This window comes from Mus musculus, chromosome 16 (genome assembly GCF_000001635.26).
Source record: "Mus musculus strain C57BL/6J chromosome 16, GRCm38.p6 C57BL/6J".
Classification (NCBI taxonomy): Eukaryota; Metazoa; Chordata; class Mammalia; order Rodentia; family Muridae; genus Mus; species Mus musculus.
In genome coordinates, this window is record NC_000082.6 from 15,195,641 (window position 1) to 16,302,085 (window position 1,106,445).

General features: G+C 40.5%; 7 protein-coding genes, 2 long non-coding RNA genes and 11 pseudogenes across 24 annotated transcripts, besides 2 other annotated features; 13 read left to right on the forward strand and 7 right to left on the reverse strand.

The window, feature by feature from the left end:
• Positions 1-476: part of an enhancer, noted in NCBI's record as "VISTA enhancer mm383", that runs on past the window's edge. NCBI's record gives its function as "enhancer in: branchial arch[5/6] | nose[5/6] | facial mesenchyme[5/6] | other[5/6]" and the evidence as "EXISTENCE:transgenic organism evidence [ECO:0001131][PMID:17130149]".
• On the forward strand, positions 23,181-25,915 carry Gm5404 (annotated as a pseudogene).
• Positions 98,830-100,406: an enhancer, noted in NCBI's record as "VISTA enhancer mm467". NCBI's record gives its function as "enhancer in: limb[4/10]" and the evidence as "EXISTENCE:transgenic organism evidence [ECO:0001131][PMID:17130149]".
• Gm6031 (predicted gene 6031) lies at positions 230,223-233,087 on the forward strand (annotated as a pseudogene).
• On the forward strand, positions 256,255-257,132 carry Gm7085 (annotated as a pseudogene).
• Positions 257,133-294,593: 37,461 nt separating this feature from the next.
• Gm41424 lies at positions 294,594-333,366 on the reverse strand. The gene is made up of 2 exons (XR_875933.1): positions 333,201-333,366; positions 294,594-294,735 (listed from the first exon to the last, which is right to left on the reverse strand). It is a non-coding gene; the product is annotated as a predicted gene, 41424 (long non-coding RNA).
• Positions 333,367-355,345: 21,979 nt separating this feature from the next.
• Positions 355,346-398,878, reverse strand: Ube2v2 (ubiquitin-conjugating enzyme E2 variant 2). Of its 3 annotated transcripts, none has more exons than NM_023585.4 (4): positions 398,820-398,878; positions 385,419-385,567; positions 381,375-381,500; positions 355,346-360,903 (listed from the first exon to the last, which is right to left on the reverse strand). In NM_023585.4, exons 1-4 carry the CDS (start codon positions 398,833-398,835, stop codon positions 360,757-360,759), a joined length of 438 nt encoding a protein of 145 aa, NP_076074.2. In that variant the 5' UTR covers positions 398,836-398,878; the 3' UTR covers positions 355,346-360,756. The 3 variants fall into 3 exon arrangements, with proteins under 3 accessions (NP_076074.2, NP_001152823.1, XP_011244313.1); XM_011246011.2 differs by lacking the exon at positions 398,820-398,878 and adding an exon at positions 398,051-398,205 and having other exon boundaries at positions 357,036-360,903; NM_001159351.1 differs by lacking the exon at positions 381,375-381,500.
• A 14,557-nt stretch (positions 398,879-413,435) lies between these two features.
• Positions 413,436-413,893, forward strand: Gm7748 (annotated as a pseudogene).
• Positions 413,894-428,256: 14,363 nt separating this feature from the next.
• Mcm4 (minichromosome maintenance complex component 4) lies at positions 428,257-441,760 on the reverse strand. Its single transcript, NM_008565.3, has 16 exons — positions 441,471-441,760; positions 440,981-441,142; positions 440,546-440,709; positions 440,353-440,454; positions 439,590-439,685; positions 439,409-439,504; positions 438,799-438,937; positions 436,477-436,697; positions 436,059-436,179; positions 434,621-434,880; positions 433,662-434,027; positions 432,953-433,080; positions 432,009-432,216; positions 430,396-430,624; positions 429,922-430,055; positions 428,257-429,129 (listed from the first exon to the last, which is right to left on the reverse strand). Exons 1-16 carry the CDS (start codon positions 441,538-441,540, stop codon positions 429,037-429,039), a joined length of 2,589 nt encoding a protein of 862 aa, NP_032591.3. The 5' UTR covers positions 441,541-441,760; the 3' UTR covers positions 428,257-429,036.
• Positions 441,761-441,803: 43 nt separating this feature from the next.
• Positions 441,804-646,599, forward strand: Prkdc (protein kinase, DNA activated, catalytic polypeptide). Of its 5 annotated transcripts, NM_011159.2 has the most exons (86): positions 442,226-442,402; positions 453,080-453,156; positions 453,248-453,340; positions 455,011-455,085; positions 455,792-455,900; positions 456,599-456,711; positions 456,811-456,910; positions 459,042-459,097; positions 459,181-459,211; positions 460,616-460,773; positions 467,343-467,489; positions 468,568-468,732; positions 471,949-472,117; positions 473,642-473,691; positions 474,873-474,998; positions 476,617-476,769; positions 478,329-478,441; positions 478,799-478,958; positions 479,640-479,726; positions 481,264-481,383; positions 482,563-482,722; positions 488,497-488,603; positions 491,719-491,809; positions 493,632-493,792; positions 494,622-494,771; positions 501,483-501,590; positions 503,157-503,383; positions 505,003-505,097; positions 506,415-506,514; positions 509,531-509,664; positions 511,084-511,338; positions 513,071-513,291; positions 517,940-518,148; positions 518,508-518,640; positions 519,276-519,434; positions 520,226-520,426; positions 521,366-521,551; positions 522,091-522,195; positions 523,705-523,872; positions 529,693-529,820; positions 530,862-531,069; positions 531,944-532,122; positions 534,199-534,367; positions 534,800-534,865; positions 535,910-535,982; positions 538,341-538,489; positions 539,260-539,397; positions 541,113-541,232; positions 542,180-542,320; positions 543,792-543,943; positions 544,559-544,690; positions 557,096-557,207; positions 563,845-563,969; positions 564,062-564,211; positions 572,228-572,401; positions 572,911-573,009; positions 574,154-574,361; positions 576,384-576,573; positions 577,959-578,174; positions 580,217-580,329; positions 581,389-581,520; positions 583,738-583,917; positions 587,417-587,622; positions 590,270-590,408; positions 591,505-591,693; positions 594,810-595,034; positions 596,233-596,341; positions 599,388-599,499; positions 604,227-604,413; positions 610,282-610,456; positions 612,394-612,587; positions 613,956-614,151; positions 615,065-615,210; positions 620,252-620,463; positions 620,931-621,018; positions 621,111-621,254; positions 633,976-634,180; positions 635,631-635,698; positions 638,036-638,256; positions 638,507-638,599; positions 639,512-639,601; positions 640,250-640,321; positions 640,392-640,593; positions 642,323-642,511; positions 643,445-643,584; positions 646,131-646,599. In NM_011159.2, the coding sequence occupies exons 1-86, from the start codon at positions 442,249-442,251 to the stop codon at positions 646,333-646,335; spliced, it is 12,387 nt and encodes a 4,128-aa protein (NP_035289.2). In that variant the 5' UTR covers positions 442,226-442,248; the 3' UTR covers positions 646,336-646,599. The 5 variants fall into 5 exon arrangements, 4 of the variants coding, with proteins under 4 accessions (XP_006521924.1, XP_017172381.1, NP_035289.2 ...); XM_006521861.4 differs by lacking the exons at positions 615,065-615,210; positions 620,252-620,463; positions 620,931-621,018; ... (9 more) ...; positions 643,445-643,584; positions 646,131-646,599 and having other exon boundaries at positions 441,804-442,402; positions 612,476-612,587; positions 613,956-614,028; XM_017316892.2 differs by lacking the exons at positions 612,394-612,587; positions 613,956-614,151; positions 615,065-615,210; ... (11 more) ...; positions 643,445-643,584; positions 646,131-646,599 and adding an exon at positions 611,939-612,387 and having other exon boundaries at positions 441,804-442,402.
• On the reverse strand, positions 540,619-540,985 carry Gm52255 (annotated as a pseudogene).
• A 6,201-nt stretch (positions 646,600-652,800) lies between the features above and the next one.
• Positions 652,801-667,729, reverse strand: Mzt2 (mitotic spindle organizing protein 2). Of its 2 annotated transcripts, NM_001359003.1 has the most exons (4): positions 667,583-667,729; positions 667,108-667,292; positions 666,758-666,903; positions 652,801-653,089 (listed from the first exon to the last, which is right to left on the reverse strand). In NM_001359003.1, the coding sequence occupies exons 2-4, from the start codon at positions 667,281-667,283 to the stop codon at positions 652,932-652,934; spliced, it is 480 nt and encodes a 159-aa protein (NP_001345932.1). In that variant the 5' UTR covers positions 667,284-667,292; positions 667,583-667,729; the 3' UTR covers positions 652,801-652,931. The 2 variants fall into 2 exon arrangements, with proteins under 2 accessions (NP_001345932.1, NP_083630.1); NM_029354.3 differs by having other exon boundaries at positions 667,108-667,729.
• Positions 667,730-667,796: 67 nt separating this feature from the next.
• Gm41425 lies at positions 667,797-681,838 on the forward strand. The gene is made up of 3 exons (XR_875934.2): positions 667,797-667,871; positions 680,771-680,817; positions 681,637-681,838. It is a non-coding gene; the product is annotated as a predicted gene, 41425 (long non-coding RNA).
• Positions 676,093-676,570, forward strand: Gm20082 (annotated as a pseudogene).
• A 9,807-nt stretch (positions 681,839-691,645) lies between the features above and the next one.
• On the forward strand, positions 691,646-693,905 carry Cebpd (CCAAT/enhancer binding protein (C/EBP), delta). Its single transcript, NM_007679.4, has one exon. It carries the CDS (start codon positions 691,685-691,687, stop codon positions 692,489-692,491), a length of 807 nt encoding a protein of 268 aa, NP_031705.3. The 5' UTR covers positions 691,646-691,684; the 3' UTR covers positions 692,492-693,905.
• Positions 693,584-951,211, reverse strand: Spidr (scaffolding protein involved in DNA repair). Of its 8 annotated transcripts, none has more exons than NM_146068.4 (20): positions 951,105-951,211; positions 945,068-945,223; positions 944,366-944,432; positions 923,167-923,343; positions 919,187-919,341; positions 857,626-857,876; positions 852,364-852,464; positions 841,850-842,069; positions 772,888-773,077; positions 770,962-771,212; positions 740,913-741,053; positions 719,660-719,747; positions 717,029-717,169; positions 716,879-716,938; positions 708,417-708,621; positions 707,269-707,415; positions 701,584-701,677; positions 699,886-700,000; positions 699,503-699,556; positions 693,584-694,145 (listed from the first exon to the last, which is right to left on the reverse strand). In NM_146068.4, the coding sequence occupies exons 1-20, from the start codon at positions 951,135-951,137 to the stop codon at positions 693,990-693,992; spliced, it is 2,802 nt and encodes a 933-aa protein (NP_666180.2). In that variant the 5' UTR covers positions 951,138-951,211; the 3' UTR covers positions 693,584-693,989. The 8 variants fall into 8 exon arrangements, with proteins under 8 accessions (NP_666180.2, XP_017172435.1, NP_001342660.1 ...); XM_017316946.2 differs by lacking the exon at positions 951,105-951,211 and adding an exon at positions 948,055-949,152; NM_001355731.1 differs by lacking the exon at positions 852,364-852,464.
• Gm10121 (predicted gene 10121) lies at positions 853,174-854,119 on the forward strand (annotated as a pseudogene).
• Positions 903,960-904,469, forward strand: Gm18334 (predicted gene, 18334; annotated as a pseudogene).
• On the forward strand, positions 962,574-963,225 carry Rpl29-ps4 (ribosomal protein L29, pseudogene 4; annotated as a pseudogene).
• Positions 1,000,662-1,003,107, reverse strand: D16Ertd727e (DNA segment, Chr 16, ERATO Doi 727, expressed; annotated as a pseudogene).
• Pkp2 (plakophilin 2) lies at positions 1,017,705-1,077,072 on the forward strand. Its single transcript, NM_026163.2, has 13 exons — positions 1,017,705-1,017,955; positions 1,029,661-1,029,773; positions 1,030,080-1,030,651; positions 1,035,001-1,035,136; positions 1,044,860-1,045,067; positions 1,051,226-1,051,403; positions 1,064,686-1,064,803; positions 1,065,964-1,066,128; positions 1,066,925-1,067,098; positions 1,071,537-1,071,690; positions 1,072,878-1,073,067; positions 1,074,045-1,074,132; positions 1,076,529-1,077,072. The coding sequence occupies exons 1-13, from the start codon at positions 1,017,733-1,017,735 to the stop codon at positions 1,076,595-1,076,597; spliced, it is 2,388 nt and encodes a 795-aa protein (NP_080439.1). The 5' UTR covers positions 1,017,705-1,017,732; the 3' UTR covers positions 1,076,598-1,077,072.
• A 1,604-nt stretch (positions 1,077,073-1,078,676) lies between these two features.
• Positions 1,078,677-1,080,364, forward strand: Gm5481 (predicted gene 5481; annotated as a pseudogene). Its single transcript, NR_153656.1, has one exon. The product of NR_153656.1 is annotated as a predicted gene 5481 (transcript).
• The last annotated feature ends 26,081 nt before the right edge of the window (positions 1,080,365-1,106,445 follow it).

Consider the following 1,106,445-nt stretch of genomic DNA (forward strand, 5'->3'; position numbering starts at 1 on the left):
AAACAGAGTTTGAGTAAGAGGCTGCCAAGCCAGGCCGCTGAGGCGCCGGCTGGCTGGCAGCACACATGCTGCAGCTTGGGAAGCTTGCTTCTAGCTTTCCATGCTGTGGCCCTGATGGTTTTGCTTCAGTTCAGTTGCTCTTTGTTTCTGGTCTTCAGTCAAGTCCCAAACCACCAGGCTTCTCTAGAGAATTCAGTCTGACATTTTAAGAGTTAACACCAGAGCCCCCTGGACAGAAGGGCAGATAAGAGAAATTCTGGTGGGAGATGGATGCCGGAAGAACAGGGTAGAGGATTTCTTTAGAAAGTGAATGTGTTACTTGTGAAAATATTAGCCATCCAATAAAAAGAATGAAGTGTCTTTCAAGAGACAGTTTGCCAAAATGGAAAGAAAGTCTTCTTTCAAAGACAGCCAGACCTGGCACTGTTTGGTGAGCTGTGTGTTCAGGACAGACACAAATTAGCTGGTTTAGGGTGGAAGGCATTCCCCAGCAGCCTTTGGCTGGCCACTGTATGTTGGGAGCCGCGCCCACATTCGCCGTTACAAGATGGCGCTGACAGCTGTGTTCTAAGTGGTAAACAAATAATCTGCGCATGTGCCAAGGGTATCTTATGACTACTTGTGCTCTGCCTTCCCCGTGACGTCAACTCGGCCGATGGGCTGCAGCCAATCAGGGAGTGACACGTCCGAGGCGAAGGAGAATGCTCCTTAAGAGGGACGGGGTTTCGTTTTCTCTCTCTCTTGCTTCTCTCGCTCTTGCTTCTTGCTCTCTTGCTTCTTGCTCTCTTGCTTCTTGCACTCTTGCTCCTGAAGATGTAAGCAATAAAGTTTTGCCGCAGAAGATTCTGGTCTGTGGTGTTCTTCCTGGCCGGTCGTGAGAACGCGTCTAATAACAACTGTACTGGCTGAACCTGGCCTTTATAAGTTTGGTTTGTTATGAAAATGTGGGTGAGCCCACCATATCCTTTACTGGGGAAGTCTAACATCAGGCCCTGCCCACAAACCCACCTTCACTAGGCAAATGCAGAAGCTGTGGTCTAGATTTTCAAGGCCACCAGGGATGCTGCTGGTGATCTGAGAGGGCACCAGGTAGAACAGGAAGGGACATCTGTTCTCATGAATCAGAGGAGTTATTGGTAATAGGGATAGAACATCAACAGAAGCTGAGTGTCAATCAACATGGTGACATGAAGCTCCCTACATGGTCCCCTCTCCCTGCAGGTTCACCCAGCCAGCCAGACCCATGAGCAAATGCCCAAGTAATATTTGATGATTGTTAGTATTGAGACAGAGCTACTACTTAAACCAGATATCCTTTAAAATGCAGGGCCAAGTTTGGACTCTGGTGCAGGAGACAGGATGAGGATGTCAACCAGATGGAGCATGTCCTTAACTCAAACCTCCCATGTCTTCAGCCTGCCACTGAACTATGTGTCCTTGTGTGTGATGTGTACATGGTTTGTTGTGAGAAGTCTTGCTCCTATGGACATGGACAGAGGAGTTCCCAGAAGGATGCAGGCAGTCTATCTTTCTTAGAAAAATAATTTGAAGTAGAAGCAACATTTGAAAGGTTTTCACCCATACATGGGTGTGTGAACAAATATGGGGGAGGGGAGCAGGCTAACCAGAGGGGCTGAGGTTTAAAAGGAGTTATGAATTGGAAAGAAATAATCAAATTACTTTTTCCTCCCTCAGAATTTATCAGAAAGCAAAATGACCATTCTAATACACCAAACGTTTGACTTTATTAGGGAATAGAGGATACATGCTTGCTCTCATGCAAGTCGAGCTTTGAGGTGCCAAGTTGGTGGCTTTGCAGGTTCCTGCTGCTGTCTGCTGGGGAAACACAAAGTAGGGACCATTTGCACTGTCTGCAGGAAGCATAGGGAGTTATGGGTGTCAAAAGAGAAACAGTCAAACTTGAGGACTAAAAATAAGTTGGGATGAGAAAGTAGAGTAAGGAAGGACTGCTTATGAGTTATCTAGATGATAGCGATGAAAGTATTACTTTAGACGAAGGTCAGCCTGTAGAAGCCAGCAACCCAAACCTTGGAACTTGACTGATGCTGTACTACCTTTTCTGTGCTTTTCTTATAGAAACGTGGGCAGCACAATACCCCATCCTTGTGCCTTTGGACACAGAACCCAGCAGAACCAAGTACATTTACAGTGTGCCACGGTTGCCACATCTATCACTGAAACTCTGTCTCCATTAAACAGAGGATCTTCTTTCCTCCTTCCATGAAACACTGCTAGCCATCTCTGAGAACTCTAAGTACCTTATCTAGGTTTAGTTACATAGTACATGTCTTTCTTGCTCATCTTCTTTCATTTAATATAAGTTTTAGTGTTTATTCACTCTGTACCTCTTGTTAAGGCTATCATTCTATGCATATGAATCCCACATACTGCTCAACCACACTTCCATTTCTGTTGGATATTATGGCAAATGCTGCCATGCATATGACATATGTCCCTTCCAGAACCTTCTTTGGAACATGTCTTAGTTTGTTTTCTATTGCTGTGGTAAACATTATGACCAAAAGCAGTGTTTTGCTTTCTAATTCTGTGAGCCTTTAATATCCTTCCTCATGTTGTGACCCCCCAACCATAAGATTGTTTTGCTGCTATTTCATAACTGAAATTTTGCTACTGTTATTAATCATAATTTAAATATCTGAAATGCAGGATAGCTGATATTTGAGCCCCAAGGAGGTCATGAGTGTTGGATATATGCAGTAAAAACTGACAAAGCCACACCATGCAACAGGTCTCATGGAGATTTATTAGAAGAGGTGTTAGTAAGAGGGCACAGAGGCTGCCTCTGGGTGGTGGAAAGGAAGGAGAGGTTGGAGGAGAAGCAAGACCTTTTATCAGAAATGTGGCACATGTACAGGACGACATGCAATCATGCAATACAAGGTGACAATGGGCATGTGTCACCTCTGGGCACCTAGTGATGATGTGTCCTGTTGTCACAAGGTCCCTTGGGCTGGTCATAGAGGTGCCTGATTGTCAAAAGTGACCCACAGATTGAGAAACACTAAAAGCAACTTGGGAGGAAAGGGTTTGTTTGCCTTACTGTTACAGACCATCGTGAAGGGAAGTCAGGGCAGGAGGTCAAGGGAGGAACAAGGAGGCAGGAACTGAAGCAGAGACAGCGAAGGAGGGCTGCTTACCAGCTTGCTCCTCATGACTTGCTCAATATGCTCTCTTATATAACTTAGCATGACCTGCCCAGAGCTCACACCATCCACTGTGGGCTAGGCCCTCTCACATCAATCACTAAATCAAGAAATTGTCACACAAACTGGCATACATATCAATCTGTTAGAAACATTTTCTTAATGAAGGTTTATTCTTCCCAGGTGAATCTAGCTCCTATCAGGTTGACAAACACTAACTGGCATGGCCTACAAATGGAGTAGCTACATCATGATTATCCTATTTTTATGTTTTTAAAGGAATAGCCAAGCTGTTTTCATATATCTGTATCATTTGACCAAATGCCTTCCTATTTCCACTAGCACTTCTTATAAAAGACTAGTCTTTTGAGAAGAAAAGCCTTGAAGGATTTTTCTAAGTAGTCTTTGCAATGGACGGAGATAACCATATTCTTAATTCTTGTGAGCTAACCACATGCACTAATTCTGAAGATATCATTTCTACTAAATCCTATATTTCCCTCCTGTACCCATTCTCTTCAAAGGTGATTGTCTTCAAAATTCAAATCTCTATATTTGAATAAGTTCTTGCAGGTGGGTTTTAAAGTTTCAGATACATGTATGATTAATTGTGTAATTCACCCCATCAGCGTTTCTATTTTAACCTACGAGACATGTATGTTTATATCCATGGATTCCTCCAAACCTGGATTAAAAGTGTTGTGAAATAATGTATATATAATGTGCATACATACTTTTTCTTTCTTGTTATTTCCCAAATAATTTAACATAATAATTGATTACATGGAATTTATTGGACACTTAATATTACCATTTATATTGCATTGCCTCAGACACCAAAACTAATCTAGAGAGTCTTCAAAGTACACAGAGGCATACATTCGGTTTACATACAAATATTATAGAATTTAATATAAGATACATGAGGACACATTGATTTGAGTACCTACAGTGGATCTTGGAAATGACCGTCCTCAAAATATGTTTAAGTGTTTGCAACCCAGCCAAGTATTATGGTCTGAACTGTTTCCCAATTTGCCATGGCTGTGGATTCCCACTGCTGTTCACTCTGCTGTGCTTTCTCCACCATGAAGACTGTGGAGAAAGCTATAAGCCATAAGCTATAAGCCCAAAAAAGTAACCAATATAGCCACCTTTGTGCCCTCCTTCACCCCAAGGAGCTACCTAAGGATGTCCACATAGCACAGGTCCCCAAAACAGTCTTGTATATGGCCAGGCTTGGTCCAGCATTGCTGTCCTGTTCACATGTACTCCGGCTGCCCATGAGGGCTTTCATCAAGCTGCGAGGCCAAAACATCTGATTACAGAATTCAGATCTGTCTTTTCAGTTCTTTAAGCAAGGTATCTCGTGACAGGAGGAAGCTTTGTATTTCAAATAACACTCAGGCAAAGCCTCACTCAATTATTGACAGCTCTGATTCAGTAACAAAAGCCTGTATGGAGGGATAAAGCCCTTGCCATCTCTCAGTATCCAAAGTATTTGTCCTTCTGGAACATATCCTGCTCTTGCTGTCATACCTTAATCTTGTGTGAAGTAAACTGACTCCATTCACCAAGCACTGCTAAAGGTAATCAGTATCTTTCAACTGTATAACCACTTCTCATACTTTTCTAGCCTTCACCTAGACTATGACAGTATACGGCACTCTTTGCACCCCTCCATTGCTAACAATCCTTAGTCCAAAGTGTTCCAAGCAGGGTGATTTCAAACCTTACCTGTACTGGGGATTGATTCTAATGCTTTGAATTAATCCAGCACCCAAAATTGGGATTCTGCGTGTCCAAGGTCCTTGCCCCTAGTTGGTTTTTGATTGATCAATAAAAAGCCAATGGCCAATGACTGGGTGGGGAGAGAGAGAGAAAGAGAGAGAGAGAGAGAGAGAGAGAGAGAGAGAGAGAGAGAGAGAGAGAGAGATGGAACGTTTAGATTTGCACAGGGTAGGGCCTGGAAGTGAGGAAGAAGAGGGAATGGCCATGATTCAGAGGGAGATGATTAGATTTAGAGCTGCAGAAGGAAAATCATCCAAAATGTAGGTGTAATACGGCTCCTGGAAGGGCTCCCCAGAAGCATTTCAGGTGGCAAAGACTAGAGGGCCACCCAGAAGGACCCAGGGCAACAAAGATAAAATATAGAATTAGAGGGCATTAAGCCTAGAGTACCAGAGGGAAGTGTGTGCTTTAGAACTGCCCAACCTTTAAGCTAGTCAAAGCATATTAAAATTAACTGGTGTGTGTGTGTGTGTGTGTGTCTTTCATTCTCAAATCCAGATAGCTCTTGGGCAAGTGCATGTGTGCAACCTGTCAGGAGCACAGATCCGGTTAACAAACTACTGATACACACTTGTACATGTGCTCCCTGCAGAGATTTATCTGTGGGAAGCCACATGTGCCGTTGCTGAGTGGCACTGACTACTGCTGGCCACCACGCATAAGATTGGACAAACAACCAATGTGTACATATGCAGTAAAGGTTTTTGCAAAGACACTGCCTGGCCCAGGCATGATAATGAGGTTCTGTAAGGTACTGAGAGTATAACCAATCAGATGTGAGACATGCAAATGAGGTATGATAATAAGGTTCTGTAAGGTACTGAGAGTATAACCAATCAGATGTGAGACATGCAAATGAGGTATGATAATGAGGTTCTGTAAGGTACTGAGAGAGAGTAGCCAATCAGATGAGGAACATGCAAATGAGGCTTAGTGCATAACCAATCCGGGTGTGAGACACGCCCCTCCTAGGCCTATAAAAGCAGCACCAGTTCTGGGCTCGAAGTCTTTTCGCCTCTACAATCAAGCTCTCCCAATAAACGTGTGCAGAAGGATCCTGTTGCAGCGTCGTTCTTCCTGGCCAGTCGAGCGCGCGCAAGATTTATCACTCACTGTTTTTCTTAAAGAGGAAAGTTCCTGCACCTCCCCCAAATAACACAGGAACATTGTCCATGACCACCAGCTTCATCTCAGACAGTGCTCCTAGTTCTGCCAATCTGCTTACAATGTGCCTTCCTCCCCTTTTACCTACCTTTGTGTGATCTGCAATCCAAGATAGGAAATCGTCCTCCATGTGCTCTCATTGTATCGTCAAGCCCTGACAGCACTCATTTCAGTGTTTATTGTTTTGATGAATAATGGCAAGCTACAGGTACAATTACATGCTGGCATCTCTTTCTGTGGATAAAGTTTTATTGAAACACAGTCATGTTCTTGTGCTCACATAGTAATACAACTGCTTCTTTGTGGTATCAGCAGAGCTGAACAGGCACAACAGAGAAACAAAGGTCAACCAGAACTTTGGAAGTCTGTTGTTTAAACTTATATATAATACTAATTAACACAGATGTTGTGTTAATTAGCTTTCACCACTATGCCACCATGCTCATTGACTGGCACCATGGAGAAACTCTATCAACACTGGTTGAATAAATGGTCAGATCTGCCATGTTATCAGGCCCTTAATTCTATCAAGAGGCAAGACAATGTTTCCTTAGCCTCTTACACTGATCTTTGGTGATTTCTATCTAAAGCCCAGGCAAGAATGCCCCAGCTTCTTGGCACTTGTATCTTTCTCTGGGTTAGACATACAAATAGACAGAAACAGACAGACATCATGTCTGTGACTTCTTATGCACAGATTATATGAGAATCAATTTTGAGGGGAAAATATTGGGCAGTGTCTTAATGTGTAGCCTATATTGTCATTTCCATAAATAATACAGTCTAACAACTATTTATATGCCCTTATAGTGTGCTAGGTATTAAAAGTAGTTGAGAAATGGTTTATAATAACAGAAGGATGTTATGTGTGGACTGTGTGTAAATACTATGCCATTTTATATAAAGGACTTGAAGGATTTAGGAATGTATAGTAGATTCTAGAACCAATTCTTTGTTGAAATTCAGATATAGTTGTTATTTGCATAGAAAATGCTTATTACCCAGAGTAAAGTGGAATTGTGCAGGACTGGTCCTTGCTCCAAATCTCATGTGTTGCTTAGCCTGACAGAGTCTCAGGACTTCATTTTCATTTTATGTAGAGAGCTAGGCTCAGCAGGGAATACCATTCAGAGATGTTCAATCACATCATCAGGCTTCAAATTCTTCTTTTAACATCTGAGCATTTCCAAAACACATTCTCAAGCTGCTTCTGAGAGCAAATGCTGTGTCCAGTATGATAGGTATTTCTCCATAACTCTGGCAGAGGAATGCCTGTTTTACATTTCTAACGTGTAGTTGATGCCCACATGTCTTTTTCTCATGAAATACCATGATTGTGCAGGGACTGATGTTCCATGGAACACATATGAGAAATATATTGGTTTTAAAATGACCCATCTGCTGCTTGTTTTAAAGGCAGGGAAGCTCAATTCTGGTTCTCTGCCATACCAGTCTCATTGTATAGCAGTCACTATGTTCATCACTGTGGCCTTCAAGGAATAATATACATAAGGGAACTAAGCTAAGAGATACCTCTTTCCTTCTTTGAAAATTCTTTCTATTCCTAAATTACTTTCATCTACTATCCCTTCATTCTATCAACATGAATGATTTAGACTAAAGGAAAAATCATTATCTAGGCAAATAATTTACCCAGTAGGAGTGGCAGAGTTAATCTTCTTAGATGATGTTTGAAGCTTGAAAGATTCCCTTACCTGCTTATGAGAAAATAAAATGTCTGAATGCACCTTGGTCCCCTCTAGCTTGCCCCAGAAACCCTTTATTCAACCCCCAAACCAATAAATATGAACCAGTCTGTGATGCTCCCAACCATCTCTGTACTCTCTTTTTCCGGGTTTATAACTGGAGTCATCACTTACTTAAATAATGAAACTGGTATTTCCTGATTTCTACTATGTACTGCACACGTGTGAAACCTAAATCAAGGAACTCTCCCTCTAAGGAGATAGGCATGAACATGATCATTCAAACTGCAATGTAATGAACACTGCACTGTCATCACTAATTATGAGTTATTCAAAAATTAAAAGAAATCTCACTGCGGATATCTGATCATTGGGACCCTCATGGGAGGGATGATCAGCATGAATATCATAGCATAGGGTCCTAAGAACTACCAGAGGAGTAGGGCTGCAGATAGGATGTGGGTTAGAGAGGGAGCTTTGCAAGCATCTAGTAGGCAAACCTTAGAGAGTCCAAATTTGTCTCATGGCAGATTTTTAACCAAAGGAACACAAGTAACTCTGTATTGAGGGAAATTATAAGCAAGATACCTTGGTCTTAGAAAAGGTAGTGGAACTATATTGATCTTAATTAACTTTCTTGGGTTCCGTAGCACATATCTCTGAGACACTGACACAGTCCTCCAAAAGTCAGGAGATCTGTGTTCAGAGAAGGAGTTGCTGCTGGAGGACAAAGTGCTCCAGGTGGTCCTTATGAAGTTCTGTGCCTTTCCCACCTATTAAAAGGCAGAGACCTAGGGAACCAAAACCATGCTTTATGTCCCTCTCATCTGGTGCCGGCTCCTCTAGTAGTGGCAAGGCTCTCTAGGGCTGGCAACAATATAACAGTAGACAGATGCCTGTACTGATGACCAACTTTTTTCTGTGTGTTCAGTGACAGCAGCCTACAGGATATTGGAATCCCTAACCCTGAATGGGGCTTGGCACTGCCCTTGGTCTGTGGACAAGATTGCCAGATGTGAGGGGGGAAAAGAAGAAGAAATTCTTGGAAGCTGACATGACATAACTACAAACAAAAGATTGTATTTGGTTAGAATAAAACAAATGAAGAGAAACTTATGGGGGGGCAGAAAATGAACAACAGACAACTTTGGTTAGGTCTAGGGGGCACCACGGTTACCCATGGAAGCAAAAGTGACAGAGAAGGAAGCATTTTGTAGGTACATTGAAACAAAAGTTGTCTAGAAAAAACATCTGGTACTCAGGATGGCTCCTTGCTGCACAGTAGAGGGTGAGGTCTGTGTGAATCATCGAAGATCCATCTTTGTACAAAGCACCCAAGGCAAGGCTGGTTCAGTTTCTTTGTGCAGATTTTGTGAAAACTAAAAGTGTTTCTCATTTGGGGACTGTGGACTATTTTTCCAAAGTAAATTTCCAACCAAATCAGTGCAGTTACATGGCTCTGTATTTGATAGAACCAGCTCTGGAAGTAGAAGTCCAAGCTTCAGGTGGATGTAGCTATTTTCCCTGATATAAACAAAGGGAGCCACTTAGAGATTACAGAATCAGAATGATTGAAACAAAGCAAAATGGCTTGGGGTTGAAGAGTTTCTATATTCTTTGGAGTCACTGTTTATAATAACCAACTTTGTTAGCATGATTTCATGAATATTTTCATTCTCTTTTCCCCCACCCTCCATTTTCTTTATTTTTAAAAAATAACTAAGTGTGTTGGGGAAATTCCTTTATATAACTCAAACTGTTCTTGAGCTCATGACCCTCCCACCTAACCCTTCTGCGTACCTATATTTATAGGCATGTGCCACCACATCCAGCTTACATGAATTGCTATACCAAAGGCTTGAGAACATTTCTGGAAAGAGGCAGCCTCCTAATCGAGCATGTCCTTCCCATTTGCTCTTCTATAGTCTCCTGTTTAAGGCCTTACTCAGCTAGGTCCATTTCATTGGGAGATCTTTAAAACTGGACATTTCTTTGATGGCATCCTAGGTAGATTTTTGTTCCTTATTGCAAAATTATTTGTACTGACTTCCCATCACTGTGACAGACTACTGAACATAGGCTAATAAATAAGTAAGGAGACCTGGAGTAACTGGGACTAGCAGGATCCAGGGACACAGAAACCCTGCCTGACCACTGTCCTGGGATCCTTCCCGTCTGCACTGGTTTAGCTTGGGCACGAACTCTGCAGACAGTCTCACAGCACCCAGAGGAAGCTTCACTTCAGGAGCTCTAACACATCCAGGATCCCAGGAACTTGGTCACAACAGGTTCTCAGAGTCCCAGAGGAAGCTTGACTCCCAGGAACTCTGACACACCCAGAATCTCAGAAGCACAGGATCCCAGAATCACAGGATCACAGAGACAGCTGGACTCTGAGGAGTTCTTACTCACCAGGATTACAGGAAGGATAGGCTTTCGTCAATATAATGAGGACAGGTAGCATGAGAGACAATCAGATGGAGGGAGGCAAGCATAAAAACATAAGCAACAGCAACCAAGTTTACTTGGCATCATCAGAAATCAATTCCCCCACCATAGCAAGTCCTGGATACAACATCACACCAGAAAAGCAAGACTGAGATCTAAAATCACTTCTAATGATGATGATAGAGGACTTCAAGAAGGAAATGAATAACTCCCTTAAAGAAATACAGGAGAACACAGGTAAACAGGGAGAGTCCTTTAAGAGGAAACACAAAAATCCCTTAAAAATTTAGAGGAAAACACAATCAAACAGGTGAAAGAAATGAACAAAACCATCCAGGATCTAAAAATATAAATAGAAACAATAAGGAAATCACAAAGGGAGATAACCCTCGAGTTAAAAAACCTAGGAAAGAGATCAGGAGTCATAGATGCAAGCATCACCAACAGAATGCAAGAGACAGAAGACAGAATCTCAGGTGCAGAAGATACCATGGAAAACATTGACACAACAGTCAAAGAAAATGCAGAAGGCCAAAAGCTCTTAACCCAAAACATCCAGGAAGTCCAGGACACAACAAGAAGACCAAACCTAAGGATGATGGTTATAGATGAGAATGAAGATTTTCAACTGAAAGGGCCAGTAAATACCATCAACAAAATTATAGAAGAAAACTTCCCTAACCTAAAGAAAGAGATGGCCATGAACTTACAAGAAGCCTACAGAACTCTAAGACTAGACCAAAAAGAAAATTCCTCCAGTCACATAATAATCAAAACACCTAATGCACTAAATGAAGAAAGAATATTAAAAGCAGTAAGAGATTAAAGTCAAATAACAGATAAAGACAGACCTATCAAAATTACACCAGATTTCGCACCAGAGACTATGAAACCTACTGACCACAAAAATTACACCAGAGAACTCCTAAAGCTGATTAAAAAAAAAAAACCTTCAGCAAAGTGGTTGGATATAAAATTAACTCAAACAAATAAGTAGCTTTCTTCTACTCAAAGGATAAACAGACTAAGAAAGAAATTAGGGAAATGACACCTTTCACAATAATCACAAATAATATTATACACCTTGGTGTGACTCTAACCAAGCAAGTGAAAGATTTATATGACAAGAAATTTAAGTCTCTGAAGAAAGATAGTGAAGAAAATCTCAGAAGATGGAAAGATCTCCCATGCTCATTGATTGGCAGGATTAATATAATAAAAGTGATCATCTTGCCAAAAGCAATGTAAAGTTTCAATAAATTCCCCATCAAAATTCCAAATCAATTCTTCATAGAGTTAGTAAGGGCAATTCTCAAATTCATTTGGAATAACAACAACAACAACAAAAAGATAGCAAAACCTAGTCTCAACAATAAAAGAACTTCTTGAGAAATCCCTGGCCTCAAACTGTATTATGGAGCAATAGTGATAAAAAAAAACTCCATGGTATTGGTACAGATACAGGCAGAAAGATCAATGGAGTAGAAGACCCAGAAATGAACTCACACACGTATGGTCACTTGGATTGTTTTAGCTCTCCAGTGGAGAAAAACAGCATTTTAAACAAATGGTTCTGGTTCAACTGGCAGTCAGCATGTAGAAAAATGCAAATTGACCAATTCTTATCTCCTTATACAAAGCTCAAGTCCAAGTGGATCAAGGGCCTCCCCATAAAACCAGATACAATTGAAACTAATAGAAAAGAAAGTAGGGGAAGAGCCTCAAGCACATAGGCACAGGGAAATTTTTCCTGAACAGAACATCAATGGCTTATACTCTAAGATGAAGAATTGATAAATGGTACCACATAAAATTGCAAAGCATCTGTAAGGCAAAGAACACTGACAATAAGACAAAAAGGCAACCAACAGATTGGGAAAAGATCTTTACCAATCCTACAACCAATAGAGGGCTAATATCCTATATATACAAAGAAATCAAGAAGTTAGACTCTAGAGAACCAAATAACACTATTGAAAAATGAGGTACAGAGCTAAACAAAGAATTCTTAACTGGGGAATACTGAATGGCTGAGAAGCATCTAAAAAATGTTCAACATCATTAGTCATCAGGGAAATGCAAATCAATAAATCAATAAAACCCTGACATTCCTGTTGCATATGTGTACCACATTTATCCATTCATGTTAAAAGACATTTAGTTTGCTTCTATTTTATTTAGTTTGCTTCCATTTCTTAGCTACTGTGAATAGAGTGGCAATAATAACAAGAAAATATCTGTGAAGAAGGATGTCAAATTCTTTAGGCAGATGCCAAAGCATGAGACAACCGGACCAGAGAGTGCAGTAGTAAAGATCTAATAAATCCCAGTGTGGGGTGGGGGAGCAATTCCTTGCTAACCCTCAATGTTCTGGGTTCCTGAATGAAAGACAAACACATAACCTTTATATTTTGATATGCCTTAATCAGCTCAATGGCTGGGCCACTTCTTAACCTCTATGTGTCTAATCTACCTCCCCCCTGATGGCCCTGAGTTATTACTTACTAAATCCTGTATTCCATCATGGCTGGTCTAGATCAGTTGAGCAGCCCTCTTGGGCTACTCTCCCCTGGCTACAACATGGAGGCTATGCTTTTTGTCCTGTACATACTCAGGTATGGCATCTCCTTCCCACCTCTCCTAGCATGACAGATCTCCTATTCGTTCCTTGCCCGAGCCCAGGAATCCAAAAAGTCCTGGCTGCAGGCACATTTATTAACTGATAAGAACTGGGTCAGGTTCCCAGAAACTGTGTGTGTGTATGTGTGTGTGTGTGTAGATGTTCTCGTGCAAACCATTTTGGAAATACAAATTAACATAAGAATACAGGCAGCCACATTTCCCCTTTTTGTCCAATTAAAAAGGCTCTTATCTCTCAGATATATGTTGAACATAATTATAACAGTAACATAAATTGTAAGTTGGTTATGTATTTATAACATCTAGTTCATCATATTTGAAAATTTAGATAAATTATTTTATCATAGATTCTAACTTAAAAATTACAATTCTGTACCTAAATTATGCTTGATTTTAACTTGTAGTATCATTTGAAAACCATGTTTGATCAGAATTGACAAATGGGACCTCATAAAATTGCAAAGATTCTGTAAGGCAAAGGACACAGTCAATAAGACAAAATGGTAACCAACAGATTGGGAAAAGATTTACCAACCCTAAATCTGATAGGGGACTAATATCCAATATATATAAAGAACTTAAGAAGTTGGATTCCAGAAAACCAAATAACCCTATTAAATAATGGGGTACAGAGCTAAACAAAGAATTCTCAACTAAGGAATATCAAATGGCTGAGAAGCACCTGAAAAAATGTTCAATATCCTTAATCATCAGGGAAATGAAAATCAAAACAACCCTGAGATTACACCTCACACAAGTCAGAATGGCTAAGGTCAAAAACTCGGGTGACAGCAGATGCTGGCGAGGATGTGGAGAAAGAGGAACACACCTCCACTGCTGGTGAGATTGCAAGCTGGTACAGCCAATCTGGAAATCAGTTTGGCGGCTTGTCAGAAAATTGGACATAGTACTACCAAAAGATCCAGCAGTACCACTCCTGGGCATATACCCAGAAGATGTTCCAACTTGTAATAAGGACACATGCTGTACTATGTTCATAGCAGCCTTATTTATAATAGCCAGAAGCTGGAAATTATCCAGATATCCCTCAACAGAGGAATGCATGCAGAAAATGTGATACATTTACACAAAGGAGTACTATGCAGCTATTAAAAACAATGAATTTATGAAATTTTTAGGCAAATGGATGGATCTGAAGATATCATCCTGAGTGAGGTAACCCAATCATAAAAGTACACACATAATATGCACTCACTGATAAGTGGATATTAACCCAGAAGCTCAGAATACCCAAGATACAATTTGCAAAACACATGAAACTCAAGAAGAAGAAAGACCAAAGTGTGGATACTTCGATCCTTCTTAGAAGGGGGTACAAAATACCCATGGAAGGAGTTACAGAGACAAAGGTCAGAGCTGAGACTTAAGGAAGGACCATCCAGAGACTGCCCCACTTGGGGATCCATCCCATAAACAACTACCAAAGGCAGACACAATTGCATATGCCAACAAGATTTTGCGGACAGGACCCTAATATAGCTGTCTCCTGTGAGGCTATGCCAGTGCCTGGCAAATACAGAAGTGGATGCTCACAGTCATCTACTGGATGGAACACAGGGTCCCCAATGAAGGAGCTAGAGAAAGTACTCAAGGAGCTGAAGTGGTTTGCAGCCCTATAAGAGGAACAACAATATGAACTAACCAGTACCCCCAGAGTTCCCTGTGCCTAAACCACCAATCAAAGAAACACATGGTGGGACTCGTGGCTCTAGCTGCATATGTAGTAGAGGATGGCCTAGTCAGCCATCAATGTGAGGAGAACCCTTTGGTCCTGTGAATGCTCTACACCCCAGTGTAGGAGAATGCCAGGGCCAGGAAGCAGGAGTGGATGGGTTGGGGAGGAGGGCAAAATGATAGGGGAGAGGGGATTTTTGGAGAGGAAACTAGGAAAGGGGATAGCATTTGAAATGTAAATGAAGAAAATATCTAATAAAAAATCAAGGTAAAAACAAAAAGAAAACCATTCTTTCAAACCTAGATCATCTTTCTTTTTTTAAAAAAGATTTATTATATATATATATATATATACACATACAGATACACACACACACACACACACACACACACACACACATATATATATATATATATATATATATATATATATATATATATATATATATATATATATATGCCTTCAGACATGCCAGAAGAGGGCATCTGATCCCATTACAGATGGTTGTGAGTCACTATGTGGTTTCTGGGAATTGAACTCAGGACCTCTGGAAAAGCAGGTGTTGTTTCCCTAATTTTTTTCTCAGCCTGTTTATCCTTTGTGTAGAGAAAGGCCACTGATTTGTTTGAGTTAATTTTATATTCCAGCTACTTCACTGAAACTGTTTATCAGGTTTAGGAGTTCTCTGATGGAATTTTTAGGGTCACTTATATGTACTATTATATCACCAGCAAATAGTGATATTTTGACTTCTTCCTTTCCAATTTGTATCCCTTTGATCTCCCTTTGTGGTCTAATTGTTCTTGCTAGGATTTCAATTACTATATTGAATAGGTAGGGAAAAAGTGGGCCACCTTGTCTAGTCCCTGATTTTAGTGGGGTTGCTTCAAGTTCCTCTCCATTTAGTTTGATGTTGGCTACTGGTTTGCTGTAGATTGCTTTATTTTGTGTAGTTATGGGCCTTGGATTCCTGATCTTTCCAAGACTTTTATCATGAATGGGTGTTGGATTATGTCAAATACTTTCTCAGCATCTAGTGAGATGACCATGTGGTTTTTTTGTCTTTGAGTTTGTTTATATAGTGGATTACATTGATAGATTTCAGTATATTGAACCATCTCTGCATCCCGGGGATGAAGTCTAGTGATCATGATGGATGATTGTTTTGATGTGTTCTTGGATTCAGTTTGTGAGAATTTTACTGAGGTTTTTTTATTTTTTTTTTTTTTGGTTTTTGGTTTTTGGTTTTTGGTTTTTGGAGACAGGGTTTCTCTGTATAGCCCTGGCTGTCCTGGAACTCACTCTGTAGACCAGGCTGGCCTCAAACTCAGAAATCCACCTGCCTTTACTTCCTGAGTGCTGGGGTTAAAGGCATGTGCCACCACCGCCCGGCCCTTTATTGAGTATTTTTGCATAGATTTTTTTTTAAAGGAAAATAGTCTAAGGTTCTCTTTCTTTGTTGGGTCTTTGTGTGGTTTAGGTATCAGAGTAGTTGCGGCTTCATAAAACAAATTGGGTAGAATACCTTCTGGTTCTAATTTGTGGAATAGTTTGAGGAGTTTGGAATTAGGTCCTCTTTCAAGGCCTGATAGAACTCTGCACTGAACCCATCATGTCCTGGGCTATTTTTGGTTGGGAAACTATTAATGACTGTTTCTATTTGTTAGGGAATATAGAACTGTTTGGATCTTTAATCTGATCCTGATTTAACTTTGGCACCTGGTATCTGTCTAGAAAGTGGTCCATTTCATCCAGCTTTTCCAGTTTTGTTGAGTATAGGCTCTTGTTTTAGGATCTGATGATTTTTTTTGATTTCCTCAGATTCTGTTGTTATGTTTCTCTTTTCATTTCTGATTTTGTTAATTAGCATACTGTCACTGTGCCCTCTAGTTAGTCTGGCTAAGGAAGGGTTTATCTATTCTGTTGATTTTCTCAAGGAACCAGCTCCTGGTTTGGTTGATTCTTTTTATAGTTCTTTTTGTTTCTATTTGGTTGATTTCAGCCCTGAGTTTGATTATTTCCTGCCCTCTACTCTCCTTGGGTGAATTTCCTTCCTTTTGTTCCAGAGCTTTTAGGTGTTCTGTCAAGCTGTTCCTGTTTGCTCTGTCCAGATTCTTTTTGGAGGCACTCAGAGCTATGAGTTTTCCTCTTAGGACTGCTTTCATTGTGTCCCATAAGTTTGGATATGTTGTGGCTTCATTTTCATTAAACTCTAAAAAGTCTTTAAGTTCTTTATTTCTTCCTTAGCCAAGTTATCATTGAGTAGTGTTGTTCAGCTTCCACGTGTATTTGGGTTTTCTATTATTTATGTTGTTATTGAAGATCAGCTTTAGTCCATGGTGATCTGATAGGAGACAGATAATTTCAATATTTTTTATCTCCTGAGGCCTGTTTTGTGACCAATTATATGGTTGATTTTGGAGAAGGTACTATGAGGTGCTGCGAAGAAGATATATCCTTTTGTTTTAGGATAAAATGTTGTATAGGTATCAATTTAATCCATTTGTTTCATAACTTCTGTTAGTTTCACTTTGTCCCTGTTTAGTTTCTGTTTCCAGGTTCAGCCCATTGATGAGAGTAGGGTGTTGAAGTCTCCCACTATTTTTGTGTGTGGTGCAAGGTGTGCTTTGAGCTTTACTAAACTTTCTTTAATGGATGTGGATGCCCTTGCATTTGGAGCATAGATGTTTAGAATTGAAAGTTCATCTTGGAAGATTTTATCTTCGATGGGTATGAAGTTTCCCTCCTTTTTTTGATAACTTTAGGTTGAAAGACATTTTTATTCAATATTACAATTGCTACTCCAGCTTGTTTCTTAGGACCATTTGCTTTGAAAATTGCTTTCTAGTCTTTTACTCTGAGGTAGTGTCTGTCTTTCTCACTGAGTTAGTTTTCCTGTATGGAGCAAAATATTGGGTCCTGTTTATCTAGCCAGTGTGTTAGTCTATGTCTTTTTATTGGGAAATTGAGCCTATTGATATTAAGAGATATTTTAAAAAGTCATTGTTACTTCCTGTTATTTTTGTTGTTAGAGTTGCAATTTTGTTCATATGGCTATCTTTTTAGGTTCATTGAAAGGTTACTTTCTTGCCTTTTCTAGAGAGTAGTTTCCCTCCTTGTGTTGTATTTTCCCTTTATTATCCTTTGAAGGGCTTGGTTTGTTAAAAGATATTATGTAAATTTGATTTTGTCATGGAATACCTTGCTTTCTCCATCTATGGTAATTGAGAGTTTTGCTCATAATAGTATCCTGTGCTGGCATTTGTATTCTCTTAGGTTCTGTATGACATCTGCCCAGGATCTTCTGGCTTTCATAGTCTCTGGGGAGAAGTCAGGTGTAATTCTGATAGATCTGCCTTTATATCTTGACGTTTTTCCCTTACTGCTTTTAATAATCTTTCTTTGTTTTGTGCTTTTAGTGTTTTGATTATTATGTGACAGGAGGAATTTCTTTTCTGGTCCAAACTATTTGGAATTCTGTAGGCTTCTTCTATGTTCATAAGCATCTCTTTCTTTAGGTTAGGGAAGTTTTTCTTCTATAATTTTTTGAAGATATTTACTGGCCCTTTAAGATGGAAATCTTCCTTCTTCTCTATTCCTATTATCCTTCAGTTTGGTCTTCACATTGTGTCTTGGATTTCCTGGATGTTTTGGGTTAGGATCTTTTTGCATTTCACATTTTCTTTGATTGTTGTGTCCATGTTTTCTATGGTATCCTCTGCACCTGAGATTTTCTCTTCTATATCTTGTATTCTGTTTGTTATGTTTGTATGTATGACTTCTGACTTCTTTCCTAAGTTTTCTATTTCCAGAATCGTCTCCCTTTGTGATTTCTTCCTTCTTTTCCTTTTCCTTTTCCTTTTTCTTTTTCTTTTTTTCTTTTTGTTTTCCTTCTTCTTCTTCATCTTCTTCTTCTTCTTCTTCTTTTCTTTTTTTTCTTCTTCTTCTCCTCCTCCTCCTCTTTCTTTTCTTTCTTTCTTTCTTTCTTCCTTCCTTCCTTCCTTCCTTCCTTCCTTTCTTTCTTTTCTTTTTTTTTTTTTGTTTTTTCGAGACAGGGTTTCTCTGTATAGCCCTGGCTGTCCTGGAACTCACTTTGTAGATCAGGCTGGCCTCAAACACAGAAATCCGCCTGTCTCTGCCTCCCAAGTGCTTGGATTAAAGGCGTGTGCCCCACAACCTGGCTCCTTTGTGATTTCTTTATTATTTCTACTTCCATTTTTAGATCCTGGATGGTTTTGTTCAATTCTTTCACCTGTTTGGATGTGCTCTCCTGTGCTTTTTTAAAGGGATTTATTTATGTCCCTCTTATAGTCCTCGATCATCATCATGAGAAGCGAATTTAGATCCATATCTTGCTCTTTTGGTGTGATGGTGTATCCAAGACTTGCTATGGTGGGAGATTTGGGTTCTGATGATGCCAAGTAACCTTGGTTTATGTTGCTTCTGTTCTTATGCTTGCATCCTGCCATCTGATTATCTCAAATGCTTCCTGCCCTCCATATATCTGATTGGAGCCTATCCTTCCTGTAATACCAGTTGAGTCAGAACTTCTCAGAGTCTTTGTGATCCTGTGGTTCTGGGATCCTGTGATACTGAGATTCTGGTTGTGTCATAGTTCTTGGCAGTCAAGCTTCCTCTGAGACCCTTACATCCTGGTGTGACCAAGCTCCTGGGATTCTGGGATCCTAGGATCCTAAGATCCTTGGTGTGTTAGAGTACCTGGAAGTGGTACCTCCTTTGGGGACTGTGGTGTTGACCGCTGAGTTTGAAACCAAGGTAGACCAGTGCTGACGGGAAGGAATCTGAGCCACTGGTTGGGTGGGGTACCTGTGTCTGTGCTCTAGCTGACCCCAGGCACCTCTGGTTCTGTTGGAACAGATGTTGTGTTCCACTCACCAGTGATCCTAAGATCCTGGGTGTGCTAGGGTGTCTGTGGGGTAGAGAGTCCTCTGGAGACCATGGGACTGCTCACCAAGTTCGGTCTCAAGGTGGCCTGGCACTGGTGCAAACTGGAAGGAATCTGAGCCACTTAAGCCTTGTATTCTTTAATGAGTTTTATAGGCATAATGCCTGTTTAAGAGTAATAAAATTAATTTTAAATTTTATGTAAATATATAAATATTTATTTCAACGAGAACCTTAAATCTGTATTATTATATACCAGACATCCGAATGCAAGGAATCTGGATGATGATTCTCCATACCTCTTCCTGCTGGATAAGGGGGATGAATATTTTTTAAGTGTTGGTGAAGGGTAGAAAAATTGGAAAATTTGGTTAGATTTAAGAAAGCTAGCTTTACCATTTGTTATCTAGTCTCTGTATGTTTAGAAAGATTATGGTTTGATTGAAGTTCTGACTGTATCAGTCCAAAAGCCTCGATGAACTGGGGCCATTAGGGATCAGCAGCTATTCCTGAAGCTGTACTGGGAACAAGTCTCTGGAAACAGCTTCAGATGAGGCAAGGAGCAGGAACAACACGTCATTTTAGCATCCCCAAGGATGAATCTTGTCAGAGCTGTATCTTGGTGTTTCATTTCTTAATATGTAAATCTTGTAAGAAAATTGTAACTTCTATAAAGATATTTGTATAGATCAGTTAAAGATAAATTTTTGCTCCTTTTTTTTGAGCAGATGAAAGACAGCTGTATTTTTTATGAGTTAGTTTGGTCAATATCCAATTGTAATAAATCTTCATTCATGCCATGTGAAGGATTGTGGGTTAAAATGTGTGGCCACTGGATGCCATGGAAAAGCTGAGAAAGGAGTGGGGTCATCGAAGGCGGGCTCTAGCCTGGGGCCAAAGGGAAAAGAGGGGGAAGAGGGGAAAGAGAGTTCTTGGCTTGCTTGGGTGAGTGGCTTGGCTTGGTGGAGACCTTGGCTGAGAATACAGAGAGGCCTTCTGTGGGAAGTTAGATGCAGCTCTTTAGAGGAAGACCTGCTCCACTGCTCCAGCACAGTGGATCCCAATGAGAAGAGGTAGTACATGGTATTAAAGCATTTATTGTTATGGCAGAGAGTTGTGATGAGTGATATGGTACCCTACTTTCTCAGGGAGGGCCTGAGGTTAAATACCTTTATCAGGGAGGAGTGTCTGGGAAGGACAGCTTAATTGGCTAAGCCCTTCAGACCTTTAGTTACTTCATTAAAATGGAGATCTGTCTTGAGACTACAAGATCTATAGCCACCCACCTGTAGAGGGACTTGGGGCATTGCCCTTTGTGACTGATAGCCACAGAATTATGGAGAGCTGAGGCCTTCTGTCAGGAGCCTGGTGTCTAGGAGTATAGCAGGCAAATGCCATCAGTCCCTTGCAGTTATCTGCTGGGTCTCCAGAGTTTAAACCTAGTTGGACCACGGTCCTTTTCACGGTCACACAAAGGATGGCATGATGAACTTAAAGGATTCTGTAACCAACTAGAGTTCTTGGCTAATTTTAGCTGTAGTTTTGGCTAGAGACATTTCTTTTTAACAGATCTTGCCTCAAGTTTATTTGTAAAAACAGCAAAGGACACTGGTCATCTGCAAATAGTATGTGGGTGGGTGTGTCACAGCAGTCCGTCTGTCTTCACAAAGGCAGGAGCCTTTTCTATGGAGCCTTCACTGGGACCTGGGCACCTTTGGAAGCCTGGGCTGGAGCTGAAGCCTGAGCCTTAGCTGGAGCTTTGGCCTCTGCCTTGGTTTGAACCTTGGGCTTTGGTTGACAGAGCCTCTGACCTTGGCCATGAAGCTCCAAATCCACTTCCCAAGCTTGGGTTGAGCAATGAAAGCCAGATAGCTGAGTTTGTGGCTTCTTCCCTTTGGCACCTTAGGCTTGATGGCCTGAGGCTTCACAAGGGCCTTGATGGCCTCTGCGCGCACACTCACTGCCTTTGCATTGTTGGCCTGCATCTTCTTCGGGCCTTTCTTCTTGTACTTCTTGGCAAAGAGCATGTTCCCCAGAAACTTGAGGTCAACCCCCTTAAGAGATTTGTATCTTTGTGACTGGGGTTTCTTGATGCCATTTCTGTGCCATTTGTGGGACTGGTTGTGTGTGGTATGGTTCTTGGACTTGGCCATGTCTGAAAGGTAACCTGCAGCTCCCGCAGAGCCTGGGACTGGAAGAGAAAGCGAGTGGCTAGAGACATTTTTATGTCTAAGCCAGTTGTTCCCATGTGGAGAGATCAGCAAATCATGTTATTTGTCCTGTTTCATGTTCTTGAATTTTTCTTTCTTGTCTGTAGTCAAGATATTCAGGGGGTCTTCCGATATCATATCTGATCTATTATCATTTTGGAAGGGGTCCAAAGCTTCTTTTTTCTTTCCCAATAACACAAATATAGAGCTTTCTCTCCCAAAATAGCATGTACAGCAACCCAAAATCATCAAATGTATAGATTGATTCAATTTAGCAGCCTCTTTTTATTTTTGGCCTGCTCTATTTTGATCTCTCTCACAGAGGATTTGTATTCACCAAACTTATACCCACATGCATTATGATCACTAAAACAACTGAAAATAATTAAAGCACTCTTAAACAATTATTATAATCCATTGAGACAGAGTCTCTCCCTATCTCTTGCCTTTGTTCCTACCCACAAGAAAGTAGATTTTCTCTTAGCTTTGGGGGAATTCTATACACTAATTTCTAACATGGTTGCACAAGTTTGCCATCCTGCAAACAGAATGAGGTTGCCCTTTTCCCAATTCCTCCTCAGAAATCATCACCAGGTTTTGTTTTTCTTTATCTTTAGGCATTCTGACTGACGTAAGATGAAATCTCAAATAGTTTCATTTACATTTCTCTAATTGCTAAGGATGATAAACACCTTTAAAAATATTTTTAGTCCTCTCCGTCTAGAGTTGCAGCTGTCAGTGTTGCGTTTGGGCTCAGCAAGCCTGAAGCAAAAAAGAGAAAAAGTTAAAAAAACAAAACAAAACACAACCCAAAACCTACAGAAAAGCCTCAAAAACCTTAAAAAAGAAAAGAAGGGGGGGGGGAATGAAAAAGGGGAAAAAGAAATGGAAGAAAAAGAGAGCGAGACAGCGATCTTCTGGCCTGCATCCCTGTGGTGGTAAGCCATCCCCCTCGGCCCAGCCCGTCTCTGTACTCCCCAGTGTCACATAGCAGCCCCGCACCCTGGCTGGCCGCACCTTGTCTCTGCACTGCCCTTTGCCTGCATCTGCAAAGATTTGGCTTCCCCTTTCTTGGGCCGCTATAATTGTAAACCTCCGGGAGCCCTGGGCCTATATTTATCACAAAACGCGTGTCCCCAAGGCTGCCCTGAGAGCAGCATCTGACTGCCTCTTAAAAAAAACTTTGCCCCCTTTGTAAGGGTATTCCCTACTTTAATTTTTATTTTTTAGTCACCAAGTCAGGACAGCTGGAGAGTACAAACTCCAGGAGAGGGTCACACTGAGAGCCTTTTGTCTTGGGGTATTTGCGGTCCCGTGTAAGTCGTCCCTCACTTTGGTCCCGCCTCAGAGCCTCTCTGCTCCAGCCTCTCTTGGTGCCCATGGTGCCACCAACGCCTTGGAGTCCCTTTTGTCCTACAGTGTGGGTGGTGGGGAGATGAACGCTGCAACCATCAGGAGCTACCTGATGGCCTCCTTATAAGTGAGCGATCTGCACTTGGACATCACTGAAAAGTTCAGCCCTCCAGAGCCTGTGCTGTCCATCCTGGTCTGCTGAGAAATGATCACCCGCTGCTCTGTGAGTTGTGCCTACATCAACTTCCAGCAGTCAGCTGACGTTGCGAGGGCCTTGGATACCATGAACTTTGACATGATTAAGGGAAAGCCAATCTGCATCATGTGGTCTCAGAGGGATCCCTTTTTGAGAAAGTCTGGTGTGGGAAATGACTTCCTCAAGAACCTGGACAAATCTATAAACAACAAGGCACTGTATGACACTTTCTCTGCCTTTGGAAACACCCTGTCCTGTAAGGTGGTTTGTGATGAGAATGGCTCTAAGGGCTATGCTTTTGTCCACTTTGAGACCCAAGATGCCGCCTCCAGGGCCATCGAGAAGCTGAGTGGCATGTTCCTCAAAGACTGAAAAGTGTTTGTGGGCAGCTTCAAGTCTCGCAAAGAGCGGGAAGCTGAGCTTGGAGCCAAGACCAAGGAATTCACCAATGTTTATATCAAAAACTTTGGAGAAGAAGTGTATTATGGGAATCTGAAAGAGCTCTTCAGCCAGTTTGGTAAGACCCTAAGTGTCAAGGTGATGTCAAGCCAGTGGGAAGTCCAAAGGTTTTGGCTTTGTAAGTTATGAGAAACATGAGGATGCCAATAAGGCTGTGGAAGAAATGAATGGAAAAGAAATGAGAGTGAAAGTCATATTCGGAGGCCGTGTACAGAAAAAAGGAGAATGTCAGGCTGAATTAAAATGGAAATTTGAGCAGCTGAAGCAGGAAGAGGATTAGTACAAAGTGAATCTCTACATTAAGAACTTGGATGACACCATTGATGATGAGAAATTAAGGAAAGAGTTTTCTCCTTTTTGATCAATCACCAGCACAAAGGTGATGTTAGACGATGGAAGAAGCAAAGGGCTTGGCTTTGTTTCTCTCCTGAAGAGGCAACCAAGCTGTCACCTAGATGAACGGACGTATTGTAGGCTCCAAGCTGCTGTATGTCGCCCTGGCCCAGAGGAAGGAAGAGCTGAGGGCTCACCTGACTAAGCAGTATATGCAGCATATATGTGGCTGGGATGAGGGCACTCATTGCTAATGTCATCTTAAGTCAATTCCAGCTTTCAGCTAGTGGCTACTTTGTGCCGGCAGTCCTACAGGCACAGGGAAGACCTCCATATTATACACCTAACCAGTTAGCACAGATGAGTCCTAATCTATGCTGGCAGCAAGGCAGTGCCGCAGACCCTCTGGGCCCCTTTGTCTGCGTGGAACGGGTCTCTAGTCGTGGGTGGGCAAAGCGTCGGATGAATGATGCACACAGGAGAGGTCCTGTGGAATCTGAATGTATTTGTCAAGTCGCGCATCAGATTTTTTATACAGAAGACAATAAGGATGTTGGGTGACATACCTGCAAGGTACAAATGAAGTAACTGGATGCTTAGTGACTCTTACACAGAACAGAGGAGTGAAAACACAAAAACTGGCAGAAACTGGGCAATAAAATAACTGAGACAAAGTCAGCCCTATCTAAGGTCAGCTATAGTCTTAGAAGCCAGGTGTGAGATTTTTTGACTCCTAGGGCAAGGGTTTTCACACCCAAGTCATGGTTCTAACTAGGGAGTTCCGTTCTAGCTAACCATCTCATGAATAATGCAATACTCTAAAACCACGGCCCGATCTACTTCCTAAACCATTGTAAATTCCTGTATATAGGTGTAACTCAGCTATAATTCTAAGTATCTATTCTGGTTTCTCCTACGGTCAGAAACATCTTTCTTCCTTGGTGATGGTAGATTCCTGTGAAGGGCAGTGACCTAACTTTTACTCAAAGTGATAGTGTAATACCAGGGGCAGTACTGAATTCCAAGCCCAGGGTCTTGCTCAAGGACGTTCTAGGGCTGTTGGAACACTGGCAGAAGGCTTTAGAGAGCACGTGGATCCATACACTAGACTAACGCGGGAATGGAGAATTAATGTATGGGTTAGAGAGAACGTCAGACTCCAGGAGGAGAGCTTCCTTGAAACTCTTTTTGCCTCATGAGCAGCTTTTAGGCATCCCTACCTGACAAGCTGACTCGACCAGAGTGCCATGGTAAGGCAGGAGACCTCAAGGCTTTCAAGGAATGCCAAGTGCTCTGCTGCAGTCTGGGCCTTCTTCAGCTCTTCTATATCTAGCTCCAACTGGTAATACTGTGGCCTCTCCTGACCTTTCTACTACTGCTCAGTCCCTACAGCTGTGCCAAAACTTGCACCTCTTGCTACAGTTGCTGCCACTGCTCCCAGGGCTGTGGCTCCATACAAGTATGCCTCCAGTGTCTGAAGCCCTCACCCTACCATTCATCTGCTGCAGGACACCTAGTCTGCAGTCCATGCCCAGGGTCAGAAGCACATGATTGCCTCCATGCTGGCTGCAGCGCCCCTCCCCTCCCCCATCCCCCAGGAGCAGAAGCAGATGCTGGGGGAGCATCTGTTTCCACTTATCCAAACAATGCATTCAAACCTGGCTGGAAAAATTACTGAGATGCTGCTGGAAATCGACAACTCTGAACTGCTGCACATGCTGGAGTCCCTCCATTCCAAGGTGGATGAAGCTGTGGCAGTCCTGCAGGCTCATCATGCCACGAAAGAAACTGCCCAGAAGGTGGGCACTGTTGCTGCTGCTACCTCTTAGACAAGAAAAAAGAATAAAAAACCAAATAACCCCTCATGGCATCTAGCTAAGGTATGAAGATGACCTAGTTTGTCTGTGGACTTCCATACCAAGAACCAAGATGCAAATTCAATAGGTCATTTTGAATCAAAAGGTCAATGATGAAGCACCTAGAAATTTTCAATTATAAGAATATATTCTCTGGCTTCTGTTGTGGCACAGATGATAACTTTTTTTTTTTCTATGTGGGTTCTGTTTATTTTCCCGATCTCAGGAATTGGCTTTGATGTACCCAAAACTTAAATTTCTTAATAAAGAAAATAAAATCTCAAAAAAAAAAAACCAAGATATTTTTAGTCATTTTTATTTCTTCACTTTATTATTTGTTTATTTGTTTTCTATTAATTCGTTTATTTATTTACTCATTTACACCCTGATTTCATACCTCCCTCTCCTACCAGTGACCCCCCTCATATAGCCCCTCCCCCTCCCTTCTCCTCTGAGAAGGTGGAGCCCACCTCAGGGTACCAACCTACCCTGGAACATCAAGTCACTGCAGGACTTGGCCCATCCTCTCCCACTGAGGTCAGACAAGGCAGCCTAGCTAGGAGAATAGTATCCACAGGCAGCCAACAGAGTCAGGGATAGCCCTACTCCAGTTGTTGGTGGGTCCCCCAACAAGATCAAGCTACACATCTAATATGTATATATATATATGTATGTATGAAGGTGGGGGGAACAGGGCTAGGTGCAGTACATGCTGGTTAGTTGTTCAGTCTCTGGGACTGTTCAAGGGTCCAGGTTGGTTGACTCTGTTGGTCTTCATGTGAAGTTCCTGTCAATAGGACAAAACGGCAACCAACAGATAGGGAAAAGATCTTTAACAATCCTACAACTGATAGAGGGTTAATATCCAATATATACAAAGAACTCAAGAAGTTAGACTCTGGAGAGTCAAATAATCTTATTTTAAAAATGTGCTACAGAGCTAAACAAAGAATTCTCAACTGAGGAATACTGAATGGCTGAGAAGCACCTAAAGAAATGTTCAACATCCTTAATCATCAGGGAAATGCAAATCAAAACAACCCTGAGTTGTGTAACAACCTTACACCAGTCAGAACGGGTAGGATCAAAAATTCAGGTGACAACAGATGCTGGCACAGATGTGGAGAAAGAGGAACACTCCTCCATTGTTGGTGGATTTTCAAGCTGGTACAATCACTCTGGAAATCAGTTTGGTGGTTCCTCAGAAAATTGGACATAGTACTATTACAGGAAGATCGAGCAATGCCACTCATAGGCATATACCCAGAAGATGTTCCAACGTGTAATAAGGACACATGCTCTACTGTGTTCATAGCAGCTTTATTTATAATAGCCAGAAGCTGGAAAGAACCCAGATGTCACTCAACAGAGGAATGGGTACAGAAAATATGTACATTTACAAAATGGAGTACTACTCAGCTATTAAAAACAATGAATTTGACTTTCCCAGCCAGAGGAAAGGGGTCCGCCCGGCGCAGCAGTGCTTTGCCTGAGCATCGGCAGCAGACATCTTGGTTCCAGGACCCCGCCGAGTGTATTCTACACAGATGAGAGTACGGAATACAGAAGCTAAAAGCTTCTGGGACAGGCGAAAGCCACAGAGCTTCTAAGGCAGCCTGTTTTTCGGGCCCCAGACAGCTGGCCACTTTCCTGGTCAGAGGATAGGGGTCCGCCCAGCGTGGGAGCGCTTTGCCTGAGCATTAGCAGCAGACATCTTGAATCCGGGACCCCACAGAGTGTATTCTGCACAGCTGAAGAGATTACCAGATGGCGAAAGGCAAACGTAAGAATCCTACTAACAGAAATCAAGACCACTCACCATCATCAGAATGCAGCACTCCCATCCTACCTAGTCCTGGGCACCCCAACACAACTGAAAAGCTAGACCTGGATTAAAAGCATATCTCATGATGATGGTAGAGGACATCAACAAGGAATTTAATAACTCACTTAAAGAAATACAGGAGAACACTGCTAAAGAGTTACAAGTCCTTAAAGAAAAACAGGAAAACACAAGCAAACAGGTAGAAGTCGTTAAAGAAAAACAGGAAAACACATCCAAACAGGTGATGGAAATGAACAAAACCATACTAGATCTAAAAAGGGAAGTTGACACAATAAAGAAAACCCAAAGTGAGGCAACGCTGGAGGTAGAAACCCTGGGAAAGAAATCTGGAACCATAGATGCGAGCATCAGCAACAGAATACAAGAGATGGAAGAGGGAATCTCAGGTGCAGAAGATTCCATAGAGAACATCGCCACAACAATCAAAGAAAATACAAGACACAAAAGGATCCTAACTCAAAACATCCAGGGAATACAGGACACAATGAGAAGACCAAACCTACGGATAATAGGAGTGGATGAGAATGAAGATTTTCAAATTAAAGGGACAGCAAATATCTTCAACAAAATTATAGAAGAAACTTCCCAAACCTAAAGAAAGAGATGCCCATGAACATATAAGAAGCCTACAGAAATCCAAATAAACTGGAATAGAAAAGATATTCCTCCCGACACATAATAATCAGAACAACAAATGCAGTAAATAAAGAAAGAATATTAAAAGCAGTAAGGGAGAAAGGTCAAGTAACATATAAAGGAAAGCCTATCAGAATTACACCAGGCTTTTCACCAGAGACTATGAAAGCCAGAAGAGCCTGGACAGAAGTTATACAGACACTAAGAGAACACAAATGCCAGCCCAGGCTAATATACCCGGCCAAACTCTCAATTACCATAGATGGAGAAACCAAAGTATTCCACGACAAAACCAAATTCACACAATATCTTTCCACGAATCCAGCCCTTCAAAGGATAATAACAGAAAAGAACCAATATGAGGACGGAAATCACGCCCTAGAACAAGCAAGAAAGTAATCCCTCAACAAACCAAAAAGAAGACAGCAACAAGAACAGAATGCCAACTCTAACAACAAAAATAAAAGGAAGCAACAATTACTTTTCCTTAATATCTCTTAATATCAATGGACTCAATTCCCCAATAAAAAGACATAGACTAACAGACTGGCTATACAAACAGGACCCAACATTCTGCTGCTTACAAGAAACCTATCTCAGGGAAAAAGACAGACACTACCTCAAAGTGAAAGGCTGGAAAACAATTTTCCAAGCAAATGGTCTGAAGAAACAAGCTGGAGTAGCCATTCTAATATCGAATAAAATTGACTTCCAACCCAAAGTTATCAAAAAAGACAAGAAGGGGCACTTCATACTCATCAAAGGTAAAATCCTCCAATAGGAACTATCAATTCTGAATATCTATGCTCCAAATGCAAGGCAGCCACATTCATTAAAGACACTTTAGTAAAGCTCAAAGCACACATTGGACCTCACACAATAAGAGTGGGAGACTTCAACATACGACTTTCATCAATGGACAGATCATGGAAACAGAAACTAAACAGGGACACAGTGAAACTAACAGAAGTTATGAAACAAATGGACTTAACAGATATCTACAGAACATTTTATCCTAAAACAAAAGGATATACCTTCTTCTCAGCACCTCACGGGGCCTTCTCCAAAATTGACCATATAATTGGTCACAAAACAGGCCTCAACAGACACAAAAATATTGAAATTGTCCAATGCATCCTATCAGACCACCATAGATTAAGGCTGACCTTCAATAACAACATAAATAATGGAAAGCCTACATTCACATGGAAACTGAACAACACTCTTCTCAATGATACATTGGTCAAGGAAGGAATAAAGAAAGAAATTAAAGACTTTTTAGAGTTTAATGAAAATGAAGCCACAACATACCCAAACCTATGGGACACAATGAAAGCATTTCTAAGCGGGAAACTCATACCTCTGAGTGCCTCCAAAAAGAAACTGGAGAGAGCACACACTAGCAGCTTGACAACACATCTAAAAGCTCTAGAAAAAAGGAAGAAAATTCACCCAAGAGGAGTAGAGAGCATGAAATAATCAAACTCAGGGGTGAAATCAACCAAGTGGAAACAAGAAGAACTATTCAAAGAATTAACCAAACGAGGAGTTGGTTCTTTGAGAAAATCAGCAAGATAAATAAACCCTTAGCTAAACTCACTAAAGGGCACAGGGAAAGCATCCTAATTAAGAAAATCAGAAATGAAAAGGGAGACATAACAACAGATCCTGAAGAACTCCAAAACACCATCAGATCCTTCTACAAATGGCTATACTCAACAAAACTGGAAAACCTGGATGAAATGGACAAATTTGTAGACAGATACCAGATACCAAAGTTAAATCAGGATCAAGTTAACGATCTAAACAGTCCCATATCCCCTAAAGAAACAGAAGCAGTCACTAATAGTCTCCCAGACAAAAAAAGCCCAGGACCAGATGTGTTTAGTGCAGAGTTCTACCAGACCTTCATAGAAGATCTAATTCCAGTTCTGCACAAACTATTCCACAAAATAGAAGTAGAAGGAACTCTCCCCAACTCATTCTATGAAGCCACAATTACTCTGATACCTAAACCGCAGAAAGATCCAACAAAGATAGAGAACTTCAGACCAATTTCCCTTATGAATATAGATGCAAAAATCTTCAATAAAATTCTCGCTAATCGAATCCAAGAATACATTAAAGATATCATCCATCCTGATCAAGTAGAATTTATTCCAGGGATGCAGGAATGGTTTAATATACGGAAATCCATCAACGTAATCCAGTATATAAACAAACTCAAAGACAAAAACCACATGATCATCTCGTTAGATGCAGAAAAAGCATTTGACAAGATCCAACACCCATTCATGATAAAAGTCTTGGAAAGATCAGGAATTCAAGGCCAATACCTAAACATGATAAAAGCAATCTATAGCAAACCAGTAGCCAACATCAAAGTAAATGATGAGAAGCTTGAAGCAATCCCACTAAAATCAGGGACTAGACAAGGCTGTCCAGACTCTCCATACCTATTCAACATTGTACTTGAAGTCCTAGCCAGAGCAATTCGGCAACAAAAGGAGATCAAGGGGATACAAATTGGAAAAGAGGAAGTCAAAATATCACTTTTTGCAGATGATATGATAGTATATATAAGTGACCCTAAAAATTCCACCAGAGAACTCCTAAACCTGATAAACAGCTTCAGTGAAGTAGCTGGATATAAAATTAACTCAAACAAGTCAATGGCCTTTCTCTACACAAAGAATAAACAGGAGAGTCTTGCCCAACACCCGCAAGGGCCCACACGGGACTCCCCACGGGACCCTAAGACCTCTGGTGAGTGGAACACAGCGCCTGCCCCAATCCAACCGGGCGGAACCTGAGACTGCGGTACATAGGGAAGCAGGCTACCCGGGCCTGATCTGGGGCACAAGTCCCTTCCGCTCGACTTGAGACTCGAGCCCCGGGCTACCTTGCCAGCAGAGTCTTGCCCAACACCCGCAAGGGCCCACACGGGACTCCCCACGGGACCCTAAGACCTCTGGTGAGTGGAACACAGCGCCTGCCCCAATCCAATCGCGCGGAACCTGAGACTGCGGTACATAGGGAAGCAGGCTACCCGGGCCTGATCTGGGGCACAAGTCCCTTCCGCTCGACTCGAGCCCCGTGCTACCTTGCCAGCTGAGTCGCCTGACACCTGCAAGGGCCCACACAGGCTTCCACACGTGATCCTAAGACCTCTAGTGAGTGGAACACAACTTCTGCCAGGAGTCTGGTTCGAACACCAGATATCTGGGCACCTGCCTTGCAAGAAGAGAGTTTGCCTGCAGAGAATACTCTGCCCACTGAAACTAAGGAGAGTGCGACCCTCCAGGTCTGCTTATAGAGGCTAACAGAGTCACCTGAAGAACAAGCTCTTAACAGTGACAACTAAAACAGCTAGCTTCAGAGATTACCAGATGGCGAAAGGCAAACATAAGAATCCTACTAACAGAAATCAAGACCACTCACCATCATCAGAACGCAGCACTCCCACCCCACCTAGTCCTGGGCACCCCAACACAACCGAAAATCTAGACCCAGATTTAAAAACATTTCTCATGATGATGATAGAGGACATCAAGAAGGACTTTCATAAGTCACTTAAAGAATTACAGGAGAGCACTGCTAAAGAGTTACAGGCCCTTAAAGAAAAGCAGGAAAACACAGCCAAACAGGTAGAAATCATTAACGAAAAACAGGAAAACACATCCAAACAGGTGATGGAAATGAACAAAACCATACTAGAACTAAAAGGGGAAGTAGACACAATAAAGAAAACCCAAAGCGAGGCAACACTGGAGATAGAAACCCTAGGTAAGAGATCTGGAACCATAGATGCGAGCATCAGCAACAGAATACAAGAAATGGAAGAGAGAATCTCAGGTGCAGAAGATTCCATAGAGAACATCGACACAACAGTCAAAAAAAATACAAAATGCAAAAGGATCCTAACTCAAAACATCCAGGTAATCCAGGACACAATGAGAAGACCAAACCTACGGATAATAGGAATTGATGAGAATGAAGATTTTCAACTTAAAGGGCCAGCTAATATCTTCAACAAAATAATAGAAGAAAACTTCCCAAACATAAAAAATGAGATGCCCATGATCATACAAGAAGCCTACAGAACTCCAAATAGACTGGACCAAAAAAGAAATTCCTCCCGACACATAATAATCAGAACAACAAATGCACTAAATAAAGATAGAATATTAAAAGCAGTAAGGGAGAAAGGTCAAGTAACATATAAAGGAAGGCCTATCAGAATTACACCAGACTTTTCACCAGAGACTATGAAAGCCAGAAGAGCCTGGACAGATGTTATACAGACACTAAGAGAGCACAAATGCCAGCCCAGGCTACTATACCCGGCCAAACTCTCAATTACCATAGATGGAGAAACCAAAGTATTCCACGACAAAACCAAATTCACACAATATCTTTCCACGAATCCAGCCCTTCAAAGGATAATAACAGAAAAGAAGCAATACAAGGACGGAAATCACGCCCTAGAACAACCAAGAAAGTAATCATTTAACAAACCAAAAAGAAGACAGCAACAAGACCAGAATGCCAACTCTAACAACAAAAATAAAAGGGAGCAACAATTACTTTTCCTTAATATCTCTTAATATCAATGGACTCAATTCCCCAATAAAAAGACATAGACTAACAGACTGGCTACACAAACAGGACCCAACATTCTGCTGCTTACAGGAAACCCATATCAGGGAAAAAGACAGACACTACCTCAGAATGAAAGGCTGGAAAACAATTTTCCAAGCAAATGGACTGAAGAAACAAGCTGGAGTAGCCATTTTAATATCGAATAAAATCGACTTCCAACCCAAAGTTATCAAAAAAGACAAGGAGGGACACTTCATACTCATCAAAGGTAAAATCCTGCAAGAGGAACTCTCAATTCTGAATATCTACGCACCAAATGCAAGGGCAGCCACATTCATTAGAGACACTTTAGTAAAGCTCAAAGCATACATTGCACCTCACACAATAATAGTGGGAGACTTCAACACACCACTTTCTTCAAAGGACAGATCGTGGAAACAGAAACTAAACAGGGACACAGTGAAACTAACAGAAGTTATGAAACAAATGGACTTAACAGATATCTACAGAACATTTTATCCTAAAACAAAAGGATATACCTTCTTCTCAGCACCTCACGGGACCTTCTCCAAAATTGACCATATAATTGGTCACAAAACAGGCCTCAATAGATACAAAAATATTGAAATTGTCCCATGTATCCTATCAGACCACCATGGCCTAAGACTGATCTTCAATAACAACATAAATAATGGAAAGCCAACATTCACGTGGAAACTGAATAACACTCTTCTCAATGATACCTTGGTCAAGGAAGGAATAAAGAAAGAAATTAAAGACTTTTTAGAGTTTAATGAAAATGAAGCCACAACGTACCCAAACCTATGGGACACAATGAAAGCATTTCTAAGAGGGAAACTCATAGCTCTGAGTGCCTCCAAGAAGAAACGGGAGACAGCACATACTAGCAGCTTGACAACACATCTAAAAGCTCTAGAAAAAAAGGAAGCAAATTCACCCAAGAGGAGTAGACAACAGGAAATAATCAAACTCAGGGGTGAAATCAACCAAGTGGAAACAAGAAGAACTATTCAAAGAATTAACCAAACGAGGAGTTGGTTCTTTGAGAAAATCAACAAGATAGATAAACCCTTAGCTAGACACACTAAAGGGCACAGGGACAAAATCCTAATTAACAAAATCAGAAATGAAAAGGGAGACATAACAACAGATCCTGAAGAAATCCAAAACACCATCAGATCCTTCTACAAAAGGCTATACTCAACAAAACTGGAAAACCTGGACGAAATGGACAAATTTCTGGACAGATACCAGGTACCAAAGTTGAATCAGGATCAAGTTGACCATCTAAACAGTCCCATATCACCTAAAGAAATAGAAGCAGTTATTAATAGTCTCCCAACCAAAAAAAGCCCAGGACCAGATGGGTTTAGTGCAGAGTTCTATCAGACCTTCAAAGAAGATCTAATTCCAATTCTGCACAAACTATTTCACAAAATAGAAGTAGAAGGTACTCTACCCAACTCATTTTATGAAGCCACTATTACTCTGATACCTAAACCACAGAAAGATCCAACAAAGATAGAGAACTTCAAACCAATTTCTCTTATGAATATCGATGCAAAAATCCTCAATAAAATTCTCGCTAACCGAATCCAAGAACACATTAAAGCAATCATCCATCCTGACCAAGTAGGTTTTATTCCAGGGATGCAGGGATGGTTTAATATACGAAAATCCATCAATGTAATCCATTATATAAACAAACTCAAAGACAAAAACCACATGATCATCTCGTTAGATGCAGAAAAAGCATTTGACAAGATCCAACACCCATTCATGATAAAAGTTTTGGAAAGATCAGGAATTCAAGGCCCATACCTAAACATGATAAAAGCAATCTACAGCAAACCAGTAGCCAACATCAAAGTAAATGGAGAGAAGCTGGAAACAATCCCACTAAAATCAGGGACTAGACAAGGCTGCCCACTTTCTCCCTACCTTTTCAACATAGTACTTGAAGTATTAGCCAGAGCAATTAGACAACAAAAGGAGACCAAGGGGATACAAATTGGAAAAGAGGAAGTCAAAATATCACTTTTTGCAGATGATATGATAGTATATATAAGTGACCCTAAAAATTCTACCAGAGAACTCCTAAACCTGATAAACAGCTTCGGTGAAGTAGCTGGATATAAAATAAACTCAAACAAGTCAATGGCCTTTCTCTATACAAAGAATAAACAGGCTGAGAAAGAAATTAGGGAAACAACACCCTTCTCAATAGTCACAAATAATATAAAATACCTTGGCGTGACTCTAACTAAGGAAGTAAAAGATCTGTATGATCAATACTTCAAGTTTCTGAAGAAAGAAATTAAAGAAGATCTCAGAAGATGGAAAGATCTCCCATGCTCATGGATTGGCAGGATCAACTTTGTAAAAATGGCTATCTTGCCAAAAGCAATCTACAGATTCAATGCAATCCACATCAAAATTCCAACTCAATTCTTCAACGAATTGGAAGGAGCAATTTGCAAATTTGTCTGGAATAACAAAAAACCTAGGATAGCAAAAAGTCTTCTCAAGGATAAAAGAACTTCTGGCGGAATCACCATGCCAGACCTAAAGCTTTACTACAGAGCAATTGTGATAAAAACTGCATGGTACTGGTATAGAGACAGACAAGTAGACCAATGGAATAGAATTGAAGACCCAGAAATGAACCCACACACCTATGGTCACTTGATCTTCGACAAGGGAGCTAAAACCATCCAGTGGAAGAAAGACAGCATTTTCAACAATTGGTGCTGGCACAACTGGTTGTTATCCTGTAGAAGAATGCAAATCGATCCATACTTATCTCCTTGTACTAAGGTCAAATCTAAGTGGATCAAGGAACTTCACATAAAACCAGAGACACTGAAACTTATAGAGGAGAAAGTGGGGAAAAGCCTTGAAGATATGGGCACAGGGGAAAAATTCCTGAACAGAACAGCAATGGCTTGTGCTGTAAGATCGAGAATTGACAAATGGGACCTAATGAAACTCCAAAGTTTCTGCAAGGCAAAAGACACTGTCAATAAGACAAAAAGACCACCAACGGATTGGGAAAGGATCTTTACCTATCCTAAATCAGATAGGGGACTAATATCCAACATATATAAAGAACTCAAGAAGGTGGACTTCAGAAAATCTAATAACCCCATTAAAAAATGGGGCTCAGAACTGAACAAAGAATTCTCACCTGAGGAATACCGAATGGCAGAGAAGCACTTGAAAAAATGTTCAACATCCTTAATCATCAGGGAAATGCAAATCAAAACAACCCTGAGATTCCACCTCACACCAGTCAGAATGGATAAGATCAAAAATTCGGGTGACAGCAGATGCTGGCGTGGATGTGGAGAAAGAGGAACACTCCTCCATTGTTGGTGGGAGTGCAGGCTTGTACAACCACTCTGGAAATCAGTCTGGCGGTTCCTCAGAAAACTGGACATAGTACTACCGGAGGATCCAGCAATACCTCTCCTGGGCATATATCCAGAAGATGCCCCAACTGGTAAGAAGGACACATGATCCACTATGTTCATAGCAGCCTTATTTATAATAGCCAGAAGCTGGAAAGAACCTAGATGCCCCTCAACAGAGGAATGGATACAGAAAATGTGGTACATCTACACAATGGAGTACTACTCAGCTATTAAAAAGAATGAATTTATGAAATTCCTAGCCAAATGGATGGACCTGGAGGGCATCATCCTGAGTGAGGTAACACATTCACAAAGAAACTCACACAATATGTATTCACTGATAAGTGGATATTAGCCCCAAACCTAGGATAACCAAGATATAAGATATAATTTGCTAAACACATGAAACTCAAGAAGAATGAAGACTGAAGTGTGGACACTATGCCCCTCCTTAGATTTGGGAACAAAACACCCATGGAAGGAGTTACAGAGACAAAGTTTGGAGCTGAGATAAAAGGATGGACCATGTAGAGACTGCCATATCCAGGGATCCACCCCATAATCAGCATCCAAACGCTGACACCATTGCATACACTAGCAAGATTTTATTGAAAGGACCCAGATGTAGCTGTCTCTTGTGAGACTATGCCGGGGCCTAGCAAACACAGAAGTGGATGCTCACAGTCAGCTAATGGATGGATCATAGGGCTCCCAATGGAGGAGCTAGAGAAAGTAGCCAAGGAGCTAAAGGGATCTGCAACCCTATAGGTGGAACAACATTATGAACTAACCAGTACCCCAGAGCTCTTGACTCTAGCTGCATATATATCAAAAGATGGCCTAGTCGGCCATCACTGGAAAGAGAGGCTCATTGGACTTGCAAACTTTATATGCCCCAGTACAGGGGCACACCAGGGCCAAAAAGGGGGAGTGGGTGGGCAGGGGAGTGGGGGTGGGTGGATATGGGGGACTTTTGGTATAGCATTGCAAATGTAAATGAGTTAAATACCTAATAAAAAATGGAAAAAAAAAGAATAAACAGGCTGAGAAAGAAATTAGGGAAACAACACCCTTCTCAATAGTCACAAATAATATAAAATACCTTGGCGTGACTCTAACTAAGGAAGTAAAAGATCTGTATGATCAATACTTCAAGTTTCTGAAGAAAGAAATTAAAGAAGATCTCAGAAGATGGAAAGATCTCCCATGCTCATGGATTGGCAGGATCAACATTGTAAAAATGGCTATCTTGCCAAAAGCAATCTACAGATTCAATGCAATCCCCATCAAAATTCCAACTCAATTCTTCAACCTATTAGAAAGAGCAATCTGCAAATTTATCTGGAATAACAAAAAACCTAGGATAGCAAAAAGTCTTCTCAAGGATAAAAGAACCTCTGGTGGAATCACCATCCCTGACCTAAAGCTTTACTACAAAGCAATTGTGATAAAAAATTGCATGGTACTGGTATAGTGACAGACAAGGAGACCAATTGAATAGAATTGAAGACCCAGAAATGAACCCACACACCTATGGTCACTTGATCTTCGACAAGGAAGCTAAAACCATCCAGTGGAAGAAAGACATAATTTTCAACAAATGGTGCTGGCCAACTGGTTGTTATCGTGTAGAAAAATGTGAATTGATCCATTCCTGTCTCCTTGTACTAAGGTCAAATCTAAGTGGATCAAGGAACTTCACATAAAACCAGAGACACTGAAACTTATAGAGGAGAAAGTGGGGGAAAGCCTTGAAGATATGGGCACAGGGAAAAAATTCCTGAATAGAACAGCAATGGCTCATGCTGTAAGATCAAGAATTGACAAATTGGACCTCATGAAACTGCAAAGCTTCTGCAAGGCAAAAGACACCGTCAATAAGACAAAAAGACCACCAACAGATTGGGAAAGGATCTTTACCTATCCTAAGTCAGATAGGGGACTAATATCCAATATATATAAAGAACTCAGGAATTTGGACTCCAGAAAATCAAATAACCCCATTAAAAAATGGGGCTCAGAAATGAACAAAGGGTTCTCACCTGAGGACTACCGAATGGCAGAGAAGCACCTGAAAAACTGTTCAGCATCCTTAATCATCAGGGAAATGCAAATCAAAACAACCCTGAGATTCCACCTCACACCAGTCAGAATGGATAAGATCAAAAATTCAGGTGACAGCAGATGCTGGCAAGGATGTGGAGAAAGAGGAACACTCCTCCAGTGTTGGTGGGATTGCAAGCTTGTACAACCACTCTGGAAATCAGTCTGGCGGTTCCTTAGAAAATTGGACATAGTACTACCAGAGGATCCCGCAATACCTCTCCTGGGCATATATCCAGAATATGTCCCAACTGGTAAGAAGGACACATGCTCCACTATGTTCATAGCATCCTTATTTATAATAGCCAGAAGCTGAAAAGAACCCAGATGCCCCTCAACAGAGGAATGGATACAGAAAATGTGGTTCATTTACACAATGGAGTACTACTCAGCTATTAAAAAGAATAAATTCATGAAATTCCTAGCCAAATGGATGGACCTGAAGGGCATCATCCTGAGTGAGGTAACACAATCACAAAGGAACTCACACAATATGTACTCACTGATAAGTGGATATTAACTCAAAACTTAGGATACCCAATATATAAGATAAAATTTGCTAAACGCATGAAACTCAAGAAGAATGAAGACCAAAGTGTGGACACTGTGCCCCTTCTTAGAATTGGGAACAAAACATCCATGGAAGGAGTTACAGAGACAAAGTTTGGAGCTGTGACGAAAGGATGGACCATCTAGAGACTGCCATATCCAGGGATCCACCCCATAATCAGCTTCCAAATGCTGACACCATTGCATACACTAGCAAGATTTTGCTGAATGGACCCAGATAGAGCTGTCTCTTGTGAGACTATGCCATGGCCTAGCAAACACAGAAGTGGATGCTCACAGTCAGCTATTGGATGGATTACAGGGCTCCCAGTGGAGGAGCTAGAGAAAGTACCCAAGGAGCTAAAGGGATCTGCAACCCTAGAGGTGGAACAACATTATAAACTAACCAGTACCCCAAGCTCTGGACTCTAGCTGCATATGTATCAAAAGATGGCCTAGTCGGCCATCACTGGAAAGAGAGGCCCATTGGACACACAAACTTTATATGCCCCACTACAGGGGAATGCCAGGGCCAATAAAATGGAAATAGGTGGGTAGGGAGGTTGGGGGGAGGGTATGGGGGACTTTGGGATAGCATTGGAAATGTAATTGAGGAAAATACGTAATAAAAATTATTTAAAAAAACAATGAATTTATGAAATTCTAAGGAACTAGAAAATATCATCCTGAGTGAGGTAACCCAATCACACAAGAACACCCATGGTATGCATTCACTTATAAGTGGATATTAGCCCAGAAGCTCAGAACACCCAAGATACAATTCACAGACCACATGAAACTCAAGAAGAAGGAAAACAAAAGTGTAGGTGCTTCAGTCTTTCTTAGAAAGGGGAACAAAATTCTCATGGGAGCAAATATAGAGACAAATTGTGGAACAGAGACTGAAGGAAAGGCCATTCAAAGACTGCCCCACATGGAGATCCATCCCATATATATTGTCACCAAACCCAGACACTGTTGTAGATACCAAGAAGTTCATGCTAACAGGAGCCTGATATAGCTGTCTCCCATTTCCTGAGAAACAATGCCAGAGCCTGATAAATACAGAGGCCTATGATCACACCCAACCATTGGACTGAGCATGGGGTCCCCAATGGGGTCCCCAATGGAGGAATTAGAGAAAGAACTGAAGGGGGTTTGCAAACCCATAGGAAGAACAATAATATCAACCAGCCTGATCCCCTCCTCCTTGCACCGAGCTCCCAGGGACTAAACCACCAAACAAGGAGTACACATGGAGGGACCCAGGACTCTAGTAGCAGAGGATGGCCTTGTTGGGCATCAATAGGAGGAGAAGCCCTTGGTCCTGTGAAGGCTCAATGCCCCAGTGTAGGAGAATTTTAGGGTGGGGAGGCAGGAATAGGTGGGTGGGGTAACATCCTCATAGAAGCAGGGGAGAGGGGATGGGGTAGGAGGTTTGGTGGGAACTGGGAAAGGGGATAACATTTGAAATGCAAATAAAGAAAATATCCAATAAAAATAAAAATGAAAGTGTGGGGATGGGGAAAATGGATGATGTTTTAGGGATCTCACTGGGCAAAGCTGGAGTTGCATGTTTAGTCTTGGCCATAGGAGTGTGAAGCTAGTATGCAAGGATTAGATTCTGGGTGGATTCACTAAGGAAAACCAGTGCATCAGTTCCATGACTGTAACTAGATCTGGGAGTGTGCAATGGTGCTTGTGGATTAGGTTCAAATGTTGACCATTTTTAAATTTTTTTGTGATTTTTATTGCTAATTTGTAGGGTTTTCCATATATTTTAAATATTAAGCCCTTACCAAGTGTGATTCTAAATTTTTTTACCATTTTGTAAGCTATCATTTTATCTTGATGTTTATGTTTCTATGAACACATTTTTTTTACTTTTATAAATCTTCAATTACCCGAATTTTCTTTTGTTGCCACATGCAACATACTTTTGATGCCATATTTAAGAATCCATTGCTAAATACAAAATCATGACAAATATCCATGTCTACACTTTAAATAATTAAAAACCCAAGTTTTTGTTTTCTTTGATTATATTATTTTATATCATCTATTTTATCTTTGATATAATCCTTATAATTTTCTGCTAGCCTTAATTTGCCCTTTCTTCTTCTTCTTCTTCTTCTTCTTCTTCTTCTTCTTCTTCTTCTTCTTCTTCTTCTTCTTCTTCTTCTTCTTCTTCTTATTCTCCTTCTTCCTTCTCCTTCTCCTTCTCCTCCTCCTCCTCCTCCTCCTCCTCCTCCTCCTCCTCCTCCTGCTCCCCCTCCTCCTCCTTCTCTTCTCCTGCTCCTCCTCCTCCTTCTCCTCCTCCTCCTCCTCCCCCCTGCTCCTCCTCCCCCCTGCTGCTGCTCCTCCTGCTGCTCCCCCTCCTCCTCCTTCTCTTCTCCTGCTCCTCCTCCTCCTTCTCCTTCTTCTTTTTTGTAACTTTCAGGATAAGGTAAGACTATTAATTTGATTTGCTCTTATTTTTAAATCTACAAACTTTCCTTGTGGCCTTTTCATACCCCACAAGTTCTGATACACTATATTTTCTTTTAATATCAAAATATATTTTAACTTTTCTTGCTATTTCTTCTTTGACCTACTGGTTGTTTAAAAGTATATTCAACTTCCCTATATTTATGAGCTTTTAAGTATTTTCTGTGTTCCTGATTTCTAATTTCATCCTTTTGTGCTAAGAAAGAATTTCACCAGCAGTCCAGAACCTGAGAGAAGAGAAAGCTAGACTATCAAACCTCAAACCTTGCCTTCAGTAATATGCTTTCCCCTAAAGAATCCCCTCCCCCAGAGTTGCAAACTTCCACAGTAGCTTTGGACTAATACTCAACATAATTGCCAATGGGGAACATGCCATGTTAAAACCACAATAAACATACAATAATAGAATATAAACATTCTTATTCAAAAGGGGAAAATGGGAGCAAAGCAAGGTATGAATAGACCAAAACAAGACCAAGCCCCAACATGAAAACCATCAAGTTCTACAGCTCCATGGTGAGCATCTGCAGCTCATGGTAGAATCAGTTGGGCTCCACAGGCTTAGAGGAGCAGAAATGTCAAGTTGCACTGCCTGTAGCACACATTGTATCTCTCTTCATCACTGGGCACAACTTTCAGCTTTCCTCAATGGATACCTCATGACTCTGGCATCTCCAACATCCTGAGTTCTACATTGCAACTTGAGTTTTGTCTCCACTGTTTCACACATGTCCTCCTTGTGGAGAGGCTAAGTATGTCACATTGCCTTCCCTCAATTGTCCTCTGGAACCATGATGCAAGACTCCATGAGTCTGCTCACTCTTGAATCCTTCAAAAACAGTGTCTTGTAGATGATGCTGTCAAGTTTTGCTTGCCAACTCAAGCAGGATTTTGTCCCTCTTTGACCACAGATGTAGCAGTGGCTGTGTACCAACTCTGGGGAAATACTTCTCCAGACAATTACTTTCTAAAAGCAGAAAACTCTCCAGAACTTTGAGTCTAGGATCTTTGGTATGAATTTGCATTTTCCCAAGTTGAAGCCTTTTATAGGTGGGATCTTGTTCTAGAGACACTTTTTCTATTAATATAAAGCAGAAGATTTTCTTTTAACTATTACAGCCTCTTTTTAAAGTATAGGCCTTCCTTGGCTGGATCCTTAAACTTGTTTGAGCCATTCTTCTTGACATGGTGGATTATATTTGTACTGTTTGTTCCACCTGCTGCTCTTTTTCACTGTTGACTTAGATCACTGTAGTAAGCAGTAGCTGTGCCTCAGCCTGAAAGTTTTCTGTCTTGGATTTTCCTCTACCAAACAGGCTAGCCTATTATATTTACATTCAGTCTCAGTTTCTCAGAAATTTGGAAGAATGCTACCTGACTCCTTGCCAGAATATCACACAAATTGCTCTTGGCCCATTTCCTGATAGAGTTCTTATCTGAAACCTCAAGAACTGAGCCTCCATAGTCCACACTTTTCTCAGCTTTCTTGTCTACTGAGTTCATACCAAATGGTTTCCTAAGCTTTGCTTGCAGTCCTGTCCAGCTTTTATAGCCCACATCTGTAAGCTCTTCCAGATTCCTCCCATAAACCAGTTCCAGAGGCCTAAGAACTACAAAACAGCCACACTTTCTGATACAAATTTTCTGTATTAGTTACACACACACACACACACACACACACACACACACACACACACACACATACACACACACCATTGTAGGAATAAAACAACCTAAGGTAGGAAACATTTATCCATGCTACAGTTTAAGTGGATACAGTCTGCCACTACAGTGAGGAAATCAAGGCAGTAGGAGCTTGAGGAGCTTCTTGATGCCATGCATCCTTCCAGTCAAAAAATAGAGGCATTGAGTGCTGGCCCTCACTTCTCTCTCCTATTCTGCTTAGGACTCTAACCCATGGAATGGCATTACCCAGTTTTGGTGAAACAAAACTAGACATTTAACTGCAACTAGACAATTGCTAACACACAAGGCCAGAGGCTTGTCTCCTATGTGTGCTAAACCTTGTCAAATTGTCAATTAAATATCTAACATGTCATCCCACTACCATATATATGCTTTCCAGTGAATTAATTCAACTTTTATTATACTTGCCTTTAAGCCTGCAGATGTGATGAGGTATTCCCTCTGTTTTCAATATTCACTTTGTTTTTAGCTGTCAACAATCATGAAATGATTTCTTTGAATTAAACTTATTTGGAATATATTGATTTTCCTAGATTCGTGGATTGTTTTTTTTTTTTTTTTTTTGATTAGTGGATTTTTATATCTCACCCAATTTGAGATATGCTCACCAATTTTTTGATATATTTTTTCTTCCCCTTTCTTCTTTCTTCTCTGTGGAAGCCAATATCTATTTTGTTTTCCATAGCTATGTCCCACAGTTCTCTTTGATTATGTTTACTTTTCTACCTACTATTTTTTTCTGATCCATGCAACATATAATTTTAAACTCCAGTTTATTCTTTCTTCTAGCTGTCTCAAACAGCTGTTGAAAGTAATCCAGTAAACTTTCATTTTACCTGTAGTGCTTTTCAGCTCTGAAATCTTTATTGATTTTTTTCCTAATGTCTTTCTCTTTATTTATATTCACATTTTGGCTTGTGTATAATTATTCTGGTTACTATTCTTTGCCTACGTTTTTCTTTATTTCTCTGACCATATTTGAGACAGTTGAGTTAAAATTACTATATAGTAAGTCCAATATTTGGCTTCCCCTTGGTATAGTTTCTTTCCATTTATTTTATTTTATTTCTTTGAGTGAGCCACAACTATTTTTTGAGTGTAATTTTCTTTCCATATATTACTAGATAATCTGAATATGGATGACACTTCTGGCTAGAACAAAGACATTTAAATGCTATAAGGTGTTAAATATCAAAATATTTCTTTACAAAATGCTTCTTTGAAGTCATGAGATGAATTTCTTTTTGTTGTTTTTCATTTTCACTTTTTATTGATTCTTTGTGAGTTTCACATCATATACCAAAGTCCTACTCATATCCCTCATATCTTCCCTTTGCTCTTGCAACCTGCCCTCACAAAAAACTAAAAGGTGTGCGCGCGCGCGTGCGCACACACACACACACACACGCATACACAAATAAACAAACAAAAATATCCTGAGCACAGAAAACATCCTCATTGTTGAAGCTGTAGCATGTCAGTGTGTTCCATAGTATACCCCTCTGTCCACAAGTCTTCACTTGCAAACATTCATTACAATGAGTCATTGATCTAGTTTGAGAACTCTGGTTTCTATGTCACCATCAATATTGGATTCTTATTGGGATTCCTCCCAATTATCCTGTTGTTTCCCTGTGTCCCAGTAATCCTGCCTACAGCTTTGGATCATCAGGACTGGCCTTTCAATGCATCCTAACAATTCACAGATAGAGATTTTAAAGTGGGCCAACTTGGAGTCTTAGATTTGGGCCTGGGTGGTAGCTGAGCTAGCTAGTCTCTGTGCCTGTTCTCCCTTGTCTACACCACCAGTGCAAGTTTTCCAGCACAGCTCCAGGTAGGTCACCTAATACCGCCATCAATAGGAGGCAGGGCTAGATTACTGATGCTCCCTCCACTAGGGACAGGTGAGGTACAGGGTAAGCTCTCCTGAGTCCTGCAGCTGGAAAGGAGCAGGGCCAGCTCACCTGCTCTCCTGGGGCCAGTTCTCTGCAACAGGAGGTGAAGGGAAAGGGAGGGAGAGCATCACCCTGTACCCAATACACTACCTCACATTAGAGAAGTGAGGAAACCGGTCTCCCTGGCTCTTGCCCTCAGGGCTGGCTAGCCAAATATCTTGACCAGGGCCAGCCTTTCTGTGCTGCTCAGGTGAGGTGCAAGGCCTGCTCTCCTGTGAGCTGAGGCCAGCTAGGGACAGAGCCAGCTCACCAGCTTTCATGACCTTGGAGGGCCCTGCTCTCCCAACAGCAGTTGGGAGTTGGGGAGCAGGTGGTGAGTGGCAAGGAGGGAGAGGGCATTACCCCCATGCTCATGCCATGTCATGGGAGATGAGTGGTGGAACCAGCTCTCTTGCACTCTTACCCTCAGAGCCAGCTTACCCACATCCCTACCACCAGAGCCAGCTGCACTGTGCTACCTGGACAAGGTGGAGGGCCTGCTCTCCCAAGTACTGCCCTGGTAAGAAGTGGGACCAGCTCTCCAGATCATCGCAGCCAGTGAGGGTAAGGCCCTTTCTGCACAGACCCTGGACATCCATGTGGTCCCCAGTGACTACCCTAACAGGGACATCCCAATGTCCTCTAGTGGTAATATGAGCCATGGACATCAACACTGACCCCTGCCACTGGCTGGATAGCTACAGACCCAGACATAGCCCTCAGAGGCAGCATAGTCTGGAACCTCAGCATGGTCCCACATGGTTTTAGCTAGACAATCACAACAAGCTCATTCTCTCCACCCTCTAGCTCCAGTTCTATGTTTCTTCATGATGTTCAACATGTTCCGCTTCTTTGGTCTCACTTTAGCTCTAAGAATTCAAGTGACCATGATTAAAATATTAAAGCATGAGCAAAAATCCTCTTTCAAGTTATGATGCGTACATATTTTTGTCACAGCACTCTTTCTTTATACCTAATATTTTGATCAACCCTGAGCAAAACATCAGGATCTTAAAAGATGAAAACAAATAAACAAAAAATCAAAACCAAAAAAGCCAAAATAACTTTTCTGGTTTTTGAAGATTAATTCTGTGTTGTGATTATTCTTCAACATTAATTGAATACGGTTGCAATTCTTATATTCTTCATCTTTTCCTGCTGACCTTCAGCTTATAAGGTATTGAAAATCAATCTTATTATGTCTTTTCTACCATATGTTCTCTCCTGAATATAAATATTGCTTTCTAACTTTCCCAGCAAATTGCAGTGCTCTTTTCTTATTTTTATTCTTCTCCCATATATTATATTCCAAACTGCAGTTTCCCCTCTCTCCCCTCCCCTCAATATCTCTTCTCCCCTGGATCCACCCCTCTTCATTCCCCTAAGACAAAAAGCAAGCCTCCCAGGGAAATCAACCAAACACAGCATAAACGACTACAATAAGATCAGGAACATACCATCACATCAAAGTTAGACTAGGCAACATAGGAGAAGTAGAGTTACATAAGCAGGCAAAAGAGTCAGAGACAGCCCCCACTACCACTATTGTGAGTCTTACAGGAACACCAAGCTACACATCCATACATATATGCGGAGAGCCTAGGTCAGACCACAACAGGATCCCTGATCTCTGTGAGTTCTTATGAGTCCTTGTAAGTTGGTTCTGTGGGCCTTGGTCTTGTAGTGTCCCTGCCCCCTCTGTTTTCTTCCATTCTTCTTCTCCCTTCTTCTCAGGACTCCCTGAGCTCCACCTAATGTTTAGCTATGGGACTCTACATCTGCCCTCATCAGTTACTGGATGAAGTCTCTCTGATGACAATTATGCTAGGCCTTGACCACAGAACATTCTACAGGCAAGACAAATTGTAGGTCAAAGGTTTTGTGGCTGGGTCACGGTCCCAATCCCTCCACTTGAGGTCTTGCTTGGTTACAGAAGATGACCAATTCAGGCTTCATGTCCCCAATTACTTGGAGTCATCCTTAGGGTTACTCTTGTAAATTCCAAAGACATTGCAGAGGTCTCTACCTCACCTCCAAAATGCCTCTCAATTTCAGCTTTTTACAATCATTTTCTTCCTCTTCCCTCCTCCACCCCCCACCTGATTCTACCTACCCAGAGCCCACTTGAAAAATCTATTCTATTTCCCACTCACAGGGAGATCTTCGAATTCACTCTTAACCACTCCTTGTTACTTAGATTCCCTGGCTTTGTGGATTTTAACATAATTATCTTTTACTTTACAGCTAACATCCACTTATAAGTGAATATATACCATGTTTACCTTTCTGGATCTGGGTTACCTCGCGCAGGATGATTTTTTTCTCGTTCCAGCCATTTGCCTGCAAATTTCATGATGACCTTATTTTTAATAGCCAAGTATACTCTATTGTGATAATGTACCACATTTTCTTTACACATTCAGGAACATCTGGGTTGTTCCCAGTTTCTAGATATTATGAAAATGGGCTGCTATGAACACAGTTGGGCAAGTGATCTTGTGGTATGGTGGAACATCCTCTGCGTATATACCCAGGAGTATCATAGCTGGGGTTTAAAGTAGATTGATTTCTAATTTTCTGAGAACCACCATCTTGATTTCCAAAATGGTTGTACACGTTTGTGCTCCCACCAGCAATGGAAGAGTGTTACTCTTGCTCCAAATCCTCTCTAGCACAAATGTGCCACTAGTGCTTTTTATCTTGACAGATGTAAGATGGAATCTCAAAGTCATTTTGATTTACCTTTGCCTGATAGCTAAAGATGTTGGACATTTCTTTAAGGATTTCCAAATCATTTTAGATTCCTCTGTTGAGAATTCTCTGTGTAGACATGTACCCCACATTTTTTATTGGATTATTTGGTGTGTTGATGTCTATATTGGAAATTAGCCCTCTGTCAGATGTGGAGTTGGTAAAAAGCTTCTCCTATTCTGTGGGTTGCCACATTGTCCTATTGATGGTATTCTTTGTCTTAAAGAAGATTTTAAAGTTTTTTTTTTATTATTGTTGTTCTTAGTGCCCACACTATTGCTGTTCTGTTCAAGGATTTCTCTCCTGTGCCAGTGCTTCCAAGGCTAATCCGCATTCTCTCTCTTCTATCAGGTTCAGTATATCTGGTTTTATGTTAAGATCTTTGAACTACCTGCAGTTGAGTTTTGTGCAGGGTGATAAATATGGGTCTCTTTACAGTATTCTGCATACAGACATGCAGTTAGACCACCATCATTTGTTGGATATGTTTTTCTTTTTCCATTGTATATTCCTGGCTTCTTTATCAAAAATCAAGTGTCCATAGGTGTTTAGATATGTATAGGTCTTCAATTTGATTCAAGTGACCAACTTGTCTGTTTCTATACCAATTCCATGCAATTTTTATTACCACAGCTCTGTAATACAACTTGAAATCAGGGATGTTGATACATCCAGAAGTTTTTTATTGTATAGAATTGTTTTAGATGTCCTAGAGTTTTTCACTTTCCATATGTAGTTTTGTATTGTTCTTTCAAAATCTGTAAAGAATGTGTTGGAATTTTGATGGGGATTGTTTTTAATCTGGAGGCTGCTTTTCGTAAGATGGCCATTTTTATGATGTTAGTCTATGAGCACGGGAAATCTTTTCCTCTTCTCATATCTTCTTCAATTTCATTCTTCAAAGTTGTGAAGTTTTATCATACAGATCTTTCACTTTCTTGCTTAGAGTTACCCTAAGATATATTATATGGGTATTGTGAAAGTTGTTCTTTTCCTAATTTCTTTCTTAGTCCACTTGACATTTGTATATAGGAGAGCTACTGATATTTTTGAGGTAATTTTGTGTCTAGCCATTTTACCTCACTGAAGTTGTTCATCAGGTCTAGATGTTCCCTGGTAGAATTTTTAGGGAAGCTTATGTGTACTATCATATCATCTGCAAATAGCAATATTTTGACATCTGGATTTCAAATTGGTATCCCCTTGATTTCCCTTAGCTGTATTATTGCTCTACTTAGAAGTAAAAGCACTATACTGAATAGATGCAGAGAGGATGGGTGGCCTTCTCTTATTTCTGATTTGAGTAAAATTGCTTTGAGTTTCTCTCCTTTTAATTTGATCTGACTGCAGGCTTGCTATAAATTATGTTTATTATGTTTAGGTCTGTTCCTTATATTATTATTCTCTCCAAGGCCTTTTTCATGAAGAGGAGTTGGATCTTGGTAAATTTTCATTTGTTAATGTATCCTTGTATCCCAAGGATGAAGCTACTTGATCACAGTGGATGATGCTTTTGATATGTTCTTGGATTCAGTTTGCAAGTACTTTATTGAATATTTTTACATCAACATTCATGAAGGAAATGGTCTGTAATTCTCTTTTTGAATCTTTGTGTGGTTTGGGTATCAGGGTGTCTATGACCTGATAATATTAATATGCCAATGTTCCTTCTGTTTCTAGTTTGTGGAATTATTTGAGGAGTAAACCATTACCTTTTCTTTTTTTGAAAGCCTGGTCAAATTCTACACTAAAACCATCTGGCCCTGGGCTTTTTATTTTATTTTATTTTATTTTATTTTATTTTATTTTATTTTGGCAGGGGGGAGAATTTTAATGACTGCTCCTATTTCTGAAGGGGATATAAGTCTATTTAAATTATTCATCGGATCTTGATCTAACTTTGGCAAGTAGTATCTATCAAGAAAATTGTCCATTTCTTTTAGATTTTCCAATTTTGTGGAATATAGTGTTTTTAAGTATGACCATTAGGCTATTTTGTGTCAAATTGACACAGCTGGAGTTATCACAGAGAAAGGAGCTTCAGTTGAGGAAATGCCTCCATGAGATCCAACTGTAAGGCATTTTCTCAATAGTGATCAAGGGGGAAAGGCCCCTTGTGGGTGGGACCATCTCTGGGCTGATAGTCTTGGTTCTATAAAAGAGCAGGCTGAGCAAGCCAGGGGAAGCAAGCCAGTAAGTAACATCCCTCCATGGCCTCTGCATCAGCTCCTGCTTCCTGACCTGCTTGAGTTCCAGTCCTGACATCCTTTGGTGATGAACAGCAATGTGGAAGTGTAAGTTGAATAAACCCTTTCCTCCCCAACTTGCTTCTTGGTCATGATGTTTGTGCAGGGATAGAAACCCTGACTAAGACAAATTGGTACCAGCATAGTGGGGTATTCCTGTGACAACCTGACCATGTTTTGGGGAGGACTGTGGAAGGACTTTGGAACTTTGGGCCAGAAGATCCATTCGCTGTTAAGAACTCTGTGAGATGTTGTGTAGGAGCTTGGAAGATAATGTTGAGAACAGTGCAGAAAAGTGGAGGCCTGGCTTGTGAAATTTCAGAGGCAAAATTAAAGACTCTTTTCAGGGCCATTGCTATTTTGATTGTGAAGATTCTGTGGTTCTGGTTAGCTGGGGCTGAAGAATCAACTGTGATTAACAAGATACCAGAACTACTAAAGTAAAACCTTTACATTACTGGGACTATTGATGCTGGTTAGCTGGAGCTAAGAAATTAGCAGTGGTTAAGAAGAAACCAGCATCACTGAGGTGAAATCTTCGGGGAAGTGTTTTCTGAGAGCACAGAGGCTGTGTTCCAGAGATACACAAGGTTGTACCTTGTGCTGTGGATGGACTTAATAATGTGTAAGAGTTACCCAGGTGGTACTGGTTTTGAAGGCATAAAGGGATCATGCAGAGCAGCTGAGGCTCAGCACTGCGAGAGGCCATGGAAGGCCATTGGTGAAGGTGCAGCCTCAGTTGCAATTGACAGCCATGGACTGAAGGGGTCATGCAGTGTTTTGGAGATTCCAGTACCATGAGATAACCACCAAGAGCAGCAACAGTGGAGTACAGGCATCTGGAGCCTAGAGGACGATGCCTGTGCTACAAAGGGCATGGCTGGAGAAGTGACCCAAGCCCTTGGAGGAGCCCAGAAGATTGTGAGTTGGATCCCAGACATTGGATGGTTGGAGATTGATTTTAGCTTTTGATTGTGACTGTGCCATGATAGTTTTCCCTCTTGAAGGAAGTTTTTTAGTGAAACCCACAGTTAGGAGACTTCTAATTGTAAAGACTTTGGATTTTAAGAGAGATTGAAATTTTAAGAATTTGTAAAGACTGGGACTTTTAAAGTTATTTAAATCTTGAGGATGAATAAGAAACTAAGGGTTGAGGCTTACCAGTGATGTGTTTGTGTGTCAAGTTGACAAGGGGTCAATTTACTGGCTAGTTTTGTGTCAACTTGACACAGCTGGAGTTATCACAGAGAAAGGAGCTTCAGTTGAGGAAATGCCTCCATGAGATACAACTGTAAGGCATTTTCTCAATTAGTGATCAAGGGGGAAAGGCTCCTTGTGGGTGGTACCATCTCTGAGCTGATAGTCTCAATTCTATAAGAGAGCAGGCTGAGCAAGCCAGGGGAAGCAAGCCAGTAAGTAACATCCCTCCATGGCCTCTGCATCAGCTTCTGCTTCCTGACCTGTTTGAGTTCCAGTCCTGACATCCTTTGGTGATGAACAGCAATGTGGAAGTGTAAGCTAAATAAACCCTTTCCTCCCCAACTTGCTTCTTGGTCATGATGTTTTTTTCAGGAATAGAAACACTGACTAAGACACCTAATGATCATTTGGATTTCTTCAGTGTCTTTTGTTATATCTCTCTTTTCATTTCAGATTTTGTTAATTTGGATACTGTCTCTTTGCCTTTTAATTAGGTTGGCTAAGTATTTATCTATCTTGTTGATTATCTCAAAGAACTAGCTCTTGGTTTAGTTGATTCATTGGATTGTTCTTGTTTCTAATTTATTGATTTCAGCCCTGAGTTTGATTACTTCATGCAGTCTACTCTTGGGAGAGTTTGCACCTGCTTCCTTCTCCTCCTCCTCCTCCTCCTCCTCCTCCTCCTCCTCCTCCTCCTCCTCCTCCTCCTCCTCCTCCTCCTTCTTTCTTCTTTCTAGAGCTTTCAAGTATACTTTTAAATTACTAGTGTGAAAATTCTCTAGTTTATAAAGACATTTAGTGCTATTAACTTTCCTCTTAGCACTGCTTTCATTGTGTCCCATGAATTTGTGTATGCTGTGCCTTCATTTTCTTTGAATTCTAGAAAGTTTTTAATTTCTTTTTTTATTTCTTCCATGACCCAGGGATTATTGAGTAGAGAGTTGTTTAGTTTCCATGAGTTTGTAGGCTTTCTGTTGTTTCTGTTGTTGTTGAAGTCCAGCTTAATCCATGGTGGTCTGATAAAATATAATGAGTTATTTCAATTTTCTTGTATCAGTTGAGATTTTCTTTGTGATCAATTTTATGGTCAGTTTTGGAGATGGTTTTTTGAGGTGCTCAGAAGAAGGTATAGATTGAACTTGGGTAAAACATTCTGTAGATAGCTGTTAGGTCCATTTGGTTCATAACAGCTCTTGGTTCCATTATTTCTCTGTTTAGTTTCTGTCTGATGATCTGTCCAGTGGTGAGAGTGAGATATTGAAGTCTTTTACTATTAATGTGTGGGGTTCATTGTGTGATTTAAGCTTTAGTAATGTTTCTTTTACAAATGTGGGTGCCCTCGCATTTGATGTATAGATGTTAAGAATTAAAATGGTACCTTGGTGGATTTTTCTTTTAAAAAGTATGAAATGTTCTTCCCTATCTCTTTTGATTAACTTTAGTTTGAAGTCTATGTTGTTAAATATTAGAATAGCTACGCCATTTTGTGTCTTGAATCAATTTGCTTGAAAAACCTTTTTCCAAACCTTTACTCTGAGGTACTTGTCTTTGATATTAAAGCATGCTTCTCGTGTTCAGCAGGATAGACCTTGTTTCTATATCCATTCTATTAGCCCGTGTCATGACCTCTGATCTAGTAGGGAGTCTTCGTCCAAGTTGGGGAATGGACTTCTGGTGGCTATCTTGTCCTTTGGTACATCAGAAGTCTCTGTCTAAGTTGGTAGGGGGTGGAATAAGATGAGGAGAGGAGTAAAGGTAGCTAGCACTGAGTAAATGGAGGAGGTCTGCTAATGGTTTGCTAATGCCTGTCTGTGCTTTTGGTATGGTCTCTGGTCCAGAAGGGAGTCTCTACCTGCAATCCTCTATATGGTTTCCTAACTTGCTTGACCAACACCTGTTGTGCAGACTGTAGCGGCCTGTGCCTGGGCAGCTGAAATCTACAGAGGTTGAGTGTAAGAACACACCAGCAGGGTGGGCAGTGGGGTAAATGGGGAGGAAGTTGAATGGGTCTTTTGGAACTGAATCTAGTGAGTGGAGCAGCTCCACAGGCAGGAGGGTCATTTACCTATTCATTCTTCTGACTACATGGCTTGCACCTGGGCAGAAGAAGTTGGGAGCAGTGGCACTGAAGCAGGGTGGGAAATAAAGTGGCCAGGGTTGGGTTAGTGGAATGGGTCTTTAGGGAACAAATCTGGGGACTGAGCAATTCAGCTGACAGGTGGCTCACTCACCTGTTCTGACTGGTGTGACCTACACCTGAGTAGTGGAAGCTGCCTGAGTTGAGGTTAAGGGCCTGTTCTTCTGATTAGTATGGCCTGCTTCCCAGTCAAATTGTAGTCCTTCTGACTGTTGTAATTTCACAAAGAAATGATAAACAGATTTCATTCCTCAGATTTATGTGGTCAGTTGGATGTCTTAATTGTTGTCTTCTGCCATGAGGCTGTAGATTGTTTAGTGTTCCTACTATTTCTTTACCCTGAGTCATTTCTGAGCTAGTCTATGCAGACATAGACACCTTGTATTAATTATTCAGAGAGTTAAAACACACACAGTGATTTTCATTTCATATCCTGGATTCAGAGACTAGAGTTCTTTTCTACACTGTCATTTGTACGATCACCACCAAGCAGGAGGAGGAGCAGAGTGAAAACAAATAAATGTCAAAAAGATTTCCTTCTATTTTTAATCTTTTCCTTAATTCAACATTCTTTTGATCACTGAATACTTTGATTATTTTTGAACATTCTCACAACTCTGTTTCTTTAATAGTCCCTAAGAGGCTTCCTATGACAGCTTTACCATTTATTATATGTTCCCCAAAGAAGGAAACATTGCAGACCAATGTACAGTGAGGTGCTATGGTACTCAAGCCAAGTAAAGACATCATACTTGCATAGTGGCACCGTGCAAGGCCCATCAAGGAGGCCTTGCCAGGCTGGATGTGTATGCCTGTTTCTTATTGGCAAAACTTAAAGGAATGAACTACATTAACCTCTACAAGTGCAACACAAGAATGTTAGGGGCTGTGTTTCTATCGAGAAGGCAGATAGTGGCTCACATCTCCATGTACGATATTCTACAATGCTGATGTTCAAGATGTCAAGACAGGGTCAAAGCAATAAACTGGATGATGTTAACTGTGTCCTTCTGAAATGGGTGTTTTCAAAAAAAAATCAGATAGAACACATATGCAAGGAAAATCAGGCCTCAGAGTCCCTAGAGAGACACTGATGTCAGATAATAGCTTCACCAGTAAATGAGACCTTCTAGTCACCCCCTCCTTCTCTGCAGAGAAAAAAAATTAAAAAGAATGTTCTCATTCCCCAAGTCAGGCCTCAGTGCTGATTCAGAGCTGCAAAGGAGCAGAGGCAGGAAACACTTTCTACCAGACATATGATTAAAGAGTTTATGTAAGTCTGGGTGGACTTTCAATATCTGGAAGGGTAAAGCTGTGGATTTTGGATATTCCATCCAAAGAAGAATTATTAGCTAGATTTGTTTTTCTGTTTTAAATTAGACAATTTTCTGCTTCCTTGAGTGGAGTTTGTTCACTGTATGAGTAGCATGTATAATTGTAAAGTGAACAAGGGGAGATGTAGGACAGGTTTAAAGAAAAATTTAAAAAATTAGGATATAAGTTAAAATTTTAGCATCACAATATATCTACTTAGGTTGAAAATATGTTCTCTTGGTTCTGACTTCCCTGCCACACAATGTAATGTAAGCGGCTAAAAAATGCCCATAGCATCTGTAGCCCCTTTTTAGAATGCCACCCCTTTACTGTTAGGCCTTGGACTTTACAATGCCTAATTCTTAAGCCTGGAAAAGGGCATGCCCTGGGTGGGGCATACATGGAAAACCATGTGTTCCTCCAAGGTTTCTTTAAACTTGGTTCCAAGGATGCATCACTGTACTGGCTAGTTTTGTGTCAACTTGACACAGCTGGAGTTATCACAGAGAAAGAAGCTTCAGTTGAGGAAATGCCTCCATGAGATCCAACTGTAAGGCATTTTCTCAATTAGTGATCAAGGGGGAAAGGCCCCTTGTGAGTGGGACCATCTCTGGGCTGGTAGTCTTGGGTTCTATAAGAGAGCAGGCTGAGCAAGCCAGGAAAAGTAAGCCAGTAAAGAACATCCCTCCATGGCCTCTGCATCAGCTCCTGCTTCCTGACCTGTTTGAGTTCCAATCCTGACTTCCTTGTTGATGAACAGCAGTATGGAAGTATAAGCCAAATAAACCCTTTCCTCCCCAACTTGCTTCTTGGTCATGATGTTTGTGCAGGAATAGAAACCCTGACTAAGTCAATCACCAACTTGAATATCTGAGCTATGATCTGTGTGTGAAACATCCCACTCTAAAATCCACCACAAAATTAAGAAGCAAGGAGAAGAAAGCCCATAGCTCATGGAAAACTAGTTATGTTGCTTCTACTCTTGCTTACATATCTCAGGCTCCATGCTGGGCTATGGCATACACAGTAACACAGTAATATCCATTCCTTTTCTTCCCAAACTGAGTTTTGTCAGGTTCAGTTTTTGCTACACATTGCAGTTCATGTGTTTCTGGTGATAAAAGTGAAATAATTGATCTTATTAACTGATACAGAAACTGCCCCATAAGTTTATTGTGAAGCAGCAGAGGAAGATGGAGGAATAAATGTGGCATAGAATTTTTACTCTGTGGTTTTCATTTCCATAAACCTTAGATCCCAAGAATGCATGAGATATTTACATAAATCTTTCCACAGTTCCTGTGGCCTTTGGAAGCATAGCATTTGCATGACTTCACTACTGTGGCTGGTGTTCTCATTCTCAACAGCTTTGCTTGTATCAGGGAGGAGCCCTCACCCAGGCCCAGGCGTGTGCTCATGTGCATGGGGGGAGGGGAAAGATTTGTTACTTATCTTTCTCTTCCCTCATTCACCTTTTCGTAGCAAACTAAACCTTTTTTTCTACATTATAATGTGGTCATCTCTTCCTTGTAACTCCCCACTCCTTCCTAGGTCACTTATTTGGGGATGATGAAGAGGACACTAGCCAATAGAACCAAGGTTTCATCTGTCTTTGCCATGAGGACACTCAAGGATGATTTGACCCAGATGAGACAATTGTGAGTCAGTTAACAGTGACATAAATGAGATCCATATTTCTCCAGTAAGTCATATTTTTGTAACTGCCACAGTTTCTCCACTGGCTGGAACATTGGGGCATCTAGAGGTGTCCCCAGAGAAGTGCAGCCTTAGCACTAGGTCCTCCTGAGCCTGGGCTTGCTTGTATGAAGCTATGTGGGAAAGTGGAGTATCATCTCTGTCCTACATAAAGAAAAGGGTATAGCATTTATCATGGGCTCCAAGCCATGTGACACCTTTCTGAGACACAAATGAGCCACCGGCTATCAGACCCTCTCCTTGGTATCTTTCTCACATTCATATCTTTTTTCTTATTACTACAATTTTTATATTACCATCCACAAAATAAACTGATGTTATAATAATGCTGAGAATGAAAGTGATATAGTGGGTAAGTGTATAGACTTTTAGGAACAGAACTTATGTGGCAGGACAGATCTAGTCATTTTATCAACCTCACTCACTGCCTTTTCTTCTCCATGAGAAGCAGAGCACTTTAAAAGGAACACTAAATAGATCAGCGTAGCTCTGTATTTAAATCTTCTCTTCACTGTTTTGTTTTATTTTTATAAGAAGTTGTGCTCAGAACCTCCAACTGCTCCGTGCATCCGTTGCCTTATTAGGAATGGGAGTAGGGGGTGCTGCCAGCACCTTACAAGTAGTCTGTGAGGGTGGCATGTAATTGTGAGCAGTGCGTATGGGGCCTGGGTGGATCTCACAATGCTGGCAGAACCTGAGAGTAGTACCCCCCTAATGCAGGCAAACCCTGCTACCCTTCACATCTGTAAAGAGCAACCTGCAAAACATGCACTGGGTGTCATGTGCATACACAGCAGCCAGGCCAGCCTAGAGCGCTGAATGGAAGAGACTTTCAAGCCAAGGGAAACATGAGAATGTTTAGTTTTCATCAGGGAAAATAAAAAGAACCACCAGGATTGTCTGATGACTTCACACAGCTTGGCGTGGGAGGCCTTCAGTGGCTACAGGAGTTGGGCCTGGAAGCTCTGAGCAAGGACCCAGAAGCTCTGGCATGTTTATGTCAGTGAGAGGAGAGTCTCTGCTGATCCCAGTGAAGTGCAGCAAGCTCACCAAAATGCACTGTGGCACATTTCCAGGATCTTTGCATTATACTCATGAGGGAAATCTAGTTCAGTTTATGCTCTAACCGGAGGCAAAGCTTTTGCTACAAATAAATAGTCTGGAGGAAAAGCTTTGAATTCTTCTGGTCACTTAAGGGTTGAACATGAGGTCGCCAGCAGAATTCTCCCATAAGTCAAGGCTGTGTACCACTAGGTCACCAGTGATGACCATGTGTTGATGCCTATATATAGAACCCCCGAAAGTGACACTCATCTTTCCCACAGTCTATGGGCTACAGTTCTCTTTCCTTCCTTGTCTGCCACCCTAGGCATTTGGCAAGATTCTCATTTAACTTTGAAAATCAAGGCTAGAAAACTTTAGCAGATTTAATGTATCTATAAACTTCAGAATTATGCTTTTTAGCATATAGTTTTTAGTTTCAGTAGGGGGCAAGCCGGAGAAGGAAAAACACCAAAAATGTAATTCTATTTTGAAAATTCTAAACATCTTAATGGAATAATAGCACCTAATGTAGAGCTGTATTAGAGACCCTTTTCTGTGTGATCCAACACAGTTTTTTTGTTTTGTTTTGTTTTTTGTTTTTGTTTTGGTTTTGTTTTTTTTGCAAATTTATGGTTCTTTTCTATTAAACAGATAGACAGATACATGGATGTGTACATAATATAAACATTAAATGCAGTATTACAACCAGCTTCTACAGAACTCTTCATCAACTGTAGTCTGTTTTATAATAGGAATTATATATTCTGTATGAAGGACACACAATCCAGGTATTTATTTACAAGTTGTAAGCCTAGGTTGGACAGGTTTTGAGCTATTATAACTTACATCCCAGCCACATATCCCATGTTACTTGGTGTTTCTCCTGGGCACATGCACATGGTCCATCTTTTCTCATGGCTGCCTCCTCCTCTCTTTACCTCCTCTCTTATTTCCCCTTCTCCCTTTTCTCCTACTGTGACCCCCCAGCCAGGTAACTTAAAACCCACCTATCTCTATTTCCTCCAGTAATTGGCTGTCACCAGTTTTATTTAACCAATAGTTTTAAATTAAGAAGCAAGGTTTGAACAACAAAAGCTGGTATACATGAGAATTTGCTCCTTTTGGGGTAACCAGATCTTGGGGTATAGAATTTAGTATTTGAACACAGCAGCACCAGAGCAACCCCAACGGTGTTTGGAGTTAAGTGAGGAGTGTATTAAAACAATATCATTACATACTTCAAATAACATAAAAACTTGCAGAAATCCTTGGGAATTTTCCTTTTGATAGCAATTGAGGGCATTTATTCTGCCTATCCAAGGCAGCAGCTCAGTACCAATTACTATTTGTATGTTTGTGGACTTGAAACTTAAATTTCTGCCTAATGATGGTTTTCTCCATAATTACTGGCCTCAACTGGACCCTGGCATTTGAATTTAAACAACTTGAAAGAAACTTTCATTTAAACCAACAAAGTACAAGATAATGCCCAGCAAAGCAAAACTTATAACTTTAGTGGGGAACACTGTGTGTTTCGAAATCCTCCACTGGCTCTCGCCACTACTTCTGGTCTCATGGCTATAAATCTAGCTGACTGTGTGGTCACATGGTATTTCCTCCACTATAATCTTTTTCTATTTGTGTTCAGATAAGCACAGTGATATACTTTTTTTTTCACATTTGTATTTTATTTTTTTTCCATTTTTTATTAGGTATTTAGCTCATTTACATTTCCAATGCTATACCAAAAGTCCCCCATACCCACCCACCCCCACTCCCCTACCCACCCACTCCCCCTTTTTGGCCCTGGCTTTCCCCTGTACTGGGGCATATAAAGTTTGCAAGTCCAATGGGCCTCTCTTTCCAGTGATGGCCGACTAGGCCATCTTTTGATACATATGCAGCTAGAGACAAGAGCTCCGGGGTACTGGTTAGTTCATAATGTTGTTCCACCTATAGGGTTGCAGATCCCTTTAGCTCCTTGGGTACTTTCTCTAGCTCCTCCATTGGGAGCCCTGTGATCCATCCATTAGCTGACTGTGAGCATCCACTTCTGTGTTTGTTAGGCCCCGGCATAGTCTCACAAGAGACAGCTACATCTGGGTCCTTTCGATAAAATCTTGCTAGTGTATGCAATGGTGTCAGGGTTTGGATGCTGATTATGGGGTGGATCCCTGGATATGGCAGTCTCTACATGGTCCATCCTTTCATCTCAGCTCCAAACTTTGTCTCTGTAACTCCTTCCATGGGTGTTTTGTTCCCACTTCTAAGGAGGGGCATAGTGTCCACACTTCAGTCTTCATTTTTCTTGAGTTTCATGTGTTTAGGAAATTGTATCTTATATCTTGGGTATCCTAGGTTTTGGGCTAATATCCACTTATCAGTGAGTACATGATACCTTGGTCATGGAAGGAATAAAGAAAGAAATTAAAGACTTTTTAGAGTTTAATGAAAATGAAGCCACAACGTACCCAAACCTATGGGACACAATGAAAGCATTTCTAAGAGGGAAACTCATAGCTCTGAGTGCCTCCAAGAAGAAACGGGAGAGAGCACATACTAGCAGCTTGACAACACATCTAAAAGCTCTAGAAAAAAAGGAAGCAAATTCACCCAAGAGGAGTAGACGGCAGGAAATAATCAAACTCAAGTGTGAAATCAACCAAGTGGAAACAAGAAGAACTATTCAAAGAATTAACCAAACGAGGAGTTGGTTCTTTGAGAAAATCAACAAGATAGATAAACCCTTAGCTAGACACACTAGAGGGCACAGGGACAAAATCCTAATTAACAAAATCAGAAATGAAAAGGGAGACATAACAACAGATCCTGAAGAAATCCAAAACACCATCAGATCCTTCTACAAAAGGCTATACTCAACAAAACTGGAAAACCTGGACGAAATGGACAAATTTCTGGACAGATACCAGGTACCAAAGTTGAATCAGGATCAAGTTGACCATCTAAACAGTCCCATATCCCCTAAAGAAATAGAAGCAGTTATTAATAGTCTCCCAGCCAAAAAAAGCCCAGGACCAGATGGGTTTAGTGCAGAGTTCTATCAGACCTTCAAAGAAGATCTAATTCCAGTTCTGCACAAACTATTCCACAAAATAGAAGTAGAAGGTACTCTACCCAACTCATTTTATGAAGCCACTATTACTCTGATACCTAAACCACAGAAAGATCCAACAAAGATAGAGAACTTCAGACCAATTTCTCTTATGAATATTGATGCAAAAATCCTCAATAAAATTCTCGCTAACCGAATCCAAGAACACATTAAAGCAATCATCCATCCTGACCAAGTAGGTTTTATTCCAGGGATGCAGGGATGGTTTAATATACGAAAATCCATCAATGTAATCCATTATATAAACAAACTCAAAGACAAAAACCACATGATCATCTCGTTAGATGCAGAAAAAGCATTTGACAAGATCCAACACCCATTCATGATAAAAGTCTTGGAAAGATCAGGAATTCAAGGCCCATACCTAAACATGATAAAAGCAATCTACAGCAAACCAGTAGCCAACATCAAAGTAAATGGTGAGAAGCTGGAAGCAATCCCACTAAAATCAGGGCACAGTGATATACTTTTAATGGATCAAGGCAGAGTGGCAACACTGAGGCCTCTGAGACTATGTCTACAGCACCTTGAATCTTCATGGTCAATGTGGTTTTACCACAAGTCTGTTAAGTTCAGTGTGTGTCATGTATTTCTGTGTACCAGGCTCATCAGTTCTGAGTGGAGTGAGTCTGAAAGAAGAACATGGCTCTAGGCCTTGGCTTCTATGTGGCTGACAGAGTCAGAAAGGCTGCCACATCCAAGTGAAGGCATATGATATGAGGGGTGCTGCCTCACCCTTGTGGGTTTAAGGGTCTCCACCCCTCAAATATGAGGTGGTTCCTGCACAATCTCTAAAGACCCTGGTATACCAACCACTCTCACAAGCCTTCCCTTGTCAGCGCAGAGCACTCACCCTGTAGTTGTCCTAATGTACAGGAGAAAAAGACAAAAGCATCTATAGGTACACTGTGTTAGACAGCCTGTCTTTGGTGTGACAAAACACTTAAGAAAATCAACTTTAAAAAGGAAAAAAACTTGTTTTACATACCAGTTTCAGAAGATTCTATCTATGGCTGCTTGGCCATATTGCTTTGGGTCTGGATGTTACAAAACATTGTCTTTGACAGTATATGGAGTTAGAGCTGCAAGACATTAAAAGAGAGAGGAAAAGATACAAGTTTCTCAACGTCCCTACCTAGGGAACACCTTTAATGATGTAACCTTCCTCTGACTAGGCCTTGTCTCCTAAAGTTCCACCATCTCTGAACAGTGCCACAGGCTGAGGACCAGGTTTTTAGCATACATGATTGGGAGATAATTAAGATCCAAACCATACCACACCCTTATGAAATGCAAATGTTTCTCTTTATCCTATCCTTGAGCATTATACAGAAGTTATTTACTTTCCACAATTTGCTATCTCTCCAATCACAGCTTTGTCTAGACATTTATGGTTCAAAGGTTAAATAATATAGTTTCACAGAACTACCTGGAACTGGAGGCACAAGCTTAGCAATGTAGAAAGAAGCAGCCCAATAGATTATCTGGATCTTAGAATAAGCTATCTACCTCTATTGGGCTTCCCCCTTGCATGGAACCACTTAAACCATGTGCCATGAAATGGTGTGCTAGGGTAGAACCTTCGAATGACTTCATTCATTGTGACAGGTTGGTATTATTTAGATGTGGCAAGCATATAGTAAAAATCTGACGCCACTGTGCATCTGAGCCATGCTATCCTTTCTCCTTAGTGACATCTTCTACACTACAAATTCTACCAATCAACAAAATTCTACCCAAGCCAATAAAAAGGACTTAAATTTTTCTGGAAAGATATGGAGTGTATTCTCTATAGAGATCATAAAATACAAGGCTCAGAACTTCTCTATTTATAAAACAAAGTTACTAATAATTTCCTAAGCCAGGGAGGAAAAACTTATCCCGGGATGTACACAATCCTTCATATGACATTCATGAACAGCAACCCTCTAGGTCAAACATTGTATCTTTTTAAGAATTATTTTTATTTTCTCTTTTCTCTCTCTATCCCCTCCAACCAGGTAGGAGCAAGAAAGGATTCCAAGACACACAGCAATTTGAGTTGATCAAGAACCACTAGCATCTAAGATAGTCGGAGCTGATGCCCACAGCAGCAGACAGAAGTCCGGGCTGCACTGCAATGCTGTTTACAGTCCTGTAGCTCAAAAGTCCTCCTCCTGCTTGAGCTACCCCTGAGCACATAAGGAAATCCTGCTTGTCTCCCCATAAACAGCCACTACCAAACAAAACTCTGAGCATTGTCAGCAAGCTGGGTGCAAATTCTGAAAGGAAAGAAAAGCCAGGGTTATGCAGAAGAGCCCCCCACGAAGCACAAAGGCCTCACTTGTGGGAATTTCCTTCTCTCAGCAGAAGAAAGAGAAAACCCTGGGCTCCATCCAAACCATCCGAAGCCAAAGGCACCTTCATGGTCTCTGGGGCAATATCGTTTCAAACAATTCTGTCACAGAGGTGGAGGGAATTAGACTTGGGGGTGAGTAAAATACTGATATATCAAGTTGTCCTCATGGAAAAGACATGCCATGTTATTTCTGAGATGGGTAATTTCGAGAAGATGGTATTTCTTCTGAGAGTTCAAACTTAGTACCAAAGCTATTCATTTGTCTCTCTGTAGCAGTTTGTCAATGAAGAAAGAGAAAAACAAATTCAGATAGATGCCATATTGTGATGACTAATTTTGACGATCAACTTGGTTGAATTAAAATATACCTGGGACATTATGGAGACATTTGAAAAATGCAAGTAAATTTGTTGAAATAGATATGTTTTTTATGTGACATTTAATTAGAATAGTAATTTTTGTAAAGGTCCCCAAGGTATGCCTGCCATGGTAGCTGCAGGACACCAAGCCCAAGATCTCTGGTCCCCAAGGACACACTCAGGAAAATACCATGGTTCACAGAAAAATACCACGGCTTCATAAATTTTTATTAGAGCACTAGTCCAGAAGAGTTGACAGAAATAGCTCTTTTCCTACTAATATATGTAAGATCGAAGATCACAAATGCATTGTGGCTTGTAAAGAGGGAGTGTCTGGTAGAAGATGGAAACGCAGAGAAAAAATAGGGTCTGTGTAAGGAGAGACAAAGGCTGCAAACTGAGAAGACAGCCTGGGAGTCACTTTGAAGGGATCTCATAAAAGTGCTGTTTGTTGGAAATGAGGAGGAAGTGAAGGCAGCTTTGGCACACGTGGCTGGTGTGCTAAATTAACTGTTAACACAAATAATCAAAGTGCAAGACCCATTCAGGGGCTGGCGCCAGTGAATGGGAAAGAGCTGCTGCAGGTGGAGGCTGGCCGACTGTGACAGCCTGGGAGTCAGCCACTGAGCCCCTGGGGACCTTTGTAGTGTGAGGTGGTAGAAGCAGTGAAGGAACATGCTGGTAGACCTGGATCTAAAGCAAAGTGGGCGAAGTTCAGACTTAAGTCTGCGACCCAGGACTGGGGCAGTTGGTCGGTAGGATCAGAGAATGGGAACATATTAGGGAACCAAACCAGAGGCCTGGAGGGCTGTGGTGAGCCAGGGACTGAGGTTTCTCTTTCTGCTGTCACCAGAGTGAGGTGCACGATCTCTGAAGCCCTAAAAGCCAAGAAGCTGTAAAGATAAAGGGACACCACTATTAAAGGGGGACATGGAATAACTGGACACAAAAAGATGTCAAAGTTAGAAGCTGGAAGCCATGGTAGTGCCAAAAAGCCAAGCCTCGGGTATCTGTAACTGGGGTTCCCAACTCTCCTGAGAACACTGTGCTGGGAAAATCCCAGAAGCAAAGCTATAGGAACTTTGTTTCCTGTGTAAACGCGCCTTCTTTCCAGCAACTGACGGACTGTGATGCTTTCTGGCACTGCTCTTCAGCCTTGCTCTGAAGGGGTGTGTGCAGTTTTCAGGGAGGATTTGAATGGTTGCATTTAGGACTGGCTGGCCTGGGAGAATCCTGGGAGAATCAGAATTGTGAAGGAGTCCAGATGTCTGACAAAGTTAGATGAATACTGGCCTCCCTCTCCACAAAACAAGAGGGAATATATCTCTTTTCTAACAAGCTAGAAAAAAATGTTCAAGGGTGCCTTTCCTTTTATCTTGGAATCAGAGGGTACTTGCTAGAGAAAACTGTCTGTGGTGGTCTGAAGGAGAATGCCTCCCATAGGCTAATATTTCAGTACCTAGCCACCAGGGAGTGGAACTATTTGAAAATATTATACAAATTAGGAGGTGTGGTCTTGATGGAGGAAGAGTGTCACTACGACTGGGCTTTGAGGTGTCAAAAGCCCAAGCCAGGCCCAGTGGCTCTTTTTGCTATTTGCAGAACAGAACATAGAACTCTAGGCTACTTCTCCAGCACCATGCCTGCCTGCCATGGTGAAAATGAACTAATCTTTGAAACTGTAAAGAATGCCCAATGAAATGCTTTCTTTTGTAAGAGTTGCTCGTGGAATCTCTCCACAGCAATACAACAGTGACTAAGACACTACCTTGTGAGAAGACTCCCTAAACACTGTGTCCTTATCCAGGTGAGCCTCAAAGAAATAAAACAAGCTGAGATCAGCAATAGTCTATCAAATCCATTGCAAAGGGAAGCGGAGAACAACGAGCCAGCAGCACACAGCCCTGTGGCAGTGCCACCCAACCATCCCCTCACTGAGCACAGGCAGCCACAACTTCAACTTCCAAAAGTAAACTTGCAAGTTAAACTGAGCAGCTGCAGAATCTAGTGTTACTTATTTGTTTTGTTTTAAAAAGAAATTGATGTAACTTAAATTTTAGTTCATCTATGTCCAGCAAATGCATATACAGACAGAACCAGGCAGACAAACAGCATTTCTCCTTTTGGGAAAGACATTTAATCTCACCACAGTGAATTCAGAAACTTCAAAATACTACTTTGGTTTCTTCTTAAGCAACAGAATTGCAAGGCCCATCCTGTACAACTTCTTGGAGGACCAGAACTATGCTATGAGACAGAGGTGGACCAGACCACTCGTGCCTGAGCACACTAGCTACACACTAGTGGACAGCCCACTGCTGGAGGCTAGAGGGTGACCCCCAGTGATTCGAACCCAAGCTAATGAAGAAGCTTCCCTCCTTTAAATTCTCCCTGGAGGACCCACAAGAACCCTGAAGATGCTGTAGCCTTCTGTCTTCTTTCACTCCTCAAATACTGTTGAGTACCTACCTATACCTGGGTCAGGAACCAGAAGCCCAGAAGGAAGAACAAACAAGAGATTTGCAGAACCTGCTCTGGGAGGGGGAAAGGAATTATAGTCAGTGAGTATAACTGGGACTGCTTACAGGCCTGGCTTTCAGATTGAAAAGGACAAAGGCAACTCCTCTATGACTCCTTACGACAGTGAGCTGTCAGATACAGCAAAAATTGGGTGGAGACAGTTGGCTGTGTGTGGTCATGAAATGAGGTACTTTTCAAGATAATGTTTCTTCTTTCCACTCCCCATGGTCCAGGCTATGTTACTATCCCCATTTTACCCGATTAAATACATGAGGTTGATGCCCCTCAACAGAGGAATGGATACAAAAAATGTGGTACATTTACACAATGGAGTACTACTCAACTATTAAAAAGAATGAATTTGTGAAATTCCTAGGCAAATGGTTGGACCTGGAAGGCATCATCCTGAGTGAGGTAACACAATCACAAAAGAACTCAAATGATATGTACTCACTGATAAGTGGATATTAGCCCAGAAACTTAGTATACCCGAGTTATAAGAGACAATTTGTAAAACACATGAAACTGAAGAAGAACGAAGACCAAAGTGTGGACACTTTGCCCCTTCTTAGAATTGGAAACAATCACCCATGGAAGGAGTTACAGAGACAAAGTTTGGAGCTGAGACAAAAGGATGGACCATCTAGAGACTGCCATATCCAGGGATCCATCCCATAATTAGCCTCCAAACAATGACACCATTGCATACACTAGCAAGTGTTTGTTGCAAGGACCCAGATATAGCTGTCTCTTGTGAGACTAGGCCGGGGCCTAGCAAACACAGAAGTGGATGCTCATAGTCAACTATTGGGTGGATCACAGGGCCCCCAATGGAGGAGCTAGAGAAAGTATCCAAGGAGCTAAAGAGATCTGCAACCCTGTAGGTGGAACAACATTATGAACTAACCAGTACCCCAGAGCTCTTGACTCTAGCTGCATATGTATCAAAAGATGGCCTAGTCGGCCATCACTGGAAAGAGATGCTCATTGGACAGGCAAACTTTATATGCCCCAGTACAGGGGAACGCCAGGGCCAAAAAAGGGGAATGGGTGGGTAGGGGAGTGGGGGTCAGAGGGTGTGGGGGACTTTTGGGATAGCATTGGAAATGTAATTGAGGAAAATATGTAATAAAAAAATACATGAGGTTGAGAGGAGTTAAAGACAGTCCACAAGTTGCATAGGAATAGGGAAAAGCCTTGCTTTAATGTAGTGCCAAGTTTTGTGGCCTTTGAAAGCTTGCTCTTTGGAAAAAAAGTTTATATATTTATTTAGTGCTTTATTTACTTGTTTGTTCATTTGTTTGTGTGTGTGTATGTATAAGTGTGCATGTGTGTGTTTGCCTGCACGCATATATGTGTATGTGTGCACCTGATACCTGCCTGTAAAGGTCAGAAGAGTGTGTCAGGTTTCCTGGAACTGGAGTTACAGTAGGTTGCCAGCTGCTTTTGTAGGTGCTGAGTCTTTTGCAAAAGTATCAAGTGCTCTTAACTATTCAGCCATATCTCCAGACCCATGAGAGCCTGTTTTGTCACCTCTATGGCCCAGTCTATAAAATAGAAGAGATTTGGTTGCAGACTTTGGTAGGTTCTTGTTAGCATGTTAACTGCATGACTGCACAGGTACAATGTACAAGTACAGACTGTCTATATATGAACACAGTTGAAGGAGTCAGTGGACTTGGGTTTGGGCTATGGTCACTATCCTGCATGTTATGGGAGACCACATTCTACTTAGGCTTGGTCACCATGATCACTCTATGCATAGTAATGGCAGAGGAAGCACTATGTCCTCACAGAGCCTGGACTAAGTGCTAAACTTCCCTTTCAAAACACTGAAGACACTGAGACCTGAGGACTTGCCTGCCTGACACAGTTCAAACCCTGCTACTGCAGGCCTCTCAAGCTGCCCTTTGTTGCCTGTGACACATGCCCAGAAATTTCTCTTCCAAGTCTCACGTACATTAATTTTAGAACTGAAAAAGTTATGGATTCAATTCTCTCTTGTTTAAAATTATAAACAACAAAGAAAATTAAATAAACTCCTCAACTACATCAGGTAAACACTGATATTTGGTTCAACTCTGAAGACTCATAAGAGAACTTTTGAAGTAGGTTGGCAAAGGGCCAAATCACTGAGAATTAGCCTCAGGTTGTGCTGCTGATTGGCTCTGGACAAATACAAATTGGCTGCTGACAACAGCTGTTTTCTCTTCCGATGTTCAGGCTCCTAGGAGCATCAGCTGCTACACTCTGCTACCAGAGCCGTGTCTGATCTCCCAAACCCATGGAAGTCCTGTACAGCTACATTAGAGGACTAAGCAGTTGCTTCACATTTTGGTGAATAAAGGTCATATTCTCCAAAGACCCACTTCTGAGAGTCCCAGTGTCTATAATCCAGTGAGTGGTTATAACTCCTGGTGAGTTCTCCCCTGCCCCCCCAGTTACATGTGCTGGGAAGCCACAGCTCTTCCCCAAGAGTGTCTCTCTCAGGGAACTCAGGAGCTGTGTTGGCCTAGAGAGGCCAATCCCAGCCCTGAGTCCAGAAAGATCCACGGTTATATGCTCTAAACTCTCTTCATCCCCATCCCCAAGCTACCTTAACCTTTAGAGAGACTCCATTCCTTGGGGATGTCTACCTTCTCTACCTAGCTCCATCAATCACCCATAGTCTATATGACTATATTGTAAGAGCCAGAGTTATTTTTGTAAGTTTCACCTGTCCAAGAAACTTCCTGGAATGTTGGTAATTGTAGTTCTTGGAAAATAACAAAGCCACCTGGAAAAGTATAGAGACTGAATGGTTTTGTCCTTAAATACTCCTGCAACAGGTAAATCAGAGCCATTCTGCTGGGTAATTCCCGGAAGTGGTCCTGACTGAAGCCTATCCTGGTCAGTAATTTTTTTTCCATTTTTTATTAGGTATTTAGCTCATTTACATTTCCAATGCTATACCAAAGTCCCCCATAGCCACCCACCCCCACTCCCCTACCCACCCACTCCCCTTTTTTGGCCCTGGCGCTCCCCTGTACTGGGGCATATAAAGTTTGCGTGTCCAATGGGCCTCTCTTTCCAGTGATGGCCGCCTAGGCCATCTTTTGATACATATGCAGCTAGAGTCAAGAGCTCCGGGGTACTGGTTAGTTCATAATGTTGTTCCACCTATAGGGTTGCAGATCCCTTTAGCTTCTTGGGTACTTTCTCTAGCTCCTTCATTGGGGGCCATGTGATCCATCCAATAGCCGACTGTGAGCATCCACTTCTATGTTTGCTAGGCCCAGGCATACTCTGACAAGAGACAGCTATATCAGGGTCCTTTCAGCATAATCTTGCTAGTGTATGCAATGGTGTCAGCATTTGGAAGCTGATTATGGGATGGATCCCCGGATATGGCAGTCTCTACATGGTCCATCTTTTTATCTCAGCTCCAAACTTTGTCTCTGTACCTCCTTCCAAGGGTGTTTTGTTCCCACTTCTAAGGAGGGGCATAGTGTCCACACTTCAGTCTTCATTTTTCTTGAGTTTCATGTGTTTAGGAAATTGTATCTTATATCTTGGGTATACTAGGTTTTGGGCTAATATCCACTTATCAGTGAGTACATATTGTGTGAGTTCCTTTGTGAATGTGTTACCTCACTCAGGATGATGCCCTCCAGGTCCATCCATTTGGCTAGGAATTTCATAAATTCATTCTTTTTAATAGCTGAGTAGTACTCCATTGTGTAGATGTACCACATTTTCTGTATCCATTCCTCTGTTGAGGGGCATCTGGGTTCCTTCCAGCTTCTGGCTATTATAAATAAGGCTGCTATGAACATAGTGGAGCATGTGTCCTTCTTACCAGTTGGGGCATCTTCTGGATATATGCCCAGGAGAGGTATTGCTGGATCCTCCGGTAGTACTATATCCAGTTTTCTGAGGAATAGCCAGACTGATTTCCAGAGTGGTTGTACAAGCCTGCAATCCCACCAACAATGGAGGAGTGTTCCTCTTTCTCCACATCCACGCCAGCATCTGCTGTCACCTGAATTTTTGATCTTAGCCATTCTGACTGGTGTGAGATGGAATCTCAGGGTTGTTTTGATTTGCATTTCACTGATGATTAAGGATGTTGAACATTTTTTCAGGTGCTTCTCTGCCATTCGGTATTCCTCAGGTGAGAATTCTTTGTTCAGTACTGAGCCCCATTTTTTAATGGGGTTATTTGATTTTCTGAAGTCCACCTTCTTGAGTTCTTTATATATGTTGGATATTAGTCCCCTATCTGATTTAGGATAGGTAAAGATCCTTTCCCAATCTGTTGGTGGTCTTTTTGTCTTATTGACGGTGTCTTTTGCCTTGCAGAAACTTGGGAGTTTCATTAGGTCCCATTTGTCAATTCTCGATCTTACAGCACAAGCCATTGCTGTTCTGTTCAGGAATTTTTCCCCTGTGCCCATATCTTCAAGGCTTTTCCCCACTTTCTCCTCTATAAGTTTCAGTGTCTCTGGTTTTATGTGAAGTTCCTTGATCCACTTAGATTTGACCTTAGTACAAGGAGATAAGTATGGATCAATTCCCATTCTTCTACACGATAACAACCAGTTGTACCAGCACCAATTGTTGGAAATGCTGTCTTTCTTCCACTGGATGGTTTTAGCTCCCTTGTCAAAGATCAAGTGACCATAGGTGTGTGGGTTCATTTCTGGGTCTTCAATTCTATTCCACTGGTCTACTTGTCTGTCTCTATACCAGTACCATGCAGTTTTTATCACAATTGCTCTGTAGTAAAGCTTTAGGTCAGGCATGGTGATTCCACCAGAGGTTCTTTTATCCTTGAGAAGACTTTTTGCTATCCTAGGTTTTTTGTTATTCCAGATGAATTTGCAAATTGCTCCTTCTAATTCGTTGAAGAATTGTGTTGGAATTTTGATGGGGATTGCATTGAATCTGTAGATTGCTTTTGGCAGGATAGCCATTTTTACAATGTTGATCCTGCCAATCCATGAGCATGGGAGATCTTTCCATCTTCTGAGATCTTCTTTAATTTCTTTCTTCAGAGACTTGAAGTTTTTATCATACAGATCTTTCACTTCCTTAGTTAGAGTCACGCCGAGATATTTTATATTATTTGTGATTATTGAAAAGGGTGTTGTTTCCCTAATTTCTTTCTCAGCCTGTTTATTCTTTGTGTAGAGAAAGGCCATTGACTTGTTTGAGTTAATTTTATATCCAGCTACTTCACTGAAGCTGTTTATCAGGTTTAGGAGTTCTCTGGTGGAATTTTTAGGGTCACTTATATATACTATCATATCATCTGCAAAAAGTGATATTTTGAGTTCCTCTTTTCCAATTTGTATCCCCTTGGTCTCCTTTTGTTGTCTAATTGCTCTGGCTAATACTTCAAGTACTATGTTGAAAAGGTAGGGAGAAAGTGGGCAGCCTTGTCTAGTCCCTGATTTTAGTGGGATTGCTTCCAGCTTCTCTCCATTTACTTTGATGTTGGCTACTGGTTTGCTGTAGATTGCTTTTATTATGTTTAGGTATGGGCCTTGAATTCCTGATCTTTCCAAAACTTTTATCATGAATGGGTGTTGGATCTTGTCAAATGCTTTTTCTGCATCTAACGAGATGATCATGTGGTTTTTGTCTTTGAGTTTGTTTATATAATGGATTACATTGATGGATTTTCGTATATTAAACCATCCCTGCATCCCTGGAATAAAACCTACTTGGTCAGGATGGATGATTGCTTTAATGTGTTCTTGGATTCGGTTACCGAGAATTTTATTAAGGATTTTTGCATCGATATTCATAAGGGAAATTGGTTTGAAGTTCTCTATCTTTGTTGGATCTTTCTGTGGTTTAGGTATCAGAGTAATAGTGGCTTCATAAAATGAGTTGGGTAGAGTACCTTCTACTTCTATCTTGTGAAATAATTTGTGCAGAACTGGAATTAGATCTTCTTTGAAGATCTGATAGAACTCTGCACTAAACCCGTCTGGTCCTGGGCTTTTTTTGGCTGGGAGACTATTAATAACTGCTTCTAATTCTTTAGGGGATATGGGACTGTTTAGAAGGTCAACTTGATCCTGATTCAACTTTGGTACCTGGTATCTTTCCAGAAATTTGTCCATTTCGTCCAGGTTTTCCAGTTTTGTTGAGTATAGCCTTTTGTAGAAGGATCTGATGGTGTTTTGGATTTCTTCAGGATCTGTTGTTATGTCTCCCTTTTCATTTCTGATTTTGTTGATTAGGATTTTGTCCCTTTGCCCTTTAGTGAGTCTAGCTAAGGGTTTATCTATCTTGTTGATTTTCTCAAAGAACCAACTCCTCGTTTGGTTAATTCTTTGAATAGTTCTTCTTGTTTCCACTTGGTTGATTTCACCCCTGAGTTTGATTATTTCCTGCCGTCTACTCCTCTTGGGTGAATTTGCTTCCTTTTTTTCTAGAGCTTTTAGATGTGTTGTCAAGCTGCTAGTATGGGCTCTCTCCCGTTTCTTTTTGGAGGTACTCAGAGCTCTGAGTTTCCCTCTTAGAAATGCTTTCATTGTGTCCCAAAGGTTTGGGTACATTGTGGCTTCATTTTCATTAAACTCTAAGAAGTCTTTAATTTCTTTCTTTATTCCTTCCTTGACCAAGGTATCATTGAGAAGAGTGTTGTTCAGTTTCCACGTGAATGTTGGCTTTCCGTTATTTATGTTGTTATTGAAGATCAGTCTTAGGCCATGGTGGTCTGATAGGATACATGGGACAATTTCAATATTTTTGTATCTTTTGAGGCCTGTTTTGTGACCAATTATATGGTCAATTTTGGAGAAGGTCCCGTGAGGTGCTGAGAAGAAGGTATATCCTTTTGTTTTAGGATAAAATGTTCTGTAGATATCTGTCAGGTCCATTTGTTTCATAACTTCTGTTAGTTTCACTGTGTCCCTGTTTAGTTTCTGTTTCCACGATCTGTCCATTGATGAAAGTGGTGTGTTGAGGTCTCCCACTATTATTGTGTGAGGTGCAATGTGTGCTTTGAGCTTTACTAAAGTGTCTTTAATGAATGTGGCTGCCCTTGCATTTGGAGCATAGATATTCAGAATTGAGAGTTCCTCTTGGAGGATTTTACCTTTGATGAGTATGAAGTGTCCCTCCTTGTCTTTTTTGATAACTTTGGGTTGGAAGTCGATTTTATCCGATATTAGAATGGCTACTCCAGCCTGTTTCTTCAGACCATTTGCTTGGAAAATTGTTTTCCAGCCTTTCACTCTGAGGTAGTGTCTGTCTTTTTCCCTGAGATGGGTTTCCTGTAAGCAGCAGAATGTTGGGTCCTGTTTGTGTAGCCAGTCTGTTAGTCTATGTCTTTTTATTGGGGAATTGAGTCCATTGATATTAAGAGATATTAAGGAAAGGTAATTGTTGCTTCCTGTTATTTTTGTTGTTAAAGTTGGCATTCTGTTCTTGTGGCTGTCTTCTTTTAGGTTTGTTGAGGGATTATCTTCTTGTTTTTTCTAGAGCGTGGTTCCCGTCCTTGTATTGGTTTTTTTCTGTTATTATCCTTTGAAGGGCTGGATTCGTGGAGAGATAATGGGTGAATTTAGTTTTGTCGTGGAATACTTTGGTTTCTCCATCTATGGTAATTGAGAGTTTGGCTGGGTATAGTAGCCTGGGCTGGCATTTGTGTTCTCTTAGTGTCTGTATAACATCTGCCCAGGCTCTTCTGGCTTTCATAGTCTCTGGTGAAAAATCTGGTGTAATTCTGATAGGCTTGCCTTTATATGTTACTTGACCTTTTTCCCTTACTGCTTTTAGTATTCTATCTTTATTTAGTGCATTTGATGTTCTGATTATTATGTGTCGGGAGGAATTTCTTTTCTGGTCCAGTCTATTTGGAGTTCTGTAGGCTTCTTGTATGTTCATGGGCATCTCTTTCTTTAGATTTGGGAAGTTTTCTTCAATAATTTTGTTGAAGATGTTTGCTGGTCCTTTGAGTTGAAAATCTTCATTCTCATCCACTCCTATTATCCATAGGTTTGGTCTTCTCATTGTGTCCTGGATTTCCTGGATGTTTTTAGTTAGGATCTTTTTGCATTTTCCATTTTCTTTGATTGTTGTGCCGATGTTCTCTATGGAGTCTTCTGCACCTGAGATTCTCTCTTCCATCTCTTGTATTCTGTTGCTGATGCTGGCATCTATGGTTCCAGATTTCTTTTCTAGGGTTTCTATGTCCAGCGTTGCCTCACTTTGGGTTTTCTTTATTGTGTCTACTTCCCTTTTTAGGTCTAGTATGGTTTTGTTCATTTCCATCACCTGTTTGGATGTGTTTTCCTGTTTTTCTATAAGGACTTCTACCTGTTTGGTTGTGTTTCCTGTTTTTCTTTAAGGACTTGTAACTCTTTAGCAGTGTTTTCCTGTTTTTCTTTAAGGACTTGTAACTCTTTAGCAGTGTTTTCCTGTTTTTCTTTAAGGACTTGTAACTCTTTAGCTGTGTTCTCCTGTATCTCTTTAAGTGAGTTATTGAATTCCTTCTTTATGTCCTCTACCATCATCATGAGATATGCTTTTAAATCCAGGTCTACCTTTTCAGGTGTGTTAGGGTGTCCTGGACTGGGCGAAGTGGGCGTTCTGGGTTCTGATGATGGTGAGTGGTCCTGGTTTCTGTTAGTAGGATTCTTACGTTTACCTTTTGCCATCTGGCAATCTCTGGAGTTAGTTGTTATAGTTGTCTTTGTTAAGAGATTGTTCCTCTGTTGATTTTGTTACCCTCAATCAGCTGGCGTGGGAGACAAGCTCTCTCCTCTGAGTTTCAGTGGTCAGAGCAGTTTCTGCAGGCAAGCTCTCCTCTTTCGGGGAAGGTGTACAGTTATCTGGTGTTTGGACCTCCTTCTGGCTGAAGGTGAAGGCCCAAAACAGGATCTTTCCCAGAAGCTGTGTTGCTTTGGCCAGGAAGGTGGCCGGTTGTCTGGAGTCAAAGATGTCGCCGCCTCAGAAGCTCTGTGGCTCTTGCCAGGAAGGTGGCCGGTTCTCTGGAGCCGAAGATGGCGCCGCCCCAGAGGCTCTGCGACTCTCGCCCGTCCCAGAAACGGCTGACCTCTGTATCCCACACGGTCTCCCGTGCAGCCTGCCCTCCGCGGAGTCCCGGAGCCAAGAAGGCTCCCGCCGGCGCCTGTGACACAAACCTCTCCCTGGTCAGTAATTAAACCTTGCTTCAAATTTGGCTCGAAATTGTGAAACTGCTTTTTTTTTCTCTTGTGAATCTCAGCATTAACCATGTCATCATTATTCTTTTGCTAGAACTCTTACATTTCGTGAGTTGTAAACTCACAGATCATCTCCACCGTGCCCTGGTGGCTCCACTGCATTAAAACCAGAATGCTGTATTCACTGAGGTCTTCTACTCTACCAGGTAGACTCTCTGAGGAAAGACCACACACTGTTGCTGTCTGGAAGCACCCAGATGGGCAAGACTAGGACAGTGATTGCAAGAGTCTTTCTGAACAAACCCATGAGAAAGTACCACTCTCTTAAACAAGATAAATAATATCAAAGTGTGGCTTGTACTGATTACAAAATACCAATGTGTATTTGTAAGCTAGGTCCAAGGTAAAACATAGCAATCAAATTAGTGTCTGTCTACAATGCATGAGGCCCTGGGTTCAGTCTATAATCACACAAAATAAGTTAATAAGTAAGTCAGAGATATTATATTTTAACATAATAAAATTAATACTAAATTCCTTAGAAGTGACATATATATATATATATATATGTATATATATATATATATATATATATGTATATATATCTTTCTTTCCCTCATTCCCTGTAAACACACTAGATCCCTCAAGAGTGAGCAATAGCTTAGAAAAAAAGTAAAGGAAGAGGAAATACAGTTTCATTGTAAATAAAATCTCATTTGTATTTTGACTAGTGTTATCACTTGCTAAAGCAGCCACATAGAAATCTACAGAGTTCTGTTTACCTGGCACCTACAAGGCACAGTATACCTGAAAGAGCTTGGTTCCCACCAAAGACCCTCTAAATGGCCACTGTTGCCACAGGACAAACTTTCACCAACACACAGCAGGACATTTCCCCTGAAGGCTATTTCTACTCCAGTGAAAAGTTTATGGTCAGCTAAATTTGACACCTCATATGAAATTCCAGAGGCACGAAAACTATAGAAATGTAAGATGAAAGGATTTTTTTCCCTTTAGAGTCATATTCAGGAGGTCATTGTGAATATTCTTCAAATTAGGCAAAGAGAGGTTAAGGATAGCCAAGAAACACATGTGCTGAGTGCCTTTCACTTGTTTTGAACCTACTGCTTTAGACATGGGATCTATCACCAAGGCTCCCTTAAAGTTTTATGACAGAAAATGGTTTTGTTGCTATTTATATTTCCAGCATGTGAATTACATACTTGCAATATTGAACAAAACACAGAAATCTTGCTTTTAAAGGTTTTGTTCAACATAAAAATCTTTTAATATAACATAAGAATATAGCTGAGACTTCAGGCATAGCTCAATGGTAGAACATGTAAAAAGCCTTTAATTCCATCTGACACTAGCACCATTTAAAAAATAAAAGCAAAGAATAACATACAGGCAGAAGAGGTTTCCTCTTTGTGATGACATGTAGAACAATTAAACATACTCCAACATCTTACACTCTAGGCAAGTTCCTAAATGCTGCTTGGTTTGTTCAAAATGTGCCTAAAGTCCTCCCCAGAACATACAAGCTAAATCCAAGTGTCAAGCTTTCACAGGATGGCAAGCTTTCAGGACCTGCTTGTTCAACTAAAAACAGACTTTTTAAAAGTGTGTCTAGTTGGGAGTGAGAGCTGTGGGATGTCCTCTCCTGGGGCCTGCTGCCAGCTTGTCTCCAGGCTGAAAGAAGAATGAGGATCGAATGGCCCTGCTGGGGATGCTCATTTTGTCTAGAAATAGAGCAAGTTCTCCCTCCAAAGAAGTTGAAAGCATTGTACATTTACTGGCCCAAGAAAAATAACATCTCAAGTGAAATAATATTGGAAGATAAGCATGATTTTTAAAATAAGACATTTGGTCACCAAACTTTTACAAATGAAAAGGAAGTTACATTTTATCTCATCTCCACTATCTATGTTTAATGCCCAATGTCAGCGCCGTCAATGCCGCTGCTTTTAGCAGGAAGGTGCACAGAGCACTCCAGTGAAAATCTGCAGATGTTCTTGGCCTCTGCTGGAAAAACAAATGATGGTTCCTGGGCTCTTCCAACACTAAAATCACTCAAGGCTCCAAAAGAGCTCACAGAAGTAATTTACTTGAAATCAACATAACTTGCATCAATGCTGCTTTTGCTGTACACGACTGAGATTCTGAAGTTCAGTTTCAGACTTACCCTGTTTCAGCTCTAATGCCCTGGTTTTCACAACATCAAGCTCATTCCTCTTCATCCTTGGCTAAGTTAAAGGAAAACACAGGTAAAGTGTTGGGAAATTGTGCATTTCGGACAAAGAGAAAACACCCTACCTGTACTGGCTAGTTTTGTGTCAACTTGACACAGCTGGAGTTATCACAGAGAAAGGAGCTTCCGCTGAGGAAATGCCTCCATGAGATACAACTGTAAGGCATTTTCTCAATTAGTGATCAAGGGGGAAAGGCCCCTTGTGGGTGGGACCATCCCTGGGCTGGTAGTCTTGGTTCTATAAGAGAGCAGGCTGAGCAAGCCAGGGGAAGCAAGCCAGTAAAGAACATCCCTCCATGGTCTCTGCATCAGCTCCTGCTTCCTGACCTGTTTGAGTTCCAGTCCTGACTTCCTTTGGTGATGAACAGCAATGTGGAAGTGTAAGCTGAATAAACCCTTTCCTCCCCAACTTGCTTCTTGGTCATGATTTTTGTGCAGGAATAGAAACCCTGATTAAGACACTACCTTTCCCTGGGTATCTAACACATATAAAACACTGGTAATGTGCTAAAGGTCATATATCTTTTATCTGGGAAGTAAATGATCAAAGGCAGGGTAGAAACACCCTGTTTGAGATTAAATATCTACTACAACACAGGGCCATACAAATAAAGACAGTCTGTAGATAAAAGTGTGGTCCTAGTCTAAGTGTTGTGTCATGGTGCAACTATGGTGTCAGGTTACTGTCAATATGTTTTTTCAGTTTATATTATGAACAGTTTTTCTGATGATTATTTTTGTAGAGATAATCAAAGACACTGGGATAAAATAAATTGATTATATAATTACCAGCTATTCAAAAAGATTTCAACAGACCTGCATACTTAAGACACATGTTTGAAACAATTTGTACCCAATATTTTGTGATTGTTAGCCCTGATGAACCGTTTCACCTCAGACTGGAGCACTTTCCCTTGATGAAGTGACTTCTGGTCACTAGTGCTACAATATAAGGCTATAACTGGTCCAAATCACAAGTTCTAATGACTGAAAGATGCCAAAAGGCAAGGTTGTGACTGGTTGATAAAAGTAGCTATGATTGGTTCAAACACCTTTTCTCAAGCTATGAAAGCAGACAGGCCTGGCTCTAGAGTCAACTGGGACAATCACCTGTGCTTTGTGACATTAGATCCAGTGAACATGTCTCCTCCAAGGTTCTTTCAGTAGTGTGGGCTGAGCAGGAGAAATCTTGACAGTTTAACAAATATGCTCACTATGGAAGGAAGGCCATTAATAAGATCAAAATATAGAGCTAGTTTCCACTAGGGAACTTTTACAAGTATCATCTAGAAATCCTTAGTTGCTGACCACTGACCATTGTAACCTGACACCATAGTTGCACCATTACACAACTCTTAGACAGGACCACACTTTTATCTACAGACTGTCTTTATTTGTATGGCCCTGTGTTGTAGTAGATATTTAATCTCAAGCAGGATGTTTCTACCCTGCCTTTGATAATTTACTTCCCAGATAAAAGATATATGACCTTTATATTTATAATGTCATTAAGGCAATAAGCATTAATATATTTTCATGACTCGTCTACCCCATGGAAACTTCTCCTTTCTCATCTTCTTCCCTCTATTTTCTTGGTCTCTCTCCATACCCCAAGCTTGGGAACCCAAACTGCCTATCTCAATTCTGCCCAGATCTAGGCTGTTGGTTTATTCACCAATCTGGGATAACTTGAGGGGCAAGTTTACATAGCATCACTTGTGTCTATGTGTAAATTCTCTTGTCCTTGGGGGGGTGGGTGGAAACCAGGCCTTGAGAGTCAGTATTTAGCATTAAAATGCATAGCAAAAGACAAAACTTTAACAATCCTGATTTTCACACCTTTTCAAATAAGCACAGCAGAGACAGCACAACTGGAAATTATGTGCACAACAGCCCATGCTAACTTCCCCAGCCTGTACACAGGCCTATCTGGACTGTATGTCCTTACTGTATATATTACACACCAGAAAACTATGAAAGAAATCAAGGTTTTGTAAATTTGTACAAGCCTAGACCTGTCTTGGAAGAGGGAATATCTGTTGGGAAGTTACCTCCATCAGATTGGCTTGTGACATGTCTGTGAGGTGTTTTCTTGATTATTGATTGATGCGAAAGATCCAGCCCTATGTAAGTAATTCCAACCCTGGGCAAGTAGTTCTGTGTTATATGAAAATCCAAGCTGAGCAAACCACTGAGCAGCATTCTTTCATGACCTCTGCATCATTTTCTGCCTGACTTCACTTCATGGTAGAGTGTATGCTATAAAATGAAGTAAACCCTTTCCTTCCCATGTTGCTTTTGATCATGGTGTTTATCATAAGAGACAGGCAAACTCAAACATCACCCTAATGTTAAGTACCTCTTCCAAGTAGACTCCACTTCAGCCAGTGCCCTTAGTCTACAGACAGTCCTCTTCACTATCCTCCTGTTTTCCATCACACAGACACCCTCCAATTGTTCCAGCCTGCAAGCAGACTATACTACTACCTGCCTGCTTGATTGTCCTTTCTATTTGGACACTCACAACTGGTCAAATATACATGTAATACCATCTAATTTGGGAGCTGAGTCTGGAAGATCTAAAGTTCAAGGCTGTCTTGGTCTTGTTCAAAGCCAGTATAGGCAACTTGGAGAGACCCTGCTTCCAGATAAAGAGTTAAAGAAGAATGGAGATGGCTCATTGATGTAGTGTTTGCCAAGTGAGTTCAATTAAAACAAAATCAAAAACACTTGCAGATGTTCTAGAAGCTCATGATATACTCCCAGATGCTGACACCTGAAGCTGGGCTCCTGAACAGCCTTTCAGTTACTTGTGATCAGTTCCTGGGCCCCAGCCTTAGATTAGTAACTGAAGGCTAGTGCTCTTCACTTCAGTGCTGAATAAATGACCTTTTAGAATTCTCAGGTCCACTTATCAGCAGTACCTGTAGTTGATTTGAAGCCACAAACAGGACTGATGCTAGGCCCAGGCCTTCCTGTTGAGTCTACATGAATACCATCCCCAAATGTTATTGGAAAGAGGCAGACTTTTAATTCTTGACAAATGCCACTAACAACTGAAAATGCAACTGAACTGTTCAAGAGTAGCTAGAGTAAGAAGGAAAGTAAAAGAGATCCAGGGGCTGACACAACCCAGTTAAGGAGCCAGAAAGGGGAGAGTTCTCAAGTGCTATCAGGTCTACAGGGCTGAAGCTCAAGATGATCCCAGCCAAGCTTTAACTGACCATACCTTCAGCCTTCAGGGAGACTATGAGGTTTTTAGGTAGGAGATCTGCCCAGGATTATCATGCTAGAAAGCACCACTTGACACAACTTCTGCTTGTTGACTACCACTACTTGCTGCTGGACACCAAAAGAAATGAAACCTGGCAGGGTAGAGAATTCATGGAGCTTCTTGCCTACTTACAGTTTTTAATCCAGGTAGAGAAAGGAACAGTTAGCCAGCTGATAGGTAGCAAATTTCCAAAAGCACATTATCAAAGCTTTCAATTTGTTATGGATTTAGTACCCCAAGATAAACAGGAATACAGCACATTAAAATTTTCCATTTACAAAAATCACTATGCAAATTTAATCTTCTGTATATACAAATAAAATAAGCAGACATTGCATTTTGTTGATGACCTCCTCAACTTCTTTTGTGCATCCAACTCTCGACATTGAACTTCTATAGTGCCATCCTCCACCCATTGCCAGAAAAGACAGCAGATGTAGAACTTCAGTCCTAAGCACACTGATGCCAACAGTTCTGTAGTGGGGAGTGTGAGGCAGGGTATGATCTAAGATTTGGTTGTATTCCTCAGGTTCAAATGGAAGGTAATGGAAACCTAGGTCATCTTTTCTGCATACCTTCCTACCTAAAACAACTGCCACATGCCCTTTTCCATTGGTGTCTTTTTCTCTTTTTTCAGTCTTAGAGGCTGGCTTCCAACACCTACATTCAGAGATCTACAGGGAAGGATGGGAAGCATTTCTTTTCTTTTCTTTTCTTTTTTTTTCTTTTCTTTTTTTCTGTCCTGCCTATGGGTGTATGTTTATCAGAAATACAGTAAGTTTTGTTAGGTCTCAAACCTGGAGCCAATTGACTAAATGAGGTGTCTATTTAATATATCAAAGTAGAAATGGCCAACAAGTTCTCCCAGCATCATTCAGTCCCTACCTCTTACAGAGTAACCCCATCCCCTACTCCGAACTATCTAGCCCACTGGCTGGGGTGCTCTTCTTCTGCAGCTCTTCCCAATATAATCCAATGGACTACAGGAATCATTTTTTGGCTTCCTGGCCTCTTGGTCTCCCGGCTTATTTCTCACCATTCTTCCCTTCCCTCACACAGCCTGGCTCAGGATCCTTTTCACTCTGGACTCTCCTAGATGCTTCTGCCTCTGGCTATGTTCTCCATTTTATCTACAACAAACCTCTACAATACCTAGGAACAATCATGCCCTCTCTTTTTTAACTTTTTTTGTTGTTGTTCATTCATTTGGTGCTGAAGTCCCATGATTGCCATATATGAGTTCTCTTCCAAGAAACTTAGCTACTTCAAACCAAGCTGCTGATCTGACTCCCTATGGCATGTACCAGTCATTTGTTTCTGCTGGGTGCCTGCCATCCATCAAATTTGATGCCAAATTCTAGAGTCAGCTTCTCAGCTATGTTTCCTTTCCATGTGCTCTAACCAGCCCTCCCCTTATCTATGTCATTAAGTGTCTCTCTAGCTGCTAGAGCCTTCTATATCCTCTCAAGGAACCCACCTGAGCTCTATTCTTTGTTAACAACACATAGCATCTTGTTTCTCATCTCTGTCTGCTGGATAACTATTAAGCCAAGCTGTCAGGTTTGTTTATTATTACTAGGAAAGCTACACCAGTATGGCAGAAAACTCCTCTTACCCCCATGGGGCCCCAATCACAAGGAATTCCTTTTCTCTAGGATTTGTAACACTTTTATCTCTGACAAGTTTCCCATTCTGCTTAGGGATGCCCCTATAGAATTTCTTGTGATAAAGACATTTTATCCACCTCAATTCAACTAGCTTTCTCTCCCACCTCTCCCTAGGAACCAATAAGATACCTGTCAGCTCTGCCCTGCAGTCCCACAGCTTCTGCTCTCAGCTCCCTCTTAAATTTTCCTGTCCCACCTCAGAGCTGCCTGCTCTGTCTCTTCCTTAAGTGCTCATAGGCCTCTCCTCTTGCAGCCTGTCTGAACCATTATGGGCTCTCTCTCAGCTCCCTCTTTTCTTAGCCAACATCAAAGTAAATGGAGAGAAACTTGAAGCAATCCCACTAAAATCAGGGACTACACAACGCTGCCCACTCTCTTCCTATCTATGCAACATAGTACTTGAAGTCCTGACCAGAGCAATTTGACAACAAAAGGAGATCAAGGGGATACAAATTGGAAAGGGAGAAGTCAAAATATCACTATTTGCAGATGATATGATAGTATATATAAGTGACCCCAAAAATTCCACCAGAGAACTCCTAAACCTGATAAACAGCTTCAGTGCAATAGCTGGATATAAATTAACTCAAACAAATCAGTGGCCTTTCTCTACTCAAAGGATAAACAGGATGAGAAAGAAATTAGGGAAACAGCACCCTTCACAATAGTCACAAATAAAATAAAATACTTTGGTGTGACTCTAAGGAAGTGAAGATCTGTATAATAAGAACTTCAAGTCTCTGAAGGAAGAAATCAAAGAAGATCTCAGAAGATGGAAAGATCTCCCATACTCATGGATTGACAGGATTAACATTGTCAAAATGGCTATCTTGTGGAAAGCAATCTACAGATTCAGTGAAATCCCCATCAAAATTCCAACTCAATTCTCCACCAAGTTAGAAAGGGTATTCTGCAAATTCATCTGGAATAACAAAAAAAAAACCCTAGAATAGGAAAAACTATTCTCAACAATTAAAAAAAAAAAGTGGAATCACCATCCCTGACCGCAAGCCGTACAACAGAGCAATTGTGATTTAAAAAAAAAAAAAAAGTGCGTGATAGTGGTACAATGACAGACACGTAGATCAATGGAATAGAATTGAAGACCCAGAAATGAACCCACACACCTATGGTCACTTGATCTTTGACAAGGGAGCTAAAACCATCCAGTGGAAAGAAGACAGCATCTTCAACATATGGTGCTGCTCAACTGGAGGCTAGCATGTAGCAGAATTCGAATTGATCCTTTTTTATCTCCTTGTACAAAGTTCAGGTCTAAGTGGATCTAGGAACTCCACATAAAACCAGAGACACTGAAACTTATAGAGGAGAAAGTAGGAAAGAACCTCAAAGATATGGCCACAGGTGTGGGAAGCCACATGTGCCGTTGCTGAGTGGCACTGACTACTGCTGGGCACCATGCATAAGATTGGACAAACAACCAATGTGTACATATGCAGTAAAGTTTTTTGCAAAAACACTGCCTGGCCCAGGCATGATAATGAGGTTCTGTAAGGTACTGAGAGTATAACCAATCGGATGTGAGACATGCAAATGAGGTATGATAATGAGGCTCAGTGAGGTACTGAGAGAGAGTAGCCAATCAGATGAGGAACATGCAAATGAGGCTTAGTGCATAACCAATCAGGGTATGAGACACGCCTCTCCTAGGCCTATAAAAGCAGCACCAGCTCTGGGCAAAAAGTCTTTTCGCCTCTGCAATCAAGCTCTCCCAATAAACGTGTGCAGAAGGATCCTGTTGCAGCGTCGTTCTTGCTGGTCGAGTCGAGCGCGGGCAAGAAGTGGTGCCGGAAACCCGGGACAAGAAACATCTTCAGGCACGAGCGAAGACCCCCTGCTACAGGGAGGATTCAGAACTGCATCGCGGGGAAGGAGCGGTTAATAAAGGTTCCCGTAAAACAGACTGCTGAGAAGGATCCGGCGTGGATTCAGAACTCTTCAGCTGGGGAGCGGTGTTAATAAAGGTTCCTGCAAAACAGACTGCTGAGAAGGATTCAACTGCGTGGATTCAGAACTCTTCAGCTGAGGAACGGTGGTACCAGTAAGTATAAAGAAATTAAGGTAAGTCTCTGAGAGGTATGCTTTCTTACGCAGTGGGTCTGGTAGTTGTTACTGGGTTTGTGTGGGACGAGCTGTTAAGGAAGGGCAGCGACTTTGTAGGAGTACCAGGAAGGCATATCAGAAACATAGAGAAAGAAAAAAGAAGATGCGCGCAGAAAAATAAGTAACTTAAGAAATATAAAAAGAGAAAAAGAAAGGAAGCTAAAATATAAAGATACAAAGGATAATATAAAATATAAAGATACAAAGGATAATATAAAGATACAAAGGAGAATATAAAGATATAAAGGATAATATAAAAAATGAAGAGCAAAAAGTTAAGTCAATTTACCCTCCTCTCGAGGACTTTGACTAAAGAGGCAGCCTTCATCAAAGGCTTAAAGATAGCTCTCAGGGAAAGAGGAGTAACTATTAGAAGCAGCCACTGTGCAGAATTCCTAGAAGAAGGAGAAAAAATGAAAATAAGCTATTTCAGAGCCCTCCTAGGGACAGACAGAAAACGGGAGACGTCCTGCTTCCTCTCTGGCTCCTATGGAAATATTTTTAGCTTCGAATAGGATATCTGTGTTCTATTTTCTGTTTTTTGGTGCACCAAATTGTCTATATGTCTGTCAACTCGTGTTTGTTTTTGCTTGGATGATTGAATGATTGTTGTTCTGTGTTTCATGTTGAAAAATAAAAAAGCAGTCTCAGTCTGCACAGCAAAAAATGACAAGTTAGCTGCACAGTGGCTGGGAGTCAAGTACAGCTGAAAAAGCCCTGCTGAAGGCTGATTGCAAATGGAGCTTTTAAAGGGGCAGGCAGCCTTTTGCTTGTAACAGAAAGTTAGCTTAAAATTGGAAACCCAAGGTTGGAGTTATTCTAAACAACATAAGAAAACAGGTAATATGCAAAAGCAATGTACAAAGGGTAGAAAGAGTATGTTTGAAAATAAAGTACATATCTTTACAAATAGAAGGAAAAACCTTTCAAGGTATAATGGATACAGGAGCAGATAAAAGCATTATATCTAGTAAGTGGTGGCCTGCTTCTTGGCCTGTTAATCAATCGTCACATAGCTTACAAGGATTAGGATATGAGGCTACCCCAACTATAAGTGCAAAATCCTTACAATGGAAAGATAAAGAAGGAAGGACAGGGCTTTTTCAACCTTATGTACTCCCTTTACCTGTAAACTTGTGGGGGAGAGATGTGTTATCAGCTATGAACTTTATATTGACTAATGATTACTCTCAGAAAAGCAAGGAAATGATGAAAGGAATGGGATATATACCTGGACTAGGTCTTGGAAAAATTTTGCAAGGTAGAATTTTACCAGTTAAAGCCACTGTAAAGGCAGACAAGAAAGGGCTGGGTTTTTTCTAGGGGCCACTGAAGAGCCTTTGCCCATCCCGTAGCATACGGAGGACATGGTGTACTTTACCCTCTGAGAAGTTAAAAGCAGCTAAAGAATTAGTACAAGAACAATTAGATCTGGGACATGTGGAGCCCACTCAATCACCCTGGAATACCCCCATTTTTGTTGTAAAGAAAAAGTCAGGTAAATGGAGATTGTTACATGACCTAAGAGCCATTAATGCACAAATGCAAGTTATGGGTCCTGTACAAAAAGGACTCCCCCTACTCTCAGCTCTACCTAAGGATTGGAGAATTATAGTAGTAGATATTAAGGATCGTTTCTTTTCAATTCCATTAAATAAGAAAGATAAACCTAGATTTGCATTCACCTTGCCTTCTATTAATCATATGGAACCTGATAAAAGGTACCAATGGCGGGTATTACCCCAAGGAATGGCAAATAGCCCTACCATATGTCAGTTATATGTAGGAAAAGCTTTACAACCGGTTAGGGATGGTTTCCCCTCCTTAAAAATTTGTCACTATATGGACGACATTGTAATTTGTGGACCTGAAGAAGAAAGTATACAGCAAGCTTATGGCTTGCTTAATGAAACTTTAAAAAATAATGGTTTGAGTATTGCACCAGAAAAGGTACAGCAGTCTAATGTTAGTCATTTTCTAGGAGCCACTATTACTTTACGATGTGTCACCCCACAAAAGATTAGTATTAGAAAAGACCATCTAAAGACACTAAATGATTTTCAAAAATTATTAGGAGATATAAATTGGATTAGACCTTATTTAAGGATCCCTACTTCGGAATTAAAACCTTTATTTCAAATTTTAGAAGGAGACTCACATATTACCTCATTGAGACAATTAACACCTGAGGCTTCTGATGTTCTTAGGAAAGTGGAAAAGGCGATCCAAACAGCACAGTTAACTCGTATAAATGAGCAAGAACCTTTGTGCCTATGCATATTATGCACCATCAATCTGCCAACTGCTGTGTTATGGCAAAATGGTCCTTTAGTATGGATACATCCACATATATCCCCTAATAAAACTATAGAGCATTATCCCACCATGGTAGCAAATATGGCCCACAAAGGGATAAAAACTTCAATCACTCACTTTGGAAAAATGCCTGATAGCATAATTGTCCCGTATACTGTCGCACAAATGCAAATATTGTGTGCTACTATAGATGAATGGGCCATTCTTAGATGCAGTTATTCTGGTTTAATTGATAATCATTATCCTAAACATCCGTTATTACATTTTATGTTATTGCATCCAGTAATATTTCCAAAGGTAACGGCTAATACCCCTATAAAGGGAGCCATTGATATTTATACAGATGGATCCAAAACAGGAGTTGGAAGTTATGTAATCAATGAAAAGGCTGTAAGGTTGCAATTTACACCAGGAGCCCCTCAATTGGTAGAATGTTTGGTAGTTTTAGAAGTCTTTAAAAGATTTCCTATGCCCATAAATATTGTCTCTGATTCTGTTTATGTAGTTAATGCGGTTCTAGCATTAGAGACTGCTGGAAATTTTAAACAGTCCAGTCCTGTATCTGAAATTTTGATGAAAATACAAAATTGTATTCTGATGCGTGAGCATCCCTTTTATATTCAACATATTAGAGCACATACATCATTACCTGGACCTATGGTTAAGGGAAATGCAATTGCTGACTCAGCCACCAGAGACATGGTTTTCCTATCACAAAGTTCTATAGAAAGTGCAAAAAATTTTCATCAGCTTTATCATGTCCCTGCCTCTACATTACGACAAAAGTTTAAGCTCACAAGAAAAGAAGCCCGAGATATTGTCCTACGGTGTGGTAAATGTGTAGAATTTGTTAATGCACCTTCCGTGGGTGTTAATCCTCGCGGATTGCGACCCCTAGATGTTTGGCAAATGGACGTAACGCATATCCCATCTTTTGGGAAATTACAATATGTACATGTATCCATCGATACCAGTTCTGGTGTCCTACATGCCTCTCCCTTGACAGGGGAAAAAGCAGTTCATGTCATATCTCACTGCTTAGAGGCTTGGGCTGCATGGGGCAAGCCCCTAGTGTTAAAGACAGATAATGGTCCTGCATATACTTCTTCTAAATTTAGCCAATTTTGCAAACAAATGCAAGTAAAACATATTACTGGATTGCCCTATAATCCACAGGGCCAAGGCATAATTGAGAGAGCCCATCGCACTCTGAAACAATATTTGCAAAAACAGAAAGGGGGAATAGAGGCTATGACGCCAAAGATGGCTCTATCCCTTACAATATTTACTCTTAATTTTTTAAAATTGGATGATGCTGGAAGATCACCAGCTGAAAGGCACGGACAATGGCCTCAATCGCCCAATGAAATGGTCAAATGGAAAAATGTCCTTGATAATAAATGGTATGGCCCGGATCCTATTTTAATCAGATCCCGGGGAGCTATTTGTATTTTCCCACAGGGTGAAGAAAATCCACTTTGGGTCCCGACGCGACTGACAAGGACCGTGAAAGAGCAAGATGAACCCCAAGATGATTCTCCTGCTCCTGATGATTGAGACCGGGATAAGTATACCTTTGTGAGCCATAGTAAGATCATGGCCAGTACCTTTACCGGTACATTCCAATTCTTCTACCTTGCCTTTATTTTTTGCAACGGAATGTTATTTGGATGCGCCTTGTGCACGACAAACTCCTCAAGAGCCACGGGTGTATAATAGTACTAGTTTTCATTTGAATTATACACTATGCTTTGTGCATAATGTGGATAAACCTTTTACACCCTGTATATTTTTAAAGAAAAAGATTATCTCTAATTGGGCAGATCCCATTAGCCAAAATAAGGTGAGCTCTGGAGTGTTGTTTAATGCTTTAACGCAAGTTGCTCAAGGAGCGCAATCAGGCTCAGGTGATGTTGAAAATAATATAACTTCACCTATAAACATCACCACTATTATGATAAAGGGAAAGGTGACCATTCCCAAAAGATCACGATGGCCTGTTGGCAATGCTACTGCTATACGCAGCATGCCTTGGTGTCATCCGGACCTCGCATTTCCTATAGTTTTTTCACCTTGTCAATCAAAAATTTTTCCTCGAAAAGAAATAGCAAAGGGTTTTGTTTTGTCACCCCCACTAGATTTTGCTATAATGAGCGATAAAGGAGATGCTACAGGGAAAGAAAATATTTGGCCATATTACCAATGGATTTTAAGCAATGAGGCAGGTGCTAGTACCAGTCTGTCAGCCTTTGCATTGCTGACTGGAACCTTTCATGAGATATTGAATGTTTCTGCCACTCTTTCCAATACCTCTACTCATTTAGATAATGTGACAACTAATATGACTACTTCTCCAGTAGAAGTTTGTGTCAATCCTCCATTTTTCTTTATATTGGCTGAATTTCAAAATAATACAGAATGGTTAGATTGTACAAATGTTACTTGTTTTTTGACGCAATGCTGGAATGGAACCAAATTCTTAGCCTTAGTGGTTCATCTACCAATCTTTGTCCCTGTGCCTGTTGAGGCAGATCCAGAGAAGTTCCCAATAACGAGTCTTATTCGGCAAAAGAGAGGTTTTGGAATCACAGCTGCCATTGTTACAGCCATTGTAGTGTCCGCGGCATCAGCAGTTACCGCAGGAACTGCAATGGCCCATCAAATTGATACTGCTGACACCATAAGTCAGATAGCAGAAAAATCCTCTGAAGCATTGCTTACCCTGCAAAAGGTGGATTCTCATATCGCCTCAGGGTTAATGTTAGTGAATCAGAGAGTGGATATTTTACAACATAATATGGAACGGATGATGGATGTCATACAAATGAGTTGTGTGGCATCCACATCGCATGTGTGCATTACTCCCAATAAGTATATTAATAATTCTTTTATTAAAAGTACAGACCTATCAAATTACCTGAAAGGGAACTGGTCGCAGGAGCTGGAGAGGTTGCAGACGAGACTGCAGATGCAGATCCTGAACCTTAATGGGACCAGAGTGGAACCAGTGACCCTCGGAGACTTTACCTCTTGGTTTACCTCTGCTTTTTCTTACTTTAAGGAATGGGTGGGAGGGATTTTGTTTGGTGCTGCCATATGCTGTGGACTGGCATTCATGCTCTGGTTGGTATGCAAATTCAGAACCCAACAAAAACGTGACAAGGTGATTATAACTCAGGCACTTTTAGCTATTGAAAACGGCTCCTCCCCTGAAATTTGGTTATCTATGCTCAAGAATTAGTCAGCATGAGATTAGATGAGAGAGACTCAACGATCATTGATCAGCCCTTGCTCATCAATAGGGTGATCATGATTTCCCCACTAATTCAATTTTTGGCTGGCCTCTTTTGCAGAGTTCGCCCTAGGTCATTTAGCAGTTATTGTCACACAGCACTGCGGTATCCAGAGACGGGCAACTTTCCTCGTGCACAGTCCAACCTAAGACATGGGGCCCGGTGGCGATAGGGTTACCCTATGACGGGTAAGGCTGTGACATTAGAGGAACGACCTAAAACAGGAGCCATGGAGGATGGGCATAATTGCACAGGCCTAGTCCAGCCTCATTTTATTAAAACAAACAGGGGGAGATGTGGGAAGCCACATGTGCCGTTGCTGAGTGGCACTGACTACTGCTGGCCACCATGCATAAGATTGGACAAACAACCAATGTGTACATATGCAGTAAAGTTTTTTGCAAAAACACTGCCTGGCCCAGGCATGATAATGAGGTTCTGTAAGGTACTGAGAGTATAACCAATCGGATGTGAGACATGCAAATGAGGTATGATAATGAGGCTCAGTGAGGTACTGAGAGAGAGTAGCCAATCAGATGAGGAACATGCAAATGAGGCTTAGTGCATAACCAATCAGGGTATGAGACACGCCTCTCCTAGGCCTATAAAAGCAGCACCAGCTCTGGGCAAAAAGTCTTTTCGCCTCTGCAATCAAGCTCTCCCAATAAACGTGTGCAGAAGGATCCTGTTGCAGCGTCGTTCTTGCTGGTCAAGTCGAGCGCGCGCAAGACACAGGGGAAATATTCCTGAACAGAACAGCAATGGCTTGTGCTGTAAGATCAAGAATTGATGAATGGAACCTCATAAAATTGCTAAGCTTCTGTAAAACAAAGAACACCATCGATAACACAAAATGGCAACCAAGAATGGGAAAAGATCTTTACCAATCCTAAATTTGATAGGGGACTAATATCAAATATATATATAAAACTCAAGAAGTTGGACTCTGGAAAAACAAATAACCCTATTAAAAATTGGGGTACAGGGCTAAACAAAGAATTCTCCACTGAGGAATACCGAATGGCTGAGAAGCATCTGAAAAAGTGTTCAATATCCTTAATCATCAGGAAAATGCAAATGAAAACAACCCTGAGATTCCACCTCACACCAGTCAGAATGGCTAAGATCAAAAACTCAGGTGACAGCAGATGCTGCCGAGGATGTGGAGAAAGAGGAACATTCCTCCATTGCTTGTTGGACTGCAGGCTGGTACAACCACTATGAAAATCAGTTTGGCTGTTCCTCAGAAAATTGGACATAGTGCTACTGAAATATCCAGCAATACCACTCCTGGGCATATACCAACTCATAATAAGGACACATGCTCCACTATGTTCATAGCAGTCTTATTTATAATAGCCAGAAGCCAGAAAGAACCCAGATGTCTCTTATTAGAGGAATGGATACAGAAAATGTGGTACATTCATACAATTGGTACTACGCAGCTATTAAAAACAATGAATTTATGAAATTCGTAGACAAATGGATGGATCTGGTGCATATCATCCTAAGTGAGGGAGGCCAATCACAAAAGAGCACACATGATATGCATTCACTGATAAGTGGATATTAGCCCAGAAGTTCAGTATCCTTCTTAGAAGAGCGAACAAAATACCCATGGAAGGAGTTACAGAGATAAAGTTTGGAGCAGAGACTGAAGAAATGACCATCCAGAGACTTCCTCGGTTGGAGATCCATCCCATAAACAACCACCAAACCCAGACACTATGGCAGATGCCAACAAGAGCTTGCTGACAGGAGCCTGATATAGCTGTCTCCTGAGAGGCTCTGCCAGTGTCTGGCTAATACAGAAGTTGATGTTCACACTCATTCATTGGATGGAACACAGGGTCCCCAATGACAGAGCTAGAGATATTAGTTGAAGGGGTTTGCATCCCCATAGGAGGAACATCAATATGAACTAACTAGTACCCCCAGAGTTCCTTGCGACTAAGCCACCAATCAAAGAAAACACAAGGAGGGACTCGTGGCTCTAGCTGCATATGTAGCAGAGGATGATCTAGTCAGTCATCAATGGAAGAGAGGCCCTAGGTCCTGTGAAGGTTCTATGCCCCAGTATAGGGGAATGCCAGGGCCAGGAATGGGAGTAGGTCGGTTGAGGAGCAGAGGGAGGGGGGAAAATATAGGGGATTTTCTGAGAGAAATTAGGAAAGGAGATAACATTTAAAATGTAAATAAAGAAAATATCTAATAAATATCTAATAAAAATAAAATAATATGAAAACAGAAACATAATATTTAAAAAATATTGTATCTACAACATAGATCAACTCTTGTTTAAAACATAGATCTACAGAAAAAAAATAAGCATTTTAAACAGCAAATACATTGTTGGCAGCCATCTTTGCTAATGTTAAAGGGGAGCATGCCATGTGGCTTTTCCACCACCTTAAAATGACCACATGGTGTAAACCAACCAAGACAGCACCTAGAAACCTTCTTAGTCCTACTGAGTCTTTGATTTATCACTGTATCGCCTTTTAAACTAGAAATACAATAGTAATTTTCAAAATATCTTGGATTAGGATGGATTTTTATGTGATGGGGAATTCCTAGGTTTTGAAGGTTTACTCAGGTTAACAGAACCTAACTTAAGAATGCATGTCTAAATAATTAGTTGTCTGCTAACTCTGTTCAACACCCTGCTTCTAGAAAAATTTAAATAAGGAACACCATAGGTATATTTGATAAATAACATTTATAAATTCCTAAGGTCTACTGAAGTCTACAGTAATCATTGTTTAGCCTCTTTGTCTTTCCTCACGTTGTTAAGCCTTAGCTATTTCAGTAAACTGAATCATACAAGAAGCTGATATTCTATAATGGTATACTATAAAAAAAAGATCAGTTAAGTTCCTAATCTCTCTATAAATTATATTTATTATTTAAAGTTTTTAAGGCATTTATTTATGCTTTAAAGTTTAATTTTAATGTTAAAGGATCTTCAATTAAATTTTCAACTCATTTTAAGGGAAAAAGCTATAACACCCTAATCTTATAAAAACTATTAATTTGCAAAGTATTGCCTAATTCATTTAGTAATGAACTTTATTTAGCCTCTGGTGTGTGTTCTCAAGGTTAAGCCTAAAATCACGTATACTTAATAGATACATGGTCCTCAAATTCTTCAGAGATTTTCTGAATATATCATTTAAAATGTTTAATGTGGTAATAATAGACAGAAATATCAGTTCTTAGAGATATCTCTAAGGTCTTGAAAGAAAACAATGTGGAGGGGGGCACCAACTACCCCACATGGATTATGGTTACACTAACCACTGGGGAAAACTGTCCCATAGTTTACCTGCTATCAAGGCTCCGCACAAACTGTGGATACTTTTGGGTTAATTGCTCTAGTTTGCCTGGTCAAACTAAGGTCTGTTCCTCAAGTTATTTCTTTACAAGAAAAATATCACAGCGCTGAGTCTGGTAACTGAAGACCAATGCTGCCCTATGTGGCATCTGAGGATTAAAACAAAGGACCATTTCCACCAATGAAGGACTACTGCCCAAAAGGAAGCCTCCAAGATCACAGGAGCCTAGGGCGACCTAGGTAATGGGCAGGTTTCTATCATTTTATTGATACAAAGCCTATTTGGATTATAATTCTTGCTATAATAATTTATCCATTTTAGATATCTTTTGATATTGCATAAGTGTAGCTTTAACAGCAAAAAGCATACCAACTCCTGCCCCAAGGCTACAGCTGCCTTCTCTTCACAGGTAAAAATTCAGCCTCAGGCCTCAGCATCCTAGAGCTAGGTCTGTATCTGAGAAAGACAAACAGATAATCTCACAGAAGGGTTTTTGTTTTTGTTTTTGTTTTTGTTTTTGTTTTTTTTGGTTTTGTTTTTTTTTTTAAAGATTTATTTATTATTATATCTAGGTACACTGTAGCTGTCTTCAGATGCACCAGAAGAGGGCATCAGATCTCATTACAGATGGTTGTAAGCCACCCTGTGGTTGCTGGGATTTGAACTCAGGACCTTCGGAAGAGCAGTCGGTGATCTTAACCACTGAGCCATCTCTCCAGCCCTCACAGATGCTTTTTACCCTAAATCATTTCTGTGTTCCCAAGCTTTTGCCATGACTCAAAGGAGTGAGTCTACTGCTTTCCCTACAGGGTGGATTTTTAATACAGATTACAAACAGTGGTAATGCTAACATATCTAAAACTTTATCTCTATTTGTAAACTTAAAAAATTCTTGTAAGCATAAACTTAGAGTCATTTGGATCCACCTCTCACAGGCCAAACAGACTCCAGATAAATAAATACTATCAGCCAACAGCCTGTTTCCCCACATTCCTATTCCCCTGATTTCTGATTGTAGGATCTTTCCCTCTTTCCCTCTTTCTTTCCCTCTTTCTTTCCCTCTTTCTTTCCCTCTTTCTTTCCCTCTTTCTTTCCCTCTTTCCCTCTTTCCCATGGGTCTCTAAGTTTCAAGTGTACACACAAGATAAAAACTTTTCCCTAAACATCTGAACTTTACCTTCTGTCCCTAGAATATTGTCCCAGTAGATTTCAAATTGACTGCAGAGTGCTCTTGCAACTCCACAACCTCATGTGTTCTCTCAGAATCTCCATCTCAGAAGACCTCAGGTGGTCCAGTCTCAAAAACTGCTCGAACTAGACATGCACTTCCCTTACCCCAGCAAAGTATGTAGAAAGTAAGCAAACACCCTCCCCTCCTCTCTCCCTCTTTTTCTCTCTTCCCAGCCTTGTTCAGCATTCCAACTTTCTTGAGTTTTCAACAATGATGTCCCAATGTCAGCAGGAAGTGGTCATAAAAAGATTACATCCCCCTTTATCATTTATTGTCAACCAAAAGGCTGAGATATTAGGTTTCAAACCTGGGATAAATGGCTAACTCAGATGCCAATTCAACATACCCCATTCCCTTTCTTATCTAGTTCACTTCACCCATTTGCCTTCTATGACTATTTTATTCCCTCTTCTAAGTGAGAGTCAAACATCCTTACTTGGGTCTTCCTTCTTTAGGTCTGTGGAGTATGACATGGGAATTCTATATTTTGTGGCTAATATTGACTTTTAAGTGAGTACATACCATGCATGTCCTTTTAGGTCTGGGTTACCTCACTCAGGATGATATTCTCAAGTTACATCCATTTGACTGCAAAATTTATTATGTCTTTATTTTTAATAACTGAATAGTATTCCATTGTGTAGATGTACCATATTTTCTTTATCCATTCTTTGGTTGATGGACATTTAGATTGTTTTCAGTTTCTGACTATTACAAATAAAACTGCTATGAACATAGTTGAGCAAGTCTTTGTGGGATGGTAGAGCATCTTTTGGGTATATGCTCAGAAGTAGTATAGCTGGGTCTTGAGATAGAACCATTCCCCATTTTCTGAGAAACTACCAAATTGATTTCCAAAGTGGTTGTACAGGTTTGCACTCCCACCAGCAATGGAGGAATGTTCCTCTTGCTCTATAGCCTCAACAGCATGTGGTAGCCCTTGAGTTTTTGGTCTTAGCCATTCTGACCAGTGTAAGATGAAATCTAAGTGTTGTTTGATTTGCATTTCCCTGAAAACTAAGAACTTTGAATAGTTCTTTAAGTGCTTCCCAGCCAGTTGAGATTCCTCTGCTGAGAATTCTGTTTAGGCCCCATTTTTAAATTGGGTTATTTGGGTTGTTGGTGTCAAACTTCTTGAGTTTGTTATAAATTTTGAAATTAGCCCTGTGTCAGATGTAGGGTTGGTAAAGATCTTTTCCCAATCTGTAGGTTTCTGCTTTGTCCCATTGATAGTGTCCTTTGCCTTCCAGAAGCTTTGCAGTTTCATGAAGTCCCATTTATCAGTTGTTGATCTTAGAGCCCGAGCCATTGGTGTTCTGTTCAGAAAGTTGTCTCCTGTATCATTGAGTTCAAGGCTATACTTTCTGTTCTATTAGAGTTAGTATATCTAGTTTTATGTTGAGGTCTTTGATCTACTTGGACTTAAGTTTTGTGCAGGGTGGTAAATATTGATCTATTTGCATCCTTCTATATGAAGACATGTAGTTAGACCAGCATCATTTGTTAAAGATGCTTTCCTTTTTCCATTGTATGATTTTGGCCTCTTTGTCAAAAATCAAGAATCTATAGGTGTTAGGTTAATACTACATCTTTAATTTGATTCCATTGATAAACCTGTCTGGTTCTACCCCAATACCATGCTTTTTATTACCATTGCTCTGTAGTACAGCTTGAAGTCAAGGATGCTGATACCTCCAGAAGTTCTTATATGGTACAGGACTGTTTTAGTTATCTTGAAGGGTTTTTTTTCCCATATGAAGTTGAAAATTGTTCTTTCAAGATCTGTAAAAAAAATTGTGTTGGAATTTTTATGGGAATTGTATTGCATCTGTAGGTATTTTTCGATAAGATTGTCATGTTTACTATATTAATTTTACTGTAGTCCCATGAGTATGGAAGATCGTTCCATTTTCTGATTTCTTCTTCAATTTCTTTTTTCAGAGACTAAGACTTAAGTCTTAGTCACTGAAATAGAAAACATAGCCAATTTATTACTATGGTCCATTTTATAGTTAAAATGATTTTATAATAAATTTTAAATGAACCTTATCTTAGGAGTCAAGTTCCAGGAAAACCCAAAACAAGTAGAAGCAGATTCAGGAATGATGTCTCTGAACCATCACCTGGACAGGTGAAAATATATGAATGGTTATTTGGATTTTAAACAAATAAAAAATAAGCTTTGACATTTTAAAATGTTTATCTACTTAGAAACTTGTATCAGTCAGTGTTAACTGTGTCGTCAGGTTGCAGTTTCCACATGTAAAAAATTGACAGTCAGTAGCATTTAGGAATATGTCTGGGAGGTTTAAATAGACAAGCTATGGTAGAAGGGCCTGCAGTGTCCCTGAATGTTGTCTCTGTATTTATCTGCTCCTTGTAACCATCTAACTATAGAGCAAGAAGGTTGACTTCTGAATTACTACATGGATGTGCATAAAGCTGTGGCTCCTTTTAGCTCTCTGATTGATGCTCCAGTAATGAGCTATGTGGAATGTTGTGTGGGTGGCCACAAGGACAGTCTTAGTGCTTGAAAAGTAGAAAACAGGTTCTAAAGATGTCAGGAATGTCTCATCTCACTCAGGACCTGAAAAGTTGCCCCCCACCCCCACACACACACACATACAACTTCCTATCTGTGTTTTGCCTTCTTCTTTGTGTGCATGGCATCTTATGTGCATTTCTCCTAGCCCTTGAAGTTAACTACTACTCTCATTTGTAAGCATCATGCTGGAAATCCAAGGATCCACCACCAGAGGCAACCATGAAGATGATATGCCACAAGATTGCACCTTTCTTACATCCCTCACAGAGGGACTTCTTATGGATTGGGCGCACTATTATCATCCTCTAGACACAAAGCCCATTCATTCTCTCTCACAATGAAAAGGTCAGCTCAGGAACTTTGGGAAGGTCGTGAAACACTCGCCCCTCTGGAAGGGAGAGGCTAATTAGCATTTCTCAAACTACCTATGGGTGGGGACACATTCACTGGTTGAGTGTTGCTCACCTTTAGACAAGGGAAGTCCTTCTCACCTCATTCCCTAAAGACCAATCAGTTTAAAGGGTTCACTGTTATGCCAATCATATTGTACCTAGTTGCTGATGCTCTGTCCTGCCCCTGGAAACCATATAAAAACTCACCAAACTGGTGCTGGTGGTCACCACCTCTCCTTCGGGTCTGGGACAACCCCAGAACAGTGGAACAATACATTCCTCTTGCTTTTTGCATCAATCCTGGCTCCACATGGTTCACTCAGGGGGTCCCTGGTAAGCTAAGGCTCCCTGGTGTCTTACAATAACATGCACTCTCAACAGTGATACCTTTCATCAAGCAAGCCATAAGGAGACCACAAAGTAGTCTAGAAAAAGCAATACTACTTAATTATAAATATGCAAAGGACAGAGCAGTGAGAGTTCAGAGAAGTAGAGAGAAGTAGGGGATGAGATGACCATCATCAGAGCCATGGCATGAGATATCAGAGTATCCTAGACCCATGTCACAGAGTCTCTTTCTAAGAACAGTAGCAAATATTCTGTCCTGGAAGCCATTGCCAGTATTCATGTATGCATGGGAGTAAAGGGAGCCTCCAAATTAAGTAGTCATTAAGCCAGAGGCTCAGGAAACTAGAAAGACAAGGACCTCTGGTTCTTAGTGATGAGTGTGGAACAGCTTACATGCACATAGACTTTGCTTCCATACTCATCTTGATGGTTTCCTCAGCTCTCTTCACACTGTACCATCTGTGTCCTCACCATCTTCCTATCATGGGTACTGATTGTATTATTTGGAGCCTGAGTAAGTTGAAAGCTTGTCTTCTAAGAATAATTTGGAAAATGGAAGACTCTCCATCACTCAGAGGCAAGCACTTTCTGGGCTGGCCTCCACAGTTAAGCCTTCTAAGGTTTCAATACTTTGGCTGCATAATACAGTCAAACAGAGCCCAATCAACAGGAGGAAGCCAGCTCACCAGGAGGTGAGCAGATTCACTCTACCTGCCAGAAACCTGAGATCAGTAATACAGAATAATCAGAATACCAGAGATCTCTAAAGTATCACATTGTGTAACAAGTGTGGCTGCTGCACTGCTCCTGCCTTCTCATGTCTCCTCTACTGGTCTGCTAACAGCCCTGTAGACCAGACCTCTGTGACTCATGACTCATTTGGTTAAATTTTTTATGCATTTTAGCCAGGTTTCCTTTTCTCAATTACTCAGCTGCTCCCCACTGAGTGAGGTCAGATAAGGAATGCTCCCCATACTTAGCCATCCTGTATGCAATCCCAGCAGCCCTTTCATCATTCCCTAAAGTACTCCTCTCCCACAGAAAACCTCTAGCTGCATTACACTCCTGCTTTTTCTGCCGTTGCTTCTGAACATTTTTTTGTTATGTACATTTTTTGATATACATTCCTTTATTTTTTTATATGTATGATTGTTTTTGCTTTCAAATATACATGTGTACCAGCTATGCTTGGTGACTACTGATGGCATTGGATCCTCTGAAACAAGAATCATAGGTTGCTGTTAGTACTGTGTGGAAGCTGGAAACTGAACCTGAGTCCTCTGCTGCAAGAGCATTAAGTACTCTTAACTCCTGGGCCATCTCTCCACCCATCCCCCCTATTATATTTAGAGTCCTTTGAGATTCTGATGAAAGACATGGAGCAACCACCCAGTAGTGCAGCAATGGCTGAGCTGTGTAGTTACCCTAGATCTCTGGCTAAACACTTTCTTTGTAAATGTTTCCAGAGCTCCTGACACAGTGAGTATCACTGATCATTATTGTAGAGAGTCTCGTAACAGCGCCACACTGTGGATATTACTAGACTCTTGGCAGGAAAGTAGTCAGGATACACCCTCTGGGTGCCTGGCCCTCATTCTCTTAACCTTTCTCCTACCAGGCCTGAAGCTGGGTACAAACATCCAGAAAAAATAAGACACATGGCTTGGGGAGAAGGGAGGGATTAGAAGCTATGTAATTCTATCTAATATTTGAGGCTTGGCAAGGGCGCCTATGGGATTTCATGAAAACCCCCGAAACTTTTTCATTTCAGAGCAATTAAGCAGACCCCAGCGTCCTGGCTCCACTAAGCCGTTCAGCTCTGGTTTTATTGCCCGTTTCCTGCCCTCTTGCCAGCACTAGCTCTCATCTTTGTGCTTGAAATAAAAAACCCACTCTGTTTTGGTGCCACAGAGGCACCCACAAGCAAATGTGGGCTATCTAACAGGCCCAGGCAGGCTGATGGCGCACATGTGGCCCCAGGGTCCCACAGGCACTGCTGTGTGTTATAATCAGAAACATCCAGCAGTAATTTAATAGTTCCCACCAAGCAAAGAGGCAGAGTGGAGCAGTTCCTTCCTCCATATACTTAACCCTTTGAGGAGGAAAGAAGGGTCAAAAGAAGGAGAAATTCATCTTTCTACTTGCTACCCAGGGACTTTTTGCTTCTCTTTTTGTGTATAAAGCTTCACTGGCTCCCAATTGTTGGGAAAGCTATTCTTGCTAGGATACCATCTTCCAGGGCAGTGTCCTACATGCACACAATGTTGTACTTATAAATGATAATGGGTGAGAACTAAGGCCACATCTGTCAGCATGATCTCTGGGTTACAGAGATCATACCTCTGGCCTGGACTACAAGTCTTAGGTTAGAGGAGAGAAGGTCTCTCTCACTGGTCTCATCCTAACCTGAAAATGAGTTTAGGCAAGCAACGAAATTACAAGCATGAGCTCTGGCAAATTTTGTCTTCGAAGATTATTTTAAATAAATTTCCATTTTGCTAGTATTCTTGACTAGAAACTCACCACTTATTTTTCTGTGTTGATTAAGAATGGTAGACAAAGGAGATGGCTCCATCAGTAAAGTGTCTGTTTAAGAAACTGAATATGGATATCCAGACCCCATGTTAAAAACAACAACAAAAAACAAAACAAAACAGAGTGGAGGTACTGAAGCATGTGATTACAACCAATGCTGTGTAAGGAATCAAGACAAGCAAATCCTTGATGCTTATTGGCCAGATGATCTAGCCAAATCCACAACTTCAACATCATCAGGAGACTCTGTCTCAAAAAAAAAAAAAAAAAAAAAAAAAAGAGTATATAGTGATTGAGGAAAGGCATTGACTTTTGGCCTCCATATGTATGTACACACATGTGCAGGGACACACATTCATGTCAACAACTATATACACTATACAAACACACAAAATAAGTTAATCAAAATTCAAAATTTTAAAAATGAATGGTGACAATTAATGGTAAAGTGACTTGTTATCACCACTTATCACCACTTATAGACAAGTAAATGCTGGCCAATATGAACATACATATGTGAACACACAAACACATATGTGCCCACATGTTATACCACTTCACAAATATTAATCTTATGCTACAGTATGATAAAGCTCATGAGGCTTGAAATAAGTTCTTCAAACTTGACTTCACTATTTAAACATTTTGAAAAACATGAAATGTTGAGTCACATCTGTCCCTTCCTCTGACTTGTGGCCATATTGCCTAGCAGGAATGTTTATGTCTGTTGTCTTAGACATTCACAGAGCAGCATCTTTAAACTTTTTATTGGAGCCTTTTTTAGTTAGTGCTTCAAAAAATTTCTACAGTATATTCTGATCATATTTATCCTACCATCACCCCTCCTAGATTCATTCCTGCTTCTTCGAACACCTAACTTTGTGTCCTCTAGAAAAAAAATAATAAAACAAAACCATCAAGTACAGTTTGTACTGCTTATACACTCTTAACTGTGTGGCTTTCCACTGAAGTGTGGTGGATCCACCAGAGGCACACCAGTAAAGAAAATGGCTCTTCCCTGTAGCTGCCTGCGGCCACTGGTTACTGGGTTCCTGACAGTAAAGATGGGGTTTTGGATGGGAAAGGCTGCGAGAGAAATAATGAGCCAAGACAAAGTTTTCTGATCAAGGCCAATGTTTACTTAAGAGTCTGAGCTTATAGAGGGGGAAGCCATCCCCCACCATGTCAGGATCTCATTGCTTTGTGAGGATCAATGTTTTGTCAGGATAGTGTTAGAACAGATTCAGCCTCTCAGCAGGTAGTGGCATCTTGGAGGCAAGCTGCAGATGTGGCAGAACAATAGACCTTATCTAGGTCGGAAGACTCCACCCTAAGTGAGCTAGCTGGCAGTGGCAGAGCAGGTCTGAGCCAACCTGCCTATTTTCTCTCTGTGATGAGATTTTTGTCTAGCTTGAGATGGTGAAGTTCTTGTTATGCTGTCTCAACTGCTGTGAATCCATATATGCGTCTGTCTTGTCCTATTCAGGAAATACTGCACTCTGTACTCTTTCAGTGCCTCTGACTCCTACACTGTTTCTGCTTCTTCTTCTCCAATGATCTCTGAGTCTTGGGAGAAAAGCTTGTGATAGAGATATCCCCTTTAGGGCTCAGCATTATGGTGTGTGTGTGTGCGTGTGTGTGTGTGTGTGTGTCTATCTATCTCCATGTCACTATATCAATTTTTATTTTTATTTATAGCTAGATCACATGGTATATATGTGTCTGTTTTTTCAGGCATTCCCACACTGATTTCCATTCATCTTTTCAAGCCAAGGGGACCTACAGAAGCCAGGGAGTCTCTCAGTGACACACTTTACTTATCTTTAAGAAGAAGACATTAAGTATTTGTCTTATAGAGACTTTATTAATTTAGGAGGAACTAATATTCACATCAGTAGTGTGAATATCAGTTTAAAGAGTTGATAATACTTCACTTTGTGTATTTGTGTACAAGTTAGACTGTGTTGATTGAGGCAAATGCTAAGAAAATTCTCTAAGTGGGTGGGGAGTGGGTCACACAGGGTTCAGTAGAAAAAGATCCTGGGGATAAGGCTGGGGGGAAGGGGACATAGTTGCCTTCCACATGGGTAGAATCCCTTAGAAAGACTCTGCAGGTCACTCAAGGGACACATCTGAGTGTGTCTGTGAGGTTGGGAAGACCCACACTGAATGTAGTAACCCCACTCTGGACTGAAGTATCAGGCTGAATAAAAACGGGAAAGTCAATGTGGCTAGCCTCCTTATTTTCCCACTGTAGTGCCTTTTCTGCCATAATGGATAGATAAGAGACATCATGCTGTGGTTTTCTTCCTGGGTCTGAGATATGTAACATACATTAATTATTTCCAGTATTATTTATTTACTGTAAATTTCATACTTTTTCTAAATACCTGAATAGTATTTCATTGTATAAATGTACATGTCACTAGCTTCAGAAAGAGCCAAAGTATCTTTCCTCCCTCTCCACCTATTTTTTTCTCATTGTCTCTCTTTCTTTCTGTCTTTTCTTTCTATTTCTTTCTTTATGTCTTTCTCCATCTCTGTCTCTCTGTCCCTTCCTCTTTCCCTCTTCCTTTCTTATTCCTTTCCTTCCTTAAATTGCTTTTTTTGGGTATTTTGTCACAGCAACAAGAAAAGTAATTAATGTGGAGAACACAATATAATAGTATATATTTGTGTGTTTATGTATAAATTGTCCAGAGAACAGTTCTAGTTGTTAGCTACATTATGATAATTCATTTCTCACACTGTCAGTCATCCAACAGGTCAAAGTGAATAAATGAGCAGGAGAGTGCTTTTCCAAGAGGGGGGATAGTGCCCTTTCCACACAACCCAGCTTTCCTTATCCTCAAATGCTGGAGATTCTAAATCTGCATGTCCAATCGAAAACATGAATCTTCAAAACCTTGGTTCTAAAAACCACTGGATCTCCCTGCTTCTGGTTGTGTTTAGGTTGTATTTTTCTTCCTTGGTCTGGGTTACCTAACACACACTGATTATTACCAGCCTGAAAACCACTGGATCTCACTGCTATTGCTTCAGCAGTTGTGTAGTAACTACATAGTCCACACATCCCTTTGGGCTCCTTTACCAGAACTGCATCATCCCTCCACTTCCCACACCTACTGGAGGCATAGCTACAAATGGAGCATAGCACAGCATAGTATCCTGACTCCCAAGAGAATAATTGCCCCCAGTGAAGCCCAGGATGCTGAACTGTTTGCAATTCTGAAGCAAAAACAACATGAGAATGTGCCTCACTGGGCCAATCAGAACCTCATTTTGTCTCTAATTTCTTTGATGTCAGAGTGTATGAAAACCAAGACTTAAAATGGTTTTCAGTTTTGTTTATTTGTTTGTTTGTTTGTTTGTTTTTCGAGACAGGGTTTCTCTGTGTAGCCCTAGCTGTCCTGGAACTCACTCTGTTGCCACCCACAACCAACAGCCTAGTTCTAAAGTCAATGACAGTGCTACCGGCATGGTACTGATAAGAGGGAGAAAAGTTGAGGACCTTTATATCTACATCTCTGACTTTCTAGGAAACTGCAAATTTGGCCCTTCCAATAGATCCAGGTGCAGATGTCTGTAGTGACTCTGGCTGGAGGTGTTCGATCTAGTAGGATGTGGACCAGATCTTTTGTAGTCCATAACCCTCCCAACCCCAGCATGCTGACAACAGGCAACTTCCATAAACTTCCATCTGAGAAGCCACCCCTACTCACCTCTGGCCAGCTATCCAATTCTGTATAAAGCATTCATCAGTCATCCTAAATTATGATGCAGGGTATGTCAAGTAACCCCACTTTACTGATATATCATCTTTTTCTATTGAGAATTGCTTTTCATGGCTCCTTCTTATAGGCAGAAGCATTCAGCTGGAGGTGACCTGATTAGTCTAGGACCCAGACAACATACTTCCCAGAGCTAGAAAAGCAGGGCCTACAGCAGTAACTGTAGGTTTCCCTTAGGGAATCCAGCCAGGCTCATCCTTAAAACGCCTCTCCCTGACTTTCTCCTCTCTCAAGTGCTTTCTGCCTCTGAAATCCCTTCTAAATCAAAGCAACAGCTTTATCCTGAAACTCAGCCCTTTTTGAGCCAGTATGGTAATTCTCTCGGCATTTCTATTTTCAGATTTTTATCTCTAGCCATTAAATGGGAGCTTTGTGTCTTCTTAGGGAATGTCTGGTTTGAGAGAAAGACTTTTAAATAAATAGTCTTACACCTAAGATCACATCATGACTCCTATGTGATCTGAAGGAGATGTGGATGCTGTGGTGGTGCTCCTCTGTCTGGTCTCAGCCTGGTCTCAGCCTCGTTGCCAGCCCCTGCATTCTCCCTTTCTGTCAGGGATTCTACAGGTCATGAAAACAAGCAAACAAAAACAAACACTGGGCAAATGCCTAGAGGCCCTGACTTTTATCCCATAACATCAAGCCAAGACAGGCCTTACAGATAATCCAGGCTGAAAGAGAAAGCATGGAAGATAAGAGCAAACAGGAGCTATAGAAGAACTCCTGGAGGGTTGGCTGGTCCCAGCAAGACCTATTCAAACAGCATATGATAAAGGTCCCAGTCTTTGTGTCTAATTGTGAATCAGGTAAAATGGCAAGTAGAAGCCATATACATTCCAGTAAAGTCAAGATGAAACTGGTTTTGATTGCTAGAGACTTAATATAGGATAAAACAGTCAGAAAATGACTTGTCTATGTGAAAGGTATCCAGACTATAGCTATTTTGGTTTTCTGCCGAGTGTTTATGTGTTTATGCCAAATTATCATGCAGCATAAAGATGGCTCTGTACATCCATCATGAGGTATGTGTCAGATTAACTCTTCTGATTACAACAGGAATCCTGGGAATGGATGACCATCTGGTCTTCATAAATGAGTTTCTTACTTATTCAGGCTACATTAGTTAATGCATCTGTTTTAAAATAAAAGTAAAAAAATAAAATACAGGAATAACCACAATGGGCCTGACAGAGGGCTTTTGTAGCCAAGGGATACTGTTTCTCATGCTGGTCAGTACTGAATACAAGGCCACTGTACTGCTCTGCTAACTTCCTTTCCCAATGCCCAGAAGAGTCACTCACTGCAGGTACTTTTCAAGTATGTCATCCTGCAGTCACCACTGAACAATGAAACAATGGTTTCAGAACTCTCTGAAAGGCTCTGCTGTGACACTCCTGAAAACACAGTGATGATAAAGAAACCAGAAAAAAAAAAAAAAAAAAGTGGAATGGCTTTCTATAGTCACCTGAAATGTCACTGTGGCTAGAGCAGTTTGTACAATTTGACCAGTTATTTGTCTCTTTCAGCTTGTATTTTTTTCTTTTTAAGAATATTAAGGTTTTAAATATTTTTGAAGGTTCAGAGTAGGTTTAAAGAAGTTTTATTTGTATTTTTGTTCACTTCTTTGTTTTTTACTTTTAAGACAAGTGCTTGCCATGTGGTATATAGACTGGCTTTGAACTCACTATGTATCAGTGGCTGGCTTCACATTCTGCGTTCGCTTGTCTCTGTCTTCCAAATGCTAGGACTACAACTGTGCACCATCATGCCTGACTAGATTAAAAACTTTCATAAAACGATAGCACTAAGGCCACTACAGAAATTTTATGCTTCCTAGAGCCAAGCAAGTTTGGCTAATATGGGTTTGCAGGTGGCCTAGGCTACTTGGTAAGCTCTTATGTCAAATTACAACACCAAAAACAGAAACAAAAAAAGTCAAACAAACTAAAAGCCAAACAAACAAAAATAAACTGCACATTTCTTCTCATGCCATTTATATATGATTTTCTTTTCCTTTTTATTTTGTGAGGTGGATGGCACAAGATAGCTGTCCCTCACAATGGAAATAACATGTCCCCCACAATGGGAATGACTTTTCTCAGAGGACTGTGGTTTGAATGGGTACAAGAAAGAAAATCTGATGGTGTGGTGAAGGAGCCCTTAAACTGTAAGTGTGGGCAGGAGACCAGGTACTCTGCAGGACATGAAAATGGAAGAACTAGGCCCGCAGAGTCTCCGGACACAGGCAAGGACCCACACAGGATCCCCCACGGGATCCTAAGACCTCTGGTGAGTGGAACACAGCATCTGCTCCAATCCAATCACGCTGGACCTGAGACTCCATTAACTAGGGAAGCAGATAACCTGGCCTGATCAGGGGCACAAGTCCCTTCCGGTCTACTCCAGCTCCGGGGTACCTTGCATGCAGAGTTTCCCGACACCCCCAAGGCCCTCACAGGACCCTCCACGGGATCTTAAGACCTCTGGTGAGTGGAACACAACTTCTGCCAGGAGGCAGTTTCGAACACCATATATCTGGGCACCTTCCCTGCAAGAAGAGAGCTTGCCTGCAGAGAATACTCTGACCACTGAAACTAAGGAGAGATCTAGTCTCCCAGGTCTGCTGATAGAGGCTAACAGAGTCACCTGAGGAACAAGCTCTAACCAGAGACAACTATAACAACTAGCTTCAAAGATTACCAGACAGTGAAAGGCAAACATAAGAATTCTACTAACAGAAATCAAGACCACTCACCATCATCAGAACGCAGCACTCCCACCCCACCTAGTCCTGGCCACCCCAACACACCTGAAAACAAGACCCGGATTTAAAAGTATATCTCATGATGATGGTGGAGGACATCAAGAAGGACTTTAATAACTCACTTAAAGAAATACAGGAGAACACAGCTAAACAGGTAGAAGACCTTAAAGAGGAAACACAAAAATTCCTTAAAGAATTGCAGGAAAACATGGCCAAACAGGTGATGGAATTGAATAAAACCATCCAAGACATGAAAGGGGAAGTAGACACAATAAAGAAAACCCAAAGTGAGGCAATGCTGGAGATAGAAACCTTAGGAAAGAAATCTGGAACCATAGATGCGAGCATCAGTAAAAGAATACAAGAGATGGAAGAGAGAATCTCAGGTGCAGAAGATTCCATAGAGAACATCGGCACAACAATCAAAGAAAATACAAAACTCAAAAAATCCTAACTCAAAACATCCAGGAAATCCAGGACACAATGAGAAGACCAAATCTATGGATAATAGGAGTAGATGAGAATGAAGATTTTCAACTTAAAGGGCCAGCAAATATCTTCAACAAAATTATAGAAGAAAACTTCCCAAATCTAAAGAATGACATGCCCATGAACATACAAGAAGCCTACAGAACTCCAAATAGAATGGACCAGAAAAAAAAATTCCTCCCGACACATAATTATCAGAAAAACAAATGCACTAAATAAAGAGAGAATATTAAAGCAGTAAGGGAGAAAGGTCAAGTAACATATAAAGGAAGGCCTATCAGAATTACACCAGACTTTTCACCAGAGACTATGAAAGCCAGAAGAACCTGGACAGATGTTATACAGACACTAAGAGAACACAAATGCCAGCCCAGGCTACTATACCCAGCCAAACTCTCAACTATCACAGATGGAGAAACCAAAGTATTCCATGACAAAACCAAATTCACACATTATCTTTCCACGAACCCAGCCCTTCAAAGGATAATAACAGAAAAAAACAAAAACAAACAAACAAACAAAAAAAAAACAATACAAGGACAGAAATCACACCCTAGAAAAAGCAAGAAAGTACTCCCTCAACAAACCAAAAAGAAGACAGCCACAAGAACAGAATGCCAACTCTAACAACAAAAATAAAAGGAAGCAACAATTACTTTTCATTAGTATCTCTTAATATCAAAAGACTCAATTCCCCAATAAAAAGACATAGACTAACAGATTGGCTACACAAACAGGACCCAACATTCTGCTGCTTACAGGAAACCCATCTCAGGGAAAAAGACAGACACTACCTCAGAGTGAAGGGCTGGAAAACATTTTCCAAGCAAATGGTATGAAGAAACAAGCTGGAGTAGCCATTCTAATATCTAATAAAATCGACTTCCAACCCAAAGTTATCAAAAAAGACAAGGAGGGACACTTCATACTCATCAAAGGTAAAATCCTCCAAGAGGAACTCTCAATTCTGAATATCTATGCTCCAAATGCAAGGGCAGCCACATTCATTAAAGACACTTAAGTAAAGCTCAAAGCACACACTGCACCTCACACAATAATAGTGGGAGATTCAACACCCCACTTTCATCAATGGAAGATCATGGAAACAGAAACTAAACAGGGACACAGTGAAACTAGCAAAAGTTATGAAACAAATGGACCTGACAGATATCAACAGAACATTTTATCCTAAAATAAAAGGATATACCTACTTCTCAGCACCTCATGGTACCTTCTCCAAAATTGACCATATAATTGGTCACAAAACAGGCCTCAACAGATAGAATAATGTTGAAATCGTCCCATGCATCCTATCAGACCACCATGGACTAAGGCTGATCTTCAATAACAACATAAATAATGGAAAGCCAACTTTCACGTGGAAACTGAACAACACTCTTCTCATTGATATATTGGTCAAGGAAGGAATAAAGAAAGAAATTAAAGACTTTTTAGAGTTTAATGAAAATGAAGCCACGACATACCCAAACCTATAGGAAACAATTAAAGCATTTCTAAGAGGGAAACTCATAGCTCTGAGTGCCTCCAAAAAGAAACTAGAGAGAGCACACACTAGCAGCTTGACAACACATCTAAATGCTCTAGAAAAGAAGGAAGAAAATCCACCCAAGAGGAGTAGACGGCAAGAAATAATCTATTTCAGGGGTGAAATCAACCAAGTGGAAACAAGAAGAACTATTCAAAGAATTAACCAAACGAGGAGTTGGTTCTTTGAGGAAATCAACAAGATAGATAAACCCTTAGCTAGACTCAATAGAGGGCACAGGGACAGCATCCCAATTAACAAAATCAGAAATGAAAAGGGAGACATAACAACAGATCCTGAAGAAATCCAAAACACCATCAGATCCTTCTACAAAAGGCTATACTCAATAAAACTGGAAAACCTGGATGAAATGTACAAATTTCTAGACAGATACCAGGTACCAAAGTTAAATCAGGATCAAGTTAACGATGTAAACAGTCCTATATCCCCTAAAGAAATAGAAGCAGTCATTAATAGTCTCCCAGACAAAGAAAGCCCAGGACCAGATGGGTTTAGTGCAGAGTTCTATCAGACCTTTAAAGAATATCTAATTCCAGTTCAGCACAAACTATTCCACAAAATAGAAGTAGAAGGTACTCTACCCAACTCATTCTATGAAGCCACAATTACTCTGATACCTAAACCACAGAAAGATCCAACAAAGACAGAGAACTTCAGACCAATTTCTCTTATGAATATAGATGCAAAAATACTCAATAAAATTCTCGCTAACCGAATCCAAGAACACATTAAGCAATCACCCATCCTGACCAAGTAGGTTTTATTCCAGGGATGCAGGGATGGTTTAATATACTGAAATCCATCAATGTAATCCATTATATAAACAAACTCAAAGACAAAAACCACATGATCATCTCATTAGATGCGGAAAAAGCATTCAACAAGATCCAACACCCATTCATGATAAAAGTCTTGGAAAGATCAGGAATCAAGGCCCATACCTAAACATGATAAAAGCAATCTACAGCAAACCAGTAGCCAACATCAAAGTAAATGGTGAGAAGCTTGAAGCAATCCCACTAAAATCAGGGACTAGATAAGGCTGCCCACTTTCTCCCTACCTCTTCAACATAGTACTTGAAGTCCTACCCAGAATAATTCGACAACAAAAGGAAATCAAGGGGATAAAAATTGGAAAAGATGAAGTCAAATATCACTTTTTTCAGATGATATGATACTATATATAAGTGAACCTAAAAATTCCACCAGAGAACTTCTAAACCTGATAAACAGCTTTGGTGAAGTAGGTGGATTTAAAATTAACTCAAACAAGTCAATAACCTTGTTCTACACAAAGAATAAACATGCTGAGAAAGAAATTAGGGAAACAGCATCCTTCTCAATATACACAAATAATAGAAAATATCTTGGCATGACTCTAACGAAGGAAGTGAAAGATCTGTATGATAAGAACTTCAAGTCTCTGAAGAAAGAAATTAAAGAAGATCTCAGAAGATGGAAAGATCTCCCATACTCATAGATTGGCAGGATCAACATTGTAAAAATGGCTATCTTGCCAAAAGCAATCTACAGATTCAATGCAATCCCCATCAAAATTCCAACTCAATTCTTCAACGAATTAGAAAGAGCAATCTGCAAATTCATCTGGAATAACAAAAAACCTAGGATAGCAAAAAGTCTTCTCAAGGATAAAAGAACCTCTGGTGGAATCACCATGCCTGACCTAAAGCTTTACTACAGATTAATTGTGATAAAAACTTCATGGTACTGGTATAGTGACAGACAAGTAGACCAATGGAATAGAATTGAAGACCCAGAAATGAACCCACACACCTATGGTCACTTGATCTTCAACAAGGGAGCTAAAACCATCCAGTGGAAGAAAGACAGCATTTTCAACAAATGGTGCTGGCACAACTGGTGGTTATCATGTAGAAGAATGGGAATTGATCCATTCCTATCTCCTTGTACTAAGGTCAAATCTAAGTGGATCAAGGAGCTCCACATAAAACCAGAGACACTGAAACTTATAGAGGAGAAAGTGGGGAAAAGCCTCAACGATATGGATACAGGGGAAAAATTCCTGAATAGAACAGCAATGGCTTGTGCTGTAAGATCGAGAATTGACATATGGGACCTCATGAAACTGCAAAGCTTCTGCAAGGCAAAAGACACCGTCAATAAGACAAAAAGACCACCAACAGATTGGGAAAGGATCTTTACCTATCCTAAATCAGATAGGGGACTAATATCCAATATATATAAAGAACTCAAGAAGGTGGACTCCAGAAAATCAAATAACCCCATTAAAAATGGGGCTCAGAGCTAAACAAAAAAATTCTCACCTGAGGAATACCGAATGGCTGAGAAACACCTGAAAAAAATGCTCAGCATCCTTAATCATCAGAGAAATGCAAATCAAAACAACCCCGAGATTCCTTCTCACACCAAGCAGAATGGCTAAGATCAAAAATTCAGGTGACCCCAGATGCTGGTGTGGATATGGAGAAAGAGGAACACTCCTCCAGTGTTGGTGGGATTGCAAGCTTGTACAACCACTCTGGAAATCAGTCTGGCGGTTCCTCAGAAAATTGGACATAGTACTACTGGAGGATCCTGCAATACCTCTCCTGGGCATATATCCAGAAGATGTCCCAACCGGTAAGAAGGACACATGCTCCACTATGTTCATAGCAGCCTTATTTATAATATCCAGAAGCTGAAAAGAACCCAGATGCCCCTCAACAGAGGAATAGATTCAAAAAATGTGGTACATTTACGTATTGGAGTACTACTCAGCTATTAAAAATGAATTTATGAAATTCCTAGGCAAATGGATGGACCTGGAGGGCATCATCCTGAGTGAGGTAACACAATCACAAAAGAACTCAAATGATATATACTCACTGATAAGTGGATATTAGCCCAGAAACTTAGTATAACCGAGTTATAAGAGACAATTTGTAAAACACATGAAACTGAAGAAGAACAAAGACCAAAGTGTGGACACTTTGCCCCTTCTTAGAATTGGAAACAATCACCTATGGAAGGAGTTACAGAGACAAACTTTGGAGCTGAGACAAAAGGATGGACCATCTAGAGATTGCCATATCCAGGGATCCATCCCATAATTAGCCTCCAAATGATGACACCATTGCATACACTAGCAAGCATTTGCTGAAAGGACCCAGATATAGCTGTCTCTTGTGAGACTAGGCCGGGGCCTAGCAAACACATAAGTGGATGCTCACAGTCAGCTATTGGATGGATCACAGGGCCCCCAGTGGAGGAGCTAGAGAAAGTAGCCAAGGAGCTAAAGAGATCTGCAACCCTGTAGGTGCAACAACATTATGAACTAACCAGTACCCCGGAGCTCTTGACTCTAGCTGCATATGTATCAAAAGATGGCCTAGTAGGCCATCACTGGAAAGAGAGGCCCATTGGACTTTCAAACTTTATATGCCTCAGTACAGGGGAACGCCAGGGCCAAAAAGTGGGAATGTGTGGGTAGGGGAGTGGGGTTGGGGGGGGAGGGTATGGGGGGCTTTTGGGATAGCACGGAAATGTAATTGAGGAAAATACATAATAAAAACTATATTTTTTAAAAAAAAGAGAAAATGCAAGAACTAATGATGCTAAGGCATTTCAGACAGCCACTTCTTGGATGCTGTTTTGGCAGTCCAGGGTACCAATCTTTTGAGAGCAGGGCCATGGGTTATATAGGCACAGTTATCCTCATCTATCATGGGTATACCTCTATCTATAACTGAAGTATGGACCATGTGTCTTAGCAGCATCTATATAGTGCCAACTCTGAGGTGCACAGAGTTCATGAGCTCTTGGAGTATAGCTTTCTCTACCAGATTAGATGGATAGGCCTAGGCAGAGAGCTGCCACATGGGTCAGAGCTGCAGCAGACCAAACAGCCTTTGAGATAGCAACACAAAGTGAAGCCAATTGAGTGAGATCCCTCCAAGGTCGCCAGAGATGCCACCAGAGAACATTCCCAGCCAGACATACTTCTCACCATGGTAGCTGCTATGTTAACTGCTCTAAGAACCAGAAGATAGGACAAGAGTAAAAATCATTCTCAAGGTATCTCAAGATAGATTTCACTTACTTTTTTAGGGTTGTGGACTTGATAGGAACCTATTACTTACTTGTGCCTTCTTATTTCTTTCTTTCAAAAAGGAGCATCTAAGCTATGCCCACTTTGTCACTATAATTTGGATACATGTAACTGGTTGGTTTTATAGGTTCATGGGTAGAGGAATGTGTATTTCACTGGTGCCCCTATCTGTGATGATGAGATCTACTTTTAAACATTAAAGATGCTGCAGCTATCTGTATTGTCCCGACCAGCAGGACTTAGTTATTCCATGGGTCGAGGAGGACCAAGGCCTGAAAGAGAAATGGGTGGAGAAAAGAGAGTGAGACCAAGCAAGGAGTTGTCAAGGTCTGTTTAATGGAGGTTAGGAGCCTGGTTATAAGCACACAATGAGAAAAAATAGGGAGGGGTCGAGGGGGTATAATAAAAGTATGGAGAAAGGGATGGACATCTAGGGTAGATGCTGATTGCAGCCTTCAAACATCTTGCAGTTTATCTTGAAGTGTCTGCCCTATCTAAACAGTCTCAGGCACCAAATGGAGACATGAAGGAGGAGGTGATGCTGGCTTTATCTAAACAGTCCCAGGTGCCAAGTGGAGACATGAAGGAGGGGGTGACATAACTCCCATCAAAGGGTCAGCTGGATCTTCAGGGTAAGAGTTGTTGAGGGTCTGGTTTCCCACAGTTTGGTCTCTCACATCTCCCCCTTTTTTCTTTATTAAAGTTAGGGGGGTTGCCATAAAAAGAGGGTCGGTGGAATACCTGTGTTAGACCTTTTGGTGGCTTGCACCCAAGTCCAGCACCACAGTAACTAGGCCTTTTCAGGTCCTAGTAGGGCAGGGCCTCTGTCTTAGGCAATGCAGGTTGCAACCACTCCCAGCATCACGTCTTATTCCTATGGCTTAATCAGGCCATTGGTAGTCGTGATGGGCACCCAGGCAGTGGACCCGCAATAATCCCATCATGGAGTTACCCTGCAGCCAATAGGCGGTGTGCATCTGGCTCGTGGCACCACAAGATCCAGTCATAACTCCACAGCATATGGCCCTCAGCAACTATTAGGATCTGGAGGTCACTCCCTCCATCATTGTCGTTTCCACAGCTTATGGAACCAAGAAGGCTCCATTTCTGCAGCAAGGGTGGAAAACTGAAGGCCAATGGCATCGTCGGAAGAGAGGTCTTTGGCTGAGTCTCGGATGTCTAGCCAATGGTAGTGGACTACAACTGTTTTGTTTAAGGCGGAATCAATCTGTGACTTAATAAAACTGTGTTTTCGATTGAAGGCCCAGGGACCAAAGGAGACAGGAGGAGTAATCCCAACACAGGTCCCAAGAAGGGAAGGAGAAAAGGCAAAGCCCCATTCCAAAAACTCCACATGGGGTTTTTCTTGATGTTTTCTAATTCTATCTCTAACTATGCCTGATTTATTTGTATAAAAACAACATTTTTCTTGCAGGGCCAGGCAAATACCTCCCTTAACTGCAGTCAAAAGATCAAGCCCTCTTCTGTTTTGGAGAACAAGGAGTCTACCTGATCCTGAATATCATTTATAGACTCATATATCATATTAACATCAGAGATCAACTGTAAGGAAAGCTTCTTGTATGAGTCTATGGCTACCCCTAACCCTGCAGTTCCGGATGCAAGAGCGCTAGTTATGCCGAGCCCCACCAGTAGGGGAATGAATTGGAGTGCCCTTTTATGTCGAGGGACAAAAGTATCAAAGCTAGGAAGGACAACGGGTTCATCACCAGGGAGAATAGCGATATCAGGGACGAGCAGGGCAGGGGCGCAGAGCCCCGTCCAATTTATGGGAAGGAAGGGATAAACCATATTATCTTCACAAATGAAAACTTTGCCGGGGAGCAGACAACCAGCCTGGGAGGAGTTAACTATAGTAGAGCAATAGGTAAAGGAGGCAATACCAAGATCAACATCAAAGGAATTATTTTGCATAGGGCTCCAAAAACAAAAAGAGGCATTAAACTCAGTAGGCTGAACCTTTAAAGGTTTTGTAAAACTACGATTATGTAATGTGGGGGAGGGTGGATCAGAGGTGTTGAGCAATGGAAAAGCCAAATGCCACGTCACCCCCAAGCCCAAACATAACCAGCAATCCTCAGCGAGCATGGGATTGGTGGAATTTAGTATTTTGTGAGTAGCTTCAATAATATCCATGGTCTGTGGGTCCAAATCTACCCCTTTTGGCACTATCTTGAGCAAGGGGTTGTATTCTAGCTTGAGGAACAAATTCTCTACCTGATGTTGAATGTTCAACTGAACTCTTTCTTCTCTAACCATGTCTGTCGGGCCTCCACCATCTGAGACATGAATAGGAGCACCACAGGGCCAGCAGACTTGTTCACCCACAGGGGTTAAGCAGGAGGTGCCTGCATATTTATGGGACTTACAGCCAATGACACAGACATCGGAGGTCCAATCCCCCCCAAAGGAGCCTGTGGAATATTTATAGGGAATGGAAGTAAAATATTTGAGGCCATTATGAAAGCAGGCTGTGACCTGCTTGTAACAGCCAGAATGCATTTGGGAAACAAAATTACATTTGGCAGGGCAGGTGCCATTGGATCCCACAGGGATTGGCTTTGGTTTATCTCTGCAGACCCACCATCCCAGTGCCCTGCCCGTAAGTGAAGCACTCCACTGTAGAGTAGCGATCTGATTGCCACAGTCCACCGTATATGAAGATCCACCAGAGAGTGTCAAGGGCCCATTATGATTGCCCATACATGACTGGCAGGGCTGACCATAAATGCCAGTCAGAAAAGTCAGTCTATCTGTGAGTTGGTTGAATCCAGCTCTGACCACAGCCAGGGAAGCCAAGGTGAATGTAAAGATCCAAATCACCATCTGGAAGATAGAAAAGGGGAGGCTTTCTCCGGGCTTTTCTTCCCTGGATGAGTTATATGGTTTTATTAGGCACTCTGAGAGCCATCTAGCATTTTGGGCCCTTGAATCATAGATACAAGCGTGTCCTTTGCCCCATATAAGGACCGGATCTGGACCCTGCCATTTGTTGAACAAGGGATCTCTCCACATGGCTTGTGCATAATTGTTGGCAGTTGAAGGGTGCCAAAGGTGATCTGCGGCAGATTTGCCTACAGTGTCATATGTAAGAAAATTTAAGACAAATAGTGCATGATTCAAGAGGGTCTTGAAGTTGCCAGATTGGGGATATAGAATTCCTCCCCCAGACTGCAATTTAAAGAGCATATTTTTAAGGGTTTGATGAGTCCTTTCTACAATGCCTTGGCCTTGGGGGTTATAGGGAATGCCGGTAATATGTTTGATGCCCATTTGAGCACAAAACTGTTTAAAGCTGGAACTAGCATATCCCAGGCCATTATCTGTCTTGAGGATCTTAGGTTGTGGTGTAACCACTAAGCAGGAGAGAACATGACTGACAACATGTTTAGTGGCCTCCCCATCTGTAAAGATGCACAGATAAAACCACTAAAAGTATCAACAGAGACATGGATATATTTTAACTTTCCAAAGGGGGGATAGTGGGTGACATCCATCTGCCACAACTCACCATGAAATAGCCCGTGGGGGTTGACTCCCACATGTGGCTCAGGTAAAAGGGTCAGGCAGCCCTTACACTGCCAAACAATTTGTCGTGCCTGTTCGCGGGTGATGGAAAATTTAAGTCTCAAGGTATAGGCATTAAGATGGTGTAAATCATGGGCCTGTTGAGCAGCAGTGAGAGGAGTGGTAGACAAGGCAGAGGCCACTACCTGGGTAGCCCGATCAACTATATCGTTGCCTTCAGGCAGCAGCCCAGACAGGCCAGAATGAGCATGAATATGGCCAACAAAAAAAAAGGAAACTTGCGGGCAAGGATAAGTTTTTTGAAGTTTAGAAAACAATGGGGAAGCATTGTTAGAGGGGCGAATATATGGAACAGTTCCTAGAAGAGGAACAGAGGAGGTCACATAAGCACTATCTGTATACAAGTTAAAATGGGTTTCAGGCAGGAGTTCAAACACCCTAACAATAGCTGCCGGTTCAACAAGCTGTGCCGAGGAAAAGTCTGTCATAAAACGTGAGACCTCTCCACCAATGCTGAAGGCAGCCACACCTGAGGAGGACCCGTCAGTAAAGGCTACCACAGCCCCAGCAATTGGGCCTGGTTTTGTTCTCTTTGGGAAAATCACAGGTGTCCTATGTAAGAATTGAACTAGTTTATCAGTGGGATAATGGTTATCGATTACACCCTGGAAGGAGGTGCAATTAACTGCCCAGTCATCATTATTTCAAATTAGCCACTGAACCTGGGAGGCATTATAGGGGAGAACAATAATATCAGAATCTTTGCCAAAAAGCCTAAGGGCAGCTTCCCTGCCAAGACGCAGAATATGAGCAACCAGCTGAGGATATGTGGGCAGCACCCTAGAGGGAGAAGCCAGCAGATGGACCCAAAATAGAGGTTTAAGTTGCCACAGAAGACCAGTGGGAGAAAAGGGAGTAGGGAAAACAAGGAGCTGGAGGGGAAGATCTGGGGAGAAATATCCCATGTTTTGTTCATTGGTGACCTGTTCTACCTTGGCCAATGATATTTGTGCCTCATGGGTCAGAGTACATGGGGAGGACGGATCTGAGTCCCCTCGCAAAATGTCAAACAAAGGTTTTAATTCCCCTGTTTTAAGTTTCAAATAAGGGCGGAGCCAGTTAATATCTCCTAACAGGCGTTGAAAATCATTGAGAGTCTGTAAGGAATCTCGTCTTAACTGGACCTTCTGGGAGAGAACCTTATTAGGGAATAATTCAAAGCCCAAGAATAAGTGAGGGGGTGAATCTGAACTTTCTCAGGGGAGATCTGGAGTCCCAGACTCTGGAGGGCATTAATAAATTTTTGACCAGTACAATAAAATTGACCCTTATCAGACCTCGCAAGAAGAATGACATCTGTATAATGTATAATATATAATATATAAGTCAGGGTAAGACATCCTGGAAGGGTCAATTGTCTGAGCCACATACTTTTGGCAAAGGGTGGGACTATTGGCCATGCCTTGAGGGAGAACCCTCCACTGAAAACGGGGGGGTGGGGGGGGGAGGCCTGACAAAATTGACTATGGGGAGGCTAAATGCAAAGCATTTGCAATCTTCAGGGTGAAGAGGAATGGAAAAGAAGCAATCTTTTAAGTCAATGACTAATTTGACATGTCCCCTGGGAATAGCCACTGGAGAGAGAAGCCCAGGCTGAAAAGCCTCCATGGGGACCATGGTCTTATTGACCACTCTAAGATCTTGTAACAATCGCCATTTGCCACTTTGCTTTCGTATGACGAATACTGGGGTATTCCAAGGTGATGTGGAAGGCTCGATATGCCCAGCAGCCAACTGTTCCTGCACTAACTCTATGGCTGCTGACAGCGTTTCAGAGGGGAGGGACCATTGGTCAATCCAGACAGGGGAGTCATTTTTCCACGTAATCTTGTCTGCCTGTTGTGCAGGGGGAGCAATGGTCCTTATGAAAAATGGGTATTATAGCCCAAGCCTGCATGATCCACCTTGGGGGTGGCCTCTATCAGTGTAGGCCTCCCTTGGCTGTTTTTACCCAGTCTCTGTCCAGGGAGATAGCCCTGGGAAAGCATTTGTTGAGCAATAACTTCATTGGGACTGCACATAAAGACTTTTATTTGAGAGAGAATATCTCTTCCCCAAAGGTTAACAGGTAGGCCAGGAACAACGAAGTGCTGAATGGAGCCAGAATTTCCCTCATTGTCTTCCCCAGTCAGCAGCTGTGAGCTCTGGAGAGTATTTTTTGATTGTCCAATTCCCTGCAAGTGGGTTAAAGAGGCTTGCAATGGCCAGGTGGTGGGCCAGGCACTCTGTGAGATTACAGTGGAATCAGCAGTGCCTGAGTCTAAGAAGCCCTCAAAGCTCTTGCCGTTTATCTTAAGGCGGAGTTAGGGCGGTCCCTGGTAATTGCCTGGACCCAGTAAAGATCTGATGAGCCTGGCTGTGAGGAGCCATGCTGTGCACCTATCACTGGGTGGGAGGTATCTAGAGGCAGAGAGGCAGGGCTTTCGCTAGGCGTTGCCCTTTGAATACCAGGTGTGAGCAGCGGGTGTGGTGGCAGTCCCAAAGGTGCCAGGGACTGCAGCTAAGTCGTATGACTTGCACCTGACTTCCTCATATAAGCCACAAACATCTTGAGAGCTGCACAGGTGTACCAGGATACTGGTGAATCCATTTTGGTGGAGATATGCCCCTGCTGCCCTGATTAGCTGAAGCTGTGTGCCTGGTGAGGTGACGTGGCCTGCTGTGAGTGGATGGGAACTGAGAGTATATAAGAGTGAGAGGCCCAGGGTTCGAGGGAGATATAAACAACGGAGATATATAAACAAGGGAGATATAAACAAGAAGAAACAGGACTGAATAAACGTGTGCAGAAGGATCCTGTTGCAGCGTCGTTCTTCCTGGCCAATTGGGCGCGAGCAAGAACCAGGCCTAGAGGCGCACTAACTAAAATCTTAATTTCTCTGGTGTAATCGTTATCTACTAGAGAGGGGTGAACCGTAAGTCCCTTTAAGGTAGTGGAGGCACGACCCAGAATTAAAAAATAAGTATGGGGGACTCAGCAGAACTTAGGAAATTAGTCTGAACAGGTTAGAGGGTGCGCCAGAGAACCGGACAGCTTCTGGGACGGGCAGAAGCACAGAGCCGCTGAGGCAGCAGCCTGGGCGGGCCGCAGACAACCGGCCACCATCCGGACCAGAGGACAGGTGTCCGCCTGGCTTGGGAGGCGACCTCAGCCTCAGCAGCAGCGGTCGCCATCTTGGTTCCGGGACTCAGCAGAACTTAGGAAATTAGTCTGAACAGGTGAGAGGGTGCGCCAGAGAACCGGACAGCTTCTGGGATGGGCGGAAGCACAGAGCCGCTGAGGCAGCAGCCTGGGCGGGCCGCAGATAACCGGCCACCATCCGGACCAGAGGACAGGTGTCCGCCTGGCTTGGGAGGCGACCTCAGCCTCAGCAGCAGCGGTCGCCATCTGGGTTCCGGGACTCCGCGGGACCTAGGAAATTAGTCTGAACAGGTTAGAGGGTGCGCCAGAGAACCGGACAGCTTCTGGGACGGGCAGAAGCACAGAGCCGCTGAGGCAGCAGCCTGGGCGGGCCGCAGATAACCGGCCACCATCCGGACCAGAGGACAGGTGTCCGCCTGGCTCGGGAGACGGCCTTGGCCTCAGGAGCAGCGGTCACCATCTTGGTTCCAGGACTCCCTGGAACTTAGGATTTTAGTCTGCACAGGTGAGAGTCTGCACCACAGAAGCTGACAGCTTCTGGGAACTGCCAAAGCAACACAGCTTCTGAGAGAGGCCCTGTTTTGGGCCTTTTTCTTCGACCAGGAGGAGGTCCAAAAACAAGATATCTGCGCACCTTCCCTGTAAGAGAGCTTGCCAGCAGAGAGTGCTCTGAGGACTGAAACTCAGAGGAGAGAATCTGTCTCCCAGGTCTGCTGAGAGACGGTAACAGAATCACCAGAAGAACAATCTCTAAACAGAGTCAACTATAACTACTAACTCCAGAGATTACCAGATGGCGAAAGGTAAACGTAGGAATCCTACTAACAGGAACCAAGACCACTCACCATCATCAGAACCCAGTACTCCCACTTCGCCCAGTCCAGGGCACCCCAACACACCCGAAAACCTAGACCTAGATTTAAAAGCATATCTCATGATGATGGTAGAGGACATCAAGAAGGACTTTAATAAATCACTTAAAGAAATACAGGAGAACACTGCCAAAGAGTTACAAGTCCTTAAAGAAAAACAGGAAAACACAATCAAACAGGTAGAAGTCCTTACAGAAAAAGAGGAAAAAACATACAAACAGGTGATGGAAATGAACAAAACCATACTAGACCTAAAAAGGGAAGTAGAAACAATAAAGAAAACTCAAAGTGAGGCAACACTGGAGATAGAAACCCTAGGAAAGAAATCTGGAACCATAGATTTGAGCATCAGCAACAGAATACAAGAGATGGAAGAGAGAATCTCAGGTGCAGAAGATTCCATAGAGAACATCGGCACAACAATCAAAGAAAATGGAAAATGCAAAAAGATCCTAACTCAAAATATCCAGGAAATCCAGGACACAATGAGAAGACCAAACCTACGGATAATAGGAGTGGATGAGAATGAAGATTTTCAACTCAAAGGACCAGCAAACATCTTCAACAAAATTATTGAAGAAAACTTCCCAAATATAAAGAAAGAGATACCTATGAACATACAAGAAGCCTACAGAACTCCAAATAGACTGGACCAGAAAAGAAATTCCTCCCGACACATAATAATCAGAACAACAAATGCACTAAATAAAGATAGAATACTAAAAGCGGTAAGGGAAAAAGGTCAAGTAACATACAAAGGCAAGCCTATCAGAATTACACCAGATTTTTCACCAGAGACTATGAAAGCCAGAAGAGCCTGGACAGATGTTATACAGACACTAAAAGAACACAAATTCCAGCCCAGGCTACTATACCCAGCCAAACTCTCAATTACCATAGATGGAGAAACCAAAGTATTCCACGACAAAACCAAATTCTCACATTATCTCTCCACGAATCCAGCCCTTCAAAGGGTAATAACAGAAAAAAACCAATACAAGAACGGGAACAATGCCCTAGAAAAAACAAGAAGGTAATCCCTCAACAAACCTAAAAGAAGACAGCCACAAGAACAGAATGCCAACTTTAACAACAAAAATAACAGGAAGCAACAATTACTTTTCCTTAATATCTCTTAACATCAATGGTCTCAACTCCCCAATAAAAAGACATAGACTAACAAACTGGCTACACAAACAAGACCCAACATTTTGCTGTTTACAGGAGACACATCTCAGAGAAAAAGATAGACACTACCTCAGAATAAAAGGCTGGAAAACAATTTTCCAAGCAAATGGACTGAAGAAACAAGCTGGAGTAGCCATCCTAATATCTGATAAGATTGACTTCCAACCCAAAGTCATCAAAAAAGACAAGGAGGGGCACTTTGTTCTCATCAAAGGTAAAATCCTCCAAGAGGAACTCTCAATTCTGAATATCTATGCGCCAAATACAAGGGCAGCCACATTCATTAAAGAAACTTTAATAAAGCTCAAAGCACACATTGCACCTCACACAATAATAGTGGGAGACTTCAACACACCACTTTCACCAATGGACAGATCATGGAAACAGAAACTAAACAGGGACACACTGAAACTAACAGAAGTGATGAAACAAATGGATCTGACAGATATCTACAGAACATTTTATCCTAAAACAAAAGGATATACCTTCTTCTCAGCACCTCATGGTACCTTCTCCAAAATTGACCACATAATAGGTCACAAAACAGGCCTCAACAGATTCAAAAATATTGAAATTGTCCCATGTATCCTATCAGATCACCATGCACTAAGGCTGATCTTCAATAACAAAAAAAATAACAGAAAGCCAACACTCACGTGGAAACTGAACAACACTCTTCTCAATGATACCTTGGTCAAGGAAGGAATAAAGAAAGAAATTAAAGACTTTTTAGAGTTTAATGAAAATGAAGCCACAACGTACCCAAACCTTTGGGACACAATGAAAGCATTTCTAAGAGGGAAACTCATAGCTCTGAGTGCCTCCATGAAGAAACGGGAGAGAGCACATACTAGCAGCTTGACAACACATCTAAAAGCTCTAGAAAAAAAGGAAGCAAATTCACCCAAGAGGAGTAGACGGCAGGAAATAATCAAACTCAGGGGTGAAATCAACCAAGTGGAAACAAGAAGAACTATTCAAAGAATTAACCAAACGAGGAGTTGGTTCTTTGAGAAAATCAACAAGATAGATAAACCCTTAGCTAGACTCACTAGAGGGCACAGAGACAAAATCCTAATTAACAAAATCAGAACTGAAAAGGGAGACATAACAACAGATCCTGAAGAAATCCAAAACACCATCAGATCCTTCTACAAAAGGCTATACTCAACAAAACTGGAAAACCTGGACGAAATGGACAAATTTCTGGACAGATACCAGGTACCAAAGTTGAATCAGGATCAAGTTGACCTTCTAAACAGTCCCATATCCCCTAAAGAAATAGAAGCAGTTATAAATAGTCTCCCAGCCAAAAAAAGCCCAGGACCAGACGGGTTTAGTGCAGAGTTCTATCAGACCTTCAAAGAAGATCTAATTCCAGTTCTGCACAAACTTTTTCACAAGATAGAAGTAGAAAGTACTCTACCCAACTCATTTTATGAAGCCACTATTACTCTGATACCTAAACCACAGAAAGATCCAACAAAGATAGAGAACTTCAGACCAATTTCTCTTATGAATATCGATGCAAAAATCCTCAATAAAATTCTCGCTAACCGAATCCAAGAACACATTAAAGCAATCATCCATCCTGACCAAGTAGGTTTTATTCCAGGAATGCAGGGATGGTTTAATATACGAAAATCCATCAATGTAATCCACTATATAAACAAACTCAAAGACAAAAACCACATGATCATCTCGTTGGATGCAGAAAAAGCATTTGACAAGATCCAACACCCATTCATGATAAAAGTTCTGGAAAGATCAGGAATTCAAGGCCCATACCTAAACATGATAAAAGCAATCTACAGCAAACCAGTAGCCAACATCAAAGTAAATGGAGAGAAGCTGGAAGCAATCCCACTAAAATCAGGGACTAGACAAGGCTGCCCACTTTCTCCCTACCTTTTCAACATAGTACTTGAAGTATTAGCCAGAGCAATTCGACAACAAAAGGAGATCAAGGGGATACAAATTGGAAAGGAGGAAGTCAAAATATCACTTTTTGCAGATGATATGATAGTATATATAAGTGACCCTAAAAATTCCACCAGAGAACTCCTAAACCTGATAAACAGCTTCGGTGAAGTAGCTGGATATAAAATTAACTCAAACAAGTCAATGGCCTTTCTCTACACAAAGAATAAACAGGCTGAGAAAGAAATTAGGGAAACAACACCCTTCTCAATAGTCACAAATAATATAAAATATCTCGGCGTGACTCTAACTAAGGAAGTGAAAGATCTGTATGATAAAAACTTCAAGTCTCTGAAGAAAGAAATTAAAGAAGATCTCAGAAGATGGAAAGATCTCCCATGCTCATGGACTGGCAGGATCAATATTGTAAAAATGGCTATCTTGCCAAAAGCAATCTACAGATTCAATGCAATCCCCATCAAAATTCCAACTCAATTCTTCAACGAATTAGAAGGAGCAATTTGCAAATTCATCTGGAATAACAAAAAACCTAGGATAGCAAAAACTCTTCTCAAGGATAAAAGAACCTCTGGTGGAATCACCATGCCGGACCTAAAGCTTTACTACAGAGCAATTGTGGTAAAAACTGCATGGTACTGGTATAGAGACAGACAAGTAGACCAATGGAATAGAATTGAAGACCCAGAAATGAACCCACACACCTATGGTCACTTGATCTTCGACAAGGGAGCTAAAACCATCCAGTGGAAGAAAGACAGCATTTTCAACAAATGGTGCTGGCACAACTGGTTGTTATCATGTAGAAGAATGCGAATCGATCCATACTTATCTCCTTGTACTAAGGTCAAATCTAAATGGATCAAAGAACTTCACATAAAACCAGAGACACTGAAACTTATAGAGGAGAAAGTGGGGAAAAGCCTTGAAGATATGGGCACAGGGGAAAAATTCCTGAACAGAACAGCAATGGCTTGTGCTGTAAGATCGAGAATTGACAAATGGGACCTAATGAAACTCCAAAGTTTCTGCAAGGCAAAAGACACCGTCAATAAGACAAAGAGACCACCAACAGATTGGGAAAGGATCTTTACCTATCCTAAATCAGATAGGGGACTAATATCCAACATATATAAAGAACTCAAGAAGGTGGACTTCAGAAAATCAAACAACCCCATTAAAAAATGGGGCTCAGAACTGAACAAAGAATTCTCACCTGAGGAATACCGAATGGCAGAGAAGCACCTGAAAAAATGTTCAACATCCTTAATCATCAGGGAAATGCAAATCAAAACAACCCTAAGATTCCACCTCACACCAGTCAGAATGTCTAAGATCAAAAATTCAGGTGACAGCAGATGCTGGCGAGGATGTGGAGAAAGAGGAACACTCCTCCATTGTTGGTGGGATTGCAGGCTTGTACAACCACTCTGGAAATCCGTCTGGCGGTTCCTCAGAAAATTGGACATAGTACTACCGGAGGATCCAGCAATACCTCTCCTGGGCATATATCCAGAAGATGCCCCAACTGGTAAGAAGGACACATGCTCCACTATGTTCATAGCAGCCTTATTTATAATAGCCAGAAGCTGGAAAGAACCCAGATGCCCCTCAACAGAGGAATGGATACAGAAAATGTGGTACATCTACACAATGGAGTACTACTCAGCTATTAAAAAGAATGAATTTATGAAATTCCTAGCCAAATGGATGGACCTGGAGGGCATCATCCTGAGTGAGGTAACACATTCACAAAGGAACTCACACAATATGTACTCACTGATAAGTGGATATTAGCCCAAAACCTAGGATACCCAAGATATAAGTTACAATTTCCTAAAGACATGAAACTCAAGAAAAATGAAGACTGAAGTGTGGACACTATGCCCCTCCTTAGAAGTGGGAACAAATCACCCTTGGAAGGAGTTACAGAGACAAAGTTTGGAGCTGAGATTAAAGGGTGGACCATGTAGAGACTGCCTTATCCAGGGATCCACCCCATAATCAGCATCCAAACGCTGACACCATTGCAAACACTAGCAAGATTTTATCGAAAGGACCCAGATGTAGCTGTCTCTTGTGAGACTATGCCGGGGCCTAGCAAACACAGAAGTGGATGCCCACAGTCAGCTAATGGATGGATCACAGGGCTCCCAATGGATGAGCTAGAGAAAGTACCCAAGGAGCTAAAGGGATCTGCAACCCTATAGGTGGATCAACATTATGAACTAACCAGTACCCCGGAGCTCTTGACTCTAGCTGCATATGTATCAAAAGATGGCCTAGTCGGCCATCACTGGAAAGAGAGGCCCATTGGACACACAAACTTTATATGCCCCAGAACAGGGGAACGCCAGGGCCAAAAAGGGGGAGTGGGCAGGTAGGGGAGTGGGGGTGGGTGGGTATGGGGGACTTTTGGTATAGCATTGGAAATGTAAATGAGCTAAATACCTAATAAAAAATGGAAAAAAAAATAAGTATGAGGTGAAGGAGGCCCAAAGACCCCAGTGGAAAGGATTTAGACGCCTTCCTGAGGTGTTAGTATTGAGTCGGCGGGGGCACACAAGTCCAGTCCTGCACTACCTGGTGTGGCTCAGTAGAGACTAGGGGCTGGTTTGGCTGCTGGCTGTTCCCCATGGCAAGAAGAAATGAGATGGGTTGGAGGCCCCTGAAGGGGAGGCAGAGGATTCCCAGAGATGTCTGTTTTAGATTTGCAGGCATTAGCCCAATGTTTGCCCTTCTGGCACCGTGGGCAGGGGGTGTTGGGTGGTACAAGGTTAGCAGCAGCAGACCCCACTGAAGGCTGAGGGACATTAGCAAAAGGAGATGACAAGGGACACTGGCGGGCAAAATGCCCAGGCTGGCCACATTTAAAACAGCCTTTCTGTGGGCCAGTCTGCTGAAGAGCTGCACCAGTAGCCATAACAGGCTGAAGTTCTGGGCCCATCGCAACGTGGACTGTTTGAGACATCTTATGGGTAAAGGTATCCACATCACGGCAGAGGTGAATCATTTCATTAAGGTCTTTGTCCCCAATTTTACCGCAAAAGACAGCCTTACAGGCCGAATTAGCATTCTCATAAGCCAATTGTTTAATAAGCTTATTGCCGGCATCCTCATGACCTAGGGTCCTCTCTGCAGCCTCAAGTAGACGACTCACAAATTCACTACAGTCTTTTTGGGCCCCTTGAATAACTTTAGTTAGGGGCGTGATAACGAACCTTTTGCTGGAATTGCTTGCCAAGTACTAGCCAGGAGACCGACAGGGAGATGTCCCTGCCGTGCCTCTGCTGCGTATTTACCTTGACCACTAAGTTTTTCAAAAGTCCAGGTGGCAAAGACACCTGAGGGGACCTCTGGTTAGTTACTGCAATCGACTGGCAATGATTGAGGAAGTCAGCTTTCTACGACAGGAATTGCCCACGGGTCAAAACAGATTGAACTACCCGAATCGCTTTCGTTTCCAGACTCAGCCGAGAGGTCAGTAGTCTGACTGAGGGTACAATTTCTGTGGAGGCAGATTCGGCTTGGGCGGTTGGAGGGTGGTCCTCCGCAGTGGAGGTGGGAGGGTCATTGCTGGCAGCTCCTGTGGAATGGGTAATTACAGGGAAAGCCAGCGTTTTAGATTTTATGCCCTGAGGAGTTTTCTTTTTTACACTGCCCGAGGCTTCGGCAGGTCGAGGCGCAAGGATAGTTTCCTTAAGATATGCCTGCAGCATGGTGAGTTCTGTAGAAAGGTGGGTGTACTATTTCTGGAGCTGTAAAACTTCTTGTAACCCCGCGACCTGTGACACGAGTTTGTCTCTGGCATCTATGAGAGTGAGGATAGGCAATGTTGGGGGTCAAGGGGCGGGTGCACAGATTGGCAGAAGGTAGGGAGGAAGCCCCCTGCGGAGGGGCTGAGGCATGCAGTGGCTCATCCGGCTTACGAGAATGAACCACCTCTTCCTCCGAAGTGTCTGTGTCCCCAGGACCTAGAGGCCCCTCAGCCAAGGGTTTTTTTTTTAAAGACTGGATTGATCAGTGGCATGTCAATAAGAGACGGATCCACTGGGAGAAGGGGATAAAGAGAAGCCTGCAGGGCTTCAGGCATGTCTGTAATTATTGAAGGAGGTTTCTTGGTGGAGAGGGAGCTCACTGAAGCCGCCTGAGACAAGGGGTGGAGACAGTATTCCGCGACTGACTAAAGTTGCTGCTTCTCAGGATCATTAATCGTGCTTTCTACTAAATCACGAATGGGTCCCCAATAAGGGCCCTGCCTGGCCGATATTTAATTTTCGACCTACCCTTCGCCATTTTTTATGGTGTATCTCTGCCCCGTCAATTATAAACCAGGAGCATGCTTGATCTATAAAAATAAAAAAGTTTATCAAATCTTTTTTCTTAACTCGAACTCCCCTTTCCCTGAGTGAAGCTTTCAGGTCTCTGATGAAGACTGCTTCCTTCAACAGCTTAGTTCCCATTTCTTAGCGGAGAGGAATCAACTTACCGAGGACGATTTCCCCTATGAGTGGTAGGAGCGTTCCTCAAACGGCTTATTCTTCTAGTTGTGATGAAATTCTCTTGGAGCTAGTCTCCGTGGTCTCCACCAGACAAAGGTCCGTGCCTCAAGCCCCACGTCTGAGCACCACTCTGTCCCAACCAGCAGGACTTAGTTATTCCGTGGGTCGAGGAGGACCGAGGCCTGAAAGAGAAACGGGCAGAGATAAGGGAGCAAGACCAAGTAAAGAGTTGTCAAGGTCTGTTAGGAGCTAGGAGCCTGGTTATAAGCACACAGTGAGAAAAAATAGGGAGGGGTCGAGGGGGTATAATAAAAGTACAGAGAGAGGGATGGACATCTGAAGCAAATGCTGTTTGCAGCCTTCAAACATCTTGCAGGTTATCCTGGAATGTTGGCCCTATCTAAACAGTCCCAGGCACCAAATGGAGACATGAAGGAGGGGGTGACATAACTCCCATCAAAGGGTCAGCTGTATCTTCAGGGTAAGAGTTGTTGAGGGTCTGGTTTCCCACAGTTTGGTCTCTCACACTTTATGAGTCTATTGGTTTGGAATGAAAATCTTCTTATATGAGAAAGATATGAATATCAGGAACATAAAATGGAATAGTTACCATGAATGAATATCTTACAAAACATAATGAAAACCCCCAAAGTGGTGTTGTTGAGAAATGAAGCCTTTGGGGGAAGCAAGTCCAAGTCACAAGAGCAGCAATCCTTTGAAGGGAAGCTTCAGAGAGATAATGAGGGGGGGAGAGGGGTAGAGGGAGGAAGAGAGAGAGAGAGAGAGAGAGAGAGAGAGAGAGAGAGAGAGAGAGAGTTAGTTCACTATGCTCTCTTGTGTACTGAGGACATGGCATTGTTCTATTCTTCCCTCCTACTCATTCTATCACAGGAGATGCAGTTACAGATACCAGATTAAAAGCAGAGAGTAGACTCCACAGCTAGCCTCTTGGCCCTGTATTTCCCAGTCTCCTGCACTGTGATAAATTAAACCCTAACCCTCATAGATTGCCTTGCCACAGATATTTTGTTATAGAAGCACAATAGACTCAGAGCCCTTACTTCAAAGCAGCTATACAAGAAAAGGGAACAATCTTGGTTTCTAAACCTCCTTACAGCATAGTAAATAACAGCCTGAAAACAACCTTTAACTTGTCTGGCCCCAGCCTCCAGCCTCCAGCCCCATTTACCACAGAACATGCCCAGGATAAGGTAGTATGACATCCAGAGCTGGCTGACTCTTGCTTATTGAATGTATGCTGAACACACAACTGCACCTCTCCAGGCCTCAGCAATTACCTTTGGAAATAATACTTAAAGAAGCACAAAGTTAGAGAGAAACACTCAGTGAGAAAGTTGCCATGAGTACTCAGGAAGGTCCTTCACCAGACCCTAGATCTGCAATCATTCTGATCTTTGAAGGTTTTCTGAGTGTCTAGAAGTCTGAGAATTGAATTTCTCTTGTTATAACAGCCTGTTATAAGGCAGTGAAGACTGAGTGTGAACTGGAAACCCAGCTGCCACCTCCAAGTAAGCACTCAGAAATGCCAGCTCCTCCCCCATGCCACACCTTGATCATTATTTGACTTTCCATTCATCAATCACAATCATGGAGGGACTCAGGGTCATTGTTCTGTGTGAAAGCTCTGCATGCATGTATGGTAGTGAAAGTTTCCTGTAGATCCTGATGATGGGGACTCTTTAAATGATGGGATTGAAGGTTCACTGTAGATGCTAATGATAGGGAATCCCTTGAAATGCAAGTCCTCTTCTCCCAGCCAAATCCCATTCTTCTTTTCTGATTTTCTTTGAGGTTTTGATAGAGTAAATTATGGAAATGGAAACTCTAGCTCTGTCATGTCACACAACTTTGCATCTTTCTTTAGACTGAAAAAGCAAGGAACATGCTCAATATCCAAGATTGCTTTGATCAGAACACTCAAAACAATGAAAGAAATTAAAGAGAACAGTGAAGAAGGGTTTTATGGATAGGAAGAGAAAAGAACAAGAGAATAGGAAAACAGAAAAGAAAACAACAAAAAGAATGCCTAGTTGGCCCTGGGACTCCGCAGAAAGTTGTCTGCACAGGCAAGTGTGTGGACCACAGAAGCTAACAGCTTCTGGGACAGGCGAGAGCCACAGAGCTTCTGGGGCAGCACTGTTTTCAGGCTCCAGACATCCGGCCACCTTCCTGGCCAGAGGACAGGGGTCCACCCGACCCAGGAGGTTTTTGCCTCAGGATCTGCGGAAGCCATCTTGGCTCCGGGACTCTGCAGAAAGTTGTCTGCACATGTGAGACTGTGGACCACAGAAGCTAACAGCTTCTGGAACAGGCAAAAGCCACAGAGCTTCTTAGGCAGCGCCATTTTTGGGCTCCAGACATCCAGCCACCTTCCCGGCCAGAGCACAGGTGTCCGCCCGGCCCCGGAGGCTTTTGCCTCAGGATCGGCGAGAGCCACCTTGGTTCACAGACTCCTCAGAAAGTAGCCTGCACAGGTGAAAGTGTGGACTACAGAAGCTAACAGCTTCTGGGACAGGCGAGAGCCTCAGAGCTTCTGAGGCAGCGCACTTTTTAGGCTCCAGACATCCGGCCACCTTCCCGGCCAGAGGTCAGGTGTCCGCCCGGCCTGGGAGGCCCTAGCCTCAGGATCCCCGGGAGCCATTTTGGTTCTGGAAATCCGCAGAAAGTAGTCTGCACAGGTGAGAGTGTTGGCTACTGATATTAACAGCTTCTGGGACAGGCCAAAGCAACACAACTTCTGGGAAAGGTCCTGTTTTGGCCCTTCATCTTCGGCCAGGAGGAGGTCCAAACTCCACATGACAGTGCATCTTCCCTGTAAGAGGTGAGCTTGTCTGCAGAGAATGCTCTGACCACTGAAACTCAGAGGAGAGAGCTAGTCTCCCAGGTCTGCTGATAGAGGGTAACAGAATCACTAGAGGAACAATCTCTAAACAGAGACAACTATAACAACTAACTCCAGAGATTACCAGATGGCAAAAGGTAAATGTAAGAATCTTACTAACAGAAATCAAGACCACTCACCATCATCAGAACCCAGAACTCCCACTTCGCCAAGTCCAGGGCACCCCAACACACCCAAAAACCTAGACCTGGATTTAAAAGCATATCTCATGATGATGGTAGAGGACATCAAGAAGGACTTTCATAACTCACTTAAAGAAATACAGGAGAACACTGCTAAAGAGTTACAAGTCCTTAAAGAAAAACAGGAAAACACAACCAAACAGGTAGAAGTCCTTAAAGAAAAACAGGAAAACACATCCAAACAGGTGATGGAAATGAACAAAACCATACTAGACCTAAAAAGGGAAGTAGAAACAATAAAGAAAACCCAAAGTGAGGCAACGCTGGACATAGAAACCCCAGAAGAGAAATCTGGAACCATAGATGCGAGCATAAGCAACAGAATACAAGAGATGGAAGAGAGAATCTCAGGTGAAGATTCCATAGAGAACATCGGCACAACAATCAAAGATAATACAAAACTCAAAAAGATCCTAACTCAAAACATCCAGGAAATCCAGGACACAATGAGAAGACCAAACCTACAAATAATAGGAGTGGATGAGAATGAAGATTTTCAACTCAAAGGACCAGCAAATATCTTCAACAAAATTATAAAAGAAAACTTCCCAAATATAAAGAAAGAGATGCCCATGAACATACAAGAAGCCTACAGAACTTCAAATAGACAAGACCAGAAAAGAAATTCCTCCCGACACATAATAATCAGAACATCAAATGCACTAAATAAAGGTAGAATACTAAAAGCAGTAAGGGAAAAGGGTCAAGTAACATATAAAGGCAAGCCTATCAGAATTACACCAGATTTTTCACCAGAGACTATGAAAGCCAGAAGAGCCTGGACAGATGTTATACAGACACTAAGAGAACACAGATTCCAGCCCAGGCTACTATACCCAGCCAAACTCTCAATTACCATAGATGGAGAAACCGAAATATTCCACAACAAAACCAAATTCACACATTATCTTTCCAGGAATCCAGCCCTTCAAAGGAAAATAACAGAAAAAGACCAATACAAGGACGGGAACCACGCCCTAGAAAAAGCAAGAAGGTAATCCCTCAACAAACCTAAAAGAAGACAGCCACAAGAACAGAATGCCAACTTCAAAAACGAAAATAATAGGAAGCAACAATTACTTTTCCTTAATATCTCTTAATATCAATGGACTCAACTCCCCAATAAAATGACATAGACTAACAAACAAACAAGACCCAACATTTTGCTGCTTACAGGAAACTCATCTCAGAGAAAAAGATAGACACTACCTCAGAATGAAAGGCTGGAAAACAATTTTCCAAGCAAATGGTATGAAGAAACAAGCTGGAGTAGCCATTCTAATATCTAATAAAATTGACTTCCAACCCAAAATCATCAAAAAAGACAAGGAGGGGCACTTCATACTCATCAACGATAAAATCCTCCAAGAGGAACTATCAATTCTGAATATCTATGCTCAAAATACAAGGGCAGCCACATTCATTAAAGAAACTTTAGTAAAGCTCAAAGCACACACTGCACCTCACACAATAATAGTGGGAGACTTCAACACACCACTTTCACCAATGGACAGATCATGGAAACAGAAACTAAACAGGGACACAGTGAACCTAACAGAAGTTATGAAACAAATGGATCTTACAGATACTACAGAACATTTTATCCTAAAACAAAAGGATATACCTTCTTCTCAGCACCTCATGACCACATAATTGGTCACAAAACAAGCCTCAACAGGTACAAAAATATTGAAATTGTCCCATGCATCCTCAGATCACCATGGACTAAGGCTGATCTTCAGTAGCAAAATAAATAATAGAAAGCCAACATTCGTGTGGAAACTGATCAACACTCTTCTCAGTGATACCTTGGTCAAGGAAGGTATAAAGAAAGAAATTAAGGACTATTTAGAGTTTAATGAAAATGAAGCCACAACATACCCAAACTTATGGGACACAATGAAGGCATTTCTAAGAGGAAAACTCATAGCTCTGAGTACCTCCAAAAAGAAACTTGAGAGAGCACACACTAACAGCTTGACAACACACCTAAAAGCGCTAGAAAAAAAGGAAGCAAATTCACCCAAGAGGAGTAGACGGCAGGAAATAATCAAACTCAGGGGTGAAATCAACCAAGTGGAAACTATTCAAAGAATTAACCAAACTAGGAGTTGGTTCTTTGAGAAAATCAACAAGATAGATAAACCCTTAGCTAGACTCACTAGAGGGCACAGGGACAACATCCTAATTAACAAAATCAAAATGAAAAGCGAGACATAACAACAGATCCTGAAGAAATCCAAAACAACATCAGATCCTTCTACAAAAGGCTATACTCAATAAAACTGGTAAACCTCGACAAAATGGACAAATTTCTAGACAGATACCAGGTACCAAAGTTAAATCAGGATCAAGTTAACGATCTAAACAGTCCCATATCCCCTAAAGAAATAGAAGCAGTCATTAATAGTCTCCCAGCCAAAAAAAGCCCAGGACCAGACAGATTTTTTGCAGAGTTCTATCAGACCTTCAAAGAAGATCTAATCCCAGTTCTTCACAGATTATTCCACAAAATAGAAACAGAAGGTACTCTACCCAACTCATTCTATGAAGCCACAATTACTTGATACCTAAACCACAAAAAGACCCAACAAAGATAGAGAACTTCAGACCAATTTCCCTTATGAATATTGATGCAAAAATCCTCAATAAAGTTCTTGCTAACCGATCCAAGAACACATCAAAACAATCATCCATCCTGAACAAGTAGGTTTCATCCCAGGAATGCAGGGATGGTTTAATATACGGAATTCATCAACTTAATCCAGTATATAAACAAACTCAAAGACAAAAACCACATGATCATTTCATTAGATGCTGAGAAAGCATTTGACAAAATCCAACACCCATTCATGATAAAAGTCTTGGAAAGATCAGGAATTCAAGGCCCATACCTAAACATGATAAAAGCAATCTACAGCAAATCAGTAGCCAACATCAAAGTGAATGGCACGAAGCTGGAAGCAATCCCACTAAAATCAGGGACTAGATAAGGCTGTCCACTCTCTCCCTACCTATTCAATATTGTACTTGAAGTCCTAGCCAGAGCAATTAGACAACAAAAGGAGATCAAGGGGATACAAATTGGAAAGGAAGAAGTCAAAATATCACTTTTTGCAGATGATATGATAGTATATATAAGTGACCCTAAAAATTCCACCAGAGGACTCCTAAACCTAATAAACAGCTTCAATGAAGTAGCTGGATATAAAATTAACTCAAACAAGTCAATGACCTTTCTGTACACAAAGGATAAACAGGCTGAGAAAGAAATTAGGGAAACAACACCCTTCTCAATAGTCACAAATAATATAAAATACCTTGGCGTGACTCTAACTAAGGAAGTGAAAGATCTGTATGATAAGAACTTCATGTCTCTGAAGAAAGAAATTAAAGAAGGTCTCAGAAGATGGAAAGGTCTCCCATGCTCATGGATTGGCAGGATCAATATAGTAAAAATGGCTATCTTGCCAAAAGCAATCTACAGATTCAATGCAATTTCCATCAAAATTCCAACTCAATTCTTCAACGAATTAGAAAGGGAATCGGCAGATTCATCTGGAATAACAAAAAACCTAGGATAGCAAAAACTCTTCTCAAGGATAAAAGAACCTCTGGTGAAATCACCATGCCCAACCTAAAGCTGTACTACAGAGTAATTGTGATAAAAACTGCATCGTACTGGTATAGTGACAGACAAGTAGACCAATGGAACAGAATTGAAGACCCAGAGATGAACCCACACACCTATGGTCACTTGATCTTTGACAAGGGAGCTAAAACCATTCAGTGGAAAAAAGACAGCATTTTCAACAAATGGTGCTGGCACAACTGGTTGTTATCATGTAGAAGATTACGAATTGATCCATTTCTATCTCCTTGAACTAAGGTCAAATCTAAGTGGATTAAGGAACCCCACATAAAACCAGAGACACTGAAACTTATAGAGGAGAAAGTAGGGAGCAGCCTCAAAGATATGGGTACTGGGGAAAAATTCCTGAATAGAACAGCAAAGGCTTGTGCTGTAAGATCAAGAATAAATAAATGGGACCTCATAAAACTGCAAAACTTCTGCAAGGCAAAAGACACCGTCAATAAGACAAAAAGACCACCAACAGATTGGGAAAGGATCTTTACCTATCCTAAATCTGATAGGGGACTAATATCCAATATATATAAAGAACTCAAGAAGGTGGACTCCAGAAAATCAAATAACCCCATTAAAAAATGGGGCTCAGAACTGAACAAAGAATTCTCACCTGAGAAATACCGAATGGCAGAGAAGTACCTGACAAAAATGTTCAACATCCTTAATCATCAGGGAAATGCAAATCAAAACAACCCTGAGATTCCACCTCACACCAGTCAGAATGGCTAAGATCAAAAATTCAGGTGACAGCAGATGCTGGCGAGAATGTGGAGAAAGAGGAACACTCCTCCATTGTTGGTGGGATTGCAAGCTTGTAAAACCACTCTGGAAATCAGTCTGGTGGTTCCTCAGAAAATTGGACATAGCACTACCAGAGGATCCAGCAACACCTCTCCTGGGCATATATCCAGAAGATGTCCCAACTGGTAAGAAGGACACATGCTCCACTATGTTCATAGCAGCCTTATTTATAATAGCCAGAAGCTGGAAAGAACCCAGATGCCCCTCAACAGAGGAATAGATTCAAAAAATGTGGTACATTTACACAATGGAGTACTACTCAGCTATTAAAAAGAATGAATTTATGAAATTCCTAGGCAAATGGATGGACCTGGAGGGCATCATCCTGAGTGAGGTAACCCAATCACAAAGGAACTCACACCATATGTACTCACTGATAAGTGGATATTAGCCCAGAAACTTAGGATACCCAGGATATAAAATACAATTTGCTAAACGCATGGTACTCAAGAAGAACGAAGACCAAAGTGTGGACACTTTGCCCCGTATTAGAATTGGGAACAAAACACCCGTGGAAGGAGTTACAGAGACAAAGTTTGGAGCTGTGACGAAAGGATGGACCATCTAGTGATTGCTATATCCAGGGATCCATCCCATAATCAGCTTCCAAACGCTGACACCATTACATACACTAGCAAGATTTTGCTGAAAGGACCCAGATATAGCTATGAGACTCTGCCGGGGCCTAGCAAACACAGAAGTGGATGCTCACAATCAGCTATTGCTTGGATCACAGGGCCCCCAATGGAGGAGCTAGAGAAAGCACCCAAGGAACTAAAGGGAACTGCAACCCTATAGGTGGAACAACAATATGAACTAACCAGTACCCTGGAGCTCTTGTCTCAAGCTGCATATGTATCAAAAGATGCCCTAGTCAGCCATCACTGGAAAGAGAGGCCCATTGGACTTTCAAACTTTATATGCCACAGTACAGGGGAACGCCAGGGCCAAAAAGGGGGAGTGGGTGTGTAGGGGAGTGGGGGGTGGGTATGGGGGACTTTTGGGATAGCATTGGAAATGTAAATGAGGAAAATATCTAATTTAGAAAATTTCAGAAAAAAAAGAATGCCTAATAATTAAAAAATCTAAAACCAAAATTAGATTCATTAGAAAGGGCAAAATATTAACTCACAAAAATATTTTTAAATGATGTTAAATACTAATAAAAGTAGATTAACATGTTTATAGATTGTTGTTAGGGATTTTCCTGGTTTAGTACAATAGTGGTTATAGGTTCTTTTCAAGAGCCATGCCTTTACTAATTCTGGGTAGTTTCCAGTGTCAGACATGGTATCACCCTGGTTGAGCGGGTCGTAAGTCTAATTCAAGAGCAACTGGTTAGCACCATTATATGTGTGCCACTTCTGCACTATTAGAATTATGGTTTCATGATGGTTATTTATGTAGTTTATAGAGATCATAGCTGAATAAAACTATCGGTTGCCTCCCTTCTACAAAAGCTTTCATGGTGCCTTCTGTTATCTTGAAAGCCACTATTCATAGATTGGGGTTATGGGTCAATTCTACCTCAGGAGTCTCTGGTCCCTGTTTCTGAAGTACATGTAATAGTACTTCTTCTGTGGGGTAACCAAGGGCAACAGCAATAGGGTGTGTGTTTGAGAGTCTCTTAGAAAACATTGCCAAACACCTTGAAAGAGTATTTCTCATGTCAGGTATAGGAGTTTTTGTTAGGTGACCTTTGGCTCCTAGACGGACTGCAGTGAGTCAATATGAGAAAATGTCGTTAAACTTTATGTGTATATTTTTACACTGAAATAGGTATAATTCCAGCTATAGTTAAAATTTTTAAGATAAATAGTTAATGGTATGATTCCTTGTGGTTTTTCAGTCATCCATATTGTTAGTTTATCTACCTGCTCCCTTCTCCTGTTTGGCTCCATTCTCTTTAATTGAGGAGCCCCATCCTTTCCCATTTCTCCTCTCAGATCAATTAGATTCTGCAATTCCACTTTACCTTCTTTCCATCTTCTTCTCTATTAACTTTTCTTTGCCTCTCTAAGAATCCTCCAATTTTACCACTTCCCCTATCATACCACTTGTTTCTTGATATTCTCCTTTACACTCATTCCAGCTTCTTCAATATTAACTTCTCTCCCTCTCCCCCAAGGATCACTCCTAATTCCCCATTTCACTGACCAGATTACTAGTAGCCTGCTATCTCCCCCTCTATTGTCCCCCAGTGCTGGCAATAGTCCTTTCTTACTTTCCTTGATTCATTAGCTACCTCAGGTTATGTATTCACACCTGAAGCCTAAGAGCTAGAAGCCTCCATTAAAAGAGGACATATGATGTTTGTTTTTCTGGGTCTTTGTTCCCTCACTCACTGTGCTTATAACAGTAATATGTCTTTTTGGTTAACTGTTACCTTGATTATTCTCAGTGGTAGTTTGTGTTTAATAATTATGGCTTTATATTTCTTTGAAAAGTCTCTCTGCTATTATCATTCTTTTCTTCAGCCTGAAATAATGCTTTCTGTGTTTTCCTTAAGTTTAGTTTGTTGGATATAATTCTTTTATGCTGTTTATGTTTTAGAAAATTTTGGCTTCCCTTCAATCATAGCAGATGATTTTGTTGGATGTATTACTTAGTTTGGCTAGCATAGTCTTTTAAGCCTTGGAATTCATTGAAGGTTTTCAAAGTTTCCAGTGAGAAATCTGTTGTTCTGGTGTGTTTTCCTTTATATGTGACTTGTGTTTTCTTCTCTTGAAGCTTTCAATTCGTTTTCTTTGTTATGTATTCTTAGTATTTTAACTATGATATGTCATGAGAACTTTCTTGTCAGGTCTTGGTGCTTCTTGTATTTGAACTAGTGTGTCTTTCTTTAGTTCAGGGAAGTTTTCTTCTATAATCTTGTTGAAGATCTGGCCTATGCTACTGACTTAGGATTCTTCTCCCTCCATAGGACAATAGATCTACAATTTTGTTTTGCATGGAGCTCCATATTTCCCTTTTTTTTCTCATGTTCCATAACTTTTTCATATCCCTTTTTTATTGGCTAAATCCTCTACTTAATCTTTAAGCCCTGATATTCTGTTTTCTACTTGACTCATTTCTCTTTGTAAGGTTGTCCTTTGAGTTTTCAGGATGAGTTATTTGAGTTTTTCAGTTCCACTTTCATTTCAGCTTCTCTCTCTCTCTCTCTCTCTCTCTCTCTCTCTCTCTCTCTCTCTCTCTCTCTCTCTCTCTGCATTGAGATGTAGTTCTCAAGTCCTAGATTGTCATCACTTTCATCAACCTTGAGTTTGTTTTTTCCTGGACCTGTTCAGCTGTTGATTTTTCTTAAGCTCGCTCTTCTTGATTCCATTAAGCTGTTTCATTGTTTCTTCTTTAAACTCCTTCAATTCTTTGAGGAAATTTATGACTGTTCTTTTTATTTCTATGATTAATGTAGTTTATGAAGGTAATTCACATGGTATAGCAAACACTGTGTGATGGCCATTATATTATGGTCACTGTGTGATGGCTGCCAAGTCTGGCTTGGCCATGTCAGGGATGGTGAGACAGAGTTCCTACCCCTGGAACAGAGCCAGCAGGGAGTGGGCCTCCACAAGTGTCAATGGTTGCTATGGGTGTAAGGCTTGTGTGTGTGTGTGTGTGTGTGTGTGTGTGTGTATTCATGTTCCTCCTGGAAATATTCTCCCTGCCAAGGTCAGAAACAGCACAAGTCCAAGAGTTGGGTTTGTGTTTAATGTCTCAGCAAAAGTGGTACAATGCTATGACTTTCAGGACACCCGTTAAGGATGTGGGGGGAAAAAAAACTCTAAAAACTGAGTTCAAAAATATGTCATTTCTCAACTATGCAAAATATAAGGCTACAATATTAATTTTATAAAGAACTTCACAGTTCTAAAAAACAAAGGCAACTGAACTATGAGCCAGCTTGTCAGAAATATACTAAGAAAGGAGATAAAGAGATTTAAGGAGTGGTGATCATAGGGCAAGATCCCACCCAGTGATGAGCTATCCACAGAGTTTTACAATAGCAAGAAAAAGCTGTTTTGAGCAGAACACAGAAATAGAGCCATCTGGAAAGCTGTCTTGAGCAAAACATAAGCTGTCACTTGGACCCACAATTTGACTTCACATCATTTTTTTTACCTCTCCCAGATGCTCCTTCTCACAGAACCCCTTTCCAAGCTGAGGCTGGTTCTATGGTATGGGCATGGTGTGATAGAAACTGTGTAAAGACCACATACAGGGGCTGGCACAGTGGCTATCACAGAACTATTATCACACAGTGGCCATCAGGAAGTTACCATCACACAGTAACCTTCATTTAGTGGCCATCACACAGTGGATATCAGAGTATTCATCACATCACAGCCATTACACAACAAACATCATCCAGTGGCCATCCAACCATGCCCATTAAACTGTGGCCATCTTTCAGTAGTCATTGCACTTTGGCTCTTATAACGTGTGTTAGTTAGAGTTTTACTGCTGTTAACAGACACTAAGACAACTCTTGTAAGGATTACATTTCTTTGGGGCTGGCTTACAAGTTCAGAAGTTCATTCCATTATCATCAAGGCAGGAACATGGCAGCATAAAGGCAGACATGGTACATAAGGAGCTGAGAGTTCTACACCTTCATTTGAAGATTGCTAGGAGAAGACTGGTTCTCATGTGGTTAGGTAGAGGGTCTTATTGCTCACCTCCACAGTGAAACAACTCCAACAAGGCCACACCTCCTAATAGTGCCTGCCTCTCCCTGAACCAAGCATATTCAAGTCATGACATGTGGGGCAAACATTTCAATAGGTTTTGGAGAGAAGAGGCTGACTTGTTTTTTATACTTTTGATATTCCTGAGGTTAGACATAGACATGTAGAATTCTTTTGTTAATTTTAAGTTTCTTATCAGTGGAGCAGGGTTGAGAAGAAGAGAGGATATAGAAGTAGGTTGGATTTATAGGTTGGAATTTTCTTGGGTGGAATGAAGTCATGTGGACAGAGGAAAGTGGGTTCGTATACAAGATTTGCTTCCTGTTATAAGCTGGGAGTATGAGAGTAAATAGGTCTGAGTTGAAAGGCTGCATATGATGTGGGAGAATCTTGTTGATAGGTAGAGGGCATATTGGCCCAAACCTAGAGCATGCCTATGCAGTGAAGGCAGAGAAGACCACACTAGGTTGGTACACTGGTAGTGGGACCCAGGCTAAATCTGGTAGATTTGGGCAAGGGAACTTACTAGGGTAGACTCTGGAAGAGGATATGAGATGAATGAATATGGAATGAGTTTGTGGATATGGCACAAATGGTCCTGTGGGTAAGTCGTGTTGTTGAGTATGGCACAGATAGAGGTTGTGGAACTAAATTGAGCCACTGGATTTGCACAAGCCTAGAAGTAGGCTACCGTAGGCTAGTACACTGTGTGTGAGATATAGAAATACAAGTATTGCTGGTGATAGTCACCAGACTAGATCCTAAAGAAGGACATAGAAGTCTGGATATGGAGTATGTTGGTGTAAGTAGCACAAAGTATATATAATTTTTAAAAATCATTTGTTTATACATTGAAGAAAACAATAAAAGCATACATGTAAACAACTGAATTGTTCATAGGCTATTTCTTAATGAAATAGGATGAATAGTATAATTTTGCAAGAATAATCATCTAGCTGGAAAGGGGGAAAGTATGTTTACAAAGAAATAGGTCAAAAACTGACAGGTACAGCAGAGAGCACTGTACGGAATGATTGTAGACACTTAGCATGCAAAGCATCCTGTTGGACAGACTATGTCAGAAATGTACTGTGTCATTATTGTGCCTGTAGTCACCCCAAAGTTGAATATTTCAAAACCTTTTATCTTTCACAAGCACAAATGTGATGAGCACAAACCTCACTTTGTTCACTGGTGATGTTTTCATCTAGTTGTATACACAAAGTTTATGACCAGCAATGCTGTAAGAATGTGATTCTAATGAAACCAAATAAGAATCTGATCACTTTCCAAAGCCCCAACTCTCAACCCTGTCATGTATCATACTGGAGGTTAGGTCCCAACATAGAAATGGTGAGGACAGAAACATTCAGCCCATGCAGCTGGGAACACAGGACCTCACTGCATGCTCATTTTCCCTCTGGGAAAAATAGTGATATGAGGGGGTCTTTCCTGTCACAAGGACAAGGTGGCATGAGTAAAGTTCCCTTTTCTCTTCTTGTATTGTTTTATTTCCAGGAGCTGAAGCTTCTCGGCCTATCTCCCAGGCTTCTTAAAGGCCTTGTCGGTAATGTGCCTTTAATAACATCAATGTTAGTCATCTTTCTGAGGCTTCTCAGACTGTTCAAATGAATGTTATAACTTTGGTAAATCTACTCTCTTATTATTATAAAATGTTATTTTATCTCTAAAAATATTATTTTTGTTTTAAACTTTAATTTGTTTGATTTTATAGTGATTTCAGATTTTTTATGAGTGTTCATTAAGTAAGATATATTTACCATCATTTTTCTTTTATTCTATTTGTCTTTGAATCCAGCTGGGCTCACAATATAGCCCCTATACTTACATCTATTCTGACCTTTATAATGTCACTCTCTCTTTTCTTCAACTTAGACTATGCTCCATTCATATTTATGATCCTTATCAATGCAGTTGAATTTGATTCATTTGTTCTAGCCCTAGTTCTATGTAACTTAGTACTTTCTAATGGATTATCCCATTCCTTTCATGGTATTTTGTATTATGTTCCTGATGGCTGCTGCAGGTCTTCCCCACTATGTGTGTTGTTGTCCCTTAGGTGGTGAGCCCCAACAATTTCATGGCTATATGTAGATGTACATATTCTCTTTTTTGGAACAGTACATCAATAGACACAACATGGGCAGTCAAACTATATGTATGATGCACCACAGTGGTCAGAGGCAATGGGTAGATCAAAATTAAGTACTCCAAATATGTAATGCATATACCTCAAAAACTATAGTCAATTTCTTATGTATATGGTTCTACTCCTCACAGACAAAACTTTTCTCAACTCATGTTCCTGGTATGATTTTAGGACCTCCCTTTCTTCAGGCTCATTTTCAGCAGTCAAATCAGTTATCACCTCACCTTCTCAGTGAAGCAGAAATGTTCTTACAGAGAACATTTGCACAAAACTTGATCACTATAAACTTTTAGTGTACTAGGCAGTAAAGGAATCCACATGGAGTGTATATACTCTGTCTATCCCTCCTTAATTAATGAAGGAAACCTAGCATTTAGCAAGAGCTTATTCGCAAGTCATACCCACAGGTACATTTTCATCATCATTCTGTACAGAACATTAGCCTGGATCTTACAACTGAATTCCTAGGAAATGGGTAATTTTGATGTTTGTTATTGTTGCAGGAACAACATAAACCAATTATATCTTGAAGCACCATTGGGGGCTACTGAAGTTGGTAGTCTCACAAATCACAGGTCTTTTATGAAAGTGAGCTTCTTGGCTTTTGGACACAGAGCACTTTGCTTCATTTCATCTCGAGGAGGTACCAATTTCGGAAAACATGACTAAACAGTATGCTGGCAGCCAGACACTTTCTCTCTACCCATTCACCAGACACACTCTTCCAATGAAAGCAGTTCAGGGTTGGCTCCATTCCCTCTACAGTGGCAGAATACATCAACACATCCGGAGCTGGCACTTCCAGGATCTTGGCTGTCTGCACGCTTGCTGGGTGGGTCTAGACACAGAAGTACAATTTGATGATTGCATTTCTGGGGATTGTTTGGAGAGAAGACAGGAAATAAAGAGTGCATGTTATTGCTCTAATGGTACAGGTTATTTTCAGAGCAAAATAGGACTTGTGATCAGAGAAAAGTAGTTCCTAAGCACTGTGGCAGGCTACCCAGACCCTTTAATGGTTAGAGGCAATGATCTGATACTTGGAAGGACAGATTAAATCCCACTGGAGAAGACAGTCTACATTAAGCCTGCCCAGCTCAGCACTTCTAAGTATCATCTCCTCTCCCTTCACTCCCTCACTTCTCCTTTCCACTTCTGCTGCTTTCTACAAGTTAACAACTCCCTTGTCAACATGATGACTATCTTTGTGGGTCCACATAGATTTTTAATTACAGATTTAACACATTCAAAATTTCCCTGCAAACTAAGGGAGACAAAAAATAGTGAGAATCCTACCTTCATCATTCAGGACTTCTTTTAGCTAAAGAATCTGAAAATATTCAAAATGATCCCTCCCTGAATCTTCCAACACACTGAAAATTCTTTTTGAATTCTCTTAACTCAATGGTTCTGTCATGATTTTCTTTCTGATGACTTTGGCTGTGGTTCTGGGATGAAACCCAGAGCCTTGTACTTACCAGAGAAGTTCTCTACCATTAAACTACACCCTCAGTCCATGCTAATTTCTTCTTTTTGAGAGAGAGAGGGAGGGAGGGAGGGAGGGAGGGAGGGAGGGAGGGAGGGAGGGAGGGAGGGAAAGAGGGGTGCGAGAATTTGCCTGCACATTGTAAATGAGGTATCAGATACTCTGAGGCTGGAATTTGGAAGTTGAGTCACCTGTGGGTATTGAAAATTGTTCTGGGTCCTCTGGAAGAGTAGCCAGTGCTCTTAACTGCTGAACAATCTCTCTAGCCCCATGTGCATTACATCTTGACAAAGACACTTTATTTGTATTCCCTCATTTTGTCACACTACATTTTCTTTGATATTCTCCCTAATTTTAGAGGCAGCAAAATCAATCTTAGATTAACTGCTTCATGCTGCATAGAGATGTACAAATGAGTACATCTTAATCTGTTCTTAATGAAAGAGACTTCTAGGGGCATAACTAAAAGTAGACTCCTCAAGATGGTAGGATTGTTGTGTTGTTTGTTGGTTTCTTTTACTGAAAGACATTTTTAGGAGAAATGATAAAAAGGCACAAGGGCAAGTATCTACATGGCCAGTATTGGTCTTTGATCTTTATTAGACATTCAATTACTTGTCTGTCTCAGGGAACCAGAAAACAGCTTTGGTCATCCCCCAAGTGAACACTAGCACACCATTACACTAAAATCCTAGAAACACCCATGGAATTTCTTAGCCTGCCAATCCAGGGTTATACAAATGTTTACCCTGGTTCTGGTCATACAAATGTCCTATTTCTCTCTGAATATAACATGCCAACAGTTGGTGAATAACCACCTATAGATGGTCTCCTTAGATTCTGGAAGAAATAAATTGTACAAGTTTATTAAGGTGGACCAAAAAGCAAGCAAGAGTATCAAAAAGAGGATAGGCTTCTCCAAAGGAAAGAATGCTAATAGTAGTCTTTGAGATGAAAGACTACTATCCATGTTTTCAATAAAATCTATTACCTTGAGGATATTTTGATATTCTATTGGACTTTTCAGATTTATCACCATAAAAGAACTTGCCTAAAACTTACAGCAATGTTAAGTAACAGGCAGAGGCAGGTAATAAACTGCTATCAAGAGGGACAGAAATAGCCCAATATAGATTTGTCTCCAAACTAAATACTACGAAATTCTATTTTTATTTAGATAACTCTGATTAACATACAAAGGACCATATTATATGAACACAGAAGCCAAATACTGCTTGATGCCTCACATTGCTAAGAGAACCATTCCTATGATCTGATATGGATAAGTCTGAATGACCAGGAAAGCAGTCTAAGAGAGGAGAATTGTGGTTAAAGCCTCCAAAAACACATAAAAAAAGATCATCCCTGTATCTGTAGGCTTCATCCCAAGATGTAGGCATGGTTCTGTATATGGAAATCCATCAGTGTAATCCAACATATTAACAAAATCAAAGTAAAAAAAAAATCACATGATCATCTCATTCAATGAAAAAGCCTTTGACAAAAATCCAACACCCCTTCATGTTAAAAGTACTTAAGAGATCAGAGATTCAATGCACATACCTAAACATAATAAAACCAATCTATAGCAAGCCAATAGTGAATATCAACTTAAATGGAGAGAAACTTAAATCAATTTCACTAAATCAGGGATAAGACAAGAGTGTTCACTCTCTCCATCCATTCAACACAGTACTTTAAGTTGTACCTAAAACAATAAGACAAATCTTCCTGAAGAGAAGCCCAATAGCTCAGGCACTAAGATCAACAATTAATAAATGGGACTTCATGAAACTGAAAAGCTTTCACAAGTCTAGAATCCCATCAATAGGACAAAACAACAGCCTACAGAATAGGCAAAGATTGTCACCAATCCTACTTCTGACAAAGGACAGACACTATGACCAAGGCAACTTTTATAAAGACAGCATTTAATTGGGGCTGGCTTACAGGTTCAGCAGTTCAGTCCATTATCATCCATGTCATTTTTTTAGTTGACTTTGTATCCAGCCACTTTGCTGAAGGTGCTTACCAGCTGTAAGAGTTCTCTGATAGAACTTTTGATATCACTTATATACTTATCACTCATGTCATCTGTGAATAGTGATACTTTGACTTCTTCCTTTCCAATTTGTATCTCCTTGATCAACTTTAGTTGTCTTAAACTTTTAACAACATAACCAAAACCATCTTTATTTATCAATAACCTTTCGATCTTTTTTCTTAGTTCATTGTTAGTTCATTGTTTCTTTCTGTCTTTTATTTTCCTTAAAGCTGAAAAAACAGAAATAAGCTATTGGCCCAAATAAATTGTAAAACAGAATGTAATAAAATACATTAGGCATTTATGTTTTCAAGCAGTTTAAAAAACCTTTTATTGGTGGTGATAGATGTTGCACATGTGTATAGGTTAGAGAATAAAACAAAGAGCAGAAACTATTTTAAATAAATGAGAAGATACATTTACCTTTAAACAGGAATAGGGATTGTCAAGGAATCCTTAAGGAAAAATTACATGATCCTATGGGAGACATTTCTCATTCAAACTACTACATTCCACATCCAACACAAAGTATACTTGGTCCAACTTCAAAAGTGCCCTTATTCTTTAATAGTCTCAACATTATTCAAAAGTCCAAGGTCTTTTCTGAGACTCAAAACAACCCCTTAACTGCCTCCCCTGTAAAATCAAAGCTGAAACATATACTTATATAGTTGCACTGAATATGCTTAACATTCCAAAATGGATGAATAGTGAGAAAAACTGGAACAAAACAAGACAAAAGCTCAGAAAGTAAAATACCAGCTTCTTAGCTGTATGTCCAGAATCTCACTTTCAGGGTTACATGGTTAAAGTGACTCTGCCATTCATGTTTTCTACCTATAACATACATCCCACCCTTAGGCTTTATTTATTTATTTATTTATTTATTTATTTATTTATTTATTTATTGCATATAGTACTTCTTGGCAGATATCTCATAGCTCTGGCATCTCCAACATCTTCAGGTCTCCATGGTAAACCAAGTTTCAATTCCCAACTTCACGTAATGGTCTTCTTGCAGAGACACTAACTTTGCTATATATTCCTTGCCCTCAGTAGCTCTTAGAAACCACAAAGAAAGAACCTATGTCCTTCTCAATATGGCATCTTTCTTTCCTCCAAAACCAGTATCAAGTAGATTACAGTGCTGAGGTCTGTTTCACAGCCTTGAGGTAGATTGACAGATTGACAGATTGGAGAGTGTACTCTCCAAGTAGTTCAGATGATCTGAGTCTCTTTCAGGCAGCCCTGCTGGCCTTTGCTTCTTCCAGACAACTTGTCTCTTCTGTCTTTTCCAAACAGTTTAGCCAATCTATCTTCTAGCTAGTTCAACTTCTTTCTGCTTCTTTCAGGTAGCTTCATGATTTGAGCCTCTTCTAAACAGCTTCATCTCTTTCCAGTTGCTTGGATTCCCTGAGAGACTCTCTTAGCACTCTTTACTGATTAAATGCTTTGAGGAGGCTGTGAATCTGGTCAGTTTCATGGACTTTTTGAAGCTTTAGAGTTGTTTACTAGCTGAGTGTCTGCGAGTCCTGGCAGGATAGAATGTTTCACCTCCTGTTATAACATCCTGTGTCTTACTGAACTCTCTTATAGGGTGGTATGTTTTACCATTATTTAGAACATCCTTGAGCTTGCCTCCAAAATGGAAAGTTTTTTCTTTTAGAGGAAACTGCTATACTACAAGTCTTTGTTCACCTCAGAAACCCTAAGAACCAGACCACTGTCTGGATTATTCTCATTATTGTCTGCCATTTTCCTATTAGAATGGCCCACTAAATTTTGACAATAGCTTTCGACTGCTTTTTTAGTCCTGAGGTACAAAGTGTGGTAATTTGAATGGAAATGGAGCTTATATGTTTGCATTCTTGATCCCTAGTTAGTGAAACTGTTTGGGAAGGATTAACATGTGTGGTTTCTGTTGGAGGTAGACTCTGCCATTCCCTTTGTGGTCTTTGCCTCCTGCCTACAGTTTGAGATATAAGTTCTCAGTTGTTATTGCTACCGTGTCTTCATTCCACAATCATGGAACTTGTGTAAGTCCAATTAAACACTTTCTTTTATAAGTTGCCTTGGTCATGGTGTTTTATTGCAACAATAAAAAGTAGCTAATATACAAAGTCTTCTACATCCCTCCACCCTGTAATATCCTGCCCAAAAAAAAACAAAACAAAAACAAAACAAAACAAAACAAAAAAACAAGATGTTCAGGGTCTTCACAGTAGTAACTCCGCTGTTTCTGGTACAAATTTCTGGATTTATTGCTGTTCTGTTGCTGTGATAAAATACCATGACCAAAATAAGTTAAATTAGAAAGATTACTTTAGATTATAGTTTCAGGTGTAGAGAGTATAATGGCTGGGAGACAGGAGAAGGAAGCTGGCTGATCTCATTTCACCCATACACAGGAATCCAAATAAGCACAGGAAGTGGAGTGAGATTAAACATCTTCAAATCCTCTGTCAAAAGTTTCACAAACAGTTCCACTGAATGGGGACAAAGTGTTCAAATACATTCCCTCTTCTAATTCTTTCTTGCTCATCTTCTGCTATTTTCCTTCATCATTTCTGATTTCAGGAAGGGATCTCACTTGAGGCATTTGAAGTTCAATGTGATTTTAATCAGTGTTATAGCCTGAGCCCATAACATATGCATCATTGCTTTAATTGTGAAAAGAGCGAATCTAATATTTGCAATTTAAGTAACAGATCTAAATGTTCTGTAAAAAAGCAGCTCTTTTAAAAAGAAGCATAATTTGAATTCCAAAAAAGATGATAATTGTTTACCCAGATGCTCAGACAAATAAGGCTCTAAAATACTTTACCTGTAAACATCAGAAATTTCCTTTTACAAAATTCTAATTATAAGATTGTCAAGAAAAATCTTTCCAATAACACTGAAATACCCTGCCAGATACAAACACAAATTTCTTAAAATTTTTTCAAAGTACTGGACTCAAAACACAAATCTCTGGAGAAATTATTTGTCCTCTGAAAGGTATTTCAAGTCAGGATGACCAAATAACAAAAGAATCTATGGTTAGGTGCCCCTGTTCTGAGGTAGGCTAAGCGCTGAAGCCTGGGGCTTCCTGGTGGCAGTTAGCCCTGATCCAGAGCACAGAGCCACAGTTCAGTATTGTTATTTATACAGTCCTCTCAGAGACACATAATCAAGCCAAAGACCCACCAAACCTGATGCCCCTACCTCAGTGATCAGGGTCACCAGGCTTCATTGGTCACATAATACAGAGGGCTTGGACATTAAAGTGGGCAGGCCCTGGAGGTGCGATGCCATCTTCTTGGCTGGGCTTTTCATACCACTTAGCAAATACCAGACATTTCTTGGACCTTGGCAATTTAATGTGGCCATATTCCACTAAGGGACATCACATGTACAAATGGGCTTATAATTGATAGGTATTTAGAAAGTATTTTAGGGAACTTTCTGATGCTCTGAGAAAGTACCATAAAGAAGAGTTTATTTGGGTTTGCAATTTCAGTATTTGGAGTCCATAATGGTGGAGCAAAGGAACAGTGGCAGCAGCATGAAGCTGAGTGCTCCCACTTTGAGCTGCAAGAGCAAAACAGGGAGAGTGTGACCTGTGAATGTGAGGAGGCTTTGAAACCATAAAGCTTACCTCTAGTGATACACCTCCTCCAGAAAGGCCATGCCTCCTCAACCTACCTAAACAGTGTCACAAATGGCGAGCCGAGTATTAAAATGTTAAAGACTATGGAAGACACCTCATTCAAACCACCATAGAAGCGATGTACAAAATGAGCTTGGTGGCCTCCTTTTGAAAGTGGGGAGAGGATCCCACATCATGTAAACCTCAAGAAACCCAGATGGCCTCAGTCCCGATCTCTAAGAGAGTAGAACTCCTTAATGTACCCCACCACTTATCCAGACACCCCAAGCTAACAATGGAACCCCCTGTGAAACTAAATTTGCAAATATGAAGTTATATATCTCATTAAATTACTATATACAACCTGAATTCACTTACATCATAGTGCAAAATCCATAAAAGAGACATGATTTTGAAACACAGTCAGAAATCTGAAATTAAAAAGCTGAACATTCTTCTGTTTGTTTGCAGAAGGAATCCAAATCATACTGCTAGCCACCCCATCAATTCACTCAAAGCCTCAGCACAAACAGAGACTATGCTACATCCTGAACTGCCTCTAAAAGCATGGTGTCCAAACCGAGCTCAGTGGCTTCAGTCAGTGCTAACTGCCAGTTGATCTATCTCACTTTCTGCCCCCACTGAAGCTGTCTTCTTAGTCTGCATTCCTAATTTCAGCACTTCATCAAGCTGAGTGCTATTCAGGGTTTCCAGTGACCTAAAGTTAGAGTCAGTGACACAGACCTAACCCATAAGGCTGTGCTCAGGACACCATGTCAGTCTGAGGATTCATCCTTCACATTTTGAATATGAAGCTCTGAGTCCTGGTTAAGGATCTGGGTAAACAGAGAACTGTTGTCTCTAAAATCTCAACTAAAAGTTAAAGAGTCTCCACATGAGCAGATCAAAAACACTCTAGTTGCTTGTAACAGTTTCGAATAGTTATGTAGAATTTGGGCTGGATAGCGTTCAATTTGTAGAGTGCTAATCTAACATTTACAAGGTTCAGTCCTCAGCACTCCATAACCAAGATGTGGCCGTATACACCTATAACCTCAGCACACTAGAGGTGAAGGTAGTAGGCTAAGAAGTAAAAGGTCATGAATAAGATTAACAAAGCAACTGGCAACAAATGCTGGAGAGAATGTGGGGAGGGGAGAAACTCTAATACATTTTTAGTAGAAATACAAATTAGTAGAGCCACCCTGGAACTTTGTTTATAACTTTTGGAATCCTCAAAAAGTAAAATTAAATTTACCATATGACCCAGCCATCTCACTCCTTGGCTTATGCTCAAAGAACTCATCATTCAACCATATTTGCTCACCAGAGTTCATTGTACAATGTCCATTGCTGCTCCAGTCACAATAGCTAGGAAATGGAGACAACCTAACTGTCCCCAGCTGAGGAGTGAAAATATTATTAAGCTGTAAAAAAAAATTAAAGCATGACTTTTTTCAGAAAAAAATGGATTGAACTAGAAAATATTATATTGAGTGAGGTACTCAAGATGCAGAGAAACAAATGCTTCATGCTCTGACTCATCTGTAATCTCTAGCTCAGTGTCTTCAAATGTGAGTGTACAACACAAAGTAACTACAGATACCAGGAACATGAAAAGGGTCCACGGAGGGTGGGCTTGGTGCCACTTGGACTGACAATGCTTTGCACAAGAACCACAGCTTTAAAAATTCCCAGTGCAGGGAAAGAGAAATCTTCTTTCAAGTGGTTAGTCAGGGTAGTTTAAATAATTCCTAAAACAACAGTATATACTACTGTTGATTCTCTTGGCTGTTTCTCAGAAGATTAAGGCCTATTGGTGATGACACCACGTGCCAATGACACTGGATTTGAATTATTCAAGCTGGTTCTACTCTGAAGGACTCCTTCCTGTGGTCTAGCTACATGGTACCAGAAAATACTATGCAGATTGCCAATGGATGGAAGCAATTAATATTCTCACTGAATTGTGACACATGTCCACTACAGCAATGAACAACATGGTACAGGTGTGGAGTGGACCCTCTTTCACCTCAGGTTCCATATCTGTAGATTAAACCAACCATTGATGGAAAATAGTTTAGGAGGAAAGACTGTATGGAACATCTTCAGATGTTTTTCTTATCATTCATCCCTAAACATCACAGTATAACAACTATTTGCCTTTATTACATATTTTTAAAAACTCACAGATGATTCAAAACCTACAGACTATGTGTAGTTTCTATGCAAATGCGTAATTTTCCCAAATGACTTTAACATCTGTGGAATTTGATATTCATAGTAGTAATCCTGGAAACAAGTACCCTGTAGTATTAATTATTTATATAATTATAAATAAATTCCAGTGGCAGGTGGTTTCTCTCAACCTGCCCAAAGTTCTGGGTCCCCAAATAAAGGGCACACACTTCCCAGTCATCGCAGATCTCTTCCTCCTTCTCACTCTCCCCACAAAATCCCCCTCCAATAATACAAGTAGGGATAGAAAGTGTGTGTGTGTGTGTGTGTGTGTGTGTGTGTGTTGTGTGTGTGAGAGAGTTTTGTGTGTGTGTGCTAGTGTATAGGGAGATAGAGAAACTTGCAGAAAGATTTATCATGTTGACCTGGCTCATGATTGTGAAGTCTAGCAAGCTGAAAACTTGCAGAGCTGACACCTCAGCTTGATTTGGAAAGCTGGAAGCTACTACAGAACCAGAAAGAGAAGAAAGCTAGATTTAAAGGTTTCTAGGCAGGAGAACTCAGGATCAACAGGGTTATTTTGTTCTACTTAGGCCTTAAAGTGAGTGGATATGGTTACTTCCACTATAGAGGACAGTCCTCTTTACCCAGTCTTCTGATTTCAATGTTTTTTTCACCCTGGTAGTCACATGTGGAGACATCTGAAAGCCTGGACATAAATCAATCAGCATACTATGGTACACTGTACTGTTCAAAGAGAAGCAGCCCCTTTTCTTTGTGGGGTCCACCTCCCAAGGCCCTCCTGAAACTATCAGTCCAGGTCAGTGATGCCCAGGAGCACATTTCCTTCCAGCCTCAAATAAACTGAATGACTACATGCAAATGCTGGGCTGCTGTCAGCCACTGGAGGGCCAATCTCTTGTGGACCTGAATGCAGGCACAGCCAGTACCTCCTTGATGATTCTGTGGCTTGGGAGTCAGAGTCTTCTTTGCAGCCACCCCCAATCAGAACACACTCCCCAGTTATAGCTGGCTCCTCAGTGAATAAAATACCACACATCTTCTAGGAAGGGACCTTGATTCAGTTCCTGTCTCTACTCAGAGTCCATACCATGTGGGAGGCCATTGGGTTGTCTATGTCAACCTCTTGGTGTGACAGAAGTCACTATTAACCCTGTTTGCTCTGGACTCCTCATTTTTCCTGTTTGGAAAGGAACATGTTTACTAAACAAACTAGTGTCTTTTACTTCATCACAGTGTTGCCCTGACTCAAACTGCCAGTGACTGCAGATGCCAGCTGTTGCTCTTAATTGCAATACTTCTTAGGCACAGGCATATCAATGATGTTCCACGTACACTTACAAGTACTTCCCTAGTCTTGAACCTCAAATCACCAACCACTTCCCAGCTTTAGTCTTCTCGGTATTGGCCATCAAAACCCTTTTAGCCTGTTCCGAGGAGGAGGAAACAAACCATAAACCATAAACACAGCTGGTACCTGTGGGAAGACACTTAAAACTAGCTTGGCCCATGTCCAAAGCTGTGTTGCCCTGCCAATCAGGCCTCACACCAGATCGTGGGCGACCATGTGTTCATTCTCTGGGAAGGAGAATCAGAGCTACAGTCTCACCTCATAGGTAGTATATGGGCATAGAGCAGCTAGCCCTTAAAGAATGCCCACTGAAGTTGACCTAAAACCTTGGCTTTTCTCTAAGAAAGTATATTAAAGCCAGATGGGGCTGATACCTAGACTTCCTGGCTCCAGGGCCTGAGTGCCTAGATGCCTCAGCCTTAATTGATGAGGCTGAGCTCACTGTCCCCAGCTAGAACATCACAGCAGTAAATATGGGATGTCTGTGTCAAGCCATTTACTAGGCAAATGATCTTCAATCTTCACATACACACAAAAAAAGCATTGTTGTAAAACTTTTGTTATTCCCAATAGGAAAATCTAAAGACTCCAAGTTACTCTAACTCTGCCCATGTGAAAGGACAGTGGAAATTTTTCTGGGCACTAGAGTGTTGGCCATATATAGCCTGACTAGAGCCAAGTCTTCACTGAAATTTATACTCAGATGTTCATGCTAACAAGGAAGGTGAATTGTAAAGCAAATGTAACCAAGTAAAAAATAATGTCCAATGCTAAATCATAACTCTTGAACTCCATGGTGCATTGTATGATGTTTTCCAAAGTGTTTGAGATTATATAATTTAATTTGTTGCCATTCTAAATAGGACAGAAAGAGAGGAAAGTAGAGAAAGATGTGCCAGGAAAAGGTTTACAAAGGTGTGGTTTTGTCCAGAACAGCTCACAAATGGGTCAGAATAGTCAGAAATTCGTGAAACATGATGAATGAACTAGATGACAAAATACAGCTTTGAAATACATGGTTGTTTTAATCATATACATCCATGTCTGTTTTACTCTGGAGAAGCATGGCACAGGTAGCATCAACCTAGGAAGAAAGGTTGACTGCTTAGGGAAGGGCCATCTCCACAGACTAAACATAGCAAATATTTCAATGGACAGGAACTGCATAGCAGGCCCCAAAGTCATGAGTTAATGTAGACTTAGCTCATCAGCAAGGACAACCTTTCCCAAGCTCCCCTCTCTCTCATCTAGGATGTACTGAGATTACTTGTCTGCGTAGGAAATACTGTTCATTTCCATGGTAGAAATATTCCCGTCATATTGTTTTGAGCCAACAATGGTCTGGTGACTGGGTGGCAGAATTCCTATTTACTTTACAAGTAACACCCCCCCCCCAAAAAAAAACAAATCTAGTGAAAGAATGAAGCACTGGACTATGTCTTGTGGAACATTCAATCTAATATAGTCAACAGCTGACCAATTTTCATCTCCCCTGCAATCTTCCAGGCTTAGCCCCCATGATCTCTCACCCAGATCCTTGTAGTGCCTCTCCATCAGCCTTTACTAAAGCCAGTCTGGCCGTCCTTGACCTAATGACCTCTCCTAGCATTTTTTCACTGAGGGCCTGCTCACAGAGGAATGGGCTCACTATCTGACCTACCTCTTTATTTGCTTTGGTCACACAGTCAATACACTACCTTCTCAACATACCTGCCTCAGGATCTTTATCATGGCAAGTATCACAGGCCATCTCTGCTACTGTTCCCTCATAAGTTCCATATATTGGCTCCCACCTGAGCCTCCTGTTAGTGTTCCATGAGCATCCCATCCAGTGTTTTCATTCTCTCTCCTTCCTTCACTCCCTCTTCATGGAATGAACATACTACATCATCATTGACATTGCTTTGTGTCTCTTCCTACTCTCTTTTGTCTACTGTGTTCACCAAGGTATCTCTAGTCTAGCAGTATTAGGCCTCACATTTAACTAGTAAATAAAACCCAGGACTAGTTTGAGTAAGTACACAGAAATAGTTGTGCCTGCCTTTTCCTGACTGAAATATTCCCTGTTTTTGTTTGAATTTGGTATTGTTTTGTTTGAGACAGGTTCTCACTGTGTAGCTCTGGAAGCTTGGAATTTGATATGAAGACAAGGTTGGCCTCAAACTCACTGAGATCTGCCTGCCTTTGCCACAGGAGTACAAAATTCTCTTTTGGCCCACTAAGAACCATCTTAGACAAGGTTCATATACTAGCTGTAGCATAACATTTGCATCCTGTCATCCAGCTAATTCTTTTCAAGTAGAAGCACAACGATTGGAATCTGTCCAAATGTGCCCATAGCAGAAAGAATTTCCATTCATTCACACAAAATGCTAATTCCAGCTCAACCAGCAGGAAAAAAGGTTACCCAGCTATCACCAAAAAAGCCTAGCTCTGAGAGAAATAGTCAGGGGCCCTAAGTAGAAGGCTTACAGGCTTCCTTCCTCATCAGAGTTCAGAATAACACACCAGTCAACAGGCTTCTTGCATCTCAAGGACTCTCCCTCAGTGACAATGTCCTGGAACTCACCACTCTTAACTGACATCTTTTGCTCTCAGTCTTAGTTTAGCTAGACTGCAATAGACTAATCCATCCAGGTCATTGTTCTTCTACTCAAATTATTATTTCCCATATGAACAACAGGTGAGTTTTATTATACACAATAGGGATGATTTTAAAATTGTGGGATACTGTAGAAAGAAAAGAAGTAATTTAACCAAGATATACAGAAACATTGTCAGAAAAATAAAAGCACATCCTGATGATGGAAACTGTGTGGCCCACTAAGAAAAACAAACAAACAAGCAAACAACAACAACAACAACAAAACACTCTTCCAGCAGACAGTCTTTCTAAATACTGGTTCTTCTTGGGTATGACTCCTCTAAGAAGATTTTACGGGCCACAAGCCTCCCTCAGCTGTGCCACATTAGCTATGGATTATGAGACCTCTCTGCAAGCCTTACACAATACTGGTGCCTGGGAACCTGGCTAGGTTTCAGATCAGCAGTATGAGTGATGCCCCACCCAGGAAGTAGGATCTGTCTCCTCTTGGAGGGCCAGTGCATTCGGACTTCCTGTTCTTACAGTAGACCTAAATTCATGTGACTATTAGTGCTCCTCCACTCCTCTTCCTTGCCTGCAAAGTGCAAACAAGCTCTATGCTCTGTGCCCCTTGGCCTAACCCGTGAACTTCTGTCCCTAACCACCATGTTGTTGATTATCCACTTTGGCTTTGGTCTCTTTTGTGATGCATACTCCTGCACAATGCTCCTGGTGAGGACTCCTAGCTCATGGAAATGCCTTCTGCACTGTCAGCTGGACAGATGGTAGGCAGACTGGCGGCAGTGACATCTAGTGGCTCCAGAAGATATCTTAAATTAATAACCCCTTCCCCCACCCCACCCCAGTCCCACTCCCACTCCCATGTCAAGAGAACAGAAATTTAGAAAGTACTCCATGTGTGGCTTAAGACAAGGACCTTTTTCCAAGACATTTTAAAAAGACCTTAATTGGTCCCATCACACTTTTTTTTTCCGTTCTGTGAGGACAGAGCTCAGAAGCAAGCAGTTACCACTCAGGCATGAGTCAAGACACAGGAAGGAATCAGTTACTAATGACACACTCTCTGTTCTGAGTAGCCCTCAGTTATCCACAGTGGGTGTTTCATTCTTGGATGCAAGTATTGCAGTTTGTGATTTAGAAGGCTCCTCCCTACCAGTGCTCCCAAACATAATTGCAGTGGTCAGGAATATGGCAGTGATAAGGAGAGCATGTGTACCTCCAGCCTTGATAAAGTCATAGTATGAAATTAAAATGCAGGAATCAACTTGGAACCTTATGTGCACAGCTTCTCAGAATCTGTAGAGATTGAAATTTGCCCAGTTACCATGTGGAGACCTATTGATCTGTCTCCAAATGGATGCAAACAGTCACTAGATAGCTTAAAATGCAAGGACAATCATCAAGAACCAGGAAATTCATTTCTTAACTACCTACTCACAAATTGGGCTTATACGTATTTGGCATATTGAAACCAGCAAAATTCACCCAGCATATTATGAAATATATGCCCTGTACTCCCCACATGGCAATGCTAGACCCAAACTTCTGGAGGAGCCCAGAAGATTATATGTAGACACCAGACATCTGAACAAAAAGCTGTAAAGCTGAAGTTGCCTTGGAAACCCCAGGACTTTAAAGATGCCTGAACCCTGGGATACCTGCTGAGAAAAACAGGTAATGGGGAGTGGTACCTGCCAAAAAAAAAAAAGAATTGTGTTTCAGTGAACAAAGAGGGAAGGAGTTGGGACTCAGATATGAAGACTCAGAGTTTGAAGTTTGCCCAGGTGGTTTTTGGTCTTGCTTCAGTCCAGTATTTCCTCATTATGACGTTTTAGAAAGATAATGTACATCCTCTGTTATTGAAAGTATGTAATCTGCTTTTTTATTTTGCTTTTATAGGGCCTTATAGTTAGGAGATTGCATGAATCTCAGAAGAGACTTCACTGTGGACTTTTAAACATTGTTGAGACTGTGATAGACTATGAGGACTTTTGAAGTTGGACTAAATGTAACTTGCATTACGCTATGTCTAGGTATGGTCCCCATAGATACATGTGTTTGAACAAGTCTATGGAGTCCAAGGAGGGGAATGTGGTGGTTTGAATATGTTTGGCCCACAAGAAGTGGAATTATTAGGTGGTATGGCCTTATTGGAAGAGGCGTAGCCTTGTAGAGGAAGTGTGTCACTGTAGAGGTGGGGCTTTGAGGTAATATATATATATATATATATATATATATATATATATATATATATATATATATATATATATATGCTCAAGTCTGGCCAGAGTGATACAGACCTAACTCCTGACTTGGATGAAGATGTAGCACTCTTGGCTCATCCAGCATCAAATCAGCTGGCAAGATGCTATGCTTCCCACCATGATGATAATGGATTAAACCTCTAAAACTGAAAGCCAGCCCCCAATTAAATGTTTGCCTTTATAAGAGTTGCCTCAGTCATCATGTCTCTTCATAGCAATGGAAACCCTAACTAAGACTCTAAGTCTTACCTTTACACTGACCAGCCCCCCCCCACCACCATGCTTGGAAAAATAGCATTATGATACTGAGGTTATTTTGTTTGGTTGGTTTGGTTTTTGTTTTTGATGGATGTTGGTGTTACAGCTGTGAGAGCAGGTCAGGAGAGCTTTCCTTACCTGCCTTGTTCTGAAACTGTGATTTTATGTAGAAACATATCAGCAATGAATACCTCACACTATTAATAAGAGTATAGTAAGAATCTGTTTTTATTTAAGGGAGAAGAAAGACAAAGCCTGGGAGCCCAGACTAAATAAAGAATGACCAATAAAGGGTTCCTGTTTTGGTGTTCCCAACATGTAACACATTTTAAGAGACTCTGATGACCTCAGGTCAGTCTCCTGCACTGTTACTCAGTTGGTTGGTTATGGTAACTACCTAGTAAGTTAGTTAGTGTCCCTGTGGGTCAAGTATGCCCATGCACTGACTCCTAGAAAGCTCAGGGCAGGCGTTGCACTCAGCAAGACCCCAGAATCCCCAACTAAGTAAACACAGTAGCTAAGCCCAGAGGAGAGAGCAGCTTGGTTAAGAGTTTCTTAACCATTAGCATTTTGGCTAAAGTAATTTTAAAATATGGTTATTAAGCAAAACAGATGTACTGCTTGGGTGTAGGCTTGGGTTTACAGAACACAAAGAATGCTGTAGGCTGAGAATCGTGCAAAAATCATTTCAGTGGACAATTTCCTTGCCTGTCCTGTTTACAAGAGCCTGGATTGGTAGTCCTGAGCACCACCCCATGGCCAGCAGCCAGAATGGATTATCCCATTTTGGGGAGCTAAAGTATTATCATGTTGCTAAGAAGAGCTGTATTTGTATAGCTATGTATAGAAACGACTGTTCTTGGCTGATGTACTTACCCTGATGAAGCCCCTAAGGCTGAAAAATTCCCACTTGTGCCTTTTCTCTTGGATGTGAAAACAGAACAAAGAACTTGGTCATTTCAAAAAAGCAGAGAATAGAACAGAAGTAAATTCCATAAATCAGACCCCCAAAAGCAGCACCTATAGAAGCCCCCAGGACTGTGAGGGATCAAGTTCTCTTTACAGAAAAGATATAGCCATCCCCCATCTCACACACACACACACACACACACACACACACACACACACACACACACAACACTGTTCTGGAACATTACTGTGGGAATGACTCAGAAGAAAGATGTGCTGCTGCTCAGTGAAATCCCAGCAGAGCCCAGCTTTCCCTGGGAGGTCCTATCTGGAAGAATGGCCCAAACCTTCCCTTGTAGCTCATGAGATCATCTCCCTGGACAGGGTAGGGCTATGCACTTCAGCCTTCATCTGAAGTAGGAATGACTCCTCTGTTCCCATCTGCAGGCTGTGCTGACAATTCTTGCTGTTTCCTCTGCCCAGAATATCCTTCTTCTCCCTTTACTAGGGAAACTCCGTCCTACTAAGACCTAGGTTTTGTGGCTTCTCTTTACTGTGTCTGTCACCTCATTTGTAAGGTCCTGGAAGATTGTTCTGTATAGTTCTCCCACAATTTCAAGTCCTTCCAGAGACTGCCCTACCTGGTCATATACAGTCACCAAACAAAGACAATATTGTGGATGTCAAGAAGGGCTTGCTGACAGAAGCCTGATATAGTTGTCTCCTGAGAGGTTCTGCCAGAGGCTGACAAATACAGACATAGATGCTTGCAGCCAACCACTGGACTGAGCACAGGGCCCCAATGGAAGAGTTAGAGAAAGGACTGAAGGACCTGTGGGGGTTTGCAATTCCATAGGAAGAACAACAATATCAACCAACCAATACCCCTGAGCTCCCAGGGACAAAATCACCAACCAAAGAGTACACATGGAGGGACCCATGGCTCCAGTCGCACATTAGGCAGAGGATGGCCTTGTCAGGTATCAATGGGAGGAGAAGCCCTTGGTCCTGTAAAGGCTCAGTACCCCAGAGTAGGGGAATGCCAGGATGGGTAGGCAGGAGTGGGTGTGTGGGTGGGGGAACACCATCATAGAAACAGGGCAAGGGGAGGAGGAGGGAATAGGGGCTTCAGTGGGAAACTGGGAAAGGGGATAACATTTGAAATGTAAATAAATACAATATCCAACAAAATTTTAAAAAGTAGCTGCCCTCATCTTGTTTACCCTTGGGGCATGGGGTGGGGAAGCAGTTTCAATGCTGTTTGAAAAGTCCTAGTTCACTTCAAACTGTATGAACAAGTAAAAGGAAAAAAAGTTCCAATTTTCCTGATCCCAACATTTCAAAACGCTCCAACCTGAGCAGAAATATCTCTAAAAAGCAAGATCCATTTAATTCAGCACAATATCAGCTGTGCATATGTCCCTGGGTCTCATGCCACACGGGCTAGAGCAGACTATTAATACAGTCTGCCTGCTGTTCACACAAGTGCAGAAAGGGTTCTCTGACATAAACACAGAACTCTGCCTTAGGAGAGGTAGGGGCAACTAGCCATTTCACACACAATTAGCTACACACACCCTTGTCACAGAGAGTTTCCTGGGCCTCAGGCTAGACTCTAGGGACAGCCCAGGGTTCAGGTCTAGAGTTAACCTAGGATAGGATACAAGAGGTGCTGCCAGGTGGCCACACTGACATTCACCAAGGCACTTCCTGCTGTTTTCTTCTCTGGGGGGAATCTTCTGGCTCAGTGATCCTTGGAAGCAGCAGACCAAGGCTATCACAGGGAATGAAGCAACCTGACTTGAATATCTCATAGTTTGGTTTTAGAGAGTTACTCGAAAACCAGAATACAGAGAGAAACAGAACATAATTTCTAGTTGGGGCATGCCGTCATGAAAACAAGCACATTTTCTCCTCACTAGCATTTAGTCAATTATCTAAAAGAGCCAGTTCTTGAACAAAGCAGCTCCAGACAAATGACACATCAACATGACACCCCAAGGTGGAAGGAATTTGCTGAGTTGGAGAAACAGAGAAATATGCCTGAGTAAGAAAGGAGAAAAGGTGGGGTCCTGCATCATTTCCTCCTACCTATGGCCATACAACATCCGTAAAGGGCCTGCTAGGTGTGCCCAGTCACTCATTTATCCACCAAGCATGTTATACTTTACAGGGCATGCATCAACATGCGCTTCTAATCATTGCTGTAAAACAGAAGGAAATGAGCTAAAGTATTATAAAGGTTCAAACATAGAAAGACAGACAGACAGACACACAAAGAAGGTCCTGTGAAGAGAGACAGAGACAGACAGACAGACAGAGACACAGACAGTGAGGCTTTTGTCCATAGACACACTGCTGCAGATACTAGGAGTTGGTAAGCTAATGTCAGGTCAACTTGCTGTTCCACCTGTCCGGTTCTCTGCACTTTCAAGACACCTGCTGTGTCTCAGTCCTTCTAGGAGGTTTTCATTGCACTTTAAGATCCTTCAAAATCCAAAGTATGTTTGTAAGTATAAGTGCCATCATTAATCTCAGCATGGATTTATCTTTCTCTTTGGCATCACACCAGGTTTGCAGAGATGCAGCTGCTTCAATACAGAAAGGAAACTATAAATGTAGAAAACCACAGACAGCAGAAAAGAAAGCCCCTCCCTGGCAGGCCTAGGTCAAGTCTTATACTTGGGAAGTTGTTTTCTAGTCTCCCTTAGCCAAGAATAGCTACCACCTCATGTAAAAATGAGGTCAGAGCTTTGTGAATGCCCAAATTCTGTGGAAAATTTCTAAAATGCAGCTTAGAGCTGAGTGTGGGTGGTGCATACTTGTAATCTCAGCACTTGGAAGTCAAGAGAGGATAATCAAGAGCTACATAGGTAAAATGTACATACCACTACATACTGCTACATAAAAGTTACACACTGCCTCATCTAAAAAGAAAAGAAAAGGGAGCAATTAGGTGACCTGGTTATCATTAAGGTGCTTTAACTTTTAAGGTCCTCCTACTTTGTGGAGTTTGCCTAGCATGGAGTGTGTGTGTGTGTGTGTGTGTGAGTGTGTGTGTGTGTGTGTGTATGTATGTGTCTTAGATGGTTTATATATGCAAATAAAAATTTTAATTATTTAAGTCTTAACATGCACCTAAATATTTGAAAGGTGTGCTGATTCAACTTCTACACCCCACTCACACCCACACCTCTTCAAATATTCTGCATTTATCCACCTACATATATACAAACATGTGTGGGTACAAATATTAACATATACAAGTATTTGCATATATATATATATATATATATGAATATATGCACACATAAACACTTATACCATGTACACATATATGCACATGTACATACATGTACATGAGCACTCAGACCTCCAACTATTAGCATTTTAGGCACTTCCTAGCAAGTCCTCATCATTTTCTCCTGTCTACCTTCTTCCTCAAACTGAGTTTACCAAGCCCATCCATCATAACTTTAAAGGAAAACTCAACCTTCATCAACCCATGAGTAAATGTTCTATATTCTTAGTAAACTGATTTGTATTTGTAGAGAGACTATCTTGTGTGTTGTATGAAAAGCCTATGGCTTATGACTTAAGCAAAAAATGGGAGGTGGGATATCCATGAGGCAGAAAGAATTCTGGGATAAACCCAGTCAGAAAGAATCACCTGGGGAAATGTAACAAGATGGTCACATGGTACCTGAGTACATGTAATCAGCCACATGGCTGAATGTAGATTAAAATAAATGAAATAATTTAAGTTATTATCTAATAAGAGAAAAACCTAGCTATATATCCAAGGTATCTGCAAATTTATTTTGAGTCTGAATCTTATTTCTGGGAGCATGGGGCTGGGAGGAAGAATCAGGACATAACTTCTACATGTTTTGGTGTGGCCCTTGACTTGCATGTAAAGGCCACCATAAATGGGAATTTCTTGTGCAAAAGGAGGCCTTAGGGTAAAATGTCCTAAGATATTCTTCAGGTCTTGATCATTCTAGCCACAAGGAAAGTCTGTATGTAACCTTGGCCCTGCCTGTGCTTTATAAAAATTTACACACTTAACTACTGAAGTGGAATACAAACAAAATGAAATGAAATCGGAGTCATGTGGATCTTTATTTCAACCACACTGTTACTCTGAGGAATGTGCATTCGTAACACCTCTCAGTCATCCAGCTTTGGAAAGAAAGAAGACTTTGCCCAAGTGGAAAAATCTACCTGTTGCCTCAATGATTTAGGAGGTGTCAGCCTAACCTGAAATAATAAAGACCATTATGATGTCACTGTCTCCATGCTTGCTTTTAGAGGCTGTGGACCTCCCTTCCAAACACACAGCTTTATGAATAGGACTCTGTGCTGGCTCACGTGTTGTTGCTGAGTCAGTATAGTTGTGAGGACTGAGCCTTGAAAGAGGAGTTTACAAGATCCTTTTTGTGTGGCTTGTTATAGCCAGCCAGTTGGCACTCATGCCATTTCACTAATCTATATCAGACTTCACAGTGCAAACCAAAACTCACTACAGTGATCTCTTTAAACAACACCTGGGCCCTCAGAGAGAAGAACCCTATAGTCTACTAGAATGGATGGAATTAAGCAAGGACATGGGTATGCAGAGCGACCTAAAATCTTGTTATTGCCCTGGCTTCCGCTTTTCTCATCATACCTGGTGTTATGTGAATGTGTTTCACAGACATTTGCAGGGCTTCACAAAATAAGAGGAGAGTATAATAAATGTCTGCATTGTTAATAAATGGACTAATGAGGGGCAAAAACACAAGTAGCATAAATTGAGCCATTTCTACTACCCAAGATGAAAGCTACAGCCTTCTTATCTACTTAAAGAGCGAGCCCCCAGTAGAGTGTTAGAAATGGAGCAGGTCCTTAGCATGTGCTTGAAAAATGCCTTTCGATCCTCCTCAATTACCCAACTTTAAGGGGAAGGCTGTGGCTGGGCCTGGTGACATATTCCTGTAATCTCACAATTTGAATGATAGAAACAGGAAGAACATGAATTTGAGGCCAGTCTGGGCTCCAAAGTGCATTCCAGGCCAGCCTCAGCTAATAAAACAACACTGTTTCAAAAACCCAAGAACTCAATAATAAAGCAGTTGTCTATCATAGACAGGTCTGTGCACCATCACTGTCAAGCACTGAGGAAGAAGGGAAAGAGTAAAGGAGAAAGGATAGGGAGACAAAAGGTCTTAAGACTACATAGACCCCAATGGACTTTTGACTTACTATTTTACTTAACAGCCCAAGCTCCCCATGTCTTTCAATGAGGCATTCATTCCATTTTTCCAGTTTTTTAGGGGGTATATAATTGACAAAATTGAAAGTATGCAACCAATTCATTACAAATACATGTATATTTTAAATCATTACCACAATTAGGATAGTAGATAAATCTATTACCTAGTATAATGTGTGTGTGTGTGAGTGTGTTGTGTGTGTGTGTGTGCAAAGAACATCTGAGACTTGATATTTGCATAAATCTCAAGCATATGACTCAGTTTTAATTACTACACTCACAATGAAAACTATTAGATCCCTGTTATATTTACATTAGATTGTTCAGACCCTTAAGCCAATATCTCTACATTTCTCTCACTCCCTGACTCCTACTAACTACTCTTCTACTATTTTTGTAAGTTCCACATTTTTGGAGTCTATGAATAAGTGAAATGATTTCTTCTTCTATGCCTGGCAAACTTCAGATTCATGCATGTTGTTCCAAACATAGAATTTCCTCTTTCACAATAGTGAGTAATGCATTAGTGTGCATGTACACCAGCCCTGTGAATCTGATTACCCACTGATAAATGTTTAAGCTCTTCCTGTTAGGACTTCTGTGAATAGTGCTGCATTAAAGGACATGCTGTTGTCTATTAGTCATATTGATCCTGTTTCCTTTGTCTAGATAATCAGCAGAGGGGTTACTGGGTCATATGATAACACTATCTTTGTTTTTGAAGAAATGCATAACTTTTACACAGTGGTTATGCTAATTGGCACACACATCAACAATATACAGGCTTCTTTTTTTTTTTTTTCCTACACTCTTCCCACCAATCACTTGTTTTCATCCCAACAGAGGTGTGGTGGTATTTCATGGTGATTCTGATTTGTGTTTCTCTGATAATTGGTGATATAGTGCACTTATTAACTTTTGCATGCCTTCTTTGAAGCCACATCCATTCAAGTTCTCTGCACTTTAAAAAATGGCATTAATTGCATTTCTTGTATGAATGCATGTACTTTGTACATTAACCTCTTTCTTTGAGGAATATTCCACAGGCTATCCTCTTACTTAATCATTCCCTCACTGAATTCAACTTGTGACGTTTGGGTTGATACTAACTTACTTATCTTTATTGCTGTTGATCCCATATCCAAAAAGATCATTACCAAGATCAAAGTCAGTGAGTTTTTAAAATTATTTCTTCTAGTTCTCCAATTTTCATATCTCAAATTTAAGTTCTCAGTTAAAAATTGTTTAGTTGATAGCATAAAAGCTCAGATCCATGCTTTCTCCAGCTAATAACGAGCATTCCCACTGACATATATTGAAGATATTGTCCTTAATCCACTTTGTGTGCTTTGTTCTCTTATTAAATACTAGTAACTAATCTGAGTTTATTCCTGGGATCTCTCTTTATTTCACTTTATATACTATGCGTATGTGTGTCTGTATGTAATGAAATAGAAGCAATAATTAAAATTATCCAAACTAGATAACATAGATGCTTCGGTGGGCCACCTCACTGTAACATACTACAGCTTCCATGATGAGATGTTTTGGGTTTTTTTGTTTTGTTTTGTTTTGTTCATTTTTTAAAGTTTTATTGTTTTTCTTTTTGTTTTTTTTCCCTTGTTTGAGGGAATGTTGCAAGGGCAGAAGGAAGGTACAAACAGTTGGGAAGATGAGTGGGATTAGGATGCATCGTGTGAAATTCACAAAGAATCATTAAGAAGTTTTATTTAAAATCTACAAACTAAATGGATCCAGCTCAGAATTCTACTAGACCTTCAGTGAATAAATAATAGCAATTCTTTTCCCATTTCAATTTGCTAGAAACTGGGAAAACATTTCCTGACACGTTTTATAAAATCATCACTACCATAATATTAATATACATCAAGAGCCACCTAAAAAGAAAATTGCAGGACAATATTTCACTTGACCATTGATGCAAAAAATTCTCAATATTTGCAAAAAAAAAAAAACTCACTAACTGAATTTAAGAACTCGCCAAAAATATTGTCCAATGTGTTCAAGATGACTTTATCCAAGAGATGCAGTGATGTTTCAATATACATAAGTAAATAAATAATATAGCTTAACATAGAAACTGGCTAAAAGACAAACAAAACAACAACAGCAGGAAAAAAAAGTATCATCTCATTAGATCCGGAAAAGGACTTTACAAAATTCTTATATTCCTTCATGATAAAAATCCTGGAGAGACTAGACATACAAGTGACATATTTCAACATAATAAAGGCAACTTACAGTAAGTGCACAATCAACATGATCCTAAATAGAGGTAAACGCAAAGAATTCTCACTGAAATCAGGAACAAGGCACAGGTGTCTACTTCTCCATATTTGCTCAATATAGTACTTGAAGTCTTAGCTAAAGCAATAAGACAGATGAGGGGTACAAATAGAAAAGAAAGATACCAAATTGTCCTTATTTGAAGATGATATAATTTTATACATGAAAGTCCTAAAGACTGTCAGCTGATAAAACCCTTCAGCAAAGTAGCAGAATACAAAATTAACACACAAAATCCAAAGATTTATGTTGTTGAAATTTTTAAAACATTGAAGAAAGTAATTGAAGAAAAGATCAGAAGATGGAAAGATTTCCATTGCTAGTGAATTAGCAGTAGTTACTAGTGTGAAAATGGTCATCCGACAAAGACAATCTCCAAATTCAATTCAATCCCCGTAACAATTACAACAAAATTCTTCACAGAAATAGAAAATAATGCTCTTTAAATTTCACATGGAAGCACAAAAAAAAAACTTAAATAATTCTGAACTATAAAAGAACTTCTGGAAATAACATCACACATATTTCAAGTTGTATTACACAGTTATGGTTTTAAAACATCAAGGAGGTATTGGCATAAAAATAGACATGTTAATCAATGGAACACAATTGAAGACCTGAACATAGTATTATACACCTTCAGACATGAGTTATGCCCTAGTGTCTGTGGTTAATCAACTTAGTATCACTCCATTAAAGAAAACTGTTTTAACCTTTCCCAGAGGTATCAATTGCAAATGGCTTCTTGGTTAGGGTGGGACTTTGTGTACTCTTTCTCTTCTCAATGCTGGGATTTTGTCTGAGTTGAATCTGTGTAGATCTTGTTCAGGCTGTCACAGTCTCTGTACATTTAGATGTATATCAGCCCTGTTTTGTCTAGAAGACACAGTTTTCTTGGAGTCAGTCACCTCTTCTGACTCTTACAATCATTTTCCTCTCCCACAAAGATCCCTGAGCCTTGATGAGAGAGGGCTAAGTGCTCCAAAAGCTTTCATGCCCATATATTGCCCAGTTCTGAATCTTTATATTAATATGAGGGTTATATGATGAATGGATCTATGTGCATAGCAATATTTCATTAGTAGTCATTTTATTGCTATGTTCATTTAGCAGAGTAATAATAGTAGGTGTTTCTCTAGGCCCATGACCTATCTAGTCTTGGGTTTTTTGAAAATTTTAGAAGTGTTATGTATAGGATCTATCTCACAAAACAAACCTTAAATGTTGATCAAAAAGTAGTATTTTACTCCCACCACTTGTGCCACTATTGCTCTAGTACATCTTGCAGGCAGGTCACCATTGTAGATCAAAGAGTTGGCAGCTGGGTGAGACTGCTGATCACTTTTACCCTCTGGCATCATGCAAAGTAAGGTACTTTTCAGCACCATGAAAGCTAGTCAGTAGGTATGAAGCTTCAACTTTGGTGCCAGCACTTAGTATTTCTCTATATTTAATGATATAAGTAAGTGGTATCTTCAGCAGTACAGTTTTACCATCAAGTTGTGAAGGATAACCAACAGTGTTGGTAATAATATGTGATATTTGGGAGACATCTATTGGAACCCTTTGGCCAACAACTCAAAAAAAATCGCTCATCTTATTTGTTAAGGTATAGATGGGCATGGATTCTCCTCCAAGATCTCAGCTTGTAGGAAGGTGCTTATAGCCTGATTAGGCCAAACACTGGGTTTAAACAGGTCTCCTTCTCCATTCAGAGTCATATAGCTAGAAACCTACAGCCTGAATGCAGTTCTTCCTTCTCAAAAATAACCCCTATATCTTAATTTTTCCCCATTGTGGTAAAAGGAGGTGACAAAAGTAACTTAAGGAAGAAAGATGTTATTATGACTAAAGATTCAAGGTATAGTGAATCATAGCAGGAAAGACAAAGCAACGTATGCTAGACGCAGACAGTCTCATTGCATTCACAGCTAAAAAAAACACTAGTGCTCATCATGATTTCTCTGGATTCCTCACATATGGAAGTAGTCACCAAATGCAGCTTCGAGTATCAGGACTGGGTTGCACAATTGAGTTGTTAGCAAAAGGGGTTAGTGGGATTCCCCAAACAATCAAGGCTCCTTCCATGATATTAGGCTGCTCTCCACAAAGCAACAGCAAGGCCCCATTGTAGAAGACAACACCTACACAACTCATTGAACAAAGAGATGTGGAGCTGGTGTAGAACTTTTATCCCCATGTTCAACCATATTTGGTAAATTGAGGCACTCTGCATGCTATCAAAATATTAATGTAAACACCAAGGAAGCCACAAACACCTCGACCTATAGTGGTGTCCTGCTAAAAGATATGCTAGGGAAATGGTGGCACAAACATGTAAGAGTAATCAACCAATATTGGATTTAACATAAAGCCCACTCCACGAGATGGAGCCCATATCCAACACTGCTTGGCTGATCCAAAACTTGAGACTAGACAGCCCAAGAATGTAGAATAAAACCAAATACTATTTGTGATAAAAATGACTCCTAATGATATTATGCCAAACTCACATACTAGTGCTCAGCCATCATCAGAAAAGTTTCCTCCTGCAAAAGATGTATAGTTGGTTGGCCTGATGCTATTTGTATTCTAATATTAATAATGGTTCCTCAAGAGGAATACACACACACACACACACACACACACACAAGCAGACCTTCACATACTTAGATGAAGTCATGTGAACTTTCTCCCCATTTTAACTGGTCAATAAAAGGGTAAAGCCTGTGATTGGGCAGTGGAGAGGAAAGGTGGAACTGGAGGTTCAAAAAGGGGTGGCAGTTAGAGGGGAAAGAGAAGACAAAGGAAGAGGAAAAAGAAGCCTCAATGGACCAGAACCTTGTGGCCTGTAAAAACTGCAAATAACAAGTAGTTTTATAGCTGCAAAATAAGTTTGTATAGTATAAAATTTACCCAATTTAGGGATATGGCTTGTAATTAAAATATCTAGATTGTGTGTCTTTTATATGTGCTTATTAAGGTTGGAAATTTCAACAACGAAGATTGGAACAAATACAGACACTCACAGCCAGACATTATGCAGAAAATGAGAGACCTTGGAACACTCAGCACTAAATTGTAGAGGGCAGTTCTGATGCTAAGGTTCTATTTCTCAAATGATCCTTGATCAATCAGTAAATATACCAGTGACCAATGACTGAGGATGAGCTAGGACACTTAGAGCTGCACAGAGAATGCAGAAAGAATTGGGAGAACTGTGGAAGAGAAGGAGTAGCATCAGGAGATAATGCCAACCAGCCATGTGAGTGTTCAGTTGGAGTGGCCAATGGCCACTCTACTTGATTATGCCTGTGGTAGCAGGAGTGGTTAGGAGTTCCCAGTCGTTGAGATAGCAAAGGCACTTTAAGATTAACTGGTGTATGTGTGTGTTGTTGTTTATCTGTGGATCCAAAGGAATCTGGATGGGTGCTGGTAATACGGTCTGCCCAGAGCTTAAAGCTGAGTTGCAAAAACTACTCACTACACTAAATCATTTGTCTTCATCTTCCCTTTCAGAGCTCAGAGAACACTGCAGAAATAGAGATAGAAAGACTTACAGAGAAAGAGGACAATAAGAAAATTAGGCCTTCTAAATCAAAAGCTCTTGTGAACCCACAGAGACTAAATCAGCATGCACAGGGTCTGTGTGGGTCTGCACCAGGTCCTCTGTGGGTACATCATGGGTTCCAATTTAGTTATGGGATTCCTGAGAGTGTAAATGAATGGATCTCTGAGTCTTGAGACTTCTTTGGGTTCTTTTCCTTCTATTTGTGTTGTCCAACTTACTTTTATGTTTTAGCTTATTGTATTTTATTTTGTTATATTTTATTACTATGTCTCAGAGCTTATTCTTTTCTAATGAGAGAAAGAGAGTGGATCTGGATAGGTGGATGTGGTGGGAGCAACTGGGAGGATAAGAGGAAAGAGAGTCTGTAATCAGGATATGTTTTGTGAGAAAACACTCTACTTTCAATAAAAGGAGAAAATATTTTTTAAAAAGAAAACAAAATTGAAAGTAACAAAAATGTATATAAGTTTCACCCAAAATTTGATAATATTTGGAAAAAGCTCATTTGAAAGGCTGACTACCAGATCAGGTGGGATGGGGCATGGAGACATCGAAGTGGAGGCAGGGGTGTGGAGAGGAGGTATGGGATGTGGAACAGTAGGAGGGTGGGCAGAAGAGGGGATAAAATATGGAGTGTAAAGTTAATTAATTAATTAATTAACTAATTAATTAATTTTTAAAAAGAAAGAAAGGCTGACTAACAATGTATCTGATATAAGAAATTAAGGCCTTGAACTATGACTGTTTAGCTCTACGGTATTTAAATTTTACATCTCAGAACCATACTGATATTTACTCATTCTCTCTCTCTCTCTCTCTCTCTCTCTCTCTCTCTCTCTGTGTGTGTGTGTGTGTGTGTGTGTGTGTGTGTGTGTGTGTGTTTTGTTTGTTCATTTAAGATAAGGTATCATGTTCTCAGGTTGGTTCTAAAATCACTATGAAGAGGGTGGCCTTGAACTGTTGATTCTCCTGACTTCACCTGCCAGCTGCTAGTCTTACACACACCACCACCACCACCATCATCACCACTGTACCTTGCATATTCTGAATTTTTATTGGTGAAGTACTCCAATTGTTTTTAAAAATCTTGTCTTTAAATGTAATAAGAGTATCAGAACTCTAAATGGAGAAAAAATCTATTAGAAAATTAATATGGATGTATAATAATACTATTAAAGAACAAAAACCAATTTGAGTTCCTACTAAAATTATAGCAAAGGTTTAAATTATCCTGTTATTATATTAATTGTGATTTATGCCACTGGACACTTGAACTACAGAAAGATGAGTCACCTCTAGGACTGATTCAAAATAAAACAGTTTAAAATATCTTACATTATTAATAAACTCACATGAGCACTTTGTAAAATAAAATGTTATCTTCTCATCATGCAAAAATAAATATGTGCATACATACATACATTCATAAATCATATAGTGAAACACCAAATTTCTTTTTGGCTATGATATTCTTATTTGCAATGTGACCCAGTTCCCAGAGGTATACTGATAGTGCCCTTAAGTTTGTTAACAAATTATAGGCATGATGAAACAAGGCATAATTCTATCTGTCATCTTTAAAAGAGGATTTATATTTTCTTGTATAGAATTGGAATGCCAAATTAGTCATGTGGGCCAATAGGACAACTTCTGACCCATGTTATGCCCAAGGGAACACTGTCCACAGGGAAATGCTCCATAGGAACACCAGAAACAATACACTGAGGGCATTACATATTCTGACACACTCAAGGTTGAGGCTATGGCATATGTGCAAGTGTGCATCACTAAAGTAGACATGAGAAAGGAAGGATAAAACTGGCTCCATTGCAAACACCCTCTACAATTACAGTCTGAAAACTGCCCAAGTGGAACTCAAGTTTGCTTTATGATTCTATAGGAGCCAAATATAGCATTTAAATAGTTCACTCCATTAATGTTGTATCATTGTGTCAATCTGGAATGCATTTTAATCACAAGGCACCACATCCCCCCAAAAAATGGCTGCCTTTGTTGTACTTTTTTATTGGCTCACTCTATCAACATCTGCTTTGTTTAGACAATATGAATTAAAACTGAGGAATGCTGTTTGTACTCAGCTACTTTTGTTGAGAGTGTAACATCCCGAAATTGGCAGTATTTACGTAAATCAGTGTGGCTGACACAGTCATCATAAACAAATGAGGGAAATATAACAAACACAATGTTCATGCAGGAAATGTTTGTTTGGAGAGTTGACTTTCGTCTCAGCAAATTGATGAAGAGTTGATGATACCATAGATCTGGACTCCATTGTGTACCATGCTACATCTACTAGAAGGCCAGGCAAGGCTGCTGCCCCACACTGTAGCCCAGAGAATAAACCTCAGCCCCAAGGGATCTGCAGAAGTATCCCATCTGAAACTTAAGCAGCTGGATGGATTCTGACAACTGTATCCCATCACATGCCACTTCCAGCAGGACTTCTGACCTGAGGACATAATTCTTATTCACAAAGAGTGGTCAGGAAATAATCACACAAAGATGCAATGGCACAGATGTACAGTGATGCAAACAGCAATGTTTATATTTACGAATGTTCAAATACTACCTAAATATTCAATACTTAGGGAATTTATAAGCCAGTGATACATCTGAACTACACCAGACCACACAACTGAAATAGTGTGTGACATAAGTTATGTGCTGATAGTTTCCACCTGTCTTATATAAAACAAACAGAAGATAAAATGGCAAAATATTCTACATCTGTGTTTTTAAATTTGCTTATATAGGTTTAAGATATTCCCAAGAGTTTCACAAGCAGTTGGCACTTACCTTGAGGGAAAAATACTAGGGAAGACAAAATTAAAACCTGGAGGTTTTGGGAGTTAGGGGAATCACTCAATTGGCAAATGCTTACATAAAAGTCAGCACGGTGGTACTAAAGGGATAAAAAGACAGGTCGCTTATAGGAGCACAGCAGCCAGATTATCTAGTCAAATCATTGTACTCTGGGTTAAGCGAGAGACCCTGTCAAAAATTCAAGGGCCAAACATGGTGTTGCATACCTTTAATCCCAGCACTTAGGAGTCAGAGGCAGGTAAATATGAGTGTGTGCCATCACCCTTATCTACAAAGTGATTTGCAGATCAGCCAGGACTACATAGTGAGACTCTGTCTCAAAAACAAAAAACAAACAAACAAACAAGCTAGAGAGTGACAAAAATGTTCAACATCCTTAGGTATCAGGGAAATACAAAATGACTCTGAGATTCTACCTTACACCCATCACAATGGCTAAGATCAAAATTTCAAGGGACAGCACCTGATGGCAAGGATATGGAGCAAGGGGAACACTCTATGGTGGTGAGAGTGCAAACTTGTATGACAATTTTGGAAGTAAATTTGGTGGTTTCTCAGAAAATTGGGAATAGTTCTACCTCAACCTAGCTAAACCACTCCTGGGTGTATATCCAAAAGATGATCCACCTACCATACTACACGGACACTTGCTCAACTATGTTCATGGCAGCTTTAATTGTAATAGCCAGAAACAGGAAACAACACAGATGAGGGCAACCAAAGAACAGATAAAAAAATTTGGTTTATTTACACAAATGAAATATACAGCTATTAAAAACAATGACATCATGAAAAATGCAGACAAATGGATGGAACTAGAAAATATCCGGAGTGAAGTAACGCAGACCCAAAAGGATATGCATGGTTTGTACTCACTGATAAGTGGATATTAGCCATAAAATACAAGATACCCATGCTACAATCCACAGACCCCAAAGAAGCTAAATAACAAAGAGGGACTAAGGGAGGATGCTTGTATCTCACTCAGAATGGGAAATAAAATATTCAACAGAGAATGGAGGGAAGGAACTGGTTGGAGGAGGGAATATGGAAATGAACAGGATGTGAAGGATTAGAAGTAGGGAGAGAGGGCCTGGAGAGTAAATAGAAATTGGGAGGGGGGTCCCTAGGATACCTTGGAATAAGGAAGGTTCTGGGAAATCTATATGGGTGACTCTAACTGAGACTCCTGGCAGCAGAGAATATGGAACTTGAAATGGTCACCTACCCAGCTACAGAACTCCAAGTAGAGTGACAAGGATACCAACCACCCACAAAACCTTCGACCAAAATTTGTCCTGCTTACAAGAAGTGCAGGGACAAAGATGGAGTAGAGATTAAGAGAATGGCCAGCCAAGGAATGGCCCTACTAATGACACTCGTTATATTTGCAGACAGAAGCAAATGTCCTCTGAGAGACTCCTCCCAGCAGCTGTCCAAAACAGAGGTAGAGAACAACAGCCAAACCTTAAACTGAGCTTAGAGAGTCTTGTGAAAGAGTTGAGAGAAGGATTGAGGGACCCCGAGTGGAGAAAGACTTCACAAAAAGACCAAAAGAGTTAACTACTCTGGATCCTTGAGAGCTCCCCAAGACTGAACCATCAACCACAGAGTATCCATGGGCTGGACCTACCACACACACACACACACACACACACACACACACACACACACACATGTAGCAGATGTGCAACTTGGTCTTCATGTGAGCCATTCAACAGCTGGAGTGAGGAATGTCTCTGACTCTGTTGCCTGCCTGTGGATCCTGTTGTCCTAACTGGGCTGCCTTGTCTGGCCTCAGTAGGAGAGGATGTACCTAGCTCTGAAGTGACTTGAGGTGCCAGGGTATGTTGGTACCCAGGAGGTGGGAGGCTTCTTTTTCTCAGAGGAGATGGGGAGGAGTTGGTGGAGAGGTTTTGAGTGGGTACTGGAAGGAGGAGGGGCTATGATCAGGATGTAAAGTGAATAAATAAATAAATAAATAAATAAATAAATAGAAAAAAAAGAGAAAAACTTGCAGGTAACAAACAGCAACAAAAGAAGGGACAACACAAATGTCCCTCGACTGATAGTTAATAGGGAAGCAGAATGTAGTATGCGTGTGCACTGTAATTCAGGAATTAAAACAATTAAGCCCTGTTTGTCAATCGATAGACATGAAAATGTATGGAGGTAAATGAAGCCAGGTACCAAAGGTCAAATATTGTAGGGCTCCAGTTACATGAAATGTCAAAAATAGGTGAGTCCAAAGAGGTAAGAAATAGACTCACGTTTATAAAGGGCAGATAGGAAAATGGAAAGGGTTATGACTTCTGTAGATGTCCAGAGTTTCCTATTGGTACATTGAAGACATTCTAAAGTTCACTATGGTGACAATTTCATAGTTCTATTGTGTGGTAGGTTAATTATTTTTTCTTTTTTTAAATCCATTCATTTATTTTTGACAGTGCTGGGAAAGGACTCGATGGTCTTACACATAGTGAACAAGTGCCCTCTGAGACACACCTCAGTACACAGCAGCATTAAAAGCAGACATCTGTCATCATATGCATGGATGCACCTGTTCTAGGAGTTGTCAGATAAGTCCATAAAGTTCACTGGTCCCTCTGTACTTGCTGCTAGCCAGAAAAGCTGTTGGCAGGACAGTGGGAAGATGGCCTTTCTGCTTACACTGTTCCAGGTGGTAGGATCTTAGACCTCTGAGTATACCTATGCCCCAAGACTCACCGCAAGGACTGTCTGGAGAAAACATTACTGGATATTGGCATCTTAGGCCAAGCAAAGGACAAAAGAGTGAGAAAGTACCTCCAGCCCAGTAGCTTTAAGAATGTCCTCAATGGATGGTTGCTGTGCTGGCTAGATTGGTATGCAGCAGACTGAAAGCCTTCAGCCTGTATCCCTTGGATCCAGCAGAGCTTATCCACTTACTTGTAAAAGAAGATGCTTCTTGCTCCTTAAGGGAAGGTGCTGAGTACCCTGGCTGAAACCAGCTATGCTCATTGTTAAGTGGTAGCACAGGTGGTCAGCAGACATAGACTCTGCAGCACTCTCCTCCATTCCAATGATGTTCTCCTTCCTCTGAACCTAAACCCAACTTCTGCCCTGTATCTGACCAATCTACCTCAACACACAGGTGCAGAAATAGGCCCTGGTAGTTCAGGAGGTAGTTCCAGCCGTTCACATGCCACAGGCCTGCAGCCATGGCTCTGAGAAAGCTCACCAGAGACACAGTCCCTGCTGTGCATAGACTTGACAGACCTCAAAACCCCATCCCAACTTCCATTGGATTGAGAAGTCACTGAAGGAGGGGTGGTGGCGACAGCAGTAGGATGGTGTTAAGTGTACTCACTGCAGTGCTGTGGAGTGGTGGCTGGGGCATGCCGATCTGCAGTAATGCTCTCCCATTCCCGTTTCACCATGCTGTAAAGCCTCATCGCTGCCTGGGCATACTGGACTGAAAAGTATTCTGCCTGTTGGACACTGATCCCCAGAATTTTCTCAGAAAATCATTTTAGAGATAGTCATCCACTCTTTACTTGCCTCCAGAATCGTTTGAATTTTTGGGTGTCCCTGATTTTCTTTTTTGGATTGTCAAGGAGCAGAACCTTTAAATCATTGTGTAGCACATGCTCCACCAGAATTCTGCCCTTCAACATTTCTGCCACTTCTTCACAACTTCAAACTCCTCCCTGCTTCAAGTTCTCAGGCCAGATCCTACTGACAGCTGTCAGGTTAATTATTTTCTAATAGAGCTCTTTTTAAGAAAATTATTGACTAAAAAAAAAAAAAAAAAAAAAAAAAAAAAACTATATATGTATGCCTTCTTGTCTAAACGTGCACCACAAGAGGGCAGTACCATCAGAGGACAGATGGGAAGGCACCTAGTCCTGTGAAACTGAAATTATAGATGGTGATGAACCACCTGATCTGTGTGCTGGGAATGGAACCTAGATCCTCTGCAAAAGTAACAAATGCTCTTAGCCATTGAGCCATCTCTCCAAAGAGCTCATTTTTAAATGGGAAGCACTAAAAGATAAGTACATTTTGAAACTACCTAAAAAGAGGGGCTGGGGAAATGGCTTAGTAGTTAAAAGAACTGGTTGTTCTTCCAGACAACCCAGTTTTGATTCTTAGCACCCACATAGTGGCTCAAAACCACCTATAACTCCAGCTTTAGAGAATCTGGTATCCTCTTCTTACTTTTTTTGGGCAGTATACACATAATGCACAGACATATATGCAGTCAAAACATTCATACACATTAAATAAAAATAAGTGTAAGAGGAACCACAGTGCTACTTGATACTCTGCACAAATGGCAACAATCATATATTGAGCTATGCTTTTTGTACTATACTACTATAAGATGAATAGCATTTTGTGCCAGAATGTTGTACTGTGCTGTATTACAATGAATGTGGTAACTCTACTTACTAACCACGTCTTTCTATCTATACTGTACACTGTAATAACAATATATTTATCTGAATTTCATAACTGCACAGTGACATGTTGCACTGCCTACACTGAATATGTAGTTGTATGCTGAATCTCATGATGACATGCTACAGTGTCCATGCTGTACTGTGCTACAGTGTACATTAGCAGAGCACAAAAAAAGCACTATACAAGCCTTCCTCCTTTCTAGTTCTGTCTTGAAGGCAAGGAAGATTTCAAAACACACGTTGAAAAGTTAGATAGGATTTGTCTTTATCTTCTTAAGATAAAACTCATTGATAGCTTAATACAAATGAAGATATGAAATCACCTTCTAAATAAGCAGATATTGAATAAGAAGATAATATTAAACATTTGGATGTTGGTGGGTGAAGAGGAGAAAATGTCTAGAAAAGGATGGTTATAGGAATGGGAATGTCATTTCCATTTCCTTCCAGGTTTTCACAGGCCATTAGATATACACAGCAAAGCTGATGCAACACAGTCCCTGTGAGTGTGGCAAGGATTGCTATCACCATGGAGCCCACCCCTCACGGTGGCTGTTCTGATCAACTGAAGCTACTGGGACATAGAACACTAAGGTCAAACATTTCAGCAGCCACCATCAACTACAAATTCTAACACAATTCTTCACAGAAAATGGAAACAATAATTTTAACTTCATATGGAAACACAAAATGCTTGGAACTTTGCCTAAGAGAAACTTTCCAGTTTCATGAGCTCACATTTATTTTCAAACTTTTATTTGATATTTTCTACATTTACATTTCAAATGCTATCTCAAAAGGGCCCTATACCCTCCCTCAAACCCCCGCCCAGCTCCCCTACCCACCTACTCCCACTTCTTGGGCCTGGCATTCCCCTGTACTGGGGCATATAAAGTTTGCAAGACCATGGGGCCTCTCTTCCCAATGATGGGTGAATAGGCCATCTTCTGCTACATATGCAGCTAGAGAAACGAGCCCTGGAGGTACTGGTTAGATCATATTGTTTTTCAGCCTATAAGGTTGCAGACCCCTTCAGCTCCTTGGGTACTTGCTCAAGCCCCTCCAATAGGGGTCCTATGTTCCAACCAATAGATGACTGTGAGCATCCACATCTGTATTTGTCAGGCACTGGCATAGCCTCATATTAGACATCTATATCAGGGTCCTTTCAGCAAAATCTTGCTGGCATGTGCAATACTGTCTGCATTTGGTGGCTAATTATGCCATGGATCCCAGAGTGAGGTAGTCTCTGGATGGTCCATCCTTTCATCTTAGCTCCAAACTTTGTCTCTGTAACTCCTTCCATAGGGTATTTTGTTCCCTATTCTAAGGAGGAATGAAGTATCCACCCATTGATCTTCGTTCTTCTTGATTTTCTTCTGTTTTGCAAATTGTATCTTGGGTATTCTAAGTTTCTGGGCTAATATCCACTTATCAGTGAGTACATATCAAGTGACTCTTTTGTGATTGGGTTACCTCACTCAAGATGATATCCTCCAGATAAATCCATTTGCCCAAGAATTTCATAAATTCATTGTTTTTAATAGCTGTGTAGTACAGCATTGTGAAAATGTACCACATTTTCTGTATCCATTCCTCTGTTGAGGTACATCTGGTTTCTTTCCAGCTTCTGGCTATGATAAATACGGCTGCTATGAACATAGGGGAGCATGTGTCCTTATTACCAGTTGGAGCATCTTCTGGGTATATGCCAAGGAGAGAAATTGCTGGATCTTCTGATAGTACTATGTCCAATTTTCTGAGGACCTGCCAGACTGATTTCCAGAGTGGTTGTACCAGCTTGCAATCCCACCAACAATGGAGGAGTGTTCCTCTTTCTCCACATCCACGCCAGCATCTGCTGTCACCTGAATTTTTGATCTTAGCCATTCTGACTGGTGTGAGATGGAATCTCAGGGTTGTTTTGATTTGCATTTCTCTGATGATAAAGGATGCTGAGTATTTTTTCAGGTGCTTCTCAGCCATTCGCTATTCCTCAGGTGAGAATTCTTTGTTCACTTCTGAGCCCCATTTTTAATGGGGTTATTTGATTTTCTGGAGTCCACCTTCTTGAGTTTTTTATATATATTGGATATTAGTCCCATATCTGATTTAGGATAGGTAAAGATCCTTTCCCAATCTGTTGGTGGTCTTTTTGTCTTATTGATGGTGTCTTTTGCCTTGCAGAAGCTTTGCAGTTTCATGAGGTCCCATTTGTCAATCCTCGATCTTACAGCACAAGCCATTGCTGTTCTATTCAGGAATTTTTCCCCTGTGCCCATATCTTCGAGGCTTTTCCCCACTTTCTCGTCTATAAGTTTCACTGTCTCTGGTTTTATGTGGAGTTCCTTAATCCACTTATATTTGATCTTAGTACAAGGAGATAGGAATAGATCATTTACATTCTTCTGCATGATAACCGCCAGTTGTGCCAGCACCATTTGTTGAAATGCTGTCTTTTTTTCCAGTGGATGGTTTTAGCTCCCTTGTCAAAGATCAAGTGACCATAGGTGTGTGGGTTCATTTTTGCGTCTTCCATTCTATTCCATTGGTCTACTTGTCTGTCACTATACCAGTACCATGCAGTTGGTTTTTTGTTTTTTTTTTTTTTTTTTTTTTTTTTTATCACAATTTAGGTCAGTTTTTATCAAGCTTTAGGTCAGGCATAGTGATTCCACCAGAGGTTCTTTTATCCTTGAGAAAAGTTTTTGCTATCCTAGGTTTTTTGTTATTCCAGATGAATTTGGAGATTGCCCTTTCCGATTCGTTGAAGAATTGATTTGGAATTTTGATGGGGATTGCATTGAATCTGTAGATTGCTTTTGGCAAGATAGCCATTTTTACAATGTTGATCCTGCCAATCCATGAGCATGGGAGATCTTTCCATCTTCTGAGAACTTCTTTAATTTCTTTCTTTAGAGACTTGATGTTCTTATCATACAGATCTTTCACTTCCTTAGTTAGAGTCACACCAACGTATTTTATATTATTTGTGACTATTGAGAAGGGTGTTGTTTCCCTAATTTCTCTCTCAGCCTGTTTATCCTTTGTGTAGAGAAAGGCCATTGACTTGTTTGAGTTAATTTTATATCCAGATACTTCATTGAACCTGTTTTTTCAGGTTTAGGAGTTCTCTGGTGGAATTTTTAGGGTCACTTATGTATACTATCATATCATCTGCAAAAAGTGATATTTTGACTTCTTCCTTTCCAATTTGTATCCCCTTGATCTCCTTTTGTTGTCGAATTGCTCTGGCTAGGATTTCAAGTACAGTGTTGAATAGGTAGGGAGAAAGTGGACAGCCTTGTCTAGTCCCTGATTTTAGTGGGATTGCTTCCAGCTTCTCACCATTTACTTTAATGTTGGCTACTGGTTTGCTGTAGATTGCTTTTATCATGATTAGGTATGGGCCTTGAATTCCTGATCTTTCCAAGACTTTTATCATGAATGGGTGTTGGATTTTGACAAATGCTTTCTCAGCATCTAACGAGAGTTGGTTTGAATATGGATTATATTGATTGATTTCCATATATTAAACCATCCCTGCATCCTGGAATGAAACCTACTTGGTCAGGATGGGTGATTGTTTTGATGTGTTCTTGGATTCGGTTAGGGAGAATTTTGTTGAGTATTTTTGCATTGATAATCATAAGGGAAATTGGTCTGAAGTTCTCTATCTTTGTTGGGTCTTTCTGTGGTTTACATGTCAGAGTAATTGTGGCTTCATAGAATGAGTTGGGTAGAGTACATACTGCTTCTATTTTGTGGAATAGTCTGTAAAGAACTGGAATTAGATCTTCTTTGAAGGTCTGATAGAACTCTGCACTAAACACATCTGGTCCTGGGCTTTTTTTTTTTTTTTTTTTTTTTGGTTGGGAGCCTATTAATGACTGCTTCTATTTCTTTAGGGGATATAGGACTGTTTAGATCATTAACCTGATCCTGATTTAACTTTGGTACCTGGTATCTGTCTAGAAACTTGTCCATTTCGTCCAGGTTCTCCAGTTTTGTTGAGTATAGCCTTTTATAGAAGGATCTGATGGTGTTTTGGATTTCTTCAGGATCTGTTGTTATGTCTTCCTTTTCATTTCTGATTTTGTCAATTAGGATGCTGTCCCTGTGCCCTTTAGTGAGTCTGGCTAAGGGTTTATCTATCTTGTTGATTTTCTCAAAGAACCAGTTCCTGGTTTGGTTGATTCTTTGAATAGTTCTTCTTGTTTCCACTTGGTTGATTTTGCCCCTGAGTTTGATTATTTCCTGCTGTCTAATCCTCTGTGGTGAATTTGCTTCCTTTTGTTCTAGAGCTTTTAGGTGTGTTGTCAAGCTGCTAGTGTGTGCTCTCTCTAGTTTCTTTTTTGGAGGCACTCAGAGCTATGAGTTTTCCTCTTAGAAATGCTTTCATTGTGTCCCTTCATTTTCATTAAACTCCAAAAAGTCCTTAATTTCTTTCTTTATTCCTTCCTTGACCAAGGTACAATTGAGAAGAGTGTTGTTCAATTTCCACGTAAATATTGGCTTTCTATTATTTATTTTGTTATTGAAGATCAGCCTTAGTCCATGGTGATCTGATAGGATGCATGGGACAATTTCAATATTTTTGTATCTGTTGAGGCCTGTTTTGTGACCAATTACATGGTCAATTTTGAAGGAGGTTCCATGTGGTGCTGAGAAGAAGGTATATCCTTTTGTTTTAGGATAAAATGTTGTGTAGATATCTATTAAATCCATTTGTTTCATAACTTCTGTTAGTGTCCGTGTGTCTCTGTTTAGTTTCTGTTTCCAGGATCTGTCCATTGGTGAGTGTTGAAGTCTCCCACTATTACTGTGTGAGGTGCAATGTGTGCTTTGAGCTTTACTAAAGTTTCTTTAATGAATGTGGCTGCTCTTGCATTTGGAGCATAGGTGTTCAGAATTGAAAGTTCATCCTGGTAGATTTTACCTTTGATGAGTATGAAGTGCCCTTCCTTGTCTTTTTTGATAACTTTGGGATGAAAGTCAATTTTATTAGATATTAGAATGGCTACTCCCAGCTTATTTCTTTGGACCATTTTCTTGGAAAATTGTTTTCCAGCCTTTCACTCTGAGGTAGTGTCTGTCTTTTTCCCTGAGGTGGGTTTCCTGTAAGCAGCAAAATGTTGGGTCCTGTTTGTGTAGCCAGTCTATTAATCTATGTCTCTTTATTGGGGAATTGAGTCCATTGATGTTAAGAGAAATTAAAGTAATTGTTACTTCCTGTTATTTTTTTTGTTAAGGGTGGCATTCTGTTCTTGTGGCTGTCTTCAGTTAGGTTTGTTGAAGGATTACTTTCTTGCTTTTTCTAGGGTGTGGTTTCCATCCTTGTATTGGTGTTTTCCATCTATTTATCCTTTGAAGGGCTGGATTCATGGAAAGATATTGTGTGAATTTGGTTTTGTCATGGGATACTTTGATTTCTCCATCTTTGGTAATTGGGAGTTTTGCTGGTATAGCAGCCTGGGGTCCATTTATGTTCTCTCAAGGTCTGTATAACATCTGTCCAAGATCTTCTGGCTTTCATAGTCTCTGGTGAGAAGTCGGGTGTAATTCTAATAGGCCTGTCTTTATATGTTACTTGACCTTTTTCCCTTATTGTTTTTAATATTCTATCTTTATTTAGTGCATTTGCTGTTCTGATTATTATGTGTCGGGAGGAATTTCTTTTTTGGTCCAGTCTATTTGGAGTTCTGTAGGCTTCTTATATGTTCATAGGCATCTCTTTCTTTCGGTTTGGGAAGTTTTCTTCTATGGTTTTGTTGAAGATATTTGCTGTCCCTTTAAGTTGAAAATCTTTATTCTCATCTACCCGTATTATCCATAGGTTTGGAGTAGAAGTTATGAACTAAATGGATATAACAGATATTTATAGAACATTTCATCCTAAAGCAAAAGAATATACTTTTTTTTATCACCTCAAGCTACCTTCTTTAAAATTGACCATATATTCGGTCACAAAATGGGCCTCAACAGATACAAGAAGATTGAAATAATCCCATGCACCCTATCAGATCACCACAAACTTAGGCTGGTCTTAAATACCAACAAAAACAGCAGATATACATGGAAGCTGAACAATGCTCAATGATAACTTGGTCAAAGAAGAAAAGTAGTAAATGCTCTTTAGAATTTAATGAAAATGAAGACACATCATACCAAAACTTATGGAACACAATGAAAGCAGTGGTAAGAGGCAAACTCAGCTCTAAGTGCCTCTAAAAAGAAACTGGAAAGAGCTTATACTAGCAGTGTGACAGCACACCTGAAAGCTCTAGAACAAAAAGAAGCAAATACATCCGAGAGGAGTACAAAGCAGGAAATAATCAAATGCACAGCTGGAATCAACCAAATAGAAACAAAAAGAACTATACAAAAAAAATCAACAAAACCAGAAGCTGGTTGTTTGAGAAAATCAACACTATAGATTAGACCCTTAGCCAGGCTAACCAGAGAGCACAGAGATAGTGTCCAAATTAATAAAATCAGAAATGAAAAGGGAGACATAACAATGAAATATATCTTAAAATATTTATTCTGTTTGTTGAATATTAACAGCTGAAAATATCAAAATCATGTTCTAAAATATCATGGAAATATTTATAATTTTTCTCACTGTGCTTGAAATCAGCATTTTCTTAAAGTTTAACTTCAAAGAATTTTTGCTATTTTGAAACTTTTAAAATATACTTACTGAAAAAATAATTTCTCTCCTAGAAACACTGAGAATCTTATTAAAGTAAACATACAGTTAGATAATGTACACAAATATGTAATGTGTTTTAAATACTCTTAAACTAGCTCAAGTGGTATCATATAAGGACTTTTGAATATATTTCTTAATGATTCATTTTTAATATTCTATGCTCTTTTACTATGCTTAATTCTTAAAGAATATTTTGTATGTTTTGAAAAAAGTTAGTATTCAACATTAGATATAGGATCCTCAGTTATGGATATTATTAAATGTTCATCAATGATATTTTTAGGGTATGAATATAAAAGTTGAACAAATTTTTATGTATTATTTGATTCTCAAAATATTCAATATTACTAATATGTTTAATGTATAAAATGCATCTAAATAATAAAAAAAATTGCCAGTCTCTGGTGGCCCCTTCCTTTTATCCCAGCACTTGGGAGGCAGAGTCAAGCAGATTTCTGAGTTCAAGGCCAGCCTGGTCTACAAAGTGAGTTCCAGGACAGCCAGGACTACACAGAGAAAGAAAACCTGCCTCAAAAAAAAAAAAAGCCAAAACAAAACAAAATAATAATAATAAATTTAAGAAAAAAATAACAAAAAACTATTTGCATATCCTTAATTGTCTCAGTTTTTCTTTTTTCTTTTTTCTTTTTTCTTTTTTTAGTTTATGTGGGTTTTATTTATTTTTTGACTAATGACAAAAAAGTTAAGCTGAGATATTTAAACATACTTATTCAAAACAGTATTTGAATAAAACACTAGTAAACCTAATATTTGTTTATATAACAAAAATAATTTTATATAAAATCTAAACTTTCAAAAGAACATAGCAATAACAAACTCATTGCTTTACACTTCCATAAATCTTTCTGTTGCCTGTGAAAATTGGGGAAAAAAAACAAATTTATCAGCTATTTTTGTGTTTAACCTACTGAAAGTTATTAGTTTGGTTGAAGTCTATCAAAAATAGTTGATATTTTCAGTTCACTATGTCCAAGTTTGAAAATGGGAAGGCAGTGAACATGGCATCTTTAGGAAGACTAAATGGGACAAAAGATCCCTCTGAGAGGTACCACAGTTGGTTGGTTGGCTGAAGAGGTCCCCTGGAGTGGGGAATGGTCAGACACAGCCCAATATAAAAAAAGAGCTTCATTGATGAGTCCACACAAGGCTAATCTACCTGTGGCAGGTCAACTGAATTGTGCTTCTGTGGTTTGGGGTTAGTTGGACAAGATATTTCTTTGTCCCAGAAGATATGTTGTCCCTACAGTGCTGTGTCCATTTCACCTGAGTCTAGCTCTGGCACTGAGCCTGGGGATACCTAGTTGATATCACAAGTCTTTCTGTGCCTTCCAATGTTAGCCATTTGACTTAGGTCTCTATCACTGAGAGATATGAACCTATGACTCAGGTCTCTATCGCCAAAAGAGATGACCACAGCAGGAGAGTTGGGGACCACATCAGTGGAGATTGTGATCCCTAATGGAAACTACAAGGCCACTTTTCCTTAAAGGAGAAAGAAAGAAGTCAGTGTGCCCCCATTCTAGAAAGTCCTGACTGGATGCTGTGAATCTAGGCATGGTCATTATTAATTTACTGGCCTCACTCTGTGTTAAGTCATTTAGGCTCAAAAAATCCAGCAAGCCAAAAAAGTGGACAAGGCATAGGGAAGGAAATGTTTTCTTACAGCTGTTAAAAAGCCAGACTTGTGAAACTCCTTGTCAAAGGAAAAATAGCTCTTTTTCCATCTGCCTGTCTTCCAACACCAAGAAGACCAACTAACATCCTTGGTGTTTTGTGTGCTCTCTTCACTTCTCAAGCCCCAGGAAGCATGCCAGAGGCCCCTCAGCCAAAAAAAAAAAAAAAAAAAGCAGTGCACAGTGGTTTTACTTATATCTAAATAGGCAAAGCCCTCATTCAGTACATCTCTTTCTATGACTTGCTGGGAAGACAGTCCTGATGCTGGTCCTTTGTGTCAATTACTTCAAGATACTGGGTCCAAATGTCAGGAACAACAAAGATCCAGCATTCGCCCATCCTTTTCTCTCTCCTTCTTCCTTCCTTCCCTCCTTCCTCCTTCCTTCCTTCCTTCCTTCCTCTTTCTTTTTTTTTTTTTTTTCAAGTAGAAAAGTACAATAGCTTGAGAGACTGAAATCCATACACTGGGAGTCTGTTTGAAGGAGTGGAAGAAGAAATTTTTAAAAATATTGGATCTTCCTTAAAATTCAAGCAAATTGACTTAGGACATGAATAATTTTTTGAGCAAAATAAGCACCTATAGTGAACAACAGTTTTGTTTTGTTTTGTTTTGTTTTATTTTGTTTTGTTTTTCTTTGAAAGAAATAAGGTTTTCTTTTAATCTTCTTAAAATCACATTTTGGTTTTTGCAATATGAGCTCATATTTCAAATATGTTGGATACATAAAATATATCTCAAATCAAGCCAGTTCCCCCATTTATCAGTCTGACACATTTCAAAGCTATGAGTATTAATTTGGCTCTTTCTTTTTACACAGCAAATAATGTAGATATCAGCAGAATCCACATATACTGCCACCTGTTTATATAGAAATTTGGGATTCAGTATGGTGTACTATCTGCATATATTCTAGAGAGGAAGAAATGATGCCCAATCTCTTCCTTTGCTTCTTCCCAGCATGGACACTAAGGTTGTCCATGATCCCAGAATGATTACAAGATAGTGCCAGATGAATGCCAGTGATGAGGATTCAGGTAGCAACTCATTTTGAGGGCATGATCTGACCTCACAGAGGAGCCCTCTATAAAGCAGCAATGATGCAGTACAATGGCTGAATACTAAATGATACCCACAGGCTCATGCTCTAAAGACTCAGCACTTGATATTATTCTAAAGGATGTGCAAGCTGACTTACAGAAGCAGGTTGTTGAGGAGTAGGCCTTTGAAGAGTATACTAGTTCTTGTTTCTGGCTTTGTTTTCTCTATTTTCTGGTTGTCCATGATGTAAAAAAGCAGTTGCTTATACTTCACCTATAGTCAGAGACATGCCTAACACCAGTCCATCTCAGAACAATGGACCAAAACTTTCTAAAATAGTGGTCCTCAACCTGTGGGTCTCAACCCCTTAGAAGTCAACTGACACTTTTACAGGAGTCACTTAAGATCATCCTGCATACCATATATTTACATTAAGATTATAACAGTAGCAAAATTACAGTTATGTAGTAGCAGCAAAAATAATTTTATGGTTGGAGTCACCACAACAGGAGGAACTGTATTAAAGGGCCACAGTGTTAGGAAGCTTGAGAATCACTGCTCTAAAACCTTAAGTCAAACTTCATCTTTCCTCCCTTAAGTTACTTTTGTCAGGCATTTGGTCACAGAGAAAAAGGGATTCACATAGATGGTGACACAGTCTCACCTGATGACCTTCTCTCAAGTGCTGCTGCAGTATTAGAGTGTCACCATTTGAGGCAGTCCTCTAATCCAAAATGGTGACCTAGAATAAGATGTTAAATTCCAGCCTGAGGCAGGGATCCATTATAAGATACTATTAATCACACTGGAAATAATACTGTGGCTAGAATGTGATTTGAATTTGTGCCAAGCTGTGAGGGTTCATGTGAGCCCATTATTGGCATGTAAATGGAAAAAATCTTGTTGGGGGAGATCCTTGGACAATCAGTGCCACTAACCTCCAAAGGGATTAAAGCAGCTCTCCTGGGATTTCAAGATAGTCCATGAGAAAAGTCAATTGTTTAGATAGTAATCCTGAACTTCTCTGTGTTTTTGGAATGTGAGCTCTCCCTCAGAGAGCTCTTGTAATTCCAGATGAAACCCCATAGGGCATCACAGCATTGGCCCTGAATGGTCTCACACAAGGTGTTTTAGAGCCTCTAGCCTCAGGCAAACACTCTGCTCATCAACACCTCTCTCCTTATCTCCTTGCTCAAACAAAGCCTTGACCAGGACCTTTAGGAGAGAACCAATCAAGAACTGACTTTCCACTGCTGGACTACAGACCAGAGTTGGTGGGGAGTTCCAGCAAACCCTTCCAGGAGGATCAGCCAACCACAAATACTTCCCTGCTAGAGTCACTGTGACAGGACCACAGTTGTCCCTTATCTGTGTGTACCTATTTTCTTTTATGGGAGCATGTTATTAACTGACAAAGCTACAGATGCTCTTGACTTACTAGTGACTTCAAATGGAAAAGTTAGCCCATTTAAAGTGTCTGCAAAGCAATGGGTGACCAGATACAAACTCAAGGGAAAGTCAAACAACTGAGTTCTAAGGTCTCTATCACAGTTAGCTCTGTCCCTCTGAGTGCCCACATATCTTCTGAAAATACACAAAACTACCATCTTCCTACAGACCACAGCTATACCACTTGCACTTCCACTCTCAAACCTTTAAATCCATAACATGTGGTACATTGGCTTCCTTTCCTATATTCTACACCCTTGAAGGAACAGGCTTCATAAGCAAACATTGATCTTTGAGAAACCTTTCCAGGTTGGGCCTTGGCTAGACTTTAATTTCTGTATCATCAGAATCTTTCAATGCCCTATACCTAGGGAATATTCATTTTACAAACCTGTTTTCTACTGTTTCTCTTCAATCTGTTTTCCAGTGAGGCATGGAATTGGACTCTGCCTCAAGTTTCTGAAAATTCTAATGACTAGTATCTTGGTCTTGGGTGTAGTATGTTGAGCTATAGTGACTGCACAAGGTACTGTGCAGTGTGCTCACTTTCCAGCCCCACTGCTGGGTGTCCTGTTCTCATATTGGAAGCCCAGTCCTCACTTCACCTCTGTGTGAAGCAAAGCTAGAGGCAATGCCTTCACTGCACCTAGGCTGTATGTTTTCTGAAAGTCAGTGTACCTTGGGCCCTCCCCTTACCACCCACAGAGGCATGGGCACATGAATACCATGGTACAGCATCCTTGTGATTCTTCAGTCCAAAAGAGTAAAAAAGAAACTAGAGGGTCAATATCATGGTTGTCCAACTTGGGTTTGGTGTCAGACGTCAATCTGAAACGTGTGTGGAAGGGTAGCAGTTCTCAGGGCCCATGTCTCCCTCCTTTGTGCTGCCATTAAATCCATTCCCTAGTACATAAGTTAGAACGCCCACTTAGCCAAATGCCTGAGAACACTTGTGATTTACCATCATGGAGCTCAATCTTGGGACTAGAGAAATTTACAAACTAATAAACTGCTCTGGAAATGTATACATACTCCTTTCTATCAGTTGTTTTTCTCTCCAAAGGATGTTCCTGTATGATACAGCTTTAAGTTTTCAACTCTGTCATATTTTCTAAACTATGATCTTTTCCATTTACTTTAGGGGGTATGGAAATCCCCTTTACTGGGGTGAAAGCTAAACAATGTGGTTCGGATTTAGTGTTCCCACCCATGCATCACCATGAAAATGTTTGTCTCAGCAATCATGTCATTATTGTTAGTAGTCGCAGCTGTTCAGCTCTCCCTTCATATGTGAATGGAGATTTGCTGTGTCCCTTTACAAGAGGAAAAGGTGGCTGTGCCAGAGATGAAAGACTTGCAATGTGATAAATGTAGGTACTGTAGAAGCCACTCTAAAGTTCTTACACTTAAGAAAAGCCAATTCTGCACAACTGACCTTGCATGAGACCAATACAAAAGCACTGGCATGAAACAAAATATTTTATGAGTGATACTGAATGTCTTGAGACAATGGTCTGCCAGATTGACTGGACCTTATTCATTCAGACTATGATCACTAGTCCACAGTCTAGGACAATGGCATAGTATGTTGGCTATGGGCTTGTTCTTGAACTAATCTTACTGTGTATTCTCATAAGGAGAGTATCCTGCGGAAAGAACTGTTCAAAGGCCAGTTGATAATGGTTTTGTGGATTTCTGGAGAAAATAGCTGCCTGTGAATTTTCTACTCTCTGCAGAAGAAAGTTACAGATGCCATATCCCAAGGAGTTCTGCATCCTGTTCTCATCAGCTCAGTAAGAGCCAGAGTCTGCACCAAATACTTACAAGATAAGAAAACGCTCTGCATTCTGGGCTGTGTGCCAGCACCATATACACAGACTTCTGGCATTTTTCCCACCACCCACTTATTGCATCTTGCTGAACTACAGAACCTACTCCTGCCTAGCTTTGCCTTGCCTCAATATTTCTCAACAAAAATAATCCCTATTACCATTATTAAAAAATACAATGTAATTCTGCTAATCATTAAAATTAGTGAAACAGAGTTAGTCTCATTGACATGGAAAGAATTCTACAACATATTTTTGTCTGAAAATTTTTGTAATGGTAGTATATTCTGGGATGTCAATCAGGGTGGGTAGGACTCTCCTACATTCTGGGCCTACAAGGTGCAAGTCTGTCTTGTAACTATCAAAAGATATGTGAGGGTAACAGCCACACAGATTAGTGTCTTCTTCACATGTACTCTCAGGTTCAGAAGTTGGTGATGCTATTTGGGAAGTGTTAGAAGGTGTGACTTTGAAAATTTTGAGAATTTACTGCCTTTTCTTACATCTAGTCCTTGCTCTCAGTTTCGTCCTTAGATTTGGAGATATGGTATCCTAGTTTTCAGAAGCTGCCATGCCTGCCCCTGGGTGTCATGCTTCCCCACTATGATGGATTCAGCCCTCTGGAACTGTAAGCCAAACAAAGTCACTTTAGATCATGGTATTTTATCACAGCCAAAGAAAAGCAATTGATACAATGAACAAGGAAGTACTAAATAAAACTGGAAGATAGTCAGGAATGTAAGGTGTCATTCGGAGTCCAAAGATAGGTTGGCACTGACTGACACTGATTTTCCCAAAATTTAGTCTTCATAGCCATAAAAGACAGGTGATACATGAGCATATGAAAGATCATCTTTCAAAGTGATAGGATTGGGATGCAGTCAGTAGCACAGTGCTTACCTAGCATAAAAAGGGCCTTAGGTTCCTTCCACCAAAAAATAATAAAGATAAAATATTCTAATCACTATCTCCAAATTTATGCTAAAATAAAGACTCATTGTAAGTATGCCTTCACAAACACAAACTTTGGCTCTGTTTCCCTGCAGTATAGGAAGTATCCCACCTCTGTCCAAGCCTAGCCTTCTTGAGCTTTCACTACTTCTCTCCTCCACAGAAGAGGCCCTCTGGACCACAGAAATCTAGGGGAGATTCCAATCATTTGCATAGCAGATAAAAGCATCTCTCCATGGCCTGTTCTACCCCAGACTAAATCTTTTTCCTTGGTGAGCTTCTCCATTTAAATGAAAATGATACATTCATCATGGCCTTCTAAGTTGTCCAGACTTGTCTCAAACTCCTAAATATCAAGCAATACTACTGCCTCCGCCTCTTAAGTAGCTTACACAGCAGGTGTACACTGCTTTGTCCAGGTTATAGCAACAAACTTTGAAATCTGAACATTTGTAACTCAGCCAATGAGATTATATAGAATTTTACTTGGTAGCACTTCTTAAAGGAGTCATTGCTTTCTTAACAAACATAAGGACAACAACAAAGATTGATTTTATATTTATCGTTGTCCTTCAATAGTACCTAGAACACAGAGTAATGTCTGGATCTTCAGGGTTATTTGATATCAAAATACAAAACACACAAATGGTTGAGATCAGGGAAGGAGTCACAAAAGGGAAAAGGATCCTGAATCTATACCAGCCCCACACTGCCATCCTCCTAATGTCCAGGGAAAAGAAAACTGTAGCCTTTATTATAGCATAATTATTGAACTTATATTACTTCAAATAATTCAAAATGATTGAGAAAGTGTGCCATATTTTGGTAACTCATCAATAAGACCTTGAAATAATTTAAGTTTCTACAAGTGTAATTATTTGTTTCAAGTATTCAACTTTGAAATTTCACAATCTTCATTCAACATTGACTTTCCTGTATCCTAACACCAGCAGTCTCTCAAATGCGTTTTGTTTTTTGTTTTGTTTTGTACTGTAAATATTACTCATGCACTCCCATGGGCCTCCAATAAGGGTAATTACTGCTGTAACTTGTACGGAAAGTCTGCCCTTAAAAGCCCACATTGAAACCAGCTGCCTCACTTCACACATAAACACACACTCACCCTCAAACAGAAAAAGCACAACTCTTTGTGTTAATTTGTGCCACAACAATAGATATAAGAACAGATCCTGAATGTCCTGGGGATGCAAGGGTGAAGCAGGACACACTGAGGAGTGTACATGGTGCTGGGACTACAGTACTTTCTATCGGGCTTCTCAGCTGCAAGGAGTTGCACTGGAAATTGTTTCACACTATGCATCTTTGGCTACATGTGTATAGAGAAAGCTTTAAATAATTCCAAATGCATAGATGATACACATGTATCTATTCACAAGTAATTAAAATTACCCAAACACATTTTATCCATATTTTCCCTTATAAAAACAAGTTAAACAAGTAGAAAAAAGAATAAGTTCATGAAGAACTTGTACAGACACTTCTAAATTAAAATTTGTGGCTCCTTGTTCCCTTGAGTGCTTTAAATATTGTGGGGGTCTCTATGACCTTCACAGTCAGCAGAGAGATGAACTTCAGAAGGCAAGAAGGCAGTTTAGCTTAACATAACTCAGTAGCTTGTGTTGGATCAAACTTTAGGAGTCTGATCTCAAGTGGTTTATTTTAGGCATATTTAAGCACTCCACAATTTGGGGAAAATTATGCTGGTGATTAACTCAACTCCGTGTGTACAACAAAAACATGAATCTCCTTGAGGAACAAAGTAAGATAAATATAGCCAGATGCAGCTATACTAAAACTTGTTGTAAAGTCCATAAAGATAGGTTCTATTGATTGACAAAAACAGATTTATGATTGACTGAGAAAAATTAATCACAATAAGAGTTAGAAGGAAGATCTGGTGCCACACAAATAGTTACAAAGATCACTATGCTACAAACATTTGCATTCCTTCACTTAAAGGAACAATTTTGTGTATCTAACATCAAAGACTCCGGTGACCCCTACAAAGTATTGGTCTTGTAATTAGCTACCTTAGCTGATGTTATAAAGGTCAATACAGAATTCCTACAACTTGGAAGGAAACTAGGAGAATCACTGGAACTGTGCTCTTTAAAAGCACAAACAAACAAAATCTTTTAAAATATACTGTTTTCTCTCTTCTCCAAACCCTCTAATTTACAATATCTTGCTCTTTTTCAACTTCATGTCCTCTTTTTTTTTTTACTGTTACTGTGTGTATGTGTGTGTAACATATAGAGAGACAGACACACTATACATATTCCTAAATATAATATGTTCAGTATGCATAATGTCAATTGTATGATGTTTTCAGAACAGGCCACTTGGTGCTTTTTGTAGATTTTAATTTTTTAAAAAATGTGAAGAACCATATATCTTACACAATTGACTCTGGGTTGCCATATCCCTGTGCTGATGGCATCATCACATCCCTGTGGTCCAGGCAGAGTCCACACCTAGGATTTGTGTTTAAGATCCTTCAAAATAAGAATATTTTGAGAACTAGCACCTACCACTTTGTCCTTGGGACATGAACACTGTTCCCAGTGACTGGCTTGTATTTTGTTCTGTCAGCTAGTATCACTTAGACAGTCTGACCTTGTAAAGGGAAATCAGTTTGTCCACACTTAATCAGCAGGAGTTAGCATATCCCCAACGGCTCCTTTCAGGGTTATTGTGGCCAGTGTTAGGAAATGGAACAGCTGGAACATGTCAAAGTGGTAGCCTCTATATGTCCTATGTATGTAGCTAGTTTAGGACTTCTTCAAAGCACAGCTATCTTAGCTCCCATAGCAACCACACTCCCCCAACAGAGTGTTTAAAGAGAATCCAACAGGAAACTAACATTCTGGAAGTCTAGATCTAGGACTGACCAGTCTGTGAAAAAGTCCTAGGTGACATGAGATTCTAAAGAGTAGAGTCCTGGGTCACCCTGTACATCTTTCTAATAACCCATATACTGGACTCGGAACTTTGGAAAGAATCTTGTCTGCGACCATGATTATTCAAGGTGTTGAATCACTATCTCTCTGATGCCAGCATTGCTAGTTCTAGCCCATGAATAGTTGAAATAAACCCTGTTAGCCATGACTCTTTTACACACAAACAATTATTGACTTAACAGAAACTATGGATCACTTTGCTCAGCAATTTTCATTCTATGGAAAAGCTGACTAAGGTGGCTTGACAAATGTTAAGAGTTGTCTGAAAGGAGGAAATCTCAATCTGTATGGTAATTGCTTAATTAGTGATTGATGGGGGAGGGCCTAGATCATTGTGGGTAATACTGTCCCTGAGTTCTATAAGAAAGCAGACTGAGAAAAACCTGAGGAGCAAGCTAGTAACCCACACCCCTCTATGGCCTCTGCTTCAGCCCCTGCCTCCATGTTCCTGCCCTGTTTGGGTTCCTATGAAACTTCCTTCAGTGATTCACTATGATGTAGAAGTTTAAGTCAAATAAACTCTTTGCTTTGGTCACAGACTTTTCATCATAGCAACAGAATTCCAAACTAGGACACTGACCCATCACTATTTTTCTTGCTGATCTCTAAGTCATATGTTCTGTGCATGCTTACCATACAACAACAAACAACAACATAACAATTGTTAGATTTACAGCTGAATAGACACTAGAAGTCAATATTTGGGGTTTTCCTTACACTTGTGAGTTTAGTCCTCACACCATCCCACTAACAAAGGAGAAATGGTCTCTGTCTAGAGGTGAAGAACTAGAAATGTGCACAGTAGACATTTGTTCAGAGTCCTGTTGTTCTTCTGCATAAGAGCCTAGCTTCACCCCCATTACATGGACTGCAACAGACACAGACTTCAGTATATGGTAGAAAACAGTCGCTGCCTGTACTCTCAGATGAATAAAAAATTTAGTGTAGGCAACAGCTTATTCTTACCTGGACATGTTGATACATCATTGCACCATTGCAGCTGAGATTTCCAAAGTCCTTCACTCTCACATGATTCTGCTGCCTTTCAGCCATCCCTCTTTCTAGAAGGAACCCCTAGCTAGTTCTCTTCTAAACAATTTCAATACATTTATTGGTTTGCAAAGTTGGGCTTTAATGGGGACATTTCCTTGTGCCCTCTCTGGGATAAATAGAACTTTGTTTATCTCTTCTTAGGAAATTACGGCTGTCTCCAACCCACAGAGACAAGAATGACATGGACACCAAGACAGGGTTCACGCAGCTTCCGCAGCTTCCTTCTTTACTTGCAGCTCTCTTTACTTAGGGCAAGCGCTATATTTATACAGTAGTGGCAACTGACCTCATCTCGCTTCACACCACCTCATCCAATCAGAATCAACACATACTACAGGCACGAGCTCAGATCGGTCACAGATAGGCTGACAGATCCAGATCAAAAGGAATAATCTAACTTGGCAGACAGCTTATGCATGCAGTTTCACTGCGTATGTTTGGGCAAGGCAGTAAACATGTGGGTTTCACGGGGCCTTGCAATGGGCCAGGGCGCTATCTTGGACCATGCGGCCACACCTGCTTCCCACATCTCCACCTTTTTGTTTTATTAGTAGCTCTGGGATCAGCATCTGTCTTAGGCTGCCCCCATCCGTGCCACATCCTTACCTGTCATGGGAGTGATGAACTCACTTTCACCATCTTGTCTTAGGTTGGTATGCACATGTGAAGGTCTTACCCATCATTGATTACTGATCCAGCATGTTGAGCCAACATTGGGGGAATGTTCCTGCTTCCAAGGCTGCCATAGCCTGCACTAAGGCTGGTTTATCAGCCTTGTGCAGCCTTCTCATATGTGCCATCCACCAAAGCATTCCTCCACACACAACAGTCAGCAGGAGCGCCCAAAAGGCCATCCCTCCCCAATTTTTTAAGAATCCCACAGTTCCCTGGATGATCTCCAGCCATTGCTTTACAGTTGCAATCTCCAATATAAGTGTTGTTCACAGCAACAATCGATGCTCACAATTTCTTCATCTTTGTGTCGAGATCATGACTCCATTTTCCTAGCAGCATCACACCAATTGCATGCGACAGATTTGCAGCTCTGAAAAAATTCTGATACTGAACAGAGGTTACACACATTCCTGACATATGAGTAATGCAGGAAGCAAATACTAACTGCTCCAACAACAGCTTGTGCAGATTTATAGGGAAATACATGAGCTTGGGGTTGATTTTCTTCAACATAAACTACTCCCACACCGCCTTTGGATCCATCAGTAAATACATTAACAGCACCTGGGATTGGCTCAGTCTGGGTAATTCTGGGGTATATCATAGGATTTCTCATGACATACTGAAGCCAATTAGTGGAGGCAAGTACCTCAATCTGTTTAGGAGTATATGGCGTGATTATTACATCAGGTTGATTACCAAAAGCTCTTGGGCCTAGGGCCTGTGGAGTGAGAAGTTAGGGGGCAACCATCTACATCCCACTTGGATTGACATTCTCTGGCCCAATGATTTCCTTTGCGACAGCGAGGACATAACTTGGGCTGCCGCACGCCTGTCTGAATCTTCTGTCTTCCTTTATTAGAACAGTCTCGCTTTAAATGACCTGGCTGCCTGCAAGAGAATCATCCCCCCTGAATTCCCCCCTGCTGTCCACCCTGATGAGGAGTCTGTCTTTGAGCCTGAACTATGGCTGCCGCTAACCCCTGGTTGGTCAGTGGAGTGTCCACCAGATCTCAGCAAACCTTTAGCCATACATCCAGCCATTTGCTCTTATAAGGGCATATGGTGTCTCTGCAGGGTTTATTGGCCTGCTCATAGGCTAATTACATTGCAGCATCAACATCCAGAAATACTCTCCCGGATGTCTCCACTAGTCATGGTAGGAAGTCTGCAAACTTCTCATTGGGTCCCTGTATCACCTTAGACAAGCTGGCCCCAAGCTCTCCAGTGCCTGATAGCATCTTCCAAGCTCTAAGAGCACAGTTATTAATCTGCTCATAAACCTGTATAAGATAACCTGTTTGATTGTTGGCAAAATTCCCTTGCCCCATTAACATGTCTATATTCCAGGCTGCATTGGGGAGTCCAGCAGCAGCATTAGCTGCAGCCTGCTCAACGGCATGCTCAATATAAGCAGCATTCCATGTTAAATAACCTCCTCCCGAAAGAACGGCCTTGCACAGGTTCTGCCAATCAAAAGACGTCATGAAGTACAGCTGTAGGGACTCAACCTGAGTTATGGTAAAGGCATCCTGGACCCCATAAGTCGAAACTGATTCCTTCAATCTTTGTACAACCTTCCAACCCAGGGATTCATGATACCATTGCCCCTGTTGATCCTGAAATACTGGGAAGGCCCCCCGCAATGGCGGGCACATTTTTCCAGACTTTTGCATGAAGACTACGCTTTCCCCTTTTGTCTCACTCATCTTTATAGGGGGGAGGAGAAGTCAATGGAGGGGCTGATGATTTGGGTGGCCTACCGCGTCTCACACTCAAGCTGGACATCCGACTACAGATGTCACTGTCGCTATCAGTCCCGTCGCTGTCACTAGTAGACCCTTCAGAGCTGGATTCCTTCTTTTCTTTCTTATCTTTGGTTTGTTGTTTAAGCTGTTTAGGTTTTCGGCTGCTAGCCTGAGAAGCAATCTCCTTAGCCTCCTCAAGCACCGCCACTCCTTCCTCTATTTCAGCATTGTACTTTCTCCCTCAAGCATACCCTGACCAAGTTCCAGATGGCTAACATCCCTACAGGTAGACGGTTCTTCATGTCGGAAGCTTGGAGATCCCTTCCCAAACACTTCTAGCACTGTTGATTAATATACCCTTCCTCTAAAAACCATGGGGCTTCCTTGGAGAGGGTGTCCAGAAATCTGTCCACCGTCTCTGCTTTCATGTTAATACCACTTCTTTTAAGAAGCTGGGTCAAGTGGTGGCGCACGCCTTTAATCCCAGCACTTGGGAGGCAGAGACAGGCGGATTTCTGAGTTCGAGGCCAGCCTGGTCTACAAAGTGAGTTCCAGGACAGCCAAGACTATACAGAGAAACCCTGTCTTGAAAAACCAAAAAAAAAAAAAAAAAAGAAGCTGGGTCAACACCATTTTTACTTTCACTTTAGATGCAGTTGAAACAATGTTGCTGAAATTCCCTTCGTCTCTATTCCTGAGAACCTTAGTGCTCTGTCCCCTTTTTTCCAGGGAACCTGTCAGGCCTATGCTTTCTTTACTTACCACTACTTACCAAAATGTCCCCATATGGGCCACCACTTGCCGCTATCTCCGACCCGCAGAGACAAGAATGACACAGACACCAAGACACGGACACCAAGACGGAGTTCACACAGCTTCCTTCTTTACTTGCAGCTCTCTTTACTTAGGGCAAGCACTATATTTATACAGTAGTGGCAACTGACCTCATCTCACTCCACACCACCTCATCCAATCAGAATCACACACACTCCAGGCACGAGTTCAGGTCAGTCACAGATAGGCTGACAGATCCAGATCACGAGGAATAATCTAACTTGGCAGGCAGCTTACGCATGCAGTTTCACTGCGTGTGTTCGGGCAAGGCAGTAAACATGTGGGTTTCATGGGGCCTGGCAATGGGCCAGGGCGCCATCTCGGCCCATGCAGCGGCACCTGCTTCTCGAATGAAATGTCTCACAACAGAGACCAAACTGAGCTACACGTAAAACCTTACCTCTAAAACAATGGAAGATTTCATTGTAAAGTTCTTTTATGAAATGTACAGAACCCTGAATTTGATTTCTAGCACTACAAATAAAACAAAATGAACAACCCCAAATATTAAATAAAAATAATCCCAATGTACTCAGGCCTTCACTTCTCACTCAGAGGCATTAACCAGTGAGATCAGAGGTGCTCCTCATTTCTGAGCATAACTGTATATGTAAATTGAAGAGGGTAAGGAGGTATTCTATAAGGCTACAGAATCATCCAGTATTACATAGCCAGAGAGGAAAGAGCAACCCAAGAGGGAGGGCAATATTTTTTTATCTTTTATTTATTTACTTATTTATTTATATTTTTTAGCTAGATATTTTCTTTATATACATTTCAAATGCTATCCCAAAAATTCCCTATACCCTCCCCCGGCCCTCCTCCCCTACCCACCCACTCCTGCTTCTTGGCCCTAGCATTCCCTTGTACTGTGGCATATAAAGTTTGCAATACCAAGGGGCTTCTCTTGCCAGTGATGTCCAACTAGGCCATCTTCTATTACATATGCAGTTAGAGATACGAGCTCTGGGGTTACTGGTTAGTTCATATTGTTGTTCCACCTATAGGGTTGCAGACCCCTTGAGCTCCTTGGGTGCTTTCTCTAGTTTCTCCACTGGGGCCCTGTGTTCCATCTTATAGATGACTGTGAGCATCCACTGGCATAGTCTCATGCGAGACAGCTATAACAGGGTCCCTTAAGCAAAACTTTGTGGCATATGCAATAGTGTCTGGGTTTGGTGACAGATTATGTGATGGATCCCCGGGTGGGGTAGTCTCTGGATAGTCCATCCTTTCGTCTGAGCTCCAAAATTTGTCTCTGTAACTCCTTTCATGGGTATTTTGTTCCCTATTCTAAGGAGGAATGAAGTATCCACCCATTAGCCTTCCCTCTTCTTGAATTTTTTGTGTTTTAGAAATTGTGTCTTGGGTGTTCTATGTTTCTGGGCTAATATCCAGTCATCAGTGAGTGCATATCTAATGGCTTCTTTTGTGAATGGGTTACCTCAATAAGGATGATGCCTACAGATACATCCATTTGTCCAAGAATTTCATAATTCCATTGTTTTTAATAGCTGAGTAGTACTCCATTGTGTAAATGTACCACATTTTCTGTATCCATTTTTCTGTTTAGTGACATCTGGGTTCTTCCCAGGTTTTGGTTATTATAAATAAGGCTGCTATGAGCATAGTGGAACATTTATTCTTGGTACCAGTTGGAACTTCTTCTGGGTATATATGCTCAGAAGAAAAATATGCTCAACCATTCTGACTGGTGTGAGGATCTTTACCTATCCTAAATCAGATAAGGGACTAATATCCAATATATATAAAGACCTCAAGAAGGGGGGGCTCGAGAAAATCAAATAACCCCATTAAAAAATGGGGCTCAGAGCTAAAAAAAGAATTCTCACCTGAGGAATACCGAATGGCTGAGAAGCACCTGAAAAAATGTTCAGCATCCTTAATCATCAGAGAAATGCAAATCAAAACAACCCTGAGATTCTACCTCACAACTGTCAGAAAGGCTAAGATCAAAAATTCAGGTGACAGCAGATGCTGGTGAGGATGTGGAGAAAGAGGAATACTCCTCCATTGTTGGTGGGATTGCAAGCTTGTACAACCACTCTGGAAATCAGTCTAGCAGATCCTCAGGAAATTGGACATAGTACTGCCGGAGGATCCCGCAATACCTCTCCTGGGAATATATCCAGAAGATGTTCAAACAGGTAAGAAGGACACATGCTCCACTGTGTTCAGAGCAGCCTTATTTATAATAGCCAGAAGCTGGAAAGAACCCAGAAGCCCCTCAACAGAGGAATGGATACAGGAAATGTGGTACATTTACACAATGGAGTACTACTCAGCTATTAAAAAGAATGAATTTATGAAATTCCTAGGCAAAAGGATTGATCTGGAGGGCATCATCCTGAGTGAGGTAACCCAATCACAAGAGAACTCACATGATATGTACTCACTGATAAGAGGATATTATATCAGAAACTTAGAATACCCAAGATATAAGATACAATTTTCAAAACACATGAAACTCAAGAAGAACAAAGACCAAAGTGTGGACACTTTGCCCCTTCTTAGAATTGGGAACAAAACACCCATGGAAGGAGTTACAGAGACAAAGTTTGGAGCTGAGATGAAAGGATGGACCATCTAGAGACTGCCATCTCAGAATTAGCTTCCAAACGCTGACACCATTGCATACACTAGCAAGATTTTGCTGAAAGGACCCTGATATAGCTGTCTCTTGTGAGGCTATGCTGGGGCCTAGCAAACACAGAAGTGGATGCTCACAGTCAACTATTGGATGGATCACAGGGCCCCCAATGGAGGAGCTAGATAAAGTACCCAAGGACCTAAAGGGATATGCAACCCTATAGGTGGAACTACGACATGAACTAACCAGTACCCCCTGGAGCTCATGTCTCTACCTGCATATGTATCAGAAGATGGCCTAGCTGGCCATCAGTGGAAAGAGAGGCCCATTGGTCTTGCAAACTTTATATGCCTCAGTACAGGGGAATGCCATGTCCAAGAAGTGGGATTGGGTGGGTAGGGGAGGGGAGGTATGGGGGACTTTGGGGATAGCATTGGAAATGTAAATGAAGAAAATACCTAATAAAAATAATAAATAAAAAATTTTTGGATCCTGTTTGTGTAGCCAGTCTATTAGTCTATGTCTTTTTATTGGGAAAATGATGTTAAGAGAAATTTAAGAAAAGTAATTATTGCTACCTGTTACTTTTGTTGTTAAAGTTGGGATTCTGTTCTTGTGGCTGTCTTCTTTTAGGTTTGTTGAAAGATTACTTTCTTGATTTTTCTAGGGTGTGGTTTCCGTCCTTGTATTGGTTTTTTTCTGTTATTATTTTTTGAAGGGCTGGATTCATGGAAAGATATTTTGTGAATTTGGGTTTATCATGGAATACTTTGGTTTCTCCATCTATGGTAATTGAAAGTTTGGCTGGGTATAGTAGCCTGGGCTGGAATTTGTGTTCTCTTACTGTCTGTATAACATCTGTCCAGGATCTTCTGCCTTTCATAGTCTCTGGTGAGAAGTCTGCTGTAATTCTAATAGGCCTGCCTTTATACGTTACTTTACCTTTTCCCCTTATTGTTTTTAATATTCTATCTTTATTTAGTGCATTTGTTGTTCTGATTATTATGTGTCGGAAGCAATTTTTTTCTGGTCCAGTCTATTTGGAGTTCTGTAGACTTCTTGTATTCATGGGCATCTCTTTCTTTAGGTTTGGGAAGTTTTCTTCTATGGTTTTGTTGAAGATATTTGCTGGCCCTTTAAGTTGAAAATCTTCATTCTCATCTACTCCTATTTTCTGTAGGATTGGTCTTCTCATTGTGTCCTGGATTTCCTGGATTTTTTGAGTTAGAGTCTTTTTACATTTTGCATTTTCTTTGATTGTTGTGCCCCTGTTCTCTATGGAATCTTCTGCAGCTGAGATTCTCTCTTCCATCTCTTGTATTCTGTGCTGGTGCTTGCATCTATGGTTCCAAATTTCTTTCCTAGGGTTTCTATATCCAGTGTTCTCTCACTTTGTGTGTTCTTTATTGTTTCTGCTTTCCTTTTTAGGTCTTGGATGATTTTGTTCAATTTTATCACCTGTTTGGTTGTGTTTTCCTGTCTTTCCTTAAGGACTTCTACCTCTTTAGCAGTGTTCTCCTGTATTTCTTTAAGTGAGTTTTTAAAGCCCTTCTTGATGTCCTCTACCAGCATCATGATATATGATGTTAAATCCAAGTCTTGCTTTTCGGGTGTGTTTGGGTATACAGGACTGACTGAGGTGGGAGTGCTGGGTCTGATGATGGTGAGTGGTCTTGGTTTCTGTTAGTAAGATTCTTACATTTGCCTTTCACCATCTGGTAATCTCTGGAGTTAGTTGTTATAGTTGTCTCTGGTTGTTCCTCCTGTGATTCTCTTAGCCTCTGCCAGCAGACCTGGGTGTCTAGCTCTCTCCTGAGCCTCAGTGGTCAGAATACTCTCTGTAGGCAAGCTCTCCTCTTGCAGGGAAGGTTCACAGATATCTGGAGTTCAGACCTGTCTCCTGGCTGAAGATGAAGCCCTGAATCAAGGCCTGTCCCAGATGCTGTTTTGCTTCTGTAGTCTGCACTCTCACCTGCGCAGACTAGTCTCTGAGTGTTCCGGGACCCAAGATCGCAATATATTTTTTAAAAAGCCTCTCACCCACAAATCCAACAGAAGTGTTGTGAATTGGACACCTTTGTTCAAAAGTGTAAAGTATAAAGTATGGTCAGCTCAGTTACTGGATTTGGTCAACAAATTTGAGAACCACTGTCACGGAGATCTTAGGTTGTTTGGTCTATGTTTTATTGCCTAAAATAATCTCTGAACGTATAGAGTAGCTATTCTAGAATCCCGTGGAAGCTGTGAGAACTTGATGAGAAGAATTATCCTTAATATAATTTTATATGTTTTGTATGGATATAAGAAGGGAATTGAAATTAGTACAGAGCAGGCCTTTTCAAAACAGAAATATGATTTGAGTTATAAGTCAATTAAAGTAGTAGTAATAAGGAGCAGTTGATGAAATGATATTTGAGACATTTCTGTATAATTCTTGTTGAATGAATAATCGTTTAGGTATTTCTGCAAGAAGAATATGTCTCCCAAAATTATATAGGCAATTTCCCATCCAGTGACTTGAGACCTTATTATACATATATAAGAGATTTTGATAGTTAAATTCCAGTTTAGATGTGCACTGAGGGCCTGATACAAAGGAAGATGTTACTATTTTAAGTTAGTTCAGAATTGACCATATATCTACATAAGTTTCCAGTTCCTCCTTTTGGGCTATTGCTAACAAGTCAGTTCAGAAGAAATGAGACTGTGTCTTTTCTTGCAAATAAGCCTGTACCAGGACCTAGTATTTTGCTCTTCACTAGGTATGGCTGCACACAGCCACCTTCCCACCATGAAAAGGCATAACCATCAAGGTTTGTGAGATTTAATAGAAATGCCATACGTTTGAAGTTCCCTAAGCAGCTGTATGTCAATAAGAACAATTATTGAGAATCTTGGTGTAATGATCAAAGTCACAGAACATATTGTATCCATCATGGTCAGGTTTTACATATCTCCTGATAGTTTTCTAACAAGGAGTCATAGATCTTTTATGGCACACAACAATATTCCATTGTTGCTGCTGATTTGTCAGTGACAGGGGCTAAATCCAGAAAGATTAATCACACACTACAATGACTTTGGTGCCATTGGAGAAACCTAATAACAGAATCCTGCCCATTTATGCTCAAATTGATCTAATGGATACTATCCCTTTCACATTTTTATTAGTACCTACCCCTGAGGCTAATCTTGAGATCAATGGTTCTATGATAACAAATTGTCCAAAATTGGTAAGATTTTTTTCATCTAGCTAGTCTCATAGTCTGCTATTAGTTTCTATATAAAAATGGTCTTGCATAAAACAACCCAAAGGGAATTTTAATTTTAATTTTTATTCTTGGGGTATTTGGTATCATTGGTATCCTTACCAAAGGTCTGGAGAATATGATCAGCACCTTTTGTCTGGAATCTTAGCAAAGTTAGTTTAAAACATACACTTTGAGGTTTGATTGGCCCTTTCTTCTTTTCCTAAGGCAGAATGGGGGGAAAAAAAGTTTAATTCCTAGTGTTTTAGCCACTCCCTGAGTTATTTGTGAAGTAGAGTAAATTCAATTATCACTAAAGAACCCAAAGTAAGGTATTTCCTTTAGCAAAATTTTTATGTCTATAGGTCTTTCTGTTGTGGTAGGGAAAGCCTTGATATAACTTGTAAAGTTTATATATCTACTAGCAGGAGTTTCTATCCTCTGGTCCTCAGTGTGAGATTGGATTTTAGTTTCTAGCCTTTTCTTGGATATGTATCATTTCTCTAAGCATGGAGCAACAGTGGAGACAATTTGAGCCCTGTGTTGTCAAAAATGTATATGAGACATATCTGAAATATCCATTCATCTTATAGTGAGTCTCAGTTCTGATCTCTTGAATTGCCTTGAAATCATTGCCATGGTGGCATGCCATCATGCATGCAAGCCATCAAGGACTTTATAGCCTTCTAATTTTGCCATGTTGAGAAACATCAACTTTTCCTCACATAACAACTATTTTTATTAATAAATGTTCCCCCATCACTAATATACTTTAGTTCTAACTCTTGTCTGAGAGGAAACAAAGGTAAGACAAAGAATATTCTGGATTCTTGGCCAAATGATTATCTATTCTTCTCAGCGGTCTCACTCCAATCCCTTATGTGTCTTGCAGTAATTTACTGACATTTGTTTAGGAAGTAATAGCAATTGTTTGACTTTCTACTTAAATAACAAATTGTAAACCATAAGGATAGTTTGTCAACAAATGTTAAACTGAATAAGCTACCCTCATATCTTTAAGAAAACTTATTTGTTTACCAGAACACCCAGAGTTGCCCAGGGCTCCTCAGAAATGATGATGAAATTCTTCAGTTGGAGCAATGAAGATCTTCCTGATCCTTCCTAGTCAAATATTCTTTCCATGGTCATTAGAGTCTTAGGTCTCTCTCAGCTCTTCTGAGACTCAAGACAGTTAATCCAACAATTCTAGGGCTTTGAGTCAATTTCTTGACAGGCATAAGAGAGGGTTAAGGAGGACACAGGGCAGTTTTCCCCCATTATTACAGTTTTCTTGCATTTTAAGCACAAACCCTTTTTCTTTCTCTGGATTTTCAAAGTTTTATCAAGAGCAGCTTCCATAATGGCTGCCATGCTTTGTCTTGCTTCTTTCCTTTCTTTTGCTCTTCTCTTTCCTCTTCTATGCCCTGATTCATAAAGACAGTGAAGACCACATGTATTAACTGATTTAGACAGATCTGGAATCATTTGTGATTTCTGGAGTTTCTTCTTATATCAGGAGCCAATTGGGTAATTAAACATCAAATTAATGTATTCCCTTAGTGAGATATTAAGTGGCATAATTAATATTTGCATAAATCATAGGATTAATATTTGTAAAAAGCTTCCTCAAGGCACAGCAGCATTCTCAGCTTTTTTTCTGGGTAATGTCTTTGATTTTGTGATAATTGACTCTTTGATTTTATTCTCTTTTTGTTTAACCAAAAAAAAAATCTGAAGAAACTTTGTTTTGATCTGCACTATTTCTTCAGTATTACCATGCCAGTTAGATAAGGTACAGGGGATTGTTTCTTCACCAGGATGTTTTGAATTTGGATTCCTAGAAAATATCTCATCTATCTTCTAGCTACTAGTAGAATTCATTCCTTCCCATAGGAATGCAACAAGAAGCAGGAGCAAATTGAACATTCCTCTGGGAAAAATTAAAGGCCAGAGTCAATGTCTAGAACACATATATAAATATATCTCCGTCTTCAGAATAATTTCCCAGTTCCTACCTTTGATGCTAGTTGTCTGCCATAGAAAGAGACATCTATACTCTACTGATCTCTCTTTCCCAATTATCTCTCTAGCAGGAAATAATGCCTGCTTTACTCCAGAACATGGAGTTCCTCTGTGAGTGGTTTGAGGACTCAGAAGAAGTTGAGTTTCCAGACTGTGGAGCTGAAGAGGAGTACTAGAAGATATATGGAGAGGCTGAAGTTGCTACCCCTTGTGTTTAGGGGGGAACTCTAGGAGATGCTGAAAAGTTGTTTTATTCTCCTGAAAGACAAGAAGAGTTTAAAGTATAAAAATTCTCTAGAACATCAAGATTTTCCCTTTATTTTACTTTCCTTGCAAAGGAAAAGATTTTCATATAGAGCCATAAAAGCCTGGACATGGGGATCTTGAGCAATTTTCCCTATCTTCTATTGTAAAGATTTAATTGAAGGACAGGAATATAATTAAGCCTGCCATTTAAGGGATTTTCTATTTCTCTATTTACTATGGTAATCGATACCATAGTGCAGTAACATATAATATATCTTTTTCTGAGGTTATCCATGTGAAATCTCTGACCATGTTCAAAGATACAACCTAATGGGGAGTCTAATAGAACAGGAAAAGCATGTCCCATGTGTTGTAGATTGCTGTTTATATTTTCTGTTCTGTACTCAAGTGAGGCCAGGTGAAATTTTAACTGATCAAATAATGATAGATTCTGTAATTGGGCAGTGGAAGAAAATGGCAGAGCTGAAAGTTTTAGAGAGGGGAAAGAGGAAAAAGAAAGAGAGACAGAAGACAAGGTGGAGGACAGATAAAAGATAGAGGAAAAAGATGAACCAGATCCACATGGCTTGGACAAGCTGCAAATAGCTAGGGATTTCATAGATGGGCAATAGAGTAATGTAGGGTACATTTGTCCAATCTAGGTGTGCAGCTTTATTTATATCAGTTGATTTTTGTGTTCTTTATGCAGGCATGTTGGGGTTGGAGATTTACTGTTATAAATATGGCTGGTATATTACAAGTTTCTAGTGATATCATTTTACGAGGCTAAGGGGATCTGAACAAGCCAGCTGTAGTTGGCTTTCTGCAAGCTAGCTACTTGGGGTGGATGGCCTAGGAAGACTGGAGCAGCTTGGTAACAGGCTGGCCACAGGAACAAGAGCAAGATGGCCACATGGGGCTGGCCACTGGGGGTGGTCAATACCACTGATGCCAGTGCCCAGCTGGATTTAGTGTGGATCATTTGTGTTTGTTTGTTTGTTTGTTTGTTTGTTTAACTAAATGCTACACCCATGTTGAGTTGTGATAGAGAGAGGGAGGAGATGTAAAGAACAAAATAAGTATGGAGAACTTCAGCCCAAAATTCATAAAAGGGCATTCCCTGGAGAGTGAAGACTAGAGTGTGTGTGGAGCACCCCCTAAAGAAATCCCCTTGGAGGTTGCTGGGCATCTTCAATGTCATATCTTGAATGGACTCCAGTACTTCTTTAGCCCTGACCTGTCTTCTTCCATTTATGTTCTCTTTCAAGCTCTGCTGCCCCATGTATTAGTTTCTTTTTCATTGCTGTGTTAAAACACCATTACAAAAGCAACTTATGAAGCAATCTATTATGACTTACAGTTCCAGGAAAGTCCAAACTGATAAGAAAGGTTTAGCAGCAGGCAGCCAGAACAGAAACCTGGAAGATCACATTGTCACACTAAAATGTGAATAGAGAGAGAAGTCAATGTGAAGGTAAAACTTATAAAATATGAAAGCTCACCTTCAGTAATGCACTTCCTCCAATAAGCTGTCATGTTTTAAAGAATCAACAGACTCGAGACTCGAGCCCCGGGCTACCTTGCCAGCAGAGTCTTGCCCAACACCCGCAAGGGTCCACACGGGACTCCCCACGGGACCCTAAGACCTCTGGTGAGTGGATCACAGTGCCTGCCCCAATCCAATCGCGCGGAACTTGAGACTGCGGTACATAGGGAAGCAGGCTACCCAGGCCTGATCTGGGGCACAAGTCCCTTCCGCTCGACTCGAGACTCGAGCCCCGGGCTACCTTGACAGCAGAGTCTTGCCCAACACCCGCAAGGGTCCACACGGGACTCCCCACGGGACCCTAAGACCTCTGGTGAGTGGATCACAGTGCCTGCCCCAATCCAATCGCGCGGAACTTGAGACTGCGGTACATAGGGAAGCAGGCTACCCGGGCCTGATCTGGGGCACAAGTCCCTTCCGCTCGACTCGAGACTCGAGCCCCGGGCTACCTTGACAGCAGAGTCTTGCCCAACACCCGCAAGGGCCCACACGGGACTCCCCACGGGACCCTAAGACCTCTGATGAGTGGAACACAGCGCCTACCCCAATCCAATCGCGTGGAACTTGAGACTGCGGTACATAGGGAAGCAGGCTACCCGGGCTTGATCTGGGGCACAAACCCCTTCCACTCCACTCGAGCCCCGGCTACCTTGCCAGCTGAGTCGCCTGACACCCGCAAGGGCCCACACAGGATTCCACATGTGATCCTAAGACCTCTAGTGAGTGGAACACAACTTCTGCCAGGAGTCTGGTTCGAACACCAGATATCTGGGTACCTGCCTTGCAAGAAGAGAGCTTGCCTGCAGAGAATACTCTGCCCACTGAAACTAAGGAGAGTGCTACCCTCCAGGTCTGCTCATAGAGGCTAACAGAGTCACCTGAAGAACAAGCTCTTAACAGTGACAACTAAAACAGCTAGCTTCAGAGATTACCAGATGGCGAAAGGCAAACGTAAGAATCCTACTAACAGAAATCAAGACCACTCACCATCATCAGAACGCAGCACTCCCACCCCACCTAGTCCTGGGCACCCCAACACAACCGAAAATCTAGACCCAGATTTAAAAACATTTCTCATGATGATGATAGAGGACATCAAGAAGGACTTTCATAAGTCACTTAAAGATTTACAGGAGAGCACTGCTAAAGAGTTACAGGCTCTTAAAGAAAAGCAGGAAAACACAGCCAAACAGGTGATGGAAATGAACAAAACCATACTAGAACTAAAAGGGGAAGTAGACACAATAAAGAAAACCCAAAGCGAGGCAACGCTGGAGATAGAAACCCTAGGAAAGAGATCTGGAACCATAGATGCGAGCATCAGCAACAGAATACAAGAAATGGAAGAGAGAATCTCAGGTGCAGAAGATTCCATAGAGAACATCGACACAACAGTCAAAGAAAATACAAAATGCAAAAGGATCCTAACTCAAAACATCCAGGTAATCCAGGACACAATGAGAAGACCAAACCTACGGATAATAGGAATTGATGAGAATGAAGATTTTCAACTTAAAGGGCCAGCTAATATCTTCAACAAAATAATAGAAGAAAACTTCCCAAACATAAAAAAAGAGATGCCCATGATCATACAAGAAGCATACAGAACTCCAAATAGACTGGACCAGAAAAGAAATTCCTCCCGACACATAATAATCAGAACAACAAATGCACTAAATAAAGATAGAATATTAAAAGCAGTAAGGGAGAAAGGTCAAGTAACATATAAAGGAAGGCCTATCAGAATTACACCAGACTTTTCACCAGAGACTATGAAAGCCAGAAGAGCCTGGACAGATGTTATACAGACACTAAGAGAACACAAATGCCAGCCCAGGCTACTATACCCGGCCAAACTCTCAATTACCATAGATGGAGAAACCAAAGTATTCCACGACAAAACCAAGTTCACACAATATCTTTCCACGAATCCAGCCCTTCAAAGGATAATAACAGAAAAGAAGCAATACAAGGACGGAAATCACGCCCTAGAACAACCAAGAAAGTAATCATTCAACAAACCAAAAAGAAGACAGCCACAAGAACAGAATGCCAACTCTAACAACAAAAATAAAAGGGAGCAACAATTACTTTTCCTTAATATCTCTTAATATCAATGGACTCAATTCCCCAATAAAAAGACATAGACTAACAGACTGGCTACACAAACAGGACCCAACATTCTGCTGCTTACAGGAAACCCATCTCAGGGAAAAAGACAGACACTACCTCAGAGTGAAAGGCTGGAAAACAATTTTCCAAGCAAATGGACTGAAGAAACAAGCTGGAGTAGCCATTTTAATATCGGATAAAATCGACTTCCAACCCAAAGTTATCAAAAAAGACAAGGAGGGACACTTCATACTCATCAAAGGTAAAATCCTCCAAGAGGAACTCTCAATTCTGAATATCTACGCACCAAATGCAAGGGCAGCCACATGCATTAGAGACACTTTAGTAAAGCTCAAAGCATACATTGCACCTCACACAATAATAGTGGGAGACTTCAACACACCACTTTCTTCAAAGGACAGATCGTGTAAACAGAAACTAAACAGGGACACAGTGAAACTAACAGAAGTTATGAAACAAATGGACCTGACAGATATCTACAGAACATTTTATCCTAAAACAAAAGGATATACCTTCTTCTCAGCACCTCACGGGACCTTCTCCAAAATTGACCATATAATTGGTCACAAAACAGGCCTCAATAGATACAAAAATATTGAAATTGTCCCATGTATCCTATCAGACCACCATGGCCTAAGACTGATCTTCAATAACAACATAAATAATGGAAAGCCAACATTCACGTGGAAACTGAATAACACTCTTCTCAATGATACCTTGGTCAAGGAAGGAATAAAGAAAGAAATTAAAGACTTTTTAGAGTTTAATGAAAATGAAGCCACAACGTACCCAAACCTATGGGACACAATGAAAGCATTTCTAAGAGGGAAACTCATAGCGCTGAGTGCCTCCAAGAAGAAACGGGAGACAGCACATACTAGCAGCTTGACAACACATCTAAAAGCCCTAGAAAAAAAGGAAGCAAATTCACCCAAGAGGAGTAGATGGCAGGAAATAATCAAACTCAGGGGTGAAATCAACCAAGTGGAAACAAGAAGAACTATTCAAAGAATTAACCAAACGAGGAGTTGGTTCTTTGAGAAAATCAACAAGATAGATAAACCCTTAGCTAGACTCACTAAAGGGCACAGGGACAAAATCCTAATTAACAAAATCAGAAATGAAAAGGGAGACATAACAACAGATCCTGAAGAAATCCAAAACACCATCAGATCCTTCTACAAAAGGCTATACTCAACAAAACTGGAAAACCTGGACGAAATGGACAAATTTCTGGACAGATACCAGGTACCAAAGTTGAATCAGGATCAAGTTGACCATCTAAACAGTCCCATATCACCTAAAGAAATAGAAGCAGTTATTAATAGTCTCCCAACCAAAAAAAGCCCAGGACCAGATGGGTTTAGTGCAGAGTTCTATCAGACCTTCAAAGAAGATCTAATTCCAATTCTGCACAAACTATTTCACAAAATAGAAGTAGAAGGTACTCTACCCAACTCATTTTATGAAGCCACTATTACTCTGATACCTAAACCACAGAAAGATCCAACAAAGATAGAGAACTTCAGACCAATTTCTCTTATGAATATCGATGCAAAAATCCTCAATAAAATTCTCGCTAACCGAATCCAAGAACACATTAAAGCAATCATCCATCCTGACCAAGTAGGTTTTATTCCAGGGATGCAGGGATGGTTTAATATACGAAAATCCATCAATGTAATCCATTATATAAACAAACTCAAAGACAAAAACCACATGATCATCTCGTTAGATGCAGAAAAAGCATTTGACAAGATCCAACACCCATTCATGATAAAAGTTTTGGAAAGATCAGGAATTCAAGGCCCATACCTAAACATGATAAAAGCAATCTACAGCAAACCAGTAGCCAACATCAAAGTAAATGGTGAGAAGCTGGAAGCAATCCCACTAAAATCAGGGACTAGACAAGGCTGCCCACTTTCTCCCTACCTTTTCAACATAGTACTTGAAGTATTAGCCAGAGCAATTCGACAACAAAAGGAGATCAAGGGGATACAAATTGGAAAAGAGGAAGTCAAAATATCACTTTTTGCAGATGATATGATAGTATATATAAGTGACCCTAAAAATTCTACCAGAGAACTCCTAAACCTGATAAACAGCTTCGGTGAAGTAGCTGGATATAAAATAAACTCAAACAAGTCAATGGCCTTTCTCTATACAAAGAATAAACAGGCTGAGAAAGAAATTAGGGAAACAACACCCTTCTCAATAGTCACAAATAATATAAAATATCTTGGCGTGACTCTAACTAAGGAGGTGAAATATCTGTATGATAAAAACTTCAAATCTCTGAAGAAAGAAATTAAAGAAGATCTCAGAAGGTGGAAAGATCTCCCATGCTCATGGATTGGCAGGATCAACATTGTAAAAATGGCTATCTTGCCAAAAGCAATCTACAGATTCAATGCAATCCCCATCAAAATTCCAACTCAATTCTTCAACGAATTGGAAGGAGCAATTTGCAAATTTGTCTGGAATAACAAAAAACCTAGGATAGCAAAAAGTCTTCTCAAGGATAAAAGAACTTCTGGCGGAATCACCATGCCAGACCTAAAGCTTTACTACAGAGCAATTGTGATAAAAACTGCATGGTACTGGTATAGAGACAGACAAGTAGACCAATGGAATAGAATTGAAGATCCAGAAATGAACCCACACACCTATGGTCACTTGATCTTCGACAAGGGAGCTAAAACCATCCAGTGGAAGAAAGACAGCATTTTCAACAATTGGTGCTGGCACAACTGGTTGTTATCGTGTAGAAGAATGCGAATCGATCCATACTTATCTCCTTGTACTAAGGTCAAATCTAAGTGGATCAAGGAACTTCACATAAAACCAGAGACACTGAAACTTATAGAGGAGAAAGTGGGGAAAAGCCTTGAAGATATGGGCACAGGGGAAAAATTCCTGAACAGAACAGCAATGGCTTGTGCTGTAAGATCGAGAATCGACAAATGGGACCTAATGAAACTCCAAAGTTTCTGCAAGGCAAAAGACACCGTCAATAAGACAAAAAGACCACCAACAGATTGGGAAAGGATCTTTACCTATCCTAAATCAGATAGGGGACTAATATCCAACATATATAAAGAACTCAAGAAGGTGGACTTCAGAAAATCAAATAACCCCATTAAAAAATGGGGCTCAGAACTGAACAAAGAATTCTCACCTGAGGAATACCGAATGGCAGAGAAGCACTTGAAAAAATGTTCAACATCCTTAATCATCAGGGAAATGCAAATCAAAACAACCCTGAGATTCCACCTCACACCAGTCAGAATGGCTAAGATCAAAAATTCAGGTGACAGCAGATGCTGGCGAGGATGTGGAGAAAGAGGAACACTCCTCCATTGTTGGTGGGATTGCAGGCTTGTACAACCACTCTGGAAATCAGTCTGGCGGTTCCTCAGAAAACTGGACATAGTACTACCGGAGGATCCAGCAATACCTCTCCTGGGCATATATCCAGAAGATGCCCCAACAGGTAAGAAGGACACATGCTGCACTATGTTCATAGCAGCCTTATTTATAATAGCCAGAAGCTGGAAAGAACCTAGATGCCCCTCAACAGAGGAATGGATACAGAAAATGTGGTACATCTACACAATGGAGTACTACTCAGCTATTAAAAAGAATGAATTTATGAAATTCCTAGCCAAATGGATGGACCTGGAGGGCATCATCCTGAGTGAGGTAACACATTCACAAAGAAACTCACACAATATGTATTCACTGATAAGTGGATATTAGCCCCAAACCTAGGATACCCAAGATATAAGATATAATTTGCTAAACACATGAAACTCAAGGAGAATGAAGACTGAAGTGTGGACACTATGCCCCTCCTTAGATTTGGGAACAAAACACCCATGGAAGGAGTTACAGAGACGGAGTTTGGAGCTGAGATGAAAGGATGGACCATGTAGAGACTGCCATAGCCAGGGATCCACCCCATAATCAGCATCCAAACGCTGACACCATTGCATACACTAGCAAGATTTTATTGAAAGGACGCAGATGTAGCTGTCTCTTGTGAGACTATGCCGGGGCCCAGCAAACACAGAAGTGGATGCTCACAGTCAGCTAATGGATGGATCATAGGGCTCCCAATGGAGGAGCTAGAGAAAGTAGCCAAGGAGCTAAAGGGATCTGCAACCCTATAGGTGGAACAACATTATGAGCTAACCAGTACCCCGGAGCTCTTGACTCTAGCTGCATATATATCAAAAGATGGCCTAGTCGGCCATCACTGGAAAGAGAGGCCCATTGGACTTGCAAACTTTATATGCCCCAGTACAGGGGAATACCAGGGCCAAAAAGGGGGAGTGGGTGGGCAGGGGAGTGGGGGTGGGTGGATATGGGGGACTTTTGGTATAGCATTGGAAATGTAAATGAGTTAAATACCTAATAAAAAATGGAAAAAAAAAAAAAAAAAAGAATCAACAACACTTTCAGTGACTACACTGGCCACCAGAAGTCCAAGCAGGCCATATTCCCACTGACTTCTCCCACTCTCTCATGCTCTTGGTACCTGACCAAGCTATCCAGTCCTGTGCCATCCTCATTGTGTCCCAACCTTCAACTGGTGTGATGACTCCCTGTTCTACCAGAGACCACTCTGATACCCAGAAGTCCAGAACACACTGACCAGCAGACCAGAAAGGAAACAAAAATCAAGGGAAAAACATTCATCCAACAAAGACACCCTCAGAAATCAGCACCTAGACTTAAATCACCACAAACCCAGGTGCATGGAGGCCAGCATAAGAACACAACTAACAACAGCCATGGCAATATGTCACCCCAGATTCCAGCTCTCTTACTACAGCAAGCCCTGAATATTGCAACACAGCTGAAATATAAGGGAAAGACCTTAAAACCAACTTTATGAAGATAATTGAGGTCCTTAAAGAGGAAATGAATACACCCCTTAAACAAATCAATGAAAAGGCAAAAACATAGAGAAAAAAATCAATCCCTTAAGAAAGGAAGGGGGAAAAAGCTGAAGGAAATTAATAAATCTATTCAAGACCTAAAAATTGAAATAGAAACAATAAAGAAAACATAAACTGAGAGAATTCCAGAAATGGAAAATTGAGGTATGTGAACAGGAACTGCAGATGCAAGCATCACCAACAGAAAATACAAGAAATGGAAGAGAGAATCTCATATATTGAAGACATAATAAAAGAAATAGATATATCAGTCAAAAAGTGTTAAATCTAAAAATTCCTGACAAAACATCAGGAAATCTGGCACACTATGATATGAAAAGGCCAAACCTAGGAATAATAGAAATAGAAGGAAATTCCCAGATCAAAGGCCAAGAAAACATTTCCAACAAAATCATAGAAGAAAAATTTCCTAACCTAAAAATGAAGCTGTCTATAAAAGTACATTAAGCTTATAGAATACTTATAGATTGGACCAGAAAAGAAACTCCCCTTTCTGAGTAAAAGACATGCAGGGACAGAGATGGAGCAGAGACTGAAGAAATGGCCAAGCAGTGACTGGTCCAATTTGAGACCAATCCAAGGGCAGGCACCAATCCTTCACACTATTAATGGTGCTATGTTGTATTTGCAGACAGGAGCCTAGCATAGCAGTGCTCTGAGAAAGTCTACACAGCAGAAAACTGAGACAGATGCAGATACCCACAGACTATCATTGGGCAGAGTTTGGAGACCCCTGTGGAAGAGTTAGAGGAAGGATTGAAAGCCTTCAAGAAGATGCCAAACCCACAGGACAAGCAACAGTGCCAACTAATCTGGACCCCAGAGAGCTCCCAGAGACTGATCCACCTATCAAAGAACAGACACTGGCTGTTCCAAGCCCCCCCCACACACACACACACACATTTATGTAGCAGAGGTTTGTGACATCTAGTCTCAGTGGGAGAGGATACACCTAATCTTGCAGAGACTTGGTGTACTATGGTTGAGGAATATGTGGGATGCCCTCTCAGAGGTAAAGGGGAAAGGGTATTGGGGAGAAACTCTATGAGATGAGACCAGGAGGGGGGAAACATTTGGGATTATGATAGATAGATAGATAGATAGATAGATAGATAGATAGATAGATAGATAGATAGATAGATAGATAGATCCTCTCATTGAATAATAGTCAAAACATTAAAAATGTAGAACAAAGAGGGAGGGAACTTCGAGAAAGTTCCAGAGACGTGTAACAGGCTCTCACGACTCCATGAGGATACACTTAGTTGAAATGCTCCCCTAGTGGGGAGATAGATCCTGAAGACACCACCTCCAGGAGACAGACAGAGCCCCCAGTGGAGGGAGGGTTTTACCAACCTACCTTCAAAATTTTTGACCCAGAATTGTTCCTGTTTAAAAAAAGCACCTAAAAAAATGTTCAACATTCTTAGTCATCAGAGAAATGCAAATCAAAACAACCCTGAGATTCCACCTTACACCAGTCAGAATGGCTAAGATTAAAAACTCAGGTGACAGCAGATGCTGTGAGGATGTAGAGAAAGAGGAACACTCCTCCATTGCTGGTGGGATTGCAAGCTGGTACAACTACTCTGGAAATCAGTTTGGTGGTTCCTCAGAAAATTGGACCTAGTAATACCTGAGGGCCCAGCAATACCTCTCCTGGGCATATATCCAGAAGATGCTCCAACATGTAACAAGGACACATGCTCCACTATGTTCATAGTAACCTTGTTTATAATAGCCAGAAGCTGGAAAGAACCCAGATGTCCCTCAACAGAGGAATGGATACAGAAAATGTGGTACAGTTACACAAAGGAGTACTATTCAGCTATTAAAAACAATGAATTTATGAAATTCTTAGACAAATGATAACCCAGACTCAAATGGCATGCAAAGGCAAAGAGTTTTATTCTTCAGAAGTCCAACAAGTGGGGCATCTACATTTACAAAGAAGTTCTTCTGAACATTTTTCTCTACTAAATGAAGACCAGTGAAGACCAGAGAAGAATTTCATGGCTACCGATGCAAGCAAGAGCTTACTTCACTGCCTGTGGTGTTCTAGTTATACTCTTTCCAAACATTATTTGCCCTCTGAAGCATCTGCTACAGCAAAACATCATATGCCTTCTCACATGTCAGCTTCAGCAAAACATCCTCTCACAAGACAGCTTCCAGAAAAAAATCACATGACACAACTGAGTTTCCATAGAAACAGAAATGTCCACTTCAGGGGAGTTGAGAGCAGGAGCTGGGAGGAAAGGAAGGAGGGAAAACTGCTGTTGGGATGTATTAAAAACAAACTAACTAATAAAGTAATTAATAACTAAAAATTTGCATAATCTCTAAAAATAGCATCACCAATCAGGGACCATATGTTCACCATTTGGAAGTCTATGAGAAATGGTTTTCACTCAAACTATCAGGATCTTAAAGTAAGCACAACAATCTTAAAGGAGGACCTCAAAACTTAGGGACAATGGGGTACAGAAAATTCATAATATTCAGTATGTTTGATACAGTTAAGGACTGATTGTAATGCAACCACTGGATTCTCCAGTAGGAAAATTTGACTTGCTGCCCACAGCCTTTTGTGAACGTTAATAATTTATATGTAATGTTATTGCTTGAATGTGACTTGAGAAAGAAGCTGTGCCTATGGTCAGGAGTGTTGACTTATTACAATTAAAATCCTCATGTAGATAGGATTCTAGTAGGCTATATCTACAATCCAGTAAGTCAAAAAAGTACTGTGATCTTAAAGTGTTTTTCTTCCCTGTCAGAATCTAGAAAAGTAATGGGATAAGAATTACCCATAATGTTTCATAAGGTTGATATAATTCAAAGGGAATTCCTCCTTAACTGTATGGAGGATTTATTAACACAGCTTACATTACAGAAAGGACAGGGTGCCTGGTTCTTTGAGTGTATTAGTAAGGGAGGAGAAATATGCCCCCAAGTTTAGTAATAAGTTATTTGAAGGAATCATGGCATATTATGTCACAGAAGAAGGCATAAATCATTCATATCACTGACAACTGACAACAAAGATTCAAACGCAATAGAAACAGTCAAGATAAGACAGTCTTCATTCTGGAAAAAAAGCTGATTTCTGAACGACACAAGAGAACTGTTCTCATCTTTATTTTGTGGTTTTATTTTTTTCAATCACTAGTTTATCTCCATAGACAAATTTTAAAATTACTTAATCAAAACTAAAATAGTTGTAATAAATAACATTCTTTTTTTGTGTGTGTGATTCTATATTATCGAGGAAGTGAATACATTATTTTTTTAATTTTTTATTAGGTATTTTCCTCACTTACATTTCCAATGCTATCTCAAAAGTCCCAATACCCTCCCCCCAACTCCCCTACCCACCCACTCCCACTTCCTGGCCCTGGCGTTCCCCTGTACTGGGGCATATAAAGTTTGCATGACCAATGGGCCTCTCTTTCCACTGATGGCCAGCTAGGCCATCTTCTGATACATATGCAGCTAGAGACATGAGCTCCAGGGGGTACTGGTTAGTTCATATTGTTGTTCCACCTATAGGGTTGCAGATCCCTTTAGCTCCTTGGATACTTTCTCTAGCTCCTCCACTGGGGGCCCTGTGATCCATCCAATAGCTGACTGTGAGCATCTACTTCTGTGTTTGCTAGGCCCCAGCATAGTCTCACAAGAGACAGCTATATCAGGGTCCTTTCAGCAAAATCTTGCTAGTGTATGCAATGGTGTCAGTGTTTGGAGGCTGATTATGGGATGGATTCCCAGATATGGCAATCTCTAGATGGTCCATCCTTTAGTCTCAGCTCCAAACTTTGTCTCTGTAACTCCTTCCATGGGTGTTTTGTTCCCAATTCTAAGAAGGGGCAAAGTGTCCACACTTTGGTCTTCATTATTCTTGAGTTTCATGTGCTTTATATCTTGTATCTTGGGTATTCTAAGTTTCTGGGCTAATATCCACTTATCAGTGAGTACATATCATGTGAGTTCTTTTGTGATTGGGTTACCTCACTCAGGATGATGCCCTCCAGATCAATCCTTTTGCCTAGGAATTTCATAAATTCATTCTTTTTAATAGCTGAGTAGTACTCCATTGTGTAAATGTACCACTTTTTCTGTATCCATTCCTCTGTTGAGGGGCATCTGGGTTCTTTCCAGCTTCTGGCTATTATAAATAAGGCTTCTATGAACATAGTGGAGCATGTGCCTTTCTTACCAGTTGGAACATCTTCTGGATATATGCCCAGGAGAGGTATTGCGGGGTCTTCCGGTAGTACTATGTCCAATTTTCTGAGGAACTGCCAGACTGATTTCCAGAGTGGTTGCAATCCCACCAGCAATGGAGGAGTGTTCCTCTTTCTCCACATCCTCGCCAGCATCTGCTGTCACCTGAATTTTTGATCTTAGCCATTCATTCTGACTGGTGTGAGATGGAATCTTAGGGCTGTTTTGATTTGTATTAAATAACATTCTTAATATTTTAGTTCTGTGATGGTTTGTATTTTCTTGGACCAGGGAGTGGCACCGTTTGTAGGTGTGGCCTTGTTGGAATAGGTGTGACCTGGTTGGAGTAGGTGTGTCACTGTGGGTGTGGGCTTAAGACTCTCACCCCAGTTGCCTGGAAGTCAGTCTTCTACTAGCAGCCTTTGGATGAAGAGGTAGAACACTCAGCTCTGCCTGTGCCATGACAGCCTGGATGCTGCCATGCTCCTGCCTTGATGATAATGGACTAAACCTCTGAACCTGTAAGCTAGCCCCAATTGAATGTTGTTTTTTTATAAGACTTGCCTTGGGCATGGTGTCTGTTCACAGCAGTAAAACCCTAACTAAGACAAGTTCCAAGAATAGTAAAACTTACAAAATTTGTCCTGTCTACAAGAAGTACAGGGACAAAGACATAGCAGAGACTGAAGGAATGACCAACCAATAACAGGCCCAACTAGAGACTCTTCTATGAGCATGCACCAATCTCTGACACTATTAATGATACTCTGCTATGTTTTCGAACAGAAGCCCAATGTAACTGTCCTCTGAGAGGCTCTATACAGCAGCTGACTGATACAGATCCAGAGACCTAACAACAAGCTAGGAGGCTCTTATCAGAGAGTTGAGGGAATGATTGAGGGCCTCAAAGGGAATAGTAACTCCACAGGAAGACCAACAGAGTCAACTAACATGCAGCCTGAGAGCTTTCACCAAAGACCATACATGGGCTGGATGGAGGCCCCCAGCACATATGAGCAGATACACCCCTCAATCTTCATGTGGGTCCCCCAACAACTGGAGTGAAGGCTGTCCCTATAGCTGTTGCCTCTTTATGGATATCCATTCCCCAAACTGGGCTGCCTTGTCTGGCCACAGTGGGAGAAGATGTACCTCGTCTTGCAGAGATTTTATGCACCAGGGTAAGGGCATACACAAGGGTCTCCCATGTGCTCAGAGGGTTAAGCGGGGTGGGTAGGAGAGGGCCTGCTTGAGGGGGAGACCAGGAAGGAAGGCAATTATAGGGGTGTAAAATTAATAATTAAATTAATTAATGGAAAAGGGGAATAGTAAAACTTAGACGATCCCAAAATGAAGAAAATACCTTTTTTAAAATTTTAAATGGCTGCAAAAGTTGTGTTCAGAAGCAAGAAATCATATTTTTTTAAAGAGAATTTAGCTTGTCATCAGCTGGGTTTACTCCCTATTACCACTGTATCTGTCCTGGTCAAAGATGCTGATGGAGAAGGTCCAGTCACGACCACCTCTATTTTGCAAAGCAGAGAGGAGTGAAAGAGCTTAAGGGCTCTTTCAACCAAATTAAGGAACTAAATCACAGCCATCACAGCCACAGACATCAGAATGAAAAAGAAAATCATAGGGTGGTGAGGGCAATATTAGAAGTGAAACAAGAGAAAAATGATTCTCTTACCTCCTGGATCCCTGACTGGCTTGGCCAATATGTTATCAGTGGTTGGGATGTGGGCAAGATATTTCTAAGGTTCTTTGCATTTAGCAAAAGAATTGAAAATTAGCGCTCACACAGATTTACAAAAGAAGCAAACTATCTTTGTTGTAATAGAAACTTTGACTATACAGAGGAATATATTGTGATGGTTGACAGTAGGCCACTATTGCCATGAGTGAGAGCACTCGAGGCCTATTTTTCTGTCTAAACTCTCCACTTTATATTTCTTCATGCCACATTTGCTGTGTTTCCTTGTAGATCTGCATAAGCATTATTACTAGCAACCATGCCACAGATTCAGCATTGGCTGGTCCTTCTGATTTTCAAAGTTGCCATTAACATTTAAGATGCTACCTGTGGTAATGCATTATGATAAAATATTTCTTACATTCCAAGAGACTGGAATTTTTGCTAGAACTAAAAGACAAAATTAAAATTGAAATCACTTAAGACTTAAAACTACTATCCTATTGTATATGCAGCCTGTTAACCTGCCCTTAAAAAAAAAAAAACAATGTAACAATAAATCTTATTTGTTTGGTATTTTCCATGTAATCAACTTTTACAGCCTAAGGTAATACATAGCTATAATCTTACATTATATAATCTTATCTCTGACTCAAGAATAGTGTATGTACATTTACCTGTGTGTTATGATAAAAATTTCTAAAAATATATAGGTCAAAATCAATTTTATAAAATAGAATATTCTTACAAATGTTGATGTATAATATATTACTTGATAAACCTGATGTTTGTAATCTCAGTCAATTGGGGTCAGTAGTGTTACTGAATTAATTCCTTATAAAACTGTTAAGATTTCTGTAAAGTGTCTTTCATTCCTTCCTTATTTGCTTTCTATGCTTCTCAGTAAATACAAAGCAGAAGCCCTTTGTTGGGGACAACAGAATACACAGAAGTAATTAAATACAGAATCAAATCTACTATCAATCTAGATGATGTGGAGGGTGAGTGCTTTTTTGATTTCCTTAATGTGACATTGGAACATTTTTCATGACTCTGAGTTTATTATTTATGTTTTCAAATAGATGTACTTATACTGATAATGCTACATTTATATGTAACTTGGTCTTTCTCTCTTGCAGGAGGATTATTTTCCAATCCTATCTATTCAGTGTTTTGAATGACTCTTTTCACCTTTATAGGCATTTCTTTCACTAAACATAGGAAATTTTTGTTGTGGGAATTAATAAAAATGAGACCTGCAAGTTCCCACCCTTGAGCCAGCAATTCTCTATCCTGGCAGCCTGGCCAGCCACACACTGGTGAGCAATGGCCGACCTGTTATTATCTCATGCAGACTCTCTGACTCAGAGCTCCAAACTCTCTCCACCCAGCTCACTAGGATCCAACTGATAGAACCTAATGGGGAACCCCCCCACTCAATTCCCGATTTGGCATGCACTCAAAGAATCACGAAAAGACCATCTTGATGTAAATACACAAGGTAGTTTAATGACGGAGCTCGGGATCGACATGCATCCCACACAGGAGATAACAGATGTCGGCCTCGAGGCTCAAAAGCTAGGGGTTTTTATGGGGTAAGGAACTTAGGGGTGTGGAATTCAGCATAGCGACACACTATTGGCTTATTCAAACATCAGCAGAAAAATTATATGTATGTGCAGATTGAGGTGTCAGAGTTCTGTGAGTTGGATGTTTATCAATGCTAGCAGAGTATCTGGTCAGTTTGACTCAGTTCAGATAGCCCTGTTATATCCTCACATTCTTCTTTATCTTTATGGTCAAGCTGTTCCCAGGAATGCTTTAACTACAGGCATGCCCAGGTTTGTTTTTCTTTTTTCTCAGCCCCAGGCAGCCTCTAGGCTCACAAACAACCAGCAATTTCTGAGTACTTTATATGACTTACAGGTCTTGAAATTTCATCCTTCTTTCACAACTAGTGCATAGTTACCATGCCAGCCCCTTGCTTCAAATCCCCAACGACCTTTGTGGTGCACATCTGGCTAACCCACTCTTTGTTGCTGTACCTTTCTCTCTTGAACCCAGATGAGCCGCCACATGAAGGAAAACACAACATACTTAGTTCAGAAACGACAATAACTCAATAGTTGGGCACAGCACCTAAAATCCTAATCTTGTAAGCCTTATTAAATCTAAATCCTCCAGTGCCAAATCCTGATGGATCTGCAAATGGGAGACACTCATAGCTACATCTTGTCCTCACACTATCCCCGTCCAAAAAGACCTAACTCTCTCCTGCTTCCTCTCTTCCTCTGTCCAACCCAGAAGTTCTCCTACATTCCCATTGAGTGGCTCCTTTATTCATTAAGGGATTGGTTCACAAGAAGTTGCCTGAGTATGTGACTCACTACTTGTCCACAACTCCTCCCAGGAAGGTGGAATTAGCATCAAACTACAAACAGCATCAGGCCCATCCACAACAAATTTTCTTCTATGATTTAGCTGAAAATATTTTTCTATGGCATTGACCTGAGTTTCCTCTGCTTCTCCTATTATTTGTAGGTTTAGACTTTTTTAGAGTCCTGGAGTTCCTGCATGGTCACATGAGTTATTTGTTTACACTTTTATTAGTTGTTTGAGAGTTTTAATTTGTACAATTTGTTTTGATCCTATTCATACACACCTTAACTCTTGCAAGATCCACCCTACTTCCCTCTTCATCCAACTTGGTCTATATATTTAACCTCCAATTTGTGCTGCTCAAATACTCTTGCATGTGTGATCTTCCACTCGGCTGTAGCTAGACTTAGCAGGAGGGCTACACTCTTAGAGAAAACTGACCCTTTCATTCCAAGCAGCTAACAATTGACACTCACTCCACCTCTAGGGGCAGAGTTATATTTCTACCTCCTATCTCCATGCTGGGATTTAGTCTCCCTTGGACTTGCATAAGTATTGTACATCCTGCCTATCTTAATTTGAGATTTTCTGCTGTGAACAGACACCATGACCAGAGCAACTCTTATAAAAACAACATTTAATTGGAGATGACTTGCAGGTTCAGAGATTTAGTCCATTATCATCAAGGCAGGAGCATGGCAAACATGGTGCAGCAGGAGCTAAAAGTTCTACATCTTCTTCCAAAGACAAACAGGAAAGGATTAGCTTCTAGGCAGCTAGGAAGAGGGTCTTAAAGCTCACACCAATAGTAACACAGCTACTCCAAGGCTACACCTCCAAATAGTGCCGCTCCCAGTTCTAAACATATTCAAACCACTACATTCCACTCCCTGGCCTCCATAGGCTTATTCAAGCACATGAGCCTATGGGGGCCATATCTAAACATAGCATGATGCTAAAACATTTAGTCCAACATCAAAAGTTCCCATAGTTTATAACAGTCTCAATAATGTTAGAAGTCCCAAGTTCAAAGTCTCTTTAGAGATTCATCTAATCACTTAAGTGTAATCCCCAAAGCAAGACAGGAAACCAGATGGGTACATCTCAAACTCTGCATCTCTGTGTCTGATGTCAAAGCAGTCTTCACATCTCCAAGTCCTTTTTCATCTTTTATGACTGCAACAAAATTCTTTCTCCTAGGCTAGTTCCACTACCTGTTATTAGCTTTCCTTAGCAGGTATCCCACAGCTCAGACATCTTGAACATCTTGGGGTTTCCAAGTCAACTTCAACTTTACAGCTTCTTTTACCAATGTCTAGGATCCACACATGATCTTCTGAACTCCCCCAAGGACTTGGGTCACTTCTCCAGATCTACAAGCTGTAGCACTCTAGGCTCTGGTTGACTCCATTCCACTGCTGCTGCTGTTCTTGGTGATCATTCCATGGTACTGACATCTCTTGGGATTTCCACTGCAACTAGGCTTCATCAATAGCCTCTCATACACTCTCTTCATGTTGCCAAGCCTTAACTCCTTTGCATAACCACTTTGGTCCTGAGTCATCAACTACATCTTTGGCTGCACCTTCACCAATGGCCTTCCATGGCTTCTCACAGTACCAAGCCTCAGCTGCCCTCCATGATCTCTCACACCTTCAATCCATACCACCTGGGTGAATCTTACACATTACCAAGTCCAGCTGCAGCATGAGGTACAAACTTGGCTTGTTCAAAAACACTCTTCATGAGACTTAACCAGAGAATAAAGACTCTGCTGGGCTTTTTTAAGACTTCCTTTTTCAAAGCAATTAATCTAAATCTCTTCACTTTAGCCTCAGGCAGACCCTTTGGCCAATGGTGAAAAGCAGACACATTCTTCACCAAAATACTGCAAAAACAGTTTCTATGCCATATACTGAAATTCTTCTTCACTAAAACCTCTTGGGCCAGATCTGCAGCATTCAAATCACTCTCAGCAAAGAAGTCTTCCATTTTTCTGCTAGGATGGCCTATTAAGCCTCCACTTAAAGGGTTCTACTGCTTTACAAATCCAAAGTCCCAAAATCGACATTCTTCCAAACAAAACCACAGTCAGGCCTAGCTCAGCAATAACACAGTATCTGGTACAAACTTCTGTCTTAGTTTGGGTTTTACTTCTGTGAACAGACACCGTGACCAAGGCAACTCTTATAAAAACAACATTTAACTGGGACTAGCTTATAGGTTTAGAGGTTCAGTCCATTATCGTCAAGGCAGGAGCTTGGCATCATCCAGGCAGGCATGGAGTGCAGCAGGAGCTGAGAATTCTACATCTTCCTCCAAAGGCAAAAAGGAAAAGACTAGCTTCCAGGCAGCTAGGAAGAAGGTCTTAAAGACTACACCCATAGTGACACACCTACTCCAAGTCTACACCTCCAAATACTGCTGTTCCCTGGATCAAATATATTCAAACCACTACACTGCTGTGTCTAAATGTTCCCTTCTAGTTATCCACCTCCTTTGTCTCTTACATGCTTCCTGCTTTCTGATCCCTGAATTCTGAGAAGTGGTACAATGTATATGTTCCCTTTAGGGCTATGTGGATATATAGTCTCACTCAGTTGTGGGTCTGAGTGTTATTCACTATCTACTACAGAGGCTTCTCCAATAAGAGTTGGAAAATGTGTTGATTCAGCAAGGGTATGCAGAAAGGGGCTGAACATGGGGGTTTGGTGTTTATTTTAGATTTAAGCTTCTTGTTGTTGTTGTTGTTTTCTCCATAATCTTACTTTCTATGCCCTATCTTCCACCTGATCCTACTGGTGAGGATTTCCTCTGAGCTTCTGACTTCCAGAATTTATCTTTAGCTTTTCTTTTCTTTACTAAATTCTATTTTCAGGTCTTGAACTGTTTTCTTTCTTTCATTCAGCTGCTTCTGAGTTCTTCATGCAGGCATTTATTGACATCCTCTTTGAGTTCCTTGAACATATTAATATTTGCTTTTATGAAGTCATAGTATTGTTCAGCTGAGTTGCATTCTTTCCATGGAACATTAGGATGGGTCCAAATTCAGGGAGAAATACCATCTCTATCAGGATAAAGATGGTAAGGGTATTGGGAAAAGAGAGTTATCATTCACTGTTCATAGGATTAAAAACTGGTGCAGCCACTACTCTAATTAGTGTAAAGAATTCTCAAAAGTAAAAAAAAAAAAAAGCTATTATATGACCAAACTACCACATGACCAAACAATAGCAGGACTCTGCATCCTATTCTATTATTCTATAGATACTTGTTCAGTTGTGTTCATTGCCTTTTTTTCCATACTAGCTAGGAAATGAAAACAATATAAATATGCTTCAGTTGATAAATTGAAAATAAACATCTGCTATATATACACAAAGGGATACTATTCAACTGTTAAAAATGAAATTTGGAGGTACATAGATGGAAATATGTTCTATATTATATGAATGTGGTGATACAAACCTAAAAAGACAGAAAAATGTCATGTGTTCTCTTATAATTTGTGGGTTCTAGCTACAACTCTTTAGATATAAGTTTAGGGTCCCGTTACCATAAAAACCTGGAGCATAAAAAGAAACTGTCATGGCCCTCTGGTTCCTGTATGTACTCAGAGGTAATCCTGTGCCACAGGGCTCCATACCTAAATAGCACCTGGAGAAAGAAAGCTAGCCTTCCAGGAGTGTGGAAAAGCCTGTAAGTGCAGGGAAGACAACCACTTCTACTCAGAAGGACCTGCCCAGAAGCCTCTGGACACAGGAACCAAGGAGCTGCCTGGAACAGGAGTCTTCCAGTTTCTATCTGTGACCAGAGCTGATCCTGTGCCACAGTGCTACATACGCAAATATTGCCAGAAGAGGGCTGGTCTCCCATGAGTGCCAACACACCTGCAAGCACAGGTAAAACCACCACTTCTCTTCAAATTACTAGCCCAAGAGGAAACTTCCCAGAGCCATCAGGACACAGGAACCAAGGAACAACTTGGGACAGGATGTTGCTGGTTTCTGTCTGCACCCCAGAGCTGACCCTGTACCATAGCTCTCCATATCAAAATTCCTCCTGAAGAGAACTGGTCTCTCAGGAATAACAAAAGACTTAGGATAGTGAAAACTATTCTCAACAATAAAAGAACTTCTAGAGGAATGAGCATCCCTGACCTCAAGCTGTACTACAGAGCAATGGTGAGAAAAAAAAACAAAAACTAAAACAAAAAACAAAAAAACAAAAACAAAAATGTGCATGGTATTGATATAGTAACAGGCAGGTAGAACAGTGAAATAGAATTGAAGACCTGGAAATTGACCCACATACCTACAGTCACTTGATCTTTGACAAAGGAGCTAAAACCATTGAGTGGGAAAAAAGACAGGATTTTTCAACAAATGTTGCTGGTTCAACTGGCAGTCATCATGTAGAAGAATGCAAATTGATCCATTATCTCCCTGTACAACGCTCAAGTCCAAGTACATCAAGGACCCCCACATAAAACCAGAGACACTGAACCTAATAGAAAACAAAGTGGGAAAATGTTTCAACACATGGGCACAGGGGAAATGCTCCTGAACAGAATACTAATAGTTTATGCTTTAAAATCAGGATTTGACAAATGGGACCTCATAAAATTGCAAAGCTTCTGTAAGGTAAAGGACACTGTCAATAGGACAAAACAGCAACCAACAAATTGGGGAAAGATCTTTACCAATCCTACATCTGGTAGAGAGGTAATATCCATTATATACAAAGAACTAAAGAACTTAGACTCCAGAGAACCAAATAACCCTATTTAAAAACTGGGAACAGAGCTAAACAGAGAATTCCCAACTGAGGAAACTGGAGGGGATGAAAAACACCTAAAGAAATGTTCAACATCCTTAATCATCAGGAAAATGCAAATCAAAACAATCCTGAGATTCCACCTCACACCAATCAGAATGGCTAAGATCGAAAATTCAGGTGACACCAGATGCTGGCAAGGATGTGGAGAAAGAGGAACACTTCTCCATTGCTGGTGGGATTGCAAACTTGTACAATCACTCTTGAAATCAGTTTGGTGGTTCCTCAGAAAATTAGACATTGTACTATCTGAGGACCCAGCTATACCACTCCTGGGCATATACCCAGAAGATGTTCCAACATGTAATAAGGACACATGTTCCACTATGTTCATAGCAGCTTTATTTATAATAGCCAGAAGCTGGAAAGAGCCCAGATATCTTTCAACAAAGGAATGGATACAGAAAATGTGGTATGTTTACACAATGGAGTGCTACTGAGCTATTAAAAATGATGAATTCATGAAGTTCTTTGGCAAGTGGATAGAACTAGAAAGCATCATCCTGAGTGAAGTAACCCAATCACAAAAGAACATACAAGGTATGCACTCACTATAAGTGGATATTAGTCCAGAAGTTTGGAATAACCAAGATACAATTCACAGATCACATGAAGTTCAAGAAGAAGGAAAACCACAATGTGGATACTTTGGTCCTTCTTAGTGGGGGGATCAAAATATTCCTGGGAGAAGATACAGAGACAATGTTTGGAGCAGAAACGGAAGGAAAGGCCATCCAATCCCTGTCCCACCTGGGGGTGCATCCCATATACAGTTCCCAAACCTAGACACTATTGTGAATACCAACAAGTGCTTGATGACAGGAGCCTGATACAGCTGTCTCCTGAGAGGATCTGCCAGTGCCTGACAATTACAGAAGTGGGTGCTCACAGCCATCCATTAGGCTGAGCACAAGGTCCCCAATGGAGCTAGAGACAGTACTCAAGGAGCTGAAGGGGTTTGCAGCCCCATAGGAGGAACAACAATATGAACCAATCAGTACCCCAAGAGTTCCCAGGGACTAAACCACCAACAAAAGAGTACACATAGAGGGACTCAAGAGTCTATCTGCATATGTAGCAGAGGATGGCCTTGTGGGATATCAATGAGAGGAGAGACCATTGGTATTTAGAAGACTCTATGCCCCAGTGTAGGGAAATGCCAGGACAGGGAACTGGGAGTGAGTTGGTTGGTGAACAGAGGGTAGGGAGATTGCATAGGGCATTTTCAGAAGGGAAACTGGGAAAGGGGATAACAATTGAAATGTAAATGAAAATATCTAATAAAAATGACAAACCATCAACATTAAATTTAAAAGATAAAGAAAAAATTACGTTTTGGCCTATTGCTGTCAGTTGAGGTGCTGGGCCAGTTGTCTGTCTCTTCCATGCTCCACCCACCAACTGCTTTGTAGCTGCTTTGGCCTGGAGGACTCCTAGCTACACAGGCTGGTGAAGCAGGGTGGGGGGCTCTGGTAACAAGCATGTGCTGCTGCTGTGTGAGCGTCTTCTGTGTCTTCAGTTTAATTTATTTTTGGAAATTAAGTTCAATATTAAAAAGAAAAAGCACACATTACTAGAAGCCATTTCTACTAATTCGTTACATATTAACTTATGATTTTATTTGAATACTGTCATGGGAGGAGCTGTGAGTGTTGGGGAATATGATGACTTAATAGGTAACCTTAAAGAAGCTCAGTACATCTGAACTGAAAGAGTAGAGCAAGCCTTCAGAGCCATTGACCGAGAAGATTACTATCTGGAAGGCTACCGAGACAATGCTTACAAAGACTTAGCCTGGAAGCATGGGAACATACACTTGTCAGCACCTTGCATTATTTCTGAAGTTATGGAAGCTTTTAAACTTCAACCAAGATTATCTTTTCTTAACCTGGGAAATGTACCATGGTATTTAAGTACAATGGTGGGATTAATCTTGCGTCCTTTTGGAATAAATCATGGGATTGAACTTCATTTGGATGTGGTGTATTATGCCAAGGAAAAACTGGAGCTTCATCAAAAATAGTGATATCTTTGATGAATTTGGATTCTGTGAACCTGCATTTGTAGTGGGTTATTGTCTTCAGATAGCTTCTGACAGTCATCGGTATGATCGAATTTACTATGGAGATGGAGTCCAGAAAGACCATGGAAACTACATGAAGATCTTATCTAAAGTTGGACCCATATTGGTCATGCCTATAGAGGATCAGTTGAAACAGATTATGCGAACTGGACAGAACACTTGGGAAAGTAAAAATATCCTTGCGTTGCACCACTAGTACAACCTAGTAAGAATGATAACTGCACACTGGATTCTGTGGGGCTCCCCTGGTGTGCTATCAGGAATCTCCAAGCCTTGGCTCATATTTACAGTCAACGTACATTCAGAAACTTCATAAATGATGAGATGTAGGTCAAGGCAATTCTACAAAGGGCTCCACCCAAGAGGAAAAGAGAGTTAGACAAAGAATTAATACTTATGTATTTGTAGTTAGTCAGCTTATCCTTCAGCCTCTAGACAGCAAAGAGGATGAAAAAAATGGAAGAAGACAGCAAAGAAGAAAAGAAGGATCACAGTGAAGCCATGAAGCGTGAGGAGCCACCTCAGGACCTACTGAGGGAAAAGATAATGAAGCTGCCACTCCCGGAGTCTTTAAAGGCTTACCTGACGTATTTTAGAGACAAATAACTTAAAACAAGGAAGAATGCTTACTGATAACTCCCTTACTCTTGTAAATGTAGTGTTAATTGGGAGTTAGAGAATTACTTTATTAGAATGAATTATTGCAGATAAAAAGCATAAGTTATTTCTCTTAATGACAGAAATGATGTATTCAGTGATTTAAAAGAGTCTTTCCTAAAATCTATTTTTCTTAAATCTTGGAGAATTACTGTTTTGGTCTCAAAGTGGAACGGGTCAATAGTAAGAACTTTGTATACTGTACTCTTACTGGTTCTTCATGGATTTGCTGTATTGGTGATTGAACTTCATTCTATAAGAGGTTGATACATTGTCTCATATATATGCTTATTTAAGTTACAGCTTGCATTTCTGTTATTCAAGTTTACTTATCTAACAAGGAAAGCAAATGTTTGTAGACCTATTTACATTACTTTTGTTCTAGAAATATTCAAGGCAACATATGAGTGCAATACTAATTCAAGATACTGAATAATTTAGCTTTAAAAACCACAAATTTCATGAAATTTTACAGACTGGAAACTTAAGCTTTTGAATCTATTATCATAAGGCATGGGGAAATTTTCAGCTTTTGTTATAGAGATTGTAAGAGCACAGCTAGTGAATGTTAAAGTAGGAAGTGGCTACTGGACACAACTAGTTTGTATGGGCCCTTTGTGTTCTCAGTATCCAAAGATAATGAGGTTAACTGTAGAATTTGAAGCAGTAGTATATTTAGGATGGCTTTTCTATAAATAACTATAAAGTATTAGATTTGAAAAGGCGTTCATTGTCCCAATCGCCTCTAAATGCAAACAGTGAATAAGTCAGGTTAAGTGACCACCACTTCTTAGGGACCTCCAGCAGCAGGAAGTTGAGGCATTTTAGCAGTGGAGAATTTCATTAAGCAGATATTTATCTTTGACAAGATAGGCCACATTGGCCTCATCTGCTCTGAATCTTTCTAATATAAATAGTCATAGAAGTTGTATGTAGATGCCTTTGTATTAAAATTTGCTTCAGAATCAGAGTGGGATCTCTGGGACCCATAACAAGCTCATTTGCCTTCATTCTGTATTTTGTTTCTTCGGCAAAATGATAATGATTTTCACTTTTTGCTTAATACTACATTCTTAAGCTACATAGGGTATCAGTGATACAACAATCAGTGCATGCTGTTACTAGTTCTTTCCTCCTAGTAGGGCCTGCATGGTTATTCCTTGTGAGATGTGACCTACTTACTACTTAGCATCACATAGAAGGGAAGATTTCAAGTGTCTCACTTATTCCCACCAAGTCACCAAGTCAGAGCAGCCATTCACATTGCATAAGAAAATATAATCATGATGATTCAAATAGTTCATAACTCAGGTCCAATAATTCTGCATAGGTGATCAGTTAAGACAGTTTAAAAATGAAATTGACCCAAATAATTGATAATGTTTTAATAATGTGATTGACAGTGTTATGGAAAGAATTCGTTTGACTTTTGTGGAATGGGCCTGTCTAATTTTTCTTAACGTGATTAGTCCAATAGATGTCTGTGAGCATCCACCTCTGTATTTGTGAGGCACTGGCAGAGCCTCTCAGGCTCCTGTCAGCAAGCATGTGAGAGCATCCACAAAAGTGTGTCGGTTTGGTAACTGTATACAGGATGGATCTCCAGGTGAGTCCGTCTCTGGATGGTCATTTCTTCAGTCTCTACTTCACACTTTGTCTCTGTAACACTTTGCATGGGTGTTTTGTTCCCCCCTTCTAAGATGGATCAAAGTATTCACACTATGGTCTTCCTTCTTCTTGGGTTTCATGTGGTCTGTGAATTATATCTCGGGTATTCCGAGCTTCTGGGCTTCTGGGATAATATCCACTTATCAAGTGTGTTCTTTTGTGACTGGGTTACCCCACTCAGGATGATATCCTCCAGATCCATCCATTTGCCTACAAATTTCATGAATTCATCATTTTTAATAGCTGTGTAGTACTCAATTGTGTAAATGTAAAACATTTTCTGTATTCATTCCTCTGTTGAGGGACATCTGGTCTCTTTCCAGCTTCTGGCTATTATAAATAAAGCTGCTATGAACATAGTGGAGCATGTGTCTTATTACATGCTGGAGAATCTTCTGGGTATATAACCAAGAATTGACAAATGGGACCTCATAGAATTGCAAAGCTTCTGTAAGGCAAAGGACACTGTTAATAAGACAAAAAGGCCACCAACAGATTGGGAAAAGATCTTCACCAATCCTACATCTGATACAGGGCTAATATCCAATATATACAAAGAACTCAAGAAGTTAGACTCCAGAGAACCAAATAACCCTATTTTAAAAATGGGGTACAGAGCTAAACAAAGGATTCTCAACTGAGGAATACTGAATGGCTGAGAAACACCTAAAAAAATGTTTAACATTCTTAATTATTAGGGAAATGCATATCAAAACAATCCTGAGATTCCACCTCACACCAGTAAGAATGGCTAAGATCAAAAACTCAGGTGACAGCAGATGCTATCGAGGATGTGGAGAAAGAGGAACACTCCTCCATTGCTGGTGGGATTGCAAGCTGGTACAACCACTCTGGAAATCAGTTTGGTGGTTCCTCAGAAAATTGGGTATTTTTGAAATGTCATCTTAGAGCTTCTCAGAGTGCCTCATGCTGACAGGTTTTTTCTTAGTCATTCCTTCTGCCTGTGCTGCTGCCATAGATGTGGCCTTTGCCTCAGCTCTCTAAAATGTCCGTTAATGAACATATGGTGCAGATTTTCCAAGCTTCTTTGGCTCCACATCAGCTATTGGCACTCTCTGTCAGTGGGAGTGATGAGTTCTCTAAACCAAGCCAGTCCTTTAAGGTGGACTCTGGACTTTCTTGTTTTATGAGGGCCTGTGTCTTACTTGCTATTTCAGTTAGAAACATTCAGGCATCACCTACCTCTTCTGATAGCTGTTATTTATCTTTATTTCATTTGTTAGAGAAGGATTTCTTTTCTAACATATATTTGTAATAAATATAGTATAGTGGTGTTTGTTATTGAAGCTAGTAGAGGGGTGACACAAAGAAGAAGGAAGCTTGTGTCTTTGTGTCTGAGGTATGGTAAGAACTTAAAAGAAGCCTTGAAAGTCATCTACAAAGTGCATTTTGACCTCTCTGCTGATGACTATGGAGAGCTTCTGTGTATGTATCAGAAGAGAAAGGGACCAAATTTGCCTGTGAAGAATGGTTTGAGAGAATGTTCAGGAGGAGTAATTTACTCTAATCTCTAAGACAGTAGGTTTGGGCTTTGAGGATAAAAGAGAAGATCAGTGTGGGATAAAGGCTGTGGCTGCTGGCCTCTGTGGTGATTTAGAACATATTGGGAGCCAGAAGGGCAGTGTCCCACTAAACATGACACTAAGCAAATGTTCTATCTCAGCTTCGACTGGTGTGTTACTAAAACATGCTTGAATTTGTTCATTTCTTTACTATTTAATTTATATTTGATTAATCCTTGTTTTAAATCTTCCTTCTTCATTGGTACGGTCTGAGGAAACAGAAACCATTTGTTCCATTCACGGCGAACAGCCCTGAGTAAAGGCTGCTGTAGAATTTCAAAATAATTTTAACCCAAACTTAAATGCTTGTTTTAATACGTGTAATGTGTTGATTTCTGAAATGTTTGGTAAAATATTGTGGTTAGTTGAATAACTGTGTGTCACTAAAGAGCTCATTTTTAAGGCTCCACCTAAGTCACTTATATTCATGAAAATTTACTGTATAGTAAATTTACTGTATAGGTGCAAATTTTTATACCAAAATACCTTGTTTTTTATTTTGTTATTCAAAATAGAAAATGCAATTAGATGCTTTATGGCCAATTGTAAATTATTTTCAAACTCCAGTGGTTCCAGAGCTGTGCAGCTGAAAATGGCATTTGGAACTAATAAGCTGTATTTTTAGATTTTAAAGCAGCCAAATAGTTTGTTCTCAGTTTTCACAGAGGAAAAAAATCCCTTCTGGGCCAAAGTGTTATGTACTGAGGTGTATCTGTGCTTGAGTCTGACCTCCTGAATGCCAAATAGTGGGGAACAAAAGCTTCCAGTGTTTTACCCCTAATAGTCTAGCAAGTGCCAGTGTTTAGTAAATATTAGGTTCTTAAACTACATCAGTGAAGTTTCTGGCTGAAGTAAATTTAGTCAAGAACATGAGATCCCAAAAAATTACCATACTGTGATCTACAGAAAGGGGTTGAGCAGCCATGAAATGAATGATACAGCCAGCATTTATACACAGAGTTCTCTGTCTGTGGGCTAGAACTGCTCACAGGGAGTGGAGACAAACAAGTTACCAATTTGATTTTAGGTTTGTTAAGTGGATGAAAGTTGGCCTGTGTCTTCAGCCTTGTGCTATAGACATCCTGTCTCCTCTGGGTCCACATTAATATTAGGCACTATTAGCTTGTCAGAGGTCTGGCTCCCTCTGTGAGCCTAGTCACCTGCTCTGGTACAACAGAATGGAAGCAGTGGTCCTGACACTCTCACTGCCCAAAAGCCCAGCTCATACATCCCATGCTCTCTGTGGCCCAAGTTAACTAATGGTTTGATAAGTTTGTCTGTTTTATTGTGTTCTGACCTAGCATAAAGTTAATTCTACTTGACAGAATTAGCAAGCTAGATATACATGTATAATTTTCAATCAGTTTACTACTTTGCTCTTTATGATAAGACAATAGCAAATTACTGTGTGTCAGATATTGGCAGGTCTCTGGTGTCACCAGCATGTCTGGTCCAGGCTCTGAAATTCTTGTTCCCAGGACTGAACTTGGACACCTCCATGCTGGGGCAAGGTCCCAGAAATGGAGAAAGACTCCTTTCTACTCATGCCCTGGGGTTATTTTTATTTTAGTACCATAAAATATTTAGAAAAAGGTGACCAGCACCAAAGAGTAAATGACTGGGGCTGGAGAGATGGATCAGCAGTTAAGAGCACTGGTTGCTCTTCCAGAGGTCCTGAGTTCAATTCCCAGAAACCATGAGGTGGCTCACAACCATCTGTAATGAGATTGATGCCTTCTTCTGGTGTGTCTGAAGATAACTACAGGATACTCATATACCTAAGGTAAATAAATAAATTTATGGAAAAAAAAGGAAAATGACACAGTTAGACTCAGGATGATGCCTATGCATGGACACAGGAGCTGAGGTGTGTTTCTGATGTCTGTGTTGTGCTGGCTTCCCCTCCTCACATTTACTCTATTAATATTTTCTTTCAGATAGTCTGCATCACCTAGAGCCACATGTAATTATGACTCAGTGCTTCAATTTTTGTACATTATACATCCTTTTTATTAGGTTGGTGTCTTTTTTCTCAAAGGCATTGTTTTAGTTAACTTTTTATTGCTATGACAAAACCCTATTACCAAAGTAACTCTCAAAAGAAAATATTTCATTTGGCATGTACAGTTGCAGAGTGTTTGAATTCATGACCATCGTGGTGGAAAGCATGGCAGCAGGCAGACATGTCACTGTTGTAGTAGCTAAGAACTTACATCTTGAACCACAAACCATGGCAGAAAAAGCTAACTTGGAAACCTCAAAGCTTCTTCCCAGTAACACACACCCCTCCAAGGTACACCTTCTTATTCCTCTCAGATACTTTCACAGACTGGGAAGCATTCAAATACATGAGCCAATGAGGTTCTCATTCAAACCTCCAGAGGGTGCACATGCAAAGGACAAGAAAGACAGGAATTTTGTGATTTTAGTGTATCTTCCATAAATTCAAGAAATTTCCTTTTGCTATTTATGGCTCAGCTACAGTTAGTGTCACATTAATCTTGTCTGGAGTCTTGGAACCTGTAAGTGTGATTCAGTCTCCTTAGATTTCTCCCAGGCATCTCATGTCTTCATATGTAACACCAGGGAGTAATTGTCCCTCAACAGGAGGTAATTGTCCCTCAGGTGGCATCTTAAAGACACAGGACATTCTCTACAACATTCTTACCACCTGAAGAACAGTGTTTCATGACATTGCATTTATTCTTGGTACTTTATAACCAGGGATGTCCCGTATTCCTGAACTACTATGTTCTAGGCTGTAGAACATCCTGTCTGCATATGCAGGTTAAAGACTGAAGACAGTGGAACAAACATTTCCTGGACAGCCTGGCATCCAAAGCTGATTGTAGGAGAAGTAGAAATCTAGCCATGCCTAGTCTAGAACTTTGGCTCTGAATCCCAATGCCAATTGACCAAGGTCTTCCCTTAGAAGTCATTAGGGGCAAAGATGTGAACTATATAGATGATCAGAAGCAGCTTGTCTTATGTGAGTTCTGGTACTGGCTGGGGTAAGAGAAGCTAAGACTTTCATGACTAGGTAGTATCTCTGAGGAGGATTATGTTCATATGTATGTATATATGTATGTGTGGGCATAAATACATACATACATATATAAGTAGGTAGATATGTATGTACATATGTATATATACATATGTATGTATATATGTATTGTGTAGATAATATCTCAAGCTGCCCTTAAACTCACTTTATAAGCCAGGCTGACCTTGAACTCATAATCCTTCCCCCTTAACTTTCCAATTGCTGAGATTCTGGGCCAGAACCATCATATCAATAGTTGCTTTCATTTAAAGTAATATTTCTTTCTCACCTGAAATAGCCTGAGCTTTGGTTCTAGAAATAAGAATGATTTTCTAAATTGTCTCTGTAAAATTGATTATAGAAAAAGCTACTCAGAAGATGGCCTAATCGGCCATCATTGGGAAGAGAGATATTAGCTTCTAAGCTAATATATACTGTAAAATGCACATACATTTTATGTATAATAATGGAGACCATTAGCCCCAGTTTTCATATTAACAAACACTAAAAAGAAACCCGAGCCACCTTGGGTTCCAGGATTCTGCCAAGACTGGTCTGCGCAGGTGAGAGTGTGGACTGCACAGGCTAACAGCTTCTAGGACAGGCAGAAGCCACAGAGCTTCTGGGGCAGACCATATTTCAGGCTCCAGACATCCGGGCACCTTCCCTGCCAGAGGAGAGGTGTCCGCCCAGCCCGGGAGGAAGTTGCTGGAGCATCTGCAGGAGATATCTTGGTTTCCGGATTCCACCAAGACTGGTCTGCGCAGGTGAGAGTGTGGACTGCAGAGGCTAACAGCTTCTGGGATAGGCATAAGCCACAGAGCTTCTGGGGCAGACCATGTTTCGGGCTCCAGACATCCAGGCATCTTCCCTGCCAAAGGAAAGGTGTCCAACCCACCCAGGAGGGCTTTGCCACAGCATCTGGGGGAGACATCTTGGTTCCCAGATTCCACCAAAAATAGTCTGCGCAGGTGATAGTGTGGACTACAGAAGCTACACACATTCTGGGACAAGCCCTGTTTTGGGCCTTCATCTTCTGCCAGGAGGCAGGTCCAAAGGCCAGATATCTGTCCACCTTCCCTGCAAGAGGAGAGCTTGCCTCCAGAGAGTGCTCTAACCACTGAAACTCAGGAGAGAGTTAGTCTTACAGGTCTGTGGATAGAGGCTAACAGAATCACGACAGGAACAAGCTCTAACCAGACAGAACTATAACAAACATCACCAGAGATTACCAGATGGCAAAAGGCAAGCATAAGAATCTTACTGACAGAAACCAAGACCACTCACCATCATCAGAACCCAGCACTCCCACCTCAGCCAGACCTGGGTACCCCAACACACCCAAAAAGCGAGACCCAGATTTAAAAGCATATCTGATGATGATGGTAGAGGACATCAAGAAGGACTTTTATAACTCACTTAAAGAAATACAGGAAAACACTGTAAAGAGTTACAAGTCCTTAAAGAAATACAGGAAAACACAACCAAAAACGTGGAAGTCCTTAAAGAAAAACAGGAAAACACATCCAAACAGGTGATGGAAATGAACAAAATCATACTAGACATAAAAAGGGAAGAAGCACAATAAAGAAAACTCAAACGGAGGCAATGCTGGAGATAGAAACCCTAGGAAAGAAATCTGGAAGCATAGATGCCAACATAAGCAACAGAATACAAGAGATAAAAGAGATAATCTCAAGTACAGAAGATTACATAGACAACATAGGTACAACAATCAAAGAAGATACAAAATGCAAAAAGATCCTAACTCAAAACATCCAGGAAATCTAGGACACAATGAGAAGACCAAAACTACGAATAATAGGAGTGGATGAGAATGAAGATTTTCAACTTAAAGTGCCAGCAAATATCTTCAACAAAATTATAGAGGAAACTTCCCAAACCTAAAGAAAGAGATGCACATGAACATACAAGAAGCCTACAGAACTCCAAATAGACTGGACCAGAAAAGAAATTCCTCTCGACACATAATAATCAGAACAACAAATGCACTAAATAAAGATAGAATATTAAAAGCAGTAAGGGAAAAAGGTCAAGTAACATATAAAGGCAGGCCTATCAGAATTACACCAGACTTTTCACCAGAGACTATGAAAGTCAGAAGATCCTGGAGAGATGTTATACAGACACTAAGAGAACAGAAATGACAGCCCAGGCTATTATATCCAGCCAAAATTACAATTGCCATAGATGGAGAAACCAAAGTATTCCATGACAAAACCAAATTCACACATGATCTTTCCATGAATCCAGCCCTTCAAAGGATAATAACAGAAAAAAACAAAAACAAAAACAAAACAATACAAGGACAGAAACCATGTCCTAGAAAAAGGGAGAAAGTAATCATTCAACAAACCTAAAAGAAGACAGCCACAAGAACAGAATGCCAACTTTAACAACAAAAATAATAGGAAGCAACAATTACTTTTCCTTAATATTTCTTAATCAAAGGACTCAATTCCCCAATAAAAAGACAGACTAACAGACTGGCTACACAAACAGGACCCAACATTTTGCTGCTTACAGGAAAACCATCTCAGGAGAAAAGACAGACACTATCTCAGAATGAAAGTCTAGAAAACAATTTTCCAAGCAAATTGTCTAAAAAAAAAAAGATGGGGTAGCCATTCTAATATGGAATAAAATCGACTTCAAACCGAAAGTTATCAAAAAGGACAAGGAGGGGCACTTCATACTCATGAAAGGTAAAATCTTCCAAGAGGAAATCTCAATTCTGAATATCTATGCTCCAAATGCAAGGACAGCCACATTCATTAAGGAGACTTTAGTAAATCTTAAACCATACATTGCACCTCCCACAATAATAGTGAGAGACTTCAACACACCACTCTCATCAATGAACAGATTGTGAAAACAAAAAATTAATAGGGACACAGTGAAACTAACATAAGTTATGAAACAAATGGATTTATCAGATATCTACAAAACATTTTATCCTAAAACAAAAGGATATACCTTCTTCTCAGCACCTCATGGTACCTTCTTCAAAATTGATCATACAATTGGTCACAAAACAGGCTTCAAATGATACAAAAATGTTGAAATTGTCCCATGCATCCTATCAGACCACCATGGACTAAGGCTGATCTTCAATAACAACATAAATAATAGAAAGTCAAATTCATGTGAAAAATGGACAACACTCTTCTCAATGATACCTTGGTCAAGGAAGGAATAAAGAAAGAAATTAAGGACGTTTTGGAGTTTAATGAAAATGAAGCCACAATATACCCAAACTTATGGGACACAATGAAAGCATTTCTAAGAGGAAAACTCATAGCTAGAGAGGGCACACATTAGCAGCTTGACAACACACCTAAAAGCTCTAGAACAAAAGGAAGCAAATTCACCCAAGAGGAGTAGAAGGCAGGAAAAAAATCAAACTCAGGGGCAAAATCAACCAAGTGGGAACAAGAAGAACTATTCAAAAAATCAACCAAATGAGGAGCTGCTTCTTTGAGAAAATCAACAAGATAGATAAACCCTTAGCCAGACTCACTAGAGGGCACAGTGAAAGCATCCTATTGACAAAATCAGAAGTGAAAAGGGAGACATAACAACAGATCCTGAAGAAATCCAAAACACCATCAGATCCTTCGACAAAAGGCTATACTCAACAAAATTGGAGAGTCTGGATGAAATGGACAAGTTTCTAGACAGATACCAGGTACCAAAGTTAAATCAGAATCATGTTAATGATCTAAACAGTCTTATATCCCCTAAAGAAATAGAAGCAGTCATTAATAGTCTTCCAACCAAAAAAAGCCAGGTACGAGATGGGTTTAGTACAGAGTTCTATAAGACGTTCAAAAAAGATCTAATTCCAGTCCTTCAAAAACTATTCCACAAAATAGAAGCAGAAGGTACCCTACCCAATTCATTCTATGAAGCCACAATTACTCTGATACCTAAACAACAGAAAGACCCAACAAAGAGAGAGAACTTCAGACCAATTTCCCTTATGAATATCGATGCAAAAATATTCAATGAAATTCTCGCTAACCGAATTCAAGAACACATCAAAATAATCATCTATACTGACCAAGTAGGTTTCATTCCAGGGATGCACGGATGGTTTAATGTACGGAAATCCATCAATGTAATCCACTATATAAACAAACTCAAGGACAAAAACCACATGATAATCTTGTTAGATGTGGAGAAAGCATTTGACAAAATCCAACATCCATTCATGATAAAAGTCTTGGAAAGATCAGGAATTCAAGGCCCATACCTAAACATGATAAAAACAATCTACAGCAAACCAGTAGCCAACATCAAAGTAAATGGTGAGAAGCTGGAAGCAATCCCACTAAAATCAGGGACTAGACAAGGCTGTCCACTCTCTCCATACCTATTCAACATTGTACTTGAAGTCATAGCCAGAGCAATTCAAAAACAAAAAAAGATAAAGGGGACACAAATTGGAAAGGAAGAAGTCAAAATATCACTTTTTGCAGATGATCTGATAGTATACATAAGTGACCCTAAAAATTCCACCAGAGAACTCCTAAACCTGAAAAACAGGTTCAATGAAGTATCTGGATATAAAATTAACTCAAACAAGTCAATGGCCTTTCTCTACACAAAGGATAAACAGGCTGAGAGAGAAATTAGGGAAACAACACCCTTCTCAATAGTCACAAATAATATAAAATACCTTGGCATGACTCTAACTAAGGAAGTGAAGGATTTGTATAATAAAAACTTCAAATCTCTGAAGAAAGAAATTAAAGAAGATCTCAGAAGATGGAAGGATCTCCCATGCTCATGGATTGGCAGGATCAACATTGTAAAAATGGCTATCTTGCCAAAAGCAATCTACAGATTCAATGCAATCCCCATCAAAATTCCAACTCAATTCTTCAACGAATTAGAAAGGGCAATCTGCAGATTCACCTGGAATAACAAAAAACCTAGGATAGCAAAAACTCTTCTCAAGGATAAAAGAACCTCTGGTGGAATCACTATGCCAGACCTAAAACTGTACTACAGAGCAATTGTGATAAAAACTGCATGGTACTGCTATAGCGACAGAAAAGTAGACCAATGGAATAGTATTGATGACCCAGAAACGAACCCGAACACCTATGGTCACTTGATCTTTGAAAAGGGAGCTAAAAACATCTAGTGGAAAAAAAGATAGCATTTTCAACAAATGGTCCTGGCACAACTGGTGGTTATCATGTACAAGAATACGAATTGACGCATTACTATCTCCTTGTACTAAGGTCAAATCTAAGTGGATCAAGGACTCCACATAAAACCAGAAACACTGAAACTTATAGAGGAGAAAGTGGGGAAAAGCCTCGAAGATATGGGCACAGGGGAAAAAATCCTGAATAGAACAGCAATGGCTTGTGCTGTAAGATCAAGAATCGACAAATGGGACCTCATAAAACTGCAAAAGACACCATCAATAAGACAAAAAGACCACCAACAGATTGGGAAAGGATCTTTACCTATCCCAAATCAGATATGGGACTAATATCCAATATATATAAAGAACTCAAGAAGGTGGACTCCAGAAAAACAAATAACCCCATTAAAAAATAGGGCTCAGAGCTAAAAAAAAAAAAAGGAAGAATTCTCACCTGAGGAATACCAAATGGCTGAGAAGCACCTGAAAAAATATTCAGCATCCTTAATCATCAGGAGAATGCAAATCAAAACAACCCTGAGATTCTACCTCACACCAGTCAGAATGGCTAAGATCAAAAATTCAGGTGACAGCAGATGCTGGCGAGGATGTGGAGAAAGAGGAACACTCCTCCATTGTTGGTTGGATTGCAAGCTTGTACAGCTACTCTGGGAATCAGTCTGGCGGTTCCTCAGAAAACTGGACATAGTACTACTGAAGGATCCTGCAATACCTCTCCTGGGCATATATCCAGAAGATATTCCAACCGGCAAGAAAGACACATGCTCTACTTTGTTCAGAGCAGCCTTATTTATAATAGCCAGAAGCTGGAAAGAACCCAGATATCCCTCAACAGAAGAATGGATACAGAAAATGTGGTACATTTACACAATGGAGTACTACTCAGCTATTAAAAGAATGAAATAATGAAGTTCCTAGGCAAATGGATGGACCTGGAGGGCATCATCCTGAGTGAGGTAACCCAATCCCAAAGGAACTCACACAATATGTACTCACTGATAGTGGATATTAGCCCAGAAACTTAGGATACCCAAGATATAAGATACAATTTGCTAGACGCATGAAACTCAAGAAGAACGAAGACCAAAGTGTGGACACTTTGCCCCTTATTGGAATTGGGAACAAAACACCCATGGAAGGAGTTACAGAGACAAAGTTTGGAGCTGAGAGAAAAGGTTGGACCATCTAGAGACTGCCATATCCAGGGATCCATCACATAATCAGCCTCCAAACACTGACACCATTGCATACACTAGCAAGATTTTGCTGAAAGGACCCTGATATAGGTGTCTCTCGTGAGACTATGTCAGGGCCTAGCAAACACAGGAGTGGATACTCACAGTCAGCTATTGGATGGACCACAGGGCCCCCAATGGAGGAGCTAGAGAAAGTATCCAAGGAGCTAAAGGGAACTGCAACCCTAAAGGTGGAACAACAATATGAACTAACCAGTACCCCGGAGCTGTTGTCTCTAGCTGCATATGTATCAAAAGATCGCCTAGTCGGCCATCACTGGAAAGAGAAGCCCATTGGTCGTGCAAACTTTATATGCCCCAGTACAGGGGAACGCCAGGGCCAAAAACTGGGTGTGGGTGTGTAGGGGAGTGTGGGGGGGGGATGGTATGGGGGACTTTTGGGTTAGCATTGGAAATGTAAATGAGGAAAATACCTAATAAAAAATATTTTAAAAGGAAAAAAAAACGAAGTTTAAAAGCAGAAAGCCGAAGTGAGGATAATTCAATCCCACTTAGAAGGGGGGACAAAATAATCCCAGGAGGCAGAGGGGGAAGGGAGGAACCTGGGAAAAGGGGGAACAGGGTCAGAAGTTTTTTGGGAGGTGGGGGAGGAGAGGAAAGAAAACCAGAGGCCCAACAGAATTAAAAAAAGAAAGAAAAAAGAAAATTGGACATAGTACTACTGGAGGATCCGGCAATACCTCTCCTGGGCATATATCCAGAAGATGTCCCAACCGGTAAGAAGGACACATGCTCCACTATGTTCATAGCAGCCTTATTTATAATAGCCAGAAGCTGGAAAGAAACCAGATGCCTCTCAACAGAGGAATGGATATAGAAAATGTGGTACATTTACACAATGGAGTACTACTCAGCTATTAAAATAACAAATTTATGAAATTCCTAGGCAAATGGATGGACCTGGAGGGCATCATCCTGAGTGAGGTAACCCAATCACAAAAGAACTCACTTGATATGTACTCACTGATAAGTGGATTTTAGCCCAGAAACTTAGAATACCCAAGATACAAGATAAAATTTGCAAAACACATGAATCTCAAGAAGAACAAAGACAAAAGTGTGGACACTCTGCTCCTTCTTAGAATTGGAAAAAAATACCCATGGAAGGAGTTACAGAGACAAAATTTAGAGCTGAGACGAAAGGATGGACCATCTAGAGACTGCCATACCTGGGGATCCATCCCATAATCAGCCTCCAAATGCTGACACCATTGCACACACTAGCAAGATTTTGCTGAAAGGATCCTGATATAGCTGTCTCTTGTGAGGCTATGCCGGGGCCTAGCAAACACAGGAGTGAATGCTCACAGTCAGCTATTGGATGAATCACAGGGCCCCCAATGGAGGAGCTAGAGAAAGCATCCAAGGAGCTAAAAGGATCTGCAACCCTATAGGTGGAACAACAATATGAACTAACCAGTACCCCCTAGAGCTTGTGTCTCTAGCTGCATATGTATCAAAAGATGACCTAGTTGGCCATCAGTGGAAAGAAAGGACCATTGGTCTTGCAAACTTTATATGGATCAGTACAGGGAAATGCCAGGGCCAAGAAGTGGGAGTAGGGGGAGAGGGGAGTGGGAGGGAGAGTTTGGGGGACTTTTGGTTTAGCATTGGAAATGTAAATGAAGAAAATACCTAATTAAAAATTAAATAAATGAATGAAATCACTTTAAAACTAAAGCTACAAAACAAAACAAAACAAGAAAAAACAGAAAAAAAAGAAAAAGAAAACCCATCGCTTCTAACATGCATGCAAATTAACACTGCAAACTTGACAAGCCCCTTCCTCTCCACTCGAGCCCCGGGCTACCTTGCCAGCAGAGTCTTGCCCAACACCCGCAAGGGCCCACACAGGACTCCCCACGGGATCCTAAGACCTCTGGTGAGTGGAACACAGCACCTGCCCCAATCCAATCGCGTGGAACCTGAGACTGCGGTACATAGGGAAGCAGGCTACCCGGGCCTGATCTGGGGCACAAGCCCCTTCCGCTCCACTCCAGCCCCGGGCTTCCTTGCCAGCAGAGTCTCGCCCAACACCCGCAAGGGCCCACACAGGATTCCCCACGGGATCCTAAGACGTCTGGTGAGTGGAACACAGCACCTGCCCCAATCCAATCACGTGGAACCTGAGACTGCGGTACATAGGGAAGCAGGCTACCCGGGCCTGATCTGGGGCACAAGCCCCTTCCGCTCCACTAGAGCCCCGGGCTTCCTTGCCAGCAGAGTCTCGCCCAACACCCGCAAGGGCCCACACAGGACTCCCCATGGGACCCTAAGACCTCTGGTGAGTGGAACACAGCGCCTGCCCCAATCCAATCACGTGGAACCTGAGACTGCGGTACATAGGGAAGCAGGCTACCCGGGCCTGATCTGGGGCACAAACCCCTTCCGCTCTACTCGAGCCCCGGGCTACCTTGCCAGCGGAGTCGCCTGACACCCGCAAGGGCCCACACAGGATTCCACACGTGATCCTAAGACCTCTAGTGAGTGGAACACAACTTCTGCCAGGAGTCTGGTTCGAACACCAGATATCTGGGTACCTGCCCTGCAAGAAGAGAGCTTGCCTGCAGAGAATACTCTGCCCACTGAAACTAAGGAGAGTGGTACCCTCCAGGTCTGCTTATAGAGGCTAACAGAGTCACCTGAAGAACAAGCTCTTAACAGTGACAACTAAAACAGCTAGCTTCAGAGATTACCAGATGGCGAAAGGCAAATGTAAGAATCCTACTAACAGAAATCAAGACCACTCACCATCATCAGAACGCAGCACTCCCACCCCACCTAGTCCTGGGCACCCCAACACAACCGAAAATCTAGACACAGATTTAAAAACATTTCTCATGATGATGATAGAGGACATCAAGAAGGACTTTCATAAGTCACTTAAAGAATTACAGGAGAGCACTGCTAAAGAGTTAAGGCCCTTAAAGAAAAGCAGGAAAACATAGCCAAACAGGTAGAAATCATTAAAGAAAAACAGGAAAACACATCCAAACAGGTGATGGAAATGAACAAAACCATACTAGAACTAAAAGGGGAAGTAGACACAATAAAGAAAACCCAAAGCGAGGCAACGCTGGAGATAGAAACCCTAGGAAAGAGATCTGGAACCATAGATGCGAGCATCAGCAACAGAATACAAGAAATGGAAGAGAGAATCTCAGGTGCAGAAGATTCCATAGAGAACATCGACACAACAGTCAAAGAAAATACAAAATGCAAAAGGATCCTAACTCAAAACATCCAGGTAATCCAGGACACAATGAGAAGACCAAACCTACGGATAATAGGAATTGATGAGAATGAAGATTTTCAACTTAAAGGGCCAGCTAATATCTTCAACAAAATAATAGAAGAAAACTTCCCAAACCTAAAGAAAGAGATGCCCATGATCATACAAGAAGCCTACAGAACTCCAAATAGACTGGACCAGAAAAGAAATTCCTCCCGACACATAATAATCAGAACAACAAATGCACTAAATAAAGATAGAATATTAAAAGCAGTAAGGGAGAAAGGTCAAGTAACATATAAAGGAAGGCCTATCAGAATTACACCAGACTTTTCACCAGAGACTATGAAAGCCAGAAGAGCCTGGACAGATGTTATACAGACACTAAGAGAACACAAATGCCAGCCCAGGCTACTATACCCAGCCAAACTCTCAATTACCATAGATGGAGAAACCAAAGTATTCCACGACAAAAACAAATTCACACAATATCTTTCCATGAATCCAGCCCTTCAAAGGATAATGACAGAAAAGAAGCAATACAAGGACGGAAATCATGCCCTAGAACAACCAAGAAAGTAATCATTCAACAAACCAAAAATAAGAAAGCCACAAGAACAAAATGCCAACTCTAACAACAAAAATAAAAGGAAGCAACAATTACTTTTCCTTAATATCTCTTAATATCAATGGACTCAATTCCCCAATAAAAAGACATAGACTAACAGACTGGCTACACAAACAGGACCCAACATTCTGCTGCTTACAGGAAACCCATCTCAGGGAAAAAGACAGACACTACCTCAGAGTGAAAGGCTGGAAAACAATTTTCCAAGCAAATGGACTGAAGAAACAAGCTGGAGTAGCCATTTTAATATCGGATAAAATTGACTTCCAACCCAAAGTTATCAAAAAATACAAGGAGGGACACTTCATACTCATCAAAGGTAAAATCCTCCAAGAGGAACTCTCAATTCTGAATATCTACGCACCAAATGCAAGGGCGGCCACATTCATTAGAAACACTTTAGTAAAGCTCAAAGCATACATTGCACCTCACACAATAATAGTGGGAGACTTCAACACACCACATTCTTCAATGGACAGATCGTGGAAACAGAAACTAAACAGGGACACAGTGAAACTAACAGAAGTTATGAAACAAATCGACCTGACAGATATCTACAGAACATTTTATCCTAAAACAAAAGGATATACCTTCTTCTCAGCACCTCACGGGACCTTCTCCAAAATTGACCATATAATTGGTCACAAAACAGGCCTCAACAGATACAAAAATATTGAAATTGTCCCATGTATCCTATCAGACCACCATGGCCTAAGACTGATCTTCAATAACAACATAAATAATGGAAAGCGAACATTCACGTGGAAACTGAATAACACTCTTCTCAATGATACCTTGGTCAAGAAAGGAATAAAGAAAGAAATTAAAGACTTTTTAGAGTTTAATGAAAATGAAGCCACAACGTACCCAAACCTATGGGACACAATGAAAACATTTCTAAGAGGGAAACTCATAGCTTTGAGTGCCTCCAAGAAGAAACGGGAGACAGCACATACTAGCAGCTTGACAACACATCTAAAAGCCCTAGAAAAAAAGGAAGCAAATTCACCCAAGAGGAATAGACGGCAGGAAATAATCAAACTCAGGGGTGAAATCAACCAAGTGGAAACAAGAAGAACTATTCAAAGAATTAACCAAACGAGGAGTTGGTTCTTTGAGAAAATCAACAAGATAGATAAACCCTTAGCTAGACTCACTAAAGGGCACAGGGACAAAATACTAATTAACAAAATCAGAAATGAAAAGGGAGACATAACAACAGATCCTGAAGAAATCCAAAACACCATCAGATCCTTCTACAAAAGGCTATACTCAACAAAACTGGAAAACCTGGAAGAAATGCACAAATTTCTGGACAGATACCAGGTACCAAAGTTGAATCAGGATCAAGTTGACCATCTAAACAATCCCATATCACCTAAAGAAATAGAAGCAGCTATTAATAGTCTCCCAACCAAAAAAAGCCCAGGACCAGATGGGTTTAGTGCAGAGTTCTATCAGACCTTCAAAGAAGATCTAATTCCAGTTCTGCACAAACTACTTCACAAAATAGAAGTAGAAGGTACTCTACCCAACTCATTTTATGAAGCCACTATTACTCTGATACCTAAACCACAGAAAGACCCAACAAAGATAGAGAATTTCAGACCAATTTCTCTTATGAATATCGATGCAAAAATCCTCAATAAAATTCTCACTAACCGAATCCAAGAACACATTAAAGCAATCATCCATCCTGACCAAGTAGGTTTTATTCCAGGGATGCAGGGATGGTTTAATATACGAAAATCCATCAATGTAATCCATTATATAAACAAACTCAAAGACAAAAACCACATGATCATCTCGTTAGATGCAGAAAAAGCATTTGACAAGATCCAACACCCATTCATGATAAAAGTTTTGGAAAGATCAGGAATTCAAGGCCCATACCTAAACATGATAAAAGCAATCTACAGCAAACCAGTAGCCAACATCAAAGAAAAGGAGAGAAGCTGGAAGCAATCCCACTAAAATCAGGGACTAGACAAGGCTGCCCACTTTCTCCCTACCTTTTCAACATAGTACTTGAAGCATTAGCCAGAGCAATTCGACAACAAAAGGAGATCAAGGGGATACAAATTGGAAAAGAGGAAGTCAAAATATCACTTTTTGCAGATGATATGATAGTATATATAAGTGACCCTAAAAATTCTACCAGAGAACTCCTAAACCTGATAAACAGCTTCGGTGAAGTAGCTGGATATAAAATAAACTCAAACAAGTCAATGGCCTTTCTCTATACAAAGAATAAACAAGCTGAGAAAGAAATTAGGGAAACAACACCCTTCTCAATAGTCACAAATAATATAAAATATCTTGGCGTGACTCTAACTAAGGAAGTGAAAGATCTGTATGATAAAAACTTCAAGTCTCTGAAGAAAGAAATTAAAGAAGATCTCAGAAGGTGGAAAGATCTCCCATGCTCATGGATTTTGGCAGGATCAACATTGTAAAAATGGCTATCTTGCCAAAAGCAATCTACAGATTCAATGCAATCCCCATCAAAATTCCAACTCAATTCTTCAACGAATTAGAAGGAGCAATTTGCAAATTCATCTGGAATAACAAAACACCTAGGATAGCAAAAACTCTTCTCAAGGATAAAAGAACCTCTGGTGGAATCACCTTGCCTGACCTAAAGCTTTACTACAGAGCAATTGTGATAAAAACTGCATGGTACTGGTATAGAGACAGACAAGTAGACCAATGGAATAGAATCGAAGACCCAGAAATGAACCCACACACCTATGGTCACTTGAACTTCGACAAGGGAGCTAAAACCATCCAGTGGAAGAAAGACAGCATTTTCAACAATTGGTGCTGGCACAACTGGTTGTTATCGTGTAGAAGAATGCGAATCGATCCATACTTATCTCCTTGTACTAAGGTCAAATCTAAGTGGATCAAGGAACTTAACATAAAACCAGAGACACTGAAACTTATAGAGGAGAAAGTGGGGAAAAGCCTTGAAGATATGGGCACAGGGGAAAAATTCCTGAACAGAACAGCAATTGCTTGTGCTGTAAGATCTAGAATTGACAAATGGGACCTAATGAAACTCCAAAGTTTCTGCAAGGCAAAAGACACCGTCAATAAGACAAAAAGACCACCAACAGATTGGGAAAGGATCTTTACCTATCCTAAATCAGATAGGGGACTAATATCCAACATATATAAAGAACTCAAGAAGGTGGACTTCAGAAAATCAAATAACCCCATTAAAAAATGGGGCTCAGAACTGAACAAAGAATTCTCACCTGAGGAATACCGAATGGCAGAGAAGCACCTGAAAAAATGTTCAACATCTTTAATCATCAGGGAAATGCAAATCAAAACAACCCTGAGATTCCACCTCACACCAGTCAGAATGGCTAAGATCAAAAATTCAGGTGACAGCAGATGCTGGCGTGGATGTGGAGAAAGAGGAACACTCCTCCATTGTTGGTGGGATTGCAGGCTTGTACAACCACTCTGGAAATCAGTCTGGCGGTTCCTCAGGAAATTGGACATAGTACTACCAGAGGATCCAGCAATACCTCTCCTGGGCATATATCCAGAAGATGCCCCAACTGGTAAGAAGGACACATGCTCCACTATGTTCATAGCAGCCTTATTTATAATAGCCAGAAGCTGGAAAGAACCCAGATGCCCCTCAACAGAGGAATGGATACAGAAAATGTGGTACATCTAAACAATGGAGTACTACTCAGCTATTAAAAAGAATGAATTTATGAAATTCCTATGCAAATGGATGGACCTGGAGGGCATCATCCTGAGTGAGGTAACACATTCACAAAGGAACTCACACAATATGTACTCACTGATAAGTGGATATTAGCCCCAAACCTAGGATACCCAAGATATAAGATACAATTTGCTAAACACATGAAACTCAAGAAGAATGAAGACTGAAGTGTGGACACTATGCTCCTCCTTAGAATTGGGAACAAAACACCCATGGAAGGAGTTACAAAGACAAAGTTTGGAGCTGAGATGAAAGGATGGACCATGTAGAGACTGCCATATCCAGGGATCCACCCCATAATCAGCATCCAAACGCTGACACCATTGCATATACTAGCAAGATTTTATCGAAAGGACCCAGATGTAGCTGTCTCTTGTGAGACTATGCCGGGGCCTAGCAAACACAGAAGTGGATGCTCATAGTCAGCTAATGGATGGATCACAGGGCTCCCAATGGAGGTGCTAGAGAAAGTACCCAAGGAGCTAAAGGGATCTGCAACCCTATAGGTGGAACAACATTATGAACTAACCAGTACCCCGGAGCTCTTGACTCTAGCTGCATATGTATCAAAAGATGGCCTAGTCGGCCATCACTGGAAAGAAAGGCCCATTGGACACGCAAACTTTATATGCCCCAGTACAGGGGAACGCCAGGGCCAAAAAGGGGAGTGGGTGGGTAGGGGAGTGGTGGTGGGTGGGTATGGGGGACTTTTGGTATAGCATTGGAAATGTAAATGAGCTAAATACCTAATAAAAAATGGAAAAAAAAAAATAGAAGGAAGAAAAAAAGAAAAGGAAAAAAAAATAAAAAAAAAAAAATAAAATACTTCCAAAAAAAAAAAGCCCAGGACCAGATGGGTTTAGTGCAGAATTTTATCAGACCTTCAAAAAATACCTAATACCAATACTCCTCAAACTATTGCCACAACATGGAAACAGAAATAACACTACCCAATTCATTCTATGGAGCCACAGTTTTGCTGATACCAAAACCACACAAAGACCCAAGAAAAAAAGAGTACTTCAGACAAATTTCCCTTAGGAATATCTATGCAAAACTGCTCAATAAAATTCTTGCAAACAGAATCCAAGAACACATCAAAACAATCATCCATCATGATCAAATAGACTTCATCCCAGGGATGAGGGATGGTTCAATATATGGAGATCCATCAACACAATCCACTATATAAACAAACTCAAAGAAAAAATCATGGTCTCCTGGGTCCCTCTGAAACCCGTCTGCACAGATCAGCTCATGGACTACTGAGGGTGAGAGAGAGGACTGCAGAAGCCACACAGCTTCTGGAACAAACCCATGCTTTGGGCTCCGGACATCTGGGCACCTTCCCCGCCAGAAAAGAGGTGGCCGCCCAGGAGGGCTCTGACCTCCCCTCCCCTCAGAGCAGGTGATGGAGCCATCTTGTCTCCTGGGTTCCTCTGAGAACAATCTGTGCAAGTGAGAGGGCGGACTGCAGAAGTGACACAGCTTCTGGGACAGGCAGAAGCGACACAGCTTCTGGGAGAGGCCCTGTTTTGGGCTCCAGACATCTGAACACTGTCCCTGCCAGAGGAGAGGTGACCACCTGGGAGGGCTCTGACCTCCAGAGCAGGTGAGGGAACCATCTTGTGTCTTGGGTCCCTCGGAGACCAGTCTGTGCAGGTGAGTGTGCAGACTGCAGACACAACCCATGTTCTGGGACAGGCCCTCTTTCAGGCTTTCATCTTCAGCCAGGAGGAAGGTCTGAACACCAGACCTCTGTGTACCTTCCCTGCAAGAGGAGAGCTTACCTCCAGAGAGTACTCTGACCACTGAGACTCAGAAGAGACCTGGACTCCCAGGACAGCTGACAGAGGCTAACAGAATCACAGGAGGAACAGGCTCCATCCAGAGACAACTATAACAACTAACACCAGAGATTACCAGATGGCAGAAGGCAAACATAAAAATCTTACCAACAGAAACCAAGACCACTCACCATCATCAGAACCCAGCACTCCCACCTCAGCCAGTAATGAATATTCCAACACACTCAAAAACCAAGATTCAGATTCAAAATCATATCTCATAAAGCTGGTAGAGGACATTAAGAAGGGCATTAATAGCTCACTTTAAAAAAAATACAGAAGAACACTACTAAACAGGTGGAAGTCCTTAAAGAATCACAGGAAAACACTACTAAACAGGTAGAAGTCCTTAAAGAGGAAACACAAAAATCCCTTAGAAAATTACATGAAAACACAATCAAACAGGTGATAGAATTGAACAACACCATCCAAGACCTAAAAAGGGAAGTAGAAACAATAAAGAAAACCCAAAGTGAGACAGTTCTGGAGATATAAACCTTATGATAGAAATTAGGAATCATAGATGCAAGCATCAGAAACAGAATACAAGAAATGGAAGAGAGAATCTCAGGTGCAGAGATACCATGGAGTACATGGACACAACAGTCATTGAAAATGCAAAATGCACCGGGCTTGGTGGTACATGCCTTTATTCCCAGCACTTGGGAGGCAGAGGCAGGCAGATTTCTGAGTTCGAGGTCAGCCTGGTCTACAAAGTGAGTTCCAGAACAACAAGGGCTATACAGAGAAATGCTGTCTCAAAAAAAAAAGCAAAATGCAAAAAGGTCCTAACTAAAAACATCCCGGAAATCCAGGACATAATGAGAAGACCAAACCTAAGGATAATAGGAGTAGATGAGAATGAAGATTTTCAACTCAAAGGGCCAGCAAATATCCTCAACAAAATTATAGAAGAAAACTTCCCAAACCTAAAGAAACAGATGCCCATGAACATACAAGAAGCTTACAGAACTCCAAATAGACTGGACCAGAAAAGAAATTCCTCCCAACACATAGTAATAAGAACAACAAAAGCAATAAATAAAGATAGAATATTAAAAGCAGTAAGGGGAAAAGGTCAAGTAACATACAAAGGCAGGCCTATTAGAATTACTCCAGGCTTCTCACCAGAGACTATGAAAGCCAGAAGATCCTGGACAGATGTTATACAGACACTAAGAGAATACAAATGCCAGCCCAGGCTACTATACCCAGGAAAACTCTCAATTACCGTAGTGGAGAAACCAAAGTATTCCATGACAAAACCAAATTCACACAATCTTTCCCCGAATCCAGCCCTTCCAAGGATAATAACAGGAAAATACTAACACAAGGACAGAAACTACACCCTAGAAAAAGGAAGAAAGTAATCCTTCAACAAACCTAAAAGAAGACAGCCTCAAAAACAGAATCTCAACTTTAACAACAAAAATAACAGGAAGCAACAACTACCTTTCTTTAATTTCTCTTAACATCAATGGAATCAATTTCCCAATAAAAAGAAATAAACTAATTGACGGGTTACACAGACAGGACCCAACATTCTGCTGCTTACAGGAAACCCACCTCAGGGAAAAAGACAGACACTACCTCAAAGTGAAAGGCTGGAAAACAATTTTCCAAGCAAATGATCCAAAAAAACAATCTGGAGTAGCCATTTTAATATCGAATAAAATTGACTTTCAACCCAGTTATTAAAAAAGACAAGGAGGGGCACTTCATACTCATCAAAGGCAAAATCTACCAAGATGAACTCTCAATTCTGAATATCTATGCTCCAAATGAAAGAGCAGCCACACTCATTAAGGAAACTTTAATTAAAGCTCAAAGCACACATTGCACCTCACAAAATAATAGTGGGAGACTTCAAAACCCCACTCTCACCAATGGACAGATTCTGGAAACAGAAACTAAACAGAGACACATGGACAATAACAGAAGTTATGAAACAAATGGATTTAACAGATATCTACAGAACATTTTATCCTAAAACAAAAGGATATATATACCTTTTTCTCAGCACCACATGGTACCTCCTCCAAAATTGACCATGTAATTGGTCACAAAGCAGGCCTCAACAGATACATAAATATTGAAATTATCCAAGGCATCCTGTCAGATTACCACAGACTAAGGCTGATCTTCAATAAAAGCATAAATAATAGAAAGCCAGCATTTACATGGAAACTGAACAACACTCTACTCAATGACACCTTGGTCAAGAAAGAAATTAAAGACTTTTTAAGAGTTTAATGAAAATGAAGTCACAGCATACCCAATTTTATGGGACACAATAAGGGTGGTCCTAGGAGGAAAACTTATACCCTGAGTGCCTCCAAAAAGAAACTAGAAAGAGAGTTCCTGTGAGTTTTTTCCTGCTGTGAACATCAGGGCTCTGGGCTCTGTCTTCTGGTCACCTCCCTCGGGCCATGGCCCCGAATCGGCAGTCTGTGATCCTGCCTCAGCCCAAGAAACCCAGACCGGCTGCTGCCCCGAAGCTGGAGGAAAAGTCGGCCTCTCCCAGCCTGCTGAAGGGTAGAAAAAGAACAGCAAGAAGCAATTGAACATATTGATGAAGTACAAAATGAAATAGACAGACTTAATGAACAAGCCAGTGAGGAAATTTTGAAAGTAGAACAAAAATATAACAAACTCCACCAACCATTTTTTCAGAAGAGGTCAGAATTGATTGCCAAAATCCCAAATTTTTGGGTAACAACATTTGTCAACCATCCACAAGTGTCTGCACTGCTTGGGGAGGAGGACGAGGAGGCTCTGCATTATTTGACCAGAGTTGAAGTGACAGAATTTGAAGATATCAAATCAGGTTACAGAATAGATTTTTATTTTGATGAAAATCCTTACATTGAAAATAAAGTTCTCTACAAAGAATTTCATCTGAGTGAGAGTGGTGACCCATCTTCAAAGTCCACCGAAATCAAATAGAAATCTGGAAAGGATTTGACAAAACGCTCAAGTCAAACGCAGAATAAGGCCAGCAGGAATAGGCAGCACGAAGAGCCAGAGAGCTTCTTTACCTGGTTTACTGACCATTCTGTCGCAGGTGCTGACGAGTTAGGAGAGGTCATCAAAGATGACATTTGTCCAAATCCCTTGCAGTACTATCTGGTTCCCGACATGGATGATGAAGAAGGAGAGGCAGAAGGTGATGATGACGATGACGAAGAGAAGGAGGGGTTGGAAGATATTGATGAAGAAGGAGATGAGGATGAAGGTGAAGAAGATGACGATGAGGATGAATGGGAGGAAGGAGAGGAGGATGAAGGCGAGGATGATTAGCACAGAAGACTGACAGATTCCAACCTTCTTTTTTATTTTATTTTTATTTTTTAATTTTCTCCAGTCCCTGGGAGCAAATTGCAGTCCTTTCCTCCCTGTCCCTCTGTGCTCAGTCGCCCTGTTTTGAGGTCTCAACATCATGGTTTTCAATTAATTTGGGGGGAAAATATCTTGAGAAAAATACAATAGGAAAAGAATCTCTGTTTCTGTTCTAAATTCATTTTTTATCCTTTCTTGTCTAAATTTGTGGATTCCACACCACCATCCTCTGTGGGAAAAAAAGAAAAGCTCTCCAGTTCCCTTGGCTCTGCTGGAGGGCGCTAGGCCCCTTTGTAGTAGTTTATAGAATTTTAGCTTTTCTTCTTTTCTCTGTATATTGGGCTCAGAGATTACACTGTATCTCTATGTGAATACAAACATTTAGCATTTACCAACATGTATCTGTCTACTTTCTCTTGTTTAATAAAAAGAAAAAAGGGGGTGAGGGTATAGACGGTGAGCAAGGGTGGGTTTGAGGTGTCTGGGGTAGGTGGGCATCTGACAACATGGCTTTTCCTTTGGCATGTTTAATTGTGTGGTTTAACAGACATCCTTGCAATTTAAAGTGACACTTAAAATAAAATTCTCTCCTGATGATGACCTGAGCTCTGACACTCAATGGGAGAATCAGCAGAACCTGTACGGTTTTATTTGGAGTTGACATTCTGTTGTAATTTTAATTTTTTTCCTTTTTTTTCCTTTTCTTTCTTTCTTTTCTTTTCTTTCTTTCTTTTTTTTTGTTTTTTTTGTTTTTTTGTTTTTTTTGTTTTCACTGGAAGGAAAATGGAAGAAAAAGATGCTCATTTTAAATGTTGAAGTGTACAAGTTGCTTTGTTACAATAAAATCAGTGTGTACACAAAAAAAAAAGAAAGAAAGAAAGAAAGAAAGAAAGAAAGAAAGAAAGAAAGAAAGAAAAAGAAAGAAACTAGAAAGAGCATATACTAGCAGCCTGACAGCACACCTACAAGCTCTAGAACTAAAGGAAGCAAATTCACCCAAGAGGACTAGACAGCAGGAAATAATCAAACTCAAGGCTGAAATCAACCAAGTGGAAACAAAAAGATCTATTCAAAGAATCAACCAAAACTAAAGCTGATTCTTTGAGAAAATCAACAAGATAGATAAACACTTAGCCAGCCTAATTAGAGGGCACAGGGACAGAATTCTAATTAATAAAATCAGAAACGAAAAGAGAAACATAACAACAGAACCTGAGGAAATCCAAAACATCATCAGATCCTACTACAAAAGGCTATACTCAACGAAACTGGAAAATCTGGATGAAATGGACAACTTCCTAGCCAGATACCAGGTATCAAGGTTAAATCAGGACCATATTAACAATCTAAATAGTCCCATTTCCCCTAAAGAAATAGAAGCAGTCGTCATTAGTCTCCCAACCAAAAAAAAAAAAAAAAAACCAGGACCAGATGGGTTTAGTGCAGAGTTCTATCAGACCTTCAAAGAAGACCTAATTCCAACTCTCCTCAAATTATTCCACAAAATAGAAACAGAAGGTACTCTGCCCAAGTCATTCTATGAAGCCACAATTACTCTGATACCTAATCCACACAAATGTCCAACAAAGAAAGAGAACCTCAGACCAATTTCTCTTATGAATATCGAGTCAAAAATACTCAATAAAATCCTTGCAAACTGAATCCAAGAACACATCAAAACAATCATCCATCATGACCAAGTAGGCTTCATACCAGGGATGCAGGAATGGTTTAATATATGGAAATCCATCAACGTAATTCACTATATAAACAAACTCAAAGACAAAAGCCACATATCATCTCATTAGATGCTGAGAAAGCATGTGACAAAATCAAACACCCATTCATGATAAAAGTCTTGGAAAAATCAGGAATTCAAGGCCCATACCTGAACATAATAAAAGCAATCTACAGCAAACCAGTAGACAACATCTAACTAAATGGAGAGAAACTCGAAGCAATCTCACTAAAATCAGGAACTAGACAAGGCTGCCCACTTTTTTCCTACCTATTCAATATAGTACTTGAAGTCCTAGCCAGAGCAATTTGACAACAAAAGGAGATCAAGGGGATACAAATTGGAAAGGAAGAAGTCAAAATATCAATATTTGCAGATGATATGATAGTGTATAGAAGTGACCCTAAAAATTCCACCAGAGAACTCCTAAACCTGATAAACAGCTTCAGTGCAGTAGCTGGATATAAAATTACCTGAAACAAATCAATGGCCTTTTGTCTACACAAAGGAAAAATGGACTGAGAAAGAAATTAGGAAAACAACACCCTTCACAATAAGTCACAAATAATATAAAATATCTTAGTGTGACTCAAACTAAGGAAGTGAAAGATCTGTATGATAAGAACTTCAAGTCTCTGAAGAAAGAAATTGAAGAAGATCTCAGAAAATGGAAAGATCTCCCATGCTCATGGATTGACAGAATTAAAGTCAAAATGGCTATCCTGCTGAAAGTAATCTACAGATTCAATGCAATTCTCATCAAAATTGCAACTCAATTCTTCACTGAATTAGAAAGGGCAATTTGCAAATGCATCTGGAATAACAAAAAACCAAGGATAGCAAAAAGTATTCTCAACAATAAAAGAACCTCTGGTGGAATCACCATGTCTGACCTCAAGTGGCACTACAGACCAGTTGTGATCAAAACTGCGTGGTACTGGTACAATGACAGACAGGTAGCTCAATGGTATAGAATTGAAGGCCCAGAAATGAATCCACACATCTAAGATCACTTGATCACTGACAAAGGAGCTAAAACCATCCAGTGGAAAAAAGACAATATTTTCAACAAATGATGCTGGCACAACTGGAGGTTGTCATGTAGAAGAATGTGAATTGATCCATTCTTATCTCCTTGTATAAAGCTCAAGTCTAAGTGGATAAGAGAACGCCTAATAAAACCAGAGACACTGAAATTTATAAAGGAGAAAGTGGGGAAAAGCATCGAAGATATGGGCACTGGGGAAAAATCCCTAAAGAGAACAACAATGGCTTGTGCTGTCAGATCAAGAATTGACGAATGGGACCTCATGAAATTGCAAAGCTTCAGTAAGGCAAAAGTCACTGGCAATAAGACAAAAAGGCCACCAACAGATTGGGAAAGGATTTTTACCAATCCTAAATCTGATAGGGGACTAATAACCAATATATACAAAGAGCTCAAGAAGCTGGACTCCAGAAATTCAAATAATGCCATTTAAAAATGGGGTACAGAGCTAAACAAAGAATTCTCAAGTGAGGAATAATGAAGGGCTGAGAAGCACCTAAAAATGTTCAACATCCTTAATCATCAGGGAAATGCAAATCAAAACAACCTTGAGATTCCACCTCACTCCAGTCAGAATGGCTAAGATCAAAAATTCAGATGACAGCAGATGCTGGCAAGGATGTGGAGAAAGAAGAACACTCTTTCATTGCTGGTGGGATTGCAAGCTGGTACTGAAAGACTCCAAGAGGATCCCCTCGCTCAGGCCTCAGGACAATAGTGGACACCCAAGAACTCACAACAGACCGAGCTTGTTGTAAACCACATGAGGCTTTATTCGGGGAAAGCCAGAGCTCTGGGGACGACTCATATCCCACGCAGGGGTAGAGGAGTCGACCTCGAGGGGAAAAAGTTCCCAGTTTTTATAGGCCCTCAGGGGGGAAAGGAGAAGGGGAAGATTAAGGGATTTCTAGATCTATTTTCAAGAAATGGGTATGGGAGGGGTATGTCTATTTTCAAGAAATGGGTATGGGAGGGGTACAAGGAAAGAGTCTAATGAAGGTGCAGCAATGGGCACACACCTGGTCAGAACATTGGCAGACACACAGGTTCAAGGAGTGGCCAGAGCATTGTGCACCTCTATTTTTCTAAATCAGTGAAGCTAGTTCTGCTAACACTAACATCTATCTTGCCAATTTCAGGGCTTCTGTGTCCTTTTACATTCTGCCAGGATCTTTCATTCCCCACTTCTTCTAGTTACTAGTTCTAATCTTAGAACTAAACTGCAACCTCTTTTTTAAAGTTCTGCAGAGACTGGTATTGTTGTCTTAATACTAACAGCTAGACGGCACCAATCCTCTCTCTAACAAAGGTCATTAGTTTATTAAGAATTAGTGGGCCACACGTCAGCAGTAAGAGCAAAATTATTAGAGGGTCTATCAGAGTAGAAATGAGGGTGGTCAACCAAGGGGGTTTATTTTTCAGGAGCTCGCTTTACGTGAAAGGCATGAATCTAAGCAGAGATGCCTTCTTCTTTGACAGCAGTGGGGGTGGTCAGTAGCACGATGCAAGGGCCTTTTTAACAAGGTTTCAGATTCTCAGCTCGATGTCCTCAGACGAGAACTGCATCTCCCACCTGGAACTGGTATAGTATCACCAAGTCTCCTGGTTCGTAGGCCTCTTTGAGCTGCTCTCAGGTGGTGTTTCTGACCACTTCTAGGGCTTTCATGCATGTAAACAATGAAGGACCAGGGTTAAATTTTAAAGGATCTAACACTCTCTTTACTTCAGTGAGTGGGGGACCCCCCCATACAGGATTTTATATGGTATGAGCTTAAAATGTTCCTAGTGTGTTCTTAATGTGGAACAAAGCAAAAGGAAGGAGGGCTGTCCAGTAATTCCTGCCGGTCTCTAAGATTAATTTAATCAAGTTTTTTTTTTTTTTAGAGTTCTATTTATCCTTTCTACCTGTCCTGAACTCTGGGGTCTATAATCACAATGTAATTTTTAATCAATCCCCAGTTGGATGGCCAGTCCCTGACTTACCTGGGCAACAAAGGTGGGTTCATTGTCAGACCCTACTACCTGAGGTATTCCAAACCGTGGAAAACTTTTTTCTAGGATTTTCTTAACCACAACATTGGCAGTTTCTTTTTTGTTGGGTAGGCTTCCACCCATCCTGAAAAAGTATCTACAAAAACTTTCACTAGGAAACTGCTTCCATCTGTGTACCAGTTTGGAACACCTGGCCACGGCTGGTCACATAGATCACTTTGCAGGCAGGGTTGAGAATAGCAGGAGGAGCAAACACGACCCGTTCAGTCAGCAGCAGACTCTGGTAGTGAGTCATCCGGGCATTTGTCATCCATCGATCTGGGGGCTGGCGGATAATGCTTTGAAGAGAGTGGGAGGCTATCACTGTTATTTGCTGTCCCAGAGTTAATTTGTCAGCATCCTTAATGAGTAGGGCTACTGCAGCAACGGCCTTTAAACATGTGGGCCATCTGCTGGCCACTGAGTCCAGCTTCTTAGACAAATATGCCACCGGCCTCTTCCATGGCCCTAGAGCCTGAGTAAGAACTCCTCTGGCCACCTCCGCCCTCTCATCAACATAGAGGATGAAGGGCTTGGTTAGATCTGGCAAAGCCAAGGCTGGCGCAGTCAGCAGGGCCTCCTTAATATTTTTAAAGGTTTTCTGATGTTCTGATGTCCATCTGAATTCTCCACTTTCCTTGGTCAGGGGATATAGGGGGGCAGCTAGTGTTGCAAACCCAGGTATCCAAAGTCTGCAGAACCCAGCGGTGCCCAAGAATTCTCTCACCTGTCTTGGAGTAGCTGGTGTTGGTATTTGAGTCACAGTCCTTTTTCTAGCCTCTGTCAGCCACCGTTTTTCATCCCGGAGGGTATATCCCAAGTAGACTACTTCTATCTGACATAGCTGGGCTTTTTTAGCAGAGGCCCGGTAACCAAACTCACCCAGTTCTGCTAGCAATTTCTTGGTTCCCTGCCAGTATTCTCTCTCCGCTGTTGCAGCAAGGAGTAAGTCATCAACATATTGAAGCAGAGTTACCTGAGAGTTTTTAGCTCAGAAGGAGGCTAAATCTCGATGTAGAGCCTCATCAGAAAGGGTGGGGGAGTTTTTGAACTCCTGGGGTAACCGTGTCCAGGTCAATTGTCCCGCTTGTCTAGTGTCAGGATCTCTCCACTCAAAGGCGAATATGGGCTGGTTGGAGGTATTTAACTTCAGGCAAAAGAAAGCATCTTTTCTGCTCCAGAGGGAGTGAGCTGAGGAGGTTATAGGGATTAGGAACAGTTGGGTGAATATCTTGGACCCTCTTATTGACCCCTCTCAGGTCTTGGACTGGTCGGTAGTTACTCGTGCCAGGTTTCTTTACCAGCAGTAAAGGAGTATTCCAGGGTGACTGGCAAGGTACCAAAATACCTAATTGTAATAGTCTCTGAATATGTGGCCTGATTCTATCTCTTGCTTCACGGCTCATTGGATATTGTCGCACTCCTATAGGGGTTGCATCCGCCTTTAGTCCCACAACCACAGGGGAACTCTGACAGCCATTCCCATGCCTCCAGTCTCTGCCTATACTCTAGGGAAAGCAGTCAACCAGTCTTTTAGGTATGGCACCTCTGTTTGCTTTATGCCTTCATGCAATCGGTATTCTTCCTCAAGCTGTAGGGCTAAGACTACGGAGGTGGGAGATTCCCAAGTTACTCTTGGCCCTTCTTGGGTAAATCTGATCTGGGCCTTTAATTTAGTCAGAAGATCTCATCCTAGAAGCGGTGTGGGACACTCAGGAATGACCAAGAAGGAATAACTCACTTGGCCTTTCCCCAGATCTACAGTGCATACAGTGGTTCAGGGGTATTGTTTCTGACCAGTGGCTCCAATCACTATGGTTCTTTTATTTCTTAATTTTTTCAGAGGATGTTTCAACACAGAATGTTCTGCCCCTGTGTCAATTAAAAAGTCCATGGGAGTCTCTTTCACCATCAGGGTTACCCTAGGCTCGGGGAGGGGATCTGAGCCCTGTCTCCCCTATTTATCATCTTTCAGAGTCAGGACCTTAGGGGCCCTTCCCTTTTTCCTTGGGCATTCTCATGCCCAATGTCCTCTTTCCTTGCAATAGGCACATTGGTCCTTTTCTAAAATCTTTTGGACAGTTCTTCTTTCTTCAGGTCTGGGTTTCTTGTTGCCCAGGTACCCTGTCTGTCTATTCTCTGACCTGTTCTTTCTTTCACGTTCCCCTACTACTGTGGCCAAAATTCTGCTTAAATTTCTCTCCTGTAAAGCCATGGCATGTAATCTTTAAAAGCCATAGCAACCACAGCTTGTTGACCCTCAAAGGTCGGATTAAAAGGAGTATAATATATATAAGCTTCTATCAATCTTTCTAGAAAAAAAGACGGGGGCTCTGTAAGGCCCTGCATCACTTTTCTTACCTTAGCCAAATTGGTGGGGTGTCTCATCGCTCCCTTTAGACTAGAGCCCAGCCGGTAAACTGTCACTCTCTCCTTACCTTGTGCTGTGTTGTAGTTCTAATCTGGCCGGTCCAGAGGGAACCCAGTGTTCCAATTGTACAGATCAGCCGATGAGAAAGGCCAATATTGGAGGGTCTGCAGAGACTGCCTGTCTGTGGGCAGGTTGCCCACAGCTCGCAAAGGAAAAGGCAGAAGTGGTGTCAGGAGCTTTGTCTGCTGAGGGAATCTGGGCTTGTCAGCTCCAGGTCCCAGCTGTAGGTCCTCCGTCCTCAGACTGTGCCTTTAGCAATCTCAGAGCCGGGTGCAGGGACTGCTTCTTAGGGCAGAAAGTGAGGGCACTGTGCTGACCCACTCGAGTGCATGGGAGCAGCCGGGGGAGGGCTCTGAGTGGTGCGGGGGAAATCATAGTTTGATTTATGGCAGTGAATTCTGAATGAGGTAAGGCTGTTGATCCGGGTGGGACCCAGGTCCACTCTGAAAAACAATGGCTTTAACTTTAAAGATAAGAGTAAACCAAAAGTCCCCTCCAGTGACCATTTTACATTAAAAGTCGGCCACTCGGAGGTGCAGAAAGTCTGCCAAGGTCCCTTCTTAATTTCTACTGAAAGCTTATGGGCCCTTGATCTAACTTCAGTCCAGTGGTCTAAAGTCAAACTTAGGGGGGTCTTTATAGTCTGTCCCATTGTTTACGCCACTTAAAACACAAATCAAATACAAAAAACACACATACACACACTGATAAATACCTGAAAACAGACAAAAAAACAAATACACACTGACAAATGTCTGAAAACAGACACAAAAAACAAACACACACTGACAGATGCCTGTTTTCCATCAAACAGACAAAACCAACTCAGAAATACAGATGGTCGAGGGAGTACACTCCCTGCCTCATATGGACTCCTGGAATCCTTCCCCTCGCTCAGGGCGTCCCCCAGAGCGAGCAGCAGCCTGTGATTGCAGCACATCTGCTGTTCACACTCAGTGCCTCATCCCGAGGCAAAGGTCTCTATTTCCCATGAAACGTCGCGGCTGCAAATTTCAGCACAGAACCTAGCCGGCTTAGAGAAATAATTTTGGACAAAAAATGTCACCTCTAAGTGGGTCTTCGGAGATGTGTGTGGTCACACCAATCCCGGACGAGCCCCCAAATGAAAGACTCCAAGAGGAGCCCCTCGCTCAGGCCTCAGGACAATAGTGGACACCCAAGAACTCACAACAGACCGAGCTTGTTGTAAACCACATGAGGCTTTATTCGGGGAAAGCCAGAGCTCTGGGGATGACTCATATCCCACGCAGGGGTAGAGGAGTCGACCTCAAGGGGAAAAAGTTCCCAGTTTTTATAGGCCCTCAGGGGGAAAGGAGAAGGGGAAGATTAGGGGATTTCTAGATCTAAACATTGTCTATTTTCAAGAAATGGGTATGGGAGGGGTACAAGGAAAGAGTCTAATGAAGGTGCAGCAATGGGCACACACCTGGTCAGAACATTGGCAGACACACAGGTTCAAGGAGTGGCCAGAGCATTGTGCACCTCTATTTTTCTAAATCAGTGAAGCTAGTTCTGCTAACACTAATGTCTATCTTGCCAATTTCAGGGCTTCTGTGTCCTTTTACATTCTGCCAGGATCTTTCAGTACAACCACTCTCGAAATCAGTCTGGTGGTTCCTCAGAAAAATTGGATATAATACTACCGGAAGATCCAGAAATACCTCTCCTGGGCATATACCCAGAAGATGTTCCAACTGGTAATAAGGACACATGCTCCACTGTGTTCATAGCAGCCTTATTTATAATAGCCAGAAGCTGGAAAGAACCCAGATGTCCCTCAACAGAGGAATGGATACAGAAAATGTGATACATTCACACAATGGAGTACTACTCAGCTATTAAAAACAATGAATTTATGAAATTCTTGGGCAAATGGATGTATCTGGAGGATATCATCCTGAGTGAGGTAACCCAATCACACACAAAAAAAAAAAAAGTCACTTGATATGCACTCACTGATATGTGGATATTAGCCCAGAAACTTAGAATACTCAAGATACAATTTGCAAAACACAAGAAAATCAAGAAGAACAAATACCAAATTGTGGATACTTCATTCCTCTTTAGAATAGGGAACAAACACCCATGGAAGGAAGGACTTACAGAGACAAAGTTTGGAGCTAAGATGAAAAAATGGATCATCCAGAGACTAATCCACCAGGGGATCCATCCCATTATTGCTATGAACGTTCCAGTGAAGTTTGCTTGGCAGGATGAGAGGCCTGAGAGCACTCATGAGGCAAAGAGTTTCAGAGAAATTCACCTCCTGGAACTTTGGCGTTCTCATAAATCATATACTCACACCCTATCCCCGAGTTAGTCTGGTGTATGGATCCACGTGCTCTCTTTTAGTATTATTTTATTATAAGTGCCTTTTAAGATTGAATTCTGACATAGCTAAGTGTCTTAGTCAGGGTTTCTATTCCTGCACAAACATCATGACCAAGAAGCAAGTTGGGGAGGAAAGGGTTTATTTGGCTTACACTTCCATACTGCTGTTCATCACCAAGGAAGTCAGGACTGGAACTCAAACAGGTCAGGAAGCAGGAGCTGATGCAGAGGCCATGGAGGGATGTTCTTTACTGGCTTGCTTCCCCTGGCTTGCTCAGCCTGCTCTCTTATAGAACCCAAGACTACCAGCCCAGTGATGGACCCACCCACAAGGGGTCTTTCCCCTTTGATCACTAATTGAGAAAATGCCTTACAGTTGGATCTCATGGAGGCATTTCCTTAACTGTAGCTCCTTTCTCTGTGATAACTCCAGCTGTGTCAAGTTGGCACAAAACTAGCCAGTACACTAAGCATTCCAATATCCCAGAAAATCCTTGAAGCTGACAAACTTGTAGTTCAGTAGGAATTCAGTAAGAAGGCTATCTGTTCAGTAACATTCAAATTTACTTCTATTAGAAAAGGTGAAACTAATTAGGCATTACAAAGAACAGAGCCAGAATAGCTCAAGGCTGGTCAGTAGAGTGTTTACTTGGGACAATTGCCAGTCTTACCCAGACAAGGGAATACACAATGGCCTAGAGAACTGGTGGGTTCACCATGAAAGAGTTAGGGAATCCCCCTGAGACAGGTTTCTTCACTAGGCCCAAAGAAACAGCATAAATCAGGCATTTACTAAGAACCCCTGGTGGTGGGTTTAACAATAGACTAGCATTACACCTGGCTCCCTTCTTAGAGGTAAACAGCAGTGCCTGGTCCCTGCCATGCTTTGATGTGTACATTCCTTATGTTTTATATCACTGTAACTCAGCGGATGTATCTTGCCTGGTTTCTTATTATCCTTTTGTATAAAAAGTATGATGCTCGACCTGAAAAATTACATTCAGATTCTACACAATCTCCTGTGTTGCATCTGTCTGTCATTCATTTGCCGACTCCTTGTCCATCTACAACCAGAGACCCGTTCTACGCAGACAAAGGACCAAGAGGGTCTGCAGCACATTATCAGCCACCAAACCGACACACTATTGCATATGCCAGCAAGATTTTGCTAAAAGGACCCTGATATAGCTATCTCAAGTGAGGCTATGCCAATGCCTGGCAAATACAGAAGTGGATGCTCACAGTCATCTATAGGATGGAACACAGGGCCCCCAATGGAGGAGCTAGAGAAAGTACCCAAGGAGCTGAAGAGGTCTGCAACCCTATAGGTGGAACAACAATATGAACTAACCAGAACCCCCAGAGCTCATGTCTCTAGCTGCATAATGTAGCAGAAGATGACCTAGTCAGCCATCATTGGGAAGAAAGGCCCCTTGGCCTTGCAAACTTTATATGCCCCAGTACAGGGGAACGCCAGGGCCAAGAAGTGGGAGTGAGTGGGTAGGGGAGCATGGCAGGGGGAGGGTACAGGGAACTTTCAGGATAGCATTTGAATTGTAAATAAAAATATCTAATAAAAAATCACATGACCATTTCATTAGCTGCTGAAAAAGCATTTAACAAAATTCAACATTAGTTCATGTTAAAAGTATTAGAAAAAAAAAAAAATAGGAATCCAAGGCCTATACCTAAACATACTAAAAGACATATACAGCAAACCAATAGCCAACATCAAACTAAATGGAGAGAAACTTGAAGCAATCCCACTAAAATCAAGGACTACACAAGGCTGGCCTCTCTCTCCCTATCTATTCAATATAGTACTCAAAGTTCTAACCAGAACAATTAGACAAAAGGAGGTCAAAATATAAATTGGTAAGGAAGAAGTCAAAATATCACTATTTGCAGATGATATGATAGTATACTTAAGTGACCCAATAAAGTCCACCAGAGAATTCCTAAACCTGATAAACAACTGCATCAAAATGACTGGCTAAAATATTAACTAGCCTACCTTTATACTAATGATAAACAAGCTGAAATTAAAATTAGGGAAATGGCACTCTTTACAATAGTCACAAACAATATAAAGTATCTTGGTGTGGTTCTAACCAAACAAGTGAAAGATCTATAGAAAAATAACTTCAAATTTCTGAAGAAAAAAATCGAAGAAGGCCTCAGAAGTTTGAAAGATCTCCATGCATATGGATTTGCAGAATTGATGTAGTAAAAATGGCCATCTCCCTGAAAGAAATCTACAGAGTCAATGAATTCTCCATCAAAATTCCAACTCAAGTCTTCATAGAGTTAGAAAGAACAATTCTCAAATTCATTTAGAATAACAAAGAACCCAGGATAGCAAAAACTATTCTCAAACATAAGAGAACTTCTGGGGGAATTACCATCCCTAACCACAAGCTGTACTATAGAGCAATAGTGATAAAAACTGCATTGGTACAGAGATAGACAAGTAGATCAATGGAAACACCTAAAGTCACTTGATATTTGACAAAGAAGCCAAAACCATCCAGTGGGGGAAAAAAAACAAACAAACAGCATTTTCAACAAATGATATTGGTTCAACTGGCAGTCAGCATGTAGAAGAATGCAAATTTATCTATTCTTATCTCTTTGTACAAAGCTCAAGTCCAAGTGGATCAAGGACCTCCACATAAAACCAGACACACTGAATCTAATAGAAGAGAAAGTGGGGAAAACCCTGTGACACATGGGCACAGGGGGAAAGTTCCTGAACAAAACATCAATGGTTTAGGCTCTAAGATCACAAATTGACAAATGGAACCTCATAAAATTGCAAAGCTTCTATAAGGCAAAGAGCATGGTCAATTGGACAAAACGGCAGACAACAGATTGGAAAAAGATCTCTACTAGTCCTATATCAAATAGTGGGCTAATATCCAATATATACAAAGAACTCAAGAAGTTAGACTCTGCCACGGACCAGGCCTAATCGGTCCCCCTCAATCCATGGGAATCAGGGATTCCGGCAGATGGGCATAGAGTCGGCAGGAATTGGGGTGACAAACAGACTCGACACAAGGGAGTGTGGATCTGAATGTAATTTGTCAAATCGAGCATGAAACTTTTTATACAGAAGAAAATAGGGAAGTTAGGTGACACACCAGCAAGGTACAATGAGGTTACCGAATTCTTACACAAAGCAGAGGAATGCAAACACAGAAGGACTGGCAGGAACCAACTGAGATAAAATTCAATGTTAACAACTAGGATCAAAAACAGCTCCACCTAAGGTCCACTTAATCTTAGAAGCCAGGGGAAAGGGCTTTGTGCCCTTGCCATAGTTCCTATTCTAGTCTATTGTATAGTCCACCTTCCCCCTAGGCCATTGTAAATACTTGTATATGGGTGTAACTCAGCTATCTATAGTTCTAAGTATCTACTCTGGTTCCTCCTTAGATCACAAACTTCCTTCTTCCTAGTTAATGGTAAATTCCTGTGTAGGGCACCGACTTAGCTATTCATGCCTAGGGTTGGATCAAGGACTGCCTAGAATCTAACTTATCTATATGTCAAAATATCAATCCTTAGGAGCACTTATAATAAAGCAATATTAAGGGAAAGCACACAGATCCGTTTACCAACTAAAGCAAGGACATTGGAGCATTCATTATACAGGATGCCATGATTCCAGGAGACTAAGTTTCCGTGAACTTTTTGCCTCGGGACAGTGCCCAGGACCTGTCATGCTTGTCACTACTGGAGTGGCTGTAGCAAGACCCCAGAGAACCAAATAACCCTATCAAAAATTGGGGAACAGAGCTAAACAGAGAATTCTCAACTGAGAAAACTCAAATAGCCAAGAAGCACCTTAAGAAATGTTCGACATCCTTAATCACCAGGAAAATGCAAATCAAAACGATCCTAAGATTCCACCTCACACCAATCAAAATGACTAAAATCAAAAATCCAGGTGACAGCAGATGCTCACAAGGATGTGGAGAAAGAGGAACACTCCTCCATTGCTGGTGGGATTGCAAGCTGGTACAACCACTCTGGACATCAGTTTGGCAATTCTTCAGAAAATTGGACATAGTACTACCTGAGGACCCAGGTATACCACTCCTGGGCATATACCCAGAAGATACTCCACCATTTAATAAGGACACATGCGCCACTATGTTTATTGCAGCCATATTTATAATAGCCAAAAGTTGGAAAGAACTCAGATGTCCTTCAACAAAAGAATAGATACAGAGAATGTGGTACATTTATACAATGGAATACTACTCAGCTATTAAAAACAATGACTTCATGAAATTTGCAGGCAAATGGGTGGATCTAGAAAATATCATCCTGAGTGATGTAACTCAGTCACAAAAGTACACATATGGTATATACTCACTGATAAGTGGGTGTTAGGCAAAGAGCATGGAGTACCCACAATACAATTCACAGACCACATGAAGCTTAAGTGGAAGGAAGACCAAAGATTAGGTGCTTCAATCCTACTTAGAAGGGGGAACAATATCACCAAGGGAAGTAGAGGGGGGGAGGGACTTGGGAGGAAGAGAAGAGGGAGAGGGCAATAAGAGGGGCAGAATCAAGTATGGGAGGAGATGGAGGAGATGTACAGAGGGTCAGGAAATTGAACAGAGGTGTATAGCAATAGGGGATGGGGAACTGGTAGTATCCAGAAAGTACCAGATGCCAAAAAGCAAGAGCCTCCCAGGACCCCACAGGGATGGCATTAGCTGAAATACCCCAGAAAGAGGAAGGAGAACTTGTCAACACCCTATCCAGAGGTTAGGCATGACCCCCACCCACCCAGTAGAGGGATGAGGCCACTCACTCATCTCCAAAAGTTTAATACAGAATTGCTCCTCTAAAGGAAATACTGGGACAAAGAGTGGAGCAGAGGCTGAAGGAAAGGCCATCCACAGACTGCCTCACCTGGGGATCCATTCCACATACAGACACCAAACCCAGACACTATTGTTGATGCCAAAAAGTGCTTCCTGACAGGATCATGATAACAGCTGTCTCCTGAGAGGCTCTGCCAATACAGACCAATACAGATGCAGATGCTGTCAGCCAACCATTGGACTGAACACAGGGACCCCAATGAAGGACTTAGGGGAAGGACTGAATAAGCTGAAGGGGCCTTATCTGGCAACAATAGGAGGGGAGGCCCTTGGCCCTGTAAAGGCTTGATGGCCCAAATGTAGAGGAATGCTAGGGTTGGAGAGCACCCTCATAGAATCTGGGTAAGGGGGAATGGAAGAGAGGAAACTGGGAAAGGGGATAACATTTGAAATGTAAACAAATAAAATATCCATTTAAAAAATAAAATTAGTAATCCATCGCCATACATCTAATTTTTTATGATATTACTCTCATCCTCCTTTTCTCTTTTATTTGTTTTTCTTTTATTGGATATTTTCTTTACTTACATATCAAAATGTTACCCCCTAACCCATCCCCCCTACCCCTGCTTCTATCAGGGTGCTCCCCCACCCACCCACTCCTAACTCCCCACCCTGGCACTTCCCTACATTGGGGCCTTGAGCCTTTACAAAACCAAGGACCTTCCCTCCCATTGATGCCTAACAAGGACATCCTATGCTGCTAATGCAGCTGGAGCCATGGGTTGCTTCATGTGTACTCTTTGGTTGGTTGTGTAGTCCCTGGGAGCACTGCGGGTTCTCGATGGTTGATATTGTTGTTCTTCCTATGGGGTTGAAAACCCCTTCAGCTCTTTCAGTGTTCGCTCTAACTCTTTCACTGGGGACCCCATGTTCAGTCCAATGGTTGGCTGTGAGCATACACCTCTGTATTTGTCAGGCTCTGGCAGAGCCTCTCAGGAGACATCTATATCAGACTGTATCAAGGATAGAGAAGGCAAAAGATAGAAATCCCAAAGTCTAAACTCTCTATTTAGTTTCCTCCCTGTCTAAAGCTACAACATTTGCAAATTATCGCTTAAAATGACAACATATGTATAATTTATAAAATAAACATAACTAGACATCCAAAACCAAGAAATCAGGATGATGACTCTCCATAGCTTCTTCTTGCTGAATTGAGGCAATGAATATTTTTATTACATATTTTCTTCATTTACATTTCAAATGCTATCCCCAAAGCCCCCTATACCCTCCCCTCACCCTGTTCCCCAACCCACCCACTCCCGCTTCCTGGCCCTGGTATTCCCCTGTCCTGGGCATATAATCTTCGCAAAACCAAGGGCCTCTCCTCCCATTGATGTCCGAATAGGCCATCCTCTGCTACATATGCAACTAGAGACACAAGCTCTGGGGGATACTAGTTAGTTCATATTGTTGTTCCTCCTATAGGGTTGCAGACCCCTTTAGCTCCTTGGGTACTTTCTCTAGTTCCTTCATTGGGGGCCCTGTGTTTCATCCAATAGATGACTATGAGCATCAACTTCTGTATTTGCCAGGCACTGCTCTTCCAGAGGTCCTGAGTTCAATTCCCAGAACCCACATACTGGCTCAGGGTTTGGATGCTCTCTTCTGGTGTGTCTGAAGACAGCTACAGTGCACTCATATACATAAAATGATTAAATAAAAATATTAACAAAAAAAGAAAAAAATCTGTGATCTGGCAACTGGGGAGTTAGCCTTGATAAAAATAGTAAAGTCAGGCCTGGATAGGGAGATGATCAGAAAAAATGACAAGAGACAATGACTAGCATTCTTATTTTCTCATTTTGTGATATTTCTAGGGCCCTCCCATGTATTAGCTCATGATATTCTTCAAGTATATGTTACATCCATTTTACTATATATAAATTACCTAGTGGGATTTTAAAAGGCTCAGCAATTTTCCTACCCCAAACAGCTAGGAAACAGCAACCAGGACACAAAAACATAACAAACAAACAAACAAACAAAACCCTGATGGTAAGGTCTATGTTCTTAATTCCTACTCAGTAAGACAGCTCATCACAACTATAAGTAATTGAGGTGTTCTTTTTCATAACTTCTGAGTATTGCTTCCTTACTCATCTGTATTGTTACAGAAAAACCACACTATATGGAATAGACAGCAAGTGCCTGACTACTCAGTTTCCAAGTGACCAAGTGACAGTATCTTAGTTTGTTTTACAATTTCTGTGATGAAACACCATGAGCAAATTTAAGGGAAAAGGATTTATTTTGCTTACAGCTCATTACTAATGGAAGTCAGGGAAGGAACTCAAATAGCACAAGAACCTGCTTACTGACTTACTCTTAATGACTTGCTCAGCCTGCTTGTTCTCTTGCATAGCCTTTGGTTGGTTGGTTGGTTGGTTGGTTGATTTGGTTTGGTTTTAGTTTAGGTTTTGGTTCAGTTTTGTAGCCTTGGCAGTCCTGAAACTCACTTTGTAGATCACAGTGGTCTCAAATTCAGATATCCACTGCCTCTGCCTTTCAAGTGTTAGGACTGAAGGTTTGTGCCACTGCACCCAGAATTTAGCCTGCTTAAGAACCCAGGACCACTAGCCCAGGACTAGAACCACTCACAAATGGGATGGTAATCACTAATTAAGAAAATGTCCTATTGACAATTTTCTTCTCCTGCCTGCCAATCAAGACTTAGGACCAAACACCCAGAGGCAGCTCCACTCCCAGGTGCTCCAATGTGCCCAGGATCAGAGGTGAGGAGGTGAGGAGGATAGAACATCTGACCCCAACACCAGGAGTAACTGGGATTGGTGGAACCCAGGCAAGCAGGAACTCTGCCAGATCAGTGGCACAGGTTCCTTCTGGTATGTCCGGGCTGGTGCCCTGAGCAGACCTTGGGTGAAAACTCCGCAGCCAGCCCCACAACACCCAGAGGCAGCTCCACTCCCAGCACTTTAACATGCCCAGGATTAGAGGATCTCAGGATCACAGAAGCTTGGTCACAACAGGATCTCAAGATCCTAAAGGCAGCTTGACTCCCAGGTGCTCTGACACACCCAGGATTGCAGGATCCCATTATCACAGGATCACAGAGACAGCTTGACTCAGAGGAGTTCTGACACAACCAGGATCACAAGAAGGACGGGCTCCAGTCAGACATAGTCAGGGCAGGTAGCACTAGAGATAACCAGATGGCAGGAGACAAGCATAAGAACATAAACCCAAGGTTATTTGACGTCATCAGTAACTAATCCTCCCACCTTAGCAGGTCCTGGATACCCCAACACACCAGAAAAGCAGGATTCAGATCTAAATTCACTTCTCATGATGATGATAGAGGACATTAAGAAGGACATAAATAACTCCCTTAAAGAAATACAAGAGAACACATGTAAACAGCTAGAAGCCCTTAAAGAGCAAACACAAGAATCCCTTGAAGAGTTACAGGAAAACACAATCAAACAGGTGAAGGAAAGGAACAAAACCATCCAGGATCTGAAAATGGAACTAGAAACTAAAGAAATCACAAAGGGAGACAACCAGTTAGAAAACCTAGGAAAGATGTCAGGAGTCATAGATACAAGCATCACCAACAGAATACAAGAGATAGAAGAGAAAATTCCAGGTGCAGAAGACACCATAGGAAACATTGATACAACAGTAATCTTTCAACAAACTCACACAAACATAATTCCACCTCTAACAAGAAAATTAACAGGAAGTAACAATCACTTTTCTTTAATATATCTTAATATGAAAATTAATATTATCAACATATCCTAATCGATTGAAAATAAAAAATATGAGGAATTAGGAAATTGTCAGCTGTCATCCCATGGTCTCTCTAATTTGGTAATGGAAGAAGTAAGTCCAATATTGTACAATCCATATACACTTTCTGCGTGTTGGTACATGACAGGGTCTTGCTGTGTGCCACATAATGGTCTTGAAATCATGCTTCTCTTATCTCAGCCTCTCTATTAGTAGGATTGTTTATGTGATGTTTTTACACTATACTATGGTTTTCAGAACAGCTTACATATTTCAAAATTATTTATACAGCCAAAAGAAATGTAGACAATTAATTTGGAAGGTGGCTTGTAAGAGAACACCAAAAAGTAAGACTGAAGACTTTGCTTGATATTTATAATTATTGTATCAATTTTGAAGAAGAGGACTTTATAACTTACTCTTATTCTGAGATGAATTCTTTTCAAAATCAACACAGCCAATGAACCAGAATCTTACCCTCATCTAACGTCTGTGCCACCCTCCAAGCAGAACCATTCTTCATCGAAACAATTGATGAATGACTTCATTGGATAGACCATCTTAATACACACACCATTTCTTAAATGAATGTAACCTGTTTCCTGAAAATGATGACAATCACTCAAGTCAAATAGCTTTGACCGGAGCAGGAAATCTGAATCCAAAAGAAATGCCTACAATTCATTCCTTGGTGCAGCAGAACTGTCAACTCTTAGCTTATCTACTATGGAGGTAAAATTCTTTGGTGATGTGAAGGACATTCAAGTACAGCCTTATTACAATGAACTCCAATGTCCAAAAACTGTTCTTATGTTGTGTTTGTACCACAGTAAGAGCCAAGAATCTAAGCTCTACTAAAAATAAAACAAACAAAGAAACAAAAAGACTTTATCTATTTATATTCATTAAAAAACATGGTGATGGGGTGGGTGGCTATGGGGGACTTTTGGTATAGCATTGGAAATGTAAATGAGCTAAATACCTAATAAAAAATGGAAAAAAAAACATGGTGATATTTTAAAATATCATACAGTTGATATATTTGCAGTTATTTAAAATTTTTATTGAGAAAAATGTATGTATTTTCAGTATTGCTGTAGAAAAACATCTACATAAGACTGTTCAATTGATTGTTGTTTTATATCAAACAACTTTTATAATACTCATTTTTATTGTTACAATATTTTATAAATTTTAAAGAATATGATAAAAGATGAAAGGTATTGCAGATTTTGAATGGGGGGCTCTCCAAGAGGAGTTGGGGGTACAAAAGGGAAAGAAGAATGTGATGTAAGCCTATTTACTCAAAATATGTTTTTAAATGTTAACAAATTCAGATAAATTGAAATTATGTATCTTTTCTAATCTTAATGCAATAAAACTTAAATCAAAGGAAAAAGAAAGAAAGAAAATGTCCTATTGTCATGAATCATGTCCTGCTTAAGGCCTAGAAGGAGAAACAGAGTCTAGATCAAACACTGTTTGACCTCAAGGTTTATTCACTGCAATGACAAGCATCAGTCCACAACACACACATAGGGTACCCAACTCAGAAGCAAGTGACAGAGAGGCTCATGGGCAAGGCTTACTTGGCATGTCTCAGGTTGTGGATCCTTCCTGTGGATCCTCCATCTTTTTTAAATTATTTTATTTATTTACCATCCTACTCACCTCCCTGAGTTCTTCATCCCCTCCATAAATTCTGAGAGGATGCTCTCTCCACCCACCTGCCCTCCCACCCACCTATCCCCCTTGCCACCCACCCACCCACCCACCTCATCCCCACCAGCATCCCTCTTCCCTGGGGCATTAAGTTTCCACAGGATCAAGCATATCCTATCCCACTGAGTCCAGACAAGGCCGTCCTCTGCTACATGTGTATCCAGGGCGATGAACCAGCCCATGCATGCTCTTTAGTTTGTGGCTTAGCCTCTGGGGGCTCTGAGGAGTCCAGGTTAGTTGACACTGTTGTTCTTCCTATGGTGTTGCAATCCCCTTGAGTCCCTTCAGTCCTTCTTCTAACTCCTCCATATTGGCCCCCTGACCTCAATCTAATAGTTGGCTGTAAGTATCTGCATTTGTCTCATACAGTTGCTGATAGAGCCTCTCAGAGGAAAGCCATGCCAGGCTCCTGTTTGCATGCACAATTTGGCCTCAGTAATAGTATCAGGATGGGATAGACTCCCAAGTTGTGCTGGTCACTAGATGGCCTTTGTTTCAGGCTCTACTCCATTTTTGTCTCTTCATGTTTTTTAGACAGGAACAATTCTGGGTTAAAATTTTTGAAGATGGGTGGGTGGTCCCCTGCCTCAACTGGGGGCTATGTCTATCTACTGGAGGTGGTCTCTTCCAGTTCCATATCCCTACTATTGGGCATTTTGGCTAATGTCATCCCCATTGATTCCTGGTAGCTTCTTACATCCAGACCTCGAAAACTTTCTAGAGGTTCCCCTGCCCCCAAGCCCCACTGCTGCATATTTCAATTCATTCTCCTGGCCCTCTATGTATCCCTCCTGTCTCTTCCCATACCTAATCCTACCCCTCCTTTTCCCCTCCCCCTCCCCTGTCCTACCCAGTTTTCTCTCTCCCTCTGCCTCTCAAGAATATTTTGTTCCCCTTCTAAGTGGGTTTCAGGTATCCACACTTGGGTCTTCCTTCATGTTAAGCTTTCTACAGTCTGTGAGTTGTATCATGGGTATTCTGAACTTTTTGGCTAGTGTCCACTTATCAGTGAGCACGTGTCATGAATGTCCTTTTAGGTTTGGATTACCTCACTCAGGATGACATTTTCTAGTTCCTTGTGTTTAATAGCTGAATAGCATTCCATTGTGTAAATGAACCACATTTTCCGTATCCTCTATCTCGATGCAGCCAGGGTGGCAGTCCATCTTCCTCTAGTCAGAGAACAAGACAGCATGATAGGCAGTCTTCACTGCCGTAGCACCAAGCCTGTCTGCTGCAAGCCTCTTCCTTGATTAGCTTCAAGGGGCAGTCACACTCTAGCCAATCACATTCTAGCATTACATCATTACACAGTACTTCATTCTTATCTGATACACACAGCTGACATGAGCTGACTGTTTATCCAATTCTATTACACACAGTGCTAGCTGGCATGAGCTAGCTACTCATCCTTGTAACATCTAATTCAGTCCTGTTCTTATTTCTTGTTTACATGTTCTCTACAACTACGAATGTGCCTACAGCACAATCTTATGGAAGCATTTCTTCAACTGGCATTCCCTCCCCTAAAATGACTTCTGTATGTGTCAAGTTTACATAAAACCTAACTAGCATAGCCAGTCTTTTAATTAACTGTCATTCATTAAACATAAATCATGATCAGTTATTGTCTTAACTACTTTTTTATTGCTGTGATAAAACACTATGACCAAAGAAATTTATAAGAGTTTGGGGCTTACAGTTTCAGAGGGTTAGAATCCATTATCATCATGGTGAGAGCATGACAGCAGGCATGTATGCATAGTACTAGAGCTGTAGCTGAGAGATCAAATTTTAAGACACAATGAGATGGCATGTGTCTTTGAAAACTCAAAGCTGCAGCCAGTGACACATCTCTTATAACAAGGCCACACATCCAAAAGCTTTAAAACTGTCCCACCAACCTGAGACCATATGAACACACGGGGGGCCATTCTCATCCAAACTATCACAAATACGTACTTACCAAACTATGTGTCTTCCACAGAAGGCCATGAACATCTTGGGACTAGAATGGTAATTCCCAGACTTTTACCAGTTCCAATCTTAAAGGAATTATGAAAAACAATGTTTAAAAATGGTTCCCAGCCGGGCATGGTGGCACACGCCTTTACTCCCAGCACTCGGGAGGCAGAGACAGAGGATTTCTGAGTTCGAGGCCAGCCTGGTCTACAAAGTGAGTTCCAGGACAGCCAGGGCTTCACAGAGAAACGCTGTCTCAAAAAACCAAAAAAAAAAAAAAAAAAAAAAAAAAAAAAAAATTGGTTTCCATGTCAGAATAGGAGAATTAAATGGGGGAGTGAGGATGAGAGCAGTATAATATGTTTTTGGTTATACCTAAGAGTAAGACCCTATAGTTGAAAAATATCACTTACTTACAGCACTATAAATATGGAAAGAGTCAGATGTTGTCCAAATATAAAATTCATTTCTACTCTCCCTAGTACTACATATATAGTAGTGAGCTATAGACTTTCTACTATTGGAAGAGAAGACTAATCATCGATCACACTCAGCTACACACCCTGTGGGCTACAATAGTGACCTGCCTGCAAGATACACTAGTGTGACAATGGCACAGACCATATGGTTAATTACCTTGTCATTGGATTTAAAGCCTACTCCATGACATGGAACACATACCTAACACTGTTAATAAGACCAAGAACCTGAGACTAGATAGGTCATAAGCCATAGGGGGAAACCTACTACTATTATTCTGCTAAGGGAACATAGCGATAAAATGACTCTTAATGATGTATTGCTATAGATATGCCTTTACAATTGATGCATTGCTCAACCTTCATAGAGGAGCTCCTTTTTATAGTAGGTGATACTAAACACAGGGACCGACAACTGGACAATATGTAGAGAGTGTGAGATTTTCGAATACCCAGTCATAAATCAGATGTCTCTATCTACACCTCTCCCCCACAAAGCTCCAAAATCTACGTAAAAGAGGAAGCAGAAAGATCATAAGAGCTAGAGGTGGATAACTCCAAGGAAACAACATCTTCCAGATAAAGCATGACTGATTCCCATATGAACTAACAGAGACTGTGACAGCATGCATAAAAACTGAACAAGTAGTGTTCCAGCAGAGAAGTGGACACAAAGACCCATCCAGAACCAGGCAGCTATTTGAATGAAACCTGCTGGGTTTCAATTAAGAGAAAACATTAGATTTTCCTGTGGAGTGACACTGAGTACATTAACCATACTTCAGGACAGGTCTCACACCCAGGAGTAATTGGCCAACAGAAAACATTTCATTTTTTATGTGCTTTTGTTTGGTTGGTTTGATTTATTGGGGTGTTCCTTTCTTCCTTCCTTTCATTTCTTTTTAATTTGAGAGAGATAAAGAACATGGGTAAGAAGAAAGAATATTTGAGACAAGTTGGGGGAGGAGGAAAATATGAACAAAATATATTGTTTGAAATTTTATTAAACAAATAAATAAAAATTAGGAAAAAGTGGTTTCCATGAGCCAAATGATGTCAAACATGGGCAGAATCTCACCTATAACAACTTTCATTTTCATATGCATTTTTAAATGTTGAAAAATAATCATAAAAAGATAGAGTGATTTTATTTATTCATTCATGAAAAATTATCCAGAAGATCTGAATGATGCCCAGTCAAGTAAGGAAATGGGTGAAAAAAAATGTATTTTCCTGAATTCTGTCACTGAACAGTGTGCACTATTGGGAAAATCACCCAGCTGTTCTGGGCTTTGTTGTGACCCACTTCAAATTAAAGAGTTGTAAAAGCAATGATAATATATGCACTTAATACAAATGCTTGCTACCAGCTAATCGTTGCTCCACACATGATCTTATCATTCCCCACCACAGCTCCATCTCATAGACAATAAAACTAAACCTAAATGTTCGCATTTATACCTTCTGGTCATACAAGGCATTGCTTAGGAAGATCACTTACTGTAACTTTTCTGAACACTAAAATTCCATTGTATAATTGTTAAATCACTTATTGGTGTTAACCATGAGAATGCTGAGACCAGCTGTAGGGTTGATCTGCAGATGACTTGCCTAATGCCCTCCAGACCAGTCTGACTCCATTATTTCTGTTCTTTCCACCATGTTCTCATGAGCACTTAACAGCATATTGATAGTCCCCTTCTGTTGTCTTCAAATCCACAATGGAGAGAGGAGACACAAAGAATGACACTCTCTAACTTCTGCACACCTCTATTGCCAGAGCTTTCAGGCTCAGAATCTGGGCCCTGGTATCTCTAACAAGCTAGACTCAATCAAGGCCAATTACAGAGACAAGTAACAGTGGAAAGCAGAAAAATATTTATTCCATATGGTCACACTGAGAAGAGGAAGAAAGAGGTAGTGCTACTCTCAAGTCCATTTTCATGGTCCCAATGCAAGGCTCAAGTTGAAGTAGGGGTCCAGAGACACATATAACTGAGAAGTCCTAGTGAAGGTCAATGTCACATCATTGTCTCAGCTCCTATTGTTTCTGCAGTACAAGTTGTCACAACTGTATGAAATATCTTCCTGGGCGAAAAGTTCCTCCTCTGGCTGGCAGTGGATTCCAGTGTTTTCTTTCTCTCATCTTAAGATTCTTGAGGAAATTCCAATTTCTTAAAGGCTAATTTTTTTTCAATATCCTAATAGCCAAGGGGATACAAGTATTTTTGTTTGTTTTATAACAACTTTACTTTTGCTAAGATTGCTACACCAGAAAATATAGCCCAATGCCCACTTCCTTCAGTATTTCACAGGAGAAGCCCCTCCCTATCTCCAGAAGAGGTGTGGTGAGTAGACTGAGAGGGCAATCATCAAGTGAAGATGTGATTCTGACCACTCAGGTAAGCAAGGATTAGTGTGTAAGACTGGCTTTTCATCCTTCCGACTCAGGGAGACTCCCAAGCTGACTCCAGTACAAGGGAACAGAAGCCTCAGCCAGGACAGGAAGGTTCTTAGCAGCCCTCCCTGCTGGCCTCTCAGAATTGCTCTGTCTTCTTCCAAATGAGTTGCAGGAGTAATAAAGAGCCACAATTTTAAAATTGACTTCATCTGCAAGAATCAAATTTACTTTGGCAGTTCTCTTGGAGGGGAAACAGACAACTAATCCCTTCTCTACTCCCTCCCCATGACAAAATGAGCAGTTACAACATAAGGTCTATTGGAACCAGGTCCAATTACAAAAAAGGCATTTGAAGATCTGAAATATTACACAATGTACAAATGTCAAGAAACAATATTGAGATTAATTAAATGTGTAAACACTCTCTTTAAATATTCCTTTGTTTTTGTATTGCCAAACTGGTACCTTAGGATCATAAAGGGGACTTTGCTTCCTCCACAGCATCAAGAAACACTGGGTGCAATGAGCAGTGTTCAGGGAAACTTGGTAAGCAAAGGTCTTTCTGTTTGAGAAACAGTCCATATCTATTTACTTTATTTAAGCTCATCAACAAAGATGATAGAAACTAATTCATGTCATTCCTGTTATAAGTTGCTTCATCATTTATAAAAAGCATAAATTTTTAATTTACATAACATTATCAAACATGCTCAGCTCTAACGTTTAACAATAGTTTACAGTAATAAAGGTACATCCTAAGGAGTAAGTTTAAACTGTTGAGAGAGATTTGCACATGAAAAAACTTAAAAGGTGACAGTACAAATAATCAAAAACTTAACAGCACAAAGTGCTGCATTTTGAGTGTGGTTTGTCCCCAATTTTTCAAATACTAGAAGTGTGGTCTTGTGGGATGACAGAGTTGAAGTAGAAAAGCCTTTAACTTTTTAAGGACCAATTGAGTGTGATGGTCACAGACTCAGGATGTTAAGGCTAGAGCTTTCCACCAGCCTGGGCTATACTAGAACTTTACATAAAGAAAAAGTGGGGGTGACAGGAGATGCTCCACCCTTATGAATGAAGGTGTTGAAAAAGAATGGACTGGGTTTTGTGAGAATGAGAGCAGCTTGTGTTTAGGACTCTTTTTATTGGCCACTTCCTGCTCATTTACAATCGTTTTGTTGTTTTGGGTTTTTTTTTTCACAGTCCAAACAAAATACTGATGAGAATCAGCTGAAAGGAGAAAGATTTATTTTGGCTCAGATTTTGGTCCATGTTCAGCTACCAAAGGTGAGACACAACATCAAGGTGGCAAAAGCACATGGCAAAAGATGTTGCTTAACTCGAGGCAACCAGGAAAAGCATAGATAGAGGACCAGTGACTCATTTCCTCCAAATAGGCCTGAATCTCCAACTAGGCCCCACTTCTGAATATTCATAGACTAGGAATTCATCAGTGGGGTGGTTCATTGGTGGGGCTTAGAGCCAACCCTCATGATCCAATCACTTCTCAAGGCTCCATCTCTAAACACTATTACATTGGGGAGCAACCTCCAACACACAATGTTTTGAGAGATAATTCAGATTCTAACCATATCAGTATTATGTAATATAGTCAGTGGTTTCTTACCAGAACACTAGCCCCATTATGTCTGTAATCTATACTCCCTACTCCCTACAAGAGTGAGCCAAAGAAACTCCTTATTTTGCAAGTTACAGCAACACTGTACAACTAAGACACAAGGAGTATATAAATCTGTTTACTGAGATCCAGAATTACTACAAAGTAAGTACCATGTACAAACATCAAGGGGTCATTTTTACTCAAATAAAGGAAGCAATAGACAACAAACATCTATCAAAAGATTTGTAGTTCTTTAGCTTGAACTCACTCACTAACTCATGCACCTATCTGTATGTGAATATTTACATACAGATGGTGAATATTTATAGAGTCAACACAGCTTGTACCATGAAATTTATGATCTTATGAGAAAGGGGGTTAAATTGACTCCTTCAACCATCCATGAACTCCTATTTGTGGGGCAATGGGCTATGTACAGACAGTCTGGTCTCCAGTCGAGCTGAGGTTGTGAACCCCGGTGAAACCCAATGGTGATAATTCACCTACATAGGACAGAAGGCATTCTCTCATGTCTTCTGGACTCCTGGCTCCTGTTGAGTTACCATCCTCCATAGCCCCCACAGGAGAAGTGTGTGGCCAGTAGTCACATACACAATGCCCTAAGCTTCTTACCTTCAGGCTAGACTACTCCCAGTTACCTAGTAACAACAAGATAACATCCCACCATAAGAGGGGCTGCTTGGCCCCACCTCACTCTCTCCTCATTCTCTTACTCTCCCCCCCCCTCTTTCTTACTCTCTAGCCTTTCTTCTCTCTCTCCTTTTCCCCATTCTCTCCTCTTGGCCATGGTCAGTCTCTCTTCCTTTTTACCTTCTCTCTTTCCCCCGCCTTTCTACAATAAAGCTCTAAAACCATAGACTGTCTGTATTCATCAAGACTGGATGTGCTTGGATGATGGGATAGGCTTTCTCCTAACAAGCTGTGCCTAATCTCCCATCAGAAAGCCTTCCTGTGCTCCAGTCACAGACGGACTAAGGACTCTCACCTGAGTGGGAACCTCTCTCCCTCTGCCCTCTCTCCCGTATCTCCGGGGCCTAAGGTGTTGCCCTGGGACCCTGGTATTGGGGGCTGTCCTTGTCCACCACCACCCCCATCTAATGGGGTCCATTGGCTTAGATGCCCACCCAGGGTGTGGAGAGCCATGCCGTGAGCAATCACCATTATAAGATGGCGCTGGCTTCCACTGCGCCTAACTAGTAAACAAGCCTTATGAGCAAATGCAAGAGTAAATTCACACTCAGTCACTGCCCATATCGGGGCAGTAATGGGGTGATGAGCAAGCAACTAATCAGATGCTGTCACACCACATCAGGTGCTGAAACGTCACGCTGCAGGCTATATAAGCAGCCCCATTTTCCGGGTTCAGGGTCTTCCTCCTGAGAAGTAAGCAATAAAGCATTTTGCCGCAGAAGATTCCGGTTGTCCTGAGTGTGTTCTTGCCGGCGGGGACAAAAGCTCGGGATACCAGGGCAGAGTGGAAAGTATCTGGCAGCCCTCCCACGTCTGCCTGCCCAGAGCACAGGAACTCTGGAGGGATGTGGGCTCTCTCCCTCCCCCTCTTTCCCTCACACCCCTTGCCCCACACCTAGTAATCACCAGGAGCTGTGCCAGTGACGCATGAGTACTGGGCATGACAAAAGCCATCAAACTTCTGCAAGAGGGAAGTTCCAAAAGGATCCATGAAGACATCTGGGGAAGTTACTCTACAATGCACATACATTTTACATGGAGAGGGAGAGAGAGAGAGGTGTTCAATATGTAATGTATGTGCATGTATCTATGTATGTTCACATGTGTGATTTCATGTAGATATGTGTATATTTTGGTGTGTGAATACAATCCATAGTGTACATATGGAAGTCAGAACACAACCTTGAGTGTAGATCTTTACCTTCTACTTTGTTTGATAAAAGGTCTCTTTGCTGTTCACTACTATACATGTAGGCTAGCTGGTTTGGAATGATTCCAGGAATCTCCTGTCTTAGCTCTTCTCACTGTAGGATCTCTGAGATTGCAGATGCATGCTACTAGAACCAGTTTTATGAGGGGTCTCAGGATCAGAATTTAGTTCTTCATACTTGTAAGGCATGTGACTTACCCACTAAGCCATCCCCCCTCCCCAGATCTCCATCAAAATTTTCAAAGGTGATTAAAAAGTCAAGCCGGACTTAGCAGTGCACACCTGCAATCCCGGCTACTCAGAAGAGTGTGGCAGAGAAATGGTGATCCCAGTGCAACCTGGGCAACATATAGATAGGTTCCTAAAAAAAGAACTATACGAGGGGAGGGGAGGGGAGGGGAGGGGAGGGGAGAAATGGGGATAGGTGGAAAAATATAATTAAAAGAAAGGTAGAAAAAGGGGAAGGGGAGAGGGGAAGGAGGAGAGAAAAACATAACACAGTCAGGTGGGGAGAAGGTTCAGCAAATGGATCCTTTCCCTACTGTCTGCCCACAATTGCACCTGGAAGCAGCAAGGTTCTGAGCTCTCCACAGTTCCCTGTAGCATGAAATATTAAAATGTAATCCAGGCTACCACTGGCATAGCACCAGCAGACAGCCTGTTCTCAGCTTGGCAGACTGGCCAACCTGTTCTCAGCCCATCGGACTTTCTGACTCAGCTCCAAACTCTCTTCACCCAAACTATCTTCTTTTGGGTTTGTTGAAAGAAGATTACTTTCTTGCTTTTTCTAGGGTGTAGTTTCTCTCCTTTTTTTGGTGTTTTCCATCTATTATACTTTTTAGGGCTGGATTTGTGGAAAGATATTGTATAAATTTGGTTTTGTCATAGAATATTTTGGTTTCTTCATCTATGGTAATTGAGAGTTTTGCTGGGTATAGTAGTCTGGGCTGGCATTTGTGTTCTCTTAGGGTCTGTATGACATCTGCCTAGGATCTTCTAGCTTTCAGTCTCTGGTGAGAAGTCTGGTGTAATTCTGACAGGTCTGCCTTTATATGTTACTTGACCTTTTTCCCTTACTGCTTTTAATATTCTTCCTTTGTTTTGTGCATTTGGTGTTTTGACTATTATGTGATGGGAGGAATTTGTTTCTGGTTCAATCTATTTGGAGTTCTGTGGGCTTCTTGTATGTTCATGGGCATAACCTTCTTTCTTTAGGTTAGGAAAGTTTTCTCCTGTAATTTTGTTGATGATATTTATTGGCCCTTTAAGTTGGGAATCTTCACTCTCTTCTATACCTATTCTCCTTAGATTTGTTCTTCTCATTGTAATCTGAATTTTCTGGATGTTATGGATTCTGCATTTTGCATTTTGCATTTTCTTTGGCTGTTGTGTCAATGTTTTCTATGGTATCTTCTGCACCTGAGATTCTCTCTTCCATCTCTTGTATTCTGTTGGTGAGGCTTGCATCTATGACTCCTGATCTCTCTTCTAGGTTTTCTATCTCTAGTGTTGTCTCCTTCTGTGATTTCTTTATTGTTTCTATTTCCACTTTTAGATACTGGATGGTTTTGTTCAATTCTTTTACCTGTTTGGTTGTGTTTTCCTGTAATTCTTTAAGGGATTTTTGTGTTCCCTCTTTAAGATCTTCTACCTGTTTTCTGTGTCCTCTTGTATTTCTTTAAGGGAGTTATTTATGTCCTCCTCAAATTCCTCTATCATCATGATGAAATGTGATTTTAAGTGAGAGGCTTGCTTTTCTTGTGTGTTTGGGTAACCAGGGCTCACTGTGGTAGAATTGGGTTCTGATGATGCCAATTAGCCTTGATTTCTGGTGCTTATGTTCTTGCACTTGCCTTTTGCCAGCTGATTATCCCTGGTGTTAACGGGTCTTGCTACCTCTGACTTTGGTAGTCCCTCTTGCAAGCCTGTGTTTTAGTACTCCTGGGAGACTAGTTCTCTCCTGGAGGATTTAGGTATGCAAAGCTGTGGTACAGGGTAGGTTCTGGAGTGCATACAGAGACCAGAAGGATTCTGTCCTAAGCTTATCTTTGATTCCTGTGTACTAATGGCTCTGGGAGTGCCCCTCTTGAGTGAGGAATTGAAGAGAAGTGATGGTCTTACCTGTGCTTGCAGGTGTGTAGGTACCCCTGGGAGACCAGCTCTCTATTTGTGTATTTAGCTCTATGGCACAGGATTAGGTCTGGGTACAGACAGAAACCAGAAGACTCCTGTCCCAGGCAGTTCATTGGTTCCTGTGTCCTCAGGGTTTTGGGCGGGTTCCTCTGAGCAGCAGTGATGGTCCTATCTGAGCGCACAGTCCTATCTGTACTCCTGGGAGGCTCGCTCTCTTCCAGAACTATTTAGGTATGGAGGAGCAGCTCCAGGTACAGAAGGAAACCAGAAGGCTCTCGTCCCAGGCCACCCCTTTCTTCCTGTGTCCTGAGGGTTCTGGGCTGGGGTCCTCTGTGCAGCAATGGTGGTTCCACCTGTGCTCACAGTCTTATCTGCACTCCTTGAGATTTTCTCTTCTCTCTGGTATTCTCTCATTGACGTTTGTATCGATGACTCCTGATCTCTTTCCTAGTTTTTATATCTCAAGAGTTGTCTTCCTTTGTGATTTCTTTATTGTTTCTACTTCCGTTTTTAGATCCTGGATGGTTTTTTCAGTTCTTTCACCTGTTTGGTTGTGTTTTCCTGTAATTCTTTAAGGGGTTTTTGTGTTTCCTCTTTAAGGTCTCTCTACCTATTTACCTGTGTTCTCCTTTGTTTCTTTAATGGAGTTATTGATGACATTCTTAAAGTCTTCTATCAGCATCATGAGATGTGATTTTAAAACCAAATCTAGCTTTTCTGGTGTGTTGGGGTATCCAGGACTTGCTGTGGTGGATCTGCGTTCTGATGATGCCAACTAAATTTGGTTTCTGTTGGTAAGGTTCTTGTGCTTACCTTTCATCATCTGGTTATTTCTGGTGCTTGTTGGTCTTGCTATCTCTGGTTGGAGCTTGTCCCTCCTTTGGGGCTGTAAGCCTGTGTCAGCATTCCTGGGAGACCAGCTCTCTTCTGGTGGGACCTGTGTACAGAGGGCTGTGGAACAGCCTTAGCTCCAGGGTGCAGACGGAGACTGGAAGGGTCCTGTCCCAGCTGCTCCACTGTTCCTGTGCCCTGTGCACTCCTAGCCAGTCCTGCTGTGTACAGTCATTGGAGAGAACGTGGAGATCTCACCTTTGTGTCCAGGAGTAAGTGCACTCCTGGGATACCAGCTCTTTCCTGGCAGGACCTGTATACAGAGGGCTATGGACCAGCATTAGCTCCCCAACATCGTATTTCCATCAGATCTTTTACATATAACTTTTCCTGCAACTTTTCAAAATACTAAGAATTTCAATAACAATCATTATGGAATCTTCCCTGTATTATTTATAGAAAATAATCTCTTTTATTTTTTTATTTTTTTATTTTTTTAAATAGTCCCCTTTATATAGTTCCTTTTTCCATGGTTTCAGTTACCCACAGTCAACTTCCATCTTAAATGATTAAATGGAAAGTTTCACAAATAAGCAATACATAATTTAAGCTGTGAACTCTTCTCAGTACCATGATGAATCTCTCAACATCTGAGGCTATGATGTCTCTGCTAAGCATCTAAGACTAACAAAATACTTATCCATTCATTCCATAGAAGCTTTTCAGTCATCTGATTCCTGCTGAGGTATCATAGCATTTGTGTTAAGGAATGTTCTATTTAATAGTGACCAGAAAAGCATACAAGCAAGGATACAAACAAAACATGGAATATAAAACACAGGAAAAATTAACTCTAATCACGTGACAGTACTGTCAGACATATAGGTATAAAACAGTACTCATGAGGTTCTTGTCTTATTTTCAAGAATCCATTGTTGGTCTTAAAACACATACTGCTAGGTTCAAGTTGTGCCCCCAAAATGACAGTGCCACTGAAAATGTTTAAGCTAAAATCTCAGTTCAGCTAAAGCTAGACTCTTGTGGGGAATTGGGCTATGTAGACAGGCTGGTCTCCAGTCGAGCTGAGGTCTGAACCCAAAAAATGTTGATAATTCACCTACATGACACAGTAGGCATTCCCTCATGGTCCTGAAACTCTGGCTCCTGCCTAAGTTACTGCTCCCCACAGGCCCCACAAGAGAAGCATGGCTAGAAGTCACGTAGGCAATGGCCCAAGCTTCTGACCTTCAGGCTAAACTCCTTCCCAGTTACCTAGCAACAGTAAAGACCATAAAAGGGGCTGTTAGGCCCCCACTTCACTCTCTTACCTCTTACTTCTCACTTTCTTGCTTGCCTCCTTCTTACCCCTTACTCTCACCTTGTTTTCACTCAGACTGGCCAACCCTAAGGTGGGAGTGGAAGACACCCCCTCAAAGAACCCTCAGCTCTCAGGAGAAGATCAGGCTTCACCTCCTCTGCTTTGTAAAGGGTCTTTCTTTTTGTGTGCCTACAGTATGTGTGGTTCCTCAACCTAATAATACTGTTTCTTCGCCTACTGATTCCATCTGTTGTGTTCAAGAATTTCCCTGCTGCTACCTGTCATACTTCAGGGTTTTTTCCTGCCTTTTAATTCTCTTTTTTAATTCAATATTTTATTTGTTTACATTTCAAAAATTATCCCCTTTGCCAGTTTCCTGTCTGCAAACCCTCTATTCCACCCACCACCCAGCCTGATTCCATGAGGGGGCTCACCACCCGCCCACCCACTCCCACCTCCTGGCCCTAGCATTTCTCTACACTGGGGCATCAAGACTTTACAGGACCAAGAGCCTCCCCTCCCATTGATGCCAGATAAGGCCCCTTCGGCTCCTTCAGACATTGCCATAAATTACTCCAAAGGAGACCCTGTGCTCAGTCCAATGGTTGGCTTTGAGCTTCCTCATATGTATTGGTCAGGATCTGGCAGAGCCTCTCAAGAGCCAGCTGTATCACACTCATGTAAGCAAGCACTTTGGCATCAACAATAGTGTCTAGGTTTGGTGTCTGCATATGGGATGGATCCCCAGGCAGGGTACTCTCTGAATGTTGATTTTATTTAATATTAGAATGGCTACTCCATCTTCTTTCTTGCGGCCATTTGCTTGGAATTTTTATTCCAGCCTTTTACTCTGAGGTAGTGTCTGTCTTTGTCACTGAGGTGTGTTTCCTATACGCAGCAAAATGCTGGGTCCTGTTTACATATCCAGTATGTTAGTCTATGCCTTATTATTAGAGAATTGAGTCCATTGATGTTAAGAGATATTAGAGAATACTGATTGCTGCTTGGTGTTATTTTTGTTGTTAGAGGTGGAATTATGTTTGTGTGACTATCTACTTTTGGGGTTGTTGAAAGAAGATTACTTTCTTGCTTCTTCTAGGGTGTAATTTCCCTCCTTCTGTTGGAGTTTTCCATCTATTATCCTTTGTAGGAGTAGATTTGTGGAGAGATATTGTGTAAATTTGTTTTTGTCGTGGAATATCTTGGATTCTCCATCTATGATAATTGAGAGTTTGATATAGTAGCCTGAACTGGCATTTGTGTTCTCTTAAGGGTCTGAATGACATCTGCCCAGGATCTTATAGCTTTCACAGTCTCTGATGAGAAGTCTGATGTAATTCTAATAGGTTACTTGACATTTTTCCCTTACTGCTTTTAATATTCTTCCTTTGTTTTGTGCATTTGGTGTTTTGACTATTATGTGACTGGAGGAATTTCTTTTTGGCGTTCTGTAGGCTTCTTGTATGTTCATGAGCATCTCTTTCTTTAGGTTAGGGAAGTTTTCTTCTATAATTTTGTTGAAGATATTTACTTGTCTTTTAAGTTGGGAATTTTCACTCTCTTCTATAGCTATTATCCTTAAGTTTGATCTTCTCATTGTGTCCTGAATTTCCTGGATGGTTTGGGTTAGGGACTTTTTGCATTTTGCATTTTCTTTGAGTGTTGTGTCAATGTTTTCTATGGTATCTTCTGCACCTGAGTTTCTCTCTTCTATCTCTTGTATTCTGATGGTGATGCTTGCATCTATGACTCCTGTTCTCTTTCCTGGGTTTTCTATCTCCAGTGTTGTCTCCCTTTGTGATTTCTTTATTGTTTCTATTTCCACTTTTAGATCCTGGATGGTATTGTTTAATTCTTTAACCTGTTTGATTGTGTTTTCCTGTAATTTTTTTTTAGGGTTTTAATTTTTCTTTTTTTTCAATATTTTTTATTATTACATATTTTCCTCAATTACATTTAGAATGCTATCCCAAAAGTCCCCCATACACTCCCCCCACTTCCCTACCCACCCATTCCCATTTTTTGGCCCTGGCATTCCCCTGTACTGGGGCATATAAAGTTTGCCTGTCCAATGGGCCTCTCTTTCCAGTGATGGCCGACTAGGCCATCTTTTGATACATATGCAGCTAGAGTCAAGAGCTCCGGGGTACTGGTTAATTCATAATGTTGTTGCACCTACAGGGTTGCAGATCTCTTTAGCTCCTTGGATACTTTCTCTAGTTCCTCCATTGGGGGCGCTGTGCTCCATCCAATAGCTGACTGTGAGCATCCACTTCTGTGTTTGCTAGGCCCCAGCATAGTCTCACAAGAGACAGCTATATCAGGGTCCTTTCAGCAAAATCTTGCTAGTGTATGCAATGGTGTCATCGTTTGGAGGCTAATTATGGGATGGATCTCTGGATATGGCAGTCTCTAGATGGTCCATCCTTATGTCTCAACTCCAAACTTTGTAACTCCTTCCATGGGTGATTGTTTCCAATTCTAAGAAGGGGCAAAGTGACCACACTTTGGTCTTTTTTCTTCTTCAGTTTCATGTGTTTTGCAAATTGTATCTTATATCTCAGGTATACTAAGTTTCTGGGTTAATATCCACTTATCAGTGAGTACATATCATTTGAGTTCTTTTGTGATTGTGTTACCTCACTCAGGATAATGCCCTCCAGGTCCATCCATTTGCCTAGGAATTTCATAATTTCATTCTTTTTAATAGCTGAGTAGTACTCCATTGTGTAAATGTGCCACATTTTTTGTATCCATTCCTCTGCTTTCTGTAATTTTTTAAGGTATTTTTGTGTTTCCTCTTTAAGGTCTTTCTACCTGTTTACTCTATTCTCTTGTATTTCTTTAAGGTAGTTATTTAAGTCCCTTTTAAAGTTCTCTACCATCATCATCATAAGATGTGATTTTTCAATCTGAGTCTTGCTTTTCTGGTGTGCTCTGGTATCCAGGACTTGCTATGGTGGGAGACTTGGATTCTGATGATGCCAAGCAGCCTTGGTTTCTGTTGATTATGTTCTTGCACTTGCCTCTTGCCATCTGGTTATCTCTGGTCTTAGCTGATCTTGCTGTCTTTGACTGTGGCTTGTCTCTCCCGTGTTTCAGCACTCCTGGGAGACCAGGTCTCATCAGGTGGAATTTGGGTATGGAGAGCTGTTGCACAGGGTCAGCTCTTGGGCACAGATGGAAACTGAAAGGATCCTGTCCCAGGCTATTCCTTCATTCCTGTGTCCTGATGGTTCTGGGCAGGTCCCACAGAGCAGAAGTGGAAGTCTCACCTTTGCTCTCAGGTATGTCAGCACTCCTGGGATACCAGCTCTCTTCTGGTGGGATTTGGGTATGGAGAGCTGTGGAACAGGGACAGCTCCAGGTGCAGGTGGAAACTGGTAGAATCCTGTTCCAGGCTGCTCTTCAGTTCCTGTGTCCTGAGGGCTCTGGATGGGTCCCTCAGAGCAGAAGTGGTGGTCTTACCCTTCTGGGAGACCAGCCTTCTTCCAACAGGATTTAGGTGTGGAGAGCTATGGCACAGGGTCAGCTGCAGAATGCAGATGGCTGTCTTTTAATTTCTTTGGTTTTTTTTCTTTTTATTTATCTCTCATATCATAAATCCCAACCACAGGCTCCCCTTCCCACAATTTCTCACACACACTTTCCCTCTCTCCCATATTTTTCCTCCATTTCCCTTCAGAAAAGAGTAGCCCTCCCAGGGATATCAACTGAACACAGTATAACAAGAACAGAACAAAACAAGGCACAAACCTTCATATCAAGGCTGAACAAAACAACCTTGTAGGAGCAAAAGGGTCCCATGAGCAGACAAAAGTGGCAGAGGCACTCCCACTGTTAGGAGGTCCCCAAAAACTCCAAGCTAAACAACCATAGTGTGTATGCAGAGGACCTAGTACAGACCCATGCAGGCTCCATGTTTGCTTTTTCAGTGTGAGCCCCTATAAGCCTTTCCTATTGATTCTGTGGCCATGTTCTTCTGGTGTCATTGACACTCTAGTTTCTACTATCTTTCCTCCTGTTCTTTAGGGTTCCTGAAGCTCCAACTAATTTTGGGTGAGGGTTTCTGCATCTGCTCCCATCAGTTTCTACAGGAAGCCTCTCGGGTGAGGATTGGGTTAGGCTCTGATTAATGCATATAGCAGAATATCATTAAGAATCATTTTCATTGACTTTTTTTTATTAGATGTATTTGGTCCTGCCCTAGGTCCCTGAACTATCCTGCTTCTGACTCCTGGCCATCTAGGCAGTGCTGGGCATAGATTCCTTCTTATGGCCTAGGCTTCAGGTTAAACCAGTCATTGCTTGGCCACTTCCACAAGCTCTGAGTCATGATTGCTCCCAGCACATCTTTCAGACAGGGCAGGTTGTGGGTTGAAGGTTTTGTGACTGGCTTGGTGTCCTAGTCCTACCACTGGGATCTTACCCTGGTTATAGAAGTGGTCACTGTGAAAACCTAGTGCCCTTTAATTCTTTAATGAGCCCACAAATAAACCTGATAGAGAAGTGTAGATAGTAACAGGAACTTTAGAAGATGGGGCCCAGTGGAAGGCAGTAAGTTCACCAAGAATATGCTTTTGAAAAAGATATCAAGATCCTAATTCCTTTCACATTTTAACCACTATGAGATTAGCCTTCCTCTTCTGTTTCTTCCTGCTGGACCTCCACAAGTCTAAATCATCTCAACCAAGCAAATGTGAACCAAGCCTCCCAAACTGAATCTTTTCTTACACTGGTTATCTTGGGTATTTTGTGGATGTAATAGAAATCCAAATGACTCTGGGAGTGATTAGGATTTATAAACTGGGAAAACTAAAAGACATTATTTGGCAAAATGGAAAAAAAAAAACAGAGAAGGGGCCAGATTACTGAGCATAGATCCTTTTGGATAGCAGAACACATTCATTTCTGGTCCATACCCTGCAAGGAAAACACAAGAGTCTGAGTTCTCTGAGTGTTAGTTCATTACCACTCCAGTAAACCAAAGGTACCTCACATTTACTAAACCCAAATAAACCAGTAAGAGATTTGAATATAACTGATTTCAGCTCATAGCTCACAGCATAATGAACAAGACAGAAATACACTGAGATAATGTGTGTGTGTGTGTGTGTGTGTGTGTGTGTGTGTGTGTGTGTAACTGGATTTGCTGCAATAATCCAAATCCTATTGGCTTTCCATACCCATCACATGTTAATAAGGCCAGCTACTGCCTTGTTGTATGTTTTCTTTCTTTGAGTACCTAGACACAAATGAGGTAAACACAGAATCACTACCTGAATTACATGCAATTTTGTGACAAAGAGTAAAGAATCAAGTCCTGTATCCATTGCAAAAGCATCCATCTAGAAATGGTAGATATTAATTCTCTCCATGAACCATTGGCCAAAACATATCACCTGACTACTCCAGCCTTCAGAAATGTGTTGCTGCACAAGTACACATTGTAAGAAGTATCATGACAATAACAATCAGGAAATATGCCAAGTGAGTTGGCAATGTAACAAAGGAGTAAATGCAGACATAAAGTTATCTGCCAATGTCCACTCTGGTTCTTCAATGTCCATATCTAACATTGTCCTATACAGAAAATCATTCACCCTTCAACTTAGGAGGGTAGCCCTTTGAGTGTATGCAGGTTTTTCTTTAAGTCACATAGAATTTGAGAAAACTCTTAGGATAAAAAATTAGCCTATAACAAAAGTATTTAACTCTGTACAAATGTGTGAAAATATCTCACAAACCTGCGTGAGAATGGATTCAGGAAAAAAACTAATGGATGGCAGCTGGAGGTAGACAGGTTTTCCACAGTTGAAAGTTCACAGGCAAGCAAGAATAGAATTGCCCAAATGGTGATGGATTGGGATTTGAGAAGTATGATTGAGCCAAGGCTTTATATACATACATATGGATACATGCAAAAAGATTTATGATGCGTATATATGTGCAGATTAACACACACATTAATTTGCTTGCTCTGTCAGTTGAGAGGGACTATAAGCAATGCCCTAACAGCTCTGAGCATAGATCTTTATTTTTAACATCTTTCTGCAATGAAAGAAAGCAGAGCTCTGTGGTGACATGGCTGACTTTAGGACTGGGGCAGGAAATTTACAAGATAAGCCAAAAGCATATACAAGATAAGCCAGGCGCTGGGAACTAAGAAAGTGCTGCAGAAATACCCATTCCTGCAAGGGCGTACCAAAAGGATATGGAGCCAGTTGGAAGTTTCCAACAGTCAAACCTTCAATTTGAGCAACAAAAGAAGTATTGGGTTTTGGGAGAGAAAAAAATGAGTCATAGAGGAAGAAGGGCAATCAATCTCTCATAAAGAATTCTAAACAATTTATATAACCTCCCACATTGTAAGTATAGGCTGCACATAATGACTCTTCCAAAGCCCAATACAAAAAAAAGTGGAACTGAGCAGCTTTCCATAGACACAAATTATAAACACTGTTTCATCCAAGTGACAGTCAGAAAATTCTCATGCCATGCACAAGCAAGAGAATTCTAACTTTAAGGGCACATGCCAAAACACTATCTTAAAGAAATAAACTATGCCAATAATTGCTTGTGATAATAATATATTGACAGTTTTTAGCCATTCATTGGTGCAATAAAAGATGACAATTTTCTTCCATTACATTCCTGCCATAAAGTTGTGATCCCATAATCATAAATAAAAACAATAAGCAAGTTTCTACTAATAGACATTACATACAATATAAGACTATCGATATCCAAACTGTTAAGTTCATCGTAAAGAAGGAAGAGCTGAAAATGGTTTTTAAAAATTCTTAACCAAATGATGCCAAAATATACATGACAATTAAAGATAATTTTTATCATGGATAGGAGTCTAGAATAATAATGAGGATTCAATAAAAGTTCAGGAATGCTATGTAAAGTCTGGATTTTTTACAATATACAAACATTGGTAAATTAATGAAGAAAAGTGCACCTCTGTACAGGGTCAATAACAAAGACATGTGGTAGTCCTCTATACTGCTATCATAATTTTCCATAAATCTTTATCTATTTTAAAATTAAAACATTAAAATTTAATTTTTAATGAGGTGTGGTTATCAGTAGAATGGATAAAACAAAGGAAAGAATATAGAAAAATGAAAAATATCCAGGCTAAACAGAGGCAAATACAAATTGAACATTCAAAAATGGGTTTAAAACATATGTGGGATCCCAGGAGAGAAGGAAGTGGATCAGACTGCCCTCAGAAATATAACAGTTGGAGAACAAGGCATTTCGGTACATATGTGAATCTATTTTGTGAGACTAAGTAAAAGGATTAAGAGTTTGAGGCCTGCTATCGTGCTGGACACCTTTAATTCCACACATTTTGGAGGCAGAGGCAGGTGGATAATTGAGTTAGAGGGCAGCCTAGTCTATAGAACAAGTTCCAGAATAGCCAGAGCTACACAGATTAACCTTGTCTTGAAAAATAAATTCAAGGCCAATGTGGGCTACATAGTAAGAACCTTAAAGAGAAGGAGAGGGGAAGACAGGGTAGGAATAATAGCTAAATATTTACCAGACTAACTTACAAAATAATAGATATAATTCTACAAATTCAAAAGGCTGAACAAACTTTACACCAGCTAAATCCAAATACGCCCACTGCAAGATTCATTTAAATTAAACTTAACAAACCTAAAAAAAAAACAAAAACAAACAAACAAAAACAAACAAACAAAAATAAAAAACATCTTGAAAGTATCTGGTAAGAAAGAGAAATTTCAAAGGGGAGTGGGTGGGTAGGGGACTGGGGGGGTGGGTATGGGGGACCTTTGGGATAGCATTGAAAATGTAAACGAGGAAAATACCTAATTAAAAAAAAAGAAAGAGAAATTTCCTTAGAGGAAAAAAAATCATTCCAACTCTTATGACAAGTCACAAAAACTACAAGAATGAACAATCCATAGATGCTTATAAACACGAGCTGTCAACTGGGACTGATGCCAAGAAAAAAATTCAGGATGAGTAGTATATGAAAACATTCTTAGATAAAGAAAATTACTAAGGTAATTTATAACAATCAGACAATGCTTTAAAAATGCCAAAGATAGTGACATGAAGAAAATGGTGAAAGAAAGAGTTTAGCACATCAGAAAAGACAAGAGAGCAACAAGAAGTAAGTATTCATTAAAAACAAGAAGCTTGAGGCCCTGGCTCTGAACCCAGTACCATTACACCCAGAGGAAGCTTGCTCCAGGTGCTCTAACACATCAAGAATCACAGGCAAGGAGGCCATATTTGCCCCAACATGTGGAGTAGCTGGAACCCCCAGGATCCGGAAAAGCAGGAACTCCCGCCCAGCCACTGGCACGGATTCCTTCCAGTCTGAGCCTGTGCCCTGAGCAGACCTTGGTCACTGGCTCCACAGCCAGTCCCACAGCTGACTGACAGAGGAAGCTTGACTCCCAGGTGCTCTAAAATGCGAAGGATCGCAGGATCACAGAGGAAGCTCCCTGGAGACTAGACACACACAGGAGCACTGGAGCTCTGGCACACTCAAGACCACAGCTGAAGCCAAATCTTTCCCAACACCCAGTGTAACTGGAACCCCCACAGGAACCAGGGAAATACAAAACCCCACCCAGCCAAAAGCATGGGTTACTTCTAGCTTGCACAAGTGCCCAGAGCAAACCTCAAGCTCTGGCTCACCACCCACCCCTGCAACACCCAGAGAAAGCTTGACTCCCAGGAGTGCTGAAACAACAGGTTCTCAGGAGCTTGTTCACGCCAGGATTTCAGGATCCCAGAGGCAGCTTCACTCCGAGGAGCTCTGACACATCAAGGATCTCAGGATCACAGAATCACAGGATCATAGAGACAGTTGGATGCTGAGTAGTACTGATACAACCAGGATAACAGGAGGGATAGGCAATAGTCAGAGACAGCAAAATGGCAGGTAGCACAGATGGTAAGAGGCAAGTGCAAGAACATAAGCAACAGAAAACAAGGCTACTTGGCATCATCAGAACTCAGTTCTGACACCACAGCAAGTCCTGGATACCTAATCGCACTGAAAAAGTAAGAATCAATTTTTAAATCACTTTTCATGATAATGAAAAAGGACATTAAGAAGGACACAAATAACACCCTTAAAGAAATACAAGAGAACAAAGAAAACAGGTAGAAGACCTTAAAGAAGAAACACACAAACACACACACACACACACACACACACACACACACACACACAAAAACAACCTTAAAATTTTACAGGAAAACACAACAAAACAGGTGAAGAGAAACAATAAAAAAATCACAAGGGAAAGAACACTGGAGATGGAAAACCAAGAAAAGAGACCAGGAGTCATAGATGCAAGCACCAACAACAGACTACAAGAGATAGAAGAGAAAATCTCAAGTACAGAAGATAACATAGAACATATTGACACAACACTCAAAGAAAATGCAAAATGCAAAAAGCTCCTAACCCAAAACATCCAGGAAATCCAGAACATACTGAGAAAATCAAACCTAGTTCTAGGTATAGAAAAGAGTGAAGATTCCCAACTTAAAGGGCCAGTAAATATCTTCTACAAAATTATAGAAGAAAACATCCCGAAACTAAAGAAAGAGATGCCCATGAACATACAAGATGACACCATTGTATGCACTAGCAAGATTTTGCTGAAAGGACCCTTATATAGCTGTCTCTTGTGAGACTATGCCGGGACCTAGCAAACGCAGAAGTGGATGCTCACAGTCAGCTATTGGATGGATCACAGGGCCCCCAATGGAGGAGCTAGAGAAAGTACCCAAGGAGCTAAAGGGATCTGCAACCCTATAGGTGGAACAACAATATGAACTAACCAGTACCCCCCCGAGCTCGTGTCTCTAGCTGCACATGTATGAGAAGATGGCCTAGTCGGCCATCAGTGGAAAGAGAGGCCCATTGGTTGTGCAAACTTTATATTCCCCAGTACAGAGGAATGCCAGGGCCAAGAAGTGGGAGTGGGTGGGTAGGAGAGTGGGGAGGGAGGGAATGGGGTACTTTTGGGATAGCACTGGAAATGTAAATGAAGAAAATACCTAATTAAAAAACAAAGAGAGAGAGAAGTCTACAGAACTCTAAACAGACCAGACCAGAAAAGAAATTCCTCACAACACATAATAATCAGAACAACAAATGCACTAAATAAAGATAGAATTTTAAAAGCAGTAAGGGAAAAGGGTCAAGTAACATATAAAGGCAGACCTATTAGAATTGCACCAGACTTCTTACCATAGACTATGAAAGTCAGAAAATCCTGGAAAGATATACAGAGCCTAAGAGAACACAAATGCCTGCCCAGGCTACTATACCCAGCAAAACTCTCAATTACCATAAATGGAGAAACCAAAGTATTCCATGATAAAACCAAATTCACACAATATCTTTCCATGAATCCAGTCCTTCAAAGGACAATAAAGTGAAAACTCCAATACAAGGAGGGAATTATGACCTAGAAAAAGCAAGAAAGTAATCCTTCAACAAACCTAAAGAAGATAGCAGCAAGAACAGAATCCCAACTCTAACAACAAAAATATCAGGAAGAAACAATTACTTTTCCTTAATATCTCTCAATATCAATGGACTCAATTCCCCAATAAAAAGACATAGACTAACAGACTGGCTACCTAAACAGGACCCAACATTTTGCTGCTTACAGGAAACCCACCTCAGGGAAAAAGACAGACACTACCTCAGAGTAAAAGGCTGGAAAACAATTTTCCAAGCAAGTGGTCCGAAGAAACAAGCTGGAGTAGCAATTCTAATATCGAATAAAATTGACTTCCAATCCAAAGTTATCAAAAAAGATAAGGATGGGCACTTCATACTCATCAAAGGTAAAAGCTTTCAAGATAAACTCTCAATTCTGACTATCTATGCTCCAGATGCAAGGGCATCCACATTCATTAAAGAAACTTTAGTAAAGCTCAAAGCACACATTGCACTGCACACAATAATAGTGGGAGACTTCAACACCCCACTCTCATCATTGGACAGATCCTGGAAACAGAAACTAAACAGAGACACATTGAAACTAACAGAAGTTATGAAAGTGGGAAATAGCTTTGAATGCATTGGTACTGGAGAAATTTCCTGAATAGAACATCAATGACTCAGGATCTAAGATCAACAATTGATAAATGAGACCTCAAAAAACTTCTTCTGTAAGGCAAAGGACATTGTCATTAAGACAAAATGACAGCCTACAGACTGGGAAAAGATCTTCACTAACCCTACATCTGACAGAGAGCTAATGTCCTTGACTGCCTAATATCTTCTGGGCTCCAAAGACTTTAGACAGTCCTATTCTTTCAACCTTGTCTGAAATATGCAGAGCTTCTCTCTTAGGCTTAGGCCAGCTCCATTCCATATCTTCATCTCTATACAGCAAATGTCCAATGGTCCAGGCATCTCCAATATGCTGGAGTTATGACTACAACTAACTCATCACAGCTCAATCAACAATCTCTGGGTCTCTGTACAAGGACTCTAACCTTGCCACACAGTGCCTAGTTGCAGATGATCTGCATGATTTTTTCAATATTACATCTTTCATGCCTTCAAAATCAGTACCACATGGACAGTGCTTGTCTTAGTTACATTTGTCTTGCTGTATGTAAACTTATGTTTCCACATCACATCATTTATCAATGGACGTTAGAGAGGAACACAAGGCAGGAATCTGAATAGAGAAATGGAAGTGGAGGACATGCAAGAATGCTGCTTACTAGCTTGTTGCTCCTGGCTTGCTCAGTGTGCTTTCTTATAGCCCAGGAGGGGCACCACCCACATGGGGTCTAGGCTCTCCCATATCAATCACTAATTAAGAAAGTGCACAACAGACTTGTCAACAGACTTCTCTTATGGAGACATGTTCTCAATATAATGTCCCTCTTTCAAAATGACTAGCTTGTGTCAAGTTGACACAAAATGAGCTAGCTCCATGTTTATGACATTGACATATTCTTCTCCCTACTTGAGATATATCCCAGCCCCATTAGATCTCACAATTATATCTGCTTAAGTGTGCAAACCCTGTAGGAATATTTTTGTACTGCTCCAGTGAAGTACATGAGGTTCCTCTACAATGGTGCTGACCTCCCTCCTTAAACACTTGAAGAACCAACCTGGATGTTTTTCTGATCCTGAAGTGTCTCTGCGAGGCAAACCAGTGCATTGTTTTCAAGTTCAAATTCATTCAGAATCCCTGGACAGGCAGAGTACAGCCCAATTCTTATCAAAATTATGAATAACATTCATCCAAGTTCTTTATAAAATCCTTGTTCCTGACTGAAACATTATGAACCAGGCTTCTGCTGTTCACGTGTCTCTCAACATGCTTGCCTTCTGACCTCCCATTAGTATAGCTAATAAAGCTGTACTCACAGCATTGATCAGCTTTTCCAGTCCAAAGTTACAGCTCTTCCACATTCCTCCCCTAAGCAAGAAAAATCTCCAAAAGTTTAAGTGACATGATTAGGTTTATCACAGCATCAGCACCATAAAATAGACCTCCATACTATTTTCTGTCCTAATTTTATTTCTGTTATGGTAATAAAATGTTCCAACATAAAGAAACATAGAGGAGATATCACCAAAGGCTTAACTCTAGGAAAACACAAATTCATTAGAAAGAGAGCCTGAACACTGAATAGAGTCCAGCCCCAGAAAGTGGTAGTCTGGAAAGCATTTCCCCAGGATCAACACACAGAGGGTTCCACAACTGTGACCTAAGGGGTCAGTCCTCATTAATGGCTGGCAAATAACTAGGCAACATCACAACATCATCTCTGTGGTACTGGTTTTTTTTTTTTTTTTTTTTTTTTTTGGTAATGAAGAAATGAAGGCACCATTGCATACACTAGCAAGATTTTGCTAAAAGGACCCTGATATAGCTGTCTCTTGTGAGACTATGCCGGGGCCTAGCAAACACAGAAATGGATGCTCACAGTCAGCTATTGGATGGATCACAGGGCCCCCAATGGAGGAGCTAGAGAAAGTAACCAAGGAGCTAAAGGGATCTGCAACCCTATAGGTGGAACAACAATATGAACTACCCAGTTCTCCCCAGAGCTCGTGTCTCTAGCTGCATATGTATCAGAAGATGGCCTAGTCAGCCATCAGTGGAAAGAGAGGCCCATTGGTCGTGCAAACTTTATCTGCCTCACTACAGGGGAATGCCAGGGCCAAGAAGTGGGAGTGGGTGGGTGGGTGAGTGGGTGGGAAAGCCTGTGGGGGACTTTTGGGATAGCATTGGAGATGTAAATGAAATAAATACATAATTAAAGAGAAAAAGGGTTCCGGGACTACGCCGAAAATAGTCTGCACAGGTGAGAGTGTGCACTACAGAAGCTAACAGCTTCTGCGACAGGTGGGAGCCACAGAGCTTCTGAGGCAGCACCCTTTTCGGGCTCCAGACATCCGGCCACCCTCCCAGCCAGAGGACAGGTGTCCACCCGGCCCAGGAGGCTTTTGCCTCAGGATCGGCAAGAGCCATCTTGGTTCCGAGACTCCGCCAAAAGTAGTCTGCACAGGTGAGAGTGTGCACTACAGAAGCTAACAGCTTCTGGGACAGGCCAAAGCAACACAGCTTCAGGGAAAGGTACTGTTTTGGGCCTTCATCTTCGGCCAGGAGGAGGTCCAAAAGCCAGATATCTGTGCAGCTTCCCTGTAAGAGGAGAGCTTGCCTGCAGAGAGTGCTCTGACCACTGAAATTCAGAGGAGAGAGCTAGTCTCCCAGGTCTGTTGATAGAGGGTAACAGAATCACCAGAGGAACAATCTCTAAACAGAGACAACTATAACAACTAACTCCAGAGATTACGAGATGGTGAAAGGTAAATGTAAGAATCTTACTAGCAAAAACCAAGACCACTCACCATCATCAGAACCCAGCACTCCCACTTTGCCCAGTCCAGGGCACCTCAACACACCCGAAAAGCTAGACCTGGATTTAAAAGCATATCTCATGATGATGGTAGAGGACATCAAGAAGGACTTTAATAATTCACTTAAAGAAATACAGGAGAAAACTGCTAAACAGGTAGAAGACATTGAAGAGGAAGCACAAAAAATGCCTTAAAAAATTGCAGGAAAACACAACAAAACAGGTGATGGAATTGAATAAAACCATCCAAGACCTAAAAAGGGAGTAGACACAATAAAGAAAACCCAAAGTGAGGCAACGCTGGAGATAGAAACCATAGGAAAGAAATCTGGAACCATAGATGCGAGCATCAGCAACAGAATACAAGAGATGGAAGAGAGAATCTCAGGTGCAGAAGATTCCATAGAGAACATCGGCACAACAATCAAAGAAAATGGAAAATGCAAAAAGATCCTAACTCAAAACATCCAGGAAATCCAGGACACAATGAGAAGACCAAACCTACGAATAATAGGAGTGGATGAGAATGAAGATTTTCAACTCAAAGGACTGGCAAATATCTTCAACAAAATTATAAAATAAAACTTCCCAAACCTAAAGGAAGAGATGCCCATGAGCATACAAGAAGCCTACAGAACTTCAAATGGACTGGACCAGAAAAGAAATTCATCCCAATACATAATAATCAGAACAGCAAATGCACTAAATAAAGATAGAATACTAAAAGCAATAAGGGAAAAAGGTAAAGTAACATATAAAGACAAGCCTATCAGAATTACACCAGATTTTTCACCAGAGACTATGAAAGCCAGAAGATCCTGGACAGATGTGACACAGACACTAAAAGAACACAAATGCCTGCCCAGGCTACTATACCCAGCCAAACTCTCAATTACCATAGATGGAGAAACCAAAGTATTCCAACGACAAAACCATATTCACACATTATCTTTCCACGAATCCAGCCCTTCAAAGGATAATAACAGGAAAAAAAAAATACAAGGACAGAAACCATGTCCTAGAAAAAGCAAAAAGGTAATCCCTCAACAAACCTAAAAGAAGACAGCCACAAGAACAGAATGCCAACTTTAACAACAAAAATAATAGGAAGCAACAATTACTTTTCCTTAGTATCTATTAATATCAATGGACTCAACTCCCCAATAAAAAGACAGAGACTAATAGACTGGCTAGACAAACAGGAATCAACATTTTGCTGCTTACAGGAAACCTATCGCAGGGAAAAAGATAGACAATACCTCAGAATGAAAAGCTGAAAAACAATTTTCCAAGCAAATGTTCTGAAGAAACAAGCTGGAGTAGCCATTCTAATATCTAATAAAATCGACTTCCAACCCAAAGTCATCAAAAAAGACAAGGAAGGGCACTTCATACTCATCAAAGGTAAAATCTTACAAGAGGAACTCTCAATTCTGAATACCTATACTCCAAATAAAAGAGCAGCCACATTCATTAAGGAAACTTTAGTAAAGTTTAAAGCACACATTGCACCTCACACAATAATAGTGGGAGACTTCAACACACCACTTTCACCAATGGACAGATCATGGAAACAGAAACTAAACAGGGACACAGTAAAACTAACAGAAGTTATGAAACAAATGGACTTAACAGATATCTACAGAACATTTTATCCTAAAACAAAAGGATATACCTTCTTCTCAGCACCTCACGGGACCTTCTCCAAAATTGACCATATAATTGGTCACAAAACAGGCCTCAACAAATACAAAAATATTGAAATTGTCCCATGCATCCTATCAGACCACCATGGACTAAGGCTGATCTTCAACAACAACATAAATTATAGAAAGCCAACATTCACGTGGAAAATGAACAATACTCTTCTCAATGATATCTTGGTCAAGGAAGGAATAAAGAAAGAAATTAAGGACTTTTTGGAGTTTAATGAAAATGAAGCCACAACATACCCAAACTTATGGGACACAATGAAAGCATTTCTAAGAAGAAAACTCATAGCTCTGAGTGCCTCCAAAAAGAAACTAGAGAGAGCACACATTAGCAGCTTGGCAACACACCTAAAAGCTCTAGAACAAAAGGAAGCAAATTCAACCAAGAGGAGTAGATGGCAGGAAATAATCAAACTCAGGGGCAAAATCAACCAAGTGGAAACAAGAAGAATTATTCAAGGAATCAACCAATAGAGGAGCTAGTTCTTTGAGAAAATAAACAAGATAGATAAACCCTTAGCCAGACTCACTAGGGGGGGACAGGGAAAGCATCCTAATTAACAAAATCAGAAATGAAAAGTGAGACATAACATCAGATCCTGAACAAATCCAAAACACCATCAGATCCTTCTACAAAAGGCTATACTCAACAAAACTGGAGAACCTGGATGAAATGGACAAGTTTCTAGAGAGATACTAGGAACCAAAGTTAAATAAAGATCAGGTTAATGATCTAAACAGTCCTATATCCCCTAAAGAAATAGAATCAGTCATTAGTAGTCTCCCAACCAAAAAAAAAAAAAAAAAAAAAGCCCAGGACTATATGGGTTTAGTGCAGAGTTCTATCAGACCTTCAAAGAAGATCTAATCCCAGTTCTTCACAAACTATTCCACAAAATAGAAACAGAAGGTGCTCTACCCAACTCATTCTATGAAGGCACAATTACTCTGATACCTAAACCACAAAAAGACCCAACACATGTAGAGAATTTCAGACCAATTTCCCTTATGAATATTGATGCAAAAATCCTCAATAAAGTTCTTGCTAATCGAATCCAAGAACACATCAAAACAATCATCCATCCTGGCCAAGTAGGTTTCATCCCAGGGATGCAGGGATAGTTTAATATATGAAAATCCATCAATGTAATCCAGTATATAAACAAACTCAAAGAAAAAAAACCACATGATAATCTCGTTAGATGCTGAGAAAGCATTTGACAAAATCCAACACCGATTCATGATAAAAGTCTTGGAAAGATCAGGAATTCAAGGCCCATACCTAAACATAATAAAAGCAATCTGCAGCAAACCAGTAGCCAACATCAAAGTAAATGGTGAGAAGCTGGAAGCAATCCCACTAAAATCAGGGAATAGACAAGGCTGTCCACTCTCTCCCCACCTATTCAACATTGTACTTGAAGTCTTAGCCAGAGCAATTCGACAACAAAAGGAGATCAAGGGGATACAAATTGGAAAGGAAGAAGTCAAAATATCACTTTTGCAGATGATATGATAGTATATATAAGTGACCCTAAAAAATCCACCAGAGAACTCTTAAGCCTGATAACAGCTTCAATGAAGTAGCTGGATATAAAATTAACTCAAAAAAGTCAATGGAATTTCTGTACACAAAGGCTAAACAGACTGAGAAAGAAATTAGGGAAACAACACCCTTCTCAATAGTCACAAATAATATCAAATACCTTGGCGTGATTCTAACTAAGGAAGTGAAATGTTGGGAGCCGCGCCCACATTCGCCGTTACAAGATGGCGCTGACAGCTGTGTTCTAAGTGGTAAACAAATAATCTGCGCATGTGCCGAGGGTGGTTCTCCACTCCATGTGCTCTGCCTTCCCCGTGACGTCAACTCGGCCGATGGGCTGCAGCCAATCAGGGAGTGACACATCCTAGGCGAAGGATAATTCTCCTTAATAGGGACGGGGTTTCGTTTTCTCGCTCTCTTGCTTCTTACACTCTTGCTCCTGAAGATGTAAGCAATAAAGTTTTGCCGCAGAAGATTCTGGTCTGTGGTGTTCTTCCTGGCCGGGCGTGAGAACGCGTCTAATAACAATTGGTGCCGAATTCCGGGACGAGAAAAAACTCGGGACTGGCGCAAGGAAGATCCCTCATTCCAGAACCAGAACTGCGGGTCGCGGTAATAAAGGTTCCCGTAAAGCAGACTGTTAAGAAGGATTCAACTGTATGAATTCAGAACTTTTCAGCTGGGGAACGAGAGTACCAGTGAGTACAGCTTTACGAGGTAAGTCTGGTCTTGAACTTTCTAAGGAAATTCAAGACAGTCTATCAGAAGTAAAGTGGAATATGTTTGGCCTTGAATTTTTTCTAGTGTTAGAAGCCCTTTTGTTCCTTTTCACATGTTATCAAGTGGTTAAGGCAGGGAAAATTCTAGAGGAAATTCAGGACAAGCTATCAGAAGTAAAGTGGGGAGAGAGAGTAGGAACAAAGAGGAAATATGGTACACAAAATAAGTATACAGGCCTTTCCAAGGGTCTTGAACCCGAGGAAAAGTTAAGGTTAGGTAGGAATACCTGGAGAGAGATTAGAAGAAAAAGAGGAAAAAGGGAAAAGAAGAAAGATCAATTAGCGGAGGTCTCTAGGAAAAGGAGCCTGTGCTCATCGCTGGATGGGCTCGGGGAGCCAGCTCTTGGTAGCTCTGAATCAGATGATGAATTCTCCTCTGAAGAAACAGACTGGGAGGAAGAAGCAGCTCATTATGAGAAAAAAGGGTACCAGCCAGGTAAAGTGCTAGCTAATCAGTTAAGGAAGCCAAAAGCGGCTGGCGAAGGCCAGTTTGCTGATTGGCCTCAGGGCAGTCGGCTTCAAGGTCCGCCCTATGCGGAGTCCCCGCCCTGCGTAGTGCGTCAGCCCTGCGCAGAGAGGCAATGCGCAGAGAGGCAGTGCGCAGACTCATTCATTCCCAGAGAGGAACAAAGGAAAATACAACAGGCATTTCCGGTCTTTGAAGGAGCCGAGGGTGAGCGTGTCCACGCTCCGGTAGAATACTTACAAATTAAAGAACTTGCCGAGTCGGTCCGTAAATACGGAACCAATGCTAATTTTACCTTGGTGCAGTTAGACAGGCTCGCCGGCATGGCACTAACTCCTGCTGACTGGCAAACGGTTGTAAAAGCCGCTCTCCCTAGTATGGGCAAATATATGGAATGGAGAGCTCTTTGGCATGAAACTGCACAAGCGCAGGCCCGAGCAAACGCAGCTGCTTTGACTCCAGAGCAGAGAGATTGGACTTTTGACTTGTTAACGGGTCAGGGAGCTTATTCTGCTGATCAAACAAACTACCATTGGGGAGCTTATGCCCAGATTTCTTCCACGGCTATTAGGGCCTGGAAGGCGCTCTCCCGAGCAGGTGAAACCACTGGTCAATTAACAAAAGTTGTCCAGGGACCTCAGGAATCCTTCTCAGATTTTGTGGCCAGAATGACAGAGGCAGCAGAGCGTATTTTTGGAGATTCAGAGCAAGCCGCGCCTCTGGTAGAACAGCTAATCTATGAGCAAGCCACAAAGGAGTGCCGAGCGGCCATAGCCCCAAGAAAGAACAAAGGCTTACAAGACTGGCTCAGGGTCTGTCGAGAGCTTGGGGGACCTCTCACCAATGCAGGCTTAGCGGCCGCCATCCTCCAATCTCAGAACCGCTCCATGAGCAGAAATAATCAGAGGACATGTTTTAATTGCGGAAAGCCTGGGCATTTTAAGAAAGATTGCAGAGCTCCAGATAAACAGGGAGGGACTCTCACTCTTTGCTCTAAGTGTGGCAAGGGTTATCATAGAGCTGACCAGTGTCGCTCTGTGAGGGATATAAAGGGCAGAGTCCTTCCCCCACCTGATAGTCAATCAGCTTATGTGCCAAAAAACGGGTCATCGGGCCCTCGGTCCCAGGGCCCTCAAAGATATGGGAACCGGTTTGTCAGGACCCAGGAAGCAGTCAGAGAGGCGACCCAGGAAGACCCACAAGGGTGGACCTGCGTGCCGCCTCCGACTTCCTATTAATGCCTCAAATGAGTATTCAGCCGGTGCCAGTGGAGCCTATACCATCCTTGCCCCCGGGAACCATGGGCCTTATTCTCGGCCGGGGTTCACTCACCTTGCAGGGCTTAGTAGTCCACCCTGGAGTTATGGATTGTCAACATTCCCCTGAAATACAGGTCCTGTGCTCAAGCCCTAAAGGCGTTTTTTCTATTAGTAAAGGAGATAGGATAGCTCAGCTGCTGCTCCTCCCTGATAATACCAGGGAAAAATCTGCAGGACCTGAGATAAAGAAAATGGGCTCCTCAGGAAATGATTCTGCCTATTTGGTTGTATCTTTGAATAATAGACCTAAGCTCTGCCTTAAGATCAACGGAAAAGAGTTTGAAGGCATCCTTGATACCGGAGCAGATAAAAGTATAATTTCTACACATTGGTGGCCCAAAGCATGGCCCACCACAGAGTCATCTCATTCATTACAGGGCCTAGGTTATCAATCATGTCCCACTATAAGCTCCGTTGCCTTGACGTGGGAATCCTCTGAAGGACAGCAAGGGAAATTCATACCTTATGTGCTCCCACTCCCGGTTAACCTCTGGGGAAGGGATATTATGCAGCATTTGGGCCTTATTTTGTCCAATGAAAACGCCCCATCGGGAGGGTATTCAACTAAAGCAAAAAATATCATGGCAAAGATGGGTTATAAAGAAGGAAAAGGGTTAGGACATCAAGAACAGGGAAGGATAGAGCCCATCTCACCTAATGGAAACCAAGACAGACAGGGTCTGGGTTTTCCTTAGCGGCCATTGGGGCAGCACGACCCATACCATGGAAAACAGGGGACCCAGTGTGGGTTCCTCAATGGCACCTATCCTCTGAAAAACTAGAAGCTGTGATTCAACTGGTAGAGGAACAATTAAAACTAGGCCATATTGAACCCTCTACCTCACCTTGGAATACTCCAATTTTTGTAATTAAGAAAAAGTCAGGAAAGTGGAGACTGCTCCATGACCTCAGAGCCATTAATGAGCAAATGAACTTATTTGGCCCAGTACAGAGGGGTCTCCCTGTACTTTCCGCCTTACCACGTGGCTGGAATTTAATTATTATAGATATTAAAGATTGTTTCTTTTCTATACCTTTGTGTCCAAGAGATAGGCCCAGATTTGCCTTTACCATCCCCTCTATTAATCACATGGAACCTGATAAGAGGTATCAATGGAAGGTCTTACCACAGGGAATGTCCAATAGTCCTACTATGTGTCAACTTTATGTGCAAGAAGCTCTTTTGCCAGTGAGGGAACAATTCCCCTCTTTAATTTTGCTCCTTTACATGGATGACATCCTCCTGTGCCATAAAGACCTTACCATGCTACAAAAGGCATATCCTTTTCTACTTAAAACTTTAAGTCAGTGGGGTTTACAGATAGCCACAGAAAAGGTCCAAATTTCTGATACAGGACAATTCTTGGGCTCTGTGGTGTCCCCAGATAAGATTGTGCCCCAAAAGGTAGAGATAAGAAGAGATCACCTCCATACCTTAAATGATTTTCAAAAGCTGTTGGGAGATATTAATTGGCTCAGACCTTTTTTAAAGATTCCTTCCGCTGAGTTAAGGCCTTTGTTTGGTATTTTAGAAGGAGATCCTCATATCTCCTCCCCTAGGACTCTTACTCTAGCTGCTAACCAGGCCTTACAAAAAGTGGAAAAAGCCTTACAGAATGCACAATTACAACGTATTGAGGATTCGCAGCCTTTCAGTTTGTGTGTCTTTAAGACAGCACAATTGCCAACTGCAGTTTTGTGGCAGAATGGGCCATTGTTGTGGATCCATCCAAACGTATCCCCAGCTAAAATAATAGATTGGTATCCTGATGCAATTGCACAGCTTGCCCTTAAAGGTCTAAAAGCAGCAATCACCCACTTTGGGCGAAGTCCATATCTTTTAATTGTACCTTATACCGCTGCACAGGTTCAAACCTTGGCAGCCACATCTAATGATTGGGCAGTTTTAGTTACCTCCTTTTCAGGAAAAATAGATAACCATTATCCAAAGCATCCAATCTTACAGTTTGCCCAAAATCAATCTGTTGTGTTTCCACAAATAACAGTAAGAAACCCACTTAAAAATGGGATTGTGGTATATACTGATGGATCAAAAACTGGCATAGGTGCCTATGTGGCTAATGGTAAAGTGGTATCCAAACAATATAATGAAAATTCACCTCAAGTGGTAGAATGTTTAGTGGTCTTAGAAGTTTTAAAAACCTTTTTAGAACCCCTTAATATTGTGTCAGATTCCTGTTATGTGGTTAATGCAGTAAATCTTTTAGAAGTGGCTGGAGTGATTAAGCCTTCCAGTAGAGTTGCCAATATTTTTCAGCAGATACAATTAGTTTTGTTATCTAGAAGATTTCCTGTTTATATTACTCATGTTAGAGCCCATTCAGGCCTACCTGGCCCCATGGCTCTGGGAAATGATTTGGCAGATAAGGCCACTAAAGTGGTGGCTGCTGCCCTATCATCCCCGGTAGAGGCTGCAAGAAATTTTCATAACAATTTTCATGTGACGGCTGAAACATTACGCAGTCGTTTCTCCCTGACAAGAAAAGAAGCCCGTGACATTGTTACTCAATGTCAAAGCTGCTGTGAGTTCTTGCCAGTTCCTCATGTGGGAATTAACCCACGCGGTATTCGACCTCTACAGGTCTGGCAAATGGATGTTACACATGTTTCTTCCTTTGGAAAACTTCAATATCTCCATGTGTCCATTGACACATGTTCTGGCATCATGTTTGCCTCTCCGTTAACCGGAGAAAAAGCCTCACATGTGATTCAACATTGTCTTGAGGCATGGAGTGCTTGGGGGAAACCCAGACTCCTTAAGACTGATAATGGACCAGCTTATACGTCTCAAAAATTCCAACAGTTCTGCCGTCAGATGGACGTGACCCACCTGACTGGACTTCCATACAACCCTCAAGGACAGGGTATTGTTGAGCGTGCGCATCGCACCCTCAAAACCTATCTTATAAAACAGAAGAGGGGAATTGAAGAGATTTTACCCCGAGCACCAAGAGTGTCTGTGTCTTTGGCACTCTTTACACTCAATTTTTTAAATATTGATGCTCATGGCCATACTGCGGCTGAACGTCATTGTTCAGAGCCAGATAGGCCCAATGAGATGGTTAAATGGAAAAATGTCCTTGATAATAAATGGTATGGCCCGGATCCTATTTTGATAAGATCCAGGGGAGCTATCTGTGTTTTCCCACAGAATGAAGACAACCCATTTTGGATACCAGAAAGACTCACCCGAAAAATCCAGACTGACCAAGGGAATACTAATGTCCCTCGTCTTGGTGATGTCCAGGGCGTCAATAATAAAGAGAGAGCAGCGTTGGGGGATAATGTCGACATTTCCACTCCCAATGACGGTGATGTATAATGCTCAAGTATTCTCCTGCTTTTTTACCACTAACTAGGAACTGGGTTTAGCCTTAATTCAGACAGCCTTGGCTCTGTCTGGACAGGTCCAGACGACTGACACCATTAACACTTTGTCAGCCTCAGTGACTACAGTCATAGATAAACAGGCCTCAGCTAATGTCAAGATACAGAGAGGTCTCATGCTGGTTAATCAACTCATAGATCTTGTCCAGATACAACTAGATGTATTATGACAAATAACTCAGCTGGGATGTAAACAAAAGTTTCCGGGATTGTGTGTTACTTCCATTCAGTATGTTAAATTTACTAGGGCAGCTAATTTGTCAAAAAGTCTTTTTCAGTATATGTTACAGAATTGGATGGCTGAATTTGAACAGATCCTTCGGGAATTGAGACTTCAGGTCAACTCCACGCGCTTGGACCTGTCCCTGACCAAAGGATTACCCAATTGGATCTCCTCAGCATTTTCTTTCTTTAAAGAATGGGTGGGATTGATATTATTTGGAGATACACTTTGCTGTGGGTTAGTGTTGCTTCTTTGATTGGTCTGTAAGCTTAAGGCCTAAACTAGGAGAGACAAGGTGGTTATTGCCCAGGCGCTTGCAGGACTAGAACATGGAGCTTCCCCTGATATATCTATGCTTAGGCAATAGGTCGCTGGCCACTCAGCTCTTATATCCCATGAGGCTAGTCTCATTGCACGGGATAGAGTGAGTGTGCTTCAGCAGCCCGAGAGAGTTGCACGGCTAAGCACTGCAGTAGAAAGGCTCTGCGGCATATATGAGCCTATTCTAGGGAGACATGTCATCTTTCAAGAAGGTTGAGTGTCCAAGTGTCCTTCTCTCCAGGCAAAACGACACGGGAGCAGGTCAGGGTTGCTCTGGGTAAAAGCCTGTGAGCCTAAGAGCTAATCCTGTACATGGCTCCTTTACCTACACACTGGGGATTTGACCTCTATCTCCACTCTCATTAATATGGGTGGCCTATTTGCTCTTATTAAAAGGAAAGGGGGAGATGTTGGGAGCCGCGCCCACATTCGCCGTTACAAGATGGCGCTGACAGCTGTGTTCTAAGTGGTAAACAAATAATCTGCGCATGTGCCGAGGGTGGTTCTCCACTCCATGTGCTCTGCCTTCCCCGTGACGTCAACTCGGCCGATGGGCTGCAGCCAATCAGGGAGTGACACATCCTAGGCGAAGGATAATTCTCCTTAATAGGGACGGGGTTTCGTTTTCTCGCTCTCTTGCTTCTTACACTCTTGCTCCTGAAGATGTAAGCAATAAAGTTTTGCCGCAGAAGATTCTGGTTTGCTGCGTCTTTCCTGGCCGGTCGCGTGAGAACGCGTCTAATAACAGTGAAAGATCAGTATGATAAGAACTTCATGTCTCTGAAGAAAGAAATTAAAGAAGATCTCAGAAGATGAAAAGATCTCCCATGCTCATGGATTGGAAGGATCAATAGAGTAAAAATGGCTGTCTTGCCAAAAGCAATCTACAGATTCAATGCAATCCCCATTAAAATTCCAACTCAATTCTTCAACGAATTAGAAAGGGCAATCGGCAGATTCATCTGGAATAACAAAAAACCTAGGATAGCAAAAACTCTTCTCAAGGATAAAAGAACCACTGATGGAATCACCATGCCCAACCTAAAGCTGTACTACAGAGCAATTGTGATAAAAACTGCATGGTACTGGTATAGTGACAGACAAGTAGACCAATGGAACAGAATTAAAGACCCAGAGATGAACCCACACACCTATGGTCACTTGATCTTTGACAATGGAGCTAAAACCATCCAGTGGAAAAAAGATAGCATTTTCAACAAGTGGTGCTGGCACAACTGGCGGTTATCATGTAGAAGAATGCGAATTGATCCATTCCTATCTCCTTGTACTAAGGTCAAATCTAAGTGGATTAAGAAACTCCACATAAAACCAGAGACACTGAAACTTATAGAGGAGAAAGTAGGGGAAAGCCTCGAAGATATGGGTACAGGGGAAAAATTCCTGAATAGATCAGCAATGGCTTGTGCTGTAAGATTGAGAATCGATAAATGGGACCTCATAAAGTTGCAAAGCTTCTGCAAGGCAAAAGACACCATCAATAAGACAAAAAGACCACCAACAGATTGGGAAAGGATCTTTACCTATCCTAAATCAGAAAGCGGACTAATATCCAATATATATAAAGAACTCAAGAAGGTGGACTCCAGAAAATCAAATAACCCCATTAAAAAATGGGGCTCAGATTTGAACAAAGAATTCTCACCTGAGGAATACCGAATGGCAGAGAAGTACCTAAAAAAATGTTCAACATCCTTACTCATCAGGGAAATGCTGGTGAGGATTGGAGAAAGATTCCCCATTGTTGGTGGGATTGCAAGCTTGTACAACCACTCTGGAAATCAGTCTGGCAGTTCCTCAGAAAATTGGACATAGTACTACCGGAGGATCCCGCAAAATCTCTCCTGGGCATATATCCAGAAGATGTCCCAACCGGTAAGAAAAACCCATGCTCCACTATGTTCATAACAGCCTTATTTATAATAGCCAGAACCTGGAAAAAAACCAGATGCCCCTCAACAGAGGAATTGATACAGAAAATGTGGTACATTTACACAATGGAGTACTACTCAGCTATTAAAAAGAATGAATTTATGAAATTCCTAGGCAAATGGATGGACCTGGAGGGCATCATCCTGAGTGAGGTAACCCAAACACAAAGGAACTCACACAATATGTACTAACTGATAAGTGGATATTAGCCCAGAAACTTAGGATACCCAAGATATAAGATACAATTTGCTAAATGCATGAAACTCAAGAAGAATGAAGACTGAAGTGTGGACACTTTGCCCCTTCTTAGAATTGGGAACAAAACACCCATGGAAGGAGTTATAGAGACAAAGTTTGGAGCTGTGATGAAAGGATGGACCATCTAGAGACTGCCATATCCAGGGATCCATCCCATAATCAGCTTCCAAACGCTGACACCATTGCATACACTAGCAAGATTTTGCTGAAAGGACCCTGATATAGCAGTCTCTTGTGAGACTATGCCGGGGCCTAGCAAACACATAAGTGGATGCTCACAGTCAGCTATTTGATGGACCACAGGGCCCCCAATGGAAGAGCTAGAGAAAGTATCCAAGGAGTTAAAGGGAACTGCAACCCTATAAGTGGAACAACAATATGAACTAACCAGTACCCCAGAGCTCTTGTCTCTAGCTGCATATGTATCAAAAGATGGCCTAGTCGGCCATCAGTGGAAAGAGAGGCCCATTGGACTTGCAAACTTTGTATGCCCCAGTACAGGGGAACGCCAGGGCCAAAAAGTGGGAGTGGGTGGGTAGGGGTGTGGGGGGGAGGGTATGGGGGACTTTTGGGTAGCATTGGAAATGTAAATGAGAAAAATACCTAATAAAAATATTTTAAAGAAAAAAGAAAAATATAAGGACCGAGTTTATAAAAAATTAAATAAATAAATAAATAAATAAATAAATAAAACTTGAATCTTAAAAAAAAAAATGAAATGAAATGAAGGACTGAGAGGGTACATAGAGTTTTATTCCAGAGTTTTAGAGAGTTACCAAGACCATGTGGTGATTAGAATTACTGCAAAGAAAATCTTAATAGGCCATAATGTGAAGCTGTGGAGGTGGAGTCTAAACTTCAAGAAAAATCCTGGGATATTTGAGGGGCCGAAACCTGGGTCATCTGTGTAAGAAAATTACACCCCCAACAGAGAGGCTATTTTACCATGAAAAGAAACACTGAAGGGGCAGGGGCAACTGTCTGAACTCTGATGGACTATTCCATCAGCCAGGGGATTGGGGATTTTGCTGAAAGATTATATTTCCTAGTAACATCAGAAGCCACACCCCAGAAAGTCTCACTAACATGAGTTCTCAAACATGAACTGAACAAGGACGACAACAAGGACATGCGAAACTGCCGGTTAAGCATAAACCCTACACAAAGAACTATAAGCGACTGAAGAAAGTTGATCTTTTCCAGGAAAGAGCACACAATCGGTTGTCCTGTGCCAAATTGTATCCCTGATAACATATATGCAAATAACATACAAATAACAGTACAGACTGAACAGTTTATATATAGCAATATATACATTCATTAATCTACACATGCAATGACAATTACTCAAGAAAGAGGTTGTGAAAGCAAAGGACAGTGGGGAAGGTATATGGGAAGTTAAGAGGCAGAAAAGTGAAAGAAGAATTGCAATTAAGTTATAATATCAAAAATATACATAAAAAGAACAGTAGCTAACATATATATATATATGGAAAAATAAAGTCAGAAGTTTAGGACATTATGCATAAGAGTGTTAAAAGACAAATGACAAATGTAAAGCTATAAACTTTAAGAGGAAAAAATATGAACATATTAAAGCTATAAAGAATTTACAGCCAGGCAGTGGTGGTGCATGCCTTTGATTCCAGCACTTGGGAGGCAGAGGCAGGTGGATTTCTGAGTTCAAAGCCAGCCTGGTCTGCAGAGTGAGTTTTAGGACAGCTAGGGCTACACAGAGAAACCCTGTCTCGGAAAAAAAAAAAAAAAAAGCATTTACAGCAAAAACAAAAAAGGCTGGTGATTGTTGTGAAATCATCTCCTCATTTTTCCATTTTCAGCTTTATATTTCCTATATTCTTCTATTCCCCTCTCAAGACTCCCATAGTCCCTTTATACTTTCAGGGTTTCTGCAGTTACTCCATGTTGTAGCCTCAAATATAAAGATTTAGATCTAGGAACCATCTCTAAATCTAAAGAAAATAACTGGTGTTTGTTCACTCAATATTTTACTTTCTGGGTCCATCCACTGACCTGTAAATTTCATCTTTCTTTACAGCTGGTTAATATTTCACTGTATACATGTATCACATTTTCATTATCCATTGGTAGGTTGAAGAACATTTAGGTAATTCCATTTCCTAGCTATTGTTAATAGATCAATAATGAAAACGACTGAGCAGGTATTTGTGGAATAAGATGCAGAGTCCTTTGGGCAGATACCAGTGAGTGGTACAGCTGGCTCCTATGGTAAATTTTAGCTTCTAGGATTCTCTACATTGACTTCCAGAGTGCCTGCACCTATTTGTAATCCCACCAACAATGAGTGAGGGCTCCTCTTCCCCGAAAACCTTGCAAGCATTTGTTGTCAGTTGCTTTGCTGATCTTAGATAATCTGGGATAAAATAAAATCTCAATTTTATTTTCATTTGCATTTCCCCAATGGCTAAGGATTATGAATATGTTTTAAGGTATTTCTTAGTCATTCTTAATTCTTCTATTGAGAACGCTCTGTTTAGATTTCTAGCCCATTCCTTAACTGAGTCACTTGTGTCCTTGATTCTGCTTTTTGTGATTTGTTATTGAGTTCTGTCTATATTTAAGGACTTAATCCTCCATCAGCTGTATAGCTGGCACAGATTCTCTCTCATGCTTTGGGTTGCTTCTTTAATTGACAAATTGCTTCTTCATCTGTACAGAAGCTTTTTAGTTATAAGAGGTGCCACTTGTCAGCTGTCAGACTTAATATCTGAACAAATGAAGTCCTGTTCAAGAGTTCTTTCTTACACGTATAACTTTATGCTGCTATTTATGTTTTCTTATCGTAGTTTTAGCATTTCACATTTAAAATTGAGGGTTTGATCCAGCAAGAGCAAATTTTGTACAGAATGATAGATATGGATATAATTTCATTCTTCTGCATGTGGAGACCCCATTTTCCCCACACTATTTATTGAACATGCTGTATTTTCTACAGGGTGTGCCTTTTGCTTCTTTTCAAAATACCAGGTGGCTATAGTTATATGTTTGCTTCATCTACTTTATTCCATTTATCTACATTTATTTCGTGTCTGGTTTTGTACTAGTACCATATTGTTTTTTATGACTATATCTCTATAATAGATTTTGAACTCTGTTATATCATTCTCTACAGTATTATTCTTTTTACTCATGGTTGCTTTGGCTCCATGCATTTATGATATTTTATTCTATTTCTGTGAACAATGTTGTGGGTATTTTGATTGAGATTGCATTAAATCTGCAAAAGATTTTTGGTTTGTCATTTTCACACTATTAAATCTACCAATCCACGAGCATATAATAGCTTTCCATTTTCAAGTGTTTTTCTCAATCTCTCTCTCCAGAGGATTAAAGTTTTCAGTGTAGAGAACTTTCACCTCATTGGTTAGATTTATTTCAAGTTATTTTGTCTTTGGTGCTATTATAAATGTCTGTCCATGATCTCTTTATCTCTGTGTTTGTTGGTGATATTAAGAAAGTATGCTGATTTTTGTAAGTTGATTTTGTACCATACCAATTTGATGAAATTGATGACTATTTTCTAATGCTTTCCTGGGTGATTTGGAGGAATATATATATATATATATATATATATCGCCTGTAAATAAGGATTTGATATCACTATTTCATATTTTCAGTCCTTTATTTTATTCAGTTACTTTATTTGCTCTGCCAAGTTCTTTGAATACTATATTGAAAAGGACTATGGACAGTGAAGAACCCTATCTCAGAATTCCCATTTTGATGAGATTTCTTCAAAGTTTTGTTCACTTAGAATAACATTGGCTCTGTGTCACATATAAGCGTTACAGTCCTTTATGTCTCGAGAACAAACCAAATTAAAACCTAAAACATCAAGAAATAATAAATCAAAAAAGAAATTAATGAAATAATGATGACAAAAGAATTAATGAATATAAGAATACAAAGGATCAATGAATCTAAGAGCTTATTCTTTATGAATATAAAGATAGACAGATAGTAGGCCCAAATTAAGCAGAAGAAATAAAGAGATGACCCACATTAACAGAGTCAGAGTAAATATGGAGATATTACAACAGACACCAAGGAAATATAATTTTACCAAATGTTTAATGTTTTAAAGATTAATTTATATATTAAAAAGGGAACACTTTAAAAGCCTATACTCCATTAAGTTTGAAAACCTAAAGGGAATGGATACATTTCTTGATACATCTAAACTGTCAAAGTTAAACCAAGAAGAGACTGGCAACCTAAATAGACCGTAACAAAGGAGGATATTGAAACAGTACTAAAAGCCTTCCAACTAAAAAGAAAAGTCCAAGGCCAGATGGATTCATTGCAGAATTCTACCAGACTTTAGCAAACCAAGTGTAAGCACACATCAAGAAGATCATCCACCATGATAAAGTTGGCTTTATCTCAGAAGTGTATGGTTGGTTCAACATACATTAAGTCAATAAATATGATAAATTATAATAAATTAACTTAAATACAAAAATTACATTATCTTAACACATGCAGAAAAAGCTTTTAATAAGTCCAATATGGTCTTACGATAAAAGTTCTAGAGAACTAGTTAGATGGTTAAGTGGTTAAGGGCACTGAATGCTCTTCCAGAGGTCTTGAGTTCAATTTCTAGCATCCACATGGTGGCTCATGGATCTGATGCCCTTTCCTGGCATGTAGGTGTACATGCAGATAGAGCACTCCTACATTTTAAAAAAGTGCCTAATTAAATAAATACACCCCCCACCAATGTTCCAGTACTGCTTTATATCATTAAATCATTAATTAGGTTCTCTCTAATGTTTTAGTGTAAATTGATACGGCTCTGAGAGAGAGAGAGATTTCAAAGGCTTCTCCATGAGTCAGTATTCTCCTAGCTACCTTCTAATCAAAATGTAGAACTGTTAGCTCCTCCAGCACCATGTCTGCTGCCTGGGCACTGCCATGCTTCCTGCCATAATGATAATGGACTGAACCTCTAAACCTGGAAGCCAGCCCTAATTAAATGTTGTCCTTTATAAAAGTTGCCTTAGTCATGGTGTCTCTTCACAGTGACATCAAATGATAGTGAAAAGCCTCTAAATTAGTTTACAACTGCAGTCTAACCATGTCCTGCCATTTCATCCGATATTTGTTTTGTGCTACTGCCAGCACCTAGCCTCAGATACTCATCATGAGTTAATGTCATGGCACCCTGCTAACAGTCCTCCCACAATATTCATTTGGTCATTTGCAATCACTTGTGACTTTAGGTCTTGAATGGTCAGAAATTACTAATTCCCCTGGTACCAGTATCTGTAACAGGAAAAGTTCTCTCTTATTATACAAAGAGTTGGATCTAGCCAGACCACTCCTTATATCATTTTTCCCTTGTGTGGGCACAATAATTATGGTGTCCTGAATTTTTCCAGCAGAACCAAGGGAAACTGTCCATTTGCCCACTGACCTTTTGGAAAAATAATCACCACTTTTTTGTCTAGTGAGAAGTTACAACATAGTACTTATAAAAGACAGGCCATCAAACATCCTTTGTGTCATGTCCAAATCTTCAAAGTTCCTAGTTAATGCTGTAGGCTTGATAGATTCCAGCTAACTGCCAATGAGAGATCTGGGCCTTTGTGGCTGGAATGCTGTGGCTCATTTGAAATGTGAGCTAGGGTCTGGAAGTAAAAGGAAGCATCCATCCACAAAGTGCCAGATGGCTTCTAGACTTCCTTCCATATCTCAGTTAAGGAAAGAAAAAGAAAAAAAAAATAATAATAAGATCCCAGCAAAAGTGAAACAGGTCTTTATATGGATGTCTTAGAGAACTTTAATGCTTTTCCCTAAAGTAGCCACCCATAAACATGTAAAGAGAAGGCTTGGCACCATTTGCTCAGATATATCTATTTCTGTCTCATTTCTTCAAAGAAGATCATACCACATACCAACACTGACTCCTGGGAAAAGAGTGAAATCCTCAGTTGTTTGTATAGTCATTACAATCTTTGAGCTACATCTTTTTTCATTACTTAGAAGGGCAATAAGATTAAATGATCAGAAAAAAAAGGGCATAGATGTCAAAGCTGAAATATGATCATGATGTGTGTTTCTACCACTCTCTTGCCAGAACAGTGTTATCCAGTTAGGCTAAGGTGATATCAGTCTGATTAAGTAGTTCCAAAAAGATATCTGAAATTTGAATATCTGCCTTTGGAGAAAATATATCAATAAAGTATATCACTGATCTAAAATAACTAATCTTAGCAACTAGTAATACAAAATGTTTCTTCTAAGAAGCCAATGAAGTTTAAAAATAATTGATATAAGAAGCAAAAAGAAAGGAGAAATATGTGCTCCAAGAAAGTAACTGAAGCTTATACTATATTGTAATTTAATTCCGTGGGTAGTCCAAGAAGGTGTCATTACCATTTCCCCCTTTAAGACTTACTGTAGTATTACCAATCAGATAACCATGGAAGAATTGAAAGCAGACATTCAGAGGGATATTTGTTTTGTATATGACCATGGTGGCATTGTTCACAATAACTAAAAGACAGAATAGCCCAAATAGTCAACAGCAGTGAGACAGCTAAACACCATGTGAAAATGTAACACATGGACATCAAAGCAAGACAGGAATGTGACTGCAGCTAAGTCACCTGGGCCAGGACATGCAGTCCAGGACATGCAGGCAGTTCAAGAGAAACATTTAGCAAACAAAAAACTCAATGGGAATTACTATGATATTTAATAAGAAGCTCAAGCAAGTTAAAATGAAATTATTATAAGAGAATGCTAAAAAACTATTTCAGGTAAGTAAGATATAAACAAAATATAAAGTATAAAATGGTAATAAAATGTTTTGACATATTTGGACAGCAGATGAAAGACACAAATGACTTCTCAGAAAAACATATGTGTGTATATGGATGGAAATACACATGTATCACAATCTCACCGATAACCCTATACCTTGTGGCCCACACACAAAAAAACTCAGCACACTACTTCTCAGTTCCTGAAGAACCAGCAGGTGCCAACCTCCACTGGATATTCATGCACACAGATTCAACCCAGGCTTTGTCTCATATCCCAGCTAGCCTATTTTCAGATGGAAAGTAGAAGGGGTTTGTATTAGTCAGGTTCTCTAAAGGAAGGCAATTGATAATATTTAAAAGCGTGTGTGTGGGCTGGTGAGATGGCTCAGTGGGTTAGAGCACCCAACTGCTCTTCCGAAGGTCCAGAGTTCAAATCCCAGCAACCACATGGTGGCTCACAACCATCCATAACGAGATCTGACTTCCTCTTCTGGAGTGTCTGAAGACAGCTACAATGTACTTACATATAATAAATAAATAAATCTTTAAAAAAAAAAGTGTGTGTGTGTCTGTCTGTGTGTCTGTGTGTGTGTGCGTGTGTGTGTGTATGTGTGATATTCAAAGGAGATTTATTAGAGTAGGTTAGAGGCTATAGTTCAACTAATCTACCAATGGAAAGGCCAAGAATCTAGTAGTTGCCCAGAAGGCTCAGAAGTACAAATACGGTGTTAGAGTCCCAGAGGATTCTTAGAGAGCTGCTGATCTTCAATCTACACTGGAATCCTGAAGAAATAGTTTCTAGTACCAGTGAAGAAACCCCTCAGCAAAAGAATAGATGAACTTGCCAGGAAGAATGATGGCAAGCAGGCAAAAAGCAAGTTTCTTTTTTCCATATCCTTTATGTAGGCTGATACCAGAATGTGAGGTCAAGATTTAGGGTGGGTCTTCCCACCTCAAATGATCTAATCAAGAGAACCCCTCACAGGCATGCCTGTGTGCTTGGATTTTAGTCAATTCCAAAATATAGTCAGGTTGACAATTGTCAGAGTTTGAATGAGAATGGTTACCACAGAGTTATACATTTAAATACCTGATCCCTAGTTGATAGAACTGTTAGGAACAGATTTTGTGGTATTGCTTTGTTGAAGGAGGTGTGTCATTGGGGATGGAATTTGATATTTCAAAAGCCCGTGCCATATCCAGTCATTCCCTCCCCAACCACCACCCCTTCCCTCTCATCCTGAGTGCCTACTTGTTGCCAAGTTCCTCGCCATAATGATCATGGACTCACCCTCAGGATTAGGTTTTAAGCAATGAATCCACTCAAGCATTCCAATTTCTCTAAAGCTTAAAATCCTTTCATCAACACTAAACAGAGGTACATCAGGCATTTGCGCAACAATCAATCAAATAAACTCAATGGGTCTACATTGATAAACTCAGCCTGATCCGACTTTGTGTTCCATTCACCATTATTTTATACCTTTATAATCTGTGGTCATATATATCCCCCAGGTTTCTGCTTAAATTAATTAGCAAACTCATTAAATTCTTTAGTGGTGTGGCACGCCTCCTCATAGGTCATATTTCACCTCTAGGTGATTCCTTAGCCCTGAGTCTAGTTATAGGTCTAGAAACAGAGATAGGTGGTTTCTTAGGGACAAGAGCAGCAGTCTGACATCTGCTGCTCTTCAGAAGAGAATGAATTAATTCTCTTAGGCAAAGGCAGAGAGGGAACACTGCATAGACTGGGAATAGAGGTACAAAGGTATCATACTACTGAGCATGGGCAGACTATTTCTTTGAACAATGTGACTCATTGGATTCAGAGGATTCAATGCCTTAAACCTGCTTAGGATCCTCCCACACATCATTATCCCAAGTTACAGGAATCCATTCTTTTTCAATAAGTGTATTTGGTTTAACTCCTCACATTCTATGAGGTTGGCAATTAAATTTGAATTATACCTCAGCAAACTAAATAGTGAGGTCTTGGGTTGGGTTCCTGTGATTTGAGCTCTATGGATTCAGGAGAAAAGATTCTCTGCACTGCACACTTAGAAACCTTTAGATTATTTATATGCATTGATAACTAATAAATTTTATTACTGTTTATTTTTTTCTTTTGTAACTCTGTCCAAATATGCTATAAGGAACCAGCCAACATCATTATTTTCCCTACTTTTTCACAAACACTTAAAACTTTCATACAAAGAATTCCTTACACACCATAAGAGGAAAATCAGGATAGGATCATCAGGTGCATGTATATAAATAAGTTCCTTAAATAGTTCATATCATGGATTTTCAATGCTGTCTATAGAATTGAAGGAGTCTTTAGTGACAGTCAGTTCCATCTCATGGAAGAACAAGTTACAGATACCGCTGATCCCACTAGAAAAACTTGTCCTTGCTATTCTGTTTCTATTAAACCTCTCTGTGGATCCGGGAAATGAAGGGCCTCATAGTCACTTCAGTGTTGTGGCTTTTTGAATTGCATCTATGAAAGAAAGGGGCATTTCACATGCTGAGCACCAATGGGTGTAAGCTGGCTATAGTTCCTGTCTTTCAAACAAGTCTTGGGAGTGGGCAGTCCTAACATTGACAGAAGCTTGACTAAGGCTTATGTGACAGCTGTTGGCTTTCTGTTTTTGAATTTCATATCTGTGTCCATCACCTGGGTGTGCATTTGAAATCATTCTAGAAGGTGCAATATAAGTTGATCAGCTGCAGAATTTGAGTAATTCTGCCTTACTGGAACTGTAAAGCTTAGAGTTTCAGCTGCAAAAGTGTCTGCTGGGCCTTAAAGAGCAGCATCATGCTGTGTGCTATCTCCACTCCTCAGTACCTGTGGGGAAGTACATCTTTCTCCCAAGCAACATCTGAGTCTTCCATCTACTGTAATCAACAGAACTGGAGTGCCTTCTACTGACTCACGGAGCAAACCACAGTTTAGTAATAAGAAGAAAGGAAGTGCTTTGCTCCCTTCAGAATGAGCTCTGTACAAGATGCCCATGAATCTGGAACGTTGAGGTTCTAAAGAAGTATCATAGGCTGGGGGACCTAAATCTGAACAGAAAAAAAGCTCATGAGTGCCAGCTGCTGTGAAAACATGAAAATCTGAGTTGGAGCTGCTCACACTGGAACATAAGGAGTCTGATAGGGAAAATTCAATGAGAAATTCAAGTGGCTGAGGTGTCTTCAAGTAAAGGATCTAATTATAAGCAAGGTTGCCCGGGGAACACAGTCTCCTTCTGCTACCTTCAGATCAAGATGTAGAACTCTCAGCTCCTTCAGCACTGTCTGCCCAGGTGCTGCTATGCTTCCTGCCACAATGATCAGACACCAAACCTCTGAAATTGTAAGCCAGCCCCAATTAGATGTTTTCCTTTATAAGAGTTGCCTTGGTCGGAGCTGAAGGAGTTTGCAACCCTATAGGAGGAACAACAATATAAACTAAGCAGTACCCCCCACCCCCCCAGAGCTCCCTGGGACTAAACCACCAATCAAAGAAAACACATTGTTGGAGGGGGGGGACACACTCATGTCTCTAGCTGCATATATAGCAGAGGATGGCCTAGTCAGTCATCAATGGAAAGAGAGGCCCTTGTGAAGGTTCTATGCCCCAGTATAGGGGAATGCCAGGGCCAAGAAGTGGGAGTGGGTAGGTTGGGGAGCAGGGCGAGGGGGGAGGGGCTGGGGATTTTCAGAGAGGAAAATAGGAAAGGAGATAACATTTGAAATGTAAATAAAAAAAAAAAGAGACCAGTCCGAGCAGGAGAGCATGCTGGTGGCAGAAGCGACATAGCTTCTGGGACAGGGTCCCTTTTGGGGCTTCATCTTCAGCCAGGAGGCATAGCTGAGCTCCAGACCTCTGCTCACTTGCCTGCAGAGAGTACTCTGACCACTGAGACTCATTTGAGATTTGGACTCCCAGGAGTGCTGACAGAGGCTAACAGAATCACAGGAGGAACAAGCTCCAGCCAGAGACAGATATATCAACTAACGCCAGAGATTACCAGATGGCAAAAGGCAAACGTAGCAATCTTGCTAACAGAAAACAAGACCACTCAGCATGATCAGTACCCAGCACTCCCACCACAGTGAGTCCTGGATACCCCAACACACCTGAAAAGAAAGATTTAAATCATATCTCATGATGCTGGTAGAGGATTTTAAGGAGGACATTAATAACTCACTTAAAGAAATACAGGAGAACACAGCTAAACAGGTATAAGGCCTTAAAGAGGAAGCAAAAAAATCCCTTAAAGAACTACAGGAAAACACTACTAAACAGGTAGAAGTCCTTAAAGAAGAAACACAAAAATCCCTTAAAGAATTACAGGAAAACACTACAAAACAGGTGATGGAATTGAACAAAACCATCCAAAATCTAAAAATGGAACTAGAAACAATGAAGAAAACCCAAAGGGAAACAACACTGGAGATAGAAACCCTAGGAAAGAAATAATGAACCATAAATGTGAGCATCAGCAACAGAATACAAGAGATGGAAGAGAGAATCTCAGATGCAGAAGATTCCATAGAGAACATGGACATAACAGCCAAAGAAAATGCAAAATGCAAAAAGATCCTAACTCAAAACATCCAGGAAATCCAGGACAAAATGAGAAGACCAAACCTAAGAAATCAAGCAGGGCTCCTAGACATGCCCAAACCTTTCTTGGACATGTGTGAATATGTTATCATTGTGCTAGGAATCGTGACCCAAATATTGAGGTCATGATAACATCCAGGCTGATAATTTGGCTATGGGACAAGAATTAGCAGTCTAAATGGTACACTCAATACTGACATTAATGTAAGGCACAATACTAGCCAACTAATACCCAAGCTATCAAGAAATGCTATGTGAGAATCCATGCAATTATTTAGAAGTAGTGTAGATCTTGTACTTTGTATTTTTATTTGTTTGTTTGGGGGTATTTTGTTAACTTAATACAGGAAGATTCATCTAGAAAAAAGGAATTGCTACTATCAGATTGGCTGATAGACAAATCTTTAGGGCTTTTTTTTTTAAGTGATTGATATGGGGGACCCAGATCACTATAAGTGGTGCTGCCCCTAGGAAGGTGGTTCTGATTTGTTTGTTTGTTTGTTTGTTTGTTTGTTTGTTTTCTTGTCATTTTCTTTCTAACATAACGTTTTTACTGATTGAGAATATTATACAATGCATTCTGATCACATTTGCATCCTATTCATCCTAGGTCCACCCTCTTACTTTTACACTCCACCTCCCAAATATGCCAAGTGCAAACTGGGTTGCCATATACCCACTAGAGTGGCCTTCTCCCTATAGATAACTAAGTCCTTTCCCATCCCCTTACCAGAAGTCCAAAACTGTGAAGAACTACATATGATTATCATAATCTTCCTGTCTAGACTGTTTCTTTTTTCTTTGGGGAAGGGGTGTTGTTACAGAAGCCTTTAATGTCGCTCCTCAACTTTGGGTTTTATAAGGAAAACAGACTGAACAAGCTGATAAGCAGCATTCCTGCATGTCCTCTGTTTCAGTTCCTACCTCCATGTTCCTGCCTTGAGACATGCCCTTGTGACCGCCCACGGCCACACAAACTGGGTACTCCTGAAAGGCAGGCTGGGGCTGAAAGAGACTAGTTGGTGAGAAAAGAAAGAGGCCAAGACAAATTTTTCTCTGATCAAGGCCCCCAAGTTTACTAAGAGACTGTGCTTATAAAGGGGGAAGGCCCATCCCCAGACAATCCATTCCTGATGCCTGGAGCCAGCCTGTAGGTGTCTCCAGAATGTTTCAAGGGTTTCTCAGCAAGTAGCAGAGTCTCAAAGAGCAGCTGTAGTTGACATAACAATAGAGCCATCTAAGTCAGAAGGCTACACCCCAGGTGATCTCCATATTCAGTGGCAGCAAAGTCTGAATCAGCCTGCTTCAAGGCTGAGGGAGGCTACATGCCCTGAATTAGAAATGGCTTGAACTTTGGTAAGGGCATCTGCTTACTGATTTCCAGGGAAAGTTTATGGACTGCCACATGGAAAATTATCAGGAATTCTGATTCCTGTTGAACTCTGTTATATATCTCTTTCTATATTTGTTGCCTTTATAATAGCCAACCCAGCACCTGCCAGTCCTCCTTTTCCCACTGGGTTATTCATAAAGTGGGTTCTCTATCTACAGACAAAATGTCAGTACAAATTGTCACAAGCCAAGTCTCATGAGTTATTACTATTCATTGGGCTCTTAACTCAGCCCACTGGCTACTTTTCATTTAGTCACATGGTATCTGTTTTCATTTGTATCACTACAGCTATCCACTCTTGTTTGGTGTGTACCAGCACCATCTTTGTACCAGGTATCTACAGGAATGAGTAGTATCCCTTCCAGTACTTCATCTGGTTTAGTTGTTGGTTCAATTGCTGGAGGATTCTCTGTGGCTTTAAAGCACACTGCTCCTGGGACAGCCTACATGGCCTTGGTGATAGGGTTTGCATATACCACGCTGGAAGAAAGCATGCCACATTTGTAGCATTTGATTCTGTGCTACACAACAAAGGGGTTTGGCCAGGAGGCCTTCAGTCCAGTTCTTCATTGGTTAAGCTGTTTTTTTACCATTGCAATGCTTTTTATACCTCTTAAACCTGCTGTTCTGGTGCTGTGCACTGAGCTTCTGCTACTTTCATTGTCTGAGACCAAACACTACTGGAACCATCTGCTCTTGTTGCAGATTGACTTCTAACAGACAAGGACACTGAGGTAGTGGGGCAAATAGCTATGTAGCCTGTCCTATAAGGATCTTTGTCTTTTTAAAATCTTTATGAGGTATTCTTCCCCAACCACATATAGCATTGTTTATCAAGTTATACATAGGAAGGACAGCATAGGCAAGATGGGGCATAAAAATCTGCCAATATCCCAAGAGTTCTCAAAATGCCCATAGCTCCTTACATGTACAGGTACAGGCTGCTTTAGGATTTTGTCAATAGCATTGTCACATATCATATGTGTTTTACAAGACCATAATACCCCCAAGAATTTTACAATTGTGCCTGGCCATTGAATATTCTGTGGATTGATCTCCTAACTTGTTTCTTTAGATGCATTTCTCATACCTTTCTAGATCTGCAAACACCCAGAAGTTAGCATTATGCCATCCATATAATAAAACCTCTTCACAGATGGTGGACAGAATAACAAAGCAAGGTCCTGGGATACCATCCCATGAAAAATAGTGAGACTGTGACTATAAAAGAACTCTGAATGTCTACTGTTAACAATTTCATGTGAACACAAATAGGATTTGGCACCCAACAGTTAAAAGAATACTAAATTAATAAATAAATAGGTAAATAAATAAATGCATTACTAATGTCTAATACACCACCATGGAAAGATTCCATCACTCATATTAGTTATTCAATTAAAAGAGCAATATTTGGTATAGCAGCAGGATAGGGTCAGGGAACTATGTTATTTAGCTGTCTGTAATTGACAATTCTCTGGGAGCCATATGGCTTTTTCACAAGCCATATTGGGTTGTTGAAAGGAACTTAAAATGGGAAAATAATTACTACCCTTTCTAGATCTCTTATAGCTTCTGTAGTTTCATCATGGCCCCTAGAAAGTTTACATTGTTTGACCTTCACCACCCTAGTCAGAGTAGACAATTTTACAGGTTCCCATCTTGCCTGACTACACATGACACCCTTTATTTTGTACACTTTTAGGCAAAATTCCCTAAAGAGTGTAGTCCAACAAAACATCCACACAAAATATTTTCTTGATGTGAAGAAATATACATCATATATTCTTGGGAGGAAAAAATACCTACTCCGGTTCCTGATCCCGCAGAGACTAGTCTGTGCAGGTAAGAATATGAACTACAGAAGCTAACAGCTTCTAGGACAGGCAGAAGCCACAGAGCTACTGAGGCAGATGCCATTTCGGGCTCCAGACATCCGGGCACCTTCCCTGCCAGAGGAGAGGTGTCCACCCCTGCCGGGAGGGCTTTGCCAGAATACCTGGGGGAGCCATCTTGGTTCCTGAATCCAGCCGAGACTAGTCTGCACAGGTGAGAGCATGGACTACAGAAACTAACAGCTTCTGGGACAGGCCCTGTTTTGGGCCTTCATCTTCTTCGGGAGGCAGATTCGAATGCCAGATATCTGTGCAACTTCCCTGCAAGAGGAGAGCTTGCCTCCAGAGAGTGCTCTAACCTTTGAAACTCAGGAGACATCTAGACTCCCAGGTCAGCTGATAGAGGCTAACAGAATCATGAGAGGAACAAGCTCTAACCAGAGACAACTATAACAAGTAACTCCAGAGACTACCAGATGGCGAAAGGCAAACGTAAGAATCTTACTAACAGAAACCAAGACCACTCACTATCATCAGAACCTAGCAGTCCCAATTCAGCCAGTCCTGGGCACCCCAACACACCTGAAAAGATAGACCCGGATTTAAAAGCATATCTCATGGTGATGGTAGAGGACAACAAGAAGTACTTTAATAACTCACTTAAAGAAATACAGGAGAACACTGCTAAAGAGTTATAAGTCCTTAAAGAAAAACAGGAAAACACAACCAAACAGGTAGAAGTCGTTAAAGAAAAACAGGAAAACACATCCAAACAGGTGATGGAAATGAACAAAACCATACTAGAACTAAAAAGGGAAGTAGACACAATAAAGAAAACCCAAAGCAAGGCAACGCTGGAGATAGAAGCCCTAGGAAAGAGATCTGGAACCATAGATGCGAGCATCAGCAACAGAATACAAGAAATGGAAGAGAGAATCTCAGGTGCAGAAGATTCCATAGAGAACATCGGCACAACAATCAAAGAAAATACAAAATGCAAAAGGATCCTAACTCAAAACATCCAGGAAATCCAGGACACAATGAGAAGACCAAGCCTACGGATAATAGGATTAGATGAGAATGAAGACTTTTCAACTTAAAGGGCCAGCAAATATCTTCAACAAAATTATAGAATAAAACTTCCCAAACCTAAAGAAAGAGATGCCCATGAACATACAAGAAGCCTACAGAACTCCAAATAGACTGGACCCAGAAAAGAAATTCCTCCCGACACATAATAATCAGAACAACAAACACACTAAATAATGATAGGATATTAAAAGCAGTAAGGGAAAAAGGTCAACTAACATATAACGGCAGGCCTATCAGAATTAACACCAGACTTTTCACCAGAGACTATGAAAGCCAGAAGAGCCTGGACACATGTTATACAGACACTAAGAGAACACAAATGCCTGCCCAGGCTACTATACCCAGCCAAACTTTCAATTACCATAGATGGAGAAACCAAAGTATTCCATGACAAAACCAAATTCACATATTATCTTTCCACGAATCCAGCCCTTCAAAGGATAATAACAGAAAAGAAAAAAAAAATACAAGGACAGAAACCACGCCCTAGAAAAAGCAAGAAAATAATCCAACAAACCTAAAAGAAGACAGTCACAGGAACAGAATGCCAACTCTAACAACAAAAATAATAGGAAGCAACAATTACTTTTCCTTTATATCTCTTAATATCAATGGACTCAATTCCCCAATAAATAGACATGGACTAGTAGACTGGCTACACAAACAGGCCCCAACATTTTGCTGCTTACAGGAAACCCATCTCAGGGGAAAAAGACAGACACTACCTCAGAATGAAAGGCTGGAAAACAATTTTCCAAGCAAATATTCTGAAGAAACAAGCTGGAGTAGCCATTCTAATATTGAATAAAATCGACTTCCAACCCAAAGTTATCAAAAAAGACAAGGAGGGACACTTCATGCTCATCAAAGGTAAAATCTTCCAAGAGGAAGTCTCAATTCTGAATATCTATGCTCCAAATGCAAGGGCATCCACATTCATTAAAGAAACCTTAGTAAAGCTCAAAGCACACATTGCACCTTACACAATAATAGTGGGAACTTCAACACCCCACTTTCGTCAATGGACAGATCCTGGAAACAGAAACTAAACAGAGACTCAGCGAAACTAGCAGAAAAATTTTTTATGAAAAAAAATGGATTTAACAGATATCTACAGAACATTTTATCCTAAAACAAAAGGATATATGTGGGGAGCCGCCCTCACATTCGCCATTACAAGATGGCGCTGACATCCTGTGTTCTAAGTAGTAAACAAATAATCTGCGCATGTGCCGGGGTAGTTCTCCACTCCATGTGCTCTGCCTTCCCCGTGACGACAACTCAGCCAATGGACTGCAGCCAATCAGGGAGCGACACGTCCTAGGCGGAGGATAATTCTCCTTAAAAGGGACGGGGGTTTTGCCATTCTCGCTCTTGCTCCTGAAGAAGTAAGCAATAAAGCTTTTGCCGCAGAAGATTCCGGTTGTCCTGAGCGTGTTCTTTCAGGTGGGGACAAAAGCTCGAGATAGATATACTGTTACCTCGTTCCAACCTAGCTAGGCTGGCCTCAGAGCATCAGCCACTGAGGCAGAGCCAGCTGGTGTGCTGCTCCTCATCCCTCTCCTTTGATATGCCACTACCTGCCACCTGCCTGAGGCCGAACTGGCTAGCCAAAATCTTCCAAAGCCTACACGTGGTCACCTGCAGCTGGACTCCAAGGATGATTCAGTGGGAATGGGCACCCTCTTCTTTATAAGGCATGCTCCCCGATATTAAAATTGAGCTTTGATCAGAAGGTCTTGACTTACCTCAATCCTTTCTCTCATCGCCTAGATTCCCTCTTTTCTTCCAGATTCCAAGATGCCTTCCAGGCTCAAACCTGGACATGTGAGCCGCTGGTCGGCCTCAACAATTTGGCAAACCAACACAGGACCTGGGAAAGGCAGAGGACATTTAGAAGAAGCACTGCTGGTTTGGAGATCCATGGAAGAAGAAGATAATTAAAGAAAATTCGTACTGGAACACAAGAAGCAACAGGCAAAAGGTTGCCCGGTGTGGTACAGTCTAAGCTGGAATGGTGCTAAACCCACAAGCTGGATTCACTTAGGTTCAGCAGTGAGATTATCAGGATCTAGGAACTTAACAGGCAGTTAGCCACAGCTTCCAGAAGCTGCTTTTTCAGGCGTGAGAAAAGAAAGGGTTTAATAAAAGGGATTTAATAATCAGGCAGATGGCCGCATCAGGCAGGAGGAAAATGTTCCAGAAGCAGAGAGAAATTTTAGGGGTGCCCTGCTTTGCTTTCTCTGAGCCCTACAGCAGAAGTTCTCTGCCCTCTTTGTGTTTTTGTCTAAGGTCTTGTCTAATGTCTGGTGCACCAGTCTGTTCACGTGTTCAATCCATGTATGCTCATGTCCAGTCTGAATGAATGAATGAATGTTCTGTGTTTTCATGTTGGAAGATAAAAGATGACTAAATCTTTCTCTGCTGGCATAGCAAAGCCAAGAGTGGCTACAGGTTTTAGCCAGGAATCAGGCACATAGCAGGAGGGCCCCTGCTGGAAAAACTGTTCTTTAAAGGAAAAAAAGAGAGTCTGCAGCCTCATGGTATTGGGGCAGAAAAAGCTGATAGATGGTTTGTCCTAAGAAAATTCTCTGCATTCGTGATTATTGCATTTAGCTAATGATAGAGTGCTTTTTATTTTATAATTATAGCTAGAAAAAAATTAATAGTCTCTGATTGGTCTAAGTGTAACTGCTTCATTGGGTTTTTTACTGGTAATGTGCTCTGCATGTCTTCACAATCAGCTCATAAGTTATTGGTTAAGATTAAATAATTGTTACATTAGTAACAGAAGATTAGCCTTAAATTGACAACTCAGGAGTCTTTTCATAAGCAGGCCAAAAAACTGGGCCTCCTAAGATACTTCTAGCTGAGATAATATTTAATGTGATTCTTATCCTAGAAAGTAAATTTAAAGATAAGATTTAAAGCAATGTCTCTTTAATGAAGCATTAAAGCTTGTACTGTCATGTATTCATAGGTATAAATTGGCAGCCAAACTTCATAATATGATGGTAATGCTTCTAATATTAATTCTATAAATGATAAATTGTTTGAAATTGGGTTTTGCTTTCCCACAGTTATAGTTATAATCTAATGTTACAAAAGAAACTAGTAATTCTAATATCTGTCCTCATGGCAAGAGGAACTAAGCTCAGAGCAGCTTCTGCTCGGTTTGTGTGACTTTCCTTTGTCTTGCAAACGGTGCCTAGGGAAGCTCTGGAAATTTGCCTCCAGGGGAAATTCCTTTTAGCTGAAAGAACACCTTTGCAGATCTAGCCAGATGCTGTTTTAATAAAATTCAAATTCATAGTTTATAAGGGTCAAGCAGACTGTAGAATTTATAAAGGCATTACAATCTGGCTTGCATACTTTTTATATAGTTATTATAGATCCAAAAGTTTTTTTTTCTCTCCTTTGCATCTTAATGATTGTAAAGGTTTTGCTTCTAGTGAGTTTGTAATAACTGGAATATTTTGCATCTAGGTATGGCTAAATATAGATCTACATTATGTGAGAAATTTTTATCATTTCTGCTTCTATACAAGAAGCCAAGAGTTTGAACCTTCCAGTGTATATTGTTTTCTAAGTAGAAATATTTTATTAGCTAATGCCTCTCAAGGGAAGTTTACTTTAAATCCTTGCTCTCACACAAGGAGCTTTTAAGTTCTGGGGAGTAGCTGTTGCACCTGAAAAGATTCAGAGGCAATATCTTTTTATTACTTAGGGTTTTAGTTTACTACAGAAGGCTTTGCAGAAAATAAAGAAAGCCTTTATAATTGTTATTAATTATAATCAATGGTAATTAAATATTAGCTGTGCCCACAACAATTCTTTGGCAAGAGAAAACATTATTGTAAAGTCATTTTTCTCATCCTCCCAGCTGATCGTTGGCTCACGTGGAGCCAGCTAGCTGCTAGCTACTGTGGGGCGGGGCCTTGGGGCACACAGCTTTCCCTGAGCTGTAGTGGTGCAGGAGGCCACCAGAAAGCAGGCAGCTTTGTAGCGAACTCAGGAGGGGGCTGTGCTCGCCATTGTCCCATGAGCCTCCACCTGTCCCGACCGGGATAGCTGTATTTTTCCCCCCGCTAAGACTCAGGGTGCTCTGGCGCCCTCACTTGGGTTTTCTGGACTACAACAGATTGGGCTGCCTTCAGCTTCTTCTGCCTGAGAGGAAGGCCGAGGGTTAGCAAAGCCGAGGTGGCATTCACGGCAAAGCACAGATTCAACATCCTATTAGAACTACTGTGGTGCTAATAAGGAATTGTAAGATATATTCGGGTATTTTAGAAAACCTATAACAAAAATTGTGTCTTAAAAACCTGACTAAGTGTCTGTTCCGTGTTCAAAACAGCAATCAAATTGGTTATTACAGAATATTAATAATTGACCTATTGCATACCATCATTTTAAATAATGATAAGTTTAAAAATTGTTTTTATGCATGCTTTTGTATCTTCTATAAATTCATGCATGCATACATCCCAATTATTGTGTTTAAAAACAATCCCTCTATGGGAAATAAGTACATGTGAATTAGATCACACACTTATTCTTTTGAGTTTTCCCCTGTTTCAGCACAGATAAGTAAGTTGTGTGCTGTGGATGGTGTTTTAAAATGCTGAACAATCAAACCTTAATTTGTATATTAATAGTCAATATTATATCTCAGAGCTCACAATTGCTTAAGATTGTTCATCCCTCAGATGCTATTGCTTATGCATATACAACTCATAGAAAAAAAAGCTATCCTTTTAAGAAGGCTGTTTTTAGACACTTAATAAATTGTTCTAGATTGCCTAGACATCTTAAAGCAATGCCATGTGGATTTGTATCTCAGGCAGTCTATAGGTCCTACATATAAGATAGATTCGATATATAATCTTGTTCTTTATATATTCAAAACAGTTATGGTTTAAGATAATATTTTTGTATTCTTGAGGATTGTGCATGTAAAATTCTTTCGTCTTAGTGTCCTCAGTTACTACTTGTTTCCACATAAGTGTGTGAATTCTTGAGGACTTATACTTAATAAATTGCTGCAAATAGATACTCTTATTTCTAAGTTAATAAATAAATAAATTATTCACATGTGACTATTAATAACTTTTTAAGCCTTCTACTTACAACTGCTCTTTAAGAGAAACAATTGAAAGTGCTATTAGTCACTGCCCATGTTACATTAATGCTGACTATAACAGTCAAGTATTTGATATGTTTTGTCAACAAATTATTAATTCTCAAGGACAAGGTATTGTGGAACTTTAAAACTTTAACTTCTTAAAAGACAAAGAAGGGGGGAAATATATCCCTGTGCATATTATTTCATGTATCCCTGTGCATATTATCTAGTGCATTCCCATACACATTATTTTAATCATATATTTATTTTAGAATTTTTAAATTTAGATGTCAAAAGAACTTAATAAATGCTTTATAGTATCTTAAAAGGATCTACTTATTGGCATATGGTTTGATCCTAAACAGCTACCTTATTAGGGAAGGGAAAAACATATGTTCTCTCCACAGAACGCTGCAGAAGCATGATGGTTAATTCATGTGACAAGCTGGCAGGTGAGTTGGCTCAGTGCCCTGACTGAAGTGACAAGTAAGCTAATTTGGGTACATGTTTTCGACCCATCCTTGCTTACCATTTTTCCAGTTTGGACTAGTGAAGCTGCCTTGCTTCAAGCTTTTTAACCTTATGGCAAAAAGAACATCAGAGACTGTATATTCTGACTTAGTAAGATTAGTCATTTAATAGAGTTATAATGATTTTTTTCTTTTCTTCAATGTGACCAGTTATTCTAACTCAATCTTAGACTGGTCTAGTAATAATTCCAATATTAGAGATTCCTATTGTAGATAGCAAAAATTCTTAACTACCTAACAAAGTTAATTTAGAGCTCAGCCTCCACTTCCAGAGAATCTCTGGCCTTTCTGCTAATTCTCAAAGCCAGCTCCCCAACACCTGGAGCTCTAAGTCTAAGCATGATCATTGCTAATTTGCAATTGAATGGAGTACCTGGACTTTCCCAAAAGAAGCTTTGTACTGTTGCCTTTCACTGTCTAGATTTTGTTTTTCAAGCAGGTCAATCAACACCCTTCAGCCAGACTGCAGCAAGCATACATCTCCGCCCCCAAGAGCGTGCAGGTGGCAGCTACTAATTTTTATTCTAAAAGCATTCCAGTACATATTGTGGCTTTTGGTCTGATTTGGGATTAAGGTTTGCTATGAGGGCTAGAAAGGCAGAAATTTCAGATATTAGAAGAATGTTGTTTTTATTCTGATCAGGCTGGTTTAGTTCAAGATAGCATAGACAAAGTTAGAACTAGTTTAGAAGAGAGAAAACACAACAGAGAGAAACAAGAATATTGGTATAAAATTGGTTTTCTACTACTCCTTGGCTCACTACCTTACTTCCCAGCCTTTAGGGACCTTTCATGGGTATTTTACTGCTTTTGTCTTTTGGCCCTTGGGCCTTTAATAGATTAACCAGTTTTGTTAAGTCACAGATTGGAGCTGCTTTTAGCAAGCCGGTTGCAGTTCACTAGCATCAACTGGATTTCCGAGACTCAGACGAAGAAGATGTCCCTCCCACCGATGCAGAAAGAGCAACTGATGGTCTCCAGTTTTTCACCCTTGCTGCAAATTCAAGGTCCCCTTGGTTCCTCAGGCTATGAAGACAATAGGGATGAGGAGGGTGACCTCCAGCTCCTAATATAGCCTAAGAGCCACAAATTGTGGTGTTACAATTGGCATAATTCTTGTAGAGGCCTTGTTGAATCTGAGGTTGACAATTCTCTTTTAGGAGCTGCACAGGTCTCAGAACGGTGCATGCTGGTTCGTGATAATATGAATCCAGTGTGGGCACCAGCGTGGGTACTAGGCTAAGCACTACAGGGGAAGGCCTAACTAGACCTTTTCTGAGTTCCCTGAGAGACACACACGGTTTGGATGGAGGTTGGTATCTAGTTCCAGTTACAACCAAAAGAATCTTTCTGAGGCTTTGACTCCCCTCCCCAAAAGATACCAAGCCTAGATTGTGGGTCGTGACAGCACCCACGGGAGGAATCGGGTCAATGCTCCCCCAGCCATGGTTAATGCCCACTCATCCAAGGATGAGAAGATCATTTGATCACCTCAGTTAAGTGTGGCCTTATTAAATTTAATTCAAAAGGGGGAGATGTTGGAGACCATACCATGAGAAATCAAGCCTTTCACAGTCTCCCACCATAACAAGCCAAATGGCCTTGTGCTAAGGAGCTGTTCATCACCCCCTCCTCCTGTACCCTATCCCCGTGTTTGTCTGGTGTATGGATCCACGTGCTCTCCTTTAGTGTTATCTTATTATAGTGCCTTTTAAGATTGAATTCTGATATACTTAAGTCTTCGCCAATGTTCCAACATCCTAGAAAGACCTTGAAGCTGACAACTTGGAATTCAGTAGGAATTCAGCAAAGAAGTTACCTATTCAGTAACTAATTAAGCATTACAAAAGACAGAGCCAAAGTCTCAGGGCTAGTCTGCAAAATGTTTACCAGAACAGTAAGGACAGTCTTAACTAAATAAGGGTTTACCATGAGAAAATTTAGGGAATCCCACTGAGACAGGTTTCTTTACTAGGCCCTAAGAATTCAGGCAGGACTATAGAGCATAAATAACTTTTATGCCTCAGTCCAGTTTTATTTAATATTATTTATAGGGGGGGAAATGTTACCTCCTTCTAGCCTAGCTAGGCTGGCCTCAGACCATGCACCACTGAGGCGGAGCCACCGGCTGTGCTGCTTCTCACACCTCTCCTTTGATATGCCACTACATGCCACCTGCCTGAGGCTGAACCGGCTCGCCAAGATCTTCTGGAGCCTACACGTGGTCACCTGCAGCTGGACTCCAAGAATGATTCAGCGGGAATGGGCACCCCTTCTTTATGAGGCGTGTTCCCCGATATTAAAATTGAGCTTTGATCAGAAGGTCTTGACTTACCTCCATCCTTTCTCTCGTTGCCTAGATTCCCTCTTTTCTTCCAGATTCTAAGATGCCTTCCAGGCTCAAACTCGGACATGTGAGCCGCTGGCCAACCTCAACAATATGCCTTCTTCTCAGCACCTCATGGGACCTTCTCCAAAATTGACCATATAATTGGTCACAAAACAGGCCTCAACAGATACAAAAATATTGAAATTGTCCCATGCATCCTATCAGATCACCATGGACTAAGACTGATCTTCAATAACAACATGAATAATAGAAAGCCAACATTCACGTGGAAACTGAACAACACTCTTCTCAATGATACCTTGGTCACGGAAGGAATAAAGAAAGAAATTAAAGACTTTTTGAAGTTTAGTGAAAATGAAGCCACAATATACCCAAACTTATGGGACACAATGAAAGCATTTCTAAGAGGAAAACGCATAGCTCTGAGTGCCTCCAAAAAGAAACTAGAAAGAGCACACACTAGCAGCTTGACAACACACCTAAAAGCTCTAGAACAAAAGGAAGCAAATTCACCCAAAAGGAATAGATGGCAGGAAATAATCAAAGTCAGGGGCAAAATCAACCAAGTGGAAACAAGAACTATTCAAAAAAATCAACCAAACAAAGAGCTGGTTCTTTGAGAAAATCAACAAGATAGATAAATCCTTAGCCAGACTCCCTAGAGAGCACAGGGACAGCATCCTAATTAACAAAGTCAGAAATGAAAAGGGAGACATAATAACAGATCCTAAAGAAATCCAAAGCACCATCACTTCCTTTTACAAAAGGCTATATACTCAACAAAACTGGAAAACCTGGGTCAAATTTCTAGACAGATAACAGATACCAAAGTTAAATCAAGATCAGGTTAATGATCTAAACAGTCCTATATCCCCTAAAAAAAATAGCAGCAGTCATTAATAGTCTCCCAATCAAAAAAAGCCCAGGACCAGATGGGTTTAGTGCAGAGTTCTATCAAACCTTCAAAGAAGATCTAATTCCAGTTCTTCACAAACTACTCCACAAAATAGAAGCAGAAGGTACTCTACCAAGTTCATTCTATGAAGCCACAATTACTCTGATACCTAAACCACAGAAAGACCCAACAAAGATAGAGAACTTCAGGCCAATTTCGCTTATGAATATCGATGCAAAAATCTTCAATAAAGTTCTCGCTAACCTAATCCAAGAACACATCAAAACAATCATCCATCCTGACCAAGTAGGTTTCATTCCAGGGATGCAGGGATGGTTTAATATACGAAAATCCATCAACATAATCCACTATATAAACAAACTCAAAGACAAAAACCACATGATAATCTTGTTAGATGCAGAGAAAGCATTTGACAAAATCTAAAACCCATTCATGATAAAAGTCTTGGAAAGATCAAGAATTCAAGGCCCATACCTAAACATGATAAAAGCAATTTACAGCAAACCAGTAGCCAATACCAAAGTAAATGGTGAGAAGCTGGAAGCAATCCCACTAAAATCAGGGACTAGACAAGGATGCCCACTTTCTCCCCAAATATTCAACATTGTATTGAAGTCTTAGCCAGAGCAATTTGAAAACAAAAGGAGATCAAGGGGATACAAATTGGAAAGGAAGAAGTCAAAATATCACTTTTTGCAGATAATATGATAGTATATATAAGTGACCCTAAAAATTCCACCAGAGAACTCCTAAACCTTATAAACAGCTTCAATGAAGTAGCTGGATATAAAATTAACTCAAACAAGTAAATGGCCTTTCTCTACACAAAGGATAAACAGGCTGAGAGAAAAATTAGGGAAACAACACCCTTCTCAATAGTCACAAATAATATAAAATACCTTGGCGTGACTCTAACTAAGGAAGTGAAGGATTTGTATGATAAGAACTTCAAGTCTCTGAAGAAAGAAATTAAAGAAGATCTCAGAAGATGGAAAGATCTCCCATGCTCATGGATTGGTAGGTTCAATGTAGTAAAAATGGCTATCTTGCCAAAAGCAATCTACAGATTCAATGCAATCCCCATCAAAATCCCAACTCAATTCTTCAACAACTTAGAAAGGGCAATCTGCAAATTCATCTGGAATAACAAAAAAACCTAGGATAGCAAAAACTCTTCTCAAGGATAAAAGAACCTCTGGTGGAATCACCATGCCTGACCTAAAGCTGTATTACGGTGCAATTGTGATAAAAACTGCATGGTACTGGTATAGCGACAGAGAAGTAGACCAATGGAACAGAATTGAAGACCCAAAAATGAACCCACACACCTATGGTCACTTGATCTTTGAAAAGGGAGCTCAAACCATCCAGCGGAAAAAAACAGCATTTTCAACAAATGATGCTGGCACAACTGGCGGTTATCAAGTAGAAGAATGTGAATTGATCCATTCCTATCTCCTTGTACTAAGGTCAAATCTAAGTGGATCAAGGAATTCCACATAAAACCAGAGATAGTGAAACTTATAGAGAAGAAAGTGGGGGAAAGTCTCGAAGATATGGTCACAGGGGAAAAATTCCTGAATAGAACAGCAATGGCTTGTGCTATAAGATCGAGAATTGACAAATGGGAATTCATAAAATTGCAAAGCTTCTGTAAGACAAAAGACACTGTCAATAAGACAAAAAGACCACCAACAGATTGGGAAAGGATCTTTGCCTATCCTAAATCAGATAGGGGACTAATATCCAATATATATAAATAACTCAAGAAGGTGGACTCCAGAAAATCAAATAACCCCATTAAAAAATGGGGCTCAGAGCTAAACAAAGAATTCTCACCTGAGGAATACCGAATGCCTGAGAAGCACCTGATAAAAAATGTTTAACATCCTTAATCATCAGGGAAATGCAAATTAAAACAACCCGGAAATTCCACCTCACACCAGTCAGAATGGCTAAGATTAAAAATTCAGGTGACAGCAGATGCTGGCGAGGATGTGGAGAAAGATCCTCCATTGTTGGTGGGATTGCAAGCTTGTACAACCACTCTGGAAATCAGTCTGGCAGTTCCTCAGAAAATTAGACATAGTACTACCGGAGGATCCCGCAATACCTCTTCTGGGCATATATCCAGAAGATGTTCCAACCGGTAAGGACACATGTTCCACTATGTTCATAGCAGCCTTATTTATAATAGCCAGAAGCTGGAAAGAACCTGGATGCCCCTCAACAGAGGAATGGATACAGAAAATGTGGTACATTTACACAATGGAGTACTACTCAGCTATTAAAAAGAATGAAATAATGAAGTTCCTAGGCAAATGGATGGACCTGGAGGGCATTATCCTGAGTGAGGTAACCCAATCACAAAAGAACTCACATGATATGTACTCACTGATAAGTGGATATTAGCCCAGACACTAGAATACCCAAGGTACAAGATACAATTTGCAAAATACATGAAACTCAAAAGAATGAAGACCAAAGTGTGGTCACGTTGTCCCTTCTTAGAATTGAGAACAAAACACCCATGGAAGGAGTTACAGAGACAAAGTTTGGAGCTGAGATGAAAGGATGGACCATCTAGAGACTGCCATACCCGGGGATCCATCCCATAATCAACCTCCAAATGCTGACACCATTGCATACACTAGCAAGATTTCCTGAAAGGACCCTGATATAACTGTCTCTTGTGAGACTATGCTGGGGCCTAGCAAACACAGCTATTGGATGGATCACAGGGCCCCCAATGGAGGAGCTAGAGAAAGTACCCAAGGAGCTAAAGGGATCTGCAACCCTATAGGTGTAACAACAATATGAACTAACCAGTACCTCTGGAGCTCGTGTCTCTAGCTGCATATGTATCAGACGATGGCCTAGTTGGTATCATTGGAAAGAGAGACCCATTGGTCTTGCAAACTTTATATGCCTCTTTACAGGGGAATGCCAGGGCCAAGAAATAGGAGTGGATGTGTAGGGATGGGGGGGGGGGGTTAGGGGGACTTTGGGGATAGCATTGGGAATGTAAATGAAGAAAATACCTAATTAAAAAAAGATTCATAAAAAATATAAATAAATAAATAAATAAATAAATAAATAGTACCTACCCCAAGAACCACTTTAGTCCTTCTAACCTGCATTGTCTTATCAGCATATCCATCTACTGTTGCCCATTGTCCCTGATGTTTTGGAGAGTTACCATAAATTCAATACACTCAGATCCAGTACCCACCAAAGTTCAAATATTTTGAACATTAGTGGAGAACTAATAAATCCATAACACAACATGAGGCCTTTGATCACCATGAATGGCCCTCACTTGTAGGCAACACTGGCTACCAGATCAAGAGAAATAGTTTAAATGGCTTCTGGGACACCTTTTTCCAGAAGAGGTGCCATTGGGACCACCTGTACTTCCATGTCTTGCTTCTTTTAACCCTTTGATGATGTGCTGGCCATATTTTAAGGCCTTCCAAAGACTCACAAGCACAGAAGTTGGCTTTCTATCAATATTTTACCTAGCAACTCCAACTCAACAAAAATCTAGCCACATTTGATAAGACCCATTGCCTATTTGCTTTTCTCTGCATATCCTCCCATGTGCTTTAGCAGCTTAAAAATTCACTTCGTGTGACAGTCTCACTCACTTGGGTCTGTAAAGCCTCTCTTACTTCATAAAGATCCTGTCCCAAAACAAGGCTACTAAGGCCCCATACCAATCTCAAGGTCCCTTTGGAATCAATTTTCTTCCTTAATTGTCCTTTGAACATAGTTAGGTCTGATCCGCTGAATTAAAGTCCATTCACAGCTTCTCTTAATTCAAAGTTCCCCAATATCACCTGTGCCTCTGCTATTGCTTCCCATTCCTGGACATTTATGGAGACTCTAGATAAAGATGACCAAGTGTTCCTAATAGTTTTCAAAAGCCAGTCCATGCGAGACTGATTTCTCCCTGTCTCATGTTGTGCAGCCTTTGCCTACAAAGAGGGATGAGTAGTTATATTATATGCTTTTCCTGCCTCTACAGCAGTGAAACTGATCCTATCTGCTCCCATGTTCCACAGCCTCACAAACCATGCTTGTGACAGGCTCTCTTTCACTGCTTGTTTAAGTTTTCCCCAATTTCACCAGTGCAGGCACTGAACATTCATTCCCTGATTGTCATAATTTCTTGCACTAGACCATTGTTAATGTCAGCATCTGAATGCTGGATTACAGATTTTCCCTCATTTTCTATTAAGGGTCAGACATTCACAGTACCTTCTATTGCATTTCCATGTTCTCCTTCTCCTCATTCTCTGAATCTTTCCAAGGATTCAAGTATTTGAATTCCAGTTCAGCATAGACCTAACTTGCACTCCCTTTTCCCTCTGGCCCCCAAACTTTAAGAAGCATCAAGCCAACACCTCCATTTCATCATCTGGTTTATCTAATCGATTTGCCAATTTAGAGGCTAACATGGAGAATGCTAACCACATCTCCCTTTCTTGTTGCAATTGCTTCTTTACATAAGCTCCTGCTTAGCAGCCCTCTCAGCCTCATACGCATTCCTAAACACAACATCAGCAACTACTGCTACTGCTTCTGCTTCTGCTTCTCAACCTTTTTGTGCTAATCTTAAGGACTGCAAATTTTCCTCTGAATGTTTAACTGTTTTCAGGGCATCTCAATGTTCACTTGGCAGACTCCATTCATCCAGAGGCTTGCCACCCCATACAACACAGATGAAGACTGACATCCTGGGACTCCTCCAACAGACACTCCTATTCCTGATGGCTCAACCTTAGTTGCCTGTTTCACCACCCATAGCAAGTGCTGCCTCAGTATGAAGGCACACTAGCACACACCATACAGGAAAAGACAAGTCTATGGGACTTTCCTCCACAGATGCTCCCTACCCTGGCTTCTCAGCCTCAGTTGCATCTCTTGCTACCTATAGTCAAGACTATACATCCACTCATTCCTCCCCAACTTATCTTTGGTTTTGTTGGGTTCCTGTTCAGGCACCAATTATGATGTGTAACAAAACTACCTGGTGAGATGCAGCACATACATCTAATCACCCAGTGTATAGATACCACCAAAGTCCAACTTGGCAGATCATGAATTTTATTGGGGAGCAGAAATGACTCAAAGGCAGCTGTATCACCAAAGTGTACCCAACATAATGCTTTGTGAGTTGCTGTGATCATGGTGTATCTCCACAGCAATAAGGCACTAAGACCAAAGTTGGTACCAGGGAGTGTGGTATTGCTGTGATAGGCCTGACCATGATGCTTATTGGCAGAATGTGGACTTTAAAACTTTGGACTAGAAAAGCAGTTATACATTAAGTGGGGCTTAATGGACCAGACTATAGGAACATGGAAGACAATGAGTTGAAATGCTTACTTTTGTAAGAGTTGCCATGGTCATGGTGTTTCTTCATAGCAACAGAACACTAAGACACCAGCCCAACTCACTTGCTGAGGAAAAGTCCTAGAGATCTGCAAACACAAGACCACCTAGCCTATCTGCCAACAGAGAAATTGATGTACTTGTTTCAATCCACAGTACTCCCCAGCAAAGGATAGCTAAAGGGCTAAAGCTACCCACCATAGGGAGACTATATAGAAAAAAATTAATTTACAAAACTCAACTCAATCTAAAATGATAATGTCAGTATATGAGGACATAAAGAAAGCTGGTCAGCTTTTATTTGGCTGCACAGAAAATCTTGTAAGCAAGAAAACAAACAAGTTCTGGCATTTAGACAGGGACAGCAGAGAGGACAAAATGTAGCTACTAGAGTCTACCAGTTTAGATGTGAATTCTGGCAGATTCACCACAGGAGCACTTAGATTTAATATGGCTTACAAGATTAAGAGTCTAGTTGATGTGCCCAGTGATTGAGTTACCATTGATTCTGAACTAAGTTTGTGTGGTGTTTTCCTTCATGCAGTGGCTCAACTGGGTTCCAGAGAGAAAGGTACAATGGCGAAGTGTGGGTTTGTCAGAAGTGCACCACAAAAGGCCGTGGGAGTTTTGAAGCATGGGCTGGCATGTTAATGACCTGCCAGTGGGAACTTAATGAGCTGGGTGGAGAAATTTTGGAGCTCTGAGTCAGAGAGTCTCCACAAGATGAGAACAGACCAGCCATTCCCTGCCAGGGCCTGGCTGGCCGGCTTACCCACTGGTGCCTTGCCAACAATAGTGTAGATTCATTTTTTTAATTATTTCCTGCAACATGTAGTGAATCAACGTGTTAGGCGAGAATCCACTAGAAATTTTAAATTATTAGCTTGAGAGTTAGAGTTTATTTTCTTTTTTTCTTTTTTAAGATTTATTTATTTATTATATGTAAGTACACTGTAGTGGTCCTCAGATACTACAGAGGGCATCAGATTTTGTTACGGATGTTGTGAGGCACCATGTAGTTGCTGGGATTTGAACTTGGGACTCTTAACCACTGAGCCATCTCGCCAGCCCCTAGAGTTTATTTTCTAAGTGAGAGAAAGGTGGCACTGGGACAAGTCACGTGAACTCAAGGGCAGGAACATTGAAACAAAGAAAGAGGGCTCTGAGGTCCCCTGCTGTGGAAAGAGACAAGATGACTGCTCTGAGTCAGAAAGCTGTAGAATGGAAGCTGCCTACATCTTGGGGCAGATAATGATTTAACTGTGAATTTTTTAAATTGAAATTATTTGCTTTTAGGATAGATTTATGTATAGATTTTGTCCGAATCACATGGGAAATTTTGCCCACGGTTAGGAACTAGGATAGGGAAAATTAGTCACTGACTTAAAGTAGAGAGGGCAGTGATAATTGCCTGATATGAACAGGTATTAATAAATGTCTGTGGCTCCAGGTAGAGAGCCCAACAGATAGAAGTATAACAGGATGGCTGCCTGCTCAGAAGTAAAAACTACCTGCTTCCTATAGGCAGATATTAGTGAAAGTTTGAATTAATTGCTTTAAAGATGGTAAAAATATATATATTGCTCTAATAAGTCTTTCAGGATACTCAAATTCTGTCTAACCTGGCCTCCATGGAAATTTTTAGTAAATCCTGGTTTGACAAGCTGCCTGCTCATGAACAGATATAGATAAAAATGTGAATCAATTGTTTTAAAGATGGTATAATGACGTCTGCAGGACAACTAACTCATATTCTTTGAATATGGGCTCCATGGGAATTTTGGGTTAATTTCCTGGCATAGCAAAATAGAAAAAGCCTAAGAATAGGTATATAAAATATTTTAGTTTAATTCTTTTGTTCTGGATTGTTTTAATTTTCAAAATGGATGTGATTTTGAGTTTTGTGGTTATATTATTCCTCTGGGAAAGAGGTCAAAATAATGGTTTTTCTGGTTACTGGCTCAAGGATATACTGATTTAGGAGAAAGGTTTTGTCTTTGTGTTTTTAGAAAAGGTAATTAGGCTCTGGACATTTCCCAGAGCTATATGGATCAGATTAGATCAAGGGAGACCCCCAGAGAATTAGATTCCAGAAAATCAAACAAACAAAAAAAAAAGATACCTTGATGATACTAATTTTTTGTTTTGAGATTTGTATATTACAGAATATACAGCCTTGGTGAGTCTCATCATCAGACATGCTGAACTGACCTGCTTTGAACTCCTGATCGCTTGGACGTTCAGCCAGATCCAGTCTAGACACAGACATCAGAGACTAAAACAATTGTTCTTAAGGCCAACCAACTCTCCCATTTTCCCTACCCTTCTCCAGTCCCTGAAATATATCTCAATGCCCATGTTCAGCGTGATGAAGTTATAGAGTCGTCGTCTCAGTTCCCTGGGCTTTGGGGCTAGAGGGGGGTTATTCTAACGTTGCCTTTCGAGGGAATTTAGAAATGGTCACAATTGGAACAGGGAGGAAATATCTAGAATTTATTGTATAGCCATAATCCCATTTGGTAGAAATGTTTATAATAGTTACTAAGTTGAAGTCATAATTTCTTATTTTGGTACAGAATTTATTTTGATGCAGAATCAAGGTTTTCATTGGTATAAATTTCTTTTATTAAAAAAATTTTAAAGTACAAGGCTTGGTCCCAGTTCTTCTATAACTGTTATTATAAACTGATCTGAGATGTTTAAACCTGTGAGTTAAGGGCCAAGTAAAAAATTCATGGCTCTTGGTTTATTGTTAGGGTGTTTTCAAAATATTTTCACTAGAAACAGCTGAGAGTAGTTAATGGACAACAGTCCAGATTACTTTACATAGAGAGTTGGTTTTCAAAAATGTCAAAAATCCACAGACGTGACATTTAATGTTATTTATTCACTTGTTGAGACACATCTTCTCCTAACAGTTCCCCATTCATGGATTCAAAGAAGCAGCTGAGCATCTCTACCTCCAGGTGAGGTTGTACATTGTGGCTAGGTGGCCACTGGGCAGAAAGTGCCTATTTCTCCTGCAGACCTGTACCATCCTTGAAAGGACAAAATTTACAGGTTAGGACAGCTTAGTTCTGCTGAGACAGAATAAGCTAGTCCTTAATAATTCCTGTTTTTCAAGGTCTGTCAGAATATCCTGGGCCAGAAGGCTGAAGATTGACGCTCCAACTTCCTGACTTACTGAGGCTGCATAGGTAGGCAGCTGTCTCTGCAGTTTGTCTCAGTTCTGGAAGCTGTGGTAGGCTTCCTGTATTTTCAGATACTATTGGTCACTCTTGGACTTCTGTTGGGGTTGAAAGACTACTTATAGTCTCATAGCCAACCCAGGCTATTAAACATTGAGAAAATATATTTGGGAAGATAATTTTCAGATAGTAAACAAGCTAAACCAGGACATAACATATGAATTTATGTCTTTTAAGTTAGGATACATGACAGAGTATTCTATTTAATTGACAAAAAATGATGGACTGGGTGTTAGGTCTATCTTGTACTTTATGAATTACAAAATGGTAATAATGTGCCAAATTTATATCCCAGATGAAAGAGTCTTTTAAGTGGACAGAAAGGGGCAAGTATGGTGGGTGGCCCTGGTGCTCTTTGTATTTTGATGTTAATTCTGCTTTCCCAGGAGAGGTTGACTGGAATAGGGATGAGAAATGTAACTCAGGTGACTTCTTGTGAACATTTCCCTAATGAATAAAGAAACCAATCCACGGGGTGAGTATGTAGGACATCTGGGTTGGATAGAGGAAGAGAGGAGGCAAGAGAGAGATAGGGGCTGTACTGACTAGTTTTGTGTCAACTTGACACAGGCTGGAGTTATCATAGAGAAAGGAGCTTCAGTTGAGGAAATGCCTCCATGAGATCCAGCTGTAAGGCATTTTCTCAATTAGTGATCTAGCAGGAAGGTCCCCTTGTGGGTGGTGCCATCTCTGGGCTGCTAGTCTTGGTTCTATAAGAGAGCAGGCTAAGCAAGCCAGTAACATCCCTCCATGGCTGCTGCATCAACTCCTGCTTCCTGACCTGCTTGAGTTCCAGTCCTGACATCCTTTAGTGTCAACAGCAATGTGGAAGTGTACGCTGAATAAACCGTTTCCTCCCCAACTTGCTTCTTGGTCATGATGTTTGTACAGGATTAGAAACCCTAAGACAGGGGCCTTTGGACAGGGACAATGAGAGGCCAGGGTGTAGCTACTATTGTCTCCTGGTTTAGATGGCAAATCTGCCAGGGTTGAGAGTTAATATGGCTTACAAGATTGGGATTCTAGTTGATGTGCCCAGTGATTGAGTTACCATTGATTCTAGGGAAAAAAAAAATACACACACAAAGTTCTTTTTTTTATGGATAAATTTTTATGAGATATTTTCTTTATTTACATTTCAAATGCTATCCTCATTCCTTGTTTCCTCTCCAAAATACCCCTATCCCATTTGCCCCCCCACACACAAACCCACCTACTTCCACTTCCCTGTCCTAGCATTCCCCTACACTGGGACATCGAGCCTTATCAGGACCAAGAGCCTCTCTTCCCATTGATGCCCAACAAGGCTATCCTCTGCTACATATGCAGCTGGAGCCATAGGTCCCTCCATGTGTACTCTTTGGTTGGTGGTTTAGTCCCTGGGAGCTCTGGGAGTACTGGTTGGTTCCTATTGTTGTTCCTCTTATGGGGCTGCAAGCTCCTTCAGCTTCTTGGGTACTTTCTCTAGCTCCTCCATTGGGGATCTTGTGCTCAGCCCAAATGGCTGGCTAAGAGCATGCACCTCTTGTATTTGTCAGGCACCGGTAGAGCCTCTCAGGAGACAGCTATTTCAGGTTCCTGTCGCAAGCATTTATTGGCATTCACAATAGTGTCTGGGTTTGGTGACTGTACGTATGGTATGGATCCCCAGGTGGGGCAGTCTCTGGATGATCTTTCCTTCAGTCTCTGTTCCACACTTTGTCTCTGTATCTCCTCCCATGGCTATGTTGTTCCCCCTTCTAAGAGGGATGAGAGTATTCATACTTTGGTCTTCCTTCTTCTTGAGCTTCATTTGGTATGTGAATTGTATCTTAAGTATTATGAGCTTCTGGGCTAATATCCACTTATCAGTGAGTGTATACCATGTGTGTTCTTTTGTGATTGGGTTAACTCACTCAGGATATTTTCCTAGTCCCATCCATTTGCCTGCAAATTTCATGAAGTCATTGTTTTTAATAGCTGAGTAGTATTCTATTGTGTAAGTATACCACCTTTTCTGTATCCATTCCTCCATTGAGGGACATCTGGGTTCTTTCCAACTTCTGGCTATTATAAATAAGGCTGCTATGTACATAGTGGAGCATGTGCCCTTATTACATGATGGAGCATCTTCTGGGTATATTCCCAGGATTGGTATAGCTGGGTCCTCAGGCAGTACTATGTCCAATCTTCTGAGGAACCGCCAAACTGACTTCCAGAGTGGTTGTACCAGCATACAATCCTACCAGCAGGGGAGGAGTGTTTCTCTTTCTCCACATCCTCACCAGTATCTGCTGTGATTTTGATCTTAGTCATTCTGACAGGTGTGAGGTGGAATCTCAGGATTGTTTAAGATTTCCATTTCCCTGATGACTAACGATGTAAGGATGTTGAACATTTCTTTAGGCGCTTCTCAGCCATTTGATATTCCTCACTTTTTAATTGTTTAGCTCTGTACCCCATTTTTTTTTTTGAGACAGGGTTTCTCTGTGTAGCCCTGGGTGTCCTGGAACTCACTCTATAGACCAGGCTGGCCTCAGTCTCAGAAACCTGCCTGCCTTTGCCTCCCAAGTGCTGGGATTAAAGGCATGCGCCACCCCTGCCCGGCCCCAGTTTTAATAGGGTTATTTGGTTCTCTGGAGTCTAACTTCTTGAGTTCTTTGTATATATTGGATATTAGCCCTCTATCGGATGTAGGATTGGTAAAGATCTTTTCCCAATCTGTTGTTCGCCTTAACTCCAAGATACAGCCCAATAGTCTCTGTATCTCTTACACCCCAGATTAGGAAATGTATACAACCTCTGAGCAGGAAAGCAGATAGGCAATTTTTTACCAAATACAATGACCCAGTCTCACCTCTAGCTCTGTAGCAGACCACTGTGCAGCCCTCTTTCTCCTCCCCAATCCTCACCCCATCTGCCTCTATCTCCAGTGGATCACACAGTTCTTCCCCTCCTAACTTCTCTTCCCCCAATCATTGGTTTATCGAAGCCCCCTACTCCATCGTGCATTCCCTGGGAATCCACAGGCATCTCAAACCAGGGAAGGAAGTGGGCTAACAGCAGATCTTCACCTATCCCTCCATTCCCCCAAATCCAATACCTTCAGTCTCATCTTCAGCTCTGTAGCATACCTTCTGTTATGGCATCTCCTCACTCTCGTTTCCATACCCAGAGGACTAAACAGATCCTGGTGAAATACCCTATCTTCGTCCCTGATATGGACCCCCTCAGCTCCCCTACTCATGGCCCATCCCCATTCCTAAGTGTCAAAATCCAATATCCAGAAACACATTTTACCAGGAACCAAACGTGACCACAATTACCAGGACCACAGAAGAATCTCCTATAGGCAACACACAGCCAACACACACTCCTAAGCAGAGAGGAAACAGAATCAAAGGAACAAAACACCCATCTAGTACCTGAAATTACAATCTTCCCAAATCAAGATACCCAAATTCCAGCACAAAAACACAATCAGAAACAGCCATGACAATGTCTCCACTAGAACCCAGCAACCCTACCACAGCAACAGACCCTGAAATTTCCAACCTAGCTAAAACACATGGAAAAAAAAAAAGCTTTAAAATAGGTTTTTCTGACCATATATATAAAGAGGAAATCTATTGAAACACAAACAAACAGTGAAAAGAACAAAAAGTGGAAATGTAATCAATAAGGCAAACACAAACCGAGGGGACTCTGTAAATGGAACATTTAGAAACCCTGACAGGAACCTCAGAGGTAAGCTTGACCAACAGAATACAAAAGATGAAAATACAATCTCAGGCACTAAAGGCATGATAGAAGAAATGAAAACATCAATCAATGAAAATGTTAATCTAAAAAAAAAGTCTTGGCACAAAATATCCAGGAAAACTGGGACACTATAAAAAGACCAAATCTAAGAATGAATAATAGAAATAGAGGAAGAAGCAGTTCAGATCAAAGTCCCAGAAAATATTTTCAACAAAATCATAGAAAATTTCTCTAATTAAAGAAAAAAATGCCTATCACAGTGCAAGAAGCATCAAATGGACTGGGCCAGGAAAAAAAAATCCCCTCAGTACATAAAAATCAAAGCACTAAACATACAGAATAAAGAAAGAATATTTAAAGTTGCTAGGGAAAAGGACAATGTAGTGTATAAAGGCAGGTCCAATGTGATAACACCTGACTTGTCAATGGAAACTCTAAAAGCTGAAAGGGCCCAGACTGATATTCTACAGGCTCTCAGATGTGAGATGCCAGCCCAGACTACTATACCTAGCAAGACTTCTATCATAATAGACAAAAAAAAATAAAAATGTAAGCAATATTTACATACAAATCTTCTGTACAGAAGGTGCTTGAAAGAAACTCCAACCTAAAGAAATTATCTACACCACCACCACCACCACCCCCCCCCCAAAAAAAAAAAAAAAACACAGGAAAAAACTATTCTCAGACTAGAAAATCAAAAGAAGGGAAGCACACATACCACCACAATGAACAAGAAATACTCTGTTCATTGATATCTTTCAACATCAATGATCTCAATTACCCAGTAAAAAGACATAAACAGAATGAATACAAGCAGAAGATCCACCCTTTTGCCGCATCCAAGACAGACATTTTCACATCAAGGATAGACATCACCCTATGGTGAAAAGAGGGAAAAAGACACTCCAAGCAAATAGTAGCCATTTTATTAACTTGTAAAAATCGACTTCAAACAGAAACTAATCAGAGGTGATAAGAAAGGACACTATATATGCATCAAAGGAAAAATAGACGAAGAGGACTTGGTAATTGTTAATAACTATGCAATAAACACAAGGACACCCCAGCTCAAAAAATACTACTACAGCTTAAGTCACATGCTGACTCTCAGACTGATAGAGACTTCAAAACCTCACTGCCACCAATAGTCAGGTCATCCAAACAAAAATTAAACAGAGAAATGCTGGACCTAACTAACATTATAAACCAAATAGATCAAGTAGATATTTCAAGAGGAAATGCCCCGCCTTAAAAAGAAAAGCAATAATCCTCATGACTTTTTATGAGAATTAAAAGTCAATGTTTTACCATCCAAACCTGCAATCACAGGGTAACATGTAGTGATTTAGTTGTGTGTGCTTTCTTCTGCATTTTCTTCCATGTAGGGAATATTCCCTCACATCAAAGTCATTTAACAATGTGTCAAGATGTTTGCTAAAATGTAGTAAGTAGTCTTTTTTTCTTATCACAGGGGAGGACATGTACAAATAAATCCAATCGGAGAAGATGTTTAGTGACATGTATTGTGAAAGAGGGAAAATTGTGGGAAATGTAAACAAAATATATTGTCTCTTCTATCAAAGGGTTAAGATAAAACTTCATTTTTTAAAAAAGTGTGAAGCCACTTGGCTGACCAAGCCAGCTCAGTCAGTCTCCAGGGCAGGAGTAAGGATTAAAAAGAAAAAAAGACAATTAGACAACATTGTAGCATGACCCTAGCCAGTTCTGAGGTTGAGGCAGGTTTATATTTTTCCCAACCTGCTTTTATACCATTTTAATTACATGAAAGCAATAAGGTGAGTTCTAGGTTAAGGAACAAGCAAGACAATAAACACAAATAGTCAAGGAACAAGCAAGGCAATAAACAAAGTCCCCAAGATCACTGTTTTTAAGGGCTTATCAGGATGACCAAGATAACTGAGTCTACTTCCCAGTCCTAGTCCAAAGTCATATTCCTGCCTGAAGCCTACTTCTTTGTTCTAGCCTAAAATCAGATTCCTGTCTGAGCGTGCTTCCTTGTCATAGCCCAACGTCAGATTCCTGCCAAGCAGCTCCCAAAAGCTCTCCACACTTGGCAGAAATTCAATTTCCATCACAAGTCAACACTTTTAAAATCAAAATATTTGCTCAAGGTTATATTCTCCCATCAAAAAATTGAACTTTGCTTATCGGCTGAATCATTCTGAGTTAGCCAATTATATGTGAGTATGAGGCCAAGTTCTGACTACTCAAAGAGGGAAGAGACCCCTTTATACTAGGAATAAAACCCAACCAGACCTCTGGTGGATATTTTTTGCATGATTTGACATGGTTATACATCCTTCTCCAGAAGTGGGGTTTTTTTGCTTGTTTCTTGCTTTGCCAAGATATTTTGGATTGTGTCCTGTGACCTTAGACTCATTTATAGAATGACCAACTGCCCTACAAATGTAACAGGTAATGTCAGTGTGGGAACTATCCACATGTATCATAGAAAGGCCAATTCTAGGAATAACTTGCAAAATTTAAATTCCAAATGTATGAAACTTATACTATCAAACCTCAAAGGATTTGGGAAGCTCTGTGACTACAATTGGACTCCTCCTTACCTTAGAATATCTTCTACTTTATTGGTAGCCAAAAATTGGGGCTTGCATAAAAGCAAACATTGTATAAAAGCAAGCAATTGCATAAAAGTAAACATTCTCCAGGGGTAACATTCACTAAAACTGGCCAAATGCTACAACCAAAAGAACCCTACTGGAAGTATGCAAATTTTAGAACGAGATAAATTCATTGCAAATGAAGACATTACTTAAAGAAAAAAAAACTCATGTTCAAAAACGAGTAACTAACCCTGAGAGAATAAAGAATTCTGTTTTTAAAATGATTTACTCAAAGAATGGATTAAAAATATGAGATAAAAGCCAGACGTGGTGGCGCACGCCTTTAATCGCAGCACTTGGGAGGCAGAGGCAGGCGGATTTCTGAGTTCGAGGCCAGCCTGGTCTACAAAGTGAGTTCCAAGACAGCCAGGGCTACACAGAGAAACCCTGTCTCAAAAAGAAAAAAAGAAAAAAAGAGAGATAGGTCCAAGCTGAGGTGGGAGGAACCTGTACTTTTAACCTACAACAGTTGTTGACAACTTTAGTACAGGCAGAATCTGAAGTGGCTAAGGGGCAACTGCCAACATTTGTCAGTATAGAGGCTAGCAGTAATAACCTATGGAAAGTTTATAGAAAACTTCAATTATGGAAAGTAATAAATGCAACTGTAACCCAAGGCACTGTACTTTAAGAGCCTTCATTTTCCCAATTAAGCAAATATTCATCTCACAGTACAGTTAGCTAAGACTGGGGAAATTCTGGGCAATGTTGATTCTGTCCGTGGGAAGTAGGTAGACAAGTGATTCCCACACTGACTGCTCTTCCTAGAGGTCCTGAGTTCAATTCCCAGCAACTACATGGTGGCTCACAGCCATCTGTAATGGGGATCCGATGTCCTCTCCTGGTGTGTCTAAAGACAATGACAGTGTACTCACATACATGAAATAAATAAATCTCTTGAGACAGACAGACAGAGAGAGAGAGAGAGATTGATTCAGCTTTTATCATTGATCTCATAAACTTAGAAGGGGGAACCTACCGCAGTATTTTTAAATTATATGGAAAAATGAGATGGGGCAAAACCCTTATTTCTTAGCTGCACACCTTTTATTGAAGATATAAACACCACAGCAACCAGCGGTTGCTTTTAAAAGTTCTGTCTCCCCACACCTGCTGGTAGAGACATGTTGGGATTACTCACATACTACACTGTCCCGCTTTCTACATGGCGTCTGCATATCCAAACAAGACATCAGGCTCACTCCTCCAGCCTGCTAATGGCTTTTTAAATCATGTAACTCATTCTATGAGTTTTTCAAACTCCTTGATTTTACAAAATGGTCTTCATTTTTATTTCCTGTATCAACAAATACCTTTATTAGTTTTCTTTTCAGAAAATACTTACAGTGTATCTTTTCAAAATTCCAGAAAACTTCCTAAACATCCAATATGTTCAGTATCAGATTCCCCTGGGACAAGCAAGATGGTTCAGTGGGTAAAGATACTTGCATCTAAGCCAGATGACCTGAGTTCAACCCCTCACACAGTGCAAGGTGCGAACAAATTCCTAAGTTGTTCTTTGGCCACACACACATACACACACACACACACACACACACACACACACACACACACTCATAAATGAATGCACACAGGCATGCAAATGCACAGTCACAGGCACACACAAAATATAGTTTTAGAGAAAAAGTTTATTCAGTCTTTGGTAACTTCTCCAAAGAACATTAACTTTAGAAATTCTATTCCTGTGGACTCCCTGCTTTTTAGTAAGCTCGGTACTGAATGTAAGTTAATCACTTGTGTTCCTACCACTTGTGTTTATTCCTTTTCATGGTGTTTCTAGTTCAGAAAACATGTACATCTTTCCAAAATCTTGAGGCATTACAACTGAACAAAAACTGGTCAAACTGAAGCAATGAAAGTGTATTGCTACTTATCAGAAAAGTAAGATCTGTGTCTGCTATCCTTCCCAATAATCAATAATATTGTAGCTCTGTATACAAATACCTAAAAACTATTCTTATAAAGGAAAAAAACTGTAAGATTCCTTAAGTAGTTTCCAAAATCCTTGTAAGCATGCAAGAATATATGGTTTTAAACTCATTTAGGAAGCTGACATGATTTTGACTGAACTTATGAGAATGGCCTAAAGCCATAAACATCAAACCTATTAAGAGTGGTTTTCAACAATGCTCTAAATTTTCAAATATCAACTTCACATGCATTCTAATGTTGAAGAACACTTCGATGATGGAAGTCAGTCTTGGTGAAGTACTTGTCCTGATAAATCAAACTAAAGTCCCTATTTATTCACATACCCAAATGTTGAGTAAAATAGTTTTTATAAAGGTCAATGTAAAATTACAGGTTTTGTTTTCACACCCAAAAGACTGCCTGTGACAGACCCAATGTTTGTTACAAAAATTCTAGAAAAGTATATACAGATCCCTAAACAAGTGCAATAACTTTATTTTAAATTAACAAATAATAAAAAATTACCAATTCTGAAAATAACAAATAGTTAAAGCCATTAAAGTATAACAGGGACCTACTGGAACAAGAATTTTACTTTTTAACTTTTATTAACATATAGTCATCAAGGGTCATACTTTAAAATCTCTTGAAACAAGTTTCTAAGGCAAATTTCTAGTCTATTTATACCACATTCCTGCAATCCTAGTCACTTTACAAAAGAAGATTTGCTTTTATTTAAAAGAGGCTCTATTAACTCTAAAATTTCATCAATCTTAGATAATCATATATAACTGTTACATGCAAAATGGATTTTGCTTTGGAAATCTGTTAACTGACTCATAGATTTATGCTAAGATCCACAATCCCTTAAACAAGAAAGGGGTTTTTTTTAAATAGGCTGGGCTCTGACAAACAGCCTTGGGTGGAGGAGAGAACTCTCACAGTGGCATATACAAAGACAACATGAGACCAAAGTACCAGATTCTACCAAAGGCTATCAAAAGCATCCCAACACTTACTAGCTCCAAGTATCACAAGACACATTTTCAAGGCAGAAAAGAACTGGTAATGACTCTATACTGTCAATGCAATTGAATGTAATCTTTAATCATTAAATATTAGTATATTTCATTTAAGTCTACTTTAATCAATTACACATGGAAAATGTTATGTGTATGTTCTATGTGGTTAAATATTTAGAACATCTTTGAGGGGCTGAGATGGCTCAATGGTTGAAAATGCTTGTTGGAGATCCGATTCCCAGAACCCACATAAAATAACAGGTAAGGCTATAATTCCAGCCTTGGAAAGCAGAGGCAGGGGGATCTATTTCTATAGCAAGCTGATTAGCAAGTCTAGCTGCATCAGTGAGCTCTGGGCTTCATTTAAAAACACTGTCTGACACTATAAAGTGAAAGAACAATTAAGAGAGACTCCAGATACCACCTAAGGCCTCTGCATGCACCCAACACACACACACACACACACACACACACACACACACACAAAACACGAATAAAGGAAGTTTGTTGATAATTAGACTAGCTCATTTAAAATGAGTCCACTTATGCTGGACATGGTGTACACCTGAACTAGTACTTGGGAGGCTGAGACAGAAATAATTGTGCAAGTTTGAAGCCATCATAGGTTATACAGTGGTACCCTCTTTCAAACTACAACAGTGATGATAATGTCTAGACAAACTAGTTTAATGACTAAAAAAACATTAACTTTTAAACAGCTTAATCAAAACACACCAAGTATATGTCAAGAAACCTATCCTTGCTATAAAAGTAACCAAAAGTAATCAGTATACTAGTCATGCTGTTCCCTTTACTTTCTTTATATGCAAAGTTTGAACATCTCATTTTTTTATTTTGACAATTAAACTGTCAATTTGATAAAAGAATAAAAATAAACTTTCAACTTCAGACACATATTTGTTAAAGTAAACAGAGTGGAATGATAAAATTAACTTCCGTTGTTCTTAGAAGAGGAACCAATGAGATGGCTCTGCAGTGAGGGCCCTTGTTGACACGCATGGTACATGGTGATCAGAGTTCGACATCAGTAACACACAGGAAAGTGAAGGCAAGAACCAACACTCCAAAGGTAACCTCTGATCTTCACACAAGTACACACACGTATGCGCGCGCACACATCCCCCCACCACACACACTGCGCACACACACACTAAATAACAAAAAAAAAATTAAAGATAGGGGAGGAAAGTCTTCAATTCAGTCAATTGTAATGAACCAAAGCTTTACAGAAAAATTAAAATGTCACAAGAAAAAATTAAATGAGTACTGAATAATTTGCAGTTTGTAGCTACAAAAACTGCTAAAATGCAAAGATCTTTTTTAATATTGCCTATGATGAAATAAAATTTGAAATATAGTAACTGAGATACCTCTTTGTGCGAAGAAATTAAACTGAGCATGTACGGTGTCACAACAAGTGCTCTGTAAGTTCCAAACATAGGCATATAGAATAGAATTTCAATGAAAGTCTTTGATAGTCTCACAGTATTTCTTATTTTGTTTTAATTGCAGTCTTATGTACTAGCCCAGGCTGGCCAGGAACTTGTAATCGCCTGCCTCTGCCATTACCATGCCTAGCTTAATAACTCCCAATTTTGCTACCATGATATGGCTACCATAGCATATATCAATGTAACAGAAATAGCACAGTCTCTTAAGACACATTCCATATTTTATTTACATTTTAAGACTAACTTTCATCTCAAAATCACATATCCATACACCTATTTCCTTTTTGTTGACTTCACTTAAAACATCTAAGCATGTTTTACTAAACAAAGACTGTAAACAAATTATTATGTCTGTTACATGTAACAAACGGGAACAGCTTTTAACAGAAATTCAAAACCCCAACACCTTTTATTATAAATACAGGTATCAAAACAATCCTGAACCTATGTTTGTACTAATAGTAGTCAGCACCCACACCGCTTCAAGAATTAACACAATTGTTGACTAGTCATTGTATCTGCTACTTTAAACAATTCCAACTGCAGCTCTAAATATGATAAAGCATGCCATTTCTGTTCTTCCTTCTTGAGACTTTACTTTCCAGAAAAACAAATGTTTCCATGGCCACATGACACTCTTTTGTCATGCTTTTGTCTTGAAAGCCTGAACTCCATTTTGAGTACTTCAGGTTCATGTTTAAATGACAGTGCTTTAATAGAAAGAAAAATTGTGCTGCACGTCTCTTGTTACCTGAAAACATAATAGGTGTACATATATTAAATATATTCTTACAACTGTCCAGGTCATGTTTACCAGCTGCAATTCTTTTACTTATTGTGTGGGTATTGTGCATGGTGATATTTAATCAAGACATTAACATGAGTAGAAGGTTGCTGATTTAAGACAAGTTTGAGATCCACTAAAGTTAGTTGTTGTACGTCTGTCCTTCTGGAGGCTGTGGAAGCTTCATATTTTCTTTGGACATCATAAGACGTCTTAGCTCTTGAAGTATGACTTTAATGCTATAGGAATTTTGCCATTTTGCTAATACTGGTATGCTCCGTGCATCCACCTGAGAGAGGAAGAGAAGAGAGACAATTAACTGCCAAGTGTAAAGTACTGTAGAAGCACAGCCAGACATAGTGGAGCACACCAAGACAACAGAGAAAAGAGGAGCACCAAATTCAAGACAGCCTGGGCTAGATATGGAGACTGTCTCAAAAAACAAACAAAAAATTAATAGTATTATTAATGATGTTAATGTACCTTGTATCAATAATTTAAAAATAATTTAACAAGAATGCTATACTATGCCAGACCCCATAGAGCTCCCAGGGACTCTTGTACCACCAAACAAAGAGTATACAGGAGGGACCCATGGCTCTGGCCGCGAATGTGGCAGAGGATGGCCTTGTTGGACATCAATGGGAGGAACAGCCCTTGGGCCTGAGGGGGTTCGATGCCCCAGTGTAGGGGAATGCCAGGGCTGGAAGGCAGAATGGGACAGGAGATTTCCAGAGGGGAGACCAGGAAAGGGGGTAGCATTTGAAATGTAAATAAAGAAAATATCCAATAAAAGGGAAAAAAAGATTATTTACAAGGATGTTTATATTTTCTTGACTGATTCCTAGTCCAACCTATTGTGTAACCAACTCTCCAAATATGTCTGATTTTCTGCATTTTACAATGAACATGCAGCAGTCTTATTACCAGAATTTCTATATGCATATAAATATTACATTAAGTAATGATTTTGTAATCATTTATAAATACTTGTTAATCGTTGTTGCTGATTTAAGACAAATCTACTCATATTAAGTCAGAACACTCCTTTCTATTTCTAATAAAACTAAGAGGAAGAAAAAGGTTGACTTGTGGATGACACAATCTTGTACACAGACAACTGTAAGAATAACAATAAGAAAACTTGTGGAGGCCAGAAATGGTGGTGCACACCTTAATCCCAGCATTCAGGAGGCAGAGCCAGACAGATCTCTCTGATCTGGATGCCAGCACAGACTACACAGTGAGAATTCCAGGCCAGCCAGGAATACCTTGTCTCAAAAACACAGAGGGAGAGAGATAGGAAAGGAGAGTGGCCAAGAGGGTGGAAACAGGGAGAGGAAAGGAGAAGAAAGGGAGAAGAGAGAGAGAAGAGGAAGCAGGATGGCGGGTAGGGGGAGAAACTACTAAAGCTAGTAAGATCATAGCATCCATATTTTTTTTAAAAGCTGCATTTCTATACATTTGCAGTGTATCTAAAGTCAATTAAGAAAATAGGAGTTGCAGAGATGGCTCAGAGGTTAAGAGCACTGTCTCAGAGGTCCTGAGTTCAATTCCCAGCAACCACCTATAATGAAATCTGGTGCCCTCTTCTGGCCTGCAGGCACACATGCAGGCAGAATGCTATATACATAATAAATAAATAAATATCTTTTAAATACGTATTTTTAAAAATACAATTTGCAATGATAGTATCAAAATTAATAAGATCTGTGCACCAGGAACTGAAATATTATTGATAGAAACAAAGGCGTAAATGAGTATACATGGATCAGAAAGTTAATACTTTAAACGTGGCAGTATTCTTCAAGCTGATCTATGATAGCACACTTCTGAAATCCTCAGCACTCAGGAGGAACTAGGGCTATTGTAAGACCCTTAAAAACACATTTTTGCAACTGCCCCTTTTTTGGTTTTGTTTTGTTTTGTTTTGCTCTAGACATAAACAAGCTACTCTTAAAATGTATATTAGAATGCCAAAAAACAAGAACAATACGGAAAAAAAAGTTATTTCAAAATGTTACAAAGTTATAGTGTTGCTTGCAGAAAGATAAATACAAATAAACTGAAAGTCCAGAATATTTATAGAAGTAAAAAATTCAAAATAGCCCATAAACTAGAAGAGTTAAAATGAGGAAACTGTTATAAGAAAACATAGGAATCAACTTCCATAATATAATTTTTAACAAGAGCTTCTTACACATAATACCTAAAGTAGATTTAACAAAAAGAAAATACAAACAGACTTCATCAAAAGTAGGAATGTTTGGCCAGTCTATGATGACACATGCCTGTACTCCTAGCTACTTGAAAGGCTCAGGTAAAAAATTAATTGACCTAAGAATCTAAGATCAGCTTGGGTGATTAGACCTGCTGATCTAAGAAGCATACAGGTTCTAGACTCTCTTCTGCCCACGTCCCCGCCAGCTGAGTCCTCTGGGACACCAGAGCTGCCCTGAGCCGCCTGTTTTCCAAGCTGAACCTCCATTATCCCACAAGCTCTCAGTCCACTATCAGACCTGCTGATCCAGAATCAATAGCCCAAGAATACCCATCAGAGGCCTCCCACACCAGGATCATCCAGGTAAGGCCCCCTCTCAGTACTTACTAAAACAGGAACAACCAGGGAATGAAGACAACCATATGGCTAAAGGCACTTGAATGAATGCAATCAACAAAAACCAGGGCAATATGACACCTTCAGAGCAACAACTACCCTAATACAACAAGTCCTAGATATGCAAAGCACAAGAAAATGAATGACCTTAAATCCAATCTTATAAACATGAAAGAGGCCTTTAAAGAGGAAATGAATAACTCTCTTGAAGAAATACAGAAAAATACAACCAAACTGGTAGAGATGCCTCTAAAGAAGAAACAAAATCCTTAAAGAAATACAGGGAAAAAAAATTAAATATGGGGAAGGAAATAAAACTATTCAGGATCTGACAACAGAAATAGAAGCAAGAAAGAAAACACAGGGGCTGGTGAGATGGCTCAGTGGGTAAGAGCACTGACTGCTCTTCCAAAGGTCCTGAGTTCAAATCCCAGCAACCACATGGTGGCTCACAACCATCCGTAATAAGATGTGACACACTCTTCAGGTGTGTCTAAAGACAGCTACAATGTACTTACATATAATAATAAATAAATCTTTGGGCCAGAGCAAGTGGGGCCAGAGCAAGCAGAGGTCCTAAGTTCAATTCCCAGCAACCACACACATGATGACTCACAACCATCTGTCTAGCTACAGTGTACTCATATACATAAAATAAATAAACTTAAAAGAAAGAAAAATTAAACACAAACATCAGGGAATCCTGAAGATGGAAAGCATAGGGAAGAGAACAGAAACAACAGACATAAGCATCAGCAACAAAATACAAGAGATGGAAGAGAGAATCTCTGGTGTAGAACATACAACAGAAGAAACTGATACATCCACCAATGGAAATGTTAGATCACAAAACATCCAGGAAGCAAGTTAGAGTAGCCATTCTAATATCTAATAAAATAGATATTCAACCAAAATTACTCAAGAGACAGAGAATGACACTTCATACACATCAAAGGAAAAAAAAAATCTACCAAGCTGATATCTCAGTTCTGAACATCTATGCCCCAAGCACAAGGGCACCCACATTTGTAAAAGAAACATTGCTGAAGTTTAAATAGTACATCAAACTCCACATTAAGAGTGGAGGACTTCAACACCCTACTCTCACCAATTGACAGGTCATCCAGAGAAAACCTAAACAGAGAAATAATATAACTAACAGACATTATGAATTAAATTAACCTAACAGAAATCTACAGATTATTTCACCCAAACAAAAGAATATACCTTCTTCTCAGCACCTCTTGGATCCTTCCCCAAAACTGATCATGTAGTCAATCACTGAGCAAACCTCAACAGATCTTATCAGACGCCCATGGATTAAAGCTGGACTTCAACAACACCAGAAAGCCTACAAACTCATTGAAATTGAAGAACTCTCTATTCAATGCAATGATCTCTGGGTCAGGGAAAAAATAAAGAAATAAATTAAAACCTTCCAAAATTTAATGAAAATGAAGGCACAACATACCCAAATTTATGGGACACAATGAAAGCAGGGCTAAGAGGAAAGTTCATATAGCACTAAATGCCTCTATAAAGAAATTAGAAAGTTCTGATATCAGCAATTTAAAGTAGACCTGAAAAAAAAAAAGAAGCAACCAAGCACCCCAAACAGAAGTAGAAGACAGCAAATAATCAAAATCAGAGCAGAAATCAAATCAATTAGAAACAAAGAAAACAATAAGAAGAATCAATAAACCAAGAGCTGGATCTTTGAGAAAATTAACAGGATAAACCCTTAACCAAACTAACCAAGATACAGAGAAAACGTATCCAAATGAACAAAATCAGAAATGAAAATGGGGCATAACAACAGACAACAAGGAAATTCAAAGAATTATTATGTCTTACTTTAAAAGCCTGTACTCCACAAAATTGGAAAATCTTAATGAAATGGATGATTTTCTAGACAGACACCACTTACCAAAGTTAAATCAAGATTAGGTACACTATTTAAACAGCCCTAAAACCCCTAAGGAAATAGAAGCAGTCATAAAAGTCTCAACTTTTAGTGAGATCACGGATATAAGGTGCATGCCTAAATGCACTAAAAGCAATATACAGGAAGCCAGTAGCCAAAACCAAACTAAATGGAAAGAAACTTATAAGAATTCCACTAAAATCAAGGACAAGACAGGCTGCTTTCTCCCTATCTATTCAATAGAGAGAGGGGGGGCATTCTCGCCCTAAATATTCCAATATAGTACTTGAAGTTCTAGCTAAAGCAAAATAACAACTAAAAGGAGATCAAGGGAATACAAAATGGAAAGGAAGAAGTCAAACTATTGATATTTGTGGATGATATGATAGTATTCATAAGTGACCCCAAAAATTCTACCAAGAGAACTCCTACAGCTAATAAACATCTTGAGGCAAGTTGCTGGATACAAAATAAACTCAAAGAAATCAGTAGCCTTTATATAAATGATAAATGGACTGAGAAGAAATCAGGAAAATAACACCCCTCACAATAGCCACAAATAGTATAAAAAATTTTAAAGTAACTCTAACAAAACAAGTGAAAAGACCTTTAAGTCAAAAACTTCAAATTAAGGAGGAGGAGGAGGAGAACAACAACAACAACAAATACTACTACTGAGGAAGTTATCAGAAGATGGCAAGACCTCCCATATTCAATCAGTAGGATTAGCATAGTGAAAATGTCCACACTACCAAAAGCAATTTACAGATTCAATGCAATTCCCATCAAAATTCCAACACAATTCCTTGCAGACCTTGACAGAATAATTCTCAACTTCAAATGGAAAAACAAAAATCCCAGGGTAGCTAAAACAACCCTGAAAACTAAAAGAACTTTTTGAGGTATCACCATCCCTGACCTCAAGCTGTACTACAGAGCAATAGTGATAAAAACTATATGGTATTGGTACAGAAAGATACATTGATCAATGGAATCTAGTCAAAGACCCTGAAATAAACACATACACCGATGGACACTTGATTTTTAACAAAGAAGCCAAAACCACACAATGGAAAAAAGAAAGCATCTTCAACAAATGGTGCGGGTCTAACTGTCTGTCTATATGCAAAAGAATGCAAATAGGTTCCTATCTATCACCCTGCATAAAACTCAAGTCCAAGTGGATCTAGCAAGTACTTAAATGTAAAAATGGATACAGTAAATCTAATAGAATAGAGAGTGGGCAATAGCCTTGAACTCTCTGGTACAGAAGACATCTTCCTGAACAGAATACCAATGGCTCAGGCTCTAAGATAAACAATTGATAAATGGAGCCTCACAAAACTGAAAAGCTTCTGTAAAGCAAAGGACACTGTCATTAGGACAAAACAGCATCTACAGATTGGTAAAGGATCTTCACCAAGCCTACATCTGAGTGGTGGTGCATGCCTTTAATCCCAGCACTCGGGAGGCAGAGGCAGGCGGATTTCTGAGTTTGAGGCCAGCCTGGTCTACAGCGTGAGTTCCAGGACCGCCAGGGCTATACAGAGAAGCCCTGTCTCAAAAAATCCAAAATATAAAAAATAAAAAAATAAAGAATTCAATAAGATAGACTCCAACAACCCAAATAACCCATTGAAAATGGGGCACAGAGCTAAACAGAATTCTCAACAGAGGAATCTCAAATGACCAAGAAGCACTTAAAGAAGTGTTCAACATCCTTAGTCATCAGGGAAATGTAAATCAAAATGACTCTGAGATGCCATCTTACAACTTTCAGAATGGCTAAGATCAAAAATTCAAGTGACTATACATGCTGGCAAGGAAGTGAAGCAAGGGGAACACTCCTCCATTGCTGGTGGGAGTGCAAACTTGGACAACCACTTTAGAAACCAATTTGGCAGTTTCTCAGTAAACTGGGAGTAGTTCTACATCAAGACCGAGCAATACCACTCCTGGGCATATATCCAAAAGATGCCCCACCATCCCACAAAGACACTTGCTCAACTATGCTCACAGCACCTTAATTCACAATAGCCAGAAACAGGAAACAACCTAGATGTCTCTCAACTGAAGAATGGATAAAGAAACTATGGTACATCTACACAATGGAATACTATCTAGCTACTAAAAACAAAGAAATCATGAACTTTGTAGGCAAATGAATGAAACCTGAGAATACCACTCTGAGTGAGGTAACCCAGACCCAAAAGTACAAGCATGGTATGTATTCACTTATAAGTGGATATTAGCCATAAAATACAGGATAGCCACACTACACTCCACATACCCAAATAAGTTAAACAACAAGGAAGGCACAAATGAGGAAGCTTGAATCTCACTTAGAAGGGGGAACAAAATAGTCACAGGAGGCAGATGGAAGGAGGGAACTAGGTGGGAGAGGGAATGGGGAGGGGTTGGGGGGTGTAGATTCAAGATCAGGTGAGGGAAGAGATAGGAGATGGCCAGAGTCCCATGAGAATGAATGGAAATTTGCAGCTTTCAAAGTGCTGGGACGGTGGGGGTGGCGTGATCTCAAGGACATGCCAGAGACCCAAGTTAGGGAAGGCTCCCAAGAATCAATGGAGGTGACCTTAGCTGAGACTCATAGCAATGAGAATATGGAACCTGAAGAGGACACTTCCTGTAACTAGGCAGGAACTCCAATGAAGCAAAAGGGACACCAACCCACCTAAAAAACTTTCTACTCAAAGTTTATCCTGCCTACAAGAAATACAGGCACAAAGATATCTTAGAGCAGAGACTAAGGGAATGATCAAGCAATAACTGGTCCAACTACAGACCCATCCCATGGGCAAGCACCAATCTCTAACACTATTTTTTTTCTTTTTTTTTTTCCATTTTTTATTAGGTATTTAGCTCATTTACATTTCCAATGCTATACCAAAAGTCCCCCATACCCTCCCACCCCCACTCCCCTACCCACCCACTCCCCCTTTTTGGCCCTGGCGTTCCCCTGTACTGGGGCATACAAAGTTTACGTGTCCAATGGGCCTCTCTTTCCAGTGATGGCCGATTAGGCCATCTTTTGTTACATATGCAGCTAGAGTCAAGAGCTCCGGGGTACTGGTTAGTTCATAATGTTGTTCCACCTATAGGGTTGCAGATCCCTTTAGCTCCTTGGGTTCTTTCTCTAGCTCCTCCATTGGGAGCCCTGTGATCCATCCAGTAGCTGAATGTGAGCATCCACTTCTGTGTTTGCTAGGCCCCGGCATAGTCTCACAAGAGACAGCTACATCTGGGTCCTTTCAATAAAATCTTGCTAGGGTATGCAATGGTGTCAGCGTTTGGATGCTGATTATGGGGTGGATCCAATCTCTAACACTATTAAAGATACTCTGTTATGCTTGCAGACAGAAACCTAGCATGCCTGTCCTCTGAGAGGCTCCACCTAAACCTGACTCAGGTAGATGTAGAGACCTACAGCCAAACATTGGATAGAGCTTGGAACAGTTGGGGGAAGCAGTGAGGGCCCTGGAGGGGATAAGAACTCCACAGAAAGACCAAAAGTGTCAAGTAGCCTGGACCCTTGGGAGTCTCAGAGACTGAACCAAAGAGCATACATATACAATCTGAACCTAGGCCCCCAACCCCACATATATGAAAAGAGATGTGCAGCTCGGTCTTCATGTGGGTCCCAAACAATGTGTGATGGCTATCCCTAAAGCTGTTGCCTGCCTGTGGAATCTGTTCAGCAAACTTGGTTACCTTGTTTGTTCTCAGTAGAAGCTCCTAGTCCTGCAGAAATGATGTGTGTGTGTGTCAGGGGATGGGAGGGTGGACATCTACGGGGAGCCTTCATTCTCTCACCAGAAAAGAGGAGGGAAATTAAGGAAAGGGACTCTGGCAGAGGAGGAGCAGGGGGGCAGGCAGTCATTGATCAGAATGTAAAGTGAATTAAAAAAAAAAAAAAAAAAAACACAGCAGTGTGGACAATACTTTAATGTCCTATCTCAAAACAAAGCACCAAACTAAAATCGAATGTACTGTAGCGAATGCACTGTACACCATCAATAAAGGAGGAAAAAAAAACACAGAGAATAGAACAAAGTACTAACAAATTAAATGTGTAATATATACCATTTCCCCAGTATTTGAAAAACTCTTACAACTAAATAATAAAAAGTTAACCCAATTATAATATAATAAATGTATATGAATGTATAGACTAAAGTAGATACAGGCAGGCAGGGAGCTGGTAAGATGTCTCTCAATGTTTCATTACTCCTATTTGAAGCTCTCCATCTGCATATGGACAGGCCTATGATTTAATAGTTCCCTGGAGCTGGCAAGATGGCTCAGTAGGTAAAGGCACTTTTTGTCCTAAGTTCAATCTCCATGACCCATATGATGAAAAGAAAAGCAACTCCTGAAATGTGTCCCCTGACCTCATTGTGTGCTGTGGTAAGAGTACAAATAAACTACACACATGCATATTAATATACAAATTAACTTAAAACATACTTCTTTTAAAATTTTTAGACAGAGCTATATATAAAATGAATGTTTATACCTCAATATAGTTGGAGATTAAGTATAAACCCTTTGATATCAGTACCAGAATCTAAGCCATAAACCTAGTCCCACTTCCAGATTATCTCTGGCTCTTATTATCATTTCTGCATGTAACTATCTTCTAATGTATACAATGTTTAAATGTCACTTCTAACTTCAAGACTTAAAGAGTTCTATGCTGGCTAGTTTTTATGTCAACTTGACACAAGCTATATAGTCATCTGAAAGGGGGCAGCTTGAAGTGAAAAAATGCTTCAAAAAGATCAGGCTGTAGGTAAGCCTACAAGACATTTTCTTAGGGATTGATGGGGGAGGGCCCAGCTCACTGTGGGCAGTACTATCCCTGGGGCTGATAGTACTGAGTTCTATAAGAAAGCAGAGTGAGCAAACCATGTAGACAGACAGTAAACAGCATTCTTCCAGGGCCTCTGCATCAGCTCCTGCCTCCAGGTTCCTGACCTGAAAGCCTTAGATGATTTATTATCTGTTATATGGAACAGAACTTTCTTTTGGTCATCGTGTTTCACCACGACAGTAAAAACCCTAAGGCAAGCCCATCTTGTCTCTATCAGCTTTTATTCTCTTGCTTCTCAGACAAACATCAAGTTTTGTTGCTAACTGTCCTATGAAGAGGTCTTTGTGGCAAGAAATTATGGGTGGTTTCACAGCTGTAACAGGCTCAAAACGCTTTAAGAAACCAAACCATGTTGACCCACTACTATATGAGTGACCATAGAACTGGATCTGCCCTATATTGTACATTCAAGTCAACATTGAAGTACGGAAGAAGAAAATAGAATATAAGAAAATAAATATTCCGCCATTGGTGGCGCACGCCTTTAATCCCAGCACTCGGGAGGCAGAGGCAGGTGGTCTACAGAGTGAGTTCAAAGACAGCCAGGACTACACAAAGAAACTCTGTCTCAAACAAACAAACAAACAAACAAACAAAACAAGAAAATAAATATTCCATCATATCAAAATCTGCACCTTGTCAGTGTATAATATAATCTCTAAAACTTGAGACCTTACAAAATGAAACTCTGTAACACCATACAGTGTAACCACAGACAAGAAAATTTTACTAAGTAAAAACCACATTACTGTAACACCCACTATGACTACTTGTATATGTAATATGAATTAGCCTCAAAATACATAAAACTATCGTTGCCCAATTAGTAACAGTTAATCTGAAATTCTATTTACCAGTTGTAAAAATAACTATCCAGCCAATTATAGTGGTACATCACCTGTTCCAACTGGGCCTGGATTACAAGGCAAGACCTCATCTCAAACAAAAACAAGAACAAAACAACAAAATCTATATCAATCAAGAAAAAACTTGGAATCTAATACATTTATCTTAATTATTTCCACCCCTGTAAACTCACATCTATATCCAAGAATTAAATCAGTTTTTGCTTTTGTATCTTCAAATCCCAAATGACAATAAAAAGGTTTTTTGAGAAAGTACATTAATGAAAAACTTTTTCTTTAAGATTGATTTATGAATTTACTTATGTATACAGCATTCTGCTTCAGTGTACGCCTGCAAGCCAGAAGAAGACACCAGATCCCATCATAGATGGTCATGAGCTACCACGTGGGTGCTGAGAATTGAACTAAGGTCCTCTGGTAAACTCTGAACCATCTCTCCAGCCCCCAATGAAATACTCTTCTGCACAGCTAGTGGAACGGACACTGACACAACTCTAAGCCTTGCGGTTCAACACACATCCCATTGCTAGGTGTGCTCCCCAGAAACACAACTCACACTACATCCAGGTAACAGTACCAGATCATGAACTGAGTGAGAGCATCAAGGTCCTTCTGCTTTCCAGAGGAGTTGAGTGTGGTCCCTAGTACCTACAAAGGGCAGTTCATGACCACCTCATTTGAAATGGGAAGTATGGTAGTACAACCCTTTCTGGTTATATCCAACACAAAGGTAAAGAAACATCACAGGAAGAAATCTTTGGTTTTTGCCTGCTTGCCCTCATTCTTGCTAGCAAGTATTAGAAACTACTTCTTTAGGATTCCAACATAGATCTGAAGAACAGCAGCTTTCTAGGAATACTCCAGGATTCTAGCATCACATTGAGACTGTTCAGACGTCCAGTTTCTTGGACTAACAGATCCCTGGACTACCACAAGACAGCCATTGTTGGGTTACCACTTGTAAGCCATTCAGTAAGTCATTATATTTTAAAATCCTAAAAACATTAAAATAATAATAATAAGCTTGGCCAGCTACTGGCTTGTGGACAGAGTGATGAGCATGGTGGCCTGGTTCCAACCTGGTAAGTTGACATGGAGGCTTGCCATGAGGTAGCTACACCACATGACAGATCCACTCTCCTAAGCAGGTTTAGGAACTCTAACCTAACCACTAATTCCTATGAACATGAACAGATTTCTCACTTGAGTTGTACTCTGTCTTACTTGTAACATAGTCAAGTTTTGATGAACACAAGCCTAAGTGTCCAGTAAACAAACCCTGCAAGATTGCAGTCTGCTTTCTGGGAACAATGTAGCAATCAATATATAGTAAAGATTTTAAATATTCACTAAGAGTTTCTTTTGGAAAAAAAAAAACCTGCAATGTGAATTATCTTAATACAAAATTGGAAGAGACAGGGATCAATGGACAGGGAAATGGAGAGCAAGAGAAGGCAAAAGTGGATGAGTAATGAAACCCAAAGAGGGCTACCTAAAAAACATTAAAAGAAATAAAAAAAAAAAAAAAAAAGAAAGAAAAGAAAAGAGAACTGCGAGTAAGATGAAGATTATGAGTCAAGTCAAAGCCACATATATTAAAGTGGTTATAAAGAGGTAACCAGGTTAACAGTCTTGCCATTTGGGTATATACAACTATCCTATTCTTAAATGTCCTCCTCCCTCCTGTAACACTGATGCACTAAAATCTAAAATCTTTCCTAACAAACTGCGGCACACTGACTCATCCTGAAAGTGGTTTGTTTGGGTTTTGTGGGGTTTTTTGGGGGTTGTTTTGTTTTGTTTTGTTTTTGGTGTTTTGTTTTGTTTTGTTTTGTGACACAAGTCAAGAATGCCAGGTTTTGTGTTGGGGAAATGGCTCAGTCAGTAAAGTGCAAACTCAAGGACCTGAGTTCAAGCCCTAACACCCAAGTCCAAAGCAGCTAGGCAGAGTAATGTGTACACCAGTATCTCACCATCGGGGTAAAGAAAGGGATGAGGGGCACTGACCTAGCCAAATCAGAAAACCCGTGATTCAGTAAAATGTTCAGACCAACTAAAGATGACACCAATGACAAGCTCTGCTTCTGGGTACATACATGTACACATAAACACCACCAATCTCCTCCCAAACATTAAAGATATTTCTATAAGATGTATTTTTACTTCAAAAAAAATGATTTACTTATTTTTATTTCATGTGCATTAGTGTCTTGCCTGTTCTTATGTCTTTGTAAGGGTGTCAAATCATTTGGAGCTGGAGCTATAGACAGTTGTGAGCTGCCATGTGGGTGCTAGAAATTGAACCCTGGTCCTCTGGAAGAGCAGCCAATGCAATTTAATCACTGAGCCATTTCTCTCCAATGCTTGTTTTTACTTTTTAATTTGTGTGTGAGAAAGTGGGAAGTAGTGTGTGTGTTTGTGTGTGTGAGTATCCTTGTAGTCTAGAAGAGGGTACCAAATCCCCTGGAATTTAAGTGGCAGGTGGTTGTTCAGTAGGTCCTCTGGAAAAACAATGCACGCTTATGTTGGCTCATTTTTATATCAACTTGACAGGGGCTCAGATCATCATTGAAGGTATCTTAATCTAGAAAATACCTCCATAGGCTTGGCCTATAGGCAAACCTGGGGGACATTTCTTGATTGATGTGGGATGGTCCAATTCAATGTGGGTAGTACCACCCCTGGGCTGGCTGGATGAAATAAGAAAGCAGGCAAAGAAGCAAGCCAATGAAAAGCACTCCTCCATGGCCTCTGTATTAGCTACTTCCAGCTTCCCACACTGACTTCCTTCAGTGATGGACTGTGTTCTTGCCTCCAGGTTCATGCCCTTTTTGAGAAGCTGTTCTAACTTCCTTAGTGACAGACTGTGGTGTGAAACTGTAAACTGGAATAAACCCTTTCCTCCCTAAGTGGCTTTTGCTAAGTGTTTGATCAGAGCAATAGAAAACTAAGAGTAGTCTCTTAATTGTGGAGCCATCTATCTTTCCAGCCCCTTAAACTGTGTCTCTTGAAGAGACTGAAACTTCTCTGGTGACCTGAATAGGGAATTGAATTGAATAGGGACCTGAATTGCTTAGCTATTCAATGGCTTTATTCTTCCAGCTTTGTTTTGTTTTGTTTCTGGCCAGAGATTACCTTGTATTTACCAAGTATTCCCAATGGGGAACTTAAGAAACCTCAGTCTTGGTGGCACATGCACTTGGAAAGGAAAGGCAGGTGGATTTCTGAGTTCGAGGCCAGCCTACTCTACAAAGTGAGTTCTAGGACAGCCAAAGCTAGTCAGAGAAACCCTGTCTGGAAAAAAAAATCCTCAATATTTTCCCTAACTTTAGATGAGGTGGGACAACCATGACTGTAGGGAGTATGTATCACTTTAAGGACTTATCCAATATTCTAAACCATTCTCTTGCCTGAGATCTAGGTTAAAGGGAACCAACTCTGAAATAACTTCCACAGGAGAAAGTCACTCAGCTGCACATTCCGACTCCAAACCATATTTGCAATGGCCTCTGCTACAGTTTTCTATTTTTTTTAATTATTTTCTTCATTTACATTTCAAAGGCTATCCTGAAAGTCCTCTATACCACCCCCACCCTCCTCCCCAACCCACCCACTCCCGCTTCCTGGCCCTGGCATTCCCCTGTATTAAGGCACATGATCTTCCCAAGACCAAGGGCCTCTCCTCCCACTGATGGCCACCTAGACCATCCTCTGCTACATATGCAACTAGAAACACAGTTCTGGGGGGTACTGGTTAGATTATACTGTTGATCCTTCTATGAGGTTGCCGACCCCCTTAGCTCATTCGGTATTTTCTCTAGTTCCTTCTTTAGGGGCCCTGTGTTCCATCGAATAGATGACTGTGAGCATCCACTTCGATATTTGCCAGACACTGGAATAGCCTCACAAGAGATAGCTATATCACAGTCCTGTCAGCAAAATCTTGCTGGCATATGCAATAGTGTCTGAGTTTGGTGGTTGTAAATGGGATGGATCCCCAGGTGGGGCAGTCTCTGCAAGATCCTTCCTTCCATCTTCGTAACTCAGTCCATGGCTATTTTGTTCCCTATTCTAAGGAGGAATGAAGTATCTACCCTTTAGTCTTCCTTCTTGAGTTTCATGTGTTTTGCAAATTATATCTTGGGTAGTCTAAGTTTGTAGGTTAATATCCAGTTATCAGTGAATGCATATCATGTGTGTTCTTTTGTGATTGGGCTACCTCACTCAGGATATGATATCCTCCGGATCCATCAATTTGTCTAAAAATGTCATAAATTAATTGTTTTTAATAGCTGAGTAGTACTCCATTGTGTAAATGTACCACATATTCTATATGCATTCCTCTGTTGAGAGACATCTGAGTTCTTTCCAGTTTATGGCTATTATAAATAAAGCTGCTATGAACATAGTGGAGCATGTGCCCTTATTACAAGTTGGAACATATTCTGGGTATATGCTCAGGACAGGTATTGCTGGGTCTTCCAGTAGTACTATGCCCAAATTTCTGAGGAACCACCAGACTGATCTCCAGAGTGGTTGTACCAACTTGCAATCCCACCAACAATGGAGAAGTGTTCCTCTTTCGCCACATCCTTGACAGGATCTGCTATCACCTGAGTTTTTGATCTTAGCCATTCTGACTGGTGTGATGTGGCATCTCAGGGTTGTTTTGATTTGCAATTTCCTGATGATTAAGGATGTTGAACATTTCTTTAGGTGCTTCTTGGCCATTTGAGTTTTCTCAGTTGAGAATTCTGTTTAGCTCTGTTCTCCATTAATAGGGTTATTTGGCCTGTTTTGTGACCAATTATATGGTCAATTTTGGAGACGGTACCATGAGGTGCTGAGAAGGTTTATCCTTTTGTTTTAGGATAAAATGTTCTGTAGATATCTGTTAAATCCATTTGTTTCATAACTTCTGCTAGTTTCGATGTATCTCTGTTTAGTTTCTGTTTCCAGGATCTGTCCATTGATGAAAGTGGGGTGTTGAAGTCTCCCACTCTTATTGTGTGAAGTGCAATGTGTGTTTTGAGCTTTATTAAAGTTTCTTGAATGAATGTGGCTGCCCTTGCATTTGGAGCATAGATATTCAGAATTGAGAGTTCCTCTTAGAGGATTTTACCTTTGATAAGTATGAAGTGCCCCTCCTTGTCCTTTTTGTTAACTTTGGGTTGGAAGTCAATTTTATTTGATATTAGAATGGTTACTCCAGCTTGTTTCTTCGGACCACTAGCTTGGAAAATTGTTTTCCAGCCTTTCACTCTGAGGTAGTGTCTGTCTTTTTCCCTGAGATGGGTTTCCTGTAAGCAGCAGAATGTTGGGTCCTGTTTGTGTAGCCAGTCTGTTAGTCTATGTCTTTTTATTGAGGAATTGAGTCCATTGATATTAAGAGATATTAAGGAAAAGTAATTGTTGCTTCCTATTATTTTTGTTGTTAGAGATGGGTTCTGTTCTTGTGGCTGTCTTCTTTTAGGTTTGTTGAAGGATTACTTTCTTACTTTTTCTAGGGCATTATGTCCATCCTTGTATTGGTTTTTTTTCTGTTATTATCCTTTGAAGGGCTGGATTCATGGAAAGATACGGTATGAATTTGGCTTTGACATGGAATACTTTAGTTTCTCCACCTATGGTAATTGAGTTTTGCTGGGTATAGTAGCCTGGGCTGGCATTTGTGTTCTCTTTGGATCTGTATAACATCTGTCCAGGATCTTCTGGCTTTGGTGAGAAGTCTGGTGTAATTCTAATAGGTCTGCCCTTATATGTTACTTGATCTTTTTTGCTTACTGCTTTTAATATTCTATCTTTATTTAGTGCATTTGTTGTTCTGATTATTATGTGTCGGGAAGAATTTCTTTTCTGGTCCAGCTTAGTTGGAGTTCTGTAGGCTTCTTGTATGTTCATGGGCATCTCTTTCTTTCGGTTTGGGAAGTTTTCTTCTATAATTTTGTTAAAGATATATACTGGCCCTTTAAGTTGAAAATCTTCATTCTCATCTATGCCTATTATCCATAGGTTTGGTCTTCTCATTGTGTCCTGAATTTCCTGGATGTTTTGAGTTAGTATCTTTTTGCATTTTGCATTTTCTTTGATTGTTGTGTCCATGTTCCCTATGGAATCTTCTGCATCTGAGAATCTCTCTTCTATCTCTTGTATTCTGTTGCTGATGTTCGCATCTATGGTTCCTCATTTCTTTTCTAGGGTTTCTATCTCCAGAGTTGTCTCCCTTTGGGTTTTCTTCATTGTTTCTACTTCCCTTTTAAGTCTTGGATGGTTTTGTTCAATTCCATCACCTGTTTGTGTTTTCCTGTAACTCTTTAAGGGATTTTTGTGTTTCTTCTTAAAGGGCTTCTACTTGTTTAGCAGTGTTTTCCTATAATTCTTTAAGGGATTTTTGTGCTTCCTCTTTAAGGCATTCAATGTCCTTCTTAAAATCCTCTACCAGCATCATGAGATATGATTTTCAATACGAATCTTGCCTTTTAGGTGTGTTGAGGTATCCAGGACTCGCTGTGGAGGGAGTGCTGGGTTCTGATGATGCTGAGTGGTCTTGGTTTCTATTAGTAAGAATGTTACGTTTGCCTTTCGTCATCTGGTAATCTCTGGTGTTAGTTGTTATAGCTGTCTCTGGCTAGAGCTTGTTTCTCCCGTGATTCTGCTAGTCTCTGTCAGCACTCCTGGGAGTCCAACTCTCTCCTGAGTCTCAGTAGTCAGAGTACTCTCTGCAGGCAAGTGAGCAGAGGTCTGGAGCTCAGCTATGCCTCCTAGCTAAAGATGAAGCCCCAAAAGAGACCCTGTCCCAGAAGCTATGTTGTTTCTGTAGCCTGCATGCTCTTCTGTACAGACTGGTCTCTTTGGGACCCAGGATACAAGATGGCGATCTCACCTGGTCCCGCGGACAGGGACTCTGCTATGATTTTCCGATCCTGTCTATTACTTTTCCTCCTTAAGTGCATTCTGTTACACTTGCAATCTCATGGATAAGGAACCCTGCTCATCAAATCCCCAACATGTCTGCCTCCTTGTTTTCCTACCCTCAAACTCTTCTGCTGAGACCCTCTCATTTCCATAACTAGCACAGTCAACATGTTTGCCATTCCTCTTCCCATTGGTCCCTGTCCTTCCCAACAGTCCTCACTCCTGATTTGTTTGGGTTTCTGTTGTTGTTTAGGTTTTAGGGGTTTTGTACCAAGCCTTAGGAGTTCTGGGATTACAGATCTGATGCTCACCACATTGGGCATTTTTGGTTTTAAATGTGATTTCCAGGTATCAAACTCTGATTATCAGTAAGTGCTTTTAGCTACTGAGCCATCTCACTGCCTGTCCCCTCTACTTCTCCAACATATTTTAAACAAGTTAATTCAGATCTGAAAGTAGGAGAAAATAGTTTTTGTCTGTGTTTATTTTTATAAATTATAAAATATTAAAATAAAATGTCCAAAGTTTTATGTTTAAATTCAGCTACCTAGGTATTTATTAAGATTACTTTGTAGAAAAAATGTTTTGTTTTGTTTTCAATTTAAAATTGAGATGCTAAGCAATGAAGTGCACTGGCTGCTCTTGGAGAGAACAGGGGCTCAGTTCCTAGTGTAAGAAACATTGGATATTAGCTTTTACTGCAAAAATTATAAGTTTATAACACAGAATTAAACATTTTTATCTCTCCCATCTTTATAAAAATCTCTTAATGCCCCATACACACACCTGGTAAACTTTTATGCATAGAAATGCTATTGCATGTGCAGTGGCTTAAACAGCCAATTCTTTCTATTTCCCTTCATTTCCTCTGTTCCAATTTCAAATGGCCCGTGAATATTCTAATTATTCAGCCACACTCTGAACCACTGGGATGAGTGTGCAAGCTTTCCCTTCATTATTGGTATTTCTAAATTTTTATGAAGAACATAAGTTGTTTAAAAATTAAAACAAAATAACATGGATCAAAAGGCAAAGTTTCCAAAGTTGGCTGAAGATCATCAGCCACTTCCTGTCTGAGCTTTACTAAGTGAAGCTGAGAGTAAAGGGAGCTTTCCTTGGGCCACAGGATATGCTTTAGGGCCAGCACTGTTAAAAGCAGATCCACAGAGGCTATGTCAGTCACATCTCATATAGAAAAACTACACCAATAGCCCATATTTTATGACTAGGTGCACTATACATTCAAAATTTGAACTAGTATTTTTTTGTGAGTGTGCCCACACACTTTCACACACATAGGCAAAAAGTTTTAGCACTTATTACAGTAAACTTTTCAGTGAAAATGTGAAATAATATAATTGCTCAGCAAATGGCACATAGAATTTTAAACACTGAAAATAAGGAGTCCAATTTTTATAGTTCAACATGAAGAACCTCAAATTGGCATGTTCATGATAATGAAGTGAGACATGTCAGGAACATGTAAAGTAATGACACCTGCTACATTCAAGAAAAGTTACCTCTAAGGCCAAAACCAAAAGATGTTAAAGCATGAATATGATGATACAATTTAGATTTTATCCTAATGCTCTCCTTCACAGCAACCTCTTGCCAGATATTTTATGAAAAAGTCACAATCTCAGTTTTAAAATCTGTTTTTTGGTTGAAACAAAGTAATAGTGGTTATTATCCTGGCTATTTGCTTTGTAAAGATTGTGGAAGCAGGAAATGTGGCTAATCTGGTGGTGGAGAGAAGGAGAGAACTGATTCCAGAAAGGCACTCTGACTTCCATAGGAGCCCACCTGAACTTTCTTTGTTTTTTTTTTTAAAGATTTATTTATTTATTATATGTAAGCACACTGTAGCTGTCTTCAGACACTCCAGAAGAGGAAGTCAGATCTCATTACAGATGGTTGTGAGCCACCAAGTGGTTGCTGGGATTTGAACTCCGGACCTTCGGAAGAGCAGTCAGGTGCTCTTACCCACTGAGCCATCTCACCAGCCCCCCACCTGAACTTTCATACCCACTTTTGATGGTTAGTGTTTGTAAACTTGAATCAGACTAGAGACATCTGGAAGAGGGAACCTCAACTGAGGAACTGCATCCATCAAACTGGCCTGTGTGCAAGTCTATGGGGCATTTCCTTAATTGGTAACTGATGAAGAGCCAACCCTGCTGTGGGCAGTGGCATCCCTGGGCAAGGAAGAACAGCTGCTGAGTCAGAGGAAACAGTGTTCTTCCATGGCTCTGCTTCAGTTCTTACCTTGCGTTCCTGCCCCAATTTCTCTCAGTGATGAATGTTTCCCAGAAGGCTCCAACGAAATTAAACCCTTTCCTCCCCAAGGAGGAGAACTTGTGGCACAGTGGCAGTACGAGTCTGACTCCAAACGTAGTTGTAGACCAGAAGGACTGATATTCCCTGAATCCTTCCCCTTTGTGCCAATCAGCCAATCTTATCAGGTATAGAGTTGGGTACCCACATTTTCCTTTGTGCAGACACCCAAATTATTCTTTATTTCTGTAAGTATTAGCATAAACGTGTGGCTTTTAATAATACAAGAAGAGAGAACAGGAGGGAAAACGGATGTGTAGCTACATAAAGTATCAGCAGCATGAGAGTAATGATAAGGAGAGGGAGCACAGAGAGAGATGAGGTAAACGAGAATATACAAAGTCAAGAGTGTAGACAGGCTCACTTCCTAGTAGGGATAAAGTCCATCCATCCTACCATATTCCCTAACATGGACCCTGCATTGAGTCTGCTCTCAGCGTGACACCTTAAGAGCATGAGTCCACAGTCCAATGAACCCGAGCAACAATCTATTCACATTAGAACTTCAGCTTATTCTTTTGTTATCTGTTTTAATGTGTTAACCATGCTCAGTCTTGAGTATTCAGACACACTTGTTCCTCAAAGAAAAAATACCCTTTATGAATATTCATCCTTTTAATCTCAAAAAGTACCTTAACTCTAAAAAATAATTTTCTCTTTTGTGTGTGTGTTGGGGGGGGGGGGGCTCAAGACAGGGTTTCTCTGTGTGGCCCTGGCTGTTGTGGAACTCACTCTGAAGACCAGGCTGGCCTCAGAATAAGAGATCCACTGGCCTCTGCTTCCCAAATGCCGGGATTAAAAAGGCATGCACCACCACTGCCCATGGAAAAGAACTAAAATTATTGATGCAGTTAATAAAATTCTAAGAAAAGTATTACCATAACTTGTAGACACCTGAAGACTTTAAGGATAGGCTTAATGGTGGTTTAATGCCTATATTCCTGGCACTCAGAAGGCTGAAGCAGAGGGATTGGGTCAGGTTCAAGGCTAGCATGGAGTTGGCTACAGTGCATCATCTTGAAGAGGGTGAGAGGAGGGGAAGACAATAAAAAACAACCTAAGACAATCTATCTTTTTTGTGTCAGGGCCAACTATGCAGCTGGCCTCAAATCCCAATCATCCTGCTTCTACCTTCTGAGTGACAAATTCTTTAGTCTTTCAGCTGAACAAAACTTTAAAACCCAGATAAAATAAAATTATTATCATAACTTACCATTCCACTGGAATTATTGATCCCATTCATATTAATTTTTGTTACAAATCTAACTGATGGAGGAGCTTCTGGGTATTTAGATCCACATTCTACTTTCAGGCTATATATTCTGTTTTCATAGTTTGTCTGGAAGGGTGGGGAAAAGAAGGGATAATCATAATGACAAAACTAAAATACTGCCCAACTGTTAATAAAGAAAAATACAGTATGAATATACTCTTTATGTTGCTTGTGATTGTGTATGAATTTTATACAAGTTATTTGAACTATATAGTTGAACTATATAGTACCAAGCATACTTAAAGTATAGTATGAAACTAAAACAATCCTATAAAGTGAAATTGGAATAATCAAATTTACTCTTGTGACACAAATGGTGCCTATAACAAATTAAAAAAAAAACAACTTAAATTTAGATTTCACTTTATTAAAAAGGGAATAAAAAGACAAGTAGGTGGCTTCATCTCACATACATAAAGGTTTTCCCCTTCCAAAACAATCCCATTTGTTTCTATTATCTCAGTAATACAACAATGTTTCTTTTTATTCTCATATGGATTGCTAAATAAAAAGTTATGGTTCACTTTTCAGAGATGAGCAGGCAATTCTAGCAAAAGGAAAATCATGGCATGCCATCTTACAACAGCAAAACAATTGCCTATTTTCCATTACTTATATTATTAATGAACTCTGTAGTTATTAACCCCATTATCTGAGTTAATGTATATGATACATTTATACATTATTTTCAAACATTGTTTCTAATTAATGGAGTTTAGCTAATACTGCTATTTTATAAACAGGAATTTTAAGCTATAACTTACACTTCAAGACTATTCAGGTCTTATTCTCATGATATAATTAGCTTTTCTTTCTCATTATATTTTTTGTTCACTTAATAGTATAGTAGTAAAACATGAAATTACAGAAGTGAAAGGAACAAATTTAATACCTACTGATATCTGTATTAAACTTGGGAGAAAACAAGCCAACTCAAGCATTCAGTTTTGATAAATAAAAGCTACTCAAGGAGACTTCAGATTTGTAATATTAAACTACTGTAATATGAAATGTATGAAACAGATTGGTACATATTAACAAAACTTTACTATCTTGAAAGAGCTCTATAAAACTCACCCAAATTTAACAGCAAACAGTCAGTATCCCCAGCAATTTGGTGCTATACAAAAATGAATAAAATCAAACAGTTCTCAAGAGAGAATCTTTTTTCGTGATTTTCCAATTTGAATGGAGACCAAATTAAATAAATTACTTAAAAAGAAGGAAAAATAAAAACAACAACAAAAAAAAAAAAAACACTAGACATGGTGGAATGACTATAATCCAAGCATTAGAGAGGCTGCGGCAAGAGGATTACTTCCAAGCCTCAAGCCAGCCTGGGCTGCTAGCAAGATTCTACTACCCAAAAAGCAAACACAAAATTAACAGAAGCAGGTCCTTCTCCTCTTCTCTGAATCAGGTCATAAAACCTGGCAGGCATGCCCTAATGTAGGCCATCACCTCATATCCTACAGCCAGAAACAAGGAAAATTTTCATTTCTGAAAAGACAGGGATACAGAAGAACCTAACAGGCCTTGTTCAATGCTTCTCCCCCGTTTAGTACTATTGGATCAGGCTCTCTGTGCAAGCATATGCCAGATTGTACACTCTCAACCAACCAGTGTAAAATTCTCTTGATCTTCATTGTAAAGCCTACCTTGTCACGTAAATCTCTAATAAAATAAGTGAGTATTATACACCTCAGACATAAACCTTGTAAGGTGAAGATAAGGTAGTATTCTTCCTCCCTTACAGCTCCAATGCAAAGTCCCACAAGAAGGTCCATGGCATCAATGTGCCTGTGCCTCGGTGAGTTCGGAGACAGAAGCTACAGAAATAGCCTTCAACTCCAACTGGACAAGGCCGAGACATGGTATGACACCAGGAAATGCAAGTAGCTTAGGAGTCCTAATGGGACCCAAATGGATGAGAAATAAAGTAGAGACTATAGCAGTTCTTTCCCACTGGAAACGTTGCTAATAATCTGCCTGCAAGACTACTGATAGCTCAGACACATTCTTCAGATACTGAGAGCACGGGCTAGAGAAAAACCCAACCTAAATAATTTCAAATTTAGAGCTGAGGAGATGGCTCAGTTGTTAAGAGCACTGACTGCTCTTCCAGAGGTCCTGAGTTCCCAGCAACCACATGGTGGCTCACAGCTATCTGTAATGGGATCCAATGCCCTCTTCTGGTTTGTCTGAAGAGAGTGACAGTGTACTCATATTAATGAAACAAATAAATCTAAAATATAATAATTACACATTTATATTTTACCAAGTTTTGACTTAAATCTTCAAGCCATTCTATACCAAAATGTTTAAAAAAGCACACACACTTGCTTTTATTTTAGCTAGACTATCATAATAATGGTTACAAGCAATGAAAAAAAAATCAAAGTTTTCATCACAAATACCAAGTTACAAAGTCTTTTAACTATCAATCTTATATCTGCATTCTAAAATGTCTTATGGAAGAATTGGAGCAGGAGAAGACTTTTAAGAGTGTACATAAAGTCCACGAGCTGTGGCCTCTTAGCAGACTTGGTCTAAAAGGACTACAAAGGGAACCCCAGCCAACACCATAAAACATCCTTCCTCAATCTAACATTGCTAATTAGATGAAACATTTTTTTTAATAACCAGGAAAAAATCTAAACTGGAACAGAACAGGTAAAATTCTTTCATCAGAAAATAAGAAAAATTGGACCCCATGGCAGAGACAATAATCCTAAACGACTCAGAAATCTAAACTAGCATGATTAAGGTACAAAATTTGCCTAGCCTACACAGCAAGTTCACAGCTAGCCTGGAGGATTCAGAGATTGTTTCTCAGGGAAAGTCAAAGAGTCTGGGGATGCAGCTCAGTAGTAGAAACCTTGTCCAATATATACAATGCCTTAGGTTCAATCCCAAGTATCACAAGCACAAGGAAACAAATCTCTCCGAGATGTCACAAGTCACAAACATTAAAAAATACCTATTTCAATGCACTGCATAAGACCACTGAATAAATGCACAGTAGAAAAAAAAGTTTCTCCATATAAGAAAAAGAAATACATAAAACAGAACAAAAAACCTCAAATAAACCTGAGAAAGACAAAAACAAATGCACAAAAGAGCAACAGCAATACTAGAAAATATTTAAGAATCTTAGCCAGTCAGTGGTGATGCACCCCTTTAGTATCAGCACTTAGGAGGCAGAGGCAACATATCTCTGTGAGTTCAAAGGAAGCCAGGTCTAGAATGAGTCCTAGGACAGCCAGGGCTACACAGACACCCTGTCTCAAAGAGGGGGTTAAAAAAAAAAAAAAAGGATCTTATTTTGTTTTGTTGTTGCTAAAAAACCCATGTTGTATGCGTACTAATTTCACATGTTCTACCACTATGTCTGTAAGTGTCTTACTTGCTACTTTATTTTATAAACTAAGGCACTAAGTACCCCAGGCCTGTTAGTGTTACAGCAATGTGTAATCACTGCACGTCAATTTAGAGATCTTCAGTCACATAAGAGAGCAGTAACATGCAACACACTCCCCCATATAGCCCCTCCACTTCCATACTTTTCTTCATCTCCGATATGGAATGTTTCCTATCCCCAGCTCCACCTTTGAAAGTCCTACCAGCCAGTCAGTAGTCCTTGACGGCCATTCCAAAGCCACTCCTACGCTCAGCTTGCCTAGATTTACTCCAGGCAGAAGAAACGCGGTGAACTTGCTCAGCCATAGTAGAACCTAACACTTGAATGTTTTTCTTTTTTACTAAAACACAAACACTTTAGGGACAACAACCATGCCACTTTACCCCAGTCCTCTTGATAACCAAGCTTATACACTTCCAACAGGAGGCATCAATTAATAAATGTACATACGATTCATAAAAATGAAGGGATTCTTCCTGTCAAAAGTTATCATAGTTGCTTTTAATATCAATAAACAATAACTATTAACATTAAACATGTATACTTTGAACATGTATACTGACCCTTGGTGGCCCAATAATCATGCCTGTCCACCTTGTAAGTGTCATGTCTTCATCATCTTCAAGGCCCCAGCTAACAGTACCATCACCTACTCCTTTTTGTCCTTCTTCAAGTTCTTCCAACAAGCGAAAATTACGAGGAACTTTAACTCCTATACAAAAGAATGTCAATGTCAATATAAAAAAACTCATAATTATTAAAAGATGAACGTTTAAATTAAGCCTTTTGAAAATTAATTTTCACAAATTATTTCACCCAAAGGCAAACTTCCCTCAAGAAAGAATTATGCCTCAGGAAATATCTGACTCAGCAACAACCTCTCAAAATGAAAATGCCAGCAGGTGTCAACTGTAAATACCTTCTTGGATACGTGGGACTTTGTGTCCACGTCTCCTTCTCAATGCTGGAATTTTGTCTGGTTTGAACCTAAACATGCTATCATAGTCTCTGTGAGTTCCTAAGTGTCAGTTCTCTCTGCTGTAGTATCACTGGATCTATAAATCACACTCCAGGGTCGGCGTCATGCCTAGGAGTAGTAGGCCAACACAAACTTTTTTTTTTTTTTTTTTGGTTTTTAATTTTCTTTTTGACACACACACACAGAGAAACTGAAAGGCAGAGAGGGAAAGAATATGACAACAGGTGGGGGATAGGGGAATATAAGAAAGGTTTAGGGAGAAGAAAGGATATGATCAAAATATACTGTTTAAAATTATAGTTTTAGCTGGATGGTGGTGGTGCATGCCTTTAATCCCAGCACTCAGGAGGCAGAGGCAGGTGGATCTCTGAGTTTGAGGCCAGTCTGGTCTACTCAGGTCTACTCAGAGAAACCCTGTCTTAGAAAAAATATATAATGTGTATGTGTGTGTGTGTGTGTGTGTGTGTGTGTGTGTGTGTATAAATACATAACACATATACTGTGTATATACATATATATGTAAATACAGATTTTTGATGAAAATGCCATAGAAAGCATTGTGTCAAACATAACCAAGAGTTCTGCGCATGTATATAAATTCCTACTCAATCAGCTTTATACATATATTAATCTGTGAGAAAATTAGCATAAAATGAACATCTTCCCATAGCTGAGGCTCTTAGCCATGGACATATAATTAATGGAAAAACCAGACAGTTCAACTAGCAAATGAATATACACACACCAATAATTTTTTATGAGAATTTCATTCAATTTTAGAAATGCAACAAAAGGTAAGGTTTTCTAGAATACTGAGGGCTCCTGACCCAGATCAAAGGAGCTCTACAGAGATCTCCATCATTCAACCCTACCTAGGGCCTCAAGCACTCCAACCATTCTACCACTAAACTATACTCCCAATCCTGTTAAGCTACAGAAAACAAAAACTTTGCAATTAAACTACAGCCATTCAGAAACTGGAAAGAACCCACATGTTCTTCAACAGAGGAATGGATACAGAAATGTGATACATTTACACAATGGAGAACTACTCAGCTATTAAAAACAATGAACTCATGAAATTTGCAGGCAAATAGATGGAACTAGAAAATATCCTGAGTGAGATAATCCAGTCACAAAAGGACACACATGGTATGCACTCACTGATAAGTAGATAGTAGCCCAAAACCTCAGAATACCCAAGATACAATTCACAGACCACATGAAGCTCAAGAAGGAAGAGCAAAGTGTGGATGCTTTAATCCTTCTTAAGAGGAACAAAATACTCACGGGAGGAAATAACGGAGACAAAGTGTGAAGTAGAGACTGAAGGAAAGGATATCCAGAGACTCCCCACCTGGGGATCCATCCCATCCATATAGTCACCAATCCCAGACACTATTGTGGATGCCAAGAAGTGCTTGCTGACAGGAGCCTGATACAGCTGTCTCCTGAGAAGCTCTGCCAGAGCCTAACAAATGCAGAGGCAGATGCTCACAAGCAACCATTGGACTTAGCACGTGGTCCCCAATGGAGGAGTTAGAGAAGGGACTGAAGGAGCTGAGGGGGATTGCAGCTCCATGGGGGGAGCAACAGTGTCAACCAGCTAGACCCCCCTGGAGCTCCCAGGGACTGGACCACCAACCAAAGAGTACACATGGAGGGATCCATGGCTCCAGTTGCATATGTAGCAGTGGATGGCTCTGTCGGGCATAAATAGGAGGAGAGGCCCTTAGTCCTGTAAAGCCCCATGCCCCAGTGTAGGGGAATGCCAGGGCAGGGAGGTCGAAGTGGGTAGGTGGGTGGGGGAACACCCTCATAGAAGCATGGGGAGGGGGGATGGGATAGGGGGGTTGCAGAGGGGAAACCAGGAAAGAAGATAACATTTGAAATGTAAATAAAGAAAATACCCAATAAAAAAAAATTGCAGCCATCATCTATAGACATAATTTATACAAATACTAGTTTAATAGTAAATTTTATTCAGATTAATTCTCAGAGAATAAACAGCAAGTAAGATTATCTTGATAAAATGAAGACTCACCAGAACAGCAATTTAATTTTAATTTCTAAAATAAGTATTTCAAAGACATATCTAACATTTAAAATATACAATATACTTACTTTGTTTTATTTTCCTTTCTTTTGAAACAGGGTTTCACTATATAGCTCTGGCTAGTCTGGAACTCACTATTTTAAATTGATAACAAGTTTCGGGGGCTGGTGAGATGGCTCAGCAGGTAAGAGCACCCGACTGCTCTTCCAAAGGTCCTTAGTTCAAATCCCAGCAACCACATGGTGGCTCACAACCATCTGTAACAAGATCTGATTCCCTCTTCTGGTGTGTCTGAAGACAGCTACAGTGTACTTACATATAATAAATAAATAAATCTTTAAAAAAAAAAAAAAAAAAAAAAAACAAGTTTCATTCACAAATGAGAAGAGAAACATTTTTTAATACAGTATTTTTTTAAACATTTATTTATTATATGTAAGTACACTGTAGCTGTCTTCAGGCTTTTTTTCCTCACTCCAGCCCCACTCCCTCTCTGTAGCTATCTTCAGACACCCCAGAAGAGGACATCAGATCTCATTAGGGATGGTTGTGAGCCATCATATGGTTGCTGGGATTTGAACTCATGACCTTCAGAAGAGCAGTCAGCGCTCTTAACCACTGAGCCATCTCTCCAGCCCAATACAGTATTTTAAATCTAATACATTCCTAACACACTCACCCCAATGAGTACCTTTTTAAAATGTATTCACTTTATATCCCAATATCAGTCCTACCTCTTCCCGGAACCCCTCATGCAGGTCCTCCCCTCATTCCTCCCTCCCCATCCTCAAAGAAGGTGGGGCACCACCACCCCAAGCCCCATTCCCCACTCCTCAGGCCAGCACCAAGTCACTGCAGGACTAGGTTCATCCTCTCCCACTGATGCCAGACAAGGCAGCCCAGTTAGGGGAAGAGGATCCACTGGCAGGCAAGCAACAGATTCAGGGACAGCCCTCGCTCCAGTTGTTGGGGAATCCATATGAAGTCCAAGCTGCAAATCTGCTACAAATGTGCAGGGGGCTTAGGTCCAGCCCATGCTCACTCCAAAGAGTACCTCTTAATATGTTTATTAATCTTTATATATCTAAAATGGCATCAACTACATAAGACTCCACATAAAGTATAATCAACTCTAAGACAAATGCCAGACACTGAAATGTGACTTAGAATTGAACTAGACAAAATGAAAAATCAAACTTCAAATCAGTCTTTGAACATTTGAAGCATCTGAACTATAACTTCAAGTACAAGTCAAAGGACCTCCAACTTAGATGACTTGCAAAGTACATTAGACTATGGTATGGACAATGTATTAAGAGTTAATCACACTGCACCTATTCCTGTAGAGACTTGATGCCCCAGTGAAGGAGGTTGCAGGGGTTGTGGAGTAGGGGTAGGAGGTTAGGAGGGGAGATTGGGGAGCACCTTCTCAGAGGCAGAGGGAAGGGAGTGATGAACTTCTTCCTGGAGGGGGACCAAGAAGAGGGGAAAATTTGGAATGTAAATAAATAAAACAATCTTTTAAAAAAGATCTAATCACACAGCTGTTATTATTTATGACAGCCACAAGGATTCTGACCATCTCTATCCATAGTACCCTAAAGGTATATGAACTATTCATTCACAAATCTATTTGTTATATATTAATACCACTAGATAAAAGAGGAAATAAGCCTCCATTATGTTAATGAATTTGAACATAACAAGCTTTTAGGATACTTTCACTTAAGAATGGCAAATTAAAAGCAGTGAAATATCACCATATAAGATTATACTTGAGCAATTTATTTTCTCATTAAGTCACTGACATAGAGTCAATACCACAGGAAATTATGACAATAAAATAGGTACCTAGTTATAAACCTGTTGAACTTACAGCAAATACTTTTTTCTTCTCCCAATATTTGTGCACCAACCTAAACCAAGTGCAGCTGAGATTGAACACTAAGACAAAATGCTTCTCCCTAAGAGCTTAAAACTCAATGACAAAATCAGGTAGTGGATTTATTCATATATGAAGACCCAAATTGTCTGTATGCTACAGATGTGAAATAGACAAGCTCAAGGAAGAACATAGCAGTGGATTAGCATGCTCCAGTAAAGCACCCAACAGTGCTTATTGTAGAACTATGAAGGGCGCTTTCCTTAGAATAATGTAGGGGTACAGGCAAGTGATAAGACACTTTGGCTTCTCCTGTTCTAAGTTCTGAGTAAAATTAGGAATTATACATCCTTTAAAAGATATAGATGTGAGGTCTTTGAACAAAAACTATAACTGACTGGTTATAACTGCTCTTCTAGATAATCCAGAAATTGTAATTATCTTCCATAATCAGATGACTATATGAAACAAAAAACAGCTATTCCAAATAAATGAGGAAATAATTGCCTCTTGTCGGTACTGTTTAGTAAATGGCAGCTTGTAATCTGGGTATATGACACCAGCACAGTAACAGTATACCAATCTATGCACTGTTTGTACTTGTAAGTAACATTTCAGTCACTATACTGAAAGACCTATGGCAAATTACAGTATGTCCAGAGAGTAGATGGCTTGCAACATGCCTGATTATTAGCTATATTGCTGTTTTTAACATAAGCCACACTTTCAAATCTTAAGGTGAAATCAGACTTCTGCCACTCTGTCACATGGTAATAATCATGCACAATCATTCAATTAGAAAATGAAGAGCAAGCTAGGCCATAAAGCACCTATTAAAAACCAGTGACTACACGGGACTTTAAAGATGACACCCCACCCCAGAGAGAATGAGGATGATAAACACATTGACAGGGAGGAATGAGCACAGTAACATCTTCATCCCCTGAAGCAAGACAATAGAGGCAAAGGATGACCCTGGCCTAAGAATGGCAAAAAGTACTCAAGAGCTCAAAAGCCTGAGTCCTCGGAGGGACAGAAGCAATACCTAGACTCACCTGCTGCCAGGTAAAGTAGAGTGCACTAGGTGGTGCGGGCAGAGGACAAAGACAAGAGAAACGTACTCGTGAGTACGAGCTAGCAACAGGAGGAAAACAAGAACAGCAACAGGGTTCAGAAAGCTAAGCTCTGACATATGTAGCTGGCCCAGTGGGCTTCTGAAAGGCAGACTTAGAAACAGCAGTAGAAACTGAGATAAGCCTCAGAAGCATAAAAAGGCACAGTGATTACTGAGCTTTTAAATGTAATAAAGTTGTTCTGCTATTACTATATCTATGTACCAGAAGTGAAAGCAAGTGACAAAGATAGGAAAAACACTTGCAAAGGTTATTATCTGAGAGTTTCTGTCTAGAATAAAGAACTTCGCCAACCAGATTAAAAACAATAAAAGCAGCCCAATTTTTAGCATAGTCAAAGAATTGACCACAGTGACACATGCCTATAATTCCAGCATTTGATAAGTAAAGCCCAGAGGGTTGAGAGTTCAAGACTAACTGGCAAAATGGCTCAGTAGATAAAGGTGCTTGCCATCAAGCATGCCACACAAGTTTAATCCCTAAACTCCACATAATAGAAGGAAACAATACAACTCCCCACAAGTTATCCTCTGACCTCCACATTCATGTTGTGATACAAATAGACAGACAGACAGACACACATACACACACACACACACACACACACATATATATATATGTAAGAATTAATAAATGCTTAAAAATATTTCAGCTGGGCAGTGTTTTTAATCCCTGCACTTGGGAGGCAGAAATTCTGAGTTCAAGGCCAGCCTGGTCTACAAAGTGAATTCCAGGATAGCCAGGGCTACACAGAGAAACCCTGTCTCAGGAAAAAAAAAAAAAAAAAAAAAAAAAAGGAAGAAGAAGAAGAAGAAGAAGAAAATGAGTATCTTCTTCCCAGCCATGCAAGGTCAGAAGAGAATAATGAATACAAGCTTCATACTTTGTAAAAAGTCCACAGCCACCAGAAGTACCTGCTCATGTTCTAGGTGAAGAGTGCAAGGGTTATTTGGTCCAAATCAGTATTAGGAGTGATTTGGTTTCCCCATGAAGCAAGGTGTCCTGACCAACAGCAGAATGTGCCTGCTGCTGAGAGAGGAACATGCTTGTCCTGGACCAAGGAGAGCTGGAGAGGAAGCACAAGGCTGTTCACAGATGCAGTGTGGACGCCAATTGATGGGTGTTCTCAACTTGGTTATCTTGGGGAGTAGGGGAGATCGATATTGATTCCTGGGATGACAGACATTACTATGCCTTAGGTGGGGCCCAAAAGAGCTAACAAAGCTGAAAACTTTTCAGTCTCTGTAAAGAAGACAATGCCTACCAATATGTTGTTAGGAAGCCTGCAAACAAAGAAAATAAACAGCCTGGAAGCAAAGCACCCGAGATTACGCCACATGTCCTACAACACTCAAGTTTACACACTGCTCTAAAGAAACAATGCACTGATAAAAGTAAGGGAGGGGCTGAAGAATATGCTAAATTTTTGGCAAAGAGATTAAAGAAGCCAAAGGAACGCTCCAGGAACAATTGCCAAGAGACACAGGCAGTCCTCACTACAGTCTTCTAATTCTGAGCTCAGTTAAGTCTTTAAGTGGTGGTGGCCCACGCCTTTAATCCCAGCATTTGGTAGGTAGAGGCAGGCAATTTCTGGGTTTGAGGCCAGCCTGGTCTACAGAGTGAGTTCCAGGACAGCCAAGGCAACACAGAGAAACCCTGTCTCAGAAAAAAAAAAAAAAAAAAAAAACAGAGTAAGAAATAAATGATCAGACCTTGAATCTCAAACAAACAAAGCAGTAAGATCCCATGCATCCCATACACAGGATGGCTAAAACCAAAAGTCAGAGGCATTGTTGAGCGCGTGGAGAAGGATCATCAGGCAGGCACTGCTGCTAAGCCTGCAGTCCCCTCTGGAAGAGCACAACAGCAGCTCCCGACAATTAAGCACAGTCATCACTATTCCCAAGCAAGTCACTTCCTGGTTTCTACCTTTTAAAAGCATATTTTAGAGCAGACACAAATGTTCACAGCAGCCTTATTCCCAACGCTGAAAGAAATTTTAAAAAGTAGCCAATTTAAAAAAGTTTATGTCCAGCAACAGGTGAATGGACAAATAAAAACAATTGTGGTAAAGATATACCACATTTCTTTTTTTTTTTTAAGATTTATTTATTTACTATATGTAAGTACACTGTAGCTGTCTTCAGACACTCCAGAAGAGGGCGTCAGATCTTGTTACAGATGGCTGTGAGCCACCATGTGGTTGCTGGGATTTGAACTCTGGACCTTCGGAAGAACAGTCGGGTGCACCTACCCACTGAGCCATCTCACCAGCCCAATATACCACATTTCTTTGATCATAAAACAGTATAAAAGTATTCATGTACACAGATGGCTTTTCAGCACATATACAATGCATAAGGTTTCCCATCACTGTAACAAACCACCTCAACAACTTAAGGGCAGTTCAGGAATTACAGTCCTTCCTCGGGTGTCCCCAATTGTTTTAGAGCTGTGGGTAGAGGGAAGCACAAAACCAGAGAGAAAAAGGCCACATACAAGAAGGCTTTATCTCCTACTTTCCACTCCTACCCAAATGTCACTAAATTATAAATACATCAATGGATTAACCCATTGATTACATCAAAGTCAATCAACTCTCAATGACTGGATCTGCCAAACAACCATCAAGCCTTTATTAACTCATGAGCCTTTGACAAGGGTATTCATATTCAAGCCATAACAGAGTGAAAAAGGTGACTATACAGACATTAAAAAAAAAAAAAAAGAACATAAAGAAGAGCATGATTTCACACATGAAAAGTCAAAAAGTAATCTGGAAGCTGCTGGACACTGGAGGAAGTAGGAAAGTGCTAGTGTGATTAGATTTACTTCCTAAGAAACCATTCACGAGCCAGGCATGGTGGTGCACGCCTTTAATCTCACCAATTGGGAGGCAGAGGCAGGCAGATTTCTGAGTTGGAGGCCAGCCTGGTCTACAGAGTGAGTTCCAGGACAGCCAGGGCTACACAGAGAAACCCTGTCTCACAAAACAAAAGGAAGGAAGGAAGGAAGGAAGGAAGGAAGGAAGGAAGGAAGGAAGGAAGGAACCATTCACATTGGGGACACATTCTGGAAAAAGCACTCTGACACCAAGGAGAGTGGAGGAGATGTCAGCGATGGATCAGAGTCAGGACAGCTCCTGGAAGGCCTCAATCTCAGGACCAGCTCACATTTTATCTTATGCTCTGAAACCTCAGGGTAGGGTGAGAAAAGCAAGCAAGGTTTTACAGAAGGTTATGTGGCTGTCAGCAAGCTGTTAAGGGCAATGACCCATTGTTTTGAGTAGCAAGTGAAGTCATGAATGATAAATAGCCAATACAAGCAGTGTTTAAGTTAAAGCACTAAATAAATCAATAAATCGGCATCTGACTGGCCCTTTTCTTTTAACCTTCTGCTACTTCACACACCTCTAAACACACCAAACTCCAGTAAACTGTAAATAGTTTACATCTCAACTTGGCTCAAAAGACAGATCTGCATTATACTATTACAACTATTATTTCAAAAACCTTACGGATGACAAGAAGATTTCTCTTCTATAGTTTGAATATTTGCTAAGTCCCAACTTAAACTGAAAATAACATTTATTCTCACACAAAAGAACTACATTCTATAAACCTACTCCCAAACCTGGTCCTGACAGCTCATCTTCCATATAGTTCCACTTAGTTCACAGTAGTTCTCAAACAACAAATATTATTATTCTAGTCAACATGGTTTCCATTTACCTGTAAGTTTTATGTTACACAGTTCCCAAAATAATTAAGTGAATGTTTCCATCGTTACGTAGCCCTTGCTATGAATGGTTCCCATCTACATGGATTTCTGTAAGCAGTGTAAATAACACACAAGCCAAGCTTGTGCTATCATTACAGAAAGTACATATGTGTATGTGAAGGCCAGAGGTCAATATCAAATGTCTTCACTTTTTGAGAAAGTGCTTCCGACTGAACTTGGAGCTTAGTGATTGGTTAGTGTGGTTGGTCAATGGGCTCTAAAATCTACCTGTCTTGGCCACACCATGCCATGCACTGGGTTACAGATGGACATCACCTGCATTCCCTAGCTTTATGTAGGTTCTGGAGATCTTAATTCAGGTCCCCACATGTATTTTATGGACTGGAGGAAAAAAGAAAAACAAAAATAAATAAATAAATAAATAAATGGCTATGTAGCAGAGGATGGCCTTGAGCTCCAGATTCTCCTACCTCCGCCTCCCTGGCAACTTCATCAACACAAATGGAAACAATGGTTGTAAGGAAAGAACGATTTCAGATAGGCCTCATGCTACATACCTGTAACCCCTGCTATTTGGAAGGCTTAGGCAGGAGAACCATAAACTCAAGGAATGGTTAGGCAAAGTAAAAAGTAAAAAGAAAGCCAGACATGGTGGCACACTCCTTTAATCCCAGCACTCGGGAGGCAGAGGCAGGCAGATTTCTGAGTTTGAGGCCAACCTGGTCTACAGAGTGAGTTCCAGGATAGCCAGGGCTATACAGAGAAACCCTGTCTCGAAAAACAAAAAGAAAAGAAGAAAAAAAAGAGAAAAAAAAAGAAGAGAAAAGAAGAGAAAAACTGTAATGTCCTTACTATGCTTGTTATGCCAATTAATAATTTTACTATTTTTTTCACCTTTCTAGGGCCTTTAATGTCTTGAAATTTTCAAAGATCTAGAATAACTTTTTCATTTAAGTAATTGCTTTGAACAAGTTTCATAGCCATTTTTACTTCCCCAAACTACTCTGTAGAGAAAGGACTGTTTATATGATGAGGCTGTATTATGTGTTCATAGTACAAGAGTTTACCAAGAACATATGTATATCAAGAACAACAAAATCTACTAAGCCAGCAGTGGAAGTTTGAGGAAGAAAATACACTGAAGTTCAACTTTTCCATCAATTAGTTCTGAGGCCCAAGCCACTGTCTCCAGTACTGCTTGTGAGCACTGGCATATGTGTGTGTGTGTGTGTGTGTGTGTATGTGTATGTATATGTATGTATGTATGTATGTATGTATGTATGTATATGTATATGTGTATGTATACGTATACACATAAGAAAACAAGAACTGGTAATTAAGTGGCAGGCCTACAGAGCATAGCCATCTAGAGCAGCAGGAAATCAGAATACTATCACAGTAGTCTTTCTATACATCTTTTAAAAAAAAGGATTATTTATTTTATATATGTGAGTACACTGTAGATATCTCCAGATACACCAGAAGAGAGCAGTGGATTCCATAACTGATGGTTGCAAGTCACCTTGTGGTTACTGGGAATTGAACTCAGGACCTCTGGAAGAACAGCCAGTGCTCTTAACCAGTGAGCCATCTGCAGCCCCAACACTAGTCTTTCTAACATACACAACTATGACCACTTCTGAAAAGGGTAATTATTTTTCTTTGGTTGTTTCCTGACCTTACACAGACTTACAAAAAGGGAAAAATAAAATCTGGGTTTTTTTTTTTTTTCTCTAAGCCTCTCTCATGTATCTGCATTCAAAGAACCTACAGACCCATCAAAATAATCTAAGTGAATTTTTTTCAATGTCATGTAACAATGTAATGCAGTACCTAAAAAGAGCTCTTAATACCAAAAGGAGACCTAAAGTAAAAACTGAAAATATAAAAATAGTAAACATGTTGACATATTAGGTCATTAACTTTGACAAATGTGTCACACTAAGCTATCAAAGGAAGAGAACTGATTGCACACCATCTTCTCCATTTTTCTGTAAACCTAAAACTATGACAAACAAAAGAATGTTCAGTTTTTGTTTACTTTTGAGACAGGATCTTACTACCTAGCCTAGGCTAACCTTATGTAGCCCAGGCTCATCAGGAACTCACGATCCTTCCTCATAGCTGGGATTATAGGAATGCACTACCACAAAACACACAGAACTTCCTTTTTTACACAGTAAATTGCAGTAAATGAATCAAATGAAATCTTTACTCACAGATACTAAATATTAATAAACATCTTTTGCCTTGAGTAATGCTTAAGCTAAATTCTATGAAAGCCTCTTGACTTGGGGAAAGGAAGGAGGAAACTTCAGACACTTCCATCTGAGAAGGAACCAAGAATGTAAAGAAAAATTTATCTAAGAAGGAATGTATGAGAGTCAGTGTCGAGACTAAAACAGAAAAAAACTCATCCTTTGAGGAATACTCCAAATTAAGTTAGTCATGATGGAGAGAATGCTGGATTATACTCTTGCTTCTGTTCCTGTAAAGTTATGTGTAACTTTTTACTTCTTTGGTTTCTCAATTTTCTAAGAAGGAATTCTCAATCTAATTTGAATTATTATCCTCCAAACTTTTTCCAGTTAGAGTTCAAGGTCAGCCTGGCTACATGGGACACTGACTCAAAAATAAATAAATAAGCTCCATTTTCTAAGATGTATTTTAATTATACCAAAGTTCCCATTTCCTTGGTCTAAAACCAGTGAAAATAACAAACAGGATACAGATATCTAATATGCAATACATGGGCAAATAATCCAACGCTTAGAGTACACATTCAATTGCCAAAAACCAAAGTTTGATAAAAAGTATGGACCACTCATTTTATCTAATTACTGCTCTTTTCAAAATACTTAACATTCTTTCATATGAGTAGTGTTAAATATGTTCCAAAAAACAAATGCTGACTGGAGAGATGGCTCAGCTGCTAAGAACACTGGTTGCTCTCCCAGAGGTCCTGAGTTCAATCCCCAGCAATCACAAGGTGGCTCACAGCCATCTGTAATGGAACCCAATGCCCTCTTCTAGTGTGTCTGAAGACAGCTACAGTGTACTCATATATATATAATAAATATTTTTAAAAAGAACAAATGCAATCACAAATTGACATTTTTCATATTACAATACACCATTTTATTAGTTTAATTTTAAGGTAGTGAGCACAACTCTTTAAAAAACATGGCACTAATAAGCACATATATTTCAAATAAGAAGTAAAGAGATTAAGGGTTATAACATTAAAAGATCACTTTTAAAATGAGCTTTGGTCTTGGACAGCTCTGATCTGACCACTGATGTATTTTCCAGAGGTAGAACTGCTAAAGATTTTATTGTCTATGGCACTCATACACATAAAGGTAAGATTTAAACAATATGAAAAATGTATATGAAGGCATTACCTTGAAATGTTAACAATCACAACATGCACTCAACCTCTTCCATTTCTACAACCTAGATTCAATAAGAACTAGAAAAAAAAATAAATCTTATGAATCATCATTTTTAAATGCTAAAACTCAACACTTTTAAACTGTTTTAATTTTTTTTGTCACCAAATTTCTAAACCCTGTTGGCATTTAAATTTCAAGTTTCTGCTCAAAGGCAACCGAACATTGTAGACAAGAGTAGAACACCTATCTAAGGTACCAACTGTCCTGCAATTAGCTTTCGTCTGGCTCAGTGTACTGTAGTTTTTCACTTAATTGAAAAAAAAAAAGAAGAAGAAGAAGAAGAAGAACACGCATTCGGCCACCTAAGTAAAATCGTCGCCCTCTTATTCCAGACAGCAGCCACCCTCCGGTTAGTCCTATCCTCCCGCACGTGTCTGTCTGGTGGACTCCCAGCCTAGATCCCCGGCTCCATCCAGGATGCCTCTCCGCCGTAGCCCCGTTGATGGGCAATGCCACCGCCACCGCGGGCCGCTCCAGCGCACTCCACCCTCGGCTCCGCTGCGGCGCCCAGATCTGCCGGTCCTCCCGCAGGGCCGCCGCGGGCGGTGGGCGCGCAGGCTCCCCGTCACCGCGAGCTCTGACACGCGCGTCCCGACCTCCCTACCGCCCGCCCCACCCCCTGCCCCTCGCGGGGCCCTCCGCACTGCGCACCCGCAGTCCCGCGCGGCCCGCCGGACAGAAAGCAGCGGGAGCGCGGCAGACCCGGCTAGGAACCGACCTGTGGAGACCGCCATCTTCTCCTGCTACCAGACGCACCACCGCACGCAGGGCGTCAACGTCACTTCCGGCAGCGCGTTGCTCTCCGTCATAGAGGGACCGATAGTGGGGATAGTGGGGACTGTATCAGGTTCCTGTTCCTGGCAAGCTTTGCCCCTGATGGTCTCTGGAACTGTTGGTTCATCGGTTGTCCTAATCAAAACACACACATAAAACTGGGTTGGGAGACTAAGGCAGCATGAGCTTAAAAAGTCTTTAAAAGATCTGAGATCTCCAATAGTGTCAGTGTGTCCAAGGGAAATTTTCCCTATGACTCCTCTTATTAAATATTGAAATAATGTCTAAACAAACGCTAACAGTTACATCACGAGCCGGGCGTGGTGGCGCACGCCTTTAATCCCAGCACTCGGGAGGCAGAGGCAGGCGGATTTCTGAGTTCGAGGCCAGCCTGGTCTACAAAGTGAGTTCCAGGACAGCCAGAGCTATAAAGAGAAACCCTGTCTCGAAAAACAAAGTTACATCACACCAAACCTGTTATTAATAATCAAGGTAAAACATGGGAATTCACAATTGTGTTGGGGAAAAAAAAAAAAAACTATTCCAAAAGGTTGGGCTGTGTTAGTGCAGGCTACGTTTAGGCTGTAGTTTTGCTCTGATGACACCAGAACCAAAAGTCCATCAGTAAAGAAAGCCACAGAAGAAACTCAAGCAAAACCGTGAAGCAAAAAGGGATGGAGAAAAGCAGCTTACCACCTTGCTTCTGAGAAGGCTAGGCTGACTCCATGACAGACTTCAAATTGACAGTTAAGGAGACTGGGCCTAAGAACTGGGAAAGTCCAGGCAAGCCCAGGCAAGTCAATTACTAATAGAAAAAAACCCAGGCTCCAGCCTTCATGCCCGATAATGGTTCTAGGATGCCTAGAGATAGAGTAAGATAAAACTCATCTTCCCCAGAATTCCAATGTGCTTTAAAGCAAGCATGCACACTCACTTAGTTGTCTCTCTGTTTTGGCAATGGGAGACTCCAACACGCTGGACTTCTGCAAAATAAAGCACTCTCTGAGTATACATACTATTTGAGTCCCAGGTGTCATTCTTCGGTGAATCATGGACCTTTACATTTCTATCTTACGTTCACCTACCTTATTTGGAGGAGTAAGCCCATGTACCTAAAGATGGTATACCCATACCCAACTGGATTCTCCTACAACAATTAGTGACTAAGAAAGTTCCCCCAGGTTTTTCTTTTCAGACATGCCCACAGGTTATTCTGACTAAGGCAAGTCTTAAATTGAGATTTCCTCTTTCCATTTGTGTCAAGTTCACAACAAAGATTATCTAATACAAGTCCATTCCAAGTGCATCATTGTTAATATTCCTTTCTTGTTTGTGCCCAAGATGTCATAAATACTAAAATATTAAATACAGTACAACTTTAGAATTCCCAGTCTTTAAAAATTCCAACCCTCTAAGTCTCTTTAAAATATCCAAAGTCAGGTTCAATAAATACCACACACAAGCAAATATTATAGGCTACTCACAATGCTATTGGTTATCCTTGACAACCTAACTGTAAGACTATATTGCTGAAGACATCACATACTTATGCAACTGAACATGAAAAAAATTCAGTTGGGGGCTGGTGAGATGGCTCAGTGGGTAAGAGCACCCGACTGCTCTTCCGAAGGTCCAGAGTTCAAATCCCAGCAACCACATGGTGGCTCACAACCATCCCTAACGAGATCTGACTCCCTCTTCTGGAGTGTCTGAAGACAGATACAGTGTACTTACATATAATCAATAAATAAATCTTAAAAAAAAATCAGTTGGGATACAACTAGATGTTTCACATCTATTAACTAGCATTTATATATTTGATGCTTAGTCACAAGGGAGTAGAACTATTTGAAAGGATTAGAGGAAATAGGAAGTGCGGCCTTGTTGGAGACAGTGTGTCACTGGGAAGGGGCTTTGAGGTTTTAAAAGCCCATGCAAAGTCTAGTCTGTCTTCTTCTCTCTATGTCCACCTAGAATGTAGCTCTCAGTTACTGCTACAGCACCTGCCTGCATGCTGTCATTCTATTGCTATGATGATATTGAACTAAACCTCTGAAACTGTAAGCAAGTCCCCAATTAAATGCTTTCTATCAGAAGAGTTGCCTTGGTCATAGTATCTTAACAGTAGTAGAGCAGTGACTAAGACAGTACCTAGCCTTTATGGTTATGTGGATTATAGCACACATATTTAAAGGCTTTAGAGCTAGTATTCACATGTAAGAGAAGACATAGAAACATACATATCTGTCTTTGGGGGTGTCTGAGTTAATTCTCTCTAAAAGATTTTGTCCTAGATCTATCCATTTGCCTTCTAATTTTTATAATTTTAACAGCTTATTGATTCCATTGTATATCTGTACCACATGTTCAGTATCCACTAATCAGTTAATGAATATCTAGACTGTTTCCAATTTCTGGTTATTATGAATACAGGCACCATGAACATGGATAAGCAAGTATCTCAATAGTAGCATGTAAAGTCTTTGCATATATACTCAAAAGAGACATATCTGAATCTTCAGGTGAGAAGGCTAAACTGATTCCATGACAAGCTGCAAACTAGCAATTAAGAAGACTAGGCCTAAATCTCTGTTTCCAAGAACTGGGCAATTCCAGGCAAGTCCAGGCATCAGAAGCTGCCCCGCCACCTGGCCTGAGGCAAGGACAATGGGTCAGCAGCAGTTTCCTCAGACTTCTTCAGCTACCTCTTCAGCAAGTTTCCAGCCCCCATACCCCGATAATGGAATATCTGAAGAGATGGACCCAACAGATTAACATAGAGAACACCTACCCCAGAATTCTGTAATGTGCTTTAAATCGGGCCTGTGAGCTTACTTGGTTGTCTCTCTATCTTGTTAATGGGGAGACCTCAGCATGCTGGACTTCTGTAGAATAAAACACTTGGCAAACACTCATTGCCTTTACATACTATTTGAGTCCCTGGTATCATTCTTCAGCAAATCATGGACCCTTACAAGGGTAGAACTATCTTCAACTTTTTTTCATTCATTCATTCATTCATTCATTCATTTATTCACATTACATCCTGATCACAGTCCTCCCTTCCCAATTCCCCCCTCAAGCAGCCCCTCCCCCCCATATCTTCTCCCCTTCTAATCTGAGAAGGGGGAGGCCCTCCTGGGTACTAACCCACCCTAACACATCAAGTCACTGCAAGACGAGGCACATTCACTCCCACTGAGGCCAGACAAGGTAGCCAGGTAGGGGAACAAGATCCACAGGCAGGCAACAGAGTCAGGGATAGCCCTCACTCCAGTTGTTGGGGGACTGGCAAGAAGACCAAGCTGCACATCTGCTCCTTTTTTTCCAGGAGGGGGCAGGGGAACTAGGTCCAGCCTGTGTATGCTACTTAGTGGGTGGTTCAGTCTCCAGCAGCCCCCAAGGGTCCAGGTTAGCTGACTCCTTGAGAGGTCCAAAAACCTCAGGAATAAACATTTCAATTCCTGGGCTGGAGAGATGGCTCAGTGGTTAAGAGCACTGGCTGCTTTTACACATATCCTGAGTTCAATTCCCAGCAACCACATGGCTCATGGCCATCTATAATGTAATCTGATGCCCTCCTCTGGTGTGTAGCTGTACATGCAGTTTGAACACTCATACATAAAATAAATAAATAAATCTTTAAAATAATTTTAATTCCCCAGGAAGCATACCGGGCTCCTCAGAATGAGCCACTGGCAATGGGCCTTTAACAACGGCCCTAACTTAGGGATGGTGAGCTCTTGGGGCACCTAGCTGGAGGCGATAACAAGGCAAGAACTGAGCTAGTTTCCAAAATTCTTCAAGGCCTCACCTAACATAGAGAAACTAACATAGCAACCAATCAAAATTGTACTAATATCACTGCTTTGCCCACTACCAGTCATATTAGAGATAATCTAACCCTTTTGGAAAATTCCCCTAGCCCTACATAAAAAGTAACCTGCAAGCTCTTTGAGTAGTTGCCCTTTAGATGAATGTTTGACCCTGCATGTTGTGGTCATTTCTGCATAATAAACACTCTTTGCCTTTGCATACTATTTGAGTCTGGGGTCTTCCTTCAGTGATTCTTGGACCCTAACATTTGGGAGCTCATCTGACAGGATCACTGGGGACTTCCCTGACTTGATAGTAGAGTGGTTTTAGGGGAGCAATTGGCTGTCCACGGATCGATCACGTGTTGAGGTGCCTCAGTGTGTTGTGTGTCTTTGTGTTTTTGTCTCTCGTCCTGCCTTACTGGGAATCATCTCCTGCTCTGATTGGTGTATGATGATTTTTTTTCCTCCCTGTTTCTTTGGCTGGCACGACCTGCAGCCACCAGAGGCAGTGCAGTCTCCCCACAGGCTGCGACCTGGCTGGGAGTTTCCCAGGACACTTCAGAACTCCTAATGTTAGAATCACAGTATGGTCTGTGCCAGGTTTTGGTAGAAGCTGACAGGATAAACACAGCCTGAGAGCAGGAGAAGCTGCCATCTCTGGAGCCTTCCCAGTGGCAGTGGGAGCCAGAGAACCCCAGCCAAATGAAGTTTGGTGGAGGCTACTGGGTCATTCTTTATAGATGAGGCTCAATGGAAGGAGAGGCGGCCCAGCTTCATTTGAGTTTCTTTTTTCCACTCCTGTAGGTTTACTGTGTGCTTTCGTGTGTGATTTATTTGATGTCCCCTATTACTTTTGAGAGACACCATGGGGCACTTCTTTTTCATCTAACTCAGAGTAGCTGGTCTTATGTTTAGATATCAAGATTGATTTGGAGTTTAGTTTTGTGTAGTATATATGAATCTATTTTTTATTCTTCCACATACAGCCACCCAGTAGACCAGAACTAATTATTGAAGATGCTATCTTTCCTCCAGTGTGTTTTTTGTTGTTGTTGGTTTGGTTTGATTTGGTTTTTGGTTTTTTGGTTTTTTGGTTTTTTGGTTTTTTGGTTTTTTGGTTTTTTTGGTTTTTTGGTTTTTTTGGTTTTTTGGTTTTTTGGTTTTTTGGTTTTTTGGTTTTTTGGTTTTTTGGTTTTTTGGTTTTTTGGTTTTTTGGTTTTGTTTCGTTTTTTACTTCTTTATAAGAAATCAAGTATACATAGGTGTTTAGACTTATGTCTGTGTCTTCAATTCAATTTCATTGATCAACATGTCTTTTTATGTCAATAGCATGCTGTTTTTTATTAGTTTATCTCTGTAGTACAACTTGAAATCTGGGATTTCATTTATTATTCAGGACTATTTTAGGCATCAGGTTTTTTGTTTGTGTCCATATGAAGTTGAAATTTATTTTTCCAATTTTTATGAAGACTTGTGTTGTGATGAATATTATACTAGATCTGTAGATTGTTTTTGGTAAGATGGCCATTTTCCAATTGCTGAGTCCTGCATGGACTGGAAAAGACAGTGTGACATGGTTTTCTGTTCCCGAAACAGAGCCAGCAGGGTGTGGGTCTCCACAGGTGTTGAGAGTTGCTGGTCATGAGGCTTGTGTGTGTGTGTATACATATACATATATGTATGTATAAATACATATATATGTGCATGTATATACATACATATGTGTGTGTGTGTGTGTGTGTGTGTGTGGTTTCATGTTCTTCCTTTGGAAAATATTCTCCCTGCCAAGGCTATCTGGAAATTCCTCTCTGCTAAGGCTAATGACTCTATAATAATTAGAGACAGCACGAGTCCAGGAGATGAGGATGTGTCTATGTCCTTAGCAAAAATGGTAAATGATATGACCTTCAGTACAGCCTTTAAGGCTGTGGGAAAGAACTCTGAAAACATGAGATCAAGAACATATAATTTCTCAGCTATGCAAAATATAATGCAATTATATGAATTATATGAGGGGCTTCAAGGATCTAGAAAAACAGAGGCGCGACTACACTATGAGCCAGCTTGTGAGAAAATCAGATACAAATGCAGGCAGATTACTGAGTTCTAGATCAGCCTGGGACAGAATTAATTTAGGTCCAGGCATGGTTAGAATGGTAATCTCAGGACATGATCCCATCCAGATAAGTTTATTGTTTGTGCTTTCAAAGGTAGGTAGATCTCTGAATTCATTTGCCATGTTTTAAAAAAGAATGTGCTTGCTGTCTTTTTCTAAGAATCAAGGGACTAGGGTCTGGGAATGCTGACTCATGGGATGGTCAAGAGGGAACCTGAAGTACATAAGTGAACTGATATGTAAATAAAAGCCTAGGCTTTTGATCTGTATGAGATAAGATAGCAGAGAGCAATAGCACTTATTTTATAGATTTTTTTTTTCTAGCAAAAGCTGAGCTATCTGGAGATCTCTGGAGAGAAAGCACAGCTATTTTAGAATTTTTTCCTAGCAGCTTTTCTGACTTTGGTTGGAAAACTCATAAGCTATCCAGAGAGCTTTTAGGATTTTTTTTTCTAACATAAAAGAACTGTCTCTAGCAGAGAGACATCTTGAGTAAGGAGCTGTCTCAAGCAGACTACAGAGCCAAGAGCTATCTACAGAAAACTGTCTTGGGATCCATCTTCAGCAGACTACAGGCTGTACCCATGATTTGACTTTGAGTCATTTCACCACTCCCAAACATCCCTTCTTCAGAACCCCTCCCCAAGCCTAGGCTGGACCTTGGCATCCAGTATTAATCCTACACATTTGTGAACATAGGTGATCTTTTGATCTTCAATTGTCTTCAATATTTTTCAATATCTTAAAATTTTTAGTATGCAAGTTTTCACTTGATGTTTTGGTTTTTCAACATACAGTTCATTGAGACTGTGATGAAAGATACTGTTTTCCTGATTTCCTTCTCAGTCTATTTGTCATTTGCATATAGGAAGACCACTGATTTTTGTGTGGTAATTTTGTATCATGCTAATTTGCAGAAAATGTTTAACTGCTGTAAGTTTCCTGGTGAAAATTTTAGAGTCACTGATGTATATATACTATCATATTATCTGCAGATAAAGATATTCTATTCTTCCTCTCCTATCTGTACTCTCTTTGATCACTGTCAATTGTCTTAATGCTCTAGCTAAGATTTCAAGTAATATATTGAACAGATATGGAGAAAGTGGACATCCTGGTCCTGTTTCTGATTTTACTGTAAATGCTTTGAGTTTCATTTACTTAAATGCTTCATTTAAGTTGATATTGGCTATGGTTTTGCTATAAACTCCCTTTATTATGTTGAGATATGTGCCTTATACCCCAATTCTCTCCAGGACTTTTATCTTGAAGAGATTTTGTCAAAGGCATCTAATAAGATGTTCATGAGTCAGTCTGTGTACCAGGGCTATCCACAGAGACCTCTGGCCCAACCAACCTGGAGGGAGGATTCAAGAGAAGGGGAAAAGGCACGAGTAGGGAGGGGGAAGTGCCTCCCTTGCTTCCACTGCTGTTGCCTGCCCACTGCTGCTCTAGCCTGCCCACTGCTACTCTAGCAGCCTCTGTGCTCTGAGATGCTGCACAGAGCCTAGCTGAGCTGAGCCACCAGGGTGGGGGTTGCGGGGTTGGCTAGTAAGCAGAGTGCAGGGGAGCTGCTTCTGGTGGTGAAAGCTTTTGGAGGGTATTCTCTTCCCAGGCAGTGTTACAGCTCTTGTGACAGATGCTCAGATGATGAAATAATTCTCACATACCTTTATTCTTTCTGGAGAGGATCTTATATACAGTTCTGGGGTGGGGTCTGACAGCAGGTGCTTCCTATTGGTTTGGCCTGATATGCCTCATCTACATGAGGAGGGGCTTGGGAGCATTTCCCCTATGTGACTGATGGCAACAATTCTCTATAGAGGGCTGTGACTCTATATATGACTATATGATATATATATATATATATAGTGCCGGGAGCCTTAGCTTGAACTTACCAGACTTTCTCTCATAGCCCACCACCCTAAACTCCCCCTTTTCTTTTTATAAAGAAGAGGTCTCATGAGAATAACTGTCTCCTATGTTGGGAACATTTTGATATTGAACCAAGACCTGATTAGTAGTGATCTTTGCAATGCTACTCATCTGCTGCTTTAGAAATTGAATGAGCAAGGTGCCAAAGGAAGCAAGTCTCCAATGGTTAGTATGAGACCAAGGGAAAGAAGAAGCCAAGCCTCCAAGGGGTTAGAATACCAAGGAGTAGGGGCATTGGGTACACAGAGTGCCTAGAGGTTCCCCCAGAGCTCTTTGAGCACCTGTATACCTTGCTATCAGAATCACTGTCTCTTATGTCAGGAACAGTCTAATATTGAACCATGATCTGATTGGTAGTGATTTTTGCAATACTACTCATCTGCTGCTTTAGAAACTGAATGTGACAGGGTGCCAAGAGAAGCAAGGCTCCAATGGCTAGTATGGGGCCAAGGAGAGTAAGAATCTAGGCTACCAAGGGGTTAGAGTACCAAGGGGTAGGGGTGTTGGGAGTATAGCGTGCCCAGAGGTTCCCCCAGAGTTCTTTGAGCATTTATATATCTTGTTTTACCAACCAAGATTCATTGACATAAAAGTAACATTTCTCCCCCAGCAAAATGCAAGTCCCTCCCTGTTCAGCAGTCAGTAAGTCCAAGGCTCTTCGGTTTGGGAGGACAACTCCTGCTAAAGAGGTTGGTTATCTGGTGTTGCAGAGACTCAAGACTGTCTGCAGTGAATGCCATTGCCTGTTCAAGTTTGTCCTGGAAGTCACTGGCTAGATGTTATGTTTGAATAAGATCTGCTCCAGTAGTTCCTGTCATATCCAGTGAGACAGCAAGGCCCAGTCCAACAAGCAGAGGGATGAAGATCTTTCTCTCCTTTTGGCTTCCTCCCATCTACAAGGCAAATTCTTTAGGTTCATATTGATAAACCTGGGGAACAAGTATCGTGGGGATGCTGGAGCTTTAGGAAGGTGGATTAATACAGGCACCTGTAGTGCCTTTGCATAAGAGGAGAGCAGGAGGGTTAACACATACTGACTTGGTGATGGTGATGTCATGCACCTCATTTAGAGTTCAGGGTGTACCATCCACTGGGGTATGGAGACATTTTGGCACCCCCTGGAGTTGGTAAAGGCTCCCATACGTGTAGGGGAGGGATTTTTTAAAAAAAGGAGCTGTGTGGGTATTGTTGGGTCATACCTAACAAGAGTTTGATCTTTCAGGGCTGCATTGACAGAATTTAGAGCTTGGATTACTCCAGTGGACAGTGTTCTTGGGTAAGAGGGCCTTTTATCTCCTTTTAGGAGGTTAAAGAGGGGTTGAAGGGTGGTTGTGGGAAGAGTCAAAGCCAGACTTGCATGGTTTTGTTAATTGCCCTCAAATCTTGTAATAGTCTCCATACCCTTGAGCTCTTTTTTATAGCGAACACAGGGGTGTTCTGTGGACAGTGGGAGGGGTAGATTAGTTATACCAGAAGCTGTTCTACCAGCTGTGTGAGGGCTTTAAGCTGCTCCCTTGATACAGGTCACTGTGGGACCCAGATGGCTTCATTGGAAAGCCAATAAGTCAGGGAGTATCAAATCTAACAGTGAACCCTAGAACTGGGGGTGATTTGGAGGAGGGTTTTTAGGGTCTCTTCTATCTTGATGAGGTCTCTTTCTGATTGGGTGGTAAGCAATACCTCTAGGGCTTGTAACAGAGCTCTCCCTAAAAGATTGGTGGCTACTTGAGCTACCAAGGGGCATATGAGGCCAGTAGCTCTATCAGGGTCCCCCCACATATAGGCCTGTTTGGTGATAAATGCATGAGAGGTAACCCCTTGTGGGGCTGTGACAGGCAGCTTATTTTCTGGTTGAGCTAGATTTAACCCGCCAGAGAACAAGCAGGTGTTCCTGAAAGGGATGGAAGGCCATTTGCCATGCCTCCAGATACCAGGCTCCTGAAATGAGGCCCTAGCTCTCCACAATTCTGTGGCCATCAGTCACATAGGATGATGCCACAAGTCCCTGGTATTCTATCTGGACTCCACCCCCAAAGTTACCTGGCAACAGCCAGGTAGGCCTGGCCCACTATAGAAGGGGCTGCTTGCTCCCTCCTCTCTCTCTCCCTCTTGCTCTCCCTCTCTCTGCATTCCCTTCCCCCGTCTCTCCACGTGACTATGGCCAGCCTCTACTTCTCTACTCTCTCCCTCTCTCTCCCTTTTTCTGCCTCTACTACCCTCTTAGCTCCCCTTCTTGCCATGACAATAAACGCCTTAAAACCATGGACTGCATCTTCTCATCGGATCCACTGTGATGGAGCAATGGAGCATGTCTTCCTCTAAAGAGCCATGTCTAACCTCCCACAGAAGGCCTCTGTGTGTTCCCACACACGGCTTCCACCAAGCAGCCAGCCACTGAACAAGCCAAGGACACACTCTCACCCTTGTGGAACCCAGGCGGAGCATTCTCCTCCCACCCCCTTTCCTTCAGCCTTGAGCTAGAACCTGCCTGTAGGAGCCCGCAACTCTGTTCTCAGCTCTTTTTGGCATCCAGTGGCATCTGTGGTGCCCAAGGATGAGAACCTGCTGTCCTTGACCTCTGTGTGGCCCAAGGACCCCAGAACCAGCTCTTCTGCATCACCCAGTGGCTTCTGTGGTGCCAGGAGAGTCCGAGCCAAACTCTGGAAGTCACGCAGGACCTCAGACTGAGACTGCCCACACCTGGAACAGGGTCCTGTGGCTTCTCACAGCCTGACTCGTGGGGTGAAGTCAAACATCCCGAGTCTGCCTCCATGAGCCGCCCTAGCCCTGTGGCGTGCCAGATGCAGGACACCATTTTAACCCACACCCCCTATACCTCGGAGCTGGAGCCTAGGGATCAGTTGCCAGTCAAGTGGGATCTCTTGCCTTAAAATTGTCTTGTGTGCTCCAGTATCAATAAGGCACTTGAATGGCTTATTATCTACTTTAATGGTTAATTTTGGATGGCAACCTTCTGAGATGTAGGATACCCATAAGACTTCTATGGGAGTAGCTGTCCCTCTTACTGTTGGGGCAGAGGGCTGCCCCCTCTTAAGTTTAAAAGCTCCAGTGGCTTAGCATCCTTATGTATGGAGGTACAATATCTTTTCCAATGGAAACTTTTCCTACAACAGGGGCAATTTTTCTCAGAGGGATTAGGATCTGTTATGGGGATGGAGTTTTGTGGGCATTCATTCCTCCAATGTCTTGTCTCTCCACATTTGAAGCAGACTCCTTCTGTTTTTACTGCTGCCACAAATGCCTGGGCCACAAATGTAATCTGGTGTGATGTGATACCCATATCTTGGGTTGCCACAATCCACCTATTGTGGTAATCCTCCAGGAGGATACCCTGGCAGGCTAGTCTGAATTCAGAAGTCACGTCTTCCCATACAATAGTTTTAAGAAGGAGATCTCTGGCTATAGGGTTGGGGATTTTTCTTTCTAGGCTCATTCTAGTTCTAAGTATAAAATCAGATAGGGGTTCTCCAGGCTTCTGGCCAAGAAAGAGCAGGGAGGAGGTGGGGTCTAGTGAGCCCCAGGGCAGGGTGAACATGTACCAAGCTTAGGTTGCACAGAGGCACACCTGTTCATAACACCCTGCTGGCTACTTTGCCTGCTGTGCTCCAGTGGAAAATTCCTGGCCAAAGAATTCATCAAAACCCTAAGGGTATTGCCTCAGTCCCAGTTTTGTCTGACATATTGAAGGCATTCATCTCATATTAGGCCTCCCATTCTAAGAACATTGGGCCAGGCAGGAAAGGACAGCAAATATCTCTCCAATCTTGTGGCATATTTAGGTTGGCAATGTATGACTCTGTAGGAAGGATTTTGTCCAGAGTTCTTGGATGCCATCTTCCTTCACTGCCTGTTTGAGTCCTTTAAGTCTGAGGCTTGGAATTGGTACCAGTTGAGTGGTTTAGTTCAACTGGAGTTAATATTAACCAGGAATGCTCCAATGTTTTGGGATTCTAGTCCTGTATCGGCGTCCTGAGTAGCATGGGAGTCATGAACATTACAAAGTTGTTGCATGGTAGATGGTTGGGGGTAGGGGACAATGGCATTTGGCCAGTTTTTGTCAAAGTGTTTTGTAGGTTTTTGGATTTTGTGGTTTAGAGAGGGGCAAGGAGATATATCTCTCTCTAGTTGATCGAGGGAAGGTGGAGTTAGGGGGAGAGTTTCTGCCTTGGCACCTCTTAGTGGACATATTCAGAATATGTAAGTCAAGCCGGGCGGTGGTGGCGCACGCCTTTAATCCTAGCACTTGGGAGGCAGAGACAGGCGGATTTCTGAGTTCGAGGCCAGCCTGGTCTACAAAGTGAGTTCCAGGACAGCCAAGACTACAGAGAAACCCTGTCTCGAAAAACCAAAAAAAAAAAAAAAAAAAAAAAAAAAGAATATGTAAGTCAAATATACCCTTTGCTCCTCACGTTTCATTTGGCTGTGGTGTTTCATGATAGTAATAACTACCTACTAGGACAATTGCCTCTTATACTTGCCTTTATTGTATCTCATGGGTTAAGAATGTTGCAAAGAGTCATGAGTTTGTGTGCTTCCTGCTGTTCCCACTTTAATCTATAGTGATCAGATAGATGCAAGGTACTATTTCGGTTGTCTTATATCTGTTGAGACTTGTTTTATGTCTTAATATGTGACCATTTTTGGAGAAAGTTCCAGGAGCTGATAAGCTTTAGTATTTGGGTTAAATGTTCCATAGATATATGCTAGGTCCATTTGGTTTATGATGTTATTAAATCCCAACATTTCTCTATTTCATTTTTTTTCTGGATAATCTGTCTATTGGGGATAGTGGAGCATTGAAGTCTCCCACTGTTACTATTTAAGAGTCAATATGCAGTTTCAGTTGTAGTAGTGTTTTTTTTATGAACTTAGGTATCTCTGTGTTCGCTGCATAAATGTTTAAAATTGCAATATCTTCTATATGGGCAAGTATTTCATAAGTATGTAATGTCTTTCACTATCTCTTCTGATTAGTTTTTGCTTGAAGTCTGTTTTGTAAGTTATTAAATGATTATACCTGCTTGCTTAGAATATCTTTGTCTATCCTTTTAATCTGGGGTGATCTCTATCTTTGATGTTGAAGTATGTTTTTTTGGATGGAGTAGAAGATGGATCCTGATTTCTAATACAATATATTATTCTGTGTCTTTTTTATTGGGGAATTGAGACCATTATTGAGAGTTATTAGTGACAAGTATTTATTGGTTACTGGTGTGTGTCTGTGTGTGTGTGTGTGTGTGTGTGTGTGTGTGTTAGTTATTGATGTGGGGTTTTTCCCTCTTTTGATTTACTGTTCTGAGATTATTTATTCCTGTGTCTTCTAGTGTTTTCTGTAGAGCTGGGTTTGTAGATAGATATTCCTTAAATTTAGTTTTATTGTGGAATGTTTTTCTTTCTCCATTCATTGTGATTCATTATTTTGCTGGGAATAGTAGTCTGGGCTGGCATTTGTGATCACTTAAGAGCTTATAGAATTCTGTTCAAGGCTTCTGGCTTTAAGAGTATCCACTTAGAGTCAGGTGCAATTCTAATAGGTCTACCCTTATAAGGCAGACTTAGTCTTTTTTTCTTGCTAACTTTATTTTATTTTAAAGATTTATTTATTTATTTATTTTATGTTTATGTTTATGAGTACACTGCAGCTGTCTTCAGACACACTAGAAGAGGGTATCAGATCCCATTACAGATGGTAGTTTGCTACCATGTGGTTGCTGGGAATTGAACTCAGGACCTCTGGAAGAGCAGTCAGTGCTCTTAACTGCTGAGCCATCTCTCCAGCCCTCCTTGCTAATTTTAATAACTTATTGTAGTACAACCAATTTAAGCTTATCCCAGACTAGCTTACAAATACTATGATTATTTTATTTGGCTTTGACAATTACTGAGGAATAACCACTAATCTACTTTTCTAACTGTTGGCCTGGCTACTACCTCAGTGGTAGTTCCCAAATGCTTTTTCTTCTGGTAATGTGCTCATGGTACATCTCATCTCATGTCGCCTTCTCTTCTCTCCTTCTTCTTCTTCCTTCTCCCTACTTTTCTACCCCCAATCAGGTAACTCAAAACCCTCCTACCTCTAATCCCTCCAGAAATTGGCTGTAGCCTTTTTCATTTAACCAATGGTTTTCAATTAAGGAACAAGGTCTTCACAACAAAAGCTGGTAAACATGAGGACTCACTCATAGGCCTAGATATTCAGGTACAGAAGTTAGCATTATAATACATAGCAACAGATCAAACCTCAACAAGAAAAGTCTTGTTCTGCATGTTTATTGTTTTGATTATTATATATCATGGGAATTTCTTTTCTTTTGGTCCAGTCTATTTGGTATTCTGTATACTTTTTATACCACGTTAGGCACCTCCTTCTTTAGGTTGAGGAATTTTTTTTTTAGGATTTTGTTAAACGTATTATTCATAGATTTGGTTTTCTCATAGTGTCCTAGATTTCCTGGATGTTTTGTGTCTGATTATTATTATTATTACTAACATTTTCTTTAACTGAGGTATCCACTTCTTCTTGTCTTTGATTCCTGAGATATTCTCTTTCATGTCCTGTAAGTTGTTGGTGAGGCTTATATATCAGTCAGGGTTCTCTAGAAAAAGAGAAGTGATAGTGAGCGGCTGGCATGCTCCGATCGGTCAGAGCTAACCGCTGCCAGGCGGGCTGCCCCAGTCGAGCGAAGATGGTGGGCCGGAACAGCGCCATCGTGTGCGGTGCCCTCTTCATCAGGTACTGCATCTACTTCGACCACAAAAGGCGGAGTGACCCCAACTTCAAGAACAGGCTTTGAGAACGAAGAAAGAAACAGAAGCTTGCTAAGGAGAGAGCTGGGCTTTCCAAGTTACCTGATTTAAAAGATGCTGAAGCAGTTCAGAAATTCTTCCTTGAAAAGATACAGCGTGGTGAAGAGTTATTAGCACAAGGTGACTACGAGAAGGGTGTGGACCACCTGACAAATGCATTGCTGTGTGTGGACAGCCTCCGCAGCTGCTGCAAGTGTTACAGCAGACTCTTCCTCCACAGGGTTCCGGATGCTCCTGACCAAGCTTCAGACCATTAGTCAGAGAACTGTAAGTGCTCAGAGCTTGGCTGACGATGATGTGGAATGAGCCAGATACCAACATAATAAAATCTCAGTAAAATAATTTAACAGTTAGCTTGGAAGCTGGTCAGCTCTGGGGGAATAAGGGCAAATTATGCTGTCATGAACTGTCCCACACGGACATCTGCCAAAGCAAATGTGAACTTTGGTAGATCCGTTGTCTGTTCTCTTTATTTTTCCAGTGAAAAGTATTTTGATAGAGCTTTTCATTTTATAAATACACTGAGTTAACCTAATATCATGGATTTCCATTTGTTCTTAAGACATGCAATTCAAATGTAAATATAGTAGAGTATTACTTAGGTAGAAACTCGTGGTGATTTTAAGATTGGAAAAGAATCTGAGGAAGAGTTGAATAACACACATTCTAAAGACTAGAACATTTTATTGTATGTTGTAAAATTGGGTAGAAATTTGTGTTTGTGAAAGCTGCGCATTAAAACCTTACAGAGACCGTTTCTCGTTTACTTAAAAAAAAAAGAAACAGAAGTGATAAAACAAACACATACATATATATTTGTACATGCATACATGTATTATGTGTGTCTGTGTGTGTGAGAGAGAGAAAGAGAGAGACAGAGAGAGAAAGGAAGGGAGGAAGGAAAAGAGAGGTAGGGAGAGAAAGAGAGAGATAGATAAAGAGAAAGACACAGAAAGAGAGACAGAGAGTTAGAGATACAGAGAGAGAAATAGGATTCATTAGTATGGTTTACAGGCTGTGATCCAGCTAGTCCAACAATGAATTTCTCCCAACAGGAAGTCCTAAAATTCATAATTGGTCCACAAGTTAGACAATCTCAGCTAGTCTTTAGTATACATTTGAATCCTGAAGAAGTAGGCTCTACGATGAGTGAATGAATGAACTTGCCAGGGAGATAGAGGAGAATCAGGCAAAAAGTAATATTTCCTTCTTCCATTGCCTTCATATGAGACTAGCACCAGATATGGCCTAATTTAAGATGTCTCTTAAATGATCCTATCAAGAAAAATCTCTCACTGTTCAAGTACTCACTACTTTGACAGTAATTTCCGGACATAGTTTACTTGACAAATCAAGAGTAGGTATCACAGCTTATCTCTGAGGTTTTTGTTTGGCATTCTAAATTTTTCATTTCCAGCTTTATTTTAGTTTTGAGTATTCTTCAGTGATTTTATTTTTATTTTCATGTCTTTAACTGTTTTCATTTACAATTTCTTAATGTTTTCACAGTCTCCATTAAGAAATTATTCGTATACTCTTTTGGGTCCTTGTACATATTCATAATTGCTATTTTGAAGTCCTCATCATGTGCTTCAACTAAATTAGATTTCTCAAGATTTACTACAATAGGGTTATTGAGTTCTGTTGGAAGCATAATGTTTTCGTTATTCATATTTGTATTTTTGCACTGTGATATAGGCATCTGGAGTTATTGTCTTAGTGACTGTGATGGTTTATATATTCTTGGACCAGGGAGTGGCACCATTTGGACTTGTGGCCTTTTTGGAGTAGGTGTGACCTGTGTGGAGTAGGTGTGTCACTGTGGGTGTGGTCTTAAGAGCCTCATCCTAGTTGCCTGGAAGTCAGTCTTCCACTAGCAGCCTTTAGATGAAGATGTAGAACTCTCAACTCTGCCTGCTGGATGCTGCCCTGCTCCCACCTTGATGATAACGGACGGAACCTCTGAGCCTGTAAGCCAGCCCCAATTAAATGTTGTTTTTTTATAAGACTTTCCTTGGTCATGGTGTCTGTTCACAATAGTAAAACCCTAACTAAGACAGTCACTGTTTTATTACTATGAAAAGAGACAGAGACAGTGACAGAGAGTCAGAAACACAGAGAGGGAATGGGGATTCATTAGTGTGGGGCTACACAGAGAAACCCTGTCTCAAAAAAAAAAAAAAAAAAAAAAAAAGACTAACACAAAGCAAGCTCCATGCTTTTGGTGTTTCGTTTGATTTTGTTTATTTTTATTCATGTTTGCCTTGGTGTTCTTTTGCTGTGGAGAGACACCATAACCACAGCAACATATAAAGGAAAGCATTTAGTTGGGGCTGGCTGGCTTCCAGTTTTAGAGGTTTAGTCTATTGTCATCATGGCAAAAGGCATAGCAGCCTGCGGGCACACATGGTGCTAGAGAAGTAGTTCGAGAGTTCTATATGCAGATCCACAGGCAGGAGAGAGAGTGGGGGAGAGTGGAAGAGAGTGGGAGAGTGGGAGAGAGAGAGAGAGAGAGAGAGAGAGAGAGAGAGAGAGAGAGAGAGAGAGAGAGAGAGAGACTAGGCCTGGTTTGGGCTTCTGAAGTCCCAAAGCCCACCCTCATGACACACTTCCTCCTCAAGAAGCAACTTTCTAATGACTAAGCATTCAAATATATGAGACTCCGAGGCCACTGTTATTCAAACCACCACAGTGCTTATGTTTTCATTTCATTTGGTTTTGGTTTTGGGGAAAGAAAGAAAGAAAGAAAGAAAGAAAGAAAGAAAGAAAGAAAGAAAAGAAAAGAAAGAAAATGAAGTTGAATGGGCAAAGGGAAGAATTGTAGGAGTTGGGGAAGAAAAAAATAATATGACCTAAATATATTGTATAAAAATTGAAAAAAAATTCCAAGTCTCTTACCTGTGAATCCTTGTAAAAGAAAACCAGCAAACAAACAAGTTAAAGGGCTGGAGAGATGGCTCAGCAGTTAAGAGTACTTACTGCTCTTCAGAAGGTCCTGAGTTCAAATCCCAGCAACCACGTGGTGGTTCACAACCATCCATAATGAGATCTGATGCCTTTTTCTGGTGTGTCTACACCAGAAGACAGCTACAGTATACTTACATATAATAATAAATAAACCTTAAAAAAAGAAACAAGTTAAATACTTTCTCAAAGAGTGAAGAATAAGACAGACACAGTTATAATCAGACCAAAGAAACTCCAAAATCCAATGTATAAAAATCTCAATGTCTGCTTCCGTCTGATTCCTATGATTTACCCATGTTCTTCTGGTCTCCAACAGGCATTTCTCACCTCTCTGGACCTGTAGTACAGGAAACTTGTATTGTAGATTCAGGTTTGTTTCAGTCTATACTTGCCTATCATTGGAGGCCAACCTATGGTCTACATCTTCTATGTCCAGGGGTCTCCACTGAAACTGTATCTTCACGATGACCTCTTAAGTTCACTGTACCTGTTACAAAGGTCAAGCCTCAGCTTTCCCTCTGATCCCTTCAGTTCTTCAGCTTCCAGGAGTCAAAGCTAATACCATGTAGAATACTTACATTACCCTTGGCACCTCTGGACCACAGCTTCTGTGTGCTGACCGTGAGTATTTATGGTGAATGTCCACACTGGAACCAGCTATCAGAAGGCAAAGCAACTTTACTTAGGATGACTGGAGGCTTATAAAGTTTTGAGGGACTGAGGGTAGGAACATCCAGGATAGGCAAAGGTCATTGGCTGAAGACTTAGGGTACCAAAAGAGCTCATTAGCATGGGGAAGCATTTTGGGATCTCAGGTGCTATCAGAACAGTTTCTTATCAGAAGAAAGTAAATTGATCCTGTAATCTAACTAAGGCTATGTGACTGTACTGGCTGGTTTTGTGTCAATTTGACACAGGCTGGAGTTATCACAGAGAAAGGAGCTTCAGGTGAGGAAATGCCTCCATGAGATGCCAACTTGTTTTTTTTTTTTTTTTTTCTTTTCTTTTTTTTTCTTTTTTCTTTTCTTTTTTTTTTCTTTTTTCTTTATCACTGTGGTATCTTTTATTATTTATTTATTTATTTATTTATTTATTTATTTATTTATTATATGTAAGTACACTGTAGCTGTCTTCAGACACCCCAGAAGAGGGCACCAGATCTCATTATGGATGGTTGTGAGCTATCATGTGGTTGCTGGGATTTGAACTCAGGACTTTTGGAAGGGCAGTCGATGCTCTTAACCGCTGAGCCATCTCTCCAGCCCCCAACTTGTTTCTTGGTCATGATGTTTGTGCAGGAATAGAAACCCCGACTAAGACAGTGACATTCCTCAGATAGAGGCATCTGTAGGGCCTTAGAATTCCCCAGACAAAGGCAGAGAAGGAGAATCCCCACAAATGAAAGGAGTCTCCCATTATGTGCTGAGCCCAGAGCCTATTGGGTCAATGGTGTACTTCAACCTTATTTAGAAGAGTTTCCCACACTTGGCCTTCTATTTAAACCTTGAACTCACTTCAGGACCCTAAAAATGGACTTGAGAAGTCTGCTGGATCTTTCTGTCTCTCTTCCCAGTGTGACACATTTGAGTAAACTTTCCTTTTCTCCTTTCCATTGTTTATTTGGCTCTTTTAATTGACCTGCTGAGGAGGGGTGCCAGACCTGACTTGGCACAAGTTGTGGCCTCCAAGTTCTATAACACTTACATGTTCTGAAGAAATTTCTAACCTCTGAGAAAGCAGCCTGGAACACAATTTTAAAAACTACCTCTCCTCAAGCCACACACACACACACACACACACACACACACCACACACAAACACAAACACACATACACACAGAGAGACAGAGACAGAGAGACAGAGAGAGAGAGAACCTTTACTCTTTACAACATACTTTACCTTTAGATCTTTTGTAACTCTATGTGTCATGTATATTTACAATATTTTTATATGTTTTCAATTGTGTCCATAATTTTTTCCTTTTTTACATCATATGTATATGATATTATATATATATATATATATATATATATATATATTTAAACAAACCAATCATTTCAGTTCTCTGTATTTTTTTATTTAATTTTGTGATGTGATAAAATTATTCTTTTAGCATGACCAGTTAAAATATATAAGCAGATTCACAAATTTAAATATTGTGATCATATATTAAGGTACAAACAAGTAAACAAAAACTACTTTATTAATCTGGATACTGTAAATCTCTTAAAATGTATTAAAATGATAACATTTGATATGGTAAATATTTCATAAACCATAAAAAGCTAATTGTTTATATAAAACAACATTTGTTAAAGTAAAAAATTCTTTTTTTTTTTCTTGGCTTTTTGAGACAGGGTTTCTCTGTGTACCTGGGCTGTCCTGGAACTCACTCTGTAGACCAGGCTGGCCTCGAACTCAGAAATCCGCCTGCCTCTGCCTTCCAAGTGCTGGAAAAAAATTCTTGATGAACTATAAAATGTAATATTACATATATACTTTTGATAATGATACTCTTCCAAAACAGATTCTAAAGTATATATACTTAGTCTGGGCTATGTATAAATTAATGTATATGTTTATTGAAAGTCTTTATGTTGTTTTCCTTTTCAATTATATTGTAGAAAATATAATTCCAATAAACAAAGTGCTCAAAATTAGGTTTATTAAAATATATCATATGAGCTATTATGTGCATGTAGACTGTCTACACGTGATTCATTCTCAAGGTTTTCTGTTTCTTTTTTAACATAATTACTTAGCACCAAATTTACTTGTGAGCAAGTACTCAGACAGTGTTCTTAGCTCAGTCCAGAATCCTCATGGCTCACAGTAAATCTAAAAATGCAAGGAACAAAATTTGATAAAAGACAAAAAGTATGTTTAATTTAATGTGACTCTATAGATAAAACACACAGAGATAGCTAATGGTCCTAAATCTTTGGGACAATTAGCATGAGTTTTAAATTTTTAACTGTTTTGAACGACAAGACATAATCACCCAATTCTGGTGAAGATGTCACCACCTTGATCCCCACCCTAATTCTGGTCCTACAGATGGCCCTATAGCTTGAGGGTGTACTTTAAGCTAAGCAATGGTTAATCCAGTATGCTTCTCTTCCTGTCGGATAGGAAACACTGAAAACTTTATTTCAAAGGTTAAGAGAATAACTTATGTCTGTGCTTTCAGATGTTTTGTGTATATTGTGATTGTGTATATAAATACCAACATTTTAAAAACTTTTATACTGTCTCTTAAAAGCAAAAAGTGAAAAATTGGGTTTTTCAAAATCCATATGTTAGCCATGTCTATATAAGAAAAACCAGACATACTTTTAAATTGTCATTTTAAAACACTTTGGGGCTGGAGAGATATAGGTCAGTGGTTAAGACCACTGTCTGCTCTTTCAGAGGATCCAGAGAATCATACAGACAGACATACAAGCAAAACACCACTGTACATAAAAAATAAAAATAATTAAAAATAAAACAAGGGCCAGGAGAGATGGCTCAGCGGTTAAGAGCATGGACTGCCCTTCCAGAGGTCCCGAGTTCAAATCCCAATAACCACATGGTGACTCACAACCATCTGTTATAGGAACTGGTGTCCTCTTCTGGTTTTTCTGAAGAGAGCGACAGTGTACTCAAATAAATAAATTGAATAAACCTTTAAAAAAAATAAATAAATAAAAACAAAACCAAAAAAAAAAACACTTTGACGTTACCTAAATATTTTAATATGTCACATCATAATGGTATATTTAAAAGAAATTTTCACCTCTGTTTTTATTTTTTAAAAAATCAAATTAGGTCATTGAGGGCTACAGGGACAGCCAGAGATGAAGAGCACTGTGTTGCTTTTACAGAGGACCCAGGTTCAGTTCCCAGCACCCAGTGGTCACAACTGACTCAGCACTCTCTCCTGACTTCCTCAGGCATCAGTTATACAGGTGATGCTCATACAGCTATGTAGGTAAACACTCATACACATAGAAGAAAATGATTAAAGGTGAAGAAAAAAATTTAAATTGGGCAGTTGTGGCACATGCCTTTAATCATAGCACTTAAAGAGAGACAGGTGGATCTCTGAGTTTGAGGCCAGCCTGGTCTATGGAGAGAATTCCAGGACAGTCGGGGCTACACAGAGAAACCCTGTCTCGAAAAAACAGATGATGATGATGGTGATAATAATAACAAAATTGTAAATGTCAAACTCTCTCCTGCACTGGATGCCTTATCTTCCTTTTGATGCCCTTTAGACACTAATAAAGTGTAGCTGCATTCAAACAAAAACAACAATATAGTCAATTATAATGGCTTAAACCTTTAACCAGTATATAATTTAAATTTGGAGAAGAAACACAAGCTGTATTGTCTGTTAGAGATCTCAGAAGCCATTGTTTCTGTGCTTTAAATGCAGTCTCCCGTACTTTCATTTACAATTGGTTCATTAAAATTGTTTCCTAGTGGATGTGCACAGTCATCTATTGGATGGAACACAGGGTCCCCAAAGGAGGAGCTAGAGAAAGTACCCAAGGAGCTGAAGGGGTCTGCAACCCTATAGGTGGAACAATAATATGAACTAACCAGTACCCCCGGAGCTCGTGTCTCTAGCTGCATAAGTAGCAGAAGATGGCTTAGTCAGCCATCATTGGGAAGAAAGGTCCCTTGGTCTTGCAACTTTATATGCCCCAGTACAGGGGAATGCCAGGGCCAACAAGTGGGAGTGGGTGGGTAGGGGAGCAGGGTGGGGGGAGGGTATAGGGGACTCTTGGGATAGCATTTGAAATGTAAATGAAGAAAATATCTAATAAAACATTTTTAAAAATTGTTTTCTAACTTTTTATAATAGTAATAATAATAATGTTAAGATTAAAATATGTTGTACAAGAATTATTTTTAGATGGATACAGTTGTAACTATGTTAAAAATAAAAAATTATAAAATTTAATTCTCTACAACAATATTTTCTTAAGTTTTGATTTGTTTTTAGTAATGGTTAACAAAAAATAACTTAAAACAAGAAGACATTTTTTATTCTTTTACTAAATAGATATTTAGAATCTGTGATTAAACATGCTTCCCTATTGTTCAACATTGCTTTTTTGAGTAGTGAGTGTTTGCTTTAAGCATAAAAATTATGTTTAGAGAGTTATGCCTATTTAGAATATTCCTATGAAATTAGATAATGCTTGCAAAAATACAAATATTTAAAACTGTTTGTAAAATTTTGTCTATTAGACAAACAAGTAATAACACTTCATCTATTGATAACAAAAATTCAAAATTAGTTAGAGTCTATCTCAAAGGATGAACAAAAGCACATGACTTTATTAATTGAATAACAATAGCAACAACGAAAAGATACCAAAGGGTCCATTCCATCAAAAGACCAGGGCTGTATCCAGGTACTTATGACTCAGTCCTGGACTAGAAAAGTCTTTGCTTCCTAAGGACACATTCAAGTGACTCCGACAATGCTGCATGAGCCAAATGTGGTGATGCACACTTTTAATTCCAACACTCAGGAGTAGAGGCAGGCAGATCTCTGGCCTTGAATTCAGAGATCCAACCTAGGGGATGGTGAATGAGAATTCCTGAAAAGAGGCTGTCTCTACAGAGACGGACTGACTCATTCTGAAGAGACCTGCATACTGCAGTGTGCTCCCTTCTGGATCCAGTATTAGGCACAGACCACATCCAAACACCAATTTCTAAGCACACATAAAACACAAAGAGATCCTTCATTAAGCAAGGCAAAGAGACAAAATGGCTTAATCTGAATCAGGCAGGAACAACAAATAGCTCTGTGGGTGTTAATTTAAAGAGGGAAAGAGGGAGGTCTTTGTTAAATTGAGCTAGGATGAGTTGGCAGGTTCTGATTGGGTATTTTAATTACAGTAGTCAAAATAATGAATTATGATTGCTGGATTCTTTTTTTTTTTTTTTTTGGTTTTTTTTTCGAGACAGGGTTTCTCTGTATAGCCCTGGCTGTCCTGGAACTCACTCTGTAGACCAGGCTGGCCTCGAACTCAGAAATCTGCCTGCCTCTGCCTCCCGAGTGCTGGGATTAAAGGCGTGCGCCACCACACCCGGCTGATTGCTGGATCTTGATGTTTTGATAGTTGGACCTTGGTGATCAGCCCCAGGAATGAGTTAGGTATAACGAGTGGCCACACAAGGGAATAGACCTTTGAAAAACATTAAGACATTTAAAAATCATTAAGATGTTGAGGGGCTGCAGATGTGTTGAGGCCAGGGCAGGTGAATCTCTGTGGGTTTGAGGCCAACCTGGTCTATATAGTAAGTTCCAGAACAGCCAAGGCTATGTAGTGAAGGGCTCCAGACGTTACCAGATTTCACCTTCCAAAGCTCAACTCTTCTCTCCCCAAGTCACCAATCTTATATTCTCTCACCCCCAACCCATAAACACCTCACTTTTGGACAATTATTATATTATATTACAATATATGCTTAGTTGGTAAGGGTCCTTGCCACCCAGGCTGAAGACCAGAGTTTCACCTGAGACTTACATGACTTCACTGACTTCTGCAAACAGCCCTCTGACTTTCATTCAGTCAAGACACACAAAATAAATGAATGTAATAGAAATAACACACAGTGAAAACCCCTTGTAGAAAATTTGTAAAACTATGGTTTGGGATGTCTTCCAACCCAACTTGCATTTTTGTGTATGGGCCCTGGTTCCAGGAGTAGGTAATGCAGAATACTAAGGCTTGTGTGCGCACAGTGAGGAAGAAAAACTCTCCTCCCCACCCCCTTTACTCTTTTGTGTATAGTGTATAAAGGACAAAGACGTTCTCATTTACAAAATCTTATCTCTCTAGATTCCAAAGAGCTTGTCAGCATATTACAAAAAAAATAGTTTGTAAACTAATACATTTTCTGTATTTTGTGTTAAGATAGCTACTTCTGAGTATCATAGTTCACTGGCTGGCAGAGAATTGAAGGGTTCTGGAACAGAATACAGTAGTCTGTACTTTGTTGTTTGGAGGAGTACAAGGGTCATGTGCTAGCTGCCCTTTGTTTTGCTGAATGTACTGAATATTATGGACAGACATGCCTAAATTTTTCAACGACTAGCATGTGTATGTTAAGGAGATCCCCAGTTTTGACAAATTAATAACATTGGCTCACTTTTGTACATTTTATGTTGAAATTCACAGGGAAGCTTCTTCTCTGTGAATGACTTTTATATGAAGTGATTTAGCTCTTTCTTTTCTCTCTCTTCCTTCCTTCCTTCCTTCCTTCCTTCCTTCCTTCCTTCCTTCCTTTCTTTCTTTCTATTTATTTTATGTATATGAGTACTCTGTTGTTGTCTTCAGACACACCAGAAGAGGGCATTGATTCCATTGCAAATGGTTGTGAGCCACCATGTGGTTGCTGGGAATTGAACTCAGGTCCTCGGGAAGAGCAGTCAGAGCTTTTAACTGCTGAGCCATCTCTCCAGTCCGATTTAGCTGTTTCTAAGCTTTATGCACACCTGTATTTGCCTGGTGATTTGAAGAAAGATGATACGAGGAGAGAAATTTTCAAGGAACAGTCTTATTTAGAACCTACTTCAGATTATAATTGAAAGAAAGATGAAATTTCAAGACTTGTAAGTCATTTAAAGTACTCAGAAATTGCTGTTTTTTTTTTTTTTTTTTTTTTTTTTTTTGTGAGCCTAGAGGCTGCCTGGGGCTGAGAAAAAAAGAAAAACAAACCTGGGTATGCCCCGTAGTTAAAACATTCCTGGGAACAGCTTAACCTTAAAGATAAAGAAGAATGTGAGGATATAACAGGGCTATCTGAACTGAGTCAACAACTCACAGAACTCTGACACCCTGCACGTACCTGTAATTTTTCTGCTGATGTTTGAGTAAGCCAATAGTGTGTTGCTATGCTGAATTCCACACCCCTAAGCCCCTTACCCCATAAAAACTCCTAGCTTTCCAGCCTTGTGGCTGACATCCATTATCTCCTGTGTGGGATGCATGTTGGTCCGGAGCTCCGTAATTATACGACCTCATGTAATTACATCAAGATGGTCCTTCGTGATTTTTTGGGTGCATGCCAAATTGGGAATTGAGTGGGGGTTTCCCCACTAGGTTCTATCATTTGGAGGTCCCACTGAGATCTGTGTGACACCCAGGAACCCTGAAAGACCCCTTGGAGGTATGTTTGTTGTGTGAGTCTTGTCTGTTGTCTAAGTGTGGCACCACTGAATTTGTGTCTTGGTTTTTCAGTTCTGGTATTCTGTATTCTGGCAGCTGCCACTTTGGACCTTAAGGACCTAGTGGCTGCAGGAGGGAGACGTTCTAAGGCCCCATGGGCTGCAACCTTGGAAGACATTCCAAGGGTGACCCTGGAGGAAGTGCCCAGGGTGAGGGACAGTCAGAAAGGACTGGCTGTCCTCTGGCAGAGTGAGGGAGATCAGGTCCTCTCTCTGCGAGAGCAGGAGTGGATGTGGAATCCCACCCCGTCAAGAAGGGAGTCGATGTGGAATCCGACCCCCGTCAGGAAGTCCCGTTTGGCTGGTTGTACAAGTCCAGGAGCAGACGAGTGTGCTTAGATATGCTGGTGTCTTTTTTCTCTGTTGATATCTTGTTTTTGTTTGTGGTTTTCGTCATGGAACACAGACACCGTACATTGGAGGTAAAGTGGAATCCCTCCCTGCCTGTCTGTATGTCTGTGTGTCTGTCTGTCTTGTTCACTTGTGTGTCCTCCATTAGACTACCTTCTGATTCTGTTTTGCTTTTGGTTTGTCTGGTTTTGGTTCCAAGGTGTTGACTGATTATCCTGGTTTGGTTTTAGGCCGGTCTCAGGTTCTGGGGGCCTTCTCATGGAGAGAGGTCCATTTGGGTTGGTTGCAGTGACAGTGAGACGTGCCAAAATGTTGCAGGTCACAACGCTGGAGGATGCTCCGGTGTCAAGCTGGGAAGTTGGATCTGAAGCAGTCCTTCTCAACCCAGCAGCAGCTAGGGTTCAGTATATGCCTGGAACAGATAGTGTCAGGCTTCTCTGGAAATCGCGTGTAAGACGCCCTGTATTGGTCTTGCTTGTGTTTGTCATTTCTGTGGTACTGTGATTCTATGGTGGTTAACTGAAAATGATTTCTGTGTGTGTCTTGTGTGTCTCAATGTGTTCGGACTCGTACTAACAACTGGTGACTGTTTTTGAGTTATGCCCTCTGGAATAAGCCTAAGAATCCTGTCAGATCCCTATGCTGACCACTTCCTTTCAGATCTTCAGCTGCCCTGCCTCCCACTCCAACTCCAGGGAGCAGCCAGTGGGTCGCAGTGGTCCCGCCCATGGACCTGGAGCCTAGGGAGAAATGAGCTCGGAAATCCAGAGCAAAAGAGGGGTGGTCCCTGAGAAGTCAGTGGCCCTGGATGTTGTGGCTGCTGAAGAGAAAAAGAGGAGGCTGTGGAGTAGCTGGCCAAGAGCACTGCAGTTTCCCTGGCTGCTTCTCATTCCCCTGTCCCTTGCATCCCGTCTCTTGTTAACAGAAAAAGTGCTTTCATTTTGAGATATCAGTGGTCCTGTGCAGCCAGCTGTGAGAGCTGCACTCCCTTCTCTGCCCCATGAGGTTTCTTTTCTCAGGTGGCCCCACCCTGAGCTGCTGGCAGTGAGTCTGTTCCAAGCTCCGGTGAGGGAGGCATCTGACCACTTGGGGCTTCTGTCCAAGGTAAGGAGCACCTGTGAGTCTAACTGCCAGGCTCTATTGGGGGGTCTTGTCTCTGTGGGGCTGGAGAGATGGCTCAGTGTTAAGAGCACTGACTGCTTTTCTGAAGGTCCTGAGTTCAATTCCCAGCAACCACAAGGTGGCTCACAACCATCCGTAACAAGATCTGGCGCCCTTTTTTGGAGAACCCCCCCCCCCCCCACCGGGGCTGCTTCCCTTGGGTGTCTGGCACCTGGCCTCCATGGCATAGGGTAGGCAAAGCTGCCTATAATGGATGTGTGTGCTGGTTTATTAAAGATAAGAGAGAATTAAAAGATTTAAAAAAAAAGGAGAAAATCTCTATAAAGATTTAAAAAAAAAGGAGAAAGAAATGCAATGTCAGGTGTGATGATTATTTGTAATTCCAGCATCTAAGACTATTTATATGTCCATAGCTATATTTCTTTATGTTGAATTACAAAATTTAGAAACATATTGCTAGTATATAAGGTTTAATATTTATTGAGTACATAGAGCCTATTTAGTCAATGTGGGTATACATTATTATTTTATTTTTAGATTTATTGATTTTATGTATATGAATACACCATAGCTATATTCAGACATACCAGAAGAGGGCATTGGATCCCATTACAGACGGTTGCTGGTATTTGAACTCAGGACCTCTAAAACAGTCAGTGAATACTCTTAACCACTGAGCCATGTCTCCATTTTAAATATTGATTTTAAATATTAATATGTTCTAATCTTCCAGCCATCGTTGTAGGCTGAAATTTTAATTTGGGGAAAAATTGGTCTATTTCCTACATCAATTCTATAACTCTAGTGACTATTGGAAAATCAGTATCTGAACTTCATGAACACTTTATAGCAATCTAGTGGTAGCAATAGCAATTCTCTTTCTTAAAATAAGGAGTTTTAATTATGTATGTGTTAGCAGTTGCCTATGGAGGGCCAGAAGAGGGCATTTAACTCCCTGGAGCTGGAGTTAAGAGCCACTGGGCATGGGTCCTAGGAACCAACCCAGGTCCTCAGAGCAGTAAATGTTCTTCACCACCAAGTCATTTCTCCATTTATAAGAAATGTCAAGAACTACATCATACATAGTGGCCTTAGAACTTATTTTCCTGTTACCTTAACGTGTCTGTGAAAGTCTAGGTAGTTTGATGAAGAATGTCATATATTTGAATGCTTAGTGATCAAGAAATGCAATGATATGAGAAGGATTAAGAGGTGAGCATTTGTTGGAACTGGCCACTGAGGGTTGTGGGCTGAGGTTTCAAATGCCCATGGTAGGTCGTGTATCTCTGCCTGTAGATCACAGTGTAGCTCCCTACTTCTTCAGCCACCAAGTCTGTCTGCTGCCACACTTCCAGCTATGATAATGGACTAAACTGAAACTGTAAGCAAGCCCTGAATTATACGCTTTCTTTTATAAGAGTTGCTTTGGTCATGGTGTCTCTTTATAGCCATAAAACAGTGACTATGATATTCCTGAAACATTTTAAGTCTGAAAAGCCTATAAAGTCAACACTCCCAACTTCTCTGTCCATTTAGCGAGTATGTGTCATGTGACAAGACATAGTAAGCCTTTTCTACAAGGTTCTGGAAGCCCAAGGAGTAGAATGTCCAAAAGAACTGGGTCAAGATAAAACTTGAGTGAGACATGTCTAGGTAAGATCTGGTTCCAGCCAGAACATAAAGCTATGAATTCTATCTCTTGTTTTGGGACTTCAGATAAATCATGAGGTTTCTTGTGCTCTCATCTGTTAAAGATCTACATCCACAGGATATCTGTAAGGATGACATATGAAGCCATCTTCTACACAGGGATTCATATACCAACTCACATAAGGGAAACAACTAGATTAGGTAACTGGCCATGGCCTTTGGTGATGTCCTAACTCATCCACTCCTTCCTTTGGAATATATTTCCAAACCAACATCTGAGTGCTATGTAAATGTTCATTTTTAGATCTATAAACACAACCTGTGAGAATTCCAAGTTACATTAATGCCTACTTCATATAATTCAAATGGTTTAGAGATTTATTGTAATATTTACACAAGATTTAATGCTACAATGGCTTTGAAACTAATAATCTAAGGATCTATAAAAATTAATGAAATTCATACCTTGATTTTTTTATAACCTATCCAGCACTATTATGATTTCAAAAAATATAGTCTTTAGCAAAGTTCTGCTCTTAATGAGAAATAATTTTAAACCAAGTATTACTTTTCTATCATTTATTTAGGAAAATGTTTTACATATTAGGAAAAAACAGAAGGCAACTTGATTTAATAATTTTTCAAGCATATCTTTGTTCTAATAATAGTTATGGGAAAAAGTCTCTGTAAAGAAAGTTAAGTCCAGGTGCTATAAAAATCATTAGCCCATCATATCACAGTAAAGGATGTACGGCTGCCAGTTATACCAAGCACACAATGCTCCACACAGTAAGGACATAGCCTCTACATACAGCATGCATGGTACTCTTACCTTCCTCCCCAGCATTGCAACACAACAAAGGCACAGCCCCTACATTAAAAAAAACCTCCAAAACTGGGCTTAGGCTCTCTGTGTACAAACAGGTAAGAAGCAAGCTGCTTAAAAAATATGGCATATTGAGAATATAAACTCTACTATATGTTGATAATTTAAAATGTTAAAAAAAGGTGAAAACATACATTTACTAACAAAATACATTCCAGGAATAGAAGAGGTTTATATAGTGGAATACTGCCTTTCAGACTCCTTTTGCAGCAATAACAACAGTGAGTGACTCTAGTCCGAGGGCCATGCAGCTCAGAGCAGGCGGACAGTCTTCCCAGTCACTGTTAGGAAATCATCATCAGCCAAAGCTCGCAGGGCTTCTTCAAACATGTCCTTGGTAATTGCCTAGAAAACACAAATGTCACAGATTGTCTTTACTGTCAGGCACACATGCTTTAATGTTAAACCACCGCTTAAAGTCTTTGTCTTTTTGGTGGCTGTAGACAATTCATTTTGCATATATATATATGAGATACAATTATCTTATTCATTTTTGTGTGCCTGTGGGCTGGTTATAAATGGAAGTCAAAGGACAGCTTTCCAAAGTCAAGTTAGTTCTCCCCTTCTACCACACAGGTTCCAGAGATAGAACTTAGCTCATCAGGCTTAGTGGTAGGTATCTTCTTTACCCACTGACCCATCTTATCAACCCTGCTAAAGAGCATTTCTTATCCTGTAAATCAGGACGGCAAACCGGCAAACATTTCTTTAAAGTACTAGGTGTCTAGTCTTTTCTAAGCTCTGCCTTCACCATGCCAACAAGCAGGCTTTAACTTTGACCAACAATTTTTGGGGGGGGGGGGAGGGGGAGGCAGGGGCAGGGGTTCGAGACAGGGTTTCTCTGTGTAGCCCTGGCTATCCTGGAACTCACTTTGTAGACCAGGATGTCCTGGAACTCAGAAGTCCGCCTGCCTCTGCCTCCCGAGTGCTGGGATTAAAGGCATGCCCGGCAAACCAGCATTTTTTTAAACTAACAATTCATCTTTAATTGCAAAAGGTCAGGCAAATATTTCATTCCTAAAACAAATCTAAACTCCAAACAGGTGAACTAATTTTAACAATGTATTTCTTAATAATGTGTATATGGACAAGGCAATCTTATTTGCGATTATTACTTACACACATATAAACACTTACTGTGTCAGACTGTCCCCGAATATCCTCAAACAGCTGTTGGTACTTTAAGGCTGGTGTTTTACCCTTAGATAAAATAAGTTTTCTCAATGCTTCAGCTAATTCTTCTTTCCGTTTACGAGAAGTGGCACTCATTCCTATTTCAAAAAGAAACCAATGGAAATGTTTCTACCATGATTAAGTGAAATGTTAGAGTCCCATAAATATTCCTTCAGTAGTATTGCCAAGAAAGGTAGAACAACCAAATGCCAGAGCATATTCAAGAGCACGAGGTTTTGTTGTTTTAGTTATTTTATCTATCATTAGCTATTTGCCACTGAAAGCCCATATAAGCTGTTTAGCAAGTATAACCATACTTATTAGATCAAATTCTTGCTTGTCTGCTAATGCTCGAAACAAATTTTAATAGATATAAAACACCAGAGGAGATAGAATCTCTTTTGATTTTAAGTTTCTAGTTCAAAGCAAGTAACTAACCTGTAGTAAGAATAGAAATATCCACAATGCCAGTACGAGGGTCAGTTGCAGACTGCTTCAGAGCCTCCCGGTGGAGGCGTTTTGCCTCTTCCACATCAATTGCTTCAACTTTGTTTGAAAATCTTACTTTAGCATGGGCTTCTGCTAAGCGAATTAATGACTCTAGCTGTCGAGGGTAAGCAGAAACCATCCCCCGGCTACTCCCAATCTTCCTCATGTTTACATAAGCCTATTGAAGGTAGAAAAAAAAAAAAAAAAAAAAAAAAAAAAACTCAAGTGAAAACCACTGGCAACAAGAACCTTAAGCTTTGCCGGGCGTGGTGGTGCACGCCTTTGATCTCAGCACTCAGGAGGCAGAGGCAGGCGGATTTCTGAGTTCGAGGCCAGCCTGGGTCTACAAAGTTCCAGGATTATACAGAGAATCCCTGTCTTGAAAAACAGAAAAAAAAAACAAAAACAAAACAAAACAAAACCCTTAAGCTTCATGGATGACATCAAACAGTTAGTGTTCTGTTAAATAACTGGAAGCCTGTCTACCTGCAGTGGAGGGTTACTGTAGGTAATTACAAATTGGATCTAGGCTGTGGACTTAAAACTCACCTACACAGAAACACAGGATTGTTAGTTACATCGATATATGACACACCACCACCACCACCATCAAGCAAAAAGGAACAGTGACAGAGGAAAGGAATGCATCAGAGGGCCTGAGGAAAAGGTCTGGCAAATGACAGCCAAAAGATCCACTTTGCAAGGCATGTAAGGTAACTGGATAATGTCTCAAAGAGAATTCAATCATTTTACATGTAGTTTCATTTATTTTATGATATGAATGAAAAACCACTACCATCTGTAACCTTCACCTAGCCTTTTGTAACCTAGCTAAGATAAAAGTCCATCAAAGAGCATGCCAAAACATAATACGCAGCCCAAACAAGCCCTAGCCCATTCCTGCTCAGCTTATAATATGTGGGAATCTAAATATCACCCATCTTAATGTTGAGGTTTGGTCTTTTGTTATGCATTGTAATGGTAAGTGTCAGCTCCCAAGACCTGGTTGCTCCAGAGAGAGTGGACAGGACAGAGTCTACACTTAGTTCCAAATGACACTATGTGACCCTGTCCTCAACTATTCCTGATTGGTAAATAAAGATGCCAACAGCTAATAGCTGGGCAGAAGAGACATAGGTGGGGCTTAGGGTTCTAGGCTTCTGATGGGGAGAGAACCACAAGGGGGAGAAGGTGAAGAGAGGAAGAAGGTGCCGTGGGTTAGTAAATCAGGAAATAATGGCCACGTTGGTTGGCTAATTGGAGTTAAGAGCAGCCCAGATGAAACATGGCAAATTATATAGTAGGATTATTGGCTGGGAAATAGACAAAATAGCATAGAGGATAGCTATCTTCCCAGCTCTTGTGCTGTTTAAGGCTTAACGTAAATATAAAGGTTGAGTGTCTTTTATCTGGGAACCAAATGATCACAGGCAGGGTAGAAACCCCGGAATGGGACAAAACATTTCTATAACTTCTTACTTGTTAAAAATAAGCCAAGTGAAGTTAAGAGAAACAGATAACTCATCCAGAGTTACAAACTTATGTTTCATAAGCCTGGTTACCTCAATGAGAGCCTGGCTGGCCTCCTCACTCAGTCGGGGCATGATGGTACTATGGGCATATGCAATGTAGTCTTTCAGCACGGCCATGTCCAGGAACTCCTCCTCCACTTGCTCCTCACTTTGGTAGTACAATGAAACCAGGTGATGAGCTAGACGCCGGTCATATGCCTCATCCTGAGGGTCTAGCATGAGGAAAATGAGATCAAACCTGACAAGAGAAAAATACCATCTTCTTAGTTGAGACACTAAAACGTACCTACATATAGGACTTAAAAGGTGTTAAAGCGGGGCTGGTGAGATGGCTCAGTGGGTAAGAGCACCCGACTGCTCTTCCAAAGGTCAGGAGTTCAAATCCCAGCAACCACATGGTGGCTCACAACCATCCGTAACAAGATCTGACTCCCTCTTCTGGAGTGTCTGAAGACAGCTACAGTGTACTTACATATAATAAATAAATAAATCTTTAAAAAAAAAAAAAAAAAAAAAAAAAAGGTGTTAAAGCCAACTGTACTGTACATATTCCCACAGAAAGCTGCCATTTCTCCAGCTGACCAGTCCCTAGTCCTGCCTAGGTAAGAGCAAAGTAAAAAAGTTATAACTCTCTTCTGAGAAATGGATACAATATACAATTGGATATTGTATTTGGATAAAAACTCCTTCTACTGTTTTGAGGACATAGGAAGGTACTTCAGTGATAGAGCCCTTGCCTAACACATGGGAGGCCTTTCATTAAATCTCTAGTACCACAAGAAACAAAGCAAATTTATTAGTCAAATAATTAAGACACATAAATCTTGCCAATGAGGCCCGACAAACCAAATCTGAGTCAGTGTTTAATGTCAGTATAGAGACTAATAGCAGTTGTCGACCGCTTCTCAATCTCCAGGTGTCAATTCTAAGAATAAGCAAACAGAAGCATTTATTATATAAAAATGTTTTAGTACCTTGACAACAATGTGTGCGGTAGTTGGATATTTTCAATGGTTGTTTTTTTAGGATTCCACTGAGACTCAATAGGATTTGCTGCTGCCAGGACAGAGGTGCGCGCATTGAGCTGACAGATGATCCCAGCCTATCAGAGGAAGAAGTAGAGTTAAAAGCCTTTTCCTGACTCCCATGAGGAGGAAAACCATCTTCATCTGACATTTGCTCTGCTGGTTCTGCTTTCCAAGAGTCTCACTGACTTCAGTGCATAATGATAGTACTCTGCGCTCAGATTCACGTCTAAGATTGAGCTTAGACATAATTATTCTGCAGCCACATTTTTAGTTTAAATTATTTTATGTACTGGGTGTTTTGCCTGAACGCCTGTTTGTGTATTACATGTGTGCCTGGTAATCTTAAGAGTTCAGAAGAGGGCACTGGATCCTTTGGAACTGCAGTTACCGAAGACAGATGGTTGTGAGCCACATGTGGGTGCTAGGAATCAAATCCAGGTTTTCAGGCTAAGCAGCAACTGCTCTCAACCACTGAGCCATCCCTCCAGCCACATTTTTCAAATCAGAAAGCAAACTGGTAGTAACTTTAACACAAACTCAGGTTTGTAAGCACTACATATTACAGAGTAAAAGCAACTAACGTAAGAAGTTTCAAAATAGAACTGTAACTGCAAACTGTTGTGAGCCTGCAGCCACAGTGGACATCAGCACTCACCTTTGCAATGGACAGAGTCTGCTGTTCCATGACCTCATGCAGCACAGACCTTGTGCTTTCATTCATTTTGTCAAACTCATCGATGCAGCATATCCCATTGTCACTCAGGACGAGGGCACCTGTCTGGAGGACAAGCTGCCTGGTCTCAGGGTCTTTCATCACATAGGCGGTGAGGCCGACCGCACTGGAGCCTTTTCCAGACGTGTACTGGCCTCTGGGGACCAGGTTGTACACATACTGTAGCAGCTGGGACTTGCTGGTGCCAGGGTCCCCACACAGAAGGATGTTGATCTCAGCACGGAATTTACCCCTCCCAGTGTGACTGAAATCCTTCCTTGTTCCACCAAAGAGCTGAAGTAAGATTCCCTAAATAAACAAATAAATACATCTAAACAGTCATTTGTTGTACTGTATATGCTTAGCTTATGTTCTAGAGGTACTTTTCTTTTCTTTTTTCGAGACAGGGTTTCTCTGTGTAGCCCTGGCTGTCCTGGAACTCACTTTGTAGACCAGGCTGGCCTCGAACTCAGAAATCCGCCTGCCTCTGCCTCCCGAGCGCTGGGATTAAAGGTGTGCACCACCACGCCCGGCTGGTACTTTTCTATTTTATAAGTTCAAAGTATTACCAAAAATCATCTAAGAGTGCTCAGGCCATTCTACATATTCCTAACCATTATAAACCTAAGTAAATATTGTCCTACAACTTGACCAGCATGAATCCTTGTTGTGACCCCACATAACCTCCAATGTTTAGGAACATGAATATGCACAGCACAGATAAGTGTATATACAACAAAACAGTAGCACTCAACTATTAACCAAGGCAGGGGTCAGTGCCTTGCTATGTTAAGGCGAACAGTTCCTACCCATAGAAGACAGTAACAGTGGCAAATATATCTTAGTTACTTGATTCTAAGTAACTGTAAATCTCAATACCAAGCTAAAAAGTCCATTGTTACCTTTTTGATATCTTCATGTTCATAAATGCTGGGAGCCAAGGCTGAAGCAAGCCGCTCATAAATATCTGGCTTCCTGGAAAGTTCCTTAAGCAATTTCACACGTTTCTCTGAAAAAAGTTTCTGTTCTGCTTCTTCATCAAGGCCATGCAGACGTTTTGCATCCGTTTTCCGATAATGAATGACATCAATGTGGGTTTTATAGACAGACTTCACGTTGCTCACTCTTGGATTAACTCGAATTGGTACTGCTCGATATATGCCTAAGAACATATGTAGGAGACATGACGTTACCTCTCTACTTCTCTGTAAGCTCAGTCGACAGCGAAGGTCAGACCTGGGGGCTCCATCTCACTTGAGCACCCCACTACCTTTTAATCTCCCAGGCTAAGGCCCCCGTTAAGAAAGTCAAGATACAGAAGAAATAGTCAAGGAGCAAAGAAACACAGGTTTTTAAGAACAGACCCAAAATCATATTTGTAACCATCTGTGTTGTATGAGCTTAGGGAATTATCTGCATAACTACTCTACACAATTGTAGGTTCAAAGTGAAAAACAAAAAGGCTGTGTCATGACAGTATTTAATATAGTAATGTGACTTCCCTAAGTTAAAAGTAAAAAGAATCTACTTAGTAATCAGCATGGAAGAACAAGAGAACTTCCATAAGCTGTTTTCCTGACTTTCACCCCAATATACAAAATTTCAAAAAAACCAGCACTCAAATGCAAACCAGATTACAATTCACCCAGAGTAATGTGGACTAGGTTATTATTAATGACATTTGGAACAGTTTTGTTCCTCTAGTAATAGCACTGATGAGAAGGGCAAGGAGTGGGGGCAAGATAGGATTGTATGGCTCTCTTCTATGTTGGGGAAGAAATCCGGACTGAGTAGCTGGGCCAGTGAGCCCTAGACGCAGGAGCCAGGGATCCCTGGGCTCAATTCTCCATGAAGAACAATGCTGTTACTTAACCCATCACTCTTGACCAACTGCCCATATACCTCCAAAATGTAGAAAGTCTGCCACATGCCAACGGCATTGAAAACAGGGCACTTTTTGCGTGAAGAGACCGCACTAATGCAGCAATGAACTATAAGAATCAAAAAGTCAGCAGTAGCTTTGCCCTGTGTACAAAGTGGTCTGTCCTACTCTGTAAGTAATGCTAATCCTTAGCTGTACATGTAGGAAATAGTAGAAAAGCATTTATGAACCCAAGTTGGCATTCTGTCCCTGAGTTACTAAATGTTCCCTCTTAAAGCTGCTCTTGTGACGTCAACATTACCAATCTCAGACATATACAAAGTTCTGAGAGATCTATATAGTAAGGGCCCACCAGGACCCTGAGTTCTAAAACCTGCATCTGGGAACTTAAAAGGTTAAATAAACAGTAGTAAGCCATAGTATAACTTTGTCTTTTTGTGACAAACCTACATCCTTACCTGTGACGTTCACTCTGTCCCCTGGTTGAACCTTGTCAACAAGGTCATTGTGGGCAAAAAGGACAATAGTGTGAGGTGTCTGCCCAGCAGGCATGTCTTCAGGAGACTCTTGAAGTTTGATCTGCAGAAGAATAAAGAGTAAAATTGGAGAAACAAAGTAAGTACCATGGAAAACAATTATAGGTCTTTGTATATAGCCCATACAACGGTTGAGACGTAGCAAGCAACACTGAAGCCTCAGTGTGCTCTAAGCTCAAGTCATTAACAAAACCAACAGATATGAAAAGAGCAGAATTCCACTGAGGAAGGCTGAGTGTAAACTGACAAATTAAATTTGGTAGAGGATTTAGACCAAGGCAGAACACAGGTAGCAGTGTGTGCGGGGGAACCTCACCCTGGGTGCTGAGTGGCCACATACCATTTGCTTGTCAGAGAAGAATGATCGGTTGTGGATCAGTGCCATGCTGTGGGTAGTGTGGCAGTGCACACAACTGCAGGGCTCAGCAATTCTGCCTCGATCTATCTCCACCCGGGTGGTGTGGGCACAGACTTGGCATTGGAAAAAGGCCTCCTGCATCTCCGGAATCAGCTGTGATGTTCTGATGACCATGCCACTGATGGTGATGAGCTGATCAATGTCTGGAAAGAGAAAGGTTGGCTTGTCTACCAGCCACTTCCCTTAGCCCACTCAAGCCTGGGTATGCCGCTAAAACAGAGTCTTAACTCATGCAGAAGTATAGATGACCAACAGAGATCCAGCATGCACCATCACCAGGGACAGCTGGTTATATCCTCACAACTAGCCTAGGATGTTCTGCCTATGTCCAGCCTGTTTTCCTTCTTCTCAGCACCAGTATACTGCTGAATCTTTTCATTTTACCATTTCTTTTCTCTCTTTCCCCCAACACCCCATCTCGTGAGTATATGAACACATGCATGCCACAGTCCGAATATGGAGATCAGAAGACAATTTATGGAAGTCAGTTCTCTTCTACTATGTGGGTGCTAGGAATCTAACTTGTGTTGTCAGGCTTAGCATCTTTACCCATTGAGCTATCTTGTTAGCTTACTGCTGGCCCATGTTGGGGCCTTTGTTCCTCAGGTGTGCTGCTTAGAAGACATCAACAGGTGAGAAGTTTGATGTGTAGGTATATTGTCTCCCAGCCTTTCATCTCACCAACAAAGCCACCTGGAAGTCCTGAAATCTCAGGTTAAAAATCTTGGGCTGAAAATGCTTGTGGTATGGGGGATAGTCTGCTTATAATTTCAGCACCAGGGAGAAGAAAAACAGAATTTTAGGGCTTGCTGGCCAGCCAGATAATCTAGTCTCCTTGCTGAGTGGAAAAAACCCTTTAGAAATGATACCCTCTGGCTTGTATAGCATGTCCTGACACACAAGAACAGCCTGGACTCTAGACCTGGACAACATGGACAAAGCATTTATGACCCCGGGGATCTCTGAGCCGCTCTCTGTCACCTACAAAATGGAGGAAGGGCATAGTTGAGGACATCATAAATACACACATCTATTTTTGTAGTTAGTGTCTACAAGGAAAAAAGCACTTTGCCTCTCAGCAGTAACAGTACCTATAAAACAAATGTCTTTTATGCTCTTACTACTTCTACACTTGCTTATGCCTCTCCTCTATTTGTTCCTTTCTCAACACCTTTGCTGGACTCAAAGGCCCTCCACCCCACCATTCCAGTGTTGACTCACAAGGCCTTTAAATACATTTCATCCATTTCCGCTACCTACTTTTTGCCACTCTTGGCTAATCCTTTTTTTTTTTCCACTTAGAAAGTATATGCAATTTGCCAACTTCTGAAATTAGCTGATCAACCAGCAATCCTTGCCTTCTAAAAAAGTATTTTTTGTAAAAGTAGATTTTACCTAGGAGCTATCTTCCTCACTCCTTTTTTTTTTTTAATGGTACACACATAGAAGAGTGATCTACCACTAATTTACACTATAACCATCACACATGAAAACAGGTAATTCTGACCTGCTTACAGCACCATAAAATGTCTAAGTTAGAATCCTAATGTCCCAGAATTGAGCCACCATCAGAATCTAAATGAACTCAGATGTCATGTGCTTCACTGAATTACATACACGAGTAGAAAAATCTTTCTCTTCTAGGATTTTCCTACTTACTTTGAAAGAAAACTTAAATTCTCTGTTGAGATTCTAAATTTTCTAGAGCTAGGCTTTTTTGTCCTAAACACTGGCTCAGAAATCCCTGCTTCAGCCAGTCACAGATGCAAACAGCATTTTCTACTTTCATCACTGATTTCTGTTATCTAAAAGAAATTCTACCACATTCACTTTTCAAACGGTCCAGGACTTTGCCTATCCCCTTAGGCACAGACGCTTACCTTCTGCCCATGTATGATTTATCCCCAAGCTAGAATTCTTTCTTAGGTTTAAAGGAGAGCTCAGACACTAGGTTTGCTCAGCAACTGCTTTTATATTTGAGCCACTTTTCGGGTCTTCAGAATTTTTCATCAGTGATGAAAAAAGTGCATACCTACTAACTAGCAATTTATTATATTTGAATAAATTAATTACAGAGTAACAAATTGTTAAGTCATTTCTATCAGGTATTCCAGTTAAGTTAAAAAACTGCATACCAAGTTCATGAAAGTATACAGAATAAATCTTTTCAACTTATAATTTAATGCTACACAATCCTTGAGATCTCTTTCTACATAAGGCATTTTACACTACTAAATATATTACCTTCTGGATTCAAGTTTCTCATACTCTTTGTCTTCAACGCATTAAAAGGTCTGACTTGAATCTGATGTTCTAAGATGGAGTCAGGATAACGGTCAAAGAAGATCTCATTGACAGCCATGTCAAAGGTTGGTATAACCTCCTGTAAAAACAAAGATGTAGGAGATGAAGAGGTGACTCAGGAGTTGAGAGCACTTGTTGCTCTGACGATAGGACTCAGGTCTCAGCGCTTTTATCAGGTGGCTCGTAAACCCCTTAACTCTAGCTCCAGGGGTCAGAAACCCTCTTCTGGGCTCCACAGAATCAGGAGTTCAAGGTTCTCTTCAACTACAAAACTGCTCCTGAACACTACCCTGCCTCACCAGCTCCCAATTAACACCCCATCCCCAACCCAAAAAAGATAATTTACTTCATGATACCCAAGAAACCACTAATAAAACTCATTATTTTTAAGAAATACTACTCGTTAGCAAATATAAAACATATTCATTTTAACTGCAGTTGACAGTTTTAGAAAATAGTCAACCTTAGCAAGCAGCCTTTTACCCAAATGTAAAATTCTCCTTTCCAGGAACCTTTACTATGATCTGGAAGCTCAAAGTCAACTTCTCACCTGTGGGTAGGAGATGAGCTGTCTATACAGATTTTTGCTAAATGATTTTATGTGTTCGCAGTTCACATTTAAAAATGGCTCTCCTGTAATATTAATCTGTAAGACATATGGACAAGTCGTATTTTACTAATTATATTATCTCAAAAACCAAAACTTTCACTTGTAAATCATATTTGATTACCTCTCCAAGTTGTTGCATGTACAAAGGTTGAGTAATATCTATGCCAACATTTTCTTCTTCTTTGGCCAGAGGATCAGTAAAACACTGAAGGAATCTCTAGATGTAGAGAAACAATACTAAGCATTAATGAACTTAGGAATATGTAACTATTATTAAAATGCAAAACAATGAGACCAGCAAGATGGTCAGTAACTAAGGATGCTTGGCTGGAAGCCTGACAACCTGAGTTGATTTCCATAACCCTCACAGCGGGAAGAACCAGCCCCTACAAACTGGCCTGAAACCTCCAAATAAAAGCTGTGAAGGGCAGGTACCCCTGCCCCCAGCAATAAATATGTGACAAATTTTTTATGAGTATATAGCTATCTGTACACAAAAATAATTTCTCTGTTTTGGGTTTGAGACAGGGATCCCATTAAGAAGCACAGGCTGGCCTTGGACTTGCTGTAAGCATTTACTACCTAGCTGCTCGTGGTGGCATGCACTTTTAATCACACTCAGAAGGCATATGCGTGTGTGAGCTCCAGGAAAGACTGGTTAACAGATCCAGCTCCAGGATAGCCAGGGGAACATAGAAAAACCATCTTGAAATACCAAGAACTAAGGAAAAAAAAAGTATATCACCATTTTCCGCATGGCATATCCCTTTTCTGGAATAAAATCTAGACCACTAACAACCTGCTATTATGCACCATGGCTATTCACACATAGGTTATACTTTCACCCGAAGTCTCAGACTGAGTTTTAGTGTACATAAGCTTACCTGAAAATTCTCTTTACATGTTGCCACATTCACATCTGTTCCCCAAATCACAAGCTTTTGGCCTAGAGACTGTTCACTTGGTACGATGTCTTCTGCTGCTGCCTATTGAGAAAGCGAGGATAGAAACATGTTAATGGGATGACCTACTTTATGCTCTCAAGGTAACACCATCAGAGATCTGCTTTGTACTCACGCCATCAGACTGCAGATCCACCTGCAAACCCTTTCGTGCTGAGCCCAGATCTGGCCTCTGCCTTACAGGTGTGCCTCTCACCCCACTTCTTGGGGTTCCTTCCACTCGCGAGCTGGGAGTGCCATATGTCAATGGTGAACTAACATCAAAGTCCAAAGGAATAGCTATAAAGACAAGATATTTAGCTTTACCATGAAATCCCCATAAGCACATCAAATCCCAATTCCGGAATGCTGTTTGACAATTTAAACAGAATACTTTACTGCAATCTTTCATACCCCAATTGTAGTTCTACTATAAAGTATGCTTTCTTTGCTCACTAGGTCCTAAAATGTACCAACTCTGCTTCTCTCCTCAGGTGTTTCAGTGAAGAATCTATCAGTACACACAGAATAATAGCAACTGGTAAACCAGCAAAACCGACGGCTGACCCACCTAAAGAATGCATCTGAGGAGGGCTGGAAAACAAGGCATTCTGTGCAGGTGGGCTCTGCAGGTCGGCTCCTGGTGAGGTGGGCATTGGCAGTAGCTCTCCGGTGGAAGAATCTTCGCCTCTACGTCTCCGATTGGGTGACGACCTGCTTTCCTCACTTCGAACTTCCGTCATACAAAACAAAAAAGACGATCAACGCTCAAGCTTAGTCTTCCAGGAAGTGCCTTAGGGTAGTCATATTACTTAAACAAGAACACCCCCCCCCCAAAACCCTCAAACTGGAACAGAGGGACAAGGTGTAGGAAAAGGTGGGTCAACTGAACTGACCACGCCAGACTGCCTGGAGACGAGAGCCCAGTATGTGGGTGACAGAGGCTACTATATGCTCAAGGCCTGTCAACCACACACCAGGCTCGAAGGACTCAGGACTTTCCACAGTGCTGCGGGAAGAGACACGAGGCGGAAAGGGGGCAGATGAAGGAGGGAACTCACGGGACTGGGTTGGGGTGACTCGTCCGCGTCGGCTGCTGCGGCGGCTCGGGGTGGATGCCGGGGACGACATGGTGCTGTGGTTGCTGCGCGACAAAAGAAATCTGGCTCTCAGTTGTCCCGCTCCGGGACCTCTCGTACCTCGGATCCGGGTTAGTTGCAAACGCGCACAAAACGGCGAGTCAGGGTTCTGCGCCACCCAGGAGAACGTTCCTGGGCCCGCAGGGTGAAGCGATTCCCGCCAGCCGCTCTGTCGTCACAGCGACCGAAGACGCCTGGCCAATCAAAGAGGCAAGCGCGCGTAGCTCCGCCTCCGGAAAGCGCCGTAAGTGAACTCTGAGAAAAGGTTTCCGGCCAATCACAGCGGCAAAGGCGTGTAGCTCCGCCTCCGGAAGGCGCCACTGCAAGCCGGAGGGGGAGTTCTCGACCGCTACCTAGGAATTACAGCCTAGATTCACTTGCACGCCCCTCGCCTTGGATGGGCCAGCCTGCAGCGGGATTGCGTTTTGGCGGGAAACCCGGGGCCGGCACAACTCCCTTGTGTGTTTACATTTGCGTTGTCCCGAGTGCAAACACCAATCTGTGATATCTCCGCATGGTTAGACTGGTTCTGTCCCTTTGCATTCCGATGTGTACATGTTAAACGCTACAGATCTGCAGGCCGGTGCGCGTCTTCACCCCCCCACCCCCGCGAGAGTATAAGGGAGCAGTTCCGGCTGGGCCTTCAGGGAAGAGCTGGCTAGAGTGCTGAGACGCGCATGCGCGAAGCGGTGCCGGCGTGATGGCGGAGGAGGGAACCGGCGTACGGTGTTGGCTACTGCAGCTGCAGGAGTTCCTGTCCGCAGCAGACCGCTGCAGTGCTGCCGGGGCCAGTTACCAGCTGATTCGTAGTCTGGGGCAGGAGTGCGTGCTGAGCACTAGCTCTGCAGTGCAGGGTGGGTAAGGTCCCTAGACGCAGGGCTCAGCGTTTCTCTCCGTGGTGCGTGTAGTCAACGTCCCGTAAAGTTTATGGAATTGGTAGATGTGTATACTGCTCTCTTCCTAGTATCTGAGGAAGATGCTTTAAAACAGGTGTTGGAAAATGACCACCAAGTTTGGTAGTCATTTTTATCCAAAGTTGGATGAGAGTGCAAGATGGAAGTATTTTCTTCCAGAATAAACTCGCTTGAACTCAATAGGACCTTGACAAAAATCCTTTTTTCGTTGCACCATGTTTTCAGAATAATTGCAAAAATTAATGAAAGTCATGCAATTCTGTAGACATTTTTATTTTTTAGGTTAGGTATTTCCTATCTTGGGCTATAGCCCAAGATAGTCTGGAATTTACTATGTATGTAGAACAAGCCTTCAAATACTGGGGTTATAGATGTGAGGTACCACACGTGCCTTGCTCTTTTTAACCATTTAGTAATTGATGTGTTAAAATAGAGGCTCGAATCTGAACACAGCACACTGGGCCAAAAACAGTTCCACGTGTAAGAGGTTTGGAGGGGGTGGCAGAAAGAGAAGGCGCAGAGAGAGAGAGAGTGAGAGAGGGAGGGACATTCCCTTTATTTATATGGAAAATGACAACACAGGTAAAGGTGGGAGGTGAGCCAAGTGGATATTCTGGGAATATGGTGCCTGATGTCTTGGCAACAGGTCTGCTGGCCTTGCTGTCGCCTATGTGATGTCATAGGTTTGGGAGGTCCTGATGCCAACATACCTCCCTTGTTATAATAAAGAGAAGGAAAGAAAAAGGGAGGGGAAAGCCATGGTGAAAAGGGAGCAAGGGTGTTGTGTCTCTTAAGCTGCTTCCTGTTGTCTAGGGTGTCAATTTTGGGGGGTAGCTGGTTTTCACCATCGGGATCGACTTGGTAAACGTTCACATCAGGTTCCTCTGTGGACAGCAGCTCTTCTGTGGGCAGCAGCTGGCAATACTGTAACAGGAGCTGATTAATATTTGGTTAGGAATTTTTTGTATTTCTCATTGAAGGAATGTAGAAACAAGATTAATGAGGCAGGGAGCAAATAACACCAGGAAGATGACTAGGAAAGGTGCTTATCCCAGCACTCGGGAGGCAGAGGCAGGCGGATTTCTGAGTTCAAGGCCAGCCTGGTCTACAAAGTGAGTTCCAGGACAGCCAGGGCTACACAGAGAAACCCTGTCTCAAAAAATAAAAACAAAAAACCCAAAACAACAACAAAAGACAAAAACAAAAAATGAAAGGGAGCATCCACTTCCATATAGGATTTTCAAAAATCCCAGAACTGGAGGCCTCACGGTCCCTGAAGTTCTCTATGTCTGACTGTAGCTCCTGGGTTTTATTTCTCACTGTCCTGGATTGGTTGATGTAGAAACAGCATTTTTCTTGAAGGAACAGGCAAAGACCACCTTATTTAGCTGTCAGGACATCTAGCCCCCATCAGTTCTGAAGCACCCCAGCTGCCAAAGAATCGACCAACAACTCCTGTCTCCCACCTGGAATCCCATGGGTCTTGTATGCAGAAAAAGAGTGTCTTGTGTTGATAGAAGAAATGATTGGTCTGTGATCCTAGCATATGTATTTGACAAAACCAATATGGGCAGCCCCCATATTGTCTGGCCATTTTCTACAATAATCTTTTATGTGGTAAAAGAGAAAGCAAGTATAGAAATCATTATATTTAGATGGGATAACAGATGACAGCAATTTGGATAGGTTCCTAGCATCCGGCTACGGAGGAGTTTCCTGACCCTATTTGGAAAGACTGTTATGGGGCGGGGGGTTCCTTGCACCTAGAATCGCCAGATGTAAGGGCTGCCCTGGATGGAAATGAACAGCAGGGGGGAGGACAAGAGACCCATGTCTAATCCAGTGAGGTCAAGCTTGGCTGCTGGAGTGGAGTCTCATTTTTCTGGGATTGGGGGCAAAATAGGTGGTCTTCACGTCCTCCAGAACTTAACAGAGCATGGTCCTGTTAGGGTCGATGTGTATGAAGAAGAGTCATTTTTAGGTGGAGGAATGTAAGGTTTGAGATGAGACAGATGGACCCAATGAGAGAGTCCATGGAGTTTAGCAGCTGTAGGTGTCGTGAGGATTACCTTAAAAGGGCATTTGGGGGAGAGGGGTGAGGGTCAGTGATCTGGAGGGGATAGAAGGACTTGGTCTCTAATGCTGACAGGCAGTGGACAGAACACAGTGTGTGGCCAAGGTAGATGGTGGTCAGCAAAGTTCCATAGGAGAGAATGGAGGTGGCAAATTAATGGGGTGAGTAGATGGTCTGAGAGGGGAGAGCATTTGTGTGAAAGACCAGGAGTTAGGACTGGATGTCCATACATGAGTTCAAAGGGCAAGATGAGGAGAGGTCACTTGGGGAGAGCTCATAGCCTGCAAAGAGCCAGAAGTAGGAGTTTTACCCAATCAAGGTGAAGTTCTTGTGACAGCTTAACAAGACTGGTTTTTAAAGAGCGGCTAGTTCTTTCTACTTTACATGAAGATTGAGGGTGTAGGGAATATGAAAATGCCAGGGGATGTCTAGGGCCTTAGATAGTATTTGAGAAACTTGGGAAGTAAGTTCGGGACCATTGTCTGATTGAAGAGAGGCTGGGACACCAAATGGAGGGGATGATCTCTAGGAGGAGATCAAAGACTATCTGAGCCCTTTTGTTAGTTGTGGGAAATGCCTCTACCCACCCCGAGAAGGTGAGAAGGTGTCTACTAAGACCAGGAGGTACTTAGCATGTCTGACAGTGGGCATGTGGGTAAAGTCAAGTTGCCAGGCAGTTCCAGGAAGTGAACCTCTAGCTTGATGGATAGGAAAAGGGGTGCTACGATACGTTCAGTTGGAGTCAGACGCCTGACAGATTTTGCAAGAAGCAGTGATAGATTTTAAGAAGTGTAAGTCCTCAGGAGTAGGCTGTAGGTGGGTCTTAGAAGAGGACAGTGCTTGGCTGTTAGGATGAAAGAGCTGGTGAAGATAGGACAGAGTTTGGCGGGTGTCAGGGGGTGAAGGTGGAGATGTAGGTTGTAGTGTAAGAGTGTCCTGGGGAGGATGAGACAAGTCTAGGCCCCTGAGGGCGGCAGCTCTAGCTGAGTCCTTAGCCATTCTGCTTGGTGTGAGGTGGCATCTCAGGGTCATTTTGATTTGCATTTCCCTGATGACTAAGGATGTTGAACATTTCTTTAGGTGTGTCTCAGCCATTCGAGATTCTTAAGTTGAGAATTCCTTGTTTAGCTCTGTACCCCATTTTTTATAGTGTTATTTGGTTCTCTGGAGTCTTAATTTCTTGATTTCTTTGCATATATTGGATATTAGCCCTTGACTGGATGTAGGATTGGTAAAGATCTTTTTCCAATCGGTTGGTTGCCATTTTATTCTATTGATAGTGTCCTTTGCCTTACAAAAGCTTTTCAGTTTTATGAGGTCCCATTTGTTGATTCTTGATCTTAGAGCATAAGCCATTGGTGTTCTGTTCAGAAACTTTCCCCCTGTGCTGATATGTTTGAGGTTCGTTCCCACTTTCTCTTCTATTAGATTCTGTATATCTGGGTTTTTTTTTTCCTTTGATTTAAGTTTTATTGGATTATGATAAGAAAAGATACATAATTTCAATTTATCTGAATTTGTTAACATTTAAAAACATAGTTTGAGTAAATAGACTTACATCACATTCTTCTTTCCCTTTTGTACCCCAAATCCTCCTGGAGAGCCCCCCATTCAAAATCTGCAATACCTTTCATTTTTTATCATATTCTTTAAAATTTATGAAATATTATAACACTAAAAATAAGTATTATAAAAGTTGTTTGATATAAAACAGCAGCCAATTGAACAGCCTTATGTAGATGTTTGCAGCAATATTGAAAATACATAACGTTTTTCTCAATATAAATCTTTTTTTTTTTTTTTTTTTTTTTTGGTTTTTCGAGACAGCGTTTCTCTGTGTAGCCCTGGCTGTCCTGGAACTCACTCTGTAGACCAGGCTGGCCTCGAACTCAGAAATCCGCCTGCCTCTGCCTCCCGAGTGCTGGGATTAAAGGCATGCGCCACCATACCCGGCTTCAATATAAATCTTATTTTTATTTATTTATTTTTATGTTTTTGGTTTTTTGAGATAGGGTTTCTCTGTGTAGCCCTGGCTGTCCTGGAACTCACTCTGTAGACCAGGCTGGCCTCGAACTCAGAAATCCGCCTGCCTCTGCCTCCCGAGTGCTGGGATTAAAGGCATGCGCCACCATACCCGGCTTCAATATAAATCTTATTTTTATTTATTTATTTTTATGTTTTTGGTTTTTTGAGATAGGGTTTCTCTGTGTAGCTCTGGCTTTCCTGGAGCTCACTTTGTAGATCAGGTAGGCCTCGAACTCAGAAATCCGCCTGCCTCTGCCTCCCGAGTGCTGGGATCAAAGGTGTGCGCCACCATGCCTGGCTAATATAAATTTTAAGTAACTCCAAATATATCATCTGTATGATAATTTAAAGTAATATATCACTATTAGGCTTTTTTAAAAATGAATATAAATAGTCTTTTTGTATGTTTGTTTGGTTTTTAGTAGAGCTTAAAATCTTGGCTCTTACTGTGGTACAAACACAAAATAAGAACAGTTTTTGGACATTGGAGTTCATTGTTTTGTTTTTGTTTTTGTTTTTGTTTTTGAGACAGGGTTTCTCTGTGTAGCCCTGGCTGTCCTGGAACTCACTCTGAAGACCAGGCTGGCCTCAAACTCAGAAATCCTCCTGCCTCTGCCTCCCAAGTGCTGGGATTACAGGCGTGAGCCACCACTGGCCGGCCATTGGAGTTCATTGTAATAAGGCTGTACTTGAATGTCCCTCGTATCACCAAAGGATTTTACCTCCATAGTTGATAAGCTAAGAGTTGACAGTTCTGCTGTGCCAAGGAATGAATTGTAGGCATGATTTTTAGATATAGATTTCCTGCTGTGGTCAAAGCTATTTGATTTGAGTGATTGTTATCACTCTCAGCCTGCAGGGAGCAGGTTACATTCATTTAAGAAATGGTGTGTGTATTAAGATGGTCTATCCAAGAAGTCATTCATCAACTGTTTCACTGAACAATGGTTCTGCTTGGAGGGTGGCACAGACTTTAGGTGAGGGTAAAATTCTGGTTCATTGGCTGTGATGATTTTGAAAAGCATTCATCTCAGAATAAGAGTAACTTATAAAGTCCTCTTCAAAATTGATACAATAATTATAAATATCAAGCAAAGTCTTTGTCTCACTCTTTTCTGTTCTTTTACAAGCCACCTCCTAGATTAATTGTCTACATTTCTTTTGGCTGTATAAATAATTTTGAAATATGTAAGCTGTTCTGTAAACCATAGTATAGTGTAAAAACATCACCTAAACAATCCTACTAATAGAGAGGCTGAGATAAGAGAAGCATGATTTCAAGACCATTATGTGGCACACAGCAAGACCCTGTCATGTACCAACAGGCAGAAAGTGTATATGGATTGTACAATATTGGACTTACTTCTTCCATTACCAAATTAGAGAGACCATGGGATGACAGCTGACAATTTCCTAATTCCTCATATTTTTGATTTTCAATCGATTAGGATATGTTGATAATATTAATTTTCATATTAAGATATATTAAAGAAAAGTGATTGTTACTTCCTGTTAATTTTCTTGTTAGAGGTGGAATTATGTTTGTGTGAGTTTGTTGAAAGATTACTTTCTTGCTTCTAGGGTGTAGTTTCACTCCTTGTGTGGGTGTTTTCCATCTATTATCCTTTGTAGGGCAGGATTTGTGGAAAGATACTGTGTAAATTTGATTTTGTCATGGAATATCTTGTTTTCTCCATCTATGGTAATTGAGAGTTTTGCTGGGTATAGTAGCCTGGGCTGGCATTTGTGTTCTCTTAGGATCTGTATAACATCTGCCCAGGATCTTCTAGCTTTCATAGTCTCTGGTGAGAAGTCTGGTGTAATTCTGATAGGTCTGCCTTTATATGTTACTTGACCTTTTCTTTCTCCTTACTGCTTTTAATATTCTTTCTTTGTTTTGTGCATCTGGTGTTTTGACTGTTATGTGCAGGAGGAATTTCTTTTTTGGTCAAGTCTATTTGGAGTTCTGTACGCTTCTTGAATTTTTATGGACATCTCTTTATTTAGATTAGGGAAGTTTTCTTCTATAATTTTGTTGAAGATATTTACTGGCCCTTTAAGTTGGGAATCTTCACTCTCTTCTATACCTATTATCCTTAGGTTTGGTCTTCTCATTGTGTCCTGGATTTCCTGGATGTTTTGGGTTAGGAGCTTTTTCCTTTTTGTGTTTTTGTTCACTGTTGTGTCAATGTTTTCTATGGTATCTTCTGCACCTGAGATTCTCTCTTCTATCTCTTGTATTCTGTTGGTGATGCTTGCATCTATGACTCCTGACCTCTTTCCTAGGTTTTCTATCTCCAGTGTTGTCTCCCTTTGTAATTTCTTTATTGTTTCTTTTTTTTTTAAAGATTTATTTCTTTATTTATTAAGTACACTGCAGCTGTCTTCAGAAACCCCAGAAGAGGGCGTCAGATCTCATTAGGGATGGTTATGAGCCACCATGTGGTTGCTGGGATTTGAACTCAGGACCTTTGGAAGAGCAGTCAGTGCTCTTAACCGCTGAGCCATCTCTCCAGCCCTCTTTATTGTTTCTATTTCCATTTTTAGATCCTTTATAGTTGTGTTCCTTTCCTTCTCCTGTTTGATTGTGTTTTCCTGTGACTCTTTAAGGGATTTTTGTGTTTCCTCTTTAAGGGCTTTAGCTGTTTACCTGTATTCTCCTGTATTTCTTTCAGGGAGTTATTTATGTCTTTCTTAATGTTCTCTATCATCATCATGAGAAGTGGTTTTAGACCTGAATCTTGCTTTTCCAGTGTGTTGGGGTATCCAAGACTTGTTATGGTGGGAAATTGGGTTCTGATAATGCCAAGTAACCTTGGTTTCTGTTGCTTATGTTCTTACGCTTGCCTCCTGGCGTCTGATTATCTCTAATGCTATCTGCCCTGGCTATGGCTGACTGGATGGAGTCTGTACTTCTTATGATCCTGGTTGTGTCAGAGCTTCTTCGAATCATGCTGTCTCTGTGATCCTGTGATTCTGGCTGGGACCCTGTGATCCTGAGATCCTGGATGTGTCCAAGCTCCTGGGAGTCAAGCTCCCTTTGAGACTTTGATATCCTGGTGTGACCAAGCTCCTGGGACCCTGGGATCCTCTGATTCTGGCTGGGCATGTTGGTGTGCCTGGGAGTGGCGCTGCCTCTAAGTGTTGTGGGGCTGGCTGCGGAGTTTGCGCCCAAAGTATGCTCAGGGTGTGAGACAGATTGGAAGGAACCCATGCCACTGGTCTGGCAGAGTTCCTGAGTACCTGGGTCCGGCGGGTCCCAATTACTCCTGATGTTGTGTCCTCCTCACCTGTGATCCTCTGATCCTGGGTGCTTTGGAGGGCCTGGGAGTGGAGATACTTCTGGGTGTTATAGTATGTCTGGTTTTATGTGGAGGTCCTTGATCCATTTGGACTTGAGCTTTGTACAAGGAGATAAGAATGGATCAATTTGCATGCTGACCGCCAGTTGAACTACCACCATTTGTTGGAAATGCTGTCGTTTTTCCAGTGGATGGTTTTGGCTTCTTTGTCAAAGATCAAGTGACCATAGGTGTGTGGCTTCATTTCTGGGTCTTCAGTTGTATTCCATTGATCTACCTGCCTGTCTCTGTACCAATACCATGCAGGTTTTTAAATTTATATTTATTTATTTATTTATTACCTGTAGTACAGCTTAAAGTCAGGGATGGTGATTTCCTCAGAAGTTCTTTTATTGTTGAGAATAATTTTCACTATCCTAGGTTTTTTGTTATTCTAAATGAATATCCTGTTGGGGACTTTGATGGGGATTGCATCGAATCTGTAGACTGCCTTCGACAAGATGGCCATTTTTACTATATTAATCCTGCCAATCCATGAGCATGGGAGATCTTTCCATATTCTGAGGTCTTCTTTTCTTTCTTTCTTCAGGGACTGGAAGTTCTTTTTTTTTTCTTTTTTTTTTTTTTAATTGGGTATTTATTTCATTTACATTTCCAATGCTATCCCCAAAAGTCCCCCACATGCTCCCCCACCCACCCATTCCCACTTCTTGGCCCTGTCATTACCCTGTACTGAGGTATATAAAGTTTGCACGACTAATGAGCCTCTTTTTCCACTGATGGCCAACTAGGCCATTTTCTGATTCATATGCAGCTAGAGACACGAGCTCCAGAGGGTACTGGTTAGTTCATATTGTCGTTCCACCTATAGGATTGCAGATCCCTTTAGCTCCTTGGGTACTTTCTCTAGCTCCTCCATTGGGGGCCCTGTGGTCCATCCAATAGCTGACTGTGAGCATCCACTTCTGTGTTTGCTAGGCCCCGGCATAGTCTCACAAGAGACAGCTATATCTGGGTCCTTTCAGCAAAATCTTGCTAGTGTATGCAATGGTGTCAGTGTTTGGAAGCTGATTATGGGATGGATCCCCGGATATGGCAGTCTCTAGATGGTCCATCCTTTTGTCACAGCTCCAAACTTTGTCTCTGTAACGCCTTCCATGGGTGTTTTGTTCCCAATTCTAAGAAGGGGCAAAGTGTCCACACTTTGGTCTTCGTTCTCTTGAGTTTCATGCGTTTAGCAAATTGTATCTTTTATCTTGGGTATCCTAAGTTTCTGGGCTAATATCCACTTACCAGTGAGGGAAGTTCTTATCATACAGATCTTTCACGTGGCTTGGTTAGAGTCACGCCAAGATACTTTATATTGTTTGTGACTATTGTAAAGGGTGTCATTTCCCTAATTTCTTTCTCAGCCCATTTATCCTTTGACTCTAGCAAGGTTTGTTTGAGTTAATTTTATATCCAGCCACTTTGCTGAAGTTATTTATCAGCTGTAGGAGTTCTCTGGTGGAATTTTTAGATCACTTAAGTATACTATCATATCATCTGCAAATAGTGACATTTTGACTTCTTCCTTTCCAATTTGTATCCCGTTGACTGCCTTTTGTTGTCTCGTTGCTCTGGCTAGAACTTTGAGTACTAAAGATTGGGAGAGAGTGGGCAGCCTCGTCTAGTCCCTGATTTTAGTGGGATTGCTTCAAGTTTCTCTCTATTTAGTTTGATGTTGGCTACTGGTTTGCTGTATATTGTTTTCACTATGTTTAGCATGGGCTTTGAATTCCTGATCTTTCTTTCTTTCTTTTTTTTTTTTTTTTTGTTTTTTTTGTTTTTTGTTTTGTTTTTTGTTTTGTTTTTTGTTTTGTTTTTTGTTTTGTTTTTTCGAGACAGGGTTTCTCTGTGTACCCCTGGCTCTCCTGGAACTCACTCTGTATACCAGGCTGGCCTTGAACTCAGAAATTCGCCTGCCTCTGCCTCTCAAGTGCTGGGATTAAAGGCCCCAGCTTTTTCTTTTCTTCTTTTTTTTTTTTTTTTTTTACTCTTGATCTTTCTAAGACCACGAAGGGGTGTAGAATTTTGACAAATGCTTTTTCAGCATCTAATGAGATGATCTTGTGTTTTGTTTTGTTTTGTTTTTCCCCTTTGAGTTTGTTTATTTAGTGGATTACATTGATGGATTTCCATATATTGAACCATACCTGTGCCCCTGGGATGAAGCCTAGTTGATCATGGTGAATGATCTGTTCTTGTTAAATATTAATATTTAATTGCTTTATGTTTTCAGTGTTTCAAGGTTAGAATTCATTTTTGTGGAAAGACCTATTTGTTCTTAAGGAGTTCCAACTTTACTGTTAATATACACTATATTGAAAGATTATAAGCAGTTTTTTCTTATTACTACAATAGACCCTGCAATCATTTCTTGATTTTTTTTCCTTGAAACAGTGTTTCCATACACAGCCCAGGCTGTAACTCTACCTATTCTATATTAGCAGCTCAAGTACTGGCTGGGATTACAAGGTTCAGGCTACTGTGCTCAGAAATGTACTGATTTTAAATAACAGAACTCACCTTAAAATACTGTTATCAGAAGCCGGCCATAGGTTACACCAAGCCAGAACTAAGGTATTTGGGCAGATTTCTTTCCTGAGTGGTCTAGGAGACAACCCATTTCTTCATTTATTTAGATGACAGTACTAACGCCTCTGTTTCTTTGCTGGTGATGCTTGAGTTTAGAGTGTCCACTTACTTTTGTAGTCTTCAACATGGTAACAAGCAGCATAGTAGGCCCATCTCACAGGGCTCCTAAACCTCTTCTGGACTTTCTCTCCTCTTCCCTCTCTGTTTTTGTATAGATAGGGGCCAACGTCCCGCTTGTAAGGCCTCATATGTTTATATTGGCTCCACCAGATCGAGTATTATATTATCATCTTAAGGTCATTAATTAGCAACCTCATTCCATTTGTAACCTTTATTTCCTTATAAAGGTGAGAGTTGATATCTAGAAGTTAGACTTCTCAGAGGAGACTGTTGTGGGGAGGGCCGAAAGTCTTATTTTGCTTACTGCATCTTTGTGGAACAAAATCTTTCTCTTTTCATTGTTCTAAAGTAATAGCCTCATGCTAGTTTTATTACTTGCAACCGTTTTAGAGGTCTCTTATGAAATGTTTCTTGACACTTCTAATATTTTCTCCTTCCCTCTGCTTCCCCCACCCCCAGCATTGCAGATTTCCTTAGTTTTTTCCAGAGACTTTGGTTTGCTTGTGTTTATCCGGAAGTCGCTTAGCATTGAGGACGTAAGTATGATACCTTGATTTTTGTCTCTTCTATCTTCCTCTTTGTTGGAGTAGCTTATTCTTACCCATATTTTCTATTTATTTCTTACAGTTTCGTGATTGTAGAGAAGAAGCCCTAAAGTTTTTATGTGTTTTCTTAGAGAAAATTGACCAGAAGGTTATGCATTACTCTCTTGATATTAAGGTAAGGAGGAGGAAAAAATCAAAACTCACTTCTGCCAACTTCAGTCTTCAGGCTGTGGTTTAGAGAACTTGACTCTTGCTTCTGTAAGCTTTTTTATTTGAGCTTACTCATTTGGGCTTGATTGTGTTAGGAATGAGGGTGCCATCCAGCAGTCACTTTCGTTTTGATAAGTCCTTTGATGGAAGGACTTGCTTTGGTAATGTTAATACTTTATACACTGTTGTAAATGAGATTAAATAATGCCTTTTATAGTAATAAATTAGATGTTTTTAATCATGAAGACTTTCAAGGACACGTTATAAGACCATTTTATAGAATCATTCCTTAACAGTGGAAACTTAGCTATAATACCTTAGCCAAAGCAAACAAAGAACAAGTTTCAGTAATAGTAGTTAATATTTATAAATGTGTCATAATTTATAATGTTCTTTGATATATAGCTTGTTTTATTTACTTTGACCAAAATTCTGTGGAGTCTTCCCTACCCCGACACCGTCCTGTTTGGTACCAGCAACAGAGCCATTATCTCTCCAGCCCTCTGTGAACACGTTTATTGCTTTCTTTTTTTTTTTTTTTAAGATTTATTAATTGATTATATGTAAGTACACTGTAGAAATCTTCAGACACTTTTTCTTCTCTCTCCAGTCCCAATTGCTCGCTGTAGCTGTCTTCAGACACCCCAGAAGAGGGCATCAGATCTCATTATGGATGGTTGTGAGCCACCATGTGGTTGCTGGGATTTGAACTCATGACCTCTGGAAGAGCTGTCAGTGCTCTTAACCCGCTGAGCCATCTCTCCAGCCCTTTTTTTGGTTTTTCGAGACAGGGTTTCTCTGGTAGCCCTGGCTGTCTTGGAACTCACTCTGTAGACCAGGCTGGCCTCCAACTCGGAAATCTGCCTGCCTCTGCCTCCTGAGTACTGGGATTAAAGGCGTGCACCACCACACCTGGCGCATGTGGCTTGTTTCTTGATGTATAACAAGTATGAAGTGTTGTAGAAAGAAGTGATGTACTTTTGCTTTTTTTTTTCAAATTCTTACTGAGGCATCATCTAATTGTGCAGCTAACATTAAAACCATACCAATATTGAGTGGAGTGTTTAGTAAGATAGATTAATTGATTGATTAATTTTCAAGAAAGGGTTTCTCTGTGTAGCTCTGGCTGTCCTGGAGCTTATTATATAGACCAGGTTAGACTGGAAGCCGAAGATCTGCCTGAATCTGTCTCCCAAGCTGAGAGATTAAAGGCCTGTTCCACCACTGTCAGCCCAAGTTCTCAGTAATTTTTTTTTTTTTTTTTTTTTTTTTTTTTGGGTTTTTTGGTTTTTCGAGACAGGGTTTCTCTGTATAGCCCTGGCTGTCCTGGAGCTCACTTTGTAGACCAGGCTGGCCTCGAACTCAGAAATCCGCCTGCCTCTGCCTCCCGAGTGCTGGGATTAAAGGCGTGCGCCACCACGCCCGGCTTCAGTAATTTTTTTATCTGTACATTTATATACTTTATTATGCTTTTAATGGTTAATTAGTATATTTTATTATATGACACATTGGTATTACCCCCTCAGATACAGTTTTGTTAAGTTAACTGTGTTAAGTATTGTTAAGTCTTAGTTCTTAAGTCATACAGGTGATTTTTATCTCCTTTTGAATGAGATGTTTCTTTTTGAATCCTAGAATACTTGTACCAGTGTTTACACAAAAGATAGAACTGCTAAGTGTAAAATTCCAGCCTTAGACCTTCTGATTAAGGTAATTTTATATTTCTCAGTAGTATATTTTTATGTTACGTGTGTAACGTTAGACTAGAAGTCTGAGTTTTGTTTAGGTGGGAGTTTAGGAGAGGGTAGAGTTGTGATTATGTAAAGGACATGCAGATTTTGTAACCACCACCTGGCATCAGCTGGCGTTTTGTTCTCCTGTTTTTCTGAGTAATGAGAGAAGAATGTGAAGTTGCAAGAGATATAAAGGAGAGAATGAACTGAGAGTTTAGTGCTTTCCCGTTTGTCATTTTTACTGTCCTTGGTTAAATCTGATGCTGTTAGGTACCCAAAGAGCACCTCCCTGTGTTTCATTTGACTTTTTCTTGAAATCTTAGTAGTGAGGATAGACTGATGTATTTCTGTGCTCCCTAGGGCTCATGTTCACTTGTAGTCTGAGTCATTTTGCTTTTCTGGTTTAGAGTTACATTGGATTTAGTTGATGTATGATCTTGAGTGCCTCCAAAGAGAAGTTCTAGTCATGTTGTTGGTCTCTGGGAAGTTACAGTTATGTTTAGCCTGCCTTTTCCCTGTGATCTCCTACTGATCACTCAAGCCAGACTTTCCTATAACCCCAAGTAGGTGTCACTCCCAAGAGAGCAGCATGGATCTGCTGGAGGCCAGGACTGGAAGTTTTGCTGAAGGGGAGGATATTTTTCTATATTTCCTCTTTAGAAAATTGTAATCTGTTTCTTTAGTTACTTCAGATACTAAGAAGTACCAGACTCATGGATGAATTTAAGATTGGAGAATTATTTAACAAATTCTATGGAGAACTTGCATCAAAATCAAAACTACCTGATACAGGTGAGATGCTATTTTCAAATATTTTAACAAATTAACCTTAGCTAACAATTTCCTCAACAAAGGTATTTTGCTGAAAAAAAATTAGCACAATGGAAACAAAAGGATTCCTTAAGAGAAAACACATAAAGTATAGCTTAGCTTATAGAAGTAGATTTAGATAAAACTTGGGAAGAATTTTATGAAAACCTAGGAATTTTGTGTTTTATTATAAAATTACTTAAAACATTGCTTAAGCTGGGCGTGGTGGCACACACCCTTAATCCCAGCACTCAGGAGGCAGAGGCAGGCGGATTTCTGAGTTCGAGGCCAGCCTGGTCTACAAAGTGAGTTCCAGGACAGCCAGGGCTATACAGAGAAACCGTGTCTCGAAAAAAAAAGAAAAACAAACAAACAAACAAAAAACTAACCAAACAACAAAACAAACAAACAAACAAAACATTGCTTAAACATGCTTGTATATGTGCAGGTGCATGTGTGTGAAGTCATAGGACAGTTGTAGAGTCAGTTCTCTTCTTGTACCATGGAGGTTCAGGGACTCAGGGCTTGACAGCAAGTGCCTGTAAAGTGCTCCCCTGTGCTGGCTGGCTGGTCCTCAAACCATGTTGAACCAAACATCCTCTTATTTCTCATTTATACATTTTTGTTATTTTACTTACTTAAATGTAGTTTGCTTTCATTTATCTGATCTTATTTTTCAGTTTTAGAAAAAGTCTATGAGCTCCTGGGAGTATTAGGTGAAGTTCATCCTAGTGAGATGATAAACCATTCAGAAAACCTGTTCCGAGCTTTTCTGGGAGAACTTAAGACCCAGGTATAATACTCCCTATGAAAATATACTTCCTCAGTCTTGTTTTCGTTTTTATTGTCGTTGTTTTCATTTTGTAATATCTTCCTAAAATCTCCCTTTTAGATGACATCCACAGTAAGAGAACCTAAATTTCCTGTCTTAGCTGGCTGTCTGAAGGGACTATCCTCACTTCTGTGCAACTTCACTAAGTCCATGGAAGAAGGTACTGCCAGGCTTTGCTTGATTTTCTTTCTAATAATAAGACCTTATCTCAAAGATAAAATAAGGACAAATTCGGATGTGTGCTATAATCCTAATGATATGCTCAGTGAAATAAGCCAGTCCCCAAACAAAAAACAAGCTGTATATGGCTCTACTTGAATGAGTTACATGAGTAGGAAACTGTAGAGACAGACAGCAGAATGCAAGTCTCCAGGAGCTGGGGGACGGGTGGTTTCAGTGTTGTGTATGACGAAAAAGTTTTAGGCATGGAACATGCTGTTATATAACAATGTGAAACTATTTCATGCTACTAAACTATGTCATTCTACATTTTTAAAGTGATGAATATTATGCAGATTTTACCACATTAAAAATAGATGTGAGGATGTTTGTTTAGAAGGCTATGCACTTAAGAGGGATGGTGTGTTTCAGAAGAGGTAGCAGGAGGGCGCTGCAAGCGCAAAGTCAGACCTCTGTGTACTGAGACAGTGGCAGTCCACCGTAGTGGCAGTCCAGACCCTCTATACTACTGAGTGCTTGTTGCTGTTGTGAGTGTATGTTGTGTCCAGAGTTACTTTGCTAAACCAATTTTCTGTAGTTATTTTGGTTCCTTTTTAAATTTTTTCACATTGACTTACAAAGGAATAGATTTTTCTATGAAGTTTGCACACATTTTACTTTGGTTGATTCTTCCCTTTCTCTCATCTTGCCATCACTCCTTCCCCTACTGCACACTCTCATTTCTACTATTCCAGTTACTTTAATTTAAATGTTCTTTACCTTAAATAATAACCTCTTGCAATCTCAGTTCAAATGCTATTATATCAGTAATGCCTTTCTTAAATATATAATCCAAGTTAGTTTTGTATTCCAAAGTTGACTTTTTTTTTTTTTTTGGTTTTTCGAGACAGGGTTTCTCTGTGTCGCTCTGGCTGTCCTGGAACTCACTCTGTAGACCAGGCTGGCCTCGAACTCAGAAATCCGCCTGCCTCTGCCTCCCGACAAAGTTGACTTTTTAAATCTTTTCTGTACTAGAAAATACGTTGCTATTTTTATCACTATAAAGCCTCTCTAACGTCATTCTCCCTCAAGCACTCGTCATTTCTGCCTTCTAATACAGAAATCTATCATAGCAGATGGTTTCTGCTGTATATAAGTCACTGCTGGAAGGGCAAAGAAACCAGTCAGGAATAAACCATGTCTTCTATATAGCTGCAATTAATAATTGGAGACAGTTATATAGGTTATTGTGGTGTCAGCTTGCCTAGAAGATCCATACATTATAGTTATATACATATTTTTCATTCTTCTTTAGGATATAAAATTATGAAGGTCCATAGTAATATTTTATTCAAATTTTTAATTTCCATCATTTACCAGGTGTCTTAGGTAGTGTTCTATTTCTGTGAGGAGGCCAAGGTAGCTCTTATAGAAGAAAACCTTTAATTGGGGGCTCGCTTACAGTTTCAGAGGGTCAGTCTATGATTATAATGACAGGAAGCAGATGGGCATAACCTTGGAGCAGTAAGCAGAGACAGAGATAGAGACTGACTGACTGACTAGACCTGGCATGGGCTTTTGAAACTTCAAAGCCCACCCCAAGTGACACGCCTACTCTAACAAGACCTCACTCATTAATTCTTCCCAAACAGCCCCACTAACTGAGGACTAAACATTCTCATTCAAACCACCAAAGCAGGCATTTTATGTAGAATAAATGCCTGAGAGCAATGGGGGAAAGGGAAGTATGTTTGGCCTTGAATGAGTCATACCTTTTAACCTTTTTTAACTTTCCAGTCCTTGTAGACATTATAAATAGCCTCTATTGTAGAAGAGAAAAGTTGAGGCTCTGAGAGATGATGTAACCTAGGTGATAATTTAGAACCTGATCTCACACAGCAGTTATCTCAGATTTTCTTTCCGCTTTCCCCAGAAGCTGGAACAACTTGCAGCTCTAGCTCTGTCAAATGATGTTGAGAAGTTATTCTGGAATCATAGGACATTTGTACAGCTACTACAAATATCAATCTGTCTTAAGAAAAGCTGACACTTGCAAGTATCTGATAAATAGCATAAATAATGTTCAATTCAGTTTTACAATTTTTAACGGCCTTCTGTTGTTATATTCTCAGATCCCCAGACTTCAAAGGAAATTTTTGGTTTTACATTTAAAGCAATTCGTCCTCAGGTAGTATTAACATTACTCTTAAGTCTTTTACAGTTGTACTTGTGATTTTTCAGTCTATGATGGTTTCTTTTTTTCTGCAATAGATTGAGATGAAGCGATATGCTGTGCCCTTAGGTAAGATTCTGTTTTTAATAAGGTAACAGTTTAAACTACTTAAGTTAGCATCATGAGTAAGGTTTTGTTTAAGTAAGAGTGAAAGCAAATACAAAAGTATTCACTCATAGCTATTTATAATGGAGCTTTAAGATTTTATTGATTGAAGCACATAAAGTCTTACTGGGATGATGACACTCATGTTACATGATCTATATATATATCAAATATATATATCATATATATGTATATACATATATGTACACACATGATACACGCATTATATATATATACACACACACACATACATGATATATATATATATATATATATATATATATATATATATATATATATATACACACATACATGATATACACACACACACACACGATATATACACACATGAGATATACGCACCACACACACTTATTAGGGACTGCCCAGATGGCTCCGTGAGTGAAGGAACTTGATCTCAAGTGTTATGTCCTGAGGACCCATGTAGTGGCAGAAGAGCATTGACTCCTGCAAATTGTCCTTTGGCCTTCATATTTGTGCAGGCTCAGACACACACATGTAATAAGAACGTTTTTTAAAAGTACATTTTTAATGTTAGTGCAATTAGACTCAATGGCCAAAAATATTTTATGTTCATATAGAAAAGAATTAAAAAATATATGTGTACATATATGTACATACTCACATATATATACATATACACATGTATATATGCACACACACATATAAATAAACAAATATGTATATATGTATATATTAGAATATCATTCAGGAGATTCAAGCTACTCAGCTAATTTGCTGTTGTTGAGACGTGGTTTCATGTTGCCTAGGTGGGCTTTCACTTAACTATATAGATGAGGGCATCCATTTCCCTAATGCTTAGATTCCAGGTGTATGTACCATACGCTGTTAGGTACCTAACCCAGGGCCTTGTGCAGCTATGCAAACACTCTACTAACTAACCTGCAAAGGCCCATAGGCTCATTAGTTTTGCTTTGAGTCAATAAATCCAGATCCAGTTTCAAGTCAGTGTAGAGACTGGGAGCATTACAGGTGTCACAGGGCACTTTGAGATCACCAGATGATTATTATAGGATAGCATACGGAATCTTCTTTTGTGTGTGTGTGGGGGGGTGGGGTGTGTGTGGGTGGGTGGGGGGGTGTTTTGAGACAGAGTTGCTCTACATAGGCATGGCTGTCCTGAACTTACTTTGTAAACTAGGCCGGTCTCAAACTTGTATCCTGCATTTGCCTCCTGAGTGTTTAAAGGGTATGCCACCATGCCTGTCTGTCTGTACTAAATTTTCTTGAGCATGGTTTAAATTTTAACATACACAGGAAGCTTTCTTACTTCTTTTTCTGACTTACGTTGACATGTTTTAAACGAAATGGATTTTATATTTGCAGCTGGCCTACGATTACTTACCCTGCATGCATCTCAATTCACTGCCTGCCTTCTGGACAACTATATTACTTTATTTGAAGTACTGTCTAAGTGGTGTAGCCATACAAATGTGGAATTAAAAAAAGCTGCACATTCAGCCCTGGAGTCCTTCCTGAGACAGGTACTTTAGACTCAACTTGCATTAAAAGTTTCCACAAAAGAACTGAATTCCAATCTTGTACCTGCATGCTTGAAAAATAACTGCAGGATGATCTATTAGTTCCTGTAGCACTTAGAGTAAAAAGCTTTGCTATTGATCTGTCATGGGTATTAGCTAGCTTGGATGATTTCAGATTTGATCAATACTTGAACCAAGATCAAGGCATATCTAATGGAGTAAAGATGGAGCATAGAGGTGGAGGAAAGGGCAGGCAGGGCTGCTTAGAGCAAGAAGATAGATAGAGGCCAGAAGCCTGTCCTGGAAGGTGAGGGTTGACTGCAGTTAAGAGATCATCTCCAGAGTAGAGGGATCCTCTCTCTTCAGTTTCTGTCTTTGTAAAATGAAGTTAAGAACTGAGCCTGCAGATGTTGAAGCCCATCCTTGTTGGCTAAGGAGAATGTGCTATGATTGAGGCACTGCTCTCAAGGATGGATGAGTGTTCCAAGGTTTAGAATTATGTAGGAAATCTCATCTAGGTTCTGAGGAAGTGTGCACATACACTGGCTGTGGTGGGAAATGCTAGAGAGGTATGACAACAGTTTTGTTTGAAGCTCTATCAAAACTGGGTAAGTAGACCTGGATATGGTGGCACCAGTTCCAGGGAATCCAATACATTATTCTGACTTCAGTGGGGCACCAGGCTTACATGTGGCACATGTACATACATGCTGGCCAAACACTCAGACACAGAAACAAGGTCAAGTGTGGTGGCACACGCCTTCTATCCCAGCATTCAGGAAGCAGGTGGATCTCTTGTGAGTTTGAAGCTAGTCTGGTCTATAGAGCAAATTCCAGGACAGCCATAACTATGTAGAGAGACTTAAAAAAAAAAAAAAAAAGGACTAAGAAGTAGTTAATTTCACAAGCCTGTTCTTTAAAACCTATGTGCAATGTGCACTGTTGTCTTGAGACTCAAACTTTTATGGGAGGGAAGGAAAGAGAAAGCATTGTTGTTCTTAGGTGTTGCTAATTTCAGGAAATTAAAAAGATAGGTACAATGGCTTTCTGTCCCCTTTATATTCTAGTCTGTCTCTCCCAGCTTCTGGTTCCTCCCTCCTCCTCCTCTTCCTCTTCTTCTTTAAGATTTATTTAATCTACTTTATTTGTTATTTGGTGTTTTGAGACAAGGTCTCTCTATGTAGTCTTGGCTGTCCTAGAACTTGCTAGATAGACTGGTCCCAAACTCACTTCCTCTGCTATAGCAGTGAATTGTTAATCTGCTCTGAGTTCCAGGCAGGCGAGCGCACTAACTGTGCCACCCACCCGAGTTCTCTGGATTTGAAAATGAAAACATACACTCACACACACACACACTCAACCTTTATATTTTGATCTGGTGTTCCTGAGGTAACAATTTCTAAATCTATATATTATCTTTGCTGCCCTGTTTCTTTCTGGGCAGCCCTCCCATGGGGCCACTTTCCCTTTGCACCTACAGTACTGGATGATTTCTCCTCTGCAGCTTTTAAATCTGATCTCTCTGCATCATGGAGATCCTCCCCCTCCCCCTCCCCTCCCCCTCCCCTCCCCCTCCCCCTCTCCCCTGTGATTCTTACCAGGTAATCCTAAAAGTCCCGCCCCTTTCACCCTGCCCAGTCATTGGCTGTTGGGGATGGGGACCTCAGTGCCTGGACATGCAGATTCCTGCGTGATTCTTGGGAGGTGAATTAAGACAAAGCATTAGAACCAAGCCCCAACACTCTGCCTCCCCAGTGCTAGGATTAAAGGCCTGCACCACCATGCCTTGCCCTGTTATGTGTCTCAGTCTTTTGCCAGCATGTATGTATGTATGTATGTATGCATGTATGTATGTATGCATGTATGGATGCCACGTATGTGCCTTGTGCCCCACTGAGGTTAGAGTAATTTATTAGATTCCCTGGAACTGGAGTTACAGATGATTGTGAGCTACTGTGTGGGTGCTGGGAACCAAACCCAGCTCCTCCTCAAGAGCAACATATATTCTTAATGACTTGATCTCTCTAGCACCTTCTTCTTCCTTTTAAAAAGAGATTTAATTTCTTGAGCGTTTCATGTATGAGTACTGCATTTACCTCATATCTAGTTCTCGCTCTTCCTCTTCGTCCTCCTCTAACATGTCACTCTCCACTCCCTCTCAAGACATGTTCTTTAATTATGATTGTTACCTATATATACATGTGTGTATTTGAGCTTATTCATTGTTGTGTGCATGTGTTCAGGGGAGAGCATTTGGGATTGGATAACCTAGCAGAAACCATTGATTGCCTTCATCTCGGGTTAAGGCCTTGTGAGATTTCCCCCTGTCCATTTTGGCATGTCAACTGGTGTTGTCATTCTTCAGATCTTATGTAGGCAACTATATTGTTACAATGCCATGTGAACAGCTTTCCTGTCACATATAGAAGACACTTTCTCCCAGCACACATCCTGGTTCTCTGCCTCTTATAGTTTTATTCCTTGCCTCTCATAATGTTACCTGAGCTCTCCATAGTCAGTTGTTCTTTGCATTCTGAAAAGTTGTAGCATCTGTGATGGTTTTCATCTGCTATAGAAAGAAATTGCAAGGGTATTTGGTTGAGAAAGCTACACTTACCTGTGGATGAAAGATACATATTTAGACTGCAGCTAGAAATTACACTCATTTAGGAAAGAGACAGTGGTAGCTGATCAGCCTTTTTTTTTTTTTTTTAATTTTATTTTATTTATTTATTTATTATATGTAAGTACACTGTAGCTGTTCTCAGACACTCCAGAAGAGGGAGTCAGATCTCGTTATGGATGGTTGTGAGCCACCATGTGGTTGCTGGGATTTGAACTCCTGACCTTCGGAAGAGCAGTCGGGTGCTCTTACCCACTGAGCCATCTCACCAGCCCCTTTTTTGGTTTTTCGAGACAGGGTTTCTCTGTGTAGCTCTGGCTGTCCTGGAACTCACTCTGTAGACCAGGCTGGCCTTGAACTTAGAAATCCGCCTGCCTCTGACTCCCAAGTGCTGGGATTAAAGGCATGCGCCACCACGCCTGGCTTTTTTTAATTCTTTTTTTAACATCATTTCTTAAAGTAGTAGTTTTAAAATTTTAAAATGGATATCCAATTTAACAATTTTAAGCTGGCTTTTCTTTTTTTCTTTTTTTAAATTAGGTATTTTCCTCATTTACATTTCCAATGCTATCCCAAAAGTCCCCCATACCCTCCCCCCCTCCCCTACCCATGGCTTTTCTTTCTTGTTTGTTTGATTTGTTTTTTGTTTGTTTGTTTGTTTGTTTTTGGTAGAAAAAATGTAATTAAAACAAGTTTGTGCATTGATACTTATGGCTTAATTAGAATAATGTTTGTCCAGGTTAAATATGTACTAGTATTCACTCAAAACAGTAGTTCAATTGTAAGAGCTCTCAGAAGCAAAAGTCCATTTACTGAAGTAATTCAAAAATTTTTATATAAGTGAAAACAATTGTCTGAAAAGGTCAAGAACGTACTTAATCACCTCACATATAAACACTGCCTATCAAGTCCCTTTCCTATTAAATTTCAGAGCATAAGGATGAATATTTCTACCAACTACTGACCTGGTTACTCAGAGGACCTTTGAAATGTTATCCCTAATTTAACAGACTCTGATAGTTTAGGTTTGTTTGTATAGACATCTAGTTAGTACTACCTTGGAACAACTGATCCCCACCCCCACCCCCCTTTTTTTAGTAGTTCTGTGGTATGTCTGATACAAGTGAGTATAAATAAATGAGGAAACTAATCTAATCAAGAGCATGGTCTTATTATAGTGAAATTGGTAGATAAGGCTGGCCTTGAAATCAGAGATCCTCCTGCCTCTGCCTCCCAAGTGCTGGGATTGAAGGTGTGTGCCTCCATGCCAGGCTCTAGCGTCTCCTTTTCACGCCCTAAGATTTTCTTCTTTATTTTTTTTCCTGTGGGAAGTTTATACTTGTCACATTTATATTTAGATCTGTAATATATGTTGAATCATTTTGTGTATGGGATAAAGTAAGAGTGATATTGTCTAATCTACTCCCATTTCTTGGTTCTAGCAATACTTATTGAAAACATGCTTTTTTTTTTCTTTTTTTGTCCTTTTAATCTTTGTCAAAAATTACCTGACTTATAGTTCTTTCTTTTTGGACTTTTAATTTGCTCCATGAGTCTTTTTTTTTTTTCTTTCATTTCTTGAAGCTAGGTAGTAGATGTGCCAATTTTCTTTTTTTCCATAATTATTTTAGCTATGGAATGTACAATTTTGAATTTAAGAATTATCCCATGGGATAAAATTTTTTCCAAAACTCAGTTTTATATAAAGTTCTTGTGAAAAAACATTGCAGGTTTGTTACATATAATTTAAATATGAGTACAAATTTAAATGTGTGTGAGTGTGTGCATGCACATGTATGTGTGTACAAAGGTGCTGTGGTTCTTGCTTGTCGTCCCAGCCCAGGAAAGAGGATTGTTGCAGGCCAGTCAGCCTGAACTACCCAAAACAAAACAATAGCCAGATAGCAGTGACACACACCTTTTAATCCTAGCACTCAGGGAGGCAGAGGCAGGTGGATCTTTGAGTCCAGCCTGGTCTACAGAGTGAGTTCCATGATGGCCAGAGCTGCACAAAGAAACCACCACCACCACACACATACAAAAGCAAAAAACAAAACAATAAACAAAAGAAACCAACCAACCAACAAAAAGTGTAAAGAAGACTGTTCAAATCTGATATCCTACAACCAAGTAAACAGTCATTTTCCATTTTGGTGACTATTTTCTTTTTTTCTCTTCCCTCCTCTTATATTTTTACATAATTTTTGTAGCTTCAAGATTTTCCACAGCATTGACATTTCCCTAATAATATATTGGAATTTACTTGATTAATTTTTAACAGTAGCATAATGTGTCATTATGAACCATGGTGTTATAAATGGCCCTTTGTGAAATAATTATTTTTAACTTTTTGCTATTATAAGAAGATAGTTGGATACAAGGGCACAAAAATGACAGGATCCAATACTAAATTAGTTCAAGTTTATGTGATTGAATAGTTTACAGTAAGATGAAGATATTTTCAGTAACTAAGTAGATACTACCTAATTTTTTTTGGTTGTTGTTGTTGTTTTGTTTTGTTTTTGTTTTTGTTTTTTTGAGACAGGGTTTCTCTGTATAGTCCTGGCTGTCCTGGAACTCACTCTGTAGACCAGGCTGGCCTCGAACTCAGACATCTGCCTGCCACTGCCTCCCGAGTGCTGGGATTAAAGACGTGCGCCACCATGCCCGGCTTCATGACATGCTTTGTGAAAGAAGTTTTTGAAGCACTATGTATGGTAATTCCATATTTTCAAAGTTAGTGGGAGTAAAGAGCCAAGAAGGACATGCTCAGATATAATGCTTTGGGAATAATTAGGAAATATGTTGGTAAATTAACAGTGGAAGTAATTGATTTTTCCACCCTGCCTTTGATAGTTACCTACATTGTTTTCTATACTTGAGTAGAATTTGTGCTAAAATTAAGAATGCTGTTTTGAACCCTATGTCCTTGAACATAGGATGTTTGCTGTTTGTCTGGTAGTTATGCTGGCTAGTTTTTATGTTAACCTGACACAAACTAGGCTAATCTGGGAAGAAGGAATTGTAATTGAGAAAATGCCTCCATAAGAGTGGCCCGTTAGGCAAGTCTATTCAGCATTTTTGTGATTGGTGATTGATGTAAGAAAGTCCAGCCCATTGTGGACAGTGCCACCCTTAGGCAGGTGATCCTGGGGTGTATAAGAAAAGAAATTGAGCAAGCCAGGTAAAAGGAAGCCAGTGAGCAGCACTCTTCCATGGCTTCTGCTTTGCTTCCTGTCTCCAGGTTACTGTCCTGTTTGAGCTCTTACTTTCCCTTAGTGATGGATTGTGATATGGAAGTGTTAGCTTAAACAAAGTCCTCCTTAAATTGTTTTTGGTCCTTATGTTTATCACAGCAGGAGAACTCCTCATTAAGGCAACAGTGATCTCAAGTATCTCCCTTCTCTTCCTGCACATAGTTTTAATGATATCTCTTGCATTTGAATCTCAAAAATACCTGAAATTGGGCTGATGGCTTAATGAGTAAAGACGATTGCCACTAAGCCTGATGACTGAGTTAAATATCTGGGACCCACATGGTGGGTCTTTCATAGTTTATCTTCCTGCCATTATACACACACACACACACACACACACACACACACACACACACACACACAATACTATATTATACATTCCCACAAACAAACAAGCAAACAACAAATGTAGCTAAGAAAAATTTAAATGTGACACGCCCTTTTCTGGTCATCTCTGTTTTCCTGGTCTCTTTTACCCCACCTCCCACCCCCCTCTTTTAAGGAAATATGCATCACATAACAGTATATCCTTAGTTAAGAAACTGTCTTTTCTGGACTTACGTTATCTAAGCATATTGAAGCAGAGGGTTCTGATTAAAAGCAATCAAACAGTATGTTAATAGTTATATTTGCTTAAGTCCTTTTATTTTGCTATTAAATGTTTCTAAGGAGTAAATGTCATGCAATTACAGATTTCGTTTACTGTGGCAGAAGATGCAGAGTTGCATAAGAGCAGGCTGAAGTACTTTATGGAACAGTTCTATGGAATCATCAGAAATACAGACTCGAACAACAAGGAATTAGCCATTGCTATTCGCGGATATGGACTATTTGCAGGAGTATGATTCATTTATTTACTGTATTTTATGGCTTTGTTTTTATTTAGCTATTTGCAGGAATCTACTATTGGTATTCTATTAATAGTTCAATTTTCAGTGTTTACTATGTATTAGCATACATGTATTATCTTAGATTCCTCATAGTTCACCTATAAGATGAACTATTATTATTTTGTTTTATACATGAAAAAAAAAAGACCAGGATAAGTTAGCTAATCTCTCAAAAGTTACCCTGAATTGATTGTAACAAGACATAGCTCTTACCTGCTATATGCCTGTAATTCCAGTGTAGAAAACAGAGGAGGAGGATTAAGAGTTTGTGGCCAACCTGGGCTACATAGTATTCTAGGTCTAGGTTAGGCCATCTAAACATAGTTAACCAAGAAATACAAACACCTCCAAGCAAACAAAATCCATATAAATTTGATTCTAGAGGTTAGAAGCATCCTCTTTTTCTTTGTACTCTATAGTCCCCTTACATTAAAAACTATAAAACTGTATATATAGATAGTTATAACTAAGTTATGACTAGATATGAAACTACAGTTGTGTTCACTAAAAGTTTTAGACAAGATATCTTAGGGCAGAAAGGCAGCATTTTTAAGACTAGCTGTATTCCTACCTATAATCCAGGCTTCAGGAAGCTAAATTGCTATAAGTTGAGGACAGCCTGGGTAACATACTAAATTCAAAGTTAGCCTAAGCCATATCCACCCCACTCCACTCCCATCTCCATTTGTTTCTGTTTGAAGCTCTAACTAATCCAGGGACAAAATAAGTAGTATGTGAGAAGTCTCGTGTTTCAGTGCTTAGCTTTACAGGGCCAGCGCATAGTGAGAACTGTCCTTTAAACAGCCTAGAACATAATTGACATGTGTATAACTAACTATTTAGGGTGTGAAAATATATATATGTGTGAAAATTATAAGACACAATATGTTATATACAGTAAGATAAACAGCTTACATTAATAATATTCAGCAGTTTATAGCCACACGTCTTAATATGACATGTTAATATAAAATACCTTTGTTTTGATGCTGCTAAGATTCCGGTTTCTGTTTTGCCTTTCCTAAAGCCTTGCAAGGTTATAAATGCAAAAGATGTTGACTTCATGTACGTGGAGCTCATTCAGCGCTGTAAGCAGATGTTCCTCACCCACGCAGATGCTTCTGAGGATCATGTTTACCAGATGCCAAGTTTCCTTCAGTCTATTGCAAGTGTCTTGCTTTACCTTGACACGGTAAGTGAAATGGTTGCACTGAGCATGGTTGTAAGTACTTAATCTCATCTCCACGATTAACCTTGGTTTCTAAGTAATAAAAAGCACAGAATTTCTTGGTTAAATTATCAATTGTGGAGCCTCTTAATCACAATATAAAATGGATAATATCCCAGAAACTTGCTTGCAGATACTAATTTAATTTTTTGAAACAACAAAGTTTAGCAATAAGTGTGTAACAAGCACCATTATAACTGTAAGCTCTTGAAATGAACAGCATTGCTCACCATCTATCCAAAACTCACTAATACTTCTTTTGACAATAGGTAGTTAAAGTCCCAAAGGACAGTTGCTGATGAAAGCTGTGTTTGCTAGCCTAATAGTCTGCTGGACCTGCTAAGGTTACTCTTAACTTCTGGTCCCATGTTATCTCAGAGTCTAAAAAGGAACACAAAAGCTTTGAGATGAGACAGTAAAGGAGCCAGGCCCCTCAGGGATTATAACTGATCTAGACTGAAGTACTGAGGTAGGTAGCAGAAACTAGAGGGTTCTTGACTTTCAGTTTAGCCAGGTTTGGCATGTCACAATTCTAAGCCTGAGGCATCCCAATTGCTTTGCTCAAAGGGTAGGGAAGGTAAGGAGGTTGAGACAGACACTTGAAACCCTCCCCTGTTCCAGGCCTTCTCTTCTGTGGAAGGACAGAACCCTTCACAAAGAATTTTGAGTGATACAGAGTACATCCAGTGTAGCTACCCTGTGAGCCTCGTGACAGCTTATTAGTATTGGTGTCATAGATGTTGTTGTTGTTATCTAAAGCAGGCTTACTAAAACTATTTCCACTCCTGATTTTTTTTTTAACCAGGGAATTTTTGATACAGCCCTGGGTATATAAGTATATTAAATAGTTGTACAAATCAAATTTTCTTTCCTGTTTTTTTTTTTTTTCTCCTTCCCTTTCTCCCTCTTGTTCCAGCCCACCTCACTCTGGTCCCTCCTCTCTCCGGCTTATAGGTTCTTATTTCTAATTATGGATGGTTGTGAGCCACCATGTGGTCGCTGGGGTTTGAACTCATGACCTCTGGAAGAGCAATCGGTGCTCTTAATTGCTGAGCCATCTTACCAGCCCAAATGTTGTCTAATAATAAAGAGTAACTAAACTTATCTTAAAACAGTCCTTAGGTTTCTGTATAGCTTTACCATTTATTAAAGATGAGAGGAAATTTACGTACTAGTGAGATGGATTTACATACTAGTGAGATGGATTTACATATTAGTGAGATGGATTTACATACTAGTGAGATGGATTTACATATTAGTGAGATGGATTTACATACTAGTGAGATGGATTTACATACTAATGAGATGGATTTACATACGAGTGAGATGGATTTACATACTAGTGAGATGGATTTACATACGAGTGAGATGGATTTACATACTAGTGAGGTGGATTTACATACTAGTGAGATGGATTTACATACTAGTGAGATGGATTTACATACGAGTGAGATGGATTTACATACTAGTGAGATGGATTTACATACTAGTGAGATGGATTTACATACGAGTGAGATGGATTTACATACTAGTGAGGTGGATTACATGTTCACTTTTACATAAAGATTTAAATGCTGGTTGACTGCTGCTGTAAGATGTACAGTATCAGAATCGATAAATGATTTTACAACCACCAAAGCTGAGAATGCTTCTTGGCATAAATGTATAGCACAAACTGGCAGAAACATATATATAGGGCCATTTCAGAACTGGAAATATTGTCCTAATCCCAAGCCATTATTCACTTAATGATTTTTCTTTCTAATGGAACTTAAGTCAGAAAAGGCAGAAGTTCTGTTGTTTTTCTTTTAGAACAGATTTTATGTATTTTTATTTCTTAGTCATACAAGTGTTTTGCCTACATATATGAATATGCACCTAATGTGTATCTGATGTCTAGGGAGGGCCCTGGAACTAGAGTGACACCATGGTAACACTGTGAGCTGTGGGCTCTGGGAACCAAATCCTCTGTAAGGGCAATAGGTGCTTCCAACTGCCTAGCTGTGCGTGTATCCAGCCTGACAGTAGCTTTTAAAGTCAAATATTCTAATACAATATAATTCAAAGATAAAGTAATTTAATAATTACATGCCGAGGAATGATAGAAAAATATCAAGTTTTTTATTAGTCTTTTTTTTTTTTTTTTGGCTTTTCGAGACAGAGTTTCTCTTAATAGCCTTGGCTGTCCTGGAACTCAGTCTGTAGATCAGGCTGGCCTTGAACTCAGAAATCCACCTGTCTCTGCCCCTCAAGTGCTGGGACTAAAGGCATGTGCCACCACTGCCTGGCTGTCATTGTTTTTCTATAAGAGGAAAAAACTAGCATGTCAAATAAAAAGACTAATTCATAAGGCAGTTTTGAATTTGAATTGAAGTGTTTCAGGTAGTACGTATTGGAGCTACATGACATGATGCAGAGAGTGTGTTCAGAAGCTAGGTTGTAGTAAAGTCATGTGACACTGTAGGCAAGCATTTCTAGACATTCCTTGGATTCTTCATTTCTTATTTGTTAACTCTTTTGTGTATGAGTGTTTTGTCTGAATGGGTGTGTGATCGCCACATGCATACCTGGCCTTTCAAAGACCGGAAGAAGGCATTAGATCACTTGGATCCATAGTACAGACAGTTGTGGGCTGCCATTTGTCTGCTAGGAATAGATCTAACCCTGGGAGAGTACCAGAGCTCTTAAACTTTGAGACATCTCACCAGCCCCATACCTCGTGTTCTGTACGTTTGATTTTTAAAAATAACTTGCCATCTGGGTATTTGGAAATGTTTTACTATTCTGGTATATCTTCTGATCTCCATAGTTGATTGTGTGATACCATTTGGATCACAACACACAATTTAAGAAGCTGCAGTCTGGAGCAGAAAAATAGGTGTTACCCTTTTCCATCTTCCTTAAAGATTCAGATAGCCACTTAGAAGTGTGCTGTAGATGCCACTCAGTTTGATTTTGGCAGCTACAATAGTTAGATAGGTTAGCAAATCAGTATTTATATTTACTTGTGACTACTCAGTTATAATAAATTAGAGTATATATATATATAATACTCTATATACTATTTCTTTTCTTTATATTTTATATATTAAAATCTTTATGTCATTAAATATATATTATATATTAAAATATTATATTTATTCCCTGTTCTAATTTTGAGTTCTTCTCCATTTCTGGTAGGTTCCGGAGGTATATACTCCAGTACTGGAACATCTCATGGTGGTACAGATAGACAGCTTCCCTCAGTATAGTCCCAAAATGCAGTTGGTGTGCTGTAAAGCAATAATAAAACTTTTCCTAGCCTTATCAGAGAAAGGACCAGTTCACTGGAATTGCATTAGTGCTGTGGGTAAGCTTGCCCTTGATTTTCATTCTGAATATGGTAAATGCTAAACATTTAACATGCTATTTGATATATTTAAAGAAAATCTGGTTCCCTAATTCTTTGTGTATATATTACTTTTTAGAGAACTTTCATGTTGATGAATCAAAATCTTTTTTTAAAAGTAGACTTTGGAGTCAGTGGTACCTACTACTTCTGTACGTAGAATCTTTTATTTTCTTTTTGACAATTTCAAAAGTATAAACAGCACATCTGGATTATACGTACCCATGTCTTAGTTACTGTTCTATAGGTGTGAAGAGACAATTCAACCAAGGCTACTTAAAAGAAAGCATGAACCGGGGCTTGCTCATAGATACAGGGAATTTAGTTAGTCCATGGTCATCATGGCAGGGAGCATGGCAGCAGATTGGCAGACCATGGTGTTGCAGCAGTAGCTGAGAGCTCACATCTGATCCGTAAGTTTAGTCAAAGAGAGACAAGAGGCAAGAGTTTTTCTAATCTCATAGTTCATTCCCAGTGACACACTTCCTCCACAAAGCCACACCTCCTAATCCTTCCCAAACAGTTTCATGAACAGAGGCACCAAGCATTTCACATGTATAAAAGAGCCCATGGGTGCCATTCTTAAACAAATTACCACAATTACCGACTCCTTCCTCCTACTCCATGTATGAATCCTCAATTTCTTCCTCCCACTAACCCCTCCATGTTCTCTTTCTCATTGTTAATTACCCACCGAGTCCTATTGCTGCTGCCTCTTGACTTGATTTTGTGCAGATAACTACAGTGAGTTTGTAGGTACTGTAGCCATGTCATGTCTAGAAGACAGCATTTCATAGCATTCCTCTTCATCCTATGGCCCTTAACATTCATCTCACTCATCTCACTCTTCTTCCAAGATGCTCCATGAGCCTTGGGGTGTGGGTGGGGATATAGATATCCCATTTACAGCTGAGCACGTAATAGTCATTAATTATCAGCACCTTGACTGGTTATGGGTGTCTGCATTGACTGGTGCCCACTGCAGAGAGATACTTCTAAGCCTAAAAATGTAGACCAGATGGAGTACATTCGGAGTGGTGTGGCCTGAGACAAACATAGATAGTTAGAAGGCAGTTTTATTATGTCTATTTAACAAGGTAACTATACTAGATTGTTCCACAGGGCATCATGCCCCCTGAGCTATGGGCTTTTTTTTTTTTTTTTCTTCACCGAAAAGCCTTTTTCTTTAAGCATCTTTGGTTTCTGAATCTCCTTTTATTTTATTTTATTTTATTTTAGACAGAGTATCACTGTGTAGCCTAGGCTGACTTTGAGCTCCACTGTTGTCCAGCTTCTACTGTGCAAATGCTCAGATTATAGATGTGTGTTACCATACCAACTTTATCAATAGTTCAGAATTTAAAACTAAAGGTATTAACAGATTTCATATAGAAATTAAGAGGCAAAATAATTATTGTTGTTTTTATTGAGTGATTGTGCTTCTTAGTGTTTCCTTCATTGTTATTTTGTTTTCTTCATTTTTAGTGCACCAAGGTTTAATTAGAATATGTTCTAAACCAGTGGTCCTTCAAAAGGTAAATTCTGATTCTAAAGTTTCAAAAACTGCTCTCATCATTGGATGCTAGAAACTGTTTTAGCATTAAATATATAAAAAAGCCTTTCTTAGTTTAGCCTCCACCATTTTCTTGAGATATTCTTACACATTGCATGCTACCCTTGAACTTGATGTAGCCAAAGATCACTTTGAACATCCAGTATTTCTGCCTGTACTTTATAAATGCTAGGATTACAGGTCTACATCCGTGCACCATATTGATGTAGTGCTGGGGATTGAACCTAGGCTTTTGTGCATACCAGGCAAGCAATCAGCCAGCCAAGTCCAGCTCACCCATGCCTTACATTTTGAAGTTTCATGTATAAATACCAGCCTCTATTGGATAAATACACTTCTAAGGAATAAAATGATGTTATATATACTTAAAATTTTTTTTTCAGTGTGTAGATGTATATGTGTGCTTGTGTGTGTACATGCAGTAGTGAGCTTGTGGCTGTTGGAAGGCAGTGTTTAAAATTTAATTCTCTTCTTCCACCATGTGGGTTCCAGGAATCTAACTCAAGTCATTAGACTTGGTAGCATGTGCGTTTACCTGCTGAGGCATCTTGCTGTCCCTGATAGCTACATGTTTACAAAGAATCTTTACAATCTAGGAGGTGATATAAATGTATACAAGTTAGTGGAACTCCAGGCCATGAGTGGAATGAGAGTTTGGATCACATGAGGAGAGGGATGATGTGTAGTTGGTTTGGTAGGTAGATGAGTTAAAAATTCTCACTGGCTACAGTCACTGTCTTACTGTTACAAGAAATATTAAAATAGAACCCATACTACTGTCAGCATGGCATCGGCATCCTGGCTTCCACTATCCAACCGGGAAGTCCCGCCTACTCACCCAGTGATTGGTTCCTTTATTCATTAGGAGAAGGTTCACAGGAAGTCACCTGAGTACGTGACTCATTCCTCCTTCCAGACAGCCCCTCCTGGGAAAGCTTAACATCAAAATACAAACAGCACCAGAGCCATCCACAACATTTTACCTTTCCAGTTGTCTTTTACTATGTTGTCTTACTTTCTTTAGTTTATTGCAGAATTTATCTTGGTTGCTGTTTTAGTTTAGAAAATTCTGTAAGTCATTATGTTCTGGCATGAGCTACCCTGTATGTCTACCAGTCAATAATGGGATATTGTCTTCTCTAGGATGTTGAGTCTAGGTCTGATAACCGTTCGGCCTCCGAGGAAGTCAGAACTGGCAGGTGGAAAGTACCTACGTACAAAGACTATGTGGATCTTTTTCAGCATCTTTTAGGCTGTGACCAGATGGAGGTAAATTTTTAAACATGCATATTTTTATTATGCTTCCATATTTGGGGAGTTTACCACACATTCATGTGGCAGTCAGAGGACAACTTCTAATAACCAGTTTTGCCTTTTGACCAAGTGGTTTCCAGAGATTAATCTCAGATTGTAAGGCTTGGGGACAAGTGCCTTTATTTATTTAGCTATCTCTTTAACCTCTGTTTTTTATTTTTTGAAACAGGGTCTCACGTAGCTCAAGCTAGCCTGGAAGTTGAATGTAACTAAGAATCAGCTTGACCTCCTGATACTCTTGCTTCCTACTCCAACCAAATTTTATAATTTGAAAGATATAAATGTACTCCACTTTTCATCTTTATTAAGAGGCTCAACTAAACAAATACACACTAAAAACCAAGCAGACAAGACACCATGTCTCAGAAAAACTAAACAAAACATCTCCTTGGTTATAGATGTCTTTTTTTTGTTGTTGTTTTTGTTTTTTTTGAGACAGGGTTTCTCTGTATAGCTCTGGCTGTCTTGGAACTCACTCTCTAGTCCGGGCTAGCCTCGAACTCAGAAATCCACCTGCCTCTGCCTCTGCCTCTGCCTCTGCCTCTGCCTCTGCCTCTGCCTCTGCCTCTGCCTCTGCCTCTGCCTCTGCCTCTGCCTCTGCCTCTGCCTCTGCCTCTGCCTCTGCCTCTGCCTCTGCCTCTGCCTCTGCCTCTGCCTCTGCCTCTGCCTCTGCCTCTGCCTCTGCCTCTGCCTCTGCCTCTGCCTCTGCCTCTGCCTCTGCCTCTGCCTCTGCCTCTGCCTCTGCCTCTGCCTCTGCCTCTGCCTCTGCCTCTGCCTCTGCCTCTGCCTCTGCCTCTGCCTCTGCCTCTGCCTCTGCCTCTGCCTCTGCCTCTGCCTCTGCCTCTGCCTCTGCCTCTGCCTCTGCCTCTGCCTCTGCCTCTGCCTCTGCCTCTGCCTCTGCCTCTGCCTCTGCCTCTGCCTCTGCCTCTGCCTCTGCCTCTGCCTCTGCCTCTGCCTCTGCCTCTGCCTCTGCCTCTGCCTCTGCCTCTGCCTCTGCCTCTGCCTCTGCCTCTGCCTCTGCCTCTGCCTCTGCCTCTGCCTCTGCCTCTGCCTCTGCCTCTGCCTCTGCCTCTGCCTCTGCCTCTGCCTCTGCCTCTGCCTCCGCCTCCCAAGTGCTGGGATTAAAGGCGTGTGCCACCATTGCCCGGCGGTTATAGATGTCTTAGGGTTCCTGTTTCAATGATAAAACACCATGACCAAAAGCTACTTGGGGAGAAAAGCGTTTGTTTTGTTGTGTATTTCTATAGCATAGTCCATCCTTGATGAAGTCAGAACAGGGACCTGGAGACCCAAAGTGATTTCACCATTAATTAAGTGATTTCACCATTAATTAAGGCCATTAAGGCTGCTTAATAACTTGTTCCTCATGGCTTACTTTTTTTTCTTTTCATCCAGGACCACTTGCCCAAAGGTGGCATTGCCCACAGTTATCTGGGCTCTCTCACTATATCAGTTATCAATCAAGAAATAGCTCAAATACTTGCCTCTGAAGCATTGCTTCTGTGTCCCAAGTACTGGGATTAAAGGCATGTGCTACCACTGCCCTGCTGAAAGTTCTTTTCTTTATTTACAGGATTTTATTTTAGGAGATGAAACATTTCTCTTTGTGAACTCCTCCCTTAAAAGTCTGAATCATTTACTCTATGATGAATTTATAAGATCAGTTTTGAAGATTGTGGAAAAATTGGATCTTACACTGGAAAAACAGACTGTTGGAGAGCAGGAGGTTAGCAGAGCCTATCAATAACTTTGCATCATTCTAATACCAGCCCTTTGCATGCTCGGGACAATAGCACATCTTCAAGGGAAATTGGTTTCTTGGTGATGATCATGTGCCTTAGGTGCTTTTTTGTTGAACGTAATCCAATATATAGTATATGTTATCAGAAGAGTATTCAAAAAATGATTTATATGGTTAATGTGCTAAAATAATGTTTTTAGTCAGGTGTGGTGCTATTTGTGCTAACGACTTCTGAGAAGCTCATTCTGAGAAGATGATGAGTCCAAGGCAAGCTCACATTACCAAATAAAACTCTGCCTTAGCAAACCTGCATATGGCTAGCACCCATTGTAGTTAGCTCACAACCACCTGTAACTCCACCTACAGGGGATCCAGCATGGCCTCTACAGGCACCCACATACATGTAGTCTCTCTCTCTCTCTCTCTCTCTCTCTCTCTCCAGGCACCCACATACATGTAGTCTCTCTCTCCCTCTCTCTCTCTCTCTCTCTCTCTCTCTCTCACACACACACACACACACGCACACAAGTAAATGAATAAAAGTAAAAATAAATCTTAATTAAAAAAATAAGACCATTCACCTAAGGTAGACCAGACTTAGTGTCTTACTCTTGTAATTCTGGCACTGTAGAGATTGAGTTAGGAAATCTGCCATGAGTTCAAAGCCATCCTGAGCTGCATAGTGAGTTCTATGTCAGTATGTCCTTGCTTCAAAGCATACATAAACATATGCAAAAACAAACCTTCTGTAAAGATGCTTCCTGGAACCACGCTATATTTTTTCATTTCCTTGTTGTTTGACTTTAGAATTTGAGTACAAAAATTATATCTTATAACAGATTTGAGAATATGACCTTAAAACTATGGTAAAACTTAGCTGGGCATGGTCTTATATGTCTGTAATTCTGGATCTTAATGCTATGGAGGTCAAGGCCAGCCTGGACTATATAGCAAGTTTGAGGCTCATATGGCTACAGAATTACAGAGTAGGACCTTGTCTTTAAAAATACATAAATAGAATAAAATCATGTATTTTCCAAAAATAAGTATTTTTTGTTTGTCTTATTATGTATTATTCTTTTATCTATCAATTTGAAACTGATGCATCATTATTGATGTTTTCTCTTTTTTGAAGTTTGTCTCTGTCAAGATGCCATCATTATTTTAAAAAATGCAGCACTTCCCTTATGTTGACTCTATGTTGGCTTCCAATCCTTGGGAGGCAGAAGCGGTATGATTGCCATGAGTTCAGGGCGTAGCCTACTCTACAGAGTAAAACCTTGTCTTAAAAAAACTTTTCAAAATGGAAAGATAATGTTCTCCCCACCTATATTTTGTATTTGTTCCATTTTTTTTTCTTATAAGTTCTTTGGTTTTCTGCTTCTATTCCCATTCTTAAAATTCTTAAGGACTTGATTATGTCTTTCTCACTTTTGTGTTCTTTCTATATAAAGCCCTTCTGTATGATAGTTTCATTGGACACTTATTTGTTGAATGAATGATGTGGTAAATGAAACAGTTCTTGATCTGGGACAATTTTTCAGGATGGAAGCACTGCTGATGTCTGGGTGATCCCAACTTCAGATCCAGCAGCTAATTTGCACCCTGCTAAACCAAGTGATTTTTCAGCTCTCATTAACCTGGTGGAGTTTTGCAGGTACTTTGTAGAATTTTAATTATTTAAGAGTGAAAATCTGTTTAATAACTCAATAGAGAAGATATTTATATAAATGTAAGAGTTCAAATAGTAAATGATTTATAATCTAAAATTGCTTTTATAGATTTTTAAAGTATTTCTAGCAGTTTAGACTTAGCTTTTTGATTTTTTTGTATGTTTTTTCTGAAAAGTTAGAAGATCTCAGGCAGGAAAAAGAAGCATAAATATCCTTAAAGGTGCTGGAAAGTCTAAAAGTGTTGTAAGTGAAATTGTCTATTCCTTAATGTCTCATAGTTTTACAGCTTAATAAGAATTAATAGGATAAAACTTTCTTTCTTAAATATTTTGTCTTTATAGGGAGATTCTTCCTAGGAAACATGTAGGCTTTTTTGAGCCATGGGTGTACTCATTTGCATATGAGTTAATTTTGCAGTCTACACGATTGCCACTCATCAGTGGTTTCTACAAATTGCTTTCTATTGCAGTGAAAAATGCCAGGAAAATAAAATATTTTGAGGTAAGTGTTTCTTAGAAACCTGAACAGTTCTTGTGTTTCTTTTATAGCTTTTGTGTTTATAGAGTGCTTATGGAATATGTAGTTTTAAAGTCTAATTTTGATAATTAAAGAGAAAACTGGTTTGTGGATATTAATTAGAAGACTCTTAAAAAGCTAGTAACATTTTCTACTTTGATTATTAATCATCTGGATAATTATATAAGATTACCAACTCTTTAAAGTGATCCTGGGACCAAAATATTACTCTAGAATTCCCAGATTTTCTCAAGATTTAGCTAGTCAGAGACACTTCTGGGAGTCTACAAGACATCTATGTTACAAAACCTTCAAATGTCCTGGTGCCATGAAGTTTGGGGATGACTTAAGTTGTACAACTGAAGGTCCTATTCGTCGCACAAAAGCCTTGGGTGGAACCAATGTATTTTTTATTGGAAGATGAAGAAGGGTTAGAGTTGACCACTGCTTATGGCTTTGGGTAGTTCCTAACTTTTCCCCTTGTTCTGTTTCTACTTGGTATCTGTTGGAGTGCATCCTTGGAACTGAGTCTCCCCTCTCCTCCAAACTAGACTATGGCAACATGAAAAGGATTGATCTTCTGGAGAAAGATAGAGAACTGGGAGATGAGGGTGTGGAAGTTCTTGATTCTTGCTTGACATAATAATTTGCTCCTTTGATTGACAGGGAATCAGCCCAAAGAGTCTGAAACATTCTCCTGAAGATACAGAAAAGTATTCTTGCTTTGCTTTATTTGCAAAGTTTGGCAAAGAGGTAATATTTAAGTAACTTGTCTTAGTGTGTTACAGGGTCTTCTTAAATGGATGTTAAGTTTTAAAAGTTCTAATGATTATCAGCAACATGATCATATATATATATATACTTTTTTGAGTTTTGTATTTGCTCATTTGATTGAGATAGGGTCTCATTGTGCAGCCTTAGCTGGTTTGGAACTCACTATGTAGACCAGGTTATCCTCAAACTCATAGAGATCTGTTTGCCTCTGCCTTCTCAGTGCTAGGATCAAAGGTGTATGTCATCAGGCCAGCTTTTTTCCCCTTCAATTTTTGATGTAATACATTTCTTTATGTGTTTATGGATGCTCGTGTATCATGGTGCACATATGCATGTTAGAAGATAAAGTACAGGCGTTGGTTCTCTCATGTCAGTATGTGCTTCACAAACTCTGGTCAACAGTCTCCGTGGCAAGCTCAGTAATGCACTGACTCCCTGAGCTCTCTCTCTAGCCTTGGAAATTGGTTTCTTAAATTCAGGAGTGAGGTTTTGTTTCTACGCTTGATTGGTGGGTTGCACCCTGCTAAACCAAATGATTTTTCAGCTTTCATTAACCTGGTGGAGTTTTGCAGGTGTTTTGTGAAATTTTAATTATTTAAAACATTAAAATTATTGTAGTGGTGTTTTGTTTTGTTTAATTTTCTTATTGTCTGTGCATATCACACATGTGGAGGTCAGAAAACAATCTGCAAAAGCCAGTTTTCTTCCACACTGTGTGTCTCGGGCCAATCTCACTTTGTCAGACTTGATAGCAAGTGCTTTTACTTACTGAAGTATCGTTCTTGCTACTTTATGTGACAGGGTCTTGAAGTGTAGCCCAGGTGGTCCTTGAGCTTCTGTTCCTCTCTGCTCAGGTAGGCAAATATTGGGATGACATATTTGTCTTAGTAGTAAGGTCTTTTAAAAGCTTGACACAGGAAATCACTGCTTGAAAAATTGCTTAAATTATCAGGAAAATAATTCGTTTGAGTGATGATAACTCAAATATAATAACAATATATTGGCCTGTATTAATAAATAATTATTAATGATAATGGATTTCATTGTGACATTCTTTTTTTTGTTGTTGTTTTGGTTTTTTTCTGTTTTTCGAGACAGGTTTTCTCTGTGTAGCCCTGGCTGACCTGGAACTCACTGTAGACCAGGCTGGCCTCCAACTCAGAAATCCACCTGCCTCTGCCTCCCGAGTGCTGGGATTAAAGGCGTGCGCCACTACGCTCTGCTGAATCATTGTGACATTCTAGTATCTTCCAATAATGTACATTATCATATCTCACCCCTTCTCTTACTTTTATAAAACGTGGAAGCTTTATCTAGAAAGCTTTACCTAAAGGAGAATAAGAACTTAAATTAACTTTTTCTGGGAATTAGCATTTAGTTTTTAAGCAAGCGTAGTTATGACAAATAAAGTCTACATGCTTATTTTTCACATTTAAGAAGAGGCTGAATATTTTTAATTTTCAAATTGTAAACTATATTCTGAAACATAGCCTTTTGTGTGCTCTTTCTTGCTAAGGTATCAGTTAAAATGAAGCAATACAAGGATGAACTGTTGGCCTCTTGTTTAACCTTTGTTCTGTCCTTGCCACATGACATCATTGAACTTGATGTTAGAGCCTACGTTCCTGCATTGCAGGTAGGTGTGTTTTCTTGAGTTGACCCTTAACTTTGATCAGTACTTTGTTTCCTAGAATATATGGAAATGCCAAGTTAAAGCAGGTGCTCACTCAGTACTGAGCTTGAACACTTCCTAGCTGGTAGGTTTTTAATAACAGAAGTTCCTCTGTAAGATGAAAGGATGGACCATCCAGCGACTACCCCACCTGGAGATCCATCCCATAATCAGCCACCAAACCCAGACACTATTGCATATGCCAGCAAGATTTTGCTGAAGGGACCCTGATATAGCTCTCTCTTGTGAGGCTATGCCAGTGCCTGGCAAATACAGAAGTGGATGTTCACAGTCATCTACAGGATGGAACACAGGGCCCCCAATGAAGGAACTAGAGAAAGTATTCAAGGAGCTGAAGGGGTCTGCAACCCTATAGTTGGAAAAACAGTATGAGCTAACCAGTACCCCCAGAGCTCGTGTCTCTAGCTGCATATGTAGCAGAAGATGGACTAGTCAGCCATCATTGGTAAGCGAGACCCCTTGGTCTTGCAAACTTTATATGCCTCAGTACAGGGGAACACCAGGGCCAAGAAGTGGGAGTGGGTGGGTAGGGGAGCAGGGTGGGGGGAGGGTATAGCATTTGAAATGTAAATAAAGAAAATATCTAATTAAAAAAATGAATGAAAGCCTATTCTACTTCCAAGCTTATAAATTATTAATATAAGAACTACCTAAAATTATGATGTTGTATTTAGTACTATCATTTAAAAAGGCCTTGGTCTTTCAAAGAATATATGCCCCAGTACAGGGGAATGCCAGGGCCAGGAAGTGGGAGTATGTAGGTTGGGGAGCAGGGTAGGGGGCGGGTATAGGGGACTTTCAGAGAGGAAACTAGGAAAGGGGATAGATTGAAATGGAAATGAAGAAAATATCTAATAAAAAAAAAGTTGCTCTGCTCCTCCCCTAAAAATTGACCTGAGAATTGAGTCTTGCAATGGTTGAAAGCCTGCAGTAAATCCCCAGCCATGGACTGCTGTTGTTTGTTGTCCTCTGGTGTTTTGGACTATGTGCACTAACTTTAACAGTTTTTCGGGGCTAACAATAGAAAGTATATTAATTAGAAACAGTAAAAATAATTGATGGGGTTTTCTTTTTAAGTCTTAAATTCCTATTTCAATTTTCCCTGTTTGTATTGACATATAGATGGCTTTCAAGCTGGGCCTGAGCCATATGCCACTGGCAGAAATAGGTCTACATGCCCTTAAAGAGTGGTCAGTTCACATTGATAAGTCTATACTGCAGCCTTACTACAAAGACATTCTCCCCTGCCTTGATGGATATCTGAATACTTCAACCTTATCAGGTAAGTTTTACTGAAATTGGGAGGAGTAGCATAAATAAAATTGGGATGTGCTAATAAAGTTGATCTTGTATTTTTTTGAACTTGTAAAGTTCCATCACAGAATAATCAAAGTTTTTCTTTTAATTTGTTATTTCTTGGTTGATTTGTTAAAATTTTATAAACTGGAAGGAAAATGAAGCTTATTTGTTTGTGTCATCATGGCTGACAATTTGGCACTGGACAACTAATTGGTGCGCTTTTCCTTGGGAAGACGACTTCTACTCCCAGCTTTCCTTAGTTGCCTGTAGTTTTTTTTCTATAGGGTTGAGGTCATGCAGGTTTTTCTATATCCTAATTGTCATGTTCATTGGTGTCATCCTTGTTCAGCTAATGTTAAGACAATCATGTTGGTTAAGTCTTTGTGGGTATAGCTTCTGATCTATTCTGCTTGTTTTCTGAGGTGACAATTTTGGAATTTTGGTTTATTTTAAAAACACAGAAATATTATAAAAATACCTTTTCCTTTTAATCCCAGGTGTGAGAAATGGGGCTGCTTCAGATTGTCCACAGCAGCTGCTATGATGTGCCTCATGCTCTAGCAGGGGTGTGATTTTTGACAGCTGCAAATAGTTTCTGCAATTGTATGATGTTTGGAATACTGGGGACCGTTTGGCTGGTCTATAAATGCTAGGGCCGCCAAGAGTGCTGTGGGTTGTTGGTTGTTTTTGGTTTCGTTTAAGTAGTCATGTGCAAAGAAGAAACAAGAGGAAGAAAATGGACACTCTGATGGCAAAGATTGAACTTACCCCTAGGAACTCAACACTTCTAATCAGCAGGAAGTAGTCTTAACAATAATGTCACCACTTCCTTTCTGACCTTTGTCTTTATTCGGGGACCTCTTTCCTTTCCTCTCTGTCCTTTTTTCTCTCTTACCTAGTATTAGGGAGTTAAAGGGGTAGAGAAGGGTAGAAGAATGAAGAAACCACAAAATACCAAAGATGGGCTCCTACTTTCCTTTGGGTTTCTTGTTTGAGCTGTGTGCTTTTCAGTTCCATGTTCATTTCAGTTTGAGTCTTCAGTGTTTCTGTTTCTTGATTGAATTCTATTTTGAGTCTTGGATTATTTTTGTCATTTATATCAGGCTTACTTCTGTATTTTCTTGGGCATCACTCTGGGCATGTACTTAAGCTTATTCTCTCTGATTTCATTGAGCTGTCTATTTGTGTCTTCTTTAAAGGCTTCAAATTCCTTGATGAAGCTTAAGACATTCTGTGTCTTGGAGTTCATCTAGGTAATTCTCATTGGCAAGTATTTCTATAAGAGTGGTAGGTTTGAGAGAGAAGATAGGACTTATTTGTTCATATTGTTGGTATTCTTGAGATAAGAGCTGGGCATGTAGACTTTCTTTTTTAGTTCTGCATTATGAACAGAGCAGGTTGGGGTAGAAGAGAAAATGTGGAGCATGTTGGGTCTAGAGGTTAGAAATGGCTTTTGTGAATTGAAGTGAGGTGCACAGGTAGGCAGTACTTCATGATCTAGGCCTGGTGTTTGACAGAAGATAGGAGTGAGTAGAAAGGCTGGCTACAGTATGGGTTGGCCCTATGGGTTGGGAATTGGTAGAGTGGATCCAGGCCCAAACCTATATAGCTCTTTTTGCATTGAAGGCCCTGCAGAACATAGTAGGCTACTGCATTGGTTGTAGACCCATGCTATATATGTGAAAGTCAGGGTCACTCAACAGAGAACATCCTGGAGGAGAATATGGGAAGTCTGTGTATGAAGTGGGGGTGGTAGAGGTACCACAGAGTGATCTGTGAATGGGTGCGGGTAGGTCAGGTCCTGACAGAAGCTGAGGGGTCAGCTGGTGTGCAGGTATAGGTGGGTGGCCAGACTAGGCTATGGAACCCAGGCTAGATCTGGCTGGTTTCTGAACAATGATTCGAGAGTGGTAGGGACTATTCACAAGGCTAGACCCTGAAGGAGGACATGGGAAATAGGGGTGTGGAGTGGGGTGGTGGAGGTGTGAGCAGATGCAGGTTAGGCGGATTCTGGTACAAACCTAGAACTTGGTTGAGGTGAAGGAGGACCTAATGGGACAAGTCCAGAACATGGCGTGTGGGACTCTGTGGAACCTTAGCAGTCCTCATTTGGTGCTACTGTTTCAGAAGGTTTAGAAGATGCAATCTTGATTGAGGTTAGTTCTTCCCTGGGGTTGGCCTCTGAAAGTTTTATAGCTTTGGCCTAATTCCAGTTTGCTCTCTTTCCTTTATGCTTGTGGCTGAGATGTTATTTCTCAGCTTCCTGCTCCATCCATGCTGCTATGGTTTCTTGCCATAACACACTCATCACTCTGGAATCAGAGCTTAAATAAACTCTTTTATTAGTTGCTTAGTAATGGTATTTATCACAGTAACAGCAAAGTAACTTAGTCCCTAACTGGTCAGCAGCCCTAAACCCAAACACATTGTCTCCACCCATTGTTGGGGTCACAAACCACATGGACACTGATGTCAGTCAGATAGGGATAGTTTATGTGCCTCAGGACTGACCAAGGGTTACAGATCCAGACTGGAGAGCTGCTTGTAATCATGAGTTAAGATCCTACAAGGGTTTTTTGTATTTTTTGTTTTTGTGTTTTGTTTTGTTTTTGTTTTTCCAGACAGGGTTTCTCTGTGTAGCCCTGGCTGTCCGGGAACTCACTCTGTAGACCAGGCTGGCCTTGGCAGAAATTCGCCTGCCTCTGCCTCCCGAGTGCTGGGATTAAAGCCGTGCACCATCATGCCCGGCCTATCCTACAAGGTTTTTGTTTGTTTGTTTGTTTTTTTCTTTTCTTTGTTTTTCTTTTAGTTTCTTTTTCCTACAAGGTTTTTAAGCCTAAAATCCACAAACATCAGGGCCAAGTTATTCTGCCAATCAGGACTTAGGGATAGCAGATTTTCTTAGGAACACGCCTTTGTTGTACACTTGTCTTGCTCCCATTGGTTGGGGAGTATGCAACTGTGGAAGGGGACTTGCTTTGTCTAACATTTATGCCTTAATTTGCCAACCAGGATGTTAGTCACCCACGTACATGTCTCTGCCAGGTAGGATGCCAGTTCCCAGGGAGGTCTTGGGAACTTAAGCTTTACTCAACCCCTACTCAAAATGAGAGTCTTATTCAGAATAGATGCAGGTGTCTCTCTTTTATTAGGGTCCATCCTAGGAGCAGCTTATAAAGGCTTATTAAGGTTGGCTCAGGTCTAAGCTTATTGTGGGTAACTATACAAAGCAGTTCTACTGTTTCCTATTATGATTGATTTCTGAGGGCATAGAACATAACAGAATATGTAACCAACTTGCACATGAGAAAGTTTCCTAGTAAAAGCAGAAGCAATGTGAGAAAACATCTTTATAATTTTATTAATAGCACAAAATGGCAGGCTAATCAGGTAGCAGTTATCTAGGCCTTAACTATGACCAGCTTCCAAGACATAAGAAAAAATCAAAATAAAAAAAAATCAATTTAAGAACTAGGGAAACCAAGGTAATGGCAATCAGGAATTTTGAGAGCCAAAAATTTGCTGAACTAAACCATACACACCATGCAACTTATAAACTACTGATAAATAACTTCATGGCTGTAGAATGAGCATCTAGGCAATAGAAAATCCACATATATCAAAGATTTTATTTAACTCAGTAGTTAATGATGAGAGAAACAAATGGATGTTACAACTGGTTTCCATAACCTGAATCTTAAAAAAAAAAATCTGTAACTTTTTAAATTCATTTGTGAACTCGAGGATGATGGCTTGCACACCTTTAATCCCAGCATTCAAGAGGCAGAGGCCAACAGATCTCTGAGTTTGAGGATCGCCTTGTCTGCAGAATGAGTTCCAGGACAGCTAAGGGCCACATGAGAAACCCTGTCTTGATAAACAACAACCACAAAACAAAACAAAACTGTATTTGTGTCAAAGCTTCATAAGGAACAATATTACCATTTTTTAAAATGTTTATTAAAATGAGTGAATTCTTTCTTTCCACCATGTGGGTCCAAAGGATTAAACTCAGGTCATCAGGCTTGGCAGCAAGATACACACAAGCTATCTTAGCTGTCCATACTTCGTCTTACAGCATCCTCCCTTGAAGTATTGTAAGGCAGTAATAAATAAATAAAATATATAAATGGAAACCTTTCCTGAATAACTTAGATCTAAGCTGCCAACCTTCAATATACATTTCCTACATCAAAGTTGTAGCTGTACTTAACCCTGGTACAAGTGGGATTGACATTTACTCTTTAGATTCTTTAAGGACTTGTATTTATAAACATTTTTATATATTAGTTACTTTAAGCATGTTAAGTTACATGTCCATTTGGGTTTTTCTAATGTTTTCTCATGATTAGATTTGTTGGTGTTCAGGAATTGCCACACCAACCATACGAATTACTGATCTCAGTTAAGTAAAAATAGTTTATTGAGGAGAGACTGAAAGAAAGGCCATCCAGAGACTGACCCACTTGGGGAATCCATCCCATATACAGACACCAAACTCAGACACTATTGTGGATGCCAAGAAGTTCTTGCTGACAGGAGCCAGATATAGCTGTCTCCTGAGAGGCTCTTTCAAAGCCTGGCAAATACAGAGGCAGGTGCTCGCAGTCAACCATTGAACTGAGCATGGGGTCTCCGTTGGAAGAGTTTCCCTGGAAACACAGCTTTAAGTTACCCTCAAATTCCATGTTCCAATGTGGAAGCCGTTTTACACAGGTTTTATAGTTTTATGGTACTGAGAAAGTCCTTCAAGGCGTTTAAAATACATTGATGGGTACACCAGAGAGGTAGGCACAAAGAGGTGGGAGAAGATTCCTTATAGTCTCAAGATGCCTTCAGATGGCATTCTTGGCTTTGGATTGGTAGGAACTAGTTGCAAATGTTCTAAGAGGTTTTTATCTATTGTCACAAGATAGTACTTCTAAGGTGGGCAAGGAATAACAGTTCTAGAGGGCCAGAACTAACCAGTCTCTCGACCTGCAGCATTCCAACGTCTCCACAGTACTGGCATTCTAATACACCAGCCAGACTCTATGGAGAGTTTCTATTCACTGTCTCTACCACCAAGTAAAATAAAGTAAAATTTTAGGACAAACACTGTAAATACTATTGTTCTTCATGAAAACTTTCCTCATAATAGCTTTAGTGTTTATTCATTCATAGTTCTTCCTGAGTTGTTTATGATTGTGATAGTTATAGAATGATAGTTTTTGCTTCCGTTACTCTTTTTTTTTTTAAAGATGTATTTATTTTATGTATGTGACTACACTGTATCTGTCTTCAGACACACCAGAAGAGGGCATCATTTCCCATTACAGATGGTTGTGAGCCACCATGTCGTTGCTAGGAACTGAACTCAGGACCTCTGGAAGAGCAGTCAGTGCTCTTACCCGTCGAGCCATCTCTCCAGCCCACTTCTATTACTCTTTTTACTCGATTTGACATTCTTCTAGAAGAAATGACTTTCCTTTTCCATCCCAGTAGAAACTTAAGAAATCTCATGTTTTCAAGGATTTGATTATGAGGCTTGGCTTGTCACAGGTTTGGCTTGTGTCTAAGGTTGGAAGGACTAAGTCTTAATACCACAAAATGGTTCAGTCTCTTAAGTGTAGCTTACCCAAGCCCAGAGTGACTTCTTTTGTGTTCCATAATTTTTTGTTTTGAAATCATAGTTTAAATAACCAAGACTTCAGTGTTCCTATTTCATAATGTGGTGTAAATGTTGCTTAAAATGTTTTTCTTGTTGACTGCCCACAGATGAAACCAAGAGCCACTGGGGATTGTCTGCACTTTCTCGGGCTGCCCAGAAGGGATTTAATAGACATGTAGTGAAGCATCTAAAAAGGACTAGAAATAGTTCGCCTGTAAGAAATCCTTTCCTTATTCTTTACCTTAAGTAATTCAGAGATTAACTTATGACAATTTAAAAATCTTCATTTAAATGTTAGTTGTTTTGCATACAAATTTAGAGTATGACCTAGAAATAATTTTGGTATCTTTTCAGCAATGAAAGCACCTGACATTAACTATTTGGCTTCCTGTCTTGGTTGTGCTTTCTTCGCTGTCCCTGCTTTGCACAGCGAAGGGAGTTGTGGTTCACATTCAGTATGATGGGGCTGAACTGATGCGTCCTTCCCGATGTGTGCGCACCAGGCTGAACTCACTCCCCTTTTCCTGGATGGTGATTTGCATCCTTCCTTGCTTGCTTTGTGCTTTTGTTGATATTATCTTGGCTAGGTGGTTGTTTGTTGTTGTTGTTTTTTTTTCTCTCAATTTATTGTAGGTTAGGATCAGAAAAATATAAAGAAAATTAATTTAGTTTGGAAAAAGTATTTTTTGCTTGAAATCATAATAAAAAAATTGTAAAGCTGAGCGTTGCAAACTAAAAATTCTTGGATATTTATATTTAGTTTTGGAAGTTTTTGATTGAAAGACTAGATAAAACTAGAAATAGTTTCTTGAGGCTTTTGAATAATTTTATCATATTTAAACAGTGGTATAAAATTACTTAAATATATATCAAGATTTGTAAACAAAACTTCTTTATAGATACACAATATCTGTTTCCTAAGCATGGATGCAAGGCCTAAACCTTGTTGTGAAGAGACACTATGACCAAGGCAACTCTTGTGAAAGAAAGCATCTAATTGAGGGCTTGCTTATAGTTTCAAAGGTTTAGTCTGTTATCACTGTGGCAGGGAGCATGGTGCCATGGAGGCATGACTCATCTTTGTGATGAGACAGGATGCATACTTAGACAGGCCTGCACTCCTACAGAGGCTGCCTGGCAGAATACTCCTAGGTCATACCTTAAATGGTATGCTGAAATCCCCACTTTTTTCATGGTCACTGTGTGTCCTAGTTTGCTTTCTGTTGGTGTGATAAAATGCAGACCAAACCAACTTGGGGTGTTATAGAAATCAGGCTCTTCAGAAACCAAGCAGCACTCAGAACTGGAGAGCTCACTGCGTTCCCAGCCCTGTTGTGGGCCTGAAACATAGATAGCTCTTGTTTTGTAGATAGTAACTTCTATCCTCACTTGCAGTTTTGTTTTTTGTTTTGTTTTTTTTTTTTTAAATAGTTTCTCTGGTTTGAGTAACAACAGTGCTGAAATCCCTGTCTCCTTCAGTGTCTAAGGGTGGTTTCATGACCTCTGAAGGGAAGTTTCCCTTCATGTTTAATCCTGTTTACAGAAGCAAATGGTATGGGACATTCTTTCTTTAGCAACAAGATCAGTTTCTATGTCAACCATTTCTTACCTTTGTTCGCACTTGCTTTTTCAAGATAGAGCAAGGGGATTCAGCGGAAACAAGCAGGAGTACAACAAGCTGAGCCCAGTAAAATTTCTAAAAATAAAAAAAAATAATAATAAATACAAACAAAGGGAAAAAAAAGTTCTACAGCCCTCAGGCAGTGGATTGTAGAGGCAAGCAGTACATTATGTTAGGTGCATATTAAAATAATTGCTTAATGTATATTTTTCTTTCTTCAGTGGGAAGAAAGGGTTTTGGACATACAGGTTTAAGTTCATCATCAGTGGAAGCCAGTTCCTACCAGAGGCATGAACTGAAGCAGAAAACCTGCTTATGACTTACTCTTTATACCTTTCTGAGTTTGCTTTCTCATATATCCCAAGAACATGTACCTAAGGGTAGCACCACCCACAGTGTGCTGGGTCCTCCCACATTAAACATTTAGTCAAGAAAATGCCCCACAGACATGCCCACGGGACAGCACTATCCAGCAAATGCCCCACAGACAGGCCCACGGGACAGCACTATCCAGCAAACGCCCCACAGACATGTCCACGGGACAGCACTATCCAGCAAACGCCCCACAGACATGCCCACGGGACAGCACTATCCAGCAAACGCCCCACAGACAGGCCCACAGGACAGCACTATCCAGCAAACGCCCCACAGACATGCCCACGGGACAGCACTATCCAGCAAAGAAAATGCCCCACAGACAGGCCCACGGGACAGCACTATCCAGCAAACGCCCCACAGACAGGCCCACAGGACAGCACTATCTAGCGAACGCCCCAGTTGAAGTTCCCTTTCCCAGGTTATTTGGATTTGTGTCTGAATTTGACCAACATTTTCCCTCAATGAATGAAGACAGCCGTTCTTCTCAAGGGAAATATCTACTAACACACAAGTATTACAATGAGTGTGGTAGCTGATACATATCCTTTTCACGAGATTGGTGATAATAACAACAAATGTCATTTTAGGCATCTGCAATGAAACATGTCAACATCTGGAAAACCTGCTTGCTCTACTGAACCAGTATTTTCAGATGAGCAATGCATGATTGTAAAAAAAAAAAAAAAAAAAAAAACAAAGAAAAAAAACCCAAAATCCATTTAAAGTGTAAATTAAATGAATTTAGCATCTTAGAGCATATGTAAAAGTTCATTGATAAGGCTTCGAATTCTACCTTATATGATTTGAAGGATAATTAGTTAACTAAGATGACTACAGAGTGCTGCTTCTCTTCTACCTACACCCATGCATGAGCTCTGTGACTCCTTGGAAGATAACTAGAGCCTTTGTATTAATAGGAAGCAGATCCACTCTTCTGAGGGTTTTTGGTTTGAAAAAACTAATTTTCATAAAAGTATGTTGTTTTTAGTATAACATTGGGTTGGCATTATTTAAGTGATACCTTTTAAAAGTTTGAGTTACTAATGTAGTATTTAGGAGTGTGTCCCATAGAACCAAAAGTGCTTTGCGAGTTCTTGGTACTTCTTTAGAGTTCAAAGGTTTTCCCCAAAACTTTGGGGCTGCTGGCTTATGCTGGATACCCATCTATGACATTGGAAGAGTTTTATCTTGTAAGGTTTCTCAGTAGCATTGATAGTACTATTGTATAGAAATTACATAACTGTTAGGAGATATTAACAATAGGTAATCTTTCCTCTTCACTTTAATTTTAAACTCATTTTTCATGTTTATCAACTGAACACATTTTCAGGATGAAGCACTGTCCTTAGAAGAGATAAGAATTAAAGTAGTACAAATACTTGGCTCTCTGGGAGGACAAATAAACAAAAGCCTTGTAACAGGTAAGCCTCTTCCTAAGGCAGCCCTGTAGAGTTGTAGTCTGTGCTGGGAGTTACCTGTGAGCCTGTTTACTTCTCACCAGCTCTTCTAGCACGCTTCTGATGCTGTCAGAGTCACGGGGCAGTGACAGCCTGTGCTCATACGTGCTGTGCCCAGTTCTGTATTATTGCCACTGCTGTCCTGAGCATCACTTTGGGCTACCAGAGCATAGTATTTATTGTATATCAGATTTCCTCAAAACTGATCAGATTCCCTTTGCCCTGTCTGGTCACCTTCAGAATCTGAAGTCATACTTTGTACTTTTTAAAACTAGTTGGAGCCTCAAGTTGATCAGCTCAAGAGACTTTGTGTCTTCTTCTCTTCTGACAAGAATGAACTATGGAAACCCAGACTGGATGGCCTGGACATGCTATACAGACTAGTCAGGCTCCAAACTTAGAAAGATCTGCCTGTTTCTAGCTCTTGGGTGCTTGCATTAGAGGGGGTGCAACCATGCTGGGCTATCAAAGACCTTTTAATCTTGGCAGATGGCACCCACCTTCTGGCCTTAGGCTGAGGGACAGCACCCCCAGCAGCAGTCCTGTGTAAGAACACTAAACTTAATATTCTTGGTTTTCTTGTTTTTTTTCTTTACATTTTTTTTAGATTTATTAATTTTACATGTTTTGCCTGAATGTCTATATGTGCACCACATTAGCGCCTGGTATCATGGAGGTCAGAAGAGGGCATCTGATCCTCTGGATCTGCAGTTAGAGATGGTTGTGAACCACAGTGCAGGTGCTGGGAAGCAAACGAAGGACCTCTGCAAGATCAACAAGTGCTTTCAACCACTGAGCTTAATATTTTAATATGTGGATGTTTTTAGAGTGTTTTTATATTAGAAAATCTCAGCTGTCTTTACTTTTGAAGTTTGGTGTTAACTGGAGACTTTTAGCTATTTGAGAAATTAGAACCTATACTCGGAAAGTATTTTCAAAAGAAGATTTTGGTGGTGTTTGCTTGTATGTGTGCATGCACAGGTACATGTGCATATGGAAGCCTGAGGCGGATGTCAGGAGTCTTACTCTCCACCTTATTCTTTGAGGCAAGATCTCTCAGTTGAACTAAGGGCCTGCCTGTATATCTAGGCTGCCATGTTCACCCAGTATGTACTTGTTGTCTTGCAATCTGAGCTTTGGTTCTAAAGCATGTATGGAAAACACTGATCCACTAAGCAACCTTCCTAATCCCTTTGAAAGAGGAGATATGTTTTTGTTGAGAAAAGGTCATCAGGGGCTGGAGAGATGGCTCAGTGGTTAAGAGCACTGACTGCCCTTCCAGAGGTCCTGAGCTCAATTCCCAGCAACCACATGGTGGCTCACAACCATCTGTAATGGGATCCGATGCCCTCTTCTGGTGTGTCTGAAGACAGCTATAGCGTACTCATAAACATAAATAAATCTTTAAAAGGAGAGAGAGAGGAAAGGTTATCAGTAATCTTGGCTGGCCCAGAGCTTACACAGGACGTCCCTGCTCCTGCCTCCCAGTGCTAGAATTAAAGGCATGGTACCACAGCTGGCAAAAAGGAGATTTTTTTTTTTCAAATATACTTATTATTTTCTACCCTGTTTTAAGTAGCTGTCACTGAATTTGCATATTTCTATTGAATAATAGTTTTAGTTAACTTAAATTTAGAAGTAACAGCTTCAGGGGTTTTCATATTCTTGCATAACTAAAGCAGAAAAAAGGAAAGAAAAAATGCTTTAAAAGTACCCTAATTTAGCTAATGAGCTGTAAGAGACAAGATCTTGAATTAAAAGCACTCTTCTAACACTTTTTCATCAGCTACATCCGGAGAAAGGATGAAGAAGTACGTGGCGTGGGATGCGGAGAGAAGACTCAGCTTTGCAGTGCCCTTCAGAGAGATGAAGCCTGTCATTTATCTGGATGTCTTTCTGCCTCGGGTCACTGAATTGGCTCTTTCTGCTAGCGACCGACAAACTAAAGTATTTCCTGCTTCATTTTATTCACTGTTTATATTTTATTTCTTTAAAAACATTAACATGTTGGTTGAGAAACAGACACTATGTATTAGCTCTTCTAATATTACTTTTAAATGTTTTCAGAAATGGATATCATTGATTGATGAAAATTAAGTATAAATCCTCATAATAAATAATAACCTCTAACAGAAAATGCAGTGCAAAGTATGTTTAAAAATAATATTTGGGAAGAGTTTGATTATTACCTTAACTTTAGCTACTGGGGACATATAATCTCAGATGTTACCACTAATACGTAAATTTTTAATGTGCTTCCAAAATGTACTTACTAAAGTGATAATTTACAAATGAAGCCAGGATGTATAGTCTATACTGTGTGAAATATACTTCATATGAATGTATTGCCTTCAGAGTCTGAAGGGTTTTTTTCGTTTTTTGTTTTTAATTTATTTATTATATACACTGTAGCTGTCTTCAGACACACCAGAAGAGGGCATCAGACCCCATTACAGATGGTTGTGAGCCACCATGTGGTTGCTGGGATTTGAACTCAGGACCTTTGGAAGAGCAATCAGCGCTCTTAACCACTGAGCAATCTCGCCAGCCGGAATCTGAAGTTTTTAAATTTCAATTCTTAACTCTTGGATAAAAATTAAAGTGAATGCAAGTATCAATTATATATAAAAACTAGTATTTCTAGGTTTTTTATTTGGAGTATGTAGTAGTTCCCATAATCAGTTTTTTCTCTTAAATGCCGAATTAAAGAAAAAATTTGCAAATATTCTTTTGTAAATGTGGTAAGCAAAGCTTTGTTGAACTTGGTGCCTTTTAGGTAGCAGCTTGTGAACTGTTACACAGCATGGTTATGTTTATGTTGGGAAGAGCGACTCAGATGCCTGAAGGTCAGGGGTTGCCGCCCATGTACCAGCTTTATAAGCACACGTTTCCTGTGCTGCTTCAACTTGCGTGTGATGTGGATCAAGTAAGTACGTGATTAGGATCTACACAGTTGTAAAATCCCTAAGAAAATATGATCTCAAACTGGGCACGGTCATACACTCCTGTAATCCCAGAGCTTGGGAGAGACAGAGGATTGAAGAAATTGCGGGGCAAACACCAAAAGAAAAAAAGGTGTTTTCATTAGAAGTCACTGCTGCCTTCCTGCTACAGTCTGAGGTACTTGGTCCAGTGACCCAGGGATTAGAACCTTTTTTATGTTACATGTTACTATTTTGGGGAGGGGCAGGTTTTGAGATAGGATTTCTCTGTGAAGCCATGGCTGTCCTGGACCTCATTTATAGACAGGCTCACCTTAAACTCAGAGATCTGTCTGCCTGTGCCTCCCAAGATTAAAGCCATGCCTGAGTGACTGTGACCTGCTACACTTTAAAATTTTTTTATTTTAATTTACTTCGTTATTTTTATTGAAAATAGAGTTTTTTCAAATAATATTCTCTATTTATAGTTTCCCCTCCCCTAATTCTTTCCAGACCCTTCACATCCACCCAAATTCATACCCTTTCTATCTCATTAGAAAATAGGCATCTTTTAAAAAGAAAATAGTCATAAAATAAGATAAAATACAAACTAATATACCAAGATAGGCCAAAACCAAAACCAACCAACCAACCAAAGAACCTGGAAAAATTATAGATCCAGACATAAAGATACATACATAGAAATCTTATAAAAGAAAATTTAAAAGCCTTATATCTGAGCTTGTTTTTGTGTTGGCTATCTTGCTGGGACCTGCCCTTAAATGTGGTTTTGTATCCAATGAAACTTCATTGGAGGAAGTAATTGTTCCTTTTTGAGCAGTTATCAATTGAAGAGAGTTTCTGAGTTGGGGCTGCGTCTGCTTACCCCTCCGCACTGGGAACTTATCTGACTTAGATACATGCAGGCCCTGTGCATGTTGCCAAAGTCTCTGCAAGTAAAGATGGGTATCAGTCCTGTGTTTTCTGTTGCCTCTGGCTCCTAAATCCTTTCCACCTCCTCTTGCACAGATCCCGGGCCCTAAGAGGAGAGATTTGATGGATATATGCTACTTAAGACTTAGTGTTCCAATGTCTCTTGCTCTCTACAGATTGTCCAGTTGTGGACCTCTTGCATTTGTTTCCATCTGCTGCAGGAGGAAGCTTCTCTGATGATAGCTAAGCAAGAGTAATCTATGAATATAGATAGCATAATGTCATTAGGAGTCATTTTATTGCTACATTATTCCTTTAGCAGAACAATAGGCCCTTGGCTTCTCAAGTTTCAAGTTTTCAGCTATCTGAGCAGTGTTAGGAATGTATTCGATCTCATGGAATGGGCTTTAAATATAATCAGATAGTGGTTGCTCCAACATCTTTTTTGAACTCTAGCACCAGTGTATTTTGTGAGCAGGTCACCATTGTAGATTGAAGGGTTTGTAGTTGGGTTGGTGTTTACTGTTCTCCAGTGGCGTGTAGAGTACTTTCCAGTACCACGAACACTAGTTTCTAGCTGTGAAGGCTCTAGCTAGACCCCAGTTTAACTTCTCCATGTTCAGTGAGTTGTCTAAGTGTTGACTTCAGCAGGAGGGCTTTATCATTAGTTTCTAGAAAGCAACCAATAGCCTTGGCAATAGCCTGCATTGTTTGAGGGTTCCCATAGTACATAGCAGCTTGGCCAACAACTATGTAGATGTAATTCATTCCCAGTACTGGAAGCGTCACATGGTGACATCTATTTGGGGCTTTGTTTCACCTGTTATTTGCCAATTTTCTTTAAATTGCCTTCATATATGTATATATTTTAGGAAGCATAATGTATTAGGTTTCCATATGACCCCACAAGTAGCTCTTAGTTTTAGCTGTCCCTTCCTGTATTCCTTCCTTTCCCCTCCTCTTCCTTTCCCCCTCCCTGTATGTTCCTCCCATTCTAGTCAACTTGTGTGTGGTTAACCTCTTTTGATTGGAGTTTTCCTTCTAGTACCTTCTGTAGGGCTGGATTTGTAGATATTTCTTAAATGGGGTTTTATCATAGAATGTCTTGTTTTTCTATCTATGGTTATTGAAAATTTTACTGGGTGTAGTAGTCTGGATTGGCCTGTGTTCATTCGTCCGTCCCCCCCCCCCCCTCTCTCTCTTTGGTTTTGGTTTTTCGAGACAGGGTTTCTCTGTGTAGCCCTGGCTGTCCTGGAACTCACTCTGTAGACCAGGCTGGCCTTGAACTCAAATTCGCCTGCCTCTGCCTCCCAAGTGCTGGGATTTAAGGTGTGTGCCACCACTGCTCGGCTTTTTCTTTTTCTTTTTTTTTTTTCTTTTCTTATTTTCTTTTCTTTTTATTTTTTTTATTCTTGATCTTTCTAAGACCACGAAGGGGTGTAGAATTTTGACAAATGCTTTTTCAGCATCTAATGAGATGATCTTTTGTTTTTTTTCCCCTTTGAGTTTGTTTATTTAGTGGATTACATTGATGGATTTCCATATATTGAACCATACCTGCACCCCTGGGATGAAGCCTAGTTGATCGTGGTGAATGATCTGTTTTGTTAAATATTAATATTTAATTGCTTTATGTTTTCAGTGTTTCAAGGTTAGAATTCATTTTTGTGGAAAGGCCTATTTGTTCTTAAGGAGTTCCAACTTTACTGTTAATATACACTATATTGTTCCTTGACGTTTTGTGCCAGAATATTTTTGATTTAACATTTACTTGAACAATATATGCATTTCTTCTATCTTGTCTTCAATGCCTGTGATTCTCCCATCTTCTGTATTCTGTTAGTGAAGCTTGCCACTGTGGTTTTTGTTTGAGTTTTAAAATTTCCAGATATTTCTCAGTTTGGATTTTCTTTATTGACTCTATTTTGACAGTCAGACTTTGAGTGGTTTTATTTATTTCCTTCTAGTATTGGTTTTTTCATAGAATTTTTTTTAAAGGTCACAGAATAACTTTATTGATTAACTTTCAAATACATTTCCAAACAATCTATATTTTCTTGGATATTTTACGATGACAGAAAGCATTGGTGTTTTAGATACCTAAAGCTGTTGGGTTGGTATTTTATTGCTACAACCAAATACAGGGAAAAAAATAGTCTAGCTGGAGACAGCATTTGTATTTGAGACTAGTCACTACTAGGTACTGGTCCTGTCATCATTGCTGAGGTCATGAGTTCTTAATAATATCTATGCATTGAACTAGACAAATTTCTAGTATCTGCATTTTATTTTTAAATAAAAAACTATAGACTGCATTTTATTTTTTAATCAGCCAGCTTACTAGTTTGCAATGTCAAAGACCTTAAGAGTACAGAATTTTGTTTTCCATCCGCAAATAGATTTTTGAACACATATGTATTATATAAGTGCAAATAAAATATAACTTTTGAACTAATTGTACAAGTTTGACTGAAATGTACTTTACCAAGAATGTGCTAATGTTGAAATATGGACAACCTTATCCTACTTCCTAGTTTTGTAAACAAACTTCATTACTTTCATAAACTTTATTATAAATAACAAACTTTATTACTATGCCCTTTGTGACATGAACTTGCCCTTCATTCATATACTGCCTCACAAAGATAGGTAGTTGAGAAAGAAATTATAATACAACAAAGCTTAAAAACATAACTGTCCTGGCAGGAGTGAACATTTTTGTTTTACACAGATTGTAAGCATTATTTTTATTATTTTTGTTTTGATTGGATATTTTCTTTATTTACATTTAAAATATTTTCCCTTTTCCAGGTCTCTCCTTCAGAAACCCCCTACCTCATCCCCCCTCCCCCTGCCTCTCTGAAGGTGTTTCCCTCCCATCTTCCTGGCCTGGCATTCCCCTACACTGAGGCACTGAACACTCTCAGGCCTAAAGTCCTCTCCTCCCACTGATGTCCAACAAGGCCATCCTCTGTCACATATGTGGCCAGCACTATGGATCACTCCATGTGTATTCTTTAGTTGTTGGTCCAGTCCACGGGAGCTCTGATGGGGGGGGGGGGTTGGAACACTGTTGACACTGTTGCTTCCTCCATGGGGCTGCAAACCCCTCAGCTCCTTCAGTCCCTTCTCCAACTTCTCTATCAGGGACCCCCAGCTCAGTCCAGTTGTTGGCTAAAAACTTCTACCTCTGTCTTTGTAAGGCTCTGGGAGAGCCCCTCAGGAGACAGCCATATCAGGTTTCCATTAGCAAGCACTTCCTGGCATCCACAAGAACATCCCGGTTTGATGGCCTTTCCTTCAGTCTCTGTTCCACACTTTGTCTCCATATTTCCTCCTGTGAATATTTTGTTCACCCTTCTAAAAAGCACTGAAGCATCAACATTTTGGTCTTCTGTCTTCTAAGGCTTCTTAGCTATGTGAATTGAATCTTGGGTGTCCTGACTTTTGGGATAATATCTACTTACCTGTGAGAACATACTGTGTTTGTTCCTTTGTGACTGAGTCACCTCACTCAGGATGATATTCCTTTTTTTTTTAATATTTTTTATTATTATGTGTTTTCCTCAATTACATTTAGAATGCTATCCCAAAAGTCCCCCATACCCTCCCCCCAGGATGATATTCTTATGTTCCATTCATTTGCCTGTAAATTCCATGAAGTAGTTGTTTTTAATAGCTTAGTAGTACTCCATTGTTTAAATGTACCACATTTTCTGTATCCATTCCTCTGTTGAGGGGCATCTGGGTTCTTTCCAGCTTCTGGCTATTATAAATAAGGCTGCTATGAACACAGTGGAACATGTGTCCTTATTACCGGTTTGAACATCTTCTGGATATATGCCCAGGAGAGGTATTGCTGGATCTTCCGGTAGTACTATGTCCAATTTTCTGAGGAACCGCCAGACTGATTTCCAGAGTGGTTGTACCAGCTTGCCATCCCACCAGCAATGGAGGAGTGTTCCTCTTTCTCCACATCCTCGCCAGCATCTGCTGTCACCTGAATTTTTGATCTTAGCCATTCTGACTGGTATGAGGTGGCATCTCAGGGTCATTTTGATTTGCATTTCCCAGATGACTAAGGATGTTGAACATTTCTTTAGGTGCTTTTCAGCCATTCTCTCTTGCAGTTTTCAATATGTTCTTTGTTCTGAGTACTTGATGTCTTAGCTATTATATGCCACGAGGATTTTCTTCCGTGGTCTTGTCTATTTGGTGCTCTGTGTCCATTTGCTGACTTTTGTGCTTCTGTCTTTATGGGTGTGTCATTCTTTACTTAGTGGAAGTTTTCTTCTGTTATCTTGTTGAAGGTCTGGTTTTTACTGTTGACCTAGGACTCTTCATCATTTATGCCTACAATTCAAAGATTTGGTCTCTTCATGGTGTCTCTCATTTCCTGTGTCTGTCTTATTCTAGTCTAGTCTAGTCTAGTCTAGTCTTTCCTTTCCCTTTTCTTTTCTTTTCTTTTCTTTTCTTTTCTTTTCTTTTCTTTTCTTTTCTTTTCTTTTCTCTTCTTTCTTTTCTTTTTCTTTCTTTTTTTCTTTTTTTTGGAGTTTTTATTCATTGTTGCTTGTTAGGGTCTAGTTTCTCTACTTTCTCTTAGAGACCTGGTATTCTATCTTCTGATTGATTCATTCTATTTATAAGACTTTTTCTTGGGTTTTCTGGTTTGATTATTAGGTTTTTCCACCTTCATTTCAGCTTGACTTCTTCAGTGTTCCTGTCTCCTGGTTTAATTCAGTAATCCAGTCATCATACTTTGGATTATTTCTTTTACTTCAATCAGCCTTAATGTTTGTTTGTTTGTTTGTTTGTTTTCGGGGGGTTGGTTTTGTTGGTTTTGTTGGTTTTGTTCTTGTTGTTTTGATTTTGATTCTTTTGAGTTCTTTGTTTTGTCTTTAAACTTCTTAATTTCTTTTTTTGACATTTGTGATTGTTCTTTTAAGTTTTATGTCCTGGAGTTTGTATAGGCGATTATCATTGGAGATCATTTCTGTAGGACTGGTGGATTTGGGGTTTTGGGTGGGGGTACTGTGCAAGGGGCCAATCAGTTTTGGTGACTCAAGCAGTGCTATCCAGGCTCAACCAGAGGCACCAGATGTGGGTAATGGGTTAGACCTGTGTTGCTGCAGAGAGAGGGTAAACGCAGCGACCAGGAAGACTCACCTAAGATGTGTAGGATCTGCTGCTATAAGAGGTTGGATGTGATATAGGTGGTAGGCAGCACAGGAAAGAACCTGGGGATTGCAGGTAGGGCAAGCAGGACTTACAAATAGGTCTGTCACCAGGGATGGATCTGGGAGATGGAGAAGGTGTATGGAGGGGTTTAAGAGGTGCAGGACCTCGCTGAGCAAAGAAACTGGATATGGTGTGTGAAGAATCTGTGGGTTATAAATGGCACGGTCCAGGCTGTTTGGTCTAAGGAAGGGGACTAGCTGTGGTCCTAGGCTAGATCTTGGGCTTTAAAGAGGATGCATAGATAGGAGGATCAGGTAGACTTACCCAGATAGTCCCTGACACAAATTATACTCACAGTATCTTAAATTGCTCTTATAAATAGACCATAATGTATGTGTGTGTGTATGTATGTGTATATATATGTATATATGTATATTTTTTTCCTTTCCTGGACTCTTAAGGCTGTGTTCATCATGGAACTGAACTAGAAAAAGAAACTAATGATAACAATAGCTTTGTTGAAAGAGCCATCTAAAAGTTTAATTTTCAGTGTATATTTACTTTCATATGATGGCTGTAAACTGCATTAGAGATTGTCTCTTTAGGTGACAAGGCAGCTCTATGAACCGCTTGTTATGCAGCTGATCCACTGGTTGACTAACAATAAAAAATTTGAAAGTCAAGATACTGTTGCCTTATTAGAAGCCATACTGGTAAGTAGTATTTGGAATTCTGTTCTTTCATTCCAATTGACTGCAGAAATTTAGTGTACATTTAGTTCTTTAGGCAAAGTACCTTGTTAACATACCAAAATATAGCCTTTAGCTATAGAAACTGTTATTGTTGGTTTTGGAGATAGTACCGTATTTATTTTGATAAGTGATGTTCTTAATATTTATATTTTTAGTCCACATTCTGCTTTTTAAATGGCTTTAAGTTAAAAAATTATATGCATGCATGCTGGGTGGTGGTGGTACATGTCTTTAATCCCAGACTTAAAAGGCAGAGGCAGGCAGATCTATATATATATGGCATAAGAAAGTATGAATGTGCCAGGCAGTGGTGGCTCACGCCTTTAATTCCAGCACTTGGGAGGCAGAGGCAGGTGGATTTCTGAGTTCGAGGCCAGCCTGGTCTACAAAGTGAATTCCAGGACAGCCAAGGCTATACAGAGAAATCCTGTCTCAAAAAAACAAACAAACAAACAAACAAACAAAGCAAAAAACAAAAAAGAAAAAAGTATGAATGTGTTTTGTGTAAATATTCTTCATCAATAACAGTAGTTTGTTTTTTAAATCCATGATACAGTATAAAGGGAATTTTTAATTTATCGAATTTTTTTCTTGCATTCAGATTCATCAACTAAAGGGCTATGGAGTCCACAGTTTACCTTTCATGTCAAACTTTTCCTGATGTAATAGAGGTAGTAATTAGGGTCTGGTTACTGGTTCAGTGAGCTAAGGCTGTAGTGGTCTTTGATGCATATTTATTTTAATTTTGAGCTTGTAGGAATAACTTTGGTTTCTTTAAATATTATTTTATGTGGGTTTTCCAGTTATTTCATCCATTTTTGAAAAGAGGGACTTACATGTTCACATTAGAATCACCTTGCACACATCTGTAATTGTAACATTTACAAGGCAGATAGGAGGATTAGAGTTTAATACCACTCAGTGACATAGTAATTCTATACAAGCCTAGCCTGTATAGGACCCTGCTTTTAAGAAGCTGAAAAAAAAATAATAAATTAAGTAAATAAAATGATAAATATAAAAATAAAAATAGCAAAATTTCCAGTGAAATATCTAATGAAATTGTCCAAACATCCTTTAATTCTTTGTTCTTGGAAACTGATCCATGATGCATCTGTGCTACATTGTCTGTTAAGTTGAAGCCAGCAAACATGTAAGTTGACATGATCATTTAGGAAGAAGTGTGGTATACCTATGAGGACCCTGTTTGACCATTTTGTTGTGTAAAACACATAGTACAGTCACATAGCCCTGTCTGTTCAGTGCACTCAGGCACTCACCAGATCATATGCCTTGTTATGGGAAGGGAAGAATCGGTGGGTGATTTTGTTGTTTGTTTAAGTTAAGGTCTATAGTTTAGGCTCTAGCCCATGTTAAGCTGGAACTTACTGTGTATCCCAGGTTAACCTCAAACTCATGGTGCTCTTGCCTTCACCTCCTGGATGCTGATATATAGTCACACAAAATCATTAATCATTCTATGGGTATAGCAGTTACCACAATGAAGCTGTCCTTGTCTTGATTAAGGATGGTATTGTGGACCCTGTTGACAGTACTTTAAGAGATTTTTGTGGACGGTGCGTTCAAGAATTCCTCAAATGGTCCATTAAGCAAACAACACCTCAGCAGCAAGAGAAGAGTCCAGTAAACAGCAAGTCACTTTTCAAGCGGCTCTACAGCCTTGCACTTCATCCTAATGCTTTCAAGAGGCTAGGTGCAGCACTTGCTTTTAATCACATCTACAAGGAATTCAGGTATGTGAGCTTTGTGTGTAAGGAAAGCTGTATAAGACAGCTCTTAAATCCTTTAATGTAATTTTGAAATTTACCCTGGTGTTTAAGTCCATAAATTCTTATGTCGAGCATTTATTTATAAATATGTGATAGATGGTGTGCATTTAAGAATCTTAGAAACTGTGGAGAAATACTTGCAAATATGTTTTGAGAGTACAACCAAAGGCACATGTGCAAGATCTTTTGAAGCATAGAGAATGTGTATAGTAAGTTCGTGAACACTTGTCAGAGATGGACCATAGAGGATGAATGAGAATCAGCCAAATTCACCTTTATGATCAGAAGGTGGAGGTAGGTTAATAAGAACCTCCACCCCTCATATGAAGTGGTGAAGAACTTTGGTACTCTTAGATTGTGTTCAGAGTAATGGGTAGGGGAGCCAGGTTTGTCTGCTATGGTAGAAGAATGGAGAGCACCTCTAGTGATATGGAGTTTCTAGAATTATGACAGTGCAAAGTGAAGCCAAACTTTGACTATTCCGAAAGTCCAAGAAAGACATTGAGTACAGCAAGATGAATGGGATGCATATGTTCATTAGTTCATTCCTGCATATAGCATCACTTGTTAATGTGTGAGAGCTGAGTGATGATTCACTATTAGGAGCACATACTTATACCTCTTGTCAGAGAAGGCCTTGGAAAGAAAGAATAGTATATGCCAGGTACTGTGCCAAAAACTGCAGATATAACATAGCTTTTCAAAAGGACTGCAATTGAGAAAGATAGTAGAAGAGATGTAAAACTTTATGCCTTTAACTAATCCTCTTAAATTCTAAGAATAGATTACTTAGTCTTCTTCCAGTGACTTTGGTCAAAAAAGCTAAAAAATGGCAGCTGGGAAACAGAGGAGATGAGTAGAAGAAAGATGGAGGAATAGATGGGAATGCACATGTAGGTTTATATGAGAATTAAGTAGAGCATGAAGCCATATCTTATTTATGTGCTTTTTAGGTGAGGAGACCTGTATATACAGAAGAATGTATACAATATATAATGTTTATAGAGTGATAGTAGTAAACCAAATTGGCTTGTACCTACTCTCCAAGTTGAGAAATAGGTTATTTAGTCCAGAGCAGCAAAAACTAACCCTTAGAGTTTCTGAAGAGAAGAGCAAAGGCTATGTGACCTTACTTTTGATTTGTTATTCTTTTTGGTTTTGGTTTTGGTTTTGGTTGGTTTTGGTTTTTATTGTTGTTGTTTTGTTTTCTTGTTTTTTTTTTCGAGACAGGGTTCTCTGTATAGCCCTGGCTATCCTGGAACTCACTCTTTAGACCAGGCTGGCCTCAAGCTCAGAAATCTGCCTGTATCTGCCTCCCAAGTGCTTGGATTAAAGGCGTGCACCACCACCGTCCTGATTTGTTATTCTTAATTTCCAAGAAAATGAATTTTTCCAACAGGTGGACAACTCTTTGTTTAGTTAATGCCTGTGTATACAGGTATTGAGTTCCAGCTCAGCCTAGATTATTGAGTGAGATTCTGGCTCAAAAACAACAACAACAAAACATTGTTTGTATTCTTTATTATTGTTCTTTGTCTTTTTCTATATATTGTTTTCTTAGGTGAGGTTTTCTTATTTTGCAGGGAAGAAGGATCCCTGGTAGAACAGTTTGTGTTTGAAGCCTTAGTGACATATATGGAAAGTCTGGCCTTGGCACATGAAGATGAGAAATCCTTAGGTAGGTGTCATTCTAGTGTTCTGTTTGCATACTGAAAATGTTTGTTTTAGAATCTTTCCACTCAGCATCCAGGCTCATATGATCCTTTCATGAGATGGTATTTTTCTTCTTTTCATATTCCTCTTAGCAGATCTGATAAATATGAAGGGACAATACATTGTTTTTTCACACTCAATGTCTCAAATTCAGTTTGTAAAAGGTTTTCTATGTCTTCCTCCTCCAAGAATCTGTTAGTACTCAGGAGCCGTGAAGCTTGAGCCCTGGTTGGTGAATCCTGGGTGTTTATGTCCTTAGTTCCATCCTTTTCTATAGTGGCTATATATTAAACTATAATATAGGTTACCCTACAGGGGAAAGAGACAAGCCACGGAATTTACAACCCATAAGGAATGGCTTTGAGTTGATGTACAGTAGCTCTGGCTCATATTGGGTCATGCTGCCCTGGAGGTTTCCCCACTTAGCCTATCATGTGAGGCTGTTGGTCATGGACTTTCTATTTGGATGTGATACTCCTTTTGGGTGTATGTATATAATAGATATGTGTTGCAGTAGGCAATTAACCTACACTCAAATCGCCCTGACGTGGCAATGAGAGTTCCTTGCTACCCACCTCAATGTTCTGGATTCCCGAATGAAAGACACACACACAGCCCTGTATTTAATATGCCTTAATCAGCTCAATGGTTGGGCCACTACCAAACCTCCACGTGGCTAACACCTCCCTTCTGATACTCCTGAATTATTACTTACTAAAATCTATATTCCATCTTTGTTGCCCTAGACCCAGTGGGGTCTCTGGCTCCCGATTGCTGTGCATTCTTTTCTGCACCTCTCATATCTGGACCTTATTGCTTTCCCAGCATGGTGGCTCTAAATCATGCTTCCTCTCTTGGCCCCCTTGCCCGTGAATCTTCGAGTTCCACCTTTGTCTCCCTGCCAGCCATTGGCCGCCAACAACTTTATTGACTAATCAGAACCAACTGGGGGCAGGAACCCTCAGCATCTCACATATGGATTCTAGAGGAATTTTGGGAACCCAGTTAACATCATACAAGCATTAGACCAAATTCAAATTCAAATTCACAACATACATGCATGTTGTCATGCCTTCTTTCAGTCATGAGTTTGGGTTTAGTTTAGGATTTGAAATGTAAGTCATTTATTTTAATTTCATATTTTGAGATGTAGAAATACTAAATCTATAGTAAAATTACCTTGGTATTCACAAAATTCGGTCAGCAGATTTATAATATTACTGTGTTAATGACAATCTGATTTGTTTTCTATGATATATTTCTGTACTGGCCACACATTCAGGCACAGTTCAGCAGTGCTGTGATGCCATCGATCACCTAAGACGCATCATTGAAAAGAAGCATGTCTCTTTAAACAAAGCAAAAAAGCGACGTTTGCCACAGTAGGTGATACTGTTTTTCTTCTTTTCTTTAACCCAACACAAAGCTAATTTCCATCTGATGAATGCTGAAGATGAATATGTAGAATATAAAGAATTATCTTTGTAAGGAAGAAATGTGTAGAAGGGTGGTATGAGTTTTCTTTTCTTTTTTTTTTTCATTTTTTAAAATTAGATACTTTATTTACAGTTCAAATTTTATCCCCTTCCCTCGTTTCCACTCCAAAAACCCTCCTATCCCATCCCCCCTGCCCCCTGCTCACTAACCCACCCACTCTCGTTTCCCTGTCCTGGCATTCCTCTACACTGGGGCATCGAGCCTTCACAAGGCCAAGGGCCTCTCCTCTCATTGATGTCCCACGAGGCCATCCTCTGCTACATATGCAGCTGAAGCCTTGAGTCCCTCCTTGTGTACTCTTTGGTTGGTGGTTTAGTTCCTGGGAGATCAGGGGGTACTGGTTGGTTCATATTGTTGTTCCTCCTATGGGGCTGCAAACCCCTTCAGCTCCTTGGGTTCTTTCTCTAGCTTTATTGGGGAGCAGTCATTTTTCTAGCAAAATTTAAAACTTTTAAGTTTGAAAGTACATGGTTTCAGGATGATAATATTTGATTATGGTTTGGATAGGTATCCATATTGACAGTAAGTTTTGAACATTGTATTTTACCTGTTACAAGTTTTGTAAGTCATTATTTAATTAGAATATTTATGAACTGTTACACAATAAATTTTGCAGTATAAGGACTGAGTGTCACATTCAATCAAAGATTGTAAAACACTGCAGTGTTTGTGCAGAGCTCTCTAGTCAGGAATTCAACTTAAGTCCTACTTAAGCTAGAGACCTGTTTAGTTACTATTTAAACAGTCTGACCATTGGGACCTTGTTCTGAGCATTTCCAGGAAGTCTTTGGGGAATGTCTTATTCAATAAGATACAGTCACCCGAAGGATAAAATGCATATTTAGATTTAGGATGATCTAGGATGTACTTTGAAGATTGAGCACATTGGTCAAGCTCATGTAAGTGTTTAAGGGAAATGCAGAGGTGAACTCTGTCTGACTTCCAAGTACATTCTGTTCACTATGACTCAGGACCTTAAGTGGCTCAGGAGTTGAGTGATGCTGAACAGAGATTAATTTGTTTGTTTGTTATTGTTGTTTGTTTGTTTGTTTGTTTTTCCTTTTTGGTTTTTCGATACAGGGTTTCTCTGTGTAGCATTGGCTGTCCTGGAATTTGCTCTGTAGACCAAGATGACCTCAGACTTAGAAAGATCTACCTGCCTCAGCCTCCTGAGTTCTGGGATTAAAGGCATGTGCCACCATTGCCTGTTTATACCTATAAACCCAGCACTTGGGAGGTAGAGGTAAGAGGATCAAGAGTTTATGCCCAGCCTGAGCTAAATGAGACGGTCAAGAAACAACAAAAGCAAACAAATACAGTTGAATCTAATTTCTAACATTCCTTTACAGAGTTGGTTCTTGATAATAGCATTTATTAAAATTAATTGGACGCCTAGTTAAAATACCGGTTGTTGTACATGCTTCATCTATAAGATATTTGAATCTGGGCTGGGGTAGGATTAGAGACTTCTATCTCACAAAGGTGAGCTTTTAAGGAACACTGCTTTACAAATTATAGCTGTGGGTTTTTCTTTGTTGTAACAACAAAAGGGCACACTGGAATGGAAACATGGAAATACATAATTCTTTTTAGCATATTTAAATTTTTTTCCCATATTAAAAGGAAATAAGGCCTCTGGGGTCATGAGAACAGGAAAGCCAGCCCTGCTTCTTGTCTGCTGTGCAGTGGCGAGTACAAGGGAGATGCCCTCCTCTCCTTCCGCATCATCTATGGCAGACAAGAGAGCTGGCCCAGGGATATCAGAGTGTCAGAACTTACAATGTTGCTCACCTGCTGCAGCACTCTGCTGAGAGAGCCCTGTACCTTTACCTGGGAAACAGGGTAGAAATGGCCCTAGTTGTAGGGGTTCCTGGTGAGCTGACCCCAAGAGCATGAGAGCAGGAGAGCCAGCAGGTTGACCATCTCCTATACCTCTCAGGCACAGACCTAAGACTTTGACTTGACCCTCGTCAACATCTACCCCACCAGTGAACTGCTGGAGTGCTTGGAGAGCCCAGTCCTATAGATCCAAAACTATAACATCTCCATGACACAGGGCAACAACAGGACATTTGAGAGGAGTCCCAAAATTGATAAAATAACAGAAGCCAAAGGCCTACTGTCAAACCAATAAGTCATGGCAATGAACATTTGCAAGCAAAGAAGTAGGGAGAAAAAGGTAGACTGTGGGACACATTACAGCTTCCACGACAAGATTTTTTTTAAACCTTTGTTAGGGGTAGGTAGAGGCAGGTGAGTAGGATTGGGGTGTATGATGTGAAATTTACAAAGCTCTAATAAAAGTTAAAAAGGAAGGAAGGAAGGAAGGAAGGAAGGAAGGAAGGAAGGAAGGAAGGAAATAGGGCCTAAGCATTTGCCTAGCAGTATAAGGTCCTTAGTTCTTTCCCCAGCGGTGCATGAAAAAAAAAAAAATATATATATATATATATATGTGTGTGTGTGTGTGTGTGTGTGTGTCTGTGTATGTGTATGTGTGTGTGTGTGTATGTGTATATATATATATATATATATATATACACACACACATATATATTATACATATATATACATATATATGCATATATACACACATAATACATATATGTACATATATATACAGAGAGACATATATATTATTCAACATTATATAATTATATATATATAAAATGTTAGAACTATATTGAACCTGGGCATAGTGGCAAACACCTATAATCCTAGCACCAGAGAAGCAGAGGCAGGCAGATCTCTATGATTTAACCTGTGATACCTTGATTGTATCCAAATATTAATACATTAAAAATGATTGCGCCTTTTACATTTGTCAGTTTGGTAGAATTACATTCTTGGCTACGTACGCATTGAATGTTGGATAGTATGTTAATGACATGATCTTTTGTGTAGGGGATTTCCACCTTTGACATCATTATGTTTATTGGATCTGGTCGAGTGGCTTTTGGCTCACTGTGGAAGGCCCCAGACAGAATGTCGACACAAGTCCATGGAACTCTTTTATAAATTTGTTCCTTTACTGCCAGGTATGTCCTCTCTTTTTCTTTTTTAATTAAAAGATCACTAAAGTGGGGAAGGGATTAGTACTTTTATGGCAGTGGATGTGTGGAATCAAAGAACGACTTTGAAGCCTTTCATCTTTGGATGAATTTCACAGGTTAGGTTTAGGTTGGCAGGCCTTGCAGTGTGTTCCCTCACTTGCTATGTTGCCTTCTTTGCCCAGTAACTTGATTCTTAACATTCTGCCAGCATTAATTGGCTATGGGTTTGCCAGTTTGTAGATGGAGACAGTTAAGGACATTCTGATTTTGTATAAATGAATATTACCAATAACATTTCCTTCCTCTTCTCTTCCCCTTCTTCCTCCTTCTTGCTTCCTCTCCTTCATCACCCCTCTCTCATTGGCTTTATAGCTCAGATTCCTCCTACCTTGAACTCACAGTCCTCCTGCCTCATCTTTCAGAGTGCTGGTATGACACATATGCACCACCCTCGTATATAGAGACATTTTCTCAGTTGATTTACTTTCCTTTTAGATAACTCTAGCTTGTGACAAGTTGACATACAAGTATCCAGCACAGCACTTGATAAAGTTCCCATATCTTGCTCTTTCAGCAGATCTGTCTTTCCTTCTGATAATTGTTTTTCTTTCTTGACACTTGCTGTAGAGTTTAAATACCATACTGATTTTCTTCTCATGATTACAGTTTTCTTTAGATAGTGAAAATAATGAATTATGCTTCCTTTTTATAAAAATTGTCCTCTTAATACATCACACATTCTGTTTTGGTTTCTTGTCTAAGATAATCAGTGACAGATAATTTAACCCTTTCTGATTTCATAACATGCAAAATGAAATTTTACCCTCTCCTTATTTGATGGAGAAAAAATACATTATCAAAAGAACAAATTTTAAAGCAGACTTTTGCTTAATAAACAACACTGAACATGCAGCTTGAGGACCTGAGGCAGAGAGATCGCTTGCACCCACTAGTTCCAGGCCAGCTTGGGTACCTTCACAGGTCAAGTCCTGTAATCTTTATAACCACCTAGGAGGTAGGTGTGTGATTGTTCTTGAGATGTTTTGAGACGAGGAGATGGAGATTTAGAGAGGTCAGGTCCTCAGAGATGTGAGTAACACAACCAACACCAAAGCCCAAAAATTGCAGTGTTGTTTTGTAACTTGAAAAGAAAATTGCAGGGGCCAGAGTATTAGTTTGTTGCTATTCCAAATGATGTATTTATAATGTTTAGGAACTGAAAAGAGTGGCCTTAGTGGAAATAACTTCTTAGAAGGAAAAAAAAAAGATGAGTAGTAAAAAGATCAGCCTGTATTATTTTCAATTTAAACTAGGTTTAGAGATTAAAGAGGTTTAATTTTTGAGTGTTTACATATTATATACATATGCATGAATATGTTTTCACGTTTTTATTTTGTCTCCTAGGCAACAAATCCCCTTCTTTATGGTTGAAAGACCTTATAAAAAAGAAAGGTATTTCTTTTCTCATAAACACATTTGAAGGAGGGGCAAGCAGCAGTGATCAGCCAGCAGGCATTCTTGCTCAGCCAACCCTCGTCTACTTACAAGGGCCAATCAGCCTGCGAGGAGTGCTACAATGGCTGGACCTCCTCCTTGCAGCACTGGAGTGCTACAACACATTTATTGAGAAGGAGACTGTGCAAGGACAAGAGGTCCTGGGTAGGTAAAATTAACTCTAAGATAGCATTGCCTGATTCTGTTCAGTTTATTCCATGTAGACTGTACACTACATGCCATAATAACAAGGGTGTGAGTTCTAAGCCAGCCTTATCTACAGAGAATATAACAGGGCAGCAACTGCTACATGGTGAGACCTTATAGCTGTCTCTTGTGAGACTATGCCGGGGCCTGGCAAACACAGAAGTGGATGCTCACAGTCAGCTATTGGATAGATCACAGGGCCCCCAATGGAGGAGCTAGAGAAAGTACCCAAGGAGCTGAAGGGATCTGCAATCCTATAGGTGGAACAACAATATGAACTAACCAAACACCCCCCCCCCCCCCCCCCCCGGAGCTCGTGTCTCTAGCTGCAAATGAATCAGAAGATGGCCTAGTCGGCCATCAGTGGAAAAAGAGGCCCATTGGTCGTGCAAATTTTATATGCCTCAGTACAGGGGAACGCCAGGGCCAAGAAGTGGGAGTGGGTGGGTAGGGGAGTGGGTGGGGGAGCATGTGGGGCACTTTTGGGATAGCATTGGAAATGTAAATGAAATACATACCCAGTTAAAAAAATAAAATAAAATAAAATAAGAAAATAAATTAAGATAAAAATAATACTAACATTGATAGCAGATACACTAGTAGAGTAAAACATTGCCTATCAAGGTGTAAAAAACATACGGAACACCAAATAGACAGGACCAGAAAAAAAATTCCCTACAACACATAACAACCAACACACCAAACATACAGAATAAAGAAAGAATATTAAAAGCTGTAGGGGAAAATAACGAAATAACATATGAAGATAGACCTATTTCAATAACACCTGGCTTTAAAATGGAAAATGCCTAATATACCTGCTTAAAGACAACCATGGTCATTTGTTTTTGTATTGCTTATTGGAGGAGTCTGACCATTTCCTCATATTATATACAACGTCAGATGTGGTAGCATATACCTATATTCCCACTTTTTCAGGAGAGGGAAGGGAAGGAGGATCAGAAATTTCAATTCAGTTAGGGTTATATAAGCATGACTCTATCCAAAGAGTAAAAATTGGTAAAATGGACATTATTTGTTTTTTTTTTTTTTGACATTCTGTTTTGTTAGATTAAATTTTAATGTTAGATCATAGAGTTTTAATGTATGTAAGAGATTAACATATATATTTATTTATTATTTCGGCTCATTCTTTGAGCTCCTTCCATCAAAGCCTGGCTCTATGTAAGTCATGGTGACAGGAAGATGTGGCAGATCACTTCATGATTGACTAAAAATGAGAGAATCCCAGAACACAAAGACACTGCACAAAGACAAGATTACCAGGGACCCATGTCTTCTAACTATTCTCATCTTTTTAAAAGCTGCACAACTCCCATAATAGCTGCAGCAGGTGGGAGCACATGTTCAAACCATAGCAGAGGACTGGGAATATAACCCAGTGGCAGGGTGAATACATAAATAAATGACCTGACCTTGTGTAGACATTTTTACTATATATGAAATTGAATTCTATTTCAATTATAATTTAGTTCAAAATTTGAACTAAGAAGCTAAGAAGAAATGGCTTCTGTTTGTTGATCTTTCCTTTAACATTTTTTTCTTTGAAATAGTCTTTAATTTGTTATTAAGTATATATTATCACTTGTATTTCAAAAAGGCACTGTACATTAGTTTTAGTAGAGTTAGAAAGAAAGGCATAGTAATATTTTGCTGCTATTATTTCTAGGTGCTGAAGTACAGTCTTCACTTTTGAAGTCAGTGGCTTTCTTTTTAGAAAGCATAGCAACCCATAGCGCTAGAGCAGTAGAACAACGCTTTGGCTCCGGGGCGCCGGGCCCTCCCAGCCTCCACGAGGAAGAGAAGTACAATTACAGCAAGTGCACAGTCTTAGTCCGGATCATGGAATTCACCACAACCCTGCTCATCGCCTCTCCAGAGGACTGCAAGGTAGAGTCCCCTCTCCCGCTCTGTTAACTGGAGATTGGTGCTTTATAATGCAAAGTGTTTTAAGTTTCCTTAAGATCAGATCCTGTAATATTTACATTGCGATTCAAAATTACAGTTATCAAGTAGCAATCAAAAGAACTTTATGGTTTGGGGTTGCTATAACACAAGGAACTATATTAAAGGTTGAGAGCCAGTGCCTTAGATCATTAGACATAAGGGAGAAACATCAAAATTACATTCAGATCCCATCGTAGCCCACTTCAAATATTTATCCTCAAGAAATGAAATAGAAACAAAAACTGGCGATGATTGAGAAGCAAAGCAAGTGCTGCTTTGGGGAGCTCGGCCAGAGAGTGCATGGGAAAGTGCTTGCTCGCCATGGATTCCATGCCTAATACTGTCATCTCACTAAAAACAGGATCAAAAATTAGCACAACCACTGTGGAAATCAATCACCTTCAAAAACTAAAAGTGTAATCACTGTCTATGACTTAGGCACACGATTCTGGTCATTACCCAAAGGAGTCAACATCAGTGGAGCGATGCCTTGCCTTCATGATCATTTGTCATTTGTTTGTTTGCTTGTTTGTTTATTTTTGAGACAAGTGGAAATTATAACCATGGCTGGCTGGGACTTACAGTGTAAACCAGGGTGGTCTGGAATTCACAGATTCACCTGCCTCTGCCTCACTAGGGCTGTGATTAAAGGTGTGTGACCAGCTATCCTTACATTCATGATAGCAAGTTAGAGAATCAACCTAGGTGCCATTAATGGATGAATGAATGTGTGTGTTTATATTCATAAGGGTGTGCTATTCTCCAGCCATAATGAATAATGAAACATAATTTATTGGAGAATAAATGAAAGTAAACATCATATTAACTGGTCAACCAGACCCAGTCAAGTATCACATTTCCTGTCATGTGTGTGACCAAGCCAGCTTAGTCACTCAACAGGGTCTCAATGGAGGGAGTGAGGATTGACAAAGGAAAACAGCCAGACAGAATTATCACATGACTCAGCCTATACTGACAAAATTATCACATGACTCAGCCTGTACTGAGGCTGAAGCGGCTTTATGTCTCCCCAGCCTGCTTTATATCATTCTTGTGATAGCCAAAAAACATGGTCAGTTCTAAGATCAAAGATGAAGTCATCAAGAGAAGTAGTAAAGAGATCACACAAAATAGTAATTAAGTAAAGAAGTAAGCAAAAGGATCACACAAATTAATAATTAAGTAACAAAGCCCCATGGTCACTGTTTCTAATACTCTTATCTGAGCCTACTTCCTTGTCTTAGCCCAGTGACAAATACTGTATTCCTAGAAGTGGCACCATAGGCTCTCAACATGTGTGGACTGCTTTTATTGTGTCCCATAAGTTTTGGTATGTTTGTCTTCATTTTCATTAAATTCTAAAAAGCCTTTAATTTCTTTATTTTTTCCTTGACCAAGTTATCATTGAGTAGAGCGTTGTTCAGCTTCCATATGTATGTGTGCTTTCTGTTGTTTTTGTTGGTATTTAAGACCAGCCGTAGTCCGTGGTGACCTGATAGGATGTATAGGATTATTTCAGTCTTGTATCCGTTGAGGCCTGTTTTGTGTCCAATTATATGCTCAATTTGGGAGAGGGTACCATGAGGTGCTGAGAAGAAGGAATATTCTTTTGCTTTAGGATGAAATGTTCTATAAATATCTGTTAAATCCATTTGGTTCATAACTTCTGCAGTTTCACTTGTCTGTTTAGTTTGTGTTTCCATGATGTAAGAGTAAGGTGTTGAATTCTCGCACTATTATTGTGCGTGGTAGGATGTGTGCTTTGAGCTTTAATAAAGGTTCAAATGCTCTTTCATTTGGAGCATAGAGGTTCAGAATTGAGAGTTCATCTTGGTAGATTTTTCCTTTGACCAGTATGAAGTGTCCTTTCTTATCTTTTTTTGATAACTTTTGGTTGAGAGTTGATTTTATTTGATATTAGAATGGCTAGTCCAGAGGCAGAGGCAATTGGATTTCTGAGTTCGAGGCCAGCCTGGTCTACAAAGTGAGTTCCAGGACAGCCAGTAGGGCTATACAGAGAAACCCTGTCTCGAAAAAACCAAAACCAAAACAAACAAACAAACAAAAAAAGAATGGCTACTCCAGTTTAGAAAGTTGTTTTACAACCTTTTTTTTTTTAATCAATCCCATTTTTTTATTAGATATTTTCTTTATTTACATTTGAAATGTTGTCCCCTTTCCAATTTCCCCCGAAAAATCTCCTATCCTCTCAACTCTCCCCGTGCTCCCTAACCCACCCGCTCCCTATTCCTGGCCCAGGCATTCCCCTACACTGGGGCATAGAACCTTCACAGGACCAAGGGCCTCTCCTCCCACTGATGACCAACTAGGCCATCTTCAGCTACATATGCAGCTAAATTCACGAGTCCCTCCATGTGTTTTCTTTGATTGGTAGTTTAATCCCAGGGAGCTCTGGGGGTACTGGTTAGTTCATATGGTTGTTACTCCTAGGGGGCTGCAAACCCGTTCAGCTCCTTGGGTACTTTCTCTAGCTCCTTCATTGGGGACCCTGTGCTCTGTCTAATGGATGACTGTGAGCATCCACTTCTGTATTTGTCAGGCACTGGCAGAACCTCTCAGGAGACAGCTATATATCAGGCTCCTGTCAGCAAGCTCTTGTTGGCATCTGCAATAGTATCTGGGTTTGGTGGTTGTTTATGGGATGGATCCCCAGGTGGGGCAGTTTCTGGATGGTCATTCCTTCAGTCTCTGCTCTGAACTTGGTCTCTGTAACTCCTTCCATGGGCATTTTGTTCCCCCTTCTAAGAAGGGTAGAAGTATACACACTTTGGTCTTCCTTCTTCTTGAGCTTCATGTGTTTTGCAAATTGTATCTTGGATATTCTGAGCTCCTGGGCTAATACCCACTTATCAGTGAGTACATATCATGTGTGTTCTTTTGTGATTGTGTTACCTCACTTAGGATGATATCCTCAAGATCCATCCATTTGTCTAAGTTTTATAACCTTTCACTTTGAGGTAGTGTTGGCCTTTGTCACTGAGGTACGTTTCAAGCGGGCCAGTGTTGGTGCACACTTATAATCCCAGCACTTGGGGAGCAGAGGCAGGTGGATTTCTGAGTTCAATGGCAGCCTGGTCTACAGAGTGAGTTCCCTGTTAGCCAGGGCTACACAGAGAAACCCTATCTCAAAGAAACCAAACTAAGTGAAACCAAAACAAAACTGAGGTGTGTTTCCTGTATGCAGCAAGATGCTGTGTCCTGTTTATGTATCCATTCTGTTAGTCTATGTCTTTTTGGAGGAGTTGAGTCCATTTGAGTCAAGAGATATTAAGGACAAGTGATTGTTACTTCCTGTTATTTTATTGTCAGAGGTAAAATTATGTTTGTGTGGCTATCTTCTTTTGTGTTTGTTCGAAAGATTACTTTCTTGCTTTTTCTAGGGTGTAGTTTACTTCCTTCTGTTGGTATTTTCCCTCTATTATCCTTTGTAGGGCTAGATTTATGGAAAAATATTGTGTAAATTTGGTTTTATCATGATATATCATGGTTTCTCCATCTATGGTAATTGTGAGTTTTGCTGGGTATAGTAGCCTGGGCTGGCATTTGTGTTCTCTTAGTGTCTGTATGAGATCTGCCCAAGAACTTCTAGCTTTCATAGTGTCTGGTGAGAAATCTGGTGTAATTCTGATAGGTCTGCCTTTATATGTTACTTGACCTTTTTCCCTTACTGCTTTTAATATTCTTTCTTTGTTTTGTGCATTTAGTGTTTTGATTATTATGTGACAGGAAGAATTTCTTTTCTGGTCCAGTGTTTTTGGAGTTCTGTAGGTTTCTTGTATCTTCATGGGCATCTCTTTCTTTAGGTTAGGGAAGTTTTCTTCTATAATTTTGTTAAAGATACTTACTGGCCCTTTGAGGTGGTAATCTTCACTTTCTTCTATACCTATTATCCTTAGATTTGGTCTTGTCATTGTGTCCTGGATTTCCTGGGTGTTTTGGGTTAGGAGTTTTTTGCTTTTTGCATTTTCTTTGACTGTTGTGTCAATGTTTTCTATGTTATCTTCTTCACCCGAGATTCTCTCTTCTATCTCTTGTATTCTCTTGGTGATGCTTGCATCTATGTCTCCTGATCTCTTTCCTAGGTTTTCTAACTCCGGGGTTGTCTCCATTTGTGATTTCTTTATTGTTTCTATTTCCACTTTTAGATCTTGGATGGGTTTGTTCATTTCCTTCACCTGTTTGATTGTGTTTTCCTTTAATTCTTTAAGGGATTTTTGTGTTTCCTCTATAAGTGCTTCTAGGTCAGAATTTGGGTATGGAGAGCTGTGGCACAGGGTCAGCTCTTGGTTGCAGATGGAAACCCGAAGGATCCTGTTCCCTGATGTTCCTTGGTTACTGTGACCTGATTACTCTGGGCAGGTCCCTCTTGTGTCTAGAGTTTGAGCAGAAGTAGTTTTCTTACCTCTACTCTCAGGTGTGTCAGCACTTTTTGGAGACCAGGTCTCTCCAGGCGGGATTTGGGTATGGAGAGCTATGGCACAGGTTCAGCTCTGGGGCACAGAAGGAAACTGGACAGATAGCTACTGTTAACGAAATACTTTCATTCAGTGTATCTTTTCTATTTTTACAGCTCCTGGAGAAGGACTTGTGTAATACAAATCTTATGCAGGTCTTAGTGAAAATGATCTGTGAGCCCATGAGCTTAGGTTTCAATATTGGCGATGTCCAGGTTATGAACCATCTTCCCAGCATTTGTGTGAACCTGCTGAAAGCTCTTAGGAAGTCCCCGTACAGAGACATGCTGGAGACTCACCTGAAGGAGAAAGTGACAGTACAGAGGTGGGCATTCGAGTTATACTCCTGATTTACGGTTCTTACACATCCAGTGTTTCCAGCATGTCCTCAAGAATGTGTGCCTGTACCCACTCGTGCACACAAATGCTCTCAAATGTAAAGATCGGAAGCAGGATCTTTACTGATTCCGTCCCTGTGTGGAAGGAGGAAAGAAGAGTAAATGTGCTTAGCACTGCACTTGGTTTCCATGGCTGATTTGTCCTGGAACATTTGCTTCCTGTTACCTTTGTGTTTCTCATGACTGTAATGTGAGTTTGTGTGATAGGTGATTATTGAATTTATAACAGTGCAAACAATTATTTAGGGTATTCTTAACTGCTTTTTTTTTTTTTTTTCATGGCCAGTGTTGAAGAGCTCTGTTCCATTAACTTGTGTAGCTCTGGGGCTCGCCAAGAAAGGTCTAAGTTACTTTCTATCTTATCAGCCTGTAAACAGCTTCACAAAGCTGGTTTCTCTCATGTTATATCACCATCTCAGGTAACTATGATCAGTTTGTTTTAACATATCTTTTAGCTCTTTTTTAAAAAAAGATTTATCTATTATTATAAGTACACTGTAGCTGTTTTCAGACACACCAGAAGAGGGCATCAGATCCCATTACAGATGGTTGTGAGCCACCATGGGGTTGCTGGGATTTGAACTCAGGTTCTTTTGAAGGGCAGTCAGTGCTCTTAGCAACTGAGCCGTCTCTCTAGCCCATCTTTTAGCTTTTTTGTGGTAATGTTATTATGGTAGTACACAATTGTATTTATATTATTCGTTGAAAGTACTTTATATACAGAAGTACAGAATGTACTGAAGTAGAAATTACGGAACATTAACATGTAGGAGTCATCTCGAATATGAACACCAAAGTAAAGGCAGAGTGAGAGAGAAGTAAAGGATGGTTGATATCTTAATAACCTATGCGCACCAGTAGCTGTAGTGCCTGTATCTCAGAAAGAGGAACATGGAATCTGTAGCTTAAGAAAACAAAGCTGAGTTAGAGTGTCCTAAGCATTGGAAAATACTCATCAGTGTTAGCTAATACCGACCTTTTAACTAAAGATGAAATGTTGTGGTTTGTGTTAAACACCTCTCTCACCAGGCGCTTCATTCAATTTTTCCTTTAGTCTACAGCATTGAACCATTCCGTTGGCATGAGACTGCTGTCCTTGGTTTATAAAGGCATTGTGCCTGCAGAGGAAAGGCAGTGCCTGCAGTCTTTGGACCCCAGCTGTAAGAGCCTAGCCAATGGACTCCTGGAATTAGCCTTTGGTTTTGGAGGACTGGTAGGGAAAACAGCTGCGTCCCATACTTCCTATTTATTGAGTGATATATCCAACTTACTTGTGCATCTCTAAAAACTCTGAATTTAGTTAGTAAGGTCTTTGGACATGGATTGTAATTGACTTGATGACTTTCTCTCTAAGGCCGTCGTCTTTAGTACTTTTTTTTAAAGTAAAAAGCATAAAATTCTAAAATTGAAATTTCTGTCCAGCTTTGTTTCCCAAAGGCCTTTAGGCAAGAACATTTGTCCCTAAGGTAAGCTGTGCTGCCATGCTTCTTCTCTGTCCTTGCTGGTCCTTGGAATGGAGTTAAAGGAGCCCTGAATGGTAATCAGGGAACTCCCAAAGCACCACAGCCACCAACGTCTCCACAGCAGAATTGAACTGAATTGAGCAGAGCTGGCCTCAGACAGTTGTTGTAGCAGAGAACTGCAGCCATTCCTGTGTGTTTGTTCCATCCCATCCTCCTGTTGTAGTGCTTCCATTGCAGGACCTCTTCTTTGTCTGTCTCATTAATGTTCTCCATATGGTTCAGTTGTCCCAAACAACTTGTTCAGACTAGACTATTCTCTGAATACAGCAATGTTGTTCTGGACAATTGGAAGCAATATCAATTTAGGAGGCTTATCTTATGAAGTGAAACCTAGAAAATAGAAGTTAAAGTAAATATATATAATTTAAACTTAAGTCCTGACTTAACATATCAGATTCCCTTTAGATGGTTCCTTGTGGACCTATGACCTCAGGGTCTTTTTGGAGATACGTTCTCTACTAAAGTTTTCTCTCTTCCTTAGTGTGACCATCTTGTGAGTTTGCTCCTGAATTCGGCAATGCTGTCTACACAATATCTGGGCAGTTCACAGAGAAATATTAGCTTCTCCCATGGGGAATATTTCTACAGTTTGTTCTCAGAAGTGATCAACAGTGAGCTGTTGAAGAATCTTGATATTGCTGTATCAAGGCTCATGGAGTCATCTTCGGATAATCCCAAAATGGTAAGGCACATTCCCTTTACGTATTTCCTTGTCTAATGCTCACAAAGGGTTTTTGTGTTTCTGATGTTTTTTCTTAAAACCAAGTTTTTTCTGGAAGGTTGGAAGGTCTTGCTAATGTATGAAAATAAAATCCATAGAAACAAAACACAGTCTTTATAAAACTAGTTAATTAATAGACAAATAAGACTGGTTATTTTTCCCTTTCCCTCATGCCCCTTAAATCTCTCAGCTTAACACTATAAGATACATATTTTTGCCAGAATGCCATACTGGAGCATCCACGCCTGTCCTGTGCTCAGCAGTGTTTATTCCAACATTATGTTTAGGCTGGTCCCCCACACTGCCAGCCTGCCTCTCTTCCCAGCACTCACAGCTTTAGTGTCCTGCTTTGTTTTTCTGCATGTTCTTGCCACAGCCCTCTGTGCCTCATCATGGAAACTCTTTACATCTTGGTATTTAATACGTTTGTTTTTGTTTGCTTAACTTAGGGGATTTTGTGGATTGTTCTGGTTTTGTTTACATGATTTTTCATTTTTATTTATTTTAATTTTACATTACTATGTAGTCCTAACTGCCATAGAGCTCACATTGTAGACCAAATTGGCTTCAAACTTAACAGAGGTTGTCCTGCCTCTTTCTTTGCCTTTGCCTCCTAAGTGCTGGAAATATGTTACCAAACATGGCCTATCTTATGGGAATTTTTTTTGTTTTTGTTTTTGTTTTTTGTTTTTTTTTTTTTGAGACAGGGTTTCTCTGTGTAGCCTTGGCTGTCCTGGGGCTCACTCTGTAAATCAGGCTGGCCTCGAACTCAGAAATCCACCTGCCTCTGCCTCCCAAGTGCTGGGATTAAAGACGTGCCACCACGCCTGGCTGAAAGTGTATTTTTCTTTATTCCTATCAATATTACGAATTTTTCTTCAATCTATGAAATCTTTTCAGGTGAGCACTGTTTTAAATGGTATGCTAGACACAAGCTTCAGGGATCGAGCTGTTCAGAAACACCAAGGACTGAAGCTTGCAACTGCAATTCTGCAGAACTGGAGGAAGTGTGATTCATGGTGGGCCCCAGATTCTGCCCCAGAGAGCAAAACAACTGTGCTGTCTTTGCTGGCAAAGATGTTGCAGGTATTCTGAATTCATTTAAAGCACATTCCTATTTAGTTTTTGGTTTGTTTGGTTGGTTGATTGGTTGTTCTTTTTGAAACACAGTCTTACCTGTGTAGTCCTAACCTGCCTTGAACCTTTACATTTTTCTACCTTTGCCTCCTGAGTCCTGAGATTACAGATCTTGACCACCATGGATGGCATGTTCATTATTGTGAAGTCTTGACTTATGTTTAAACACTATGGTGAAAGTTCATTCAAAACTCATTTTTTTGATAAAGTAAATATGTTTTGGTGAGATACCTGCCAATTACCTTTAACTTTTTTTTTCTTTATACCACTGTTTATTTTGCTTACCATTTTATAATTTTTCTTGTTATCGTTTCTTTTCAGGCTTTGTCTTAGCAGAAAATAATAAAATATTTTAAAGTAACATTATTGAAATGTTGTTTGAGGTTCAAGAACAAATAATATGAGTTCTGAAATTTAAAGATTTAAAAATATTTTGAAAAATTTGAGGCATAATACAGAAATTTATCATGTTTTTTATTTCCCTTTAGATTGATTCAGCTTTATCTTTTGATACAAATCACAGCTCATTTTCTGAAATCTTCACAACATACGCTAGTCTACTTGCTGATACAAAGTTGGGTCTACACTTAAAGGTAGATGACTTTAGCACATTGGTCTTTTGAGATTATGTTCTGTTTATTTTCACATCTTTGCATTTTTGTGCATTTGTCATGTTGGGCTTTTTGCAGGGAGGAGTGTGGAAAACGTGAAACTTGTAATAGTAAAGAGATTAGCATAATAACCCCCCATGTACCTGTCATCTGACTGTGGTCAGATCTGTTTGAACATGGAAGGTTCTTCCTTCTGAGACTTGGGCTAGCTGACCTGCCTGTGCTTCAGTATGTCTTCTCAAGAGATGTGCATGCAGTGTGTGAGGGCAGGTGAGCACATGTGAGCTATAGCACGTGCTGTTGTAGATGTGCATGCAGTGTGTGAGGGCAGGTGAGCACATGTGAGCTATAGCACGTGCTGTTGTAGATGTGCATGCAGTGCGTGAGGGCAGGTGAGCATATGTGAGCTATAGCACGTGCTGTTGTAGATATGCATGCAGTGTGTGAGGGCAGATGAGCACATGTGAGCTATAGCACATGCTGTTATACATCTTCAGATTCTATCAAGGTCTATTGTTTACCTCTTGTATGTGCCAGACAGCAGGCCCAAGAGTTTCCAGGGATGTTTCCATTCTCCACCACCCATCTCAGTACTGTAGGAGTAGGGATTATAGCCGTGCACTACTGTGTCTGTATTGCATGAGTTTTGGGATCAGAATTTAGGCTCTCACACATTTGTACAAACACTTTATTCAGTGAGCTACTTCCCTAGCCCAGAAAACATTTCTGTAAGAGTAACCATATGATCTTTCACATTTGTGTTTATATACATCAGATTTAAATTGGCATTGTGCATTTACTGTAGTAATTTCAAACCATTTCAGACTATTTTCCTATCGAAATCTTTTAGTAATGGGGGGGGCAAGAAAATAATTTTATTGTTACTAAGTTTAAGGTCCTGTAATGTGGTCTTCATAAAAGAATGCTTTTTTTTTTTTTAAATTGGAAAATTCTTTGGTGTGTTCTGTATGACTTCTGAAGTTTTTCTCCTTTGAATGTGAAATGTTTGAACTTGGCCTGTTATTCAAAAGGGGTAGGAATTAATACCTAGTTCCTCTTAAACTCAATATGAGGTTATGAAGGGGTTTGTAAACCAATACTTACAAACTGTCCTGTAGAAACCATTCTTTCTATATAGAATTTAAGTATAATCTGTGTTTTTAAAAATTATTTTTACAGCGTATTCTTTAAAACTGTCACCCATTTCTACAGTATATTTTGATGGTATCCACTCATTACTGCCTCCTGGCAACTCCTCTTAGTGCAGGTTCTCCTCTCCCAGATCCATGTCCTCCATGACAGCCTGCTGGCTTCCAGAATTGAAGCTAACATATACGGCTGCATTCAAGTTGACTCTGGTATCACCCAGAAGTCATTTCTTGATTCTTTGCAGCTCATTATTACAGGCTTTAGAAAGTAGTGATTTTATTTATCCTACAGGACCTATGTGGCACAATTAGTGTGATTTACATTTTCTGTATTGCTTCGCAGGGCCAAGCTATCATTCTTCTTCCATTCTTCACCAGTCTTAGAGAAGGCAGTCTAGAAAACCTAAAGCATATTCTGGAAAAACTCATTGTTTGCAATTTCCCCATGAAGTCTGATGAATTTCCTCCTGATTCCCTAAAGTACAATAATTATGTGGACTGCATGAAAAAGGTTAGTTTTAGTGTCATTGGTAAAACTTTGGTTGATTTTTTTTTTCTTTGTGTTATATTGGAGGGGGGTATGTTTTTATTAATTTACACTACTGGGTACACACACACACAAAAAAATAAAAATTAAACATATAATGGGATACCATGTAATGTTTAAATATAGGTGTATACTATGGAATGATTAAGCCAAGCTAAACATACCTACCTCTTCAAACATTTATCGTTTTGTTATAATGAAAAATTTCAAGATACTGTCTTTTTAAAATGTATTCTATATATCACTATTATCTGTAGTCAGCTTACTGTGCAGTGGTACCTCAGAACTTCTTGTATTTGTGTAATGGCTTAGTGCCACTGAAAACATTTCCCCATATTTTCCTCTCCCCACAGTCTCTTTACTGTTTCCAGCCGCTGGCAATTACCACTCTACTATGTGTTTTTATAAGTTCAGTTCTTTAGATTCCATGTATATGTGAAATCAGTTATATTCTGATGCTTGGAATATTTCACTTAACATAATGGTCTTCAATTTTATCTGTGCAAGTAGAGATGATAAGATTTTAGTCCCACTCAGGCTTGATAGTCTTCTCTTATATGTATGTATACACATAAACACATGCACACACACACACATACATACATACATACCACATTTTCTTATTCTTCCATTTGCTAATGGACACTTGTGTTGTTTCCATTTTTTCTTCCTATTGTGCCAAAATAATGCAGGAGTTCACATGTCTATACAGACTTTATTTCCTTTGGATATATAACCTAGTACTGAGGTTGCTGGGTTATGTGGTTGCTCTCCTTTCTTTTCTGTTTCTGTGATTAAATAAAACACTAACCAGAATAACGATGTATATGTCATAGTCTATTATTGAGGGAATTCAGGGTATATAGTCAAGGCTTGGATATTCATGCTCAGATACTTGCTTTTACAGCCCTGGTCTTTTACCTGCAAAGGCATAGCAGCAGTGAGGTGGGTCATCCTATATCAAGTAACCGTGGAGACAGTTCTCCCCAGACGTAGCCAGTCTGACCAGAGCAGTTTCTCTCAGATGACTCAAGGCAGTTCTGTCTTTAAAATTGTGATTGTACTAATTTACAATTCCCACCTATAGTATGCAAGTGTTCTCTGTCCTCCAGATCCTCACCCTGTCTTGTTATAGCCCTGGGATGTGATTATGTTATTTTTGTGGTTTTAGTTTGTATTGCCTCTGATGATTGTTGGTATTACGTACGTTTTTATGTACTCATTCATTTGTATGTCTTCTCTTGGAAAATGTCTATTTAAATCTGTTGCCCATTTTTAAATATTCTTTTCTTTTTTCTTGTTTTGCTGTTGAGCTAGTGAAGTTTCAGATGCATTCTGGGTATGTTGATCATTTCCTTTACTGTACAGAACCTTTATAGCTTGATAAAGTCTTGTCTATTTTCACTTTTGTTTCCTGTGGTTTGTGGTATTTTATAAAACAACAAGAAGTTACCAAATTGCATGTCCAGAGGCATTTTTGCTTGTAGTTTTGCTGTAGTTTTAGGTCTAACATTTATGACTCTGATACATATTTTAATTCACATTTGACTGGTAAGAGGTAGAAACCTGGTTTCATTCTTAAATATGTAACTAGCCTTGTCTCCAGCACCACCTACTAAAAAGAGTATCTTTTCTCCAGTGTGCATTTTTGGCACCGTTGTTGAATTTTTGTTGGCTGTGAATTGGGGGTTTGCTCCTGGAATGTATGCTCTGTTCCTTGGGAACTGTTTTTGGACTAGTAACATTTTGTCTTAGTTACTATAGCTTGGTAGTATTTTTTGGAGTAAAGTGATATAATACCTCCAGCTTTATTTTTGTTCAAAATGGCTTTAGCTATTCAGGGTTTCTTGTTATCCTGTATAAGATTTCAAATTTATTTTTCTAGTTTTTTTTATTTAATTTAATTTTTAATTTATTTTTTTCAAAGTAAAGTCATTTGTTTTTCTAAAGCCCAAAACAGTGATTTTTTTCTTTTTTCTTTTTTTTTTTTAGATATTTTCTTTATTTACATTTCAAATGTTATCTCCTTTCCTAGTTTCCCCTCTGAAAATCCCCTATCCCCTCTCCCCCTCCCCCTGCTCCCCAACCCACCAGCTCCCTCTTCCTGGCCCTGGCACTCCCCTATACTGGGGCATAGAACCTTCACAGGACCAAGGACCTCTCCTCCCACTGATGACCAACTAGGCCACCCTCTGCTACATATGCACAGTTTTCTCTGATTGGTGGTTTAGTCCCAGGGAGCTGTGGGGGTACTGGTTAGTTCCTACTGTTGTTCCTCCTATGGGGCTGCAAACCCCTTCAGCTTCTTGGGTACTTTCTCTAGCTCCTTCATTGGGGATCCTGTCCTCCATCCAATGGATGGTTGTGAGTATCCACTTCTGTATTTGTCAGGCATGGACAGAATCTCTCCGGAGACAGTTGTATCAGGTTCCTGTCAGCAAGCTCTTACTGACATCTGTAATAGTGCCTGGGTTTGGTGGTTGTTTATGGGATGGATCCCCAAGTGGGGCAGTCTCTGGATGGCCATTTCTTCAGTCTCTGTCCTGAACTTGGTCTCTGTAACTCCTTCCATGGGTATTTTGTTCCCCCTTCTAAGAAGGATCGAAATATCCACACTTTGGTCTTCCTTCTTCTTGAATTTCATGTGTTTTACAAATTGTATCTTGGGTATTCTGAGCTCCTGGGCTAATATCTACTTATCAGTGAGTGCATATCATGTGTGTTCTTTTGTGATTGGGTTACCTCACTTAGGATGATATCCTCCAGATCCATCCATTTGTCTAAGAATTTCATAAATTCATTATTTTTAATAGCTGTATAGTACTCCATTGTGTAAGTGTACCACATTCGTTCCTCTGTTGAGGGATATCTGGGTTCTTTCCAGCTTCTAGGTATTATAAATAAGGCTGCTATGAACATAGTGGATCATGTGTCCTTACTACAAGTTGGAGCATCTTCTGGATATATGCCCAGGAATAGTGTTGCTGGATCTTCCTTAATTTATTTTTTACACTCCATATTCCATTCCCTGCCCCCCCCCATTCACCCACCTACTGCTCTATATCCCATACCTCCTCCCTACTCTCCTGTCTCCATGTGGATGCCCCCACCCCCTCCCCACCTGACCTCTAAATTCTTTGGGGCCTTTAGTCTCTTGAGGGCTAGGTGCATCATCTCTGAATGAACACAGACACGGAAGTCCTCTGCTGTATATGTTGGGGACCTCATATAAGCTGGTGTATACTGCCTGTTTGGCGGTTCCCATGTTAGAGATCTCTGGGGTCCATATTAATTGAGACTGCTGCTCCTCCTACAGGATATTCCTTCTCCTCATCTTCTTTCAGCCTTCCCTAATTCAACATCAGGGGTCAGCTGCTTCTGTCCATTGGTTGAATGCAAATATCTGCATCTGACTCTTTCAGCTGCTTATTGAATCTTTCGGAGGGCAGCCAGGTTAGCCTTGGCAACAAATACAGCAAGAAGAGGATCTTTTTTGGTTATTTAATTATAATGACTGCAAGTCTGATTATGTTAGAGTTGTAGTTATGTAGAGTTGATTATGTTGCTAGCTGTTTCTAACAGTCCAAATTTTTTTTGGTATCGTTTTTTATTTCTTTGATTTTTGTTTTTATTTTGCTTTGTTTTGTATTGTTGAAAGTTGAACTTGAAACCTCAAACGTCTTAGGCAAATACCGTACATCATCATCCTATACACCATCAACCCTGGTATTGAATGCTAATGGTTTAAGCATCTACAGTGATGTCTATTAGATCTTTAGTACTTTCTTTTGATTTAAATAGTTAAACATAAATGCAAATAAAATACTAAAGCATTTCAAGAAAAACTGTAACCCAAGAAAAGTATAAGTTAAGAGCTGGCTGCCATGAACCAGGTATGCTACATAGTGAAAGGGTTTTTTTTCTGGCACAAGGACATCTTGGCAGTTGGGAGCCCAGGAATATCACAAAGTCACACTGTGCAAGTTTAGGGTGCAGGACCATAAAAGACCACTCTGCCCCTGACTTGACCCCAAGACCAGAACCTGGCCCCAGAGCCTGAACAGAGTCCCACTACACACACACCCTGGTTTCTGCTCAGTTCCATCTTATTTCTCATCTGACCAGAGGCAGCCACTCTCTTGGGTTTTCCCTTCCCAGTAAATCTCTGTGTGAGGTTTGTTGCGTGGTGTGGTTTGTGACACTCCTTTGGTCCAGGTGCTAGGATACTTTTCCCAGCAAAGCTGTAACATTTCCTTGGGGAAACTTTCACTTACTGAAACAGAGCTATTACACTTGCATTTGGGAAGCCTTTCCAGCCTGAATAGGGCTGTAACATTTCTGTTGGGGAATCCTTTCTCTTCAGAGCTGTAACCCAGCAACAAAACACAGAATGGTGGCTGCCTCTGACAGGGAACTGAGACAGTACCAGTGTACTGGGTGGAGGGGAGGGCTTTCATGGGAGTTTGGAGCATGCTCAGTGAGCTAGTGGAAAAGCACAGCTTGGCGATAAGTATTGTGTGGCCGCCAACTTTGAAACATTGTTTGGCCATTAGTATTGTGTCACAGATGTAGGCATTTCCAAATCACAGAGCTCCAAGGCAGGACAGTTAGGGAGATTTTTCCACTGAATTCAGGGCCTAGGAATTAAAGGCAGGCAGCAGAACAGAAAATGATCCGCCTTAAATGATCCCCACTGCTACTAGGGATATATTAGCTCAGCGGCTGGATGTTTGCCTAACTTGGGCAAAGCTCTGAGCACCATAACCAGGGTTACTCTCCCTCCTTCAGAGATGCAGAACACCAACAGGAAAAAAGACAATAAAAGAAGCTTAAAGAGAACAGAGTCACTCACTAAAGGGATGACTAATGACAAAGACACTACAAAAATAGGTTTAGAGGTAAAGAAATGTTCTATCTATGAAATAGGACTAGTAGGAGGTTGGAAATTAAATATGTAAAGAAAAAGTTTAAATGAGAACTTGTCTGTTTCTATAGATAATATTGAAGATAGCTCTTAGAATCTAAAGGCAGAACATACAGACATTGCAATATAGAGTGTGGGAAAGTAAAAAGAAAATAGTAATATTTGAAAGTTTATGTGAAATTATTGCATTTTTCCAACTAAATTTTTTTTCATATATTTATTTGTATGTGTCTCCGTGTGTGTGTATGTGTGTATATGTGTGTGTGTGTTTATAAATGCATATGTGTGTGTGTGTGTGTGTGTGTGTGTGTGTGTGTATGTGTGTGTGTAAGTGTGTGTAAGTGTATGCCATTTCAAATGTGGAAACTCAGAGGACAACTTTCTGGAGGTAGTTAGTTCTCTCTTTTCCAGCATGGAAGTCCTAGAGATTGAACGAAGAATACCTGGAGCGACACCTTTCCTGCTGAACCATCAAGTTACTAGACTGCACATGTGGTGCATGCCTGCCATTCTAGAGCTTGAGAGGCACCTGCATGAATATCAAGTGTTCATAGCCGGTCTCAGCTACATAGTTAAGGTGGAGGCGTCTTGGCTACATTAGACTTTGTCTCAAATTTCAAAAAAGTAAAGTAAAAGATTAGGAAGATGGTTTTGCAAGTAAGAACCCTTGTTGCTCTTGGAGAAGGTCTGGTTTCAGTTCCCAGCCCCCACAGCTGTCCATTTCTCCAGTCCCAGGGGATCCAGCACCCTCTTCTGACGGTGAGCACCAGGCATATACATGGTGTGCAACTTTCTAAAGTCAGAGCTACCAAAGTTTTCATGATGCTGATAATGGACTTCTTTTGTTGTTCTGTTTTTAGTTTCTAGATGCACTGGAGTTATCTCAGAGTCCTATGTTGTTTCAGTTGATGACAGATATACTTTGTCGGGAACAGCGACATATTATGGAAGAATTGTTCCAAACCACTTTCAAAAGGATTGCTAGGCAGTAAGTTATTATAATCTGGAATTCTCTGGAGTCATATGCATGCTGTTTCTTGAGTGGATGTGTTATCCTCTTTGTTTAAAACAAACAAAAAAAAATAGAGGAGGGATAGTGGTTCTTACAGCTCAGTGCTACATTTTAAAATTCTTTCTCCGTAACACACTTTTCTTATGGGAAAATTTCAAACCTATTGAATAATAAAGAGAGAATTAGGCTCCTGGTAGAAGAAACGTCCTTTTCTCAGTTTTCTTCCCCCACAGTGTCTATTTTCTCATTGCTGTTACTTTTAAAAGTTATATGTAGTTTAAAAGCATGTATTTTTTACCCATGTACTTGCAGAGCTCACACAACAACTCAGTCAACCCTTCCCTTCCATCACATGGGCTCTGGGGAGCAAACTCAGGTTTTTTTATTAAGCCATCTATTCAGATTTATTCTGCCTTATTTATTTGTGGGTATGGGGTCATCCACTGAATTATTATGGAGTGTAAATGGAGCCCTTCTACATCAACTAGCAATCAAGATAAATCTCCATAGCCATACCCACAGTTTGATCACGGCAGTGTCTCAATGAAGGCTTTCCTCTTAGTTGACTCCAGGTTGTACAAGTTGACAATTCTAACTAGAACACCAGTATTACATCTGGATGAAATTAAGAGTTTGATTTTAGTCATAAGTGACTTAGAGTATACCCTCTGAGAAGGTACAGCCAATTGTGTTTCCCCAATTACTTAGTAATTACTTTTATATGTGTGGTAATTAATATCAATTAGGTGTGCTGCTTTTAAAACATTAGAATCTGATTTTTTTTAAAAATTTTTTGTACCCAGTTTTCTTTTTTCAATTTAATTTTATTATTGTTGTTTATGTGTGGGCATCATATACTTGTGTCACAGTGCATGTATGGAGGTCAAGAGACAATTTTTTGAGTCTGTTAACTTCCGCCCCCCATGGACTATTGGGGCTCTTTGTTACTTTGTAATTAATAATCACTGAAGCAGTAAAATACGTGTTCAAAGCGTGTCACTTTATCTCTTTTCTTAGGAGTCCATGTGTCACACAGTTAAATCTTCTGGAAAGTGTGTACACAATGTTCCGGAAGGCTGACCTCCCTTCAAATGTCACTCGCCAGGCATTTGTAGATCGCTCTCTCCTCACCTTGTTGTGGCACTGTGACTTGGACACACTGAAAGAGTTCTTTAGTAGAATTGTGGTAGATGCCATTGATGTGTTGAAGTCCAGATTTACAAAGGTATGTCATATATAATAGTAAAGAGACTGGGGACACTGTGTGCTTAGTCTGATAGTGGCCACCAGGAGCCACACTACTTTCCTAAAGCAACTGATTGGCAACACAATGGCCTAGAATAACCAAGGTGTACTGTCTGGATGCAAAAGGCTGTGTTCAGTTACACCAGGCCTAAGTTGTGTTTGCTAGCCACACTCTGCATGTGGCTTTCATAGAAAAGGCTCTCCTTGTCTTTTCATGTCTCCTGTGTTTGTGGCATCCCTGGGTCTGTGCTGATATTGTTTCTATTTCCACCTCCCTGGTCATGTTGCCTCCTCTTGACTGTCACTTGCATATGACTTGATTTAGGGTCACCTAGTAAACCCAATCTAACCACCCCTTCTCAATTTATTCAACTTAATAATTACTCTGGAGCCCTCTTTGGTTATATGAAAAGTTAGGTTCCAGGGATTGGGCATCATCGGGACAATTTTAATACGGTAACGGTGGAGTACCATTCAGCCTTTCTGAAAATCCTGTTGGTAGATGCAAATAAGCAAATGGTTCATTATAATTAAAACCATCACAATAGGTGAAAATTTGTAGCTTGTGTTTTGTGATTTCACCTGTGTTTTTACCTATGCCTTCAATAAGACTTGACAAACCCGTGTATTCTGAGCTTACTATGTGTCACTTCTGCGTTTTGTCCAGTATGACATATCAATGCTATTTCCACATTGGAAAACCTGGGAAAAACAGGAAGTGATTTGCGACGTCCTTGTTAACATTATTTTCAATAATGTTATTATTATCTTAATAGCACTAAGAATTAAGTTTGATGTTTAGAAGATGTTTTTTTTTTATGTTTGATAAGACTACATATGCTATATCTTTTCAGCTAAATGAATTTACTTTTGACACTCAAATCACCAAGAAGATGTGCTATTACAAGATGCTAGCTGTGATGTATTCTCGTCTTTTAAAAGATGATGTTCACTCTAAAGAAGCTAAAATTAATCAAGCTTTTCATGGCTCCCGTGTTGCAGAAGGAAATGAACTCACAAAGACACTTCTTAAGTGAGAGCTTACTTCATTTGTGGTTATGTTTGATTTGTTAATATTTGGAGTAATAACACAGTTTTTAGTTTTTTAGATTTTTTCTTGTTGATACATACGTACATGCATTCATACATACATATATGAATGTTTGCCTATGTACGACATGTGTACACATGTGTGCCTGATAACTGGAGGTCAAGAGAAGGCATCGGATTCCCTGTAAGTGTAGTTATAAATGGTTGTGAGCTGCCACCGTGTGGGTGATGGGAACTGAACCTCTAACCTCTGCAGTAGCAAAAGTGTTAACAGCTGAGGCTTCTCTCCATCCCTTGGGGTACATATATTTTTAAATGCGTCTATATCATGCAAATTAATTGACTTAGATAAGTCAAGTATTGTTATTTCTTATATACAGAGTACTTATATGGCCTTCATTGTGTCGTTGGGAAACGGGTGCTTATCTTTTATTAAATGTGTACGTATGTCTGAGACTATATGCCACGTGTGTATGGGCACCTTCAGAAGCCAGAAGGTGTTAGACTCCGTAGAAGTGAGCATCCTGACGTATCCTGGGAGCTGAGCTTAGGTAATCTGGAAGTATTCTCCTCAGTTACATACTTATGCTTCATAAAGAATAAAACTCTTTGCTGGAGTTCAGTTATAGTGCTTGCCTCACAAGTGCAAGGGCTCAAATTTAGACCCCTGAGTGTCTTTCATCTTCTTATCATTTACACTCTGAATAGATTAGTATATTAATATACTTTAATAGCATGAATTGCAGTAAGAAATGAATTTTTTTATCATTTGTAATTGAAATTGAAAAGCTTTCTATAAAGCATAGACTAATAAGATATACTGTCTCTAAAAGGAGGTTCTACTGAAATCCTCCCAGACTGGACCGGCTATCTCATTTCATTCTCATCTCCAGACTTGCATTCTTCCTTCTTACTCTAGTCCATACCGTTTCTTCTCAGAGGATGATGTGACTATCTTTCTATTTGTATTAGCATGAGACCTAGGAGTTGCATTCATTTCTCCATTTGACTGTCCCTGACCTCCATTAATACTCAGTTGGTAACCAAATCTAGTCAGTTTGACCCTATTAGTTTTCCTTACAGTATGACCCCTTTTGTATGACCTTGTTCTAACTGCTTTTAAAGCTATTGCAGTGATCTCATTTTGAATTACTTCTGTGCTAGGCTTGTCTTCCTTTGCTTTCCCCACCACCACTACAGAGTCATAATCAACTGGAATGCAAGGCTAGTCCGTTGTCTTCAGCAGCAGGGCTGGCTCAGGGTATAAATGTTGCTGAGTCTGAGGGCCAAGTAGTCTGTAGCAGGTCTCATACTATACTGGGAACAAGCCATAAATTATATCTACATACATGTGCTGGTTGTTTCAAGAAAACCTTTGAACCTATCATGCAGGACGAAATATGTATCTCCTAGTATGTTAGGCAAATTCTGTTGAGAACCCCTTCTTTCCTTCACTTTATAGATGTTTATTGCATTTATACCCTCCTGATACAATGCCCAGTGTTTTAAGTGCCACCCGTCTCTGCTCATAATGTCTTCTGCAGCTAACATGACATTTCAAAGTTCAGCTTACGTCATGTACAGGGCATGCATCTGGGGTCCCAGTTTCTCTTGGGACTCTTACATAGATAAGGGAGCTCTTGATCACAGAAATGAACAATTCCTCCTGCCACCCTGACCCAAGCAACACTGTGAGACCCTTTCTGTTCAAAACCTCCTTACCTTCTCCACAAACAAACAAACAAAACAAAGCAACAACAAATAAACTTTAGCTCAGGATTTTTTTCCCCTTAAGTCTTTTGTTAGCACCTTAGATTGGGCTGTTTGTCCATATCCTGGCTTCCCTATCTTGAGTGTACTTGTTGTTGCACTTAACACTGTATCGGGTATATGCTAGGAGGTGTTAACGTGCTTGGTTGTATGTCCCTACTACTAGTAGAAGCATGACACTTGACATTCTCTGAACTGAATAATTAGATCCAGTTGTCTGACAACTATTGATTCAAGCCTCAATGTCCACATTAAATAAGTTGAAGTACAGCCTGAATCTCCCCTGCAGGTTGTGCCATGATGCATTTACAGAGAACATGGTGGGGGAGAGCCAGTTGCTGGAGAAGAGAAGACTTTATCATTGTGCTGCATACAACTGTGCCATTTCTCTGATAAGCTGTGTCTTCAATGAGTTGAAATTTTACCAAGGTTTTTTATTTAATGAAAAACCAGAAAAGGTGAGTGTTCTCAAGGACTTTCCCTGTGGCTGACTGACTTGTAGGATTTCAACAGTTCAAAACTTACCAATTACATTTATACCATATTTTCCACTTCCTATAATGGTAAATATAGGGGTATTGGCTCTAAAGTGCTTCTTTGTGATTTGGGGGTAGAAATGAGCATCTTTGAGGCAGATTCTCATGTGTCCCAGCCTTGCCTCAAATTCACTGTGTAGCTTTCTGATCTTTCTGACTGTACCTCTCACGAGATTATATCTCACTATGCCCTGTTTTTGTGATGCTGAGGATAGAGCCTGGAGTCTTGAAAATGCTAGGCAGATGCTACCGATTGATTCACACCCCTAGTCTTCTGTGACTTATCAAGTAGAATTATTCTTGGGTAATTAGTTATGAAGTCAGATATTTTCATATAGGTTTTTCTTTTTATAGAACTTGTTTATTTTTGAAAATTTGATAGACCTGAAACGTTGCTATACATTTCCTATAGAAGTTGAGGTAAGTAAAAATTTCAATATTGTTTCTAAGTTAAAAATATTAGCAAATGTTGATAGAGAAAAGCAGGTATTATTTTGAACATGTTTAAGTATTAATTTGCTCTCAACTCTAAAAACAGACAGTTTTATGTTAAAACTTGCAACTATAAAGTATAGCAAGGGGACGTTTGAAATGCGCCCTCATACGCTATAACAGCATTTGGCTGTTCCTTCTCTTGGTTGTGAAAGAAAGACAGTGACAATTGAAGGAACTTGATTTCTGAGTGACTTTCTCCAATCAAAAAATGTAGATTTATACTGATGAATCTGGCCATGGTTAGGTAATATGGACAATGGGAAGTCAGGAGTAGCTGGAAGATTGGCTCCAGCAGGTGGGACACAGTTGGTCTTATCCAGACTGCTTGCAGCCTCAGCCATAGGCGAGACAATAGCTGCTGCTTTCACTTCCCATCCCCCTGGAAATGGGAAGGTGGGCGAAGCACTAAACCTGCATCCCATGGCTGTCCAGTCCCCACACAGTTGTCAACATGACCATGAGATAGTGTCTCACCCATGCCCTTGACTGTGTTCTTTGGGGATAAGAATGTGTTTTCCTAAACATATGTTGAAAAATGAAAGCAACAGCTGTCCATATCTACGCATGGACACTCTTGCTGTGCTACCTCGGGAAGCACTGTAAGGTGCTGTAGTACATCATAGCTGGATAGTTGTGCCTGTACATACAACTGTCCATAGCTGGATAGTTGACAAACAGGCTCCAAGGTCAAGTGAAGACCCAGTAATATCAGCCTGTGAAAGCAGAGAATGATGCTCGAGCTAAGTGTTTGGTTTTGGTCAGGTTCAGGAAGTCTTTGGGAAAGGGTGGACCTGCAAATACATACACATTCCTTTTTAAGTATGGCTTTGAAAACTTTTAAATTCACAAAAATGTCTTTTTTAGTTTGTAATGGGGCAAGGGGAATCTAGATTATTACTAAAACAAAAAAGATGTGACCGTGACTCTAATTAAAACATTGTAAATGATATATATTTTTTTTTCTAATAGGTTCCTATGGAAAGAAAGAAAAAGTACATTGAAATTAGGAAAGAGGCCAGGGATGCAGCAAATGGGGCTTCAGGTAGGACACTTTCAGATTGATTTAGAGTACTTCCAGTAGTTGATACTTGGTTATGAAAATGAAAAAATAGTACCCAGCAAGATGGGCTCAGTAGATAAACAGTTCTTGCTTCATAAACCTCATGACTTGAGTTTAGACCCTGGAACCTATGTGAAAAAGCTGGATGCACATCTGGATGAAAAAGATGGCGCACATCTGCAATCCAACACTCATACAGAAAGATGATGTAATCAGGCAGGTGCTCACAGGCCAGCTAGCATGCAGTATGCAGTGCAGCAGCAGAAACAAGAGGCCTGTCTCTCTAAGGTGGAAGACGAGAACCTCCAAAAAGATATCTCTGACCTCACTCACACACTATGGCATACACATGCCCCACATAAACACCTCATGAAAACACATAATAATTATGATTTAGAGGGTTTTTTTTCCTTCCTTCCTCCCTTCCTTTCCCTTTCTTCCTTTCCCTTCTTTCCTTTCCCTTCCTTCCTTTCCCTTCCTTCCTTCCTCCTTTCCTTTCCTTCCTTCCTTCCTCCTTTCCTTTCCTTCCTTCCTTCCCTTCCTTCCTTCCTTCCTTCCTTTCTTCCTTCCTTCCTCCTTTCCTTCCTTTGCTCTTTTCTTTTCCTTTCTTTTCTTTTCTTTTTTCTTTTGAGACATGGTCTCAGTATATAGTTCAGGTTGCAGGTTGCCCTGCAATTCTTTCTGTAGACCAGGCTGTAGACTCACAGATCCACCTGCCTGTGCCTCCATAGTGTTGTGATTAAAGGTGTATACCACCATGTCCAGCAATAATTTTTTTTAATAAAAGATATTTTAGCTGGATAAAATATGTAGCTCATACCTTTAATCCCTGCACTCAGGAGACAGAGGCAGGTAGAACTCCATGAGTTTGAGGCCAGCCTGGTCTACAGCCAGGGCTACATAAAGAGACCAAATAAATAAATAAATAAATAAATAAATAAATACTTTAAAACACTGAAATTTAGTTTGGTATCTTTGTTTGAACATGAATTGCATTCTTTTTTTTCTTTTAATTTTACTTTTTTACTTATTAATTTTACATACTCCTCACTGCCCATCTCCTGATCACCCCCAGACACAATCCTTCCCCATCCCCCATCCCCTTCTCCTCTCAGTGGATGGAGTTCCCCTGGGTACCTCCTAAACCCTGGCACTTCAAGTCTCTGGGAGGCTAGGCGCTTTCCCTCCCACTGAGGCCAGACAAGGCAGCCCAACTAATAGAACATATTCCACAGACAGGCAACAGTATTGGGGACCCTCATGAAAGCCAAGCTGCACATCTGCTACACATGAGTAGGGAGGCCTAGGTCCAGCCCATGTATGTTCTTTGTTTGATCAGACTCTGAGAGCCCCAAAGGTCCAGGTTAGTTGACTCTATTGGTCTTCCTGTGGAGTTCCTATCCCCTTTGGGGCCCAGCATTCATTCACATATACGTAATTATTCAGAGGTCTGTGTTAAAATGTAAGGCCTGGGCCTGGCATGGTAGCACATGCCTTTAATCCTAGCACTCAGGAGGGAAAGGCAGATGGATCTTTGAGTTCGAGGCCAGCTTGGTCTAGAAATCAAGTTTCAGAACAGCCAGGGCTACACAGAGAAACCCTGTCTCTAAAAACAAAACAAAATAAACAAAAACAGTTGGCTTTGTCCTTTTTCATTCTCTTCTAAACTTCCAAGCATCTTGCACCTCCCTCAAAGGTCTCTGACCTGCTGCCTGCTATACCTGCTGCTCTCTTAGCTCCCCTTTCCTCTCAAGTACCACAGCAGTCCCATCTGTCCCTATGGGACTTTCTTTGTCCCTCTAGTAAGTTCAGTTGTGGGTAATAGTGTGCCTAGGACATTATACAGGATATACACTTGGCAAAGAGCTTGTGCTTAGCCTCCCTAATTAAAGTTGATCTTTGTCCTTTCATGTGCTTCTTGGTTTGATGTGTATTGGTATGCTTACTTTATTTTTATAACTTTTATTATTTTTTATTTAAAGATAATATTTGGACCTCTATTCTAAATCCCTGACATAATTTAGATTAGCTATTTTTAGGATTATTTCTTCCTATAGCTGTGTTATATTTGATGGCCAAAACATATAACATGATCATTATTAAAAATTGCATCCAGTTAACTAGTTTTTTGTGACAATACAGAGTAACTAGTCAATAGTGACAAGAGCAAAGGAAACTCTTTTCTGTGTTCCTTTTGTAATCTGGACAGTAGACTGAAAGTCACAGGATTGGTGAAAGCTTTAGCTGAAGTTTCTTTTAATTTCGTTATTTGAGGTCTGAGAAACATTTCTTATTAGCTATATTTGAGTACAAATATATTTCCTTCTGCTTATTTTTCAGGCAGTCCTCATTATATGTCTTCATTGTCATATTTGACAGACAGTAGCCTAAGTGAAGAAATGAGTCAATTTGATTTCTCAACTGGAGTTCAGAGCTATTCATACAGTTCTCAAGATCGTAAACCTACCACTGGCCATTTTCAGAGACGGGTGATCACATTTCACATACTCAGAGTATTGTTAACATCTATAAAGAAAGTTACTGTTGTACCTTGTAATCACTAGGTTTTCTGTTGGTCTCAGTAGCCCTATAATACTAATGTTGATTTGGAGACTTTCCAAGATCTAAGCAGGTCTCTCACTGTTAACTCAGCAGTCAGATTTTATCAGTTAGAGGTCAGGACCTCAACAGAGTCACCATACAGACAGCAGAGGTAAGACAGCAGACATGGAAAATCTGGGTGTCCTCAGGGAAGGTCCTTGACAGATGGGAGCTGTCTTAGTTAAGGTTTTATTGCTGAGGAGAGACACCATGAAGACAAACATCTAATTGGGGATGGCTTACATATTAAGAGGTTTAATTCATTATCATCGTGGCAAGAAGCATGGCAGGAATCAGGTAGGCATGCTGCTGGAGAAGGAGCAGAGACTTCTGCATCTTGATCTGCATGCAGCAGGAGACTGTCATATTTCCTCCAACAAGGCCACACTTTCTAATAGTGCTACTTCCTTTGAGCCTATGGGGACCATTTTCTTTCAAACCACCACAGGAACTAGGGGTATATATGCTTAGAATGCAAGGAAAACTTGAAGCTTTGTTTATTTTTTTTAGTTCTATATTAAAGCATATCAAATATATTTTTATATTACCAAATCATTAGTTTCAGTTAAATTGTGTTATTTTATGCTATTGCCCCTTAAATGAGCTTCTTAAATCCATTGACATTTAACAGTGGTATTGCTTGGGTTCCTTTTCATAGGAGCATCAAGATTCCATGACCCAGGATGACATCATGGAGTTAGAGATGGATGAGCTCAATCAACATGAATGTATGGCTCCCATGATAGCCCTGATTAAGCACATGCAGAGAAATGTGATTGCACCTAAGGGAGAAGAGGTATTTTCTCTGATAGTATGCTTTCTTTCAGTATCTCACTGATGTCACTGTAGGACTAATTTCTCATACTGGTTAAGCTATGCTGCACATTAAAGAGCTGGATTCTTTCTTCTTCACATCGTTCTCATGTTCTTTTTTTTTTTTTTTACATGAAAGAGTATTTTTATTTTTTCCTATACACCACCTTAATGATGATACCATGTACATTTTCTCAGCTGGCAAATAAGACACAGAGCAAAATTTCCCAATGTTCGAAGAATCATGAGTAGTCATCTGTCTTTGGGAGGATTCAGTTTCCTTTTTTTTTTTTTTTAAATTAGGTATTTTCTTCATTTACATTTCCAGTGCTATCCCAAAAGTCCCCCATACCCTCCCCTCCCCATCCCCCTACCCACCCACTCCCACTTCTTGGCCCTGGCGTCCCCCTGTACTGAGGCATATAAAGTTTGCACGACCAATGGGCCTCTCTTTCCACTGATGGCCGACTAGGCCATCTTCTGATTCATATGTAGCTAGAGACACGAGCTCTGGGGGGTACTGGTTAGTTCATAATGTTGTTCCACCTATAGGGTTGCAAATCCCTTTAGCTCCTTGGGTACTTTCTCTAGCTCCTCCACTGGGGGCCCTGTGATCCATCCAATAGATGACTGTGAGCATCCACTTCTGTGTTTGCTAGGCCCTGACATAGTCTCACAAGAGACAGCTATATATCAGGGTCCTTTCAGCAAAATCTTGCCAGTGTATGCAATCGTGTCAGTGTTTGGAGGCTGATTATGGCATGGATCCCCAGATATGGCAGTCTCTAGATGGTCCATCCTTTCTTCTCAGCTCCAAATTTTGTCTCTGTAACTCCTTCCATGGGTGTTTTGTTCCCAATTCTAAGAAGGGGCAAAGTGTCCACACTTTGGTCTTCGTTCTTCTTCAGTTTCATGTGTTTTTCAGATTGTATCTTGTATCTTGTATCTTGGGTATTCTAAGTTTCTGGGCTAATATCCACTTATCAGTGAGTACATGTCATGTGAGTTCTTTTGTGATTGGGTTACCTCACTCAGGATGATGCCCTCCAGGTCCATCCATTTGCCTAGGAATTTCATAAATTCATTCTTTTTAATAGCTGAGTAGTACTCCATTGTGTAAGGGATTCAGTTTCTTACGATTGTGATACTGTCCATGCAGGTATCAGCGATGCTTCGTGGTGTAAAACACCTTGCTCAGTTGTACTATCATGGGCCCTTGCTCCAGCTGCTTTCACTTTCTAACTTCTAACTTGGCTTTCAGGATCTGCTTGTGGGTTTCCTCATTATTATGCAGAAGATCTGGTTGAGGGATGGGTTTGGTGTGTTCCTAGGGGATGTCCACAGAAGGGTGGTAGCACACTATTGTCCTGCTGTCGGCTGTCAAGGTGAGGTCCACCTTGCAATTGTAGTCATCTGGAAGAGAAGAGTATGTAGATTCGAGACAAGCACTAGACAAAGCTCCATTTTGGATTGGAAGTAAATGCTTCCAGATAGTTCTGTTTGATATCACCCATTTTACTGCCACCGCCATGATCCTTAGCAAGTGATTTGAAAAATGATTTTGTAAAGTGAAAGCTGTCGCTAGGCACACAGATTTTCGTTCCACGCACTCGCCATCTTGCTCCCTCATGTTCTTATAATAGCAAAATATAACATTCTTTTGTTCCTTTTTCAGAGTAAGTTTGTGTTTTATTTCAGGGTTCAATACCAAAAGATCTTCCACCGTGGATGAAATTTCTTCATGACAAACTAGGAAATGCATCAGTATCTTTAAATATCCGTCTCTTCTTAGCCAAGCTTGTTATTAATACAGAAGAGGTATCTAACTTTTTTCCTTTATATCTTAACTGTTCTGTGCAGTTCTGACCGTCTATGTTAGCATCACCAAAGCAAATGAAGCTTTTAAGAAATAGAACGTGGAGTTACTGTTCTTGCAATACATCAGCAACCACATTTAAACACTTCCTCCAAATCCTTTTGTCAAACGTTATTTTCTGGCATTGGGAGTGAACTTTCTGTACAGCACCTTACCTTAGGCTGTGAGCCTTGTTTATGTAACAAATAAATGAGTACAAATATTCCTGTTAATTACCTGTGTAAAGAAATACTCCATCACTGAAAAGGTCATGTTCTGAAAGTTTCTTTCAGGGGCAACAGGCTTTTGGGGGCATATAGTTCAGCCCATGCTATTTGGGACCTCAAGTGATTTCTAGCTCATGTTCTTCCGAGTGCTGACTTAATAGCTGCTATGTTGGGTGTTATTGGATGGTTTCTTGGAGCTGACAGGAAAACCCCTTATACTGCTGCACTGCATTTCCCAGAGCAGAATCTAGGTCCTGGGGTTCCTTGGATGAGTCTCAGGAGCCTGGTATTCATCTTTCTGTAGACTGGCTCACTAAGGTACTTGTTCCATCTGGTTGTCAGGACCTTATTTTATAAGGTACTTGTTCCATCTGGTTGTCAGGACCATATTTATTATGTTTTTATGAATGTGCATAAAATAATTTTCTATAGCTACATATTACTCAGGACAGAGTTGATTCGTTTTAGTAGTGGAAGTCATTATAAATCTATTTTTGTTGAGTTTTAGGAGTCCTTGAGATAATTCACTGTAAACTGAATCTTAGGTTTGGTAAATGGAAGTTACAACTGTTTTAGCTTTATGTCAAGTCATAAAATGTTGGCTGATAGAGAATACGTTTTTGTATTAATACTTTAGTCTTCAGAACAGTTATCTATATATGGCACTTAAATTTTCTGTGCAGGTCTTTCGCCCTTATGCAAAGCACTGGCTCAGCCCCCTGCTACAGCTAGCTGTTTGCGAGAACAACAGAGAAGGAATTCACTACATGATGGTAGAAATAGTAGCTACCATTCTCTCTTGGACTGGCTTGGCTACACCTACAGTAAGGAACACTACATCTCTTATGTAGTACTATATCATTCCTTTTCTGATGCCCTACATTGGGGATGTCAGATTAGTTAATGTCCTCTTGACATGATGTTGTTGTTTTGGCTATAGATGTATTACTGTAATGCACCAACACTCCACTGTATCACTACTTGCTTTATCTTCTTTTATCTACCTTGGTAATCTCATTGGTGTTGCCTTTCTTACTAAGCTGATGATGTTATGTTTATGGTTTTTACTTGCTAAAAGGTTGGGAGGTAGGTAATGGAATAGTTAAGATCATCTTTATAATTGAGAATGTCTTCTGTGCTTCAGGTCGCTGCATTTGGGAGCCCTTATATGATAGTTTATTCACTGTAACAGTGTTAACTGTTATCTGTGAAATTGTTAAAAGTGACTGGCAAGTAAATGCCATTGCATAACACTTAGAGTAGGTGGTGCACATCCTGGTGGGTTGGTGTGACGGAGTTTTGCTTATTGGTTTGGAACTCGGATAGTGTACAATAAGTTTCACATAAATTTCTCAAATGCACCAATCCTTAATATACACTTGTATAGCTTTATCATGTGTTTGTGTCTGGATGATCTTCTTTTGTTTATTTCACAATAAATCCAATCTAGATTTCTTGGTATTGATGTGATAAAATAGGTAATAGCCCAGTGAATAACATGGAAGAGAATTAGGGCATTCAATTAACCTAAGAGCCATCAGAAGCTCAGCTGCACTTGAAAGTGCAATTACCAGTCTCCAGCACTGTAGCAGGTGAAAGGGGGAAGTGGTAGTGCTGCCTCAGTAACTCCGTGTGCTGAAGTGAGAAGCACTGGGATGGGAGACTAGGCAGATACCAGGTGGCACAGTGGTGAGGGACCCTGAAGAGTTCTCTTTCAGCGATAAAGAGAGGAAGTTCTAAAAAAGACTAAGAGCCAAAGTACAGTAGATACTGGTGGAAACAAGTCATATGGATTCCCTTCCCACCTTATATCAGGTACCTTGACAGGACCAGATGTAGATCTCTTTATGGATACTACGAAGAGCACAACCAACCAGGGCCCGAGCCTCTTACTATAGCTCCCTCTGAGGATACAGTGCACTAACTGTGCCCACATATGAGCAGCCACAATTTCTCCCACCACCTGCCAAGGAAGGATATTGTCTGTCATTGACACAGAAAAACCATAGACAGTTTAACCAGATACTAGGTTCCTCAGTGAATGCTAGGCTTCTTTTCGAGTTGGGTATTTTGATTACGTCCAAGGCCAGGTGCGACAGTGTGTGCTTATAGTTGTACTGCTTTATACTGTAGGAGGTTCAGTAGTTCAAGAGCAGCCTCAGCTATATATTAAGTTTAAAGCTAGCCTGTGCTACATGGAAATCTGTTTCAAAACAACAACAAAAAATGGGGGTGCGATAAGATGTTTTTCCAGAATGGAATGTTATATGTCTTACAGAATTTCAATGTTTTCAGGGAGTCCCTAAAGATGAAGTGTTAGCAAATCGATTGCTTCGTTTTCTAATGAAGCATGTCTTCCATCCCAAAAGAGCTGTGTTTAGGCACAACCTTGAAATTATTAAAACCCTTGTTGAATGCTGGAAGGAGTGTCTTTCCATCCCTTACAGGTATGTATTTGCTAGTTTTTACAGAATGCTTAGGAAAAGGTCAACGTGCACTAAGTTTTAAATGGTAATTTCAAGGAAGTATAATTATATGAATTACCAGGAATATAATTTTTTTAAAAATTATCAAACACAAAAATGATTATAGTAATAATTTGAAATAGAGTCTATTTATAAGATAAAGTTTGCTACTGATAAAACCACCACTGCAGAGTTTGATACCAGAAGCATTTCTGGGTGCTCAGTGCCTCCAGTGTTCCCCACCCTATCCTTCAGCCCTCCCTTCTTTTTGATATTACACTGGGCACCTGGAGTATAGATCCCTGCACTGCCTGAGCCAGCAACCCCTCCCCACCCCCAAAGGCTTAGTGTGATGCTTTAGACTTGCCTGGAGCAAGCTGAAATTTTCAGAACAATTACTATTAACTGACCAGATTTGGACAAATAATTAGAATAGGTAAGAACTGACAAGTGGTATTAATAAGCAGGATCTTGGAAGTAGAAAAAAGCTGTGTTCCATATACAGTATAGCTGAAAATTTGCCTTAGAAAATGATTCGTTTTCTTGTTTCTTATTCATTGTGTAACCTTTGGTTTTCTCCTTTGTGCTGTGTTACAGGTTAATATTTGAAAAATTTTCCCATAAGGACCCTAATTCTAAAGACAATTCTGTGGGAATTCAGTTATTAGGCATTGTGATAGCTAATAACTTGCCTCCCTATGACCCAAATTGTGACATAACCAGTGCCATGTAAGTACTATACGATTGGCTTGCTTCTTTCATAAACTCTGGATTTGATTTTCAGAAGTCGTATTGATATATCTAGAGACCAGACCAATGTTAAAAATACTTGTACCCAAAATTCTAAGACTGAATTTATAGGCCATTTGAAAGGGGAAATGTATCTGGAGTGAAGAAGGAATGTAAGTTTAAAAAAAAGTTGGGACTAGCAGATGGCTCAAGGGTAAAAGTGCTTGCAGCCAAGCCTGATGAATTGAGTTCATTCCCTGGAACCTTTATGATGGAAGGAGAGAGCCAGCTCTCCCAAGTTTTTCCCAGACCTCCACACATATGCTGTGGCCTAAATACACTAATTAAATAAGTATAATGAAACAATTTTAATTAGCATAATTGTTCTGTATAAATCTATAAACAGAAGCTCTTAGGTTTTTTTTTTTCTTTTTAATTTCTGTATGTGGCATGGGAGGGTATGATAAGGAGAGAGCACACAGCTACCCATGAGTACACATGGAGTGCCCAGAGGAAGGCATCAGTTAACTTTCTGTATTACTTTCTGCCTTACTCCCTTGAGACTGGGTCTCTCCCTGAACCTGTGTGGATGGTCAGCCAGTTCCTGGGATATGCTGGTCTTTGGCCTCAATACTAAGGTTGCAGGCTTATTAGTCATGCCCAGCTTTGTGTGGGTGCTCAATTCCTTGTGTTTGTACAGCAAATTCTCTTACACACTCGTCTCTCACTTGTCCCTCTTCTTATTTTTGAAACTGGCATTTTAAACATTGACACTTACAAATACCATGGGCTCTATGAGAGGATTTGAACTGTGTTAACTATGAAGGGGGTGCCCCTATATTGGCAGCTCTCTTCCTGGACTCCAGCCTCACTTGATTCTGTCTTGAATGATGGCAGTCACATATTCATGATGGGGTGGGTATGATATGTGGAGGAAAGAGGCTATAGTAAAATAGTTTAGAACATGACAAAAGATACCATTCTTTTTTTTTTCTTTCCATTTTTTATTAGGTATTTAGCTCATTTATTTCCAATGCTATACCAAAAGTCCCCCATACCCACCCACCCCCACTCCCCTACCCGCCCACTCCCCCTTTTTGGCCCTGGCGTTCCCCTGTTCTGGGGCATATAAAGTTTGTGTGTCCAATGGGCCTCTCTTTCCAGTGATGGCCGACTAGGCCATCTTTTGATACATATGCAGCTAGAGTCAAGAGCTCCGGGGTACTGGTTAGTTCAGAATGTTGATCCACCTATAGGGTTGCAGATCCCTTTAGCTCCTTGGGTACTTTCTCTAGCTCCTCCATTGGGAGCCCTGTAATCCATCCATTAGCTGACTGTGGGCATCCACTTCTGTGTTTGCTAGGCCCCGGCATAGTCTCACAAGAGACAGCTACATCTGGGTCCTTTCGATAAAATCTTGCTAGTGTATGCAATGGTGTCAGCGTTTGGATGCTGATTATGGGGTGGATCCCTGGATAAGGCAGTCTCTACATGGTCCATCCTTTCATCTCAGCTCCAAACTTTGTCTCTGTAACTCCTTCCAAGGGTGTTTTGTTCCCACTTCTAAGGAGGGGCATAGTGTCCACACTTCAGTCTTCATTTTTCTTGAGTTTCATGTGTTTAGGAAATTGTATCTTATATCTTGGGTATCCTAGGTTTTGGGCTAATATCCACTTATCAGTGAGTACATATTGTGTGAGTTCCTTTGTGAATGTGTTACCTCACTCAGGATGATGCCCTCCAGGTCCATCCATTTGGCTAGGAATTTCATAAATTCATTCTTTTTAATAGCTAAGTAGTACTCCATTGTGTAGATGTACCACATTTTCTGTATCCATTCCTCTGTTGAGGGGCATCTGGGTTCTTTCCAGCTTCTGGCTATTATAAATAAGGCTGCTATGAACATAGTGGAGCATGTGTCCTTCTTACCAGTTGGGGCATCTTCTGGATATATGCCCAGGAGAGGTATTGCTGGATCCTCCGGTAGTACTATGTCCAATTTTCTGAGGAACCGCCAGACGGATTTCCAGAGTGGTTGTACAAGCCTGCAATCCCACCAACAATGGAGGAGTGTTCCTCTTTCTCCACATCCTCGCCAGCATCTGCTGTCACCTGAATTTTTTTTTTCCATTTTTTATTAGGTATTTAGCTCATTTACATTTCCAATGCTATACCAAAAGTCCCCCTTACCCACCCACCCCCACTCCCCTACCCACCCACTCCCCCCCTTTGGCCCTGGCGTTCCCCTGTACCGGGGCACACAAAGTCTGCGTGTCCAATGGGCCTCTCTTTCCAGTGATGGCCGACTAGGCCATCTTTTGATACATATGCAGCTAGAGTCAAGAGCTCAGGGGTACTGGTTAGTTCATAATGTTGTTCCACCTATAGGGTTGAAGATCCCTTTAGCTCCTTGGGTACTTTCTCTAGCTCCTCCATTGGGAGCCCTGTGATCCATCCATTAGCTGACTGTGAGCATCCACTTCTGTGTTTGCTAGGCCCCGGCATAGTCTCACAAGAGACAGCTACATCTGGGTCCTTTCAGTAAAATCTTGCTAGTGTATGCAATGGTGTCAGCATTTGGAAGCTGATTATGGGGTGGATCCCTGGATATGGCAGTCTCTACATGGTCCATCCTTTCATCTCAGCTCCATACTTTGTTTCTGTAACTCCTTCCATGGGTGTTTTGTTCCCACTTCTAAGGAGGGGCATAGTGTCCACACTTCAGTCTTCATTTTTCTTGAGTTTCATGTGTTTAGGAAATTGTATCTTATATCGTGGGTATCCTAGGTTTTGGGCTAGTATCCACTTATCAGTGAGTACATATTGTGTGAGTTCCTTTGTGATTGTGTTACCTCACTCAGGATGATGCCCTCCAGGTCCATCCATTTGGCTAGGAATTTCATAAATTCATTCTTTTTAATAGCTGAGTAGTACTCCATTGTGTAGATGTACCACATTTTCTGTATCCATTCCTCTGTTGAGGGGCATCTGGGTTCTTTCCAGTTTCTGGCTATTATAAATAAGGCTGCTATGAACATAGTGGAGCATGTGTCCTTCTTACCAGTTGGGGCTTTTAAAGAAGATCTCAGAAGATGGAAAGATCTCCCATGCTCATGGATTGGCAGGACCAACATTGTAAAAATGGCTATCTTGCCAAAAGCAATCTACAGATTCAATGCAATCCCCATTAAAATTCCAACTCAATTCTTCAACGAATTAGAAGGAGCAATTTGCAAATTCATCTGGAATAACAAAAAACCGAGGATAGCAAAAACTCTTCTCAAGGATAAAAGAACCTCTGGTGGAATCACCATGCCTGACCTAAAGCTTTACTACAGAGCAATTGTGATAAAAACTGCATGGTACTGGTATAGAGACAGACAAGTGTGTTGCGCGCGCTCAACTGGCCAGGAAGAACGACGCTGCTACAGGATCCTTCTGCACACGTTTATTCAGTCCTATTTCTTCTTTCTCTATATTTCCCCTGTTTATATCTCCCTTGTTTTTATATCTCCCTTGTTTTTATATCTCCCTTGTTTTTATATCTCCCCTGTTTTTATATCTCCCCCGAACCCTGGGCCTCTCACTCTTTTATACTCTCAGTTCCCATCCACGCACAGCAGGCCACGCCACCTCACCAGGCACGCAGCTTCAGCTAATCAGGGCAGCAGGGGCAAATCTCCACCAAATTGGATTCACCTGTATCCTGGTACACCTGCGCAGCACTCAAGATGTTTGTGTCTTGTATGAGGAAGTCAGGTGCAAGTCATATGACTTAGCTGCAGTCCCTGGCACCTTTGGGACTGCCGCCACACCCGCTCCCCACAATTCCCCCTTTTTTCTTTTTTGGCAGAGAGAATGTCTGTAGATAGCCCCTCGCAACCATGCCCCTTACCTGTCTTTGGGAGACAAACAGCATTGGTTTGATCCCTGTCTTAGGTTGGTGACATGCCCAGGGAGTCTTATCACTGACTACCTCTCTATCATGCCAAGCCACACCTGGGGAGATTGTGTTTTGCTTGCGGCAGGTGCATCAAAAGGCCAGGATATTAATTAACCTATGGCCAGATCTTAATTGCTGCAAGCAAGCCTCATGGGTGAAGGTAGAGGTCTGATCCCCAGTGTGCAAGCATAGGGGCCCTACACAAAACCATCCCTTGGGCTCATCACCCAGAGAGGTCTTGGCCAGCTCCCGTGTCGTTTTTCCTGGGGGAAGGGAACTAGGACACTGAACCTTCATGCAATCAGACGTGCCTTCCACAGGATGCCAACAGCAAGCTATCCTCTGTGCAGTGCTTAGCCTCGCACCCCACGGCATAACGCAGCATAGTTTCTTTTAGAGCGGCAAACCGAATCTGAGGAGATTGTCCCGCCTCCACTGCAGCAAAAGCCTATGCTACCATGGCAAAAGTGCGGGCCTGCACACGCTGCACCTAACACATGTGCCAAACACACAACACACACACACTATAACAAGCATACATCCCAGGGCTCTCATCCCCGCTCATCTTCCCTGAAGCAAGGGATAGATAGCCAGAGAGGCTATCTCTTTAAGGGGAATTCAGGGATCAAAAAGGCATAGAAAAATTTGAACGTCGTGCCGAGCTGGTATCGGCTTCTGGAATAAGGAAAGGATCTCTCATCTTGGCTCCATCCTTTGTGCTTGTGGGATCATCCACCACATCCACAGGGGCAACTGGATCAGGAGCCTCATTCTTGCAGCGTCTCACCAATCTCTCCAGTACCCAAAGAGGTTCCGTCTGGTCCTGTGGAAACACACAAACAGACCCTCTCGCCCACGTCAACACCTGATCTGGTCGATCCTCTCCAAATCTCCAGACAGAAGGTCCACCTACAGGTGGCTGCTGAGGAGGCATAGGGAGAGGACGCAGAAGCTAATTCGCCTTCCTCCTCCGCCTCAGCTCTTTTATTTTGTCCTTTCTGTCCACCTGATAACACTGTGTCTCCTTTCTTTTTCCTTTTTCTTTTTAAGCCCTTCTCCTCTTCCGACATACTTTCTTGTTGCTCTGTAAGGATTTTCTGACCTGTCTTGACTGCCTCTACACACAGTTTCAAACAGTAACAGAGTCCATATATCAGAACAAACAAGACCAAAACTATCAGACCTACCCACAAAGGGTCAACGGGAGAAAAAAGCATAACTACACAGCGAGGATCTATTGATCACTACACTGAGGTTATCATAGTTCCTTAACTTGTCCCCAAACAGGGAACCTTAACTTGTCCCAAAGCCGGGAACCTTTTGTTACCTTGTGCCTACTTCCTGGCAACTTTATGCTCACCTCTATTTTATCTGAGGTCCTTCCCAAACTCCTGGGGTCGCAAGTTTCACTCACTGTGAACTTACCCTGCCGGCAACCACTGACTGCTGAAAGTTCTGAACTCGGTGGGGGAGTCGGTTCCCCGTACGGGCCACCAATTGTCGCGCCTGCTCTCGACCAGCAAGAACGATGCGACCACCAGTCCTTCTAACAGCAGTTTATTCAGTCTTCATCTTTCTTCTTTCTCTTCATCAGTACCGTTCCCCAGCTGAAGAGTTCTGAATCCACGCCAGATCCTTCTCAACAGTCTGTTTCACGGGAACCTTTATTAACTGCTCCTTCCCCGTGATGCAGTTCTGAATCCTCCCTGTAGCAGGGGGTCTTCGCTCTTGCCTGAAGATGTTTCTTGTCCCGGGTTTTCTTGTATTTTCTCGTCCCGGGTTTTCTCGTCCCGTCCCGAGTTTTTCTTCCCGGGTTTCGGCACCACTTGTTGCGCGCGCTCAACTGGCCAGGAAGAACGACGCTGCTACAGGATCCTTCTGCACACGTTTATTCAGTCCTATTTCTTCTTTCTCTATATTTCCCCTGTTTATATCTCCCTTGTTTTTATATCTCCCTTGTTTTTATATCTCCCTTGTTTTTATATCTCCCCTGTTTTTATATCTCCCCCGAACCCTGGGCCTCTCACTCTTTTATACTCTCAGTTCCCATCCACGCACAGCAGGCCACGCCACCTCACCAGGCACGCAGCTTCAGCTAATCAGGGCAGCAGGGGCAAATCTCCACCAAATTGGATTCACCTGTATCCTGGTACACCTGCGCAGCACTCAAGATGTTTGTGTCTTGTATGAGGAAGTCAGGTGCAAGTCATATGACTTAGCTGCAGTCCCTGGCACCTTTGGGACTGCCGCCACACCCGCTCCCCACACAAGTGGACCAATGGAATAGAATTGAAGACCCAGAAATGAACCCACACACCTATGGTCACTTGATCTTCGACAAGGGAGCCAAAACCATCCAGTGGAAGAAAGACAGCATTTTCAACAATTGGTGCTGGCACAACTGGTTGTTATCATGTAGATGAATTTTTGATCTTAGACATTCTGACTGGTGTGAGGTGGAATCTCAGGGTTGTTTTGATTCGCATTTCCTTGATGATTAAGGATGTTGAACATTTTTTCAGGTGCTTCTCTGCCATTCGGTATTCCTCAGGTGAGAATTCTTTGTTCAGTTCTGAGCCCCATTTTTTAATGGGGTTGTTTGATTTTCTGAAGTCCACCTTCTTGAGTTCTTTATATATGTTGGATATTAGTCCCCTATCTGATTTAGGATAGGTAAAGATCCTTTCCCAATCTGTTGGTGGTCTCTTTGTCTTATTGACGGTGTCTTTTGCCTTGCAGAAACTTTGGAGTTTCATTAGGTCCCATTTGTCAATTCTCGATCTTACAGCACAAGCCATTGCTGTTCTGTTCAGGAATTTTTCCCCTGTACCCATATCTTCAAGGCTTTTCCCCACTTTCTCCTCTATAAGTTTCAGTGTCTCTGGTTTTATGTGAAGTTCTTTGATCCATTTAGATTTGACCTTAGTACAAGGAGATAAGTATGGATCGATTCGCATTCTTCTACATGATAACAACCAGTTGTGCCAGCACCATTTGTTGAAAATGCTGTCTTTCTTCCACTGGATGGTTTTAGCTCCCTTGTCGAAGATCAAGTGACCATAGGTGTGTGGGTTCATTTCTGGGTCTTCAATTCTATTCCATTGGTCTGCTTGTCTGTCTCTATACCAGTACCATGCAGTTTTTACCACAATTGCTCTGTAGTAAAGCTTTAGGTCAGGCATGGTGATTCCACCAGAGGTTCTTTTATCCTTGAGAAGAGTTTTTGCTATCCTAGGTTTTTTGTTATTCCAGATGAATTTGCAAATTGCTCCTTCTAATTCGTTGAAGAATTGAGTTGGAATTTTGATGGGGATTGCATTGAATCTGTAGATTGCTTTTGGCAAGATAGCCATTTTTACAATATTGATCCTGCCAATCCATGAGCATGGGAGATCTTTCCATCTTCTGAGATCTTCTTTAATTTCTTTCTTCAGAGACTTGAAGTTTTTATCATACAGATCTTTCACTTCCTCATTTAGAGTCACGCCGAGATATTTTATATTATTTGTGACTATTGAGAAGGGTGTTGTTTCCCTAATTTCTTTCTCAGCCTGTTTATTCTTTGTGTAGAGAAAGGCCATTGACTTGTTTGAGTTAATTTTATATCCAGCTACTTCACCGAAGCTGTTTATCAGGTTTAGGAGTTCTCTGGTGGAATTTTTAGGGTCACTTATATGTACTATCATATCATCTGCAAAAAGTGATATTTTGACTTCCTCCTTTCCAATTTGTATCCCCTTGATCTCCTTTTGTTGTCGAATTGCTCTGGCTAATACTTCAAGTACTATGTTGAAAAGGTAGGGAGAAAGTGGGCAGCCTTGTCTAGTCCCTGATTTTAGTGGGATTGCTTCCAGCTTCTCTCCATTTACTTTGATGTTGGCTACTGGTTTGCTGTAGATTGCTTTTATCATGTTTAGGTATGGGCCTTGAATTCCTGATCTTTCCAGAACTTTTATCATGAATGGGTGTTGGATCTTGTCAAATGCTTTTTCTGCATCCAACGAGATGATCATGTGGTTTTTGTCTTTGAGTTTGTTTATATAGTGGATTACATTGATGGATTTTCGTATATTAAACCATCCCTGCATTCCTGGAATAAAACCTACTTGGTCAGGATGGATGATTGCTTTAATGTGTTCTTGGATTCGGTTAGCGAGAATTTTATTGAGGATTTTTGCATCGATATTCATAAGAGAAATTGGTCTGAAGTTCTCTATCTTTGTTGGATCTTTCTGTGGTTTAGGTATCAGAGTAATAGTGGCTTCATAAAATGAGTTGGGTATGGTACTTTCTACTTCTATCTTGTGAAAAAGTTTGCGCAGAACTGGAATTAGATCTTCTTTGAAGGTCTGATAGAACTCTGCACTAAACCCGTCTGGTCCTGGGCTTTTTTTTGGCTGGGAGACTATTTATAACTGCTTCTATTTCTTTAGGGGATATGGGACTGTTTAGAAGGTCAACTTGATCCTGATTCAACTTTGGTACCTGGTATCTGTCCAGAAATTTGTCCATTTCGTCCAGGTTTTCCAGTTTTGTTGAGTATAGCCTTTTGTAGAAGGATCTGATGGTGTTTTGGATTTCTTCAGGATCTGTTGTTATGTCTCTCTTTTCAGTTCTGATTTTGTTAATTAGGATTTTGTCTCTGTGCCCTCTAGTGAGTCTAGCTAAGGGTTTATCTATCTTGTTGATTTTCTCAAAGAACCAACTCCTCGTTTGGTTAATTCTTTGAATAGTTCTTCTTGTTTCCACTTGGTTGATTTCACCCCTGAGTTTGATTATTTCCTGCCGTCTGCTCCTCTTGGGTGAATTTGCTTCCTTTTTTTCTAGAGCTTTTAGATGTGTTGTCAAGCTGCTAGTATGTGCTCTCTCCCGTTTCTTCTTGGAGGCACTCAGAGCTATGAGTTTCCCTCTTAGAAATGCTTTCATTGTGTCCCAAAGGTTTGGGTACGTTGTGGCTTCATTTTCATTAAACTCTAAAAAGTCTTTAATTTCTTTCTTTATTCCTTCCTTGACCAAGGTATCATTGAGAAGAGTGTTGTTCAGTTTCCACGTGAGTGTTGGCTTTCTGTTATTTTTTTTGTTATTGAAGATTAGCCTTAGTGCATGGTGATCTGATAGGATACATGGGACAATTTCAATATTTTTGAATCTGTTGAGGCCTGTTTTGTGACCTATTATGTGGTCAATTTTGGAGAAGGTACCATGAGGTGCTGAGAAGAAGGTATATCCTTTTGTTTTAGGATAAAATGTTCTGTAGATATCTGTCAGATCCATTTGTTTCATCACTTCTGTTAGTTTCAGTGTGTCCCTGTTTAGTTTCTGTTTCCATGATCTGTCCATTGGTGAAAGTGGTGTGTTGAAGTCTCCCACTATTATTGTGTGAGGTGCAATGTGTGCTTTGAGCTTTACTAAAGTTTCTTTAATGAATGTGGCTGCCCTTGTATTTGGCGCATAGATATTCAGAATTGAGAGTTCCTCTTGGAGGATTTTACCTTTGATGAGAACAAAGTGCCCCTCCTTGTCTTTTTTGATGACTTTGGGTTGGAAGTCAATCTTATCAGATATTAGGATGGCTACTCCAGCTTGTTTCTTCATACCATTTGCTTGGAAAATTGTTTTCCAGCCTTTTATTCTGAGGTAGTGTCTATCTTTTTCTCTGAGATGTGTCTCCTGTAAACAGCAAAATGTTGGGTCTTGTTTGTGTAGCCAGTTTGTTAGTCTATGTCTTTTTATTGGGGAGTTGAGACCATTGATGTTAAGAGATATTAAGGAAAAGTAATTGTTGCTTCCTGTTATTTTTGTTGTTAAAGTTGGCATTCTGTTCTTGTGGCTGTCTTCTTTTAGGTTTGTTGAGGGATTACCTTCTTGTTTTTTCTAGGGCATTGTTCCCGTTCTTGTATTGGTTTTTTTCTGTTATTAACCTTTGAAGGGCTGGATTCGTGGAGAGATAATGTGAGAATTTGGTTTTGTCGTGGAATACTTTGGTTTCTCCATCTATGGTAATTGAGAGTTTGGCTGGGTATAGTAGCCTGGGCTGGAATTTGTGTTCTCTTGGTGTCTGTATAACATCTGTCCAGGCTCTTCTGGCTTTCATAGTCTCTGGTGAAAATCTGGTGTAATTCTGATAGGCTTGCCTTTATATGTTACTTGACCTTTTTCCCTTACTGCTTTTAGTATTCTATCTTTATTTAGTGCATTTGTTGTTCTGATTATTATGTGTCGGGAGGAATTTCTTTTCTGGTCCAGTCTATTTGGAGTTCTGTAGGCTTCTTGTATGTTCATAGGTATCTCTTTCTTTATATTTGGGAAGTTTTCTTCAATAATTTTGTTGAAGATGTTTGCTGGTCCTTTGAGTTGAAAATCTTCATTCTCATCCACTCCTATTATCCGTAGGTTTGGTCTTCTCATTGTGTCCTGGATTTCCTGGATATTTTGAGTTAGGATCTTTTTGCATTTTCCATTTTCTTTGATTGTTGTGCCGATGTTCTCTATGGAATCTTCTGCACCTGAGATTCTCTCTTCCATCTCTTGTATTCTGTTGCTGATGCTCAAATCTATGGTTCCAGATTTCTTTCCTAGGGTTTCTATCTCCAGTGTTGCCTCACTTTGAGTTTTCTTTATTGTTTCTACTTCCCTTTTTAGGTCTAGTATGGTTTTGTTCATTTCCATCACCTGTTTGTATGTTTTTTCCTCTTTTTCTGTAAGGACTTCTACCTGTTTGATTGTGTTTTCCTGTTTTTCTTTAAGGACTTGTAACTCTTTGGCAGTGTTCTCCTGTATTTCTTTAAGTGATTTATTAAAGTCCTTCTTGATGTCCTCTACCATCATCATGAGATATGCTTTTAAATCTAGGTCTAGGTTTTCGGGTGTGTTGGGGTGCCCTGGACTGGGCGAAGTGGGAGTGCTGGGTTCTGATGATGGTGAGTGGTCTTGGTTCCTGTTAGTAGGATTCCTACGTTTACCTTTCGCCATCTGGTAATCTCTGGAGTTAGTAGTTATAGTTGACTCTGTTTAGAGATTGTTCTTCTGGTGATTCTGTTACCGTCTCTCAGCAGACCTGGGAGACAGATTCTCTCCTCTGAGTTTCAGTGCTCAGAGCACTCTCTGCTGGCAAGCTCTCTTACAGGGAAGGTGCACAGATATCTTGTTTTTGGACCTCCTCCTGGTCGAAGAAGAAGGCCCAAAACAGGGCCTCTCTCAGAAGCTGTGTTGCTTTGGCAGTTCCCAGAAGCTGTCAGCTCCTGTGGTGCAGACTCTCACCTGTGCAGACTAAATTCCTAAGTTCCAGGGAGTCCTGGAACCAAGATGGCGACCGCTGCTGCTGAGGCTGAGTCCGCCTCCCAAGCCAGGCGGACACCTGTCCTCTGGTCCGGATGGTGGCCGGTTGTCTGCGGCCCGCCCAGGCTGCTGCCTCAGCGGCTCTGTGCTTCCGCCCGTCCCAGAAGCTGTCCGGTTCTCTGGCGCACCCTCTAACCTGTTCAGACTAATTTCCTAGGTCCCGCGGAGTCCCGGAACCCAGATGGCGACCGCTGCTGCTGAGGCTGAGGCCGCCTCCCAAGCCAGGCGGACACCTGTCCTCTGGTCCGGATGGTGGCCGGTTGTCTGCCAAAAGATACCATTCTTTACTCCTCCTCCTCCTTTTTTCTTCCTCCTCTCCTCTCCTTCCTCCTCCTCTTCCTTCTCTTCTTCTTGTCAGCATCTCACCATATAGCTTTGGATATCACAGAACTTGATTTTTAAATTGGACGCACCTCAAACTCACAGACCTCTGCCTCTCCTCCTAAGTGCTGAGATTAAAGGCTTACACCACAATGCCTGGCCTCTTTCCCTGCTCTTGAGGATTTTTTTTAAACTTGATATCCATATAATGTTCTCTAGGTTTAGCCTTGTACTCCTAGATCCCTCGGCTATAGGTCTCGGTGAGGGAGAGGCAAATTTAATTCTGATTGGCGAACATTGGCCTTTAGACCAGTTGCACCTGTTGCTGTTGCTTTAGATGGTATAGGTTCAGAGCTGAGGCAGCCAGTAGCTCAGTGTTGACTTAAAAACATCACCAGGAGTTACCATTCAGGCTGTAAAAGCCAAGAGTTAATGTGTCACTTTGCACAGAGTATCACCCTTCACTTTCTCAGCATTGTGTTGCTTTTAGATGGCTTGTGGCAGGGAATTCTACTCTTAGATACGTCCTCTTTCTTTCCTGCAGATTTCTGTTGTATGCAGTGGAGGGAAATACTCTTACTGCAGTGTTGAACTGGGATTTGACAGTAGACTTTTATGGTTGTGAAGCCAGAGCCCATAAATCTATATGCATGCACATTTAAGTCTATATGTAATTTGTGTCACATTTTATATATTTTCTCAGTTTGCCTATTAATGTGACATGAGGAGGAAAATTATTACATTTTTTTGTGTCAAACATCAGAATGGACTGTTTTATGCTTGTTTTCTCTGTATTCTTACAGGTATTTTGAAGCTTTAGTCAATAACATGTCCTTTGTGAAGTATAAAGAAGTATATGCAGCTGCAGCAGAAGTTTTAGGACTTATTCTTCAATACATTACTGAGAGAAAACACGTGAGTGCTGCATTGTGCACTGGTGATTATGATTGCCCTGTATCTTCCTTGATCCTACTGGGCACGGGAGGGCATCTCTTCCTTTTAACAGTACTGCTTTTGGTGGGAGAATGGAGTATGTAGGGACTAAGGTATGAGTGTGTGACAGAGCATTTGTCTAGCATCCATGAAGCCCTGCCTGCCCCAACAGGACAAAAACATGCAAACATTGGTGACTTCTTGCTGCTGTATTCAGAGCAAAGGGACTAGCCAGGCATTGCTTCCAGGTTACCCTTGCTTCCAGGTTCACTTCTCACTGTGTGACTGTTTGGTTAGCTCTTTGCTCTGATCTGGTGATCTTTTGTTACACCCCTGAACATCTTATCTAGCCTCATGGATTTGAAAGCCATCTTTATCCATCAGGGTGGAGGCTGTGCTATGGGTACCACCAGGATAAGTGAGGACAGACTTAGTGGTGCTAACAACTTGGAATGCACTCTTCCCATTTCCATGACTGTAAATATGTAACTCAGGAAAGCAAACCCTTAGGAAAATGGAGCTTCATTTTTATTTTGGCATTGTAACCTCCCACCCTTTCTACTTTATAAGCTTATTTTTAATTTTTATTACCTTTTTAAAACAACAGTTTCACATGTGTGTACCTTGTATACTTACCTTGCTATGACCTTGGTCTACCTTCCACCCTCATTACAACTGACGCTATCTCTCTCTCTCTCTCCCCCTCTCCCTCTCTCTCCCCCTCTTCCTCTCCCTCTCTCTCTCCTTCTCCTATCCTTTTTCCCTCTCACCCTCCCCCCCTCTCATTCTTATGTATTTATTTTGCTTTATGTCTTACCAAGTTAAAAACATTGGTGTGGCCACTGTTACAAATGTAGCTTTTTGCTACCCTGCCTAAGCCCTGGAAAGGGGCCGCACTACCAGTGCCCTCCCAGCTTCTCTTGAGTCCACAGATAAAAGACACACACACACACACACACACACACAGACGGACTCACTTGTTCCTTTTCAATTTGCCTTCTTGACACAGTTGCTGTGCACTACTGTCTCCCACCTGGAAAACATGCCCTTATCATTACTCTTAGCTCCACTCCTCCCACCAGCCCTAACTTTAGTTGGTCAGTTAAATCTAGTCCCTGCTAAACATCTCTGACCACCCACCTATTAGCCGCAGCCCACTACTCATCCTCTCTCTCAATGTTAAACAACTTGACTTTGATTATGAGACTTAAACTAGTCTTTAACCCCATCAGAAATCTGAGAATGACTTAAACATTATCTGAGTATATAGGAAGCACCAATACCTGACTACCTGGACAGCCTCCTAATGCCTCAAAATGTTGGAGCATCAGTCTTCAGCATTTTGGTACAGGATCATCTGACAGACCTTTGCAGAGCAGAATAATTAAGGACTGCTTACCCTGTCTTGGTAGAACCAGCAGTTGAGTATTTTGCATAACGTGTCCTTTGCCTGGAAAGTATTTTGTCTGCAGATGAAATAGTCAATTTCTTCCCAGTGTCTACCTTGCCATGATAAGCAACCTTGCCTGGAGGTGAAGATGCTCGATTTCTCCTTTGAACCAAGAAGGGGGTGCTGTCGGGAGTAGATATGTCTCATTGTCAAATGATTAATAACATTAAATGTCACATTCTGTGGATTTCTGATATTTTTTAATACTATCTATATAAGTAAGATAATCTGAACCTTGACTACTCTTATCTATTTCTAATTGAAATAGATCAAAAACACCCTTTAATTACATCACAGTCTGATATAACCATGAGTTTGCTATCTGACCCTTAACTCATATTGCTTAATCATCTAAAAACAGTTTGTAGTAGCATTTATTAGAAGGACTGGGTCTAAGCTTTGTATTTTCAAATGAGTTGTATGGGCACAATGTCTGTCTAAGAGTAACAGTATTAATCTCAAATTTTACATCAGTATAAGAAATTAATACCAATGAGAACCTTAAATCTGTATCAAAATAAATCTGTACCAATATAAGAAATTATAACTTCAACTTTAAATCAATTATAAAAATTTATACCAGTTCAGATTATTGCTACACAATCAATTCCACCTATTCTCTCCCTGTTCAAAATTATGACCATTCCCAAATTATCCCTTAAAATTAACACTTTTCTATAAGTTGTAAAATAATCATTACCAGACTCCCCCCCCCCAAAAAAAAACAAAACAAAACAAAAAACAAACAAAAAAACAGGGAATTGGGCTGACAACTCTCCGTAACTTCTTCTAGGTTGAGGAGGGGCAATGAAAAATTCTTTAAAGAGGTGGGAAGGGGTAGGAAAATTAGAAAATTTGGTTAGGCTTCAGAAAGCTAGCTTTAGCATCTGTTATCCAGACTCTATGCTTAGAAGGTTTAGGGCTTGACTGAAGTTCTGACTAGACCCATCTGAAATGTTGAATGAGGCAAGATGACCCGGAATCCATGATAATCAGTCCAAGCAGGTTAGTTCAGCATCTCTGAGGATGAATCTTGCAAAAGCTGTACATTCTGTAATATATTAATCTCACAACCAAAATTTTAGTACCACTAAGATATCCATATAGATTGTGCAAGGTGTACAGTTTAGTTAAGGAAGAAATTCTGCTCCTTGTTTGAACATGTGAAAGAAAGCTCTCCTTTTTAGGAGTTAATTTTATTAATAACCAATTATAGTGAGTCTTCGTGCCATGTGAAGGATGGCACAATGAATCTTCACCTGTCCTGTTTGATTCTCTTGAATTTTCCTAGTTGTTCAGGGGTCTCCCTCTGTCATATCTGATCCATATCACTCTGGAAAGGATCTAGAGCCTACTCTCCTTCCCTGTCAACACAAATGCAGAGCCTTCCTCCCAGAATAGTATGTCCTTGAGCCAGTAACTGGAAATCATTAAACATTTAGCTTGACCTCTCTCCCAGAGTAATTTTTATATAACCACCAAAGTCAAAAATCACACTCATTTTGATAATTAAAACAATTCAAAGTAAATAAAGCAATCTAAAGAAATATTATCTGTTGAGATAGTGCTTCTACTGTCCCTTGCCTGACCTTCCATGAGATCAAAGCCTAAATTATTTATTTAATATCTCTGTCTACTTACTATGTGAGCCTATTTCCAGGCTTTCTATATAATTCTCAAGACCTAAATTCCTACTGTCTGAGATAGGCTAGGCACCCTATTCCCTGCTTGCTGTATAAGCCTATTCTATAAGTAAGCTTCTAATTTGTCATACCAGAAATCATCCCAGAATTCCTGTGGAGCCCACGTTCAAGGAATTTTGGGTATATCCTGGCAAGACCTTTCCCAATCTTCTCTAAAGTAATTTTTCCTTAAATCTCGCTTTTTTTTTATTATTAGATCAAATTTAATATACATAATATATATAAATATGAACAATATTGAATTATTCAAACACAAGCAACTGATTAGTGACATTCAACGTAAAATGTTACAGAAAATAATCTATTCACCTACTAAATATGAATGATGAAGTTCCAGTAAAGTTATATTCCATTTATAATTATCCTAATACTCTTTTTTAATTGATTATTTTGTTTATTTTTCAAATGTAGTCCCCCTTCCTAGTTTCTCCTTTGCTAGCCCCCTACCCCATCCCCCTTCCCCCTGTCTCAATGATAGTACTCCCCCCACCCACCTACTCACCCACTCCTTTTTTTTTTTATTGGCTCAATTTATTTATTTTTTTTTCCATTTTTTATTAGGTATTTAGCTCATTTACATTTCCAATGCTATACCAAAAGTACCCCATAACTACCCACCCCCACTCCCCTACCCACCCACTCCCCCTTTTTGGCCCTGGTATTCCCCTGTACTGGGGCATATAAAGTTTGCGTGTCCAATGGGCCTCTCTTTCCAGTGATGGCCGACTAGGCCATCTTTTGATACATATGCAGCTAGAGTCAAGAGCTCCGGGATACTGGTTAGTTCATGATGTTGTTCCACCTATAGGGTTGCAGATCCCTTTAGCTCCTTGGGTACTTTCTCTAGCTCCTCCATTGGGAGCCCTGTGATCCATCCATTAGCTGACTGTGAGCATCCACTTCTGTGTTTGCTAGGCCCCGGCATAGTCTCACAAGAGACAGCTACATCTGGGTCCTTTCGATAAAATCTTGCTAGTGTATGCGATGGTGTCAGCGTTTGGATGCTGATTATGGGGTGGATCCCTGGATATGGCAGTCTCTACATGGTCCATCTTTTCGTCTCAGCTCCAAACTTTGTCTCTGTAACTCCTTCCATGAATGTTTTGTTCCCACTTCTAAGGAGGGGCATAGTGTCCACACTTCAGTCTTCATTTTTCTTGAGTTTCATGTGTTTAGCAAATTGTATCTTATATCTTGGGTATCCTAGGTTTTGGGCTAATATCCACTTATCAGTGAGTACATATTGTGTGAGTTCCTTTGTGAATGTGTTACCTCACTTAGGATGATGCCCTCCAGGTCCATCCATTTGGCTAGGAATTTCATAAATTCATTCTTTTTAATAGCTGAGTAGTACTCCATTGTGTAGATGTACCACATTTTCTGTATCCATTCCTCTGTTGAGGGGCATCTGGGTTCTTTCCAGCTTCTGGCTATTATAAATAAGGCTGCTATGAACATAGTGGAGCATGTGTCCTTCTTACCAGTTGGGGCATCTTCTGGGTATATGCCAAGGAGAGGTATTGCTGGATCCTCCGGTAGTACTATGTCCAATTTTCTGAGGAACCGCCAGACTGATTTCCAGAGTGGTTGTACAAGCTTGCCATCCCACCAACAATGGAGGAGTGTTCCTCTTTCTCCACATCCACGCCAGCATCTGCTGTCACCTGAATTTTTGATCTTAGCCATTCTGACTGGTGTATTCACCCACTCCTACCTCATGGCCCTAGCATCCCCCTGTGCTCTGGGCATCAAGCCTCTACAGGACCAAGGGCCTCCTCTCCCATTGATGCCAGGCAGTCCTCTGCTACATATGCAGCTGGAGCCATGGAGTCCCTCCATCTGTGTTCTTTGGTTGGTGGTTTAGTCCCTGGTAGCTCGTGTGTGTGTGTGTGTGTGTGTGTGTGTGTGTGTGTGTGTGTGTGTGTGTGTTGGGGGGAGGGGAGAGGTCTGGTTAGTTGATATTGTTGTTCTTATGGGGTTGCAATCCCCTTCAACTCCCTTAGTCCTTCCGCTAACTCTTCCCTTGGAGTCCCTGTATTCAATCCAATGGTTGGCCAGGCTCTGGTAGAGCCTCTCAGGGGACTGCTATACCATGCTCCTGTCAGCAAGCGCTTCTTGGCATTAGCCATAGTGTCTAGCTTTGGTGTCTGCAGATGGGATGGATCCCTAGGTATATAGCAGTGTGGGAGTAGGGAAATCAGACTAGCCACTAGAAAATCAATCTTCCTTCTATCCCTAAAAACAATTCAAGTTTCATTTATCTCTGTCCTTTGTCCACTTGTTGGAGGCCAGCACTCTCACTGTCTATCTGTTTCTCTGTCTCTCTCTTTCCTTCTCTGTCTTCCTCTAAGCACTTGTCATGAGTGTGTCTACCCTTTTTACTTGCTAACCTTCATGCTTTAAATATTTGTAATGATCTTCCATATTTGTGAGTAAAGACAACTGAAATGAGTATTTTCACACTTCCGATCAGTCTTCGTTGAGTCCATGGTCCATACGGAGTCCTTGCTTTTGAAATCTTACATGTTGGTTCCTGTTGTAAGCTGGCCCGCGGCCTACATGAACTGGGTATTTCTGGAAGGCAGGTTGGGGCTGAAAGAGACTTAGACTGCAAGCTAAGCCAAATGTTCTGATCAAGGCCCGTGATTTTACTCAGAGATTTTACTCAGAGACTATGCTTAAAAGGGGGAAAGCCCATCCCTTGCCAGTCCATTCTTGGTGCCTGGAGCCAGCCTGCAGGATAGGATGTGCCTCCTGAATATCTCAGGGGCCTCTCAGCAGATAGCAGTCTTGGAGGAGAGCAGCAGCAGTGGGTGACAGAACAATAGAGCCATCTAGGTCAGAAGGCTTCACCCAGGTGGTCTCATTCTCAGTGGCAGCAAGGTTTGCATCAGCCGGCTTCAGGCTTGGGGAGGTTACAGGTTCCAGATCCTAGAGACACAGCAGGAAACAGGCCCCGTCTCTGCTCAGGGACAGACAGTGTACAAATGAATATTTAATAGTGTTGAAGGGTGAAGAGACTGTGATCCATGCAGGAAGACCATGATCAGGTCTCTTGAACTAGAGTTCACTGTGAGGACTGATCAAGGCACCTAACATAAAATGCATCTTAAATTGTATTTGATAAACATTAAACTAAAGAGAATTCTGTCTTCTCAGAGGACTTGCAGTGTTTCTATGTCAGAAGGAAGCACAAGGCATTAGATCATTGCACAGTGCCCAAGGTATGGCTTTACACACTCACTGTCACAGTTGAGGCCTGGGAACCTTGTGACTGTGTGGTGGCTACTACAAACTGGTGGCCGTTCCTAGCACTCAATTTTATCACTTGAATGTGAATCTTGGTGAAGGTCATGATGTTGGACGTGTTCCTGGGATTAACTTAAATTATTAAAATAAATTTTGGTTTCAGCCCTTAACATAGTGTTCTACTTTTATGTGTTTGAAAGGAAACTTAATTTTTCAGGTGATAGCAGAGTTGGTATGTGAACTGGTTATAAAACAACTGAAGCAACATCAAAATACTATGGAAGACAAATTTATTGTTTGCTTAAACAAAATAGCGAAGGGCTTCCCTCCTCTTGCTGACAGGTAAGGGACAGTGGCAGGAGGCCTGGGACATGGGTAGGAGGTGTGGGAGCATATCAGCCCCCATCTTCTCATGAACCTCTCTACCTCCACAGGTTCTTGAATGCTTTGTTCTTTCTGCTGCCAAAATTTCATGGAGTAATGAAGACACTTTGTCTGGAAGTTGTACTTTGTCGAGCAGAGGAGATCACAGGCCTATACTTACAGTTAAAGAGTAAAGACTTTCTTCAAGTCATGAGACATAGGTAAGTGAGTATCAGGCCTCACTGACTAGAATACAACACAGACACAGTCACAAAATATTCTCTCGCCCCTGTATCTCCTTTAACTACCAACCACTTTGGGTGTTCAAAAGAAGCATATTTGAAATTTCAACCCAAGGGGTAAAAGTGGTGAGAGCGGAGGAGGGAATGAGATCCCAGCCCAGCCTCTGTCTCTGGAGCCTCGGGGAGTGGCACCCAGTCCCACCCTTGTTTTTTTTCTCATACAAATGAAGACGATTGCTGTACTGCAGTACTTCAGACTGTCTTAAGACTTGTGCGTGGCTTTCAGTTCTGTACCTATTTTGACAAGCAGGAACCTTCTTATGTTAACATTGTTCCCTTCTTTTCAAAGTTTCAATTGAGTAGAAAGTAATTGAAGATAAAGTAGTCGGTCCCTTATTTCTCTGTCTTCTTACATTTGTGACCTGTGTGTATATAACACTTTCATGGTGATAAAACTGGTAAGTATGTAATGTACTGATGACAAGAATGAATGTCATTGTGTTCTGCTCTCTTTCAGTACTTGCTGAAAGCTGACTGCTTTCAGGAACAGGAGACACTCAGATATTTAGGACTCGGGGCACAATTAGATCACTATCTGACAGACACAATTAGATCGCTATCTGACAGACACAATTAGATTGCTATCTGACAGACACAATTAGATCACTATCTGACAGACACAATTAGATCACTATCTATCTGACAGACACAATTAGATCACTATCTGACAGACACAGTTAGATCACTATCTATCTGACAGACACAATTAGATCACTATCTATCTGACAGACACAATTAGATCACTATCTATCTGACAGACACAATTAGATCACTATCTATCTGACAGACACAATTAGATCACTATCTATCTGACAGACACAATTAGATCACTATCTATCTGACAGACACAATTAGATCACTATCTATATCTGACAGACACAATTAGATCACTATCTATATCTGACAGACACAATTAGATCACTATCTATCTGACAGACACAATTAGATCACTATCTATCTGACAGACACAATTAGATCACTATCTATCTGACAGACACAATTAGATCACTATCTATCTGACAGACACAATTAGATCACTATCTATCTGACAGACACAATTAGATCACTATCTATCTGACAGACACAATTAGATCACTATCTATCTGACAGACACAATTAGATCACTATCTATCTGACAGACACAACTAGATCACTATCTATCTGACAGACACAATTAGATCACTATCTATCTGACAGACTGATAGCACCTGAGAGTGTTCTCACCTAAGTCCTTCATAATTTTCCCTTATTTTGTCTGTCACCATCAGTTTCTTTAAATGAACTTTATTTTGAAATAATCTTTATAGATACAAAAAAGGTAAAGATTTTATACAAAATTCCCATATATTCTTCACTCCTCCTTTTATATGATCATAATAATCACAATTATGATTGTTAAAAGTAAAGAATTACTATGAATAACCTAGTCCGACTTTCTCTTTTCAGCTCTTTAAAAATTCAGAATGTTTTAACTGTGATGTTATGTGACCCTAAATTTTTTGGGTGTGAAGTTTTGAATGATTGCTTTAAGCTTCCCATTGATTAATTACTATTAATTACTTCATATTTTTATAGTTTTACATTTTAGTCTTCCTTGGTTGCAGTTGCCAGTTTCTTTCTGGCTGACTATTATTTTAGTAGGAGGGATGTTCAGTTGTACATGGTAGTCTTTTATGATTCCTTTTTTAAAAATAATTTTTATGTATTCTTTTACAGTTTTGCACACACACACTTGTATATAATGCCTTTTTATAAGAATCACTCCCAGTTCTCTTTTGTCCCCTTTCCCACTGCCATTCCTACCAACACACCTCCCTACTCTGACTTTATTCTTCTCTCTCTCTCTCTCTCTCTCTCTCTCTCTCTCTCTCTCTCTCCCCCCTCTCTCTCGTGTCCATTGAGTTTAACATGTATGTACATAGATATGGGGTTATTCACTGGATTATGGGTACCTTAAAAAACTGCCTGCACCAGTGAAGAAAAAAGATTAACCTCCCCAGCCACTGTTAACTACCAATAGCTTTTCAATAGGGTGGACTGGCATGAGTGCCCAATCACATGCCAGTGATAGAAGTGTTCAGTCCTGTTCAGGTGGCCATAGCTTCTGTGAGTGCACATGTGTAGTGGTCATCTCATGTCCTGAAGACAGCATTTCACAGCATTCTTCCATGCCCTTTGGTTCTTAGCTTCTTAATACTCTTCCCCTCCCCCGCCCCCTTTTTTAATTGGATTTTTTTTTTATTATTTACACTACAAATATTATCCCTTTCTCTGGTTTCCTCTCTGAAAAACACCCTCCCTCCCTTTCATCTTCCCCCCTACCCCTGCTCACCAACCCACCCACTCCTGCTTCCTGGTTCTGGCATTCCCCCACACTGGGGCATACAGCCTTCCTTAGGATAAAGGGCCTCTCCTCCCATTGATGTCCAACTAGGTCATCCTCTGCTGCATATGCAGCTGGAGCCATGAGTCCCACCATGTATGCTCTTTGGTTGGTGGTTTAGTCCCTGGGAGCTCTGGGAGTACTGGCTAGTTCATATTGTTGTTCTTCCTATGGGGCTGCAAACCCCTTCAGCTCCTTGGGTCCTTTCTCTAGCTCCTTCATTGGGACCCTGTGCTCAGTCCAATGGATGGATGTGAGCATCCACCTCTGTATTTGTCAGGCACTGGCAGAGCCTCAGGAGACAGCTATATCAGGCTCCTGTCAGGAAGCACTTGTTGGCATCTGCAATAGTGTCTGGGTTTGGTGATTGTAAATGGGATGGATCCCCAGGTGAGTCAGTCTCTATATGATCATTTCTTCACTCTCTCCTCCACACTTTTTCTCTTTAACTCCTTCCATGGTGTTTGATTCCCCTCTTCTAAGATGGATAGAAGTATCCACACTATGGTCTTCCTTCTTGAGTTTCATGTGGTTTGTGAATTGTATCTTGGGTATTCTGAGCTTCTGGGCTTCTGGGCTAATATCCACTTATCAGTGAGTGCATATCATGTGTGTTCTTTTGTAATTGGGTTACCTCACTCAGGATGATATTCTCCAGATCCATCCATTTGCCTACAAATTTTATAAATTCACTGTTTTTAATAGCTGAGTAAATGTACCACATTTTGTGTATCCATTCCTTTGTTGAGGGACATTTGGGTTCTTTCCAGCTTCTGGCTATTATAAATAAGGCTGCTATGAACATAGTAGAGCATATGTCCTTACATGTTGAAGCATCTTCTGGGTATATGCCCAGGAGTGGTATTGCTGGGTCCTCAGATAGAACTATGTCCAATTTTCTGAGGAACTGGCAAACTGATTTCCAGAGTGGTTGTACCACCTTGCAATCCCACCAGCAATGGAGGAGTGTTCCTTTCTCCACATCCTCGCCAGCATCTGCTGTCACCTGAGTTTTTTATCTTAGCCATTCTGACTGGTATGAGGTGGAATCTCAGCATTGTTTTAATTTACATTTCCTTGATGACTAAGGATGTTGAACATTTCTTTAGGTGCTTCTTGGCCATTCGATATTCCTCAGTTGAAAATTCTTTGTTTAGCTCTATACCCCATTTTTTAATAGGGTAATTTGTTTCCCTGGAGTCTAACTTCTTGAGTTCTTTGTATATATTGGATATTAGCCCTCTATTGGATGTAGGATTGGTGAAGATCTTTTCCCAATCTGTTAGTGGCCTTTTTGTCTTCTGACAGTGTCCTTTGCCTTACAGAAGCTTTGCAATTTTATGAGGTCCCATTTGTCGGTTGATCTTACATTACAAGCCATTGGTATTCTCTTCAGGAATTTTTCCCCTGCGCCCATATGTTGAGGCTCTTCCCCACTTTCTTTAAGTTTCAGTGTATCTGGTTTTATGTGAAAGTCCTTAATCCACTTGGACTTGAGCTTTGTACAAGAAGATAAGAATGGGTCGATTTGCCTTCTTCTACATACTGACTGCCAGTTGAGCAAGCACCATTTGTTGAAAATGCTGTCTTTTTTCCACTGGATGGTTTTAGCTCCTTTGTCAAAGATCAAGTGACCATAGGTGTGTGGGTTCATTTCTGGGTCTTAAATTCTGTTTCATTGATCTACCTGTCTGTCATTGTACCAAAACCATGCGGTTTTTTTCACAATTGCTCTGTAGTACAGCTTGAGGTCAGGGATGGTGATACCCCCAGAAGTTCTTTTATTGTTGAGAATAGTTTTTTGCTATCCTGAGTTTTTTGTTATTCCAGATGAATTTGGAAATTGCCCTTTCTAAATCTACGAAGAATTGAGTTGAAATTTTGATGGGATAGCATTGAATAAGTAGAGCCTATTTGGAGTTCTGTAGGCTTCTTGTATGTTCATGGGCATCTCTTTCTTTAGGTTGGGGAAGTTTTCTTCTATAATTTTGTTGAAGATATTTACTAGCCCTTTAAGTTAGAAATTTTCATTCTCTTCTAAACCTATTATCCTTAGGTTTGGTCTTCTCATTGTGTCGTGGATTTCCTGGATGTTTTGGGTTAAGATCCTTTTGCATTTCACATTTTCTTTGAGTGTTGTGTCAATGTTTTCTATGGTATCTTCTGAACCTGAGATTCTCTCTTCTATCTCTTGTATTCTGTTGGTGATGCTTGAATCTATGGCTACTGACTTCTTTCCTAAGTTTATTTCTGCAGGGTTGTCTCCTTTTGTGATTTCTTTATTGTTTCTACTTCCATTTTTTGATCCTGGATGATTTTGATCAATTCTTTCACCTGTTTGGATGTGGTTTCCTATAATTCTTTAAAGGATTTTTATGTTTCCTCTTTAAGGGCTTCTACCTGTTTACCTGTGCTCCCCTGTATTTCTTTAAGGGAGTTATTTATGTCCACCCTCTATCATCATCATGAGAAATGACTTTAGATCTATATCTTGCTTTTCTGGTGTGATGGTGTATCCAGGACTTGCTGTGGTTGGAGAGTTGGGTTCTGATGATGCCAAGTAACCTTGGTTTCTGTTGCTTCTCTTCTTAAGCTTGCCTCCTGGCCATCTGATTATGTCAAGTGCTCTCTCCCCTCGATATCTCTGATTGGAACCTGTCCTTCCTGTATTCCAGGTTGAGTCAGAACTCCTCAGAGTCCAGCTTTCTCTGGGATCCTGGGATTCTGGGATCCTGGGATCCTGAGATTCTGGGTGTGTCAGAGTTCTTGGCAGTCAAGCTTCCTCTGAGATCCTGAGATCCTGTTGTGACCAAGCTCCTGGGATCCTGGGGTCCTAAGATCCTCAGTGTGTTAGAGCACCTGGAAGTGGTACCTCCTCTGGGGGCTGTCTTCTGAATTCAAAATCAAGGTAGACCAGCACTGACTGGAAGGAAGGCACTGGTCAGATGGGGTTCCTGTGTCCCTGCTCCTGCTGGCCCCCGGCACTCCTGGTGGTGTTGGAACAGATGTTGTGTTCCACTCACCAGTGATCCTAAGATCCTGGGCATGCTAGGGCACCTGTTGAGTGGAGAGTCCTCTGGGGACCATGGGACTGTCTGCTGAGTTCACGCCCAAGGTCTCTTTCTACTCTTGATCAGTGATATTTCCAGATACTTGGGGGGCTGGGTGAGTCATCTATCTATCCTGTTTAGGACTGAACAATCAACAGTCACTTCTCAGAACTTTGAAAATTTGTTAGTCTATATTAACCATTATCCACTTACAAAAAGAAACTTTTCTGGCCAGGGTTGAGAGTATCATTAATCTATGGTTATGAACATAAATATTTAGAAAGTGTGTATTATTTAGCAAAACAACAATAGTAAATTTTCCCCTTAGGGCATATGAGCTCTCTAGCCCTGAACTTTTGACAAGGCTTATAGTACAGATGTGAATTTCTTTTTATGGAGCAAGCTTCAGATTAATCAGATTAATCAGCCACTGGTTACTCCCTTAGCATTCATATCACTATCAGACCAGTCAGTACATCTTTCTCTTTTTTTATTGGTTATTTTATTATTTATATTTCAATTGTTATCTCCCTCCCCGGTTTTCTCTCCACAAAACCCCTCCCCCACCTCCCCCTCCGCCCTGCTTTTATGAGGGTGTCACCCACCCACTCCTGCCTCACCACCCTAGCATTCCCCTACATTGGGGCATCGAGCCTCTACAGTACCAAGGGCCTCCTTTCCCATTAGTACCAGATAAGTCTGTCCTCTGCTATTTATGCAGCTGGAGTCATGGGTCCCTCCGTGTATACTCTCTGGCTGGTGCTTTAGTCCCTGGGAGCTATTGGAGGCAGGAGGGTCTGATTGGTTTATATTGTTGTTCTTTCTATGGGGTTGCAATCCCCTTCAGCTTCTTCAGTCCTTCCCCTAACTCCTGCATTGGGGTCCCCATGCTCAGTCAGATGGTTGGCTGCAAGCATTCAAATCTGTAATGGTCAGGTGCTAGCAGAGCCAATCAGGGAACAGCTATGTTAGGTTCCTGTCAGCAAGTGCTTCTTGGCATCAGCACTACTGTCTGGGTTTGGTATCTGCAGATGGGATGGATCCCTAGGTAGGGCAGTCTCTGGATGGTCTTTCCTTCAGTATCTGCTCCACTCTTTGTCCTTGCATTTCCTTTAGACAGGAGCAATTCTGGTTTAAAATTTTTGAGATGGGTTGGTGGCCCCATCCCTCAACTGGGTGGGGGTGGAGGTGGGGGGTGGGGCACTCCATGCTTATCCACTTTAGATGGTCTCTACAGATTCAATCTCCCCTGTTGTGTATTTTGGCTAATGTCATCCCTGTTGGGTCCTGGAAACCTCTTGCTTCCCTGGCATCTGAGACTTTCTAGTGGCTACCCTCAGTTCCCCATCCCTCACTGTTACACACCTCCATTTAAATCCCTGATCATCAGTACTTCTCTCCCTACTCCTCCCACAGCTGATCTGTTCCCCCTTTTCCCTCTCCCTCCTCTCTCCCTCCCAGGTCCCTTCCTCCCTCTACCTCCCGGGATTATTTTGTTCTCAGTGGACACATCTTGCTTTGCATGTGAGGTCTACTACTAGGCAGAACCAATAGGGACTTTTCCTCAGTGGTCTGGATTGCATAGCACCTACTGAACTATGAATGCTAGCCAGGAAGGATGTTTGTAAGTCAGGTCCAATTTAATTTCTCTATGTCCTATAGTTAGAGTAAATGATGTTTCAACAGCAGAGTCTTACCATTTAGTTCTAGTGAGCAACTAAGTATAATAGCAACAACCTGTATTATTCTAAGGTTCTCTGGAGCTTCCATGACCATCAGTGAATAGAGAGGTAGCCTAATCATTGGCTACTAGGATTTTCACTTGATAACCCATGGCTTGTGTCTGCAGTATTGTCCACACATGTAGTGTACCTCTGTACTCAAACCCTGTCTTGAAAAACCAAAAGAAAAATAAGCAAGCAAACAAACAAAATCTACTTTTAAATTAGCTTCCCAAGTAATGACTTTCTATAAGACCTCTGTAACTAGTCTGTTTTGGTTAATCACCCCCAAACCTGTCTTCTGCCCCATCCTTCCACACACAGTATTTCCCTACTTGTTCCTTTCTCTTACTCTCAGCCCATGCTCTGTCTGCTTTTCATATCACAGGTGTTTTTCCATCCGCTCCTCACTTAAGGCCTCGCAATCCCCTCTCCCATCTTATTGCCCTTCTTATAGAGACACAACAAATTAAACACACAAGTCTGCAATTTTGAATCCAATATCTACTTACTAGAGTTGTCTCTCTGACTTTCCTTAGTATAATACTTCCCATCCATTTTCCTAGTTTCGTTTTCCTTTATAACTGAATAAAACTCTTGTGTATGTGTTTATATGTGCCAGTTTTTCATTACTCTTTCATTAGTAGACTTGAAATGTAGTGTTTAAATTGTAACATCTTTTGAAATTTTAGAACAAGATAAAAATGTTACTTTCCATACTTTGTAAGTATGATAATAATTATTGTTAAATTTATGTTACCAAAAATCTTCTTTATTATAGAGATGATGAAAGACAAAAGGTGTGTTTGGATATAGTTTATAAGATGGTGGCAAAATTAAAACCAATAGAACTCCGAGAACTTCTGAATCCTGTTGTGGAATTTGTTTCCCATCCTTCTCCAACATGTAGAGAACAAATGTATAATATTCTTATGTGGATTCATGACAATTACAGGTTAGCCATTCATTGCATTTTATATCTTTTTTTTTTTAAACAAAGTCTGTGTGCATGTATGCATGGTGTGTGTGTGCTTGTGTGATCACAGACATGTGCCTCTGCACAAAGATCAGAAGACAATCTCAGGTTTTGGTCATCCCCTTCTACTTGTTTCTGATGTAGTCTCTGTCTACACACACGCACACAGACACACACACATACACACACATACACAAAATCTGTTTGTTTGTTTGTTTGTTTTAAGTACATGAGTGCCCTCTTACAATCTTACCTTCATAGTAAACCTTTTAAGAGAGACATCTCCCAGGCAGTGTCATCCCTCAGTCGCCTGTAGGGGTGACAAGACTCAGGGCACAAGGAAAGTCTATGCTGATCTCACACCTTGAGCAGCTCTACCAAACTGCCTCCGCCATCAGTCGCATACAAACCCACCTTTACTTTAATACAGACTGTGGGATTATAGAGTAAAGCAGAATACTAATACTTTGTTATTTTTTTTCAAATAGAGATCAAGAGAGTCAAAATGATGAAGATTCCCAGGAAATATTTAAACTGGCAAAAGATGTACTGATTCAAGGACTGATCGACGAGAACGTTGGACTCCAGTGTGTACTTCTTCTGGAATAAAGTAGACCAGGATTAGGTTATTGCTTTCAAGACTAGCTTCAAGTGTTTACTGTGATATCATCATTCTTTCTGTTTCCTGCATTTTCTAATCCTTAGTGAAATGTGTTTTAAATCACACGTGAGGAATAAGATTTTAACATCCTGACAGGTTATTTCAAAATAAACCTCATGGAAAGGTGGTTAGGACAAAGTGCTTATGAAGTGAGTTAGTTAAAGATTTTCAGGTTGAAGCAACTGTTCTGTTTCCCATCTAACACAAATAGTTAAAATCATATCATACATATCAAGGTTACCTGAAGAGTTGGACACTTTAGCATTAGAAAGAAACCATAATGTTTATTCTGTGTGGAGATATGATCAATGACAATTGTTCTCTAAAATGTCTTAACTCAGTTATGTAAAAACATCTTATCAAATGACAACCACATAACCAAGGACAAAGGTTTTTTTTTAAATATAATTTGACATAATACTCATTTTTCTCCTGCTTCAATTTTAAATTCGTTGAACTTTTAACAGTTTATATTTAAATTTCTTAAAGTACTTGTCTGTTGAAAAGTCCAACATGTTTTGTTTTGTTTTGTTTTTTGAACAATACTAAAGATTGAACCAAGAGCCTCAGATTTATCAGGCTAGCAATGTAATAACTGACCCATATTCCCAGCCTTAACTTGATTTTAGATTAAGCTTTGAATATATTATAACAGTAATTTTTACAGTGAATTGTTTTAGCAAAGCAGTGAAGGATTTTATGAAATTTGCTTTTTATTCTGAGCATCTAAACCAGAGACTTTCATACTAGGCAAGCACTCTCCTGTTGAGTGAACTACAAGTACTAATATTTGTAAGATGATTTTGACTTTTAGAATTGTTGGTACTATATACTTATTTTTGTATACTCTCCAGGGAATAGTCAGATATTCGTTCAGCTTGTCATATATACTACGGTTTAGAGATATTTGTCCTTCAAAACATCTGGTTATTTTTTCTCATATTTTTATGTAGTTTCCCTTTGACCAAGATTTCTATGGATGAAAAGCTATGAAGTCTGCACATGACATTATGGGCAGTATTTCCTTTCATTTGCTGCTATCTACCCAAAATTTTCTCTTCACTTTTCAGACTAATTATTCGGAATTTCTGGAGCCATGAAACCAGATTGCCTTCCAATACATTGGACCGATTGCTGGCATTAAATTCTTTATATTCCCCCAAGATAGAAGTCCACTTTTTAAGTTTAGCAACAAACTTTCTGCTTGAAATGACCAGGATGAGCCCAGATTATCTAAACCCCATTTTTGAGCATCCTCTGTCAGAATGTGAATTTCAGGTAAAGTGCTGTCCTTCTAATCATTGTGACTATTATGTGTTTCCCCTGTTTTTGGTAAATGTCTTCTAATATTGTTTACTAACTTACTTAATTTTCTTAAAGTATGTACATACACCTTGCTTAAGATATGGACATGTGCCTTCTTTCCCCCTGGTATCTCACACTCTGAATCCTCTCAGACGCCACTTGGACAACTCACTTTCCTGTTATTCCGTGTGTGTGTGTGTGTGTGTGTGTGTGTGTGTGTGTGTGTGTGTGTGTGTGTGTGTGATTAAATTATAACACATGGGCTTTTCCACCTATTCCCCAGTTCCCAAAATAACGACTCTGAGACTTATTTATTTATGCACGAATGCCCAGGCCATAAGCTTGGGCTTGTTCTCTGCCTAGCTCATAACTTAGTTAACAGGTTTATTTTATTCTGAGTGCCACATGGCTATACCTCTTCTCAATTTCATGTGTCTATCTCCTCAGACAGCTTTTATTGGCAGGTAATGTTTCTATATAATGCACAATCTTAAAGTAGATGCCCTGGTCTTCTGGTACTTAAGTCTTTCTGACTCTTCTTCCATGTTTCCTGAGCCTTAGGTATAGAGGTGGCCTTATAAATTTATCAGTTGGAATTGGACATCCCATGATCACATCTCTGTATTTTTGACCATTTGTGGATTTCTTTAACAGTCTCTTTATGCTGCAAAAAGAAACTTCCAAAAAGAAAACAAAGGTTATTTGATGAGGAGTCATAATGAGATACCTTAAGAAGAGAATACAGGCATAAACAACAAAGTTCATTTATATTTCATTTGTAGCTTATACACATAGCTTGAAGATAAAATATATACAGGTTTTTAGCACTCTGGTCAACTGAGTGGTATGAGTATGGTAGTTGTATTGTGACATGATTGGCATTGCCAAGTGTGGCATCGGCCCATCATATAGAAGGAGTTGGAGATAGAGCGTAGGAGAATGGAGTTTCTCCATTGTGATTATTTTTTCTACTTTTAAAGTAAGTATGTGTTTAAAAATGTTCTTCTGGCCGAGCATACTGCACGCCTTTAATACCAGAACCTGGGAGGCAGAGGCAGGTGTATTTTTGTGAGTTTGAGGCCAGTCCAGTCTACATAGTCAGTTTTAAATCAGACAGGACTCCATAGAGAAACCCTGTCTCAAAAATAAAGGGGAGGGGGTAAAGATTTTTCTAGGGGGGCTGGTGAGATGGCTCAGCAGTTAGGAGCGCCGACTGCTCTTCCAAAGGTCCTGAGTTCAAATCCCAGCAACCACATGGTGGCTCACAACCGTCCGTAATGAGATCTGATGCCCTCTTCTGGAGTGTCTGAAGACAGCTACAGTGTACTTACATATAATAAATAAATAAATATTAGAAAACATACCTTTAATCAGAATCTTAAAAAAAAAGATTTTTCTAGGGACTGTAGATGTAACTGAGTTGGTAAAGTATTGTCTAGCATGTAGGAAGTCTAGGATTCAGTTCACAGCAACACATATACCTGACATGATGGTATATATACTTGGGAGTCGGAAGCAGGAGAGTCAGAAGTTGAAGGTCATTCTTGGTTATATAGAGAGTTCAAAGCCAGACGAGAGCTACCCATCTCAAAAAAGAAAGAAGGGACTGGGCAGTAGTGGCATACACCTTTAATCCAGCAATTGGGAGGCAGAGGCAGGCAGATCTCTGTGAATTTATGACCTACCTGGTCTACAGAATGAATTCTAAGCCAAAGCTACATAGAGAAACACTGTCTCAAAATAAACAAAAACAAACAAACAAACAAAAAAAACAAAAAGAATTTAAAAATTTAAAAAAGTAAATAAGCATTTTTCGTTAGTTTTTCTTGGAGTGACAGTATATACCCATACACTAATGGTACTATTGGATTTTATTGCTTATTTTTGCATGCTTGAAATTGAACTTAGAGCCTCACTCGTGCTAGGCAAGCATGGAAATATTCCTGTGTCACTACAGAAGGAACATCGTGTTCTTTGAAACTTTTCTTTCTATAGGAATATACTATAGATCCTGACTGGCGTTTTCGTAGTACTGTTCTTACTCCGATGTTTATTGAGACCCAGGCCTCTCCAAGTATTCTCCATACCCAAACCCAAGAAGGGCCCCTCTCAGACCAAAGGCAGAAGCCTGGACAAGTGCGGGCCACCCAACAACAATATGATTTCACTCCAACACAAGCTTCAGGTAACACATGACCAGGCCTTTTACAACAACTTCTGTTGCAAGAACATTGGGGGTTTTTTGTAAGAGAAATAAAGTGATAGGGTAAGTCACAAAGGCTATAAGAAAGACGTGTCAGTCAAAGGAGAAAAACTACTCTGATAAAAAGGTTATCTGAGTAGTCTTTGCGAAAGCAAGCAGCAGTTGTCAGGGTTTGGGTGGAGGTGATAGAGATCGAGGTAATAGTTACAGAGTCTCACTTTTGTTACAAGGAAAGGGTTCTGGATAGTGTTGATGGAATGGACCTAATGCTATTGAATCATGCATTTTAAATGGTTGAAGTGGTAAATGTTACTTTTTGTTTTTCCACATTGTATAAGTGGGAGAAAAAGATTCTTTTTTAAAGTATCTGACTGTAGCTAGACATGCTTGGTTTGATTTGGTTTGACATGAAACTATTTAATGTGGGGGGTAGGGGGGACTGGAGAGATGGCTCAGTGGTTAAGAGCAGTTACTGCTCTTCCAGAGGTCCTGAGTTCAATTCCCAGCAACCACATGGTGGCTCACAATCATCCGTAATGCTATCCAGTGCCCTCTTCTGGGGTGTCTGAGGACAGCTACAGTGTACTCATAAATCAAATAAATAAATCTTAACAAAAAACCCTATTTAATGTGTCATATTTAAAGCACCTTCTCTCAAGAGCAAGACAGATTAACTAGATTCTAATTAGATTCATTTCCTGATGCTTACAGAACTGTTCTTTTCCAGGTGAGTTAATTTTTTTTGCTTTGATATGCAAAGTATAAAGTATAGAATAAAAGATCTTAATCTGTTTTTAAAAGATTCATTTTTACTTTATGTGTTTGAGTATTTTGCCTACATGTATACATGGATATATATGCTTGGTGCCAGCAGAGGCTAGAGGAGGGCGCAATCCCCTGAAACTGGAAATTGAAGTTACAGATGTTTTGTAAACTAATATGTGACTTCTGAGAACTGAAGCCAGGTCCTGTACAGGGTCAGCAAGTTTCTTATTAAACACTGAGCCACCTCTCTAGCCCACTTAGTTGTTTTTTTATTAACACTTCAGCAGTTTCCTCTACATAATTAGTTTCCCATTCTTTTGTTTATAAAAGTAGAACTAATTTGAATAAACACAATAGAAATTCTTTGATACTCACTGTAAGCATAAAATCCTATTACTGGGGTTGATATTGCTGCTAGAGAGTCCTGAGGCTCAGGTGCCTGGTCTGCATTGGGTCATACACCAAGTACCCTGGGCCTCAGCCCAGTATCACAGGTAGATGCAGAGGTCCAGTATCCTGTTTGCCAGCAGATTTTGCTACACTGAGCAGGCTGTGCTGCTTGGTAGCAGCTTCCTCAGTGCTCTCATCCTGTGTGTCTGTAGTTGAAAGGAGCTCATTTGATTGGCTGACTGGGAGCAGCATTGACCTACTGGCGGATCACACCGTCTTCTCTTCAGAGACCTTGTCTTCCTCCTTGCTGTTTTCCCACAAAAGGACTGAAAAGTCACAGAGAATGTCTTGTAAGTCAGTAGGACCGGACTTTGGAACAAAAAAGCTGGGCCTTCCTGATGATGAGGTGGATAACCAAGTGAAAAGTGGTAAGTAAATGGCCAGAGCATGTTTCAAATGCACTGCCCCTAATGTGGAAGCTTAGCTGGGGAGAACATATTTCTGACTGTCTACATTTCCTTGAAAACAAATGAAATAATCAACATTCAATTCAGTAATTGTTGTCCGGACACCTGCCATGTTGAAAACATTTTTTTTGGTGTCCTTCGAGAACTTTTAAGTGTGTGATGGGTCCATTTATTTAATGAATTTTGGGTAACTTTGGAGTAGGTAAAAGCAGTAAATGGGGTAGAATTTGTAATCCAATGTCAGGGTTGAAATTTTAAATCCAATCAGAGTGTGGAGCAAGCATTTGGAAAGACTAGATAGACGAAGGATGTTTGAGAAGAGCCTGGAACCCTGGATACAGAAAGAGAATGAGAAAAAGGATAAAGATAGAAAGAAGAGTGGTATTTTTGTTGAGTGGAAGGAAGTCAAAATTAGTTGAGCAAACTCTGTGGAAGATAGATCCATGCTGACAGTTCTGTGTAGTCCAGCTGGATTGATGTCCTGGGGACATGGGGAATTGTGAAGAGTCCAGTAAGGGGAAGAAAGCAAGGTACACATGAGGAAGCTACCACCTGATGAGTGGAATAGATAGTCATGAGGACTCAGGTCCATTCAAAGAGATTATATGGGAGCAAGTAGTATAAGATGAAATGGTAGGCAAGTCCAGAAGCACTTTTTGGTCCTTAGCAGCTTGATGGTAAGTAGGTAGGAATGGCCTCATTTAAGAGCCAGTGTGAGACCTGAACGGCAGAGAGCCTGGTAGGTAGGCCTCCAGACTCAACACTAAAAAGTCTGGGGAAAAGATAGCTCTTTATAAGACTCAGAAGTAGATGTTGTATCTCTTGGAGCTCAGGTTACAGGTATGGGGGATTGAGCTCAGGTCCTCTAGAGGAGCAGCAAGTACTCTTAAGCTGTCTGTGCATTGGAGGTTTGTCTGTTGTCTTTGCCCTCTATGACACATTTATACCTACCTGGGTGTGGCCTAAGACCCCATCTTCTGTGTGATTATGTCTCAGTATCTGTCCTCAGTGCTCTTACTTTGATAAAATCATCTTTGTGATTTGGGTCCCTTTGTATATGATCATTTTTTTCCTTTCATTTTTTCCTAGACATTGATAATCATTTTGGCTTACATGCTTAGATTTTCACCTATGTATCCAAATTTCCCTGAGTTATACATTGGTATTTTCTCAACATAAATATTTTGTCTTGTTATTTTTGGATTGTGTGTGTGTGTGTGAGAGAGAGAGAGAGAGAGAGAGAGAGAGAGAGAGAGAGAGAGAGAAGGGTGCGGAGGGAGGGAGGGAGGGAGGGAGGGAGGGAGGGAGGGAGGGAAAGAACGCCTACACTCAGCGCTATGATTCTAGGTCAAAGGACAACTTCAGAAATCTATTTTCTCTGTTATATGTGTGTGGGGGCATCAAGCTCAAGTCGTTAGGGGTGGCAGCAGGCCTCTTTACCATCCAGTCAACATTTTGTCTTAAGTTTTTTACAGACCCTCCCTTTCCAGCATACTGCCTGACCATAGTATGGAGACCCTCTCCTCGTTAGCAGACCTTTCATGGACCTAATATTCCGCCTTGATTAATTACTCTTTAGACACCACTGGAGAATGGCAACTGCAGGATTCAGAGTCCTCTTGGCACTGTTTGCTGAACTGGCCTTTTCCACCTCACACTTCCTCCAGATCGGCTGCCATGTCCTTGCTTTCTCCCCCATGGGTGCTGGTCGCCACAGACCATGGACATTTGGCTGTAACTGCACTGGATCCATGCTTTATCCACCTTTTAATTGGGGTTTCCTGAGACATTTAGAACTCCCATGTTCTTTAGAGCTCAGAATTGCTGCACTGTCCTTTCTGGTTTTCCTTATTGGTTTGTGTCCTTAACAAGTCACTAAATTACAATTTAAAAGGAGAGATAAACCCACATTTTCACTTTTGGGATCCTGGGAAAGCATGAAAGTCAACTGCACATGTTGTTTAATTGACCATGAGTTGGCAAACCTGCTTTATGTTCTTCAGGCACTCCGAGCCAGGCAGATATTCTGAGATTGCGCAGAAGATTTTTAAAGGACCGAGAAAAGTTGAGTTTGCTGTATGCCAAAAGGGGCCTCATGGAACAAAAACTAGAGAAGGTTTGTATCTTCTTCAAGAATTTGAAACTTATTTTGCCGCACAGACAATATACTAAGTGTTCAGATTGGTCTACAATGTTACAGGAGCAGTGCTACATAGGTATCTTCTGACATGAATGGGCATAGACGATGTTCATAATACCTGTTTTGTTTTGTTTTTTAAAGAGCCAGGATCTCAGGTTTAAGGCCCCTGTCTACAAATAAACAAGAAATTACAGATATGGCAGTATATTGAAACATAGATCAGTCTACTATCTGTGAAACAGACATTTAGCTGTGAAGATGCTGGCCAACACTTAGGAACAACATGTTGATAATTAAACATTAGAAGTTCATGTGTTTGTATGTGCATTCCGTGTATAAATGTGTCTGATGCATGATATTCAGTGTCAGACATCATAGTAAGTGCTAGCCATGAAGAGATGATCATGAAGGCAAGTCTAGTACATGATACACTAAAGAGAAGCTGAGATTAGAAAGTATCCTATCAGAATTAAACTGTGAACACGTCTATGGAAAGCCTCTCTGGAGAGAGAATACTGGGATTGGAACCACTGGTAAGGGGAAAGCTGAAAGCATAGAAGGGAAGGAAGTGGTTTGTACTGACTGTGGAATGTGCGTCTGAGACAGTGGGCATTGCTGTGGACCTTTACACGAGGCTGCCATGTGTGGGATTGAAAAGAACGTAGCTCTCAGATTTATAATTTTCATGGATATTCAGATTTGGATTTTTCAGTTATGGCCTTTTCTCATACTGACCAAATTGTAGTATAAATAAAATTATTACTTCTCCTTTGTACTAAAGATGTATTCTGGCAGTTTCATTTTGCGTGCATGCTTGCTTTTCTTCTGTTTGGTTGAATGGTTGGTTGGTTGGTTGTTTTTATTTTCCTTTGGTTTGTTTTGAAGCAAGGTAGCTCAGGCTAGCCTCAAACTTGCTATGTAGCCAAGGATGACTTTGAACTCTAAACTTCTTTACCTCATGCACCAACACACTTGGCATGCTTGGTTTTCTTACATGAAATCGCAGTTGTCATTTTTTGCTTCTGGTTATTGTAGGATATCAAGAGTGAGTTTAAAATGAAGCAGGATGCGCAGGTTGTTCTGTACAGAAGTTATCGTCATGGCGATCTTCCTGATATCCAGATCCAGCACAGTGGTCTGATCACCCCCTTGCAGGCTGTGGCCCAGGTCTGTCCAGATACCATGCTTTATGTTCACATTAGCAGCTCTGTGTGAAGTCTAAGGATCTATGTCTAGAAGAAAAGGGTCATACAGAAGTGTTGATTTCCCTTAAATGGTACACTTAAAGATTACCCTTATTCCCCATCTCTAGTTCTGTCATCTCTTGTCTCCTGAGGAGACCCTAACATATAGTTAATGAGAGTAGCACTAAAACTGAGTGCCTTTGTCAGGCAAGTGCGCTCTCAGTCACAAGGAGCTCTTTAAAATCAGATTGACATTTATATTTCTTACCCAGTGTCAGAATGAAATCATGGGAAAAATAGCAGGATAAATTCTGAAGAGCTCAATAAGCCATTTAGATCACTGTCTTGTATACCTTTTATTTGATCTAAATAATTCTGAATTGACAATAATTTTTTAACTGTATTAGACATGTACCCTTGCCAGGTTTCCTCCAGTGGAGACAGTTTATGTTACTATAGTAAAATATTGAGCCCTTTATGTAGATGCATAAAGAAATTAGCGACGTCATTCGTTGTGCTTATTTCTCATGTGTTCACCTGTGGAGTGTGGTCCATGCATAGTCATGTAACTTTTCATGAGATTTGTTGTTGCTGTGAAGTACCTTCACGTCCTTGCACCAGATTCTCCACATAGTCTTATGTCATTGATTATGATTGGATAAAGACTGCGAGTTACCAAAGCGACAGGTACCTCTAAGTGTCAGGGAAGAAGGAGACACCTGTCTTCCCCTGCTCTCCATTTCTCAGTTGTATAGTGCCCTGATTCCTGCCTCTTGTGCGTAGTGGACATCAACTCTTCATTGTGTCCTGTTTAAACCAGAGGGCACTATCATGTATAATACATTGGCAGTTACAGGCTTAAGAGTTTGTCAAAGCCCATCCATTTTGTGCTTAGAAAACAAAACGTGTTTATTCTTTTAAAGAAACAAGACTGCATTTTTTTCCCCTTCTCTTCTTTGAGGAGAGGTGTCCCAGTAATCCACTTCTATTTCTAGTATTTTATTTAACAAATGTTTGTTTATGGACTACCTGCTGTGTATGCCAGCTACTACATTAACTGCTAGGGTGCAGTATTGGGTAAGCCAGAAGAAGCTAAGCTGATCTGTTACCACCCCCCCGACACACACACACACCCCTCTCTCTTTGACTGGGAACCATGCCTTTAAGAAACAGCAAAGGGGAGCATGGATAGTGTTTGTCACAGGACCAACAGGCAGCACTGCCTGATGCTGAGGGATTTTTTGTTTTTTAATTGGATTGATTAAAATTAATTAACTTCATATAAATCTTTGGAGACATAGTCTCTCTTCATAGTCCTAGAACTCACTATGTAAACCAGACTACCCTCAAATTCACAGAGATCTGCCTACCTCTGCCTGCTGAGAGCTAGGATTAAAGGTGTATGCCACCATATCCAGATGAGGCCATTTTTACTTCAGTCACCATTGTAGTTGATCTAATAGACATGAATGTTTAGAATTCTCCGACAAATGAAGGGATTTCTACATAGGTCTCATCAATCAGTAGTCAGCTAACTAACCTGCTAACAATGTGTTGAATGAAAGTAGCAGGTTGTAAAACAGTAGATAGTAGATGAAACAGCACACAGGCTGGAAAAATAACAGCCTTTAGAGTATTTTCTAAAATTTTGTATAATATTATGTGTTTAAAGACCTTATACCGAAAAGACAAATCATGCTTGCATGACTTTGATGTTGCTTTTATAGAGTACTTTTTCATTTTTATTCTTCACTACACAAGAATACATAGTTAGGATATATTCATGTAATGTTCACTGTGCAGATGTTACATACATGCATCAAGGATAGTGCTCCTATGGCCGTGGAACTCTGTTTAAGTCATTGCCCCAAGGTCTTTGCAAACACGGCATCAAACACGTGACAGCTTCCTTGTTTAGTCTGTTCACACCATGAGACACTAGGATCCTGGCTTCAGCTCTGGAGGGGAGTTGTAGGATTATGTGTTCATCCTAATCAGCATCAGCCAGAAGCATTCGACTAGATTCCAGGTCTAGATTCTCCTTGTAGAGTAGGCTGGTAAAACTTTGTAAACTGAATTTAGACATGTAGTGGATGTGTTTTTAGTGGTCAGTATTTAAAGTGAAGTTCTAAAATAGTGCTGGTGAATTACTGCACCTTTATTTCAAGTGTGATTTATGTTTATTTTTTATTTTTAACAGAAAGACCCAATAATTGCAAAACAACTCTTCAGCAGCTTGTTTTCTGGGATTTTGAAAGAAATGAATAAATTTAAGACAACATCTGAAAAGAACATCATCACTCAAAATTTGCTCCAAGATTTCAACCGCTTCCTTAATACAACTTTCTTGTTCTTTCCACCCTTTGTCTCTTGCATCCAGGTAAAGGCCACTGCTGCTCTGCTGTGAGACCGAATGCCTAATGCCATCACTTTATTTCCCAAACTGAAACTTGAGAACAAGGTGTTTAACAGTAAATGTATTATTTAGGTTATCTCTTCTAAGTAGGCACATGTAATTTATGTTTTTGGTTATTTTTGCTCCCCAAATGCTTGTATATGACAATAATTTGAAATCAAATTTGTGTCTTGTAATTAACCTGTCTCTTTAGGGTTTTGATTAAACTGTATGTGTGTATGAATGTATGAATGAATGAATGAATGAATGAATGAATGAATGAATAGTTGCCTGCATGTATACCTGTACCAAATGTGTGCCTTACTATGTTTCTTGCTGAACCTGGGCCTCACTGGCTTAGCAAGATTGGCTGGCAAGCAAGCTCCCTGATCCTCTGCCTCCCAGTGCTGGAATTCTATGTGAAGACTCAGTAGTTTACAGTTGACCTTAGGTCCTAGTCATCTGAACGCAATCTTCCTGTTTGCATGGCTCAGGATTTAACACTTAACCATCTCCTGCAGCCCCAACCCTCTGTTCTCTTTACTTGTTTTTCCTTATGTAGTATTTAGCAAGCTCTTTTCTGCCTTTATTTAGATGGTGATTGAGAATATGCCTAGCTTTCTTCTAAGTGGCAACAGCCACAAAGAGACAAAAATCCATGTGACCCCAAACGCTCATTCTTCACAAGTGTCCCCGACAAACACAAAACAAAGAGTAAATTGGCATTGTGCTGTAGTTCTTGAGTGATGTGGAACTATTAAAATTATATAGGGCAGTAGCCAGGCAGGTTATGTACGTAGCCTCTTGATTGGGTCAGGTATAGCTGTCATTGCAGATATCTAGTCATAGGTTAAAGAAGTTTTCTCTAAGGACACTTGGTTGCAGCAGAGAGCTCAGCGTAAGTATACTTTCAGTTACTGCTTAGCTACATCTACCAGACTATCAGATATTAATTTCTTCTGAGATAGCATGAAAGCACAGTGAGTAAAGGCTCTTAACTACCAACCTGTTCATTTGAGTTTTATCCCCAGGATCCACATGATGGAGGAGAGAATTGACTCCCACAAGTTGTCCTCTAACAACATGAACTTGTATGTTACACATTTGCCTCCCGCTCTCTCTCTCTCTCTATTTATTTATATATATGTATATGTATACACAGTAAATATAAATAAATAAAAATTTTAAATCTTTAAAGTGATTTTAGGAGATAGCGAGTTGGTTCAGTAGTTATTATTGCTTCCTGCTCTTCTAGAGGGCCTGGTTTAGTTCCCAGCATCCACGTTAGGTGGCTCACAACTGCCTGTAACCACAGCTCTAGGATATGTGACTTACACTCATACAGACACATACAGTAAAATAAGAATAAATCTTATTTCTTCTCACTTTTATTGTTTTTGATAACAATTTTAAATAAAATTGAATTATGTCATTTCCCCCTTTCCTTTCTGCTCTACAGCCTGCCCCATACTCCACAGATCTAATTGGAAATTAAAAGCCTCTTTTTCTTTGATTATTATTGCCAAATTACATTTATAGTAATTACTTGTATGCATAAATGTATCAGTACCATCTCCTAGGTCTGTTTTTATTGTTTGTGCGTATATGGTTTCAGGGCTGCCCACATTGTATCAGATAACAATGAAGGAGATCATCTCTGGGAGAGGCTGACTCCCCTACCCTTCCCCTCTCTGCCGTCAGTAGTTACCTAGTTCTTTGACTAGAGGGGAGCTCATGAACTTTAACCCGTTCCACATTAGTGTGTATTGATATTGCTGTTATATCATCTTTATGGAGTCATTTCTAGAAGAGACTATTTCACAGCAGACTTTCTGCTATTCTGGCTATAAGATCTTTATGTCCCTCCTTCAGACATGTTCCTGAACCATGTAGTATTTGTGATGTGTGTGTGTGTGTGTGTGTGTGTGTGTGTGTGTGTGTGTATCAGTTGGTACTGAGTTTCCCCACCATCCATTGACCTCTGAATTGTGTCTGGTTGTGGTTTTCTGTAAAGAGGAGCTTCTTTCATGAGGGTGGCACCTATACTCATCTGTGGCTTTAAGGACAAGATTTAGAATATAGTAAGGAATTATGCTTGACTAGCAAAGTGGCAGTAATAGATATTTTTTTTCTAATATCTATGGCCTCACTAGCATGGAAAGTTCCAATACCAGGCATGGTTGTCCTCCTGCTGAGCAAGCCCTATGTACTATTAAACAGCTGTTGGTTATCACCAACATATGAATATTTTTTATGCCTTAAGCATTGAAATTTATTGACTGAAATATAATTTTATTTGAGTTTTTCTTTTTGTACTGTTAGCCCTTTCTAACGATGACAAACATTTTTATTTGATTGCTTTGGAGAATTTATAGCCATCAGTTCTGGTCTTCAGTCTTGGCAGCCACATGGACAGTGGCTGGTATATGTGTTATAACATCAAGGGGAACTTGAGACCAAGTTCTTAGGGGGCTACATAAATGCAGATGTACATGCAGAGATGCACATTTGAACACTAGTCTGTTTGGAATACGATTACAGTGAACATTCTTCTAGATAATGAGTTGAGGGTTTTTTTTTTTATTATTTGTTGTTTATAGGTCATTGTAATAAATCATGAAATCATCTTTTCAAATATCACTAAGTAAGTTAGCCTCTTAATAAGAAAGGTGTTTGCAAAGGTTGTAAACAAGTCAGTATACCCATTTTTTGGTAAATAAATATAAAATCTGTTCTTTAGCTGCTTTTCTTAACAACTAAAGCTAAATACATAAATATTCCTTTAAATTGTAGTTGCTTAGATATATAAAAGAGGATTTTTGGTTTGTTTGTTTGGTTGGTTGGTTGGTTGGTTGGTTGGTTGGTTGGTTTGGTTTGATTTGGTTTGGTTTTTGAGATAGGGTTTCTCTGTATAGCTCTGGCTGCCCTGGAACTCACTCTGTAGACCAGGCTGGCCTCGAACTCAGAAATCCTCCTGCCCCTGCCTCCCAAGTGCTGGGATTAAAGGCGTGAACCACCACTGCCTGGCATTGCATTTTTAATTTTAACATTTTGTCAGTGCTTTTCTTGATGTAAGTTAATGTTTAGCTTGGAAATATAACAGTAAAGGGTTATATTTTCCCTTTGCAGAAATTGAGTGTTGCAAACCGGGCGTGGTGGTGCACGCCTTTAAGCCCAGCACTCGGGAGGCAGAGGCAGGCAGATTTCAGAGTTCGAGGCCAGCCTGGTCTACAAAGTGAGCTCCAGGACACCCAGGGCTATATAGAGAAACCCTGTCTCGAAAAACCAAAAAAAAAAAGAAAAGAAAAGAAAAGAAATTGAGTGTTGCTAAGAATTTTGCTAGTAGAACTGCACAGACACTTTGTAATATCACTGCCTATTATTACAAGTCGGTTGTTTTTCTTATGTTTAATTAAATGGAATAATCCTTTGTGATGATGTCATCCAAATCCTATGTGCTAAACAGCTATATGTGGTTTTATAGGAAATAAGTTGCCAACACCCAGACTTCCTGACACTTGACCCAGCCTCAGTTCGAGTGGGATGCCTGGCTAGTCTGCAGCAGCCGGGAGGTATCCGTCTTCTGGAAGAGGCCCTACTCCGGCTGATGCCCAAGGAACCACCCACCAAAAGAGTTCGGGGCAAGACTTGCTTGCCTCCCGATGTTCTCCGGTGGATGGAACTTGCTAAGTAAGTCTGGGGTGGACCACTCTTTGATGAACAGTAAGTCAATCAAAGTAGCACAATAAAATATTGCCTTTATTTTATGAAGACATGAGTTGGTAAAGAGGCTGGAGAGATGGCTCAGTAGTTAGAAGAATTTGCTCTCAGAGAGGATTCAAGTTTGGGTTTCTAGTACCTATGTTGGATAGATCACAGGCCACCCAAAACTCCAGCTCCAGGGTATCCAATACTCTTCTCACCAACAGGCAGATAGACAGATAGACACACAGGCACACACACACATATAAAGAAAAAATTTAATAAGCTAGTAAAAACATTTTAGGCTGAGTTTTGTTTTTTTTTTTTTGCCCATGTTTCAAAATGGCCATGAAAAGAAATATTTTCCTTAAAGAAGAAACATTGAGTAACCCTGTAATGCTTAATTTCTAATAGCTCCTGGTATTTTTATTACCTTGTCCAGAAATACAAATTATGCTTTTATGGTCTCTCTGGAGCTGGTACCTTATGGCCTTTTTTGAAATCAGGCCTGGTCCTTGAATGGAGACAAATGGGATTTATGTTGTCCTTTCAGTTCAATCCCTGATACCACAACAAATGAGTCCTATAGAAAATGTATATATTTATAAACATAATTAACCAGAACATGAAGGCGGACAGAGAATGCTGAGAAGGGCATGGCCAGGAAAAGCCAGAGAAGGCTTCATTATACCTCCCACAGCTTCAGATGTGTGATTGACATTTTGTGACACACACACACACATAGAGAGGGAGATGGCAATTACGAGGCACACATGTAAGCCTAGCATGTAGGAGGCTGAGGCAGGATGATCTCTGTTAGTTCAAGGCCAGTCAAGGCTATACCCTGTTTTGACGTATGAATCACAGGCCAGAGGAAGAGCTAGATGAGGATTTATCTCCATTGCAGAACCTGGAATGCTTGAGTGCCTGGCTTCCACTTCCATCCCCAGTGACATGCAGGCAGGCAGGCAGGCAGAGGCGGGGAGGGGGAGATGATAGGAAGGTGGATAGGTAGATAGATGTGTAGATTGCTAGAATATAGAATATATAACTTTACAAGCTTAAACTTGACACATTTGTCTCTAACTTTATTAAATAATTTAGTCTTTTGTTGTTTTATGGTCATCCTTTTGATCAAGTCCTAATAAACATCTAGGTACCTGAGTATCAGGGTAGGTTATATATAGGGATTTCTTTCTGTGCTTGTATATAATATCTCTTTCTGATTTCAACTTCTGACTGTGAACTGCTGCTGTTTAGCACCCATGGACCCACCCTTGCCTCTGACCTTTGACTTCCAGAATCTGGGCTGTAACAGAACCATGTATATTCAACTTGACCTAGTTTAGATTTAATGGCTTCATGATTCATACAAGTTCTGTACAACTTGCTGTTCATAGACCTTTCCCCCTTCCCTTGGTACTTGACTAGAAACTCAAGACCTTATAAAGAAGCTAGGCAAACACTTTTCCACTAAGTTAAAGCCTGGGCAATGCCACCTCTTCCCCCACACCCATCCCTGCTCCTACGGAGACAAGGTCTTGATAAGTCGTTGTTCAGACTGGCCTTGAGCTTACTCTATAACCCTAAGCCAGCCTTGGCCTTGCAACCCTTCTTTCTCAGCCTCCCGAGAACTGAGATTGCAGGCAGTTACCAACTTTCCCAAGCAAAGCTTGTTTGACTGATAAAAGAGATTCACTATCAGAAAATAAAACGGAAAGCAGGAGAAGGAGGGAGGAAGATGTTCTTGGGTGTCTGGTCTGGTAACTATAGTCAGGAAAAGGTGGCATATAGGTTTGGATTTGAAAAGAAACTTGCAAGAAGAAAGAAACAAACTTTAATAACACTAACTTGAGAATTTCATAGTAATTGAATCTTGTTTGTAAGTCCACTGTGTAGCCCAGGTTTACATAGAACTCATTATCCAGGTCTCACCCTTCTGGTGTTGATTACAGACATCCACCACTATGCTGGGCAAGCCAGATTTTTATTAAGATGAAAAGATGAGTGAACTCTCTAGAAGTATTAAGGCTATAAGGGAAATTTTGGTGTCTAAATTATAGTCCCTAGAATATAAAGAAAAGCATCGACAGGGTGAGAGGTATTACTTGCTGCAGGCTTTCCCTTGGGGCTAGACAGAAACTCCAGTTAGCCCACCTGCAGAAGCCGCATACACTATGAGCTTTTCATACTTACAGGGTTAGTTTCTAGACAGGGTCTCATAGTGTAGTGTAGTTCACTCTTATATTAGTGACTCACTGACCGGGCGGCGGTGGCGCACACCTTTAATCCCAGTACTTGGGAGGCAGAGGTAGCCGGATTTCTGAGTTCGAGGCCAGCCTGGTCTACAAAGTGAGTTCCAGGACAGCCAGGGCTATACAGTGAAACCTTGTCTCACAAAAAAGAAAAAAAAATTAGTGACTCACTTACCACCTAGCTTTCTATATTTTGTTTTCAAATGCATATTAAAACAACTTGGGGCTAAAGAAGTAAAACCTAAAGGAAATTTCAGAACCATTAAATTTTATATTTCCAACAAAATACTACTTATATGTTATCTGCGTGAAATCTTCTTTCAATATTAATGAAAATTGTGTAAATACTTCTATTTGGTGATCTGAACTTTGTTTTTCAGACTCTATCGTTCGATTGGGGAGTATGATGTTCTCCGTGGCATTTTTAGCAGTGAGTTAGGAACAACGCAGGACACTCAGAACGCACTATTAGCAGAAGCTAGAAGTGATTATTGTCAAGCTGCTAAGTTGTATGATGAGGTAAAATCAATCTCTGGCAAATATATCAGCTACTTAACCACCTCGGCTCTGTACATGTTAAAAAGAACTGTTAGCTTTAGTGTTAGATGTGTTTTTATAATAACCACTTGTGACATCATTGTTATTGTATCTTGCTCTTTTTAAGACAACATTGAAAGGAGACAAAGCCTTTCATAAGTTCCAAGTATTTCTATGATTGCTATTATTTTTACATTTTCTGTTTTAGTTTGTTTTCTTTTTCTTAGATAAAAATACGATAAAGTAAGATAGCCCTTGATGTTGATGAGTTGGTTTTGTGTGTTTTATTTCACTGCAAGTTGACAAAGGCAGTAGGTGTCAAGCTTTAGCATCTGTCGCCTATAACTATTACGTGAGTGATGGCAGCGTGGAAACCTGCAATCGTCTATAAATCTCCTTTGCTTTACTTTTCCAAAGAACTCGTTAAGTAATAAATAATAAATAAGTAATAAATTAGAGCAAATTTTGCATCATTTGACTGGCTTTCCTGCTAAGTCTCTCAGTGAGAGGACTTTCTTCTCATTGGGGTCTGTTTTGGTGGGCTTGGTTTGGTTTTTTACTAATTACAAAGGTCTAACTTTGTAGTTCTGGCTGTCCTAGAACTCACAGAGATCTGCTTGTGTCTACGTCATGAGTTCTAGGGTTAAAAGTGTGTGCAGCCATGCCCGGCCTCATTTGGGGCCTATAAGCATCTTTCTGGTTTTTTATTTTTGTCTTGTAGAATCATTTATTTTATGTATATGAGTACACCATTGCTGTCTTCAGACACACCAGAAGAGGGCATTTGATCCCCTCACAGATGGTTGTGAGCCACCTTGTGGTTGCTGGAATTGAACTGAGGACCTCTGGAAGAGTAGTCAGTGCTCTTAACCACTGAGCCATTTCTCCAGACTGCTTGTTTGTTTGTTTCTTCAATTCACTGTTATTAATTCACTGAATATTAATCCCATTTCTCTCCTTTTGCCATAAATCTGAAATGATTTTCTTAGTATGTATGCTATAGTATCCCCTTTTAAAACATGTATTAACATCTATGTTATTTCAACTCCATAAAATAGTCCTAATATTTTTCCTGCAGGCTTTAAATAAACTGGAGTGGGTGGATGGTGAACCCACAGAAGCTGAGAAGGAGTTTTGGGAGCTGGCATCGCTTGACTGTTACAACAACCTCTCTAAATGGAAAGAACTTGAGTACTGTTCTACAGTCAATATAGTCAGTGAGAACTCTCTTGACCTAAGTAAAATGTGGAGTGAACCATTTTATCAGGTGTGTAGAATTATATTTGTTTCCGAGCTAGTAAAACTAAAATTTCCCAAGATTGAGATAGTAGTTTGATGCATGTCAATATTCAGACTCTGGTGTTAAGTTTCACATTACTGTTTAGCCACCTCAAAATAAGTGGGATGTGTTTTACAGTAGGTATTTACCTCTATGCTATGACCACATGGAAGAACATTTCCTGTTGTTGCTTATGCTACTAAGAAAGTGCATTGTAGCATTGTGTAGGCAGTGGTGGCGCATGCCTTTAATCCCAGCATTTGGGAGGCAGAGGATTTCTAAGTTTGAGGCCAGCCTGGTCTACAGAGTGAGTTCCAGTACAGCCAGGGCTATTAAAAAACAAACAAACAAACAAACAAACAAAACCTGTCTCGGGAAAAAAAAAAAGGTGCATGGTGGCCACCAAAGGAGGAGACTCTTACAGCTCCTTCTGTACCCATGCTGCCTCCTTCCTGTGCAGTAATCCTCCATTATTTGTGTGCAGTATCCACAGAGTCTTTCAACTTCAAGTAAATCCCATTCTTCTTTAGAAAGACCTACATATTTGTGAATAGAAAATAATCCATGTTTCCCAGGAGCCATCTAGGAGAAGCTAAAAAATCTAGCAGGTGATCTTCCTTCATTATGTAAAGGCATAATGAATTTGTTGTTCTAGGCAAGGCCAAAGGGATTACATTTGAGGAAAGATTCCTGCTATTAATAAGCTTTTTTGTTATTATTAAATATATATATAGCAATCTCTAGGTATTAGTCTACCCTTTTGAGCAGATTTCTGCAGAACGATGTAGATGTTATGTCTTGTAGTGATCCTATATAGACAAATAGATGATTTCTTAATTCTTAATGATGTTTCTATAAGAATTCCTAAAATAATACTAGTAATTTTTTTAGATAATTTTTATTCATTTATGTTATTTATATTTATTCAGAGCACAAAGCCAGGAGGAAGGAAATACATAAACTTATTTCAATTAAAATAAACTTATGACTTCAAAATATATGAGATTAATTCACACTAACTAAAGTACTTCAATACTCAAATTGTGCCACTTAAAAATTTATAATATCATAGGTGTTCCAAGCTTTTTTTCCTAATATCCACTTACCATGTGTGTTTCTTTTTTTAATTAATTAATATATTTTTACACTCCATATTTTATTTCTCCCACCCCTGTCCACCCTCCAACTGTTCCACATCCCATACCTCCTCCCCACCCATTTATCTCCACATAGATGTCCCTACCCCCCACCCCACCTGACCTCTAAACTCCCTGGGGCCTCCAGTTTCTTGAGGGTTAGGTGTATCATCTCCTGGCAGTCCTCTACTATATGTGTGTTGGGGGCCTCATATCAGCTGGTTTATGCTGCCTTTTTGGTGGTCCAGTGTTTGAGAGATCTCAGGGGTTCGGATTAACTGAGACTGTTGGTCCTCCTACAGGATTACCCTTCTCCTCAGCTTCTTTCAGCCTTCCCTAATTCAACAACAGGGGTCAGCTGCTTCTGTCCATTGGTTGGGTGCAAATATCTGCATCTTACTCTTTCAGTTGCTTGTTGGGTCTTTTGGAGGGCAGTCATGATAGATCCCTTTTTGTGAGTGCTCCATAGCCCCAGTAATTGTATCAGGCCTTGGGATCTCCCCTTGAGCTGGATCCCACTTTGGGCCTGTTACTGGACCTTCTTTTCCTCAGGCTCCTCTCCATTTCCATCCCTGTAATTCCTTCAGACAGGAACAATTATGGATCAGAGTTGTGACTGTGGGATGGACGCCCTCTTCCTCATTTGATGCTCTGTCTTCCTATTGGAGGTGGGCTCTGTAAGTTCCCTCTCCCTGTTGGGCATTTCATCTAATGTCCCTCCCTTTGAGTCTTGAGAGTCTCTCACCTTCCACCTCCTACGTCTCTGGTGCATTCTAGAGGGTTCCCCCAACCTCCTATCTCCTGAGGTTGCCTGTTTCCATTCTTTCTGCTGGCCCTCAGGACATCAATCCTTTCCCCTTACCCAATACCAGATCAGGGTCCCCCCCCCCCCATACTAGTAATTATTAAGCCCTTTATAATAGGACTGCTATTAAGTCTTCTGTAATATTAAAACTGCAATGAGGACTCTGCTTGTCTTCAAGTGTCATGAATTAATTGTTCTGAGATTGAAAGCAGGCATTTACAACTTAGAATACATTCCAAGAGGTTGTAAAACAATCAAAGGTTATAAAAGGGAAACTAACAATTTATTGTAGGTACAAAGAGAGTAGATAAAAAAATTGACTAGGTTTATCTATACAAAACTTCAGTGATAACTTAGTCACAACAATTATGGTTTTAAACTTTCAATGAACCTGTCGAGCTAGTGACAGATAATGTATGTATGATGGGTGGTATGTATGTATGTGGATGCATATGTAAAGTTCTCTGTTGTAAACTTCTTCATTCAATTTATGATTTGAATTTGTGTTTGAACTTTTAATGAACTTTTATAAAAACATAAGGTTGCTTGGAAAAACCATGTGAGCTATCCTGATCTATTCCCCTAGAAAAAGTACAAAAAACTAAGAAAGAATACATTGCAAAGGATTATTACGTCAGAGCAGGAGAGAGCAGGATTAAAAGGAGGACAACAGAGGAACCTAACTTAGAAATTAGTAGGGAATTTAGAAATTAAGAGAGCAATATGCAGAATGCAGAGAGAAAGAGAGACAAAGAAGAAGCTGCAGAGAACATATAGAATAGGCAGGCTTCCCCTTACCACTGGCACTTGTTCTTTTGCTTTATACACAAATGTACAAATGTATGGATGTGTGTGTGTGTGTGTGTAATTATGAGGTAAGTATGTAGTAAGACCCAACTGGTTTGCATGGAGGTGTATGAATACATATGTGTGAATTTGTATATGACTTTATGTGAATTTATGCATACTTGCTTGTATGAAAGTTTTTCCTTCTGCATGTCTCTTTTCTTCTGGTTCAATAAAAGTTTATTGCTCCAAACCTCCCTCCAGTCTGACAAAGTATATGAGCTGTAACATTATTCCAAATAATATTGAAATAGAAAATGATTGCATTCACCCAGATTGGCTTTCTAAATCAAGAGTTGACTCTTGCGGTTCTGCAGGAGACGTATCTGCCATATGTGATCCGTAGCAAACTAAAGCTCCTGCTTCAAGGAGAAGGCAACCAATCTCTGCTAACATTTGTGGATGAAGCCATGAACAAGGAGCTGCAGAAGACGGTCCTGGAGCTTCAGTATAGTCAAGAGCTGAGTCTTCTTTACATCTTGCAGGATGATATTGACAGAGCCACATACTACATTAAAAATGGCATTCAGATTTTCATGCAAGTAAGGCAGATGGACCTATGTGATGTATACTGTTTTTATAATAGTTTTAAGTGTCTTACTTTAGATTACTTTAAATAATCTCTTTGTCTCCCTCCCAACTACGTAGAATTTTCTCTGTGGAATAGTTGTATAGAAGTTTACTTGAAGCCGGGCGTGGTGGCGCACGCCTTTAATCCCAGCACTTGGGAGGCAGAGGCAGGCGGATTTCTGAGTTCAAGGCCAGCCTGGTCTACAGAGTGAGTTCCAGGACAGCCAGAGCTATACAGGGAAACCCTGTCTCGAAAAACCAAAAAAAAAAAAAAAAAAAAAGCAAGCTGAACCAGAGGGATTCATTTCCCAGCACCCACAACTAGTAGCTTACAACTGTCCGTAATTCCAGTTGCAGGGGATCTGACACCCTCACACAGACATGCATACAAGCAAAACACAAATGCACATAAAAATAAAAAAGGAATCATTAAAAAAAGAAAAAGAAAGAAATCTGAGTGTGCTGTGGGAAGCAAGCTGCTAAGCAGCTTGCTCTTCTGTGGTCTCGGCCTCAGTTCTGCCTCTAAGTGCCGGCTTTGAGCTCCTTGGCTGCCTTTGGTGGTAAAACTGTCACTTGTAAACCAGGTAAATCCTTCTCTCCCCAAGTTGTTTTTGGGCACGGTATTTTAGTGTCACAACAAAGGAGCAAACGGGGACAGCCCCCCCTAACCTGGTGTGTACAACAGCCAACAGGAGTGGACTGACGCCCAAGATTGCCCTCTGACACTTGTACCCTGGCATGCATCCACACTCACTCACACACAAAGATAAATTTTTTAAAAACCTGGCTTCTGTGGTTCATAATTTTACATTATAAGATACTATGACTTTTAAATTTAGTGCAGATTAAGAACGTAATTTGTGGATGCATTTGCCTGCCATGTAAATAGGAGTGGGTCCTTACTAGGACAATAGATGATAGACTGCAGAACCAAGGACCATGATAGATTACACTGATCTTACTGATACAGTTAAACCAAAATGTAACTGAAACCCAAAATTTTTAAAATTTAATCCATTTAATAATAGTTTCCAAGGCATAATTGTTAAGTGCTCTGAAATACACTGAATGATTTATAGGGTAATGGCTATATCATGCTTTTTAAAACTCTATTCAAAGTTTTAAGTAGTAAATTGCCTTTATAACAAACCTGACTTCCTTTTTTTCTAGAATTATTCTAGTATTGATGTTCTGTTATATAGAAGTAGACTCGCCAAGTTACAGTCTGTACAGACTTTAGCAGAAATTGAGGAGTTCCTAAGTTTTATATGTAAACATGGTAAGTTTTTAACTTCTTTTTTTTTTTTTTCTTTCTAATTGTGGAGGGGTTTTTTGGTGCCTGAATTCTTGCATAGTAAAGCCAAACTTAACATGTAAGGTGAAAACTGCCTTGGATATGTTCTAGAACTGCACCTTTTGACATCTCTAGGTTAAGTATTTAAGTCAATCCAACACCACTGTTCTGGGTACTGCAAATAAGCCAAACAAAATTTTGACAGCTTGGCATGCTCAGAGAGTGATTCCAGAGATGGGCCTGTAGGCTCCTAAGGAGGGGCCCAAGTGCACTGTGTAAAAGAAGGGCTTGTAGAGCCTTCCCAGAAGATTCCTACCACGATAGAGGCCTTACTATCCAGAATGGGATGGAATGGTGAATCTGAAGAGATAGTTTGGAGTAGCTGGAAGTTTTAGAAAATAGTAGATCATGTAGGTTTTATTCTGATTGCTTTGAATAACCAGTAGTCTAAGAGAGAATATTTTTCTTAAAGTGAAATGTCTTCATTCTAAATCTGTTTCAATTTTCCTTTGAATAGTTAAAAATTATTTATCAAATGTTTTTCATGGCTTGGTCATTGTTTTTTTTTTTTAATTTAGAGAAGTATTTTTCAGCTATTTCTACAACTAGTAAGTTGTTAGTTTTTTCTTTTTCTATATCTTTTTAATTTTCATACAAAATATACTTATCACACTTCCACTCCAAGTCCTCTCCGATTCTTCCCCACCCACCCAACAGTATACCCTTTCTTTTTCTCTATCTAGAAAAGAAATAAGCAACAACAAAAAATAAAACAGAACTTTAAAAGAAAAGCAATACACACCCATAAGACATAAAACAAAGCAGTATGAGACAGAAATACCCAAACAAAGCAGTATGAGACAAAAAGTCTACAAAAGTAGCTAGCATCAAGTTAATTCTGGTTTGGCCCTCTACTGCTAGGCATGGAACTTATCCTGAAGTATGGTTGATATACCTAGTGAGATTCCATTGGCAATAACTAATTTTTTCTTTGGGAGCAGTTGTCAATTACATACAGCTTATGTCAGGATGTTAGATGTCAATTCTTTGATAAGCAGGCTACAATTGTATAACCATAGAAGAACTAGGGGAGGAAACTAACACCAAGTGCTGATTGAGGGGTGATATGGAAACCTAATACATAAAAGGTTCTTAAAACAATATGAAAGAAATCGAATTGGACTTATCAAATAACAGAGGCACAGTCCCCAACTATACATCTTTTGGCACCAAGTGAAACCTCCAGTGCTAGGAATGGGTTACATCCCATTGAGTCATTAACCAAAGGGGCCCCATAGAAATCTCCAAATGCCTCAGGTTACTTCCAGGGCCATTGGTTACTTTCTATAAACTAATGAAGACAACACTTACAGAGCTCATTAGATGGGGAGAAGTCAAGCTAGTACTTGGGGCTTTCCTTCACCCTACTCCTAGTGTTCATGGTATTGGGAAGTACTGTGCAGAAAAGAAAGGTAACTACCAACCCAACCACAAACAAACTACAAACCCACAAGAGTGACCTATTTATGAGAGATAATCATACAATAGTGGCACAAACACCATGGGAATAACTGGCCCACTCCATGAAATGGAAGCCATGTCTGACATTGCTTGGTGGCCATATACTTGAAACTAGGTAGCCCATGGGCCTAGGGGAAAACTAAATACTACTGTTCTGCTAAAAGAACAAAATGGCTCCTAATAAAATTAAGTAGAGTCCTTTGGGCATATGCCTAAGAGTGGTATAGCTGGATCTTGAAGTAGATCTATTCCCAGCTTCCTGAAGATCTATCACTCATTTCCACAGTAACTACAATTTTCCAATCCCACTATCAGTGGATTAGTTTTTCTCTTACTCTGCATCCTATCCAGCATGAACTGTCGTTGTCTTATTAACCTTGGCCATTCTGACAGGAGTAAGATGGAAGGAATCTTAACGTAGTTTTAATTTGCAGTTCTCTAATGACTAAGGATGTTGAACATTTCTTTCTTTCTCAACCATTTGTGTCTCATTTTTAAAGAACTCTTTGCTTACTTTTGTAACCTGTTTTAAAATGGTGTAACAACTTTATGAGATGTGGAGTTTTTCCTCCTATTTTGTAGTGCCCTAGAGATTAATTAAACTAAGTTGTATAAGATGGCACAAGGTAAGTTAAAGATTCAAACCAAGGACTGTCTGAGCTGAACTGAGCTGTATTCCTAACTACTGCTTCCTAGCCATAGTAAGAGAGAACATTAGCAGTGTGAGATTTTAAAATCATGAGGATTATAATTGTCTTACATATTAGAAATGTGCCCTGCATGATCCTAGGGCTGATACATATTTGAGAATTAGATTCAATGATGAGTGCCCACTGTAAGTTGTCAGTATCCCCACTGATAATAAAGACTGAGTCACCTTGTTCCAGTTCAGATCATATTTAGCCCTCAAGAAAATGCATCATAACCCTGTGAAAGCATTTAATTTTCAGTGCTTTTTAAGTTTTTAAATTGCAGATGAAAGACTGTAGACCTATGGTATGTAAAAAGATTTGTTATGTTTATTTTCATATATATATGTATATAATGTATATATATATATAAATCTTGTACATATATATACATATATATAATATTGAAGTGATGTGTTTATATTACATTTTATATACTGACATGTATTCCTTTTGTGAATGAACAATAAAAGTGTCTAGGTTTTTTGTTTGTTGTTCGATTTTAATTTGCTAGGGTTTTTTTTTTAACTTGTTATATTTTTCATTCCTTTTGTTTGTTTGTTTTGTTTTTCGAGACAGGGTTTCTCTGTATAGTTCTGGCTGTCCTGGAACTCACTTTGTAGACCAGGCTGGCCTCGAACTCAGAAATCCACCTGCCTCTGCCTCCCGAGTGCTGGGATTAAAGGCATGCGCCACCACGCCTGGCTATATTTTTCATTCTTAAAAAATCTGAATTAGGTTTCTATTTACTAATGCTGGCTCTATTCTGTTCTTCTTGTCATTCAGCCATAGATATGATCTGTCTCTAATATTATTTTTAGGTGACTTATCATCTCTGGGTCCCCTAAGGAGACTTCTAAAAACCTGGACCAGCAGATACCCAGATGTTGTGACAGACCCAATGCACATCTGGGATGACATCATCACAAATCGGTAGTATATGGTCTTACTGAGCCAAATCAGTGTTCTTTTCTAGAATTGCCAGCATGGAGATTCTTTGAGACCAAGGCTTATGAAAATATGCCTAGCCTCCCTCTGCCATACTGATCACCTATATAAGCTGTTCTAACAAATCCTCATGGCTGCAGTGCCTCCTTCAGTCCCACATTTCTTCTAAGGGATCCTTGCTATCCTCTAGCTGTCGTTGTGAGCACTGGCAGTGATGGGGGCAGCCCTGCATCTCCTCCTCTTTTACAGTAGACAGGGAAGAAGACTGCTGTGTAATGATTCTTCATTGTTCTCTTTTAAAACTTGTGTTTTTAACGCTTGGCCTTTTGCTTCCTGGTTCCCAAATATAGTTGTGTTTAGTTCTCAGTTCTACGGTCATGTTCCTTTTTTTCTTTTAATTTATTTATTCACTTTACATCCTGATTGCAGCTCTCCTTTCCTCCAAGTACCCCTCATAACCTTTCCCCTTCTCCTCTTATAAGGGGAAGGCCCTGTCCAGACCTCACCTTGTATTGTCTAGAGGGTGATATTACCCATTACTCAGGAAAGGGGCCACGGAATCAGAGGTTGTCAACTATTTGTGAACCATCCATAGCAAGCAGTACTCAGGGACTCCAACCCTGGTATCATGTTCTGTTTTCATTTATTACCAATTTTTCTCATTTTAGTTTTTATTTTGGGAAGTGTTCTTATTTGTGGGGAAATTGCAAGAAATGTAGAACTCTCTTGTGTACCTTTTTACTAGGTTCCCTCATTTTGTTTGAATACTTTTGACATTTTATTACATAAGTACATAAGCCTTATTCTTTCTGTTTCTCCCATGCATATACGTACTTCCTAAATGATCTGCACATGAGTAGCATTTCTCATGTGCTCTTATTTTTTAAATATCTATTCCTTTCTTTTACTAAACACATTGGTAAATTTTCCTGTTCTAGTCTTGAACCTGCTGTCCAGTTGCAGTTTTCAGCTGTCTATCAGTGTCCTTTGAAGCACTGCAGTGCCTGTAGTGTTTCCTACTGTAGATCTCCCTGTAGGAGCAGATCTACTCCAGAATTATGGGCTACATTTTGTTTTATTACTTTAGCCTTTTTAATTCTACAGCAGTCCTGAGCCCTATTGTGTGTCATAGGATGCTGACAGTGTGAATTGTTCCTCCATTTGTGATTGTCTTGTTTCCTCCTGATGAGACTCGGTGTTTTATCCTACCATATGAAAGTCCTCGGGCTCTTGTGCTTCTTCCACCTTTTTTCTTCTTCCTTGAAACCAGTAAGAAACTAACGTGGGCGACCGTCTGAGGTGTGCAAATGCCCTGCGTCCTGCGACACTCACCTCTCCCAAGGTCTTGTCTGCTAATCTCATCTGTACAGTTCAAAAATTATTTCTTGTTTTTTTGACCCTTGTTCCATGGTTATCAACTTAAATCTTATGGTGAGGTATAGATACCCCCGGTGTACCTTTTTTGTACCCTTTACATTTTTCTGTGTACTTTGGAAATATGCATAGAATGTCTGCTGTTAGTTCCTCGCAGCTTCAGACTTTGGTTAGGGATTAAGGCAGCCGTTGAAGGTTGAGACATTCTGAAAGTGAAAATAGAAAATACCTGGAGCCAGGCGGTGGTGGTGCACGCCTTTAATCCCAGCACTCGGGGGGGGGGGGGGGGGGGGCAGAGGCAGGCGGATTTCTGAGTTCGAGGCCAGCCTGGTCTACAAAGTGAGTTCCAGGACAGCCAGTGGTATAAAGAGAAACCCTGTCTCAAAAAAAAAAAAAAAAAGAAAAGAAAAGACCTCGACTTCAGGAAGGCGACAAATACCACATTTTTATTCAGTCTCCTAGTGAGACATTGCTGTGACTTGATCCTCATCTCTCGATTTTTTTCATAATCTTAAACTATCATAAGACATAGACAGCTTGTTACTTTTTGTCTCACTCCCTCAGCTGCTGAAGTAGGGATCGTCAGACTCTATTGATTGTGAAATTGTCTGTTTTTCCCTTTGGTTTTAAATTTTCCTGTTACTATTGTGAAATAACCTGACAAAACAATCTAAGGAGAATGAGTTGATTTCTACTCCTAGTTGAAGGATGTAGCCCATCATCAGTTGGAAGCCATGGCAATGAGAACTTGAAGCAGCTGGTTATTACTTTATTCATAGCAGAAGGAAGAGAATGATGAATGCTGGTTATAAACTGGCTTTTCTCCTTTTTATTTAGGACCCCAGTCCCAGGAAATCTAGATAGTCCCTCATAGGCATGCCCAAGGGGTAACCTAATCTAGATAATTCCTCACAGGTATGCCCAGGGGATAACCTAGTCTAGATAACCCCTCACGGACATGCCTAAGGCTTGTTTCCTATGTGATTCTCGATCCTGTCAAATTGATATTAGCCATCACATTGATAGGTGTTATTACTTCCTGATGAAATCCTTCTTTTATCAATGAAAAGTAAAGTAACTGCGAGCCTTTGTCTCCCAAGTGCTGGAGTTAAAGGTAGTACCATGCCTAAAGACCTCAGATTCTAAGGCAGTTGTGAGCTGTCTGACCTGGATGCAGACAACTGAGCTAAGTGCCCGTAGAAAGTAGTGTGTGCTCCCAACTACAGAGTTGCCTCTCCAGCCCAATTATGTGTGTTTTCTTGATGTCTTGCATCATGTTTGAAGTGATTATTCTGACTCATGTCTGTTGACTCTTTTCCACTGACAGTCACTTTTACTTTCTTCATTTTTTTTAAAATCAATTTTGGATTGTATCTTGGCTTTATGAATAGTCTCTTGTGTACACTCTGGCTTTTGTATGATGTTTGGCACTGGGATTAGAGACCAAGGAGGCTCCGCCTTGTTCATGGTCCAGCCTTCCACACATGGTTCTGATTCTGTCTTTCACATGTATGCTTATCTGGAGATCTGTGCACAGCTCTTACAGATCCTTACCCCCACATTGCCCCATGGCACCAGACACTCATACAGCAAAGTAAAAAAGAACAAAACAAGAAAGTCAATCTAGTGTTAGAACTTTCTCCCTAGTTTTAATTCCCTGCACGTGCAGCCTGCAGGTTTTAATTGTTTTCCATTCTCAGGAATTTTATTTTGCATTGTTCAGTTTCTAGACAACACAGAGGTAGGATGCAAGAGGCTCATAGTGCCGTCCTAAAGTCAAGGCAGTTCTCTTTTGGGCCCTGTGCTCCCCAGGATGGTAAACCTCCTACACCTCTGTCCCCTCTGATACGTGGAATTGGGTTAATTTCTCCTTACCTGGGAGAACCCGTCTCATGTATGTAGTACATTCCTTCCTATCTTATCTGTGATCAAGTGCCCTTTTTGTAACATTTTTTTGCTTATCTATAATTGTTTTAAATGTGATTTAAAGCAGTAAAAGATTAAAAACAATAGTAGATTTTGGGGAAGAGGGGCAGGATGTGTTGAGTAGTGTACAAGAATAAAAGCAGGTCCATGGTGGGAAAGGCTCGTGTCTTGGTTTCTAGAAAAGGAAGGAAAATATAGGTAGGTAAAGAGGCACACTAGTTTATTTGACTATAATGTCTCTAAGAAATTAGAGACATCTGCTTTCCTGTTATATGCCTGTACTCTTAGTTATTTAAGCAGCTGAAATGGAAAGATTACTTGAGTCTACAAATTTGAGACCAGCTTGAATAATATAACAAGGCCCCCCAAAATGACAGGAAGAAGGAGGAGGAGAAAGAAGAAGAAAAGGAAAAAAATTAAACCCTAGATGAATAGCTGGAAGTTATTTGATTGATTAGGGAAAAACTTTGTGTGTTACACCTCTTTGCTAGTACTACTGATAGTAATATGAAATATATCACTTAAACAAAATCATAGGTGTAAATTATAACTATAATCTTTATGTATAAATTTATATATAATCTTTCATTTATATGTACTTGTACGAAGTTGTATATAAATTACAATTTGTATACACAGTAGCCTATACCTATAATCCCAACAATCAGGAGGCAGAAGCAATAAGATCTTTGTAAATTTGGTTCTATGCATATCAAGTTTAAGACCAGCCAAGACTACATAACAAAAATAATTATTTCTATTTGAGTGTTTTAAAAAAATCCCCAGGGATGGAAAATAATTGAAAAGATACAGGCTGCATGTGCAAGGAACTCAAACTTAGGACATACTTATTTCAAAATGTTTCAAAAGTCCTCAGTGACTGAGGACTCACTGTGTGACACATGACTGAGGACTCACTGTGTGACACATGACTGAGGACTCACTGTGCTCCAGGCTGGCCTAAGACTGGAGCTGATTCTCCTGCCTCCTTTCCTCACTGGAGAGTACAGATATGTACTGATCAGTGATTGTTCATAACTTCTGTGTTACTTTACATTTCTGTCTCTGGGAATAGGACCTTAGATTGGAGATACAATGACACAAATGGCTTTTGAGTTAAGACATTGTGTGCTACCCATTTAGAGAAAACCATTTAAATGTAAATGCTTTATTTTAGGGAACTGGAGGCACTGAATAGAATCTAGAAATGTCGAACTATTCTTGGTAATCTTTCAAGAGTGTATTTATTAAATTGGGAGAAATCTAATCCCTTCTGTGTATATTTATACTGTAAGACAAGTGAACCCTTAATACCTGTCCAGTTCTGTGTGGTGTTGCTGCAGTCTCCTCTCAGAAATCAGGTAGCTTTCATGACTCTGACATTGCAGCTGATTTCTTGTTTTCTTGTGTAGCTGCTTCTTTCTCAGTAAAATAGAAGAGAGACTGACTGCTCCTTCAGGAGATCACAGTATGAGTGTGGATGAGGATGAAGAGTCCATTGACAGGGAAGTGTACGAGCCAAAGGAAGATGTTCGTTGCATGCTTCAGAGCTGCAGATTCACCATGAAAATGAAGATGATAGAAAGCGCCTGGAAGCAGGTACTCTCCCTTTCAGTGCTCTCCTGGGGCTCCTTGGTAGCTCCCTGAACTAACCTTTTTCTTTTTTTTTTTTTTTTTTTAGAGCTTCTTCTCTTTTATTAAAGCATATATGCTGTGATATGTCAAGGTGTAATAAAAGACAAACACAAATCCTTAAATCTTGGCTTAAAATCAGTAAATTTTTAAAAAATATTAATTTTTAAGATATAATTGCTTGATGTCAGTCTTCCATTTCCTCTTTCCAACTCTTCCCATAATCCCATCCTCTGCTCTCTCTCAAATTCATAGCTGCTATTTCTTTAATTGCTTTAAAAAGTTTTAAAGGTTTGTCTCGCTTTTCTTTTTTTTTTTTTTTTTTTTTTTTATTTGTATTGTAATTTTATTAAAAGAACTTGCAAAGCAAAACCATCGCACACTGATAGTAACCAGATCCAAACTCTATACATTTCAGTGAGCTTTTCTACAATCGGAAGCTTTGGCGCTTCACACTGGGTAACTTATTAGGATGGAATTCCTCATACGGTTTCAAAAAGCCAAGCGCATTTAGGTCTACACATGTAACTTAATTTTACAAAGGAACATATTTTGTTGAAGGGAAAAACAAGAATTAACTTTTTCTTTGATTCGTCTCTATTTCTTGACATTGGATATATTACTAAGGTCTTTCACAATTCAGATTAAATTCATATGTAAATGTTACCTTATTACAGACCATAACAAGTTGGGAGGTTTTGTTACATAAAATAACAAAATTGGAAAAACACCAAAAAAAAAAAAAAAGTTCCAGGGTCCTGTTATAAAACAGAGGGGAAAAGGATGCTATTTCCTTACATCCCCTAGCTCCACAGCACCTCTTTGCTACTTAAAACACAAACTGCCACTTTAAAATACAGTGAAGAATTAGAGGCTTTGTTCAGAAAGCTTCTGAATGTTGAACTAACCTTTTTCTTAACTTTCCTCTAAAACATCAACTTTAAAAATAATTAATTGGAGCTGGGCGTGGTAGCTCACACCTTTAATCCCAGCACTTGGGAGGCAGAGGCAGGCGAATTTCTGAGTTCGAGGCCAACCTGGTCTACAAAGTGAGTTCCAGGACAGCCAGGGCTACACAGAGAAACCCTGTCTCGAAAAAAGAAAAAAAAAAATTATTGATCTTATTCTCTTTATAAGGAAGTAATTTTGGAAGCTAGGATGTAGCTCAGTGGTAGAACTCTTACCTACCAAGGCCCTGAGTTCCATATCCAACAGTTGGCGAGTAAATAACTTTGAAGAAATATTTTTTATAAATTACCCGCAAAGCCTCAAAGTAGGTTTATTAGAAACCTATTTATTATTTGAATATGATTATTTTCTATTATTTAAAAGCAAATAAACATAATGCCAGATTTATATCACTTAGAAAAATGAATACTTGATGGTTACAGGTTTTATAGGTTTAGTTTGTAGATGTCTTGCATTTGATAATCAGATCTTGTGCTTATGTTGCTTGAAAATTATATATTTATTAAAATATTAATTATATTTTAATATATTCAGCTTGTTATTTTAATGCCATTTGTTAACTGCTGTTATAAACCTTCTTTATAACCCTTAGTCTACTAAAAATAGTTAACCATTCTAATTTATCAGTTTAAATGTTCATTTATATATTCTTCCCTTTGTGGTGTATTAGGAGGGCTTCAAGAATAAAATAACTTTCTCAGTCATAGTAACTAAGAAGCCATCTGAAAGGCTGGCATTAGGCATATCTCAATGACTTTCTGCAGTGATCTGCCTTGCTCCCTCAGCTCTCTGCCCTGCATTGCTCTTATGTGACTTGCACATAGCAGTCTTGGCAGTGGCAGACTGACCCTGAGAGCTGGAAATGGCTACAAATATGTCACCGTATTCCTTCCACAACAGATCTTCCTCAACTAAAAGCAGTTTCTCTTTGAAACCTTCAGGGGAAAGGAAGCATACACCTTCCTAACAAAAGCCTTCATTGTTGTCTTCCAGGGCCTAGCTTAGCTCTGACTGTAGAAAGGGAGGCATAACCAAACCTCTCACTAAGCTGCATGTGATGTGGAGAAGGCCAGAGTTCTAGTCCTCCAATTTTACAATTTGAGTTTTGATTCTTTTTATTGCCAAGCCCTTCACGATATACCAGAAAGTGCTTTGTGGAGCCAACAGATGAACAATTCTGACTTGGTGATAAAATCTGAAGGACCATGATGCTGGAAGGGCACTTTATTCTTAGAAACAGAGAAAATCTTTTGGAAAGTATGTCTAATTGGAAACTAAAGGCAAGTGGTCATAATAGGATTTACTTGAGTTTAAGAATTTAGTATAGTGTAGAGGGTGGTGAACTGGGCTAAAGTGAGCTCTTGTACCTCATTCATAAGGAAAATGAGGAGTGATGTCCCAGTGCCAAGAAGTAGGACCAAAAGACTAACATTATGAGATGTAAGAATGACCTTGGACCCTCAGTCTCCAGGCTGGAGTTTTGGGTCTACTAATCTGTGAGAACCCTCTAAGATGCTCCCAGAGCCAGGTGGTTGGATATCAGTTTCACAATACCATGTCGTTGTAATGAGGAACTTTGGAGAAGGACAGAGAATTAACAGATGCTGTGCTGTACTGGGATGCAGGTAGCCGTGCCTAAGTTAGGAAGCAGGGTGGAGGAAAGATAGAGTCCAAGAAAAATAGGTCCTTCAGCAGGAAACTTTTGCCTGCTGTCTTAGTTAGGATTTCCATTGCTGTGAAGAGCCACCATGACCAAGGCAACTCTGCTAAAGGACAACATTTAATTGGGGCTGGCTTACAGGTTCAGAGGTTCAGTCCATGATCAAGGAGAGAACATAGTAGCTTCCATGTAGACTTGATACAGGAGGAGGAACTGAGAGTTCTACATCTTAGTCCAAAGGCAAACTGGAGAAGACGGTCTTGCATACAGCTAGGAGAAAGGTCCCAAAGCCCACCCCCACAGTGACACAGTTCCTCCAACAAGGCCACACCTGCCAATAGTACCATTCCCTTATGGGCCAAGCATATTCAAAACCACCACATAGCTCTGAAGGAATCTCTGAAGGCAAGTGGATAAGAATGCAGAAAAGGAAGAATGAACAAGGTCTGAGGAGCAGCTTAGAGGCACGTAATGAGGAGTAGGGGAACTGGTGGGTTGAAAACAGGGAGAGGGATTGCTGAAGTGAGGTACCTTCTGGAAGTTCACAGTGCAGCCGCAGCATGGATGCATTTGCTTTACTAAACTACAGAGGAAGAATCATGGAGGAGACCATTGTCCACACAACTGGAGTTGTCTCCAGAGTAGTGGCACTGAACCCCAGTGCAGGAGGAGAGCCAATATGCACATGAGTTAGAGCCTGGTTTACCAGCTGATGTAACATATAGAAACGCTGACGAGCTGAGTGTGTTAGGAGAATGTAAATGTTGGTTTATTATTTAGACATGGACAGAAACAAAAGCAAACACGCAGAAACGTATTGGGGTAAGGAAGGTGGTTAGAACAGGATGGCTTGACTTTAGGAATTTGGTGAGGGCCTCCTTAATAAGCTGAGGGTAACTATCTCTCAAATTGTCAAGGAAAAGATACCACTGTTCTCCTAGCTCCATTCTAAACAAGACAGGTAGGTGAAGAAGAGTGGTGTCCCAGGACTGGGAGCACATGGGCAGGGAGACTTACAGAAGGGACGCTTGAATTGCAGAGCCTGCTCTCAGCTGAGAAGCTGCAGCCTCTTCAGGACAGGTTTAAGGTAAAGTGTGACCCACACAGTTGTGCATGCAGGCTGGAGATTACACTGAGGGGTTTGGAAATTATGTATGCTGATGACATTAGAAATGTATAACAATGAAGGGGGATAAGAAAAGACTTCCAGTTAAATAAACAGATAAACAAAATACGTGCTTTATTAAAGTAGAATGCTAGTACATGTAATACGACAGGATGTTTTCAGATTGTATATCTCATAAAGGTACAGTATTCTCCATATATGTAGAATGTTTCATAGACAGGTATTGTGGCTCACACCTGTAATCCCAGCAATGAGGACCGAGGCAAGAGGATCCTGAGTCTGAGACCAGCCTGGTCAGTACAGAAAGATCTCTGCCTCAGGACAAACTGAGGATGTTGTTCAAATACTGTACTTGCCTGTCATGCATGGAGCCCCAGAACACCATGAAATTTGGCGTAGTACAAGCCCAACACTGGTGGATGCAGGACCAAAGGTTCAGTGTTCCCCTCAACTCTGCAGTGACTTCCAAGCCAGTAGGGATTGCATGAGACTCTGTCTGATTGAGAGAGGTACAATGCTTTATACCTGAACAGGGTTTAAAAAAAACAAACAATTTTTGAAAATATATTTTTAATTCAAGTAGAAACCTATCATTTTCCCCTTCCCTTTCCTCCCTCCAGCCCCTCCCAGATACTCTTCTTCCAAAACATTAGTTGCCTTTAGTTCTTTGTCTAAGGGTGAGCATCATGCATTTACCCCCTTCCACGTTATTATGTTGATTCACATTGCCATTATTCCAGTCATATTTATGCAGTCATTTTTTTATGTTTTTTTTATATTTTTTTATGCAGTCATTTTTAAAAGTGACTGTTTCACAACAAACTCTGTGATAGTCTAGCTCTATCATTTTAATGTCCCTTCTTCAGGAATGTTCCTTGAACCATGTAGGATTTATAATATATATGTATCCATGGGCTCTGGGCTTTCCACCTTCTATTGACCTCTGAATTGAGTCTAGTTGTGATTTTCTGTGATGGTTTCCATTTTCTATAAAGAGAAGCTTCTTCAGTGAGCATTAGATATACATATTTGTGGATGTAAAGATAAGATGGTAAAGATGCTCTAGCAGTGTGGCAATGGAGTATTTTCTAAGACTTATGACCTCATTAGCCATGGAAGTTGTCAAGATTTCTAATACCAGGCATGGTTTCCCTCCTGTTGAGTGTGCCTTAAGTCCACTTAAACAGTTAATGGTTACCACCAACATGTGAGTATGACTTACTGCACCTTAAAGATGCCTTGTTGTGCTGTCACTGTGGCTCATAGGTGTAGGAGCTAGATAAGACTACTGTTTCCCTCCCATGGCAGTCTGCTTAGTATTTTAAGCCACCATGTGAAAGCCAGACTGTAGGAAGGAGACTTTCAGGTCAGATCAGCTCAAATCTTCTGAGTGTCCTAAGAGTTCAGGGTCTTCAGAAATAGAGGTTTATCTTCAACCTCTGAGAGGCATCCCGGGGCTATATCAGTAGTCTGTATTGCTTTGGCAGTTATTTGGACTACCCTGATCAACCATATGAAAGGGGATTTAGCTTCTTACACTGGGTATAGCTTCTGACATTCCAAAGCAACATGATCTTACAGCAAGCTCTGTTCTCTAACTCTTATAGTCTTTCTGCTCCTTCTTCTACAACGATTTCCTGAACCTTATGTGCAAGAATTTTACTGTAGATGTACCCAATGGATTTGGCTTTGAAACTATGCATTTTGACTGGTTATAGTTTTCTGTAATGGTCTTCCCAAATTTTAAAATGGGCATTTTAAATTCTAAGGAAATGAGTTGACTGCTCAAGGGCATGTTGTAACATATAACAAGGAAAACAGGCCAGTTAAAAACTTTTTTAAAGTAATTTTCTATAGTGGTCAGATGTGGATGGTATTTTGCCTTTTCACACCTGATATGTACATCCCATGCCTTAAAAAAAGGAGATAGCAATTCAAATTTTAAAAGTCTAATTTTCCTAGACATAGGTTGTATCTCTAATGGTGTCTACACTGGAGCTACGAGAAGCACAAGAAGGCCCTCTGGCTATATAACGAGATGTCTCAAAACCTTTTCTTTCTTTTCCTTCTGTTTTTATAGAGTAATTTCTCACTCTCCATGAAACTCCTGAAAGAGATGCATAAAGAATCAAAAACAAGAGAAATTTGGCGAGTGCAGTGGTTGCATAGTTACTCCCAGCTGAACCACTGCCGGAGCCACACTCAGAGCCCTCGGGAACAAGTCCTCAATATGCTCAAAACCATCACGCTGTTGGGTAATTAGATGCTATTGTCTGCATCAATTTGAGAGTGCTATTTTATATTGTCTTTGTTGTTGTTGTTGTTTTGTTTTGTTTTGTTTTGAGGCAGGGTTTCTCTGTGTAGCCCTGGCTGTCCTGAAACTCACTCTGTAGACCAGGCTGACCTCAAACTCAGAAATCTGCCTGCCTCTGCCTCCCGAGTGCTGGGATTAAAGGAGTGTGCCACCACCGCCCAGTTATATTGTCTTAAAAGCTAATTTTTTGTGCTACTTCCTCAGAGAGTTGAAATCTGCATTAGGAATATTATAGATAGCAGTTAAGGATGCCACAGAGCAATTACATTTCTTAGGAGAGAGCAGCGGATGCAGATCAGGGGAGTTTCATATACTAATACAGTACAACATTTAGAGTTATGTTTACCTTTAAAATAAAGTGGAAATTAAACTTTCTCTCCTTGATACTTAACTTGGCTTTTAGCCTGTAAGCATGGAGGAGAAAAGTGTTGGATCTGACGATCTTACCATACTGCCAGTCACCTCAAGTACATAATGGGACTGCTGCAGGATAGAATACTGCCATAGGCTGTGTAAAAGTACACCATGAGGACTACTTTCTCCACATAACTCTAGGAGCAGAAAACATCCACATATGGTAGCACACACCTATAATTCCAGCACCGAGGAGGCCAAGGCAGGGTAATTGTCAACAATTTCAAAACCTGCCAGTGCTATATAGGAAGACTATCTCAAAACAAACAAACAAAAGAGCCCAGAGCAGGGAAGACTGGGAAACGTAAGAAATGGCCCTAGGGTTTCTTGAATCATTATACTGATATTAAGACTATGAGTACAACTGCCTGGCATATCTGAGGCTCTGGGTTTGCTCCTCAGTAAATAGTAATAACATTGAGTACTCATAGCAGTAGCAGTCCTGCAGACGGACAGACACAGAGCTGTATGAGCTGAGCAGGCTGTGGCAGTGATCCTGACTGGAACCTACTACAGACAGGACGTGGCTGCTAAGCTTCCGAGTGGGCACATTCCTGGGTGGTACAGCCCTGAGCTCCCTGCCCAGCACCGCGTGCTCAGAAGCAGAACTAGAGTCCTTGTTTAATAAGAGCCGTTTTCTGTTCTCAGACAAAACTAAGAATTTGATAAAATGTGATGGATGATTCTAGAATAAAAAGTTTTTCCTGCTTTTAAACCTTAACACTGTGGGTGTCAGGGTTTATTTTTAGCTGTGGGGTCCAGGAGCCACCTCACAAACCACATGAACAGCAATCTCATTCAGACAGAAATAATTAACTGAACATTAATCCCGGAACTGATCAATCAGTCAGGGCTGCAGATCAGATTCTGAGCTGTGTGCTACCCCTAACCAGAATCCTACAGAGCTGTTAAGCCTGAAATGCCAGAGAGGTCTTGGGAACTTAAAACTTTACCCAACCCCTACTGAAAATGGAAGTCTTATTCCAAATGGCTTCTTATATTGGTACAGGTGTCTCTTATGTCGGGGTCTAAACCAGAGACAGCAAAAGCCGTGGACGTTCATACACAGGTGCAGGAAGTACTGCTGAGCGGTTGGATCAGGTCCAAGCTTATTGTGGCTAACTATCCAAAGCCGTTCTACTGACCTCCATTGCGATTGGTTTCCAAGAGCATCGAAGCATGTAATATAACAGAATCTACGATCAACTCGGGCATGAGGAAGTTTCCTTGTAACAGTAATAACAGCATAAAATGACTGGCTGGACAGGCAGCAGTTACCCAGGCTTTAACATTAATGAAAAACATTTTCTATTCATCAGGGAGTATAAGAACATCTTTCATCAGAAAATGAAGCCAGGTTCTTGTACTTCAAGATTTATGTTAGTTAATCTCTTAATAGAAAAGAAGTTACTGACTGTGAATTTCTTATTTTAAAAAAAAATGTGTTCTTTTTTAATACAACAGATGAAAGTGATATTTCAAACTACTTAAATAAAAACATTCAGGCCTCTTGTGACCAGAGCATTCTCTTGGGCACAACTTGCAGAATCATGGCTGATGCTCTCAGCAGAGAGCCAGCCTGCCTGTCTGACCTGGAGGAGAACAAGGTGAACTCAATCTTGACACTTTCCGGATCTAATGCAGAGAACACAGAGACGGTAAGTTGTTGTATTGTGTGTCTTTTATGTGCTGCCCTCAGGACAAAGTGAAGCCTCAATAAGAGAGTACTCTTTTGTCAATTCAAAATATGCTTAAAGGCAGGAATAGTGGCTCACAGCTGTAAACCTAGCATTTGGGAGGCACCACCGTGCACAGAGCTGAGCTATAAAGTGAGACCTGGTCTCAAAAACACAATTGAAATGAAATGATGAATTAAGATGAAACGATTGACAAGTTTTATTTCAAGTTTATTATATGGAAAATTGAACGTTCCATGTATTTCTTATTTATTATTTGAATTAAACCTTTTTTGTTTTGTTTTGTTTTTCTTTTTTGTTTGTTTGTTTGTTTGTGCCAGTATCTTCTGTATTCCAGGCATGTCTTAAACTTGCTCTCTAACCAATGATGGATTTGCACTTTCTATACCTCCCATATGCCAGATTATAGGTGTGTGCCACCACACCCAGTTTATGTGGTATTGTGTCTGAACTCACGACTTCATGTAAACTAAGCAATCATTCTGCCAACTGAGCTCATCCCAGCTTCCTGAATAGTATAGGGATTTTGTTGTCTTATTTTTATCCCCTGTTAAGTAGCTCTGGTTGTCCTGGAACTGATTGTGTAGCTCGGGTTGACTTGAGCCTTAGAACAATCCTTCTACCTCTGCATCCTGAATACTGGAATTACATACCCAACTTGGTAATACAGATCTTTAAAACAAGCTTTCATATATGGAATTTCATCACTAATTTCCATTGAGATGGTCTCTCCACTAGCTTGTGGGTTAAACAACCTTTAGGAAAAGGGTTGTATTCAGCTCTGCTTCGCTTAGTGTGTGGGGCAGTGGTGCAGTCATATTATTTTGGTTCTTGGATAATTTTGGACTTTTAATAGTTATCCTCTTCATCTTCCATTCTACTTCAGTAGTGTCATGTGGTCCTGTCTTCTCCCTTGTCAGTATCACTGACATCTTTGCAGGATATGATCATGCAGCACCAGCTTTTGTCATTTTTGTGAAACCAGTGGAGTTCACAGTGCCTTAGACTGGGCCACCTCTGTATGGCTCATTGACTGACCAGCATGTTCTCTTTAGTTTATCTAGTTGTAATATTGTTCCAGATTTTACTAAGATTATTTACTGCCTTTCATGTGCATGTGCATACACACACACATACACACACATTTACACCACAGTTAGTATAGCTTTTAATGTTTATTTTATTTAAGAAGTCTGGATTGACTAGACAAGCATCAAACTTATAGTCCCCAGGGATCCCCTTGCTTCAGTTGCGACTGCACACACCACACCTAACTTCTCAGTGTTATTTCAGAGCTATTGATCTAGTCATGTATCTTCTCAATTCCAGGTAATCACGGGTCTGTACCAGAGAGCATTCCATCACCTCTCCAAGGCCGTGCAGTCAGCTGAAGAGGAAACCCAGCTTTCCTGCTGGGGCCATGAGGCTGCTGCTGAGCGGGCCCATGCTTATATGACACTGGTAGGCTTCTGTGACCAACAACTCCGAAAGGTAGAAGAGAGTGCCTCACAGAAGACAAGTGCAGGTTAGTGTTCTGTTTGCAAGCTTGAATAACATATAGATGCTTTTGATCTAATGGGTGCTTTTTTTCAAATGACAAATCTTGTACTTTGTTTCATCTTTAGAAATAGTAGTTTCAGGGGCTGGAGAGGTGACTCAGTGGTTAAGAGCACTAACTGCTCTTGCAGAGGTCCTGAGTTCAATTCCCAGCAACCACAACCATCTATAATGGGATCAGATAAATAAATCTTTAAAAAAAAAATTAGTAGTTTCTCCAAGCAACACACCTGTATTTAAATAAAATCTGCTGTATTTATTGGCAATTCTGGGGTTTAAACTAGCCTTAATAATATTAGGCAAGAACTCCACCACTGAGCTAACTTTTAGAGACGTGTATATAGAGACTATGTAGCACAAGCTGGCCTTGAACTTGCCATTTTGTTCTATGTCTCAGGTGCTAGCATTGCAGGGGTGAGTCACTGCAACTGGCTCATTTGCTTCAGGTAACTTACAGGCTCCTATGGTCTACCTCTTGCTCTAGGAAAGAATCAGGAGCATCATCCAATGTGTGCTGTCAATACAGGATGAAAACTGCTTCCTGAAAGATTAGTGACATTTCTTGACTGAAAGAAATCACTGGCCTGGCGATGGTGGCGCACGCCTTTAATCCCAGCACTTGGGAGGCAGAGGCAGGGGGATTTCTGAGTTTGAGGCCAGCCTGGTCTACAAAGTGAGTTCCAGGACAGCCAGGGGTATAAAGAGAAACCCTGTCTCGAAAAAAAAAAAAAAAAAAAAAGAAAAAGAAAAAAAGAAATCACTGGAGAGGGAACAGTGACAGACTAAAAAAAAAGCCAAGCAAAGGGGAAGAGAATCATTTGTCAGATTTATGGTTTATGTGCTAACCTTCGTTTCCTTCTTTGCTGTCTTTGATTCTATAGAAATGGAAGCATATCCAGCACTTGTGGTGGAAAAAATGCTGAGAGCATTAAAGTTAAACTCTTCTGAAGCCAGGCTGAAATTTCCTAGATTACTTCAGATTATAGAGCAGTATTCAGAGGAGACCTTAAACATAATGACAAAAGAGGTTGGTATCCTTGAGAGTGGAAGAGAACTTTCCAGGAATTAAAGATACATTTTTACTTATATGTATACTCAGTGTGTGTAATGCACGTTATGGCTTTTTGGTTTTTTCCCTACTTTTGTGTTTTTGCACATCATGCGTGCAGAAGTCAGAGGACAATCTCAGGCATCACTCCTCGACTTCTGCCCTGTTTGCAACTTGATGTGATTCTCTTGCTTTCTCGTGCATCTGAGGATGACAGATGTGTGCTGCTACTTTTACCTACTCTCCTTTGTGGGTGTAGTGGAAACACTGGATCTAAACAAGAACCAAATCAATCAAGGAGCCAAGATAAGGACTTTATATGGAAGTTTACCCTCTACACAGATGAAGCTGCAGTCTATAACATCTGTTGGTATCTTAAGCTTAGTTTTTATTTTAGCCTAGGGTGAGGACTAGGTGGGAATGGAGAGGTTCATGTATGCACATACAACACCCTGCAACCTTCGTATGCTTGTTCCATGGAGCACTTGGGTATACACATGCTGACTGTGCCCCTGTCCTCTGGGACCTATCTGTATAGGGAAGGCCCCATCTATAAAAGAACAGGGCCATCTGAAAGGTTCCTTCCTGTTTTTACAGATTTATAACTAAAACATAGACCCAAGCTTTGACTTGAAAATAAGAGTTCAGAAAGGACTAACTGCTACTCACCTGCTTTATGTAGCAAGATCTTTGTTGTTGTGTTTGTGTGTGTACAGTGCCCTGTACCCTGTATCTTCCTCTCCTGCTCTCCACATTGTCTTTTGAGACAGATTGTCACCCTGAACCTAGAGCTTCCCAATTCAGCTAGACTGACTGGGCAGCAAGCCCTACCCTGTCCCATTTCCTCCTGTCCCTGCCTCCCCAGCTCCCTGGGGATTACAGGGTCATGGTCTTCAACAATAGGTATTGGGAACAGAATTCAGTTTCTTTTTACCAACTGAGCCGTCTCCCCAGCTCTGTATAGCAAAATCTTAAACAAGCTTCATCTTTGAGCCATGAGGGCCCACTATGCTATCAGACCTGATTCTGAGTGCTGAAGACTTTCAGTAGTGCTTTTTTTGTTTTTGTTTTTTTCCTTTTCAGTGTATAAAGCAGAAACAAGCTTTACCAAGAATTGCAGAGAAGTGTAAAATTGAGGGAACGTGAGAAATTAAGGAAAATTAAAAAGATTTAAAAAAAAAAGTCCTAGAGTGGGAGGCATTTCCAAGAGAAAAAGCCCTTTAATTTTTTTTATTACACTTATTTGGTTAATTTGCATGTGCACATACTTGTGCCACAGCGCACATGTGGAGGTCAGGGGACAGCTTTCAGAAGTCATTCCTCTTCTCACACCATCTGAGTCCTGGGGATTGAATCCAGTTGCCAGACATGGCAGCAAGTGCCTTAACCCACTGAGCCATCTCACTGACCCAAATTATATAGCTTTTGATTCTATATTGACAGTGACTTCCAAAAGTTTATTATGGCTAGTTGTAGCATGCATTAAATCCCAGGATTTGGGAAGCAGAGGTTGAGAACAGCCTGGTCTGCATTGCAGTTTCTAGGCTAGCCAGGGCTACATAGACATAATTTAAAATAAAATTAAATTAAAAACTTCATTGTATCCAATGTTTATAAAGAATGTATAATGTAGTCGAACATTTTTATAAATGGAAACCTGAAAATTCTTTTTAGACTTTCTAAATAGATATATTTATATACATATATGTATATATATTATAATTACTAATGTTCAAACTGTAACTTTGTTTCTAGAAACTTATTCTACATATGTATGGCATAAGTACAGAGGTATATTTATAAGAATCTTTGTTTTAAGCATTTCTTAAACTGTTTATCAGGTTTAGGAATTCTCTGGTGGAATTTTTGGCATCACTTATATGTACTAACATATCATCTGCAAATAGTGATACTTTGACTTCTTCCTTTCCAATTTGTATCCCCTTAATCTCCTTTGTTGGCAAATTGGTCTGGCTAGAACTTCAAGTACTATATTGAATAGGTAGGGAGAGAGTGGGCAACCTTGTCTAATCCCTGGTTTTAGTGGGATTGTTTCAAGTTTATCTCCATTTAGTTTGATGTTGGCTACTGGTTTGCTATATATTGCTTTTATTATGTTTAGGTATGGGCCTTGAATTCCTGATCTTTCCAAGACTTTTATCATGAAGGGGTGTTGGATTTTGTCAAATGCTTTCTCAGCATCTAACAAGATGATCATGAGGTTTTTGTCTTTGAGTTTGTTTATATAATGGATTATGTTGATGGGTTTCCGTATATTAAACCGTCCCTGCATCCCTGGGATGAAGCCTACTTGGTCATGATGGATGATCGTTTTGATATGTTCTTGGATTCGGTTTGTAAGGATTTTATTGAGTATTTTTGCATCGATATTCATAAGGGAAATTGGTCTGAAGTTCTCTTTGTTGGATCTTTGTGTGGTTTAGGTATCAGAGTAATTGTGGCTTCATAGAATGAATTGGGTAGAGTACCTTCTGTTTCTATTTTGTGGAATAATTTGAGAAGAACTGGAATTAGATCTTCTTTGAAGGTCTAATAGAGGTCCTGGGCTTTTTTTTTTTTTTTTTTTTTTTTTTTGGTTAGGAGACTATTGATGACTGCATCTATTTCTTTAGGAAAAATGGGACTGTTTAGATCATTAATCTGATCCTGATTTAACTTTGGTACCTGGTATCTGTCTAGGAAGTTGTCCATTTTATCCAGGTTTTCTAGTTTTGTAGAGTATAGGCTTTGTAGTAGGATCTGATGATGTTTTGGATTTCCTCGGGTTCTGTTGTTATGTCTCCTTTTTTGTTTTTGATTTTGTTAATTAGGAATACTGTCCCTGTGCCCTGTAGTTAGTCTGGCTAAGAGTTTATCTATCTTGTTGATTTTCTCAAAGAACCAGCTTCTGGTTTGGTTGATTCTTTGAATAGTTCTTTTTGTTCCCACTTGGTTGATTTCAGCCCTGAGTTTGATTATTTCCTGCTGTCTACTCCTCTTGGGTGAATTTGCTTCCTTTAGTTCTAGAGCTTCTAGGTGTGCTGTCAGGGTGCTAGTGTATGGTCTCTCTAGTTTCTTTTTGGAGGCACTCCGGGCTATGAGTTTTCCTCTTAGGACTGCCTTCATTGTGTCCCATAAGTTTGGGTATGTTGTGGCTTCATTTTTATTAAACTCTAAAATGTCTCTAATTTCTTTATTTCATCCTTGACCAAGGAATCATTGAGTAAAGTGTTGTTCAGTTTCCACGTGAATGTTGGCTTTCTATTATGTTGTTATTGAATTTCAGCCTTAGTCCGTGGTGATCAGATAGGATGCATGGGATAATTTCAATATTTTTGGATCTATGGAGGCCTGTTTTGTGACCAATTATATGGTCAATTTTGGAGGAGGTATCATGTGGCGCTGAGAAGAAGGTATATCCTTTTGTTTTAGGATAAAATGTTCTGTAGATATCTATTAAATCCATTTGTTTCATAACTTCAGTTAGTGTCCATGTGTCTCTGTTTAGTTTCTGTTTCTAAACAGAAATCTGTCCATTTCAGTCCAGGATCTGTCCATTGGTGAGAGTGGGGTGTTGAAGTCTCCCACTATTATTGTGTGAAGTGCAATGTGTGCTTTGAGCTTTACTAAAGTTTCTTTAATGAATGTGGCTGCCCTTGTATTTGGAGCATAGATATTCAGAATTGAGAGTTCATCTTCCTAGATTTTACCTTTGATGAGTATGAAGTGCCCCTCCTTGTCTTTTTTGATAACTTTGGGTTGGAAGTCAATTTTATTCGATATTAGAATGGCTACTCCAGCTTGTTTCTTCAGACCATTTGCTTGGAAAATTGTTTTCCAACCTTTCACTCAGAGGTAGTGTCTGTCCTTTTTTCTGAGGTGGGTTTCCTGTAAGCAACAAAATGCTGGGTCCTGTTTGTATAGCCAGTCTATTAGTCTATGTCTTTTTATTGGGGAATTGAGTCCATTGATGTTAAGAGAAATTAAAGAAAAGTAATTGTTGCTTCCTGTTATTTTTGTTGTTAGAGTTGGGATTCTGTTCTTCCTTTTAGGTTTGTTGAAGGATTACTTTCTTGCTTTTTCTAGGGTGTAGTTTCCATCCTTATGTTGGTGTTTTCCCTTTTATTATCCTTTGAAGGGCTGGATTCGTGGAAAGATATTGTCTGAATTTGGTTTTATCATGGAATACTTTGGTTTCTCCATCTATGGTAATTCAGAGTTTTGCTGGGTATAGTAGCCTGGGCTGGCATTTGCATTCTCTTAGGATCTGCATTACATCTGTCCATGATCTTCTGGCTTTCATAGTCTCTGGTGAGAAGTCTGGTGTAATTCTAATAGGCCTGCCTTTATAAAATATGTAAACAAAAATATGTAAACAGCCTAAGTTCATGATAATGCACTAAGTGAATATAGCTGTTACAAGAATGAGTTAACTTTGTCCCATGTCTTTATTACTTGTACATTCCTATAATAAGACATCATGTACAAGACAACTTATTATAGACAGTGTTTTGGGAGGACTTCCAATGTCAGGATTGAAACCCAAGAGCATTAGTGGGGAGCATGGCTGCAGGCAGGCACCCATTACATGGCGTGACATGGGAGCAGTAGCTGAGAGCTCTATCCTAAAGCACAGGCATGATGTAGACAGGGGCATACTGGGAATGGTGGGAGTCTTCTGAAATCTCAAAGACCACTCCAACACCCCTCCTCCCCAAGGCCTCATTTCCTAATCCTTCACCAACAGTTCTACCAACTGGGGATCAGCATTCAAATGAATGAGCTCATGGGGCCATTGTCACTCAAACCACCACAGTAAGTCTGCCCCCATCCTTTGATCAAAAAGTAATTGTGTGTGTGTACAGGAAATGTTCGGAAGAATCCAGTGGTCCCTTAGCAGAAAAGAGCTAAGAGAGAGTAGACTCGTATTTAAGCGTTTTCATTTGGAACATATTTTACCTTTATGCAAATATTTTTAAATGTTCTGTTCATTTTCAAACTGTACTTTTCTGAATTTTAGATTTCATCTATTCCTTGCTGGCAGTTCATTGGCTGGATCAGCCACATGATGGCCTTACTGGACAAAGAGGAAGCTATTGCAGTACAACATACTGTGGAAGAAATTGCTGATAACTACCCACAGGCCATTATCTACCCTTTTATAATAAGCAGCGAAAGCTACTCCTTTAAAAACACTTCTTCTGGTCATAACAATAAAGCATTTGTTGAGAGGTAATGGTTTGGTTTGGGGCTGATCAGATAGTATTGAGTGTAAACATTTGGGATGGTAAAAGCAAAACCATGCAAATATATTTGAGTTGTTCATGAAGTATAGGAATTCTTAGACATTTATTGAGGCTATCTTTTCTCTATATGATGCTTGTTACTGAATTTCTCTCCCTTTGAAAACACTGTGTGCCTTCATGCCCATAGCTAATAATCTTTTGAGTAATACAGACAAGATGAGATACTTTTATAATCAGTTCTCATCCTGGTTGGTTTGTTTTTGCAAATTTGACACAAGCTAGGGTCATCTGAGAGGAGAGAACCTCAATTGAGAAAATACTTCACCTAATTGGCCTGTGGGGCATTATCTTGATTAATAATTGATAAAGGAGGGCCCAGCTCACTGAGGCTTCTGCCTCTGAGTACTAGGATTAAAAATTTACTTAGCCTAAACCTGGTAAAATTTTTTATAGGATAAAAAGTAAACTTGATCACGGAGAAGTGATTCACAGTTTTATTAACGCCTTAGACCAGCTCTCCAATCCTGACCTGCTCTTCAAGGTAAGAAAACAGCTTTTGACAATAAAAATGAATGTGGATAGGATTTGTGTATAGTCTAGCTTCTTGATTTTTTTCTTTCTCTTTTTGCACAGGACTGGGTTTCTGATACAAAAGATGAACTAGGAAAGAATCCTGTGAATAAGAAAAATATTGAAAAGTTGTATGAAAGGATGTATGCTGCCTTGGGTGACCTTCGTGCTCCAGGCCTGGGGCCCTTTCGGAGGAGGTTCATACAGGTACGGGTTGATACAGCTGCTTGATTAATCAAATTAATTATTTGATAGATACAGTAGCAGTGTTTGCATTTGAATTACTTCCTGCCCATTGTCTCTTACTGTGATGAGCTTGCTTTAAAGCCGATGCTCTCTGTAAGATACAGTAATCAAATGTTTCCATTCAATGCTGATGTCTTGTCTTAGTCAGGGTTTTACTGCTGCGAACAGACACCATGACCAAGGTAACTCTCATAAAGGGCAATGTTTAATTGGGGCTGGCTTACAGGTTCAGAGGTTCAGTCCATTATCAAGGCAGGAGCATGGCAGCATCCAGACAGATGTGATGCTGGAGGAACTGAGAGTTCTACATCTTCATCCAAAGGCAGACAGGAGAAGACTGGCTTCCAGGCAGCTAGGAAGAGGGTCTTAAAGCCCACACTCACAGGCCACACCTCCTAATAGTGCCCCTCCCTGGGCTAAGGTATTCAATCCACCACAGCTGGCAAGGGGGTCAGTAGTAAAGACCTTGGGTTCTGCTATATTCTCATGTTCAGATTCTGATACCTGAAGGTTGCATTTAGTTTAGAATTTTTAATTCTCAGGATCACTTAGATATTGGATCAAGAAAATATTTCTGTCTTATATAAGGTGATAAGTATTCCGAAACATTCGTTTAGGGCACCAAATTGCATGCTCAGAAACACTACAAACCCAGATCAGAGGGATTGCATGACTAACACTGCTTATAAAAAGCTGTATTTCTCCGGGCGGTGGTGGCACGCACCTTTAATCCCAGCACTTGGGAGGCAGAGGCAGGCAGATTTCTGAGTTCGAGGCCAGCCTGGTCTACAGAGTGAGTTCCAGGACAACCAGGGCTATACAGAGAAACCCTGTCTCGAAAAACAAAACAAAACAAAAAAAAAAAAGCTGTATTTCAGACAAGTGTGGCAGAGGGAAATATTTTTTAGTTATTCTAATGCTGGAAAGAGTCATGAAGTGAGGAGCATATTTAAAAACATTTCATTATGAAAACACTTAAATACAGTATATTTTGATCATATCCTCCCCTCCCTCAGTTCCTAAGAGCTCCTCCTCAGCTCCCTACACTGAACTTTATGTTCTTTTTCTCTCTTAAAAGAACAAAACAAAACTCAAATAAGAAAAAAACAATAAACAAACAAACAAACAAAAAACGGAATAAAACAAAAGGCTACAGAAATCCCAGTGAGTTCATTTTGTGTTGGCCACACACTTCTCAGCATGGGACCTACCCTGAAGTGTGGTTGATATACACAGTGAGACTCTATTGGAGAAAACTGATTTTCTTTGTTGCAAATAACTTCCCGTCTAGGAGAGGGGATCCTGTGTCCACTTCCCCTTCTCAGTGCTGAAACCCTGTGTAGCTTGAACCTGTGCAAGTCCTGTGCATGGCACTATACAGCCTCTGTGAGCTCATTCATACATTAGTCCTGTTGTATCTGGAAGACACTATTTCCTCGGAGTCATCCATCACTTCTAGCTTTTAAAATCTTTCTACTCTCTTTTCTATCATGAGCCTTGCAGAGAGGGATTTGTGGAAGTCATTTAGGACTGAGTACTCTAGCTTTCGCCCTTTACATTGTCTAGCTGAATGTCACTGTGTTTTCATCTACTGTGAAAAGGGGCATCTCTGATTTGAGTAAGGTGCTAATCTTTATGTATTATGAGTATTTTGTTGCTATGTTCCTTTAACTGAATAATAGTGGGTTTTCCCCTAGCCTGTGAATTATCCTGTCTCAAATTCTTGGCCATATTAGTAGTGTCATGTATAGGTTGGTTCTTAAATCCAATCAAATAGTGGCTAGTTACTCCCATAGCATTCGCATGACTATTGCACAGTTTATCTTGCAGGTAGGTCACAGTTGTGGGTCACAGGTTTTAGAACTGGGTGATATTAGTGATGATATCTCTTCCTCTGGTAGTGTGCAAAGTTCCTTCCAGTATCATAAACACTAATCAGCCGGGTAAAGCTTCTAATTAGGCACCAGCTTGATGTCTCCATGTTCGATGACTCATCTTCATCAATAGAGCCTCACCGTCAGTTTGTGGGGAGTAAAAGCTATTTTCTCTGATGGTTGGGGGTTTCCATGGGGCCACAAGATATAACCCATTTGTGGCATTGGAAGTTTTATTTGGTACCATAAGCTATCTAGTTGGCATTGTCTCTCCTCTTATTTGGTGACTCCATTTAGATTTCTTTCGCATCAGTATATATTTTGGGGATGCTTCTACAATTGTAGAAACTTATTTGTTTTTCAAATGGCCTTTAGTGTTAGATGGTTCTTCCCATTTTCCTCCTTTACCTTCCTCTTCTATTCTCCTCCCATTTTAAGCCCCCCATTCCAGTTTCCCTTTTGTTCCTCCACAAAAATATATTCTGTTTTCCCTTCCTCACGACGTCCAATCCACTCCAAGTCCTTTTCTTACTAGATAGTTCTTACCTTCTGAGGTTGTATGGATTGTAGCATGCCTATTAAAGGCTTAAACACTAACATCTACATGTAAGAAAAAACATAATATTTGTCTTTTGGTGTTTGGAAAACTTCATTCATGATGATTTTTTTTCTAGCTCCATCTACTTAACTGTAAATTTTATAATTTTATATTTCTTAACAATATTTTATTGCATATAAGTGTACCACATTTTTTGGTCCATTCATGAGTTGATAGACATGTAGGCTCTTTCCAGTTTCTGGGTATTATGACTAGAGCAGCAATGAACATGGATGAGCAGTATCTCTGTAGTATGATGTAGAGTCCTTTGGGTGTATGTGCAAGAGTGCTATAGCTGGATCTTGAGATAGATTTATTTTCAGCTTCCTGAGAAACTGTCACACTGAGTTCAATAGTGGCCTCTCCAAGTTTGCTCCCCACCAGCAATAAAGAAGTGTTCCCTTTGCACGACCTCTTCATAAACAAAATGTCAAAGCAGTTTTAGTTTCTCTTATAGCTAAGGACGTTGAACATTCATTTAGGTATTTCTCACCCATATATGGTTCATCTTTTGAGAACTCTCTGCTTAGTTCTCTATCCCATTTTTAAAAGTAGTTATTCCTCTATTATATGTATATAATTCATAAAGATCTTTTTCCATTGTATAGGTGCTGTCATGATAGTGTCCTTTGCTATAGAGACGATTTTAAGCTTCATGGGGTCCCATTGAGTAATTGTTGGTCTTAATGCCTGTGCGATAATATCTTGTTCACAAAGCCTTCCTGTGTCACTGAGTTCAACCCTATTCCCTGCTTTCACCTCTATCAGATTCAGGGTATCTGGTCTTATGTTAAGGTCTTTAATCCACTTGGAGTTGAGGTTTTTGTAGGGTGATAGATACGAATCTGTTTTCATGCTTTTAAAAAATACAGCTATCTAGTTTGACCAGCACCTTTTGCTGAAGTGCGGCCTTTTCTCCAGTGTGTCTTTTGGCTGCTTTGTCAAAAAATCAGATGTCCGTCTGTATATGGACTTACACCTGAGTCTTCAGTTTGGTTCCATTGATCAATGTGTCTGTTTTGATGTGGGCTAGTGAGACCTCCGCTATCCTGGGGCTTTTGTGTTTCCATGTGAAGTTCAAGATTGTTTTTTTCAGTTTATGTAAGGAATGGTGTTGGAATTTTGTTGGGATTGGTTGGATCTATAGATTGTTCTTGGGTGCATGGCTACTTTCACTCTATTATTCCTACTGATCCATGAGAACTGGAGATCTTTCCATCTTCGAATATCTTCAATTTCTTTTCCCAGTGTCTTAATGTATTTATTATACAAGTCTTAGAGTTTATTATACCACTTGCTTGATTGAAGTTTTATTATTATTATTATTATTATTATTATTATTATTATTATTTATTATTATTATTAGTTGAGTCTATTGTGAAAGGCAGTTTCCCTGATTTCTTTCTTATTCCATTTGTATATAGTAAAGCTACTGGGTTTTTTGTGTGTTAATTCTCTATCATAATACTTTGCAAAAAATGTTTATCAACAATATAAGTTATCTTTACTTCTTAACTTTTTATTTGTATTCTTTCTCTTTCACTTGTGTTATTGTTCCTCTTTGTGGGTTGAATAACCTCACAAGGCTCATCTAAGACCACCAGAAAACACATATATTTACATTGTGATTAATTGACAATAGCCAAACTGTGATTATGAAATAGCAACAAAAATAATTTTATGGTGAGGGTCACTACAACATGAGGAACTGTATTAAAGGGTTGCAGCGTTCAGAAGGTTGGGAATGAGTGAGCTAAGACTTCAGGGGACTCTATTAAATAGGTATGGAGAAAGTGAACAACTTTCTCTTGTTCCTGATATTAGTGGAAACTTTTTGAGTTTCTCTCCATGTAGGTTGAGCTTGTTATAAATTGCCTTTATTGTGTTTAGAAATTTTCCTTTTATCCCTCGTCTCTCCAAGACTTTTATCATGAAGAGGTGTCAGATTTTTTTGTCAAGGGCATTTTCATCATCCAATGAGATGACCATGTGTGGGTTTTTTTTTTTAATCTTTCAGTTTGTTTATATGGTATATTACCTTTATCATATTGAGGTATGTTCCTTGTATTCCAAGTCTCTCAGGACTTTTTTAATGTAGAGTGTCAGATTTTGTCAAAGGCTGTTTCCACGTCCCAGGGGATGATCATGTGTTTTGTTGTTGTTGATACTGTTGTTGATTTGAGGGTTTTTTGTTTTGTGTTTGAAGGGGGGTGGGGTTTGGTTTATTTGGGTTTTTTTTTCTCTTAGCCTTTATGTGGTAGATGAATTTGATTGATTTTCATATGTTGAACCATCCCTGCATCTCTGAGGGTGGTTCCAATGTGATCATGGTGAATAATCTTTTTGATGTTCTGAATTTGGTTTGCATATATTTTATTGAGAATTTTGCAGCTGTGTTCCTAAGGGACATTGGCATGCAATTTTCTTTTCTTTAATTTTTTTGCTGGGTCTCTATGTAGTTTTTGTATCATAGTAATAGTGGCTTCATTAAAAGAAGAAATATCCCTTCAGTTTTATTTTGTGGCATAATTTGAGACATACTGGCGTTACTTCTTTTAAGGTCTGCTAGAATTCTACACTTAATATATCTGGCTTTCTTTGCTTAGGAGATTTTCACTTACTGCTTTTATGTTACCTGGGACTGTGGCTCTGTTTAAATTGCTCATCTGGTCTTACTTTAACTTTGGTAGGTGGTATGTATTTAGAATTTCATCCATCTCTTTTAGACTTTACAGTTTGATGGGATACAAAGTTTTAAAGTATGTTCTTATGATTCTCTGGATTTCCTCAGTTTATTGTGAGTTCCCACCTTTTATCTCGTATTTTATTAGTTTGGATCTTCTCTTTCCATTTTTTATTAATTTGGTTAAGGGTTTGTATTGATTTCCTCACCAACTCTTCCTTCCATTGGTTTTTGTTTGTTTTATCACTTCGCTTTGTTTGTATTTCCTTCTAATTTCAGCACTGGGTTTTATTTTATTTATTTTTGGTTTTTCGAGACAGGGTTTCTCTGTACAGCCCTGGCTGTCCTGGAACTTACTTTGTAGACCAGGCTGGCCTCGAACTCAGAAATCCCCCTGCCTCTGCCTCCCAGTGCTGGGATTAAAGGCGTGCACCACCACACCCAGCAGCACTGAGTTTTATTATTTCTTCCATATCTACTCTTAAGACATCATTTCTTCTTGTTCTAGAGCTTCCAGGTATATCACTTATGTAGTAATATGAGATCTCTAATTTTTTGATGTAGGCACTTACTGCTACAAACTTGAATCAGGCCTTTATTGTGTCTGGTAGGTTTGGGTATGTTGTGTTTTCATTTTTATTCAATTCATAAATAAATAAATAACTTGACCAATTTTCATTTGATTGTAAATTGTTCAGTTTCCATAAGTTTTTATGCTGTTTGTTGTTTTTCCTGTTGATATCCAGCTTTAATCTAGGATGGTCAGATAGGATGTAGGGTTTTATTTCAATTTTCTTATATCTGTGTTTTCATATATCTAGGTTTTATGACCTAATATATGGTCAATTTTGGAGAAAGTTCCATGAGCTGCTGAGAAGAAAGTATAATCTTTTGTTTTGGGATGAAATATTCTGTAGCTATCTGCTAGGTCCATTTGATTTATGAAGTTAACTCTAGCATTCTTTTGTTTAGTTTTTGTCTTGATGACATGTTTTTAGTGAGGGTAGAGGAATAAAGTCTCCCACTGTCAGTGTAAGAGAGTCAATATGTGATTTAAGGTGTAGTAGTGTTTCTTTTATAAACTTGGGTACCCTTGTGTATTGGCTGGTTTTGTGTATCAACTTGACACAAGCTAGAGTCATCTGACAAGAAGGAGCTTCGGTTGAGGAAATGCCTCCATGATAACAGCTGTAAGGTGTTGCGCGCGCTCAACAGGCCAGGAAGAACGACGCTGCTACAGGATCCTTCTGCACACGTTTATTCAGTCCTGTTTCTTCTTTCTCTATATTTCCCTTGTTTATATCTCCCTTGTTTATATCTCTCCCTTGTTTATATCTCCCTTGTTTTTATATCTCCCTTGTTTTTATATCTCCCTTGTTTTTATATCTCCCCACTAATAGTAATCCTCTCTTGAATAATAATCCTCTCTCTAACCCGGGCCTCTCACTCTTATATACTCTCAGTTCCCATCCACGCACAGCAGGCCACGCCACCTCACCAGGCACGCAGCTTCAGCTAATCAGGGCAGCAGGGGCAAATCTCCACCAAATTGGATTCACCTGTATCCTGGTACACCTGCGCAGCACTCAAGATGTTTGTGTCTTATATGAGGAAGTCAGGTGCAAGTCATATGACTTAGCTGCAGTCCCTGGCGCCTTTAGGACTGCCGCCACACCTGCTCCTAACAATTCCCCCTTTTTTCTTTTTTGGCAGAGAGAATGTCTGTAGATAGCCCCCCGCAGCCATGCCCCTTACCCGTCCTTGGGTGACAAACAGCATTGGTTTGATCCCTGTCTTAGGTTGGTGACATGCCCAGGGAGTCTTATCACTGACTACCTCTCTATCATGCCAAGCCACTCCTGGGGAGATTGTGTTTTGCTTGTGGCAGGTGTATCAAAAGGCCAGGATGTTACTTAACCTATGGCCAGATCTTAATTGCTGCAAGCAAGCCTCATGGGTGAAGGTAGAGGTCTGATCCCCAGTGTGCAAGCATAGGGGCCCTACACAAAACCATCCCTTAGGCTCATCACCCAGAGAGGTCTTGGCCAGCTCCCGTGTCGTTTTTCCTGGGGGAAGGGAACTAGGACACTGAACCTTCATGCAATCAGACGTGCCTTCCACAGGATGCCAACAGCAAGCTATCCTCTGTGCAGTGCTTAGCCTCACAACCCATGGCATAAAGCAGCATTATTTCTTTTAGAGCGGCAAACCGAATCTGAGGAGATTGTCCCGCCTCCACTGCAGCAAAAGCCTACGCTACCATGGCGAAAGTGCGGACCCGCACACTCTGCACCTAACACATGTGCCAAACACAAAACACACACACACTATAACAAGCATACATCCCAGGGCTCTCATCCCTGCTCATCTTCCCTGAAGCAAGGGATAGATGGCCAGCGAGGCTATCTCTTTAAGGGGAATTTAGGGATCAAAAAGCGTGGAAAAATTTGAATGTCATGTCCAGCTGGTATCGGCTTCTGGAATACTGAAAGGATCTCTCATCTCGGCTCCATCCTTTGTGCTTGTGGGATCATCCACCACATCCACAGGGGCAACTGGATCAGGAGCCTCATTCTTGCAGCGTCTCACCAATCTCTCCGGCACCCAAAGAGGTTCCGTCTGGTCCTGTGGAAACACACAAACAGACCCTCTCGCCCACGTCAACACCTGATCTGGTCGATCCTCTCCAAATCTCCGGACAGAAGGTCCACCTATAGGTGGCTGCTGAGGAGGCATAGGGAGGCGGCACAAAAGCTAATTCGCCTTCCTCCTCCACCTCAGCTCTTTTATTTTGTCCTTTCTGTCCACCTGATAACACTGTGTCTCCTTTCTTTTTCCTTTTTCTTTTTAAGCCCTTCTCCTCTTCCGACATACTTTCTTGTTGCTCTGTAAGGATTTTCTGACCTGTCTTGACTGCCTCTTGATTCAAACAGTAACAGAGTCCATATATCAGAACAAACAAGACCAAAACTATCAGACCTACCCACAAAGGGTCAATGGGAGAAAAAAGCATAACTACACAGCGAGGATCTATTGATCACTACACTGAGGTTATCATAGTTCCTTAACTTGTCCCCAAACCGGGAACCTTAACTTGTCCCAAAGCCGGGAACCTTTCGTTACCTTGTGCCTGCTTCCTGGCAACTTTATGCTTGCCTCTATTTTATCCGAGGTCCTTCCCAAACTCCTGGGGTACTTTGTGCCTACTTCCTGGCAACTTTATGCTCACCTCTATTTTATCGAGGTCCTTCCCAAACACCTGGGGTCGCAAGTTTCACTCACCGTGAACTTACCCTGCCGGCAACCACTGACTGCTGAAAGTTCTGAACTCGGTGGGGGAGTCGGTTCCCCGTACGGGCCACCAATTGTCGCATCTGCTCTCGACCAGCAAGAACGACGCGACCACCAGTCCTTCTAACAGCAGTTTATTCAGTCTTCATCTTTCTTCTTTCTCTTCATCAGTACCGTTCCCCAGCTGAAGAGTTCTGAATCCACGCCGGATCCTTCTCAACAGTCTGTTTCACGGGAACACTTTATTAACCCCTTCTTCCCTGTGATGCAGTTCTGAATCCTCCCTGTAGTAGGGGGTCTTCGCTCATGCCTGAAGATGTTTCTTGTCCCGGGTTTCGGCACCAACTTGTTGCGCGCGCTCAACAGGCCAGGAAGAACGACGCTGCTACAGGATCCTTCTGCACACGTTTATTCAGTCCTGTTTCTTCTTTCTCTATATTTCCCTTGTTTATATCTCCCTTGTTTATATCTCTCCCTTGTTTATATCTCCCTTGTTTTTATATCTCCCTTGTTTTTATATCTCCCTTGTTTTTATATCTCCCTTGTTTTTATATCTCCCCACTAATAGTAATCCTCTCTTGAATAATAATCCTCTCTCTAACCCGGGCCTCTCACTCTTATATACTCTCAGTTCCCATCCACGCACAGCAGGCCACGCCACCTCACCAGGCACGCAGCTTCAGCTAATCAGGGCAGCAGGGGCAAATCTCCACCAAATTGGATTCACCTGTATCCTGGTACACCTGCGCAGCACTCAAGATGTTTGTGTCTTATATGAGGAAGTCAGGTGCAAGTCATATGACTTAGCTGCAGTCCCTGGCGCCTTTAGGACTGCCGCCACACCTGCTCCTAACAGTAAGGCATTTCCTCAATTAGTGTTCAATGGGGGTAGGGGGCAGCCCATAGTGTGTAGTGACATCCCTGGGCTGGTGGTTCTGGGTCTATAAGAAAGCATGCCGAACCAGCCATATGAAGCAGGCCAGTAAGCAGCACTCCAGCCCAGCCTCCGCATCAGCTCCTGCCTCCAGGTTCCAGCCCTGCTTGAATCTCTCTTCTGACTTCTATCAATGATATACTATAATCTAGAAGTGTAACCCAAATAGACCCATTGATCCCCAACTTGATTTTTCATCATGGTGTTTCATTGCAGCAATAAAAACCCTAAGATACCATGTATTTGGTGCATAGATGTTTAGAAATGCAATATGCTTTTAGTGGATTTTTCCTTCAATTATGTAGTGTTTTTCCCTATCATAGTTAGTTTTGGTTTGAAGTCTGTTCTGTCAGATTTTATAATGGCTACCTACACCTGCTTGCTTCTTGAAGGGTCCATTTGCTTGGAATATCTCTTTCTATCCTTTTACTGTGAGGTGATGATGAGATATTTCTTGGATGTGGCAGAAATCCAATGTGTTAGTCTTTATTACAGAATTAAGACTTAATATTGAGTGTGATTAGTAAGCGATATTCATTAATGGGGAGCTGTCACAGAGGAATGTAAATGAGCTAGACGGGAAGGCTGAGATAGTTGATGGGAAGGACATAAGCTGGATTCCCACCAAGAAGAGCACATAAGGATGCTTTCAGTAGACCCCTGTGGCAACTCTTCTTTCTGGTGTAGACACTCACCGTCAGCATCTTTTCTTCCTTGGCCCTTCACCTCTTACTGCTCTACCAACCAGGATATTCTTCATCCCTCATGGATGCCTTCCCTTTACAGGCTTATTTCTTCCTATCTCTGTTCTGCCAAACCTCAAGACACTCATAAAGAAGAATTCTGGCACTTCTGTTGGTAGTTCCCCGGCTACATTATAGACAGCTACATTGCATTTATGTTAGGATATAAATTATAGGTTCTTACAGTTCACTCACCTAATATGTACAGTGCATTAGCTTTTAGTATAGATGTAGAAGTTTGAAGTCATTACCACATAACTATTAGAACATTTTATTCATCATAGAAAGTAGCCAACCCTGTGGCCAATTGCAGTTGCTCTTCATTTCCTGCTCCTGCCAGCCCCTGTAACCTGGTAAAGCTCCTTCTAGACCTTTTACTCATCATGTTTTCATATTCTTTTTTTACTACAAAGTTTCTTCCCACTGTTGATCTTTCTGTTCCACCCTATATCCTTAAATTAGGTGATTAGGATAACTTTAGTTAAGCAGAGGTTGCTTTTGTGGGTTACACCTAGTATTCTTTAGATTAAAGGTAGGAACACACAAGTCTTCCTGTAGTTTAAACATGGGTAGACACCCTAAAAACACTATGAACTTCTATATTTTGCTTTCTGACACATTAAGGTTAATATCCTATTGTGTATGTGGTATTGATTATTGAATATTCAAGTGACTCTAAACAGAATCATCATATAATTAAGTAATAAATAATACTTAAGTTAGTTTAATAAAATTATGCAGTTATAGAATATTAGATAAGAAAAGATATATTTGGTTTGTTTTCCCAAAACAGTAGCCCACACATTTTACAAGCCCAGGTTTGCAGCTTTACAAGTCTGTTATCCTACACCAGCCATTATCATATGAAAGGGCTGGACAGTGTCTAGAAGAACTCTGTTTATGAACAAAAGCTATGAACTGGATGTTGTTTGTGTGCTGGGCTGTGCTTTACTGAAATGAAGATGAGAGCAACAGTGAGAGAACTAGATCTGAGAGCATCTCTGTGAAAGGATGTCAGATCCATGGTTCTGAGCTACAGCCTGTCGTACCCTATCATGTATCTGTCTTGTCAACTGAATGAGAATGGCCTCACTTGGAAACCTTCCATGTTCTCTTTTTAAAGCCATAGCTACCTTAGATTTAAATCCTTTCCCTATATATTGGGTCCAGTAAGCCTGCCCTAAGAGTATATGAGCACACATCACTGTCCCTCCCTGCTGTTGCCAAGCACAGCCACACCCAGCCTTTTACTAAGCTACAAACTCCTGTGTGGTTCAGAGGACTAAATCTAGCACCCTGACCATGCTGGATAGTACTATGCCACAGTACTATCCCCAGTCCTTTATTTCTATATTTTTAATCCATCTCTAAATTGAAGAAGAAATAACTTTATGTGTCATTTTTCTTACTAGAAACTGTTGAAATTAATTACAGCTTGAACCAAAATAAAGTAAGCAGAGATTCATGAACTGCATGAGACTCTGTTTCAAAGCCAAAAAGATGATCTGCTAAATCTTGACACTTCTCAGTTTTGCTTTACCTTTATTTGATATCAAGATTTTCATTCAAATAAATATTTTTAAAAGAACTAATACATTCCAAGATACAGTACTGGTAGCCGCCAACAGCCATGAGTTACTGGGTTCCTGAAAAGAAAGTGGGGATGGATGGGAGAGAAATAACAAGCCAAGACAAAGTTCCTCTGATCAGGGATCAATGTTTTAATTCTAAGGTCTGAATATAAAAGGGGAGACCACCCCCCACTTTGCCAGGATCTTGTCAGGGAGACAAGCTCAGCTGCTCAGCAGGTAGTGGCTTCTTGCAGGAAGCTGCAGATGTGGCAGACGGTCGGTCGGTCCGGTCGACTTTACCTAGGTAGGAAGACTACCTTGGATGGGCTAGCAGACTGTGGCAGAAACAAGGTCTGATTCAGCCAGCTCAAGGCTAGGGGAAGGATACACAGGACTTCTGATAATTGCTTCTGGAATTATTGATCTTATGATGTTTATACTGGTTTATGATCTAAAGCAATGTCTCGATAGACCCTGACTGAGAACATTATCACTCTTTCTTCTCTTTAGCTCCTATGAAGAACTATGAACTATTTGTTGTTATTTAATTGCTCCTTTGATTTTGCTTCTAACTTTGTTCCTAATTATCCATGTCATTCTTTGTACATCAACTAAAGTAGGCCTAGAACTGGACAGAGTACAGGGTGGTTAGATGACCTTACCATGGTTGTTTTGTTTTGTGTTGGGGGACAAGGACTTACTCTGTAGACAAGCTGTCCTTGAACTCACAGAGATTGACCTCCCTCTGTCTCCAGACAGTGCTGAGAATAAAGGCCTGTGCCATGTGCTCGGCTCTTTGCTGTGCTTTTGAAGTAAACTAGAACTTGTAACTAGGAGCCATTCTAATAATGACATGTCTAAAGGACGATAAGACACAGATGAAAGAGACATTCGAAATATTTTAGAATATTGAAATATTCATAAGCTTGGAGCTTTTTCAAATGTATAAAAGGAATACGAGTCTTTACAGTAAACTTGTAATTTCCAGGCGTTTGGGAAAGAATTTGTCAAGAGCTTTGGGAATGGTGGTTCTAAGCTGCTTACAATGAAGGTCGATGACTTTTGTAAGATCACTGGCTCGCTACTTGTAAGGATGAAAAAAGACTCAAAGCTACCTGGGAACCTGAAAGAGTATTCCCCCTGGATGAGTGAGTTCAAAGCGCAGTTCCTGAAAAATGAACTGGAGATTCCTGGTGAGTTAACATCCAATAGTGAGAAGAACACTTCTTAAGGGGAATAGCATGGCAGCGAGAACTTGTGCTTTCTAAGTAATGACATTGGGATCTTAACAGGTTGGGTGCTGTGTGTGTGTGTGTGTGTGTGTGTGTGTGTGTGTGTGTGAGAGAGAGAGAGAGAGAGAGTGTGAGAGAGAGTGTGTGTGTGTGTACAGGGGTGCATAAATATGTACATATGCATGTGGAGGTCAGAGAGCAGCCCTAAGTACTCATCTTTCTTTTCCACCTTGCTTGAGAGACAGGACCTTGTTTTTTCTGCTTCATGATGGCTAACCTGTGTGTACCTGTGCTTTCCTCAGCCTCTGATTTCCGGATCTCCTGGCATCACAGGATCTGGGAGCAACTAGGACCACAGATAACGCAAGCTGTCATATCTGGCTTTTGCATGAGTTCTGGAAATATAAACTTGGTTGTACTGAAAGCACTTTTACCCACTGGGTTATCTCCCCAGCCCATCTGGGTTTTCCTTGTTTGTTTTGCTTTTAAGATTTATTTATTTTGGTTATGTGTCCATGGGTGTAGATGCATGTCAGTGCAAGTGCCCACAGACCAGGAAAGAGTGTCATATCCCCTGGAGCTGGAATTACTAATGGTTGTAAGCCTCCTGACATGCGTGCTGAGAACCAAACTCAGGTTCTCTGGAACAGCAAATGCTCCTAACTGCTGAGGCCTCTCTCCATTGTCTCACCTCAGCCATAGTCATTATGACAAAAACCTCTAGTTACTATGAATTAGTACAGTTTACTATATTTTTTATTATGGCAATTGTTCAGATTTCAATTTTGTGCTTATAAGACCCCTCAATCATTGACTCCTACTTTGCTTCTGAGTAACTTCTCTTCAGAAATAAATAACAGTGTAGAGAGGTCACTTCCTAGGCCCCAGCTGGTCCCATTCAAAGAAAACAGCAACAGGAAAACAGACTGTCACACTGAGGTAGACAAGTGCAGCAAACTGTCAGAAGAAATTTCTTTCCTATTCCATGTTCACCAACCTAGAATTTTCCCAAGAAAGCAATGTTTTAATCTGGTGACTGATTTTCCCCTCTCAGCAAATAGAAGAGAGCAGTGTACAGAGATGCACTCTCATCTTTATTGACAGCTGTGCAATTACATTTAACAGGGAAGAAAAGCTGTTTCCTTTTTCTTGTTTTTCTTTTTTAAACAGGATCTCACCATTTAGACCAGGCTGGCCTGGAACCCACAAAAACTCACCTGCCTCTGTCTCCTGGGTGCTGGGGTTAAAGGTGAAGCCTCACCTGGTTGTGGCTAATTTCTATAAATGACAACTTTGAATTAAAAATATAAGAATGTTACATAAACTTTCTATATTAGATCAACATACATGTTTTTAAATATGTAGGTTTTATAACAGACAGTTCCTAAGCAAGGCTCTGTGTTTGCTCTAGGACAATATGATGGAAAAAGCAAACCACTGCCTGAATATCACGTGCGGATCTCTGGATTTGATGAGCGGGTAAGTTGTATTTGTCATTGTTGTTTCTGTGACATTTGATGTATTGGTCAACATTCCACTAGCATTTTGTTCCCGAATTATAGTATTGATCAAATTCCTAAAGATAGTGTCTCCAATGTTTCAGTATCAGTTATATTTTAGAATATTGTAGCCGGGCATGGTGGCGCATGCCTTTAATCTCAGCACTTGGGAGACAGAGGCAGGCGGATTTCTGAGTTCAAGGCCAGCCTGGTCTACAGAGTGAGTTCCAGGATAGCCAGGGCTATACAGAGAAACCCTGTCTTGGGAAAAAAAACAAGGATATTATAAGTACCAGATGGTCAGCCCTGAAACATTCACATTATATGGACTTAATAAATTTTGTTTCAAATATTCATATGTATTATTTTGTGTGTGTATGTATATATAAGTATATACATATATATGTGTGTATGTATATATATATATGTATATATATATATGAATGAATGAATGAATGAATGAATGAATGAATGAATGAATGCAGGCAATAACAGTTGATAAAAACAGAAGCCATTGGGCTGGAGAGATGGCTCAGCGGTTAAGAGCACTGACTGCTCTTCCAAAGGTCCTGAGTTCAAATCCCAGCAACCACATGGTGGCTCACACCCATCCATAATGAGATCTGATGCCCTCTTCTGGTGTGTCTGAAGACAGCTACAGTGCACTTACATATAATAATAAATAAAATCTTAATCACCTCTAAAGACCTTTATGTTGGGCATCACATACTGAGAAGGCTATCCACAGTTACAGGCAGTAACTGTAAACAGGAATTGAGTGTGATAGGTATTGTTATGCCCCCACTCAGCAGGAAGCCCAGGGGAGATCAAGAACTGCAGCTCTGCTGCAGTCATGCATAAGAGTCTCTTTACTGTTTCCCAGTCAGACTCGCATAGCAAGCCTTTTCAAAGCGCAGGACAGGAGTGTGACCGCGAGCTTGGAAGACTTGACACTTAGATACAGCATAGTTAGAGATTCTTTGAGTGCTTAGGGCGATGGGGGAGGCAGGGGAGGTAACTCATAATTCAGACAAGATACCATTTGGTAGGACGGAATCATATGGCTGAGAGGGGGAGTCTTCTGACCTAAGGATCATCTTTATGGGGCTCTCAGGAACTAGTTTTATGGCCGGCCATAATTGTCTGTGACCTCTGATCACCTCCCTTCTATGATTTAAACATGGGACCCTAATCTCATTTTTTCAAGGACAGGCACCAGCTGCACCTGGGAAGTGCCCATCTGGTTATCAGTGTCACAGAGGCTAGGAAGGCTGTAATCCGGCTTACTCAAGCTGGCTTCTCAAGTTCTCTCAGAGGGACCAGGGATGGGGAGGAAGCCCTGTGTTTGCTGTGGGAGACAAGCTGCCTGTGCACTCAGTTGCTGTGGGAGAGAGCCTGGGGTGGGGGAAGGAAAACTGTGAGAAAGTGCAGAGGCAAGCCACCTGTGCACTTCAGTGTAGTACTGAAGCATGACAGATGGCCCTGAAGCCTACATCCCAGGTTCTGCTTTTGTATACCACCTGACTCTGTCTTCAAAGAGAGGTCCTCCTTTGTGGAGTGCATCCATGCTGACCATGGTGTAGTGAGCTACTCTGAAACTGCCCTTAAGTATTTTTTGCTGTAGTAGTGCACACTGTAGCCCCAGCTCCTCAGGAGATAAAAGGACCACTTGAGCCCAGGCATTAGAGACTAAACTGGGTAACATACCAAGACTATTTTTTAAAACAGCAATAGCTGTAGCAGTCCCCAATTAACTACTTGAATTGATCCTGGGGGCAGAGACCTGTTCTTCACTACCTACCCCAATATGCTAGATTCCTGAATGAAAGATATATTTACACACTTTTACATTTTGATATGCCTTATACAGCTCAGTGGCAGGGTCACTTCCTATTGTCCACATGGCTAATCCACATCCCTCCAATATTCCCAAGTCATTACTTACTAAAATCTATATTCCATCTTTGCTACTCTGGACCCAATCAGGCAGCCCTCTTGGGCCGTTCTCCCCCAGCTCCTACGGTGGCTCTGCTGTCTGTCCCACACCTTCTTAGGTGTGGTGTTTCCTCTCCTCCTTCTCCCAGCTCGGTGGATTTCCTTCTTCCTCCCCTTCTCCCTGTCCTGCCTTTGTCTGCCCTGTCCAGCCATTGACTGATGGCAACATTATTCACCAATCAAAAACAACTAGGGACAGGGTTCCTCAATGTCTTACATGAGGATTTGCGGATTCTCATGTGATTTTGGGGACTCAAATGAACATAATACAGGCAGCATTAGACCAAACCCACTACAATAACACATCTCTTCATGTTTAAAGGTAAAAGTGATGCTCTCCTTGAGGAAGCCAAAGCGCATTGTTATTCGAGGCCATGATGAAAAGGAATACCCGTTCCTGGTAAAAGGTGGTGAGGACCTCCGTCAAGACCAGCGCATTGAGCAGATCTTTGAGGTCATGAATGCCATTCTCTCTCAGGATGCTGCCTGCAGTCAGAGAAACATGCAGTTAAGGACTTACCGTGTCGTGCCAATGACCTCTAGGTATGACTTGAGTGAACCTATTTATACTGGGGAGAGAGCTTATCTCCTACCCTGGCTGAGTTCTAAAGTGGGTTTATGGGCTCTTGAAGCTTCCCATGGTCAGAACTCAAGTAGAATTACATAGGAAAGTAGGTGAGGAAATAAAGATTGGATGGGAACAAATCTGTTTTGCTTTGATTCTTCAGAACACTTTTTCTGATGAAGAAAGAGCAAGTATACTTATTTGTAAATATTTTGTTTTATTTTTTAGATTAGGATTAATTGAATGGATTGAAAATACTATGACCTTGAAGGATCTTCTTTTGAGTAATATGTCACAAGAGGAGAAAGTGGCTAATAACAGGTAATGTCACCATGTCACCTTGGACAACCTAAAAATGCATAGAGATCTTTCTGCATTGGGGCTAGCTTTCACCCACCCCACCCCTGTTTTTGAGGATAGATTTCACTGTATAGTCCAGGTTGGCATTGGACTCATGATCACGGGTGCGTACTACCAACCTGACCCTCAACTTGTGATTATTTGTTTTGGTTTCTGAAAGCTCATTAGGAAGACATTTAGCACAAACTAAAAAGTAGACAAATGTATACACAGCAGAGTGTGTCCACCCGCACATGTGCTAACTCTTATGTGAAATGTTACTGAAGCCTTTGCAAACTCAGGATGGGATTGCAGACACTTACCTAGAATGGGTTTTGTATGTGTATCTACATTCAGGAAATGATAAAGAAATGTCGAGAATAGTCTAAAAATAAGGAAAAATGAACTTGTGAATGATTTGTAAAAGATTTAACTTACTGTCAAATGAGGCCTATTAGCAGTGATCTCATGATTGTCAGGCTGCCTTTCAGGGTGACATGCCTACGTCACAGATCTCTTTGTTTACTGTAACATCTTGTTTTTCTCCGTATTTAAAAAAAAATTCTTGTACCTGACTCTGTTGTGCCTGAGGATTTGTATGGGTAGCTGCTTGAGTTTATCTTGGAATCATTAAGCGCACGCCTTTAATCCCAGCACTCGGGAGGCAGAGGCAGGCGGATTTCTGAGTTCGAGGCCAGCCTGGTCTACAGAGTGAGTTCCAGGACAGCCAGGGCTACACAGAGAAACCCTGTCTCGAACCCCCCCCCCAAAAAAAGAATGAATATGGCATATTGAAAGTTGTATTTATTTTTCACTGTTTTTCAATACTCTTTCAATGTTCTTTGCCATGCAGTATACCTCCTTAATTCTAATTCCCCTTTTCTTACTTGCTAGTGACCCCAAAGCGCCGATCCGTGACTATAAAGACTGGCTGATGAAAGTGTCGGGGAAAAGCGATGCTGGAGCCTATGTGCTAATGTACAGGTGAGTTGGACTTTTCTACTTTTGTTCATTCTTTTAAAAAGTGCATACTTTTGATTCTTGAGAATTTGGCATTAGATGTCTAATGATATGGTTAGAGCCCTGACTTAGCTTATGTGAGGCCCTGGCATCTGTGTCCAGTACTGAGAAGGGAGGGAAGAAGGCAAAGAATACTTTTTTTTTTTTTTTTTTTTTTTTTTTTGGTTTTCTGAGACAGGGTTTTTCTGCGTAGCCCTGGCTGTCCTGGAACTCACTTTGTAGATCAGGTTAGCCTTGAACTCAGAAATCCACCTGCCTCTGCCTCCCAAGTGCTGGGATTAAAGGCGTGCACTACCACTGCCCAGTCAAAGAATACATTTTGCTGTAGATATCATTAAAATATAGTTATTTGACATTAAGAATACTTTTTTCTTTTGGGTCAGGGTTTGGTTTTGGTTTTGGTTTTTTTGTTTTTTGGTTTTTGGTTTTGGTTTTTTTTTTTTGAGACAAGGTCTCTCTGTGTATCTCTGGCTGTCACGGAACTCAGAAATCCACTTGTCTCTTCACCCAAGTGCCACCATGCCCAGCTGATACAATATTTCAGTATAAATAATTTTAAATTTTAAAGTCACCAGAAATTTGTTCTAATGACATGTTTTTCTTAAATCACAGCCGAGCTAACCGTACAGAAACAGTTGTAGCTTTCAGAAGAAGGGAAAGTCAAGTGCCGCCTGACCTCTTAAAGTAAGTAAGTCTGTCCCTTCACACCCCAGAGGCACAGCAGAGATGACAGATATATGCTTCTCCCTCCTAGGCGGGCCTTTGTAAAGATGAGCACCAGCCCTGAGGCCTTCCTGGCACTGCGTTCCCACTTTGCCAGCTCCCATGCACTGCTGTGCATCAGCCACTGGCTCCTCGGGATTGGAGACAGACACCTGAACAATTTCATGGTGGCCATGGAGACAGGCAGTGTGATTGGAATTGACTTTGGACATGCGTTTGGATCAGCTACTCAGGTGTGTTGTGCTTAACTCTCACTCCTGACTTAGAATTGGAATATGCACTAGCCAGGATTCTCTAAAGGAGCAGAACTGATATAATGAACATATACATGGGATTTATTAGAGTGGCTTTAGACCATGGTTCAGCTAGTCTAACCATGGCTATCTTCTGACAGAAAGGGCAACAAGCCAGTACTTGTTCAGTCCAGGATGTCTCAGCAGTTCCAGTCAGGTGCTAGAGTCCTGGAAGATTCCTAGAGAGCTGCTAGTCTTCAGTTTGTGTTGGAATCCCAAAGAAGATTATATTATAGATTATAATAGCAGCAGAGAAATGCCTGGGCAACAGGATAGATGAACTTGCTAGCAAGACCTAGGGCCCTCTATACAGGCTGCCATCAGGTGTGGCCCAGATGTAGTATAAGAGTCTTCCCACCGCAAATGAGCCAATCAAGGAAACCCTCACAGGTGCACCCAGAAGCGTGGATTTTAGTTGATTCCAGAGGAAGTTGACAACCATGTGGCATTAACACCTCCAGAAATTAATTAAAGGAAGTTAAGTTGACTTTGGCATTGTTATGAAACCTGACACTTTTGGAAGAAACAAATAATCTCGCCCTCATTTTAGGCTCCTACATGACCTGTAAGTCATGGGAAACACAGTGATATGTAATCAGAGCTAAGAAGAAAAAGATATTATGTTGTTACAAACACGTATAACTAGAGTGTCTTATATAAAATGTCATTTAAGTTGTTTCTGTTGAGCTTCTGAGTCTCCCAGGCTCTGGGTTACTCCATAGAAGTTTATGCTTTGAGAGGGTAACACAATCTGAATTGATTATTCTTGGGTATAGGGATTCTCTAGCTGATTTTTAGAAATGTGAAGTACCTAGGTTTATGCTTATAACCTCAACACAAGGGAGGCTGGGACAGGAAAATGATTGCAAATTCAAGGCAAGCGTGGCCTTTAGTGTTAGACCCTAGCTTAAAAAACAGGACCAGTGCGATGGCTCAGTGGGTAAATGTGCATGCCAGCAAGCCTGGTGTCCTAAGGTCAGTGCATAGAACCCACATTATGGTAGAAGGAGAGAACCAGCCCCCGTTGGGACAGAATAAACATGAAAGGAAGGAAGGAAGGAAGGAAGGAAGGAAGGAAGGAAGGAAGGAAGGAAGGAAGGAAGGAAGGAAGGAAAAGGAAGGAAGGAAGGAAGGAAGGAAGGAAGGAAGGAAGGAAGGAAAGAAGGAAAGAAGATACCGTTTGTACCGTCACTAAAAGGAAAGGACCCCCTAGGGCGGTGCTTTATGTGCATTGTGCCTGTTCTCTTGAGAGCTCTGGTCCGTATATGTCATCGTCAGCACCACTATCATAAGGGGAGGAAAGGGTTTCTTTGGCTTACACTTCCACATCATAGCCCATCACTAAAGGCAATCAAGATAGTAACTCAAACAGGGCAGGAAACTGGAGGCAGAAGCTGATGCAGAGGCAATGGAGGGGTACTACTTACTGGCTTGTTTTACATGGCTTGCTCAGCCCAGAACCAACAGCCTAGGGATGGCACCACCCATAATGTGCTGGGACCTCCCCCATCAATCACTAATTTAAGAAAATATTGTACAGGTTTGCCCCATCTTATAGAGATATTTTCTCAATTGAGATTCCCTCCTTTCTGATGACTTTAACTTTCTGTCAAGTTGACATAAAACTATCCAGTACATGTACTTAGATATACTTTTTTCTCTTATTTAGTTTCTTCCAGTCCCTGAGTTGATGCCTTTTCGTCTAACCCGCCAATTTGTCAGTCTCATGTTGCCAATGAAAGAAACGGGTCTCATGTGCACGGTCATGGTGCATGCACTGAGGGCTTTCCGCTCTTGTGCAGGTCTGCTCACTGACACCATGGAAATTTTTGTGAAGGAACCCTCCTTTGATTGGAAGGTACATTTTGGTTTTGGACAGACATGCTCATGTCTCCTTTGGATTGTGAAAATACATCATTGTATTTACTGAAATGTTTATATTATTTTGTGCTACATTTCTCAAAACTAACCTAAAAAAAAATCATATAAAAAGCAAAACATTTATTTGGAGGAAACATACTACTATGTTTAGTTTGCGCCTAACTGGAGGTGACAGTATCGACCCATTAGTAACATTAAGTACGAATTCTGTTTTCATACACAATTTGTTGCTCTGATTGTTGTTTTAATTATAAACAGGGTCTTACTCTAGCCTGGGCTAGCCTAGAACTTTCCACATAGCCAAGGCTGTCCTCGAACTCAAAAGAATCTCGTCTCAACCTCTTGATTTCTAAAATTATAACAATCCTCCTCCGAACCTACAACTTTTGAAAAGAAATGTTTAGTTTTTATGAGTGTTTTGCCTGCAGGTATGTAAGTGCATCATATGCATGCAGTGCCCACAAAGTCCAGAAGAGGGAGCACCTGAATTAGAATTACAGAAGATGTAACCAATGTTTCTGGGACCTGAATGCTGGTTGGTCCTCTGTAAGAACATCAAGTGCTCTTAATCCTTGAACCATCTCTCCAGCCAACAACAACCTTTGATTTAAAAATCATTCCATGTGAATTTTTCCTTAATTTCCTTATCTAAGAACAGATAATGCTGTTTGACTCAATTATCCAGACTATCCCCGAAAGCATTAAGCTCATCTTTTTATGTGGACTTCTTCTCACCTCTCTGCATCGCATGATCATGGTGATATGTGCCATGTCAGTGTCTGACTAGAAAGCTAGAGAGCTGTTCCAGTTATAGATCTTTGTTTTAGGGTCATTACTTGGTTTAATGTTTTTTAATGTAATTTGTATATGCTATTATAATAAGTAGAAAAAAATGTGTTTTTTCCCTTAGAGTTTTGAGCAGACAATGCTGAGAAAAGGAGGATCATGGATTCAAGAAATAAATGTAACGGAAAAGAATTGGTATCCACAACATAAAATACGCTATGCTAAGAGAAAGTTAGCAGGGGCCAACCCAGCTGTTATAACTTGGTAAGACTTGTGAATGCAGAATCAGTGTGTGTTCAAAAGTGCAAAGCACTTCACACACTTCTGAGCAGTATGGCACTTCACTGTGTAGATGGAGAAAGTGACTCTTAGGGCGGCTTTACCCCTCCAAGCCCAGCCTGCAAGGACTGGGCTCACACCCTTGTCTGTTTTGTGCTTCTGTACAGTCAGCACCAATAGGAGAACTAAGGTCATGCCATAATATTGTTATGCATATGAGGCTTGGAACTCATATTTGCCTTTGTACTTTATAGGGCATTTGGCCCACTTGATCCTGATGAACACTAGTGTCAGGCATTTGACTACTATCTCATAGTGAAAACACAACGTGGGCTTCTCAGGTAGGAACCTGAGCTGCATTGACCTTTAGGTTTGCTTGAAGTTTTTAAAAATTGAAATCTAAAGTAAACAGAAATGTGGAGGTATTATTCCTAGGAAGTAAAAACCTTAGACTTCAGTTCTGAGCAGTAGTAAGATGTACTCTGTAATTGACTTGATTTTTCACAATAGTGTCAGATCTATACAGTGACTGGTGCTAGTAAGAGAATGAGCTGCAGAAATCAATTCAAAGTCTATCAGACTTAAATGTAAAACATTAAGTTGATCTTCATGATGGCACTTGGCTGTGACATAACATTGCTAGGCATGACCCCAGAAGCACGAGGAAGACCAAGACACACAAGCTGGACTTGAGAATTCCCAGCTGTGCTTTACAGGGTGTAGGCAAGAACAGAGGAGGACTGGGACAGTAAGTGAGGGTTCCTGAGCTAATCTAAAAGCACAAGGCCTGGCTTCAATTCCCAGAGCTAGATTTTGTTTTAAAATTAGGGTTGCAGAAATGACTTAGCAATAAGAGTGCTTGTTGCTTTTCTAGAGCATACATGTGCATGAACAAGCAAATAAATTTAAAAAAAATTTTAAGAAGTAGGGCTAGAGAGATGGCTTGCCATTAAAGAGCATTGTTGGTCTTTGAAAGAGCCTGGTTTGGTTCTTCCACCTCCAATCATCTGTACCTCCGGTTCTAGGGAACCTGAAGCCCCTTCTGTCCTCCTCAGACATAGGCATCATGCAGTGTACATAATGTGCAGGTAAAACATCCATACACATACAAAGAGTCATCTCTTTAAAAATAAAAAAAGCGGGGCAGGGCTGGCAACATGGCTCAGCGGATAAGAGCACTGACTGCTCTTCCAAAAGGTCTGAGTTCAAATCCCAGCAACCACATGGCATGGTGGCTCACAACTACCCATAGTGAGATCTGATGCCCTCTTCTGGTGTGTCTGGACAGTGTACGTATGTATAATAATAAATAAATCCTTGGGCCATTGTGAGTGGGCTGACCAGAGTGAGCAGGTTGACCAGATTGAACAGAGGTCCTAAATTCAATTCCCACAACCACGTGAAGGCTCACAACCATCTGTACAGCTACAGTGTACTCATATACATAAATAAATCTTTTTTTAAAAAAAAGGGCAGTCCACATATTGACAGAAATCTTCAAGTCATATTATTTGAGAATAGATTCATGCCTAAAATAAGTTTATGAGTTTTTTAAAGGCACGGTGTGGGGCCAAGGGGTGATAGAGAGACAGCTCCGTAGTTAAGAGCATTGCTCTTTCAGAGGGCTAGAGTTCTAGTTCTCATTTTACAAACCTTATAACCACTTGTAATTCCAACTCCTAAAGATCTGATGTCCTCTTCTGGACCCTGGAGGCACTCACAAGCACAGACACAAATCTCTAAAATAATTTTCCTTAAAACCCAGTGTGGTGATACAAACCTGTAATTTCAGCAGATGGGAGGTAGACGCCATCCTTGACTATATATACACTATATATATATATTTTTTTAAAACATGATCAAAGTAATCAAACATTTTTAAAACATGATCAAAGTAATCAAACATTTTTCTTTTTGGTTTTTAGAGACAGGGTTTCTCTGTATAGCCCTGGCTGTCCTGGAACTCACTCTGTAGACCAGGCTGGCCTCGAACTCAGAAATCCGCCTGCCTCTGCCTCCCGAGTGCTGGGATTAAAGGCGTGTGCCACCACGCCCGACTCAAACATTTTTCTAAAGAAAAATGTACAAATGGTACAAATGGCCACTAACTCGAGGGAGACGTACTCAGCATTAGTAGTAGTTTAGCAAATGCAATGACAATCCGCATCTTGTGTGTTATGACAGCTTTCAGATGAGATGAAGTGTGAGCAGGGGTGTGGAGAGCTGCATGGATGGTGGGCATGGAAATTTAAATAGAGTTACAATTGTAGCCAGCATGCCCACTCCTGAGTGGCTACCCTAGAAAAATGAAAGCTTATGTTTGAACAAAAATTTCCAAGCAAATGTTAATAATAATGTTATTATTCATGCTTTATTTTTCTACCAACCCAAACTTTGAATTCACAGTCATGAGTGACATGAGGGGGAAAATGATAAATGATAATATTTATAAAGGATAGCCAGAAATACAGGTCAAAAAGGAAAAGTTATTTGTGTCTGTCTTTTCATATTCATTCAATACTTTTTTCCAGTGATGAGCTATATCTAGGCCATGAAGCTTCATCCGCCTTTAGGAGTTATACAGCTGTAGCTCGAGGCAACAGAGACTACAACATTCGTGCACAAGAGCCAGAGAGTGGGCTTTCAGAAGAGACTCAAGTGAAGTGCTTGGTGGACCAGGCCACAGACCCCAATATCCTTGGCAGGACTTGGGAAGGATGGGAGCCCTGGATGTAAAGTCTGTGGTGTCACCAATCATAAAGCATTCTGTCTCCGAGAGGACCTCCTAGACCTTCGCTGACAGCAGTATATTTCTGACAGACAGAGGAAATCTACTTTATGGTGCTGGCGAGATGGTCAGATAAAGGCATTTGTTACCAATGCTAATGGCCTAACTAACTTCAATCCCAGAAACCCATATTGGAGGCAGTGAACCAACTCCAGGAAGTTGTCCTTTGACCTCCACACATGTAAAAAATAAAGAATATGACAAATATTTCTTCCTTGTTTCAAAGAATCAGCTCTTAATTTCACTGATTTCTTTGCATTTCTTTCAATTTTATTTCTTTAATTTCTGCTCTGCTCTTGATCATTTCTCCCTGTGTTCTGTTGTTGGGTGAGGTGGGTGTTTGTGCATCATGGTACATGTGTGGAAGTATGTACATCCCATGATGATTTGATCCCATGATCAAATTCAGATCATCAGGCAGAAGCATTCTACCCTGTTTGCATCTCAGATTTGTGTGTGCATGTGTGTGTCTATCTATGTCTGTGGGACCTTGAAAGGCAGCCTGTTTTCTGGTCGAGCTAGGTTTAAACCCCAGAGACCCAGCAGATTAGTCTTCAAGGGACGGAAGGAAGTTTGCCACATGCTCCCAGACACTAGGCTCCTGACAGGAGGCCCCAGCTCCATAATTCTGTGGCCATCAGTCACACAGGCTGTCTGCATTCCACCCCCACAGTTACCTGGCAATAGCCAGGTATGTTCCTCCCTACAGTTACCTGGCAACATCCAGGTAGGCCAGCCCACTATAAAAGGGGCTGTGCAAAAAAAAAAAAAAAAAAAAAAAGCTGGGCGTGGTGGCATATACCTTTAATCCCAGCACTGGAGGCAGAGGCAGGCGGATTTCTGAGTTCAAGGCCAGCCTTGTCTACAGAGTGAGTTCCAGGACAGCCAGGGCTACACAGAGAAACCATGTCTCGAAAAACCAAAAAAAAAGGGGGGGGCGGGGGGGCTGTGTGCCCCCTCCTCCCTCTCTTACTCTCTTGCTCTTACTCTAGCCCCTTGCTCCCTTGTTCCCCCTCTCTGTCCACATTCCCTTCTCCCTCTCTCCACGTGGCCATAGCCGGCCTCTACTTCTCTACTCTCTCCCTCTCTCTGCCTTTCTACAATAAATGCCTGAAAACCATGGACTGTCTCTTCTCATCAAGATTCACCATGCTGCAATGGAGCAGGTCTTCCACTAAGGAGCGGAGCCTAACCTCCCAAAGGAGGCCTCCCTGTGTACCCAGCTACTTCCACCACCACCAAGCCACCCACTGAGCAAGCCACTTGAACAAGCTAAGGACTCTCCTCATCACCAGCCAGAGTTCTCACCTCCTGCCCTTTAACCTTTGGCCCCAGGCCAGAGCCTGCCCAAGGACCCCCACTCTGTTCTCAGCTCTTCTGTGATGGCATCAGCGGTGTCCAAGAGCTAGAACCTGCCATCCTCAGCCTCCATGCAGGCCCAGGGACCCCGAGCCAATTCTGGCAGTTCTTCGGGGACCCCAGACTTAGCTTCCAGGTCTCAGGAGCGGGGTCCTGCGGCTTCTCACAGCCCGACACCCAGCCCAGCGGCGGCTGTGTGGGGTCCAAGCAGTCAGACTTCCCGTGTCCTGCTTCATGCAGTGGCCCGAGCCCTGGGCTCCACACGGCTCGACACGGGACCCCATTTTTAACCCACATTGGAAGTATGTCAATCCCACGGATCAAACTCAGATCATCAGGTCTGGCAGAAGCATCCTACTCTGTTGGCATTTCAAATTTATGTGTGTGTCTGTGTGCTCTGCTAAGTTTCCAGAGCTGCATATTTTGTTGTTTTTATTGCTGTTAGAACAACCTGTTCCTTAGTGTAAGTGTGGTATTTGAGTCACCTATTTCTGTGTTAGGGTTAATCTTTATGTCTAAAATAGCATTTGTTTTACGAAATTGAGTACACTAAGTTTTGTGCATATATGTTCTTGATTCAGTCTTAAACGCGTTCTCACGACCGGCCAGGAAGAACACAACAAACCAGAATCTTCTGCGGCAAAACTTTATTGCTTACATCTTTAGGAGCCAGGAGCGCAAGCCCCAAGCCCCAAAAACGAAAGGCCCCCCGCTTACATCTTTAGGAGCCAGAGCGCCAGCGCGCCAGAGCGCCAGAGCGCAGAGCGCAAAAGCGCAAGCAAGAGAGAGAATGGCGGAAACCCCGTCCCCTTTTAAGGAGAATTATCCTTCGCCTAGGACGCATCACTCCCTGATTGGCTGCAGCCCATGGCCGAGTAAAGGCAGAGTACATGTAGTGGAAAATTACTCTTGGCACATGCGCAGATTATTTGTTTACCACTTAGAACACAGGATGTCAGCGCCATCTTGTGACGGCGAATGTGGGGGCGGCTCCCAACAATTCAGTATGAAAAGACCTTTATCTCTGATAAGTTATGCTTTAAGTCTATTTGGCTTCAAATCCTGGTTTCCTTAGCATGGAATACCTTTGCTCATCCTTTCACTTTAAGATAGTGTCTGACCATTTTTTCAAGTGCTTCTCTGCCATTCGGTATTCCTCAGGTGAGAATTCTTTGTTCAGTTCTGAGCCCCATTTTTTAATGGGGTTATTTGATATTCTGAAGTCCACCTTCTTGAGTTCTTTATATATGTTGGATATTAGTCCCCTATCTGATTTAGGATAGGTAAAGATCCTTTCCCAATCTGTTGGTGGTCTTTTTGTCTTATTGACGGTGTCTTTTGCCTTGCAGAAACTTTGGAGTTTCATTAGGTCCCATTTGTCAATTCTCGATCTTACAGCACAAGCCATTGCTGTTCTGTTCAGGAATTTTTCCCCTGTGCCCATATCTTCAAGGCTTTTCCCCACTTTCTCCTTGAGAAGTTTCAGTGTCTCTGGTTTTATGTGAGGTTCCTTGATCCACTTAGATTTTACCTTAGTACAAGGAGATAAGTATGGATCGATTCGCCGAATGGCAGAGAAGCACTTGAAAAAATGTTCAACATCCTTAATCATCAGGGAAATGCAAATCAAAACAACCCTGAGATTCCACCTCACACCAGTCAGAATGGCTAAGATCAAAAATTCAGGTGACAGCAGATGCTGGCGTGGATGTGGAGAAAGAGGAACACTCCTCCATTGTTGGTGGGAGTGCAGGCTTGTACAACCACTCTGGAAATCAGTCTGGCGGTTCCTCAGAAAACTGGACATAGTACTACCGGAGGATCCAGCAATACCTCTCCTGGGCAAATATCCAGAAGATGCCCCAACAGGTAAGAAGGACACATGCTCCACTATGTTCATAGCAGCCTTATTTATAATAGCCAGAAGCTGGAAAGAACCTAGATGCCCCTCAACAGAGGAATGGATACAGAAAATGTGGTACATCTACACAATGGAGTACTACTCAGCTATTAAAAAGAATGAATTTATGAAATTCCTAGCCAAATGGATGGACCTGGAGGGCATCATCCTGAGTGAGGTAACACATTCACAAAGAAACTCACACAATATGTATTCACTGATAAGTGGATATTAGCCCCAAACCTAGGATACCCAAGATATAAGATATAATTTGCTAAACACATGAAACTCAAGAAGAATGAAGACTGAAGTGTGGACACTATGCCCCTCCTTAGATTTGGGAACAAAACACCCATGGAAGGAGTTACAGAGACAAAGTTTAGAGCTGAGATGAAAGGATGGACCATGTAGAGACTGCCATATCCAGGGATCTACCCCATAATCAGCATCCAAACGCTGACACCATTGCATACACTAGCAAGATTTTATTGAAAGGACCCAGATGTAGCTGTCTCTTGTGAGACTATGCCGGGGCCTAGCAAACACAGAAGTGGATGCTCACAGTCAGCTAATGGATGGATCATAGGGCTCCCAATGGAGGAGCTAGAGAAAGTAGCCAAGGAGCTAAAGGGATCTGCAACCCTATAGGTGGAACAACATTATGAACTAACCAGTACCCCGGAGCTCTTGACTCTAGTTGCATATATATCAAAAGATGGCCTAGTCGGCCATCACTGGAAAGAGAGGCCCATTGGACTTGCAAACTTTATATGCCCCAGTACAGGGGAACACCAGGGCCAAAAAGGGGGAGTGGGTGGGCAGGGGAGTGGGGGTGGGTGGATATGGGGGACTTTTGGTATAGCATTGGAAATGTAAATGAGTTAAATACCTAATAAAAAATGGAAAAAAAAAAAAAAGATAGTGTCTGACTTTGATGGGGGCAGAAATTGACGAATTCTGTTTTCCTTTTAGACAGGGTCTCTACATATCCCTGGTCTTTAGACCAGGCCATCCTGGAACTCACAGAAATCTTGCTACCTCTGCCTCCCAAGCACTGGAATTAAAAGTGTTTACCACTATTCCCAGCCTCATATCTGGTTACAGATGGTTGTGAGCCCATGTGGTTGCTGGGAATTGAACTCAGGACCTTCACAAGAGCAGTCAGTGCTCTTAAACGCTGAGCAATCTTTCCAGCCCCAACCAAGGCAATTCTTATATGGTCAACATTTAATTGGGGCTGGCTTACAGGTTCAAAGGTTCAGTTCATTATCAGGAAGGCAAGAATATGGCAGCAGGCAGTATCCACGCAGGCACGGTGCAGGAGGAGCTGAGAGTTCTACATCTTTATCTTAAGGCTGCTGCTAGAATACTGACTTCCAGGCAGCTAGGATGAGGGTCTTAAAGCCACAGTGACACACCTACTCCAACAGGGCCATTCCCTGGGTGAGCATATACAAACCATCATACTTAACAAGTTTTCTCTAGGATGATGCTTTTTCTGAATGTGAGGGCAGCTGCCTAATTTCACACAGATAAGATTTAGTCTGAACACAGCTACAACCAATCATGTATAGGTTGTGAGTTTGTTTCTGTAGTACTCTGGCAGAGTTGAGCAGTTGTGACAAACCAAATCTGGAATGTTTAGCACCTTAACTTATGAAAATAATTTTGCTAATCCCTGCTCTATTTGACCCTATGCACTGCTTCTGACACCTCTGAAATCTTGATTCTCAAACTCACAGTGCCTGCCTTCGACACAGAATAGGCCATCTCCTTGTACCATGGTAGCCACAGTATTCAAATGAGGGCTATGAGGGTGGTAATGGAAATAATGCCTTTGCCAGAGTGGAGGAAGAAAGGAGTCATGGCAGAGTACTTACAATGTATCTTCCATTAAAGAGAACATAGCCAGTGTATCTGGACTTGATTCAAGCATTGTGGGGGTTTCTTCCTTCTCAGGCAGGTGAGCAGTAACTACTAGCCCTTTCCCAACTACTGTCTTGAAAAGATAAGGCCAAGGAGTAGGAGGAGGGTGCGTGAATGCTCAACAACATCACAATCATGGCAGATGTGGGCCCACTTAAAGCAAATGTTTGATCACTCCTACACCAAGAAGGCATGTTAACTAAAGTTAAAAAAAAAAAAAAAAAGCTTAGAAATAAAGAGTTCATCTGGCATGGTCAGGTGTGGAATGTATGTGTGGTTCAGTCCCAGAACTTAGGAGGCAGATGCCAGGGGACACTGAGTTCTAAGCCAGCATGGGTTATAAAGTGAGCACCTGTATCAACTTTAAAACAAACAAGGGGCTGGTGAGATGGCTCAGCAGGTAAGAGCACTGACTGCTCTTCCGGAGGTCCTGAGTTCAATTCCCAGCAACCACATGGTGGCTCACAACCATCTGTAATGAGATCTGATGCCCTCTTCTGGTGTGTCTGAAGACAGCTACAGTGTACTTACATATAATAAACAAACAAACAAATATTTAAAACAAAACGAAATAAACAAAAATCACCATGACCAGCTACAGTGTACTTACATATAATAAATAAATATTTTTTAAAAAAAGACAAGAAGAAGGAGAGAGAGAGAGAGAAGAAATAGAGGATTTAAACCATATCTGTGTGGGCAGTGGCCACAAAATCCCTAATATTGAGTTAAATGTTAAAGAGGAGGCTCGGCAGGAAGGGTACATGCATGGTACTGAAGTCTTCACAACATGTATGATCCAGAGGGTAACTGCCCATCCACACCAGGACTCAGACTCACCAGGTGACCATACTGGTACCCCGACCTACCAACACCATGATGGGTGGGCCTTGTAGGGAACTTTTTACATTATGGAAAGCATGTTGGCTTGTTTATAAGAAGACTCATGCTGGGCGGTGGTGGCACACACCTTTAATCCCAGCACTTGGGAGGCAGAGACAGGAGGATTTCTGAGTTCGAGGCCAGCCTGGTCTACAAAGTAAGTTCCAGGACAGTCAGGGCTATACAGAGAAACCCAGTCTTGAAAAAGCCAAAAGAAAATAAATAAATAAGAAGAAGATTCATCTATATACATATTTTCTTAGACTCCAAATAAAATCCAAAAAGACAAAAATCACTGTTGTGTCCCAATTAGTTTGGCTGTAGAAAAACCAGGACTCCACATAGAACTCATTCTAAATCTAAATTTTTTAATAGTATCAAAAAGCTACAGACATTCAGCTCCTCAGAAGGGTTTGAGGAGTGAAGGTGGATAGCATCTGTCTTGAAGACGGTGTCAAGTGCAGCCTCTGTCCCAGCCTATGGGCTGCTTCGGGAGTTGCTTTTTCCAGATCCTCCCACCTTGGGCAGCCGAGTCGCACTGGGCTGGCGTGGCATTCTCTGGATGGGTCTTTCACGGCTTCCACGTTCTGCCGATATGGTCACATTGCCAAGAATGGGGCCACCTCGGTTTCTTCCTGAAAAGACAGAACCCAATAATTAGGGCCGGGGTAGACTCCAGCTGCAGCACGCTCATCATTTCGTTTCCCAGGAGAGATGCCCACCTTCCTGCTGCATACAACCTGTTTCAGCTGCACATATGTGATTAGTAATCTTGATTGTTAACTTGACGACATCTGGAATCAACTAAAACCTAAGATGCTGGCACATTGGTAAGGGATTTTCGTTAACTGGATTATATGATGTGGGAGCACCAGCACTAACTCTGGGCTACACCTGTTGGCAGCCCACATGAAAGGACATGGAAGAAGGCAGTTTTTGCTTTTTGCCTGTTTGTTCTCATTTTCCCTGGTTCATTTATCTTGTTGCTGAAGCATTTCTTTGGTAGTGTTAGAATCTCCTTCTTTGGAATTCCAACATAGACTCAAGGAGCCCTGAGGGAATCTCTGGAGACTCCAGCAGCAAATTGGGAATGCTGACACTGAATCTTGTAAACTGAAAAACTACTTGATTCTTGGACTTCCTGCTGGACTGTATCACTGACTGAATCTCTGAATATATACATATACATACATATATATGTATATGTATATATATACAGGCACATGTACACACATCTGTACATATATATTTAAAATATAGTATTTTAATACATGCTTTCATTTCATCAGTTTAGTTCCTTTAAAGAACCCTGACTAACAAAGACTATCACACCAGGAGTGGCTATAGAGAAATAGAACTTTAAGGATAAACCTTTTATGTATCTGGCACAGGTTTTCCAAGTCACCAAGAGCTATAGTTATTGGATGCTCTTCAGTAGCATGGAGAAAACCAAAAATTCATGGTGTGAATTATTTAAATAACTTTTCAAGATAAATGATTATCCTGGCTTACCTACTGTACAGAACAGGTGTCCAGTGGACTAAATTGTAGTGACACTACACAAAAAAATTTTGACAATATGTGGGAAAAATAAAGAAAATAATGATGCTGGCCTGTTGCCTCTAGCATCTCTGGATAAACTGACAAAGTTTAAAGGTTTCTAAGTGGAAGAGAATCCTCTCTTAAGCAGCCATAGAGTTCAATTTGCAGAAAATCAAACTGATGCCCTCATGATAAGACTTGTTGAGTTACAAACAACTCAGTTCCCATGTCAGAGGTGTAGAAGTTAAGGTGCACTCACTGACTGGTAAGGAACCGGAATCTGTACCTTGGGAAGCAGGCGGGGGGGGGGGGGGGGCGTCCTACTAAGGCTGAGAACTTTGAACACTCAGTTTTGAATGGTTTGCCTATCCCAGGAAGTATTATCTCCACCCTTACCAGAGGCTGCATCCTCACCCCAGCCCCTGCAGGATTCACTACCTCTGTCTAAGGGAATTCAAACAATCAGCAATGACCTCCCCTAAAAGGGAAGCCAGGCAACACAATACCAATGTCCTTAGGGCCCACCAATAGCTGCCTGGGTACTTAGAACCAGGTTTAAGGCTAAGCAGGCTCCTAGAGGGGCCATAGAAAGTGTAATCACTAAAGAGGTGTGTTATACTACTAAAGGGCTTAATAAGTCTGATGACTCATTCTAGCAGTTTGGGGCTATGTGTAGGGATAGATTTTAAGGATGAAAATTAATAGTGGAAGAAACATAAAACTTGATCAGACTGAGTTTTTTGACAGGGACCCACTCAGAGAAGAATATAGGTTTAACAAAAAACTTCCTTCCCACAGTTTAAAAACAGTATCAAAGTTTGTTTGATTGGTTGGCTAAAGCATTTGTCAAAAAATGGCCGACTGAAAAGGAGTCTTATATCCCTTGGCAAGGTGTTGATGAAGGGAGGAATTTAAGGCTCAGAGAAATTAAAGGGGATACACTGTGTAAGCCAAATTCTTCACAATGGGAAGGCCCAGAAGACATGTCCTTTAGTGTTGCTTTAGACACAAAATCATGAGAGGGACCCAGCACATTTAAATAGCTTTGCTCTTGCCCTGTTCTTTGTGCCAGGCCTTAGTGCTGCTCAGCTGAATGAGTTAAATGTGGTTTTAATTGGGCCCTGGTGCAGGGGAAACACGGAGTAGCACTGATTCCACAGAGACAAGGTGGGATAGGTATGCTCGTGGGCAGCACAGACAAAGCAACATCCAAATGGACTGACCTGGAGGAGTTCATTTTTCATATCCCATTCAGAAACTAGGCCATGGACCATTTGCTATTTGTGATGGTTTGTATATGCTTGGCCCAGGGAGTGGTAGCATTAGGAAGTGTGGCCTTGTGGAATAGGTGTGTCACTGTGGGTGTGGGCTTAATACTCTCATCCTAGCTGCCTGGAAGTCAATCTTCCACTAGCAGCCTTCAGATGAAGATGTAGAACTCTTCAGCTCCCTGTACCATGCCTGTCTGGAAGATGCCATACTCCCACCTTGATGATAATAGACTAAACTTCTGAACCTGTAAGCTAGCCATAATTAAATGGCTACAAGTTGCCTTGGTCATGATGTATATTCACAGCAGTAAAACTCTAACTAAGATAGAAGTTGGTATCAGGGACTAGGGTATTGCCATGGTAGGCCTGACCATGCTTTTGTTTGGAAGAATGTGGATTTGAGGATTTTGGATTTGGAAAGCCATGGGATGTTTTAAGTGTTTTAATGAGCCATCCTAGAAGAAATATGGAAGACTTTGTTGCTGTGAGTGATTTGAACTGTGCAGACCTGACCCAAGAGGTTTCAATGGAGAAGAATTTCAGTATATGGCATAGAGACAGATTTTGTGTTATTTTGGTGAAGAACTTGGCTGCTTTTTGCCCATATCTGAAGAGTCTACATAAGGCTAAGGTAAAGAGATTTATATTAACTGCACTGGCAAAGGAAGTCTAAAAAAAAAAGCCCAGTAGAGATAGAGACTTTGTTCTCTGGTTAAATCTCATAAAGAGCATTTTGAACAAGCGTAGCAAGCTTAGAAAGGAAAAATAGAAAATATATGGTTTGAGTTTAAAGGGGCACCAGGAAGTGAAATGGAGCCAAATCCTGTGTTCTAGGGGATAGCAGATTAAGGGAGCAGGCCTTTGAAAACCCACCCAGCTAAATTTAAATCTAGATATGGTGGTACACATCATTAATTCCAGGAGATAAAGCCAAGCAGATCTGAGCTCAAGGCCAGCCTGGGACAGAGCAAGATCTAGGTGAAGAAAAGCTTAATTCCAGGCTTGGTGGTATACCCCTTTAATCCCAGGAGACAGGCATGTTGATCTCCAAATTCAAGGTCAATTTACAGACCAAGATCCAGACTGCTTGGCAAGTGAAAGAGTTGGAAAACAAAGCTGGTGATAATGTAATATAAAAAGGACATTATGGAAAAGATGAAAAAGAAATGGCAAGTTTCACAAGCTATGCTGGGCACTGGCAGGCCACATGGCTCCAGCAGGGTGTTCTCATCTTGACGAAGCTACTGAGACATCTCCACCTGACTCCCTGGGCAGGTCACTGGCAAACCAGCCCCATGCAATGACCTCACACCTCACCATTAGCTGTCACAATTCCCAGTAACCCGGTAAAATCAAAAATCTAGATGCTTATAATTAAACAGTCATATTTATGTATCAATAAATTTGCAATTCACAAGATTCTCACCTAATAATTTCAGAGCCAATTGATAATGATACAAGCTGCCCACCTAGATTAGACAAGTTATCCCAATTATTCTATCCCTATATGATATAATAGCTACCTGTGGCTATTTAAAGTCATGGAGAATCTGAATCATCCTATTCATCCTCCATCTTCCTCCTCCTCTTCTTCTGTGTCTATCCCTATCTCTGCAACTCTTAGCTCCACCTCCCTTTTCCCTGTTCAATCACAGGCTTCTTGTATTAATATTTAACATAATTGGACAGGGAACATACGCTACACAAGGGGGGCAATTTCCAGCCCCAGGAAACAGCAGAACTCAACAGCTTTGGTCATTTGACTCTGGCTTTATGGTCAATAGTCAAGGACAACAGATGCTGGTTATCTGGAGCTAAGAAATTAGTGGTGATTAAGAAGAGACCAGCCCGCCGGGCAGTGGTGGCACACACCTTTAATCCCAGCACTTGGAAGGCAGAGGCAGGCGGATTTCTGAGTTCAAGGCCAGCCTGGTCTACAAAGTGAGTTCCAGGACAGCCAGGGCTATACAGAGAAACGCTATCTCGAAAAAAACAAAACAAAACAAAGAAGAAGAAGAAGAAGAAGAGACCAGCCCTTCTGGTTTCCATCTGTGCCTGGAGCTGAACTGTGTGCCACAGCACTCCGGACCAGATCACACCGTGATAGAGCAGGTCTCTCAGGACTTTGGACACACTTGAGAGCACAGGTAAGACCACCACTTCTGCTCAAATACCTGGCTTAAGAGGGACCCGCCTGGAGCCCTGAGGACACAGGAAACGAGGAGTGTCCTGGGATAGGATCCATAAGGTGTATATCTGTGCCCTGGAGCTGACCCTGTGCCACAACTCTCCATACACAGGTCCTACCAGGAGTGAGCTGATCTCCCAAGAGTGCTGACACACCTGAAAGCACAGGTGAGACCACGACTTTTGCTCAAATTCCTGGCACAAGAGGGACCCACCCAGAGCCATCAGGACATGGGAACCAAGAAACAGCTGGGGACAGGATCCTTCCGGTTTCCATCGGCACCCTGAAGCTGACCCTGTGCCACAAATCTCCATACCCAAATTTCTCCCAGAGAAAACTGGTCTCCCAGGAGTGCTAACACACAGGCTTACAGGAGGGAGAAGCCACAGGCAGAGACAGCAAGACCGGCTAACAAAGATAACCAAATGGTGAAAGGCAAGCACAAGAACCTTACCAACAGAAACCAAGGTTACTTGGCATCCTCGAAACCCAGTTCTCCCACCACAGCAAGCCCTGGATAGCCCAACACACAGGAAAAGCAAGATTCTCATTTAAAATTACATCTAATGATGATGATACAGGACTTTAAGAAAAATATATATAACTCCCTTAAAGAAATACAGGAGAACACAGGTAAACAGGTAGAAGCCCTTAAAGAGGAAACACAAAATTCCCTTAAAGAATTACAGGAAAACACAACCAAACATGTGAAGGAACTGAACAAAACCATCCAGGATCTAAAATTGGAAATTGAAACAATAAAGAAATAAAAAGAGGAGACAACCCTGCAGATAGAAAACCTAGAAAAGAGATCTGGAGTCCTAGATGCAAGCATCACCAACAGAATACAAGAGATAGAAGAGAGAATCTCAGGTGCAGAAGATAACATAGAAAACATTGATACAACAGTCAAAGAAAATGAAAAGTGCAAAAAGTTCCTAACCCAAAACATCCAAGAAATCCAGGACACAATAAGAAGACCAAACCTAAGGATAATAGGTATAGAAGAGAGTGAAGACTTCCAAATTAAAGGGCCAGTAAATATCTTTAACAAAATTATAGAAGAAAACTTCCCAAACCTAAAGAAAGAGATGTCCATAAACATATAAGAAGCCTACAGAACTCCAAATAGATTGAACCAGAAAAGAAATTCCTCCCATCACATAATAGTCAAAATACCAAATGCACAAAACAAAGAAATATATGAAAAGCAGTAAGGGAAAAAGGTCAAGTAACATACAAAGGCAGACCTATCAGAATTACACCAGACTTCTCACCAGAGACTATGAAAGCTAGAAGATCCTGGGCAGATCTCATACAGACCCTAAGAAAACACAAATGCCAGCCCAGGCTACTATACCCAACAAAGCTCTCAATTACCATAGATGGAGTAACTAAGATATTCCATTACGAAACCAATTTTATGCAACATCTTTCCATAAATCCAGCCCTGCAAAGAAAAATAGATGGAAAGCACCAGTACAAGGAGGGAAACAACACCCTAGAAAAAACAAAGTAGACTTCTTTCAACAAACTCAAAAGAAGTTAACCACACAAACATAACAACCTCTAACAACAAAAATAACAGGAAGCAACAATCACTATATCTCTTAAAATCAAAGGACTCAATTCTCCAATAAAAAGACATAGACTAACAGACTGGATACATAAACAGGACCCAACATTTTGCTGCATACAGGAAACGCACCTCCATGTCAAAGACAGATACTACCTCAGAGTAAGTGGATGGAAATTTTTTTTCCAAGCAAATGGTCCCAAGAAACAAGCTGGAGTAGCCATTCTAATATCGAATAAAATCGACTTTCAACCAAAAGTTATCAAAAAATTTAAGGAAGGACTTCATACTCATCAAAGGAAAAATCTACCAAGATGAACTTTGAAATAATCTATGCTTCAAATGCAAGGGCACCCACATGCATAAAAGAAACTCTACTAAAGCTCAAAGCACACACTGCACCTCACACAATAATAGTGGGAGAATCAACACCCCACTCTCAGCAATGGACAGATCATGGAAACACAAATTAAACAGAGACACAGTGAAACTAGCAGAAGTTATGAACCAAATGGATTTAACAAATATCTACAGGGCATTTTATCTTAAAACAAAAGAATATACCTTCTTCTCAGCATCTCATGGTACGTTTTCCAAAATTGATCATATAATCAGTCACAAAACGGCCAAAATACAAAACGATTGAAATGATGCCATGCATCCTATCAAATCACCTAAGGCTGGTCTTCAAAAATAACAGAAAGCCTACATGTGCCTGGAAACTGAATAACTCTCTTCTCAATGATAACTTGGTCAGGGAAGAAAGAAAGAAAGAAATTAAAGACTTTTTCAGATCTAATGAAAATGAAGGTACAGCATACCGAAACTTATGAAAGCAATGCTAACATGAAAACTCATAGCTCCGAGTGCCTCCACAAAGAAACTGAAGAGAGCATACACTAGCAGCTTAACAGCACACCTGAAAACTCTAGATCAAAAAGAAGCAAATACACCCAAGAGAAATAGACTGCAGGAAATAATCAAACTCAGGGCTGAAATCAACCAAGTGGAAACAAAAAGAACTATACAAAGAATCAACAAAACCAGGAGCTAGCTCTTTGAGAAAATCAATATAAAACCAGATACACTGAATCTAATAGAAGAGAAAGTGATGAGAAAGCCTACAACACAGGGGAACAGGGAGTAATTATTCAGCATGTTATATCTCTTGATAATAGAGAAACTTCACAGGCAATAGCCTGTCACTCATTACTGACGTGATGCATCCCTGAAGCTAGACATTGGCTAGGATGGCGTGAGACCCTCCTTGCTATTTGCATTAGAGTGTCCTCTGAAGTCCGGAATTCCTGTCTGCTGTGAATGCTGCCAGCAGGTAAAGAACAGTGTACTTTGCTGCTTCTACCCCTTCCAGTTGATCCTTCCGAGAGACCATGCTCCTTTTTTGGTGGGAATGTGACCTGACAACATGGGCATGCAGGTGTTGTTAATGTTAGCTATACAAGGAGAGACAGAAACTGCTCAGATGGTAAACCTGCCCAGTCCTTGATCTACAAGTGCTGCAGGGAAGGTGGGACACATCTGCATCACCCTGGCTTCCCCATCCCGAGCACATAAAGGGTCCAGGTAGGAGCCACTTCAGTTCTCCCAGTGTGCACAGCTGTTCTCAAGGCTGGTGGGCAGGGTCTGGTGGCCAAGAAGGATGGACACACAGAGTGATCCAAGGTCTGTTCTGTCACTAGTCAAAACTGCTCTTCTCTGGGCCTTATTGATACTTCCAGAGCATACTCTCCAAAAGACAAAGATGTACATAATGATGGCCGTGCACACACTCACTCTTGACTCAGATACAAAGAGCTCCCAACTCCTTTCCATGAGGCAAACCAGAGTCCCCTCAGTTCTTCCTGGCAGCCCTGAAGGCCTTTCCTCCTACCACATTTCTAATCCTCTGTGACTCTCCATCCCTGAAGAACCTCCTTTGGCCAGGGACTCAAAGGTGTCACACAAGGCTGAGACTTAGGTAAGGTCCTTCATCTTCCTTTCTGTCCTCTCCAGGCTTACTCTTACTCCTGCTGCAGCCTGCCCATATGAGCTCCTCATTCCAGTCTGATCCATCCCCTTACAGACTCCATGTTTTATTAAACACAAGCTCCCCACATGCTTTCCCACCACCCTCTCAGCCTTTCCTTCCAGCCCATCTCCATTCCTTTATGACTCCATCTTAGTTAGGGTTTTACTGCTGTGAACAGACATCATAACCAAGGCAATTCTTTTAAGTTTCTTGGGGCTCGCTTACAAGTACAGAGGTTTAATCTATTATCATCAAGGCAGGAAGCATGGCAGCATCCAGGCAGGCATGTTGCTGGAGGAGCTGAGAGTTCTACATCCTGTTTCAAAGGCAAACAAGAGAAGACTGACTCCTCAGCACCTAGGAGGAGGATTTTTTTTTTTTTTCCTGAGACAGGGTTTCTCTGTGTAGTCCTGGCTGTCCTGGAACTCACTTTGTAGACCAGGCTGGCCTCGAACTCAGAAATCTGCCTGCCTGTGCCTCCCAAGTACTGGACTAAAGGCGTGCGCCACCACCGCCCAGCCTAGGAGGAGGAGAATCTTAAAGCCTACCTTCACAATGACACACTTCCTCCAACAAGGCCACACCTAATACTGCCACTTCCTGGGCCAAATATATTCAAACCACCACACTCCCCACTGACCTGCTTTCTACCAGGAACCTCTTAACCAACAAACTTGCCTAGGACATAGAACCACTCTCTTCCAAGGAAGCCACAGCTTTCACATTTGGCTGGGACTCTACACCTCGTTAGGACCCACACTGGGATTGGAACACTCACCCAATAAAGACAAGACCAGACACATACATTAAGAAGCACCCCAAACACTGTAACTCCACAGGCCTATGCCCCATTTCAAAAACACAAGCATGAACAACCAAGACAATATGTCCAGAAACCAGCAACCTAGTTGTATTAGGCCCTGGGAAAAGCACCCTAGCATGAGACAAGAATTTAAAAATAGCAATTGGGAATATATTTAAAGACTTTAAAGAGGATATAAAGAGAGGCCTTAATAAAGACCTTGAAAAGTTGGGCAGTCATGACATTCACCTTTAATCCCCACACTCAGCAGGCAGAGGCAGGTAGATCTCTGAGTTTGAGGACAGCCTGGTCTACAGAGTGAGTTCTAGGGTGGCCAGGGCTCCACAGAGAAACCCTGTCTAAAAAACAAAAACAAAAAACAAAACAAAAAACTTGAAAATACAACTGAATGAAATAAAGAAAACAGTCACAAAAATAGATTCTGACAAAGTAACAGAATCACTAAAAAAAAAAAAAAAAACCCAAATTGATATAAAACTGAAATAAAAAAACTCAGGATGTCAAACAAAAACCTCAACATGGAAGAGAGAATTTCAGATCTTAAAGACTCGGCCAAAGAAAATGTTAAATCAAAAAATATTCAGGCTCAAAACATCCAAAACATCTGGGACACTATGAAAAGATCAAACATAGCAAGAACAGCCACAAAGGAAGAAGAAATCCAGGTCAAAGTCACAGAAAATATTTTTAACAAATTCATAAAAGTATTTTCCCAATCTGTCAAGGACATCACAAGAAAACCTACAGAGTAAATTAATCTGGGTCACCAGCCAAAGAATGTGCAGGGGTTGGACCTAGGTCCCCCACACATATGTAGTAGCTGTGCAGCTTGGCCTTCATGTGGGTCCCCTAATAATTGGAGTGTTTTTGTTTTGTTGTAGTTGTTGTTTTAAGATGCCTGTTTGGTTTGTTTTGTTTGTTTGTTTGTTTGTTTGTTTGTTTTTTCTGAAAAAGAGCAAGAAAGGCTATAGATTCGAGTGGTTGGAGAGGTGAGGAAGATCTGAGAAGGGTCAAGGAAGAGAAAACCATAATCAGAATTTATTGTATGAAAAAAATCTATTTTCAACTAAAAAAATGATTGTTGACCAGGCACGGTGGGGGTTGTCTCTCACTATAGAGAAACTTTCCCTAATTAATTGATTGGATAATAAAAGACTACAGAAGTCAATCAATAGGTGAAAAGGAGGAGGCTGGCCTTCTGAGTCAGAGAGGAAGAGGAGACTTTCCTCTTTTGGTACAGTGAGGCAGGAGCAAGAGGAGGCAGGATGTAGACTGAGAACTATCACACCTGGTGGTGATCTCCGCCACCAGAAGATTTCTAACAGAATAGTTGATGAATTTAAGATGATAGATTCAGCCCCCAGTGGTTGTGTCAACTGTTGATTTTAAACTTAAGATTGTCTGGTGTTTTCCATTTGCAGTGACTCAGGTGAGCAGTGGGGAAAGAACATAGACAGGGTGGAATTTGGCCAGGCTTTGGAATGGGAAGACTGGGCAAAGAACCAAGAACCAGGGAAGAGGTAACCACAGCTTAGCACGGACTGGTGAGAATGCTCCCACAGCTGGCCATGAGGTGGTGGACTGGTTATCATGGAGCTCTGGCAAGGCTAGCCAAGATGAAGAACCAGACTGGGAGTGGGGTTCTGACAGGAGTGGCTTGGCAGCAGCTGGCCATGAGAACCAGGGCAAGATGGCTGCTTGGGGCTGGCCATGGGGGTGGGTGAGACCACTGATGCAGGTGCATAGCTGGATTTAGCATGGTTCATATTTTAAAACCACACAATGCATCTAATTCAGATTATGTTGCCTGCCTTTGGACCCCTTCCCCATAGCTAGGCTGCCTTGTGTGGCTTCAGTGGGAGAGGATGTGCTTGGTCCTACTGTGACTTGATGTGCCAGAGTAGGCTGGTATCCATGGGGAGCCTCCTTTTTCTGAGAAAAGAGGGATGAGGGGATGAGGGAGGGGGTGTTATGCCATTTGGGGCTTATTGTAAATATAAAGGCTGTGAGTGTGTCTTTCATTTGGGAACTAATTGGTTTAAGGTGGGGTAGAAACCCCGGGCTGGGAATTAAATAATTTCTACAACATGCCAGGTACCCGTACTCTCAGATTTGTGACTCAGAGGTATCAGAAAGGTCTGGAGATGTAGCTCAGTGGCATTTTTCATGGCTAGTATGTAGAACACGAATGTACCAGGGTTTAAGGGTAGAACATAGTACAAAATTCCTAAGTTCACTTCTTAGCATAGAAAAAAAAAATGAAAGGAGGGAAGGAAGGAAGGAAAGAAGGAAGGAAGAAAAAGGAAAGCAAGCATGCATGAGAGATACTTTATATGAAAGCATTTGTAGTTTTTGGTATTTGTAGGGGAGGAGTAGTCTTGGAATGAATCCCTATAGCTATCAAGGGACAACTTGATTATTATCTCATTATATGTCCATATATATTCATGAGATGTTGTGTTCATTTTCATACTAGTCCTTCAAAATCCAACCTTGACAAGAGCTGCCCTGTTATGGCTCAAGACACTTATCTAAGTGTCCATACACTTATAGTCCAGTTTATGAATGATATCTGGCTACACTCAAAATTTCACCTTGTACTTTCTGGAGAGACAGCTTTTCAAACTGTCTAGTTTCCCTAACTCTAAATAGGGGAGCACTGAACTGAAACTGCTTTCCTCAGCACGGCCAGACCACTGTGGCCAGCGTCTGCTGTACTAGACATGAGTGATTCACTAAAGGCCACATGGACAGCCAGGGTCCAGCAATCTAGGCGGACCTGCTGCATCAAGATGCCTGCAGCATTGTACAGACTCGCGGGGCTGAACAGTATCTAACTCACAGCCTGAAGCAATACCAATCTAGTTCCTCCAGGAAAGCTATGACAAACCTCAATGGTCACAAACTTGACATGACAGGCCATCACATGCCTCCAGCTGGATCAGTCTGACCACACCTATTACTTTTTCCGTTCCATACTTGGTCATTGTGCATATGGATGCTAAGATACACAGAAGTCAGTGATCTCTATGCCTCACTTGGTAGCCTATGAGCTACAGGTCCAGCCCCACCTGTGCTCCACAACACCCAGTATTCCTAAGCTTCCTTTTTTCACAATGTCCCTCGGGACTTTCTAGTCTCCAGAGCTAACAAGTCTGTGGTTCCTGTCCTCACCAGGTAGTTCTCATTTCATCCTGTAGTCCATCTCCAATCCTTCTCCTCAGCCTTCTCAACCTAAAGGTGGCACCTGGGAGAGAGAGCAGCAACATGGGAAGGCTATGGAAGAGGGACAGCTAGAAAAGCCCTGGGAACTCACACACCCTGGGAACTCATGCACCCTGGGAACTCATGCACCCTGGGAACTCACACACCCTGATACTGGACCCATACTGCCAATACCTGCAGAGGTACCTCAGGCCACAAATGAGGTATGAAAGAAAACTCAGTTTACAAGTAGATGTGTATGACCACAAAATGTCATTCTTAATGGTGTTGTCAAGGAGGCTAGGGAGAGGCATCTGTTCCCTACGCCATACTTGCAATCAGCCAAGGGACAGTGTTGAAGAGGCTGAGGTCATGTTCCCAATAGCATACCATGATCCCTCATGTTTGTCCCTGACCTACATCCTCTGCCTGGGTAGGGATCTTTAAAGTGTGCAAGTGTGGGGGTGTTGGATGATCCGGGGGCACCGGTACAATTGCATATTCTAAAAGTACTGTGTCTTTGATAGACTAAGCAAGAAAACATGTCCTTGTTCTGAGTTGCATGGCTGGGATGGCCTACAGTGCCCTGGTATTGTAGCTCAAAGCTGCCCTGGCCTTGTGGGACAATGGCAACTTCCAGCGGCAGAGTGCACATCAACACCAAACCCACAGATTAGACAATCAAATGCCTGTGACAGGAGAAGATGGGCAGCAAGAGAACCAGGGTGAGGGGTGGGGGCAGGGAGGCAGGTGCTTGGGAGGAGGGCCATGGAGCAGACCTGGAGAGGCTGCAGGCCTGAGGGAAAGGTTACCCTTGTTTCTCTTCCACAAAGAGAAAGGGTGATAGAGGCCAGAGACACACATTGATCAGAAAGTGGGTGGGTCAGCGTGTATGTGTGAGTCCCCAGGCCTGACAGTCTGCCTTCACTGGGCCAGACTGCTCACTTTACCCCACCTGGATTCCTTCCATGTGGTTCTTGCACTTACAGGCAGGAAATGAGCACTGGACTTGCATCCACTTGTCTGGGAGGACAAGCTGTATTTCAGAGGGTCCGACAGGCAGAGAGAACAGATGTAACAGATAGGATGGGCAGGCTGGAGGACCTGAGATCCCTGTTACACTCTGCTCACCACCATCTGCTTACACCTGGTCCCACTCATGACCAGGCCATTCACACCTGAGAACTGGGTGAATCTTTCTGTCAGACCTCTACTTTTTGTCCCAAAGGAATCAGATGGCTTCAGTCCTGCAACCCAAAAAAATCCCCAGATGAGAGGTGTTCGGGCCTGGCCTGAGATGAACAGGAGCTAGACGTGGCCCTCGGAGGGGGAGGCGTTGTCTGCTCTGCTCTCTGAACACTTCCTTGAGGCTGTGTGGTAGATGGAGACCAAAGCCATGTTTATTCCTCTACCTGTGCAATGGAGGCATGATGAAGAGGTGAGAGGGAGTCAGAAAGACCAAGTCTAGCTTGCTTGGACCAGTCTTTGGTCCAGCAGTACAATCCGAAAGGTGGAGCCAACTAAAGTCCCTGAAAGGTGGATGGGTCTGCAGACCTTGGGAGGAGGCCTATAGACAGGTTGAGCAATTCTAAGACAAGCCGGCACGAGGTTCTCTACTCCTTCCCCACCTCGGCCACCCTCTAGGCAGAAGTACCCAGCCCATCTCTAACCTCGGGTCTCTGATGTGGATGTAGACAGAGATATGGGCACCGAGTCCTGGGGATCGCTTGCCAGCCGCTGCCCAGCACACATGGACTTCAGCATCTGGAAGACGGCGAGGGGAGCCACATTCAGATTCAGCAAGTCCACCAGGATCCTGGGGAAACAAATGCAGTGCTTAGCGAATACTGAAAGCCACAGGGCGGACATGCTCTAGGAGTCGCGCCAGCTGGGTCACCGTCTTGAAACCCCTTAAAGAGACACGGATATCTTAGAGTAGCAGATGCAGGAATGAGGAGTCCTAAAGCCGGCATTATCTGTAGGGAGTATGAGCTCAAAGTCCCGACCCCCGCTTTCTCACTTGAACACATCGGGGTCGATGGCGGCGCCAGCAGCCTGAGCTAGCTCGTACAGCTCCATCTCCTCGGCCCCCAGCACTTTCTTCCGCCGAAGCGCCAGCTTCTGCAGCGTTGCTGTCTCCAATCCTGTGGAAACCGCGAGTGCAGCACCACCAGCAGCAGCCGCCGCCGCCGCCATTCGTATAGCCTGAAAAGGGATCTGTGTTGGACAGAGTCTCTGCAAGTCAACAGCTCCAGCACCGAGGCGAGAGTTCCAAGAGGCCTTTACACAGTCGGTTACTTGACTTGTTCGGAACGTCTACTGTGCACAGGGCAGTGTGCTAGGCATGGGGTGGGGTGGTGGGAAGCTGATCACTGCCTGACGATCAGACTTGGACTGCTGGCTTAGGTAGCAGACCCCAGAATAGTACCTGGCATATACCGGGTACTTAGCAAATGCCTGTTGGATGACGAGTATTCACGATCTCGTGTAATTACCAGTTCTGTTGACGGTCCCTAAACAGCTTTGCTTTTAAACGGATACGCACTCCTGTCCCCCGACCCCGAAATACATAAACTTGGGGAGTAAAGAGCAACTGAGGACGTCACTGCGCACGCGCCTTGTGGCCAACTGCTTCTGCACTTGATTGGCTTTTGCTTTTGCAGGCGCTTTTCCCGGGAGGTTGAGCCGCTTTTCCCAGTAGGCAGGGGTGTGGCCTGACGCGCAGCTTGATGACGCTATTTCCGGGTTGTGTGTCTGGATAGCGGCGTCTATTTCTGAAGATAGGTAGGATGGTCATTTTGAACTCAACACGTTAGCTTGGCCGGTGTGTTGAGAACTGCAAATGTTTGGCCGGTTACCATGATTGTCACTGCCATCGGGAAAGAGTGGACCGGGGGAGCCGTCCAGAAGTGCCTACACAGTGAAAGGGGACCAGGAGGGGCATCTAAAATTTGTGCGGGGGCACTCTTGGAGATATTTTGTCTCCTGATGCTTTGTCCATTTTACATTACTAGTCTTTTGCATATGTGTGTGTATCCGTATGTGTATGTTTGTTGATTGGTGTTTTTATTTTTTCAATTTGTTTTATTCTGGCTTGATTTTTTTTAAATGTGCCTATTTGCTAGAAAAGAGAGGAGGGAGAGAGAGAGAGAGAGAACTTGAGAAGGTAGGGAAGTGGCAAAGTTCAGGGAGGAGGTAAGGGAGGGAAATCATGATCAGATTATAGAGTATGAAAAAATATTTTCAATATAAAAATATATTGGGTGAATAGTCTTCATTCTTAGGGGAAAACGTATTCATTACCGGGAAGGGGAGAATTTAGAGCATCTAGTCAGTTCTCAGCCTTCCTTCTTTCTTCCTTATACTGAACACAGCTTCCCTGGTTCTGCACTTCCGGTCTTCATATTTGGTGAACCTTTGGCCAGTCACCAAGGTCCAGATCTAAGGACTAAACACCATTTCCATGTTGAATGGTGCGTCTGTCACAGTGAGGACCATGGTGACAGTAAGCTGCTGGTGACTGTGAAGAGCCAGTGTGGGCTGTGGGGAATGAGTCTGGCTCCAGGAGCAGACATTACAGGATGTATGTGCATCTAATCTGGCACCTGCTTCCCAGGGTGGAACATCAGGTGCTTGTTTGCAGGATTCCAGAATATCTCAGGTTTTCGCAGAACTGTGGCCATGATGTAAATGTAGGGCCTCCCTGCCTCATTAGTTTATTGTAGGATTGATGGCTCCAGGAACCAGCTCCTATTGGTCAGAATGCCCAAGAGTACAAACTGGAGGCAAATCGAAGTGAGGCACAGCATCATCTCCCTAGCCAGACAACTGTTACCTGCATGCCATCAGCTCTGCCTGTTTGTAGGAGTATATCACCTCAGGTCCATGGATGGCCAGTGTCCATTCATAGAAGGAAGGTCAAGGTAGGGTCATTGGACCCTCACATAAGTCACTCCGCCATTTTCATATAATTCTGACATAATCATACATGGCCTCAACTTTAGGAAAGTCCAGAGGACTAAATTGCACAGACTTAGAGACCTTAATAAAGGGCTCTTGTACTAATACGCACTTAAAAATTCAAACATTTATGTACACACAACATGCTCATACAAAATCTCTCTCTCTCTCTCTCTCTCTCTCTCTCTCTCACACACACACACACACACACACACACACACACACACACTGTCTTGGCTAGTGTTTTGCCAACACGACACAAGATAGAGTCATCTGGGAAGATCCTCCATTGAGAAAATGACCCTATCAGATGGCCTGTGGGCAAGCCTGGGGTGCATCTTTTTTTTAATTGATGACTGATACCAGAATGCCCAGGTGACTATGGCTGGTACCGCACCTGGGCATGTGGTCCCGGATGGTATATCAGAGCAGGTTAAGCTAGCAATGGGAAATAAGCCAGCAACATTTCTCCATGGCCTTTGCACCAGCTCCTACCTTTGTGTTCTGTCTTGAGTTCAGGCCCTGATTTCCACAGATGATGGATCACAACTTGTGAGATAATATGAGCCCTTTTCTCCCCAAGTTGATTTTGGTCATGGTGTTTTATCAAAAGAATAGAAGCCCTAACTAAGGCCCATATTGTTACGTATTCTTTCACACTGTTATACTCTCAGATGCTCACATGTGACTCAGTGTCATATACATTCACAACCATGTTGCATGCAAGTATATATTCTCACACTTGAATGCTTACATGCCTGCATGCTCACACTGCACACACAGTGTGTTAAACACACAACCTCACACAGAAATGCTTGAAGCAAGTAAACATGCCCTTACATACACATAGTGTATTAGTCAGGGTTTTACTGCTGTGAACAGACACCATGACCAAGGCAAGTCTTATAAAAAACAACATTTAATTGAGGCTGGCTTACAGGTTCAGAGGTTCAGTCCATTATCATCAAGGTGGGAGCATGGCAGTATCCAGGCAGGCATGGCGCAGGATGAGCTGAGAGTTCTATGTCTTCATCCAAAGGCGGCTAGTGGAAGACTGACTTCCAGGCAACTAGGGTGAGGATCTTATACCCACACCCACAGTGACACAACCATTCCAACCAGGTTATACCTATTCCAACAAGGCCACACCTTCAGATGGTGCCACTCCCTGGTCCAAGGATATACAAACCATCACACATAGTAACACCCTAATACCTTTATACATCTTTGAACATACGTATACACTCTTCGCTGACTAGTCTTTCTCAGCTTAACTCAAACTTACACATTAACAGAGTAGAAATCTCAATTGAGGAATTGCCTCTATCAGTTTGGCCTGTGGTCATATGTGTAAGGTGTTTTCTTAATTTCTATTAATGAAAGAGGGCCCAACCCACTGTGGGTCATGCTCTTCTTAGGCACATATGGGTATGGACTGTAAAAGGTAACTGAGCACACCAAAAGAAACAAGTCAGAGGAAGCAAACCAGTAAGCAGCTTTTCCCCATGGTTCCTGCTTTCCAGTCCTACTTTCCATACCTCCTTTGGCTTCCCTTGTCGGTGGACTGAACTGTAAGCTGAAATAAACACTCCTTCCTTCCCAAGTTGCTTTTGATTATGATGTCTATCACAGCAACAAAATGTAAATTGAACATGATGTTACACACTTTTACACCACAAAACACACACAATATATATACACTCATGTAAGCATACACAATCTTAAGTACTTTTCTTCTCTCACCCACAGTCACACATTCACACCTATTGTTTCCTACACATTCACACATGGACACACACAGAGAGACTCTATTCCATGTGGTCACAATTTCCCCTTACATTATTGTGCAGCTGATTCACTGGCACTCACTTGTACTGAATATACTTATGCATTTGTCTCTGTACACTGTCATTTCTATGCATTCCTGAGCATGCACCTAACCATACTTATATAGAAATACACAAACATGATCACACAAACACATCATGACATGCAAACATACTACTATTCCACTCACACTCATACATACACAGTCTCACACAAGCTCACAGTGTCACACATTTTCTTAATAGCTCTGTCCTTAAAACTATCCCTAATTTTAACCCAATTAATAATCTAAACCATAGCCCTAATACTAACCTAAACCCAGACATTAAATGGATCCTTATCCTTAAACAACCTGGGGCCTGATCACAGCACTAAGCCTAGCACTAAGCCTAGACTTATATTTTTGGTTGTGAGCCTAGCCTTTAATGGCAGAGCCATCTCTCCAGCCCGCTAAGCCTAGTCTTAATGGTGTACCTAACACTGTTGCTCACTCTAATCCAAGCTGTAACCCCAAGTCTCATCCATAAAGTCTCCAGTTGATCCAAGGAAAGTTCTCTTCCTGAGGAGTAAGGACTACACTTACCTGAGGTTATAAGGGTTTAGATTGTTGTTAGGGATTATGGTAGGTTAGTTAGGTGATGGTTAGCATCCACGACTTCACTAGCTCTGGATACTTAGCTAGGTTTCCAGTATCAAGAATAAATTCCTTCTTGTTGAGTAAGTCCAGCTAGAGAGCTGCCAAGGTATGCATGCCACTGCTGCCCTTAGCACTGTTGTGCATGTTGGTCATTGTGGTTTGCAGACATCATAGCTGGCTACAACTATCGTCACGTCTCTCCTCAGGAAGCTTGCTTGGTGCTTGCGGGTACCATGAAAGCTAGTCTTCGGGGGAGAGGCATGCAGTTCAGCTCCAGCTCAAGGGCCTCTGGGCCCTGTGTCTGACGTGCATGGTGTCTTCAGCATGGTGTCCTCCTGCCTCTGCAGGGCGGCCTAATGTAATATGATAGCTTGTAAGGTTTGGAGAATGTCTTGGACATCCCTGACCAATAGCTCAAAAGGATTTTCATATCTTGTTATTGGAAGTCTTTGTTAGGTGGTCTTTGGCTCATTGTCAGTCCAGATGAGAAAATTTCATTTAAATTATGTATGTGTACTTTCAAACATATTATATGTATTTTAGGTTTTTAAAAGATAAATCGATAATAGTATGATTGCTGGTACCTTTCAGATGTACTTATTGTTGTGTTACCCCTACTTCCCTAAAGTACCCCCCATTTTTTTATTTTCTCAATCAGATCATGTGTACCCTGCTATTGCCCTCTCTGTTTCTCCTTAATCTCCCTATTTCAACAGTGGTCTCTCCCTGCTTTCTGCAATCACTTAGACTATTCTTACCTAAAGATTTGGAGCTAGGTGCAACCAATGAGAGAGATGTGACATTTGTCTTTCTGGGTCTGGATTGCCTCACTCAATGATTGTTTCTAGTTGTTGGGTGTCCTGCAGGCCTCGGGGCCACTGGGGCGATGACTCCTGAGAGGTGAGGAATGAAATGAAAGCTGCCATCTTTGCAGGCAATGGGTCAAAACCTTCAGAGTCTGACCTCATGGTTTATTCTTATACATTTAAGCATGGCAAAACTTTGTGAAGAGGTTTCCAAGTGACATTTACCACAAAGAAGCTTTATTCGTATCTACATAGAGACTTCCTAGCAAGGTAGCAATGTACCCTTTACAATAAGAATGGGTTTTATTGGATAAACAGAGCTTAGAGCTAGGGCCCTGAGGTAGGATCAGGGATAAGCATGAGGATAGATTCTATTGGTGAAGGATACAAACCACATGCGGCTCTTTCATAGGGATGGGTTGTATTCATTGAGATACAAATCCCAAGTCTGGGGCCTAAACAATTCTCAGTAAGGAGTTCCCTCTCTCTACTGTTGGGCAGAAGTTGGTTCTAACCAGAATAGCAAAGGTCACCAGGTTGGTGGCACTTTCACTCTGGCATTTCCAAGTGACCAGGTGCTATTCACTTCCTTTCCTTGAATAAATTATGCATGCTGATTGACAGTCCTGGTTTCTTCCATGCTTATTCTAAGTTTTGTTCCTTTATCTCCCCATGTCTAATTTTTTAAAGAAAAATTAATAGGTGTAGTAGTTAGAGGAGAATAAAAGTTACTTTTTTTTCTTCTTGGTTTTTCGAAACAGGGTTTCTCTGTGTAGCCCTGGCTGTCCTGGAACTCACTCTGTAGACCAGGCTGGCCTCGAACTCAGAAATCCGCCTACCTCTGCCTCCCGAGTGCTGGGATTAAAGGCCTGTGCCACCACATCTGGCTTAAAAGTTACTTTTTTAAAAATTAATTATTTTATTTATTTACATCCCAGATGTTGTTCCCCTCCCATTCTCCCCTCCTAGAGTTCTTCACCCACCCCACCCCTGCTTTGGCTCTGGGAGGGTGCTCCTTCCTTCATCCCCCTCCCTTGTCATCAAGTCCCCCAGAGACTAAGGCACCAACCAACATGGGTTGGTCTGAGACCCCTGGCACAGATGTAAAAGTTACTTTTAAATTATGTTCTCTAGTTTTGTGTTTCCATGGGATTCTTGTGTACAAATGTGTGTGTGTGTGTGTGTTTGTGTGTGTGTGTGTGTGTGTGTGTGTGTGTGTGTGTGTGTGTATGCACATGCACGCACACCTATACATGTTTCTTGTTCTTTTACTTTGGCTCTTTTTCTTCTGCCTGATTTGGTTTGTTTATTTTTATTTTATTTTATTTTAATATTTTTTAATTTAATTTTATTTGTAATTCATTTTTTACACTCCATATTCCATTCCCCACCCCCATCCATCATGTCCCACACCTCCTCCCCACCCCACTCTATCTCCACGTGGATGCCCCCACCCCTCACCCCACCTGACCTCTAAACGTCCTGGGGCCTCCAGTCTCTTGAGGGTTAGGTGCTTCATCTTTGAATGAACACAGACCTGGAAGTCCTCTACTGTATGTGTGTTGGGGGCCTCATATCAGCTGGTGTATGCTGCCTGTTTGATGGTCCAGCGTTTGAGAGATCTCAGGGGTCCAGATTAATTGAGACTGCTGATCCTCCTACAGGGTTGCCCTCCTCCTCCAGCTTGTGTTTCAGTTCTGAGAGTAACAAGCAACAAAAAAGAACAGCATGGCCCTCAAAATCCATGTTATAAGAATTCCAATTTAATTCTCATTTTTTCAGAAGTTTGTTGATGCCATAAAATGTTTAGCTAGATATTATCCAAAGGTGACTTATACATTTTTATTAGGGTAAGTCAGTGGTGTTTTTTTCCTTATGAAGTCTGCTCCAAAATTATTATGAGTAAAAGCAATACCTACCTCATTTTCTAGATTAGACTATTCTTTGCCGAAATGACAATATAACCTCCCACCATAATTGCCAACTGGTACAAGAACCACAAATCCTCCATCTAGCTTTTCCTATATTCTAGAAGACATATCTACATTTTTTCCAGAACTGAAGAATTAAAAATTCTTATGTTTTTTTCTAAGAAAGTCAGTGTGTGTGTATGTGTGTGTGTGTGTGTGTGTGTGTGTGTGTGTATGTGTGTGTGTGGTGTGTGTGTGTGTGTGTGTGTGTGTGTGTAATTTTTTTCTTTTCTTTTTTTGTGTATGTGTAATTTTAAAGAAAACTTACTTTTAGAAAAGACGTAACACGCAGAACTGAAATGTATGGAATGTCATTTTAAGAGAGTAATTTAAGTACTAGGTGAGCTACACCTCTGTGTTAGTTCTTTATCTGGACCATAAAAAAAATGATAACATGCCAGTATCTATTTTTTCTCACTAATGTCAGCTTAAAGAACAGAGTCATGACCTCTTCCTTTAGAAGTCACTTCTGTATCTGCTCCATCTGAATTCCTCATTCCAGGGAGATGAAAAGGTACAAAGAGCTCTGCTCCTGATCAGACTAACACCTGAGTCCCATAGACAAACAACAAATTGGGCACATTTCTATGGTGTACAGCCTACATTTAGATCTTGGCATTTTTTCATGTTCCCAATATGTCCATAATGCTCCCCTAAGCAGCCCGTGAAATGAATCATAGACTTCAAAATGGAGAAGGAAGATTCAGCTGTGGGAATAATAGACCTCAGGGATTCCACAAAGATACTATGTTTGATTCCTTCTCAATGTCATCAATACAACTGAAGGGTATATGTGACATCCCAAACGCCTCATGCGCAGGGACAATCTCAACCTGAGGTTAAGGGAATGACTACCATTAATCAATAGCTTAGCTGGCCCATGTGCCCAAATTCACATTTGCATAGTGATTATCCTTTATACACATCATCTGCAAATGCATGGAGGAGGAGGAGAAATAAGAAGAGGAAAGGCATATGCAATAGTGTCTGGGTTTGGTGGCTGATTATGGGATGGATCCCCGGGTGGGGTAGTCTCTGGATAGTCCTTCCTTTCATCTTAGCTCCAAACTTTGTCTCTGTGACACCTTTCATGGGTATTTTGTTCCCTATTCTAAGGAGGAATGAAGTATCCACCCATTGGTCTTCCCTCTTCTTGATTTTCTTGTGTTTTGCAAATTGTATCTTGGGTGTTCTATGTTTCTGGGCTAATATCTACTTATCAGTGAGTGCTTATCTAATGACTTCTTTTGTGATTGGGTTACCTCACTAAGGATGATATCCTCCAGATACATCCATTTGTCCAAGAATTTCATAAATCCATTGTTTTTAATAGCTGAGTAGTACTCAGCTATTGTGTAAATGTACCACATTTTCTGTATCCATTCTTCTGTTGAGGGACATCTGGGTTCTTTCCAGCTTTTGGCTATTATAAATAAGGCTGCTATGAACATAGTGGAGCATGTGTTCTTATTACCAGTTGGCAAGGAGCTGAAGGGATCTGCAACCTTATAGGTGGAACAACAATATGAACTAACCAGTACCCCCAGAGCTGCATATGTAGCATATGTAGAAGAAGATGGCCTAGTCAGCCATCACTGGGAATAGGGGCCCCTTGGTATTGCAAATTTTATATGCCTCAGTACTGGCCAAGGGGAATGCCAGGGCCAAGAAGTGGGAATGGGTGGGTAGGGGAGCAGGGCAAGGGGAGGGTATAGGGAACTTACGGGATAACATTTGAAATGTATATAAAGAAAATATCTAATAAAAAATAAATAAATAGGAAAAAAGAACCCCCCCCCAAAAAAAAAAAGAAGAAGAAGAGGAAAGGATCTCTTCTTGCTCCCTGGCCATCTTGGCAGCTGATCTTGGTTGGGGGTTGGCCCGCACCTAAGGCAGGAAGATGGTGGTGGAAAAAAAGACGAAAAAGTCTCTGGAGTCGATCAACTTTAGGCTTGTTATGCAAAGTGGAAAGTACATGGTGGGGTATAAACAGACTCTGAAGATGATCAGACAAGGCAAAGTGAAGTTGGTTATCCTTGCCAACAACTGCCCAGGAAATCTGAAATAGTACTATGCCATGATGGCTAAAACTGGTGTCTATCACTACAGTGGCAATAATATTGAACTGGGCACAGCGAGTGGAAAACACTACAGAGTATGTACACTGGCTATCATTGACCCAGGTGATTCTGATATTATTAGAAGCATGCCAGAACAGACTGGTGAGAAGTAAACAAGGAAGTTTTCCTTTAATAAAACTTTGCCAGAGCTCCTTTTGAAAAAGAAGAAGGAGGAGGAGGAGGAGGAGAAGAAGAAGAAAGAAGGAGAAGGAGAAGATGAAGAAGAAAAGGAAAAGTCAAGCTTTCTGGGAACAATTTCAAGAATGTGCTCAGTGAGCTTCACAGTTTGCTATTGTCCTGTGAGCCCAGTGAGAAGAACATGGCTGGACAAAGGAATGGGGTAGATCTGGAATCAGTGTTCTAAGTAAATGACCCTCTGGAATATTCTACATTTTGTTAAATCGGGCGATGAGACTGTAAACAGAAGCAATGGAGAGATACAATGAACCAACAGACTCTAGAATTAGTGCTCCTTCCTCTGGGGACATTAAGGAGAAGTAAGGTCATCAGAAGCTTTGGCTTACATCTCTCTCCTCCAAAATGATTGTGTTTAAACCACAGCTCAGTGGAGACTGTGTGCTAAAGCAGAGTCATTTACATGGAAAAGTCATCAATAATTAGATAAATGCACCCACAAAAATAATTGTATCTCCTGCTTTGGCTTCATCTGTTAGCAGTGAGAAGACACATTTGTGAGCCAGTGTGGGCCCTCAACAAACACCAGATCCTCTGGAATTCTCATTTGGTACCTAGACTCCATCACTATAAAATAAAATATCTTTTGTTTGTAAGCTTAGCATCTTATGGATTCTGTTTCAGCAGCCTAAATACTGTATGACTCTGGAGGAAGACAAGAAGCCAAGTCAAGACAAGGTGAGGTCACATGAAACGGAGAGAGAAACAGGATTTCACACGGACTCTTTTGCTTAGATCTCACTCGCATGTGAAGCCAATGAAGGGCACTTCTCTTGCTATTAAAAACAAAACAAAACCCTTTAATCTCCCGTGCAGAAACAAATAAACAAACAAACAAAATGTGAGGAGAGAGCCTGGACAAGTCCAGGATATCCCAAGAGTTGTTTTCCTAACAAGCTGGGGCTGTTCTCTTTATGATAATCCTGTGCTCTTGTGGGAGAGATCTTCATTTGGATATGTTTCTAATCCTGTGACATCTCCAGCCTCTGATGGAAGCTGCCAATCCTTTTGCAGGAAATCAGTGGCTGTTGTAGAACCAGAGTGGGACCCAAAAGTGAGCCGTCCATGTGCTAACTAGGAGGTCACACTATCTCATCACACATCGGATAGAGGCTCTTTTATCCGCATTCTTGAGAGAGACACAGGCTTGTTATTGCTGAGCCTTGGGAGGGAAGGGAATTCTTGAGACTATTTAGAGCTAAACGCTTTCAAGTGGTGATGGACGTGGGAAATGAACTCAGTAACTGATCAGAAACTGGTTTAGAGGCAATCTAGTATGATTGGTAATTTAAACACGTTTGTCCTCATCTATCCTTAGTGGGGAAGAAAACTGAGAACTAGTAAATGTTGGGACCTCCGAGTCTCTCCATAGTCCACACAAACACTGATCTCAGACAGGGATGGTTTGTTGAATACACACCCCAATACTGAACGATCAGTCTTTGGGGCTGAAACTATAACCCTGAAAAATGTTCAGGGCAGGCTTATAAAGGAAAATATCACAATGAACTCATGTACAGGTGTAAGAAGTGCTGCCTGGTGGTCAGATCTGGCTCAAGCTATTTTGGGTAGCTAGATAGAACAGTTCTAATTGACTTCTGGCTGCTGCTGTAAATATTTTCCTTTGGGCTTGGCAGCAGGATATTCCTTGGGATCTCCTTCTCATTTGCCACTCCCAGAAAATACCTGTTTTGTTCCCACCAATCAAAACCCTGTCACCTTGTGACCCTAGGTTGTTTGGCTTTTCCTTGCCTCCTTCCTACACTACTCATGTTAGCACAGTCTAGAGGCCAATCCCAGGTTCCAATGTCATATGATAACATGGGTGTCTCTTTATAAAGTTGATTTCAGGAGTAGATGACTATTGATTTGTGCATCACTGTCAGAATAGTTGTCTGCTGGTGTAATTCTGCTCCCATGTCCTTTAGTATCTGAAAATGCATGGAATTGGCCCAACTCAGAGCTGGCCAGGCCACGTCAGAGAAGCACCCCTGTGCATCAGCAGTTCAAGTTGCCTCACAGCAGAGAAGGGGAACTCATCTTGATGAACTGAAGGGGAGATTTCCACTCCTGGGTGCTTTGTTGGCCAGGTCCACTCTCATGATATTCACAGTTGTGCTGCCTGGCTAACTGACCAGTTGTCTAGAGAGTTTGGGATGCTCAAAAGAATACCTGGGCGGGGATAGAAGCCTTAGAAGATATTTACTGTAGCATTCCTAGTTTGTATATCAGGAACATGAAGCTGAGAGCTTAATTAACTGGTATTACTAACACAACCACAGATGGAAAAGAATATTGCCCAGAATCTTAGAAGCATTCTCAGGTCAGTGGCATACTTACTTGGTAAATTTTTCAGAAACAAAGCAAATGCTTTTGTGAAGTTATAGAATGAATGTGGCAGTAACTAGGGCCTCTTTAGAGGAAGGAGATTATTAAAATTGACAGCCCTGGGCTGCCAAGGCAGACATTGCTCTAAGCCATTCTATGCATTTGCAGCCTTTGCAGCCTTGGACAAATATTCAACTTTCCTGGGTTCCCTCCTCCCCCAAAAAAGAGCTGTAACAGGGTGTTGGATGTTGGCTTCTGACACTGTAACACAGTTGGAGATGCTCACCAACTGTTAAGAATTTGGTAGCCCTGTGGTCATGCTTCAGATGTAACATGTCAGGGCTTCAAAAATAGCTAACTATAACACAAACATGCCTTGGCAAAAGATCAGCTAGAGACGTCAATACCAAAGCTTTGTGCTGGAATAACTCCAAAAAGTGCATTCCTTGGTAAAGAGTACACATGATTAAAAGATCCTGACTGATAAGTGGGTGGCCCTGTTGGAGTCCGTCAAAAGACCCTCACTCATAAAGACCACAGAAACCACCATTGCTGCAAACTGCATGATGATTTTTATTGATCCAACATGTTGGGGACCCCCCTCTCAGCACACAGGCCAGAGGAGAGACCCAGAACAAACAAAGAACATACTTTTTATACCTTGTAAGGGGCAGATTTAGGCAACAGGGCTAGCTGGCTTATTCTCATTGGTGTAGCAAGAAACCTTTTCAGGCATTGGCTGGTTGCATAGAGTGAATACCTTTGGCCTAGTGACTCACTTTGCCTGCCCTTATGGTGGGTTATCAGCAAAGCAGCAGTACATTTTGAACTTATGGGTCAGCTATTAACATCACAGCTATTAATGTCACAGGGAATTCTAGCAAGGCCAGGACGGTTTATTGTTTTTCTCAGAATTCATTGGGGGGGGGGGGGGCAGGGGAATTTCTCTGGGAACTGCTAATCTTGTTATGGTTATTTTTCTGAGAACAGTTCATTTTGTTTTGGCAGCTGTAGACTTAGTCATTTTGACCACTATGTTTCTGAAAGTCCCCTCATAGGGGAAGGGGCTAGATGGTCTTAAACTTATTTTGGATTCTATACTCCCGGCTTTTCCTCTGGTACATTTCAATCCTGAAATGATGTCCCACTTTGTTACAGCCACTGATATTGTTGTCTGAGCATCAAAACTTGTACTGTATTTAAGCAATTAAGGATGCATGGGCCAAAGGTTAAGAACAGAAACAGGATAAGAAGGGGTAGTAAACAGGACTAGGTAGGGACCCTTCCAGCGAGGCTCGAGGGTCTGGGCATGATGCAGGTGCACGTAGATCAGATCTCTGACCTGGAACTGGTGAGATGTGGGGTACCTGGCTCGTTTGCTGCAGTCAGTTGTGACCAGACTTCTTTCTGCACCACCTGCAAGCCTTTAATTTAGCATACAGATCATTATTACAACATGTGGGTTCAGTCACATCATTTAAGACAGTGATGGGTGTAGTAGCCTCATAAAGGATCTCAAAGGAGTAAGACTGAATCAACAGAGAGTATTTTTAGTTCTAAATAGGGAAAGGGGAAGGAGCACCACCCAGTTTGTGCTAGTCTCCATGGTTAATTTTGTCAAGTTTTCTTTTAGGGTTCTATTCATTCTTTCTACCTGTCCTGAGGTCTGCACACACATTGTAATTTCTATTCGACCTCTAAATACTTGGTCTCCCCTGACTTACCTGGGCAACAAAGGTGGGGTCATTATCTGACACTATTGCTTTTGGCACTCTGAACCCTGGAAATTTTTCTTCAATAATCTTCTTAACAACCAACTGAGCAGTCACATTTTTTACAGGGAAAGGCTTCTACCCATCTCAAGAACATATCCACAAAAGCCAGAAGGTATTTATTCCCGTATTTTCCTCATTAAAGTCTACCTGCCAGTAGATGCCAGGTCTGTCTCCCTGGTACCTCTTTCCTGGATCCACCGTAGTGCGACAGACATTGACATTTTGGCAGGGCACACACTTGTGCACCACCTGCTCCACAAGGTGTTTTAACCCTGGTACATGGTACTTAGCCTTGGAGAATGTCTGGATGAGCTTGCTTACCCCTAAATGAGTCCACTGGTGCATCTGTTTGATCGTAGCCTCTGCTTGTCTTTGTGGCAGAATTTTCTTTTCCCAGAGGTGTACCACAGTCTTTTATTTTTGTTGAACTGGTTACTGGAATCTTTGGAAATGAGGGCTAAGTCCTCTGCTGTGTAGGTAAAATAGGGGATGGGATTTTCAGGCTCCATTGTCAGGAGCACCAGCAGGGCCATGACTGCAACTGCTCATGCCTCTCGGTCTGCCATGTTGTTGCCCCTGCTATCACGGTATGACTCTTCTGGTGACTAGGACAGTGGATGATGCTTACCTTGGCAGGGTCATAGAGGGGCCTCAGTAGAGCCAGTATTTGCTCTTTGTTCTTAATTTCTTTTCCTCCTAACGTCAGTAGACCCCTCTGTTGATATATGGACCCATGGACGGGGGGTATGGCAAAAGCATACCTGCTATCTGTGTAGATGTTGAGTCTTTTTCTTTTTCCTAATTTCAAGGCCTTAGTGAGTGCAATCAGTTCTGCCTTTTGGGTCGATGTGTCCTCTGGCAGGGCCTGTGTCCAGATAATTTGGTATCCATTTACCATAGTTGTTCCATCATGTCTTTTTTCTTCTTCTAGATAGCTGCTTCCATCTGTGAACCAGTAACTTCTGTGCCCTCTAGTGGCTGGTCTATCAGATCTTCATGCCACCCATGTGCCTCTGCAAGAACTTGCTGACAGTCTGGGTCTGGGAGCAGGAGAGGATTCCCTTAATCCTGCAGAGACTTGATGCCCCAGGGTGAAGAGAATGAGGGGAGAGGGCACCCTCTCAGAGGTGAAGAGGAGGATGGGTGGGGGAAAGAACTCAAGAGGGGACCAGGAGGGGAGCAACATTTGTGATGTTAATAAATATAATAATTATTAATAAAAAATCTCTAGAAAAAAAGAAATGTTCTCTTTTAGGGCATATTACAGCTATTACATTCTCCACACATTGATCAGTGGACTCTTCACCAATACATGGCTTTGCTCTTTTTCAATATTGAATATGCTAAGTGCCAATAGTCAGTTTTACAATTCATTCAAAAAATGCAACAAAATAATGTGGGGTGTTTGGGAGCCAGATCAGTGGGTAAAAGTGCTTGGGGTACAAATCTGACAAATTGAGTTAATGCTCTGAATAAAGAAGCCAAACGCAATTGTGAGAAACTTAAAATTACTTTTATCAAAGCAGTTAGCCTGGCAAGGACTTACATTTTCTGAACCTTCCCCTTTATACCAATTAGCAAAGCACTCTAGACTGATGACTCTAGATAGTCCAGATGCTGCCACTACCTACGACTGGAATGCTCTTTACAGAAAGGACCCTGCTCAGACACCTACTGCCTTTTTGTGCGTTCCCAAGAACAGTCTTTGTTTGTAACAACTTGGGTGTTTGTCCCAGATTTCAAATCCATCATGAAAGAGGAAAAAGGCTACTTAGGAGAGAGCAGTGCAGAAAAAAAAAAGGAGAAAAAGAAAAGAGGGGAGGCAGCTTTACCTGGACAGTCATAGAGAGACGAGCTGTAGAGAGAGAACAAGCTAGTCACAGGTGAAGACAGAATGGGCCAGAGAATAAGGAGCTAGAAAATTAGAACCTATTGCTAAAGTTAGTATGAGGGCAAGCAGAGCAATTCAGGGGAGGCAGGGAGAGGAGGAGGGGAAGGAGGAAGAGGTAGAGGGGGAGATGGAGAGGGAGAGGGAAGGAGAAAGGCGGGGGGGGGGGGGGGGGAGATGGGGAAGAGGAAGATAGGGAGAGGGAGAGGCCAGATTGCATCAGTCAGCTTGGAGAGGAGATTGAGTCAGAACAGCTGAGTTGAATCAGTCAGCCAGAGATCAGAAAGAGCAAAAAAGGGTGAGCTTATTCAGCAGCAAGTCTCAGCGGATGAACACTTTCTAGGCCTAGATTAGAATGTTTGGAGGCTAGAAGCTCCCAGGATTAGGCCTGAGCTAGCAGACAAAGGCAGTAAGGCTCCAAGATGGCAGTTTTTAGAGGAGAATAAAAGTTACATTTACATCGTTTCCATCCACAAATGTGCCTCAGAGCTGAGGAGAGATCAAAGCAAGATCTAGATGACAGTGCTTGGTCCCCATAACTACACTCTGCATGATGAGACATAGACTCATCCTTCTTGTATTGAGATCATGAAATTTCTTCTCATTTCTTTGCCTTGATTTTGGGCCTACATGCTAACTTAAGTGGGATGACATTTTAAAGGTCCATGTTTAATCTGCGAGATGCATGAATCTCACACAGACTTATGGTCAAATGGAGGATGGGTCCATTGATCATGGAGCTGAGCTCCCCATACACAAACAGTGGGCAGCTTGGTAGAGCTGATTTTCCCTTTCTACCTATTTGCAGGTCAACAGACTTGGCAACAGAGTTTTAAGTACCGAGGCACGTTACTATCCCTATCACGGTTTCACCAGAGCCTGGGGCTTCCCGCTCTGACAGTGACATTGCTCCTATCATATTTCTATTTCTATTTTGCATTCAGAGAAAGAATTTAATCTGTTTCAGGCATGGGTTCTAATAACACCTCACTTTATGAATATATGAAAAGGAATGTAAAAGTATGAAAATGGTTCCTGGGGGCATAAGATCCAGTAGGTCAGACAGCAGGGGCACAAGATCCAATGGGTCAGACAGCGGGGGCATAAGAGCCAATGGGTCAGACAGCTCTGCCTTCTCATCTGCATGTGCAGCCAGTTAAGTTCTCCACACAGGAGTATATGCAGAATTTTTTACCTATTATGTCTTAGTTTTCTATTGCTTTGACAGAACACTGACTTTTTAAAAAAATTTTCTTTCTTTACCTTTTGAATAGATTCTTTATACATACAATATATCCTGATTACACTTTTTTCCCTCCCTCTACTCCTTCCAGCCCCCCTCACATCCCATCTACTCCTCCCATCTTGGTCCTTTAGGAAAGAACAGACTTCTAAGAGATAAAAGCAAAACATAACAAAATAAAATATGGTAAAACAAACTCCATCTCATTAAAGTCGGACAAGGCAAAACAGCAGAAGGGAAAGAGCCCAAGAGAAGGCACATGAATCAGAAACTATGTTGGTCACACACTCAGAAATCCCAAAAGTACACTAACTGAAAGCTATATTATATATGAAGAGGACCTGGTGAAGACCCATGTATGCCCTGTCCTGTTGCTCAGTCTCTGTGAGTTCATAGGACCTTTACTTAGTTGATTTAGAGGGCCTTGTTTTCCTGGTATTCGCCATCTCCTCTGGCTCTTAACTTTTTTTCTGCCTCATTTTCCTTCATGTTCCCTGAGCTTTAAGGGGAGGTATTTCAGAGACATCCCATTTAGATATGAGGGTTTCAAGATCTCTCTCTGTTTCTCTGTACTCTGTCTGTCTCTGTCCCTGTCTCTCTGTGTCTCTGTCTCTCTCTGTCTCTCTGTGTCTGTGTCTGTCTGTGTCTGTCTGTCTGTCTGTCTGTCTGTCTATCTCTGTGTGTGTGTGTGAGAGAGATATTTGGTTATGGATCTCTGTATTTGTTCCTATCTGCTGCGGAGAAAACCTGTCTGATGATAGCTGAATAGAAGGCCTTGATCTATAAGTATAGAGATATTGGGAGTCAATTCACTACCTATTTTTAAAGACCAGTAGTATTTGCTTTTACTCTAGGTGTCTGGGCCGTTTAGTTCTACTTCTTGGTCATCGGAGCTAAGTGTAGATTCCATTTCATGGAGCGGGCCTTAAGTCAAATCAGACATTGGTTGGCTATTCACGCAAGCTTTGAGCCACTATTGCCCTAGCATATTTGCAGCAGGACAGTATTGTAGAAGTAAGGTGTGTGGCTGAGTTGGCATGTTTATCTTTTGGTAGCCTGCAGAGTATGTGTTCGTGTCACAGACCCTAAAACATACAGGTGAAGGTTCTTTGAAGGTACCAGCTTAACCTCTCCATGTTCAATGAGTTGAGTAGGTGTTGTCTTCAGCAATGAGGCCTTGCTGTTAGTTTGTCTTGGCATCAACCTGGGCTGTCTGAAGATTTCTATAGGACTCTTTTGGCTAAGAACTTAATTGGATGTAACCCAGTTCCAGTACTGGAAGCTTTTTTGGTGACAAGAGATGACCAGTGGGGACTCTGTCTCCCTAGTTATTTGGTGATTTCATTTGGATCACTTTCATGTATTTTAGGATGTTTCCACTGTACTAGGTTTCCATCATGCTCAAATGCCCCTCGGTTCTATGTTTCCCCCTGTATTCCCCACCCCCCCTGCCTCAACACCATCTCCCCTCAGCTCTCCCCTCAGCACCTGATCCTCCTGATCCAGTACAAGGCAAGCAAACAAGTAAAAGCGCCCAAGGGAAGGTATAAGAATCAGAAACCACCTTCTTCACACAGGAATTCATAAGAATACTAAACTGAAAGCCATAATATATATAAAGAGGACCTGGTTCAGACCCACAAAATCTATTTTCCCCTCCCAAGGAGACCTATGTGTCACCCCATTCCCATCCTTTATACCTAACTGCTCTAGGTTTATAGATTGTAGCTTGCTTATCATTTTCTCACCAGGTAATATCCACATATAAACCAATACTTACCATAACTATTCTAGATCTGGGTTACCTGGTTCCGGATGGTTTCTTTCCTTGTTTCTTCCATTTGCCTACAAATTTCATGGCCTTGATTTTTAAACAGTTGAATAATACTTTTGTGTAAATGAACCACTTTTTCTTTATCTAATCTTCTAAGGGACATCTATGTTCTTTCCAATTTCTAGTTATTGTGAATCAAGCAGCAGTGAGCATAGTTGAGCAAGTGTTTTGTGGTGCAAGCGTCCTTTCGGTATATGCCCAAGAGCGGTAGAGTTGGGTCTTTAGGTAGATTGACTCCCATTTTTCTAAGAACTGATTCCCATAGCAGTTGTACAAGTTTGCACTCCCATCAGCAATGGAGGACTGTTCCCTTTACTCTACATCCTGGCTAGCATGAGCTGTCACTTGTATTATTGATCTCAGCCATTCTGACAGGTGTAAGGTGGAATTTCAGAGTAATTTGATTTACATTTCCCTGATGGCTAAGGATGTTGAATAAATGTTTTGCAGACATTCCGAGTTTCTTCTCTGGAAAATTGTCTGTTTAGATCTGTACACATTTTTTATTGGATTATTCAGTTTTTAGATATCTAGTTTCTTGAGTTCTTGATATATTTTGGATAGTAGCCCTCTAGTGGATGGTAGAATTTTAAATCCTATATTGAATGTATATGGAGAAGTGAACAGCCTATCTTATTCTTGATTTTTGTGGAATTGTCCTGAGTTTCTTTCCATTAAGTTGATGTCTCTATGGGCTTGCTGTAAACTGCCTTTACTGTGCTTAGATAAGTCGGTTGTAACCTTAATCTCTTCAGGATTTTTTTTTTTTTCCATGAAGGAGTGTTGGGTTTTGTCAAAGGCTTTTTCTTCATCTAATGAGATAATTCTGTGGGGTTTTTTCTCTTTCAGTTTGTCTATATGGTATATGACATTTATTGATTTATGTTGAAACATCCCTGCATCTCTGGAATGAAGTCTACTTAATCATGGTGGATGATCTTTTCATGTGTTTTTAGATTCAGTGTTCAAGCATTTTATTATTTTTGCATCTATTTTAATAGGGAAATCAGTCTGTAATTCTCTCTCTCTTTGGTTGGGAGATGTTGAATAAATGCTTCTATTTCATTCACTGGGGGTTATAGGTCTGTTTAAAAGACTTATCTGATCTTGATTTAACTTTAGTAAACTAAATTACCTATGGAGAAAACTATCTATTTCTTTTAGATTTTCCAATTTGGTGAAGTATAGATTTTTTAATGGATATACTTATGATTTTCTGAATTTCCTCAGTATTTGTTGTTATATTTCCTTTTTCATTTCTAATGTTATTAATTTGGATATTATCTCTCTACCTTTTAGCTAATTTGGATATAGGTTTGTTTATCTTATTGATTTCCTCAAGAACCAAATATTTCTTCATTGATTCTTTATATTGTAGTTCAGTTTCTATTTTATTGATTTCAGTCTCAAGTTTGATTATTTCTTGCTGTATATTCCTTTTGAGTGTAATTTCTTCTGTGAGTTCTAGAGTTTTCAGTTGAGCTGTTAAATTGCTTGTATGAGATCTCTCCAAGTTTATTAATGTATGCACTTGCATCTTAGAACTGCTTTCATTGTGTCCCATAAATTTGGGCATATTGTGTATTCATTCCTAGTCTAGAATGTCTTAAATTGATTTCTATTAATTCAAAATGATTTATTTACTTTTATTTTGTAAAATAAATATGAATATTCTTTTTTCTTGGTTTGTACAGTTAGGGTTTTGATTATTATGTCCTGTGGAGATTTCTTTTCTGGTCCAATCTGTTTGGTGTTCTGCATACCTCTTGTACTTTTATAGGCATCTCCTTAATGTTAGGGAATTTTTCTTCTATGATTTTGTTGAAAATATTTTTCTGGGATTTTGATCTGGGTTTCTTTTCTCTCCTCTATTCTTAGATTTTTGTCTTTTTATAGTGTCCTAGATTTCCTGGATCTTTTGTACCAGGAGTTTTTTAGATTTAATATGTTCTTTGATGATATATCCATTTCTTCTATCATATCTTTAATACCTATGATTCTCTCTTCCATCTGTTGTATTCTGTTTGTGAAGCTTGCTTCTGTTGTTTTTGATCAAATTCCTAATTCCTATATAAATCATTTTTAAATGAATAGAAATCAATTTAAGACAGTCTAGACTAGGAATGAATACACAATATACCCAAATTTATAGGACACAATTTCTCTAAAATTCCCTGAGTTTGTGTTTTCTTTATTGATACTATTTCCATGTTCAGGTCTTGAACAGTAAAAACTCATTTCCTTCCACTATTTGTGTTTTCCTAGATTTATGGAATTTATTCATTTCTTTTAAAAATGAGCTCTATCATATTCACAAAGGCTGTTTTTTAAGATCTTTTCCTTGTGCTTAACCTATGTAGGGATATACAGCACTCACTGTGTTAGGTTTGTTGTGCTCTAATGGAGACATTTTCATGCTGGCATCTAGGCCTCTGGCATTAGGGAGTTTACAGTTCTAGTGATGAGATCTGGTTTTGTTTTTCCTCAGAGGGTTTTGGGTTCCTTGGTTTGTTTCTTCAATGATTTTTTGGAGTGTGCTGTCTATAGATTTTCTGTTGATGTGATAGATGTGGCCACTGGTGGTACCAGGCAAAATGTGTCTGTGGGTACTGGGAGCTGACACTTAGGTATGTATGGGGATGGGTTGGGACTTGAGGGGGTCCACAGGAGGGAGGAAAACGAGTGTTTCACCAGTGTTCCCTTGAATGGGGACAGAGAGTGAAAGGAGCTTACCCCAGAAGGTCTGCTGGAGAGCCAGACATGATCCTGGGGGATTGGATCAGGAGAAACAGAAGAAGTGAAGATCTGTAGTCAGCTTCTCTACTTCCCTGGCAGAGGTTGCCTGTGGTTTAGTGTGGAATATATGCTAGAGTTGGGTGCTGAGATAAAGCAATGTATGGAGGGCGGGCGGGAAGAAGGAGAAGAAGGGGGTGGGGAGGGGAGGAGGATGAGGTCTGTGGGATCCACAGGAGGTATGGGTAGGGGAGAAGGGAAGGCTGTCACAGGTGTTCTGTGACAGAAATAGGGACGTAGCTAGGGCACTGAGTTTGGAGAGGAAGTGGTGAAAGTCTTCAGTAAGCTTACCTGACTCCCTGGTCTGTTCAGCTTCTGTGTTTAGAGGGGATGCTTGCTGCTGTTGGAAGGTGGGATAATGGGATAAGTTGGAAGTTTGGAAGAGAAGATCTTTGTGATCCATGGGGGATGAGGTCACAGACAAAAGGGAGACAGCACCAGGTGCTCTACTGCTGAGCTGGGGGTGGGACTGGGGAATTGGATCTGGAGGAGCAGAAGGAGAGGGAAAGATGTGCAGTCAGCCCACCTGCTTTCTTGGCAGCAGTCTGACCAAAGCAACTTACAAAAGAAACAGTATGATTGGCTGTATGGTTCCAAATGGTTAAAGTTCACGATGATTGAGCAAAAGCATGTCAGCAAGAATAGCTGAAAGCTCACATCTTAAACTGCAAGTAGGAGACAGGGAGAGATGTTGGGAATGGTCCCAGCCTTTTGAAACCTCAAAGCTAGCCTGTAGTGATGCACCCCTTCTAACAAAGCCACACCTCTTAATAGTCCCCAAACAGTTCCACCAACTGGGGATTAAGAATTCAAACATATGAGCCTCTGGGACCATTCTCATTCGAACCGCCATTTATTACAACGTTCTTTTCTTGATATATAGCCTCAATATGTAGCTCAAGCTGGCTTCAAATCCATAATCCTCCTGCCTTCACTTCTTGAATGCTAGGAAGTTTTACTTCTCTTCAAGCTTGATTTCATATTTCATTTTACCTAGAGCTATCAGGAAATGTTTTTAGAGTATTTATACATATTTGAGTATCCCATCTAGAGAACTGTTCTTGTATGGAGTGAAATGCACAAGCAGGACCTCAGGGAGATTGGTTGGTGTGACCAGACTGATCTTCCAAGTCTGACAGTGCTCTGTGACTCTAAGACATATCAACACTGCTAGGCTCCTGAACTTTTAAATACCAAGGTTTCCAGAATGTCCACATAGACTGGGTGTCATTGGAACCTCCAATATGTTCCATATGTGACATTGCTGAGGACAAGGAGAGGGTCTCAAGGATTCTAGCCAGAAGGCTTTTGGCAGGTGTGCTGAGAAGAGCTAAAAATGATGTATTTCTCACAGGAATAAGGCATGGGAAGTGTTCACATTCATCTTGAGTACATTTCATCTATAAAATTATAGATTAACTCAATTTATAGTTTAGGAAATTATTTTATATAATTAGTTTAATTTTTATGTTGAGCTTGAACACTTTCTCTATTGGTGGCTGCTTTTAGGCCTACATGGTTAAGTCATTTTGTTGCCACCCACGGTGCTAGGAAAGGTCCTTGAGATTGGCACAGTGTGTGGGAACAGTCATGAAAGGATCACAAATGACTGTCACAGGGGCTAAACTTTAACAGCTCTCAAATGTCACACTATATTCATGCTTTGTTGTTCTGTCATGTTGCCTTTCTCCATTTCTGGAAAATTGAAAAGTACGCACTGGTTGGCGGGTTTCTGAATACACAGAGCTTTCAGGTGCGGCCCAATAGTGGCCACGGTAGCCTGTCCTTCTGAGACATTCTAATTGGCCCCGCTGTCTTGTAAACACAACTTTTCATAAACGTAGTGAGTGGACCCAGGTATCAAAACAAGCATGTTGTCTCACTGAAAACAGCCTCGGAATGTGGTCTCTCTGAGGGATAAACACGTGTTCTCTAATCATGCTTCTATGGCATCCAGGGCTAAGAACCACGAACGTCTCCTAGGGTTTTCCTGTGCATGCATATCACATGTGCGCTGGCTTTAACCCCAGAGGCAATTAGTTACAATAGCAACATCATATGCCATTTATAAACATCACTGATCATTATGAAATTCCAAGGCTGTGTTTACCTTTTTTTTCCAAAAAAAGCCATTAAATATTCCACAGCCCCTCATTAGGATTTTCCTCAGGAACTGAAGGTAGGAGCTAGGCTGCTCTGTGTAAATCAGCTGATGTTTGTTGTCAGAACACCTGGTGAATCGGAATGAATTAGGGGAGGGATATGAGGGACACATCTGAATTTGGACAGATGATTTTCTTGACTTTTGCTTGAGACAGGCCATCAGGCACTTGAACTCCTGGGGTTCAACTACCCACCTAGCCTATCAGGTTTGAGTAGCTGGGGTTGAAATTTCTCTTCATCTTTTCACGAATTTTGAAGAGCTGGCAACTTAACACCTCTTTGTGAGTACTGATGTAAATCTTAGCTTTCTCTCAGCAAGCCACAATTTCAGAATAATATCCCTTTTGGGTACAATTTGCAAGAAAAAGAAACAGCAAGATGCTATGCTACCACCAGGTGGCACAGCTTTAATAACCAAGAAGAAATGCCAGAGCACCCAAGATCCGCTGTCAGGTGCGGAGAAACGCACCGCGGTTAGGGTGGCCATCACTCTTCCGTTGGCTTTGTGGTCAGCGGGGAGCCCGGTTGATCTGTCCGTCTATCAGGCTCTGTTGCTGAACCTAACCTCGACGGCAGCTGGGCCTGGGCACTCCGAGAGGTGTAGCTGGAGAGGGTTCGAATTTCAGGAGGCTCCCACTGGCTGCGCTCACTCTGGACCGCCGGAGGCTGAGGCCCGGGTCCGCGAACCACGGTTCACTAGTTCTGGTCTCGTGGCGGAGGTGCCAGGACTCGAGCTGCGGAGCCTTGATCCCTGTTCCGCCTTTGCTATGTCTGAAGGCGTCCTGCTTTGCGCGTGTCGGGGCCAAATCCAGATTTTCATTTCGCTCCAGGCTTGGACGGCTAAGTAGGTCCAAACCGCACAAACAGGAAGGAGGGAAGGCAAGGAGTGCGGGCAGAGGGCGGGTCGTTCCCAGCAGCACCCCAGTCCCTCCCCGCTCCGGTCTCCGACCCACTGGGGCCGGGGCGGGGCGTGCGCGTCAGCTGGGGCTAGAAAAGGCGGCGGTCCGGCCCGGCGAGGTGACAGCCCAACTTGGACGCCAGGTCCGGCCGACGCCGCCATGAGCGCCGCGCTTTTCAGCCTGGACAGCCCGGTGCGCGGCACACCCTGGCCCACAGAACCCGCGGCCTTCTACGAGCCAGGCAGGGTGGACAAGCCCGGCCGAGGGCCCGAGCCAGGGGATCTGGGGGAGCTGGGCTCCACGACTCCTGCCATGTACGACGACGAGAGCGCCATCGACTTCAGCGCCTACATTGACTCCATGGCCGCCGTGCCCACCCTAGAGCTGTGCCACGACGAACTCTTCGCCGACCTCTTCAACAGCAACCACAAAGCGGCCGGCGCGGGCGGCCTGGAGCTGCTGCAGGGCGGCCCTACGCGACCCCCGGGTGTGGGGTCTGTCGCTAGGGGGCCGCTCAAGCGCGAACCCGACTGGGGCGACGGCGACGCGCCGGGCTCCCTGCTGCCGGCGCAAGTGGCGGTGTGCGCGCAGACAGTGGTGAGCTTGGCGGCCGCGGCTCAGCCCACTCCACCCACTTCGCCGGAGCCTCCTCGAGGCAGCCCGGGGCCGAGCCTCGCGCCCGGCACAGTCCGAGAAAAGGGCGCGGGCAAGAGGGGTCCGGACCGCGGCAGCCCGGAGTACCGGCAGCGGCGCGAGCGCAACAACATCGCTGTGCGCAAGAGCCGCGACAAGGCCAAGCGCCGCAACCAGGAGATGCAGCAGAAGCTGGTGGAGTTGTCGGCCGAGAACGAGAAGCTGCATCAGCGCGTGGAGCAGCTCACCCGGGACCTGGCTGGCCTCCGGCAGTTCTTCAAAAAACTGCCCAGCCCGCCTTTCCTGCCGCCCACCGGCGCCGACTGCCGGTAACGCGCGGCGTGGGCCTTTGAGACTCTGAACGACCTATACCTCAGACCCCGACAGCGGGGAGCAGACGCCGCCCGAATCGCTAGTTTCTTTGGGACCTGCGAGCGACAGGAAGCTGCAGCTTGGGCACTGGACTGCGAGAGAAGCTATATTAATCTTTCCCCTTAAATTATTTTTTATAATGGTAGCATTTTCTACGTCTTATTACCATTGCAGCTAAGGTACATTTGTAGAAAAGACATTTCCGACAGACTTTTGTAGATAAGAGGAAGAGACTGCGCATGCTTTTTATATTCATTTTTACAGTATTTGTAAGAATAAAGAAGCATTTAAATCGCTGCAGCTTCCTATGTTCATTCTCTCCCGCACACAACATACTGAGACTTCACCAGGGAAAAGCAAGCACCTGGGAGCCACCCGACCAGGTGCGTTGCCCACACGGGGTAAGGAGATGGACGCGTTTCCTCGCGGTCTCTATTGCCCGCGGAAGGAACACGGGAAAGCATGACTAATTCATGTGTGTGATCCCAGAGTAGGCTGACCTGGGGCGGAGAACAGTTGGCCTAACTTTTAGGTGGTTGCCGAAGGGTGAGGGGGTGGAAGAGAGCTGGGAGTCTGAAACTTGATTCCTCGTTGCCTCTACTTTCCTCAATCTAGGGACAACGTGTAGATTTAAAAATGTGTACCAGTACAAATTAATATCCTAGTATATAAAAAGGGCAGCCCCAAAAGCCAGTAATTGTAATGTTTGCGGGCTTAACCCCCCCCCCCCCCAAAGCTATGTGCCTTTCTACTAAGATACTGGTTGTTCCAACCCCTTCCCTGATCTGCACGGCCTGTTGTACAGAAAACACAAACCCTCCAGGGTCTAAATACATAGCTTTGTTTGTAATTCAAATCCCTGCCCAAAGTGCAGGCTTGTGGACTGCTGTGAGTCTGTGATCTTTGCCCTCTGCAGTTCTTCAGGGTCTCTGACAGGTGGGCAGTGGAGTAAGGTACAGAAATTTCTCTTTTATACAGCTCTCCTCACACCCAACATTGTATGGGTGACAGTGCCACCTCTGGCAGCTCCCAGAACACTAAAACCACAAAGTGTTTAGGTTGGACATTTATTTATTGTAACAGAACAGTAATATTTCAATATGAGATACTGGCTGAAGCTTTACAGAACAATCTAGCAGAGAATATTAGATACTGCAAAGAAAAAACATATATAATATTGATAAATTGTAACTACTTTAAAGCTACAACAAAGCACATTTCCTAAGCCCAAGTAGCTGCAAAATGAAGACACAGAAGACATGAGAAACACTCAAAGAAACATGTTATCAAACTTGTAGGAAGGTAAAGTTTAAAAAAATGTGTATTAGAGGTATCTTGATTTTTAATTTAAAACTATCCTATTAATCTCTTTACCAGAAAAAAGAAAGAAAAGAAACCCACTAAATTTAAAAACAGAAACACTGAGTTAACACACAGCCCCTTGCCAAGCGCACAGATGTCAGGGAGGAGGCTGAGCAGCAGTGGCTCCCTCTGTACTCAGCAGCTCAATCTCTTCCAGGGTGACGACACAGCTGCTCTGCTGTGTAGTGATGGACTGGACAAAGCAGAGTAAAGGTCCCATCTCCTTCCCAAGGACGCTCTCCACTTCATAACTCTGCAGTGATAGAAGCATTCTGGTTAAAGCAAACAGCCCTGGGTTCCTGGACATTTTGTTCCCAACAACGATGCCACAGCCAGGACAAAGGTCCTTCCTTTCATAAGCTGCAGCCTTCCTTCCAACGGAAAAGGCTTTGGGGTGGGAGTTGGGGTATGTGGATTATAAAAATCCCCTTTATCAGAGCAAAATAAACTACTTTATTATGATAATTGAGTCTGGCAGTTTTTAGTGGCTGCCTGGATAAACTGGCCTAGGACAGGATTTGGAAGACAATATGCAGAGGAAGTACTGCTCTTCCATGGGGGCTGGGCTTTTGGCTTGCATATGTCTCCCACTTCCTTTGGGGACACTTCCCCAATCTAGCAACACTTGTGGCCAAAGGATTTCCTGGTGCTTGCCCCAGACTTCCCTCTTCAATTAGATTCCATTTCTTCTTGAGTTACATTGGGGTAAACATTTCTGTTTGTGCTCTAGTAATGTGACTGGAGGTTTTATCCACATAGTTAATCTTGGGAGATTTTCACCTCCAGACACAGACACAGGTACTGGGCAGCAGCATCTGTCCCTGGTGTGGCTGTGCCCTGGCTAGGCTTTTATGGATCTAACTGCAGAGTATTTTCAGTGAGTGTAGGGCTAAAAATAAAAATGCAAATTTGAGGAGACTGCAGAAGTGATGGCCAGCCTAGAGAGGACTGCAATGGGCACTATAGCCTGTCCTCTGGACGGGGCAGCTGACAAGGAACTCAGGTCAGCTACGGCCAAGGAGCTGGACAGCTGGAGAGGGCAGAGAATGTAGCTAGCACAGCTTTGGGTTCCTAGGGTATCTACCCGTGACCAGAGTTTGATCCCAGGTCTGGGCTAGACGTACCGACTATGTTCTCAAATTTAGGTCTGGGACATAGTGCAGTGGAAGGGACATAGAGATGTCTTAAGCTCAGTTAGGAAAGTTGGCCAGCCCAGTCAGGGCCTGTGAGGAAGTTGGGCCAACAGCCCTGGCTGGGCAGGCTTCTGTGGCTACAGCCTTGTCTTGAGGGTACCAGTTGATGCCCAGTGGGGCAGAGATGAACCATGCCAATGAAGCCCAGAGTGGACTGTATAGAGAATGCCTGTGTGGAGTGTGCTGGGTGCTTTGTTTTGCAGAGTCATCGTCAGGATCAGTTGGGATGTGAGCATGACATATACTGACTCGATTTTCCAACGTAGCTTACTTAATACTTTGCAAATAAACAAGGTCTACACTGTGGTTCAATAGCCTCATGGAAAAATGAGAACTGCTGGTCCAGAGAGGAAGACTGGATACTTCGCAGGTGCTTCTCTGCAGGTTCACTGTGTGAATGGCAAGCTCACAGTTTGCTTGACAGTGAGATCTGGAGAGAGTGCTAGGACCAGGTCATCATTAGGAGAATTGGCAGGAGAACGACAGAGGAGGGACAGCTAAGAACTTCAGTGCCTCTTACTATTTTCCTTAACCAATGCTGTGTAAGCACGAAAGCGATGATCCCAGCATCCCCATGGTCTTCTCTGGAAAGAGGATGGATTTTTTTCGTTTCTTTTGAGTCAAGCTCCCATGGGATGTAGCTCAGGCTAACCTAAAGCTTGCTATATAGCTGAGGACAACCTTGAGTTCCTGATTCTCCTGCCTTACCCCTCAGGTGCTGGGGTTATAGGTGTGAGATACCACACCCAGCTTAAAAGTATGTAATTGGGATTTCATAAACATCTGTGAAAAATCCTTTCATTGTAAAATGTTAGGTTTAGCTCTATCACCTAGGAGTGGACCTTAAACCCATGTTTTATACTCATAAATCATATGGATGTTTTATACTCATAAATCAACATGTGGCCAGGCATGGTGGCGCACGCCTTTAATCCCAGCACTCAGGCGGCAGAGGCAGGCGGATTTCTGAGTTCGAGGCCAGCCTGGTCTACAGAGTGAGTTCCAGGACAGCCAGGGCTACACAGAGAAACCCTGTCTCAAAAAACCAAAAACAAAAAAAACCCCAAAAAACAAAAACAAACAAATAAAAAAATCAACATGGTGAATTTAAAACATCAATACCAGCAATCCATGCACTGTCCATATGAATAGGTATCTACATATATGAAAATGTGACTGTCTGATTTTAAGTATTTATTTAATCTCATGTCTTGTTGAGAAAAACTGAGTGATGGGGTAAAACCCAAATTTTTCTGCATGCCAGGCAATGACTATTCTGCTGAGCTACCCCATGTCTATTTTTTTTTATTTATTATTATTATTATTTTGGTTTTTTCGAGATAGGGTTTCTCTGTATAGCCCTGGCTGTCCTGGAACTCACTCTGTAGACCAGGCTGGCCTCAAAATCAGAAATCAGCCTGCTTCTGCCTCCCAAGTGCTGGGATTAAAGGCGTGTGCCACCATGCCTGGCCTTTTTTTCTTTTTTCTTTTCTTTTCTTTTTTTTTTTTTTTGATACAATATATGTGTGCCTTTTCTGAAAGTTGAAGGAACAGATTTCAACCCTACATCACTGTAATGTAACCAGTAAGAAACAGCAAGAACAACAGTTAATCCCATTGCTTTTACATTCACAGTGTGGCCAAAGTAAACACATACATTTTAATACCAAGTTATCTCAACCAGAAACAGCATATTTGCTCCAGGAATGGAGTATGGTTTTTATGGAGACCCCTAATTTGATTCTCTGGATTTTGTGGATGTGAATTCTCACCCAGAAGACCCACAGATCCAGAGTGTGTGACTTGCTGCTGTGTCTGCACATAGGCCTTTGACTGCTATCTTCTGTTAGGCTCCACCCCAGGTCAGAGGGAAAGTCCTGCTTGTAGTTACTGTTAACAGAGGTAAGGGCAGTGTAGAGAGCTTGCTAAACTGTGCTCCAAGCTTGGATGGCTCCTTTGTCCCACTAGTGTGGACTAGGAAACTAGAGCACCTACAAAGGTGACACCAACAGCTATGACCTCCCTTTGTCATTTTACTTAATATCTGTGCACATGTATGTAAGGTAAATGTATATGTATGTACAGCCAGTGTCCAAGTAGATTCCTCATATAGAAGTGCATGCACTCCTGCACAAAGACACACACATGCATACATACACACACACACACACACACACACACACAGTACAGCCAGTGTCCAAGGAGGCTCATATACGGGTACATGCACACCTGTACTTCTACACATAGGAATACATGCTCACATGCCTTTTTAAAGCTCGATCAACAGGTTTTCAGTAACCAGAGCATTCTGGTTGAAGAAGTTAAGTGTGTTGCAGAAACAAGATACCTCAGCCAACAGGAATGAAAGGAGGGAGGATTTCTGCCAGTGTTCCTGGTGTCCAGGTCCCCATAGAGACATTATCTACAGAGGCCCCATCAGTGCTGTGGTGGCCACTGAGTCAGAAGGCAGATACCAGCCTCTATGCACATGGATCAGAGTGTGGCTGTTGATGGCTGTGAGTCTTAAGTTTGCTTATGTAGGGAGGTTGGGTTCATTTTGTTATTCATCCAAGCAGGACTCCCCATGCTTTCCCCCAACTGTCTCCACAGAGTATGTGTTCGTAGAAAACCCGACCCACCTTTTTTTTTTTTCTTTTTTAAAGATTTATTTATTTTATGTATATAAATAAGTACACCATTGCTCTCTTCAAACACAACAGAAGAGGGCATCAGATCCCATTACAGATGGTTGTGAGCCACCATGTGGTTGCTGGGAATTGAACTCAGAGCCTTTGAAAGAGCATTCGGTGCTCTTACCCATCTCCAGCCCCCTCCCCACCCCCCTACCCCCATCCACCTTTTTAAAGCATCCACCTGAGCACATATGTCACACTGAAAAGCTCTGGCTCACCAGTGTCTGGTCCAACGTCACCCGTTCTCTTAGCTTATGTCAGCCAACAGACACTGCTCCCTGCCTGCCTTTAAATACTGTGAGTTCTTTAATTCCCTGATTCCAACTACCAACTGTTCCTTTCGGCAGAGATAAAGCTACCTTGGTGAGATGCCTTTGTGTTGAGTCCCTCATGGAGATGGCGACAGTGAGGACCATGTGTCAGCAATGCAATGGGCTTGGTTCTTAGGCCATGGTAACTAAAGGCTTTTACATAATAAGAAAGTACCAACTTCTGTGTCTTCTAACTTGGTGTCAAAGCATGACTCTTCTATTCAGAAACAGTGATAGTGTCAGCCACAGCTCAGGTGAAAGTGCCAGGTCAGAGGTCAAGGCCACCAAAGAGCTTTAAAGCTGGTGTGCTTTGTACCAGGGGGACAGAAACTGTGGCACCGTGTGAAGTCAGGGCTGAGAACCACAGCTCAGACCAATAACCCTTACAGCTTATTTATGCAGTTTCCAGCTTCATCTCTGACAGCCTTAGCATTAGTTTGGGGTTATTGATTCCATGAGCTACCTACAGTGCATTTATTTACAGACAGCGTCTCATGTAGCCAAGGGCTGCTAGCTTCAAACCAGCTATGTAGTTAAGAGTGATCTTGAACTTTTGGTCTGAGGCCTGGTGCATGTTAGTCAGGTGCTCCATCCACTGAGCTACACACCCAGCCCCCTGCAGTGTCCTTAAGTGACTTTTACCAGGTAAGTGCCATTTCAAAGGACAGAAGTACTGCTCTAAGGATCAACTTTCAGAATTCTTTTCTTGGAGACACATGCCACAGTTTACTAAGTTTTGCTATAGTAATTTTCAAGGTATGTAAGACCAAAGCTCTGAGAAATAACAATAATAATTCAGGCATTCAGAGTCCAGACCCTCAGTAAAAACTAAAAAGTGTGCCACAGGGCCAGTAAGATGGCTTGGCGTGTACAGGTGCTTGCTGGTCATCAGGCCTGATGACCTGAGTCCAATCAACCTCTGGGACCCACAGGGCAAGAGAGACCTGATTCCTACAAGTTGTTCTCAAACATCTACTTGTGTATTATGGCATGTACATACTGATACACACACACACACACACACACACACACACACACACACACACACACTCATTAATAAATATACAAATAAACAAATAAATAAATGTAATAAAAAGTATGTCTTTAGCAATTTTGTTTTGTGACTGGGAAGCATGAGAAAGGACTCTGGCCACCGGGCTGTATGACTATATCAGAAGCCAAGAAGGAAGATTTTCAGCATCTTTAATTTCCAGAGAGGAACGTCTCTGGCCCTGCTGTTGTACATGGGTGAGTGGCAGTGTCAAAGTGGATATGTTTTAACACATAAGTGACTTGTGGTGTTATGATAGGATCTGTTTTAATGAACAGATACAGCAATGGGGTCTTCCTTCAGGGACAACCTCACACAGATTCAAGAACAAAGGGCACACTCAGGCTGGGCCCTGTACTCACCCCATCCTCAGAGGCAGCAGACATCAGAAGTAAAGAAATACTGCTCTCCAATAGCTGCAGCAACAGGAAAGAAGGGCTCAGTGATATTCCACTAAATGACAAGTACTCACCTAAGGTATTCCTATCTGAAGACGAACACTGAATCTAAGCTGTCGGCCTCCTCTGTAGAGAACAAGTCTTGGAGGCTTAAGTTAAGCAGGACACTGTATAGACAAACTGGGGTAGGCGACCCCCTGCTTCTCCCAAGAACCAAGGAGCTCTTTCCACATCTAACTGGCTCACACACTTTGCCACAGGTGAACAAAAGAACAAGCACACCAGTAGCCCCACTGCAGCCTCATCTTTCCTGACCACAAACATGAGCTCCAGGCTCCTTTTCCTACCTTGACCTTCACAGTACTCTCAGGTCTCGTGGGACAGTCCAGAAAGACATGCAGGTGCCTCTCTTGAAGAGGTGACAGGACCAGTTGGGAACAGTCCCCACAGGAGAAGGTGCCTCTGTTGTGAGAAGGCACATAGGGATATAAGCAACCAGGGAGATAGGTATCAGAAGAGTTCTACAGCAAAGAGTGTTCTCTAAACATTCAGTGAGAGAAATTTTGCTGTCAGAATTAGATTGTTGGAATCAGTCAAAAGCAGCCAGGAACTGGGATTCTTCTGATGGCTTAGCAGTTGGAGGCTGCTGAGGGCGGGCCTTGGGTACACAGAGGCATTATTCATGAGGAATATGGGGGAAGGTAGCCTCCCAGGAAGTGAAGGCCAAATCTTCAAGGAGGTCAGGGGAGTGAATTTCCCACCCTGCTGGCAGGTCAGGCTTGCTCATCAGCCCTGGTGTCCTCACTCCCACACTGCTTTCACATACACCCATGTTCCCTTGCTTCTTTGACATAGTCCAGAAATCACTTGTGTACTCACAAGGACAATAACCCTAGGCATCAGGAAGATATTGACTTTTTGCTTCTTTTAAAAAACTTATATTTACGTATATGGATATTTTGTCTGTATGAATTCTGTCCATCATGTACACTCCTGGTACTTGAAGAAACCAGAAAAGGGCATTGGATCCCTTGGAAGTAAAGTCATAGACAACTTGTGAGCTGCCAAGTGGGTTCTCTGGAAGAGTAGCCAGTTCTTGTAACTGCTGAGCCATCTCTCCAGTCCTTGTTCTTTGATTCTAAGAAACAAACAAGTAATGATGACACATTTTGGTCTGTCATATGACAACGTCCACTGGGAGGCAGAGAGTCACTCCAGTGAAACAAATGGCACCAACACTCTGCTGGAGAATTTTAGGACAACTTGATAAAAACCAGAGTCATCTGAAAGGTTAGAGCCTCAATCAAGGAGAATGCCTCCTAAGATCCAGCTGTAGGCAGTAAGGCATTTTCTTCATTAGTGATTGATGAGAAAGGGCCAAGTCCATTGATAATGGTACCATCCCTGCTCTGGGTTCTATAAAAAGGCAAGCTGAGCAAACCATGGAGGGTAAGCCAGTAAGCAGCACCCCTCCATGGTCACTGCATCAGTTCTTGCCTCCACATTCTTGTCCTGCTTGAGTTCCTGTCCTGACTTCCTCCAATGATGGAGTGTTATGTATAAGCCAAATAAACCCTTTTCTCCCCAACTTGGTTTTGGTCACTGTGTCTCATTACAGAAGCAAAGAAGCTATAATGAAGACAACTATTTAGCCTTGATCTTAGCCCAGGAGGGTAACATAAGTGGACAGAAAGGGGTGTCTACTGAAAGCTGCTCACTGTCCGCTGGGAAAGTCTGCAGGACTCCTAGAACATGCCATGCCACTGCTCTGTCCCCTGGGAAAGTCCTAGGATATGCCATGCAGCTTGTCTTACCTATTCAGTTTTTTTCTTCTAATAATGAAGGCACTAAGGACAAATCACAATTCTACATTTTACGGCCATTAGGAGAACCCACAAAGCAGCATCACAGCCTCTATGCTGCAGCTCAGCAGAGTGGGTTCCCTTCCGGGTTTGGGGAGCCCACATATAGGGTACAAGATTGTAGGACCTGGCGCTGGGTTACTGCCGTGTCCTTAGGGCCCCAGGGGTTTCAGGCATCCTTACCCATCTTCTGGCTTCTGTTCCAGTCTCCCATTGCCACACCGGTCACACACAGGCCACGAGAAAGCAGTGCTCTCATCTACATCAACCACAGTACCTAAGCCCAGTAGGAAGAAAGGCCAAATTCATCACTGACCAGTATCGTGGCCTCTGAAACTGCCTGTCTTTGTGCTATTTCTTTCATAGGAAGAGATAAGTAGATATACTGTTGGTTAATTCCTTTTATTAAATATCATTTTTTTCTGGTTTACTTCGTTATTGTCATTAGGAATATATAGCTGGGTATGGTAGCACACTGATTTAATCCCAGCACTTGGGAGGCAGAAACAGGCAGATCTTTGAGTTCTTGAGTTCAAAGCCATCCTAGTCTACAGAATGAGTTGCAGAATAGTCAGGGCTATACAAACCTTGTCTCAAAAAACAACCAACCAACCAACCAACCAAACAAACAAACAAACAAACAAATAAATTAGTACATGTAGTTAGAGGGCTGGAGAGATGGCTCGGAGGGTAAAAGTGTTCATTGTGCAAACAGGAGAAAGTAATAGCAAATCTCTAGCACTCATTAAAAAAAGGCAGGCATGGATGCATGTGACCTACAGCGACAGAGACAGGAGGGCCACTTGGGCTTCTTGGCTTCAGGTTCAGTAAACACCCTGTCTCAAGTGAGTAAGGTGGGTAATAATAGAACAGGAAACAGAGGAAACCCACTTGTGAATGCCAGTAGAGAATGTTGAGATGGAAGGAACATGTCAGAAATGTAGGTCTGTAGGAAAAATATCATCAGTGAAAGTCTAAACTGCCAAATAAGCTACTGTTGATTTAATAGTTTTTTAAAGAAATGACAATAACAATCATGTATTCAATACTTACACCTTAAGAGCAGGTTAAAGAAACAGTAGTGAAGTAACTGGGTGTGCTCACAAGCAAATAGTAGTGATATAACTGAGTGTGCTCACAAGCAAATAGTAGTGATGTAACTGGGTGTGCTCACAAGCTTGCAACTAGCTAATGTGGACCAGGTTGCTCTCTATTAGGGCAATTTTAATGTCTGCCTCTCAAATGCAGACTCTAAGCATGAACCACCATGCTTGGCTAGTAATATTCTCACAGGAAACAGGACCACAGTGCCACCTGAGAGCTGACGTGAGTTTTGTTAAGTATATACCAGAAACTCCAGGGCAACCACTAGTTCACTTCTAAAATATTTTACTTTAATTTTTATGATGAATTTCACTCTGTGCTTAATTTGACATACAGTACCATGTTCATGTAAGATTTTAAGTCTTAAATTGAAATACTGAAGGAAATCAGAATACACTGAACGCTCAATGCAAATAAAAACAAAACAAAATAAAACAAAGCACACATAAAAACGAGTGGAAAAAATAAATAAAAGGATCCAAGAGCAATACACTTAAAAAATGTGTATCAATCAATTATAGCAGTAATTCTTAATATGACTGATCTTACTATACAAATTAAAAACAAAGCAGCCACAATGCTAAATTGTGAGGGGATGCTGCCATAATTTTAATTTCAGACAGGGCAAACCTCAGAGTACTGAAAATTATTGGGACTAGAAATAATTATTAAGTAAAAACAATAAGGTCATTTCATTAATGTGTATGCACTCAACAATGTATCAAAATACATGTCAAGCCAGGAGTGTGCTCTAATCCCAGCACCCAGGAAGGGGTGTGCTCTAATCTCAGCACCTAGGAAGGGGTGTGCTCTAATCCCAGCACCCGGGAAGGGGTGTGCTCTAATCCCAGCACCCAGGAAGGGGTGTGCTCTAATCCCAGAACCCAGGAAGGGGTGTGCTCTAATCCCAGCACCCGGGAAGGGGTGTGCTCTAATCCCAGCACCCAGGAAGGGGTGTGCTCTAATCCCAGAACCCAGGAAGGGGTGTGCTCTAATCCCAGCACCCGGGAAGGGGTGTGCTCTAATCCCAGCACCTAGGAAGGGGTGTGCTCTAATCCCAGCACCTAGGAAGGGGTGTGCTCTAATCCCAGCATGCAGGAAGGGGTGTGCTCTAATCCCAGCATGCAGGAAGGGGTGTGCTCTAATCCCAGCATGCAGGAAGGGGTGTGCTCTAATCCCAGCATGCAGGAAGGGGTGTGCTCTAATCCCAGCATGCAGGAAGGGGTGTGCTCTAATCCCAGCATGCAGGAAGGGGTGTGCTCTAACCCCAGCACCTAGGAAGGGGTGTGCTCTAATCCCAGCACCTAGGGGCAGACACAGGCAGCTCTCAAGGCTAGAATTGTCTACTTAGAGAGTTCTAGGTCAGTAAGACCAAAAACAAAACAAAATTTAAGAAAATACATGTAAAAAGAGATGGAACTTGTATGAAGAATAAATTCACCAGTATGATCTCCAAACCAACAGTCCTGCCTGTTGACTGTGACAAATACAGCAGAAGAAAGGTAGTGGTGCTGCACTGACAGCTCTGCTGATCAACAGGACTGAACTGACATTATCTGATGTTTTCATGCAAGAGCAGGAAAATACATTCTTATGTTCAGAGAGAAAAAAATCACATCAAAAGACCATATCCTGGCTCATAAAACACACTTAATCATCTGAAAAACAAGTCAGGCCAGGGAGATGCCTCAATGTAGTTAAGTGCCTTGCAAGTCTGATGACCTGAGTACCATTACAGCGACACTCACAAGGGCGAAAGGAGAGAGCTTGACTTCACAAAATTGATCTCCACATGTGTACACCCTACATGCGCATGCACACATCACAATGATGATGTACAAATGCACACACACATGCACATGAGGATAAGAATAAAAGTAAGTTTACAGCTGAGTATGCTGGTTTGGAATCAGAAGGCTGAGCCAGTAGGATTTCAAGTTCAAGGCTAGCATGGATTACACAGTGAGGTACAGGATAGCTTAGGTCACAGTGGGAAACTTCATTCAAAAAAGCAGCGACTAATGGCTGGGGAGATGAGTCTGGTTATGAGTACTTGCTCATCTTGCAGAAGACCTAGGCTTGGTTCTCAGCAACAGTATCAGGTGGCTCACAACTGCTACAATTCCAGTTCCAGGACTCTCATCACCCTCTTCTCACCGTCACAGGCCCAGGCGTGCATGCGGGACACACAGAATGTGTAGGCACTCACACAGACACACTGAAGAGAATGTCTGACAGACAACAACAAAACAAAGTGAGCATGGAGGTGCATGCCTGCAACTGCCACCCACACCCAGTGCAGAGGCCAGAGGGTCAGGGCTTCAAGGGCTACAAGAGATCCTGTCTCAAACCAACAATGGCAAATAGTCCAGAGCAGGCAAATTCATAGAAACAGAAAGCAGACAGATGACTTGTTAAAGGTGTGGGAGGAAGCCTGTTCGGTTCGGTTTGTTGGTTTTGCTCCAAGGTTATAGTGATGCTTGTACAGTTTTGTGAGCATATTAAAACACTTTGAATAAGTAAACCATAAAGCATGTAAAGGTTTTAATGAAGCTCATGAGGGCTGGAGATGTAGCTCATGGTCCAGTACACGGTAAGTATTAGCAAGACCCTGGGTTCCATCTCCTGACTGTCAGAAGACTCAAGGCTACAAAACACAGACCTGGTCCCTTAAACCCTTCTTTACAGAAACTGGAAATGATAGCTAAGAAAGGACTGGGACATCCTATGATATGCTGGCAGAGGAGCAGCTTGCCCATGAAGGCCTGCCTGCACCTGTATGAACCTCTAGCTCCCCAGACAGATGCCCTGCCTACAACACTTCATTCCCTCCACGGCTGTATGTGGTGGTGGCAGGGGCACAGCAGCACAAGTATACAGTAGAACTGCTCCAATGTACATTATTACTTTTATTATGAAATAATTTTCATAGAGTTAAAGAAGTACTGATACGATTTTCATCTCTGGATTAATATATACAAGCGGCTGCTGAAACATCTGTTTCATGCTTCAAAAGCACCAAAATCAGCACTTTATAAGCTTATTAAAAATATAATTGAGTGATCTGGAGAGATGGTTCAATGGTTCAGAGTGTGTACTGTCCTTGGGGAGGTCCTGAGTGCAGTTTCCAGCACCCATGCTGGGCAGCTCACAACTGTCTTTAGGTCCAGCTGCAGGGGGGGCCAACACTCTGGCTCCTGAGAGCAACTCGTGCACAGACCCCATAGTCACATACAAGTACACATAATTAAAAATAAAATAAATATTAAAGCTCTGGACTCTAGCTGCATATGTATCAAAAGATGGCCTAGTCGGCCATCACTGAAAAGAGAGGCCCATTGGACACACAAACTTTATATGCCCCAGTACAGGGGAACGCCAGGGCCAAAAAAATGGGAATGGGTGGGTAGGGAAGTGGGGGGGAGGGTATGGGGGACTTTTGGGATAGCATTGGAAATGTAATTGAGGAAAATATGTAATAAAAAATATTTTAAAAAACAAAACAAAACAAAACAAAAAAAAACCAAAAAAAAAAAAAAACCCCAACTATAACTAACTACCTCTAAACAAAACAGCATCCAAACAAGGGAATCAGTGGGCATGAAGGAGGAAGAGAAGGCAGTAAGTGGTGAATAGGATTAAAATGCTTTATGTATATGTATGACACTGTCATAATGAAATCCACTATAATGTATAATTAATATATGCTAAATAACAATGGGAAGCACAACAGGCAGATAGCCCGTTTCAAGCAAGACACAGGCGTGCCCTCAGAGTCGCCTCATATTCTAAGTTTCATTAGGGCAGACAAGCCATGGGTGCCTCCTGGCCTGAGGTGGAAGCTTGCATGTGGCTGCACCTGTTTTCTATGCATGCTCCTCTTGACCTGACACATTACCCAACCCACCAGTGTTCTTCCTAGGGAAACCCGGTTCTCCACTTGCCCTGTATTTAGTTCTCTGTCACTGCATTATTTTCTCTTGGCCCCCTCTCTACCTTCAGGGTAGAATATAGACTGTACCCCTAAGTCTTCAAAGCTAGTTTCTTCAACCACTCCCCATGTTATCACCACAGGGTGCTCTCTCTGTGTATACATGGTTATCTCTGTGACTCTGTCAATACCGAAGCTGCCTACTTCTGTGCACAACAGGCTATACTCTTGACAGTTGGCTATCTCTCCAGCTTTTTCTATCCAAGCCTACCCACCCTTCTCCATTGGCTTGCCAGCTCTCTCCTGTCGGCTAACTTTATAGGTCCTGTTCTTGGCCCTAATCATTGATGTGCCATTCAGGTGTTTAAAAATAATTATTTATTTATTTTTGGTATGTGGGTGTGTGAAAACACACACATGCGTGATAGTGCGTGTACACACACAAGCATGCACTTGCGCACATGCACAGGACAGAGAACAGCTTGTGAGAACTGGCCCTCTTTTTACACTGTGCCCATGATGGACACTGAACTCAGGTCATTGTTGGGGGCAAACACCTTCATTTGCTGAGCCACTGCAGATGCCTAAGGATCCAGCCTTTATGGAGCCTTCCTCGATTTCACTCTGCCTCACTGGAGATCTGTTTGAGTGTGCATGTACCTGATTTAAATGTTCCTTATATAGACTCCAAGTCCAGAATAAAAGGCCATCTTCTTATTCTGTCTCTCTAAATCCAACATCTAGAACACCGACAATGAAACTTAGCAGTATATTTAAAATAACATGGTATGTAAGACATTAGAAATTCTGCTTCCAATCAGAGGGCCACCTACCTTGCACACTGCAAATGGAGTTGACAGGTGTGAGGGCACTCAGTTCATCCAGTGTCACTGGGCTGGGCAAGTCACAGGAAGCAGAAGGTACACACAAGAGAGGTTTCTGGGGTAGGATGACTGTCCGTTCAATACAAACAATCTGACCTGCCACGGAGACATTTCAGATTATTTAAACAATTAAGAAAAGCATGCATTTTCCAGCCAGCCTCCTTCATAAGCCACTGCAAGCTTTGTAGGAAGAAAGGCATAGATAGGGGCTAGTCTGTTGCTAATGTCAGACATGTCTAGTATGTAAGTGTCTCCAAGGAAATACATCTTAAAGACCCCAGTGAACTAAGTTGAAAAAGAACAAGGGTACAATATTCAGATAAAATTGAAAAAAGTAAAGTTTATGGTATTCAAGGTAATACCTACATAAAATGAAAAAAAGAAGTTTAAGTATTTGATCCCAAGAAAAGATATAGATTGATCTAAAGCCTAGGTATTATTATTATTATTATTATTATTATTATTATTATTATTATTATTATTATTTCACTAATTTATTTTGAAACAGCATCTCAGTGTGACGTAGGCTATTTTTTTGTTTGCTTGTTTGTTTTTTGGTTTTTTGGTTTTTCGAGACAGGGTTTCTCTGTGTAGCCCTGGCTGTCCTGGAACTCAGTCTGTAGACCAGGCTGGCCTCAAACTCAGAAATTCGCTTGCCTCTGCCTCCCAAGTCCTAGGATTAAAGGCATGCGCCACCACGCCCGGCGATGTAGGCTATTTTTTAACTTATGATATTCCCACCTCAGCATCCCATGTTTTGGGTTATAGGTCTTTGTTACAGGGTAAACATATACCATATTCTCTGGCTTTTGTTTTATAAAATGGGACATGTAGGCGGTGGCTGTAGGTCATCTCCAGGAAAGCACAGGTGCTGGTAAGAGTCCTGGAGTGGACAACAGTGTCTCCATGTTTACTACAACTTAGGATGCTGGCTCCTATCAGGTGGCCTTGGCAAGGAGCGATGAGAGCCCATGGCTGGTAAGATGGCTTCTCCATCCCAGGGCTAGACCTGCGCTGGGCTTTGTGAAAGAGGATAGAGTCTCAGGGTAGGCACTAAGCAGTCACACCACCCAAGCAATCAGGACACACTGGCATACCGTTGTCCTTAAAAGCGTCCCTGAAGAGTAAGTTATAAGACACCAGCAAGGCAAGTTCTTCTACAACCTCTGGGCCCAGCACACACGAGGGGGCTATATAGACAGGCAGGGTTTTGGGAAGAGAGTGGTCCCTTTCATCCTGTGTTTGCAGAGTGATGTCAGTCACCAGCAGCCAGATTTCCTTTTGCGCCAAAAGATTCTTTAGCTACAATTCAAAGTAAAAGACACATAGACAAACAAACAAAAATTATTAACTCTGTATAGCCAACTCCTTGTAAAAGCAATCTCAGTGGTTATTTATACTCATAATTTAATATATCATCTAAAAATACCTTAAAATATATAATAAAGTTCACATATCAAGGTTATTAGCTTAGTACCCACTGATAGAGTTCCATCCACTTTGTGCCTGCTACAGGTCCTCTAAAGGGACAGAGGAGAGGGCGGGTTTCCTTCCCTCCCAGGCCTCTATCTATAGGCACAGTGCTGTCTTCTGCTCTGTGCATACCTGCTCTCTGGATCCCTACCTGTTTCCCGAGGGTCAGGAACAAACCTTGTGTGCTCTTGCAGACAACTTTGATATAAAACAAGTTCAGCAATTATGGTGCATGTGTAGTAGGTTTCATTTTTATTAAGTTTGTTGTTGTTGTTTTGTTTTTTTTTCTTTCGAGACAGGGTTTCTCTGTATAGCCCTGGCTGTCCTGGAACTCACTTTTGTAGACCAGGCTGGCCTCGAACTCAGAAATGCTCCTGCCTCTGCCTTCCGAGTGCTGGGATTAAAGGCGTGCGCCACCACGCCCGGCTTGGTTTTTTTTTTTTTTTTTTTTTGGGGGGGGGGTCATTTGCAGGAGTTGTGATACTTTTAGAAGTTGTAGTAAGCTGGCATTCTGTCTCCACCAGTGGATCAGAACTTACCACATAAGTAGATACGAATGCAAGTCAAGTGCAATGTGTAGGCCCAGGACCTAAGCTGGTTGAGAGTTCAGTTGGTGTGTCTGGAGTAGATGGTATGCTTAGGAGATGTGGGTTAAGGTGAAGGGGTGGTCTTATATCATTAGAGAGTAGACTACATAAAGTAAATATTACTGAGGAAAACATAAACAGAGTTGGCCTCAAATTCTTTATGGAACCAAGGATCATCTTGAACTCCTGATCTTCCTGCTTTCATCTTCAAGCCACTACATTCAGTTGGAGAGGAAATTACCCAAGGGAAGTCTGGAGCAAATTCTGTGGTAATGGTCTACAGTAGGAAGTACTGGTGTGTGACGTGACTTTAGCCATCACACAATGTGACACATGCACATCTGCCTCCCTTCTCTAGTCACAGAGAGGGCTAAGAGCAACTAAGTTCTAATAGAAGCAAGACTACCAAGAACCAGATATGGGCTTCTAAATATCACTTTCCCTTTATAATTCACCAGCGCTACTTGAAGAGAGGGCTGATTCTAAAGTTGAAAGCCCTAAAAGCAGGCTGGAAAGACAGTTTCAGTGGATAAAGGAGCCTGCTACCAAGCCTGACAATCTGAGTTTATCCCCCAGGAACCATGAGGAAGGAGGAGATCTGAATCCCATCAGTAGCCCTCTGGCTTCCACAGGGGCATGTGCACACACAAAGACACACACACACACACACACACACACACACACACACGCACACACACATGCATATACACACACATGTGCTCATGGACACACACTGAAAGGCAAAAACAATGATAACAAACAATGAAAGGTCAGCTGGGAACTTCTTACTGTGCCAGAAAGGATGCACTCACTAATAAGCGGATATTAGCTCAAAAGTTTGGAATACCCAAGATACAATTCACAGACCACATGACGCTCAATAAGAAGGAAGACCAAAGTGTGGGTGCTTCTGTTCTTCTTAGAAGGAGAACAAAATACTCACAGGAGCAAATATGGAGATAAAGTATAGAGCAGAGTCTGAAGGAAAGGCCATCCAGAGACTGTCTGACCTGGGGATTCATCCCATAAACAGTTAGCAAATTCAGATGCTATTGTGGATGCCAAGAAGTGCATGCTGCCTGATATAGCTGTCTCCTGAGAGGCTCTGCTAGAGCCTGACAAATACAGAGGTAGATGCTCACAGCCAACCACTGGACTGAGTGTGGGGTCCCCAATGGAGGAGTTAGAGAAAGGACTGAAGGAGCTGAAGGGATTTGCAGCCCCATAGGAAGAACAACAATATGAACCAACCAGACCCCCCAGAGCTCCCAGGGACTAAGCCACCAACAAAGGAGTACACATGGCTCCAGCTGCATATGTAGCAGAGGATGGCCTTGTCATGTATCAATGGGAGGAGAAGTCCTTGGTCCTATGAAGGCTCCATAGATGCCCCAGAGTAGGGGAACTGAGGGCAGGGAGATTGGAGTGGGTGGGCGGGCGGAGGAACATCCTCATAGAAGCAGGTGGAGGGAGGATGGGATAGGGGGTTTCTGGGAACAGGAAACCAGGAAAGGGGATAACATTTAAAAGATAAACAAAGAAAATATCAAAAAAAAAAAAAAAAAGGGAAGAACTCAAAGAATGATGCTCAGGTACTTTTCTTTTGCTGTTATAAATCCCCAAACAACAGCAACTTGGAAGAGAAGGTTTATTTTAGTTAGTAGTAGTTCCAAAGGGGACACCATGTGTAATGATGGGGAAGGCATGACAACAGGAGCGTGTGGCTGGTTATCAACCAGGAAGCAAAGAGATCACATGTCAGCTGCAAAAAGCAAAAAGGGAGAAAAAGCAGGAGAGAGGGATCTCACAGCCCCAGAAAAACTATCCTTTCCTAAACGTTCCACAAGCTCCCAAACAGGACTAGCAACTGGAGACCAAATATTCACATATAGGAGCCTTTGGAAGAAATTCATTTAAATTACCACAGATATAAATATGTTCAAAGGACTAGAGAGATAGATTAAATCTGGAAAAACAAGAACACCAAATGAGCAATAGTAACAGATTATATAAACCCGCTGAATGAAAAAGGAGGTCACAGTGCAGCAACTTCGAGGTAGTGCAGCTGTAACAGAGCCACGCAGGATCCTAAAATGTCTGTGTTGGCTCACTTTTAATTCCTGAGCCCTCTGAGCAGGAGTGTAGGTTCACCAGGCCAACGTGTTCATCAGAGATGAGCCAGGAGAGCAGAGGCTCCTAACTCACACACCAAAACTCACACAGTACCACTACTGTCAGCCTTGAGAGAGAGGGAGAAACCCTCCCCCACCCCTCTCTCTCCCTCCCTCTGTTCCTCCCTCTTTTTCTCCCTCATTCTCTTTCTCCCTCCTTCCAATGGGCAATAGTTACTGTATCTCATAACTTGTCAAGCTGTTGAAAACAGAGACTACTGTTATGGTACAATGACTTAACGTTCAGCAAGAAATGAAAAAAAAAACAAAATCAAAAAATAAAAATCCCTACCCAGATATCTATATTTCTCCTTCTAAGGGAAAAAGACTATCACTGAAGAGAAGGCAGAAGGACTGTATGAGCCATAGGAAGGCACAGAGAATTGTAGAGCCTTTCATCAGAATTGGGACTCCTTGCTAGAGTGGAAGGAGGTTCATAAGACTTAGGAAGTTCACGAAACATGAAGATTCAGAAAGCCCCTCCCCAGTGTTATGTATGCAGTAAGCAAGGACTGCAGGAGAGTTTCATAGACTTCTATAACTAATCCCAACCTCAATAAACCTATTGGTTTACTAAACCAGTAAAAACATTTACATAAATACATAATAAATAAAAATAATTCACTAATCTATTTTGTCATAGTAAGTCAGTAATTAAGTGACCTAACTAAAGGGACAAGTGAAAAGATAATTGTAGCAAAATGACACCTAATAAATGCAGAAGAAATGCTAAGTTAAAAATCACCATTTGGCTACAATCAAAGTATAATTAATTCAGCAAGAATCATAATGAATGTTAAAATGAGTGGGTGAAAGTTTGACAAAAGGATTTTTGTTTTTGTTTTTTCAAGACAGGGTTTCTCTGTATAGCCTTGGCTGTCCTGGAACTCACTTTGTAGACCAGGCTGGCCTCAAACTCAGAAATCCACCTGCCTCTGCCTCCCGAGTGCTGGGATTAAAGGCGTGTGCCACCACGCCCGGCGACAAAAGGATATTTATATAGTCTCAAAGTATCTCTTCAAAATATGATTAAGAGTTAATAAGTATGAAATAATTGTTAGTCAACTTCAAATGAAAACAAACTTGGAAAGCATCTGACTAACTGCGAAGCCACCACAGCCCTGGAAGGAATCAGCTGTGCATCTTTTAATGAAAGCATAGCATAACCACACGGCATTTCTGTCAAATATGTGTAATTTGCACTGGTTAGATAATATAGACGTTATACTAAGTAATCGGTCCATGCTCTTAAAAAACCCAAAGTCACAAAGCAGAAGCAATAGGAAGTACTCCAGGTGAAAAGTGAATGACAACGAAACATGCCATACGGTTGTAAACATGCCATATGGTCGCATGCTGGCCCAGGAGCTTTGAAAGGACAAGTAAGGGTGCTATGGTAAACAACATGGTGAGGCCATGTGCTGTTGAACACTGGAGATAGGAAGGTTATTTCCAAAATGACTGTAAGACTGCCATTTGAAAAACTGACAACTATCTCAGAGGGTAAAGAGTGAAAATGTTCTTTTTCAATACCCAAGAGTTGGCTATGGTCTCCTTTTCAAATGACTGAGGGACCGACATCTTCTAGTTTCTTTTCTTCAATTAATTTTAAATTTTATTGCTACTACTGTTCTGGTGTGTGTGTGTGTGTGAGAGAGAGAGAGAGATAGCTCGCCGATGTCAGGTAATACCTTATGGAGTTTCTCTTCTTCCACCTTCATGTGGGCCCAGGAATTGAGCTCAGGTTATTAGGTCTGCGTGCTAAGCTATCTTTGTGGATCCTTCTTTTTCTCTTAATTAACTATTAAATGATTTCCAGTACTAAGGCATATACAAAGTTGGTGTTAAGAGTATCTTTTATATCCAGGAGGTGGTGGTGCACACCTTTAATCACAGTACCTGAGAAGCAGGAATATTGATATAACTCAATCAATAACCAGGCCAGCCTGGTTTACAGAGAGTGAGTTCCAGGACAGCCAGGGCTACACAGAAAAACCTTGCCTGTCTGTCTGTCTGTCTGTCTGTCTCTCTCACACACATACAAACCCTCCTACAAAAGAGTATTTTTTAATAAGAAAAAAAACCCTAGTAATATCCAATATCTAAGCTTTGTTTAAAATAAATCTTTTCCTATTCACACTTGCTAAAACTGGGAGCAAACAAGATCTTTGGCAGATCTTTTCTCATTACTATGACAGGATACCTGAGGATACAGGATGCTTCAGCACCTGGAGTTCTAGAGCACGGTCAGTCATGGCAGGGCGGGTGGGGGCGCTGTGGCAGCTGGTCTTACTGCGTTAGCAGTCAGGAAGCACAGAAAGAGATGCTGGTGCTCAACACACTAATGTTTATTCAGTGTTTATTCACGGAAACGATGACAGTGCTAGTGTGCTGGAGATGGAGCTGGGCCATGTGCGAGGTTTGCTGTGCTGCAGGTGCAGAGCTGGAGGGGCAGGACCACTCGAGCCTTTTTTTTTTTTTTTCTTTAAAGATTTATTTATTATTCTAAGTACACTGTGGCTGTCTTCAGATGCACCAGAAGAGGGCGTCAGATCTCATTACGGGTGGTTGTGAGCCACCATGTGGTTGCTGGGATTTGAACTCAGGACCTTTGGAAGAGCAGTCAGTGCTCTTAACCACTGAGCCATCTCTCCAGCCCCCACTCGAGCCTTTTGGATTTCAGAAGATTCCATCAGAAGCTCCAGATGCCAGTGACAGAGTTTCAGGATTTGTTTTTTTTCCCTGCTGGGTTTCAGTCTTGCTTTGGTCTGATTGTCCCTTGTTATGCATGCCACTCCCCATTTCTGAAATGTTTCAGTGTAGTCGGAAGTGTGGTCTTACTTTGTATGTTATAGGGACTCACAGTTAAGGGGCTGCCTGAGTATCAGAAGAGGTGCCTCACTTACACTTCTGTGCAGTGTTAAAACTTCTGAAGACTTCCGGGAGAAACGGAACCACATGCATTTGCTTTACAGATGGCCTGAGCCTGTGAGGGTTCCTACAAACCAAGAACTGCATGGACAACGCTGTTGAGTTGTGCTGCTACCCACTTGGAGCACAGCTTTAGTGACCTTCATCTGCTTTGTAGGCTGACTCTGGAGAGATCCAGCCCAAGGAAGGCACTACTCCAATTTAACCTTTTTCCACTTCCTTTGACCTAGTCTAGAAACTCCCTCAAACATGTTCAAAGGTTTGTCTCCTAGGTGATTTTTGATTCTGTCAGGTTGGAGATCAATACTGACCATCATAGTAGGTAAACAGATAAGTTAACTTTGATATATCTAGATAACAGGATACTTATTACTGAGTGTTACAGGAAATGAGCTTTCAAGTCACTGATGAGACATGGGTACCTAAATGTTTGGTATGGAAAGAAAAAAATCCCAGAGTGGTGTGTACTCTATGATTAGAAGATGCTGTCACTCTGGGTTTCACGGTCTGCTAAAGGGTCTGCAGGAGGAAGGGATGAACAGGCAGAGCACAGAGGACTTGGAGAGTAATGATTCTGTCTCAAGTTATAATGGAGATTAAGTGTCATTAACTAAGAACTCTAGGCAACCATGTCAGCAGTGGGAGACGACAATAACAGGGGACTATATATCTATGAAGCAGGCATTTGTGGGACATTTTTTACCTTATCCTTGATTTTATATATACCCCAAACTACTCAAAAACATAAAATCTGTTAAGGCATTCTTATAGCTCCATGTAACTTAGAAAAAGTATTTGAACATGGATGATAGTTCTAGGTTCCCAACTTGTTCCTCAACATAGGATCATCAGACACCCCACCCCCACCCCACTGAAAGCCAAGCCGATTGCCCTTGCATATTTGGAATCTGCTTATTACATATAAGGCTGTCAGCATGCCTACTCAGCCCCACGAGGTCATCAGGTGGAGGACTCAACATGTCTTCTACCACTCTGTTTCCCTCCATCTGCTATTGACATTTGACCCTGTCCTTCTCACTCTTAGCCTCTGAGCTATAGATTCTCCTTGAAGGGCAAAAGGCATTTGTACCACCACTGGCCTGCAGAGTCCTGTGCCTAGAATGTGGAGTGACAGGAAGTCTCAGTAGCTCAGGGTGTCATCATACACCAGGTGTTCTGTAGACTTATGTAAAACACGGAGACAGCCTTCCTTTTGCTTTAGATTTAGAGGAAGTGCTTTTCTTTTCTTTTCTTTTTAAATCTGTTTACTCATTTATGAATGTTAATATGTCTGCTTTCTTTGCACATTAAAATCAACTAATTTTTACAGAAATTGCATTATCCATGAACCATTGCATATTAACTATCTGGCCCTTTAAAGGAACTGGATGTTAGTGATGCATGCCTTCAGTCCCAGCACTTGGGAGGCAGAGGCACTTGTGATCACTCAGAATTCAAGGCCAGCCTAGTCTACATGGTGAGTTCCAGGTCACACAGGCAAACCCTGCCTTAAAAAACAAAACAAAAACAAAGGAACAAACAAAAAAACCCTGTTTGTCCTTTATTATAGTTAGGAAGAAGCTAATATACCATGTTTATATGATGAGACAATTTGAATTTTATTTATATATGTGCAATCCTCTATTAACTCAATTAGAAATTAAGAAGCATTTTTTGGGTACTTTTATAGCTTTTTGACCATGGATTAGAGAAATACAAAACAAACAAACGAACAACAAACATCTCCAATAGCTCCGCAATGAAAACAACTCTAAAAGAAACCAAAATTAAATACAACAGCAACAATAAAACCCAAAAGAGCTCTGTACTGGCTAGTTTTGTGTCAACTTGACATAGCTGGAGTTATCACAGAGAAAGGAGCTTCAGTTGAGGAAATGCCTCCATGAGATACAACTGTAAGGCATTTTCTCAATTAGTGATCAAGGGGGAAGGGCCCCTTGTGGGTGGGACCATCTCTGGGCTGGTAGTCTTGTTTCTATAAGAGAGCAGGCTGAGCAAGCCAGGGGAAGCAAGCCAGCAAAGAACATCCCTCCACGGCTTCTGCATCAGCTCCTGCTTTCTGACCTGCTTGAGTTCCAGTCCTGGCTTCCTTTGGTGATCAACAGCAGTATGGAAGTGTAAGCTGAATAAACCCTTTCCTCACCAACTTGCTTCTTGGTCACGATGTTTGTGCAGGAATAGAAACCCTGACTAAGACAAGCTCCATATAGTTTACACAGAAAAGGATCACTCCAAACTAGGAGGGTAAATTATGGGTTAATCTAGATTTTAGAGGCACTTTTTTTTATTATGTCATCCTAATTTCCAATAGATTTTCCATAGGATAGAGAGAGGGGTAGGGGAGACAGACAGACTGACAAAGAGCAGTGATATTACCTGTGGTTTTTGATAAATCACTCTGGCATAGAAGCTGCAACGTGTACTGCACTCATTAGTCTGGAAAGACATAGAAGACTGAACATATCACACAAAGCACATAGAAGCAATAAAAGTATTTAAAGAACTTGGTAGAAACACAGCCATTACCTGGAGGATTTCTTTTAAGCAGCGGACAACTGGAGGCTGGTAAAGCTTGGAAATGTGGTCTTCAATTGCATCAATTTGTCCCAGTGTTGGATGTGCAGAGAAGATATAACAGAAGATAGGAGGAGGCAGATAAGTCTTTGTCTGTTTAACAGAAAGGAAACTGCAGAGTAAGAATGTCTTTTGAAAGACTGAAAAGTACTATTAACATAAGTTCTTCAGTATACACATGATTATGCTTGGCTGATGGTGCAGGCCTGTGATCTCAGCTTGGGAGGGAAAAACCCAAGGATCACAAGTTCAAGGCTTACCTGGGCTACACAAAGATTTCATGGCCAGCCTGCTCCATTTAGTGAGACCTATATAACTCAGTGGCAACACACTTACCCAGTAGGAAGGAGACCCTATCTTTAATTCCTGAGACTGGAGTGAACACACATGCATGGACACACACACACACACACACACACACACACACACACACACACACACACACACAGTTTGCTTTTGGATGTATATTCCCAAGGGAAAGCTAGATAAGAAATGGGTTAGTTCGGGCATCTGGGAGACTAAGCATAAGAATAATTTGGGTAGATTTAAGATTTCATTTTAGAACAATGAATTTATAAAATTCTTAGGGAAATGAATAGATCTAGAGGATATCATCCTGAGTGAGGTAACCCAATCACAAAAGAACACACATGATATGCACTCACTGATAAGTGGATATTAGCCCAGAAACTCGGAATCCCCAAGATACAGTTCACAAACTACATAAAACTCAAGAAGAAGGAAGACCAAAGTGTGGATACTTCAATCCTTTCTAAAACGGGGAACAAAATACCCATGGAGGGAATTACAGAGACAAAAAGTGGAGCAGAGACTGAAGGAATGAACAGCCAGAGACTGACCCACCTGGGGATCCATCTCATATACAATCCCAGACACTATTGTGGATGCCAACAAGTGTTTGCTGGCACAAGCCTGATATTGCTGTCCCCTGAGGGGCTCTGCCAGTGCCTAACAAATACAGAAGTGGATGCTCACAGCCATCCATTGGATGAAGCACAGGGTCCCCAATGAAGGAGCTAGAGAAAAGACCCAAGGAGATAAAGGCGTTTACAGCTCCATAGGAGGAACAACAATATGAATGAACCAGTACCCACAGAGCTCCCGGGGACTAAACTACCAACCAAAGAGTACACATGGTGGGACTCATGGCTCCAGCTACATATGCAGAAGAGGATGGCCTAGTCAGTCATCAATGGGAGGAGAAGCTCTTGGTCCTGTGAAGGCTCTATGCCCCAGTGTAGGGGAATGCCAGGTCCAGGAAGTGGGAGTGGGTGGGTTTGTGAGCAGGGGGAGAGGGTAGGGGATAAAGGGAGTGCACTTTTGGAGGGAAACTAGGAAAAGGGGATAACATTTGAAATATAAATAAAGAAAATATCTAATAAAATAAAACAAAATAAAAAAAGATTTTGTTTTAGATTTCGCCTTTACACCAGACATAGTAGCATAAACCTATAATTTCAACTCTTGGGAGGGAGAAGAAGGGGCATCAGGACTTTAAGGGCATCCTAAGATACATCCTAAGGCCCAGTGTCAAAACAAAACGAAGGAGAAGAAGAAGGAGGAGGAGGAGGAGGAAGAGGAGGAGGAAGAGGAGGAGGAGGAAGAGGAGGAGGAGGAGGAGGAAGAGGAGGAGGAAAAATTTATTCTTCAGACTATACTGAAAGTGCCATTTAAGGGTTATTGCTTCCTCTATCATCTGCAGATGGGTGTTTCTGAGAAGGACTCTGCTCACGTGTCATGTATGCAGCACTCTGGTAGAAGGCCAGCTGTGAAAAGCTGGGGAGATGGCTCTTAGGGCAAGTTCCTGCTACAAAGTTCAGTTCTCCAGAACCCACAAATAAGAGGTATGGAGACAGAAGGACCCCAAAGGCTCACTGTCCAAGCAATCTAATCAAAATGGTGGGTTCCAGGTTTGAGAGAGATCCTCTATCAAACACCTGACGTGGAGAAGCAATTGAAGAAAGATATTCTGACATCAAGCCTTGGCCTCCTCCACATATGCCTGTTAGATGCATGTGCACACATTTCTTCACAATGTAGTGAGGAAAGGGAGTTTTCTGCTGTCTGTGGATCTAGTTTATGTTCTTTCTAACTGGTAACTAAGTGCAAAGAAATGGGAAAGCTGTGGTGTCTGCTTCAGAATGAGGCTAAGAGTTTGAATGCCAGTATCATGACTGAGTTTGGTGGTACACAGCTGCAGTCACAGCACTTGAGAAGCCGAGGCATATGGACTGTTTTGAGTTTAAGGTCAGTGTAGGCTTCAGAGTGAGGCCAAGATACAAAAATATGTATTTCTCACAAAAACTGAAATACAAACAAAAATTTATCAAGAATTTACCAGAGAGACAGGAAAAAGAACCATGAGAATGTCGGCTCTGGAAAGGAGCTGCAGTCACGGTTCTAGATGGCATTCATAGATCATTCCAGACAAAGGAACTAGATGCAGAGCTCTTGTTGCCCAAGAAATGACATGGGCTGTGTGACTGCAGTGGGAGTGCATAAGTCAGTTCCTGAGAAGGGCGGGTGTCTGTGCACAAAAATTTTTTCCAAGGCTGGGCTTACCTCTCCACTGGGCTGGCCACAGGAAGGCTCAGTCAGAGATATCACTGGGGGCCACAAACTGTCAATTAAACTGAAGAGCCCTGGTGTCCTGGAACAAAAAAAGACACTGTTGGAGGAATTCATCAACAAACATTTGCCAATAAAGGACCCGACAGCAAGCTACTCAGGAACTTAAAGAAGACAGTTCTTTATACTGTGATGAACCTGCACGTGTATGTCATCACTGAAATGGATATGAAAAAAACACCTGAAGAGTAGGCATGTGCACCTCGACCCCAGTACATGTAGCCTAAGGTAGGAAGATCAAGAGTTTGAAGACATCTCGGCTACCATTAGCAAAGACAAACCAAACCAAACCAAACCAACCAAACAAACAAACAAACAAAAAAACCAACCAAACCAAACCAACAACAAAATCAGGGCTAGAGAGATGGCTCAGTGGTTAAGAGAACTGGCTGCTTTTTCAGAGGATTAGGGTTCAATTTCCAGTAACCATGTGGCAGATCACAACTAATGTGCTCTAGTTCCAGAGGATCTGACAAGCTCACATAAACATATGTGCAGAAAATATACCAATGTACATAAAATAAAAAGCAATATAAAAACAGCCAAAACGATAAAAACAAGAACCTCTAGGATAAAGACATAGTTATCTTGCCAAATGAAAAGTAGTAACTAAAGATTAAAATTGTTTTGAGTGGTTTATCTGAGAAGGGTTTGGGGCAACATTTGTATTTCCCTTTGGATTGTTTGGTATATATGTATGTAAGTATGTATGTATGTAAGCATGTATGTATATACACACATATATAATTGTCTAATACAAAATGATAAAACATTTATAGTTACAATATACAAGCATGTATGCCTTAAATATAATTATCACTACTATTGTCCCCGTACATGTCTATGTGGGTATATGTACAACAGTGGCAAGTGCTTTGACCCACTGATCATTGGTTTTTGAATTTTGAAAAAATTTAGGCTGGTGAAATATATTTTTAATCCTAACACTAGAGAGGGAGAGGCAGGTAAATCTATGTAACTTTCAGAACGGCTAGGGATACACATGGAAGTGTGTTATGTGTCCCAGGATTACTGAGTATGCCTTTTTGAAGTAGGTGTGGTCTTGTTGGAGGAAGTATGTCACTGTGGGTGGGCTTTGGGGTTTCAAAACACCAGTCCCAGTGTCTCTCTCTTCCTGATGCCTCCTCATTTGGATGGAGAGCTCTCAGCTACATCTCCAGCACCATGTCTGCCTGTGTGATGCCCTACTCCTCACCATGATGAAAATGGATGAAACCTATGAAACTGTAGGCAAGCTCCAATTAAATGCTTTCTTTTCTTTTATAAGAGTTGTCATGGTCATGGTGCCTCTTCACAACAATAGAACATACTATATATGTAGTGTGCATAAACATGAAGGCGCACACATCAACAGCAGGGTGACTTGCTTCCCGTGACTGCAAGTGTAAAGTATAAGCCAGGTGTGGTGCTCATACTGTAATCCTAAGCACTTGGGAGCTGGGGCTAGAGGATGCCTACCAATTTCAGACCAAGCTATCTCAGACCCTCCCTCCCCAAGTATCACTTTTCTGAAGGTGACCTAATGATGAAAGTGTTCCAATTCTGGGCTTAGGGTATCCTTTCTAGAAAATCCTGTCTTAAATTAGTGATCTTTTGTTTTATTTTGTCAGAACACAGGGACTTTTACCTGCTCTCCTACTGGCATATTCTACCTACTGACACTTTTAAATAGCAGCTTGATCTAGATACATTTTACCATTTTAAAGTGAACAGCCCCTTATTTTTCTGTTCTTCACCAAGTGGGGCAATCATCATCACTGCCTTAATTCCAGAATATGTTTTAACGCCCCTGCACAGTGACAGAAACAAATGGACCTAATCGATGATTGTTAGAGAGGAGGTGCTGGAGGGGGTCACTGGTAAGTTTCCCCTGCTCCTGTAAATAGACCTTCACCCATACTTTTATAAGTTACCCAACACAGACACAGAACATGAAAGTAGAGGAAGAGGGTAGGGAAGAGAAGGGTCATCAGGAACTGGAGGACAAGAGAGGGTAATTGGGGTGAATATGATAAAAAATGTCATCATAATTAACATGTGCTAATAAACAGCTTCTAAAAAGGGAAAGTTATGCTGATTGGCAGTCACTCCCTATTCCCCAACTCTTGTCAACTCTGCCTTGTTCTTTGCTTCTGTGGACTTAAGATAACAGGTCATTCATCATAGAGCCCAGACTTGCCCCAAACTCACTATGCAGCCAGATTGACCTTGAATTTGTAAGACATCTATTTTTCATTCTAGGCAAGTCAGGGCCACTCAAAAAAGGAAGTTACATCTCTCTTAAAGCTATGTCCACTCTCAGGAGTTCTTTCTTGTTTTCCTTAATAAATTTACATTCTCTGCTCCATATACACATGCACACACGTAGACACACATGCACACACACGCAATAGAGAGCACCGAGTTAATTTTCTTTTAAAGACTTATTTTATTCTATGTGTATGATTGTTCTCCCCTAATGTGTATGTGTGCACTGTTCTTTCAGGGTGTCCTCAGAGGCCAAAAGAGGATGTCATATCTTGTGGAATTAGAGTTACAGAAGATTGAAACTTTCCATGTGAATGCTAGGAACCAATCCGTGATGCTCTGTGAGAGTAGCAAGTAACCTTAGCAGCTTTATTCCCCAAAACATATATTGGTACATTTAGTTTCTATTGCTCAATATTTACCATATTAGAAATCAAAAGTTCATTTCAAGTTGTTTTTTACTATTGTTTGTTTTTATTTTTTGTTGTTTGGGGTCTTAGTGTTTGTTTTAGGGATGTTTTGTTTTGCTTCAGTCACGATCCTATCTGGTAGCCTTAGCTGATCTCGAGACTCACAATCCAAGGCGGCAGGATGAATTAGTGAGTATAGGAGCTTGCTACCAAGCCTGATAGCCTGAATTCAATTCATGTAACACACCTGGTAAAAAGATAGAACAACCCCCAAAGATTGTACTCTGACACTCTCCCACTCCACCACATCCCATCCATATAAAAGAATAAATAAATGTTTTTTAAAAGAAAATTGTCTCCTCTCAGACTTCTGAGTACTGTCATCACAAGTGTACACTACTATGCCTGGCTCACAAGTAAGATTTTTTTTTTTGATGAAGGGAGGAATTTTAATGTTTTTGTAGATTTTCCCATTAATTTATTCATCCAATTTACATCCTTATCACAGCCACACACATACTCCTCCCAATTCCCTCCTAACACAGCTCCTCTCCCACTTCCCTTCTCCTTTGAGAGGGGGAAGGCCACTTCACGTACTATCCCACTCTGGTACACATCAAGTCACTGCAGGACTAGGCACATCCTTGCCCACTGAAGCCAGACAAGGCAGCCTAGCTAGGGGGACAGGATCCACAGACAGGCAACAGAGTTAGGGATAGCCCCTACTCCAGTTGTTGAGTAGCCTCTATGAAGACCAAACTATACATCTGATACATATGCAGGGCGCATCTAGCCCATGCTTGTTCTTTTGTTGATGGTTAAGTCTCTGGGAACCTCAAAGGGTCCAGGTTAGTTGACTCTATTGGTCTTCTTGGGGAGTCCCTATCCCTTCCAGGTCCTTCAATCCTCCCCTCAACTCTTCCACAAGAATCCCCAAGCTCTATATAATGTTTGGCTTTAGGTCTCTGTATCTGTAAGTTGTTCCTATCTTGTGTCTCTCAGAGGACAGTCATGCTAGGCGCCTGTTTGCAAGCATACCACAGTTATCATTAATAGTGTCAGGAATTGGGTCTTGCTGGTGGGATGGGTCTAAGGTTGGGCCAATGATTGCTTGTCCATTCCCTTAGTCTCTGCTTAATCTTTGTCCCTGCAGATCTCCTCTGTGTGTGTGTGTGTGTGTGTGTGTGTGTGTGTGTGTGTGTGTGTGTTTATTAACATCCATATCACAGCTCTCTTAGGTCAGACGGCAGTTCTTGAGAGTTGTTTCTCCCCTCCCACAAATGAGGCACAGAAACTGAATTCAGGTTGTCACTCTCAGGGCTAATTAAGTACTTTTACCCACTGAGGCATCTCAGCAGTCCTGTCAATCTCTATATTGTCTGGTCTAATAGAAAACAGTGAATTATCACTTTCAAATCTCAGAAAGACTCTCCTATATATAAGAGAATGAAAAACAATAAAAAAGATCTTACTAGAAAACACTCCAGCATTCTTAACTGAATGCTCCATTTCCTAGATAAGCTCACTAGATGTGCACAGTAATGGGCCCAGAGAAATGAGCAACTGCAGAACAGACTCTTAAGGAAAGTTTACACCCAAATATACACAAGGTTTGAAAAAAACCGAGCTCTCTGAGGATGAACTAGGTCAGTAGACCAGGCTATTTCCCTACTTGTTATTTTCTGTCTTCTGTTGCCGATGTAGTTTAAATTTCTAAAAGCAAATTCTACTCTATTCCACCTTCAAAATAAAGGCTTAGATTGCTCTGTGAGATTTGCAAGTAGTTAGTATCAGGTTTGGGGGCTGGGGGAACCAGGAGAGAGAAAAATCTGACAGACAGAAGAAAAAAGTCTTTATTAACCAGCAAGGCAACTAGGTCTATAGAAAGCAGATTCTGTACCCTATAAGAGTAGAAATACCTAGAGGAAAGTGGACCAAGATCAGCTGACATCACCTAACTAGATTTAAAGTCATGTTTTTTTGGTTTTGTTTCTGTTTTGGTGGTGGTGTTGGTGGTTGATTGGTTGGTTGGTGGGTGGGTTGGCTGGTTTCTGACAGAAGAGGCCATTTTAAAGATCCTGAGGATATTCCTAGATAAGGGTTTTCTGCAAGAACAATGAGTCTTAAAGTAATAGTAGCTTCTTGGTCTGTCTCTGTTTAGGTCTTTCCATGTAGAAAGATACTTTTCCAGTAGTAGGGAAACTTGGCCCTCGTGAGAGCTGTGGAGAGAGCTGTGAGTCCTGAGTAAGAGTAATTAAAGGAGATCTAACAGATGAGCAGGCTCAGATTGAGACACTGATCCTAAAATAACTAAGCAGGCAAGCCAGTAAGTGACTTCAGCTGATTGTTCAGCACACAGAAAACATAGACTTGTTCTCACCCTCCAGTGGCCTGGAGTGGGTGGGAATCTTGGCTGTTCCTACTTTGGGTGATTCTTTTTCTGAATGGCATCCATCACCTGCTAGACTATGTAAATTACAGTGGGTATTTACGAGGCCAGAGATTGCTACTTGTTTCTTTCTTTTCTTTTCTTTTCTTTTCTTTTCTTTTCTTTTCTTTTCTTCTCTTCTCTTCTCTTCTCTTCTCTTCTCTTCTCTTCTCTTCTCTTCTCTTCTCTTCTCTTTCTTTCTTTCTTTTTTTTAAATCTGACTGGGTATAGTGGCTCATCCCTGTAATCCCAGTATTAGTGAGGCTTGGACAGAAGACTAGGCATGAGTTTGAGATTAGCCTGGGCAACATCACAAACTGTACAATATACACAAACTCTTAGAGATTGAATTAGACACTAATGAAGGATGAAGGATTCATCAAAAACAAGTTCTAGAATAAAATGAAAATGAGAACACAGCTACCAAACCCATGAGATTCAATGAAGGCAGTTCTGAGGAGAAGTTAACTATATTTTAAAAATAATAAGAGATATCTAAAAAAAAAGAAAAAAGAAAAGCCCCTTAATAGTCATGCTGGGGGGCTTTCACAAAACAAGACAAACTTCAAATTGGTAAATTCAAAGAAATAACTAAGTTCATATAATAATTGAAAAGAAAGAATAAACAATAAAAGAAGCTATAAAACAAAGTAGTTCGAACTAACTAGTACCCCCAGAGCTCGTGTCTCTAGCTGCATATGTAGCAGAAGATGGCCTAGTTGGCCATCATTGGGAAGAGAGGCCCCTAGGTCTTGCAAACTTTATACACCCCAGTACAGGGGAATGCCAGGGCCAAGAAGTGGGAGTGGGTGGGTAGGGGAGCAGGGCGGGGGGGGGGGGGGATACAGGGGGCTTTGGGGATAGCATTTGAAATGTAAATGAAAATATCTAATTAAAAAAAGTAGTTCATTGAAAAAGTAGATAAAGTTTACAGACTCTAAGCCAAAGTAGCCAAATGAAAGACAAGATCCAATTTCATAAAATTATAGATGAAACAGGTATTATCACAACAGATAGTAATGAAATTCAGAAAAATAATAGACTATATCTTAAAGATTTATGTTATACTGAATCAGCAAACTGGATGAAGTGAATAGTTTCCTAGACACACAAAAATTAAACCAAGAAGAGATAAGTGATTTAAGCGAATCTATAGCAAAGAGCTGGATTGAAGCAGTAATAGTTCCCAACCAAAAGACATCAAAGTCCAAATGGATTCATTGTTGATTTTCTCCGACAGTTAAAGAAGATCTGACAGATCTCCATACTCAGGTCCCACGGGGAGTGAGCTGGTCTCCCAAGAGAGCTGACACACCTGAGAGCACAGGTGAGACCAGCACTTCTACTCAAATGCCTGGCCTAAGAGTGACCTGCCCAGAGCCATCAGGACACAGGAACCAAAGAACAGCTGGGAATGGGATTCTTCCAGTTTATATCTGTGCCCCTGAACTGACCCTGTGCCACAGCTCTCTATACCCAGATCCCACCAAATAACCCTATTAAAAAACGGGGAACAGAGCTAAACAGAATTCTCAATTAAGGAAACTCCAATGGCCATTAAGCACCTAAAGAAATGTTCAACATCCTTAGTCATGAGGGAAATGCAAATCAAAATAACCCTGAGATTCTACCTCACACCAGTCAGAATGGCTAAGATCAAAAACTCAAGTGACAGCAGATGCTGGCAAGGATGTAGAGAAAGAGGAACACTCCTCCATTGCTGGCGGGATTGCAAGCTGGTACAACCACTCTGGAAATCAGTTTGGCGGTTCCTCAGAAAATTGGACATAGTACTGCCTGAGGACTTCTGGGCATATACCCAAAAGATATTCCAACATATAACAAGGACACATGCTCCACTATGCTCATCATAGCCTTATTTATAATAGCCAGAAGCTGGAAAGAACCCAGATGTCCTTCAACAGAGGAATGGATACAGAAAATGTGGTACATTTACACAATGGAGTACTAGTCAGCTATTGTAAACAATGGATTCATGAAATTCTTAGGCAAATGGATAGAACTAGAAAATATCATCCTGAGTGAGGTAACCCAATCACAAAAGAGCACACATGGTATGTACTCACTGATAAGTGGATATTAGCTCAAAAGCTCGGAATACCCAAGATACAATTCACAGACCAAATGAAGCTCAAAAAGAAAGAACACCAAAGTATGGATACTTCGGTCCTTCTTATAAAGGGTAATAATATACTCACAGGAGCAAATATGGAGATAAAGTGTGGAGCAGAGACTGAAGGAAAGGCCATCCAGAGACTGCCCCACCTGGGGATCCCTCCCATATAAAGTCACCAAACTCTGATACTATTGTGGGTGCCAAGAAGTGCATGCTGGCAGGAGCCTGATATAGCTGTCTTCTGAGAGGCTCTGCCAGAGTCTGACAAATACAGAGGCAGATGCTTGTAGCCAACCATTGAACTGATCACGGGTTCCCCAATGGAGGAGTTAGAGAAAGGACTGAAGGAGCTGAAGGGGTTTGCAAGCCCATAGGAAGAACAACTATATCAACCAACCAGAGCTCCCAGGGTCTAAACCACTAACCAAGGAGTACACATGGAGGGACCCATGGCTCCAGCCGTGTATGTAGCAGAGGATGGCCTTGTTGGGCATCAATGGGAGAAGAGGTCCTTGGTTCGATGAAGGCTCAATGCCCCAATGTAGGGGAATGTGAGGGCAGGGAGGCGAGAGTGGATGAGTGGGTGGGGGCATACCCTCATAGAAGCAGGAGGAGAGTGATGGTATAGGGGGCTTCTGGGGAGTGTGAAATCAGGAAAGGGGATAACATTTGAAATGTAAATAAATAAAATATCCAATTAAAATAAATAAATAAATAAATCTGACTGAGTATAGTGGCTCATCCCTATAATTCCAGTATTAGTGAGGTTTAGACAGAAGGCAAGACATGAGTTTGAGATTAGCCTGGGCTACATCACAAGACCCTCTATCAAAATAAAAATTCATGATAATATTCTGTAAAGCTTGTTTAGCATTGTCCATGAAGGAGAAGTCCTGTTTCATTTCTCATGTCTTTATGTGTTTCTAGTGCTTCTCTTTGATACTGTTCCTGACCACACTACTCAGCTCTCCCCTTTCAGGCTGCACGGCCTCTTTTGCTCTTCTACAAAACAAATAAAAAATATTGGTGTTAGTCCTTTAAACTTTGTAGTGAGTCTGTTTCTTTTAGGTGTGGTAATTTTTATTTATTACTGGTTTAATTTGCACCTGCTTCTTAAAGGTCTGTCTACGTTATTCTCTCAGCATTGTTTATCCTCCATGGGTCTTACTCATCGAGAACTTCATCGTGTTCTTTTTATGTTTTCCAATTTGGTGTAGCAAAGGAGTTTTAAAATAGATTTTCTTTGAAGATACTACTTCTGTTGTAGTATCTCCCTTTTTATCTCTAATTTTATTAATTTTGATTTTCTCTCTCTTTTGATTAGTTTGGTTAAGGTTTGTCAATCTTGTTTATCTTTTTCAGGAACCAGCTCTCTGTTTTATTGATTCTTTGTACCCTTGTCATTTGCTATTTTGTGTTTGTTTGTATTTCATCATTAATTTTTGCTCATAGATGTCTTGGGTAAAAAGCTCGTGCTGCTCTTGCAGAGGATCAGAGTTCAATTCCTAGGACCCACAACAGGTCATTAACAACACACTGTACTCCACCTTCAGGGGATGTAACACACTCTTTAATAATAGATTCACAGTACAACTTAGATCCTGCATAACATATTAACCATTAAATGACTACATAATAAACCATCACAAACATTAGCACTTAAATAAGACCCTATTGTGTAAATGCATTAAGTATGGGACACTGAAAGGTAGAATCTGTGCTTTTTAAAATAATGATTGAATTATATGTAGTTCATAAGTCATCTATGCTTAAAAATTAAGATGTGTACATTTTTCTGATTTGTAATGTCAAAGCTACTATGACCTTTCTGAGTAGAGAACATGTTTCCTTGCTAAGTTGTGTGGACAAGGAAAGGACTCTGCTGTTTTATAAGTATATTTTTCCTTTCACATTCTTTTCACAATTTTAAATAAAAATACTTATATACTCTTCTGTCTTAATTATTTCTCTCCATCTACTACTGATTTGGGATTTTCTTTGGGGGGTGGAGGGAGAGGTCCCAGTGTAGTAAAATGCATCATTAAGTTTTTTGGGATCTCTCTGATTGTTTTTTAAGTATGCACTTAGAAACTATAAATTCCCTTCCTAAGACTGACTCCCTTTATTGTATCCCATATGTGTTGATATGTTGTATTTTCATTTAGTTCTGGGACTTTTTAGAATTTCCTTCATGATTTCTTTAAAGACACACTCGTCATTCAATAGTGCATTATTTAATCCTTATAAGTTTATGCATTTTGTAAGTGTTACAGTTCTGATGGGAAAGGCTTTCCCAGTAGAGATATTGGAGCTCTGAGGGGGAAGGGTCCGCAATGCACTGTAAGTGTCAAGGCTCTGAAGGGAAAAGTATCCTGGCCGTTCAAAGTCACACTACACAGCTAAAGATTTATTGGGAGAGAAGCAAGAAGGTGGCCATCTCTGCTTGGGGGAGAAGCAGTGGAGAACTGAGCAGGAGGAGGCTTTATAAGGTTTCTGGTGTGGGTGGGTAGCTCCCCGGGGTGGGGATTGGTAGGGTTTGGTAGATTTCTCAAACCCAGAAGTGGGCTCAAGCCTTTTACCCTACACATTGTATGGAGTTTCTCCTGCTGTTGATTTCCAGCAATTATCCTGTTGTCATTAGATAAAATACAAGCAGTATTTCAATTTTCTTATATTAATTGACACTTCGCTTTTTCCAAGAATGTACTGTTTTAAAGAAAGTCCATGGGCTAATGAGAAAAATGCATATTATATAGTGTTTAGGTAGAGTGTTCTGTACTATCTGCTAGATAAGCTTTGAGATCATTTAATTACAATATTTGCTTGTTTTGTTTTGTTTTTGCCACACATGTTCTCACCTAATGGTAAGAATGGATATTGAAGCTGGGATTAACCTCTGGCTTTATATCTAATAGATTTTATGAAATTGGGTTGACCTATATTCAGTTTTTATTCACTTTTAGAATTGTGATGAAGTTGGTAGATTGTTCCCCTGATCAAATAAAGGGACCTTCTTAATCTCTTCTGACTGTATTTGGTTTAAAGTCTATTATCTCAGATATTAGAATCTTAAAGCCTGTTTGTTCCATTTGCGTGGAAAATCTTTTTCCAAGCTCACATCCTAATATAATATCTACCTTTGATAAGGAGGCATTTTTTAGAAGCACCTAAAAGGATGATCCTGTCTTCTAAAGCAATGTTTTCATGGAGGAGTCGAGGCTATTGGTATTAATTACTGAACAGTGTGTATTTCTTGTCATTTTGATAATTTCCTAGTCCTTTCTGTCCCTTAGTCCTCTCTTTCTTATCACCTGTGTTAGCATGGCTTAAATGTTTTCCCTGTAGCCTATTAGATTATTAATCTTTCCCTTCAGTGTGAAGTGTTTCTTCCAGTCTCTTCTGTGGGGCTGGCTTACTAGTCATAAATTACTGTTTTTATTATGAAGAGTTCTTTCTCTTTTGATTATGACACATAATTTTGACAACTATGTCAATCTGGATTGGCACTTGTGATCTTTAAGAACTTGAAATATGCCTATCTAAGCCCTTTAATTCTCCATTGAAAAATCAGAATTCTCATTTTGATGGGCCCATCTTTCTATGTGGCTCTTATCTTTCTTCCTGCTTCAGTACTCTTTCTCTGTTCCTATAGTCATTGTTTCAGCTATAATACAGCATGTGTTGTTTCTTTTCTGGTCTTGTTATTTTGGTGGACTGTGTGCCTCTTGGGTGTGAAAGGCCATCTCCTTCCCCTAGATTCCAGAAATTTTCTTATTATTATTTCATTGAAAATATTTTCTATGTGACACTACTCCCAGGAAGATGTGAATAACTCATCTTCTTACCCCTGACAAGTAACCAAGAGTTGGCCTCTGACTTCCATATGCATGCTGTGCCACACCCCTCATCTTTCTCCTCACTGCCCTGATCCCACTGTGTATCCAAGCCTGGCTTTGAACTTACTACATAAACAAGAATTAATTTGAGCTGCTGATTCTTTTGACATCTCCTCCTAAGTGCTAGGATTATAAGCATATGCCTTCATGCTCGGTTTATGATGTGCTGGGATTGAACCCCCAGGGTTTTGTGCATGCTAAACAAGCACTCCACCAACTGAACCACATCGCCAGCTCCTGGACTGTATCACAATTAAAGTCTTGTATTGAAAAGATCCTGGTAAAAGAGTGAAAACAAGCTACAAAGAGAAAATATTCACATTTCATATCTGTTATAAAAGGAATTCTCAAAACTCAAGAATGAAAAGCAGGTGGGGAAACAAAGCATCCAGTTAAAAAATAAGGAGAGGGCAATGGCAAGAAAATGCAGAGGATTTTCCCAGAGAGGATCTATGTGATGTCATATAAGCAGGTATTGAGAAACACTGTCACTCATCCTTAGGAGAGAGGGCAAGTGAAGCTCCTAATGAAATATCCCTGTGCTTCTTTAGAATGCCTAAAAGGAAACATGCGCACTCCTGACGCTGGTTAGGATGCAAAACCTTCTTTCACATTTTGCTGGTGGGGATGTAAAATGGTGGGTGTGGTCACACTAGAAAGTTAGTTAAGTTTCTTAAAAGAATTAAACATATACTTACATTAACAACCAAGTCTGCCGGTTATTTTTTGGTTGTTGTTGTTGTTAACTTGACACACACACACACAAAACCGAGTCATCTGGGAAGGGGAAACGTCAATTGAGAAAACACCTTTGTTTAGACTGGTCTATAGGCAAGCCTGTAGGCTTTTCCTGATTGATGGTTGATGTGAAAGGCCCAGCCCACTGTGTGCCATGCCATCCCTGTCAGGTGGACTGAAATTGTATTCAAAACAAAACAAAACAAAACAAAACAAAACAAAACAAAACTGACCCATAGAAAGGGGAGCGAGCTAGTAAGCAGCATTTCTCCATGGTCTCTGCTTCAGTTCTCCTTCATCTTCCTGTCCTGACCTCCTTCTGGATGGATGTAATTTGTGAAGGGAAACAAACCCTTTCCTCCTTCACTTGCTTTGTTCATGGTGTTTATCACATGAATGGAAACCAAGCTAGGATACTGTCTCAGCTACTTTTCCATTGCTTTGATAAGGGCAACTTATAGAAGAAAGGATTTATTTGGGGCTTACCATTTCAGAAGAGTAACAATCCATGATGCCTGCAGAGCAGATGCAGCAGAAGGCAGACTGCTGAAGCTCACATCTCCAACTGCAAGCAGGAAACTGGGAGGACTAACGCAAAGTCAATCTTTCAAACCTAATTCTCTAAACAGCCAACAATTGAGGACCAAGTATTCAATTGCTTGAGACTTATAAGGGCATCTCATCAATACTCAAGAATTAAATGAAAAGTTTATATTCACACACAAATTTACATAAAATTCTTTTATAACAGCAGTTTTTATAAAAATGAAATGTAAAAACACCCAAGTGTCTACACACTGATGACAGGATATATAAAATGTCTATTATCTTTACCTTGAGATATATTTTGGCCTTGTAAAAAAAAAGTATTAATGTGTGCTGTGATATAGCTGGACCTTAGCATTATAATAATGGAAAGAAACAAATGATGAAATCCCATGGACTGAATGATTCCACTCATAAAAATGTTCAATGAAAATTTCCTTGTCCACACCAAAAATTTAGAGATGCAGAATGAACTATTAGTTTACATGCAAAAATATACATATATATTCTTAATATAATATACTTTTAAATTAATAAGCCCAGAATAGGAAAATTCAAAGAGAAATTGGTTTGGGAGGTGGTAAAGACAATGAGAATACTATTTATTGGGTAATAGCTTTTTGTTAATTTGCTTCCTTGTAACTCTAGTTCCACAAGATATGACACCCTCTTGTGGCCTCTGAGGACACCCTGAAAGAACAGTGCACACATACACATTAGGGGAGAACAATCATACACATAGAATAAAATAAGTCTTTAAAAGAAAATTAACTCGGTGCTCTCTATTGCGTGTGTGTGCATGTGTGTCTACGTGTGTGCATGTGTATATGGAGCAGAGAATGTAAATTTATTAAGGAAAACAAGAAAGAACTCCTGAGAGTGGACATAGCTTTAAGAGAGATGTAACTTCCTTTTTTGAGTGGCCCTGACTTGCCTAGAATGAAAAATAGATGTCTTACAAATTCAAGGTCAATCTGGCTGCATAGTGAGTTTGGGGCAAGTCTGGGCTCTATGATGAATGACCTGTTATCTTAAGTCCACAGAAGCAAAGAACAAGGCAGAGTTGACCAGAGTTGGGGAATAGGGAGTGACTGCCAATCAGCATAACTTTCCCTTTTTAGAAGCTGTTTATTAGCACGTTAATTATAATGACAGTTTTGATCATATTCACCCCAATTACCCTCTCTTGTCCTCCAGTTCCTGATGACCCTTCTCTTCCCTACCCTCTTCCTCTACTTTCATGTTCTGTGTCTGTGTTGGGTAACTTATAAAAGTATGGGTGAAGGTCTATTTACAGGAGCAGGGGAAACTTACCAGTGACCCCCTCCAGCACCTCCTCTCTAACAATCATCGATTAGGTCCATTTGTTTCTGTCACTGTGCAGGGGCGTTAAAACATATTCTGGAATTAAGGCAGTGATGATGGCTGCCCCACTTGGTGAAGAACAGAAAAATAAGGGGCTGTTCACTTTAAAATGGTAAAATGTATCTAGATCAAGCTGCTATTTAAAAGTGTCAGTAGGTAGAATATGCCAGTAGGAGAGCAGGTAAAAGTCCCTGTGTTCTGACAAAATAAAACAAAAGATCACTAATTTAAGACAGGATTTTCTAGAAAGGATACCCTAAGCCCAGAATTGGAACACTTTCATCATTAGGTCACCTTCAGAAAAGTGATACTTGGGGAGGGAGGGTCTGAGATAGCTTGGTCTGAAATTGGTAGGCATCCTCTAGCCCCAGCTCCCAAGTGCTTAGGATTACAGTATGAGCACCACACCTGGCTTACACTTTACACTTGCAGACACGGGAAGCAAGTCACCCTGCTGTTGAGCACTGTTGTCAAGCTTAGGAAATTGGACAAATTAAATGTTTTATTTTTTTAGTTTTTTTTTTTAAAGGAGTTATTTATTTATTTTGTGTATACAAGTACATTGTAGCTGTCTTCAAACACACCAGAAGAGGGCATCAGATCACATTACAGATGGTTGTGAGCCACCATGTGGTTGCTGGGAATTTAACTCAAGACCTCTGTAAGAGCTGTCAGTGCTCTTAACCACTGAGCCATCTCTCCAGTCCAAACTAAAAGTTTTAAAAAAGATATCTCTATTTTTATGTGTGTGTGACTATGTATGTGCACTTTCATGTTTATGCACACTACATGTATAGTATGTTCTATTGTTTTGAAGAGACACCATGACCATGACAACTCTTATAAAAGAAAAGAAAACATTTAATTGGAGCTTGCCTACAGTTTTATAGGTTTTATCCATTTTCATCATGGTGAGGAGTACGACATCACACAGGCAGACATGGTGCTGGAGATGTAGCTGAGAGCTCTCCATCCAGATGTGGAGACACTGGGACTGGTGTTTTGAAACCCCAAAGCCCACCCACAGTGACATACTTCCTCTAACAAGACCACACCTACTTCAACAAAGCCATACCCAGTAATCCTGGGAGACACACACACACACACACACACACACACACACACACACACACACAAGATGTGAGCAGCACCTCACCAAAGAGGAAGTGCATTTTAACTAATTGGTTAATTACAGGTCCTTGTGTTTATGTATGCAGGTGCTTATGTGTTGCAGATAGGCCCTGGAGCTAATTATATTTGATGTTAATTCTGTTCTCCTGTGAGGGGTTGAGAACAAGGTGTCAGCAGTCAGGTGATTTCTGGTAAACCTTCTTCCCACCTTAATTTACAAAATAAAGCCTAGAGTTGGGAGAAAAAGAAGAGAGAGAGAGACAGAGAGAGAGACAGAGAGAGAGACAGAGAGAGAGAGGACACAACTGAGGAGGAGGAAGAAGGAAAGTGGAGTAGAAGCACCTGGCCTAGAGAAACTGCAAGTTATAAGGGGAAGATGGTAGTGTAGTGGTATGTCTGCCCAATCTAGGTGCACAGCATGTATTCATATTAATTGAGTGATGTTTCCATTGCCTGAGCTTATCTGGGTTAGAGATTTACCGCAACACTTATGTGCACGTGCATGTGGAAGTTAGAGGCCAACCTCCAGTGTTGATTCTCAGGTGTGGTCTACCCTGCTTTTTGAGACACTGTTTCTCACAGACCTAGAATCGTCCACCTTGTTGGTGAGGGCTCCAGGTATCTGCCCATCCATGTGTTCCCACCCAGGGAGCAGAGGCCCTTTCTACGTGATGTTTGCACCTTCTCCCTATGGCACAGCTTTTCCTAACTGACTGAGTATTATGGAGATAGGACAGCAGGAAAAGGTTTCTGAGTGGTCAACATTCAAAGTTAGTTTTGAATCAAATACAAAAAAATGAATGAGGTGTTCCTGGCAGTGCTTTCCTGTGCTAGGGTGCTCAACCTCAGAGAAGCCTTCATGCTGAACACACATGTACATTCTGTATGCTGCAATGTCCTACAGCACTTACAAACATTCAGATTTGCTACAATTCTGAACATGTAGAGACATATAGTTGTAGAAAACATTTTTAATATCTTCCTATCATTTTTCAGCACTTAAGTACCACATTAAGAGTATCTGTATTTTGTTGTTAGAATGCTTGATTTTTAAAACTGCTGCTTGAATTGTTCACTTGAGTTTTGTAAAAATCTACTACACAAAGTTTGGCTTGTGTTTAGGACAGAATAGTCATGTGATCTCTGAAATGGTACCAAACATACTTCTGCTATTTTGAAGTTTGTACAACACTTCCTGCATTGGCAACTATATAACAATTCAAAATACTAATCATATTTAGGCAAAACCTAATGCTTTATCCAAAAATAAGCAAGCAGGATCTGTAGCTGGTTTGAAGCTCACTGTGTACATGAGGCTGGCCTCAAATTTGCAGTGATCAACTTTCCTGACTCCCCGGTGCTGGACTTATCAGTGCCACCACCATGCCTGACCCAAACACTTAGAGGACTGTGAACTGAAATAAGTTCCCCCATTCTCCTGCTCCATGAAATAATTTGCATTTGCTGCCTATCACTTTTGCAGGTTACACGTTCCAGATTTCCTGCCCATTTCCTTAACATTCCCTGCAATTTAAAATTAAAGAGTTGATAATAAAGACCAAGTTCATATAGAGAATATGATGTAAAAGTAATGTGAGCTCTCTGTTTGGCTTGCTAACCTGATGTGTAAGTCATTCAGGAAAAGAAAAGTCAGAGGCTGAGCTTTGGAAAAGGGACCTGGACCAAGCACAGCAAGAATCATGTAAAGGAAGCACAAGCAGAGCTGCAGCCAGTCAGGTAGCACAGCTCGCCAGGATGCCTTTGGACACCGTACACTTGTCTGAACTTAAATGGAGGTTATTGGACTCATCTTACTCTTACCAGTAAGTATAGACACTTCAGTTAAAAAAAGGTCAGAAAACTATGCTGGTTGTGGCTCAGTAAACCTTCCTGCGTGAGGCAGTAGCCACGGGGAGCTCCTTATGCAAGTGCAGCAGCCGGTCTGTCTGTGGCAATGAGGGGTGACGGGTGTTCTGTTACTAAAACTGTAGACACGTGAAATCTGCTACAGCAGATCTGAAAGACAGTATGTTTTAGCTTAACCATACAAGTATCTTAGAACTGTTTTAAAAACAGTTGTTTTCTATATATCGTAATTGGACATGTAATTATTTTGACCTACATTTTTGTAAATAGTCATATTTTGTTAGGGTTTACAAGTAGTGCATTTTGTTAGAGTTCAGGAGGGTTGCTAACAAACACAATAGGGGGCATAAAAGACGCACTACCTTGTTTTCCGGGCTATGGGTGGATGACCGACAGTGGATGATGTCACTAATAGGCAATTATAACATCCAACATTCCAAAAGTGTTTAGTAATTTGTTTTGAAGAAACACAGCTTCCAAAAGAACAAAAAGATACTCCAAATATTTATTTGGATGGCTGCATGCCGAAGCAAAGTGAAATGCATAAAATAAAGAAATGAGTCCTAACTCCTAAAAGCATCAAGTATTTTGCCAGTAAGTTAAATATGGAAGAGGATTCAAACATTTTTTGGTAAGGTGGTATGTAGGTAGAGAGCACTCACTCACTGAGCATGAGTGAGGCCTAGGAGGATCACTTGTAGATGGATTATCTGGATTATTGGACACTCCCTATGGAAAGCCCATTTCCTTTGAAATGCTAAAGATGGTATTGATCCTCCCAGAGTAACACATAAGAACTATGTCAACTCTAAAGTACGTGTATAACATGATGTTGGAAGAACATCAATTCTACATAGGCAAAGATCCCTGGTCTCAGGCCTGGCTATGCCTATCTGTATCAGAATTTCCACAATGTGTTCCCACAGTCTCTAGCCTGAGGGGCTCTCTGGGCTATCCTGAGCCAGGTAGCAGCTCAAGACTGAGTCATGAGGCACTCTGACCAGAGCAGCCTTGCTGGAGTGAGTCTAACTGTAGATATTTGATCTACCTACTCTCAGTTTTCAAAGTGTTCTGATTTGAAAAGTGTTCATAAAAATATTAGAGTAAGGATTGAAGTCAGGGTCGACTTTAGTAAGAATGGGGTTCATATGCCCAATTAAGCTTGTCTTATGTCTAGATACGCTTTCCAAATGCCTGAGCAAATAAATCTTCACTTTTACCCCGGAATTGTATAGTGTAATTACACTATAATGTAGGAATACAAAAAAGGAGGTAATTGCTATTAAGACACATAAGCATAACAGATAGGATGTTCTAATATCTGCTCCAAGTTTATCCTATAGCAAATCTATTTATGGAACATAATTCTTCCAGGTCCATAAACTCTCAGACAGATCCATCACTCATCTGCAAGGTGTTACAGGAAGGGCTTCCAGGACAGAGACGAGGCCAGCCAGGAGAAATAGCAATGGATGTTCATGACTTAGAATGGTCATATTGGGTAGTCATCATACAAAGGAGAAAAGTTGCTGTCAACGAACGATTCAGAATGTAACTGACTTGTAACGGACTTAATGGAGTGATACTAGAAGCTCAGGTACTACTATAATTAAATAATTATCAATAATGAAGGAGTACTATGCGACTTGAAGAAAGGCAACAATGAGTTTGAGAACCTTAGATTTACTGTTTATGGTATTTAGTTATAGGATACTTTTTTAGAAAAGGTTTCTTCCTAGATATGCTCATTGATGAAACAGTGGCATGAATCTCAGAGGTAACCAATTGTGCTGGATAGTTTTATGTTAACTTGACACAGACTAAAGTCATCTGCAGGGAGGGAGCTTCAATTAAGAAAATGCTTCCAGGGTTGGAGAGTTAGCTCAGTAGTTAAGAGCAGTTGTTATTCTTGCAGAGGACTGGGTTAGCACTCACAATGCAGTTCACAACTGTCTGTAACTCCAGTTATAGGGGATCCGATGCCTGATTTTGACCTCCTTAGGCACATAGTACACACAGATCCACACAGGCAAAATACTCGTATCTGTCAAATAATAAAATGAATTCAAAAAGAAAAAGAAAAAGAAAGAGAAAAGAAAAAAAATGCTACCATAAGATGGGCTACAGGCATCATATAGGGCATTGATGGGTGATGGCCCAGTAATCCGTGGGCTGGTCCTGGAGTCTCTAAGAAAGCAGACTGAGGAAGCCATGGAAACAAGCCAGTAAGCAGCACCCTTCCATGGCCTCTGCATGTGCTCCTGCCTCTGGTTCCTATCTTGCTTGAGTTTCTGCCCTCACTGCTTTTGATGATGAACAGTTACATAGAACCTTTCCCACCCCCAGGTGCTTCGGATACTGGTGTTTCATCATAGCAACAGTAACCCCAACTAAGACAACAACTATTATCACACTGGACTTGCGGCATACTCCACAGAAGAAATCCATGCCCACTGCTGCAAACCTTGCCATGGATCTCACTGCTTTCATTTTGCTAAGCAGATGTGTTGTGCTCTTATCTAAACTGGACTTTTACATCACCCCAGCAGGAGTCATGGAAGAGGGGACACACGAGTTGTGGGGTGGGGAGGAGTGCTGTGAAATGTCGCCTTCCGGACATGACATAGCCCTTGTACTTCTGAACGTACAGCAGCTATGGCTATCTGCACAGACCTGAACAAGATAAGTCAGTAGGAAGATGAGTGAGCACTCTAGAGGGCAGCACTAGTTGGAGTCAGTGGGGGGAGGGCGTTCTCAGGATAGGAAGGAAAAGTGTTGCGAATGTCTGAGGGTGGGCGTGGAGAGTTAGGGGAACATATGATGGAGGAACATTGTAAACATCTATGAACTCGACAAAGAATAATTTAAAAATACTTAAGAAAAGATGTGTTCCTTATTCCTTCCAATGTACAGAATAAAATGATTACTGATGAAGCAAGAACCATGGTGTGGACAGCCTGTACACCATGACATCTCCCACTACTCAAACTGTTCAAGGTGAGATGCCACGGCACTTGCAACAGAACAAGATCTCATGTAGCCTCGGCTGGCCTCAAACTATGTAACTGATGATGGCTTTGAAGTTCTGATCTTCCCATCTCTACCTCCTAAGTTCTGGAATTACAGAGGTATGCTATCACACACAGAAAACACCATTAATACTTGACAATTTAAAACAGTTTCACTTATTTCAACACTCAGGAAGCAGAGGCAGGTAGATCTCTGTGAGTTTTGGGCCAGCTTGGTTTACATATATGAGAGTTCTAGGTCAGCCAGGGCTACGTAGTGAGACCTCGTCTCAAGGGAAAAAAAAAAGTTTTATGTCTTTTGGTTGAGTTAGACTTTCATGTATATGTACTATTAACGAGATTTTTTTTACAGTCATACTTTAGAAAACTACAGACAAGAAATCTTCAATTACAGGGTCAAGAAGTAAAATATACATACAACTTTTAAAAATCTTTATTTTTGTTTTTGTTTTCTGTTTCTCTTTATTATGACTTAAATGGTCAGATTTCATCAGCTGGTTCCAAGATGCTGAAAGTTCTGGCCAGCCAATGAGGTAGGACCAGTGGAAAGATCTGGACTGATAGAAACCTTTCCTTTTAACCTAGGTCTCTAGTTAAAACTAATCCTAAACAGTTATTGCTGCAAATTTTGCTATCCTTAAACTATCTTAACTTGAAACAGTATTCAAAGAGGTAAAAATATTATTACCAGAATGTACTAATTTCTAGAAATGAGAGGACTTAAAAAAAAATTAAACATTTAGATAATAGTAACAGCAATGATCTTACTTGGGTTTCCACTGCTGTGAAGATATACTATGACCATGGCAACTCTTATAAAGGCAAACATTTAATTGAGACTGGTTTACAGACTCACAGGTTCAGACCATCATCATCAAGGTGGGAAGTATGACAGCATTCAGGCAGGCAGGGTGCTAGAAGAGCTGAGAGTTCTACATTTTCATCTGAAGGCAGCTAGGAGGAGGGTCTCAAAGCCCACTCCCATAGTGACACACTTCCTCCACCAAGGACACACCTACTCTACCAAGGCCACACCCCCTAATAGTGTGACTTCCTGGGCCAAGCATATTCAAACCACCACAATCAATATTTTTACTAGAGGCATTTCACTTCATACATGTGATATACTGTTATTAAGTGTTTTCTTTTAATTTAACAAAATATAAATCAGAATGGTGTTTAATTATTTTGGTTATCAATTATGTTTCTATAGGGACACTGTATGGTCACTTAACTGCCAGTCTTACTGTAGAATCCAAGTATGAGCAGTACTGGCTTACTGTCTTAAAAAATAAAAATCTGAGATAAAAGCCAAAAAGTTTGCTTATTATTTGTTATTATATAAAGTAGATGATCTTCCAGCATGTTCTTACCTTCCTCTTGTAGCTTTCTGTAGAACCTTCACTCCCGACATGCTGCAGGACTTCCCTTCTAACTGTCTGCTCTTCCAGAGGGTGCTGTTCAAGAACACTTCCCCGAACATGCCACAGGCATCCTGCACTAGAAGGCAGGACCTGTAAAAAGCAGAATATTTATTTTCTAATTGAGAATCAAGAAGGTTCCTGTCTTCTTTCCCAAAACTCTACTAAAGTCACCTTCATAATAATGAGTAAGGGCAAATGAGGTTGGATTCAAGTACACTTTTTTTTAAAAGTGTGTGGCATGTGTGTGTGTGTATGTGTGTATATGTATGTATGTGTGTGTGTGTGTGTGTGTGTGTGTGAGCTAGCACACATGTGAAGGTCAGAAGACAACTTGTGGGAGGTTACTGTCTCCTCTCATCATATTAGTCCTGATGACTGAACTTAAATTGTCAGGCTCTGCAGCAGCAGCAGCTGCTTCTGCCCTCTGAATCATCTTGCCAAACTTTGTTTTCATTTTGTACAAGCAAGTATTTAGATCACTAGCCACAAAACACAGTTGACAAAAATATTTTTTAGCATGCACCCCTAGCCATTGTGGTTGAAAAGCTGATAAAGATGACTATCCTCCAGAGACCACGTGCCATCTTTCCTCATTTCTGTCCTCTTCCCGAGTGGATGCTCAACAGTGGAAAGAGTTTCAGTACACAGTGTTGAGAATGAACGATAAAGTGAAAGCTCATTGAGAAGTCACAAAAATCATAGATATGCATACTACCCCAACGAAAGATCAAGGTCATTCTTAGACAGGGCTACTACTATTGTGATAAAACCCAGTGACCAAATGCAACATGGAGAGGAAAGGTATTATTTCATCTTACACTTCCAGGTAAGTCTACCATGGAAGTCAGGGCAGGAACTCAAGACTGGAACCTGGAGGTAGGGACTGAGGAGAGGTCATGGAGGCACATTCCTAATGGCTACTTCTCACGTCTTGCTTGGCTGACATAGCTTTCCTATTGAACCTGGAATCATCTGCACAGGGATGATACTAAGTGTAATGGAACCTTCTGTGTCAATCACTAATGAACAAAATAGTCCACAGCCTTGCCTACAGTCCAGTGTCATGGAGGTATTGTCTCACTTAAGATTTCCCCATCTGAGCCATGTCTAGGTTTATGCCAAGTTGACAAAAGCAATGAGACATTGCCCTAGCTGGAAGCCATGTGAATATGATATATAGCCAGGGATGATCCTCCCAATTTTAAGTTCAGAGGCCAGCATTCATAGAAGCCCATTATAAGTAAGTTTCTAATTTTTTTTTTTTACTTCCACCTTAGGTAAACAAAGACCAACTTAAAGTGACACATTCTCAAAAGTGATTTCATGGAGGATAAAAAAAATTGTCAGTGTACATTGCTATATAAAGGAAAATACTAGATGTGAGGAGCGGGTGTGGCGGCAGTCCCAAAGGCGCCAGGGACTGCAGCTAAGTCTTATGACTTGCACCTGACTTCCTCACCTGACTATAAGCCACAACCATCATGAGAGCTACGCAGGTGTACCAGGATACTGGCGAATCCATTTTGGTGGAGATATGCCCCTGCTGCCCTGATTAGCTGAAGGTGCGTGCCTGGTGAGGTGACATGGCCTGCTGTGAGTGGATGGGAACTGAGAGTATATAAGAGTGAGAGGCCCAGGGTTTGGGGGAGATATAAACAAGAAGAAAGATGAAGACTGAATAAACTGCTGTTAGAAGGACTGGTGGTCGTGTCGTTCTTGCTGGTTGAGAGAGGACACGACAACTAGATGCAAACAAAACAATAAGGCAAAGGACAGCATCTCTAGGCCCAGAAACTCCATTCAGAAGAACAAAAACTCTAGGGTCCACGATGAAGCCCCGTGTTCAGGGCAAAAGCTCTATACTCCCTGAAATCCTATTCACAAGGAGAGAATCTCTGGCTTCCATGATAAAGCCTCATCCACATGGGGAAAACATGTAGACTCCCCACGAAGCCTCATGCACAGCACAGGAAACTCGGGAGCAGCGGTTCTAATGCTAGAACCTTTCATTTTGTTGTGAACCTAACCATAAAATTACTTCTATTGCTACTTCATAACTGTAACTTTGCTACTGTTTCGAGTCATAATGTAAATATTGGCTATATAACCCTGTGGAAAGAGTAGTTGGACCTCCAAGATTGAGAAATGCTGCTCTAGATTCCATTGAGAAGCTCATCAACAGAGCACTTGCTTTGCAATAGAAAAAAATGTATTCATATTAAAGTAATTAAAAACAAAAAATAAGTGAGTCTATGGAATAAGTCTGAGGAACAGACCTATTGAGGGATTATGACAGAAGATATAAAAATGGATTGGCAGATTTGACAAAACTAACAGAATTTCAGAAAGTAAAGTTACATTTATTCACATAGCAAACTCACTCACTTTAGTGTGGGAAATCTCCACATGCATCCAAACAGTGTGCTTACGGGTATATGTGGGGATGTTGCCAGAACTTAGTTTGCGAGCTGAGAGCAAACATGAAAAGGGCAGTACCAGTGGGCAGGACGAGGGCAAGCCCACTCCACTTTCCGGAGAGCAATTGCACAGAGGAGTGCAGTGACTTGTTTTGTTTTTTAAAAAATTATTATTATTGCTTATTTTATTTGTTTACATTTCAAATGTTGTCCCCTTCCCCAGTTTCCTCTCTGCAAGCCCCTTATCCCCTCCCTCTGCCTCTATGAGGGTGTTCCTCATCACTCTAGTATTCCTACCCACCCACCCACCAAACCCCACCTCACCGCTCTAGTATCCCCCTATGCTGGGTATCAAGCCTCCACAGGACCAAGGGCCTTGCCTCCCATTGGTGCCAGATAAGGCAATCCTCTGCTACATATGCAGCTGGAGCCATGGTTTCCCTCCATGTGTGCTCATTGCTTGGTGCTTTAGTCCCTCCAGACTTTGGAGGGTCTGTATGGTTGATATTATTGTTCTTCCTATGGGGCTGCAATCCCCTTCAGCTCCTTTAGTCCTTCTCCTAACTCTTCCCTTAGGCTCCCCGTCCTCAGTCCAATGGTTGGCCGCAAGCATCCACATCTGTATTGCTCAGGCCAGAGCCTGACTAAGCTCCTGTCAGCAAGCGCTTCTTGGCATCAGCAACAGTGTCTAAGCTTGGTGTTTGCAGATGGGATGGATACCTAGGTGGGGCACTCCCTGGTGACCTTTCCTTCAGTCTCTTCTCCACTGTTAGTCCCAGTATTTTCTTTAGGTAGGAACATTCTGGGTTAAATTTTTTGAGATGGGTGGGTGGCCACATTCTTCAACCAGGGGTTCTGCCTATCCACTGGATATGGTCTTTCCAGGTTCTATCTCCCCTGTGTTGGGTATTTTGGCTAATGTCATTTCTGTTGGGTCCTTAGAACCACATGATCATCTCATTAGATGCTGAAAAAGCCTTTGACAAAACACAACACCCCTTCATGTTAAAAGTCTTGGAAAGATCAGGTATTCGAGGTACATGCCTAAACATAATAAAAGCAATATACAGCAAACCGATAGCCAAAAACAAATTAAATGGAGAGAAACTTGAAGTAATCTCACTAAAATCAGGGACTAGATAAGGCTGCCCACTCTCTCCCAATGCATTCTTGAAGTTCTAGCCAGAGCAATTAAACAACAAAAGGAGGTCAAAAGGATACAAATTAGAAAGGAAGAAGTCAAAATATCAGTATTTGCAGATGATATGATAGTATACTTAAGTGACCCCAAAAATTCCACAAGAGAACTCCTAAACCAATTAACTTCAGCAAAGTGACTGGATATAAAATTAACTCAAACAAATCAGTAGCCTTCTTATACACAAAGGAAAAACAGGCTGAGAAAGAAATTAGGGAAATGACACCCTTCACAATAGTCACAAGCAATATAAAGTATCTTGGTATGACTCTAACCAAACAAGTGAAAGATCTGTAGGAGAAGAACTTCAAGTCTCTGAAGAAAGAAATTGAAGACCTCAGAAGATGGAAAGATCTCCCATGCTCCTGGATTGGCAGGATTAATATAGTAAAAATGGCCATCTTACCAAAAGCAATCTACAGATTCAATGCAATCCCCATCAAATTCCAACTCAATTGTTCATAGAGTTAGAAAGAGCAGTTCTCAAATTCATTTGGAATAACAAAAACCCAGGATAGTGAAAACTATACTAAACACTAAGTGAACTCATGTGGGAAATCCCTGCCCCTGCCCTCAGGCTGTGCTACAGGGGAGGGGAGGGGAGGGGAGGGGAGGGGAGGGGAAGGGGAAGGGGGGGACAGAGAGAGAGAGAAAGAAAGAGAGAGAGAGAGAGAGAGAGAGAGAGAGAGAGAGAGAGAGAGAGAGAGAGAGAGAGAGGTAATTTAAGTTCTGGTATGGTATGTGTGTTCATGAGACTATCTTTTCCTTCTTAAATACTCTATGAATCTAGGAGCGCTCACCTTACAGATTCTGTGAGTGTCAAAGTCATCTATCTGCCCCACCTGCCTAAGGACAAGGTAACTTCCTAGAATGCTGGAAACAGTGGCTTTTGGAAAATAACAAAGCCACTTGAGGAATACTGTGGCCCTGTGGTTTTACCCTTTTAAAAGCCCCTATAAAATGTGGCTCGCTGGGATTCCCAAGAGTGGACCTGAACAGAATCCTTGTCAGTATTTAATTAAACCTTGGTTCAAATTTGGCTCAAAACCATAAACCTGGTTTCTCTCTGGTGAATTTCAGGATTACCAATTCCTGGAAATTATTCATGACACTATTGATCCTCTGTACTCTCAAACATGCTGGCCTGTTGAGATGGATATAGATATCTCAGTAAGATTTAGTTTTTCATTTAAAATCTAGTCATGCTTTTTCTGCCCCTTCTGTTGTTTTTATTGTCTCTGTGAGAGAAATAATGAACCCATATCCTTTTATATTAGACTGACACTCGCTTTCTGTCATAGTCATTTACATGTTTCTTCACTTCCCAGCTACCTCTATATCCAGGGTTTCTCTCTGTTTCCTTTAAAGGAGAGCAGGGGGAATGGGGGTGAAAGGAGGTCCACGTTCAGGCTGCATTTATTAAGAAGGCCCTCAGCGTTCTTACAGGAAGATAGCAGCAAAGTGGCCCTTTAGTAGATAGATATAGGCCTACTAAACCTTACTCTTTAAAAAGTTAATATTAAAATCTCTATGAAACCCAATATAAAGTTCTCTTTCTTGGTTATACTACAAAGGGACAGGTGGGGAACTGATATTACTCTTTCCTAGTTTACTTGACTATTGCTTTTATCTCAAATAGCCAAAGGAGCTGGAGGCTACTTTTGTTTGTTTTTTTGCCCTGGTTTGCTATATGGGCCTGGGTCATGCCTCCAGGCCCCTGCTCTGAGTACCGTTCCCCCTTAGTTCATGCTGGCTGGATGTGCTCTCCCACTCACTGACCTCCACATAGAGCTGTGGCTTAGGGATGAGCTGGCTCACACCTGAAGAGGGTTTCCACAACAGCAGTTACCTTACAGGGCACAGTGAATTCCACCTACTTGTCAATGCTTCCTCTTTGTGAAACACTATCTCTAAAAATCCAATGCTGGCACAGGTCTCTGCAAAAAAAAAATTCCATGATCTGCTTGCTTTTCTTGAGCCACTACAAATGTTGAGTGGAACTCAAATGGCTTCCCAGCAAAGCAGCATCCTGTCAAAGATTTAGGACCTTGCAAAAATTACGTATATGAGCCTGAATTTACTCATTTTAACATGGGAGTAACAGAAGTTAATGCAGGCAGCACTGGAAAGTTACCCACAGAACATAGGGCTGGGTTCAGTCGATGGCACAGTGTGCAAATCTTTCTTTAGTGAGCACAACTGATATCAAAGCTTAAAAAGGGTTTTTTTTCTCCCTAAAACATTCTTGCACATGTTACATTAGGTCAGTTGTTGGATTTTCTATGGATTTAGTTGCTTTATTAAATGATAATTTTGTTTGTCAGATATTGTGGGTAAATGAAAAATAGCTAAGCCGTGTATTGAACATCTATGACCTATCATCTTTACTAACTTTCCTTGTTTGTAATGGAATCATTTCACAATGCCAGTTTTGCTTCTTCACTTCTGATTCTGTTTGTTTTCCTTTGTAACAGTGCGAACAAACATCCCTGAAACGAGGCTGTCTGGCTGAGAACAAAACCTCCAGAAGGAGTCTGTGTTTGCAGATTCTGCTGGGGATCTCAGAACTTTGGAGACAGGGTTTTGTAGGTTCAGAAGCTGGTCGCTCTATCTTGGGTTACTTTTAGCCTTCTAAGATGCCATTTCTTGCCATATATTGTATCTGAACTAACACATCATGATAAAATATACTAAGCACCTCTTAGATGCTATTAACTGAACACTAGTTTTCACTATCCTGAGAGCTACAAATGTCACCAGAAAGCACCTTGGGCCTTTCCACCCACCAATATATTTTAAACTTGCCTTAATTTATGACTTTCTCTGTTCTATAAAACCATAAAAACTTTATGAAACTGCTTCTGCATTGGAACATTGACTTTGGTATAACCTACATCTGTGTCCCTGGGCCGTGGTCACTCATAATGGCTCTAGTAGAATAAATCACCTCTTACTCTCTTTGAGATGAATGTTGTAGCCGTGTGGTGGTGATGCGGTCCTGTAATCCCAGCACTTGGGAGGCAGAGGCAGAGAGGCAGAGGAGGCAGAGGCAGAGGCAGGTGCATCTCTGAGTTCTAGTTCAGCCTGGTCTAGAGTAATAAATTCCAAGACAATCAGGATTACACAGAGAAATCCTGTTTCAAAAAACCAGAAAGATAAGATCTCTGGTTTTTATGTGGACAACAGGATCTCATATAGCCCAGGCTAGTCTTGAATTTGTTGTGTGGCTGAGGATAATCTCGAAATTTTCATCTCCTACCTCAATCCCAAGTGCTGGATTGTAGCATGTGCCATATGTTTGCTTATTTTGTTTGTTTAAATAATTCACTGAGTTTAAGGAAAATTGTTTCATGAGCACAGGTTCCTAGTAGCCATGAACTGGCCAAACCTTCTCAGTCAGGGTGGGTCCTCATGAGCCCCTTCTTCATCCATGCCGGACTGTTGCTAGGCTCAGTTTTGTGCACATAACCTACAGATGTGCTGTGAGTCCCTGAGAATAATGGTATATTATATCCAGAAGAAAGCATTTTACATTAGTCTTAGGATTGATGCTATTGCTGTGATAAAGACACTGACCATAAGCAACTTTGGGAGGGAGGAAAGGGTTTATTTGATCCTAGGGTTTGCAGTCAATGAGGTAACTCAAGGCAGAAGTCTGGATGCAGGAGCTGATGCAGAGGTGGTAGAAGAAACACCGATCACTGGCTTGCTCAGCCTTCTTTTTTATATGATCCAAGACCACGTGCCCAGGGGATGGCATCATCCCCCATCAGCTGGGTCATCTCATTTTCTTAATTAGTTAAGAAAATGCCCTTCAAATGTATGTACAGGCAAGTCTTATAGAAGCTTTTTCTAACTGACTTGTGTTAAGTTGACATGAAATTGACTAGTGCACAGCCTTCTTCTTATCTTCCAGTTTTTACATTCCTTCTCCCTCTCTTTGGATAAGTTTTGGGCATAGGGAGACAGATAACATAGATAACATAGATGGCCTGTTTAACTAGGATTTATTTATTCTCAGTACTTTGGTCAGGTTTAAGTTTCTGTATTATCCAATGCCTACAGCAAAAAGAAACTTCTCTAACCAATATTGAAATCATTATTCTATGGTATAAAACAAGTATTTAGCTGGGCGTGGTGGCACACGCCTTTAATCCCAGCAATTGGGAGGCAGAGGCAGGCGGATTTCTGAGTTCAAGGCCAGCCTGGTCTACAGAGTCAGTTCCAGGACAGCCAGGGCTACACAGAGAAACCCTGTCTCAAAAAAAATAAAATAAATAAATAAAACAAAAACAAAAAACCAACAAGTATTTAGAGACAGTTTCACATCATGGCCATTTGGTAAAGCAGCAGCTTCCACATCCCTAAGTCTGATCTCCTTGGCAGTGAGGCTTTATAAAATACTAGGTACAGCATATTAGGCATGAATTTTCTCTTCAAGAATGGACCTCAAATCCAAGGGAAAATACTCTATAATCCCGAATGGTCATACCACTATTGTACCGGTGATACTATTGTTCCAGTATTGGCACATATCCCCAGCAGGTTGGTACTATAGCATCAGAGGTCCACCAGTGGGAAAGACCATTGACGACTCTTCTCCTCCATTATCCCCATCCCCCAAGCTGGGAAAGCTACTCAGCAGAGGAGGCGTCTGGCTCAGCCCTAGCTCGCTTTTTCTGTATTGTATTGTCTTCACCAAAAAAAAAAAAAAAAAAAAAAAAACCAAAAACCTCATCATTTAGTTCCAGTAGACAACTATGGAGGCTTGAATAAGAATGGGATAATGTCTCCCATACATATATTTAAACACCTGATTCCCATGTTGGGGCCATTGTGGACTTGATGGAAACTTTCCGAGACAGAACCTTGTTAGAGGAAGCGGTCATTAGTGGCTAACGTTGAGAAGGGATAGTCTCATTCTACTTTCTGTTCGTAGATGAATACATGGCCAGTTTCCTGACTTTGCCATCTTACTTCCCTACAGGTTGCCATGGCTCTGACACTGTGATGGTTTCTATCCCTTTGGAACTCTAAGCCAAAATAAGTCTTTTTACTCCTAAGCTGTTTTTTGGTTATAGCATTTTATCACAACAGAAAGTATATATAGAACCATATTTCAAAAGATATAATACACGACTGAGAAACATTTTAAAAAATGTTTTAAAATACAAGACCAGGGAAATGCAAATGAAAAACACTTTATAATTTCATCTTCAACCCTTGGTAGAATTGCCAGGATTAAATAAAGAAAGAAAGAAAGATATTAAGAAGACAGAAACTAGCATGGATGTAGGGAAAAGGGAACATTTATTCACTGTCTATGGGAGTGCAAACTGGTAGTCACTATGGAAATCAGTGTGGAGGTGTCTCAAAAAGTTAGAAATAAGCCAGGTGGTGGTGGTGTACGCCTTTAATCCCAGCACTTGGGAGGCAGAGGCAGAGGCAGGTGGATTTCTGAGTTCGAGGCCAGCCTGGTCTACAAAGTGAGTTCCAGGACAGCCAGGGCTATATAGAGAAACCCTGTTTTGAAAAACAAACAAACAAACAAAAAAACAAAAACAAAACAAAAAAGTGAAAAGTAAACACTAACCCAACCACAAAACCTTTGATCTTCAATCTGTCCTGCTGTAAAACACACTAGGGCAATGGTGGCACAGACTTGCAGGAGTAACCAGCCAATGTCTGATTTGACTTAAGGCACACTCCATGAGATAAAACCCATACCTGAGACTCTATGAGTGGCTAAGAATCAGAGCTGAAATAACACAGACACCTAAGATAAACCAAATATTACTGGTGTAAAAACAAAACAACAAAAAAAACCCCAAACAATAAAATGACTACTACAAATATTCTTTTATGCTCATTTCTTATTTATGGCTTTCATTGCTGTGAAGAGACACCATGACCAAGGCAACTCTTATAAAGGAAAACATTTAATTTTACAGTTTTTAAAAGAGGTTTAGTCTACCATCATCATAGTGGGAGGCATGGCAGTGTCCAGGCAGACATAGTACTGTAGAAAGAGCTGAGAGTTCTACATCTTGATCCATAGGCGACAGAGAGAGACTGTGTGTTACACTAGGCACTCCCACAGTATATGTCTGCCTGACTGCTTGTGTCAGATCTCTCCCCATAGAGCCAAGAGGACCAAATAGTTTGCCATTATGAGCCTGGAGATTCAAACTGCTCAATGCAGGCACAATGGTTTATGACTGCCACTCTGGATGCTAAGGAAGAAAGACTACTATCGAGAATCTGTCTTAAAAGCAAAACAAACCCTAGACTAATTTGGTGGTAGAGGGAACACGAGCAAAGATGTGACCAGGGTACTCTGTGGGTGTGGATTCCCTTCCAAGACAAGGAGTTTCAATGATTTTAGTTCCAGGATGTCTATATATTCATATGTTTTTAGAGTAGGCTGAAGCTCAGATACCAACACCTGAATTCCCAGAAGAGACTTGGTATATTGTGTGGTTGTGTCCTGGAAGACAACAAGCAAGAATAGCACTATCTTTAGATGGTTGGGAGATAATGGGAAATAAGAGAGGCAAGCTATGAGAGGTGTGTGTCAGAAGATTTGACACTTTAGAGTTGTGCTCTGAGTTAGTGTGATGTAGTGCTCATAATAACCCTCCATTTTGGGCAGTGGACTGAGGCTTGTCCATTAGCTGCCCTGCCACTGGTAAGCTAAATATTCACACCGACTCACATCACGGGAGCTCTCAGAACTGTTTGTGAGCACTTGTCATGAAGGAGAGATGGATACTATCTTTAGTAATGATTAATTTAGATTACCAACAGAAAACTGTTTCACAGGGAGGTAGTAAGATGTTCATGGTTAGAATAAGAGCTCCAGAACTGGACTTATTTTATCAGACAGCTCACCATTCTGTGCTTGGAATAACATTCTAATAAGTAAATTCTACTCTTATAGTACTGAGGCATAAAACAAACACCCTTATCCAAACAGGTTCCCATGTCTCTGGCTGTTATCATGTGGAACAGAAAAGCCTGCAAGGCCTGGGAAAGAGACTTAACTTTGTGCTCTGTGGCTGATGAACACAACTCCACTGGCTCCCACACAATCCAGGTAACTTTAACTTGCTTACCACCACCTGAGTTCTTATACTTTTTCCCAAATCAAAAATCTTATTTTCTGTCATCCATCTAGACAATCTGAATTGCTAGTGATATTCATTTATTTGTCTTCATAGAAGGGTAATCTTTATGTGAAAGCAAAGAGGGAGAGAGATGATAGCAGCGTAAAGCTTCTGCCTGAACCAACCTGTGATGACGGGTTTTATGGCAGCAATCTCACCCCTTAGCTACTGTGGTTTTATTTGTAATGTAATGTTTTGCTAAGGGTAAAGCAAAAATAACTTGGAAATGCATTACCTACATTGGCCCTGTCCTAGCTAGTCACTCGGTTCCACCCAGGAAGAACCTCCGCAATCAGGAGACAGCCACAGTGGTAGACACAATGGCATCAGCCTCTAATCCCAGGCCCAAGGCAGAGATCATGATTTGAAGCCACTGTGGGATATATACAGCAAGTCCAAAGTTACTCTGTGATACACAGTGAGACACCGAATCAAAAAGAAACACAACAACAAAGAGAACGCAGGTGACATTTATGAACCCTTATCATCCTTTTCAGAAACAAAAGAACACACATAAGAGGTCTAACATGCTAGACATATAAAGGTCTATTATATAGTTAATGTTTGCCTTTGAAAAATGTTTTCCCTCCTGTGTATGTGTATATGTGTGCACACATTTACATACACTGGTGATTGAACTCAGGGCCTCGTGTGTAGAAATCAAGCATTCAGTCAAAGCTATATCCAGACCCTGAAAACTTTTTATTTTTTGCCTTTATCAGCTTCATTGCAGCTTTAAAACGCTTTAAAAATTACATATAATAAAAAACAAAAACTATCAAATGAATGACAAAGGAAAAAAGTTAGATTTGTAGAGGGGTATTTAAAGGCTAATCCCTTTGAGAATTTCAAACTCTCCCTCTTCCTTTTAAACTAACTTCTCTTTCTTTCATTCAGTGGTACAATTTCACTGCTCCACAGAGAGGGAGCAAGGGAAACTGCGGACGTGTGTGTCAGCACATGCACATTTGCCAAGAAGGAAGATTAAGTGACCATGTGGGTGTTTACGCTGAGATCGGGGCAGTTCTTAGCAGTCCACTAAGAATTCCCGGAATCAAGACAGGCTGGCTGTTCTATTCTAGGTCACTGTCGGAGGCTGCAGTCTCTGAGGATCTACAAAATCTTATTCTCTACTTCAGAACCTTTTACTAAGCATCAACTCAAGAACAAGGGAGAAGGAACTGGAGTACGGAGTATAAACATAAAAAGCAAGAGACAGAGAAGGGCGGCCCAGGAGCAGGAAGAGCCAGGAGAGGCTTGACCCAGATGAGAGAGGAGCTCCCCAGAAGACAGGAGGAGGGCTGCTTCCCTGCAGCTGGGAACTAGACACAGGACACTGCGTTCCCTTTTCTCGAAAAACAGCCAGGCATGGGAGCTCAAAGTAAACACTTAATCCTGCTGTTTATCTTTTTAACATGAAGAGATGTTAACAGCAGGTTTTTTGCTATACAGAATTTTTTCTTTTTTTTTTCAAGACAGGGTTTCTCTGTGTAGCCCTGGCTGCTGGAACTCACTTTGTAGACCAGGCTGGCCTCGAACTCAGAAATCCGCCTGCCTCTGCCTCCCAAGTGCTGGGATTAAAGGTGTGTGCCACCACGCCCGGCTCTACAGAAATGTTTCTTATTCATTTAAAAACCATATTTTTTCCTGCTAAAATGTGACAGGAGCTCTCTCTCTCTCTCTCTCTCTCTCTCTCTCTCTCTCTCCATACTAAAATAGGATTTCCCTATGTATCCCTGGCTTGCCTCAAACTTGAAGCTCATTGTTACAGTTTCCTAAGTATTGACATTACAGGCATGTGCCACCATGCTTGGTATGAACTTTCCAGTACCACTGGACAGGAACAAATAATAAACTTTCCTTGCTAAATGTATAGTTCATATAGTTTTGATACCGGGTAGGATTCCATATCTACTACCACTGTCACAACATTAAGCAACTCCTATGATATTAGAGATGATCTGTCACCAGTTATCCCAGAAGTGATAGTATGTCTTGACTCAGGCACACAATTTCTGTAAAGACAGATTGTAGGTGAGGCAGTTGTAGACTACAACAGTTTCCTCATTTCCAAGCCCCTCACACCTCCTTGATGAAGAATCACAGTCATCACTTCCTTCAGTTTGTAGCCTGAGAGAGGTTGTCCCAAGTTGTGTGTGTTAATAAACAGTCCTGTCTGCTGAAGATCAGACTTCTGTCTCTCCTGCTTCAGAAACCAAAAGGTTCTTCATTTTGGGGCATAGGGATAAAGAGGTCAACTTGTGAAGGAAAAAGTGGGATGGAGAGCGAGGCATCACAGGTTCTGACTCTACAAAGAGTCCTGATCTGTATTATATGACATTAGATCTAAGATGGCTCCCAAATACTGGTGAGACAGTTTAATTCTGGGGTCTCTCTGGAGCTCCAACAAGACCCTGCTTGCTGTTGTTTCAGTTAGTCAAGTGTTCATGAGCAAAGAGATGAGAAAAAGAAAAGTGAAGATATCCTGATGATGAAGGGTGGACTTGCCCCAAGAAATTCAATATCTCTAATCAATAGGAAGTAGTCTATTTTGTTGGCTGAAATAGATCTATTCACCCTTTCCCCTCTCAGCTTTGTCCTCTACCTACTATTGGGGGTTTGGAAGGGATTAGGGTTCAACAACGGTTGGAAAGGCAGTAGAGGTTAAGAACCTAATAAAATTGTAAAAACAAACAAACAGAAGTACACCAGCAAGACTTGTCTAATGTAATGGTTTATAAATCATCTCATTTATGAAGTACACATATATACTTTATCCTCTCTGACTCTACCAAATGAAAACAGCTTTAGTAAAATGCATACATACAAGCCCTGCACCCAATATTAATGAAAACCTTATAAGTTATTATACAAGTTCTAGGAACAAAATTACTGAAACCCGTTAAATTGTTTTAATGTACTTTAAATAAATTATTTTCAATATTAAACCATATGCAGTTTCCTGTACCAGAGACAGCAGGTAGCTAAGTAGCCACCGTTAGATGACAACTCTCTTCTTTCTAGAAAGGTTGGGTCCAGGTGTGAATTTGCTTCAGGCTGCTTACTTCAACCTGTAAGGTGCCTGCCAAGCCTGTATAACATGCCTCCCAACTTCCTTCCCACTGGTGTATTCCCGCTGGTATTACTCATGCTCACACTAGACACCTTCAGATCTGCTTCACTATCGAGTACCCTATATCATTTTGTTCTTTCCATGAGCAGATTAGCCAAGTCTCCTCCTCTAGTAGTTCTTTCACTGACCTTCCTTCCTGCCAACTTCCTAGAGCTCACAGGCTTTATTTACATCTGTCAATCACTTTTGTAAAAATTATAGAAAATAATGAAGCATCTTCAAATTTCTCCCCTAAATTACACCAGAGAACTTCCTTCTGAAGTCTCTGCATCTCCAAGAATGTTTATGTCTGTTCCATACAAATGAGAACTTCCCACACAGTCTTTGTGGGCACTGACCCCATTTGTGTCACCTTGCTGTTCATGCATGGCCTTTAGAGCTTCACATGGCATCTTGTCTGTAAGTCGGTCTCCTCTGCAAATGTTAGAGCTCCTCATCATTACCTTTCTTTCACTTTCATGACTTTGACATTTTTCTCAGGCACATTATAATCTCACTATTACTTTTCTTGTGGCTGAGTTACAGGGGTCCACTGAGTGTGCAAGAACTTTACACATGCAATTGGACATTATCTACCATATCACTGGAAGGTAAGTATCATACTATATTTAGAGTAGATATCATATTTGGTCATCAAATGACCATAATGTTTTAGAATTATCTTTTTTTTTTTTTTAGAGTAACAACAATTCTTTTTTTTTTCCTTAATTGGGTATTTTATTTGTATTTCAAATGTTATCCCCTTTTCTCATTTCCCCTCCGAAAAACACCCTCTCCCTATCCCCTCCCCATTCCTCCTGCTCACCAACCCACCCACTCCAGCTTTCTGTCCCTGGCATTTCCCCACACTGGGGCGTACAGCCTTCATAGGACAAAGGGCATCTTCTTCCATTAATGTCCGACTAGGCCATGAACCCTGCTCAACAAGTGGCTCAGGTTCCTTTTGGATGGCGTCGCGAACTCTGTGGACAGTCCCATGGTCCCCAGATGACTCTCCATCCCCTGTCCCCCAACCCCCGGAGCCCTAGCACGTCCAGGATCTTAGGATCACTGGTGAGTGGAACATAACATCTGTTTCAACACAACCAGGAGTTCCTGGAGCCAGCAGGAGCAGGGACACAGGAGCCCTGCCTGTCCAGTGGCTCCAGTTCCTTCCAGTTGGCAGTGCTGGTTTATCTTGGTTTTGAACTCAGCAGACAGCCCCAGGGTCCCCAGAGGAGGTACCACTTCCAGGTGCTCTAACATGCCCAGGATCTTAGGGATCCCAGGGTCCCAGGAGCTTGGTCACACCAGGATCTCAGGGTCTCAGAGGAAGCTTGACTGCCAAGAACTCTGACACACCCAGAATCTCAGGATCTCAGGATCCCAGAATCACAGGATCCCAGAGAAAGCTGGACTCTGAGGAGTTCTGACTCAACAGGGATTACAGGAAGAACAGGCTCCAATCAGATATATCAAGGGCAGGTAGGCAAGTATAAGAACAGAAGTAACAGAAACCAAGGTTACTTGGAATCATCAGAACCCAACTCTCACCATAGCAAATCCTGGATACACCATCATACCAGAAAAGCAAGATTTTAAGATCTTAAGTCACTACTCATGATGATGATGGAGGACTATAGGAAGGACAAACATAACTCCCTTAAAGAAATAGGGGAGAACACAGGTAAACAGATAGAAGCCCTTAAAGAAGAAACACAAAAATCCCTTAAAGAATTACAAGAAAACACATCCAAATAGGTGAAAAAATTGAACAAAAACATCCAGGATCTAAAAATGGAAGTAGAAACAATGAAGAAAACCCAAAGGGAGACAACTCTAGGGATAAAAATCCTAGGAAAGAAGTCAGGAGCCAATCCGGGCGAGGTGGTGCACGCCTTTAAACCCAGCACTAGGGGAGGCAGAGGCAGGCGGATTTCTGAGTTCGAGGCCAGCCTGGTCTACAAAGTGAGTTCCAGGACAGCCAAGGCTACACAGAGAAAACCCTGTCTCAAAAAAACAAAACAAAACAAAAACAAAAACAAACAAAAAAAGAAGTCAGGAGCCAAAAACAAAAACAGAACAAAACAAAACAAAGAAGTCAGGAGCCATAGATGCAAGCATCACCAACAGAATACAAGAGATAGAAGAGAGAATCTCAGGTGCAGAAGATACCATAGAAAACATTGACACAACACTCAAAGGAAATACGAAATGCAAAAAGCTCCTAACCTGAAACATCCAGGAAATCCAGGACACAATGGGAAGACCAAACCTAAGGTTAAAACTATCTTAACATATCATTTTGACCCATTTGACCCACAGATTTCTTCCCTTGTATGTTAAATGTCTATTGACATTGAAATTGTTCCAGTTTTGTTTATATAGCCATTTCTAGGAGGCACTGTTGCATATCAGACTCTCTAGTATTCTGATGCTTATAATCTCCCTGCCATCTCTTCCTTGATGTTCAGTGAGCCATAGATGTGGGGATGGTGATGAAGATGTACAAGTTGGAGTTGGGTTCTCTATGGTTTGTTGATCTCTACATTGTAACTAGTTGTGGTTTTCTGCAATGTCTCTGTTGTAAGGCGGGGACTTTGATGAGAGGTGGTAACTACACTTATTCAGAAAAGGTGGGTTAACCACCAACCTTTCCTTTTGTTATTGCCAATATTCCATGCTCAAGACATATTTTATATTCTCTCTTATCCAAATGTAGAACCAGATATATTGTAAAGGAGTCTTGGTTGTATGGTTGCTAGCTGTAGTTTACCCCTGCTCTAGAACCCACAAACTGGAGTCGTTCCAAATGTCCTTCAGCATGTAAATAAACTATGGCTATACTCAGCCACAGTGTGGTTAAGGATGCATCCATGCAACATCTATATAACATCCTTGAAATAATAAAACTAGAGAAATAAAGAACATATTAATAGCTGGAGATGGAAGTTTTCATCTGTTTGGTATTTCACTGTGGTGGCATACATAATGAGAATACATGTGTGACAGAATGCATAGAATGTATATCTACCTACAGAGAGTACAAGTAAAAAGAGAACCCTAGGCTAGTGAGATGGCTCAGAAGTAAAAGTGCTTGCCACACAAACCTCAAAACTTGAGTTTGGTCCCAGAACCCATAAGAGAAAGAGAGAATAGTGTCCTGGTATTTGTCTACTGGCCTCCATTCATGTGCCCAGCTATTCTCTGTCTTTGTCTGCCTCTCTCATACACTTATGATAAGTTAAATTCAATAAAAAAAATTAAACAAAAAACAAAAAGTTAACCTCTTCTCAAACACATTCCAATGGCATTAAAAACTTTACTGAACACAATTATAGCATTTGCTAATAAAAATCTCTAGGCTCTATGTTGGTAAACAAAATCACTACTTTTTTTTTAAACCACAAACATGATGTCCCAATACAACCCAAGAATAAACATCTTTTTAGTTAGTATATTCTCATCACAATTTTGATTAGATAGAGAAGTTACACATCTGTGATACTGACCTTTCGACCAGGGTGTGCTAGGTGAGAAAGGACTTTTACAGTCCATACCCCTCAGGAACCATGGCAGTGACTTGAGCTTAGGGACAAGGACACAGATACACAGTCTGAGATACAACAGACTCAGTGTAGTGGCTGCAGTTCTAGACTTTGTTTAAATGGGTCACGTGACCAGAAAAGACCCTCCTCTTTACTTCTCATGTATTACGTCTGACTGATGTATGCTTTCATCTTTTTATCTTTCCCTTCTTTTGTCATTTCCACCTTAGTCTTAAAAAGATAGGAAAAAGGTTGTGCCGAAGGACCAGTGGTTTAGGAGGGTGTGATGCTCTTTCAGAGGCCAGAATACTACTCCTCTAAGCAGCTAACAAATGCCTGAAACCACTCCAGGAAATCTGATGCTGTCTTCCAACCTCAATGGGCACAATGAGCATACCCATATGCAGACAGACAGACACAGACACACACCCATATCTACGGCAAGGAAGAAGGTCTGGAGCCTGAGATTCTGCTCTTTTTCAAGGCCTACTCCTTCATGAGGAAGAACACTGGGCTCTTTCCTAGTTGCCCGGCTTGCAGAAGGAAGGAAGAGGAACAACAGAACACTATTTACTTTCTTTCTCATCTCATCAGAGTCTAAGATGACTGACTTTTGTTTCAAATGTTTTTCACTCATCAAGAAATAACATGCTAAAAGCAATGTTAATTTACTTAATTGCTGTTTATAGATACCTGTTTTGACAGGAGAGTTCTTGCCAGGTAAAAGCTGAGATACTCTATTGCTCATAAGCAAATGAAATTAGTTCTAGTTAAAAATCATCTATAGCAATGTTGGTTCTCACCAGAGTGAACAGTTGAGAATACCTTTTTTGTGAGTATGACCTTGGGATTTGAATCTGTAGCCTCATGTATGCTAATCAAGTGCTACACTAGAGAGCTATATTCTCCAGTCCCAAAATAACTTCTTATACTCTGAATGTGAAATAACTTGGGTACAGCTTTCATTAAGGCTAATTGTCTCTTGCATTTGTCAGCTTTAATGTTCACAGACAAACCTGGCTTCATGTTCCATCTCAGCCTGGGATGGGAATCCCAGGATTCCTTCAAGGGAATCCTGGATAGTGTGCATCTCAAATATACCCCTTCTAGAACTACTGTGTAGATGCCCTGAAGGCTTGGTACTGTACGGAAAGTTTGAGTACTTATTTTACTTTATTTCAGGACTTGCAAAAACAAACAAATAAATGAGAAGGGATCTAAAGACCATACCCCCAGCATCTAGATATTCTAGTAGCCAAATTCCCTCCCTCTTGAATAGTCAAAAATGTTGAACAGAAGAAAACATTCACTGATGTTCTATGAACAAAAGGTTTCATGACTTCAACCTAAAGTAAACTACTCACATGAGAATGGGACTCAGAATAAATTTATTGAAAATCTTGAAAATATTTAGGTCTGATAATCTGAGGCTAATCCTTGGACTCCACAGGGTGGAACAAGATAAGCAACTCCTATAAGTTATCCTCTGACTCCACACAGGCACCACAGCACAAACATGCCTCCTCCCAAATAATTAATACGGAAGGATCAGACTGACAGTCCTGTGGTCACATTATTCCATGCACAACCTGAGCCACGAACACAAACAACACAAAATGAAATGTTGAATAATGCTGCTTTATTTCGAGCTCTGCCAGATCTAGCCCCTGTCTGAGAACCATGTGTTAGCTCTCAAATATTAGGAAGCAAAACTTCACTAATTGTTTGGAAGAGGTTAATTGAATCAGTAGGGTAAATCACAATATAGGATAGATCACTATTATAACAAATATTTTTCATGTTATATAATAAAAAAAAATGTTGCAAGAAAGTATTTTCTGGCCTCACCTCCATTTCTCTAAAAATAGCCAAATCCAGAAGGCCTCACTCATATGTTCCATTTGGGTGCTGGGACGGGGGATGTGTGTACAGACTTTTCTTTCACATCTGTGACTCCTGCAAAAATATCTGGCAGTACATTCAGTTCTGTGTCTTAAAACTCACAGGGCCAATTCTAAAATAATGTTATAAATGCTCATGGTTCTCATCACCTAACTAATCTAAAATGGCAGGTCCTTCAGCTTCCTAAGATCATTGTAGGGAAATGTTAGCCATTTCTAGGTGCTGGTCTGCTTAGAAGGACATACAGTTTGTCATGAAATTTAAATGTGAATTTCATTATAAGTGATACCCACATGGCTTAAAAAATATCTTTAATGTATTAAATATGCAACAATTAGGAGGTAAGAATCCCAAGGACTCTAAAGAAAAGCTTCTCACTTCCCTAATAGAAATCTTTCTCAAAACCTAAGGGCACAGAGAATCCACAGCCTTATTCAAGCCACAATTAAAAAGCTTTGGGACAGTCCCAGATTCAGCATCAGCTCTTTGAGCACATCCAGGACAGGACAGAACACTTTCACATCAGGAAATGATCACAAATGTGGGTGTACTTCAGCTTCTTCACTACTGGCTCCTCCCTCTGAACCCCTTCTCTTGCAGTGCCAAGGCTGCTGGCTACCTTCCTGTTCTAACAGTCTCTATCTTTCCAGTAATGCAGGACTTTCACTTTTCTGAATCAGGAAGCAGATCTGATTTACAGATCACGAGAACAAGGAACAGGAAAATGAGATCAGCCACACAGGCATGCTCAGAAGGTAGGGCTGCAGACTGTGTGTTATTTGCGGAATAAGAAGTTCATTTCTTCTTGCCCACATCTAGCACATATTCTGAGTATGGCAGCCAAGATGAATGCATGGATATCTAAGAAAAGCTACTATCCAGTGGACATTCAAGAATAATATTTATAGAAGAATGAAGTCACTGGAGTATGAAACACATTTACTATATTACAAAATAGTGTGTGGGATTATAACCATCTCTCTCTGTAATGCTGAGAAACCTGAGGCTGCAAGCAATAAACAACTCAATGTCACACGCTCGAGCCAAGATCCAAGCTGGCATTAGAATTGAGGCCACTGAATACACTATTTGAATATTCTTTCCCACTAACCTCTACTGCTTTTTTTTGAATTTACATTAATTCTTGCTTTCATTTTATACTTTTATTTTTATGCTACTTGCTTTTTTCTTTTGTGGTGCTTCTATTTCTCCCACTTTGCTCCCAGAAGCGAGAGGAAGTACCCATGAGAAATACAAGGTGATGCATACACTGGCCATGAAAGCAAAGGGCAGCAGACAGGGGGAGGGAAAACAAAGGGGAACAATGGCTAGGAGAACAAACCAGACATAATGATGGTCGGTCTACAAAAGGAACAGAGCTCACCTGACACTGGCCAAAAAAAAAAAAAAAAAAGGTAAAATCACTACATAATTCTTTAATAAAACTTTCAGATTTTTATCTTGGTTCAAAACTGAGTTGAGACAATTAATATATGAATTAATTAATATATTATATTTACTAACATATGCTTATTACATATTAATATATAATGTACCACTGCAATTTTATTTTTTGAAGGTAGTTAAAAACAAAACAAAGCCCATACTTACACCTTCCATCACTGTTTTGATGTACAATGTGTGAGGTTAGAGCTGAACCTACAACAGAGGTTGAAAATTCCCTGTCCTTATTGGCAGCGCAAAGAAAAATCTAGACATCAAGACATCTCCCTACCTAAGCAGATCAGAAGCTGTGGACCAAATGCTCACTTCACGATTTTTGTAGGTGAACATCTACTGGCCCACAGCACTATCATCTATTTATGTATTCTCTGCCTGCTTTAGATGGTTGTTGGGAATAGAGAAACTGGCATGGCCTGCCAATGTGTTTGCCCATGTTATATTTGAAAAAAAAAAATCAAGATCTTGAGTAGTTTAGCCAGTTCATCTTTACCTCATTAACTATGAACTTCTTCTGTGGGATGGTGATAGTAATTGCAGGGGACTCACTTTACCCTAACATATGAATTACTAAATCATTTATACTGTTCATGAATGGGAAGAAAATGTCAGAAAAGTGAAAATGTCCTTAAACAGCTGAACTGGCTGATTCTCTTTACACATAGAAAGAATGCCAGTCCTTCTATTTTCACAAATTACTCATTAAGCATTTTTCAAAGGCCTAAGCTCTCTTTGTGAATAATGAGACTGATTCACAGAGCAGGCTATTTAAGAAAATTGACTAAAATCTCTAAGCAAGTCTCTCTCTCTCTCTCTCTCTCTCTCTCTCACACACACACACACACACACCCCTAATAAACCTTATTTAAGAGGTTTTTCACTTTGTTAGAAAGAAAAATACATTCTAATGAAAGGTATTAATTTATCCTAAATTAATGATTCATATAAAAAGTTAACATTTGCCTTCAGGCAGTTTACCCAGTAATATGAATGATTCTGTTTAACTTAACTAGAAATAGTTGGTTAAATTATTCTCTATCCCCCAAATATTATACCTAGTTGTGTTTGAAACAATAATGACTTTCTCCATCTAATTTAAAACATCGAAAAGAAAAAAAAAATCCTTGGTAGCTAGGATTTGGCTGGCTTGAATGCACCATCCAAGGATGACTAGTTTAATAGGAAGTGATCTATATTTTGGAGTCTTTTGTTTGTTTTTGCAGTATGGAGTGGGACTGCATCCAGGGAGCATTAACACGGACATTCTCAATCACATCACATGACTGCACAAGTAGCTTTATGTAAACAGCATGAGTGGCTTCATGAGTAATAAAACCTGTTTCCGTCAGAAGCCCTTTGTCATGCGTAAGAGACCTGCACACTAACAGGCAGGCCTGGCTTCTATTAACCAGCTACAGCTGGTTCATTGTTCTAAAAAGAACTAATGAAAACACAAATGCTAACTTCTCAACTTCTTCCACGTCAAGGCTGTACTAAGACAGGCCCTTCCAAAGGCTCTCAGTGAATGATCTGGCTGGATCTGGTTCCCTTAAGTTGTTTACTGAACAGTATGTGCAAGGAATGTGCCAAGGACCAGTGGTCGGGCAGAGTTTAACATAGTCTGCTAATATGAGTACCTTTTTTTTTTTCCTGGAAGATCTTGTTCTGCAACAAACAAGAGACAGAACAATTTCTAAAGCAAGGGGAGAAGACCCTCAGTAATTTGTCCCCCCGCCCTTCCCCTCACCTCTCTTCTTTCTTTGGAGAAAGTCTCATGTATCCTGGGCTGGCTGTACAGCAGAGGATGATCTTGAACGACTGTTCTTTCAGTCTCTGCCTTCTGAATGTTGAGGTTATAGACATGTACCCCAACGCTCATTCTTCCTTATATGTGTATGTTTGTGTACACACAAACACATATGAAATGCACGTGTATATAGGTAAGCAGTTACTCTCCATTCTCATTCTACAGGACTCGCCTTGTATTTTAAGATGGAGTCTATAGCTGGGGCATGGGGCTTTGCTAGCAGGCTAGACTGGCTGACTATGGAACCTCGGGGTTCTTTTTGTCTCCATCTCCCCCCAGTGTTGATAAGACAGGAGCACCTCATCATGCTAGTTTTGAGTGGGTGCTGGGGAATAATCTCAGGTTCTAATGCTTGTACACTTTACCAGCTGAGCTAGCTCCCTAGCTCCCAGGTTCTCTAATTTAAAAAAATAATCAAGTAAGTGTATGGGTAGTTTGCCTGAATCTATGTCTGATCATCATGTGTATGCACATGGTGCCCATATAGGCCAAATGAGGGCGTCAGCTACCATGGAACTGGAGTTATAGACCATTGTGAGAAGCCATGGTAATGGAAATTGAAACTGGGTCCCTTGGAAAAGCAGCAAATACTCTTGTTTTTTTGTTTGTTTGTTTGTTTGTTTGTTTTTTCCGAGACAGGGTTTCTCTGTATAGCCCTGGCTGTCCTGGAACTCACTTTGTAAACCAGGCTGGCCTCGAACTCAGAAATCTGCCTGCCTCTGCCTCCCGAGTGCTGGGATTAAACGCGTGCACTACCACACCCGGCCAGCAAATACTCTTAACCTCTGTGTCATCTCTGCAGCACAGTTAGATTTTTTTGACACAGAGCACAGGCAGCACAGGTTGACCTCAAAATTTTGATCATCCTGCTTCAGCTGCCAGGGTACAGGAGTACACACATGTGTCATAACATGGGAAAGTCATTTCTTGAGCTTACCTACAGAATCATTAAGTCTGAGCTTTCGCAATGCCATAGCTCATATTTTAAATTCTTTTTATGTTTTTTTGTTGCTTTGAGATCGGCACTAGCTATGTAGCCCAGGCTGGCCTTGACCCGTTGATGTTCTCAAGAACTAGGATTGAGAAGTATGCCACCATACCTGACTCTAAATTCTTAAGGAAAACAATTTCTTGTTGACTTATCTTCTAACTTTTTTCTATTTTATCTTATACTAAATACATCTATTGAACAAGGTCAAGATTAAAATGAAGAGAGTATATGAATTATTCCATATCAAAGAGTTAATCTTACCTTTTAATATGTTTGAAATATCAACTTAAAATCTAGGGAGGTGCACTGGCATTTTGAATAGCTGGTGTTATTCAGTGAGCTGCACAAGGTTTTTTCCTCTGTACCCATTGAGGGGATCATGCTTAATGCCTGAGCCATTAACTTGCAGGGCAGACACTGACTTGTTGAGTCATCCCTCCACCCAGGACTCATACCCTAACTTCCATCCTCTGGTTTAATCTTCTACCATGGGGTCTTCTTTTCCGATTTATACCCATCTAGGGCACTGAGAGGCCATAATACTGATGGAGAGACACAGTTAGTGGTTAGAAGTAAGTAGCCTTTGCCTTATTCTGGTTTATTCTTTAACTAGTCATCTGAAGGCCTATGTGGTCATTTCAATAATAATGCCTCTCATAGGCCCATAGGGAATGGCACTATTAGGAGGTGGAGCCTTGTTGGAGAAAGTGTGTCTCAGTTCACTTCCTGCAGAACTCTCAGCTCCTTCTCCAGCATCATGTCTTCCTGCATGTTACCATGCTTCTTGCCATGACTATAATGGATTAACCTCTGAACTATAAGCCACCTCCAATTAAATGTTTTCCTTTATAAGAGTTGTCATGGTCATGGTATATCTTCATAGCAATAAAACCCTAAAATAGCCCCTCTCTTTCACAGGCAGGAAGAAGAGCAGGTAAGTGGATTTTCCATTGGAAGTGGTAAATTCCTGACCTTAAGTCAAATTGTTCTATATGCTCTCCTCAGGACTGTCTTTCCAGCATTAGTTTTCAAGTTATTCATAGTTGTTTGTAGACAGCTGTTCATAGCACCCTTACTTGTAATAACCAGGAACTGGAGCAACCCAGATGTCCCTCAACTGAAGAATATCTAAAGAAAATGTGGTACATTTACACAATGGAATACTACTTAGTTATTTAAAAACAAGGGTATCATGGAATTTGCAGGCAAACTGATGGGATGAGAAAACATCATCCTGCATGAGGTAACCCAGACCCAAAAGGACATTCATGGTGTATACTCACTTATAAGTCGATATTATCCAGGACACCCACACTACCTGAGCTGAGAGCCTCCAGCCAGCAGATGATGGAAACAAATGCAGAGATCCACAGCTAAACATTAGATGGAGCTTGTGAAATCTTGTGGAAGATTTGGGAGAAGGACTGAGGAACCCGGAGGGGATAGGTACTCCAAAAGATGGCCAACAGAGTCCACTCACCTGCTCTTGGGATCTACCAGAGACTGAACCATTAACCAAAGAGCTGAGCTGGACCTAGGCCCCCACCTGCTTCCTGCACTTATGTAGCAGATGTGTAGCATGGGCTTCATGCAGGTACCCCAACAACTGGAGTGGGGGCTTACCCTGACTATATTGCCTGCTTATGGATTCTGCTCCCTTAACAGGACTGCCTTGTCTAGCCTCAGTGGGAGAGGAGGTGCTCTAGATGGGTTGGTATCCATGTGGTACCTCCCCCTTCTCAGAGGTGAAAGAGAAGCTGGATGTAAAGGGACTAAATAAATTAATTAATGGGGGAAAAAAAAGAAAAAAAAAACAGATTCCAAGAAGCGTAGGATTCAGGCAAAAACTTATAGAGTAGGCATGCCATAGAGCTAAGGAACAGAGTTCTCAAAAGTTGCTAATAATTTAAAAAGTGTTCAATTTCATAAGTTTCCAGGAAATTGTCAATTAAAATTTGTTTTAAGCCTCCATCTAACCTTGGACAGAATTGCTATCTTCAAGAAAACAAAGGCAGATTTCTCCACTTCTCCTAGCTCACGGCCATCTACAAGCATGCATGCTGAGTTCAGACCTGTGGCCATGGCTCTCTTCATTGTGTGAATCCTTTTGTCTTGTCTAGTTTTAGACCTGTGCTTTAGGAGTCATGTTTCCATACTCCAATTAATTCAGCTTTACCCAGCCTAGCTCAGGTTGCCCATCTCTTGCACTACTGCTACTACTACAATCTAATAATGAAGGCCAGATTATCACATCAGACACACAAGCAAAATCAAAAACAACATTAGTGGTCTAAAAAACTTTTCCCCCATTAAACCCACTAGTCTCATAGAAGTATTGTGTAATGAGAACTCCCTAGATAAACCCCAGGATACAAAATTTAAAAGAACAATAATAAACCTTATGAAAGAATGCAGTCAATTTAAGAAGACACAAACGAATACTTCACCAAACTTCAAGAGGATAACAATAAATGCTTAATGGTATTCAAGAAATTTACAAATAAACAGCTGAATATAATAATGAAGAGAATTGAGGGTTGGACAACTGAATTTAATAAAGAGGTATACATACTGAAGGGAACACAAAGCTGAAATGAAAATGGAATTGAAAATATCAAAACTGCAGTTACACATCTAACAAGTCAGGCAGAAGATAGACTATCAGGACTCAAAGATGTAATAGAGGGTCTAGACAAAATAAACAAAGAAAATAAAAAAATTAAAAGGCACAGGATAGGAACATACAAGAAATGTTGGACACAATAAGAAGATCAAATATTGGAATTATAAGCATAGATGGAAAAAGAATCTCAGGTCAATGGCAGAAACTAGATCTTCAACAAGATTATATAGGAAAACTTCCCCAAACTAAGGAAAGATATACTCATACAGATACAAGAAGCACACAGAAACCCAGATAAGACCAAACAAGAAACACTTTAATACATATCGCAATTACCCAGAAGAAAAAAAAATTGAAAGCCGCAAGAAAAAAAACACAAACTATATAAAAAGGAAAGGTCATCAGAATAACGTAATTTCTCAACTAAAATGCTGAAAGTCTGAAGTACCTGGAGTTATAAGTTCTAGAAGACTATGATTACTGCCAACTTAAGACTTCTGTACCCAGCAAAACTGTCTGCTATAGATGAAAGAGAGAACTTTCTATCATCCCAGTAATCTTTAAAAAAATCACATACAACAGAAAAATACTATGAAGAATACTTAAAGCAATACTCTAGATTGAAGCAAAGCCAAGAGGATGTAGAAAGAAAACAAACCAAACCACAATAAACAACACAAACCAGCAAAAAGTATCAAAATGACCACAATATACATACACCTTTCAACAAACACTCTAAATATTAATAGCCTCAGTTATTCAATTAAAAGGAACAGACTAGCTGAATGAAATAAGAAACAAAATCCATCTGCCTATTGCCTATGTGAAACCCTTAGCTTTAAAGATAGTTTAACGTCCTTAGTCATCAGGGAAATGCAAATCAAAAAAAAAACCCTGAGATTCCACCTCACAGGACTCAGAATGGCTAAGATCAAAAACTCAGGTGACAGCAGATGCTGGTGAGGATGTGGAGGAAGACGAACACTCCTCCATTGCTGGTGGGACTGCAAGCTGGTACAACCACTCTGGAAATCAGTTTGGCGGTTCCTCAGAAAACTGGACATAGTACATATACCTGAGGACCCAGCTATAACACTCCTGGGCATATACCCAGAAGATGTTCCAACATGTAACAAGGACACATGCTCCACTATGTTCATAGCAACCTTATTTATAATAGCCAGGAGCTGGAAAGAACCCCAGATGTTCTTCAACATAGGAATGAATAAAGCAAATGTGGTACATTTACACAAAGGAATACTACTCAGCTATTAAAAACGATGAATTCATGAAGTTCTTAGACAAATGGTTAGAACTAGAAAATGTTATCCTGAGTGAGGTAACCCAATTGCAAAACAAAACACATGGTATGCCCTCACTGATAAGTGGATACTAACCCATAAGCTCCAAATAACCAGGATACAATTCACAGACCCCATGAAGCTTAAAAAGAAGGAAGACCAAAGTGTGGATACTTCTTTCCTTCTTAGATGGAGAACAAAATAATCACAGAAGCAAATATGGAGACAAAGTGTAGAGCAGAGACTAAAGGAAAGGCCACCCAGAGACTGTCCCACTTGGGGATTCATCCCATATACAGTTACCAAACCCAGACACTATTGTGGATGTCAAAAAGTGCATTTCCCTGATGACTAAGGATGATGTACATTTCTTTAGGTGCTTCTTGGCCATTCAATATTTCTCAGTTGACAATTCTTTGTTTAGTTCTTTACCCCTTTTTAAAAATAGGGTTATTTGGTTCTCTGGAGTCTAACTTCTTGAGTTCTTTGAATATATTGGATATTAGCCCTCTATTGAATGTAGGATTGGTAAAGATCTTTTCCCAATCTGTTGGTCAAAATATCACTATTTACAGATGATATGATCATATACTTAAATGACCCGAAAAATTCTACCACAGAACTCCTAAATCTGATAAACAACTTTAGCAAAGTGGATGGATATAAAATTAACTCAAACAAATCAGTGGCCTTTCTCTACTCAAAGGACAAACAGGCTGAGAAAGAAATTAGGGAAATAACACCCTTCATAATAGCCACAAATAATATTACATACTTTGTTGTGACTCTAACCAAGCAAGTGAAAGGTCTATATGACAAGAACTTCAAGTCTCTGAAGAAAGAAGTTGAAGAAGATCTCAGAATATGAAAAGATCTTTCATGCTCATGGATCGGCAGAATTAATATATTAAAAATGGCCATCTTGCCAAAAGCAATCTACAGATTCAATGCAATCCCCATCAAAATTCCAACTCAATTTTTCAGAGTTAGAAAGAGCAATTTGCAAATTCATTTGGAATAACAAAAAAACCCAGGATAGTGAAAACTATTCCTAAACAATAAAAGAACTTCTGAGTGGAATCACCATCCCTGACCTCAAGCTGTAGTACAGAGCAATAGTTATAAAAATTTTATGGTACTGGTACAGAGACAGGCAGGAAGATCAATGGAAGAGAATTGAAGACCCAGAAATGAACCCATACACTTATGGTCACTTGATCTTTGACAAAGGAGCTAAAACCATCCAGTGGAAAAAAGACAGCATTTTCAACAAATGGTGCTGGTTTAACTGGTTAGCATGTAGAAGGATGCAAATCAACCCATCTTATCTCCTTGTACAAAGCTTAAGTTGAAGTGGATCAAGGACCTCTACATAAAACAAGATACACTAAAATCTACAGAGAAGAAAGTCAGGAAGAACCTCGAAGATATGGGCACAGGGGAAAAGTTCCTGAACAGAACACCAATGGCTTGTGCTGTAAGATCAAGAATGGACAAATGGGATCTCATAAAATTGCAAAGCTTCTGTAAGGCAAAGGACACTGTCAATAAGACAAAAATGTATATACCATTTCAAATAGCAGTCTCTTAGAGTCACAGACTGTCAAACTGTCACTTAATTTTTAAAGAATTGATACTGTAATGATTATTTTAGGTATAGTAACACATGTCATTCTTTTCCATAACCCTACAAAATACTTCTTAAATTTGTATTACTTTCTATTACATAAGCCAGTAAATGCAACAATTTCAGGTAGTGCATGTCCTGATGGCAGTGTGGTAGATATACCATGTATACTACTGATCAGCCCAGGAACATTTTTAGTAAAGCTTCTTATATAAAAGAGACAAAATTGTTTGTTATATGTACTATACATTGTGATGGCTCTTCTTGGTTGTCAACCTGACTACATCTGGAATTAACCAAAACCCAAGCACCTGAGCAAACCTATGAGTGATTTTTATTATTGAAATAATTTAGAAATCGAAGGTCCAACTTTAACTTGGAACTTGTGCGAGAGTATGATATACATCTGATCTGGGCCCACCCGCCGCTGCCCCCGCGTATATAAAGACCACGGAGGAAGCTTTGCTCTTTGCCTGCTTGCCTCAGGCTTGCTAGCAAGCTCATTTCATCAGCGACATTACAGCCCACTTAAGGATTCTAGCATGGACTGAAGATCAGATGAGACATTCAGTCCTGTGGACTACTGGATTCTTGGACATTCTATTGGTAGGCAGACAGCCATTGTTTGGCTAGCTAGACCACAAAAATCCCATATTGATTCAGTCAGCTCTGTTCCTCTAGAGAACTTTAACTAATACACACATGTTCCGAATTCTAATGTAAGAAAAAGATATACAAAACAGTCTCATACAGTAAATGTCACCTAGAAATTCCTCTGAGCAGAGCTTCCTTTCTTGGGAACTCTGTTGTGCTTCCCTTTTCCCATGCCTAAGTTTGCCACTCACCATGCTCCAGAGGCATCTGCATGTCCCACTGTGTGCCCTTGCTGGCTCCTGGCACCATCTCTGCTGAGAAGAGAGTACACCCTCTGCACTACTACTTGGACCCTGACTCCAGACCATAGGCCAGCTCTTTGGCTTTCCACAATGTCCAGAAGAGAATTCCTCAGGGGAGCAGCAACTATAAGATGTTGCTCTGCCTTCTCATGTCCGTGGGTCCAGCCTGTGCCAGGGGTGGCCAGGCTATCATATGTAGTCTGTCCAAGACATGCAAAAGGAATAATTTAAGTTCTATGCATAGTGTTGTGCTGTCCAAAAAAGTGACATCATTAGGTGACTGCCAAAGCACTAGCAGTGCACTAAAGAACAGACAATCATGCTACACTGGCATCTACCTACTGAAGACAACAGAGCAGAATTTCTCCTACGAACAGTGTCCTACTATTAATGACCTCATGAGGATAGCTTCCCTTTTTGGTTTGTCCAAAAAGAATGAATACAGTTTAATTAAAATGAGTCATTTTATTAGGTGTTTGAATGTGTTATCTGCTAATTTATATACTTTGCATACTCATGTATTCTCCCCAAAACTATATAACGTCAATGATCATAAACCAACGATACTTCTGTTTCATTTTATTATCTTCAAGACTCTGTTTTTTAAATAATATTTATCTTTACAACAACTCTAATTATTCTCATAGATAAAATGGAAGCACAGAGAAATTACCTAATGTGAACTAGAATAAAGCTGCAGAGGTGGCATGGGACACAATACAAATAGCTCCAAACCCTATTTTATTTTGCTTTAGTGTCAGTGGTACATATGTGCAGGCACATTTGGAGGACAGAAGAGATCACCAGATGCCTTGCATTTGGAATTATACTCAGTTATCAGACACCTATGTAGGTTCTGGGAAGTGAACTTGGGTCCTTTGGAACAGCAGCAAGTACAGTCTGAATGCTGAGTTTCCTCTCAAGCCCTCTCAAAACCTGTAGTTTTTCACCACTATGCTACATGGTAACTGTTATCTAACAAATCATATGTCAGTACTATCACGTTAGCACAAACTGTTTAAAAGTATGCTTCTACAAATTTAATTTTGTAGTTTTAAATTTAATACCCTCACTCCCATGTTTGTGCTTGTGCATATCACATGGCATGTATGTAAAGGTCACAGGGCAGCTTTGGCACCCTTCTCAAACTATCCCTTCCAGATACTTCTTTTGATAGTCAAAGAAAGATATTTATTATATGATTGAAAGCAGGGTAAAGGTTTACATACTTTATTTTCCCTACTTCTAGCTTTTCGTCTCAGTAGTCTGTGCTGTGATGATTCTAGTAATCCAGAGAATTTGTGGCCAGTGTACTGGAACCAGACTCCCAAAGCGGAGAGTCTTCATGGACGTATACCCTGCCCAGTACCAGCGAATTACTGTGAAATTCCAAATTCATTTTGGAATAGCTCAGAGCCCCCCACCCAAATTCTATGAAATCAACTTCTATCATATAACCTCAAACATAATTTATAAAGCTTTATCCCAAGGAATACACACACACACATAATGTTTCCTATAGAAAACATAAAGTTTACTAAAGGCTTAAAACTCTTATTTTCAGAATGAACATAGAAAAATACTTTCTGAGTCCTGACTATCCTAACCATAGCCCCATGGGACTGAAAGTACTTTTATGTTTTAATAAATTGAACTAAAGATTAAGACTACATAATGGGAGGATAGAAAACTGTAATGAGACCATGACTAAATGCTACTTGAGCTTTCATATCTTTTGGCATAAATGATGATAACATGCTCTAACATATATAGTTGAGGACAGAAGATAGATATATTCATTTATTCACAGGTCCTTTCAAATACAGGTACAAGTACTACTACAAGTGTAAAAATCATAAGCCAATGAGAATTTACCTGATTGATGGATGAATTGTCTGTTATGTCCTTAATTCTAAATGTCTGGGCCAAAGTTATATTTCTCCTTGAAAGAGATATGTCCGGACTGTATAGGTCTTCGCGCACTGTTTCTTTTGCAATAGCTTTCTGACAAAAATAAGTATTCAGAATAATGGAGCAACTTCCATTTGGGATAAGAAGTTTTTGCCTGAAAAAGAAAAAGAAATTTATTAGTTCATTTATAACTTGGGTTCTTATATTTTTTGGTAAACAAAGAATGTTGTAGTTAAATTAAGATAATGCAGTAAATTACAGCATTCCTAACAACGAGTGGGTAACAACAGACCAGGGCAAGGCATTACAGTTGCCCAGGACCCTGGAAGAGAGATCCATCTGTAACAATTGACAGCTAGGACCTTGCCAGTCAGCAGAATCCATAGCCATTACAAGTAAATATGATTCAATGACAGAACTTTACTTTTCCAGTGAAGGCCCCGAAAGTCCTATATTAGTAATGGAAGGTCCTTTAAGTCCCTAGGCTTGCTCTCTATCTGGGAGACCCATGTCCTCTCAGGAAGAAATATAGATACAAAGAATGAGCAAAGACTATGAGTACCAAAGAAGCACTCAAACACTGAATTGGATATTATTTAACCAAAAAACCCTATATATTTAAGCAACTCTAATTGTTCAAAGAATATTATATTAAAAGATGTAAGAACTTGAAGCCTTGATATCAACATTATTGGCAAAACATACAAACAAGCTGAAAACATATCAAACAAAATTCTGAGGTTTTACTCAGTACTCTAATGTGATAAAACACGTCAATGGACATCCTTTAAATCAAGATGTGCTGTCAATAAGAAAAACTAAAAACTTCAGGTCTGGAACAAGAATTTGATACATATGTCACCTTAATCTCTCATTAAACCACACTGGTGGGTAGAGAGAAGGCAGAATACTATCTAGGGAGAAGGGAAGGAGAGAGAGAGAAATGAGAGAGAGACGGAGACACACACCGACAGAGAGAAAGAGAGAGAGAGAGAAACTTAGTACCTGAGGAATGATAGAGTAGTAAAAACAGCAAGTACTCTTAATCACTAAGCCATTTCTCCATGCTCTAATTTCTGGACTCCTATTTAGGACCTCCTGTCTAGGGAATGGTGCTATTCAAAGTGGCCACATCCATTAACTATAGTTCCCCACAGACACACTCATAGGCCAATGTGATGTAGATAATCCTTCACTGAGGTTCTTCCCAGATGATTCTAGGTCATGTCAAATTGGCAAATCATGCTAACTATCACTAGACCCCAACGAGAGCCAACTTTCTGTATTTAAAGGAACAAAGCAAAGACTACCTTAACTCAGAAATCTGTATTTGCATCTGTATTGAACTCATTTAAATACAAAAAGGAAACTTTTCCCTTTATAAAATGACAACTAAAGTAAATGCTAAGAAGGAAATCAAGAATTTGTTTCTTTCTACATTTTTATGAAATATAATGTCAAAAGTCCTAGTCCATAATACGAGGCACAGTAAGGGAAGGGCAAGCGAGCACATCAGAAAAGAAGCAGGCCAACATGACTTCATGCATGCTTTGACAGGGATCCCATGTTGGGCAAGCTGGCTTCAACTCTGTGTATGGTTGAGGATGATCTTGAACATGTGATCTTCAAGCCTTCAATTTGTTATTCAACATCATGGCCAAAGATAGCAACACACACATATGCCATGCAAAAATAAATGAGTAAATAAAATCATAAACAAATAGTACCCAAAGATTAAAAATATAACTCCCAAGTCCAATCAGTTTCAGTAATGTTTTAGAATGGAAGAAATAAAAACCAAGTACATGTACATACATTTTCAATAAACACAGGATCACCAAGATTGGACCTGAAGTAATGAGCAGGGCATGGTGATATATGCCTAAAATTCATGCACTTCTTAAGCTGAATCAGGGGAACCACAATGTTTACAGCAGCACAAATTATATAGCAAGATTCTTCCAAGAAAGAAAAAAAGGAGTGAAAAAAGGAAGGGAAGAGAGAGGAAAAGAAAAAGAAAAAAATTTCAGTTTAATATGTATGACTTGAATGCTGAAGCTACAAAATACAGATAAAATTTTTGGAACTAGAGAGACATAACATAATATGGACTGAAAAACTCAATTGTCCCCTAATAAAGAACTCTAACCTCAGTACAGAGATTTATATAAATTCTCATTAAAATGACAATATTTTAATTTTCTGAAAAATATATTTATATATTAAAGTATATATTACACACACATATGTATATGTATATATATATATATATACACACACACACATATGCTTGCTCAGTCATTACCAGAGAAAACACTTCTTGGTTCCTAATATCTCCCAACATCAATGGATTCAATTCCTCAATAAAGAGACATAGGTTACCAGACTGGATATGTAAACAAAAATCCAGCATTTTGCTGTATACAGGAAACATATCTTAATGACAAAGACAGACACTACCCCAAAGTAAAAGGCAGGGAAACTTTTTTTCAAGCAAATGGCTCCAAGAAACAAGCTAGAGTAGTCATTCTAATATGCAATAAAATATGCTTTCAACTAAAAGTTATCAAAAAAGATGGAGAAGGACACTACATACACATCGAGGGAAAAATCCAACAAGATGAACTCTCAATGCTGAACATCTATATACCAAGTGCAAGGGCATCCACATTTGTAAAAAAAATGTTACTGAAGCTCCAAGAATACATTGAACCTCACACAATAATAGTAGAGAGCTCAACACCCTATTCTTACCAATGAACAGATCATTGAAACAGAAATTAAACAGAGACATAATGAAACTAAAAGAACTGATGAAGAAAGTGGATTAACAGATATCTATAGAATATTTCACCCTAAAATAAAAATGTAGACCTTCTCAGCACCTCATGGTACCTTCTCCAAAATGAACCATATAATCGGACACAAAACAAAGGTCAACAGATACAAGAACTGTTGTGGATACCCCTGGGGCTAATTATATTTGATGTCAATTCCATTACCCTGTGAGGGGTTATGAACAAGGAATGAGTCAGCACTCAGATGATTTCTTGTAGACCTTCTTCCCACCTTAATTTGTAAAATAAAGGTGACCTGATGATTGGGCAGAGAGAGAGAGAAGGTGAAGCAGAAAGAAAGAAAAGAAGGAGGTTTGAGAGAGAGAAGGCAGAGGAGGAAGAAGAAAAGAAGAGCAGAAGCACATGGCCTAGAGAAATCAAAAGTTCTAAGTGGTCTCATAGATGTGGAAGATGTAGCAGCAGATCTGCCCAATCTAGGTGCACAACATGTATTCATATAAATTGTGTTGTGTTTTCATTGCTAGGGCATAACTAGATTGGAGAGATTTACCGCAACAAAGAACATTGAATTAATCCCATGTATTCTACCCATGGAATAAGGCTGGTCTTCAATAACAACAAAAACAACAGAAAGTTCACATACACTGAATACAGAAGCTGAACAACTATCTACTAATGATAACTTGGTCGGGGAAGAAATAAAGAAAGAAATTAAAGACTTTTTAGAATTTAATAAAATTGAAGGCACTACCTATTCAAACTTAAGGGACACAATGAAAGCAGTGCTAAGAGGAAAAGTCATATCCCTGAGTGTCTCCATAAAGAAATAGGAGAGATCATACACTAGCAGCTTAACAGCACACCTGAAAGCTCTAGAACAAAAAGAAGCAAATGCACCCAAGAGGAGTAGAGGGGAGGAAATAATCAAACTCAGGGCTGAAATCAACCAAGTAGAAAGAACATACAAAGAATCAACAAAACTAGAAGCTGGTTCTTTGAGAAAATCAACAAGATAGATAAGCCCTTAGCCAAACTAACCAGAGGACACATAGACAGTATCCAAATGAACAAAATCAGGAATGAAAGGGAGATAACAACATAAACTGAGGAAATTAAAAAAAAAATCAGATCCTACTATAAAAGCCTATACTCAACAAAACCGGAAAATCTGGATGAAATGGATGATCTAGACAGATACCAGGTATCAAAGTTAAATCCGGAACAGATAAACCATCTAAACAGTCCCATAACCTCTAAGGAAAGAGAAAGAGTCTTTTGAAGTCTCCCAACCAAAAATAGCCCAGGGCCAGATGGTTTTAGTGCAGAATTCTATCAGAACTACAAAGAAGACCTAATACCACTACCTCTGAAACTATTCCACAAAATGGAAACAGAAGGAACACTACCCAATTCATTCTAAGAAGCCACAGTTACACTGACACCTAAACCACAAAAAGACCCAACAAAGAAAGAGAACTGCAGACCAATTTCCCTTATGAATATCAATGTGAAAACATTCAATAAAATTCTCTCAGTCCAAATCCAAGAACACATCATAGTGATCATTCATCATGATCAAATAGGCTTCATCTCAGGAATGTAGGCATGGTTCAATACACAGAAATCCATCAGTGTAATCCAATATATAAACAAATTCAATGAAAAAACATATGACAATCTCATTAGATGCTAAAACAAGGCTTTGACAAAATAAAGTATCCCTCCACATTAAAATTATTGGAGAGATCGGGAATTCAAGGTCCACACCTAAATGTAATAAAAACAATAAACAGAAGACCAATAGCCAACATCAAACTAAATGGAAAGAAACTAAAGCAAGCCCATTAAAACCAGGGACAAAGCAAGGCTGCACACTCTCTCCATACCTACTCAATATATTATTTGAAGTTCTAGCCAGAGCAATTAGGCAACAAAAGGTGATCAAAGGGATACAAATTGGGAAGGAAGAAGTCAAGATATCACTATTTGCAGATGATATGATAGTATACTTAAGTGACCACAAAAATTCTACCAGAGAGCTCCTACAGCTGATAAACAACTTTAGCAGAGAGGCTGGATATGAAACCAACTCTAACAAATCAGTAGCCTTCCTCTACTCAAAGAATAAATGGCCTGAGAAGGAAAGTAGGGAAAGAATATCCTTAAGAATACTCACAAATAATATAAAGTATCTTGGTGTGACTCTAACCAAGCAAGTGAAAGATCTATATGACAAGAACTTTAAGTCCCTGAAGAAAGAAATCAAAGAAGACCTCAGAAAGTGGAAAAATCTCCCATGGCCATGGATTAGCAGGATTAATGTAGTAAAAATGGGCATCTGACCAAAAGCCATCTATAGATTGAATGCACTTCCCATCAAAATTCCAACCCAATTCCTCATATAGTTAGAAAGAGCAATTCTCAAATTCATTTGTAATAAAACCAAACCAAACCAAACCAAACCAAACCAAACCCAAACAATCCAGGATAGTGAAAACTATTCTCAACAGTAAAAGAACTTCTGGGGAAATCACCACCCCTGACCTCAAGCTGTACTATAGAGCAATAGTGATAAAACCACATGGTATTGTTACAGAGAAAGGCAGGTAGATCAATGGAATAGAATTGAAGACTCAGAAATGAACCCACACACCTATGGTCACTTGATCTTTCACAAAGAAGCTAGAACCATCCAGTGGAAAAAAGACAGCATTTTCTACAAATGGTGCTGGCTCAACTGGCAGTCAGCTTGTAGAAGCATGCAAATCAATCCATTCTTATATCCTTGTACAAAGCTCAAGTCCAAGTGGATCAAGGACCTCCACATAAAACGAGATACAATGAATCTAATACAAGAGAAAGTGGGGAAGAGCCTCAAACTCTAGGGAACAGTGGAAATTTTCCTGAACAGAACACCAGAGGCTTATGCTCTAAGATCAACAATCCATAAAAGGGGCTGGTGAGATGGCTCAGTGGGTAAGAGCACCCGCCTGCTCTTCCGAAGGTCCGAAGTTCAAATCCCAGCAACCACATGGTGGCTCACAACCACCCATAATGAGATCTGATGCCCTCTTCTGGTGTGTCTGAAGACAGCTACAGTGTACTTACATATAATAAATAAATAAATAAATAAATCTTAAAAAAAAAAAAACAATCCATAAAAGGTATCTCATAAAATTGCAAAGCTTGTGTAAGGCAAAGGACACTGTCAACAGGACAAAATGTCAGCCAGCAGATAGGGAAAAGATCATTACCAACCCTACTGATAGAGGGCTAATATCCAATATATACGGAGAACTCAAGAAGTTTGAAGACAGAGAACCAAATAACCCTATTTTTAAAAATGGGGTAGAGCTAGACAAAGAATTCTCAACTGCGGATTCTCGAATGGTTGAGAAACAAAGTAATGTTCAATGCCCTCAGCCATCAGGGAAATGCAAATCAAAACAACCCCAAGATTCCACCTCACTCCAGTTAGAATGCTCAGGTGACAGCAGAAACAGTAACATCCTCCATTGCTGGTGGAACTGTCAACTTGTAAAACCACTTTGGAATCCAATCTGGCTGTTCCTGAAAAAGTTGGGAATAGTCCTAGCTGTAGACCCAGCTATACCACTACTGAGCATATACCCAAAAGATGCTCCAACATATAACAAGGACACATGTTCTACTATGTTTATAACAGTCATATTTATAATAGCCAGAAGCTGGAAACAACCTAGATGTCCCTCAACGGAGGAATGAATACAGAAAATGTGGTTCATTTACAAAATGGAATACTACTCAGCTATTAAAAACAATGAATTTATGAAATTCGCAGGCAAATGGAAGGCACTAGAAAATATCATCCTGAGTGAGGCAACTCTGACACAAAAGAACACACATGATATGTGCTCAATGATAAGTGGATATTAGCCCAAAAGCTCACAATGCCCATGACACAACCCACAGACTATATGGAGTTTAAGAGAAAAGAAGACTAGGGTGTGGATGCTTCAGTCCTGCACTGAGGGCAGAACAGAATGTCACAGGAGAGGAGGGGAGGAAATAAAGAGGGGGGCAGTATCAGGTACTAGAGGGAACAGGAGAGAGGTACAGAGGGTCAGGAATTGAATAAAAATATGTAGCAGTGGGGGATGAGGAACTGGGGATAGCCACTGGAGTGTCCCTGACACCAGGGAAGTGAGAGGCTCCCAGGACCCAACAGGGATGACTTTAGCAGAAATGCATAGTAAAGGGGAGATAGAACCTGTAGATAGCACCTCCAGTAAATAGGCTTGTCCCCTGATTGTGGGATAAGGCCACCCACCCATCACAAAGTTTTTAACCCAGGAATGTTCCTGTCCAAAGGAAATACAGGGACAAAAAATGGAGCAGAGACTGAAGGAAGGGCCATCTGGAGACCAACCCAGCTGGGTATCCATTTTGTCTGTAGACACCAAACCCATACACTGTTGCTGTTGCCAAGAGGTGTTTGATAACAGGAACCTGGTGTGGCTATTTCTTGGGAGGTTCTGCTAGCAACTGAACAATGTAGATGTGGATGCTTGGAACCAACCATCAGACTGAGCTCAGGATCCCAGTGTGGGATCCTCAGAGCTGGCAGAAGGACTGGAGGAGTGGAGAGGGACTGCAATCCCATAGGAAGAATAACATAGGCTGGTTGGACCAACCAGTGCTCCCAGGGACCAGACCACCAACCAAGGAGTGTACAGGGAGGGATCCATGGCTCTACATACATAGGTAGCAGAGGATGGCCTTGTCTGACATCAATGGGAGGAGTGGCTTTTGGTCCTGTGAGGGTTTGATGCCCGAGCATAGGGGATGCAGGAGCGGCGGGGAAGGATAGGGTAGGTGGGTGGGGGTACACCCTTATAGAGAGAAAAGGGTGAGGGAAGAGGGCATATGTGGGATGGGGGGGTGGTTTGTGGAGGGGTAACCAGGAAGTGGGATATCACTTGAGATATAAATAAATGGAATGATTAATTTTAAAAAAGCATTTTAAATATGAGGAAAAATACTTTGCATGGAATTTCATCTTCAAGTTATTGATATAAATTTCCCCCAATATGCTAATAAATATTCTGCCAAACATCAAAAAAAAAAAACCCTGCAAAGAAGTTTCTAAGGTATTTCTTACATAATTTCCAAAACTAAGTATATTTCCATATAACCACTGTTTTTATTATTTTATTTAATTATCTTTAACCCCTAATAGTCTACCATCCGACATTTCATCATCTTATTCCTCCTCTTCTGTCTCCAAGAGGATGTCTATACACTCCAATCCCCCCGACTCCACCCCACTAGACCTCCCCACTCCCTAGGGCCACAAGTCTTTGGAGGTTTGGGTACATCTTCTCCTCTGTTGTATATGTGTTGGGCACCTCATACCAGCAAGTGTGTGCTGCCTGGTTGGTGGCTCAGTGTCTGAAAGATATTGGGGGTCCAGGCGAGTTGAGAATGCTGGTCCTACTACAGGTCCCCAGCTTCTTCCACCCTCTCCCTAATTCAACCACAGAGGTCCCCAACTTCAGTTCAATGGTTGGGTATAAGTACCTGTGTCTGTCTCGGTCAGCTGCTTGATGGGCTTCTTGGATGGGAGCCTAGTGGCTCCTATCTTCAAGCACACAATAGCATCAATAATAGTGACAGGCCTTGGAGCCTCCCCTTAAGATATACTCCAAATTGGGACCAGTTACTGGACCTCTATTCCTGCAGTCTCTTCTCCATTTTTGTCCCTGTAGTTCTTTTAGACAGGAACAATCTGGGTCAGAGTTATTGACTATGGGATGGCAAATCCATCCATCTACTTGATGCCCCGTCTTTCTAGTGGACGTGGACTCCACAAGTTCCCTCTCCCTAGTGTTGCCCATTTCATCTAAGGCCCCTCCCTTTGAGTACTGAGAGTCTCTCACTTCCCAGGTCTCTGGTACATTCTAGAGGGTCACCCCACCTCCTACCTCCCTAGGTTGCATGTTTCCATTCATTCTGCTGCCCTCAGAGCTTCAATCCTGTTTCCAATTACAATACCTGATAATGTTCTCCCTTTCCCCCTCTCCCTTCCCTCTCACACTCAGGGCCCTTCCTCCCTCTGCCTCCTCTGATTGCTTTTTTCTCTCTCCCAAGTGGGATTGAGGCATCCTCATTTGGACCCTTTTGCTTGTTAACTTTTTTGAGTTCTGTGGATTGTATCCTGGCTATTCTGTACATTTTGGCTAATATCCATTTTTTAGTGAGTACATACCATACATGTCATTTTGGATCTGAATTACCTCAACAAGAAGATATTTTCTAGTTCCATCCATTTGCCTGCAAAAGTCAGGATGTCCTCGTTCATAATAGCTGAGCAGTATTCCATTGTGCAAATGAACCACATTTTCTTTTTTTTTTTTTTTTTTTAATTTTTCGAGACACGGTTTCTCTGTATAGCCCTGGCTGTCCTGGAACTCACTTTGTAGACCAGGCTGGCCTCGAACTCAGAAATCCACCTGCCTCTGCCTCCCGAGTGCTGGGATTAAAGGCATGTGCCACCACCACCCAGCTTGAACCACATTTTCTATATCCATCCTTCTGTTATGGGACACCTGGGTTGTTTCCAGCTTCTGGCTATCACAGATAAGGCTGCTATGAACATAGTGGAGCACATGCCCCTGTGGCATGGTAGGTCATCTTTTGGTTATATGCCCAAGAATGGTATAGCTGGGTCTTCAGGTAAATGTATTTCCAGTTTTCTGAGGAATCTCTAGATTGAGTTCCAGAGTGGTTGTACCAGTTTGCAATCCCACCAGCAATGGAGGTGTGTTCCTCTTCCTCCATATCCTTGACAACATAAGCTGTCACTTGAGTTTTTGGTCCTAGCCATTCTGACTGGTGTGAGGTGGAATCTCAGGGTTGTTTTGATTTGCATTTTCCTCATGACTAAGGATATTGAACATTTCTTTAGGTGCTTCTCAGTTTCCTAAGTTGAGAGTTCTCTGTTTAGCTCTCTTCCCCATTTTTTTAATTAGATATTTTCCTTATTTACATTTCAAATGCTATCCTGAACGTTCCCTGTACCCTCCCCCGGCCCTGCTCCCCTACCCACCCACTCCCACTTCTTGGCCCTTGCGTTCCCCTGTACTGGGGCTATAAAATTGCAAGACCAAGGGGCCTCTCTTCCCAATGATGGCCGACTAGGCCATCTTCTGCTACATATGCAGCTAGAGACACGAGCTCTGGGGCTATTAGTTCACATTGTTGTCCTACAAGAAAATCAAGAAGAAGGAAGACCAACGTGTGGATACTTCATTCCTCCTTAGAATAGGGAACAAAATACCTATGGAAGGAGTACAGAGACACAGTTTGGAGCTAAGACGAAAGGATGGACCATCCAGAGACTACCCCACCTGGGGATCTATCCCATAATCAGCCACCAAACCCAGACACTATTGCATATGCCAGCAAGATTTCTCTGAAAGGACCCTGATATCGCTGTCTCGTGTGAGGCTATGCCAGTGCATGGCAATTACAGAAGTGGATGCTCACAGTCATCTATTGGTTGGAACACAGGGGCCCCAATGGAGGAGCTAGAGAAAGCACCCAAAGAGCTGAAGGGGTCTGCAACCCAATAGGTGGAACAACAATATGAACTAACCAGTCTTCCCCATTTTTTAACAGGGCTATTTGGTGGGATCTGGGTACAGAGAGCTGTGGCACAGGGTCAGTTCTGGGGCACATATATAAATCAGAAGGATCCCGTTCCCAGTTGTTCTTTGGTTCCTGTGTCCCTATGGCTCTGGGCAGGTCACTCTTATGCCAGGATATTGAGCAGAAGTGCTGGTCTCACCTGTGCTCTCAGGTGTGTCAGCTCTCTTGGGAGACCAGCTCACTCCTGGTAGGACCTGGATATGGAGATCTGTTAGTTCTTCTTTAATTGTCTGAGAAAGGAAGGAAGATGGTTCCTAAAGATGAGTCAGGATGAAAGAAGATCAAGCCAGAGAACTCATTCCAGGTTTTACTAGTTCTGACACCGAAATTCCACCGACTTTCTCTATTCTGGGCCCAGTCTTGAATGGGTAGAAAGTAGATGTCATACCTCTGAATATGTGTCTTTTCGAAAGCACTGGTCTCAAATATCATGTTCTCAATGAAAGTCTGGTTTCTTAAATATCTTGGGGTCTTTGCTACAACATAGGCTATATCTCCAGAGCTTTATGCACTAACATATAGGGCCTTTATATATCAGGAATTCAAAGCAACAACATGCTGGAAAATTCTAGGGCTTGTATTCATTATCTTGAAAAGCTAACATTCCACATATCTGCATAACTAGCAGCACAGGGAAAGCACAAAGGTCCACTGCCAGCATGAGATACAGCCCAGCATCCTTGGTCTCCAGCAGGTATCCTGGGGGTTCTATCTTTCCAAGAATTCTCTTTTAAAAGGAATTTGTATTTTTATATCCTAGATACCTGGATAGGAAGGAGTTTGCCCCTAAGGTATACTTTCTGTCCAAGTATAAAGTGTGCAAGTTTTAGATTCTTTATTACACATGCTTTGTACCTTTAAACTTGTTCTTGTTCCTTTCACTGATAAACCATAAATTTTTCATGTCGCTCAGCTCTCTCTCACTGTGTATTTGTCGAAGAGCCAAGAATAGTAATCATGGCACAAAATAAATGGCACAATGCAGTATATGAACCATACAGCCAGGTTTTCTATAACAAAGCCCTCATGTCTTAGTATTGTTTAACTGTTAACTTGGTATCAATTAACTATTTTCCTCATTGCTGTAACCAAATATAAGATGCAAGTTAAAGAAAGCAATAACTTACTCTGACTCATAAGTTGAGGATATAATTACGGTGAAATAAGTTTGTCCCTGACATTCTTCACATCCTCACATCTTGGTGAAACAGAACTCTGATAGATGGCACTAGAGGTGGTGCCAGCATATAATTAAAACTCTACCTTTCCACTAATACACTTCTTCCAGCTAGGCTCTACTCCCAAAGGTCCCACAATTCCCTAACAGCTACCAGCCGGGGTTCAAACATAGGAGTGTGAGAGGTTATATTTTATAAGTATTTATTTTGGCCTATTTGTTTTCTTGATGTTCAGTGTTCTTTGTATATTATAGATAGTAACCCTCATTTTGTAGGCTGCTTCCTCCCCCCGAATGATGGTCTCCTTTGATGTACTGAAGCTTAAATTTCATGAGGTCCAGTTACTATTTGTTGATCTTAATGCCTGCGCTATCAGGTATTCTGTTCAGAAAGATTTTTCCTGTGTCTGTAACTTCCCTACTCTGCTCGATCAGGTTCTGGGGACTAAGTTTTATACTGACGTCCTAAGTCTATTTGGAGTTTAGTTTTTTTTTTGCATGGAATGAGGTAAGAATCTAGTTTCACTTTTCTACATGTAGCTATACAATTTGAGCAGCACTATTTGTTGAAGAGGTTGTCTTTTCTCTAATGTACTGATGGCATCTTTGTCAAAAATTGTGTCTGTAAAAATACAGGCTTATAGCTCTTCCCTCACCCTATGCCCCCATCTCTTCCCTAAAAAATACAGGCTTATATGTGGGTCTTCAATTTGGTTTTTTTTGTTTTTTGTTTTTTGTTTTTTGTTTTTTTGAGACAGGATTTCTCTGTATAGCCCTGGCTGTCCTGGAACTCACTTTGCAGACCAGGCTGGCCTCAAACTCAGAAATCTGCCTGCCTCTGCCTCCTGAGTGCTGGGATTAAAGGCATGCACCACCAAGCCCGAGTCTTCAATTCTATTCCACTAGCCAATGTTGGTTTTTATGCCAGCACTATGCTATTTTTATTACAATAGCTTTGTAGTAATTTGAAATTTGAGATAGTGATACTTAAATTTTTTTTTTAATTGTTCAAGATTATTTTGGAAATCCTAGTTCTTTTGTGGATGTTGCCTTTGAATCTCTAGATGTGTTTCAACTGGAATACCTACAGAAGCTCCATAATTAGGAATGAACCCTGGAGGGCTCTCAAGGTTCGAGAACAAAGAGAAAGAGGATTAACTTTGGGAGATAAGAACAGGGAAGAGTAAAAAATATGGAGAGAGATAACTAAGACTAAAGAACTTCTGAACAAAAATATGAAAAACTACTAGTGCAGAAAATTCCTTCAATACAACCCATACATCTATTGTTTAAATAGAGTTAACTTATAAAGGTCAACAATGCTAGATACCACAGGTTAAGAAATGAAAGTTCAGTAAGTCTTTCAAAGGTGTTAGCCAGTGAAATCCCAATGATCACTCAAACACTGCAAACTTTTACCACTGCACTTGGTTATCCTCCAGACCGTGACTACAAGACCTAGTTGCTGAAGCACAAAGAATTCAACTTAGTCCTGATGCAGAAGTTCCTTTACTCCTAACAGCTGCCTTTCATAATGCTGGCAGGTGCTGTGCATGCTGCCATAGTATATCAACGGTCATCTGACTTACAGCTGAGAACCTTGAAAGCTACTGTAATTATAGGCCTGGCGAGGCATGTCCACTGTTCCGACAGTTGCACCAATGTCACGGGAATAAAAAAATTACTTTTTAAAAAAATCGGATTAAAGGCCTGCTCCACCATATCGAGGCCAAGAACCTGTGGCTAGAAAGGTCATAGGCACTAGGGAATAACCTACTGCTCTAACTCTCCTAAAGCACCGCCAAATAACGTATTGCTACACCTGTGTGCTGTGTGTGCATCTCTCAAATCTCATCCAAGCAGCTTTGTTTTTCAATAGTAGATGGTGTTTAACAGAGTCCCACAAGTAGTACAGGGGCAGAGAATAAGAGTCTGGAGTTCTCGGCCCTAAATGGTACATCTAAAATACACCTCTTCTTGCCAAGGCTCAGGGATCATTGTGGAAGAAAGAAGAAGCATGTCCTCAGGTGTTGATTGTGAAAAGCAATTAGGGTTCCTAGAGCTAAAACTCCAATAAATGTACCTCTCTTCCCAGGTCTGTGATCTTTGGAGTATTTCCTTTTTTGAGCTTTGTTTATTCTAGGTCTCCAGTAATGTGACAATTAGTTTAAGTTTTCATACCATGATTGCTTATAGAAGTTTGTGATTTTCTATACCTACTTGATAGCCACTCCAATGTTGGAAGTAACTGTGGGATCTCTGGCCTCAAAATGCTCTGATGGGATCTGGCAACATGGTTCAGTAGGTATTTGTCACCAAATTGGATAACCTGCATTTGATTCCTGGGACACACATGAAAAATTATACTCTGACCTCCATATGTGTGCTGTGGCACAAATGAGTTTGTTCTTCCATCCAAGATATAAAATTAAAAAAAAAAACATAAAAAAATGTTAAGTGCAAGACTTTGCACCTAAGAGAGCTCACTACAGCTGAGGTTACTGAAATAAGAACTGTACAAGATTGTAGACTGAAAGTCAATATTTCATCATGGATGTGTTATTGCTTGCTGTGAAGGCTGGAGTGCCATTTTCTTCAGTAGTATAACCACTGATAAACTGCCCATGCTCCAGTAAATATTCTCTCTCACCCATGCTAATATAGGCAACCCTAATTTACCTCAGTGGTTCACACACACACACAAAAAAAAAAAAAATACATGAAATTAGGATGAAGCCTTGCTGAGAAGAAGGATTTCAGTGGGAGAGGGAGAGTGTCTGGCAGAGACAAACTGGAGTAAAAAGAAGTACAATTCATGACATATAAGACACAGACAGTCCACTGCTCCTTATTTCAGCCCTCGAGATTTTTTTTTTTATAAGACTTTGATGAACCTTAGCAACCAGGGACCCTCTCAATGAACCACACGGAGCTGGGGATCGACGCAAAAGCAAGAGGAATTTATTGTTCCATAGTGCTGGGGTCGTCCTGCACCTGAAGGAGAGGCAGTGACCCTGGACTGCCTGTTCAGCCAGGTTTTATACAATTTTCAGGGGTATATTGGGCAACAGTCACTAGGCACAATGTGATTGGCAGAACAGTGTGACTTTTAAACTGGTCCTTAGGGAATGAGGTAGCAAAGGCTTTCCTTATCTTCGGATGGCCAATGGTTGGTCCCGCCTGTGTTCTTTTTGAAGAATGTAATCAGCCTCTTGCTTCTGGAGGAGAGAGGTGCCTATAGGCTCTCTGTCCTCGCTCTTCTAGGAGGGGAAAGGGGAATTTTCCAAAGGTCCTGAGCTGACCTCTTCATCTTTAGTGTGAGATAGTAAATTCTGGGAACAGGCCCCCAAAGACCAGTCCTTTTCTCTGTCTTTTCCAAATCCAGAGGCTATAAATTTGAATCAAGGAAATCATTCAATATACTACCTCTTAGGGTGTGAGGGCTGACTTGCTTTCATAGGCACTGGAAAAACAATCCATTCAGATCCATCTTCTATAGTAGTTGCCAGGTATCTTCATATAACCATCAAACTACAAAGAACAGAGACTTTTCTGGTTTCTATGACTCTAGAGAGGAGAAGTCCATCCCATAGATAATCCCCATAACTTTAATCAATTGTGTCCGTTGCTTGTGTTCCCTCTAAAGTAACTGAGAGACAGGCCCACCAGGCTCTACAACAGGGCCTGTAACCTCTCCTTTTAGAAGTTCGTTTTTACATACACAAGAGTTTAAAAAGAACAAGGAAAAGGAAGTATCCTAAATTTCATCTGCTGGCCTTGTTGAACATCAATGGGAGGAGAGGCCTTTGGTCCTGGGAAGGCTGGATACTCCAGTGTAGGGGAATGCCAGGGCAGGGAGGCAAGAGTGGGTGGGTGGGTGTGGGAGCAACCTCATAGAAGTAGGAGGAGGGAGGATGAGACAGGGGGTTTCCAAAGGAGAAACTGGGAAAGGGGATAATATTTGAAATGTAAAAAAAATAAAATATCCAAAAAAAGTTTTCATCTGCATTTATTAATAACATAGAAGCAAGTAATAATTCAGCTATGACAAAACTGGAAGTATTAAAGGGGAGTGTTCTCTGTCCCACTCCCAATTCCAGTAAGTGGAATATCAGAATCCTCCACAGAATCATGTGACCACAGGCAGCCAGCAGCTGCCCACTGGCACTGTATGTAAATGAACTCAGTCACCTCTTGGGTTTTCCCCTCTCCTCTCCCTCCTCTTTATAAAGGACACAAAATCATAGAGGGTAACTAACTGAAGTCTGCTCTGTACTTTTAATTGCAGGCAGGACGCCAAAGTACAAACACAATGACTGAATTCAGTTTTACAAGTAAACACTGGAACTGAATTCACCCTAGTCCGGGAAGAATGCCTCTGATCACAGCTAGCAGGAAATCCAATTCAAAACAGGGTGTGTCATCCTCAATTCACACTGTGGCCTTTATACCTTTCATAAAATTCTTTGCATAGTAAAGTTTCCTTCTTAAAAATGTTCCCACAGAGACTAATCTTCATTCATTACATTATACTCAGAAATTGCAAGAGATATCTGAATTCCAACAACTACCACCTTTTGGTAGAGAGCTGTAGCCTTGTAGCCTTGTCACTTCTGTTCGTTTTTTTTTTTCTCCTCTCTCTCTCTCTCTCTCTCTCTCTCTCTCTCTCTCTCTTGGTTACTGATTGTTGAATAATAAGAGCTCATCAATCATTCTACCAACTCCCTTCTAATCTCTGAGTTCACTCTGACTTCATGCCAACTTTCAATTCCCCTCTTGTTCTCTCGACCACTGATAAGTTAGTATGAAAATGCTGAGGCCCTGAGAGAACTTGGACAGCCACATACTTTGGCTCAACCACATCATAACTGTGCCAGTTGGTTCCTATGCCGGTTTCTTGTGCCTCCAGAGTTGGCCAAGGCTATCAAACAACTTCAAGAAGATGCACATATGTACAAATGTTGCTGGCCTCTAGTTCTGCAAAGGGCCTCAAGAGAGGTCTGGACTTATGCCAGCTGCCTATGGCCAGCCTTCCCAAAATGATGCTGTAATTATAGAAGCCAAGAGGGACTTTGGTCTAGCACATAAATCAGTAAGCTAAAAGTCAGTTACAAACATATTAAACTGTATATGTATGTGAGGAAACAATAGGAGAAATGATGAACAGTTTTTACAAACTGAAAGACTTAGGTGTGGGAGGACAGAGTATGTCTTAATTATATCATGATACATTATCAAGTATTATCAGGCTTGAAGGCCACAGAGGATGGACACTCAGTTATAATGACCTTTGGACTTCACCTTCTGTTTCTAACCAAAATGGAGAGTACAGGCAGTGCCTTGCACTATCTGTACTGTGCTCTCAGTTGAACACACGCCCTAAATCCCCAGGCGTTTGAATTTCTAATTGGACAGAAGTGCCCCATAACTTGCTGAGCTATTAAAACCAAGATTAACGGTTTTTAACAACTTCATTTCTGAAGGACTTGACTGCTCAGCTAATACTGTCCAGTCTCAGCCCACTTCATCCTAAGGTAGGTTATAGTATCCACATCATAATATGCTTTCTCTCCCTTAGTGCCTCCATGTGCTCCCAACGCAGTAGTGCAAATTCATGTTGGACACACTTCCTGATCCCTCCCAGTTCTTTTGTGAGCACAAAAGCATCGTGGAAAACTAAAGACCTAGGAGCTGAGGAAAAAGCCAAAATGAGATCATTTGATGTTCCTAGTTACAAATAGATTTCCTTCACCTTCATAGTGGGAAGATATGGACTCTACTCCTTTGGGTCAAGATGCTAAAACTCTCCATTCCTTACTACTTACAGTTTCCTTCTGTGTATATATTGCTGTGATAAACTACAGGCTCTTTCCTCATTTCGGGCTGTATACCCCAGGCCACTTTCTCTTGCTTCATAAGTACTTAAGACTCTTATATTTATACTAATCTCATTTAAATGCATTTTATTAAAAATGGTGGCTATACATATGTATGTTTCCTGGGTGTCCTATTGCCATATAACAAGGTCTATTTTTTCTTATTTTTTTATTTATTCATTTTTAAAAATCAGAGCAAGGAGTTATATAAACCAGACCTGACTGTGGGGTTTTCAGGCTTTGAGGAAGTTATTTTACATAAGGGACCAACTGGCTCTCTCAGACTTCCCCCATGGTTATAAACTTCCAACACACTGTGGTCAGAGTAAGTGGCTCTTTCTCTTTGGGTTTCCTCCTAACCAGTCCACATCTTTAAAAAAAGGACATCACTGCCATATCTAAAAGACTTATTCATTCTTTTACCAAATTTAAACAAAGAAAAGAATAAAATTTGATTCCTACTAATCAAGGAGACTGTGGGTCCTGAACACATAGGTTGTTGTATAAAAAGACTGCTAAGCAAGCCTACAGGAACAAGCCAATAAGCACTTCTCCTTCATTGCCTCTGCTTCAGTTCCTGCTCTGAGTTCCTCCTCCAACTTTCTTTTAGGGAGTTCCATCCTCCTATAGACTTTACTAGTTATACCATCTGGTAGGACAGGTCAGACACTTGCTGATCATGTTGATTTGCTAGGAAGAATTGATTTCATTTCCCACTGCTGACTCTGCAAAATGTGCATTAGTTACTGGCTTGCCTCTGAGTCTTTACATCCTCTTTGATCAATAGAAAGGTCATTTAGCAGAACTACAGGGTCTGTTGAGAGATGTCCTGTTATCTATCCATTGAAACCTATCTGGCCTAGAGGCAAGGGTCAATATATTGACTGCCTTCTTAGCCCTATGTATTTATTACTTTTGGACTTCAATTTTGGTCGTTGAGACACCCAAAAATCATTTACACTAGTTTTGAACAAAAGCTTATACATAGAGCACATCTGGTTGCTTTTTATCTTTTCCAAAATGGATTTATTAGGCATGGGGTTAAAGGTCAAATTGCTATTAGTCACACTTTCCAAAAATTGATATAAATTGCCTAGTAAGTTAAACAAAGTCAAGTTTAATTTTTCTTTTTAGGCTTGGTGATAATGTTGTTTTCATCATGGAGAATACATCTGAAAGCCAAATCAATAGGAAACAACAGTTTGGGAACTGAGAGTTACCTTAGTCACTAAGAACTAAGTTTTCTGGCAGGTCAGGATCAGGACTCACAAGCTTTCTAGAGAGTATTAGTATCCTGTTCTGCTCAATCTCACAATTTAGTGAGAAACAGGACCCAAAGGCATAGTGGGAATTGTGGGAGCATTCTCTCACCAATTCCAGAGTTATTTCAGACCACAGGGATTAAATTATTTGACCTATGACCCCACACATCAATCTTTAACAGAATGTCCGACAGAATCACCTACAGGCCAATCTAATGGAGACATTTTCTCAATTGACATTCCCTATACCCAGACAACTCTAGCTTGTACCAAGTTGATAATAAACAAATAATCAAACTCGTAAAGGTACTTACAAAATTAAATCTAATCTAATCCATGAAGACTAACAAGATTTATTTCTATTGTAAAAATGAATTTTATCTTTCTCTCTTAAGCATTTCTTTCCTCTTAGCAATTACCAAGAATTAAAATTGTAAGACCTATTGTCTTTCTCCAAAATTTTAATAAAATGATCTTCTTTGTTCTGATGTTGTCTTTAAATTCTTTTATCAACAAGATTAAAAACTCACAAAATGGAACCCTGACTATAACAACTCTGATTGTAATATTTTACATATGCTAGCTTTAAGTGTAAAGTTGTGAGATTTAAATAAAATACAAGATGCATAGTTATATGTTAATGCGTGACTTACAAACGGATAATATTTTAGTGTAAGCATGTGCTAGGCTTTCTCTGATATTCCCATTTTCCCTGCAACATTATTCAAGTATCAACTCATCTACATCATAACTGACATTTCTAAAAATAACTTAGTTACACAAACATCTAGTGGAATAGTAGAGGTGGATGACCCTAATATCCTGGTGTTTCAGCCTCCCCTTCCCACAGCTATGACGACAAGCATGTGCCACCACTGCTGAACTCTATCTTACTCACTTAACTTTTATTTGCTTATTTGTTTAGACATTTATTCATGTTGAGTACTGGGCTCATGCATTCCTAGTCCTCTTTTTAAATAATCAAACAATACTGAATACTGAATGCACTCAACACAGTGTTATTTAGCTTTATTGTTTGAATCAGGGGTTGGTCCCAAACTCCTTTGTTCCTAAGACCTGGAATTTCTAATCCTTCTACCTTTTCCTACTGAGTGTGGGATCATAGGCATGTGCCACTATACTAAGTTTATTCAGTACTGAAGATAAAACTCAGGGATTCATTCATGCTAGGCAAGCACTTTACAAGTTAAGCTACTTTCCTTACGTCAGTGATTTGTTTTCTTTGTGAATACACTTATATATTAATCAACATAGCAGGAGTAGTCATTAGCCCAGGGTCACTAGAACAGCTATCATGTGAAGATGTCCTTTTTATATTTCCACATTGAATCTAGCCAAACTTTCAACCAAGAGGAGAAAATAAGTGGATTTATTTGCTCCCAGATTCGAGGAAAAAGGGTAGATAGTCATGAAGCACAAGTGGTGCAGGAAAGCGTACAACTGGAGTAACAGGTCCATCCTTCAGGATCCAATTCTTTTCCATTCTTACTAACTAGGAACACTCATCCTTAACACAGAACACTCCCCACTCTAATGACAAGATTTCCACCTATATAAAGTGACTGCAGTGGCTGGGGGCATGGCTTAAGTGGTAAAGTACCTGTCTAGTAAACATGCCAGCACAGTTAATTTCATATTCCAGTACTAATGTAAAAAGCCAAACAAGGTGGAAAGGGCTGGAGAGCTATAGAAATGAAGAACTTGACCAGCCAGCATAGCAGAAATGATGAGCTTCAGATTCAGTGAAGAGACTGTTTAAAACAAAAACAGAAAACAAAACAAGGTGGAAAGTGACTAATGAACTCATGCCGACCCTGACCTTTGACCTCCACCTTCACATGAAAACACATGTATACATTACAACACAAGTACACATGGGTTTTATTTTAATTAAAATAACCATCACCATCTGGGTTATTTGTTTTGGCGTCTCTTTAGGAAGAGAACTCTAGAGAGTTTATATTCCCTACACACAACATCCTGATCATAATCGGCCCATTCCTTGCACCCTCAACCCTCCAAAACTTCATTCATATTTGTTTTTCCTTTTAAGAAGCTGTATACCTGTCACATGTTTCTTACAACTTCCCCATTAGACTAAATTTCTAAATTTTTATCTCTTTGGGCATATTCTATTCAAATTACTTCCAACCAGCAACTCAATAGCTCCAGAATCCCAGCCAAAGAACACATAGCATGGATTTGAATCCACTCTCCTACCAGCTGAATGACAAACTTATCAATACTTTCAGGTTCTGGCAATTTAGGAAATTGGTATTAGAGTCAGGCCTTTCTAGGTATTATGGCAGAAGGTGCAATGAGACCTACCCTTTATATACAAGCAAAGATATGACTTGCACTTAGAGGCAGGAGCCAGCACACCAGTCTGAGTAGTCAGGTAGGTCACCCATGGGGTACAAAGGAGAAGAGAACAACAGTTGTGTTGTTATGTAAGACAGAGAGAGTAAGAGACTTTGAAACAGCTAGTCCTAAACAGAATGTCTTTAACCAGCCACCCTTCTCCCCATGACAAAGCTCAGGGAGCTATGGTGAAGAGGAGGTGGAAAGGTTCTCAGAGCCAGAGCAGATGGATGACACTGAGGAAACCAAGTCTGTGGACACAATAGGACTAATGCACATTTGAAGACCCAGACTGTGGTATAATGCACAGGGCCTGCACAGGTTCAAATCACATGTGGTGCCAGCACTGAGAGCAGGAAGTGGATACAATTACTCATCCCTACCTAAGAAGCTGTCTCCTACTGATGTCCACATGCAAAGAAAAACTAGTTTTCTCCAATAGCATATCACTGGGGATATTAACCACATATAAGGGCAGGCCCCATGTCCAGCAGTAGATGGCCACCACACAGGAAACCCAATGGTGTTTCTGTAAACTTTCTGTCTCACTACTTTGGACACTTTCTGTCTGATTGGTCTTTTGATCATACATTATGATTTCCAATTTTGTATTTTATAGCTTTTTAAATATTTTTGTGTGTATGCTTATGTTTTGTGCTTTCTCTTTGTTGTTTATTATTTTAAACTGTTTTGTTTGCCTGTTTGTTTCTTAAAGAGAAAGATGCTATGGAGCTAGGTAGGTAGGAAGGAGGGGAGAAGCTGGAAAAACTTGAGAGAGGAAAAACTGTGATCATAATATATTGTATGAAAATATTTTATTTCTAACAAAAAAATAAAAAAACTTGTTGACCAAATCCTAATGAACTATACAAAAGTATACACTTAAACACATGCCTAGCAACTTTGGCCAATTTTAAACTAACAGAAAACCCATCTCAAGCAATAGTCTGTCCTCTACACCCACCCTTACTTCCAAAAATAAAACAGAATTAGAACCACATATTTTGTTTTGTTTAGCCAAGAACTCTAAGAAAATCTCCAAAAGCCATGCTGCCAATGGATGAGGATACATGACATTACTGGCATGCACTTTTCCACATTTCTGACAACTTTTACTAGTGACTCAGCCTCTGTACAACAGGAAGTACTCAAATGGGTTTATACCTAACTTGAGAATTATTGTTTATGTGATAGTCAAAGGGAACTATGCAGCATATTTTTAAAGGGCTTAATATTTTATTTCTAAAATGCAGAAAAACAAGTTGAGAGTATCTAAACTTATACACAGCTTTTTAGAAAGTAGGAGACAGGAAAAAGACAACTTGAGTTTAAAGTTTAAGTCAGGAAGTGACACTCTGTTTCGTGTCTCTGTTCAGGAGCTGCCTACATGCACAGGCTGCACCAGGCTCTTTAACGTCTTAATGTTGTTTTGGGTGTCTACTTGGAACACTAGATTAAGGACCAGAAATGACACTGGGAACCCAATCCCCTAAGGACAAATACTCTACAGCAGACAGTAGAATGGTTTTCTTCTCCCAGTGGACAGCCAAACAGCACAAAATTCACTAGTAGATTGCAGTTTTGTTTCAAAAGTAACTTTTCAGATTAACAAGCTTCAAAACTGCTTGCATACTGTCTACAGCTCAGTTCATCAGGGTTCTTGATGCACAGCAGGAAAGATGCTTTTTCCTTAATTATTTTCTATCTTTCTCTCTCTCTCTGCCTCTCTTTGTCTCCCTGTCTCTGTCTCTGTCTCTCTCTGTTTCTCTCTGTCTCTGTTTGTGTGTGGTGGGAAAGGTCTCACTATATAGCCTTGGCAAGACTAGTACGTGCTATATAAACCAGGCTTAGCGATCTGCCCGTCTCTGCCACACCCCACAGCAGCGCTTCAATTAAAGGTGTGCATTATCACTCTATCACTCTCAGCAGTCCCTCTCTCTCCCCTCTCCCCCTCCCCTACATATGCACAAACATATACGTGTGTGTATTTTTTATTTTTCGAGATTATACATAATGTATAATTCTCCCCTTCTCCCTCCAAACGTTCCCATATACCCTCTTTGCTCTTTTTTTCGTTAATTGTTGTTACTGTGTGAAAAATCACCCCACATCAAATAAACTCTTTCAACAGATGAAGACCATTACAGAAACCACAACCAATCAAACTACAGAGATATTGTAAACCAGTCCCCTTAAATCTTAAAAAGTTTCAAGATTTTTCAAGCAAAAACCCTGACAGTTCAGCTATTAAAGTAATTAATAAACTCAGTGTTTCAGGAGCTTCAAAATCTAAGACATCTGGTTGCAATTACTAATTTGGTTTAGAATAAAAATACCTCTCAAACAACAATAGTTTCATTATAACCAGTTCTCTCTCTTCTTCTGCCTCTCTCTTTCTCTCCCCCCTTTTCTTTCTTTTTGGAACTGTACTCCTTCCTTGCTGGAAGCCACTACACCACTGCCAGGAAGAAGAATGCAAAGCATTCCCAGGAGCTGAGGCTGTGATGTCAGAGCTGCATTCCACTCCTTCCCAGTCAGGCCTTTTGGGAAGCTCTGGCCTTCAGCTAAACCCCCGAGAAGAGATAGCTAAGGCCTTCATTAAATCACACAGAGAACCTCTGTGCTGTGTTTTAGTGCTGGCCATGATCAAAGCAAGGGACAGAACTTCTTTCAAAGTGAAAAACAACAGCAACAAACTTTGCATAGAAGAAAGGAAAGAGGAAAGAAAAAGGAAAAGAAGAAGGTAGTGCATGAGGAAAAAGAAAAGAGGAAGAAAGGGTGTTGGAAGGAACACATGCCATTTTTTGTGTGTGTGCCTATTTAGTGAGCAACCTACAAGCTATCATCATGACTAACTTCATCAGCAAGCTCTGGGTGTGACTTAGTCTCAATAATAAAGTAGAAGAGTGACTTCGTATGGCCTCCAACATTAATAATATAGGGCATCTAGCTGCATATGCACATACACATATACATTTGTGCCTGTTAGCTCCCAGGGACCTAGCAATGGCTTATGTCATCACCTGCCTAGGCCAGGGGCATGCAGTCTATAAAAAGGACTGCTCACTACCCCAGTTCTTTCTCTCTGTTCCCATGTGTATCATCTCTGCCCCACCCCCCATCCTCTGTGTATGTGTGTATGTGTGTGTGTGTGTGTGTGTGTATGTATGTGTGTATGTATGTGTGTGTGTGTCTCCCTTTCTTCACTTTTCTGTCCTTCTCTGTCCCTTCTTCTCTGACTTCATGGTTCTGCCGTCCTCTGCCTAACTCTACCCATTCTTTAGGCCTGGACTGTTGTGTTTTATAAAACAGAACAAGATGCCAGGAGTATGTTTGGTGGAGGCACCATATGGTGTGGGGGAATGGGTGCCTCTGCAGGCCCATGCTGAGATATCCCTACCCCCTGAGGTACCAGTCAGAGGTATACTATACAATACAGTTTATTTAGGACATGAAGAGGGGAGGAGAGGGGATGAGGGGAGAGATAAGGGGAAGGAGAACATGTGGGGAGGGAATGGGGAGAGAAGGGACAGAGAAGGAAGAGGGGAAGAGAGGAAGAGCAATAGAGTGAGGGGGCAAGCAGCCCCTTTTATACTGTCAGGCATACCTGACTGTTGCCAGGTAACTATGGGGTAGAGCCCAGAAGGACTGCCAACAGGGACTCCCATTCCTTCCCTCAAATAAACCCCCTTTATATGAGATCTGTTCCATGGTGTGATTTCTTAGGGGGACACCTTGGCAGGGACACACCAGGTACCCCCTCATGGTATTATACTTCATAACAGTGCCTAAGGACATTCAAAACAAAAACAAAAACATCATCCATTGGAATGAGGAAAATGAAAACAAAATGGATTCTTCTTCAAGTTAAAAAATTGGAAATTGTACTTCAAGTCAAAATGTGAGTTTTACTTCCATGGCAGATAAATCTTACTTAAAACTAATCACATTTGGAATACTACTCACTACTTATTTAACTAGTCTGTATTAAAAAAATAAATTATCAATGGGGATGTAGCTCAGTTGGTGGAGTGTTTCCTATCACCCATGGGGTCCTAAGGTTTGATCCTCAGCACCAAATAAATCCAGGAATGGTGGCACATGACTGTAATCCCAGCACTCAGAGGTGGAAACAGGTGGATCAGAAGTTCAAGGTCATTCTTAGGCTGCCACATTTAAATCAAGGCCCCAGAGGGTTGGTAGAATACAATGTGCAATGGAATTTTTACCAGAATCTGGTGTTGCTCCAACCTCGGTCCTGCTGCCACCTACCCAAGACTTGATCACTCAGGGATCCCACCTCCCAACTAACAGTTTCACCTGCCTCCCAAACTGAACTTCATGTGGACATTCTTCTAGGAAGAATCACAGAAAGCCAAACAACCAGAGATGAAGAGATGACTCCGTGTTGCTACTTCAGAGGACCTGAGGTTAATTTCCAACATCTATGTGGGGTAGCTCACAACTACCTGTAACTCAAGTTCCAGGGGATGTGATATCCTCTTATGGCTTTTCTGGGTACATGCCCATATATACCACACCCTCCCTCCTACACACACACACACACACACACACACTAAAATAAAATAAAATAAAAACTACACAGCAATTTTAGGATCTCTGGTGAGTGGAAAACAACTTCTGTCCCAATCCAATCTCACGGGAGCTGAGACAGCATTAGGGAAGCAGAAAACCCAGCCTGACCAGGGTCACAAGTCCCTTCCAGTCTGCGCCAGCACGGGGTCACCTGAGGACGGAGTCGGCGGACACCCCCAAGGTCCCTAGAGGACAGCTTCTGAGGCAGACCCTGTTTCGGGCTCCAGACATCCGATCACATTCCCTGCCAGAGCAGAGGTGTTAGCCCCTCCCGGGAGGGCTTTGCCGGAGCACCTGGGGGATCATTCCGAGACTATTCTGCGCAGGTGAGATTGTGGAAAACAGAAGCTAACATCTTCTGGGACAGGCCAAAGTGACACAGCTTCTGGGACAGGCCCTGTTTCAGGAATTCATCTTCTGCCAGAAGGCAGGTCCGAACACCAGATATCTGTGCACCTTCCCTGAAAGAGGAGAGCTTGCCTGCAGAGAGTGCCCTGACCACTGAAACTCAGGAAAGAACTAGTCTACCAGGTCTGCTGATAGAGGCTAACAGAATCAAAGGAGGAACAAGCTCTAATCAGTGTCAACTTTAACAAATAACTCCAGAGATTACCAGATGGCGAAAGGTAAACTTAAGAATCTTACTAACAGAAACCAAGACACTCACCATCATCAGAATGCAGCACTCCCAACTCACCCAGTCATGGGCATCCCAACACACTCGAAAAGCTAGACTCGGATTTAAAAGCATATCTCATGATGATGGTAGAGGTCATCAAGAAGGGCTTTAATAACTCACTTAAAGAAATACAGGAGATCACTGCTAAAGAGTTACAAGTCCTTAAAGAAAAACAGGAAAACACAACCAAACAGGTAGAAGTCCTTAAAGAAAAACAGGAAAACATATCCAAACAGGTGATGGAAATGAACAAAACCATACTAGACCTAAAAAGGGAAGTAGACACAATAAAGAAAACCCAAAGTAAGGCAACGCTGGAGATAGAAACCCTAGGAAAGAAATCTAGAACCATAGATGACAGCATCAGCAACAGAATACAAGAGATAGAAGAGAGAATCTGAGGTGAAGAAGATTCCATAGAGAACATTGGCACAACAATCAAAGAAAATGCAAAATCCTAACTCAAAACATCCAGGAAATCCAGGACACAATGAGAAGACCAAACCTACGGATAATAGGAGTAGATGAGAATGAAGATTCAACTTACAGGGCCAACAAATATCTTCAACAAAATTATAGAAGAAAACTTCCCAAACCTAAAGAAAGAGATGCCCTTGAACATACAAGAAGCCTTCAGAACTCCCAATAGACTGAACCAGAAAAGAAATTCCTCAGGACACATAATAATCAGAACAACAAATGCACTAAATAAAGATAGAATATTAAAAGCAGCAAGGGAAAAAGGTCAAGTAACATAAAGGCAAGCCTATCAGAATTACACCAGACTTTTCATCAGAGACTATGAAAGCCAGAAGATCCTGGACAGATGTTATACAGACACTAAGAGAAGACCAATGCCAGCCAAGGCTACTATACCCAGCCAAACTCTCAATTACCATAGATGGAGAAACCAAAGTATTCCATGACAACCAAATTCACACATTATTTTCCACGAATCCAGCCCTTCAAAGGATAATAACAGAAAAAAGCCAATACAAGGATGGAAACCACGCCATAGAAAAAGCAAGAAAGTAATCCTTCAACAAACCTAAAAGAAGACAGCCACAAGAACAGAATGCCAACTCTAACAACAAAAGTAATAGGAAGCAACAATTACTTGTCCTTAACATCTCTTAATATCAATGGACTCAACTCCCCAATAAAAAGACATAGACTAACAGACTGGCTACACAAACAGGACCCAACATTTTGCTGCTTACAGGAAACCCATCTCAGGGAAAAAGACAGACACTACCTCAAAATGAAAGACTGGAAAACAATTTTCCAAGGAAATGGTCTGAAGAAACAAGCTGGAGTAGCCATTCTAATATCAAATAAAATTGACTTCCAACCCAACATTATCAAAAAAGGCAAGGAGGGGCACTTTATACTCATGAAAGGCAAAATCTTCCAAGAGGAACTCTTGATTCTGAATACCTATGCTCCAAATACAAGGGCAGCCACATTCATTAAAGAAACTTTAGTAAAGCTTAAAGCACACATTGCACCTCACACAATAATAGTGGGGGACTTCAACACACCAATTTCACCACTGTCCAGATCATGGAAACAGAAACTAAACAGGGAAACAGTGACACTAACAGAAGTTATGAAACAAATGGATCTAACAGATATCTACAGAACATTTTATCCTAAAACAAAAGGATATACCTTATTCTCAGCACCTCATGGTACCTTCTTCAAAATTGACCATATAATTGGTCACAAAACAGGACTCAACATATACAAAAATATTGAAATTGTCCCATGCATCCTATCAGATCACTATGGACTAAGGCTGATTTTCAATAACAACATAAATAATAGAAAGCTAACATTCACGTGGAAACTGAACAACACTCTTCTCAATGATACCTTGGTCAAGGAAGGAACAAAGAAAGAAATTAAAGACTTTTTAGAGTTTAATGAAAATGAACCCACAACATACCCAAACTTATGGGACACAATGAAAGCATTTCTAAGAGGAAAATTCATACCTCTGAGTGCCTCCAAAAAGAAACTACAGGGAGCACACACTAGCAGCTTGACAACACACCTAAAAGCTCTAGAACAAAAGGAAGCAAACTCACCCAAGAGGAGTAGACCAACCAAGTGGAAACAAGAAGAACTATTCAGAGAATCATCCAAATGAGGAGCTGGTTCTTTGAGAAAATCAACAAGATAGATAAACCCTTAGCCAGAATCACTAGAGGGCACAGGGACAGCATTCTAATTAACAAAATCAGAAATGAAAAGGGAGACATAACAACAGATCCTGAAGAAATCCAAAACACCATCAGATCCATCTACAAAACTGGAGAACCTGGATGAAATGCACAAGTTACTAGACAGATACCAGGTACCAAAGTTAAATCAGGATCAGATTAATGATCTAAACAGTCCTATATCCCCTAAAGAAATAGAAGCAGTAATTAATAGTCTCCCAACCAAAAAAGGCCCAGGACCAGATGGGTTTTGTGCAGAGTTCTATCAGACCTTCAAAAAAGACCTAATCCCAGTTCTTCACAAACTATTCCACAAAATAGAAGCAGAAGGTACTCTATCCAATTCATTCAGTGAAGCCACAATTACTCTGATACCTAAACCACAGAAAGACCCAACAAAGATAGAGAACTTCAGACCAATTTCCCTTATGAATATCGATGCAAAAATACTCAATAAAATTCTCTCGAACTGAATCCAAGAACACATCAAAACAATAATCCATCCTGACCACGTAGGTTTCATTCTAGGGATACAGGGATGGTTTAATATATGGAAATCCATCAACGTAATCCACTATATAAACAAACTCAAAGACAAAAACCATATGATCATTTTGTTAGATGCGGAGAAAGCATTTGACAAAATCCAACACGCATTAATGATAAAAGTCTTGGAAATATCAGGACTAATATCCAATATATATAAAGAACTCAAGAAGGTGGACTCCAGAAAATCAAATAACCCCATTAAAAAATGGGGCTCAGAGCTAAACAAAGAATACCGAACGGCTGAGAAGCACCTGAAAAAATGTTCAGCATCCTCAATCATCAGGGAAATGCAATTCAAAACAACCCTGAGATTCCACCTCACACCAGCCAGAATGGCTAAGATCAAAAATTCAGGTGACAGCAGATGCTGGCGAGGATGTGGAGAAAGAGGAACACTGACTCCTCCATTGTTGGTGGGATTGCAAGCTTGTACAACCACTCTGAAAATCAGTCTGGCAGTTCCTCAGAAAATTGGATATAGTACTACCGGAGGATCCCGCAATACCTCTCTTGGGCATATATCCAGAAGATGTTCCAACCGGTACGAAGGACACATGCTCCACTATGTTCATAGCAGCCTTATTTATAATAGCCAGAAGCTGGAAAGAACCCAGATGCCCCTCAACAGAGGAATGGATACAGAGAATGTGGTACATTTACACAATGGAGTACTACTCAGCTATTAAAAAGAATGAATTTATGAAATTCCTAGGTAAATGGATGGACCTGGAGGGCATCATCCTGAGTGAGGTAACCCAATCACAAAGGAACTCGCACAATATGTACTCATTGATAAGTGGATATTAGCCCAGAAACTTAGGATACCCAAGATATAAGATACAATTTGCTAAACGCATGAAATTCAAGAAGAATGAAGACCAAAGTGTGGACACTTTGCCCCTCCTTAGAATAGGAAACAAAACACCCATGGAAGGAGTTACAGAGACACAGTTTGGAGCTGAGACGAAAGGATGGACCATCTAGAGACTGCCATACCCGGGGATCCATCTCATAATCAGCCTCCAAACTCGGACACCATTGCATACACTAGCAAAATTTTGCTGAAAGGACCCAGATATAGCTGTCTCTTGTGAGGCTATGCTGGGGCCCAGCAAAACACAGAAGTGGATGCTCACAGTCAGCTATTGGATGGATCACAGGGCCCCCAATGGAGGAGCTAGGGAAAATACCCAAGGAGCTAAAGGGGTCTCCAACCCTACAAGTGGAACAACAATATGAACTACCCAGTACCTCCCTGAGCTCGTGTCTCTAGCTGCATATGTATCAGAAGATGGCCTAGTTGGCCATCATTGGACAGAGAGGCCCATTGGTCTTGCAAACTTTATATGCCTCAGTACAGAGGAACACCAGGGCCAAGAAGTGGGGGGGAGGGTATGGGGGACTTTTGGGATAGCATTGGAAATGTAAATGAAGAAAATACCTAATAAAAAAACCCAACACAATCAAATAGAATTGGAAGCAAGGAAAAACTGGAAGACAGTCCATTCCAACACGCACACAACATGACAATAACAAATCCAAAGAATATGACACAGCTCCTAACCATGAACTCAACTGCTTTAACTCCCCTACAATGTAATCTAAACAGTACCTTCTCTGTGCCTTCCCTACCATTTCTACCATTTCTGGAATCATAAGACTAAACAAACACTGCATTCTTTAAGTTGCCTTGGTTATTATATTTTATCACAGTAACAGATAAGTTGTAAATAAGTAACACAGAGACTTAATAAAATTAAAGCAGAAAACTTTCTAAATCTAGAAAATGGAGTATACATTCAAACACAAAAGAAATTTAGAATCCTAAACAGAAATGACCCTAGAAGGAATTCCCCATGATACATCATAGTGAAGATATCAATGCCATATGAGAAGAACAACTCATGTACCTTTGTACCATACAGTTATCAGAACTACTTCCGTTATTATCTACTCTATAAAGCTAGAAAAGCATGCATTGAGATACTTTAAGCTCTGAAAGTAAATAACTGTGAATTGAAACAAGAGTGTTTTTTCGTAGCAAGTTCCCTTTCAAAATTGATGAAAAAACAAAAATATTTCTGACAAACAAAATGTAAGGCAATTCATGACAGCCAAATCAGCACTAAATAATATTTTTAAAAGGAATACTACAGAGAAGGAATTTAAAAAACCCTTCCTGTACTGGCTAGTTTTGTGTCAACTTGACACAGCTGGAGTTATCACAGAGTAAGGAGCTTCAGTTGACGAAATGCCTCCATGAAATCCAACTGTAAGGTATTTTCTCAACTAGTGATCAGGGGGAAAGGCCCCTTGTGAGTGGGACCATCTCTGGGCTGGTAATCTTGGGCTCTATAAGAGAGCAGGCTGAGCAAGCCAGGGGAAGCAAGCCAGTAAGGAACATCCCTCCATGGCCTCTGCATCAGCTCCTGCTTCCTGACCTGCTTGAGTTCCAGTCCTGACTTCCTTTGGTGATGAATAGCAGTATGGAAGTGTAAGCCGAATAAACTCTTTCCTCCCCAACTTGTTTCTTGGTCATGATGTTTGTGCAGGAATATAAACCCTGACTAAGACACTTCCCCACATGAACACATAAAAGTATAAATCCTATGAAAAGAACAAAAGGAACTAGAAAAAAATCAATGTTATCTAAAACAGGAAGTAATCATACTCCCAAAATTCATTCAGAAAAATTAAATGAAACAACAATCCAGGAAACTATTCTCTAAAACATTTATAAACAATCAATAAAGACACTAAATGTAAACGGTCTAAGTTGACAAGTAAAAATATGGAGACAAATCAACTGGATTGGAAAAATAAGAACCATTCAAAGACATAGAAAAATGGATGTAAATTGATCAAAGGATGTAAATTATACTAAGTAAAAAAAATCCATAAATAAGCAGACATATCTATCTCTGCAATTGATAAAGAAGACTGCAAACCAAAACTAATTAGATTGCTAAAGAAGGATCAACACATATTAATAAAGGAAACAATGCACCAAGAAGATGTAACGGTTGTGGAGCTGGAAAGAAGCTCAGTGTAGAGTGCATATTCCTATTGCACAGGACCTGGGTTCAGTTTCCAACACCTATATTACACAGCCATCTATAACTCCAGTTCCAGAGAATCTGATTCCCTCTTCTGGTCTCCAAATGCAGCCACATATACCTAGTATATAGAAATTCATGCAGCCTTATATGCATACACATACATTTTGAAAAAGAATAGATATTGAAATATACTCATATTCGCCATAATTTTTAAGTGTAGCCATAGATATGCAAGAATGAACATCAATAATCAAAGAAAAGAGCCTATCAACTTGAGAGTGGAGGGGATATGAAACAGGAAGGAGCTGGAAAGGTAGAAGGAAACCTATGTAATGATATTTGAATTAAAACATACAAAAGACACAATTGCTGTCAATACCTGTAGAGGCTATTCTTGGTTGACAACTTCACTGTATCTGGAATGAACTACAACCCAGAATTGGAAGGCACACCTGTGATCCTAATCTGGAGGCTGGGAGATACAAGTTTCTGACCTGAATCTTGGCATGGAGATCTTGGGGCATAAAGGCTATGAATCCCAGAAGATTAAAACAGGGAGATCTCTGAGTTCAAGGTCATCTGGTACAAAGCAAGTCCCAGATCCAGGTGTGGTGGCACATACATCTGGGCCACACCTTCATAAGGACATTGGAAGAAGATTTTGCTTTCTCTTCTTTGCCTGCTTGCCTTGTGGGACTGAGCAACTGTTAGATCCTTGGACTTCCATTCACAGCTGTTGCTGACCTTTGTTGAGGAGTTGGACTACAGTCATCAACAAATTGATGAGTCACCAACAAACTTATAGAGACTATATATAAGTTCTGTGACTTTAGAGAACCCAGACTAATACAATATCTACACTCTAAATATTAGACTCGCTCAGTTTCATAAAACAAACACTGAAAGCCTACATTAGTTCAAATATAACATTAGTGGGAGACTTTAATAATCGGATGGCTCTTCCAAATTGAAAATAAGCAAAGAAACTTTAGAGCTAAAATACACCATAAATCAAGTGGACTTAACAGATATATACAGAATATTCCACTCATCAGATAAGGAATACATTCTTCTTTCTAGCACATAGACCCTTCTAACAAATTGACCATACTGTGGATCACAAATAAACTTACCAGCTTAAAAAAATGGCACTATGGCATGTGTTCCATCAGACTATAGTGTAATTAAACTAATCAACAGCAAAAAACATTATAAAACCACTTGGAAACCAACAATATACTTTGAATGAAAAGAGAGTCATCGAAGAAATTAGAGAAGAAATTAAAAAAAATTCCTAGACTCAAAATGAAACTGAGAATATACTTTACCAGCACCTTTGGGATACAGTCAAGTCAGTTCTTAGAGGAAACATAATAAATAGGTTTAAGAGTGTACATTAAAAGCTAGAACAATATACAATAAACAATGTTGTACCTCAGGGCTCTGGAAAAAAATAAGCCAATAGAAAACATAGTAGTAGAAAGCAAGAAATAATATAGATCAAGAAATAAATGAATGTGACTTATTTATTGCTTTTTACGGACAATAAATGCTAAACCAGGTGGTACACACTTTCATTTCCAGTATGTGGAGGAGCAAAGGCCAGTGGACTTTGAGTTTAAGGCCATTTGGTCTATTTAGTGAGTTCCAAGCCAGCCACAGCTACAGAGCTGTTCTGTAGAAGCAAAGCAAAGCAAAAAACACAAAATGAAAAACCAACACCATCATCAAAAAAACTCCAACAATACACACAACCCAAGAGTTAGTTATTTGAAAAAGTAAGATTAACAAACCTTCAGTCAAAGTAGTAAGGGGGGAAAAGCAAATTAACAAAATTGGAGACAAAAGAGGTACTGTTAAAGCAGACTCTAATACAACCAAGAACATACTTAGAGAATACTTTGAAAACTTATTCTTTAAAAGCTGGAAAACCTAGAAGAAATGGATGAGTTTTTAAACACATGTGACCTACTAAAATTAAAGCTACAAGATACACAGCACTTAAACAGACTCATTACCAATCAATGATATCAAAGCTGTCATCAAGTCTCTCCACAAGATAAATCTTAGGACCAGGTGGATTTACTGCTAAATCCAACTTAAATGTTGACAGGCAAATATTCCCATCACATTCCTGACAAGCTCCTGGTTTATATGATTTATTAGAAAATGGAATTTCCCCATGTAAAGATCAACTCCTGAAAAGAAGCTGTGTTTGCAGAGACTATGAAAAATTAACTGAGAACAAGTGTACTGTGGAGAGATTGTAGTGTTACTGGTCCAGACACTAATTACCTTATCTTGAGCAGCCAGAACAGCAATTCCATGACCACCTTAGTGTTGAAAGTAACATCTTATGACTAATAGATAAGAATCTCCCAGAATTTATTAACTCAGGCTGGCTAATATAATGCTAATGATAATACTACTCCTCCTGCTTCTCCTCTTTTTTTCTCCTCTTCCTTCTAAGAATAAAGGGTTTTATTTGTTTGTTTCAATGATAGATCTTGATAAACAGATTAGCCCCGGCTACCCTGGAACTCTTAACTATCCTGCCTCAGACCCCAAGAGCTTGTGATTACAAGCATTCACTAGCATGTCTGTAATATCATATATATCAATCAAAATTATAGCAATTCTATCGCAGAAAATCTGTTTTCTGTAGAATATTTATACTTTCTGTTCTAAAGAAGTTAGAAATCTACAACAAAGGAAGTAGAACCAAACTGCCAAGAAGAATATGGCAAATACAATATGAGAAACACAAGTTAAAACAAAACTAAGAAAAAACTATAATGTTTGAAGCCCACTCAGCTGAAAACTAAGAGACATCACAAAAAAGAATAAGAGATGTCTAAACGGAAAGTCAAGACATTTCAGACAGAATAGGGCAGAAATACTAGGAATTTAGAGGTGGTTCATCAACTGGCTCAAACAGTGGCAGATCAACCAAAAACACATTAGAACAAGCTGAAGGGAAATCTTAGCATGCAAGCTAAGAAGCAGGTTAAGGATAAACACTAGAAAAGACAGATTAAGATTTCAGAACAAACAAGGAATGTGACAAGAACAGAAGTGGCTTAGGGAGAGGGCTCTGGAAGTGGGCAGGCTACCCACTGAAAATCCTGTTTCTGATAAGCAGTAAAAACTCAGCAGAGAAAAGGAGAGGGAAAATCAGATAGCCATTTGGAGAGGCTGTCCATGACTCAGACATTGTTTCCCTAATATTCAGCTTTTCAAGCTAGTCACTAGTTACAATCATGAAACATAAGTGAATTCATGGAAACACAAAGGTATCCTAGGGATAAAAAATCAGACAAATCTTCCCAAACCAAGCCCTAGAGAGGAAAGCCTTGTAAGGAGGCTGCTTACTTTGCTAAAGGAAGTTGTTTCACTTGTGAAGAATAAAGATATGGATGATGGAGTGGAGGCTGTGTCTTTTCTAATGGAAATCAGGAGAGTTATACTGTGGGCTAAACACAGGTCACTCAAGTTAGGATGTTCCTGCTTGAGGGGATCACTGGGTAGTCTTGATAGAATACATCACATATTTGGGGGCAGCGGGGAGGTGGGATTAGGGTTTCTGTGTTTGCAACTGGCATGGAGAGAGGTTGGTAAGCAGGCTCTGTCTTTGTAGATTAGGAATGGGCGCCTTATGCAATCCAAGGATGGCATAATACGGGTTAAAGGTGGAGGCCTTGTCCCATCCTGTAGGGTCTCAGCTTTCTATCATCTGCCACAGCTACATAGGATTTTGTATAAAGAGGCCTTCATATGGAATCATTTAAAGACAGAAAGGCTGTGAATAGTGGCACCCTTCTGAGATTCTAGCACTTGGGAGCTAAAGAAGTTCAAAAGCAGACACAGCTACAAAGTGACATTGAGGCCTGCCAGGGATACCTGGGACTCTACCTAAAACAAACAAAAATCAGTAAATCAAAACAAAACTTAAGAGTAGTGGCTGTAGGTCTTTGTATGTCTATTCTTCTGGTTATGAAAGCAGGCATGATCAATACCTTCTTTGATCTGAGTTGCTTCTCCTCCATGTTTCATGAGATTATTTTTTCTGTACATGGGTTTGTAGCTTGCTAAAATAATAGACCCTGTGCTAAAACTGACCACCATTCCACTCTGAAATACTTTTAGACTTGAAGAAAATATTCAAAAAATGCCTTTGGTGGCCTGGGCCTTCTGCTGGGGAAGATTATCAGCATGTCTGTCCCTCTGAAGACCCCACACTCTGGAAGCCTCTCAGGAGACCTGCTGCACCCAGAGCAACAGGTAAAGGACCCTCCCAAATAACCACAGCAGGTGGGACGTCCCAAGGAGCCCAGGGGACTCCAGACTCATTTCCTCTGCTCGAACTCCACCTCCTTTCCAGCCTGCTCCTTCTGCCAGGGCAGATCATCAGCAGCATGTCTGCTCCTCTGAAGACCCCACAGTCTGAAGGCCTCCCAGGAGACCTCAAGCAACCAAGGGACACAGGAGGCAGGCTGCAGACAGAGACACTCAGGCCAGTTAACACCAGAGATAACCAAATGGCAAGAGGCAAGCCCAAGAACATAAGCAACAGAAGCCAATATACTTTGACACCATGAGAACCCACCTCTCCCACCACAGCAAGCCCTGGATGCCTTAACACACTTGAAAAGCATAATGCTTACCTAAAATCCTATCTCACAAAGATAATAGAATCCTTTAAGGAGGATATGAATAACTCACTGAACGAAAACAGGTAGAAGCCTTTAAAGGGGAAACAAATCCCTTAAAGAAATACAAGACAACAAAATCAAACAAGTGAAGAAATTGAAAATTGAACCTACAGATTGGGAAAAAAATCTTTGCTAACCCCACATCCAATACAGGGCTAATATCCAAAATATACAAAGAACTCAAGAAGCTAACCTCCAAAAACCCAAACAACGCAATCAAAAAATGGGGTATACAACTAACCAGAGAATTCACAACAGAGGGATCTCAAATGGCCAAGAAGCACTTAAAGAAATGTTCAATGTCCTTAGTAATCAGGGAAATGCAAATCAAAGCAACCCTGAGATTCCACCTCACACCAATCAGAATGACTAAGATCAAAAATTCAGGTGACAGCACATTTTGGCAAGGATGTGCTAGTGGGATTGCAAACTGGTACAACCACTCTCAAAAACAATCTGGAGGTTCCTCAGAAAATTGGAAATACATCTACCTGAAGACCCAGCTATACCACTCTTGGGCATATAACCAAAAGATGACCCACCATGCCACAGGGGCAAATGTTCTACTACATTCATAGCAGTCTTATTTGTGATAGCCAGAAGCTGGAAACAACCTAGATGTCTCACATCAGAAGAATGGATACAGAAAATGTGGTTCATTTACATAGTGGAATACTGTTCAGCTATTCAGAACGAGGACATCATGAGTTTTGCAGGCAAATGGATGAAACTAGAAAATATCATTTCAAGTGAGGTATCTCAGACCCAAAAGGACATGCATGGTATATACTCACTAATTAGTGGATACTAGCCAAAAAGTACATAATGCCCAGGATACAATTCACAGAACTCAAAAAGGTAAACAAGCCAAAGGGCCCAAGTGAGGATGCCTCAATCCCACTTGGGAGAGAGAAGAAAACAATCACAGGAGATAGAGGGAGGGAGGGATCTGAATGGGAGAGGGAAAGGGGAGGGAAAAGGGGAACATGATTAGGTATTAAGGGTGGGGGGAGACAGGAGAGAAGCCCTGAAGGCCAGCAGAATGAATGGAAATATGTAATATTGGAGGTGGGAGGTAGGGGGACCCTCTAGAATGTAGCAGAGTCCTGGAAGGTGGGAAACTCTCAGGACTCAAAGTGTCCTTAGGCCAAATGCCCTACAGTGGGGAAAGGGAATTTGTAGAGTCCACCTCCACTAGAAAGACAGGGCATAAAGTGGAGGGATGGAGTTGCCATCCCATAATCAAAAACTCTGACCCAGAATTGTTCCTGTAAAAGAACTACAGGGACAAAAATGGAGAAGAGACTGTGGGAAAGGTGGTCCAGTGACAGGCCCTAATTGGGATCCAGCTCAAGGGGAGAGGCTCCAGGGCCTGGCACTATTACTAATGCTATGGTGTGCTTATAGACAGGAGCCTCACAAGGTTGCTCTTGGAGAGGCTCAACAAGCAGCTGACTTAGACATATGCAGATACTTATATCCAACCACTAGACCGAAGTCGGGGAACCCCTGTTAGTTGAATTAGGAAAAGGCTTGAAAAAGCTGAAGAGGAGGGCTACCCCATAGGAAGACCAACAGTCTCAAATCACCTGGACCCCCGAGATCTCTCAGACACTGAGCCACCAATCAGGCAGCATATACTATCTGGTAAGAGACCCCCAACTCATATACAGTAGAGAACTGCCTGGTCTGGCCTCAGGGAGACAGGGTATGCCTAACCCTGGAGAGATGAGGCCCCAGGGAGTGGGGAGGCTTGATAGGGGTGGGTGGGTGGGAGACATCCTCTTGGAGGCAGAGGGGAGGAGGAATGGGATGACAAACTATGGGAGGGAGGACTAGAAAAGAGGCAACAACTAGATTGTAAAAAAAAAAAAAGTAATAAAAGAAAATGTAGAATATGGAAAATGCCTTTGTATTCTCCTAGATTAATGAATAAGTATTGTGGATGGGCCTGGTGCTATTCTTGTGAACCAATCCCGTAATGAATAAAGGAGCCAATCACTGGGTGAGTAGGCGGGACTTCTGGGTTGGACGGAGAAAGAGAGGAAGCAGGAGAGAGTTAGGTCGTTTTGGACCAGGGGCAGAGAGGGGTAAGATGTAGCTGTGCTAGAGTTTCCTGGTGTCATGGCATATCTGCAAGGATTCGCCATCAGAGGAATCATTTTTTAATAAGGTTTACAAGATTAGGTTTCAGTTGTTGCACCCAGAGATTGAGTTACCATTGTTTCTGAACTAAGTTTGTATTGTGTTTTCCTTCACACGGTAGCTCGTCTGGGTTCAAGAGAGAAAGGTATGGCCACAAAGCATGGGTTTGCCAGGTGTGCACCACAAAGGCCACCGGGGATTTGAAGCACAGGGTTGGTGTGGTAGCAACTGCCAGTGGGAACCTAGAGAGCTGGGTGGAGAGATTGTGGAGTTCTGAATCAGAGTCACCAAGAGATAAAAACAGGTCGGCCATTGGCAGCCAGTGAGTGCATGGCCAGCCAGGCCACACTAGGACGGGAACATGTCAGCTGGATTTTTTATTATTTCCCTGAAACAAGTAAGCTTTGCCACTGTTTCCAAATAAACAATATATAGTTGTGGTCATTGTAGTTACAACTGTTATTGATTTATAGAACTACAGAGAATAGCCTATAGACACTATACAATTTAACTCTAAATACTTTTAGATGTATTCCGAAGCACACGGCTTTCCTTTGTAAAGCCACAGTATAATGAAAACATTTGGGATGGAAAAATATTATAATCCAATATGCAGTTTATATTCAAAGTATACCAGCTTTCCCAATGATGCTTTTAGAGCAGTGCTTCTCAGTGAAGGACTATGATCAAAAGAGGCATCTGTGTTTCAATGCTTGGCTTCTACTCTCTAACTTTTGTATGGTCAGAGTTGCTGACCATCTCTCACAGTTACATTCCCCTGTAGCACTCAAGTCTTAGTACACTCAAGGGCAGAACTTGTACAAAAAGCCTACTCTATGGGAGATAGACTATCTCCTTTGACCTTACAATCAATTTCACAGCTGCTCCAAAGAAATGGACAAATAGCCTCCTAAAGTGACTTTATGGGGGCACACACATCTGTCCTTCAAGGTATCACTGATTGCAAAGTATAATAAGTAGGAACATGTTCTATTGGTTCTAAACTTGGTGAGGGAACTGTCAGAAATGTACACTCCTTTGCTGGATACGTTTATTAAGTCACTCCTCTGTGTTAGGCCATGTACCAAGCACTGAGACCATCTTTCTAGTGAGTTAGACACCTACACTCCAATTATTTAACCTCATTCTTGGATACTGATTCAAGAAAATTATTATTAAGGCAAGAATCACATACATTAATTAACTTTTATAGACTCTGGCAATTTTTCAAAATCTGAGAGCTTTCTGAGATGACCAAAACTCAGAAAGGGGAAAAACAAACAAAACAAAAGCAACACTCCTGTACATTCTGCCTTATATGTAGATGCAACTGATAGATTATATATGTCAACAGGTGTTAAGTGTAGGTGTAGTATAAAATTCAGAAAGGAGACTAATAGAACATCATATTAAATAATGAGGAAGAAGAAAACCGAGGCTAATTCCATGTGGACCATGAAGGAGAATGTACAACTTTGCCTCCCTCCAGCTTTTGCTCTGCTGTGGTGGATAAGAAATAAAAATATAATTGATGGCGGAAATGTAAAACTCTATGTGAAGCTCTGTTGATGCAGAATCAAGATTCTAACTGCATAAAAGTTTGCTGAGATACATAGTTTGGCTCTGGGCAAGTGTTTGAATGGCTTCCTTAAACCAGCTGTATGGTGTTTTCATCTGTGAGTTAATTAGAATAAAGTGATTTGACTTATTTTAAAAAATCAGAGATTGGGGGGGGGTGGACCATTGTAAGAGTGCTTGAAATCCATGAGGACTAGACAAGGACAGCATTCATGTAAGCGGCAGGCGCAACCCCAGAGTGGGATGGAGATGAGACCACTGGGGCCTGGGCCTTGCTAGCCTAAACAAATCAAAACAAAACAACTCTTCAAATTCAGTGAGAAACTCTGCCTCAAAGGAACAAGATACAAACTGACAAAGGAGCAAACCTCCCCTGCCTAAAGGGCTGAGAGAGCTTTCTTTAGATAACACAATAACTTTAACCCAGTGTTCCAACCAGTGGGTGGTGACCCCTTGGGGGCACCATATCAGATACCTTGCATATCAGGAATTTACATTATGATTCATAACAGCAGCAAAATTACAGTAATGAAGTAGCAATGAGATAATTATAGGTTGGGGGTCACCACAACTTGAGGAACTGTTTTAAATGTTTGCAGCGTTAGAAAGGTTGAGAACCATTGCCTACCCTATCCCATCCCAATACTCTTTCAAGCATATTTCTAAGAATGAACCACATGATTGAAGAAGCTATAATCAAATGGCACATATTCTAATGAACATGATCACAATATGTTCAGTGGCCTTACAGAAATGACTGTTTAATTGACTATATATTTTTTATTTATATAGACATCATATATACATATATATGGGTACCAATATATATTTATATATATACTTACATATCATATTATATATATTATATGTATACATATATATTTGGGGGGTAATTGTGACAAGGAAGACATTTACATAGGTTCAGTACAAGGGCAACTTCTCCTGCTCTTCCTGTCTATCTCCCTGATATCCCTGTTGTACACTTGTTCCCAGTAATTCACCCTTTTCATAACTCATGTGTCATGTTGTCAGACCCCTCCCACGTCTCAGGCCAGGAAGCAAGTCCCAGGGTTCTCCCTTCCTGACCATCTTTTCTTCTCCTTTCTGACAAGCACAAGCTGGTTTTGAATTCACTGTGTAATGAGGAAAGCCACTGAACTCTTTGATCTTCTTTTTTTTTTTTTTTTTTCTCCTGGGTACCCAGATTATATTTATTTTCTTGATGGTGCTTGTTAGATCTAGTTACCAACGCTTGAATCTCAGCACTCAAGAGGCTGATGTAGGTGGATCTCTGTGAGTTCAAGGCCTCCCAGGAGTATATAGTGAGTTCCAGGACAGCCAAAGGAATATAGTGATACTCTGTCTTGGAAAGCAAAGCAAAATAAAGCAAAAAAAAAAGCAAAATAAAGCAAAAAAAAAAAATTTGCATACATCTGTCAAATATTTTCACCCGTGTATTATTAACATACAGTGAGTAGTCTTCAAGCTCTGACAAATGAACACAAGCTGTGTAAGCCAAGCCACTGTTGGCTACAGAACATCAGGATCATCACAAGACAGAACCCTCAACCCTGACTTAGTGAGTCTCCTGTCATACTGCCTGTCCCAGAACCTAAGCTGAACTGACTATTCTCCCACTGAGATACCAACTAGGCTGACCCTGCTTAGATTTTGAGATCAGAAAAGATCAAGCTTATTCAGGGTAGTACGGTCATAAATTACATGACAGTTCAGTGTTTTTCATTTAATATATACACACATAGACAAAAATGTCAATTTATCTTTCCCGTTTCTTAAATTGCTTTCATATACTATAAACCCTAAATGTAATCACTACTACAACACTGACCAAGTGACTAGGATGTCTGTGAGTCAGAAGATAAGAGCACCCAGAATACTATTAATTATAATGCCATAAAGGTACCTCTAGTGTCTATACTATCCTTCAACAACAAAGTGTCTTCACTTGTTTTGCAAATACCACTCACACTACTTAATAATTCCAGGGAACCAGATGACTAATGATACTAAATTAACTTTTCAACTAAGAACAATTACATTTATTATCATTTCATAAGGAAAATTATGACAGATTTAATAAAGATAGTACTGAAACATAACTACTTGCGAATTTTTAGGTTCTCAAACAATTTTGTTAACATGTGGCCCAAAGTGTTTGTCTGACAGATCAACCTAGTCCCAATTAAGTGATTAATCTCCATAAAGAAGTGAAGAATCAGGTAGAAGGACTGAAGCAATCAGCTACAGGCCCTCCTCAGGTGGGCTAGAGGGAAATAAACTGGTGTTGTGCCTATTACTGCCTCTCTGAAATGCAAGCCAGGACACAGGATGCTTATACAGGCTGCCCACCTGCTGATCAACCACAGTCCAGGGAACACATGATCTCAAATTGTACTTTTCAGTTTATGTGAACAGAGATGTTTATCATTCAAACACTTCATGTCATCGACTAAAATTATCTATTCATGTGGAATGCTTGGAATTTCCTCATTTCTAAGATTTGAAAGGCTGCAAGTACAAACTATATTTCCAAAAAAACAGGCCATGCTATTATATCTAAGGACTTAGTACTTTCCCCCTAGATTTGCAGGGTACAGTTATGTGGGAATACATAATTCACACACTAAAAGACAAACATGTTGGTGCCAAACATAGAGCCTTATGTAATTCCGGGATTATGACACATGTGATTAAATAGCTTGTTTCTTAATCTTTTTCTTTGGATGCTAATTCCATGTTGTCACTGATTTACGTTGCTTCTTTACTGGATATCTATAATAAAATCCTGATATTAGAGAAAATATACAATCTTTATCTTTCAGAGGCAGGGTTCCCTCACAATGATTTATTTCTAATTCTATCCAATTACCTAAGATTTCCTAGTTTTTTCTTTTTTGAAACAATGCATTAATAGTCACTGTGTAAATGCACCACATTTTTATTATCCATTTATCAGCTGATGGACATTTAGGCTATTTCAAAACACTGGGTATTATGAACAGCACAACAATGAACATGGATGAGCAAGACTCTCGGCAGTAGGGAGTAGGGAGTAGTGTCCATTGGGTACATGCCCAAGAAGATTTTGAAGCAGATCTATTTCAGGATCCTGAGGTACAATTACATTGATTTGCAAACTGACTGTACAAGTTTGAATTTTCATTTGAAACAAGTTTTAAAATTCTTCAAAATCTTGCCAGCATGAGCTGTCATGTTTTATTGATCTTGGCCATTGTGACCGGTTTAAATTGAAATCTCAACAGGATTTTACTTTGAATTTCCCTTATTGCTAGAGATTTTGAACATTTAAGTGTTTCATAGCCATTTGTGTCTCATCTTTTGAGAACTCTCTGTTTTTTTATGCACTCCAATTTTAATTTCACTTATTTCCTTTCTCTTTTCTTCTTTTTAAAAATTTTCCTTATTTACATTTCAAATGCTATCCACTTTCCTCCTTCCCCATCCGAAAAACCCCTATCCCATCCCACCTCTCCCTATTCACTGACCCACCCACTCCCAGTTTCCAGTGCTGGCATTCCCCTATACTGAGGTATCCAGACTTCAAAGAACCAAGGGACTCTCTTCCCATTGACATCTCCCAAGGCCATCTTCTGAGGAACATGCAACTGGAGCCATGGGTATTCTTTGATTGGTGGTTTAGTCACTGGAAGCTCTGGGAGTACTGGTTGGTTCATATTCTTGTTACTCCTATGAGGCTGCAAACCCCTTCACCTCCTTAGGTTCATTCTCTAGCTCCTCCATTGGGGACCCTGTGCTCAGTCCAATGGATGGTTGTGAACATAAACTTCTGTATTTGTCAGGCACTGTCAGAGCCTCTCCGGAGACAGCTATATCAGGCTCCTGTCAGCAAGCTCTTGTTGGCATCCAGAACAGTGTCTGGGCTTGGTAACGATATATGGAATGGATCCCCAGGTGGGGCAGTCTCTGGATGGGCTTTCCTTCAGTTTCTGCTCCACACTTTGTCTCTGTAATTCCTTCCATGGGTATTTTGATCCTCCTTCTAAGAAGGAACGAAGTATCCACACTTTGCTCTTCCTTCTTCTTGAGCTATATGTAGTCTGTGAATTTTATCTCGGGTATTTTGAACTTCTGAGCTACTCTCCACTTATTAATCAGTGCATACCATGTCTGTTCTTTTGTGATTGAGTTAACTTACTTAAGATGATATTTTCTAGTTCTATCCATCTGCCTAAGAATTTCATGAATTCACTATTTTAATAGCTGAGTAAATGTACCACATTTTCTGTAACCATTCCTCTGTTGAGGGACATCTGGGTTCTTTCCAGCTTCTGAGATCTTCGATTTCTTTCTTCAGAGACTTGAAGTTTCTCTCATACAGATCTTTCACTTACTTAGTTAGATTTACACCAAGATATTTTATATTATTTGTAACTATTATGAAAGGTGTTGTTTCCTTAATTTCTTTCTCAGCCTGTTTATTCTTTGTGTAAAGAAAGGGCACTGATTTGTTTCAGTTAATTTTACATCCAGAAACTTTGCTGAACTTGTCTATCCAGTGTAGGAGTTCTCTGGTGGAATTTTTTGGGTCACTTAAGTATACTATCATATCATCTGTAAATAGTGATATTTTGACTTTTTCCTTTCCAATTTGTAACTCTTTGACCTCCTTCGGTTGTCTAATTGTTCTGGCTAGGACTTCGAGTACTATAATGAATAGGTAGGAAGAGAGTGGACAACCTTGTCTAGTCCCTGATTTTTGTGGCATTACTTCAAGTTTCTCTCCATTTAGTTTGATTCTGGCTACTGGTTTGCTGTATATTGCTTTTACTATGTTTAGGTATGGGCCTTGAATTCCTGGCTTTTCTAAGACATTTTTCATGAAGGGGTGTTGGATTTTGTCAAATGCTTTGTCAACATCTAATGAAATGATCATGTGTTTTTTTTTTCTTTGTGTTTGTTTATACAGTAGATTTCATTGATGGATTCCTTATATTGAACCATCCCTGCATTCCTGGTATGAAGCCTATTTGATCATGATGGATAATCGTTTTGATGTGTTCTTGGATTAGGTTTACAAGAATTTTATGGAGTATTTTTGCATCAATATTCATAAGGGAAATTGGTATGAAGTTCTATTTCTCTGTTGTGTCGTTGTATGGTTTAGGTATCAGAGTAATTGTGGCTTCATAAACTGAATTTGGTAGTGTTCCTTCTGTTTCTATTTAGTGGAATAGTTTGAAGAGTATTGGTATTAGGTCTACTTTGAAGGTCCAATAGAACTCTGCAATAAACCCATCTGGTTGTGGGCTTCTTTTGGTTGGGAGACTATTAATGACTGATTCTATTTCTTTAGGGGTTATAGGATTGTTTAGATCATTTACCTGATCCTGATTTAATTTTGGTACATGGGATCTGACTAGAAAATTGCCCATTTCATTCAGATTTTCCAGTTTTGATGTATATAGGCTTTTGCAATAGGATCTGATGATTTCTTTTGATATCCTCAGTTTCTGTTGTTATGTCTCCCTGAAAATTTCAAATTTTGTTGACTTGGATACTGTCTCTGTGACCTCTGGTTAGTTTAGCTAAGGGTTTATCTATCTTCTTGATTTTCTCAAAGAACTAGCCCCTCCTTTGGTTGATTCTTTGTATAGTTCTTTTTGTTTCTACTTGGTTGATTTCAGCCCTGAGTTTTGATTATTTCCTGCCTTCTACTCCACTTGGCTGTATTTCCTTCTTTTTATTCTAGAGCTTTAAGTTGTGCTGTCAAGCTGCTAATGTATGCTCTCTCCAGTTTCTTTTTGGAGGCACTCAGAGCTATGAGTTTTCCTCTTAGTACTGCTTTCATTGTGTCCCACAAGTTTGGGTATATTGTGGCTTCATTTTCATTAAACTCAAAAGTCTATAATGTCTTTCTTATTTCTTCCTTGACAAAGTTATCATTGAGTAGAATGTTCTTCAGCTTCTACATGTATGTGGGATTTCTATCGTTTTTGTTGTTATTGAAGACCAGCCTTATTCATGATAATCTGATAGGATGCACAGGATTATTTTAATCTTCTTGTATCTGTTGAGGTCTGTTTTGTGACCAATTATGTGGTCAATTTGGAGAAGGTACCATGAAGTGCTAAGAAGAAGGTATATTCTTTTGTTTTAGGATAAAATGTTCTATAAATATCTTTTAAATACATTTGCTTCGTAACTTTTGTTAGTTTCACTGTGTCTCTGTTTAGTTTCTGTTTCCATGATCTGTCTATTGATGAGAGTATTTGTTGAAGTCTCCCACTATTATTGTGTGAGTTGCAATGTGTGCTTTGAATTTTAGCAAAGATTCTTTAATGAATGTTGGCGCCCTTGCATGTGTCCCATAGATGTTCAGAATTGAGAGTTCTTTTGGTAGATTTTACCTTTGATGAGTATGAAGTATTCCTCATTATCTCTTGATAACTTTAGGTTGAAAATCGATTCAATTCAATATCAGAATGGCTACTCCAGCTTTTTTCTTGGGAACACTTGTTTGGAAAATTGTTTTCCAGACTTTTATTCTGAGGTAGTGTCTGTCTTTGTCCCTGAAGTAGGTTTCCTGTATGCAGCTAAATGTGGGGTCCTGTTTACGTATCCAGTCTGTTAGTCTATGTCTTTTTATTGGGGAATTGAGTCCACTGATATTAAGAGATATTAAGGAAAAGTGATTGTTATTTTCTATTATTTTTGTTGTTGCATGTGGAATTGTGTTTATGTAGCTATCTTCTTTCTGGTTTGTTAAAAGAATATTATTTTCTTGCTTTTGCTAGGGTGTAATTTCCTTCCTTTTTATTTTGGAGTTTTCCATTTATTATCCTTTGAAGGGCTGGATGTGTGGAAAGATATTGTGTAAATTTGGTTTTGTCATGGAATACCTTGGTTTCTCTATCTATAGTAATTGAGAGCTTTGCTGTATATAGTACCCTGGGCTGGCATTTGTGTTCTCTTTGGGTCTGTATGACATCTGCCCAGGATCTCCTGGCTTTCATAGGCTCTGGCGAGAAGTCTGGTGTAATTCTGAGAAGTATAACTTTATATGTTACTTGACCTTTTTCCCTTACTGCTTTTAATATTCTTTCTTTGTTTTTTGCATTTGGTTTTTTGATTATTATGTGTCGGAAGGAATTTCTGTTCTGATCCAGTCTATTTGGAGCTCTGCAGTCTTCTGGTATGTTCATGGGCATCTCTTTCTTTAGGTTAGGGAAGTTGAAGATATTTTCTGGCCCTTTAAGTTGGAAATCTTCCTTCTTGTCTATACCTATTATCTTTACATTTGGTCTTCTCATTGTGTCCTGGATTTCCTGGATGTTTTGGGTTAGGAGCTTTTTGCATTTTGCATTTTCTCTGACTGTTGTGCCAATGTCTTACGGTATCTTCTGCCCCCAAGATTCTCTCTTCTATCTCTTGTATTCTGCTAGTGATTCTTGCATCTATGATTCCTGATTTTTTTCCTGGATTTTCTAACTCCAGGCTTGTCTCCCTTTGTGATATCTTTATTGTTTCTACTTCCATTTTTAGATCCTGGATGGCTTTGTTCAATTTCCTTCACCTGCTTGATTGTGTTTTCCTGTAATTCTTTAAGGAATTATTGTGTTTCCTCTTCAAAGGCTTCTACCTGTTTTCCTGTGTTCTCCACTATTTCTTTAAGGGTGTTATTTCTGTCCTTCTTAAAGTCCTCATGAGATGTGATTTTAAATCTAAATCTTGCTTTTCCAGTGTGTTGGGGTATCCACAACTTGCTGTGTTATGGGAATTGGGTTCTGATGATGCCACGTAGTCTTGGTTTCTGTTGTTAAGTTTCTTGTGCTTGCCTTTTGCCATCTGGTTATCTCTGGTGTTATTTGGTTTTTCTTTCTCTGCCTTGAGCTTGTCCCACTTGTGGACCTGTAAGCCCGCCTGGGAGTCAGCCCTCCTGGGAGACCAGCTCTCCCCTGGTAGGACCCTTAAGACAGAGGTCTGTGGAACAGTCCAAGCTCCTGGATGCAGATGGCAACTGGAAGGACCCTGTCCTAGCTGATCCACTGCTCCTGTGTCCTGTGTACTTCTGGCTGGTCCCACCTTAGACAATCACTGGAAAAAAAATTTGGAGATCTCACCTCTGAGCCTGGGTGTCAGAACACTACTTGGAGACCAGCTTTCCTCTGGCTGTACCTGTGCTCAGAGGGCTGTAGAACAGCCCCATCTCCTGGGTGCAGAAGCACAATGGAAGCACTTATTTACTTTCTTGATGTTCAGTTATTTTTATTCTTTATATATTTTGGATATTAACCGTATCAGATGTGTAAAAAATGAAGATCTTTTTATATTCTATAGCCTGTCACTTTGTGCAAATGATGATGTCCTTTGACACACATAAGATTTGCAGCTGCTTCAGCTGACCCCTGTTGTTGAATTAGAGAAGGCTTAAGAAAGCTGAGGAGAAGGGGAATCTTGTAGAAGTATCAGCAGTCTCAATTAATCTGGACCCCTGATATGTCTCAAACACTGGACCACCAAACAGACAGCATACACCAGCTGATATGAGGCCCCCAACACACATACAGTAGGGGACTTCTGGGTCTGTATTCATTCAGAGATGATACACCTAACCCTCAAGAGACTGGAGGCCCCAAGGAGTTTAGAGGTCAGGTGGGGTGGGGTGTTTGGGCTTCGATGTGGAGGTGGGGTGGGGTGGGGAGGAGGTGTGGGATGAGGAGCAGATGGAGGGTGGATAGGGGGCGGGGAATGGAATATGGAGTGTAAAAAATAAAATTAAATTAAAAAAAAAAGATTTGCAGCTTCTTTAGGTCCCATTTATTAACTACCAGTTTTAGTGATGTGCTATTGTTTTCCTTCTCAGAAAGACTTTTCCTGTGCCAATGAGTCTGACATTATTGAACTACTTCTTTTCTATCAAATTAGGGGTCTGACGTTGAGGGCTTTCATCTACTTGATGTTGAGTTTTTGTCAGGGTGATATGGTGATACACACATACACACACATGAGAAAGAGAGAGAGAGAGAGAGAGAGAGAGAGAGAGAGAGAGAGAGAGAGAGAGAGAGAGAATGAATCTATCTGAATTCCTGCACATGCAACTATTCAATTCTACCAGCACCATTTGTTCCATTTGTTGAAGATTCTCTTCTCTCTAATGTGTATTCTTGGCTTCTTTGTCAAAACTCAGGTGTCCATAAGCATGTGAAATTATGTTTGTGTGTTCAATTTGATTCCATTGATCAATGGGTCTGTTTTTATGTCAGAACTAAGCTGCTTTTATTTTTTGACTTGAAACCTTAGATAGTGTTATGTTCAGCAATTACTTTAATTATGCAGTAGTGTTTTTACCTATCCTGAGTTTTTATGTTTTCACATGAAGCAAAAAATAGCTTGTCTATCAAATAAAATTAAAAAAAAAAAAGAAACATTGCTTCAATTTCTGTTAAGAATTATGCTGGCATTTTGATATGGACTTTTGAAAATAAATTATGTTTAGCAGGATGGCCATGTTCATAATATTAATTTACAAATTCATTAGCACGGGAGATTTTTCAATTTTCTGAGGTCTTTACCCATTTCTTTCTTTAATGCAAAGAGTTTTTATTATTCAAGTCTTTCACTTGCTCGGTTATAGTTACCTAAGGTCGGTCTCTCTCTCTCTCTCTCTCTCTCTCTCTCTCTCTCTCTCTCTCTCTCTCCACACACACACAAACACACACACACACACACACACACACACACACGCTCTCATACATGCACATTTTTGAGGTCATTGTTAAAAGGTGCTTTTTTCTGATTTATTTCACAGCTAGTTTGTCATTTGTATATACAAAGACTCCTAATTTTTCTGAGTTAATTTTTGCATCCTGCTACTTTACTGAAAGTGTTTATCAGATGTAAAAGTTCCCTGATGGAATTTTTAGTGTGTTTTATGCATAAAATCATAAAATTTGTGCATAAGAACACTTTGATTTCTTTATTTCCTATTTGTATCCTTCTTGATCTCTTTTCAGTTATGTATGTGTCCTAAAATCTGTACAACCTCAGCAGTAAGTGGCCAATATAAAATGGACTTGACAGTACTTTTATAAACATTGTGTATCTTATAGCTTTGTTTGTTTTTGCTACCTCTAAGAAATATATCATATTAACAGACAGATACCACCTTAGGTTAGAAGGATGGAAATTTAAGGTCTAGCTATCTTAATAGTTGACAAGATGGACCTCAACCCAAAACTCATCAGAAGAGATAGGGAGGTACATATACTCATAAAAGAAAAATCTACCAAAAGGATATTACAATTTTAATATTTACATACTATCTTAGTTAGAGTTTCCATTGCTGTGATTAAAATGTCATAACCAAACACAAATTATGAAGGAAAGACTTTAATTCATCTTACAGCTTCAAGTTCATCATTCAGGAAAGTCTGGCCAGGAACTCAAGGTAGGAACAATGATGCAGGAGGTGATGCACAGGCCATGGAGGAACACTGTTTACTGGCCTTCTCACCATAGTTTGCTCAGGCTGCTTTCTTAAACCATCAAGGACCATCTGTCAAGGGGTGGAACTGCCCACAATGAGCTCAAAACGCCCATATCATTCATCAATCGAAAAAATGTCCTTCAGACTTCTCAATAGGTCAATCGAGCTGGAGAATTTTGCCATTTGAGGGTCTCTCTTCCAAAATGACTATAGTTTGTATAAAGCTGACATAAAACTGGCCAGCACACATACCATGCACAAGTACATAATTTCACAAAAGAAACACTTAGATCTAAAATCACATACTAAACTGAAACACAGTAAAAGTGGGTGTCTTTAGTGCCTGATTCTTATCAGACAAGTCATCCAGACACAAAGCAAATCTAAGAACTCTGAATTTAAATAGCATCTATTTTAGTTTGCATTATATTGCTATGATAAAGACCATGACCAAAAGCAACTTGAGGAGAAAAGGATGTTCATAAGGGGTACTAATAATAGGCTTGAACCCACAGTGGCTGGGCATTTCTAAATCAATCATTAACTGAGAAAGTGCCCTACAGCCTTTCCTGCAAGACAATGTGATTGAGACATTTCCTAACTTGAGGGTTCTTTTTCTCAGATAACCCAGGCCTATGTCAAGATGACAACAAAAACTAACCAGAACAATATCACAAACAAAGAAACCTAACAGATAACTACAAAGCACTTCAATCAAGACTATAGTATACATTTACTTTTTAGGAGTTCACCAAATTTTCCCAAGATTGACCTCAAAGGTCATCTCAACACAGATAAGAAAATTGAAGTAACACTCTGCATTCGCTCTGACCATCATAAATTATAACTGGACAGCAAGAATAGAAAACAGAAGATAGCAACTCACGGAGGCTAAACAGCATACTATTGCATAGAAATTAGATGAAAGCAGAAATCAAGAGAGAAATAATTTCTTAGAATTAAATGAAAATGAAATCACAATATACTCAAACCTCTATAAATGATGAGAGGAACACTAATAACACTAAATGTCTACATCAAAAAACCTGAAGGGATCTATTAATAATGTAATGAGACACTTGAGAGCTTTAGAAAAACAAGAAGAAACAGCACCCTCCTCCAAAATTAAAAGGGGCAAAATTATTGTGGATTTGATTTAACACTTGTATTATGTTAACTGGGTTCCCAAAAATTACAAGATAATCCTGAACTTAAGATTATGCAGGTCCCTGTCCCTAGTTAGCTCTAACTGGTAAATAAAGCAGCTGGAGGGAGGGAGACAGAGGTGGGACTTTAGATTTCCTGGGCAAGGTAACCAAGGAAGAAAAAGATTTAGTACCACCATGCTGGGGAAACAGGTTTGAGAGCTGCAGAAGAGAGAGCAGACAATCATGTAAGAGCCAGGGAAGTGCAGTCCCAATGGGTCCCCCGCCCCCATTGAGTACAGGGTAGCAAAGATAGAATATAGATATTATATAATATCCTGATAAGTAATAATTCAGGAAAATCAGAGGGGAGACGTAAACAATGTGGAGATTTGGGAGTGGTCCAGCCATTGAGCTGAATTAAGGCATATTAAGTATAAGGCTGTGTGAGTGAGTGAGTGAGTGTGTGTGTGTGTGTGTGTGTGTGTGTGTGTGTGTGTGTGTGTGTCTGCCTGTCTGTCTGTCATTCCAGAATCCAGAGCATTGGGCCCGCTAGCAAGGAACACGCTGCAGCCAGGGAGATTAGAGTGGATTAATAAAATACAGCAACACAAGAGAATCAAACTCAGGGCTGACATTAATGAAATAGAAACAATAACATTTAAAACAAAGAGTTGATTCTTTGGAAAAAAAAACTACATATGTGATGAAATTTTACTCAATTAATAAAATTAGGAGGATCCCAACTAATAAAACTAGAGATGAAAAAGTACAACAGACAAGGGAAATCCAGATAATTATAAGGACATCACTTTAAAACATGTATTTCACCAAATTGGAAAACCTAGAGGAAAGTGATAGATTTCTAGATATATAAAACTTACTAAATTAAATCAAGATGAAGAAATTATTTAAATAGACTGATAAGCCCTACTGAGATATAAGGAGTAATTTAAAATCTCCCAACCAGAAAAAGCCTAGGGCCAAATGAACTCAGCATAAAATTCTACCAGACTCAAAGAAGCACTACTACTCACCAGACTATTCATAAACTACAAAATGAAGGACTGTTTCCAAACACTTATTATGAAGCATTATCCTGATATCAAAACCAGATGAAACAAAAATCTATAGACAAATATCTCTCTTAAACAAAAAAATCCCAATAATATAATAGCAAATTATTTTATTTCAATAATTTTAAGAACACATCAAATAATGATTATCCACCACACTCAAGTCAGCGTCATCCTAGAGATGCAGAAATGGTTGAATGAACATTAATCAATAAATGCAACCCACCATATAAACAGACAAAAGGACAGAAACCAAATAGTCATCTCATTAGATGTGGAAAAGGTCTTTGACTAAATCCAACACTACTTCATGATAAAAGTCCTAGAGAGATTACTGATACAAAGGAAATACTTCAACATAAAAAGGCAATTTACAAGAAGCCCATGATCAACATGTTCTAAAAGAGAAATGTGTAACACACAGAATTTCCACTAAAATCAGGAACAAGACAAAGTTGTTCATTCTTTCCATATCTAGTCAATATATAACTTGGAGTCTTCACTAGAGGAATAAGACAACTGAAGGGAATGAAGGAGGATTCAATAGCAAAGGAAAGGAGACAAAGTATTTGTACTTGCAGATGATACAATTTTATACAGGAAAGATCCTAAAGAGTTTTCAGGAAACTTCTACAGCTGATAAATACTTTCAGCAAAATAGCAGGATACAAAGTTAACACACAAAAAATCTATAACTTATATACACACAGTGAGAAATAAATCAGAGGGGGAAAAACATCTTTCACAACTCTCTCAAAAAAATCTTGGGGTACCTCCAACTAAGGAAGTAAGATACTTGTATAATAAAAACTCCAAGATAGCATTTCTCAACTTGTGGTGAGGTTTGGTCAAATCTGAAGGTACAACCCTCTTGGCAAACCTCTCTATCTACAAAATTATTTACATTACAATTCATAGCATTAGCAAAATTGCAGTTATGAAGTAACAACAAAAATAATTTTATGGCTAGGGGATCACCAAAACATGAGGAACCATATTAAAGGGTTGCAGCATTAGGAAAGTTGAGAACCACTGCTCTACAACATTGAAGAAAAAAAAATGAAGATATCAGAAAATTAGGACTCCCCAAAGCTCATGGATCAGCAGGATTAATATTGTGAAAATGGTTATCCCCACATACCCCACACCCTCCTCCAGAATCTATCCTGCTCCGTAATGCTGATCTTTTCTTGAACATCCTTTCTGCAGCAGCGTCATCGGTCCTTCCTTGCCATCTACACACCCTGTATAGCAGCCCCATCTCCTCAGTCTAACGGATTCTATCCCACCCAAGATATTTCCAACCTCTAGACCCAGTGGTTCTCAACCTTTCTAATGCTGCAACCCTCACAATGAAACCACCACATAACAACAAAAGTATTCATTTTTATTACTATTTAAAACTGTAATTTTGGGAGACCCTTCTCCTAGCTGCTTGAGAACAGTCTGCTTTTGGCTTCCTTTGGATGATGATGTAGAGCTCTCACCACTTCCTGTGCCACGCCCGCCTGGATGCTACCTTGTTTCCTGCCTTGATGATAATGGACTGAATCTCTGAACCTGAGAAGAAAGTCATCCAACTAAGGAATCCAGAGACCACTGGACAAGAGAAATGTCTAAAGAAAATGATGGAACATTAAGAAAAGATATTCCAACAAAAGGGGTTTAAATAAAATTGAATACAGAGAAGGATAATAAACTAAAAGAGAAAAAATGGATAAATAAATCCACATAGATAATAATCTCCAAGGAATCACATGCCAAGGAATAAAGATGAATTGCTGAAATGCCACCAGATCTGCTCCTGGCACTAAGGTACCACCATTCCACTTCAAAGAAAGTGATCATCTAAGAACTTATATTTGGAGATGATATTAAGGATGACAAGCTTCATACTGCACACAAAATGCTATCCAAAATGGGAAAACTTGAATACAGGAGAGACAACTGCTGGATTCTGCCAAGACAAAAACCCACTACTGAAGGGCTGGCTACATGTTTGGGTACTGTCTCCTCCCAGGTCAGGCTGTCCCAGTTGGACAACCTGACATCTGAGTAGCCATCTGGGACATGGAGTTGCCATGGAGAATTACTGTAGCCTGCATTGTTGTCAGAGAAGACATAGCTGTTACAGTGGCATCAGTAATAACAACAACAGCAGCAGCAACAACAACAAAACAACTAATAAGCACTACTATCATGCCAGGGACAACACATAACAACCAGTTCCAGCAGCTGCAGGGACCCAGCTGAAGGCCAATGTGCATGTTGAAAACTACATTTGTACTTTGTTAATTTTTTCATAGGTATAGTTTTATCACAGACAAAAACCCATCTCTGTTAATAATCATATCCACAATATGGAACACAATAACCCATTTCCCTAGCTTCTGTAAAAGATTGAGCAGCTATACCTGGAGGTATTTTGTTCCAAATGCAAAACTGTCTCTTCCCTAATATGATATATAAGTGGCCAACTATTATTAATGACAGTTGCAATAGTAGCCAACCTGTTGTCAGTTGTATTTTGATATTACCTCCTTTTGATCAACTCTCTAAAAAATAATGGGACATTAGTTGTTGTCCAGTGCCAATAAATAAAAGAAGATGCTATTAATTTAAAGGAGTGAGGGGAGGTCTATGGGAAATTTGGAGGCGGGAAAGAGAAGGGAGAAAAGTTGTACTTCAATTATGATAAAAAAAAATCTAATAAAAGAATGCACCTGAACAATAATATTATTAACAGATAACGAAGCTTTCTTTAGAATTACAGAACAGTTGAGAACATGTGGTACCTTAGAATGTATAATGACCCGAGGCAGCCCCCTTTTTGGGCTCCAGACATCCGGGAACCTTCACTGCCAGAGGATAGGTGTCCACCCAGTCTGGGAAGGCTTTGCCTGAGCATCTGCAGGAGACATCTTGGTTCCCAGACTCCACCGAGACTACTCTGCACAGGTGAGAGTGTGGACTACAGAAGCTAAGAGCTTCTGGAACAGGCGGGAGGCACAGAGATTGTGAGGCAGCCCCCTTTTCAGGCTCCAGACATCTGGACACCTTCCTTGCCAGAGGATAGGTGTCCACCTGGCCAGAGAGGGCTTTGACTGAGCATCTGCGAGATACATCTTGGCTCCCAGACTCCACTGAGACTAGTCTGCACAGGTGACAGTGTTGACTACAGAAGCTAACAGCTTCTGGGACAGGTCCTGTTTCGGGCCTTCATCTTCTACCAGGAGATAAGTCTGAACACTAGATATCTGTGTGTTATTAAACGCGTTCTCACGCCCGGCCAGGAAGAACACCACAGACCAGAATCTTCTGCGGCAAAACTTTATTGCTTACATCTTCAGGAGCAAGAGTGTAAGAAGCAAGAGAGAGAGAAAACGAAACCCCGTCCCTTTTTTAGGAGAGTTATATTTCGCCTAGGACGTGTCACTCCCTGATTGGCTGCAGCCCATCGGCCGAGTTGACGTCACGGGGAAGGCAGAGCACATGGAGTGGAGAACCACCCTCGGCATATGCGCAGATTATTTGTTTACCACTTAGAACACAGCTGTCAGCGCCATCTTGTAACGGCGAATGTGGGCGCGGCTCCCAACATCTCCCCCTTTCCTTTTAATAAGAGCAAATAGGCCACCCATATTAATGAGAGTGGAGATAGAGGTCAAATCCCCAGTGTGTAGGTAAAGGAGCCATGTACAGGATTAGCTCTTAGGCTCACAGGCTTTTACCCAGAGCAACCCTGACCTGCTCCCGTGTCGTTTTGCCTGGGGGAAGGGAACTAGGACACTGAACCTTCATGAAAGATGACATGTCTCCCTAGAATAGGCTCATATATGCCGCAGAGCCTTTCCATTGCAGTGCTTAGCCGTGCAACTCTCTCGGGCTGCTGAAGCACACTCACTCTATCCCGTGCAATGAGACTAGCCTCATGGGATATAAGAGCTGAGTGGCCAGCGACCTATTGCCTAAGCATAGATAACCATATATCAGGGGGAGCTCCATGTTCTAGTCCTGCAAGCGCCTGGGCAATAACCACCTTGTCTCTCCTAGTTTGGGCCTTAAGCTTACAGACCAATCAAAGAAGCAACACTAATCCACAGCAAAGTGTATCTCCAAATAATATTAATCCCACCCAATTTTTTAAAGAAGGAAAATGCTGAGGAGATCCAATTGGGTAATCCTTTGGTCAGCGACAGGTCCAAGCGCGTGGAGTTGACCTGAAGTCTCAATTCCCGAAGGATCTGTTCAAATTCAGCCATCCAATTCTGTAACATATACTGAAAAAGACTTTTTGACAAATTAGCTGCCCTAGTAAATTTAACATACTGAATGGAAATAACACACAATCCCGGAAACTTTTGTTCACATCCCTGCTGAGTTATTTGTCATAATACATCTAGTTGTATCTGGACAAGATCTATGAGTTGATTAACCAGCATGAGACCTCTCTGTATCTTGACATTAGCTGAGGCCTGTTCATCTATGACTGTAGTCACTGAGGCTGACAAAGTGTTAATGGTGTCAGTCGTCTGGACCTGTCCAGACAGAGCCAAGGCTGTCTGAATTAAGGCCAAACCCAGTTCCCAGTTAGTGGTAAAAAAGCAGGAGAATACTTGAGCATTATACATCACCGTCATTGGGAGTGGAAATGTCGACATTATCCCCCAACGCTGCTCTCTCTTTATTATTGACGCCCTGGACATCACCAAGACGAGGGACATCAGTATTCCCTTGGTCAGTCTGGATTTTTCGGGTGAGTCTTTCTGGTATCCAAAATGGGTTGTCTTCATTCTCGTAAAGCTGTACTCACTGGTACTCTCGTTCCCCAGCTGAAAAGTTCTGAATTCATACAGTTGAATCCTTCTTAACAGTCTGCTTTACGGGAACCTTTATTACCGCGACCCGCAGTTCTGGTTCTGGAATGAGGGATCTTCCTTGCGCCAGTCCCGAGTTTTTTTCTCGTCCCGGAATTCGGCACCAATTGTTATTAAACGCGTTCTCACGCCCGGCCAGGAAGAACACCACAGACCAGAATCTTCTGCGGCAAAACTTTATTGCTTACATCTTCAGGAGCAAGAGTGTAAGAAGCAAGAGAGAGAGAAAACGAAACCCCGTCCCTTTTTTAGGAGAGTTATATTTCGCCTAGGACGTGTCACTCCCTGATTGGCTGCAGCCCATCGGCCGAGTTGACGTCACGGGGAAGGCAGAGCACATGGAGTGGAGAACCACCCTCGGCATATGCGCAGATTATTTGTTTACCACTTAGAACACAGCTGTCAGCGCCATCTTGTAACGGCGAATGTGGGCGCGGCTCCCAACATCTGTGCACCTTCCTTGAAAGAGGAGAGCCTGACTGCAGAGAGTGCTCTGACCACTGAAACTCAGGAGAGAGCTAGTCTCCCTGGTCTGCTGGGAGAGAATAACAGAATCACGAGAGGAATAAGTTCTAACCAGAGACAACTATAACAACTGACTCCAAAGTTTACCAGATGGCGAAAGGCAGACATAAGAATCTTACTAAAAAAAAAAAAAAAAACCAAGAGCACTCACCATCATCAGAACCCAGTACTCCCACCTCAGCCAGTCCAGGGTACCCCAATACACCCGAAAACCTAGACCCGGATTTACAGGCCTATCTCATGATGATGGTAGAAGACATCAAGAAGGTCTTTAATAACTCACTTAAAGAAATATAGGAGAACACTGCTAAAGAGTTGCAAGTCCTTATAGAAAAACAGGAAAACACATCCAAACAGATGATAGAAATGAACAAAACCATACTAGACCTAAAAAGGGAAGTAGACACAATAAAGAAAACCCAAAGTGAGGCAACGCTGGAGATGAAAACACTAGGAAAGAAATCTGGAACCATCGATGCAAGCATCAGTAACAAAATAGAAGAGATGGAAGAGAGAATCTCAGGTGCAGAAGATTCCATAGAGAACATCAGCACAACAATCAAAGAAAATACAAAAGGCAAAAAGATCCTAATGAAGATTTAATTAATTTAATGAAGATTTTCAACTTAAAGGGCCAGCAAATATCTTAAACAAAATTATAGAAGAAACTTTCCAAACCTAAAGAAAGAGATGCCCATGAACATACAAGAAGCCTACAGAACTCCAAATAGACTGAACCAGAAAAGAAATTCCTCGTGACACATAATAATCAGAACAACAAATGCACTAAATAAAGATAGAATATTAAAAGCAGCAAGGGAAAAAGGTCAAGTAACATATAAAGGCAAGCCTATCAGAATTACACAAGATTTGTCACCAGAGACCATGAAATCCAGAAGATCCTGGATAGATGTTATACAGACAGTAAGAGAACACAAATGCCAGCACAGGCTACTATACTCAGCCAAACTCTCAATTACTGTGTATGGAGAAACCAAAGTATTCCACGACCAAACCAAATTCACATATTATCTTTCCACGAATGCAGCACTTCAAAGGATAATAACAGAAAAAAACGAATACAAGGACAGAAACCATGTCCTAGAAAAAACAAGAAAGTAATCCTTCAACTAACCTAAAAGACGACAGCCACAAGAAAAGAATGCCGGGCTGGTGAGATGGCTCAGTAGGTAAGAGCACCCGACTGCTCTTCTGAAGGTCCGGAGTTCAAATCCCAGCAACCACATGGTGGCTCACAACCACATGTAATAAGATCTGACTCTCTCTTCTGGAGTGTCGGAAGACAGCTACAGTGTACTTACATATAATAAATAAATAAATCTTAAAAAAAAAGAAAAGAATGCCAACATTAACAACAAAAATAACAGGAAGCAACAATTACTTGTCCTTAATATCTCTTACTATCAATGGACTCAACTCCCCAATAAAAAGACATAGACTAACAGACTGGCTACAAAAACAGGACCCAACATTTTGCTGCTTACAGGAAACCCATCTCAGGGAAAAAGACAGACATTACCTCAGAATGAAAGACTGGAAAACAATTTTCCATGGAAATAGTCTGAAGAAACAAGCTGGAGTAGCCATTCTAATATCGAATAAAATCGACTTCCAACCCAAAATCATCAAAAAAGACAAGGAGGGTCACTTCATACTCATCAAAGGTAAAATTTTCCAAGAGGAACTATCAATTCTGAATATCTATGCTCCAAATGCAAGGGCAGCCACATTCATTAAAGTAACTTAAGTAAAGCTCACAGCACAAATTGCACCTCACACAATAATAGTGGGAGACTTCAACACACCACTTTCACCAATGGACAGATCGTGGAAACAGAAAATAAACAGGGACACAGTGAAACTAACAGAAGTTATGAAAAAAATGGACTTAACAGATATCTACAGAACATTTTATCCTAAAACAAGAGGATATACCTTCTTCTCAGCACCTCATTGTACCTTCTCCAAAATTGACAATATAATTGGTCACAAAACAAGCCTCAACAGATACAAAAACATTGAAATTGTCCCATGCATCCTATCACATCACCATGGATTAAGACTGATCTTCAATAACAAAATAAATAATAGAAAGCTAACATTCACGTGGAAACTGAACAACACTCTTCTCAATGATACCTTGATCAAGGAAGGAATGAAGAAATTAAGGACTTTTTGGAGTTTAATGAAAATGAAGCCACAACATACCCAAACATATGGGACACAATGAAGGCATTTCTAAGAGGAAAACTCATAGCTCTGAGTGCCTCCAAAAAGAAACTAGAAAGAGCACACACTAGCACCTTGACAACACATTAAAAGTTCTAGAACAAAAGGAAGCAAATTCCCCCAAGAGGAGTAGATGGCAGGAAATGTTCAAACTCAAAGGCGAAATCAACCAAGTGAAAACAAGAAGAACTATTCAAAGAATCAACCAAAGGAGGAGCTCTTTCTTTGAGAAAAATCAACAAGATAGATAAACCCTTAGCCAGACTCACTAGAGGGCACAGGGAAAGCATCCTAATTAACAAAATCAGAAATGAAAAGGGAGACATAACAACAGATCGTGAAGAAATCCAAAACACCATCAGATCCTTCTACAAAAGGCTATACTCAACAAAACTGGAGAACCTGGATGAAATGGACAAGTTTCTAGACAGATACCAGGTACCAAAGTTAAATCAAGATCAGGTAAATGGCCTAAACAGTCCTATATCCCCTAAGGAAATAGAAGCAGTCATTAATAGTCTCCCAACCAAAAAAGTCCAGGACCAGATGGATTTAGTGCAGAGTTCTATCAGACCTTCAAAGAAGATCTAATCCCAGTTCTTCACAATGTATTCCACAAAATGGAAGCATAAGGTTCTCTACCCAACTCATTCTATAAAGCCAAAATTACTCTGATAACTAAACCACAAAAAGACCCAACAAAGGTAGAGAACTTCAGACCAATTTCCCTTACGAATATCGATGCAAAAATCCTCAATAAAGTTCTCACTAACAGAATCCAAGAACACATCAAAACAAATATCCATCCTGACCAAGTAGGTTTCATCCCAAGGATGCCGGGATCGTTCAATATACAGAAATCCATCAACGTAATCCATTATATCAACAAACTCAAAGACAAAAACCACATGATCATCTTGTTAGATGTGGAGAAAGCATTTGACAAAATCCAAAACCCATTCATGATAAAAGTCTTGGAAAGATCAGGAATTCAAGGCCCATATCTAAACATGATAAAAGCAATCTACAGCGAACCAGTAGCCAACATCAAAGTAAATGGTGAGAAGCTGGAAGCAATCCCACCAAAATCAGAGACTAGACAAGGCTGCCCACTTTCTCCTACCTATTCAACATTGTACTTGAAGTCCTAGCCAGAGCAATTTGACAACAAAAGGAGATCAAGCGGATGCAAATTGGAAAGGAAGAAGTCAAAATATCACTTTATGCAGATGATGCGATAGTATATATAAGTGACCCTAAAAATTCCACTAGAGAACTCCTAAGCCTGATAAACAGCTTCAATGAAGTAGCTGGATATAAAATTAACTCAAATAAGTCAATGGCCTTTCTGTACACAAAGGATAAATAGGCTGAGAAAGAAATTAGGGAAACAACACCCTTCTCAATAGTCACAAATAATATAAAATACCTTGGGGTGACTCTAACTAAGGAAGTGAAAGATCTGTATGATTGGAACTTCAAGTCTCTGAAAAAAGAAATTAAAGAAGCTCTCAGAAGATGGAAAGATCTCCCATGCTCATGGATTGGCAGGATCAATAAAGTAAAAATGGCTATCTTGCCAAAAACAATCTACAGATTCAAAGCAATCTCCCTCAAAATTCCAACTCAATTCTTCAACGAATTACAAAGAGCAATCTGCAAATTCATCTCGAATAACAAAAAACCTAGGATAGCAAAAAGTCTTCTCAAGGATAAAAGAACCTCTGGTGGAATCACCATGCCTGACCTAAAGCTGTACTACAGAGCAATTGTGATAAAAACTGCATGGTTCTGGTATAGTGACAGACAAGTAGACCAATAGAAAAGAATTGAAGATCCAGAGATGAATCCACACACCTATGGTCACTTGATCTTTGACAAGGGAGCAAAAACCATCCAGTGGAAAAAAGACAGCATTTTCAACAAATGGTGTTGGCACAACTGGCGGTTATTATGTAGAAGAATGTGAATTGATCCATTCCTATATCCTTGTAATAATGTAAAATCTAAGTGGATTAAGGACCACAACATAAAACCAGAGACACTGAAACTTATAGAGGAGAAAGTAGGGAAAAGCCTCGAAGATATGGGCACAGGGGAAAAATTCCTGAATAGAACACTAATGGCTTGTGTTGTAAGATCGAGAATGACAAATGGGACCTCATAAAATTGAAAAGCTTCTGCAAGGCAAAACACATCGTCAATAAGACAAAAAGGCCACCAACAGATTGGGAAAGGACCTTTACCTATCCTAAATCAGATAGGGGACTAATATCCAATATATATAAAGAATTCAAGAAGGTTGACTCCAGAAAATCTAATCACCCTATTAAAAAATAGAGCTCAGAGCTAAACAAAGAATTCTCACCTGAGGAATACTGAATGGCTGGGAAGCACCTGAAAAAATGTTCAGCATCCTTCATCATCAGGGAAATGCAAATCAAAACAACCCTGAGATTTCATCGTACACCAGTCAGAATGGCTAAGATCAAAAATTCAGGTGACAGCAGATTCTGGCGAGGATGTGGAGAAAGAGGAACACTCCTCCATTGTTGGTGGGATTGCAAGCTTGTACAACCACTCTGGAAATCAGTCTGGCGGTTCCTCAGAAAATTGGACATAGTACTACCAGAGGACACTGCAATACCTCTCCTGGGCATATATCCAGAAGATGCTCCAACCGGTAAGAAGGACACATGCTCCACTATGTTCATAGCAGCCTTATTTATAATAGCCAGAAGCTGGAAAGAACCCAGATGCCCCTCAACAGAGGAATGGATACAGAAAATGTGGTACATTTACATAATGGAGTACTACTCAGCTATTAAAAAGAATGAATTTATGAAATTCCTAGGCAAATGGATGGATCTGGAGGGCATCATCCTGAGTGAGGTAACCCAATCACAATAGAACTCACATAATATGTACTCATTGATAAGTAGATATTAACCCAGAAACTTAGGATACCCAATATATAAGATACAATTTGCTAAACACATGAAACTCAAGAAGAATGAAGACCAAAGTGTGGACACTTTGCCCCTTCTTAGAATTGGAAACAAAACACCCATGGAAGGAGTTACAGAGACACAGTTTGGAGCTGAGACGAAAGGATGGACCATCTAGAGACTGCCATATCCGGGTATCCATCCCATAATCAGCCTCCAAATGCTGACACCATTGCATACACTAGCAAGATTTTGCTGAAAGGACCCAGATATAGCTGTCTCTTGTGAGGCTATGCTGGGGCCTAGCAAACACAGAAGTGGATGCTCACAGTCAGCTATTGGATGGATCACAGGGCCTCCAATGGAGGAGCTAGAGAAAGTAACCAAGGAGCTAAAGGGATCTGCAACCCTATAGGTGGAACAATAATATGAACTACCCAGTACCCCCCAGAGCTGTGTCTCTAGCTGCATATGTATCAGAAGATGGCCTAGTCGGCCATCAGTGGAAAAAGAGGACCATTGGTTGTGCAAACTTCATCTACCTCAGTACAGGGGAACGCCAGGGCCAAGAAGTTGGAGTGGGTGGGTGGGGGAGTGGATGGGCGAGTGGGTAGGGGACTTTTGGGATAGCATTGGAAATGTAAATGAAATAAATACCTAATAAAAAAAGAAAATAAAAAATTAAATAAATTTTAAAAAAAGAATGTATAATGACCCATCATGGTCTCATCAATGTCAAATTCTGATTATATTTCACATTCTTGTCTTATCCATAGTATATATCATTCTTCACATATTCATCAGGCTAATTAACAGGAGATTTCAGAAGATATCCTTTAGTCAACTAATCTCTACATTTTTATTTTCTTTTGATTATTTTATTCAAAGAAGTACATTTTTTTTCCTAGAATTTATCCAGAACATTTGACTGATAGGCAGAAGATGGACAGGACTGGGCCAAACCATGCCCTTGATTTAATAAAGTTGTCTTCAACTTTGAAAAATGAGATATGACAAAAGAGCGTTGCGATTGGCAAAACTAATAGAAGAGAAAAGAAACAAATGATAATGATCTCCTATGGTATTAGTGGGGCTGTGATAATAGGTTAACTAATTAGAATACAATTAAAGGATTTTTTGATCTTATGTCATATTAGGCCATAAAATCCAGAAGAGTAACACAGTTGATTATAGAAAATGAAACTATTAATTAGAGTCAAAGGACATATGTCTTAGCATAGATATAAAACTACGAAGTTTTAATGATAGCACAAAAATAAAATATGCAAAAAAAGAACCTATTCTGAAAATAGCATTTTGGTGACTAGATTATTGCTAAAAGTAACAAAGTTTAGCAGAAATATTTTAATGCTTACTTATATTTCCATAAGTTGGAAAAGAGAAACTTAGGAAAGAAAAGCTACAGTCAATTCTACATTTCAAATATCAATTGGTTTTCTGCCATATCGTCAAAAAGGAATAAAAATAAATGTCCTTGCTCTCATTATTTGATGTTATATTGTTTAAATTTGAATAAACTCTATCTACTTCTTTAAAAAAACTGTAATTTTGCTTTTGTTATGTAATGTAAACTGTGTTTTCTGATGATCTTAGGTGACCCCTCAACCTGCAAGTTTGAGAACTGCTGCTCTAGGCTGAACTGAACCCTACAGCTTCTCTCTTCTTTGACCCTTCTTCATCTATAATATACTAAAAACTAATGAAGTTCTCACGCCTGGATCTCATGGCAGGAATACCAAGAATATTAAAGATCAAGCCACTATGTTACTATGTTCTTTAAAACCTACCAGCTTGTCCAAATGCTAAGGAGAATGATCCAGATCAACTCCAGGGCACAAGCATTAAAGGAATCATCATAAATTTCCTCAAAGAATTCAAGGAGTTTTAAAAGTAAGGACACACACACACACACACACACACACACGCACACCATAAAAAAAATTCAAGAAAGAGCTTAACTTTTCTCCTTCTGTGATAACAAAAACAATACAAACATAAGGTTGATGGAAATGACAAAGAATCAAAGATTTGAAAATAAAATTCAATAGAGATAGAAATGCTGGAGAACACTTAGGACTAAATTAAGATGGAATTGAAAAACCCAGTAGTCTAACTAGAAAATGCAAAGGAAAGCTTTACAATTAGAAATGAATCAAGCACAATGTCTCAAAGATAAAATAGAGGATTCAGACCAAAATATCAAGGAACATAAAAAAAAAATTAAAATACAGAAAAGCAATACAAGCTGGGCATGGTGGCATACGCCTTTGATCCCAGCACTTGGGAGGCAGAGGCAGATGATCTCTGTGAGTTTGAGGCTAGACTGGTCTTCAAAGTGAGTTTAAGGACAACCAGGGCTACACAGAAAAACTCTATCCCTCAAAACAAACAAAACAAAACAAAAAGCAGAAAAGAAACAAAAAGAAACCAACAAAGGACATCTGTGAGACCATGGGAAGTCCAAATCTTCTAATTATAGGAATTGATGAGGAAAAATCCCAAGTCAGTGGCAGACCAGACCTTCAGCAACGTTATAGAAGAAAATTACTCCAATCTAAAAAAGACACATCCATATGAACACAGAATCACAAAAAAACACTAAATAGACAAGGCTGGAAAAGAAAATCCCCACAGCATGTTATATTCAAAACATTAACTATTAAAAAAAAAAAAGAAAGTACAAGAGAATGAGAACATAAGTCACCTATGAAGGAAATCCCACTAGTAACAGCTGATTTCTCAAAGAAAGTATCAGAAGCCAGAGGAGCCTCGAGATTGCATTCCAAGTCCTGAAAGACTATTCCAGGAACATACACTAACATCAACTACTAGTTACTACCCACTATACTAACACCAACACTAACTACATACTAATACTACCCACGAAACCTCTCTGCCATAACTGAAAGAGGAAGAAAAATTTTCACTACATAAAAAGTCTAAGATTTTTTATATATTAAAAAAAAAAGAAATCAAGGAAAATACAGGAAGTATTATGTTGGGCTAAAAAGATAAATAAACATAATGGAGAGAACTATTATTGGGTAGAACTAATCTGAGTGCCTCCTCCCTGAAGACTAGCTTTCATGGTACCAAAAGGCATTGTGCAAGCTTCCAAAGGACAGATGCAACCTACAGTCCTAGCCACTGGTGTCTTATGAAACATACCAACAGCCAGCATGGCAGTGATAAGCAGTAGTATGCTTCTACCTCAATTATGTGCATTATACTATTTTAAGTAAAAAGCTAATTATAGTGGAATCCCCCCCCCCCCCACTATTGATTGGATACTAAAGAGGAAACCAGCAAAGGACATCTGTGAGACCCAATCACTGGGCGAGGAGGCAGAACTTTCAGGTCAGGAGAGGAAGAGGGGAAAACAGGAGAAAGAAACTTGCTTTTTGGACAACAGGAGCAAGGCAACCAACATGTAGGAGGCCGGAGGCTGTTAGTATGAGTGGTGGGTCCTGGATCCGCCACCAGAAGATTTGGGAAGATTAGGATGCTAGGTTCTGCGCCCAACGATTTTGTTATCTGTTGATGTCTAAGATTGTCTGGTGTTTGCTTTCTCAGGGTGATTCAACTGAGATCCATGGCAGATCCGTGTTCAGGCTCCAAGGGAAAGGTAAGTATGGCAGGGCATGGATTTGCAAGAAGTACAGGCCAGCTAGCCACAGGAATTTGAGAGTGCGGAGTGGATTTGGCAGCAACCAGCCACAAGGTGGAGAGTCATTTCCGGGCTTTGGATAAGCAGAGCCAATTTTGATGGGACAGGCTTTGGTTAAAGGGAAAAAATGCAGTCTCGGCCTATGTGCCAGGCTAAGAACAGACCGAGACTGCCAGCCGGTGCCTAGCCAGAGACAGTGTGTATTTGTTGTTTATTAATATATGCTACAGCTAATGGTTGATTCCTTGTAGGTTTTTAGCCATTTGTGTTATTTTAGCTTCCTCCCTCTCTTCAAGGAGGCCTCCTTCCCACTTCCCTATTAGATCACTTGTATCCTCTTCTGCATTCCTTCTGTCATCCCATTGTTCTCTAATTAGATTTTAAGACTTGCTTAACAAGAAAGAGACCACGCCTGGTACTGAAAACCTTCACACTGCTGGTGAAGTCATGATTATTGAAGGAGAATCTACATCCACTATTTTATTAAAATAACATAGTTCCTAACAATAATCTATAAGCATTTGTCCTTATAACATTATAAAGAAATTTTTCCTTTGCAAAACGCCTTTAATCCCTCCCACGTGCTGGGATTAAAGGCGTGCTCCACCACTGCCCGGCAGGAGGTAAGAATTCTTATTGCTCTTGTAGAGGACCCAAGTTAAATTCCCAGCACCTAGGTAGGGTGGCTCACAACTGCCTATAAGAGTTGTGGGGCGCCGGGCGTGGTGGCGCACGTCTTTAATCCCAACATTTGGGAGGCAGAGGCAGGCGGATTTCTGAGTTCGAGGCCAGCCTGGTCTACAAAGTAAGTTCCAGGACAGCCAGGGCTATACAGAGAAACCCTGTCTCGGGGGAAAAAAAAAAAAGAGTTGTGGGGCAGTTCTCAGGAATCTGATTCTCTCTCCTGACTTGTGAGGAAAACTGTACTCATATGCACACACACTCTCCAATCTGCACAGACAGACAGACAGACAGACAGACAGACACACACACACACACATACACACACACACATATAAGAAGGAAACAATCTAGGAGCTGTATCCACAGGTAGCCTGATGCCATTTCACAAGTGATCCTAAGAACCATGAGAGGTCACTGCAGACTATAAATGACCACTGGCTATGATGCTCTAGAAAGATCTCCTATGGAAGGTAACCTTAATGATTAACAACTGGTAGACTCAGTTCTTTACACTCACCAAGGAGGGAAGATGTAAATGATGTCCTGGGGATGCCCCATCAAGTGGTCTGCAGTCTCTCTGGTGAAGAGTACCTTCAGGTAGGCTCCTGGTCTAGGAGCTAGTCCTCCGGGAGGGCTGGTGATTGGAGGCCCTGCTAACTGCTCACATACTGCAACTTGCATGCTGCATTCCTCATGCAGTTCTAGAATTTTCACAGTTAATACACCAGATTTTCTGCCTAGAAGACAGAAGAGAACAAACAAAAAACAACACTTAGAAACTTCCTGCACATTTTGTGAACAAGAATCTATAACCACTTAAACTGAATGTTGGTGCCCTTGCTTCTGTTAGATATTGTGTACCGGGAACAGGAAAGGTAACGCCTATAAGAGTGTTCATGGATTGCTGGATATTTGGGGTAAGGATTTAGAAGGGTAGAGGTGATCTGGATTTCAGTAGTGCCTCTCTTTATAAGGTCGGCCAATTACATAGATTTCATCTTCTCAATTGCCTCATCTATGAAACAGTTCATGCCACTTGCTCCAGTGAACATCTGAGAGAATGAGAGGAGATAGACGAAGGTGAACCGATGCAATAATATTTATGGACACCTTGTACCAATGTAAAAGTTCAAAGAACTGGGTAGTTGTGGGTGGTCCTGGAGACTCAACTAATAAGATCAAGTGGTTGGAATAGAATAGGGTGTGGCACACAAAATATTCCCCACAAAAATCTTTGCAGAGTTTTTGTTTGTTTGTTTTTGAGACAGGGTTTCTCTGTGTAGCCCTGGATGTCCTGGAACTCACTTTGTAGACCAGGCTGGCCTCAGAAATCCACCTGCCTCTGCCTTCCCAGTGCTGGGATTAAAGGCATGCACCACCACACCCGGCCCTCTTTGCAGAGTTTCATGTTGGGTGTGGTACACCTCATCTATAGTCCTAGCTACTTGAGGGACCAAGAAAAGAAAATCTTGAGTTAACAGCTAGTCTAGGTAACTCAGGCAACAAAATGGGGAGGGGAAAGGAAGGAGGTTAGCTGGTAGGAATTAAAAAATGTGGTAAGGAAGGACAAAATATGTCAGAGTAGGCCATGTCTCTGCAGAGAAACAGACTGCTCAGAAGGGAAACTGGGAGATTTCAAATCAATCTCACTTAATGTTCTTACTATAACACATATAATAAGATAGAGCATAGAGGTCAAAGATCAACATGTGCTATTAGTTACAGGTTATGAATATATTTATCTTTTTCTGTTGCTGTTTAATTTTTAAAATGAAAAATTAATTCAGAATAACAAAATAGGCCTGCAAATAACACTCAGTATCACCAGTCCCTCAACCATTGTAGACCAAATGATTGACGGCAAAGGCAAGTTTTGAGTTATTCACAGTTTCATTTCCATTTCCACTTCTTCTCTCACTTCTGTTTCAATCATCTGTTTTGTACAAAGGTTCCTGTCCATTCTCCTGACTAAGTGCTGGAGTATAGGCTGGTACACTGAGCTGGCCCACCAATTTGTCACAGCACTGTTCATAAGGACTGTTTCTCACAGTTTGGTACCTGTCTCCCTTTTTTGAGCACAGGAAGGAAATGGAATTAGGGAAGGACATGAACATGTAGAATATTAAACTGATGCTTGTAGTATGTTTAGACATATTTTCAAAGTATATTCAAAAATTTATGCTTGTATTGGGGATTTATGTCAAACACTACAGAAGTGCCACTTGTCCTACATATTTCTGACTACAGACCTGTCCAGGGATTCAAAATCTGCTGCATTACTGAGTACTGGACACGCAGCTAAAGTCCAGATAGTAAGCTGCCACAGGTTCCTGGTCTTGTAGCCACAATATGTGATGTACAATCACACCAGGAATTCAGAACTACCTATCCTGGTAGCAAAAGGTAACAGAAACTCAGTGGTTACCTTAGAACATGTAGAAATCCTGAGTTCACAAAAGGAAAACAATTACAAAAACACACAAGTAGTGTTAGAATACAACTATCTTTGATTCTATCTAAAAATACTTACAAAAACATAAGATGGACCACATTATTAGGCACAGTTCATTTTTGGAACATTGTAAATCCTAACAATATTCCAAACAAGATGAATTCTTTTCCAGTCCCACAACACCCAGAGTAAGCTCAACTCCCAGATGCTCTAACATGCCCAGGATCACAAGTGAGGGGGCCACAACATTTGCCCCAACACCCGGAGTTATTGCGACCCCGGCGATCCAGGGACACAGGAACCCCCACCTGGTCAGTGGCACGGGTTCCTCCCAGTTTGAATCTGCACACCCAAAGGGAGCCTGATTCCCAGGTGCTCTGAAACATGCAGGACCACAGGAGAGGCCAACACCTTCTCCAACACCTGGACTAACTGGGTCCCCCAGGATCCAGGGACGCAGGAACCCTCGCTCAACCAGTGGCAGAGATTCCTTCTGGTCTGAACTTGGACCCAGAGCAGACCTGGGGTGCTGGCTCTGCACCCACTCTTACAACACCCAGAGTAAGACCAACTCCCAGGGACTCTGAAACACCCAGGATCACAAGACCACAGAGAAAAGCTCGATACCCAAGAGCACTGCAGCTTTCCTGATACATTCAAGATCACAGTTGACACCACCACATCCTTCCCACACCTAGCATAACTGGGACCCCCATAGGAACCAAGGAAACACAAACCACTGCCCAGCCAGAGGGACAGGTTCCTTCCAACTTGTACCTGTGCCCAGAGGAAACCCAGGGCTCTGGTTCCCCACCTACCCCTGCAACACCCAGAGTAAGCTTGACTCCCGGCAGTTCTGACACAACACGATCTCAGAAGCGTGATCACACCAAGATTTCAGGATCTCAGAGGCAGCTTGACTCCCAGGAGCTCAAACATACCCAAGATCACAGGATCCCAGAATCACAGAGACAGGTGGATCCTGAAGAGTTGTAACACAGCAAGGATCACAGGAGGGGCAGGATCCAGTCAGAGTCAGCAAGGGCAGGTAGCACTAGAGATAACTAGATAGTGAGAGGCAAGTGTGAGAACATAAGCAACAGAAACAATGGCTACTTGGAATCATTAGAACCCAGTTCTCCCACTACAGCAAGTCATGGATACCCCATCACACCGTAAAAGCAAGACTCAGATTTAAAATCACATCTCATGATGATGATAGAGAATTTTAAGAAGGACATAAAGAAATATGGGAAAAGGAAAACAGGTAGAAGCCCTTAAAGAGAAAACACAGAAATCCCTTAAAGAATTACAGGAAAACACAACCAAGCAGGTGAAGGAATTGAACAAAACCATCCAGGATCTAAAAATGGAAATAGAAACAATAAAGAAATCACAAAGGGAGACAATTCTAGAGACAGAAAACCTAGGAAAGAGATCAGGGGTCATAGATGCAGGCATCACCAACAGAATACAAGAGATAGAAGAGAGAATCTCAAGTGTAGAAGATACCATAGAAAATTGAAACATCAATCAAAGAAACTGCAAAATGCAAAAGCTCCTAACCCAAAATATCCAGGAAATCCAGGACACAATGAGAAGACCAAACTTAAACATAATAGGTACAGAAAAGAGTGAAGATTCCCAACTTAAAGGGCCAGTAAATATCTTCAACAAAATTATAGAAGAAAACTTCCCTAACCTAAAGAAAGAGATGCACATGAACATACAAGAAGTCTACAGAACTCCAAATAGACTAGACCAGAAAAGAAATCCCTCCCGTCACATAATAATCAAAATACCAAATGCACAAAACAAAGAAAGAATATTAAAAGCAGTAAGGGAAAAAGGTCAAGTAACATACAAAGGCAGACCTATCAGAATTACACCAGACTTCTCACCAGAGAATCCAAAAGCCAGAAGATCTTGGGCAGATTTCATACAGACTCTAAGATTAAACAGAGGCCAGCCCAGGCTACTATACCCAGCAAAACTCTCAATTAACATAGATAGAGAAACCAAGATATTTCATGACAAAACCAAATTTACACAATATCTTTCCACAAATCAAGACCTATAAAGAATAACAGATGGAAAACTCCAACACAATGAGGGAAACTACACCCTAGAAAAAGCAAGAAAGTAAACTTCTTTCAACAAACCCAAAAGAAGATAGCCACACAAACATAATTCCACCTCTAACAACAAAAATAATAGGAAGCAACAATCACTTTTTCTTAATATCTCTTAACATCAATGGACTCAATTTCCTAATAAAAAGACATAAACTAACAAACTGGATATATAAACAGGTCACAGCATTTCGATGTATAGAGAAAATGCACCTCAGTGTCAAAGACAGACACTACCTCAGAGTAAAAGGCTGGAAAACAATTTTCCAAGCAAATGGTCCCAAGAAACAAACTGGAATAGCCATTCTAATATCAGATAAAATTGACTTTCAACCAAAAATTATCAAAAAGGATAAAGAAGGACACTTCATACTCATCAAAGGAAAAATCTACCAAAATGAACTCTCAATTCTGAACATCTATGCTATCATAAAAGAAACTTTACTAAAGCTCAAAGCACCATTTGCACCCCACACAGTAATAGTGGGAGACTGCAACACCCCACTCTCATCAATGGACAGATCATGGAAACAGAAACTAAACAGAGACACAGTGAAACTAACAGAAATTATAGACCAAATGGATTTAACAGATATCTATAGCCCATTTTATGCTAAAACAAGAACACACATGGTATGTATTCACTGATATGTGGATATTAGGCAAGAGTGTAAAATACCCACTATACAACTCATGGACCACATGAAGCTCAAGAGGAAGGAAGAACAAAGTGTGGATAATAAAGTTCCTACTCAGAATAGGGAACAAAATAATCAAGGGAAGTAGAGGGTGGGAGGGACTTGGGAGGAAGAGAAGAGGGGGAGCAGAAAAAGAGGGGAAGAATCAGTTATGGGAGGAGTTGGAGGAGATGTACAGAGAGCCAGAAACTTCAACAGAGGTGTGTAGCAATGTGGGATTGGGAACTGGGGGTAGCTACCAGAAAATCCCAGATGCCAGGAAAGCATGAGCCTTCCAGGACCCCTTGGGGATGACATTAACTGAAACACCCAACAAAGGGGAGGGAGAACCTGTCAAGACCATATCCAGAGTTTAGACATGGCCCCCCGGTTGAGGAATAGGGCCACCCACCATCTCCAAAAATTTTAACACAGAATTGCTCCTGTCTAAAGGAAATACAGGGACAAAGAGTGGAGCAGAGACTGAAGGAAAGGCCATCCAGAGACTGCTCCACCTGGGAATCCATCCCACATGCAGACACCAAACCCAGACACTATTGCAGATGCCAAGAAGTGCTTGCTGACAGGAGACTTATATGGCTGTCTCCTGAGAGGCTTTGCCAATTCCTGACCAATATAGATGCGGATATACACAGCTAAACGTTGAACTGAGTGCAGGGACCCCAGTGGGGAAGTTAGGTCAAGGACTGTAGGAGCTGAAGAGGTTTGCAACCTCATAGGAAGAACAATATCAACCAACCAAATCCCCAAAGCTCCCAGGGACTAAAGCACCAACCAAAGAATACAGAGGGGGTACCCATGGCTCCAGCTGGATTTGTTGCAGAGGACTACCTTATGTGACAGCACTGACTCCCTTGGTCCAGTGGAGGCTTGATGACCAACAGGATAGGGGAACTCTAAGACACTGAGGCAGGAATGGGGGTGGGAAGGGGTAGAACACTCTCATAGAGGCAGGGAAGGGAAGAGAAGATAGTGGGCTTGTGGAGGGCAAACTGGGAGTGAGGATCACATTTGAAATGTAAATAAATAAAATAACCAATAAAAAATAAGAAAAAAGAATAAATATAATTCAAGGGCTTTAGAACACATTTAACAAATAACTTGATAGAACATGATTTGGAATATGGCATTCTGAACTACCCAGCATATGCATGTGAATATGCAATGAGATACTAGAACAAGTAAGGTTTTTTAAGGTTTAAGAAATTCAAATATTTAAAACCAAATATGTATAAAGGATTTATGAAAAAGCCATTTTAATAGGATATGAGCTAAATCCACATCTGCTCATAGAACTTATTCCTATCAGTAAAAAGCAGATAATTAGACCAAGCGTGGCAATGTACACTTTTAATCCTAGCCCCTGGTAGATCTCAGTAAATTTGAGGCTACCCTGGTCAATACAGTGAGACCCTGTCTCCAAAACAATCAAACAAATCAGGTATTTAAAAGCTGATAGAAAAAGTACAGGTCCAGTTTTTAAAAGTCTATCCTTTCATATTTTAAAGATAGTTTTCACTTGATTCCCATAAGAAGCATTACTGGATTTACCAAGAGAGGCTGGAAATCAAATAGAAAAGAAAGAAAGAAAGAAAGAAAGAAAGAAAGAGAGAGAGAGAGAGAGAGAGAGAGAGAGAGAGAGAGAGAGAGAGAGAGAGAGAGAGAGAGGAAGGAAGGAAGGAAGGAAGGAGGGAGGGAGGGAGGGCGGGCGGGCAGGCAGGCAGGCAGAAGGAAGGAAGGAAGGAAGGAAAGAAAGAAGGAAGGATCCAAAGACCCTAGCCAGCTGTAAAGCAAACTCAAGAGCGTCCTACAGCAGGTAAAGAACCATCAATACACTTAGCCCCTCACTGAACCTGTCAAAAGAACGGTTCTGGAATGCAATGAAATTATAAGATTTACATAGGATTGCAAGACAGTGAGAGATATAGAGAGATACAGAGACGGAGAAAGAAGCAGAGAGAAAGGGACAGAGAGAGAGGAGAGAAAATGATTCAAGAACAGGTACCTTATGCCAAAGCAGTTACTTATGGCACTTAAAGTGAGTCTTTACAAACTGTAACAGTGCAATCTCTTCTGGGAGCAAATGGTACAAATGCACCAATATCCTGGAGAAATTCCTTTTTTTTTTTAAGTGATGATATTTTATTTTATCTTGAATTTTTTATTAGATATTTTCTTTATTTACATTTCAAATGTTATCCCCTTTCCTGGTTTCCCCTCTGACAACCAACTATCTCATCCCCGCTCTCCCTGCTTCTCTGAGGGTGTTCCTCCACTCACCCACCCACTCCTGCTTCCCCGGCCTGGCATTCCCCTATACTGGGGCTAGAGGACCAAGGGCCTTTCTTCCCATTGATAACCAACTAGGCCATCCTCTGCTATGTATGCAGCTGGAGCCATGGGTCTCTCCATGTGTACTTTTTGGTTGCTGGTTTAGTCCCTGGGAGCTCTGGGGAGGTCTGGTTGGTTAATATTGTTGTTCCTCCTATGGGGCTGCAAACCCCTTCAGCTCCTTCAGTCCTTTCACTCCTCCATTGGGCACGCATGCTCAGTCCAACAGTTAGCTGCAAGCATCTGCCTCTGTATTTGTCAGGCTCTGGTAGAGCCTCTCAGGAGACAGCCATATCAGGCTTCTGTCAGCAAGCACTTCTTGGCATCCACAATAGTGTCTGGGTTTGGTAACTGTATATGATATGGGTCCCCAGGTGGGGCGATCTTTGGATGGCCCTTCTTTGGCAAAATTTTAAAAGCCATACTGCTGAGGACATGATTTCTTTACTCTCTGCTTCTTAAAAACTCAGCCACGGCTTGCCTAAAACAGCTTCAGAGAACTAGTAATTAGCACATTTAGGTGAGGAAATCAAAACAAAACGAAACAAAACACCTCCTTTTAGCTTCTGATATGTATTTAAACTGAACATATGAGAATAAGATTTACTTACAGAATACTTTCTCGTTTTACTTACAGAATAGATCCTAATCTATTTACTACGATCTTGTAAGTTGTCTTTGTCATGTCCATTACGGGCCTGCTCCATGGAGGATAATCAAGGGATTCCTCAAAACCGCTATGAGGAAACTACATTACAGTCCAAAGATTTCATGAAATCTAGAAAGATTTTAGAATCTAAAACTTTCTCCACTTTTTCTAATGAATGGTGAATTTCTTATTGCATTGTAAAGAACTTTAAGTACAGAATACACCATACAAAGCTTATTATACATGATGTTCTAACTCCCCAAAAGCCCTTCTTCCATTCCTATGAGAAAAGAATAAGTTTTGATGAGAATCTAGTTTTGGAAAAACTCTGTCCACCCATAAAAGTTATAAATGTCACGATTCTAATGAATCTTTACATAAATGTTTGGTATCATATTTAACTTTACTCATGAAAACCTTATATTTCAAAACATAAACTCTGAGGAGTAAGCCTGAGAACACTTGAGACAGCATGTCTTAATGGAAAATTATATTTAGTCTCTCTATACATGTACCAATCTGGTGAATCCTATTGTAATAAAGGACTTTTTTTTATTTCTATGATACATTTAAACGCACCAATAACATATATAAAAATTGCTTTGCATTATTACAGCAAATAGAGCTATCAGTACTTTGATATCAAAGTCCTTCTCTTTCTCCCGTTCTAACACCTCAGTTATATGGTTTATGTTTGAAAGGGGGCACATATGTGCCATGGGAGGAATGTGGAAGCCAACGCAGGCTTTGGGGAGACAAGAAATGCCGACAGCAAGCATCTACACATGTTGAGCATGCTAGTCCCATCATACAAATCTCATCAACTGATCCATCATGGGATTCTGGGTTAGTGCTTGGGCTTATTTACTAAATATGGAACACAGGAAAAGAGGACTATCTGCTCTCCAACTCAGGAAAAACAAACTAATATTCTACCATATAAGTAAAGGTGACAGTCCTTGACACTAGTTTTGTTTTTTTTTTTTTTATACTTTTTATTAGGTATTTTCCTCATTTACATTTCCAATGCTATCCCAAAAGTCCCCCACACCCTCCCTCCCACTCCCCTACCCACCCACTCCCACTTTTTGGCCCTGGCGTTCCCCTGTACTGGGGCATATAAAGTTTGCAAGTCCAGTGGGCCTCTCTTTCCAGTGATGTCCGGCTAGGCCATCTTTTGATACATATGCAGCTAGAGTCAAGAGCTCCGGGGTACTGGCTAGTTCATAACATTGTTCTATCTATAGGGTTGCAGATCCCTTTAGCTCCTTGGGTACTTTCTCTAGCTCCTCCATTGGGGGGCCCTGTGATCCATCCAATAGCTGACTGTGAGCATCCACTTCTGTGTTTACTAGGCCCCGGGGTAGTCTCACAAGAGACAGCTATATCTGGGTCCGTTCAGCAAAATCTTGCTAGTATATGCAATGGTGTCAGCGTTTGGAAGCTGATTATGGGATGGAACCCTGGATATGGCAGGCTCTAGATGGTCCATCCTTTTGACACAGCTCCAAACTTTGTCTCTGTAACTCCTTCCATGGGCCACTAGTTTTTATGATGCAAATTTATGAAATCAACATCTCATGAAAAGGGCAGGGTGTGAAAATTATATTAAATTTATTTTTCTATGCGCATAGATTATAAACTGATGCCATAAGTACTCCAGAAAGGAGAAGACATGATAAGTAGCTTATGAGTGGGAGGTGCTTCTGAGGGGTGAGATGGTAACAGTGTTCCCAGCAAAGGGCATCAGCTGTGCAAAATGAACCCTGAATTACTGGAGAACAATGATTCAGTTTGGACTGAACTGAAAAATGTTAACACCTTTTGTATTATACTATCAGTTTTGACAAGTTTTAGTCATCTGAGTATGACATTTGCTGAACTGTCCAGATTGGTAACCTATTTTTTTGTTTTTTTGTTTTTTGTGTGCTTTGTTTTTGTTGCTGTTGTTGTTTTGGTTTGGTTTGTTGTTTGTATCTGCTTTTCCAGACAGGGTTTTTCTACATAGTGCTGGCTGTCCTAGAACTCTGTAGACCAAGCTGGTCTTAACTCAGAGATCCACCTGCTTTTCTACTTCCCAAGTGCTGAAATTACAGGTGTGCGCCACCACCACCAGGCTCAGCCTGGTGACCTCTTTCATTGCTGGGTAGGCATTCATATATCAGGTCATCTTATAAGTTAAATTGCCTTTTCTATACTGAAAACATTTGTTTTCTGGTGTATATATACTAAATGTTCTTCCAGCTATTTTACAATAAAACTGAAGAAGAATGTGTGGCTTTTGCAAATGTTTAAACAACTGAAAAAACTTTATCCTGGTAAAGATATTTTTCTCTCTCTCTCTCTCTCTCTGTGTGTATGTGTGTGTGTGTATGTGCCATGTTTGTGAGTTGGTACCTTTCACTGAACCAGAAGCTCACACATTTGGCTCGACTGACAGGCATGAATCCTGTCTCTATCTCCCCAGAGCTGGGATTGCAGGTACACAATGCCACATCCGTCTTTCCAGGTGCATGCTGAAAATTTGCACTTACATCTTCAAGCTTGCACAGCAAGCTCTTTACCAACTCGTCCAGCCCCATGCCCCACCAAAAGAGATTTAAATTATATACTGAAAAGTACCCCTCCCCACTTAAACAAAACTATCAGGGAGAATTTTTTTGAGTCACAAAAACACTAACAATCACCTTCATGTATTTTAATGTACAAAAAGATATTTTAGCTCTAATGTTTTGTACCCATCATTTTAGAAGCAGGTGTAAATCTTACCTAATGGTGTCATTTGGTAAGAAACACATCGATGTCTCCACAAAGAAATGGCAGATCTCTTTCGATTCTGCAGTTCTTGGAGTCTTTCTGCTAGCCCGCCCCTGTTTAATGGATTATAAAATTCTATGTTTAAATAAAAACAAAAGCCTTCAAGAAAGCTATAGCTCTTATACTTTACAGCCCCTCTTCAGAAACAGATGAACATGGGAAATGTTAACATCTTCTGTATTATGCTCTCTTTCTGGATATCATTTCCAATTTCTAGTTTTCTTAGAAGGTTTATTATCTTTCATATAAAAGCTGCACTGCTATTTTACTCACAGTCTAACAGTTAAGTCAGTTTGGTTCTCATTCTATATTCTCTTAATTTGTTCACTACTAAGTGTGTAATACACTTACTGCCTGCAGTTACTACTTAGCTCAGGTTAGAAAATGCCCCATTCTGTCATGCAAATAGGGACTCCAAACATGCAAATACATAAAAGCAATCTTCAGATCTATAGACAAGAATGAACTTGTCAATCAGTTGATGGACCCAATAATCAAACAAGAATATAATTTTTTTGTTTTTTTGGTTTTTTTCGAGACAGGGTTTCTCTGTATAGCCCTGGCTGTCCTAGAACCCACTTTGTAGACCAGGCTGGCCTTGAACTCAGAAATCCGCCTGCCTCTGCCTCCCAAATGTTGGGATTAAAGGCGTGCGCCACCACTGCCCGGCAAGAATATAATTTGAACTCCTTAAGATAATTTAGTTTATTAAAAAATAAAGTAAGAAAAAACAGGATGAAAAAGGCAAAGCAAGAAAAGGCGTAGAGCGCGGGATGTCTGTCTTCGAGTCCGAACGTTCGCGGTGTTGACAACCCAGAGCGAATTAAAAATGTGTGATGTTGAAAAAGGCAAGAAAATTTTTGTTCAGAAGTGTGCCCGGTGTCACACTGTGGAAAAGGGAGGCAAGCATAAGACTGGACCAAATCTCCATGGTCTGTTCGGGGGGAAGATAGGCCAGGCTGCTGGATTCTCTTACACAGATGCCAACAAGAACAGAGGCATCACCTGGGGAGAGGATACCCTGATGGAGTATTTGGAGAATCCCAAAAAGTACATCCCTGGAACAAAAATGATCTTCGCTGGAATTAAGAAGAAGGGAGAAAGGGCAGACCTAATAGCTTATCTTAAAAAGGCTACTAATGAGTAATTCCACTGCCTTATTTATTACAAAACAAATGTCTCATGGCTTTTAATGTACACTATAATTTAATTCATACACCAAATTCAGATCATGAATGGCTAGCAATGTTCTTGTTGGACAGTCCTGATTTAAGTAAAACTGACTTGTCATAAAGTGGGTACGGTCTTTATTAAAGCAACAGTTCCAGTTGTATACATGCTACCACGGCTCTCCCTTTCTCAAGATAAGATGGGACTTGATTAGTAATGTTTTACTTTCCATAAATAGGGGCATGTCGCCTTAAACCTACTAAATGGTTTTATACTTAGATTTATATAACTGGGCATATGAATATGCTTAAACACTGGGAAAATTCTATCACTGTCTCAGAAACAAGAAGACTCAAATGTGTTTCAGTTTGTGTTCACTGGCCTCTTACAGGTCATGGCTAACCACCAGGAGGCAACTGTCTATTCTCAACAGTGCAGTTTTAATTAGAATTCCCTACATCAAGGATGCTGCCTTTTACTATTGAAAGGCATTTACTGTGGTTTATGTATGATATCAAATAAAGAGCATTTAACACTTAAAAAAAAAGAAAAAGAAAAGAAGGCAAGGGGAAGAAGGGAAAGGAACAGGGAAAGAGAGGGAAATCTGCAGGTATCCTGAGTGGCTTCCCTCTATTTCATCTACCCACCTCATCTATCCATCCCACAGTCAATTCTAAATTTGAAATTTATGGGCTGGAGAGATGGCTTATAGGTTAAAAACACTAACTGCTGTTCCGGAGGCTCTGAGTTTAACTCCCAACATCCACGTGACAAGCTCACAACCACCTGTAACTCCAGGATCCAAGACCTATGTGCAGGCAAAACATCAATGCACATAAAATAAAAAAAATAGTAAGTTATTTTTTAAAAATCTGAAATTTACAAGGTGTCTCTTGCCAGGAGCCATCTATGAGAAGGTAAAAGCTAGCAGGTGATCTTCCTGAGATTGTTTCACTATGGACTGCAAAGTCATGACGGATTTGCTCCTCTAGGTTATGTCTGAAGAGGTTACATCTGAGGAAAAATTCCTGTTACTAATATGCTTTTCCTGTTATGATTGAATATATATATCACTAGGTATTGTTCTGAAGAACAATGAAGATGTACTGTCTTGTGGTGATGCTATATAGACAAATAGATGATTTCTTAATTCTTAATGATGATTCTCTAATTCCTAAAATAATGCTAGTAACTATTTAGCCCTTTATAATAGGACTGCTATTAAGTCCTCTCTGATATTAAAACTGCAATGAGGACCCTGCCAGTCTTCAAGTATCACGAGTTAATTGCTTCTGAGATAGAAAGCAGGCATTTACAACTAAGAACACATTCCAAGAGGTTACAAAATAATTAACCAAAGATCATAAAAAGAAACTAACAATTTATTGTTGGTGCAAGTACAGAAGACAGAATATTGACTAGGTTTATCTATATGAAACTTCAGTGATAACTTAGTTATGGTGTTTAATTCTCCATGAACCTGTAGAGCTAATGACAAATAATGAATGTCTAGTCTTATTGGATACATAATGTAAACATTCTTTGTTGTAAACTTCTTATTCAATTTATGGTTTGAATTTATGTTTAAACACTTAGTGAACTTTTATTAAATAAAACAAAACAACAACAAAAAAGGATTCTTGGAGAAATCATGTGATCTACTCCCCTAGAAAAAACTAGGTACAAAGAACCTATAGAGGATTACATTGTAGGGCATTTATTATATCCAAGCAGGAGGAGAGAGCAAGATTAGCAAGAGGAAGGAGAAGGACAGCAGAGTAGAATAACTTAGAAATTATAAGGGAACTTAAAATTTTAAAAGAGTAATGTGCAGAATGCAGAGAGAAAAGGAGACAAAGAAGAAGCTGTAGAGAGAACAGAAAGAGCAGGCATGGTAAGCCACCTCTGTGCCCCCTTAGGCCCCTTCCATGCCGGGCAGGCTCCTGGCCTCCATTAATTCAAGTCTAAGAGCCTACCATTATCTAGTAGCTTAACCCAAAAGTGCTTAACCAACCACTTCCCATCCAAAACTTGCTGTTCCTACTATCCCACTTTTAACACTACTTTATACTTCTTGGCTGACAATCAGTCTACCTAGAACAGGCAGAGGTTTCAAAGGCTGTTGTGTCTTCTACATATAAAAGCATACTCATCATAGAAAAGATCCTCAACAGGGTTGGGAATACGATGTTCTGGAATTAAGTAACGTCACCTGTAGCATTAAAATAATTTTAATTTCAAGCACAATATCTTTCCCATTCCCTCCTCCCTTCCTGGTAGCTGAACCCAGAGCCTTTTAAACATGTTAGACAAAGATTCTATCACTGATTTAGATTCCTAGTTCTTGAATTTTTGAGATGAGATCTATGTACCACTCTAATCTGAGTTCAAATCCACCTTGTCACCCAGGCTTGTCTTGAACTATAATTCTACAGTCTGTGGTGTGATTGTAAGTGTGCATTATAATGTCCAACTATCTTTCTCTTCTGAAGCAATAACTTCATTTGGGGCATTGATGGATTCAGATTGGCATAACTGACTATCTTGAGTCACAATGACCACTGAGTAGTAATACTGGAGGAGTTTCACTTGCAGTGTTTCCCAATGCAATACAAACCATAAGAGTAGTATGTTTAGCTTTTGAATGGACCCATCTGCATCAGGAATATGTCTGATGTCTCTGATAACAGACTCATACAGGCCACATCTATGATGACCTGAATGAGGTCACTTTTGTCTTGACCATTTAATAAGCCTTCTTCCTTTGACTGAAATCCCAGAAATCTACTGGTCTTCCAGCTGTATACAACCAAATTTCTACCACTAAGTCACTAATTAAACTCTGTCTAATCTTCATTCTTCTTTGGTCTCATGACACTGCCCAAGGTTTTTGGATACCAGGAAGTGGTTTATCTAGAATGAGTACATAACCTTGTGCCTTATTTTAAAAAACAACATGAGAATAAATATTAATTTGTTCAACATAAAGCGCCAATCTCATTATCTGTCTCTGGAAATATTCTCTATGACTACTCTAGAGACTAGAGCCCTTTCAAGACATAACAATTACGACTCTCCATGGAGAGTGTAAGTTTTGGATTCAGTCTGCCCTGTGTTTCAACCACTCTTTAGTCAATTACTCCCAGTTTGCTGTGGAAATATTAATAGACACCCACACTCTCTGCACATATTTTCTTCCTACTGTGATCCATTCTCCTAGCAACTCTCTGCTACTTCTGGGCATAAGATATGGTGCTACTTGGCACAGGTTCTTTCTTGCTTTCACCCCCAGCCCTCCACATGTGTCCTCTTTCTACTGTGATCCATTCTCTAGGAACTCTCTGTTGCTTGTAGTATAAGGCACTGTGCTGCTTGACACTGGTTCTTTCTCACTTTCGTTATTTTGTTTTGGGGAAAGGGACATTATTTTATTCCAATATATAACACACAAACATACCATTTGACATAAAGTTGGAACATGTCTCTAAATGCTCCCTCACATATCCTGCTTGGGAACAAAGGCTAGTCTCTCACTGATAAACCAGTAACAAGGATTTTTTCCCCACTATGGCTCTCCTCAGCCATGAGGTGTTTTTATCCTTCAAACAAGGGTCTTATATTTTCTTGTATTTGTAAGCATTATTCTGGCCAATCTCTCTAACCACATTCATGCCATAAAGATAAGCTAAAGGACTTATGCTTATTTTATGAGTTATATTTGATAAGGAAACAGTGATTCATCTGTCTCTACTTTCAAACATAGCACCTACAACACTGATATATAATAAAACTTGACAAACCAAACAACACATTTCTACTAAGGAAAGTAGTCATGCAAGCTAGCCATGTCTAAATTCATAAATGTTCCAATTGAATGAACAATTTCGTAAACTGGTTCCTGAATAGGCTTGCATATCAAAAATCAGAATTTTATATTGTCAATTTTCTTTCTCAATTAAAAAAGTATTTTAAAATTAAAATCGCAGTTAATATTTTAAAGAAAGACATGAACAGAGGAATAGGAAATTTAAAAGTTGATCTAACCTTAAAAGCTTCTTCTTTGTTACTGAATATTCTGGAGTCTTCGGAAACTTGACCGTATATTTCTGGGGTGTCAATGTAGGCTCAGCTGAATTTGCTTCTGAGTCAGTCTGACTAACCAAACACCATCTTGCATCAGATTTAAAATCCGCCTGGTATTTGTGAGGGGATTCTGAATCAATGAACAGGGAATGTTCTGGGTCTTCTTCTTTTTCACTATCTGATGAATACTCCAAAATTTCTGTAGAAATTGGCTGGAAAAATTAAGAGACATACAATTAAGTATTCTTCATGTAAGCCCACATGCAAATATGTCGATCACTGTTGACAAAAAGCCCTTTAATACTCAAAGATGAAGAGAGGAATAGATAAAACTAGTTCTAAGACAGGGATTATTTTATAGACTCTCAAAATCAGCACAAGTCTGCTTTTATCTTCATTTAGCAGGCGAGCAGTATGTGCCACCACACGAGTCACAACAGTAATCCAGTACCACTACCTGAAAGCCTAGGAGTGGGTACTTTCTGATAGGCAATGGGAAAAGATGACTTCCTTTTTTTTTTAATATTATTTTTAAATTTTTTAATTAATTTACTTTTTTAGATTCCATATTTTATTCCCCCCCATCCACCCTCCAACTGTTCCACATCCCATACCTCCTCCCCACTCCCCTGTCTGCACATGGATGTCCCCAACTCCCAACCCACCTGACCTCTAAACTCCCTGGGGCCTCCAGTCTCTTGAGGGTTAGGTGCATCATCTCTGTATGAACACAGACCCAGAAGTCCTCTACTGTATGAGTGTTGGGGGCCTCATATCAGCTGGTATATGCTGCCTATTTGGTGGTCCAGTGTTTGAGAGATCTCAGGGGACCAGATTAATTGAGACTGCAGGTCCTTCTATAGGATTGCCTTCTCCTCAGCTTCTTTAAGCCTTCCCTAAATCAACAACAGGAGTCAGCTGCTTCTGTCCATTGGTTGGATGCAAATATCTGCATCTGACTCTTTCAGCTGCTTGTTGGGTCTTTCTGAGGGCAGACACGCTAAGTCCCCTTTTATGAGCGCTCCATAGCCTCAGTAATCATGTCTGGCCTTGGGACCTCCCCTTGAGCTGGATCCCACTTTGGGCCTGTCGCTGGACCTTCTTTTCCTCAGGCTCCTCTCCATTTCCAATCCCTGTAATTCTTTCAGGCAAAAACAATTATGGGTCAGAGTTGTGGCTGTGGGAAAGCAACCCCATCCCTCTCTTGATATCCTGTCTCCCTGCTGGAGGTGAGCTCTATTAGTTCCCTCTCCCTACTGTTGGGAATTTCATCTAAGGTCTCTCCCTTTGAATCCTGAGAGTCTCTCACCTCCCAGGTCTCTGGTGCATTCTGAAGGGTCCCCCCAACCTCCTATTTCATGAGGTTGCCTGTTTCCATTCTTTCTGCTGGCCCTCAGGGCTTCAGTCCTTTTCCCTCACCCAATACCAGATCAGATTCCCCTCTCTCTCCTCCACTGCCCCTCTCTGTCCATTTTCCCACCCAGGTCCCTCCCTCCCTCCCCACTCACTTATGATTGCTTCCTTCTCTTTCCCAAGTGGAACTGAGGTATCCTCAGAAAATTGGAAATCAATGTACTTGAAGACCCAGCTATACCACTCTTGGGAATATACCCAAAAGATGCCCTACCATGTCACAGGGGCACCTGTTCCACTGTGTTCATAGTAGCCTTATTTGTGATAGCCAGAAGCTGGAAACAACCTAGATGTCCCACGACAGAAGAATGGATACAGAAAATGTGGTTCATTTACACAATGGAATACTACTCAGCTATTAAGAATGAGGACATCTTGACTTTTGCAGGCAAATGGATGGAACTAGAAAATATCATCCTGAGTGAGGTAACTCAAACATAAAACGACATGCATGGTATGTACTTACTAATAAGTGGATATTAGCCAAAAATTTAAAAAGTACAGAATACCCAAGATACAGTCCACAGAACTCAAAAAGGTAAACAAGCGGAACTGCCGAAAAGATGACTTAACTTTGAAGTTTTAATAGAATCCCCCCCCAACCCCTGCCTGTTGGTCAAGCTTGACAACTACAGCAACTGATAACTCCACCCTGCCCCTACTGCACTTGACTCCAGGGCAACAACTTCACTTATATTCCTGGAGTCCTGCTGCTGCCCAGGACAAAGAGAAGCCTGTAATCATTAGGGATCAACATTGCATCCCTCTACTTGCACCCCTGGAGGCCTGTCCCAACCCAGGTCAACAAGCAGCCTAATGTCATCAGAATCTACCAGCTCTGTCTGCATCCCTGGAAGCCTGCTACCACCAGGGACAAACAGCTCTACCTGAAATCCTAAAGGCCTGCTTATATCAAGGACAACCAGCTCTATGTGCAGCCCCACAGGCCTATTCCCATCAGGGATGAACATGCCTTCCTGCCAACACCAGGGACAATCTATGGCTAAAGGCCAGTGGAAGAACACAAACAACGAAAGCCAAGGCAATATGGCACCACCAAAACCCATCTATCCTACTACACCAAGCCATGAATATACTAACACACCATTTTTATTGCAATAAAAATGACCTTAAATCTAATCTTATGAAGATGATAGAGGACTTTAAAGGGGAAATGAATAAAGACTTTAAAGAAAAACAGGGAAATACAATCAAACAGGTGAAAGAAATTAATAAAACTGTTCAAGACGTAAAAATGGAAATAGAAGCAATAAATAAAACACAAACTGAGGCAATCCTAGAGATGAAAAACCTAGAAAAGAGAACAGCAACTACAGACAGAGGCATTACCAACAGAGTACAAGAAATGAAGGACAGAATCTCAGGTGTAGAAGATACCATAGAAGAAATTGATACATAGTCAAAGAAAATGCTAAAGCTAAACATTTCTAATACAAAATACTCAGGAAATTTGGGACACTAGAAAAAGACCAAACTTAAGAATAATAGAACAAAGAGAAGACTCTCATTTCAAAGGCCTAGAAAATATTTTGAATAAAATCACAGAAGAAAATTTCCCTAACCTAAAGTAAGAGATGCCTATAACCATAAAAGGAGTATACAGACCACCAAATAGATGGACCAAAAAAGAAAATTGTCCTGCCACATAATAATCAAAACACTAAATGTATAGAACAAAGAAATAATATTAAAAGCTGCAAGGGAAAAAGGTCAAGTAACAAGCCTATCATAATTATGCCTAACTTTTCAACCAAGACTTTAATAGCCAGAAGGGCCTGAACAGATAGATGTCTTACAGTCTCTAAGAAATAACAGGGGCCAGCTTGGAAGGCTATACCCAGCAAAACTTTGAAAGACAGAGAAAACATGATATTCCAATAAAAAAAAATTAAACAATATCTTTCATTATTCCAGTTCTACAGAGGATACTAGAAGGAAAATTCTAACACATGGAACAGATAATTCCACAACAAATCCAACACACAAACACAAAGTACGACCACCAACATCAAAATAACAGGAACTAACAATCATTGTTCATTAATATCTCTCAACATGGTCTCAATTCCCTAATAAAAAGACACAGGCTATGGATGAGTAAACAAGCTCCATCATTCTGTTGCACGCAAAACACACCTCAGCAACAAAGACAGACATTATCTCAGAGGAAAGAGCTGGAAAAGAGTTTCCAAGCAACTGGACCCAAGAAACAAGCTGGAATAGACATTCTAATATTTAATTAAATGAAGTTTTAATCAAGAGATAACATTCACTTTAGTCACAAACTAAATATATTGTCTCTTTAAGTATAAAGCATTTTAATTCAGCAAAGGAGGGACTAAGAGTAAATAAGAAAACTTGCCTTTTCTGGCACAACTCCAATATATTTTTTAGAAACCAGTTAGAAATTTTTAACAAAAATAGGAATTACTTAAAATGTAACTGCTTAAAATTTCTTAAAATATTTCTTCCCTGTCTTACTCAAATTGCTGAATTTATAAAATAAAATTACTATTTAAAAAGAAGATCAAGAGGATACAAATTAGAAAGGAAGAAGTCACGGGATCACTATGCACCGATGATATGATAGTATACCTAAGTAGTCCCCAAAATTCTACCTGAGAACTCCTACAGCTGTTAAGTAACATCAGTAAGCAAATCAGGAACCTTCCTTTATACAAATGATAAACAGGCCAGGAAAGAAATCAGGGGGCAAAAAACCTTCACAATAGCTACAAATACTATAAAATATCTTTAAGTAACTCTACCCAAGCAAGTGAAAGACCTAGATGACAAGACTTTAAATCCCTGAAGAATGAAATCAAAGAAGTCCTCAGAAAATGAAAAGGTCTCTAAAGCTTATCGATTGGTAGGATTAACATAGTGGAAATGGCCATCTTACCAAATCAATCCACAGATTTAGTGTAATCTCCATCAAAATTCGAACACAATTTTTTACAAACATCAAAAAAAAAAAACAATTCTCAACCTCATATGGAAAAACAAAACAAAAAAATCCAGGATAGCCAAACAATCCTGAACAATAAAAGAACTTAGGGAGGAATCACTCACTATTCATGACCTCAAACTGCACCTACAGAGCAATAATGATAAAAGTACATGGTATTGGTACAGAGACAGACAGATTGATTAATGGAATAAAAGCAAAGATCCTGAAATAAACACACACACACCTGGGGACACTTGAGTTTTGACAAAGCCGCCAAAACCATACAATAGAAAAAAAGGAAGTATTTTCAACAAATTATGGTGGTCTAACTGGATGTCTGAATGTAGAAGGATGCAAATTGATCTTCCAGCACAAAACTCCAGTTCAAGTGTATCAAAGACCTCAACAAAAAAATTGAAATACTAAAGCTAATACAAAAGAAAATGTGAAATAGCCTTGAACTCATTGATACAGAAGACAATTTGTTAAACAGAACATAAATGATTCAGGCCCTAAGATCAACAACAAAAATGGGGCCTCATGAAGCTGAAAAGCTTCTATAAGGCAAAGGACACTGTCAATAGAGCAAAGGGGCAGTCTACAAATTGGGAAAAGATCTTTACTAACCCTACATCTGACAGAGGGCTAGTATCCAAAATATATAAAGAACCCAAGAAGTTAAACTCCAACAACCCAAATAATCTAATTTAAAAATGGGGTACAGAGCTAAATAGAGAATTCTCAAAAGAGGAATCTTGAATGGCTGAGAAGCACCTAAAAAAGGTTTAACATCCTTAGTCATCAGGGAAATGTAAATCACAATGACCCTGAGATTCCACCTTACATCAATCAGAATGGTTAAGAGCAAAGACTCAAGTGACAGCATATGCTGGCAAGAATGTGTAGAAAGAAGAACACTCCTCCATTGCTGGTAGGAGTACAAGCCTATACAATCACTCTAGAAATAAATCTGGCAGTTCCTGAGAAAATTGGAAATGGTTCTATCTGAAGACCCAGTTATCCTGCTCCTGGGCATATACCCAAAAGATATTCCAGTATATCACAAGGACACATGATCCACTATGCTCATTGAAGTTTTATTCATAATAGCCAGAAACTGGAAACAACACAGATGTCCCTCAAACAAAGAATGGATACAGAAAACGTGGTTCATTTACATAACAGAATACTACTCAGCTATTAAAACCAAGGACATCATGAATTTTATAGGCATTTTATAGGCATGTATCAAACTAGAAAATAACATCCAGAGTGAGGTAACCCATACCCAAAAGGACAAGCATGGTATGTCCTCGAAGATAAGTGGATATTAGCCAGAAAGTACAGCACAAAGACCCAAAGAAGTTAAACCAGAAGGAAGGCCCAAGGAAGGATGCTTGAATCTCAGAAGGAGAAATAAAATACTCAAAAGGAGGCAGAGGGAATTGAGAGGGATGGGGGGAGAACCAGGTATGGGGATAGTCAAGAAAGAGGGCCACAGAAACAGGAAAATGAATGAAAATCTACATCTGCCAGGGGTAGGGGATGGGGGAAATCTCTAGGCAGTCCCAGAGACCTGGGATGGGGGAGGCCCCCAGGAGTCAATGCAAGTGACCTTAGGCAAAATGCCTAACAGTGAGGACATAGAACTTGAAGAGGTCAACTCCTATAACTAGGTAGGACCCCCAAAGGAGGTATAAGAACACCAACCCAACCACAAAACTTTCCACCCAAAATTTGCCCTGTCTAAAAGAAATGTAGGGATGGAGCAGAGACTGAAGGAAAGGCCAACTGAAAGAACTTGCACAACTTGAAACCCACCTAATGGGTGAGCACCAAATCCCTGACATTATTAATGATACTCTATTATGCTTGCAGACAGTGGCTGAGCATAAATGTCCTCTGAAAGGCTGTACCCTGCAGCAGACTGAAACAGATGCAGATACCCACAGGCAAACATTGGACAAAGGTCATGGACACCTATGGAAAAGATGGGGGAAGAATTGAAGGCCCTGAAGGGGAGGGAACCCTACCGGAAGACCAACAGAGTAAATAACCTGGACCCTTGGGTGCTATCAGAGACTGAGCCACCAACCAAAGAATATACACAGGGTGGAACGAGGTCCCTGGCATATATGTAGCAGACATGCAACACAGTCTCTATGTCTGCCTTGTCTGGACTCAGTGGGAGAGGTGCTTAATCTGGCAAAGACTTGATGTGCCAGGGTAAAGAGATACCCAAAGGGGGCTCCACCTCTTAGAAGGGAGGTAGAGGGGGAATCTGAGGAGGGACTCTCTGAGGGAGGGAGCAGGAGCGGGAGCAGTGTTTGGGATATAGATAAATTAAAAAAAAAAATGTTTTTTCTTTTTTCTTTCTTTCTTTTTTTTTTTTTTTTTTTTTTTTTTTTTTTTTTTTTTTTTTTGAGACAGAGTTTCTCTGTATAGCCCTGGCTGTCCTGGAACTCACTCTGTAGACCAGGCTGGCCTCGAACTCAGAAATCCGCCTGCCTCTGCCTCCCAAGTGCTGGGATTAAAGGCGTGCGCCACCACGCCCGGCTTAAAAAATAATTTTATGTCTTTTCTTATGAGACATCCCCACCAAGCCCCATGGGGATTGAACGTAGGATTCTATACCTCTTAGCTATATTCTGTACATTGCTTCTATTTAAAAAAATGTTCATAGCCCAGGTGTACTATGAACTATATAATCCTCCAGTCTAACCTCTGAGTAGCTGAAATTTTAGGCCTACACCCTAGGAATGGCTGAGAATTTTTCTTTAGAATGAAGGTTTTCACTTCATCCTAAAGCAAGATCTCTCAACCTCAGTTAGTTCTATTGCCAGTTGAAGTTAGGAAAATATGCACTGTGGAGTGTTTAGTAACAGCCCCTGCCAACATCTATCAGAGGAGAGTAGTACATGTCCAATCAGTAATGACAATCAGAACATGCCCAGACATACATAGCCTACTGCTTCCTGGAACCAAAAGTACTGTCTGTCCTAGAAAGGGACACAGCTTGTGCCACAGACTCAAAAGCAAATGTGAAGAGGATTCAAAGTACACTGGAGTTATGTGTGGGATCTTTTTTCTTCAATCCTTGTCCACCCCTCTTCTTTCCCCCCTTTCAGCCCCCCAAAACTAGGAAGAGGAGAAAAAAGAATTAAGAAAAGAGAGAAAAGAAAATCCCCAAAAATATCAGGGGCAGGAAAGGGGATAATATCGTTAGACCATATCCTGCTGACTAGAGCATCAAGTTCATTGAGGCAAGTTTGATCTTTGCTTTCAGGATATCTAATTTATTATTCATCTCTTTGTCAGGGAGACTATAGCAACCAACATGAATTAAAGCAACCAATTACCACCAACAACAACTCCCTCTCTAGGATTGAATAGAATGCTGAATGTTAACACCTGAGAGGAGGGAGAAAGCCCATTCTAAGGAAAAAGAGCAGTGTGATTTGGGGGAACACAAGACAGGCAGGGAAACACACAGAGTAGCAGAGATGTGGCTATGTGAATGTTTACAAGACTGGGGAGTGGCTACAGCTTTGCTCTGAGGCAGCAGAGAACCATCAGCTTTTTAAGCAGGAGCTAACATCAGATGTTGATGTGGAAGGATCATCAAGCCAATATTCTGAATAATAGACTGTGACATGGAAGAGCACAGGACTTATGCCAACATACTGAAAAGGATACTCAGAGCAAGCCACAAGAGGATTGAGTGCATTGGGAACAGAAGGACTTAAGAGAAAACCAACAAAATGGTGCAAGTACATAGAGGACTCACAGTAGAAATGAGAGCTAAGCATGGAGTCAAAGAAGATGCCAGGCATCAACTGTGAGCATAAAGTGAATGAAGTTGCATTTATGCAGAAGGAAGACTCCAGAACTTAAGTGTGGAGGGGTAGTTCTTAACAATTAGTTTGACTATGATGTGTGGAATACTTAGAACTAGACTGACCCTCATATGACAGTTCCATGCCACTGGATTACTAGAGTGGCTTCGGTAGAAGACATACCTTTAAGAATCCATAGAATAGGAACAATGTGTAGAAAAGAGTTAGAGAAGACTGTCCATGGAAAGGACATACAATTGAGAAGAGCCAAGCTAACAACTTAAGCATAATAAAAACATTTAAGCTGTGACAGGGAAGACAGGAAAAAAAATGGTTTTGATCTGACAAAAGAGAGATTGCATGGGTATACAAAACCCGGTAGTGTAAGGGGAGGTTCTGTCCCTAAGGTCTTGTTCCACAATTGTTTCTTGACTTATCAATAAAGAAGACTGGGGGCCAATTGCTGGATGGTGGCACAGGTGGGACTTTTAGCTCCTAAGAGGAAAAGGAGATGCAGGGAAAGAGAGAGGGGCTTTTTTGCCACGCTTTGCAACAAGTAGAAAGCAGCAGTCATGTAAGGTCTTGGGGCAGCTAGAGCCTGTAGCCTCCCCTATGGGTGGGGGCCAAAGATGTGTGTGTGTGTGGGGGGGGGGGTGCTAGCTGATGTAAGCCATTAAGTTTAAGGCAGAGGTAGAGATGGAGGTAATAAATTTATAAGGGCACCCATTTCCGGGCAGGAAGTATCTAGGACCAACGTTTGTGCCTAGGAGCAAGTTCTAAAGGTAAGGGTGCAGTGTGTGTGTCTTTTATCCTGCATTCTATGGCCTAGGGGCTGGCAACCTGACCCTTCCAGGAGCAGTGTGTGTGTCTTCTATCCTGCATTCTATGGCCTAGGCGCTGGCAACCTGACCCTTCCAGGAGCAAAGGCAGGTAGGAAAGAAGTGGCTGTTCTGATCCCAGAGCTAGGCTGGAAGGTGCACGAGGTAGCCGGGAAGGGGCAGAAAAAAGCAGCTCCTGGGAAGGCCTTGCATTTAAACCTATACACAATACGGGAGAACTGATGACAATGTGCTCTGAAGAATAATTTGGAGATGAAGTTAAAAAGAGAGAGAGAGAAAAAAGAAAAGCAAATTTGCTAATCCTCTTAGGAAGCTCATATCTATTTCATTTGCTTTCAATGATTAAAAAAAGATTCCACAAAAAGGCATTCCTCAGCATTGCACAATGAGTGGGATAATTTTAAAGACAAATCATACAATCCACATGAATTTCCTCAGCAAAGAACTTAACAGTAATTATTAACAGGAGATGAGTAGTGTTTTAGAATTTCTAGGCATCAATCCGTAATTAACTTACTTATGTTTTAGGCTGTCAATTGTTAAATGAAAAGTAAATTATAAATTAGAATACAATGAATGCCTGCTATCCACACACTATCATGACTGCGTAATTAATACAAAAAATATCCTCCAACTCTCATTTTGTTTTGTTCACAGTAAATTTGAAAATTGAAGAGGAGGAAATAAACTAAAATCACACAACACCTTGTGAACAATTCCAAATACAGTCTGTAGAGAGAAGAAACAAGAACAGGGAAGAAAGATCACTATATGTTAACAGTCTAGAGAGTCTTCCCACACATAACTGGTGTTTGACTCTGATAAAGTCCCAGCCTTGACCTGCTGCGAGTGACTACCATAAGGCAAAGAATTTAACTATGCTTTGTTTCTTAATCTTCAAACTAGAAAGACAATAATACAATATTAAATACTTAGGAAATGTTAGCCATATTTATTAGCCCCAGTGGAAGATTAGGTATTTTATATTTATTTTTATAAAGTTTTTTCTCAATTTTAGCAGACATTTCATACAATAAAGGACAATAAAAAATTTAGTAAGTAATGTCTTCAGTGACAATCAAAATGACATTGTCTTAGCCAACCAAAGAAATCATGTACTCATCACATACATAAGAGAACCAAAGCACAATGAAGGACTGTGGGAAAACAGCGGGTAGCCAGCCCTCTTACATCCACATCATCTGAAGAAGACAGAAGATCTCTCTATGCATGAACACAATAAAATACAAGAAACTCTCCCAGGCAGCGGCTGTTTTATCCAGAGCTCATCTTTTAGAAATGTTTTCTCAGTGCACTTACATGAAAATTCTATTTCTATTTTTTATATATGAATATCAATACACTCTGTATATGTATCACATGTTTATTATCCACTCATCAGTTTGGGGAGATCTAGATTGTTTCTATTTCCTAGCTATTATAATAGAGAAGCCATCAACATGGCTGAGCAGAATGTGGAATAAAGAGAGTCTTTTGACCGTATGGGAAGGTATAACGTGTGTGGGTCACATTGTAGATATTTTTTTGAGGGGTTTCTTTTCTTTTCCTTTCCTTTCCTTTCCTTTGCTTTCCTTTCCTTTCCTTTCTTTTCTTTGAATATGTAAATGAAGAAAATACCTAATTAAAATAAATAAATAAATAAAAATATTTAAAAAAAATTCTCCACACTAGTTTTCAGAGTGGCTGCATGAAGGTTCCTTTGCCCATATTCTCACAAACATTTATTATTGGTTGTTTTCTTGACTATAGCCATTGGGATTCTATGGCAGATAAACATTTTTTGAGATATGTTTCTCTTTTCTTCTTTATTTTTTTCTTGATAACTCTCCGTTTGACGCTACAGCCCACGTTTTGAATAGGTCTTTAAAAAATTCTTTGGCTTTTGTTCTTTATATATTCTGGATATTAATTCTCTATAAAATCTATAGCTGGCAAAGACCCTCTCCCATCTATGAGCTTCCTCTATACTTAGTTGATTGTTTCCTTATCTGTACAGAAGTTTTTAGTTTAAGAGTTTCTGTTTCGTCAATTGGTACCATTAATACATGGGCAAATAGAGTCCTATCCTTTCCTCATGAGGTAACAACTATGATTTCTTCTAGCATTTTCAGGTTTCATGTTGAAATCTTTAAGGCATTCAGGATTGATGTTTGTAAAATGGCAAAGATGAGTTTAATTTAATTATTCTACATGTGGAGAACCACTGATTGAAGCTGTTCCCTCTCACAGTGGAGGCGCTGGGAACCTTTTACATCTTTGATATGTGGTGATTTCATATAGTCACATAAGTCATATGTGTTTGTTAATTTAATGTCAACCTGGCAGAAGCTGAAGTCATGTTGTAGTCTCTCCTCCCCCAGCCTGAAACCTGCTTGCTCAGGGGTGGAGCTTCCTACTCATTCGTTCTGCCACACCCAATGCCAGACCGTGCAGCTTTGCTGTTTAGAGCCACACATGTGCTCACCCTGCTACTGGATTCCGAGATTATTTGGCAGAAATTGGGCCCCTCCTCCTTCCTTTATAACTGAGTGCCAAAATAGTAAAAATTAAACCTTGAGCAGAGAGCTTTGTCTTGGTTTCTTCCTTATCTCGCACAGCCCAGCCCCTCTTCTCTTCCAGGTTTCCAAAATGCCTTTCCAGGCTAAAACCCAGGTTGTGATCTACTGGCCAGACACAACATCATGTGAGAGGGAACTTCAATTAAGAAAATGCCTCCATTGGAGCTAAAGAGGTGGTTCAGCAGTTAAGAGCACTGGCTGCTTTTCCAGAGGTACTGAGTTCAATTCCCAGCAACCACATAGTAGCTCACAACCATTTGCAGTGGGATCTGATGTCTTCTTCTACTGTGTCTGAAGACAGCTACAGCATACTCATATACATTAAATAAATAAATAAATAAATAAATAAATAAATAAATAAATAAATCTTTTTTTTAAAAAAAGAAAGAGAAAATGTCTCCATAAGATCAAGTTTTAGGCAGGCCTGTAGGGCCATTTCTTAATTAGTGATTGATGGGAAGTACCATTATGGGTAGTACCATCCTGGGCTGGTGGTCCTGGGTTCTATAAGAAAGAAGATGAAGCAAGGCATGGGGAGCAAGTCAGTAAGAAACACCCCTCCATGACCTCTAAGTTAGCTCTTGCCTCCAGATTCATACTGTGCTTTAGTTGTTGTCCTGAATTTCTTTAGTTATGAAGAATGATAAGGAAGCATAAGACTAATAAAAACACTCTCTCCAAGTTGCTTGGGTCATGGTAATCTAACACAGCAACAGTAACCCTAACTAAGACATCACACATGGGCCTTTGGTTTTGCTCCATAGATTGGCATGTCTGTTTTTGCCAGCATTATACAGTTATATTACAATAGTTTTGTAACATAGCATGAAAGTTGGTATGGTAATACCTACAACATTATTCTTTTTGTTCAGAAACACAATAGCTATCTGGATTATCTGAGGTTTCTTATGAATTTTAGGAACTTTTTCAGTTTCTGTGAAGAATAATGTTGAGATATTTTGGTACTGCATTGATTTATAAGTTTGGTAAGATGGTCATTTCTACAATAATTCTACCAATCCATGAGCTATGAACATCTTCTCATGTTCTGTTTTTTTTTTAAGATTTATTTATTATTATACATAAGTACACTGTAGGTGACTTCAGATGCACCAGAAGAGGGTGTCAGATCTCATTAGGGGTGGTTGTGACCCACCATGTGATTGCTGAGAATTGAACCCAGGACCTTTGGAAGAGCAGTCAGAGCTCTTACCCACTGAGCCATCTTGCCAGCCCCCATCTTCTCATGCTCTAATGTGTTCTTCAATCTCTCTTAAAATTTGAAGTTCTCATAAAGAAGTCTCTCAGCTTCCTGATTAGACTTATTCCTAGATTATTTTGTGGCAAGCCTAGGCCACAAAGAGCACCAATCACACAGACACACACAAACACACGCACACACGCAAATACTCATATAGAACAAAAAGGCAAGAGGTCAGAGAGCACCAGAGCAAAACAGTGTTCCCCCTTCTTAAAACAGGCTGTCTTGAAAGGGCCATAGCATTCATAAATTCACATCAACTGGTTTGCCTAAACAAGGCTGGCAGAACACCAAGTCAGTCAACATTCAAGCATGGAGGTGAAAGGGGCTCCTGAGTCCCTACCTCTGAGAAAACACTGAAAAGTTGATGGCTTTTGGGAGAGGAAGAATAGGTATTTATAGGGGTGGGTCTCCTATACTAGGTCATGATAGACTGACCATGGTTCTTGTGACTGACCTGGAGTATATGGGCAGCATAAATCAGCATAGGCAGATTATAAAAAACAAGCAAACAAATTGGAAGAGGGTAGGAGAATGGGGGTAAACGTGGGAGGAGGTAGGGGCAAGAGTAGGAAGAACAGACTCGCAATGTATTGTGTAATTAATTTTATATTAATTAAAATAAAAATTTCAGTGTCATCCTTTATAGAAACCAGCATGCATGGACTACTCTTCAAGACATATAGATATATAGATATAAAGCCGGGCGTGGTGGCGCACGCCTTTAGTCCCAGCATTCGGGAGGCAGAGGCAGGCGGATTTCTGAGTTTGAGGCCAGCCTGGTCTACAGAGTGAGTTCCAGGACAGCCAGGGCTATACAGAAAAACCCTGTCTTGAAAAACCAAAAAAAAAAAAAAAAAGGACGAAATAACTCCCTTAAAGAAATACAGGTAAACACTAGAAGCTCTTAAGGAGGAAACACAAAAATCCCTTAAAGAATTACAGGAAAACACAACCAAACAGGTAAAGGAATTGAACAAAACCATGCAAGATCTAAAAATGAAAGTAGAAACAATAAAGAAATCACAAAGGAGACAACTCTGGAGATTGAAAACCTAGGAAAGAAATCAGGAGCCATAGATTCAAACATGACCAACAGAATACAATAGATAGAAGACAGAATCTCAGGTGCAGAAAATATCACAGAAAACATGGACACAACAATCAAAAAAATGCAAAATGCAAAAATCTCCTAATTCAAAACATCCAGGACACAATGAGAAGACCTAAGGATAACAGGTAGACATGAGTGAAGATTCCCAACTTGAAGGGCCAGTACATATCTTTAATAAAATTATAAAAGAAAACTTCCCTAACCTAAAGAAAGAGATAAACATGAACATACAAGAAACCTACAAAACTTTAAATAGTGTGGACCAGAAGAGAAATTCCTCCTGTCACATAATAATCAAAACACCAAATACACAAAACAAAAAAAGAATATTAAAAGAAGGAGGGGGAAAAGGTCAAATAACATATAAAGGCAGACCTACCAGAATTACACCAGACTTACTGCCATAGACTATGAAAGCCAGAGAATCCTGGGCAGATGTCATATAGCCCCTAAAGGAACACAAATGCCAGGCCAGACTACTATACCCAGCAAAACTCTGAATTACCATAGATGGAGAAACCAAGATATTCCACGACAAAACCAAATTTACACAGTATCTTTGCACAAATCCAACCCTTCAAAAAATAATTAAGGGAAAACTCCAACACAAGGAGGGAAACTATGCCCTAGGGAAAGCAAGAAAGTAATCTTTCAAAAAAACTAAAAGAAGATAGCCACATGAACAGAATCCCATCACTAACAACAAAAATAACAGGAAGCAACAATTAATTTTCCTTAATATCTCTTAATACCAATGGACTCAATTCCCCCAAAAGAAAGACATAGACCAACAGACTGATTATGTAAACAGGATCCAACATTTAGCTGCAAACAGAAAACCCACTTCAGTGACAAAGACAGACACTACCTCAGAATAAAAGGCTAGAAAACAATTTTCCAAGCAAATGGTCCCAAGAAAGAAGCTGGAGTAGTCATATCAAATAAAATTGACGTTCAACCAAAACTTATCAAAAAAGACAAGGAGGGACACTTCATACTCATTGAAGGTAAAATCTACCAAGATAAACTCTCAATTCTGAATATTTATGCACCAAATGCAAGGGCATCCACATTCATTAAAGGAACTTTACTAAAGCTCAAAGCACCATTTGCACCCCAAACAATAATAGCGGGAGACTTCAACACCCCACTCTCATCAATGGACAGGTCATGGAATCATACTCTAAACAGAGACACAGAGAAATTAACAGAAGTTGTGAAATGAATGGATTTAACAGGTATCTACAGAACATTTTATCCTAAAACAAAAGGATATACCTTCTTCTCAGTAACTTCTTCATGGTACCTTCTCCAAAATTGACCATATAATCAGTCACAAACAGGCCTCAACAGATACAAGAAGACTGAAATAATCCCATGCATCCTATCAGGTCACCACAGGGTAAGGCTGATCTTCAATAACAACATAATAGAAAGCCCACAGACACATGAGACCTGAACAACACTCTACTCAATGATAACTTGGTCAAGGAAGAAATAAAGAAGGACATCAAAGACTTTTTAGAGTTTAATGAAAATGAAGCCACAACATGCCCAAACTGATATGTAAGCAGCCCTAAGAGGAAAACTCATAGCTCTGAGTGCCTCCAAAAAGAAACTGGAGAGAACATACATAAGCAACTTGACAGCACACCTGAAAGCTCTAGAACAAAAAGAAGCAAATTCACCAAAGAGGAGTAGATGGCAGGAAATAATCAAATTCAGGGCTGAAATCAACCAAGTGGAAATAAAAAGAACTATACAAAGAATCAACCAAAGCAGGAGCTGGTTCTTTGAGAAAATCAACAAAATAGATAAACCCTTGGCCAGACTAACTAGAGGGCACAGGGACAGTATCCTAATTAACAAAATCAGAAATGAAATCATAACAACAGAAACTGAGGAAATCCAAAATATTACCAGATCCTGCTAAAAAACCTATACTCAACAAAACTGGAATACCTGGATGAAATGGAAACTTTCTAGACAGATACCAAGTACCAAAGTTAATCAGGATCAGATTAATGATCTAAACAGTTCCATATCCCCTATAGTAATTAAAAAGTCATTAATAGTCTCCCAGCCAAAAAAAAGCCCAGGACAAGATGGGTTTAGTGCAGAGTTCTTTCCGACCTTCAGAGAAGACCTAATACCAATACTCTTCAAACTATTACAAAAAAAAAAAAAGAAACAGAAGGTACTCTACCCAATTCGTTCTTTGAAGCAACAATTACTCTGATACCTAACCCACAAAAAGACACAACAAAAAATTTCATATTTCCCTTATGAATATCAATGTGAAAACACTCAATAAAATTCTCATAACCCAGATCAAAACAACCCTGAGATTCTACCTCACACCAGTCAGATGGCTAAGATCAAAAACTCAGGTGATAGCAGATGCTGGTGAGTATGTGGAGAAAGAGGAACACTACTCCATTGCTGGTGGGATTACAAGCTGGTACAACCACTCTGGAAATCAGTTTGGTGGTTCCTCAGAAAACTGGACATAGTACTAATGGAGGATCCAGCAATATCACTCCTGGGCATATACCCAGAAGATGATCCACCCTGTAATAAGGACACATGCTCCACAATGTTCATAGCAGCCTTATTTATAATAGCCAGAAGCTGGAAAGAATCCAGATGTCCCTCAACAGAGGAATGGATACAGAATATGTGGTACATTTACACAATGAAGTACTACTCAGCTATTAAAAACAATGAATTCATGTAATTCAGTGGCAAATGGATAGATCTGGAGGATATCATCCTGAGTGAGGTAACCCAATCACAAAAGAACACACAAGGTATGCACTCCCTGATAAGTGGATATTAACCCAGAAGCTCGAAATACTCAAGATACAATTTGCAAAACATGAAACTCAAAAAGAAGGAAGACCAGAGTATGGATACTTCGATCCTTATTAGAAGGGGGAACAAACTACTTACAGAAGGAATTACAGAGACAAAGTTCAGAGCTAAGATGGAAGGAATGACCATCCAGAGACTGACCCACTTGGGGATCCATCCCATAAACAACCACCAAATGCAGGCACTACTGTGGATGCCAACAAGAGCTTGCTGACAGCAGCCTGATATAGCTGTCTCCTGAGAGGCTCTGCTAGTGCCTGACAAATACAGAAGTGGATACTCACAGCCATCCATTGGACAGAGCACAGGGTCCACAATGAAGGAGCTAGAGAAAGTACCCAAGGAGCTGAAGGGGTTTGCAGTTCCATAGGAGGAGCAACAATATAAACTAACCAGTACCCTAAAAGCTCCCAGGGACCAAGCCACCAATCAAAGAAAACACATGGTGTGACTCATGGCTCTAGCTGCGTATGTAGCACAGAATGGCCTAGGTGGTCATCAAAGGGAGGAGAGGCCCTTGGTCTTGTGAAGGTTCTATGCCCCAGTATAGGGGAATGCCAGGGCCAGGAAGCAGGAGTGGGTAGGTTGGGGAGCAGGGGGAGGAGGGAGAGGATCAGGGGTTTTTGGAGGGGACACCAGGAAAGGGGATAACATTTGAAACGTAAATTAAAAAAATCTAATAAAAATAAATAAATAAATAAATAAAAATATTAACAACTAAAGTTCAACCTCTTAAGTCAGAAGTATGAATAAATTTTAAATTTTAGTTCAGTATTTGTATGACTTGGTAAGTGTCCTCCAAAACCACAGTTGTTAAAGTCTTGATACACAGACTGTGGTAGAATCATGAAATGGGTTACAAAGGCGGTTCTGGGTCATAGAAGTTGGCCCTCAGCAGGAATCTGCTTCATGACTTTCCTGGGAGGAATAAGTTTATTCTCCCATAACAGGAAAAAGCTGAAGACAGAGTGATTCTGTCAAGTCTGGCATGCTGAATAGTTGAGTAAAAAGAGGTCAGTTGCAGTCACATGCGTGACCTACAAACAGCTGTACCACTGAAACGTCTTGGTTCAAATTAAAAACTGACTAACACAGTATCCACTAGCACAACATACATTTAGTACAACCCCAAGCTGAGATGAAAGGATGGACCATGTAGAGACTGCCATATCCAGGGATCCACCCCATAATCAGCATCCAAACGCTGACACCATTGCGCACACTAGCAAGATTTTATCGAAAGGACCCAGATGTAGCTGTCTCTTGTGAGACTATGCCGGGGCCTAGCAAACACAGAAGTGGATGCTCACAGTCAGCTAATGAATGGATCACAGGGCTCCCAATGGAGGAGCTAGAGAAAGTACCCAAGGAGCTAAAGGGATCTGCAACCCTATATAGGTGGAACAACATTATGAACTAACCAGTACCCCGGAGCTCTTGACTCTAGCTGCATATGTATCAAAAGATGGCCTAGTCGGCCATCACTGGAAAGAGAGGCCCATTGGACACGCAAACTTTATATGCCCCAGTACAGGGGAACGCCAGGGCCAAAAAGGGGGAGTGGGTGGGTAGGGGAGTGGGGGTGGGTGGCTATGGGGGACTTTTGGTATAGCATTGGAAATGTAAATGAGCTAAATACCTAATAAAAAATGGAAAAGAAAAAAAAAAAGAAAAAACAAAAACAAACAAAAAACAAACAGTAATAAATATCTGATCACCAGAGCTGGCAACAGCACTTTGAAAAGCAGGTACTTGCCAAGACTAATTTCTCCTAACTTGTGCCCGGAGTACACTTATATCTGAAGACCATCCCCTTTCTGATTTATTGTATTAATTTAGAATTCTAAAAGATGGATATTAAGCCAGAATTTCAATGTAATCAAATGTGAATACATTTCACAAATATATTAAAAAATCATGTTTTGGGACATTAAAATTAAAAGTCTTCTTGATTTGCAAATCAGCAACAGTATGCTGACCTTCTTTCCTACAGAAAAATCACTGGCTCCATCTGGCCAAGGATACAGTGAAAGGCTCTGCTATACCTGCAAAACGAAAACCAACTACCAAGGCTACTGACAACTTTGAAACCCTGAAACTGCAAATCCTCTGAATGCCTGTCACCTCCACACTGTGAGAAAAGGAGGCTATTTACTAATATGTGTGTCCAATTCTCCTCACTGTCAGGTAAAACTTCATTTGCATCATAAAATAATTTAATGCACTCTGAGTGGAAGTTACACACACAAAATCTCCACTTTTCAAATAAATATTAGCAATTTAATATAAATTTAATCTATAAATTTTCATATAAATGTGATTATTTTTTTTAAATACATATTTTTTTCAGGTAAGGGAAGGTGCAGTTTATCGTTTTATAAAGAAAGAAAACAAGGCATGTGGCAGGTGGGCAAACATGGTGACTTTCTTACACAAACATGGTTCTTCTACCTGAAGTGTTACCCTGACAACTCCTCGTCAATACAAGCATGAGGAAAGGGGTGTGGCTGTGCAGGCCACATCACTAAACCCCAGCTCTGGGCCTGGGATTAGTTCAAGTGCCTTTCATTTAGCATTCCTTTCTCCAACTGGAACATTCTGGGTAGACTTTGCAGCTGAGAACCTAGGCAGTACACTGAGATTCAGCGGTAGGGAGGGCTTCCTATACTTGCTGTAGGCGCATCTATTATAAGGGCTTTCTTAACCCACTGATGGTCACCAGCACATATTACTACCATTTCATTAATACATTTATTTGTATTACAACTATTTTTCAAACTGTGAGGTCCTGGACAGTCTGACTTGTATTTTATGTATCTGCTTAACTATATTTCTACCCTGGAGAAAGAAATCTACTGGGAAAATACATAATGAATAATCTTCAACATATCACTTACTGAAAACTCCTCATCTAATTTATTTAAACAGTGGCAAGGACAAATCTTTTTTTGACAACATACCTTTTCCTCAGGTTTTAGGAGACCTGGGGGAACTTCTGAAGGACAGTGAGGAGCTACACTTGCAATCATTTCTGAGGCTGACAGAGAAATTGAAGCAGTTCCTTCTGCCCCAGGAGACGAGCCATGAGGCTTCTTCCTTCCTACATGTCACATACAGAAACCGACCCTCCAGTGACCATAATCAAATGATACAATGAAGCCATCGCTTAATCTCTAAATTATCCTCTTGTGCCCTTTTTACAACTGCTAGTCGGAATACCAACTGCCTATCATGACACAGCAACTGAGAAACATGAAGCTAAAAGCTATGTTGGGGACAATTCACTTGTGACTTCCTGATAGACTTTCTCAATCCAAATCATGATGAAATAGCCAGTTAGTGTTGCAATGCACTTACAGCCTTAGGTAAAAAACACACAGCACTCAACCCAGAAGTGGCTGGAGAGAACGCACAACAGGAAGTTGTTCGTCACAAAAACAAAATTGCAGTTTCTGAGATGAAGAAGTGAAGAGGGAGAATCAGTTTCAAGCACTTAAGAAAATACTGAAGAAACTAATGTCTCAAATATAGCTAAAACATTCAATAAGTTCAGATTATCGTTAATTATAAATATAAAACCTCAACCGTGCACTTTGATTATGTAAGGACAAACCACAAGTCGAATCATGTCTACATAAACCTCATTCTATTAAGAAGCAGCTACCTATCTGCAGCTCTATTTCTTATACAAATATTTTTTGGGGAAAAAAAAAATCTGATAATGATACCAACTGAAAGAGACAGAGGGGAAGGATACTCTCGATGACTTGCTCCTACCACTAAGAATCTTAATCATGTTTAACTTAAAACGTCCTGAAACAAACATCCTGTTCAGCTGTAAACCCAGCACCAAACTCTCTTGCCTAAGTTTCCAATCTCTATATGATATGTGGCTAGTTCACTGAAACTGTATTTCCATGTGCCTAGGAACTGTACACTAGTCAAAACAAAACAAAACAACAACAAACAAAAACAAAACAAAAACCCTACCTGTCATTTCTTTGGGATACAGCTATCATCCTTTCATTATAAGGTTTCAAAATCTAATAGCTATTTCTAGCCCCTTCGTCTGTAGATACTCCATAACCTGTATCATTTGAAAAGACTTGCTGAATACCATGTATCTCCTAGATGTGATACCAGTCTTCGTGTGTTACGTGCTATGAAAGTACAGGGGATGAGTGGGGAAAAGACAACAGAGGTGATCATTAAGGTACTTCCCTTTGTATATACCCATGTTCCTACTAAGACTGTGAGATGCACAGCCACCCATACTACCTATACTCTCCTTTCTTTAATTAATTACTTATTTTATTAATTTATATCCTAAATATTGCCCCCTCTCCATCTGCCCTATCCTTCACCTCTGAGAATGTGCCCTCCCCAGGTATCCCCCCACCCTGGGGGACCAAGTCTTTATAGGATTAGGCACAGCCTCTCCCACTGAGGCAGGACTTGCCAAAAGCCTTTGACCAGCCCATGTATGCTCTTTGGTTGGTGGCCCAATCTCTGGGAGCTCCCACAGTTTGAGATTCGTTGACAACACTGTTGGTTCTCCTGTGAGGTTTCCATCCCCTTCAATTCCTTCAATTCTTCCCCTAACTCTTCCATAGAGGTCCCCGACCTCTATCCAATGCTTGGCTGTGAGTACCTGCATCTGTCTCAGTTAGCTGCTGGGTGAAGCCTTTCAGAGGGCTGATATGCTAGGCTCCTATCTGCAAGCACAACATAGCATCAGTAACAGTGTCAGGGATTGGTGCCCCACCCATGGGATGGATCCCAGGTTGGCTATGTCAATGGTGGCCCATTCCTTCAGCCTCTGCTCCATTTTTGTCCCTATATTTTTTTTAGACAGGAAAAATTTGGAGTCAAAAGTTTTATAGGTTCTGTCTAGCTACTACTGGATGTGGTCTCTTCAGGTTCCATATCTCAACGGATGGGCATTTTGGCTAAGGTCAACCACATTGAGTCCTGGGAGCCTGACCCATCTCAGGTCTCTGGGACTTTCTAGAGATCCTCCCCAACCCTGCCTCCCATCGCTACATATTTCCATTTATTCTCCTGGCCCTCTGAGGCTCTCTTCTGTCTCTCCCCACAACTGATCCTGCCTACTTCCCTTCCCCTCTCCCACCCAGGCCTCTTGCTTTCTATGTCTCCCATGACTATTTTGTTCCTTCTAAGCATCCTCACTCAGGGCCTTCCTTCTGGTTTAACTTCTTTGGGTCTATGGGTTATATCATGGATATTCTGAACTCTTTGATTAATATCCACTTATAACTGAGTACATGGCATTTTGGATCTGGGTTACCTCACTCAGGATGATTATTTTCTAGTTCCATCCATTTGCCTGCAAGATTCATGTCCTTGTTTTTAATAGCTGAATTGTATTCCATTCTGTAAGTAAACCACATTTCTGAATCCATTCTTTGGTTGAGAGACATCAGGGTTGTTTCCAGTTTCTGGACATTATGAATAAGCCTATTGTGAATATAGAGAGCTATGTATTCTTGTGCTGTAGTGGAGTACATTTTAGGTATATAAAATTATTTAGCAGTAGGATAACTGGATCTTCAGGTAGAACTATTTCAAATTATCTGAAAAACTGTCAGATTGATTTCCAGAGTGGTTGTACCAGTTTGCAATTCCACCAGCAATGGGAGAGTGTTCCTCTTTCTCTACATCCTTGCCAACATGTGCTATCACTTGAGTTTTTTATTCCATTCCAATTGGTGTCAGATGGAAGCTCAGAGTCGTTTTGATTTCCTAAAGATGTTGAACATTTCTTTGAGTGCTTCTCAACCACTCTATATTCCTCTGTTGAGGACTGTTTAGCTCTGTACCCAATGTTTTAACTGGGTTGTTTGATTTTTAGAGTCTAATTTCTTGAGTTCTTTATATATTTTGTATATTAGCCCTCAGTCACATACAAGGTTAGTGAAGATCTTTTCCCAATCTATAGGCTACCCTTTTGTTCCATTGACAGTATCCTTTGGCATACAAAACATTTTCAGTTTATAAGGTCCAATTTATTAATTGTTGATCTTAGAGCATAAGCTATTGGTGTTCTGTTCAGGAAATTTGCTCTTGTGCTAATGTGTTCAAGGCTATTTCTCACTTTCTTTTCTATTACTTTCAGTGTATCCAGTTTTATGTTGAGGTCTTTGATCCACTTGGACTTGAGCTTTGGGAAGAGTGATAAATATTGATCAATTTGCATTCTTCCACATGCAGACTGCCAGTTAGACTAACACCATTTATTAAAGATGCTTTCTTTCTCCCACAGTATGGTTTTGGCTTTTTTGGCACAAATCAACTGTCCACAGGTGTGTGGATTTATTTTTATCGTCTATCCCATTAATCAACCTGTCTGGTTCTGTACCGATACCATGAGGTTTTTATTGCTCTGTAGTACAGCTTAGGGTCAGGGATGATGAGTCCTTCTTTTTCAGAATTGCTAAAGTTGAGAATTGCTCTTTGAAGGTCTGTAAAAAATTGTGTTGGAATATTGATGGGAATTGGATTGAATCTGTAGATTGCTTTTAGTAAGGCAGCCATTTTGACAATGTTAATCCTATGGATCCATGAGCACCAAAGATCTTTCCATCTTCTGAGGTTTTCTTTGAGTTCTTTCTTTATGGTCTTGAAGTTCTTGTCATACAAATCTTCCACTTGCTTGGTAAGAGTTACCCCAAGATATTTTATATTACTTGTAGCTATTGTGAAGGGTGTTGTTTCCTGAATTTCTTTCTCAGCCTATTTATCATTTGTATAAAGAAATGCTACTGATTTTTGTTTATTTGTTTGAGTTAATTTTATATCCAGCCAATTTGCTGAAAGTGGTTATCAGCTCTAAGAGTTATCTGGTAGAATTTTGGGAGTTGTTTATGCATACTATCATATCATCAGCAAATAATAATAACTTGACTTCTTCCTTTCCTATTTGTATACCCTTGATCTCTTTTTTGTTTTCTTATAGCTCTAACTAGAACTTCAAGTACTATATTGGATAGGGAGAAAGTGGGCAGCCTTGTCTTGACTCAGATCTTAATGGGATTGCTTCAAGTTTCTCTCCATATAATTTGATGTCGGTTATTGGCTTGCTGTATATTGCTTTGATTGCGTTTAGATATGTACCTTGAGTTCCTCATCTCTCCAAGATTTTTAACATGAAGGGCTGTTGGGTGTCACTGAAGCCTTTTTCAGCACCTAATGAGATGATCATTTGATTTTTTTCCTATGAGTTTGTATATATATTGATGGATATTCATATATTGAACCATCTGTGCATCTTGGGATTAAGCCTACTTGATCATGGTGAATTATGTTTTTGATGTGTTCTTGGACTGAGTTTGTGAGAATTTTCTTGAGTATTTTTGTATAGGTGTTCATAAGTGAAACTAATCTGAAGTTCTCTTTCTTTGTTGGGTCTTAGTATGGTTTATATATCATGTTGAGTGTGGCCTCATAGAATGGAATACATAGTGTTTCTTCTGACTCTATTTTGAGGAATAATTTGAGGAGTATTGGTATTACCTCTTCTTTGAAAGTCTGGTAGAATTCTGCACTAAAGCAATTTGGTCCTGGGCTTTTGTTAGTTGGGAAATTTTTTTAATGACTGCTTCTAGTTCCTTGGGGGTTAGGAGACTGTTTAGACAGTATGTCTGATCTTGATTTAACTTTGTCCTGTAGTATTTGTCTATAAAATCATCCATTTCAGCTAGATTTTCCAGTTTTGCCAACTCTAGGCTTTTGAATTAAGACCTGATAGTTTTTTGAATTTCCTTAGGTTTTGTTGTTATGTCTCCCTTTTCACTTCTGATTTTGTTAATTTGGATACTGTCTCTTTACCTTTTAGTTACTTTGGGTAAGGGTTCATCAGTCTTGTTGACTTTTTGAAAGAAGCAGCTCTTGATTTTGTTGACTCTTTGAATTATTCTCTTTGTTTCTATTTTTTTTTTTTTTCCCAGAGCTGAGGACCGAACCCAGGGCCTTGCGCTTGCTAGGCAAGCGCTCTACCACTGAGCTAAATCCCCAACCCCTCTCTTTGTTTCTAATTGGTTGATTTTAGCCCTGAGTTTGACTACGTCCTGCATTCTACTGCTCTAGGGTGTGTCTGTTTCTTTTTGTTCTACAGCTCTCAAATGTGCTGTGAAGTTGTTAATATGAGATCTCTCCAGTTTCTTTATGAAGGCACTTGGTGCTATGAATTTCCTCTTAACCCTGTTTTCAGTGTGTCCCATAAGTTTGGGTATGTTACGCCTTCATTTTCATTGAATTCTAGAAAGTTTTAATTTTTTTTCTTTGTTTCTTCCATGACCAACTTATCATTGAGTAGAGAGTTGTTCAGTTTCCAACATATGGACTTTCTGTTGTTTCTGTTGTTGAAATTCAGCCTTAGTCCATGTTGATCTGATAGAATGAAAGGGTAATTTCAATCTTCTTGTATACGGTGAGATCTGTTTCATGGTTAATTATATGGTAGTTTTGGAGAAGGTTCTATGAGATGCTGAGAAGAATATAGATTCTTTTGTTTGGGGTAAAAGGTTCTATAGGTATCTGTTAAATCCATTTGATTCATACTTTTTGTTAGTTTCACTATGTCTCTGTTTAGTTTCTGTTTCAATGACTGGTCTATTCGTAAGAGTGGTGTGTTGAAGTCTCCCACTATCATTGTGTGGGGTTCAATGTGTGTTTTGAGCTTTCGTGAAGTTTCTTTTATGAATGTGGGTGCATTTGAATTTGAAGCATATATATGTTCAGAATTGAGACTTCATCTTGGTGGATTTTTCCTTTGATGAGTATGAAGTATCCTTCCCAATCTCTTTTGATTACTTTTGATTGAAAGTCTATTTTATTAGATATTAGAATGACTACTCCAGCTTGTTTCTTGGAATTGTTGCCTTGGAAAAACCTTTTTTGAGACCTTTACTCTGAGATTCTATCTATCTTTTTTTCCAAGGTATGTTTCTTGTATGCAGCAGAATGATGGATCCTATTTACATTCCCAGTCTTTTAGCCTGTATAGTTTTACTGGTGAACTAAATCCACTGATGTTGAGAAATATCAATGAGCAATAACTGTTCGTTACTGTTATTTTGTCATTGATATGGGTGTGATTCTCTTCTTTTGGGTTTGTTGTGAGATAAATTTCTTATGTTTTCTTGGGTGTTACCCTCCTTGTGTTGAGTTTCCTTCTAGTATCCTCTGTAGGGCTAGATTAGTAGAAAGATATTGTTTAAATTTGGTTTTGTCATGGAATATCTTGGTTTTTCCTTCTATGGTGATTGAGAGTCTTACTGGATATAGTAGTCTGGGCTGATATCTATAGTCTTCTAAGAGTCTTCAAGACATCTGTCCAAAATCTTCTAGATGTTAGAGTTAGTTTAGCTGTGCTTAGAAGTCAGGTATAATTCTGATAGTTCTGCCTTTATATGTTGCTTATCTTTTTCCCTTGCAGCTTTTAAGATTCTTTCTTTGTTCTGTACATTTAGTGCTTTGATTATTATGTGGCAGTATATTTTCTTTTCTAATCCAACCTATTTCGTGTTCTTGTGCACTTACAGATATCTCTTTCTTTAGGTTAGGGAAATTTTCATCTATGATTTTGTTGAAGATGTTTTCTGGCCCTTTCAACTGGGAATCTTCATCCTCTTCTATTCCTTCTGTCCCAAATTTCTTGAATGTTTTGGACTTTTTACACTTGGCATTTTCTTTGACCAACATATTAATTTTTTCTATGGTTATCTTTTATGTCTCAGATTCTCTCTTCCATCTCTTGCATTCTGTTGGTGATGTTTATGTCTGTAGTTACTGGTTTCTTTCCTAGGTTTTCCATCTCCAGGGTTGACTCCATTTGTACTTTCTTTTTTGTTTCTATTTCCATTTTTAGGTCTTGTACTATTTTGTTCATTACATTCACCTGTTTGATTATGTTTTCCTGTAGTTCTTTAAAGAAATTGTTTTTATTCCCTATAAAAGCCTCCATTACCACCTTCATGAGAAAGAATTTAGGTCAGAATCTTGCCCTTCAGGTGTGTCAAAATATCCAGGGCTTGCAGTAGTAGGAAAACTGGGTTCTTATGGGGCCATATTGCATTGGCTTCTGTTGATTATGCTCTGATGCTTGCTTTTCACCATCTGGTTTTCTCTGGTGTTAGCTGGCCTGTGTTTCATGAATTAAAGCAGGTATCCCAGGAGGCAGGCAGAATGGTGTGTCCTAGGTTAGAGCAGGCCTTCTGGGAAGCATGCAGAGCTGTGTCTCTGTTTAGAGCAGGTCTATTGTGACTTTGTTTGGAATAGACTTTCTTTGTCACTGTGTCTCTGGTTAGAGCAGTCCTCCTTGAGAGTCAGGCTGGGTTGTGGAGTAGGGAAGCTTGCATGTAAATCCTCTGAGAGTGCAGGTGGACGTATGGACAGAAGGCGCAGTCTATACATTTCAACAGTTGTTTATAAGCTCTGTATTAATTTTTCTACAGCTGGGGCTAATTCATACAAACTTAAAGGCTTAAAGAAAAGTAGTTAGGATGCCGGGTGTGGTGGTGCACGCCTTTAATCGCAGCACTTGGGAGGCAGAGGCAGATGGATTTCTGAGTTCAAGGCCAGCCTGGTCTACAGAGTGAGTCCCAGGACAGCCAAGCCTATACAGAGAAACCCTGTCTCGAAAAATCAAAAGAAAAAAGAAATGTAGTTAGGAATGAGATTCACTTTAGTGGTTCCTCTGCTCAGCATTCCACAAAACTGATATCAAACTATTCATTGGGCTTAGCTCTCCTTCACAGACTCTAGAGAATGATCCAAATTCCAAGGCCAGCTTTGGCATAATAGGACATAAGTCCCATTAATTTACTGGCTAATTGCTAGGTCTGCTCTATGCTCTGAAACGGTCATATATGGTGGGGCCTCCTTCATCCTCGCACCATCTACAGAGTATCAACTCCAGTTTTATTTTCAGTCTCTCATTTCCTGACTACTAGACACACACCTAAAGGCTCACGGGATTAGGTCATATCCACTGTAGATGAAAACCAAATGTGAGATATAAAAAAATATAATTACAGTAGTAAACTACACTGAACTCAAGACAACAAATCTTTCTACACATAGTAGAAAGTGGGTATGTTATAGTCACGTAGAATTCACTACCACAGTTAAGCAAAACAGACATACACACACACACACACATACACACAAATGACCTTTAATTTCACTATTCAAGAGGCAGAGGCAGCCAGATCTCTGTGACTTTGAAAGATCCTGACAGAATGTAATAGGTCACAGAAGCCCTGAAATTGGCAAAATAGATTTCATTGTTAGTAGAAGTAGCTTCACTGATTTAGAAAAATAGAGGTGCACAATGCTCTGGACACTCCTTGAATCCATGTGTCTGCCAATGTTCTGACCGTTCCTTGAACCCAGGTGTGTGCCCACTGCTACACCTCACTGCCAGGTGTTTGTGATATTGGTTGCTAAGAGTCAGAAAATCTCCCCAGCAACAACAGCTGGGCCAATCCGGAGTTGCTACACCTGCACCAGACTCTTTCCTTGTACCCCTCCCATACCCATTTCTTGAGAATAGACATTGTTTAGATCTGGAAATCCCCAATTCCCCCCTTCTCCTTTCCCAGCTGAGGGCCTATAAAAACTAAGGCCCCTTTCCCCTCGAGGTCGACTCCTCTACCCCTGAGTGGGATTTGAGTCCAGACTGGTCTACATAGTGAGTTCAACGACATCCATGGCTATGTAAAGAGAGCTTGTCTCAAAAAAAACAAAAAAATAAAAACAAAACAAAACAATATCCAAAAAAAAAAAAAAAAAAAGAGGAGGAGGGGAAGAAAAGAAGTGATATAACCACAAAAATTATAGGTAATTCTTACATCTATGCCTTTATTTCTTTTAGTTTTAATCCATTTATCTTTGCAAATGTGCCAGAGACATTTATACTGAGACATATTTATATATCAATTTCACATGACAAAATAAAAAATTAATAACTTTCGTTATCTAAGATCTCTGCCATACTACCTAGTAGAGAGTACTCTAGGATTTCAGCCATCAAGTGGGCATTTTATTTGTAATTTATTGTTTTCTTTTTATATCAAATGGAACTGAAATTCCTTCACTGATGATAAATATTAATAATTCAATCTTCCTCTTCATTCTCAGGTAGTCCTCATTTCTAAAACAAGATCATCAGAAATAACTGGTCCCCTGATGTGACCTCTTGCTGTTTTCTTTCTTTATGTCTTTATGCCCACTTGCACCATCCTATACATTCCTAGAGAGAGAAAGATCCCAATACTGAGTTCCATGTTCTCTCCAGGTAGAGCTATAACATGCCTTATCTCAGGGCTCAGTTAGTAGTATTCTCTCGCCCAGGGCTCAAACTCAACACCTCAAACACACCAACTAATCTCATGCCACTATCACATTCTCAGAATCAGGGATCCTTTACTTCCTGACCCAACCTAAAGTCTCTGCTCAGTTCCCTGCTCAAGCAGATACATTCTGCCCAAAAAGTCCACAAAGACTCTGCTCACTGACCTCATCCACAATCTCTTCTTGTTCTGACAAGTCTACCTAACTTGTTCTGGCATCTACTGTTCTTAACACTTGCATTTTACCTCTCCCTCTTTACCATGTAAGATATGTACCTCTGTGACTCCCTCTCCCTCTCCCTAACAATATCCCATAGCATCTTAAGGTGTAAACATGGGAAGCTAAACAACTTCTTTTGCCTACTGTCCTAATTTGTGTTGTATTGCTGTAATACAACTCAATAATCAAATCTGGATGTGGCAGCACATACCTTTAATCCCAGTACTTGGAAGGTACATATCAAGTTCCCAGAAAGCCAAGGCTACACAAAAAAATCCTGTCCTAACACGCCCCATCCCACCCTCACCCCCCAACCCCCCAAAAAACTCACCATGACTAAAGGCAACTTGGAGAGAAAGCACCTTATTTAGGTTACATATCCCATGATACTCTATCATGAAAGGAAGTCAGAGCAGGAACTCAAGTAAGAATCTGAAGATAGAAACTAAAACAAGGCCAAGAGGAATGTTGCTTACTGGTTTACTTGGCCTGCTTTCTTGTACAACACAAGACCTCCTGCCCAGGGGTGGCATCATCCAACATTAATCATTAATTCATGAAAGTACTCAATAGACTTGCCTATTAGGCCAATATGATTGAGGCCTTTTCTCAATTGAAATTCCCTCAATTTTTTGTCAGATTGACAAAAAACTAAGCAGCATACCCACAATCCAATATATGCTCCAGTTCTGCTCTTTTACTCATTCTTATAATCTTTTGTCTTTCTTTACCTAGAAGAAGAAACGTTAATAAACTAGGCCATCTACCCTGGTCTAATTGAGAATGAAGTAACTGTTTAAATAATAGTAACTAAATAAATTCAAATCAATTTATTTAACATTTAAGTTACACTTAGGATTCCAAAAAAAAAAAAGTATATAAATGGAAAAAAGATTCTAAAAAAGAAAAAAGAAATTTCTTCTTTTAGATATCAAAAACATAGAACAAAAGAAGCATAAAGTAAGAAAATAAGACCAAAAAATTTATATTTTCATTTATATTAGATGGAAAACTGGGAAAATACTATCTATAAGGGGCATGTGAATGAAGTTCTCACTGCTTGATGGAACACCAAATGGACTTGGTAAGATGTATACTTTCCATGTCATCATCAAACACTTGGAGCATATTAAACATATTTTCAAATACTTATCAAATGAGGAATATGGAGCTACACATCTAAACATAAGAGCTGCTGTGTGTCATCCAAGCAAAGGAACCAAGAAAGCTAGAGGAAACACCCTCCTTACAACTTTGGCTTGATTTCCAGGATAGGACAAGTCATCTGAGAGTTTAGAATTGGTTAAAGTCAGTTTCAAGTGACACAGGTTCTGTTCTAGGCAAAATGAATAAAATGCACCAATAACCAAATGTCTGATTTCTTAAAGGATAATACTTTGTTAGAGTAATAAAAGCAAAGACTGTGTATTTCTCTTCTTTGTGTTCACCTCAGAAAAGCATGATGCCAATGTACTTATAACACAAGTTCCAGCTGGGAGATAAATCTCAGTGGTAGTATATCTTTTTTTTTTTTTTTGTATTTTCGAGACAGGGTTTCTCTGTATAGCCCTGGCTGTCCTGGAACTCACTTTGTAGACCAGGCTGGCCTCGAACTCAGAAATCTGCCTGCCTCTGCCTCCCAAGTGCTGGGATTAAAGGTGTGTGCCACTACCGTCTGGCGGTAGTATATCTTAGAACAAATATGGCCCCAGAATCAATCTCCAGTAAAAATCCCATACATTTCCTGTTGGATACACAAAGTCCATTATAAGAATGCTAAGAAGTTGGCTCACCTGGCAAGTAAATATGAGTAATCAAAGGTCAATGGGAAATATTTTTAAGATAAGGCTGACTCTAGGCACTCTACCAGAGAAATATACTATACAGAGAAGCCTTAGCCAAAGGGCACAGAAGAGTCTAATCAAACATGACATCTAACCAGTGACACTGCAACAGAACAGAATGGGACATTTTGACCCTGTGCACATTCCCATCTGTAGTGGGTTGTTCTGTTGCTGCTTTTATTCAAATGCTAAATTCTGTGTGTCAAAGTCTGGTTGCTCCAAGATGAGCAGAGCCTCATATATACCAGTTTTTGTTGTATAAGCCTTGCCTTCCAAGTTATCCATGATTGGTTAATAAAAATGTCTACAGCCTGTGGTATGGTAGAAGAGATGTAGGTGAGGCTTCAGTTCCTGAGCTTGGTATCTGAGACAGGAACCACAAGAGAGGAGAAGAGAGAGGAGGTGAAAGAAGCCACCATGAGGTAGGTGGATTGTGAGCACATGGCCGTAAGGACCAGGCTATTGGAGTAGGAGCAGTCCAGGCAGAACATGACAAATGATAATCTCTGAGTTATTGACAGGGAAGTAGACAAAATAGCATAAAGGGTTGCTATCTGCCCAGCTCTATTGCTTTAAGGCTTATTATAAATATAAAGGTTTAGTGTCTTTTATTTGGGAACTAAATGATATTAGATAGGGTAGAATTCCCCAAATAATATTCACCACAACACCTATCATTGCAGGACTTCAACCTGATGCAACTTAAAGCTCAGAAAGAACCTCTCACTCTGTACTGCTCAGGCCATTTCTTGTATTCAGTTAAAGGAGTATGCCTCATTCACATGTAGAAAAATGCATAGTGCCCTGTATCCCTATATAACAGGTTCCTGCACCCATGCCTCTGCTCCCAAACACTGTTCTGTAGGCCCTGTGGTTACTCTAGGACTTATATCAAAGGACATGCCGCATAGAGAGATCCAGGAATATACAACATTTTCCTGGGAGCTAAGTGTCCTTTGCTCCTGGCTTTCATGATATACAAAAGGTATGTTATCTGGGACAAATGAAGTCAACTAAAATACAACTCTTGCTGGTATCCTGCCTTCAGTGCCCTGCATTTCACTTAACTTGTTGTCTCCAGCCAGTCCTATCATCTACATTCCTGATCTTTAGCATGGTCGTTTACCTAGTAATTCTCAAGAAACATAATCACCTGTTGCGGTAAATATAATTTGGGAATTTCTATCCCAGCTTAGATCATTTGGTTCTCAAATAAAAGACAAAAAAAAAAAAAAAAACCAAACAAACAAACAAAAAAACCCTTTATATTTATAATAAGCCTTAAAAAGCACCAGGGCTGGGCAGATATCAAGCTTCTGTGGTACTTTGTCTACTTCTCTGTCGATAAAGCCAAAATATATCTTGCCATGTTCCACCTGGGCCACTCCTATTCCAACTGGTTGGTCTCACAGACATGCTCTCACAATCCACCTCCTCCCTGGATTATTCTTCCTTCTTCCTCCTCTCTGGCTCTCCCCAACTGGTCTCTCCTCAGAATCCTAGCCCCAGGAACTGAAACCCTGTCTACCCCCTTCTGCCCAGATACAGGCTGTAGGCATCTTTATTCAACCAATAGTTTTAAATTAAGGAGGAAGGTTTGCACAACAAAAGCTGGCAGAGTGAGAATTCACTAGAGGCAACTAGACACCCCCCACCCCCATACAGAATTTAGCATTATAATACATAGCAGCAGACTAATTCTCAACAATCACCCACAGATCTTGGTTTGTTTGTTTGTTTGTTTTTTAATTGAATTTTATTCCTTTCAGTCTGATATGTAAGTGTAGTTTAAAGGATCAGATATTTTTTAAATTTTATTCTTTTTTTTATTAATTTATTTTTTTACACTCCATATTTTATTCCTCTCCCTCCAGCCCCGCTACTGTTCCACATCCCATACCTCCTCCCCAACCCCCTGTCTTCACGTGGATGTCCCCAACCCCCACCCCACCTGACCTCTAAACTCCCTGGGGCCTCCAGTCTCTAGAGGGTTAGGTACATCATGAATGAACACAGACCTGGCAGTCCTCTACTGTATGTGTGTTAAGAGCCTCATATCAGCTGGTGTATACTGTCTGTTTGGTGGTTCTGTGTTGGATAGATCTCAGGGATCCAGACTAACTGAGACTGCTGGTCCTCCTACAGAGTCCTCAGTTTCTTTCAGCCTTCCCTAATTCAACAACAGAGGTCAGCTGTTTCTGTCCATGGGTTGGGTGCAAATATCTGCATCTGACTCATTCAGGTGCTTGCTGGGTCAGAGTGCAGTTATGCTAGGTCCCTTTTTGTGAGCACTCCATAGGACTCCTCCCCATAGTTCAGAGAGTTGAGGTAAGCAAAGAATATACACAGATACACAGCAGTCTTTTGGGTACTGCTGCTAATTGCTAAGAAACCAAACTTTGAGAATCACAACTCTACTCGACATTTCCTGAATATCTGGTTTCACTTCAGTTTACCTCAAACAGACTCATTCACCCCAAGTTCATAACTTTTTCTGGAACAATGAATGACTGTCTCCATCCAGACCTTCCTAAGAAGCAGAGTATACCACAGAGCCATTAAAGTGGCATCTTTGTGAACTCATTCTGTGTCTATGTAACTAATATTCAGATAGATAAAGGCAATCAGTCTATGATGAACTGGTTTTGTTTTTGTTGTTGTTGTTGCCATCATTGTTATTTTAAAGAGACAGAGTCTCATTTAATTGCCTAGGTTTGCCTTGAAATTCTGAACACAAGTGTTCTGCCTCAGATCCCTCACAGGTTGAGACAATAGAAATATGTCACTATGCCTGACTTGAACAAAACTCTTTAATAAGCAATAATTTATTCCTATTTTTAAAAACATTTTTCATCCTATAACTTAATGTAAATATTATGGTGACTTCTAAAGGAATCATGATAGTTTATCTTCACATTGAACCTGACTAGATTTGAACTGCCTGGGCCTCATCTTTGGGTGTAACCAAAGGATGTTTCCAGCGAGGTTTAGCAGAAAAGGGAATACTACTCTCAATATGCAAGTCACCATCCCATGGAATAGGGTTCCAGACTGAATAAAAAGACCCAAAATAGGAGGTCAGCCAAACACCAGAATTTACCTCTGATTCCTGACTGTAGAAGCAATTCACTACATGGTCCCATCACCCTGCCTTCCATACCATGACAGATTATATCTCTTCAAACAGTAGGCCATAATGAAACCTTCCTTAAGGCCTCCCCCCAGACACTTCTCTGTGCAATGAGAAACAAACTAATATAAGTACAAATATAAGTAGTATAAATACTACCATATTAGAGATGGCAAAACAGAAGTCAAAGCTTATGAGATCACAATACTAGTAATTTACTATCTATTTTTGTATCATTATAGGCATGTAATCCATTTATCAGTTGCACTTTTTAAAGGTTTTGATCACCATGACTCATTATTTCAATAATTTTAAGTATAACAATACTTAAGAAATGTGTAAATTATGTAAAATTCTCACTACAGAAAAAAATTTTGGTTTATTGCCATATGTAACAATAATTAGTGGGAAAAAAGTCCATAAATTAGAAAGAACATGGCTATATGGGAATGTTTGGATAGAGGAAAATTATGTGATTATATTATGAGCTCAAATTTTTATTTTAAATGTTGGAACAAGGGTTTTACTCTGTCATGATTACAAATATAGCAATGTTTACAGGCCAAGAATTCCAAAAACTAGGGTAAGACCTGAGAAAGCACCTTAAAGCTCTGAAAGCATAAGAGAGACAGCAGATAAGTGTTTCACTTTTGATTTTTGCTCCATTTGAACTTGATGTTGAATAGGTCAGCATAGGAACTTTGGGAAGGTCATGAAACACTCACCCCTTCGGAAGAGGCTAATTAGCATTTCTCTGACCACAGGGCAGGAATGGACCTGAAGGTAGGGACACATTTTGCAAGACTGACCTTGGCTCACCTTCTGACAAAGGAATACCTTGTCACCTCATTCCCTAAAGACCAATCAGTTTAAAGGGCGCACTGTTCCGCCAATCATAGTGTGCCTAGTTGCTGATGCTCTGTTCTACCCTTGGGAACCATATAAAAACTCGCTGAACTGGTGCTGGGGGGTCTCTGCCTCTCCTTGGGGTCTGGGACAACCCCAGTGCACTGGAACAATAAATTCCTCTTGCTTTTTGCATCAATTTCAGCTCCATGTGGTTCACTCAGGGGGTCCCCAGTAAGCTAAGGCTCCCCAGAGTCTTACAATGTGAACATGAAGAAATTGGGACAATACACATACATCCCTGAATAGTTAGCATTCATGATGTTGAAGGCACCTAGGAACACTGGATCTTATTCTTGAATAGTCACAGCTAGCTGGAAATGACCTTCTGCAGAGACAGGAGAACCACTCTGAGTACTTAGGACCCTGGCTTCCTTTTCTACACCATCTTCTTTGAAGCATGGAGTTACATAGTTTAAAAGATCAGTAACAAGCAGATTGAACAGAATATACTCCTCCAAGATCAGCAAACTGCAATTTTAACAGTAACAACCTGGCTCATGCACAATAATAGGCAAATTGCCAGTCACATAGCAAAGAGTCATGAGCTAGATCTTGCTGTCTCTCTTCTGGAAAAGTGAGTACCTCCATATCTATAAAGGAGAGCAGTAAATTGTTCCAGACCTTCATGGGTCCAGCCATAGGCATACTGCCAGTTAACATAGCACTGTAATGAGTCTGCTTTTATTGAGAACCTCTATTTAGGAGGAGGAAACCAGTAGCATATCCTGAAATGATTTCATAATTCAAAAATATTCTCAAAACAAAAAGTATAGATAATATACAGAAATTATTATACTGCTTTCATAAATGAGAACCTCGCTGTAGTGGGTTGGTCTAATGCTGCTTATATTCTAATACTAATTTGGGGCTCCTAAATCAGGTTACCCCAAAGAAAAGAGAGTCTGCATGCAAGACACCCCAGTTAATTGTGATTTGTAAATAAAGATGTCAATATCGATAACTTGGCAGAGGGACATAGGTGGAGTTGTGCTTAGTGGGCTTGAAGCAGAGAATACCTGAGGAGGAAGAGGGAGAAGACGCCACCATGGAATGAAAGAAGAATGTGCAGGAGGAAGAAAGGAGCAGCCATGGGTTGAAAGAGAGGAAAGCATGGCCCTGAGGGCTGCCCAATTGGAGCTAAGAGCAGCACAGATGAAACACAATAAGTAATAACTTGGGTTATCAATGGGGAAATAGATTCTAACAACATGGAGGGTAGGCAGCTGCCCAGCTATTATGCTGCTTAATGCACATTGAGAATATAAAGGCTATGTGTATCTTTTATCTGAGAACTAAATGATCAAGGCAGGCACAAGTCCTATATTGGGGTTTAAATGATTTTTACTACAGCTTCATGCACTGAACTTTATAAGACAAGCTTTTGAGTGACCAATGGTTAGGTAAGTTGATATTCTAGAACTCTGGAGACAATTTTCAAATCAACCCACTATCCTTGTCCTGAAAGAAAAGCATTACATAGAATTAGCACACTGTTTAAATCAGCTCTTTTTCCCCGACTTGACCCTTAAGAGATGAACAAATAGAAAGGCTGGCTCTGGCTTACTTAGAAAAATACAGACTTGGGAGTCCCAAAAAGAGGCACCAATCCAAGGTGTTTTGCAAAAGAATGACCTAGTCAAAATGTGAAATAAAGGGTTTTGTCCCAATACAATAGAAACAGAGGATAAGATTTATAATTCTCACTGGTAATATACAGACTAGTGTTAAAAAAACATATCTATCCTTAGATGTGTAAAGATTTAAAATGGGTTGAGATTTCGGCTCACTCCTATCACCAGAGGTCTATGAAATCCTAGTTACACTAGAGCTGGTACCTTAACATGAAAATAAGTTTTACAAAAATGTTAAAACTGGCCACAGGGCTCCATACCCAGGAGGTGCTAGGAAAGAGCTATCCTTCCAGAAGTGCAGACAAACCTGTGAGCATAGGATCACCACTGCTGCTCAGAGGAAACCCCTGGAACTCTCAGGACACAGGAACCTAGGAGTGGACTGGGACAGAAGTATTCCAGTTTCCATCTGCAACTGGAGGCAATCCTCTGCCACAGGGTTCCATAGCCAAATAGCACCTGGAGAGAGCAAGCCTCCTACGAGTTCGGACAGGCCTATGAGCACAAGTAGGACCACTAGTAGGACCACCACTGTTGCTCAGAGGAACCTGCCCAGAACATTCAGGACACAAGAACCGAGGAGCTACCTGGTGAGAGGTCTGTGCCCAGAGCTGATCCTGTGAGACAGAGCTACATACACAAATACTGCCAGGAAAGAGGTGGTCTCCCAGGAGTGCCTACACACCTGTGAGCACAGGTAAAACCACCACTTCTCTTCAAATTCCTGACCCAAGAGGGACCTGCCCAGAGACATAAGGAAAAAGCAACCAAGGAACAGCTGGAGACAGGATCCTACTGTTTCTGTCTGCACCCAAGAGCTGACCCTGTACCACAGATCTCCATACCTAAATTCCTCCAGGAGAAAATTGTTCTCGCAGGAGTACTGACACACAGGGTTGCAGGACAGACAAGCGACAGTCAGACACAACAAGACCAGCAGCACCAGAGGGAACAGATGGCAAAAGGCAAGGGTAAAAACATAAGAAACAGAAATTAAGGCTACTTTGCATCATCAGAACCCAGTACTTCCAGCACAGTGAGCCCTGGCTATCCCAACACACCAGAAAAGGAAGACACTGATTTAAAAATCACATCTCATGACAACGATAGAGGACTTTAAGAATGCCCCTCCTTAGAAGTGGGAACAAAACACCCATGGAAGGAGTTACAGAGACAAAGTTTGGAGCTGAGATGAAAGGATGGACCATGTAGAGACTGCCATATCCAGGGATCCACCCCATAATCAGCATCCAAACGCTGACACCATTGCATACACTAGCAAGATTTTATCGAAAGGACCCAGATGTAGCTGTCTCTTGTGAGACTATGCCGGGGCCTAGCAAACACAGAAGTGGATGCTCACAGTCAGCTAATGGATGGATCACAGGGCTCCCAATGGAGGAGCTAGAGAAAGTACCCAAGGAGCTAAAGGGATCTGCAACCCTATAGGTGGAACAACATTATGAACTAACCAGTACCCCGGAGCTCTTGACTCTAGCTGCATATGTATCAAAAGATGGCCTAGTCGGCCATCACTGGAAAGAGAGGCCCATTGGGCACGCAAACTTTATATGCCCCAGTACAGGGGAACGCCAGGGCCAAAAAGGGGGAGTGGGTGGGCAGGGGAGTGGGGGTGGATGGGTATGGGGGACTTTTGGTATAGCATTGGAAATGTAAATGAGCTAAATACCTAATAAAAATGGAAAAAAAAAAGAAAGAAAGACATAAACAACTCCATTAAAGAAATACGAGAGAGGGCTGGAGAGATAGCTCAGTGGTTAAGAGCACTTACTGCTCTTCTGAAGGTCCTGAGTTTAAACCCCATCAACCACATGGTGGCTCACAACCAACCCTAATGAGATCTGACTCCCTCTTCTGGAGAGTCTGAAGACAGTTACAGTATACTTATATATAATAAATAAATAAATAAATCTTAAAATATGTTTAAAAAAAAGAAAGAAATACAAGAGAACACAAGTAAACAGATAGGAGACTTGAAAGAGGAAACACAAAAATCCCTAAAGGAATTACAGGAAAACACAACAAAACAGGAGAAGGAACTGAACAAAACCATTTAAGATATAAAAAGGGAAATAGAAACAATAAAGAAATCACAAAGGGAGACAACCCTAGAAACAGAAAATCTACGAAAGAGATCAGGAGTCATAGATGTAAGCATCACCAACAGAATACAAGAGATAGAAGAGAGAATCTCAGGAACAGAAGATTCCATCGAAAACATTGACACAACAGTCAAAGGAAATGCAAAATGCAAAATGCAAAAAGATCCTAACCCAAAACATTCATAAAATCTAGGACACAATGAGAAGACCAAACCTAAGGAGAGAATAGGTATAGAAGAGAGTGAAAATTCCCAACTTAAAGAGCCAGTAAATATCAACAAAATTATACAAGAAAACTTCCTTAGCCGAAAGAAAAAGATGCCCATGAACATACAAGAAGCCTACAGAACTCCAAATAATAGATTGGACCAGAAAAGAAATTCCACCTGTCACATAATAATCAAAACATAAAATACACAAAACAAAGAAAGAATATTAAAAGCAGTAAGGGAAAAAGGTCAAGTAACATATAAAGGCAGACGTATCAGAATTACACAAGACTTCTCAACAGAGACTATGAAAGCTAGAACATCCTGGGCAGGTGTCATACAAACCATAAGAGAAAACAAATGCCAGCCCAGGCTACTATACCCAGCAAATCTCTCAATTACCATGGGTGGAGAAACCAAGATATTCCATGACAAAACCAAATTTACACCGTATCTTTCCATAAATCAATCCCTACAAAGGATAATAGATGGAAAACACCAACACAAGAAAGGAAGGAAACTACAACCTAGAAAAAGCAAGAAAGTAATTTTTCAACAAACTGGAAGAAGATAACCACACAAACATAAAAATAACATTAAAAAAAAAAAACACACCCATGGAAGGAGTTACAGAGCCAAAGTTTGGAGCTGAGATGAAAGGATGGACCATGTAGAGACTGCCATATCCAGGGATCCACCCCATAATCAGCATCCAAACGCTGACACCATTGCATACACTAGCAAGATTTTATTGAAAGGACCCAGATGTAGCTGTCTCTTGTGAGACTATGCCGGGGCCTAGCAAACACAGAAGTGGATGCTCACAGTCAGCTAATGGATGGATCATAGGGCTCCCAATGGAGGAGCTAGAGAAAGTAGCCAAGGAGCTAAAGGGATCTGCAACCCTATAGGTGGAACAACATTATGAAATAACCAGTACCCCGGAGCTCTTGACTCTAGCTGCATATATATCAAAAGATGGCCTAGTCGGCCATCACTGGAAAGAGAGGCCCATTGGACTTGCAAACTTTATATGCCCCAGTACAGGGGAACACCAGGGCCAAAAAGGGGGAGTGGGTGGGCAGGGGAGTGGGGGTGGGTGGATATGGGGGACTTTTGGTATAGCATTGGAAATGTAAATGAGTTAAATACCTAATAAAAAATGGAAAAAAAAAAAATAAGCCAAGCTCACACAAATACCATATTCTAGCTCATATATATGTGTACATATATAAATAGGGTATGCTTTTATCTCTTATATATGTGTACATATATTTGGGAAGTATAGGTATAGATCAAGAAACTAAAAACGAGATGAAAGTGGAAAAAAAAAAAAAAACAGAAAGCAACAATCACTATTCATAATATCTCTTAACATCAACTGACTCAATTCCCCAATAAAAATACAGAGACTAACAGACAGGCTATGAAAACAGGAATCAACATTTTGCTGCATACAGGAAACCCACCTCAGAGACAAAGACAGATACTACTTCAGAGTAAAAGGCTGGAAAACAATTTTCCAAGCAAATAGTCCCAAGAACAAGCTAGAGGAGCCATTCTAATATCTAATATAATCCACTTTCAACTTAAAGTTATCAAAAAAAGAAAAGGAGGGACACTACTTACTCATCAAAGGTTAAATCTACCAAGATGAACTCTCAATTCTGAACATCTATGCTCCAAATATACAAGGGCATCCACATTCATTAAAGAAACATTACTAAAGCTCAAAGCACACATTTCACCGCATACAATAATAATGGGAGACTTCAACACCCCACTCTCATCAATGGACAGATAATGGAAACAGAAACTAAACAGAGACACAGTGAAACTAACAGAAGTAATGGACCAAATGGATTTAACAAATATCTATAGAACACTTCATCCTAAATCAAAAGAATATATCTTCTTCTCTGCACCTCATGGTACCTTCTCAAATATTGACCATATAATCGGTCACAAAACAGACTTCAACAGATATAAGAAGACTGAAATAATCCCATGCCTCCTCTCAAGTCACTACGGATTAAGGCTGGTCTTCAATAGCAACAAAAACAACAGAAAGCCCACATGCACATGGAAGCTGAACAACGCTCACTCAATGATAACTTGATCAAGGAAAAAGTAAAATAATAAAGACTTCTGAGCTGGGTGTGGTAGCACATGCCTTTAATCCCAGCACTTGGGAGGCAGAGGCAGGCAGATTTCTGAGTTCAAGGCCAGCCTGGTCTACAGAGTGAGTTCCAGAACAGCCAGGGCTATACAGAGAAACCCTGTCTCAAAAACCTAAAAAAAAAAAAAAAAAAAAAAGACGTTTTAGAATTTAATGAAAATGAAGGTACAACATACCCAAACTGATGGGACACAATGAAAGCAATGCTAAGAGGAAAACTCATAGCTCTGAGTGACTCCAAAAAGAATATGGAGAGAGCATACACTAGTAGTTTAACAGCATACTGGAAAGCTCCAGAACAAAAAGAAGTAAATACACCCAAAAGGAGTAGACAGCAGGAAATAATCAAACTCAGGGCTGAAATAAAAGAATCAACAAAACCAGGAGCTGCTTCATTGAGAAACTCAACAAGATAGATAAACACTTAGTCAGACTAATCAGAGGGCACAAAGACAGTATCCTAATTAACAAAATCAGAAATGCGAAAAGATCCTAACTCAAAACATCCAGGAAATCCAGGACACAATGAGAAGACCAAACCTACGGATAATAGGAGATGAGAATGAAGATTTTCAACTTAAAGGGCCAACAAATATCTTCAACAAAATTATAGAAGAAAACTTCCCAAACCTAAAGAGATGCCCATGAACATACAAGAAGCCTACAGAACTCCAAATAGACTGAACCAGAAAAGAAATTTCTCCCGACACATAATAATCAGAACAACAAATGCACTAAATACAGACAAAATATTAAAAGCAGCAAGGGAAAAAGGTCAAGTAACATATAAAGGCGGGCCTATTAGGATTACTCCAGACTTTTCACCAGAGACTATGAAAGCCAGAAGAGCCTGGACAGATGTTATACAGACACTAAGAAAACACAAATGCCAGCCCAGGCTACTATACCCGGCCAAACTCTCAATTACCATAGATGGAGAAACCAAAGTATTCCATGACAAAAAAAATTCACACAATTATCTTTTCACGAATCCAGCCCTTCAAAGGATAATAACAGAAAAAAATAAATAAATAAATAAATAAATAAATAAATAAATAAAAGGACAGAAACTACGCCCTAGAAAAAGCAAGAATGTAATCCTTCAACAAACCTAAAGAAAACAGCCACAAGAACAGAATGCCAACTCTAACAACAAAAATAATATGAAGCAACAATTACTTTTCCTTAATATCTCTTAATATCAATGGACTCAATTCCCCAATAAAAAGACAAAGACTAACAGACTGGCTACAAAACACAGGACCCAACATTTTGCTGCTTACACAAACACTACCTCAGAATGAAAGGCTGGAAAACAATTTTCCAAGCAAATGGTCTGAAGAAACAAGCTGGAGTAGCCATTCTAATATCGAATAAAATCAACTTCTAACCCAAAGTTATCAAAAAACACAAGGAGGGGTACTTCATACACATCAAAGGTAAACTCTTCCAAGAGGAACTCTCAATTCTGAATATCTATGCTCCAAATGCAAGGGCAGCCACATTCATTAAAGACACTTTAGTAAAGCTCAAAGCACACATTGCACCTCACACAATAATAGTGGGAGACTTCAACACACCACTTGCATCAATGGACAGATCAGGGAAACAGAAACTAAACAGAGACACATGGAAACTAACAGAAGTTATGAAACAAATTGATTTAATAGATATCTACAGAACATTTTATTCTAAAACAAAAGGATATAACTTCTTTACAGCACCTCATGGTACCTTCTCAAAAACTGACCATATAATTGGTCACAAAACAGGCCTCAACAGATACAAAAATGTTGAAATTGTCCCATGCATCCTATCAGATCACCATGGACTAAGGCTGATCTTCAATAACAACATAAATAATAGAAGGCCAACATTCATGTGGAAACTGAACAACATTCTCCTCAATAATACCTTAGTCAAGGAAGGAATAAAGAAAGAAATTAAAGACTTTTTAGAGTTTAATGAAAATGAAGCCACAATATACCCAAACTTATGGGACACAGTGAAAGCATTTCTAAGAGGAAAACTCATAGCTTTGAGTGCCTCCAAAAAGAAACTAGAGAGAGCACACACTAGCCACTTGATAACACACCTAAAAGCTCTAGAACAAAAGGAAGCAAATTCACCCAAGAGGAGTAGACAGCAGGAAATAATCAAACACAAGGGCAAAATCAACCAAGTGGAAACAAGAAGAACTATTCAAAGAATCAACCAATTGAGGAGCTGGTTCTTTGAGAATAATCAACAAGATAGATAAACCCTTAGCCAGACTCACTAGAGGGCAAAGGGACAAAATCCTAATTAACAAAATCAGAAATGAAAAAAGAGACATAACAACAGATCCTGAAGAAATCCAAAACACCATCAGATCCTTTTACAAAAGGCTATACTCAACAAAACAGGAAAACCTGGATGAAATGGACAAATTTCTAAGCAGATACCACGTAGCAAAGTTAAGTAAGGATCAGGTAAATGGCCTAAACAGTCCTATATCCCCTAAAGAAATAGAAGCAGTCATCAATAGTCTCCCAACCAAAAAAAAAGCTCAGGACCAGATGGGTTTAGTACAGAGTTCTATCAGACCTTCAAAGACAATCTAATTCCAGTTCTTCTCAAACTAATCCACAAAATAGAAACAGAAGGTACTCTACCCAATTCATTCTATGAAGCCACAATTACTCTGATACCTAAACCATAGAACGACCCAACAAAGATAGAGAACATCAGACTAATTGCCCTTATGAATATCGTTGCAAAAATACTCAATAAAATTATCTCTAACCAAATCCAAGAACACATCAAAACAATCATTCATCCTGACCAAGTAGATTTCATCCCAGGGATGCAGGGATGGTTCAATATATGGAAATCCATCAACATAATCCAGTATATAAACAAACTCAAAGACAAAAACCACATGATCATCTCCTTAGATGCTGAGAAAGCATTTGACAAAATCCAACACCCATTCATGATAAAAGTCTTGGAAAGATCAGGAATTCAAGGCCCATACCTAAACATGATAAAAGCAATCTACACCAAACCAGTAGCCAACATCAAAGTAAATGGTGAGAAGCTGGAAGCAATCCCACTAAAATCAGGGACTAGACAAGGCTGTCCACTCTCACCCTACCTATTCAACATTGTACTTGAAGTCCTAGCCAGAGCAATTAGACAAAAAAAGGAGATCAAGGGGATACAAATTGGAAGGGAAGAAGTCAAAATATCACTTTTTGCAGATGATATGATAGTATATATAAGTGACCCTAAAAATTCCACCAGAGAACTCCTAAGCCTGATAAACAGCTTCAATGAAGTAGCTGGATATAAAATTAACTCAAACAAGTCAATGGCCTTTCTGTACACAAAGGATAAACAGGCTGAGAAAGAAATTAGGGAAACAACACCCTTCTCAATAGTCACAAATAATATAAAATACATTGGCGTGACTCTAACTAAGGAAGTGAAAGATCTGTATGATAAGAACTTCAAGTCTCTGAAGAAAGAAATTAAAGAAGATCTCAGAAGATGGAATGATCTCCCATGCTCATGGATTGGCAGGATCAATATAGTAAAAATGGCTATCTTGCCAAAAGCAATCTACAGATTCAAAGTAATTCCCATCAAAATTCCAACTCAATTCTTCAAAGAATTAGAAAGGGCAGTCTGCAAATTCATCTGGAATAACAAAAAACCTAGGATAGCAAAAACTCTTCTCAAGGATAAAAGAACCTCTGGTGGAATCACCATGCCTGACCTAAAGCTGTACTAGAGAGCAATTGTGATAAAAACTGGATTGTACTGGTATAGCGACAGACAAGTAGACCAATGGAATAGAATTGAAGACCCAGAAATGAACCCACACACCTATGGTCACTTGATCTTTGACAAGGGAGCTAAAACCATCCAGTGGAAAAAAGACAGCATTTTCAACAAATGGTGCTGGCACAACTGGCAATTATCATGTAGAAGAATGCAAATTGATCCATTCCTATCTCCATGTACTAAGGTCAAATCTAAGTGGATCAAGGAACTCCACATAAAACCAGACACTGAAACTTATAGAGGAGAAAGTGTGGAAAAGCCTGGAAGATATGGGCACAGGGGAAAAATTCCTGAATAGAACATCAATGGCTCGTGCTGTAAGATCCGAGAATGGACAAATGGGACCTCATAAAATTGCAAAGCCTCTGTAAGGCAAAAGACACTGTCAACAAGACAAAAAGACCACCAACAGATTGGGAAAGGATCTTTAGCAATCCTAAATCAGATAGGGGACTAATATCCAATATATATAAAAAACTCAAGAAGGTGGACTCCAGAAAATCAAATAATCCCATTAAAAAATGGGGCTCAGAGGTAAACAAAGAATTCTCACCTGAGCAATACTGAATGGCTGAGAAGCACCTGAAAAAAATGTTCAGCATCCTTCATCATCAGGGAAATACAAATCAAAACAACCCTGAGATTCCACCTCACACCAGCCAGAATGGCTGAGGTAAAAAATTCAGGTGACAGCAGATGCTGGCAAGGATGTGGAGAAAGAGGAACGCTCCTCCATTGTTGGTGGGATTGCAAGCTTGTATAACCACTCTGGAAATCAGTCTGGCGGTTCCTCAGAAAATTGGACATAGTACTACCGGAGGATCCCGCAATACCTCTCCTGGGCATATATCCAGAAGATGTTCCAACTGGTAAGAAGGACACATGCTCCACTATGTTCATAGCAGCCTTATTTATAATAGCCAGAAGCTGGAAAGAACCCAGATGTCCCTCAACAGAGGAATGGAACCACTGCGGAACTATGACATTGGAATGCAAAGGGCACTTTATCCAAGACACCTGCCTCTATGAGTGTTCCCAGAACTTGAGACCCTGGATACAGTAGGTGGACCAGAACTGGTGCAAAGAGCGGATCCTTGACGTTCCCCTGTGAAAGAGGACTGTCAGCAGTGGTGGGAGGACTGCCAGAGCTCTTTTACCTGCAAGAGCAACTGGCACAAGGGAAGGAACTGGTCCTCGGAGCATAATGAGCTTCCTGTGGGAGCCTCCTGCCTTCCCTTCACAGTCTTACTTCCCCACATTTGCTGCTCTGTGTGAGGAAATCTGGAGCCACTCCTACAAGCTCAGCAACTACAGCAGAGGGAGCAGCTGCTGCATTCAGATGTGGGTAGACCCAGCCCAAGGCAACCCCAAAGAGGAAGTGGCAAGGTTCTATGCCATTAGTGGAGCTGGGCTTCATGGGGCCTGGCCAATTGTGCGCAGCCTGTCCTTATTGCTGCTCTGGGTGTTCAGCTGAGTTCCTTTTTTACCTTCAATTGTCTGGAGTGCCACCCTGCTTGGCTTAGCCTCCCAGCTCCCAGCCTCCTTTGTGGTGGGGCTCTGACAGCCTCTTCAATAAACCAGACATTCAAAAAAAGAAAAAGAAAGAAAGAAAGAGAGTAATTCTCAAATTTATCTGGAATAACCAAAAACCCAGGAGAGTGGAAACTATTATCAACAATAAAAGAACTTCTTGGGGAATCAGTATCCCGGACCTCAAGCTGTACTACAGAGCAAAAACTGCATGGTATTGATACAGTGATAGGCAGATATATACAGTGACAGGCAGATTGATCAATGGAATAGAATTGAAGACCCAGAAATGAACCCACAGTCACTTGATCTTTGACAAAGGGGCTAAAACCATCCAGTGGAAAAAAGGCAGCATTTTCAACAAATGGTGCTGGTTCAACTGGTGATCAACATGTAGAAGAAAGTGAATTGATCCATTCTTATCTCCTTGTTCATAGCTCAAGTTCAAGTGACCTCCACATAAAACCAAATACACTGAAACTAAGAGAAAAGAAAGTGGGGAAGACCCACAAGCACATGGGCACAGGGGAAATTTTCCTGAACAAAACAACAATAGCTTATGCTCTAAGATCAAGAATTGACAAATGGGACCTCATAAAAGTACAAAGCTTCTATAAGGCAAAGGACACTGTCAATAGGACAAAATCACAACCGACAAATTGGGAACAGTTCTTTACCAACCCTACTTCTGAGAGAGGGCTAATATCCAATATATACAAAGAACTCAAGAAGTTAGACTCCAGAGAACCAAATGACACTATTTAAAAAATGGGGTACACAGCTAACCAAAGAATTCTCAAATGAAGAATACTGAATAGCTGAGAATCACCTAAAGAAATGTTCAACATCCTTAGTCATCAGGGAAATGCAAATAAAACAACCCTGAGATTCCACCTCACTCCTGTCAGAATGGCTAAGATCAAAAACTCAAGTTACAACAGATGCTCGCTCTGGGTGGGAACATGGCTTCAATCCTAGCACCCGGGAGGCAGAGGCAGGCTGATTTCTGAGTTTGAGGCCAGCCTGGTCTACAGAGTGAATTCCAGGACAGCCAGACCTACACAGAGAAACCCTATCTCAAAAACAAACAAACAAATAAACAAAACAGATGCACGAAAGGATGTGAAGAAAGAAAAACACTTCTCTACTCATGGTGGGACTGCAAGCTGATACAATCACTCTGGAAATCAGTTTGGTGGTTCCTCAGAAAACTGGACATAGTACTACCGGAAGATCCAGCAATATCACTCCTGGGCATATACCCAGAAGATGTTACAACATGTAATAAGGACATATGCTCCACAATGTTCATAGCAGCCTCATTTATAATAGCCAGAAGCTGGAAATAACCAAGATATTCCTTAACAGAAGAAAGGATGCATAAAATATGGTACATTTACACAAAGGAATACTACTCAGCTATTTAAAACAATGACTTCATGAAATTCTTAGGCAAGTGGATGGAACTACAAAATATCATCCTTAGTGAGGTAACCCAATCACAAAAGAACATACATGGTATACACTCACTGAGAAGTGGATATTAGCCCAAAAGCTCGGAATATCCAAGATATAATTCAGATCAAATGAAACTCAAGAAGGAAGACCAAAGTGTGGGTACTTCAGTCCTTCTTAGAAGGGGGAACAGAATACCATGGGAGGAGATACAGAGAGCAGAGACTGAAGGAAAGACCATCCAGAGACTGCCCCACCTGGGGATCCATCCCATATACAGTCACCAAACCAAGACACTATTGTGGATGCCAACAAGTGCTTGCTAACAGGAGCCTGATATAGCTGTCTCCTGAGAGAATCTGTCAGCGCCTGACAAATACAGAGGTGGAAACTCTTAGCCAACCATTTGACTGAGCACAAGGTCCCCAATAGAGGAGCTAGAGAAAGGACGAAGGAGCTGAAGGAGCTTGTAGCCCCATAGGAGAAACAATGTGAACCAACCAGTAGTATCCCCAGAGCTCCCAGGGACTAAATCACCAAACAAAGAGTACACATGTAGGGACCTATGGCTCCAGCTGCATACGTAACAGAGGGTGGGTGGCCCTGTTGGACATCAATGGGAGGAGAGACTTGGTCTTGTGAAGGTTCAATGCCCCAGTGTAAGGGAATGCCAGGAAAGGGAAACGGGAGCGGTTGGGTTGGTGAGCAGGGGGAGAGGGATGGGATAGGGGATTTTCAGAGGGGAAACCATTAAAGGGGATGACATTTGAAATGTAAATAAAGAAAATATCTAATTAAAAAAAGGAAAAAAACAGAAGTAAAAAATGTTAATACCAATTATCTCTATCCAAAGACCTCACAAAATATTGTAATTATGTGCTATTTTAAAACTTAGTGGGATGTGCATATATACAAATCTCATATCCTAAATTCCTAAGTGTAAATATCATCAAGACTAAAGACACAACAAGAAACACATTTTATGCAAATAAATTGCAATTGCGCACGCGTGTGTGCGCGCGCGCGCGCGCACACACACACACACACACACACACTCACGCAAATTCCTTTGGAAGTATCACAATGATCAGGTAAATAATCTTGAGTTGAGAAACAAATTCTAACTAGATATGCCAATGCCATTCCATGCTTAAAACAATTTACAGGGAACGACAATATGACTTTACATCTTAATCTTCTATTCACACTATTGCTATGAGGATGATTAAAAATTTTAGCCTTAAGGAAACCTGGTGTTATACAGTGTCTCCTGACACTGCTGGAAATTGGGTCACTAGGAAACCACTGTAAATTTATTATATCTAAAAGAGAGAGGGAAAGCTAAGTTGTTGCCTTTTTAGTTCTTGTTGTTGTTGTTGTTGTTATTGTTGTTGTTGCTGTTGCTGCTGCTGCTGCTGCAGTTGCTGCTGCTGCAGTTGCTGCTGCTACTGCTACTGTTGTTTTCCAAGAGAGGATCCCTCTAAGTCCAGGCTAACCACAAACTAACACTGTGTCTCAGGCTTGCCTTTAATCTGTGATACTCCTGCCTCAGCATCCTAAATGCTAGGATTACAATCATATGCCACTGATCACAACTTGATGAAAATATAAGCTATGAAATAAGAAAGGTATGTGGAATAATTGTGCCCTTCCCCCAGCCTTGAATAGGCTAAACAAACTTCAGCTGGTTTAACAATGCAGCTGGAGTCAGGGCCTGGCCTTGCCACATTTGCATTTCCTATGGAGCCTTAAGGAGCTGACCACTTACTGAGTTTACTTTGCAACTCAATCTAGCTGAAACAAAGCAACAGAATCCAGCTGAAACAAAGGGATTGGTTTTTGGCTTTTGCCTATAAAAACTCAGAGCTGAAATTTTGAGCCATGATAAGAAATCTTTGTCTTGGCTTCATTCTTTTCTCGCCCGCAGTGCTATTTCATTCCCAGCCTTCCTTTCAAGTGTACCCAGTTCTCCATGGCTGCTGGACAGCTACAGATAATTAATGGGGGGGTGGGGGAGGGAGGGAGGAGGAGAGAGAGGCAGAGAGAAAGGAAGAGGGAGAGAGAGAGAGAGAGAGAGAGAGAGAGAGAGAGAGAGAGAGAGAGAGAGAACGCGAGAGGAAGCTAAATAGCAAATAAATAGAAATTACTTTTTTAGGACCCGAACACACACAAACCTGCTGTAATAACAAATAAACATATCTTCTTCAGTTCTCTTTACTATTTTCTGACTTTCATGAAGCATTAAAATATTACATCGTTGCTGGGCGTGGTGACGCAGGCCTTTAATCCCAGCACTCGGGTGGCAGAGGCAGGCGGATTTCTGAGTTCGAGGCCAGCCTGGTCTACAAAGTGAGTTCCAGGACAGCCAGGGATACACAGAGAAACCCTGTCTCAAAACAAAACAAAACAAAACAAAAAAAGAAAGGAAAAGAAATTACATCGTTAACATACATAAAGTCTTTCCTTTCTATTCCCTTGTCTAAATTTTTTCAGAACTCTAATTTCAGATTTTAGGCTGTTTTTCTTATATGTGAAACTCAAAGCATTTATTTACAGAAATGGTTTATTGTACACAGGTTAGCTTAGGAACAGGGAGGGGCCCCAGTGGCATGGGCAGAGGAAGACACCCAGAGACCAGCAACATGGTCTTCCTGCAGTGGGAGCCACTACAAAGTATAAGTATGTGGTAGGCAGATGGGTGAACGGAGCACAAGAGTAGAGCTGTCTCTAGTCCTATGGTTGAAGATGAGCTGTTCAGGGGCATGAGAACCTAAGAGCTTACTCTGCCCCTTGTCATTGGCAGCACTGTGTGAACTCGCTCAAGTAATGCTGGACAGCTCCCCCTAGTGGTACAGATGCAGGAGAGCTGTCAAGCTGAGGAAGTCACCTACCACCAATGCCCAGATCCAGGGCTTTGAGTTAGCCTACTCCAGCATCTACCTCATAGATGAACTGCTAGAGTGTGTGAATAAGCTAGTCCTACTGATCCAAAGCTGCAGGAACTCACAACCCAGGGCAATAACAAGATATCTAAGAGGAGTGCCAGTGAAGATCCAATACTGATAGTGTCCAGTACTGATAGCCTCCAAGCAGACCAATGATTCAATGAAATAAACATCTGCAAGCAAAAACATGTGGACAGAAGTGTATATTGTGGGACACACTGTAACACACTACAGTGTCCATGACAAGATGTTTTCTAAACTTTGTTTTCTTTTGTTTATATTTTATTTTTGTTTTGTTTTTCTTTAGGAGGAGGTGACAAGGGCAGAGGGTAAGTACAAAGGGACTGAGAGATGAGTGGGGTTGGAGTGCATGATGTGAAACTCAGAAAGAACCAATAAAAAGTTTTTTAAAGATCCATTGGATTTTCCTTCTAAAAATGTTCAATAAAAAAAACTAAATATTATACACAAATGAAAGTAAAGGCAGTCTTGTTTCATTGTATAATAATGTAACCCACTACCACAAAAAAATGATAGAAGTAAAAACACAAGACAAGTGAGAAATTTGATTCAAGCAAATATGTTTTTTTCCCCAATCGTCTGACACCCATTACTCTGCTCTCCATGGGCAGAATCTGGCAGGCCTCTCAAGTAAACCAAAGGAAAGATATCCACCAGACAGAATGCTGCATACAGCCTCCCACAAAGGCCAAACAAGTATAGCAAGTTCTAACAGGTACCTTAAAAGTGAGGACACAGTGGAATGATTTTCCCTCCATGAGAGCCAAATACCACAGTGTGCCAAAACCTAGATGTAAGGTTTTCCTACGCAAGTAGATGATGACAAGCAAGCTAGCAAAGTAAGTTATCTGTTCCCTTATAGACCTAAATAGTAAATTCAGACTGCCCTTTATTGCTTTCTCTTAAATATTACTCCTTTAAGAAAATCTTACATGAGTTAGACAGTTAGTAAAACTGTCTAGATGACCACCACAAATGACCCTAACAAGCAAAGTTATTTGGGGCATATTTCTATTATTTGAGATATGGCCAAGTAAATCTCACATGCAAAATAAACACAGTGATATTCATTTCAACAGAGTTACTCTGGAAACTGAATGAGGGAACACTGTGCAAAAGAGTCTATAGTACCCAACATATTATATAACACATTGGGTATATACATACAAATGAAAGCTGTAACTACTGTGTAGTTCCAGACCATAGTCTACACCTACAACTTATATGGAAGGATATAGAGAGTAAAAGATTTACTGGGGGCAGGGGGAGGCTATAGGGGACTTTTGGGATAGCATTTGAATTGTAAATGAAGAAAATATCTAATAAAAAATGTTTAAAAAAAAGATTTAATGGGAAGATAGGTTTCTTCAAATATCACTGACGTCTTGATACCCAGTTTATATAACCCATGTAGAAAAAAATCAAAATCGTTCCAAAGGAAAAGTTCTATATCACTTTTAAACAATGGGTTGGTTTTAAATACTTAATGTATTTATCAAATTATAATATATAAAATACATATTTAGGTTTATTTGCTTCATGTATATGTGCATATATTGTGTGTGTAACAAAAAAAAAATGTTAACAGAAAAAACTCTCCATCATAAAGCATTGAACTCTGCTTTGCAGTCATTAACAAGGTGATAATTCTGGTTAAGAAGAGATGAATTTCTTCCAGAAAGAAATCAATAAATAAAAAATGATAAATTGTAGATATTAACCACACTAGCACACATGCATGCATGTGCCCCCCCCCACACACAAACAAACAAACAAAGCACATATTCCAACTCTAAGGTAAGCCTCTTTTATTTTTATTTTTTTTTTCCACTTTCATTATCAGAAACTTCCTAGTTAGGTTAAAAACTGGCTTAAATAGAAAAAAATAAAAGGTAACCTTCTGAGGATCTGGTGTACTACTTATAATAACCCATATATGCAAAATAAATATTCTTAAAGAACATTTGTGTAACATGTGTCATTTATATGTCTACCCTTGAGCTTTTTTACTTGTGTTTCTAATGTAAAAGAGACAGAATGGTAGAGTGGGGAGGGGGAACAAAGGGAAAACATTTCATTACACTGAAAGAATAAATAAAATACTGAAAGATGGACATAGTATGTTAGACATATACTTCTTACCAAATACTGTTTTTCTTGTTCCTAACTTAATTTTTCAAATTTTGAAATAGAGCAAAACACTTTCTGAGTAGATTTCGTTTAATGTTATAAAATAATACCTCAAATGGCAAGTCAGTATAGTGTGTGGTAGAGTTAATTTACTTTTTATTTTTAATTATGTCTGTTTGTATATGGGTTTTCTGAACATGCAGGCTTGCTAAGACCCTACAGCTGAAATTATAGGTGATTGTGAGCCACCAGACCTGTGTACTAAAGACTAAGCTGGAGTCCTCTGCAAGAGCAGAAAGTGCTCTTAACTCTGAGCATCTTTCTAGCACCTACAGTAAATTGTAATTCAGCAATGGTTAAACCAATTTGAGCATGCTAAGTCACGTAACCAAGAATGTAAGCAACAAGCCCTCTACCAGAGCCATACAAGAAGAAAAAATTGTAATCATGAAAATCAAACATACTAATAAGCTTGTTTTAAAACGATTCATTCCCTAGACTACCTCACATGTAAAAGCAAGAGGAGCATTCCCAACTATATCAGAATAAGTACTGGAACTTATTGGAATAACCCTAATCCTGACTGTGAAGAAGTCAGATGTCTTCACCAATTAACAACTCAGCAGAACACTATGTCACTGGCACAAGTGCACACACATAAAAAGTTGCATGTTGAAGTTTGGTCTGTTGCTGTGTATTGTAATACTAAATATTGGCTCTGGTTGCTTCAAGGACAAGGAGATTCTCATGTATACCACAAGATGATATGCAACCTTGCTCCTTAGTTTAAAACTACTGGTTGAATAAAGATGCCTGTAGCCTGTAGCTGGGCAGAAGAGTGTAAGGCAGAGCTTCGGTTCCCAGACTTGAGTTCTGAGGCAGAGACCCTAGGGAAGGAGAGAGGAGGAAGGAGAGACACCATAAGGTAGGTGGGTGGTGAGAACATGACTATGAGAACAAGCCAATTGGAGTAAGAGCAGTCCAGAAGGAACACAGAAAGTTATATTTCAGGGTTATTGACAGGGAAGTAGACAAAACAGCACAGAGGGCTGATACCTGCCCAGTTCTAGTGCTACAAGACTAATTAAAAATATAAAGGTTTTATGTCTCTTATTTGAGATCGATAAGATTAAGCAATTTTGATCCAACCCTGAGATGGCTCCAGGAAAGGGTGTTAGGCCCCAAGGGAGAGATTTATATTCTCAGGCCCCACAGACAATTTCATAGAAATGACTCTGACTAAACATTTGTCAGAAAAACCATAAAATGTACTGGATGAAGGCCATCTGGGCCCTCTGGGAAACAAAGATACTCTCCCAGGATGATCTGATAAGCAAATAAGCAAAAGGCCAGCCATCACCAATGTAATCTGCCCTCTAAAAAATGTATAAAAGGTGTTTGTAAGTTAGAATGGGGATCACCTCTCATCCCTTGAGAGATTGCTGAAGGTTGATCCCAGTGCGCAGGAAAAATAAACCTCTTGCTTTTGCACCAATCTGAGTCTCAATGTCTCACTCAGGGGTCTCCAAGCAAGTAAAGACCCTCTGGGGCTTTACATCTGGGGGCTCGTCTGGGATCTGACACTCCTCCCACCCCCCAAGAGTGGTACTTGAGACCACCCAGATCAGAGGACCAGGCTCAAGCTCAAGTCTGAGTGTCTTAAGTGTGAAGAGTGAGTGAGTACTGCTGGGGTTGTTTGTTTGTTTGTTTGTTTGTTTGTTTGTTTTTTACTTTCACTTTGGCTCATGAGCAAGAGGGCTACTGAATAGGGCAGCAATTAACAGGGGCACATTGTCGGTCCTGTGGGAAGTCTGGAAGATACTCAAACTCCCTGGAGGGAGTCAGAAGGACTCTCCTCCCTTCTGAGCATGCGGATATAGCAGGCAGCCAATTCCAGCTGAGTCACACTCTAATTCAACTCCTAAAGTCTTGGAGGGTTCGGTTTCTGTGTTTGTTGTTATACCATGGTTTCTATGTTTGTTGGATATTTCATTCTGTGTTCTTGGAGTTGGACTGACAATATTTTTGGACATGGAACAGACTGAGTCTACCCTGCTGAATATCTTAATAGCATATTGTAAGGAAGTTAAGGAAAGAGGAGAGAACCTGTCTGTTGTAGTAAACAAGGGAAAATTAGTCACCCTATGTTCCTCAGAGTGGCCTGCCTTTGGCACCACAGAGCCCTTCGACTTGCTTGTCATCAGGGCAGTTGAAGGAAGCTTTTTAGACAGGAACCATGTGGTCACCCTAACCAGGTACCCTATATAATAACTTGGAAGAATCTAGTGGAGGACCCCTCCAACCCACCCCCCACCCTCCATGGATGAAAGCCTTTCTTTCCCCAAAACACACCTCAAAGGTTCCGGCCATCAGGAAATAGGAACCATGGGAGGAGGGATCCAGATCTGAGAAGTCAATCCTCCAAGACCCTTTGACAGCAGACCTGTTGTTCCTAGACCCTCATCCTCCATAAGTGCCAACACCAGCTCTGGTATCCTTGCTCCATATAGAACTGGGGCTGTTGTACCTCCCCCCACCGCCGCCTTTACCAGAAGGAGGAGCAGGAGGAGACCCCCAACTTCCCGGTCCCACCAGGGGGACCCAAAGCCAGAGAGCTACCTCCCCTGATACCATGGTGGCTTTCCCGCTGAGGACATATAGACCTCTAGATAATGAGGGCAATCAGGCTATGCAATATTGGGTGGTCTCATCTGCTGACCTATGCAAGTGAAAGTCTCAGCATCCCCCTTTCTCAGATAATCCCAAGGGTTTGATTAATCTCTTTGAAACTATCCTATTTACCCATCAGCCTACCTCTTTACCACTACAGAGAGAGAAAGGATCCTCAACGAGGTCCAAAGGAATGTGTCCTCAGACACAGGAGCTCCCTAGGAAAACCCAGCAGTTATTAACACAGAATTCCCTTCAACCTAACCTGATTGGGACTTTAATTCAGTACTTTAAGATCTACCACCAATCTCTATCTACAGGTCTCAAGACAGCTGCCCTGAGGTCCACAAATTTGACCAAGATACATGACGTTAGACAGGGATCAGATGAGTCTCCTGCTGCCTTTCTAGAGCAGCTCATAGAGGCATTCCTTCAATATACACCCTATGATCCCAGCAGCGAGGAGCACAAAGCTACTGTGACTATGGCTTTTATAGACCAGGCTAGTAGAGATATCAGGAAAAAGCTTCTGAGACTAGAGGGACAGGATAAATTGTTGAAGGATTTAGTGAAGGTTGCTGAGAAAGTCTACCATTACAGGGAGACAGAGGAGGAAAAGGAGCAGAGAAAGAGAAAGGAAGAAGATGAAAAAAGAAAAGCGACAAGGAAGGAATTTACAGAGAATCTTGGCTATGGTAATTAGGGAAAGCAGAGAAGAAAAAAGAAAAGCGACAAGGAAGGAATTTACAGAGAATCTTGGCTATGGTAATTAGGGAAAGCAAAGAAGAGAGACCCCCAACCAAAGAAAGACAGAAAGCCCCTTGAAAATAACCAATGTGCATATTGCAAGGAGAGGGGCCACTGAGCCCAAGAGTGCCCCAACAAAAGGAAGCCAGAGGTGGGAAATTCCAGGCCTTGGGAAAAGCATCCCCAAATGGTGAAAGTGTTAGCCCTGGGGAAAGACAGCAACTAGGGAGGACAGGGCTCAGACCCCCTCCCCCAGCCCGGGGTAACCTTGAAAGTAAAAGGGAAATCCACCCAATTCTTGTCGGACAATTGGGCCCAATACTTGGTCCTCCTCCAAGCTGATGTGTCAGTCTCCAGGAAAAAATTGTGGGTCCAAAGGGCCACTGGGACTAAACAATATTCATGGACTACCCAAAGAATTGTAGACCTGGGTGTGGGCCAGGTATCCCACTTTAATGATAGACTAGACCATGAGGCAAATAATGAAGAAAATTTATAACTGAACTGCATTAAGAAGTTGCTGCTGCTTTATTTGTTTACATACATGTGTTCTTACTTATTGTGCAGTAAATTTAACCTATGACATTGCCCTTGTCGGGAGGGCAGCTGTCTTTTTTCTAGCTCAACATTATATTCCCAACTCCTTGAACAGCTTCATGCAACAATAAGACCAAAATATTGGAGGGAAAAAACAGAGAGAAGCAAGAGTAAGACCCAGAGAAAAACCCAACAGGAAGCTACCAGTGATGTCAGCTCTGTTGCGCACCAGGGGACGACTAAGTGGCCACTGTGCTGCCCCACCGAAAGCATGATATCATTGACCAAAACACATTAAACTACAACATAAGTCTCTATACAAGGGGTTCTTACCCTTCCTAATGCTGCAAACTTTAATACAGTTCCTCATGTTGTAGGCACCCAACCATAAAATTACTTTCATTGCTACTTCATAATTGTAATTGTTACTGTTATGAATCATAATGTAAATATCTGATATGCAGGATATTTGATTTGGGACCCTTAAAGGGGTCACAACCCACAGGTTGAGAACCACTGCTCTACACTTCTGTGTAAGATTGAAAGAACACCAAACTAACTTTTGGAACATAAAATTAAGCTAGAAATAAAAGAAGGAAGACTGAAAACTTCATAAACATTAAATAAATTTTTAAACAAGAAACAAAGAAAAGGAGTCTTCCACTAGCAGCCTTTGGATGAAGACACAGAACTCTCATCCCCTTCTGCACCATGCCTGCCTGGATGCTACCATGTTCCCACCTTGATGGTAATAGACTGAACCTCTGAATCTGTAAGCCAGCTCCAATTAAATGTTGTTTTTTATAAGAAAAAAAAAAAAAAGAAACAAACAAACAAAGAAAAGTAGCAAAATACACTTAAACTTATGAAATTCACCACTACTCTATTCAGACAGAAATTAGTATTATAGTAGCTATATATAAAGATCTCTCATTATAACCTAGTTTTATAGTTTATAAACTTATAACAGCAGAGTCTAATTTGTAGGCTCCCCAAGCCTCAAGCAGGCAGATCCAGACTTTGACCTTGCTGCCACTAAGAAGGAGATTACCTAGGGTGGAGCCTTCCGACCTAGATGGCTCTATTGCTCTGTCACCTGCCACTGCTCTCTCCAGGACACTGCTACCTGCTGAGATGCCCCTGAGATATTCCAGAGGAACAACCATTCCTGCCCGTCACCTACAGGCTGGCTCCAGACACCAAGAGTGGACTGGAGGGGGGTGGGCCTTCCCCCTTATAAGCACACTCTCTTAGTAAACTGGCGGGCCTTGAACAAAATCGTGTCTTGGTCTCCATTAATCTCTCTCACCGTCTAAGTCTTTTTCAGCCCCAACCTGCCTCCCAGGTGTACCCTGTTCAAGTAGGCTGCAGGCCGGTTTACAACACAATTGCCCTTTCTGACACTGAGGCTCTGCCCTGCCCAGAGCATGCTCAGCTATATACATGCTGAGCCACTGTCATCCTGGGCTGCAGCAGGTCCAGGATCTGAGCTTCCTGCCCCTGATCTATGTGCCACAGCCATTCTGCCCCCATAGCTATATCATGAAACCTATATACATTGTGGTCCTGGTGCTGGTAAGAAGACCCAGTGTTCACACATCAAGTAAAAGGCAAATTATAGCTAGGCAGTGGTGGCGCATGCCTTTAATCCCAGAACTTGGGAGGCAGAGGCAGGCAGATTTCTGAGTTAGAGGCCAGCCTGGTCTACAAAGTGAGTTCCAGGACAGCCAGGGCTATACAGAGAAACTCTGTCTCAAAAAAACAAAACAAAACAAAACAAAACAAAAGGCAAATTATCAATTTTTTTGTTTGTTTTATTTTTCAAGACAGGTTTTCTCTGTATAGCCCTGGCTGTACTGGAACTCATTCTGTAGACCAGGCTGGCCTCAAACTCAGAAATCCACCTGTCTCTGCCTCCAAAGTGCTGGGTTTAAAGGCGTGTGCCACCACAGCCTGGCTCAGATTAAAAAATTTTAAAGTAGATGATCTAGATGAAATAAGCAAAGAATATGGAAAAAAAAGTAAAGTCAGGAAAGAATGTGGCACATCATGAAAGCAAAAACAAACAAACAAACCAAAACAAAACAAAAAAAAACTAAAAAAAGTTAGAATTATTACAATAAATGTAGACGTATTCAAGTTAATGGCCTAGACCAGATCTTTAACAAAAACATGGAAGAAAACTTCTATAAACTTAAGAAAGACAAGTCCATACAGTTACAAGGAACACATAGAACACCACATAGGCAAGACCAGAAAAGAAAATCCCCATAGCATATCATAGTTAAAACAGCAAAATACAAAACAAAGAAAGAGTATTGAAAGCCTCAAGAAAAGAAACATAAGCCCCATATATAGGAAAACCAATCACAGTAACTGCAGATTTTTCAGTGGAAACTCTTAAAGCCAGCAGAACCTGAAGCAATGCACTCCCAAGTATAAAATACCATGAAAACCAATCTAGATTACTATACCAGGCAAAACTGTCATAGCTGACACACACAGAACTTTCCACAATATAAAGTCTTTTAAAAAGTATCTACAGAGCAATATCTTTATCTCTAACAAAAATACAGGAGGAATTTATCAAACTGAAGAGAGGAATAAACACAGCCCAGTAATAGGAGAAAGAAAAAGGTGTAACTTATTATAAACAAAAAGTACCACTGAGAACACAAGCAACACCACCAAAAATCAAAAATACAATGATTGCCATCAATACACTTTTCAAAAACATCTTTAAATGTAAAAGACCTCAATTCTCCAATCAAAAGACAAGGGTGGTAGACCATTGGAACAAAATCAAAGATCCTGACAATAGTATACATAACTTCAGCAATTTAATATTTTACAAAGATGCCAAAACTATAAGGAAAAAAGCATCTTCTGCAAATGGTGCTGGAAAAACAGGTTGTCTACATGCAAAAGAATGAAATGAGGTCCATACCTACCAAAATTACCCTGCACAAAAACTGACTCCAAATGCATCAAACACCTAAATGTGAACTCTGAAACACTAAAATTTCTAGAAGAAAATACAGTGAGTATCCTACATGATATTGGTGCAAGAAAAGATTTTCTGAATAGGATTCCTTGTATCCAAGAATTAAGTCCAAGAACTGGCAGGTGAGACTTGTCAAAATGGATTCTGTACAACTAAAGAAACAATTAAATGGGTGAAATTTAATCCCACAGAATGGGAGAAAATCTTTGCCAGGTATACATCTGACAAAGGATTAATATCAAATTCTTGATATTATATTATACAAAGAACTAAAAAAAACCAAAGAGGCAAAAAAAAATGTTGTCAGGCCTTGGAGCCCCTCACCCCCTGAGATGGATCCCAAGTCACGGGACTGCCTTTCCCTCAGGCTTTTCTCAATTTTTGTCCCTGCAGTTCTTTTAGACAGGGACATTCTGGGTCAGAGTTTTTGAGTGTGGGTTGGCAACTCCATCTCTCCACTTGATGCCCTGTCTTTCTACTGGAGGTGGAGTATATGAGTTCCCTCTCCCCACTGTTGGCATTTCATCAAAGGTTCCTCCCTTTGAATCCTGAGAGTCTCTCACCTCCCAGGTCTCTGGTACATTCTAGAGGGTCCCCCACCTGCCCCTCCAGAGGTTGCATATTTCTGTCCATTCTGATGGTTCCCAGGGTTTCTCTCCTGTTCCCCCACCCCCAATACCTAATCATGTTCCCCTTTTCCTCTCCCTCTCCCCTAGTTTCATCCATATGCCTGCAAAACTCATGATGTCCTCGTTCTTAATACCTAAGTAGTATTGCATTGTGTAAATGAGCCACATTTTCTATATCCATTCTTCTATTGTGGGACGTCTGGGTTGGTTCCAGCTTCTGGCTATCACAAACAAGGCTGCTATGAACATAGTGTAACACTTGCCCCTGTAGCATGGTGGGGCATCTTCTGGGACTATGCCTAAGAGTGGTATAGCTGGGTCTTCAGGTAGATATATTTCCAATTTTCGGAGGAACCTCCAGATTGATTTCCAGAGTGGTTGTGCCAGTTTGTGATTGTACCCACAAGCAATGGAAGAGTGTTTCTCTTCCTCTACATTCTTGTCAACATGTGTTGTCACCTAAGTTACAATTACCAATGTTATAAGAACAATAATAGATTTTTAAACAATCTGTTCTTACCTCAGAAGGCTCACATAGCCTGTCATCACTTGTCAGACTTGCACAGGAATCACAATCTGAGATGTCCAGGGTACCCTTATCATCTTCACACTCACTAGGCCCACCAGGATCTTCTTTGTCACTGTTAACCTCCCAGTCAATAACCTGTAATTCATCTAAAAAATACATTTTTACCCTTATTAATTCTATATCCCCTTCACATTTATTTTACAAACATATTCTCAGTGGCTGATGTGCCCATAGCATGAGATGATTTCTACAAACACACCTACAGTAAAAAATGTTCTCCAATTCTCTCTCTAGCCACAGTTCTTCCCAACTCTTACCCAACCTCAAACATAAGTGAACAAGTATTTATTCAACTGGTTTCAAGTCCTTGTAGTTTCTGCAGCGTGCTCAAGAAAATAAGATAAATATCATTTCTCCTGTCTTATACATCTTGATGTTTTCTAAATTAAGATCGTGAAGAAATCTCTCCTTACCAATATACAGAAAGCTACCTCATTCTTCTACATAATTCAGTAGTCTAAGCTATCAATGAACCATGACTTATTTATATAGTCCATTGTTAAAAAATAATTTTCAGGGTAGAGAGATGGTTCAGTAGTTAGAAGTACTGACTGCTCTTGCAGAGGACCTAGGTTCCATTCCTGGCACCCACATGGTTCTAAAAAAAAGTCTGTAATTACTACTCCAAAAAAATCCAATGCCCTCTTTTGGCTTCCATAGGTACTGCATGTGTGTGGTGAACAAACATGCATATACATAAAATAAAAATAAAAATAAATAAATTTTTTAAATTAAAAGAAATCACCCAAAATTTTATTCAGGAAATATCTTTCATCAATATGGAAACACACTAATTTAATTTCATTTTATTTCATAAACATAATCTCATTATAACTTTAGAAAATTTTAAGAAAGAAAGCTAAATTATGCACATATATATATATATTGGTTTTTCGAAAGAGGGTTTCTCTGTGTAGCCCTGGCTGTTCTGGAACTCACTTTGTAGACCAGGCTGGCCTCAAACTCAGAAATCCACCTGCCTCTGCCTCCCAAGTGCTGAGACTAAAGGCGTGTGCCACCACCGCCCAGCATATATTTATTTTTAACTAAAATATACTAAATATACTAAATCTAATCTGCTAAGTCTATATAACTGAAAGTGGTTGTCACAGATAGACTAAACTGTAAAGTATGATACATAACATACATCTTTCCTACAGTTCGAAGTACAAGTACTCAGAGAACTAAGATAATGGATCTCACTCAGTGGAAGAGCATCATTTTCTCCCACTGAAAGGAAGTAATAACTCATTATGAGTGTACCAGATTTAGTACCTGACTGGAAGTTAAAATTTTAAAGAAAAAAAATAATAATAGAGTTAAAATATAGTACATGGGGCTGAAGAGATGGCTCAGCAACAATCATATGCCCTTTTATAGTTCCAATCTTCTTTTAATAAATTGAGGTTATTTCTTAGGTCATGAAATAAGAGCATATATAAAAATGGAAATAACATATTTAATTCCCAGCTCCATGTCTTAAACAAAATAAAATCTTGATATCAGCAGTACTGATTATCTATTAAAGATTTTTTAAAAAATTAAAGGAGGAAATAGTGTGAAGGAGAACTGAAAGGCGAGACACTCCAACAGCTGTATGCATGACTTCAGACTCCGAGGATCAGCTTTATAAGAAAGTCAACACATGTTACATAGTATCACAGTTTACATAATCTAATTTTTAATTTATTGGCTAGTGTGTGAGGATGCACATATACATACATGCTTGTACATGTGTGCAGAGGTCAGAAATCAGAGTCAGGTATCATCCTACGTGACTTTCAATCTTATATTTTGAGTTCTCTTCCCAAGCAGGATGACTTGACTAACTAGCTGGTTTGAAAGCACGAGGGATTTTCCCTTCTCTTCCACTTCAGTGTGTCCATTTAAAAAAAAAAAAAATGGCTGCTAGAGATCGAGATCAAGTCCTCACATTGTGCAGCCACACTTTACTGATGCAGGCATTTCCCCAGCCCCTAGATTTTGTTTTATGGAACAAGATCTCAATATAGAACCAAGCATGGGTTGTGTACTGGCTGGTTTTGCATGTCACCTTGACACAGGCTGGAATTATCACAGAGAAAGGAGCTTCACTTGGGGAAGTGCCTCTATGAGATCCAGCTGTAAGGCATTTTCTCAATTAGTGATTAAGGGGAAAGGGCCCCTTGCAGATGGTGCCATGCCTGGGCTGGTAGTCTTGGTTCTATAAGAAGTAAGCTGAGCAAGCCAGGGGAAGCAAGCCAGTAAGAAACATCCCTCCTTGGCCTCCGCACCAGCTTCTGCTTCCTCACCTGTTTGAGTTCCAGTCCTGACTTCCTTTGGTGATAAACAGCAATGTGGAAGTGTAAGCTAAATAAACCCTTTCCTCCCCAACTTGCTTCTTGGTCATGATGTTTGTGCAGGAATAGAAACCCTGACTAAGACAGGCTGGGATGCCATAAGCAGGCCAAGCTGGCTCACCTGAGCATCTTGAGAGCTGATCTTGCAGGCATGAGAGTGGGAGAGCTGACCCCACACCTAGCCAGCTGCAGTACTCAGGAAAGTGAAGCCAGCCCAGAGGGTGTGTCTGGGAGAGCTGGCCCTGCCACTCATCTCCAGTGCAATGGCATGAATGAGAGAGAGAGAGAGAGAGAGAGAGAGAGAGAGAGAGAGAGAGAGGGAGGGAGGGAGGGAGGGAGGGAGGAAGAGAGAGGAAGAGAGAGGAAGAGAAAGAGAGTCTCTCCTGCCCCTCACTACCTGTGGCCCTGGGGTCATAAGAGCAAGAGAGCAGACCCTGCCCCTCACCAAGGTAGCACAGAAGAGCTGACCCTGGTGGTGGGGTTGCAAATGATCTGGCCCTGGAGTCATGAGAGTGAGAGAACTGGTCCTGTCCCTCAACAGCTGCAACACTTGGGAGAGTGGGCCCTATACCTCATGTGGGCAGCAAAGTAGAGCTGGCCCTAGTTTCAGGGGTTATGAGGGACCTAGTAATGAAGGCATGAGATCAGGAAAGCTGACCCTACCTACCCCTTCCTGGGTTAGGCATTTGGATGAGCTAGCCAGAGTAGGGCTAGAGGGCTCACCCTAGTGGTGTAAATGCAGGAGAGCTGGTGGGCTGGCCAGCTCATATACCTCTCAGGCCCAGATTCAGTTCTTTGAGTTGCCTACCCCAACACCTACCCCATCAATGAAATGCTAGACTGTGTGAAGGGGCTGGTCCTACAGATCCAAAACTACAGGATCTCCACAACACCGGGCAACAACAAGATATCCGAGAGGAGTCCCAGTGAAGTTCCAGATAGTGTAGCAGAAGCCAGAGGCCTCCAACGAAATCAACGAGCCATTGCAATGAACATTGTAAGCAAAGAAGTGTAGACAAAAGAGTATACTGTGAGACACACTGTGACACACTACAGCTTCAGCAATGAGATGACTTTTCTTTTGGTGTGGGAGTTCAAAAGGGTAAAAGGCGAGTAAGAGGGGACAGAGAGATGAGTGGAATTGGGGGGCATGATATGAAATTCCCAAAGAGCGAATAAAATATTTTTTAAAAAACAAAATAAGAAGTCACTGTAATATCTATTTCTTAAAGTTGTCATGAGAAATATGTTTCTAAAGGGCTAGATATATATATGAACTCATAATTCATAATAAACAAATTCATAATAAATACATAAAACTACTACCAAGCCAGGTGGTGGTGGTACACGCCTTTAATCCCAGCACTTGGGAGACAGAGGCAGGAGGATTTCTGAATTCAAGGCCAGCCAGGTCTACAAAGTGAGTTCCAGGACAACCAGGGCTATACAGAGAAACCCTGTCTCGAAAAACCAAAACAAAAAAACAAAAAACAAAAAACAAACAAACAAACAAAAAACTACCAAACCCAATATTTAACAGAAACTGAACTTCCTACAAAACCAGCAATTTACCTTCAATGTCTTCGTCTTCGGGACATGAGATAGTCCTGTCACCAAGCCTGTCGGCTCTAGGGCCATGCCTACCATCTCTCTGTAATGCAGGAAGTGTCTTATCTTCATCGGAGAAATCACTTTCACTGGAACTCCATATTATATTTGGAAGCTCACTAGCATTCTTACTTGTAGTTTCTGTTGCAGAAAAAGAAAAGACAAGATCAGCTGGTAATTGTTATTGATCAGAATGAGATTTTATGCTATTTTCCTTTTGTTTTGTGTTTTCTTTTCTTTTTTTTTTTTTTTTTTTAAAGACAGGATTTCTCTGTGTAGCTTTGGCTGTCCTGGAACTCACCCCGTAGACCAGACTGGCCTCAAATTCAGAGAACTGCCTCAAGTGCAGGGCTGAGATTAAAGGCCAGGATTTTAATGCATATTATTTAGACAAAGCCACAAGCACAAAAACACTAAAGACAATAAAAACTATGTAGTGTTAGATCTTCCTACTTAGTGTTCCATGAACAGTCCACAAGGATTCTCTGAATTTAAGCCAAGGACAAAAGCTGGAGTTCAAAAAAATTATAAAACACAACACAGAAAGTTTAAAAAAAAAAAACAAAAACAAAACAACCCAACCATGAACATAGACTCAGACCCTAAGAATTACTTACAAAAATGTGTTTCTTATATTTTCCAGCTCTCATAAAAATATTAGTTCTTCAGCCTACTAAATAAATATGGTTGAGGTTTATTGTTTGTTTGATTGATTGATTTTCATTTTGGAGGATTTTTGTTATTGTTTTTGAAATTTTTATCTTGTTTTTTAGAGTTTAAAAAAAATTATTAGATATTTTCTTTATTGACTTTTCAAATGTTATCCCCTTTCCTGGTTTCCACTCCGAAAACCACTATCGCCTCCCACCTCCCCCTGCTCACCAACCCACCCACTCTGCTTCCTGGCCCTGGCATTCCCCTATACTGGGACTATAGCCTTAACAGAACCAAGGGCTTCTCCTCCCATTGATGGCCAACTAGGCCATGCTCTGCTACACATGCAGCTGGAGCCAAAAGTCTCAACCATGTGTATTTTTTGATTGTTGGTTTACCCCTTGGAAGCTCCGGGGGTACTGGTTAGTTCATATTGTTGTTTCTCCTATGGGGCTACAAACCCCTTCAGCTTTTTGGGTACTTTCTCTGGCTCCCTCATTGGGGACCCTATGCTCAGTCCAATGGATGGCTGTGAGCATCCACTTCTGTATTTGTCAGGCAGTGGCAGAGCCTCTCAAGAGACACCTATATCAAGCTCCTGTCAGCAAGCACTTGTTGGCATCCTCAATAGTGTCTGGGTTTGGTGATTGTATATGGGATGGATCCCCAATGGGGAAGTGTCTGGATGGTCATTCCTGCAGTCTCTGCTCCACACTGTGTCTCTGTAAATCTTTCCATGGGTAGTGTGCTCCCCCTTCTAAGAGGGCTCGAGTATCCACACTTTGGTCTTCCTTCTTGAGTTTGATATGGTTTGTAAATTATATCTTGGGTATTCTGAGCTCCTGGGCTAATATCCACTTATCAGTCAGTACATTTCACGTGTTTTCTTTTGTGATTGGGTTACCTCACTCAGGATAATATATATCCTCCAGATCCATCCATTTGCCTAAGAATTTCATAAATTCATTGTTTTTGATAGTTGTGTGGTACTCCATTGTGTAAATGTACCACATTTTCTGTATCCATTCCTCTGTTGAGGAACATCTAGGTTCTTTCCAGCTTCTATTATAAATAAGGCTGCTATGAACACATTAGAGAATATGGCCTTATCACAAGTTAGAGCATCTTCTGGGTATATTCGAGTAAGTGGTATTGCTGGGTCCTCAGGTAGTACTATGTTCAGTTTTCTGAGGAACCACCAAACTGATTTCCAGAGTGGTTATATCAGCTTGCAATCCCACCAGCAGTGGAGGAGCGTTACTCTTTCTCCACATCCTGGCCAGCATCTCCTGTCACCTGAGTCTTTAATCTTAGCCATTATGACTGGTGTGAGGTAGAATCTCAGAGTTGTTTTGATTTGCATTTTCCTGATGAATAAGGATGTTGAACATTTTTTTAGATTCTTCTCAGCCGTTCAGTATTCCTCAGTTGAGAATTCATTGTTTAGCTCTATACCCATTCTTAATAGTGTTATTTGGTTCTTTGGAGTCTAACTTCTTGTGTTCTTTGTTTATATTGGATATTATCCCTCTATTGGACTTAGGATTGGTAAAGATCTTTTCCCAATCTGTTGGTTGCCTTTTTGTCTTATTGACAGTCTCCTTTGCAATTATATGAGGTCCCATCTGTCAATTCTTGATCTTACAGCACAAGCCATTGCTGTTCTATTCAGGAATTTTTCCCCTGTGCCAATATGTTTGAAACTCTTCCCCACTTTCTCCACTATAAGTTTTAATATATCTGGTTTAATGTGAAGATCCTTGACCCACTTGGACTTGACCTTTGTACTAGGAGATAAGAATGGGTCAATTTACATTCTTCTACTTTCTAAGCACTAGTTGAGCCAGCACCATTTGTTAAAAAAGCTGTCTCTTTTCCATTGGATGGTTTTAGCTCCACGTCAAAGATAAAGTGACTATGGGTATGTGGGTTCATTTCAGGATCTTCAATTCTATCTCATTGATCTACCTATCAATTATTGTACCAGTACCATGAAGTTTTTTTTATCACAATTGCTCTGTAGTAAAGCTTGAGGTAAGGGATAGTGATTCCACCAGAAGTTCTTTTATTGTTGAGAAAAGTGTTTGCTATCCTAGGTTTTCTGTTATTCCAGATGAATTCGCAAATTGCACTTTCTAATTCTGTGAAAAATTGAGCTGGAATTTTGATGGGGATTGCATTGATTCTGTAGATTGCTTTTGGCAAGGTAGCCATTTTACTATATTAATTCTGCCAATCCATGAGCATGGGAGATCTTTCCATCTTCTGAGACTTCTTCAAAGACTTGAAGTTCTTATCATACAGATCTTTCACTTCCTTAGTTAGAATCACACCAAGGTATTTTATATTATTTGTGAATATTTTGAAGGGTGTTATTTCCCTAATTTCTTTCTCTGCCTGTTTATCCTTTGTCTAGAGAAAGGCCACTGATTTGAGTAAATTTTATATCCACATATTTCACTGAAGTTGTTTATCAGGCTTAGAAATTCTCTGGTGGAATTTTAGAAGTCACGTAAGTATACTATCATATCATCCACAAACAGTGATATTTTGACTTCTTCCTTTCCAATTTGTATCCCTCTGATCTCCTTTTGTTGTCTAATTGCTTTGCCTAGGACTTCAAGTACTATAGTGAATAGGTAGGGAGAGAGAGAGGAACCTTCTCTAGTCCCTGATTTTACTGGGATTGCTTGAAGTTTCTCTCCATTTAGTTTGATATTGGCTACTGGTTTGCTGTATATTACTTTTTGTATGTTTATGTGTGGGCCTTGATTTGCTGATTTTTTCAAGACTTTTATCATAAAAGGGTGTTGGCTTTTGTCAAATGCTTTCTCAGCATCTAATGAGATGACCATATGGGTTTTTTCTTTGAGTTTGTTTATGTAGTGGATTACATTGATGGATTTCCGTACATTGAACCATCCCTGCATCCCTTGGATAAAGTCTACTTGATCATGATGGATAATCATTTTGATGTGTTCTTGGATTGGATTTGCTTAATTTTATTGAGTACTTTTGCATCAATATTCATACGGGAAATTGGTCAGTTGTTCTCTTTCTTTGTTGGGTGTTTGTGTGGTTTAGGTATCAGAATAATAGGCTTCATAGAACGAATTGGGTAGAGTACCTTCTGTTTCTATTTTGTGGAATAGTTTGAGGAGTATTGGTATTAGGTCTTCTTTGAAGGTCTGATAGAACTCTGTACTAAACCTATCTGGTCCTGGATTTTTGTGGTTGTTGTTGTTGTTGTTGTTGTTTTTGGCTGGGAGACTATTAATGACTGTTTCTATTTCCTTAAGGGATATGGGACTGTTTAGAATATTTACCTGATCCTGATCTAACCTCAGTATCTGCTCTGTCTAGATACTTGTCTATTTCATCTAGTTATTCCAGTTGTGTTGAGCATAGCCTTCTGTAGTAGAATCTTGTCTTAGTCAGAGTTTCTATTCCTGCACAAACATCATGACCAAGAAGCAAGTTGGGGAGGAAAGGGTTTATTCTGCTTACACTTCAATACTGCTGTTCATCACCAAAGGAAGTCAGTACTGGAACTCAAGCAGGTCAGAAAGCAGGAGCTGATGCAGAAGCCATGGAGGGATGTTTCTTACTGGCTTGCTTCTCCTGGCTTGCTCAGGCTGCTCTCTTATAGAACCCAAGACTACCAGCCCAGAGATGGTCCCACCCACAAGGGGTCTTTCCCCCTTGATCAATAATTGAGGAAATGCCTTATAGTTGGATCTCATGGGGGCATTTCCTCAACTGAAGCTCCTTTCTCTGTGATAACTCCAGCTGTATCAATTTGACACAAAATTAGCCAGTACAATTGACCCCTTGTCAGCTTGACACACAAACACATCACTAGTAAGCCTCAACCTTACATTCTTATTCATCCCCAAGATCTAAATAACTTTACACATCCCACAGTCTTTATATATTCTTAAATTTTCAATCTCTTTAAAATATCCATTTCTTTTAAAATCCAAAGTCTTTTTACAATTAAAAGTCTCTTAACTGTGGGCTCCACTAAATAGTTTTTTTCTTCAAGAGGGAAAATATCAGGGCACAGTCACAATCAAAAGCAAAACTCAATCTCCAACCGTTCAATGTCTGGGATCCAACTCATGATCTTCTGGGCTCCTCCAAGGGCTTGGTCACTTCTCCAGCCATGCCCTTTGTAACACACATGTCGTCCTCTAGGCTCCAGATGCCTGTACTCCACTGCTGCTGCTCTTTTTTTTTTCTTTTTTTTTTTTTGCTGCTGCTCTTGATGGTCATCTCATTGTACTGGCATTTCCAAAACACTGCATGACCCCTTCAGTCATGGGCCATCAATTGCAACTGAGGCTGCACCTTCACCAATGGCCTTCCATGGCCTCTCACAGTGTGGGCCGCAGCTGCTCTGCGTGACCCCTTCATGCCTTCAAAACCAGTACCACCTGGGTGATTCTTACATATTACCAAGTCCAGCCACAATACAAGGTACAAACTTGGCTATCTCTGGAACACAGCCTCTATGCTTTCAGAAAACACTTCCCAGAAGATGTCACCTCAATGATGCTGGTCTCTTCTTAAGCACCGCTAATTTCTTAGCTCCAGCTAACCAGCATCAACAGTCCCAGTAATGCAAAGTTTATGCTTTAGTAGTTCTGGTATCTTGTTAATCACAGCTGATTCTTCAGCCCCAGCTAACCAGAAACACAGAATCTTCACAACCAAAGTAACAATGGCCCTGAAAAGAGTCTTTAATTTTTCCCTCTGAAATTTCACAAGCCAGGCCTCCATCTTTTGCACTGTTTTCAACATTATCTTCCAAGCTCCTACACAACATCTGACAGAGGTCTTAACACCGAATGGGTCTTCTATCCCAAAGTTCCAAAGTCCTTCCACAGTCCTCCCCAAAACATGGCCAGGTTGTCACAGGAATACCTCACTCTGCTGGTATCAATTTGTCTTAGTCAGGGTTTCTATTCCTGCACAAACATCATGACCAAGAAGCAAGTTAGGGAGGAAAGGGTTTATTCTGCTTACACTTCCATACTGCTGTTCATCACCAAAAGAAGTCAGGACTGGAACTCAAGCAGGTCAGAAAGCAGGAGCTGATGCAGAAGCCATGGAGGGATGTTTTTTACTGGCTTGCTTCTCCTGGCTTGTTCAGCCTGCTCCCTTATAGAACCCAAGACTACCAGCCCAGAGATAGTCCCACCCACAAGGGGCCTTTCCCCCTTGATCACTAATTGAGGAAATGCCTTACAGCTGGATCTCATGGAGGCACTTCCTCAACTGAAGCTCCTTTCTCTGTGATAACTCCAGCTGTGTCAAGTTGACACAAAACTAGCCAGTACAGATCTGATGGTATTTTGGATTTCCTCAGTTTCTGTTGTTATGTCTCCCTTTTCATTTCTGATATTGTTAATTAAGATACTGTCTCTGTGCCCTCTAGTTAGTCTGGGTAAGGTTTATCTATTTTGTTGATTTTCTCAAAGAAACCAGCTCCTGCTTTGGTTGATTCTTTGTATAGTTCTTTTTGTTTCCATTTGGTTGATTTCAGCCCTGATTTTGATTATTCTGTGCTGTCTAATCCTCTTGGGTGAATTTGCTTCTTTTTGTTTTAGAGCTTTCAGGTGTGCTGTTAAGCTGCTAGTGTGTGCTCTCTCTAGTTTCTTTTGGGAGGCACTCAGAGCTATGAGTTTTCCTCTTAGCACTGCCTTCATTGTGTCCCATAAGTTTGGTTATGTTGTACCTTCATTTTCAATAAATTCTAAAAAGTCTTTAATGTCTTTCTTTATTTATTCCTTGACCAAGTTATCATTGAGTAGAGTGTTGTTCAGCTTCCACGTGTATGTGGGCTTTCTATTATTTATGTTGTTATTGAAGATTAGGCTTAGTCCGTGGTGATCAGATAAGATGCATCAGATTATTTCAATCTTCTTGTATCTGTTGAGGCCTGTTTTGGGACAGATTTATATGGTCAATTTTGTAGAAGGTACCATGAGGTGCTGAGAAGAAGGTATATCCTTTTGTTTTAGGATACAATGTTCTATAGATATCTGTTAAATCCATTTGTTTCCTAACTTCTGTTAGTTTCACTGTGTCTCTGTTTAGTTTCTGTTACCATGATCTGTCCATTGCTGAGAGTGGGGTGTTGAAGTCTCTCACGATTATCGTATGGGGTGCAATGTGTGCTTTGAGCTTTAGTAAAGTTTCTTTTATGAATGTGAGTGTCCTTGAATTGGAACATAGATATTCAGAATTGAGAGTTCATCTTGGTAGATTTTACCTTTAATGAATATGAAGTGTCCGTCCTTATCTTTTTTGATAACTTTACACTAAAAGTCGATTTTATTCTATATTGGAATGGCTACTCCAGCTTGTTTCTTGAGACCAATTGCTTGAAAATTCTAGCCGTTTATTCTGAGGTAGTGTCTGTCTTTGGACTGAGGTGGGTTTCCTATATGCAGCAAAATGTTGTGTTCTGTTTATATAACCAGTCCATTAGCTTATGTCTTTTTTTTTTAATTTATTTTTTTTATTAGGTATTTTCCTCATTTACATTTTCAATGCTATCCCAAAAGTCCCCCATACCCACCCCCCCCCCAATCCCCTACCGACCCACTCCCCCTATTTGGCCCTGGGGTTCCCCTGTACTGGGGCATATAAAGTTTGCAAGTCCAATGGGCCTCTCTTTGCAGTGATGGCCGACTAGGCCATCTTTTGATACATATGCAGCTAGAGTCAAGAGCTCCGGTGTACTGGTTAGTTCATAATGTTGTTCTACCTATAAGGTTGCAGATCCCTTTAGCTCCTTGGGTAATTTCTCTAGCTCCTCCATTGGGAGCTGTGTGATCCATCCAATAGCTGACTGTGATCATCCACTTCTGTGTTTGCTAAGCCCTAGCATAGTCTCACAAGAGACAGCTATATCTGGGTCCTTTCAGCAAAATCTTGCTAGTGTATGCAATGGTGTCAGCGTTTGGAAGCTGATTATGGGATGGATCCCTGCATATGGCAATCACTAGATGGTCCATCCTTTCGTCACACTTCCAGATTTTGTCTCTGTAACTCCTTCCATGGGTGTTTTGTTCCCATTTCTAAGAAGGGGCAAAGTGTCCACACTTTGGTCTTCGTTCTTCTTGAATTTCATGCGTTTAGCAAATTGTATCTTATATCTTGGGTATCCTAAGTTTCTGGGCTAATATCCACTTATCAATGAGTACATATTGTGCGAGTTCCTTTGTGATTGGGTTACCTCACTCAGGATGATGCCCTCCAGGTCCATCCATTTACCTAGGAATTTCATAAATTCATTCTTTTTAATAGCTGAGTAGTACTCCATTGTGTAAATGTACCACATTCTCTGTATCCATTCCTCTGTTGAGGGGCATCTGGGTTCTTTCCAGCTTCTGGCTATTATAAATAAGGCTGCTATGAACATAGTGGAGCATGTGTCCTTCTTACCGGTTGGGACATCTTCTGGATATATGCCCAGGAGAGGTATTTCGGAATCCTCCGGTAGTACTATGTCCAATTTTCTGAGGAACCACCAGACTGATTTCCAGAGTGGTTGTACAAGCTTGCAATCCCACCAACAATGGAGGAGTGCTCCTCTTTCTCCACATCCTCGCCAGCATCTGCTGTCACCTGAATTTTTGATCTTAGGCATTCTGACTGGAGTGAAGTGGAATCTCAGGGTTGTTTTGATTTGCATTTCCCTGATGATTAAGGATGTTGAACATTTTTTCAGGTGCTTCTCAGCCATTTGGTATTCCTCAGGTGAGAATTCTTTGCTCAACTCTGAGATCTGTATGATAAGAACTTCAAGTCTCTGAAGAAAGAAATTAAAGAAGATCTCAGAAGATGGAAAGATCTCCCATGCTCATGGATTGGCAGGATCAACATTGTAAAAATGGCTATCTTGCCAAAAGCAATCTACAGATTCAATGCAATTCCCATCAAAATTCCAACTCAATTCTTCAACGAATTAGAAAGGGCAATCAGCAGATTCATCTGGAATAAGAAAAAACCTAGGAGAGCAAATTCTTTTCTCAAGGATAAAAGAGCCTCTGGTGGAATCACCATGCTGGACCTAAAGCTGTACTACAGAGCAATTGTGATAAAAACTGCATGGTATTGGTATAGTGACAGACAAGTAGACCAATGGAACAGAATTGAAGACCCAGAGATGAACCCACACACCTATGGTCACTTGATCTTTGACAAGGGAGCTAAAACCATCCAGTGGAAAAAAGACAGCATTTTCAACAAATGGTGCTGGCACAATTGGCTGTTATCATGTAGAAAAATGCGAATTGATCCATTTCTATCTCCTTGTACTAAGGTCAAATCTAAGTGGATTAAGGAACTCCACATAAAACCAGAGACACTGAAACTTATAGAGGAGAAAGTAGGGAAAAGCCTTGAAGATATGGGTACAGGGGAAAAATTCCTGAATAGAACAGCAATGGCTTGTGCTGTAAGATCGAGAATCGATAAATGGGACCTCATAAAATTGCAAAGCTTCTGCAAAGCAAAAGACACCGTCATTAAGACAAAAAGGCCACCAACAGATTGGGAAAGGATCTTTACCTATCCCAAATCGGATAGGGGACTAATATCCAATATATATATAAAGAACTCAAGAAGGTGGACTCCAGAAAATCAAATAACCCCATTAAAAAATGGGGCTCAGAGCTGAGCAAAGTTTATGTCTTTTTAATGAGAAATTGAGTCCATTGATATTGAGAGATATTAAGGAAAAGTAATTGTTGCTTCCTGTTATTTTTGTTGTTAGAGATGGAATTCTGTTAATGTTGCTATCTTCTTCTAGGTTTGTTGAAAGATTATTTTCTTGCTTTTTCTAGAATGGTTTTTCCCTCCTTGTGCTGGAGTTTTCCCTTTATTACCTTTTGAAGGGCTGAATTTGCAGAAAGATATTATGTAAATTTGGTTTTGTCATGGAATATTTTGGTTTCTCCACCTATGGTAATTGAGTTTTGCTGGGTATAGTAGTCTGGGCTGGCATTTTGTTCTCTTAGGGTCTGTATGACATCTGCCTCGGATCTTCTGGCTTTCACATTCTCTATTGAGATGTCTTGTGTAATTCTGATAGGTCTGCCTTTATATGTTACTTGACCTTTTTCCCTTACTGCTTTTAATATTCTTTCTTTGTTTTATATATTTGGTGGTTTGATTATTATGCGACAGGAGGAATTTCTTTTCTGGTCCAGGCTATTTGGAGTTATGTAGGCTTCTTGTATGTTAATCGGCATTGCTTTCTTTAGGTTAGGGAAGTTTTCTTCTATAATTTCGTTGAAAATATTTACTGGCCTCTTAAGCTGGAAATCTTCATTCTCTTCTATACCTATTATCCTTAGGTTTGGTCTTCTCATTGTGTCCTAGATTTCCTGGTTGTATTGAGTTTGGATCTTTTTGCATTTTGCATTTTCTTTGACTGTTGTGTCCATGTTTTCTATGGAATCTTCTGCACCTGAGATTCTCTCTTATCTCTTGTATTCTGTTGGTAATGCTTGCATCTATGGCTCCTGACTTCTTTCCTAGGTTTTCTATCTTCAGAGTTGTCTCCCTTTGTTATTTTTTTATTGTTTCTACTTCCATTTTTAGATCCTGGATGGTTTTGTTCAATTCCTTCACCTGTTTGGTTGTATTTTCCTGTAATTCTTTAAGGTATTTTTGTATTTCCTCTTTAAGGGCTTCTACCTCTTTGCCTGTGTTCTCCTGCATTTCTTTAAGGGAGTTATTTATGTCCTTCTTAATATCCTCTATCAGCATCATGAGATATGATTTTCAATCTGAATCTTGCTTTTCCGGTGTGTTGGTGTATCCAAGACTTGCTGTGGTGGGAGTACTGGGTTCTGATGATGCCAAGTAGTCTTTGTTTCTTTTGGTAAGATTGTTGTGTTTGCCTTTCCCCATCTGGTAATCTCTGGTGTTAGATGTTCTTGCTGTCTCAGGCTGGAGCTTGTTCCTCCTGTGAGTCTGTAAGCCTGTGTTGGTACTCTTGGGAGGCAGCTCTCTCTTGGCAAGACCAGTGCACAGAGGGCTGGGGAACAGCTTCACCTCCTGGATGCAGATGGAGGCAGGAAGGACCCTGTCCCAGCTGCTCTGCAGCTTCTGTGGCCTATGCGCTCCTGGCTGGTCCCTCCTTAGATAGTCACAGGAGAGAAAATATTGTTCTCACCTGAGTCCTGGGGTCAGAGTACTCCCTGGATGCAAGCTCTCCCCTGGCAGGAACAACCCCACTTCCTAGGTGCATATGGAGGCAGGAAGGACCCTGTCTCAGTTGCTCTGCCACTTCTGCAGCCTATGCACTCCTGGCTGGTCTGGCCTTAGAGCAAAATTTTATCTTGTAATTCTTACTAATAGGCTACTGTTAACTAATTTTAAAAGCTACCAATTCTAGGAAGTGCTTTACATACCTTTCTCACTGACCTCTATACATAAGCCTTTTATATCTTCATCTTGGTTTAACTATCACCGTGTTATATATAAAGTACATTGGTACAAACTTTGAGCCTTTTAGAATATATTGTATATCATCTAATAACAATATAACAAAATTTTGAGTCAAGTATGTTCTAGCCTAAGGAAATCATCTCAAAAGAATGTTTTGTAGTTAAGTACAAGTAGCAACTTATTTAATATTTAATTTTCTCCCAAAGCTGAATATACTACAACTACAAAAAATATACACGAGGAAATTAGTCTGAACAGGTGAGAGGGTGCGCCAGAGAACCGGACAGCTTCTGGAACAGGCGGAAGCACAGAGCCGCTGAGGCAGCACCCTTTGCGGGCCGCAGACAGCCGGCCACCGGACCAGAGGACAGGTGTCCGCCTGGCTCGGGAGGCAGCCTCAGCCTCAGCAGCAGCGGTCGCCATCTTGGTTCCGGGACTCCGCAGAACTTAGGAATTTAGTCTGCACAAGTGAGAGTCTGCACCACAGAAGCTGACAGCTTCTGGGACCTGCCAAAGCAACACAGCTTCTGAGAAAGGTCCTGTTTTGGGCCTCCTTCTTCGGCCAGGAGGAGGTCCAAACACAAGATATCTGCGCACCTTCCCTGTAAGAGAGCTTGCCAGCAGAGAGTGCTCTGAGCACTGAAATTCAGAGGAGAGAATCTGTCTCCCAGGTCTGCTGATAGACGGTAACAGAATCACCAGAAGAACAATCTCTAAACAGAGTCAACTATAACTACTAACTCCAGAGATTACCAGATGGCGAAAGGTAAAGGTAGGAACCAAGACCACTCACCATCATCAGAACCCAGCACTCCCACTTTGCCCAGTCCAGGGCACCCCAACACACCCGAAAACTTAGACCCAGATTTAAAAGCATATCTCATGATGATGGTAGAGGACATCAAGAAGGACTTTAATAACTCACTTAAAGAAATACAGAACACTGCTAAAGAGTTACAAGTCCTTAAAGAAAAACAGGAAAACACAATCAAACAGGTAGAAGTCCTTACAGAAAAAGAGGAAAAAACATACAAACATGTGATGGAAATGAACAAAACCATACTAGACCTAAAAAGGGAAGTAGACACAATAAAGAAAACTCAAAGTGAGGCAACACTGGAGATAGAAACCCTAGGAAAGAAATCTGAAACCATAGATTTGAGCATCAGCAACAGAATACAAGAGATAGAAGAGAGAATCTCAGGTGCAGAAGATTCCATAGAGAACATCGGCACAACAATCAAAGAAAATGGAAAATGCAAAAAGATCCTAACTCAAAATATCCAGGAAATCCAGGACACAATAAGAAGACCAAACCTACGGATAATAGGAGTGGATGAGAATGAAGATTTTCAACTCAAAGGACCAGCAAACATCTTCAACAAAATTATTGAAGAAAACTTCCCAAATCTAAAGAAAGAGATGCCTATGAACATACAAGAAGCCTACAGAACTCCAAATAGACTGGACCAGAAAAGAAATTCCTCCCGACACATAATAATCAGAACAACAAATGCACTAAATAAAGATAGAATACTAAATGCAGTAAGGGAAAAAGGTCAAGTAACATATAAAGGCAAGCCTATCAGAATTAGACCAGATTTTTCACCAGAGACTATGAAAGCCAGAAGAGCCTGGAGAGATGTTATACAGACACTAAGAGAACATAAATGCCAGCCCAGGCTACTCTCAATTACCCAGCCAAACTCTCAATTACCATAGATGGAGAAACCAAAGTATTCCACGACAAAAACAAATTCACACATTGTCTTTCCACGAATCCAGCCCTTCAAAGGATAATAACAGAAAAAAACCAATAGAAGAACGGGAACCACGCCCTAGAAAAAACAAGAAGGTAATCCCTCAACAAACCTAAAAGAAGACAGCCACAAGAACAGAATGCCAACTTTAACAACAAAAATAACAGGAAGCAACAATTACTTTTCCTTAATATCTCTTAACATCAATGGTCTCAACTCCCCAATAAAAAGACATAGACTAACAAACTGGCTACACAAACAAGACCCAACATTTTGCTGCTTACAGGAAACTCATCTCAGAGAAAAAGATAGACACTACCTCAGAATGAAAGGCTGGAAAACAATTTTCCAAGCAAATGGTATGAAGAAAAAAGCTGGAGTAGCCATCCTACTATCTGATAAGATTGTCTTCCAACCCAAAGTCATCAAAAAAGACAAGGAGGGGCACTTCATTCTCATTAAAGGTAAAATCCTCCAAGAGGAACTCTCAATTCTGAATATCTATGCTCCAAATACAAGGGCAGCCACATTCATTAAAGAAACTTTAGTAAAGCTCAAAGCACACATTGCACCTCACACAATAATAGTGGGAGACTTCAACACACCACTTTCACCAAAGGACAGATCATGGAAACAGAAACTAACCAGGGACACACTGAAACTAACAGAAGTGATGAAACAAATGGATCTGACAGATATCTACAGAACATTTTATCCTAAAACAAAAGGATATACCTTCTTCTCAGCACCTCATGGTACCTTCTCCAAAATTGACCACATAATAGGTCACAAAACAGGCCTCAACAGATTCAAAAATATGGAAATTGTCCCATGTATCCTATCAGATCACCATGCACTAAGGCTGATCTTCAATAACAAAATAAATAACAGAAAACCAACATTCACGTGGAAACTAAACAACACTCTTCTCAATGATACCTTGGTCAAGGAAGGAATAAAGAAAGAAATTAAGGACTTCTTAGAGTTCAATGAAAATGAAGCCACTTCATACCCAAACTCATGGGACACAATGAAAGCATTTCTAAGAGGAAAACTCATAGCTCTGAGTGCCTCCAAAAAGAAACTAGAGAGAGCATATATTAGCAACTTGACAACACACCTAAAAGCTCTAGAAGAAAAGGAAGCAAATTCACCCAAGAGGAGTAGACGGCAGAAAATAATCAAACTCAGGGGCAAAATCAACCAAGTGGAAACAAGAAGAACTATTCAGAGAATCAACCAATTGAGGAGCTGGTTCTTTGAGAAAATCAACAAGACAGACAAACCATTAGCCAGACTCACTAGAGGGCACAGGGAAAGCATTCTAATTAACAAAATCAGAAATGAAAAGGGAGACATAACAACAGATCCCGAAGAAATCCAAAACACCATCAGATCCTTCTACAAAAGGCTATACTCAACAAAACTGGAGAACCTGGATGAAATGGAGAAGTTTCTAGACAGATACCAGGTACCAAAGTTGAATCAAGATCAGGTTAATGATCTAAACAGCCCGATATCCCCCAAAGAAATAGAAACAGTCATTAATAATCTCCCAACCAAAAAAAGCCCAGGACCAGATGGGTTTAGTGCAGAGTTCTATCAGACCTTCAAAGAAGATCTAATCCCAGTTCTTCACAAACTATTCCACAAACTAGAAACAGAAGGTACTCTACCCAACTCATTCTATGAAGCCACAATTACTCTGATACCTAAACCACAAAAAGACCCCACAAAGATAGAGAACTTCAGACCAATATCCCTTATGAATATTGATGCAAAAATCCTCAATAAAGTTCTTGCTTACCGAATCCAAGAACACATCAAAACAATCATCCATCCTGACCAAGTAGGTTTCATCCCAGGGATGCAGGGATGGTTCAATAAACGGAAATCCATCAACGTAATCCAGTATATAAACAAACTCAAAGACAAAAACCACATGATCATCTAGTTAGATGCTGAGAAAGCATTTGACAAAATCCAACACCCATTCATGATAAAAGTCTTGGAAAGATCAGGAATTCAAGGCCCATACCTAACCATGATAAAAGCAATCTACAGCAAACCAGTAGCCAGCATCAAAGTAAATGGAGAGAAACATGAAGCAATCCCACTAAAATCAGGGACCAGACAAGGCTGTCCACTCTCTCCCTACCTATTCAACATTGTACTTGAAGTCCTAGCCAGAGCAATTCGACAACAAAAGGAGATCAAGGGGATACAAATTGGAAAGGAAGAAGTCAAATTATCACCTTTTGCAGATGATATGATAGTATATATAAGTGACCCGAAAAATTCCACCAGAGAACTCCTAAGCCTGGTAAACAGCTTCAGTGAAGTAGCTGGATATAAAATTAACTCAAACAAGTCAATGGCCTTTCTCTACACAAAGGACAAATAGGCTGAGAAAGAAATTAGGGAAAGAACACCCTTCTAAATAGCCACAAATAATATAAAATACCTAGGCGTGACTCTAACTAAGGAAGTGAAAGATCTCTATGACAAGAACTTCAAGTCTCTGAAGAAAGAAATTAAAGAAGATCTCAGAAGATGGAAAGATCTCCCATGCTCATGGATTGGCAGGATCAATATAGTAAAAATGGCTATCTTGCCAAAAGCAATTTACAGATTCAATGCAATCCCCATCAAAATTCCAACTCAATTCTTCAACGAATTAGAAAGGGCAATCGGCAGATCCATCTGGAATAACAAAAAACCTAGGATAGCAAAAACTCTTCTCAAGGATAAAAGAACCTCTGGTGGAATCACCATGCCCGACCTAAAGATGTACTACGGAGCAATTGTGATAAAAACTGCATGGTACTGGTATAATGACAGACAAGTAGACCAATGGAACAGAATTGAAGACCCAGAGATGAACCCACACACCTATGGTCACTTGATCTTTGACAAGGGAGCTAAAACCATCAAGTGGAAAAAAGACAGCATTTTCAACAAATGGTGCTGGCACAATTGGCTTTTATCATGTAGAAGATTTCGAATTGATCCAGTTCTATCTCCTTGTACTAAGGTCAAATCTAAGTGGATTAAGGATCTCCACATAAAACCAGAGACACTGAAACTTATAGAGGAGAAAGTAGGGAAAAGCCTTGAAGATATGGGTACAGGGGAAAAATTCCTGAATAGAACAGCAATGGCTTGTGCTGTAAGATCGAGAATCGATAAATGGGACCTCATAAAATTGCAAAGCTTCTGCAAGGCAAAAGACACTGTCAATAAGACAAAAAGACCACCAACAGATTGGGAAAGGATCTTTACCTATCCCAAATCGGACAGGGGACTAATATCCAATATATATAAAGAACTCAAGAAGGTAGACTCCATAAAATCAAATAACCCCATTAGAAAATGGGGCTCAGAACTGAACAAAGATTTCTCACCAGAGGAATACCGAATGGCAGAGAAGCACCTGAAAAAATGTTCAACATCTTTAATCATCAGGGAAATGCAAATCAAAACAACCCTGAGATTCCACCTCACACCAGTCAGAATGGCTAAGATCAAAAATTCAGGTGACAGCAGATGCTTGCGAGGATGTGGAGAAAGAGGAACACTCCTCCATTGTTGGTAGGATTGCAAGCTTGTACAACCACTCTGGAAATCAGTCTGGCGGTTCCTCAGAAAATTGGACATAATACTACCGGAAGATCCAGCAATACCTCTTCTGGGCATATATCCAGAAGATGCCCCAACCGATAAGAAGGACACATGCTCCACTATGTTCATAGCAGCCTTATTTATAATAGCCAGAAGCTGGAAAGAACCCAGATGCCCCTCAACAGAGGAATGGATACAGAAAACGTGGTACATTTACACAATGGAGTACTACTCAGCTATTAAAAAGAATGAATTTATGAAATTCCTAGGCAAATGGATGGACCTGGAGGGCATCATCCTGAGTGAGGTAACCCAATCACAAAGGAACTCTCACAATATGTACTCACTGATAAGTGGATATTAGCCCAGAAACTTAGGATACCCAAGATATAAGATATAATTTGCTAAAAACATTAAACTCAAGAGAACGAAGACCAAAGTGTGGACACTTTGCCCCTTCTTAGAAATGGGAACAAAACACCCATGGAAGGAGTTACAGAGACAAAATCTGGAAGTGTGACGAAAGGATGGACCATCTAGTGATTGCCATATCCAGAGATCCATCTCATGATCAGCTTCTAAACGCTGACACCATTGTATACACTAGCAAGATTTTGCTGAAAGGACCCAGATATAGCTGTCTCTTGTGAGACTATGCCAGGGCCTAGCAAACACAGAAGTGGATGCTCACAGTCAGCTATTGAATGGACCACGGGGCCCCCAATGGAGGAACTAGAGAAAGCACCCAAGGAACTAAAGGGAACTGTAACCCTATAGGTGGAACAACAATATGAACTAAGCAGTACCCCGGAGCTCTTGTCTCTAGCTGCATATGTATCAAAAGATGGCCTAGTCGGCCATCACTGCAAAGAGAGGCCCATTGGACTTGCAAACTTTATATGCCCCAGTACAGGGGAACGCCAGGGCCAAAAAGGGGGAGTGGTTGGGTAGGGGAGTGGGGGGGGGGGTTATGGGGGACTTTTGGTATAGCATTGGAAATGTAAATGAGCTAAATACCTAATAAAAAATAGAAAAAAAAATATACACAAACCATATTTATTTAAAGATACATACCTTTTTTCTATATGTTATATCTTAAAAATTAAACATAAACTGGTGTAAATATAAGAGCATTGGCACTAGTAGAAATATATAATTCTGAACTAATATCAAAAGGTATTGCAAAATGATTTCTGCCTGTTTATTCTACAAGACAGAGTTTTATAAATTTTAAAGAAATATTTTGGGTATTTTATTTTTCATTCACATAGAAAAAGATCACTGGGTATGGAAGTAACTCAATGTTTAGACAGTCTGTCTAGAAAGCAGGAAACCCTGAGTTTAAATGCTCAGAATCTTCTATTGGAGCATAGTGATGCATGTCTACTATCCTAGCACTCAACAGATGGAGGCATGAGGATCAGAAGTTCAAGGTCAGCCTCAGGTACACATTCAACAACAGCTTGAATTACATGAGACCCTGTCTCAAAAGAGGGGGGAAGAAAATAAACTGTAAAGGAAAATGAAATAACATGTCTTAGAATGTTTAGTCTCTGGACCACAGAAAGTTACTCCAGTATACAGCCCACATACAGCTCTTTATGTCATCAGACACAACAGCAAGTGTTGGCATCAAAAATTCTTATCTTCCTGTCTCACCTAATACAATCACCAAGAAAACCCTCAATCATATACCCATTTCCCAAATGTAGAATCTGAGATGTGATCATTTAGCTTAATTTCCCAAGACCAGTGAAAACAGATCTCTGAAATTACAATATTTCACTCTTCTAATCTACCCCAGGCAGATGAGAGCAACAAAGTCAGTGGTACCTGCTGCATATACCCACTCTTCTCCATTACAATTCACACTAAGTTTACTAGTAGAGTTATATGTGTATAAAAATCCCTAGCTTTGGGCTGGAAAGATGCCTCAATGTTTAAGAACACTGGCTGTTCTTCCAGAGGTCCTGAGTTCAATTCATAGCCACCATGTGGTAGCTCACACCATCTATAATGTAATCTGATGCCCTCTTCTGGCATGCAGATGTACATGCAGGTAGATCACTCATATACATAAAATAAATATATTTTTTTAATTCCCTAACTGCCAGGGACTCCGGTGGAGTCAGCTTGACAGATGAAAGTCTGAAAGCTTTCTCATGAGGAAAGAGTTTCAAGGAAACTTACTCCCGGATCTTTGGCTATTTCCCTAACCCATAAAATTAATTTTCCAAATCCACTTTAGTCTAGTGTATGGATCCATGTGCACTCTATATAGCTTTACCTTATAGTAAATGCCTTTTAAGATTGTATTCTAACATAGCTAAAGCCTTTTCCCAGTGTTCTTAGACTCCAGATAGCAGCAAGGAGTTTTACCCATTCAGTAAACAATTAAGCACTTGCCATTTTACTCAGCTGTTTACAGATAGAGACTAAAATTCTCACTAAGATAGAAATTCTTCTTACAGACTACATTCCATGCCAAGAGCAAATTAGTATACTATACTGAAAATGGACAGTCTTCAGATATAGATAAGAATTAACGAGGCCTAGAGAATTTTGGGGTCAGTGACACTACATTATTCTTGAGGCGTGTCAAGAGTTAACTACCCTGGGGCTATTAACAATTAGTGTAAAACTCTTGCCTGGCAGAAAGTGCTAATCTCTAATGTAAACATTTATCTGGTTCCTTTTGAAGTCACTCCTTTTGCACCTGGAAAAATTCAATGTGCCTTGTTCTGCAATTTATTCTGTATTATAAAAGTCTGATGCTCAACTGGAACATTACATTCAGATCCAACACCATTCTAGCGTGTTTGACTGCTTGTCAATACATCCTAATTTTTGCCCATCTACTCTAGAGACTCTTTTCTACACAGGCACAGGGGACCAGAGGGCCTGTGGCACCTAACTTCATCATACCATCTTTAGTGGAGATAACCCTATGTGACAGGTTCTAGCCAAGGTTCTGTAAAGGTCTATCTTCCCATAGAAGCCAAAGTTCATTGGCTAAAAACCCTCAGCACCAACAGTAGCCTCAAGAATTTAATCTAAGATACCAAGCTGCCACCTTTCACCCAGGAGAACCAACCCCATATTAATATTACAGCACTCAAAATAGCTGGATTCTCTGGATGTATTGTTGTGAAGATAACATCAATCCCTAATTTTTGTGCATAGTTTCCTTGTATTTGTAGTTAGAAAGCATCCATAACTAATTCACCAGTTTGTAGCAGTGGTTCCTATAGTATAAATCATGTTTATTTTCCATATGAAAAATTTTTTGTGACACTAGAATTCAAACCAAAGCATTTGTTTATTTATTGATTCATTATCTCCCTGATGTTCTAAACCTGAGCTACCCCACTAGATCAGTAATTCTCAAACTTCCTAATGCTATGACCCTACAGTTCCTCATATTGTGGTAACCCCTAAATATAAATTTATTTTTGTTGCTACTTTATAACTGTGATTTTGCTAGTTATGAGTTATAAAGTAAATATCTGTCTTTTCCAGTGGTGTTAGGTGACCCTGTGGAGGGGTCATTCACCCAAAAGGAGTCACGACTTTCATGTTGAGAACTGCTGAATTAGATTCTATGACTAAAATAAACCCAGTAAGATGTAATGATGGCACAGAAATTGTGGGATTGAACAAGCAATGACTGGTCTAGCTTGAGACCCAAGCCACAAGAGGGAACCAGGAACCAGAGGCCAGATAGCCCAGAGACAAGAGCTTCATATAACAGTCATCAAAGAGGCTCCATCTAGCAACTGATGGAAACAGATGCAGAGACCTATAGGCAAACATTGGGTAGAGTTCAGTGAATCCTGAAGATGAGGAGAAGGAAAGATTATAGGAGCCAGAGAGGTCAAGGATACCATAAGAAATTCCACAGAATCAACTAACCCCGGGTTCACAGTGGCACATAGAGCCTGAACTGACAGTCGTGGAGCCTGTATGGGTCTGACCTAGACTTTCTGCATATATGCTATGGTGTGTAGCTTGTCTTCTTATGAGACTCCTAACAGTGTAAGCAGGGGTTGACTCTTGACTCTGTTGCCTGCTTTTGGGACCCTTTTCTTCCTACTAGGTGGCCTCTCCCAGGGAGGGAAGGTAGCTAGTATTATTGTAACTTAAAATGCCATGTTTGGTTGATATCCCTGGGAAGCCTGACCTTTTTCTGAAGGAAAATAGAGGAGGAATGCATTGGGATTAGGGGGAGAAACAGGAAGAAGAGAAGAAAGGAAACTATGGTCGGGATATAATATATGAAAGAATAAATTAAAAATTATTTTAAAAAAGTAAACCCAGTAAGGGTACCCAAAATGTAAGTAGTCACCAACAGGACCAGGAAGAACTGGGTAGATTGTGATTGAGATGAATCAGAAATACCTTTTACCTTCATTGATTTTAACCCTGAATATGCAAACTATCCAAACTGTGACATTTTTAAAAGATTTAAAAAAAAAAAATCACTGAAAAATAGCCTTAAGGTCACTGTCAATAAATCAACATTTTAGATTTTGGGAATTTAGTGAGGTGCATACAAGTCTAAGGACTCCAAAGTTTTGATCTCCAAAATGAGAGGTTAAAGAAAGAAAGAAAGAAAGAAAGAAAGAAAGAAAGAAAGAGTTAAAACAAAACATTGTTACCTGTCTTTGGTTTTGGAGATAATTCCAGGTGCTTTTCAGTAATACCTGTCTTTTCACTTGCTAATGACTGCAGGCAAAATAATAATAAAAATAATTTAACTTATATGACTCATGTGGAAAGGCTAAATATCACTAATAATATTTTGTAAAATATTCAGTATTAAATTATACTCTCCTTGATATAGTCCTCTGCATTTTTTTAATATTCACCAAGTGAGTATTTCCCAAAACATGTAGTCCTTAGAGACACACAAATTTGTTTTCATATTTTTCAAGACTCTAAGCTGAACTGCTGAAACATTTTATATAATAGTCAATGTCAATGCCTTCTCATATATATGACTACCACTTATCACTACCTTCAACCACACTATTTTTAGTTTATAAAACCACTCCTTTATAATTTACAACATATACAAAAATTAACTGGACTGACAAGAGAGTCTGAGTATACACATATTTCATAATACTATTCGTTATATAAAATAGTATGCTCAATAATTTCATACCTAACAGCATCCTTAGTATGCATAGATTCTACAGAGACAAAGGAAGGAAACACTAACTTGATAAAATTATTAAAGGAATTCAAAGCATGACAAAGAAAAGTAGTGCTTTGAAAAATAAGAGAATTCCAAAGAAACTGGCTACAATAGGCTAGATACTCAGGATCTTCTCCATTCATGACAATAGCTTTCTTACCAGGATCTCAGAGGTGTCCTGAAATCCTTCTCCACACTTGAGCCATGCTTTAGAGAGAGAGTCAGCTGCTTCCACTGTCTTGAAATTTCCCCGTCTCAACTGCTGTGACCTCTCTTCTCGAAAGGATGGGTGTTCTATATGCCAATTCCTTTTCCTCTGCAGAAGTGATTTTTAAAGAAAAAGAAAACCAACTTTGTTATAATAAATACAATTAGCAATTTAGAACCCAGAAATGGTTGTAGTAAAAGCATAGTCTTTGAATGACTCGGAAACTTGACATGGATATAGATAGCAACCAGATAGTAAAACCAATCATCTTATTAGATGCCGAAAAGGCATTTGACAAAATACAACACGTTAAATGTATTAGACAGATCAGGAATTCAAGGCCCATATCTAAACATAATAAAAGCAATATACAGGAAACTAACAGCCAATATCAAATTAAATGGAGATGTACTTGAAGCAATCCCACTAAAATCAGTGACAAGACAAGGCTGACCACTCTCCCTGTATCTATTCAATATAGTACTCGAAGTTCTAGCTAGAGCAATAAGATAACAAAAGGAAATCAAGGGGATACAAATTGGCAAAGAAGTAGTTAAGGTATCACTATTTGCAGATAATATGACAGTATACATAAGCAACTAAAATAAAATCTACCAGACAACTTCTACAGATGATAAACATCTTCAGCAAAATGGCTGGATATAAAATTAACTCCAACAAATCAGTAGCCTTCTTCTACTCAAAGGATAAATGGGCTGAGAAAGAAATTAGGGAAACAACACTCTTCACAATAGTCACAAAAATATAAAATGTCTGGGGGGTAACTCTAACCAAACAAGTGAAAAATCTGTATGAGAAGAACTTCAAATCTCTCAAGAAAGAAATTGAAGAAGACCTCAGAAAATGGCGAGATCTCCCATGTTCATGGATTGGTGGAATTAACAGTAAAAATGGCCATCCTATCAAAAGCAATCTACAGATTCAATGCAATCCCAATCAAAATTCCAGCACAATTATTCTTCAAAGACATGGAAAAAGCAATTCTCAATTTCACATGGAAAAACAAAAAAACCCAAGATAGCAAAAACAACTCTTAACAATAAAAGAACTTCTAGGGGAATCACCATCCCAGACCACAGGCAATAGTGATAAAAACAACATGGTATTGGTACAGAGACAGACAGGTAGATCAATGGAATAGAACTAAAGACCCATAAATAGAACCACATACTTATGGACATTTGATCTTTGACAAAGCCAAACGTATACATTGGAAAAAAGAAAGTATCTTCAATCAATGGTGCTGGTCTAACTGGCAGTTGGTATATAGAAAAATTAAAATAGATCCATATTTGTCACCTTGCACAAAGCTCAACTCCAAGTGGATCAAGGACCTCAACATAAAACTAGGTACACTGAATCTATCTACTAGAAGAAAAAGTAGGAAAGAGCCCTGAACTCAGTGGCACAGGGAGGCAGGGGGAAGGGGGAGAAATTTCCTAAACATAACTCCAATGGCTTAGGCCCTAAGATCAAGAATTGATAATTGGGACCTCATGAAACTGAAAAGCTTATATAAGGCAAAGGACATAGTCAATAGGACAAATCGGCAACCTACAGATTGGGGGAAAAAAAAAACTTCACTAACCCCACATCCAATACAGGGCTAATATCCAAAATATATACAGAACTTATGAAGCTAACCTCCAAAAAACATGAAACAATCCAATCAAAAAAATGGGATATAGAGCTAAACAGAGAATTCACAACAGACGAATCTCGAATGGATGAGAAGCACTTGCTCAAAGTCCTTAGTGATCAGGGAAATGAAAATTAACATGACCCTGAGATTCTACCTATCAATCAGATTGGCTAAAATCAAAAACTCAGGTGGCAGCACATGTTGACAAGAATGTAGAGAAACACTCCTCCATTGCTGGTGGGATTTCAAACTAGTTCCACTCTGGAAATCAATCTGGAGGTTCCTCTGAAAATTGGAAATATATCTACCTAAAGACCCAATTATACCACTCTTGGGCATATACCCAGAATATGCCCCACAATGCCACAGGGGCACATGTTTCAATATGTTCATAGCAGTCTTATTTGTGATAGCCAGAAGCTGGAAACAACCCAGATGTCCCATAACTGTAGAATGGATACAGAAAATATGGTTCACTTACATGATGGAATACTACTCAGCTATTAAAAACAAGGGCATCATGAGTTTTGCAGGCAAATGGAACTAGAAAATATCCTAAATGAGGTGACTCAGACACAAAAGGACATGAACGGTATGTACTCACTAATAAGTGAATATTAGCCAAAAAAGTACAGAATACTAGGAAAGTGGTACAAAAACCTTGTATAGTGTAAACTTCCTGAAATCTCTGAGGGTGAACCTAATGAAGACTCCTAGGAATGGAAAATAGAGTCTGAACTAGCCATTTTTTGTAGCTAGACAAGGCTTCCACTGGTGGAACTGGGTTGCATTCAGTTGAGTTGTTGGTCAAGGGGTTCCCTTGGAGTTTCCTAAACAACCCAGGATGATAGACGGTTGCTCTCTGAAAACCAACAGTGAGGCCCAATTGCTGAGGACATCTACACAGCTCATTGAACCTGGAGAGGTCCAGCTGGTGCCTGTATGGAGTTTTCGCCCCTATGTTCTAGTCTCTTTGGTATAGGAAGGTACTTTGCAGGCTACCAAAAGAGAAAGCTGGAACCTATCCTGCCCTGCAAGATGCGCAGAATTTGTGGGAGTGGCCAAACAATGTTTGGTTTAACTTGAGACTCATGCCACAAGATAGAGGCCATGACCTAAACTGCCTGAATGGCCAAGAACCAGAGACTGGAGAGCTCTGAGATCTAGGGTAGAACCAAATATAACTGGACAAAAAACAAAACAAAACAAAAAACAAAACAAAACACCTAAATGATCATTAATGATATTCTGCTATATTTACAGATCAATGTCTTACCAGTCATTCTCAGCGAGGCTTCCTCTGGCAGCAGATGTAAGCGGGTGCAGAGACCCAGGACCAGACATTATTCAGAAAGAGTCTAAATTGGAGGTCTCCATCGGGTCCCTCCCATAGGAGATCTGGGAACCCAGTAGAAAAGGGAGAGGAAAGATTGTGGAAGTCAGAGGGGACAGAGGACACCAGGAGAACATGACCCAACTAAGTAAGATTCACATAAACTCACAGAGACTGAAACAGCAAGCATGGGGCCTTCATGGGTCTGCAGCAGGTTCTCTGCATATATGTTATGGCTGTTAGCTTCATGGGTTTGTGGGACTCCTAACAATGGGAGCAGGTGTGTCTCTGACTCTTTTGCCTATGCTTGGAACTCTTTTCTTCCTATTGTTTCCTTGTCCAGCCTCTATACGAGGGCTTTCATCTTGTCTTTTTTAATCCTGTCTTGTCCTGTTTGACTGTTACCTCTTGGAGGCCTGCTCCTTTCTGAAGATGAAATGAAGAGGGAGTGGTTCTGGGAAAGAGCAAAGAGGTAGGGGATATCTGGAAGGAGTCCAAAAAGGGGAAACTACCAATAGCTGGCATTTCAGTACAAGGCAAAACATAGTTATAATACTCAATACTCAGTAATTAAATGCCAGAACCAGAAAGAAAACTGGATTCAATAAGGACACAAAAACATTGTAGGTCCCTCAAACTGAAGTGAAGATAAACTGAAATTTCAATAACATAACTGGAAAACTCAAAGGAAAGCCTAACAAGTAGAAATGAATCAAACAGAGGACAGAAGATCGGGACTGGAAGACAAAGTAGGGACTCTAAACCCCCCAAAAAGCAAAGAGTATGAATTTTTTAACTCACAGGAAAGGAATACACCAAGAAATCTGGGATACAATGAAAAGATCAAGCTTTCAAATAATTGTAATAGATGCGGAAGAAGAATCCCAGGTGAATGCCATAGACCACAAGATCTTCTCCAAACTAAGGAAAAACACACTCAGACAAAAGAAACGAACAGAGCATGAAACACAAGTCCAGTAAAGAAACTATTCCAAGGCATAACGATGTAGTTAAAACACTAAGTATACATAACCTGCCATAAGCCCTGCTCCCTCCACCAAAAGCAAATTAATTAGCCAACCAGTTAATTAATTAAATGAAAGTCAGGTGTGGTGGCATATGCTACTTGTAATCCTAGAAATTGAAATGTAGATCAAAGATGAGTAATTCAGAGTCGGCCTGTGTGACATGAGATCCTGTCTCATTTGCTGTTGACAAAGTTGTGAGCCATCCTATGGAACTAACAAACTGAAACTTACCACAACCACCACCACCCTGGCCCCTACCTCAGTGAATTTGGGAGAAGACTTCTCTGGAGAAGTCTTGGGAGAAGCTACAACCATAAGCTTAAACTACAGTCAGAATCCTGATAGCAATACTTGTGGAAAGCTGCTTCACTTTTGAGACAATCTTTACATAACAGTTAAGTAACACAACTACTGAAAAGAAAAGCTATTGGAAACTAATAAAATGAAGAGGGCAGAAAGAAATAACAAAAACAACAGATTTCTAAGTTAGGAAAAATTGCTAGGGCCCTGATAAGCTAAACAAATGGTTTCATAACACACTGTAATTTCTTTATGCTGTAGTGACAGCTAAAAATCGCAGTCCAGGGCAAACTCTTAAAGTTGTGAAAAGGCGCCGGGCATGGTGGCGCATGCCTTTAATCCCAGCACTTGGGAGGCAGAGGCAGGCGGATTTTTGAGTTCTAGGCCAGCCTGGTCTACAAAGTGAGTTCCAGGTCAGCCAGGGCTATACAGAGAAACCCTGTCTCAAAAAACCAAAAAAAAAAAAAAAAAAAAAAAGAAGAAGAAGAAGAAGAAGAAGAAGAAAGAAAGAAAGAAAAGAAAAGAAAAGAAAAGAAAAGAAAAGAAAAGAAAAGAAAAGAAAAGAAAAGAAAAGAAAAGAAAAGAAAAGAAGCCGGGCGTGGTGGCGCACGCCTTTAATCCCAGAACTCGGGAGGCAGAGGCAGGAGGATTTCTGAGTTCAAGGCCAGCCTGGTCTACACAGAGAAACCTTGTCTCGAAAAAAAAAAAAAAAAAAAAGTTGTTGAGAATAGGCACAAAGTCAAAATTTGGAGCTGGGCAGTTAGGAGAAGTGAATGAGCAGCTATAAGAGTGAATCAGGACTTTAGGGACGCTTAAATAAATGTATACAGTTAGCAAGGGTATCGAGGGCTGCAAGAACTAATTTATGTTAGATGTAGAAATGTTTTAATTCCTTGATTTTTTCATCTTTTAGTCTTCCTGAAATTTAAATTAGTCTTTTAAATCATAAGTTATACGTGCTTTTACTCTCTAAATAAGTTACAAAGTTCACAGTGTCATCTTTCAAGGCTATCTGAGAAATAAGTACGAATGGTAGTGTTAAGGGAGTTTAGCATTTAGTGAAAGGAAGAGCAGGTGAGGGAATGAAGCACCGTTTGCTGTTCTAAATTTTGAGTATTATGAAATAATCATCTGTAAGTGAGGAACTTTGAAAAGGCAAAATATGATCCAAGAGAAACACAATGTCGGAGAAATGTAGAGGATCGCTTAAATTTCATCCATGTAACAGTTCCTACAACAGTGCCTACAGTATACAGGGACTGCGGGAGACACGGGAGAAGCACGCCTCTCAGAAAGTTTAGGCGGGAAAGCAAAGTGTAGCAAAAGATGCCTGGGACAGAAGAGATACTCCAATACCCACTACTGTCTTGGTGTGTTAAGCAACAAAATAAAACGGAGGCAAATGAACTGCCAGACGCCAGCTCACACTCACTCCGAATCAATTCGTCCTCCCTGTCAGCCACCCACCCGCTTGGTTCCCAGGACCATTCAGCAGACCTGGGCAGAGGCAGAGCGAGGGAACCCTGCCTAGACCGACCGCCACCAACGGGCTCGTGCCGGTCAGACTGGGCGCACCAGCTCCCTTCACCGGACCAGGGACAGGCACGAGAAGCCCACAGAGGTTACACGCCCGCCCTCTGCTTTCATAGCAACAGCACAGCGTACCTTGGACGTGCCGGGGCGGCGGGCTCCAGACATCTCCTACGTGCACAGTCTTCCTGCTCGCCGCCCCATCCGGAAGCCGCCCATCACGCGCCCCGCCCCCTTCCCTCTGGCGACGCCCCTTCCCGCGCCCCGCCCCCTTTCCTCCGGAGACGCCCCTTCCCGCGCCCCGCCCCTTGCGAAAGCCGTCGTCTCAAGTTCCACGGGCTCAAACTGAGGGAGCTGCTGTCTAGGCTCTTCCTCTCGCTCTTTAGGGAGCCTGAGAGCTGATCTACAGGTCATCCTCTCTCCTAGCTAAGCAAAGCCTTAGAGCAGTAACCAGTGATGTGTTAGAATAGCGGGTCACCAAGAAGCACACTAGGCCCAGGCAGTTCAACGTGAAGAGGTTTTATTGAGAGGGAGAGATAAGGGAGTGGCAGAGAGAGAAGAGAAGAGAGCGAGGAGGGGGTGTTCTCCTTATTTATATGGAAAATGATGTAACACAAGTAAGGGTGGGAGGTGAGCCAAGTGAGTTCTGGGATATGGTGGTCGTTGGCTTGGCAGCCGTAAACTAGAATTCAATAATTATTGTTAATTAGTAATAAAACATAAGTAAGCCAGGAAAAGGAATAGTACTTCTCTAACTAATGAGGAATTCTTAAATATAAAATTCATAAATATCAAGAGCAAAGATTTCCTATTTAAAAAAAAAAACTATAGGAACACTAGTTGGATTTGTTATAAAGTAGGTTTCACATACTATAGATCTGGGAAAAGCCAGAGAGCTTACATTCTTAAATTTCTAGATGCTGGTTCAGGGAACATTTTAATGTGGAAGATGAAGCCGTTCCTTGGATGTTTTAAAGCGCTAGGACATAGTTGTCTATGTATGTTCAAACCAGCAGGACAGAGAGCTGCTACTTGAGTGGAAACTGGATTAACAGGGTTTCTAGTGTCGAAAAAAACACTAAATAAGTCCTTGTCAAGAATGTGTTTGCATGGGACTTAAGTAGAAACTAGATTAGCGGAGGCATATTCTATAAAGATATATATTGAAGAAAATATTAAATAAACTATATTGTTGAAAACTTGGAGTGGACAATGGAAAGGATTCTCAGAAAGTTGTATTTACAGATGTGTACAGAAGAGGAGCTTAGAGCCTGGGTGGTGACTTTATTCTCTAACTGAAAGATAGGCAGAGTGGGAAACAAGGCCCTTAATGAATTAAAAATACTACTGCAAGTGGAGCAGTTTTTGATATGCCATTCTGCAAAGGGGGACTACAGCATAGGAGAAAAAAGGACAAAATGACTGGCTTACTGACGTAACACAAGACAGTGGGGTTTTCTGTCTGCTTTGGGTTTCTGTTTGTTTCTTCCACTGGTTAGCTTGTTTGTTTGTGTTTGTTGAGACAGGGTCTCTCACTACTTAGCCCTGACTATCCTAGAACTTACAGTGTAGACCAGGCTAGCCTCAACTCAGAGATTTTCCTGTCTCTGCCTCCTGAGTGCTGAGATTACTGCTGTGCACTACCGCACATGGCAAAATAATATTTGTTTTGTTGTTGTTTGTTTGTTTTTAAAGTCCGAGTTGCAAAAAAAAAAAAAAATCCTGCCCTTCTTTTCCCATGGGCTGATATTTTAGAGAATTACAATTTTCCCAAATTCCCAAAAGTAGTGAATTCAAGGCTGTCTTAGGCTACGTGAAAGGAAACACCAAGTTTAGTTTTCTCTTGGAATAGTTTTCTTAGTCTTTCTAGAATATGTGGTTTTGCTATTGGTTTGTAGTCCTTCTGCAGCACTAATACAATGCTAGCTTGTCACTTCCTCTTATAACTCTCACCTTCCCTGAATATTTCTATCCAAACTTTTATAGATATAGATGTGAGGTCTACTGGAGTGTTCCAGGAATGCCTGCTGAAGTATATAGGTTCTTGTGTCCTACTGCAATGAATTGGACCATGGCTCTGTGATTAGAAATACAGATATAGTCTATGTAAAAATTTGAAACACTCCCAAGAATGAGAGTGAGCTACAAACAAACAAACAAACAAGTGTGTTCCAGATACACTGGGTCAGAGGCCTATCACTTTTTATGGGTTATGTACAATATTCATACAAGTTTGGGCTTTCAATGAATATATTCCATTTGTTGAATGAATACCAGGTTGGGGGTGGCTTCTTGCCATTCTCTGCTTATTGATTTCTTTTATATATTAATATTGATATAATTTTCTCTAGTCTGTTCTCTCCTGCCATAATTCCTTCCTGAGAGCTGGGATCCCAAATGTCTTTTTGGCAAGCACAATTATGATCAATGAATCCTCTACAGCCAATTCCAGGCTGAGAGGCGCAGACCTACCTAAAAAGGACCACAAAACTCCCAACCTTATCTGTTGATTGGGAAAGAGACTATGTATTTTCTATAGAAGGAAATAGTTGGAATCCTGCACCACAGAGAGTTTAGTTTGAAATGGTTGCATGTCCTAGGTGACACAAATTTTACAAGATTGAAATGCTAGGCTTAAGCAAGAATAAGATGATTATGTAAATTGATAATCCAATCAAGGAGAGATCCATGAAAGCCATGGCTGTGTGCATTTCAGGATAGTCATTCTTTATAGTTTGTTCTCAGGGCTATGGTTGTGTGTGTGTGTGTGTGTGTTTTTTTTTTTAATGCTGATAGCTATATATTAAGAATATGGCAAATGGGGCTAGAGAGATGACTTAGAGGTTAAGAGCAATTGTTGCTCTTGCAGAAGACCCAGGTTTGGTTGCCAATAACTTCAATTTCAGTTCCATGTGATCCACTGCCCTCTTCTGGACTCTGTGAACAATGAATGCATATGGTTGGTACACAGACATAGAAGCAGGAAAAACAACCATAAATATAAAATAAAAATAAATTAAATCTTTTTTCAACACAATTTAGTGAGATAGAAAAGAACAACTTCAAGAAAAATGATGATGGTGAAATGCATTAAAAGGAAGAGAGTGTAAAGCTTAGTCGTTTGAGTGCCAACAGTATCAGATGAAAAATAATGCAACAAACCAAAGCATGATTGAAGGTTATCAATACTGATGAGTTTAGATGAATCTATCTGAATGCATTTACATACATAGAACTTGGAGCCTGAATATGACATAGACTTTCCTACATTATCCTCCTTATGAATTCTTCTCCTTTAGATTTTTGTATACTCTTCAGGGAGCAATGCCTCCCTCCACTTGCCCAAGTAATGCCATGGCAAGATGAGGTTTTCCCCCTAGCTTATCACATTTAAGGACATTATGCATACAGTTTCCATTTGGCCATGAGACTTGTGAGCACATCTGGAGAAAGTGTATGTTTATCATTGCTGCTTTGTCCCTGCATAAGCTATTTGGAATAGAAAACCAGTAAAGGGAGCAACACCCCTCACCTGGAGTGCCTGGTTCTGCTGACTCTAGAATCAGCACTTCCTATTTGCACAATATATGCTGGCTAACATTTAGCCTCGGAGGTATCCATGGTCTATATGGTCAAGAAGATAAGTATCTCATCTAAGCTGTAGAATGCTTTGAGAGCTGTTCCATCATTCCCTAGAACTAAGCCTAAAAACAAGGGTGAAAATATTGGCTGTCCTTTGAGTGATTGTACCCTCACTGGCTTTAGTCTCTAATTATGGTTGTTGAATGTCAGTTTAAAAAGTATTGAAGCATAAATTGTGCTTTAAAATCTAGATGTTGCCGGGCAGTGGTGGCGCATGCCTTTAATCCCAGCACTTGAGAGGCAGAGGCAGGTGGATTTCTGAATTCATGGCGAGCCTGGTCTACAGAGTGAGTTCCAGGACAGCCAGGGCTATACAGAGAAAACCTGTCTTGAAAAAAAAAAAAAAAAAAAAGATCTAGATGTTATACAAAACTTAGACACATTGACATAGATAATTTTTAAATAAACTTTTAATGTCTTTTAAGACTATTTTTTCTAATTAGAAACCAGACACAGAGAAAAACAATAAACAACTGTCATAATAAAACACACACAAAAAAAAAATCTTTATTTTTAACAGCACATTGTGGTGGCCTGAATGAGATATTCACCACAGTCTAAGGCATTTGAATACTTGGCCTCTGGTTGGTGGTACATTCTGTTGGGGAGTTTTAAGAGATGTTGCTTTGTTAGTAGAGGTATGCCCCCTGGGGGCAGACTTTAAAACTTTAAAGACCCATGCCATTTTGAGCCACTCTTTCTACTTTCTGCTTAGGATTTAAAATGTGAGTTCTTGAACTCTCATCAAAGAAGTTTGACTTCATATATGTTAATTAACACAGAGAATGGATAATGTCCAGAGAGTGAGAGACTTTGGAGCACTCAACCCTATATAGAATGCTTTTATCAAACTCATCCCCTCAAGGCTCCTGGACATAGGTAAAAGAGACAGAAAGACTTTAAAAGCAAAAGGTAGAAGATGACTCCAAAGAAACAGGACTGATGCACATATGAATACAGAGAATGTTAGTAATATCACACTGCACAAGTAAAAGCCAGACAGAATCCCAGCAGAGAATGGTAGTAATGTACTACAGGGGGACACCAGAGAGTGCATATAAGGAAACACCAGAGAGCAGTGGTAACATACTATAGGGAATACCAGAGATTGGTGGGAATATACTATATGGTGGGGACACCAGAGAATGGTGATAATACACTAGAGAGAGACATCAGAGAATGAGGGTAGTATGCTATAGAGGAATTCCAGAAATTAGTGGTAATATATTATGGGGGGGGGGCTAGAGAGTGGTAGCAATATACTATAGATGGATGCCATAAAGTGGTGGTAATAGGGGAATACCAGAAAATGGCCAAAAACCACCACAGTGGGCACCAGAGTGGTGGTAATACACAACACCATGGGGGACGGCAGAGAATGTTAGTGATGCACCCCAGGGAACACCAGGGAGATAACTTTATAATTATACTTGTGCAACTCCAAAAGTTAGCAGATTTCTATAACACCACTTGTCCTACAGCTAAACATAATCCCAACTTATACTGAAACAAAAAGGAAACACAACCCAGTGAAGAGATAAAGGATTTGAAAATGGCTGATACACACCAGGGGAACATAAAATTTGGTTCCCCCAAACAGACCAATGAGAAACTATTAAGGAATGCCTCTCAAGAAAAAAGGCAGTAACTGCTCTAGTCACTCAAACCTTTGGTAGGAAAGGACTAAAATCCTCAAGCAAGTAACCAGGACCTGTTATCTTTGCCTTTGTTGTGACCCAGAGATAGTGTCAAAGAACTACCCTTACTAAAATTCATGCAAAGGAGATGCACATTCCCTGGGGAAATATTGACAAATAGATTTTATTCAGATGCCTTTCTGAGGTAGAAACAATACATTTGGACAGAAAAAGCAAAAGAAGTGGTTGAGTCCTCATCAAAAAGAGTCAGTCCTCATGTTGGATTCCCAAAACCTCTTCAAAATAACAATGGGCTTTATTTATCTCAAAAATATTTTCACGCTTGAATATAGCATTCTGTGGGTAAAAAAATGCTTGCTGCACAAGCATGAGGGTAAAGATGTTGGATCCCTGGAACTCCTGTGGATTCCAGGTGGGCTTTGTGGCCATCTGTAATTTCATCACTCAGAACATAGATATAGAGGAAGCTGACATAGGGCAGCTAGCTAAATTAGCCATTTTCACAAGGTCTGGCTACAAATGAGAGACCCTGCCTTAATGAAAAAGTTGGAGAGTGAATAATAATGACTTCGGAAGTCAGCTTTGGCCCTCCATTCATATGCATATGTGCACACATAGAGACACACACGGAAAGTGTACCTAAATACATTTAACCATATATGCATGTACATACATTACACACATGCACATACTAAATATTTGGTTAAGAAAGGGAAAAGAAAAGGTGACCTAGGAGAGCTTCCTGTTCCTACTGATTCCTAAAGGACAATGCACTATTATATTTGACTTAAAAGACTGCCTTTTAGCCGGGCGGTGGTGGCGCACGCCTTTAATCCCAGCACTTGGGGAGGCAGAGGCAGGTGGATTTCTGAGTTCGAGGCCAGCCTGGTCTACAAAGTGAGTTCCAGGACAGCCAGGGCTACACAGAGAAACCCTGTCTCGAAAAAAAAAAAAAAAAAAGACTGCCTTTTCTCTATTCCCTTACATCCTAATGGTAAGAAACAATTTTCATTTTATGTTTCTACTTTAAACAATCAACACCCAATGACTTGATATCAATGGAAGGTTTTCCCACAAAAGATGAAAAATAGCTTCTATCTATGCCAATATAATGTACATAAAGCATTTTAGCCAGTACTGAATAAATTTCTGAAAGTACTCATTATTCATTATGTGGATGGCATTATACTCTCCAGCTCATCTAATCTTAATGATGACTTAAATGACTGTTTAATTTTTATAGTAAACAAACAGAAAAAGGAAAATTTGAACATAGCTCTGGATAAAGTACAAAGCATTTAACTTATAATTATAAGTTACACTATTCAGGATACACTATTACTAAACAACAAATATGCCATCATCATCTCCACTTAGAATTTCCCAAACAATGAACCTTCAATTATTTACCAAAAATATTTGAACTATGTCAATTATGTACATCTTTATCTGCCTATTACTACTAAAGATTTAACTCTGATCTTTCATTTCTTTCTGGAGACTCTTGATTAAATACCATAAGAAACATAACACTCAAAGCATAGAGTTTTAGTTTATTAAATAATTCTGCTGCTGAAGTGGTAGCTCATAAAATTAATACCTTATTTTATTATTAATTACTTATCCTTTCTTCCTCCTCATCACCTACTGAAATTATATACCAACAAGGTGATGATATTATAAACATGTATGCATGTCATAATTCTTTACAATATGTAACTATTTATAAGAAATTATAGATTTATAATATTATAGATTTATAATATAATAATGTCTTAGCTTACTGCTAAAGAGCTGCAGAAATCATTGTGCTATTAATGTTAAATAATTGCAGACTTATTATTTTTCTACACCAGTAATAATTGGTAGGTAGCATTAACATAGTACTCAAGATGTATAAATTATCCTAAAGATCTCCTTTTAATACTTTTTGACAATACCCCACATATATTACCTAAAACTACATCTAAAAATTCTATAGATATTGTTCTTAATGCTTTTATAGATGGCTCTTCAAAAGGACAAGGAGCTTATACTTTGTATACAAATTCTATGTTCTCCCCATGAGATACAGGCAGGCAGGCTGGCAGACAGACAGACAGACAGAAATTTGTACCCACTCCTTGTTATACAGCTCAATACTGACCTCACTGTAATCACTCAGCTTTTGTTAGATGTTTCTCGTTCTTTGAATATTTTAACTGAATCTGTATACTGTGCTCAAACTGTTTCACTTTTAGAAACTTCGAGACCTAACCCAACTCCCTGTTCACATTATCTCACAGTCATTTCTCTCCCTTCAGCTGTTTATATAACCAGGAGTTCAATATTTTTTCATAACTCATTTTCATGTTTATTCTTATTTCCCAGGATCATTAACATTTACTAATGCTTTCTTTGTGGGCCTATCAAAAGTCTCATGACCTTCTTCACTTTCTTATTATTCTCTCACACCACTACCATCTACTTACAGAATTAATGCTCAGGTTTTAAATGATAATGCCATTCAACAGATATTACTCATATCTCAGAATTTGAATATTTGAGATATGTTCATGTAACAATTTCTAATATGATTATTTCTTCTGCTCACAGGGGTGGAACAAGATCAGATGCCATTAATAATTCACTGGCATCTTTTCCTTTCATAATTCCTTTACAGAATTTTGCAATTTATAGAAATTAATCATGTTACTGGAATCCTTTAGAATCCACAGGGTCAAGCTATTGTGGAACAACTCCATGAAATCCTTAAGTGGCCAATTTTAAAAGGGAGGTGGTTATATACCCCCACTTAAATCCCCACATACTATGTTACATTTAGCAATTCTAACTTTATTTTTTCCACTTTAAAAGATAAATTTTTTGGTTGCCCAACAGCATTTTACCCTAAAGGAGACACAGCCTAAAATATATTTTAAGAGGAAAGATCTAGAAACTAATCCATGGAAATGGTCCAGTATTCTAACATTAGGAGAAGTTATGCTTGTGTCTTCCCAGAAAATGAATGAAGTCCCAGATGGCTCCTACTCTGACGCATCTGACTAGGACAGCATTCCAGAGACACACACACCCCCACACAAATAAAGTGTCTGAATGGAGACAACAAACCCATCAAGAGGAGATGTTCCAAGAGGAAGAGGAAGCAGACATCAAGGAACCTTGGGGAGACAACAGGGACTTAATTCTACTGACCCCAAAATGATGCTGTTATATTTACTAACTATATTACATGTTAATTCTCAGTTTGCCAATGTATAATACAAATTCATTTTAACAGCTGAGTAGTACTCCATTGTGTAAATGTACCATATTTTCTGTATCCATTCCTCTGTTGAGGGGCATCTGGGTTCTTTCCAGCTTCTGGCTATTATAAATAAGGCTGCTATGAACATAGTGGAGCATGTGTCCTTCTTACCAGTTTGAACATCTTCTGGATATATGCCCAGGAGAGGTATTGCGGGATCCTCCAGTAGTACTATGTCCAATTTTCTGAGGAACCGCCAGACTGATTTCCAGAGTGGTTGTACAAGCTTGTAATCCCACCAACAATGGAGGAGTGTTCCTCTTTCTCCACATCCTTGCCAGCATCTGCTGTCACCTGAATTTTTGTTCTTAGCCATTCTGACTGGTGTGAGGGGGAATCTCAGGGTTGTTTTGATTTGCATTTCCCTGATGATTAAGGATGTTGAACATTTTTTCAGGTGCTTCTCTGCCATTCTGTATTCCTCAGGTGAGAATTCTTTGTTCAGTTCTGAGCCCCATTTTTTAATGGGGTTATTTGATTTTCTGGAGTCCACCTTCTTGAGTTCTATATATATATTGGATATTAGTCCCCTATCTGATTTAGGATAGGTAAATATCCTTTCCCAATCTGTTGGTGGTCTTTTTGTCTTATTGACAGTGTCTTTTGCCTTGCAGAAGCTTTGCAGTTTCATGAGGTCCCATTTGTCAATTCTCGATCTTACATCACAAGCCATTGCTGTTCTATTCAGGAATTTTTCCCCTATGCCCATATCCTCCAGGCTTTTCCCCACTTTCTCCTCTATAAGTTTCAGTGTCTCTGGTTTTATGTGAAGTTCCTTGATCCACTTAGATTTGACCTTAGTACAAGGAGATAGGAATGGATCGATTCGCATTCTTCTACATGATAACAACCAGTTGTGCCAGCACCAATTGTTGAAAATGCTGTCTTTCTTCCACTGGATGGTTTTAGCTCCCTTCTCGAAGATCAAGTGACCATAGGTGTGTGGGTTCATTTCTGGGTCTTCAATTCTATTCCATTGGTCTACTTGTCTGTCATTATACCAGTACCATGCAGTTTTTATCACAATTTCTCTGAAGTAAAGCTTTAGGTCAGGGATGGTGATTCCACCAGAGGTTCTTTTATCCTTGAGAAGAGTTTTTGCTATCCTAGGTTTTTTGTTATTCCAGATAAATTTGCAGATTGCTCTTTCTAATTGGTTGAAGAATTGAGTTGGAATTTTGATGGGGATTGCATTGAATCTGTAGATTGCTTTTGGCAAGATAGCCATTTTTACAATGTTGATCCTGCCAATCAATGAGCATGGGAGATCTTTCCATCTTCTGAGAGCTTCTTTAATTTCTTTCTTCAGAGACTTGAAGTTCTTATCATACAGATCTTTCACTTCCTTAGTTAGAGTCACGCCAAGATATTTTATATTATTTGTGACTATTGAGAAGGGTGTTGTTCCCCTAATTTCTTTCTCAGCCTGTTTATTCTTTGTGTAGAGAAAGGCCATTGACTTGAGTTAATTTTATATCTTGCTACCTCACCGAAGCAGTTTATCAGTTTTAGGAGTTCTCTGGTGGAATTTTTAGGGTCACTTATATATACTATCATATCATCTGCAAAAAGTGATATTTTGACTTCCTCTTTTCCAATTTGTATCCCCTTGATCTCCTTTTGTTGTCGAATTGCTCTGGCTAGGACTTCAAGTACAATGTTGAATAGGTATGGAGAGAGTGGACAGCCTTGTCTAGTCCCTGATTTTAGTGGGATTGCTTCCAGCTTCTCACCATTTACTTTGATGTTGGCTACTGGTTTGCTGTTGATTGCTTTTATCATGGTTAGGTATGGGCCTTGAATTCCTGATCTTTCCAAGACTTTTATCATGGATGGGTGTTGGATCTTGTCGAATGCTTTTTCCGCATCTACAAGATGATCATGTGGTTTTTGTCTTTGAGTTTGTTTATATAATGGATTACGTTGATGGATTTCCGTATATTAAACTATCCCTGCATCCCTGGAATAAAACCTACTTGGTCAGGATGGATGATTGCTTTAATGTGTTCTTGGATTCGGTTAGCGAGAATTTTATTGAGGATTTTTGCATCTATATTCATAAGGGAAATTGGTCTGAAGTTCAGTCCAGCTCTTATCCCCTAGTCTATGTCCCTCATCTATATCCCCACCACCACTTAAATGTTTCATCCTCAGTATTTTCCCACAACATCTTTCATATAAGTGTATACTACTATCCCCTCCAATTATATTGTTTAATTGTGCTTCAAGAGCAAATTTCCACATGAATTTTTCATATGTTCCTCTCTCATGTGTTACCTTCATATTTCCCCTATCTTCCCAAATGCCTCCTTGCCTAAGCATTTCCACCCCCTTGTATTCTACCTCTCAACTTTGGTTTTACCTTTATTCTACTATTTCCTATCCTGCAGACTGTTACACTGCTGGCCATGATGGTCACAGAAATTACATTGCATATACAGATAAACATATACATGTACATACACAAATAATAAGCACATGTGCATAGATAAATATGTGCATGAACACACACAAGAGTTTCATGTACAAAATACAAATGTACAAATACACACACAAGCAAAAATATACAAGAAGCCCACACAAATATAAAATACTTATGTACATACACAGAAATATATACTTGTGTACACATATACGTACACATAAAATATACACATATACCACACATATTAGTATATGCACATTTTCTTAGTTAGGATTACTATTGATATGATAAAACACGCTGAACAAAATCAACTTGGCAAGGAAACAGTATATTTACCTGCAGTCCCATTTAACATTTCATCATCAAAAGCAGTGAGGACAGGAATTCACACAGGGTAGAAACCTGGAGGCAGAAGCTGAAGTAGAGACTATTAAGGGGTGCTGCTTACTGACTTGCTCCTCCTCCTCATAGTTTGCTCAGCCTACTTTCTTATAAACCCAGGACTACCAGACCAGGGATAGCACCATCTACAATGGGCTGGGCCCTTTCCTATCAATAACTAATTAAGAAAATTTCTGCTCTTTCAGTCCCAGGTGTTGGGGAACCTGCAGGGGAACCATGGGGAACCATGCAGACATGGCCAAGGTCAAGAACCACACCTCTCACAACCAGTTCTACAAATGGCACAGCAGTTGCATCAAGAAACCCCAGACACAAAGATACGAATCTCCTAAGAGGGTTGACCCCAAGTTCCTAAAGAACATGCACTTTGCCAAGCACAGCAAGAAAGACCTGAAGAAGATGCAGGCCAGCAATGCAGAGGAAATGAGGGCATGTGCAGAGGCCATCAAGGCCCTTATGAAGCCTAAGGCCATCAAGCCCAAGATGCCAAAGGGCCCCAACTGCAAACTCAGCCATCTATCTTCCATTGCTCACCTCAAGCTTGGGAAGCAGATTCAAAGCTACATGACCATGGGTTGTAGGCTCTGCCAACCAAAGCCCAAGATTCAAACCAAGACAGAGGCCACAGCTCCAACTAAGGTCTAGGCTCTAGCTCCAGCTCAGACTCCCAAAGGTGCCCAGGCCCCTGTGAAGGCCCCATAGAAAAGGCTCCTGCCCATGTGAAGACAGATAGACTGCTGGGACACACCTACATACATACTATTTGCAGATGGCCAGTGTCTTATGCTGTTTTTTACAAATAAACTTAAGGTAAAATCTGTTTTAAAAAATTCCCTACAGGATTGCCTACAGCCTGATCTTCTGGAGACATTCACTCAGTTGAGGTTCCCCCCTCAGCTGACTCTAGTTTGTATCAAATTGACATAAACTAGCTAATAAATTGACTGCTGGAATGTAGACTTTGGGACTTTAGGTTGGGAAAACTGTTGAAATGCTTTTAGTGGGGCTTCATGGGTCATACTAGTAGAAGCATGGAAGATAGTGGTGCTGAGAGCAATGTAGCTTATGATGGCCCTGCTAAAGAGGCTTCAGAGGAGAATATTAATAAGTTGCCTAGATATCATACTTATAGGTTATCAATTTGCCCTTGTCTAAAAACTCTATCTGAGGCTAGACTGAATAGTTTGGAATTCATGGTATTGGCAGTGAAGATTTCAAGACAGCCTAGTATTAACTGAGTCATGTGATTACTAGTGGTTACTCTTATGCAGAGCTATAATCTACAGGAGCAAAATGAGGAAGGAAAAAATACAACATGTACAGTTTAAAGAGAAAGGGATCACCAGGAAGTATAGTAGAGCTAAGTCCAGTGCTCAGAAACATAAAATGTTTAAAGAAAAGCCTATGTTAAATGGAACAAAGAGAGTGGTAACCTCAGGCAAGACCTCATCCACTAAGCTTCCAACATGTGGAAAGGAATAAAAAAAATAGCTTAAATAATGAAGGAACCCATCAACAACAGAAACCTAATGCAGAGGTAATTGAACAAAGGGCCTATGTCCCAGCCCCAGCAATCAGAAGAACTGAGAATCTTTAGCCACATTATTCTGGCTTTATAATCAATGACACAAGAAAGGGGTTAATATTTCTTGGTGGCTACAAAAAGCTGCTGAGGCCAGGCATGTATCAGGTATGTCCCCGCATGGAGTCCCAGAGAGGTATATGAAGCTGTGGAGGTGAAGCCTGGATTGCTTTGGAGACCCTAAAGTCTCCAAAGTGTTGGAGATGACAGAGTCACAGGTTACCTGTCAAGAAGAACCTCTAACAGAATTTGGAACCAGCCCAAGAAAGAGAAGTGTGTTGTAGTCAACAAAGCTGAAAGGAGTTGGAGATCTGAAGAGCATTTTGAAATCAGACATGGAGATGCAGAGTTTGTAGCTTTCCCAGCTGTTTTTTTGTGAGGAGCGGGTGTGGCAGCAGTCCCAAGATGGCGCCTGGGACTGCAGCTAAGTCTTATGACTTGCACCTGACTTCCTCATACACCTGAAAATAAGCCAGGACCATCGTGAGAGCTGCGCAGGTGCACCATGATGCTGGCGGTGTAAACATGTCCAAATTTGGTGGAGACATGCCCCTGCCACCCTGATTGGCTGAAGCTGCGTGCCTGGTGAGGTGGTGTGGCTTGCTGTGAGTGGATGTGGGCTGAGAGTATATAAGCAGACCTCCCTGGGTTCCCGGGGTCCTAGTAGCAGCATCGAGGCGTTCCTGCAATAAAGGCTGTTGAGAAGAATCCGACCGTGTTGTGTCTTCCTTGCCGGCCGAGGTGGGCACGACAGTTTTTGGTCTTGCTTTGGTGCAGTATTTCCTCACTATGCTCTCTTTCCTCCCTTTTCGAATGGTCATGGGTATTTTGTGTCATTGTATATTGGAAGTATGTGATCTGCTTTTTAATTTTGATTTTACAGAGGTTACAGTTAATAGATTGATTGAGTTTCAGAAGAGGTTTTGGACTTTGGACTTTTAAATTCTTGAAACTGTGATAGACTATGGGGACTTTGGAGTTTGACTGAATGCATTTTCTATTATGATATGACTATAAGCCTATGGGGTCCAGGGAACGGAATATAGTGGCTTGAAGATGGCCTCCTTAGGCTCATAGATTTAAATACTTGGTCTTGACTAAAACACATAGGTACATATATAAGCAAAATTATATTCATGTAGACACACATGAATATATACATGTACACACACATAAATATATATGCACACAAATAAACATTATGTACATATGCATAAGCATTCACCAACACATATATACAAGTACACACAAATAAATATACATGTCTAAACACATACCCATACACACGCATATAAATATACACATGGACACCCCCATAGAAACATGCACAACTTCCCAAATATATAATATGCAGATGTACACACACATTTAAACATATATCTGTGCACACAAATAATTATACAGATGAATGCACATATGCTCATATACATGCACACATATAAACAAATATTCATGTGTACCCATAAGTATACATGTACACAAATACATAAGCATTCACATGTATATATACAAACATAAATAGACACATGTGTACACACATAAACATAATGCATGTCTGTCAAAACTCAGGTTTGTATGTGTGTTTGGATTGAAAGAAAATAAAACTTGAGACCTGTGATTCATGTAATTTATGTCAAATAGCCCAAAGAGTTGTTTGTGAGCTTTGAAACCTGGGGCTGAGAACATAGCAGAACAGGCCAGGACATGCCCGGGCAGGCCAGACATGTTGTTAAGACATTCCTGAGGCTGCTTGGCCATAAAGATAAAGAGAATGACATGCTGGACTGGCCCGGCACCTCCCTATCTCCTGCTCTTCTGACCTAAGTTAAATGTTATCTGAATGTATAGTCTGCTGATGTTTAAATGGACCAATCATGTGAAACTGCGTCAATTCCTCCCCCAGCCCCAGCCCCTTTTCTATAAAAACCCCTAGCTTCCAAGCCTCATTGTCAAATCCACTGTCTCCTGCATGAGATACGTTTAGACCCAGAGCTCCGCCATTAAACTACCTCATGTTTTTACATCAAGATGGTCTGTTTGTTTGTGATTCTTGGGTGCACGCTGAATCGGGAGTTAAGTGGGGGTTTCCCCCACTAGGTTCTTTCAGGATATATGTTGGATCTTCTATTAGACTGCTGTGGTAGTTTGAGTAGGAATATCCCCTGCATTAGTCAGGGTTCTCTAGAAAAACAGAACTTGTAGAATGAAAATATATATATATGAATGACTTACAGACTATTGTCTAACTAATCCAGAAATGGCTGGCTATGAATGGAAAGTCCAAGACTGTTAGTTGCTCAGCTGAAGTAGGCTCTAATCCCAGTGAAGCAATGGACTTGCTAGCAAGATGAAAGCAATCAGACAAAGGGAAAAATCAGACATTTCCTCTTTCATCTTCTTATGTAGGTTTCCAGAAGAAGGTATGAGCCAGATTAAAGGTATGTGGCTTCCCTCTGCAAGATCCAGATTAAAGAGGTGTTCTTTAGAAATGTGTCTTCCTACTTCAAATTAAGCAAAAATCCTTCACAGGTGTTTAACCAGGACATGCCTAATATGATATAATTATTCCTCATAAAACCACAAATGCTATAAATTTAGAAAAGGTGGCAATGTCCATTGAGAGACATTCTTTTATTATCTCACATTTAAATGTGATAATCACTTATATTTTAATTGATATCATATCACATGATAAGGAAATTGAGGAAAGAAAACACAGATATCTGTACAAAAGTATTCTTAACATAAGTATTGCAGAAATACTCATGTCAACTGTAACCTCCCCCAGCCTGAAGCAGGCTAGGCCAGACCTTGACCTTGCTGCCATTAAGGAGATTACCTAGGGTAGAGCTTTCCACCCTAGATCACTCTATTGTTCAGCCACTGCTGTTCCCCTTCAAGATACTGCAAAAGCTGGGAGGCTGCTGAGCTATTCCGGAGACTACACCCTATCCTGCAGCTGGTTCCAGGCTCCAAGGATGAATTGGCAGGAATGGGCCTCCCCCCTACCCCTTTTATAAGCGCATTTGCCATTAAACATTTGAGCTTTGATCAGGAAACTTGATTTAGCTCCATTCTTTCTCTTGACCACCTAGTTTCCCCTCTCTTTTCAGCCCCAGCTTGCTTCCCAGGTGTACCCTGTTTCTTGTGAGCTGCAGGCCGGCTTCCAACAGTCAACTATAATCCTTATTTCTGTAATTGCTCATACAGCTGGTATTTATAAGTACCTTCTACTACTACCCATTCTGCATTTCCTCCACCCTTGGCAAGAACTTGGCAGGTTTTGGCTCTTTTCCTGTAGGAGTGACCTATATTCTTCTTCCTGATGAGCCTGTGCCCTTTGTCATTCTGCCTGGATTAGGCTATTATAGTTTCCCATTGATTTTAATCACAGGACATGGGAGCACCAAGTGATGCACAGAAGGACTCCAGACATAATCTTTCTTCTTCCATTGTGTAGAAGCAGCCCTACTTCTCCGATGGTAATCTGGAACAATCACTCCTCCTAACACTGCCGCTCCTTTCTTAGCCTGTTGTATTAAGGGCATCAGATGCCCAAAATAACCATGGACATGTCTAAGCTTCCAGTTCAATGTAAAGTTTGTTATGGATCCTGGAAGAAACACTCCCCACTCTGGAACAAAAACTTCTAAGTCAGCAGAATTTAAGGTCATGGAAACAGGAAACACTTTTCCTAGTGGGTCATTAGAGGTTATATTGAATGGAACTATTCCCCTTTCTACCCCTTGATTCCAGGACCCATAGACTCTGGCTATGGAAGAAACAAAACCCTATATTAGACACTGATTCAAGTCATATACTGCCTTCTGGGGAATCAAGTCCCAGTCCTCTAGGCTTCTGCCACTTAATTGGCATTGTAACTACATCTTCAAAAGGCCATTCCATCTTTCTATCAAGCCACTTGCTTCAGGAGTGGGGAACATGGTAAAACCAGTGGAGTTCATAATTGTGGCTCCACTATTGTACTTCTCTGGCTATGAAGTTAAGCAATATTGTGTGGAATAGCATGAGGGTGGATAAGGTATTTTGTTAGTCACAGGAAAATCCACAACCAAAATAAATATCTACTCCATAAAAGAAGCCATTGTCCTTTCCACAGAGAAGTGGTCCAATACAATCAACCTGCCACCAGGTCGCTGGGTAGTCACCCTAGGGTAATGGTGCCATATCTTGGGCTCAGTGTTAGACTCTGCTGTATGCAGATTTGAAATTCAGCAGAAGCTGTAGCCAGGGCAGCTTTGGTGAATGGAAGTTCATTTTTTTCAAGTTCATGCAAAACCTTCACCTCTGCCAACATGGCCACTTTGTTCATGGGCCCACTGGGCAAAGATAGGGATTGCTGGGAAAAGAGGCTGACTGTCCACAGAATGGGTCCTATCTACTTGATTATTATCTTCCTCAATTGATGACCTTTTCACGAGCATTTAAATGGAACACAAAGATCTTTACATCCTTCCCCCATTTGGAGAGATCTATCCAAATACTTCTTCCTCAGATGTCTTTCTCACCAATTTTCCAACCATAGGGATTTGGGCAACTTAAGGTAACTTGCTTGTGGCTGCAGGAGCATGTAGCCAACCCACTGACTTCAGCCCACAAATCAGCGAATAACCTCATATCTGGCCACCTCTTGTTCCAAACAAAATTTATGACAATATGCACTGCTGAAGTTCTGTCCACTGCAAAGATCTCCTCTCACTGGTGTCTTTCAGAGTTGTCCCAGAAAGGGGTCATAATGCTGCAGCAGTCCACTTCTGGGTGGTGGCTGCATAGATAGTATGGAGATCTTTCAGTAAACCAGGTGCTAATCTTCTGTTCCTCACTCAACTGATCATAGGGCACACTCATGAGGCTATAGGTTCATGTTTGGCAGCAGATAGCATTGTAATGGGAGTAGAAGCCATAGGCATTTGGGCAACTTCTTTGTGTAACTTCTTGTGCCTTCAGACCTGCTCCGGTCCCAATCACACATATACCACTTCCATTTGACAATAGATTGCTGCTGTGTATGTTCTACTTTATGACTTGGTGAGTCATATAACAGTAAGCACATGAAGGGTAGCTCAAGTCACATGGCATTTTGGTGGCCCATTGTCAAACATTTCAGTTTTCATTAAGACCCAATAGCAGGCCAAGAGATGTCTTTCAAAGAGAGAATAGTTTCTGCAGATGACAGTAGAGCCTTGCTCCAAAATCTCAATATACTCTCCTGTGATTCACCTATGGGTCCCTTCCAAAGGCTCCAAATAGCAACCCTATCTATTGCTGAGATTTTCATTACCATTGGTTCTGCTCAGTCATATGGTTCAGTTGGTAGATCAGGCTGCAAAGCAGCCTGGAACCACTGAAAAGCCTTCTGTTCCAAGCCCTGAATAAAGCCAGCAGCTTTCTGAGTCACTTTGTTTATGGCCTGGAGTAAAACACTCAAGTGAGGAATGTGCTGCCTCCAGAATCCAAATGGGCCCACTAAATATTGTGTGTTTCTTACTTGGTAGTAGGAGGGGCCAAGTGCAATAAGTTATCCTTCACCTTAGAAGGAATACCTCTGCATGCCCTACACCATTGAACTCCTAAGAATTTCACTAAGATATAAGTTAATAACCTTGAACTTTGGTTGGATTTATTTTTCTATCCTATGATGCACATAAGTGTTACCAATGAGTCCAAAGTAGTTACTACCTCCTGTTTACTTGGTTCAATCAGCATAATGTTGTCAATATAGTGAACCAATGCGGTAATTTGTGGAAACAATTGAGATCCCTTCTAATAGAGATTGAGAGTTAATACATTCTTGAGGTAAAACAGTTGGCCTTGTCAATTGAAAGCAAATTCCTTCTAGTGGTCCTTATAGAAAGGTACCAAGAAAAAAGTATTTGCTAGAATTGACTTGCTAGCAGAGTAAGGGCAAGCAAACAAAAAGTAAAAGCTTCTTTCTTCCATATCCTTATACAGGCTTCCAGCAGAAGTGTTGAGCCAGATTAAATGCATGTGTCTTCCCTCCTCAAGATCTGGATCAGAAGTGGACTTTCCTACTCCAGAGTAAGCAAAATTCCCTCAAACTGTGCCCTCCAGTTTGGGATTTAGTTAGTTGCAGATATAATCATGTTGTCAACCAAGAATAGTTATCACAGCTGTAATAGGCTCATATATTTGAATGCTTAATCATTACAAAGTGGTACTACTTGAGAAGGATTAGTAGGTGTTACCTGTTAGAATAAGTGTGTCACTAGGTGGGCTTTGAGGTTTCAAAACCCCAAGCCAGGCCCAGTGACTCACTTTTTCTGCATCTTGTGGATCCTGATAAAGAACTCTCAGTTCTTTCTCTAGCACCATGTCTGCTTTTACACTGCCATACACCCTACCACAATGATAATGCACTAAATCTCTGAAACTTTTATCAAGATCCAATTAAATGCTTTATTTTAGAAGAGTTACATGTTATGATGTCTCTTCACAACACTAGAATAGTGACTAAGATAATTCCTTTGGTCAATGTGTCTGTATTTATGCCAATACCATGCTGTTCTTTATCACTATAGCTCTGTAGTAAAACTTCAAATCTGGAGTGGTGACATTCCAGCCATTCTATTATTATGAAAGATTATTTAAGCTATACAAAGCTTTTTGTGTTTTCATATAAAGTGTAAAGTTGTCTTTCAATTTGTGTGAAGAATTAATTGTGTTGGGATTTCTATGGGAACTGTGTTGGATCTGTAGACTGTTTCTGGTAGAACAGCCATTTTCACAGTACTAACTTTACTGATTAATGAGCCTGGAATATCCTTCGTGTGTGTGTGTGTGTGTGTGTGTGTGTGTGTGTGTGTGTGTCTTATTCAATCTCTTTCTTCAATGCCTTAAAAGTTTTTAGTCAACCCGTCCACAGGAAGATCCTGCCTGCCTCCCAAAAGGTCTACAAAAATCAAAGACACAGGTGAGAATTTCACCCAAATACCCATGTCAGCTGGAACCACAGAGACCAGCTAACACAGGGCCCACATGCACTGCCAAGCTCCACCTTCCTACTGATCCACTTCTCTACTTGGACCAGATCAGTAGGCTCAATACCCTCTCAAACCCCACAGCCTGTCTGCCTCCCAGGAGGCCTAAAGTAACCAGGGGCATGGCCTGACTGCCTCCCAAGAGGTCCACAGTAACCAAAGACACAGGAGGTCTGCTCTAAACAAAGACACAAGTGGCCCACCCTAATCAGAGATAGCACTGCCTACCTCCAAGGAAGCTGGCTCTGGTCAGAGATACCCAGGTCAGTTAACACCAGAAATAACCAAATGGCCAGAGGCAAGCACAGAATCATAAATGACAGAACCCAATGCAATTGAGCACCACCAGAATTCAGTTCATTCACTACAGCAATCCCTGGAAACCCCAACATGCCTGAAAAGCAAGATAGTAACGTAAAATCCCATCTCATGAAGATTATAGAGGCTTTTGAGGAGGGTATAAATAACTCCATTGAAGAAATACAGATAGAAGCCCTTAAAGAGGAAAAAAAATAATCACTTAAGGAAATGCAGGAAAATATAATCAAGCAGGTGAATTGAATAAAATGGTCCAAGAACTAAAACTGGAAATAGAAACAGTAAAGAAAACACAAAGGGAGGCAATACTGGAGATGGACAACTTAGGAAAGATATCAGGAGCTACAGAAGCAAGCATCATCAACAGAATACAAGAGTTAGAAGAGAGAATTTCAGTAGTAGAAAATATCATTAAAAATATTGACACATCAGTCAAAGAAAATACAAAATGTAAAAAGCTCCTAACTCAAATATCCAGAAAATTCAAGACACAATAAAAAGATAAAACCTAAGAAAAATAGGAGTAGAAAAGGGTGAAGAATCCCTGCTCAAAGGGCCAGAAAACATCTTGAACAAAATCATAGAAGAAAACTTTCCTAACCTAAAGAAAAATTTGGCCATAAATGTACTGGACCAGAAAAAAAATCCTCTCATCACATAATAATCAAAACACTAAATGTACAGAACAAAGAAGGAATATTAAAAGCTGTAAGAAAAAGAAAAAAAAAGCCAAGTAACCTATAAAGACAGACCTATAAAACTTACACCAGACATCTCAACAAAGAAAAAATCCAGAAGATTCTGGACAAGTGTCATTCAGACACTAAGAGAACACAAATGCCAGCCCAGGATACTAGAACCAGCAAACTTCTTAATCATCATAGATGGAGAAACCAAGATATTCCATGTAAAAAAAACCAAATGTAAACAATATCTTTCTCCTAATGCATCCCTACAAGACACTGGAACGAAATTTCTAATATGAGGAGGGAAAATACTGGCAGTAAACTCTGGAGCCAGATCCACCTAGAGGAGGCTCCACTCCCAGGTGTTCTAGCACTTCCAGGATCTTAGGATCAGAGGTGAGTATGACACAACATCTGTTCCAGCACCACCAGGAGTAACCATGACCAGCAGGATCCAGGGACACAGGAACCTGGCTATACCAGTGGCTCAGGTTCCTTCCGGTCTGCACCTGTTTACCTTGGGCGCAAACTCTACTGCGATTCCCACAGCACGCAGATGAGGCTAAAATCCCAGGCACTCTAACACAGCAAGGATCACAGGATCCCGGGATACCAGGAGATTGGTCACACTAGGATCTCAGGGTCTTAGGAAGCTTGAATCTCAGGAACTCTGACACGCCCTGAATCTCAGGATCCCAGGATCACAGAGACAGGTGGACTATGAGGAGTTCTGACATAACCAGGATTACAGAAAGGACAGGCTCCAGTCAGATAGCGAGGGCAGGTAGCACAAGAGATATTCATATGGTGGGAGGCAAGCATAAGAACATAAGCAACAGAAACTGAGGTTACTTGGCATCATCAGAACCCAATTCTCCCACCATAGCAAGTCCTGGATACACCATCACACCGGAAAAGCAAGACTTGGATCTAAAATCACTTCTCATGACGATGATAGAGGACTTTAAGAAGGACATAAATAACTCCCTTAAATACAGGAGAACACAGGGAAACAGGTAGAAGCCCTTAAAGAATAAACACAATAATCCCTTAAAGAATTACAGGAAAACACAATCAAACAGGCAAAGGATATGAACAAAGACATCCATGACCTAACAATGGAAATAGAAACAATAAAGAAATCACAAAGGGAGTCAAGGCTGGAGTTAGAAAATCCAGGAAAGAAATCAGGAGTCATATATACAAGAATCACCAGCAGAATACAAGAGATAGAAGAAAGAATCTTGGGGGCAGAAGATACCACAGAAAACATTGACACACCGTCAGAGAAAATGCAAAAAGCTCCTAAACCAAAACATCCTGGAAAAATAGGACACAATGAGAAGACCAAACCTAAGGATAATTGGTATAGATGAGAATGAAAATTTCCAACTTAAAGGGCCAGTAAATATCTTCAACAAAATTATAGGATAAATCTTCCCTAACCTAAAGAAAGAGATGCCCATGAACATACAAGGAGCCTACAGAACTCTAAATAGACTCAACCATAAAAGAAATTCCTCCCATCACATAATAATCAAAGCACCAAATGCATTAAACAAAGAAAGAATACTAAAAGCAGTAAGGGAAAAAGGTCAAGTAACATATAAAGGCAGACCCACCAGAATTACACAATACTTCTCACCAGAGACTATGAAAGCTAGAAGATCCTGGGCAGATCTCATATAGACCCTAAGAGAACATAAATGCCAGCCCACACTACTATACCCAGCAAAACTCTCAATTACCATAGATGGAGAAACCAAGATATTCCATGACACAACCAAATTTACACAGTATCTTTCCACAAACCCAGACCTACAAAGGAAAATAGATGGAAAACACCAACACAAGAAGGAAAGCTATACCCTAGAAAAAGCAAGAAAGGAATCTTTTAACAAACCTAAAAGAATATAGCCATATAAACATAATTCCTCCCCTAACAACAAAAATAACAGGAAATAACAATTACTTTTTCTTAATGTCTGTTTATATTAATGGACTCAATCCCACAATAAAAAGACATAGACTATCAGACTGGATATTTAAACAGAACACAACATTTTGCTGCATACATGAAACCCACCTCAGTGACAAAGACAGACACTACCTCAGAGTAAAATAGTGGAAAACAATTTTCCAAGCAAATAGTCACAAGGAACAAGCTGGAGTAGGCATTCTAATATCGAATGATATTGACTTTCAACCAAAAGTTATCAAAAAGGATAAGGAAGAACACTTCATACTGGTCAAAGGAAAAAATCCACCAAGATGAACTCACAATTCTGAACATCTATGGTCCAAATGTAAGGGCATTTGAAATATTATTAAAGCTCAAAGCACACATCCTACCCCACATGATAATAGTGGGAGACTTCACCCCACTCTCAGAATTGGACAGATCATGAAAATAGAAACCAAACAGACACAGTGAAACTAACAGAAGTTATGAACCAAATGGATCTAACAGGTATTTATACAACATTTCATCCTAAATCAAAAGACTATGCCTTCTTCTCAGCATCTCATGGTACTTTCTCCAAAATTGACCATATAATTGGTCACAAAAGAGGCCTCAAGAGGTACAAGAAGATTGAAATAATCCCATGCACCCTATCAGATCACCATGGAGTAAGGCAGGGCTTAAATTCCAACAAAAACAATGGTAGACACAAATAAACATGGAAGATGAACTCTAATCAGTGATAACTTAGTCAATGAAGAAATAAAGGAAGAAATTAAAAACTTTTTAGAATTTAATGACAATGAAGACACATCATACCAAAACCTATGGGACACAATTAAAGCAGTAGTAAGAGGAAAACTCAAAGCTCAAAGAACCTCCAAAAAGAAACTGGATAGAGTTTACACTAGAAGCTTGACAACACACCTGAAAGCTCTAGAACAAAAAAAAGATACACCCAAGAGGAGTAGATGGCAGGAAATAATCAAACTCAGGGCTGATATCAACCAAGTAGAAACAAAAAGAACTATAAAAAGAATCAACAAAATCAGGATCTGGTTCTTCAAGAAAATCAACAAGATAGATAAACCCTTAGCCAGACTAACCAGGAGCCACAGAGACAGTATTCAAATTAATAAAATCAGGAATGAAAAGGGACACATAAAAACAGGAACCATGGAAATCCAAACAATCATCAGATCCTACTACAAAAGCCTAAACTCAACACAACTGGAATACCAGAATGAAATGGACAAATTTCTAGACAAATAGCAGATACCAAGGTTAGATCAGGTAAATGCTATAAACTGTCCCCTATCCCCTAAAAAAATAGAAATACTCATTAATAGTCTCCCAGCCAAAAAAAGCCCAGGACCAGATGTGTTTAGTGCAGAGTTCTAGCAAACTTTCAAAGAACACCTAATACTCCTCAAACTATTCCACAAAATAGAAACAGAAAGTACTCTACCCAATTCATTCTATAAAGCCACAATTACTCTGATACCTAAACCACACAAAGACCCAACAAAGAAAGAGAACTTCAGACCAATTTCCCTTATGAATATCGATGCAAAAATATTCAATAAAACTCTCACAAACCCAATCCAAGAACACATCAAAACGATCATCCATAATGATCAAGTAGGCTTCATCCAAGGGATGCAGTGATGGTTCAATATATGGAAATCCATCAACATAATCCACTATATAAACAAACTCAAAGAAAAAACCCATATGATCATCTCATTAGATGCTGAGAAAGCATTTGACAAGATCCAACACCCATTCATAATAAAAGTCTTGGAAAGATCAGGAATTCAAGGCTCATACAGAAACAATATACAGCAATAATCAGTAAAAGCAATATACAGCAAACCAGTAGTCAATATCAAACTAAATGGAGAGAAACTTGACGCAATCCCACTAAAATCAGGGACTAGACAAGGCTGCCCACTCTCTCCCTACCTATTCAATATGGTATTTGAAGTCCTAGCCAGAACAATTAGATGACAAAAGGAGATCAAGGGGATACAAATTGGAAAGGAAGAAGTCAAAATATCACTATTTGCAGATGATATGATAGTATACATAAGTGACCCCAAAAATTCCACCAGTGAACTCCTAAACCTGATAAACAACTTCAGCAATCTAGCTGGATATAAAATTAACTCAAACAAATCAGTGGCCTTTCTCTACACAAAGGATTAACAGGCTGAGAAAGAAATTAGGGAAACAACACCCTTCACAATAGTCACAAATAATATAAAATACCTTGGTGTGTCTCTAACTAAGCAAGTGAAAAATCTGTATGATAAGATCTTCAAGTCTCTGAAGAAAGAATTCAAAGAAGATCGCAGAAGATGGAAAGATCTCCCATGCCCATGGATTGGCAGGATTAATATAATAAAAATGGCCATCTTGCCAAAAGCAATCTACAGATTCAATGCAATCCCCATCAAAATTCCAACTCAATTCTTCACTGAGCTAGAAAGGGCAATTTACAAATTCATCTGGAATAACAAAAAACCTAAGATAGTGAAAACTATTCTCAACAATAAAAGAACTTCTGGTGGAATCACCATCCCTGACCTCAAGCTGTGCTATAGAGTAATTGTGATTAAAAACTGCATGGTATTAGTACTGTGACAGGCAGGTAGATCAATGGAATAGAATTGAAGACTCAGAAATGAATCCACACACCTATGGTCACTTGATCTTTGACAAAGGAGTTAAAAACATCCAGTGGAAAAAAAGACAGCATTTTCTTTTCTTTTCTTTTCTTTTCTTTTTTCTTTTACTTTTTTTGGTTTTTTGAGACAGGGTTTCTCTGTATAGCCCTGGCTGTCCTGGAACTCACTTTGTAGACCAGGCTGGCCTCGAACTCAGAAATCTGCCTGCCTCTGTCTCCTGAGTGCTGGGATTAAAGGCGTGCATCCCACGCCCGGCTCAACATTTTCAACAAATGCTGCTGCACCATCTATCTGTTAGCCTGTAGAAGAATGTGACATGATCCATTTCTATCTCCTTCTACAAAGCTCAAGTCCAGTTGAATCAAGAACCTCCACATAAAACCAGATAGACTGAAAGTAATAGAAAAGAAAGTGGGAAAGAGCCTCAAGGACATGAACACGGGGGAAAATTTCCTGAACAGAACACCAACAGCTTATGCTCTAAGATCAAGAATTGACAAATGGGACCTCATAAAATTGCAAAGCTTCTGTAAGACAAAGGACACTATCAATAGGACAAAATGTCAACCAACAGATTGGGAAAAGATCTTTACCAACCCTGCATCAGTTAGAGGGTTAATATCCAATATACACAAAAAACTTAAGAAGTTAGACTCCAGAGAACCAAATAAACCTGTTAAAAAATGGGACACAGAGCTAAACAAAGAATTCTCAACTGAAGAATACTGAATATCTGAGGAGCACCTAAAGAAATGTTCAACATCCTTAGTCATCAGGGAAATGCACATCAAAACAACCCTGAGATTCCAACTCACACCAGTCAGAATGACCAAAATCAAAAACTCAGGTGACAGGAGATGCTAGCCAGGATGTGGAGAAAGAGGCATACTCCTCCATTGATGATGGGATTGCAAGCTGGTAAAATCACTCTGAAAATCAGTTTGGTGGTTCCTTAGAAAATTGAACATAGTACTGGCTGAGGACCCAGCAATACCTCTTATGCACATATACCCAGAAGATGCTTCAACATGTAATAAGGACACATGCTCCACTATGTTCATAGCTGCCTTATTTATAATAACCAGAAGCCGGAAAGAACCCAGATGTCCTTACACAGAGGAATGGATACAGAAAATGTGATACATTTACACAATGAAGTACTACTCAGCTATTACAAATGATGAATTCATGAAAATCTTAGGTACTTGGATGGATCTGGAAGATATCATCCTGAGTGAGGTAATCTAATCACAAAAGAACACACATTGTATTCGCTCACTGTCTTAGTTAGGGTTCTACTGCTGTGAACAGACACCATGACCAAGGCAAGTCTTATAAAACACAACATTTGCTTGGGGCTGGCTTACAGGTTCAGAAGTTCAGTCCATTATCATCAAGGTGGGAGCATGGCAGCATCCAGGCAGGCATGGCACAGGCAGAGCTAAGAATTGTATGTCTTCATCTAAAGTCGGCTAGTGGAAGACTGACTTCCAGGCAACTGGGGTGAGAGTCTTAAGCCCACCCCCACAGTGACATACCTATTCCAACCAGGTCACACCTCCAGATGGTGCCACTCCCTGGTCCAAGAATATACAAACCATCACACTCACTGATAAGTGGATATTAGCCCAGAAGTTTGGAATACCCAAGATACAATTCACAGACCACAGGAAGCTCAAGAAAAACTCTGGTCCTCCTTAGAAGGGAGAACAAAAATACCCATTGGAAGAGTAAAAACTGAACGGAAAGCCATCCAGAGACTGCCCCACCTGAGGTTCCATCCCATATACAATCACCAAACCCAGACACTACTATGGATGCAAACAAGTGCTTGCTGACAGGTCCCTGATATAGTCTCTTTTTTTTTTTTCCATTTTTTATTATGTATTTAGCTCATTTACATTTCCAATGCTATACCAAAAGTCCCTCATACCCACCCACCCCCACTCCCCTACCCACCCACTCCCCCTTTTTGGCCCTGGCGTTCCTCTCTACTGGGGCATATAAAATTCGCGTGTCCAATGGGCCTCTCTTTCCAGTGATGGCCGACTAGGACATCTTTTGATACATATGCAGTTAGAGTCAAGAGCTCCGGGTTACTGGTTAGTTCATAATGTTGTTCCACCTATAGGGTTGCAGATCCCTTTAGCTCCTTGGGTAATTTCTCGAGCTCCTCCATTAGGAGCCCTGTCGATGCTGACTGTGAGCATCCACTTCTGTGTTTGCTAGGCCCCGGCATAGTCTCACAAGAGACAGCTACATCTGGGTCCTTTCGATAAAATCTTGCTAGTGTATGCAATGGTGTCAGCGTTTGGATGCTGATTATGGGGTGGATCCCTGGATATGGCAGTTTCTCCATGGTCCATCCTTTCGTCTCAGCTCCAAACTTTGTCTCTGTAACTCCTTCCATGGGTGTTTTGTTCCCACTTCTAAGGAGGGAAATAGTGTCCACACTTCAGTCTTCATTTTTCTTGAGTTTCATGTGTTTAGCAAATTGTATCTTATATCTTGGGTATCCTAGGTTTTGGGCTAATATCCACTTATCAGTGAGTACATATTGTGTGAGTTCCTTTGTGAATGTGTTACCTCACTCAGGATGATGCCCTCCAGGTCCATCCATTTGGCTAGGAATTTCATAAATTCATTCTTTTTAATAGCTGAGTAGTACTCCATTGTGTAGATGTACCATATTTTCTGTATCCATTCCTCTGTTGAGGGGCATCTGGGTTCTTTCCAGCTTCTGGCTATTATAAATAAGGCTGCTATGAACATAGTGGAGCATGTGTCCTTCTTACCAGTTGGGGCATCTTCTGGATATATGCCCAGGAGAGGTATTGCTGGATCCTCCGGTAGTACTATGTCCAATTTTCTGAGGAACCGCCAGACTGATTTCCAGAGTGGTTGTACAAGCCTGCAATCCCACCAACAATGGAGGAGTGTTCCTCTTTCTCCACATCCACGCCAGCATCTGCTGTCACCTGAATTTTTGATCTTAGCCATTCTGACTGGTGTGAGGTGGAATCTCAGGGTTGTTTTGATTTGCATTTCCCTGATGATTAAGGATGTTGAACATTTTTTCAGGTGCTTCTCTGCCATTCGGTATTCCTCAGGTGAGAATTCTTTGTTCAGTTCTGAGCCCCATTTTTAATGGGGTTATTTGATTCTCTGAAGTCCACCTTCTTGAGTTCTTTATATATGTTGGATATTAGTCCCCTATCTGATTTAGGATAGGTAAAGATCCTTTCCCAATCTGTTGGTGGTCTTTTTGTCTTATTGACTGTGTCTTTTGTCTTGCAGAAACTTTGGAGTTTCATTAGGTCCCATTTGTCAATTCTCGATCTTACATCACAAGCCATTGCTGTTCTGTTCAGGAATTTTTCCCCTGTGCCCATATCTTCAAGGCTTTTCCCCACTTTCTCCTCTATAAGTTTCAGTGTCTCAGGTTTTATGTGAAGTTCCTTGATCCACTTAGATTTGACCTTAGTACAAGGAGATAAGTATGGATCAATTCACATTCTTCTACATGATAACAACCAGTTGTGCCAGCACCAATTGTTGAAAATGCTGTCTTTCTTCCACTGGATGGTTTTAGCTCCCTTGTCAAAGATCAAGTGACCATAGGTGTGTGGGTTCATTTCTGGGTCTTCAATTCTATTCCATTGGTCTACTTGTCTGTCTCTATACCAGTACCATGCAGTTTTTATCACAATTGCTCTGTAGTAAAGCTTTAGGTCAGGCATGGTGATTCCACCAGAGGTTCTTTTATCCTTGAGAAGAGTTTTTGCTATCCTAGATTTTTTGTTATTCCAGATGAATTTGCAAATTGCTCCTTCTAATTCATTGAAGAATTGAGTTGGAATTTTGATGAGGATTGCATTGAATCTGTAGATTGCTTTTGGCAAGATAGCCATTTTTACAATGTTGATCCTGCCAATCCATGAGCATGGGAGATCTTTCCATCTTCTGAGATCCTCTTTAATTTCTTTCTTCAGAGACTTGAAGTTTTTATCATACTGATCTTTCACTTCCTTAGTTAGAGTCACGCCGAGATATTTTATATTATTTGTGACTATTGAGAAGGGTGTTGTTTCCCTAATTTCTTTCTCAGCCTGTTTATTCTTTGTATAGAAAAAGGCCATTGACTTGTTTGAGTTTATTTTATATCCAGCTACTTCACCAAAGCTGTTTATCAGGTTTAGGAGTTCTCTGGTAGAATTTTTAGGGTCACTTATATATACTATCATATCATCTGCAAAAAGTGATATTTTGACTTCCTCTTTTCCAATTTGTATCTCCTTGATCTCCTTTTGTTGTCGAATTGCTCTGGCTAATACTTCAAGTACTATGTTGAAAAGGTAGGGTGAAAGTGGGCAGCCTTGTCTAGTCCCTGATTTTAGTGGGATTGCTTCCAGCTTCTCTCCATTTACTTTGATGTTGGCTACTGGTTTGCTGTAGATTGCTTTTATCATGTTTAGGTATGGGCCTTGAATTCCTGATCTTTCCAAGACTTTTATCATGAGTGGGTGTTGGATCTTGTCAAATGCTTTTTCTGCATCTAACGAGATGATCATGTGGTTTTTGTCTTTGAGTTTGTTTATATAATGGATTACATTGATGGATTTTCATATATTAAACCATCCCTGCATCCCTGGAATAAAACCTACTTGGTCAGGATGGATGATTGCTTTAATGTGTTCTCGGATTCGGTTATCGAGAATTTTATTGAGGATTTTTGCATCGATATTCATAAGCGAAATTGGTTTCAAATTCTCTCTTTTTTGGATCTTTCTGTGGTTTAGGTATCAGAGTAATAGTGGCTTCATAAAATAAGTTGGGTAGAGTACCTTCTACTTCTATTTTGTGAAATAGTTTGTGCAGAACTGGAATTAGATCTTCTTTGAAGGTCTGATAGAACTCTGCACTAAACCCATCTGGTCCTGGGCTTTTTTTGGCTGGGAGACTATTAATAACTGCTTCTATTTCTTTAGGGGATATGGGACTGTTTAGATGGCCAACTTGATCCTGATTTAACTTTGGTACCTGGTATCTGTCCAGAAATTTGTCCATTTCGTCCAGGTTTTCCAGTTTTGTTGAGTATAGCCTTTTTTAGAAGGATCTGATGGTGTTTTGGATTTCTTCAGGATCTGTTGTTATGTCTCCCTTTTCATTTCTGATTTTGTTAATTAGGATTTTGTCCCTGTGCCCTCTAGTGAGTCTAGCTAAGGGTTTATCTATCTGGTTGATTTTCTCAAAGAACCAACTCCTTGTTTGGTTAATTCTTTGAATAGTTCTTCTTGTTTCCACTTGGTTGATTTCACCCCTGAGTTTGATTATTTCCTGTCGTCTACTCCTCTTGGGTGAATTTGCTTCCTTTTTTTTTTTTTTTTTTTTTTTTTTTCAGGTGCTTCTCTGCCATTCGGTATTCCTCAGGTGAGAATTCTTTGTTCAGTTCTGAGCCCCATTTTTTTTTCCATTTTTTATTAGGTATTTAGCTCATTTACATTTCCAATGCTATACCAAAAGTCCCCCTTACCCACCCACCCCCACTCCCCTACCCACCCACTCCCCCCCTTTGGCCCTGGCGTTCCCCTGTACCGGGGCACACAAAGTCTGCGTGTCCAATGGGCCTCTCTTTCCAGTGATGGCCGACTAGGCCATCTTTTGATACATATGCAGCTAGAGTCAAGAGCTCAGGGGTACTGGTTAGTTCATAATGTTGTTCCACCTATAGGGTTGAAGATCCCTTTAGCTCCTTGGGTACTTTCTCTAGCTCCTCCATTGGGAGCCCTGTGATCCATCCATTAGCTGACTGTGAGCATCCACTTCTGTGTTTGCTAGGCCCCGGCATAGTCTCACAAGAGACAGCTACGTCTGGGTCCTTTCAGTAAAATCTTGCTAGTGTATGCAATGGTGTCAGCATTTGGAAGCTGATTATGGGGTGGATCCCTGGATATGGCAGTCTCTACATGGTCCATCCTTTCATCTCAGCTCCATACTTTGTTTCTGTAACTCCTTCCATGGGTGTTTTGTTCCCACTTCTAAGGAGGGGCCTAGTGTCCACACTTCAGTCTTCATTTTTCTTGAGTTTCATGTGTTTAGGAAATTGTATCTTATATCGTGGGTATCCTAGGTTTTGGGCTAGTATCCACTTATCAGTGAGTACATATTGTGTGAGTTCCTTTGTGATTGTGTTACCTCACTCAGGATGATGCTCTCCAGGTCCATCCATTTGGCTAGGAATTTCATAAATTCATTCATTTTAATAGCTGAGTAGTACTCCATTGTGTAGATGTACCACATTTTCTGTATCCATTCCTCTGTTGAGGGGCATCTGGGTTCTTTCCAGTTTCTGGCTATTATAAATAAGGCTGCTATGAACATAGTGGAGCATGTGTCCTTCTTACCAGTTGGGGCTTCTTCTGGATATATGCCCAGGAGAGGTATTGCTGGATCCTCCGGTAGTACTATGTCCAATTTTCTGAGGAACCGCCAGACTGATTTCCAGAGTGGTTGTACAAGCCTGCAATCCCACCAACAATGGAGGAGTGTTCCTCTTTCTCCACATCCTCGCCAGCATCTGCTGTCACCTGAATTTTTGATCTTAGCCATTCTCACTGGTGTGAGGTGGAATCTCAGGGTTGTTTTGATTTGCATTTCCCTGATGATTAAGGATGTTGAACATTTTTTCAGGTGCTTCTCTGCCATTCGGTATTCCTCAGGTGAGAATTCTTTGTTCAGTTCTGAGCCCCATTTTTTAATGGGGTTATTTGATTTTCTGAAGTCCACCTTCTTGAGTTCTTGATATATGTTGGATATTAGTCCCCTATCTGATTTAGGATAGGTAAAGATCCTTTCCCAATCTGTTGGTGGTCTTTTTGTCTTATAGACAGTGTCTTTTGTCCTTGCAGAAACTTTGGAGTTTCATTAGGTCCCATTTGTCAATTCTCGATCTTACAGCACAAGCCATTGCTGTTCTGTTCAGGAATTTTTCCCCTGTGCCCATATCTTCAAGGCTTTTCCCCACTTTCTCCTCTATAAGTTTCAGTGTCTCTGGTTTTATGTGAAGTTCCTTGATCCACTTAGATTTGACCTTAGTACAAGGAGATAAGTATGGATCGATTCGCATTCTTCTACATGATAACAACCAGTTGTGCCAGCACCAATTGTTGAAAATGCTGTCTTTCTTCCACTGGATGGTTTTGGCTCCCTTGTCGAAGATCAAGTGACCATAGGTGTGTGGGTTCATTTCTGGGTCTTCAATTCTATTCCATTGGTCCACTTGTCTGTCTCTATACCAGTACCATGCAGTTTTTATCACAATTGCTCTGTAGTAAAGCTTTAGGTCAGGCATGGTGATTCCACCAGAGGTTCTTTTATCCTTGAGAAGAGTTTTTGCTATCCTCGGTTTTTTGTTATTCCAGATGAATTTGCAAATTGCTCCTTCTAATTCTTTGAAGAATTGAGTTGGAATTTTAATGGGGATTGCATTGAATCTGTAGATTGCTTTTGGCAAGATAGCCATTTTTACAATGTTGGTCCTGCCAATCCATGAGCATGGGAGATCTTTCCATCTTCTGAGATCTTCTTTAATTTCTTTCTTCAGGGACTTGAAGTTTTTATCATACAGATCTTTCACTTCCTTCGTTAGAGTCACACCGAGATATTTTATATTATTTGTGACTATTGAGAAGGGTGTTGTTTCCCTAATTTCTTTCTCAGCCTGTTTATTCTTTGTGTAGAGAAAGGCCATTGACTTGTTTGAGTTAATTTTATATCCAGCTACTTCACCGAAGCTGTTTATCAGGTTTAGGAGTTCTCTGTTGGAATTTTTAGGGTCACTTATATATACTATCATATCATCTGCAAAAAGTGATATTTTGACTTCCTCTTTTCCAATTTGTATCCCCTTGATCTCCTTTTGTTGTCGAATTGCTCTGGCTAATACTTCAAGTACTATGTTGAAAAGGTAGGGAGAAAGTGGGCAGCCTTGTCTAGTCCCTGATTTTAGTGGGATTGCTTCCAGCTTCTCTCCATTTACTTTGATGTTGGCTACTGGTTTGCTGTAGATTGCTTTTATCATGTTTAGGTATTGGCCTTGAATTCCTGATCTTTCCAGAACTTTTATCATGAATGGGTGTTCGATCTTGTCAAATGCTTTTTCTGCATCTAACGAGATGATCATGTGGTTTTTGTCTTTGAGTTTGTTTATATAATGGATTACATTGATGGATTTTCGTATATTAAACCATCCCTGTATCCCTGGAATAAAACCTACTTGGTCAGGATGGATGATTGCTTTAATGTGTTCTTGGATTCGGTTAGCGAGAATTTTATTAAGAATTTTTGCATCGATGTTCATAAGAGAAATTGGTCTGAAGTTCTCTATCTTTGTTGGATCTTTCTGTGGTTTAGGTATCAGAGTAATAGTGGCTTCATAAAATGAGTTGGGTAGAATACCTTCTACTTCTATCTTGTGAAAAAGTTTGTGCAGAACTGGAGTTAGATCTTCTTTGAAGGTCTGATAGAACTCTGCACTAAACCCGTCTGGTCCTGGGCTTTTTTTGGCTGGGAGACTATTAATAACTGCTTCTATTTCTTTAGGGGATATGGGACTGTTTAGAAGGTCAACTTGATCCTGATTCAACTTTGGTACCTGGTATCTGTCCAGAAATTTGTCCATTTCGTCCAGGTTTTCCAGTTTTGTTGAGTATAGCCTTTTGTAGAAGGATCTGATGGTGTTTTGGATTTCTTCAGGATCTGTTGTTATGTCTCCCTTTTCATTTCTGATTTTGTTAATTAGGATTTTGTCCCTGTGCCCTTTAGTGAGTCTAGCTAAGGGTTTATCTATCTTGTTGATTTTCTCAAAGAACCAACTCCTCGTTTGGTTAATTCTTTGAATAGTTCTTCTTGTTTCCACTTGGTTGATTTCACCCCTGAGTTTGATTATTTCCTGCCGTCTACTCCTCTTGGGTGAATTTGCTTCCTTTTTTTCTAGGGCTTTTAGATGTGTTGTCAAGCTGCTAGTATGTGCTGTCTCCCGTTTCTTCTTGGAGGCACTCAGAGCTATGAGTTTCCCTCTTAGAAATGCTTTCATTGTGTCCCATAGGTTTGGGTACGTTGTGGCTTCATTTTCATTAAACTCTAAAAAGTCTTTAATTTCTTTCTTTATTCCTTCCTTGACCAAAGTATCATTGAGAAGAGTGTTGTTCAGTTTCCACGTGAATGTTGGATTTCCATTATTTATGTTGTTATTGAAGATCAGTCTTAGGCCATGGTGGTCTGATAGGATACATGGGACAATTTCAATATTTTTGTATCTGTTGAGGCCTGTTTTGTGACCAATTATATGGTCAATTTTGGAGAAGGTCCCGTGAGGTGCTGAGAAGAAGGTATATCCTTATGTTTTAGGATAAAATGTTCTGTAGATATCTGTCAGGTCCATTTGTTTCATAACTTCTGTTAGTTTCACTGTGTCCGTGTTTAGTTTCTGTTTCCATGATCTGTCCATTGATGAAAGTGGTGTGTTGAAGTCTCCCACTATTATTGTGTGAGGTGCAATGTGTGCTTTGAGCTTTACTAAAGTGTCTTTAATGAATGTGGCTGCCCTTGCATTTGGAGTGTAGATATTCAGAATTGAGAGTTCCTCTTGGAGGATTTTACCTTTGATGAGTATGAAGTGTCCCTCCTTGTCTTTTTTGATAACTTTGGGTTGGAAGTCGATTTTATCGGATATTAGAATGGCTACTCCAGCTTGTTTCTTCAGACCATTTGCTTGGAAAATTGTTTTCCAGCCTTTCACTCTGAGGTAGTGTCTGTCTTTTTCCCTGAGATGGGTTTCCTGTAAGCAGCAGAATGTTTGGTCCTGTTTGTATAGCCAGTCTGTTAGTCTATGTCTTTTTATTGGGGAATTGAATCCATTGATAGTAAGAGATATTAAGGAAAAGTAATTGTTGCTTTCTTTTATTTTTGTTGTTAGAGTTGGCATTCTGTTCTTGTGGCTGTCTTCTTTTTGGTTTGTTGAGGGATTACTTTCTTGCTTGTTCTAGGGCATGATTTCCGTCCTTGTATTGCTTCTTTTCTGTTATTATCCTTTGAAGGGCTGGATTCATGGAAAGATATTGTATGAATTTGGTTTTGTCGTGGAATACTTTGGTTTCTCCATCTATGGTAATTGAGAGTTTGGCCGGGTATAGTAGCCTGGGCTGGCATTTGTGTTCTCTTAGTGTCTGTATAACATCTGTTCAGGCTCTTCTGGCTTTCATAGTCTCTGGTGAAAAGTCTGGTGTAATTCTGATAGGCCTTCCTTTATATGTTACTTGACCTTTCTCCCTTACTGCTTTTAATATTCTATCTTTATTTAGTGCATTTGTTGTTCTGATTATTATGTGTCGGTAGGAATTTCTTTTCTGGTCCAGTCTATTTGGAGTTCTGTAGGCTTCTTGTATGATCATGGGCATCACTTTCTTTATGTTTGGGAAGTTTTCTTCTATTCTTTTGTTGAAGATATTAGCTGGCCCTTTAAGTTGAAAATCTTCATTCTCATCAACTCCTATTATCCGTAGGTTTGGTCTTCTCATTGTGTCCTGGATTTCCTGGATGTTTTGAGTTAGGATCTTTTTGCATTTTGTATTTTCTTTGACTGTTGTGTCGATGTTCTCTATGGAATCTTCTGCACCTGAGATTCTCTCTTCCATTTTTTGTATTCTGTTGCTGATGCTCACATCTATGTTTCCAGATCTCTTTCCTAGGGTTTCTATCTCCAGCGTTGCCTCGCTTTGGGTTTTCTTTATTGTGTCTACTTCCCTTTTTAGTTCTAGTATGGTTTTGTTCATTTCCATCACCTGTTTGGATGTGTTTTCCTGTTTTTCTTTAAGGACTTCTACCTGTTTGGTTGTGTTTTCCTGCTTTTCTTTAAGGGCCTGTAACTCTTTAGCAGTGCTCTCCTGTAATTCTTTAAGTGACTTATGAAAGTCCTTCTTGATGTCCTCTATCATCATCATGAGAAATGTTTTTAAATCTGGGTCTAGATTTTCGGTTGTGTTGGGGTGCCCAAGACTAGGTGGGGTGAGAGTGCTGCGTTCTGATGATGGTGAGTGGTCTTGATTTCTGTTAGTAGGATTCTTAAGTTTGCCTTTCGCCATCTGGTAATCTCTGAAGCTAGCTGTTATACTTGTCTCTGGTAAGAGCTTGTTCTTCAGGTGACTCTGTTAGCCTCTATAAGCAGACCTGGGAGGCTAGCTCTCTCCTTAGTTTCAGTGGGCAGAGTATTCTCTGCAGGCAAGCTCTCTTCTTGCAGGGAAGGTACCCAGATATCTGGTGTTCGAACCTGCCTCCTGGCAGAAGTTGTGTTCCACTCACTAGAGGTCTTAGGATCCTGTGGGGAATCCTGTGTGGGCCCTTGCGGGTGTCGGGCGACTCCGCTGGCAAGGTACCCCGGTGCTCTAGTGGGGCAGAAGGGACTTGTGCCCCAGGTCAGGCCCGGGTAGTCTGCTTCCCTATTTACCGCAGTCTCAGGTTCAGCGCGATTGGATTGGGGCAGGGGCTGTGTTCCACTCACTAGAGGTCTTAGGATCCCGTGGGGAATCCTGTGTGGGCCCTTGCAGGTGTCAGGCGACTCCGCTGGCAAGGTACCCCGGTGCTCGAGTGGAGCGGAAGGGACTTGTGCCCCAGGTCAGGCCTGGGTAGTCTGCTTCCCTATTTACCGCAGTCTCAGGTTCCGTGCGATTGGATTGGGGCTCCACCACTATCTGACAAATACAGAGGTGAATACTCTCAGCCAACCTTTGGACTGAGCACAGGGTCCCCAATAAAGAAACTAGAGAAACAATCCAAGGAGCTGAAGGAGTTTGTAGACCCATAGGAAGAACAACAATATGGACCAACCAGTATCCCCAGAGCTCCCAGGAACTAAACCACCAACCAAAGAATACACATGGAGGGACACATGGCTCCAACAGCATATGTAACAGAGGATGGCCTTGTTGGTCATCAATGGGAGGGGAGGCCCCTGTTCCTGTGAAGGATCTATGCTCCAGTGTAGGGAAATGCCAGGCCCAGGCAACAGGAGTGGGTGGGTTGATATGAGGGGGAATGGGGAGGGGATAGCTGGTTTTCGGAGGGGAAACCAGGAAATGGGTTAACATTTGAAATGTAAATCAAGAAAATATCCAATAAAAAAGGAAGTAAAGGAGGGAAACTACCCCTAAGAAAACACAAGAAATTAAACATTTCACAACAAACCCAAAAGAAGACAATTATATACACGATACCACCTCCAGTAACAAAGATAACAGGAACTAACAATCATTTGTCTTTAATATCTCTCAACATCAATGGACTGAATTCTCCAATATGAAGGCACAGGCTAACAGACTGGATATATAAATAGGATCCAACCTTTTGCTGCATACAAGAAACACACCTCAGTGACAAAGACATATACTATCTCAAAGTAAAAGGCTGGAAAATTTTTCTAAGCAAATGTTCCCAAGGAACAAGCTGGAGTTACCATTCTAATATCCAATAAAATATACTTTCAACCAAAAGTTACCAAACAAGATGTGGGAGAACATTTCATATTCATCAAAGGAAAACTCCAACAAAAGAAAGTCTCAATTCTGAACATCTATGTTCCAAATGCAAGGGAACCCACATCTGTAAAAGAAACATTACTAAAGCTCAAAACATTGAACCTTATATAATAATAGTGGGAGACTTCATGACCCCACTCTCACCAGTGGACCGGTCATTGAAGCAGAAACTAAACAGAGACACAGTGAAACTAATAAAGGTTATGAACCAAATGGACTTAACATATATATACAGATCATTTCACTCTAAAACAAAACACCTTCCTCTCAACACCTCATGGTACCTTCTCCAACAGTGACCATATAATCTGACATAAAACAAGCCTTAACAAATACAAGTAGATTGAAATAATCCCATGCATCCTATCAGACTACCACAGACTAAAGCTAGACTTCAATAACAACAAAAACAACAAAAAACCCACATACCCATGGATACTGGACAACTCTCTACTCAATGATAACTTGGTCAGGAAAGAAAGAAATGTAAAACTACCTGAAATTCAATGAAAATAATGACACAGCATACTTAAACTTATGGGACACAATTAAAGCAGTGCTAAGAGGAAAATTCATAGCACTAAGCGCCCTCATAAAAAAATTAGAAAAATCCTACACTAGCTACGTAACAGCACACCTGAAAACCCTAGAACAAAAAAAAGCAAACACACCCAAGAAGAGTAGATGGCAGAAAATAGTCAAACTCAGGGCCAAAATCAACCCAATAGAAACAAAGGGAATGGTACACAGAATCAACAAAACCAAAAGCTGTTGTTTTTTTTTTTTTTTTGAGAAAATCAATAAGATAGATAAACCCCTACTTAGCCAAACTAACTAAAGTGTACAGAGACAGTATCCACATTACCAAAATCAGAAATGAAAAGGGAGACATGAGAACAGAAACTTAAGAAATTCAAAAAATCATCAGATCCTATTTCATAAGCCTATACTCAACAAAACTAGAAAACCTGGAGGAAATGGATGATTTTCTAGACAAACAACACGTACCAACGTTAAATAAAGTTCAGGTAAACTATATAAGCTGACCCATTTCCCCTAAAGAATTAGAAGAAGTTATTAAAAACCTCCCAACCAAAAAAAGTCCAGGATCAGATGGCTTTAGTACAGAATGCTAGTAGACCTTTAAAGAAGAGCTAATACCAATACTTCCCAAACTATTCCATAAAATAGAAATAGAAGGAACACTACCTAATTCATTCTATGATGCCACAGTTACTCTGACACCTAAACCATACAAGGACCCAACCAAAAAAGAGAACTTCAAACCAATCTCACTTATGAATATCAATGCAAAAATACTCAATAAAATTCTAGCAAATCAATCCAAGAAAACATCAAAATCATCATTCACCTCAATCAAGCAGGCTTCATTCCAGGGATACAAGGTTGGTTCAATATACAAAAATCCAGTAATGTAATCCACTACATAAACAAACTAATAGAAAAAAATCACAAATCATCTCCTTAGATGTAGAAAAAGCATTTGACAAATGCCTCATGTTAAAAGTATTGAAGAGATAAGGAATTCAAGGCACATATCTAAACATAGTAAAAGGAATATATAGCAGGCCAACAGCCAATATCAAATTAAATGGAATTATACTTGAAGCAATCCCACTAAGATCAGGGACAATACAAGGCAGTCCCTATATCTATTCAATATAGTACTCAAAGTACTAGCTAAAGCAATAGGACAACAAAAGGTGGTCAAGGGGATACAAATTGGCAAAAAAGAAGTCAAGGTATCACTATTTGTAGATGATATGATAGTATACAGAAATGACCCCCAAAATTCTACCAAACAACTTTTACAGACGATAAACAATTTCAGCAAAGTGGCTAGATATCAACTAATCTGGACCCCCAAGAGCTCCCAGACACTAAGACACCAAGCAGGAAGCACACAGTAGCTGGTACCAGGACTGCCTGCTCTGGCCTCAGTGAGAGAAGATATACCCAACCTTGGAGAGACTCCAGGGAATGGGGAGGCCAGTTGGGGTGGGTGGGTGTGGGGACATCCTCTTGGAGATGGGAGAGGAGGAATGGGATGAGGAATTTGGGAGGGCTGATCGGGAGGGACATAGGGACTGAACTGTAAAGAAAAGATTAAAGATAATTTTTAAAAAGAAGGAAAGAAAGAAACAGAATCAGTAATGAAAAGGGAGAGATAACAACAGAATCTGAGAAAATTCAAAAAACTATCAGAATCTACTACAAATGCCTGTACTCTACAAAACTGTGGAATCTAGATGAAATGGATGATTTTCTAGATAAATATCACATACCAAAGTTAAATCAAGATCAGGTAAACTATCTAAACAGTCCCATAGGAAGTAGAAGTAGTCATCAAAAACCTCTCAACCAAAACACAAAAGCAAAAACAAAAACAAGACCAAAACAGAGTGTGGGGCCTGTTTTCTGGTTGATCTAGGTTTAAACCCTGGAGACCCAGCAGATAACTCTGCAACGGTCAGAAGGCCTGTTTGCCATGCTCCCAGATTCTAGACTCCTGACTCGAGGCCCCAGATCTATAATTCTGTGGCCATCAGTCACATAGGGCAATGCTCCAAGCTCCTGGTATTCTGTCTGGACTCTACCCCAACAATTACCTGGCAAAAGCCAGGAAGGCCTGACCCACTATAAAAGGGCTGCTTGCTCCCTACTCCCTCTCTTTCTCTTTCTCTCTTGATTATGAAAAGCTTAAACCCTAAAGAAAGAGGTAGAGAAAGGCACTAGAAAATGGAAAGGCATCCTATAATCATGGATTCATAGAATTAACATTGCAGAAAGGATCATTCTACAAAAAAGATCTATTTGTAGATTCAGTGTAATTCCTATCAAAATCACCATCTCATTTTTCATAAAAATAGAAAATCTATCCCAAAGGAGGTGCCTATTAAGGTACAAGAGGCATACAGAATACAGACAGGACCAGAAAAGAAATTCCCTGTAACACATAATAATCAAAACACTAAACATGCAAAAGAAAGGATACTAAAAGCTATAGGGGAAAGGCAGACCCATTAGACTAACACCTGACTTCTCAACAGAAATTCTGAAAGTCAGAAGGGTTAGGACAGATGTTTTACAAACTCTGAGAAACCACAGATGTCAGCCTAGATTATTATATCCTGCAAAACTTTTAAGCACAATAGACAGAGAAAGTAAAGCATTCCATGAGAGAACTAAACTTAAGGCTACCACTCCATCTCCACAAGAGGCACTAGAAGGGAAACTTCAGTCTGGAGAGTTGGTGTATACCCAAGAAGACAAAAGAAGTAAGTAATCATAGAGCAGTGAATCAAGGGTAGACCTACATCATAAAACCAAAATAACAGGAATCAATGAATACTACTCACTGGTAATTCTTGTTATTAATGGTCCCAATTCCCCAATAGAAAAGATACAGAGTAATAGACTGGATTAGAAAAGAGGATCTGTCTTCCTGCTGCATCCAGAAAATATACTTCAACATTAAAGATAGACATCACCTTGGGATAAAAGTATAGAGAAAGGTATTCTAAGCAAATGGATACAAGAAGCAAGCAGATGCAGCCATCATAATATCTGACAAAATAGACTTCACACCAAAAGTGTTCAGGCGATAGGAAAGGTCACTCACCAAAGAAAGAATCCCTCCAGAGGATATTGCAATTCCATACATCTGTGTACCAAATAAAAGGGCAACCAAGTTCATAAAAGAAACACTAATATAAAATCTCATTTTGATCCTGAGACAGTGGTAGTAGGCGATTTTAATGGCTCACTCTTATCAATAGACAGGTCATCGAGACAAAAATAAACAGAAATGCTGTAGATAAATAATGCCATAAATCAAATGAATCTAGTAGACATCTATAAAACATTTCAGACATACACAAAAGAATACATTTTCTTCTCAGAAGGTCATGGAAATGTCTCCAAAATTGAACATATCAAAGAAAAATTTCAACTGATACTAGAAAATTGAAATAGCACACTGCATCCTGCTTGAGCATGGATATCACCAACAACAGAAAGCTTACAAACTCACTACTGAATGAAAAATGAGTTAACTCAGAAATAGGAAGGAAATTAAAACCTTTTTAGATCTGAATGAAAATGAAAATACAACATACCTAACTTATGGGACACAATGAAGGCAGTTCTAAGAGGCAATTCATATCATTAAGTGCCTACATCAAATTATTTGAGAGATCTCAGATTAGCCACACCTAAAATCTCTAGAACAACAGAAGAAAGAAGATCCAAAAAGGAATAGAAAACAAGGAATAATTGAACTCAGGATTCAAATCAATGAAATAGAAAAAAGAAAAAGTTATCACCATGAAAAACAATAAGATGAAGCAGTGAAAGTGTTTGTTCCTCAAGAAATCAGTAAAACTGACTGATTCTTAGGCAAACTAACTAAAGCATAGTAAGAGAAAATCCAAATTAATACAATTAGAGGTTAAAGGAGTGACATAATATTTGCTGAAGAAACCCAGAGATTAATAAGGACATCATTTAAAAATCTGTATGCCATAAAGTTGAAAAACCTAAACAAACAAAAAAAAGGATGAATTTCTTAATCTATACAACCTACGAAAGTTAATCAAGATCAGATGAGCAATTTAAATAGATCCATAGTCCCTCATGAAATAGAAGCAGTAATTAAAATCTCCTAAACAAAAACAAAACAAAACAAAACAAACAAACAAACAAAAAAAACCCTACAGCAAGATGGATTCTGTGCAGAATTCTCCCAGAACTTCAAAGAAGAGTTAACATCAATATTACTCAAATTAATATGTAAAATAAAAACCATTATCTAGAACAATAAACACATCCTAATTTCTACCAAGGTATTGTTACTCTGATATGAAAGCCATGCAAAGACCCAGCAATTAAAAAAATTATAAACTAGTGTCCTTTTTACACAATGTTCAAAAATTCCCAACAAAATACTCGAATTCTGAAATCCAAGAGTACATCAAAATAATCATCTATCATGATCAGTTAACCTCATTTCAGAGATGGAAGGGATAGTTCCACATATGTAAAAGAATAAACATTACCTGAAAGACAAGGCATATGACAGACTGAAAGACAAAATTATATGATCATCTCATTAGATGGAAAAAAGGTCTTTGAAAAAAATTGTGGGGAGCGAGTGTGGTGGTAGTCCCAAGATGGCGCCCAGGACTGCAGCCAAGTCTTATGACTTGCACCTGACTTCCTCATACACCTGAAAATAAGCCACGTCCATCGTGAGAGCTGCGCAGGCGCACCATGACACAAGATCAGGCCATTTGACTAAGGCCAATGAACTGAGATTACGCGGACTGGGCTGATGGGGCATGGTTGAGGGGTTATATAAGGGATTGCGATTGGGAGCTAAGAGAGATTCCTATTTGCATGTTGAAAGGTTCCTGAATAATCTGCTTTGAGAAGAACGCTGTGTCGTCGCTCTTTTCTGCTGGTTGGAGACAGAAGCAACAAAAAATACAACCCTTCTTGATAAAAATCATGTTCTGTTGCTTTCATGCTCTGTATTATATACTGAATTTTTGTTTTGTATTTAATTTCTACTTTATTTCCTTATTTTTTGACAATTTCATATATAGTGCTATGATTATTGTCACCCTCAACTAACTTTTGTTACTTCTTCCTCTTCCTCTATTTCTTCCCAGTAAGTTTTCAAGTGGCTACACATCATAGACAGTGAAGAAAAGGACCCCACCCACAACAATTGGTTCCTCTTTTTTCCATGATGTAAAAGTGAAAAATCCAATATGACAACCCCATAGCCAGCATCATGCTAACACAGAAAATCTTGACATAAATTGACTAAGATTAGGAACAAGACAAAAGTGTCCATTCTCTCTACTCTATTTAATAAAGAGCTTGATCCTGGAGCAATAGAAGAAATTAAAGAAAATAAAGAGCTACATAAAGGAAAGGAAGAAGTGGAAATATCCTTTACTTGTAGATAGTATCCGTCTATATATAAGAGACCTAAAAGAATCTACCAGAAAACTCTTAGAGCTGATGAATTCTTTCAGCAAATCGGAGGACACAAAATTAACACATGAACATCAGTTGCTTTCCTGAAACTTTGATAGACATCCTAGAAAGAAACAGGATAAACAATTCCATTTACAATTGCCTCAAAAATAATAAAACACCTTAGAAAAACCTAACAGAGAAAGTGGAAGAATCTTACTATACAAACCTTAAAACACTGAAGAAAGAAATTGAGGGAGGCAAGAAAAGATAGAAATATGTTTGTGGATTAGAAGAATTAGTACTGTGAAGATGGCCACTGGCCAAAAGCAATGTACAGATTCAATGTTTATCAATATTCTAGGACCATTCTTCATAGAATCAGAGAAAAATCTATTTTACATTTTATGTATGAAATATATGAAAGGCTACATATTGACCAAAAAAAAAAAGACTCCTGAGCAATAAGAATTCTTGAGGTGTTGTGCCGTGGTGGTACATGTCTTTAATCCCAGCACTCAGGAGGTGATAAGTTTGAGACCAGTCTGGTCTACAAAGCAAGTTCTAGACAAAGAAATCATTTCTACACAAAGAAATCATTTCTCAAAAACACCAATTAAAAGAAAGAATTCTTGAGATATATCCATTTCTAATTTCAAGTTATATTATATAGCTATAGTGAAAGAGAAAAGAAAGATAAACAAGAAAGAAAGAAAGAAAGGAAGAAAGAAAGAAAGAGGGAGGGAGGGAAGGAGAGAGAGGGAGAGAGGGAGAGAGAGGGAGGGAGAGGGAGGGAGGGAGAGAGCAAGTAAGCCGGCATAGAGGACCTACATGTAAGCCCACACATATAAAACTACCTGATTTTATTTTACAAAGATCACACATCTTCAACAAATAGTGCTGGGAAAACTGGACATCTACATTTAGAAAGATCCATATCGTACACCTTGTACAAAAATCATTCAAATAAAAAAAAGACTTTAGTGAAACTCTGAGCCAGCTAGAGAAAAAAAGAAGGGTACACTTCAAGACACAAGCATAGGTAAGAACTCCACTCAGGATTAGGATAGTAGTTGACAAATGAGACTTTGTTAGACCTTCCAGCCCCAAAATAAAACAGCCTATTGCCATGGCTCTGAGTTTCCCACCAGAACTAAATGAAAAGATCCTATTTCTCAAGACCCAAATACTTTTATGCTTGGATATAAATAAATCAGTTGGTTAGCTTCCATGGTACTGAAAGAAAGATAAAATTTCAAGACCTGTAAGTCATATAAAGTACTCAGAAATTGCTGGTTGTTTGTGAGCCGAGAGGCTGCCTGGGGCTGAGAAAAAGGAAAAACAAACCCGGTATGCCCCATAGTTAAAGCATTCCTGGGAACATCTTGACCATTAAGATAAAGGGGAATGTGAGGACATAACAGGACTATCTGAACTGAGTCAACAACTCACAGAACTCTGACACCCTGCACGTACACGTAATTGTTCTGCTGATGTTTGAATAACCCAATAGTGTGTCGTTATGCTGAATTTCACACCCCTAAGCCCCTTACCCCATAAACCCCCCTAACTTTTGAGCCTCATGGCCGACATCTGTTATCTCCTGTGTGGGATGCATGTTGGTCTGGAGCTCCGTCATTAAACTGCCTCATGTGATTACAGCAAGATAGATTCTTGTGTTTCTTTGGATGCTCTCTCACTCCCGAGACTAGAGTGGGGGCTCCCAAAAGGGGGTCTTACACCAAGGTGAAAAATCACCAATGGTCTTAACTGGTTGTAAACCTATGAACTATAAGACCAACATGCTAAGCACGATGTGCCCATTGGTGCAATAGTCATTGTTATTATGGAGGTAACCAAGCATGCTCCCATTGGATTTGTGGCCCTCACTACAGAAGGAATTGATGTCTCATAATAGTAGAAACTTACTCCTATTGACATGGTGTCAAAATGTAAATATTTATGTTTATATGTGTGTATGAGTGTTACTCTCAATATTCATCAGAGAAGCATCTTTTTACAGTGAGCAAAACCTGAATATGGAGAATCAAAATAGGCCAAATGCCTAGAATAGTGATATTAGGTACTCAGTCCTAAGTTGGACAACAACAAACCCCAAGGATATTGTATAAGAGGAGCCATAAAGAATGTAATAGCTGGAATATAGAGAGGGGTGCTGTAAAATGTTGTCTTCTATCCATGGCCTGACTACTGTGCCAATTAAATCACAGTATCAGTAGAAACCTACACAAGACTAGGTCTATAAACATTCTTTCTTGAATGGAAGGCAGGAATAAATGATAAAACCCCTTATCATTCCCTGGGGTGATACAGTGATCAGGTTTTGCTCACTGTAAAAAGATGATACATTTACTAAGAAGAGGGTATCCTAAACATCAGTAGTATAGCCAGTGGTAACTTGCCTTTGCACAAGAAAACAATTCCATGCGTGCTCATGCAGACAACACTAATTAAACTCAGTGGGCTACAAGAATATATGAAGATTGACCTGACAGAAGAAAAAGCTAAGAGCGAGGATGATGGGGATGGGAGGGGAAGGAATAAGGGATGCTGTGATCAAGGTGCATTGCTTATTGTGAAACTGTAAAAGAATAACTGTAAAGGAACTGCTGGAATTAAAGAGTTACAACAAAACATCTGTGAATCAATAAATAGGTCAATGAACAAAACAGTTCCGAATGGAAAATGACGCAAATGACCCAACAAGTAAAAGAAAAAGTTCACCATTCCCAATCACTACTAAAATGCAGAGTAAAATGGTTAGTCTGGTTTGGTTTTACCTTATTTTATTTTATTATTTATTCTTTAGATGCTTGTTTGTTTTCTAAGAAGAGATGGAAATGTGTGGAGACTACAACCAGAATATATTATATGAAAAATCAATTTTCAATAAAAGAATAGGGGAAAAGAAAGATCTACTTTGAAAGGCTGGAGAGAGAACTCAGAAGTTAAGAGTACTGGCTGTTCTTCCAAAGGAGTAGGTTTGATTCCAAGCACCCATGTGACATCTTAAAACTATCTGTGACTACAATTCCAGAGTCTCTGACATACTCTGATGGCTTCTACAGGCACCAGACATGCCTATGTTGCACAGCTATACTTGAGGTTAAAATATTAATACACATAAAATAAAATAAAATAATAAAAAAATAACTACTTTGTCTATCCTCACTCTGTCTCAGGGTTTATATTTGCTGTGACCAAAAGCAACTTAAGGAGGAAAGTTTTTTTCTTTTCTGTAACTGTGGGCTTCTTTATGCCTGCCCTTGCTCACAAATAAAGTCATGAAGACTATATTTATTTATAAGCTTTTGGCCTTGTACTTGGGCTTATTCACAATTAGCTCATAACTCAATTATCCCACTAATGCTAATACTATTCTGCCAAACTAGTTACCTCTCCTCAGTTTCATACATCCAATTTCTTCTGGGTCTCAGTGGTAAATCCCACCCAGTACTGGACTGTCTCCTTCCCAGAGTTCCCCTCTCTGGCCAGAAGCCCCACCTTAGTACTGTACCTTTTGCTATATGCCATAGTTTTCTTTTATTTTAATTGATTAGAAGGTGCCTTAGGCAGGCAGAGACACATCTTCACAGAATACGCAATAACTATCACTCCAATATATCTCCCTTTTAATCTGATAAAAGGCTTTTGCTCATATTAATAAATCATATACAATAAAAGCAATTATGAGAACTATCATGTAAAACTACACTCACAATGTCCAGTCCATTTGTATTTGGCAATTCTATTATCTATCCTATCTTGGAGAGTTCAAAATTTTATACTTAAATCACTTTCTATCATAAATAACTTGCATTTATTGACCTATCAATATCTTTTAGACCTTAAATCCTTTTCTTTTTGTTTTTAATTGAATATTTTCTTTATTTACATTTCAAATGTTATCCCCTTTCCAAGTCCCCTTCCAGAAACCCCCTATCCCATCTATCCTCCCCTTGTTTCTATGAGTGTGTTCCTCCACCCATCCACCCACTCCCACCTCCTCACCCTCAGTTTCCCTACACTGGGGCATCTATTGAGCCTTCATAGAACCAAGGACCTCTCCTCCCATTGATGCATGAGAAGGCTGTCCTCTCTACATATGCAGCTGGAGCCATGTGTACTACTTGGTTGGTGGCTTAGTCCATGGGAACTCTGGAGGGTCTGGTTGGTTGATATTGCTGTTCTTCCTGTGGGGTTGCAATCCCCTTCAATGCCTTTGGTCCTTTCTCTAACTCCTCTATTGGGGACCACGCGCTCAGTCCAATGGTTGGCTGTGAGCATCCATCTCTGCATTTGTAAGGCTCTGGCAGAGCCTCTCAGAATATAGCCATATCAGGCTTCTTTCAGCATGCACTGCTTGGCATCCATAATAGTGTCTGGGTTTGATAATTGTATATAGGATGAATCCCCAAGTGGGATAGTCTCTGGATGGCCTTTCCTTCAGTCTCTTCTCTACACTTTATCTCCATATTTGCTCCGGTGAGTATTTTGTTCTCCTTCTAAGAAGGACCAACGCACACACTCTTTGGTCTTCCTTCTTCTCGAGCTTCATATGGTCTGTGAATTGTATCTTGGTTATTTGGAACTTTTGGGCTAATACCCACTTATCAGTGAGTGCATACCATGTGTGTTCTTTTGTGATTGGGTTACCCCACTCAGGATGATATTTTTTAGTTCTATCCATTTGCCTAAGAGTTTCATGAATTCATCATTTTTAATAGCTGAATACTCTGTTGAAGGAGATCTGGGTTCTTTCCAGCTCCTGGCTATTATAAATAAGGCTGTTATGAACATAGTGGAACATGTGTCCTTATTACATGTTGGAGCATCTTCTGGGTATATGCCCAGGTGTGGTATTGCTGAGACCTTAGGTAGTACTATGTTCAATTTTCTGCAGAACCACCAAATTGATTTGCAGAGTAGTTGTACCAAATTGCAATCCCGCCAGCAATAGAGGAGTGTTCCTCTTTTTCCACATCCTTGTCAGCATCTGCTGTCCCCTGAGTTTTTGATCTTAGCCATTCTGACTGGTGTGAGGTGGAATCTCAGGGTTGTTTTGATTTGCATTTCCTTGATGACTAAGGATGTTGAACATTTCTTTAGGTGCTTATCAGCCATTTGATATTCAGTTGAATAGTTTATATTCCTCAGTTTGTTTAGCTCTGTACCCCATTTTTAATAGGGTTATTTGACTTTCTGGAGTCTAACTTCTTGAGTTTTTTGTATATATTGGATATTAGCCATCTATTGGATGTAGAGTTGGTAAAGATCTTTTCCCAATCTGTTGGTTGTTGTTTTGTTCTATTGACAGTGTCCTTTGCCTTACAGAAGCTTTGCAATTTTATGAGGTCCCATTTGTCAATTCTTTTTTTTTTTTAGAACAAAATGTTTTATTATTAAAATAAAAACCTTTGTATAAAAGCATTACAGAGCAAAAAGCTGTATTTACACTGAATGATTCAAGATCCAACTGAGCACCACAGAGTACAGAGTAGGCACAGCTGACAGGCTACACAGGTGAGGGACTCAGTCAGTCACCAATACTGAATGACCTACCTGTAGGGAAAGGGGAGGCAGGGTGACTTCAGGCACCGACTGAACTACACTGGTAGAGAGGTTCAAAGCTACCCATCTCTAATAGGTCACTTCCCATCATTCCAAAAGTGTTTAAAACCTAAATATATAGAAACCCTGGACACAACCCCCAGGGTTACCTCTTTAGGAAACTGCCAGGATCTAAAGTGACATTATTAAGGTTAAGTTCCTGAAGCAGAACACCAAGGTTTCAGATCAACCTGCTGCAGAGCTATCATCTTTAATTTCCCAGAACTCCTTTTCTACAGCAATTTCAACAATTATGGTACCAAGTTCCCACAAACCTTTGGGTGACTGGGTAGGCCAGATGACAGCAGCAACGGTGTCAGCTGTGACAAGACGTACACTGAGCACAGCACCCAGAGATGTATTCCTCCAGAAAGCCATCCAATGTGGTCATACTCCAGTTTACAACAACTACCTAATTCTTCCTCATGGTTTTCGGCCCTTTGTGCCTTGGCCCTTTCCATTTAAAACATCAGCCAATATAAACACTAGACACTAAACTATGTGCGTTGATTCTGTGTAAACAAGTTAAGGGGCTCTTCTCTGCGATTCATCACAACCGTTGCTTCACAATACTACTGTACCCCAAAGTGCTTGGGTATGTCCTGATCACACAAATTCTCGAGCTGCCGGTTAAAGATAGCTCAGAATCTAAGTGGTGGCAAAAGACCAGAGAGGCTACAAGGTGGGGTCGGGGCAAGCTCTGAGACACTACATATCACTGAAATGTAAGGAGCAGCATGCCTTTCATGATGCTTCAGAAATAAGTGTGAGCTACGAGATCAACGCGACCAAGTTCTAAGGCAGACCGAGATTCTTACTCGGGTTCCCATCAACACAACGTCAAGAACAAGAGAGCCTTCAGAGGCTGAAGGCGGGCAGATAATCTTCAGGCTCTACGCTTGCATTTCAAATTCCTGCTTCAAACTTTTCAAGTAAGCATGGACGTTTCCGAAGCCGTGATACTTTGCTAGATACACCAGGACTCCAGTGGTGCACCGCCCATCACGCTGGCGGCAGAAGCTGCAGTTGCAAATTCCTCCACAAGGTGGGCAGTGCCAGTTCGGATCCAGCAGAGCATCCTTGACCTCCTCGCCATAGCGGTTTCGAAGGCAGGGACCACAGAATTGGCCCCGGATGCCCCAGCAGTCTAGGTTTCGGCAGTTGGTTTTGGTGTCAGTGGTTTTCTGGCGACACTGATGACATGTAGAACCCAGAGAGCGGTTATAAATCTTCTCTCTCGAGTTGCTGCTGATGTTCCTAATCTCTTCCTCTGTGACTTCTTCTACGGGTCGGATTATATGCGGAAGGGTCATGGATCCATGCCTCCGACTTCTGGGCACATCATCGTTGTTCATGTAGCTGTCCATGGACTTCCTCTGTCTCACCAGCATGTACTTATCCTCTTCCTCCTCCTCTTCCTCGGTGGGCAGGGCACCCAAGGAGCCCAGGATCCCGGACCTTGACCTGGTAAGAGGTCAAGTTCTCCGTTCTGGGTTCCTTCTGGCAACCACACCTGGGAATGTGCGTTGTCTAGGCGACTTTGAATCTTTGGTTCTGTGGCCTGGGAGGGAATGTCTTCCAGAGAACAAGCCAGGGAAGCTTTCTAATTCTGACATGAGTTTTGCAAGCATTGCTTTGTTCTGCTTTATATTTAAGGCCCTCTTCTCCAGAAAGTCCATGCCATCTTCTTCTTCAGAATCAGAGTGGGAATCGTTTGCAGAGCTCTCAGAGGGCTTTGGGGGCGCTGCTTTTTTGCCTCAGAGGGCTTTGGGGGCATTGCTTTTTTGCTGGCCGCCCTCCGGGTATTTCGTGCCGGAAACTTCATTGCTACCCTGAGAGGCCCGGAGTGCCAGCACTGACTTCGGGTCCTGCAGCCTTCCCTGTTGAACTGCAGTCTCATTCCATCTTGTATCTCACTCTCTGAAAAACCGCAAAATGATTCCCCATCAGAGTCGGCATGAAAAATGCTGGCCAATTCCTTAGTGGCATCTGGCCTTGGTTTTGTGTTTGCAAAATTATTAGAAGCAAAGCTGTCACAACTGTCATTGGAGGAGGACGATGTCTCCATGGAAATCAACTTCATATATCTGACATTTCTTTAAGGTCTTTACTTTGAGAGCCTTTTGCCGCGCGCGGCGAGCCTCCATGCTGGCGGCGGGTACCCAGGCACTCGGAACGGGGACAGTTCGTCGGAACACACCAGCACTCAGAGCCCGAACAACCTGAGCTCTGGGACAGAGACGGGGCGCGCACTCCGCCGCCGGAGGGCCCATTTGTCAATTCTTGATCTTAGAGCATAACACATTGGTGTTCTATTCAGTAATTTTCCCTCTGTGCCCATGTCCTCAAGGTTCTTCCCCACTGTCTCTTCTATAACTTTCAGTGTCTCTGGTTTTATGCAGAGGTCCTACTAGGAGATAGGAATGGGTTGATTTGCATTTTTCTACATGCTGACCACCAGTTGAGCCAGCACCATTTGCTGAAAATGCTCTTTTTTCCACTGGATGGTTTTAGCTCCTTTCTCAAAGATCAAGTGACCATATGTATGTGGGTTCATTTCTGGGTCTTCAATTCTATTCCATTGATCTACCAGCCTGTCTCTGTACCAGTACCATACAGTTTTTATCTCTATTGCTCTGTAAAACAGCTTGAGGTCAGAGATGGTGATTCCCTCAAAAGTTCTTTTATTATTGAGAATAGTTTTTGCTATTCTAGGTTTTTTGTTATTCCAAATTTGCAAATTGCTTTTTCTAACTCTATGAAGAATTGATTTGGAATTTTGATGGGGATTGCATTAAGTCTGTAGATTGCCTTTGGCAAGATGGCCATTTTTACTATATTAATCCTACCAGTAATCTATTATTTATCCTATCTTGGTGAGTTCAAAGTTTTGTACTTAAATCACTTTCTATCATAACTTGAATTTATTGACCTATCAGTATCTTTTAGACCTTAAATCTTTTCTCAAATCCTGAACAACTTAAGCTTAATTGTGACACTATAACTATCTAGTCTTCAAACCTATTAGAGATATAAAAAGATAAATATTACCTGAGTAAACAGGAAGTGCAGGCACGAAGCTTCCAAAACTACAGAAATGACAGAGGCAGCTGGCTGCCTGGACAGTCCCCCAAGGTTCCTCTGCAGTGTTGGAGCATTTGTCTTTGGCCTTCTGGCCCAGCATGTGACAAACTTTTCTCTGAAGCAGGAATGAAGAACTTGTCTACCTCGTTCTTGCCAAGTCTGGCAGTCAACTCTTCCATGTCCATTTTTTTGCCCAGTGGCTAGCTTTGCCATATTTGGAGTAAACTCCATATGGAATTTCTTTGATGCCCATCATCGTTTTTGAAGTAGATTATGGATGTTACCAGGAGCAGTCGTGTCTCGCTGTTATGACAGACTTTTATTAATAAAAACATTTTTAAATGTCATATTCTGAAGACTTCTGATGTTTTTGAAGACAACTATTTATCTACAGTATATCTGATAGGCAAATGTTGCTTGCTTCTAGCTATCTGCTATCTGCTTAACTTTGAAAACACTTACAGGATGGTAAATAAAGCTTATTTATGAAATTAACTAAGTTAGTATCTATCATGACCATAAGTTTAAATGACTATTAGCTTGCATTTCTTAATTATCCCAAACAGTCTATAATAATAGCCTTCAAGGACTAGAACTTCATATTGCATTTTTAAATGAGTTAAATAGATACAATACCTTAAACAAGAGTTGGAACATATATACATTATGTTGTAACAAAAATATAACCTTAAATTTGTATCAATATACAAAATTCCATAGCAATGTAAAAAATATTCTTGGGTGTTGTTGCTTTCTAGCCTAAAAATAGATTAAATAATCTATCCTTTTACCCTACCGTTCCTATATTCTTCTTTTTTTCTTTGTATCCCTTCTCCCCCTTTTCCACCAAATTCTAGATAGGAGAGAAAGAAGGATAGAGAAAAGCAAAAAGAACAAGAAAAAGAGATTCCTGGATTTAACCTCCTTTAAGTTGCTTCCACCTTGACCAAGACCATTAACAACTTGTAACCAACATTCATCACCTGCAAAATGACCAAAAACCACCCACACTATCTCTTGAGAACGGGGCATCACTCTCCTAAAATTGTTTCCTGCTGTCTTGGGGGCAATGTTCTCTTTGGATGGCTCTAAGAAAATTGGGATATTGCCAAGTCTCAGGAAAGCTAGCTGTATAGTTTGCTGACCAGTCTGTGTGATGGGAAAGCATGGGGCTTAACTGAAGTCTTAGCTGGAACAGTCTGTGGGGCTGGACCATCTTACCTAGGTGTTTTGCAGTTGTTCTGAATGCACATTTTTGAGGAAACAGCTGTTGAGACAGTCTGTGAGGCTGGATTGCCTGAGCTGATGTCATGTCTTTATTGATGTCTGGCCCTTTTGCTCTGTAAACATATAAACTTTTAAAGTAACACAGATTTTGCATTAACACACATATGGAATGTGCAGTGTGCACAAATCAGATCATTGTTTGAGCAGGTGAAGGCATCTTTCTTTCACTTTAAGTCTGTTTGGACTGTATGATCAATCTGTAATATAAGCTATCACCTGTGCCACTTGAAAGGATGGATTATAATAATAAGTCCTAAGGGTTGTGTAGCCATCCTGATTTATGGGCTACACATAGGCACTTTCATGTCTCAGCTGTCACAGAGCTGTTCCCAAGTAGAGGGATCAGCATTCAGGTCCCCTCTACTGTTTTGTCATCCTTCTGGGTCTTTTCCTTTGTGTCTGCCAGCAAGATTTTCTTGGTCAAATCTAATCTTTATTGATTTTGAAGGAATCCATAGATGTCTTCTCCTGTTGAGACAAAGACAAAACCTCTTCCTCAATGCATCACATTTCCTGCCTTCCATTTTGAGGTTATCACATATACAGGCTGGTTAAACTCAGCCGTCCTTTCTAAAAATCTAGTGAATTTCAGCACCTGCATTATTTGTCTTATTGGTACTTATAAAATTCAAAGTCAATAAAGCATTTTTAAATCTATCTCTGGGTATCTTTATATCCCACTTTCCCTTTATGAGCATTTCCTATAAAGGCCTGTTAGATCTTTCTGCAATTGATTACCCTACAGAACTGTGGGATATGCCCATAGCATGGGACATACCACAATGCCTAAAATATCGTTGTATTCTAATGGATACATGTACGAAAGCATCATCACTTTCAGTCTGGAAAGGCATCTCTAAGGTAGCCATCACTTCTAATACATGGGCAATCTCAGAATCAGCCTTTTCAGAGCTCAAGGCAGAAACATATTAAAATCTTGAATATCAATTGTATGATATACTAACATATGTACATATCTTAGTTGTACAAACTCTACAAAATATAATACATAATCTATTGTATGACATTGCTCTAAGGTAGCATCATTAAACAGAATCTGTATTCTTAATTCAGCCTATGCTTGTTTGTTTTGGTTATTTTTGAGACAGGGTTTCTCTGTGTATCCCTGGTTGTCCTGGAACTCACTCTGTAGACCAGGCTGGCCTCGAACTCAGAAATCCGCCTGCCTCTGCCTCCGGAGTGCTGGGATTAAAGGCATGTGCCACCATGCCTGGCTCTGTTTGTTCCTTTATCTAGGAGTTTAATAGGCTGCCATTCTGCAATCTGGTCACAAGGTGGGGACGTCGGCTGTAGACTGGGCTCCTCGGATGTGCCTTTATTCTGAATCAGTTTTCAATCTTTTCTATCCCCACTACTCTAGCATCTACGTAGCATATTTTAATCATTACAATTATGATGATTTGTATGCTTATAATTGTAACAAAACAATATAGAGTCCAAATACTCTCTTCTACGGTGTTTTTAACATGGAAAATGCTTTCTTTTAAAATATCTCCCACTCTTTCCTTTCTATAGTTTACTTTATTGTGAACATTTATAGAACATTTTTTCTTACTTTTTCTTTCTCCTTCCTTTGGAGACTTATTTTTCTTCTTTCTTTGAAGATGTTATTTCTATTTCTCTATCTTTCCTTTGGAGACTTTATTTCTCTTTCTGCTTCTAAACTTAATATTTATCTCTGTATCTAAGTTTATATAAACTCTTACTTTTAGTTATTGTACTGGCTCAGAGGCTGCTCTGTGTTCAGGACTTCGGGATCTTGGCTTCCAGGACTCCATGACCACACAGTCCCATCCTCTGATTTGGAGATAGAGATCAGCAGCAGCTTCTGCTGTCCACTCTAGCCTCAGGCTCCACCTGGCAATGAGGCCTCACTTCCGCTTGCTCCATTTTGCCTGCAGGTAGCAGTTGGAAGCTCTAAGAAACTGTGGTTGCTTAGGAAACTTTTTTTTCCTCCGTCCACCTAGGACTTTTCCTAATACCTGAATCTTTTGTCTAAGCTTGGATTCTGTGCCGGACACTAGATGCCAAATGTAGACGTATGAGCTTTATGACAGAGACCTGGTATATTTATTAAGAGCTTCAGGCACTAAGCTGGGCCAGTTCTGAGCTATTCTAATGCAACTCTGCTGGCCTGGCCTACTTCCCAGCCACATGGCCCTTCACCTGCCATCTTAGTCTCGCTCTGGCTCCTCTGTTTTCATTCATGTCCTGATGGCGATTCCTCTCCTTCTACCTGAGCGCATCTCTCACTCTCAGGGCATGAAGTCTTGCCTTATCCTCTCCTGCTCAGCTTAGGTTATTCAGCTCTTTATTTAATTAATCAGAAGGTGCCTTAGGCAGGCAAGGAAGAACAGAGACACCTCTTCACGAAGTGCATAAACAACACTCCAACACTTTTTCTTGTTTGTTTGGTTTTGCTTTATAACTTATAATTCCATCACTGAGGGAAGCCAGGACAGAAACTTGGAGGTAGGAATTGAGGCAGAGGCCATAGAAGAGCGCAGTTTACTGGCTTGCTTTTTCTTCATGGCTTTCTCTGTCTATTTTCTTATAGCATCCAGGACTACCAGCTGAGGGATTCCACTGCCCAAAGTCACCTGAGCCTTCCCAAACATCAATCAAGAAAATGGCTCACAGGCTTACTAGCAGATCAGTTAGTTAGGGACACTCTCTTAACTGAGGTTTTTCACTCCAAATTATGATGGTTTGAATAAATATGGCCCCTATAGACTTGTTTGTGAATGTTTGGCCCATAGGAAATGGCATTATTAGGAGGTATGGCCTTGTTGGAGGAAGTGTGGCACTGTGGGGGTGGTCTTTGAGGTCTCCTATGCTTAAGCTATACCCAGTGTGGCACACAGTCTCCATCTGTTGGCTGCCCCAAGATATAGAACTCTCAGCTACTCCTCCAGCACCATGTCTTGTACATCTGCCATGCTTCCCACCATAATAATAATAATGGATTAAGGCTTTGAAACTGTAAGCTAGCCTCAATTAAACAGTTTTCTTTGTAAGAGTTTCCATGGCCATGGCGTCTCTTCACAGTAATAAAACACAAGCTAAGATATAAATGATTCTAGCTAGTGTCAAATGAACCAAAACTAGTCCACATGGCCACCACTGAGAGGGTCTCCACAAGTGTCCAGGCAGCAAACAGCAAAGATATGAGACTGAAACTCAGTTCAGATTGGCTTCATCAACCTGGATCAAGACTTTTAAAGAGTCTGATCTCAGGCAGTTTATTCCCAACACATTTAAACATGGTACAATTTGGGAAAAAATTTCCTGGTGTAATACAATCACTGGTATACAAACAAGCATAACAACATCAAAACCTGACTCAGGGTCCATGTAATTTCCTCCAAGAAAAGCATTCTAGAAATAGGCTACCTGTGTAGCTTAAGGGCCCAGGGAAGGCTCTGGTCTGGTTTCCGTCATACAGACAGCACAGAGGTTATTGGGCTATTAGCCCCCGCTGGTCCTGGTTGTGGGAGCTTAGGGGAACCTCTGGCTATACATGTAAGGGTCATTTAGACTATTAGGTATCTCTAGTTCTGGTTGGGGGAGCTTGGGGAGACCATGGCTGTAAATGTCATTTAGATTACAGACCATCTCCAGTTCTGCTTGTAGAAGCTTGATATGGCCTGGCTCAACAGATAATGGGGGTCACCAGGCTGTTCATTACTTCCAAGTCCCAGCGCTCTTACATCTTCCTATTGGAACGACAATCCTCTGTGCTTAACATTCCTGATTTCTCTGAAGATCTGTGGGCACAGGACCTTTGTGCTATGCTCCCAACACACCATCAGAAAAAAAAAAAGAAAAGAAAGAAAGAAAAAAGAAAAAGAAAGAAAAGAAAGAAAGACAGCAAATGATGAGAGGATATAGGGAAGTAGAGCCTTATCTACTGCGGGGGGGTGTAGACTTGTAGAACCACTGTAGAAATCTTTATTGTACTTCCTCAAAAACTAACAATAGAACTACCATATGATCCAGTGTCTTGGTTGGTTTTCCTGTCAGGTTGACAGGACTTGGGATTGCCTTGAAAGTTAGAATTATCATGGAAGAGAAATATCAATGGAGAAAATGCCTCCAACAAAGATTGCTCATGGCAAGTCTAGGGCATTTTCTTGATTAAGATTGATGAGTGATTGATGTGGGCAGGCCCAGCACACTGTAACGAATTGTTTAATCCCTGGACAGGTGGTCATCGTGGCATAAGAAAAGGGGTGGAGTAGGACATGAGGAGCAAGCCACTAAGCAGCATGTACAGCCTTCAGGTTTCTGCATTGAGTTCATGCTTTTGCTTCCCTCAGTGATAGGTGTATAAGATGAAATAAAGCTTTTCCTCGACAAATGGCTTTTGGTCATGGTCTTTATCACAGGAATAGAACCCCTAACTAAGACATCCACTTATACCACTCTTGGGTTAATACCAAAAGGAGTCTACATGCTGCTTCGTAGATTCCTGGACACCACTGTCTATTGCTGTTCTTTTCACAACAGCAAGGAAATGGAATAAGCTGTGATAGTATGAATAAGAATGGCCCCACAGGACCTAGTTGACAGAATTGTTTGGGAAGGATTAAGAGTTGTGGCCTTGTTGGAGGTGTGTCCCTGGAGGCAGGCTTCAATGTTTCAAAAGTGTGATAGTTTGAATAGGCATGGATGGCCCTCACAGATTCATGACTTTGTATGCTTGGCCATAGGGAGTGGCACTATTAGGAGCTGTGGCCTTTTTCGAGGAGGTGTGCCTTGTTAGAAGAAGTGTATTACTGTGGAGGCAGTGCATTGAGATCATATATGCTCAAGGTATACCAATGTGGTAGACAGTCTCCTATAAAACTCTCAGTTCCTGGTCCTGCACATGTCTGTCTGCATGCTTCTTGCCCTGATGATAATGAACTAAACCTCTTAAACCTTAAGCTTGCTCTAACTAAATGTTTCCCTTCATAAGAGATGCCACGCTCGTGGTGCCTCTTCACAGTCCTAAAACCTGAACTAAGAGAAAACGATTCATTCCATTCCTGGTATGTTCTCTGCCTCCTGGTTGTGATTTGAGATGTGAACTCAGGTTTTCCTGGTGCCACCATGGACTCTAACCCTCTGGAACCATGAGTCCAATTAAATGCTTTCTTATATAAGTGGTTTTGGTTGGTATTTTATCACAGCAATAGAAAAGTAACTAATGCATGGCTCATCTACCAATGAACTGATAATGAGAATGTGCATGTATGTAAGTGCAGTGGGATTTTATTTACTTGTTAAAATAATGAAATTTGAAGGAAAATGATTGGAAATATGAACACTATATTAGAAATTAGGCTGGTCTCAAAATGATACATACCATATCTTCTCTGTCCTATATACATCTTAGATTCTAATTGTTAGGTAAGTGTTTATAAGTAAAAGTATATGTCATTAGAGGCCAAGTCACTGCAAAAGTGCCCATGAGAAGAAAAAAATTAAGGGAGGAACTGGAGAAGACAACAGAACTCATGAGTGATTAAAGTGGAAGTGGGGAAAATTAGAGACCTTTGCATACAGCAGGTACATTTGCATACAATAGAGATAGTTGCATAAGCAAGGAAATGGGGAAGAGTGGTGTTTTTGACAGATGTGTAAAACTGAAATGGTCACACATTTTGTTACTCAGTTTTTTCTTAAGATACAAATTGACACAAAACCACAATTACATGAAAATAATACAATGAATAGAGGTGACTCAATTAAGCTAGATCAAGGTGCAACCAGATTATAAAGACCCATGAAATATAAAGCCTACATCTCTATCTTCTTGAAACATAAGAAAGGTTCAGTGATATAAAGAGAAAAAGCAAAGGCTAATCATGTAGACTTGAGACTTCTATCTTATGAACAAAACAGCAGAGAGGGGAAAACCCGCCTCAGTGTCACCTCAAGTTAAAGCTCTTTAAATGTTTTAATTTTTTATTTTGTGTGTATGAACACTTTGCTTGCATGTATGTCTGTGTGCCATCTGTATGTCTGCTGCCCAGAAGAGTGTGTCAGGTCTCCTGCAAATTAAGTTACAGATGTTTGTAAGTCATCATGAGCTTGGACTTGACTCTTGGTCTTGTAGAAGAGCAGCCAGTGTTCTTACCTACTGAGCCTGCTGCTCAACCCCAGGTCAGAACTTTGTGTTTTCTAATTTGTAGTGAGACCAAGTTATATTCTCAGTAATTAATTGTATATCTTAAAGTAGAAAGAATATGACTTGGAATTCTCACAACTGGGGAGACATCACCAGTCTGTCCAGTATAAACATGGTGTCTTAGTTATTTTTCTATTACTATGATAAAACAGCATGACCAAGACAACTTATAGATAAAATAGCTTATTTGGGGTTTATTGTTTCAGTGGGATAGACTCCATGACAGTGCAACAAAGGAATAGCTAATATTTTGAGACACAACCACAAGGCAGAGAAAGAGACATAGAAATGGTACAAGTATTTTGAAACATCAGACCTGCCCCCAGTGACACAGTCTTTCTAATAAGGTCACATATCCCAATCCTTCCCAAACAGTTTCACCAACTGAAAAGCAAGTATTTAAACATATGAGGTTATGGGATCATCCTAATTCAAACCACGATGTCTGGGATAACTAATGCTGAGTCTTTTTCCTGAGTCAGATGCTATGAACCCACCCATGTAGTCATTGGGGCATGGGACATTTTCTAAAACTTTAGTGCCTGTTCTTCCCTCCAGACATCTCTAGGGACATCCTCACCCTGAATAAGACAGTGCAAAGTTTAAAGACATTAATACAAATAGCATCTATGTTATTGTTTTGACACAAGAACACATGAATCTAAACATGTTTCAGCCTTTCTTCATGGTTTGTTTTTCTAGAGCTGTGATAAACTTGGGATAGAAAGGATTTATCTGGTATACACTTCCCCATTATAGTGCATTGGTAGAAGCCAGGGCAGGGATTCAAGATAGAGACTTGGAGACAGCAGAGGAATGCTGCTTACTGGCATGCCTGTGTGTGTGTGCATGTGCGTGTGTGTGTGTGTGTGTGTGTGTGTGTGTGTGTAACACTAGCTCAAGGCATGACTACATCAAAACTCTTTGCAAAGTACATATGATCTCTTCCATAAAATAAATACTACAGACTGAGAAACAATGCTCAAGATAACTGTTCAAGGAGAATGACTGAGGGAGTCAGGTGTGCCCTGGCCTTACGGATAGCACAGAGGTATCTAGGCTCTGCTCCATTGTGAAGTACATGAGTCATCTCAAATAAGGATGGGTTCTACTGACTGAAAAGCACTGCTCAATATAAAGGTCTAAAAAGGAAGAACCTAGGGGCGTCACATGTGGCCTGACCCCACATACAGCATAGGTCACCAGGCTATTTAACCACCTCCATTTCCAGTCTTCTTGGAAGAAAACAGGTTATGCACCTCGTCCATTGAAAAGACAACCCTGCATGTTTAACATTCCTGGTTTCCCAGTGCTTATCTGTGACTATATGGACCTTGTGCTTTCTACAGCTTGCTCTTCAGACTCATATTCAGCTACCTTTTACACCTCCCAGGATGACCTGTCCAGGCTTGGCATCCTCAAGAGAAGAACGGATAAAGAACATGTGGTAAAAGCCAGGCATGGTGGCACCCGCCTTTAATCCCAGCACTCGGGAGTCAGAGGCAGGCAGATTTCTGAGTTCAAGGCCAGCTTGGTCTACAAAGTGAGTTCCAGGACAGCCAGGGATACACAGAGAAACCCTGTCTCGAAAAATAAAAATAAAAATAAATAATTAAAAAAAAGAACGTGGTAAATCTACACAATGGAACACTATTTAGCTATTAAAAACAATGACATCATGAAATTTGCAGGCAAATGGATAGAATTAGAAAAGATCATCCTGAGTGAGGTACACAGACCCAGAAAGATACACATGGTATGTACTCACTTATAGTACTCACTTATAGTGTAGCCATAAACTACAAGATAACCATGCTACAATCCACAGACCCAAAGAAGCTAAGTAACAAGGAGGATACAACAGTGATTGCTTGAATCTCACTGAGAAGGGAGAGTAGAATAGGCATGGAAGGAGGGAACTGGGAGAGTGTGAAGGGTAGGAGGAGGGATAAGTGGGAGAAGGTCAGATGGAGAACGTATGAGGAGAGAAAAGTGGCACTGAAGAGGCACCTCTGGGATGAGCTAGAAACCTAGGACAATGAAAACTCTCAGGAATTCATGACGGGGAGCCTAGCAAGACTCCCATGGGCTATGAATTAGCCATCTCCTATAACCAGAAAAGACTTCCAATGGAGGTACTGGGACACTAACCCAGCCACAAAACCTGAGACCCACAATTTGTCCTGCCTACAAGATATACAGGGATAAAGATAAAGCAGAAATTGAGGGAAAGGCCAACCAATGACTGGTCTAGCTTAAGACCCATGCCATGGCAGAGAGCCCACCCCTGACATTATTGATATTTTGCAGCACTTGGAGATGGGAGGCTAGCATAACTGTCATCTGAGAGGCTTCACCCAGCAACTGATGGAGATAGATGCAGAGACCCACAGGAGTCTAGGAAATCATGTGGAAGAAGGGAATTGAAGCAGCCATTGATGACAAGGACATCACAAGAAAATGTACAGAACCAACTAATCTGGGCCCACAGTGACTCACTGAAACTGAATCATCAAACAGACAGCATGCATGGGATGGACCTAGGCCCTCTGCACATGTCTAACAGTTGTGCGGCTCAGTCTTCATATGAGACTCCTGATAGTAGGAGCTGATATCATCTCTGACTCTGCTGCCTGCCTTTGATCCACTTCCCCTAACTGGGCTGACTTGCCTAGGCACAATAGAAGATGTGCCTAGTCCTACTACAACCTGATATGCCAAGGCGGTTGATATCCATGGGAGGCGTCCACAGGAAAATGGGGTGTGTGTGTGCAGGTGAGAGGGGGGGGTTAGGAAGAGGGGAAGATGTGATTAAGATGTAAAGTAAACAAAAAGAGACATATATAAATATTGAGTCATTTCTGTTGAATTATTGTTGACTCATGTAATCTGCTTTCTAAATTAAAATGTTTAGTTAGCATATAAAAGTCATATTTTACTGAATGTCAAGAGAAAAAGACAAGTTTTCAAAACTGAACTGAAACAGTAAAAGACAGCAGCTCACAGAACAGCCAGACACCATAAGGATTCGCAGCGTTCTGCTTCCATGGCTCGATTTGTAGGGAGGACGCTACCTACAACAGTTATCTCAGAGCTTGCTCATAATTTAAGAAACAATAAGCCTTCTCTTAGGAAAGAGACTAGGATAGGGCCTGCACTTGTTAGGATAAAATATCCACACTATGGTTCAGCTCACGGATCCAGAGTCTGAATACCTCCTCTCTCTGTCTTTAAGCCCTTGCTCCTGCAGCAGATTCTCGCTCTCACAGGTGCTTCTTAGAAACTTGTATGCTTATTTTAGTTCAAAAAAGTCTGTTTTACTGATTCTTTGTGAGTATTCAAATTTAAAAGCATTACATTGATTTATTTTAATTTTACCTCTACTGATGCTTAAAGAGCTAATGAGTTGCACTGATGTTTATGTGACTTTATATAGCAAGTTACTACATGAAACATAAACAATGTGAAAACATAAACAAATATACTAACAGGTGTTGTTTTGTTTTTTTTTTTTTTTGGTACTCAGTATATGCCCTGTAAAATACTGCATGTTCTTGTGCTTGCTCCATTCATTTGATGTAAACCTACCTACTTGGTCCTGGAGAACAGCAATGGACAGAAAGTACCTGTTTTGGAACTTATATTCCAGTAAGGAAGTCATTAACAAGTAAAACATGAGGTACTTCTGCCCTAGTTACTACTCAATTACTGTGAGAAAAGACCACAAGCTAGGCAACTGTTAAAAAGAAAGCATTCAACTGGGGGTTTGCTTACAGTTTCAGAGAGCCAGTTCATAATCACCAAGGCAGGTGTGGTAAGGTAGAACCAGGTAAGAGCTCACCTCTGACCCACAAGCTGCAGGCAGAGAAGAGGGTGGGAGAGGAGGAGATAGTGGGGAGGAAGAGGAGAGAGAGAGGGGTGGGAGAAAAGGAGGGGGGAGAGAAACTGGGTCAGGTGTGGGCTTTTGAAATCTCAAAGCCTATCTCCCAGTGACACACCTCCTTCGACAAGGCTCTATCTCCTATTCCTTCCACTTAACTATAGACCAAACACCAGATATATGAGTCTGTGAGGGCCTTTTTGTTTTAAATCACCAGAACAAGTGATTAAAATAAAATCTGTGGAAAAAATGTGCAGAGAAACAGTGAATATGTATGTGTGTGTGTGTGTGTGTGTGTGTATGTGTGTGTGTGTGCGCGCACGCATGTGTGCTCATACATGAGTGATTGTGAAAGAATACCATTTAAGTAAGATGGGGATCTATGATAAAGACGTGAAGAAAGTCAGAGACTCAAGAATGGACTTCTAAGGGCTGTTGAACACTTATGTACAATTCTTTGTTTAGTGATCATGGCAACACTATGTGTAGGTACATTTATTATTCCCATTTACAGACAGGATGTTGACATGTAAAAATATGCAGAGCACTGCTTATGACCCACCACTTGGTGTTCCCAAGGCCTGCTGTTCTCATAGCTTCTACTTCCAGAGCATTCCTCATGACCTTTGACCATGTGGCCTGTAGAGAAAGGATGACTAGTCCCTATTTCCTTTTCACTTCCTTGATCCTCAGGTAAAACAGGACGCTACATAGCTCTACATTAATTGTATGGTTAGGAACCTGGGGAGGATAGAGGCTATGTTATTTAGCCATACCAAAGGATAAGCTAAATTAGATGTATATCCTCCTTCACTTGTAAGCTAATTTCTAATTGCCATTCTTTTATCAAACCATCCAACTACCAACTACAAGATATCCTCATTTATTGGAGCCTGCATAATAAGATAATCAATTACAACAGAACTTTTAAAAAGTGATTTGACAAGAAACAGGAAAGTGAAGTTACACTTCCTAAGATAAATAAGAGAAATTTCCTGTTTGTCTCTTGCTGAAGAAAGCAGAATGGGACCTTACCAATCATAGTTCTCCAGGTACAGAAGCCAGAGTGAGTCCTGGCCCTGCAGAAGCAGGCGCTGCAGTTATCTTTTAAAGCAACAGACCTGGGACTTTCAGAAGGAGCTAGGAGATAGATGAAGGGAAACAGGTTGCTTACAAGGGGCTGGTGACAGGATTTGTTGCTGTAATTTAACCGTCATAACATTCTTGTTTTCGGTAAGCTCTCAGCATCACATCTGTACATTATTTACACCTGACTTGGCAAGCCAAGCTTTTGGGCACAATTTACCTAAAGACTGGCCCAGTTGCTTTTGCTGACCTCATAGCTCCCACCTCCAGAGCTTTCCTTATGACCTTTGACTATGTGGCCTGTGGAGAAAGAGTGACTCGTCCCTGATTTCCTCGATGCTCGAAGGCAAAACAGGAAGCCACATTAACTGTTTAGTTAGGAACCGGGGAAGAAGAGAAGTTGTGTTCCCTAGCTGTTCCAACAAAGGTACAAACCCTAGCAACCAAAGGAAAAGACCCCACTTGATAACAAACATAGATGTTTTTCTTTTCTTCTCCCAAGTCTAAATACCAGTATGTGGAGAGTAGCATCGGTTGTCAACTTTAAGTTCAAGGACCCTTCTGTTGAGCTTAGCTCTTGTTCTTAGCCCAATTGCATGTGAAGCATAGTTAATAGCATGATAAACTCAAGTTCGGGAGATTTAAGTGAGAAACCTCGTTCATGAGTTCCCCTGCAAAGAGCTTGTCATAAAGAGGGCTTAGTCAACGTTAGAAGAGCTATTAAAACTGAGTATTAAAAGTCATCTTTTCTCTGGGCCTCTTATTGGAGTTTCTCTGTGTGGGCATGTTCCTTAAGAAGGAAGTGGGTGGACAAGAGCGCACTGGGTACAATTTGTGTATTTGCAAGAGCAAGCAGAGGCTTTCACTGAGGGAGAACATATGTTTCTGGGGCTCCATCTGTACAAAAAGCTCGGCGTCCTGAAGTACTACGGATAAAAAAAAAAACCTTTAAAATACGTCTATTTCATACATGTTTCATTATCTGTGAACGTTTGGAACAGTGTAACTGACCCTAACTAACTAGATGTGCTACTCACAGCAGAAGTTCCCAGCTGCACCTGTCCTAAGGGCAGCTCCTCCCACAATCCTTCGCGAGCCGAGAATACGTGGGGGCCTCAGAGGACGTGCTCGCCCCGGGCGGAGTGCGCCTGCTTTGCAGGAGCCACGCCCCTGTCCCCTAAGGGCCTGGGTCCTACGGGGCGGGGCGGGGCGGGGCGGGGCGGGGCGGGGCGGGGTTTGCTGCCGGTCCCCACGCCTCTGCGGCTTTGCGGGCAGGTCCTGGCAGTCCCTCCTGGTCACTCCGCCGACGCGATGGCCGTCCCCGGCTCACTGGCCGAGTGTGGCTACATCCGGACTGTGCTGGGCCAGCAGATCCTGGGTCACCTGGACAGCTCCAGCCTGGCCTTGCCCTCCGAGGCCAGACTGAGGCTGGCCGGCAGCAGCGGCCGCGGCGACCCGGCGGCCCGGAGCCAGCGGATCCAGGAGCAGGTGCAGCAGACCCTGGCCCGCCGGGGCCGGAGCTCTGCGGTCAGCGGTGAGTCGAACCCCACCCGCCGTGCTAGTCGTAGGTCTCCCCGGTGCGAACCGGTGTCCGCCCGCCCACCTGTTGCTCACCTTACCTTTTCCGGCTCGTGGTTGGTCGCTTTGGACACGCTTCCTCCCTAACCTTTGGTTCTGGTCTACCTTATTCGTTTGTTAATTACACAATTGTCTGTATTAAAGAATTCGATCGGTTTCACCCTTCGCCGCTCGCTCCGGGTTCTCTCCCTGAGATTCTAAAAAACACTTTGAAATTTTATGCAGACTTTGGTATGCAAGATTGATCTTCTGGAATAAGGCGCTTTGGGCTTTTATTGAGATGTTTTAGAGTTTACGACTCTCTATAAATATTTTTAGAAAGAAACCTTCAAAGCCCTGCGGTTCCTCCATCCTCTAAATTGAGGTTACCTCGTCCAAGTGCTCCACTCCGTATCTGCGACTAAACAAATTGAGCAAGTCGGCTTTGGGTCTGGGAGCAACCTGAACACCCTGCGGAGGATAAGGAGGAAGGAGACTTTGGCCAGGCTGAAGGTAGCCCCGCCTGCCCACCTCACACCCACACACCAGAACCAACAGATGCGTGGGTGCAGAACCGCCCTCATTAAAAAAAAAAAAATCAACCCCCCACCACACAGACTAGTTGACAGAAGTGTGGTTGATCAGAAAGATCAGAAGCTCTGGTAAATGTGATTACCATTAAGAATAATAATGCTTCCGTGCCAGCATGTGGATTTCAAATAGCAGAGTCTGGGAGGCTGTCCGCTTTTCAGTTTGTCTAAAGGTTAGGGCAGTTGATGTTTGCATACTTGAAAAGTAAAGAGGTGTTTAATGATTGCAAGCTCATGTAAGTGAGTGCCTGTAACGTCCCTAATTAGGCTATGTGGTTCGCACTTTATATTATCTTCTTAAAATGAACTGTGTATTTTTTTCCTTTCTCTTTCCATATGTGTAGATATAGATACGATTTTTAAGATGCAGCCTCAAACTTCCCGTCTCCGTCTCCCATGTGCTGAGATTACAGACATGGGCTGGGTTTACTGTGGATCCAAGCTTAGAGACAAGGAAACTGAGCAAATAAAACAGTCAAGATTCCAGACAGAAAGTGGCATAGGTGGTATATAAAAGCCAAAATGTGGAGTTTTAAGTCGATCATGAGTTAACATATTAAGTGTTTGATTACTAACACAAAATGAAATTACTTGGGAACTAAACTTCCCTGTAACGACTCCTTTTCCTCTAAGTAAAACTAAGGAAGTTCTAAGAGGATGGAAAGGTTTACACAGGAAAGAACTGCTTTAGTTCCTGGTGAGAAGAAAAAGCAAACCTTAGGGTTAGGAATGTGGCAAAGGACTCCAGGATGACTGAGGGCAGTGTCTGGCTAGTCCTGCCATTGCATCCTGCAGTGTGAAAAGCCTCATGCCCAGTGCTAACGTGGAACTGAAGAGCCTTCTTCCTTATCTTGTAAGGGTGGCCAGCCAGAAGAACAAGCAGGCATCAACTAGTAAACAAATGGTGGGAGTGGGGGTGGGGGTGGGGGTCCAGTGTAGGAGGAAGGAACAGGGAGCTTTGCTAAGCACTTTGCTATCATATGGCAGCTGGTCATCTCCAATTTCATGCATTTCCATTCTGTTATGTCCTTAAATGGAATTGGAAAGGTAGATGAGCTAGATACTATAAGGTGATCATTTTAGGGGTGGAGTGGGGGGAGGCATATATCTATCAACAGCTGTAGGATGATGGTCCAAGTCCTAGAAAATTGGTGTCTCCTCTCTACGGAATAATACAGGAGCTGTTTGGTGAATTCAACCACTGCCACTGAACGTGTTCTTCTCCAAGGGGCATCATTCTGGTGCTGAATTAAACACACATTTGGTGTGCTTTGTAACAAGAAGTTTAAACCCAAGGAAATGCAGTCATGAATCAAAAGCCCTAAGTACCCAGAGAACAGCAAGGGTGCCACAGAGCTTTCAAATGCAAAGTTCTCCCAGCCAAAGAGAATTTTGAAAATCTGTTTGGAGGAACTGTGATATTAGCTCACCAGTCCCACCCCCACACTCTGAAACTAGGAGCTTTAAATCTCAGAAGTTTATTAGGCTTGTGCAGGGAGCATAGCTGGAGATGCATGCGTTACTGTAGAAGTGTGCACGGATATTTCATAGTGCCGAGTTGACATGAGAGAACAAAGACTCAGCCTTGGTGCTTCTGTTCCGTTGAGTGGTTTTTTCCAACTAAGGGATAAAGCCCTGAGCTATTTTTGATTACCACAGAGCTCTTTGGCAGGCTGCAGAGAAGTGCAGCTTAGGCGGGGGTAAGGCATCAGACCCCTACTCTGAAGGAGGTCAGCTACAGGGACCGGGCTTCCCTGTACCCTGGAGCAGCAGCAGGAGGTGACTCCCACCTGTTTAACTGAAGTACTTTGGAAGTGTTTGGGACTTAGAGTGGCTGGATTGCTTTATATTTTCCTTATATCCGTGTCCTGTCTGTAGTGTGGAAACACAGCACTGAAACAGTGCTGATCTGGAAAGAGTGACCCTGATGTTACTGCCCTTAGCCCCAGTACCCTGGAGAATTCTGGATTGTTGACATACCAGAAAGGATGAGGCAGCAGACAGTCTGCCGAAAGGTTTGTGGTTAATGCCTTGTAAGGCTTTTTCACCCTCCGTGGCTTTCTTACGGTGTATGGTTTCCCTGGAAATCACTCACTGACTTTTGGTATCATTTTAAACTGGTGAATATTTTAAAGTCAGTTTTATCTCTTAGGTTCAACGGTGTGTGTGTGGCTGCATTATAAAATATGTATATGTTTTACCAAATTTTAAAATCTATAAAAGTCAGAATGAAACATTTAAAAGTGGCAAAGAAAGCTAGCAAAGCTAGCAAAAAATGACTATAGTGTAAAACAGTTTTACTTACTACCTTGTCTTTCTCTCTCTCTCCAGTGCCCAAATAGGAAGAAATTGTAGTATGTAATGCTTATAACGCACAGTGAACTATATTCCAATTCATTTTACAAGGTCTTTGAAGAGCTACCATAAAAACTTTAGCCATGCTTGTTACTTACACGACTTCCTGAAGAAGCAACTATCAGTACTGGAGATTAGAGTGGATTCTGGAGAGAGGACTACACATTTATCCTGGGCTTCAAATGGTGCAGTTAGAAAAGCCAAGTGTAGTGGCTCATGCTCATAATCCCAGCACTGAGGTGGCTGGGGCAGGAGAATGGCTGTGAGTTTAGGACAAGCCTAGTCTATAGCATAAAACCCTGTTCGTAACACAAAGCCAGCTAACAGGTGCTGCTGCAAAGAGAAATTGTTTCATAATTGTCATTTATAGTTGCCAACAATAGACTTGCCCTTTCAGAGAAGTAAAATAAAAGCTTTTAATGATTTTTAACTAGACTAGAAATTCAATTTTAATGTAAAACCAATGCTAAGCTAACAAGATAAAATAGCATAAAGCTTTGCACTGTAAGACTCCTTTGCTAAAGGGTATTACATGGATGAGTCACTCTTGAGTGAGAGGGTTAGTCATTCAGGAGGAAGGAGACAGGAGGGGAGAAGCCAGTGGTGGGACTGTGCCCACACTGCTGTGAGTGTGAGTGTCTTTCAGGCCTCAGCGTACAGTGACTTCTGTGTTATCCCATAGCATATTTTCATTCAGATTTGGTAATGTAATTTTTTTATGGGAGGGTTTTCTGTTTTTACAAATTTCTAATTATACTCTGTCAAAATAGAATACCAACAAAATGAAGGTTAGAAAGAGCAAACTTCTCAAGTGGGAAGAACATATTTTTTGTGAGTAAAGGGCTGAGTGGGAGGGTGGTAAGGATACTGCAGAGTCGGCAGAACTGTGAGAAACCAAAGATCCTGGGTCACAGGATTTGATTAAAACACCGTTCTTTAGAGCAGGAATTGCCTTAAGGAAACGACCTGGCTGCTGTCAGTAGCCCTGTGCTAGTGTGCTGTTGTCATGGGAACAGAAGGCCACTCAAGAACTGATTGTTCTAGCTATTTGTGGCTTGTTGGTGCTTTCTCTTACAGTATTCTTTTGTATATCAACTTTAAAACTTTTTTCTCACGTATTAAAATAAGACTTGTTTTATTTTATCTTTATATTGTTCAACACTGATATTGATATAGAACTTAATAAGAAATGCATGACTCAAACACCAGATTTGATTAATGTGATCTACAATGAGTATTTGGTTCCCACCCAGATGATCTTCAAAATACTCAAATTATTTAATTCTGATATAAATGTAGACCTCTATTTTGTGCATATATCCAAATGTATTTACTCACAAGTCCCATGCTCCACTTTGGGAAGGAAACACTAAGCAAGACTAGATATAGACCATGAATTAAGATATTTTTTAATCTTTGTGCCAAAGTAACCTCTTCCCTTCAGTTCACTAAATTAAGAATAAACAGTTTATAAAGTTTCCTTTATGATAGAACAGCAGATATTTACATTACGATTCATAACAGTAGCAAAATCACAGTTATGAAGTAGCAATGAAATAATCTTATGGTTGGTGGTCCTAACACATGAGGAACACATTAAAGGGCCACAGGATTGGGAAGGCTATGATGACTATAAGAGACACATTAAAAAAAATCTATTGTATGTCATTTATACATTGGATATGAGGTTGAAAGACACATTAAAGTGTTTAAAGATCTGATTAACAGCTTAGTATACAGGCCTAAATGTAAGTATTTAAAAGTAGCCCGCAGCATTTAAAAACACAGTACACCATTACCATCTGACTTAGTCAGGGTTCCTATTCCTGCACAAACATCATGACCAAGAAACAGTCGGGAAGGAAAGGGTTTATTCAGCTTACACTTCCACATTGCTGTTCATCACTGAAGGAAGTCAGGAGTGGAACTCAAGCAGGTCAGGAAGCAGGAGCTGATGCAGAGGCCAAGGAGGGATGTTTCTTACTGGCTTGCTTCCCCTGGCTTGCTCAGCCTGCTCTCTTATAGAACCCAAGATTACCAGCCCAGAGATGGTCCCACCCACAAGGGAATCTCCCCACTTGATCACTAATTGAGAAAATGCCTTACAGTTGGATCTCATGGAGACAATTCCTCAAGGGAGGCTCCTTTCTCTGTGATAACTCCAGCTGTGTGAAGTTGACACAAAACTAGCCAGTACACCATCGAAGGAATGCACATATTTACTGAAGTATAGCTTTAACTATGATAATGTTAGTTGACCCAAGCAATAAAAAATATCCAAATTCTATAATTTTATCATTTTCAGAATTTCAAAGAAACACATTGAATGTTAGACACTTCCGGATTACCTTAGACTTAGTATCACATCAATTTACTGAATCTTGGAAGATTGTAAAACTTTTTACATTTTTATTTTTTTTATTTTATTATTATTATTATTGGTTTTTTCGAGACAGGGTTTCTCTGTATAGCCCTGGCTGTCCTGGAACTCACTTTGTAGACCAGACTGGCCTTGAACTCAGAAATCCACCTATCTCTGCCTTCCAAGTGCTGGGATTAAAGGAGTGCGCCACCACTGCCTGGCTATTTGTTTTATGTTCTGGGTGTTTTTCATTCGAGACAGTCTTGCACCACATGAATGCAGTGCCCACAGAGACCAAAAGGGGCATCAGATTCTCTAAGAAACTTGTGAACGACTCTGTGGATATTGGTAATTAAACTTGAGTTTTCTGCGAGAGCAGCCTGTGCTCTTTTTACCCCCTGAGCCATCTCTTCAGCCTCAGATTGCCGGGGTATGTTTTTGTTTTTTGTTTTTTTTTTAAATTGACAGAAACAAATGAACATTTTTCTTGATTGGGAAAACAAATTCATTATAGAGTAACAAAAGACCAAATGTATATGTACAAGTCATACAGATAAGAAATTAATAAATACATATTATCCCAATATAGAATCAACCTCAAGAAAAATGTCAGCTTTTCTGATTCCTCAGTAAGAGTTCTCTTCATTTTGTAGAAAGCAGTTTCCCTTCTTCACCATGTACCCAGAAACACAGAGGAGGGGTGATGTTTGAGTACCTGCCATGCACTTAGGACTAGGACGTACATGACTGCTGACCTCACTGTAATTGATGCACAGACCAGAGGGTAACCTGGGAGACTACACTGACCTGTTCTGTGTAGGGAGGCGATGTTGGATGTCTGCGTGACACTGCTAAGGAACATTTAACTTGCCAGGTGCTGCTGCAGGACTCTCCGAGAAGTGTAGTCTGAGATATGATTCTTCGTGTGGAGGAGGAAAAGCCCACTGTGATAAGAACCTCTCTCTGCTCTGCTCTGGCCCCACTCTCTTTTCCATACAGCTACTAAGTGAAGATTCTAAATTCTCTGTGGTTGTTTCTGCCATTGGGTTTCGGCTGCTATCTACTGGAGTAGAATCTGTTTTCCTCTTGGCATTCCAAGTTCTCTGTGATGTGATGCCTGCAGCCTGTCAGGCTCATTGTTTTCTGTCACCACCACATCCTCAGCAAACACACACAGTTTATCTCGTTATTTCTATGCCTCCCCTCCTCCCCTTTCTCTCTGCCTGGCTAACTCAGTTCAGTTGTGTCACTTTGTAGGTGGCCTTCCCCCATTCCTCTTTTCTACCACATATTGGAGATAGGGATTTTAAGTGCTAGTTAAAGAATTTGATAATTGTGAATCATAGAAGGTTTCAGCAAGAGAGAAACATAAAAATGAAAATTTCCTGCTGAAATACATTTGGTTTACAAGGAACACTTAAAGAAGGAGCAGTTCCGCTCAGTAAAGTAACAAGATCAGCCCCAGCCAATGAGAAGCTGACAGATACAGTGGGTTGAGATTTTTCATTAAAAAAAAAAAAAAAAAAAAAAAAAAAAAAAAACAACGCATTTTGAAGATTTGTAATTGTTTGGCTTTGACCTGAAAGTTTCAGTGGACTGGTGGCGTTTTGCACAGGACAGCCTCCAACCCCTCACTGGAGGAGATGCCCTTGCTCCACATCCTGAGACTTTGGGGACACATCACCACAGGAATGCAACCAGATCAGCAATAAAAAAATAATTGATTGTGGTCTTTCTTTTCAGCCTTTTGTGATAGCTGGCTAGGAACTCAATCTGTGGAGACAGGTTAGCCTCAAACTTACACATCTGCCTGTCTTTGCATCAATCTCAGAAATGCTTGGATTATTGGCATGCCACCACGCCCAGCACTCTTTTTTTCCCACTTTTTTATTAGATATTTTCTTCATTTACATTTCAAATGCTATCCCGAAAGTCTCCTATACCCTTCCCCCCACCCCCGCCCTGCTCCACAACCCACCCACTCCCACTTCCTGGCCCTGGCATTCCCCTGTAATGGGGCATATGATCTTCACAAGACCAAGGCCATTGATGGCCGACTAGGCCATCCTCTGCTACATATGCAACTAGAGACACAGTTCTGGGGGGTACTGGTTAGTTCATATTGTTGATCCTTCTATAGGGTTGCAGACCCCTTTAGCTCCTTGGGCACTTTCTCTAGCTCTTTCATTAGGGGCCCTGTGTTCCATCCAATAGATGACTGTGAGCATCCACTTCTGTATTTGCCAGGCACTGACATAGCCTCACAAGAAATAGCTACATCAGGGTCCTGTCAGCAAAATCTTGCTGGCATATGCAATAGTGTCTGGGTTTGGTGGTTGTATATGGGATGGATCCCCAGGTTGGGCAATCTCTGGATGGTCCTTTCTTCTGTCTCAGCTCCAAACTTTGTCTCTGTAACTCCTTTCATGGGTATTTTGTTCCCCTTTCTAAGAAGGGTCGAAGTATCTACTCGTTGGTCTTCCTTCTTCTTGAGTTTCATGTGTTTTGCAAATTGTATCTTGGGTAGTATAAGTTTCTGGGCTTATATCCGCTTATCAGTGAGTTCATAGCATGTGTGTTCTTCTGTGATTGGGTTACCTCACTCAGGATGATATTCTCCAGATCCATCCATTTGCCTAAGAATTTCATAAATTCATTGTTTTTAATTGCTGAGTACTACTCCATTGTGTAAATGTACCACATTTTCTGTATCCATTCCTTTGTTGAGGGACATCTGGGTTCTTTCCAGCTTCTGGCTATTATAAATAAGGCTGCTATGAACATAGTAGAGCACGTGTACTTATGACATGTTGGAACATCTTCTGGGTATTTGCCCAGGAGAGGTATTGCTGGATCTTCCTGTAAAACTATGTCCAATTTTCTGAGGAACTGTCAGACTGATTTCAAGAGTGGTTGTACCAGCTTGCAATCCCACCAACAATGGAGGAGTGTCCCTCTTTCTCCACATTCTCCTCAGCATCTGCTGTCACTTGAATTTTTGATCTTAGCCATTCTGATTGGTGTGAGGTGGAATCTCAGGGTTGTTTTGATTTTCATTTCCCTGATGATTAAGTATGTTGAACATTTTTTCAGGTGCTTCTCAGCCATTTGGTATTCCTCAGTTGAGAATTCTTTGTTTAGCTCTGTACCCCATTTTTAATAGGGTTATTTGATTTTCTGGACCCCATCCTCTTGAGTTCTTTATATATATTCACATCCAGCACTATTGTCTGTCTTTCCTAAGGGCAATTCAGGAACAGTTCAGTGATGGCTACTTCCATCTTCAAACTTTGTGTCTGTACAATGATTATTTTTTTCTTGTGAAGTGAGATTTTCTTGATGAGCCAGGATGAACTATAAATTCTGGACTCTGATAATCCTCCCAATTCAACCTACAGACACGTGCCATCATAGCCAGTGCCACACCATCTCTCTCTGGAGTCTTAAGAAAGCTATAACCACAACAATCAGACAGCTAAGATTCCAAGTGAATCTTCATAGCCATGGTTACAAAAAGCACCACAAAACTACTTTGGGTGATGGGGGCGGCAGATAGAAACAGTGATGACATTAGGCAGCTGTCAGATTTTAGACCATTGCTTAAAGATCAAATGAATACACTATAGTTTTTGTCATTTTTATTGGGATGTTGTTGTTTTAAAGCGGTCTCATATTCTGTCTTTCTTGAAGTCATTAGTTCAAATGTTCCTCCCACCTCAGCCTCCACAGTAGCCTATTCACTGTAATCATCTTTAAATTGCTTTGGAAAACAAAATGAACAGTAAATCTGATGTGGTTGTTTGAATGAGAGTGGCCCCCAGGGGCTCATAATTGAACACTTAGTCCCCAGTTGTTGGTAGTGTTTGGGGGAAGGGTTAGGAGGTGTGGCCTGTTGGAGGAGGTATATCCTTAGAGGTGGGCCAGTCTCTCCTTTCTCTCTGCTTCTATCATATGGGTACGATGTAACCTTAGCTGCTGCAACAGTGCATGCCTGCCTGCCTGTCAGCATGCTTCTTGCCATGATGACCATGGACCCACCCTCTGACACTGTAAGAAAGCCTCCAATTAAATGCTTTTTTTCCTATAAGCTGTCTTGGACATGGTGTCAGTCTCATCACCAATAGATCAGTAAGTAAAACATCTGGTTTCTTATTCATCAGCTATTTAACACTTATTTGCCTATGCAGACTCTAGGAAGTTTCTGTTTCTTTGGAGATAGGAGGAATATAAGCTTTTCATTTTACCTCCCCCAGATCCTTAAGGCTCAAAGCCTTTTGTGTTGCCCTGTGTCTATACTGCTAATTTCTAGCCCTATGCCAGCATAAGCTTTACACCCTCTCCTGGTTGTCTGCGCTGTGGAATGGACCAGGAAGTAAGGGGAAACAGCTAGCCGAGGAGCCATGCCCTTAAGACCTCTCCTAAATTGAAGGAATTCCTTTCCCTCATTCAGTAGTAAGGGCACTGAGACAGCAGCCTGAGAAGTTCCCTTAATCATTTAGGGACCTCAATACAAGGCACACTAGCATTTTGTAGCTTGAATGCAAAACAGAAATTTTGACATAGTGGATGTGAAATAGAGTTAAAGATTTTAATTTTAAAAATAGTTTAATATTAGCCTGAGAATTAAGGTTAAGAAAGAAAGCAAGGTGCTCACATGGAAGTAACACCTTAGAGCGCAGAGATGGGAAGTGAGATACACCTAAGTGTGGGTACAGGCCCTTCAAGGGAAAGTCGTGGTGGTTTTATAGCATTAGCCACCTGTGCCATCCTAGTGGCTCTCTGAAGGCATAATCTCACAAAGTTGCAGAGGGACCCCCCCCCCCCATAACTAAATGATATAAGTGGCTCTGGAGATTCTTTTGACAGAATTACGATCTGATAATGTAAAGCCGGAAGCCAGCAGGGCTGCACATGGCGTTTAATACATGGACGTGGTGTCTGTCTCCCACCAATGGAGTTTCTGCTGAGATTTCCAGGGAACTGTAAGATGATAGCTGAGAAGAGAGAGTCTTTCATTGAACTGCTAGTTGTACTGGTTTCTTCCTTCCTCAGTGGCAAGAGGCTTTAATGAATTCCCGAGTCAGAAACCCCTCTCCCTTTCCAGGCCTCATGAATTCTAGAATCAGGACTTTCTGGCTAACCATGCTTTCAGTGCCTTCAATACGACAGGTACAAGCCTGTGTGTGGGTGCCTCTCTAAGACAACCAGACAAAAAGGCTTGATTGGCATCAGGAAATAGGGACACATGTGCAAGCATAATCCAAATGGATTCAAACTGTTTAGCTTTCTGGTAACAACAGTCTTCATTCTCCCTCCAAGTAATTTGTGAATAATTATTACTCTCTTGAAATGTAAACATTTAGACACTTTGTTAGAAAGAGTTCCATCATAGTGAGGGGACTGTGTTCTGCTGTTCTCAGCAGCTCTATTGAGGCTCTTAGGATTGTTGAGTGTCTTTCTTCCTCACATGTGTAAGAGAAACACTGCCGGACAAAAATAAGAAAATAGAAAAAGACATTATCTAGGCTTTAGAAGTCTTTTTTCCATTTAAGAGATTAGAAATCAGATGCGGGGAGAAGGCTAAAGAGACAGGAGAGGGCCAGCCCTGCCTTCCAGCCCACATTCCTCAGAGATGAGTAATCAAGTGGATGAGAGCATGCTTCACTGAGCAAGGCCTGGCTTTCCCCTGAAGTGTTTGTGAAATAGTCAGCTGGGTCCTGACTTCACAGGCACAGTCATCATAGAAGAGCCGTTAATTTCTTAGCTACAAACTCACAATGCCAACACCGTAGCCTTGCTTTAGATTGCTCGGTGTCTGTGACTACACTGGCCCCACCCTCTGGTTTACACAAGCTCCCTTATCTAGTAGCGTTTGAATGTTTTCATTCCCTTGGACTTCTGAACAGCAAAAAATTCCAGAGCTCCTACCCTGGGAACACAACCTACCTCTGACCTGAATCAGAACTTCCTGGGACTGAACCAAGCCAGTGAGCCCCAGCACTGGTCAGCTCAGCGGCAGCATTGGGCTTTCCTAAAGGCTTCTCGCCATTGCTGGTTTTGTACTTTCCATTGTTTTCTTGTTTTGTTTGGTTTGGGGTTTTGTTTTCTTTTTGGTTTGGTTGGTTTTTGTAACTCGCTTGATTTCATTCAGGCTACCTGCAACTCAGAAAGAGAGATTACTGGCATACACTACTGGCACTTGGAAACACCCAGTAAATGTTTTGATAACCTCTGATCATTTGTCTTTTCTAAATGACAGCTTTCAACCAGCATTTCCAAACACTTAGATATAAACTTCAGTGTTTGTCATGCATCTGATCAGTGTAGATTGGCACGTTTGTATTCTAAATTACTTTAATGTTTTCTTAATTTCAGGGAACCTTCACCGAACCAGCAGTGTCCCTGAGTATGTCTACAAGCTACACGTGGTTGAGAATGACTTTGTTGGACGGCAGTCACCTGTCACTAGGGACTATGACATGCTTAAGGTGGGACATCAGAGAACATAATCCGTGACCAGATTATCAGGAAAACAATTTCAGACTTTTCGAGAAGGGAGTAATCTGTCTCAAGTGGTCTCCTTTCCCAGTTTTTAAGAATATTTGTGTAAACAATATGGAAAACTGGGACTTTAAAAGTTTGAACAATATTAAATTCTAATACAAATAACTATGACTCAGGGTAACACAAGGGTACTGACTTCCATTTTATTCAAAGAAATGGACATGTTAGATTGTAATCCCAAAGTCGGTCAGGTCAATATGCTTCATTTAAATTTCATTTCTCTCATACAGGCTGGAATGACTGCCACTTATGGAAGTCGCTGGGGGAGAGCAGCAGCACAGTACAGTTCCCAGAAGTCAGTGGAGGAGAGATCCTGGAGGCAGCCTCTGAGGAGACTTGAGATTTCCCCAGATAGCAGCCCGGAGAGAGCCCACTATGGGCACAGCGAATACCAGTATGCCTGGCGGAGCCACGTGGTGCCTGGTGGGCGCCTCACCCTGCCACGCTATGCTCGCTCAGAGATCCTGGGCCTACGCCAGGCTGGCACAGCCCGCAGGCCACCTGGGTGCGGGTCATTCAGCGATGCTGTCTTCGACAATGGCCCACTCAAGCCCACAATGCCCACCCACCCTCCTGGCACCAGCCACAGTGCGGGCAGCTTGTTGGAAGAGACCACTGTGCGCGTGAGCCAGGCTCGGCTTCAAAGCACGCAGAGCAGAACCGCCCGCTCCTCCTGGCCCAGGAGCTCAGTCCGCAGTAGCCTGCGGGAGCCAGGAAGAATGCTGACCACCGCAGGCCAGGCTGCCGTGGGCAGCGGGGATGCACATGGGGACAGGAGTGTCTTCGCTGACGCCCAGCTGGGGTGAGCCTCCAAACCTGCCTTACAGTTTTATACTGTGTATGCATTAACTTAACTTTTGCCCCAGTCTTCTAGCTTTTTGCTAATGTCTGACTCATCCTTGTATTCTCAGTACCATAGGAAGGAGGCAGGTTCACAAAAGACGCTATAAAAATGTATCCTGAAAGAGGAATGTAGGAGTGAAAGACCAAGATGAAATAATGACTTTTTGCTATCTGGATCCTTTTGTTACTTAAATTCTACAATCACTAGCCATACTTGTGTCAGAATATTATTTTAATGGACAGTGTAATTGTAATAGAATATTTAATCATGTTTCAAAGACTAATCTCTTCTGGAGATTCACAAATCCTAGAGACTAGGAGTTAACTCTTATTTCTGAAGGGAAAGTTTTGCTTCCTCTGGGAAAGAGAGGCAAATAGGCATCACTTTACAGAGGAAACAAACAATAGCAGTGGCCTTCCCAGTGGAGTCCTGCACAACTCGGAGCCTTGGCTGCTGCCACACACCTGTACACTGCATCCTTTGTCCTTATCCTGCTGTTTCACACTTCCCTGTGGCCAGACCCCATTTCCAGACTCTACCTTTTTATGCCCTCTGAGTATATCTTCATATGTGTGGGTCTTTCCTATGGAATATCTAAACACAACTGTCAACTTAGACTGTGATGCAAAGTACTAAGCCATGGGTTTAGTTTCCCAGAACATTGGAATGTATCAGTCAGTCAGTGACTGATGCAGTTGGAAACTGTCTTGAGGGTAGAGGAGACACTTAGCACTTGTCCAAAGCAGACTAATGAGAAAGTTTTTTAAAAAATTACCAAGTGAGGTGCTGGAGAGATGGCTCAGTGGTTAGGTGCACAAGCTGCTCTTCCAGAGGACCCAGGTTCAGTTTCCAGTACCCATTCAGTTGACAGCTTACCATTGTCCAATTCCAGGGGTTCCGACACTTTCACACAGATATACAAGCAGTTAAAACACCAATGCACATAAAATAAATAATAAATAATAAAAGAAATCACCAAGTGAAACATTCTATATGGATTTTTCTATAAATGAAATTTCTGTACTTCTTAGAGTTGAATAATTCAACAAATGAATCTAAGATGTCTCCAGAGTGCCCTGTACTTCTATAAAGCCCCAGAAAGAGAAAAACTCGGGGTGAGGGTTTGGGAGAGGAGCAGAGAAAATGAGCAGGGCGTGTTGTAAGCACCAGCTCTGTGTGGAATGATGAGAGAGTAGAGAGCAGTGCACTCTGGGATCAGGTAAGGAAACTATGAAGAGTGGACCTTCAGTAAATCACCAGGCAGCTTGCGACCTAAACAGCAACAGGACTGTCCCGCATGTCATGTTTATTCTAATTATTATTTTAACAACAGGGAATCAGATATCCTTATTTTTTAACATATAAAGAATTCTTTACAAAGGAAAGTAAGCCCCAAAGCACTCAGTGTTTGAACCAGGGAATGGTGACTGTGTATATATAGGAAGAGGAAGGCCCTTTGAGTAGGTTTAGGAGCCATGGAGCAAGCTAACAGAAAATAAGCATTTGTTTATTAACAGAAGATAAGTGTTTATTAAAGAAGATAAGTCTTAGTGTCTCTTTCCGCCTAATCACTCAGTAGTCTCTGATGATAAGAATATCCTCTCTTGTGCAAGGAGGGTATCTTTCTTCTGGGAAGTTTTGTGGCCTGCTTTAAGTAGCACAGGGAGGTCCAAGACCGCTTTCCTATCTGGGTTTCCAAGTACCAAGTGCCCTTCAGTCTGGCACAGTTTACAGTGGAAGCTGTGTATTATGAGGTGATAGATTCTGGAACCTTTTTTTTTTCCTGTTTGGTATTTCTCTTTTTTGTTTTTGTTTTTGTTTTTTATTCTGGACTCTGAAATTTTCCTGTTGAAAATACTTACAGTTATACTTTTGTCTCCTATTTTTAATTAATAATTTATGAAGAATACTCAGTTGTCCTTTTGCAATGGAATGCTGACCACACTGGTCATCATGATTTTACTCACATTAAGCATGCCATCAATTAGGACTGCTGAGGACATGACATCTTCCCTTCTCTTACACACGCCTGCTTTCCACTGAGTCTTCTTTCTTCAGTCCCTTCCCAGGAAAGACTTGCTTTACTGTCTCAGCTTAGACTCTGTGATGCTCTCAGAAGTGTCTGTCTCTAAGCTTCCCACTAACAGGACTGAGCCATGCCCACAGCAGCATTCTTCCCATACCTTGGACAGTCAGGCAATTTTCATGTCTTTCGACAACACTTTCAGGAGCCTGATGTCTTCAAAGATCATATAACCGTATGCTATATCAGGATAAAGACTGGGGCAAACTGTGTGGCAGGAATGTAAGTTGGGCATTCCACACACAGAAAATTACTAGGAGTTTTTTGGAGGGGGGTCGTTCTTTCTATAAAGGCTCTTATTCTGACCAATAGCATTTTGTGTTCTTCCTGTTGTATTTGTTATTTACATTTAAGTTTCTTATTTTGTATGTATGTATATGTGTGTGATGTGTGTACACATGGGTACATGTGTGTATAGTGTCACTGTGTATGTGGTATATGTATGTGTGCATGCATGTGTATATGTGTGTGTCTGTGTGTGGTGTGTGTGTATGCATGTGTGTGTGCATATGTGTGTATATGTGATCTGTATATATGTGTATGGTATGTTTGTGTTTGTTAGTTTGTATGTGTGTGGTACATGTATGTGTATGTGGTGTGTGTGTCTGTGTTTGTATGATATGTGTGTGGTATGTATGTGTGTATGTGTTGCTATGGAAACCATGGCATCACACTGCTCCCTAGTTCTCACCTCAGCTGACCCACATTGAGAGTCATAACTAACATTGCTGAAGGCTCACTTTTTGAGTTCCTAGTTTAAAAGACAGGAGCCTGGGAACAACCGTTCTTTCCGACCTCTCACTTATCTCCCCAACCCCATCTATCAAGTCATATTTCTGTGGGCTTCAAGAAGTGTTATCTTGTAGCCCCACACTGGCCTTGAACTCAAGTATACAACCGAGGATGGCCTTGAACTTCTGATTTTTCTGCCTCTACCTCCCAAGTACTGGGATCATAGGATTGTACTACCACCCTGGTACTGGGGATTGAACACAGAGCTGAACATTGTGCATGTCAGTCATCATGTCAGGCTGAACCCTAGCTCTGGCCTGCCATCTCTCTTTAACCAATTACAATTGTCTCTTATACTTTCAAATATGGAAACATTATATAGCTGTTAGTATAGAGGACACCAGTGTTCTACTTTTCTTTAAATACCTTTATACACATGAAGTGCCTTTCAGCTCAACATAAACAGTAGCCAAAACTTCATATTTTGAGGTGGCATATTCTGAAATTCTGGGTTGAAACTGTATTATAGCAAATACATTACATTGCTTCTTTGTCCATCCCTGCTGCACGCTTACCACCACACAGGGACACCAGTCACAGAGCTACTACATACATTCGCTTTTCACTTCTCACTTGTGCATAGAACAATTGGCGAAGAGAGACTATCCACACTGACCTTGCTAGCATATGTTAGAAAACAATCTCACCAGATGTCTTGGGTGTTTGTATTACTTGGAATAAATTAGATGTAACCATGTCTGTATTCAACTACACATGACTTCATCATCACCTGTCACTGAAGGGCACACTGCCCATTATGCCCCAGGTGAACTTCGTTACAGTGGCTGAGTGAAGGGTAGCAGAGTGCAGTTGAAGTGTTAGGAAAGGCATTTCTAGGAAGACAATTACTCATTGCTTTGCCTGATGCATCTATCTCACCAGCATGACTTATTTTTACCAAAACAAAACTGAGATTTTTCTGGCTGCTGTTGTATTTTCAAGTAAAATAGCAGATTCTGAGCAACTCTGAGAAAAATCTAATGATTATTTTGTTTTGTTTTGTTTTTAGGGAGATGTTCCTACTGTAGTGGTGAAATTCCCAGAGTAGTAATAATGTTTAATTTCTATGAACAAATTTTCTTTATTTTTTTTTAATTTTCTTTAAATTTTAATGGTTGTTTTGGGTGGTTTTGGGTAATTGTTCCTTGTATAATTACAGTACTGTACCTATCTATCTTAGAGAGTTACATTTCTCTTTTCAGTACACATTGTTACTTTCTTCTACAACATCCTCAGAGACCAGGTTAAGGAGAACTAGAGATATTCTACCATTAGCCTGATACTTTCTGATTTCCAGGGCTGATGTTTCTCAGGCTAAAGAAAATCTAGGCTGCAGATGTTATAGGTGCTTTCTAATGCTAGCTAGGTCACTCCCGGGCAATCAAGAGGGCATGGCTTGTATTTTCACCATGTCATCTGACTGTTTGTCTAGGAATGCAGACATCGAAATGACCTTGGAGAGAGCTGTGAATATGCTGGATGCAGACCATGTACCAGTATCCAAGATCTCTGCCGCAGCTACCTTCATACAGCATGAGAGCTTCCAAAAATCTGAAGCACGGAAAAGGGTGAGTATCTTCTAAGTCCATGTTAAATCCAGCAAAGTATCAGTGGTATGTTGACCTCGCACACCAAAACCAGTCCTTAATGTAAATGTAAAACCTTTCATTGAAGGCTGAAGCAGGGCCTCCTAGTATACACAAAGCCCCACACTGCAGAACCCAGGAGTGCGGATGCAGGCCTGTAATCCTAGCACTTGGGGTGAAAGCAAATGGATCAGAAATTCAAGTTCATTCTTGCCTACACTATGGATTGAAGGAGAGCTTGAGCTGCACTGACCTGTGGGTAGAGTGGAGTCATTAGGACTCATTCGATTCCTACATTCCTCTACAGTAATACTTGATTTTCCACTAGGTCCCTGGCCTATCTAGCCTCAGGTTCTTGGTCACCCTGGCAGCATTGGCTGTGGGTTCCATCTCATGGAGTGGGCCTTAAATAAAAATCTTGGTTGGTTACCTCCATAAGCTCTGTGCTACTATTGTACCAGCATATATTGTAAATCTTGGGGTTTGTAGCTGGGTTGGTATCTCCCTGTCTCCTTTGGTAGTGTGCACAGTATCCTCTGGAATCATAAAGGCTGGTCCTTAGGGGTGAAGGTTCTAGGTGGGTCCCAGCTCGACTTCTCTGTGTTTAGTGAGTTATATAGGATGTCTTGAGCAATGGGGCCTTTCTGTTAATTTGTGGAGGGCAAGAAATATACAATAACCTAAGTTGTTTGAGGAGTCCCTTGGAATCCCTTTGTCCAACAACGCTGTGCTGGCTAGTTTTCTATCAACTTGATACATAAAGTCATTGAGAGCAGGGAACCTCAATTGACAAAATGCCTTTCTATGATCAGGTTGTAAGCAAGCCTATAAATAATTTTAGTGATTGATGGAGGAGGACCGCACCCTGTGTGGCTGGTACCATCCCCGAGCTAGTGGTTCTGGATTCTATAAGAAAGCAGGCTGAGCAAGCCATGAAGAGCAAGTCAGTAAGCAGCACCCCTCCGTGGCCTCTGCATCAGCTCCTGCTTCCAGGTTCCTGCCCTGCTTGAGTTCCTGCTTTCATTGCGTTTGATAATGAACTGTGACATGAAACTGTGGGTGAAGTAAACCCTTTCCTCCCCAACTTGCTTTTCCTCGTGGGGTTTCATCACAGCAGTAGTAACCCTAACTAAGATAAATGCAATTATATGTAACCCATTTCTGGCACTGGGTGCTTCATGTGGTGATGAGAGATGTCTAGTTAGACTGCTGTTCCATCTGCCTATTATTTGGCAATTTTATTTAGACCAACTTTATGTATTTTAGGATGCTTCTACTGTATTAGGTTTCTATATGAACTCTCAAATGGCCATTGGTTTTAGCTATCCTTCTCCATGTACCCTCCCTTCCCCTCCTCTTCTCTCCTGCTCCCCATTTGATCCTCCTGTTCCAGTACTACCACTGCCACCCTCATCCATCCATCCATCCATATCTATCCTATTTCCTCTAGAGAGATGCATCCTCTCCTATAGTCTGCTCTGTACCTAACCTCTGCACTTATAGGTATTGTAGCCTTCTTATCAAAGAATTGACAGCAACACCCACATATAAGTGAAACATACCATATTTATCTCTCTGAGTCTGCGTTACCCCACTTAGGATGCTTTTTTTTTTTTTTTTTTAATTTTTTTTTTTAGCTCCAGACAGGATCTGACACCTTATTCTGGCCTCTGCAGCTGCTAGGCATTCAAGTGGTGCACAGATATACATGCAAACAAAACACCCATATACGTAAAATAAACAAACAGATAAACATAAATTACCTTTATTATGTTTAAATTGTGTCCCTTATATCTGTAATCTCTTCAGGACTTTTATTATGAAGGAGTGTTGAATTTTGTCTTAGGCCTCTTTTGCACCTAATAATCTCAAAGATTATCATGTGTTTTTTTCTTTCAATTCGTTTATATTGTGAATTATGTTTATCAATTTATCTTTTTCATGTTCTTGGATTCGGTTTACAGGCATTTTATTGAGAATTTCTTTTTACCTGTGTTCATAAAGGAAATTGATCCATAATTTTCTTTTTCAAGTCTTTATGTGGGTAAGGATTCAGGGTAGCTGTGGACTTGTAAAATAAATGGGGCTAGATTTTGTAGAATTCTTTGTATACTCTTTGTATTTTGTAGAATAATTTGAGTAGTATTGGATTTTAATTCTTCTTTGAAAGTCTGAATGAATTCTTCTCTAATACCATTTGGCCCTGGGGTTTTGGGAGTTTTGGTTTTTGGTTTTTGATTTGTTTGCTTTTAGTTAAGAGACTTTTTTTTTTTTTTTTCCCGAGACTGGGTTTCTCTGTAGCCCTGGCTGTCCTGGAACTCACTTTGTAGACCAGGCTGGCCTCGAACTCAGAAATCTGCCTGCCTCTGCCTCCTGAGTGCTGGAATTAAAGGTGTGCGCCACCACTCCAGCTTTCTCTCCAACTTTTTAATGTAGGCACTTAGTGCACTTACAACCGCCCTCATTGTGTCCATAAGCTTGGGTATGTTATGTATTTATTTTAATTTAATTCTAAACAGTTTTTGATTTCTTCCTTAATTTCAGTCTCTAATCTTTCTGTTGTTATTGTGGATATTGTTGTCTGGCTTTAATCTGCACAGGTCAGATTTGATGCAGGGTGTTATTTCAATTTTCTTATTGTTTGTATTTGTTCTGTGTATGGGTATGTGTTCAATTTTGGAGAAAGTTCTATGAGGTGCAAAGAAGGTATATTCTTTTGTGTTTGGGGAAATGTTCTGTAAATTTCTGTTAGGTTCATTTGATTTAATATCAGTCAACTCCAGCATTTCTCTGTTTATGTTTTGCCTGGATGGCCTGTCTACAAGTGAGAGTTGGATATTGAACTCTCCCATTATCAACGTGTGAGAGTCAATATGTGATTTAAGCTTTAGTAATGTTTCTTTTGTGAACTTGGATACTCTTGTGTTTGGTGCATACATGTTAAGAATTGTAATGCCCTGTTGGTTCACTTTTCTTTCTTTGATGACTATGAAGTATCCTTCTCTATCTCTTCTGACTAGCTTTGGTTTGAAGTTTATTTTTTTAGTTATTAAAATGGCTGCACCAGCTTGCTGTCCATTTGCTTGGAATATCTTTTCCATCCTTGTACTGCGATATGATATCTATCCTTGGTTTGTTTCTTGGCTACAACAAAAGGATACATTTTGTTTTTAAATTCATTTTGTTAATTTGTTCTTTTGTGGGGAGAATTGAGTCCATTGATGATGTAGAGATGTCACTGAGCAGTGTGTTGAGACCCATAGTTTCCTTGCTCTGCTGCTGGGTTTCCCCTCCTGTCTTTTGACTTGCTGGTCTGATATAATTTATTCCTTGTGTTTTCTTCAATGTGGTTAACTCTTCCGGTTGATGTTTTCTTTCCGGCACCTATTGTAGGGCTGGGTTTGCAGACAGATACTGCTTGAATTTCCTTTTTTCAAGAAATGTTTTTCCCTCTCCATCTATTGAAAGAATTTGTAGATGATCTATCTCCCTAGGAATTTCTGGCTTTTAGAGTCTCCACAGAAAAGTCATATTTGTTGATCTTTTCCCCTTTCCCCTAAATACCTTTTAGTATTTAATATTCTTCCTTTGTTCCATGCATTTAATGTTTAATTATTATGTGCAATGAACCAATTTCTTTTCTTGTTCAATCTTTTTTTGGTGTTCTGTATGCTTCTTGTACCTTGATAGGCATCTTCTTTGGATTAGGAACATTTTTTTTTTATATAATTCTGTTTAGATTTTGACCTGCCTTCCACTATTTCTAATTGGCAGTTAGTCTGCTTGTTATATCCCAGATTTCCTGAATGTTTTGTGCGAGGAATTTTATAGATTTAACATTGTGTCTGAATAAGGTATCCACTTTTTCTCTTTTATCTTCAATATCCGAGATTCTGTCTTCCATCTCTTGTATTCTGTTGGCGAGGCTTGCCTCTAAGGCTTCTATTTGAGTTCCTGAACTTTCCATTTCCACTTTTCCCTTAGATTGGGCTTTCTTTAGTGATTTTATTTCAACTTTCCTGTTTTGAACTATGTTTTTACATTACATTCCACTGTTTGTGTTTTCATAGATTTCTTTAATGGATTTATTCATAACTCCTTCAAGGACATCTTAAAAGCTATTCAGAAATCCTTGTCTTGTGCTTTAGTAATATTGCATTTCTTGTAGCAGTATTGCTCTCCTCTAATAGATAATCATCGTTGTTTCTGTTATTTATTGTGTTTTTATGTTGGAGTTGAGGCGTCTTTGTTTGGGGAGATTATAATTCTAGGTGGTAATTCCTGTTCTTGTCCTTGTTGGCTGAGTGTTTTGTTCTTTGGTTTCTGTTGCCCTCTCTTGTTCTTAGGAGAGGGTGATGGCTATGGGGTGCCTGGTAGAGAATGCTTCTGGGATCCTGGTAGGTATGGCCACTGGGTATTTCATGTAAGAAATTGTTTCTAGGTATTGGAAGCTGACACCTAGAAATATGGGTGGGCTAGAGGTGAGTGGGGATGAGGGGGTCCCTAGGAGGGAAGAAAGTAGTATGTGCCTCCATGATCCCAATAGTCCTCTGGAAATGGGGCATAGAGGGGAGAGAGGCCACAGCAGATAGAGATGAGGCTAGGGGAGTGGATTTGGAGGGAAGAAGGGGAAGTAAAAGTTGTCTACCTGTTTCCCTGACCAGTGTGGCCAGTGGGTCCCTGGGAATGGCTGAGGGAGTTGGTGTCAAAGACAATGGGATGGGGTAGTGGGGAAGGATGTGAGAAAGATTGTGTGATCTTCATGAGATGGGGTCAGAGAAGAAGATGAGGTCACAGAATGTGGTCTGCTACAGAGCTGGGAGTGAAGCTGGAGGGGAAAGAAAGTGAAGCCCTCTTGCTCCTTTCGTTGTAGCCCCACATAAAAGTGGTCGTTAATAGCAACAAGGTCTATATCAGCCTGTCTTAAAACTTCCTCAACTTGCTGGGCAGTGGTGGCGCACACTTTTAATTCCAGCACTTGGGAGGCAGAAGCAGGCGGATTTCTGAGTTCGAGGCCAGCCTGGTCTACAGAGTGAGTTCCAGGACAGCCAGGGCTACACAGAGAAACCCTGTCTCAAAAAACAAACAAACGACAAAACCTTCCTCAACCAATAAAATTAGTCTAAACTTCAATTTAGTATCAGGTAGATTTTTAGAAAGGGGAAAAGGCGGCCACATTATTTGTTGAAACATGACAAGAGTGGTCTCTAGTCCAGTTGCTAACATCTCCCCCTCTGAATGAGCTAGAGCTTGGCCTTCAGAGTCTACATTGCTCTCAGCACTACTGTCTTCTAGGCTCCCACTAGGGTGCCCCATTAAACCCCCTTATAATTCAACCACTTTCTTAGTCCAGAATTGCCAAATCTTTTACAGTCCTCTAAAGAACAGCACGGTCAGGCTTGTCCCAGCAGTAGCCTGTTTCTTGGTTCCAAGTTTTTTTTTTGTTTTGTTTTGTTTTTGTTTGTTTGTTTGTTTTCGAGACACGGTTTCTCTGTATAGCCCTGGCTGTCCTGGAACTCACTCTGTAGACCAGGCTGGCCTTGAACTCAGAAATTCGCCTGCCTCTGCCTCCCAAGTGCTGGGATCAAAGGCATGCGCCACTACCGCCCGGCGATACCAAGTTTTATCTTAGTTACTTTTATATTGTTGTGACAAAACACCATGACCAAAGCAACTTACAGAAGGAAGAGTTTATTGGAAACTAACATTTTCAGAGAGTAAGTTGATGACTATCATGACAAGAACTGTGGTGTCATTGGTCCTTCCAGCCAGCTGAGACACGAACAACACAGACACCAAGTTGGGTTCACAGCAGCAACGTCTTTACTTCAGGCTTTTTTTTTACAGCTCTCTTCCCCAGCAGCTTCTTCTTAGGGCAAGGGCTAAACTACTCCTATCACAACAGCTTCTCTTCTACTCACGGCAAGGTCTAAAACTACTCTTATTCTACTTCTGGCTTCTACCAAGAACAAGGGCTAAACAATAACTCCCCACACTACTTGCACTCCTCTCCTTGTAGCTCCACCCCACCTCATCCAATCAGAATTCACACACGCTCCAGGCACGAGCTCAGGTCGTTCACAGATAGGCTGACAGGTCTGGATCACGAGGAACAGTCCAGCCTGGCAGGCAGCCCGCACATGCAGCCTCACTGTGCATGCTCAGGCAAGGCAGTAAACAAGTGGGTTTCACGGGGGCCTGCGGCAGCACCTGCTTCCCGCACTATGGCATCCAACAGGCATGATTATGGAGCAGTACCTGAGAGTTTACACTCTTATCTGCAAAGCTCCTCTCCTCCATGGCACACCTTCTCCAACAAAGCCACACTTCCGAATCCTTCCCAAATAGTTCCACCAGCAGGAGACCAAGCGTTATAATATATGACCCTTTGGAACTACTCACTCAAACCATCACACATTTTAAGTGTGTTGTGTTTTTTTTCAGTTCTAGGATTTTGTTGTTGTTTCCTTCTTGATTTCTTTAATGACCAATTCATTATTAAATATTGTATTGGTTTATTATTTGTCAGTGGATATCAGTTACAGATAGCTTCTTCATTAGGGTGTGTAGGGTCCATGTCTCCCTCTCAACACTGAGACTCTCTTTGGCTTGAACACGTGCAGTCCTTGTGCATGCTGCCATAGTCTCTGTCAGTTTACATCTACATCATTCCTGTTGTGTCTGGATTACGCTTTCCTTGACATTATCACGTCTGGCTCTTAAAATCTTTCTGCCTTCTCTTCCACATAGGTCCTTGAGCTCTTGAGCGGAGGGGTTTGATGAAAACACCCCATTTAGAACTAACTGTTCTAAAATCTCTCACTCTAAAATCTCACTGGCACAATGTTCGGTTATGGGTCTCGTTAATTTCCATCTACCGCAAGAAGAAGCTTCTCTGATAATGTCTGAGCTAGGGTTGGTTTTTACTTTTCTCCTTTGGTAGCATATAGAATAGTTTCCAGTACCATGAGCACTAGCCTAAATTTTTTTTTTATGCCCTGATTTCTTAGTCTACTTTGTATTTCAGACAGAGGCATATTAGACAATACCACCCACAGAAGTCCTCTCTTGAGATGCCAGATTTGGCCTAATATCCAACCAAGCATTCAAACAATGTTTGCCCCATTTTTGCTTTTTATGTAACTGTTTTTCATAAAAAGTACTTCCCTTAAAGTTAACACAAGCTATGAAGTAGATAATATATATGAAACTCAACACTTCTGATACATCAGACAGAATGGAAAAGAGAAACTTGTTGTGGTGATTATTTTGATTATAATTTACTATTTAGATTAATTTAGATTAATTTTATTTTATTTTTAGATTAATTTTATAATGCTGTTTTTTTTTTTTCCTGTCTTGCTAGTCTTTTCCCTGGTCTACTCAAAAGAAAATATAAGGTTGGAAGACTCTTGCCATAAGTTCCACTTTTGCTATTTTTTCATATTCATTTATTATAAATTGTGCCTGCACACATGTATCATGGCACATAAGTGGAGATTGGAGGACAACTCATGGGAGTTGATTCTCTTCCTCTGTCTTCCTGTGTCTACAGACTACTCACCCACAAGCTTTCAGGGATTCTCCTGTCTCTGCCTCGCATTCTTAGTAAGAGTCTGCAGGAAGGAGCACATCACACAGCTTTTGATTTCTGGGGTTCCAGAGGTTAAACCTACATCATCAAGCTTGGAAGCAAGTACTATTACCCACTGAGTCATCTCACCAGTCCTCGTCATGCTTTTTGTATTAGAGAGGGAAGCTAGGGTTTGGTACACTGTGTAATATGCAAATGTGCCTTTGGCACCAGCTGCACAATGTTCAGGCACCTGTATGTCTCATTTGACAACAAAGCCCATGGTCAGTCATAAAAAAGACTTTTTAACAACATCAGCATTATGATGATGCAAAGGAGTGAGGTCTGTACCAAAAGCCCTTGCAACCTAAAAATTGGCCAGGCAGATGTAGATGGAGGCAATGATGTGGGCAACCATAGACTACAAGTTACAGATGACATGTTCATGTCCTGATTTCTTTTATGTTGTTTGCAGCCTAAAACACTAAGTCACTGCTCAGGTTTAACTGTTCATGTTTAACTTATTTTAATTGACCATAATCTGCAAATCTAATACATTTATTTTAGTTTATCTTGCTTTTTGTTTTTCATTCTTTTGTTTATTTTGCTATGTTTGGAGACTGGGTCTCACTTTGTATCTTGCTAGCCTTCTCCTTCAACTTCATAAGTGGTAGGATTACAGGCACTTACTAGCATATTCAGCTAAGAAATCTGTTTATCAGAGCTAGAGATATGACTCAGTGCTTAAGAGCACTGACTGCTCTTCCAGACGTCCTGAGTTCAATTTCCAGCAACCACATGGTGGCTTACAACCATCTGTAATGGGATCTGATGCCCTCTGGTGTGTCTGAAGAGAGCAATAGTGTACTCATATACATAAAATAAATAAATACATCTTTTAAAAAATCTGTTTTTCTCTTCCTTTCCTAGGTGTAACTCTTTCTTTTAATAGACATTTTCTCTCTTGCATATATGGGTAGAAGAAATATTTTAAATGACACATTTAAAGGTATAAATTTTTTACTTAAAATTCCCACATAGCTTATGTCATCCTTTTAAATATTCTAGGCAGTTGGCAGTAACTTAGATTTTGAAGTACATTTCAAGGCTTCCAACATTGCCATGATAAATATATTTTTCCTACTATTGATGGTAATTTCTATTCATTTTCATTAACTATAGAAGTTTATTCTGGAAGAAGTACTCATGTAATTCTGTGTTTTTTTACCAGACTTTCCTGTCCCCAGATTTAAGGTTATCTTACATCTTATTTTTTTTCCAGGCTTTTATTACCAAGTTCCTTTTCTTCTCTTGAACACTCTTCACCCATCCTTTTTACTTAGCCTTTCTTCTGAAAGCTTATTGACAGATTTTACCTCCAGAACAGCTCTTCTGTACAACCTGAGTCCCAGACTGTGCTGCATAGAGTATCGACTGATAAGTATTTTGATCAGCATCAGTGAACATCTGTTCCTAAGATATTGAATGGCTTAATGCCACATCAAAGTTAACAAGTAGGGTTGTATTAGTCAGAGTTTTCTAGAGTCACAGAACATATAGAATATCTCACTATATAAAGAGAATTTGTTGTCAAATTCTTACAGTCAGTCTGTAGTCCAGCTAACTCAACAGTGGGCAGCTGTGGATGGGAAGTCCAAGAATTTAGTAGTTGCTCAGTCCTGTGAGGTTGTTTGGGCTGGTCTTCTGTAGAAGTAGGTTCCAACAGATGTGCTGGCAAGTAAGTACAAGCAGTAAAAAAAAAAAAAAGAGCGACTCTTCCTTCTTCCAATGTCCCTATGGAGGCATCCAGCAGTTTATGGCCCAGATTAAAGATATGTACCACCACACCTGGATCTTGGGACTTGCTTTGTCTCAGGCTGACTCAGGGATCTCCTTGCGTTAGTCTTCTGGGATCAGAGACATGTACTACCTTGTGTAGGCCTAAGCTTTTTGTGACCACTGTGCCTCAAGATCTCCATGCCAAGATCCAGGTCAGAAACTTGTCTTCCAGCCTCAAGATATGAACCACAGGTGTGCCCTTCAATTCTGGATTGTAGTTTATTCCAGACATAGTCAAGTTGGCAACCAAGAAGAGTAGCCATTATAGTTATATACATTTATTTCTTCCCTAGGTCAATCAACTTCGAGGCATCCCTAAGCTTCTACAACTGCTCAAACTTCAGAACGAAGATGTTCAACGGGCTGCTTGTGGGGCCTTGAGAAACTTGGTATTTGAAGACAATGATAACAAGTTGGAGGTAGCTGAACTGAATGGAGTGCCTCGGCTACTGCAGGTGCTGAAGCAAACCAGAGACTTGGAGACAAAAAAGCAAATAACAGGTATTTCCTACTAATTGCAGAGCCAGCCAGGTGCTTTATGTCATGTGTTTTTCTCACGTTTCCTGGAGTGGATGATGAATAGACTCATTGAGACAAGCCACAGCGTGGCTTATATCCAGAATTTGAATCCCTTTCTTCTGAAGGAGAAAATATTCTGAAGTTTTTCCTTAATATTTTAAATGAAAAACTCTATAAACCTATGACTAAGTGTTTTTAAGACAACTTTTGATGATGTGAAATTTTTTTTCTTACCTTTTGGTTTGAGCATGCGTGAGATTTGATGTTATCTCAGGCATCCCCAACATTCCAGAGGAAATGAGAAGCATGGCCAAGGCAGCAGTCAGCATCCGGATCTGTGAGGGGAGGAAAACGGAGCGGTCCATGCATTAGAATTTTTGTTCAAATTGTTCAAAATGCAAAGAGCCATTTTCCTATCTTTCTGCTACCCAGCCGGACTCCTCTTACTAGAACCTTCATAGCTGAAGTGGTTTTGAAATGTAGTTATCACCAAAAGAGACTTTAGAATTTGAGATAATATGAGGTATTAAATCTCAGTTTTACTGTCAAAGAATCCACAGTTCAAAGAATGTAATACTTTTAAAGTCATCAAAGGTTTTAAGGTTTAATTGTTCTGGTAAATACTTTTTATCTTACTACCAAGACTTGAACCCAGGCCCTTGTTCATGCTTAGCAAGTTTGCTGCTGGACAGATCTCTTAATTTTTCTTCTATAAAATTTTACCAGTATATCCTCCTTACAATAATATGTGTATATATATATATATATATATATGTATATATATATATGTGTGTGTGTGTGTATATATATATGTATATATCTGTGTGTGTATATACATGCATGCATACATATATATAATGTGTATATATATATATATATATATATATATATATATATATATATATACATGTATACACACACATCACACATATATATGTATATACATGTGTCACTTACATGAAAACGTCTGCAGAAATGATGCCTTTGTTTTAGAGCATACCTTTGAGATGTTAGACACTGAGCCCCAGGCTGGGGAAATAGTTTTGTTTTTCCATCTACTCAACTAAAGCATGAAGGACTTAGAGTGATAAAGGACCAAACATTGCATTAGAACTCAGCATTTTCAACCTGAAGCAATGAACCATAAAAAAAAATCAAGCATATTCTACTCTCCATAGTCAGAAAACACTCTCGGGAGGCCGCCTCACTGTGGGTCTTTAAAGGGATATAAAGGCCTTAGCAGTGTGTTAAAGGAGAGTGACAGTTGTTCTTGGCAAAGTGAACATGTCTAGACGGGAAGGAGGTGGGACCAAGCTGCTGGTCACACTAAGGAAACATGGAAGTTAGTAATTGGGTTAGGATACATAGTAGCAAGGAAACTTGGATGAGGGGGGTAATTTCGAGAAAATAATCCATTTATCTACACATTTCTTGTGCAGATGATAGAAGGCTAAAGCCAAAGAGCATTCTGTGCTGCTGCTGCCATACCAACCATCCAGGCATCAGAGGGCATGTGTGCAGCTGAGGAATGGAGTGCAAGCCAGATTTTCCTACAGGAGGACATTTGATTGTGTTAACTGAACTGTACGGACTCTTAGGCACTTGATACAGATTGCCCTAGATGATTCCCTTCAGCTCTGGGACATGCTCAGGAAGAGATGCTCCTAACATAAACATTGTACATAGTAAGAATCATACATATAAGTCTTTCTAAGTCTCAGAGACAGTTTGGCCTAACATAGCCACATTTTCCTAGTGAGATGCCTGAATGTGAATCTCCCCTTTACTGGGCCTGCTCTCATTTGTCTGTGTCATTTCTGATCTTTAGTCTTCAGTGAAGGTGGCAATATTTCTTCACTGTAAAAATTTATATTTTGCTATGCAAAAGTAGAAGAAATTTACTTAACTGTATTTCCTCTTGTGGGCAATATTAGTAAAATATGCATTTTAATAGCTGTAAGACCTCTTTACCAATTTTTCAGGTTTTTTAATATCTTATTTGGCCATAAACTTATGGGCAGTGGAATTCTTATAATTGCTATATATTCAAATTGTCACTGACAAGAATAAGTTTTCTTTTTTCTTCTTGGCTAAAATGAATACCTATTGGTAGAAAGCAGATAGATTGATCTCAGGAAAAAGAGAGACAGACAGACAGACAGACAGACAGAAACTGAGACTTGGATTCTGTGAACAAATTTCTATGAAGTTAAAATAGAGGCAAATAAAAACTTAAACCCTAATATTATGTTGCTGAATCTAAAATCTAACCATTAAGTGATATCTACTCAGAGTCATGGAAGAGATGAGACTCAATTCCTGCAGAAGAGAAATCATCCAACAATGTAGTGCACTCTGTGGGGGTTGGGGCAGGTGGGCGTGCACTAGCCCCAAGGTTACAGGGCAGCAAAGATAAAAGCATAGATTTACAAGGTGTTAAGCCAGGAATACTGGAGGGAAATGCATGCTAGCTGCCACCAGGATTAGAAATTCCCAGCCATTGACCTAGTCAAGGCATATCAAAATTAGCTGGTGTGTGTGTGTGTCTGTGTGTGTGTGTGTCTGTGTTTCATCATTCATGAATCCAGAGAGCTCTTGGTTGGGTGCAGCACATGTGTGACCTACCTGGAGCCAAAGTGGTTTAACTAATTCGCCACTACACATAGTTCCAAAAATTTGGGGACTTTAGGGATATATATTGTTTCCCTAGGTATGCCATATAGCCTTGACTGGTCTTAAACTTGCCTCATTCTCTTGAGTATTGGGATTGTAAGCAAGTACCACCATGTCCAGAAAGAAACTGTTTAATTGTCCACACAAAAGCACAGCTCTCATCCCAAAGGGTATGAGTAGTTTTCTCTGAGCTAGATAATGCTGCTATGTCCTAGGGCCCAGAGTTAGGTTACCCCAAGTATTCTAGTGTGGTAATGACTTCATGAAACTTTGATAATAACAGGACAAAGAAAGGTGTTGCTAGTAAGGTATTGCTGCATACATTGGTGGAAACATCAGGTAGGAAGATTAAAGCTAAGTGAAGAAGTCTCTGGAAATCTTAGATACTTTCTGATGACATTCTTAGTCTTTGAATTGGTAGACACTGGGGTCTATTTGTATATTACAGAAGGATTTTTAGCTGAACCACAGGGATTTTAGGTAATACACAGAGATAGTTAATAACATGCGATTAAAGAGATTAAAGATCTCTCAAGATGTTTTGACACTCAACTCACCACCATAATTGAAATTTTAACCAGTCTTATAGAATATTTAATATAGAACTTACACTCAGAAATATAAATTCTTATAACCATTTTGAGATTTTGGTGCAGTAAACCTAGAGTGTGGCCCTGATTCTGACCTATCACTGGGTTCCTTTGCAGACTTCCAATCTAACACTAACTTAAGGATAAAGATTCTTGTTAGCATATTGGTAAGAAGTGAGCTAATTTTTTACCCAACCCAGGCTGGATCTTTTAAGTAGGTCTTTCTGGTTTCTATAAAGTCTTCTGGTCTCTACAAGGTTGCTACAAGGCCTACTGGTTCCCCCAAAATCTCCTTCCTTAAGATTTTCAGCTGGTAATTCAGACTTTACCTTCTGTGACCACAGAGTTTGGTCTTCATCTGTTTAATCCAGCCTTTCTTTAGTGATTGGACATTGAGCATCGCCACATATAGTGACCCTAACATCTTTCAGCTATGTACTAAGGAATTACCCTATTTCTATCTGATTACTACTAAGTTCTGTGTGTATGTACAGAAGGGTATGCGTATATCTCCAAAGAATACTTTTCTTCTGATGTTATGCCATCCAGAAATTTGGTGGCCATGACCTAGGTATTCATTAGCCTACATTAATTTTTTTTAAATTACACAAAACTTCCTAAATTATATATTTGTTTAAATATAGTGTAGCATTCCAATCTAAGAAGGGTATATATTGACTGTAAAAGGAAAATTCCATTCCCTTTGTTCAAGGTAATCCTCTTTGGTTTTTATGTAAGATGTATTGAGTACTTTGTATGGTTCTTTGTAAAAAGAGGAAACTTCACTGTGCTTCAGATTTTTTAAGCCACTGACAAGCAGAGAAACTTGATTTGTTTGCTTATTTTGAACTCCAGGAAGTCCCTACCCACATAGCCCCGCCTCTCCCCCACATTCCTTCTGGCTTTCTCTCCTGTTTCTCTCCTCTTTTCTTTTGTAGCTTATTAATCAAAACTCAACCTCAGGCCTGCCTTTACATTGTCTCCAACTACCTTCTGAGTTTTATTCTCTCTGTCCCCTTCCAGGGCCTCTTAAGATGAAGTGAGAGGGATGAAGCCATTGTATTGCAGAACCCACGGCTGAGACACTGCTCCTGACTAACCCCAAATGCTAGTTTGATCAGGAAAAGACTTCCTGAAGTCCAGAAATCCTGTTCCCAGCAGACATCAGTCCTACTGTGACCTTATCTATTGGAAGCTATGTGTAGACTGCATGAAAATCTGGTTGCTGTTTAAAAAATTATACACAGCCAAATCAAACTGTTTAAGCCTGAAACATTAGACCTCATATGTTCTAATTGATTGGGCCAAATGCACATAGAGCTATGTAGGCCATTATTTAGTCATTAAAATCAAGGGAGATGATATCACCTATCATAAAGTAGATATCCTATATATCTCTGCTTTCATTGCCGTACATTTAAGAAGTAAAAAGTATTGACTGGGAGGGTGGACGCGGATGAGATGTGGAAGGTACAATCACCCCTTTTCTCTTCTGGCCTCTTTGCCCTTTCCTGTATGGTAGCTAGTTGGAGCATCCTATAAGAGACAAAAAGATAGCAAGACAATTACACATGGGCAAGGCCATTGTCACAGCAATGTGTAGGTTCCTCCTCTAAGAAGTATTTGGATACCAAAGCTACATTTTAAAAAATCCTACACGTGTATATAATTATCTTTCAGCACCAAGCTCTAGATTCTATGAGTAAATGCCCTGGAAAACCTGGGTTTGTTTTTTGTTTGTTTGTTTGTTTGTTTGTTTTTGAGACAGGGTTCTTTTGTGTGTAGTTTGGCTGTCCTAGGACTTGTTCTATAGACCAGGCTGGCCTTGAACTCACAGAGCTCCTCCTGCCCCACCTAGTATTTTATTTTCTTCTTCTTCTTCTTTTTTTTTTTTCTGGTTGGTTGACTTTACAACCTTTCCCTTTAATAATGGCATCAGGGGGGAAATGAGCATTGTGTGAGTAGCTGTGACTCTGATCTCTGACGGTGACATTATGGAGACATAAAAGGCAGTGTTCTTTGTCTTTCACTGCCAAACTGTAAAAGAAGTATAAATGAAGGTTGCCAGATCCTGAAGGCAGAAATCCTATCATGGGATAGCAGTTGACACACATTAACTAGGAGTGTTGACCAGCTGCTGCAGTAGACAGAGAAACATGTTGTGTAGCTATTCCTGCCCTAAGTGGACAGAAAGTACCAGGTTACAGGTCGTGAGGAGCAGCACTTAGGAACATTGCTGTCTCCCTGTCTTTCTAATAGAGAAAAACAAAAGGACAAAATTCCTTTAACCTACTGAACAGTAGTTGCAGGAAGGCTGTTTCTCACCTCTAGCTTAAGTATGTTAGGTCGATGAGGTCAGCTTTGTAGTAGAGTCCATAAAAGAAACAGCAATAAAGCCTAAGTGTGTGTCATTATTTCTCTTACTGCTAAGATAAAATACCAAACAACAGTGACTTAAGGGAGTTTATTTGGGCTCAGATCATCAAGAAATCTAGCCCATCGTGGTGGGACTGGAGTCATGGAGCTGCTTCTTCACACGGTGGAAACCAGAAAGGGAAGGAGCAAGAGGCAATAATCCACTAATGACCTGCTCCAGTGACCTTCATCCAGCCAGCCTCCCAAAATGGGAGGTGAGCTACAGAACATGGTCCTGTGGGGGATATTTCAGACTCAAACTGCTTTATTCTCACTCCTGGTTCATTTGAACCTGCATGATCTTGCATATTAAGTAATAGATAATTGTTCTTAGGAACTTAGCATCAATGAGCACCAAACAGGTTTCCGCCCCACATCCTTTTTAAATACCTGTTCACAGTCTTGAAGTTGATGGCCTTGCCTTGAGTTTGAGCACTGTTCTCACTGAGCCTGTTTTTCTAGGTTTGCTCTGGAACCTGTCCTCTAGTGATAAACTCAAGCATCTCATGATAACAGAAGCCTTGCTCACCTTGACAGAGAGTGTCATCATCCCCTTCTCCGGGTGGCCTGAAGGCGACTACCCCAAAGCCAATGGCTTGCTTGATTTTGATATATTCTACAATGTCACTGGATGCCTAAGGTAATGCCTCCTTGTGCCCCAACCTCTTCAGATAAAAGGTGTAATCAAATAGGGCACCCAAAGAGAAGTTGAAATGTGTTCAATTTTGGATCCTTTCTGTAATTACACAATTTAGTTTTGTTGGACTCTGCTTGGGTAGAAACTGATGGCATTTATTATAATAAGATGTTTCTGTCTATTTAATTGCACTGTCTTAACTGTCTAGTTAATACCTGATTTAGTCAGAGTTACCGTTACTGATGAAAAAACATGACTAAAGTCAAGTTGGGGAGGAAAGGGTTAATTTGGTTTACACTTCCACATCACTGTTTAGCAAAGCAGGCTGTCAGGACAGGAACGAAGAGCCAGGAGCTGATGTGGAGGCGGTGGAGCCTTACTTACTGTCTTGCTCCTCATGGCTTGCTCAATAGTGTAACATGGGACAGTAGTTAATTCTGCTGAAAAAGAAAAGAAAAATTAACTCCTCACATCACTCCCAGCAACACTGCAACCTTTCCTTGGACTGTGTTTTCTGGTTTGATGACTTTCTACAACTCCAAGGTCATAGAACCCAGAACCAACTCAGGGGTGGCACCTTTCACCTGGGCCCTTCCCATCAATCACTAATTAAGAAAATGCTCCATAGCCTTGCCTACATCCTGATCCTATGGAGGCATTTTTCTCAGTTGGGGATCCTTTTTTCCAATGACTCTAGCTTGTTAGTTGACATTAAACTAGCCAATACAATATCAAATATCATTATTATTTAAAGCCTTGTGTTAGCTACTTGGGATTTTACAAGGAATACATAAATAAATAATAAATAAATGTACTCAATTGCAGTTTAAATAAAATAGTAAAATAAACCACAGTGACAAACCAGGGTAGTTGTAAAGTATTTGGACAGAATGAATGCACAGACGATCCACGTGAAAACTGGGGAATGATCGAGTGTGGCAAGGGAAAAGGGCTGAGGCTTACAGGATAGACTGCTGGCTTAGTGTGCACAGTCCCTAGGTTGAAGGGACACTCAGCATCTGAAACTGGAGTTGTAGAAAGCCATCAAACAAAGCTGGAAACATAGTCTAAGGAGTAAATAAGTCTTTTTGAAAAATGTTTTCTATATTGTGCTTCAGGAGGTTAAGCAGTTACTTTGAAAACTCTTAACAATTCTAAAGCTGTTAAAACCAGCTAATCAGATAGATAACCAAAACCAGTGTGGCCAGACTCCGATCTCACAGACTGTCAGGAAGCACACGTGCAGGCCTCTTCATCTGGGAACCAGAATTTTCTACAATTTCAGTACTTCCCAGGCTGGCCAAGATTAAACATTGTCCTTCAGAGTGGGCATGATGGTGCAGAGGAGGCAGATCTCTTGAGTTCTGAGGCCAGCCTGGTTTGCAAAGAGAGTTCCAGGATAGCCAGGGTTATTACACAGAGAAACCTTATCCAAAACAAAACAAAACGAAAAAAAAAAAAAAAAAGACATGCATTTCTCTTTGCTAGAGATGTTCTTTATTCCTGTTGCCTACTTTGATCAAGTCTCCGGGGTGATCATTTTAAATACTTGAGTAAAGATAATACGGAGAAGGAAGAATCGGTAAAACATAATTTTTAAATTTTTATTTGTGTATGTATGTGTGTGAGTTTGTACGTATATGTGTCTCTGTGTGTGTGTGTGTTTGTGTGTTTGAACATATGTGTGGTTATGTATGTGTGTTTGTATGTATGTGTATGTATATCTTTGTATGTGTGTTTGCACGTGTGTGTATTTGTATGTATGTTTGTGTTTGTATGTATGTGTGTTTGTGTGTGTATTTGTATGTGTGTGTGTCTCTGTGTGTGTTTATATGTATATGTGTATGTATGTGTATGTCTCCGTGTGTTGGTGTGTGTGGTTGTGTGTGTGTGTAACACAGAGGAAGAATGGGGTTATATCCGTCCTCCATGGCTTCTGTGGATTTCAATCCATTCCTTGGGACTTTGCAAAAAGCCCTGAGCTGAGCCAGCCATAGAAGAATCATTTTTTTCTTATAGAATGAGAACACATTTCACTTGTTTTTCTTCAATGATTAGTTTACAAGTTGAGTCTTGGGCAGAAAAATCATTTCCCAGAATGTTATTGTCAACTTTTTTTAAAAAGCATCTCAAGAATTAAGGGAAAATGGCTGTGTATATATTACTTAAGTTATAGGTAATATCCTGTGAACTGTGTTTTGTAACAGCAAATATGTTTTTATAGAAAATTGTGTGGCTAATCATAGTCAGAACTATATCTTAAAAAACATTTTAAGTTTCATGATTATTTTTTGAATTGGTAGGTTTGGCTGATAACATTACCCAACAGGTAAGGTTCTGCTGAGGCTGACAACCTGAGTTCTGTTTCTAGAATCCAGATGTCCTCTGATCCCACATGCAGTCTGTGACACAAGGGCACCCACACATGAAGGACGGATGGATGGGTTTACAGAAGGTTGTTAGGAAACACCTCTCCATCCTTAAGACTTTTTTTCTTTCCTTGAAAATATTTTTTTCAAACAATATATTTTGATTACTGTTTCCCCTCACTGAATTCTCACTTGTTCTTCCCTACCTCCCCTCCCATCTGGATCTATACCTTTATGTCTCAGACATTTAAGGAATGATAATTAAATAAGATTAAAACAAACAAGTTGGAATAAAACAAAATGAAAGAAGAAAACCAAAGAAATAGCATATATAGGCACAGAGAGACACATTCTCACACAGAAATCCCATAAAAACACAAAACTGGAAGCTATGAAACACACAAAGGACCGATTGGATTGAAAACTAATAATGCCCTGACTCAATATTATGAGGCAAGCTCTAAAGATGCATGAAACCTTTTTTCTTTAAAAACAACGAATAAGTAGGTTTACAGAAAACAACTGGCCCCTCTGTCCGCAGACATCAAGGTAGAAAATATCTACTGCCTTGTCGATAAATTCCTTAGTCATCTACTGACAGTCCAGTCATTTCCTTTAGTCGTTAAATAAGGTTATTCAGGCTGTAGGAGCTTCGATGCATATTGTTTACGTTACAGTTTACTATTTATAGTCAACTTTAAATGGAACTTGCTGTTCTACCCCAAACCATGCAGAATGAGTTTGCCACCTAGCCACATGCTTAATGACTTATCTCAATACTCAGACGGTTTTGAAACATTCAAAAAAAATCAGGAAAAGCAGAGCTAAGGATCCTCCACACACACATTTTCTCTTTCTCTCCCCATAATAGAAGCATGGATGTGTCTATTAAGTGTAGCTGTGAATTCTTGTAACCTGTCACTGTTGCTCCCTCTTGTAAACAAAGGCTGCCTGAGGCTGATGCTTGCCGATACCTTCAGGAGTGGTGTTGATTTTATAGTAACTGTCAAGCCCTTCTATTCGCATAGTTTTTGTTGCTCTGCCTGTTCTAAGGAGGTTTACTTTTCATCCCGAGCAACCACAGCTGCCTCTGTTGCTTTCTTTCTCTTTGTTAGTCACAGATAAGCCTCAACTGTTGGATATAGATCAGAAGAAAGTTAAATGAAAGACTGGGTCTACATCTCCAACAAGGGAAGATAGGCCAGCATCTTATAGTCTGGAGTAGACTTTGCCAACTGCTTATCAAGTACTTAAGAGACTAGGCCTTCTTGGAGCTAACGGTGGGTAGAATTAAGGAGCCTGGGCCCAGAGCCACCAGACAGTGTGTGAGAAACCACATCATCAAGTACAAATAACCCTACTTATTTCTGACTCTTCACATATTTCTTCTGTGGGGGAAGTGACTTACTTTACCAGCCCTTGTACCTGCCACTCTCACATCCTTATAACTAGTGACAGGGCCTCAAACCCTTTGCCTTAAAACATTGTGTGTCAGCTTATCACTTCCCCAGGCTCCTTGACTGCACACTAGATACAGAGCTTCAAAGTATTGTTAGCAGGTTTCCTTTCAGTGCTGTCTGTAAGAGCATACCAGAGCATGCCAGAGACTTTACATGAAGAACAGCAGTTCATTCTGATTTCAGATGCTAATAATGTCATGATTATGGCAAATTCTAGGGTGCCATAGCCTCAGAAGTGTTATAAAAAGTACAGATGAATTGTTCACCATCCTGTTTAGCATATGCACTAAATTGTAGCTATAAGTTTGATAGTATTTAATTGATTATAAATTAATATATAATTATGAAGTTTCCATATGGAATTTTCAAAAACATATTTCATTGTCTTTGCTCCCCAGTCCTCCCCACTCCCTCTGTCTCCCTGACTCTCATTTCTTGTTATACCTTCCCCAGTCCTCCCCACTTCTACTTTGCTCTGCTCTCTTCCCTTACTTAACCCCCTGACCTGGACCAGCAGGTCATTCTTCAGTAACTGGGTCATGAGGGGGAGGTGCCAGGGATGAGGACAATAGAGAAAATAGACAACAAGAAGACAAAAGCTGGGGTTAGGAGGGTTTGTACAAGCTCTGTCTTATGCCAAGCATATTCCTGGCTTTAGACAAAGAACTATGCCCCCTCAGTCAACAATAGTGATCGAAGGCTGAAGGATAAAGGAAGTTAAATCTCTGTAACTGGTACAACAAATCCTTGGTCAGTGTGGAGGGGGACTCCACATAATTAGAAAGAGAATGATTGATATAGGTCATTTTGAAATGCACACACCTTTTGGAATAGAGGGACTCCCAGTCAGCAATATATATGGAGGGTTAACAGAAGCATTGATTTCAAACATAAAAAGAATGTCTTTATGATGGTCCATTGTGGCTAACACCCAGAAGTTCAATTGAGCCTTTTCTTTGGAGACAATGTAATAGATGGGTGGGATATTAGAAACCTGTCTTCATCCAGACCAAGAAGGCCTAATGTCTTAATAAAACCTAAGACCAAATGGCACACTTCCCCCAGGAAGGCCACATCTACTTCAACAAAGCCATATGTCCTAATCTTTTCAAATAATGCTATTTCCTGTGAACCTATAGGAGCCATTTTCATTCAAACTACTACAGAGCACCTCCAGGACAAGTTAACTAGTACCACATTCAGAGGCACAGAGTTCTTTAGATCCATGGGACATGCCACCCAAGAGTGAATTCATTTTAAATCAGGGTTCTGGATTGGTGTTGCATACTAAAAAGTGACCATCCAGGGGGCTGGAGAGATGGCTCAATGGTTAAGAACACTGGCTGCTCTTCCAAAGGTCCTGAGTTCAATTCCCAGCAACCACATGGTGGCTCACAACCATCTGTAATGGGATCCAATGCCCTCTTCTGGTGTGTCATATACATAAAATAAATAAATCTTAAAAAAAAAAAAAGGAAAGAAAAAGAAAAAATGACCCTCCAATGACAGGGTGACCTGTGGGTGATGAGAAACTGGAAAATGTCAAGGGAATAAATTGGTAATGTTTGAAAACTACATCCAACCCTGCCAGGCTCCTGAGACGTAACACTTGTGGGCCATTCCAATGAGAGGAACACATATGCAAATAGACAATGACAAACAGAGAGAATGGTGGGTGATACACAGTTGACGGAGCAGCACAGGTGCCCATGAGGAACATCAGGAGTTACAACAGTCTGATATTGTAATACTAGAATAGCCAAATATTTTTAAATATATCTAGTTTTTTTATCATTTGTATTAGACCTTACAAACTTTAATATTGTATGTATTACCTTTGTACCCCAAATAAGTTATCCAGACCTTTTATATTTTATAGAAACCTTTTAGTTTTTTATTCTGTAAACAAAACGATCTCTCTAGATAGATAGATAGATAGATAGATAGATATCTCCTTATTTATTAAAACATTTTATGTTTTAATTTTATAACATTTTTGCCAGACAGTGATGGTGCATGCCTTTAATCCCAGCACTTGGGAGGCAGAGGCAGGCAGATTTCTGAGTTTGAGGCTAGCCTAGTCTACAGAGTGAGTTCCAGGACAGCCAAGGCTACATAGAGAAATCCTGTCTCGAAAAACAAAACAAAACAAAATGTATAACATTTTTATCATTTAATACCATGAGATAACATAGTCATATAGATCAATCTCCCCTTGGATGACATGACCTGTTTGGGACAATTATACTTTAGTTATGAAGACCCAGTAGAACCTACCTTAGCAGATATTGAATGGCAGCTACTGTAATTATGTTTTGATTTTTTTTTTTTTTTGGTCTAGCAGTCTAAAATATTAGCTTTTTTGTTAGGTTTGTATATTATATAAAAATCATATCAAAATTAAGACACCATTAAAATGATAAAATCAACATCTTTTCAGCTCCAGGATGCTGAGCCCAGAGGGTTGTTGTCAGAGAGAGAACAGAGGGAAGGAACAGGGTGGTTGTCAGAGAGGGAACAGAGGGACCTGCCAGCTCAGCTTCAGCTTCTACTTTTTTAATTTATCTCTTAGACTGTTCTGTTCTCCTCCCTGTCACAGAGCCAGGGGACCTCTGTGACCTAGGAGAGGTGTTTAAAGGACAAACTGAGAAAAAACACGCTTCCATCTGAAATGGGAGGCCAAATCCAGTACTCCAGACTCAGCGCTTTGGCTTAAACAGCACAGGACAATTTGGCCACAGCAGCTCTTTTGTTTATGAGTTGGGGCTCATTAGCTCTGATAGCATCTAAGAGAGGAATTTAGGAATTAGTTTAGAAGTCTGAGCTAGCAAAACCTGATGTGCAGAAATACTTTAGAGGAGGAGGGGTGGAAGTGGGGGAGACCTAAGAGGATATTTCGGAGCTTCTATCATTATGAAGTTGTCAGTGCCTGGCCACCCCTAACAGACACTTTCACCCCCCTCTGCTGTGCCACTGCCTGAGTGAATACAGCTTGGCTCCCTTTCTCTTGTGAGGGTATCACTTTGCTCTGAGGGGCGGAGACTGGTCAGCTGGCTGCCCCAGCCTTTAAAGACCACACATTTGCCAGCACTGAGGTCTTCTGGAGCCAGCACAGCCATGAGCCAGCACTGCTTGTCTCTGTTTGGCCACTACTACAACACTCAACTGTGTTCTTTCTCTTAGTCCATCTGTTTGTAAGGGACCTGCTGTAGTAGAGGTATTTGGCTCAGATAAATAGATAAGAGCCATTTTTGGCAATTTTGAAATAAAAAACCATTTCTCATGCTCTGAAGCAAAAGTAATTTTAAACTTGATGCCAAGTTTTCAAGATCTTTTTATCCCTATTTTCTGTTCTTTATTTTTATCTTTTATCTTCTGTTTGGAGGAGACTGACCAGATCTATACAGGGTGTTAAATTACAATTTATTCAACTTTATGCTATGGTAAATAATCTGTAATCAAATTCCAGTGCAAACTCATCCATTGGAAATCCACTGGCCTTTGTAGGAGGAAGTTTGTCCTTAGACATTTACCTATATGTCCCCATATATTTAAATTTATAGAACCATTTTAGGAAACCAAGGGCAGATTTTTTTTAAATAAAATAGATTTATTTTTTTAAATAAGGAACTTTTGAGGCTGGTTGGTTGGTTGGTGATTTTGTTTGTTTGTTTTTAGAGTCAGGGTTTCTGAGAGCCTCCAGAACTCATTCTGTAGACCAGGCTAGCCTTGAACTTGGAGATCTTCCTGCCTCTGCACCTCTGCCTCGAGTGCTAGGATTAAAGGTGTGTGCCACCAGACCTGCCTTATCCTGGCTTTGTCAGGACTTTAGCAATACATTACGAGAACTAAAATGGAAAACGATGCAAGCAGCTAAAGGAAAGCAAGTGTCCACCCTGCAGTGTGCCCTCTTGCCTTCAGGTGGTCCCTGTGGTGTGACTGTGCAATGCTGTGTTTGTCTGTAGAGGATGGCTGCACTTTCTCTTTCTACCATACTTGGTTGTCCTTGTTCAGGCAGTAGTTTGACCTGGACCAGCAGGTCATTCTTCAGTGACAACATCATGGGGGGGGGGGGTGCCAGGGATGAGGACGATAGAGAAGACAAAAGCTGGGGTCAGAAGGTCTTACAGCAGCTGTGACTTACATCCAGCATGTCCTCTCTCTATGTACATCATGTTCTCAGGGAAAGCCTTGGATCAGCCCAGTCCTCAACACTTCACTCCCTTAGTTTCCTGGCTTTCCATTCCCTCCTACTTGGAGGTGCAGATTTAACAGTTAGAGGCAGACATTAGTATATAAGCCTGGCCCTTGGTATGTTTCCTAACCCAATCCATTTTCCTGAAACTTACTTTCTTATAGTTGAACAAAATCCATTTTGTATATGTCTAAAATTGTCATTGTTCATTCATCTTTTGATGACCATCAGGCTGGTTGTATTTCTTCACTATTGTAAGTACAGCAGCCACAATGTGGAAGTGCACATATCTCTATTGTAGGATTAGAGCCCTTTGTGTGTATGCCCAGGAGCAGCTGGGTTGTATGGTAATTTTCTTTTAGTCTTTCCAGTGATTGCATAAGCTCCCATTCCTACTAATAGTATCTAAGGTTCCTCTTTCCTCACATTCTCTCCAGCATTTGTTGTCATTTGATTTCTTGATGGTCTTTCTGACAAGGCTGAAATATTATCTCAAAGTAGTTTCAATTTATATTTCTCTCGTGGCTAGAAATACTGAGCAGTTTTTTGTTTGGTTTTGTTTTATAGGGGTTTTCTAATTTCATTTTGTTTCACGTCTACAGGAAATTGGACCTAAGACGTCATGTGTGCTAGAGAAGTGTTCTAACTTAATCCCCAACCCCTAACCCAGTTGCATTTGTTCTTTTGAAAACTGTTCAGATCATTGGCTTGTTTTTTGATTGGTTGGTTTGTTTCTTAGGTTTAATGTCCGACCTCCTTTATATGTTCTAACTATTAACCCCGTGTTTGAGGTATAAATGGACATTTTCTTCTTATTCATTGGGTTGTCTGTTTATTCTGTTTCTTTTTCTGTTCAGAAACTTTTTAATTTCATGTAGTCTCATTTGTCAGTTCGTGAGGCTGTTCCCTGTGCTATGGAAATCCTATTCCCATGCCTTCGGTTACTGTGTGAATGATGATTCCGCCGTGACACCATTAATCTTCACAGCGACACAGCAGTCTTCCTTTGAATTCTAGCAAGGGTCGAGGTGGCTTTTGCTTTCTTCACTGTGACTCAGGAATGTGAGAGGGAAACCGTCTCAGAAGTATCAGAACCACAGCTCTGCCCCAGACAAAGAGCCTGACACATTTAGTACTGCCAGGTCTGAGACACTTCAGAGATCCCCTGGGCCTGAGTCAGTTCCCTGACTCCATTAAAAGCTATATTGGAGAAGGGGGGTCCTAATGTCAGTCACCGGCATCAGATACTGCTTTTGGGGGGCTAGTAGAAGTTCATATTGCCTTCAGTGAGCACCATCTTCCCTCATGGCTCGCTTGTTACTGAGGACTGGTTTAGAGGCTCATTTTCACTTTGCAGTAAGGTGGTTATTTTGGTCTATTTAATTTATACTTCTGAGGTACTTTCCATGTTAAGTCTCCATTGAGTTACCTACAGGAAAGAATAAGAAGTAAGTTTTTCTCAGCATTCAGGAGGCACATTGTAAAAGGATACATCCTGTCTATGTTAATTCTATTTCTTACAAACTTTAAAGATTAGCTATTAAAAATGCCATTTTACATAAATTAATTGGTTTTTATCAGAGTAGTATAATAGTAAACTACTTTTTGTCTAATGACTTCTGTTCACAGGTGAAGTGGTATAATCTGCCCTTGTTTATATTTTTGGTTGTCTGAATAAGATGGGAAATATTTTTAATATGCAGGGGCAGTAGTGAGGCACCAAGATTCCATGCACTTCCTGTCAGCAAAGGTATCAACTGCCAGGAACCCCTGATAAGTCCTATTTTGAGCAAGCAGTGTCAGGATAACAGAAGACAGACACAGTTTACTGCTGTGAGGCTGGCAGCAGAGCCAACTGCACTACCATCCTAATCACAACAGACACTCTGGAGTTAGACAAAGCCAAGTCCCCTTGTCAAACTATGCGGGAGGTTCAGTTAGTGAACAAGACAGACCTTTTGCCTTGTCAGAGCAATTTTAAGGGGTCATTTCTCTAATCCAGGGGCTAGAGAGACTCAGAAGCTTTCATACATAAAAAGCACTTGCGTGTTGGGAACATACGATATTTGCTACACAAAGAACAAAAAGAATGAATGTTGGATAAGGCTTTTTCTCTCCTGTACCACTCTTCATAAGATAGAGAAAGTAGTCCTCCTATAGGACTGGAGAGATGCTCAGCAGCTAAGAGCATTTGATGTTCTTACAGAAGACCCAGGTACAATTCCCAGCCTTCGCATAACATCTCACAAGCATCTGTAAGTTCAGTTTTGGGGAATCTGATTCCCTCTTCTGACTCCCACAGATGCTGCTCACAGACAGACCCAGACTCACAAAAATAAAATGGAAAAACATAGTCCTCCTGCCCTGACATTACTACTAATTTATTTTCAGTAGGAAAAGTAACTAAGCTCTCTGAGGCTTTTCTTTCTTCATGTGAGGAATTAGGAGACCAAACCAATGTGTTTTCAATTTCTGTGAAGCTTGATAAGACTCCTCCGAGGTGGGCTCTTGCCTGTGGCCCTCTCTGCACACAAGAGTCAGTGCAGAAGACCTTAACACGAAGCAGGGCCTTTGAATCATTCTTACCAGATGAACAGTGGGTTTTGGTTTTTTTGTTTTGTTTTCTTAAAAAGGGCTCCTTCTAGGCCCATGATAGGCATCATCTGTGCTTGACAGTGGAAAAGAAAAGTAGTCAATTTTGGCTACCTTCATGATCTTAAACACACAACAAAAATGTATCATCAAAGATTAAAATGATCAGGAGGCCTAGCAACTTTTAATGGACTCAGAAAGTAAATAGAGATATGTGGTATCAGTTTAAACGATCATTTCTTAAGAAAAAGCTATAGTCACCTGATTTTGTTTCCACTTAGTAAACCCATTCATTATATCTTTTTATTTTTAAAATGGTTTTATTTATTTACATTCCAAACGTTGACCCCCTTCCCAGTCCTCTCTCCAAGAGTTCTTCTTTGTCTCTGAGAGGATGCTTTCCCGTCGCTCAGCATCCCCTTTCCCTGGGGCATTAAGTCTCTACAGGATTAGGTTCATCCTCCCACTGAGGCCAGACAAGGCAGTCAGTCCTCTGCTATGTATGTGCTGGGGGCCATGGACCAGCCCATGTGTGCTCTTTGGTTGGTGGCTTAGTCTCTGGGAGCTCCCAGGGGTTCAGGTTAGTTGATACTGTTGGTCTTCCTATGGGGTTGCCATCCCCTTGAGCTCCTTCAATCGTTCCCCTAACACTTCCATAGGGATTCCTAACCTCAGTCCAATGGTTGGCTTCATTATGTTTTTAAAATGTGTTTTTACTGCATTATATGCATGTGAAAGTTAGAGGACAACTTGGCCAGAGTCTGTTCTCTCCAGCACGTGTGTATCAGTTATCAAACTCATATTCTCAGGCTTGGCAGAAAGCACCTGTAATTCTTTTTTTGTTTTTTTGTTTTTTGTTTTTTGTTTTTCGAGACAGGTTTTCTCTGTGTAGCCCTGGCTGTCCTGGAACTTACTCTGTAGACGGGGCTGGCCTGGAACTCAGAAATCCGCCTGCCTCTGCCTCCCAAGTGCTGGGATTAAAGGCATGCGCCATCACTGCCAGGCAGCACCTTTAATTCTAAACCTTCTCACCAACCTTCATTATCCTGTTTTATAATTAACAAGATTACAGTTTCTCACAACAAATGAATCACTTATTTGATTATTTTAAATATTCAAAGTCACTAAAGGAATTTTGTTAGTATCAAGTAGTATCTTTTGTCTTTTGCTCTTAAGTTGAACTGTAAGAGTGTCATTTTGGTGCTAAAAGCAGCCAAGCATGGTTGATTTCAAGAGATCAGCCTGTAGATGGGAGCTCTGTAGCTTCAATATACCTGCTTCCTCTCCCTTTACTTCTGATGTGATGCTGGGCACATTTGTTCTTTTGAAGTCAGTATTGGAGGACAGGAAATATTTTGAAATCACTTAATGCAATTATGTTTTTAAACTAAGAAAATAAGTTGCCAGAAGTTCTCGAACTATTAGTCTTCTAGTGACACTACCTGAGACATTATAGAGAAGAACTTCTGAATATATTTTTGATGATCTACTTGCTTATAAGTGGGCATGACACAATTTTTTTTTTCAATTAAATTTGGAAAAGGGACTAGGAGGCAGTTTTCAAATTCCAAAACCTAATATTTTCATAGTATTCTTTTTATTCTATGTATATGCCTGACTGGGTTTTTATGTACCATGTGCATGTGGGAGCTCACATAAACCAGATGGCATCAGATCTCCTGAAATTGGAGTCAAGAGACCTTTGTGAGGCACCAGATGTGGGTGCAGGGAACTGGGCCTGGGTCCTCAATGAGAGCAGTAAGAGATCTTAACCGCTGCTGTCTCCACAGCCTCTTTCAACTGTTCTATTGACCAAAGTGTTAACCTTCTCCAGAGAAAAGTAATTTGAGGAGTAAATGATTAAAAGAAAAACCTAATGCAAGGGGATATAGAAACAATAATACCAGAATACAAATATGGCCGGAGTCTACAGTGTGACCACAACATACTTTACCATATTCGTTCAGCTGCTTTTCTCTATAAGGAAGCGGCCTCCACTTGTGGTCATGGCCTAGCAAAATTAGAAAAAGACTAAGTACAAAGGTATTTATAGATGAGGGTTCTGGCATCACAGACCCTGGAAAGTCTGTTTTCTCTGATAGCTTAGCTCTCTACCATTCGAAGGGAAGGACTATCGTGCTTTAGAGGATCAGGCTTAATATTTGTCAATAACAGTTTGTATAAAAACCTTCAAGACCCAAGTAACAGAGTCCAGCACACTTTTGCCAATGAGGAAGGTGAGGCCCAGAACAACATTAAGTTGTTTAGAGTTAAGACATGGAGCAGACTGGGACTTGGACACTCAGCATATTGCTCTATCTAGTGTGCTGTGTTTCTTTACTTACAAACATTTGCCTCATATCTGCCTCTCGAGAAAACTATGGGCAAGACCTTGTAAACCCTGTCTGGGCCATGGAATGCTACCGTGGAATGCAGCAGGTAGTGACTCACTGATGGGATCCTGTCCTTACGGTCTCAGGTTTGGCATTAGGATGTCTCCCTGGACTGATGATAAGCTCTGACTGGTGGAAACCTTAAACGAACCTTTGAGACTCTATTGGGTTCATAGCACACATCTCGCATAGGCCTTTGGGATGTGTAGCACATGACTTCCTCGGGTCTTTAGGATACATAGAATACATCTTACCATTTCTTGTTGTCCGTGAAAGGAACATGAGCTCTGCTGGCCCCGATGGGAGGAAGATGATGAGAAGGTGTGATGGTCTCATTGACTCATTGGTCCACTATGTCAGAGGAACTATTGCAGACTACCAGCCAGATGATAAGGTAACTCCACAGTTAACCTTCCTTGTGCCAAATTACCCACTAAGATGCTTCAGATAGTAAAATTTTGGGTGTAGTTTTGTTCCTTGACTTACTTGCTAAAGCCAGAGTTTTCATTACATGTGTATGCACTTTAATTTTCTTTTCTTTTTTTTCCAAGAGAGAGTTTCTTTAGTGTAGATCTGGTTGTCCTGAAACTAGTTCTGTAGACCACACTGGCCTCAAACTCACAGAGATCCACCTGTTTCTGCCTCCCAAGTGCTGAGATTAAAGGTGTAAGTCACTGCACCCAGCTGGCACTTACATTTTCTATCTAGCCTCAGACTAGAAGTTATTCCAGAGCCAAATTTCCAACAAACTTTTTAACAACTCAGTGTGGATGTTCTTCAGGAACACGAATTCATGTTCAACAATAAGCTTAAATTCATCTCTTCCATCACCACAATCTTCTTTCTAATCTTTCTAACATCAGCTTATCCATAGCTGGAGATTATAGGTCTGTGGTAACACACTGGCCTGACATGTGTAACATCGTACTTAGGTTCCGTCTGTAGCACTGTGTATAGAACAGACTGTAGAGTAGATGGCCAAGTGAGTCATCACCATTTGTCAAAAGCAGATTGCCTCTGAATGACTTGCACCATCCCTCTTCCCTCAGGCCCCGCATGCACAGGCAGTACATCATATGCTACTTCTCCAATACCATATCTGCCGCTTACATTTGTGTGACCTTTACACTAGCTGCTATAGTAGCCTCCTGATTGGTTACGATAAGCAGTGTTATATCTTATTCCCATCTTAGTGTAGCTACCAATTTATGTATGTGAAGTTTGAAGTTGTCCTAGACATGCATGTTTTTTAGAAATATGCTAAGAGGCTAAAACTATAGCTCAGTGGTAGAACATTTGTACACTGTGCAAGAAGCCTTGGGTTCAGTTTCCAGTTATGTTTTTAAAGAAGGCTGCGAGGCTAACATCATTTTAGCATAGTACTCCTGACCATTCATTCATGTTCTAACATTAGCCATTCCAGCTAGCCTCAATAATTCCTGTATACCTTAGGTCCAAGCATACTAATTTTAAGAGCTGAAACCTAAACAACCTTGCCATCTGAGAGGGACGCCAGTACGTATATGTATATGTATTTGTGTTCTGTTTCCTCAGGCCACAGAGAACTGTGTGTGCATTCTTCATAACCTCTCCTACCAGCTGGAGGCAGAGCTCCCAGAGAAATATTCCCAGAGTATCTACATGCAAAACCGGAATATCCAGACTAACAGTAACAAAAGTATTGGGTGTTTTGGCAGCCGAAGTAGGAAACTAAAAGAGGTATGATGGGAGATCTTTGAGAGACTGTGGGCTGTAGATGCGGACAAAGGAGCAGTGGAGCGGGAGGCTCTGATTCCTGCATTCATGTTGGCTACTGTTTCAGATTATTTTAGTTCTCACATTAGTCCTCCTATGAGGCTTCACCAGGAAGGAAACAGGAACAGAAAATCTCATGAGTTTTCCTACATTAATTCAGTGTTTGGGTGACAAGGATAAACTTCAGTCCCCACTTATCCGGCTCTGGATTTGTGCTGTTAGCTGTTAAGCCATGCTGCCCTGTGTCCTTTGTGGGCCATACTTCAGCCATTGTTTGAACATTACCTGTAGCCTAAAAATAAACCATGATAAACACATTAAGAACAAATTTCCTAGGAGGATGCATAGCTCTTTCAAAACTAACATAATAATGAAAAAAATGTTCTTAGTATTGTGGTATTCTTGAATTTGGAAAATGGCTGGTAAATTTAGACCCTTGATACTATTCCAAACCATTCTCTAAGCATCTGAGGAAACAGACATGTTTTTCTTGTCTTCAAAGTAATGGCAACTATTTAGAATTTAGGCTAAATGCACTGGAAACCATTTTAGAAGGACCTATATTTAATTCCCTTACTATGATGTGTAAAATTGGAGAATGTGAGTTTCTTAGAAAGCAACAATTATTGTGAGCTAAAGTTAAGTAATTGAATATACTGTTTCTGTGATTTGTTAGTCTCTGTAGAGTGTTTCTGGTCTGTTGGTGTGGGTGCAGAGTTATAGGCATCACTTGAAGTGCATTTACTCTGTGTGTACTTAGCAATACCAAGACTTGCAGATGCCAGAGGAAAGGAGCAATCCACATGGCATTGAGTGGCTGTGGCATTCCATTGTGATAAGGATGTATTTGTCCTTAATTGCCAAGAGTACCCGAAACTATACCCAAGAGGCATCACTTGGGGCTCTCCAGAACCTCACAGCAGGAGGCGGCCCGGTAAGTCTTGTTTCAGTTTTTCTACTTCTTAAAATGAGGACACTGTGGACATGTCTAGCTCAGATGCAGAGAAGAAGCAATCAGGCAGAAGAAGCAAAGGTTTCCTCATTCCAGCCAGGACAGGTCTCAGACACCACGAGGGCTTTTAGCCTTCCATCGTCTTCAGCCTCAGTGTCTGAACAGCTGTGTCTGACCACACTTACAAGTAAACTACACAGTGGCTTTTATATTGCTTAGTTCTTCTTCCATTACAGGCCTCAGATCACTGCCTCAAACTAGTTGTGAAAAATGCAGAGAAGGAAAGAAAGGAATTTCTCATATTGTAGAACTCAGAGATTTGGGGTGGGTCTCTTTTCCTTCACGATTAGTCTTGAATACCTCACTCGGTCTCTGGATTCTGTTTCCTGGATTCATTTCACAGGAAATGAGGATAGCTAGGAATGACCGCAGGCATACATCTTATTAACCTGGCATCCTTATAAGGAGTGCTATTAAGAACTCAGCAAATGTGTCTCACTGGTCCCATTTGTATCTCAGTTAGGCTTTGGAAAGAGACTGTGATGTTAATTGGCCCTGCCTGGGTAAAGTGCCCAGGGTACAAGTTTGCACTAACTTGCTGCTTGCACAAGCTGTGCTCCTTCACAGAAGTCAGTGTTTACACCAGAAGCAGTATGTTCGTTCTTTGTAGGTAAGAGCACAATGTCTGTGATACCGTGGGATTTGAAGGACACCTGCATGTCTGCGTCTTGGAAACCAACCCACAGCACAGAGCTCATTCTCTTTCCCAATGACTTCCTTTTTATCACCAAAGTCAAAGCATATAGCAGAAGGTTATTGCCTGTTTGTACATTGTGTGTATATTATATATTTATATATTCTATTTTAAATCATTATTTGAACTAAGCTTATAGTACCTTGCTCATAAAGTAAGTACTCCAAAATAGTTCATTCCATAGCTGGTCTTCAGGTATGTGTCGCACATGAAAACATTCTTTGAGGGAACAGAAACATGAGGAAATGTATTCACTTCCTATATAAGTGTCTTCACCTAGAAGCTTATATTAACTACAACTGTGAAATGAAGGTCCGCTTACCATTGCATTGTGGATGAGAATACAAACCATCGTTTCTTTGATTTGCTTGTGAACAAAGAGAAAGGAAGAACTCTATTGTTTCAAGAAACTCAAGTGAGAAAATATGGAATAAAGTAATTTTTACCTGGCTGATTAGGAACTAGTGGTAGAGGAGGGGACGCGGGGTGAGGAAGGACAGCATGAGCCACAGTAAGATGTCTGAACATTGTTCTGAAGTTGGCAGATAACCGTTAACAGATCCTCTGGTGGATTTAAAATCAGCACGTTTTGTTTTTGTTTTTATTATCATGTGCATTGGTGTTTTGCCTGCATGTACGTCTGTGTGGAGATGCCAGATCCCCTGGAACTGGAGTTACAGACAGCTGGGAGCTGCCATCTGGTGCTGGGAATTGAACTCAGATCCTCTGGAAGAAAAGCCAGTGCTCTTAACATCTGAGCCATCTCTCCAGCCCCTTACATATAAAGGGTTTTTTGTTTGTTTGTTTTTGTTTTGTTTTTTTTCTTTGAGACAGAGTCTCTTACATAGCTCTGGCTGTCCTGGAACTCATGCTGTAAACCAGGCTGGCCTTGGACTCAGAGAGATTCACCTACATCTGCCTCCCAGATGCTATGATTAAAGGTATGCACCACCATTCCTGGCCTGGAAAAACCCTCAAGTTTATTATCACCATTTGAGATCATGGGGAGGGTGGGGCTGGAGAGATGGCTCAGCTATTAAAGGCTAGGCTCACAAACAGAAATATAAGAGATCTCAGGGGTGGTTGGATGAATAAGTTTGCAGAAATGCTAATCCAGAAATATACTATTTATTCTAGCACTGGAAAAAATCTAAAAATCAGAAAAGGCAAAAAGCTAAATGAAGCAACAGTACAGTGTTGGTGGGTAGATTAAACTGGGATGCCAGCATTGTTAACGGTAGAGAGATGGCATTTATGTGATAGTCCTGGGAAGTGTGAAGTGGTTAGTCTGCTCAGCTCCATGGATAAGAAGTAGAGAATGCTGACAGCCAGTCTTCATAGCCTTCAGATGAAGTATATGTCTAGATGGCATGTTGGAAAACGAGGAATGCCATGCCTATCCTTCCTCTTGACCCAAGGTCTGGGGTTGTTCATAATGCATATGTTCCTCTCTGGATAGGTCTGGGGCAAAGACTCTTCATAGAGAACAGTTGGTGAAGACAATTAAACGTCTTGAACCCTTTAAAGTTTGACACTCTAGTAAAGTGATGTACTACTTTCCTAGGAATAGTGGTTCAAACACAAAAACAGTTTTAGAGATCAGTATTCTACCACCCGTCCATGGCTCTATATTAAGAGGCTCGAGTCTAGAAAATAGAGTTGGGAAAAAGAAGAATAAAGGTGGTAGGAGACAAACTGTTTATATGAGACAATAAATGATAAGTATCCTGAAGAATGGTTAAGAATCACAAGAATTTTGTCTTAGTAGCCTCATATTAGCTTCAAACAGAAGTTTAATATAAAGTCACAGATACAAGCTAAGGCTGCAGTTCTGAGATCTCTTGATGTTAAAAGGGGCCAGATCAGTATTTAGATCCTCAGGAAGATTTTTCCTAGATTTGGGCTGGCAGTAGTCTCAGATACACAGATTACGGAAATCCATGCCAGGATAGTGGCTCAAGCTTTAATCCCAGTGCTCAGGATGCAGAGGCAGAGAGAGCTCAGTAAACTCAAGGGCAGCCTGGTCTACATAGCAAGTTCAGTGAAAGCAAGTTACATGGTGAGAAAAGATAATCCAACTAGCAATGTGGAGTGTCTTTTTTCAAAAGTTTAATATCTAGCTACCTGGAAGTTGCATGTGCATATGAACTCACAGGGAGTGTAAGGTCATGTATAAGATGTACACAAACTCAAGCCAGACAAAATCCCAGTGGTAGGGGTTGGGGGAAAGCATACATAGAGTCCCACCTCTAACTGAGGAGCTATTGGTATTGACAGACACTGAGAAGAAGAAAGTTACGTTTCTTTAGTGCTGTGATCCTGTGCTCCATGGCAGGCCCATATCTAACAGTAACTGAACAACACCAATTGCACTTCACAAGCTTCTCTCTCTTTCTTTTTTTCTTCTTAAAAGGTGAATAAGATAGTTTATTCTGGAGCCATTATGAATGACTATGGTTAGGAAACACAGCTTTAGGTTACCCCGAATTCTATATTGCAATGTGAAAGTAGTTTCATGAAGTTTTTATAGTTTTACAGAACAAAGAAAGTCATAAATCAAGGCAAGTTTAAAATACATTGGTGGGTGCACTAGAGAGGCAGGTATATGACATATTTTTAAAAGAAGAAAACTCCCAAGTTGGCTAGGTAGGGAGGATATGAGGGTGGGTCAGGAAGGAGTTAGGAGGGAAGGATAAATACGACCAAAATACATTTATGAAATTCTCAAAGATTAGTAAAAGCATTCTTTAAAATCCCAATTCTCTTTTTAGAATGAATTGAGTTTGTAATTTAGAAATAAATAACCTTGTTGAAATATGGTAATCACCAAAATTTGAACCAGAAGTAACAGGAACAATAACTAAGCATCAGCCAGTAAATGAAGCGAATTGGTAAGAAAGGAGCTTATGTTTTCTCACCTCGATCGGTTGCACCCGACAAAGACTTGGGTTTACTGTATAGCTGTGTGGCCAGCATCTGTATAGCCAAATTCTACCAAGGCCACAAAGAAGAGTTTAGCTGAATAGTTCAACATGATAGAAAACATAATGTCCAATTACGTTTATATTATTCAAACCTTGGGAGATGCTCAGTGGTCACATATACTTACTTGCAAGCATAAGAAACTTAATTTGACTACCCTTCATGCACATAAAAAGCCAACATAGCCACCTTGAGGTAATGGAAACATGTGGGTCCCAAGAGTTTGCTGGTCAGCCTAGCAGAAACACCACAATTCAGGTTCACTAAAACCCTGGCTCAAGAGAATAAAGTAGAAGGTGATATAAGACAATTGATATCTTTCTCTGTCTTCACAAGCATTTACAGAAACGTGTACACACACACACACACACACACACACACACACACACACACACACACACGCAAACATTAAAAATTATATGTGAAGCACAAAGTAGTTATCAGACTTATTTTACGTATACACAGATGCAAAATAGTAAAAAAGTAACCAATTTTTAATTGTTTAAAAATACTGGAAATATATTTTTATCAACTATATTGAAAAATCAAAAAGATTTTAAAGAAAATATCTATAAACAGCTTTCATTACAGTTCTAGCTTTTGTCCTCCCTCAACCTTTGGAATCTGCAGAGAACTTCTCTGGTAGCAAATGTGATAGCATTTACAGGATGTGTCTCACAACAGATACCCACATTGGTGGCTCGAATGGTTGTCCAAAAGGAAAATGGTCTTCAGCATACACGGAAGATGCTGCACGTGGGTGATCCCAGTGTGAAAAAGACTGCGGTCTCCCTGCTGAGGAATTTGTCACGGAATCTTTCCCTGCAGAATGAAATTGGTGAGTTGAGGTCCGCAAGCCATAGGTGCATTCTGCGTATACAAGTACAGGAAAGCAGGTTCTGAGAGGTAGCCTGGCTTTGCTGCCCCACATGCTGAGGCAGGCGCCCTCATTCACTGACACTGGATAGTCCTAACATCCAAACTTGCCGTTAACTTGCTTTGATTACTTGCAGAAGAGAAATCGAAGATCACCCTAATAATTAGCAAGACGGGCAATCCGCATGACACCGCACCCATAAACTGTTCCATTCCGTGGGTGTATCAGCTGCATGTTTGTCAGCAACATACATGTAGCTTTAAAATTGTAAATTTTCTTAATCTTCAATGTGTAATTTAAACAATAAGACCTATCTTGACTCTGAGTTTTAGGAGCCAAGAATAAGTAAAGATCCATTTCAATACATGTTGTGTTTTTAATGAGATTTCTAGCTAGGTAGATTTTCATTTATTTATTTGTTTTCAGCACACTGAGAGCAGGATGTCCTCTTTGGAAAAATCTTCAGATTTGATTATAGAGACATTTGTCAACCAGTGACCAGTGACCTCAGCACTTGGAGGTGGGATAGACAGATCTGACGAGCTCACTGGCTAGCCAGCACACCCCCAAAAAAGTTTCTGGTTCAATTAGAGACCCTGTCTCAAAATAGTAGGTAGAAAGGGACTAAGAAAGGCAGATGACAGCCTGCTTTGACTTGCATATGTCTGTGCAGGAGGCACCCACACCAAATACCCATGTGCAGTAACCCTCCCCCCAAAATACTCATGTGCAGTAACCCCACACACACACCAAATACTCATGTGCAATAACCCTTCCCCCCACACACATACATACATGTTCTCCCATGTGCAGTAACCCCCCACACACACATACCAAATACTCATGTGCAGTAAGCCTCCCCCCCCCCCACACATACATACATGTTCTCCCATGTGCAGTAACCCCACACACACACATACATGTTCTCCCATGTGCAGTAACCCCACACACACACATACCAAATACTCATGTGCAGTAACCCCCCCCCACACACACACACATGTTCTCCCATGTGCAGTAACCCCCCCCCACACACACACACATGTTCTCCCATGTGCTGTAACCCCACACACACACACACACATACATGTTCTCCCAAAGGGGAAAAAAATCTTTCTAATCAATCATTGTTTTCTTTCAATTTGTAGCTAAAGAAACTCTACCAGATTTGGTTTCTATAATTCCTGACACAGTCCCAAGTACTGACCTTCTCATTGAAACCACAGCCTCTGCTTGCTATACGTTGAACAATTTAATGCAAAATAGTTACCAGAATGCACGAGACCTTCTGAACACCGGAGGTCTGCAGAAAATTATGACCATCAGCATAGGGGAAGGGTAAGTCTCTTAGCACCTGCCCATCACGGTCTCTATTTTGCTGCCACCAGCACTATATAAACACTCTAGCTGCAGTTACTCTTTCCTGAGTCTGATGGGCAAGATAGCCACAAGTAGTATCACAGACCAGGGCTGCAGCTTCTCTAGTTTTTGGTGATTGAGCAAGGGAAGAACTGAGTGCCACATTAAATCTTTAAAAAGAAAAAATCTCAAGTGTCAAACAACTAATGTACAGATAACTGTTATGAATATCAAACCCTTGACATTAAAGAACTTTCTAGAACTCTGAATATAAGAGAGCTGTAATATAAAGAGTTTGCTTACTCTGAGTGACTCTGTCCCTAGGCACTAAAGTGCTGTAAGACGCTAAGCTGACTCTCCTCTCCCTTCCATTCTGAAGAAGCAGCTCAGGAAGGAGCCCACATTTTTGTTCATTATGGTTTTGCTTTCTGTGGTCTTGATTGCATGTCAGTGGACTACTGTGACACAGGAAATCCACTACAGTCTTCGGAAAAGAAAGTTCAGCCATGGTTTAGTAGTTAGAAAGTTAGTAAGTAAAGTCACAAAGAAACTGATCTCTAGCTAGAAATGGTAAGTTTAAGACACATTTAGAAAAGGAACGTAAAAAAACAGTGTCACTGTCAAATGTGATGGGGAAAAACTCCTACATTTAGTCTCAGAGGCAAGAACATTTTCAGTTGTTTTCTGTGTTGCAATCTGTAAATATATAACTATATAAATGTAAAGGGTCTATAAGTAATTAAAAGCTATAAATATATATAAATATCATGGATTTTTCCCTTGTAAATCATTTATTTATTAGCACTACCTTTGTGATTTAAAAAAAAAAAAAAAAGCATCTTGAAAAGTGACCTGTGGCCTTCAGTTCCTCTTTGTGTGGCAACTGTTGAAGCCAGGTGAAGGGAAGGCCAAAGCTGCACATGCTCACTGACCCAGAAACATCTCTGTCTTTTCAGCTATGCCCCCAACAAGGCCAGCAAAGCAGCCTCTGTCCTCCTTTACTCTCTGTGGGCACATACAGAGCTGCATCACGCCTATAAGAAGGTAAGAACACTGACCAGCTAAAACCTGACACTTGGCCTGGCCCTCATGAGAAATCACCAAATAGCTTCTCTTCTTCTCCCTCTTCTATCTCTTCCTCCTCATCTTCCTCTTCTTCCTTCTCATCCTCATCCTCTTCTTCCACTTACTCCTTCTTTGCTTTTTGAATAGTTTTTGTTGTTGTTGTTGTTGTTGTTTTGTTTTGTTTTGTTTTTGAGAATTTCGTATATGAGCACTATATCTGTGACAAGCCTACTCCTCCTTTCCCCTCTGATTCCTCTCTCCCAAATTCAGGTTGTCTTCTTTAAGTATTATTGTTACATGTATAAATATATATGTGTATATACATATATATGCATAAATGCACACACACGTATATGGAACCTACTGAATCTCCTTAGCCTTACTGTGTCTATGGTTGACAACCTATGTAGGAGTTCATCCCTGGAACAATTGGTTCTCCCATTCTCAGTAGCCCTCGATCCCTGTAGCTCTTCATCTAAGAGAAGGGTGATATGAAATTTCCCTTGTCCACATTGGTATATCAACTGGTAGTGCCATTTTGCTGGTCTTGTTCAAGTGATCATATTATTAAAAGTTCATGGATCCATTTCCCCTGCCATATCTAGGGGACACAATACAATTTAGCAACAGATGTCATAGACCTCTGGCTCATAAGATCTTTCTATCCTTCTTCCATGATTTTCCCTGAGCCTTAGGTATAGGGCTGCGTTGCAGATTGCACCACTTGTAGCTAGGCACTCTATAGAACAGTATTCTCTGCATTTTTGATCAATTGTAGATATCCTTAATAGTTTCTGTATGTTGCAAAAGGAAGCTTCTTTGATGATGAATGAAAGCTATATTTATTTGTGGCTATAAGGAAAAGTATTTAGAATACAATTAAAAAGTTTATAGATTTAGGATCTGGCAGTAGTAGGTTCTCCTCTTGGGGATATGACCTCTCAAGGGTTTACAATACCAAACATGATTTCCCTACTGTTGAGCAATCCTTAAATCCAATTAGACAGTTATTAATCATCTCCCAGACAGAAGTGCCAGTATTATAGCATGGTGCATATCTTGCCAGTCCAGTCCTTGTTGTGGTACACAGGCCTTACAGCTGGGTATAACTACTACTGAGTGAGCCTCTCCCTTGGCAACTTTTGATATGTGAGAGCCACTCCTTAGGAAGGAGTCTTCCAGGCCAGTTCCAACTGAATTCCTCCAAGTCCTGTGTGCACAGTATGTAGTTTCTGCAGCAATAGGGTTTTACCTTCAAGTTCTGGGACACAGCACAGGAAATAGTAATGGCTTACATTGCTTGGGAATCTCATGGTCTCCCTTGACCAACAAAGAAGGTTTCTCTTGAGTGGTACTAGAGGTATTGTTAGATAGTCCATGGCTTTTGGGGGGAACATTATCACCCCAAGTGTATAACTTCATTAAGCTCTATATCCAAGTATACACTTATATATAATTTTAGGTAAACATAAAATTTGCTTTTTGCCTTTTCAAACATCCTTAGTTTTACTTATCCTTCCTCCTTCCCTTTTTGTCTGTATTGCCCTCCACATCTCCAATTAAAATGCCCCCATCTTTTCCATTTCCACCTTCATGTCACCTGTGTCTTATTATTCAAGAACTTTCCTTCACTCCACTAGATCCCACCTTTCCCTTAAGGACCCCAACCCAACCTTTGCCTCACCCTGGCCCTACCTAGATCCCCCTTTTTGCTTTCCTGCTTCTGCAGATGCTCCAGGCTGTACACTTCCATATGGCGATTAAGAGCTAGGAGCCACAAAATAAGAGAGAACATGTGACTTGGTTTTCTAGGTCTGGATCACCTCACTCAGCAAAATATGTTTTAGTTTCAACCATGTACCTGAAAATTCTATGCCTTCATTTTCCTTTGCAGCTGAATAGAATCTCAGTGTGTACATATACTGCATTTTTATTATCTAGTCGTCAACTGAAGAGCATTTAGGTTGTTTCAAGAAAGTATTTCAACAGCGTTAGCAATTAGAAAACTAGAAATCAGAACTACTTTGAGATTTCCTCTTACCCCAACAGAATGCTAAGATCAAGAGTAGACATGCGGGTAAGGATGTAGGGAAGGCAGCTGGGATTGCACACTGTTGCAGCCATTCTGGAAATCAGTGTGGAAAATTCTCAGAGAACGGAAAGTAAATCAACTGTGTGACCAGCTGTATGACTCCTGGACATATGTCCTCAGGACACTGTGTGACACAGACACATGCTCAGCCATGTTCATGCTGCTCTATTCACATCAGTCAGGAAATGGAACCAACTTAAATATCCTTCAGTTGACAAACAGATGAGGCACTTTCTTATGTGCAAATTTTTATATTTTATATTTTTCTCTGCTTCTTCCAAAGGCTCAGTTTAAGAAAACAGACTTTGTCAACAGCCGGACTGCCAAAGCCTACCACTCTCTTAAAGACTGATGAAGTGGGGAAAAAAAAACCTCAGGAATTCCAGTTTCACAGTTCTCCACTTAAAAATAAAATAAGATAAACAATTAAAAAAACCTCCTCAAAGAAAACACCTATTTTTCTACTAACTGACCCAAGAAACCTCAAAAAGCATGCTTTGTTTATATTCTTTTCTATTTTCATCCCCAAATCTAGAAAATGAATAATCAGAATATAATTTTGTTAAGTGTCCTGAAGACTTCCACCAGGTTGCACCAGTATGGAATCAGTTTTACCCTGTGCAGATAATGGGCATCATTATTCAGGCTTATAGTATGTGCAAACTCGTGTGAGTGTGCACCGGAGGAACACCTGAGAAAGAGTGTGTGAATGATGTTTCTATCCTAGTTGCTCATCTGCATGTCACTTCCTTAATGAGCCAGAGGTGTGTGTTCACTAGTGTTGGACAGGACAGAGATGAAGGAATAAAGCATTGATGGCAAATCGCTTTGTCTGTGACCTTCGATTGTTCTTGACCCTGTTGGGTTGCTATTCTTTGCTTTGCCTTTTCTTTCTCTAACATAAATGAATGTAAGGCATGTATGTAGACTATAGAGCTATGTGGCAGTAAGGCTGAGAAGCAGTCATAGAAAACATAAAGACAGCTGGCTACACATAAAGATAAGTGCTGGCTCTGAAATGTCATGTTCTCCCTCAGCAGTGTGTAAATGGCATTTTTTACATCAAGAAATCATTCACCTGTAGTGTCAGCAGTAGCTGTGACTCTCTCTAGTTACAATATAATCTAGGCTTTTGTACCCAGCGGAATTGGTAAGAGCACTGTCATTCAGCAAGGGTCTCAGAGGATTGAGACCAGATGGGCACTGAGAGCAGCTTGTTTTAATGAAGCATAGTGTCAACTTTGTCCAAGCACAGGACTTTATAGCTCATACTCTCATCCCTGGTATCAGGCAAGGGAGCTCTAGAGACAAGGCAGGAAGCTCTTATGGCCCGAAACTGAGAAGTGACAGCCTACAGCAGCTGACATATTGGCTAGAGAAGTCATCTATGGGAAATGCAGTTTTAACTAGACAGCAATGAAAGCCTTTCCCATTAGTCCTTAACCACAATTCTGCAGTTTATTGCGCCTTTGAAGTCTGACTTCATTTGCATAAGAAAGTAAGAGAAGAAAAAAACCCTTCAGCTACTTTGGTGGGGAAAAAAGGAACAAAAAATAAATTCCCATTTCTATTTAAATGTGCATTTAGCTCTGCATTATGTTGTAACTTAAAATGTTTTTAACTTTAAAAGCTTCAGCTTAATAATTAGCCCAGGTTGAGAAATTTATTTTCTTAAATACTGAAGAGAGAATTTTTCTAATTTTTCTATCATTAGAACCAAAGTTCTAATGATAATCATTTAGTTTTCATTTATTTCTCCTGATATGTGACAGAAGTTCAAAGTTTCCATGAGGGTTTCTCTGTTTGTTTCAGTGTCTTTATCTTAAGGTGTCAGTAGAATGTCAGATATATTAAATACAAATGAGCCGCCTGAGGCTATTTACATTTATTTCCAAATCAAAGTACTACATTCTTTTCAAGAAAATGTTTCTATCTTGGCCAAAGACATTAGCATGGAAAGACACACAACTGCTGTCACTATTGCTGAGCCTGAGTCCATGGGAAATCAGCTAGCTTGGTCCTCTTGCTTTGTCCTGCTAATAAACAGCCCCTGCTTTACTCTGTCAGCACCTCCAGGGAGGACTCTGCACAGAGGAGCATCAGTTCTGACCAATGAGCAGTACACAGGCTGTTTCCTGACTGTGCCCATCCTGCAGAGCATGGCAGCCCTTCTCATCTGTGCCGTGAGGTTTGAGAGCTGCTCCCATATCTAAGAATTTTAAGCCGGGTGTGGTGGCGCACGCCTTTAATGCCAGCACTCGGGAGGCAGAGGCAGGCGGATTTCTGAGTTCGAGGCCAGCCTGGTCTACAAAGTGAGCTCCAGGACAGCCAGGGATATACAGAGAAACCCTGTCTCGAAAAAACAAACAAACAAAAAAACCAACAACAACAACAAAAAAAAAAAAAAAAAGAATTTTAAGTAGATTTCTAGAATCTGGGAGTTTTCAGGTTTAGGATTACATTGTGGGAGCATTTGTTTCCACCCTATTTATCTACAAAAGGTTATGCATAAAGTAAATAGGAGATTAAGATGCCAAAAGGGAGAATAGGTAGCCAGGTTAAACAAACTGCTTTAATACCAAATAAGTCACCCTCTATAGAAATAAGTCCTTAGAAGAAAACAGAAAACTGTGTGCCTGTAATACTTGTGAGATTTCTGCTTAACAAAGGCATAATAGACTTTCACACTGAAGTGAGGATGACTAAGCACTTGTATTCTAAATACACTTGCAGAAGAAGCTTCAAATCAAAGCTCAGGGTTAGGAAGGGATTTAGAAGACACCTAGTCACCTCTTTGGAGAATCTTCTACCCCAAAAGACGCAGCCCTGATGACAACAGGAAAAGACTCAGTCATTCAGCTCGTGCCCAGTGTAATAGGCACATTTTGAGATTCAGTAGTGAGGTTTTTGTTGAGGGACAAAGCCAAAAATACTTGTTGGGGGAGAAAAAAACAAACAGGAAAAAAAAGGAACCAAGCTTTCAAAATACATTCTGCTTGATTGCAGTGGCACTGACAGACTCTTAGGAAATAAATGCCAGCCTTTTAAGGTATGTATGACAAACTATCTCCTTGTGGTGAGTGTGTTCAGAAAGGAGAGAGAATGCTATCTGTTGGTGTGAAGGTGGTCTAAATCTAAGCAGAAAGGAGAACATTCTATAGCCATGGACAGGAGACTCATGGAAGCTGAGCAGTGTTGTGTTACCTGTGGAGCTGACAGTCTTACTCCTGTGTAGTACAGAGGATGCTGCCCAGTCAGTAGGTTGTGTCAGCTAGAGAGAGACCAGCAGACACTCAGTAGCATCCTACCCTCCTTGTGCTTCTTTTTGTTTAAAAAAAATGTATACGTGGAAAATCTGAGGCAGAGATAATCATATTCCTAAAGTCACAATGCAAAAATACAGAGGCCTATCAGAAGCAAAGGGCTGCCCCCCACAACCCAAACCAAAGCTCATCATATCTCTCTGACCTGACAGACGACTCACCTAACCATTTCCCCGGGCCTCACACTGGCATTTCTCCTGTGGTAAGTTTCTTATTCTCACCTGAGGTTCAGCTTTCCTTATCTGTAAAATGGGCTGTTTTGAGGATTAAGTGTTTGAATAAATACAAAGCCATGTCCCACATGGCTATATACTAGAGTGTAAAGATATGCAGAGTTGGTGTTGGTGAGTGAGCTCTGCGGGCTTGGGGGTTGTCCCACACCTAAGGCAGGAAGATGGTGGCCGCAAAGAAGACGGAAAAGTCTCTGGAGTCGATCAACTCTAGGCTCCAACTTGTTATGAACAGTGGGAAGTACGTGCTGGGCTACAAACAGACTCTGAAGATGATCAGACAAGGCAAAGCCAAGTTGGTTATCCTCGCCAACAGCTGCCCAGCTTTGAGGAAATCTGAAATAGAGTACTATGTCATGTTGGCTAAAACTGGGATCCATCTCTACAGTGGCAAAAATATTGAACTGGGCACAGCGAATGGAAAACACTACAGAGTATGGACACTGGCTATCATTGACCCAGGTGATTCTGATATTATTAGAAGCATGCCAGAACAGACTGGTGAGAAGTAAACAAGAAAGTTTTCCTTTAATAAAACTTTGCCAGCGCTCCTTTTGAAAAAAAAAGATATACAGAGTTCCTGCTGTGGACAGATTTTCTTTCTGATTCACCTCCTTAATTTCTTCTTGCAAATCTGACTGCTTCTCCTAAAATTCCAACCTCCCCATCACAGACTCCTATACTCTCAAGCTTCCTCACACATAGAACATACTCCTTTACATCTGTGCAGTCACATTCACACGTTTACAGAAACGTTTCTTTACTCTTACACCCTTGAATGCGCATGCACTCACACTCTCACCCACTCATATACTAACAACACATACATGTACCCAAGTACTAACCCACTTACATACTTATTCAACACATGTCTTGTCCTGCATGCTCACTCACATTTGGAGACCAGGTAGGAATGAAGGGAACAAATACAGGCTGGCATGTAGTTCCGAAGATTGTTTTTCAGAACATGAATCCTGTATGAGTCTGTGAAAAATAAAAAGCTTATACTTAGGTTAGGTTTGGGAAAGGAAGGGTTATACAGAGATCAAAAGGTTCTTAGGTTGAGTGTGGTGAAGCACCTCTTTTATCCAAGCATTCTGGGGGTAAAGCAGGTGGGTTTCTGCAAATTCAAGCCTGGCCTGGTCTACAAAGTGACTTTCATTTCAACCAGGGCTACATACTCTACCTCAAAAAACAAAACAAAACAAAACAAAACAAAACAAAACAAAAAAACCCACTACTTGTTTCAAGCCTTCTCTGAACCCCAGCAGAAGGCATCATGATACCCCAAAGAAGTGGAGTGCTCTGCACATGGCAGACCTGTGTTCAGAATGTGTGATCTTCATAGCACTTGAATCTGTCATATATTATACACACTGCAACAGAGATCTAAGCCATGGATAAGACGACAAAGGGTTTATTGTCTACTCCAGTTCATCAGGCTAAAATCTCAGTAATAAACCATCCTTGGAGTTCATTTTAAACAGAAATATAAAGACTGGTATATTTTAGTAGGTTGAGAACCATTCTCGAAGCATTTTGCTCATGTGGAGTACTGCAAACTGACAGCAGGTAGATAAGTTAGAAGGTAGCTATTACCCAGGGGAACATGTTGAAGCACAGCAGACATTCCCACTGGCTAATCAGGCTTCCTCATAAACCTAACATCAATGAGCAGTTCAAGTCTCAGAAGCCTGAATTCTGCCTGTAAGCTGTTAGCACACAATATATCTGGCAAGGAATGAGGAGCATGCCCATAGAGTGCTGTTTTGTCGGCCACACATGGATGCTCTTCACAGTAACCAGCAGTCCCGTGGCTGCTGGGAGGGAAACTTTTAATTCTATCTTTTAGCAGAATGGCTTATGCCAAATGCCTCATCCTGCAGCTGAGGACTGGTAAATTATCACTCTGAAAACATTGCCCATAGATCTTACTGAGATTGGCTTCACCATATGGAATGTTACAGTTTCTACAGTGTCTTGTTTCACCCAAGAACCAGAATGAGCAGCTGTGTCATAACTGGAAGCTAAGTAGTACACTCACCACACTCATTAGGAACTGTAAAAAGGATATTTGTTTAGAATAATTGAAGTTTAGGGTTGCTGAATAACTGTTTCTGGTAGTGTTTGTTCACTGACCCACCTTAAGTTAGACTCCATTTCCATAACAAAATGAGACAATCCAGATTTACAACTGGCCCTCAGTCCCATCCTCACATCAAAGCACTCTAAGGGACAGCTCAAGAGGAACAGCATAGGGTCACAACCACCATTAAGTCCTGGTCTGCCATCAATTCCACTACTATCTTATCAGGAGAAGCAGATTCTGACAAGTGGGCAAGATGGCCCTGAGTAACAACTATTCAAAAAGAACGTGGTATAGTGGTGCATATCTTTAATCCCAGCACTTGGGAGACAGAGGCAGGCAGATTTCTGAGTTCGAGGCCAGCCTGGTCTACAGAGTGAGTTTCAGGACAGCCAGGGCTACACAGAGAAACCCTGTCTCAAAAAAAAAAAAAAAAAAAAGAAAGAAAGAAAAGAAAAGAAAAGAAAAGATGAGCTTAAGGACTATATAAGCTGATAAATTTTTCTGTTCAAGGCTGCATAGATCCTTTTGTGCATTAGCCAGAACTAGCTTTGAGCTATTATTAAAGAGCCTTTATCCTAATATCTGAGTGTGGGGAGTGTGTTCTCGCTGCCTTTTGAAGGTATATTAATTCTATATCAAACTCACAACTGCCTGAAATGTCTTGGGTACCAAACACAACATGTATACAGACATACATGCAAACAAAATACCCATATACATTAAAAAATAAATAAAAGTTAAAAGTAAAAAATAAGACAAACCAGCAACAGCACCAACAAAAGAAGAAATAGACAAGATTTTTTTTTTTTCTTAGCAAATTGTTTCCTTTTTCCTATGATCTGATTGAGGGATTTTTGAAGTTCTGGTTTTAAATATCTGTCTTCATGACGTGACTTTAACGTTCTATATGAACTAAGTAGCTCCACTGCCTTTGATGGAGTGCTTATGTCAGACTAACTCTGTATCCTGCTTTATTCTTTGTGAAATCAAGTGCTGTACCCTGCAGCCAGGGCTAGTCTCAGACTGGGTTATTGCACAGCTCCTTGGGGTAAATGGAGTGTGGTAGTGGCTCACACCAATAATCCCAGCACTTAGAGACAGGAAGCTAGCTGAAAGTTCAAGGTCAGCCTGACCTACATAGCAAGTCTCAAGAAAAAAATTAGAACCTGGCTTGGGAGCTAGAGATTTAACTCAGTGACAGACTGTGTACAGCATGAGCAACACCCTGGCTTCTATCCTCAGTGCCACTAAATTTTAAAAAGTTCAATTCTCTCTCGCTGATGGATTGTCTTCAACTTTCTGGCATTTGTCCTTTGGTCACTTCATGCTCACAAAACACTAAGCAGTGCTCCTAACATCCCATTGTCAGAGAACAGCTGCCAAGAACTAGAGTGTAAGCATCCCTGGGTAAGCATACCTGCCTTTCACCCACACTGTTTTAAGAAAACTCTAATAGCGAGATTTCTATAGGCTCACCTCCCCCCTCTATCTCTCTGTCCCACCCCCTCATTTATTACTAGCATTATATATCTTATTCTACCCTAGTTCATGCCAGACAAGTTCTCTGCCACTGAACTCTGCCTCCAAACTTACACATCCAATCTCAAGCCACTTCTTAGCATTAAAAAAAGGTAAAAATCTAGCCATGTAATCCAATTACAATTCGGCCAGCACTGGACATTCCTGCCCTTGAGGCTCATGGGTGATGAGACTTGAACAGTAAGAAATGTACTGCTAATGAAAAACAGAGGACTGTAGACTATTCAGCTAACATCCCAGGACCCACTGGGTGTGGAGACACACAGAGAAGAATGTCTTTGACCATGTTTATTAAGTGGATCTCATCTGTCTTACAAGACAATCATGGTCTTTCAAACACTGTGCGTTTCAACTGTGGTTTCTCCTGAGGGTTTTGCACTGAGTTAGGACAAATCCCTGGAAAGTATGGAAGTGAAGCGTGGTGAGCAAGCTGGGAACTGCTTCTAACCAGAGATGCCCATTCAAGTAGGGTAATAAAGGAATAAAAAGGGTGCTCAATTGAACAACAGGAGGCAGAATAAAGGTAGTGATATAGGAGAAACTTGAAGTAATAACGTTGGTGTTACTAATAAACTTGCTTAGGAGACATTAAGTCACACAAAGTAGAATTTAGCTAAGGGAGTGCTAGCTCCAAAATAACGCAAAGGTAGGTCTAGTTTAATCATCAGGCTTGTTAGAAATAACTCAAGTGGAGGACTGCTGGAGAACCTCTTCAGCAAATGTAGGTTTATCAAGACTGACCTCCAGTTAGGCTCCATTCCTATAACAAAAGTGACAACCCTGACTTCCAAGCAGCCATTAGACCCATCCCTTACCAAAACTAAGACTCTGAAAGGCAGAATTGCAGCCATCTTTTAGTCTTGATCTGTCATAAGGCATGATTCTGCCAGATGGGTAAGATAGATGACTCTGGGCAGCTACTATTCAAAACAACAAAACTGGTATACTTAAAAACTATTAATTCTGTCACTATCCTTCCTGTGTGAATCTCCATCTGCCCAAGTGTCCAAACATGTAGTATCTATATTTAAATTGTTTAAAATGTAACCTGGGATTAGGAAGATTTACAGATGACAGTGTATATGGGAGATATAAGCCCAAGGCCCACATAAGGGAGTAAAGTTTTCTGTTCAAGGCTGGTTCCCTTTTGTGCATTATCAACACCAGCTGCATGCTACCAGAGGATTCTTCCTTTATTAACCTCTGAGTGTGTGGAGTGATTTCTCACTGAGAAAGCCTTCTCTGCAACAGTAGAGAGGGCATTATTGACTCTTTTCTAGGCATTCACTAGTTCTCACTTTTAAGCAACAACTACAGAATGGGAAATTAAACTATGGCAAAATGTTCCTGAATTTGGAGTTGTGCCATTTCTTTCAGAGCCACCAGGAATAGAAGCGGGTTCACTGGGCAGGAGGAACTTGGGTTTGGGTTTTGACTTCCCATAGCTATGTGATTCTATGGATGTTAATTTCAACATATTAATCTTACTACATTGCTTCCTATGGTTGTGGAAAAAAAAAAAAAAACAAATGAGGTGCCTCAGAGCACTGAGCACCTCTGTTCTCAATGCAAGGCTGTGATTATGTCCTCTTTTATAGATCTGACTGCTACAGAGGGATCTCTAGGTTTCACTTTCACACCCCCACGTTATTCCCACATTTTACCTGAAGCCTTAGGGATCATCTTAGAGCAGGTAGTAAATTCTACAGTAGGAGACCAGGAAATCCTAAGAGAGAAGGGCAAAGCTCCCTGAAGAATTGTATTCCCTTTAGCCCTTTCTTTTGGTTCCAGATTTCAATCTCTTCTCTGATCCATTTCCACAACCTAGGGCAGTGGCTCTCAGCCTTCCTAATGCTTCAACCGTTTAATATCATTCATCATGTTAGGGTGCCCCCCCAACCATAAACTTATTTTCGTTCATACTTCATAACTACAATTTTGCTACTGCTATGAATCATAATGTAAATATCTGTTTTGCAGGATATCTGATATGAAGACCCCTGTGAAAGGGTCATTTGACCCTGAATGAAAAAAGAAATAAAAAGGAAAGGACACAACTGTTCCTAGGTATTGTGGAGGAGAAAGTTTATTATAGATATGTGGGAGAGCAGAGCCAGAGGCAGGTTATCTGGGAGTGACCATGAGCTGGCCCCTGTGGGCTCAGGAAAAGGAAAGAGAGAGAGAACCAGCCACAGCAACCAGGAGGCCATAAGTACAAAGGGCTAGTAACCAAAATGTCTGGATTAGATAGGGAAAGGGGCAGCCCATTCCTGAGCTAGAGAGTTCAGGGTGGAGGGTGAAGTGTCCACCAAACAAGTAGGGACTGAGGGATGCTGGGAAGGCCTGGCAGCCAGGTCCACTTTCTTAAGTTAAATAGGCACCTATACCTTTTGCCCTTGGTTTGAAACTTAACAGACACCCCCCAGAGGGGCTGTGACCCACAGGTTGAGAATTACTGCCCACATCAAACCCATCAGAACTCAAGGGAACTCAATCAGGGAATCTTCCAGAGACATAAAGTGAGCACTTATCGCTTCTCGATGATAGGATAGCAGCAGAGATTAGTGTAGCTTTGGTATCCCAAGTACAAACCCTGGATGGATATGTCTTTTTATAAGAAAACAACAAACAAACAAACAAAAACCAAACAAACAACCCAAACAAACACCTGGGCGTGGGTAGATGACTCTGGTTAAGAGTTTTGGCAGCTCTCAAAGAGGACCTGGGCTATGGCAAAGGCATAGCTGATATCCGTATAGATGTTAATTTCTAAGTTCTAAAGCTTTAGTGAGGGCAATTAGCTCTGCTTTCTGCGACGACATGCGGGGTGAGGGTTGGGGTGGGGGTGGAGGTTGAGGTTCAGCCCCAATGCTTTTCTACACTCATGGGCTTCTGCCAGATTTCTTGACATTCGAGCTGTGGTGGCTCGAGGTCCGGATCGGGCAGCAGGGTGGCCGGAATGGGTCGGAGTTAAGCCCAGTAGTTGGCATTTGTCAGCCAGCGGTTCTGAGGCGGCCTTATCACACTTTCCAGGGCTTGTGATGCATCCACTGTCAAGTTTTGTCCCGTGAGGTCCAGGCTGGTCATATGACACCACACTGTTGCAGTCACCCCAAGCCAATTGATTTCGTCCAGACTACCTGATGTTACTTGCTCAGGTAGACTGTTAGGGAGTTCTTTTCAGGGTTTTGAACCTCCTTTGGTTTGGTTGCTAGTCAGTTTTGTTTATTCTAAACTGGTGAACCCTGATTATGGAGCTGGGTGTGCAGGCACATGCCTTTAATCCCAGCAGGTGCTCAGAGATAGATGAATCCTGACTTGAGGCCATCCTGTTCTACAGATCGAGTTCCAAGACAACCAAGGCTACTCAGACAAACCTTGTCTCAAGAAAAAATTGATCATGAATTTTAATATTCTACCTAGTAAATGATAAAAATAATACCAACCTTGACTTTAATGAATTTTCAAATGAAAATGTCATGTCTTTCATCTCATCGTATCTTTTTGTTATGACTGCTTACCCTAATTCCAAAACTAATATTTGAAAGTCTATTTTTACATTGCCCTTATGTGTGTGTGTGTGGTGTGTATGTATATGTGTGTTCTCATTGTTCAGTATAATTTTGACAGAGTAAGAGTCTAGTTTTTTTAAGTAAACTTTAACTCCATTAATCCTAGCTAGATTTTTATCCTACCCAAAGATTTTGATTAGTTTTTCTTACACAAATTATGCAAAAGACATCAATGTCTAATAGCAACAACACTCATGAAGTTTTATGTCTTTTTTTCCCACAGTCCATGAAGGCTTTTTATTTATGCTTTACATTTTAAAAAAAGAAGTTTTATGTCTTAAGTACTGATATTTCTTGATTAAATTAGTATCAAAAATGTTCTATATTACAATTATCTGGTTTAAAAAATAAGCAACATTATATTTTAACAACAAAAGGATAGGTAATTCCACTGTGACTCTTAGAGAAGTCCCATTTCTAGTTATTTAAATATAAATAATATGATAGTTCATTAATACAAATAACTCTAAACACATCAGAAACAATATAGTCTATCTCTTTAAAATATGTACATTTCACAGGCTGCTCTAACAAGAAAACAGGTAGACTAACTATTGATGAGACAGGCTGACTCTATGACAGGCTTCAAATTGGCAGTTCAAGAGATTAGGCCTAAAAATTCAGGCTTCAGGCAACTAGTCAGAAACTACCCTGCCACCGGGCCTGAAGCATAGACAATGGTCATGTCAGCAATGGTTTCCAGTCCTCACACCTGGTAATAGTTCTGGAATGTGTTTAAGAGATAGAACAAGATAAGACCAGCTACCCACCCCCACCCCCGAATTTCTCAACAACAGATTGCAGCTCCCATGCCCCATAATGGTTTTGGAATGTCCCTAAAAGATAAAGCAAGATAAGGTCACCACCACCCCTCCCCCACCCTCCCACCCCCGCCCAGAATTCCCCTAATGCGCTCAAATTTGAGCCTTCGGAACTCACTCAGGTGTCTATGTTGGTAATGGAAGACCCCAGCATGCTGGACTTCTGCAGAATAAAACACTCTTTGCATTTACATACTACTTGAGTCTAGGGTATCATTCTTTGGCAAATCATGAATCCTTGCTCTATAGATGTTCATCTATCCTCCCTCTCCACCAAATCTAATCCCCTAATTTCTTTTTCTTTCTTTCTTTTTTTTATACTAAAAGAATAAAAATTTTTATTAAGCATTGTAAGCTGCATTCAGTAGCCTCTGGATACACCACACCACCATCCATCAACAGTCAATCAGACCCAACAGCAGTTCATTCTTCACAATCCATGAGTTAGAACAGAACTCCCTTCAACTTACAGTAAGATCCTACTTCGCTCCTTCGGGCAGGGGCTGGGGAGTTACTCCTCATTTCTGATCACTAATGTGATGAAGAGCATTGGAAGTAGATGAACCATAAGAAGTGATTCTCATTCAAAGTGCATTGTTTGGCAACAGTAACAAAACATCAAAATGATCGAAGTCTACCTGCTTCTACTAAATTCCTGACGGGAAACTTCTCAAGAACAAGCAATTTGTTTCCTGCTACAGAAGGGGAAGGGGGTGTTTAGTTTTTTAAGATCATAGGGGTTTTTTTTCTTTACAGAATTTCATATTTTGCTAAGAATATGAAGACATATAACAGCAACAAAGAACACTAATGCACACAGCAGTGAGTACACCAAGGTAATGTTGATATTCCAAACAGCTAGATGATTGGGGGCGGGGTTTAGAATAAACGAACAGAGGTCAATAATCACAAAATTTAAGGTTAGAGCAAGATCAGTCTATGACTAAACAGTTAACATCTTTTATAGGACTATTACTGATTATTAGCATTTTGTTTTGCAAATGGGCACATACTGGTAAGAAAGAAAAGCTCTGGTTGTGCCTTATTTCTTTCATAATCATAAATCAAAGCTGTAAAACAAAGCTTCATTGTGAAACAGTAATGCAAAATCAAATATAATGCCATATATATGGTGCCAAATGCTAAAAATTATATATGAGACAGGGCTGTCCTGGAACTCACTTTTATACTTAAACACTGCCAAAATTTGTTTTCTTTATAGTTCAAGAAACCCAACTCAAGGCTTTTGTTTTAACCAGTTTAAACTTCGTGTACTTCATTTTTAAGTGTGGGAGTCAACTGCTCTTCATTTTCTTTATCTCTCTCTCTTTTTTTGTTTTTTTGTTTGTTTTTGTTTTATTGTAGCATTTTGACTACAACTGGTTAAAAATACACATATATATATGTTGTTTAAATCTCTGATATCAAAGAGGGATCTGATTTTCCGAAGTCTTCATTTTCTCTTACGGAAAGGACAGAATGTACATAACTGCAGGCTCTCTCTCCAGGTGCTCCAGAATCCTTATTTTTCCAGCATCCTTCATCCTCTATAAAGAAGAAGTTTACTCTTCTTTATTTACAACAGCTGCCTCCAGAGCAGCCTTCCTGTGGCAGGCACTGTCTGTACTAGTGCATTTAAGTGAGGATTTGTATTGCACCTGTATTGCACCGTTTAGAGTCATTGTTCAAGGCACTTTCAGAGTGGCGTGGGGCCCTGGGGTCACCCTAGGCCTGCAGATCACCTGCTGAGCCCCTCCTCACTAACCTCCATCTCCAGTCCTCACACAAATCCTTCCCTCCTAACCTTCACCCTCCGATTCATTGATGTATCCCAGCCTCTCACATTAGCAGGCACTCCCTGAGAACCCACAAGCCATACTAGCTAGCAAAGCAGATAGACTGACTGCAGATCTTCACCTTTCTCTCTGTTCCTCTCCAGCTCTGCAGCAGACCACCAGCTGGGCCACCTTCTTCCCCAGCCCATCTCCAGTGGAACACACAGATCTTCCCTTCCTAAATTTCCACCCTCACTCCACTCATTGCTTCATTCCAGCACCCATCAGGCACTCCCTGGGAACCCGCAGGCCACTCTCACCATGGTAGCAAGTAGGCAAACTGAAAATCTTCACTTCTTCCATTTCTCCTAGTCCAATTCACCAGTCTAATCCTTAAAACAGTTCAAGACCTGAAAGTGGAGATAGAATCAAAAAAAAGAAAAAGAAAAAGAAAGAAAGAAAGAAAGAAAGAAAGAAAGAAAGAAAGAAAAGAAAAAACCCAAACTGAGGAAAAGCTAGAAATGAAAAAATTTAGGCTCTTGAACAGGAATTTTAGAGGTAAGCATTTCTAACAGAATACAAGAAATAAATGAGAGACTCTCAGGCATTGAAGACACAATAGAAAAAAATAGATATCTTGGTCAAAGAAAATGTTAAATCTAAAATAAACCCTGGTACAGAACATTCAGGAAATCTGGGATGCTATGAAAAACTAAATCTAAGAATAATATAAATAGAAGGAAGAGAAGAAAATTAGGCCAAAGGCACAGAAAGTATTTTCAGCAAAGTCCTAAAAGAAAATTTCTGTAACCTAAAGAAGAAGGTACTTATGAAGGTACAAAAAGCATACAGAACACCAAGCAGTCTTGACCAAGAAAGAAAGTTGCCTTAGCACATAATAACCAAAACACTAAATGTGTAGAACAAAGGAAAAATATTAAAAGCTGCAAGAGAAAAAGACCACATAACATATAAAGGCAGGCCTATTATCATAACATCAGACTCTTCAATGGAGAGTCTAAGAGCCAGAAGGACTTGAATAGATGTGATGCAGACTCTAAGATACCATAGATGCCTGTGCAGACTACTACTATACCCTGAAAAAATTCCAATAAGACATTCCATGATAAGACAAATTTATCTATTATTTACTTATGTACTTAATTACTTATGAGACAGGGTTTTTCTGTATAGCCCTGGCTGTCTGAACACCAGTCTGGATTCAAACTCAGAGATCTATCTGCTTCTGCCTCCTGGGATTAAAGTCCTAGGATTAAAGGTATATGCCACTATGCCTGGTGATAAGACAAATTTTAAGCAATACCCATCTACACAGTAGCAAACTTACATTTAGAAATTAGAAACAAAAATAGTTTCAAGGTTGGGGGGGTCATCATAACATGAGTAACTGTATTAAAGGGTTGCAGCTTCAGAAAGTTTGAGAATCACTGCTCTTGAAAGAAAATTCCAACCTAGAGATGTTAGCTACACCCCGGAAAACACAAAGAATAAATAATCCTAAAAAACAAATCAAAAGAGGGAATACACAGACACAGACATACACATGCACACACATATACACAGACAGACAGACAAACACACATGTACACACACATGAATACCGACTAATGACAACAAAATAACAGGAGCAAATAAACACTGCTCATTGATCTCTCTCAACATCAATGGTCTCTATTCCTCCAAAAATGGATTACAAATGGATTTGAAAACAGGATCCATCCTTCTGCTGAATCTAAGAAACACACCTTAATATCAGTGATAGACCTTATCTCAGGGTTAAAGGATGGAAAAGGATATTCTAGTGGACCTAAGGACAAGCTAGTAAAGCCATTTTAATATGTGACAAAATAGAGTTCAAATCATGCCACACCCACTCCAATGGAAACTGCGTGACAGGCCCAGAAGCTTGGACACAGTTCTGAGGCAAAAAGTTTCATGGAAACGTAGTCTCATGGAGTCTTGACATTCTGTAGCATGAATGCTCTGAACTTGTCCCTACATAAGTCAGTGAATGGATCTGTGTGCTTTCCTTCAATATTGTTTTATTATAAGTGCCTCCAAGGAATGATTTAACATATAGTTAAGTTAGATTAGCCTCCACCAGTGTTCCAATATCCTAGGAAATCATTGATCCAACCTTGGGCTTTGAATTTTGTAAGAATGCTACTTTTTCGGACAAAAAGCTTCCAGTGTTGACAGAGAGAAAGTGAAAGAAATCAGGCATTACAATTTACTGGATAAGAGCTAGAAATCTCAGGGCTAGTTCTGCAAAGTAAACTTAGAATAACAGCCAAGTCACTCCCATATACAGAAATTTACAATGGCCTAGGAAGAAGGAAGGTTGTGGTCTAAGAAGGAACTAGAGTAAATACTTACAATAACAGCTGAGTCACTCCCATATACAGGAATTTACAATGGCCTAGGGAGAAGGTGGATTATACAATAGACTAGAATTGGAACTATGGCAAGGGCATAAAGCACTTGCCCCTGGCTTCTAAGAATAAGCTGACCTTAGATGGGGCTGCTTTTTATCCCAGTTGTAAACACTGCCTGGTTCCTGTCTGCTTTTATGCATGCATTTCTCTGTTTTGTGTAAAGAGTCATTTTGCATTGGGTAACCTCAATGTACCTTGGATGACCTTAATGTATCACCTTACTCCCTTGTTTTCTTCTGTAATATAAGTCTGATGCTCACTTTGAGAAATTACACTCAGATCTAACACTCTCCCTGGTGTTCATGTCTGTGTGTCACCCCGCCAACTCCTTGCTCACCTCAGTATCAGAACCCTGATTCTCCCACAAGATGAGGAACCGACTGAGTACAGTTCATGGCAAAATCAAAACTAATCAAAAGAGGTATGGAAGGACACTACATATTCATCAAAGAAAAAAATCTATTCTGAGGACATTGCAATTCTTAACATCTATGCCCAGCAAACAAGGACACCAAAGTTCATAAAAGAAACACTACTATAGCTTAAATCACATATTGTACCTCACATTTGGTAGTAGGAGAATTCAGTATCCCATTCTCACCAACAGACAAGTCATCCAGACAAACTAAACAGAGAAATGCAGGAGCTAACTAACATTACACATCAAATAGACCTGTGGTTGGAGAGGCCTCAGTGACTAAGAGCACTTCCTGGTTCCAAAGGACCTGGGTTCAATTTTCACACCTACCTAACAGCTCACAACTGTTTATAACTCCAGTTCCAAGGGATCTGACCCTTTCACATCAATACACATAAATTATTTGAAAACAAATAAAATGGACCTAATACACAAAAGAATATACCTTCTTCTCAGCATCTCAAAGAACATTCTCCAAAATTCACCATATACTTGGACACAAAGCAAGTCTCAACAGATGTAAGAAAATTCAAATAATACCCTGCATCCTATCTGGCCACTATGGATATGAACAACAACAGAAACAATAGAAAGCTTACAGTGTCATGGAAACTGACTAACTCAAACCTGAATGAAAAGTGAGACAAAGCAGAAATTAAGAAAGAAATGGAAGATTTTCTAGAATTGATGATAATGAATACACCAGATACCCAAACTTATAAGGCTGATCTAAGAGGCACTAACTTCCTATGTTAAAAAAAAAGTTTTTGGAATGGTCTTATACTAGTAAATTAACTGTTTTAGATCTCAAACCCAGAGCAAATGGCTAACTGAGGTGTCTATTTAACATACCAAAGTAGACCTGACTGCCAGGTTCTTCCTCAATCCCTACCTGTAACTGGGTACGGTTAGCACACCCCACTCACTACCCTAAACTCCATCCCCCCAGCTGCCCTTTTGTATATAATTCAAGCATTTTGATTACCTGGCCCTTTACCTTCCTGACCTCTTGGTCTGGTTATCCTTTCTTCCCTCCCACATTCCTTGGTCTGTCTCACAGTCATGTTCATTCTGGACTCTCCAGATGTCCCTGCCTCTGGCTATGCTCTTCCATTTACTAACAATAAACCTTTTCCTCCACCATACCTAAGAGCAATCATGTCCTTCCTTCTTTATTTCTTTTTTTTTTTCATCCAAACAGCACACCTGAAAGTTCTAGCAGTAAAAGAAGAAATCATACACAAAAGGAATAGACTGCAAGAAATAATCATACTCAAGGCTGAAATTAATAAAATAGAAACAAAGAAAACAGTGCACAGAATCAACAGAACAATCTTTGAGAAAAATCAATAAGACTAATAAACCCTTATCCAACTTAACTAAATGGAAGAGAGATGTTGCTTGTAATTTTATAATTTATGCTTGCTCTTTCTCAGAAGCTGAGCCAGAGCTCTCAACCTCTTGCAACTACCTCCACCAACCTCTAAGGATCCCCTCCTCCCTGCTCCCCCACTCAGCTCCCATGGCTAGCTTACACTTTTCTCATAAACACTGGGAGCACTTATCTCTTTAAACTTGGCTTAGCCGAGTGCCAATGACTGCCCTCAGTTATACCCTCTCTCTTGCCCACGTGAATTGTTATGAATAGAAAAAAAACAGACATATTTTAATATTTTATTTATTATTAGATATTTCTAATTTACATTTCAAATGTTATCCCCTTTCCTAGTTTCCCCTCTGAAAATCCCCTATCTGCTCCCCCTCCCCCTACTCACCAACCCATCCACTCTCGCTTCCTGGCCCTGGCATTCTCCTATACTGGGGCATAGAACCTTCACAGGACCAAGGGCCTCTTCTTCCACTGATGACCGCCTAGGCCATCCTCTGCTACATATACAGCTGGAGCCATGAGTCCCACCATGTGTTTCCTTTGGTTGGTGGTTTAGTCCCTGGGAGCTCTGGGGGGTACTGATAAGTTCATATTGTTGTTCCTCCTATGGGGCTGCAAACCCCTTCAGCTCCTTGGATACTTTCTCTAGCTTCTTCATTGGGGAACCTGTGCTCCACCCAATGGATAGGTGTGAGCATCCACTTCTGTATTTGTCAGGCACTGGCAGAGCCTCTCAGGTGACAGCTATATCAGGCTCCTGTCAGCAAGGTCTTGTCATCTGTAATACTGTCTAGGTTTGGTGGTTGTATATGGGATGGATACCCAGGTTGGGGCAGTCTCTGGATGGCCATTCCTTCAGTCTCTACACCACACTTTGTCTCTGTAACTCCTTCCATGGGTATTTTGTTCCCCCTTATAAGAAGGATCAAAGTATCCACACTTTGGTCTTCCTTCTTGAGTTTCGTGTGGTTTGCAAATTGTATCTTGGGTATTCCCAGTTTCTGGGATATTATTCACTTATCAGTGAGTGCATATCATGTGTGTTCTTTTGTGATAGGGTTAACTCACTCAAGATGATATCCTCCAGATCCATCAATTTGCCTACAAATTTCATAAATTCATTGTTTTTAATAGTTGAGCAGTACTTCATTGTATAAATGTACCACATTTTCTGTATCCATTCCTCTGTTGAGGGACATCTGGGTTCTTTCCAGCTTCTGGCTATTATAAATAAGGCTGTTATGAATATAGTGGAGCATATGTCCTTATTACACGTTGGAGCATAGTCTGGATATATGCCCAGGAGTGGTATAGCTAGGTCCTCAGGTACTACTATGTTCAGTTTTCTGAGGAACTGCCAGACTGATTTCAGGAGTGGTTGTACCAGCTTGCATTTGCACCAGCAATGGAGGAGTGTTCCTCTTTCTCCACATCCTCACCAGCATCTGCAGTCACCTGTGTTTTTAATCTTAGCCATTCTGACTGATGTGAGGAGGAATTGTTTTGATTTGCATTTCCCATATGACTAAGGATGTTGAACATTTTTTTAGGTGCTTCTCAGCCATTTGGTATTCTTGAGTTAAGAATGCTTTCTTTAGCTCTGTACCCCATTTTTTAAATAGGGCTATTTCATTCTCTGGAATCTAACTTCTTGAGTTCTTTGTATATATTGGATATTAACCCTCTATCAAATGTAGGATTGATTAAGATCTTTTCCCAATCTGTTGGTTGCCTTTTTGTCTTATTGACAGTGTCCTTTGTCTTACAGAAGCTTTGCAATTTTAGAAGTCCCATTTGTCAGTTCTTGATCTTACAACACAAGTTATTAGTGTTCTGTTCAGAAATTCTTTCCCTGTGCTTATATCTTAAAGGCTCTTCCCCACTTTCTCCTCTATAAGTTTCAATGTTTCTGGTTTTATGTGGAGGTCATTGATCCACCTAGACTTGAGCTTTATGCAGGAGATAAGAATGGATCAATTTGCATTCTTCCACATGCTAACAGCCAGTTGAGCCAGCACCATTTGTTGAAAATGCTGTCTTTTTTCCACTGGATGTTTTTAGCTCCTTTGTCAAAGATCGAGTGATCATAGGTGTGTGGATTCATTTCTGGGTCTTCAGTTCTATTCCATTGATCTATCTGTCTGGCATTGTGCAGTTTTTATCACAATTGCTCTGTAGTACAGCTTGAGCTCAGGAATGGTGATTCCAACAGATGTTCTTCTATTGTTGAGAATAGTTTTTGCTATCCTATGTGTTTTTGCCCTTTCTAACTCTGTGAAGAATTGAGTTGAAATTTTGATGGGGATTGCATTGAATCTGTAGATTACTGTCAACAAGATGGCCATTTTTACTATATTAATCCTGCCAAACCATGAGCATGGAAGACCTTTCCATCTTCTGATATCTTCTTTGAATTCTTTCTTCAGATACTTGAAGTTCTGTTTGTATCCCGAGCTTATCCCTGTCCCGCAGGAAATAAACACAGGACACGACAGGTTCTTCCGTGGTTAACTTTACTTCATATCATATTGAGGTAGACAAAGAAGGCTCAGAAAGTGTGTGGCTTAAATACCCTTAAGGCGTGACGCGTCTAAACTAGGACTGGTAGCTACACCCACGATACTCATGCCCCCTGGGGATAGGCTAAAGCACCCAGGGGTTGGGCTAGTGCCCTGGAGATGGACCAGTGCCCCGGAAATAGGCTGGTGACTTTTGGCGGGTTTTTGCTTTTAGCACATGCGCATATAGCTTGTTCTTTGTTTAGGTGGCATAAGGCACTGCGGAGCCAGCGCCATCTTAAGATGGTAAATGTTATTGTGGCTCTCCACATGTTTGTTTGTTTGTTTGTTTGTTTGTTTTGAGACAGGGTTTCTCTGTATAGCCCTGGCTGTCCTGGAACTCACTTTGTAGACCAGGCTGGCCTCGAACTCAGAAATCTGCCTACCTCTGCCTCCCAAGTGCCGGGATCAAAGACATGTGCTACCACTGCCTGGCAAAACTTGAAGTTCTTATCATACAGATCTTTCACTTGCTTAGTTAGAGTCACACAAAGGTACTATATTATTTGTGACTACTGTAAAGGGTGTTGTTTTCATAATTTCTTTCTTAGTCCATTTATGCTTTGTGTAAAGAAAACCACAGATTTGTTTGAGTTAATTTTATATCCAGCTAGATTGCTGAAGTTGTTTATCAAGTTTAGGAGTTCTCTTGCAGAAATTTTGGGGTCACTTATGTATACTATCATATCATCTACAAATAGTGATAATTTGACTTCTTCCTTTCCAATTTGTATCCTTTTGATCTACTTTTGTTGTCTAATTGCTCTGCCTAGGAATTCAAGTACTAAATTGAATAGGTAGGGAGTTCACATAGGAATTCAAGTACTAAATTGAATAGGTAGGGAGAAAGTAAATTGAATAGATAGGGAAAAAGCCTTGTCTAGTCCCTGGTTTTAATGGGATTGATTGAAGTTTCTCTCCACTTAGTTTGATGCTGGTTACTGGTTTGCAGTATATTGATTTTACTGTGTTTAGGTATGGGCCTTGAATTCCTGATCTTTCCAAGACTTCTATCATGACGGGGTGGTGGATTTTGTCAAATGCTTTCTCAGCATCTAATGAGATGATCATGAGGTTATTTTTCTTTGTGTTTGCTCATAAAGAAGATTATGTTGGTGGATTTTTGTATATTGAATCATCTTTGCATCCCTGGGATGAAGCCTACTTGATCATGATGAATGATCGTTTTGAAGTGTTCTTGGATTCAGTTTGCGAGAATTTTATTGAGTATTTTTGCATCAATATTCATAAGGGAAATTGGTCTGAAGTTCTCTTTCTTTGTTGGGTGTTTGTGTGGTTTACGTATCAGAGTAATTGTGGCTTCATAGAAGGAATTGGGTAGAGTACCTTCTGTTTCTATTTCGTGGAATAGTTTGAGGAGCATTGGTTTTAGGTCTTCTTTGAAGGACTGATAGAACTCTGCACTCAACCCATCTGGTACTGGGCTTTTTTTTGGTTGGGAGACTATTAATGACTGTTTCTATTTCTTTAGGGGTTATGGGACTGTTTAGATTGTTCATCTGATCCTGATTTAACTTTGATACCTGTTATCTGTCTAGAAAATTTTCCATTTCATCCAGGTTTTCCAGTTTTGTTGAATATAGGTTTTTGTAGTAGGATCTGATGATGCTTTGGATTTCCTCAGATTCTGTTATGGCTCCCTTTTCATTTCTGATTTTGTTAATTATGATTCTGTCCCTGTGCCCTCTACTTAGTCTGGCTAAGGGTTTATCTATTTTGTTGATTTTCTCAAAGAACAAGCTCCTGGTTCCATCTTTTTGTTTCCACTTGGTTGATTTCAGACCTGAGTTTGATTATTTCCTGCTGTGTGGTGGATAGTCCTGGGGCTAATTATATTTGTTGTTAATTCTCTTCTCCTGTGAGTGGTTGTGAACAAGAAATGAGCCAGCACTCAGGTGATTTCCTGAAACCTGCTTCCCACCTTAATTTGTAAAATAAAGGCGAACTGATAATTGGGCAGATAAAAGGGAAGATGGAGTGGGAGGTAGGAAGAGGGAAGAAGGAGAAAATGGAAGAGGGAGAAGACACAGAGCAGGGGGAAGACAAAGAAAAGTGGAGAAGAAGCACATGGCCGCAAGTTCTAAGGGGTCTCATAAGCTGTGGAAGATAGTAGTGTAATGGTAGATCTGCCCAATCTAGGCACACAGCATGTAATTATATTAACTGTGTTGTGTTTGCAGTGCTAGGGCATATTTGGGAGGAGATTTATTGTAACACTGTCGTCTACTCCTCTTGGGTAAATTTGCTTCTTTTTGTTCTAGAGCTTTCAGGTGTGCTGTCAAGCAGCTAGTGTATACTCCCTCCAGTTTCTTTTTGGCAGCACTCAGAGCTATGAGTTTTCCTCTTACCACTGCTTTCATTGTGTCCCATAAGTTTGGGTATGTTGTACCTTCATTTTCATTAAATTCTAAAAAGTCTTTAATTTCTTTATTTCTTCCTTGACCAAGTTATCATTGAGTAGAGTCTTGTTCAGCTTCCATGTGTATGTGGGCTTTCTACTATTTATGTTGTTATTGAAGATCAGCCTTAGTCTGTGGTGATTTTATAGGATGAGTGGGATTATTTCAATATTTTTGTGTCTGTTGAGGCCTGTTTTGGGACTGATTTATATGGTCAGTTTTGGAGAAGGTACCATGAGGTGCTGAGAAGAAGGTATATCCTTTTGTTTTAGGATAAAATATTGTATAGATATCTGTTAAATTATTTGTTTCATAACTTCTGTTAGTTTCACTGTGTCTCTGTTTAGTTTCTGTTTCCAGGATCTGTCCATTGATGAGAGTGGGGTGTTGAAGTCTCCCACTATTATTGTGTGCGGTACAATGTGTGCTTTGAGCTTTACTAAAGTTTCTTTAATGAATATGGATGCCCTTGCATTTGTAGATGTTCAGAATTAAGAGTTCATCTTGGTAGATTTTACCTTTGATGAGTATGAAGTGTCCCTCCTTGTCTTTTTTGATAAGTTTAGGTTGAATGTCGATTTTATTTGATATTAGAATGGCTCCTCCAGCTTGTTCTTGGGACCATTTGCTTGGAAAATTGTTTTCCAGCTTTTTACTCTGAGGTACTGTCTGTCTTTGTCCCTGAGGTTGGTTTCCTGTATGCAGCAAAATGCTGATTCTTGTTTATGTAGCTGCTGCAGACGGACCTCAGTTGGGTCCTCGATCCGAAGGAAAACAGGGTTCCAGTACAGGTGGGCAAGGAGTTGGCGATTGTGCTGTATCTGGATGTAATTTGTTAAATTGAGCATCCAACTTTTAATACAGAAGAAAATAGGGAAGTTAGGTGACACATCGTCAGGGTACAATGAGGTTACTGGATGCTTAATGACTCTAACACAAAACAGAGGAATGCAAACATAAAGACTGGCAGGAACTGGGCAATAAAACAAGTGAGACAAAGTCAGCTCTATCTAAGGTCAGCTATATTCGTAGAAGCCAGGTGTGAGGTCTTTACACTCCCAGGGCAACGGTGTTCATGCCCAAGTCATGGTTTTAATTCGGGAGTTCCGCTCTAGCTAACCTTCTCATGAATAATGCAATACTCTAAAACCACAGCCCAATCTACTTCCTAAACCATTGTAAATTCCTCTATATGGGAGCGACTTGGCTTTTATTCTAAGTGATAGTGTGGGAGGACTTTCTACTAATAAGTAATGTAGTTTGCCATACATAACTATAATAAGAATTCTAAACTTACGTTGTTAAGCTTGCCCTGAGATTTCTAACTCTATGTAGTAGATAGTAAAGCCTGATTTCTTTCACTATCTCTCTTACAATACTAGAGGCAATTCTGAATGTCACTGAATAGGCAACATTCTTACTGAATTCCAAGTCCAGGGTCGGCTCAAGGACTACCTAGGGCATTGGTGAAGGCCAGGAAGCAAAGTTTGATTTTGCTTAGGTATTTGGTAAGTCATTGCTTGGAGGCACCTATAATAAAACAATACTGAAAGAAAGCACACAGATCCATTCACAAGGATAAGCATTCATTATTCGGGATGCCATGGTTCCAGGAGACTAAGTTTCCGTGAACTTTTCGCCTTGGGACTGCATCCAAGCTTTTGAGCCTGTCACTCGAGTCACTACTGGAGTGGGTGTAGCAGTTTCTCATCTAGCTGAATGGAGTCACATGGTTCCCACACAAGCAGCAAAACTAGAATAAAGGAACACAGACTCTGGAAAGAGCCTTACCTCAGAGATCCTGTTGCACATAGAAGGTGTCTGGTTCCATGACCGGGTGCTAGGAGGAAGGCAGTGAGAAGCAGACAATAAAAGCTGCCTGCCTCCAGCTGAGGTGCACAAGCAGTTTGTTTCTGCAGAAGTCCCCCCTTCCCCTAGGCTCTCTCCTACAGCAAGTGTGGTGAGGTTTGTTTCTGCATTTTCCCTCAGAAGCTCTGCTTTCCCCGACCCCTGCCTCCCCATCCCACCTTGCAGTAAACTCGGGGTTCTTTCTACCTCCCTGCTGCTCCGAGAGGACTCAAGAAGCCATGGGTGGCAGCCTGAGTAAGGCAAATGACAAAAACTCCTCAGTTTCAGTGGCACCAAGGCCAGCACTCTCCCAGATAACCAGGTGCAGCTGGTGCCTATCCTTGAAGAAAGGAGATTAGGGTCCCACACTTAAATCATAGAAAAGAGGTAATCAGAGGTCATAGACAGTTATGGCCAGCCATAAAACTAGTTCCTGATAGTCCCCCGAAGACACTCTTTAATCCCCCTCTCAGCATCATGATTCTGCCCCACCGAATGTCTGAATTATGACTTACCTCTCCTGCCTTCCTCCACTTCACCCTAAGCAGTCAAGGAGTTTCTAACTATGCTGTATATAATTGCTAAAACACCCAAGCTTGGGGTCACACTCCAGACCTACACTGTGAGGAGGTTTGTGATCTGAGTCAAGACTCGAAATAAAGGACTTTTATGCAAGTTGCAGTGGACTTCAAAGTTCTTGAGCTTTCCTGGGCTTCCTACAGAGTTGGAGCATAGCATATCCACCAGATAAATAGAGATAGAGATTTAAAATTTTTGATTTAATTCCTTTTAAGACAAAAGGAAGATTGAAAGAAAAAATGCTTTAAAGAAATTTAAAAATCTTGCCAGGGCAAATACTCTGGACTTTTGAACATGGTCTACATGAGATTTATGGAATTGCTTTTGCCTGGTACGACATAAATAGAGCCTGGAAAAAGGTTTATATAGTAGGTAGACATAGATAATAAATAGTGAAGCTTTCGACCCTTAAAAATTAGATAAAAAAAAGCAGGGGTTAGGAGCCTAACCTATCTCATACAGTAGAAACTTAGGCCTTGAGAATTATATGTACCCACAGAGATATTAATCACCATAGTAGATTATTTAAGTATACATAGATGTATAAAATATTGAGGCTTTTGATCTTAAATTATAGGTCAAAAAGCAGGAGATGGTGAAGAAGCACTTTCTCAATGGTTAACATTTGTTTAGATTGCTTTAATTGCTTTGAATTGCTTTAATTATCAATATTCATGTGATTTTGAGTTTGGTGGTTATATTCAAGTTCTTCTAGGAGAGAGGTCAAACTATACCTTTAAGTGATTTCTGGTTACTGGACCAATGACATGCTATTTTTGGAGAGAGGCTCTGTATTTGTGTTGACAGGAAAGGAGAAAAGACTTTGGACCCCTTCTAGAGTGATATGGATCAGATATTACATGAGAAGTCACCCTGAGAATTTTGGCAATAGAAAAGAAACTTTCGAGAAAATCAAACGGGACAGGCAAATTGATTTGCTGATTTCTCAACATGGGAACAGCCTGGTAACTGACTTAGACATAAAATATTTCAACCCAAAACTTCAGCTAAAATTAGACAATAAATCTTGTTGGCATGAATGAAGATTTATTACAATTGGTTATTGATCAAATTAGCTCATAAGAAGATAGTGTCTTTCACATGCTCAAAGAAAAAACAAAACCATTCTTAACTGATTTGTGCACCTTGCACAATTCATACAAATATCTTAATGGTACTTAAATTTTGGTTGTGAGATTCATATATTTCAGAATGTACAGCTGTGGCAAAATTCATCCTCAGAGATGCTGACCTGACCTGCTGTTCCAGGCCCCTGCTTCCTGATGCTGTCCAGAGACTCACTTACAGAGCAGCTTTAGGGATTGCTGCCAATTCCAGATGATCATACTTTATCCAACCTTTCAGATGGATCCAGTCAATCTCTGAGCCTTCTAAGCATGCAGAGACTGAATAACAGTTACCAAAGCTAGCTTTCTAAAGTCTAACCAATTTTTCCATTTTTCCTACTCCTTCCCACCACTTTAAGGAATTTCCCCTATTCAGCAGGAAGAAGTCATGGAAAATTGTCAGCCTTGATTTATTTGTTTTGGGTGTCTGGTTATGGTTATTTAACAAATATTAGATAGGTTATCATTGTAAGGGATAATTTGGAAATGGACATAATTTTGAAAAGGGAGGAAATAGGATGGATTACTAATTTTATACTTGAACAGAGTATTACGTAGCCATAATCTTACATTGATATAAATTTTTATAATGGATGCAAAATTGAAGTTATAATTTATTACATTGGTACAGAATTTATAAATTGATAGAGAATTTTAAGACTTTCATTGGTATAAATCTGTATATTGACACAAAATTTGAAATTGATATTGTTACTCTTAGATAGGCATTGTGCCTATGCAACTCATTTAAGAACACAAGACTTTGACTCAGTCCCTTTATAGCTGCTATTGCAAACTGTTTAGGGTGATTAAGTAACACAAGTTAAGGGTCAGATAGTAAACTCATGGTTAGGTTAGATTCTAATTTAATTATAATAAAATGCTTTTAATTTATTCAAGTAGAAATGGCTATGAGTAGCTAAGGTTTAACAGTTCAAATATACTTTACAGAGATAATCTTCAAAAACCTCAGAAATCTACAGATTGTGACATTTAATGTTGTTACTTTACTTAGGATCAATTGACAATGAGACATTTCTGCTCCTGACAGCTTCCCCATTCTCCTCCAAAGAAGAAATTGAGCATCAAAATCTGTACATGGAGTTGCTCCAGTAGTGGCAAGACAGCCACTGGACAAAAGTTGCCATGTTCATCTGCTGACAATATATTGTCCAAAGAGGACAAACAGATGTGGGATAGTGGACTGCTAGGCTCTACCAAGGCAGGGTAAACTAGTCCTTCATTTTCCTGCTTCATCTCAAGGCCTGCCAGATGGCTCTGGGACAGAAGACTGAAGACAGGTGCCCCAATGTTTTGAGGAATAGGGGACTGTCCAGGTAGTCAGCTGTCTCTACAATTTGTTTACGTTTTGGAAGCTATGTTTTTGTGCTACCTATACACTCAGGCAATATTTAATTTGTTCTTGGATTTCTGACAGGGTTGAAGACTAGTTACAGTCTTATAATTAAACTTAAGTTGTTTAGCATTGATAGAGATGCTATAGAGTTAAAAGTATTGTTTTCAGATGATAATACAGGCTAAAGTCAGAATTATAATTACAATTATAATTCAGGTATAGAATTATTAGCAGGGGAAAGTTTAGGAGTCTCAGGAGTACTGTAGGGGAGCATTGGTTACTGGGGGAAGGTTTAGGAATGCCAAACCTTTGAGCTAGTCACGTCATGCCAAAAATTAACTGGTGTGAGTATGTGTGTGTGTGTGTGTGTGTGTGTGTGTGTGTGTGTGTGTTTCATTTGTGAATTCAGATTGCTTCTGAGTAGGTGTGCACGTATGACCGTATGACCCACCGGGAGCCAAAGTAGTGTAGCCAACTGCTGATACAAAAGTCAAATCTATTTTTTAAAAAAAAAATTAAATAAACTTTAATACTAAACTTTGGTGTGATGTTTTTATGCACTTTGTAAAGGTTGTCTCTGTATTTTACAAATGCTGATTTGTGAACTGGCAGAGATGTGATTAAAGGCTGGACTTTGATGTCATTAAGCATCATCTATTTCAGTGGTTTGTAAACACTCCCTCTCTTACCTTTTATTTAAAAGTTGATGGTCTATAGCAAAGGCAGAAAAGGAAGGTGCGACTTCTGGAGAGAGAGAGAGAGAGAGAGAGACAGAGAGAGACAGAGACAGAGAGAGAGACAGAGAGAGAGAGAGAGAGACACAGAGAGAGACAGAGACAGACAGAGACAGAGACAGACAGAGAGAGACAGAGAGACAGAGAGACAGAGAGACAAAGAAACAAAGAGACAGAGACAGAGAGTGGAGTCAGTTTGATGAGGGAGACTTGCTAGGGAGACTCTGAGAAAGATGTAAGCCAGAGTAAGAAGGAGAGGTTACTAAATAGCCACATGGCAGAACTTAGAATAGAATAAATGTGTTAATAAGTTATGTCCTAGTTGTGAACAAGCCTAGCTATAAGGCCTAGGCATTTATTCAGGAGCTGTCAGTCCCATTACACTAAACAGTAGTTTTAAAATTTTCATCATCTGAGACACGTTTCCATCAAGTATAGGGCCATCATGTAATGCTGTCACAACAGCATTTCTTTGAAAAGAAAAGCAGTACTAAAGCTAGTGCAGATATGAAGTCATACTTTCTAATACCCAACTGTTGCCCTGCTCTTTAAAGTCACAATACGTAGGTATTTGTTGTATTAACCCAAACTTGCAAGTGAGAGATTTTTCCCAATATTAAGTACAGTATCTGTTAGGCTTTCAGAACTTCCTGCAATGCATCTTACAGTCTGTCTCTGATCAAAGTGCAGATCAACAGATTCTGACTAGAATTTTAAAGATATTTTGAGTAACAATATGAGAGAACACTCTAGCTATTTTCTACCAGTATTAGAGAATATTACCAGTAATATTACAATATTACTGGCAATGAGAAATTAAACTCACTGATAATTAGATGAGCAAATACATTGATTAATCAAAATAACAAATTTATAACCCACTAAAATAAATGTCTTCTTCAAATACCTTAGTATTAGGACATGGAAAGATCTGTAGCTAATGGTCTGGGGATGGGTCAGGATCCTCTTTCAGGAACGTGAGTGTTGTTTGTCTTCTGCATATGACTCTTAGTCAAAAGGCTTGCCCAAAGTGTGGATTTCTCTCCAAGAGCATTCCATATTTAAAGATTAGCCGGTAATAAAGTGAAACAGCCTACCTCCTTGTTTCAGTTTGGAAGACTATGGAAGGAAATCTCAGCTCCTGACTTCCTCTGGGATACTGAATGACTCTTGTCTGGCCTGAGCTTTCTATTGCCGTGATAAAACAATATGACCAATGGCCTGGGAAGAAAAGCGTTTATTTCACTTTACAGCTTATAATTCGTCATTCAGGGAAGTCAGGGCAAGGACTCTAGTCAGAAAGACTCCTGAAGGAACTAAAGCCGAAGTCATGAAGGAGTGCTACATACTGGCTTATTCCACATTGTTTGATCAGCCTGATTTCTTTTAGCACCCAGGACCACCAAGGGTGGTGTTTCTTTTGGGACCCTGGGACAAGAGACTCAGGTGCATATTTTACATATGAAAACAGATCTGGCTTCCAGGTTCTCTCAGCATCCCTAAGTCTCTACCTGGCATACCCTATCCCCAACCCTGTACATTCCAGCCCAGGGGATGGGCTGCCCTTCCCTCAGACGCTCTTTGCTATACAATCTACACATTTTGCTCTCTCTCTCTCTCTCTCTCTCTCTCTCTCTCTCTCTCTCTCTCTCCCCACCCCCTGCCACAAGCCCTTTCTCCCCCCCCCCATGGCGACCCCCCCTGGCCTCAATTCTAGGGGGACAGTAAATCTGCTTTATAATCTAATCTGGTTTGAATTGGCTCATTTTACCGGAGAAAGGACCTATCAAGAGGCACCACCCACAGTGAGCTGGTCCCTTCCACATCAATCACTGATCACCACTGGCTTGTTCATAGGCCACATTGGTTGAGGGCATTTTCTCAGTTTAAGTACCTCAATGACTCTAACTTTGTCAACTTGGCATAAAACTAGCCAGCACACCTCTACTGCAACTTACTCCTGG

What these genes read in the sequence shown, in the direction of transcription:
- Ube2v2 (NM_023585.4), bottom strand. An exon ending in TGATTATTGGGCCACCAAGG is followed by an intron (nt 381,501 to 385,418) that starts GTCAGTATACAT and finishes CCACCCTTCCAG; the next exon opens with ACAAACTATGAAAACAGAAT. An exon ending in TCAATAATTCCAGTGGAATG is followed by an intron (nt 360,904 to 381,374) that starts GTAAGTTATGAT and finishes TTCCTCTCTCAG; the next exon opens with GTGGATGCACGGAGCATACC.
- Mcm4 (NM_008565.3), bottom strand. Translation starts at nt 441,540, where the DNA reads ATGTCGTCCCCGGCATCCACCCCGAGCCGCCGCAGCAGCCGACGCGGA. An exon ending in ACATGCAACAACTTGGAGAG is followed by an intron (nt 439,505 to 439,589) that starts GTAATCAAATAT and finishes TATGTCTTACAG; the next exon opens with ATTAATATTACAGGAGAGCC. An exon ending in TATTTCTATTCTTACTACAG is followed by an intron (nt 430,056 to 430,395) that starts GTTAGTTACTTG and finishes TTTTTGAAATAG; the next exon opens with GAATGAGTGCCACTTCTCGT.
- Prkdc (NM_011159.2), top strand. Translation starts at nt 442,249, where the DNA reads ATGGCGGAGGAGGGAACCGGCGTACGGTGTTGGCTACTGCAGCTGCAG. An exon ending in TTGCGTGTGATGTGGATCAA is followed by an intron (nt 494,772 to 501,482) that starts GTAAGTACGTGA and finishes TTGTCTCTTTAG; the next exon opens with GTGACAAGGCAGCTCTATGA. An exon ending in CGGTGGATGGAACTTGCTAA is followed by an intron (nt 587,623 to 590,269) that starts GTAAGTCTGGGG and finishes TTTGTTTTTCAG; the next exon opens with ACTCTATCGTTCGATTGGGG.
- Mzt2 (NM_001359003.1), bottom strand. Translation starts at nt 667,283, where the DNA reads ATGGCGGCGGCGGCGGCTGCTGCTGGTGGTGCTGCACTCGCGGTTTCC. An exon ending in ATCGACCCCGATGTGTTCAA is followed by an intron (nt 666,904 to 667,107) that starts GTGAGAAAGCGG and finishes TTGTTTCCCCAG; the next exon opens with GATCCTGGTGGACTTGCTGA. An exon ending in ATCCACATCAGAGACCCGAG is followed by an intron (nt 653,090 to 666,757) that starts GTTAGAGATGGG and finishes CTGTCTTTTCAG; the next exon opens with GAAGAAACCGAGGTGGCCCC.
- Cebpd (NM_007679.4), top strand. Translation starts at nt 691,685, where the DNA reads ATGAGCGCCGCGCTTTTCAGCCTGGACAGCCCGGTGCGCGGCACACCC.
- Spidr (NM_146068.4), bottom strand. Translation starts at nt 951,137, where the DNA reads ATGTCTGGAGCCCGCCGCCCCGGCACGTCCAAG. An exon ending in ATTTACATCTTCCCTCCTTG is followed by an intron (nt 773,078 to 841,849) that starts GTGAGTGTAAAG and finishes TTTCTTTTTCAG; the next exon opens with GCAAAAACTTCTTATCCCAA. An exon ending in ACAATTCATCCATCAATCAG is followed by an intron (nt 771,213 to 772,887) that starts GTAAATTCTCAT and finishes TGTCTTGGACAG; the next exon opens with ACTACATATGATAGCCTGGC.
- Pkp2 (NM_026163.2), top strand. Translation starts at nt 1,017,733, where the DNA reads ATGGCCGTCCCCGGCTCACTGGCCGAGTGTGGCTACATCCGGACTGTG. An exon ending in GACAAAAAAGCAAATAACAG is followed by an intron (nt 1,045,068 to 1,051,225) that starts GTATTTCCTACT and finishes CTGTTTTTCTAG; the next exon opens with GTTTGCTCTGGAACCTGTCC. An exon ending in TGCATCACGCCTATAAGAAG is followed by an intron (nt 1,074,133 to 1,076,528) that starts GTAAGAACACTG and finishes CTTCTTCCAAAG; the next exon opens with GCTCAGTTTAAGAAAACAGA.